This window comes from Tamandua tetradactyla, chromosome 9, assembly GCF_023851605.1.
Source record: "Tamandua tetradactyla isolate mTamTet1 chromosome 9, mTamTet1.pri, whole genome shotgun sequence".
Classification (NCBI taxonomy): Eukaryota; Metazoa; Chordata; class Mammalia; order Pilosa; family Myrmecophagidae; genus Tamandua; species Tamandua tetradactyla.
This window is the reverse complement of record NC_135335.1, coordinates 68,038,593-69,192,025: the sequence shown is the minus strand read 5'-3', so window position 1 is coordinate 69,192,025 and position 1,153,433 is coordinate 68,038,593. Positions and strand designations below refer to the sequence as shown.

The 1,153,433-nt window shown below is 34.7% G+C and overlaps 1 protein-coding gene, 2 long non-coding RNA genes and 5 pseudogenes across 8 annotated transcripts; 4 read left to right on the top strand and 4 right to left on the bottom strand.

Annotated features, from left to right (window-relative positions):
- Positions 1-132,861: 132,861 nt before the first annotated feature.
- LOC143645720 (trafficking protein particle complex subunit 13 pseudogene) lies at positions 132,862-137,618 on the bottom strand (annotated as a pseudogene).
- Positions 137,619-154,534: 16,916 nt separating this feature from the next.
- Positions 154,535-159,292, bottom strand: LOC143645719 (trafficking protein particle complex subunit 13 pseudogene; annotated as a pseudogene).
- A 3,082-nt stretch (positions 159,293-162,374) lies between these two features.
- Positions 162,375-179,938, bottom strand: LOC143646148 (uncharacterized). Its single transcript, XR_013157340.1, has 3 exons — positions 179,827-179,938; positions 163,824-163,911; positions 162,375-162,479 (listed from the first exon to the last, which is right to left on the bottom strand). It is a non-coding gene; the product is annotated as an uncharacterized LOC143646148 (long non-coding RNA).
- Positions 179,939-229,846: 49,908 nt separating this feature from the next.
- Positions 229,847-748,719, top strand: CDH18 (cadherin 18). Its single transcript, XM_077115122.1, has 12 exons — positions 229,847-229,990; positions 400,284-400,768; positions 504,119-504,413; positions 530,088-530,207; positions 607,104-607,271; positions 646,602-646,789; positions 673,449-673,702; positions 690,694-690,830; positions 710,454-710,575; positions 721,143-721,260; positions 739,959-740,210; positions 747,953-748,719. The coding sequence occupies exons 2-12, from the start codon at positions 400,541-400,543 to the stop codon at positions 748,441-748,443; spliced, it is 2,373 nt and encodes a 790-aa protein (XP_076971237.1). The 5' UTR covers positions 229,847-229,990; positions 400,284-400,540; the 3' UTR covers positions 748,444-748,719.
- Positions 294,595-294,791, top strand: LOC143645718 (H/ACA ribonucleoprotein complex subunit 3 pseudogene; annotated as a pseudogene).
- Positions 378,080-378,736, top strand: LOC143645717 (peroxiredoxin-1 pseudogene; annotated as a pseudogene).
- A 282,686-nt stretch (positions 748,720-1,031,405) lies between the features above and the next one.
- On the bottom strand, positions 1,031,406-1,044,048 carry LOC143646146 (uncharacterized). Of its 6 annotated transcripts, none has more exons than XR_013157334.1 (5): positions 1,043,884-1,044,048; positions 1,041,266-1,041,352; positions 1,034,596-1,034,693; positions 1,034,252-1,034,367; positions 1,031,406-1,032,538 (listed from the first exon to the last, which is right to left on the bottom strand). It is a non-coding gene; the product is annotated as an uncharacterized LOC143646146 (long non-coding RNA). The 6 variants fall into 6 exon arrangements; XR_013157336.1 differs by lacking the exon at positions 1,041,266-1,041,352 and having other exon boundaries at positions 1,031,406-1,031,822; positions 1,032,262-1,032,538; positions 1,034,236-1,034,392; XR_013157338.1 differs by lacking the exon at positions 1,034,596-1,034,693 and having other exon boundaries at positions 1,034,236-1,034,392.
- A 25,787-nt stretch (positions 1,044,049-1,069,835) lies between these two features.
- On the top strand, positions 1,069,836-1,070,663 carry LOC143646145 (pre-mRNA-splicing factor ISY1 homolog pseudogene; annotated as a pseudogene).
- Positions 1,070,664-1,153,433: the final 82,770 nt, after the last annotated feature.

The window sequence follows — 1,153,433 nt, the reverse complement described above, 5'->3', positions numbered from 1 at the left end:
AGCATTTTGTGTGGTGAACCTCTGAATTTCCACAGCTCAGCAAATTTTATTTTGTCCATGGTGCTGGTACTACCAGCTTATAGTTGATATATTATATAAATGCTATCCCTTTTATCTATAATTGTCCTGAGATAGAGAGCTGATTGTTCCCTCATTTGTCCATTCACTCAGCGAATATTTATTAAGATCTTAATGTATTCAAGGCATTTTTGTAGGCATGGGAATAGAGCAGTGAACCAAACAAAATCAATATTTTTCTCCTGCAGTTGAAGTTATCTTCTAGTTGGGGGCAGGGGGAGTGCCAGTTTGAAAGGATTATGTACCCTAGAAAATCCATGTTTTAATCCTGATCCATCTTGGGGAGGCAAAATCCAATATTGTAGGTTGAAGTTTGATTAGATTATCTTCACAGAGATGTAATGTGCACAATTGTGGGTATCAACATTTGATTAGAGGGAGATGTCATTCCACCAACTCCATGTGGGTCTTGAGTATCTTACTGGAATCCTTTAAAAGGGGAAGCATTTTGGAGAAAGGTTAAGAATCATGAGAACCACAAGAGCCCATGAAGCTAGAGACCTTTGGAGATAAAGAAGGAAAATGCCTCTGGGAGAGCTTCATGAAACAATAAGTCTGGAGAGAAAGTTAGAAGTTGTTGCCATGTTCACTATGTGCCTTTCCAGCTGAGAGAGAAATCCTGAACTCCATCGGTCTTTCTTGAGTGAAGGTAACCTCTTGTTGTCACCTCAATTTAGACATTTTTATAGACTTGCTTTAATTTGGACATTTTCACGGCTTTGGAACTATAAACTTTCTACTTGATAAATTCCCCTTTTAAAAAGCCGTTCTGTTTCTGGTACATCACATTCTGGCAGCTAGCCAACTAGAATAGTGGGGAAGACAAAAAAAAATATGCAGGATGACATGGCCAGTGTTATGAAGGAGAAATAATATAGGATAGAAAGCAGACAGTGATCTTGGGAGGCATATTATAATAGGATTCTCAGGGAAGAATTCACTGATGAGGTAACCTTTGAAGAACAATCTGAAGGAAGTGAGGGAAGGAATCATGCGGAGGATTAAAGCGCATTTCTTCTGAATACAGGGACATATTTCAGTAACAGCTAGAAGGAAATTGTAGGAGCTGAGGGTGGGGAGATGGAGGAGAGTGAATGTATGTTTATACACTAGAGTGATTATTTGTGATTGCTTGACACAAGAGAATACTCAAGATCATTGTCATTTTCCTAGAGAATGCTATATAATCATGTCAAAGCAAACTCTTGCAAATTAGGGGGGAAAAAAAACAACTTACATTGGAAAATGTTTGGTGAGCTTTTGTATCATAATTTGAAGCATTTATCAAATCAGTAAAAAGAAAAACACTATTTGTTTTTTAATTAAAAATAATGTACTGGGTGCGGGCCATGGTGGCTCAGCAGGCAAGAATGCTTACCTGTCATGCCGGAGGACCCAGGTTCGATTCCCAGTGCCTGCCCATGTAAAAAAAATGTATTTTATTATGCCAGCAAACTTTTAACCGAAATGCATATGAATAGAATAGATGTAGCATAAAATAGAAAATCAACATAAGTGATAGCCAATCTAGTAAAAATTGTTTTTTTCAATAAATAAGAGCTTGAAATAAAAATAGAAAATGAAATCCAGAATTCTACCTGTCTAATTCCATGCTGTCTTAGTGGTGCACACTCATATGACCATTGACAACATACACATATTCTGAAGTTGTATTTAAAATAAAAAATATGTAAAAATAGAATGGATTTTCATATAGAGACTTCCCTTTTCCAAAATAATTAAATTATTCTGAATACAACAGCCTTTCACAATTACTTGAACAAGGAGTATTACCTGCTCTATTGCAAAATAGCCATAGGGTTTTCTATCAGGGAATATATGAGCCCAGTAAATACCTATGATTGCTTGATTATTAAATACTTGGCCTATATTTCTGAGAAACAAGAATAAGGTAACTATCTGCCAAAGTAATTTTATATGTTCAAAATAGGAACTATATTTCAGAGAATCTGTTAAGTCGTAAGAACCTGATTAGAAGATGACTCAATTTATCTACTGTGACAATGAAGCTTCTGTCATTTGAAAACAGAAGCAGATACTGAAAATGTGCATTGTTTCATAACGACTTAATAGAAAAGGAGAAGCAATCCTTTCTCAGAAATTGTGATATCTATCATTCAAATAAAAAGTTTGTTAACTCCATAACTTTCTCCTCCAGAAGTCACAAGAGAGAAGGGTTTGTAGTAAAATGCAATGTATTATCCTTTATTACATATCCACTAAACAAATTTTATTAAAAGTTAATTTTATATTAGATGAATTACTATGTTAACCAGAATAAATGTAGGGAAAAAGTTTTACCATTATTATTATTTTATTTTGATAAAAGTAGAAGGCTTTTATGTGATATTCCATTCATTTTCTCATATTTTTTAATATGTGAGGTACAAAAGACAGTTCTTTTAAAAAAAAAACGTCAAACTTGATAGTAAATGACTGCAAGAAGGTCAGATGGAAAGAGGCATTAGAAAAATGCACACTTCTAGTTACCTCCGAATCACTTCATTAAAGGAATAGAAATAAAATTATATATATTATTATTTATTATATATATAATTTTATTTCTATTCCTTTAATGAAGTGATTATTAAATACTTGACCTATATTATTAATTATTAATTATTAAATACTTGACCTATATTATTAAATACTTGACCTATATATTTCAAAACAAAACTGGCAGTTACATAGTTGAGAAGCAAAGTGTTGAAGGAACTATGGCAATAGTCCTTGGAAACTGAAATAGGTAATTAAATCACAATTCTAGCATAGGTAGCATTTTGCAACCCCTCTCCCTTCATCCCCTGCATCACCATCACTAGGCTAAAAAATAACTAAAATCAGAGTGTAGCTAATCTTTGAAGTCTTTGTTCGAGAAACCACATTGTTTAGGAGTCCTTGCCAGGGAGCCCCACCACTTGGATGAAAATCTGAGCTTTACCATGTTACCATGCACAGCATGCATCGCCTGGACAAGTGGACAATTACAGTTTTCATAGCAGAGAGTATTGAGAGGATTAAGGATTAAATGAGTTTATGCAGACATCGCAATAGCATGTAATCTACTCGACTCCCTTTGTGAAGTTTAATTAGATATTTTGTATAAACCAAGGGTTGCAGTGAAACTTCTATTTACAAATTCACTAGCCTTCTCTGCATCTCCATCCTTTCGATCTTCGCATCAGCATTTCTTGGTCTGGATGGTGTGGCACAGAACCCTGGTGATTTATATTTCCTGTGTTCTATGGACTCCCCTGTGATAAGGGCCAGTACCAATTCCTCCAAAGGCACCAGTTCACTAAAGTCAGGGTCACTTTCTCCCAGGTATATAGAAGTTACTGGTGAAGGGGGCTCTTCCTGGGCATGGAGGGTTAAAAAAAGGGGGGGATTTCAGAATTAGGGATTGCTGTGATAAAGAAGTAGAACTGAAGTTGGCTGGCACAGAGAAGGAGGACTACTTCAACTGTAAACTGTAGCTTAAGTTCCTTAAATGACAGAAATGAGATGAAAATGCTAGAAGGTATTTTGGGGTAAGTTTGTAAAAGAAAACTGCCATTTGTTGTTTTTGTTGTCACTATTATAGTTTGCCCTATGTTTTTTTTTTTTTAACCTTATTTAATAAAGAGTTAAAGATTTAAAAAAGACATTTTAACTAAATAACTCACATACAACCACATCAGCAAGATTTTCAAGAATATACTTATAGTTCATGAATATTCTTATTCATGTGCTATTCAGATATTTGTCCAATGATTTCAGACTGTCAAGACAAGCAGAGGGAAAATTTGTTAGGAGAGGAAGGTAACTCTAAGAGAAAAGTATCAAAAATTTTCTCAATATCATAATAAATGCCTACATTTGGATAGTCCTTTAATCATGAAAAAGAGAAAAATAACGTAGAAGTTTTTCTATATTTAATGAAGGTGAAACAATTCCTTAAATGCTACCCTGAGTTCTGTGAGGGTAGCTGTTTATCCTCAGGCCTCTCTCTTTATTGTGGGAGACTGATTTAGGCTGTCTCCCTAATTGCTCTTGGAATCATCAAGAATAGATATTTTGTTTATTTTCTTTTAGATTTTACATATATTTTAATGCATAAAATATGATATTAAAATGCAAGAAAAGAATGTGAATAAACTTGTAATTATTAAATCTACCTATTACTAATGTAGGTTTGTGTTTTGAAGTTGACCCAGGGTTATGGGTTGAACTGTGTCTACCATAATGATATCTCCATGTACTAATACCCAATCCCATGAAAGATACCCTATTTTGAAGTATGATTTTTATAGATGTTACTAGTTAAGATAAAGACAAATTGGATTGGGGTGGATCCTTATCAAATATGACTGATGTCCTTCTAAGAAGAGGAATTTTGGACACAGATGTACAGAGCAAGAAAGGATATGGCCCTGTTGCAGAGGCAGAGGTTGACTTATCCTGCAAGCCAAAGAATACCAAGGATTTTGAGGAAGCCACACAAGAACCTTAAGGACCTAAGGGGAAGCATGACCCTGCTAACACCTGCTAGATTTTGAACATCTAGCTTCCAGAACTCAGAAAATGAAGTTCTGTTGCTTTATGCCGCCAAATTCATAATACTTTTTTATAGAAGCCTCAGCAAACTAAGATACACAGGAATCAATTGGATCAAATAAAAATTCATATTAAACTAGAAAATGCCATTTCCATAGTGTTTCTTCAAAAATAGAGAAAAAATTTAAAGGAGAGGTTAGCTACTTTGATGCCATTGTAGCATACATATATTTGGAGTTTTGAGAATAATCTGACAGAAGAAAATAAGCAAGATATTGAGGAGAGTACAAACACAGAAAGTTTCTACTTCCTTGATTCAGATCATTAACTGAAAATAAGAAAATGAGCAGTAAATATTTGGATGACTTATTTAGTAAGCTGCTATATGTTCTGCACGTATGAGAGGACAAACACGTACAGAGCTCCATGCTTTAATTTAATTAATATGTCAGGGATACCCAAACTGTTTGGTTCATGGCAGAATTAGTATTTTATTATTTTTTTCCACAGCATTTCTAGGCCAAATACAAATTAGTTCTGTTCATTAAAAATGAGATGTAAACAACTAGTAGACTATAGGGATTCTAACAAATGTTCAAAATTTAAAACATCCTGGGGTACCCCCAATCCCATGAGTTCACTGTGATGCACCAGGGTATATGGAGCTGGAGAACTGCAAGTACAATTTACTTCTAGAAGCATATCCAGATAGATGAATGCAATGGCCTCTTTGTTCCACTTTGCGGATCTGAATATTTACCTCCTCATGCATTTTTATACCCAATGATCAGACAAATATGTTCGCATCATGCTTTTCCTTTGTAGCAGACACAATAATGGCTCCCCAGTGCTTCTGTTATCCCTTCCACTGGATTGCCCCTAACCTGCCTGAATGTGTTCCCAAAGCTGGCTTTTACGTACCTTACCTCCAGTCAGGCTGCCGTCCTACTTGTCCCTCAAGCACTCTTTCATTATTATCTGCAACTTTCCTCCCTAGAGCGTGATTCTCTATCTGTCCTTCTTAGTCACATAATAGCAAGTCTAACATCAAGGTCAAGTTCTCACTTAATCTGGAGATCTTATTTGCCTAAGCTCTTCTACTATCTACTGTCTGTATGAGGAAAAAATTAGCTTTAGTGTCTTTTGTTACTATATGCTAAATGTTCCTAATTATTAATAGTTTCAAGAAGTTATTTTGCATTTATCATATTAAAGGATAAATATGGCCCTATGCATGTACAAAATTCTAAATAAATTTTGAATTGATAATTTTTTTTTTTAATCTTTGCATTCAGTATACCTACGTATAAGCAAACCGGTTTTGGAGTTCATTATGATAAGGAAACAATGGAAATAAATTCCATTTGAAATGAAAAGACTTATTTATAGTTTGAGACCCTGATAACCAGATCTGATTTCCTTTCTGATTTTGAATACCACAAAAAGGAATAATAATCACCTGCATCTGTTTAACACTTAAAATTTACAAAGCACTTTCAATGACATTTCATGGGGTTCTGAGTATTACATAACAAGCCATCTAAAGCAAGAATTATAATTTCCTTTTGGCATCTGAGCAAAGATTCTTGGTACCATTTTAATATCCAGATACATGAATTCAAGATGCTAGTTCTTTGTAAACTCACACAGATTGTAAGTACAAGAGCCAGGAGTGAAATGCTGATTGCTGAGTCATAGGTGTGTGGTCTCGCCATGATGCCACAAAGTCTGACGTTTCCAAAAGATAGATTCTACTTCCCTGATTCACATCATTAAGTGAAAATAAGCAGTAAATATTTGGATGACTTGTTTACTAAACTGCATTCTATATGTTCTGAATGTCTGGGGAAATTTTCTGATTTAGTGAAATGTTTGTCATCATATTTATAAGGTAGTCACTGTTTCTTTAGAACCAATAAATAAGTTATCTGATGCTACAACTCTAGAGCTGTTTTTATTTCTCTAATCTTGGATTTCAATAGCCAGCTAGGTTGTTCTCTATTACACAATTATCTTACATGTAATATATATTGCTCTCTAAACAGTCATACAGATTTTTGGCTTTAATAGTTGCCAGAAATAAATGTTATGGCAAAATTTCAGGACTTGGCAACTGAAGCAGCAAGATTAGTTAGATGCCTAGGACAAAATCAGGGTCACTGACACTGTGAGTGGTATTTGTGCAAGGAAACTTCCCGATTCTTCCAGCCATAATTGCTGGAGGCTGAATTATTATATCTAGTGTATTTGTTTAAGAAGGCTCAGCTCCATGCAAGTATTTTTTATAACACAGTATTTAAGCCAATAAAAAAATGTACTTTTTCCTAGAAAGATAATCATTTTCCTTGATATATTTTCCTCTATTGTCTAGAATGTTTTATTCATAGATTGCATCTTCTAGAAATAAGAAGGCTATGCAATTCAAAGGAACTTGAATTAAGGAAGGGGAGTTGAATCATCTGCATTATCATTTTTACTTCATGCTCTCTCCTCCTCAAATATCACACACTTAAAACATGCAAAAAGTGGTGCTTCTTAGCACTACTGTGGCTTCATCAAATACATATTGCAAAACTTCAGATTCCTCCACAATTTCTGTAACTCAGAAGAGTTTGTGACTAAGGCAGCTATGAATAGAGTAAGCAAGTAATGATGCTTCAGGTCCATGAAATAATGTAAGAATTAAGCTACCCATGTACACATTCTTAGCAAGGGCTCAGTACATATTTTAACTGGAAACTGTCTTGTAGAAATATTGTTACTGTTCAAATTCTCTTTCATGTGAATTGAAACATGTAAAAAATTGAACACCAAATCCTCATTAAGTGGTATATTGCTATTATCAAGTACACAAAAAATCTGATTTAAATTAAGTATCTTCCCCAGAGATTAAAAGATTGACCCAATTTTCCAGGACTACAAATTTAATGTTCATCGAGAGACTGAACAATGTAATATATCTAAGGACATAGTATACTAGGTTAGTCTGCTTTCATTTAAATTCTCCACCTGCCAAGCATTGGCTGTGTGATCTTGAACAATAATATGACATCTCTGTGCCTTTGTTGCTTGTTTGTAAAATAGGGATAGGGACAGACGCAGTCTGATAGTTCTTTGTGATGATTAAAGGAGTCAATATATGTTAGTCATTCTTTGTTAATAAATGTTATTGCCTAGAATAGAAAGCAATATAACTCTTACCTATTGTGAATATATATTCTGAGGCCTATCAAAATAATGCTGTTTTACGGCATGCCACAAAAGAAAATAAAAACAAAAACAACCAAATCGAACACTAGGAACAACACCTTTCTTGTCAGTCTCTCACTTCATATGCAAACAGATGTACAGCCTTGTCTAACTCATTGACTTAGAAAATGAACAGATGTATACGTCTTCGAGGAAGGATGCTAAATTTCATGCTATTCCATAATAGTTAAAGTGTATATTATATAATGTTTTAACACATCTCTGTTCAAGTTTCAACCGCCTCTTGATTTTGTTAAATTATTGAAAATTTGGAATCATCTGTGTTTTACAGGTTCAAAAATCTACAAGCATTCCTTTAAGTGGTTCTGTGAGAGTGATTTGATATTTATGAAGGTCCAATGATAAATTATAAATTAAATATCAAAGGATGCTACCTATATATAGATCCCTTACGAATATGTCCTATTTAACTTGACAAATTAGCTAGAATGTACATATTTGCAATTTTACTCCATCAGAATTACAGTTTTACTTCTTCATTCTTAATTTTCTGGAGGAAACAAATCTCTTAATGATATATAGTTATTTACGGATTAACATATGTCAACTATTTTAATAAACTCAAACATATTCAAGGAGTTCATCTATGCAGTCATTTGGCCAAGAAATGGGCCATCATTTGTAATTTTATATAATTATTTTGCTTTCACTGATTTTATATAATAAACTCTGCTCTCAGGTGATATAGATAATTTTCTAAGATTTTTTTAGGCAATAGAATGCTAAAAAAAGCTGTAGTAAATTCTTCTGCAATGAAGCTGAGAAGAAGAAAAGTTCATTATCAATATTAGCCAGGTACAGACATCAAAGAAACCTAATATAAATAAATATTGACAACAGAATTTAATTTAGACATTACATACATTTGTCTGTTCAAATTACTAAAATACCATTTTATAATATCAGTAAACAATGAATAATTCCAAGTAACTGCATCTTCTGGATCACTGAATGCTAGTCCTTTCATGAAATACAATTCTCAGTATAGAATGATAATCATATACACATAAAATCCACTGCTTCTGAATAAAATATAGATGTCTGTACACTTTGGTTATTACTTATTTTAGACTTTCCTTTCAACTTTGCAGTTTTATCTCTGTATTTTCCCTCATACAATATAGTAGTTTAAAACCCACAACTATTTAATTTACTAACCAGGCCAAGCACAGACTTTGTAAACAGCCTGATAAAAATAGAAAGTTGAAACTGAATGTGACAATTTTAACTAGGGATGACAAACCTTGAGGGAAAAAATTAAATCAGGTTTAAAGTTATGGTGATGAAATGCAAATCTGGAATTGCCTTTTGGTCTCTTAAGAGAACGAATCCATGTAGAGGTGACTAAGGAGGAAGGAAAATTACCTCCTAGCAACCCAGAACAGCTGAATCAAGTCTGGTATTCAGAAAGGTGTTAATTTAAGTGTTGCAGAAAATTTGCCTTTGCACCTAGATGGTCAAGGGGCAAAACCACTCTCTGTTTTGTTTTGTTTTGTTTTGTTTTGCAACTTTGCTTCAAAAGTTGCAGAATGTTATAAATACTGTACAAGTGGAAAATCTTCTAAAATGTAAATGGTAATAAGTTATGTCCAGAGCATTTGCTCACTTATTCACCCCAGTCTTCATCCCACTAGCTTCATGATTCCTTCATCTTACACCTTTATGCCAGCCAGAGAACTTGTCGCTTTGGCCAAGTGATCCATCACCAACTTTAGATCCCCACATATAATCCCAATAAATACCACACAATGGATTGGCCTAGTAACAGGGTTTCATTGTCTCATGCTTTCAGAGGCTAGAAATCCAAAATCAAGGTATTGGCCAGGCTTACCTTCTCCCCAGAGTCTATAGCCTTCTGGTGTTGGCTTGCTGCTCTTTGAAGCTAGTTGGCTTGTATTCTTACCTCGTGTGACATGGCAATCCCTCTCTCCTTCTGTTTGCTCCTTATGTCTGCTGACTTCTGGCTTCCGGCTCCTTTCTGACTTGCTGCACCTGAATTTCTTCTGCTTAAAAAGGACACTAGTAGGGAATCGGGTCCACCCTGCTTTAGTTGGGCCAAATCTTAACTGAAAATAATATCTTCAAAAGGTCCAATTTATATATGGATTCAGGCGCACAAGAATGCGGATTGAAATTAAGAGCATGTCCTCAGAGGGTTACAGAATTTGATCTACCACAACTATGTGGCCCCTAGGACTTTCCAGGGTATTCAGTGTTTACTGAGTAGCAGGCTCATTATTTTAACCATTTGTTACTCAAACATGACCTACAGCACAATTCAAGACAGATATAGCAGTCTCTGATGCAAAAAATATGTATATTGTACGGCTAAAAATATAGCTGAAGGAGAAGCAGGGTTACTTGATGAATGGTCTTGGACATAATGCCAAAATGGTTTGACACTACCCAAGTGCCAGTGGTTACTCATTTTTGAACATGAGTAGATGAACTTCAGAATGTATTAACCAAGCCTGTGTATTATAATATCCCCCAGTCTATCTTTATTTTTATCTGTGATTAATTAGTAACTTTATAAATCAATAAAAATATTAACTTATTCAATGAAAACATTTTAGTACTTATGATTTCCTTTAAATTTGCAAAATTAGAAGGATACAATAAAATGTGAACTATCTCTGCCATAGATGTAAGAGAAATATGGGTTAAAAATGCAAAAGTAATAAGCATAACGATAGACATATGGTATTATGGAAGTAGAACGAATCCTGAAACTTACTCTTTTGCTGGTACATTTCTGTTAGCTCTCAAAGGATTAGTATAGAGGCAGGCCAAAAATAGGGGAAGGGAATTTTAGAAAGCGTGCCAGTATGCTTAGAGCATGCAGCCGCAGGGTGACAGTGGCAGATGTGACTAGTGGTCAAAGACAGGTCATTCCGTATTAAGGTTTAAATGTATGCTGTGAGTTAAGAGTCAAAAGCAATTATGGCTTTATTGAATTTTTTTCATTTTTATTTAGAAATATAAATATGAAAGCACATGTGATATATTGTTCTCAAGTGAAGGGAATGCCGTGGGTGGGAAATCTCCAGTTAGAGAACTGATGCAATCTAGTGATTGATCAGAAATTATGTGGTTAAGGGAGTGACCAGGAGAATTAAGGAACGGGGAATACTTAATAGTTGCCATACAGGTATAGTTGATGGGACCTAGCTGATGTAGTTTGAGGGAGGCAGAATGGAGGATGATTTTGAGGCTGTGGCACTGTTGGGGTATCAGCTGGGATTTAGTCAGGAAAGCAGAAAACATACTATGTATATCAAATTAATGGAAATTAAGGCTGTCCATTTGTTACCCAGAGGTTAGTAGGCTGCAAATGTCAAAAGAATACACTGAAATAACTCAAAATTAATAACTGTAGGAAACAGCTTTCATTTCATGGGTTGAGGGTACAGAAGAATTTGTACCCTAGAATTTTGCAGACAAACATTACAAGATTTGTGTTCATTTTTGGGAAGGCAAAGATCAGTATCACTTGTACCTGACCCTCTGAGGAGAACCTGTTCTGAGGGTTATTGTTCCCTCTTTAGGGAGCTCAACGAAGTGACCCAGAAAGAAGAAAGCTGGTGATTAGTGTCAACTATCTGCTGCTGCTGGGGTGATGCTAGGAGGGACTTGCAAAGAGGAATCTCCTTCTCCCCATCTGCCAGGTTGTGCTTGGTTCAGACCTGTTAACAAGGAAATGAGGGGATGGAAGGTTCTGAGGAGGGCTTTTAATAAATCATATGCCAGATTCCAGCCATCCTCCACTGCTTCCATTTGGCCAAACCTAGTAGGAAGTCAGAAGATAAGGGAGTCTGAGAAATTCAGTGAGCAGAGCCCCAGGCCCAACAACAAAAAACAGTGATTCTCTAATCTTGAAGTTGAGAAAAAAATAAATAAATAACTTGTCACAGGTAGTAATTAAACTTGGAAATTAAAGGGAAAAAAAAGCATTGAAGATCAGAAGTTCAATCTTGGACATGGCTGATATGAAGTTAAAGGATATGCTTTATGTTGGACTTAGAGGCAGACTTTATTTATTTTATGTTATTTATAACCCAAATTAATTCCATCTATTACTAGTTTTTTTTTTTTTTTTTATTTTAGTTCAATAAATTAGCCTCTCTATGCCTTTGTTTTCTCATGTGTAATATGGGTATAATAATGGTATCTTCCTCATAATATTGTTGTTGAATATCTTCCACCTTAAAAGACTATAGATGTCACAAGAGTGGAGATAGATCCATAAAGAGCATGCAGATGATTAACAGGACACATTGTCCACGAGCATTTAAATTGCTAGAAAAGAGGAAGTTATTATTAAATATCAAGAGGTCTAGAAGGAGATTATATTAAGGTCACCAAAGAAGAATTATACTTTAAGAGGATGAGGGAGATCATTAAGTGCCAATGGAAAAAAAAAAAAAAGTGAGATGACAATTGAAAACAGATCAACAGACTTGAAATTAAGTAATTATTCGATATATTCTTCTAAAGCTGCTTAGGTGATATAGAGATGAAGTCTTCTGCAATGGGGTTTATAAATGCCAACAGTGAGAGATTAATTAAAAGACTGTCATCCTTCAGGACTAAAGATAAAAACACCAGTGAAAGTAAGCCACTGAAGATGCAGGAAGGAAGTCAAGTGGAGCACTCACTGAAAGGAGGTTGCAGGAAACGTGACCAAGAACTCAAAAAAGATTAACTCTCCAAAATTGGAAGTATATATTTTTCACAGATATCAAGACATGTTTATCCTAGAAAGGAGAGTTATTGAGACTATTTTTGCCAACGTGAGAAGAACAGAGAAAGAAAATGGCTGCAGTAGTCTGGTTTATAAATTGATTTTGTCTTGCTTCAGACCTGTTTGCAAGGAAATGAGGTGATGGAAGGTTCTGAGGAGGGCTTTGTAATGAATCAGTGAAAACTGGATTTAAATGTGAGCCTCGCTATTTACTGCTTGCCTAATTTTGAATAGGCTATTTAGCTTTCTATGCCAGATAAAAGGGAGCAATGATCACTTCTTCATATGAGGATACAATACATGATACTGCTCTTAACAGATAGAAGGGGCTTCATTTTGAAAATGATGAAGAAAATGGTGATGATGATAAAATTAATGATGATTAAGAAATGGAAATGTTCAACTTTGGTGCCATTGTGTAGGAAATACAGACACAGAATGAAACTGATTCGAATAAGCAATTGGGAGTATCAGTGGAATGAAGAAATTTCTATGCTGAGAATCATTCTCTATCATTTATTTGACTGGTAATGTTTGGATCAGATGCTGCAGTCCTTTTTTTAAACTTTTTTTGTACACTGTGTGGTGGGGGTCACATTTCATTCTTTTTCCATATGCTATCCCCTTATTGCAGTACCATTTGTTGAATTTTTTTTTGGGGGGGGGAGGTGGTAAGTGCATGGGCCAGGAATCAAACCCGTTCTCCTGCATGACAGGAGAGAATTCTGCCATTGACCTACCCTTGCACCCCCGATGCTACAATAATGAACAATAATGGATCTCGACAGCTTCAAATACGGGTTTCTTGATTTATTACAACACTAGAATTTCAGAATTCTGTTTGGCCAAAGATAACTATTACATAATTAAAATGAGGCTTTTATAACATATTGTGTAGGTTGAAAAACCTTTAAGTATTAAAATACATGCCTAATAGATATGATAAATTATTATACTCAATGCTAAATATTATGAATATGTGTCAGTTACTTTAACTTGTTATGATTTTTAGCAATGCATTCTTACTTTAATGCAATGTGTCTATATGGCTCACGAAACATTAATCCTTGGCTTATCTATTTTCTCTAGCTAGTTGGCAGGTTTTAGGACATACATCCCATGTTCAACACAATTAAGTTTCTATCTTGTAATTCTAGTCTGTACTGATACATTTCAACAAGCTTTGGAAAAATAAGCTTGTTTTCATTCAGCACATTTACCAAATTTTCATTTTGGGGAACAATCCCTAATATCTGAAGCCATATATATTTTATACAAGCTGTTCATAAAACAATGCTTATGGTTACTATTTTAAGGTTAACATGAAAAAGTACAATACTCTCAAGCTTCAACTGTTCACACCTTTGATTGCACACATTTAAAAATTTATTGTAACAAATTATACTACTTTGGCAAAATAGTTTGAACTTGAGGAAGATGATAATACTTTTTCCTATATTGCTTGAGTATCACATAGGAGCCTGACATGCATTTGGTAACTACATGAAAGAAATGTGTTTTCCCTTTTCCTTCCTTCCTCATTTTGCACAAGGAATAGAGTAATGATCATGGAATTTGTAACCAGGGTACAGTAACCTTTCATAACTTACATAAGTAGTCTTGGGAAAATTGTACCTAAGCCCCATTTGTCTTATCTGAAAATGGAAAAATGTATAGTCCATTCAGATATTGTCTAAGCACTAAGTAAGCTAAATGTACACAGGGCGGTGTGATGGTGGCTCAATGGTAGAATTCTTGCCTGCCATGCCAGAGACCTGGGTTCACTTCCTGGTGCCTAACCATGCAAAAAAGAAAAAGAAAAAAAAAAAGTATACATACTGCTAAGCACTTTGCCTGGTCCAATGATATTACAGTTTCAATGTATATGACTTAATTTATTTTCCACTCTTATTTTCTGTTTTTCCTCCTACTATCCTTTTTCTCCTTTAATTACTTCATTCATTCTTTCCTTCAGCAAATATCCATTGCATGCCAGCTTTATATGAGAAAAACAGATGAAATTGCTTCTTCCATGGAACTTGGGAGCTAGTGTGAGTCAGATAGGAACAGAACACACACACAGACACAATCAAGATGGTTCAGCCAATGAAGAAATAAAGGTGTGTTAGCTATAGAAGGATGGTAGTCATAGCTCTACATAACATGAAGTACAAGAGAAATCCCTTCAGATTTAGTAAGAGTTAGCAGAGATTTTAAGGGAGCAAAGGAGTGAGCTCTGAAGATGTCCTCACATAGGACAGCAAATGCAAAGGTCATCAGACAAGAATGTGGCTGTTTAAGGACACGCAGTGTCCCAGTGGGCTGACATGAAATGATCAAGTGGGGAGGTGCTATGAGATAAAGGTCAAACAGCCAGCAAATAGAAAAGTCATGTAGGACTTTGTAGTCATAGCACAAATTTAGGATTTTAATCTGAGCAAATGAGGAAGGATTGGGATGCTTTGAGGAAAGAGCATCATAATATGACTTGTTTTTCAAAAGGACCTTTGTGACTTTTATGCTGCAAATAAACATGAATTGGGGCAAGGGTGGAAGCAGACTGATATTTTAAGAAGCCGCTGCCAAAGTGCAGGTCAAGTATCATGATTTGTGGAAAAGGGTGTGGGCAATGATATGGTAAAAGGTGATCTGATTCGGTAGCTGTTCTGAAGATAGAGCTGACAAAGTTTTCTATTGAATTGGATGTGGCATATGAGATGAAGAGAGGAATCAAGAACAACTCCGAGGTTTTTGACCTAATTCATGACTAGAGTTGCTTGTTTCCAAGAGTTTTTGAGTACCCATTGGGAAATCCACCTGAGTGAGAAATATAAAAAACATCCCAACCGTGGAGAAAAGTATGAGTAGTTGTCATTTTAACTAGCTAAATCAGTGGACTTCAAGTTTAAAAAAAATTAGATGGTACTGCAGGTGATCTTGAAGTTTAAAAGTCTAATTCTTTGCTTCAGGCAAACAAAACATATCTTAATAAAGCAACTGAGGATGAGAAAGACTAAGTGAATTATACAAGGCCTTACACCTAGTTGAGAAAGTGGAAGAACCCCTGATCTAGTAGTGCTTTTCTGTCCCTTTATCTAATTTATCACACTGCTTTTCTGATACTGTGATTTTCAAAGAGAATTTACTTCCCTGATTACCTTCAACAATAGGAAAGGGAAAATTGAAAATATCTTCATTAGATCAAGTGATTATTAAGTCATAAAAGTGCTCAAGATGTTCTGTATATTTAACTTCTATCGACTCTAGCATAATCACACTGACATGTGAGTTGCTCAGAGAATTACAGAGAGCTGCACATATAACCTTAAACTCATTTTCATTATTTATTATCACAGAGGCAATGATATGCAGAGGCAGAATGTCAGTTTTAGATGACTTAAGCTTGTGTTAGATGAAAGATATTTATTTGGATTGTTGAAACAGATACAAAAAAGTAAAACAAAACAGAAGAGAAGACTTACAGACCTGCATTATATGATGAAGATACAATTTCATTTGATTTAACCATTCACATCAGGGGACTCTCTTAAAGAATAGCATTGATGTTAATCTGGATATAGATTGAGAATCAAATACTGACAAGCACTCTCCTTCCTTGTTTTACATTGGTTGTCAGTGCCTATCTATTGAGATGCCTTCATCAAATCATTCCATAATACTGGAAAAAAATTCCCATTTAGTTTTGATCACTCATGTTCCTAGATGAATCTTTGGTCAAGTAATAACTGCTTAAGGGGTGGGCCACATTGGCTCAGTGGGCAGGGTTCTCGCCTGTTATGCCAGAGACCCAACTACTTTAAAAAGTCAACAACTCAAAACCATTTTTCATCATTGCATATCAGTGTCCTGGGTTTCTATTACCATTTATTCCCAAGGGTTTAAGAGGAACTGACATTTTCAAATGACATATTTAGAATTTAGTGCATATCATTTCATGCGCCTTTTTCATGGGTTGATTCATTTAACAAGCATTGATATTGTAAATTTTGAAGAAGGTTTATTAAAATCAATATTAACTAAAGTTAACATTTATCCAGTCAGGTATGAATCATCCAGTTTAAAAATCATTTGCTCATTTGTTGGCAAGAAGATTCAGACAGTGAGTAATTGAGGTAAAAAGAAAATTATAGCGTGAATGAATCTCTGTAAAACATGCTAAGTGACATATCTGAGGTAGGTAAAGGCTTTCAAAAACAAAGGTAAGGAAACAGCTACTCATGTCGGAGGATGTTGCAATGTCAGCAAAAGCTGAAGTCTCTTCTTTGGTTCCATTATTGTTGTGTCCTTTGTTCATTTTTTTTTTCCATTTTCCATTTCATTCCTTCTCTATTTCAAGCAAATCTTTCCCTAGGACTAGCATGAGATGAGATGGTAAAGCAAAGCTAAAAAGTTATCGATTTATTAAAATTATAGTTAGAACAGCTAAATTTTCCATTCCAGCTATCCTTTAAAATCTAAGTAGCCTTGTATTCTGCCAAATCTTTGATATTCATTGCATAAAATAATTGTGAAACTTCTGAGAGAATTCAAACCATGATTTTGTATATGTATCTATCAGGCTATTTGGACTTTTGAAAGGAAAGTAATAATAAAAAATATGTAATAACAACCAACAGTGCTTGGTGTATGACAGACACTATTCTATGCATTTTATTTGTAGTACTTGCTTTAATCCTCACAACAAATAAGATAGCACTATTATTCTCATTTTACAAATGATGAAACTAATCTCCAGAGAGTTGGGGTAACTTGCCCAGTGTCACAAAGCTTGAAAGAAAAAAGTCAGGATTAATTTTAGGAAGTCTGGTTCTATAGATTCCACTGTTCACTCTACACTGTGTCCATAATTAGCATTTCTGCATTCTTAAGAGTGAAGTTGAAGTGATAAAAACATGCAAATTATTCAGACTTTACAAAAAAAATAGTGTTTTCTTGGTTTCTGTATTAACCCTTTGGATGAAGTCATTTTTATCAGAAGGAGTTGAGGGTCCCTTTTAAAAGTCCATTCTTTTCCCTTCTAGATTAAAAGGATTTTCAAAGGCAGATTTATAAAAGGAAATAACCCATGCACATTTCTGTGTTCTCACAAATTGACAGGTCTGGCAGCAATTTATACTGGCTTGTTTAAGGACCCTTATGTGAAAGTGCAATTTGAGACAGAGTCAGAAAAGAATAGACTTTGAAAGCTGGCAAACAAAGATGCAGATTATGGCTCTGAAAATTACTGTGTGGCTTTACACAGGACCCTTAAACTCTCTGAGTCTCAATTTCTTCAACTCTTCAGGCCTTAATGCCTACCTTGTAGTATTGGTTATTTGGAGGACTATTCTGGAGAAACACATGTTGCATTGACCAAAGTTTGCCCTGGATAACTGATAGTATTGTCAATAGAAAATCAATATCCTTTTTTTATTATTTCTAATATTGTTAGTTTAAGTCATACAAAACTACCACTTACATATGTCAAAAACTATCAGTTGTAGATTACTGTGCAACAAACCCCACTAAAATGTTGTGGCTCAAAACATGAATGATTTGATATTTCTTATGACTCTATACTCTGGATGATTCTTCTCCCCACAGTGTTAACAACTTCACTTTTGTGTGGCTGCATTCATTGCCAATTTAACAGATTGCTTGCTTCTCCTGCACATAGCGTCTTACTCTATGTATATAGAGTCTCATCCTAAAGGCCCTTCCATGTGATTCCCTCTATTCCCAGCAGAATATCCTGAAACTTCCTACAACCTGGCAGCTGGATGCCAAGAAAGGCTCTTTCAAGAAGACAAGGTCCAATAGCAAATGATTATAAAGTTTCTGTTGGCTTCCTGCTTATTGATGTCTCTCATTAGCTAAAGTAAGTCACAGAGAAAAGTCCAAGACAATGTAGGAGAGGATGACCCAAGACATGATATTAGGAAGTACTGTCCATCAGGGGCCATCAATGTAACAACAGTCTAGCACACAGCTGAATACTATTGATTTCATAGGATTTGATCCATGTAGTCTGGAGAAACTCCCTGAAATGACCACCTAGGCAAAGAGGGCCTATACACCCTTGGGAAATTTCAGATGTACCAGTAGAAGTGCTCTCCTCTCCACTCACTCTGATATCTGTTATTCAAGGACCAATGATCCATGAATAGAAGAGCAGAGGTTCCACCTAACTGAAGTAGGCCAAGAAAGAACTGTGGGAATGCTGCTCGCTTCATCTAAACACACTGTTGTCTAATCATTTTCCCAGTGTAATGGGATGAATCCCTGGTCTGCTCTTATCCACTTCATGCCATTTTCCATCTCCATGCACAATAGCAACTGGCTTCAGATGACACTTTTCTCCAATAGCCAGCACCTGTGTTTATTCTTATGGAGGCTGCTCGCACACTACCAGAACCAACCCAGATGGCCCTTATTCAAGGAAAACTGGAACACTTTGTCATTCCTACCTTTAACCAATGAGGAAGGAGCATAAGGACAAACATATTTTCTGATTAGTAGAACTCTGAGATATGGTTTACTTCGTCTGCAAAGCTCCTCTACCAGATTGAACCAGATTTGCACTTGGTGGAAATTTGCAAATTCCTTGATCTCCTTTCATTGGTCAAGGTCATTTCATTCATTTCCTCCACCACTTTTACCATTCTGGGCATTCTTTCTAATAAATAATTTTGAATAGGAGTCCTTGTCTTGGGTCTATCTCTGGAGATCCAAACATAAGACAAGAGGGGATGGCAGCACAAAATCTAGATAGCTCTTGCTTTTCAATTTGCACATTTATATACAGCATTTAAAACAAATGTAAAAACAAAACCAAATCCTTTCTAATTTACTTGATTTTAAAATTAGCACAAATACGTACTGGTTTATTTTTCTTTCATCTGAGGGACTCTCTCTGGCACTTGGCATAATATATCTGGATGTCACCTAACTTTAGAGAGGTTATTCAATATTTCCCAGTTGCAGTTTCCTCAACTGTTAAAATGAATTAGTAACACCTGTCAAATCCTTGTTAGAACTAGCACAAATTCCTGGAAGGTTCTTGACACCATGTGTTTAGTAAATTTAGACTGATGCCATTGCTGTTGTTAGTATTATTATTACTTCATTAATATACTTGTTGAAGCTCAACTTACATGTGAGTACATGTATTAAGTAACTCTTTGCAATGGCCTACAACTTACCCTGCCATACATTTTTCGCATAGCTATTAGTTTCTCTAAGTTTAAGTCATTCTCTCTGCCTTTCGGAGCAGAAATCTACTGGGTCTTATTTGTTCTTTCTCTTTTGAGTAACTGTCAGCTCCCCTCCCCACCTTGAAAGACAAAATTAGTGTGGCTCTGTTCACAAGCAGAGTCATTCCATTGCAAGAATATCTGAATTATTGTCAGAAGACTCAGGTTTAAATTGTGCTTTTACCACTTACTTTATTCTGCAGTGCCTCTATTTTCTCATCTTTTAAGGATGAAAATATCTAGTCTGCCCACTCCCTAGTTATTTTGTGTGACTCAAGTCTATGTGGAAATGCTCCTGGAGCTGCAAATTATGATGCAGGGGAAGCTATTATTATTGTCAGCACACCCAGGCTGTTCTTACACATTTTCCACCACTATTTCACCACCTGGTGTGTGAGAAAAGTAGAACACTTGCTTCTGTAGAAATTAAAAAAAAAAAAAAACCAGAGAGAGAGAGAGAAACTCTGTTTACACTAATTACTGAAGAAAGGTTGCTCTCCCACCTGCTCTAGATATTTTATAAAGTTTTGTTCTTCATAATTAGAACTTATAAAAGGAACTATTTAGAATATCTTTAATAAGCTAACGAAGGAGGAGAAAATGTTGGAAATGCAGAAGATTGGTGAGACTAGCCACTGAGTTTGAGAATTGACCACATGGAATGCACCAAGATTTTCAATTTAACAATCGGTTCTAAAATGGTTTCAGATCGGAAAGAACTGAGTAAGAACCGCCTGAAAGGAGGCAAACAATTTTCTAGCAATCACACCTTTTCCCTGGGACAGGAGGTTCCATCATACCAGTTCCCTTTCTGTTTCTCCTTTGACCTATTAATATATCTACTGTATTATTTTCTCTCTAGGAAAATCAAGAGTTGATATTAACAGAATTCTGAAACTGTTACAACTATATTTTTTATTCCTTATTAAAGAAATAAAATCATAGAGCAGAACAGCCTCAGATCAATTAAATTATTTGGTGCTTCTCATGAGTTCGATATGATAAATCATACAAGTCTTTTCATTTTGTTTTGTGCTTTCAAAAGATTTATTTATTAAAATAAGAAAGACACAGAAATCCAAAATTCGTAAAAGTGAAATAGCCAAATGAGCCTTTTCTCCTAAAAGGAATTACTTGGAAAGGCTTTTATTATGATAACAGAGGAAATACAGTATTTGTTTGCTTTTAACATAAATTGCTATTTTTCTAGGGCATGGCAAACATCTTTCAAATTAACTACCAGCAACTCTTAGCCTGAAAAAATAATTTGTTTCTAAAAAGTTAGAGAAAACCTAAGTTTTAGCTAGCAGAGATATGGTCCTTCAAAACTAAAGAACTTTCCAAGTCACCATCTTAAACACTAATGAAGAACAATTGGAAGTCACATCTATATTGCAAAAATATATAAAGCATAAATTGTATTTAGATACAGATAAATCCCTCAACTGCAGTGGCTTAGCACAGTTGTTCCATCCTGGAAGAATTCAGTGAGGTTGTCAGGAAGACTTTGCTTTATGGAATCATTCAGGAATCCATGTTGAGCTTCTCCAGTATTCTTGCTCTACTATTTTGTATCAGAAACCTTTGAGGTCAGCCTTACATTGTTTCGGTGGCAAGGCAGAGAAGGAGAAAATGAGAAAGGGAGCGGATAAAGCACACTATCTCTTAAACTGCCCAGAATGAAAGCGAAACATATCTGCTTATGTCCCAGTGGTCAGAAATAGCCACAAAGTCTACATGGATGCTAGAAAGTAGAGTTTAGTTCTAAGCCCAAGAATAAAGCTGTGGAGTAAATAGCCAATCTTTACAACATGGATAAACCAGTTGGGGAAGTTTGCAGGCTCAAGTTTAGCCATAGGAGTTAACAGCTCATTGATGATAATTGGCCTATGACAAAAATCTCAAATAGAAGGCAAAGTGCAATGATATTGTTCACATTACAAAGCTATGTTTGGCACTTACCTTTAGAATAAGAGGCAGCAGAAGGTTGATGGTTAGGGACTTAAGGTAATAACTTGTAGTTTCAGACCAATGAGATTGTGACTGAAGCACTTGAGCTTGAACTGGTTACTTATGTCTCTTTCCTCCTTCTCCTTCTGTTCCTCCTCTGTCTTCCTCTTCCTCCTCATCCTCCTCTTCTAACTCAGCACCATCCCAAATCTTTCTCTTCTCCCTAGACTTCTTATTAATATCATTATTATACATAATAGAATTGAAATATATACATAGACAACCAATCCATCCTTATATATCTTGAAGAGATGGCATTTAGGCTATTTGGTCACAAATTTATCTTTCTGTCTGATAGTTATACAGGCAGATTTTTCACTATTTTTCTAAGGTTTCATAGTCATAGTTGGTTTGTTTTTTTTTTTTTTTTTTTTTTTATTAACGGAAAGAAAAAAAAGAAATTAACACAACATTTAGAAATCATACCATTCTACATATGTACTCAGTAATTCTTAACATCATCACATAGATGCATGATCATTGTTTCTTAGTACATTTGCATCAGTTCAGAGGAACTAGCAACACAACAGAAAAAGATATAAAATGTTAATATAAAGAAAAGAAATAAAAGTAGTAGTAATAGTAAAAAACAACAACAACAAACAAACCAACAAGCAAACAAAAACAAAAAAAAACCCTATAGCTCAGATGCAGCTTCATTCAGTATTTTAACATGATTACTTTACAATTAGGTATTATTGTGCTGTCCATTTTTGAGTTTTTGTATCTAGTCCTGTTGCACAATCTGTATCCCTTCAGCTTCAATTACCCATTGTCTTACCCTGTTTCTAACTCCTGCTGAACTCTGTTACCAATGACATATTTCAAGTTTATTCTCGAATGTCCGTTCACAACAGTGGGACCATACAGTATTTGTCCTTTAGTTTTTGGCTGGATTCACTCAGCATAATATTCTCTAGGTCCATCCATGTTATTACATGGTTCACAAGTTTATCTTGTCTTAAAGCTGCATAATATTCCATCGTATGTATATACCACAGTTTGTTTAGCCACTCTTCTGTTGATGGAGATTTTGGCTGTTTCCATCTCTTTGCAATTGTAAATAACGCTGCTATAAACATTGGTGTGCAAATGTCCGTTTGTGTCTTTGCCCTTAAGTCCTTTGAGTAGATACCTAGCAATGGTATTGCTGGGTCGTATGGCAATTCTATATTCAGCTTTTTGAGGAACCGCCAAACTGCCTTCCACAGTGGTTGCACCCTTTGACATTCCCACCAACAGTGAATAAGTGTGCCTCTTTCTCCGCATCCTCTCCAGCACTTGTCGTTTTCTGTTTTGTTGATAATGGCCATTCTGGTGGGTGTGAGATGATATCTCATTGTGGTTTTGATTTGCATTTCTCTAATGGCCAGGGACATTGAGCATCTCTTCATGTGCCTCTTGGCCATCCGTATTTCTTCTTCTGGTAGGTGTCTGTTTAAGTCTTTTTCCCATTTTGTAATTGGGTTGGCTGTCTTTTTGTTGTTGAGTTGAATAATCTCTTTATAAATTCTGGATACTAGACCCTTATCTGATATGTCATTTCCAAATATTGTCTCCCATTGTGTAGGCTGTCTTTCTACTTTCTTGATGAAGTTCTCTGATGCACAAAAGTGTTTAATTTTGAGAAGCTCCCATTTATTTATTTCCTTCTTCAGTGTTCTTGCTTTAGGTTTAAGGTCCATAAAACCACCTCCAGTTGTAAGATCCATAAGATATCTCCCAACATTTTCCTCTAACTGTTTTATGGTCTTAGACCTAATGTTTAGATCTTTGATCCATTTTGAGTTAACTTTTGTATAGGGTGTGAGAGATGGGTCTTCTTTCATTCTTTTGCATATGGATATCCAGTTCTCTAGGCACCATTTATTGAAGAGACTGTTCTGTCCCAGGTGAGTTGGCTTGACTGCCTTATCAAAGATCAAATGTCCATAGATGAGAGGGTCTATATCTGAGCACTCTATTCGATTCCATTGGTCGATATATCTATCTTTATGCCAATACCATGCTGTTTTGACCACTGTGGCTTCATAATATGCCTTAAAGTCAGGCAGCGCGAGACCTCCAGCTTCGTTTTTTTTCCTCAAGATGTTTTTAGCAATTCGGGGTACCCTGCCCTTCCAGATAAATTTGCTTATTGGTTTTTCTATTTCTGAAAAATATGTTGTTGGGATTTTGATTGGTATTGCATTGAATCTGTAAATCAATTTAGGTAGGATTGACATCTTAACTATATTTAGTCTTCCAATCCATGAACACGGTACGCCCTTCCATCTATTTAGGTCTTCTGTGATTTCTTTTAACAGTTTTTTGTAGTTTTCTTTATATAGGTTTTTTGTCTCTTTGGTTAAATTTATTCCTAGGTATTTTATTCTTTTAGTTGCGATTGTAAATGGGATTCGTTTCTTGATTTCTACCTCAGCTTGTTCATTACTAGTGTATAGAAAAGCTACAGATTTTTGAATGTTGATCTTGTAGCCTGCTACTTTGCTGTACTCATTTATTAGCTCTAGTAATTTTGTTGTGGATTTTTCTGGGTTTTCTACATATAGTATCATATCGTCTGCAAACAGTGATAGTTTTACTTCTTCCTTTCCAATTTTGATGCCTTGTATTTCTTTTTCTTGCCTAATTGCTCTGGCTAGAACTTCCAACACAATGTTGAATAATAGTGGTGATAGTGGACATCCTTGTCTTGTTCCTGATCTTAGGGGGAAAGTTTTCAATTTTTCCCCATTGAGGATGATATTAGCTGTGGGTTTTTCATATATTCCCTCTATCATTTTAAGGAAGTTCCCTTGTATTCCTATCTTTTGAAGTGTTTTCAGCAGGAAAGGATGTTGAATCTTGTCAAATGCCTTCTCTGCATCAATTGAGATGATCATGTGATTTTTCTGCTTTGATTTGTTGATATGGTGTATTACATTAATTGATTTTCTTATGTTGAACCATCCTTGCATACCTGGGATGAATCCTACTTGGTCATGATGTATAATTCTTTTAATGTGTTGTTGGATACGATTTGCTAGAATTTTATTGAGGATTTTTGCATCTGTATTCATTAGAGAAATTGGTCTGTAGTTTTCTTTTTTTGTAATATCTTTGCCTGGTTTTGGTATGAGGGTGATGTTGGCTTCATAGAATGAATTAGTTAGTTTCCCTCCACTTCGATTATGTTGAAGAGTTTGAGGAGCGTAGGTACTAATTCTTTCTGGAATGTTTGATAGAATTCACATGTGAAGCCGTCTGGTCCTGGACTTTTCTTTTTAGGGAGGTTTTGAATAACTAATTCAATCTCTTTACTTGTGATTGGTTTGTTGAGGTCGTCTATTTCTTCTTGAGTCAAAGTTGGTTGTTCCTGTCTTTCCAGGAACCTGTCCATTTCTTCTAAATTGTTGTATTTATTAGCGTAAAGTTGTTCATAGTATCCTGTTATTACCTCCTTTATTTCTGTGAGGTCAGTAGTTATGTCTCCTCTTTCATTTCTAATCTTATTTATTTGCATCCTCTCTCTTCTTCTTTTTGTCAATCTTGCTAAGGGCCCATCAATCTTGTTGATTTTCTCATAGAACCAACTTCTGGTCTTATTGATTTTCTCTATTGTTTTCATGTTTTCAATTTCATTTATTTCTGCTCTAATCTTTGTTATTTCTTTCCTTTTGCTTGCTTTGGGATTAGTTTGCTGTTCTTTCTCCAGTTCTTCCAAGTGGACAGTTAATTCCTGCATTTTTGCCTTTTCTTCTTTTCTGATAAAGGCATTTAGGGCAATAAATTTCCCTCTTAGCACTGCCTTTGCTGCGTCCCATAAGTTTTGATATGTTGTGTCTTCATTTTCATTTGCCTCTAGGTATTTACTAATTTCTCTTGCAATTTCTTCTTTGACCCACTTGTTGTTTAAGAGTGTGTTGTTGAGCCTCCATGTATTTATGAATTTTCTGGCACTCCGCCTATTATTGATTTCCAACTTCATTCCTTTATGATCCGAGAAAGTGTTGTGTATGATTTCAATCTTTTTAAATTTGTTAAGACTTGCTTTGTGACCCAGCATATGGTCTATCTTTGAGAATGAGCCATGAGCACTTGAAAAAAAGGTGTATCCTGCTGTTGTGGGATGTAATGTCCTATAAATGTCTGTTAAGTCAAGTTCATTTATAGTAGTATTCAGGTTCTCTATTTCTTTATTGATCCTCTGTGTAGATGTTCTGTCCATTGATGAGAGTGGTGAATTGAAGTCTCCAACTATTATGGTATATGTGTCTATTTCCCTTTTCAGTGTTTGCAGTGTATTCCTCACGTATTTTGGGGCATTCTGGTTCGGTGCGTAAATATTTATGATTGTTATGTCTTCTTGTTTAATTGTTCCTTTTATTAGTATATAGTGTCCTTCTTTGTCTCTTTTAACTGCTTTACATTTGAAGTCTAATTTGTTGGATATCAGTATAGCCACTCCTGCTCTTTTCTGGTTGTTGTTTGCATGAAATATCGTTTCCCAACCTTTCACTTTCAACCTATATTTATCTTTGGGTCTAAGATGTGTTTCCTGTAGACAGCATATAGAAGGATCCTGTTTTTTAATCCATTCTGCCAGTCTATGTCTTTTAATTGGGGAATTCAGTCCATTGACATTTAGAGTTATTACTGTTTGGATAATATTTTCCTCTACCATTTTGCCTTTTGTATTATATATATCATATCTGTCTTTCCTTCTTTCTACACTTTTCTCCATGTCTCTCTCTTCTGTCTTTTTGTATCTGACTCTAGTGCTTCCTTTAGTATTACTTGCAAAGCTGGTCTCTTGGTCACAAATTCTCTTAGTGACTTTTTGTCTGAGAATGTTTTAATTTCTCCCTCATTTTTGAAGGACAATTTTGCTGGATATAGGAGTCTTGGCTGGCAGTTTTTCTCTTTTAGTAACTTAAATATATCATCCCACTGTCTTCTAGCTTCCATGGTTTCTGCTGAGAAATCTACACATAGTCTTATTGGGTTTCCCTTGTATGTGACGGACTGTTTTTCTCTCACTGCCTTCAAGAGCCTCTCTTTCTCTTTGACCTCTGACATTCTAACTAGTAAGTGTCTTGGGGAACGCCTATTTGTGTCTAATCTCTTTGGGGTGCGCTGCACTTCTTGGATCTGTAATTTTAGGTCTTTCATAAGAGTTGGGAAATTTTCAGTGATAATTTCTTCCATTAGTTTTTCTCCTCCTTTTCCCTTCTCTTCTCCTTCTGGGATACCCCCTACACGTATATTTGTACGTTTCACATTGTCCTTGAGTTCCCTGATACCTTGTTCAAATTTTTCCATTCTTTTCCGGATAGTTTCTGTTTCTTTTTGGAGTTCAGATGTTTCATCCTCCAAATCACTAATTCTATCTTCTGTTTCTTTAAATCTGTCATTGTAGGTATCCATTGTTTTTTCCATCTTTTCTACTTTATCTTTCACTTCCATAAGTTCTGTGATTTGTTTTTTCAGTTTTTCTATTTCTTCTTTATGTTCAGCCCATGTCTTCTTCATGTCCTCCCTCAATTTATCGATTTCGTTTTTGAAGAGGTTTTCCATTTCTGTTCGTATATTCAGCATTAGTTGTTTCAGCTCCTGTATCTCATTTGAACTATTGGTTTCTTCGTTTGACTGGGCCATATGTTCAATTTTCTGAGCGTGATCCGTTATCTTCTGCTGGCGTCTGGGCATTTAGTCAGATTTCCCCGGGTGTTCGACCCCACAGGTTGAAAGATTTTTCTGCGCAGTCTCTCGGTTCTGTTCTTTCTATCCTGCCCAGTAGGTGGTGCACGTGGCACACGCCTGTCTGTGGGTTCCACCAGCGAAAGTTGCTGTGGGTCCCTCAACTCTGGAAAACTCTCGCCGTAGGGGAGGTTCGGCAACCGAAGCATCTTGGAAGAATGCCAGCCGGCCCGGGGTTCCAAACGCGGGGAGGGTCGCCGGCTGTCGCAGCACAGGAGAGCGTCCGGCCAAATTAGCTAGTCGGCCCGGGGCACCAAGCGTGGCGGGAGGGCGCCAGCTGTCGCAGCCCGGGAGAGTGCACTGTTCCCAGCCGACGGGGGAGTCACGTGTTTGGAAGGGATCCCCTGGTCACTGTTCTCCGCAGTCTGGGGATTTCCGACCCAACTATCTCAGTTGTTCCGGGGGGCCTCGTGTGGTGGGGGCACCAGCCGCCGCGGCCTAAGGGGACCGCCTGTCCAATTCTACCAGCTGGCCTGGGAAGGTGGAAGGGAGGGACTCCGGTCGCTTGCTGTCCCACCCAGGAAAGCCCGTGCCCCTTGGTGATCTCACCGGAGCTGGTTCTCCCAGATAGTCAGCCGTTCCAGGATGGGGTACGCTGTCCCTTTAATCTCCCTCGTGGCTCCGGGAGCTGCTCTGTATTATCTCCACTCCCCCAGTAGTTGTTCTGGAGGAGGAAAGGTGAGGGCGGCAAGGCTGTCAAGGCTGGTGGCGGAGGAGCACGGTGAAGGCGGGGGAAGAGGGCACCGTGTTGGTTGGAGAGCAGCCGGAGCAGGAGGGGGAGGAGGGGGGGTAGGGAGGTCGGGCGGCTCGGCTGCTGCGGGGCGCGTGCGCCGCGCGGCGGGCCGGCGGAGAAAGAGAGGGGGTAGGGAGGTCGGGCGGCTCGGCTGCTGCGGGGCGCGTGCGCCGCGCGGCGGGCCGGCGGAGAAAGAGAGGGGGTAGGGAGGTCGGGCGGCTCGGCTGCTGCGGGGCGCGTGCGCCGCGCGGCGGGCCGGCGGAGAAAGAGAGGGGGTAGGGAGGTCGGGCGGCTCGGCTGCTGCGGGGCGCGTGCGCCGCGCGGCGGGCCGGCGGAGAAAGAGAGGGGGTAGGGAGGTCGGGCGGCTCGGCTGCTGCGGGGCGCGTGCGCCGCGCGGCGGGCCGGCGGAGAAAGAGAGGGGGTAGGGAGGTCGGGCGGCTCGGCTGCTGCGGGGCGCGTGCGCCGCGCGGCGGGCCGGCGGAGAAAGAGAGGGGGTAGGGAGGTCGGGCGGCTCGGCTGCTGCGGGGCGCGTGCGCCGCGCGGCGGGCCGGCGGAGAAAGAGAGGGGGTAGGGAGGTCGGGCGGCTCGGCTGCTGCGGGGCGCGTGCGCCTCGCGGCGGGCCGGCGGAGAAAGAGGTCATAGTTGGTTTGTTTTTTAATAGAAAGAGCCCAGTCTTTGTTTTAAATGTGAAGCTTGTTCACTGCAAAAAATAAACCAAGAAAAAACAATTAAAATATTATAAAAGCATAATAAAAGTGTGAATATCATGTCTCCAATCTAATCATTCAGAGATTATTATTTTGGCAAACAAACATTTATATTTTTATCATATGTTTGTTGTTAAAATGGGACATTTTGTGTATTTTATAATCAGATTCTGTTTTTTCATAGAAATATATATGGTTGACATATTTCTAGGTCAATGAATATCTATCCATGTATTTATACCTGCTGTATAGTATTCCACTGTAATCAAGTCTTTAAAGAAACATGTTTTACTATATTAACATTCATTTGACTTAATGGAGTGAATCATCTAACTGGTTCTAGTATTAAATGCCTAATTTGTGTTAGCGGTATATGGGTTTATTTTCTCCACTGAGTTTAAAGCACCTATGGTAGCACATAAAATAGTGCCCAGTATATAGTATTTACTGAAGAATTTGTATTTCACTGTATTCAGGGCCTCTCTTTGGTTTACAAACATCTGGTCTCAGGCTAAAAATAGAGAAGGAACTTGTATAGGATTTCTTACTATAATAATCTCATCTGCAGAGCCTTAAATGAGCAATTGTGTTATACTTTATTAAAATTAAAATACTATTTTAATAAATTATTCTGTGATGGTAGCATTGACCATGGCATATTTTGTTCGTTGAATTCCACTCATAAGAAGAAAAAGTGCAAGTTGGTCTACAAAATCAAGTAGTAGAACAAGTAGGAAAAAACCTACAACAAAACAAGGCCATAAGAGATCTTCATAAGAACTGACATTCAGATGGGTTTGTTTAAACACCACAGCTACAAGATACATTGGCTATTCACATTTATATGAGAAAAAGCAATGTAACAGCCCTGAGAAGTAAATAACCAAAAACCATCTTTGTTTGCACACCAGGAAAGCTCCATAGGAAATCCTGAAGCAGCGGTGGAAAATGGGGGTTTTGGGGTTGGTGGGATTTGAAGTCTTCAATACTTAGGTGAGTTCAGGGGAATATAAGAAGGTCAGTAAGTCCAAGTACTCTAGGTGTCTGGGCATAGATACCTTCTAGACTAATAAACCAGAGCACCGTTCCCAGTCCAAGCCTGGGAAGAGAATCCGAATGGCCTGCACAGGATGATGGCCAAAGAACAGAGAAGATTCAGATAAAAGGACTAAGATCTCAGGAAACAGAATCCTATTGTTTTGATCTTGGTGAAAACAGATACAGATCTTTAGAATAGTGAAATTAGAAAAGACATACAGGTCCATTTCCTTTACTTTGAAGTACATGAAAATTTGTTTCACTTAAAGATGAGCCACTGAAAGAGACTCCATGTATTTTGATATATCTGATAATAAAATAGATTTTTTAAAATGGATTGTTTCTCTTTCCTACTTTAAACAATTATAAAAAGAACAAGAGAATAAGGAACAGATCAATCTCCTGCAATAAAGAAAGTATCAGAAAAATATCCTATGCAACAAATGAAAAATATACCCTGTTTCAAAATGAGACAAAAAAATAAAGAAAATGATACTATAAACCTTCGTAAAGATGAAAATCAGAAAAATGCAATCAAACAAATTCCAAAAGTTAACATTCAAGGACACTTTTTTGAAATAAACAACAACAAAAGTTGTTGAAACCGTATAATAAAAGAGCATGTCGAATTCCTTGAACAAACAAGAATTGACAGCATTAAGTCATATTTTAATAACATATTTGGACTTTTTTTTAATTAATTAACAGAAAAAAAGAAATTAACCCAACATATTTGGACTTTGAAGTAAAAAGAAAAAAAGTCTTTAGGGATATCCAGGAAAGAATATGTGAATTTTTCTGGATTACCATTCAAACTAAGAAAATGTTGAACTAACAAACAAACAAAAATATGTTTGTTGCAATCAAAAATATTATGTCAACATGACTGGATATGTGATAATATGAAATAAAGGATTTATTATATTGGGAGGATAGGGCTATAATATGAATCGTTTTTGAAAAGGAGACCCAGCCATTTAGAAATGCCTGATGAAATATTCACACACATATTACTATGATATCTGTGACATGCACCTCACACTCATCTGGTCTGAGGGTAAGGAGTGAGCAGGTGAATAGAAAAACAAGATTGTTCACAAGTTTAAAATTATGGAAGCTGGTTAGTGGGTACATGGGAGTTCAGTATGCTCTTTTCTCTTCTTCCACCTATTTTGATACATCTGTTAAACGTATTTTGAAAAACAGAATGTTTCTCTTTCCTACTTTAAACCATAGCTTTCCATTATGCTCCACTTTGATCTATCATTCTTAGTATAATAAATTTTATTTTCCCAAATCTTAGTTTTGTTCAATTTCAGTTTTGTTTTCAAAACTCAATTCAGTTTTGTTCTCAAAAGATTTTAGCCACTGTACCCAAATTACTTCCCATAAAACAAATGAGCATTTCCTCTAAATTCAAGCTATTTAAATGGATAAAAATATTCTCAAACTGAAACAGTAAATGTGACTTCATAACCCCCTAGTGAAAAATGTGTATCAGTTTTAAGTGATTATATACTCTAGGCATAGACACCCAGAAATAAAATTTCTACCCGGGGGCCCAGTTCTGTGATTACAGTTATTCATAATAATGAATCATCTTTCTTCAGGCTAAAAGTGTTTCTTGTCCTCACCAATCTGACCTACACACTCTCTTCAGTTATATTTTAAAATGCAAATCTGACATGTCACCTCCCCTGGTGGAAACCCTGCTGTGGTTTCCTATTTTTCTTGTTATAAAGATAGTGATATTTTGGGTGGGCCACGTGGCTCAGCAGGCAGAGTTCTCATCTGCCATGATGGAGACCCGGGTTGGTTTCCTGATGCCTAACTATGCAAAAAAAAAAAAAAGATAGTGCTATTTCAACTACATTTTCTTTCCCTTTCAGACTTTTTCAGCCTCATCTCACCCACCCTCCTTTCCCCTTCAATTAATTTCAACCGAAGTCTGGGTGGCTCTGCCTTCTTTGCATTTCAGTCTTCAAAATCTGTGATTTCTGTCTGGAGTGGTGCCTAAACTGCCCCGCCCCCACCCCGTGTTTTAACCTAATTAATTCCTACACTGGAATAATGATCCAATTTCACTTCCTAGGACAATGGCTCCTGATATGTGTTTTGCAACTTTTTGAGGTATTCATTCATAAAACCCTGACACTTTGGTTTAGAGCAATTATTAAAGTTTATTTTATATATTTATATGCTTACTTATTAGTTTTCAAGAGCTGTTATGACAGATACCACACAATGTGTTGGCTTAAACAGGAACTGGTTGTCTCACAGTTTTGGATTCTGGAAGTCCAATGTCATTATCTCAACAGACCTGCTTTCTCCCAGACTCTGTTGTGTTCTTGTGCTGGCTTGCCACAATTCTCAGGGTTCCTTGGCTTACATCTATGCCTTTGTCACATGCTTCTCCTGGTTTAAGTTCTCCTGCACAGTCATCTTTTTCTGTCTAGATTTCCTCTCCTTGTGAAGACTTCAGCCATACAAACCGAGACTCACCCTGATTCAGTTTGACCTCATATAATTAGGATCTTTAAAGATCCTGCTCACAAATGAGTCCACACTTAGTTATAAATAATAACATTTTCAAACATCTTATTTACCAATTGGCTCATATCCATAGGAACAAGTATTAAAACTCAACCATGGCTATTTTGGGGGACATAACTCAATCCCCCAGAATCTTCCCTCTGAATTTCCCTCCCAAAACATGTTCTTCTCATATGCAAAATACATCCACCTCCCCCCACCCCAAAATTCCTAAAGACTTTCAGTAACAACTTTAAGTTCAAAGTCTTATCAAAATCACTTATGAGTGTAATTCATCCTGAGGCAAAAGACTGCTCTACCTGGGGACCTGTAAAACTTAGAAGGCAGTGTAAATGCTGCCACAATACAATGGTGCAATAAGTATGTGCTATACATTCCCATTCCACAAGGAGAAACTGAAAGGAAAAAGGGACCACAGGTTCCAATCATGTCTGACACACAGCAGGGCAAATGCCATTAAATACCAAAGTCTGAGGGCCATCTATGGATTAATGTTTGTCCTGTGGATCTTTCGGAGTAGCAGCACCACCATTTAAAAGTGCTGGGGAAGCATCCACACTCTTCCAAATACTGGGACATAAACTCTACCCTCTCTAAACACAAAGGGGGTAGCCAAGCTCTCCCAAAACTCTAGGCCCCACACCCTCTGGGCACCAAGGCAGGGGCCATGTGCTCTCCAAAGGTTAGGGTGGGCCTCCTCTTTCCAAATGTCGACGCTCACGGAAATCTCTTATACCTAGACCTCTACTGACATGGATCTGCCCTTGAAGTCATTTCCCCTTCACTTCATCCCATTTCTCTCTCTTTTTCAGCCCAGGCCCACAGGGTATCTGCTCATACTAAATTCTCAAAAACACCTGTTGATTTTTGATGCAATTCAAGCGGCTCCAATCCACCACACAGAAGGGTCTTCCACATATCCTTCTTGGATAATTGCCTTTCCACCCTTAACTTCCTCTGAAATGACTGGCTGAATCCATGTGTCATATACATCAACTCATTAGCAAAGAACTATTCAGTCACAAGCTCTGAGAACGCTGGGAACTCACTTTCTAGAAACTCAGGGAGGATCCTAATGGGGCTGCTGTTTTTTGTTTTGTTTTTTTTTTGCCTTTTAAAAAAAAAAAGTTGAGATGTCTCATTAAGTGAGATGATAAATAAAACTCATTTCAAAGTTTATTTTCCTAAGCTCCAGGACACTGTAACTCAGTTCATTTAGTTAGCAGAAGCACAGGTACACTGTTCAGTCAATGTTTATGCAAAGTGAACCAAGTTATACAGTTTTGGAAGATAACCATTTATCAGCTTTGGTTCAGTTCCTAACAAAGCCACCATATACCCTTTCATCCCCAAACTTGTGCCTCCTCCCATTTAAGATGCACCATCACAGTTTAATGTGAAGTTGACCAGAAAGGTGATATACTGTTGATTTTCTACTTCACAAAGCACGTACGATTTCTAGGAGAGAGAGAGAGTGTTTCATCGATTACAGGGGAAGTATATGACTGTATTCTGTCCCTGCCAGGATTATTAATTCTTTTTTTTATTATGGTTTCTAAGACAGAGTGCCAATATATATATATTTTTTTACATCATTCACATTTTGATTTAATGCGGTTCTTGTAAGAGGAGAAAGAAGGTCACAGATTGTAGCAACAGGAAACCAGCAGCTAAGTTGGTGTAAGAAGCAGAAAAGATGCAGGATTTAGAGTGCTTGGATCTGTCTCATGCTAGTTACCTAACTTCACTTGGAACAATTACTCTCGTAGACTTCTGGTTTCTCATTTGGACAATGAAAACAATTAGAATCGAACTTTTAATTCATGGGAGTTCTTGTAAGCATAGAAGGATCCAATCTCTGTGGACAGATATTGTATCTTTACCTGCTTATTTCCATTTTTCAGACTATCATTTGTCAGAAGTACAAAAAGGAAATATACTTCTACCGTAGGGCTGCTTCTGACCCTAGTCTAAGAGCATGCTATCTGTAGAAACTGTAATTTTTCTAAATCATAAAATACTATTTTCTTTTTGAGAACAGTTCAGTCCTTGGTTTATCCCTTTCCTCTCTCATTTTACTATAAGCAGCAAGGAGAAAGCAAACTGTACCTTCTATACTTTGCTTAGAATTTTCCTCAGCTAAAACACAAAGTTCATCACCTACAGACTTTGCTTTTCATCCAACCTCACAATATATTTCACCATTTTCTCTGCCACTTTTCAAAAAGGGATAGCTCCCCTCCAGTTTCCAAAAACACATTTATCTTTTCCTTCTCAGGCCTTATAAGAAGTACCTTTAGCATCCATATTTATAACAGCATTCTATTCATGCATATATATATTCCCTAACACAGTAGACATTTTCTCTCTAGCTGTCTTCAAAGTAATCTAAGCTTTTCTATCAAGTACCACAAAATTCTTCCATTGCCTAGTCAATTTGAAAGTCATTTCCATATTTTGAAATATTTGCAATAGCAATATCCTCCTTTCCATAATACAAAACTGTCTTTAAAAGGGTATTTTTAGAAAGCAGAATTGGCAGGATATATTGAAAGGGAATGAATCATGCCACTATAGAGGGTGACGAGTCCAGATTTCCCAGGGGACGCTGGTGGACTGCTGGAAACCTTCTATGACTTCCTGTTTTTCTTGCTATAAAATTCACCTGTATTTTCAATTCAGACCTCTTCAGCCTTATCTCACCTTTTGCCCCCTCAATAAGTGTCGACTATGACATTGGATCACTGTTCCTCCTTTACCATACAAGGCCTTCAGAGTCTGATACCTCTATGGGGGATGGTCCCCAGCCACTCCTGATGCTTACACACAGTTAATTTCATATACCAGGATCAGAATATAGGTCTTTTGGGGTTTGTTAAAGCTGCCAGAATGCAATATATGAGAAATGGTATGACTTCTTTAAAGGGAATGTATTGAGTTGCAAGTTTATAGTTCTAAAGCCAGAAAAATATCCAAACTAAGGTATCTAGGAAAAGATGCCTTGACACAAGGAAGGCCAATGTCTGTCACATGGGAAGGCACATGGCTACTATTTGCTGGTCCTTGTTCCTGGTTCCATTGCTTCCAGGTTCTGATAGCAGCGGCTTCCTCTCTAAGTATTTATGAGACTTCATTTTAACTCCTCCAGGACACATCTCTAGGTTCTGACTTACTTCGCATCTCATGGGAATGCACATGGTGATGTCTTCTGGGCTCTTCCCATGTCTAGGTATCTCCCCTGTCAGCACTCCAAGCACCTCCAAACATTTGAAGCAACTGTTCTCCAAGCGTCTGCATCTGAGGTTTCTCCAAAATATTTCCCCTTTTAAAGGATTCTAGTAAACTCCACCTTGAATGGGTGTAGTCACATCTCCATCTAATCAAAAGGTCACACCCACAATTGGGTGTGTTATATCTCCATATAAGTAACCAAAAAAGATCACACACACACCTGGGTGTTTCACATCTCTTTGGAAACAATCCAGTCAAAGTTTCCCACTCTAAACAGTAGGTCTAGCCACATAAGATTGGATCATGATCAAAACATGACTTTTCTGGGATACATAATAGTTTCAAACCAGTACAATGTTCAAGACCGCTTCTTGGGACAATGGCTTCTGTTTTAGTAGGTAAGCTGCCAGAATGCAATATAACAGAAATGGAATGATTTTTTAAAAGGAGAATTTATCAAGTTGCAAGTTTCCAGTTCTAAGGCCATGGAAATGTCCAAATTAAGGCAAGACTATGAAAATATCCAAATTAAGGCATCTGGGAAACATACCTTGGTTCAAGAAGGCCAATGATGTTCAGGGTTTCTCTCTCAGCTGGAAAGGCACATGGTGTCATCTGCTAGCTTCTCTCCTTATTTCATAAGGCTTCTTCAACTGCTTCCTCAGGTCTCTGTCCATTTTGTTGGCTCTGTTGTTTCTACTGACTCTCTTGGTTCTATAGGTCCAAGGCTTTTTTTTTTTTCATTATGATTCCCTCTTAAAAGGCTCGAGTAACCAACCCCATCTTAAATGGGTAGAGACACACCTCCATGGAACCATCTAATCAAAAGTCACCAACCATAATTGGGTGGGTCACATCTCCATGGAAACAATCAAAAAGCTCCCACCCAGCAATATTGATTGAGGATTAAAGAACATGACTATTAGGGGTACGCAACAACTTCTGGGGATTCTTTTGTAATTTCTTTGATGTAAACATTCATAATACCCTGTAATTTTCAAAGTTTGCTATTGCATATTTATATAACTGCTTATAATTTATGAATATATATTTAAAGCACTAGAAAATAAGCTCCATGAGGGCAGGAGCAATGGGTGCTTTGCAATTCAATAGTTTCTCACTTCTTTAATTTTTTTTTTTTTTTTTTTAACATGGACAGGCACCGGGAATCGAACCCGGGTCTTCTGGCATGGCAGGCAAGATTCTTGCCTGCTGAGCCTCCGTGGCCCGCCTTCTCACTTCTTTAGACAGTGGTTTACATGTTCTTGTTGCATTTAGTGTCTTGTCAGGTAATGAATATACCTTTAAGAAAAAAGCCAGTGATCATCCTCCTTTGTATTTTTTTAACTTACTGCTTTCAAATACTAATTTTTCTCTTAAACATTTCTCCTAGGATGTAGTGGCAAGTTAAGCTGAATTTATTGACTGAGTTCAAGAGAAAACCACTGTGGCCTCATACGTAACTCCTAAAATTTTGTCATTTAAACTAAATGTATCCCAAGACTCTCTAGAAACACAGTTTCAAAAAAAGCATTTTAAAATTGCCGGCTGCCAAAAACCACAGCAGATTTCTAAACGGAAAAATGTAAAAACAATTGTGGAAGCAATCGAGAATAATGAAACAATGATAGAGGAATTGGAAAAAAGCAAGCATTAAGGAATGTGTATTGTTAATGCAGCCTTACATGCTGGTAGTAAAAATCTTAAACTTCTGTGTGTATATGCTCAGAGAAGGGAGAGATAAACACTGCTGTTAACGTGACATCTTAATTTACTTTAGATTAAACGATGTGATTAATCTTAATAGTCATGGTATGATAATAATCAATTGTTATTAAACATTTCAATTCTCCTAGGTAAAGAAAAATCTAACTGAAGTGTAAATATTTGGATAACTATCAGTATTTCTATTTTTTTATCAAGTCAAACAATTTGAACTGCTGGCTTGATAATAAATATTTTCCACCAAACTCATTGCTGTGCTAGAATATCTAAAATAATACCTATTTTATTAAATGAAAATAATACCTTCCCAGAAAGGGGGGAAATTATGCAATAGTGTTGTGACCTCTGGTTTCAGAGGCTTTCTCTCTCAGCCCCTGTGGGTTCTTTCTTTGTATCTCAAGGGCATTTCTGTCTCTCTCTCTCTAAATCCTTAAATTGCTTTCATCTCTCTGCTCTCTGTACCTGTGTCTCTGGGTTTTCTGCCTTTATTCTTTTCATAAAGGACTTCAGTAAAATGGTCAAGACCTACCTTGAATTGAGTAGGGCACATGTCCATGGACTTAATCTACTCAGAAACCCCCCCGCAATGGGTCTTCACCCATGAGAATGGATTGAAAGAAGAGAGTCTTTTCTGGGGTATAGAACAAATTCAAACCTGCCCAATGGATTAATGCTCTCAAAAAATTTTAGTTAATTTACTATTTTATATCAAGTAGAGAGAGGAACCATCAAGCAAATGTACCATCTTTAAGGGTTGAATAAAACAATTCATTCACCTAGGGAGGAAAAAGGGTAATGGTGAAAAATATGACCAAAGAAATAAACCATATAGGGTATGAGGTAGCCATTTCATTTTTTACCTTGGTATCTTTATTAACCAAGAAGGATTTTCTGCATCATGATCAAAAGCATAAAAGACATATATTTTCCATTTAGTTTGATAATGATAAGAATTTATGTAAAATTTTTTTAAAAGAATACAACCTCTATTTTTCTGGCTCAATTAAAGCAAGCAAAAGAAACAAAAACAAAGCTAATCTAAATAAAATAAACACATGCCCAAAACAAAATAATAACAACCCCAAAGAAACATTCTGATATGTTTTTGTCTCGAGAAATATCTAGGTTGATAAGGCATTTTAATTAATTTGCTTATATATTTTAATTTAACTTGCTTCCTTTGTTGGAATTGACTTATGACACTTTCATTATACATAACTTAATCTATAGTTAAACCAGTTTTTTCTTTTCATTCTTTCATGGATAATTATTAGGTAATTCTAAATAAACAATAGAACTATTTAAAAATTTAACTTTTTGTTATAGATTTGGCATCTCTATATCTATATAGATCATAACTATTAAAATATAATTTTATACATGTAAATTTATTTAACACACAGAAGGTTAATTTAAGAGTTTAATTTGACCAAAACATAGCTGATTATAAAATGAAATGTGTCAATATATAATCAAAAGTTTGCTAAACTATAGTACCCAAAACATTAATATCTAAAAGACTCACTGTTTAATACATGGATTAAAATAAATGAAAGTTAATTTTATTGCATATGACTTTGGTCTTATAAACTACACATTAACAAATTACTGGACACAGCAGCAGAGTTTTAAAAATTCTGTTCTGTAATTCTTTTGGATATGGAAAGTAGTGTCCCTTTCAGATTTCATTATTTATATATTTTTTTCATCTCCAACTTAAAAAGTAAATAAATCTGGAATTCTGTGTTTTCCCAACATATTATTGAGTTTGTGATTTTAAATACTTGTGTAATATTTAATATCAGAGATGATTACTTTTGGAATGTGTGAAGTGATAAGGCCAAACAAGCTTTGAGAAGTACCAAGAGCTAAATTAACTCCAAATATTCAAAGTGGGTAACTTAGAATGGCTCCAATGAAACCTCTTTGCTTTAATGGTTGAAAGTACAAATTATCCCCAAGTTTGGATCTCAAAAACAACCATTATTATTATTGCTACCCAAGGAAATACTTCTTTGAAACAAAACTGAATATATTTTAACGAAAAATTTTGTGGCACTCCACAGAATACAATAGGAATTAATGTTTTCTTTTTTGGTTTTAAAATCTTTTGTCTTTACTTAAGGATTTTCAAAGATCTGTGCACCTTTCAATTTTATTTAATTGTTGACTCATTTTAAATTATATGGAATGTTCTTCCACTGTACCAGTGGAGCACCACTATATTTTGCAGGATAATTCTGTTTTTTGCATGGTCTATTGCTTTAAATTAGATCCCAAGGCTTGGGGTATTATTTCTGCAGATGTTTGATCAAGCACATTGAATTCATTCAATGACATAAGCCTCTCACAAATGGATGCAACATTTTATGTGAAGACATAATTATAGATTTGAGAATTTTGTAACTTCTCAATGATGATTAATTTTTCCATTTCATATTAATTTACAAATAGACATTAATTCCCTTGTTTGGTTCATTTTAAGCCTGGCTTGAGTCATGTTTATAATTAGCTGTACATTAATGTATGCTACACTTTGGCAAGTTGAACCAATACTGACTAGCGCAGCCAAGACAAATTGCTGTAATCACTATAAGTGAGCAAGATGCATTTTTGGTCGCTAATTTTGGAAGTCACATTATTCATTGATTAGCATCTTTAAAAAATGATATCTTTAATGTTTATCTGTTATGATAAACATGCTTGCTTGTTGAAGCAATTGTGGTATCATTATCTTAAAACAGCGTACAGGGAATCTCATCAGTTAGTCAAAATTAATAGAAAAGTTTTATGAAATATCTATAGACTTTATTTAGGAAAACTACATATGATTTATACATATATACATATATATAACATTTATAACCTAAGAAAGAAGTTTTCATTTTTAGTGGTTTTAAAATTTCTCTATAAGAAATATTAAAATCATTTATGATACAGAAATAAAATACCTAATGCATTTTTTCCTCAAGCAATTCATGACTAAAAATTTTGAAACATTAAGCATTTCAACAAATGATAAGTCATTTATTATTCACTCACTCATTCATATGTTCAAAATGTACTTATGGGGCAGTGCGATGGTGGCTTAGTATCAGAATTCTTGCCTGTCATGACCGAGACCCGGGTTGGGTTCCAGGTGTCTGCCCATGCAAAAAAAAAAAGAAAGAAAAAAGAAAGTATATATACTTATGTATTCTTTGCTAGGTGACTGCTGTTCATCACTCTATAATCTCATCCCACATTTTTTTTTTTTTTTTTTTTTTTTTTTTTTAAGAGAGAGGGAGGAAGGGAAGGAAAGAAGAAAGGGAAACATCTTGTTTTATTATATTTTGTTTGTTTGTTCGTTTTTTACATGGGCTGGGGCCGGGAATCGAACCGGGGTCCTCCAGCATAGCAGGCAAGCACTCTTGCCCGCTGAGCCACCGCGGCCCGCCACATTTTTTAACCCAGCTCTGTGGCCCATGAACTGATCTGTAAGGACTACTGCTTTGCTCTGGCTTTTCCATGGATTGAGCCAATTGTCACCCTGGCAGGACATGACAGGGAGAGAGAAGAGCGAGGTCAGAATGTTTCTACCTGCCCTTTAGCTTTACATGGGTGCTACAGCATTACAGTCAATATCAAAAATACTCTTCAGGAATAATAAAATGCATATATAATAGATACGCATTTCTATATGCATACATTTTGCAAATATATTTTTCCCTCAAAAAACCAGCAAACTTTTTTGAATGAAAGAATGAGGTGGTGTGGTTCATTAACATTCTAGTGCTTTCCTGCCCAGCTGGGCTAAATGAAGAGGGACTCTGAGGGCAGAGTACACGTGGCCCAGGGAAAACTGAAGGTAAAACGTCTCAGTTATCATTTTTACATTGGTTGCATAATTGAATAAATAACAAATATTGTTGATATATTAATAATATAAAATACATAAACAGAATATGATATTCTTGTTGAAAAAGGAATATTTAAAGAAGCCCTATTACCTTTCCATTGTTATTTTCACATTATTATTTGAGGCTTTTAAATAAATTATTATTATCTAATTCATAAAAAGTTGATTAGAACATACATTTTGGATTAAAAACATGTTAAACCATTTAAACCTGGGCACAATTAGACTCCTTTAAACATTGTTTTCATATAAAAATTCACAGTTTCTCTTTTCTGACATATTCCTTAATTATTCAGTTTCTTTAACATGAGCTTTAGGTACAAATATTAATTCAAATTCCTTGAAAACAAGTCTAACTATACACATTATCATTTTTATCATGATTCTATGAGATAAACTAAATTCTATGGAATTAAAATTACAGTATTACAAAGACAGCAACATGACATAAAATATTATATGCATGGTATATTGTGATAATGAAATGTTAAGTACATTATGTTTTGGTGCAATTTTTGTTTTCCTCCTTGCACTAATTTGAATTAGGTTCATATCTCTCAAGCTTTCTCTTTCTCTGTCTGTCTCTCTCACTCTTGCACACACACACACAGAAATACTTCCAAATATATGTGTGAAGGATATTCTAGAAATTTCAAGAAAGTGAACATAATAACATAATCATAGCTAGAGAGAGTGATGAACCATTAAACTCAAAATTTTTAGGATAGATTTCTGTAATAAGAGCTGTTGGAGCAACTGAAGTCAAAAAAGGTTATTTTTAAGGACTATATCTTCTCTCCTGAAAATTCATTATAATAATGAATCTTCACATTATAGACTATAATATTCAAATGAATATTTTTCACTACCCTTTAAACATCCAAGAATACTAAATTTTCAAGATGATATTTGCTGTTTTCATTGTTAATAAAGCAAGATGATATTTGCTAAGTTTTCACTGTTGTTCAAGGTAAATGTATATAATAATTGAAGATAATACCTTTTAGTCATTTACTTATCCTCAGGGTAGAACACATTATCAGGTAGTAGTATGTGTTTAATTAAATTCCTGTGTTAACTATTGATACATACATTACATACTAAAAATAAATACAATTGTCATTAAGGAGAAAACAGGTACTCCCGAGTTAGGAAATGCATTTACCGTAGTCACATTTCCCCAGAACAAATAATAGAAGATGCTTCTTTTCAAAAATTTCTACTATGCTTTCCATTTTCATTGACCTTTAATTTTGCTAAGACAATTTCTCCTTGGTCAACACGCTTCTCTAGCTTGGATTTAATTTGCATGTCAAAAACTCTGTTCCTTAAATTCCTGTGGTTGAAATGATATAAAAGCAGTTATGTTATGAACAAACTTGTTATATTTCCTCTTCCTTTATCTTCTCAGTGTGTACGAAATAAGGAGGGAAAATGGCTGCTACAATCGAAAGAATGGAACTAATGAAATTTGAGTTCATAAATTTAACAAATGAGAAAGCTTATGAAGAATGATATTCTTATCTTTTAGTTCAATTTAAAAGAAACCTTTTTCTATAGAAATAGTTGAATGATTTGGACTATCTTTTTGTGATAATTGCATTCAATATTATCAAGAAGTCACATCTATTAATGATATCTAGGCATTTTCTCTGTACTCTATAATACGCCACAATAATTATACTATTTCCAAGCTAATTCAGTCAAATCTAAATACTATATATTTTATCTGACATAATATAGGACTAATGCCAGAAGATGAAAAATCCTTCACTTAAGTAATTATTTAAGAAACACTGGCTGGTTTAGATGTAGATTTTGGAAATTAGGCCCTTTACAATTAGGAAAACATCCATCCTATATTGGGAAGGATTACTGGTGTTGTCTTCCCATTAGAATGTCTTTGTAAGGTAAAAACCGTGGTCCTCTATAAGTAGCAGAGGGATTTCAACTGTTAAAATCCAACCAGTGTTTAAATCTTGTCTCCACCACTAAATAACTCTGTTGCTCTTTATAAATTCCTTATCTGGACTCAGTGTGGAAAAACATACAGATTACTTTGTTAGGTCTCTGATTATTATGTGTGAATCTCTTAGTTCAACAAATAGTAACTTTCATCGCAGCAGCATTAAGTGCACTGTGCACACTAGCTTGTGATAAATACTAGAAATGAATTAGTCATTGTCAACACCTCACATTTATGTAACTCCCATGTACTTTATATATTAAATCACAAAACTCCATATTAAAAATGCAATATCACAAAATTTCAGAGTTCTCTCTGTAAAAATAATGTATTTTGAATTTATCACAAGGGCTTTTTATATTTGCACAGAAATAAAACAGCAGAGTAAAACTTTAATTACTGTTTTCAAGATTTTTTTTCTACTTTACAAGTTTTGGCCTTCATATATTCATGTCATGCTTTTTGCTCAATATGAGCTTCCTCTACCTGAATGATTGCCAACCAACTGGCAGCTTAATGCCACATTTACTGTTAAAAGGCCCAACAAGATGGTAATCTAGAGACATCCACTGGATTGGATATATATATATATATATATATATATATACACACACACATAGTGATCTTTACAAGAATCAGTACAGTGAAGGAGAAAAGCAGAATTGAAATTTCTTTAACAGTTCATGAACAAAAATATTGGACCCTCTAGGAGAATTGACCTGTTTCCCTCAGCAAGTCAGAAGACTAAGAACATGGGATGATGGTGTTTCCAGATTAATTTAGGAATGCCTAGAGTGCACAATGACGGTGATTAAATGTACAAATATAACAATGTCTTTATATGAGGAAGAGCAAATGAATGTCAACATTGCAAGGGGTTGAAAATGGATGGTATACAAGAAAAGGTACACTCAATGCAAACTAGGGTGTATAGTAGACAGTAATATTATAATATTATAATATACTTCCACTGAATGTAACAAAGGCATTATGCCAAAACTAGACGTCGACAAGGGGGAGGGGTATGGGAAATATCTCCATATAAGGCCTGTCTATTTACTTAGGTTGGATTGTATGATGTGCAAATAAAATTGTTTAAAAATGAACAAAGAGAAACAAGTGCTAGAGAAAATGTAGAGAAAGAGATGTAGCTATTCACTGTTGGTAGGGAAGTGGTGAGGTGCAGCCCCCCCCGGAGGACAGTATGGTGGTTCCGCAGGATGCTAGGGGTGGGGTTGCCATATGATCCTGCAACCCCATTGCTAGGTATATACCTGGAGAAAATGAGAGAGGTGACAGGAATGGGCATTTGCACACAGGCATTTATGGTGTTAGTGTTCACAATTTACAATGGATGGTGGGGTAAGGGTATAAGGACTTAAGGAATGGGAGGGGGGACTGTGTTGTTTACATACAAGGGACTACCAGTGGTGGCAAGAAGGAATGAAGTTGTGAGGCATACAACTAGGTGAATGAAACTTAAGGACAGTATGTTGAAAAAATGTCAGAAACAAAAAGACAAATATTATCATGCCTTACTCGTATGGATTAACTATAATATACAAAATCAGAAACCGAAGTCGAGAGTATGAGTTATCAGGTTGTGCACTATTGTAAAGGAGCCTGGATTGTAAACTCTTAACAGCTGTCACATAGATTTAGGAGTTGTAACTGATATTTCTAAATTCTGAGATCCTGAGCTATTTGTGTAAAATGCTGTCAATTGCTGAAACTTTGGATATTTATGTGACACTGAGACTCAGGGTTAGAGCACTGGAGCTATGAAAGTCAGCATTACCCAATTCAGCAACTGTTAAAAATGCTAAAAAAGCATCAGACTTCATCTAGAGATATGAATGAAGTGGATCTGGATAGGACTAAAGTAAATCGGAACACTGGGTAAAGGATGATATGGCCCATATTTTCAAACTTCAACGTCTATGCGAGACCAAAAGGAGAGATGTTTATTTGATGCAAAGTTTAAATTTTGGATAGTACATTACCTTATTTAGCTTGGATGGTCAGTTTACTTGAACATCATAATTACATGGAATTTTGCTGGTTTGTAAAGGTTGGTGTGACACCCTGATATATTTCAGAGTAATTTGGGCAGAGAAAAAAAATGCATTTGCAAAGTTCTCTTGAGACTGGGGAGAAGAGAGGAAATATTCAACTTCCCATCTCAGGAATTTCTGATATTCTCACAAGCAGTGGGGATAACAAATTCAATAAGCTGAGCCTTCAAACGTAGGGCTTGTGCCTATGAAGCTTATTCCTGCAAAGGAGAACTACAGATCATGATGCCTACAAGTCACCTATAGACAACCTATTTTGTTGCTCAGATGTGGCCTCTCTCTCTCTCTCTCTAAGGCAATTTGGCAGGTGACCTCACTGCCCAACCCCCTACATGGGACATGATTCCCAGGGGTGTAAATTTCCCTGGTAATGTGGGACCTGACTCCTGGGGATAAGCCAGGCAGGACTTGGCATCATGGGAATGAGAAAGGCTTTTTGACCAATAGAAGGAAGAGAGAAAAAGACAAAATAAAGTTTCAGCGGCTGAGAGATTTCAAATGGGGTCAAAAGGTTATCCTGGAGGTTATTCTTATGCCTTATATAGATACTCATTTATAGTTTATGGTGTATTGGAGTGGCTGGAGAGAAGTACTTGAAACTGTTGAATTGTGTTCCAGTAGCCTTGATTCTTGGAGAAGACCCTATATCTCTATAGCTATTGCAATGTGACTGTGATTGTGAAAACCCTGTGTCTGATGTACCTTTTATCCAGGGTATGGACAGATGAATTAAAAAAAAAAAAAAGATTGAAAAATAAATAAATAATAGAGGGAAATAAAAAGCAAAGTTTAGGTGGATTGAAAAAACATGGGTCAATGAAAGGGGGGGTAAGGGGTGTGGGATGTATGAGTTCTTTTTTTCCTTTTTATTTCTTTTTCTGGAGTGGTACAAATGTTATAAAAATGATCATGGTGAAGAATACACGCCTATGTGATGATATAGTGATTCACTGTATAATTTGATTGGACTGTGTGTGGATATTTCTCAAATAAATATATTTTCAAAAAAGGTAATTAAGGAACATAAGATATGCAAATGTTAACACTGATTTCATACAGATTCAAATAAATTATACTAATTTTTGTGGCAGTGGAAGAAATTTGAACATAAATATGATGTTAGGTGATACCAAGGAATTAATTTTACATTGTTTGACATGGCAAGAGCATTGCAGTTGCACTGCAAAAAAGATTTTATATTTTTTAAAGATTGTTTTTGAAATGCATAGGGATAAAGTGATATGATATTATGGATGTTCTTCAAAATGTGCGGATAGATGAACAAATATGATTTCATAATTATTGAATTTAATAAAGGTTTAGAGAGAAATCATGCTCTTTGTTTTTATATTTGTTTAAAATTGCAATGAATTTAATATTGAAACTTTTTTAAAAGAATTAAAGTTGTCTTCTATTTCTATCACAATGCTGGACAATATATTTCATGACTATCTTCCTACAGAAAAGACTGAAAACACAGAAAATATTAAAAAGAGAAAAACAACTTTATGATTGCATCAATAAGCCAGAGAGAAAATGGGAATCATGAGGCCAAAACTACTTTAAAGCAAGAAAAAAAGTAGTAAAAGGAATTTTACTGGAACCAGTTTCTTATCCTGGGGGCATTATAAAACCTGAGAAAATTGAGTATTGGTTTTTATGTAGTTATGGGACTGGCTCAAAGGGTGAAGACTTAGAGTGGAACTACTAAATACAGTTGGGATTCCAAATGGCCCTACCCTTTTGTTTAAGAATATACTACATTATAAGGATATTTTCTAATGTTATGCTCCATAAAGAAAAATTATTGGCTGCCAAATGAGGAGCTAGGTGGAAAGAAATAAATCTGCATTGATATTAATAATGCCTAGCCATCTCTCAATTCTGAATTCAGTCCCTGTGAGTCATCAAAAAAATGTTTTAAAGTTATGATTATAGTCCCATAATAGTGCTTCCCAGACTTTAGTGAAAGTAAATGTTAATCTCACTGTATGAACCCTGCCTCAAAGAATTTCCAAGGAGAACAGTCCATGAAAATGAATTCACAGTCAAAAATCACAAAACACACAAAGAAAGAAGAAAACATGAATGGCATACAATAAGCAACAGATCATCAAATCAGACAAAATTGTCTTAAACTGAATTAAAAACAATAAATTTGAACTTAGTATTTGTATCATTTATATAGAGTCAAATAGTGATTAATAAAGTAAAATAAAGGACTTTGAGAGGCTGTTTAAAATGGTTGCCCCCAATAAGTCATGCTTCTCAGTATTGAGCCTTTGTTTACTCTTCTCCCAACTTGACTCCAGTTTTGGCTATTTTTCCTACCATTGTCAATGGGAAATTTGCAGGTATAGTGAAAACAGATATTTAATAAGCACTTGAACATCGGAAATTGTTTAGGTTTGCTAAAACTACCAGATTACAATATACCAGAAATGGTTTGGCTTTTATTATGGGGATTTACTTGCTTACAGATTTGCAGTTCAAAGGCATAAAAATGTCCAAATTTAGACGTCTATAGGACAATACCTTCTCAGAAGAAAGGCCTCCAGCATCTCTCACATGGGAAGACACAAAGCCATCATCTGCTCGTTCTCCTTTCCCAGGTTTTGTTGCTTTCAGCTTCTGACTTCAGAATGGCATCCTCTCTAAGCTTCTGTGGAGGTGTCCTTGTCTCTCAGCTTCTCTGGGCTTTTTTCTTTTTTTTATTCACTCAGAACGGACTCCAGTAAAAGGACTAAAGCCCATTGTGACAGTTTGAATCTCTTGTGCACCCCATAAAAGCCATGTTCTTTAAATCCTCAATCAATATTGTTGGGTGGTATCTTTTTTATTGTTTCCATGGAGATATAACCCACCCAATTGTGGGTATTAACTTTTGATTAGATGATTACCATGGAGATGTGTCTCTACCCATTCAAGTTGGTATTGCTTACTATAACCCATTAATGGGAACCGTTTTGGAAAAAGAGCCACCAGAACCAACAGAGCCGACGCAGCCAGAGACCTTTGGAGATGAAGAAGGAAAATGTCCCTGGGGGAGCTTCATGAAACAAGAAGCTTGGAGAGAAAGGTAGCAGACGTCACCATGTGCCCTCCCAGCTGAGAGAGAAAGCCTGAACTCCATTGGCCTTTCTTAAGTGAAGGTAACCTCTTATTGGTGCTTTAATTTGGGCATTTTCACAACCTCAGAGCTGTAAACTTGCAACTTAATAAATTCCCCTTTTTAAAAGCCATTCTATTTCTGATATCTCGTATTCCGGCAGCTTGCAAACTAGAACACCCACTCTGAGTGGAGTGGGTCACATCTTGAGTAGAATCACATAACCAAAATGTCCAATCCACAATAGGTCTGTACCCACAAGAATGGATTAAAATAGCATGGTCCTTTTGGAGTACATAACTGCACCAAACTGCCACAGAAATTATTTGTTTGGAATGTCCCCTTTTGAATAGACTTCTGAATCATGAGAGGTAACATAGAATAAAAGCTATGTAGTATGAGACATCATCTTGGATATTCTGGCACCAGCCAAGCATCCCTTCTATGTAGACTTTCCTTCCATTCCCATTATGTAATTCATGGATCTACCTTCTTTCTTAAGATGTGATACATTTTTGTTTTGTTGTTTGTCTAGTGAAGGGGACAAAAGGAACAAGTTATTTTTCACATGGTATTTGAAAAATATATATCTGTGTTCATATGGAAGATTTTATGTTGGAAAAAGCCTCATAAATTTGTAAAAACAAGACATTGTCTTGGTGTACTAATAGAAAAGTCAATAATTGAAAGTTTTGCAGCTATCTCCACCTAGCTCCATCATTTCCCTTGTTTCCTAAGAAAGCCACAGTGGTCCAATCAATATTCATGCTGATTTCATTTGGGTAGAATGCCTCTTCTTGTAGTCTTTGAAGTTAGGACTCAGTTTCAGAAAGATACTGTGCTGGTTTGAAAGGAAGTATGCACCCTAAGAAAAGCCATGTTTTAATATAAATCCCATTTCATAAAGGTAGAATAATCTCTATTCAATACTGTATGTTTGAAACTGTAATGAGATTATCTCCCTGGATGATATGATTTAGTCAAGAGTGGTTGTTAAACTGGATTAGGGGATGACATGTCTCCACTCATTTGAGTGGGTCTTGATTAGTTTCTGAAGTCCTATAAAAGGAGAATGAGAGATTCAGAGAGATTCAGAGGGAGCAGAACAATGTAGCCATGAGATGCAGAGAGTCCACGAGCCAGCAGCCTTTGGAGATGAAGAAGGAAAACACCTCCCGAGGAGCTTCATGAAACAGGAAGCCAGGAGAGAAAGCTAGCAGATGACGCTGTGTTTGCCATGTGCCCTTCCAGCTGAGAGAGAAGCCCTGACTGTGTTTGCCTTGTGCCTTCTCACTTGAGAGAGAAACCCTGAACTTCATCGGCTTTCTTGAATCAAGGTATCTTTCCCTGGATACCTTTGATTGGACAGTTCTATAGATTTGTTTTAATTGGGACATTTTCTCGTTCTTAGAACTTTAAACTAGCAACTTATTAAATTCCCCCTTTTAAAAGCCATTCTGTTTCTGGTATATTGCATTCTGGCAGCTAGCAAACTAGAACAGATACTCTGCCACATCTTTTATAATCACCATCTAAATGCCGCCTCAATAGTCTGACCTCAATAGTTGAACAGGTCAGAGTGTATTACTCATATTTACGGTCAACTGACTCCACACGGGCAGAAAAAATATGCAAAAAGTGTGCCAAATTTTTTTTTAATGTACAGAGGAATTCTTTCCATTGATTAGAATTATATTTTCTAATCAATAGATCTTTCAGGTGGATGGGACTATTGACATGCCCCACTTACTTTTTCCGATGTTTCTCCTGACTCCTAAATGAGTAGTGATTTTTAACCCAGGTTTTCATTCTCACCAGGCAATTTCTCATCTTATTTGTAGAAAATCTATTGTCTTTGGACTTTTATCAATTCCTTAAGGGTTTCAAGCTTTTCAATCCTCAAGCATCTCTTATATTCCTGATTTAGTCTTTTTAGTCTTTAGTGTGTATTAACGTTCACTTTGTTCCATCCAGTTACATGATTCAATAGCAAATAATAAACCAGTGGTAGATGCAGGAAGGAGATAGAGGAAAGAGAAAACATCCGCTAATAACTTTAAGGAAATAAAAAGTTTTACATCATCAAAATTTATTTCCTATGAGCAAATTTTCCATAAAAGATCTTCCTGACACTTAATCTGCTTGGCATTATGATGTCACAAGCTACTCTGTCTCCTGCTATCTGACCTTTGTTCAGTCCTGAGCCATAGAAAAAGGAAAGGCATGCAATGTTGTTGTAAGAATTGATGAAATAAAAAAACAATAGCCATAAGATTAAGTTAGCATTTTTTGCTATAGAATTCAAAGTATGGATTAACTAATCTGCATTGCAAAATTCATAAAGGGGAATTAGCATAGAGGGTTTCTAAAACTCATTGATTTGCTAAACATTTTTTCAATGAAAATTTTATGGTATTGTTTCCAAAAAAAACATTATTGGGGAAAACTCACTGTTTTTATTCACTCTGATTTTATTGTTATAATTTTACACTATTATAAAAAGATTAGGATCATTTTATTCTTCTGCCCTGACCTCATTCTTAAAATGTAGACTGTTAGATGTAATGCTAGAATTCCTTATTATCATTCCTATTTCATCCATGCTAGGCTTCTCTTTTATATACTGTATAATTTTAAAATTTTACAATGTCAAAGTTAAATATAGACATACACAATCCTACATGAATTCAAGACATATAAATGATAAGTCAGCACAATCCTCCTTTTAGAAATCAATTCTTCCATGTACAAGTTCTATTAAAATTATATAAGACTTTGTATTTTATATAACTGGTTTTAACCACATCATATATTCAGCATTACCAAAGCAAATGATCCGAGTTATGAAATAACCTCACTCAGTAGAAACAGACATTTAAATCATGTTCATCATCACTGGATTCTACATAGTCCATTCATATTCCATTGGACATTATGAAACTGTAAAACTTAATTACTTAAATTCTTTAATGCAAAGATTCCATTCTCCACATTCTTTTTTCCAGTGAATAGCAGTGTGTAAAAGTTGGATTTATTGGCATTTTAAATTTCTACAGTCATGTTTTTCCCCATGCTCTATCCCAAACTTAAGTTTTATTCTTTGTTGATTTAAGGGGCTATATTTGATTCAATGTGTTTTATAATATCTGTGATGAGAAATGAAAAGAAAATGGAAAGTTAGCTTACTGGCATTTTAATGAGAAAAGGTCAGGCTTTCACTAATAGACAAAATCAAAAGCTTATTAATGTATGGATGTATGCATACACATACTCAAATATAGATCAACTTAACCTAACCTTACATTTAGAAGATAAAATGGAAAGTAAACCCTCTTTTGCATAAATTGTATTTTAGAAACCTGACATATTTTACAAACACAGGAGAGAAAACTAGTTATCATTAAAGTTATCATTTTAGACATTTAGACTTTTCCATTAAGAACAAGGGTAGACCTTAAAGGCATGGTAGCACTTGATTAAAAATTCAAAAGAAGTGAACTTGCCAGCCAAGTGGGATCTGTGTAAGAAATATCCTATGCAGTAGAAACAAAAATGCAAAGTCTCAAAAAATTGGGAGCATGCTATTTGTTTATGGACTTGCAAGGAGACCAGGAAGAGTGGTTAAGAATGAGCAATGGATAATGGGGTAACACAGCATGAAATCAAAGAGATGATGAGGCCACTCCATGGGAGGCAAAAGAGATCATAGTCAAGAGGATGGCTTTAATTTGACTGAAAAAGGAAGCAGTTAGGGGTGGGTGTTCAGCAAGGGTGTAACTTGGTTGGATTCACATTTGAATGAGATCATTCTGAAAGATATATTAAGAAGACATTAGAGGAGGACCAGAGCAGGGTGGTAAGAAATATAAGTGACTAGAAGAATCAATTACAGATGACATCTTCAAGGCAGAGTCAAAAAAAACTGCAAATAGATTAAATGTACTATAGTTTTTGGTTTATTTAGTTTCTAAAAGCAATTTAAAGGAGAATAGGGAAATAAGTGAGATGCAGCTTGAGGGGAGCCTATCACATTCTTGAATAAGAAGAAAGAGGGAAAATGAATTCTTCATATCCCTCTCAGGTGACTGTGATAAATGTCAAATATGAATAGAATGGTCTTGCATGTTGATAAAATTTGATCTTTTACTTTTTTTTTTTTTTTTTTTTTTTTTTAGAAATGCCAGTGCTAAAATTCTGGCAGAGTATTAAAATAGAAAAGGTAGGCAAGCTCTTCAAGGATGTAGAAGGAAAAGAAATTACATCTGAAGATAAGGTTTTGGCAATTGTCCATATTCATAAGTGAGGCAAAATTTTTGAGCAGTTGTTAATTACCATTTTCTAGGCACCAGGGTTATAGCTGTGGCATAATTTTATTCTTGGCCTGGTGGCTTAGTCTCTTTCTCTCCCTCCCTCGCCATTTTGGCACGTCTGGTTCTTCTAAGCCTCTGAATTACAAGCCTCACCAGCGACTAGTGATGATGCAGCCTTGTCTCTCTAACCCTATTGGCCTTCTCCTTAGTCCTCCACCTACCCAACATCCTCTGCTACGGGTACACTCAGGAACAGCATCTCTATGGTCACAGTCACTCATCCGTCCTCCCTGTGTGATTGGCTACCCTCCCCTGGAGGCCACGCCCTAACTCCGCCTCTCCTCAAACTGTATATAATCCAGGGCTCGTCAAGCCTGGTGGTTTTTAGCTTCTGGCGGCCCTGACATAAGCGTCTATCAACAATAAAGCTACCTCGCTTCATGCCTTAATTGACTCGGCCTCCAGTCCTTTAGACCCGCATTGAGGTCTCCTGCGCACGCCCCTTGGACCCAGACCCCCGGCTCGAGCCCCTTTTCTGCGTGCGGCAGCGTCATCTAGCAAGCAGTGAGAAGCTGAGGAGTAGAGGGTCCCCGATAGTTTAGTGGTTGGGCCAAAACCGCATATAGCCATTAACAGTAGAGAGAAACTTAACACTTTCCAAGGTTAAGAGAGATCTAAGAACAATGTTGTCATCATTGGTAACTGCACTGGGTCTGTTTTTGGAACACAGAGGAAGAGATAGAAAGGTAATGACAGCCTCTATTTTTGTGTATTTCAGGATTCTTAGCAGACAGCTGTGTGCGTGCATGTGTTTAAAGCAGCACAGGGTAATAGAAAAAAATCTCAACTTTTATTATGTTATCATTATTTGATTTTCTTTTGCTTCTATGGTATGCATATCAGTGAGGGTTTCATGCACATAATAGAAAATAAACTGTTAAATTTAGTGGCCGATGAAGAGAACTAGGTGCTTACACGATTATTGCAAACACTGGAGAAGACAGAATCAAGGCTGACCTGTAGGGACACACTCTAAACTGCACTGCAGAATTTTTCTGCAAGGGATCTGCTACTTCTGAACCATGCAGACAGTAGAGAATCTGGAAATGCTGATTCACAACTGTCAAGACCGCTGGCTCAAAGATCACTCTTTTCTGTCTATAGTCTAGAATCAGGAATCTCAGATAGAGTTCTTAGCTCTAGAACTATGATAAACTTCCTAAGGTTATTATTTATACATTAGTACACCTAGAGTCCTGCCTTTCTTTCTCCTTAACTCAGTTTTGAATTTAGAATTCAGGTTAATTATTCCGATAGGCAAAAATACCCAGAATCCAAGTTGCAAGAGTGTTGTCCAAAACCCTAGGTGCAAAATGTTCTGAAAATATGGCTTTGCAGTATGAGGACATGTTTGGTGGATGAAATACACTTTCACATGCCGACCTGTTATACCTACCTGCTAATTAGGAAAATCATACAATCAGCTATGAAAGAAAATGCACTCCTGATTAGTAGTTGATTGATAGGAATTTCTGGTAGATGACCCCAGGTAAATTGATATCTGGAGGATAGTGAACAAATTACAGGCAGGTTTATTAGCGAATATGTTCCTAATATTTCTATTGAATATTCTCTTGAGAAGAAGCAATAGGTTAGGATACTCTTCTCTGTGAGAAGAATATCTGGGGAATTCATATCACTATGTTGATTTCTTCCTACTGTTCATCTTCAAGAGAATGCCTTCTTATTAAAATATGTTCTCGTGTTAAATCATAAGACAAAGTGTTGCATTAAACAAATCCAGATGAATAAATCACCACTGTATTTTCGATTGATCTCCAAGAACATGTTATATCTCCTCAGTAATGTTTATGGTATTTTAAAAATAAATAATATGAATGAATATGCCTTTCATTATAAATGAAATTAAAACTACTGCTCCAAAATTAATAGAGCATATATTCCAATTTTGCTTTTATATTTCCCTCCATCATTGTCCTCCCTCCTGGAGGAGATATTTTCAGGCTTTGAAATTTAAATAGCAGGCAGCTTATGAATGGTCTCCAGAGTTTCTGTGGATTATGTGATATAGCATGAAATATTTACTTCAACTTTATTTTCTAGGGAGAGCTCAACAACTTTGGTCAGATCATAATTTGACATCCACAATCCCCAAATACTTAAGAACCACTGAGATGTATATAAATCATCCAAAAAATGTTTCACCTCTTCTTTGCGATAATAGCTCGTCTTCATGCAACTGTTGGCTCTATTAAAGTCAGTTAAAAGGAAACAACTTTTCTCTATGCAAAATTAATTAGCCCTTGGAGAACCACAACTGTGTATGATATTGGCCTCACAAACAGCATTCTCCAACTGAGTTAACAGGGGCAGCATGATGATTTCAATCCAGTGCTAATTTATTCAGAGCCATCTTGTATTTATTAAGTACATTTTTACATTTAATTTAATTTTCTTAAGAATTTCACTAGAGTAAGATTTTTTTCAGAAACTCAGAATTAGCCCTTAGTGGGGAGATAACTGCTTTTCTTCTTTTAACAAGGTTTTTATTTTTAGTGGGAATTGAGATTGAGGTAATGGATTATAAGGATTAACCAGCTACCAATGCAATACTCACTCTGAAGTTATAAGAGAGAAATTTAATCTTTAAATCTACAAGGAAAGTGCTCAGAACTCTAAGCAATTTACTTTCTTTCTGATATTAGACTGTGTAAACAAATGTGCAATATAATAAAGACAATAAATGGGGTTCAACGAATGCCAACATAAGAATGGAATGCCTTAAAGGAATTTCCCTGTTTATAGTGTCTTAATTTGCCCATGAACCTAATACATGTCTGTCACTTTGAAGAGTCCTTAACTTTAACATTTTTTCAATTCTAATCTCTTATTTAACTCCTTGTCCCAGATGCTCAGTAAGGGTAAATGCAATTTAATTACCAAAGTATATGTTGTGAATTCAAGGCTATTAATGAAGCTGCTAATTGCCGATATGTATAGAAAACTTCCAACAATTGATATTAGTTGCCTCGAGAGGCCTTATATTTCCACCAATAGTGAAACTGAGATCATTACCATTATTGGTTTATAGATATTAATAAGTTAAATTAAAGAATTATATTTTCCTCTGTACATCTGTGAATTATTAAAAGTATGTGGAAATGCCAATCGTAATTGAGGTTTTTGAAGAATACCTGTTGCCTTTGTAGGCAAAGTGGAGTCATCAAATAAATCAAATCAACATGTAAGGAAAAAATGTATAAAATCACACCCCCACCAGAATTAAAAGCACAACCTGTTTATAATCTGATGGCAATACCCTTTCTTCACTCAATACAACTATTTCAAATTGGTTATAACTCAGGTTAAGCAACCAAACTGCAAAGCTTAAAGCATGAATTTAGATTGTCAAGATTGCAGTCTTATAAGAATGGCTGCTATTAAACAAACAGGAAAAAAATAATTAAAAAAAAGATTATAATCTTAGAGTTGGATGTTTGCTAGTTATATACCAGGAAGTTTTCTACCATATTATTAATTTCATTGTTGGTGAGGAATGAAATGGTGTAGGAGGAATATGACATGCATATATTTGTTTTTGACAAACTGAACTTGAGGAACTGAATTGTCTATTGATGCAATGTCCAATAAACGTATAAACCACAGGGGTGCAAGGATAGTTCAGTGGTAGAATTATTGCCTGCCAGATGGGAGACCCAGGCTGGATTCCTGGTTCATGCATTCCCTAAAAAACAAGCAAGCAAAACAAACAAGGAAAAACCAAACAGACAAAAATTCAACAAATGGTGCTGCAATAACGGGATATTCACATGAAAAAATAGTGAACTGTGACCCTGCCATACAGCATACAAAAAAAAATTATAAGTCATAAAACAAACCACATATGTGTTATTATTATTTTTGTAAACTGTGTGGTGGGATCGCATTTCATTGTTTTTCTATGTGAGTACCCCGTTATTGCAGCACTATCTGTTGAATTTTTGTTTGCTTGCTCGTTTCAGTTTGTTCGCTTTTTGGGTAGTGTATGGGCCAGAAATCAAACCTGGGTTTCCCACATGGCAGGCGACAATTCTACCACTGAACTACTCTTGCATACCCCACATACGTCTTTTTTGTTTGTTTGTTTCTGGCATAGGCAAGCACCAGGAATCGAACCTAGGTCTCTAGCATGGCAGGCGAGTTCTGCCTGCCACTGAGCCACCGTTGTACCACCCACCACATATGTATTTTTAAATCTTCTAGGAACCATGTTAAAAGAGCCATGAAGAGGGCAGGCCATGGTGGCTCAGCAGGTAAGAATGCTTGCCTGGCATGCCAGAGGACCCGGGTTTGATTCCCAGTGCCTGCCCATGTCAAAAAAAAAAAAAAAAAAAAAAAAAATCCGTGAAAAAAATTGTGGAATTAATTTTAAGGTTTTATTTAACAAAATAAATGTAAAATTTGCTCATGTCAATATGTTGTCAATTTAAAATTATTAATGAAGTATTTTATATTCTTTTATACATTCTAAGCCATTAAAAGTCTGTATTCTACCCTTATAAAACATCTCAATTGAGACTAATCATATTTTGAATACTCAATAGTCATATATCATTTTGGATAGTGTCCAGTTGTATATATGTAGATCTGGAGCTTACAGGAAAAATCTGGGATGGCTATAACACTGACAAATATCAACATAAAGACAAAAATTTCATCCATGTATATATAGGATATTGTCTTAGATTCCTAGGGCTGCCTTTTACAACAAAAGGAATTTATTGTCTCATGGTTCTGGAGGCTAGAATTCTGAATCAAGGTTTTGGCAGGGCCATGAAGTCTGTAGGAGTATGGTGGAGGCTTCCTTGCAATCCATGGCTTTCTTTGGATTCTGGCAAACTCAGTCTCTGCATCAACCACGACTTTCTCCTTGGTCTGTCTGTGTTCAAATTTTTGTCCACTTTTAAGGACACCAGCGATATTGGATCAGGGGTCGCCTGACCACTTCGGCTTATCTTAACTAGTGATATCTTCGGAGATCTTATTTTCAAAATGGGTCAAATTCAGAAGAGCAGAGTTAATACTTGAACCTATCTTTTGGGGGATGAAGTTCAGTCTATAATATGTATCAACTAGGAAAATGGGATAGAACCAGTTAAGAAGGTTCTCAAAGAAATATTTTTAAGAAAGATCATCATTTCATGGTAGAATGGCAGAGAAGGTGTGTAGTGGTTTGGAGCTAATATGTACCACAGAGAAACATCCATTCCTGTGGGTATGAACTCATTGTAAGTAAGACCTTTTGATGAGGTTATTTCAGGTAAGATGTGTCTTAGTCCAATTACTGGAGTCCTTATAAGCAGAATGAAACTCAGATACACAGAGAGAAAGTAATGAGAGCAAGATGCTGAAGGTCAGCAGAACCCAGAAGAGAAGAGAGAGGCCAGGAGAGGCTGCTATGGACATTTCCATGTGACAGAGGAACTCAGGACTAAGGATCACTGGCAAATAGCTCCAGACACCAGTCTTCAAAAGGAAGACATCACCTTTATTACACATTGATCTGACTTTCTCTTAGCCTCAAAAATGTAAGCTAATAAATTCCCATTGTTTTCACCAATCCGGTGTATGTAATTTGCTTGAGAAATTGAGGAAACTAAAACAGGGTGGTAACAAACTGAGAATAAACTGATAAAAAAAGAAGTAAAACCAGGAGAATAGAGTCAAGCTAAGTATTATGTGTTTGAACAAGTTCAACTGTAGTTTCAATGCTGCTGAAAATCAAATAACATAAAGTGAAATATAAGGCCATTGAATTTAGTAATATGGACAATACAGGTTCCTTCATCAAGAACTGTATTTATATAGTAATAAGTATAGAAATTTATATAGTAAAAATATATAAAAAATTATATAGTAATTATAAAGTAATGTCATCAAAAAGATGCATCAGTAAAGGAGAGCTAGTGGTATTTTTTTTTTTGAAATTTCAATGTAACAAATATCTTGAAGTGTTTATGAAGTAAAGGTACAGAATAGATAACTGTTATGAGTTATGAGGAAATGAATATGAGGAAAAATGTTTTATTGTTCTGTGATTTTCCTGGTTGCATTTGTACTGAGATGTATATGAGTGTGTTCAGATACAATGGGTAGTATCTATTAGCAAAGAAGTTTGAAGGTATGGGATGACAATTAATTTCATAAGTTTGTTTTGTTGAGGAAGGGGATGAGCAAATTTTGCTTTCTTTATTGAAATTGGTGAAAACTAAGAGAATGAATGAAAATATGAGTGTATTTAGGTTTGGAAACAGCAAAATGAGAACTTTCCCAGTTGATGGCTTCTATTTTCTCTGTGGAGTAGGAGATGTTTGTTTATTTAAGATGAGAAGATAATTATAGGAATGGTATGGGTATTAAAGAGGTCAGAGAAAGTTTGAAATTATTATTGCAAAGGATGGGCTCTTCAGATTTTATTTGGAGAGAAGTAGAAAATAATAAATTCATAGTGTCACCAATCTGAATCATTGCATGATTAGTTTTTGGCTATTTTGGTTGGGCCAAATAAACCACAAAATGAAGCAAAGGAACAAAATATTATACAAAAAAATTGTAATGTCAAAATGATTTTTTGTTGCATCAATGAACCATAAGAACTTAGATGAAAAGTGAGGAGCAAAAAGAGAGAAAAGAAAGTTCAGTATTTTAAGTGAGTAAATGAATAAAGGCAAGGTAGAAGAGTAAGAATCCCAATGAGCTAAACAGATGACTGAATAGATTATTTAAACTCCCAGGCTCATAGATTATGTGCAGAAAATTAAATTAATGACTTAGTGATTTTGGACAAAAAATGACTTCTACTCCCAGACATAGGTAATGAAGTGAGTGTCAAGGATACACAAAGTGAAATATTCAAAGAAATCTGGGTTCAAGATGTTGGTTAAGTTATCAATCATGATAAAAACAATTATGCTGAGGAGTAAAATTGTAATGAAATATAAACTCTTTAGGAAATAAACTAGAAATCAAAGAAGTAGGAGAGAATGAAGGTGATGGTTAGGTGGTATGACTCTCAAAAGAAGCATGGCTGTTTCTTTACCTATTGCATCATCATTCATTTGCTTATTGATTTACTTATAAGAACTGTAGAATGGTAATGGCCTGAAAGTAACAGTGACCAATGGGGATTTTGTATCCTCTTGGTTTTGAGGTACAAGAGGTAAGATATTTTAGAATCCATCGCTAGAGAAGATTAGAGAGAAATGCTGACTTTAGATGTGAGTCAGGACTCATTTGAAGCCAGACAATGGAAGGAACCCTGTGAGAAGAAAATGAGGTTCTAGGGAATGTGATTACTTGCCAATATTTCTTAGTGTAGATTTACTACTGCTGGGAATTTGCTACCCAAGCAGGGGCCAGATTACTAAGCACCTTTTCAAGTAAGGATTGCCCCGAGATAAAATTCTTATATATAGAATGTGATTGAAAGTAAGATGTCCCTTTCCAGGTCTACCTTTGAACAACACATCCCCTATGCTTTCTCCTCTGTCCTGTTTTCATTTCTGGCTGTCTGGCTGGAATGAAAATGCCATCCAAGAATGAATCCATGTATTTGAGGTGAGATAGTTTTGTCATAATGTGTTCTTGAATCACTGGAAGAGGGCTCCCCCACTAATCTAATCACTTACCCAGTGCTATTACATAAGCAACAAATGAACATCAATTGTATTGAAGCCATTATAAGACTGAGAGTTAATTTTTCTACAACTAGCCTATGATACATAATACAATGGTGTTTGTTGTTTGTCTGGTTGGTTCGTTGGCTGATTGAAATAAAGACTCAATTCTAGAGGGTTTTAGGGAGGAAAGGAAGACCAGGTCAGAAACAAGAGGTTATAGAATATTAAAGTAATTAGTTCCAAGAAGGCTACTTTGCCTGGGGACCGATCTTCTACTTTGTGCACTGACTGATGAAGATGATGATGAGAGGCATAGTTAAATATAGAAGCTTTGTTACTTTTAGTTTAGCTGATAGGGGACAGTGTGCTTCTAAAATTAGTGTGGTCTGAGCATGAACAACCAGTCAGAACCAAGCCTCTGAACTCAGCTTGTTACTTCAAGGATGTTGTTGGTCTCAGCTGCTACAATTCATTAAATATTTATAATTTAATAGTTTACAATTTAAAATCAGAATATACTTACTTCTCCACTTGTTATAAGGAAACTTTTTTTTTTCTGGCTTTTAAAAGGGGGAATTTATTAAGTTGCAAATTTATAGTTCTAGGCTGTGAAAATGTCCCGATTAAAGCAAGTCTATTGAAATGTCCCAATTAAGGCACCAACAAGTGGTTACCTTCACTCAGCAAGGCCGATGGAGTTCAGGGTTTTGCTTTCAACTGGAAAGGCACATGGTAGACATGGCATATTTGCTAGCTTTCTCTCCAGACTTCTTGTTTAATGAAGCTCCCTCAGGGGTGTTTTCCTTCTTCATCTTCAAAAGTCTCTGGCTCTGCTGGCTCTCCTGGATCTGTGGATCTCTCCAAGATGGTTCCCTCTTTATTTTATTTTATTTTATTTATTAATAAAGTAAATTATTAATACCAATTAATACAATACCAATTAATACATACCAATATGCAAACACAAACATTTGTACCATATGATCATTCCATTCTACATATATAATCAGTAACTCACAATACCATCATATAGATGTATATTTATCATGATTATTTCTTAGAACACTTGTAATAAAGATAATATTTTTAATTAATATGAGGCATACTCATTTTCTTAAACAAGAGAAAGTAGAAAGGAAAAAACAAATAAACAAAAAACCTGTCTTTTTAAAATAATAGTTAAGCACATGCACACACATACACACATGCAACTCCTCAAATACACTCTTTTTTGGCTTCTTTAATCTGAACTAATTTATCTCCTAAAATAGTTGGGAGATGACTATTTATCCCAATAATGTTAACTGTAAAACCCATAATACCTCCTTTGCACATATTATATAGGTGGTTAAGCAATTCACACTGAAAAGAAATGTGATTGCCTTCTAATTGTTTCTTGTTAGCCTATTGTGACAACAACAAAAACAAATGGATATTCTCATTATAACTTCTTTATGTCACATTTATTTAGTGTAAAATCCTACTTTTGCCATTGATCCAAACTAGGAAGGAAATTCAAAAATAACAGACAAAAATATTTTCTATTCTAGAGCTAAATACATAGCTGCAATGATCATGAAGTTCTGTCATCAGATCATGAAGGAAAGAAAAAGAACACAAACAAAAGAATTTTTCTCAAAATATGTTTTTCATCTATTTTAAAATTTACATACTTTTATCATTGTGTCTGGAATGTTTTCAACTCTGGGCCATTGCAATATAGATTGGGTTAAAAATCAAGCAAATAACAGATTAATGGGTTTGCTATTTTTTATTCACTCTTTTTCCACATTTTATTGCCTTTTTATAAATGTTTTTCTTATTTTTTAACATTTTATTGTGAAATATAGCATATATACAGAAAAATAATAAATTTCAAAGTACAATTTAAAAACATAGAGCAAATTTCAAAGCGTGATAAAGATTACAGTTCCACAATTTCAGGTATTTCTTTCTAGGTGTTCTAATATGCTAGAGACTAACAAAAAATATCAATATAGTGATTCAGTAGTTACAATCATTTGTTAAATTCTGTCTTCTGTGTTACAATTCCTCCTGATTTAATCCTTCTCCCAATCTTTAGAGACATTTGAGCGATACCCATTCTAACATTTTTCATGTTGAAAAGGGGTGTTGGCAATATGGGTAGAGTGATGCAACTAGCTGATGTTCTTGGAGAGACTGGTATCTTTGAGTTTCAGGACTTATCTGGTGTAGGAACTATGTGGAAGTTTTAAGTTTCTGAAAAACAAACATTGTGAGTGAAACTTTTATAGAGCCTCAGATAGAGCCCTGGGTTTTCTTTAGGGTCTCCAGGAATACTGTTGGTTGGGGCTTGGCATACCATGGCAATTAGCAATATCTAGCTGAAGCTTGCATAAGAGTAAGCTCCAGAATAGCCTCTTAACTCGATATGAAACCTCTTAGCCACTGAAACCCTATTTTGTTATATTTCTTTTCCCCACTTTTGGTCAGTAGGCATTGTCGAGCTCATGATTTCAGGGTCAGGCTGATTCCTAGATGTCATGTCCCATGTAGATGGAAAGGTAATGAATTTACTTGCAGAGTTGGGCTTAGAGAGAGAGGCCACATCTGAGCAACAAAGGAGGTTCTCTGGAAGTGACTTTTAAGCATAATTTGTGGTAGGCTTACCTTCCCTGTTGCAGAAATAAGTTTAATAAGAGCAAGCCTCAAGATCAAGGGCATGGCTTATTAATGTGGTAGTCCCAAATGTTAGAGAGAGTATCAGGGGTTTCCCAGGTAGGAAAATTTCATAGTTCCATAATTTTTTTCTCCAGCTTGCCAATACTTTTAAATTATCTGCCCAACATACCCTGCAATATATCAAAGTATCATCAGCTATACAGAATTACAATATCTCATTCCCAGTTCTAGGCTCTATATTTTCAGGTTGTTTAAATACACTGGCCAGACAGGTTAAGTTAGATTTTGTGCTACAGAAAATTTAAGTTTTGGACAAAATAAACCACTCCTCCTTAGGTCTCATACAGTAGGTCAAGTTCTAAAATAGAGACAATGTCATCCCCTACCCTGTACTCTGATTTTCTTCATCCCAGCAAGATCAGTATCATTCTTATCTCTAATTGGAAACAAATCTCTTTTTTTGACTTCTTTAACAGTTACTGTAAGGAGCAATACTGACTTTCAGAGCTGCAGAATTCCAACTCTGTATCTCAGGTATCACATTGGATACCCAAAGTTCCAGGATAATACCAGGTTATACCCATAGTTTCTCTTCTTTTTAATAGTACAGTCTAATGATACTTATGGCTGAGCTGAAGCACATAAAATGCAGTCAGTTTATTTCTGCTTAATAATCTTTGCAATGCCTTGTTGTAAACATTGCTTATATTTGCTTGTAAAAATTCCAAGCAGAAAATAAGCAATCTTTGCAATGCCAAATCCCTAAGTACTCTTCCTCTGGATCAACCTTATTAAATATACATGTACAAATTAAACCAAACAATAAGAATTTGTAAACATAATGCAATAATTTATGTCTTTTAAAATTGAAAATGAGTGAAGGAATAATCCATGTAGCAATTTTTCCAAAGTCATGCTTTTCATTAATTTGAGATATTTTAAACTTTATTACAAGTGTCATGTTGAGTGTTGTGCCTCTTAAAAGCAAGTCCCATAAAAACAGGTGAGAACTTTTACAAATAAATAAAATTAAATGATTGATTGATTAAGTAAAGCAGTAGCTTTTAATTTCATTCACTGCTCCAAAAGCTCAAAAACAGTTGTAGTAAATCTGTAAGTAAAATGAAGGAATACCTGAGATATAGAAATGAGTTTCCAGCTACATCAAAATTCTGAAAAGTCATTGCCTTGAATTATACCATTTTCAAAAATAACATTATCACTTGCTCAAAAAATTATGTAAAAGCAAAATTCTTTATAATTATAGTATTTTAGTTAATATATACTTATTAACTGAAAGTTTAGTAGCTTACCTTTTCATTTCTACCATGTACTGAAACTTGCTAATATGGCACTTTCTACTTTTAGCGTGAATAAGTAAGTTATGATAAGTTGAAGTAAAATATACATTTTTGCTGTAGGCATTCATTCATTTATCTTTCAACAAAATTTTTATTAAATAGTTTTGATAGGCCAAGTCCTGGAGATAATGTAATTGTTGGAAGAAGCCTTTATCTTTCTGGAGCTTTACAGTAGCTAAACAATAAACAAATGGGCAAATAAGCAATGTGATATAAATCAGTATAAATTCCCCATGGGATAAGTGTTACAGTGATAATAAAACAGGGTAAGTAAATAGAGGGTGACACGGTATGTGCCTGGTGGTGAGAAGGACTAGGTGAGGGCTGCTATTTTAAGTAGGGAATTCAGGAAAAAGGCTTTATTTGGCAACATTTAATCATGGTGAGAAGGAGCCAGTTATATGAAGATCTCCAGTATTCCACATGGAGCAATTTACTAAATGCTCTGAAAGGCAAAAATAAAGCCTACTTGAGGGATAGAAAAAGGTAAGTATGTTTGGGAGAAAATGGTCAGAAAGAAGGATTCAGAGGATACGATGTATCCTGTATGCTTCATCAGGTCATTGCAAGGATTTGAGATTTTGTTCATAGGAGAAAAGGAAGCCAGGGTTTTAAGTATTGGGTGGTATAAATTAATTAGTTTTAAATATTAACATATCTCCCTAGGAGCCATATGGAGAATGGGTCTGTAGGGAGGGTAGGGCAAGAGTGAAAATGTAGAGAGTCCAATTAAAAAGTAGAAATAAGCAGTGTTTGTTAGTAAAAAAAAAGAAGAAGAAGAATTTAAAAGGAGATGTTACAGTGAATGGTGCAAATGAAAGACATTGAAGTTTTGTACTAGGGTGTTATCTGTGGAGTTTTAGTAAAATTTAGACTATTACATTTTATGCATATGGTTGTGGATTATATACAGCCTGTGAATGAAAGGGGGAAATCAAGGATTAATCCTATGTTGAGGTCTGAGCAACAGAGTGAATACTAATTCTGTTAACTGAGATTCAGAAGACTCAGAGTGGGCTGCTTTATATTTGGAAGAGGAGATCAAAATTTCTTTTTCACACTTAGTGAATTTCAAAAGTGTATTAGAAATCCAAATGCAGATGTTAAAAGTAACATAAGATACACCTTTATGGAATGTAGAAAAGGAGCCAGAAATGGAGATAGAGGTTTAGAATTATCCTCTCGTACTTGGTATTTAAAGCCAGACATAACTACTAGACCAAGAGTTAATGGAGGACCTATGAGACAGCCCTGGGTAAGAAAGAGGGGAGACAGCAAAGAGCACTGCGGTTGGACCGTGGGCAACACTCCAAGAAGGAGGAAGTGGCCAAAAAGAGGATTAAGAAAGATCCATTGGGTATCACAAGACAGAAAACATTGGTGCTTTTGAGAGGAGAGTTTTCTAAGAAGTCAAGAACAATGCCTAAATGGAGATGGCCGGAATATAAAAAGTTGGCTTGGAAACAAACAGGGTGATAATAGTCAAGTGTTTGATCGTATCAGTTTAATCCATGTACAGACTGAAAAGCAAATGAAGTGTACCCAATTCTATTAGATCCCTTACATTAGGTTGTATCTGGGAAGTTGTGCATGATTTTTTATTTTTTTTTATTAATTAACAGAAAAAAAAAAAGAAATTAACCCAACATTTAGAAATCATACCATTCTACATATGCAATCAGTAATTCTTAACATCATCACATAGATGCATGATCATCGTTTCTTAGTACATTTGCATCGGTTTAGAAGAACTAGCGACACACCAGACAAAGATATAGAATGTTAATATAGAGAAAAGAAATAAAAGTAATAATAATAGTAAAAAAAAGACAAAAAAACAAAAACAAACAAACAAACAAACAAAACCTATAGCTCAGATGCACTTCATTCAGTATTTTAACATGATTACTTTACATTTAGGTATTATTGTGCTGTCCATTTTTGAGTTTTTGTATCTAGTCCTGTTGCACAGTCTGTATCCCTTCAGCTTCAATTACCCATTGTCTTACCCTGTTTCTAACTCCTGCTGAACTCTGTTACCAATGACATATTTCAAGTTTATTCTCGAATGTCCGTTCACATCAGTGGGACCATACAGTATTTGTCCTTTAGTTTTTGGCTGGACTCACTCAGCATAATATTCTCTAGGTCCATCCATGTTATTACATGTGCATGATTTTTAAAAGAAGCATACCTAACATGAATTTACTTTCTTGTAGCTTCTCACTTTCTCCACAAAAATAGGTAGAGAAAATACACTGGAGATTTATAAAGTCAGTTGCTTTACCATATGATTTATTAACATAACTTTTTTATTTTTTAGAAATAGATTTAAATGCCAGAACTTATTTTTCTTATGGTCTCTATGGATAACAAGTTAGTGTGTTCATGTTCAAATTAACCGAGTTAAAATGGGCAGTAGAAACTGATCCATCAAAATGTGGAAAATTGAAGTGTAAGGCTCATCGGTGTGACTGTGACATAGAAAAGAAATAGACAAAATAAAATGCAAGAAATATTCAGATAACTATATCAAATTCTGGGTAATTTACAGTTCCTCTGTAAATTGATATTCCTATTACAATAAAACTAGGCAGTTGTTTGAGGGATTGAAGTAATGTACTATTGAACAAAATTAATATTGAAAATACCATAGAGTAAGAAATAAATTCTAAATGATGTTGTCTACTGATATTAAATGAAATCAAATCAAACACATAAACAGTATTCCCATCACCCCCACAAATTATCTTATCAATTGCACAATGTTAGTTAAATTTAGGCCTAGTAATGAAATAGAGGGGAAAGGGGAGGTCTTGGAGAACCCAAAGCTATCTTTAATACTGAAAGCAAATCAAACAAAATAAAGAAGAAAATACAGCTTAAAAATCAGTGCTCTTCAGATATAATACCCTTTTTCATGAAGGAAAAAATAAACCAATAGATTACAACATTGCTAGAAGAATTTACCATATAGAGTAATTTCAGCAATTGCATCTACTATAGACAAAGAAGCTCCTGACTCTGATGAGTATACACACAAAAAAAATTCAAGCAAAATAATGTGAATAATCTGTTTTTACCTACAGTTCTGAGGAATTCATATTTTCACATGTAAAAGATACATCTTTATTGAAAAGGAATAGTCTAATTAAATTTCATTAGAATACTTCATGAATTTATAACCATATCAGATGCATGAAAATAACCTAAAATTAAGAATTAAATTTAATTATTAAATGAGGATGTATAGATTTCAGGGTGTTTTTTCTAAATTATTGAAGAAAAGCAATTTTTTAAAATGTGCTTCTCTGTATGGCATTTAATGTTTCAGAATATTCAATAAAAGGATATGTCAAGAATTTAGGCCTTCATATTAATAATATTTTGAACTGTTTTACAGAATTTTTATATTGCAACTGACTACAATATAGGTACCTTTCAAAAAGTATTCGAATTTGTCCTAAGATAGTTGGGTTTTAATGAACATGAGCTTCAGGAAAAGTTTGTTCTCATTTTTTTCTGAACTCTTTCTTGAACATAAAATATGACATTCAAAAGGAGCAGCAAGTTGGCAACACCCACGAGATTAAGGATAAAATTTTTATATTAGTATATTTTAAGTTAGTTTTCTAGGATTAGATCTTATAATAGATAAATGATCCTCAAATTCTAGCTGAATTATCTTACCTACTTATGTTAAGACTCCAAATTATATGCTTTCTAAACTGAGAGATACCTCGAAAGAGAAGGCTTGTGTCTACTTATTTATTTACAGGTTTTCTGCTTATTTATTACTATCTGTTTCTTCCATATGAAATGTGTAATTACCCATATAAAATTATTCAGAATTTAATTTTCACATTTTGCTGTCATTAGTATTAATAATTGGCTGTCTAATAATTCTCCCCTTCATTGACTTTGATGACATTTGATGATTTTGATTAAACTATCTTTACATTCTTTCTAAATTTCCTCATATCCTCTTTATACATCTCAGAAATTGTCTCTTTTATATTTCCTATCTCATTCTCAGCTGTGTCATGTTACCATATAATTTGTACCCAAATTTGCTACAGTTGTACAATAAATCTCAACTCACAGTCTGATCTTCAAACTTCCATAAACTAATGGCTGGTTGGATCCTTGCCATGGGATAGCTTCAAACCAATCCGTCACACTAAATCCATCGGTCAAACTAAAGATCCATGCAAAAAATTTTCCCCCTAACCTCACGTTTACTCTTGGTGCCACCAGAGCCAAATTTTAGAGTCAGCCTCCATCTATCTGCTCCAAAATTTATGTTTTCAAAGCTGGTTGATTCTTCTTCATATTTTATCACAAAACAAAACCTCACTTACACAACCATGAATATGTTGCCATTATAGGTGCCAAATACTTAGGCCATTATAATATTCTCCTTACTTATTTCTCTTTTTGTGGCATAGTCCCACCTCAATTCTTCCTAGTATCAATACCAAGTCAATGTATTCAAATTTTAGTTTCTGATATGTCAAGTTATCTGTTGGTTAAATGGATCCAAGTTCCTGTTTTCATGAAACACAAATTCTAGTTGGATGACAGGGGCATAAAAATAAATGTAATAAATGGTAAAACAGAAACATGCATACTTAGGTAATGAACATAGGCAATTCAAAAGTCCTTCCTGGGGATTCAGGGTAAATTGCATGGTGGAGCTGGAAATGGAAGGTGAGTGGGAGTTCAGCTGGTGGATAAGTACATTCAAAGTACAAAAAAGTCAAATGAAAATTCACTGTGACCTCAAAGTACATAGATATTTAGTGAACAGCAAGTGGTCCTCAATGCTTGAGTAAAACAGGGATTGAATTCAGAAAGACTCAAATGTATCTGAGACATTGATCGACACGTAAGCATACAATGAGGCCTAAAATCAAGAAAGTGAATTTAATATTTCCCAAGGTATGACTTCCTATTTCAGCTTTGACATGTGAAATGTATGGAAGCCTCCCTCCTCATTTCCAAGAAAAAGCTGAACAAACTGAAAATTAATGAATTTTCTCAGAACCATCGGAAAACTGAGGTCACAAAACACTACCATCCTGAAATCTAGAGAGAAAGGCAAATCCAGAGGGCACAGATAAGATATGTTTACTTGGTATAGAAATCACTGGAGCCATAAACTGCTGGAAAAATTAAATGGCAAATGTGTCAAACTGCTAGAGGCTTAGTATAGAATAGCATGAGAGTGAGAGATATGCGGGGCCACAAATGCAGGGATTGTCCCCATACTTGACCTCCAGGAATTTCATCATGTTCTTGTGTGGAAGCTCAGGAAAAACAAATCAACAACAAGGACCCAAACACCCTTGTGCTTCTGGCAAGAGAGGGGAAGAGCATTCATTGTGAAATATACTCCGAACATTATACAGAACAAAAGCCTAATATTTTGTCTAAAAGACTTTACTGGAGCCTTATTCAATCAGAGGGAAGGGTATAACTGCCACTAAATCCCTACAAAACCTTCTTGACTGACCTAAGAAGAAGGAAAATAAATATAGTCAATAGGAGTCAAGGCTATAAGGAAACAGATGGCAAAAGCTGTGGCCATTGAAGGGAGAGGAGAAAAATGAGAAAAAGCAATCATGCCACTGGAGAATCCCTTGTGAAGGACACAGGTCTGCTAAAGGATTTACAGTTAATTAGAAGATTATAGAACACACCCTCTTCCCAACACTTAACTTCCACAGCAATATGGCTCAAAATGCGATTACAGGTGAAAGACCTGCAACACACAGATTCTCTGAGGAGGATTCTTTAGGCAAGCAAAATGCCAAGAAGAGACAAAAAACAAGGGACATAAGAGAGATTTTAAAGTTCTGGCAGCTGTAATTACAACAAACATTAATGTAACCCAGCTGTTAGCCAGAGTAACATAAAATAAAAACTGAGTGCCTATTTGCCTCAGGTCCTGGTCCGAATACAATATGTCCAATTTTCAACAAAATATAATAAGCCCTGCCAAAAGACAGGATAAAGACAAATCAACCATAAGAACCACCTACAAATAGAACACATATTGGAATTATCAGATAGGGAATTTAAAATAACAATGATAAGTATGTTAAGGTTTCTAGTGAAAAAAGTGGACAGTGGTTGAACACAGATGAGTAATATAAATAGAGAGATGGATACTCTAAGAGTAAATCAAAACAAAATGTGACAATGCAACTCAGGTTCATGATACTTTCTTTACCTGGTGGAGTAAAACTCAACCCTTTATTCCTGAATGTTTTGAGCCCCTAGTAGTCCTCCCTGGCTTGGGTTGTTAAAATTTTCCATTGACTTTAGTCAGAGGGCAGGGTAGTAGTAAGCATTCCAGGCATACTCTTCTTTACTTCCATCAGGTAGTAACAATCCAATTTCCCCTTCATAATCAGGATCAGTCACCCCAGCAAATATCGTAATTCTGTTCATTGTCTGTCAACTCAGAGTCATGAAAAGCCAAAAGTAGCCAAATGGAAGTCTTAATTTCCAGTACAGGAGAGCAACTGTTGAATATCCTAGTGGAAACACTTCTCTTTTTGGAACTAAGACATCTAGACCAGCAGAGTTTAAAGATTGTGGGAGCAGGAAAAACATTTATTCTAGAGGGTCACTAGGCACAATATTGAGTGGTGCCTTTCTCATTTCCACCTTTTGATTATTGGACCCATGAATTTTGGCTATAGGAGAAACAGCACCATAGATAAGACATTGATTTAGAGAATATACAGCCGCCTTCAGAACATTCCTCCAACCATGTAAGTCACTGTCACCCAGTTAGCACTGTAATTGGATAAATGCCAAAATGCAAATAGGCTTATCACATCCAAACTGCAAAAGAACTCAAGACAAAGAATAAATATTTATAGAAGCTTAGGGGTTAGGGGAGGCATCAAACACATTTGAGAAGTCAATCAATATAATCCACAACCAGAAACAGATTAAAGAAGAAAACTCATATGAATCATATCACTTGACATGGAAAAGAATATGACAAAATCCAACACCCATTCATGATAAAATAAAATCTCTGCAAACTAAGAATAAAGGGGAACTTCATCTACTTAATTAAAAAAATCTACCAAAAAACCCTACATATAACATCATATTTAATAGTGAGAGATTAGATATTTCCTTCCTAAAACATAAAAAGACAAGGATAAACTCTTTCACCATTTCTTCTCAACATTGAATGGTATATACTAGCTATAAAATAAAAAACAAATCAATAAAAATAAAACTCTCTTTCTTTGCAGATTACATGCCTTTCTATGTAGAACACTCAGCAAAAATTATCTCATGAAGCTAGTAAGTGAATATAGTAAAATAGGATACCAGGTCTAAACACAAAAGCCAATTACTTTTCTGTATATTACTTTTCTATATACCAGTAATGGAAAATTTGACTTTGAATTACAAAAACAATTCTAATTACAATAGTGCCATAAGTTAAATACTTAGTTAAAAAGCAAACAAAGTTGGAGGACTCTATCTAAATTCAAGATTTACTGTAAGCTACAGAGATCAAAACAATACATTGGTAAAAGAATGTATACATATATCGATGCAACATAACAGGCAGAAAGAATAGTACCACGCAAATGTAGTCAACTGCCTTTTGCCAAGAGACATAAATACAATCTAAAAGATACTTTTTCAAAAATTTGGGCTTGAATAATGGACATCTTTATGGGAAAACAATAAAAAAAGAATCTAGAAACAGAATTTACACCTTACATGGAATGAATTACCGACTTAAATGTAAAATATAAAACAGTAAGACCTAGAGAAGAAAACACAGGAGAAAATAAATGTGAACTTGAATTTGGTGCTGAGTTTTACATACAGCACCAAGAATACAACCCATTGAAGAAAATTTGATAAGCTGACTTCATTCAAATGATAAACTTCTGCTTTGTGAAAGCAAACCAAAGATTGAGGGAAAATATGTGAAAAACAAGTAATAAAGGCCTTTATCTAAAATATACACAGAAATCTTAAAATTCAACAAAATCCTATTTGCTCATTTTGTGCTCAGGACAAATAGCACAGTTTTTAAAAAGTGAAAAAGATCCAAACAGACACCTCAACCAAAAATATTTACAATATTAAAAGCAAATGTAGGGCCACAGTGGCTCAGCAGGCAGAGTTTTCGCCTGCCTGTCAGAGACCTGGGTTCTTTTCCTGGTACCCGTCCATGCAAAATAAAAAGCAAATGTAGAGTTGCTAAACATCATCTCTCATTAAGGAAATGGAAATTTGCAAATTATAACAACAGGATAGCAGTGCACACTTATTTATATGACTACAATTTTTTTTAAAATTAAAAAAATCTGACCATACCAATTGCTGGTAAGGATTCAGAGCAGTAGGAATTCTTTCTCATTGCTGGTATAAAAAAAAAAAAAAGCCATCATTTTTGAAGTCAGTTTGGTAGTTCTTTACAAGGCTAAACATAATCTTCCCAGAAAATCCACCAATGATTCTTCTAGATGGTATCGCAATTGATTAGACAAGTTATGTCCACATAAAACCTGCATGGGAACATTTAGAGCAGCTTTATTCATAACTGACAAAAATTGTAAGCAAACAAAAATATTTTACAGTAGGTCAATGTATAAACAGACTTTAGTACAACTGTACAGTAGAATAGTATTCACTGGTAAAAAAGAATGAGCTATCAAGTAAAGCAAAGCTGAATCTTAAACACAAATTGCTAAGTGAGTGAAGCCAATCTGAAAAGCCTACATGCTAGGTGATTCGATTTATATGACGTTCTAGAAAACATATAAACTATAAACTATAGAGGTGAGAAACAGTGGTTGCCCAGGGTTAAAAGTTGGGTGGTATTCAATAGATGCAGCACAAGGGATTATATATGGTGTTGAAACCCATTTGTATGACATTGTAACAATGAATACATGGTACTTTCCATTTGTTAGATGCCATTAAAATGTATAGCACAAGTAATGTTTAGTATCTGAGACTTTAAATATATATATTTATTTATGTGGTTGAAGAATCTCAAGATAGACAGAATTCAGAGTATTCTAAAAGAATCTACCTTTATTACCAATATATGAAAAAAGCTTCTCTGAAGGGAGGGAAAGGTTCTGAACTAAATGATGTTGGAAATGAGTGAATTATATAATACTAATGTAAAAAAAAAATACTGCACATAAGAAGTGGAAAACAATTGATGAAGTTTCCCCTCCCCCCATGGACTTTAGGTTAACAATTCTGATCCTGCTAGATGTGGAATTCAGGAATTGAAAAGTTAAGTAAATAAATGCCAGATGGTGGGATCTAGGTTTATCTCTATTGGAATGACAAATTGCTCACAGGCACGCAAAAAGGAAAGGTTAGCATGATTCATGTGGTAATGGAATAGATCTGGAGATATCAGTAATAATTCATACTTAACTTGATATAGTTATAGATGGTTGAATTTAAACATCAATAGATATGTTTATAGATATGTTCAGTATATGTATATGGCTAGTTATATGTGTTTATTATATGTGTATATATATTACATAATTAACTTGTATATGCACATGCATTTTATTGCTGTCAGTTGAGTAAGCCTAGAAGCAATGACAACCCATTAACAATTAGTACACTTAGCACCCAGATCTGCTTCCTAATACCATTCTCCAAAAAATGGAGTATGGGATCCTTGGAGAAATGACTGCTTCTAGAACAGGGCCAGGAAATCTACAAGATGGCATTTCAGCATCTTGTAGTACCAAAGGTAAGGAAGTGCTCATAAAAACAGATATACTTCAGAAAATGGTGGAGGTACATTAGAAACTCAGGAGCCAACTGAGCAAGAATCCAATAGTGAAATCTGAAACAATTTGAGGAATAAAATTAATAAAGTAGTTTTGGATTATAACTTAATTTTGAAATGAATATTCATGAGTCCATAGTGACATGAATGAATGAGTAAATAAATAAATACAGTAGAGTTAGATAAATCTCCTGTGCTCAAATAAGTCCAAATAATGCATGTAGTTATTCTGCTCTCAATGAGGCCAAGCATAATTCCCCACTATTTAAGTGTGGATTGCACATAGTAATTTCCTTACAAAGAGTTCATCCAAATTTCTTAAAGTTCAACGTTAGATTATTCTTCCTAAAAGTCTGATTGTGGGATTGCCCACTCAAAAATGTTCAGTGGTTTGGAATTATCAAGTTAAATAGTAGTCCTCCACATCCTACCTTTTATGGCTTGCATCCAAGTATTTTCATATAGATGTCCCTAATTCCCCCAAAGCTATTACTTGTATTTTCCAAATACACCCAATAAATGGTATGCACTTTCCACTAAATCAATTTCTCAGTAACTTTTCTACCAAGACTAGCTCTTCATTTACCACCATTTCTCAAGACTTATCTAAGATATAGTTTCTCCTTTGAGCCTTTCCTGATCTATCCAAAACAATTACATTCTTTATCTAGTATATGTTGTAATGGCCCTTTAGAATCCTTCAAAGTTTTATCATGTTCTACCATGACCAAATTTTTAGTAGTTTCTATCATTAAAAGTCAAAATCTTATGCTGCAGTAATAAATAAATCCCAACATCACAGTGATTTTTATCACCAGAAGTCTCTTTTTTTCCCACTATTATTATATCCCCTTCATGGTGAAAGGTTTAGGAGGAGAAAGGGTGAGAAAGAAGGAAGGTAGACTGGGAAATTTAAAGTAGGCGGGTTTATTTCTACGCTCCCAGGCAGAGCTCAACGGATCCAAGTTGGAGAGAGGTGAGTCTGCGCCTGGGTGATGGCGTGGGCGATTTTAAGCAAGCGGGTCAGGTGACGTCCGGAAAGGGCGGTTCTCCAGAACTCAGGTGTCCGGAAGGGGCAGTTCCAGAAGTCATGCCATCTGGAAGGGGCGGTTTCAGAAGTCACGTTGGCAGGGGCGACACAGCCTCTGCAGCTATAGTTGCAGTGCCCTTCCCGGTTCCCCGGACGGGACCTAACATGGGTCATCTATCACTCAACTCATCTGGAACTGAGTTTGAAGGTGCAGTGCGTAATGGGATCATCCAGGTCTTATGAAGATGGAGAGGAAAGCGTGGGGCAGCATGATGAGTCTTCAAGCTTTTGCTCTTCAGAATCCTGTTGTCATGCCCACTCACATTTCTTTGCTCCAAGCAACTTATATGGTCAAGCCTTTATAAAACCTTGCATAATATCTCTGGGCATACAATGTATCATTTCCTTATTAATTTTACTTAACTTGGATAGTATAGACTTATTAATGCATATGTTCCAGCTATAAATAATAGAATGTAACTTGAGTTTAAAAGCGGTATGTGGTATTTTCTTTTCTTCTTTTTTTTTTTCCGATCATGTAACCCAAGTACAGAAATTAACCAGACCTCAGAAAGAAATTAGAAAGAGAAAACACAAATTACCATGGATTTTGGTGACTAAATAACAGAAATTTATTCTCAGAGTTCTGGATGCCGGGAGTCCAAAGCCAGTATCATTAGGTCAAAATCAAGGTGTCAGCATGGCTGTTTTCCTTCCAAAGGCTCTAGGAAAAGACTCTTCCAGTTTCTGGTTTCTCCAGAATTCTTTTGCTTGTGGCTACATCACGCCAATCTATGAACTCTGTGTTTTCCAATCTCTCACCACTCCATCCACATTTTTCTTTCTCCTGCATGAGCCTCAACTCTCCTTCTGCCTTCCTCTTAGAAGAATACACATGGATTGTATTTAGAGTCCAACTGGATAATTCAGGATAATTTCCTCATCTCAAAATTCTTGACTTAATTGTATCACAAGTGCAATTTTGTTTTGCCATATGTGCTGGTTTGAAGCTGTTATGTACCCCAGAAAAGGCCATATACTTTTAGTCTATTCCTGTGAGTACAGACCTGTTATGGGTGGGACTTTTAGTTGGGTTATTTCAATTTTAGGTGTGGCCCATTCCATTCAAGGTGAGACTTAATTCTTAATAAGGAGAGAAAAGCTGAGAGAGCTCAGAGAGAGAAAAAAAAGAAATACCTAGAGAAGCTAAAGAAAGGACCCACAGAAGCCCAGAGAGGAGGCCTCTGGAACCAGAAGCTGAAGGCAAGGAGACCCAGGAGTGAAGGACAAGCACATGCTGGCCATGTGTCCTACTATCTGACAATGATACCCTGGATGTCTGCAGCCTTTCTTCAGAGAAGATATCATCCTGTTATGCTTTAATTAGGACATTTTCAAAATTGCTTTAGAACTGTACATTTGTAGACTAATAAATTCCTATTGTAAAAGCCAATCCATTTCTGGTATGTTGCTTTCTGGCAGCTTTAGCAAACCTAAACGCAATAGAAGCTAACACTCACAAGTTTCATGGATCCAGATATGGATAACCTTTGGGGAGCCATTTTCAATCTACCACATTTGGTCACTCTTTTTTTATTTATGATTGACCTACCTTTCTTTCCCTCTTGCTCCCTGTCCATCTATCTCTCTCTGTATCTTTCCCCTTCATTCTCATAATGGAGTAAGCCAGAACAATAGGCATTTTCATGTTACAAGTTTCAAACCACATGCAAGGACTTCCTGAATCCCTCTGAATCCCAAATGTATAGAAGGTTAGAATTGAGGCTCTTTTGTCTTAGTATTTCTCAAGTGCCCCTTCTAGGTCAAATCAACCAGAATCAGATGTTTGGTTTCAAACCTAACTACTGGATCCCTTCCTTTACCAACTATCAATTATGAAAGAAAACTAATGGCTGAAACTGGGCAAGAACACTGAGTTTCTTGTACATTTGCAGTGAATGTAAAAGCCTGAGGAAACTGTATTTCCATGTCCAATGACTTTAAAATAGGCCAAACATTTATTTTCTAGGACTTCATATTTTCTTTAGATTTTTTAGCACAGTGAATTGATGTAAAAGTAGTCACTTAGAAAGCTTAATAATACTATTTCTGATGAATCACACCCTACAAGCCCACATTTTGCTAATTAAGAGTTTGCAAGTTGATAAGCTGACAAATTCAGCTGTTCCTGAAAGGTAGGGCATTTTGATTTGTATCAGAGGTAGAGAAATGCATGGGTAATGAATTGCTCCATCATGAGTTGCAGATTCCCTGATTCATCAGTATATGATGGTGTATAAATTGATTTATACAAGGAGACATGTCAGAACACCATGACACTATAAAAATAAGCTCAGTGGTAGCCCAAATGAGGTTGGTTTAATACCATAGAATTTTAACTATCACAGAAAGATCATATTTTAAACATCCACCATATTTATCTCTTTTCTAAGAGAAGAATCCCTTTGTAGTTCAGATGTTTTAGCCAGATTTCCTTAAAACAACAGCACCATATCTTTGTGTGCTGTTTTCAAAGAACTTTCCCTCCTATTATCTTTTTTAATACATTTTTTCAAAGCTTTGTAAGATGAATAGGGCATTTTACCATTACAGATGAGGGAAATTGAGGATCAGAAAGATGCAAAAGCTATTTAGTGATAGATGGTGCTAAAATAAGACTTTTCTGGTATCACCTTGTTATAATTGAAGAGGTGCAGATATGTACTTCTAAGAAAGCATAGTGAGGAGACTAGAGTAAAACCTATCCTGGCCTAGAAGCAGACTGGTGTGGATTATGTAAATCAAGGGGGAAGCGAGGCCCCTCCCTCCTCCCCCCAGGACAGGGCCATGGCCATAAATCATTTTTAAGAGAGATTAGCAAAGTAGATCTGATCTGGGCCACAGGCAGTGGGCAAGTACAGGAAAAGAGCCCCTTACTAAGAAGTTGCGGCATCAAGAGAGTAGTAAGAGTCTCCAGAGTTGAGGGAAAGTGAAGGTGTTCAATTGAAATGACCTTGTAAGGTGAACAAAGTCACTGTGCCATGAGAAGGCCTTGCCTCAACAATAAAGAAATGCCTGATCTTGTAGATTTAAAAAATTCTACACATAGCATATATGTTCAAGCAACACTATTCCTCACTTAAACTATGATATGGACATTTTAAATGAAAACGTTATGTAATGAATTGCAGTATAAGAAGCATAATATGAAACATTTGTTTGCAGAGAGTTAAAAGAAAAGACTGATTACTTTTTTCCCCTGGTCTGAAACACTAATTTTGTGTGTGTGTGTATGTTGGGAGAGGGGGATTATTGTTTATTTTGTATATTATCTTTATTTCCATATTCACAAGACATTGATTTCCCTGAAACCTCCCCAAATACAATACAATTAATAGATAATAGGCTACAAATCATCTTCTCCTTTGGTAATCCAGCCTCTACTCGTTTTTTTTTTATGTTGAAAACTCCAGAAACCCATTTAAATATGAATGCTAGGCATCTGATATTTATCCAGGGACCACTGCAAATATAATTCCCTCTCGAGTATTTATTTTAAACTAATCTAAAACAACTTTTTCCTCTCTGGAAACCACCACATGTCAGAGTGAGATACCAGATGTTGCTGTGTAAATATAGTTATCAACCAAGCTCTTCTGTTTCAAAGAAATCCTTGTTTTTCTATAAATTCAACACGTATTTATTGAGCAGTTTCTATCTGGAAGGTAATTTTTTTTTTTTTTTTTGGCATACTCAGCACACGAAAGCTACATGAATCCCTTCCTTCAAAGAGCTTGTATTCTAGCATACTGTCACCAAAACACAACTTGAGTTAGCACTTATTTATTAACAGAAGAACCTTTCAATGCACAGCTTTGTAGATTTGGCAGTGGTGGTAGGGGTCGGTGTGTGTGTGCACGCCTGTGTGGCTGGGGGTGGGTAATGTTAATCATTTGGGGAGAGTAAAATGTTCATCTGGATGCCAAGAGGTCAGGGATTTAGGAATTTTCCTGATTTGTATCTCTTTTAATCCTCACAGCATTTGTAATTTCTCAGTGAAGAAACTGTAGTTCAGATGATCACACAACTTGTATTGGATATAGCTGAGTTAGAATTCCTTGCTTTCTTACTTTAAGTCTGGTTCCCTTAGATATAAACACATCCTATGTCTGCCCATAGCAGATTTTCTTAAAACACAAAAAATGCATCTCATACTTGAAGTTGGGATTTTACTTATCTATATCAATTTTTAAAATTCTGTTCTTTATGGGGCAAGTAACAAAAAAAATAAATATTCCAATGCTCCCACCCTGAAATAGAAATTCTTCTTATTATTAATGACTGAACTCTCCATGCTTCCTTTCCCTCTGGTATCTATCACATCAGTAGAACCTGGAGGTTTCTTCCCAGCAACACTTTGAATAGCCTCTCGGAAAGATATATCCCTTTTGTTTTCTATCATTACATATGTTTAATTTTTAAATATATATCTTTGTCTTGCTGTCATTCATTATATTAAAGTCATTTTCTCTTAAGAGTAATCACAAATAGAACATTAAAGATACTGAAGGAAATAAGTATCTCCTATTTGTGCAAGATTAGAGAATTGCCTTGATATTTTCACAAGGCTTAAGTGCTTGTAAAAGGTTCTAACATTTGCATTTGAGACTCAAAGTATGAGATATTATCTGATAAACTTCACTGGAATCATCTAAAACAGTGGTAACATAGTAAAGATGAATCCCTCATAGGAATTGATTTGGTGAAAGCCATTGTAAATTCAGATATTTAAATGATAATTTATTATTAAACAAATAGTATTTCAACATTAGTGTTCACATAGACAAACTATGCGGATCAAATGAAAGAAAAGTGGTTTCTTAAACTTTCAAAGGCATACATCTAATCACGCAGTTTTAATGAGCAGAGTGTAGGTGTCATACTCTGCTGTTGGCAAAGCTGCATGTTTATGCATAATGTTCCCCGAAACTATAAAGCCAGGAACATGTAGAGCAGGCTTGCTTTGAGATTCTTATACAATATGGAGAATACAATAACGTATTTTACTCTTTCTACTCTTGATTTTTTCTAATAAAATACCTTTCTCTACATGCTTCATTGTGAGAAAGGCAAGGATAAATGAAATCACTTATAAATTTTCGGCAGATGATGAAGTTATTATCATAACCACGGATTCCACATTCAGCTTAGATTTAAAGATTATAAAATGTGCAGTTTGCAACATGTTAGTATTGATCTAAGCAAAATATATTTTGAACCATCATTTTAATTTTTTTTGTTCAATTCTTGAGCCAATTTCACTTTCTAGAACATTCTGCAGGAGCCTGCTAACAGAAGCAGCCTCTCTATTCAGTGTGAACTTTTCAATGATTCTGTTTTCTGTATGATCATCGGAATTTTCCTCCCTTAGCCAGGGACCTGCTGAGATGTGTATTTAAATGCAGCCCTGCGGTATGAGTTTCATGTAGCAGGAAGAGTAAACTGCAGCTTTTTTGTGCTGTCTTTTCATCTAGGATGCTGATTGCAAGCTAACTGTTAATAATTTCCATCTGGTTGTGTCTTGCACCTGCTTAGCTCCTCCATTCTCATCTTTCCATTTGAACAGGAAAGTTTTGTTGCTTCTTACAAGAGCAATTTGTATCTACTGTAAAAATACATACAGTAACAAACATCATGGACTCCTAGTTTTCAACAAAAGCAAACTTTAGCTAAAAAGGAGCCTGTATTTTTAACTAGAAAACAAATAAGAAGAGCATCTCCAAGTTAAATCTATTGATTTAATTTTTTCTAAATCATCAGTGACTTAGAAACTCTTGAAAGGGTGCTAAAATAACTTACAAATTATGACAAGTTTTATTTAACTTTCTTGCAAATAAGTGACTTTGGATTAAAGAAATAACTGAGAGCATAACAAAACATCCAGCAAATAAATGATGTTTCCTTCTTACATACACAGTGTGTTTGGTATAGATAAAACAGAAGATCCCTACTCAGCTTATGTTTTACCCTCAATTGGGTGGTGTGATTGTGGAAAAGTATTTCCTAATTTTCCTTCATGCAGACTGCTGCCATTCAGACAAAACTTGTGATGATAAGTTAACTGCATGGTTGTTTGATAGGCAGTGACACCCAACAATAGTCTACATTTGTCACATATTATATGGAAGCACAAATTTGGCATATGAATGGCTCGTCAGCAGGACAATTGATATAGAAGCTAAATTCTGACCATTTGATCATTGAAAGTTGGAATCTAAGGGAAATACATTTAATTTCTATTGACAGGTTTACTTGATTTACTTGGTTTTAATTGGCTAGATCTAATGTGTCCATTTTTTAAGAACAACTAAGGATTCATTAAAGTCATCCAACAATTATCTCTGATATGAAATAATCAGAATAAACATAGCTTCTATTTGAGTAGAACTTAGTGTGCTGCAGCATTCATTTAAACACTTCGAAAGAAATAGCTTAGATACTATCTCATTTAGATAATCTTGAAATGCAGATTCCTTCTCTTTCTTTTATTTTTTCCTTGCGGGGGAAGGGCACTAAAACAGGCGATGTAAATTTGGATTGAATATGTCATGGCTTCACTAGCTTCTAGTCATGTGACCTCTTAGATTACTTACATTACCCTTTGCCACATTTTATAAATCTGTAAAATGGAAATAATAATAGGTCTTGTTGGGGATTAAATCATAGACTCCATAAAAGACACGTTCAAGTCTGAATCTGCATTCCTATGGATGTGGACCATTTGTAAAAAGGACTTTTGAAGATGTTACTATCAGTTGAGATATGAGCTTATTTGTGAATAGGTTCTTTGAAGATCCTATGTAAATGAGGCCAAATTGAATTGGGCTGGGCTTGAATCCGTTTGGCTGAAGGCCTTTCAAAGAGAGGAAAGTGGATGCAATCAATCAGAAGAAGCCAGAAACAGCCAGTGAGGAGAGAAGGCCACCACGTGGTAGAGGACCACAACAGCTAGAATAATACGTGCTCCAGGAGAAAGCGTAACCTTGCCAACATCTTCATTTTGGACGTATAGCCTCCAAACTGTGAGTTTAAACCAACCCATTGTGTGATATTTGTCATAGCAGCTCTGGCAAACTAAGACACTTATTTTACAATATCCCTGTCATTAAGTGATTTAGTCCTTATAGTTGGCTAAGAACAAAGCTTGGCAAGTACTAAGAGCATTAGTCATTGCAGCTCTCATCATAATCATTGCTTTGGTATGTGTTGATGTTGTAATTATCCTTTATCTCTAACTTAGTACAACTAAGTTTCTTTTCTTCTGTCACCTTGTTATACTTCATGTTATACCTATAGCCTAGTATGTAGCAGAAGCACTGTTGATAATTTTTTGTCTTTCTCCATTTCATGAGTTTTTACAATGGAGAAAACAGATATATCCATTCACTTTTAAAATATTGAGAGCTCCTGCTGTATGTCCATCAGTTTAAGTGAACTGAATGTGTTTAGTATATCAATTTAAAATGCCATCTATTTTATGTGTAATGTGAGTTAGCCACCTGTTTAAGTTGCATTGTAATAGTGAGTGTGGTGACAAAATACAGGAGATTTGTTTATATTTTTAAATGCTTTCCATATGAAATATATTGTTTAATATACATTTTAAATATAGTACTACAATTAGATGCTGTCATTATACTATGGTAGCAAAAAAAATTAATCAAAAATACCAGATATTTGCTACATGTGTAATTCCATGGTAAATACTCCATTTTCTCATATTATGTGAGCTTCTACTTCTCCCCTCCTCCTGTTTTATCTCCTAGCTTATTATGTGGTAGAATAGCAGTTGTTAAGTAAATGTTTACCAAATAAATTAATGTGCACAAAGGTAAATTCTTTAGTTTATTGTAAATTAAACTAAGTCAATAGGCGATTTATATTAAAATATTTTGCTCTAGAAAGTTCAGTATATATTACTCTATGCTTTGTCATTATTGAATATTTTCTCTCTTATTTCATACCCATTCATTTATCCATTCATTCACTCAAGTTAGATTTATGGAACATTTCTCTGAAAAGTTTAAGTTTCCTTCACTCAAGTAAGAGAGGCAGGAAACAAATACCTAGACTATGATCAGTTCAAAAACATTTGGAGTTAATAAGTACTGGAGCCCTATATTCTGTGGCTGAGTGAAAGGACAATACATGGGAAAATTTTAACAGATTTGGAGATGTTGAAACACGACCCAGCTTTATATAAAGGAGTTATCTTGGTGTTTGAAGCAGGAGGAAGTAGAACAAGGAACAAAGATCTGCCCCAGATTTTGTTCTGGAGAGAAGAACTAGAAGCAAAAAAGAAGAAATTTCAGCAAAGGAAATACGTTCCTAAATTAAATCAGTCCAACAATAGACCCATTGCTGTAGGTTTCCATGGACCCTGCCAGAAAATCTTCAGGAACACAGATAGGAATCCAAGTGTCAGAGTGCTCCAGAAAGGAAGAGGATAAATTAGAACACCTTCCAAATTCTAAGGCATTATGATTCCGTAATATAGAGCACAGCTGTGTGAAAGTCACTTATGGAATATCTTAACGCCCTTTACAGATGATGTTTTGATTAAATTATTCAATATATATATATATATATATTCCATATTTAGTATCCAAAAGATACTAATAATTTCCAGATGGGACACATATGATTTGGGTATGTGTACTAAATTCAAAGGTGGTACAATGAAGGGAATAGTAAATTTTGCCTGAGATATTAAAGATGTATTTTCTGTTGCTATTGAAGGTTGTGTAGCATTGGTCACATGAGAAATGTTCTCTCAAGGTGAACACCTATTTAAAGATAGAGAAGTTAGGCGCAGCACTCTGTTTTGCACTTGATATTTTTAAACTGTGCCGTAGGCGATGTGATTTACCAATTGTGTTAATCGTGGTTCTCTATAGAAACAGAATCAACCGGAGAGATCTGTAAATATGAGATTTAGAAAGGTAACTCACACAATGGTGGGAATGGAAGAGTCTAAAATCCATAGGGCAGGCTGTGAAACTGGCACTTCTGATGAAGACACTGGACCAACTCCACACAGAGGCTTGCTGGCTGAAGAAGCAAAGAAAAAGTCTCTCTTCCTCCTGAGCAGCCTTCAACTGATTATATTGTCTCGTTGTGGGAGACAAGCCTTAGTTGATCACAGACATAATCAGCCACAGATAGAATCAACTGACTAATGATTTAATACACCAGCCTTCCGGTTCATCAACCAGCCGCAACATATCCTTGCAGCAATGGTCAGACCAGTGTTTGTCTGAACAAACAGCTTGGCGTAATCATTTGGCCAAGTTGACACCAGAACCTAAAGATCACACCACTTGAAATTGTAAGAGATAAGTCTAGAGAGATCAACAGGGCCTTGAATGACATGCCAAATTGTATCATATCCTAAAGCTGAAGAGAGTCGGTAAAGGTTTCTAAGTAGAGTTAAAAGTATATCCTTTTAACAGGTATATTGACTCACAGCAAATACTTTAAAACAGTGAGATCCAGTGTTTAAAAAATAATCTGCCAATAATAATTGCTTCTCTTTATACTTCATCATACATACTAGTAAAGTCCGTTGAAAAATAGTAGCTATGACTTGACACTTTTATAGTATTCAATGTGCATCCTTCTGTTCATAATTTTTAAATGTTAGCTCTTAAAATCAATCTGAATACCATTAAATAATTCCTTTAGTCTCAACAATTTTTTTCTACAATGTTACAATTGAAAAAAAAGTTTGCGAAAGATTCCTAAAATGACATTTTTAAATGTAATATAATTTTCCAAATTACTGACATATCAACTTATGCTAATGACATTCATTTTTTCCCATAATTCTTCTAAATAAGTCAATTCTTTCTGGGATTTATTTATATAAAAGTATTAAGTAGGGTTATAGAGGAATTAGCAGCAATGCTATTAATATACTCCCCACCCTCTATGTCCTTACATTTTGACATGAGAGTGGGTGAATTTATTTTCCTTCACTTATTATAATAGCAATTTAAAAAGCTAAAGCAGAAAAAAAAAGCAGTGATTGCTTCAGTTTTTCATCGAATAAATAGCTATACCTGTGTCTTAAATATCATCAGCTTTAATCCAAAAATACTTCAATATTTTATGAAATGCCCTAAAATTGCTATTAATGTATATTACAGAGCATAACCAGTAGTTAATCAAAATAAATTAGAAATATATCAAAATTCTTAATATTCCATCTTATAATTGCATTCATTGCATTTCTAAAATATCTCCTATTTTAATTTGCATTCACTTCTTCTAAATCAACATGTTTTGATCTTTTGGTAAATGTTGTTTATAACCTGAAGGTGATTATAAAACTAAACCGTACTTATTACTTAATAGGTCTTCAATTTAGAATCAGTGTACTCGATTTATCTCCACTAGAACTAAACAAATACAGTATTATAAAGGTCAGATTTGACTGGCACAAGTAAACAAGTAATCTTAATAAAATCTCATTAGGAGGAAGCATATGTTCCGCCTTCAGCTTTTGAATGAGGCTTCTTTTCAGAAATAATTGAAGAAAAATTCATTATATTTCATTTTTCTTGGCATGCCTTGATAATCAATGCAAAATAATTTGTTTAGAATGAGGTCAACTCAGATTACTTTTTTCTCCCTTGATACATAGTATGTGCATATATTTCCATACTTTTAATTTGCAATAATGTTTGGAAAGATTATAAACTGACGATGCTGGAGGTAGATAAAAGTATAAGAGAGTTGTAAGTTATGCTTAAGAGCTATGGTTATAAATTTAAATGTGGGACATATTTAATTAAATGATAAAGTTGAAGAGGAATCAAACATCCCTCAACAGTAACATACTAAATAACCAGCATCAAAAAACAAGCAAACAAAAACACATTTTACTTTAACAAAAGATAAAATATAATTCCAATAAACTTCAGGCATGTTTAAAAGGATTTATTTTCAGATACAAGTTTAAAAGGTTAAGGCATATTTTTCCTTTTCTTATGTTTATAAATAGATTCACAGCGTAGTGGTTTAAAACTGTATGTACCCGAGGAAATCATGTTCTTAAAGCTAATCCTTTCCTGTGGGTGTGAAACTATTGTAAGTAATATTTTTTGATGAAGTTACCACAGTTAAGGCATGGCACAGGATGGGTCTTTATCCTCTTACTGGAGTCCTTTTTAAGAGAATGAAATTGAAAGAGAAGGTCACAGAAGCCAGAAGCTGAAATCAGTGAAAGGAAGAGAAGGGAGAGAACAACAGACACTGCCTCGAGCCTTTCCATGTGGCACAGGAGCTGAGGGTTGCCAGTGGCTGGTCTTCTGGAGAAAGCATTGCCTTGATGCCTTGATTTCCACATTCTTACAGCCTCAAATTGTATGCTAATAAATTCTCATTGTTAAAAGCCAACCTATTTCATGGTATCTGCTTTTTCATGGTACCAGGAAACTAAACACACCGGCATAACTTTCCTTTCTGGAAATGATGCTGATTTCCCTGCCAAACATGTGTTTCATATCTACTACTTAAAGAGAACTTATTTCCTCAAATTCCCGCTACCAACTGCAGCCTACATTGGACTGTAGACTTAATCACCTTACCCTTTTCTTTCACTCATTATATCAGGAGGTATGTGCATCTTCCATTCTGCCACTCCCATTTGCTAATTGTCAGGCAAACATTAATTTCATGTGATATTAGGAAATTTAGAAAGATAACATTGAAATTGGTTCATTTTGCTCTTAGCAAAATCAAAATGTTTCCCCATCCTTTTTGTTTTATCATGATTCCATTTAAAATTAGCAGTTTAATTGTGGTATAATCAGTACAAACTTGAAATTTCTGAAGGAATGGAATAGGCAAGTTGAAAGCACTGGATATTCTCACTGCAGCACATAATCCCCACAGGTTACTGAAAGTAAGTCTACAGTAATCACTGAGGCAGGACCCATCATTTTCTCTTGTAGGGAAGATGCGAAACTCTTCAATGGAGTCAAGGTTGGGAAAGGGTGGATAGAATGGGGATGGGGTCTCTCCCATTGGTCTTCCAGGCTTGTGAAACCCAGCTCTAGTCCTTCCTGAAGGAATCTAAAAGGAAATAAGCTGTACTTGGTGAAGATATTTACAAGATGGCCCTACTTTATTCAGCAGCATGACTTTTCTCTTTCCTGGACCAAACACAGGAGTCAATAGAGGTTCATCTGAATTCAGATAAGGATTTAATATGTACTCATGAATACATTGTATTATATATGGATGATCCTTTGTCTTCCAGACTCAGTATCTCCAATACACCTCATGTCCCTTCACTTCTCAGACTCTTTTACCTGTTTATACTAGGAACTCTACCCCTTTGACAATATGTGAGATAGTCAAGCCCCTTTCCTATGCTATAAATCCATCCCGCAACAAAATGCCAACGGTTATTTCATGTTCTTAGTTTCCAAGTTCTAATGAGTTGGGAGGGGATCCTGGTTCTCTATATGTAAAGAAGGATGGAGAGCAAAGTGTCATGGTAACTTCTTTGATACCATTTCTCTTTCCCACTGATGACTATGGTCACCTCCTGAATTTCCTAAGGGAAAGAAGGTGCAGCCTGCCATCTGAAATATGAATTTGTTGAACTATTTACAGTCCACCCTCACATGAGAAATCATGTTTAACCAATTAACCTATGTAGCCAATTAACATGATTTTTTACCATTACTCTAAAATAATTATTCAACTTTCTTAAGACAAAGCCATGGTATCACTTAAATTTTTATCTTCCTCAAATAATAATGGTTTCCTGCTGTTTTTGGAACTTCATTAGGCTTCCAGAACATAATTCATTCTTGCATTTAATTCCCCTGTTAATACATGTGAAAACTATGGCAGTCCACCACTGAAAACAGATGCTAGTTATTCATCTCGTAAATGCACCAATATTGTGAGTTATAATTCAGTTTTTCCTGAAATACATTTAAAAAATTATATTACAATTTACTAAAATGAAGACTTTTTAAAAATATAATTAGCATTTAGAAACACTTGTGCTCACAAAATTTTAATAAAAAAATTCATTAGAAAGATTCCCAACTACACTTGAGCTTAGTGTTTGAACAAAATTTCAAATTGTGCAAAAATAATATTTGCAGTGCCTGCTCCAAAATTCAGTGTGAAATTCTCCCCCAAGCAAAATTTTATTTTATCAATTTCAGCCGAAAACAAACTGTTCTTGTATGCATATGTGTGTAGGGAGAGAGAATATGAATAACGGGTATTATGAAATAGGACTATAGTATTTTTTAATATTAACTACTAACAATATAATTAACATATACTTATTTACAAATTTACTATACTTGTACTTGTGAGTAAAGCAATATTTATGTTTCACATATTTGATTAATTGACATGACAATATACAGCCATTTCAATGAATAGTATCATGCCTTAAGAGAAAATATAGTTAGATCAAAATTATAGCAAATAAATTTAAGGGAGCAATGTTCACACATTTATTAAAAGTCAAGTATACATTTAATATAATAGATTTCCTTAAGAAAGAACATCTGTGTATGGGGACAATGCATATCTGAAACTTGTTTGTCACAAAAACCCAGTATTTGTTATCAACTATGTGTGCCACTCCATTTAATCATCTCATGCTTTAAAGTAACAACTTAATCACAGAAGACAGAGAAACAGAATCCTGTCTTATGAATCTGTTAATTATTCATAATGGCTCCATGTTTTTTAAAACCAAAGAAAACTCTATAATTCAGGCTCAGATATTCGATGGCTACTTCTACACTCCTGGTAATTGTCTTACAGTTTTTACAATGTGAAATGTAAAGCTTCTAGAAAAGTGGCTGTCACTCTTAGCAGGTGTATTATTAGTTAGATAACTGTTCGTCAACTATTGAAATCAAATCCCTAATTGCCTGTGGCTTATTCTATTTTAAAATGTACTCTGTGCTCACCTTGGAGGCTGGTGTACATCCCCTTGCTCTCTAAGATAGCTCTTAGAGAGACTCAGGAATCCAGGTTTCTTCCATTTGTAACTTCCTACATGTTGGACCCCTTCACTTGCAGCTCACTTTCAGCATTTTAGATGGAGGACAGCATATGCAAAATGATTCTAAGGATGAGGCTTAGAAGAATTTTACATATGGTCTGTCTACATTTCTTTGGTCATAATTGTATTATGGCCCCATCTAACTGCAAAGTGAACTTGGAAATGCAATGTCTCTGTTCTTGAGGGGAAAAGTAATCTAGATTAGCAAACACCTACCTAGTTTCATCCAGATAAAAGGAAAAAAAAAAGTGTTGGATGAATTTCCCAAGTCTGTTTTCAAACGAATAACCTATGCATTGAGTAGAGGGTCCTCCAAACCTTTGACTTACGGCAGAAAGAACACTTATAAGGAAAAAGGAAAACATTAAGTATAATATAAAGGTAAGTAATTGGTTCTTTTGCTAGTGCCATGCCTTAAGAGAAAACATAGTAGGTCAAAATTATAGCAAATACATTTTTTAATTTACTAAAGAAAAAAATAAATATACAGGCTAATATAATGAAAGAGAAAATTCAGTTATATAAAATATAATTGTATGGAAATTTCCTTTACTTCTTGATAATTAACTATTTTCCTTGAATTTGAGTATTTGGAAGCCATGACCAAAAAGAAAAAGGTTAAAAAAAGAAGACTGACTTTGTCAGATATTTAGTTGATAAATTAATGAAAATAAGACTTTTTTATCCTTAATTATGAGACATCAAAGTGCTGGTGGGGGGGACCTAGGAAACAAATTTGCATACAAATTAGGTCCTTCTTCCAAAGAACATTTTTTAAAAATATATTTTGCTATGCTGTGTAAATACATAGATTTAATTAGGGAAGACTACAAATTTATTATCAATATTACAGATCCTCTATTATTTTTCTTTAGTCTACCAGTGCCTGGAGAGTAAAGCTGATATACCAATTAGCTAAAATAATTTGTCTTAGATTTTGCATTCCAAAAATAAATCCCTAAGGGTCATTGAAGTATCTCTTGGAAAAAAATAATCAGTATTTTCAAAAATGCACCTAAAAATGATATAATCACAGAAGTAAAAGCTGAACAGCTAAAAGCATCTTTTAAAGTTGAAGGTCTCATTTGCAACTAGTATAGCTATAGATGATCCAAGGTTAATAAAATAAGATAGGCAAAACTGATTTTCATGCATCATGTATTTCGCTAGATAAGTAGGGATCCATGGAAGAAAAAGCTTAGGAGTTCTCAGTGTTTTGATCACATTCTGTACTAGGAAATATATCATTTCCTTTGTGTTTTTGAAACATTTAAAATTTGTCAATGACCTCTAGCCCTTTCTTCCAAAATCATCTAGATGGTTGTTCCAGATGGAGAAAGACTCAAGGTTTAGAGATAACATACATGCTTTTTCTAATGCTCTCTCTTCTTCTCTCCCTCTTTCTCTCCTTCCCACGTCTGTGTTTCTTCAGAATGATTCCTTCTTAACTGTCTACATTATATGACAATATCAAGGAACAATACTCAAATGTTATTTCCCATTCAAACACAAGTGTGTAGTCCGTAGTTTCAAACAACTTTACCTACTTTGAATTTCTAAATGGTTAGAAAACCATTTAACCAAAAGTCTTTTCTCTTTTTACTCTAAAGAAATGTTTTTATCATTCAAATACATCTTTGAAGTTAACAAAGAGAAAAGCAGCAGGAAATTATCAAGTTTTTTAAGAAAACAATCTTTTGTTGTTATGAAAACCGAATAAAGCAAAACAGAAATTGAGCTGCCTCCTAAAGTATTGCACCTTAATAGGAAAGAGACTCCAAAGAACTGCAGATCTGAGACTTCAAAAACAGGTACATGAGCTTAGTTAGGTAGGACCTGTCCTAAGAGGGTCTGCAGGAAATCTGCCTGTTAACCTGATATTGAACGCTCTGCCTGCTGCTTTGGGCCATAGAGTATTGGCATTTAACCTTTACTCTGTCGTTTTAGATGTGAAGTCTTTTCAATTTAGTTCTTTTTTGTACTTTAGTCCTTGTTTGCTATTGTGCCACAGCTGAAACTTGTCTTTTCCCTCTTCAAGTTGCAAATAAAGAAATGCTCTTTGCAGCTCATGGTGACTATAGTTTTCCCCAGGGAAAGTGTTTTCTCATCTGAAACATTTAGTCAAAAGATGTCTACCTCTAAGTACACTCCTGAATTCTTATGTTTTGCTTTTAGGTTCAGTCTCCCAATTTCTGTTCTTATTCTAATTATAAGAACTAGATCTTTCTCTACTTGGGCCCTTATAGATTCCAACGATGTATTTTGAGCACATTTATAGGTGTAAAATTCTGTAAAAATCAACTAGGGATAGAGTAATAAGCAAGTAAAAGCAGTTTCTTGACCTAACAAAGCTAATGGTCTATGGAAACAGATGGGAGATTAAATAAGCCTTTATCACTATCAACTACAACTTAATACATGCCAGCCACTATTGTAAGCAATTTATATTTTATATATCATTTATTGTTCATTACCTACATCTGAGAAAATTGTTAATTCCTTTTATAGATGAGGAGACTGAGGTATAGAGAGTAGTATATGTTTCAGTGTGTTTCCTGAGATTGCTCTAGTGTCATGGAACCCTGGCAGTCTGAATCCACTGACCATAGAAACCTATAAAAATGTCTAAAAACTTCAATCACTTCTTAGGGCTTCTGACTTTAGCTGCGAATATTGCAGCCACTGAATTCAATTTAATTCTGACTCTATTTACTACCTTGATTTAGGCTAGGCTCGGAGGGCAAGGGAAATTCCCTACAAAGATTGCCTTCCAGGCACCAACCACAGGTCTGGGGACCCACGGCACCTGCGCTTCTGGCCAGCTGGTTACAAATTTGGGGCTTCCCAATACGCCTTTGGGTGTGCAAATTTGCTAGAACCATTCCTGGAACTCATTATATTATAGAAAACAAGTAGGAATATGCCAGATCCTTAGATTTCTCTGTGGACCAGCCACAGATGGGAAGCTTCAGCACCCATAGGATTGAAAAGACAAGAGAAGGGCAGAGTATCGTGAAAGTCCCAGGCCACAGAGGTGGGACTGGTGACAAGACTTTCAGTGAGAGAAGAACTTGCGGAACCACAGCAAGGCAAGAGAATGACAGCTACTAGCCCAACCTCTCCTCCTCCTCCTGCTTCCATATTTCCTGATAGAACCCCCCATAAGCCTGCTCAACTGGAGCCAGAGAGGCACAATGAAGCCCATAGGTGTCCGCCTTCTGGGGCACTGAACAGAACAGAAAAGGCAGAAGAACAGAACAAAATACAACTAGCTATCTCCTACACAATAGACATTATTCAACACACGCAAGGCGCAGTAGGAATACAAGCCAGATCAAAATCTGCTATCGAAGAACTTATGTCAGGTGAGGAGACATATAGAGCATGGAACATGTGAGGCAGAGATAAATAATGAGGAAATTCAATAAGGCCCTGAAAGGTCTAGGAAGTCTGTATGTGTGTGCATGTGTGTGTGTGAGTGTGTTTAAAGGGGAACTGGGGTTTTAGATGGAGTAGGCAGGCAAGGTTCACTGAGAAGCTGCCATTAAATTAAAGGGCTGCAAGTAGTGAGGGTGTTAGCCATTTAGAAACAGGGGAGGGGGCACCCCAGGCTTCGGGGCAGAACTCCTAATAGCTCTGGGTGGAGGGGCACTGGGCGCTGCTGTGATGAAGGAGACGTGGGGCAGGAAGCAGTCAGAAAAGCAACAGTGACCCAGATCACGTGAGGACCTTTAGGACTTCCTAAAAATGTTGTTCATTTACTCTTAGGGAGATGAGAATTCATTATAGTGTTTTGAGCAGCTTTATACTTTAACAGAACACAGTTGGAAACGCACTGAGACCCTGTTGTTCCTTTATTTTACAATGTTTGCAAACATCTTACAAATGTGCACAAATGTGTACAAATATCCAAGCCCAGAGATGCCAAGAGGCATCCCGACAAAGCTAGTGACAGGGCAGGGTTAACACCCATGTTTCCTGACTTGCATATCCTTTCTGTGCCATATCTTCATTACATCATTCAGAGGACTTTGCTTATAGCAGTTGCTCAATAGAGGTGATTTCTAATAATTGCTGTTTCAAGCAGTTGATGTGATTTTTCATACTTTGTGAAGTTCACTGGAAGAATAATTTAAAATATATCTATATATCTATATCATCTCTATCTCTGTCTTTATCTATTTTTCTATCTATACAAATACATACACCTATATTTGTGTGCATACATGTCTATAAAACACACACATATATGTGTGTATATATTACATATATGCAATGTGTACATCTATATACAGGACACAATATATGCACATATTTATTAATTAAAACTATACTGTATATGTGTATACACATATATACATATATATGCATGCATTTATATATACAATATAGTGTTAATGATATATATTAAATATGCATTATTTATTATATATAAATATGTTTAAATATAAATATATACTTTAAAAATAACCATGCCCAGGTTCCATCTAAAACCGAGTGAGTCTTAGGGTCTGAGAGTGGGCTCTGAGCATTAATATTATCTTAAAGTGACCCAAATGATTCTAATTTGTCTCCAGTAATGAGAACCACTCGTCTGAGACAGGCAATAAGATAAGAAGTAAGGGAAAGCATCTGAGGCTTGAGAAACCAATATAGACATAACTCCATAAAACTTTGTTTTCAGTCTAAAGCAATGTTAAATCTTAAACATTTTCTAATTTTTTTCTTTCTTTTGGCTCACAGTACATAATTCCCACAATATATTCTATCTTAAAGTACGTTCCTTTTACATAAATATCTCAGCTGAAGGTGCAACCAGTCATCTGCCTGCTATTTATTTATTTTTTTTGTGACACTTTTCAAAATGCAATCACAAATGTTGATTTTATAAATCCTTTTGGACAGTCTGATTTACTTTTTGAGAGGATATTTATAAGTGCTTCAAACAAGTTGTCAGTCTTCAGAGAGCACTGCAATCAACTATTGCAAAAATAGAAAAGACGGGGAAAGATAGGCATGTTTCAGTACATTGCTTAAAAACCAACAATTTGATAAGGAACATTACAAAGCACTCTTGTCTATATTGAATGGTCACATGACAGAGAAACAGCATCAGATTTGTTTTAAAAGCATTTTCTAATGCAATGAGTTCCTGGTTTTGTTTTGGAGAACTATGAATCCAAAACTCGTAACTAAGAACCAATGAACTAATACCGTTGTAAGGAGAACTTAATTTACCTCTTCTTGTTTATCTAATCACAGTTGGTTTAGAATTTAACCTTTCTTTTCTGTTAAATTAAACAATGTTGACCTCTTTGACTGTTCACAAAATTCCCCCCCATCTTCCTCTCCATCTCTTTTGCCCATTTCTGCACATCGAGAACCTGGTGTCTGCAGAGATCAAAGATGAATGTACATGAGTGGCTAATCAAGAGAAATGTCCTCAGGTCCCAGCACTGAGCAGTTACTAATGACACAAAACTACCTATGTGAGTCTGACACAATACTAAATTGTGTCTTCTCTGGACCTTATACCTTCAGCTCAGGTCATCTTCATCCAACCCCTGCCAGACACTACATTTCCCATTGCACATCACCAGCAATGAAAGAGCCCACTGATTTTTGCACAGTCTCTTGACGTAGGGGCAAGAAGGCAAGGTCACGGGAACCACAGCATGGAAGGAGACAGAACACATGATTCATGTTTAAGTAATTGCCACAAGTATGGTCCTCACAACCCAAATCTTCCAAATCGATTGTGGACATACACACATACATGCACATGTGCACAATAACAAATGACATCAATATAATCTCATTGCAGTTCTTAGGTTTATCCAATTCTTTCACTCTTAAAGTGATGCAAAACTTTTGGCAACCAGCTGAAGGGGAATGCAGCTGTTTTGTTTTCTAATCTAGCCCTTCTTTTATAAAACAGATTCATTGGCTATCATTGATCTTCATTTGTGTTTCAAACTGGCAATAGCTATATGATTTGGTCTGATTTGGGCACTAGCACACAAAATGAAGAGATTTCTCAGTCTTCTTTCAATGATTAAAATTCTCCACTTATCATAGTTATTATCACCTGTATTTCCATAGCTTCAGTTAATGATGTTCCTGTTTTAATGCTTTATGGATTCTGGCGTAGTGAAATTTAGTAGTTTTTCGCATGCACTCATTTATCAGGACTGCCTGTGGCATATACTGGGATATACTAGCATTCTTCTTCTTTTTCCTTAGTTAATCTATTGTTTTAGTGGAAAGTTTATAAATTGCCATGAGGTTTACTGAAAAAAAGAATATCTTATATCTTTTCCCTTACCCAGAATCATTGTCTGTGAGTTCTTCCTGAGCCACCCTGTCAACCACTCTTATTGGTTACAGTAGTCTGGAATTTTTTCTTCAATAATATTAATCCAATTTCATATTATAGGAGAAAAAGTCTCAGATTTATAGCAATAATCATAAACATAGGATTAAAATATGCATTCATGCTCTAAATGAGAGATTACAACTAAACAGTGATTAGTTCTAAAATTATTAAAATGTAAAGTAAAATTCATACTAACAAGTATATAAACAATTAACAACAGACAGATACATGTCATCTGTTCTCCCCTTAGTGCAAACATTACTGGCAGTGTGAGGAATCATGAAGCACAAAGTACCTTTGGAAGCTGGAGAGTGAATTCCAAGGTGGGGTAGAAACAGGATCTGAAATTTGAGGCTGGACATATGGAGAACACACTCAGCTTCGAGCTAATTAGATACCATGAAATTATGTTCTGGTATAAACACTCAAATCAAACTCATCATGCAACACAGGAATGATTTTCACCTGAATTGATACACCTAATGATAAAAAATATAAACTGCTAAAGGGAAAATATTTTTAAACTTAAGTATTAATAGTTGTACATAGTACTATTAGATTCAGTTGTCAACTTGGCCACGTGAGCATACCTAGTTTTGTTGCTGCAGACATAAGCCAATGGTACCTGAACCTCATCAGTTGCTAATTCCATTTGCAGTCGGCTAGGAGGCGTGTCTGCTGCAATGAGTGACGTTTGACTTAATTGGCTGGTGCTTAAATGAGAGAGAGCAATGTAGCCCAGCCTAAGCAGGTCGGTATTCCTCATCTCAGCACTTGCAGCTCAGTTCAGGCCTTTGGAGATGCAGAAAGGAGTCACCCCGGGGAAAGTTGTCGGAACCAAGGAGCCTGGAGAGAAGACCAGCAGAGACCATCCTGTACCCTCCACGTAAGAAAGAGCCTCAGTGGAAAGTTAGCTGCCTTTCCTCTGAAGAACTAACAAAATAAATCCCCTTTTATTAAAAGCCAATCTGTCTCTGGTGTGTTGCATTCTGGCAACTAGCAAACTAGAATATACATGTTTATAAAAAGGAAATTAAAATTTAAATGCCATATCTAGGTAACTCTAAATTGAATATAGGTTTTTATGACAGAGATTTATTGTGATTGGAGCTCAATATATGTTTCTATTTGGGAAAAATTCTTAAAAACCTGTCCCAGGCAAGGTAATAATTCCTAAAATAGCAATTAGGTATATTAAACAAAGGTTACAAGAACAAGCACATTTTCAAAATCTTACGCCATTCATTGCATTAATGAAGTAGGAGTTTTTTTTCCCCATTCTCCATACTTTTAGTATATAATTAGTAAGATTTCGTTTTCTTGCAACATATTGGAAAATAGTACTCAAGAGTCCCCGTTTTCTTCCAGGAATGAAAATAATTTTCAAAAATTAGAGGAAAATAAAATTCTTTATTTCATCAGAAAGTCTTGTCTAACAGATATATTCAATCAGAATTAACTTTTCTCTTTTAATTTTTATGAGGACTTCCCCATTATTGAACTTATAGTAATTATTATTTTAATAGGAATTAATGAACAAAATTAAATGGTACTCTATGGGTCATGATTTTCCCTAATATTGGAAAATGTTTTGAAGCAAGATTAATAATTCCAAAGGGATATATCTAGGATTCATGTGGCTAGAAAGACATAGTTGATGATAATTTCTTTCTGAAAATAAAATTAATTTTGAAGAGAAATACCTCCTTCCCAGTAGTTATTAAGCCCTCATAAAATTTCATGAGTGAGAAGTAGATCATTGTCTTTATTTTAAGTGATATCAAATGACTATAGCAACAAGCACAGAACTGCCAAAACGTTCAGTCACCTAATTCAGTCTTTGTTAAACTGACACAGGCATTGAAATGACTAAATGTAGTAATCCGTGCTTTAGAGAACCATGACTGCTAATATCCACAAACGCTCAACCCATGATTATGTCCTCTCTTAGGAAGAAAACTGGAAATCAGTGGAAAAATTGCATTTTGTGTAGTTGAGATCATGTTTATTCACAGAGAGTTTTGTTTTCCTTGTAGGCTGCCAGACATCTGGATTGAGATGGAAAATCTTAATAAAATATCAACATCTTTCCAAGTGTCTAAATGTTTGATTGCATTTTATGTTTCACTCTAAATATTTGATGAAATTTAGTTTTAGCTACAAAATATATATTCTGTTGCTCTATTATCTTTGAAGTTATTTCTCGAGCATTGCAGTTAGGAATGTTTTGTTTGGAAAGAGAGAAGAGAATATATGATAGAATTTTAGAACTGGAAGAGATTAAAATATTGTTGACCAACTTCAACGCTCGTGATGAAAGTTTTAAGACTGAAAATGATCATTTTCATATATATCTGTGGCCAAGTAAAATAAGATTTCTGTACTATACAATAAAGGTCCTTTATTCTCCGCTCAATAAAACAACCCTAAACATAAAAAACATAAAATTAAAATCATGATCCTCATTACTGTGTAACATATGCTTTGAGGTTCTATTGATTTTCGTGAGAAAATAAATTAGTGTGCAATAAACACATTTGAAAATAGATAAAGTAATTTATTTTTGGCGATGATACAATTTATCATAGATATCCAACTAAAACCCTTTTGGAAATTTATTAAAATTTGATATGTTAGATAAACTTTAAATATGTAAAAATCAATCTTTATTCTAATTATAGTTACTTATAAATGGAAATGGGAAAGAAATTCTGTTCACTAAAGAAAAAAAAAAGAAATACAAAAGTTGCCAAAGAACCTACATAAGGAAATCATACATTCTAATGGAGGGCGGGCCATGGTGGCTCAGCAGGCAGAGTTCTCACCTGCTATGCTGGAGATCTAGGTTCGATTCCCAGTGCCTGCCCATGCCAAAAAAAAAAACTAAAAATCTAATGGAAAGACATAAATCTAGGTCTGAATAAATGAGAAATGACTTTACAAAATCATGTACTACAAAGCAAACCATCATGAAAGTCTATTTTCTCAAATTCCATATGCAAATTAAATATATTTTCCATAAAATTGAAGCAATTTCTGTGTTCAGATAACATAATTTTAAATATATGTTGAAGAATAAATACCTGAAAAAGAAGAGTGAATATCAGTGGTATTGTCTTATTAAATATCAGAAAATACTATGGATCCTTCTGATTCAAATTGGAAGAAGAGCAAATGAATAAATCAGTAAAACAAAATAGAAGATCCAAAAATGGATTACAGTATATCAAACTGAATATAAGACATAAGTAAGGTTTTGATTCAGTGAGAAAAGAATGAATTGTTTAATGGAATTGTGAAATGGGCTCTAAGCCCAGAAGAAGTTTAATGACTTACATATAAAAATTAAAACAAAAATGTAAGAAAATTTAGGAGAAGCAGATCATGGCAGGTAAATTTTGAAAAATTAAGAGTGTTACCTGAATATCTTTAAGAAAAAATTAACACATTTGTAAATATTTAAAATATTTTATAGTCAAATATAATATTGAAAAATTAATATTGTGATTCAGATGGGAAAATATTTGGCATAACTGATAAATGTCTGTTATTTATGCTACACAGAGTTCTACCATTTCTTAATTTAAAGTGCATTTTCAGCAACATATTGTTAATTTTATTTTTAGCTATTCTGGAAAATTTTGTCTTTAATTAATGAATTTACCTAAAATCTCTGAAATTTTGGTTTGTATCATTTATTGTATGAATTGTCCCATTAAAAAAAAATTATTATGTAACTCTTCCCTCTTCTATTTTGACTTTTTCAAACAAATCATATTTCCTCTTCTATTATTATTATTGTCATTTTAGCTATAGATATTTTTTCAGTAAAAGGTAGGGGTTTTTTAGTAGTTAAACTGAAGATTACATTATGCATAATTGACTACTGTTAATGTAAATACCATTCTCAAGACAATGTTAATATCTTACAATTCATATCTAGTTAATGAATGTTATCTATTTTAATTTTCTAAATATTTTAAACCCCATAAGACATTATTATGTTGATAATTTTGTACACTTAAATTTTTTCTATATTTTGCACAAGATTAAATTCCTTTTCATTTCTTTCTGCACATCTATATTTAATTCTGGCATACTTTTTCTTTGGCCCAAGAGTTCTCTTTATGGTTTCTTCAGAATATGACTTCTGTTTTTCTATAAAACATCTATATTTCACCACCACACTTAAATTATATGTGTGCTGGGTATGAAAGTATGGATTGGCAGTTGCCTTCTTTCAATAATTTAAAGATATTTTTGGTCTTCTATCATTTTAGTTAAGGAAATAACTTAGCCTGTTACTGTACCTTTGCAGTTATATTAATTTTCTGGTTATTTTAATATGTAAGCATTGTTGGTCATGACTGGCCTAAGAGTGATATTTTTTTAGTATTGTGCTTAGAGTTTCAACTGCATATTAAAGGTATAGCTTGATATTTTAATGTCTTTCAACAGTTTCATGGATTCTTATCTATTTTTCTCTTCAAATACTGCTTCCTTTCAATATTTCCTTATCTTTTGGGATCTAATGTAAAATATGTTAGACATCTTTTACAAATCTCAGATGTCTCTATCCCTCTCAAATGTTCTCTTTTTACAATTTCTGCTCTTATTTTTCAGCCTGCATGTTTTCTATTTTCCAATTCGTTATTCCTCCCTTCTGTTATATACAGTCTTTCATTAAATAGTCAGTTTAGTCCTTAATTTATATTATTTCATATTTTCAGCTCTTAACTTCCCCTGTGGTTCTTTTTTGCAGACTATAGTTCTATGGTAAAATTCTACATCTTGACAATAATTGCATCACATGTAATTTTCATGTGTTATTTTAAACTCTATGGCCAATAGACTTCAATATCTGAGTTATCTGTGGATATGATGAACTTATTGTCTCATTATTTTCTTGATCCTACTTTTATATACGCCTGGAATTTTTTTTATCCCGGAAGCTAGCCATTGTTTGTGAAAAAAAATTTAATGACCATGAGTGATTCTACCTGTGGTGTTTGGAACTGTATGTACCCCAGAATAATATATTCTTAAAGTTGATCCATTCCTGTGGGTATGAACCTATTGTAAGTAGGACCTTCTGATGAAGTTAGATCAGTGAAGGCATGACCCACCTCCATCAGGATGGATCTTAATCCTATTACAGGAGAAGGAAATTCAGACAAAGAGAGAGCAAGCCACATGAAGTATAAAGCTGTAACAGAACCCACAAAGAGGGAAGAAACCACGTGCTTTCCTATGTGATAGAGGGACCAAGGATCACCAACCGCCAGCCCCAGGGTGCCACAGATTTGGGGGAGATAACATTGCCTTGATGATGTCTTGATTTGGATACTTCACTAACCTCAGAACTGTAAGCAAGTAAGTCTTTGTCGTTTAAGCCAAGCCATTTCATGGTATTTGCTTGAGCAATGAAGGCAATTAAACATTACCTTCTTCTAATGAAGGGTTATGCTTTCCTGTCCTGGACAGCTAAACTAAAGGTAGATCACTTTAATCTAATCAAGGACTGAGGTGATTCCAGGCTGAATTATAGTTCAACAATACTTAGCTTATATGCAATTCATCTTGCATCTAGGCTATCACTTTCTTAATTAGGGGCATTGGATATTTAATAAGGTCCCTCTTCCTTAGACAGTACTGAATTTTGTTTCCTTGGCACTGTGAATCTGTTGAAAACACCACTTTGCTTTTCACTGGTTTCTTCTTAGCTTCTTAAGACCTTTGTGTGCATACCTGAAGAATTTGGTAAATGCCTCCAGGGAACGAAGCACCTTTCTTGCCCAAACCTTGACTTCATAAATCCTAGATGTTTCGGCTACCCTGAATTCCAACTTTCATTTCTCTTGCCCTGCAAAATTATAACGGCTCCATTGGGTTTTCTGCCTCTTGGCTCCTGCCCTCGGCTGGGATCCCTAGACTCATGATCCACACCAGAATTGGTAAATTTCCTGAGGATTAAAGCAACCCAGATGGTGTGCTGATCTGCCCCTTGATTCTTGACTCCCTAGGTGGTTCTCTGATGCTTTCCATCAGATTTTTTTCTTTTTTTTTCTGAATTTTTACTTGTTTTTCACTTATTATTTTTATAATTTAGGTAAGAAATTATCAAGGTACCAAACAACCAATTCATGAGTGTTTAATTTTCAGTATTTTCTATAGAAAATCTAGGAGTTTAATTAGCATCACCAACATATATAGTTTAACATAATGTCAATTATGTTTTAGTGACATCTAAACCAAGGAATTTCAGACTACAATCGTTTACATGTAATGAAATTTTAAGAATTCAATATGGCTATATTATTTACATGATCAAGTAACTAGAGACGACAAAAAAGAGTATAATTTCAAATCAGTAGTGAAGAAATAAAATTTGAAATCAGTTTTAAAAATAATTAGTAGTTTTACAAATAAAGATGGCTATTATAATGTAAAAAAATAATTAGTAGTGAATTTCATTTAAGGATTTTCTCTCAATGAATATAATTTTAACTGAACTCATTTATAATTTATTATTTGTGAGCATGTTACACTAATCATTTTTCTGTTTCATTTCAATAAATTTCATTTATTTTCTTCATGTGCTTGGGTTCTTAGATACACAAAATGCAATGCTGTGCATTGTGAAGGTTCATAAAATAAATCAGATTTAAACCTTATTTGCTGTAATATGTTAACCTAAATTGGAAGCATATATATACCAAATGCAATACTGTGCCTTGTGACGGTTCATAAAATAAATCAGATTTAAACTTCATTTGTTGTAATATGGTAACAAAAAATTGGAAGCATACATTGTAAGTGATTTGAGGTAAGATATTTCATTAGAGAGGAATGGTCCATGGAAGAGACCATAGTTGTAGTGGGCCTTAAAAGATATACACCAAATTTTCCATGATAATTCAAGTTTTAATAACAATCATCAGAGGGAAAAATTTACTATCAATAATGGTGTTCAAATACGTGAATCATTTTATTAATTGTTCAAATGTTTAAAAATACATTTAGAAATATAATAGCAGACTATTACAAAATTCAGATGTTTTTCTCTTTAATCCATTTATATAATTTCACAACTTCAGCTAAGATGTTGTAATTCTTTCTTCTTCATTTATTCTTCAAGACTAATGCTTTATATTCAATTTTTCCAGTTCAATGAAATAAATTCCAAAGTTCTGTTAATGTGGAAAACAAAATTGCATGTTCAGGGGAATTATTAGCTTTTCCCCTATAGTTGATAGACTATATTACATTGGGTAGCATCATCTCAAGTCAAAAGCTACAATTCACAGGCAGGTGGTCCAAGTTTTTCACCTACCTGAACATTGCCTGATACTTTGTCATGTCTTCTGTAGAAATCATTCCATGGTATTTTACACTTATGCAGCACCTTGCACTGGAAGAAAAATGTGATCACCTTAATGATGAAATCCCTTGACAGTATTCCTATCAAGGAGGTTAGCAGAAAGATTCAAATTCCTCCTTTGCATATGGATTCAAAATTACGTGGTGAGACAGTTAAACAGAGCCTCCCGAAGTGGCCATACACTTTTCCCAAATGGAGGGCACTTCACCTACAGCGATGCTTAACCTGGAGGTCCTTTGCTTAATGGCACCATTGTAATGTGGTGGTTGATGGTTATTATTAATGAAACACTGTAATTTTTAATTGTAAGTGTCATCATCACTCCATTTACAAAAATGTAAAATACTATACCAGTATTGGATGTATACAAATTTGTAAAATAATTTATATATGGTAATTTATTAGCATAGAGACCTACCTGACTGCACTAAATGGGTAAAGAGATTACTGATGCTCTAAGAGTTCAAGTGAATTAATAATTATAAACTACTTCTGCATTCACCTTATCATTGCTGAATTGTTGAAGTTCATGAATGTCTGTCAGTTTTGTATTTTAGAATTTTTTCCATGCCACAGCTATTTGCACTATACAAGCTTCTTTTTGGAATAATTTCCCCTAAACAATTCCAATTACACAAGTGTTTCAACTGACAGTTACTTATGGGATAACAATTTTACTATTTTCTATAATTCACCAAAATTCTTTGCATCTACTCTCCAAAGGCAATTCATTTAACAATGCAAATGCAGTTTTATCCTGGTATCTAAATGAGGTCCACTTTCCTGTGTCTTTATTATTAACTTATTATTTCCTGTTTTCACTTATAAACTTTTTCAAATTATCACATAAGGATTGTATTTAATTTAAATAACAGTATATGTTAAACCATTATCAAGCATCAAATAAAAACCATTATTCAGCATCAAATAAAAAGCAGTGAGGCTATCAAGTTCACTTGTAGAATATAGTAATAAAACATTGAAAAAAAATCTTTAATGGTTCTCAGGAAACTGTTCCAATATCATGATGAAACTAGCAGCAGGTAATGCAGCAAACATAAGCTAATTTTTACAATGAAATGTAGATAACATACAGTATTTCAAAGGCAAGAACATTTTATTAGCCCAAGTTCTAAATATCCATCCAAGAATATTTAGCTGGTCTGTCCTAAAAAAAAGTGTTATAAAAGAAATAAAAATCCATAAAAGTGTTATAAAAGAAATAAATGTCCATAAAATAAGATGATGTCAGAAATAAAGCATAATTTCTTTATATAACTTTTTCTAAAATTTTGATAACTTTATATAAGAACGAAATTGAAATGAGAAACCCTGGAATTTTTATTTTAACTGTTTTTCTATGCTAACAGCCCTCATCCCAATTGTTAGCATTGAAGTATTCCACCTCTAATACAGAAGGCAATTAGTACAACTTAGTAAATTAATATTCTGGGTGCTTGTTTTGTGTATCTTCAAATCACTAAGAAAAATATTTAAGTGCATTCATTTTAACTATAAACATAGGGATTGCATTGGGTCAAAAGTGCACCTGTCTGAATTTTCCAATTTCTCCCAGAATAACTAAAGAATTTTATCACTTGTCATTTTGACTACTGATTTGATTTAAAACAATGGAAATGAGGATGGCTGCAGCAGCAAAAGAGGAGCACCAGAATTGGAGAATCCCAGTTCAAGTTCAAAATGCACAGGCATCCTTGCTTTCATAACCTCACTGAAGCAGTCATGTCTAGTATCATTGGACCTGTTTTACAGATTGAGGGAACTAAAGTTTAAAGGAAATGGAAGATCCTTGATTCAAAACCATGCTTTCAGAATTGAAAACCAAGGATAGTCCATAAACTCATGTACACAATCTCAAAAGGAGATAAACTTGAAATGAAAAAAAAAGTCTCAACTGAGAATCCCAACTCTATGCATTCAGATCAGCCACAAGAGACTGAAATTCTCTTGGGAATAAGTCTTAATACCACAACCCTCAAACCGCAGTGTGTAGGAAATGCAAAAATATCTCAGGTGTTACCATCCTGCAGCAGGTGTAGAAAGGAATATTCTAAACTGAGTATGCCTTTAAAGATGTAACTGCTACTGCAATTTTTTTTTTTCCTAAGTAGACACACACTTCGGTAGTGTCTGGAAGGGAAAAAGAGCAGAAGTTGGAAAAATTCACCAGGAAGTTTATCTTTGGGTTTTGTGCAGAATTTCACCTACAGAAAGTCAGAAGTGGAAAGAGCGTAGCAAGCTGCAGATGCAGTGAGTTAGGAACATCACAGACATTCAAAACCTAAAGCAATGGCTCAAATATTGCCAATGCCCAATAAAAGTTTTTAGTAAAATAATTTGCCTTAATAAGCAGCTAACATTTTGGGGAAGGGAGAGACAAGGTCTAGAGTCAAAGTTTGCTTTAGTAAGAATATTCCTGAAACGGGCGCAGAAATAGTCATCTGTAGTTTAAATGTCGCACTTGCTGCTAATTAGACCAATACTACCTTAATTGTATAAAATTGTGCATCCATTTTGCCTCTCACTCTTAGCTTGTGGGACAACATTATCTTGCTTTTGCTCAAGTTACTTCTTCACCTTGGAGTTGCCAGTTATGGTCTCTACCCGGTATAATCACAAAAATATATCTAGAGTCAAATTAAAAGCCACTTACTTTAATCTAACCAGTTGAGATATTTCCTTAAGTTAAATCAAACAGTATTTTGTTTCCATCTCCATTTGGATACTATAAACTTTTATGATCAAAAATCAACTTAAAAGGTAACTGCAATATCTTAAAGATTCTGAAGGCAACTTACTCACCATGATAACAGACTTCACAGTATCTGCACATTGTTTGCAACATATCAGAGACTTACTTTTCTTTCGGACCATGATGACACTTTTTAACACTGAATATAGTTAAAACCTTTTCTCCTCTAACGTCTTGTAAAGGAGATGGGATTTTATTTAAATAAACTGCTTATTTTTGTTGGAAGAAGAAAGATTCAGGAAAGTCTACAAAGTCAATGCAAATATTCTATTTAGGATCATATTTTAATTTCCAGTAAAATAAAAAAAAACTGCTGGTAAGTTTGTTTTTAGCACACATTCAGTATTATTTAATCACTCAATAATAGTGTTCTCTAACCACATCTCCAAAATTTGATGTTTCAAAAATAAATATTGTAGCTCAATCACATTTTTCCCAAAGATCTTTATAATGTATCCAAAAATCTTGCATGCCCAGTCTCTGCCATATATATATATTTGGCATGGACAGGTTCCGGGAATCGAACCCTGGTCGCCGGCATGGCAGGTGAGAATTCTGCCACTGAACCACTGTTGCCCACCCTCCCCTACATTTTATCTTATAAGACCACCAGAAAATCCAGCAATATGAGTTGGGTTTTTTTCAAGCTTTCTTTATTCAAAAGCTAAGTGTGATACTGAGTCATAATAAATCTAAACTCAGTATTGGATTTCGAGACTCCTTTTAGACTTCCCCTTCAAAAGGGAAGGAAGAGTAGTGAGTCATTTGGGACTGGGGTTTAAAACAATGCACCAGCTACCAGCAATGTGATCATGAGCAATTTAACTCACTATTTGAATTTCCTTTGTTCATGCATAAATTTGGTATAAGTCTATTCGTCAGAGTGATTTCAGCTACTAACTATAGAAAGGTCAACTGAAAAAGGCATTAATGATAAGGGACTTTATTAAGTCATGTAAGAGAGAGTCCAGGGATGCCTCCCATTCTCCTGTCTGCTTGCTCTTCCATATGCTGACACTGCCCACAGGCTGCCTTCCCTTATGGACGCAGTTGCCTGCCAGAAGTCTCCAAGACAGCATGCTCCCCTAATCTTGTCAAGCAGGAAAGGAAGAACTGGCATTCTAATGTAAATACTATGGGGTTTGTGATAGGAATTGGCTCATGTGACTGCAGTGAATGGCAAATCCAAAGTCGACAGGCCAGGCCACAAGCTGGGAACTCTAATGAAGCTTCAGTGAATTCCCCTATGAGAAGCTGACAGGCTGAAGCACATAGAGAATTTTTCTTTCTGACTGCTGAAAGTTTTTTGGTGTTGGATTGGATGAGAACTCTCTCATAGCTGAAGGCAAGCTCCTTTGTTGATTATAGATATAATCATGCATCTACATGTAGATTACATAGATGTAATCAACTGGCTGATTTAATCCATGAATGCTAGCAACAATCAGGCCAGAGCTTGCTTGACCGAATAATTAGATACCATTACCGAGTTCAACCATCCCACTTTGTTTAGGTAATTTATGCCATGGCTTTTACTTTATTAGCTGTTTTATAATTATAATCTACTTATTGCTGATGTGTGATTTATGCTTTTACAAAGCAAAGCAAGGACTAACCAAATCCTAAGTAAAGAGAAAAAACAGTCAAAATAAAGGACCAAAAAAATTTGAAAAATGACTTAAGGAGTCCCGTAGTATAATGTCCCACAATAAATGCTTATGCAACTTGCAAATATTAAAAGTGACATATAGAGAGCTAGCCTTGAATAAAAATAGTATCCTAGAAGCAATACGTGTTTCACTTGTTAAAAATTAAACACTATATTTGAAGTATCACATCCAAAAATTCACGATAATACCTGTTTCATAAATAAGTCATAAAAATTATGAAGTATTATTTGGTGATTTGAAAACAGATAAAACATAACTTTATATTGGGTGTATATATATATATGTGTGTGTGTGTATGTGTGTGTGTGTGTGTGTGTGTGTGTGTGTGTGTGTGTGTGTGTATATATATATATATACCACAAATTTATTGCCTTTTGTTGAACTTAAGTCTATCAGAAGGCTAATTTTCAAAATTACTGCATGTTTGTGTGGGTTCAGTATAAAAAGAGTTACTGATATTCCTTGGTCTTAGCAAAACATATTGCCATGTGGATGGGCCACCAGTTGATGGATTCAAATATCATGTTCTCTACAATGATCTTTGAATCATTTTACTATAACTACAACTAATTCTTCCAGGACAAACTTTGATATTGATGGTATTCAACTGCTTGAGAACTACCGCCCAAACCTCAATTTCCGGATCAAAGTAAAACTATATGATACCAACTAGGTTGGTAGTTGGTTAAGAAACAAATCATTGTAGGTTGTAGGTTAAGAAACAAATCATATATCTATGTTAAGAAAAAATATGTAAATATATTTAATATTTCAATTATGAAATCATTTAATCAGTAAATGTTTACTATTTCATAGCAAGCACAGTGTTTGGTACTGGTGATTCAAATAAAAACTTTTACTTAAGAAATTCATAGTCCAGTAGGAGATAATGGCATATAAAGAAATATTTTAAATGCAGTGTGAGCAATACAATATTAGGGTAATGAATGTGATGGAGTCCTAATAAAGGTGAGGAGTCATCAAATTTCCTTGAATTGATTCAGGGGGTTCACAATTGTGGGTACTGGCAATGAATGATATTGTTTCTGATGAGTTTGCATATAATTCATTTATACAAAAATAGCAATTTTTTACTGTCTTTATTTTTTTGAGTATTCCTTCACTTCTACCCACCTCCCTCTCCCCTTCCTATCCCTCCTTCTCTTTCTTATGGTTTTTCTTTTCCTTTTTATACAACCTACAATACAATGTATAGCCTAGTTCAAAAAAAATAGTTCTGATACATTGATAATTTTAGGCCAAAATGTGTAGGTAATGATTATAAGAAAACTTGCTATTTATTTCTTTTAACATTTTAACTTTCTTGATAACCTATTATGTATTCTCTGCACTCTTGTTGCTTCTGAGCAGTGCCTTCACAGCATTTGAGAATATGTTGGTATTCCAGCCGTGTAACTGAATTGACTCTATTTGTATAACACCACAGCAATGTTAGTGCTCTGTTCCTAATGAGTTATCTCATTGAAAATTCTGTGCAGTACCACTAAATTATGGCTTTGCATTTAATCACAAAATGATTTGATTATTTAATGAAGAAAGATTTTAAATGCACTTTCAACTTTGCTACTTTGAGGAAGTTCAAAGGAATAAAGAGAATATAATAAATGATCTAAAGGTCAAATAAAGATAAGAAATGAAAGCCATGATGTAAGGGATAATTTGAATATATATATATATTATATATATATATATATAATATATATTATATATACATATATATAATATATATATAATATATATTATATATACATATATATACATCCACACATATTCATATAACATTTATAAACACAAATATATATAAATATATACACACATATAAATATATACTTATGATATCTTGGATATACATATAACTACTTGTTGGACACGATCATTACATGAGGTCAGACTTAAACATTTTTCTAATCTACTGGTTTGCTTTTCAACTGATAAGCCTCTTTCACAGCATATGCTCTTCAGATGTTGATATCTCAACTCCACAGTAGGCAGCATTTTGACACTAGAAACTGCTAAATATTCAGGTCAATATGGCCACTCTGTTCTCCTTGATTTTTATTTTAATCATTGGCTCACTTACCTCTTTAAAGAAGCAAATGAAACTGAATGAGCAAATTTGGTAAATGACGAGGTCAATCCTTCCAGTCCTTCAAAATTTGACAAAGTAGAAGGAAGTAGAAATTTTTAAATTCCTTACAACTAAGAAAATGTAAACAATTATATAAAATGTTATATTTTAGTAACAGAGAATAAAACTTCAACCTAAGCAGAATGCCCCTTTAGATTGTAGAAACACTCAACATCCCATTTAAAAAAATAATTGAATTCAAAATCTCTGTTACTAGGTAACTGTAAGAGAGAACAGCATAGTGGATTTTTTTTAAAATAAAATCTTCAAGTATTTAAAATCCATTTATTCAAATATCTAAAAATCATGAATGTGGTGATAAAATATGAAATTTTTGAATGAATGAAAAGAGTATAGTACTTTTGCATTTTCCCAGAACTTGTGTAAACAAGATTTCACTTTTTCCACAGTGAAAAGGCTACTTTTATCTTTTTTTGTCTTGATTTTTTTAAAGACAATTTCTTCCCACCAACAAATAGCCACATAAACTACATTCAGAAGAAAAGGTTTATTGTTGCACTGTTTTCAATGTACTTTCTCATGTTTGGAGTTGTATTTTTGGTATTTCACAGCTAATAAATCAAAACCTTGAGGGACTGCTGCCATCCCAGCCCAGGCAAATGACTTGGTGTGCCCTGAAGTTCATGAAAGGGGTATATTCTCCTAAGCACTATATTGGCAGTTTGCTGTGTCATCAATCTTGTTCAGCAGAACAGCATGACAATTTGTCTGGACAACACTATATAAAGGATAACAAAAGGTTTTGTTAGGTTATGAAGTTTTTCTGACAAGTGCAATATGCCAAGGTTTATGTAAGTGTGAAATAAACCTCGTACTCAAAAATTGCTTAGTAAAGTTGTCTTCTACTGATGTTCTATAGAGCAATTTCAAAGCCTAAAGTTCGTATGCTCTAAATTTCAGAGATACAACCTAAGATATAACAGTTGTCTACACAACCTTCTATATAAGAAACTCTAACATTTTTTTTTAATGGAGTAGAGGCTGCAAATGTGAGTTACTATCAACCTCAGTGTCAAGGGCACAGGACAGTGATTCCGTTATATACCTAGCACATTCTGAACCAGTTAGAATTTGATGTAATTGTCACTCTTAACCATTAAACGCTCTTAACTCTCAAAAATTTTTACAACAATGTAGAGCTCTTTTTTATTATTATTGATTAGGAGAATCACATTGAAAAGCTGTCAATCCATATATTCTATTATTTTATTTAATCATGGGCAGGCACTGGGAATTAAACCCGGGTCTCCGACATTGCAGGTGAGGAATGATTTTTTTTTTACATATATTCTATTCTTTTTAACAACATATTTGCTATGCTCATAAAGGAAAAACATGCCAATTATCATAACATAAATTTAAATGATTTTTAAAAAGGCCTGAGATACCATCACCCTATATTTTTAAACATATACAAATATATATATAAGTATATATATATATATATATATAAGTATATATACATACATACATACTTAACATTCTATATTTAAAAAGCCTCTTTCAGAAAGTATATGGAAGACAGAAATATTAAAGTGGCAGATTTGGAAAGATACATTGGGAAATCACTCACTCATTCATGAATAGCTGAAGAAGCCTAAAGTTATATACATGTTTTATCAATACTTGCTTTCTTTAAATTAATGAGAATACTTAGTCTTTGATCTCAGAATTTGGTCCTTTTCATTTCTTTTGAAATCTAGTTAATCATACTGGTTTATTTCAAGGTCTAATAATATATTTTATTATAAAAGAGGCAATTACAGAAATAACAAAGTTGTTATTTCACTATGAGGCTTATATTAGTTTTGTTTTACATTTTGCCATTTCAATTATTTGGTGAAGATGAAAACAAACACACAACAATTTAAAAATCCTTGATGTAGCTTTTTTTTCTTGTATTCTTTGATTGGAACATCTCAAAATCAGCAGGTCTATTACCTGGTACATCTAATAAATTCCCATTGAAAAATATTGAACATCCTTTAAGAAGACATCTATACAATTAGAAATGTATATATTATATAATACTCGGAAATGTATGGCAAAATCATCAAGTACATACATATTTTGAATTTTCTGTAACAGATTGACTTCTGATTACTCGTAGGGAAAATGGTGAGGGAAAGACTTGGGTTTGAGATTTTTTTTTGAAATATTCAATTATTTCTGTTTCTGAAAATGTCATAAGATAAAAAAATTAACAGAAAATAAAAAAGTAGGTTTTCCTATAGTGATCTCAACTTAATCACCAGTACATGAAAATGTTACACTAGAAAGATCCCAGATCTTGAATACAGGAACAGGACAGGGTTCTACATTGAGAGTCCCACACTGGATCTTGACCAAATCACTTAGCTTCTCCTTCATCTGAAAAGTAAAAGATTGAAGGAGGTAGATTTTATTGTTCTTTAGTTTTCAATTTTCTTTCCTGACCTAAAAACTTAAGTCCACTCTTTTGGGCATACTCTATCATTATGTAGCAGCTCTGCTCTTTAAGGTTTAACATCATTTCCATCCAAGGTGATCCAAAGACTGGAGGAATTAATGTGAAATTTTTGTTTTGGCCTACAGAAAATTTATGATCAAAACAAGCTAATTGAGGTAAAAACTCAGTTGTTGTGCTCTGTCGACAGATTATCAAAAATGATTTTCTTCTTCAATCTGTTCCCCACCATTCAATTTCCCACTCCAGGGGAAACAACTCTATACAGGTTTGTGATCCTCTGTATAAGCAAGTGAAAATCAAAGTCACAATATTGGCTCACCAATAATGAAAATAATTACAGATGCCAGTTGTATTAGTTAGGGTTCTCTAGAGAACCTGAATCAACAGGGAACACCAGCAAATATAAAATTTATAAAAGTGTCTCACATGACCATGTGAATGCAGAATCCAAAATCTGCATGGCAGGCTGTGAAGCCGACAATTCTGATGGAGGGTTTGGACGAACTCCACAGGAGAGGCTCACCAGCGAGACAGGAAGAGAGCCTGTCACTTCTGAATTCTTATTAAAAGACTTTCCATGATCAAATTAAGCATCGCTCATTGCAGAAGACACTCCCCTTTGACTGATTATAAATGAAATCAGCTGTGGATGCATCTGATATAATCATGATTTAATTCTATGAAATGTCCTCATCGCAACAGACAGGCCAGCACTTGCTCAACCAGACAAATAGGTACCACCACTTGGTCAAGTTGACACATGAACCTGACCATGACACCAGTATAGTTACATTTCCTTCTTTCTTTCCTCAAGAGTAGCAGATTAATACAATCAATATATACTAAAATAGACATTTTCTGAGGAATAACAGACATGCATAATAAGTATACCCTGATGTTTTAACGATGAAGTAGCTGTAAATTTCACAATACTTTACTGTAGAATTCAACATAAAGATGATAAATTAGCGAACTTGTGGATGCAAAAACATTGCATTAAAAGCTCTTTAAGCATCCTCCTGTGGTGGTGTGTATTGCCTACTCTAATTATAGGGTCATTCATTCATATTTCTACTGAATTTTGAAAGCGCAAATATAGCCAACATGAATTAGCCAAAGAGAAATAAAAGAGCCTGCATTTTTATTGGTAATTATTTCTCACATGTCTCTCTTGCCATTAAAAATCTATTCTAAATGCAAATGTGTTATTTTGTAACTTAATTTGGAATGTTACTTCCTTATTTGACTTACTTATTTCCAGGAGTATTTAGACATTATATTCAGCTATTTTGTCTCAGAAGCCCAACACAATTACTTGCAAATCTATTCACAAGACATTATTTTCAAAGAGTAATCATTAGTGGGTCAACAATCAGTTTAAAATCTATATTGGAATTATAGTACTACTTTAACAAATTTCATGAATTGTAACAAATTTTCAACATCCATGTAAGTATTGGTGGTGGGGTGGTGAATGTAAATCCTGTATTCTATACATGATTATTCTATAAACCCATAACTTCTCTAATAAAAATAAATAAATAAAACTATATTCTGTATAAATGCCCTGGTCTCTTAACAAAAAAAAAGAAACAAGTAAAAACACTCAAAGTTAAATACAAGAGATACAATATATGATAATTGTGTATACATAATAACTGAGATATTATAGACAACAGAGACATTCAAAATGGGGACTTCATATCCTCAGCTGTGCATACATGAGTAATCACCATTACTACTATCACTGTTGTTAAATTATATTTCATTCATGCCTTGAAATTAAGGCCTAATTAAAAGACTATAGTATTTGAGACAGGGTTTATTTGTGGTGCCATTTTTGATTTTTTAAAGGCAAACAGCCCAGTTGTCAACAGCCATTCCAGAAAATAGATCTTTGAAAATGATGGTCCCAACTAAGATGAGGAAATGGGTTTTCCATGAGATGCTAGCTCTACAATATGTAGGGTAAAGATTGCCTAGGCATCCAATGACTTTCAGAATAAATATCCTTTCAGTATGCATCATAGATGAGCCTGAAAGCTTTGAGATGAGTGGGTTCCTGAATATTATTTCTTTCTCATCATCTTTTACTTTTTTCTCATCCTTTTCTTGTTGTGCTCTAGTTTTTCCTTCCTTCTTATTTTTCTGTTTGCCTCAGACACTGTATAACATATAGCTGGTTTCTCCAGTGAAATTCTAGTAATGTTTTCTCTACTAATAATTAGCTTTCACTGGCCTTTTCTGGCTTCTCCCTGATTACAGCATTCTCTCCCCTATTCTGAACATTTTTCATTCTTATCTTTGAAGAAGGAAAACAAATAAATATTAAATTACTAATCACAATTCCACTGGACTAACACTACCTTAAGCAAATTTCCTTTATTCAGTAAATAAAATTGTTGGCTCAAAATGCAATGAAACTTTTCATAAAATTGTTGGCTCAAAATGCAATGAAACTTTTCACTGCGAATACCTTGAATTATCCTGATGGTGAATTGTTTTCACAATAGAGTTGAGCATATTGTTGATATGCATAACAGAGCAGGTTATTACATCCTCTACTCTCAGTAGAAAGAATGAAAAGAAGGCAAAAGCAAAAGAAAGAGAGAGTAGAAATTATTTCAAGTGAAACAAGTAAGAAACATCAGATCGGATCACAAAATAGTTTGCAACTAGCCAAATTTAAAAATTCAGTTCTTCGCCTAAAATTATATCCCCCAAATTTCAGATGGCTGTGATTGTGAAGTCTTGGATTCTGGGATAGATTTTTTTAAAAGACTCAACCGACTTGTGAAGTCTTTGATTCTGGGATAGATTTTTTAAAAGACTCAACCGACACTTCAAAAAGTGAAAAGAGGCAAGTTGTACACCAAAAATGCACATGCGCTGAAACAGGACTGTATGCATTTGATAGTGTTGGAATCAACAGAAATAACTCTATAGCTTCTGAGTATGTGATATCTGCTCTTGTTACCTCCGAGAAGTACCTCGGTGTGGTGGTGGTGAAAAGAAATTCATCAGTTTTGCAGGTGGCTTTCAGAAATCAACTTTAATAAGCAAGGACAAGCATCAACAAGTCAGCACCCTTTCAGGTGGGCTCATCCAGAGCTGGCTGGTCCCTTCCTCTCAGTTACACCCTCTCTACTGTTGCGGTTGTGCATGGTGAGCCTGCTTAAGCTGAGCTGGCCTTATGTCTCATTCATTCCCTAGTCTTTGTTTTTCATTATGTATTATACCTATTGCATTTTTCCTACATGTATACTGCACATGCTCTCCTCTGCTCCTCCTTGCTTCCCATTGTGGTAACTTATTCATCTTGATACTTGACCGAACTATGCCGCCCGGTGGTTTGGCTTATTTCCTGTACCCTCTTTGCTTGTTCTTTCAGAACGTTCTACCTCCAGTCACAACCCAAACCCCACTGTTTTCACTTTGACATCCACCTCCACCCCTCCCTACCTATTTTCTACCTAACACTCTCATCTAAAAAGTGCTTAATTAAAAGAATAATTTTTCTAGCTCTTCTCAACTTTCTAAAGCATTCCGAAGTTGGTAATTAATGATTCTAATGTTTTTCAGTATACTTCAAAAATGAGAAAAGTTTTTAAAATATATGGTTAAGAAGTAATAATTCAATTCTGTCACCCCATATTAATAAAAATATAAACATTATCTCCTGATCCATCATCTGTAAAAAGAGCAGCTAGCTGATTTCTAATGTTCTTTTAGCCACAACAGTCTACAGCTACATGAAAATATATTATAGGCTTTCTGTCATTTCATGGCAAATTTTATTTCAGTCAAAATATTAAATGAAATTAAAATTATAATATTCTAGATTAGTTTGCCAAAGTTAGCCATTTAAAAGAAAAAATGATACCATTTAAATTTTTTAAATTATTTTGAATGCTATGTAGTTGCAGATCTTTCAAAGACCATTGAGGACTGTTAAGCCTGAAAGCTTTGAGATTAGCATAAAGGTAATAAAAAATTAATAGCCTTATGGATGCAAAAACATTGCATTAAAAACTCTTTAAATGTCTTCATGCGGTGGTGTACTGCCTATTCTACCTTCAGAGTAGAACTTCTGGGGATTTATTTTGGCTAAAGATCATTGATTTGTACTGAAACGTGGGTGTTTTCTTTGTGCTTTTCACTTCAGTAGTATATAATCTCTCCCTATTTTAGTTACTCAGCTGCTAAACAAATACCATATAATGGAGTTGTCTTAAATATTGGAAATTTATTGGCTCATGTTTTTATGGCTGGTAGAAGTCCAAAATTGAGGTGGCCACAAGGTGATGCTTTCTGCATAAGAACTGCCATGTCCTGGGGCTGGCTGCACACCATCTTTGGTCTTTGGTTTCTCTGACACATGGCAGGGCACATGGCAGCCTCTTTTCCTTCCTCTTCAGGGTTCTATCAATTCCCAACTTCTGGCTGCAACCTTAGCTTTTTTCTGTTTCCAATTTCCTTTGCTTACAAGAACTCCGGCTATGCTGGATTAAGCCCATCCGCATTCAGTTTGGGCAGGTCTTAACTATCAGCATCTTCAAAGGTCCTTTCTACAAATGGTTTCACACTCACAGAACAGGGGTTGGGACCTGAACCTGCCTTTTGTGTAGGACAAGATTCAACCCCTAACAATTCCCTTTTCTGGACACTTCTCAGACACTTGCGTTCTAGTGAAGTCCATTTCAGTTGTCACTGCAACTAAAGTAGAGACTCGAGGAGAGTTTCAAAGGTGTTATTAACCTTACACTATGTTAAAATTTCCCTGCAAGTTACCTCTCACTGTTCCCTCAATGTAATTGAATTTATTCAGGTAGCTTTAATTCCAAGTACATAGTAGAGTGGAATAATCCTCTTTTAATTGGGCAAAAGACACACAGGAGGAAAAATCCATAGAGTATTCATTTAATGTGACCAAGAAGGTTTCCTTTCAAAAGTAATTCTGTAAGGTCCATGCCTCCACCAAGCCTTCAGATCCTGTGTAGTTTTCCCTGAGGACCACACTATTGCTTCAGGGTCCTCCCAACCCCTACTTCATATTAAGATCAGATAAGGTAATCATTGTGGTTTAAAAAAAAAATACAAACAAATTTGTGGAAATCTAATGTTGCTTATCAAAATATCTCAATTAGTTTTGTTAAAAATAAGAAGTTAAATAAGAAGATATATTAACCAGCAGTTTATCTAAGGAATCTCTCACCAAAGATGTGGGCCTCCCATTTCGGAAATGACTTCTCTTTAGCTTAAAATAGGGAGGAATATACCTAAATTCCAAGAGAGGGTAGAACGCATACCTTGGATAGTTAGAAGTATGTTTTGCAAGACAGCGTGTGGTATCTAAAACACTGCTGTTTAGGAGAGAAAAAGATTTCAAGAAAATGTATGGCAGGTGTATGCAATTTTAAAAAGCCCTCTTACAACACTCAGATTTTCAAAATTAATTAATTATAGGGATGTATATCAGATTCTATTCTCTTATAGGGTTAATATTGGTTAATAGCTTTTGGCTCTCAGATTTCTAATTTAATATTGTAGTTGTAGTTTATGTTGTAGTTTTTTGCAGTGTATGTGATTGTTAAGAGTTAAAGGAAAATAGCAATTCAATTATACAGCTATTGATTCAGATTTAAAGAATCTGGGTTCTAAATTAATAACTTTGGGATTTGTTTAAATTTCTTGTGACTGCAACAGCATGCACTAAACAACATGATGACTAAAAAATAAAAAAAAAGGAGGTAGATCACTCTGATGAGTTATAGCAAGATAGCTCATACTATTTTAGCATATTTTCCTTTTTAATTTTAGGGGTTTTGTAGCACTTGCAGCCAATCTAAGGATCTGTGATATTATTTTAGTGTCAATAGAGAAATATAACTCAAGTGCATGAACCTTAATCTTCCAGATCTGAAATTATGATTGGTCCGTAAATTTCTTTATTCTTTCTTAATGAGCAAATATTATCTGATATCTTCAGATTGATAAGGTAACTTGCACCTTAATTTCAAATCACAATTTCATTTGGAAAGTATTTATATAACCTCAAGAAATTACGGCACCTTCATTTCCTTGAAGAATCAGGCTGAATGTATCCATTAAACTTGTTCATAAGAGAGTTTAGAAAATGGGAGAAATGATGTCGTTCATAATATTCCATGAGCTGGCAAGCGATGTATTTACTAGTAATACTGATGTTTTAACTGCTAGGACAAGAATCGATTAAATAATTTACTGTTTACTGGATCAGAATTGTTATTATTATATGCCTTTGCTATATCTTTTCTAAAATATTAAAATTAGATTAGTAAAGAGTTAATTATGAAATTAAAGTATAATGATAAATTAGTAAACAGTTTATTGCTTACTGTTTACATATTCTCTGCAAACTGTTCAAGCTCCTGATCAAGAATATTGATGGAACAGGACTCAGATACCCATCACCAGAAAGTTAGAACAGTCTTTTACTTTTTCCTCTCCTTTACATCAATTTGAACAATGATAACACCTTGCTAAAACTCTATCCATGTGTTTAGCACTCATTCTAACAATTTTATTTTCACTGATATCAGTCTGGTTAAAATTCAGATGCAGTCTTCGTATGTAGTCAACAATAGCTTCTTTAATGCCAAATGCAATAGTCTTGCTAATTTTCCTCTAACTGACCATTGCGATGTTCTTAAAATATCCCTTTACCTGAACTACCAGAGTGCCATTTGATTTTCTTATATTAACACTCCTCAGTTTATTTTCTGAACCGATACATTTCAAAGTTCTGTCTTTAACCATTTTCTTTTCCTAGACACATTCTCTGAGTGATCTCATTCACTCCCATGGCTTGCACTACCATATATATTTGAGGACCGCCAATATTTTATCTCTATTTTACCTCGCCTACAAGAATGCAAATCAATAATTCTGAACATCTGCTTTTCAGATCTTTATATTCTCCTTGCATCAAACATAGCTCAAAATGTCACTCATATACTTCTCCATAGCTGTTCTGGCTCTTATATTGGTTTTCTTGGTGAAGGGTTTAATACTTTGGCCGTCATCAAGCTGAAAAAGAATCTTTCTCCAACTTACTTCCCCAGGCTTATCTTCTGCTACTTCTTTTATTATGGGCCTTTCACTGTAGAAACAGAATTTGGTTTGAGGTTAGCATTTACATCATTGGGCAAATATTTTATTTAGCAGATACTGTATGTGCTACATAATTCCAGACTTCTGAAATACATTAGGTAACAAGACATACTAATTCTCTTCTCTAATAGATCTTAATTTCTAGAGTGGGTGGTGGCAAAAGAGTTAACAAGCAAACATTGAAATATACATGTAATTTCAGATGCCAAAAGCTAGGAAGATAATGAACAGGATAATGGGATAGACATAAAAGGTAAAAGGATAGTCATATAGACTGACCAAGACTCTTTCTGAGGAAGTAGCACTTGAAATGAAATCTCAGGTATAAGAAGAATACCCATTTGAAGAGCTTCATAGAAACACATCACAGATTAAAGACAGACCATGTATAGGGGCCGTCAGGTGGAATCAAGTAAGCATACTTTGGCATGTTTAGATAATGGAAGCAAAGTTTCCTATTACCAATGAGGAGATGATTATTTTATATCACCTACATCAGTAAAATTTTTAAATAAATACTCTGCACCAGTATGACTGGAAGAAAAACTCCCTTTCTTTCCTGCTTCACTAGTTCAGAAGCCTCCATTTACTAAGTTATAGGTAAGGAACATATGAGGAATAAATGATTTATCTAATGTGTTGATTCAAACTTAGTTGGAGAGATACAACTATATCAGCAAACTTGATTTTTTTTTCTAATTATTATGTTTTACAGCCAAGATACCAATCAAGTCAATGAATTTCTAGTCAGTTACTAGGAAACAAAATTAATCATTTCACAGTCTAGGTAATTTAATTGTTTTAATGACATGCTCAATGAAAATTTTGTTGATTTAGGAGACAATTCAGTAATTAACAATCTGATCAGCAAGTCAAATAGATTTTTTCAATACTATTTTATATTTGAAAATGGCTATTTGGATATTTTTAGCATTCTTTATAGTAGTTTTAATTTTAATTGGAGATATTATACATATTTTATAAAAAATAGTACAGCTGACACCCAAGTACTACTTCTCAGAAAGATCTATTAGTTTTCTTCCATATTTCCTTTAAGCTTCTCTCTTGCAAAAAGAAATGTTATAGATGTAAAGCCAAAACCATCCCTTCATCTATTGTGCACCATTTTACTGTCCTTTTTCCTTGGAAGTTATCCTGAAGTTAGTATTTATAATTTCTGGGTATATTTTTAATCATTTACCACAAATATTGTAACCAAAGGCAACATGTAGTAGTATTTCATTGTTCATTTCCTTGGTCTTAGCCTTTTTCCCATATAGTCTTTTGTGTTTTTCTGCTGGAAAATCTGTACTCTGTTGTATATATCCCATAAAGCTTGCACTAAATCTTCGTAGAAAATTTGCTTTTAAGATCAATACCTCCCAAAACAACATTTTTTAAAGATAATTGCTTCAATGTCATAGCAATTTTTCTTTCTTACCTTAATTTAATCATTAATTTTTTTCAAATGAAGAGAGGTAAGAATTTAGCATGGAGTCCACTTTGAAAGGATTCGTGGGAGAAGGGACTTACAGAATAAAGTAATTGTAGCAGATAAACAGAGGAGAGGGACATAAAAGCTGTTTTATGGAGCCTCAAGTTAGCTTTATTTTCTTGGGTCCCAAATACTGACAGAATGAGCAAACCAACAGAAAAATTAAAACATCAATAAAAGAGGGAAAAATGCTAGTTATGCTTAAAGCCTATATTTCATTTCTTATTTCTTTGGAAACAAAATTCATAAAATGTATGAAGACCCACATAATGATGAAATATGTGAATATTCATCATTTATGAGCAACCTTTCTTTAATTTATAGTTGGGCTAAAATTAATTAGCCCTAATCACTGGAAGATTTTCATTTAATTAAAACCAATTAATGGTCTGAGTAGCTACCCAATAGTACATTGTGAGTCTGAATATGTAATTAGTTTGAGATTGAAAATAAGTGGATAGTATTAATACATTAACTACTTCATTTAGATTAGGATTCGCAGTGATTAGCTAAATTTTACAATAAAGGCCACAGGGCCACAGATTGGTATGTTTCTAATATATTATGCCATGTGGATGATTTTCGAGAACTGTTTTTGATGGTGAGATTTTTCACTTTTCTTTTTTGTTATTGTTATTAGTGATGCTTGAAAAAACACACACCACACAGGTGAATACTGCAAATATTAAATGACTATCTGGGGAAGTCCAAAGTACTTGAAAAGCATCTAGTATGAATTCAGTATGTTAGTTATCATGTTGCTTCATTTTTGTTTAAGGAAATAAAAGTTCAAAATCCTATTGATATGTCATTAAAACTAGGAAAACTTCCGAAAATATTATTAAAATTACATCCAAATTCATTTCATTTTTAGAATGGCCTATGTGGATGTTTTAATTTCCTAGTTGCAAAAGTAAATAACATGTGTTAGGTTGACTTAAACAGTGAGCATTTATTGGTTTACAGTTCTGAGCCTAGGAGAAGCTCAAAAGCCAGGCATCATCAAGATAATACTTTCTTACTGAAGACTTACATTCTGGAGTTGACTTGCAGCTCCTTGGTCTTTTGTTTTCCTCCCACATTGCAATGCACATGATTCCCTCTCCTGGCCTCTCCCTTTTCTTCTGGATTCCACACACCTCAGCTTCTCCTGAGAAGCTGCTCCTTTTTCTCTTTTTGTAACCTCCCCTAGAAGGCCTTCAATAATAGGATTAAGGCCCCTCCTGATTCTTCTGGACCACAATTGAACTGAAGTCACCTTATCAAAAGGTCCCATCAACAAGAGTTTATATCCACAGTAATGGATTAAATTTAAGATATGCTTTTTGGAGGGGGTACATACCTCTAAGTCACCACAGATGGTATAACCTTTTATTAAAAGACCAAATTTATTTTGAGGATGTGAGAGTGTATAATAGCTTTTCCTATTTGTCTGTTAATATTGTCATATTTCCTGACCATGTAAAAACAGACACAATTTTATTGAGCATCTCAAATATTCCCTTTACCCCATGTTCCAAGGCATCTATTTACTTATATTTTGCCATTGTTCCTCTTAAATAAAGAATGAAATGGAAATATATTATCATATTTTGGTCACAACATATTGCTGAAAAAATACAATTAGATATTTCATATGACACTTTCATTGCCTAGACAAATATATTCCTGTATTATATGTACACAGTGAATTTCACCAATCACCTTAACGGTAGTCCTTTGAAAATTTCCTTGATTGGGTGGATATGTTAACTTTAGGTGTGTCTCACCTCATACTGATAACAGCAGTTGGGATTCAGAGGCATGAGTGATGTCATGGATAGGGACAGGTGTCAACTTGGCCAAGTTGTGGTACCTGTTTATCTGATTGGGCAAGCGCTGGCCTGTCTGTTGCAATGAGGACATTTCATAGGATTAGGTCATGATCACGTCAGCTACATCCAGAGCTGATTCCATTTGGAATCAGCCAAAGGGGAGTGTCTTCTGCAATTAGTGATGCTAAATGTAATCATGAGAAGCCTTTTAAGGAGGACTCAGAGGAGACAGGTTCCATTCCTGCTTTGGCTGGTGAGCCTCTCCTGTGGAGTTCATCCAGGCCATCCATCGGAGTCATCGGCTTCACAGCCTGCCCTGTGGATTTTGGACTCTGCGTTCCTATGGTCATGTGAGACACTTTCATAAATTTTATATTTGCAAGTGTTCCCTGTTGATTCTGTTTCTCTAGAGAACCCTAACTAATACATCTTGGTACCAGGAGTGGTTCTTAAGGAACAGAATCTTAAAAATGGGTTTTTATGAATGATTTTCTACTCTGACTGGACTCAGAGACACTAAGGACTCTGACTCTCATAATCAGAATGACACTCCCAATCCATGGAGTGAGTTGGCAAAAGAGATATTCAAAATATCATCATTCGATTCTCCTAATGCTTCACTTATACGAAGCCAGACTCTGGGGGACAATGTTTTTGACACCTTTACAGAGTTTTGTACAAATAAGAATTATAGAGATGTTGGTTGGTTGTTGTTAGATACACTGTCTACATTAAAGGGTGAAAGGGATGGGCTTAAGGCTTCAAATGAGAAGCTTAAGTGCCGTCTGAAAGATGTAGACGTTTCTATGAGTATCCTGAAGGAAAATCTTATTTCCTGTAGCCGTAGACTTGAGATCTCTGAAAATCAGACTCAGAATCTTATTGTAAGAGTAGCAACTTTACAACATAAACTGAAATCTCAGTCTTGCATGGTGTCTGTCGTTAAAGTGGGGGCATTGATTGGAAAGGAGTGGGATCCTGAAAAATGGGATGGTGACATATGGATTGATAATGATGTTGGGGGTGAGGTTGAAACCCTAGACCATGCTGAGCCTTCTCCAGATAACCCTATAATAGTCTGCCCTGAGGACATAGCTGCCCCACCTCCAGCCTGCCTTGAGGAATTGGTCACCCAACCTCCTCCTGAAGGGATTAGCCCTAGAGTTATTAATCCTGTTTCACCAGATGAAACTGCAAATGAAAGCCCTGAAGCAAATGGCTTGGAAGATATTTCTAATTCTTTTCATGACCCACCCCCACCACCCCTCATTTCTTCTGGACCTATAACTAGACTAAAGTCCCAACAGGCCCCTAAAGGTGAGGTACAAAGTATCACCCATGAGGAGGTACATTATACTCCAAAAGAACTGTGTGAGTTTTCCCATTTATATAGACAGAAATCAGGGGAATATGTGTGGCAATGGATTTTAAGAGTGTGGGATAATGGTGGGAGGAATATAAGACTGGATCAGGCTGAATTTATTGATATGGGCCCACTAAGCAGAGATTCTGCATTCAATGTTCTAGTTTGAGTGGTTAGAAAAGGTGTTAACAGCTTGTTTGGGTGGGTGGTTGAAACATGGATCAAAAGGTAGCCAACATTACCTGAGGTTGAAATGCCAGAACTGCCCTGGTATAATGTAGATGAGGGGATCCAGAGGCTTAGAGAGATTGGAATGTTAGAGTGGATTTATCATGCAAAGCCTGCTATTACACTCCAGGAATGTCCAGAGGATGCACCTTTTACCAGAACAGTGAGAAATAAGTTTGTGGGACTAGCACCATCATCCCTCAAGAGCTCTGTGGTTGCACTTCTCTGTAGGTCAGATATTACTGTAGGAACTGCTGTCACTGAGCTGGAATCCTTAAACACAATGGGATGACAGGATCCTGAGTTGACAGAAGCCAGGTGGCAGCACTTAATCACCAAAGACAGGGTAGACGCGGCTATTATAATAGACAACAAACTCAAAGGAGGCATCAAAATTATATGACACACAGAGATTTGTGGCATTGGCTAGTAAATCATGGGGTGCCTAGAAATACAATAGAAGGGCAGTCTACTAAATTCTTGTTGGAGCTGTATAAACAAAAGAGTTCTAGGTCAAGGGAACAGAAGTCTAACTTGAATTACAAAAACACAGAGTCACGGCCCCTTAATCAATTTCCAGACTTGAAACAGTTTACAGACCCTGAGCCCCTTGAATGAAGGGGAGGCCAGGTCCCTATGGGGGAGAACCCTGTTACACTGCCACAAATTTATACTGTTAACCTTCCTCTAAGTCTTCCCCAAGGAGACCGACGGCCTTTTACCAGGGTAACTGTGCATTGGGGAAAAGGAAATGATCAGATATTTTGGGGATTATTAGACACTGGTTCAGAAGTGACATTAATTCCAGGGGACCCAAAATGTCACTCTGGACCACCAGTCAGAGTGGGGGCTTATGGAGGCCAGGTGATCAATGGAGTTTTAGCTCAGGTCCATCTCACAGTGGGTCCAGTGGGCCCCCAGACCGATCCTGTAGTTATTTCCCCAGATCCGGAATGTGTAATTGGCATAGACATACTGAGCAACTGGCAGAATCCCCACGCTGGTTCTCTAACTCATGCAGTAAGGGCTATTATGGTGGGAAAGGCCAAGTGGAAGCCACTAGAACTGCCCCTACCAAGAAAAATAGTAAATCAGAAGCAATACCATATTCCTGGAGGGATTGCAGAGATTACTGCCACTCTTAAGGACTTGAAAGATGCAGGGGTGGTGATTCCCACCACATCCCCGTTCAACTCTCCTATTTGGCCTGTGCAGAAAACAGATGGGTCTTGGAGAATGACAGTGGATTATCATAAACTCAGCCAGGTGGTAACTCCAATTGCAGCTGCTGTTCCAGATGTAGCATCATTGCTTGAGCAAATCAATATATCCCCTGGTACCTGGTATGCAGCTATTGATCTGGCAAATGCTTTTTTCTCAATAGCTATTAGTAAGGATTTGTTTTCAGCTGGCAAGGTCAGCAATATACTTTCACTGTCCTACCTCAGGGGTATATCAACTCTCCAGCCCTATGTCATAATCTTGTTCGCAGAGACCTTGATCGTTTCTGCCTCCCACAAGACATCACACTGGTCCATTATATTGATGATGTCATGTTGATTGGACCTAGTGAGCAAGAAGTAGCAACTACTCTAGATTTACTGGTAAGGCATTTGCGTGTCAGAGGATGGGAGATAAATCCAACAAAAATACAGGGGCCTTCCACCTCAGTAAAATTTCTAGGTGTCTAATGGTGTGGGGCATGTTGAGATATCCCTTCTAAGGTGAAAGATAAATTGCTGCATCTGGCCACTCCCACAACCAAAAAAGAGGCACAACGCCTAGTTGGTCTTTTTGGATTTTGGTGACAACATATTCCTCATTTGGGTGTGCTACTCCGGCCCATTTATTGAGTGACCAGAAAAGCTGCTAATTTTGAGTGGGGACCTGAACAAGAGGAGGCTCTGTGACAGGTCCAGGCTGCTGTGCAAGCTGCTCTGCCGCTTGGGCCATATGATCTAGCAGATCCAATGGTGCTGGAAGTGTCAGTGGCAAATAGAGATGCTGTCTGGAGCCTTTGGCAAGCCCCTATAGGAGAATCACAATGCAGACCCTTAGGATTTTGGAGCAAAGCCTTACCATCTGCTGCAGATAACTACTCTCCTTTAGATAAACAGCTTTTGGCCTGCTACTGGGCCTTAGTAGAGACTGAACACTTAACCATGGGCCACCAAGTTACCAGGAGACCTGAGTTGCCTATCATGAGTTGGGTGTTGTCTGACCCACCAAGCCATAAAGTTGGGCGTGCACAGCAGCACTCTATTGTAAAGTGGAAATGGTATATACGAGATAGAGCCAGAGCAGGTCCTGAAGGTACAAGTATGTTACATGAAGATGTGGCACAAATGCCCATGATTTCCACTCCTGCTGCCACATTACCTTCTCTTTCCCAGACCAGAGCTACGGCCTCTTGGGCAGTTCCTTACAGTGAATTGACTGAGGAAGAGAAAACTCGGGCCTGGTTTAAAGATGGTTCAGCACGATATGTAGGTACCACCCGAAAGTGGACAGCTGCAGCATTACAACCCCTTTTTGGGGTGTCTTGAACAACAGTGGTGAGGGGAAATCCTCCCAGTGGGCAGAACTTCGAGCAGTGTACCTGATTGTTCATTTTGCTTGGAAGAAAAACTGGCCAGAGGTGCGTTTGTATACTGACTCATGGGCTGTTGCTAATGGTTTGGCTGGATGGTCAGGGACTTGGAAAGACCATAATTGGAAAATTGGTGACAAAGAGGTCTGGGGAAGAAGTATGTGGATAGACCTTTCTGAGTGGGCTAAAAACATGAAGATATTTGTGTCCCATGTGAATGCACACCAGAGGGTGACATCAGCAGAGGAAGATTTTAATAATCAAGCGGATAAGATGACCCGTTCTGTGGATACCAGTCAGCCTCTTTCCCCATCAACTCCTGTCATTGCCCAATGGGCTCATGAAGAAAGTGGTCATGGTGGTAGGGATGGAGGTTATGCATGGGCTCAGCAACATGGACTTCCACTCACCAAGACTGACCTGGCTACAGCCACTGCTGAGTGCCCAATCTGCCAGCAGTAGAGACCCACACTCAGCCCCTGATATGGCACCATTCCCCTAGGTGACCAGCCAGCTACATGGTGGCAGGTTGATTACATTGGACCACTCCCTTCATGGAAGGGGCAGCAATTTGTTCTAACTGGAATAGACACATACTCTGGATATGGGTTTCCTTTCCCTGCACGCAATTCTTCTGCCAAAACTACCATCCATGGGCTTACAGAATGCCTTATCCATCGTCATGGTATTCCACATAACATTGCTTCAGATGAAGGAACACACTTCACAGCAAATGAAGTGCGGGAATGGGCACATGCTGTCATGGAATTCTCTGGCCTTACCATGTTCCCCATCATCCAGAAGCAGCTGGATTGATAGAATGGTGGAATGGCTTTTTGAAAACTCAATTACGGTGCCAACGAGGTGGCAAAAACTTGAAAGGCTGGGGTAATGTTCTCCAGGAAGCTGTGTATGCTCTGAATCAGCGTCTGCTGTATGGTGCTGTTTCTCCCATAGCCAGGATCCATGGGTCCAGGAACCAAGGGGTGGAAATGGGTGTGGTGCCACTCACTATTACCCCTTGTGATCCACTAGGAAAATTTTTGCTTCCTGTCCCTGCTACCCTGAGTTCTGCTGGTCTACAGGTTTCAGTTCCAAAATGGGGTGTGCTTCCTCCAGAAGAAACAACAGTGATACCACTGAACTGGAAGTTAAGATTGCCACCTGGTCACTTTGGGCTACTTATGCCTCTGGATCAACACACCTAGAAGGGGATTACATTATTGTCTGGGGTAATTGACCCTGACTATCAGAAGGAAGTAGGACTGCAACTACATAATGGAGGTAAAGAAGAGTTTTCTTGGAGTATAGGAGATCCCCTGGGGTGTCTATTAGTATATACCATGCCCTGCGATTAAAATCAATGGAAAACTGCAACAACACAATCCAGGCAGAACTACTAATGGCTCTGAAACTTCAAGAATGAAGGTTTGGGTCACCTCACCAAGCAAAGAACCACGGCCAGCTGAAGTGCTTGCTGAGGGGAAAGGGAACATGGAAAGGGTAGTGGAAGAAGGTAATGATAAATATGAACTTCGACCACGTGATCAGTTACAGAAACGAGGACTGTAATGCTGTTTTGTTCATGTTATACTATTTAAGTTATAAGATATCAAGTTTAAGAATGAATGTTGTCCAAGGATTTGCACCCTATTCTGGAGAGATTTAATATGTTTCCAGTTATATGCAGGACAGTTGAGTATTGTCAGGTAAAAGAAAAAAATGTGTGCTTATTTGTTTTCATTTGGAAATTAAGTATGGTCTAAGGTGATATATATATATATAGGTGCCAAGTTGACAAGGGGTGGACTGTCATGGTTAGCGACATGTGTCAACTTGGCCAAGTTGTGGTACCTGTTTATCTGATTGGGCAAGCGCTGGCCTGTCTGTTGCAATGAGGACATTTCATAGGATTAGGTCATGATCACGTCAGCTACATCCACAGCTGATTTCATGTATAATCAGCCAAAGTCTTCTACAATTAGTGATGCTAAATGTAATCATCGGAAGCCTTTTAAGGAGGACTTAGAGGAGACAGGTTCCATTCCTGCTTTGGCTGGTCAGCCTCTCCTGTGGAGTTCATCCAGACCCTCCATCGGAGTCATCGGGCTTCACAGCCTGCCCTGTGGATTTTGGACTCTGCGTTCCTAAGGTCACGTGAGACACTTTCATAAATTTTATATTTGCAAGTGTTCCCTGTTGATTCTGTTTCTCTAGAGAACCCTAACTAATACAAGTGATAACTCAAAATTGTGCAAAGTAGCAAATAAATTGAAAATCACATATCAAGAACATTTTATTGATGCAATTAGACAATTAAGGTTTAATATTTTCAGGTATCTAGGTCAAAAGTTAACAAATGTTACTGAAAATCATAATCACTGGGGAGAATGGTAATAAATAGTTATAGATATGGATACACAAATGCAGGTATAGGTATAGATAAATACAAAGCTAGAGATATATGGATATAGATATATTCCTCCAGTCATGTCCCAAACCCCCTGTGTTAGAAACTGAAGAAGCAGGAATCTTGCAGCTTTGCATTTTCAAAACTCTGTCCATGTGCTTCAGATTTAAGATATTCAGAGAAATGTATAATAACTCCTGATTCAAGTAAAATTATGATGTATGCTCTGACTTGGCCTTGCAGACTTTATTTTGTGATGATCCAAATTTTGTTTCTTGATCTATCCTGGAATAATTTGAATAACTGCTTTTTTGGTAGTAATCATCATAATGTTTACATTTTTATAAAACAACTATGAACCTACTTTGAAAATAGAATCAGTAAAACAGATTCATTTTTAAAAGTCTCCTGTAGTCAATTCTATGCAGTTATTTGAACGATTTTTGACAATAATTAAATTCATGTTATGCACTATGAGAATTACTTTTGTAATATTAAATATCCTGATTTATAGTCACAAGAAAATATTATAAAATTAGGAAAAATTCATAATATCTTTTCTCTTTTTCATATGATAAAACTAGAGCTGTCTAAACTAATATACAAGGTATTCTGTTAATTGAAAATTAATCATTTATTCTTGGGGAATTATCAGAAAATTGTTTTTAAGTTATATAATTGAATTATTTGTAAAATTATCTTTGATTTTGCTCTTAAAATTCTAGGCCAAATAAATGTTATCCAAAATAATACCCTTAGAACGGGAAACTTTCATAAATGTGATCCCCTAATAAAATCTCAATTAAAATGTAATTATATATGTTCTGTCTACTAAAATTCTCAAGAAAAATATTTCCTAGCTTGATTTAAAATTAATAGTTAAACAAATGCAAAATCACCTTAAAATTTAAGGAGCATCAAAACAAAGAATGTCCTCCAGTATTCTGATTTGAAGTCATATACTTGTAGAAAGACAGCCTGTTAAGCTAACTTGGCACTTCAGTGTAACTAGGACAATAAATTATATCATTTTCTTGATTATACTCAGATGGTTGAAGTAAAGCACTGTGATTTGATCAAGATCACAGTGCTTTACTTCAACCATCTTGATTTGATCAAGATCACAGTGCAGCAACATGGATTCAATGTGGTGGCACCAACTAGCTCACATAATTAATCTGGAAGCCCAGATTCAAAAACTTTCAGGGACAAATTTACTTATAAGAACTGACAAAAGCAAAAATGTTACATGAGATCATAATTACTACAAGTGATAGAATCAATTAATGCATACCAAATCTAGTTATACAAATACACAATATAGAAAGCAATAGTTTTAGATATTGTGAGGGAATAGTTATATGCTATTACACCTTGTATTTGTGGAGGTCTTCATGATTTATAAAAAATTTCAATAGGAATTACCTCCATTCATCATTACAACTACCCAAAGAAGTAAGCTGAGCAGATACAGTGTCTTCATTTATCAAAGGCTCTGACAAAATCTGAACATCAGAGTTTTAATTGCATTGTTCAGAACTACATACATGGTGGTGAGCAATCTGGTCAACCAAAAGTCAAGTTCTCTAGTTAAGTGCTATTTGGATTCTAAGTATCTAAAAAGTTAAACAATGGAATAGAAAATTCAAAAATAAAAGTAAAGTAAATTATTGTAAACCCAAAGATAAAATAATAAAGGATTTGAAAAGCAAATAAAATTTATTTTTTAATCCTAATAAGTGAAATTGAGGTGTTGACACACATTGTTCCATGGAGAAACAAAAGCTTGGCATCCAAAACAACAGCCCATGATTAAGAACGAGAAATACAAGAATCAAGATAGATAGCAGTGACGAGCCATTTTATTTGTCAATTTTTCTTGATAAAGTCAATTTGTCTTTTGCTCTTCAGTTCTTCTTGTATATGAAATGGGAAAAAATGTCATCAGGCTTTTATATTACGTTCTAAATCAAGTAGCTAACTTTCAACCACGGTGTTTTCAATTTATGGAGTTCAGAAATTATTTGTCACTGCCAGTTTACTGATAGTGTGGTTTCTGAGACATTAGAGAAAGTTTTCATGTTGGAATATAGTAGTTGTTTTTACAATAATGCATTAAAGATAGGTAAGTTGTAAGTATATTATACTAGATTATTATTTTGCCATATAAAACACAATAAATTACATTGTAAGATAAGAAGTAACCTTCAAAATCTCATGCATATCTAAAATATGCTTTTTAAATATACTACTCGAGCTTTATTTTGCACAGATTTTCATTAGTTAGTAATCCAATTCTGAACAGAGTTTTCATTTTGGAACAAATAATTTGGCATGACAATAAGTAATTAGGCATTTCAGAAAAGCCATTTTTTGTATTTGACTTAATGTACTCTTACATTTAAGATACTATGTATAAATTCTTGAATTTCAGTTTACCAAAGTAGGATAGCTTCTATTCAACAGCATAAATTTGGTTTTCTTGACAAAATTTTCAAACCTTTTATAACTTTCATGTTCAAAGTTGTTGATAGCCTTAACTTCCTCACCGTTTTGTTCATGACCTAAATAAACAAGTTTGATTACACGTGGTGACAGAGCTTTACTTTAATGTTAATACATGATCTAGCATTCAAGATCAAATACCCTTTAAATGTGCCTTATGAAAATGCGGTTTATTTTTCAATAGAAAAACAAAAACAAAAACAAAAAACCCAAACAACAGGACCTTTTGGCTTAGAGTTAGAAAATTATTAGTTTATTTATTTAGAAACAGCACTATCTTTTAAATTGGCAGCAGCATACCAGAAAGCCAGCTGGCCTGTTTTTGTAAACACAGCCATGTTCTTTCATTTACAATTCTCTATGCCTGTTTACATACTTCAATGGCAGAGTTGAGAGTAGTTGCTACAGACATGATATGGCTGTCAAAGACTAAATTATTTGCTATTTAGCCTTTTATGGAAAAAAGTTTGCTAACCCTTTTTCTAGAGCTTGCTCGATAAAACTGGTCTTAAGTGTAGAGCTCTTGGAGAGCAAAGTTCAGTGGCCATCTAAAATGGAACAAAATGAGATAATGTGTACAAGAAATACACAAATGTTCATTTAGAATATAATCCACAAAATCAAATCAGCAGAGGATCCTTTTTTAAAAGAAATATTTAATATTTTAAAGAGCTCAGTTTTACAAGAAAAACATTTAAATAGTACATACTTATTTTTGCCCTTATACTGACCATTTTACAAACTGACAAAAATACAGGAAATGGTTAAGAAACTAAATGGAAAACATAATATTGGAAATTTTCTTCAGCTTTCCACTTTAATGGTTGAAGATACCGCACAGACTTGTGCAATGTCATCATATTCATACACTGTCTTTAAGAATGTGTCTGTCAGTCTTAAGGTGGAAACACATTGCAGCCCCTGTACTGAAGACAGTAGAGTAAGAGTAAGGCAGAGAAAGGAACTCGGATGTAGCTTTTTCAGCTGTCTTCCTGAAATTCCACACTAGTGGAAGGAATTGGTATTGCACATTTCCAAAACAAGATCCATGGTCTTTTCACAGCAGTTTGTTATTTTACAGGTAATATAAAAAGGTTCTTCTAGGTTTATGGTATCTGGAATTGCCTCTCTCAAAGACAACTTAACATGCCCATAACCTGGAGCCGTTCTTTGAAGTTGGCTAGTCTGTAAGCTTCCCCTTTCACCTAGATTTGTTTTTCGCACTACATCAAATTTTCTAGCTATGAATACTCCCTTAAAGATGCCTCATTTTTCTGCAAACTCCTTCTTGGGCTCTAGGCAGTATAAATACAGGTAAATATCCATCGGCAGCAAATATGCTCTTCACCCAAAATGTAGACACACATTCTCCAGCTTGGTTAACAGAATTTGGTTCTGCTATGTTGCACAGTATAGATGGAGAAATCTCCAATGAAACCTTCTCCATAAACATGGGTGAGATTGTGATATTCTGAATCCAGGTTTTAAGAAATACTTCTTCAGTCTGCATTGTAAAATTTAGTTTCCACATCCAGTAGTCTGAGACTCTGAAATTTGAAGAATTTTCTAAAACATTTTTGTCCTCCACTTGGAGTTGTATAGCTCACCACAAACACCAAACTTCTCTGAAGACTAGTAACCAAGAACTTGGGATTCTCTGTTAGATGACAAGGCACAGGGCAATATCTGTTGGTCCTTCTTTTCCAGGTTTCATTGCTTCAGCTTCTAGTTTCTCTGTCTATGGTTTTTATTCTAAACTTCTCTGGGTGTTTCTCCCTTTTACTTCTCTTAATATCATCTCTTAGCTTCTGTATGTGTTTTATTCTCTTACAAAGGACTTTAGAATGAGGATTAAAACCCACCTTGAATCAACTTATGCTTTTAATTCATTGAAAATACATCTGTGTGCTGACACTAAGCTTAATGCCATAAGTAGTCGTACCTATGGGAGTGTGAATTTGGTTATGGAAATAGGCACATGTACAGTTAATATTTATTCAGTTCTTACACTGGATTAGCAAGTTTGTGGGATATACAGGGGAAATATATGTGGCATATTGATGAATAAAGATATTTAAGAGGTAGTCTGGATCTTGGTGATGAGAAAGGGAAATTTAGTCTCCTGTTTAGTGTGTATCCCCAGCAGAGTGCCTGGAATTCAGAATTAATCAATATAATTGAATTATTTGAAAGATGTACAGATTGAATTGTGTCCCCCCCCAAAAAAATAATTTATTCACATCCAAACCCCCAGTTGCGTTGGATGCAAACTTATTTGAAAGAACTTTGGAAACAGGAAAAGAGAGATAGAGATGGCCATGTGACAGGGGCAGAGATTGAGTTATGCCACCACAAAACAAGGTCTACTAGGGATTGCCAACCAGCCATCAGGAGCAGAAGAGAGGCATGGAATAAATTATCCCCTTTAAGAGGAAGCCTGGCCCTGCTGACACCTTGATTTCAGACTTCTACCTTTCAGAACTGTGAGACAAGAAATTAAGTCATGTAAGCCAATAAGTCTGTGGTATTTTGTTACAGCAGATCTGGAAAACTAATACAAAATATGTTTATATATGAAAGCAACAGGCAGAGTGACTTTTCAACTACCTGTAAGATATTAGACAAGACATTAAAATGACTGAATCTTAGGTTTTTCACTAGCAAAATGTTTTATTGGTCAAAACTCACTGTGGTTCGATCAAGAGTTTGTCCTTCTTGGAAGATAAAATTAGCATTCTGGTCCCTTTTGTGTTTCTAGAACTATATGCTTTATAAGTACATGGAAATCCAGAGAGCGAATGCTTATTTCTTGTGAGCCTGTTTATAATCTTTCAGCACTGCAGGAAATTCTTGCCATGCAGGCTTTATAGGATTATTTTATCAATTAAATAAAAAAATATTTGTAGAATCATTATAAAAAGGTGAAAACTATTAATAAAAAGTGAAATACTGCTGCTTCTGATTTTATTTTTATTTGTATACTGAGATATAATATTTTTCAGGTTTTATTTTTGCAATGATACTGAGAATAATATTTCTTTCTGTTATAATTTTGTGAATGTTTTATGAAAAATTCATCCCTGAAATTTATAAGCTGATTCAACCATACCTTATTCATGAAAAGTTCTCATAAAAAAAAAAAAAAAAAAAAAAAAATAGTACTTCCCGGACCCTGCACTTCCCCCCACCAAAAAAAAAAAATCCTTTAGAAAACTAGTACTTCTAATAGCTCCTGATAATAACGCCAAAACATTTTCTGTTTGAAAAGTGTTGATCAAAGATAAAATATTTTTATTTCTATGAGAAGTAGATTGGATTAACATCAATGTGCTTTATACTATAAGATTTAAATTTAGAATAACTTTTAAATGAAGAATAATTTAATAACTTGGGAACATTTAAAAGTCATGCATTGTGATAGCCTGAGGTGGTTGATCTGAACATTTTATCCCAATATCAATATATTTTAAAATATATTGAATATTTAGAATATAAGACATTTCTTTATGCATTAAAACTTTTTAAGGAAACAGAGGATCAGTGTCAACCTTCTTTTTGACTTAATTTTGATAATTATTTCCAAATCAGTAAAAGCTCATTTGGTTATTGGAAAACAATCAATACTTTCTCCATTAGTTTACAATCTAGAAACACAGAGAAATTGTCTAATCTGTTGATTATTATACATAGTAAAATACCTTCATTAACCAAACAGCATCTGTGCCATCTCTTTGGATTTTTGGCGAGGCACCACTCTGGACACTCCTGTATTTGTATTGGGTAGCAATTGACAGGATGTTTCCAGGTCGAATTTCCTGTTCAAGCGTTAGCTCCACCCTTTAGGAGCTGCAGGATGTTGGGCAATTTACCTAAGCCCTGTGGACCTTGGTTTCCTTATTTGTAAAACAGGGAAAAACAAAACAGGCCTTCAGCAACTGGGTGCTGCGAAGATCAATGAACATAAATAATACACTTAGAAAAATAAGGTGCATGCAATGACATTAGTACTATGGGTGTGTTGGTGATTATTTTGTTTGTTGACCACTTCAAGGCCTAAATCCAGAAATGAGCACTCAGTTGCTTTTCTGATACACACATGAAACTAAAGTCGAAGCAGAGACAGCATGCTAATTTTTAACAAGACTTTATTGGACAACCAAATAAGTATTTACTAAAGCAATGCTGAGACTAATTTCCCTTCTTTACAAGATGGTGGTAGATTAGTCATGTTTCCATGGTACTGCATACTGATCACTTATCACTGATCACTTTTACTATCACTTATCATTTGATTTTAAATAAATGTTATTATATATTCTTTTTAATAATTTAAAATAATATAAAAGAAATAACTGTCATTTCTTCTCCCCAATTGTGAAGACTGCTAATGTTTGGTAATATACTTCCAATGTTTTGCTGTATGTAAATTCAAATACATAAATGAGTTTGTTTTAGAAATGCTATCTTTAAATCTAATTAATCATGAATCTAAAATTGAACAAATAAGCAGCCAAGGCTATTACCTGTATATGGCATATAGAGCAGTTGCTTGCATGTATAATTTTGTCAACTATTGAATGAACACTTCAAAAGTTTGAATTCAAGGTGGTACCAAATTAAATTATTTACCTCAAGAAAATTTTAATGATATGTATATATATCTGAAATTTTCTGATTTTTATTTTAACAACTCATTATGGGACTCTTTCCATGTAACTTAAGGCACGGAATTAAGAAAGAAATATAGGTACATTTCCTTAAAATTCCAGTGTAAATTTCTTCCCTATAACACTTAACATTTCATGACAAACAAAAGATTATTCAAATTAAACTGATCATATATCAGGATATTTCCCAAAATTTTGTGCATGCATGCGAAAGCCAAATACATTTTTTCATAAGTTTTGAATCTCTGATAAACATGAATTGATTTTCTATGTTTTTCTCCTGCACTGTGTTAAAAATAACTTTTAGGGAAAAAAATAACTGCACTGTGAGCAAAAATAACTTTAGGGAAAAAAATCATTTCTGCTGCTCATGTTCAAAAGGATGTTTCTTTAAAGCATGGTTATATCTTCTTTCAGAGTCATATATATATTTTAATTGAGTGATGAATAATACTTGGGTTGACTTTACTTACATAGAACTGAGCAAAGATAGTAGAATGCATTTCTTTACTAAGTGAGATTAAGTAGAATACCGCAATGTCTTTTTCTCTGTACTAAAGAGGATAATTTCATTTCAGAAATAACCTTATTGCATGTTTTAAAACTTTTGCTTCTCTACAGCTGCAGAGTGTGCTTCTCTATATTAAGTTCATAGTTCTACCATGCAGATTTCATAAATTTTCAAAATTTCAGAATTAAATGAAGAATTTAAGAGCACAAGCTGATAAGATTGTGTAACTAAAAATTTATGGGTTTTAATACCAACTATTATCTTTATTCATGCTATGCTAACTGTGATTTTCAGGCTGTTGATATGAGCCATAATAACTTACCAATTTCCAGTTGGGCATAGTTCATTATAGTTACAACTGTGGCAGTCCTTTTATGGTACATTGGTGAAAATAAAGTTGAGTTGATGATCTTGTAGACTGGAGTTCACAATGTCATATTTTAAAATTAATATAATGTTGGCATACTTATCAAAACTTGGAAGACAAACATTAAAATTAATAGTGTTTATTTTTCTGTGATCTGCTTTCCATTCCCTTGTAATCAATTTTTTTTAGGGGGGGTGCATTTTCTGGAAATCAAACCTGGGTCTCCTGCATGGAAGATGAGCATTCTAACCACTGAACTTACTGTGCCCCCCTTTGTAATCAATTCTTCATGACCATATTTTCATCTATTTCTTTAGAGAACATTTCAGTTCAAACTACAAACATTTGACTAGCCTAGGGAACTTAAACACAATAATATAGAATGCAGTAGCATTGAGGGGAAAATATTATGTCTACCTTCAATAGTTATAGACCTAAATCAAAAGTTGCATTATGTAAAATTCAATAATAGTTCTTCCCAGATTTATCTTCTTCATTATGAAGCTGTTAGATAATATTTAAAATTAAAGAGAGGGTTTGTCAGAGTGGTGCTTATGAAATAACCATGCTACTCAATCATCTTGAAGTTTGTAATTCCATTAGTAGAAGAGTTAGGCACAGCCAGTGTGCACATTTTCCTATTTCCTTTCAGTTATGCTTTTAAAATAGTAACTGGGTGAACACAACCATGATGACTTGTGTGTATTTATGTATTCATTTGCTTATTTGTGAGAGTGAAAAAAAATTTCCAGTAGAATTCTAGAATGCCATTCAGTATTCAGATTCATTAGGGACATAAAGTTCTAAACCTCTGACATTTGAATGATAGCTAAGGCAGGTGCATCACAAAAAAAAGCTAGGAGAAACCAGCACTATGGCCAATTAAAAAAAATCTAATTTGGTAAGGCTTTGTTAAACAATAAAACTTTCCTTTCCTTTTACTTTTTTCTTTATCTTTACATATACATATGTACAGAATATTAAGGAAAAGTAATTGCATGTGACAAATGCCATTTTTAAAAATAAAATTAATTAGGAAGCTGTCTTGGTCTGAAGCTGTATGTTCTTAAATCTAATCCATACCTGTGGGTGTAAACTCATATTAGGTAGGACGTTTTGATGAAACTACTTCAGTTAAGATGTGACTCACCTCATTCCGGATGGGACTTAATCCTTGTACTAGAATGCTGCATAAATAGAATAAAAACAAGGAGGGAAGCCACAGAAGAAACTGAAAGCAGATGTGAACATATGCCATGTGTCAGAGGAGCCAAGAGTCACTTGTCTTCAGGAAGAAAGCATTGCTTTGACTTTCCCTTGATTTGGACATCTTCTTGGCCTCAGATTGTAAGCTAATAAATTCCCATTATTTAAGTCAATCATTCCATGGTGTCTGCTTCAAGCAACCTATGAAACTAAAAGAGAAGCTAAATTTCATAAGGGCAATCTTTGTTCACTACTCTCACCCCCATACCTAGAACAATGCCTGGTACATATTGGAATGTCAAAAGATATCTGTTACGTGAGTGAGTAATAAATGAAGAAATATATGTTAATAAATAGGGTATATATTGGCTCTCACATGAATTAATAATTTTGGTGGGGGGATAAAAAGGATGTCTGTCTAAATTATAGACTAGAATGTTAATGTGGATTATTCTTAATAGAAAATTGAAAACCTATAAAAAGAAAAGAGATTGAGACTGTTATGTTTCCAAAGGTTGATATAAATTAAAAGTGAATACTCTCTTCTCCGCTTTATTTCTTGAGATTTTTGTGGATCAAGTATTCATGATAGGGACTGATAAAAGATGTTGCTTGCATTTCCTAGACTGCTCAGAGATACCAGAAGGCACATGGAAGCCTCTGCTGGCCTCTCTTTTCTCTTCTGGGTTTAGTTGCTTTCAGCTTCTTAATCCCGTGGCTCACTGTTTCTTTTTCTCTTTCCCTCTGTTTTCATTACTTTTATATAACACTCCAGTAATAGGATTATGTCTCATCCTTAATGAGGTGGGTCACACCTTAACTGAGGTAGTCTCATCTAAAAGTCCTACTTACAATGGGTTTACACCTACAGGAATGGGTTAGTTTTAAGACATGCTTTTCAGGTTTTCACACAGCTTCAAAGAGATATATTCATAAGTTATATTTTAATTCACATGATGCACAAATATTTTCATTGCTTTTATTACATGACAGATACTATGTGAACACTGGGGATACAGCAATTATTGCCACAAATTGTCCTTATCCTTATAAAGTTAACATTCTAGTACAGAGGATGTTATTTATTTATGGATGATATCTTTGATCTACACAAAGAAACAAGGAGTCAGCTGTAGTACTAGCTTATTTTTTTGAGAATATGGGACTCAGCTCCCTTTTTAATTCCTGATTTGTTTCAGCAATTCTGGGCAGAGGATATTCTTTTAACTCTCTTCAAAGGATAAAGGATGAATGAAGAATACTTGATATTTGTATTTAGAATCTGATGCAATATTTACTTAGACAAAATGAGCTGGAACCAGAAGAAAAGATAAAATGAAAATAAAAGCAATAAAATGAAAACTTAGATTAGATGTACAGAGGGTTCATTTGTTAAGAAACAATTAGTCTATTCCTGCACGTAGAAAAGCATTTTCATAAATTCAGAACATACAAGAACCTTTTAAACTCTAAATTTAGAAATAAACTGAAGTCTTCAAGGAACAAGCCCTATTTAATACAGGCAAAGAGCCAGTTCCTTTCTTCTACAGATAGCAGTGGCTATTGCTCATAATGAACTTGGAAGCAGGTGCTTTTACATGCCTGTCATTAGTATAAAGGCCCTTCCATTTCAGGTGAGGTGATAAAAATGAAAGTTTAAACATTCATTCCAATACCTTCAGATTCCATCAAAGAGGGAAACCATATGTTAACACAGTAGGGGATGGTTGCGCTGAGTTCTCTAAGTTCATGTCATCTATTTCTGCCAGTCATGGCAACTACACACCTGAAATAGCCACAGTGGAAATAAAGCAGGCTTTCCTGATCACCATTTGTTGGGTTGGTTTATTTAGTTATTTGATAAATGCATTTTTAGCCTCACTCTCTGAGCATGGGTACACAATAGAAATACTTATAGCAACTAAGACTGGCCACGTGTTTCCCCGTTGTGGGCAGTTTCCAAGCATGCTTGCAGAAACTCTCTCTCTTTCACTAGCCTGTTGACAAAGAACACACTTTCTAGATGTCTTTTCTACTTGGTTCGTCCTTATAAACAGAATCCATGATAAGATTAATATAATCCAATTGAAAACGAATAGGGTTAATTTTTCTTATTTTAGAAATGAATATATGAAAATATAGAATTAAGTTTGTAGAGCAGCCAAGCTTGAGCATGAGGCTATTTCACAAGAGAAGAATGTTTTATGCACACAAAACCATGAACAGACCCCGAGAGGGATTTTATATTTCCTATTGATAATAAGTCACCAATAGGTCTTACATAGTCTAAAATTATTCTCACCCACCTTTTATATTAATTGGCTATGTTAAATAAATCATAACTTTGGAAGGTTACAGAGAAAAATAGAGGAAATTTTTATCTGTGTTGGCTATATTTCATATAATTTCAGATGAGGGTGCTGCATTTGGGGATCTTTTGAGACAGAGGTGTTATTAGATCAGCCCATTGCCAGGGCTGCTTTACTTGCATCTCAGAGACACAGTCCTGTTCAGTGGTCCCACAAAGACATAGCCTTTGATAGTCAGGTTTGCACCACCTGGCTGCTCCACCCAGCTACAGTTGATTTGACTGAGCTCAGTATGCAACACAAAGCAGTGAATATGTAGAATTATTGACAATATATGATAAAACCAGGAATTATCAACCTTTTTTTTCCCAAATGAGCCCTTTAAATTGAGAAATTGAGAGATACTCAGCTATTAGTAAATGTTATATATAAGAGGGTGAATGGTCAGAGATAGTTCATGAAGACATATGAGCAATCCCGAGCTGTAAGTGTGTTCAGGTTAAGAAACACAGAAACTGTGAGCAGAAGCTATTAGGTACAAGAGAAATAAACAGTAGAAGGCAAGGAAGTTCAATTGATATTGTGAGGAGAACCTAAGCATGAAAATATATGAACTCCTAATGATGAAGTTCTTGACAAAGAATCCAGTTTCCTTGGACCGAAAGGATCTTCAAGTTTTGACTCTGTGAGACATGCATGGCCTTACTATTGATCTTAATATTTTGAGTAGGAAAAAAAAAAAAAGAAAAATGATAAGATAGACAAAAGAAAAACATTATCATATGGTAAATGCCACATGCATGTTATTTTGTGTTGAGATGTGAATTCTTTATCTAATTTAATTATTGAGACAATTCTTTTATTCTTCCATTTAGCTCATAATTTAAGCTCTATTTCATGACCCATTTGTTGAGCCTCTTTTATATGCCAGGTACTTGGGCATGTGACATCCAACCCTTAGAGAGTAGATACATTTAAGGAGGGTGATAGACAGTAAAAATAAGCATATTAAACAAATTATATAATACGCACCTCAGTTCCAATTCCCCAGGAAATGGCCCATAATGAATAAATTCATCTTCAGGAGATTTATTGAAGTGTTCCCTCAGAATCAACACCCCTGTGGGGAGAAAGGAAGTAGAATTGGGCAGGGTGAGAAGTTGAATTTTACTACAGTCATAATAAAGCATCCCACAGTAACTCTGGGGCTGGAGCATTCCATCAGTATAGACACAATGGGCCTAGCTTTTATTTCCAACCTCTAGCAATAACCACCTAAAGAATGTGGGCTACCTCCAAGGGGAAAAACTGGAGAATGAACTTGGACAAGGAAATTCTGTATGGCTGAAAACATTTTCCTCAAAGTCACTCAGCAGAGAGCCATTGCCAATCCAAATCCAAACATCTGGGGGAATGTGTCCCCCGGGGAGGTCTTGGGTACTGAGCCACACCAAGTAGGTTGTATCATGATAAATGTTAGGAAACTAACACACTAAAATATGTTTTAATATAATAAGAGTTATGAAAAAAATAGAATTGAGTAAGGGAGATCCAGACAATTGGGAAGCAACTTCGAATTTAAGTAAATAATAGGGTAGGCCTCATTGGAAACTGATGTCAAAGAAAAGCTTGAATGAGAAGAGAGAGATGATGGAAAGTTAGGTGGAAAAAGTTTCAGAAAGAAGAAGCAGTAGAGCAAAGATAAACCTGGCATGACCAAGGAAGAGAAGGAAGCCAATTTTATTGGACCAGAGTACATCAATGATTGAGCATTAGGAGATGAGGTAAGACAGGAAATTGGAGACCCATTCATTTGGGACTTTGTAAGCTATCATATGTGATGAGAAAACTTTTTTCTTGGAGTAGGGGTACATGCTATACCTAAGTAATACACTGAAATAATAGGCACTATCAGTTTATTTTGGAAGTTACAAAGCAAAAGATATTCCTAGCTTCATGTATTGATCAGATTTATAGCTGTTGTATAGGATTTTGATATCAATAACTGCTTCCCTTATCACCTGAAGGATTAATTTTGTCAAGGCTCTGGAATTAGAAGAATAAGTATGAGACTCAGTTCATGAGGGCAGAGACCCATGTTGCCATTTTTATTTAGTATATCTTTTTTCCGGCCTCAATGAATTTCATTTCATTTGGACTGGTAAACAAAAACTATTGGCTTCATCCAAGCTGTGTTCTACTGATAGCATCCTTTTTTCTTTTCTTTTTTTTTTTTTTTATGGGCAGTCACTGGGAATCAAGCCTGGGTCTCTGGCATGGCAGGAGAGAACTCTGCCTGCTGAGCCACCATGGACTGCCCTGATAGCATCCTTTTTGCAATATGATTTGGAACCTGAATCTTCCCCACCTTGGCACCTACAGGGTGTAAATTATTTGCAAAGTGGGTCTTAAAGAAATAACATTGTTTCAGCCCCTGAGACACCTCATGTGTCATCTTTTGTTGCTATCCTGAGATACCATTTTGTCAGATTTCCAGACAACTTTGAAGTTAAGCAAACCCATTTTCACTTTTTATCCCTGTAGACTTCATTCATTGATCCAAATGAAAGTCCAAGCATAACACTCTGCCTTTCTCTCAGAGATTTGAGAATCATCCTTTGGATGAAGTTTCTTCATAATTTAATCTATCTTGACCCTTAGAACCAGTATTTTTACATATATTAAGCAGAAGCCTTTCCATTGTTAAAACTTACTTATCTACCTTAAACTCCAGGAGGAAGAGTTAATTGGGGCCATGACAAATCAGAATATGCAAACAATGGTATTTGGTAACTCTCTTCAGTCCTTTTACTTGTTTTCACTTGGTGTTATACTGGTGTTTCTTACTGTACACAAGCTCTATTATAAGCATCAATCATGTCCATATTTTCTACTCCCCTTGTCATGGTTAGGTTCATGTGTCAACTTGGCCAGGTGGTGGTACCCATTTGTCTGCTTGGGCAAGTGCTGACCTGTCTTTTGCTATGAGGACATTTCATAGAATTAAATCATGATCACGTTGGCTACATCCATAGCTGATTTCATTTGTAATCAGCCAAGGAGAATGTTCTAGTTTGCTAGCTGCCGGAATGCAATATACCAGGAACCAAAGGGCTTTTAAAAGGGAGAATTTAATAAGTTGTAAGTTTACAGTTCTAAGACTGGGAAAATGTCCCAATTAAAACAAGTCTATAGAAACGTCCAATCAAATGTATGCAGGGAAAGATACCTTGGTTCAAGAAGGCCAATGAAGTTCAGGGTCTCTCTCATCTGAGAAGGCACAGGGTGAACACAGTCATCGATTCTCCCTTAGCTGGAAGGGCATATGGCAAGCACAGTGTCATCTGCTAGCTTTCTCTTCTGGCTTTCATGAAGCTCCCTGGGAGGCATCTTCCTTTTTCATCTCCAAAGCGCTGGCTGATGGACTCTCTGCTTCATGGTGCTGCAACATTCTCTCCTCTCTCTGAATCTCTTCCATTCTCCCAAATGTTTCCTGTTTGATAGGACTCCAGAAACTTATCATGTGGAGACATGTCATCACCTAGGTCAACAACCACTCTTGATTAAATCACATCTCCAAGGAGATGATCTTCAGACATACAGTATTGAATAGAAGTTATTCTGCCTTTACAAAATGGGATTTAGATTAAAACATGGCTTTTCTAGGGGCTATACATCCTTTCAAACCAGCACAGGGAGGGTCTTCTTTAAGGAGTGATGCTAAATCTAATCACTGGAAGCCTTATAAGGTGGATTCAGAAGAGACAGGCTCTCTTCCTGCTTCAGCCGGTGAGCCTCTCTTGTGGAGTTCATCCAGACCCTCCATCAGAATTGTCAACTTCACAGCCTGCCCTGTGGATTTTGGACTCTGCATTCCCACAGTTACATGTGGCATTTTTTAAATTTTATATTTGAGAGAGTTTCCTGTTGATTCTGTTTCTCTAGAGAATCCTAATACAACTTGGTACAGAGAGTGGTTCTTAAGAAAAAGAATCTTAAAATTGGATTTTTTATGAATGGTTTTCTAAACTGACTGGACTCAAAGGCACTAAGGACTCTGATTCCCATAATCAGAATGACATTGCCAATCCAAGGAGTAAGTTGGCAAAAGGGATAGTCAAAACATTACCATTTGATTCTTCTAGTGCTTCACTTGAATGAAGCCAGGCTCTGGGCGATAATGTTTTTGACACTTTTACGGAGTTTTGAAGAAATAGTAAGTAAAGAGGTGTTGGTTGGTTGTTGTTAGATATACTGTATACATTAATGCATGAAAGGGAGAACAAGAAGCTTAAGCGCCATCTGACAGATATAGATATTTCTGTGAATATCTTGAAGGAAAATCTTATTTCCTGTAGCCATAGACTTGAGATCTCTGAAAATCAGACTCAGAATCTTATTGTTAGAGTAGCAACTTTATAACATAAACTGAAATCTCAATCTTGCATGGTGTCTGCCATTAAATTGAGGGCATTGATTGGAAAGGAGTGAGACCCTGAAAAATGGGGTGGCAACATATGGATTGATAATGATGTTGGTGGAGAGGTTGAAACCCAATGTCATGCTGAGTCTTCTTTAGATAATCCTGTAATTTTCTGCCCTGAGGGCATAGCTGCCCCACCTCTGTTTTGCTTTGAGGAGTTGACCACCCGACCTCCACCTGAAGGGATTAGCCCTAGAGTGATTAATTCTATTTCACCAGATGAAACTGCAAATGAAGGCCCTGAAACAAATGACTAGGAAGACACTTCAATTCTTTTAATGACCCACCCCCACTACCCCTCATTTCTTCCAGACCTATAACTAGACTAAAATCCCAACAAGTCCCTAAAGGTGAGGTGCAAAGTATCATACATGAGGAGGTGCATTATACTGCAAAAAAACTATGTGAGTTTTCCAATTTATAAAGACCAAAATCAGGGGAACATGTGTGGCAATGTATTTTAAGGGTGTGGGATAATTGTGGGAGGAATATAAGGCTGGATCAGGCTGAATTTAGTGAAATGGACCCACTAAGCAGAGATTCTGCATTTAATGTTATAGCTCGAGGGGTTGGAAAAGTCATTAAACTTCGATGTTAATCCAAATGTTCGTGTTTGGATGGTTGGCTGAAACATGAATCAAAAGGTGGCTGACATTACCTGAGGTTGAAATGCCAGAACTGCCCTGGTATAATGTAAATGAGGAGATCCAGAGGCTTGGAGAGATTGGAATGTTATAGCGGATTTATCATGCAAAGTCTGTTCTTATACCCCAGGAATGTCTAGAGGATGTATCTTTTACCAGAACAGTGAGAAATAAATTTGTTAGAACAGCGCCATCATTCCTGAAGAACTCTGTAATTGCACTTCTCTGTAGGTCAGATATTACTGTGGAAACTGCTGTCACTGAGCTGGAACCCTTAAATACAATGGGGATGACCTGATTCCAAGTTGGCAGAAGCCAGGTGTCAGCACTTAATCACCAGAGACAGGGTAGACGTGGTTATTGAAATAGACAGAAAACTCAAAGCAAGAATCGCAATAATCTGACTCACAGAGATTTGTGGCATTGGCTAGTAAATCATGGGGTACCTAGAAATACAATAAATTGACAGTTTATTAAATTCTTGTTTGAGGTATATAATCAAAAGAGTTCTAGGTCAAGTGAACAGAAGTCTAACTTGAATTACAAAAAGACAGAGTCATGGCCCCTTAATCAATTTCCAGACTTGACACAGTTTATAGACCCAGAGCCCCTTGAATGAAAGGGAGGCCAGGTCCCTTTGTGGGAGAACCCTGTTACACTTCCACAAATTTATACTGTTAACCTTCCTCTAAGTCTTCCCCAAGGAGACCAATGGCCTTTTACCAGGGTAACTGTGCATTGGGGAAAAGGAGATGATCAGATATTTCAGGGACTATTAGACACTGGTTCAGAAGTGACATTAATTCCAGGGAACTGAAAACATCACTCTGGTCCACCAGTCAGAGGGGGGCTTATAGAGGTCAGGTGATCAATGGAGTTTTAGCTCAGGTCTATCTCACAGTGGGTCCAGTGGTGCCCTGGACTCATTCTGTAGTTATTTCCCAGTTCTAGAATGCATAATTGGAATAGACATACTGAGCAACAGGCAGAATCCCCATATTGCCTCTAACTTGTGGTGGGAAAAGCCAAGTGGAAGCCACTAGAACTGCTCCTACCTAACAAAATAGTAAATCAGAAGCAATACACGATTTCTGGAGAGATTGCAGAGGTTACTGCCACTCTTAAGGACTTGAAGGATGCAGGGGTGATAATTCCCACCATATCCCCATTCAACTCTCCTATCTGCCCTGTACAGAAAACAGATGGGTCTTAGAGGATGACAGTGGATTATTGATTAAGCTCAACCAGGTGGTAACTCCAATTGCAGCTGTTGTTCCAGATATGATATCATTGCTTGAGCAAATCAATACATCCCCTGGTACCTGGTATGCAGCTATTGATCTGACAAATTCTTTTTCCTCAACAGCTGCTAAAAAAGAACCAATAGAAACAGTTTGCTTTCAGCTGGCAAGGTCAGCAATATATTTTCACTGTCTTATCTCAGGGGAATATCAACTTTCCAGCCCTATGTCATAATCTTGTCCACAGGAACCTTGAACATTTCTCCATCCCACAAGACATCACACTGGTCCATTATATTGATGATGTCATGTTGACTAGAACTAGTAAGCAAGAAGTAGCAACTACTCTCGACTTACTGGTAAGGCATTTGTGTGTCAGAGGAGGGGAGATAAATCTAACAAAAATACAGGGACCTTCCACTGCAGTGAAATTTCCAGGTATCCAGTGGTGTGGGGCATGTCAAGATATCCCTTCTAAGAGGAAAGAGAAGTTGCTTCATCTGACCCCTCCTATGACCAAAAAAGAGGCACAGCACCTAGTTGGTCTCTTTGGATTTTGGCGACAACATATTCCTCATTTGGGTGTGCTACTCTGGCCCATTCATCGAATAACCAGAAAAGCTTCTAATTTTGATGGGGACCTGGAGGCTCTCTGACAGGTCCAGGCTGCTGTACAAGCTGCTCTGCCACTTGGACCATATCATATGATCCAGTAGATCCAATGGTGCTGGAAGTGTCAGTGGCACATAGAGATGCTGTCTGGAGCCTTTGGCAGGCCCCTATCGGAGAATCACAATGCAGACATTTAGGATTTTTGATCAAGGCCTTGCCATCTGCTGCAGATAACTACTCTCCTTTTGAGAAACAGCTTTTGGCCTACTACTGGGCCTTAGTAGAGGCCGAATGCTTAACCTTGGGTCACCAAGTTTCCATGAGACCTGAGTTGCCTATCATGAGCTGGGTGTTCTCTAGCCCACCAAGCCATACAGTTGGGTGTGTACAGCAGCATTCTATAGTAAATTGGAAATGGTACATACGAGATAGGGCCAGAGAAGGTCCTGAAGGCACAGGTAAGTTACATGAAGAAGTGGCCCAAATGCCCATGGCCTCTACTCCTGCCACATTACCTTCTCTTTCCCAGACCAGAACTATGGCCTCTTGGGGAGTTCCTTACAGTGCATTGACTGAGGAAGAGAAAATTCAGGCCTGGTTTACAGATGGTTCAGCAGGTACCACCCAAAAATTGACAGCTACAACACTACAACTCCTTTCTGGGGTGTCCTTGAACAACAGTAGTGAGAGGAAATCCTCCGAGTGGGCAGAACTTTGAGCAGTGCACCTGGTTGTTCATTTTACTTGGAAGGAGAACTGGCCAGAGGTGCGTTTGTGTACTGACTCATAGGCTGTTGCTAATGGTTTGGCTGGATGGTCAGGGGCTTGGAAAGACCATAATTGGAAAATTGGTGACAAAGAGATCTGGGGAAGAAGTATGTGAGTAGACCTTTCTGAGTGGGCTAAGAACATGAACATATTTGTGTCCCATGTGAATATGCACCAGAGGGTGACTTCAGCAGAGGACGGTTTTAATAATCAAGAGGATTAGATGACCCGTTCTGTGGATACCAGTCAGCCTCTTTCCCCAGCAACTCCTGTCATTGCCCAATGGGCTCATGAACAAAGTGGTCATGGTGGTAGGGATGGAGGTTATGCATGGGCTCAGCAACATGGACTTCCACTCACCAAGACTGACCTGGCTACAGCCACTGCTGAGTGCCCAATCTGCCAGCAGTAGAGACCCACACTCAGCCCCTGATATGGCACCATTCCCCTAGGTGACCAGCCAGCTACATGGTGGCAGGTTGATTACATTGGACCACTCCCTTCATGGAAGGGGCAGCAATTTGTTCTAACTGGAATAGACACATACTCTGGATATGGGTTTCCTTTCCCTGCACGCAATTCTTCTGCCAAAACTACCATCCATGGGCTTACAGAATGCCTTATCCATCGTCATGGTATTCCACATAACATTGCTTCAGATGAAGGAACACACTTCACAGCAAATGAAGTGCGGGAATGGGCACATGCTGTCATGGAATTCTCTGGCCTTACCATGTTCCCCATCATCCAGAAGCAGCTGGATTGATAGAATGGTGGAATGGCTTTTTGAAAACTCAATTACGGTGCCAACGAGGTGGCAAAAACTTGAAAGGCTGGGGTAATGTTCTCCAGGAAGCTGTGTATGCTCTGAATCAGCGTCTGCTGTATGGTGCTGTTTCTCCCATAGCCAGGATCCATGGGTCCAGGAACCAAGGGGTGGAAATGGGTGTGGTGCCACTCACTATTACCCCTTGTGATCCACTAGGAAAATTTTTGCTTCCTGTCCCTGCTACCCTGAGTTCTGCTGGTCTACAGGTTTCAGTTCCAAAATGGGGTGTGCTTCCTCCAGAAGAAACAACAGTGATACCACTGAACTGGAAGTTAAGATTGCCACCTGGTCACTTTGGGCTACTTATGCCTCTGGATCAACACACCTAGAAGGGGATTACATTATTGTCTGGGGTAATTGACCCTGACTATCAGAAGGAAGTAGGACTGCAACTACATAATGGAGGTAAAGAAGAGTTTTCTTGGAGTATAGGAGATCCCCTGGGGTGTCTATTAGTATATACCATGCCCTGCGATTAAAATCAATGGAAAACTGCAACAACACAATCCAGGCAGAACTACTAATGGCTCTGAAACTTCAAGAATGAAGGTTTGGGTCACCTCACCAAGCAAAGAACCACGGCCAGCTGAAGTGCTTGCTGAGGGGAAAGGGAACATGGAAAGGGTAGTGGAAGAAGGTAATGATAAATATGAACTTCGACCACGTGATCAGTTACAGAAACGAGGACTGTAATGCTGTTTTGTTCATGTTATACTATTTAAGTTATAAGATATCAAGTTTAAGAATGAATGTTGTCCAAGGATTTGCACCCTATTCTGGAGAGATTTAATATGTTTCCAGTTATATGCAGGACAGTTGAGTATTGTCAGGTAAAAGAAAAAAATGTGTGCTTATTTGTTTTCATTTGGAAATTAAGTATGGTCTAAGGTGATATATATATATATAGGTGCCAAGTTGACAAGGGGTGGACTGTCATGGTTAGCGACATGTGTCAACTTGGCCAAGTTGTGGTACCTGTTTATCTGATTGGGCAAGCGCTGGCCTGTCTGTTGCAATGAGGACATTTCATAGGATTAGGTCATGATCACGTCAGCTACATCCACAGCTGATTTCATGTATAATCAGCCAAAGTCTTCTACAATTAGTGATGCTAAATGTAATCATCGGAAGCCTTTTAAGGAGGACTTAGAGGAGACAGGTTCCATTCCTGCTTTGGCTGGTCAGCCTCTCCTGTGGAGTTCATCCAGACCCTCCATCGGAGTCATCGGGCTTCACAGCCTGCCCTGTGGATTTTGGACTCTGCGTTCCTAAGGTCACGTGAGACACTTTCATAAATTTTATATTTGCAAGTGTTCCCTGTTGATTCTGTTTCTCTAGAGAACCCTAACTAATACAAGTGATAACTCAAAATTGTGCAAAGTAGCAAATAAATTGAAAATCACATATCAAGAACATTTTATTGATGCAATTAGACAATTAAGGTTTAATATTTTCAGGTATCTAGGTCAAAAGTTAACAAATGTTACTGAAAATCATAATCACTGGGGAGAATGGTAATAAATAGTTATAGATATGGATACACAAATGCAGGTATAGGTATAGATAAATACAAAGCTAGAGATATATGGATATAGATATATTCCTCCAGTCATGTCCCAAACCCCCTGTGTTAGAAACTGAAGAAGCAGGAATCTTGCAGCTTTGCATTTTCAAAACTCTGTCCATGTGCTTCAGATTTAAGATATTCAGAGAAATGTATAATAACTCCTGATTCAAGTAAAATTATGATGTATGCTCTGACTTGGCCTTGCAGACTTTATTTTGTGATGATCCAAATTTTGTTTCTTGATCTATCCTGGAATAATTTGAATAACTGCTTTTTTGGTAGTAATCATCATAATGTTTACATTTTTATAAAACAACTATGAACCTACTTTGAAAATAGAATCAGTAAAACAGATTCATTTTTAAAAGTCTCCTGTAGTCAATTCTATGCAGTTATTTGAACGATTTTTGACAATAATTAAATTCATGTTATGCACTATGAGAATTACTTTTGTAATATTAAATATCCTGATTTATAGTCACAAGAAAATATTATAAAATTAGGAAAAATTCATAATATCTTTTCTCTTTTTCATATGATAAAACTAGAGCTGTCTAAACTAATATACAAGGTATTCTGTTAATTGAAAATTAATCATTTATTCTTGGGGAATTATCAGAAAATTGTTTTTAAGTTATATAATTGAATTATTTGTAAAATTATCTTTGATTTTGCTCTTAAAATTCTAGGCCAAATAAATGTTATCCAAAATAATACCCTTAGAACGGGAAACTTTCATAAATGTGATCCCCTAATAAAATCTCAATTAAAATGTAATTATATATGTTCTGTCTACTAAAATTCTCAAGAAAAATATTTCCTAGCTTGATTTAAAATTAATAGTTAAACAAATGCAAAATCACCTTAAAATTTAAGGAGCATCAAAACAAAGAATGTCCTCCAGTATTCTGATTTGAAGTCATATACTTGTAGAAAGACAGCCTGTTAAGCTAACTTGGCACTTCAGTGTAACTAGGACAATAAATTATATCATTTTCTTGATTATACTCAGATGGTTGAAGTAAAGCACTGTGATTTGATCAAGATCACAGTGCTTTACTTCAACCATCTTGATTTGATCAAGATCACAGTGCAGCAACATGGATTCAATGTGGTGGCACCAACTAGCTCACATAATTAATCTGGAAGCCCAGATTCAAAAACTTTCAGGGACAAATTTACTTATAAGAACTGACAAAAGCAAAAATGTTACATGAGATCATAATTACTACAAGTGATAGAATCAATTAATGCATACCAAATCTAGTTATACAAATACACAATATAGAAAGCAATAGTTTTAGATATTGTGAGGGAATAGTTATATGCTATTACACCTTGTATTTGTGGAGGTCTTCATGATTTATAAAAAATTTCAATAGGAATTACCTCCATTCATCATTACAACTACCCAAAGAAGTAAGCTGAGCAGATACAGTGTCTTCATTTATCAAAGGCTCTGACAAAATCTGAACATCAGAGTTTTAATTGCATTGTTCAGAACTACATACATGGTGGTGAGCAATCTGGTCAACCAAAAGTCAAGTTCTCTAGTTAAGTGCTATTTGGATTCTAAGTATCTAAAAAGTTAAACAATGGAATAGAAAATTCAAAAATAAAAGTAAAGTAAATTATTGTAAACCCAAAGATAAAATAATAAAGGATTTGAAAAGCAAATAAAATTTATTTTTTAATCCTAATAAGTGAAATTGAGGTGTTGACACACATTGTTCCATGGAGAAACAAAAGCTTGGCATCCAAAACAACAGCCCATGATTAAGAACGAGAAATACAAGAATCAAGATAGATAGCAGTGACGAGCCATTTTATTTGTCAATTTTTCTTGATAAAGTCAATTTGTCTTTTGCTCTTCAGTTCTTCTTGTATATGAAATGGGAAAAAATGTCATCAGGCTTTTATATTACGTTCTAAATCAAGTAGCTAACTTTCAACCACGGTGTTTTCAATTTATGGAGTTCAGAAATTATTTGTCACTGCCAGTTTACTGATAGTGTGGTTTCTGAGACATTAGAGAAAGTTTTCATGTTGGAATATAGTAGTTGTTTTTACAATAATGCATTAAAGATAGGTAAGTTGTAAGTATATTATACTAGATTATTATTTTGCCATATAAAACACAATAAATTACATTGTAAGATAAGAAGTAACCTTCAAAATCTCATGCATATCTAAAATATGCTTTTTAAATATACTACTCGAGCTTTATTTTGCACAGATTTTCATTAGTTAGTAATCCAATTCTGAACAGAGTTTTCATTTTGGAACAAATAATTTGGCATGACAATAAGTAATTAGGCATTTCAGAAAAGCCATTTTTTGTATTTGACTTAATGTACTCTTACATTTAAGATACTATGTATAAATTCTTGAATTTCAGTTTACCAAAGTAGGATAGCTTCTATTCAACAGCATAAATTTGGTTTTCTTGACAAAATTTTCAAACCTTTTATAACTTTCATGTTCAAAGTTGTTGATAGCCTTAACTTCCTCACCGTTTTGTTCATGACCTAAATAAACAAGTTTGATTACACGTGGTGACAGAGCTTTACTTTAATGTTAATACATGATCTAGCATTCAAGATCAAATACCCTTTAAATGTGCCTTATGAAAATGCGGTTTATTTTTCAATAGAAAAACAAAAACAAAAACAAAAAACCCAAACAACAGGACCTTTTGGCTTAGAGTTAGAAAATTATTAGTTTATTTATTTAGAAACAGCACTATCTTTTAAATTGGCAGCAGCATACCAGAAAGCCAGCTGGCCTGTTTTTGTAAACACAGCCATGTTCTTTCATTTACAATTCTCTATGCCTGTTTACATACTTCAATGGCAGAGTTGAGAGTAGTTGCTACAGACATGATATGGCTGTCAAAGACTAAATTATTTGCTATTTAGCCTTTTATGGAAAAAAGTTTGCTAACCCTTTTTCTAGAGCTTGCTCGATAAAACTGGTCTTAAGTGTAGAGCTCTTGGAGAGCAAAGTTCAGTGGCCATCTAAAATGGAACAAAATGAGATAATGTGTACAAGAAATACACAAATGTTCATTTAGAATATAATCCACAAAATCAAATCAGCAGAGGATCCTTTTTTAAAAGAAATATTTAATATTTTAAAGAGCTCAGTTTTACAAGAAAAACATTTAAATAGTACATACTTATTTTTGCCCTTATACTGACCATTTTACAAACTGACAAAAATACAGGAAATGGTTAAGAAACTAAATGGAAAACATAATATTGGAAATTTTCTTCAGCTTTCCACTTTAATGGTTGAAGATACCGCACAGACTTGTGCAATGTCATCATATTCATACACTGTCTTTAAGAATGTGTCTGTCAGTCTTAAGGTGGAAACACATTGCAGCCCCTGTACTGAAGACAGTAGAGTAAGAGTAAGGCAGAGAAAGGAACTCGGATGTAGCTTTTTCAGCTGTCTTCCTGAAATTCCACACTAGTGGAAGGAATTGGTATTGCACATTTCCAAAACAAGATCCATGGTCTTTTCACAGCAGTTTGTTATTTTACAGGTAATATAAAAAGGTTCTTCTAGGTTTATGGTATCTGGAATTGCCTCTCTCAAAGACAACTTAACATGCCCATAACCTGGAGCCGTTCTTTGAAGTTGGCTAGTCTGTAAGCTTCCCCTTTCACCTAGATTTGTTTTTCGCACTACATCAAATTTTCTAGCTATGAATACTCCCTTAAAGATGCCTCATTTTTCTGCAAACTCCTTCTTGGGCTCTAGGCAGTATAAATACAGGTAAATATCCATCGGCAGCAAATATGCTCTTCACCCAAAATGTAGACACACATTCTCCAGCTTGGTTAACAGAATTTGGTTCTGCTATGTTGCACAGTATAGATGGAGAAATCTCCAATGAAACCTTCTCCATAAACATGGGTGAGATTGTGATATTCTGAATCCAGGTTTTAAGAAATACTTCTTCAGTCTGCATTGTAAAATTTAGTTTCCACATCCAGTAGTCTGAGACTCTGAAATTTGAAGAATTTTCTAAAACATTTTTGTCCTCCACTTGGAGTTGTATAGCTCACCACAAACACCAAACTTCTCTGAAGACTAGTAACCAAGAACTTGGGATTCTCTGTTAGATGACAAGGCACAGGGCAATATCTGTTGGTCCTTCTTTTCCAGGTTTCATTGCTTCAGCTTCTAGTTTCTCTGTCTATGGTTTTTATTCTAAACTTCTCTGGGTGTTTCTCCCTTTTACTTCTCTTAATATCATCTCTTAGCTTCTGTATGTGTTTTATTCTCTTACAAAGGACTTTAGAATGAGGATTAAAACCCACCTTGAATCAACTTATGCTTTTAATTCATTGAAAATACATCTGTGTGCTGACACTAAGCTTAATGCCATAAGTAGTCGTACCTATGGGAGTGTGAATTTGGTTATGGAAATAGGCACATGTACAGTTAATATTTATTCAGTTCTTACACTGGATTAGCAAGTTTGTGGGATATACAGGGGAAATATATGTGGCATATTGATGAATAAAGATATTTAAGAGGTAGTCTGGATCTTGGTGATGAGAAAGGGAAATTTAGTCTCCTGTTTAGTGTGTATCCCCAGCAGAGTGCCTGGAATTCAGAATTAATCAATATAATTGAATTATTTGAAAGATGTACAGATTGAATTGTGTCCCCCCCAAAAAAAATAATTTATTCACATCCAAACCCCCAGTTGCGTTGGATGCAAACTTATTTGAAAGGAACTTTGGAAACAGGAAAAGAGAGATAGAGATGGCCATGTGACAGGGGCAGAGATTGAGTTATGCCACCACAAAACAAGGTCTACTAGGGATTGCCAACCAGCCATCAGGAGCAGAAGAGAGGCATGGAATAAATTATCCCCTTTAAGAGGAAGCCTGGCCCTGCTGACACCTTGATTTCAGACTTCTACCTTTCAGAACTGTGAGACAAGAAATTAAGTCATGTAAGCCAATAAGTCTGTGGTATTTTGTTACAGCAGATCTGGAAAACTAATACAAAATATGTTTATATATGAAAGCAACAGGCAGAGTGACTTTTCAACTACCTGTAAGATATTAGACAAGACATTAAAATGACTGAATCTTAGGTTTTTCACTAGCAAAATGTTTTATTGGTCAAAACTCACTGTGGTTCGATCAAGAGTTTGTCCTTCTTGGAAGATAAAATTAGCATTCTGGTCCCTTTTGTGTTTCTAGAACTATATGCTTTATAAGTACATGGAAATCCAGAGAGCGAATGCTTATTTCTTGTGAGCCTGTTTATAATCTTTCAGCACTGCAGGAAATTCTTGCCATGCAGGCTTTATAGGATTATTTTATCAATTAAATAAAAAAATATTTGTAGAATCATTATAAAAAGGTGAAAACTATTAATAAAAAGTGAAATACTGCTGCTTCTGATTTTATTTTTATTTGTATACTGAGATATAATATTTTTCAGGTTTTATTTTTGCAATGATACTGAGAATAATATTTCTTTCTGTTATAATTTTGTGAATGTTTTATGAAAAATTCATCCCTGAAATTTATAAGCTGATTCAACCATACCTTATTCATGAAAAGTTCTCATAAAAAAAAAAAAAAAAAAAAAAAAATAGTACTTCCCGGACCCTGCACTTCCCCCCACCAAAAAAAAAAAATCCTTTAGAAAACTAGTACTTCTAATAGCTCCTGATAATAACGCCAAAACATTTTCTGTTTGAAAAGTGTTGATCAAAGATAAAATATTTTTATTTCTATGAGAAGTAGATTGGATTAACATCAATGTGCTTTATACTATAAGATTTAAATTTAGAATAACTTTTAAATGAAGAATAATTTAATAACTTGGGAACATTTAAAAGTCATGCATTGTGATAGCCTGAGGTGGTTGATCTGAACATTTTATCCCAATATCAATATATTTTAAAATATATTGAATATTTAGAATATAAGACATTTCTTTATGCATTAAAACTTTTTAAGGAAACAGAGGATCAGTGTCAACCTTCTTTTTGACTTAATTTTGATAATTATTTCCAAATCAGTAAAAGCTCATTTGGTTATTGGAAAACAATCAATACTTTCTCCATTAGTTTACAATCTAGAAACACAGAGAAATTGTCTAATCTGTTGATTATTATACATAGTAAAATACCTTCATTAACCAAACAGCATCTGTGCCATCTCTTTGGATTTTTGGCGAGGCACCACTCTGGACACTCCTGTATTTGTATTGGGTAGCAATTGACAGGATGTTTCCAGGTCGAATTTCCTGTTCAAGCGTTAGCTCCACCCTTTAGGAGCTGCAGGATGTTGGGCAATTTACCTAAGCCCTGTGGACCTTGGTTTCCTTATTTGTAAAACAGGGAAAAACAAAACAGGCCTTCAGCAACTGGGTGCTGCGAAGATCAATGAACATAAATAATACACTTAGAAAAATAAGGTGCATGCAATGACATTAGTACTATGGGTGTGTTGGTGATTATTTTGTTTGTTGACCACTTCAAGGCCTAAATCCAGAAATGAGCACTCAGTTGCTTTTCTGATACACACATGAAACTAAAGTCGAAGCAGAGACAGCATGCTAATTTTTAACAAGACTTTATTGGACAACCAAATAAGTATTTACTAAAGCAATGCTGAGACTAATTTCCCTTCTTTACAAGATGGTGGTAGATTAGTCATGTTTCCATGGTACTGCATACTGATCACTTATCACTGATCACTTTTACTATCACTTATCATTTGATTTTAAATAAATGTTATTATATATTCTTTTTAATAATTTAAAATAATATAAAAGAAATAACTGTCATTTCTTCTCCCCAATTGTGAAGACTGCTAATGTTTGGTAATATACTTCCAATGTTTTGCTGTATGTAAATTCAAATACATAAATGAGTTTGTTTTAGAAATGCTATCTTTAAATCTAATTAATCATGAATCTAAAATTGAACAAATAAGCAGCCAAGGCTATTACCTGTATATGGCATATAGAGCAGTTGCTTGCATGTATAATTTTGTCAACTATTGAATGAACACTTCAAAAGTTTGAATTCAAGGTGGTACCAAATTAAATTATTTACCTCAAGAAAATTTTAATGATATGTATATATATCTGAAATTTTCTGATTTTTATTTTAACAACTCATTATGGGACTCTTTCCATGTAACTTAAGGCACGGAATTAAGAAAGAAATATAGGTACATTTCCTTAAAATTCCAGTGTAAATTTCTTCCCTATAACACTTAACATTTCATGACAAACAAAAGATTATTCAAATTAAACTGATCATATATCAGGATATTTCCCAAAATTTTGTGCATGCATGCGAAAGCCAAATACATTTTTTCATAAGTTTTGAATCTCTGATAAACATGAATTGATTTTCTATGTTTTTCTCCTGCACTGTGTTAAAAATAACTTTTAGGGAAAAAAATAACTGCACTGTGAGCAAAAATAACTTTAGGGAAAAAAATCATTTCTGCTGCTCATGTTCAAAAGGATGTTTCTTTAAAGCATGGTTATATCTTCTTTCAGAGTCATATATATATTTTAATTGAGTGATGAATAATACTTGGGTTGACTTTACTTACATAGAACTGAGCAAAGATAGTAGAATGCATTTCTTTACTAAGTGAGATTAAGTAGAATACCGCAATGTCTTTTTCTCTGTACTAAAGAGGATAATTTCATTTCAGAAATAACCTTATTGCATGTTTTAAAACTTTTGCTTCTCTACAGCTGCAGAGTGTGCTTCTCTATATTAAGTTCATAGTTCTACCATGCAGATTTCATAAATTTTCAAAATTTCAGAATTAAATGAAGAATTTAAGAGCACAAGCTGATAAGATTGTGTAACTAAAAATTTATGGGTTTAAATACCAACTATTATCTTTATTCATGCTATGCTAACTGTGATTTTCAGGCTGTTGATATGAGCCATAATAACTTACCAATTTCCAGTTGGGCATAGTTCATTATAGTTACAACTGTGGCAGTCCTTTTATGGTACATTGGTGAAAATAAAGTTGAGTTGATGATCTTGTAGACTGGAGTTCACAATGTCATATTTTAAAATTAATATAATGTTGGCATACTTATCAAAACTTGGAAGACAAACATTAAAATTAATAGTGTTTATTTTTCTGTGATCTGCTTTCCATTCCCTTGTAATCAATTTTTTTTAGGGGGGGTGCATTTTCTGGAAATCAAACCTGGGTCTCCTGCATGGAAGATGAGCATTCTAACCACTGAACTTACTGTGCCCCCCTTTGTAATCAATTCTTCATGACCATATTTTCATCTATTTCTTTAGAGAACATTTCAGTTCAAACTACAAACATTTGACTAGCCTAGGGAACTTAAACACAATAATATAGAATGCAGTAGCATTGAGGGGAAAATATTATGTCTACCTTCAATAGTTATAGACCTAAATCAAAAGTTGCATTATGTAAAATTCAATAATAGTTCTTCCCAGATTTATCTTCTTCATTATGAAGCTGTTAGATAATATTTAAAATTAAAGAGAGGGTTTGTCAGAGTGGTGCTTATGAAATAACCATGCTACTCAATCATCTTGAAGTTTGTAATTCCATTAGTAGAAGAGTTAGGCACAGCCAGTGTGCACATTTTCCTATTTCCTTTCAGTTATGCTTTTAAAATAGTAACTGGGTGAACACAACCATGATGACTTGTGTGTATTTATGTATTCATTTGCTTATTTGTGAGAGTGAAAAAAAATTTCCAGTAGAATTCTAGAATGCCATTCAGTATTCAGATTCATTAGGGACATAAAGTTCTAAACCTCTGACATTTGAATGATAGCTAAGGCAGGTGCATCACAAAAAAAAGCTAGGAGAAACCAGCACTATGGCCAATTAAAAAAAATCTAATTTGGTAAGGCTTTGTTAAACAATAAAACTTTCCTTTCCTTTTACTTTTTTCTTTATCTTTACATATACATATGTACAGAATATTAAGGAAAAGTAATTGCATGTGACAAATGCCATTTTTAAAAATAAAATTAATTAGGAAGCTGTCTTGGTCTGAAGCTGTATGTTCTTAAATCTAATCCATACCTGTGGGTGTAAACTCATATTAGGTAGGACGTTTTGATGAAACTACTTCAGTTAAGATGTGACTCACCTCATTCCGGATGGGACTTAATCCTTGTACTAGAATGCTGCATAAATAGAATAAAAACAAGGAGGGAAGCCACAGAAGAAACTGAAAGCAGATGTGAACATATGCCATGTGTCAGAGGAGCCAAGAGTCACTTGTCTTCAGGAAGAAAGCATTGCTTTGACTTTCCCTTGATTTGGACATCTTCTTGGCCTCAGATTGTAAGCTAATAAATTCCCATTATTTAAGTCAATCATTCCATGGTGTCTGCTTCAAGCAACCTATGAAACTAAAAGAGAAGCTAAATTTCATAAGGGCAATCTTTGTTCACTACTCTCACCCCCATACCTAGAACAATGCCTGGTACATATTGGAATGTCAAAAGATATCTGTTACGTGAGTGAGTAATAAATGAAGAAATATATGTTAATAAATAGGGTATATATTGGCTCTCACATGAATTAATAATTTTGGTGGGGGGATAAAAAGGATGTCTGTCTAAATTATAGACTAGAATGTTAATGTGGATTATTCTTAATAGAAAATTGAAAACCTATAAAAAGAAAAGAGATTGAGACTGTTATGTTTCCAAAGGTTGATATAAATTAAAAGTGAATACTCTCTTCTCCGCTTTATTTCTTGAGATTTTTGTGGATCAAGTATTCATGATAGGGACTGATAAAAGATGTTGCTTGCATTTCCTAGACTGCTCAGAGATACCAGAAGGCACATGGAAGCCTCTGCTGGCCTCTCTTTTCTCTTCTGGGTTTAGTTGCTTTCAGCTTCTTAATCCCGTGGCTCACTGTTTCTTTTTCTCTTTCCCTCTGTTTTCATTACTTTTATATAACACTCCAGTAATAGGATTATGTCTCATCCTTAATGAGGTGGGTCACACCTTAACTGAGGTAGTCTCATCTAAAAGTCCTACTTACAATGGGTTTACACCTACAGGAATGGGTTAGTTTTAAGACATGCTTTTCAGGTTTTCACACAGCTTCAAAGAGATATATTCATAAGTTATATTTTAATTCACATGATGCACAAATATTTTCATTGCTTTTATTACATGACAGATACTATGTGAACACTGGGGATACAGCAATTATTGCCACAAATTGTCCTTATCCTTATAAAGTTAACATTCTAGTACAGAGGATGTTATTTATTTATGGATGATATCTTTGATCTACACAAAGAAACAAGGAGTCAGCTGTAGTACTAGCTTATTTTTTTGAGAATATGGGACTCAGCTCCCTTTTTAATTCCTGATTTGTTTCAGCAATTCTGGGCAGAGGATATTCTTTTAACTCTCTTCAAAGGATAAAGGATGAATGAAGAATACTTGATATTTGTATTTAGAATCTGATGCAATATTTACTTAGACAAAATGAGCTGGAACCAGAAGAAAAGATAAAATGAAAATAAAAGCAATAAAATGAAAACTTAGATTAGATGTACAGAGGGTTCATTTGTTAAGAAACAATTAGTCTATTCCTGCACGTAGAAAAGCATTTTCATAAATTCAGAACATACAAGAACCTTTTAAACTCTAAATTTAGAAATAAACTGAAGTCTTCAAGGAACAAGCCCTATTTAATACAGGCAAAGAGCCAGTTCCTTTCTTCTACAGATAGCAGTGGCTATTGCTCATAATGAACTTGGAAGCAGGTGCTTTTACATGCCTGTCATTAGTATAAAGGCCCTTCCATTTCAGGTGAGGTGATAAAAATGAAAGTTTAAACATTCATTCCAATACCTTCAGATTCCATCAAAGAGGGAAACCATATGTTAACACAGTAGGGGATGGTTGCGCTGAGTTCTCTAAGTTCATGTCATCTATTTCTGCCAGTCATGGCAACTACACACCTGAAATAGCCACAGTGGAAATAAAGCAGGCTTTCCTGATCACCATTTGTTGGGTTGGTTTATTTAGTTATTTGATAAATGCATTTTTAGCCTCACTCTCTGAGCATGGGTACACAATAGAAATACTTATAGCAACTAAGACTGGCCACGTGTTTCCCCGTTGTGGGCAGTTTCCAAGCATGCTTGCAGAAACTCTCTCTCTTTCACTAGCCTGTTGACAAAGAACACACTTTCTAGATGTCTTTTCTACTTGGTTCGTCCTTATAAACAGAATCCATGATAAGATTAATATAATCCAATTGAAAACGAATAGGGTTAATTTTTCTTATTTTAGAAATGAATATATGAAAATATAGAATTAAGTTTGTAGAGCAGCCAAGCTTGAGCATGAGGCTATTTCACAAGAGAAGAATGTTTTATGCACACAAAACCATGAACAGACCCCGAGAGGGATTTTATATTTCCTATTGATAATAAGTCACCAATAGGTCTTACATAGTCTAAAATTATTCTCACCCACCTTTTATATTAATTGGCTATGTTAAATAAATCATAACTTTGGAAGGTTACAGAGAAAAATAGAGGAAATTTTTATCTGTGTTGGCTATATTTCATATAATTTCAGATGAGGGTGCTGCATTTGGGGATCTTTTGAGACAGAGGTGTTATTAGATCAGCCCATTGCCAGGGCTGCTTTACTTGCATCTCAGAGACACAGTCCTGTTCAGTGGTCCCACAAAGACATAGCCTTTGATAGTCAGGTTTGCACCACCTGGCTGCTCCACCCAGCTACAGTTGATTTGACTGAGCTCAGTATGCAACACAAAGCAGTGAATATGTAGAATTATTGACAATATATGATAAAACCAGGAATTATCAACCTTTTTTTTCCCAAATGAGCCCTTTAAATTGAGAAATTGAGAGATACTCAGCTATTAGTAAATGTTATATATAAGAGGGTGAATGGTCAGAGATAGTTCATGAAGACATATGAGCAATCCCGAGCTGTAAGTGTGTTCAGGTTAAGAAACACAGAAACTGTGAGCAGAAGCTATTAGGTACAAGAGAAATAAACAGTAGAAGGCAAGGAAGTTCAATTGATATTGTGAGGAGAACCTAAGCATGAAAATATATGAACTCCTAATGATGAAGTTCTTGACAAAGAATCCAGTTTCCTTGGACCGAAAGGATCTTCAAGTTTTGACTCTGTGAGACATGCATGGCCTTACTATTGATCTTAATATTTTGAGTAGGAAAAAAAAAAAAAGAAAAATGATAAGATAGACAAAAGAAAAACATTATCATATGGTAAATGCCACATGCATGTTATTTTGTGTTGAGATGTGAATTCTTTATCTAATTTAATTATTGAGACAATTCTTTTATTCTTCCATTTAGCTCATAATTTAAGCTCTATTTCATGACCCATTTGTTGAGCCTCTTTTATATGCCAGGTACTTGGGCATGTGACATCCAACCCTTAGAGAGTAGATACATTTAAGGAGGGTGATAGACAGTAAAAATAAGCATATTAAACAAATTATATAATACGCACCTCAGTTCCAATTCCCCAGGAAATGGCCCATAATGAATAAATTCATCTTCAGGAGATTTATTGAAGTGTTCCCTCAGAATCAACACCCCTGTGGGGAGAAAGGAAGTAGAATTGGGCAGGGTGAGAAGTTGAATTTTACTACAGTCATAATAAAGCATCCCACAGTAACTCTGGGGCTGGAGCATTCCATCAGTATAGACACAATGGGCCTAGCTTTTATTTCCAACCTCTAGCAATAACCACCTAAAGAATGTGGGCTACCTCCAAGGGGAAAAACTGGAGAATGAACTTGGACAAGGAAATTCTGTATGGCTGAAAACATTTTCCTCAAAGTCACTCAGCAGAGAGCCATTGCCAATCCAAATCCAAACATCTGGGGGAATGTGTCCCCCGGGGAGGTCTTGGGTACTGAGCCACACCAAGTAGGTTGTATCATGATAAATGTTAGGAAACTAACACACTAAAATATGTTTTAATATAATAAGAGTTATGAAAAAAATAGAATTGAGTAAGGGAGATCCAGACAATTGGGAAGCAACTTCGAATTTAAGTAAATAATAGGGTAGGCCTCATTGGAAACTGATGTCAAAGAAAAGCTTGAATGAGAAGAGAGAGATGATGGAAAGTTAGGTGGAAAAAGTTTCAGAAAGAAGAAGCAGTAGAGCAAAGATAAACCTGGCATGACCAAGGAAGAGAAGGAAGCCAATTTTATTGGACCAGAGTACATCAATGATTGAGCATTAGGAGATGAGGTAAGACAGGAAATTGGAGACCCATTCATTTGGGACTTTGTAAGCTATCATATGTGATGAGAAAACTTTTTTCTTGGAGTAGGGGTACATGCTATACCTAAGTAATACACTGAAATAATAGGCACTATCAGTTTATTTTGGAAGTTACAAAGCAAAAGATATTCCTAGCTTCATGTATTGATCAGATTTATAGCTGTTGTATAGGATTTTGATATCAATAACTGCTTCCCTTATCACCTGAAGGATTAATTTTGTCAAGGCTCTGGAATTAGAAGAATAAGTATGAGACTCAGTTCATGAGGGCAGAGACCCATGTTGCCATTTTTATTTAGTATATCTTTTTTCCGGCCTCAATGAATTTCATTTCATTTGGACTGGTAAACAAAAACTATTGGCTTCATCCAAGCTGTGTTCTACTGATAGCATCCTTTTTTCTTTTCTTTTTTTTTTTTTTTATGGGCAGTCACTGGGAATCAAGCCTGGGTCTCTGGCATGGCAGGAGAGAACTCTGCCTGCTGAGCCACCATGGACTGCCCTGATAGCATCCTTTTTGCAATATGATTTGGAACCTGAATCTTCCCCACCTTGGCACCTACAGGGTGTAAATTATTTGCAAAGTGGGTCTTAAAGAAATAACATTGTTTCAGCCCCTGAGACACCTCATGTGTCATCTTTTGTTGCTATCCTGAGATACCATTTTGTCAGATTTCCAGACAACTTTGAAGTTAAGCAAACCCATTTTCACTTTTTATCCCTGTAGACTTCATTCATTGATCCAAATGAAAGTCCAAGCATAACACTCTGCCTTTCTCTCAGAGATTTGAGAATCATCCTTTGGATGAAGTTTCTTCATAATTTAATCTATCTTGACCCTTAGAACCAGTATTTTTACATATATTAAGCAGAAGCCTTTCCATTGTTAAAACTTACTTATCTACCTTAAACTCCAGGAGGAAGAGTTAATTGGGGCCATGACAAATCAGAATATGCAAACAATGGTATTTGGTAACTCTCTTCAGTCCTTTTACTTGTTTTCACTTGGTGTTATACTGGTGTTTCTTACTGTACACAAGCTCTATTATAAGCATCAATCATGTCCATATTTTCTACTCCCCTTGTCATGGTTAGGTTCATGTGTCAACTTGGCCAGGTGGTGGTACCCATTTGTCTGCTTGGGCAAGTGCTGACCTGTCTTTTGCTATGAGGACATTTCATAGAATTAAATCATGATCACGTTGGCTACATCCATAGCTGATTTCATTTGTAATCAGCCAAGGAGAATGTTCTAGTTTGCTAGCTGCCGGAATGCAATATACCAGGAACCAAAGGGCTTTTAAAAGGGAGAATTTAATAAGTTGTAAGTTTACAGTTCTAAGACTGGGAAAATGTCCCAATTAAAACAAGTCTATAGAAACGTCCAATCAAATGTATGCAGGGAAAGATACCTTGGTTCAAGAAGGCCAATGAAGTTCAGGGTCTCTCTCATCTGAGAAGGCACAGGGTGAACACAGTCATCGATTCTCCCTTAGCTGGAAGGGCATATGGCAAGCACAGTGTCATCTGCTAGCTTTCTCTTCTGGCTTTCATGAAGCTCCCTGGGAGGCATCTTCCTTTTTCATCTCCAAAGCGCTGGCTGATGGACTCTCTGCTTCATGGTGCTGCAACATTCTCTCCTCTCTCTGAATCTCTTCCATTCTCCCAAATGTTTCCTGTTTGATAGGACTCCAGAAACTTATCATGTGGAGACATGTCATCACCTAGGTCAACAACCACTCTTGATTAAATCACATCTCCAAGGAGATGATCTTCAGACATACAGTATTGAATAGAAGTTATTCTGCCTTTACAAAATGGGATTTAGATTAAAACATGGCTTTTCTAGGGGCTATACATCCTTTCAAACCAGCACAGGGAGGGTCTTCTTTAAGGAGTGATGCTAAATCTAATCACTGGAAGCCTTATAAGGTGGATTCAGAAGAGACAGGCTCTCTTCCTGCTTCAGCCGGTGAGCCTCTCTTGTGGAGTTCATCCAGACCCTCCATCAGAATTGTCAACTTCACAGCCTGCCCTGTGGATTTTGGACTCTGCATTCCCACAGTTACATGTGGCATTTTTTAAATTTTATATTTGAGAGAGTTTCCTGTTGATTCTGTTTCTCTAGAGAATCCTAATACAACTTGGTACAGAGAGTGGTTCTTAAGAAAAAGAATCTTAAAATTGGATTTTTTATGAATGGTTTTCTAAACTGACTGGACTCAAAGGCACTAAGGACTCTGATTCCCATAATCAGAATGACATTGCCAATCCAAGGAGTAAGTTGGCAAAAGGGATAGTCAAAACATTACCATTTGATTCTTCTAGTGCTTCACTTGAATGAAGCCAGGCTCTGGGCGATAATGTTTTTGACACTTTTACGGAGTTTTGAAGAAATAGTAAGTAAAGAGGTGTTGGTTGGTTGTTGTTAGATATACTGTATACATTAATGCATGAAAGGGAGAACAAGAAGCTTAAGCGCCATCTGACAGATATAGATATTTCTGTGAATATCTTGAAGGAAAATCTTATTTCCTGTAGCCATAGACTTGAGATCTCTGAAAATCAGACTCAGAATCTTATTGTTAGAGTAGCAACTTTATAACATAAACTGAAATCTCAATCTTGCATGGTGTCTGCCATTAAATTGAGGGCATTGATTGGAAAGGAGTGAGACCCTGAAAAATGGGGTGGCAACATATGGATTGATAATGATGTTGGTGGAGAGGTTGAAACCCAATGTCATGCTGAGTCTTCTTTAGATAATCCTGTAATTTTCTGCCCTGAGGGCATAGCTGCCCCACCTCTGTTTTGCTTTGAGGAGTTGACCACCCGACCTCCACCTGAAGGGATTAGCCCTAGAGTGATTAATTCTATTTCACCAGATGAAACTGCAAATGAAGGCCCTGAAACAAATGACTAGGAAGACACTTCAATTCTTTTAATGACCCACCCCCACTACCCCTCATTTCTTCCAGACCTATAACTAGACTAAAATCCCAACAAGTCCCTAAAGGTGAGGTGCAAAGTATCATACATGAGGAGGTGCATTATACTGCAAAAAAACTATGTGAGTTTTCCAATTTATAAAGACCAAAATCAGGGGAACATGTGTGGCAATGTATTTTAAGGGTGTGGGATAATTGTGGGAGGAATATAAGGCTGGATCAGGCTGAATTTAGTGAAATGGACCCACTAAGCAGAGATTCTGCATTTAATGTTATAGCTCGAGGGGTTGGAAAAGTCATTAAACTTCGATGTTAATCCAAATGTTCGTGTTTGGATGGTTGGCTGAAACATGAATCAAAAGGTGGCTGACATTACCTGAGGTTGAAATGCCAGAACTGCCCTGGTATAATGTAAATGAGGAGATCCAGAGGCTTGGAGAGATTGGAATGTTATAGCGGATTTATCATGCAAAGTCTGTTCTTATACCCCAGGAATGTCTAGAGGATGTATCTTTTACCAGAACAGTGAGAAATAAATTTGTTAGAACAGCGCCATCATTCCTGAAGAACTCTGTAATTGCACTTCTCTGTAGGTCAGATATTACTGTGGAAACTGCTGTCACTGAGCTGGAACCCTTAAATACAATGGGGATGACCTGATTCCAAGTTGGCAGAAGCCAGGTGTCAGCACTTAATCACCAGAGACAGGGTAGACGTGGTTATTGAAATAGACAGAAAACTCAAAGCAAGAATCGCAATAATCTGACTCACAGAGATTTGTGGCATTGGCTAGTAAATCATGGGGTACCTAGAAATACAATAAATTGACAGTTTATTAAATTCTTGTTTGAGGTATATAATCAAAAGAGTTCTAGGTCAAGTGAACAGAAGTCTAACTTGAATTACAAAAAGACAGAGTCATGGCCCCTTAATCAATTTCCAGACTTGACACAGTTTATAGACCCAGAGCCCCTTGAATGAAAGGGAGGCCAGGTCCCTTTGTGGGAGAACCCTGTTACACTTCCACAAATTTATACTGTTAACCTTCCTCTAAGTCTTCCCCAAGGAGACCAATGGCCTTTTACCAGGGTAACTGTGCATTGGGGAAAAGGAGATGATCAGATATTTCAGGGACTATTAGACACTGGTTCAGAAGTGACATTAATTCCAGGGAACTGAAAACATCACTCTGGTCCACCAGTCAGAGGGGGGCTTATAGAGGTCAGGTGATCAATGGAGTTTTAGCTCAGGTCTATCTCACAGTGGGTCCAGTGGTGCCCTGGACTCATTCTGTAGTTATTTCCCAGTTCTAGAATGCATAATTGGAATAGACATACTGAGCAACAGGCAGAATCCCCATATTGCCTCTAACTTGTGGTGGGAAAAGCCAAGTGGAAGCCACTAGAACTGCTCCTACCTAACAAAATAGTAAATCAGAAGCAATACACGATTTCTGGAGAGATTGCAGAGGTTACTGCCACTCTTAAGGACTTGAAGGATGCAGGGGTGATAATTCCCACCATATCCCCATTCAACTCTCCTATCTGCCCTGTACAGAAAACAGATGGGTCTTAGAGGATGACAGTGGATTATTGATTAAGCTCAACCAGGTGGTAACTCCAATTGCAGCTGTTGTTCCAGATATGATATCATTGCTTGAGCAAATCAATACATCCCCTGGTACCTGGTATGCAGCTATTGATCTGACAAATTCTTTTTCCTCAACAGCTGCTAAAAAAGAACCAATAGAAACAGTTTGCTTTCAGCTGGCAAGGTCAGCAATATATTTTCACTGTCTTATCTCAGGGGAATATCAACTTTCCAGCCCTATGTCATAATCTTGTCCACAGGAACCTTGAACATTTCTCCATCCCACAAGACATCACACTGGTCCATTATATTGATGATGTCATGTTGACTAGAACTAGTAAGCAAGAAGTAGCAACTACTCTCGACTTACTGGTAAGGCATTTGTGTGTCAGAGGAGGGGAGATAAATCTAACAAAAATACAGGGACCTTCCACTGCAGTGAAATTTCCAGGTATCCAGTGGTGTGGGGCATGTCAAGATATCCCTTCTAAGAGGAAAGAGAAGTTGCTTCATCTGACCCCTCCTATGACCAAAAAAGAGGCACAGCACCTAGTTGGTCTCTTTGGATTTTGGCGACAACATATTCCTCATTTGGGTGTGCTACTCTGGCCCATTCATCGAATAACCAGAAAAGCTTCTAATTTTGATGGGGACCTGGAGGCTCTCTGACAGGTCCAGGCTGCTGTACAAGCTGCTCTGCCACTTGGACCATATCATATGATCCAGTAGATCCAATGGTGCTGGAAGTGTCAGTGGCACATAGAGATGCTGTCTGGAGCCTTTGGCAGGCCCCTATCGGAGAATCACAATGCAGACATTTAGGATTTTTGATCAAGGCCTTGCCATCTGCTGCAGATAACTACTCTCCTTTTGAGAAACAGCTTTTGGCCTACTACTGGGCCTTAGTAGAGGCCGAATGCTTAACCTTGGGTCACCAAGTTTCCATGAGACCTGAGTTGCCTATCATGAGCTGGGTGTTCTCTAGCCCACCAAGCCATACAGTTGGGTGTGTACAGCAGCATTCTATAGTAAATTGGAAATGGTACATACGAGATAGGGCCAGAGAAGGTCCTGAAGGCACAGGTAAGTTACATGAAGAAGTGGCCCAAATGCCCATGGCCTCTACTCCTGCCACATTACCTTCTCTTTCCCAGACCAGAACTATGGCCTCTTGGGGAGTTCCTTACAGTGCATTGACTGAGGAAGAGAAAATTCAGGCCTGGTTTACAGATGGTTCAGCAGGTACCACCCAAAAATTGACAGCTACAACACTACAACTCCTTTCTGGGGTGTCCTTGAACAACAGTAGTGAGAGGAAATCCTCCGAGTGGGCAGAACTTTGAGCAGTGCACCTGGTTGTTCATTTTACTTGGAAGGAGAACTGGCCAGAGGTGCGTTTGTGTACTGACTCATAGGCTGTTGCTAATGGTTTGGCTGGATGGTCAGGGGCTTGGAAAGACCATAATTGGAAAATTGGTGACAAAGAGATCTGGGGAAGAAGTATGTGAGTAGACCTTTCTGAGTGGGCTAAGAACATGAACATATTTGTGTCCCATGTGAATATGCACCAGAGGGTGACTTCAGCAGAGGACGGTTTTAATAATCAAGAGGATTAGATGACCCGTTCTGTGGATACCAGTCAGCCTCTTTCCCCAGCAACTCCTGTCATTGCCCAATGGGCTCATGAACAAAGTGGTCATGGTGGTAGGGATGGAGGTTATGCATGGGCTCAGCAACATGGACTTCCACTCACCAAGGCTGACTTGGCTAGAACCACTGCTGAGTGCTCAATCTGCCAGCAGCAAGACCCACACTGAGCTCCCTATATGGCACCATTCCCCGAGGTGACCAGCCAACTACATGGTGGCAGGTTGATTACATTGGACCACTCCCTTCATGGAAGGGGCAGCAATTTGTTCTAACTGGAATAGACACACACTCTGGATATGAGTTTGCTTTCCCTGTATGCAATGCTTCTGCCAAAACTACCATCTGTGGGCTTACAGAATGCCTTATCCATCATCATGGCATTCCACACAGCATTGTTTCTGATCAAGGGACATATTTCATAGCAAATGAAGTGCAGGAATGGGCACATGCTCATGGAATTCTCTGGCCTTACCACGTTCCCCATCATCCAGAAGTAGCTGGATTGATAGAATGGTGAAATGACCTTTTGAAAACTTGGTGCCAACTAGGTGGCAAAAACTTGAAAGGTTGGGGTAATGTTCTCCATGAAGCTGTGTATGCTCTGAATGAGCATCCATTGTATGGTGCTGTTTCTCCCATAGCCAAGACCTATGGGTCCTGGAACCAAGGGGTGGAAATGGGAGTGACACCACTCACTATTACCCCTAGTGATCCACTAGAAAAATGTTGCTTCCTTTCCCTGAGACCCTGAGCTCTGCTGGTCTACAGGTTTTAGTTCCAAAAGGGGGAGTGCTTCCACCAGGAGAAACAACAATGATCTCTTTGAACTGGAATCTAAGACTGCCATCTGGTCAATTTGGGCTACTCATGCCCCTGGATCAACAAACCAAGAAGGGGATGACATTACTGACTGGGGTGATTAACCCTGACTATCATGGGGAAATAAGACTGGAACTACCCAATGGAGGTAAAGAAGAGTTTTTTCTTGGAATATAGGAGATCCCCTAGGAGCCTTTTAATCACCATTCCTGTGATTAAAATCAATGGAAAACTGCAACTAGCCAATCCAGACAGGACTACCAATGGCTCTGAAACTTCAGGAATGAAAGTTTGGGTCAGCCCACCAGGGCAAAGAACCACAGCCAGTTGCAGTACTTGCTGAGAGCAAAGGGAGTATGGAATGGGTAGTGGAAGAAGCTCATGATAAATATGAGCTACGACCACGTGATCAGTTACAGAAACGAGTACTGTGATGCTGTTTTGTTCCTGTTGTACTATTTAAGTTGTAAGATATCAAGTTTAAGAATGAATATTACCCAAGGACTTGCACCCTATTCTGGAGAGAGTTACTGTGTTTCCAGGTATATGCAGGACAGTTGAGTATTGTTAGGTGAGAAAAAAATGTGTCTTTTATTGTTTTCTATTTTGAAATTAGGTATGGTTTAAGGTGATGAGTTCAGAGGCCAAGTTGACAAGGTGTGGACTGCCATGGTCATGTTCATGTGTCAACTTGGCCACCTGGTGGTAATTATTTGTCTGGTTGAGCAAGTGCTGGCCTGTCTTTTACTATGAGGACACTTCATAGAATCAAATCATGATCACATTGGCTACATCCACAGCTGATTCCATTTGGAATCAGACAAGGGGAGTGTGTTATTTACTGAGTGATGCTTAATCTAATCACTGGAAGCCTTTTAAGGAGGATTCAGAAGAGACAGACTCTCTTCCTGCTTCGGCTGGTGAGCCTCTCCTGTGGAGTTCATCTACAACCTCCATCAGAATCATCAGCTTCACAGCCTGCTCAACAGATTTTGGACTCTACGTTCCCACAGTTATGTGAGACACTTTTATAAATTTTACATTTATGGATATTTCTTGTTGATTGTATTTCTCTAGAGAACCCAAATATGCCCCTAATAAAGTAATTATTTCTAAATCTGTTTATTGCATCTCAATCTGTTCATCCAAACCTACTTATTTTGAAAATTCAAGCATATTTCCAGGTACTACTGAATAGATCTTCATCTAGATATCTCATAGGCATCTCAAGCTTTGCATCACCATTCCCCTCCCTCTAATCCTGGTCTGTCAATACCCTGTTTGTGTGACTTGCACAACTACACAGCCAAATATCTCAGTGACAAACTCCTGGTCCATTTCATTCACGAAGTCCTATCAAATACCTTCATTAATGAAGCATTAAACATCTTTTAGAAACTTTTAGTGAAGCCTTGAAATTCTGACCTTCCCTTAGTGATACTATCTTTATTTTAACATGATAGAATCATGCTGTGGATTGAACTGTGCTCAGACCAAAATTAAGCTATGTTGAAACCCTTTTTCTTCACCTCCTCAGAATGATATGTTATTTGGAAATAGGGTCCTTAGAGAGGTAAGTAGGCAAAGTCATACTGGTGTAGTCCAGGCTGTTAATCTGATATAATCAGTGTCCTTATAAGAAGAGAAAAGTTAGATATAGACAGAAAGTGAATGAGAGAGAGAGGGTGCGATGGACGGCTGACAAATGCCCAAAGCTAGACATGCCATGGAACAGACTCTTCCCTAACGTTTCAGAAAAAACATGATCATGCTGACTCCTTGAATTTGAACCTCTGGCCTCTGGATCTGAGACAATACATTTCTTTTGTCTTTTAAGCTACCCAGTTTGCGTGTTACAGCAGCTCCAGAAAACTAAGGCAAATCATAACTCAAGAAGGTTTCAAATTATCTAGAAAAATGTTTCAAAATGTTACAGTGATAGATATATGATGAAGGAAAATAGTACAGCAACTGATTCCACTATCATCACAATTAACACTGAGGGAATTAACATAGAATTAGATTTTTTAACCTTACTTTAGACAAGTTAGTAAAACCCCAACAAATGAATGAAAAGGTAGTTCTTATCTGGAATTCATGGCATGTCACAAAATCTTCTATTAAAAGCCTAATTTATGCCTTAAGCCACACAATTGGAAAGCAATTTTGTTTCCTAATGTAAGAGAAAATAATTTTCATCTTTCTGTAATGAATTGTTAACACACTTGCCACAATTAATATTAGAACACATTGAATATATTTTGATCGTATCTCTCTTTTCTGGAAAATAAGCAACATTTCATGAAGCCAAAGTGCATTTTTATTATAAAACTTCATTGCTCTCCTTGGACACAAGCTAAAATTACTAGGTCATTCTACAGTGCAAGAAAGTGATTTCTAGAGAGTAAAAAGCAAAACTTGGCCTTCTTGTGGTACTTCTACCAATAAATAAATAATAAATAAAAAGAAAGACAATTTCTGGAAGCTAAATGCCAGACTATGTCTTGACATTCATAGGTTAAAAATAAGACTGCTTGGTTAGAATCAGTGATTATTTTGCATTATTTTGGTTAATATGGGACTGTCATTATTCTGCTTCATTGATATTTGCTCATATTGTACTTAAATTGACTATGGCTAAGCATGAACTTCCTTAATGACCTTACAAGAAAAATATAATAATCTGATGCATCTTGCAGTTTTTTAAGTAATGTATGCACAAAATATTCTCTGCCTGTCAGAATTAAGCAACATTTTGGATTATAAGATATTCAGCTCATAAAAGTATATAAATGTGTGTTTAATGACTCATTTGAAGCACTAAATGTACACATTTACATTTTAAAACTATCATGGGAGCTACAACATTTGTGAACCAAGTTCTTATCCTCTTCTAATGATCATAGCTGTCCATACAGAATGCCAGGGCATGTGTCCATTTGTGAGATACTGCTACTAATACTATGTTTTTTTGCTTTGGTAGCCATGTTTGTCAAGTTAAAATTGCCATAGATACCATAGCTGTTTGGATTCAGCATGCTCACAAGAAAGAGAAATATGCAACAGAATAACAATTATGCATTTTCAGAAAATCTAAATATTTATGGTAAAGACAAAATGGAACAGAAACATTTATAAGGAAAAGATCTCCCCAACTCCACTTGGCCAGAAACAAAACCTCTAACAATATATGTTTTCTATCTTGGGATAGGGGAGATAGTTATAACATGAATATATACTGCTATTTCTTGATTAATTAACTTTAATCATTTTTTAGCTCCCCGCTTTGAAAACTGAGGATTTAGCCTGTGCCCCACTCATGCTTTTTCTCCATTTTAGTTTTAATAGTGGCCAGTACTTTATCTTTTGTCATTTAGGTTTCAACTTTAATTAATATTAAGTTCATTTTCTTATCCTTTCAGCTTCAAAAGTATCTTTTCACTTGCATCTTATCTAAGCATACTGGTCCTCAACTTTCTGTTTAATTTTCTTCATTGCTTGCTTTTCATAAGCTTGTAATCTATAGCTTTTCTTTTGACAATATCCAATTTGATATATTTCCATTATGTTCTGTCATCAGAATTAGATTTTGGATTGTAGAGTTATAGTTAAAATCCAATGAGTAGCACATGTATTGGTCTGGCTATGGGGATATCCCCATGGAGACAAAGAGTAGACCTGTGCATCTCAAAGGTGAGTGCTCTTAAGGTCAACATGAAATATGTTATCTTTTGTTGTTGTTTTACCAATCATCAGTTACTCTAAAATTTGCCATATTTTAGTGTCTCTTTTATATGGATCATTTATTCGTGGTTTTTCTTGGAGGATCTCAAGGCCTTTTTTTATACTGTGGAGACTCTAGAACAACTTCATGGTCATATGTTCTGCATACATAGATTCCAGGATATTCTTCAGAAACTCTCCTATCATGGTATGCTGGGACTGCCTTTTAGCTGAACATAACATTTTATTTTATTTTATTAATTATTAACCATCATCAGTTAGTGAACATGTGTTAGTGGATGATTATCAGCTTACAATACAGCTACATCAGAACAATAAGCAATACCATTTTCAGAAATGCTTTGAGTTTTTCACACTTTATCAGCAAATAAACCTTTTGAATCACATTTTGTTTAAACCAATAATAATGCTTTGCATTAAAACATACAGAAAATATTTTGTTGAAAACCAAGTTGCTTGCAAATCTTGTCTCATCAATATCTGTGTTATACTTGAAAGGATCAGGTAAAGAGAAAAAAGGAAACTAAATATATATATAGTTGTAATAAAGAACTGCCAGGAATATTAAAATGTCACCATTTATGTACAGATAGTTGCTAAGCATTTTCTGATAATAAATCAAAAGATTCATTTAACTTCTATAGAAGTTAAATGAAAATTTGTGATCCTAGATATCCCTTAAATTTAATAACCTATTGAAAATTTGGGGAATCTCTGTAGAAAGTGGATTCAATTAAGTTCAGATCCTGACTCTGAGGCTACATTACTTTCTGGAGGTACTTGGAAGAGTTACTTAAAAAATGTGCGTGAGATTCAGATTCCACTTCTGAAACAGGATATAAGGCTCCTGGCTTCTGGTTTATATTCAAGTGTAAATGTGTATAAATAGCCTAATAAAAGGCTGGATAAATAATAGGAGCTCAAAATTTATAACGAATCATATTATTAAATAAAGACGATGGTGTCTATCATTTTGCTATCATCACACCAAATCTCTTTCTTAAAAACTAAGAACATCATAAAGCAACATTCCTCAAACTGTTTTAATAATACACTGAATCATCTGTAAATACGTCAATTGTATCAGAAAACAAGGTGCTGATCGATTTGACCAAATCTTTTTTCAGGAAACACCGCACTGTTCAAAATGTTAAAGGCAATAAAAATTTACTTCTTTTTATTTTTATGATATGAAGATATTTCTGTCTATTTAAAAAAATATTAAGTAGGCATTGAATAAAACTTTGGATAAAAATTTCTCAAAATGATGAAACATTAAAGTTATTCATATTTCCTTTAAATAATAGTGAAAGTTACCTATTAAGTGTATATTCTAACTGCCACGGTGTTGAGAAATGCTTCATGGATGATGTATTTAAATCATTTAATTTTGAAGGGGACTCTGAAAATAATGCTTTGGGTTCGTTTTAGATAATTAGCATCCTAAACTGCATTTAATGATTTTTAAAGCTTAAAAAAATAATATGGTGCTGCAATTTGTTCAAAGACTATCAACGACTTAATAGAATAGTTAGGAGGCTGTTTATATCCAATTAAAACTATATGTGGAAATGGGACTTTTCACATCTGTAAGGTTGACAGTAAATATTTATTTTCTGAGTGATACTTGCTAATACTTTACTTCCTAATTGCTTTTCTGCATTGCATAGCAGACTCAGAACATTCTGAAGAGATTGTACTTTTCAAACTTTAACAATAGACTATCTAAAAGCAAGCATTTGTTCACTTGAGTGATACCGTTCTATGTTAAATTATTTTGAATTTGGGTTAATAAAACTGCAAACCTTTTTCCCACGTATTCCATTTAAATAAGAAATTTAAAAGCATAATATTCCTCTCATTTCGTTCATGGATTCCCTGTCTTTAACTTTAGTATTTTCTATTCTTGCTTTTAATAATGGAAATAATGTTAAGGTGCTGTAAAGTTCACAGAATAATTTCACATGCATTATTCATCGATTATCATTTTCTAGGTAAAAAAAAAACCAACAACAACAACATATTTCTAGTGAATTGTTTCCCTCATGAATTTTCATCAGAGAAATTCTACCTCAAAATCTATTAGCCTGCATGCATTCGTACAAAGGCCCTTTGCCATTTCTTTTGGTTCAGTTGTTGAGCTGTCCCAATCCTATCTAATCTCAATTTCATATTATTTTTGTCTCTTTTTGCTTTTTATTTTTGCCCTTATAGATTATTCCCATTATCATATAAACATGCTATCAAACTTATCATTTTTAAACTCTCCTTTGTTTATCTCATTCCAGCTACTGCTGCATCTTCGTGTTATCCCACCTTATTGCAAAATCTCTTGAGAGTCTCCCTTATATACATTTCAACTTCTCTGATTCCTTTTTGAATAAACACCAATCAAGTTTTCTTTCCCAGAAATCTTCCAGGTTTTTTTACAAAGCACTGCAAAATCCAACACTTAATTCTCCATCATAATTTTCTTTGACATATCAGCAGTATTTGACAAAGGTTTTGACATGCTCATCCTTGAAACTTTATTTATACTTTGCCCCGGGTTATTCTTTTCTCATTTCACAGGACGCTTTTGTCACTTTCCTTTTTGGATCTTTTTCAAAATCCAGCTTTTTAAATGGTTAACTTCCAAATACATCATAATATTTATCTATGACTTAAAGATCTCCACTGAACTACTGGTTCATGTGGGCCAATCTTCTTAGGAATCTCCATTTGTATGCAATTGTCTAAAATTTATATCCTTTTCACCACCTCCTTTGGGCTTGACTCTAATCAATAAATGCTGTAGATGACAACTCTAATCTTGCAATTATTCAAGGCAAAAAAGGTGATGTGATCCTGAATACCTCTTATTTCCTTCAACCCTCACATTAATCTATCAGCAATTTCCAGGGGATCTAACTTCATATTATTTCCAGAATCTGACTTTCTCTTACTACTTCCATAACTATCACCAAAGATCCAGGTACTGTACTCTACGTTGAACTTGTTTAATAACATCTTAATCTTTCTTCCTTTTCTTTCTGCTCCACTCAATGATCTGTTCTCCACACAATAACCATATTGATTCTTTTAAAATTTAAGTAAATGTACTTCTCTTCTGTACTGGATTGAAGCTGTTAAGTACCCCTGAAAAGCCATGTCCTTTTAATCCTAATCTAGTCTCGTGGGGGCAGGCTCATTGTGGGCGGGGTCTTTGTATTAGTTTATTTTCATGGAGTTGTGATCCACCTGTTCCAGATGGCTCTTAATTAGCTTCCTGGAGTCCTTTAAAAAGAGAACATGAAAACCAGATGACAGACGGTAGTGCTTGGAAACAGACAGAAGTTCTGAGAGGAGGCTACTAGAAGGAACCAGGACCTGAAAACAAAGAAACCCAGGAGCAAAGAGCTAGAAAATGTCACCATGCGTCTTCCCATGTGACAGAGAAATCCTCGACTCAATTGGCCTTTCTTGAGTAAAGTTATCCTCTTGTTGGTGCATTAATTTGACATTTTCATGGACTTAGAACCATAAATTTGTAACTTAATAAATCCCCTTTGTAAAAGCCAAACTATTTCTGGTATATTGCATTTCAGCAGTATTAGTAAACCAAAACACCTTCCGTGTTCAGAACCATCAAATGTCTTCCCATAGTACTCATAATCAAATAAAGTGTCCTTACAATGGACTAGAGACACAGCAATCTACATCCTGATATTCTGTACTCTCTCTCTCTCTGCCTAGTATTTCAACTCTAGCTATTCTGGCCTCCTCAAATTTGCTTGAATGCGGTCAAGGTGTCTCCCTCAGACTTTCACCTTTTCTAGTCCCTCTAGCTATATTGTTCTCTTTTTACAGTTTGCGGTTCAAATGTCCTCTCCTCAGCTAAGATGACCTTGACCACCCAATCTAAAATAGCATCATTCCCATGTAGCTCTGTCACTCTCAATTTCCTTACCCTTCTCTTCTACTCTTCATGTAATGGAGATATATATATATATATATATTCCTTTGATAAATACATATATATTACATAAATACTTATGCTTGTGCATATATAAATCTGAGTTTTGTACATCTCCCCTCACAAGGAAGTAAGCTCTCTGGGATGAGAGACTATCTCACTAAGTTTCTGTTGAATATTGAAAAAGTAGGAATGAATCGTAGTAGAGAAATGTGACTCACAGGTCACATGAGAAGTGTGGTTGGTAGTTGTAAATAGTGCAAAGCATTTTCAAATTTGAGGTTTTGAACATTCTTGAACTATCTATGGTACCGTGTTCAAAGGTATCTTTAGGTTGCCATAGGCAGAAAGTAATTTATTGTCCCTTCTAGAGAGATGTTATTTACTAAAAGGAGTCACTGTTATTATTAGAACAGATAAATTAAGATGCGCCTAATATGTATAAATCAATCTTCTAGATGAATATAAATACAGTGAAGTCTGGGTCATAAATAATCTGCAGTCATAAATACTTTGTGGTTCCTGTGTTTGCATGACCTTAACCATTCCGAAATAAAGAGCGACTACATTCCAGGTGAAGGAGCTGTGCCTTGGCCTCGCACACATCCTGGCCATCATTTCCCGTAGCTCCAATGGAATTTGGAATCTACAGAGTCATAAAGGGGAATCTGTGGCCCGTCCTGGGAATTATTTGCAGTTACATTTCTCATTTCTGTGCTCTTTCTCTCTGGTGAAGCCTACAAGTGGCAAATGGATAGACACTGATGTGGTATGACCTAAAGAGCTCTGAAAAGTCTATCAACCAAAAATTATTACTCCATGAACATCTAGGAACCATGCCTGAAAATGTCAGCATAAACATTATGACTCCTTTGAGTTTCAACAAAATGTTTCATGAAAGTACTCCCTAAAATATTTGTAAAGTCCTGTCACCTTACTCTGAATTAAGCAGCTGTTAAACACAATAGTTACAGCCCTGAACTCAGGAACAATATTGAAATGTGAGGATAAATGCAGGTATAGTAGGGTCTAGGGTAATTCAGATAGAAAAATCTGGGCAGTCTTCCCACTGTGATTTGGTCAACCACTGACTTTTTTGGTATGATGAATGACATGATTGGAAATATGCAATTAGAGAAGCAGTAATAAAATATAAAAATCATATTGGTTTAATATATGTTTTTCCTAAAATAGATTGTGTCTGCAGCATGTTTTTTAAAATAGAGGAGAAAATATCTAAAGAGTAGATGGGAGGCAGGGCAAGAAATAAAGGGAAGAAGGAAGAGGGGAGTAGATTATTCAGATGACTAATAGCAAATAGCATGGAGTGGGGAATCAGGTGACATGGTGAATTCCAGCTCTGCATTTTCTCTGCTTATGTGAATCTAGCTATATGATTGTATTAGTTACCTAGCTTTAAAATAGATACTATACAATACCTTGGCTTAATGATGGCAATTTATTGGCTTACGATTTCAGAAGCTAGAAGACTTGCCTCCCAGGGTCAGTACCTTCTGTATGGCCAGCAATCTTCAGGGTTCCTTGGCTTTTCCATCACAGACAATACACACGGTGGTGTCTTTTTTCTTACTCTTCTGGGGTCTACTGACTTCAAGTTTCTGGCTGCTCCTTGTGGCCTTTTTACTCAGTGTCCAGTTTCCTTTGCTTATAAGGAGTTCAGCAATACTGGATTAAGGACCACCATCATTCAGTTTGTGCATGCCTTAACTAATAACATCTCAAAAGACATATCTACAAAGGGTTTACTGCCAGAGGACCAGGGGTGGACACTGCACATGCCCTTTGTGGGAGAGATGCTTCAATTCCGCTCAACAATTTATCTTTTCTAAGACAGTTTCCTCTTCTCTTAGACAGAGATTATATTTCCTTCTCACAATTATTGCTATGTGGATAAATGATATAAAGCACTAATGATATAAAGAACATTGGTATTGGCAAGTGAAGGAGCTCACTGAACAGACGATGTCCTTATTCTCATCATTATTCATAAGTATTTTAGTTCCTTTAGCTATAAATGAGGATCATTTTACTTATGCTGAAGTATTAGTGGGTACTGATACTAGAACTGACTCAGATGACAAAACTGGACTCAGTTCAGTTTTGACTAGAACTGACTCAGATGACTAGAACTGACTCAGATGACTAGAACTGACTCAGATGACAAAAAAAAAATTGAATAATATTTACCATTATCAAATATTTAGTTTTGTGAATCTACTGCCCCCATAAATGTTAGACCACAATTTTCTGCTCAATACCTGAGATCAAGCAGCGAAGGATTACACTAAGCGTTGAGACTTTGCTCTATGACCTGTCTCCTTCCTCAACTCTAGAGAAGGATTTATAGGCTAAGTCAAAGGAGCTCTTAGACTTTGAAATGATTGATTGATTACCAGATTCCTGCTTTAAGTATTTAGCCAAACTCTCCATATTATTTATAATCTGACATCTCTTGAACTAACCAAGAACCAAGATAATTTTGAAACAAAATCCTTCTCTCATGTAGAGAGAGTGCACGATTTATCAGTTTAGAGCTGATATGTTGTGCCATGTTTCCCTTTATTAGCAACAGGTTTTACAAATTGGACAATGAAGATAGATGTTAGTGACCAAAAGTAGCTGTTTATATTCCAGCATCACTTCCATCCACCCAAAGGAGAAAGGTTTAAGAGGAGACATAATACCCTCTTTCTAAGGACATTTGTCAAGTACTGCACATACCATTGCCACCTAAAAAACATTGCATGAGTTTCTTCTTTTTTCTTTTTATTTCTTTTTCTGGAGTGCCACAAATGTTCTAAAAAATGATCATGGAGATGAATGTACAACTATGTGATGATACTGTGAGGCACTGATTGCACACTATGTACAGAATGTTTGTATGTTAAGAATGTAGGTGCTTGTATGTTGTTGTACCAATAAAAATTAAAACAACAATAACAAATTGTCCAGAAATTTTTCATGCGGCCGTACCCCAGTTGCAATGAAGGTCTGTCAATATAATCTTTATTTTTGGGTGTTATGTGTTCAGCTTAAAAGAGGAAAAAAGAGGCAGAAGGAAAATCGTTATAGGGAGGAGACAATTGGCAATTTGTGCTATATACTCTAACTTGGTTTTTAAGAAAATGAATCTGTTCAGGGAAATGGACTTTCCTTAATATAGCATGTGACAAGATTTGGTGAGTTCAACCACATTCTGAGCGTCTCAGAAAAAGGGAAATTTGATCCTATTTTACTTACTTTCTGTAAAAGTTATAAGAATGGACAAAATAGATTGCAAAGTATTACATTATAGTAATGGAGACATAGCTCTAACAGGAAATTTTCTCATAATTCATCCATGAGAACTTTCAATTGCACAAGCAATATAAATGTTTATAAACACCAAGGAGTTTTTTTTGTATTTTTAGAAAAGAAGATTTAATAAGTGAATGTAATACTTAAACGCTTCATTTCTCTTTGGCTAAATAATTTTCTCAATTCTGGTTATGTATCATTAGCATATGGAAATTAAATACATGGGTGAATAATGCATGATTAGGCCAGTAACACTTAAAATTTGTCTATAGGAAGTGAAAAAGATGTGTGTAGTTACTCATATATATTATAACTATTTAAAAATATGCATATATATAATACATTATGAGTGTATATATTGTATGTATACATAGTTTCCAAATATTTCTCTCATTGTACATGTTGTTCTTTCACCTTCATGATAAAGTTCTAGGAAGCCCAAAAGTTTTAAATTTTGATGAAATCCCATTTGTTTTTTCTTTTGTTGCTTGTGCTTTGGGCATGAAATCCTCAGAGCCACTGCCTGACATGAAGTCCTAAAGATAGTTCCATCTATTTTCTTCTAGGGATTTGGTAATTCTGGCTCTTATATTTTGGTTTTTCATCCCCTTTGAGTTGATTTCTGAATATGAAGTGAGGTATCCTTCATTCTTTTGTAAATAGAAATCCAATTCTCCCAGCTCCAATTGTTGAAGAAACTATTATTTCCCGATTAAGTCATCTTTGCACTCTTGTCAAAACTCAGTTGGCCAGAGTGGACAATGGCGGTTCAGTGGCAGAATTCTTGCCTGCCATGCCTGAGACTGAGGTTCAATACCTGGCACCTGCCCATGCCAAGACAAACAAACAAACAAGTTGACTGTAAATACGGACTAGGTTCATTTCTGAGCTCTCAATTTGATTCCATTCGTCTGTATGGCTGTCCTTGTGCTAGTATTATGCTGTTTTGAATACTGAGGCTTTGAAGATTGGAAAGAGTGAGTTGCTCCAGCTTTGTTTTTCTTCTTCAAGATGTCTTTGGCTATTTGTTGCCTCCAGCCTTTCCATATAAATTTGATAATTGACTTTTCCATTTCTGCTAGGAAGGTTGTTGGAATTTTGATTGCGATTGCGCTGAATCTGTAAATTGCTTTGGGTATATATTATATCTTAATATTTTGCTTTTGAATTGATTAATGCAGAATTCCCCTCCATTTATTTAGGTCTTCTTCAACTTCCTTTAGCAGTTTTTGTGGTTTTCTGTGTACAAGCCCTTTACATCCATAGTTAGATTTATTCCCAGATACTTGATTCTTTTAGTTGTTATTATAAATGGCATTTTTTTCTTAATATCTTCTTTTAATTGTTCATGATAGTGTACAAAAATACTATTGATTTGGGGGTATTGATCCTGTAACCTGCCACTTTTCTGAATTTGTTTATTAGCTTAACAAGTATTGTTGCGGATTTGTTATAATGTTTTTAAAAAAGTAAGTGAGACAGAAACTCGTGTAACAAAAATCACCTCATTAAAATAGAAATATTTGTAAAAATAATAAAATATTTATGTTAATTTATTTACTAACTCATGGTCATTATTATGCAGAGAGACTGATTCTATAATTCACTCCCTTCACTTGCTCCCTGACATTTGGCATCACTGATGGAACATATGTTTTCATTTGTGGAAGAGTAAGTATGGAATAACTTCAGGGAACAGACCAGGACCTGTCCCTCTTCTCTAAATGATGCTGCTGCTTTTTTTGGGATTTCTATAAGAATAAGTTTTAGGGAATTAATTAAAGGGCATTCATATCAGAACTAACCCTTTTTGATCTAACTTATTTTTTAAATAAGCTGGACCATAAAAAAGGAAAATCAGCTCTCTTTCTGTTTCATCTCCTCCTTTAAAACACTGCCACATGGCTGCCTGTTACTAGGTCTCAGAATTCGGGAGATTACCTTTTACAGAGTTCAACTGATTTATGAATAAAAGGACTTTTGAAGACTAGCCAAGGAACACAACTACCTATTTTATACTGTCCTTAACTTCTGAGTTCTGCATAAAGCATTTACAAATGGCCTCTTCAAATATTATAAGGAGAACACTGTGGACGTTCATGCACATTGTGTACTGTACAGAGACATGCCTTGCAGTAGAGGAGAACAATGGGAGAATTCAAGTTCCTGTTCTGCCTCCCAAGCTCTGTGTCCTGGAGTAGGACTGTGACAGCAGGAAGAGCAGCCATTGTGCAATTCCTCCAAATAATCACTTTTTTTTTGCAGTTTCCATAAAGGCACACAGGAAAAGAGAGTTAAATTATACTGGAGGCAGAAGGAATAGGAGCAAATGTCAAAGGGCATACAGACAATAGGAAACATCTCGGATATTAGGGAAAAAGGCAGTTACAGAGGACTTTTACATTTAGCAACGCCTGGAGACATTTTTGACTGTCCTGACGGAAAGACTGAGGAGACACTTCCTGCATCAGGTAAGTAGAGTCCAGGGATTCTGCTAAACGTCCTACTATGCACAGGATAGTCCTGCACACAAGGAAGTATCCAGTCCAAAATGCTAGTAGTGCTAACGTTGAAAAATTGTCCCTTAAATGAATACCTGCAGAGTTTAAAAAGAAGGTAGGGTGGGCCACAGTGGCTCAGCAGACAGAGTTCTCAGCTGCCATGCCAGAGACCCAGGTTTGATTCCCGGTGCCTGCCCAGGCAAAAAAATAATCAAATAATAATAATAAAATAAAAATAAGGTAAAATTTTTTTCAATTATAAATAATTAAAAATAAAAATAAGAAAACAATAGAAAAAAGTAAAATGTTAGAAAGAAATGAAGATTTGCTGAGTAGAGATTGACATCCAAATAAAATTCTGTTTGGTGGGTTATTTTTCATGATAATTAAGTATTTGTATTGATGCGATTCATGTTTTATCCTATTAAATAAAATGCCATATAATGATCTTTACAGCTGAAGAGAAAAAAAAAACTTTTTTTCTCAAAAATAATATATTTTATTATTTGGAAAAAGCATGCCATTTTCTACAATTGCTGTAGAAATAAGAAATCTAGATCCAAAGAAAATTTTCCCTTGATATTTTGATCTAATTATTATTTTTATAAAATTATTACAAAAAGTCTTTATTGAACTTCTAAAGATTAAAATATGGGTGTCAGATGATTCTACTCAGAGACTCTTCAGTCTCCATAATAGAGACAAAATAAATGTGAAAATAATTCGGTAGGAAATATATTTAGTTATTTTAGTTTGATTCCAAGTTCTGTTTTCCAATATTAAGAGGCTACCCCTTCTCCTGTATCATTTAACTTAAAAGCCAGTCTCTGCTGGAGGGAACATCATTTTGCTTTAGAGCAACCAAAATCCAGCTGACACTACTCAAAGCTTCATTTCTATATAAATGCAGATGTTATGTTCACATATGTGCCCTCCAGATATTTCTAAGTGCCTGTGCTTATAGCTCTCTAAAGTACAGCATTCCTTTTGCTGTTTTAAGAGCAAAGGTATATGGTATTACAGTTTTATAACCCACAGTTTTAAATGTTATCAAACATTTGCTACCAAAGATTATACTGATCATTTAGTTCTACATAACAGAATTATTATTCCATTTCTTTTAATCTGCATAATGCTATTTAATATAGTGTTAGAACTGCTGACTGATCAAAAATGATATGACAGTATTGTGCTAGCAGTTAAGAAACGTTTGCTGTTTAAATCAAAATAAGTTTCTCCAAATTTTTAAAAGTGCCTTTAGACAAGACAAGTTCATCACTGGAAATGTCTTAACATCATCTTCAGTGGAAAGTCTTAGACCTTTCCACGCAAGCACGGTCTATATTTTCATCACATCAACCAGACAGTTTAAGTATTTTTTTTTTTTCAGGAAAGGGAAGGAAAACCATATCCTAAAGTGTTTAGTCATTTTTCAAAAGCACATTTTATGTTGTTCAGTCATTAAATTAGAAAAGAGAAATGTGGTTTGAGGTAATTGGTGATTTGTAGGCTCAAGGCAAAGACATTTAAAATAAATTTTCCTAAACCTTGAGACTAATTCATAAATCTAGTTATCTTTCTTAGGTTTTAGAAAGTGATAAACGGAGGAAAAGAACTAACCTACACTGCACCAGAGTTTACTATTTTGTCATGAAGACGTATCACGTAGTGATGTTTCCATAATATAATATATTATCAATATATTAGGATGCTACAAAGCATGCTAGACATAAGGAAAAACATTTCAAGAGAATTGGGTCTCTTTGCATGGGAAAAGCATAGCCTGGAAAAGCTCAGCTTCTAGAATCATGTCTCTTGGTTTCAAATACCAACTTCCCCATTTAGTAGCTTATGATCATGCATATGCTCTTTAAGTTCCTGTATCTCACTTTTCTGATATTTTTTTAGAACAATATTACCTCTCTCGTAAGATAAATGAGATCATATAAATACAACACTAGTTCTTATGGCCTTTCTCATAGTAAATGTTGAATAATTCCTGAAAAATCTGTGAGTAATGTTAAACACAGATACGTACAAATGTAATTATATTATTTCATTGTTTGCAGGATCCTAAAAAATCAACTGGCACAGATTCTCAGAGAATACTGATTTCCCTTTATTAGTTCTCACAAATCATTGCCTAATTTTTTCATACCAGCTTTGCTAAGGAATTTATCACTCCATGAGGCAAAATATTTCATAACAATTTCATGAGATTCTATTTCGGTAACTTGAAAAGTCAAGAAATGTCCCTTTTAAATGAGCGATAAATGACGATCCCTGAATTTTTCGCTCATTGGCCAGAAGTAAAACCTGAAGATGACATTCATGTCTGGCCAGAAGTTTTTCTTTCTTATGAAAGTAAATATCTTAGTTATTTCTTTATAGCAATTTCAGAAGCACCATGCAATGTACTTACTCTCTGATTCATAGCTCTCTCACAGCACACTTTATAGAACAATGTATTTTAATTTTTCTCTTATAAATTCACGGTGTGAGCCTTTCATTTTCCTGCCTCTGGGGCTCCTCTATGTTTCCGGTTTATCATCTGTATAGCTCTTTTTCTCTTTTTTTTGGTTATATTTTGCTTTTGTTTTCTTGAGTCACATCTCATTTTCCATCTTGTTAAACTGACTACCTTTGGAAATGTTAAAAACATTGTACATATGCACATTTTTAGAGTTATTCAGAAACAAAATGGCATATGCCTTCCGGGCTCCACTCTAAGTCATTCAAAAGTATTGGTCAGGGATGCTATGGAGATAGAGACTTGATTCTTCCTCTTTTATTTCTTCCTCCTTTTTCCTTATCTTTTAATGGTATTATTATTTAATTTATTGAGGGTTTATTAGTGCCATTCCTTGCCAGGCTGAGAAATTCACCTACATTATCAAACTTAATTCTCAAAATCATTAGGCAACATAGTCAGAAATTTCTATTGTGAAAAGAAGAGTCTGTTGCATAAAGAAATTGCCTCTCTTCCCAACTTCAGATCGTCTGACACCAGAGGTTCACCCAGGGGGACAGCTATGGAGCAACATCCTTTAGAAATACACCTATTGCCAAAGGTTGGGTATCTAATTTATTGCACTTTCTTTCAGTATTTGTTTGCTATTATCATGATGATTTCATGAATGACTTTGTCAATTGCCTTAATGACTTTCTAATATACTGGCTTGAGGGTCAAATAACATTAACTATCTTTATCCCTGAAACTTCAACAAAAAATAACTACAAACACACATACACACACACACACATGCACATGCATAGATGCACTAACGGAGGAAACAATGGTCAACCTTCAAACATTTCCCTGCTATAAAATGAAAATAGCAACCATAAAAGCTGTCAATAATAGTTATTAAGGGTAATTAGAAAAGGCATTAGAATGATCTGCTTTTGGTACCCAGCTCTACCACCCTCAGAAAGCTACTTAATATCTCAGACCCACTTTTCTTTTATTTTCTTTCAAATCCAGTATAAACTCTACTTTGAAGTATTGTAATATCTGCAAGGCTCTTGACAGTTCAGACCTGGCTCATTGTCATTAAAATAAATAATACTAAAATTCAGCATATGATTGATTGCATGAACATACCAGGAGAGTATCTGTTAGCAAGACCACTCGATGCAGTGGTAACACACTCCTCAAATTTTAGTGGCTTAGACAACACAGCACCTGTTTGTGTTTGGCTACATTACATACTAATGGGGGTTGGTAGAGGATTCCACTCATTGTAGTCAGTGATGGACTCAAGATGACAGAAACATTCTTACCCAAAATTCTGAGACAGGGAAAAGAGAAGGAACTATGGCCGTTCATGCAATGGACTTTAAACTTCCATATGGAAGTGATTAGTGTCTTCACATTTCATTGGCAATGCAAAGCAACTGGCCCCACGTCTTACTAGAAAGTCCCTGAAAGGAAGAGTACAAGAACATTTCTTGAACAGTGATTCTTAAACACCGTAGGTTTAGAATACAAGTGCATTTTCAGAAAAAGAAGTCATCATGTGCAATTGTTTTAAATAAGCAAGGGGGGAAGGCATTAGAGTGGAATTTTTCAGTTTGCCTAAGAGAGAAGGATTCTCTCTTCATTTTGTAGACTGGAATGTAATTACTTGAAGGAAAATTAATTCCTGGCCCTCATGTTTTAATTTCATGGTGGAAAATCCAAAGCTCTGTCAATTTCTTATTTTCGTGTATAGTCACAATTCTTTCCCTCTACACGCTCCGTGTTCCCATCTACATATTTTTCTCATACACTTTGGAAATGATACCATACAGCTGCTTGTGTTGCCATGTCTTATTATAAATAATTCCTTTCGATTTCTGAGAATTATTTCATGCTTGTATGAGGTTGCTCTTCTTTTTTTATGGTGCCACTTCAGTATCAGAGGATTTAAAAAATAAATGTACATAGCAATTATGTGCATTTATATTGTACAGAACAGATTAGAATAACATCTAATCACCATAAAAAGTCTGGAAATACATAGGGAATAACTGAGGTTCCTTGATAAAAAGCAATGTCAATAAACAAAAGACAGCCTACATGGCTATATTTTTGTTGTGCAAGCATTATTAACTTTAATGGAATAGATTGGTCTGTGCATGAACTAAAAGTACCTATGTACATGTTTCTCTAATGGCATGACAATGTCTGACTGCCAATGAAAACAGACATATTGAAAAAGCTCTGTCTTGTTAACTTGGTATTTGGGTCCATCATTCCAATTTAAAGGATTTCATCTTTCAAATTTTACAGGTGAAAGGAGCACAATGGCCTCAGTAGGCATAAACAACAGTTGAATATAAGTGTGGGAGTCATAATCATTCAGAAGAGTGAAACGTTGAAACTATGGCTTCTGGACAGTCTGTTTCCTTCCTGGTGTGCCATCCATTCTATCTCATTGGACACTCTCAAATATCTTTTAGCAGTAGTCTGGATATTTTGAAACAGCTGAACCTACTGGCTTTGTCTCAGTCTGCTGGACATAGACAAGCTATCCTTTAGAACTTTCAATACTCTGATTTTTGTTTCAATACTCTGTCCCTGTCCACAGTATAAGGATATTTCAGATGGGAAAAAGGTTTTAGAGATTACCTAACTTAATCCCCATCACTTTGTAGGAGAGGAAACATTTTTGAAAAAGAGACAGGTACAGTTCCTTGTCACAATCAGAAAGCATTGTTAATTGCTTCCTCTTTTAAACCTCTTACTGAACATGAAGTGCATGAAAAATGAAGACGATTTTAGAGCTGCAGAAAAGTGCTAAGATCGTTCTTCAAGTTTCTTTGCAAGGAATATGCCAGGGATGAATGTCATCTGTGTTTCTCTCTCTCCTCCAAATTCTGAACCTTGGTGATGTCTACAAATTTAACTTTATTCAGTAGATCTGAGCATAGTGATATCACAAACTTAAAAGATAACCATAGGGAGATTTAGGGAACACTGGCTCTCTTACATGTTTACTATTTATGTGGTATGTCACCCTGGGCTAATTAATCTAACTCCCTTGTAATCATCCTAAAAGAAAGAGGTATTTTAACAGTTTAGTGGGCTTTAAATTTTGAAACTCATCACTACTTAAAAATTCTCTTGAAATGAGAGAAATCAACCTTTCAGAATAAGGAACAGCAACCAAGTTTTGTCTGCCCAACTAGTGTCAAGTTTAAAAGTGCATATTTTCTCCACAGGCACTCTTAACCTCTGACCCTAAATGAAACCTATGTTTCTGAAAATGTATAACTTCAAGCAATTCAGATCAATCCCACAAATGTCTAAGTCAGGGCCACAACTTGATTCCTTAATTCCTTGTCTACTGTTTCCACCTGCTGGGCTAACGTGGAGGTAAGCGATGACACACGTACGCAAACATGACATCACTTGCTTACTGAACTCACCTTAAGTTACCATGAGAATTTCCAGGTGCAAGGTGGTGATGGACACAATTAGCTTCTCCCTGAATTGCTCAGGAGATGTTTTATGGACATAAGTAGCATAAATTGCCTAATGATCATGGTTGCAATTACTGCTTTTTAATTGCAAAAGTAAGATACATTGTGACATTTTGCTCATTTTTGCAAAGTTTGGATTGATCTTTAAAATTTCTGTGAGGATCATCTTCTTCCGATTTGATATCATTTAATTTTCTCACCAAACCAGAACAATCTCTGTTACCAGGCCTTCACATTGGCCTTGAAGTGAGTATTTGTTCTTTCAGACACCAAAAGTTGCCTCCTGCAACTCCTCCTCTTTTTTTGCCTTCCACTTTATTTGTTTACTTAATTAGCATAAGTTATTAGTTTAGGCCATTTTATCTTGCTGGATTTCTTTCTAATTTTTATTTTCCTTTAATTAAATCCCCTATAGCTAAACCACACCTTGTTCACGTTTAGCTCCAATACCTTCAGACCTTTACTTACTGTGTCTGTTTGCTATTGTCCAGTAGTAAATTACCACAAACTTAGTTCCTTAAAACAATGCCAATTTATTCTACAGTTCTCAAGGTCAGAATCCAAAATGGGTTTCACTGTGGCTAAAATTAAGGTGCTGGACATTCTTGGACATTCAAGGAGAGACTCATTCTTTCACCTTTTTTCAGCTTCTAGAGGCCACCTGCAGTCCTTGGCTGCTGTACCCTTCGAAGCCAACAATCACATCATTCTGACTTCAGCTTCCATCATTATACCTTCTATGACTTTACTGCCTCCCCCTTCCCTCTTTTAAGGACGCTTTTGATTTATTGGGTGCACCCAGATAATCTAGTATAATGTCCATATCTTAAGATCCTTAACCACATCTGCAAAGCTCTTTTGTAATATATTCCCAGGTGTCATGAAATGGAACACAGGCATCTTTGGGAGGCCTTTATTATGCCTACCACACATGCCACTTCTTTGATCTCTGCTTTTTAGAAATTCCTCTTCTCTCTTTAAATGCCCAGTTGTATCCCTATATACTCTGTGTCTGAAATCTGTCTTGTTGCTGAAAATAGTCTCACTCTTCTGTGATTTCTGATACTACCTATTCTCTGGGTCATTCATTGGAATCTTATTGCCTTTGAAATTCACCTATGTATATCTAAACCCATTTCAATTCACTAATTTCATTAGGCAGTATATATACATTCTCTTTCCCTAAGGATCCAGGAGTGACTGTTTTCTAGAGATTAAGTTCCAAAATGAGAAAGGACTTCTATTCCAATTCAGTGTTGAGCAAAAACACTTCCACTTTGTAGACTGACAGGTTAGCCATGTCCTGTTTTTCATTCTGGCACTCAATATCTGTTACCAATACCTTCCCAAAGCCCTTCTTCTTCACCACAGATGCTGGGGAACTCTATTTGGTTTGCAAAAGATGAGCCTTGCTGTTTAAATTTCTGGTAGAAGGTGAAATTTTACTCTCGCTCTATTTTCTAGTCTCTTAAAAATGATGTATTTTTTTCTGTTTCCTTTATATTTCTTTGTCTAAATCGATGCAAATATTCTAAGAAATGATGAATATGCAACTATGTGATGATATTAAGAATACTTATTATATATGTAGAATGGAATGATATATTATTTTTTGTTTGTTTAAAAAAATGATGAATTGATGATTCATCTTGAAGTGCCCATTACTTCTGTGCAAAAGTAGTTGTGAATTGTAGAATTTAAAACATTTATTAACTGCCTCACATAATTAGACTAACATTATTTCTTTACAAATATGACATAGAAATTAGAGTCTCAAGAGTTGTTCTAGGTTTTTGTTGTTCTTAAAATACAAAAAACTTTGTACTGAACCTTGACTCCCTCCACTACCAGTGTCACTACCTGACTTTCCAGGTAAGGAAAATAGAAACAGGAGCAGAAGGATTAACAGGGGTGAAACTAAGGTCTCATTTTATGAGATGTAAGTAGGTAGTTAAGCAATTCCCTCATGCTCTCAGAAAATGCACGAGTTCATTGGGGAATTTACCTACCGCTTTAGATTTGTCAATCAGGTGTACTCACTCCCAAGAATGTGTGATGGCACCAGCCCCTTCTTAAGCTTGTTGATACTCAGACATTTTAAACCATTTATTTTCAGTCTTTCTTTTCTTCCCAGTAGAGTTTAAGGGATCCTGGGTCTTTCTGTTCATTATGTCATATTAATTCAACTGTAAATTTTCCTCTTAGAGGTTAAATTAAGTCCATCATAAACCAGAATATGTAAATATCAGAGTGGCTCATAGAGTTCCAGAGCTAGTTAGTCTCTCAGCATCCTTTGAACTAACTCAGGCAGTTCAGGTAGAGGTAGTAATAATATTATGGCTGAAGTCTCTTAATGACTTTCTTGGTTTCTGGTTGTTTAGAGAAAATAAAAGGAAATGTATATAAATACCCATGTCCTCTTCATCAAAGAAATGGATGAGGCCAGTGTCAGCTTTGAAATTTTCAATTCAAATAGCCAGTTCTTCCCACTGCAAACCAAAGTCCTACTGAAAGAATAAACATTCGTATGTTAGGTTAGCCCCATCATTTCACAATAACTTTGTAACCCTCTGATGGCTCCACTTTTCCATGTGTCTACATAAGTGAAAGTGGGACATAAAAGCCACTTCATTTTGGGTTGTCAAAAACATTCTGTGGCCCATCTCCTAATATTACATAAGTTTTACTGAATGTGAATAATTATCTCCATCTCTCCCACTAAACAGTCACATCTCTGTATGTCCTTATGTCCCTACACAATATCTGTTACTTAAATATTAGCACAACTTAATCTTCTTTTTTTCTGATCCAGGATCACTTATCTTATAATATAACATGGCTAATCATTGCATCTCATCTTTCATATAAAATAGAAATGATTTTCTGTTGACCTTGATACAATATTTACTGGTGCCTACTAGAAAAAAAAAAAAAAAAAAACACAAAACTATAAAAAATATACACCTTTGTATTAGTTAGGGTTCTCTAGAGAAACAGAATCAACAGGGAACACTCGCAAATATAAAATTTATAAAAGTGTCTCAGTGACCGCGGGAACGCAGAGTCCAAAATCCGCAGGGCAGACTGTGAAACTGACGACTCTGATGGAGGGTCTGTACGAACTCCACAGGAGAGGCTCACCAGCCAAAGCAGGAATGGAACCTGTCTCCTCTGAATCCTCCTTAAAAGGCTTCCCGTGATTAGATTAAGCATCATTGTAGAAGACACTCCCCTTTGGCTGGTTACAAGTGGAATCAGCTGTGGATGCAGCTCACATGATCATGATCTAATTCTATGAAATGTCCTCATTGCAACAGACAGGCCAGCACTTGCCCAACCAGACAAACAGGTACCACCACTTGGCCAAGTTGACACATGTCCCTGACCATGACAACCTGCTACGATCATGTTGCTGTTTTCAGATGCCTCATAACATTTCTGTCCACATAATTCTATGAGTACAGCCTTAGGGTAACCACTAGACATGGAAAATAGATTCTTTCCTCTATAAGTACGGCAAATATTGAAATGTGCTGCTCAGACCCATTTCGTGGTGTGTGGTTAGCTGACAGACTCCAGCAGTTGATAACTAAAAGGTCTGTTTCATCTTTGAAATTGAAGTCACACCCTTCTCTGATGGCCCTAAGTCAATGACAGTGCAAGGTAAAGTACAAGGACCTAGGCATTTCCATCTAATATGGAACTCCTTCAATGGTCAGTGGCCTGGAGCACCCCATTGTGTTGCAAAAGATTTTGACCCAAATCTTCAATGTGGCCCTTATTCCAGTGAAGGTATAGGAGGTCAGGGAATAAATGGAGTTCATACAGCAGAAAACAACCTTTAAAGAAACTCATGTCTTTAGTTCTAGGATCATACCTATTATTATAAAAAATAAAAATCTACCAGTGTATAAATAATAGAAAATAATATTAGCTTTTTGTTTGTTTATATTAATTTCATTGAAATGCTAGTATGCCAGACAATGCAGATGTCTTCTATTTGTTGTTGCTGTTGTTATTTGCTCATTTTAATTGTCTGCTTCTTAGTCCCAGTGATTAAAAATCACATAAAAGTAAAAGAAGAATATATAAATATTATCTCCGCTTGGAATTTTCAAACAGTTACAACACTGATATACTTTATACAATTCTCACTAGTGTCTTGTCTTTAAAATGTCATCATGATGCAGCATCATATTTGAGAACCTCTAGAAGTTCTTATGGCAGGTAGGATTCTAAGATCCCCCACCCCGAGATTTCTATCCTGTTAGTGTTTAGGTCCCACATAATTCTTTGGACTGTGAAGATGATGGATTTTCCTCCCACATGAGGTTGAATGATATGGCATGGTTGATGTTAAAATAGAAAAACAACCAAGGTGGGCCTGACCTGATCATCAGATGAGAACTTTAAATGTACAGAGTTTTCTTTGCCAGAGCCACGGAATAGAAAGTCGTAGATTTGAAGCAAGTGAAAGATAAAAAGCATTCTTAAGTGTTGAAGATGGTGGGTCGCATTTCAAGAAATGCAAGCAATTTTTAAGGGCAAAGAGTAGCCCCAGCTGGCAGAAAAAAGGACCTCAGTCTTAGAACTACATGGAACTAAATTTTGCCAACAACCGAAATGAGTTTGTAAGTGAGTTGTTACTTACAAGAGATTCCAGATGAAAACTGAACACCAGACATCTATATTACATGCCTTCGGTTCTTACTAATAGAACTATGTTGTTTTATGGCCCAAAATTAGCGATAACTTGATGCATAACAATAGAAATTAAGACGGTTACGTTCCTTCATACTTTGTAAGTTATACAGTTAGAAAACATGTTCTCCCTGAACACTCCAAATAATAAAACTTTAAGATTCATTATTCTGTTTCATGTAACAATAATTTTTAAAAAGCCATTGATCATTTTCCAATAAATAATAGCACAGCTAATCTCATAACCACAAGGACTCTTGTTTTAAGTAAATATCAAAGCAAACCTTCAATAATTATGTTGTAAACCTTAAAAATTGAGCATAAGTTAAATGAAAGACAAGACTTGCAAGTATAGGAATTTTTCTGGGAGGGTGGCCAAGTGTGTTCTATGTTCTAATGAGAATGATACAGAAAAAGATATATCATTGGAATTATAAAAGTGCATAGCTACCCAATTCATAAAAAGACATAACTACAACATCTCTGGCCCTGCTTCTTTAAGGTTGTGTTTTCACTGTGAGCATATCCCCTGCTTCGAACTGTAAAGAATTTCTTTGGACCAAGCAGTACTCACTTCCCATAAACATTACAGAATAGATGAGAGAGTCGATCTACACTGTGGTGCTGTGGGGTCATTCCATCATGCAATGACATTACTCCTTTCTTCTTATTGACTAGACATATAGAATTTGTCTACACATCTCTGGCTTTGTGACAACCTTGGGTATGGCAACTTCCTTGCTCAGGTAGATAATACTTTTCCAAAAACACCATTTCCAATTTTTATTATTCTCCTTTGCTGGTTTTTCATGGAACCATCTTTACACTTTCCACCCACATGTGGTATGATGTCCTGTGTACAGAGCAGAGCACTTTTGTGTTTTTCTTCCTTAGAGGACTACCTTATTTTTCAGGGTTGCGATAATAAACATCACAGACTGGTTGGCTTAAAGAACATTAGTTTATTATCTCACAGTATTGTCTCACAGGAGGTTAGAAGTCCAATATTATGTTTTTGGCAGGATAATGCATTCTCTGAAGTCAGTGGTACCCTGGTGGTGGCTTGCCAAACATCCAAAGCTCAAAGTCTGCATCCCTCACCTGACCATCTGTCCCTTTCTCTGACTGTCCAAGTTTCCTCAGTTTCTAAAGATTCCAGTTATGTCGGACCAAGGCCCATCTTGATTCAGTTTAGCTTCATCTCAACTAGGAGGATATTCGAAGGTCTTTATTTACAGTTGAGTTCACTCTACTGTACTTATGTTAGGAATCAAACAGTATCTTTGTGGGGTACATGCTTCAATCCACAAAAACAATGTACTTTATTAGTGGCAATTTAGGATTTGAATGTTATTGATGAAAGATTTGGGATTAAAATATGAAATTTAAAAATTAGATAGTTTAGGGTACTGTGTGAATAAAAGAAGCTTCAAGCTGGAAAATAAAGACATTTACATTTTGCTACATGATGGAAAACCAGAACCGCTATGCTTATAGTGCACGTAGATACACATAATAAATATGATTGAGTAGGTTTTATGTTTAATAAATATTGGCTAACTAAATGAAATTTCTAAACTTGATAGATATAAAATTTTGAAATCTCTCAAAAATTGTGTGGGAGAGATATTATTTCTCTTTTTTTCCACATTTTTGAGAACACTAAAGCTTAAAGATGGTAAATAATTCATCAATGGCCAAATTGGCAAAGCCATGATTTGAACCCACATCAGGTGTGCCTGCCGCAAAACCCCACACATTTTCTCATGCAGCAAACTTCTTTGTTCATTTCTTCTGTGATGAGAAGACAGTGTTGTATTACAGTATTTTTCCTCAAAGCAACCCAAGACCAGGCTGGCAAAATGAACTAACAACTATTTAATGAAGATATTTAAGAAAGAGTGGTGCATAAATATGTTTAATTTGTGAAAAGCATAGAGTAGAGAAAACAGTAATGTTTTAGAATATTTTTAAGTACTATTTGACTTCCTCTTATGTAGAAAGTGTTTCAAAAATAAGATTTGGGTTGGACATAGTAAAGGATGGAAATTATATTGAACATATTTCCAGGTAGAGGTTATTTGATGAGAAAAAGGACTATTGTAGATTGAGTTACAGACTCAGACAATAAAGATAGATCTTAATCTTAATGCTAGTCCTGTGGGTATGAACTCATTATAAATAGGACCTAAAGATGTTATTTTTAGGTAAAATGGGGCCCAGCTAAACCAGAGTGGGCCTTAAACCACATTACTGGAGGCTTTATAAAGAGAAGGAACTGGAAGTCAGAAGTTGACAGAACCTAAAAAAGAAAGGAAAAGACATTGCTTTGTGGTGGGAGACAGAGATGCAAACCAAAGAAACTCAAGGACTCCCAGCAAGGCACCATCTGAATGTCACAGGCTTTGAGGAGAAAGCATCACCTTGATAAGGACTGATTATGGATTCTCCTAGACTAAAAATGCCCAATATTTAAGATAATCCATTGTTTTGTATTTGTCTTAACAGACTAGAAAACTAAGACAAGGATCGAGTGAAAAATTAACAGTGGTAAGAGTATATGAAAAAAGTTGTGAATGAAAGGATTTGTTTGGTGGTGGCTTGAAAACAAGCATAGACCTTGTAATTTTGAATTGTTGCTCACGAATGGGAATGCCCATACTGATTAAAGAGAAATAAGACTGGGCACAAGAGAGCTGATTAAGAAGAAATTGTAGTAGTTTAACATGACCTGGGCCCTCTTCAGGTATTATTCTACTGTATGGAAAAGAAAATCATACTTGGGAAACACAAAACTGTCAGGTTTGAAGAAGGAATAAAATGAAATGCTGGTTTGACTTCATTTAATTAACCAAATTGATTTTTCACCCACTAGCTTGAAAGATATGATTCTGTTGTGTGTGTTCTGATTTAATATTCCCTAAATGGAAATATGACCACATAGGGATAAAAAGACTATGGAAAAGTGGGAACTATTCTGACATATTTATGATCTTCCTGTTTTCCTTAGGCTTCCCTGTGTATCTTTACTAAGTCAAAAATTCCACAAGTTAAGACGTAGGCCCTGCCCCATAGAATCCCATAGTCAAGTGGTAATGATAGACAAGTGTCTACTTGCAGTGTAATGAGATCTATTTAGAAAAGAGGGTATAATTTGCTATAGAATGAAGAAATATGTTCATTACTTCCTTAGAGTTTAAAGGAAGAATTACAAAACAAAGCCTTTTTGAGCTGGATCTTGTTAAATAAAAATAAAAAACAAAACAAAATAAAATAAAAACTGAGCAGAAAAGAAGTGGAATTCTCTTCCAGGCAGAGGGAATGGAATGTACAAAGATATGAAACACAAGATGACCCAAGAAAGGTTATTAGTTCAGAATCACTGGAATGAGATGGGGGTTTTATGAGAAATTACTGAGAAGTCAGAGTAGTAAAGACCATGCAAATCAAGTCACAATGCTTCCACAACCCCATTAGTTTATAAAACATTTGTGACTTTCAATTCACAAATTCACAGACTCATTTTGGAACCCATCCTGGAATAACTGCTCATAAATATGCTCCCCGGATTTATTCTCAACAGTGTGTCTGTGTTACACACTACTCAAGACAAAACCAACATTCACCCCCTTTTTCAAACACCTTCTGTGGCTCTCAACCACTTAACAGGTACAATCTAAACCCTTTAGCAGAGAGGATGAGAATTTTCTTCATCTGATTGTCCCCTCAAAATGCTAACACAAGAAAACAAAATATCAGTCATTCTCTAAGACTTACCATCCCCTAACATTTTAATTCTGTTACATACACTGCATCTTCTTATCTTTGCACAAGCGTGTAAATTCTGCTCTTCTTCATTCTTCTATTCCATGTTAACAAGCCAACCAGACCAACATTATGTATGTTTCAAGAACTTACAAAAACAAGTTTTTGTTTGAATGTTTTTTAATATTTTCCTCCCTCTGCCTCCCTTAAGCTCCCATGACTTATTTCAGGTTTTATGTGACATTTTACACATTATCACATGATCCCACTTCCCTTTCATGATGATTTATTTTGCTAGCTGCCTCCTCCAATACAGTTTCTACAGTTTGACTACTGGGAGCCATATCTTATTTCTTTGAATAAGGGCCTAGAAAAATTCAAAGCAAAAAGTTGACTTTAAAGAAAGGTTTTGAGCAAATAAACGGTTGTCTAAACAGAGAATAACATGGAAGCTTGGATTTCATCCCTGAGACAATGGTTAATTAAGACATTTTCACAGGTGAATAGTCATTTCATGGTCTGATTAGTTTTTTTATAGATATAATTTTGTTTTCAGTATGCAATGGAATTGTGTGTTTGTTCAACACTCACTCCAACTAGCATTCTTTCCTGGCTGGGAAACTAAAAGCTGCATTTTTCAGACTCCATTACACCAAGATTTCTTTCACCATTCAGTGCATTAACAGAGAGGCTGTGCAGAATTGAGTTGGTGATGGAGGAAGGCAGGACATTTGTTGTCTTGGATTAGGTCAGAGGCAAATTTACTCTGCTGCCAGTTACTTTGGCAATCATGTCTGAAGTAGGTCAGTCAGTGGCTCGGTTCTGTAGTATAAGCTTGGAAATTCTTCATGGAAGCTCAGTCTATAGTCTATCATTTTAGTTTATTGTTTTAGTGCTTTTAGAAATTGTGTGATCTATCTGTATACTTTAATAAAATGTTTTCATATCTAACAAGCTAGGATGGATCTCATTTTATATAAGCGAGAGCTCTGGACAGTGAACAAAATATGCAATGCAATGAAGGTTGTAGAGAAAGGAGACAGCGGGGACAGTTTTATTTGATATAAATGCCTTAGCAAATGCAAAGCTGAGGCCACTGGATATTGAAAATTAAAAATGGATTTGAGAGGCTGCTCTGAAGTGGGGATGGTATGATTTGAAAATTAGTTGAAAAGTTAAAGGAAGAAGTAAAAGAGGTTGTCAGATCTGAATGATGTCATCTATATAGAAAGAAATTCCAGGAGGAAGCAGATTTGGGGGGATAAAGATAGTATCTTTGGTTTGGTTTTCACCGTTAAAAAAGCAGAAACAAATTGAGAGAAATGTGTAGCAGATTTTACAGATTGATTTTTTTTAAAGGAAATTAGGATATTTCTACAGAAGTTGAAATTGATCCTTCATCTATCTGATGTAAACTTATAAATTACAAATATTATTATATTCCAAACACTATGAAAGTTTCTAAGAGGTAGTGATTTTTACACCTGAATATAAATACAAAAATTAGACTCAATTATGTATGCAAAATATTTTTTCTTTTCTAATTTCAAAATAGCCTTCTTCATTAATAAATTATAGAAAAAATATGAAACTTTGTTATAAACATTTGGAGTCCTTTGATTTTTCTTCTTCATTTTCATATTTGAACCCTTTATTTTTCTTCAGGATTTGCTTAAATTAAAGCATTTGCTTAAATGCTTGCCCAAATGGATAATTATTTTTTTACTTTATATATAAATACTTGAAGAGGGCCAGGTAGCTAATTGGTTCTTTATAGTAAAGAGGTTTATCTGGTCAAAATATATGCCACAAAATATGTGTTTGTAGCTGTCAAATGATTATAGTCAAATTTTGTGCCTTTATTTAAGAACTTGATTATTAAAAAAAAAAAGTATTCATAAAGTCCGGTTAAGAGCAAGAGGTATTATCATTATTATATACATTGGCAGGGAAATGGAATAAATTTTATAGGATTTTATGCAAGCAATGCAACTCATATTCCTTTCATAGGCAAATTAGCTCTCAAACCTTACCATCTACTTCCTTATTATTATTTTCATTGATTCATTTAACTAAAACCAGTACATGAAGGGCATACAGAATAACAACTGAAAAACAATATTCTCTTACTGAATATGAACTCAAGGGAGCAGTTGAAATCCATCTGAACCTTGGCTAAAAATTGTTTTGTGGTGTGTAAGTTATATAATGAAGGCTTTTGATGACATACAAGCCTGCCAGTGATTAATGGAAGCACACCTAAATAATAAGAATATAACCACAGATGCCTTGGGATTATTCCTTTGTCCATTATTCAATGTGTTGAACTACAAAAATCATTTGCCTTGGGATATCTCTAGGGTGATTATTTTCAGGGGTTAATAACCCCTTAATCACTTTGTTATTTAGCAAATCTTTATCAATTCTCTGTTCCTAACATCTTTTTATTGAAATAAAATGTGTATTTGTTTCCAAATGCCCATGCATAGTAGTTTGCTATTGCCAGGACTTTCATTTGAAGAAAATGCTTTTAATGACAGCTTGCCACCTTGTAAGGACTCCATGTTACCATATGTCACCAATTGACCCATCCCTCATTTAAGTAGTCATTCCTCTATCAATTTGGAGTAAAAATTTCTTAACTTTAGCTACACTTCAAATGATGCTATCATTCTTATTTTATTGTCCAGAGATAACCAGTACTATACTCACTCCTTGTTTAGTGATATTTTATTGCTGCTTGATATCATGAAAATATCTAAGCACCATTCATTTCCTCAAGTTGGCAATGTGGCATTCCTCGCCCAAACTTTGTTTTTGCATGATCGGAATGTTTCATTTATTCATTTTCATTCCGTGGAAAGAAAAAAAAAAAAAAAAACACTTGTAGTATTTCATCAATTGTATCTATAACCCTCTAGTACTGCTTTAGGAAGCCTATTCTATAAAAAATTCAACACACTACCCTTTTATGTTCTTAAAATTCCTCATACCCAAAATGTTATTCTTTGGAATACAAAATGTTTTACTTTGTTACCTGTATATAAATTCTGCATCAGACCTAATCAGAAGTAAAGCTCAGTAAGAAATGATTCTGTAAGTGGTAGTCCTTTCCATTTTTCTTCTACTCTGGGCAGCAAAATCTTATTTCTAAATGATAAGAAGTGGCTGTGGACCCTAAAAGCTTTATGTCTATTTCTGTGCAGATATCTGGATCTAACTTCACTTATAATTTTCCTTGCATCTCTAGACCTACCTAAGTCTCCCTCTGCACATATCATTGTTGCATGGGCCCCACAGGGCATCGGGTAAGTGCACAGGCTCTGGACGGGATTGGCCACTTGGGTGCACAGCTAGCTGGGGGATACTAGCAACTTACTTAATCTTACAGTGTCTTAGTTCCATGCATAAAAATATGATAGGAACACCTGCATTATCATTTTGTAACGTGGATTTAAAGTTAGACTAAAGTGCTTAGTAAGGTTCATGGCACATACTAAACATTTATAAATGTCACCTATTAGTTAAGTTGCTCTTGCTCTCCCTCTTATATTTTCTCTTTTTCTCCCACTCTCTCCTTTTCTTTCCCTTCATCTCTCCCTTCCTCCTCCTCTCTTTCTCTGTTTCTCAATCTCCCCTCTCTCACTTTCTCTCTCTCTCTCTCTCTCTCTCTCTCTCTCTCTCTCTCTCTCTCTGTTCTTATAATGAATACAAATGTCAAGACCTATTTGAGAATGTTAAACTCACACGGAGTATAGCAATCTACACATTTGTTCACTACATATATATTTTATAACAAACCCTAAGGGATACAGTACGGAGCCTAGTTCTGGTGACTAACAAGAGAAATGTTCACCTAGTTACTTCCTTTTTTTCTTATTCACCTTATTAGGTCTACCCGCAGTTTCCTACTTCTTACTTTAGGACTCAGATAACTAAGCCTTGGTCTTTGTTTATTTGTTTCCTCCCAACTACATTTCTTACACATGGCATTCCCACCAGTTTGTTTCTATAGAAAGAACTATCCCTCCCGACATGTTTTGCCAATGGCTGGCTTCTGTTGTGTCATCACCATTATCTCTCTAAATGTGATTTTAGTGAGTGATTTTAACATGTCATCTACTTAAAATGTATGTGATAAAGGATGGTTAGTTATTCAAATCCATAAGATAATTTTTATATTAAGTTGGTTTTCCTAATTTCATTTTTAAAAACTCAGTCTCCCTCAAACAATGAAAAATCACATTTTAATGATCTTGCATGTGATTTGTTGTAATATTACTCCAAAATTATCCATGACAATAGCATCTCTTTCCTTAATAACCAACAATAGCAAATTTGAAATTACTTTTTTTCCTAGAAGTGAAAACCTTCTTATAAACAAAAACAACAAAAAAGTACTTTTATTTTCTTCCCATATGAGCAACATGCATGTCTAAATTTAATATGAAACAGATTCCTGATTTGCCAAAGCCAACAGTTGAGAAAAATATTTCCTTAAACATCTGAGGTCTTCATTATGTATTTAATCCTTTAGGAGGATTTTTATATCCTAAAAAATTTTAAAAACTTACATACCTTTTCTTTCCCCAAGGAATTTTTAAAATGCATTTTTAAAATTCTTGACTTAATGTGGACAGTCTTCTTTTGATAAAGCCATTTACTTGAAAAGCAACCTGAAAAAGAGGAAGTCAAGCAAAGGGCAATATCATTAAGAATGTACATTTATTATAATACTCATAAATTATAAATTGTTGCTTATTTTATCTGTCAACAATTCTAATATGAATTGGAAACTACAAACATCTGGCCTTTGTGCCATGTTCTATCGAGGTAATCCTGCACTCCTACCTCAGTAGAGTTTACATATAAAGTAGAAGACTCAGCTCATGTCTAGAGCTTTACAAAGAGTTAAAAATAAAAATGCTTCTGTACATTCCCCCTGAAAAAATTTGCTAGATTTTCTACTATTCACTTAAAATTGAACATTGAAATCTGTCTGTCAAGACCTCTCTTCATGTTTTTTTTTGCCCTAACTATTCTTTCAATGGCTACAGATACATAAGGTTGAGTTTCTGTGCTGTAAGAATTGCTATTTTCAAAGACTATTGGCTGACAAGAAAGACTTAAGCATCCTTTGATTGCCATCCCATCAATGTTTATATCTCTCCTCAATTATCTCAATCCATCTCTTCAAGAAACCCAATCCTCTTGATTTAATCTTACCCCTCTGATCTGTTCTCTTGTCCTATTGAGTGAGGACGCCATTTATCTATAATTTCTTCCAGTCTCTTACCAACGTTAACTTAGTTCTTTATTCTCTTGACTTTTCACCACACCAATCAGGCAAAACCCTGATAATTATTATAAGTCAAATTACATACCATTTCTATGGGTCAGAATATAAAGTTATCTCCAGTGCATACTAGGCACTTAATGTCTGGTAACATTTCATGATTTCCCTATTCAACTTTTCCATTATCTAACTTTCTATCCAGTTCTCCAAAACAGCTGTTTAAAATTCTTAAATCTTCTACACTGTCACTTCTCCCTTACCCCAACCTATAACTCTGTCTCCTATTCCACTGAAAAGATGACATCATCAAAAAGGAACTTCTACTTCCACATTTATACTGATTTTTAACCCTCTCCATCTACTTTTCCTGTCTTAAGGATATGCCTTCCTTTTTTTGGTCTGTTGACTATTATCTTCTATGTTTTCAGGTATCTTCCCTCTGCTAACATTCCTAAACACATATTTAAAACTTTCCAATGATACTACATTGTCTTTAGAATAAAACTTGATCTTTAGAGTGATAACTGATATGTGGAGGCTTCTGATATAATTAAATGTGCAAAAGTAAAACTTATTTTTGTCTTTAATTAATTCCAGACCCCCATTTAACTTCATCGTAAATTTCGACATAATGTTAAACTTGTCTTGAGTCCAGCACCCTGATAGTACAATTTTGACTACCACACATGATTGCCATCTTATAATATCTGATGAATGTATGGAACACATACCTGCTCTGTTTTGAACTTATTTATCAAGTTCAGGGCACAGAGGAAATTTTTTTTTTTTTGCATGGGCAGGCACTGGGAATCGAACTTTGGTCTCAGGCATGGCAGGCAAGAACTTTGCTACTGAGCCACCATGGCCCGCCCACAGAGGAAATACTTGATCACCTTTTTAACATTCTGAAATCTATGGGAAAATTGACCAAAGGAAACTGATCTCCAGCCTGCAGTCACGCTTAGAAATTCGGTATCTCCATTTCAGAAACATGGAATGCAAATCTAGCCAACCCAAAGATTCCTAGAAATACCATCATATATCCAGTTTATTCCACCACCGCCCTACTTTATAAGGTTCTGTGCTTTTTCTGTTGGCCTTTTTTTTTTTTTTTTAATGTAGGCCAGATCCTTTCCAGTCATCTATCTTATCTCCAGTTCTATAGAAGCCCTCCCTCCACTCTAGGAGAATGACTGTGTCTTGGAGAATGAATGGGTGAATTGTACATGATATGCAGTTCTCAGCTGAGCATCAGAGATCAGACAAACATCTCTCCTGACCACATGATTACCTGTAAAGAAGTTCATATCATCAAGCACTTCTCCAGTTGGGAAGAAACAACATAACTCGATGTTGCCATGTCTCCAACTGCTTCTCCGGAGCTGTCTCTGAATGTTTACTAAAGCAAAGTTTCCAAATTTCCAGATTCACACCACTGTTTCCACTGCCCTTCCTCAATCCATAGCATGTTTAATCTTGTCTAGTGATGAGGAAAAACGACTCTGCTGGAAGATGGCTAAACCATTATTGGACTTCAACTACATATGCAACAATTTGTATCATTTAATGTCTGATGATACAACTAAAAACTTAGATCTAGTTTTTTGCTTTGGAAGATTCCTGGCTCTACATGTCTTCATTACATAAATACCTCCTACCCATCCTTCAAGTATCAGCATAGTACATTGTCTCTGGGAAGATTTTTCCCTTCTTCTCAGACTGGGTTCGATGTTATTTACAATTGAATTCTCATCATGACTTTATCCCATCATAGCAATACTTCACACGCTTTGTGCATTAAACCTCCACCTTCTGTTTATCTCTCTTTCCGATAGACTGTAGATGGCTTGCAAGCAGAAACTATGTGTTTTTCTTCCTTGTATCCTAAAAATATAGACAGTGCAGAACATGGAGACTTCTTTTGTAAATATTTTGAAAGGTAGCTGGATAGTCACTATTGGACTTACTTCACCTCATTGAGTTTGCAAGTGCAGTAGCACTATGTCTGTCTGGCATGTTTAGAGAACCCCTAATCTTATTCTCTATAAGTATCAGAGAAATGTTGTGAATATTCTGTCCTCGGCATTTTTGTATCCACAGTGGTATGCATTCTCTCAAATGGCACATTAAACAGTAGGGTATCTATTGACTTAAATAAGCAATCTAAAAATATTTTGGATCTCACCATAAACAACTTTCCTTGCTGTTAACAGCATTTGGGGAAAGTACATCAAAATACCCTTGGCTGCATAAAGCAAAGTGACATTCTATGCTTAGTTCTTAAAATATGGTTGTAATAATATAGTTACAAAGGAATGTTTTGGTTCCCTTAAGGGTTGGTATTTAAAAATAGTTTGTTAGGTGTGAATCTAAATATCCATATTTTATCCTGAGGCATGTTTGAAAAGCATAAGTCTAAATTGAGGGAATGATGAAACAGAAGCTTTAACTATTTTTTATTAGAATTGTTTCTATAAATAAAATTCATGCTCTCATTAGCCAATCGATATAAATATATAAATAAACATAATCAGATACTAAGAGGCATTAAAAGAGTCTTTCTCTTCCTTAATGCCTAGACAATAAAAATGTTCCATGGCATTCTAAAATTGGTTAGTTGTCAGTCTAATAATCAAGTCCTATATTCAAGCTATGCTGCAGATTTATCAGGGTCATAATCATCAATCCATAATATAGGCTGTCCTTTAGAGAAACAGAGAAGGGCCCAGCGAGAGAGAGAGAGAAACCAGCAGAAAAGAGGCTCAGTAAGTGGGGTCTCAGTGAGAAGGCTCCTCATGATATTTCATTCAGAAAGATTTTTTTTTTTGGTGGGGGGTGGGGTGCATGATCTGAGAATCGAACCCAGGTCTCTCACCTGGAAGGAGAAGTTTCTACCACTCAACCACCGAGCACACCATTCGGAAATATTTTTGATGTTTATTGCATGATTCTAAGTATTAAACTTTCACTGTCCCAGGCACATTTCAGTCCTTAACAAATAATTGACAAGGAATCATATTTGGCAATGATGGCCAAAGCAAGGATTTCCTTCTTCATTCTAAATGCCACTGGATTAAAGGAGGTTAATAAAGAGATCAGCAAGCATCGGATTTATATTTAAAAACTACTCTGATATAGTGAGTAGAATGGTTTGGACAGATAGCAGTGTATAGAAGGAGACTATATAGGAGAGTATTTCTGTAATTTAGGGCAGAGATGAGGGTAAATTGGACAAGAACAATGTCGATTGAGATGGAAGGTAGTGAATGGAGCTGAAACCCTACTCTGAAGCAAAATGATAGTGTCTGATAATGCACTAGATTGTCGGTGGTGAGTATAAGGGATGTGGAATGGATTAATAATTGTACCAGTCAAAGGAATAGTATATTCCATATTTGGAATATGGGAGTTCATTATTTGACTTCTAAAAATGATAGATTCATGGTGCCACTGAGATATGAAAGTACATATTCAAGGAGGCAGTTGAATAAGTCGATTCAGATATCAGAGGATATGTGTTGGCTAGAGCCACACCAGTCAGGTGTGTCTTATTCCAACAGACTGGAATAAGGGAGTTGTTGAAAACTTGGACTCTGACAAGATTGCTGCGGGCTGAGGAGTGTATAATGAAACAAAGGAGATAGTCATGAAAAATTCCAAGATTTAAGTGCATAGAAGAGCAGATCTGTAAAGAAGACAGAGAAGGAGCAACATGAGAGATAGGTATGAAAATAAAATGGTGCTTTGCATTACAACTTCAGAAAAGAGCGTCTTTTGTTTAAGATGGAAAGCACAATCAATGTCATTGGAAATTCAAGTAAGCTAGGGATTGGAAAAAATGGCCATAAAATAGAATACCATAGGAGCCTTTGTGAATGATTCACTTGGTTGAGTGATGAGGACAGAAGCCAAATAAGAATGGGTTAAAGAGATGGTTGAAAGTGAAAAATATAAAAAAAATTTAAAGTGTTTGCAACTTCCCAATATATTTTTTTTCTAGGAGAGGGTTATAGGCTGCTCCTTCATTTATTCATGTAAACACTTGAGGGCTCTATTCAGGCACCCCAGGAAAAGGATATGTATTATATGAGACCACTTGGATATTTAAAATTCAATATCAGCATAATTAATACAAATCGAGGTATGAAAACCAAACACAAAGAGAATAGCTCTCAACTTGACAAAATATAATCGTGATCTTATTATATTTATTGAATTTTAAAAATAAAGAATGTGTTTTTTAGAATGGAGTTTTAAAAACCTTGAGAATAAATAAATAGAAGAAAATATTAGTATTCAATAATTGGATAAATCAATAAAAGATTTACTTTGGCCACATATTACCTTAAACTGAAAAAGTGAAATAGGCTGTCTTATCTTTTAATGGTGTTGTTCAGTTCCCTGTATTCTTACTGTTCTCACAGAATTATCTTTTGATAATGATTTGACTTCCTTTTTAGCTTGTCAACAGAGACAGAATACACTCACGTGAGAACTTGTCACTTCATTTCTCTAGCAGTTAGAGTTCTCGATATACATTAACCCATTAACATTATGACTTTATACACCAGTATGGACTTGGCTAATTAGGAAGTTTAGTCTTAAGAAATGACTTGTTTTTAATTGACAATAAAATCATATTTCCGAATGTGCAGATTTTAGGGACAGATTTTAGAATTCTTCAAGGTGAAGCCCTTTCAGACAGCCCATGGGAGAAAACCTGGATTCATTTGATAACATATAATCTTCTGCACTAGCATCGTTCACTGGATGAGGATTTCTTATTTTCATTAGCAAGACTGTATCTCATATATCATAATAAGTACTTCTTGGTTGGATAACATTTATTTTCCCTAGCACCCAGCAAATTATTGGCTACTGAAAATAAAATAAAAATTTTAAGTGTTGTGTAATTTTATTGATGTGAATTTGAGCATACACGGGCATATTTTTCTTTGCAACAAGGCCTTGTATTTGGTATGCATTATCCATTCATTTATGGAATTCTCTTGTGCTGGAGAGTGAAACAAGGGTATCGTAAATATGGAATGTCCTTTCAAGATCTTGAACTTTAACTCATAGATATTAGCTAAACATGAAAAATGCTGTAGTGTGGTTGAACATAGTAGCAGATTTAACATTCATGTGAAACATGGTTGTGATGTATCCTAAAAGAACAGATTGCTTATAACATGCTCTGCGTGTGATGGGATATTAAAGACCTGCTTTCATATTTTTTCACTTCACATTTATAGATTTGTTTCTGCTGACAGACTAGTGGAAATGTAATAAAATGTTTGGTTTAATTAAAATGGAAACTAAAGTCTTGTTCTCTGAAATTAAATACAACCCATAAAAAATAGCAAACATGAGTGATGATGTATCTCAAAAGCATGTACTACTGTTTTCCTACGTGTGTGTGTATATATATATATATATATTTAATACACAAATTTAATGCACAAATTTAATTGCATTGTCCCCAAAGCAAACTGCATTGTCATTACCAAAACAAGTTTTATATGCAGAGACCACCCAAAGTTTAGAATATTAATCTGAAAAAATATTCTAGGCAACTGGCCTAGTGAGTTGATGAGATGCGCTATGTATTGGGAAATTCACAAAATATATGCCCATGCCAGGGATCAGCCAAATTTTTCTGTAAATGTTTTAGACTATGCTGGACACTATGGTCCCTGTCACAATTACTCAACTCTATCATTGTGACATGAAAACAACCACAGACAGACAAAATCAAATGGGTATATTTATATTCCAATCAATCTTTATGACCCTGAAATTTGAAATTCATATAATTTTCTTGTTTTGTTAAATACCCTAATTATTCTGATTTTTAAAAGACCTTTAAAAATGTAAAAAGAGGGTGCACAGGTAGTTCAGTGGTTAGAATGTCCGCCTTCCATGCAGGAGACCCGGGTTCGATTCCCGGACTATGCACCCCCCAAAAAAGTAAAAAGAACATTCTTACAACTCATGTTAAGCAAAAGTAGGTGGCAGGTCCAATTTGTCCCCAAAGACCATAGTTTATAGGCCCACTCACATACACCATCTCACACTTACTTTCACGAAGGTTTTACACTTCAAACTATTCAATAAACCTCTCTAACCTCGGCCCTGCCCACTCTTTGCCTTTTTCATCTTGCTGTAATCACAATCCTATTTTTTGCCTTCCATGACCACTTTCACTTTATTGTTTCTATAATTAAAGATTTTATGGATACTTATCCATATTTTTTCTGTTGATTTTTTTGTGATCACTTTTTGTTTGCTTTAAGTGTTTTCTCCTCTGGAATGTATTTTTTTCTTTTCTTTTTTTTTTTTTAACATGGGCAGGCACCGGGAATCGAACCCGGGTCCTCAGGCATGGCAGGCAAGCATTCTTACCTGCTGAGCCACCGTGGCCCACCCTGGAATGTATTTTTGGTATGTGTTAGCTCAAGATCAGGTACTGCACTTCTAACTATTCAATAAAAATCTCTGACCTTGACTCTGGCCACGCTACCTTTCTCATCCTGCTCTAAAGACACTGGTATTTTTTTTCCAAGAACGCTTTCACTTTGTTTCTATATTCAAATATTGTATCGATATTTACCCATATACATTTTTTTCCTCCTCATTTCTATGTGTCCACCTTTTGTTTGCTTTTAGTGCTTTCTCTTCTGCAATGTATTTTTGGTATGTGTCAGCTCAGGCTCAGGCTTTTAGTTTTTGTTCACAATAGTGAGCTATTTCACCCTCTATAATTAATTGAATAATCCACCTTTTCCTTTTCTAACTTGAAATAGTGCTTTGCTATAGAGCAAACCTTTATATCTTTTGGTGTGCATTGAATAATCTCTCTACTTATGCATAAGGTATACTTTAAAAAAATCACTTTCAAAATATATTTGAAATTTGTAGGTCAAGTCAACGTGACTTTTTCAAATTTGTGTTGGTACCTCTAGTGAGTCAATCTTGGAATGAAATTGATAACACATATGCTAAATTTAAAAATCAGCTCAAGTATTGGTTGTAGTTGTGTAAAGATTTTAGAATATTTACTCAAGAATTGGCATATTTAATTCTATCTAAAATATAGGATGTGTTTCTTTTAGGTCCTTTTAAAAATTCTGTAATATTCCCTTATAGATGTATTACATTTTTTACTGTTAAATTTCAGGTACATAATATTTTTTTTTTGCAATTTTGAAAAGGAAATTTGATACAATAATTTTATTTTATTAAAGATTTATCACATTTCATGAAGTCAATTTATTTATTCAATAGCTATGTCAAGCATTTATCAGCTAGGTACTATGTTTTGAAAAATGTCTAAACTGATGCTATTTTTTCAGTCATGGTAATGGCTAAGTTTCAGCCAATTATAATAGCTTAGGTTTAAAATTATAGAATACTGTGTATTAATTGGGGAAATTTTCAGAAATGTAGAAAGAGAAGATTTAAACGTAAACTCATATTCTACTAATACGAGCATCATCTCTTATTTGTTTCCACTTTAAATATTAAAGGGTTTTCAGGTTGCTATTATTATAGAAATTCTCATGGAATTCAACAGTTCAACATGTTTAAATAAAAAGAAAAATTCTTCCTCAAAGCATACCTCAAGACAGGAATTTCTGATTTTAATTCTTCTGGTAGTTGATATTATTGTAAACAGATCTCTTATACTCCTATATTTTAAATTTTTTTAGTCTTTTAACTCCCACTTTAAAGAAAAGGAATTTAACATTCTTAAACCACTTATCTCCTCTTGGATCTTTCTACTTTCCTCTTTTTATTTTCTTGTTGCGTCTTTCGTGACTTAAAAAAAAATAACAGCATGAATCTCTGTAAATTTTCCAAATCTATTTGCCATCTTTTGATGCTTTGTCTTTTGCAAAGATGAAATCTATGTGTTAATCCAAACTATCTTGTCTGTCCAATTCTATTACTCATATTATTATTGTTTATACTATGTTTTTGTGTTATATTTGTTCATCATAAAAGTTTCAGTGCTCTGTAAGGAAAAATAAAACAGTTCCAATACACATTTGACATCCTATTTCTTTGAAACTGCCTCTTACAGAACAATTCTCCAAGCATCAAAGTTTAATGCTCATTTGCCAAACATGTTTATTGTTAAGAATCAACTCATGGAAGGCTGTTAAATATATAGATTCCGAGCCATCTACACTGAGGAATCTAATTTAGATAGTCTAGGGAAGCCCAAGATTAGTTTTATAATCAGGTAAACGTGCTTCCAAGATTAGTTTTATAATCAGGTAAGCATGACCAAATGGTTTCTTTTTCGGGATCTATTCTGTAACAAGTATTTCCGGTATCAGTGACTTACTCCCTATTTCTTTCTTTCTAAATTCCTTCTCATTTACTTAGTACCTTCCCAAAACACTCAATAACAACAACAACAAACAGGTGGGTATTAAATGTCTGCAGTTTTTCATGGTCAAATATATTTATCTTACCATTATCTTTGATTGATAAGTATGGCAAGCCATGGAATGGCAGATTCAAACATCTGCTCAGATTATGTGCTGCTGTTTTCTGACATTTACTGCTGTTGGTGAGAAATCAACTGTCAGTGAGATTTTCATTCCTTAATTGATAATCTGCCTTTTTTTTTGGTTTTCCATCCAAAGACTTTATCTCTTTAAATCAGTTTTCTAAAATGTCACAGAAATTTTTACATATGGTTCTTTTCTCTTTTTTTTTTTGTCATTATTTACCTTTAAAATTTAGTGGGCTGTTTCAATTTAAGGATTTGGATTTTCCCCTAGCCACAGACAAATTTTATTATTTTTTTCACCCTTCAAATTTATTTATATTTTTTGTTTCTGTAATACTTCTCAATAAATTTTTGAATTTGGTATATCCATCAACATTCTGATTTCATACATTAATATAGGCCTGGTTAATTATACAGTTTGGTCTTAAGAAACTGACTTGTTCTTATTTGATAACAGAATCAAAGTTTTACTTATTCAGACATAAGGGAGCTTTTGATATCTAGACCTTCCTTTAATTTATGCTTGCATTAAAAAAGAAGACAGATGAGGGACCTGCTCAGTTGTCAAAATAACAAAGGTCTTATTCTGATATCACCATTTAAAGTGGTCACTCTCCTGCTTTGTGGGAATCAAAAAGTAACCAGCACGCTTTTACAGGAGTCCCAGTGAAAGATGTTGGTGGCTGGGGTCAGTGAAGATAATGAAAAGCAGTCCAGAAAGAATCAGAACACGTGTGTTCTTGCTAATGGATTAGAAAGAGGAGGTGAAGAAAAGTGAGTAATCCAGGACAATCCCTAGCAGATTTAAAGGAGAGCACAAGTGAAGTGGTTGGCTTTAGATAAGAGAAAACCTATCATTGTAACAAGGGAAAGGCTAAGCATATGAGTGTGATATATTATAGGCAAGTAGCTTACTAGGTTTTCTGACAAGAAGAAAAATAGTTATTTTGTGACTATTTATGTTTTATAAATGAAATTGATATAAGGTTATCCACTGATAGCGAGAGGAGACAAAGGTGTAGGTTGGAGAATAAACAAGAAGTTGAGACATGGACACCTTGGGAAAAAAGAGTTGACAAATATGGTACAGTTACTAGGAAAAGTAATGTGCCCCTTGGAGGTCTGTGTTTCAAATGTGAAGACAGACAGTTGGCAGAGTAGTGTGATGTTTTTCCAGGAACTTCAAACTGTAATTAAAAAATACTACCTGAAGGTGCATAATTGGATGTAACCATGGGTTACATAGGGTTGGAGTTTCCTAGGAAAATAAATGAAGGGTTGGGGAGATAATACATTTAAGTTGTTGTTAAGGAGGCAATTACTTTGGACTCAATGGTGAAGAACATGGGTAATTGAGTAGTTTAAAATCTGATGGAGGCAGCCCACTGTTGCTCAGTGGCAGAGTTCTTGCCTGCCATGCCACAGACTTGGGTTCAACTCCCGGTACCTGGCTATGCAAAAACAAAAACAAAAAATGATGGGGAGAATGGGGAATAGAGGCCAAAGAGGAGAGTTGAAATTGAAATTTAGATCATGTGTGACAGTGAATGGGCTACCTGGGTTGAATGTAAGGAAAATGTATTAGAGATGAGAAAATCAAGGAATTGAGAGTGTGGGATACTGGAGAGATCATGTTCCTAGATGTTAATGTCAAATCTTGGCATCACAGTAGAACAGAAATGGAAAGCCTTGTGTCAAAGTCTTCACTTACTTAGCAGAAGAGGCAGGGGGATATATAGAGAACAACGAGAAGTAGCTGCGAGAGATATTGTCAACTCCCAGGTCCTTCAAAGGAGCTGGGATTTTGAAAAAGGATAGGTAAAATGGTTTGGGAAGAGAAAATGACCAAATCTCCCATATTGCAACATCAAAGAGTGCAAAATATAGGAGAAGAAACTGCCACCCCTGGAAGGAGTTTTAGGAAAAAGATATCTTCAAGGGACAGAGTTGTTTCAGTTAAAGTAAGAAAGAGAGAAGAGTTTAGAAAGGAGATTGAATGTATTGCAAGATTTTCAGTGAGAACTCTGGAGACTACACAGTTTGCAGACCACTAAAAGATGGCTATGAGATACCTTTGCAGATTAGAATTGATACAATGTAGTGTGAGGCTGAGAGCCCAGATGCTGATGACCTAGAGACTTGGTCCTATGATGGGGGACTGAGGCATGGTGGAATTCGTCTAGAAAGACTCTCAAAGTTGGGTTGGGCAATTACTTTCTATGATGCTCCACAGTATCTAACTGAAATGTTTAAGTCTACAGGTCAATGGTGATAGAAGCCTGGAGAAGAGATGAAGGAGGCTTTCAGGGAACATGCTGCATCATTAAGAAGAAAGAATATAAAGATGTCCTGGAACTTGACCATCAGTTTAGGTCTGAAGGCAGTTTACTGATGTTCATTTAGTTTTCCAGTACAGTGCGGGAAGGGGGAAGCAGAAGTGGTTCCAACCGAATAGCATATTTAGTGGAAATATCTACTTTTCCTTTGCCCATTGCTGAATTTCCATTTATCAGTTACTAGCATAAATCTTGAAATTTATCTGAGGTTGTTTTGTTTAGAAGAGATATTTTTCTGCTATCATTGATTTCTGAACACCAAAACAATATTGATGATCTTAAAAACCTATTAATTAGAATATTATTGCATAAATATCAGATACAAATTTGCATCTTCCCACCCACAGTTTTTTTTTTTTTTAGTGCCCAAAATGTAAACTTTTCTACATTTAGAATTTTCAGGATATTAATTAATTTACTGTTAACTTATTGGTAATGCTGTATGGAGGCTTTAATACCATTTTCACAAATTTTAGCCAGACATTTTTAGTTCTAAATGATGTTTGTGTGTGTGTCTCCGTGTGTGTGTATGTGTGTATATGCATCCAGAGAATACTTGTTCTTGGTATGTGTGTTAGTTAGATTCAGTTGTCAACTTGGCCAGGTGAGCATACCTAGTCTTGTTGCTGCAGACATAAGCCAATGGTACATGAACTTCATCTGTTGCTAATTACATCTGCAGTCGGCTAGGAGGCATGTCTGCTTCAATGAGTGACGTTTGACTTAATTGGCTGGTGCTTAAATGAGAGATCGCAATGTAGCAAAGCTAAGCAGCTTGGCATTCCTCATCTCAGCACTCACAGCTCAGCCCAGGCCTTTGGAGATGCAGAAAGAAGTCACCCCGGGGAAAGTTGTTGGAACCCAGGGGCCTGGAGAGAAGACCAGCAGAGACCATCTTCTGCCTTCCACATAAGAAAGAACCTCAGTGGAAAGTTAGCTGCCTTTCCTCTAAAGAACCAACAAAATAAATCCCCTTTCATTAAAAGCCAATCCGTCTCTGGTGTGTTGCATTCCGGCAGCTAGCAAACTAGAACAGTATGTATTCAGTATACAAACCCTTCCTCAAAACATACAAATGCTTTAAGGCCAAGGAAAATTTCTGTCTTTCATCCATGACATAAAACAAACACACATGCACACATATTGTCACAGTCTGACGTTTATAAATGTTATAATTTTAATAGTGTTTTTATGGTCCTTGCAAAGTTTTATCACTTTATAAACATGGCAAAAACATTGCCCATATCCCCTAAAATGGTTTTCTTTTCGGTCTTAAGAACACTGCTCCTGGGCAGGCCATGGTGGCTCAGCAGGTAAGAATGCTTGCCTGCCATGCCCGAGGACCCGGGTTCGATTTCCGGTGCCTGCCCATATTAAAAAAAAAAAAAAAAAAAAAAAAAAAAGAACACTGCTTCTTACTGATTAAAAATAAAATCAGGTAAAATTTTGTGGGAACAGCACAATGATATTTCAAAATTCATTATCGAGCTGATAATGAATTGGCATATAAATGATGACCATTTAGAAGGAAACCGAACACTCAAGAGATGAAGTTTCTTCTTTTTGGTTGAGTTACTTTTCTGACACTTTTTCTGTTTCCCCTAATCAGTGTTGTCCTCCAGAGGCTCTGTGATTGGCAAACCAATCCTCTTTATCTCTGGCCTCTGCTTTTGTTCTCTGGAACTTTGAAAATCTGTATCTTTCCTGAACAGATTGTAGATGATGGCAGATACCTTTTTTTAGTTCTGCGTTTCACTTTTCAGACAAGCCGGTAACTGCAAAGCACAGGATGTCAACAAATGAACCATATTGCTATTGCCCCAAATCATAGAGGTTTTCTTTCTTTCTTCTCTTTTTTTTGTTAATGAATTCTCTTCTTTGTGCAGTCGTTTATAACTTAGGGACATTTAGAAAGATCCCATTTATACATATATACTTTGGGAAAACCATAATAGTAATTTGAGTTACTATGAGTTACATGTCTATGGTTATAACTGTTTTTATTGAGTGTTCACTGTGTGTTCTAGATCCTGCTCTAGGTGAATTAAATAAATTATTTCTGACAAGCCTATAATTACCCCAACTTTCCTTCTAAAAATATGCTGCTATACCATCAGAAGATGAGGAAATGGAGAGCCGGTTCTTATCAAATACAACCCAGAGAATATATGACAATGCCATGATTTGAACCCAGATTGGTTTCTCTCCAAAGATGAAGCATTTGTTTTCAGCTTCCCTTAAATAAAAAGAGTGGTAAGAGGACGACAAAGAACTTTATTGTTTACACAATATATTCGATTAAGTTCTAGGGGAAACTCAGAGTTGATCAAGTAAATGAGATCAATATTATTTCAGTTACAGAAGTTGGATCCCTGTCATGTGAAGCAAAATTTGAAACATACTAGTGACTGTGCTAGAAAGATTTTGGCGACCTTAGGAAGGAGAGATTCTTGCTTGAAGAATGTGGTGAGGAAACCATCTCCATCAGTAACAACTAGTTAGTAATGATGGGCAGAACATATGGTAACGGATGAGACATGTAAAACAGCCAGCTATAATATATGAAAATTGGCAGCTTGAGGAAACTTTAGATAGGCAAAAGAAGGGGGACTGAGCCCCTTTCTGACCTGCATATGCTTCCGTGTGAATGCAGTTTGCCGGTAAAAATGTAACACTACCTATACTTTAATGTTGCCACTCTGAAGGCCTACTGGTGAGCAGCACAATAAATTTAAAGCCTGAATTGTCATTGTTCTCATGAGCCTGTCATGTAATTCTTTGGCTACAGTGACAGAAAGAATCAGGCTTACACAACATAGGAGCCCTAAAGAAATATCATTTCTGCACAGCACACACAATTGGCTTGCAGTAAAAAGGGAAAAGAATAATAACATAAGGCATCCTGACACATAGGTAAATGAAATCTGTCTTGATTTAGCCCTTCCTCCCAGAGTCCCAAATTAACACTGACAATATGAAATCTATTTTGGAAACATTTTCTAGATAATGTTTCAGAGACCCTGTTCTTTTTTTAGCTTGTTCTGTTCTTTATGGGGTTGGTGGCCTCTATAAATTTTTCTTTGAGTTAAGATAATCAGGCTTTAGGTCATGATCCAAGTTTCCAGGCAGTAATATAACCTCCTTTGATATGTTGTATCTACCTTTTACTATTGTGCCCTCATGCACATTCATCTATATAGGCAGGGTAAGAGAAGGTGGTAGAGTTCATATTTCAATTTTTCGCTTTCAATAAAATCTTTAATTTCCTCTATGCATAATTATACCTGCTTACTACTTGGAAATCTTTCTACAAAGCAACCCTGAATAAGCAAGGAAATGGTAAAGCATAGTTAATCACATATTCTAAAATGAAGATCAAGCTTTTCATGCATTAAAATAAAGAGAAATTATGAGATTTCATTTGAGACTTTTGCATGCTGTGGAGTATGCAAATTTCTACTATACTGAGTCAATTTGATCTATTTTTAGTGAAAATTTTCCACAGTGACCAGATCTTATCATTGCATTTTTACATTTTTACTTTGCCAGACTTTGAGAAAAGTTCTGCTTACTTATCAGTAATATAAGGTTTCAAATTACTGTATCTTTTTATTGATCATATTAATTTAAGATTTAGTAGTGTTTTCTGGTCATCTTTTTTTTTTTTTTTCTTCTTAAGTCCTATCTCTACCCTCCCTATTTTTTCTGCCCCCTTCTCCCCTACCTTCCCTGATCCAAAATGTCACTTATTCTAACTCTATCATTTGATACTGTAGAAAATTTGTCTTGCTCATTAAGGGTTGACATAGTTTTTTTATTACTATTATCTGTAGATGATTCATAAAATTATTTCTCCCATCCAAATTGTTTCCAAAGCTGTAGTCTCATATCGCAACTGTGTCCTGGATACCTCTTCAAATGTCTAGGTAACACCTTGATATCAGAACATTCTAATCTGATCTATGTTCCTAAACTATACATAATTATTTTCCTTCTCTTTCTGTGGATGACAATGATATTTTTTCTGCCTTGAAAACTCTGATTCACTCTTAACTCCACTATGTTACAGTTCATTCTTACTCTAAATGTCTCCAATTTATGCACATTTCCCTTGTCTATTTTCATACCCAGTTAAAGGCATTCCGCGTATCTTTCTAGATAACAACCATAGGTTTCACTTTGTGTTTTCATCCTGCAACTCAACATGCAGAGTGATAACAAAACACTATGTATCGGGCTAATGTTTTACGATTCTGTATTAAAAGTCTTGGAAAATGTGGACCCCACAGGCCAACTTCATCACTCTATTGGGCCCCTGATTTGATTTCTTTGCTTCCATAACTAAATTGTAAAAAAGACTAAAATTCCCTTACTCCTCCTTACTCTCCATTGTGTGGTTTGGTAGCACTGGAATGACATATTTTAAGCACTGTTGATGCTTGCGAAGCATGCACCCTAATGCTGACTAATCAGCAGGAATCCATTAAAGAGGTGATGATAGAGATTATGGAGGATTAATTGAAGATAGAAGAATTTGGGGTAATACTCAATGGATGCTTTGAGGATTATCAGTATAAAGGGTTCAATTTGTTCGACTGGATTGGTGGCTGCAGTGAGTAAGGTTGGCTTCATATGCAAGTCATTTTTACTGTCTTACAGGGATCCACATAGAAAATCCCTGTCCTTGGTTTAGTGTTCTCCTGCTAACATCTTGAAATTCCTAATAATTTTTTTAACATGAGTTCCATGTTTTCATTTTACACTTTTTCCAATTTCTTTAATGAGCCCTCGTCGTGAGGGAATTAGAAACAATAAGGCTAATGCCCAGGATTTTGTTTGGCAATTGCTGAGAGGCTGTGTGAGTGTATGTTGTATGTGTGTGTGCGCGTGTATGCACACATGTGCTGTCCATGAGCTTCTGTTAGCCTGGGGAGAAGTAGGGGTGGGAGTGAATGATGATTTCCTCACCAGTGGGAAGACCTCTAAATAAGAAGCAGATTTAAGGTCTTAAGACTCTTTCTGTTTCTGTAGGGACTTTAATTATGCCTCACTTCTCTCTTGTTCCTGTAGCTTTAAAGCATTCATTTTTTTTTTTTTTTTTTCTAGCTATTCTTCAATGTTTTCTTTTTGGGGAAGGATAGGGTAGGGGAAGGCGTGGCTTAAACATATCACAGATTCTGAGGCTAGAAGCCCACAATTGAGGTGTCAGCAGGGCCATGCTTTCTATGAAGTGTGCAGCATTCTGGTGGTGACTGCTGATAATCCATAATTCAATCTCTGCCTCCATCATATGGCTTTCTATCTCCTTCTGTCTCCTACTCCTGCTGCTGTTTCAAACTTCCCTCTGCTTGTAAGAGCTCCTCTCATATTTCCCTTAATGCCGTTTTTTATTTTGTTGTTTATTTAATTAGAACAAATCTCTTCCATTCAAAAACATATCAATGGTCATTTAAAAGTTCTATCTGGAATTCCATTATGCCTTGATGTTATTTCTTAATTCTTTTCCCACTTTCCTGCAAAATCACTCTACATCGTTTGTTATTTTGTTTTGTTTTGATTTTCACCAGCAGTCTATCTTCTTTGACAACCAGTTCTTTTATTGATGCTGTCAATGCTACAAACGAAATGGAGATTAAAAATGGCCTCCAAATTGCCAAATTGCTGACTTAGAAATACACACACACAATCACACACACACACACACACACATCCCCAAATTTTATTCAAACTGACATTTTCTGAGCGTGAAACTAATACCCAGTCACTTGTTTATATCTAACAGGCCCCTAAAAGTCAATGTGGTTTCAAATTAATTTATCTGCCTTCTTCAAACTGATTTTCTACTGGCAGTGAATTCTATGACTATATAAACACTTTGGCCAGAATCAAGAAAACCTCTTTATTCTCCCTTAGTCATCTTATCCATTTTATTGTAAAATTGTAGTCATCCCTTTTTTATATGTTTTATAAAGGTTCCTTGATCCCATCCTTCCATTTCTTCTTTAACATAACTGACATAGTTCATGAACTCATAAAAAATATTTTAAATTACTTTGATAACCTCCAAACTGGTCCCCATGTATTTAGTTTGGCAACCCCTACTCGGTCACTTTGATTGCAATATGGAAATTTATTGATGAGATCAAATATCACCATGTCACTATCCTGCTTAATACCATTCATTCTTTCCCAAAGACTTAAATATAAAGTCCAAGCCCCTTAACAGGAATGTAATTTACCCATGGACATCTTGCCCCTAATTTACATTCTATATTTACATTTTACTTATCTGCATTATGCTTTTATACGAGATCTGATGAATTTCTTGTGACTTCCCCTCACATTCTCTGTTTCTCTTCCTGTCTTTTTTGGATAATTTTTCTTTATCATCTAATTCATCTCTTCCAGGATACTTGCCTTAAATATTCAAAATGAACCAAGGAATCCTCCTGTTCCTTGTAAGTCTATATTACAGTACCTTGTTATGATGAGATGTTTTTGTCTCGGTATCCATTAACACTATTAAGAACTTCTTGAGGTCTCAATCATACCTTATCCATCACTGCATTTTACACACCTTGTCCTTATAGAGAACTGCAATATATTGAAACAGATGCTAGTATAGAAAACTAAAAAATGTGCCTTCTATTGGTCCTCAATGAGTTTAGAGTGTATTCGTGCATAAGAATGTGTTAATTGACACATTACATTATACTGTACTGATTGTCTTAATGCAGCTATAAACAAATACAGAAGTGATTAACACTATCTGTGTTTGTCCAGAACTGATGTAGAACCAAAGTTACAGATGTAAATTTTCTATTTATTTCAATAATCTTCTCAAAAATACCTAAGTTTTATGCAATAAGTCTGCCATTGGGATATTAAGAGGATATCTAAATATTAAAAAATGTCTTGCAAATGCTGCACAATATATTCATAACAGTGTTTGTCCAGAATCTTTTGTGGAATGTTTTTAAAACTCAGTCTCTGAGGATTCTGATTCAGTAGGTCTCTGGCAAAATGAAATCATCTCCTATTTTAGACTTTTTTTGTTTGAAATATTTCTTCCATTCATCAATTTCTATTATGAACTTCCTCATTATTTAAACCCAGCCTCAAATTCTGCTTCCTCCAAGAGCCCTTTACCAACTTCACTCCCCTCACACCCATCTCAAAGAAGGGGCTATTGAAAGTTATTTACCAATTTTTAATATATGAAGGACAGAACTGAGAATTCATTGTATTGCATTGCAGTAAATGTTTACTTACCAGTTGGTTAACTTACAGCCCAAAAAATCTTCCTTACTTTTCTTTATATCCATTATGAATCCTAGAACAGTGCTTTCTACGTGTTCTGTAGGTGTTCTCTGATAAATCGATTATTTTCACGGGTATGCTTACATATATTAATATATGCATATGTGTATAAATGTGAATGCATAAAAGCTTTTAGACTAAGAATGAGAAGTATGAAAAATTATAAAAAATGCTGAGCTACATTTTCTAGCGTATCTACTAATTGAGCACTAAGTCAACTAAGTCCATTATATTACTAAATTAGCATCAGACGCTGGGAGAATGAATATGGATGGAAAATTATGAGAGGAAAATCAGAAAACAGTTAATAAAGATTCAGTAATTTCATAAGTAAAAACAGAGAGATACTAATTTCCGCTATTGGATAAGCAATTTGAGAAAAAAAAAAACTTTTCTTATTCAGATGCAATGAGGGACTGATTAATCTTTGACTCTTCTATATAGTTTTGGGGAACCAGGCAACACAGTATGAGTTTTAAAAAATATTCATATATATTGCTTGGTATTTCTAGTCTATCCAAGTACAAAAGTCAGAAATCTAGTCAAAGGTTTATAAAAAGAGATGTTCATAAAAGTATTATTTATAATATAGGAAAACTCAGAAACAACATGAATGTTCAGTGATGGGACAAGGGTTACATCAAATGTAGTACACAAATACTGTTGAATACAATGCCTATAATTTATTGAAAATGTTGTATAAGAATTTTTAATAACATAGCAGAATAGGATATTAAATTTTAAAGGGCAAGATAAAAGTACCATTTCTCAAATTGTCTTAAAAGAGGTTCTTAGGGAAAATAGCAATAAGTTTCAGCATTACTATGTACAACTGTCTTTGCTGGGATGGTCACAAATGCATATTAGCAAATTGAATAAAGTTCTGAAAAGATTGATCATTCAATTAACTAGAAGATTTGATTAATTGAATCATACCAAAATAACCTCATTTTTTGAAAACCCAGATGATCAGAAATTATTTTAAATGTTTGCCTCTTTTCTGGTATCACAAATATTGTATCCTGGGTGTAATATAATATTTACTTGATGGTCAAGAATTGTACTCAGCCTCAGGGTAATCTAAATGTCAATTTTCATTATATTTCACCAAAAAGGTAAATACAGATATGGGAAGTTGAACTCAGTGATTGCTGTCCCCAGGACATTCCATGGAAGCTATTTTTCTCTTTTAATGAAAAGCTTCCAGGTAAGAGTTTGTTTATTTCTGATTTGCCTCTTTCTGCTACAATTGGAGCACAGAAAGCAAATATGATTTATTTAATAAACAGTTACTGAGCACTTACAACTGGGATTCAACTAACCTTTATCCAAAGCTTTTTATATGCCATGGACCATGTTAGGCCCTTAACAGAGCATAAAATTTTTTAAGGCTTGCAACGGTTCTATCAACTGAGGGTTATTTCTCTGTTTACAAGTAAGGTAGCATGTTCAGAGTAAAAAACCTGGTTAAACAACTCTATGTTTAATATATTTAACATTAGTTCTCCTAACCCTAATCTATAGTTGTCTACATTTTTTCCAGCTGCATTTAGATCTATCCTGTACCAAGTGCAAATCCAGTAGCTTGCATTCAATTTGGAGAAAGATATGCACATCATATACTTTTATATAAGCAAGCTTATATAAACTTCATTATTTACGTAGTAGTTTTCTAAGCACTTCATATATTTTAACCTGTCTTATTTTCTAGCAACTCTCAAAAATAGGTAGTATAGACAAAGAGGAAAGGGAGCTCTGGTAGTGACATAACGTACCTAAGTTTGTTTGACTTCAGATTCCATTCTCTTAACAATTACACCACTCTGTCTCTAGCTAAAACACAAATTGTTTCACTCAAAAATATGTTGTTTTTTGCCTCAATAAAAGGAGGAGAAACTAGAAACACCTGTTGGAGCAAGATGCTTTCTCTGAGATGACCTTTGTTCTGATACTTGAAGGATGGATAAGGCAGGGAGGCGACATGGGAGAGAACAGAGTGAAGGAATATCAGGAGTGAGGGAGAGATGCTAGAAGTTAACATTGAGACCAAATGAATGCTAACAAAAATATAAGATAATGAAAAAGGACCACGACTACCTACAGTCTTTATCAAATGCAACATTCCAGGTGAAGTCTCAATATTTTAGAATTGAGAAAGAAGATATCACTGCCCTCATTATGATGCTTTGATTTTAATAGGGATGCCTAGATTTGCATTTATATTTGGTGATTGATCATATCATACAATTGATTTATTCTGAAGTAATTGCCAGCAAAAATCTCTTGTCTTATTCACAAAGTTTGATTCTAAGATATGTTTCCATTCCCCTATCAACTATTTTATTCTCATCCTTTTAGACCCAGCTATGAAATCTCTTCTGAGATAGATTTATCAATCGAGTTTTTAAAGATTCTTTAAAAAATTCAATTCTTCATTCAAATATATTGGTCTTTTATCATAGATCCATGTTTTATGGATCATTTTGGTTTTGGCATTAATAAAAACCATGATTGGGTTGGGTTTGAAGTCAGAGCTCTACCTTCCTCCTTCAGATGAGTGCATATTATTTCTAGACACTTGCATATGGTTACCTAACCATATTCTATACTAAATAATTGAACTGACCCTTCTCCATATGGGCCATAATGAAATCAAGAGAGTTATGTTGATGCCATATAGAAAAATTATCAATGTCAAATACATTTCCCTGATTTCCAGTCTAGCATGCTTGTCACACAGAAGAATGAGGTTATTCTGAAAAGACTAACTTGTGATGCAGATTCAGATGATCCCACCATTTCCTTTTCTTAGTGCTCTACTTGTTTCTTTAACAAATCACTTTATTACTTTGCTACATCTCACATTTACTATAGTGATTTCTAATTTATTGAATTCATATTCATTCAATTTTTAGAAGTTGGGGAAAGTTTGCTTGCCTGTATCTGACTGTAGGACTTGATTCTCATTGAATCCTTAAAGATTACTAAAAGCATTTCAGAGTTCATACATATTTTTAATTAGGGCATGTACTTCATGTGAGCTGTACTCAAATACTTAAAATCATTTAAAACTAGATTCCATCTTTTAGTATAGTTTCACTTATCTTCGAGCTCACTGCCTTCATTCTATGATTTATAATGCAACATTTAACTCTTTACAGAAATAAAATAAATATTCAATTAGAAATGGAGGTGTTTTACTACAATTATCAATACTATTACATTTGAATCACACAATCTTATTGGTTATTCAGTGTTTACAGGAACTAAACAAAACTAAAAATGAGAAAGTGTATTGATTCATCTAATTATTATTATGAGTAAGAAAGATACTGCTTTTTAAAAATATACATGTAGTTATCTTGGAATATTTTACTAGCTCTCCTTTCATTTTCCCTCATCAATATTTTCCCTGTGTTCTGTAATTATTAATCTGGATTGTGACAACAGAACAATTAAAGGTTGACTTTATGAGGTCATTGATAATACTATTAGAAATCACGTTTTTATCAGTTTTCTCTTTTATCTTCAACGAAATTATATAAACTTAGCATTTCCTACCCATACATAAAATTAAGAGCTACAAAGGAAATTGTGTATTGTTTCATAATTCCACCAACTGTGCTTTACATGAAAATCAGATCACTTATTTTATTGTTACTACTGTACTTGAATAATCTCAGTGAAAACATTGACCAATACACCATTTCTTTACAGTTTACTGCTGATTTGTAACAAGAATTATCCCCACAAGTTCTTTACATTTCTTCTTTATTTAGATTTGAAAACATTGTATAACATCCCGAAATTCCAGAGTAAAACTGAGCATGAGGTGATGTCTACAGAGACAATTTCCTGAGTCTGGCTCTCACAGGACGATCACAGTTTAGCATTACCATTTTATCTTTCCAGTTTCTGTAGTCTAGCCAGCATCAATTGTGTGTTGGATGCTTTTCTGTCACCAGCTAAAATGATTCTTATAACTCTCCCAAGGTAACTTAAGTGAGGACTCCGTATCGGAAATGCCCATGCTTTCAGTTTTAGAGATTAGCTCTGTAATAAATTCTGCTGACTGATGCATTGTCCAGTCTTTTGAAGTAATCTTTGACAAAAGTAGAAAATGGGCACCTTGCCCCATCACCTGGCTTTCCACAGGCCACTTGTTTTGTATTGGTTCACTTGCTTTCTTCTTTTTAAGCTGAAAATACAAGAGACGCACTAAGTGGTTGACAGGTTCACTTTTCTATGGCTAGGGAGAAGTTGGCCAGGTTTCAGAATGTGAAACTTCAGAAACCATTTAAATCCACTGTGCATTGCATCATTGGGTTTGTGGAGAATCTAGAGCCCTTAATTTAAGTGTGGTCTCATAGATACAAATCCTCCTTTGCTGAATGAATTCCTTTTCTAGAAATGGACCACATTTTTTGGTGATGCTGACAATTCCCCCTGCATGTCATCCCACTCAGGAGCAAGTGCCTGTTGACTTCGATTATGACTTCTTCACTGGATGTGCTTATTATGGTTTTAACCAGGGAAAACCACCAACGAAGGTTAGCAAAACACATTTTATTTTCCAGTGTGCCCCTTGGATGCTCATTGCTGGTGTCTCAGCAAACGCTTCAGTAGCAAGCTGGCAAACAAATATTTTATTTCATTCAACTGGAGGCAGCAAAATAAACAGAAGCATTAGGTTTCTCTAGAGGATGTCATAATGTGAAATTTTAAAAGTAAACTATATAACCTCTTACAGACTGAAAGTTCCTCTTTAATTCCCCTTTATTTTGCATGACTATTCATTTCCTTTTATATTCTCAGGGCTTCAACAACCCAGGAAGATTTAAGATAGAGTCTTTACATTCTCTCCTTCAATAACCAAAGATGAATAAGTATTTATATCTAGACACCAGGCCAGGAAAATCCTTCGTTTAAATAAAAAGCTGTATGAGTGAAGGGATACAAAAGCAGAGCATACCATTGACTCATTATTCTGATGATGTTTCTGTCCCATTTTTTCTCTGAGAGATGAGATTTTGGAGATTTTTAAATTCTAAGTTACTTTTAACATCTTCTTTATTTGCAAGTAAGCACTTAAAAGTTGAAAGTCATACACAATTAAAAATAATCCAATTTAAATGCTTCCTACATTGTTTCTGTTGGCTTGTTTAATCATAATCAACACCCCAAACCAAATTAAATCCCCCTACATTTCACATTACTCAACTAAATAAAGATAGTCAAATATGACTCAAAATGACTCAAAATGCTCCCCCTGTGATCCTTAAAAGTTCCCTCTGTATATTCTTTGAACTATCACTTACCTTATTTTATTGGCCTCTTGGACCTTTCTCAGGTCAAGAGAAGAGAAAAGAGAAGGATGGATAGAAATTAATCTTTATTAAAATTTTACCAAGGATTAGGCACAATTATACAGATTACCATTTAATCGTCACAGAGACCTCTGAAGTGAGGATTGCTATTTAGAATTTAAACAGAAGCTTCTGAGGTTCAGAGAAGTGAAAGAGTTTACTCTGTTTCTGGCACGGAGGAAAAGTTCAAGCTAGGATTTCAATCCTTGTCTTCTGGCCTGCTAGAAAACCTGGGCCGGCTAAAACGTTGCCTCTCTTAGGCTCTTAAGGTTAAGTCTTCTTTTTTTTTTTTTGCTTCATTTGAACCACCTGACCTGGCCACACAAAGTTTTGTCAACTAAGCAGAGCAAATAATCCCCAGCTACTGTGGTTTCAATGACTGAGGATCTCCTGTAGTTCTCAGTCTACCTGCCAGGGACTGTTGGAATAACCTTTCAATTTACAAAGACTCCTACACTTTTTTACTATTGGACTTTAAATGGAGATGCTTGATGTTCTCAATCTGTGAATGTGGGTGACTTCCTGTTGGGAGTAAGTGCTGACGTTAATTCAAGTGTTCACATCAATTTTGAGTTCAGCCAATCAGACCCCCTTAATTCCTGCCATCAAAAGCTGTGTGCGTTTTAAACTATTCTGGAGTAATATGGAGGTGAGAAGTTTGTGTGTGTGTAAGAGTTTTCCTGGCACAAGCAAAGGGGGTTGGAAAGGCACTGCAGTTCCTATTCATCTTTACAAATATAACGCTGACCTCCACAGGGAGATCTATCTAATATAAACCCTTCATGCCTTGAGTACTCTAGGGTAAGGCATTAAAGGGCATCACTCATGCTGCATCTCACGGCTACGACCGGACTATGGATCATTGATGAATGAGCCAGCGGTTGAATGTTTAGCAGGCTGTGACGACTTTGCACGGAAATATGAAAATTTATTACCAGCTTGCCACATCAGTGCCTGCCCTGCCTGCTTTCTCTCGTTCCCTCCCGTCGTGGACTCCCACTCCATCTGACAATCAAGCCCTTCTCGCTCCCCAGTTTCCTCTCCCCTGCAGTGAACTGATTGCTTTAAACTGTCACCGAGTCCTGGCCGTCCTTTCTCCAGAGCTGTGGGACTAAACATGAGGCCGTTGGACCAGGGTTTTACTTTTATTTATTTATTTGTATTCATTTGATTGCTTTGCTCATGACCTTGCTGAGGGGGCTAAAGGTTGTCGGTTCTCTGCGCTATAAAATCTGTGCGGCGACCAAAGTAGGGACGATGTGGGGTGGGGAGGGGGGAGGAGGTGAGGAGAAAGGAAGGAGGCAGAAGGGAAAAGGAGCGGACTGGAGAGCCAGAGAGAAGAGGAAGGAGGAGAGACAGAGAGAGGAGAAGATCAGGCAGACAGGCTCCGCCAGCCAATCAGAGGCGCGCTCCCGAGCTGCAGAAGCCCCAGCCTGGCTGCCCGAGGCTCGGAGGTGCGCGGAGCTGGAGTCTGGGGCTCTCCGAGGACCCCGGAGCAGCTGTGCCGTGAGCCCAGCGAAAGTCCCCTCTTTGCTTCTCGTAAATTAAGTTCCTTTCCACCAGTTAGGGCAAGCCAGCCAAGGTAAGGCTTAAATAAATGTCACTTCACTATGGAGTGACATTAATATATCTTTTTTTGTTTGTTTTTATGTTTTTTGTTTTTTTGTTTTTTTTCGTACAATGGGGCTGCTTACCTAGTGGTGAGTCAAAACAATATTTGGTGAAATCTTCCTCTAGGATTGGTTTCACAGGATCTGGTGCTAATGGGAAAGTTGTAGCCGATGCCTTAAGCCTGATTGCTAGTGTAATATTGTCTTTTCTTCTCCGGAGAGGTTGCATTAGAGCCTATGGAATGCGAGTCTGATAAGCCAGCTGGCTCTCTGTTTATGTTTCTCTGTGAATGTGTTGTTATCTGCCCTGCCCCTGAAGAAGTTGGAAGAATACTCTGCAAGGCGCATTTGAATAACGATGGCATCAAAATGAGCTCTCAGGTGTATCTATTTGTAAAAGTGAGGCAAAGCATTATCAGAATAAAAACAGGGACATTGAAATTGAAATCTCGACAGTGCATTTTAATTATTGCCTTTCCAGTATCCTCTAAAATTGCCCTGAAACTGCAGTAGAGCAAAGCTCATTTTCTATTTTCTTCCTTACGTTCTTTCTTTTTTTTTTCCACGAATCGCTTCCATAAATGCTTATTAAGGTTTAAGATGAAACTTTTATTTCTTTTAAAGGGCACTATAAATGATGCATGAAAAGAAATTAGATAGCCTCCTGCGACTAGCAACCCCCTTTCTTCAGTATCTGCTCTTGGGTTTGTTAACTCTGGTTCATTTCCTTTTCTTAACTTCCTGAATCTGATTTAAGTGTGGAGAGAGCCCTATTATTTCATCTTATTCCCATGCTTTTAAAACAAGGTAAAAATTATGCTTTATGCACATTTGCATGTCGTGCGTGTGTGTGCGTGTGTGTGTGTGCTGTATGTACAGATGTGGAACTGGGGAAACCTCTCATATGTAACAGGTGAAACAGAGAATTTTATTAGCAAGAGTTATTAAAATATTTTCGTCTTTGAGTGGCTGTTGTATTTAATGAACTTTCAGTTTAATAAAGAGTTAATCCTCTGCGTTTCCCCTGATGGAAAACAAGAGAAAATAAAATGAAAATGTTAGCTAAAATGATTATGGTCTTTGGATTGCTCAGGTGATGGCATCACTGCTTTGAGCAGAGAGACAGATCAAAGAAAGATTTTGTTATGCAGCTAAAAAACTAACTACGGGTTCTGACTGTGTTTTCAAACCTTTATTTCCCACTCTGGGATCACCCACAGATTTTACAAGGCAGGGGGCTTTACTTCTGCAGTAATTGTTCTCCCCTGTTTTATTGTACTTGTCTTATCAAAAAAAAATATTGAATTTTAAATCAAGAATTTGAGCTTCACACTAGATCTCATATGTACCTTGCTGGATGTGGAAGAAGGAGGGCAGGTTGATGTGATCCTAGGGGAAAATTAGCCCATAGACTAACCCTGGTCTGGTTTCCTTCAAGTCCCCTGTTAGTGCATTTTATTTCAGATTTCCTAACATATATTCACCTAATGTGTGTCACACTTAATAAGGTGTGGGTTTGGCAGATAAGCATTTTATAAACTATATATCTGATGCTTTTTGTTTGCTTTTTTGCAGAGGTAGCTAATTTAAGAGATAGAAAATAAAAATACAAAAAGAAACCAATAATCAAGTTTTACTTCTTCCTTTACTATTCTGTAGACACTGTAAGTAGAAAATGGGGATTTGCTATTTTAGGTGCAGGAGCAATGTCCAACTGAAGATAATTCCAATAGCAAAGAAGACAATAATAGTAGAAACAGAGTAAGTGACAAGTAACTGTAGCTGTAACTGTATCCTCTGTCTGTTCAATATAATTAGCTACAGCATTTGCAAGCATGGGCAATAACAACCAATGCCTGAATAAAATCTATACATTGTGCATTATGTCTCCTAATGAGTTACTTCAGACAGAAATAGTGGAATCAAGAGAATGAATGATTCATTATAACTTTATGAATTCTTAAGATGAAGGGAGCTGTATAGTGTAAACATAAAGTATTTATTCCATGGCTGATATAAATATCATTGTGGTTTGTATTGAGCTTTTGTGGTCTGCTGAACACATACCTGTGTTCCACCTGTTCTGCAATTGGCTTGGTAATGATATACCTTGTATATTTACATTTACAACCTGACTTAATAGTCATCTAGAATTGAAACATACATGTACACTGGAATGTATCTAAGCTAAAACATATTGTACTTATTGATGCGAAAAAAATGTATTTATCTGGAATCTATAATAATTGACACAAAGGTAGAGAAGCAGATTGAGTGATTAATGACATTGGATGGCCTTCCTTTGCATTTTCTAAGTAGAGGACTTTAAAGTCATTAGTTTTCTTAATTATATGTCTTCGTAGTTGCTTTATAAATGTCTACAGAATGATGTTCTAGGTAGGGAGTCTTAGCCTCAATGCTGTTGATAGTTTGAACTTGATAATACTTCATCATGGGGGGCTGTCCTATGTATTAGGGTTTAGCAGCATCCCTGGTCTCTATCTAATAGATGCCAGTAGCAGCATCACCAAGTTGTGGCAATGAAAAATATCTCTAGATATTTTTAAATGTACGTTGAGGTGAAAAAAACCATCCCCCTTCTCCCACCCAGAGCTACTGTTAAAGGCAAAAGCAAAGGATGTGTACAGAGAAGGGTAGTGAAGGTACTATTTGAATAGGCCACTGCTCATGTGTTTGGGTGCCCCAGTTATGGTCTCCCTTCTCTTGCTTTGATACTGTATTTCTACTTATAGGTATCACTAGGTCCCTGTCACAATACTGTGGGAGAGTTTATCAATCCTATTTTTCTCTATAAACTCAGAAGTTAGAGCTGTATCATCATATGATAACATTTTGAGGGCAAGACAGAATATAAATTGAAGAAGGACCAAGTAGATGTTAAGGCAGAAGACAATGTTGACTTCAATATTTTTTCAGATGATCCTTTAATATAAATACTAAGCCAATGACAGATCCTGCTTTTCTCTATTCTACAAATGCTTTCACCAAATTTTCTGGAGTGTGTACATGCGTGGGTGTTGGGGAAGGGATGCACTCTGGTAATTCTGTGCTGAAGATTGTTCTAAGTGTTCAAGACTCCATTCAGAGGCTGCAGAAGTAAGGGGAAAGCATTTTGATTTTAAAATCACAGTTGTCAGCCAGTGGTGATGTGTAGCACAATGGAAAAAAGCACTGAGCTTAATGATTTGAAGGCATAGTAGAATGTGGATCCTGCCAGGAATTACTCGAATTACTTGCTACTTTTATGGAGGCTTTTTTCCTCATCTGTAAAGGTGCTAAAAATTGGTTTGAGGACCAAATAATACCAGGTGTGAAATGGGTTGGAAGTTATAAATGTCTATACAAATGTTTGTAAAATTATTATGGATATGATGTCTTGGGGGTTTGTTCGAGAATTGCTTCAGCACCCTAAACTTTCCAGCTATTTTAGTATGGTTTAAAGTCATCTATAGCATAGTTCTATCTTTGAAAAATGTCTTAATGGATGAAAGAGACCATTACCAATTTGAAACGTGATTGAAAATTATGGATAGTTATAATCTCTTCATCTTATTTCCATTCTTCCCCATGTTATCGACTTACCTATTTTGTAAAAATACAGAAAAATAGAACATTGCTTGAAATTCACTGTTCAATAGTAAACTTTATTACTAACTTGGTGTATACTTTTACTGATTTTTTTTTTTTTTTGCATTGGCAAGCACCTGGTGTATATTTTTAAATGAATTTTTCTGTAAGTTAACCAATATTGATATCGATATATAATTATACAATTAAATATAGATTTAAAGTAAACGCGTAGTTGTATAGATGAGGTGCATACATTAAAATACATATACGTACACAAGCATATTTTTACATAATATTAATGCAATGTGATGATATACTCAATCAATATTACAGCTTGGACAGTCTTCCATGTGTATATATATCCATGTTTTTACAATTGCCTGATGCTTGAGTTTCCTTGGCTGCTCAAGCAAATATCATGCAATGGAATTCATTAGCTCAAAATTTTGACTCTAAGACAAATTCAAATCTAATCATGATCAAGGTCTTGCTTTCCTCCCAAAGACTGGCATTCTAGGGCTGGCAGCCAGTGATGCTTGGTCTTTATTCCTTGTCACATAGCAATACATATGGTGGTCTCTCCTGGCCTCTCCCTTCTCTTCCGTGTTTCACTGAACTTCAGCTTCTTGTTTCTGGGGTTTTTCCCTTTATTTATCTGAATTTCATTCTCTTTATAAAGCACTCCAATAATAGAATTAAAACCCATCCTGACTGAGTTGGGCTATACCTGAACTGAAGTAACCTAATCCAACATTCCTATTTACAATGTTTTCATGCCCTCAAGAATGGATTGAGTTCAAGAACACGATTTTTGAGGGGTCCATAGCTCCCAAACCATCACACTCAATAAACAAATATGTGCAGGCTTGATATTTAGGTCAGGTTTAGTGTCGTGAGTGCTTTCTACTCTCTTTAAGTCAGGGTATTTTTTAATTACTGGCTGTCTCTGCCATCTTGACTGTTAAAAATTTTTATTATCACATAGGATTGTACAGATATACTATTATCTTTTAACTAATCCCCTATTAAAATGCCCTTTTACAAGAGGGAAAAGAAGGCTCATACAAATTAAATAATTTAATATCTTCATCCCTGCTGATAGTGTTTTGATTTTTAAGCACTGTACTTGTTCCAAGAAGATATATCCAAGAAAATAAATGGACAGAGGGAAGGTTGTTAGAATATTCTTCACCAGGGACATGTAGGAATATGTAGAACAGATATGTTTTCTCTCATGTACTTTAATATGACTGAATGTTGCTTCTATGGCTACCAGAATGTTCTGATATGAAGACTTGTATATTGCTGGGCTGTATCAATTATAACCTGACAAGAAAACATAATTCCATCCTTAGAAGAATTTGAGTGAAATATTTGAATAAAACAAAGATAGCATTTATCTGAGCTCCTTGAGTTCCAGAACTAAATATTATTCAAGATTGCACTCACAGTGCATGGAGTAGGGTAGGTAAAAGTTGGCAAAATGAATCCAAACTTATTCAAATGTCTCTTCTGAACAGGAACTTAATTATTATTTCCTTTTCATTTTCTGTTTAAATGACCATAAGGACCCTCTAATAGGTATTTATTGTCACTATATTGAGGCCTTTAGGGTACTTGCATATGACTATGGGAAATCAAATTTGAGTGACAAGTTGCACTTGATCCAGTTACATTCAATCAGTCTATTTATACTTTAGTCAAAAGTATAAGCGAAAATACCTAAGTTATACAGTTTTGAATGGGCTATGAATAAAGGCAGGCTGCGATTTTAACCATCATATTATAAAGAATTTATTAAAACCAATAGTTACACAGGTGTAGTAAAACTAGTACTTCCATTTATTCCTGGTGAAAATGAAAATTAATATACTAGTTTTGCAATTTGCATTCCATTGTAAGAGACAGGAAAGAACAAATTCCTTTTTTTAAATGTGGCTCCCTACATATGTGCATTTCTATATCTATGATATAGGACATGTATATTGTAGGGAATTTTGTTCACAACATTTTTTTTTTTTTTTTTTGGACTGGGCAGTGGGGTGCATGAGATGGGAATTGAGCCTGGAGACCTGCATGGCAGGTGAGATTTCTGCCATTGAACTGCCCATGTACCCCAGGATAAATGTCTTTATATACAATTCTGGGAAGAAATCATTAGAACATAAACCCTAATATCCCAAATGAAAAAATTCCTTAAGAAGTTAAAATTCATTTTAGAAATTTAAATCAATCTGAATAACAGAATCATGGAATTTTATATAGTATATTAAAACTGGATGCGGAATCTTATGCACACTGTGATTTTTAAAAATGATTTATGATAATTCATTTAGTTGGGCAATACATTAAGATGAAAATGTATACTTTCTCCTAATTTTTCTATGTTTATATTATTTTTTAAATGTGAAATTAGTCATTCTTAACTGTAGTATGTGCTATACTTTTAATGAACAGTGACAGTTCAAATGAGAAATATATTTTGGCTGTATACTATTTTGCTGCTTTTATGGAGAACCCACTGATTGATTAGCCAATGGTTTGATTTAACTTAGCAATAGGTAAATACTATTAATAATAAGAATATAATGATTATAAAAATAATATTGTCGAGGTCAAAAGGTAAACCAATTCGAAAAGACTCCTCTTTTTATTCTTATTTTTGAAATTTTACTTTTAGAGAATTTGTTTTGTTTTTTAAAACAGAAAAAAAGACAAGTTAAATATTAAAGTTTACCTTAACACATTAAATTAAATTATGATTTTACAGGTATTCATTAAATGACAGAAATTGCATTCTTCGTGGGTAGAGAGATGGTAAGCAAAGCAAATAACTAATATTATATGGTACTTGTAGAAAATGATAATTATAAGGAGAAAAACCATTATAGCCATAAAAACTGCCACAGAGAAGGTAAACTTGAATGAAGGCTTGGAGGAGGGAGAGATATGAGCAATGCTGATGTCTGGGGAACCATACTCCAGGCACAGCAAAAAGCAAGAACAAAAGCCCTGGAGGATGAGCATGCTGGCTATTAGGGGAATACCAAGAAGACCAGTGTGAAGTGAAGTGACAAAAAAGGAGCGTCAGAGGAGACACTATTAAGGAGTACCAGAAACCAGATCATGGAGATAGCCTAGAGCTTAGTGTGAGGGCTTCAGATTTTCCTTAAGACAATTGAAACAGCATTAGATATTTCTGAATAAGGAAGTGGCATGATCTGATTTATGTAGTAACCAGACCTCGGGCTACTGTGTTGCAGCTAGACTGTGAAAAGGAGGAAGGACAGAAATGAGGAGTCCACTTAGAAATCCAATCCAGTAATTCTGGGGCTAGATGGTGAAATGGACCAGAGTAGCAGCAGTGGAGGTGGTGAAAGATGATGGGATTTTATGTCTATCTTGAAGATAAAGCTGAAGGGACTTGATAAATGATATAGACACGGTGGGGGAAAGAGAGTTTCCAACTGAATAAACTCAACCCCAAGACCAAAGAATAAGCCAGGCAGAAGATTGCGTATGAATTTTAGTTAGGGGCTAGCTAACAGAAGATAGTTCTTCCCCACGGCCGCCGGTTGAGAATTGAAAGTCAACAGTCAGCTCCAAAAGACAAGAGAGAGCAAAAGTGCCAAGAGGATGGCTTATAACACTGGCAGGGTATCGTGAGACTCAATTACAGGAAAGTTGATCGGGAAGGGGAGTTTTAAGTTCTTTGATCTTTGACACCTGCCCAGTCATGTAGGTTGCTGTGTAAGTGGGAATGTCACAGATACAGCAAAATACACAAGTCTGAAGTTCAGAAGTGAGGTCTGTGCCAGAGATATGTAACTAGGAGTCATTGCTCTTAGAATGTATTTATAGCCAGGATACTGAATGAGTGTCAAGAAGAAAGAGGAAAGACCCAAGGACCAGCTTTCCTGCAACACAACCTCTTTGGGTTGAGAAGATAAGGAAGAAAAAAGGACACTGAAAGGAGGAGATGGAGAGGGAGGAAGAAATACTGGTGAGCAAAGTCTTGGGGAAGCCAGGGGAAGATGGATTCCAAGGAGAAGAGTGTCTTAACTAGCATTTTTAAAATATTAAAATGGAAACTCCCAAATATATAAAACACAGTCACTATATACATTAAGAGTATTTTCATTTTAGGATATAAATGAGCCATTTCCTTATTTTTTTAAGGTTTGTCTTTGAAGGACCTTATTCAATATGGTCACTTACTATTCTCATTTATAATAATCATTTTAGATTCAGCATATTTCCACCATCTGTTTTCTGGTATTTCTTAACGGTGTTTCCTCTGATGCTCACTTTTTATCACTTCACTTCGTTTCACACTGGCCTTCAGAAGGATTCTTGATGTCATGGAAAAAATATTGCCACAGATTTATTGGCTTCATTATCTGTGGTTTTCATTCATTAAAGTCATTGTTGTCTTCTGATTTATGTGTTGCCTTTACCTGAAGTTTGATGTCACAATTATCATTTTACAGATATGGTTAATTTGCAACGTCAAATATGTCTCATTTACTGATAACTCTTTGAGAATTGTTCTCTGTCAACCCAAAACTACTCTAGAAATAATTATAAGAAAAGAAGAATAGATCAGATATGGAAAGTTTCCTCCAGCCAATATCCGATTAAGGCCCTCAGTGTTTTCACTTTGCCATGTTACTAGTGATTTATGCTCATCCCTGCGAGAGCTGGAGACATTATTAAGAACTGAGAAATAAATCTGCAGTTTAAGCTGCAAGTATGAGGTGACTATAAAGCTGGGAAACTGATATTTAAACAAATACACAAGATGACTGTATTAGGAAGATTATATCAATGGTGCTGACACCACTTAAAGCATTCTTTCAGATAACTATTCCAAAAGCCACACATGCACAGAACCTTTTAAAATAACACTCTGTTTCTTAGCCAAAAACGATAATATTCAGCTTGATTAGCTATCTCTTTATCATCCATTCTTCACTTGGAAAGTTTTATAATATCAGATCAATTAAGTGATGCAACTTTTGAAACTTGGTTTTGGGAGAGTCCTTATAACAGTATTTTGAACAAATTTAATAATGTGTAAGTGCTATGTGAAAACATGGAAGGCTAGTGCAGCAGGCAGGGAAATGCCCTCCAAAGATGTGCAATTCCTAATACCAGGCACTTGTGAATAGGTTAAATAACACGGCAAAGGGGAATTAAGGTTGCAGATAAAATTAATGTTGTTAATTAGCTGACCTTAAATAGGAGGATTAACCTGGATTATCCAGGTAGGCCCAATGTAATCACAGGAATCTTTAAAAGTAGAAGAGGGTGGCAAAGAGGGGGTCAGATGAGGTCATCTAAGGAAGACTCTGCCTGGTATTGCTTGGTTTGACAATGAGGAAGATGTTACACTGAGAAAAGCGTGCAGCCTCTAGAAGCTGTAAAAGGCAAGGAAATGGATTTTTCTCCTAGTGTTTCTGACTAGGAGCATAGCCCTGCAGGCATTTTGAGACCCGGGGCAGACCTCTGAACTAAAAACTGTTAAATAACAACTCTGTGTTTTTTCAAGCCACAAAGTTTTTGGTAATTCATTATAGCAGTAACAGGAAATGAGTACAACCAGTATACTAGAGAGTATTAAGTTCTGCCTTTTTATAAACAACACATCTTATGAATTTTCTTAGAAGGATGTACTAATTATACCACTAACCTGACATAATTATATCATTTAACATTAAATTGGTGCAAGCATCATGATATCAATCCTGAAGGCTGGCATCCTAAAAGAAAATATAGGCTGTAATCATTACTAATGAAAGAAAATAATTTATCCTACCCAATGCATATTTTCATTAATAATTATAATAAATTATAGATTATACTTAACATATTATTATAATATAATGTGATAAACATATTATACTGTTATTTTTTGGGGGTTTATTGAACATCTGGTTCCTGTGTACAAATACACTTCCATTACATAGATTATTCATTTATATAAATATACAAATAAATAACAAGGTCCAATGTACAACAAATAGTGAAATGAATCCATAGTCTTCTCACCTTTCACCCCCTTTGACTTTTGCAGCAAGTGAAATGTTCATTCAACTTTTGAAGTATACCACTAAAAGAAACACGAAGTTTGATAATGGTAGAGGGTGGTGCAACCTTGGCTCAGTGGCAAAATTCTCACCTGTCATGCCAGAGACCCGAGTTCAATTCCTGGTGCCTGCCTATGCAAAAAGAAAAAAAAAAAAGACTATAAGAAAATAACCAAATAAAACATCTTTTTTCTGGCTTAAAAAAAGTTTCATAATGGTAGAACATGCTTTAGTTTATAGACTTTAAAGATTATAACCAGATATAATAGACAAAGACAAACTAGAATGATAGTATCTGCATGCTTTTCTTTTTCATTTTTTAAGCAAGTGACCTTGAACTGTCACTTAACCTTCCCAAAACTTAAATGGGGGAAAAGTTAACCTTTTAACTTAACCTTTCCCAAGTTGAATGGCTTTTACTAATGTTTAATCATAACATTTATGAGAAAGTTTACAGAGAAAAAATAAGATAATAGAGTAAGGCAAATCATCTAATAACATTTGATTCATTACAGTTTTATTTCAATCTGAAATGTCATGCAAATATGGTTTACCTCTTCTGTTTAAAAACCCTTTTCAATATGTGGTTCTAACAGTGGTAATTTGAACTCCCCACCTGTAGGTGGTTCAATCCTGTCAAGACAAATAACCCAAATATGTAAAATGCACCATTCTTCCCTGATGTAGCTTGTTTCTGGTTTCAGTGGTACAAGAACAAATTCCAACTGAACTTTCATATTCTTTGTAATAACAAATGTCCAAGTGAGTCAGGGCTTTCAAGGGTGACTTCAGCTAAGTGCAGAGTCCAGGGAAGCTTAAACTTGCTGAGAATGCATTGGCACCTCATCTGCTTCTAAGGATTTGTCTAGGAATCCAGAGTCAGACATTGATTCCAAGTCACATGTCCATCCCTGACACTGGAACAAATACCATTTTATATTCTCTTTTTTGCTCTCTCATTTATTGTTTTTATGTGAATCCTTTAAATGATCAAGTGATAGAAATTTTAATTTGACTTATTCATTTTAATAAGTCAAATGATAAAAAAGTTTAATGACCTCCATTTTCTTTTATCAATCCCCGCTCAGCTGAAAGATGGAAAAAATGATCATTTGTTAACCTAGCTACACCTTTCTCATACACCTGTAGAATATACACATATACATATGTATATGTGTATATTCTTGTATATGTTCATTTATACATGCATGTACATTATATACATATAATTACGTACATTGCCCACATCTGTGAGATGGTAATATATATTCACATAGTTTCTTTCAATTTTCTTTTCCTTTTGTTTTAAATTAGGGCTGTGCTTTTATTCATATTGTGATAGTGCATATTTTTCTTAATATTTTATCACAGAAATCTCTATATGTCAGCATCTTAATGTAGGTCTTATATTCATCTCCTCTCATTTTCAACTCTGTTTCATTCTGTATGTTCTACCATATTTCATCTCTTTTGTGACGTTTGTCTTCTTCTTCCCACACTGTACGTGTTCCTCCTTCAGTTTTTCTGTTTTCAATTCTACATAAAATATTGACAATTCTTACTCTTATATTTCTAAGTATTTCTGTTTTCTCCCTTTGCCATTCTTGAATCCACCAGTCTTTCTTCTTTCCCTAATCTGCCCCAAATCCCCAATCATCTTCTTTCCCTAATGCCAATTCACCTTATATGACTCCTAAAGTAAAGGCTTGAGTATGGTAGCCATCTAATTCTTCCTTGGTAATGAAGACTAAATCCAAACTCCTTCTCTGAAATATTACGGATGACAATCATCATGCAGGTCATTCGTCAGGACAGCTTAAAGGTCATGAGTATTACTCAAATAATGTGCCAACTTTGTACTGGCAAGTACTCAATGACCACATCTTAGAATCAATGCATATGGCTTTTTTTTTGCAGACAATGTATTGTTTTCCCTCAACAATTATTTCCTTTAATTATGTAGATTGCCTATATCTGTGAGATGATGTTATTTAAAATGTCACCTGCAAAGTTATTGCATTGTCTTTGATAGCTGAACTCCATTATTTTTCTGGATTTTTTGAACATATCATTTAAAATACATTTAAAATACAATTTAAAATAGCTTGTTTTTAACAGAATTTGTGGTATTTTTATTAAGGAAAGTTTGCTTTGAACAATTTAGAACTCAACTGAGTAATTAAAAGCACGGAAAAAGGCCAATTATAATCGTAGGAGAATCAGTAGTACATGAATATCAAGGGCTTGGAAATTGCAGTGGCATGCATGGCCATTTCTGATGAGGTGCTCTCACCAACTTCAAACGCAACTCCATATATGATCCTGGAGATATGTAACAGTTATGAATAGTTTGCTGTTTCTCAGAGAAAATATTTCACTCCATTTCCAGTCTTGTGCTAAGGAGAATTTTATGTGTATGCAAAAAGGTATTTTTAACACTTAAATTTAGTATTAGCATCTTGGAAGTGCTGACTCTTCTGAGTGTAAAATTGAGGCTTTCAGAAAGAAGTAAACTAGGACACTCTGTCAGCATCCTGGGAATGATACCCACTATTTTACTAAGGGAAGTGCCAAACATGTAAAATGATGAACACATTAGCTCAATGAATAGGCTATATTGTTCTAACCAATAAACTCTACAAAAATAGTTTATTCTTAGCTAATACAAGTTTATGCCCTAGATTTATTAAGCAAAAAAAAAATACTGATTTTCTGAGAGAGATAAAATATTTAAAATAACAGTTTCTTCAAATCAATTGTTTTTAATTGTTATTGATCTCTCCACTGTCAATGCTTAACTCAAAGCCTGCTTTTCGTTGAAAATGCATTCACTCAGATGTTTATCGAAGTACACATTTTTCCTGCATACTCCACAATTTACTTTTCTGAACATTAATTTACATCCAATATCACTGTTTTCTCTGATATACTGCAAATCATTAAACAAAAACTTCACAGAAAATAGCATTCTTATGAAATGCAAAAGTAGCAAATTTTGGCCAAGAATGTTTCAATGGGCAAAAATGATATCACTGAATTTAATACAAAGTGTCTTTTTTCTATATGGTATGACATGGAGAGAGTACACCAAAAAATATTCACAGCAAGTATTTAATAAAAGTACATGCTTTAATCTCAAATTTTAGTTTAATTAACTTTACTGATTTATTTAATTTAAGAATTCATTTCCTTTCTTATAGGTTCAATAATAGCACCTCGAAAAAACTCAGAATTAATCAGTAAAAATACATTGTCTACATTTGGAATAATGAGACTTTGGGAGATATGCATAATGCTTAAATAAGTTATTTACTAAATAATAGATCACTAAAATTAGTAGTGTTACAGGTCTTGACCTAGTTTAGACAAATGCAAGGAAACTATGGGCATAAAGAGATGGAAGAATGTGTAAATAAAAATATAGTTAAGAAATTTTGGGATTATTCACATGGAGAACATTGGGGAAAACTCTTGAATTTTAGGATTAAACTCTTACCTATTGGGTTTGATAGGGGATCACTATTACCTTAATAAATGAATACATAAAATAATATGGGATCCATGCTGAAATTAGCAGTAGGCTTGTGTTCTAGATTGCTAGCTGCTGGAATGCGATATACCAGAAACGGAATAGCTTTTAAAGAGGGGAACTTAATAAGTTGCCAGTTTACAGTTCTAAGGTTGTGAAATTGTTCAGATTAACACAAGTCTATAGAAATGTCCAATATAAGGCATGCAAGGAAAGAGACCTTGGTTCAAGAAGGCCAATGCTGTTCAGGGTTTCTCTCTCAGCTGGAAGGGCACATGGTGAACATGGCCACAGTCTGTTAGCTTTCTCTCCTGGTTTCATGAAGTACCCCAGGGGTGTTCTTCTTCATTTCGAAAGGTCACTGGCTGGTGACCCTGTGATTCTATTAGTCTTGTGGCTCTGCTCGGCTCTCTATGGCTTTCTCGTGGCTCTAAAAAAAGGACTCTCTGCAAAATGTTTCCTCTTTTAAAGGATTAATGGGTGGAGTCCCAACTCCATGGAAGTTATCTGTTCAAAAGTTACCACCCACAACTTGGTGGGTCACATTTCCATAGGAACAAGCAAAATGCTCCAAGCCAGCAATATTGAATGAGAATTAAAGGACCTGACTTTTCTGGGGTCCACTACAGGTTCAAACTGACACAGCTTGTGAGTTGTGGTATGGTATGTTGAGACGAGTGGATAGAAGTGGAGAGTTAGGTGCCTTATGTCAACACGGAGAGCTTTCTCCTTGACAAGAAACTTTCCTTCTCTATTTCCTCCATTTTTATTTTTCTCTATTTACATCAATTAAAAATTTGCCAAAAGACCTCTGCTCTTCTGCTCCCCTAAAGGTCTACTAATTTACTCAGTAATGTCAGTTGAATCTCAAAGCCAAATACTAGGTTGACAGAGCAAATTTGTCTGTGCAGAGTCAACCAGGTTAAGCTGCAAGTCTTTTCTGGTACTTTAGAATATACTAATTCCTTTTCTATGTGAAATCTCCTTCGTGGCTTACTGCACTTGAGGTTGGACAGGTGTCACTAACTTCGTTTTGTACATGTGAACCAACGGCTTAGACATGCTTAGACTTGCCCGAAGTAGCACACTGAATAGTAGTCCAGCATCCAACCCCCTACACACACCTCTCTGGATCTCAGCTAGTGGTTTTGCCTCACAGTTCTATCATAAAACTTCTTTAAACAATGGCATAATTATCAACTATCTCTTATCACTTCCACCAATCTGAACATGAGCTAACATCTATCTTCTAATCTCTTGTCTCTGCTCAAACAATAATGAATGAAGATCATTGCCACTATCTACACCCATCCTGACTCTACCCCCTTCCCCAGTCCGCTGCATCATCAAATAACCTTCCCTAATAGAACATCCCCATAAGTGTGCTCTGGTGACCCCCATATTTATAAGACATTGCAGGAACCCATACCCATTTACTCTGCTGAAATTTAACATGGATTAGCTATCTCAGTAAATAATTCCCAAGCTAGAAAGTGCAGAGATTTCACAAACTAGAAAGCTCAGAGATTTCCTTTATGCCTTCCTCATCTTTATCCCTATAGTCCTATGCATTCTACTCCTAACACGTACCTAAAGAATTTTCACCACACTCCTTTACTGCCAACAACCACCCATTCACCTTGGTCCAAATCACTAAGATTTTTTTCTCTAGTCTGCTTGTGCCAACAAATGCACTCCTCAGAAAATTTACCACGTATCAGCCAAAATAAACTTCTTAACATGTAAATCAGTTTGAGTTCTTTCTCTCCCTAGAAAACCTTCAATGGATCCTGATTTTATACATAATAAAAAGCTAACTTCTTGTGATAAGATATAAAATCCTGCATGATCTCAGCTAGCCTCCCTCTTCAACTTGATCCCCACCTTCACTCAACAAGCTGATTATCCTTTCCCCTCCTTAAATGTGCTAAGCCTTCTACAGGACATTTAAATTTGCTAGGTCCTTCTCCCATATCTTTCTATGGCTACCACCAAGTCATCCTTAATATCTTAATCTCTTCCAGTTAAAACTAATACCTGCTTCCCTAAAGTAACTGTCATGTCAGCCTATGTTATTTTAATGTTCTTCAATGATACTGTTTCCTTATTAATATACTCATTTCTTTTTTCTCACCTCCCACTAGCATCTAAACACTCGTTCAGCTGGAGTCTCAGCTGTTTATTCATCTTTGGATCTCCAGTACATACACATTGTACCAATAGCAGATATTGGATGAAATATCCCATAATACATATTCAAGTTAAATACAAGGCAAACATTATATAATACATGTTCTGGTTTGCTAGCTGCCGGAATGCAACACACCAGAGATGGATTGGCTTTTAATAAAAGGGGATTTATTTTGTTGGTTCTTCAGAGGAAAGGCAGCTAACTTTCCACTGAGGTTCTTTCTTACGTGGAAGGCACAGGATGGTCTCTGCTGGTCTTCTCTCCAGGCCCCTGAAAGAATTCCCCGGGGTGATTTCTTTCTCCATCTCCAAGGGCCCGGGCTGAGCTGCAAGTGCTGAGATGAGGAATGCCAAGCTGCTAGACTGTGCTACATTGCGTTCTCTCATTTAAGCACAAGCCAATTAAGTTAAACGTCACTCATTGCAGCAGACACGCCTCCTAGCCAACTGCGGATGTAATTAGCAACAGATGAGATTCACCTACCATTGGCTCATGTCCACAGCAACAGAACTAGGTGCTTTCACCTGGCCAAGTTGACAACTGAATCTAACTACCACAATACATAAACAAAAATTGTAAAAATTCAGGCTTTTTTCTCAACATTTCGTCAAATTTAATTGTTCTTTCTCTTGCTTTGCCTGAGAGTATTGCATACATCATGCCCCTTTACCCCTAACAGTTCAGTGAATTTTCTAAGAGCAAGGATTTTTCTCTTGCACCACCACAGTATCAAATTTAGTAAATTTAACAGTGATCCGATATTTTCACCTAATTTATAGCCCGTATTCCTAATTTGTCAAAATTATCTTAATAGTGTCACTGAAGTTCCCCTCTACCAAAACTAGTAATGGATCCACACAGAATTAGGTATTGGATTTAAGTGTCATGTCTTTTTAAACTCCTTAGTTTGGAACAGTTCTTCAACTTTTTTTTTTTTTTTTTATCTTGCATGACATTGAAATTGTTGAAGGATACAGGCAAATTATTTTATTGAAAGTTTCTCAATTTTGATTTGTCTGATGTGCCTCATGATTAAATTCAGCTAATGTAGTCTTTGAAGTTAGGGAGTAGTCCACAAGACCACCCTCACTTCTGACACCCCTTCCAAGTTTCAGGGTCCCCAAGACCAACCATCTATTCAATAATTTGCTAGAAGGACTCACAGAACTCACTAAAAGCTGTTATGTTCATCGCTATGATTTTTAACAGCAAAAGGATATAGATTAAAATCATCCAAAGAAAGGGCATGGGGCAGGATCCAGAAGAGCTTCCAATTATCCTCTCTATATAAAGTCAATGACAGCATTAATTTTTCTTTGAGACAGAAAGAGTGACAATATGCATGGAGTATTGCAACCAGGAAACTCACCAAAGCCTTGGTATCCAGACAGAGCCTTTATTGGGACTGGTTATGTAAACATGGTCAACTGCTCACATGGCTCACCTCAGTCTCCCGGCACTCTAGAGATTGAAGGTAACCATGTGACCCCAAGACCCCACTCTCAATCACAGGTTTAGACTATCTGGTGTGGCCCAATGCCCCAGGTATTCGAAGACACTGTTATTGGGCAAGACAATCCTAGAGTTTATAGATGACCTCCTAGGAGTTGAGGGCAAAGGCTAGAACTCTTCTTGGAGGAGGTTTAATTCTTTACTGCAAATGTCCCCAACCAGAGTACTCTATAAATGATATTTTATCCTTTTGAGGATCGCACATATGGAAGTACATGTTGTATGCCGAACCCATTTTGTGATGTTAATTCTGAACACCCAGGCAATGTTGCGTCTGGTGTTCCACTATTTAGTTACCTTCTTTGCATTAAGCAAGCTGTGGAGAGACACTTCGAGAACGTGCAAATATCCTGCTCCTCATTCAATTTTCCTTCATAGATTTAGCATTTATTGATGATACTTGCCAAATCAATCTTTACTTCGATTATTGTGAAATGATCATTTTCCAACACCATTGTGGGTTGACGTTCTAATATAGGGAAGAGTACTCCTTTCTCCCTTTTTTCCTTATTACTTTCTATGTATTGTCCATTGATTGGACTCATAGATTCCTATTTTAATCTATAGATAAAATATTGAGGATTTTTAAAATTGAACTTTTAAAATTTTAATTAAAATATAGCATCCTTGGGTAATAGTGCACAATTCATACATGTAGAGCTAAATAACTATCATAAATGGAACATACTCAGGTCATCCCCACCTAGATTACCAGTTAGTTCCAGAAGCAACCTCTGTGCACCTTCATAGTCCCTCCCTCTCCCAAGATATATTCTCTTTATCCTGGTTTCTCATACTGTATATTATTTTGTCTCTTGTATTTTATATAAATAAAATCAAAAGTCTTATTCCATTGTGCTTAGTTTCTCAATATTACTTTTGTGGAAATCATCCATTTTGTTGAATGAATTCATTTTTATTAGGATGAGGGTTACAGTTAGGGTTAGGGTTCAGGTTATATTGTCTATTATAAATAATATAATTATGAACATTCTTGTACTTGACATTTGGAGACCTAAGTATGCATTTATATTGGGTATATACTGGAAATGGAATTGCTAGGTTATAGAGTACACGTATGTTCAGTTTTAATACATAGACAAACAGTTTTCCAAAGTGCTTGTTTTGTCTTATCATTATCATATGAGAAAAGTCCCTGGTATTGCCAACTTTTAATTTTTAGTGATTATTACAAGGATGTAGTAGTATCACATTATGTTTGTACCTAGGTTTATTTTTAACCTTTAAAACTATGGAAAAATTGAGGAATGAGGCAATGAGCACTCATGCACTGCAACTGGATTCATCAATTGCTTGCATTTGTTACTTTTACCGTTATTGATAGCTAGTCATCTAGATGTTTCTGAATAATAAAAGCAATTTTTACACATTAGTTTCACCCTTTTATAATTTGAAATTGAAAGGCTTTCTGAGTTTATAGACTTAGCCTTTTTTAACAGTCACTGAGCATTTTCTTGATTTACTTTAGCAGTTTGCAAGAAGGATGGTAGGATGCAACATAAATATAATGCCCTATGTGTATTTATTTCAGGTGCTAGAGAAGCAAATATGATTTGTAACTGGTGAGGATAACATATAAGTGAGAAAAACAGAGGCCGTGCTAAAATTAAACAAGTTCACTCATTCTGTTCATTATATTTAACTTGAATCAAGCTTGAGATGTCATTTGTAGATAATGTCATAATAGGGACAAAAGAATAGTATCACCTTCTCTTTGTGTCATTCTTCATTAATTAATACATGATCATTATTTACTCCAAAAAGCAAATGGTTTGCATATATATATATATATATATATATATATATATATACTCTTTCTGTTTTTGGTAATACTTATTCACTAATAGCACTTTGATAAGAGAATCTAAATAGTTTCACTATGCTTTCCTATAAAACTCTGGTAATATATGTTAAACTCTGCATAACTATGTACAAATGGAACCTTTGCTGTGGACGTTGGCATTTTTTCTTCCCTGGCTTGGGTTATATGTGATGTGTGTAATCCATCCCCACACCTTGGCTCTGGAATAAATGAGAAACTGCAAACAACTATTGTCAAATAGACATTTAGTAGCTACCTTATATGGGTAAATGTTGTTTAAGATATATGCTTGTAATTAAACCATTTTAGATATTTGTTGTATTTTATATTCTGATTATCGTAAATTTTATTTTATTTTTTTCCTGTAGACTTGCATTCAAACTGTAAATATGATTTGCTTTAACTTGATGTGTTATTTTTAAATCATCATGCCAACAAATTTGTCTTAGCATAAAATATAAAAATAATAAGAAGAAATAATCATGCTTCAGTATAGGGAAGGAATAAGGACTTATTGCATGCAGTTTAATAAGCTATTTTATTTCCTTGTTCATTAGTATCAACCCGTTTCCAATGCTACTGTCCTTAACTATTTGTTATGAAAAGTTGTCAGCACTGCCTGTATATGAGACAAGTTATTCTTCACCAAAACTGTAATTTGGACTGTTTTTAATGTTAATTAAAAATAGCCAAATTTGTTTTGAATGGCAGAACAAATGATTTTTAAAACTTGTTAATATGCATCTTACCTATTTCAACATGTTTTTTTTTTCACACCCTATTCAAGATTCCTTGTAATTATGTTGTTTGAATAAACTGACCATACAAGTTAAAGTAGATAATGCACTACTCAAAATATGAATTTTACACCAAATGAACATCTCTCCCTTCGATGTCACACAGAGTTGAAGTTTTAAAATATGGACCATATCATCCTTTACCCTGCATTCTGATTTACCTTAGTCCTCTGCAGATCAGCTTCATTCATATCTCTCCTCAAAGTCTGATCATTTTTCAACTTTTTTAACAGTTGCTGTATGGGATAATGCTGAGTTTCATACCTTCAGAGCTCTAACTCTAAGTCTCAGGTGTCACATAAACACCCGCAGTTTCAGGAAATGACCAGGTTATACACAAATAGCTCAGTATCTCAGGATTTACAACTAACAGGTACAACTCCTGAATACATGTGACTGCTGTAAGCGCTTACAGTCTAGGACTCTTTACCTGATAACCCATGCTCTCGACTTCAATTCTCCAAGTTAGTCCATATGAGTGAGGCATGACAATATTTGTCTTTTTGTTTCTGACATTTCATTCAACATGCTGCTGAATTATTATTAAAATAGCCAAATTTGTCTTGAATGGAAGAGCAAATGCTTTTTGAAACTCGTTAAGATGCATCTTTCCAATTTCAATATGATTTTTAAAATGTAGATAAATTTATTAAAAGTTAATTTTCAAAAAAAAATCCTTGTTAAGAATTCTAAAAATAAAAATAATAATACAGTTATGGACCATATTCCTAGGAGTCCAGGGAACTTAGCATTTTATTGTTTATTCAGTTCGGTCTTTTATGGTTGACATCATTCTATCTGGAATAACCTTTTCAGAAGGGAAAGTAGGACAGCATTACCTAAAAAACTTAACATGATGAGTTTGAGGGTTTTTCCTAATCAATTTACCTGTGTGTTTCATTTTAAAATTGTTTTTCATTTCATTTTGTTATTCAATGAAAAAAAAGTTATGTAAAAATTAAAAAAATCACTTAACACATATCTTGGAGCATGTTCCAGCCAGGCACAACCCCAAGACCAAATAACGCACCAGGCAGAATACTGCCAATGAGCTTTACTTAGGGTCTTATGAACAGGAGAAAATTCTACCCAGGGGGATGTGAAAGTCAGCACTGGCACAAAAACCAAAAGGGGCAAGTACCAAGGGCAGGGTGTGTGTGGAGGGGCTGCTTATAAGGTGCAGCAGAGTCTCCCAAGATATGGTTCCAATGAACTCTTGTGAAATGTGGTTACTAGTCAGCAGAATCCCATGAGAGTTGACTAGGGGAGGGGAGTTTTACATTTTTTGAACTTTCACATCCTTCCTGGTCATGTAGACTGTGTGCAGTGGGTTGCTCTCAAAATTGAGGAGGAGTGAGACCCAGTACCTGTGTCCTTACAGAACAAACAAGGGCATCTTGTATTATTTTTAAATCTAAACTCAAATATCCGAATACATCATATATTTCATTACCGCACTGCAAATATGTAGACTACTTGTCCACGAAAGTACCAGTAATTGTCTTTATGGAAAATTACCATTGTTTTATTTGTGTCTATTTTTTGTGTTTGTTTATGATGTATGCATATTACAATTTATTGTTATTCATTCATTAAATAATTGATTTGCTTCTTCTTGTCTTTATCATTTTTTGGTCGTATTCATTTTTGCCACCTTAGATCTGTAAGTGCTGTCTAATGCTCTTTTACAGATTCATCTGCTTATCTCTTTATATGTTCTCACTCCCTTGTTCAGCTCATCAGCTTTCATGGTTATCACATATAATTTTATGTCTCCATGTATCTAGAGCTGTCCTTTAACCTCTGAACTGGCCTTTTACTTCCAATAGTCAATAGCAACCCTTCGCCGGGTTATCCTGCCTTTTGCCTAGTGATACATTATACTCCCTGAATTTTTATATGATCATATTAGCTTAATAATGCAGTGGTTTAAACACCTTTTAGGGCATCCTCTTTTGTGATCTAAGACTATCAATGTTCTTTATACTAAATAAAAATAATACATTATACCTAGTTTCATTTTTCTGAATCCATATTGTATAAAGAGCATGAGCTTTAGAATTAGACAAATTATTTTGAAACTTAATGTTTATTTGTAACACCACAGGCAGGTTGTTTCATTTCTGTCATATGCTATGTACAATGACAACTTAAAAGATTAAAATGCTGTATTCTAGGTTGGTAGCACAGAGCACAGTGATAAGCATGAAGACGGCACGCAGTAAAACATAGGCCTTCATCCTTTCTATTCCAGCCATTTCAAATGCTGTTCCTGACATTTCTATTTATAACATTGGCAGTACCAAGATTTTTTCCTTAAGGTCATAATTCTAAATAATGTTCGATATTCTTTATGACATTTCCAATTGTATCAATTTTTTCCAATAGTGTATCTTTTAGGTAAACAATTCTTCTATATTACAGTGATAATCAGTGCATTCTGGGCTGTCAATATCCCTACTTGGCTTACAACATCTCTCAGTGCAGTTTCTGTTTCCTTTATTATTATTATTTTATCTTGTCTCTTTTTTTTTTACAACTTAAGTCTACTATAAACTTCTTGGGGAATAATATTTGATTACTAATTTCTCTTGTATGTTGGCCAGAACCTGTTCTACTAGAGAGTCTATTATGTTGATGGTATATATTTTAATTGATAGTTTGGCATAGAGCTTTTTTTTTTTCAGTAATGTTCACATTTAGATCTGATGAACATTCAATTATACATTTTTGATATCTGTTACTTAAAGTCACCTTTCTTAAAATGTGAGAAGATCCTGAAATGAATTTAAAGATGCCTTACCAAAATTAGCTAAATGAAGTGCTCTCCTTCATTCTTTGTTGTTGAGTATATGTGAGTAGGTCTGCATATAACTTTTAAGAATAATCACTTTCCATTTGTTAATGGAAAGGAAATCGTATCACAAAAGCCATACTTTTTTAGCTCATTTCAATCAGTACTATGTTCTACTAGAATCTCTTCATTATGAAAAGGAGAGGTTGTTTTATCTATTTCATAATATGGCAAATTTGCTATCATTTTTGAACTTTTGATAGATTTGCTAAATATATTTTCTGTGCTTTGAGTATAATATACAGGAAGAAATAGAAATTAACTTTTTAATATTCAACTGGAATATAAGATAATTTAGCTATCTCATGTAATATTAAAATGTTTTAAACTTTTCCTTTCTTATCCAGATGTATAAGCTCCTAGTCTTCTATTTTTTTTAACTATTAAAAAAATGAGAAGGCTAATTAACATATATGAAGCTATGACATGTATGTTAATTCCCTATGAAGAAAAACATTATTGGATATTTTATATTTGATCCCATCGTACTTGAGTTAACTCTGCTGAATTGTTGTCCACAAATAAGCATATGCTATGATTTAATGACCAATGACCTCCGGTGATGTACCCATTTCAGAAGTGATATTTCTGTTGTGTTTATTCCTTGCTTTTAAACAGATTCTCTTTTTATACGTAAATCAAGTTAGCGTGTGCAGATGTCACTTCAAATTCACAAAATTAAACTAACTCATTTACTTTCCTGAAAGTATATTCTTTTTTTGATGATAACCACATACCATCTGTTCAATATTTACTACAGGTTTTTGTCATTGTAGAAAAAGAAAACAAACTTGTGTGTTTCATTGTATCGTACGCACACCTTCTGTAACGCTTAAGTGTGGCTGAGACAGAGTCGTGTGTTCACTGACAAGGTGAAAAAACACAGCCCAAGATTTTATTCTCTTTCCAGGAGCGCTCTCGTCACAACAGAGTGAACACCTCCACCTCCCATGTGGGGAAAAGTATTCTCGAGGACAGTAAAACTGGTGCTAACCTGCCTAGACTTTGCACTCTCTCTCTCTCTAATTAGAGTGAAATAAACTAAGTCACTCCCTAATTCTAGCTCACGGATTTGCTTCAATAGTTTTTTGAGGTTTTTTTTTTTTTTTTTGCTAATTTGCAATGCTATTCATTTAATCTTCTCACTTAATTTTTTTTTTTGTATTTTCATAAGTATAATTCCTTGCCAGGTATTTCAAATGTAATAAAATTAGACATTATTTAATGGATCAAGGTTTTCTAAATAAATTGTGTTCACACACGATTTGGACATAGAGTTTCTCTTGCTTGTAGGAATTGTAGGGAAAAGTCCTGGAAAATCCGGCAGATCCATTATACTGATTTTCTTCCTTTAAATTCCCACATACATAGAGATGGTTATATGTGTTCACTTATGTGTACGTAGGACCTATTATGTATTGTAAATTCCCAGAGGACTAGAACTCTTCTATGGAATAGGAAAAGCACTGAGTTACATCATTAATTTTAATCTTACTCTACATAAAGTATTACATATCTCTTATTGAAAATAAGGGAGTAGAAAATTCATAAAGTACAAAACAAAGTCCCCATATATCCTTTGCACTCAAAAACAATCTCTGAATATTGTTGAATATTCTTCCAAGCATGTGAAAGTAGAATTCATTTTACCATTTTATGTGTTGTTTAAATATGGGTTTTGATTCTACTTTTGCACCACATAATAATGTATTCTGTATATATAGCACTAACTATTTCAGTGTGATATAATTTTAATGTCTTTAGACCTTGAACGTACATATCAAAATGCATTCAGCCAAACATTATAGTGGAGTCGTTAGTTTGTCTCTATTTCTGCTGCCACTATGGCAGTGATCATTTTACTGTTTTAGTGTATCTATGTAACTTGGATTATTTTCTTGACTCAATTCCTAAACTCCTGTATGTGGAATTCTCAGTACTTATGACTATTTTCTAGATTCTTACTACACAGTTCCATATTATACTTCAAAGATTCTAGTCAAGTCCTCTTCAACCTGTCTGCCTGACTAACCAACTTTGTTTACAGTCATGGAGTTCCCAGCTGACCGAATATATTTTATAAAGCAAAATAGGACATTTTCTTTTTAACCCTCTGATATGACAGTGTTTCAGTTCTCAACAGTTTCAGACCAATGTTATACCTCTCAAGTGAGAAGTCTCAGATTCATGTTTCATCTTCATCAACTACTCTACTACCATCACCTTCTAACAGTGTATTAGTTTTATGCCTTTGTTTTATTTCCCTGGCTGCTAAAAAAAATACCATACTATGAGTTGACTTAACAACAGCAGTTTTTGACCCAAGTTATCAGAGGTTATATGGCTTGACCTGGATCTTCTGGGTGATCAGCAATCTTTGAGTTTCTTTGGCTTTTCTGTCACCTGGAAATGCACATGGCAGTGTCTTCCCCTTTCTCTTCCATGTTCGTAGGACTTCCAGCATCTGGCTGCTTCTTTTCCTGTGTCCAATTTTGTTTGCTTAAAAGGATTTCAAACACATGTTATTTAGGCCCACCCACATTTGGTTTGCGCACACGTTAACCAGCAACGTCTTCGAGAGTCCTATTTACAAATGGGGTCACACCCATAGGACCAGAGGTTGAGACTTAAACGTAACTTTTATTGGTAACATGGTTCAATCCTCAACGACCTTTCAGTGAAAAGTTGGATTGGATGAAAACTGCCCCCAAATTTTCATCCTCTAAAGATTTTTAAGGAATACATAAAAGAAAATATTGAGAAAAATATTATTGATGTTCAAAAAACTCATTTTTAAAAACCTTCGTAAGTGGGAAGAATGCAGTCTCATGATTTTCTGAAAAGAAATGTGTGATCTCAGTGAAATTAATGGGAAATTAAATGTTGGTCTGCCTGTGTGGTCATGATGACGAAAACTTGTCACTTCTGTTTTTATTTTGCTTCTTAAACCTCTTAATAGCAGTACATTTTGGTCTTTGTTAAACTTGAAATCAGAAATAAATTTTTAAAATCTAATATCCAAGGAAATATGGTGTGCTCCTTTGCCATTGCATAGTATAGTATAGTCAGAAAAGATAAAGGACAATAAATGCAACACTGCTTTTCTTGTCTTGATACATTAGATGGGAAGTCATATAATTTTAAATGAATCATGTATAATGAATACTTTAAATAGTGTTTAATGTGACTTAAGTATTACAGAGGCTCAAGATTTTCCTGGACATATAGGCTAATGCTGTCTGACCTAAAATTTAATGCCAGACCGATATATGTCAAATAATCTGAAAAGAAATGAAACTTCTGATCTTTAATTGCATTTTCTAATTTATCTATAATTATAATATATATATATTGCCTGTCTATGTTACATTATATCTTCAAATTATCTTCTTCAATGTTCATTGGTAATAAATATGATTTGCAAAAATATGTTTTCATATTTCAAAATTAAAGTCTAGTACTAATATAAGATAGGAGAGACAAATGAAGGTAATAGCATGTTCCAGAAATAATTTTATAGGTAAACATTTATCATACTGTCGAGGAAACATCACAAATCAAGGTTAAGAAACAATTCCACAATAAATTATGGCAATATTGGTGAAATCAATTAAAGTTGTAACTTTCCAAATTAAAAAATAAAAGAAAATATATTGAAAATCGGTCACAAAAATTAAAATCATAGAAAACTGGAAGAAATTATAATAGAGCATTTATCGTACCTGTGGAAGGGAAGATCGATAAAGTTGATTGTTTAGAAACAACATGTACTGCAGAGGAATAATGGTTAGGCTCAAAAATTTTACACTATAAAAACTAAAACATGGGGTATAAAAACTAAGGAATAAAAAAATATTAAAAAGGCTAATAAAAATATACTATAAATAATAATTTTATTAGTATATAATTAGATTATAATATTTGTTATATTAATGAAAATTTGGTAAATCTCATGAGCTGTAATCATGACTGTACAATGATATTATTATATCAGGAATATATAGAATCATCAAAATAGTAAAAAAAAATTGGCCAAAGACAAAGCCAAGAATGAAGTTGCAGTGAATCCCAGCCTTACCCATTATTAAATGAATCTAAATTATGCCAAAGATAAGATATTTATCTCAGCTTAAATTTGAAACAAGAAGTTAGAAAAGTACAGTGAGTTGACATGGACACTCTCCTACATTCCCAGTGCCCTCACCACTTAAACCTTTTGGACAGAAATTTCAAAACTGGTTTTGAAACCTATAAGATGTATAAAACTCTTTTCATTTCTGGAAATCCATCTCTCAAACATTTATGTTTAAAGCACATGATTTATAATTACTAAGCATTAGAAATAATCTAAATGTTAAACAATATTTAACATTGTTTAAGAATGGTTATGAGATAAGGTGTTATAATCACATCACAAAATGGGTTTTCTTTTACAAAAAACATGGAAAAACATTAACAAGTAGGGAAATAATCATACCAATTTTAAATTCAGTATAATTGCATCTATATTTATAACATACATAAGAAAAATCTTATTTTGAATATTACCCCCATTTCTTTGTATTTTTAAATTTCCATTACTAAATATAAATTAATATATCTCCTAAGAGTTTATCTTTAATAAAATTTTAATGAAGATTTTAGTACTTGACAAACATGCACACATTCCACAATGTGCTAAAGGTGTGTGAGTATAAATTTATTTTCTCATTAGCAAAGTTCCCAACCCGTTACTATTCTTTAATTCTTGCAAGCATTCTCTGCTCAGATTCCTAATGAATTTTTCACCCTGTTGCATGGTGACAGAGACAAAATATTTATGCATTTGCATTGTGTGTATTCTGAAATATAGGTGTGAGGTTTCTTAAAGGAAATGCAATTTGTAAACTTGGAAAATGCATTTCAACATTGATTCCAGGAAAGTAGGAATAATCACTTTCTTTTATTTCTTCCTCTCTCCATATTTTTGTTCTGTTCTTCCCTCCTTCATCATGCTTCTGTTCCTTTTTGGTCTTCTCTTTTTTATTTTATTATTTTTTTATTTATTCAATTTTACTCATACCTTTCTCTTTTTCTCCTTCATGACCACTATATTAAACAAATGCTAGTGGTGGCACTTAACATATAGACCCTTTACAAATAATGTTGAGTGCATCAAACTAGGGCAGATTACTCAGTGGATTCAGGAAGAGGCCATAGGAGTCAGGATACCTAATGAAATGGTCAGCAGCATTACTGAGGGGCATGGGTCCAAATGAGAATACTGAGAAAGTGCTGCCGCACAAGACCATCCTGGACGCTTAAACACTTTCCATAAAGGATAACAACAGAATATGTTGCAGTTCAGAATATCACATGTGAGTTTAGGCCTCATATGTTATCTTCAAGGTCCTCAAACTTACACAAACTGGTTCCTCTTTACCCACAATTTAGACTTGAAAGGATGGGGTTCGTTTGCTTGGGCCTTCCTGGGGTCAGGCTAACAGGGTCTTAGCATGATATGGGGCCTGTTTTGCACATCCCTTTCCTCTTTCATAATTTTGGCTTTTGTATTTGTTAATTCAGTCAATATTATTTGGTGCCTGTTGAGTTCCTGACCTGTGCTAGCCTGTAGGGGCATTAGGGAAAGCATAAAGTCTTGACCCCTGGTCTCAGGTATCTTATACTGAAGCTTTGAAACTTGCTGATGCACATTTTGTTCTCTTGTGCTTCATTTCCAATGTGATAGAAGCCAGCCATTGACAAGGTACCAGGGAATTTTTATTCATATACATGATATATTTTAAAGTGATGCACATTTGTCATTAAATATCATGGTGCTATGCACATTTGTCATTAAATAACATGGCACTTCATAACCTTAATAAATATGATAAATATTGATGTAGGCTAGACAATCACATGCAGCCTTATCCTTAGACTGTTCGTGGGTGTTAATCCTTCTCAGAGATTTTCACACTTCAACTCTTCTTGTTTTCAGTCGTCATACATAATTCATAAAAGAATCCTGAGAGCAGAAAACTGTGAACTAAGAACACCTTAGCAAAATCCTAAGTAGCAAAGGTGGATTTAAATCTATCTGTTATATTTATAAAATAAAATTGATACATAACTATAATTAGATGTGCTACCCCTTTTAACTAGGTTCTATTTCTGTCCTATTAAGTGGGAGATTCTAGGGAAAAGCAATGTTTCTTCTTCAGTTTGGTGAAGTATTGTGAAATTCCTCTTTATTAAATTTCATGTGCTATAGAAATTGAGTCTCTCTGCCCCTTTTTGTTATCATTTTGTTGATGTCAGCATTCTGGGGAATCTTCATTTAATTTGACCAAGAGTCATTTCTTTACTTTCAGGGTGAGTTCAAACCTCTGGAAATTTATAGACAGATAAATAGATATTTTTTCTTTATGTTGTTAAGAAGAAAATTGTTTTAATAAAAGGAAAATGATTTATCTATAATTGTATATTTCAATATCTATATGATTTTTGCATAGCCTTTTGTAATTTAAAATTTAAAGTTTCCATTGCAGTGGGTTATGACTTAAGTGTTTCTCTGTAGATATTTGGGGAGAGTTATTTTAGTTATTGTTTATCACATGATTATAATAAGGATGACCATAAATAGAAATCACCAACTAGAATTCCAATAATCTTATATTTTATTTTTGATTAAAAGCATTTGTGAAATTTATTTGAGGACACATTGGCATTACATTTTGTATATTTGACAGGACTGCAAAGAAAGATTTTCTTTCTTTCCTTCCATCATTTTTTATAATTTTAAACTTATGCACGTTAGAGGACCATTTATTTACAGGTTTTAAGGACTTGTCTGAGAAAATAAAATCTGTAATTTTATTAAAGGGAAATTTTGTATTTCAATATGACCTTTGGATAACAGAAAAAGGACAAACACCTTTAATAATAATAATGACGCTTAAATTACCAATTGATGAAATTGATTGTTGTAAATCAGAGAAGAATAGAATAGGTGGCTCTTTCCCAACCAAGATTTATCCCTTCTCCCTTCTTTCTGTGCTTTTAGGGGTGCATTTAAGGATGGCAATGTGACTGACTGTCCTGGCCATAAGAAATTTTCCATATTTTATCTTTAAGTTTCTTCCCCTTCAGCCTAATGGATACTGACCGGAGCCAGGGAGAATGAAGGCACACATGGAAGAGAATAGCGATTCAGCCCCTAAATCCCAGCTGCCTGGAGCAGTGCAAATACCTTCAACCATTGACCTGAAACCAAGTTGGACTGTTCAGTTATTAAAGAGAGAAACAACAAATAAACAAACTTTTATTATATCCAGCTCAATAAGTTGGGGGCATCTTAAATATGGACACACACACACACATACACATACACATATGCATATAGATGTATGATTTTATTATTACAGGTATTACACTTTAAGGAAGTAGGTTATAATGTATACTAACCTCTAAATATTAAGCAGTGATTAAGTTCTGTTAAAAAAGGACTATGTATACCATTAACTATTTGATAAAAAGTTTAAGGGGAGAGTAATTTAACATCAAATGGTCTGTTAGTATCTGTAATTTGAAAGTCAATCAGAACTGAAGATACACAATCCCTAAACATTGTGGGATGCAGTTTCCTGTGCAGAAATTTATTGTAAGGGCCATTTTGAATTTAAATTAAAAAGTTAGTAAGCTAGGAGTATATTTAAACTAACTACTAATGACTTAATTATTATGATCTGCTTTTTGGCATAGCACATGTAATCAAAATGATATTGTTAGGCATCCCACAGATAAATTATTTAGAGAGTGGACAGAAAAAAAAAGGAAGTTGATCAAGTTCGTTTCATTGTATATATCAGGTTTTATTAATAGAAAAGTATGAGAGGAATTAGCTGAGTTTCATTCAATTTGATATCCAAATTAAAGGATTGGCTTTCAACTGAAGAAAAAAGGCTGCATTTCTAATTATATCTTTAATGTGTTCTCTTGAATACTATTAACTCTTTAGAAATAAATATCAACATAAAAGTTAATTTTTCCTTGCGAGTATGACCCAAGTCATTTATATAAAGGGATTACACATCTAGTTGTCAACTAATTGTAATGGAATTAGCATGTTGCTCTGAGATAGACACTTTTTAAATTTCAGAAATACCCATTCTTTAAAGCAGTGTATCCAGTTTTAAACCTGAAAGTTTATTTGTAAATTGAGTTTCTTATGATGGAACATTTCATAAAATCTTATTTTCCTGGATAGTATAAATCACTGTAAGCAAGTTTATTTGCTAGATAAAGGGTCCATTAACCTTTACACCTTACAGCTTGTCAGGTAGTTGTGGAGTCCTTAGTAGCTTTTTTGGTTTATTATTTTTCCCTTTCCTGCTTAAATTTTCTCTCCATGTATCTAATAGTTTAATTTTGATTTAGCTCTCAATATGTTCTATCAAATTCTTTTGCAACTTGGAATATCCATTGTGTGTTGCTATAAATGTTAGTGTTATTTCTCCTGTCTTTAGGCTAACCCTGCTATAAAATCATATTTAAAATTAGGAGTATTTCTTATCTGTTTCACCATTCCTTTAGCATATTGAAAATACTGTAAGGTCAATACAAGAAAATGTTACAATATATCCACACAATACAGCAAGGGAATTTTTTTTTTTTAATTTTTTTTTTTTTTTAAGCACAGTCACTGGGAATTGAACCCGGGTCTCCAGCATGGCAGGCAAGAACTCTGCCACTAGCCACCATGGCCTGCCCTGGACTGGAGAAAATTGTTTAAGCAATTATCTCACCACCTTCACTAAAATCCAAGTTGTTAAAAATATTCACTCTTTTGCATTTGTTTCTTTTGTTATGGAAATAATATAATGCTACAACGGATTCCTATATCTTGATTTTTTTACTATCATCTTTTGAAAGTGTGACGAAATGAGGAGCACCTTAACTTAATATCACCTAAAGCTTCTCTCCTCATTTTTTTGTTTGTTTGTTTGTTTGTTTGTTGGCATGGGGAGGCACCAGGAATCGAACTGTCACTGTGGCCTGCCCTTCTCTCCTCATTTTGCACTCACATTTTAAATGGAAAGAACTCACTTTTCTGAGCTTATTATTTTTTCTAATAGATGTTTCTTGTTTTGTGTTTTGTTTCGTATTTATCTGAATCTGGTCTTTATACAAAATAATGTGTCCCAAATGATTTTGAGTTGGATTGCAAAGTCTGAGAGTCATTTATGCTCAGGGCTTTAGAAAGCGGCCCTTTCCAAGGGCCTATGCAGTGCCCTTGCTCTCTCCAAACACTGGTGTGGAGTTTGCAACATTTAGGGACCTTGAAGAGACCACTTTTTCTCAACTCAAGTCCAAGGGTTGGGACTCACCTGAGTTCTCTGTCAACTACAGGACACACTCTCAACCCTTCCAAAACAATGGGTTGGCAACCAGGCTCTTCTCCACCCCCAGTTTATACACTCCACCCTCCCCAAGGCCTCAGGTGGCACAACCTTTGCTGAACAACGTAATGGAAGGCTCACCCTCTGCTCCTGAGGCAAACTCACCTTCTCCACGTCGATGTATTGGTCCATTCTCCTGGCCTGAGTTTTCTGGTTGCAGACCATAAATCCTTTCTAGAGAACTCAATCTATAATCCTGGCTTTTTCTGAAGTGGCTGGCTGCTTCCATGTTTGGTTAAATCCTCATGTGGGGCCCTATTCATTGGGGTCTCACATTTTGGAAGCCCAGAATTTTCCTGACCATCAGGAAAATTTGTACCCAAGAGTCCGATTTGCAACTTATCTCTTTTCTCTCTCATTTAACTAAAAGCTGCAGGGAGAAGCCAGACTGCCTTTTCCACATTTAGTTTGGAAATTTCCTCAGCTAAGTATTTTGGGTCATCGCCTTTAAATTCTAACGTCCATCTTAAGAGCAGTACACAAGTTGGACAGATTATTTGCCATTTTAAAAGAGGGTCACTTTTCTTCAAGTTTGCAATGACACATTCCTCATTTCTGTCTGAAGACTTGGCAGAAGTACCTCCAGTGTCCACATTCTACCAAAATTCTCTTTGAAGCATTCTAGGTCTTCTCTATCAAAATCCTCACAACTCTTCCAAAATCTTCCCCTTATCCATCCAGAAAGCTGTTCTAATATGTCTGGTATTTGCAAACTGAAGCAACACCCCACTTCTCTAGTAACAAATCTGTTGTAGTTTAGAAGCTGCCAGAATGCAATACACCAGAAACAGAATGGCTTTTTAAAAGGTTTGAATTTATTAAGTTGCAAGTTTACAGTTCTAAGGCTGTGAAAATGTACAAATTAAGGTACCAAAAAGAGGTTACCTTCACTCAAGAAAGGTCGATGAAGTTCAGGGTTTTTGTCTAAGTTGGGAGGGCATATGGTAACATCTGCTAGCTTTTTCTCCATGCTTCTTGTTTCATGAAGATCCCCCAGGGTCATTTTCCTTCTTCATCTCCAAAAGTCTCTGGCTGTGTGGGCTCTAAAGCTTTTCCCAACATGGTTTCCTCTTAAAGGACTCCAATAAGCAACTTCACCTTGAATGGGTGGAGACATGTCTCCATGGAAACCATCTTATCAATAGTTACCACCCACAATTGGGTGGGTCACATCTCCATGGAAACAGTTAAAAGGTCCCACCCAGCAGTATTGAATGAGAATTAAAGGACAAGGCTTTTCTGTGGTACATAATAGCTTCAAACCAGCACTAAATGTTTAATATAAATCTTTAACATTATATCTGCAGTTTCTGCACTTGTATAGGGCTGTCTCCCATATGTGAGACCAATTTTGCATACATTTAAATTTTACCTAATAAGACTTTTTCATTGTCTAAGTACAGATCAATATGTCAAGCTTTTCTCTCAATTTTCATATCACATATACCTTTTAATATTTTATGTCAAATATACTTTTTGGCACTTAAACCTGAATTTTTAATTCTTTTTAATCCACAGCATTAATGGAAACATCTATAAAACTAAAGAAAAAAATCAGTTACATATTACTACCAGCCTTTTCAGCTTTTGTTACTATTAAAGATATTTTGCTAATCAAAATCAGTATTGTCATACTAAGTGATCAGAAACAGTTCTTTGAAGAGTAATATATATTGCTCACATATATTAGTTTAGAATCAGAAATGACTCAAGTTCTAGACAGAAGAGGTATTTTTAGGGTATTTACTAAGTCCATCATAATATAATAGGGTCCAAAATGAACACAAAGCTGTGGTAGAATCAAGTTCTATGAAATCATTGTTTATAGTCTCCTAAAAACAGATATTTCAAATTGTATGTCCATGATTTTAACAGTTTTCATTTTAATATCCTCTTCAACTCTAAGATGTCTAGTTTCTAAGAAATAATTAAAACACCATTAACTTGCTTGATTAAATTATTTTTATAACCACCCCCATCCTAAACACCAAAATACCATTACCTACAGACCTAAATTCAAAGCAGTGAAACATCTCCATATTTTGACCAGAACTAAAGCTCCCATTCTGCTTTAGTGATAAGACAAAAAGCTATGCCAATTTGCCATCAAGCAATGTATTGATTTTCTGTGCCACTTTCTAGCCTGCAAAAATAGCCTAAACTGTTGAATCTCCCTCAGGAAATAAGTTGGCTATTGCCAAATTTAAAGATGAAGAGCCAAGAGGTTTCATTTTTCTGACATAAAATAATACATCTGATATTCATTAGTTATGACATATATTTATGTGTATAATTATTCATAAAACTCTAATATTTTTTATTTGAATAGAAGTTTTGCCTACTTATTTATGAACTATAATACAAATTTTCAAGTGTAATTAATGAACTAAAACAGTTCTATGAATTACTCATTGTTGCTATCCACTTCATCTAGACAATGTAATAGACCAGGGGAGAAATTATAAACAATACTAAAATTCGTTAATTCACTAATGAGCCTTTCTTTTTGTGGGTATTAAGCTCATTTATTCTTTGCTTTTAACATACTCAATATTGATTATTTGCTCAGACTTCATGAATTTTTGTTATATTTAACTACCCCATCATTCTAAATAATTTATTGGAAATTCCTAAAGAGTTTTTTTTTTTTTTTAATAATAGATATAGTGGGAGTTTAGTATCCAGCTGAGATTTCTATGTTCTATGAAAGTAAAGTTAATTGTGTATGTAATTCTGCCTTAGAACCCAACAATAAATATCTTTTTTAGCCCCCCAATTTTTTTTTATTAACGGAAAGAAAAATAAAATTAACACAGCATTTAGAGATCATACCACTCTACATATGCACTCAGTAATTCTTAACATCAATAGATGCAATTCAATTCAGATTGTAAAATTTCTATACTTTATTTTGTTTTAGAGCCTCTGGTTCCAAATAATTGGGCAACCTTATAATTACATTTCACTGTTTGAACTTATCTTCATTTGTCCATGTCAGAAAAATCTCCCCCAATTCTTCCCATTACAAGTAAATATATCATATGGTATCTGAATGTACATTGAACATTTTGAGTCAAGAAATTATGCTAACTTTGCTATGCAGCAGCCAGTTCTATGATTGCAAAAATGCTGACAACTTAAAAAGGCAGTGAAGTAAAATTTCACAAGCTATATTAGTAAAATGCCTTTATTTGGAAGTATATGAATATGTTTACCTATTATATACTAGAAAACGGAATAAATTATATGTTCTGCACTCAAAAGAAAAGTGTTATGAAGATAGCTGCATGAAGCAACTGTACCTTGTGTGCTTCTGCTTCTTATGCATCTTAAATGTCTGTTTGGCTGCAGATTGGTGGCAAAACAGTGGAGAAACAGAAAGGCATCTGTTAACCACAGGAAGTGTTGGGATAGGCACAGACCTGAAAGGTTGGATTATTAGGTTGCATTTCTGGTTCTTTTACAGTTTGAAACTGGAAAAGTATAATTTCAATGCTCATACAGGAGAGTAAGAATCCTTTCTGCAAGACTTGTTTATTTAATTTTTCAGTTCTAGATTTTCAGATTAGTCATGTGAGAGTTACTGAGTTGCTTTTTTTTTTTAATTTAAAATGTAACAGATTTGATGACTTTGAAAAGCTTCAGATTCCTAAATATTCATAACCATCTGGATACCTCTGAATGGTGAGAAGACAAAAAGCAAAGTAGGATGATAACAAACAACTCAAAACTTGCCTACCCCTGACCTATTATAGTTGGAGAACTGAGTATCCTAAAATACAAATGTGTATCCTTATGAAAAGGGTACAGATTTTCTTAATATGCTATAATTTTAATACTTTTAGAAGAAATATTTGTATTTAGCCCCAGAGCTGGTATAAACTATAAATTATGATACTGCAATTAACTTAGTTTTATGATTTCAACTTTCAATTTAACTCTATTTAGTCCTCTCTGCCACCACGTAAGCAAGCTCCAAATTGGATAGATTGTGTCCCAATATTTTGTAAGTCTTTGAGGATGATGTTAAAAGTAAAATAACCTCATTTCAAATAAGTACTGTCAATTACTAATATATTTTATAAAAAGGAAACAGAATAAATATTAGAGAAAATACAAAAACTGAAGTTTGTGGGATAAGAATCCTTCAAAGCATGCTGTAATTGTTCTAGGTATACAATGTCTACATTTAATATACTTGTAGAATGAAGTTTCCTAGACTGCAGATATACAAGGTTTCTTCTTCATTTATCTTTGTAGCCTTACGTGTCTCATCCAAAGAGAATAATACTTAGCTGATAAGTCATGACCCTCTGAGTATCACACTTGAAAGATGTCTTTAATCTTTCTATGTGAACTTTGAAATTCTTCTCAAAACGACTTAAGTCTACCACAGCCAATTGAATTGGAGGAGACACTGATATTGAAACCTAGTCACTCCAGATCAAATGAAATTCATTTGATGCTCAAGATCCTGAGTTAAGACCATTCATTCTTTTTTTTTTCTTTCTTTCTTTTTTTTTCTTTCACATGGGCAGGCATCGGGAATCAAACCCGGGTCCTCTGGCATGGCAGGCAAGCATTCTTGCCTGCTGAGCCACCATGGCCCGCCCAAGACCATTCATTCTTAAAATACTCAATCACTATAACTGAACCCAAATAATGGATAATCTAATCAAAGGGAGGGGATTTAGTTAGTTTATGGTGATTTTGTATAGGATGGGTTTAAAATAATTTTTCAATGGATTGAAAAACATTTGTTAAACAATTTTAAGCCTTATAGTAAAATTATTTTTCATTTTATATTTTTAATAGTCATGTTCAATATAAAAGAATATATTACACATCAACTATTTTTTATTTCAGTTATTATTTGGAGTATGGTTATTTTTTTTATGTTAAATGCATGGAATCATTTTTATATCAACTCTATTTTGTGTAACTGATAACTTAAATTCCAGATGGTGATCAGCAAAGATAACTGATAATCAGAAAAATATTGCCACAAAAATATTTTCACAATTACAGTTAATGTTTCATATTTCATGAAATAGAATATCTTGACATTTACTGATTTTAATATTATTAACCTGGATTTTTATTTCCACTTGTGACTGGAGCCAACAGAAAGACTAAACCTGACCACAGACTATGTAACCACATTTTATATATTAAGAAAAGTCTATATATTCTATTTTAGCAAATAATAACAATACTTTTATCTTAGTTTGTAGCAAAATTAGGGCAATGAATTAAACCGTGAAAAGAATAAGTTACCTATTTTTTAAATATTTCCCATACTTACTTCAGAAATGAAAGATGTTTCCTTTCTTATATTCTCTTTGGAAATTTGGGAGAATATTATTAAAGTTCAAAACCTACACATGATTTTCAAATGTACGTGACTGAATGGGGAGAGTGCAAATATAGCTTATATATTGTTAAGCATTTTAGAAGGAGAGTGAGATTTCACACATATATGTCTCTTTTTGAAAATTCATCTCAGGAGGTAAGTGGCAATGACCCCACATATGTCAAATATTTAGATGCATTTTTTGTCATGAAACCCTGAAAGATAAAAATGCACATACTTCAATATATGTTTTCTTATAAATACAAGACCTGATATAAAGTGAAATTGGTTTGAACCGGTGTCTTTTGGGAGCTATTAAACGCAGTCTTAGTGTTATTTCTTTTGTGTCAAAGGACTTTGATGATAATGGCTAATATAATCTTTGATTCCTTGCATGTAGCTTGTACTTAATTGTATGTCACCTATAACTTTTTTCGATTAAGAAGGAGGTCTGCCATTCAGTTATATGTAAACACAGAAAGCTTCAATGAATCCATTGTTTAAATATAGACATCAGAGTGAAAGAAGTCATAACCACTTCAATACAGATTAAATTTTCCAAAATCTGTTACTTTTCTTTAACTTGCTTCAGTTCTTGAGCAAACTTTGATCTTACTGGTTCATTTCCTTTATTTTTTGTGTGTTGAAATAATTATAGATTCACAGGCAGCTGAGAAAATATACAGAAAGGCATCATGCATTCTTTGCCCCTTCTCCCCTAGTGCTTTCATCTTGCGTAAATATACTACAAAATTAAAATATGGAAATCATCTAGCAATTCTAGCTATAGTTTAAAATAAAGTGCCAAACTTTTTTGAGTAGTTGGGCAATCTTAGTTTCCCTCCAGAAATGCATAAGTGATCTAGTTTCTCATTATCCTTGCAAGAATATTTTCCATGCTAGCCATTCTGATAGTGTAGTGATACTGCATTGCAGTTTTCATTTACATTCCCCAGTGTTCCTTAATGTTGAATATCTTTTTCAAATGCTTATTTGCTAACTACATATCTTCTTCGGTAAATGATCTCTTCAGGTATTTGTCCATTTTGTAATCATATTGCAAGTTTGCTTACTGATGAGTTTTGAAGGCTCTTCTTATATTCTAGGAAGCAAAATTCTGTTGGCTATATGGTTTGCAAATAATTTCTCACAGTCTGTAATTTGCCTTTTCAGCTTAACAGGGTCTTTTATGCAGAAATATATATATATATATCTATTGTGTTAAGGTCAAATAATTCAATTTTTCCTTTTATGGATGATGCTTTTGATACCAAATCTAAGAACCCTCCTTTATTAGCCTGGAGAATTTTCCTGTGTTGTTTTCTATAAATGCTGTTTTATGTTTTCTTTTATGTCTTTCATCTATTTTGAGACAATTTTCATATAAAGTGTGAGGTTTAGGCTTTTTATTTTCTTACCTTATTTTTCTGCATGGAACTTCCAATAGTATGTGAATAAGTGTGAAGGCTGTGAGTAGTGTGACAGTGGTTCAGGGGCAGAGTTCTCGCCTGCCATGCCGAAGTCCTGGGTTTGATTCCTAGGCCAGCCTATGCAAAAAAAGAAAAAAAAAAAAAAAAAAAGCACGAGAGTGAAGACTGTGAGCATTCTTGCCTTGCTCCTGATCTTAGGAGGAAAGCAGTCTGTCTTAGACCCTTAAGTATAATTTTAGCTGTAGTTCTTTTTAGATGCCGTTTATCAAGGAGAAGAACCCTCTAATTTTAGATTCCTGAACATTTTATAATGAAGGATTATTAGCTGTTGTCGAATGCTTTTTCTTCATCCATTGATATGATTATGTATTTTTCCTATAGTCTATGATATTCTGGATTAAATTGATTGATTTTTGAATACTTAACCAACCTTACATACCTTGAATTAAATCCAATTGGTTGTCATATATTCTTTTTATACGTTGCTAGATTCATTTTGTTAATACTGTGTTGAGGATTTTTGCATCTAAGTTCATGAGAGATATTGGTCTATAGTTTTGTTGTTTTGCTCTTTCATTGTACAGTTTCAGTATTGGGATAGAACAGACCTATAAAATATCTTCAAAAGTGTTCTATCTGGTTTTAAACACATCATGCACTTCTAAAAATGTATAAAAAATAGATATTTCAAATAAGAACTTACCTTCCCACTACATACATAATATTGTCAAAAAAAAAAAAGCTACAGACACATAACAATGGCTATTATCTGAGGTATCTCCTGAACATGATCATTTTGATCTCAAACCATTCTCTCTTCACTTTTCTCCACCACCAGTTCAGTTGTCAAGTACATGCAAATGGAATGCTTAGAGGTGCTTGAACAAATTCATATCCAAAGGTCATCTACAGAAGGCAAGCTTCCTAAAGAATTTCAACACAAAGTGTACAAAAATGCTAATTTTACTAACTCTGTCACACACAGGCAACCTCTTTAACATCTACAGACCAGATGTTGCAAAATTAAGCCTCCTCTGTCCACTATATACCTTATATATACAGCCAGAACATACAAAAAAGTTTGAACACATTAGCATATTACCTTTTGTGATTGCTTCCCTCCTACCTCTCTGAACCACTGACTGAGTATATAGATTACAGTAGGCTGCTGCTCACAGAGATGGTAGAATAATCCCATTTCCAAAAAACACTATGTCCTATGAATTTGAGCAAAATAATATTTACAAAGTAATATTGTACTACTTCTATTTTTAACATATATCAGGCACTTCTAGACATCTAGATAAACTAGATATTTCAAATAAGGACTTAGTTTATCTCCTATATACAGAGCAGTCTTGAATAAACTGCACACGTGTAACAGTAGTCAATCTGAAAATGACTTCCAAACATTAACATTCTGGTCTAGAACCCTTCTTTTTAATTCCTCCATGAATGCTGAGGGCTACAATGCTCAAAATTTCAGAAGACAATCTTTCCTAGCAATTTAAAAAAATGTGCAAAATGTATCCGTTTACTAACAATATTTTTGTCATACACTGGCAACCTCTTTCACCTGTGGAACACTAGATGTAAATTAGGACATGTTCATCCCTTGTATGCACTATATACACAGCGAAGTAAAACCTATGCACAAGCAGAGGGACAGTGGTTAATCTTGCCCCATTATAAACACAATGGCATAGAGCCTGTTGTACTTCTTTCTCCCTCCTTCCCCTAACAAGTACACAAAATGTGTACTACTTAGAGAGGTGGTTTGGTCCATTACCAAAAACCCCACAGTATTTCTTATGAATTTAAAAAAAAAATTGCAAAATGCGTTCTTTTACCATGTCTAAATGGTATAGACATGGTATTTTTTTTTTTTTTTTGTATACTGCAGGGCGGGGTCATATTTCATTATATTTCCATGTGAGTATCCCATTATTGCAGCACCATTGGATGAATTTTTGTTTGCTTGTTTGGTTTTCTTATTTGTTTTTCTTGTTTGTTTGTTTATGGGAAGTGCTTGGATCGGGAATAGAACTTAGGTCTCCCGCATGCAGGCGAGAATTCTACCACTTGCACCCCCTACTATGTCTACTTTTAACATATGTCAGGACGTCAGAACACCTAGGAAGAAGATATATTTCAAAAAGAACTTCACATTTTCCAACTATATATAAGGTAGTGAGGAATAAAATGCACACATAGAACAGTGGTTTTAATAGGGAAATATCGTCTAAATGACCAGTCTGGCATACAACCTTCTCTTCCTTTTCTTAGCCTTCTGCTCTTTTTTTTCCCCTAACCCACAAAACAAGGGTGGACATACGTTGCTCCTGGTGTCACTTCTAGAAGCAGTCTAAATTCCATTTCAAAGTCTGTTTCCTGATAACACTAAGCGTAGCTTTTAAACATTGATGGGAAATATTGTCTTTGGGAATGGAATTGTTAAGCCACCTCTGAACGTTGTTCTCCTGTACCTGGTCATTGGTTTGAGGGAGGTGGGAGGGAAGAAATGGCAAAAGGTGTTTTGCTAGTATGTACTAGAAAATTCCTGATCATCCATTGCCTTGTATGCTATGTGAATTCATTTAACTTTGCTGTATTGTATATGTTGTGGATGCACTTGCTATTATTTTGATGCAGATCTGACCGCGAGTTCTCTTAGATCCATTACATCTTTTGTACTCTGGTTTTATGTCTCGTTTTAAATTGGGCATTAAGGAAACTGCCAATATCTATGGAGGCCTGTTGCCATTTTAGTCCTTTATGAAATTTTTGTTCCCAAGAAAGGCAAGAATACATTTTTCCACCTGATTGAGTTGATATTATGTATTCTTGGTTACCACAATACTTACGGCTTTGGGAGTTAATTGGTAAATATCCATGAAAAAAGCATGATAGCTTCCAAGTGATCTCAACCACAAACGCAAAAAAATGTATGCTTAGTTGTGTGTATGTACATTAAAGACTTGGAAGGATATGTCAGACTGTAAATTGCTTGTAATTGTGGATGATTTTGTGCTATTTGCTTCTTGTGCTTTTCAGTTTTCTAGATTGAACAATTAAGTTAAAAATGTTGTTTTAAAAACCTTAAAAAAACTGTTCTCTGTTTTAACAGTTTTTGAAAAATATAATGCAAAAATACAGTTTGTTCATTTTTAAAGATTTGGTAACTTCTCTAGTGAAACAAACCATCTGGGCTTGGAGGTTTCTTTTTCAGAAGCATTTTAACTACAAGTTCAATTTATTTAATGGTTTTAGAACTACAGTTGTCTAGTTCATCTTAATTAAGTTTGGTAGTTTGTGGTTCTCGAGGTATTGGTCCATTTGTTCTAAATTGTCACATTCATGAGTATAAATATTTTATAATATTTCTTATTAAGTTTTTATGGCTGCAGCATCAATATTTCTGCTTTTTTTTTTTTTACTGATGTGAGCATGTGTGCCTTTTCTGTTTTATTTTTGTCAGTTTTGCAAATGAGTTTATTGATCTTTTTCACACCAGGGTTTTTGTTGTTCCTATTCTATTGCTTCCTGTTTTTGATTTCATTAATTTCTGCTCTTTATTACTTCCTTCCTTCTGCTTCTTTTGGTCTCATTTTGCTCTACATTTTTTTTCTAATTTTTTTTCAGATAGGACTGTAGATTATTGATTTGAGACCTTTTCTCTGTTCTAATATAGGCACTATAGTGACACAAATTTCCCCTCTCTCCATTGCTTTAGTTGTAATATATATATATATTTGATATATTGTTTTTTTCTTATTCACACATTTCTGTCCCTTTTATTTCTATTAAGAAATCCTTTTTTGGATTTTTTAGGAATATGTTGTAAGCGTGTGTGTGTTTTATTTTCTAGTATTTAAAGATTGTCCTGTTTTTTTTTTGTTGTTGTTGTTTTATTGGTTTCTAGTTTGATTCCATTATGGTCGGATAAGTTATATATTTTTTTATTTCAATTATTTTGAATTGTTCGGTTTTGTTTTATGACTCAGGGTACAGTCTTTCTTAGGGCATGCTCTGTGCACATTTGAAAAGAATATGCATCCTGCTGTTTTGGAGTAGAGAGTTGTATATATGACAATTAGATCATGTTGGTTAGCAGTGTTTTTTGTTTTATCCATATTTTTGCTACTTTCTCTAATCTATTAGTTGTATCAATTATTTGAGATTGAAGTGTTGAAGTCCCACATTGTAATATGGTTGTGTCTATTTCTTCTTTTAGTCCTATAAATTTTTGCTCATATGTTAGGAAGATTTGTGGCTTGGTGAATATTCATTTAGGATCCCTATGTCTTCTTGGGTGTGTGTGTGCATGTGTGTGTGTGTGTGTGTGTGTGTGTGCCATATTTTTACCATTATGTGACTTTGCCCTAAATAATTTTATTTGCTGTGAAGTCTGCTTTGTCCAATATTAACATAGCCACTCCAACTAGTTATAGTTAAATATTTCAGGATAATTTGACATCCTTTTACTTTCAACCTACGGATGTTTTTAAGTTTAAAGTAAGTTTCTGGTAGGAAGCCTATAGTTGGTTTTTGTGTGTCTCTGTGTATGTTTTAATCCATACATCCAAAATCTACTTTTAATTCACATATTTAGACTATTTAAATTGAAGATAATTATTGATATGTTAAGATTTAAGTCTGTCATTTTATTATTTGTTTTGCTTTATTCCTTCTCTGCCCCATCACTGTGATTCTCTTCTTTTGGCTTTCTGTGGTTTACTAGTACATTTTATAAAATTTCATTGTGATTTATTTACATTAGCTTAAGTTTATGTTTTTTGTAGTTTTCTGTGTGATCGCTCTTTGTATTACAATATGTATGTGTAACTTGTCACCATATATTAGTATCCAGTTTCTGTTTCGATCCCTTTACTCTTTTCAATTAAAAATATAATTATTTAAAAATATATATATATAATTATTTAAAATATTTCCCTTACCTTTGGCACCATATCACAGATAATGCTATTATTTTAATACAACAAACGTGTGCTTTTAAAAGCTCTTAAAGAGAAGAGTCTTTTCTGTTTACCCTTTTTTCAGCTGTTGCATTGTTCTTTCCTTTCTGAAGATCTAAGCCTTGTTTGGCTATTATTTCCTTTCTTTTTAGAGAGCTTCACTCTTCAATGGTAGGTCTCTGAATTGGATTAAATTGTGTACCCCAGTTTGGACATGATACTCTTCTTAGTCCACGTTATGGTGGGTGTGGCTCTATCATCTCCTCAGGATGTTACTTCAGTTAAAGTGTGGGCTTTTATTTGGATTACTAGAGTCCCTAACAGTGAAAGTCAGATGGTGAGAGGAACCATGGGACACAAATAGAAGCTGGAAGTCAATGAAACCTGGAGTGACAAAGAGAAGACATGATTATGTGCCTTACCATGTGACAGACAATGAAGGATTACCACAGCCAACCCCAGAACACCACACTTGAGGGAGAAAGTATTCATTTTGCTGAAACCTCAGTTTTGGAATTTCCTAACCTCAAAATCATGAGTCAGTAAATTCCCATTGTTTAAGCCAACCCACTGTATGATATTTATTTTAACATCTGTTTTAGTTTGCTAAAGCTCTAAAAATGCAACAAACCAGGAATGAGTTAGCTTTTAAAATGCAGATTTATTAACTTACAACTTTGGAGTTCTGAGGCCATGAAAATGTCCAAATCAAGACAACCAAAGGTGATGCTTTCTCCCCAAAGACCAACTACTGATGATTCTTAGCTCCTCTGCCACATGGCTTCTGCTGATACTTCTCTCTCATATTTCATCTTCTGGTTTTTCTCTCTCAGCTTTTATGGGGCTTTCTTTCTGAGCTTCTGTGTGTTTCTCTCTTTCAGCTTCTGTCTGTCTTAGCTTCTCTCTGTCTTTCATTCTCTTATAAATGACTAGAGCGAGAGGATTAAGACTCACTCTGAACGAGGTGGGCCACATCTCAACTTAAGATCCTACTTACCAAAAGTTCCTGCTTACAATGGGCCCACCCCCACAGGAATGGATTAAAGAGCATGATCTTTTGTGGGGTAAATACAACTTTAAACCGCCATAGTATCTAGAAATCTGAAACAGTAACTGATGACAAATTCTCTTGACTCTGAGAATGATTTTGTTTCCCTTTCATTTCTGAAAGCTAGTTTCATTGAACATTGAACCTACAGCTGACAGTACTTTAAGTAGTTGAAAAATGATGTCCCACTGCCTTCTGGTTTCCATGGTTTCAGATGAGGTATCCATTGACATTTCAATTGGCAGTCCCCTATATAAAATTGCTTTTAAGGTTTTCTTTGCCTTTATGTATTAGTGTTTTGTTTTTTTTTTTTTAATTTGGATATTTTGGCTTTATTCTATATAACCTTTGCTTAGCTCCCTGTATCTGTAGGTTTATATCTTTCACCATATTTGAATGTTTTCAGCCCTCTACTCTGCCATTGATCCCATCCAGCATTTCTTTGTTTCTTTTTCTCCCCATACTTTGTATTTTTTCAGTTATGTAATTTTTTGTATGCTGTTTGGTGTGGGTCACATTTCATTCTTTTTTCCATGTGACTATCCCATTATTGTAGCACCATTTGTTGATCTTTTGTGGGGGGAGGTTAGGGGAAGTGCATGGGCTGGGACTTGAACCTGGGTCTCCCACATGGCAGGTGAGAATTCTACCACTGAACTACCCTTTCACCCCCCTTGATTCCTTTTTATAACTTTTATTCCTTCATTGAGATTTTCAATTTTTTTCCTTTGTTTCAGGAGAAGTCTTAATGATTGCTGAAACAGTTTTATGATGCCCACTTTTAAATCCTTATCAAATAATTGCAGAATATTGCTGGTAGTTGTCTTTTCTCATCAAATCATGATGGTCTTTGTTCTTGGTAGGATGAATGACATTTTAGATGTATATATCATGCTAGTAGATTTTGGTCCTATTTATATCTTCTATTTTATAAACATTATTCCATATTAAGCATGTTCTGGCTTGCTATTGTGGAGTGGAGTGCCAGTGACAAATTAATTTTCAGAGCTTTTGCAGTACTTTTTTTTTTTTTTTTTTTTCTTTTTGCATGGACAGGTACCAGGAATCAAAACCAAGTCTCCGGCATGGCAGACAAGAATTCTGCCACTGAGCCACTGTCGCACCTCCCGCAGTGCTATTCTTGCCCACTTCATTTCATGGTACAGCTGGAGCTCCTGCTTGATTCCTCCTTGTGCTGCCTACAGCACCAAACAGCCTTTTCTGGGCCACCCTCTGCAGTGCAGAGGGGAGGTTAATGTGGAGGAAGCCCACTGGCTTGGTTCACATTCTCCTAGTGATAGCAGGGGGCTGGAAGTGGTAGGGCCTGTGTCCCCTTATGCCCTTGGGAGAGGGACTGGAGACATCAGGCTCTGCTGTTGCTGCGGGAGGATCAGCCTTTGGGTGCTCTGTGCATGCAGCAAGTTTTGGTGCTCCTCACTTACTATCTGTTGGGCTTCTACTTTCCAGGTCATTTTGCCAGAGAGAGAAATAGTTTTCTTATTTTTCTGTTGATAGTTGCAGGCTGCAGGCCTCTCGAATGCCCAATCCAGTATATTTGAGAAATAAAAAGAAAACCCAGGGAACTCACTGAGGTATTGTTCCCTGAGTCCCAAGACCCCTAGCCAGGTACTTTTCTCATTTCCATTTTTCAGAGTCCTTGTATGGTTGTCTGCTGAATTATTTCCAGGATATTTGATTGAGTTAGAGGGGAGGAGCAGGGAGGATGAATCTATGCTAGCTTGTTTGGACATGTGTAATACATTTTGAGCAAGTAGCCAAAACATATATGAATCCAGACTAATAAACATGCCAGCTTAATATACTGCTGTTAGTAGGGCAGATAGTTCATTTTCAACAAAGAAATTGAGTGGAATAGCTAAGGAAAAGAAAGATGAATCCAGAAATGGCAACTTTCTTCAAAAGGTGCAATGTATTCTCTAGGTGTGTAAAACTGGAGGGTATTTAGGCATCTTTGTTTTTATCTAAACTAATCACACTAAGCAATCACCATTAGAGGCATACTCTTAGAATTAGAACCCATGAATGTAGCACCTTAATTAATTTACATGCACACTTTAGGGACTCAGATTTTCCTGAGTTTTGTATGTCATCTATTAAGTACATAGTTCTTTTTTTAATCTACTACTAATTTAAAGTTCAGTAGACAGGTTTCCCCTTTTTTTCTATTTCTGGTCAAATAAGATATTAAAGGAAAAAAGACAATTGAACTTTGAGGTCAAAGCAGAGAAAACAAAGCTTGACAACAAATATTAATACCAATTGCATTGCTATTTAGGAGGTGCAATATAACCAGAACAATCATCTGGAGATTATAAGAAAATATTATCATAGAAAAAGATAAAGGAAAAGATGTCATACAGGTGCTTTCATACCCACCTCTCCAATTGTCTTTTCCTTTTTATATTATCTGTGGATGTCATTTCATTTCATTTTATTGGTTGAATTAGTTAACCTAGTTTTAATGATGTAATAGAATGTTTGAAGTCAGAATGAATAAATGTAACTGCTGCTTGTTAGTAATGGAAAATAAATATTGAAAAAAATGCCTGTATCTCATATCTTTAGGTTTTTTTTTTCTATAAGTTACCAAGTAAGAAAATATCCACAAAAAAATCATAGCATTGGTTGTTTTTATTTAAGAAAGAGGTTTAAATATTTGTTTTGCTAGATTTTTTGTATACAGATACAATTGCAGTTAGAACATCATAAGCTCTACAAGGTCAGGTGTCAAGGTATTAAAATGCTTTAAAAATTATTCACAGGAACAATTAGGTTTTGATTCTTTCAAAGATTCTTGGCCTATTATAAAATGTTTGTATGTTGGTGAAAGTGTGGGGTTACCTTGTTTATTTTCATTTTATCATTAGATCCTAAAATTTATGACTGATCAGAGCGCTGTTATTCACACATGACATTTAAATCACATCTCAGTTTAGAACTTGGAATAGCTTTTCATATCTTGACAAGACTGGTTATTTACAATCTGAGCAATATCTTGGGATTCATGTGTTTGGATTCATTCTATATCTCCTTGATATATTACATTTAGCTTCATGTTTCCTCTCAATTCACTTTGAGGACTGAATTACTTAGATTGATATGGTATAGTGGAATGAAAATGCCATTTGGATTCAAGAGACTGAATTTGAATTCTAACGTCACCACGTAGCAACTGAAAATACTTGGTAAATCTTTTGACTTCTCTTCTTCACATGTTTCTTACATGAAGAAAAAAAGGTATTATAGACATTTCTACCCTGTGTACCCCACAGTCGTGTGAGGATTCAGGTGCTATGACATGAAGTAAAAGCATTTTGTATGTTTTACAGAACCTTGCAATATTGTAGTATCATCATTGTTGCTAACTCTGTTTATAGTGAGCTCTCACTTAGCTTAATGAGGCATCATGGAACTATGATGTGCGAGGTCCCCCTAGACGCAAGTATGCCAGAGGACAACCTTATCATCCGTGACATGGGTTGCCAGTCTTCTGTCCAAGTCCTAGATTTGGGGTATGCTGGGAATCAAACCCTGTCAGTGGTGAGATGTCCAGTCCTCTCTGCTGTCCTTACTGCTTCATGCTGAGGGTCCAGGTACTTCACGCCATCTGCACACCTGTTAGTTCCATGCTTCTGCCTTGACCTCTGCTTTCTGCTCAGTCTCTGCTTGGACTTTTAGCCTGATGTCAAACCAAAGTCTCATCCCTTCATCTGTCTCCAGCAAGCCTCAAAGTAAGAATGATGACAGGTCAGAAGTAGGCAAGGATGGTGACGTGTGTCAGCTTTGTGAGATCCATTTGGGATGGGCTTAGCCTGCATGTTGACTGGTTTCAGGAAAATATCAATAAAATGGCAGATTGAAAGCCAGAAGTTAAGGATCAGAGTTACTCTTTAGAGGATTTGAGAATGAAGGGCAAGTTTGCCTTGGAAAATCTGAAAACTTTATGGAAATATAATCCCCCTGATAAAATGCAGAAAGATACTGTGCTTGTACATGAAACTAGGGCCAGAGATTCACTTCACTCTTCATTCTGCTACCAATGATGCAATGGCTGAAGTGATTCTGCTTAGTTTCAAGGCCAAAACTTTAAGCAGGTTAAGGCTGATTTAGAATACTCTGGGAAAGGATGAAAATTTGTTGAAGGGACAGTATATCTGCCTCAGATCTGTGTTGAAAGGAAAAGGCCTCACTGAGGTTGGCAAATTCTTCTTCCAAAATGGTTCTATCTCCTCCTAAAATTTTGGTACTGTTTGGATTTTGGAGTGCTACCCTTGGTGCAGAACTACTTAATTTTGATCCATGGTTTACTATGCTTTTGATGTTGAACCATTATTTAACTGCCTTCTATGTCTTATTTCCCATTTAAAGTCTACTTTCTTAATCACATCTTCATTCCTTGGATGTAAACAAAACTGCCAACTCTAGGCTGAAATGAAATTCTGGGATGGATTTGATTGAAGGGGCATGGAATAGTGCAACGAAATAAGCGTGCTCTGAAGATTGAGCATTGGTTCTAGTTTCAGTTTCTCAACTACTTTGATGTATGATTTATAGCAAATAAGTCAATGACTCAGCCTCTTTCCTGAACTGTGAAAGAAGTGTTAGGCAAGAGGGTTAAGAAAGTTCTTAAATATAATTTGGGACAGTTCAAAGTATATATTCTAATTACTAGCAATTACCGTCAGACTGCTAGTGTTCAAATGCTCTCTCAACCAACTGTTTGCTGTATGACTGTGGCCAAGTTATTTACACTCTTTAAACCTTCTATCACCTCACCTTCCTTCTTTAATATGCAGATATTCTATCAGACTGCATGTTAGGCATTGAAATAAACAAGAAATATGTAGTCCTTGAATTTTGAGGTTCTAATTTTACTGGGAAAAAATGTGCAAACTTCAAAATAATTACGGAATTTTGATTTAAATGTTATGAAGGAAATAAACAGATATATGTATCAAAGTACAGGTGAGGGGTTCCGTTTTAAGCAGAGTAGTTTAAGAAACAGGTTTTGAGAAGACAATATTGAAGTGTACCATATGCCAATAAGTGCAAGGTTCAGTAAGGTTATTGGTAGGTTGTAGGTACAGGAAAAAAAATCCATGTGAGTAAATCATAAATGATAAGGGACACATTTGGAGGTTTACACAGGAATCAGATTATGCAGAACTGTGTACACCAGATTAAAATTTTCTATTCATTCTTTTCCTAAGTGCTGGTAGTTTCAAAAGCTTGTGATAACATCTAATGCACATTTTTAAATTAGTGGTCTGGTCACTGTGTGTATATTTGTGGGGTGGGGAGTATCTGAGATTTGAAGCTCGGTTAGGAGAAAGTACAGTGATAAAGGACAAAGATGATGCTGTTTTAGCCTAGGAAGATGGCAGAAAAGCTGGAGACTTATTTAAGCTATATTTTATACTATTTAGCACCCATACTATTTGATGAAAAAATTTGTGCTATACTATTATCCTACCAAAATTTAACTGATATTTAATGTTGATTGGTAATCAAGTGAACAGGAGATTTTGTCTTCAAAAATAGCATTAAATAATATCCCTCGGTTACTTAGGGTTCCTTTTTTATTAGCAGAGAGGTTCAAACAAAGTTAAAGAAAAAGTACTAATTTCTATAGAAATAAACAGGAAAAGAAGTTAAGATTGTTAAATAAAGATGTGAATGATAGAAATTGTCAGCATTACTAGGAACTGATCTCGGGTCTCCTGCATGGCAGGTGAGAACTCTGCCACTGTGCCACCCTCGCACCACCCAGCATTTTTTACACACTCAATCACCCAAGACATATCAAAAATATAGGAACTAACGTATGTTTTTGCCTGTATAACTGGAAAAATTAATTAAAATAAAAGAAAGAATTACTAAATTTAATAAGCCTTATAGCATAAGAAGTTTAAATTAAATTAAGTCCCCTCTTATCTGTGTTGGGTTCTTTTCAGTCCAAAAAAAAATGGAAATTTTATGACGTTTCTTCAGAGTTTCAAATCTAACAAATCATAACGATCACTATTAATCCATTTAGTAACTTGAATTAAAGATTTGCATTACAATATAAAATTTTGTATCATGTCCCAAGGATAGAAAGAAAATATCGTAGGTCTATTCATTCCTTATGACACAAATCTAGCCTTCTGTTTTAATTTATAATTATCATACACACAGCTAAAAATATGTCTAGTAGAAAAAAATATCAAAAATTAAGCATCTACTTTTAGTATACTTAATGACAATTAAAAAAATAGTTTTTTCATCAATGATGCAGTAGTAAAATCAGCTTTGGAGTTAAAGTAAAAGGGTTACAACCTTGGAACATACAAAAATGTATTCAAATTAAACTACTAAAATGTAATAAAGTATTAGACTGACTTCACTAGTTGCTTGCACTTTTAAGAAAATAATAATTTTTAATTGAATTTCATAAGTGATAGAGAAGTTTACTTCATGAGACCATTTTATGTCATGCCACCAAATTGACAAAAGTGAAACAAACAAAACCACCAGAAAAACTTTGCTATCTGTTACTGGTGGATCTAAAATAGAGAAGAGGAAGTGTTAGTTTTTGGATTGCTACTGTAGAGCTCACTTTAAATAAATTTCACTGGTAAATGTTTTGCTCCTCATTCAAAAAAAATTTTTTTTTCAGCCATGAAAGTCTATTTAAATGAGCTTGCTTTTGTCTCAATGACCCTTTCTGTCTTTTAAAAATATATTCCTCTGATTGGTGCATAAGAGGAAGCCAATGCATTTTAATATCGAAACTTTAAAAAACTACAAATTGTGTTCAAATATGTTTAAGAATATTAAAAATCTGACCCATTATTTAAGCTCAGTAGTAGATTTTAAAAATGAAAGCATACCCTTATAAAGAGTATCTGGGTAACTTTAGAAGGCATATGTTAGGCAAGAATAGCTATTTATTTATTTTTCCTAAAGGTTTTTTAAAAGTACTTAGATAATGACTTCATGCCTTGACAGTGGTTTCAGAAACAACCAAAGTGTGACTTGAAGAGTCAGACATGAGGTACTGAATTTAATAGCTGGAAAATGCATACTAATAGAATGATATAAGGGAATGATCTTGAGATTCCCTACTTATCAATTTGATTGATTTTGATAATATTAATTTAATTTTTCTAAGTACAATGTGGTTTATAAAACTATGTATTTTATTGTGATATGAAGAGTAGTATGTAAGAATGTATATAACTACTGAGAGCTGCCATTTTCTGGTAAATGTTCATTCTAGGATATCTGATATCATATTAGTGATAACAACAACCATGTCAACACACAACCGTGCTTTCTCAGTCAGGATGGCTACAATCAATAGAATAAGAACAAAAGTGAACCATGATAATGGACTAGCTTTTCTATAAGCTAGTAGGATCACCAGCCCCTCAAATTTCTCTCCTTCTTTTGCTGTGGTTCTGGGATGTGTCTTGGAAAGACGATCATTGCATTTCCATGACTTCACTCGTTCTTAGCATTTGCTTCCCACATTGAGTTATTTTTAAGTAGTGGTTCATAAAAGTAGGGTCTTTTTATCCATTGTTTAAATATAAAAGCTGCTGGGATACTTTTGCTACTCAAGGACATAGTATTTCAAATACATATGTGTGTGTATATATATATAGACAGAGAGCGGAATAGAATAAAGTGGAATAGAATAGAAAACGTGCACAGCCCTAAGTGTGGAAAGGTATTGCTCGCTAATACTTTTCCTGAAGGTGTAAGTTGTGTGTGTCTGAATGTGCGTATGTCAAGTCTATGTGCATGTGTGTATGGTTGTATGTGTGTGTGTGTGTGTGTGTGTGTGTGTGTGTGTGTGTTGGCTTGCCATAAAAGATATATTTGCTGTCCCCAAATTGAACAATCCTCATGTGTATTTCTTTCCTCTGTTTTACTCTGAGTCTCTCTTTCCAAAGTTGGCATTCAACCTAGCCCTGTTCAGTCATTGTGCCTCACGCACGCCATGTCCTTGAGTAAATCTCATCTTCAGTGCTCATTCTAGCAGCACATCATGCTAATGTCCAGTTGGTAATGCCAGCTCTTATTACACACAGCAACACTGGTTGCTTAACCAAAGGAACAAATGAGCAACTGGAACAAGCCCTTTTCTGGAGCCATAATTACATTGTTATAATAGAACCTTCCAATGTCAATTATTCAAATTTCTACTCTTCAACACTGTAACCATGGAAATTTAGAATTTTGATGTATGAAATGATAATTTATTTCAACTTTGATATTTTAAACTAGTCAAGTAGGTAACCTTAAAATGTTTTAAAACATTCAGTTGCTTAAAAGACTTGCTCTAATAATATATTTGCAGTAATTAAATTTCATATTGGTATATATAATTGATTGGAAATAGCATAAATAACCCTACTCATTCTTACATTGTTATTATTTCCATATGAAAGTATATTTGAGGCTGAAAAATTACAATAATCATAGTATCTATATACAACTATATAAAACACTATTAAATATATATTCATTAATGACCTATGACATTTTATCTGACATAAATTTGTCAGTTTCTATATTTTGTTTTAATATATTTTAACATAAAAATAATTTTGTATTCATTTGCTGAGTAAATGAATTGAACATATAATTCTGAAGATTTCCACCTGAGAGTATAAAAGATAACTTTATTGCTATTTTATTTGTCTTCAAACAGTATTTAAAAATCTTGCAAATTTACCAAAAGGCAAACATTTCGTTATTCAGTAGCCTCTAAGTTTTGCTTTTTCTTGGGAAAAAAAATAAGATATCAGAGAAGCCAAATTGTAACCTAGTTGTTGTTTTCATTAAATTAATTATACTGAAAGCATTGTAGTTGCTATTTGACAGTTCTTTTTACAAAAGTCTAAGGTTCATGTATTGTTGATTGCTTTCAAACTTTTAAATACAAGTTATACATGTATAAAAACATAAAATTCAGGGTAGTTCAAGTTAAATACATTTCAGTATGAACATTCCCAGCATTTTTTTCAACATTTTGGCCAAATATTTAGCTAGAAAAACAAACCTCATTTATAATTTATTCTTTTAACAGTAAAAGAAATGCCCTTTAACTCTCACTTGGGAAGTGTTTGATGTTGAAAAACAAAGTTACAACAAAACAGTCTGTTACTCTATTTATACCTAAGGGGAAATTTTTAAAACTAACAAGGCAGCAAATGACTCAAAAACACATTTAAAACTGCATTTGAATCAACTGCTTGACACGGAGAGCAAAAGCAACTGTTTGATTTACTTAGAATAACAGAATTAGAATTTAAAGTGTCATAGGAACTTTAACACAATATGCCGTGTACCACTAAATACATATGGATTGTCTAACTATGAGTTTCAGTTATGTGATTGTGTAAAATTTCTCATAAGTGATTTACAGAAACTGGAAAATGACAGTCATTCTGATCATACTATTTAGAATAACACTGCTAACAGTTTTGGATTAACTGATGAAATGAACTCAATGAGAAGAAAATAGATTATTGCTACTCCTATAGCAACCACTGTTAAGAGAACATACAGGTAGAAATTTCTTGGCTGTCCTTAAAGTCTAGCTCAGTGTTTACAGGTGACAACTACATTGAGATTCTTCTTTTTCCTTAGTAAAAAATGCTCTCAAATAATTCCTATAGCCTAGTTTAATTAAGAATGTCCATGGAAAATATAGGGAAGCAGGCAAAAAGCAGGCAAGTCAGGGCATTTTAATCTGCATATTTCCAGGTAGGGAAAGTAAATAGGACGCCATCCTTGGGATGTCATAGACTGGTCACTGAGAGGTATGTCACCAATGAACTATGCAAGCCCTTTAAGAATTTTGGAGGGAGTTCCTTTCTGGAGGGTCTGGAAAAAGAGGAAGCAGGTAGCCAAAAGACACCTCTGGAATAAGAATTTATTTTCTTTTTATTCTACTTTTGATCTGAAAGTGATGTTTGAAGATAAGGACATAATTATTGACCAAGATAAAACATCATACTGAGTCTTTGAAAGCTCCTTAAGTATGCCAGTTAGAAAGGATTTATGTACCCTAGAAAACTCATGTTTTAATCCAAATCCCATTTAGTAAAGGCAGCTGTTTCTTCTAATCCCTGTTCAGTATTGTATGTTTGAAACTTTAATTAGATCATCTCCATGAAGATGTGACTCAATCAAGAGTGGTTGCTCAGCTTAATTAGGTGGAGACATGTCTCCACCCATTCTGGGTGTGTCTTGATTAGCTTACTGAAGTCCTATAAAAGAGGAAACATTTTGGAGAAAGCAGAATGATGCAGCCACAAGAAGCAGAGTCCACCAGCCAGCGACCTTTCGAGATGAAGGGAAACACCATCCAGGGAGCTTCATGAAACAGGAAGCCAGGCGAGAAAGTCGACAGATGATGCCATGTTCGCCATGTGCCATTCCAGATAAGAGAGAAACCCTGACCGTGTTCATCCTGTGCCTTCTCACTTGAGAGACAAACCCTGAACTTCATCAGCCTTCTTGAACCAAGGTATCTTTCCCTAGATGCCTTAGATTGGACATATCTATAGACTTGTTTTGATTGGAACATTTTTTAGCCTTAGAGCTGTAAACCAGCTACTTAGTAAATTCCCCTTCTTAAAAGCCATCCCGTTTCTTGTATATTGCATTCCAGCAGCTAGCAAACTGGACCATTAAGCATGAAAAAACTGTGCTAAATAAATTGAAGATGTTATTGATCCTGTTGCCCCCCCCCCCCACCTTTTTAATCTGGGAACTAGTCCTAGGCCTTAGACAAAAATACAAGAGGATACTCAAAGCCAGGCAATGTGCTGAAAAACCTAAATTGACCCACTGTGAGTAATCTATAGGTTTTAGACCCAATCTTTATCATTCTATGTGGGATTAAGAAGTATTAATAAGGGTGCATGGATGGTTCAGAAATGTTATGAGTGGCCACATAACATTTCTGAGTGAATCACCCAAGGTTATCCAGTCTCTTTACAACAATGCCTCATTTTCTTTTACAAAAATCCCTCCAGTGAATATGCTCTATGCATGTAAAGTTTCTTAGTCATTGTGAATTGAAAGTGAAAACAGATACAAAAAAATGTTTAAATGTTTCCTTTGGCATGCTGCAGACTTCACTGTTAACAGGAACTCTTTAGGGAAGCAGCCATCTAGGACTGACCTTCCCATGTCTGTTAGAAAGTGAAGACTTGTACATATATACCGAGCCCAATATTCTTTGTTGTTTGAAAGTCATCTTGCCATGTTTCCACCTCCATATCCTTATTTCTTAGCACATTACGAATACTTAATACATGCATACTAAATTGGAAGATATACCGTACACTAAATGCCCACCACCCAGAGTAGAATAAATAATTTCCATTCCTATTGAAAAAGCAGATGCCATGTTGATATGACAAAGGCATAAAAACACAGTTTAATTCTTAACCAGCACTGTGTAGTATTAGAATTACATTTTTTACCTCCCTTAGATTTTGCCTCCTATCCATAAACATAATTGCAACTTCTTAAATATTTAGAACCTTTTTATATCAGCTCTGCTATTTCAGAGTTACACATACTGTTTATTTTAAACCAAAATAATTGAGGTAAATATTATTTAAAATAGCACAGAGTGAAATAATTTTTAACTGTAGACTTGAAGAGATGAAAATAGCAATGTGATTTAGCTCATTTTTGGCTCAATATGCTAATAGACCACATTTTTCTATTAAAAATATGAGACTTTCAAAGTAAACAAACATAACAAAAATAAAATGCATGTAGACAACCAGAAAGGCACTTAAAACAAAATGAATGAAAAGATTAATAAAAACAAAGGAATATGTAAGATAGATTCAGATTTAAAATAATTAATGAATGGAAATATGATGTCAGTCAAAATGTGTTTTAGAAGTAGTAAACACTATCATTTTGGAGAGATAAAAGTTAAAGATTACAAAATAGACATAAAATTGTGATAGTGCTGTTATATCTTAAATGGATATAAACTTCTTGCAAACAAAGTAAATAAAATAAATACTTTTGTATTTGCAAGTATAAAACATAAATATAATGGAAATGTTCATATTCTTCTTTCAAAATCAGCCAAATCTATTAAGTAAAAAATTTAAATGAAGATATAGAGAAACTGAATAATAAGTTAAGGAGAAAACTTTTCATCCTAAGATTAAACTATATTCATGGAGCATTTATGGAAATAGATAACACACTAAGAAAATATTTTTAACATTTTCAAGGTGTAGTTTTTTTCCAGGATACTTTCTCTGTTCATCATTCAAAATGATTTGAAATAAATTTAAAATAATAACCAAAATGTCCATGTGTTACCAATTCTTACACAGATTCCGCTTACCCAATCCAGGGCATTTTAATTTATAGAATACTTGCATTCAAATTAATATTTATCCCCTAATAATATGCTTAGCTATTTTGAGTATATATTTAATTTACATATATAGCCTAATGCTAAACATCTCTGCTTATTCTGTATTTTGCAACTGCATATTATATTCTTCAGTTCTGTTTCTATACATGAACACCAATAGGGAAAATCCCCATTATTGAAATGCTAAGCTGAAACAAAAAGATTAAGTAACTAAATAAGCAAATGTATAAACACATTAGTTCATAAACATATATATTAGGGTAATTACTATGGCATGTTTTAAAGTTGAAAAAATTAAATAAACTGGGAATCATGTGGTTGTCCAATAATATACTAGAATAAATATGCATGCATCCATTCCCAGGAATATAATGCTTCTAATGAGGAGAATTTTAGATGTATACCTGTCTATTTGAAATGGACTTCTGTTCTATACAATCACATAGCAAAAATAAAATGTAGGGATTTTTATACAACAATGATGATGAAAATGACAATAGCAGCTAACCTTTATTCAAGCTCTATGCCATTCAGTGGTCCAAATGTTTTCCATGTATTGGCTATTTGAATTCTTAAAAATCTCTGAAGTCAGTAGAATTATCATTCCTTTTTTAGACAAACAAAAGTGAGAGTGAAGCAATTTGCTTATTAAAGGTAACAGCTTGTAAATGGAAGACCTCAATGGAAATCTGATTAACTCCAAATCCCAACCGTTTAACCTCTATGTTATAATGTCTCAAGCGTTTCACAAGTAAGAGAAGAAGTTGCTCAGTTCCACATTTACCCAACCTGCATTGCTGCCCCTCAGCTGGACGGCTTGACTGTAGGGAGAGAAAGATACACGCCTCAGCATCCCGTCCAGAAGGCCACCTCATTAAGTTTCTTCATCCTTCCTGTAACTATAATTTATTTAGGTCCTTTGTGTGAAAGTTATTATACTACATGCAGGAGGAATTATGAAGAAGGAGAAGATCAGCTCCTTCCCTCACGATACATATCACTTAGAATTAAATTGACACATTCTTCATGCTCTCCTAATGCAAAAGGAAACATTTCAATTGAGATATCAGTTAAGAACACATACTTCTTATTAAAAATTTAAACCATTTTAAAAAAAAATCTGCTGGAAAGCTACCCCTATCTCCTGTCTTTATGAATGGCATTATCCTCTGTTCAATCCTAAAAACGCTCTTACACAATGTGTTGTGTAGAGTCATAGGTGTATGCTCAAGGCAGTAGTGCCAGAGGGTAGCTGTAGCAGAAGAGGCCGTGTGCAGTGTGCACTACAATTGCGATGGCTATACGTGAAGGTTCTAGAGTCAAAGTGCCTGGCTTCAAAATTTACTCAACAACTTTCAAGCTTTGTAAACTTTTAGCTAGTTTCTTAGACACTCAAACTTTCTGTTTCTTCATGCATAAAATAATAGACATATTAACTTTATCATAGGGTTTTTACAAGGCTCAAATGAGATAAAATGTGCAAGTGAGTAGCAGAGTGCATGATGATGCTGATATTATTTGAGTATTTACTACCTGTCTTTTTTCTTAATGAATGTTCTGAAAAAATTTTTAAAACTAAAAGAAAATTATATTATTATTTTTTCTGTGTGTAGCGTGTTCGTGCAGGGTGATAATATTATTTTGAGAAACATATACATATAAAGTTTATGTTTTTCAATGCCATTCAAATTATTTAAAATATTCTTAGTATCACTACAGTATATCTCATTAATTCATGGTAATATATGTAGAGAGAAGGGAGAAATCTTATTGGCTATATATGTGTTTGTGTATACAACAATGTGCTGTTTCAAATACACTTGTCATCTCATTTGCATAATATAAAAGGAGCTATAAATGGTCAGGAACCATATATAAGCTATTTAAAATTTTTCAAATTCAAATGGCCTAAAACATACAGAAATTTTCTTAGTCAACTGCCAGGTAAGGTAAATGCAGTTCATATGACAACTGTGTGTGTGTGTGTGTGCATGCATGTATACATAGAAACATTTAGGAAAGGTGGAATAGGAGCTCATTGGATCCTCTTCTTTCCTAAAAGAGTGATGTTTGGCTCTAGAAATCTGAAGTGCATCAGAGAATAATGTATTAATGAGGACTAACCTCATTCTACCACTGTGAAGGATGCAAAAAATAGGCCAACACATTAAACTCTTCCCCAAACTAATGTTCCTGAAGTCACTCATTCATTCACTCATTGAGCACGTATTTATTTAGCACCTATTTGTGCCAGCCATTGTCCTAGGTACTGAGATTTAGCAGTGGGGAAAATAGTCTCTGCCTCATGGAATTCATATCTATGAAAATTAGATTTGGCTTAGGTTTACTGAGATGAAGAAGATGGCAACAAAATCAAGAGCAGTAAGTGGGATGAGGAGTATTAAGAATTCAGATCTGAAGGTGTAAATTTTAAGATGCCATTAGATATCCAAGAGATATGACATGTTCTAAGGCAAACATTTTAATTTTAGTTCAACTGATAGATCTAGACTGGGCATAAAAATTTGAGAGTCAACAAAAATATGTTTTTAATTTAAACTCATGAGGCTAGATGCTATCCCTTTCCCAGATGAGGAAAGGGAGTATAGAAAAATAGAGATGTCCAAAAACTGGCCCTTTTCAAAATTTTAAAGATCGGGGGTGGTACCAACAAAGGAGGCTGAGAGGAAGTGCCAGTAAGGTAGGAAAATAAAAAGCAAAACAAACAAAAAAAACATGAGTCTCTGTCTTGAAATCAAAAAAAGGAAAAAAGTTACAGGAAGAACAAGGGATCAACCATTTAAATGCTGTTTAAGAAGAATGAGACCAAGAACTTACCATTGGTTTAGCAATTTGAGTTTTGCCATCAGCAATTTGAGCGGAGTCATGATGAATAAATGCTGACTGAAATTGGTACAACACCCACTTAGAGGTGCTAATCATGAGTTTTTAAGAGAAACCAGTAAGCATGACTATGTAAATTGCTTTGTAGTCATTTTTACTTGTATAATTACAAGAACTGAATAGACAAATAGTTTATTTTAACCAATGTTACAGTTTAGTGAAATGCATTTAATTTCAGAGAAAAGAAAATTAAGCAAATGATTTCAGTATATATGTAAGGAAATACTTGTAATGACATGGGGTATAGAGGAAATTGAGAACCTAATGGATGTAAAGTGCAATGAAGAGATGGTTGGATCATTGGATTATATGTTCAAGAAAGAATAAAGGAGGATTGTTAAAATTGGTATAATAAAGCAAGTGAGCTACAAAGACAGGAGATGATGGAGGAGGAACAAGACTTGCCATGGAAAGTGGACTAGGATTGCAGTTATTAGTGGAATAATGTCTAGTGAATGCTTTTTGTAGACAGGTAATAAGGTTGGTTAGAGGCCAATGCCATTGAAGAAGGGAAAGCCAAACACTGAAAAGTCCAGCATATTGGAAAGGCCATCTTGGATTTATGATGGGATTGTTGTAGAGAAAAAGTGGCAAAAATTTGCAAAGAAAAAAAAATAATCAGGATCCATATTAATACACACTCTTTAATAAATACAGATTACCTTCAAATTATCTCTGTACATATGGATATGCAATATTTTTCTGAGCTGTGGAATTTACATGTTTTCAGCATTCAGAGCTTATGGGCTTAATGCTTTCTCAACTTTGATGTGCCCATCTCATGGATTCTCTGAGTCAGGAGGATCAAATATGAGATGTACCAGGTATCTTTATTGGCTCATAAACTAATATGCTCTAGCCCTTTTTTTAGTCCACATGATCAATTCCCAGTTAAAAAAAAAAATGGACTAGAAGACAGGAGAAAAAAGCTATGAAGTTGGAGTAGTCTTCTTTAAAGGGTAAGAGGGATGGCATAGGGCATCGGGAAGAATGAAACAGAAGGGAAAAACTCAAACTTCAGAAGGAGACAGGGAAATAGAGGTATGTATCTAGAGAGGTGAACACTCTGAAAGCCATTTAGAGAGGTACACTGGCGAAGAAATATGGATGCAAAGATTATATAAAAGTAGAATCATATAGAAAAGACTTAAAGATTTTTGAATGATAGCCTTGTATTTTACTCTGGTGTTAAATATGCATATTAGCCACATAACAATTTTCCCATTTGAAGGCATAAAAATCTTTCTCAATTTTAAGGCACTAGCTGCATGAACAAACTTTAATAAGTCAGCTCTTGTATCTGATCTGTAGCTGGATACTTCCAATGAATTTTAGGCTTCTACATTAATATACTACATCTCTGAGAGTTTAAAGAGTCAGTACCTACATTTAGAGCAGAAAACTTGGCATTCAGTAGTAACAGCAATAGTTCTAAGACCTAGCTCTTACTTTTAGTCATATTTATGTGAAAATATACATTCCAATATTAAAAATGGATTTAATAAAAAAAAAAAGAATGCTAATTTCAGCAAAAAATAAAAGTCAATTTTTGGGGTAAAAAAGAACATTTTTTCCATTTAAGAGCTGAAATACTGATAGAGTAAAAATTAGCTGTAAATATGTGTTAGCATTTTACTGAGTTGAAGTTATTTTGACAGATGAAATCACAACTGATATTAGATTGGAAAGACAAAATTACCATTGAAGAATCCTGTATATGAGCTAATAGTCAAAATTTTACCAATCAAATACGTGAAAGATTATGACATTCCTAAATAATTCTTATATATGACAAAATTAGTGATGCAATTTATTTAAATATTGTACCTCAAGTGAGTTGATTGGCATTGTACATTTAATACTGTCTGTGTACTTGAATATTTCAATGTTGAATATATAGTAAACCAAAATATGAATGTAGTTTATATTTAAATTATATCTGACAGTATGTAGTAAGTAGTAAATCTTTTGCACAGCTCCATTCTAATATTTATGAGGGTGTTATTTTAAATTAGGTTTCTGTTATTAAACTGCAGAAACATCTTAAGGGTATGGATTTTTTTTTGGTTTGATTACTTGCTTTATTTTTTATTTGTTTTACTTTGGAACCAATGACTGCCATGATCTCCTTTAAATATGATGTGCATCTTATGCAGTGCAGGCAAGACCCGGTTTATAAACCTTGATGGAGAGTTTATGATTGGCTTTCAAGCTGCCTGTATCTCTTGGCAGCATAGCAGGCCTCTTGTAATTGAGCTGCTCTGAACTCTTCTCACTTACTACTTTGTCCTTTTATTTCTCGTCTCACGCACAAGAATCCCTTAGACTTTATGGAGTTTTGCAGATATCAGCCACCTGATTAATATTTCTTTCTTGATTGATATGATTAGAACAGGGCATGCTACCATAGGAAATATAAGAAGGACTTCTTTATCATTGTTCATATTATCTACAGGATGACATGATTCTTATTTTTAATATTGGATACTTCCATCCCCAAATTATTGTCTTTCATTTTCACCTTATCCTTACTCCAGTTTTTAGTTCTGCTTCTGCAGTGTGTATGTGTCTGTGTGTTTCCCCTTTTCTAGTCCTACATTTAGCTTCTTAACTGAAACCAGAGAGAGTAATTTCATAACAGTTAAGAAAGTGCACTTCGTCACCAGATTCCCTGAGTTGGTATCTCAGCATTACTAATTATCAGTTGTGCGTGTATATGATTCTTGGCAAGTGGCTTAACCTGTCTGTGTTCTATTTTCCGCATACATATGTTGGTGATGATAGATACAGAATGTAATTCTTAAGGCTCTTTTGGGAACCACATAACTAATTTTTGCAAAGAGCTTGGAATAGTGCCCAGCATGTACTAAAACTTTTCTAGGTAGGTTAGCCTCCATTCTCATACTTTACTCTGCTACTCTCATTTGCATCTGAATCTTTTTTTCCTATTTGAGTTTCTACTTCAACCATCATTTCTTCATGTGAAAGGAACAGCCTAACCAGCACAGTGTCTGCCCACTAAATCATCATGCTTTCATTTTCAAAGAATCATTATAAATATATGAATCCTGAAAAGTGTAGGATATAATATGAAAATTCAACATATATTAATAAGTTTGACCAGTTCTACATAAACTAGAAAGTGTGCAAATGAAATGGAACAAAACTTAGACTGTGAAAAAGTGTGTATTTAGAGAACAAAACTTGGGCTGTGACAATTATTAAAGCTCTGACATACTAGGGTCATTCTTGATAGGTCCTTGTAAATCATAGCTTAAATATCAGGCCGATGATTCTCAAGTGCTGGATTTCGGAACCAAGAACAGTGAGGAGAACAATTCAAGATAGTCACTAGTCCACTAATTCCTTCATCTATTTATTCATTCAGTAAGTTGTAGTACATGCCTGTTTTAGGCCAGTGAGAAAATCAGATTTTGGAATACTTATGGAGACATAATATATATATGCACCCACATTAAAAATTGATTGGCAAAGCAATTTATAAATACACTCATATGCACGGTGGCCATAAAACCTCCTGTCTATTGTAGGCTGGGTCCGCAAAGACCAACCTCATTGCTACTGGTTGCCCTGGAATCTTTTTAGTCTAATGCTTCCTCCTTCTTGTTGCATGTTCCCATTTTTTTCCAGAAAAACTTTGGTGCCCACCTGGAGGTGTCAGTCTCTTTCCTAATCACTTTTATGCCTATATTGATAGTTCATATGAATCATGGAGCATTTATATGGCATTAATAGCTATGCCTGATGCCACATTAAGCCTAAATGATTAAATAACTTGATTAAAAGGCCTGTATTTTGAGTTGTCTAGTACCAACAAGAGGAAGAGATAGTGACTCTTAAGTATATTTGTCACAAATATACTGTCACAATATACTGTCACAAATGGACAGTTTTCTATTGGTCATAGGAAACACGAACAGAGTGTATTTCTGGTCCTCAAGGTTCACCTTGATTATGAAAAGTTAGAAAATGATTTTTTAATGGTATTGAAGGAACTCTTAAGTAATATCATGTGAGATCACTTCCACGATATAATTAAGAATGGAAAGCTATTGCATTAATGGCTGAAGCCTGAAAACAACAATAAAAGAAAAATGCTATGTCTCTTCTAACATGGTTTCTGGGATTGTTCCAGATTCTTTAGCTATAAAATGGTGTAGTAATAGTAGTAATAATAATAATAATAATAATAATAATAATAATAATAATAATAATAATAGTTCCTACTTAGAAAACTGTTGTAAGGATTAAACAAGGTAATGCATGTAAATCAGCTGTGCCTGACACTCAGTGAGCAATCAACACCTTTATTAACAGATCCTGAGGTTCAAGGCTAGCATTCAGCTGGCAGATGATTCATTGCAATACCAGCTTAGGTTCTTATCTTTGAAGACTGTTGTTGTGTCTCCCACCAGTGATCTGGTACTTTTTTTTTTTTTTTTTTTTTTTTTTTACTGTTCTCAGTCATTGTTGGTTTCTTTGTTTAAAAATGTCCTGTAGGGTGACAAACACATGAGGCTGCAGACAGAATTGTAGATGGAATTGGAATCTCAGGCATAAGCATGGTCATATTTCCCCAGTGTTATCTTAACGAGCAGGGAGCTAAGGTCTATGCCCTGAATAAGTTTGACCCCTTGGGGCAGAATGCTCAGCCTGTCCTGCTTGATTCTCCCCAGGGGACAAGGGTCATGAAAACCAAAACACCATAAAAAAATACTCCAGGTTGCTCATGAGCCAGCAACTGTGTCCTGTCCTCTGAAGGTCCCTCATATTTCATATCTGTTTGGATATACTACCCCATGGATATTTCGGTAACCAGCAATCCAGTCCAGGAGCCTTGAATCTCTGCTTACCACCCTTGCTCTTTGGAATCCAGTCTCATCATTTTGCCTTTGAATGTGCCTGTTTAAGGCATGTTCCGTAGTACTCCCTTAAATGGAACAAGTTTGAAACTTCTTTTTTTTTTCATATTGTGAATCACTACCAGATTATAAAAGACAAAATTATTATTTTTTAAATCCTATGGTTCACTATGTTGGGTATCACGATACTTCTGTAACTTCCACAACAACTTACAGCTTCAGACACCAACCACCAATACTACAGTAACTCAATCAATCCAATTCCAACTCTTACTACCTGCAGTTAAACCAGACTCCATAGGTTAAGGACAATCTTCTACAAGTTTGCCCTTTGACATCAGCTGCAGGAAAGTTTGGGGGCCACAGCATTTCTGACCAACTGGCTACAAATTTGGGGATTCTCACCAACCCCTTGGGTCCAACAATTCACCAGAATTACTCATAGAACACGTTGAAAACACTATACTTACAGTTATAATTTTATAATATTGAAAGTATACAAATAAGAAACCAAAAGAAGTGATGAATAGGATGAGTCTGGGCGGGTCTCAAATACAAGCCTCTGTGTCATCTCGACGTGGAGGCATAAGGTATCACCCTCCCAGTACAAAGATACATTTTCTCAAATGCAGAAGCCCTCTGGAGCTTTGAGCGTCCTGAGTTTATATGGGGTTTCATTGTGTGGACATGACTGACAGAATCCATGTCCATGTGACTGAGCTCCATCTGCACCCCTCTCCTCTCCCAGAGCTCCAGGAAGTGGTCCGACGTGGCCTGGGGTGACCTGTTTCAATGCTCCAACCTCCTAATCACATCCTGTTTTTTTTCTGGTGTGGCTATTTCCCACCCTAAGACTAGCGATGTGGCTAGATCTGCTCTGCAATTGTTAGGTGTGGTCTCCCTGGCCCACTTTGAAGAAATAAAAGACACTCCTAACACAAAAAATGTCAGAGACTCAGAGATTGCTTCTCCAAGAATGGGAGAGAAACAACAGCCAAATTTTTCATTAGACAGCACTCATGGAATTGTACATCTGAGTATAGTATATTCTACATTCTGATGGAACATTTAGGAAAATAGTTCATCTTCCCAATTGTAATGTATATGTGTTTGATGATTTCTAATGACATAGAAAAACTAAACCACCTTGACCATGTCTAACAGTCCCATTGTTTATTTTAAAAAAAAACCTCTATATTTCTTTTATATCATTCTTTCTGTGTGTCAGTCACTGTTCCAAGTGCTTATACACATTAATTCATGTACGTCAATAGATTCTAGTACTTCAACAAATAATGTATTGGTGAGCAGCCCAGTTAGTAGATTCCTATTCAATAATATTTGTTTAAAGCATTTAGGTACGATTGGATTCAGTTTTAGTACTTTTGGATATCAGCCATTGAAAGTCATGAGGGTCTTTGCAGATAATATGTAGATTCTTTTGTCCTTCTCACAAAGTTTGGGTACTGCTTGAGCCTCTCCAGGGCATTGAATCATGAAGCACAGGAGCTGCCATACTGTGTTTATAGGTGCTCTGCATGACCAAAGAGCAAGATTAGTAAATAAACAGATTTATCTTAAGTAAACACCAGTAAAATAGAATGGATTGAATAGACATCTCATTTAGGTTTAGTGACCACATTCTGTTTAGAAGCCCAGAATCATAATGAAGCAAAACTTAGAAAAGAAATACCATTACCTGGATCAATGTCAGAACAGAAACTCACAAGTTATTTTACAAGCTCAACAAACAAATGTGTACATAATATAAGATATTCAATAATCTAAAGATAAATTATGATCCATCTTCTCATTTTAGTCACCATATTAAATGCAGAATTTTTGCCTTAACAGGTAAAATTTTTGTAATAATTATCTTCCAACCCAACTTAGCCCTAAGACCAAAGAACACACCTGGTACGGAGTTACCATGAGTTAAATTAGGGACTTACAAACAGGAGTAGATTCTTCCCAAAGGTGGCTGGTTGGGAAATGGAAGTAAGTGTTCTATGCTAGAGAGAGAGAGAGAGAGAGAGAGAGGAAGAGGAAGGCTATAGCAGTGGCTTATAAAGGTTTAGGTCCACAGGGTATGACAATGGATTTCCAGCAGTGTCTTATGAGATTTGTGGCAGGGTCTCATGGGATTTGATTATGGGAGAGGAGTTTTAATGATGTTCTTTCCCCCCTGAAAGGTGCTGTGGACTTTTAATGTCCATGTAGACAGCTGTATGTAGTGACTTGTTCTCATAATGGATGGAGGGGGCCCAGACCCTGGATCCTTACAATCCACCCCCACCCAGAAGACTATATTATCCATAGGACATACAGTGCATCCACTGTCTGCATACACACTTCTGAGTATAAGAGGCACCGGACCACTAGGAGTCCCCCCCACAGAGATAATGACCTACAAAGTATAGTTGTAAATGAGATTCTTTTCCTGATTTTCTGATGTGCTGAATTTTGCCATGACAGCAGGGTTTTCCAGTCCAAGGCAGGCCCATGCCACCTGACAATGACAGTTCAGTGCATGCTCAGCATTGAGATTTATTTTGCATGTAGGTTACTACAGAAGTCTATTGCAGAAAGGAGTTTGCTATGACATTAAGAGTGAAAAGAATGACGTCTATGGGAAACTATGAGAGGCAAATCTTGTTGATCTAAAAGAATACAAGGTAAATTTCCATTAATAGACTGAAGTGTGATTGGGCAAGGGGTGCTATGAGGGAGTTTTGATACCTCACCTTTCCATCTTTCAATTGCAAGGAGCATTCTGGTCAAATCCTCAGTTAACCTTGGCATAATAAGTGTCTACAGAGTCATAAATATTGTGCCTTGAGGTATGAGTGGTTCCAGGTTGGTTACAAATACAACTTTTGACATTTTGCATATAAATGGTGCTCTAATATGTAAATTTTGGAAGGCTCCTATATCCCATGTGCTTAGGATTCCCAATCAGCATGACTGCATCAGCCAGTACCACAGCCAATTGACCTATTTTTCCCAACTTCTGATGCTTGAGGCACAGGCAAGAGTAAATTATTTCTACTACATCATGGCTGTAGCATTGCTCATCCTTTTACCTGAATTCACAGTGCCTGCATGGGACCTGCCATTACCAGTTCAACAGGACTGGGAGCAGCTGCTCAGGGCCATGAATTGAGAATCTGGTAGGACCAGATACAACAAGAATGTCCATTGCTGTAGAGATTGCTTGCCATCTTTTAATTGTTCTTTGAAAAGCCCATTCATCCTTTCAATTAATCCTGCTGTCTGTAAAACATCATTTCAGTAACCCAAGCTTGGATTTAAGATGAAGAGGTTCCCCATCACTGCCTACATGTGTGGAGACCCCAAAGAATACACTTAGATTTTCTAAGCTACATATTGTAGCTCTTTGGTTAATTGTCCCTACTGGGAAGATCAGCAACAGTCCAGTGGCCATAGCTACTGCTGTAAAGGCATATTTTGGACCTCCGGATAAAGGAAGGGACTCAGTGTAGTCTACTTGCCACCTGGTAACCAGAATATGCTTGCAGCTAATGTGACCAAGTTAATAAAGAACCTTCCCTGGGTGTCCCAGTGAAGGAGGGGCAGGCACCCACAAAATCCTTTAGCTGTTTTGTGGTGATGGGCGTCTGAAATTGCTGTGCCAGTCTCAACACAATTTTCACCCTCGGTATCCTATTTTCCTATGCAACTTTTCCACAGCCTTATGTGATGTTGCTCTATGCTATGAATTCTTTCTATCTGGTTCAATAGTACCAGATAAGGAATTAGTTTTATGGGCAGAGACATAAAACATGGGTACCTTCACTTGTGACAGGCAGTCCAGATGTCTTCCCACATTTCTTTTCCCCATAAGGACCACAGTCCTCTTGCTACCACAGGGACATCCACACTGTCAGGCCCAAGTACACTGCCCACTTGTCAGTACCAATAGTTAATTCATTTGCTGGTTAAGGGCTGGACAATGTACAGCCCTTAATTCAGCCCTTGGCTGCTTTGCATAATCCTCATTTCCCACCATATAGTTAGTGCCCATACCTGGTTGCATAGCTACTACTGTTCAGGTGGTTGGGTGAAAACGTGCTGATCCATCAGTATACCAGGCAGACTCAGACATACTGCTACAACCATCAATTGATCAATTGATGATGGCATAGAAACAGCCATCTTGGGAAGATCAGCAGGGAGGGACGAGCCTTGTCTTCCACTTAGGAAACTGGTCCTAAGATATCATGCATTTCTATGCTTACAGGCCTGTTATTAAAAATACTACATTGTAGCAGATAAGCTTCCCACTTGTTTAATGTGCTCAGTTGTGCACTGCATGAATGAGGCTTAGGAGCAGTATCCCCAATCTATCCCTGTATAAGGATGGCTGTTCTTAATTTCACAAGGCATTTCTGAGTTAGTCCTTCAACTGCAGTAAGGCATTATGCACAGAACACAGTTGTTTTCTTCAGGGGCTATATGATAGTTTGAAACATTTTTAGAGCTGAGACCAAAAGCCTATGGAAGCTCATTTTGCCTGTTCCCTTTATCACAATCCCCACTCAAAGCCAGTATCAGTACTGGCCATGTCTAATTTGAAAGGCACATCTGTTTCCACCCTCTGTAAAGCCTGAGCCGGTGTGATAGCCAGTTTGTCTTTTTCAAACACAGCAAAGGCAGTCTGCTGTGGAGCATTCCATTCCTTTTTTTTCCTTTTCTAATGAAGGCATACAGGGGTTTTAGAATCTGAGCTAAATGGCATATAAATGGTCTCCAATAACCCAGCAAAACAAGAAATGACATAAGTTGTTAGGAGTAAGTGGGGTGGGGCAATTTTGTACTTTATCAATAACAGCAGAAGGAATAATCTTAGTCTTACCCAATCAAACAATTCCCAAGAATTTGACACAGTATCCGGGCCCTTATAATTTGTCCCAATTTACGGCCCATCCTTGGCTCTTGAGGTGGGCCACTACAGTCTTAGAGGCAATTTCCAACTCTGCAAGGGAGTTGCTGGTTAACATAACATTAATATAATGAAAAAGAGTGACTTCTGCTGGAGATTCTATATTTGTAAGTGTTGGGCTACCAAACCATGGCAGATAGTGGGGCTATAAAGATATCCTTAGGGTAACACAGTGCATGCCCATTGTTATTCTTCCCACATGAAGGCAAATGTAGACTGGCTTGAAAGATCTAAAGTAATACTGAAAAAGGCATTAGCAAGATTCAACACAAAATGAAATTTGCCTAACTGGGCACTTAGGCCCTATAACCAAGTAGCTACGTTTGGTACAGCTACAAACAAAAGAGGAGTTACTCTGTTAAGTTCTTGCAATCAATAGTCATCTGCCAGGCACCCTAGGCATCACCAGGCTTCTTCACTGGCCAGACTAATTGAGTAAATGGGCAGTGAGTGGGTATTATAATGCCCATGCTTTCCAATTCTTTAAGGGTGGCTGTAATTTGTTGATGTCCCCTGGTAACTTATACTGCTGCCCCAGCACCATGCATCTGGAAGAGGGTAACTTTATCAGTGACCACTTGGCATGTCCTCTTTGTATGGTTTTGGCCACCCAGTACCAGAGACAGAATTCACCTACATTAGTTTGCAAAGTGATATTTTACAAAATATAAGTCTCCAGTATATATAATAGAATAGGCTATATGTACACTGTATACTTTTGAGGTAGTAACTAGCCAATCTGCATTAGTTGTTGTTGTGTGGCCTTAATACTTTGGCTCCTGTACCTGGTAATGGCTAAAGTCGATCTACCAGTTCAGGGCCATTTTCCATATATGAAGATGCAGTCCTCTCCAGTGTCCATGTGTGCCAAAACCCTATGCTTATCCGTAGAGGACCAAAAGACTGTTAACTCACTTTCCTCCCTGAGGGGGTCTGTGGACCTTCAATGGATGTCCCAGTCATGTAGGCAGCTGCATGCAGTGACTTGTTCATAATGGAGGAGGGGGCAGGACCTGACCTCTCACAACATAGTTTCGAAAAAATTGCATTTCTGCTTTAACGAAAGAGCTGGCCTGTGGTGGAATTCACAAAAAGTGATTTATTACTAAAATAATTTATATCAGAACAGTGTTTCTTTTTTATTGCTGCATTTTTAAATTTTATAAACACGTAATATTTCTTATATATGTATATTTCATGCTTTGTTTCATGATCATGTACCTTTAATGCTAAGTGAAATATTTTGCAATAATAATAACATTATTAATGTTTTTAATTGGTAAAAATTGGCTACAATTATATATTTAAATAGTCCCTGTATTGTATTGATTAGGAGGTCAATATCTGGAGTTGAAAACTTCCTGGGTTAAACTCAAGGCCCCACCATTTTGTGGTCTTTTGACTTTGACAAGCAATTAACTTAATCTCTACAGTGACTATGTCAAGAAAAATTATCCCACTGAGTATTGTGAGGAAGAAAAGAGATATTACATATAAACTCTTTAGTATACTACCTCATGGTTATATTTTGGAAATAAGTCTCTCATGTTTCTGCAAGTCTTCTGAGTAAAGGGCATTGACATCTTTTTCTGGACCATCTTTTCAAGGACATTTGTATAGCAAACCATCTTGGAAGGTAGAGATCATAGCCCCTCCAGGAAAGGGGATGCATTTGCTTCCTGACCAGTATAATATAGATCATACCCTAAGGAAGTGTTGCTGGATGCCACTTTTAAAAGACTGGAATTTTCTGAGCTTGAGCATTCTCAGAAGTAAGTTAACTGGACAAGCAGAGTGAATTAGTAGTTGCCTATATTTTAAAACTTGGTATAAAACACATTTAAGTGGACATTTTATTTTTATTTAAAATATTTAAAAATCATTTAAAATGTATTACAAATGAAATTAAAAGCAAAGATTTATTGATCTTATAAAGTTCCTCCAAGTTTCCATAGAATATATTTAAAAAGCCAAGTAGAGCACACGAGAAGCCTTGAAGTTGTATTCCTCCTGAGAGTTTTATTCTGAAAGCATTTAGATGGACCTTCTAGATCTTTTCAGTCGCTTCTACTCTTCTTTTATTCTCACCCAGCTTCCTTGATTTACGTTATTTCTCTACCTCCTGAAGCTATCCAACTTTTTAACATTGTATTAGATGATTCCTAATGTGCTGTTAAAGTTTAAAAAAAAATAAGAAGAAAGAAAAGGGAAAGGACAAATAGAAAATAGTACAGAGATTTTTTTATTTTTAAGAGAGTGAATATGAGGTTAAGAGGAGAGGGTAGATAAGGTCCTGGATTACTGATTTTGTGGAAATAATATATTATCACAGGAACATGCTTCTGAAAGCTTACCTTTCATATAATTGTTTATCTCATCATAAATACTAATAGTTTTTCACTGCTAGCAAGTCTTTACTATAAATTCATGGTTGAAAAACATTATATCTATAACTTTACACATGGGTTGAAGGATATATTCCATTGGATAAAATGTGAATGAGCAACAGCCATGCCCCCCCAAAAGTATTTGAGTTATTGTTGCTCTATAATGCACACCTCATTTGCCTGTTCAGCACATAGCATGACTCCTATAACTACAGTGTCTCACTGAGGGAGGGTAGAGCAACAGATCTGCAGCTACTACCTCATAAAAAGTGAAAAATAGCTTTAGGTAGTTGTCAGAATTTCTGCAGTCTCAATATAAATCTCTCACAACTAGCATTTTGAGAAGAATTGACATTTAATATTAATAAGAAATCAATTAAATAAAGTTTCTGATTTTTCAAAAGGTTTGTGTATTCTGGTTAAGGCTTCATGTGTAGTAGCATTTCATTTTGCATATTATCTGGCTTAGTTCCTTTACCTGTAATGAAATACATGGTAGTAAGAAACACGGGGAGGAGAGAGTATCTAGCTTGTCCATAACCACTCTATAAGGATGCATTCTTATATTTTCTTTAGACTGCAGAGTCTAAAATCACAGACCCTGCATTTTTTCTGCTATGTGTGTGACTCCAGTGATGCATTAAATAAAGGGAAAGCAATTCAACCCATACTTAAGTGGCAAAGATATTCAAGGGAAATTATTTATTCCAGATATTTATTGATGTGTAACAAACCACTCGATACTTATTGATATAAAGCAACAAACTTTATTTTGCGGCTCAGTTTCTGTGGATCATTAATTCAGGATGGGCGCAGAGGGTATGACCTATTCTGATCCATGATCTTTGAAGCTTCATGAGGGAATACTTGAAGCCTTGGGGCTCTTAACCAGCTGGCTGATCATGTGAAAGGTTTTCTTCACTCATAACTCTGGTGCATGGGTTGGGATGGCTTGAAAGCTGGGCCCAGCTGGGTCTGTCCTTCGGAGGACCTCTCCATGTTATGTGGGCTTCTTTCCAGCATGGCAGCCCCCGGATTCATAAGGTGGCTCAGGGCTTTGAGACTCTACTCAAAGAGCAGAGTAGTGCCATATTGTTTTACGACCTTGTTTGCATGTCATAGAGTCTCATTTTTGCTGTACCATATTCCTTAATGTAATCACAAGTTAGCCCAGATCCAACTAGAAGATACAGAAACATCACTTGGCTATTGAAGGCATGTCAAATGATTTGTATTAAAACTGCTACAGAAACTATATGAAATATTTTAAGAGGTAACTTACCAATGAGTGCCAAAATATAGCAATCTGGGGTTAAATCAGTTTTCTCCCCTTCCTTTCTCTCCAAAATTAGCTCACAATATGGGAGCATCTTGGGCATTTTAGATGATGTGATGACAAATATGCATAATCTTTCTTTTGCTCAATTCTTTTTGATGCTTTGATGATTATTCTTGCTTTCCTCAGGAGAATAATGGTAAAATAAATGTCTCAAAGGCTAGAAAAATTAAATACATAGAGTATAAACAAATTTCCAAGAATGAGATAGCAATTCCCTGTTAGAGAAGTAAGATCAAAAGTAAATTCACTAAAGCACATGGCATCTGGGTGATTTTACATTTTTCTGTCATAAACCAACAAGGATCTTGTTGTGAACAGACGGCGGGAGGAGATTTTGGTTGATTTTCATGTCAAAACACAGATCTGACAGGACCAAAGACCTGGTAGTAAGCTACATGAGAGCTTTTGATGTATTATATGACAGGCTTGAGCTCCTATAATAGCCACAAAATTCTTTAACTGATAAAAGCTTGATGCTTCTATATTTAGCAGTCGTGAACATTTCAATCATTTTTTCAATCATTTTTAAAAGCACCATTTTTAATAATTGCAACCATGTCACTATCCAACGTAAAGAAGTGTTAATACTGCTCCAGCTGACCGAGTGAAAAGGGAATATATATAAGCATGTATAGAATAAGGCATGGTTTAGTTTATATTCTTCCAATAAATTATTTCCATTGGCAGTTTATTTTGTTTTAGAGTGAGAAAATTCATTCCTCTGAATGATAAAATGCACTCTGCTTGAAAACTTGGATTAGTTCTGACAATTCACTGAGAGAAAAGTAGCTCATCTGTGAAAATGTGTTAGTTCAGCACTACACTCCATCTTCAAATTCTATCTACCTTTACACTTCTGGGACTGGCTGATATTGGTATTATCTTTCTCCATCATGAGAGCAACAGGGAAATGTGATAGACCTTCCCTCCAGCCCAGGAGTTTTCAGATATTTTGGTGAGAATCAAGTGTTATTAAGGGTCATAAATAACCTTTGTTTACGTAAATTATCTGTATTGAGTCTTTTTTTTGTATCAGAAATTAAAACTGAAGAATTTTGCATGACAATTTGCCCTTTTCATACTGTATGTATATACTTTATGTATATCAACATAGCTTTCAAAATTTTTTCTTTGCCAGTTTAATATATAAACCATATCACAGTTTTAATTTTGTTTTTCTAATTATGACTGTTTGCATGTCTCTTGATATTCTTTTGCAGTGAAATCTTTATTTATATTCTTTGCACATTTTTATATTGAGTTTAGAATGTTTTCCTTATTTTTCCAGGAGAACTGTATGTTACAAAGGTAATTAACTTGTCCATGATATGGATTGCAACAATTTTTCCAGTTTGTCTTTGAGCTTGACTTTATGTTTGTTGTTTTTGTCTTAATGTGGGTTTATGTTTTTAATTATATAGCTGTGTTTCTCAATCTTTCCCTTGGTGGCTTCCAGTTCATAATTATAATGGTCGTTTTTGACTTTGATTCGTAAAAATAATTTCCTACTGGTTCTTCAGGTACTTTTCTTTTCATGTCTGAATGTTTGGTCTCTTCAGAACTTATTTTTGTTTCATATTTGAGGTGATGATCTATTTGTACTTTTTCTGAAGTTAATCATTTGTCACAGCACCATTCTTTAAATGACTTATCTTTTTTCCATTCATTTGAAATGATAATTTTATCTTGTACTAAGCCCTCCTGTGGTGATCTACCTGCATGTGTGATGTGTGTATTTTATTTATTCTCTGACCTCTTAATTTTAGGTGAGAAAAGTAAGGCTGACATCTTATTTAATATGCATCACTTAATAAAGAAAAAATTGCATGAAAACAAACTGAACACATTGTGATTTGGTAGAGGTGCTAGTATGACAGCAACTGACACTGGCATCTAAGACCTGATCAATTTTCACTTGTTCACTACATTGTATCCAAAGAAGTGTCATCTCTTTCTAACATTGCTTATTCAAAATGGCTTAAATCAAAGGTTTAGTTTGTTTGCCAAATCTTGATACCTAAATTATTTAATGTAAAAATCAAAGGTAATATAGGGTTTTCCAAAGGATATTCTGAAATATAACTAAAGTTTCAGAGGTAGTAAATTTTAATTGTAGAGCTTTATTATGTTACTGAAAATGTTATTATACAGAAAAATAATATTTCCCAATGTTGTATCTTCAATTACTTTAAATGGGTTTTTGATAGATAAAACTAGTTAGGATCAGAAAGTAATCTAATGCAAAATTTGTGGTTTATTGGGCCTTATTATTCCTTTTTAATTAAAAAAAAATAACTATTCTAATGCAGAAGAAAAGGAAAGGGAATTAGCATATGTAGAATCACTTCACTATGCTTGGTGTTTCATGGGCCTATTTCTTCAAACTTTTTTCTTTGCTTTGCTTCCATTTGTATCTAGAAAAACATAACTGGAAAAACTCCATGCAAGTTGGTACCATGTAACCGTCTCCTTTTTTCTATCCATGCCTCCACTTGTTTGCTCAAAGTGGGATCAGATGTTCAATCACATGTTGAGAGCAGAAAGTAATATCTTTTCTTCCGTCAAACCACTTGACATCTGTAAAAATTTAAATATGATAACAGCTCCTCCACCAGAAAGAAAAAAACTTTGACTCTAACTTGATTTATACAGTGCTTTTGCGATCCCTTTATACTTTTTAAAGTCAGGGTCTAATTTTAATGGAATAGTCTCTGAAAAAAATAAACTTCTCATCCCATTTATTTAATTATAAGGATTTGTTCCTTCATCCACTTGAAATTTATTGCAACATATTTTTATGGAAGACATAGTGCAGCTATTAATGTATGATTTAACAAGAAAATATAAACTCTGCATTAATCTGGAGTTATGGGTCTTGAAAGATTAGGTAAAACAGTTGTCCACATCGTGATGGATTATGTTTACTGATTTACAGAGAAATTATTGTGGGATGTCATTGTCTGAAGTTTCCCAAAAATCTTATATAAGATAACAGGTTCTTATATGTGAAATAAATAATTACCTTGGTAACAGAGTGCAATAAATCTACTCAGTAAATGCTTCATCATTTTTTTTTTTTGAGATAAATATGGACTTGCGTTACACTGGAGAACCTCAACTTGCAACAGGAGCACTGTTATATTGGAGCTTAGTTTTTCTCTGAAGTTGTCCAATTGAAGGTCAGAGATTAGAATTGATACTGACATAGTTTGACAGAGTTATATCTGTGTCCTTATAAGCATATGCTTTCATGACTACATAAACATCTCTTTACCTAAAAGATGATTCCAGTACAATAAGACCCATATCATTTTACAGAGTTATATTTTGTACTTTCCTACAAAAAATACCAGTCCCTGAACACAAGCTTTGCCTTTCTTATCTTATCTTTTTCTTCCACATCTCACTTCTTTCCTTCAGTTACTCATGGATTAAAATACATTAGTATTTTCTCATCATAAACTTAATTCAAATTTATTGCATTGCATTGATGAGCTAAAATGAATAATAAAAATAGAAATTTGGACATGTTATGTAATGGATTAGTTTAGCATATGTTTTTAAAGTACTTATTTGCACACCAATCTTCTAGATATTGTGGAATCGCAACAATAAATAATGTAGTGCTCACATGCCAAAGAGCTTGCAATAATAATCCTTGCCTTAATATGATGTGTATTAATGTGCATTTTCATCCATTATCTCATGTTGACCCTTGAGAGGTAAGCTGAACAGATATTACTTACTATCTTTATATAGATGATGAAACTTTACCTCAGAGACATGAAATGCCATTTTTTCAGTCTTGGGACCATTAAGTGGGGAAGCAAGAATGCAAAACCAGACAATTTTATTACTAACCTAAAAGCCTTTTCTACTTTTCTACACTGCCCCAATCGGGAAACCGACCCCCATTCCCCACCCCCACCTGGTCACTTAAAGTAGTTTAAATCTTCAGGACCACGATTCTGAAGAACATGCAGAAATGATTTTAAAATTCTGACTGTCAGTAAAAATTTCAGAAATATAGAAGTATGAGAAGAAGCCCAGAATAATGTTGGAGGTGAAAGATACCCCAGTTTTAAAACACATTAAAAAATGAATCCAATCAGGAGAGGTCTTAATCCTGTTACTGGAAGCCTTATAGAAACAGCTCCAAAGAGAGAGAAGCCATGAAGAGCACCCAGAAGCTGGAAGTCAGAGGGACAGGAAGATAAAGAAGGCATGGTCATGTGTATTGCCATATGATGGAACAACCGGGACTGAGTATTGCCAGTATCGAGTGGTCCCCAGTACATCACAGGCTTTGGGGAGAAAGCAAGACCTTGCTGACACCTCAGTTTGGGACTTCTAGCCTCAAAAACATGAGCCAATAAATATTCAGCATTAAAACTAACTCATTTTTCAGTATTTATTTTAGCAGCTTGGAAACTAAAGTTAGTAAGCTGCTGCAGAGATGCAAGGTTTCTGAAGTATTAGATGTATGGTGTGGGAGAGAGAAATTAGAGCTGAGGATGCATCCAATGACGTTGGCCTGCTGAACTTGAAGGATTTAACAAGAAATAATCATAATATCATTACAGAAGTTTAAAGCAAGGTGAGGAGTAATCTGTGAAGTAAAAACAAGTACTTTAGTTACTTGTAAGCTTAAGGAAAGTAAAAAACAAAAATTCTGTAATAGATTAATTAGAGAATAGATGTTTAGTGAGTCCTTACTATAGGCTATATATATATGATAAAATTAAAAATATATTAAATAAAAAGATGAAAAAATATGTATTATTCTAAAGTTGAAAAAAACAATGCTCAAAGAACCTAGGAATTTTGAACAAGTTCACCTAGCTGGTCACTATTACCAACCCGTGTATAAATAATGAATAAGTTTTAGTAGTTATTTGTGATATGGTTCCTGAAGAAGACATCATTTATGTAGTTATGCTAACTGTCTTAAAAGAATTGAAATATTTTTCTAAGAAGAACAACAAAGAAAGGTAATCTTATTTTCCCTCTAAATTATGAGTGTTATAAAAATCAAGTCTAGGATACATATGAATAACGCTGTCCCAAACTGAAAGAGCCCAGGCTCCAGTGTGCCATAGTGAAAATTTTAAGTGCCCTATCAAGCGCTAAATGTCACTGTCAGGCTTTTGATCACAGAATATATGCATGAGAGTGCATTTGTATTATATATCTGAGACTCCTCCATCACTGATATTCAATGATTTGTATGTTCTCTAACTATAAGAATCGGGCATTTCGAAATTAACCTTTCCAAATTAAATAGAATTCAACTGAGTGCAGCCCTTATGAACAACCTTGAATCCCCTTCTGTCCTAACCGCTACTTGCCCAGCCTTCTAAGTGAATGGTCTAAGACTGAAACCGTCCATTCTCCCCTCCCACCACGCATTTCCTTTTGCCACTAGCAACCACTATCTGCTGGGTGAAGGGTTCTTATAGATAATTTTCCAGGAAACAACTGGTGGATAATAAAAACCAAAACTTCCAACTCAAATACAATAAATGTTTTTATATTTTTAAAAGATTGTAGGATTTATACTTTGACAGTTCTGGGATCAAAAAGGGCAAAAAATAAGAACAATGTTTTGGTACTTTAGGTTTAAAATGCTCAAACTTCATCAATAAAAGGAAAGAAAGCATCCGAAATGGATTATGTGTACAGACAAATAAAAGTAGGACAGCTCTGAGCCCTCAAACTTTGCAAGCAGAAGAAAGAATTGAAAGTGCTAACATAAGAGGAAAGCAGGGAAAAGAAAGACAGTTGAACTGGGAAAGACCATGGAAGATACAGTATTTTCTAAAGGAAATTAGTAAAAGAGTCTCTAAAAGGAACTAAGAAATCAAAGGAAGATTCTGGCAAAAATAACACTTTTTATATTTTCCTTAAATGGAAGAAGCATGTTTTATTGTAACATCAAAGTTCCTTCACTCCACCTATTTTTCTCCACTGACTATATGGTTCTAAGTGTTTTTCAATCTGATTTGAGCCGTATTTGTCATCTCTATGGTTCCCCATTAATGACTTTAAAATTTAGGCAGAAGCTCGCTATATGCAATATTATAGTGGTGGTTGACATACTAAGAAGTATATTTTGACAGGAGTGAAAAAGAATTAAATTGTCCAATATCATTTCCCATTACATTTCATTCGTATACAGGCAGGCATCTTTTTTCTTTCCATCTCTACAACCCCCCAGCCACTTGTTCATCCTCCAAATCTGCAAACTCCTGATCTATTTAAGGAGGAAGGGAAATATCTGTCAATGGTAGCATCAGTTCATTGTTCTAGAAAGGAACATATTTAATATATTATTTTAGATGCTTCTCTACCATTTCAGATTTCTGGTTTATGCCTGTCTCCTTTTCATCATAGCTCCAACTGCTATTTTTATAAAATGACCATCATATATGTATATAGAAAAATCTCTGAAGATCCTTTTCTTGGATGACAACACATGGACCTAATCTCCTAACATATTTTTGCACGACCTGAGATATCTCTGCTCTCAGGTCTTTCTTTGCTACCTTCATAGAAAAAGTTTTGTTTGTCCGTTGGTTGTTTTTTCTATAACAAAAGAGTCCTGTAAGATCCAAGGATATGGAAAATCAAGAATACTATAGACATCATAATTTTTCAGTATAAGTGTCCTTCTAACTCCACTTGTGAGTTTCTCTCTCTCTCTTATAATGAGGACCTCCTTTTCTAGTATAAAATATAAAAGTAGCTAATGCACACATGCAAAACATTAGTTTCTGCTTTAAAAAAATCAGTGCCTCTTTTCTATCATTTTTCTTGATTCCCTCTTTCTCTCCACTGTGATGGGTGAGACAGATTGATTTTCTTAAAATACCCATATTCTTCCTGCCACTTTCCTGACCAAATGATTCAAAGGCTCCTTGATATCTCTAGAAATGTCTAAAATCTGCTGAGAATCATCTCAGCCTCAGTGTCCAATCTTCCCTCTGAAGCACTCTCAGAGTCCAAGGTCTTCTCACTGTTATAATCTCTGCACTCCTCTGTTATTAGGAAGGAAGACGTTAACAATTTCAGCTTCCATCTTGCCTACTGTATCTTATTCCATACCACTACTTCTTCAGACTAAGCTAAAATCTTTCTGCCTTTATTCAGCTTTTCATCCTTCCTCTTATGCACACTTTACCTTTCCCATATTATGTTAGTTTGAATCATTTGCGCCAGAAATAAACATTCTTAATATGTATTCCTATGGTTGTGACACTTTTTGTAAATAGGATGTTTTAAAGGTGTTATATCTGAGTAAGTGTGGCCCAACTAAATGAGAGTGGGTCTTAAGCCAGATTAATAGAGGTTTTTCAAAGAGGACCCAGAAGTCACAGAAGTGAAAAGGGAGAAGACATGACCATGTGGCATAAAGCTGAGGACCCCCAAAGATTATCAGCAGCCAGCACCACACTCCATGACATTCTTTGGTGGGAAAGTAAACCTTACCAATATCTAGATGATGGACTTCTAGCATCAAAACCATGAGCTAACAGATTCCCATTTTTTAAGCCAAACCAATCTGTGATATCTGTGATAGCATTCCTGGCAACCTAAGCACATATCATCTACTGCCAATGACATCATAACAGAAAAACTTAGTAGCAAAATAATTCAACCATGCCTTCCTCATTTGCAAGTAGAATAAGTTTTGTGGGGTAAAAAAAAGGTGAGGCTTAAAACAGAGGAACTTAATAATCACTAAGCTTAGTGTCAATTGGAAAATTGTTTGATTTTGATCTATAACTTTTGCTATATTTTACTCTATTCTATGTTCATTCTACTCCATTCTGATATTTGGCCTCGTTGCCCCAATATATGTATTCTAAGTAAGGTGACCATGTCCACTGGGTCACTAAATCCATGGGCATTTTTTGCTTTCTATCTCTCTCAGCCTCTCAGAGCCTCAGACACTGATGCATTTGTCTTCCTTTTTCAAGAAAACTTCATGTGACTGATCTGCTGCTCCATCCTCAGTGGCTGCTGTGCTTCAATGACTTTGCTTTCACAAAGCTTTCAAATGTTATTAATCGTTCCTTAATATTTAGACAATTCTTGGCGCTCTTGTTTTCTCCTCACTGGGTGCTCTCTTCCTGAACACTCACACCTGGCTTTAATTATTATCTAGAATATTTGACTCCCAAATATTATCTCCAACTCAGCAGCCTCTGCTGATTTCCAGAGCTGTAAATCTAGCTGTTTAACTGACATCACCACTTCGAATCTCAAAGACAGCTCAAGTTCACTTGGTCGCACCCATGTGTATGATTACCACTCCCCATCCACCAGTGCGAATATAATATCACCCACTGTTTCCATTCTGTATGGTATCTGTTGCTAATGCAAATTATCCAAAAGTAACCCTTGGCAGCTCACTGCCTTACCTATATTCAGTCCACTTCTTCTATGGCTATTTCTCCTAACGATCTCTGGAGTCTGCTCTTTCTAGCTCCATCATCCAGACCCTATTTACACCAGCATCATATCTTATTTGGATTCATAACCTCCTCCTCAACTCTTGCTACAGAGAAAACAGAAGTGTTTCTAATAAAAATTCTAATCAAATAGTGGCACTCAGCTACCAAATACCTTTCCATGACTTTACACTGTTTTAGGATAAGAACATAATACAAAATTTGGCCTTTGAGACACTAGAGCTAGGATGCACTTAAAGTCTCCAACTTCTGTCATCAGAAGCTTGCTCCCTCTTCACCTCTTGCCTTGTCAGTGGCATCCACACTAGTCTTCTTTCAGCATTTTGGTTCTTGCAGGGATTTGGAGATGCTCTACCCTCTGCTTGGAATTTTCCTTATACCTCCCATATGTTCAATTAGTCAGAAACCACTTACCTTTCACACATTGGCTTAGATGTCATTTGTATATGGATGCCTTCTCCAGGCCAGAATAAATCCTTAATATGCTTTCACTGTACTTTTTCTTTGAAGGATTTGGAATATTTTATGATGGTAATTGTTTATGTGGTTATTTGGTTATTATATCTCTTCCTCCCACTCTCAGACTGTAAGATCCACAGCAGATCATTTTTGTCTATTTGGCTAGTATTCTACCTACAGTACCTAACACATTTATGGGCACTATGGCATATTTTTGAATGAATGATTATATGATGAAGACATGAACCTGAAGACATGATTGTATTCTTATTTGGATATTGTACAGTCATATATTCTCAATGTGATTATTTTTTCTCCTGGTCTTTTTCCCAAAGTGCCTATAATTTTTAACAAATATTTATATAAGTTAATAAATATTGATTAATTGGCTAGAAATATCTCTGACCATATCCATTTATGAATCCATAATAGGCAAATTTACACATAAGGGTGAGCAAATATATCCCCATAACATCAGTCATGATACAGAGCTTAATGGGGCACAGATTTCTGCTGCTTGTGTCCTAAAGGAACGTGTGCTTGTTTGCACTCTGGGGTAATCTAAACCAGCACAGAGTTGTTTTTATTTAGGTAGCTGAGACACTTTAGAAGAGTGATTGTGACATGGCTGACTAATTTGGGTTCCAGTTCACTAGGATATATTTCATAGCATGTTGTATTTCTTCCATAAATGTAAATAATACCAATTTGCAGGCAGCTCTTTTTACATTTCCCCATTATTACATCCCATATTGGCCACAGTTATTGAACAACATTGGAACTGATTTATTTCCTGAGATGCTAATAAACTCTGCAGGTTTTGAAGGTTAACTGATACATTAGCAGGAGAGAAAATCTATGCAGTCAAACCCTAAAGGATGTTTGCCACAGCAAGAATGAACTAGCTGTCACATCATAAGTCAGCCTATGCTCGTACATGAAAAAGGAATGGCATACTATCCAGCAAAATACATCCTGTGCTTTTAAGTATAGTAATTACCTTCCAAGGAAAAACAGATGAGTACATCAGGCATCCTCACACAATACTTATTTCATTTGGCCTACAGAGTCCATTATATTTTTCCTGGCCCATGAGATTCAGGGCTGGCAGTTGTATAGACTGATGTTAGTGGGAGAGGATACTCTTCTTTCTTCTGTAACAAAGACAAATTGAGCAAAGGCAAAATCAAGACATGTACCAAACACATTTATACTTTACTATTATTTCTTCAAACTTAAACTAAATGTTAGCACAAAATAACTACTGCAGAAAGATATGAATGTATTTTTTATCATTGCACCTACAGGAAAAATTTGACACTAGATTTGTAACTTAGTAATAGTTTTAAAAATAATATTCAGCAAAGGGTTCCTATATGGCAGAAATTTGAGAGAGCACTTTACATGCATTGTTCCATTTAAACCCCAGGACTTCATAGAGTTGTTTTTATTTAGGGGCTGAGATTCTTTAAAAACCGATTGTGGAATTGTTGACTAATTTGGTTTCCAGTTCACATGGATCTATGTCATGATATGTTGTATTTCCTCAATCAGTGTGGAAAACTCCAATTACTGTTCTCTACGACATTAGGATTCTATTTTAGAGTTAATAAAAATGATGCTTCTGAGGTTAGAAGGCATGATCCCAATAATTGAGCCACATGGCGCTACCGTGCAACTGAGGCGGGCAATGAATGCATATCCAACTGACCCCAAGGTCTCTGCTTTCACCACTGCACTGGCCTTGCTCTTAGCATAAATGGGCAACCTAATAACCAGATATTACTGTTTTTATTCCATTTGGGGTCTAGGAGACCTTCCCCAGCAGACTTCAATATAACTTTTTCTGTCAGCATTTAAGGCCGACAAAATATAAATTAATTTGCCAATGCAAATGATTGCCCTTCTGTCTTGGAAGAAATGGAAATCTCAGCTCAAATAGAAATAAAACACATAACTGCTGACAGTATGTTCTATCAAGAAGAGCTGTCTACAACCTGGAAAAGCATGAATAAATTCTGGAGCTTTTGTCTAACATTTCAATATCCTCTGACTCCAAGAAAGCAAAGTTCATGAAATTATACAAGTAGTTTTAGAAGAATAAAGTTTTGCTGTGGGCATTTTCAATGCCTTCATTTTCATTTGGAGTTTTCAATGCCTTATTTTTTTGTGACTCCTTATAGTAGAAAAATAATTTTAGGTTAACATTATGGAAGATGTTCAGGCCATAGGATGTTGTTTTTAAATTAAATAATGTTGCTAATTTCATAAAAAAGAAACATCATAACTGCGAATATTAGAACTCATTAAAATAAATCTCTGGAATATCTGAGCACCTGAGTTTCACTTTCCATTGAATAATTAATCATACTAGTTCCAATGACATTTTTTCCTTTTATATAAGTTATAAAAGTGGTCAGATATTTCAATAATTTTTTTAATGATAGAGAATGAGATTTCTGAAACTTTTTTTAAAATTCCTTACCAATAAAATTAGAAAACTTGTCTTTTGATGTTTTTAGGTTAATCTCAGAGAAGTAAGAGAAACAATAAAAGCAAATAACTTTTATTAGTTAGACATTTCTGATTAATTCTTCCTTATCCTCATTCAAAGATGCTAAAATATACATGTTAGTTGCCGAGAATACGATGTTGTTTCATTGTGAGTCAAAACTTGAAAGTATTGCCCTCAAATATTAAATGAATGGACAGTTGAAAATTATATTTGTATTAAGTCCAGAAAGTAATTACATCTTCAACCATAGTAAAAATGAACAAAGTCAGATATGATGATATCCTAATTCTATAAATCAATTCATTTTGTGAATATCCATTTCCTAATTTTTGTAGCGTGATGGGTTGTGTTTAAGAATCAAATAAAATTGTTGTAAATGGTAGATGAGAAAAAGTCAGTAAAACCTAGTTAACATCATGCTTTTCTTTAGCTTTATAAATCTATTAAATTTTTTGATACTGTGCTTTCAAAACATAAGTCAAAGTATATTGTGAATCTACAGAAGTAGGTTTAGTGAAAAGCATTTCCTAAACATGTATAATCGTGATTTTTTTAATGGGGAAAGTTTTCTGGAATTATAATTTTTAGGAACCTATTGCAGGAAACCTTGCCACAAAGACTAGCATGAAACAAGAATCTTTCTTTTGAATTCGCTGACAATTTTCAGTTCTTATCATGTTCTCTTTAGATTTCCAGTATGGTATGGTCGACAAAATATTATTTTATCATTATTTACCAAATGTTCACAATTTTGTTTTTAAATTGATCATTATTTACCTAGAAAGTGATATCTCATCATGTTTTAGTTACCAACCTCTGATATTTGGTAAATATGAATACCTGAGAGAGAGAGAGAGAGAGAGAGAGAGAGGAAGAAGAAAGAGGCAGATTTGGGTAGACAATAGTTGTATTATGACTAGATGTTGGCTGAACTTACTTATTATTACATTGGTCAAACCATGATATATTAATATTCCAAATTATTCCATCTTGAAAAACTGATTTTAGAATGACGTAATGTTGACTATCTTTTCGGTTTGATATTATTTCCATGCTTTTTTTACTTGGGGAATGAATTGGAATAGTTTTCTGAGAATATTTCTCAGAATTACATTAATTTGAATACTTCTTCAGAGCTAAACTGCACAAAGGCACAAAATCTCAGGTACCGTGGGTGAGTCACTTGGATAATAAAATTAGCAATAAAGAGAAGTCTAGGAAGAAATGTTGCAAAGGTATGGAACTTCTCACTGGTAATACTGTCCTAGTGTAGGTTAATGAGGTTGGGTTAATGAAAAGTATCTTTAATTGGTAAACTATTATATTACATATTTGAATATACATATATATATACACACACACGTATGTATATCCCTATAGTAGCAATTCAATATATTGCAATTTGTTATTAAATGTTTTTGTTTGAAACTTTAAACTTTTAAAATATAATTTTTGCAAAATATTGTATTTATAATATATTTTGCCTTATGGTTTGAAAGAATCCATGAATCAGGAAGTGCTTTTTAAAAATTATGAAAATTACATAATTAATGCATATATTATATTTATATTTATATATGAGAGAGAAAGAGACAGATTATCTGTAATATCAAAATGAGAGTCTGTAAGCAAAATGTATAAAAAACAAGTGTCTCGCTAAAGTTGGAAATGGAATCAGAGATGATACCAGCTAAAAAAATTTATCACATTTCATTAAGGAAGGACCAAGTTTATTGTAGCATTATGTTAATCTAGATCAGTGCTTATTATGCTCTAACTTGAGGTGGATCCCCAGCTTAATAAGGCCCTGGGGTGAATGCACCCACATTTGAAATTCCTGGGTAAATACTTAGATTACCTTTTGGTAATGCTACCACTATTCCCTCTGTCACTCTGAATAGATGGTAAATAGCCTTAGTTTTTTTATTGCTGCCTCAACAAAGAATGATGCAGAAAATGTCTGAGAACAATACTTCTTACAGTTCTATATAGGTCAGAAGTCCAACACGGATGTCATTGGGCTGAAATCCAAGTGTCGACAGGACTGGGTTCCTTTCTTCTGGGGGCTCCAGGGGAAGATCCGTTTCCTCACCTTTTTTCAGACCTTAGGGGCCTCCTGCATTCCTTGGCTAGAGACACCATTCCTCGTCTCTCTGACTCTTCACACCTCTCTCTTTAGTCATAGATTCGTCTATAGAGAAGTCCTTCAGTTTTAAGATTCATGTGACGAGATTGGGCCTATCTGGGTAATGCAGGACAATTCCCTCCATCACAGAGTCCTTGCCTTAAACATTGGGAAAGTCCCTTATGCAATGTAAGGTAATATAGTCACAGGTCCCTGAGAGTAGGACATGATCATCTTTAGGGGAAGGGGAGTTGTGATGATTCTGCCCAACATACTTTCCAAGATCTTAAACTAAAATGACCAACTATGACTCGAAGAGTTCCAAGAAGGTAATTCTACTATCACCAACACCAAATTTCATGAATATTTCTGTTCTGGGTTCTTCATTCTCTACCTATATAGTATACTTAACAGAACCACAAATGAAATCAAGCAACACATTTTGCTTTCAGAATTTCATTTGCTGTTGAAAACTCTTGGAAATTTCTTGTCCATGACATGTAGATTAGATTTACTAGTCCTATGAAATCCCCATTGTCATAAGATTTGTGCTGTTTCATGATTTGTAAAAATGATAAATACCGACATCTATCTTCATGCTTCAGATAATTCACTGATCATTCATAATGAATTATTTCTTCCACTATCTCTTGGAACAGTTAAATTGAGGTTTGATCTCTGAAATCACACATTATTGAGGAGCTTGTTCATGAGCAAATGAGAAAATATAATTTAGTTCCTATAGGAAAAATATTCTAGCTTCAGAAGGTAATTATCTAAAATAATACAAGTGGTATCTTTGAGTATGAATCATTTTATTACCTATACCAGGATATTTTCTCCATATGGGATTTACTTTTAATAATAACAATGGCAGAAAATGCTATATAATCTTACTTGGCAGTTTTCTCCTAGATTCTCTGTCAGTCTTCATTTTAGATAATTCACAAGTCCCAGTGATTTTAATCCAGTTATTTTATGGCATGAGACCTCAGTGACCATACTAAATTACCCTCACCTGACATTCTTCATGCTACAAAAAGTTTTTAAAGGTTAAAACCAAGTATATGTAGGTAAATAAATAAATTGTCATATTTTGTAGTTTGCCTATAGTTATTTTTTAATAATTCTTCTTTTTATGAAAGTAGTTAAGGAAAACATTTTTGCAATGGCTATTATAATAAATTACAAATGCATACATAATGTGTATTTATTATAAATTTAATGTAACTCTAAATGCACTACAATGCATTCATTACTCCATTTCCTGTCCAATATTTTAAAGGAAATATTTGAAAAAATAAAAAATTACAAGCTATTTCAAAGTTACAAACAGGTTGCGTTCTGCAAGTTTATTTTTAAGACATTTTTAGAATTTGGAACATATTTCACCATAAAGCCTGTGTGATGAATGTGGTTAGGATACAAAGCCAACCTCCAAGATTCTCCTTTAATCAAAATGTAATTAAAGTATAGCACTGGTATTATTAGAGAATCTGGTCATTATTTATCCACCTGCTTCTGTGGGAAACAGTTTCCAATTTCTAACTTGGAAATTGGAATACTTGGACTTCATCTTTCTCCTTCACATCTCCAATCATTAGCAGAGTTTTCTTGCCCTTCTCTAGCCCCCGGTTTAGAAACTGCCATTTCAATAATAAAATCAAGGACCTTTTTTAGTACAGAGAAACATCTCTCAGTGCGAAGCCGTTTGCACTTACACGACCTTCATAAATCATGTGGCTATCTCTCAGACTTGCTGTGAAGGTTGCATTCTCTTTGTTGTCATTTTTGTACATCTGCATTTTTCAAGAAAGCAAATCTACAACTGTCATCGTATTTTCAAAGAAATTAAAGATATGCCCCTCCACAGGCAATGTTAATATATGTTTTATAAATTTTGGGAAAAATATGTAAATTAGATTATAATCAGATTACCTCTATGAATATAAACATACCATAGAAATAATTATAAAGTACTTAAAAATCACAAATCTAACATTCATGCTTCAAATGAGAGAAGCAGACAGCAAACATGGTACTGATTTAGCTGAGCATATATAGCTGGCTAATAATACAGCTGGGTTAAATGCAAAGTAGTGATGTGATGTATATCTTACACCTTCAAGCACCTTTCCAGATTCCTCAAACTAGCAAATCCTGACAACTTGTGGGAATACATAGATTCCTTTATTTTCCTATTTAATATTGGATTATGTGCCATTATGTGAAATATTCTTATAGGATAGAAAGAATCATTGCATCATCCAGTTAAAAAAGAACCCAAGTATTATATTCCCAATTGTCTTATTCAGCAAAGTACAAAGGATACTTAGGAAGACTGCAATTCATTCCAAGGAACAGTCCATTTTGTTAGCATACACTTTGAAAGGAATCCCCTCCTGCCCTCTAAATTAATGGAAGAATGGACACATTCTTTTATTCCCTCTCAGGGAGCAGCAAAATCGCCTTCAGATACTTTAGTTGAGTTCTGTCCACACCTGCAAAATACTGCTCAGATAATTTAAATGTATAGTCCTTCAGAAAGGAACAAAACAACTCTTTTGCATTATTCAAGAAACTGACATGAGGGCCGAAGCTTCTGGTGACGTCTTTAAAGATTTTACTAAAGTGTCATTATTTTAGTGATTACTACCAAAACAGTTTTATATATTGGTCTATTTGTAATAGAAATACAACCTTTTCTTTACCCTCTGTTGTGGATTGAATCACGCCCCCAGTAAAAGGCCAACTCCTGGTCCTGTGGGTGTGAACCCATTTCGAAATAGAACCTATAAATATGGTGTAACTTACGGTGTGCCCCGACTGAGTGAGGGCACGCCTCAACCCAACATGGCTGAACTCCTTATAAGCAAAAGAAGTTGGACACAGACAGAAGAGGAATTTGTGGAGAGAGTCCAGAATCCAGAGGCCAGAAGTCAATGGAACCCAGAGGAGAAAGGAGAAGACGTTGCTATATGCTTTGGAGCATGATGGCAAAGCCAAGGAATTGCTGGCAGCCAACCCCAGAATGCCAGAGTCCTTAGGGAAAAAGCATTGCCTTGCTGACATCTCACTCTGGGGCTGCTCCTGGCCTCAAAACTGTGAGCCAGCAAATTGCTGTTGTTAAGTGAACTCATCACAGGGTATTTGTTTTAACAAATACGAAACTAAAGTACTCTCCCTTTCAAAACCACTTAGAAGCTATGAAGGAGCAAAACACTCTCTTCTAAGCATTGTTAAAGACAGAAAGAGAGAGAGAGTGCCATTCCTAGTTAAAGTTAATCACCTACTAATGAAAACTCTAACTTTCTGTATAAGAAATTATGGAGCTAAAACTGTCAGGAATTAGCACACTGCATTTTAATTTTCAAATAAAAAATGTGCCATGTTTTTTATAATGGGATTGTTTTATATTATGTCATCAGATTTACAGCTGTTTCTCAGCTTGTCTATTTTTTTTTTATAGATTTGAAAGGTATATTAAAATGCTCCAAGCCAAACCCCAGTTGAGAAAAGCTGCTGCATGGAGATACCAAGAAACAATTTCAATTAAATTCTCACTTTATTTCTTATATTGTGAATAATTTTACATAAAAATATTGAAAATAATACTTAATAAAATAATAATAATGGGAAAAGCAATGACATATACCATATATTGAATACTTTCTAAATGTCCACTTGCTTAGATACTTGATATGAGTTAAACATCAGAAGTACCCTGTGAAATACTGATATGTAAAGACCCAGTTTAGGGAATGGGAAATTATAGCTTTGAGAGATTAAATAACATGTGCAGGAGCAGCTGGGGAAGTTCTGTATTTTTTCCTACCTGTAATCATTTATCCAAACTTAGCCATTTCATAAAATAAACCTTTATTCCCATACAGTTTCCAAGGATCAGGAATGTGGGAGCAGCTTAGCTGGTGGTTCTTGCTAAGTGTCTCCTACAAAACTGCAGATAGCTTGGCCTGCAATCTTTTCAAAGCTCAATTGGGGCTGGAGACTTCCTGCTCATTCACTTAGCTGTTTGCATAATTTCGTTCCTCACTGGTTGTTGGATGAAAGTCCCCAATTCCTCACCACTTGGACTCTTCTATAGGAGAGTGAACAACATGGCAGCCGGTTTCACCCTGAAGGAGTGAAGCAAAAGGGAGGGAGGGAAGGAGACAGAGAGACCTTGTAACCTAATCTCAGAAGTGGCTTGCCATCAATGCTATCATATTCTGTTGATTAAAAGGAGCCACTAAATTCAGCCCACACTCAAAGGTTGGGGAACGAATGCCCACCATCTTGAAGGTTATAGGATCAGGAAAACTGATGCTACATTTTTAGAACACACTACTCTTACAGACTATTTCCATATATGTCAAGTTCAAAATACCACAGCTTTTCATTGAGAATTATGAACATGTTAAAATCGAACTCAAGAGGACCTTAATATTTTTATAAGGACAAAGTGAATTAACTCTGTGATGGTTTGATGTACATGTTTTGTTTGAAACAAGAAAAATAAGTAGGGCTATTTAAAACAATGATAAATGTGGTAAAGATTATTTAGAGCATCATAATGTTGTTATGAGGAAGAGGAATTAATTATTATTTAAGTAAAAATAATTTGCATGTTATTTATTTGGAAATTGATTAAGAGTCTGTAATATATACCTATAGTCTTTTATACTTTAAACATCGTATAACTTAAAAATAAAAACTAAACATTTATTCAGTGATTGGGTGATAGTGGACTGTTCTCATTTATTTCACAAAATACCATTATTGGTTTTTATTATGAGTCTAATATTTTATTTATAAAGTGCATTTAGTATTCCAAATTCTATCAAGGAATTTATTTTGAGTTTGTGTTTCATAAGTGTTTTTATGTCAATATTTATTTTTTAAATATTAAATATATTTCTAAGTCATATAACATAAAAGTTGATTTCTTATTTGTTCCAAACTCAGTGAGCAGCCCAGATCATGTGAAACTTGGAACTGTCCATATTGTACATTTAAGACTTTTTCTCAGAAGTTCATTTTGTTTTCAATGCAATTAATGGACAGATTTCAAATGTAAATGAGATAAATTGAAGGATAATTAGTTTGTTTTACATTAAGATGATGAAAGGTGTTTTAGAGTGAATAGGAATAATAATAAAGTAACCAAGTAAGAATGCATAATTATATATTTTCTTTATTGTAACTATTAAAATTTTTAGAATTTTAAAACAGTTTTTTCTTTGTCAAAGTGATCAAAAACATTTTAAAAGTATAGAGCTGGAAGTAAAATATCTACTTTTAAAAGTAGAATTTACTGTTTTATACTTAGAAACGTGAACACTGATGTATCAAACATGATTCCCCAAATTTTTCTAGCATATTGACAATAATGAAAATAGTAATAATATGAACTACAATATTTTGTAGTTTATAATAGTAAATAATATATTGTAGTTTTTACAAATTCAAGGTCAGATAATAATATATTCCCACATTAATATGTGAGAGTTTTATTTTCCCAATTTTATAAAGGAAAAAATTAGTTCTCACAGAGGTTAAATGCATTTCCTAAGGCACAAGATCTTAAGACCAGAGCCAGGAAATAAAACTGCTCTGCTTGATTCCAAAACTTGTTTTTGATTACTCCACTTGCTTGCATTATATTTTGGAAGGCACATTTTATACAAAGCCTTTATTGATATTTTTAAAAATTAATGTATTGCAGCAAGAGCAGGGAAAGGCAGATTTCTACCAAAAAAACATTATAGCTTGAAAATTTTGTTAGTAAATTAAAGTTTATTTTTACAACTTGGACTGCAGATATCAAAAAGAATAAAGCAAAAGTAATCATAATCACAACACTAATATATTACTACCATAAAAAATGTGTATATATCCATTCAGACTTGTTTTCATTCATCTAAACATTCTTATACTATACATAATATTTGAAACAAGCTATTTCACTTAGCAATGATTTGTCATCACTTTTTATCCTTTTAATAATTCATATACCACATAATTTTTATTGACTCCATGTTATGCCTTTGTAGAGATGCACCCATTTTTAATAAGTAGCCCTGGGGTGAATCTGCTTAAAGCTATGCTATGCTATGTATATGGACACAGCCTTGATGTTTCTCATAAAATGCATTCCCAAAATTGGAGTAGAGTCACCAGACATGGTTATTAACCAGCTAGAAAATATGATTTATTTAAACGATTTCTTCCACATGTAAATATAGGAAAATTACCTTGCATGACCTATATATTAAAAGAAAAGTAATACTGGAAAAAATTTCTGTAGGGAATAAATATGAAACAAATAAAAAGTTAAAACAAGTTGTTTAATGTGAAAATAAGAAAAAAGAATCAGCATTGATGAAAATAATTCCCAAGTCTACAAATTCAGGGCAATCTCTAATGGATATATTCTGTAACTAAAGCCTTTCTAAAAGGCTAAATAAATAAATAAAAATTACCATATATATGTATTTAATAGATGTGACATATGTAAAGAAAAGAGCACCAATCAAATTATAGCATAGGGAACTTCCAAGTGACGAAGCCACCCATTTTCTCACCCATGTTTCTTTATCTGCATTCAGATAAAGAAACAGTTCATCAAAATGCAAAATTATGCTTTGGTTCTTCCATTCGCTACCCACCTCCATCAAGGATAGCCACTTCCTGATTTCTAGTTCTGTAAATTTGTCTTAACACGCTTTAGACTTCATATAAATAGAATTAGATTCTATGTACTCTTTTTTTACATCTTCTTTCATTTCAACATTATTTTTGATTGTTTCATCCATGGTGGTGCATATAGATGTAATTACTCATTTTGATTGCTATTTAACATCGTGTTGTATGAATACAAGGCAATTTTATATAACCATTCAGTGAACATTTAGGTTGCTTCCAGTATGGGATTAGTCAAGAATGTTGCTGCTAGAAGCATAAATGTACATGTCTTTGGCTAAATGTATATACTCCTTTCTGTTGAATATATATGTGAGTGGAATTGTTATATTGTAGGGTATATGTATCTTTGACTTTATTAGATATTGCAAAACCTTTCTAAATTACTATCCAAATTCAAACTTATGGGCAGTGTATGGAAATTCTGAGTTGCCCACATCTTAGCTAACACTTGGTATTGTCTGTCTTTTTAAATGTTAACCTTTTTGTTAAGAATAAAGTGGTATAATACTGTGGTTCTTATTCATGTGGCCTTGATGGTTCATTAATTAATCACCTTTTCATATGTTTACTGGTCGTTTGCATGTGCCCTCTTATGAAGATATTCTGCTTAAGCCTTTTGCCTACTTCTTTTTGGGTTGTGCCTCTTAAAATTATTTTCATGAATTATTTATGTATGAACAATTTGCAGCATATCTGCATAGAAAATAGAGTCTTTTTGTGGTTGCCTTTTCATTCTTTTACTGATTTTTTTTAAAGAATTAAATTTCTTAATTTTATAAATTTTAATTTAGTATTCTTCATGATTAACGTGTCTTCTGTTGTTTTTTTAAATATTTTCACATAATCTATGGTCATGAAGATAGTTTCCTATTTTCTCTAATACTTCTTAGTAAAGTAATTATCACTTTTTTTTAATTTTAATTTTAATCTTAACATAATTATAAATTCACATTTAATTCTAAGATGCTACAGAGAGATGCCATGAACCCTTTAAATAGTTTTCCCAAATGGTAACATCTTACAAAACCATAACAGTATAATATCACAACCAGAAAATTGATATTGACATAATCCACTGATTTTATTCAGATTTTCCCAGTTAAAACATTTACTTATTTGTATGTTTTTATTTAGTTCTATGCAATTTTATCATGCATGCACTGTATTCGTTTCCTTTGTCTGGTACAGCAAATCACAACAAAATGAATGGCTTAATACAACAAATATTTATTCTGTCATCAAACTGAAGGGCAGAAGTCCAAATTTAATATCACAGGGCCAAAGTTAAAGTATCTACAGTGTCACATTCCCTCAAAGGGTGTAAGTGAGACTCTTGTCTTCGTCTTTACCGTCTCTACAGCCTGCCAACGTTCCTTGGCTTGTGGTTTCATTGCTTCAAACTCTGTCTCTTTTGCTACATTATTTCCTCCTCTTCTGTGTGTAAAATCTCCCTCTGCCTCTCTCTTATAAGGACACTTGTGAGGCCATCAATGCCCAAATCCCTGTCACCCCTTAGCTTGTACCTGAACTCTGGTAACTATTAATCTATTCTTTACCTCTCTAATTTTGTCATTTTAAGAATGGCATCTAAATGGAACCATAGAGTTTGTCATCTCTTGGTATTGGCCTTTTTCACTCTGAATAATCCCCTGGAAATTCATCCAAGTGTTCCGTATATTGGTAACTCATCCTCTCATCCTTCTTATTGCAGAGTATTATTCCATGATATGAATGTTAGTGCAGTTTAACCATTCACTCATTTAAGGGCATCTGAGCTGTTTTCAGCTTCGGGCTATAAAAAATAGCATGAATGAACAATAATTTGCAGTTGTGTGTGAACATATGTTTTTATATCTCTGGGATAAATGCCTAGGAGTGCAATTGCTAGGTCATTTGGGACTCTTTCACTTTTTAACTCTCAGGCTTCTCACTCTTGTGGTTTCAGCATGGTCAGGGTTTTAGAGTAGAGACAAATTTCAGTATGTCCAATGCTTTCTTCAGATAAAACTATACACCATTGTAAAAATTTATGATCTCATGCCAGTCAGATCAAGCTCACCATCTGTAGCTTCTTCTTCAGCAAGTCTAGGAGAAAACAGACTTTATTAGAGAGACAAATCAGTTTGCAAGACATTCCATAATACATCTAACCATTGCAGCTCAAATTCTTCTCAAGTAGAATCTCAGTTCTTTTCCCATATCCCCACTGCAGGAACAAACCCCTGCTGGATTTTTCCCACAAGTTCAGCAGACTTGCCTCCACTCCAAGGGTCAGCATAACATAGGCTCAAGCAGATATATGCACCACTTAGAATTATGTCTAAGTGAACATTTTGAGCAGAGGAAAATAGGTTATATTAATATGTGGACATTCACAAACTTCTGTCTTAGTTTGCCAGGCTCAGACTAAGACCACACAATGCATTGATTCAACACTGGGAATTTGTTAGCTCACAATTTTGAGGGTGGGAGAAGTCCTAAATCTAAATATGGGGAAGGCTTGTTTTTTTTCCCCCAAGACAATAGCATTTTGGTGTTGGCTGCAGGTAATCCTTGGGTTTTCTTGGCTTTCCTATCACATGGTGATTTCTTCTCCTTTATCACTTCTGGGACTTTTATGCCCTCTTTATAAAGACTCCAAGCCAGTTTAAAACCCACCCGGATTCCTTAAACTACACTTTAACTAAAAATAAGATCTTCAGGGGGTCCTATTTACAATGAGTTCACATGCACAGAATGCAGATTAAGGTTAAAAATAGGTCTAAAATGAGGTACATAATTTAGTATAATGCTGTTACCTTATGCCTCAAGGTTACAATAAGAAAAAAAGATACACAAGGAAATCATCAGGAAAGACAGAATTATCTATGAGATAATAAATCACCTATATGACTTTTCACTGCTTAAAGACCAATATCATTCTCTTGAGCGCTGATGAAACTCTTTAGGTGAGGGTGATAAATTACTCTTTGGTGTTCGCTAATATTGGATGAGGCAGAGAGAAGATAAAAAATGTTTGGGAATGAAATGTTAATAGCTTCCTGTTTGTCAAATGCCTCTACAAGCAGTTGTGGAGACAGGAATTCATTTAGAAAAAAATGCATGGCAAATCAACAAATTCAAATTCTTCAAGAGCTAACAATAAATATATAATTTTTAAATTTCTTCTAATAAGACAAAATATTTCCACAGAAAATGTAGAGAATTAATGAGTTAATGCCTAAGAACATGAAACTATTGTGCATTTAAATAATAATAAACTGGTGTTACAAATTTTGAAATACTTTCCTCCCACCTCCTTTTTTGGAAGGAGTCAGACCTTTATTTAATTCTGCTGATCTAATCCTTTCTTAATATATCTACTTATTATATTAGATAGACATATAAAGTATGCCTATTTAACTTACTAAATTGTCCTAAATTTCACAGGAAAACCTTTATTCATATGAAAATACCACTTTTATTAACATATTACATCTATAGGTTAAGTAGTTGCTATTTACTTTTGCGTATTTGCATACATTGAGATCTATCATCCTTTCCTTTCAAAAAAAGAGGTTTGATAAAAATAAAATTCATTAATTTGGAAATATCGATGAGTTTACTTCTAATGATTCCTAATTATTATGCTAATGTACTTTAGGACAATTAGACATTTGTAGACCTTGGCATTATTTTTTATAAAGATAAAATTTACAATCAGAATGAACTATTATAAGTTAAATATATATATTTTTTAAATGCAAGAACAAAGGACAAAAGGATCACAGTAATGCAAAACAAAGCTAAGGTTCATGGCACTTTACTTTTAAATTGCTTTAAAATCAGAAAGGCTTTTTTTTTCTGACCCTGATATTTAGAAGTACTTTCTAATACCTGATAATAAATTAAAGCAAGAAAACAAAGAAAGAAAAAGAGATTGTTTATGTGTTTTCATGGAAATCATTCCTCACCATGTGTCTATGATTGTGTCTGTATTTTTTACAATTTCTTGCACATCTTCTGCTTATGGCCTAGGTATAATTTTTAATGTCATCATTAGAATATATTAGTCTGTGTGACCCTAAATGTACTTTTGATTCTTTCTTTATAAACTCCTTCTGTGGAGCTCAGGAGTTCAGGAGTTTCTCTAGGATTAGTGTGTCTAGGAATAGCGTGTAGACATGCAAAGGTAGAGAAACATATTAGGGGAGGGATGTCCTCAATAGCATACTGAATCTGACATACTAGTTAATATAATTTGCATAAATATTTACATATTTACACAAAGATATTTTTGCTATTTTATTAGTTAGCCACTTCTACATAGCAAATTACTCTAAAACTCATGGTAAGAAAACAATAAACATTTAATACCTTCCATTGTTTTGCATGGCAAGAAATCAGGGGCAGCTTAACTGCATAGTTCTTGAACATTGTCTCTTATAATGTTGCTGTTAAGTATTTGCTGGAGCTATCATCATTTGAATTATTGGCTGGGCCTAGAAGATGTGCTTCCAGGATAGTTCACCCAAATGCTGCCAATGGTTGATGGGAAACCTCAGTTCCTTCCCATCTATGCTTCTGCTTGCATGTCCATCTGATATAGTATCCAGTTTTCCCAAGGGTGAGTAATTCAGGGAAAGAAAAGGCAGATGCCACCTTGAAAGTGGCACTCAGCATTTCCAGATTATCCTTGTGGGTGATGCAGATTAGATCCCCTCAATGTGGGAACGACTATATAGGTACATAATTACCAGGAGACAAGACTCTTGAGGGTCAGAGATCCCTGGAGACAATATCTTGGATGAAATACCTAATTCTAAAGTTGCAAACTTTGGACAATATAATTGATAATTATGGGTAATAACATCACTGTTTTTGTTTCCTGGCTGCTAAAGCAAATACCATGCAATGAATTGGTTCAAACAATAGAAATTTATTGGCTCATGGTTTTGAGGCTAGGAGAAGTAACAAAATTAAGGTATTGTCATGACGATGCTCTCTACTAGAAGGCTGTGGCATTCTGATGCTGGCTGCTGGAAGTGCTTGTTCATGGTTCCTATGTCTCACTGATTTCTCAATTCCTTTGACTTCTAGCTTCTGGCTGTTCCCTGTTTTTTTTTTTTTTTTTCTCTATATATCTGAATTTCATTCTGCTTATAAGGGACTCCATTAATAGGATTAAGACTCATATTGGTTGGTGTAGGCTATACCTTTCCTGAAGTAACCCCATCAAAAGATCCTATTTCTAAGTGATTCACACCCACAGGAATGGGTGAAGTTTAAGATCATGCTTATCTGGGGTACAAAGCTCCAAGCCACCACAATCACTAAGATTGTGCCCTGTGCAGATGCCTGTTTTCCACCCCTTCTCAACCTGAAAGGCTAAAATTAAATTTCACTAGTGTATCTTATTTTTTAATACACATAAAGTAATGCATACTAGATGACAGCAGCAATTTTCTTTACCCAAGATAAAGTAACATTAACTAATGAACTTTAAAATTGCTCTAGTTTTTCATGAACCCAAGCAAGTAGTATTCTAGCTCTGTGGTTACTGTAGCTAAGTCAGTTAATGTTGTCTAACTTTGTTTTGAGTATAATTAAATCCTAGCTATTCCTAATATTGACTTTTGTATCCAATTGGAAAATTAAATTCTGGTTTTCATTTTGCTTCCTCTTCCTCTCTGATAGCCACCCAATCGTTCATTTACCTTGCTACTCATGCTCATTTCCCACAAAATGCTAAGAATGGGAAGAGAATGAATGGAAAATTTAGCTAAAAGGTCAAGCAAATAAAATGTCAGCAGGACAGCACTCTTTACGAAATCTCATCTGTGGCAACTCTTCATTTTATCTTAGTTTTCTTTTACTAAGAATCTTTCTCTTAGACTTTGCTCCCAGGAAATGCTCTTAAAAATGAAATATGTCATTACTTTGTATTCTCTTGGTGAATATGTGAGTCAGTTAGAAAGCACATTTAAATATAACAAGGAGATCAGATCATCCCGGGCTGGAGCTTTTCATATGTTCAGAGCTGATGTTTCTATTATGAAAGCAAGGAATCTCAGCTTTGGGAGAAATTCAAAGATCACATAGATCTCGAACCAATATGACACTAGAAGCCTCTCTATTATCCTTCTGCCAAATATAATCCAGTTAAGGTTTGAGGGCATTTAATAACAGGAAACTCAATATTTCCTGAGGAAGCTTGAGCAGTTTGAGGGCTATCATGAGTTGTTTTTTAAGTTCTTCCATATACATGGGTCAAAAATTTATGATTTTACTTTCATTAATGTATATAACATATCATCTCTAATCTAGGCATTAAACAAGGTTTAAAATCTCTAGTGCCTGTAGTTTTTCATAAAGAGTCAGGATTCAGTATCCTGATGTTCATGGTTAAGTGACTTTAACTTCTACTTCAGCCCACCTCCATTTCTCTGCCACACTCACCAAGAATTGTCAAAGACATGAACTATTACTAATATTAGAAAGTGAAACTGTGAAATCAGTATGTATTTAACAGTGGAGATGCGCCACCATTTTAAAGAGCTACAACAGTTCCGCAGCTAGCTGATACAAGCACACTGAAGACTTTTCTAGAAAAACCCCAAAGTCTAACACACTCAATGCCATTTTAGAACTTCACAAGGAAGAAATAAGGTAAAGCAATGGGTCCTGCGTATTGTAGTCTCAGGAATGCTATCCACTGTTGTGGAAGTGCATGGGTAACTGGTTTTCCCTTAGTAGTAAAGTTTTTTTAACACATAGCTAATCTATATTTTCTGATTTCATATTCACTCAGAAATTAACTCAGATTTTTAAATTTGTTTTCTATATAGTTCCAACTATATGAAATGACTGTAATGGTTATTCTAGAAAAAAAGTGTTTCGGTCTATATGATATTATAAATATACATATTGCTGTTATGGAGTTATGCTCTCCTAAGTATATTAATGTTAGATGGTCTAATTTTCTGTGTCATCTTAAAATTATATTGTCTATCAGTAAGTAGTCGCTCTCTGAACTGGAAATTTATAAATTTGACAAGGTCATTGTGTGGTAGGCAGAAAATACCCCTACCCCCAAATGTCCATGTCCTCACCACTGGAACCTGTGAATATTTACTCTATAGGGCAATGATGATATTACAGATGTGATTAAGGTAAACTCTGAGGTGGGAAGACTATCCTGGATGATCTGGGTGTGCACAGTATGATCTCAAGGGACCTCACAAATGAGTGAGGCAGGAAGGTCCATCAGAGAGACGATCTGTGAGAACAGAAGCAGAGTTATATGGAGTAATATGTTTTAAAAATGGAGGAAGGCTCCAGGAGCCAGGAGCAATGGATGCCAGCAGCTTCTAGAAGCTGGAAAAGTCAAGGAAACAGATGCTCCCAGAGCCTCTTATGGAGGAAAGCAGCTCTGCCAGCACATTGATGTTAGTCTGTAAGACTTATTTTGGACTTCTGACCTCCCAAACTATGAGATGATAAATTTCTGTTAAGTCAGTAAATTGGTAGTAATTTATTAAGGCAGCAATAAAAGGAACTTATTGTAGTAATTCATCTTCTGAAGACCCTGAGAAGGCAGACAATTGACCTTTTCTTGTTATAAGTCCCATCTTGTATTGCAAGACTTTTTTTTTTTTTTTCCTTATTAAATGGCTATATGCATGTCTGATATCACATATCCTCTTCTGGCACAATGCAAAAGTTTAGATCCAGACTGTCGTATCACATTCTTTTTATGAGATTATGTTTTATGCATGCATCTTAAATAAAAATAGTCTTCTTGGTGGTAGCCACACTACCTATTAAAGCTTTCCAAATAAATACATATTGCTAGATTTTCTATTTCTACTTAGACAAAAGAATCTGATTTTAAAATCGGATGTCATTAAAACCTCCTAGAGAAATTCTAGGCATGGCAGTATCTTTATATTTGTTTTTAATTTGTTTTTGTTTAATATTTTTTATTAAGGAAGTTGTCGGTTTGCAGAAAATACCGAGTTCTCACATCCCCATCCCCATGATTAACACTTTGCATTGTTGTGATACGTTTCTTACAACTGATACATGAATATTATTGCAATTGTTCCATTAACTATAGTCACCAATGTAAACCATGGACTATGGTTGATAATAAGTGTGAATTCTTACACATATTTACATTCAAAATGGCATCAGTATTAGTTCAACTTTTTTGGAGAAAAAAAATAGAGAACATTTCCTGTGTTTTTTGAGGCCCAGTAATGATATCACAAGTAGAAATGAATACCTATGTGTGCCCCAAAACAACTACATGGACGTTTATGACCCTATTTGCAGCAACCCAGTGTGCATGAGCAGTAGGATTCATAAGTTAATTTTGATACACACGTCCAGTGCATTGCTATCAGCAATGAAAAGATCAAACTACCACTACACATTATGGCACAGATTAACTATGGATAATGTTGAATAGAAGAGGCCACACATAAAAGAAAATCAGCATTTTATTTAATTATGTCAAGTTAAAAAAGAAGCCAAGGTAATCTATAGAGTTAGAGGTTAAAGTTGACTTTTGCAGGGCACAAGGACAGTGGTGGCCACCTGAGAGGTATCATAGTACTGGTAATGTTCTAATTTCTGACTTGAGTGGTGACTAAATAAGTGCTTTCACTTGAGAAACATCAATGAAATATGCACTTCAAATTTGTACATCTTGTTATATATGTGGTCCATGTCAATGCAAAGTTGTTACAAAAAGAAATACCTTTTCAAAGTAGACACATGCCTACCCCAAGCTGAAATACTGAGAGGGAAGAAGCACAGCCATTTGAGGGAGCATACTAAGCTGGGAAGTAAAATTCAACTTGGTCCTGTGGAGGCTAGAACTGGATCAAAGGATCAAGGCTGGTCATTTCTATTGGAGGAAGAGTCCTTTCATAGAAGTATGTCAACCAAGCTGTTTGTTTTGGTGACTGTTCCTTTAAGAAGAGCTATGTGACTTGGGAAGAATTAATTGGGCTATCTTTTGCACTTGGTACCTCTGCGGGTGATGGAACTAAAATATTATAATACAATGATTCTCAAACATTTTACTATCATACAATCTTCTGCTCTAATCTTTGTTATTTCTTTCCTTTTGCTTGCTTTGGGGTTAGTTTGTTGTTCTTTCTCCAGTTCTTCCAAGTGGACAGTTAATTCCCGAATTTTTGCCCTTTCTTCTTTTTTGATATAGGCATTTAGGGCAATAAATTTCCCTCTTAGCACGGCCTTTGCTGCGTCCCATATGTTTTGATATGTTGTGTTTTCATTTTCATTTGCCTTGAGATATTTACTGATTTCTCTTGTAATTTCTTCCTTGACCCACTGGTTGTTTAAGAGTGTGTTGTTGAGCCTCCATGTATTTGTGAATTTCCTGGCACTCTGCCTGTTATTGATTTCCAACTTCATTCCTTTATGATCTGAGAAAGTGTTGTGTATGATTTCAATCTTTTTAAATTTGTTGAGAATTGCTTTGTGACCCAGCATATGGTCTATATTTGAGAATAAGCCATGAGCACTTGAGAAAAAGGTGTATCCTGCTGTTGTGGGGTGTAATGACCTATAAATGTCTGTTAAGTCTAGCTCATTTATTGTAATATTCAAATTCTCTGTTTCTTTATTGATCCTCTGTCTAGATGTTCTGTCCATTGATGAGAGTGGGGAATTGAAGTCTCTAACTATTATGGTAGATGTGTCTATTTCCCTTTTCAGTATTTGCAGTGTTTGCCTCACATATTTTGGGGCATTCTGGTTCGATGCATAAATATTTATGATTGTTATGTCTTCTTGCTGAATTGTTCCTTTTATTAGTACATAGTGTCCTTCTTTGTCTCTTTTAACTGTTTTACATTTGAAGTCTAACTTGTTGGATATTAGTATAGCTACCCCTGCTCTTTTCTGGTTGTTATTTGCATGAAATATCTTTTCCTAACCTTTCATTTCAACTTATGTTTATCTTTGGGTCTAAGATGTGTTTCCTCTAGACAGCATATAGAAGGATCCTGTTTTTTTAATCCATTCTGCCAGTCTATGTCTTTTGATTGAGGAGTGGACTTCAATTCATTAACATTTAGTGTTATTACTGTTTGGGTAGTACTTTACTCTACCATTTTGCCTTTTGTATTTTATATGTCATACCTAAATTTCCCTTCTTTCTACACTCTTCTCCGCACCTCTCTCTTCTGTCTTTTCATATCTGTCTCTAGTGCTCCCTTTAGTATTTCTTGCAGAGCTGGTCTCTTGGTCAAAAATTCTCTCAGTGGCTTTTTGTCTGAAAATGTTTTAATTTGTCCCTCATTTTTGAAGGATAATTTTGCTGGGTATAGAATTCTTGGTCGGCAGTTTTTCTCTTTTAGTAATTTAAATATATCATCCCACTGTCTTCTTGCCTCCATGGTTTCTGCTGAGAAATCTACACATAGTCTTATTGGGTTTCCCTTGTATGTGATGGATTGCTTTTCTCTTGCTGCTTTCAAGATCCTCTCTTTCTCTTTGACCTCTGACATTCTGACTAGTAAGTGTCTTGGAGAATGTCTATTTGGATCTATTTTCTTTGGGGTATGCTGCACTTCTTGGATCTGTAATTTTAGGTCTTTCATAAGAGTTGGGACATTTTCAGTGATAATTTCTTCCATTAGTTTTTCTCCTCCTTTTCCCTTCTCTTCTCCTTCCAGGACACCCACAACACGTATATTTGTGTGCTTCATATTATCATTCAATTCCCTGAGTCCCTGCTCATATTTTTCCATTCTTTTCCCTATAGTTTTTGTTTCTTTTTGGATTTCAGATGTTCCATCCTCCAGTTCACTAATCCTAACCTCTGTCTCTTGAAATCTACCATTGTAGGTTTCCATTGTTTTTTTCATCTCTTCTACTGTATCTTTCATTCCCATAAGTTCTGTGATTTGTTTTTTCAGACTTTCCATTTCTTCTTTTTGTTCATTCCTTGCCTTCTTCATGTCTTCCCTCAATTCATTAATTTCGTTTTTGATGAGATTTTCCATTTCTGTTCATATATTCTGAATTAATTGTTTCAGCTCCTGTATCTCATTTGAACTATTGGTTTGTTCCTGTGACAGGGCCATATCTTCAATTTTCCTGGTGTGATTTGTTATTTTTTGCTGGTGTCTAGACATTTATTTACCTTAATTAGTTTATTCTGGAGATTGCTTTCACTTATCTTACCTAGGGTTTTCTTGCTAGATGAGTTTGTTGTCTCTCTGTTCTTTGACCTTCAGTTCAGCTTTTTCTGGGCCTCTAGCTTAAGTTTTGTTTAACCAAGGATAATTTTTCAGTTCTCATTTTCTAGTTTCTCATCCTACTTGTAAGGTGCCTTTTCCCTCCCCACCTTAGGATTTTCCCGGACTAAACTGGCCTCCTATCAGGGGGAAGGAGTTACCTGTGTCAGTTTTCCTTAAGGGTGAGACCCAGCAGGTTGAAAGACTTTCCTATGAATTCTCTGGGCTCTGTTTTTCTTATCTTGCCCAGTATGTTGTGCTTGTCTGCCTGTGGGTCCCACCAGCAAAAGATGTTGTGGCTCCTTTAACTTTGGAAGGCTCTCCCTGCTGGAGGCGTGGTGGAGACAGAGGAGAGGTTGTAGGCTGGTTTTAATGGCTTCAAATTTCCAAGTCCTGGGGTCTGAATTCCTTGATGGAGGGATTCCACCTGAGTTGAGCTTCACCTCTGTTTAGTCCCCTTTCCTCTTTTTCGGTTAGCCCAATAAGCACCCTCTGCCTTGACCCATTTTGCCTGAGCTGGGGGCCTATTTTTAGTAGTCAGAATTTGTTTATTAATGCCACAATTGGTGTTTGGTTGGACTTAGTCCCTGCTACTGTTAGAGTGTCTTTCCTTTCCCTCCAGGAAGCCACCTGTGGGGGAGGGGCGCCGGGCGCCGGGCGCCGCGGCTTGCGAAACTCACTGTTCCAGAGACTCACAGCCGGTCCAGCTGGTCCAGACTGGGGTACACTGTGTGTCTGGTCACTGTCGTGGCTCTGGAAGCTGTTCTGTACTATTTCTGGTTATTTAGTAGTTGTTCCGGAGGGTGAACTAAAACGCACACAATTGCTAAGCCACCATCTTGGCCCCAGTGCATGGAATCTTCTCCCTATCATACAATCTTAACTGTACTGAAGATGCCAAAAAGCTTTTTGGAGTTTATGTAAATTATATCCATCAATATTTGCCCTATAAGGAATTGAGACTTTAAGGAAATATAAAAAATATTTATTTTAATTACAGTACATAAAACAAAATGAGATAATTGCATGATAATATAAGTAACTTTTTTAAATGAAGAATAACTATATTTTAAAAACAAAATATTAAGTAAGAAGATAAGCTTGTTTTAAAGTTTTTCCAAGTCTCTTTAAAGTCTGGCCTAATAGAAGGCAGCCTAATTCTCATATCTGTTTGTACTTTCAATTGTTTGCTATATCGCATGGCTTATGATTTCTAAAAAATGTGTACACTCAAGGCGGGGAATGAGAATGAAAAAGACAGATAATGGCCTAGGAACATTACAAAGAGAGTTTTGATTTCCCAGATCACTTGAAAAGGTCCCAAGGGATTCCCTCCAGCACCTTGAGATCTGCTGATCTAATGAAGGAAAGATAGCTCTGGAGCTAAATACACTTGAACTCAAATCTCAGTTCAATCAATTATGATGTTGCTATCTCTCATTTTCTTCATCTGTTCTGTGGGTCTATTAATGTCTCACAAAATTATTAGGAGATGATTTTTGAGATGACGTGAGATAACATACATGACACTAATAGAGCTTCTTTTTAACTGAAATCTTTCCTACACTTTAGCATTTCATACCACTTGACTTTACATGAATTAATTCACAAGAATATTAAGGTTAATTCCATATTGAGTTCCATTTTATTGTTGTGGAAACTGAGGCAAAATTATGGTTATTTTGATTAAGATATTAGATCTACTAATTGGGAAAATAGGATATAAACCCAGACATTCTAAAACAATAGCCCTTATTCTTAGCTACGATGTGCCATTTTTAGCAAATAAACAGTACACAAAAAATGCATTTTTAACTCCTTAATATAAGACCTACAGTATCATTCTTATTTAATCTTGATTTTGATTTTATACCTTTTTGCACCCTTATGAAATCACATCAGATTTACTGTCACTTCTTAGGAGTCATGCCATATACAAATCTGATTTGCTTGATAATAAATAATACTCTTACAGAATTTCAAATGAGTTGGGGGGCCATTCTAATTTAATGCTCACAACAATCCTCAAAAGTTCATGCTGTTTCATTATACATTTTATAGGTGAAGAAATGAAAGAAATGAAGACTAAGTCAATTATCCCCATCCAGAGAGGGAGTAAAAGACAGAGCTAAAGCATGAACTCAGGCTGGGTTCTAGTGCCAAAATCCACTGGCTTGACCACTAACTATACCTTCTAAATCTCCTTTGTCTATCTGTAATATGGTAAAGAGTGGAAAAAGGAGGCAGAAAGGTGGTATAAATTTATAGCTCCATTAGTGATACTCTATACTTTTATTTGAGCTACTATCATGTCCCAAAATGTCAGAGAGGCCCAGCAAAAAAAGGCATAATGTAATGTATAGATAATCTGTGATACCCATTGTAAATTATTCCCGTCCTCCAGTTTGCATTCGATGGTCACTTGAGTATTATTAAGGTTGAATCATGTTCAAGTCTTAATCTCTGGCCCTGTGGATATGAACTGATCTGTTTATAGGATCTTTGGAGATACTATTAAGATGAGGCCAAGCTGAATCCAAGATGATCAAAGTAAGTGTAGGCTCAGGAAATTTGGACACATAGTCTGCGGGAGTAGGAGACAGAAGGAGCCAAATCGCCATATGACAGGGGCAGAGATTGAGTTATGGATGGTGGTAAGCCAACACCAGACCCTACAGATTTCAGAGAAAGTATAGCCTGCCAAGACCTTAACTTTATACCTATAGCCTCCAAATCTCTGGGACAATATATTCCGGTTGCTTAAGCCAAGCATCCTTTAGTATTTGTTACTGAAGCCCTGACAAGTTAAGACAACTATAAATGATGTTATTCAATACTGTTGTTCTATATCTGGCTATATTGAGCAGGTTTGATTTTTTTCTGGTAAAAATTCATTATTACAAGAAAAGCAAACAATATGAGGGGTGAGAGAAAGAGAGCAGGGAGAGAGAGAGAGGTAGGGAGGGAAAGAGGAAGACCTGTTTATGGAAGAAGAAAAAAGAGGGAAATTCCTTACTGAAAGTTGCTAGGAGTAATCCTCTTTCTTCAATCACCAATAAAATGATACAAAAAACAAAGCAATGCTAAACACAGATGCTATCTTAAAAAAAAAAAAAAAGAACCACCACAAAGTGCCATAGTGTCTACAACAACCTGTTTAGAATATTTGTATTATTCTCGTCCCATATTTTATATTTATTCTTGTTATTTATATAATAAAAGTAATGATGTGCTATATAGCTACAACACTTTGAATACTTCATCCATGTTTTTTTGCTTTTATTATTTTGCATAACAAATCCTACTAGTAACAAACAAGATGATAGATTTTAAGTTAAAATAGTAAACTACCCTCAATGGGAAAATAATTACTATGTTATTTTTAATTTAACATTATTTAGTAATGTTTCCACATTTATAACTTCTCTAAGGACTGTTTAGTTCCTTGTTGCCATTTTGTTCCATTAATAGGTCTGAAATTTGCCTCTGAGGCTCAACTGCCAAAATCATCAAAGCCTCAGTGAAAACAATTTTGTTAACAGTCTTTTATAGCAGGAGATGATCTGAAGCAGACAACATTGCTGCAAAATTTATTTTCAGAATTTTTAGTAGAGGATAAGCTCCAACTGTAGCTATAATTTTAACTTTCCATTGACTGTCAGTTGGAAATATATAGAAAAAGACGTGCTATTCACAGAATTCTCCATAAAAGGTTTAAAGATTATTACATTTCAACATATTCAGCTGACAACCCATGCTTTATTGTGCATAAAAATAATCACACATTGAAAAGAAATAAACACTTTATGACCTATAAAACCCATAGAGCAAATTGTATTTCTCAAGGCATGTTTTAGAAAGTCAAAATGTAATTTAAATAAAGATGACATGAATACTAGCTTAATATTATATATTATGATGACACAGTATAAAACTAAGCAATAGAATTATTTTAATATTCTAAAGAGTAAACACATTTCTTTAGTAAACTCTCTAATCTGTGTTTGCATATTTATAAGTAGAGCTTTATTTTTACATTTAGACATAACATCTCAACTAAAATATAAAAATGGCCTTAAAAATAGAACATTTATATTCTACATATATAGAATATGTTTTTCAAATTCTAGCTCATATCACAATTCAAACCTTAATGTTCAAACTATAATATTTACATGTAAGATGTTACATTTAAAATATAAATTATGCAAATATGTATAAAATGCAAAATATAAAAAACTAATAAATTGTTAAAGACTGTTTTGTTTACTCATTTAATTAAATTCTGTAACACCAAAAAATGACTGATTCCAAAATAATGTATTTTTAAATGGTTGCTAGACATTTTTTCTCCATGTACACAAAGTAGGTATGTCTCACATTAGAAATATTAAAATAAATTCCTATTATATGTGTAAGAAGAAACACATATCTTTGAAAATATAAATATTGGACAAAGCAATTGTGATTACTTTTCTAAATCATTAAAATACAAGTGCAAAACATATTTTAGAAGTCTTATAAACTACAAATGCTGTAGAAAAATGAGGAAGTTGTAGTATAATAAATGATCAGTGGATATTCATTATCTGAGATGCTAAGTGCCCATGAGTTGATTTTGTTTTTCTTTTTTTTTTTTCTTGAGTTGATATTTAGAGTGCAAATTACTCATTAAAAATAAGAAAAAAGTTTCTTGGACACTTTACTCTGGTTGTGCAGAAATGCCTTCACAATTTGATTTCAATCATAGTTTCAAATAATTGTTTTAACCCCTTCCTCAAGTCCAATATTTCTAAACTAATATTTATAAGAATCATTTGAACACCTCATTTAAAATATATTCTCTAAAATTAATGCCTCCAAATTCCCATTTTGTAAGTCTGACTGAGAGCTCTGGAATCTGTATTTTGGTCCCTCTAACACTTGCTAAGCAAGGTGTATTTGACAGGTCATTTCTTGCAAAATTAAGGGTTTGACTACACTCAAAAACCCAAACACACATATTATTTTATAGATTAAATGCATTCATTAGAATGCCACTGGTATTATCAATTTGAAAGCCTTCTGGGCATGTAATATGATTATAGTTCTAAAAAGATAAAATGCATCCAATGATATCTTCATAACTGAAGATATAGTTAAATTTCACATTTCTCCCTTCTTTGCTGAGGAGGGTTTATATATGGTGAAACATATTTCATGATCATGCATATGTAACTTCTATTCTGATTTTTTCTAGGGCATTATTTCTAAGATGACAGAGATTACATATCAATGAAAAATTTCTTATGGCTTCTTTCCAAGTTTCACTATCTTCATTCATATCACAGTGAATATCATGATGCCATGCTGTCAATTCAATAATACTTCAGAGAATTTAGATACAAAACCATTTTTGAAGCTTAAGGGAAATGCATTTTAGTCTTTGTCTTTTCAGTATTTTAATTTCTATCTACACCATTTATATAAATAATTCAACCTGTTATTCTGGTTCACAAAATAGTTGGTATTTGCAAACCAAACAAAACATGTATGAATTTCTTTAGCTTATCCAATGCCTTGATTTAATTATCCTAAGAAAATTCAATTTCTTATGTAGCTTTTGAAATAAAAAAGGAACAAGAAAATTGGGTTTATATTTATGCTTGCATTTCATGATAAACCTATATTTAATACTGAATGCACATATACTATAATGCTGTTTACAATAGAGTGTGGGAAAGGATGGAATATTCCTATATGTAGAGTACTTTCTGGGTTAAGCAATGCATCATATATTCAAAGAACAACAAAGCATATGGAGTGTCTGTTCTAGTTTGCTAGCTGCCAGAATGCAATATACCAGAAACGGAATGACTTTTAAAAAGAGGAATTTAATAAGTTGCTAGTTTACAATTCTAAGGCCAAGAAAATGTCCCAATTAAAACAAGCTCATAAAAATGTCCAATTTAAGGCATCTGGGGAAAGATACCTTGGTTCAAGACGGCCAATGACGTTCAACGTTTCTCTCTCAGCTGGAAGGCTACAGGGCGAACATGGCAGGTTTTGCTGGATTTCTCATGGCTCTACCAAAAGTGGGACTCTCTCCAAAATGTTTCCTCTTTTAAAAGATTCCAGTAAGCAACTCCACCTTCAGTGGGTGGAGACACAGCTCCATGGAAATCATCTAATCAATAGTTACCACCCACAATTGGGTGGGTTATATCCTCATGGAAACAATCAAAATGCTCACACCCAGCAATACTGAATGAGGATCAAAGGGCATGGCTTTTTCAGGGTCCACCACAGATTCAGATGGGGACATTCCACCCTTTGGACCCCAAAAAGACATGCTCTTTCCAAATGCAAAATACGTTCATTCCATAACAATATCAGAAAACTTAAACCTTTCAGTAGCAATACAAGTGAAGTACCAAATTAGAGACAGTATAAAATCTCATCAAGTCAATTACAGGCATGGTCTGTCCTAAGGCAAAATTTGCTCCATTTGCTCTGGACCTTTGAAAACTCATAACAAATTATTTGCTGCCAATATACAAGGGAGGAACATTCATACAATGCATATACACATTTCTATAGGGAAGAAAAAAGACAGGGGTCACCTGACCCATACAGTTTCAAAAACCTTCAGGGCAAAATCCATTAGATTTCAAAGTCTGAGAGTCATTCATCCTCAGGGCTTTAGAAAGCGGCAGTCCCACCCTTTCCAAGGGCCTACACAGAGACCTGCCTCTCTCCGAGTTCAACCTTGGAGGACATTGGGGAGATCACCTTTTTCTTGGCTCCATCCTCTCCAAGCATTGGGGCTGCACCCAGGCTCTCTGCCATCTCCAGGGCACACACTCAACCCCTCCATGTGGTGGCAGCCAGGCTCTCCCCAAACCCCAAGGAATGTGCTTCACCCTCTCCAAGGCCTGAGGCGGCATGACTCTTCCACTGTAATGAGGTGGAAGGCCCATCCTTTGCCTTTGGGGCAAACTCACCCTCTTCATGGGCTTGGGTGGGTTCGCTCTCCTGGCCCGAGGCTTCTTGACTTCAGACCTCAGCCTCCATGGTTTTGCCTCTGAAGTTATTTTTCCTCCAATGTGTCCCTTCTCTGAACCCCTCAGTCCAGACTGGCAGCAGCTCTGTTTATACAGGACCCACAGCACTCTCATTGGCTTTCTATGCAGTAGCCTTGGATCATGCCCATCAGACATAAGGAGTTTCCACAAATCTTTCCTGGATAACTCCATGTCCAATCCTGACTTTCTCTGAAATGGCTGACTGGTTTCACATTTGGTTAAATCCTCACACAGGGCTCTATTCTCTGGGGTCTCCATTTCTGGAGGCCCAGAATTTTCCAGAACCTCAATTTCTGTTTTTTTTTTTACTCAAGAGTTCAGTTTTCAGCTTATCTCTCTCCTGTCACATTTCAATATAAGCTGTGAGGAGAAACCAGGCTGCCCTTTTGACATGTAATTTGGAGACCTCTTCTGCTAAATATCCAAGTTCATGGCTTTTAAAATCTGCCTTCCAGCCAAAGCCATTAGTCAACTTTGCCAGATTTTCTCCTATTTTAAAGCAAGGATCACCTTCCTTCCAGTCTGTAATGACACATATCTCATTTCTGTCTAAGACTTTATCATAAGTGTCTTTAGAGTCCACATTTCTACCAACAGTCTCTTCAAAGCATTCTAGGCCTTCTCAATCAGGCTTCTCACAACTCCTCCAGATTCTTCCCTTTATCCTTTTAAAAAGCCATTCCAACATGTTTGGTATTTGCATACTGCAGCAGCAGTACCCCGTACCCGGTACCAAAATCTGTTCTAGTTTGCTAGCTACCAGAATGCAATATACCAGAAATGGAATGACTTTTGAAAAGGGGAATTTAATAAGTTGCTAGTTTACAGTTCTAAGGCCGAGAAAATGTCCCAATTAAAACAATAGAAATGTCCAATTTAAGGCATCCGGGGAAAGATATCTAGGTTCAAGAAGGCCAACGATGTTCAACATTTCTCTCTCAGCTGGAAGGGCACATGGTGAACATGGCAGCATTTGCTGGCTTTCTCATGGCTCTACCAAAAAAGGGACTCTCTCCAAAATGTTTCCTCTTTTAAAGGACTCCAGTAAGCAATTCCACTTCAGTGGATGGAGACACAGCTCCATGGAAATCATCTAATCAAAAGTTACCACCCACAACTGGATGGGTCATATCCTCATGGAAATAATCAAAATGCTCCCACCTACCAATATTGAATGAGGATCAAAGGGCATGGCTTTTCTGGGGTCCACCACAGATTCAGACCGGGACAGTGTCAGTGTTACTTTTGAGTGTTCAGTTATTCTTGGAAAGATGAATAAAGTAATCCTGCAAGACCTATGTAAGCATCAGTGTACATATGACTTTCGAGTATACACACAAATGAAAGGAGATCAAACTTGGAAATAATCTACAATGATGATGTGTTGTTAAGTGTTTTAATATTTATATTAGAACATACCATCACCAAAAGTGAAATATCCAAAATGTATTATAAAATATGAAATATATGTCATGAATGAAAGTCAGGCCCAAATATCCCCCCAAATTAGTTATCTTCATCTACTCGCCACAGTATAATCCATAAAGGTAGTTACTTTCATTTACTTACCAGGATATAGTTCAACACAACTATCAAATCATATAGAATAAACATATATAAATCTTGATGAATCTCAGCGGTGAGGGAACCAGCTGAAAGTGATTCAAAGAGCACCTAAAGAATTGAGTATTTATCAGCATTTAAGAAAATGAATGTTCAGCTAGAATAATACTACTTGGTTAGACAGAAACCTGACTGATGTCCTTCAGGACAATAAAACCATAACCTTTCATGTTATCATTTCTGTCAGATAGAACCGTTTGCATTTGACCTGATCAAAAACAAAACAAAACTAATATATTGTGTTAACGTGTAACATTATAGAGTACTGGCCTTTAATCAATAGTAGATATCACATAAAACAAAGAGATGTTCTTCTTGATATTTAAATAATCTTTGGGCTTTCTTTTAAATTAGACATTGATAGGGCATGCTGTCCTCCTTTTGCTTTTTTTCCAAATTTTACATATTTTTTCTCAACTATATTTTGACTACTCTTTCCTTTCATACACATTCCTTATTTAATATTGCTGTCTAGTTTATGGCACTATTTAATAAGCTCTTTTGCCTCTTCTTTTGCCAGAATAAAACTTCCCTGGAGAGATGGAAGTAATTATGTGTGTGAAATCAAAGGGGTACCCTGCAGGGCCCCAGGCTTCACGCTAAGTAAGAGTAAATAGAAATTATTTGATATGTCAACAATTAGACAGAGTCAATAAGAATTTGGAGGTAAGATTAGCAATAGATAAGCCACTAAATAGGAAATATACCTTATGGAGTTAATGAAATATCTTTCTTTGGAAGGTTCTGAGATGTTTAGTGCTTCTCTGTGAACATACAAATGTTTCTAACCGATTCCTCATTCTAATTTTGGATATTTTGTATGTTGCATTAAAAATGCCTTCATGTTTTGAACAGATATAATTAAATGCTATTTATGTGCCCTTCAAAATGAGACACTTCAATAATTTACTGTACTCTCTTCTGCAGTGCTTCTGTCCAGAGCAATGATTACATCAAATTGATCTCTTGACATTTTTCAGAGCACTTCATTTTCAAAGTGGTTGGTCTTGTACACATGCATATTAACCAAAATATTCCAATTCAGAGGGGCTCTTCAAAACCCTGTCAAATACAACTATCTTTTTTCGATGCTTAATTCACCTGAAAGCTAAATCCTATAGATTTGATGGTTCTTTAGATGAGTGTAATTACTCTTCATTTAGGGCTTCTAAAAATGCTGCTTCTTGTTTAAAATTACTCAATTTGCATTCATCTCAGTATGTGTGGATGATATTTTTTTGTTTCAAAGTCGAATTCCAATGAAATCTAATTTAATATACCTAAATGCCTAATATAAGTAAGTTTCTGCTCTCGATGTGATCAACTTTATAACTTCTGAATTAAAGTATCTCTACCTTTCCTCTAAAAGAGTTCAGGCATCTGGTTTGTGGAACAGTTATAGAGTGGGAAAGAAAACAGACAGAAATAGGAATAGAGATTAAACCTGAACATGAAGATTTGTTTCATCATTTTCCTTATATAGGAGCCTTCCTCATTCTATGCTTTGGGAAAACAATATTTATACCAAATAAAAAGTATGAATTTATGGCCCCATCCATTTAATGCTCACCCCAAAAGTAATGTTTTAAGAATTGGCTTTCTGTAAAATGCATTTCTTTATTTACTTACTTATTTACATAATTATTTATTCATCTATTTAACTGGTAGGTTGTAATGAGGTTCCCAGGAAATGATTCAGTAAGCATCTTGGTTTACCAGGGTTCTTATGAAAAATGTCACAATCTGCTTGGTTTAAACAACAGGGATATTTGCCTTACAGCTTTGGAGATGAGAAGTAAAAAAATGGAGGTGTGGGTGGGCCATGCGCTCTGGTAGTGGTTTGCCTGCAATCAGCCTCTCTCTTCTTTGCAAGTCAATCTGCTTAATTTGGTTTCCTCTCTCCTCCTGTGGCTTCTACCCTTCCTGCTCAGTGGTCTGGATCGCAGCTTTAGGTTACCTCTCCTTAGAATGACTCCAGTCATATGGGTTTAAGGCCCACTCGATTTCAATTTGGCCTCATCGCAGTAGGATAGGTTGAGGATCTACTTACAAATGAGCGGGCACCCACAGGATGTGTTAGGACTGGAACATGTTTTGTGGGAGACATGATACAATCCCCAACATTAAGTCATGTTTAAAATATGTTTATTTGCCAGGAAGAGGCCGTAATGGAATTATTTCAAACAAGTTAAGCCTAAATGAAGACAATTCAACTATGTTTTAAAAGAAACAGCAATTCAAGCAAATAAAATATATTAGCTAATTATATGTGGTCTCCTTCTGATGGACACATATTCCATTTTCCTATAAAATTTCCAATGTTTTTGTCTTTCTAAATGCCTCCGCTAACGTTTACCTAACATTTGCTACAGCCATATCATTGCTCCAGCAATTATAGTGAGTGCTTTATCTCCGCCATGCTACTTATGTTCGTAAGTAGAGATGCAGATATTACACAAAATTTATTCAGCATTACGTGAGTAATAAATAGCAGGACTGAAATTTAAATAGTAATCTGGAACTTTTAGGCTCATGTTTTTTTCCACGTTTTCATTCCCTTTACAAAAAAGGAGTCTTGGTCAGTGTTTGCTGTATCAATTCCTACTCCTTAAACACTTGGGTTAAGAAAAGGAAGCACACGGTTGGAAGAAAAGTGTTTTTTAAGGAGTCACAAGTCTTCTTATTCACCTTAAAAATTAACACAACTCTTCACTTTACTTAGGGCATTCTTATCACCCTCTAACAATCTCTTGTTACAACATCACACTTTTTTCAAAATTATTTTCAGTTATGTCTGTTTAGATTAAAGTTTTAACTTTATTGAACCATTTAAGCTAATTTTAGTTAAAGAAAACCTGGACCTCAGCATTATTCACTGGACCCTGAGAGGAGCTTTAATACCATGTTCGAATATTTATTTCTATAAGTTTAATAAAAATGGGACTATATAAAATGGTAGACATTTGAATAATGAATTAATATAGAATTCATAGTAATAAGCAGAAGACACAGAATTATTTCTGTATCAAATTCCCTAGGACAATTATTATTATTTAAAAGTTAAGAAGTTTTGAAAATACTTCTAAGAATTAGTTTTATTGAATTACAATTTAAATTCTTTCTTTGTGCCATAAGAAAGATGATTTTCATAAAATTTCTTTCAGATATGAGACTACTTTTTATTGCTGATAGACAAAATAAACTCATTTTATTATATGAACTGTGCCTCCTACAGGTAACAGAATTGTAGTTTTTATTTTTTAGTGTGTCTGAGCCTTGTTTTTATTTGTTTTGTTTTGTTTTTAGTTTTACATGGATTAAAAGCATATCTGTTAGCCCTAAGGTAATTAACAGGGCCTGTCCTCAAACCTCTGTCCCTTAAGGCCAAAGCACTTATTCCTAATCCCATACATTCGGTCCCTTCATCTGACACTGGTGTGATAATCAGCATAATCCTATTTATTTGTTTTAGGTCTTATTTCTGAGCACTTGGTTTTCACAAGGAAAAGGCCCATATCAATTTTTAAAATTCCTATCACCACAAACATATGTACCTCACAAAATTCCAACTTTGCATATGTTAATAAATAAATGAAATTGTCTTAATAACTACATTTGTTTCTTTTGTGTGTGCAAGCTATGACGTATTAACTAGCTCACTGTTGATTTACATTATTGGGTGTAACAGTCTCCATTACTAGGGACAACTTGTGTTTAACTATTGCACAATTGTTCAAATAAAATTCCCAGAATTACAGTTGCTCAATCAAAGCATGTACCCATGTAACATTCTGAGGCATATGGCAGTACTGTCACCTAGCTTCCTCCACGCTTAGACACTGATTCTGACAAATGAGGGATCCTCTTTGGTCCATTATTCTATAAGGCTCCTAGCTCCACCCTATGAGGTATTTGTGTTTTTTCTTACATGGCTACATATGAAGTGACTCAGTTGCCCTCTGGAATTCCCCAGTGCTCACAACCTCCTTCATGTATGTGCAAGTCTCAGTATCCAAGTTTCAATTTCAAAATATCAAAAACTTTGAAATCTGGAATCATTGATTCTTTGCTAATAAGATTTCCTTAAATGAACAGTATGTTTCTGGTCTGTTCCATATGACAGCAAATTCACCGTTTATTACCTAGACAAAACCTAAACTGTCCTTAATTTTCTTATTAGTTGGCTTTGCACCCCTTTGTCTTTCTCAAATTAATAATGGCTACCTCATGGTGCTCTAGAACAAAATAATTGGGCGTGGAGGTACCATTGCTTTTTTCGTTTATGCACAAAGCATCATTTTGTTCAAAAGACAAGTCTTAGTGAGCTTTTGTATTTTCTTTACTCTTTTGGCAGCCATATTGCAATCAGCTTTTGGAAACTTCTAAACCCCTGAAAAGCTCTCTCTATTCATTTTGAATTCTACTTACTGCTGGAAAATACTCTTTGAGTTCATCTCACTCATTATAGCTTTTTGAAGGTGGGCATTAGTAGTCATCACACTACAACTGACTCTAACAAATTCTGCTAGAGCTAGAGTTTCAGTTGGTAAACTGCCTGTTTTCTGAATTCTGAAGATGATAATTTTACAAGAGTTTTGCTTCTTTATAACATGATGACAGAACCATTCTTCAAGGTACTAATACATTTTTAAGATAATAAATAGACTTTATTTTTAATATAGCTTTAGATATTCAGAATAACTGAGTACATAGATTCCCAAATACAGACTCATTTCCACTCCCCACCCCAGCACAGTTTCCACTATTACTATCTTACAGTGGTACAGAATATTTGTTAAAATTAATGAACTGATGTGGATATGTCATTATTAACTGGAACCCATAGTTTACACAAGGGTTCAGTCTTCATGCTCTACTGTTCTGCTGGTTTTGACAAATGTGTAATGGTATGAAGCCATCCCCCAAACTTCACAACCCCAGAATTCTCCTGTACTTTACCTAGTCATCCTTTGCTTCCCTCCCCCTGAATTTCTGGCAGTCACTGACCTTTTAATTTTCTACATGGTTTTGAATTTTCCAAAATGTCATATAGTTGGAATAATACAGTATGTAGGCTCTCAGATGTGCTTTGCTTCACATAACAATATGCACTTACATTTCTTCCATGAATTTCTGCAACTTGATAGATCATTTCTTTTAATTGCTGAGCAGCATTCCATTGTATGGTGACCACAGATTGTTTATCTACTCACCTGTTGGGGAACATTTAGGTTGCTTCCAGTTTTGGGTGATTCTGAAAAAGGCACTATAAATTTTCATGTGTAGACTTTTATGTGGAAATATGTTTTCAACTCAATTATATAATACAAAGGTCTTTTATCCAAAATATAAAGTGAACTTTTAAAATTCAGCAATGAGAAAAATAATCCAATTCAAAACTGGGCAAAGGATCCAAAAAGACTCCCACCAAAGTAAAAATAGTGATGGCAAACACACATATGAAAAGAGGCTCAAAGCCGTATATCATCTGAAAATCACAAATTTAATAACCTTAAAATATAAATCCACAAATATTATAATGGCTAAAACGCCCCCCAAAACTGACAATACCATATGCTGGTGAATATATAGAACACCATCAATGCTATTCATTGCTAGCAAGAATGAAAAATGGCAAAACTACTTTGGATGACAGATTGGCAGTGTGCCAGTTTGAAGCTATTATGTACCACAGAAAGACCTTGTTTTAATCCTGATCCAACCTTGTGGGGGCAGTGTTGCTTTTAATCCTGATTCAATATTCTATGGTGGAAGCTTTTGATTAGATGATCTCCACAGAGATGTGGCATGCTCAATTTTGAGTGTAACCTTTTGATTAGATCAAAATGTGACTCCATCCATTCTACCTGGGACTTGATTAGTTTACTGGGGCCCTTTAAGAGGGACTATTTTGGAAAAAGCTTGAGAGCCCCACACAGCCAAAGATCTTTGGAGATGAAAGAAAATGCCCCTGGGGAAGATGTTTGAAACTAGACGCCAGAAACCCCAGCAGATGCTAGCCACATGCCTTCCCTGCTGGCAGTGATGCTCTGGACCCATCTGCCTTTCTTGAAGCAAGGTATCTTATCTGGATACCTTAGTTTGGACATTTTTATAGCCTTAGATCTGTACCCTTGCAACTTAATAAATTCCATTTTTAAAAGCTGTTCTATTTCCAGTATATTGCATTCCAGCAGCTTTAACACACGAAATAGACAATTTCTCACAGAGGTAGACATAATCTTACCAGAGGATCCAGCAATCAGGCTTTTAGGTATTTAACAACTGACATAAAAACTTATTCCACTAATTTTGAAATTAGTTGAAGGAATACTCACAGCTCTAACAGACAAACTCCATGATCTTAGTAATTTAACATAACAGGTGTTTATTTCCTGCTCAAATAAAGTTTAGTTGGTAGGAGAAAGGATAATTGTTTTCCATAAAATAATTCAGAGATCCAAGATCCTTCGTCTTAGGTACTTTTTCTGTTCTGAAGTCTTCTTCATTTAGCCAGAGACAGGAGAAGAAGGAATGTAGGATCTCTGAGAGGTATTTTTTGGCCAGGACTGGAAATGGTTTTGATGACACTGTACCACATTCTTGTGGCCAGAACTCGGTGAAAATAGCCACACCTGCAATAAGGGAAGATGATGCAAATCATATATATATCCAAGAAAAGGAAGAGAAACATTTTCTAAAGAATGAACAGTTATTGGCCTAACTATGGAAAAGAGTAATGAATAATGTTTGGTTAATTTTAGCTGCCTTGTTGAGTTAAGATATATTCTCTATATGAAGAAAGATAAAAGTTCTTATATTTCCTTTTTTTCATTTTCCAAGAAATAAAATGAAGAATGGAAGTGAAATATCTTGAACTTAAATAGGGAAAATGTATCTTCATGAATTAATTTTTTCCCAATAGATGCAACTAAATGATCATTTAACTGTAAATTAAAAAAAAAACAAAAGCTTGATGTACAATTACCTATAGAACACCAATAGAAATTAAAGAAATGTTAAATATTTCCTTCTGCCCAGATTTAACAATTTCATGGATCCAATTATATTTTGATTACTTGTATTTCAAATATTTAAATTAGGTATGCAGGCTTCATGGAAAGAAAAAGCAGAATGTATTTCAAGTACAAAATTTGACTTTCCTAATTATGTAAGGAAAAGATGTAATGGATAGATGAAATAAGGTACTTCTCACTTAGGACCTGCTCCTCTTACTTGGGGAACCTCAAACCCTATTAGGTAAGTATCATTGATTCATTGAAGTATCGCCCATGGGGATTCAGAAAAGAATAAGCATACACCATCCATTCAGAGGATTATAATTGGATGCAATGGTTACCAAAAGGGAGTCCAGAGATGGGCAGAATCAGCATCACCTGTGAACTCATTAGACAAGCAAAGTCTCATGTTCTACCATGAATGCATTTTTAACAAACTGTTTATAACAAGCTCTCTAGGTGATTCTCATCCAAGCTAAAGTTTGAGTATCACTGGCCTGGTGAGATCCTTTAGGGGCAGTTGTGATATATAAGAAAATATATATCCCTATCATCCAAGCCCTTTTTCCAAACTACAGCAGTCTACTTAAAATGTATTAAAATTCAACTTCCATGCTTACTTTTCCTTGTACCTTCATTATGTCCTATTCATATTATAAAAATAAATATTCAGATAAATATGTTGCAGCAGAGAAAGTCTTATGGATATTTAAAAATCATACATATATTAAAATAATATAATAAAATTCAAATGAAACAAGCATTTTTCTAAAAGTTCTTAATTAGATTAAATCTGCCTATTTTTCCTGAAATGTACTAAATACAGTTTCTACCAAATTCTATAAAATATAGTTAATAAGGAATAAATCAAAAGTAAATATTGAGAAAATGGAAAGAAGAAAACAAGTCTGTTAACAATAATGATAAATATAGATTACATGATTGAGAATTAGATTTCACTCATCTTTCTTTGAGCTGAAATTGAAAAGAAAGCATAACTAGTTACATTGGGATTAGTAATATAAAAACATATGAGCTGTTTGTTGTATTTTCATAAAGACGTTGTGGGTTATATTATTAAGTACATGTAGATACCAAACTCAATAGCCTAAAGGGGCAGAAAGATACCTTAAATGAGCAATTAGGACTGGATGTGATAAAATAGATTTCTAGGCTCAGGGAGATTATTGCTATAAAAACAACATGCACCAAGAGACACTAGCTTGTCAGTTTTTCAAACATTACTGCTAACTAAGAGCCTAAACAAAATACTTCAATGTTTTTAAATAATTCATAGTTTTAAGATTTTGTTGGAGAAATGACATATTTCTGAGTGAAAGAGCATACATTTGGACCACTCACCAGTACAAATTCTGTACTACGTTGTATACTTTATGTGGATTTGTTGGTTAGCTGATGGCTGGGGGTAAGCAGCCCTACTGAGTCAGTCACACAGACACACAGCACAGGACTCAGAAGACAACCCTCAGGGGTGAGTGGAAGGCTTCTGCTTTATTGAGGAAGTGCACAGAATTATACAGGCTGGGAGCATGCAGGGACACATGTCTGGCTGGGATTGGTCACGGTTGTTGCTAGGGTGGAAGGCAGATTAGTGCTTTTGGCAGCCATTTTGTGCTGCCCTGCATCAACCACGGCAGCCATGTTGGCAAGAAATTATGACATCTCCATCATGGATTCAAGAGAAATCTGTTTCTAGCTTTTGCCTTGGAAAAAAAAAAAAATGTTTTCCCTATGTAGTGACACTATAAAACATGAAAATCATAATGCATTTGCTCTAGCTTAAGTGCCCAAATGCTTTAAGCCTCTGTCTTCAATTTTTAGTCATCTACCAGGATGGCCTATCTGTATTTCCAAAGTATAGGCCATTAATGGTTGCATTTTTATGTAAGTGTTCATATGCAAACTCCCATCTGCTCTATGCCTCCTTACTTTGATCTCTGCATTTTAATGGTATTATGTCATGTTTTATGGAATCTTTAACCCAAACCTTCCTCTTTCTTCTCAAATCTATAAATATATGTACAAATGCATTTTTATGTAGGCATCAAATAGAGAAGCTCCATTCATATTTTTATAGTTAGTTCAGATTTCTTAGCATCCCCATCAGTAGGTCTGCATTATCAGGCCAGACTCTACATTGACAAATGTCAAAGAGCTGCTTCTGTAGCTGTTACCTGTAAAACCAACATCTTACTGCTGAAGATGAAAACAAGTTGCAGCATCCAACAGGTATGCCAAGCTATCTTTGTCCATGAGATCTGTGTGGACATTCTTAGTATTCCCAAAGGAATCTGTCCCTCTACTGACGATATTTTCCCACCAATGCCAGTGCCTTAATTCCTTTTGTGGCTGGCATTAGTGATGTGTTGTCACCTATATAGGCCCTGGTATAGAATTTCAATGAGATATGTACGACAGGACAAAGATGGTAGTTTAAGGTAAGAAGAAAGTTTTCTTCTCTCTGAGCCATCTAAGTCAAGCTTCTTTGCAAATATAACTGCCTGGATTCCCAAGTCAAAGTCCTCTGGTAATTTTGCTCCTTGCATTCACACATGTGTGCCTTACCCCACAGTTTTGACAGGACACCATGATAATCAGATAATTAGAAGGAGCCATGTCCTGTAGCTAGAATGATCACTTCTTTCCAACAATTTCAGAATTTGTACTCACTTTAAGCCCCTGGACAGTACCCCTTCCCATGCACACATCATTTTAATTGTTTCTTCCTGAAACATTTATACTTTTGTGAAATAATGTCTTCATTCACATCTATGTCAGCCCCTCAGAGATGTCTTTATATCTTTGTTTCCCAGCATATCTATGGTAGATGACAGCCTAAGTATAGGAGCTGGGATTCTTGTCTCCAGGAAGTTGTTCTGGGCCTGAGTACTCAGGAGATAAGGGCATGTATTTGTTTTCTATTGCTATGTAATGGACTACAACAGTCTTAGCCAAACAACACCCATTTATTATCTCTTAATTTCTGTGGAAAAGGAGTCACTCACAGCTTTAACTGGGCCTCTGCTCAGGGTCTCACAAGGCTACAATTAAGTTGTCAACCTGGTTGCCTTCTCATCTGCATGCCTGACTGGGGAAGAATCTGCTTCCATGGTTTTTCAGGTTGTGTGCAGAATTCATTTTCTTCTGGCTATAGAAGTCACATGACTTGCTTCTTGAAGGCCTGTAGGAGAGCTGCTTTGACCTCATGAAGGTTCCCTGTCCTTCAATGGCTTTCGCCTGATAAAGTGAGACCCATCCAGGATAGTCTCCCTTTTGATTACCTCAAAGATATCTGATTAAGTCATCTTAATTAGAACTGAAAAATCACTTCACTTTTCTTAAAACCTGCTATAATCAAGGAACTGGCTCTTCTACTATGTTATTCATAAATTATTGGTGAGCTGTCACAGAATCTGCCTGCACTCAAGGGAAAGTGTTTGTATGTGGACATGACTCACTGGGTGGTCCTCTTAAGATCTGTCTATCACAAGGTCTTCCCAGATCTAGCTGGATGTATTTAAGGCAGATGATAACTTCACCTGCCATTAGGCTCTTAGTAGCAGGCTCATCATCAACTATAAAATATTTGTTATTTGAATTTGAATAGGACATTTAAACACATTCTTGTATAGGGATAGAATTGAATAAGTAAAGAATCAGATATAAAATCTAGGAAAATATTTATAAAACAAAGAGTTTCTATTATCTAAATGGATTTAGCTGATCAATTTCCAGTAAGAGGTAAGCTTTCTTAAACACCAGGTTCTAAAAGAAATATCTCAAATATTACTTTGTTGATAGGCATAATGAAAAGTGTTCTTAACCTTAACAATGCCCAAAGGCATTGCCTCTTGCTCAGCCTCTTAGTAAAGACAACGCATGCCTTATCATATTTCATTTCAACATAAACCCAATAAAGTCATTTTTATTATTACACAATTGAAGCTTGATGAGGTTACAACACACACACATGCACATTTAAAAATGTAGTATGTTCTAGGACCAAGTTTACAATCCAAGTTTCTCTCCTCTAGAGTCAACAAACACTCTACTTCATTTCGTTATGGTACACTGTCCTTAGAATGATGAAAAAGTAGATGTCATGAATAGATGTGTATAGACTCAAAAACAATATGACACTATTATTAATAATATGTTAATTATAAAATTATGATAAAAAGAAATTATAAAAGAGAGTAGTGCATGAATTGAACTACAGAACTGTTAAACTAAAAGATCTTTAGAACTAGCTTTTCATTCATTTTTTTCAATATTTATTGCATGTTGTTTCTATGCCAAATAGTGTTCTAAGTCCTGAGAATGCAAAGAAGAAAGATGCTATGCTTCTTACTAATGCCAAATTAAAAATGATAATTTAAGAGCTTGGAATTTGGAAGCACATGATCATAGGTTAGAATGATAACTCTTCCACCCACAAATTCTAGAGCATTTGGTTGGTTATTTGTCTTCTCTACATCTGTTTCTTTTTATTTAATATGAATGAAATATTAGTCACCATCTCATATAATATTATAATGATTAGAAGAGATAATACAGGGGAAGTGCTTATTGATATTCCAATGGCCTATTCATCAACATATGTCATCTCAAGAAAATAATAAAAATAGTAATAATAAGAATGATAATGATGATGAATTCAAGATGGACTGTCTGGCACTGTGTTATGGAAGCACAGAAAGGGAAGATGACTAAAAATCATAATGAAGGTCCACAGAGTTAAACTGACCACAGACATAGTTTGTGAGACTAAAAAAATTGCTATAGCTATGCGGAATGATAATGGACTGAATGCTTGTACTATATGATGTCCAGATTTCCACAGTCTAATTTCATATTGCTTAATTATTTTACTATATCTGCTTGTTCCTGTAAGTATTTTGAGTAATGGCCCTTAAAATAGAAGGGTTTAATGGTTTTTATTAGTGCCTAGAACTCTAGCATGAGGAAAACAGTAGCTTGCCCAAGGAAAGTTATGCTTCCAATTGAAGAAATGTTATTTTTTGCGAGTATCTGAGGAACTCTCAGAAACTTATAACACTGGCATACTCCAAAGCTGAGTTAATAGAATGTCATGTAGGTAATATCAAAATTGGTCACGGCCATCCAGGAGTGAAAATCTTCCTAGAGGTTTGAGAGATGACTCCCAAGGATGAGCCTGGCCCTGGCACCATGGGATCGACAATGCCATTCTGACCTAAAAGAGAAAAGAAGCATAACAAATAAGGTGACAGGGGCTGAGAGAGTTCAAATAGAATTGACATTGCTACCTATCATAACTTGCCAAACTCCAACCAAAACCATTCCTGCCAATCCTAAAGATCATCTAGGGCATTATATAAGATTCTACAAAGGTTCCATCACTAGGATAACTTTCCAAAATGCTACAATCTCCACATGTGTCCCCAGACCAGATAAATCCTGAAATGAAGAGGGGCCAGCCTCTCCAGAACATCAGCTAGTTCTGTCTCCTTACTTTATATTATCCACAGACCCTTCCAACTTGAAAAAGTTAGAACAGACACAGTCCAAATACCCCTAAAGAATGGGAGAAGGATCAAAGGTGATGGTGGAGTTATACAGAGAAGGTAGGGTTTAACAAATGAGTATGATTGCTGAATCATTATTTTGATATATTTTTTTAATCTCTAGTATCCTTTTTGGGGGGGGGGGGATGGAGGGTGGGGTACATGGTCCAGGAATTGAACCCGGGTCTCCTGCGTGGAAGGCAGGTATCATTCTAACCACTCAACTACCCGTGCACCCAGTCTCTAGTATCTTATAGCAGCTAGAAGTAAAAACCTAAAATTGAGGAACTGTAACCCATACCAAAATCGGAACTCTCTTCTATAGCTACTTGTTGTAATGTGCTTTGAAATTTATTGTTTTTTGTATATATGTTATTTTTCACAAAAAAAGAAAAAAAATGTGATTTGTGATGATAAATGCGCAGCTATATGATGATGGTGTGAACCATTGACTATGCACATTGGATGATCACATGGTATGTGAATATATAATAAATATCAATAAAAATAAATATATATTTTTAAAAAATGATCAAAGGAGAAGGAATTAATAGAGAAGAAAGGATTTAACAAATGAGTATGACTCCTGAATCATTATAAAGGTATTTCTTTTAGTCTCCAGTGTCTTGGAGCAACCAGAAGGAAAAACCTAAAATTATGGACCTGTAATCCATACCAAGCTCTGAAATCTGTTCTATAACTAATTGTTGTGCTGTGCTTTGAAATTTATTGTTTTTTTTGTATTTGTGTTATTTTTCACAAGAAATAATATATATATATATATTAACAATCAAATAACGGGCTGTATGGGAACTCTGCATTTTCTGAATGATTTTCCTGTAAACCTACAATTTCTCTAATAAAAATAAATAGATATTTGTTATGTTTAGAAGATAAAAAAATTTTTCATGGCTAAAATTCTTATTGTATCAGAAGGAGATATTAAGGTCAATCATAAAAATATAGTATGGTGAAAAAATTCAACTACTGATTTTACAATATCTAAATAAAGCTGTTTTTCACTCCAAAAATTTTATAGGCATAGTGCAAAAGATTGAATTTAGAGTAACAAAACTTATACTCCCATCGACAATTAATAATGTGTATTTGGGCAGTGAAAATCACCACTGTCTTTTTTGACAAGAACTGTATGAATATCAGCACTAATATCATAATGATTTTCCTTATGATAATGATATTATGAGAAATGAATCAAATTCATATTTTGGGCATGGTATATATTGGTTATCAAACAGGGCTATGAGTCAAGTTATCCCTCTTTCCTATTTAAGATTTCACATACTTTTATGGTTAAGTCTTTCTCTCTCTCTCTCTCTCTCTCTCTCTCTCTCTCTCTCTATATATATATATATATATATATATATATATATATATGTATATATTTGTGTTATTTGTAGTAATGTACTCATTTGGTTTATAAAATAACCCATACTAACCTAAAAACCTTTCTTTAGAACATAAAAAATTAAAGTTAGAACAATTTTATATGCCAATTGAACTATCAGAGTGACTTTACACGTGAAAAATTTGAAGTAAATGACTAACAATTAATATAATGCTATAATCGTAATACTGTTGCCTTACTTATTCTAGCAAGTCTTACAAGAACCAAGACAACTGTTTTGAAAAGTGATCAGAGATATGCCTCCTTAAAATATGAGGAGCTGGTATAATATAATTATTTAGACATGTGAATTTAAATGCGACTGCCCCTTAACAACATCAAAACCAGAAGCCCAGAAAATGATAAGATGGCATTATTATAATTAACAGCTTGAGCAATAATACTAAGGCCATACATTTAAATATAAATTACCTTTGTAGTTTACAAATCGATTATCTCATTTAATCCTTACAGCTTCCTTGAAGGACAGCAGGTTGTAAAGTCATTGAAAGTTTTATCATGACAATTTTGGATAATGTTATTATCATTAAAGTCATTGAAAATATACGTGATGCAAAGGGAAGTCAGTAGCTTGTTGGTATGGGGGAAAAATAACTCATTATATATTGTGCTTATAATCAAAAGATACCAATCATATTGATAGGATCATCCCCAAATATGTAATTATAAGGTACTCATAATTAGCCATTTGCTCTCCTGGATGTGTAGAATTAATTAAGTTGACTATTGTATTACGTATCGATTGGACTGATGAGCATACATGTGTTGGGTAGAGTACAAAGGAAAGGGAAAAATACCACAAACACATTTTGTGTTTTAATCATTTAGCTGAAGGTCAGCTCAAAATAATTTTTTGAAAACTTGTATAATGATTGCATTTAGTCCTTAAAATTAGGGTGACACTGCAGAATTTTAAAGTTTGTGCTCAACTGAGAAGTTAATTAATTCCCTGCTTATTTTCAAAATTAAGAAGGCATATCAGCATGCATATGGTGTATATCAATTTAAAAAATAAAATGGTACTCTAATGCTTTATTTTCTCCATAATGCTCTGTCATACCTTTCTTGGCCCTGATATTGTGGGCATATTTTATAATATCGTGACTACTTTCAATTACAAAATATTTTTTATTTTCTGTCCATCAAAATAGCATCAAACTTGAAATCAAATGAAATCCATTTCTGTCCTTCATCCCATCCTTGCCCCTCTCATTTCTCCTTCCCGCTCCCCTTCCACACTCTCCACCTTTGCAGCAGACACCAGCTGGAACCCTACTTCCTTGGAGTGGAGAATAGTGTGGCCTCTCTATGCCCTTTTCTGGTAACTATGACTTCAGTGACCGGGTCTTGAGGAGGAGCAGCCATGCAGTTAGGGGTCATTTTATGGCAATGAGTACATATTTATTTTGTGGGGTATCCCAAACTTTGTCATGGTCTAATGAGTGTCCATTGGAGGTCTCTGAGAATTTGGTGGTCACTATTCAGATGAAGCGTGTTGACTTCGTGGGATACAAAGGTACAGATTCAGCTTGAAATGACACCCTAATTTTTCTGTTTTTGTTTTAAACGGACGTATCATATGTAGCCAATATAACTGTAAAAAAATCGTTGTTTTTGCAATTTTTAAGTATATGTGTGTTATCCAGTTTCTATCTCTCAGAAGACCTGATTTATTACAGATTATTTAGTATTTCTCTGGGTGGTGAGTCTCTGCTTTGTGAAATACTAATCATGCTGTCTCCTTTAGTTCTCTCCAATTTGATCCGTACTCAGTTGAGCATAAATAAAGCCCATGAGCTGATCTACACAGAGATAGGATATGGTGATAGATTTATGGAAAGGTTAGAGGAAAATTTATGGATTATCATGTTTAGTGTTTTTTGTTCCTGGAACCATACTAATATTATTTATTAGTAATATGTATTATTAGTAATCAACGATATTATTTATTTTCCAGGAAATGTAATAATCCTCATATTTGTAATGTAATCAAAATAATATGGCATAGCTCAAAATGGTATTTAGATAAACTGAAAATTTACAATTGATAAATATGTTTGATATATGTAATTATATGTATATCACATTTAGTGTTTAGTATTCTAAGATAATTAGAGATCCATTCTAATTATATCACATAGATAGTTATGCCACTAATAAAATCAACAAGCATGCATCATTGAATAGCTGGCATCCCAAGGCTTTGCTTCACATAATTCTTTAAGGCACATATCAAACACCATTAGTTCCACAGAGTTTCCAGAAAGATGTAAAAAATTGGATGGCTAGATAGATGTTGATATAGATAGTGAGTCTTCTTCTTTGCGTGCTCCTTCACTTTTTTTTCGCATTATAAGCAAATGTTTACTTATACCTATACATGTAATTTTTTTCCTTTTTCTTTTCTTTTTCTTTTGTTTTTTCAGTTAGAGTTAGATTATAACTTAGAGTTAGCTCTAACAGAGTTAGATTATGCACTTCAGAAAATTCAGTTCCAGACCAAATAAACCTTTCTTCCATTGGTCTCAAAGACTATGTGTGATTCTAAAATATAGACACTGTCTTCCCTACCCCTATGTTCTGAAATTCTATTGTTTATCTGATCCAAGTCAATTCAATATAAACCTTGCATCAGATAAATTTCTGGTGGGGTAAGATTATGTAAAATCATTTAGTTCTTTCGACTGTTGTCACCTGTTACTACAAAATGAAAAGAACCATCAAACGGGACAAAAAGTGAAATAAAAAAACAATTTTCCCATAATATTCACTTCAATACTCTTCTAGGATTATTAAATATCAAATTACATTTTGGAAAAGGTTTTTTGGAGGGGGTGAATGATCTGAGAGTACACTTTTCATGTCCCAAGTCCATGCTTAGATGGCCTATTATATAGAATGACTATGTAATTTATTGTACAAACTAGACACCTTGAAGAATGGAAGGGGGAGCTAGTAATCATCATGTCAGGAAAACAGCGGTAAATCATGACTTCCCAGGGAAACCAGGATCAGGGCACCCTACTGAGAAATCCCACACCCAGAGCAGGTGGTTTTTTCCTTCACCTTTCCATGCTTAACTAATGCCAAGTAGATTCTCTAAACACCCGTGCTTTATTCTCTTCTTTGCACCTGGAATGCTCTGCTCTTTCTTTCTAATCTGACAAAATTTAATTGGGTGGCCTCCTTCTTCAGAATTCCTCTCCTAACCCCTCCCCCTCTTGTGTCCTTTGAAATTGGGTTAGGCTCCTTGCCTCTTTTCTGCTTTGAGACTGAATTGAGCAGTCACTAAATGCCTGCTGTGTTTTCCTTGGTGCTGGGTTTTGTAAGGATATGTTTCCTTCTTGACAGGATAATAATTTGATTATACTGATTATATATCCTTCATTCACAATCCCCATTCCAGGCTGATTGCTCTCAGAGTTTTATTATAGAAATGCCTCCAGGCATAGTTAGTTTTGCAGAGAGAAAATGTTTTATGTGCTTTAAGAGCACTGGGTTTTGTTTTTCCAAAGCAGTGGCATAGAACTCTGATACAAATTTTTTTGTCTTAAACAGTGAGAAATGATTTCCCACCAAGATGCCACTGGGTATAAAGAGAGATGAGTTCGATTAGTGGGATCTCAGAAAAACAACCCTCATGCCTTTTTTCACTTGAATGTGGTCCTTGAGACACAGTTGAATGATGTAGATACCTTTGGTGATCCAAACAAAAGCATATATAACTTAATCCATTTCTCAGATGGGGCCTGGGCAAATTATGAATTCTCACCATCATTAAATCCAACATGCCATGGTGGCAGTTATATATGTAGGATGGCATTGCATAACACAGCAGGAGGGTCGTAGTCAAACCCCCAAGTCTCCTGCAGCCCCGAAAACTGACAGATATCAACCAAATTTCCCATAGCCCTCAAAAGTTCAAAGAGGTAGCCAAGGAATGCCAGTGAACATTGGATGACCTTGAGGGAACTGAGGATCCTGTAAGGAGATAGGTTAGGGACAGACTGGGGATGTGGATTTCTCAGTGGGACCAAGGAGAAGTAGTTACCTTTGTCTAGGAAAGTGATACATGATTATCTGAGTACCTGACACTCAATACTCCCATGCCCCCCCAACTGTCATCTTGTGGTGGATGAAATACAGAAATTACTCTTTTAATTTGCATGGCATTATTTGCTGAGAGTGGACAACACTCAAGATTGAAGTTTCTTTCAATCTTGAAAGAATTTTTTTCTTTGTTGTTATAAAAAATGTAACGGAAGCTCCATTTTTTTTTTCCTTTTTGGTATATCTGGCTGTAAAATGTGACTATTAAGCAGCTTCTGAAATTGAGAGAAAAAAGGAGAAGCAGGCACTAACAGACACTATGTAGATGTAATTTGCCAGGATTTGTGTTTGGCATTTCACACGATACCTCGTTTGTCCTTCAAAACAACTCCTCTATTTAGAGTCTTATCCTGAGTTCCCATAAAAAGCTTGTCTTCATCCAAAGTCTTGCATGCACATCGTTTATTTTGTGAAGGGATCCAAAGAAATGCATGTAGGGAGCTGGGAAATATGAGTCAGGGGAGGAGAAAAAACCAAAGTTGTCTCTGGTCCTTGTGAGCAACTGGAGCTTGTTCAAGCTGGGCATTAGAGAGGTTGTGGAGAAAGTACTCCAGATTTGTGCCCCCGTGGGCCTGAAAAAGGGAACATTTGTCCACCAGTGCATATCCCTGATGAGTCATCAGTTCTGCACTCCTTTGTGCTTCTAAGTTTGCATCCATGTCCTATTGGCTAAATTGATTCCCACTATATTGCTTGCAAGAATGGCAGAAAATCCCAGAACAGAGGGTATATTTTAACACAGCTGGTTACCCCAGCAAAGACCTCGATGAAGTAGGGTAGAGGATGCGAGGTGGGGCACAGAAGTTGTCCCTTAAGTCTAGGATCAACTTTGTGGTTATGTGACTATAGCAGGTACAGAGGATCTCCTACTTGTTAGGACCTCATGTTGGGGGTTTCATGCTCTGTGGGCATGGTATTGAAATTCTTTTGCATTTAATTTTTCAATTTGTGTTTTGTAAGTGCAGTTGGATGCAACAGTGGAGCATGCACTGGGGCTTGAAGTATCAGCTGACGCATCTCCTTTTGCCTCCCTGCTTCTGCAGCATGCTTTGATGGTTCCCTAGGATATTGGTTGCCTTTCCCAGCCCTCGGAGCTATGAGCCCACCAACCAGGCCTTTCCCTCCCCTTCACAGTCCTGAAACCATGACTTTCTTCTGCTTGGGGCAGTGCTAGGTTGTATTGGTGGTGGAGGTGGAGACTACATTCTGCCACTGTCTTCTACCCCACTGGCCTGGACACAGGGAGGGTCAGGATTAGGCACACCTTGTATTGTCTTAGAAGAGAATAAAGAAGTGGCCACTCTCCCAAAAGTGGCTGCACCATGGAAAACTCTGCAGTAGACTCAGCGGGGGCCTCTGTGTACTCCACCCAGGTACAAGCTCATCTCAGAATGGAGGTTGCTATTACTTGGGATTCATCCATCTGCAATAGGTTGGGGCAGTGGTATCATGGGAAGTGATACTTCCCCACGGCTGGGGTCTGCATTTTCATTTTGTTCTGGACTCTGCAATTAAAAAGTAAATTTTGTATTCAGGGAACAGTGGTACTACTGGGTTGAAATGTGCTTCAAGTCACAAGTAGTATGTTGCAAGGATTCTAGCGCTGCTCTGTCTTGCTCTAAGGTTGTGTTCTACTCACACCACTCTGCCTGGGGTGCTAAAGCATATTCACCTATAGTCACCCTCTTAGTGCAGCCAGCAATGCATTAGTCTCATAAGGTTCATTGCCTGGAAGACAGTTAAACAGTGAGTCCAGGAACCAAATTGGAATATGGCCTCAAGACACATAACACAGGGCATAAAACAAGTTCTAATATGTTTTCATGGGTGAAGTCTCATTTTTTAATGCAATTTTATTGAGATATATTCACATACCATATACTCATCCAACGCATACAATCAGTGATTCACAGTATCATCATATAGTTGTGCATTCAGCATCACAATCGATTTTTGAACATTTTCATTACTCCATACACAACTACAATAAGAATAAAAATAAAAGTAAAAATAAAAAAGAATACCCAAAACATCCCATGCACCTTATCCCTCCATATTATTTATTTGTTTATTGTCTTTATTATCTTACTCATGTCTCTATAGGCTGGATAAAAGGAGTGTCAGTCACAAGGTTTCCACAATCACATGGTCAAACTGTAGAAGCTATGTTGCTATACAAGCATTTTCAAGGATCAAGGCCACAGAATTATACTTTGACAGTTTCAGGCATTTCCTGCTAGTTACTTCAAGACATCAAAAATTCAATGGGATATCTGTACAATGTATAAGAATAACCTCCAAAATGACCTTATTTGAAACTTCTCAGCTACTGAAACTTTATTTTGTTTCATTTCTTTTCCCCTTTTCGGTGAAGGAGGTTTTCTCAATCCTATGATGGCAGGGCCAGACTCATCCCCAGGAGTCATGTCCCAAGTTGCCAGGGAGATTTACAGACCTGGGAATCATGTCCATATAGGGGAGAGGGCAATGAGTTTACATGTGGAGTTGGCTTAGAGAGAGAGGCTACGTCTCACAACAAAAGAGGTTCTCTAGTGGTGATGCTTAGACCTAATTATAGATAGTTTTAGCTTATCCTTTGCAGGAATAAGTTTCATAAGGGTGAACACCAATTTAAATCAGTGGTCCTCAATGCTTGTGAGAATATCAGTTTTTCCCCAGGAGGGAGAGTTTAATATATCCAACTTTTCCTGCAGTTCTTCAAGGGGACTTTGCAAATATTTCTTTATCTTCTGCCCAGATTACTCTGGGGTATGTCAGAGTTTCACTCTAACTTGTAAAAACCAATAAGTTCTCACTCCCTATTCAAGGTTCTGTGTAATTATGCTGTTTGAATAAATTAACCATACAAGTTAAATTAGTGTGCTGCAGAAAATATAAATTTTACACCAAATAAGCATCTCTTCCTTTTGTCTCATACAGAAATGGAAGTTTTATACAGTCAATATCATCCTTTATCCTTTAGTCTAATTTACCTTAGTCCTAACCAGATCAGCTTCATTTATATCTCTAATTGAAGTCTGATCTCTTTGTCAGCTTTTTAACAATTTCTTTATTGGATAATGCTGACTCTCATAAATGCAGAACTTTAGCTCTAAGTCTCAGGTGCCACACAGATACCCAAAGTTCCAGAGAACAACCATGCTATGCACAAAGAGCTCAGCATCTCAGACTTTAGAAATAACAAAGTAACAACTCAGGAATAGATGTGACTGCAGTAAGAGCTTATAGTCTAGGGACCCTTACAATAGGCCTTTCCCTGATAACCTATGCTTTTGGATTCAATTCTCAAAATTTGCACATTGTGGTTAGTCCATATTAGTGAGGTATTTTAATGTCTATCTTTTCATTTCTGGATTATTTCACTCAACATACTGACCTCAAGGATCATTTAGCTATTTGCATGCCTTGCAAGTTCCATCCTTCTTGCAATCACTCCATAGTCTGTTGTATGTTACACCACAGTTTGCCTTTCTATTCATTAGTCTATGTACCTTTATGTCACCTCCATCCATTGCAGATCGTGAATGCCACTATCATAGACACCAATGTGCACAAGTGCATTCATGTCCCTGCTTTCAGTTCTTCCAAGTATATACCTAACAGTGGGGTTGCAGGATCATATGACAACCCTATACTTAGCCTCCTCTGGATCCACCCCACTGACCTCCAGAGGGACTGTACCATTCCTCTTCCTTACCAACAGGGAATAGGTACATCTCACTCCAGCACTTGCATCTTTCTGTTTAATTTTTACCAGTTTCATTCACACACCATGCAAGCCATCCTAAGTAAACAATCAACATTTCCTGGTATAGTCACATATGCATTCACCATCACAATCTATATGAGGACATTTCCATTTCTTCCACAAAGAAAGAAGATGAAAACGATGAGGAATAAAAAATAAAATGAAATAAAAAAGTGAAGCATCACCACCACCAAGAAACCCATACCCTTCCCTTATATCCCCCTTTTATTGACATTTAGCTTTGGTTGTACTTAATGGAAGCATATTACAGTATTACGGTTAACTATAGATTCTTGTTTGCTTTTATTGCATTTTTTCTGTATACCATCACATTTTCAACACTTTGCATTGTTGACATTCATTTGTTCTTCCTCATGTAAAAACTTTCTTACATTTGTATGCTCAATCCCCATCATTGTCCACTCTAGGTTTCACTAAGTTGTACAGTCCCATTATTTATCTTCTATTTTTCCTTCTGGTGTCATGCATGCCCCTAGCCTTACTTTTTCAACTGTACTCATACTTAGCTGTATTCAGTGCACTTTATAGTGGTGTGCTACCATCACATAGTATTGTGCTATCCATTTCTTTAATTACTTGTTTCAATTGCCTTGCCAAACATTGAATAGGTACATCTCATTTAAAGTGATAGTTTGGTCTATTGACTGGGCTACGTCTTCATTTTTCCTAGTGTAACTCCTAATTTTTGCCAGTGTTTAGGTGTCTGATTTCCTGGATTAGATTGTTCTGGAGGTCATTTCACTCTTCTACCTAATGTTTCCTTATTGTTTGGCTTTGTTATCTATCTGTTCTTTGCCATTCAGCTCAACTTATTCTAGACCTCTAGCATAGCATCTGTTCAACTGATCAACATTTTCCAACTCTTCTTTTTCTGGTTCTTGCCCTACCTATATGGCACCTTTTGTTGTGGACTATCTCCCCAGGTATGATCAACCCCAATCAGCTTTTCCCAGACAAGGCAAGTCAAGTCTCAGGAGACGGTCTAATCAGTATCAAGTTTCCTTAATGATGATACCCAGCAGATTGTCTGCTTTCCTATAGAGCTTCTAAAATACATGTTTTCTTAACCTGGCATAAGCAGTTGGTGCTTGTCAGCCTACAGCTCCCCACTGACATAAAATGATGCAGAGCCTCTAATTCTCAGCAGGCCCTCCCTGCCAGTGGTGTGGCTAAAACAGTGGCTGAGGGGGAATGTAAGCCTAAGCTGTTTCTGATTCCAGCCTTTGGGAATCTGAATTCTCGGAAGAAGGCGCAACATTTGAACTTGGCCGCACATCCCCTTCTCTTGGGGACAATATGGCCTTTAGGGAATTTTCTCCTTCACTTGTCTTGTTATTTGTTTCTCAGACTTATTCTATATATGCCCTTGCTTGCATAAGTGCAGATAATTCAAAATGCCTGATGCTTTTTCTAATAAGCTTCTGAGAATACTTTTAAAAAGAAAAAAGAGAGAAAAAAATATAACATACTTTTGAGTCAGTTCCCAGTCCCCATGTTTTGCCAGTCAAGAGCTGGATTTGGTACACAGCTCTATGTACCTCTATTTTTGGGACTCAGCCATTTTTCCAATATTCTGAGCTTGGCCAACTTCAGAAGCCTTGTTTTTTTTCTTGTTTGTTTGTTTTTTTTGTTTTCGTTTGTCAGCCCCTACTCCTTTATTGTGGGAGAGACCTCAGGGTTAATTTCTTGCTTGCTTTGGATTTATCTGTGCTCAGAACTTGTATTCAGCAGTCCAAATTTCTTAATTAAAACTGCAATTGGAACTTGGCTAATGTACCATCTCTTGCTCCTAGTAGAGAATGCTTCTTTTTTCCATGGGAAGTGTTTCCAATAGAGCCTAGCATGACAATGGGAGAGGGGTGCTAGCCTCTGCAATTTGGAAGTTTTACTTACAGTTTTCTGCTGAGATCTCAGCCTTTCCACCTGTTCCAGATTGGTGTACAATGTGTGTCCATTTGCAAATGACCCCAAACATTTGTTCTGGAGAGTTCCTGCCTATTGGTTAACTAATTTATAGGACTAACTAAATTCTACACCTCCCTATGCTGCTATCTTGTCCCATCTCCTCTCCATCTTGCCTGGCCTCCTCTTCAAATCCCTTTAAAAAAAAATTCTTCTAGACCATGTAGGTTTCACAGACAGATTAAAAACAAGCAAGGCTGTCTACCTTTAGGCCAGTGTCATTCTGCTTCGAAATCACCTCTGGCAAAAAGTACCATCATCCTCTGCCTCTGTTGAGATGGTGCACTGTTCTGTTTGGGTAATTTGGGGACCATATTCATGTATTTTTCACTATATTTTAATGTCATTTATTTACCTGCTTTGAGTTGGTATACACCACAGCTTTGGGGGAAATAAATAGTTAGGAATAATTAACACAGTTTCTCTGTTTTATGGGCATACAATGATAAATATGAGGCTTTTTTTTTTTCAGTTGGTAACAATAATGGTTTGATTTCATTGGGTCATTAAAAACAAGACCCAATTAAGTTTGAAAAGTTCATCCAAAATTACTCTACTTCCTCACAACATGGACTTTAACTTTTGTTTAATTTTCCTACACCTGAAAACTTGACATTTCTAATATAATACGTATTAGATAAAAACAACAACAACAACAACAACAAAACAACAAAGAACATTCTTTGTGTTTGTTATATGCCCTTATTTGTAGTGGTATTGGTACTACGTAGTCATCACTTGATGTATTAGTTTATTGATTTATTATTTGACATCACACAATCTGTAAAGGGGATCATGACTGGTCTAAATGTCTTACTTATTCCAGGGAATGCTTTTCATTTGGTATTATTTATGAATTGAATATGTGAAACCATGGAGAGTAATGAAAATAATTGCTGACTTGCTGCAAATTTTGTACTCTCAGCAACAAGGAAATCATGTGCCACTACTGTAGTGGGCTAAATACTATATCACTTAATATTTTACATAATTTGAAGTGTTTATATATTCCTGTTTTTTATATAAATCATTCATAGGAAAAATGATTTTATTCTTGAAATTGGGTCCCTTAAACTGAGCAAATAAAAATCTTTCTTATAGAGAATTTTATGTCCTTAATTCATTTATAAAATGTAGCATTGAGTCTAAACTCCTTAGGCTTACTTAAGGAACATTTATAGGTACTTGGTGAGATTGCCATATTAACAACTATTCTATTTTTGTTAAGATGCTTTAATTAAGCCATTCAGATGCCTCAATTTATGTACCAATTCTTATAATGAAGTAAATCATGATTTGGCATGCAGTATTATTCAAAAATCCTGATTTCCCAGTAGCTTGATTTGTCTGTCTTAATGAATGTCAACTATATATCAACATTTTACACTGAAGCAACTAAGACTCAGAGAAGTTAATTTGCAGGCCTAAGGCCCCATTGTTCAAAAGTGGGAGAATGATCCCATAAACTATAATCTTAAGCATTTTACTTCTATCATGCTTTCTAGGTGATATGATCAGTGGCATAATTAATTGTCTAAATGTTCTAATATGGGACTATTTATTTTACTAGTTTATGGAGAAATATTTTGTTTTGGTATTTCTGTACTGAACTTCGTATTCATCACTCCAACTTTGAACCAAAATAATTTAAAAATATCTATTCTTGGGAAAATGTACAATCTATCATCACTAGATTTTATAGTGCAAACTTAAACATATGCCCAAGTCTTGTTATATTTTGTTGTTGGAAGATTGCTTATGATTCTTCAGTATCATAGGTTAGGTACTCTTATCATCTCAGGTGTGTAAAGTTTTAGGAAAGTGCTTCTTAAAAATTTGTCAGTATCAGAATCACCTGTACAACTTGTTAAAACACATTTTCCTCACCCCGTTTCCACAGTTTCACTTGGTCTGGGAATTTGCATTTATCATCAGCTCCCAGTTGGAGCTGTTGCTGCTGGGTCTCTAGCAAAATTTCAGCCATGTTATTCTAAAACATGCACACTGACTCAAGTTATCTTTTATTACTTCTGAGGAATATCATGATTTCATTTAGAATGTTTATTGAAACAGAGTGAAACTTCAGGTAATTACTAAGAAAAGTCTTTTGCTGTGAGCATTTCTTTTGCTTTAAGCAAACACATTTCCCTTAAATAAAGGAAGAAATAACTGTGCTTTCCAACATTATCCCCCAAATCCTTCCTTTTGTCTAACAATCACCTTGAAAATATCTTAAATGAGTTATCAGTTTGCAAGAGATAAGGTTGTTTTTCTTTGTCCTTAGTCTGGTTTTCCGAATATAGCAACTTCCTAATCTACATAATTATTGATAAGCTCTTACTTGTTTTAGTGACATAAAATCAACATGCGATCCTATCTGCTGTAGCCAGAAAGGATGGTAATGATTAAACGATTACTGCTAGAGAACATATTGCTTTTTTGAGGACCAAGCACATCTGGGGCAGCACACTACCTCAAGTACCAGACGCTCCACTTGCTGTCATTTGTTCTGGTATTATTTACATAAATAATGTGTGGGTGAGCTGCAGGGTGGGGAGGTGTCAGACAATCCTGCTATTTCAAAATTTGTATATTTTGATAAATAAAGCATTTAAATGGTCTAAAATAGTGAAAAAAGGTAAAAGTAAAAATGTTTGCAAGAAAAAGTCTTCACTCCATCTGGTCCCAACCCACCCCCGCCAAAAGGGAATAGTGTACATTTCTCATATATTCTTTTGGAGATGCTTATGTATAAAGAAGTAAATGTAAATGCATAGTCTACTCCATTTGTAAGTCCTTACTAGCATCAATATATACACTATTTTTAAACTTGTTATTTGCTTTTAACATATATTGCAGAATATTTCCTCTCTATATAAAGAGGTTTCTAATACACAAACCTCTCATAATTCCTTTAGCCAGGCACCTGTTGATGAGCTGAAATGTCTGTTGAAACAGAACATTTATATTTTGCATGGTGTATAATATTTAAGTTTTTACATAAGTCATTTACTATGTATGTGATTAAATCTTATAAAAGAACAATTCTCATATGACATTTAAGGAATACACTGCCCACATATTATCCTTATTTTAAATTGTTCAGTGATGTAACTTAATCTGTTGGGCAAATTTCTAAAAGTAGAATTTATTAGTCAACAAACATAAGCTTCATAATTTTGGTGCAAATCAACAATATGTCCTCAAGGGAATTGACATAGTTTCCAGAAACATAAGCAATGTGTGAGAATGAACCCTTCTTGATTCAAAATTAGTCATCAAACGTTTGGAATTTGTAACAATCTGCTGGGTAAGAAATTGTATCTCAACATAGTTTTAATTTCCATGTCCCTTATTATGAGTGAAAGGATGGTTTCCTTCATATGTTTAAAAGCCATTTGTTTTTTACGTCTGTACTGCCTACTTACATACATTGCCCAATTTGAGGGAGGTGGTGTTTTTGATATGTAGGAACTTGTTTTTAACATTAAGAAGATTAGTAATTTATCTCCTTCATCAACATGTTCATAATATGTAGATATTTTCAGTTTATTAATTAGATTTAACAATCTTTTCTTTTATGATTTCATGGGTTAACAGGAAAGTAACATTTTGTACATTCATGGGGCCAGCACTACATTTGCCCAGATTAACCTGTTTAAACAATTCAAAATTCTCCCCTGCCAAGACAAATAGCTTTCAGTAATTCAGCCATGTATTTGTGATTCTGGGTACAGTCTTGAATGATCTGTTCTGCTGAACCATAAGGGGTCCAAGAAGTTTTTGCTGCAAAACTTCGCAGTTTTGCTGCAAAACCTTGTCCCATCGCAGACAAGGTTTTAAACCTGAGGTTGTCCTCTCATCTTCAGTAGTTTATTTTTGCTCAGATCTGTTTCTAATGACTCCACTTGCTTCTGAGATCTATTTCAGTGGTTGCTTGTCTCTGCTCCCTTTGGCACAGCATAAGAAAGACTACTTTTGTTCATTGTTATTGTTTTTGGAAGCCCTTATGTATATTTTGGAAGCCCAATATATTATATAGATTCTAAAGCTTATATATCTCTTATGTTTTGTGGAAGGAAGGGTATTGACGATCTTTTCCCTTGTTTTATTGTTGTACTCACTACTTTTCAATGAAATTCAGTAGGACATGAAGGGAATGCTGATATTCACATCCAATTTCAAACTAGAAATATCTGTGATAATTCTAAATTGTATTTTTGATGGTTTTTAAATCCACTATTTGGCATTATTGGAAAAGAGCACACATACTCTCTTTAGCCCAAATGGACTTACAGAGAACTATTGTTCAATTTCTCACTTAAAAAAAACAAATTATTGGATAAAGAATAGGGCATGGATTTTCACAAACATGAACATGGACACTTAGTGGGTTTTTCAGTGGGAAGATACAGAAAGGTGCCATTTGTGACCCTTCTAATCACCACCAAATCAAGAATAGCATAGCATTTCATGGCTTACACTATCTATGATGAACATACAAAGACTGAAATCTAAAACAGGTAATAGGAAATAGAGGATATAGAGGGAGAGCTTCAATATAGTGTTAATGTGAGCATGAGAGAGACGGATTTCACGAAATCACGATCTTCCTTATTTGAATGCTTACAGGTATATGCACATATGTACAACCACATGGTCACACTTGCAGCCAGATGCCTCACAGCTGTTAGATTGCTGCTCTCCCCAGAGAAAACAATGAGGATGATCATTGTTCAGTGATAATAATAATACTATCATTACTAATTGCATTTGAGAGATTGATTCAGACTAGACACTCTGAGAGATATGTAGTGTGATAAGTTCACTAATCATACTAAATAGTTGTTATTCTTCTCCATTATAGGATGAGAATTTGGAGTCTATAGAAATTTAAGTTACTTGCTTAGATAGCCCAGTTTTTTACTAATGAGAAGCAGTAGAGCCAAGAATCAAACTTGGATCTGTGTGACTTCAAGGCCTCTGTCCCTGGTTACTTCACATAGTCTCTCCAGGAAGGAGAAAGTGCGGATGAAAAATGATTATTACCCCTCTCTATTTTGATAATTCATGAAGTTAACATCATGTTGGTTGATATAGCATGTGCAATCCTTCTCCCCCATTTAACCACATCATATATGAACAAATGAATGATCTTAGTTATCTACCTATGCAAAACCATGGTGATAAAAAACATACTCCTGAAACAGACACCTTTTTAAAAAAATGTAGCAGCACAATTCTCTCTTATCAGCTAATAAACTAAGACTCTGGCTTTCTCTTGGGTTTGAACTTGCAAATTTTAAATTAATCTTTTGGACCAAGAAAGGACTGTCGTTCCCTGATTTGAAAGACTGTGTGTGTTTTTTAAGGATAAAGCATCTATATGCTCAGCAGTAAGATATTGATCGTGTTTTCTTACAATTGTGGGAGATAAGATAGTTAAAAATAACTATAGTGAGGTCTATAGAATATGTAAAATGCATTCATTGTTAAGGCAAAAAATGATATAGAATGCAAGTATAACATGACCCCATTTGTGAAAATGTTCAATTTAGCTGAATCAATTTAGCTTTCTTCATTTATCCTCTGTTTTTTGGTATCTCAGATATTCGGTTTATTTTAGGAATACATATGCATACTAATTTTTCTATATGCAAAGTAGAATTTGGAGTCATGGGAAGAAAAGGGATTTTTTACTTATCCTGTTGTATCACCTATTTTTATTTACTTTCAGTAGGCAATGTTATAATATAAGCAAATAATAAGATCATAATCATAATAAATGTTTAAAACAAAAATCTATACCTGGAGAATATGCTTTTATGCCTTTAGAAAAATGGATATAAAAGTTTTCTGAATAGTCCCAATAGAGATATATCAGCTGAAAAGCCTTCATTTTTATAGACAACAGTGCAGTGATTATGATAACAATGTAGCAAATATCCCTTGTAAAAAATATCAACAAGTTATCTAATATTTTTTTCATCCATTAAGATTCAACCAAATTATAATTTACAAGTTTAGTGAGAGTTAATTAGAATGTCCACAGGGACTTCATTACAACCAGGAGACTCTTTCTTATATTCAATCTTTCGAAAAATAATATAATGAAAATTTATTACCTACCTTATTTCTTAATTGCTAAAAGCTATGTAATTGCATAAACAGGATAATGCAATAATTGTGAATATGTACACAAAATTGCCAATAAAAGCTCAATGAGTTTTTTAGATAATCAAAGCAAAAGTTTTACTTTCTAAGTCCCCTACTTCAAAAAATTATATATTTAATATACACATAATTCTATTAAAATCTCAAAAGTTAGTAATTCCTTTGAAATATTAGGGTTGATTTTTTATTTTATGTGTATGAAAGATGATAGCAAATTTGGTGATGGATATCCTCTTCAATCTCTCAATTTCCTTTCTTTGAAATCTCCTTTCCATGTACACCAAATTAACATATTGAAAGAAAATCTCCCTGCCATTTAAAAAACCTACCTAGGTAGAAAGTTTTTTCTAGAGTTTATCCTAGTTTTCAAGGACAGAAGAATCAGGCTCATTAATTAAAAAGGTAAGCTCCTTATCTTATTGAAACTATAGGAAGACATTTGAATATGCATGACTTCGATTTTTCTTAGCTTGTAGAGTTCGAGATCATGGTAAATATGATTTAAAAATCACATTTATTCTAAACATTACATGCAATTGATTATCATAGTACATACATTTAATTTGTAATTTTAGGTTAACATACTAGATATAATAGTAATTTAAAAAAATTTCCTTATCTTTATCTTCAAATTTTGTGTATAGAAAACAAAGCAAAACAGGTTACATGCAATAAGAAAATTAGCATGATCCAAATACTGGAATAAGATATTCATATAACAAAAACCGATAGTGCCACTAACACGTCTCAAGTGCTTACTGTCAATCAGGAAGTATACTGAGTGCTTTATCTTCTTTTAGCTTGTATGATTCTAACTGCAATTTATGGGATAGTACTGCTATCATATACATTCAACATCCTAAGAACTGATGCTATGAGATATTAAATAACTTACATCTCAGGAGTCCACAGCGGAAGCAGAAGCATAATCATTTTGTTTAAATCAGAAGATGTGAATTGAAACAGAACCGGCTTCAGATCTCTCTCTCCTAATTTTAGTTCAATGCTGTGAATCTACTCCAGGATATAGGATACAGTATATATTTCTAAAATGCTTATTCCTGTACCTCACTATACAAATACATATTAACATAATTCAGTGCAGAGGGCAGGTTGATGGTGTTTGGATATGGTATAAATAAAGACATTGGTTTAATTGGTTGTCCACACCTATCCTACCTGAAATGCTTTGTTCTCCATGTTAACACATCGTACCTAACCCTCACTGCAACCACGCTGGACATTTCTTCGTTTTGTTTTGTTTTTCCTTTTTTTACTGGTTTCTGATCCTTAGAATCAGGGTGACTGAAGATAGAATGCCTCCCTACATGATCTTATAGTCCCATATCTTTAGCTTCTCTCTATATCCTGCCTACTCATCTTTATACCTTTTGCCCTGACCTCCCAACTGAGAACCAGAATAGTTATCTGCCTGCTCAGCATCTCCTTTCAGCTGCATCACACGTAGCACACTTACACTGTTTGAAGACAGAGCTCTATATTCTTGCACTGTTATCCGTCATCCTTTCTGACTCTTTATTCTTCTCTTTTTATTCCCTCTGCTATCACCTAATTCTTAGCTCCTATCATTTCTCATCTGCAGTTCTGCAAGCGCTTTCTAACCAGTGCCCCTAACCAAAACCCCTAAAACCCTCTTTGTCTCCCAAATTTCATTCTTCCCATAGAAGCTAGAGAATTCTTTCAAATCAGATTATGTTTTACCCTCCCTAAAACTCTACACTGTCTTCCAATTTCAGTTAGTGTAATATACAATGTCTTCACTGGCCTTTGTTGATCTGGCTCCTTCCTGTTTTTGATGTAATTTCTAACCCCTCATCAACCCCACTTGGCCCCCACTAATATCCTTGCTTATAATAAGCTAGCCCAGAACTCAGGGCATTTATGTTTGCTGTTTTCTACCTTGGAATGCTTTGGCTTCACTTCTTTACCTCTGGCTTCTCTCTTTGACTCAGGCCTCCCGTACCCAAATATCAGGCCCTTAAGGAAAGGCTTCCTTCTGGTCACTCATTTTGAAGTTCCCTAAAATTCACTAATCTTTAAAATACCCTGAAGATTTTCTGTTTTTGTTTTGTTTTGTTTTTCTGTCATAGTGCTTGCCATCTGAAAAATATTTGTATAATTGGTTTACATTTTTAATTAACTAGAATGTAACATAGAAGAAAAAATATTTTCTATTTAGTTAATCAGTAATCCCTCATGTAGTGGATTGAGTTATGCCCCCCAAAAGAGATATTTCAATGCTAACCCACAGACAGGTAGATGTAACTGCATTTGGAAATAGGGTGATTACAGCGATAATCAAGTTCATATGAGGTCATGCTGGGTTCGGGTGTGCCTCAAACCTACTGACTGATATGTTAATAATAGAAAGGACAGGGAGATTTGGGCAGATACATAGAGACATATAGGGAAGGAGGCCATGTGAGGGCATAAATTGGAGTGATGTAGATAAAAGCCAAGGGATAGCAAAGTTGCAGGGAGCTTTCAAGGTTACCCAGAACCTTCAGAGGGAGCATGACTCTGCTGAAGTCTTGATTTCAGACTTCTAATTTTCAGAACTGTGAGAGAATACCTTTCTGTTGTTTTAAGCCACCAAATATGTGGCAATTTGTTACAGCAGCCCTAGGAAACAAATACACAATTTTTAGAGCATGACTAGACCACAATAGATGCTCAATAAATCTTAGGAAAGTTGTGTATAAATGAGTTTAGTAAAATTAAATATCACAATACTAAGTGAAACCTTTGAAACCTACATGAAATGGTGTTCTCTTCATAAAACTGTCTTTTTTTTTCAGTTATGAAGGATGCTTTGTCTTATGTTAACACTATTCACACTTTTCACATATCCCTTGTGATGTTATTTTCCAATCCTCACAAGATTTCTGTGAAAATAAAATAATATAGAAAATGCGAAAAAAATTTCATATTGTAATGTGGAATACAGATTTTAGAAAAAATATGGAATTTTAGTTACATGTGCATGTTCTCTTTTCCTTATTGCAATCATTTTATGAGCTAAATTCTTTTTTATTTTCTCTTGCAATTCTTCATGAATACCAGTAGAGTAATTTGCATGTTGTAAAATTGAATAGATAACTGTTATTAAATATATAACAGAGAAGTAGCAAATAGGTATACAACACTGGATCAGCATTAGTTTAGTTTATATTGGCATTATTGAATTCTTGAGAAATGATGGAGGCTTATAAAAGTCAATTAGAAAGCCTCAGTTCCGGTTTGGACCACTGAAACTATTAATTGTAACTACTTATTTATTAGGTTAAGTACATGTTCATTAATAGATGATCCAGAAATTCATTCAAAGAATGTTTTATATGCCTCTAATTCAAGTATTTGAGCAACAAGTTGCATATCTCATTTTTAAGATACTCCCAGTCTAGTTTGAGAAAACAAAAACTGTGATAAAATTATATAGAACAAAATAAAACAATGTTTATGATAAGTTGTAGGTGCAAAGAGGAAGAACCTAACCCACATGGAGTGATGTGAATTGGAATTGGGCAAGACATAGAGGGGATAATATTGGTACTTGAACAAAACATATAAAATGCTCAGGGACTGAAGATGTGAGAGCAATTTCAGGAAAAAAAAGCATATCAAGGCATGTGAGCAAACATGATGTGTTCAAACTAGTACAATTGCTCAACACAGAGTATAGGGTTTCTTAGAGGTTGGTTTATGATGAAGGGTTTCGTTGGTCATGTTAAGAAGCTTAAATACAGGTAATAAAACTGATGAAGGATTGTCATTAGAAAATGAATATGATAAAATGTTTTACAAAATGTTGTAGGATAAAGAAGCAGTGAGAACCATTTAAGGGTGGAAACTGTCAAGCTGTGGAAGCACCAGGGAGCAGAACTATTTGATTTTCTCCACCATGGAGAAGGTATATTCTTAGGATTACAGTGGGAAAGTAGGCTTATACTGTGGTGTAAGAGTTGATTATATTGGCAAGAATATGATTGAAGTGGTGAAAGGTAAAACTTAGCATAATAGAAATGCAAAGTACGTTTGATCATCAGACCATTTGAATGTTATATTTGTATAATTGTTTTATCTGTTTTAGCTGTAAGTACATATATGTATATACTTATTTATACATACATATATATATAAACAACACAATGCAGTCCTCTTCCTGGCATTACTCTGTAGCTTTTCTTGGATAGTTATTGATAGCAAGATGTCTTTGGAAACTGCCAGAATTGGACACCCTGCCCCCAACTTTGAAGCCATAGCTGTTATGCCAGATGGTCAGTTCAAAGATATGAGTCTCTCTGACTGCAAAGGGAAATATGCTGTTTTGTTTTGTTTTTTGTTTTTTGTTTTACCCTCTTGACTAGCTTTGTGTGCCCCATAGAGATCATTACTTTCAATGGTAGGACAGAAAAATTTAAGAAACTCAACTGTCAAGTGATTGATGCTTCCATGGATTCTCACTTCTGCCATCTGGCGTGGCTAAACACACCCAAGAAACAAGGAGGGCTGGGACCTATGAAGATTCTCCTGGCATCTAACCCCAAGTGCACCACTGTTCAGGATTATGGGGTTTTAAAGGTGGATGAAGGCATCTCATTCAGGAATCTCTTCATTATTGATGATAAGGGGATCCTTCAGCAAATCAGTGTAATCACTTCCATGTGGTCATTCCGTGGATGAGACTCTGAGACTAGTCCATCCCTTCCAGTTCACTGACAAACATGGGGAAATGTGCCCAGCTGACTGGAAGCCTAGCTGTGATACCATCAAGCTTGTCATCCAGAAGAGCAAAGACTATTTCTCCAAGCAAAATGAGTGCTGGGCCATTTTAGTGCCAGGCTGCAGTAGGCAGCCACCATAACAAAACCTCTTTTGTACTTTCTTCATGCTTGAAACACAAAATCTTAGACTCAGCTGAGATGTGGTGTGAGACATGGATAGACCTATCCTGCAGGGGCTGTGGGGAGGCCAGCCTTTTTTTCCTTAGTGTGAATGATCTGAGCTGTGCTGTGGTTGAAGGCCAGGTGATGGGTATCATGTACCAGTAGTGGGGCATCAGCCCATGGATCTTCTGTAGTTTTTATTAAACTTGAAATGAGAAAAACAACAACAACAACCCAATGCCTTTTTCTCTTTGAAAACTTACTCAAAATTCAGAAGTGCAATCTTTCAAAGTTTAGTTTACTGTTATGGCTCCTATGGAGTTACATTGTCTAAGAATATTTTAGATATATACTATATAAATGGAATTGGACCATATTTGTCATTTTGTTTCTGCCTTCTTTCCCTCCACATAATGCTTTGAAAGTTCATCCTTGTTGTGGCATAGATCAGAACTTCATTGCTTTCTATAGAATAATATCCCATTTTTCATATATACCATATTTTGTTTATCCATCCACCTGTCAATGGTCACTGGGGTTGTTTCCACTTTTGGCTGTTGTGAATCATGCTGCTATGAACATGGTTTACACCAATCTGCATGGTGAGTCCCTGTTTTTACTTTCTTGTGGTATATACCTAGAAGTAGAATTGTTGAGTCATAGGTTATTTTATATTTAGGCTTCTGTAAAACCATCAAATCATTTTCCACAGTGGCTGTACCATTTTACAATCCCACCAACAGTGTACTAGGGTTCCAATTTCTCCACAATCTTGACAACACTTGTTATTTTCCATTTTGTTAATAATAGCCATCCTAGTGATTTTAAAGTAGTATCTTATTTTAGATTTGATTTCCAATGCCCTTTTGACCAATTGTGTTGAACATTTTTTCATGTGCTCATTGGCCATTTATATAACTTCTTTGGAGATATATCTATTCAAGTTTTTTGTACATTTTTAATTGATTTCTTTGTCTTGTTCAGCTGTAGCATTTCTATACATTCTGGATATTAAATTCTTATCAGATGTATTATTTGTAACTGTCTTCTGCCATTCCATAGTTTGTTTTTTTTTTCCACTTTCTTGACAACGTACTTTGATGCACATAAGTTTTAACTTTGAAGATGCCCATTTTATCTGTTGTTTCTTATATTGTTGTTCTTTTGGTGTAATAGCTAAGAAATTATTGCCAAATCAGAGGTCATGAAGATCTTCCTCTTATTCCAAGAACTGTTATTCTAAGAGTTGATGGTGTTAGCTCTTATGTTTAGGTCCTTGATCCATTCTGAGTTCATTTTTTATATAGTATGAGGCAGGAGTCCAACTTTGTTCTTTTGCATGTGAATATTCAATTTTACCAGCACATTTTTTTAAGATAGTTGTCTTTCCCCATTTAATGTCCTTACCACCTGTTCTAGTTTGCTAGCTGCCAGAATGCAATATATCAGAAGCAGAATGGCTTTTAAAAAGAAGAATTTAATGAGTTGCTAGTTTACAGTTCTAAGGCTGAGGAAATGACCCAATTAGAGCAAATCTATAGAAATGTCCAAATGAAGATTTCCAAAAAGTCTGGTTCAAGAAGGCCAATGAAGTTCAGGGTTTCTCTCTCAAGTGAGAAAGCACATGGTGAATACAGTCAGAGTTTTTCTCTCATCTGGAAAGGCAAATGCTGAACATGGCGTCATCTGCTAGCTTCTTCTCCTGGCTTCCTGTTTCATGAAGCTCCTTGGGAGGTGTTTTCCTTCTTCATCTCCAAAGGTCACTGGCTCGTGGACTCTCTGCTTTGTGGTGCTGCTCTCTCTGAATCTCCCATTCTCCAAAACGTTTCCTCTTTTATAGGACTCCAATAAACCAATCAAGACCCACCCAAATGGGTGGAGACGTATCGTCACCTAATCCAGTTTAACAACCACTCTTGACTAAATCACATCATCCAGGGAGATGATCTGATTACAGTTTCAAACATACAGTATTGAATAGGGATTATTCTACCTTTATGAAAAGGGATTTTGATTAAAACATGGCTTTTCTAGGGGGCATACATGCTTTTAAACCAGCACACCACTCTTGTCAAAAATTAGTTGGCTATAGATATGTGTGTTCATTTCAGGACTCTCAATTCTACTTCACTAGTCCAGCTGTCTATTTTATGCTGGTGCCACACTATTTTGATTATTGTGGCTTTGCAGTAAATTTTGATATCAGGTAGTATAAGGCCTTCAAATTTGCTCTTCTTTTTCGAGATTGATTTGGATATCTGGGGAGCCCTTCTAATTTCATATGAACTTGAGCTTCAGCTTTTCTATTTCTGAAAATAGACTTTTGGAATTTTGATAAGAAGTGCATTGTATCTGTGGATAGCTTTGGGCAGTATAGATATCTTTACAATATTAAGTCTGCCAATACATGAACATGATCTATTTTGCCATCTCTTTAGGTCTTATTTAATTTCTTTCACTTGTGTTGTACAGTTTTTGTTGTACAAAACTTTCACCCATGTGGTTAGTTTTATTCATATTTATTTTATCCTTTTAGATGCTATTGTAAGTGGAATTGTTTTCTTAGTTTCCATTTCAGATTCATCAATGCTGGTGTATAGAAATACAACTAATTTTTGCATATTAATCTTTTACCTTATAACTTCACTAAATTATTTTATTAACTTGTGATTACTTGCAATTTTCTGTTAAAAAGATTGTTCTTCTTTGAATGGAAATAGTTTTAATTCTTCTATCAACTTTGGATACCTTCTATTTTTTTTCTTGCCCAACTAATCTAGTTAGAATAATATTGACTAGTAGTGATGATAGCAGGCTTCCATGTTGCCCCCTGTCTTAGGGCAAGAGCTTTCAGTCTTTCAGCATTGAGTGTAATATTGTCTGTGTTTTTTATAAATACTCTTTGTTATGTTGAAGTTCTCACCTGATCCTATTTTTCAGGAGTATTTTATTGTGAAAGGGTTTTGGATTTTGTCAAAATCAATCCATTGATTGATAGATTTTCTTATGTTGAATCATGCTTCCCACAAAATTTTTTACTTACTCTTATTGAATATCCTTTATAGGTGATAAGTTGCTTCTGTTTTGCTGCATTTAGGATTCTTTCTTTGTCTTTGGACTCCAACTATAATGTGCCTCAATGTGGACCTCTTTGAGTTTATCATATTTGGAGTTAATTTGTATATTCATGTCTTACAAGTTGTTCTAGTTTGCTAGCTGCCGGAATGCAACACACCCGAGACGGACTGGCTTTTAATAAAAGGATTTATTTTGTTAGTTCTTCAGAGGAAAGGCAGCTAACTTTCCACTGAGGTTCTTTCTTATGTGGAAGGCACAGGATGGTCTCTGCTGGTCTTCTCCCCAGGCCCCTGGATTCCAACAACGTTCCCCGGGGTGACTTCTTTCTGCATCTCCAAAGGCCTGGGCTGAGCTGTGAGTGCTGAGATGAGGAATGCCAAGCTGCTTAGCTTTGCTACATTGCGATCTCTCATTTAAGCACCAGTCAATTAAGTCAAACGTCACTCATTGCAGCAGACACGCCTCCTAGCCAACTGCAGATGTAATTAGCAACAGATGAGGTTCACGTACCATTAGCTTATGTCCGCAGCAACAAGACTAAGTATGCTCACCTGGCCAAGTTGACAACTGAATCTAACTATCACACAAGTGATTCTTGTTTTTTGTTAAATATGAAAATTTTCAGACTCTATCATCAAATCTTCTTTCTTGGTCTTTCTCTTTCTCTTCTCCTCTGGAACTCTCATCATGCATATGTTGTCTTGTTTCATATTGTCTTGCATGCTAGGTGTGCTTTCACATTCTTTTTCACTCTGCCCCTCATACTGAAAAATTTCAATTATCCTATGTTCAAGTTTGCTGTTTCTTTCTTCTGTCTGTTCTAACCTACTCTTGAACCTGTCTAAAGAATTTTTATTTCAGTTATTTCACTTTTTATTTACAGAATTTCTGTCTGGGTCCTTTTTATAACTGTAATTATTCCTTTTGTTTATATATTATGTTCTTGATTCCCTTTAGCTCTTTTTTCCATGTTTTCCTTTGGATTATTGAACTGTTTTTAGGAGGATTGACTTAACATCTTGGTTTAGTAATTCCAATGTGTGGCATCTTGATGTAGTTTCCATCACTTTATTTTGTTCCCTGGTTTGACCATATAATCCTATCTCTTTGAATGCCTTGTGTTCTTTTGCCAGCCTGCACATGTGAATATTTTGTAGTGTTAACTCTGTAAATCAGATTTTATCACCACCCTTTCTACAGGGTTTGCAGGTTACTCTTTGGTTGTTATGCAGATTAATTCTATGTTGAAGTTATTCTTCAGCATTTAAACCAGTTTATCACTAGCCTATAGAAAAGCCCCATGTTAATAGTTGGGTTCTTTTCTACTCTTTCTTGCCCTGTGTATGTATGATAGCTTTCAAAAATTCTCCAATATCCCCAAATATACATGGATGCCCTGTTTCCCTTCCAAGGAAAACCCAGCTTCTCTTCCAAGGAAAACTCAGCTTCTTCTCCAAGGACCACAGTCTTTTGCACCATTTGGCAATGGTTGGCTCAGTTTCATGCCACTTCCCTGCATTACTTCTCTGACCTGAGTGAATTAGGTTTAAGTGAAATAAATGAGTTCCATGAGTCAGTCTTTCTCAGAGTGTGTTAGATTAGACATATACACAGGTTAATTTTGTACATTATATTGTGCTAATAACCAGATTGTAGGGATCTGCAGTAGGAATGCAGACCACCACACTGGGAATGTGGACTGCCATGCCAAGCTGGGGAAGTAGGTGGTGTCAGGGAAACTATAAAGACCATGCAGCTTTCCTACTGTTTTTAGATTTTTTTTTTCCCAATTCAGTGTCCTATTGACTACTGTTTCCCTTTGACAATTTTCCACAGTTCTGGAAAAGTTGATTCTGATTTTTTCTTCTTCTTTTTTTTTTAATCCTTCTATAGGGAGATGTTTGCTTGGAAGTTCTTAATTCACCATCTTTCTCATGTCACTCTTTCTAAATGTTATGCTTTAATTAAGCCGACAAATTTCCATATATATTGAGGGAACCAAAATTCACAAAATAGGGACAATCATATTCTTACTTTTTAAAGGGAAATGTCAGCCATTTTGCTGGCAAACGGTTGGAGAATATACTTTATAGGGGAATTATAACCTCTCAATTCTTTGTAGGTTTATTGTACCCACCACAGATTATATGCATCTTTTGAGAAAATTTCTTTGGCACTGGTAGAGCAAGAAGATAGATTTTAAAGGGCAGAAAGTTGAAGGAGTAGTTCCCCTTTCTTTTGCATAGCATAGTGCAATGTGTTATATTTGACACTAATACAGCTTAAGATATGATGTCTGACTTCAAAAGAGGAAGAGAGGAGAACACGACTTTGACATTTTACAGTTTTTGTCCCACAAGTTACAGAAAAGGCTGTTATAGTAATCATTTTTCTGGAATTTAGAATAGTGCATCATCCATTATCTTCACATGTTTTCTTCACCTGATTTTCTTTTCCTTTCTTGCCTTACTTGGTACAATATTCCCCAAATCCTCCCCCAAATCTAAAGCTATGGAAAATACACTGCTTCAGTCTAGTTAGTCAGTAATGAGTATGTTCAATTCTGAGGAACAAAAACAAAGACTGGCTTTAAAACACAGGAGTACTTTCTCGCTGAAATACTGTCACATGAGTCTAGATGAATTCAGCCTAGGCCACAGAGCAGGTCCATTCTACCCAGTTCTCAGGGACTCCAGGAACGTTTGAAAGAGTATCTTCCACTTCAAACCTTCCAGGCTGTGATATACATTGCATAGTCCAAAAGGGAAAACCTTCAGGACCAAAGTGGCAGAATGAAGGCAGGAGGGAAAATAGGTAAGGCAGATGTCATTAGCTCTTTAGGAAACTTCCCTGGGAAATTGCTAGCCAACATTCTCTTGTACATATTGGCTATAACTTGGTAATAGAACCATACCTAGCTTATAGTGAGGCTAAGAAATGTAATTTTTATTCCAGGGATGTTGGTGGACAGGGACATGTTGTAGGCAAATATATATAAGGTACCCAATGGTCAAAATCAATAAGTTGGGCCACTAGAAATCTCTCCTCCAGCAGTAGGATTCATTTAGAATGTTGTGATATTTTAAATTAAAGAGACTATCCATTTAAAAATGCATTTCATGAAATTCTATCATAATAAACGTATTTTTCTAAAAATAACACAAGCAAGGCAGAAAATAGAGTAGTAGGTCATACTGTTTTGAAGCTGTTATGTATCCCATGAAAGGTTATGTTCTCTTCCCTGTGAGGGCAGACTTACTGTTGGATGGGACCTTTTTTTTTTTTAACATGGGCAGGCAACGGGAATCGAACCCGGGTCCTCTGGTATGGCAGGCGAGCATTCTTGCCTGCTGAGCCACCGTGGCCCAACCTGGATGGGACCTTTTGATTAGGTTGTTTCCATGGAGTTTTGACACAGTCCACTAAAGCTGGGTCTTGATCTTTTAAGGAGACTTTTGAGAGAGCTCGTGGAGAGAGAGAATTAAGAAAGAAAATGTCCCAGCAGAAGCTAACAGTGAAAAATAATACCCTGGAAGCAGCTTATAATGTAAGAAACACTCAGAGATATTTTGGAGACAGCCATTGAAACCAGACCATGAGAAAATTTCCAGCAAACATCACCATGTGATTTCTCATGTGAAAATGGAACCCAGATGCCAGCGGCTTTTCCTCAGAGAAGATATCTTACACTTGATGCCTTCATTTGGACATTTTCATGGACTGAGAACTGTAAATTTGTAATTAGTAAATCCACATTGAAAAAGCCAACCCATTTTTGGTATATTGCATTCCAGCAACTTTACCAAGCTGAAACACATTTTCACACCAGAAGAGTGGGTTGCTGCAATGTACAACTATCAAAAGTGCTGGAACGAATTTATAAATGGATAAGGGGAATATTCTGGAAGAATTGTGACATACTTCAAATGAAAGGCCTAGATTGCTTTAAGGAGATTGCTGGTAGAAATATGGACTCTAAAGATATTTCCATTGAGGCCTAAATGAAAATGATGAATGTGTTGTTGCGAACTGGAAGAAAGGTGACACCTGTTTTAAACTGGCAGAGAGTTTGGCAAAATTGAATCCTGGAAAGATGGAAAGTAGAATTTGAGCATAATGAGCTTGGACACCCAGCTGAGGAAATTTCCAAACTAAATGAGGGCCACACAGCGTAGCTTCTCCTTGCAACTTATGGCAAATTGTGATAAAAAAGGAAAAGCTAAGAACTGAAATTTGGGGTACAGAGAAACCAGAAATTGATGTTCAGAAAAGTTATTAGATCCCAGAAAGTGAGAACCCAGAAGCCAATGTCCAAATATGACAGAATCAGTCAGCCACTTCAGGACAAGCCAGGATTGAACATGGAATTATCTACAAAGATTTGTGGAAAATCCTGTTGTCTGATGGCTGGGACCCCTGCTTGCTGCAAAAGAAACTGACAAGTTTTGGAGGAGTATGTATAAAAGGAATGATTACCCATCTGGACTAAAAAGGACAAAACAATTGAATGAAAGATAACTTCAAAGGCGGAAGCACAGACAACGAGATCTGTAGCAAAGAAACCTCAGAACAGGAAAGCAGAGTCATCTGTGCAAGTGGAAAAGGTGAATTTGCCCTGGACTTGGCAGAGTTTGGAGCTTCAGCCCCTTTATTCAGGAATAATGCTGCTTCAGGACTGTCAGATACCTGAGGAATTGATGGGAGCTTGTTGGCCCTGTTTTTCAAGAAGGATGTTGTTGCCTCAGTCCTCAGACAGGATGAAGGACATTGCCCACGGATTGGGGAAAATTGGGCACCACCTCACTATTATGAAGGGGTTGTAGCAGAAAGTCCAGATGCTACCCAGAGGTTTCAGGAGAGTAGAGACAAGAACAAGGTGGTCTCCCCAAAGCTTGGGGATGTTAGAACCCTCACCCCTTTGTTTAAAGAGAGCAGGGTCACCACATTAGCCTTTGGAAAGGGTGGGACTGATGCTTTCCCAAGCTCCAAAGATAAAATATCTTTAGGTAGATGACTCTCAGACTTTGAAACATAATGGGATTTGCTCTTCAGGTTTTTGGAACTGTTTGGGACCTTTCACTCCTTTTTCCTACCAATTTATCTCAATGGAAATGGCAACATTCATCCCATGACTGCCCGTTCTTTTTATATTGGAAGCATAGAGCTTGTTCTAAATTTCACAGGTCCATAGCTGGAAGGGAATTTTGCCTTAGGACAAACCACACCTGTAACTGATTTTGATTAGACTTTGTATTATTTATTGTCACTGAAATAATTTAAGCTTTTGTGATATGTTGGAATGAATGTATTTTACACATGGGAAGAATATATATTTGGGGTGGTCAGAAAGTGGAGTGTGCTAGTTTGAAGCTGTTATGTATTCTATAAAAGGTGATGTTCTCTTATTCCATCCCTGTTGGGGCAGACCTATTGTTGGTTGGACCTTTTGATTAAGTTGTTTCCATGGAGATGTGACCCAACCCATTCAAGATTGGGTTTTGATATTTTACTGGAGTCCTTTAAGAAAACTTTCAGGCAGAAAGCGGAGAAAGAAAACTCACTTAGAGAAGCTAGGAGGGAAAGGAAATGCCCCAGGGGAAGCTAAGAGAGAAAGAAATACCAAGACACATCTTGGAGACAGCCATTTAAACCAGAACCAGCAGACATTGCCCTGTGCTTTCTCATATGACAGAGGAATGCTAGATGCCTGCGGCCTCTCCTCAGAGAAGCAATCTTGTTCTTAATGCCTTAATTTGGACATATTCAGGGCCTTAGAACTATAAATTTGTAACCTAATAAATCCCCACTGAAAAAGCCAACCTATTTCTGGTATATTGCATTTCAGCAGCTTTAACAAACTGAAACATAGATAGACACACTTTTAGAAGACACTGAGATAAACAAAATATCTTTATGTCATTCTGTCAACTTCCATACTTATCTGTATGTATGTGAATACAGATAAACAAAGACGTATTCTGTTTGGTGAGATCATTTTCTTTTTCTGTTTTTGACTTTTTCATTTTATTGAATAATGTCTCTTAGGCATTATGAAAATTGTAATCAGCCATGAGGAAATATGAAATAATTCTATACCTTTACCTACTATGGCCAAATAGATCATTATTGTGTATGTCATTTACATTTGCAATCTTCAAGACACTGTCCTTATCTTTATATATATATATATATATATATATACATATTCACCAGAACATGCAAATTATTTAATAAATATTAAATTTAAGTAAGCATTTAATAAATAAATCTTTAATACATATTTCAATTGAACAAATATTTAATATTTATTTAATAAATACATTTAATATTTATTTCCTAAATATTTAATATATATTTAATAAATAAAAGTTAATATTTATTTACTAAATATTAAATATTTATTTAATTATAAATATTGAAATTAAACTTAACTCTACCAATTATGTTCTTCCTTTGAGAAATAAGAACAGTGGCAACATGAATACTTTCTGTTTTATTTCCATTTATGTTTATTTTTGATCAATGTAGCAGAAGTGTCCATATATGCATTTTGTACCATATAAACCAGTAAGATTTACTCATAATGGTATACAGTAAGTGCCATTGCAAATTTGACTACTAATGCACAGTTGGCTCAATATTTGAATGCCTCCCTTAAATTCCTCTGTATACAAAGTAATTTAGTGAAAGCAAGATTTTATCAATGAACGGAGACTTTGATATCCAGCATTTATGCTTCTTTGATGCTTACAGCCTTTTAAGGGGAAGGCAGAGTAGAATGTTAACCACATCAAAGCATGTTTTTACAAATTTCTCTAGCACACACTCTTACACCTCACAACCTGAAGTTGAAACCAAGCATTTTAAAAGCACTCTTGTGGCACAAACCCTGAATCAATTTGTCTATTTTTGCTTTAATTTTTTCCTTCCCTCAACAAATGCTTGTTTATGGCTACAATATGAAAAGCACTTTACTAGCCAATGCAGGAGATAGAAAATACATCAGGTATGGTATGAGCACTCAAAAAACAATATGATATGAAGGAAAAATTAAATAACATTTATTTGCTACTACATGTCTGCAAGAATAGGAAAGAATTAGATGAATGAATGCTAAAGCCATTTAAAGTGGCAAACACTTACAGTGAACTATAATATCCAAGAGAAGAGTCTAACAAGGTAGCAGGGGATCCTAAAACAGTTTATAAATGTTGGCAGAAGACATAACACTCCTGTGTCAGAGATAAATGATTTTATTACTCATGGCACAGCAGGCAGCATGAGCTTAGTGTTAGCATCTGTTCCCCTTGCTTCTGAAATCCTATAGTATATGTATGTGTCACACATGCAGTAGAAATTGGCAACACCTTCAGAACTCTGTGCTTCTGTACCCCAAATCTTATAGGGGGCTGCTAGCACATTTCTTAAACTTTGACCCAGAGGAGACATTACTTTCATTATGAAAACAGAAAACACATCATAACTCTGCCGACAAGGGAATTTCTATTTCTAACTTCCAAGGCTGTTTGCTAACTAAATATTCTTAAAAAGATAGTATGAGACAAGACTGCCAATGCCTCTTTCTCAGAAGGTATGAAGAAATATAGGAGGTCCAGGTAGAATTGTCTCCCTCTACAGAGAAGTCTGTGTGGAAATACAGTCTTTAGCTAGCGCTTGAAAACCAGGTGTCATTAACTGGAGTTTGGTAAGTAAAGAGTTCAAGGCAAATGGTTTTGAATGAGCCATGTCAGACAGCAACGACTGTATAGACAAAAGTAGTATTTTCATCAGAGTTTTTGTGAAAATTGGATGAACATTTCCAACAGAAAACCAATCTGAATGATTACTGCTTTCTGATTTCTTCTGTATAGATATTTGATTATAATTCAGAGAAAATCAAACCTTACTATGTGCTTAGCTGTTTTCATGTCATTTTATTTTCTTGGGCTACTCAAGCAAATGCAATAAAATGGGTTGATGAAACAATGGAAATTTATGTTCTCATGGTTTTGAAGGTGAAGAAAAGTCCAAATTAAGGCATCAGCAAGATAATGCTTTCTTCCTCAGTGCTGTGGTGCTGGGCAGCTGGCCACTGGAGATCTCTGGTCCTTACCTCGTTACATGGCAAAGCACATCACAGCATCTCCGGCTCACGCCACACCTTCAAGTTCCACTGAATTACACCTACCTGTTTCCATGGTTTTCTCTATCTGAATTTCGCTATCTTAGAAAGGATAACTGTAATAGGATTAATATCCATCTTAATTGAGGTGCACCATACTTTAACTGAAGTGGCCTCATCCAGGAGGCCTACCTACAATGGGTTCACATCCAAAGAAATTCATTAAATTTTAGAACATGTTTTTGTGGGGTACATACAGCTCCAAACAACCACACTCCAGCCTCCGGATCCCAAAAGACTTGTTCTTTATACATGCAAAATACATTCATTTCATCATAATATCCCAAAACCTTGAGTAATAAAAATGCTTACTACAGAGTCTCATCAAAATCAGTTATAAGGTGGGCCACAGTGGCTCAGCAGGCAGAGGTCTTGCCTTCCATGCCAGAGACCCAGGTTCAATTTCTGGTCAGTTATTATAGGTTGGGCTTGTGTAACAGCAAAACCTAGAGTGGACAGTGATGATGATTAAGTGTACAAATATAGCAAGTTTTACATGAGGGAGAGCAAATTAATGTCATCATTGCAAGATGTTTATAGAAAAAATAGTTAATCCAAACTCAGGTCCATTGTTAACCGTAACACTCTAATGTTTCTTTCATTAGGCAAGATACCAAATTTAATACCAAGATACCTTCATTAAGGCAAGATACCAAAGCTAAATACCAATTAGAAGCACAGTGGTAATAGGACTTTTTTGTTGCTTTTTTCTTTCTTTTCTTACTTTTTGCAAGAAATGAAAATGTTCACATATAGATTGTGGTGGTCAATGCACAACTATATGATTACACTGGGAGCTGTTGATTATATGCTTTGTATGTATTGTTTGGTGTGTGAATAAAACTTTAAAAAAAAATCCCAGAAAGATACAACTGCTAGAGAAGATATGGAGAGAGAGATATTCCTAATAACTGTGAGTAAGGAAGCAGAATGGTGCAGCTCCTCTGTAGAGCAATGTGGTAGTTCCACAAGAGGCTAAATATAAGATTGTTATATGATCCTGCAACCCCATTATTAGATGTTTACTTGGAAGTGCTGAAAACAGGGACATGAATATAAATTTGTACACTGGTGTTTATGGTGGCATTATTCATGATTGCCAATGGATGGAAGTGGCTTAAGAGTGCATCAATGATGAATGGAAGGGCAAACTGTGGTCCATGGATATTATGGATTATTGTGTGGCTGCAAAAAGGAATGAAGTTATGAGACATGCAACTAGGTGAATGAACCTTGAGACATAATGAGTGAAGTAAGCCAGAAGCAAAAGAACAAATATTGTGTAACCTCTCTAATATAAACTAACTATAATGAGCAGCAAATTCTAAGAATTTTTCCATTTCATTTGTATTATCTAATTGGTGAACAGTTGATCATAGCATCCTCTTTTGGCCTTTTTTATTTCAACAGGGTCTGTAGTAATGTCCCACATTTCCTTCTGAGCTTCATTATTTGTATTCTCTCTCTTCTTTTCTTTGTCAGTCTAGCTAATGGTTTGTAAACTTTTTTGATCTTGAAAAAAGCTATTTGTTTTTGTTGATTCTTTCTATTTTTTTTTTCTATTTCACTTATCTTTGCTCTAATCTTTATTTCCTTTCTTTTGCCTGTTTTGGATTTAGTTTTCTCTTCACTTTTTAGTTCTTCTAGTTTTGAGGTTAGGTCACTGAGTTGAAGCCTTTCTTCTTTTTTAATGTAAGCACTTAGAGCTCTAAATTTCCCTCTCAGAACTACCTTTGCTGCATCCCATAAGTTTTGGTATGTTGCATTTTTAGTTTTATTCACCTCAAGATATCTTAGTTTCACTTGGGATTTCCTCTTTAACCCAGTGGATATTTGAAGGTATGTTGAATTTTTACATTTTTCTTGTGAGTTTTCGATTTCTCCGTCTGATATTGAATTCTAGGTTAATTCCATGTGATCAGAGATTATACATTGTATGATTTCAATAATTTTTTGTTTAGTGAGACTTATTTTGTGACCAAACATATGGTCTATTCTTATAGGAATGAGCCATTTATAAAGTGGACTTGAGAACTGTGTTATGTGTCATTCAAGTCTTGTATTTCATTATTGATCTTCTGAATGGATGTTTTATCCATTATTGGAAGTAATGTACTGAATTCTTCTACCATTAATGTAGAAGTATTGATTTCTCCTATCAAATCTGTTAATATTTGCTTTATATATTTTATGGCTCTGCTGTTAGGTGCATATGTATTTATAATTGTTGCACATTCTTGTTGAATTGTCCCCTTTACCAGTATATAATAACCATCTTTGTCCTCTAAATTTATTTTTGCTAAAAGTGCATTTTACTGATATTAGTATAACTATCCCTGTTCGCTTCTGGTTACTACATGAATGATAATTTTTTTCCATCATTTCACTTCTTGGTTGGCAGTTATTTTATTTCAGCACTTCCACCCACTGCCTTTGGCCTCCATGGTTTCTGATGAGAAATCAACACTCACTGTATTTTGGGGTCCCTTGTATGTAACACGTTGCTTTTCTCTTGAAGCTTTCATATATCTCCTTGTGATTAATATATGACAAGGTATATTTTACTTCTGTTTGGTGTTTTCTGGGCTTCTTGGAGGAGCATAGTCATGTATTTTGCTCAGTTTGGGAAGTTCTCTGTCATTATTTCTTTGAATATTCCTTCTGCCACTTTCTCTCTTTCTTCTCCTTCTTGGACTCCCATAATTCATATTGGTACACTGCATGTGGTCCCATAGGTGTCTTAAACTATATTTTCTTTTTAAAATTCTTTTATTCTTTCTTTTCTTCAGCTTGAATCATTTCAAGTGTCTTGTCTTTGAGTCCACTGATTCTTTCTTCTTCTTGCTTCAATCTGTTCTTGAAAACTTCATGGGCATTTTTCATTTCAGTTACTGTGCTCTTCATCTCCAGTAGTTCTGTGTCGTTCCTTTTGAAAAATCTCTGTCTCTTTACTAAGATGCTCATCTTGCTCATTCACTATTTTCTTGATCTTTTTATTTTATTTTTAAGACTTTGTTTGGTATGTCCAATTCTGGTCTTCTTCATTGATGTTTTCTGGATTTTTAGCCTCTTTCTGTGGAAGGGCCATCATTTCCTGTCTCCTTATTTGCCTTGTGCTTTCTTGTTGCATACTGTCCATTTTAATATTTAAAAATGTTAAATCTGGGATTTATTCCCTGAGATGTCTGTTTTCTGATTTTGTAACCAGCTGGTAAAAAGATAGAGATTGTCTTCAGCTTCAGCCCTCCTATCAGGCATGTCTACCTAAAATGAATGCAGCATGCAAGCTTTCCCTGTCTTTCTGGGCCTCTGTCTTGTCCTGTATATTTGCTTTTTAATCATGGAAATATATCACAAAATGAACTTTGAGAATTTCATTTAAGTATTTTTAAAGCGAGAGAGGGCCTTAGTCAAAGTATTTCAGATATTTCCATCCCCTCCTCTGGTGAAGATATCCCTAATTGTAGACATGTTTTCAAGGATTTGCATTCAAAAGACTTCAAGTTATTTTGTCCATTGTTAAGAATATCTCACTGTGAGAGATAAGACTGAATTATGCTATCATAGTCTGATGATTTTAAACATTTCATTAATGTAAATGAATTGATTTTTTTCTCATTTGATGCTCACCAAGAATCTATTTATGCAGCTCAAACAGTAGCTTGTTTAAAATCACTGAACACATTGTGAAGTTGTTAATAATAAACCCATTTTTCCAAGATGGAAAACAATGCTACACTTTCTAAGATATGAAACATTTGCCTCTAATGCCATATAGCTACCATGTCCTATTTAAGAATATTTTAAATTCAGTTCTACCTAGCATAAAATTCACAACTTTTAAACTCCATCATGGTTTCTCCTGGGAGATGGATTACTGGATTTCACCAGGCAAAGCACAGATAGCATGAAACAGTTTTGATACTATGAAAATATTCACTTAATATGAACACGATTTTTAAGAGTTCAGATTTAAAATCTAATAAAGCATTGAACTGACTTCCTATTAAAAAGGACAAATTAAATGCATATATTTATTTTCTTTCTAAAATTGTACTAAATTGGCTATGAAGCATTCACATAGAGTAAGTCCTCGAGGACAAAATGAATTAAAAAGGTAGCCTTAGTAGCGCAATTTTAGAGGTAGAAAAACATAAGGAATGGTGGATAGTGATTCAGCAAACCTGAGAAATGCAATGCTTGAGCTATAGTAGGAGAAAGCCAGAAGCCACAGCATTTCCAAGATAGCATCTATAAAACACCTCAGCAATTAGTAGCTCAAAACATGGTCAAAGCTGGTTTGGAAACAAATAAATTTTTTGCTGAAATATTTTTAAAACATTGGTAGATCTTCAAAGTCCTAAGTTACACTAGAAGAAATCTGTTTGATCTTTGAGAGGGTGATCCAGAACAATCTGTACTAGGGCACACCAGTCACATTTAAATGTAGGAAGAGAGTACTAAAAATAAGGGGATTAGTTGAAATTCCGCATAGCAACTGACACATCCCCAGGCCTTTCCAACGCTCATCACTTATTATTGACAGCTACACTTAAATCATCTGGGCAAGGAATATGAAGATTTTATCTGAGTAGTGTGATCTACCTTGGAATAAATCCCTAAAGATGCTGCCAGATTATTTATATGAAGCCTTCACAACCTACAGACATGGAGTTCTTGCTCAACTTTTCAATGCTGTCATCCTAAAATGAGTGCACAGTCGTGGATCATCAAATATTTGAGGAAAATCCCCGTCTTTCAGAGCATTGTCTTCCAAATGGTATAACAAATATGATGACATCAGTTGACCACTTCACCTTCTATCAGGCCAGCTGCTTCTGGGTGATGGCTGCTATGATAAAATCAGGGCCACTTTGCACAACTCTGGATGAGTCACTTAATCTGGTACTGTACTGGTTAAAATTCCTAGCCTTGGTGTCCAGAGATTTTATTGGGGCTGTTTTGACTGACATGTGGCTGACCTCCAAGCTGGCAAGCTTTTGCCCCAGACATTAGTTTCTTACACTTCTTTCACTGTTTTAAGCCACTTTTGCCTAAAGGGTAAATTCTGGGAAGAGGGACACACTGGAGAGGATTTTCCCAAGTAAATCTTTGCCAGCTCACAAGGGGGCCCAGATGGTCTCCAGGTGTCCTGGAGAGAGTATCAGGAAGGGCACCAAGAGTTCTTTTATTACTCCCCAAAACTGAGCTTTCTTGGCCAGCTCAGTAAATGCAGCTCTTCAACCAACTGTTCCATGAGGAGTGTAGCATCCTTAAGTCTCCACTGTCAGTGCCCTTGTCCAGGGTAGGTTGAAGCGATGACTGCCCTCAGAGCTGGGCCGTGTGCAAAAGCCATGATTAGGGATCAGCCATTTCCATACACCTGATCTTAGGGAAGAGGGTTTTTACGTCCCTTTCTCTTACGAACAAGCTAGCCAGGGGCTGGACCTTACAGTGGCCTGTCATGAGAGAGGGGGATGGGCACCAGTAACTGTAGCTCAGTTTGGAGGGAGCAATTTACAATTCTTTACTGTAATGTTTCAGCCTCTCCCTCCCCCTTTCCCCTGGATGCTGTACAGTGATTTTCTAGCTTCCATGGTTTCAAAATAGTTGGTTCAGAAGTTCCTTCCTTTTTAGCAGATGTTCTGTTAGAAAAACTGAGTCCTGGAGCTTCCTACTCAGCCGTCTACGAATAATCTTTCTCCCTCAATACCAGGAATGGAATAAATTTAAGGGAATGTTTTTTCTGGGGTACATATTTCAAACCACCACATATGTATGTATATAAATAAATATTGCAAAAATGTTATATATTATAACTAATTTTTTTTCAAAATTCTGATGAATATACTGGAATGATCAGGTTGAGATTAAAAATAAACATTTTGGAATCAACCAAGAAACCATACTTTAATCAAATTTAGGTGAAGCCTGCCACAATACTATGTGTTTTATATGTATTCCCATTTTGACCGTAGTCAATACTTACTTAATTGCCTTCCAGGATTGCAGAAGAGTAAAATTATTCTGATAAATTGCCACTTATGAGAGAGAGAGAAAAAATGAAGATATAGAGAGAATATAGTGAAGGTAGAATATAGAGAATATAGTGAGGGTAAAGCACAGGCAGGTAAAAGAATGCCAGAACCCACAACATTGGAAATTGAATAATAACTAGATTCAGAAGAGGAGAATAATACTGAAATTGTGCATCATTGGATCCAAAATGACAGAAACTCTAGATCTAGTGATCAACCCATTCTTTAGCATGCATGTTGCCAGAAATATAAGTTATAGCTGCAATCAGCAAACTGAAAGTGTGACCTTAAGGTTTTAGAAGGCAGAGATTAGACTAGCAACTTGAAAGGGGAAAAAAAAGAAAAATAAGTAGCTCATTAGTTTTTCTTTTTTAAAAACTATTATTATGCTTACGTGAGAAAAATGACTTTTGTTCAGTATGTGAAACTTTCCCCTTATATAAGTATCCCAGAATTAAAAAATAATACAAATTTCATGCATTTAATTCTGCCTGACAGTCTGATACTTAAACAGTTCAACATGGAGATAGATAAGCTCCATGATTTTCAGTATGAATCATCTTCATATGAAGAACAGCCTTATCATCAGATGGATTTGAAGGTCTGAGCTTTGAGAAGTTCCCTTTCCATATGATGAGCATATGTTACCACTGGCAGGCAATTTTTTACCTAAGACATCCCTGTATCTCTCACAATGAAAGTATTGCCAAAAAAAGTAGATTTTTTTCATCACACTTTAGGTTCTTTTACATTTTTCATTTAAGCTAGACTTCCTCCACACAAAGTCAGATAAATTTCTCCCAGTATATTGCTACATTTTAGATGTTGACAATTATAATTCCATGTTTTTTAACATGTGAAATGATATCTCATGACAAACCACAAATATGGAGAATGAAATATTACATTTATGTGATAAAGCTGACAGTGTATTTATTATTTTTTAATACTTTTCAAAACAGGCAAAGGAAACATTTTATTTAAAAATAAGTAGAAAGCATTCTTTAGACTTCTTTGGAGTCCAAGGTTTGTAAGTTTAGAACCAAGTTGGAAAAAAATATTCAGTCATGGTTTTTACTGACAAGAAATAACATCTGTGGTAAATGTGAGAATCTTCTTCTTTGAGAATGAAGTTTCTGTTTTATTCCTATCTTCTATGAAGTCAAAAGTCAAAGGCAGACTGAGAGAGAGAACAGAAGATTTGAAAAGATTTATTATACTAACAGCTACCCAGAAAGTGTGCAGCATGCCATGCAGGGTACAAGAGGGAAACATCAGGGTTCATCACCAGGCAGAGATAAAAATGAGCTGAGAAATTGTCTTTAATGTGGTTTTTGTGGGAAGCAGGCAGTGATGGGCTGGGGAATGCCAGTATGGGATTGGCTGCCTATATAAGAGCATCAGAATTATCTAGAAGCAACAGATGTATGGGAGTGGGGAGCATTGGAGATGCCTATAGATGTTAAAGCATAAATTAGCAGAAACCAGGAAATGTGCTTAATACAACTTCTTTAGTGATCTTTGAAGGAATGCTCTCTGAAGACTTTTAAATGGCTTATGATTTAATCTTGGGTAATGTGAATAACTTCCATTATCTAGGAGAAGACATTTGGAAATATCAAGTTCTTGACATTGAAACAGTTTAGCTAGAAAGCCTCTCTACTAATCCACTGCCATTGAACTCTATTTCTCGTAGCTGCTGACCTTGCTACCATTACTTCTGGGCTGTTGGTGCCTTCACCATCCCTATAATGAATTTCTCAACTGTCTCCACGTCTATTCATTATTTGGTTCAGTGTGTTACAGCATATGACTGTCAGGCATAATTCATTGGCATGCAATTTAATTAAAAGAATGAAGAAAGAATGTATCCAGTTTCTAACTGTTAATTGTTGAACGCTTGGGTTCTTTCATCAGAATTAACACATTGAAGGGTTCCATGAAAGCAGGAATGGTATTTTGTTGCTACTTAATAAAAAAAGAGAGAAAGAGAAAGCAAATGTAAAATGTGTTTTCTTTTGTGTGATTATCAAGCTATGGTTTCTTTATTATTATTTACATTTTAATTATTTCCATTTTTCAGGGATCAATTCCATGATATACAGAAAGAAATGTTCATATTTGGGGTTCTGTCTTCTCTTATATATTAAATTATCTTCAAGCACAGTAGTGATGTTTTCATTTGCTTTTACTTTCCACAGAGTCACTTTTCATAATTGTCAAAAGCAAAGTCATAAACATATAGTGCATCTATTAAATTTAAATGTATTTTCATATTTTTGGGAGATCACACAAGATCATTGTTGTAAAGAAAATACTTGCTTTACATATCTGTAATGCATTACAAAAGTCATTTCCTTCACTTTCTACTCATAAATTATGCTTTGTTAAACAACTTAGCATAAGGGGCAAAGATGTTAACTTCATTTGAAAATCACACCACATGGTGTGAAAGTATTAAGATAACACTTTCTATATATTCATCAACTTGGCTTCTAAGAAGAAAGTTTCTTTTTCTGAATTCATGACTTGAAAATTAAGAATTTTTTGACAATTAAAAAATAACATACAAATAATTTATTAAACAAGCTCAAAATGATATTTAAAATAATAATGTGAGCCCTATGTTTTAGGTAATAAGAAAATTGAAACTTGAAAAAATTAAATGTTTCTCCTAACTTCATATTGTAATTAAATTGTTGAAAAAAGAGAATTGACCTGTTTTTTTTCTGACTCTCTTTCTGGTGTTCTTGGAATGTTGTAGCTAATATGGCATTTCTCTTTTGTACATGCTAAGAGAGTTTTTCAGTCATCTAAACTTAAATTCGTTGAGAAGATTTTTTTTGTACAAAATGTTTAAAAAATGCTGCTGATGATATAAGCATTTTTATTATCTGTAAATATGGGAACAGTATTGATAGAGAAAAGCATCCTTCTGTAGGGTCTCGTAATTTTTTTCATTTCTAACTCTATTTAAATATGATTTCTTAAATGTATGAAAGGCTAATGCTATAACATAGTTTATAATCAATTTTTAACATCAATTTCATTCTTATGTCAACTGTTTCATAATACTATGGAAATACTCATTCAGTCCTACATTTCAGTTTGTTCCAATTTAGTGGGGTGAATTTTATGGGATGAGAAAGAGATTCATCTAATAATTTTTATTAGGTAGTGTAGCCAATCCTTGAATCAATGTACATTTTCTAAACACATGTTCATATGCACATATACACAAAAAATACAGAAAAAATGCTACAAACTTTTATGTAATTTCAATAAGCTAATAATTTCTGAATCATCCTTGATTTTCACAGACCTTTTCATTTTTCTTCCAATAATGTTTCTCAAGTTTTATTTTGCTGCCCAGTTGCACTTAAACCTAACTCCAAATCCTCAGCATCTCTTATTTGAAAAATCAAAGCATTTTCCCATCTCTTCTTTTTTTGCCACCTTTCTTTTCTTCTTCAAATCCTTTCTTCACCCATGCTGCTACTATTATGTGACCTAAAAATCAAAACTAGTAATGCCATTTCCAATTTTGAAAATCTGTCCTGCCTGTGTATAAAGTCCCACTCTAGCATAACATTAGTAGGCTCTATCAAAATCTATACAAGCTATAACTCAACCAATTAAGTTGCATACACGCTATGCAGCCAGTCTCTTCTTTTCCCTTCTTTTCTTCTTATTTTTTGTTTTACATACTAAGCATTTTAATGCCCACTTGTTTTCTGTGTTGGCCTGTAACAGTATTTCTGCCTTAAAGGTATTTTTTTAAACTTCGTGATTGACATACAGTAAGAATCCACTGTGTACTTCGTACAGTGAATTTATGTTATGCATAACAAAACTAAAATAAACGCAAAAATTGCATTTAGGATGGAGTCCTTTAATAGATTACGTACCCTAAGGATAATACTACAATCAGCCAGGTGCACATGGTCAAGCATTATTTCCCCTCCCTCCCTTCAGGTGATATTCTGATTGTTTCAAAGAATATATACTTAATTGGGAATTGAAAGTACAGATAGGAATGTCCATGTAATACTGCTCACAGACTTGTGCATGAGTGTGTATTTATGTTTGTGTGTGCATATTTTCAAAAGAGCCTGCATAGATTCTTTGTCTATCAGCATCACACTGCAAAATAGTATAAATTGCATTCAGAGCAAATAGTTAAAATTACCCTATTTCATAACATGTAATTTTCTCTTTTTCCATTAGGTAGAAAAATGGTTGACTGTACTTACCTACTGTGAAGACCTGGACTCTGACAACTACAGCTTTAATTCTCAAAGTGTTTCAGGATGTAAATGTAGTCTGACCTTTCCCTGATGGGCAGTTAAATCATGGACATGCCAAACGGTTTACTTCAGACTGTCCTTCCAAAATCTTCTTTGGCATCTCTTTTGAATGCTCACTAAGCATTTGTAGCTGGCAAAGAATAGAAAGAACTTTGTGAACTGGCAAGTGATCTTACAATGAAAATTACGAGCACATCTTGCATCTGTCCAGTCCTAGTGTGTCTCTGTTTTGTGCAGAGGTGTTATGGAACTGCTCACCACAGCTCCATCAAGGTGACCAGAAACCAAACCAAACATAGTGAAGGGGAAACCGAAGTCCACCATCGTCCCAAAAGGGGATGGGTATGGAATCAGTTCTTTGTTTTAGAAGAACATATGGGACCAGATCCGCAGTATGTTGGAAAAGTAAGTCTTTATTTGTTGGTTTGTTTTTTCCCCTTCTGGGGAATTGTGGGATGAGATGAGGGTGGGATTTGAGCAGGATTTGAAGAGATGTGGAACATGGAACTGAAGTGTGAAATATAAAAACAATTACCTCTGGTCATTTGAAAATAATGACTATAAAAATGGAAATTTTCAGTCGTATCTCATCTCTCTAAGCATTGTTCCTGTACTAGCCAGAATTTTCTCAATCACTATTTTATACTTGCTCTTGTGTTAGGAGAAAAGGCTTCATTGAACACACAACTTAATAGTTTTGTTTTTTATTGCCATGAAGGTATATTGGAATTTGCGGTGTCCCTTTTCATAATTCTGATATTTATTATTGTTTATTTTATAATAATATAAATTATTATATGATAATAAATATTTGTATTTATTACTAATGCATCTGAAACTAAAAGAAGAAACTATATCGTGATATTTGATACATTTCTTCTAACTGCAAAAGAGGTTGAGTTCTAGAACATGTCAGATTTAAAAATCACCTGTATGATTTTTTTCCGATCCCCAAAATTACTTTTGGCAAAACTGCAGATATATTTTAAATATCAACTGTCTTAGTTTCCTATCTGCTAAAACAAATTCCATGCAATAGGTTGGCTCAAACAGTGGGAATTTATTGACTCTCAGTTTGGGGTCTAGGAGAAGTCCAAAATCAGCTGTCAGCAACTTGATCATTTTTCCCTGAAGATCCTGATATTATGGGACTGGCTGCTTGTGATCCTTGGACCATTGGCTTTTCTGTCACATGGCTAGGCACATGACAACATCTTCTCCTTTATTTTCCTGGTTTCATCAATTTCCAGCTTCCATTCTCCTTACAAAAGACGCTAAGAATCCAGATTACATCCCAACCTAATTTAATTGTGCAACACCTTAGCTAAAATGAACATATTTTAAAGATTTAATTACAATGGATTCAGACACACAGGAATTGATCAAGTTTAAGAAATCATTGTTTTTGTTTTTTGTATGTTGTATGGTGGGGTCACATTTCATTCTATTTCCATGTGAGTATCCCGTTATTGCAGCATCATTTGTTGAATTTTTTGTTTGTTTATTTGTTTTTGTTGGTTTTTTGTTTGTTTGTTTGGGAAGAGCATGGGCCAAGAATTGAACCCAGGTCTCCCACATGGCAGGCAAGAATTCTACCACTGGACTACCCTCACAACCCCAGAAGTTGTTTTTGATGCTTTTTGTTTGTGTGTTTGTTTTTTTCTGGAGTATATAATTCAACTTTACCACATTGACTAACTAAGCACTGGATGTACAAGATTTTTTTAATCCCCAAAGAAGGAAGTTAACAACATGATCAGTAATTTCAGATCAATTTCCCTTTCTCTCAAAAGTACAGAAATACAATGGTTTACCAAAACCTTTAGATTTGTGTCCTTAGCATTTTTTTTTTTCAAATAATATAGGAGGGCTTGAGCACAAATCATTTAGGATCTAGTTTAGAGAGCAGAGGAGAAGCTAAACCTTCATATGATTATTTACTCATCTTTAAAAGCAGCCACATTTAAACCATGCTCATCATCACCTATCAGTAAAGAGATTGGAAATTAGGCTCAATAAGTTCACTCAATACCTTTGGGAGAAAGAGAAGTGTAGCAGTAGGAATCTCCATGTTTGCAGGCTCCGGGGCTTCCAGTTCACTGCTTGACAATCTCTTCTCATTTTAGTCATGTTATACTACAAGATAGTATTCCATCCAAGCCAGAGAGCTTCCCTAATGTGTAGGCAGTGCAGTATCACAGACCATCTGTTCTAACCGTCATCCAGCAAGGACTGGGCTGCAGCTGCACCCACCATACAAGGCAGACGCTGTGGTGTTACAAAAAAAAATCTGAATATGGAAAAAAGAAATTCTGAGACAATTCTGGTATGTTTTTCTTCTCTGGATATTAAAATGAGAGAAAAAGGCTGGGCCATTGTGGGTCAGTAGGCAGAGTTCTCGCCTGCCACGCTGGAGACCTGGGTTCGATTCCTGGTGCCTGACCATGCAAAAAATTAATAATAATAAAATAAAATGAGAGAAAAAATTCAGCTTCATTGTATGATTTCATCCCTTCATAGGACCCTATGAAATCAATGAAAAAAAATTTAAATCAGGACATAGAATATTGAATCACAAGAAAAGTGTTTTTGTTATGAATTTCAAAATTCCGTTTCTTTATGTTTTTCAGTGTTTGGAAAGGGGAGAAAAAAAGAACAAACAAATGTTGCCCTTTTGTGTGCAAGCCAAGAGAAAAAGTTTTATCATTGAAAAATGGCTTTTATGCATTATTTTTCTGATTCCTTTCTCCCATCACTACCACCATCCTCAGAAATAAATACATATGTATGTACAAACATAAACATTTTATAAACTTGCAAATCTCAACAATCTACATGTGCTTCTTCTGCCATTATTTTAATTTGTTTAGAAAGGAAATTTCTATTTTATACATGCAAATATATTTATATTGAATGAGCCACATATTTTTGCAATGCTCTAGAATAAATTATAGAATCAATACAATTACTATGGACATGAGAAAAGGCATCTCCAAAAAAGAAAATTATTATCCCCTTTATTTGTTTCTGCTAAAGAAATGCCAGCAGAAGTTCAGTCAATGGAAACAATATAACAAGCATTTGATACAGTTCTGATGTTAAGAAACTATTTTTTATATATTAATATTTAAGTTTGTTTCAAAATATCCTTCAGGTCTTGATTGCGGTTTCCTACATCATCATTATATTTTGCAGTATAAAACATTTATTAGATTTTGGTTAGTGCTAATAAAATAAAAAATATATAATAATAAAAAAATTATTAGATTTTGGTTAGTGCTCAAGCTTAAATGTTTTGATACATGTGATTTCTTTCTTTTTAGATTTTTCTTAGTTTTTTCTTAGTCAATGATTGGATTTATTTTGTGTTTATTTTGTTGACATTGGTCAATATTTACTGTTTACTACTAACATGTGTATATGAGTAAGACTATGACTATAGCGTCATTTTTAGTGAGAAGAAACAAGTATACATATATGTACATACACATGCACATATAATATCAGTAATACAAAGACTGCCAGAATGTAGGGACCAAACAGATCAAATATCCAACTAGCATAGGAAAAAGACACATCATGGATTTGATCATTTGTTAAATGTCTTTTGAATAATTGAAGGGATATGAAAGAAAGAATAATAGCATATTTGCTGAATAAATTATATGGCAATCAGTCATTGCAATTTCAAGACAAATTGTTCACTTTCTCAAGAATAATGTTAATACTAACATAGAATACTAACTGTCTATTCATTTCTCAAAAGTTAAGCAATGATGAATGAATCCCTTCACAAATAAGAATATAATGTCATACAAATTCTTACCTTCTATGCAATTCTAACAGTCGTCCAATACACCACATGTGTCATTGGATTAAGCTTATTATCTTCATGAGGTAGTCATAATACGTTGTGTAAAGATTGTTGAGTTTGAGTTAGAGCTTCCCTGATTATTCTCTGCATTACAATTGATATGACTCTCATTTCCTGCTTATGTTTCCTTACTTGTAAAACTGAAAATCACTGGCACTTCTATCACTTATTGAAATATATTGTAATTATTACATGGTTTGGTATATTGTTTTGATTAGGGGTCAGTAAACTACGCCTGATGGGCCAAATCCAGTCTGCCACCAGATTTTGTATAGCCTACAAACTCCTTTTTTTTTTTTTTCTTTTTTACTTTTACATTGTTGGGAAAGAAAAACGAAAGAATAATATTTTTTGGAAATTATGTGGAATTGAATTTTCAGTACCTATATATAATGTTTATTGGGACACAACCACACTCATTCATTTATGGCTCCAGTGGCAGAACTGAGTAATTGCAATGGAGATGACAAAGCTTGCAAAGTTTAAAGTACTTACTATTTGTACATTTACAGAAGATTTTCTCAAGTCCCTGGTTAGGATGCCTACCTCTTCTATCGTACCATGAATGCCTTGGAAGGAGGTTCTAGGCCTATTTAATCATTATGCCCTTAGCATCTATCATAGTGCCTACTGAAATGTTCAAATATGATTATTCACAGAAATGTGTACCTAAACTCCAAACACTTGTAGCTGTGAAAATGATTGTGATAATTATTTGAAATGATTGAAACAAAAATTTCTTTCCATAAATGACCTCACATTTTTACTTTATAGATCCAAATTAAATGGGCATAGTTAAATTCTTTGCTCCACCTGGAAGGGCTTTTCCAGCCAAGAGAGCAAAGAAAACACCAGGCAAAGGCTGAGACATGAACCTTTATCATAGGTACTTACTTAGAGGAGTGAAGAAATAAATTAATCTAGAAGTCATTGTTCTAGTGGCAACTGATACAGAGGTGTGTGACAGCACTCTGCATTGATCAGGGGGGAGGCAGGGTTTAATAGTGGGGATAGACAAAGAAGGCACAGAAGCAAGAGAGGGCATACGCATGTTGCTAACAAAGTTCAATATTTCTTAATGTTTGTCTCTTTGGGACCAACTTTGCATGGAGTTAACCATGGGGAAAGATAATGAAGGTAGACAGCTGAGAGAGTACATGCAGGAATATGCATACTTGCTGACAAAGTTGGAAGAGTTGGCAAAAATATTGTTATGTTATACTCTTACACTTTCACAAAGCTCATTTCCTCCTCTCACACACAAGTATGCACACATTTACATATGTATATAAGATACATACACATACATTTATCTGCATCTACATACATCTGCATCCATGCTTTTTTTATCTTTATTAGAAAAGTTGTAGATTTACAGAATAATCATGCATAAAATATATTTTTATCTCTCCTCTCTGACAGAATTTGGAATTTTCTCTTTAGTCTAAGGCAATCTGTCCAAACCTTGACTCCCCACCCCATCCCATTAAAGAGTTTAATTTCTTTGCTGATTACATCTCTTCACCTAATTCAAGTTCGTCCATTCTTTCATAAAGGGAATTCTGTTTTGGCATTAAGTTTCCTTACAATTTCTCTCTCGTTTATTGCATTATTTAGATTTCATGCACACTTCTGAAAATTACAATAAGCTTGGTCTCCACTTTGCATCTCCCATAAAATAATGTCAAATTAACCTGGGTTCCTCTTTACTTCCTTTGATAAAGTCACAAATAACCAACCCAAAGACAAATCCTTTTGACTTCATCTAATAGATTCTTCTCTTATTTCAGGATGTTAAATGATTGTCTATGTGCTCCTTGTATCTGCCTCCACTTTTGTCTTCCATGGCATTCTTTGCTGGTTCTCCTCCTATCATAATAGCGATTTCATCTCATCAGGTTCCTTCTGGCAGCTTCACCTTAAATTTAATATTCTGTGGTTTGGTCCTTAACTTTGTTTTCATCACACACCTACCTTGAGTAACTTAATCCTAACTTCTACATACCTTAGTGCATAACCCCACAAAAATATTTTCAGTTCAATTTTTTTCTATTTGCTCCATTTATACTTTTCCATATATATATATATTTGGTATATGTTCAGTTGAATGGAATAACTACATATGCAAAACTGGACTCCATATTTTCACTTATCTTACCACTTCTATATAGCCTATCCTAACTCATAGCATCATTATTCAACTGGACAATTAAGCTAAAGGTATATGTTCCATTTATTTTTATTTCCCCCTTCTTTCATTTTTATATACTATCAGTGTCCTAAATTTTTTAACTCGTAATTTTTTCTAAGTGAGTGTTATTTACTATTTATGTATTATATTCTTCTTACAACCTTGCTTTTTTTCCTTGTCTGTCTAATTTTCCAGTGCTTCTTTATTCAATATGATCAAATACAAATGTTTATTCTTAACTGTCCCACTGTCTGCACACATATTCGCTTGGTATATACACTAAACTCTCATTTTTCTTTATCAGAACATAGTGAATTCGCTTATTCATGTTTAAAATACATATAACATGGCATAATATGGATGTAATATAATATATTTATCCAATGTTTATTATTGGTGCTCTTGTCTATACCAATTCCAGTAACATCCTCATTACCATCTACACACCTTTATTCCTCCCTCAAAATCCCACATTTGTCTGGCATACTTGTATTAGAATTTACCACCTAAAACTTTCTTTGTAGAAATTATCTATGGAAATCCTCAACACACACCATCCAATGAAACTTTCACCTCCGGGGCTTTGATCTTCTATCACTTCTCACATTATTGTTAATGACTTAAACACCAGTGTAAATAAAATATCCAAAACCCTTGTATCCCTGCATTTGTCCTCCTTCCTTCAGATAATCTTTCCCTGAACTGCATCTTACCTACTCTCTCTCATGGTCTCATCATAATTACTTGTTTCCATTATGTGCACAACCTCAGCTACAGTGTACTTTTACCATCTCTGTTGCCCAATCCAGGCAAAATCTAGTTGTTGTTTTCTTCATTTCAATTAAAATTTCTGAAGTTGTCACTCCTACATTTAGAAAAGAAAGCACAGGTATGTGAAATAATTTCATTTTAAATCATGATTATAAAAATCATTAGTCCCTCTTACCTTCCAGAAAAGCCTATTTAATTTTCTTTTCCTTCTATTTTATGGGTCCTTCAATCCCCCATGCCATGTATTTTAGTTTCCTAGCCTGCACCAGCAAATACCATTGGCTTAAACAATAGAAGTTATTTAACTTATGGTTTGGAGGGTAAAGGAGAGCCCAAGTCCAGGTATCATCAATGCAATGCTTTCTCCTCCAAGACTGGCTTTCTGGGGCTGGTTCCTAGCAATACTTTGTCCTTAGTTTGTCACATGACAAAGCACCATGGTGGCATCTCATGGTCTCTTCTTTCCATGTCCCATTCATTTCAGGTTCTTAGTGCTTCCTCTAAGGCTTTTTCTTTCTTGGTATAAATTTCACTCCACTTATAAAGGACTCTAGTAATAGGATTAAGACTCATCCTGATTAAGGTGGGGCACACCTTCTTAACTGAAGTAACCTCATAAAAGGTCTACCTAAAAATGGCTTCACACCCACTTAGATGGATTAAATTTAAGAACAGGTTTTTCTCAGGATATACAGCTTCAAACCACCACACCATGGCATGACTATTTAGAACCTTTTCAACTTACCTTAAATCTCCCATATCCTCCTACTTATATTTCTTATTCCACAGTTTACTTTCCTATAAGAAGAGAAATACAAGAAGAGAACTAACTGATCATTACATTGACAAAAATCTCAACCTAGAACTGTGTCAAAAACTTACCTTCACACCTGTTAAAATGGTTGAATATCTGAGGCTGTTTTAATATCTCAGGTAGCTCAAAGCAGATACCATGGAATGGGTTGGCTTTAAATATGGTAATTTATTAGCTTACAATTTGAGGTAGGAAAATGGAATCAAGACATCATCAGGTAATGTTTTCTCACCAAAGATTAGCTCTCCACAGTCCTTGGCTCCTCTGCCACGTGATAAGGCAGATGGTGGCATCTGCTGGGCTCTCTCTTCTCTTCCAGGTTTCATTGTTTTCAACTTCTTGCTTCTTTGGTTTTCTATCTCTGTCTGCTTTTCATTCTCTTACAAAGGATTCCAGCAATAAGATTAAGATCCTTCCTGGTTAGGGTAGGCCACAAGAAGAAACGTCATCAAAGGTCCTACTTACAATGAATTTTCACCCACAGGAATGTATTAGATTTAAGAACATGTTTTCCTATGGTACATACAACCCCAAAACACCACAGTGGCCAATCACTCTACTATAAGTATTAGATCATGTCCCCTGTTGTCTTATTGAGGAAATAATTTTGCAATTGTCCCCAGTCTCTTCCATTAAAAAAAAAAGGCCTCACACATGAGTATATTAACTCCCACCTTTGAAAATAAAACCTGTACATTTTCTGTTCTACATTTTCCTGCCTCCCAAAGTGCTTTCAGTTTTTTTTTTGCTTTGTTTAAAATACTTCATTTGAATGTTATAAAAATCAAAGTAACATGGCAATTTATAATAATTTTAATTGAGGAATCTCATTACCACCCTGCCCTTTTCTCTCCTTTTGTCCATTATTACTTCTGGGAAACCACTTTATTAAATTTGTGTGTGGTTTTCCAATTTTTCTTTATTAAACTATGAACAATTACAAATATATAATATAATACACATTTTCATGCAAAAATGTTAGACTAATATATACACGAGTATATGCTACTTTGACATTTTTCTGTATCAGTGTGTAGGGAGCTTCCTGATCTTTTTCGCAAGATTAGCAAAATAGTTAATCCATATAATAGCATATTATATGGATTTGCCATTCTTAATTCTATGTGGTTAACTTTGCTTGTATTCTTTACTTTCTCAAGTTGATTTGAATTGCTGTCCCATGTACTTTCATTTTAGCTTGAAGAATTCTTTTAGTATTTACTGCAGGCCAGATATGCTGGCAACAAATTATCTCTCTCTCTCTCTCTCTATTGAGAAATGTCTATTTCACTTATTCTTTTGAAGTATAACATTGCAGATACAGAATTTTTAATTGACCTTTTTTTCTTTTTCTTTCTGAACTTTGAATATGTTATCCCATTATTTTTCTGTCCTCCATGGTTTCTAATTGAAAATCATTTTTTTTTATCTTATTAAGGTTTCCTTGTACATTGTGCTAGTTTGGATCTTTTATCTACCTCACATAAGCCTATTTTCTTTTAATCCATCCCTGTGTGTGCACAACTATTGTGGATGGGACATTTTGCTCAAGTACTTTCCAAGGGGATGATACCCAGCCCGTTTAAGACGGGCCTCAATCCTTTAGTGGAGTCCTTTAAGAGAACTCATGAAAAGAGAGATAGCTTAGGAAAAAACCACTAGGAGAAGCTAAGAGAGAAAGAAATCCAAGAAACATTTTGGAGACAGCCATTGAAACCAGAAGTCAGGACCAGCAAACATTGCCATGTGCCTTTCCATGTGACAAAGGAATGCTAATGCCAGCCCCTGGTCCTCAGAGAACATGCCTTAATGTGGACAGTTTCATGGTCTTAGAAATGTAAATTTGTAACTTAATAAATCCCCTTTGTAAAAGCCAACCCATTTCTGGTATATTGCATTCTTGCAGTTTTAATAAATATAAACACACATGATATGTCATTTCTTTCTTGCTGCTTTCAAGATTCTCCATTGGTCTCTGGTTTGATTATGATGTGTCAGGATGTTTCTTAACCCTGCTTGGCATTCACTGAGTTTCTTGAAAGTGTAGATTAGTGTTTTTCCATCAAATTTGGAAAGCTTTTAACCATTAATTCTCAAAATATTCTTTCTGTCATTTTTCTCTGTTCAGTCCCCTTGGGACTCCCATTATATGTACATTGATATGGTCAGTGTTGTCCCACATTTCCCCGAGACTCTGTTCATTTCTTATTTTGTTATTTTTATTTTATGTTCTTTAGCCTAGATAATCTCAATTGACATCTTCAAATTCACTGATTCTTTTTGTTACCTGCTCAAATCTGCTTTTGATCCCATCGGTATTTTGTTGTTGTTATTGTTTGTTTTTGTTTTTGTTTTTTTATTTCAGCTATAGTATTTTCAATGCCATACTTTTGATTTTATTCTTTTTTACATTTTTTTCTTTACTAATATTCGATATTTGGTAAGACATTGTTCTCATCTTTTCCTTTATTTGTTTAGACATAGCTTCCTTTAGATTTTAGAGCACACATGATGTAGTTATTTTTAAATCTTTGTCTAGTAAGTCCAATAACTGGACTTCCTCAGGGATAGTTTCTACTTATTGTAATCATATGAGCAATCTTTTCCTGTTTCTTGCGTGTTTCATAGTTTGGGTTGTTGGGAACTGGACATTTTAAATGATATTATATGGCATCTTTGGAAGTAAGATCCTCCTCTCTTGTCAGGGTTCATTAGTATTTTTTGCTTTTTATAGTACAGTACTGGTTGCTTATTGCTTGCTTAGTACTGTTCTGAATTAATATTTTAATGTCTGTATTCTTTATCAGCCATGGCTGCTGAAGTTTATGTTTAGTTGGCTTAGTGAACATCTAATTGGACAGAGTTTCTTAACAACATTGAATCAAGAAATCCTCCAATAATAGCTAAGAGGTTCTTTGCAGATGCTGGAGAATGCTTTTGACACTTGGCCAACGGTTGACAATCCTGCTGTAGCTTTCACTTTCTGTTTGTACAGAATCCAAAGTTTACCCAGAGATTTGAGCTTGGGGCTTCCACAGCTGTTTATGAGGATGAGTACATCTGTGGGTGTGTGCACAGCCCTTCACATGCAAATGGCATCTAGATTGCCAGTAATATTTTGTCATTTTCAAAACACCTATGGTCCTCTTATCAACCAGATTTTCCTTTTAAGGTTTTGGTTATATTATTGCTTTTTTCTAATTGTTACCCACTGCCTCTGGCAGCTAGGAAGTTAAGCAATTGCTTGCCTATGATTGTTTCTAACAGATGTACCTGTAGAAGAGACTGTTAGCTTGAGTAAATTCCAAGTCAGGTAATTTAAAATGCCTGCAAGCTCACTGCTCTTACCAGATTTAGTGTTTTCTTAAATAAACACTCACTGAATTGCTGCAAGCTTTTGTTTAATTTCCAGAATTATGAAATGTTGATTCTAACAGTTTATGGAGATATGTACCTCATCACAATACTTAATTTTTTTTTTTGTATGCTCTATGGTGGATGTCACATTTCTTTTTCCATGTGAGTATCCCATTATTGCAGCACCACTTGTTGAATTTTTGTTTGTTTGCATATTTGTTTTGTTTTTAGGAAGTGCATGGGCTGAAAATTGAATCTGGGTCTCCCTCATGGCAGGCGAGAATTCCAGTTACCCTTGCACCCCCACAATAGTTAATTTAACACTTTATTATTGGGTGCTTGAATTTGTTGTTGTTCTTGCTTTGTTGTAGTTGTTCTCACATGCATTAACACAATGAAAAACCATGGACACGTGTCATTTCACACACATATATGAACATCTGTGAGAAAGATTTCCAGAATAAGATTCTGATTCAAGACACATAATTTTTTTTTTTTTTTTTTTTTTTTACATGGGCAGGCACCAGGAATCGAACCCTGGTCCTCTGGCATGGCAGGCAAGCATTCTTGCCTGCTGAGCCACCGTGGCCCGCCCAAGACACATAGATCTTAACTTTGGGGAGATAACACTAGATTCCCCTACATAGATTCACCTCTATCAATGACATGTAACAGTGACTTATGTTCCACAGCCATGCTAACTGATAGGGTCATAAAATTCAAAATTTTGTCAATTTTACAGGTGGAAAATGGTATCTCAGTATCTTTTTTTGAATTTATTTTAATCTGAGAGAGACTAATCATATTTCCGTATGTTTTGGAGACATGAGCATATCTATTTATTAATTGATTCTTCATGTTGCTTCTTAATCTTCCTATTCTATTGTTAGTTTCTTTAACTTATCAATGTCAGTTTTTTTATATATGAGAGTAGGCCTTTGTCAGTGATATAAGTTGCAAATAATTGCTCTACGGTCTTTTGACTTTGCTTATTTTGTGTTTTCTTATAGAAAGTTATGATTTTAATGCAGTAAATTTTAGCAGTCTCTTAACTGAAATTATATTTTTATTCATTCTGAAATTTGAGGTCATTGGTCTGAATTTGGGGTAGTTGTTAAAAGTGCATTGTTCAGTCCTAAATATCTAAAGTTTATAACATACATTAGAAAATGATACATATTGAATATGAAAAATGAGGTAAGAATAAGATTTTTATCTTAGAGGCCAAAAGCTATATTATGGCATGCATTTGTATTTCTATGTGTAGCCATGAACTATCAGCAGTATTGTATATGCATCTGATATTTACTGATAGAACATATCCTCAGTGTACAGGTTTTAATTCAATGTGTGTTACTCCTTACTGGCAATGTGTTAAGAATATTCAAACATATGTAATTGGCATAACTTAAAGAAGAAGATACATTTGAAATAATGTCTAATAAAATCAAAGCAACAGGCAAAAATGTTTCATATTTTGGAATTTCTGCTCTCATAATCACTATCACTCTCATTCTTCTACATTATTCTTTATTTAGAAGAGTACCTTCAGGTCTCTTTTAATATGAAGTACAGTACTTTCAGATTAAATGATTTTCAGGTTAAACAGAACATAAATCATTCACAAAGGAAGGGGAAAGGTGAGGCATTTAAGAAAAAAAAATATCTGATAGCTTTAATGTCATCATAAACTCTGAATTTAAAATTAAGTGCACAACAAGGAAAGGTCCCAACTGTCACCTCCTATTGTCAAGATGATAATTTTATGAACATTTTTATCATAACTTCCTTGAAATGAAAGACTTTGTATATCAAACATGACATTTAAATTTTATGGAAATGACAATGTGATGACATGATGTCATATGCAATTAATTATGGCACACAGTTCTATATGATACAGAATTATTTCAATAGTTATCATGGAAATTTAACTACTGAGATCCAGTCCTAAAAAGAGTTGGATATATACAAGACGAATTTGATCTGATGTACATTTCTTTTAATTTTAAATGGCTGGGAATTTTTCAAGAAGTCAATCTTCATTAAGTTATTTTACATTCATAATGATTAAATAATAAATAAGTCATATTTAATAACTTAATCAATGCTTCTTTTAAAGACCATCAGTGAAAAGCAATGTATTGTTATGGGCACATTTCCTATATCTACATTGTGAACTTAATATTGTTACACAAATGTGTACATATACATACATATATATGTGTTTATGTATAGTCTATGTGTGTGCACATTGTGCTGCTCTACCAGAAATATATTTGAGCACAGGGGACATTTGGAATGTCTGGAGATATTTTTTGCCAGGTACCACTTAACCACTAGGCACAGTAGATATGGACACTATGATCTTTGATCCTTAAGAGGATCATAAAAACGTTTTAATATATTTTTAAAACAAAAGAAAAGATCAATATAATTCAGTATGTACTGTATTAGTCATTACACTAATCAAAATATAAACATATTATTATTATTTTATTATTATCATGAATAGAGTCCATTATTCTTTGCCACTTTGCTTTTAAAGGCAAAAGGCATTAGGGCCCATGAAAGTCCAAATGCAACTTTGATTTTGTTATTAATAGCTAGTGGTGGGGTGCTACTGGCATCTGGGTAGTAGTAGCCAGGGATGCTGCAAAACATTCTATAGTACATAAGACACTACACCACAACAAAGACTCATCCAGCCCCAAACAGCAAGAGTGCAAAGGTTGAAATACTATATGTATATATATGTATATATATATTTAAATATAAATGCATGTATGCATGCATGGTGTATATGTAAATATGTGTGTATGTACATGCATATTTAATTGTTTTTTGAAGTGCATATTTCATGTCTGAAAAGGAGAACCAAAATTTATCATAGTAATTTCCTGTGGGATGGAATGAGAATGACTGAGCAACAAGGAGATGATTAAACAAACACTTATTTTTGTATTTTTTTAAAAATAAGAATTCATAAAAAGATAAAAAAATAAGAATTCATTAATTGCACTGTTTTCATAATAACAAATAAACTTTGGGAACATAAATATATAAAGCTTATCAAGTGGTAGACTTTAAAGTAATGTTAGCCAGAGCCTCTTTCTTCATTCAAATTGAAGTCATTAAAAGATCTGTGCTACTTGCTGCCAGTATCCCTTAACACAGAGTTTGCCCCTAAATCATAAGGCTAACACATATGATAATATGGCCACTCATAGTTTGTTTTGTTTTGTTTTGAACTTGTTATCTTTGTTTTTATTAGATTTATTTGATTATATATATAAATGAAAACTTCCAAATGAGTCACAGATTTTTGCACTCTAGATCATTTAAGAAGGCTTTTCTGTCTCAATAATAATAATCACAAAACAATGCAGTTTGCAATAAAAATAAATATTCAAAATATGTACGTTCAGTATATACTTATGGCTAATGGTGTTCTTAATTCAAATATTACACTGAAATATGCCTGTTTCACCGGTGTTGCATAGAGTTTAAAAATTCTTTACTATGACTGTGGACGAAAATTTCTGCAATTTTCTAACTAATTTTTTAAGTTATTTTTTATTTTTTAAGTCTGAAATAATTTATTATTCTAAATATCAATTTAGAATTATGTGTTATAAAAATATTCAGTTTATTATTAAATAACTTACTTGTAATATTGTTTCACTTTAAAGTCTCCTTGATATGCTATTAACATCCATGTACTAAATTTGTCATGGTCAAAATGTTCTTGAATATTCACTACAATAATATCACTATAATATTTATGGTCTTTTATGATCTATATAGAGATAGGTTTTAACTTTTAGTTTCATTGTTTATGCAATCTGATATCTTTTCCTAAGCCATGATTTTTTCCATGCTTATTGTGATTTCTAATATATTTGAACTTATTCCTACTAATTTATTTTGTGTTTTTGTTTAGTTATGGTTTTTGTTCATTAATTTTTTTGTCTTCTTTTGTTCTCCTGCAGTGACTTCTACTGAATTTTCTCTATATTGGTTTATGTTTATAATCTTACTGATTACTTATAATTTTTTTGCATACATTCTTAGCTTTACATGTTAATGTATTTGCCTATCTCTGAAACAACAAGGACATAGAGCATTCAAATTTAGACTAATTATTATGCCTTCCACATGTCTATTATGTTTTTTTAGGCCCTCAAATCATTTATTCTCCTTACCATTACTATTGTATTACTAGTGCAGAAGTATATATTTATTTACATTGCTAATAATCTCTTTATTCTTTTTTCCTTCTATTTCAAATTATTCCTTCCTGGTTTCAATTTACTTCTTATTGATATGTAACAGTTACCTTAATTCTTTATAACTGGTTTACTTTATAACACTAAAAATTATTATCTTTATAGTTATCCAAAACTGGGTAAATGCTTTTGTATGTTTAAATACAAATTACATTCCTCTTTATTCCATCATATAGTTGTCCAGTATTTTGTTTTATTGCTGTTTTTAAATACTTTCAAGATCACACATTACTATTTAAATCATTTAAACCTTACATACTTGCTTAGATTTCTGCACATGTTTACCAGCATCTATTTTTCATTGCTCTATCCCTCTACTTCCTCCTGAGTTTTATTTATTGACTATGTCTATTCTTAACTAATTTTGTGCTATTCAACTTGCGAATGGTAAATACTTTGTTTCTTATTTCTGTGTATAAGCTTTAAGGTGAGTTATTTTCCGTATTATTTTGTGGGAGATATAAATATTTTAGACTTAATTTTTGCCAGTGTGAAATCTGCTGTAATTCTACTGTAAGTTTTCCCTCTTTTTATTAGGCTGATTTCAGAATTACTTCTTTGTGATCTGTTGATTAACGAACATGTGCCTAGGCTCAAATTTATTGTTTTATGGACTTCCTGTCTTTCTTTGCCTTGAATTACTATTTTTTTGTTAAATTTTTAGGATTTTTATGCACACATATAGAAAATTTATTTCTTCGAATTTGCTATTCCACATTTATTCTTTCATTCTAGAACTTCTAATTAAGTTTTGTCTACTTCTAGCAATTTTCGTCTTACTTCTTTTATGGTTTGTCCAATCTATTTTCCAGCTTCTACCTCTCTCTTCAAGTTATTTGAATGTTATTCATTATTTCCTTTGACCGTGAGCATGAATATTAACTTGAATGTATTTTATATCTTTTTTTATTCATTCTACTTTTTTGTACTCTGTCCTTTGACTTTATCTTTTCTCTTCATATGGTTTTAATTATTTCAAACTACATATTTAACAATGTTGCTCAGATTTCTTAATCGGTGTATATGTGTGTGTGTGTATGTGGGTGGTGCAAATTTGCATAGTTCTTTCATCTATTCACTCTCTCTTGGAGATTTGGTCTGGTTATCATTTATATGTTTTTATATATGTTTGTCTTCAAGGTGTGTAAGGATAGGGATGGAGATTTGGGTGGGATTCATGCAAAATGTAACTTGAAATATTTCCATAGAGAAAGCCATGTATCTTTTAGTCTTCTGGCAATGAAATGGTTTTGTAAATCTTAATATTTATTTTTAATTATTTACTACTAATCGTTGTCCACGTATTTAACATAAACCTAAATAGGAGCAACAGCAACAACCCCCCCCCAAAAAAAAAAAAGAAAAAAAGAAAGGCAGAACCTAGCACCCTTCATATGGGCTGAAGATTTGAAGTCTCAATTTCTCACAGGAATTTTTTTCTTATCAAGAACTTGAAATGAACACCTAGCCTCTTAGCTGCATTTTTAAACTGGTAGGAAGATAAGATAATTTTTATTTACTGGATTTGTTTTCAACTGTTCTGGCTTTCTTCAGAGATCTCCAACACGGTTCTTCACTTTGAGGAGACTAAAGGCCATATTTTCTCATCTACTTGATATATTAAAACCAAATTCACAGTGGCTAAGGTTTATATCCTGTTGAACATCTTTCTTGGGTGATTGAGCCTGCTGCTACTTGGAAAGTACCTCCCTGGCAAAAAACCCTCTCTTCCTTCCTGGAACTCAGTGAATTATCTTTCACTATTTCTAGTTCTGTTTTATATGATTTTTACTTTAAGTTTTCCTACACCTCTTTTAATTGTAGTATGAAAAAAAGGCTTTATCAGCTTTGTTTCCCATTAATATGGTTGTCTCTTTCTTCAAGCTTTTCTTTACACAGAAAAAAAAAAATGAATTAGATAGTGTTTTAATGTCTCTTCTGCTTTTAGCATGCTTCAGTACTTTCCTGTAAGAGTAGAAAATCAAAGTAGTTCCAAAATATGAAGGACTAGGAATATGTTTCCCAAACCCTGTTGCTTTGAAACTAATTATAAATGGACTTATTTCAACATGTATTTGCCCTAAGGAAATGAATAGTTTATAGCATTGGCATTAGATTTTTTCTCAGGAAATCTGTTCCATTATTTTATTGATTTTTATCCAATGAATATTTGAACATCTAATTGCACTGTACCTCATATAACAAAGTCATTTAATTTGAAAGTTGAGCCTAGAGGGCTTCAAATATATCCAGATTTTTTTTTTTTTTTTTGCTTTCATAAAGGAACTACCAGGCATTCATTAAAATTATAGAGAAAAATATAATCAACTCCTCTCTTTCAATATTTATGTTAGCTACATATGATTGAAATTTCACCATATTCACAGAAATTGGAGCAATATATAATGTGAAATGCTTTCCTATGTTAAAAAATAAGATAAAATATATAATAACCCAATCATGACTTTTTCTTTGACTTTCATTATTGGAAATTACAGTTAAGTTCATTTTGAAAAAGGTGGGAAACCCTTCAGGACATTTTCATGTCTTCAGAATTTACTCAGAACTTATTCTGCTAGGATTTCAATGCTATGCATTGTTCAGCGTTGAACAAAATAGGCCTATTGCCTGGAGTTTACTGTGGGCACTGACATTACATCAACATTCACACAAACAAATACAAAACTACAAACTGATGTGGATTATGAAATAAACTGGTCCTTTCTACATAGTATATAACCTAGATTGGAGATGATGGAAGAACACCTGAAGAAGGGACAGTCAGGCTCAGATCTAAAATAAATGAACAGGGACTAGTTATACCAAAATGTTGGTGCACTTGTGTCTGAATATTGGGAATGGTGAGTTGACGTCCGTGGAAAGGGAGCAGCAAATGTGAAGATCCCGAGATAAAAAAGAATTTGTGCATTGGAGACTTAAAAGAAAGAGCTAGATAACTGTACTTTAGGAAAATGTATAGTACAGATGAAAGAGATGAGGCTGGACTCAGTAGGGTCTAGATGATACAAGGCTTTTTAATTTATAACCGTGGACTTGATATAAAGATGTTTTTGACTTTTAAGATGAAACATTGGTGACATAAATGCATTTGTTGACGTATTTATAATTTAGTTATCAGCGCTTCAACATATACAATTGGATTTGAGTGCCAAAAGAGTTTCAAGAAAACCACATATGGATGAGTGTCTATAATGAAATTAATATTTCATAGTGATGAATGTAGTTGTGCATAGTTTGTTCATTTACTTTTCATAAGGTTGTGAAAATCATTTAGAAGATAGTGTATTTATTTACTTAGCACAACATCTGAGACATACTAATAATACATCTTAAAGTAACGAGAAATTGAGGAAGTAACATTGGACAGGAAGTCTTGATTTTCCTACTGTACAGCTCCTTGACTTGGTAAATCCAACCTTTGAGAACAGCATTTCCCTAAGCACGTGTCTTAGTCTCCTGTCTTCTAAAACAAATACCATAAAATGTGTTGGCTTAAATAATAGGTATTTGTGCACTCATGGTTTTGAGATTAGGAGAAATCAGAATGGAAACATCAGAAAGGTAATGCTTTCTCCCCTTAGATTCTGGTTTTGTGGGGCTGAAAGGTGGCAATTATTGGTGTTTCAGTTTGCTAGACCTGCCAGAAAATGGAGTATACCAGAGAAGGGTTGGCTTTTAACATGTGGATTTGTTAAATTACAAGTTACAATTCTATGGTCATGAACATATTCAAAGGAAGGCATCAATAATAGTATACCTTCTCTGAGGAAAGGCTACTGGCATCTGGGTTTCCTCTGACACTTGGGAAGGCACATGGAGGTGACTGCTGACCATTTACTTCTGGTTCTCGTTTTGTGGCAGTTTACCTCTTAGCTTCTCTCCTTTGTTCTCTGAGTTTCACCTGTCTTTTATCATTTCATAAAGGACCCCAGCAAGGGGATTAAGACCCACCTTGGATGGGCTGGGTCACATCCCCACGGAAGCAGCCTAACCAAAAAAATAGTTCTGCCCCCACAAGAATGGATTAAACAACATGGCTTTTCTGGGGGTATATGCCAAATTCAAACCAGCATACTCCACCCTCTGGAACCCCCCAAAACATGGTCTTTCTCTATGCAAATCACATTCATCCATCAGAATATTACAGAAATTTAAAATCATTTCAGAAACAATATTAAGTACAAAGTCTTTTCAAAGTCATTAGAGGATTGGTTTGTGCTAAGGTAAAATTCTCTTCTGACTGTGGACCTATGGCACTTAGAACAAATGATCTGCTTCCAATATACAAAGAAGAGACAGTTATAGGATAAATGTACCCACTGTCAGAGGGAGGAATTGGAAAGAAAGTAGGGGTCAAAATTCCCAAACAGTTCTGAACATCTCCAGGGCAACTTCTATTATAATTAAAGGTCTGGGACTCATCTATAGAAAGACATTTCATTCTCTGAGTTTGAGAAAGCAGCAGTCCTACCCTCTCAAAGGGCCTTCTCTCTCCAAGCACCAGGGTGAGGGTTTGTTTTGGGGAGGCCACCATGTTCTTGGCTCCACTCTCCTCAAGCATATGGGTGGCCCCTGGATACTTCACTATCTCCAGGGCACATGCTTAATCCCTTCAGAACAATGGGATGATCTCCAGGCTCTTCCCAATAACCAGGAAACATGGTACACCATCTCTGAGGCCAGAAGCTACAGCATTCTTCCTGAGCAATGGGGTGGAAAGCCCACCCTCTGTAAACTCCAGGAGTTCACATTCTCAACACGCATGGGTGGGTCTACTTTCCTGGACTGAGGTTTCTTTGCTCTAGACTGCAGCTTCCATGGTTCTGCCTTTGAAGGGTTTTTTTCTTTCAATCTGTCCTTTCCTGTCCATTTTACTCCAGACTAGCAATGGTTCCATTTGTGCAGATCTCGCAGCAAGCTTGTTGGTTTAGCATGCAGCATATAGGCATGCTGGCCATTGACAATAAGGTTTTCGAAGAATCTTTTCTGGACAATTCCTTTTTAAATCCTTACTTGTCCTGACATGGCTGACTGGTTAAAGCTTCACATAGGCCTCTATTCTCTTGGGACTCACTTTCTGGAAACAGAATTTTCCAAGCCAAAAATTTCTGGTTTCTTTGTACCCAAGAGTTCAATTCTCAGCTTATCCCTTTCCTCTTATGTATTACTATAAGCTGCAAGGAGAAGCCAGCATTTATTTTGGAAATCTCTTCAGCCAAGTATTCCAGTTCATCACTTTGAAATGCTTCTTCCATCCGACACCAGGACTCAATTGTGCCAAATTCCCTTCCACTTGAAAATAGGTTCACCTTCCTTTCAATTTGCAATTATACATGCATCATTTCTGTCTAAGCCTTCATCAAAAATATCTTTAGAGTTCATATTTATACCAACAGTCTCTTCAAAGCAATCTAGGTCTTTTCTGTCAAGTTCTTCACAGTTCTTCCAGAATCTTCCCCTTATCCATTTAAAAAGCCATACCAATATGTTTGGTATTTGCAAACTCTGCAGTAGCCCACTTTTATGATACCAAAATCTGTTTCAGGTTTCTTAAGTTGCCAGAATGCAATATACCAGAAATGGGATGACTTTTAACAATGGGGAATTCATTAATTACAAGTGACAATTCTAAGCCCATGAAAATAAACAAAACTAAGGCATCAAGAAGAGAATGCCTTCTTTGAAGAAAGGCTGCTGGCATCAGGGGTTCCTTTGTCACATGGGAAACCACATCGTGACATTTGCTGATCATTCTCCCCTGGGTTTAGCTTCTGGTTTCAGTGGCTCCCTCTAAAATGTCTCTGAGTATTCCGTTCTCTGTTAGCTTCTCCCAGGGTGCTTTCTTTCTAAGCTCTCTTACTCTCTGGGGGTACTCTTGAAGGTCTCCAGTAAAGAATAAGACCACCTTGAATGGGCTGAGTCACATCTCAATTGAAATAGCCTAACTAAAAGATCTCACCTAGGATAGGTCTGCCCCCACAAAAATGGATTAAAAGAACATAACCTTTTTTGGTGTACAAACAAATTCAAACCAGCACAATTGGTCTTTGGTTTTTCTGTCCCATGGCAATGCATATGCCAGTATCTTCTTTCTACTCCAGGTTCTGGCTTCTTGATGTAGTTTCCTCTATCTATCTCTGAATTTCATTTTGCTTATAAAAGAATGGAGCAATCCAGATTAAAGACCAACCTGATTCAGTTGGCCCACACTTAATTGAAGTAACATTTGCAAGGGATGTTATTTATAATGGCTCCACACCTGATAGAAATCTGGCATGACCAACATGTCCTAATTAGCATAAAGAATTCAATCACAGAATATTAGTAAAGTAAAATAATGAGATAGACTTTGAAAGTTACTACTTAACCAGACTTTGAAAGTTACTACTTAACCATGAATTCAAAAGTTATTAAAAACCAAGAGCATGTCATAGACTTGCCAGACATAGAAATTGCATCTATGAGATATAAAGCCCCCAAAATTATGGGGCTGAAGACAAGAAGGGAAGGAAGTTTCGTGGATGTGCTAGTTTGAAATTGCTATGTATTCCAGAAAAGTCATGCTCTTTTAATCCTAATCCAATCTTGCATGAGCAGACCTATTGTTTGGGTGGGATATTTTGAGTAAGTCATTTCCATGGAGATGTGGCTCACTTAGTTGCGGGTGGGGCTTTTTGAGAGATGGAGATGGGACCCTACTCAGTCAAGGTGGATCTTAATTTAAGACCTTAAATGAGCTGACACAGAGAGCTCAGAGCCAGAGATGCTCAGAATGACATAGGGAGTAGAGAAATGAAACCAGGACACAGATGTTTGGAGATGCTAAGAGATGAAATCCAGAATTTGCCCCAGAGAAACAAAGTGAAGACACACAGATGCCTAGAGAGACCCACTTGAAAGCAGAAGCCTGGAGAGAAGGTCAGCAGACGGCACAACGTGCCTTCCCATGTAAGAGAGGAACCAGATGACAGCTGCTGTTCCTCTGAGAAGGTATCCTTTTGTTGATGCCTTGTTTTGGACATTTTCATGGCCTTAGAATTTTAACTTGCAATGTAATAAATTTCTTTTATAAAAATCAATCCATCTTTGGCAGCATTAGCAAACCAAAACAATGAACAAATGATTACATTGCTTCTCCAGTAGTGAAACAATAGTATTGAGTAATGGAAACAATGAGACAGAAAGAAGTGACGTACCTGGCTTAGATTCACTTAAGGAAGGCTTCCTAGAAGAATAGCCTGAGCTAGTATTTTGCTATTAGTTCAAAATCAGAGGAGTTCAGAGAAAGCTGTAATGGAATTTTAAGTACTACATATAAAAGTTACGTAAGTAGCATTCAAAGACGTCCAAGTACAATGGTTGAAGCATAGTGGGGATAAAGCTAGTCTGGGCTGAAGCATGACATTCCTGGCAGGAGATTCAAAGAAGAATATCACTTATACACAAGTGCTTTGGAATGAATTGAATGATATTCAGGCAGAAGATGACAAGAAATTGAACAGATTTGAAGGCAGAGAGGATAGTTTGATTACTTATAAATCTGTACCCGAATTTGTGATTGCAGAAGACATTGAAAGGGGGAGACAAATTAAAAGATTTGTTAGGTCATAGAATTGACAAAATTTTGTCTTCTGAGTGTGAGAAATAGACATGCAGGAATATTTGAAAATGGTTTGGGGGAGAAAAGGATGAAGGAGCAGGAGCATGCCTGGGAATGAGGGTGATGAAGTTAGATTAAAAAAGATGTATTGACATGCAGGACACTGTGGCTCAGTGGGCAAAGTTCTTGCCTCCCTTGTCGGAGACCCGTGTTCGATTCCCAGTGCCTGCCCATGCAAATAAATAAATAAATAATACAAATTAGAAAAGATGTACTGGCATGCTTTATGGACCCACACATAGGTAGGTAAGAGAAATGTGGAACATGAAAAGAGAGGTATGCGCTAATTAAGTAGAAATGGGAGCCACTGGGGATTAAATAATAATTATGCCTGAACATAAAGATTTAGGCAAGTACACATGGATGGAAACCAGGAGAGAGTGGCCTCCTGGCTCAGATGCGATTACTGGGACCAAAAGTTACTAAAAGTAATGTAGAAAATTAGTACTGCAGAAAGAGTTTGGGAATAAAATTTTAGAGAAGAATGATAAACTGCCAAGATAAAATAGAATTGCAGTAGACAAAGACTGAAAAAATTTCAGGAAGATAGTGGACAACAAAATCTGATGCTTGAATGAGAATAAGAATTATTTTCTTTTTTTCTTTCTTTTTAAAACATTTTACAAAGAAACATACCCCCTCCCTACCTCACATCCTTCTCTTGGGTAATCTCTAGGCTGCTTTTCCTGTCTGTGAATTCACTATTTCTAGTCATCTTTTATAAGTGATATCATATAATTTTTGTCCTTATGTATCTTGCTTACTTCACTTAGCATAATGTTTTCAAGATTCATCCATATTGGGACATATCTCATGACATCATTATTTCTCATGGCCAAATGATACTCCACTGTTTGCATGTGGCATATTCTGTATAGGCGTTCATTTATTGATAGATTATTCCAGCTTTGGGCTATTGTGAATATTTCCACCATAAGCATTGGTGTATGACTATTAGTTTCCAACCCTGTTTTCATTTTCTTTGTATATATAACTACAAGTAGGATTGCCTGATCAAGAATGCTGTTTTTCATGGTTATTTGCACTATGAGATTATTTTCTCCTGAGCAGCTTTAAAAGTGTACAAGATGCAGTAGGATCGAGGGGTGATAGAAGAACAAGGAGATAAACTACGATGAATCCATGGATCATTTACTTCTTTGTAGGAGACCTACTGAACATTTTTGACCCTTTTAATAATTGTCCTCCAGCCATTAGTAATCCAGAGCTTGTGGAATCTCCTCAACATGCTTCTTATCCTCAATTCTTCTCATTACCTTTAATGGCTGAGAAAATATTTATACTGCTTAGTAATCTCCTGATGGCTAGTGAAGGAAACCATCTGAAACTAGCCTAATAATAGCAAGTAATTTATTAGTTCCATACGTGAAGAATAGAACAGACTTCAGGCATAAACAGAGACAGGGATACAAATATGTGACTAGGATTTTAACTAATTCCCTAAAACAATAACCTCAGAAATAGAGTGTAGCACAAATCCCAAGATTTGTAGGCAGTAGTCAAATCAGTATCTTTTCTCTGTTATAAGAGTGATTTCCTTGCCTGAAGTTAAGTATGGAGGGGTTTCAAGTATCCGCAGGTCCAAACAATTGTTAATTGCATATTTTAGGATCCATCTTTTAAAACTTTCAATTTTGAGCTGCTTGTTTTTTTTTTTTTTATTTTTTTATTTTTTTTATTTTTTTGCATGTTCAGGCACTGGAAATCAAACCTGGGTCTCCAGCATGGCAGGCGAGAACTCTGATTGCTGCGCAACTGTGGTCCAAGTTGCTAGATTTTTTTATTAAACAAAGTCCTTTGGTTGAAAGCAATTTATCAATGAACAAAAGATAAAATGCATTTGTTCTAAAGAAAAAGCATAAATCTTTCCTCTGAGTTTCATTGGACTACTTACTGTTCAAGTATCTAGGCATTCAATTTACGCCAGGTGTCTTGAGTCTGGATATCTGAATTAATCATGGCACAGAAGGTTGACTTAACATAATGGTTTCAGACATCTGCTGTCCAACAGAAAGTTCTACAATGGTATACATGTTCTATATCTATTCTGCCTACTGTGGTAACCCCTAGCTACATGCGGCCACTGAACATTTGAAATGTGGTTTGTGTGACTCAGGGATTGAATGTTTAAACTTTGCTTTTATAATTAAATTAAATTTAAATAACTACTCATAGCTACTGGCTACCATATGGACAGTACAGAATTAGCCTAAGCAGGAAGGAAACCTAGTCAAATATGCAAAATATGTACAAAAGTACAAGTATGTGAAGGCCACACAACCTATAAGAGTGCAGAACGATTTAATACTATCAATCAAAAAGCCTATTGCAGTATATAAGAAAGTTATGGAGAATGGAAGGGCCAAGGTGACTCTCTTTTTCACTTGTTTCCAGTAGCATACATTGTTATTGTTCATTTTATGTATATATATGTGTGTGTGTGTGTTTATGTGTGGATATGTGTGGATATGTGTGCACAAAGTCAAGTTTTAGTAGATTACCTTTTGATGGCAACACAGTCTGACTCTGGAAGGATATTGGATGGCTCACAGAATTGACAAAAAGTCAGACGAGTCAGGACTAGACATAAAGCAGGAACCAAAGGAGGTAGGGCAGCCAAACTGATACCCGAATGGCATTATGGTCAGGAATTACACTGCTATTGCCCCTACGTTCTTTATACAAGAGCCATGAATAAAATATGATCTGTAGTTTCACCTTTGCATCACTTGTTTAAGTTTTGAAGCTCCAGCAAAGGCATATATTGGACATGCCATAGTTGTGCCAGGTGTACGGTTGCCCAGTAGGGAACGGGTAGAATCTGAAATTCGAAGATTTCATGATGGAGGCGGCACTCTAATTACACCAAAAGCCTCTTGATGGGGTAGCAATTCTTCAAAAATAAGATAGGAGTTTATAAAAGACACTATACATGCACACCTGAACATTCCCAGCATACCTATTAATATAATTGTCTAAATTGTTTCAGACACCTTAATATACTTTGTTTTCACGTCATAATTTTGTTCTGTTCATTTTATGTCCAAGACATATTGAATATTCTTCATCCCATTTTAACATAAATAAAAACATAGAACAATTAGAGGATGCTGTCTTTCTGTTTTGAACTTTACCATCCACCGACTTTTCTGAAATAGGAATTATTGTCATTTTGTGTAAAACTCAAAGTAATGATTCATAAACATGTTCAGGAACATCTTGTCTTCTGGGTAATTGCTTGTTCTATTCATTAGATACTTTGCATGCATGGGTTCTTCCTATTGTTATAGCAAAATTATGAGAAGTATTAAACTGTCTATAGTATTCAAAGCAATATAAAGTATTTTTAATTAAAATAAGAGAACACTAAGCTGAAAGGAAATGCCGGAAGAGAGACATATTTTGCTTGGAATTACATTACCTTTTTTTTCTATGAGTTATGCTATGGGTTTAAACCAAGGCTTTTACTTTTTTCCCTGTTGCCATTGTCATTCTTGTTCTTTGAACCTTATTATTGTTCCACTGAATTAAATTGATGATGAGGAGTTTTCAATTTTATTACTAATTTTATAATCATTTAAAAGGGAATGATAAGGTAATATATAATTGTACATCAATAATCAGCAAAAACATTAAGCAAATATTTATATGCTTTTGGGGGAGGATAAATACGCAGTGCAGCTGTGGTAGACTTAATCTTTCTGGAAAGCTATCAATTTGTATATTTGTTTACTGTCTTTTGCTTGGCAGCTGCACTTTTCTTAGTGTTTGTAAGAAACATTGAACATAATGATATAATTGTATGCTAAATTTTGTATGGTAAATGCATTAAAATCAAAGCTCTCATCTGAGCCATTTTTCTATGGGACAAAAAGATGATACGGTCCAGAGTTGTGGTTTTCAACCTTGTTTGAATGTTAGAATCAAGTGAGGAGCTTTTAGAAATCCTGAAGCCCAAACCTGTACTCCAGACCAATTAATCCAGAACTCTTGAATATAGGACCTAGTTATCAGTATTTTTTAAAGCAATCAAGCTTGTCTTAAATAAGCATCTCACCTCAAGAACCACAGGATTTCAGGGTCGCTTCACTATGTATATGGATTCCTTAGGTGACACAGACGTTTAGCAATTTTGGAAATTTCTACTTTTTAAAAATGACTGATATCCCCAAAACAATGGTATTCTCTGAATGCAATTTATATGTGTTAATCTTATTTTGTTACCTTGAATTACGTTGACGGTTCTCAATCTTCTAAAAGAAAGTGAAATCAAATAGTACAAAAACAGTTACAGTCAAAAGGACATTTCTCTTCCCCACACTTCTCCACTCACAGCCCTTCTTTACATATACAAATCAACCTGAAATATTTAATTATCGTTTATTTTACCACAGCCGGACATTATCTTGATTTCTTGCTATTATATATGAGGATTTACTGATGCACTCTAATTGTAACTCTTTCCCCTTCTCCCAGTTTAGTTTTTTTCACTAATTTTATAGGTCCTTTCGTCGTTGTCTTTTTAACATGTGTAAAATACTGAAACATTTATTATTGAATCGTTGACTGTCCTCCTTCTCAACTGTCCATGGGCTACCCTAACTTCTCACTTTATAAGAAGAGGAAAGAGGCAACCTACCCCTGGCTTTAGAGGGCCTTGAAGCAGGCAGCAAGTAGTTGTGCTCCAAAATAGAATGTGGAATAGAGAATGTTATGCGAGGAAACTTCCATCCTCACTATTCACCTCAATTCTCCCCAGAAATGTTAATTAATATTCTTCTTTAAAAAAAAAAAGTATTACATCAGATTATTTCTGGGATATGGACTAATACTGACAGAAAGAGGTTTATTGACTTGGCAATACCAAGAACTTTTTCTATTTTTCCATTAACCTTTATTTTTTAGAAAAACAAAACCTAACTTTCTCTCCTTCTATCATTGCTGGTAGTTCTAACTCCTAAGCTTCTTGGCAAAAATATAGGACAGGCTTAAGTCCTGCTCAGCAGTAACCCGTTGACACATTTTTTAAAGATCTGTTTTTCCTTTCTGTTCTTCTATCAATCATCATTCCTTCATTTGCAATTTGTCTTTGAGTACTTATTGGAATGTATTTTGCTGAGAGCAAACCTCCCAAACATTATGTGGTAAAGTGCTTAAATCTTTTAAGTTATTTTTATCATTTTATTTAGGCCTCAGGGGCAAGAAGAAATAAAAAACAAACAAACAAACAAACAAACAAATGTGTGCTCAATCCCCCACCTTTAGCAGAAAGACAGCAGTGAACCTCACATAAAGGAAAATGTGTATTGTGTTATGGTGTTTCTTGAAAAAGACAACCAAAAAAAGTTTACACTTCCTGAGCATTTGGGCTGCAAAAGCATGTAGAATAAGCTTTATATCAGCATTATCATCAGAGACAACAAAGTGGTCACACAATTTTAACTTATGTGTTGGATTTCATTGTGTTAGATATTAGACAATTTGAAAAAAAAAATTCCCTGGGGAAGTAATGCAGCAATGATTGTATCTTAATACATTTTCACATCAGTAGATACTTGTGTTTACATATGATCTATAATAATTCTATATTCCACCTTTCCCCCATTTCATCATTCCTTAAGTTATTTTACAGTATCGTGTGTGTTTTTGGTATATTATATGAACAACCAATCTGTAGATTAACAGAAAAAATATATAGATTTAAGAGTCTAAGGTTGATCTTTTAGTTTAGAAACGAGTGGAAATTGATTTTCCATACTTAAAACATTGTCAATTTATTTGTGTTAAAAGCATAAAGACTTTTGGGGATTTCTTGTAAAGTTTTAATGACTGACCAGACTTTATTTATTCATAGTAATAGTAAGCATAGGCTCATTTTACTCAGCACCCCTGCCCCCAAATTCAACGACAAAGTTGATTATCAGTTACAAGTATTTCAAAAAGTCTGGAAATGCATTAGAGATTATTTGCCTATTTTCAACTAAATATAATATTTTTAATTGAATGTTTTATTGCAGTAACTGTAGATTCACATGTAGTTGTAATAAATAATATAGAGAGGTTCCATGCAAACTTTGCCTAATTCCACCTCGTGGTAACATTTCTCAAACTTGAGTATAATACAATAGGATATTGATGTTAGTAAAATCTACTCATCTTATGCAGATTTTTCAAAGTGTACCTGTTCTAGTTTTAAATGTGTTTGCATAGTTTTATTAAAAATATTATCAACACTGTAAGCTCACGTATCTACAATAATAGTCACTATTCTAAATTTTGGTTCTGCTTATTAATTGTCACTATTTAGAAATATGATTGATTTTGTGCATTGTTTTATCTTGTAAACCTGATGAATTCACTTATTAGCTCTAAAAATTATTTTTTAATTTTATTTTTGGTAGATTCCTTGAGATTTCCACCTTTCAGACATGTATGCATTTTATTTCCTTTCTTGGATTATTGCACTCTGTACCTGCTTGAAACTGTTGTGTATCCCAGAAAAGCCATGTTCTTTAATCCTGATTCAATATTGCTGGATGGGATCTTTTTGAATAAGTTGTTTTCACGGACATGCGAACCACCCAATTATGTGTGGGACCTTTTGATTAGAGGGTTTCTATGGAGATGTGTCTCTACTCATTCATGGTGAGGCACTTACCAGAGTCCTTTAAGAGGAAACCATTTTGGAAAAGCTTCAGAGCTGACACAGAGACATTTGGAGATGCATAAAGAAAATGCCCCCAGGGAAGCCCTTTGAAAGGAGACACCAGTAGAGAAAACTAGCAGACATTGTCACCTGCCTTCCCAGCTCAAAGAGAAACCCAAACATTATCAGTCCTTTCTTGAATCAAGTTATCTTTATCTGGATGGCTTTGGACATTTTTATGGCCCTAGAACTCTAAACTTGTAGCTTAATAAATTCCCATTAAAGAAACAACCCATTTCTGTTATATTGCATTCCAACAGCATTTAGCAAACAAAACACACTGGTTAGCACATCCAGTACAGTGTTAAGTAAGTGGTGAAAATAGACATTCTTATCATGAGAAAATATTCAATTTTTTACCGTTAAGTATGATATTAGTTGTTGACTTTGTATCAATTTTATTTAATTCCTATTGCTAACTTACTGTGGGTTTATAACTTCAATAGACACTGGAGCTTGTAAAATGCTTTGCATTGATTGATGTGATCATATTTATTTTTCCTTATCTCATTGATATAGTGGATTACATGATTGGTTTTTGAAGACTCTACCAACTTTTGGCCCTAAATTAAATCTCACTTGATTTTTCAGTTTTATAATATTTTGCTAGGGATATTTCAATCAATTCCATGAACAATATTTCTCTGTAGCTTTCTTTTTTATACTATTATTTTATGGCTTTAGTATCAAGGTAGTATTGAAAAATAAAATGATTCATGAAACGACATGCCCTCTTACATTTTCTGAAAGAGATGGTATAAAATTGACAGGAATTCTTGTTTTGAATATATGGTATCAGTTTTCAATGACACTGTTAGTTGTGGGCTACTCCAGCAAATACCATGAAATAGCTTGGCTTAAACAATAGGGATTTATTAGCTTACAGTTTTGAGGTTTAAAGAAAGTCCAATTAGGATATCATCAAGGTGATACTTTCTTCTCAAGGACCAACTGCCTCCTCCGTCCCATGGAAAGGCACATGACAGCATCTTTTGGTCACTTCCTTCCCTTTTGGGTTCCATTTATTTCGACTTCTGACTTCCTTGACTTTCTCTCTCTATTTCTCCCTGCATTCATTCCATTTATATAGGACCCCAGTCATATGATTAAAACCCATCCTGAATGAGGTAAGTCATACCATAACTATAATACCCTCACCAAAAGATTCTACTTACAAAAAAAAAACTTCTACTTACAGTGGATCCACACCCACAGAAATAGATTAAATTTAAGGACATATTTTTTTCTTGAGTACATATAGCTTCAAACCCCCACACCATAGCTGTCTTTCTTGTTTAGCTGCTTTTTAATTATAGATTCAAGTTATTTGGTGGCTATAGGCAATTAACACTGTATATTTTAGCATGGTAGTTTTGTTTTTGAAGAACTGATGTATTTAAATTGTCAAATTTATGAATATAAAGTTACTCAGAGTATTCCCTTGTTTTAATCTTATACGTGGATGTAAGATTCGAATTTCATGACGTTTGTTTTCTCTCTCTCTGTTTTATTAGAGAAGTTTTGGATTTATAGAAAACTAATTCAGAAAGTACAGACTTCCTGTATACCCAACCTCACACACGATTTTCCTTATTATTAACACTTTGTGTTAGTGTGTTACATTCGTTACAGTTGGTGAAACACTATTTTTACAGTTATACTACTAACTATAGTTCATAGTTTACATGAAGTTCACTGCTCGTGTTGAACAGTTCTGTTTTTTTTTTTTGTCAGTTTTTATTCTAGGAACATATATTTCACCTAAAATTTCCCCTTCTAAACACCCCTTTTTAAACACATTCAGACATACAATTCAGTAGTTAGTTATATTCACAATATTATACTACCTTCACTACTATCCATTACCACAATTTTTCCCATCTCTCCAAATAGAAAGTCTGCGTCAATTAAATATGTCCATTCCTTATCTCCACCCTGCCCTGGTAACCCAAACTCTAGTTTCTGACTCTATGAATTTGCATCTTCTAAGCATTTCATATAACTGAGATCCTACAAAAGTTGCCCACTTTGTGTTTCTCTTTTTATTTTTTATTTTGTCTTTGTTTTAGTTTGCTCATTGCTAAAGCAAAAACCATGCCATAGGTTGGCTTAAAGAATGGGAATTTATTTCTCAAGGTTTTAGCCCCAAAAGAAGCCCAAATCAGAACATCATCAAGGCTATGTTTTCTTACCAAACTTTGGCATTCGGGGTCTGGCTGGCAGTGGTCCTTGGTCCTTGGCTCCTCTGTCATATGACAATAGCCATGGTGCCTCCCCTGGCCTCTCTCATCTCTTTGTCTCTTTGAGTTCCTTTGACTTTCAGCTTCTGGCTGCTTGCTCTGTGACTTTTTCCTTCTCTTAGACCTCCGCTAATAAGATTAAGACTTATGCTGAACCATACCTTATTTAAAGTAACTTCATTAAAAGGTCCTATTTATAAGAGTCCATGCCCATGGGAATGGATTAAGTTTAAGAAGCATGTTTTCCTGGGGTAAATAGCTCTAAACCATCAGTCTTGTTACAGGTTTATCAGGTTAATTGATATCTGAAAGGGCCAGATTTTTGTTTCATTGACTTTTCTCTATTGTTTACTGTTTTATAATTTTGAATTTTATTAGTTTATTGTCTTTATTATATCTTTTATTTTGTTTACCTTGGATTTATTTTCCTCTTAGTTTTCTTAGTTTTTCTAGTTTCTGGAGATAAGCACTTAAGTTATTGATTTGAGGCTTTTTTGCATTTCTAATAAAGTATTTAGATATACCCTTTCCTCTCAGCACTGATTTAGATGTATCCCACATATTTTGGTATGTTATGCCTTTGTTTTCATTTAGTTCTATGCATTTTTAATTCTCTTTGAGACTTTCTCTTTGACTCATGAGTTCTTTATACATATCTAGTTTAATTCCTCTGTTAGGGATTTTTTCTATTGTCTTTCTTTTGCAGATTTATAATTTGATTACATTGCATTCAGAAAACATTTATTGTATGATTTCAATATTATTAAATATAAAGATCTCTTGTATGGCCCACGATGTAGCATACTTTGGTTAATGTTCTATGTGCACTTAACAAAATGAGTTGTACTGAGTGGAGTATAACCACTATATATTGGATGGAGTGTGTTAATTAGATCTTGCTTTTGTTTTTTATTTTTGCTTTCATCATGTTGTTCAGCTCATCTCTATCCCTGAGAATTTTATGTCTGTAGGACTCTCTGTCACTAGGGAGAAGTTGTGAAAATCTCCAACTCTATTTGGGGATTGATCTATCTCTCTATTAACTTTTATCAGCTTTTTTTCTTTTAGTATTTTGATACTCTCCTGTTTGGTGCATGCATATATAGAATTGTTAGGTCTTCCTGGTAGAATGATCCTTTTATCATTATATAATATTCTTTGTCTCTAGTACTTTTATTCTATAATTATATTTATTAGATATTAATATAAACACTCTCCTTATATTAAAATTAATATTTGAATGGTATATATTTACCAATCTTTTAATTTTAAATATCTAAATGTGTCACTAATTTAGAGTTTTTGTAAGCAGCATATAGTTGGTTTCAATCTGACAATCTCTATCTTTACATTGTTATATTGAAACCATTTATATATAAGGAAATTATATGTTATTGTATCAGAGTGTCATTTTTAATGCATTTTAGCTTTATTTTTTAATTCCTATCCCTCTTTTTCTCCTTGGTTTACAGAGGAAGACAATTGGCTCCTCTGGCTACTTTCAACAATTTTTCTTTATCTTTAGTTAGTGAAGGATGAATTATGACATATCTTGGCATGGTTATCTTTGGATTCATCCTGTTTGGGATTCTCTCAACTTCTTAGATCTGTAGGTTTGTGTCTTTAACAAAAATCTGGACTGTTTTAGCCACTATTTCTTTAAAACTCTTTCAATCCCACTTTCTTTATCCTTTCCTCCTAAAACTCTAATAATATTATGATTTGCTTTTGTTATTACTCTTCAATATTTTCTCTTCATGTCATTTTCTCTCTACTGATAAGTCAGTCCAGTGAGATTTATATTGCATATATTAGGATTTATTTTAGGAATTAACTTATGCACAATCATGGGGATTAACAAGTCTAAATTCTGTATGGCAGTCTGCAAAGCTGGAAACTCAGATAAAGGTGAAATTGTATTCCCAGGAGAAGCTGGCTGGCTGATGAAGAGACATTTTTTTTTCTGACTTCTGAAATCCTCAGTTCGATCTTTAAGGTTTCTGTATTAGGGTTCGCTAGGGAAACAGAAAGAATAGATGTCTGTAAAGGTGAGAATTTATAAAAGTGTCTCATGCAACTGTAGGAATGCACGAGGCCAAATTCTACAGGGCAGGCTGTGGGAAGGCAATAATGATGAAGGTGTTCAATGAACTCTGCTGGAGAGGCTGGCTGACTGAATTAGAGACAAGTCCTCTCTTCTGACTGCTGAATTCATTACCTCTCCCTTAAAAGTCTTTGACTGATTTGATTAAATCCAACTGACTGATTCTCTCATAGTGGAAGACACTTCCCTTATTTCATCTTAGATGCAATCTTAACCTGTTGGATGAGTATACCTCCTCATGGCTGAAGGAAATTGCCTTTGTTGATAGTAGATGCAATCAGCCATAGATGCAATCAACTGACTAATGATGCAAATCCATCTACAGAATGTCCTCACAGTAACAACCAGGTCATTACTTGCTTGATCAAACAATGGGATATCATAAACTAGTCAAATTGACAGAAGAAATTAACCACCACAAGTATTCACACTGGTAAATGTGATAATTCAATACATAAAATGTATATTGGACTACAAGTCTGGGTCAGATAACATATATACATTTTTTTTTATGATACCCACTCCCCCACCTCCCCAGTTACAACTCTAACTCTGGAAATGGCATAAGTAACAAAATAAAACTCTGTATGTTGGAAGGAAGGAGACAAACTGGAGTACAGCCCTAGGACTGGATAACCCATATGTCAACAGTGTGTCTTTCATTCCTGCACTAAATAGAAGAAGGCCACCCATTCTCAGAATTTCCTGGCCCCAAACCTGACAAGAAAAGGCAGCCCAGAGGTCTCCTCCACCTGGCCTGCCCAGGTCAAATGGAGTCTCTCTGACAACATTAAGGGAAATTTATTTAGAGTTCCACCAAAATTAAATGGCCAGAGGTAATATTCTGCTTCGTATGGAGTGCTGGACATCCCTTTCCCTCTAAGAGATACTAAGGTAGAAGGTCTGAATTGTTGAGAGAGATCCAGCTACATCAGTTGGCTTGGTGTAGGAAGTCTCTTTGATGCCCCATGCCTAGTACTTCCTTCCCTGGCCAAATCCACCTCAGCAACCAGGGATCACCATTGGAGAATTCTACTATACCACTCCCCTACAGAGTGGCTTCCAGTAACCTGACCTGGGGACAGCCCATTTCTCCTCTCAAGCAGCGTGAGCAGGAACCAGTGACAACTTCAGAGACCCCAGATAAATAAGTAGACCAAAATGACACCACAAAGATGATGAGCATTTTCTTCCATTTTAACCCGAGTGGACAAAAGTAGGCCATGATTCTCATGCTAAATCTATACACCAGAACTGCCTGTTAAAAAAGAAGAGTTAGTAGAACTAAGAGTCTTCTATTATAATAGAACAGATGCCTACGATATAAATGAAAATCACCTACAACAGGAACCAAGAAAACTACAACATGAATGAGAAAAAAAAAAATCAATCAACTGATGTGAACACCAAAATGAATCAGTGGTCGGAATTACCTGACAATGATTTTAAGGTATCCTGTTGGTTCAGTTCTTTCTGTTTCACTGGAGATGACTTATTTATTATTTTATCCTGCTTGTAATGGGAGCTTGTTTCAGTATGTTTCATTCATGTATTCTTTAAAATAAATGCCATTAATAGGTGCTATCAGATCTGGTTTAATTACAGTTAGTCCTATTGCATGAAATAATGCTGTTTGCATTTCACGTAAGATAGAATTCATTAGTTTGTAATTGAATCTTGATTATTCCTTTTTTATTTTAAGAGAGAAGGTTTTTTTTCTTTTCATTTATACCTAGCTAATCAAATATTTTTCAAGGGGATAGATGTTTGATTCTGAGCCACTTTTTCAGTTGTAGCATCCTAGAACTTATTTCAGATAGTGAAAATGTTATTACCAAACTTATCATTTCCTAACTAGATAGTTGTTTTGCATTTATTAAGAGGTTTCTCTAATCCTTCTCTCCAAAATGTAGACATTTGAACTTTAAATTCATCAGAATTAACCCAAGCTTGAATGGGGTATCAATTCTTCTTCAATATTGTTTCCCTTCTCTCTTTCCTATGGCTAATTGCAGTTAAAGTAGGTTTATCTTCTTTTCCTCCTCAACTAGATTTCACTAATAAAATTCTTCTTTTTCCTTTTCCTAATTTCTACAGTCCACAAAGAATGGAACTGGGTTAAGGGCATCTAGAAATATTTTTTTCTTCTAAGTTTGTAATGTGTGAGTGATCATGTTTCTTTATGTCACCACTGAAAATTCTGGTTTATACATTTGTCCCATAATAAGATTTAATATGCAGATTGGATGAATAAGTTAAAAAACTTCTTTAATAATTTGATTTTATTATTGCCATGGATTTTTGACATTAGTAAAATGTTAATGATCAGTGATTAATGCAGATTAGAACTAAGTCTTAAATTAGGGAACAAGTGGAATCATTTTCTCACAAATCATAGTCTAAAATCACTTTCTGAACTTCCACTTACTACTTTCTCCAGGTTGTCTTCTGTGTCTTTGGAAGAAAGCAGAAAACTTTAAGTAGGAGAGGAGAAGAAGAACTATAGGATCATAAATTTTCTTTCATGGAAATTAGAGTAGTAGTACTAGTAATTCTTAAAATATGGTAATCAAAATTCATTGATTTCTAAGAGTCAAACTCAAGGATGAGAAAATGGTTAGTCTATTCTGAATTCAAGCTATAAGATATTAAAACAGCAGTATAATAAATTGAAATATCATCCTTGTTTTATGATACAATACTAGTGCCTGTACAAAGAGTTAGGTAAATGTGTTTTGTCTTTCTTTTGAAGTTGAAGTAAAGTTTCCACCATGAATGGTTCATCTCTGTGGAGGATAATAAAATCAATTGCTCATAAATATATATATTTTCATATGAAATGTGTAAGACCATACTTCAATGTTTGATGCCATATTTTGTAAATATATAACAAATAATGCTGTATGTTATCATGCACTTATGGTCCAGTTTGACTTTGCACGGTAAAAATACATCTAAAAACTTGTGACTAGAAATTATTGACTAAAATTTGGAAATCATATATATTATTATTTATACATAATATGCAGTTTCAAAGAAACCTGTATAGTTTAAATTCCTTAAAATATTCCTCCAAAGAATTGTTGTGGAACTCAACAAAATAAATTGAGGACAGAACAAGAGCTGTGGAAATGTGGGAGATAACTGCTGAATTTTTCAGAGTATTGATACTCCTCAGCTAGTGTGAACTAATAAGAAAATCTATTTCTTTTCCCCCTGTTTCTGTCACATTTCTTGTGAGAATCTGATTCACGTTATGATTCTGTAATGGAAAATAAAAATAGAATACTTTTTGGCTTTTGCTGTCTCAGATAATTACTTTGAAAACTCTGTAACTGAAAGCCAGTTGGGATTGGAACTGTGTTTTGTTCCTTTGAAAAAGAAATTCTGTCTTGTGCAACCACGAGATTTGACTGATACTTCTTAAAGTTTCCTCTCTACTCAGTGAGCATGACTCACTAGCCTACCCAGTGACCAGTGATGGAAAAGCTGTTTAATGAAGATTAATTACAGAAAGTTAATGTGTTTTCACCTGATATATATATCATATACACAATAAGTTTCTCATTTAGAATACATAGAGAGAAGGATAGATCTTTTATTAATAGAGATGTTTTTTTCCTTTCTTCCCCTACTAAATGCGTGTTTCCTCTGTTTATATTTATATAGAGAGATATAAGTATAGATACATAATATTATTTTGATGTGTGCAAAATCATTAGGCTCCTCTCTAATGATTTTTAGGAGCCTACATATCTTTCCCCTTTAAACCCCCTCAGTGATCTATGACTGGTATATTGTCCACATTAACACTTACTATCAATCCCCAGAATGTCACCTTCATTTTAAAAGAAAGAAACTGATATTTTAGACATACTCAAATGGTGGTAATTTAGAGATCGCGATATCTAACCCAAAGCTGTTTTCTGAGATTCACACTCTTAAAGGTAATATGATTTTAAGATTTATGATTGGAAGTTTTGTTGCCATCTCAATATAAACACGTACAGACCTGAACCCTAAGTCTCCCTCCTAATAGAGGCTCATACCTTCTCCTCCTGCAGACTTCTCTTTTCAGCAATTACATTTCCACCTACCCAGGTACAAAGCAATACAACAGAGAATCAGAGAATCATTATTTTTTATTAATTATTTTTATTATTAGAGATGTAGTTTTACAGAAAAATCATACAAAAATCCGGAGTACCACTATAAACCCTATAGTACACACAATTTTCCCTATTGTTCACACTTTGCATTAGTGTATTAACTTCCTTACAATTGGTGAAACAATATAAATATAATTATATACTAACCATAATCCATAACTAAACATTAGGATTCACTGTTTGTGTTTTACAGTTTGTTTTCTATTATCTTCAAATATTTATTCTAGGAAATTGCATTCTAGGAAAATGTATCCAACTAAAATTTCCTCTTTAAACCACATTCAGATATGTAGTATAGTGGTATTAATTTCATTTATAATGTTGTGCTATCACAGCCAGCATTCGGTAACTAACTTTGCCATTACTCCATACAGAAACACTACCTATTAAGCCTTAAATGCCATATACTACACCCACCATGGCCTATAGTAAATATATTCTAGTTTCTGACTCCATTAATTAGTTTATTCTAAGTCTTTCATATAAATAAGATCATGCAATATTTGTCCTTTTGTTCTTGGCTTATACCACTCAATACGATTTCAGCAAGGCTCACCCATGTTATCCAGTGAATCAGGAATACATTCCTTTTTATAGCTCAGTAATGTCCCATTGTATGTATATACCACATTTAGTTTATCTATTCATCAATTGATGGACAGTTGGGTTGCTTAATTTTGTATACAGTGTGAGGTAGGGGTCCAACTTCATTCTTTTGCATATGTATATCCTGTTTTTCCAGCAGCATTTTTGAAGAGACTGTTCTTTCCTCATTGAGAGGACTTACTGTCCTTGTCAAAAATCATCCTGTCCATACAATTGAGGTCTTATTTATGAACTCTAAATTCTATTTCTTTGATCCATATGTCTGTAAATGCCACAACCATTTTGTTTTGATTATTGTAGGTTAGTAATCAGTTTTAAAATCAAAAAGTGTGAGTCCTCTGACTCTTTTTTTTCCAAAATGGTTTTGACTATTTGGAACTCCTTTCCATTAGATCTTTTCATTGTGGATTGGATTTTTTTGCTTCTGCAAAGGAGGTTGTTGGCTATTTGGTTGGGATTGCTTGAATATGTAAACCATTTACAGTAGAAATTATATCTTAAATAGATTTAGGTGTGGGTGGGCCACAGTGGCTCGGCAGGCAGAGTTCTTGCCTGCCATGCCAGAGACCTGGATTTGATTCCTGGTGCCTGCCCAAGGGAAAAAATGTGGTGTGTTGCCTTAATATATATATATATTTTAGGTGAAATTATGTTTACACAACTGGGTGAAATCCCATTTGATAGTATTGTATAACCATTTTAATGTGTTTTTGGAATCTATTTGTATTGTATTTGTATTGAATCTATTTCTATTTGTATTGAGTCTATTGTTGAGTATTTTTGCATCTATATTTTAAGGGATGTTGGCCTTTACTTTTCTTTTCTTGCATTATCTTCATGTAGCTTTGATATTAAGGGTGATGTCACCCTCAAAAAATGAGTTAAGAATTATTCATTCCTCCTCAATTTTTTAGAAGAGTTTGAAGAATAGTGGTGTTAATATTTCTTGGAATGTTTAGTTAAATTCACCAGTGAAGCCATGTCATCCTGTAATTTTTATTTTTGGGAAGTTCTTAGATTTTAATCTTTTTGCTAGTTATTGGTTTTTTGAGATTTTCTATTTCTTCCATAGTTTGTGGGTTTCTAGGGATTTTTCCATTTCATCTGTATTATAAAAGTTGTTGGCATATTGCTGTTCATAATATTTCTTTCATAATCCTTTGTTATTTCTCTGAAATCATTTCTGAAATAAGAATGTCCCTTATTTCATTTCTGATTTTAGTCATTTCCACCCTTTCTCCTTTTTTTTTCTTGTCAGTCTAGCTAAAGCTTTGCTAATTTTGTCAGTCACTGCAAGACCCAACTTTTGATTTTGTTTATTTTATTGTTTTACTTTTAATTCTAACTTTAATAATGTCTCCTCCAATCTATGTTATTTCCTTCTTTGCTTCTGCTTTGAGTGTAGTTTGCTCTTCATTTCTAGATCCTTCAGTGATGAGGTTAGGTCTCTGATTGGAGGTCTCCTTTCTTTATGCATTTGGAGCTATAAATTTCCTTCTCAGTACTGCCTTTGCAGCATCCCATAAGTTTTGCTATATTGTGTTTTCATTTTCATTTACCTCAAAGTATTTCTTAATTCCCCTCTGGATTTCTTCTTTGATCTATTTGTTGTTTAAGAATATGTTGTTTAATTTCTATATAGTTGGAAATTTTCTTGTTTTCCCTATGTTATTGATTTTTAGCTTCATTGCATTTAGATCAGAGAAGATACGTTGGATGATTTTAATATTTTTTAATTTATTGAGACTTGCTTTGTGATCTTACGTATGATCTATCCCGGAGCATGATCCATGTGCTCTTAAGATGAATGTGTACTTTCCTACACTTGGGTGAAGTATACTAAATATGTCTTTTAGGTCTAGTTAGTTTTGAATATCATTCAAGCATTGTTTCCTTATTTATCTCATCCAGATTTTCTATCCATTATTGAAAGTGTGTATTGAAGTCTCCTATTATTAATGTAGAACCACCTTTTTTACTTCCAAATCTGTCAATATTTACTTCATGTATTTTGAGGTTCTGCAATTAGGTGCACATATACTGACCCCTTTATCAATATAAACTATCTCCTTTGACTCTCTAAAAGTTTCAAATGGACATCTAATTTATCTGATACTAGTAAAGCTAAAACAGCTCTCTTTTGATTGCTGTTTGTATGACATATTTTCCATCCTTTAACTTGCAAAGATTTTTCAAATTTCACTTATCTTTGAATTCAAAGTGAGTCTCTTAAAAACAGCATTTAATTAGGTCATATCTTTTGTCTTTTCTGTCAGTCTCTGCCCTTTTTACTGGAGAGTTTATTCCATTTACATTTAAAGTAAGAATTGATAATGTAGACTTTCTTCTGTCAATTTCCTATTTAGATTTTGAGAGTCTTACACCTTTTTTGTTCCTCAAGTTTTCCATACAGGCCTAATTTCATATTTTTGGTTTTTTTTTTTTTTTTTTTTTTTTGTAGTGTGCCATTTTGGGTGCCTTCTAATCTACTTCTGTACACATATTTTCAGATATGTTCTTTGTTGTTTCTATGGAGCTTATATTTAACATCCTGAATCTACAGCAATCACATTTATTTGATACCAACTTAAGTTCAGCAGCATTGATAAACACTATTCCTATACTCCTCCACCTTTATGTTGCATGTGTTACAAATTATTTCCTTCTACATTGTATATCAAAACCATAGATTTATCATTGCTCTTCATTCATTTACATTTTATAATCTGGAAAATGTCACAGTGGATTTATATACTGAAAAATATAATACAATAGTATTGACTTCTATAACTACGCATATATAACCTTTACCAGAGGTCTTTAATTCTTCATTCCACTTTGATCCACTATTAGTGTCTTTCCTAATCTGAGGAGCACCTTGAAGTATCACTTGTTGGTCAGGTTTGGTGGTATTGAATTTCTCCAGGTTTTGTTTATCTGGGAATGACTTAGTATCTCTCTCATTTTTAAAAGACAGTTTCACAGGAAATAATATTCTTAGTTGAATTTTTTTTTCAGCTCTTAAAATATTTTATAACCCTGCCTTCTTGCCTCTGTCATTATTAAAGAGATATCAGAACATAATCTTATTATGACAAATTTATACACAACCTGGTTTTTCTCTTGCAGCTTTCAGAACTGTCTCCTTATTCTTGGCATTTAACTGTTTGACTACTGTGTACTTGGGCATGGTTCTCCTTGAGTTTATCTCTTTGAGGTTTGTTGGGGTTCTTGAATGTGTATACTCATATATTTCATTTGATTTGCAAAGTTTTCTGCCATTATTTCTTTGAATACTCCTTTTCCCTTTTCTCTCTTTCATCTTTTCTTGAAACTCCCATAGTGTGTGTATTGGTAGATGTGGTGGTGTTCCACAAATCTCTTAGGCTCTGTTCTTTTTTTTTGCCATTATTTTATTCTTTATTCTCTTCACTCTGGAATCATTTCAATTGTCTTGTCTTCAGGTTCATTTATTCTTTCTGTTCCTAGCTCCAATCTGCTGTTGAAACCATCTTGGGAATTTTTCATTGCAGTTCTTGTGGTCATCAACTCCTGTATTTATGTTTAGTTCTCTTTACAAATTTCTATCTCTTTTTGAGATTCTCATATTATCCATTCTTTTTCTCTGATATTTTTTAGTTCTTTCTTCATGTTTTCTTTTATCTCCTTGAGCATTATAAGATTAAATTTTTAAAAATTTTGTTCAGTATATTCAAAGTTTTATCTTTTTTTAATGATGGCTTATGAATTTCTAAATGTCTTCTGAGTCTAAAGGGCTCAGAGTTTTAGGGGACTTAAATAAAGGGAGGTGAAGATAGTGACTTTGGTCATTATTGATTGCTTTTTATTGGAAGTGTGTAAAAGCAGACCCAGGAAACTGCTCTTGAAGATTGATAAAAGCCAGTTGGTATAAGTAATCATTGAGTTACAGGTTATAACAAGGTTGTAAATTGCTTAATTAGCATATGATAACAAGTGGAGGAATTGAACTGAATTAAACAAAGAAGCCATTAAGAACTGCCAGTCAGGCTGGGACAATACATGTGGTTACCGTTTACAGTTGAGTTTGTAAATAGTTCAGTCAACATAAGATAACAAGTAATGAAATCAAGTTAAGCAAATAAGGCTATAAGATCTGACAGAAGTCAACTGGATTAAACAGTTACTGGTTACAGCAATGCTGTAAAATATAAGATGACAAGTAAATGAATGGAAGCAAACTAAATTAACATTTATAATTATGAACTTCTAGTCAGCAATTATGACAGTAAAACAGAGACTTTTCCTCAGGGGAATGGGCTTTCAGGTGACAACAGATGTTACACGGTTACAATAGGTGCTGTATCTAATCAAAATAAATATTACTTATCTGGCAAAACTTCTCAGGTATTAATTGTTTTATAATGGGTTTAAAAAAACAATTTTACTTGGAAAGTTAGTGGTATCTTTGATATTTGCTGGGGGGGAGGGGTCTTTAGATCTGTTTCTTTCTTTTTATGTACCTTGGTCTTTTATCTGATTTTTTATTCTCTCACTTGCTCTCTCTCTTTCTCCAATGTATTTTTTTTTTCTTTTAATTTTTCTGCCAGACTTTTATCTTTCCTAGTTTGATATATGTGCAGTCGTTGATCCAAATCCAAGCCTGGTTCATAGTAATTTGGTCTTTTTTTTTTACTTTTGGCATGTGCAGGCACCAGGAAGTGAACCCGGGTCTCTGGCATGGCAGGTGAGAACTCTGCCTGCTGAGTCACCATGGCCCACCCTGTTTTTATTTTAAACTGTAATAGCATACTGGTTACTGTTATCCCTTTAAAAAACATGTGTGCGTATTTCTTAAATATATATAGTCTTTTATTTCTACTTATACTCTTGAAGGTTTTAAAACTGCTTGATTTATTGCATCAATTTACTTGAAATCATAATTCATAAAATGTAATTTTAATTTCTCTGTTAATGTATTGAAATTTCAAGTCCCTATTTGACAATAATTGAAGAAAGCATTTTGTATTTTTACTTCTTGCCTTAAGCAGAACACACCCTATCTTACTGTGGTAGTTAGATTCAGTTGTCAACTTGGCCAGGTGAAGGCACCTAGTTCTTTTGCTGTGGACATGAGCCAATGGTAGGTGAATCTCATCTGTTGCTAATTACATCTGCAGTCGGCTAGGAGGCGTGTCTGCTGCAATGAGTGACGTTTGACTTAATTGGCTGGTGCTTAAATGGGAGAACGCAATGTAGCACAGTTTAAGCAGCTTGGCATTCCTCATCTCAGCACTCGCAGCTCAGCCCAAGCCTTTGGAGATGCAGAAAGAAGTCACCCCGGGGAAAGTTGTTGGAACCCAGGGGCCTGGAGAGAAGACCAGCAGAGACCATCCTGTGCGTTCCACATAAGAAAGAACCTCAGTGGAAAGTTAGCTGCCTTTCCTCTGAAGAACCAACAAAATAAATCCCGTTTTATTAAAAGCCAATCCGTCTCGGGTGTGTTGCATTCCGGCAGCTAGCAAACTAGAACACTTACCAAAATACTACAATAACATTATTGGCACAGAAAAGTTTATCCTGATTTTTTTTTAATTAAAAAGTAGCAAGACTCAATACATTGAGGCTGGGAACTATGTATTCTTAAAGTGACTGTACCTTTCTTTTCTGTCAAAGATTCCCTTCCACAACCTTAAGTTTTTGAACATTTCTTTTAATTGTGATTTATAGTATCCTATGCATTCTAGTTTGCTAGCTGCCAGAATGCAATATACCAGAAATGGAATGGCTTTTAAAAAGGGAAATTTTATCAGACACTAGTTTACAGTTCTAAGGCTGAGAAAATGTCCCAGTTAAAGCAAGTATATAAAAATGTCCATTCTAAGGCATCCAGGAAAAGATACCTTGATTCAAGAAGGCCAATGAAGTTCAGGGTTTCTCTCTCAAGTGGAAGGGCACATGGCAAACACAGTCAGAGTTTCTCTGTCATCTGGAAGGGCACATGGCAAACATAACATCATCTGCTAGTTTCTTCTCCTGGCTTCCTGTTTCATGAAGCTCCCTAGGAGGTGTACTCCTTCTTCATCTCCAAAATGCTGGCTAATGGACTCTGTGCTTCATGGTGTTGCAGCATTCTCTGCTCTCTCTGAATCTCTCATTCTCCAAAATGTTTCCTCTTTTATGGGACTTCAGAAACTAATCAAGACCCACCAGAATGAGTGAAAACATATCATCACCTAATCCAGTTTAACAACCACTCTCGATTACATCAAATCTGTAGGGAGATAATCTAATTACAGTTTCAGACATACAATGCTGAATAGGGATTAGAAGGAACAGCTGCTTTTACAAAATGGGATTAGGATTAAAACATGGCTTTTCTACGGTACATGCATCATTTCAAACCAGCACACAATGGTTACTATTACTTGGATTATTCTGACTGATCATTAGATTTTTTTTGCAAGTTATAATTGAATATTATGTACTTTAAAAATCATGCTTGCCACAATTTTCCTGTATAGTAATGTGCATTCTTTACATCAATATGTAATTAAGCAAGATGTTTTGCAGTTTTGAATGATAAATTGGTGCTTCCATTATTTTTATTATTGTTTACCATATAAATTATTGTATAAAACATTTTAAACATCTGGAAACATTTGATTCAGGTGATTGTTTATATTTTAAATCATTCTATTTATTCATCTATCTATCTAACATCTCTCTATTATCTGTCTAGTTATCTACTTTTAATTAGCTACCATTGAGCTTCTGGCACAGATTTTTTTGTGAGTATTGTTTTCCTTCGTATTTCATGGATTTTTACTTTCTGGTTTTAGTCTTTCAAGTTGTTCCAAATTATTCTGAGAGATTATGTTTTCAGAGATACAACTGAAAAGGTAACTGAGAGAAAGATTTAGCCTTTTAGTTCTGTCTATACAATTTGCCTCAGTACCGAAAGGTTTTGTCCCAGTATTTATTCTTCAAATGAAAAAAGAGATGTGTTTATTATATGTATTATTTATTTATTTAGTGACAATTCTTTCTACATGCTAATATATAGCATGTTTATTTTAAAAAAGAAACACTGTGAATATATGTCCCTGTGTGAGATAATGATTTGCAAATAAAAATAAGTAAAATTCTGCTACTGAAAAAAATGGGAAGTTTTTGAGAGCTTATAACAGGAAGTTGCCTTCAGAGCATTCTGTTATATTCCAGTGTAAAATCACTGGAATCTTAGTTGTCGTTTATCCAAATTACAATAAGTAAAATGAGTCTGAAACAAACCAAATTTCTAACTTCCAATTCAAGCAAAGTTAAAATTGCAATAATGTATCAGTTCATTAAAAATGTCTACAACAAATAGGTACAATGCAGTTTATATTCAATATTTGTGAATTAATTGAACAATCAATTTTTGCACATTCTGACATGCACTGTCCCAGTTTAGTATATTCATAAATAAAATAAATATCTTCTCTCCAGGAATCAGCCAAGGTGGCAAAATCTCAGATTCATGAAATTGTGAGTGCCAGTGACAGCTGGTTTCTGCCAGGAATTCCTGCTCCCATACTGTAGAGGAGCCCACTCAGGGCCTGAATTTCTCAGTCCTCTTACTATTTGTATCTATTTCTCCCATACGGAAAAAGAATGATAGGGAATTTTTACCCATTCCATGGGGGAGCTTATCTTCTGTTTTATACAGTTTCTCCAATGGAAACACAGAGGGTCCAGCAGAGAGCATCCAGGCCTCAGGGAATGGACTAGTCACTAGGTACAAAGAACCTGGAACAGAATCCACCCACACACATGTCCGCGTGTGCACACACACACACACACACACAAACACACGTACGTGTTGGACGTTATGTGCACTGGAAGAGGTAGCGCTCTCTCATGGTAACCCAGGTACATTCTAGAGTTAACAATCAGATGTCCCTTAACTAATGTGATGTTAAGTGACATATTAAGAGCCTATGTGAGGGTGCACAGGTGGTTCAGTGGTAGAATGCTCATCTTTCATGTGGGGGACCTGAGTTCGATTCCGGGAGCATGCTGCCCCCCCCCCCGCCCCCCAAAAAGAGTCTGTGTGGTGGTAGGACAGTGGCTCAGTGGCAGAATTCTCACCTGCCATGCTGGAGATCTGGGTTCGATTCCCAGTGCCCACCCATGTGAAAAAAAAAAAAAAGAGTTTATGCGTAGTGTGTGAAGACATGAAACAGATCAAGTGTATGATATTACGGACATTGATGGATGTTGTTTTAAAACTGTTGAGAGTCTATGCAATGCTCTCCTTTGCCCTTCCCTTCAGTTTTGTTTATTGTATTTTGTTTTATTTTATTGTTTTTCTTTTTATCATGGTGGCCTCCATTTTCAAGGAGACTGATTGGAAATATAGGTGTAATAAATTGTACAACTATTTTAGCCTCATTTGATCAGCAATCCCATACCTCATTAACAAGCTGGAAAATAATACTTCCACTTCAATAGATTTGGCTTAAAGAATGTATTGGAAGTAATTACTCCATTTCTCTAAAATCGAATATGAAGTATGCTAACATATTAAATACAAATGTGAAGGGCTGAAAAACTACTTAGAGCATACTAAGAAGTCTGTCATGTCAACAGTTTTCACCTGAGTGTTGACAGCAGGGTCATCTTAATTTAGAAATAATTGGAGCTTTTCTCTATTTTTCGCATTCTTCATTGACTAAAAAAAAAAAACCTTTTGCTTTCTTTAATTGTTTTTTCTACTCTGTAATGTTCTTTAAAGTTATTCTGTGGGGAGAAAGTTGTGTTTTAAGATTTTTTTTTCATTTTGTTGTAGAGATTTTTTTCCTAAAATTCAGCAATAAATAAATACTGTATTTTTTTTTATTTTCTGAGTTTACTTTACTTCCTGATATTTTAGAGACAAGAGCTCCACTCATAAATGTGCCAAGTGTCCCTACCCATCAAATGTTTCATCGCATTTCACACTGCCTTGTGAAATACAAAAAACAAATCATATGTCAATCATTGCTGAATTCCTGGACTATTCCTATGGGGAGTTCACAGGGTACATGTGAAACATATGTTTGTTAGAATGTATTATATCATAATAATTCATAGTTACATGTTATTTATTTTTAATTAACAAGTAATATATGCATTCATTGTTGGAATATTGAAACATAGAAAAACTCTCAAGAAAACAATTTTAAGTGATCATTTATATCATTACCCAAAGATAATTCCTCTTAACATTTTTCTCTACCATTCTAGACCTTTTTCCTGTGCATATATACATTTATAAATAAGACATTCCTGCCTAAAATAGTTCTAATTAGCTTTTTACATTTTGAAACTATATAATCTTTCTGTCAATAAATATATTGTTAAAATAGCATTCTTAATTGCTTGATTCTATCTGATTTTGAAATATGCTATAATTTATCTAACTAGTTACTTGGTACTTGACATTTGTTTGTTTTCAAGATTTAATATCATATAGAATATGACAATAGCCTCATTTTATACCCAACTTTGTAACACCACTTTGATTGATCAACTAACTTTTTTTTTGACATTTCCTATCCGGCAAAGATTCTATTATGACCTGAAGAGAGTGGCAATGATTTTGAGTACAGATTCAGTAAGGTGCCTTGCATCTAGAGAATTCACTAGTTATAGGAATTTGGGAAAAGTACCTTACTTTCTGACTGTATTAATTATCAATATAATCTATAGTTATTTCTATTTTGGGGGGGCTGATGAAAGGGCTAAATGGGTCAATAGAGATAAGGTACTTTAAAAAGTATTTGGTATTTAGAAAGTGTTCAGCTATTGCTAAATTTTGTTGTATGTATATATATTTTTTACTAATGACGCATAAGAAACAGAGATAAGAACTATTATACTGCAACAAAGGAAAATGTCTCCGGACAGGAGAGATCTGGAAGATGCAAATCACACAAGAAACTGGGGAAACCTCTGTGAGGTCAGAGACGAATTTAATGTCACGTGGAAAGTATTATTATTTTCAAAATGTCAAAAAAAAGAAAAAAAAAAGGAAAAAGATGAGGAATAGGCTCGGGGTAGATTCCTAGATGGAGACAAGCATTTCATTGTTCAATAATTCTATAATGATTTTTAAATATAAAATTGATTGCTTGTGGTTTTGCATATTTTGATGGCTTTTCAAATGGGTTACTCCCTGTCTTTCAGAAGGGCTCAAGCATGCACACTCTAACAGAATCTGGAATTGTACTTTTTTTTGTTTTGTTTTTTTATATCCTGTCTGTATTTCTTCTTCCTGAATTATCTGAACACTTTTCTATGGGATTGCATGCTTATTTACACTTGACTTCAGAATTATTAAAATATATAAAATAAATGAACCCTTGGTGATGAAATTTATTATAATTCTTATCTCAGTTTATTATTTTTACTCTGTCATTGGGATTTTCATGTTATTGCTACAAAGAAATATTAATAGTCCTAGGTCAATATTCTTTTTCTCTGTTTTCATTAAAGTGTACCCTAAAAAATATGGTTAGAACATCAACTACAAGTCATCAATACTTCTTCTAAATCTCCAATATTTTGTCTATATTTAACATTTTAATCCATTGGGAATCATTGTAGGTATAGTATGAAGAATTTCTATTTTATTTTTTTCCAAGGAATGACCAGATGTTTTGGCATCAGTTATATCATTCATTTTTCTATCACTGATTGAAATTTTATTGTTGTCATAGTTTACATTTTCTGTTTGTGTTACATATACATTGTATATGCATATATATTTATATATACACAAACACAAACTCATATATATGAATGTAAATATATAAATATATAAATACAAATTCTATTACATTGTATAGTTTACTTCTAATCTTTCAACAGTATAGGTTTATTTTATCAACTATTAATTATATATACAGTCAACATTCACACATTTAAGACACAGATCATTGAATTTTCAACAGAGTTTGTACCCTAGTATCAACTTCCCAATCAAGATAGGAATTGCATTGTCTAATACAGTAACCTCAAATTCTATTGAGCACTTGAAATATGTCCATTTCAAATCGAGATTTGCATTAAGTATAAAATATGTACTAGATTTTAAAGCCATAATATGAAGTCAGAGTAATATATCTCATTTTTTATCTTGATTGCAGAATGAAATTATAATACTTTCAGTATATAGGGTTAAATAATATCATTATTACCTCTTTTTTCAATGTGACTGGAAGACATTTTAAATTATATACCTGGCTCACATTATACCTCAATTGGACAGGGCTAATAACGATCAAATCTCTTCTCAAATAATTCCTTTCTATCCTACTCCTGGGAGCCAGTGGCCTGATTTCTGTGACTATAAAATTTTTTTCCCTATTAGAATTCCATATAAAGGAAATCATACTCAATGTACACTTTAGTGTCCAGACTTTTTTGCTCAGTTTACCTGTGATTTTCATTCCTATTGTTTTTTTTTATCCATTCATAAACATGCCACAGGTTGTTTAGCCCTTCATCGGTTAACAAACATTTAAGTTGATTCCTGTTTGGAGCTAATATGAATTCAGTTGCTTTGGTCATTTATATATGTCTTTTATGGGTGTAGGTTCTCATTTCTTCTTGGTAAAGTAGAATTTCTGGGTCTTATGGTGGGTATATTAGTCAGGGTTCTCCAGAGAAACAGAACCAACAGGACATATTTGCAAATATGGGATTTATAAAGGTATCTTACACAACCATGGGAATGAGAGTCCAAAACCCATAGGGCAGGCTGTGAAATTGGCAGTTCCATGGAAGAGTCTGAATGAACACCACAGGAGAGACTTGCTGGCTGAAGAAGCAGTGAAAAAGTCTCTTTATACTTAAAATTACTTGACTGATTGGAAAAATCTTCTTTACTTCCATTGATCTGGGGAGATCAGTCATCCCAGACTGAACGGTAACCCACTTTTGAGCCTGTTGATTCAGTGGCATGCGAAACCCAAAGTGGCCAAGTGGCAATCTTAACTTCCAGTTCAGTGGAATCACTGTTGTGTCTCCTGGTAGGCACACCCTTCCTTTTGGAACTAATGTAGAATCAGCAGAGTGTAAAGTGTCAGAGACAAGAGGCAAACATTTTCCTAGTGGATCCTGGATTTAGTGTCACTTCTGAGTGAGTGTCTAATAATCCCTGAAATATCTGATCATTTTTTCCCTCAGTGCACAGTCACCCTGGGAAAAGGCTGCAGATCTCCTTGGAGAAGGCTGGGAGGAAGGTTAACAGTGTAAATTTTGGGCAGTGTAAAAAGGTCCTTCCCCAAGGGCAACCAGCCCTCCTCTCATTTGAGTGGCTCTTGATCTGTAGATTTTCTCAAGTCTGGGAATTGATCAAGGGGCCATGACTCTCTGTTTTTATAGTTCAAATTATGCTTCTATTCACTTGGCTTAGAATTCTTCCGCTTATATAGCTCAAACAAATATTTACTAGACAGGCTCATCTATCTTACTTCTATGTACCCTGTGATCTACTAGCCAATGCCACAAGTCTCTGTGAGTCACATTACTTTGACTGTTGCTTTGAGTCTGCTGTCCATTATGGTGGCCATGCCCACCTTGTCTATGGTAATTAACTGTCGCCATATGACTTTTCTCAACTTGGGACCCAATTATCCCCATTCTGTTTACTGATTCCAGCTCAATGGCACCAGTTCTCACAGTAATATCTGACCTAAAGAGAAGAGCAACAGCAGAGATCTTCAGGGGTGACAGAGTTAGTCCTCATGAATTTCTTTATCAAGGTTCTGGTGAAAGATGTGTCCACTGTCTTTCCTAGAGTGTGTGAACAGGTCTCCCCTGATAAATCCACTCTAACATTCTAATCTCCCTAAACCTCTGGATCCCCTCATCTACATTATATCAGAGCAATTCTAGCATTTTGATCTCAGTAATATCAGCCACCTTTTGATCCATATTTCATCCAACCATTCAAACAAACTGCTAATGCCCTTTCTATCTCCTTAAGCTATACCACTTAAGGCAGAATCTCTGCTTATTTAGCCTGTATCAATAAATGTAGCTCAATATATCGTCATATTCCTTCCACCATTATCCCACACCCTTGATATACATCCCCACACATAGTATCTTGATTTCTAGTTATATAGATTGGAAAACTCATGCAATTATTTTGGAGTATAGCATACCACTTCACCTTTCAGGGCCTTTTGAGACCTCAGTTAAAGTCTTGTAGAAAAGAAGGGAGTATGGGTGGGTCATGAAAAGAAACAGAAGTGTCTTTCAAGCCAATTATCTCAGGGCATTCCATTGCAGTTTCATCTGGTGAAACAGGACTAGTTGCTCCTGAGGAATGAACGCTATTTTCTCAATGGAGGTGGTTACAAGGTAAGCAGGCACTAAAGGGTTAATCTAATTATGTGGAGGTTTGATGGCAGAATCCTCTGGGTAGACAGGAGGTTAGGAAACTGTTTCCTCAAGGAAGGCTGAAGGTCAGGGAGCTCTTTCTTCAGGACAGTTCACTACAGGTTTATCTAGCAAAGACTCAGCAGATTCCAGGGATTCCATCTCTCATCGCCATCATTACTAAGCCAAATAACCCTGTCCCACATTTCAGGGTCCCACTATTTCCCAATTAAAGCCCTTACTTTAACAGTGGGCACCTTGCAAGGTTGAGATTTTGGTTGACATTGTAGATCTGCTGCTTGCACAATGGGTTTGTGTCTGATTTTCAGAAATCTCAAGTCTGTGACCAGAAGAATTAAAATTTTCTTTCAGGGTAAATATGGGGAATTTTAAATCATTCATATGACACTTAAGCTTCAAATTTTGAAGACTTCAACTCATCCCTTTCTCTCATTACTGTATCCAACATATCTAAAACAAACTAGCCAACAGAATTATATCTCTTAATTCCACAAAACTCCACAAAGGTGTCGAAAACACTCACCCACTTGCCTCATATAAGCACACAATTAGCAGAATCTAATTGTGATATTTTCAATATCTCTTTTGCCACCTCACCCCATGAATTGTCAGTGTCATCTTGATTTTTGGAACAGAATAACTAGTGCCTCTGAGTCTAATTAGAGTAGAAAACCAATTATACAACCCATTTTTAGGATTCTGTTTCTCAAGAACCACTCCCATTACCAAGCTGTTTTAATCAGGGTTCTCTAGAGAAACAGAACCAACAGAAGATATTTGTAAATATGAGATTTATAAAGGTGTCTGATGAAACTGTGGGAATGGAAAAACCCAAAATAGAAAGGGCAGGCTGTGAAGCTGGCAGCTCTGATGCAGGGTTTGGATGAACTCCAAAGGAGAGTTTCCCTGATTTAAAGAAGTAGTGAAAAAAGTCTCTGTCCCCTCCTATAAGTCTTCAACTGATTGAATGATCTCATTGGTGAAAGATGCACCTTAGTTGGTCACAGATGTGATCAGCAACAGATGCAATCAACTAACTAGTAATTTGATACACCAGCCTTCCAATATATCCACCAGCCATGAAATATCCACAAAATATCTTTGCAGCAACAATCAGGCCAGTGCTTGCCTGACCATACAACTGGGCATCATCATTTGACCAAATTAACACCAGAACCTAACCATCAGATTAGGTATGTTTAACATTATAACAGTAAAAATATACTCTGAAAAATTTTCTTCATACCATCATTTGAATTTATTTTATTGATTTTCATTAGTGAATAAAATTTTATTGTGAATTTTTCATACAAATACAATATAGCTCTAAGTAGTGGTTGCACAATGTTTGTCATTTGTTTGTTTACTATGTTAAATACTGCAACCTCCAAATTACCAAAGTTTACACCAGAATTTCCTTTGTGATAATGGGTGGCTCCTCTTTCTGAATTCATAAAGTGATCCTTTCAATCCATGTTTTTCATGTACCTTTGCTATTCTATCTACTGCTTTAAAATATTTAGATTAAAAAATGTGCTTTACTCACAGTGAGTGCATACATACAACATTGAGGAGATGTGAAAATATCCCAACACGAAATCTCCAGTCTTTTCTTTTTACCTATTTTAAGTAGTCTGTGGAGGTATCCTATTGTGATTTTAATTTCTCTGCTGACTAATGGTAGTGATCACCTTTCCATGTGTACAGTAGCTATTTATATATTTTCATCTGAACTGTCTTTACACATTTTGTATCATTTTAATTGGAATGACTGTTCTTCAAATTATTATATTATGAGAATCTTCATATATTCTGAACACAAGACCTTTGGAAGATTTAGACAAACAAGGCTCTGACTTGCGTTTCCATTTTCTTAATAGCTTTTTTTGTACTGTGCAAGTTTTTAGGCTTAATTAATTCCAATTTATATTAATTTTTGTGCATGGTTAGTGCCTTCTATTTGTCCAATATAAGAATTATTTGACTATTTAAGATCCCTAAAATTTGTTCTATGTTCTATTTTAGATTTGTATGCTAGTTTTTTGCATCATTTTTTGTTCAGTTTTTTCTATGCAGATATCTAGGTGTTGCATCATCATTTATTAAGATAATGCACTTTCTTTTCTTATTGCCTTTCTTCCAAAATTATATGATCATATATGCACATTTCTCCTTTTGAAACCTCTTATTCTATTTCACTGATATATGTATTTATCCTTAAACCAATGCAATACTGCCTTAATTACTATAGTTTGTTATCAGATAGTTTTCTGATTTCAAAGTACTTCAAACTTGTTCTTCTGTTTCTCCCTGTTTTGGCTAATTTAGTTATTTGCCTTTTCATGGCAATTGCTAGATTATATCAATGATTACATAGGGCTTCAGTGACTCTATGAATCCATTTGGAGAAAATGTACATTTTGGAGAGAATGGACATTGTACTAATGTTGAGTCCTCATTCCATTAATACAGTACATTGTTTAATTTATTTGGATCTCCTATAAGTAATTTTTCTCAGTTCAATTTTATAATTTTCAGTGTACAGATATTGCACATATTTTTTACAAATTTATAAGTATTTTAATATATTAATACTATTGTAAATAGTTTTTATTAGTATTTTCTATTTTGCTGATATGCAGAAGTGCAATAAGGGAATCTTGTATACTGTTACAGTTCTAAGTGCACCTGTTTTCCTAAATTTTGTCAATCGTTACAGCTTTCAACATAGACTGTCATGTTTTTTCTGAAGGCGGTCATTTCAATTTTGATGGAAATCATGAGAATGAGCATAATTACCTAGTTTCATTTCCCAAAGAAAACAAAATGTGATCTTTCACCATTTAGTATATTAACTGTATGTTTTTAGTAGAAACTATTTTTCAGGATAAGAAATTTCTGTTTATTCTTTGTTTGTGGCAGTTTTTATTATGAATGGCTGTTGAATTTTATCAGATGATTTTCTGAATATATTGTTCACATATGCTTCTTATCCTTTATTAAGTTAATTGGAAGATTTATATTTATTGAAGTTCAAACATTGAATTATATTTCCATCCCTGGGATAAACCTCCCTTGTTCAGAACATTCTGTCTTTCTCATATATTGTTGGATGGTTGCTGAGGATATATGTATCTATATTGATGGGGGATATTGGCCTATATTTACGTTCATTTATATTTTTGTTAGGTTTTGGTAAAGATACAAATAATTATCTTTTGAATTTGTATATGATCATTATTATTTCTTCTTTGAATGTGTGAAAAATCACCAGTGAAAACATCTGGGTTTGGTGTTTATGCTGTACTGTGCTGTGTTAATATGATTTAATTGTTTTATTAGATATATTTCTATTTCTTCTTGAACCAATTTGATAAATTGTATGGTTATTTCATTGGATTTGATCAACTTATTAGCATAAACTTCTTCAATTTTTCCCTTATCTTTGTACTATTTGTGATATCTGTAGTGATCTTTACTTTGAATTCTGCATTTTCTTCTTTTCTCTTGTTTACTCATAAGACTATAAAGAAATATCACTAATCTTTCAAAAAAAACAAGCTTCAGGCTTTCTTAGTTTTCTGTATTGTGCATCTCACTTTTCTCTTTGTATTCTGTTTTTAACTATAATATTACACCATTTACTTCTTTGGATTTATTTTCCTTTTCCTAGATTTGTAGGGTAGCAACTTAGATGATAGACTTTCATCCTTTTACTCTACTGGAAACATCAGAAACTATAAGTTAACCTCTGAGAACTATTATGAATGCATTTGATATTATTATAATTCAATTAAATATATTTCTTCAAACATTCAGTTTTCAAGTAAATACAAGCTGAGTAACCTTCCAACTTTTGTATCATTTCTTTATTCTTTCTGAGATAAATGAAAGATTGACTCAATTTCCTAGCTATATTAAGTATAAATGGGGTTTATTCTATTATAGAATTTTTGAAAAATATTTTTATTGAGAAATCTTCACACAGTCTATCCATGGCATACAATCCTTATACTATACAATCAGATCACAATGTCATCACATAGTTGTATATTTGTCTTGGTGATCATTTTTAGAACATTTGCATCACTCTGGAAGAAGAAATAAAAAGAAAAAAGAAAAATCTCATACATCTCACATGCCTTATCCCTCTCTCCCTTCCTCTCATTGACCACACATATTTTACTCTACCAAATTTTTACTCTTACCCCCTTATTATTTATTTATTTTTATGCTTATTTTTTTACTCATCTGTCTATACCCTACATAAAAGGAGTATGAGACACAAGGTTTTCACAATCACACGATCACATTGCAAAAGCTGTGTAGTTACACAATCGACTTCAAGAATCAAGGCTACTGGAGCACAGCTCAACATTTTCAATTACTTTCCTCTAGCCACTCTAATACACCATGAGCTAAAAAGAGATATCTGTATAATGCTTAAGTATAGCCTCCAGAATAACCTCAACTCTGTTTGTAATCTCTTAGCCACTGAGATTTTATTTTGTCTCATTTCACTCTTCCCTTTTGGTCAAGAAAGCTTTCTCAATCCCATGATGCTGGGTCCCAGCTCATCCTGGGACCCCTGTCTCACAATTCCAGGAAGATTTTCACCCCTGGGAGCCATGTCCATGTAGTGGGGGAGAGCCGGCAAAGTTGGTTTAGAGAGAGAACCCACATCTGAGCACCAAAGAGGTTCTCTGGGGGTGACTTTTAGATATGATTATCAGTAGGCTTGGCTTTCCCTTTTCAGGAATAAGTTTCATAGGGGTAAATGCCAAGATTGAAGTTAAGCCTATTGAATTGGTTGTCCCCACTGCTTGCGAGAATATCAGGAAGTCCCCAGTGAGGAAGTTGAATATTTCCTCCTTCCTCCCCAGTCTTCCAAGGGGACTTTGCAAATGCTTTTTTTATTCTCTGCTCACATTACTCTGGGATATAGTGGGGCATCACACTACCTATACAAAACCAACAAAATCCCACACCCTATTCAAGATTCCATGCAATTATGGTATTTGAGTAAACTGACCATATACGTTACATTAGATACCCTACTACCCAATATATAAATTTTGCACCAAATAAATCTCTCTCCTTTGGGTATTATGCAGAAGTTGAAGTTTTAAAATATGGACTATATCATCCTTTATCCTGTGCTCTGAGTAACTAGTACTATCCAGATCAGCATCATTCATATCTCTAGTTGAAATCTGATTACTTTTACAGTTTTTTAAACAGTTGCTGTATTGGGTAATGCTAGTTTTTATAGCTTCAGTGTCCTAACTCAGAGTCTCTGAAGTTTCAGGGAAAGACCAGGTTATACACAAATAGCTCAATATCTCAGAGTTTAAAAATAACAGTTGCAATTGTTTTAGAATTTTTTATGTATACGTGCACATTTATGTTTGTAATTGCTTAAGCACTAACTATGAAGTACTAGTAACTAAACCTCAGGATATATTTAACATTTTGATTGGTATTTTAAAATTGGTTAGTGAACATGATTGAAATATTTTGAGCTAATCTTTTCTAATCCATTCAATTCTCATTGCAAATTCCACTGTTTCTGTACGAATTAGCTTCAATAAAGAATCATTTTATACGTTTTCACTGCAATACCATTTTAGCTCTAATGTTTTCTTAATGGTGGTTGCAACAATAATTATCATAATGTATTTATACACTTCATATTTGTTGATATATTGCCATGAATCAGGATATGTCTTGTATCATTTAAAATATACTTTTATAGGAGCCAGAACTTTGTAAATATAGTTGCCATGTAAGTGTATATGAGCTTAGATAAAAATGATGCATTGTTGATTAATTAAGTCCAAATTATTTGGGAACACAAAGAATGCTGACTTCTTTTCAAAATAGGCTTTAATTTTGCTCTGGGACCGAAGAGTTCCAGAAATGTTTTCTACCACACATCGTGTAGGCAAGAGCACTTTGGTAGAGAATACTGTGGTTATTAAATTCCAGTTTCCACCACATGTATCAAAAGAAGTCTGGAGAGCTGCAGTGATGTAAGATGAAAATAAAAAAAAAAAGTGTCTTAGATCTAAAGAAGGCATCTGGTATAGACAGAGGAATAATTATATTCTTTATTTTCAACATTTGAGCTTCTTTTCCATCATTGCAATAGTTTTAATATAATTATTATTGGGAAAGTCTAGGAAATAATATTTTTTCCACTATCCCCTCCATGAATTCTCAATTTTAGACATGCTGGCTGCTTGTCTTTCCCAGGAAGCATTCCTACTGTTTCTCGGGAAAGACAAATTCAATGTTTTTTTTACTACCAATTTTCTTATCTGTCTTTACTAACTCATTTAATCAACAAATTAAATTTAGTTAATGCAAACATGATTTAACATGCATGATATCTAAATAATCTGACATTTCAAGATATTAGCAAAAACTACCCTTTAGTAAATGCCTTACCATACATTTCATTATATACATCAGCTTATTTAATCTTCATAAAAGTATTATGGTCTTCCTATTTTAATCTGCATTTTTCAGATGAAGAAACTCAAGTTCAAATATTTTTTTTTTATTTTACTTATATACCAAATGCCTATGGAATGGCTACTGGATTTTTATGTTATGATAGAATCTGGGGGTATAAGAGTGAGCAAGATAAGCACTCTTTCTGACTTAAAGGAGTAGTCAGATGGCAAGTAAATAGGCAAAATTAATATATGTATATATACATGTATATATGTGATGTATATATATATATGCGTACAAATACAAGTACAAATTATGACTCTGATAGCTTTTAAATATGTCTGAAAATTCTTTGATATTCTTCTCCTGGAGAGGTGAGATTCATGTCCCCACCCCATGAATCTAGGCTGGTTTCAGTGACTCACTTCTAACTAATGGATTGTGTTAAGGTGAAGTTGTGTGATAGCTGAGGCTAGATCAGAAAAGGCCATGAAGTTGCCTCTGTTTCTCTTGGGATATTCACTCCGGTGGAAGCTGAAGAAGTAACAAGCCTGAATACCCTTAGGCCACCATGCTGGAGAGGCCAGGTTAGGTCCTCCAGTTGGGTACCTCCCTTGGGTATCCAAGGGAGTTTCTATCAGACAGTCCTCTCAACTTTCAGACATATGAATGAGCCAAATGGGACATCCAGCCCAAATAGACCTTCAGATGACCAAGGACCTGTTGATATCTGACTGCAACTGTAGGAAAGGCCCTAAGTGAGAATTGTCCAGCAAAGTCCTTTCCATTAATGATACATAGAATCATGAGCAAAATAAATGTTTATCATTAGTATTAGGTTTAGGGTTTGGGTTACTGTATTATTCAGCAATAATAACTGATAGAGTAATAAATATGATGGAGAAGGCTTGGGTGAAGGAAACAGGAATTCCTACTTTAATTAGGATGGAAAGAGAACTCTAAAAGTTAAATGAACATGTCAACTATGAGAAGAAGATATGGGAAAGAGTATTGTATTGTATTCAAGTATTGTATTGTAAGTCACTCTTGAAGAAGTCCTGAGATGGTAATGAACTTGGTGTGCTGCAAGAAATAAGAGGAAGCCCAGGAGTCTTGATACACAGTGAGCAATGAATGGGGAAAGCACAAAGACTAAGATACAAATTTTACTTCCAATAAGAATTTATTCAAGGGTTGTATAAATCCTTGAGTAAGTTGATGACAATAGTCTTGTGTGTGTGTGCATGTGTGTGTGTACATGTATGTGCTATCTTTTTCAGCATACTTTTGTAAATGAAATTGATGGTGGCAAGAATAGAGGTGTTAGAGCATTTAGGAAGCTATTTCCATTGTCCAAGCAAGGAATGATTATGGCTTGGACTGCAATGCTGGCAATGAAAGAGCCAAATGGGGAGGATCAAGATAATTAGCACTTATTAGCATAGTTAATGAGAATTAGTAAGTACATCACTTCCAACTCAGTCCAAATTTGTAGAAAAATAGACAACAATAGAAATACATGTAAAAAAGCATGCAATACATATAAACACTGGAAAACAAGAACGGGCGAACTTGGGAGGGGGGTCTGCATCGATGGTCAGAATGCGAAGTTGGGACCATGTGATAGGAGTATGAGGTGCAATAGCAAAACCAAAGCTATAGTGCTAGATAAGATACCCACATGGAGGCTGAAGTTACCAAGAAGTCTCCAATGATTCACCAGGAAGGTCACTAAGAGCTCTGTAATTGGGCGGGCCGCGGTGGCTCAGCGGGCAAGAGTGCTTGCCTGCCATGCCGGAGGACCCCGGTTCGATTCCCGGCCCCAGCCCATGTAAAAAAACAAACAAACAAACAAAATATAATAAAACAAGAAAATGTTTAAAAATGTTTCCCTTTCTTCCTCCCTTCCTTCCTTCTCTGTCTTTCCTTCAAAAAAAAAAAAAAGAGCTCTGTAATTGAAGGCAAAGAAGCAGAGAATGGAGCTATGTGTCCTGTTGAACCTGTTTTATGACATATAGGGCATGTTCTAGGTCAAGATTAGGCATTTATCCACTAGTTACATTAGCATATTAAGATAGATGTGAAGAAAAAGTATAGGATGTGATAATGATAAGACAGTGGAATACTGATAAGGTAAATTGCATGATCAGGAAGTTGATTCTGAAGAATTAACATTTCTATTAAGATCTGATTGTGAGTAGGAGTTAAATAGACAAATAGAATAGGAAGTAGGGAAACCTTTAAAAATATTTTTTTTAGCAGAATCAGCAGCCAAGGAAGGTGTGAAAGAACCCTGGGGTTTGTGAAGATCAGAGAAAGTGAGTGGGCATAGAGCAAGCGCAGGTAGTCTTCAGGTTGCCACCAAAATACATTCAATTTGGCTCTTGGGATGGTGTACAGTAAACTGAGATCCATCTCTGGAGCTGAAAATAAATGATGACCCTAAAGTTGACTGAGTGTGTAGTACTGCACAATTGCCTTTTGATATGGAAATCACAGGATGGTGCTGTGTTTGAGCAGCCTAATTAGAAGGGACCTGCTTTCTCTAATCCATCACACTCTGACCAGTACTTCTTTTATGTTACCTGTCTGTCCCATGTATATATGGGACCCCTGACCTAGACTGTGAAGAGTGAAGGACGCAATGAAGGGAGTTAAGGGTGAAGAGTGTACACTGTGTCAATTACTTTGTTTTTCATAAGACAAACAAACACTAACAAAATATTTAAGTGAATAATATGATGAAATTTTGTATGTGAGGGCATGAAAGGATGAGACCAGCTAAAGTACAGAGAATAGATTAATGCATGGCTTTATATGCCCCTGTTCCCCCCAAAAATATTTTTGCATACTAATTAAGTATGTGATAAACCATTAAAACATATTATCCTATACCATCTTGAAGTAAAATTTACCTTGATTTTTTAAACTGTTTTTTATTGTATAGTAAAACATATATACAGAGCAAAAAAATAAAAAAAAGAAACAATAGTTTTCAAAGTACTCTTTAAGAAGTAGTTATAAGACAGAACCCAAAGTATGTCATGGGCTGCCATAAGATCCACTCATTTTTTTCTTTTAGCTGCTCCAAAATATGAGAGGCTAGAAGGTTCAAACATTTTTTTATCATCACAATCGATTTTTTCCCTCTTTTTTTTGTGAAAAATAACATATATACAAAAAGCTATACATTTTAAAGCACAACAGTACAATTAATTGTAGAAAATATTTCTGAGTTTGACATGGGTGACAATTCCACAATTTTAGGTTTTTACTTCTAGCTGCTCTAAAATATTGGAAGCTAAAAGAGATTTAATGATTCAGCATTCATATTCATTTGTTAAGTCCTGTCTTCTCATATCTCCACCGTCACCTTTGATGTTTTCATCCTCTCTTTAGGGGTGTTTGGGCTATCACCATCCTACATTTTTCATATTGAAAATGTCTGTCAAATAAGGGGTAGGGAGATGGAACTATTTGATGTTCTGGAGAGACTGGGCTAGGTTTCAGGACTTATCTGAACCAGAGACCCATCTGGAAGTTGTAGGAGGTTGTAGGTTTCTAGAAAGTTACTCTAGTGCATGGAACCCTTATGGAATCTTATATAATGCCATAGGTGTTCTTTAGGATTGGCTGTAATGGTCTTGGTTGGGGATTGGCAAATTATGATAAGTAGCAAGGTCTAACTGAAACTTGCATAAGAGCAATTTCCAGAGTAACCTCTCAACTCTATTTGAACTCTCTCTGCCATTAATACTTTATTAGTTATATTTATTTTCCCTCTATTGATCAGGATGGAATTGTTGATCCCACAGTGCCAGAGATGAATTCATCACTGGGAGTCATCTCCCATGTCACCAGGGAAACTTTCACCCCTGGATGTCATGTCCCACATGGGGGGAGGATGTGATTTCACTTGCAGAGTTGGGCTTAGAGAGAGTAAGGTCAGATCTGAGCAACAAAAGAGGTCCTCCAGAAGTAACTCTTAGGTATACTTATAGGTAGTCTAAACTTCTATGCTAACTACAAAAGCTTCACAAGAGTAAGCCTCATGATCGAGGGCTTGGCCTATTGATCTGGGTGTCCACAAAGTTTGACACAGTATCAGGGGATTCCCTGATAGTAAGGTTTAATAGTTACATATTTTATTCCCATCCCTCAGGGGACTTTGCCAATACTTTTTGATTATCTACTTACTATACCGTAGAATGTACCCAGGCATTACAATATTTCCATACAGGATTAAAAGACTTCTTTTTTATTTTGGGTTCCCTGTGTTTTAATTGTTCAAATGAGCTATACAGATAGGTTGAATTAGATTATGCCCTACAGAAAATTTCAATTCCAGACCAAATATACCTTCCATTGGTCCCAAAGAGTATGTGTGGTTCTAAAATATAGACACTGTCTTCCTTACCCCTATGTTCTGAATTACTTTAACTCAAACCTGTTCAGCTTCATTCTTATCTCTAAATATCAGGTTATATATATATGAAACAGCCTCTCAAAATCCAGAAATAATAATCACCACTCTTGACTTAATGTGTCTGCTCAAAAAATTACAATCTGAGCCCCTGTTTTCTTATAAGCATTTTCTAAAGCTTATAAAAACAACACGCCATTCTTGTTCTTTTGTTCCTGGCATATTTTGTTTCACCAAATGTCCCACAGTTTCATTCACATCGTTTCATGCCCCATGACTTTCTTACTTTTTGTGACAGCACAACCTTAATTCATAAGTACACAACATTGTTCGCCAATCTACTTCTCATCAGTGCATCCTTGAGCCACCTGCATTCATCGTGCATTATGTATAGGACCCAAGGTCCACAGTTCATCAACATTCTCAATTTTAGATAATTTGTTTCCAAGAGGAAGAAAACCAATAAAGACACCTTTGTCAAATAGAAAATCTAAACCTCTTCTTAACTCTTGTCCCTCACCCCACTATTTATCCCTGCTGTTGCTGTGGTAGTGCTGATGGTTTCCTTTTGATCATAGCTCATAGCATGCAATAGCAGTTTTTCTCCTGTACCCTGGACTTAAACACTCTTTGTACATGAATCATACCTTTGAAGCAATTCTTGCAAGAACCAATTCATATTTCAAGTGTTAATCAGTGGGACATGAAGATCTATACAACCTCTTTCAATCCTATTCATCTTCAATATGGTAATATTACTTATAGACCCATTACAGAAGCACCTTCACTCCTATCTATTTCCCTACATTGGAATTCAACCTCATTAGCTAATGGTTGACCCATCTCTTACTTCTATGTATCTCTAAGTTTCCTGTATTCTGTATTATAAAGCTCTGATTATAACTTTATGTTGGTCATAAAAGTGGAATCACACGGTATTTATCCTTTTGTGTCTGGCTAATTTTGCTCAGCATTGTGTCCTCAAGGCTCATGCATCTTGTCATGAGCTTCAGGACATTATTTTGTCTTATTGTTGCATAATATTCCATCATATATATATATTCCATCATATATATATATGGGTGTATATATATATATATATATACACCCACATTTTGTTGGTGCACTCATTTGTTGATGGGCATTTTGTTTGTTTCCATCTTTTGGCAATTGTGAATAATGCTTCTATGAACATTGGTGTGCTAATGTCTGTTTGTGTCATTGCTTTCAGCTCTTCTGGGTATATATCAAGTAGCGCTATTCCTGGGTCATAGGGCAGCTTGATATTTGGTTTCCTAAGGAATCACCAAATAGTCTTCCATAATGGCTGCACCATTATACATTCCTACCAGCAGTGCTTATGTGTCCAAGTTTCTCCACATCGTCTCCAACGTTTATAGTTTCCTGTTTGTTTAATAGCGGCCATTCTTATAGGTGTGAGGTGGTATCTCATTGTAGTCTTGATCTGCATTTCCCTTATAGATAATGAATATGAGCATCTCTTCATGTGCTTTTGAGCCATCTGTATTTACTCTTCAGAAAAATACCTGTTCATATCTTTAGCCCATTTTATAATTGGGTTGTTTGATCTTTTGTTGCTGAGTTATATGATTCCTTTGTATATACAGGAAATCAAACATTTGTCTGAAATGTGATTTCCAAATATAATCTTCCATTGAGTTGGCTGTCTCTTCATCTTTTTGACAAAGTCTTTTGAGGTACAGAAGCATTTGATTTTGAGGGGTTTTGTGTAGGGTGCAAGATAGGGGTCCTCTTTCATTCTTTTGGCTATTGATATCCAGTTCTTCCATGACCAATTATTGAAAAGACTATTTTGTCAGTGTAGAGGATTTGGGGACCTTGTCAAAAGTCAGTTGACAATACATTTGGTGGTCTATTTCTGCACTCTCGATTCAATTCCATTGTCAGTATTTCTATGTTTGTGCCAGTACCATGCTGTTTTGTACATTGTGTCTTTAAAAGAGGTTTTCAATTTGGAAACTGTTAATCCTCCCACTTCATTCTTCTTTTTTAAGGATGCTTTTAGTTATTCGGGATTTCTTTCCCTTCCAGATGATTTTGGTAGTCAGCTTTTCCAAATATTCAAAGTAGGTTGTTGGAATTTTGACTGGTACTGTGTTGAATCTGTAGATAAATTTGGGAAGAATTGACAACTTAGCTATATTCCTATCCATGAGCAGGGGATATCTTTTCACCTGTTTAGATCTCCTTGTTTTCTTTCAGCAATGTTATGTAGTTTTCTGTGTACAAATCCTTTACGTCCCTAGTTAAGTTCATTCCTAAGTACTTGATTCATTTAGTGCTATTTTGATTGGAACTTTTCCCTTAACTGATTCCTCAGCTAGGTCTTTATTTGTGTACAGAAATTCTATTGATTTTTGCATATTAATTTTATATCCTGCCATGTTGCTGAATTTACTAGCTCAAGTAAATTTGCCATAGATTTCTCAGGTCTTCCAAGTATAGTATCATATCATATGCAAATAATGAGAGTTTTACTTCTTCCTTTCCAATGTGGATGCCTTTTATTTCTTTGTATTGTCTGAATGCTCCAACTAGAACTTCCAGCATAATGTTGACTAATAGTGGTGACAGTAGACATCCTTGTCTTGTTCGTGATCTTAGGGGGAAAGCTTTCAGTCTCTCTCCATGAGTTCGATGCTGGCTATTGTTTTTTCATATATTCCCTTTATCATATTGAGGTAGTTATCTTTGATTCCTGTCATTTTGGAGTGTTTTTATCAGAAAATGATGCTGAATTTTGTCAAATGCTGTTTCAGCATTAGTTGAGATGATAATGTGATTTTTCCCTTTCGATTTGTTAAGGTGCTGTATTACATTAATTGGCTTTCTTGTGTTAAACCATCCTTGAATTCCTGGTATAAACCCCACTTGGTCGTGGTGTATAATTCTTTTAATATGTTCTTGGATTCAGTTTGCTAATATTTTATTGAGAATTTCTGCATCTATATTCATTAGGGAGATCGGCCTGTAGTTTCCCTTTCTTATAGCACCCTTATCTGGTTTTGGTATTAAAATGATATTAGCTTCATAAAATGAAGTAGGTAGAGTTACTTTTTCTTCAACTTTTTGGAAAAATTTGAGCAGGACTGGTGATAGTTCTTTTTGGAATGTTTGATAAAATTTCCCTGTGAAGCCATCTAGCACTGGGCTTTTCTTTGCAGGAAGATTTTTGATGACTGATTGAATCTCTTTACTTGTGATTGGTTAGTTGAGATCTTCTGTTTCTTTCTGAGTCACTGTAGCTTGTTTGTGTGTTTCCAGGAATTTGCCCATTTCATCTAAGTTGTTAGTTTGTTGGTGTATAGTTGTTTATAATATCCTCTTATGATTTCTTTTCTTTCTTTAGTGTCCATAGTAATGTATCCCTTCTCATTTCTGATTTGATTTATTTGCATTCTCTCTCTTTTTTCTTTGTCAGTCTTACTAGTGGCCCATCAATTTTATTGATTTTCTCAAAGAACCAAATTTTGGTTTTATTGATTCTTTCTATTGTCCTTTTGTTCTCCTATTCATTTATCTCTGCTTTAATATTTTTTATTTCTCTTCTCCTATTTGCTTTGGGGTTAGTTTGCTGTTCTTTCTCACATTCCTCCAGGTGTGCTGTTAAGTTCTCGATTTTTTTGCTCTTTCTTGTTTTTTTTAATATAGACATTTAGGGCAATAAATTTCCAACTCAGCACAGCCTTTGCCACATCCCATAAGTTCTGATAAGTGTATTCTCATTTTTATTCATCTCCAGATAGCTGCTGATTTCTCTAGCACTTTCTTCTTTGACTCACTGGTTGTTTAAGAGTGTGTTATTTAATCTCCATTTGAGAATGGAGAAGCATATTTGAGAATGTTCTCATTCTTCAATGGTTATTGATATTCAGCTTCATCCCATTGTGATCAGAGAATGTGCTTTGAATAATTTCAATGCTTTTAAATTTATAAAGACTTGTTTTGTGCCCCAGCATATCATCTATCCTGGAGACTGTTCCATGAGCACCAGAGAAGAATGTATATCCTTGTATTTTGGGGTACAATTACCTAAATATGTGTGTTAGATCTAATTCATGTATCAAGTTATTTAACTTTTCTATTTCCGTGTTGATCTTCTTTCTGGTTGTTCTATCTATAGAGAAGAGAGGTGTATTGAAGTCCCCTAGTATTATTGTTGAAATATCTATCTCTCCCTTCAGTTTTGTCAATGTCTGTCTCATGTACTTTGGAACTCTTTTATTGGGAGCATAAACATTTATGATTGTTATATCTACTTAAGTGGACTGACCCTTTAATTGGCATTTAATGTCCTTCTTTGTCTCTTATGATGTCTTTATATTTAAAGTCTATTTTGTCTGATATTAGTATAGCTATGCCTGCTTTCTTTTGATTACAACTTGCATGGGATATCTTTCCTGTCTTTTCACTTTCAATCCATTTGTATCCTTACATCTAAGATGAGTCTCTTGTAAAGCAGCATATAGCTGGATTATATTCCTTAATCCTTTCTGCCAAACTGTATCTTTTAATTGGTAAGTTTAGTCCATTAACAAAGTTATTACTGAAAAGGCATTTCTTGAATTCACCATCTAATCTTTTTATTTTATTTGTCAGATCTATATATTCTTTTCCCTCTTTCTCTTTGTATTCTTTAAATTACCCTTAGTGGTACTCTTCAATTCTGTGCCCTCCTGTCTTTTTTTTTTCTTCTTCTTTTCAGTCAACAGAACTCTTATTAGTATTTCTTGTAGGACTGGTCTCTTGTTGACAAATTCTTTCAGGGCTTCTTTGTCTGTAAAAACTTTAATATGCCCTCAGTTTTGAAGGACAGTTAGGCTGGGTACAGAATTCTTGGCTGGAAGTCTTTATCTTTCAGGATCTTGAATATATCATACCACTGCCTTCTCACCTCCAGGGTACTAGTTGAAAATGCCGAACTCAGTCTTATTTGGTTTCCCTTGTATGTAGTAGGTTGTTCTTCTTTTGCTGCTTTCAGGATTTCCTGCTTTTTTTCAACATTTGACAGACTGATTAATATGTCCCTAGGGGAAGGCTTATTTGGATTTATTTTCTTTGGAGTTCATTGGGCTTCTTTGACTTATATATTTATGTCCTTTGTAAGGGTGGGAAGTTTTCCCCCATTATATCCTCACCTACTCTTCCTAACCCTTTACTCCTCTCACCTCCTTCTGGGACACTGATGATTCTTATATTTGTGTGCTTTGTTTTGTTTATCATTTCCCTGAGATCCAATTCAAATTTTTCCATCTTTTCTTGCCATTTGCTGTTTTGAGTCTCCAATTGTCAGTTATCCTGTCCTCTATATCACTTATTCTTTCTTCTGTCTTTTCAAATCTGCTGTTGTGTGCCTCTAGTATGGTTTTTGTTTCATCAACAGAATCTTTAACCTCTGTGATATTTGCTACTTTTGTATGTATTCTTTCAAACTCCTCATTATTCTCTCCTACTGTCTTCTTGATCTCCTTTATATCATTTGCCATCCCACTTATTTTATTAAGTAGAGTTGTATGAACATCTTTGATTACCTATTCTAGTGTCTGTGTCTTCGCTGCTGTTTTAATTTGGTCATTTGGTAGGACTATATCTGTCTGCATTGTGATATGTTTAGTGATATTCTGCTGTCTTCATGGCATGTAAATATCTTGATTGATTTACTTTGGGAGTTGTCTTCTTTTAGTAGTCTAAGACCTTCTGTTTGCAGGATGGTTGTATAACAGGAAGCAGAGTAAAGAATGGGACAATCAGTGAGGTGATACATTTCAGGGCAGGTGTAGGAGAAGTTTGGAGATGTTAAACTGATGCTTGTGAAAGTGGGTGCCCAGCAGCCAGGGAGGATGTAGCTGTGCAGGTATACCAGCCTGGGTGGCATATCTCTTTTGTGTGCTGGTCTAAAACATGGAGCCCTTTGTGTGCATGCATAGAGCTGTGGCAGCAGTTTGGTCTTGTATACCTTCATGGATTGGGGACAGATGTGACCTGGCTGTGCAAATCAGCACTTTCTCAGAGCTGGAAAGTGTGTCTGAGGGCCGTGCATATGTGTAGTTCTAGGACTGCTGCAAATTGATGTTCCTAGAGCTAAATGACATGATTGGGGAGCCGTGCACATGTTTGGGTCTATGACTGCCGTAAACTGATGCACTGGGCTGGGGATGGGGGCCAGGTAAGGCTGTGTGATGCTATGGGCAGGGCAGCAGGGGTAGCCAGGGTAAGGAGGTTGGTGCCCGCAGCCTTTATGTACTGGCAAGAGCCTGTAGGGAACAGGGAAAGGGCGGTAATGCTTGGGAGGGGTGCAAGAGTGGTAGGTTGGGCTGCAGTTAAGGTGGGGATGTTGGCAGGTAAATGCACTGGGGGGTGGTGGTATAGGGGTGCCTGGGGTGCAGAGAATGGGAGCTGGTGTTGGGGTATGTGTGCATGGGTTGTGGGGGGGTCCCTGGCCATGGGGCTGCAGTAGTGAGAATAGTGCACCCAGGGAATATGGCCTGGCTTACTTCCTAGTCCTGGCTCCCATCTGTGCACTCCTGTGGGCTCTGTACCTCTTTGCCAGGCTCCAGCTTTCTGCCTCTCAATTCCTTGGCCTCTGAAACTAAGGCAACCACATGTGGTGCAGAAGGCTCTCCCAGGTCAGCTGCGCTCCCAAATCGCCACCTCAGTTGCCCTCCTGTCCCTTTTCTAACTTTTCTGTGGAGCAGGGCTGATCTTGAACTACTCTATTAGGTCATCTTCCTGGAGTTTCTCTACCTTGACTTTTGTATTTGTTAAGCTATTTGCTGCAACAGAGTCCCCAAAACTACAATGGCTCAAACATAAAATAAATGTATTGCTCACATTTAACTATCCTGAGGGAGACAGAGATGCCTATGTTGGTTGCCAGATTTGCACAATGGTTCAAGATCCATCTTTCTCATTGCACATGATTTGAAAGTGTTACTCTCCTTCTAATGATCAGAGTAAGTATGCCGGTAGCATTCATATTCTAGAAAGGCTGCCGGAAAAAAGGTGAGTGGATGCTTGTCTACCAGCAGATGCAATGTAATGCAATCAGGGTACCACATCTAGCTGATGGAAGCCTTGTTAACATAGTATTTTTCTGGATAATATGCACCCAGTTAAAGCTCAAAAATATATCGATAAAGAAGAAGTAAAAAAGTATGCTAGAAGGAAAATTAGCAGTCTTTCTCACAATAAACGTGCTTGTAACACTGGGGCCTTTCTTAATCACAGTGTAAGAAAGTTTTAAGAACCCTTTATCTACAAATATCACTCCCCTAGATATATTCAGTTTCTTTTGTAAAACACTTCAGGCTCAACGGGTTCAGCATGTTCTGAAGTAAACTTAGTAATATTACCTCAAAATGGTATACTTTTCATATATATTTAGATCAACAGTAAAGTGCCATGCACGGGCTAAACATGCAATGTTTTGTGTTTCCATATGATATGTGATCACCCAGTCATGAAAGCTGAGCCAGTCATTCATTGAACAAATGTTTAGACATCATATACTCTCTGACAGGTACTATTTTTGCTACCAGGTTTACAGCACTAAACAAAATACAAGATACCTTTATGAAATCTATATTCCAGTAGGAGACAGGCAAGAAATAAAAACAAAACAAATGTATGCATTGTGGCAGAGAATGATAATTTATATGAAGAAAAAATGGAAAGAGAGAAGGTGTTCTGGGGACGGGGGCTATTTTTAATAGGATGGTCATAGAAAATTTCAGTAATAAGTGACATTTGCACAGAGACCTAAAGGAAGAGAGGAAGAGAGCCATGTAGAGACACCAGATGACATATAGAACAGCAAGTGCAAAAGCCCTGAGGCGGGATTCTAGATGGAGAATTGGGAGCAGTTAGAAAGACAAGGAGTATCAGTTCTTATTCATCTTTGTTGGAGGACGTTGAAAGAAGCGACTCCCACAGCTCTCTGTAACTTAGCTGAGATCTTTCATTTTTTCAAACTGTTAATTTCGAAGCTTTAGGTTCACTTTCATATCGTGTACAGCAGTTTACACAACCGTAATATTTGGTGGAAAAAGAGGGTTTTCTGACAAAGAAAAAGGTACTGCGGACGAATAATAAAGACAGGGATTTAATTGCCATGTGACGCGCAGAGGCAGCTTTTATCACACGGGGGGGCCTTTGGGGACAGGAATGAGTGAGAAGCCAGAACTGCTCTAGGAATTCTGAACATTCTTTTTCATATCTACCATTAAATTGTACCACACATAGAAAAGTTCTGAAAAAAAAGAATTATCATACATTTTTTTTATACTCAATATGCTTGAGAAATAATTTCGGACAGCAACTGCCAATAGCTTAGGAAAGTTAAAGATTCTCATTCTCTACAACCCATTTACAAGGAAAACTTATACATGTACATTGATGTATGTACAAAAATGGTTGAACATTGTTTTAATAGCCAAAATAATTGAAATAACCAAAACAAAAGAGCAAAGTTAAATTATATATGGCATATTTTATCATGGAATGCTACATAGCAGGTAATATAAAAAACCCTGATTTAATATCCACACAACCAAATGTCAGAAGGACAATGTTAACAAAAACTTCTAAGTTGCAGAATGATGCACAGAGAATTAGGCTTTTAAAAAAATTCATAAAGTAAAAGTGCTGTATTTTATTCCAGGAAAATGCTTATAAATTATAAGCCATTTATGGGTATGATAGACATTTTGAGAGAAGAATAAATTATGGAGATGAAATTATATCTTAATTTTTTTTCTTAAGAAAAGATCACAAGTACACATGGGAAAAAGTTTAATTTGTTAAAATTAGGTAGTAAATCCAGAAGGCATAATTGTGATCATTATGTTCTGTGTATTCTATATATCCTGCATATTTGAGTATATAAACACACATATATATATGCACATAGGGTAGGTTTTCAATGAATTACAGATAGAAAAAAATGTAAGTTAAGGAGATTTGATTTGATTATTAAGTACACTAAGTATTAAAGGATATTTCCTAGATGCTTACAGTAGCTCAGAGTATCATAAATTACCTTTTGAAAAATACCAATTTGGTGATAGTGCATGCACATATACATACAGAAAGACACAATAAGGGATATGCCTGCAAATAAGCGAAGGGAATTCTACACTGTATTTTATTTTCTTGATACCCGGAGAAGAAAACATGAACACAATCATTTTATATCCTCTCTCCTGACAAGTAACACAATATATTCACCCAAGATTAAAACACTCATTCATTGGTAAATATTTCTTTACCCTATGCTGTATGAGATGTTTAGTTCTTCAAAAAGTATTGAATTAATGTATCGTCAAACTTATTTGATCAAAGGATACTTTTTCTTTGACTCTTATTTAACACTGGTTTAACCCTAATTTATCTTTTTTTAATCCAAGTATATAAAATGACCTCTAGAAAATACTAAAATATAGTATCTTTTAAATTGGCATTATATATGTCTTGTGCAATTTCATCTGGGTAATTGTTAAATCCACAATTTGTATTGAATACAGTGCATATTGTTCTCATGAAGATTTAAAGTTGCATTGGCACAGTTTTGTCCATCCCCATTAACACACGAGATCCTTGTTAGGGCACTGTAAGAGGAATTTTGTGAAGCATGAGAGTCCCTAAATATTTAGATATTGCTCAATTATTGTTTATACTACAAATTTTGACCCATATTGCCACACTGTTCAGAATTTTGCGCTCTTTAAAAGTTATTATTAGTATATGTTTTGCTTTTCATTTAACTATATTGTAATTCCCAGAAAACAGTGACTATGCAATTTAAAAACATATTTTGCTTGAAAAATTGTGCAGTGCAATCTACATGGCACATATTTACAGTGCATTAAGTTAGTTCTTGAATGAGTTAATGACTGTACTTGTTTTGAGTACAGAACTTTGAAATATGTTTTTGATTATCTGTAAAATAAATTATATCTCCTTGTAGGAATTTTATATATATAACAGCATGGGGAGGTATTTGGCAATGAGTAGGCACTGGATAAATGGTGAAGATAAGTTGTAATATTATTTGTAATAGAATTAAAATATTCTAGATGGAGTATTGGGAGCAGTTAGAAAGATACGGAGTATCTTTCCTACTGGAATATAGATTTCATAAAGGAATCTTGTATTTTGTTTAGTGCTGTAAACCTGGTAGCAAAAATAGTACCTGTCAGAGAGTATATGATGACTAAACATTTGTTCAATGAATGACTGGCTCAGCTTTCATGACTGAGTGATCACATATCATATGGAAACATAAAACATTGCATGTTTAGCTCGTGCATGGCACTTTACTGTTGATCTAAATATATATGAAAAGTATACCATTTTGAAGTAATATTGTTAAGTTTACTTCAGAACATGCTGAACCCGTTGAGCCTGAAGTGTTTTACAAAAGAAACTGAATATATCTAGGGGAGTGATATTTGTAAATAAAGGGTTCTTAATTTAAAAATACTTACTAGATATATTATTCAAAAGGAGCTCATCAACAATATCAAATTCTTCTAGTAAATATTTTCTTGTCATATAATTTGTCAGTGCTTAATGCCAGACATTATAATAATGTGCCAAGGAAATCATGATAAATGAAGAGGAGACTGTACAACTGATAACAGGTCTTTGCAAATATGAGAGAGAACTATTCCTAAAGCAATGTGGAGGGTGGAGAGTATCTGGTGAATGAGTTTTCCTTGATAGATGAATGTTTGACTTTATCATCCATTGATTCCTAGTGGAAATGATATTAAGTTTGGAATATAACAACAACTGCAAATGCCAGTGGTTTTTATGAGAACAGTTATTTAAAATCCAGTCATGGTGTTTCGTTTTGTTTTGTTTTGATTTGGGGTTTTTATTTTGCTTTTAACTTTGAATGTGGAAAATATCTAACATGTTATTAGGTAGATATATGAGCTTTATAATTGTTCATTTCTGTCCTTCTTGATTTTATTCTATTGAATTCACTCTTTCCATCCTTGTAGCTCTCTATAGAAACCATTTCAGAGAGGTTAAGAAAGCCCCTTATCTAAGCGTGTCTCAGTAAGGAATGGTGGAATTAGGGTGTGAACTGAAATTTCATATTCTTTCCGCTGTTGCATCATGACTTCATGGTACATGGAGTAGTGCAGAAAAATAAATAATAATTCTTTGATACTCAGGCCAGCAAAAAGTTTTTATCAGAAATTGTCCCTATCAATTAGATGAAAACAAAATTCTTACAGCTCCGACCAGCCGAGAACTTTCCTTCAAATACAGTTTACATTTGTGAACCGCGTTCCATATGTAGAAGGCTGAGTGTACAAAATACTGAACTACTCCCAAGAATAGAAAGGCAGATGAATTTATTTTATATCTAAAAATATTGATGTACTATGGAAATATGTAGACCACACAAAGTAATAATCTAGGCCTCATAAGTTTTCCTTATATATAGAGTAAGTCAAAAGTACATAAGAATATTTAGGATAACTTCTCCAGGCAGGGCTTTTTTTTAGAACTATGTGAGTGAATATTTTTGACATTAGGAATGGGGTTGGGCACGATATGCCCAAGTATTATTGTCATCCTCATTGTAAAGCAGAGGACACTTCAAAAAGAGAAAGGTTAAGTAACCTTTTCCAGATCACAGAGCAAGAGAGTCTAAGTTCCCTCATGCAAATTCAGAAATTGATTTGACCATCATTCTGCTGTGATGCCTCCATTCTAGAGTAATATATCTTCAAGAACAGAGGTTTTTGTTAAATTTAAATTTGCTTTTTTCCACATCACAGCCCAACAATGAGCATTACACCATATGAAAGCCCATTTTGTCCTCATTCACTTCCATGGGAAAGCGTGCTCTGTTTTTTTTGTTGTTGTTGTTTTTTGTTTGTTTGCTTGTTTGATTTTTTGTTCTGGCACAGGTCCCATCCAAATCTAATACTTGAGTTAAAAATAGATTTTTAGACCAGGATATATATTTCTTTTGATAAAAACAAATAACTGGCTATAAAGTTGAAGGGAGAATATATTATGAACTAGTAGAGATGATATTTATGTGTCTTAATAAAGATGTCTTAGAAACAGCCAAGAAAGGTAGAAGGTATAAAAGAAGTTAAAAGATGTGAAGAGCTAAATGCTGTATTTTGCTTTGCCTTTAAGACAGGGGATTGTCACTCTTTCCTTTTCTGTCCGATTGTCTTTTCCATTTTCACCTACATTCTCCTGGACTGAATCCATTTTGAGTGTTTTATTTGTATGCTAGAAACTCTAATGCTGAGGAAGGAAAAGAAGATGAATATACTAAACCGTTTAATAATCATTTTTCATTCTTTAATGCAGGTTAAAGGGTTTTCATAAAACCTAGCTTTATTTGATTAAAAGATAAAAATCCAACCAATAACTTTAAGTTTTTCACGATTCCATATAGTGCCTTTTCTTTTTAGAGAAATGTTGCCATTGCTTAACACACTGGACAAATGATGACTGAGTAAATGGATGAATTAAGGATTATTAAGGTGAAGCTTATATAAAGAGTTTCTTTACATCAAGGGGCTTTTGGATTCATAGACATTCTGTTCATTTGTGTTTCATCAATATGTCATTTACATGTATTAAACTTCACTGCACATATTTAGAACATGAAAGTTGATGTTTTAGCACATGTGTACATAATCGCATCAATATAGGCATCACCCACAAAAGCTTCCTATGACTTTGTTAATCCTTCCCATCTTCCCTCTTTACCCCAATCCCTAGGCAACCATTTATCTGCTTGCTGTTACTCTAAGTATGTTTTCATTTTCTAGTGTTTGGCTTAAATGGCATCATGGAGTAAATACTCTATTTTGTCTGGCTTCATTCAGTTAGAATAATTATGTTTTAGATTCATCCATGTTGTAGTGTATATCAATAGTTCATTCATTTTTCTTGCTGAGTATTATTCTATAATGTAGATATATCACTATGTTTACCTATCCACCTGTGATGAAAAAAGAACTGTCTTGGTACAAATGCTTAGCAGTAACAAATAGAGTTGGTATGAACATTTGTGTGTAAACCATTATATGGACACATACTTTATTTTCTCTTGGAAAAAATACATAAATGTGTCATGGCCAGATTATATAGTAGCTATATGTTTATCTTACTAATAAATGGGGACATTTTTTTATAAGGAGTTCGTACAATTTATATTCCCATAAGCAGTATTTGTATGTCCTGATATCTCTCTACATCACTGGTAAAATACTTTATATGTTCAGTCTTTTTAATCCAAAGTAATTTCAATTAAAATGAAAATAGATTTGTAGTGGTTTCTCATAGTGGTTTTCATTCAAATTTTCCTAAAATTCCTAAATAATGTTGCCCATTTTTACATGTACTTATATGCCATCCATATTTCTTCTCTGAGGAACTGTTTGGCCAAAAATGTATCCATTTATTTGATCACGTTGTTTGTTTTCTTATTATTGATTTTTTTCAATTATCTATATATTCTGGAATCAAGCCCTTTAAGACATATATGATTTGTACATAATTTCTCCCTGGCTATGATTTGTCTTCTCATTCTTATAAAGGCATCTCACCAAAAGCAGATTTAAAAAATGTTGACTAAGGGCAGACCATGATGGCTCAGCAAGCAAGAATGCTTGCCTGCCATGCCAGAGGACCAGCGTTCGATTCCTGGTGCCTGCCCATGTTTAAAAAAAAAAAAATGTTGGCTCAGTCCAAGTTATCAATATGCTCCTGTATGGATCTTTATTTTATTTATGAAATAAAATTTTGCCCAACCCAAGATTTTCCCACACTTTTTCTCCTACAAGTTTAGAGCTTGTGTTCTATATTTACAACTATGATCAATTTTAAGTTTTTTTAAAAATTTAATTGAGGTATGGATCAAAGTTTATTTAATTTCTTGTATATTTACAAGAGATAAAGATATACAAGATTTATATTCCCTGCTCAATTCCCCTTGCCTTATTTCTACAACATGGTTGAAAATCTGTTGTCTGTATAGCCATGGGTTTATTTATCAGCACTATTTTTCCATTGATATCATTGTTTTTATGAAATATTACAATGACTTGAGTATTGCATCTTTATAATAAGTCTTGAATCAGGTGGTGTTAATTCTCCAAAATGTTTTCTTTTTTCAATATTCTGGCTATTCCAGGCTCTTTACATTACAATTTGAAATTTAGAATCAGATTGTCAATTTGTGGGGGAAAATTCTGCTGGATTTTATGAGATTAAGTTAAGCCTATGGATCAATTTTGGGGACTAGACATGTTAACATTATTGAATCTCTGACTTAAAACCTAAATTTATATTTCCCTGTATTTAGGATTTGATGCACTTTCTCTTAGCAATGTTAAAATTCTCTCAGAAGTACATAGGTCTTTCATATATTTAAGAGATTCGTTTCTAATTTTTACATATTTGTATGCTTTGATACATAATGCATTTTAATTTCAATTTTAGATTGTTTTGAATATAGAGATAAAATTGCTTTTTTATCTTGAGCTTGTAGCCTAACTGGCTAAACTCAGTTAATAGTTCTAGTAACCATTTTGTAGGTTCAATGGATTTTTTACAAAGTAAATTACATCATCTGTGATTTGAATTATTTTGCTTTTTCCTTTCCAATTTAAAGGTCTCTTATTTATCTTGCTTGCTTTATTTCCCCAGATAGAACTTCCAGTAAAATGTTGAATAGAGTGATGAGAAAGAAATTTTTGTCTTCTTCCTAATCTTAAGGGAAAAACCTTTAATCTTTCACAGTTAATGAATTTAGATGCATGTTTTTCATGGAGGCCCTTTATCAAATTGAGGATGTTTCCCTTTATGTTTAGTTTGTTGAGTATTTTTAACGGAAATGGAAGTTGGATTTTACAAATGCTTTTACTGTTTCTGTGAGATGACTGTACATTTCTTTTTTAGTTTGTTAATATGGTGAAGGACATTGGGTGAATTTCAAATGTTTTATCAATTTTGTATCCTTGAAATTTCTTTGGCTTGGCCACTATGTATTTTCTTTTTTAAAAATAAATATTTGGATTTGATTTTCTAATTTTTTTTACCATTTTTGCATCTATTCTCATGAAGTATAGAACACTTATCTATAATTTTCCAGTAATAGCTTTATTTTATATTCTTGTCAGATGAATGGTGGGCTTCTAGAATGATTTGCAAAGTACTCTATTTCATCCTCTTCAATTTTCTAAAGAATTGGTTTTATTTCTTCCTTAAATATTTGATTGTCATTACTGGTTAAGCTGTTTGGACCTAGAGATGTTTTTATTTGAATGAGTTATTATTATTATTTTGGAAATTGTTAAACTACAAATTAAACATAGTTAAAAGATATAGAGCCATTTATTTTATCAGTTTCTTCTTGAATTAGTTTTTGCAGTTTGGGTCTTGAAAAGAACTTTTTTTCCTTTGTCTAGGTTGTTGAAAATTATGACATAGAATTGTTTACTTTATTTTCTTAATGCCTTTTTATCATTTGTAGAATTACAATGATGCCCCCACTTTCATATCTGACATTGATATTTTTGTCCCCTTTGTCTCTCATCAGTCTGACTACATTTTTATTCATTTTAGCAATTTTAACCATTTCTCAAAGAAACTTCATGAAGGAGCCCAGCTGTTTTCAGTCACTTTGACTAGGGGAGCCATAGGATTCTTTTTTTTTTGTTAATTTTCTGTGTGTTTCCTATTTGACTAAGGAGGAATGGGATTTTCTTCTCAACAATTTTTCACTCTAATTCACCGTGCAGGAATGACAATAATTTAGACCTTAATATATCTTTTAAATACAACTACTCCTTCTTCATACTAAAAGTTTTGGATTCACAAGACAGTACACTCTGGTCCAAACTAATCCATATGACTCTCCCTTTTACTTCTCGTGGCATTTTGTCTACACACAGGCTGTCCTAGCATAGCTGTCCATTTGATCTGTATGAATAGCAGGGAATCTACTTTCCAAAAATTGCTTTCCACAGTGTGACCTCTGCATCCATGTCACCCTGAAAATGCATTGTGTGGAGACGAAAATAAAAATACCTCAGATACCATATAAACATAGTTTTGCATCATGTTTGCATTTTTCTTTTCAAAATTTGTACCGAAATGGTGGACATTTAAGTATCATGTGATATAACATTTTATTGACATCCACTACTTTCTAAGCACCTGTTTTTATTACCTTGCATTGTGATAATTGATTCACTGGAATTTAATTTAATTTCTGTATGACCTAGACAATTTAGTTAGTAGTATTTCTATTTGTAAAAATGAGAAAATTGGGATTCATATGATATTTACTTTCTTTGATGTCATAAAATTATCCTACTCTAGGGTGGGATAATTCTGTGTTTTATTCTAATAGGGTACCACCTCAATCAAGAAAAGAATAGCATGAAATTATTGCTTAAGAGAAAAGTATGTGTGTTTACGTTTTGTAAATATAACTCAGCTGCTCTATATCTACTCATTCTCTAAAATAACCCCTGACAACTTATGGTACTGCTTACTACTCCATTCTTCTCCCTTTTGATCACACTCATTATAACCCTTACTTTCCAATTATCTTTTATTCCCTCTATTGTGTTATATCCCTGTTTAATTCATCTACTAAGATTGTGATTACTATAACATTTTTCATTTCCATATGGTAATATTTTTGAATGTTTGCTCCTTCTTGATGGTTTCTTATTGTTTGAGCATCTTTGTACTTATATTCTTTATTTCTCTTATCATTTTGTATGCAGTGCAATTATTCTGTAGTCTGATCGTATGTACATCTGCAGTTCTTGGTGATCAAAATCCATTGTTTCCAACTCTTGATTCTCACTTGGATGGCCTACCTTTTCATACTTCATAATTTTGTGTTGTGAAGCTGTACTTATTTTTCATGGGCAATATTCCTATATGCCTTACTTGGTGAAACTTTCTTCAAAAGCCCGTATACATAGGCCTCAGCTTGTAATAGGGGCATACCCATGTCCCTGGATTGCTTCAACTCAACAGTTCCTTTCTAATTTTAGCAGAAAGCTAGTTTTATAGCAATTCCAAGTACCTTTATCTCTCATAGCCTGGCTGTCATGGGAATCCATCTGTTGTTCAAGACTGGCTCGCTGCTCCTCTGGCTATTGATCTCTCCCACTCTCTGCAGCTCCTGCCCTGGCTCCCAGCATCTGCAGCTCTGTGTTGCCCACGGGTGTCCTGAATATTTCTTTCCAGTATGCCCAATATTGAAGGTCTAGCTGTTGGGTGATGAAATCCAGGCATTTTCTGCTTTTTCTGTCTCATCACTCCCCATTTCCCCAAACTCATGTTTCTTTGGTGAGATCTTTGAAGACCAGCTGTACTTTCAAGAGTGTTTAGTATCTTGGGCCTACTTGTATAGATAAATAGTTTCACAAAGATCCCAAGAAACTATTCTCTTTATTTTTTATCCTTTTTAAAAATATTATTTACTTTGTGAATATTTCTCTATTCTTCCCCTAATGTTTAGTGATACCAAGATTTTATAAAGATTTTTGGTGTTACCAGTATTTTAGTTTTAACTGCCAAAATGAAATCTTTTAGAATAATAGATTCGTATTTTTTATTTCTGATGTCCCCATTAATCTCTCAACTGGTCATATCTACTTATGTGTTTACCGATAACTCATATTCAATTTTCCTCAAATGGTCTTATATTTGTATTATCATCTATTTATGCCCATTCTGCACATTTTACTTCTTCCTATCTTTCCTTTAACTTATTAATGGCACCGTTATATCCCCAAGTGTCTTAGTTTGTCAGGGCTGCTGTAACAAAGTAACACAGCTTGACTTAAACAAAGGGAATTTATTGTCTCAGTTTTAGAGACTAGAAGTCCAAAATCAGGGTGTTGGCAGGGTTATACTGTATCCAAAGTCTGTAACATTTTGATGAGGGCTTGTTATCAATCCATAACTCAATCCTTACCTTCATCACATGACTATTTCTTTCCATGTTCAAATTTCACCTACTTATAAGGATTACATTGGATTAAACCATCCTGATTCAGTTTGACCTCATTTTAAATCCTAGGATCTTCAAGGATCATATTTACAAGTGAGTTCACATCTACAGAACTAGCAGTTGGACCTGAACATACCTTTGGCAAAGGGCAAGAGTTAATCTATAATCGAGGTGGGAACAAGTTGCCATCCTTAATTTTACTATCCCCTTATATCCTCTTATATCGTACAAAAATAAGTTTCAAAGTTAAGAAAATGGTGCCTATTTACTGCCCCTCAGATATGTTCTTATCTCACAACTCACCTAATATTTTCAATGCATCCTCATAACTTGTCAGCTTCTTTACAATCTTGTCCCTTCTCAATCAAATTACACATGGCTTGATCATCCTAGAATCTATTTCTGCATCTACTATTTGTTCTTTCTTCATATACTTTCCTTTCTAGAGTCAAATAATTATGCAGAATTCTTTTATCCCTATTTATCACTTCAGATTTCTCCTGATTTTATTCTGTGGGTTTTAGTAATTAAGCATGAATGCCAATTTATTCATCTTTGAATTTTCATATATTTATCTACGATTTGGTCTATAACAGTCACCCAGATTAGTTGCTACTTAGTAAGTACTTGATATCTAGCAGAAGGAAGGATCTGTGGCAGTTAGGTTCAGGTGTCAACTTGGCCAGGTGAACGTGCCTAGTTGTGTTGTTGTGGACATGAGCCAATGGTATGTGAACCTCATCTGTTCCTGATTACATCTGCAGTCAGCTAGGAGGTGTGCCTGCTGCAATGAATGATGCTTGATTTAATTGGCTGGTGCTTAAATGAGAGAGCTCAATGGCGCACAGCCCAAGCAGCTCAGCATACCTCATCTCAGCACTCAGAGCTCAGCCCAGGCCTTTGGAGATGCAGAAAGAAATCATCCAGGGGGAAGTTGTTAGAACCCAGAGGCCTGGAGAGAAGGCGAGCAGAGATCACCCTGTGCCTTCCTGTGTAAGAAAGAACCTCAGCTGAAAGTTAGCTGCCTTTCCTCTGAAGAACTAATGAAATAAATCCCCTTTTATTAAAAGCCAATCCTTCTCTGGTGTGTTGCATTCTGGCAGCTAGCAAACTAGAACGGGATCCCTTATACTTATCCTATGGCTATGTCCATAAAAAATATTTATATAAAATTCTACAGGGGGCATTATGAATATGAGAAGATCAATATCACAAAAATATTTGTGATCAATTTATCATCCTTCAATTGTTTCTATTTACTTAAGAAATGACATAGAATTAATATATAAGCTTTAACATGTTTGGTCATTTAATGCATGGCTACTGCAGAAGAGGTGAAAAAAATTATACAACTTTGTACATATAGATGTTTTAATAATTATGCATGTGCATACATAATACTGTCATTTGACTCAACTGTAAGACCTGTCTCTGAAGTTAGATTTAGAGAAGATCAAATTCAAATACTTTTACAAATCACCTAAAAACAATAAGGTTTAGTTTGTTCATTAACAGAAAAAAATGGAATTTAAAAATAGTAGCTGCCTCCTAGAGTTACTGTAAATAAAGATGTGTTGTTTTTTAGTAAGATATTTGTCACATGCATAGTGTATTACTTTCCTTCTGCTTCTCTAATAAATTTCTACAAATTTAATGACACAAGTCAAGTCAGTTTATTATCTTACAGCTCTGGAGTCGAATAAAAAAAAATCCAGGTGTTATCAGGGTGGCATTCTTTCTGGATGCTTGTAGGGAGAAAAAATTCCTTTGCCTTTTCCAGATTTATAGATGCTATTTGCCTTCCTTGACTCATAGCCCCTTCCTCCATCTTCAAGGCAAGCAGCATAGTATCTTAAATGACCTCTGCTTCTGTTGTCAAATCTTTTCTCTGATTTTCTTACCTTCCGTTTTCCCTAAGTACTTGTGTAGACTGAATTATGTACCCCAATGAACACATGTTCTTAATCCTAATCCATGTCCTTGTGAATGTGAAATTCTTATAAATAGGAATTTGTGAAGAGGTTATTTTTGGTTGAGGTTTGGTGAACTGAACCAAGGCAGGCCTTAATCTGGAATACTGGAGACTTTAAAAAGAGACAGCCTCTGAGGGGAGTAAGAAACTAGGAGAAGAAACTGTAAGAGCAGGGAGGGAGAAGACATTACCACGTGACAGGAAAGCCAAAAAACACTTAGAATTGTCAGAAGCCAGCACCAGGCCCAGATATTAATTAATTAATTGTGAGGCTTTTGTTTTCATAGGTATTTGGAGGCAAAGGTACCTAAGCATCTGAAGAGAAGATTCTTGGAGAAGGTACCATGAAAAAAGTTCATAGTGGGAAATAATCTGAACATTTCCTTATCTAGTAAGCTACAAAAAAATCATAAAACTTCACTTTTGATAATAGACTTTATTCCTCAAATCTATAGAGGTATAATATATACATATTAAACATATATATGTATAATTTTAAGACATATAGCTAGGATACTTCATAAATTGTCTTAAGATATAGAAAATATTCATCACCTGAGGATCTTTCCTTCTGGGTCTCTGTGATCAATTTTCTACACCTTTACTCCTGACAGCCACTGCTTTGATTTCTCTCACTATACGATGTTTTTTACTGTTTTATATATTTATATAAATGGAGCTAAAATATATATTCTATGTAGTATTTGGCTTATTTCATTCAGCATAAAGTTGTAAGACATTTCCTTATGTATGGATTAATTATTTATTACCCACCAGTGGATTAATTATTTATTACTCCCAAACTCAGAAGTTTAAAATGACAAGCATTTATTTTCTGACAGTTTCTGAGAGTCATGAAACCAGGTATGTCTCAACAGGTGTTGTGGAGTGAGTTTGTCATGTTCAGGTTCATGTGTCAACTTGGCCAAGTGGTGGTACCTGTTTGTCTGGTTGGGCAAGTGCTGGCCTGTCTTGAGATGAGGACATTTCATAGAATTAAATCATGATCACATCAGCTGCATCCACAGCTGATTCCATTTGTAATTGGCCAAGGGGAGTGTTCCAGTTTGCTAGCTGCTGGAATGCAATATACCAGAAATGGAATGGCTTTTAAAAAGAGGAATTTAATAAGTTGCTAGTTTAAAGTTCCAAGGCCGAGAAAATGTCCCATTAAAACAAGTCTATAGAAATGTCCAATCAAAGACATCCATCCAGGGAAAGATGCTTTGGTTCAAGAAGGCCAATGAAGTTCAGGTTTTCTCTCTCAAGTGAGAAGGCCATGGCGAACACAGTCAGGGTTTCTCTCTCAGCTGGAAGGGCACATGGCGAACATAGCATCATCTGCTATAGCTTTCTCTCCTGGCTTCTGGTTTCATGAAGCGCCCTGGGAAGTGTTTTCCTTCTTCATTACTAAAGGTCATTGGCTCATGGACTCTCTGCTTTGTGGTGCTGCAGCATTCTCTGCTCTCTCTGAATCTTCTTCATTTTCCAAAATATTTCCTCTTTTATAGGACTCCAGAAACTTATCAAGACCGATCCAAATAGGTGGAGACATGTTGTCACTTAATCCATCTTAACAACCACTCTTGACTAAATCACATCATCCAGGAAGATAATCTGATTACAGTTTCAAACATACAGTATTGAATAGGGAATGGGATTTGAATTAAAACGTGGCTTTTCTAGGGACCATACATCCTTTCAAACCAGCACAGGGAGTGTCTTATTCAATGAGTGATGCTTAATCTAATCAGAGGAAAGGAGGATTCAGAAGAGACAGGCTCTCTTCCTGCTTCAGCCAGCGAGCCTCTCCTGTGGGTTTTATCCAGACTCTCCATTGGAATCGACGACTTCACAGCCTGCCCTGTGGAGTCTGGACTCTGCATTCCCACGGTTATGTGAGACATTTTTATTAATTTTATAGTTGCGAGTGTTCCTTGTTGATTCTGTTTCTCTAGAGAACCCTAACTGATACAGAGTTGCTAAATGATATGTCATGGGCACGTTCAGCAAATGACCACTTTATTACTTACATAGCACGAAGGGACCAAAAGAGCAAGGGAAGAGCTCTCATCATGGTCAGTCTCCCAGGGAGGCCAAACCACTCAGGTGAGGTTGGTGGAGGGCAGCTCCACATGTCATGCCAAAGAGGAAAAATATATGCTATTTTAGAGCTATTTATACAACTCAGTGGTGGGGTTTCTCCAGCTGCAGCTGCTTTTTCCTGGTTTCCAGGTGGAGGGTATGGTCAGGATTTGTCATTAAACTCAATATCTTCTGTGGGCTACAGACCTGGAGCAGACTGAAATGTGTGCGTGCAGTGGGGAAGGAGTGGGGGTGGGTAGGAGAGGACTGGGAGGTGGCTGAACACATGTCCGTGGCTTCCTCAACAGCAGGTGCGTCTGACTTAGGGTTTTTACAAGGCTATGATCTAGGTTCCTTCAGAAGGTATAGTCATCTCAAGGTTCAGCTGGTGGAAAACCTGCTTCCAAGCTCAGTTACCTGGTTGTAGACAGACTCAGGTTCACTCTAACTGTTGGATGGAGACATCCATGCTTTACCATGTGAGCCTTTTCTCAGGGCTCCTCACACAACAATGCTCTTCCCTCAGAATGATGGCTCCAAGAGGGAGAATGAGATAGGACAAGAAGGAGTGAACAAGACAAAAACCATAATCTTTTTATAACCTGAATATATAAGTGGCATCCCATCATTTTTACCTCATTAGAGTGAATCACTTGGTTCTCCCCACACAAGCAAGGAGAAGGAACTACACAAGACACATGAGTGTGAACAGCAGGAGACAATAATCTTTAGGGGTATTTCTAATAGCCAGCCACCACATCCTACCTCACCCCCACATGCTTCCCACAAAATATTTTCACCCTGATCCAAGGTCCCCAAATATTATCCTAGTATAGTGTCAGCTTAAAGTCCAGGATTTCATCTAATTAGGTCCAGGTGTGGATGGGGAATTGTGGTTATAAGTCCATAAGTGTAACTCCTTAAATGTAGTTCCCCTTGATCTGTTTTGTGAAACTAAGAAGACATATTATCTACCCACCATAACCCAATATACAATGATAGGGCAGGCATAATAAAACCAATATAAATATTTCTGTTCAATGAGGGAGCAATGGTGTATTAGTTAGGGTTCTCTAGAGAAACAGAATCAACAAGGAACACTCGCAAACATAAAATTTATAAAAGTGTCTCATGTCACCGTGGGAATGCAGAGTTCGAAATCCACAGGGCAGGCTGTGAAGCCAATGATTCCGATGGCCCAAGCAGGAAGAGAGCGTATCTCTTCTGAATCTTCTTTAAAAGGCTTCCAGTGATTAGATTGAGCATCACTCATTGCAGAAGATACTCCCCTTGGCTGATTACAAATGGAATCATCTGTGGATGCAGCTGATGTGATCATGGTCTAAGACTATGAAATGTCCTCATTGCAACACATAGGCCAGCACTTGCCCAAACAGACAAACAGGTCCCACCACTTGGCCAAGTTGACACATGAAGCTGACCATGACAAATGGGAAGCCGAGTTCATAGTAATTCTAAAATGCAGCCAAGGAAACTTAGGAGTTCCTTGATAAGGTCTCAAGACCTAGAAATACCTTTTTATGGCTCTACTTTCTGGGCCTCTTTTTCTGTACCCTGAGTCATCCTTTCTTTTCCATGGAATTTAGTATGTTTTTATACCTGAGCAGCCTTCTCAGTTTTTTTGTTTGTTTGTTTGTTTGTTTTTTACCATTAGAATTTTGGAGATCCAATGGCCTTTTTGTCCTTTTGTACTATCTTTGTCCCATTCAAGTTGGTGAGGTTTTGGCAAATGTGCCTTTTTAGAATATTGGGGACATCCTATGAAACTTATTATGATTTTTACCCCAGTACTAGACAAAAGCCACAAATACAAATCATTTTCAGATAAGTTCTACACTATCTTCCCCTCCTGCTATGGAGGATGAGGAACAAGACCCTGAATTTCCTGGAAGTCCTATTTTTGATCATTTTGATGGTTTAATTTTTATAGAAACACCCTTGCTTCATCTCTCTTTTCCAAAATGGTACTGGACTTGAATTTTGCTTGGAAACAATTTCTTAGTTTTAGCTTAATTTGCCTACTAAAACTAGTTTATACATTTTTATTACTGTGAAGCATTCAATTGCTTAGACATGCCACAATTTGCTGTTGATGAACAGTTGAGCTGCATACCGCTATGACCAAAGAAATTTTTTGAGAAGTGCACCAAGTCCATTCAATAGGGAAAAAAGAGTTTTTTCAACAAATGATGCTTGGTAACCAGAAATTTATGTGCAAAAGAATGAATTTGGATCCCTACATCTACCCAAGTAAAAAAATTCAAAATGGACCAATAGTCTAAATATAAAAGCAAATGCTATAAAACTTTTAGAACAAAACATAAGGAAATACCTTTAGAACTTTGTACTAGGCAATGAATTTTTAGATTTTACATCAAAAGTACAAGAATAATGTTTGAATGTTAAATGAACTTTCATTACTGGTATAGACCCCACTTGGCCATGGTGTGCTGTTGAATATTGTATTGTAGTGGATTTATTAATGTGTTATAAGGAGGTTTTCGTCTATTTTATATGAGGTGTTTATACGTGGTATTTTTCTTTGTTTAATAGCTGATATTTCCCTTGGTTCAATACTGTTCTAATAACAATTTGCAAAGCATTCTCTTCTCTATTTTCTAAAAGAGTCTGACAATTTTCTATTGCTTATTTGTTTGAAAGTTTCACTGGTGAAACTCTCAATTCCTAGAGCAGTTGTTCTCAGTTGGTGGTAATTCTGCTCCGCAGATGCTTTTCAGGAAATAACTGGAGGTTGTGGGTTGTGGGGAGCCACTGATTATCAAGAGAATAGAGTTCAGAGATGTTGCTGTGTAGGATATAATAACAAGAAAAACCCCCTTTGACAAAGAATTAACTGGTTTGGCATTTAATGCTACTAAACTTAAAAAATCATCTTGGTATAGAGGTTTGTGTAGGTGGGTATAGGGGAGTGGGAAGGAAGGATGTAGATTAAAATATAATTGCTTTAAAACACATTTATCCTTTTCAATTTCAGGGAAGTTTTCCATTTCATATGAGTAATACAAATCATTATTATAAAGTTATTTTTTACATTTTTCTTGTTATACATTTAATGTCCGTATTATCTGTACTTACATCCACTATATATTCCAAGATTGGCATTTTTCTCTTTATTTTTATTTATTATTGCATTTTTAGTTTGCTAGGGCTTTATACTTTTTTTTTCAAAAAAGCGAATTTCAATTTTTGAATTTTTTTCACTTGTTTTCTATTTCTAAAAAAAATATGTATCTTAATTCTTTTTATATTCTACTCTTTTGGAGTTTATTTTCTCTTCTGTCTCTTCTTTCCTTAGGTAGAAAATTAAATATAATCTTGAGGTGAAAGATAAAATATAATTATAAAAATGCATGCAATTAATATATACAATTAAACCATACTTTTTTCTACTTATAGCATTTTCAGTGTCCTACAGATTTTGCTATATTTTCTTTTCTTTATTTTTCAATAAAATATATTTTAAAATCTTCTTTAATTCTTTATGACAAGGTTTATTCAGATGTCTGCTATTTAATTGCAACTATTTGTCATTTTTCTAAATATCTTGTTAATCATTTTCATTATTTCCATTTTCATCATAAAACATTGTCTGTAAGTTTTCATTCTTCTGAAATTTTTTGAGAAACATGATCTAATATAAAGTCCTTCTTAGTGAGCTACCATGTGTACTCATTAACAAATTCATTAAGAATTTGTTTTGTGTAGTTGTTGGGTACAATATTTTCTAAAGATAATTTTGTCAATTTGATAGATAGCGTGGTCCAACTTTGATCTTTCCTTGCTGCTGTTGGGTATACATTCTACCAATAAAAAAAAGTGAGGCATTTAATCCTGCAATTTCTATTATGGATTTCTATTTTTTTCCTTTTAATTATGGCAGTTGCTGCTCTCTGTATTTGGTGTTTTGTAATTAAGTCAACACACATGTGGAACTTTTATGTATTTTTTTAATCAATTTCCCCTTTAATACTTTTCTTTTCTATTTTCAATAATATAGTACGTTTTAAACTCCATTCTGTCGAATATTCATGAAACATGTCTGCTTCTTATGCTTGAAGTTCATATTACATACCATTTGCACCTTGTACGTTCAACATTTTTGTGTTTTTTAAATTAAATTAAATTAAGACAGCACTTAAAAACAGCAAATAATTGGCTCATTTTAAAATCTAGTCCAACAATTTCTGCCTCTAATTGCAGTATTCCATACGTTTGTATATTTTGATTTTTTAGTGAGATATAATTCAAAAAGAATAATGTTCACACTTTTAAAACATATGATTCAGTGATATTTTAAGTGTGCATTTAAGTGAAACTTTAGTATATTCACAAAAGTGTGCAAACATCACTACTATGTGAACCACAGCATTTTCATCTCCACAAAAAGGAACGCCATATTTTTAACAATCACTCCCAATTTTCCTCTCCCCACTTTAAGTTCTCAGCAATCAATAAGCTATTTTCTGTTTCTCTATGTGTGCCTATTCAAGACATTTCATAAATGCAATTTCATAAATAGAGTCATAAAATACATGGTCTTTCAGCAATTTTAGTTGATGTGAAGTGGTAATGCATATTTTTGATTTGCATTTTTCTAATAACTAATGATGTTGAACATCTTTTTATATGCTTATCAGTCATTTATGTACTTTATTTTAGAAATATTTATTGAAATATTTTATCCATGTTTGTATTGGGTCATTTGTTTCTCTCTCTCTTTTTTTTTTTTTTTAATTCAAGCAGAGCTATAAAAATGTCCAATCTAACTAAGGCATTTGTCTCTTTGTGTTGAGTTATAAGGCTTCTTCATAAATTTGGATAGTAAACCCCTATCAGATATGATTTGCAAATATTTTCTCCTATTCTGTGAGTTGTCTCTCTACATTCTTGAGCTTGTTCTTTGAAGCAAAAAATGTTTTAATTTTGATGAAGTCCCACTGCTCTATTCTTTCCTTTTGTTGTTTATATGTCAGGTATCATGTCTAAGAAAGTGTTGCTTAATTCAAGGTCACAAAGATTTCCACCCATCTATTCTTCTAGGAGTGTTATAGTTTTACCTCTTCCATTTAGTATTTTGATAGTTATTGAGTTGATGTTTGAGATCATGTGTATTAGTGGTCCAACTTCCTTCCTTTGCACGTGGATATCCATTTGTGCCAGCAGTATTTGTTGAAAAAGGTGTTCTTTCTCAATGGAATTTTTTTTGCATCCTTGTCAAATTTCAATCAACCATAAATATATGGGTTTATTTCTGAATTTTCAGCTCTATTCATTGATCTATATTTCTACTTATTCCCAGGAACACACAGTTTTGTTTAGTATATATTTATAGTTAGTTTGAAATTAGGGATTGTGAACATTCCAACTTTGTAATTTTTCAATTTTGTTTTTAGATATCTGGGGTCCCTTGGATTTCCACAGATATTGTAGAGTCATTTCCTATGGAGACTTAAGCATCCTCATTGTAAATAAAAAGATGACTAATTTTACCTGGCATTTCTTTTCTATATTTAAAATTTCAACCTACTTTTATCTTTGAATTTAAAATGTGTCTCTTGTAGAGAGCATGTAATTGTATCATGACTTTTTAATCTTCTGTTCTCTCTATTTTTAATTGGAGGGTTTAGTCCATTTACATGTAATGTGATAACTAATTACTGATACAATAGTATTTATATCTGCTGTTTGACTATGTATTTTCTAGATGTCTCATGTTTTGTTACTCTTCTTCCATTACTGCCTTCTTTTGGATTTAGTAGATATTTTTAATATTCCATTTTAATTCTCTCATTGTTTTTTGCTCTGTAATGCTCCTTTTGCCTTCTCTCAGTTTATTAAAATGTTTTTATTTTCTGTTTCAATTCTTCTCTTAATTTTCTTCTCTTTAATAATTATTAGCATCTGCTATAGTGTTAATATGCATTCATAATTTATCAAAGTCCATTCAGAAACATATTATATTGTTTCCCATCTGACATTTCACATTTTCTATAACACTTTCCCTTCTGCTTATTTGACATACAGCATTTCCGTCTTCTCAATTTTTTTCACTCTTCAAATGCTCCTTGAGAAATACAGTAACCTCAGGAAGATATATTTACTGTTACCTGTTCCCTCTTTTTTCTAATTTTGTCATATATGTTATTCAAATTACATTAAAATCCTATTTTAAAATGCTATTTTTTTCTTTCAACCAATAGCTGTCTGAGATTACAAAAGTAAAAATAAAAATACCAAAAAACACCAACAAAGTTATTTTGTATATTTACCACTTCAGTGAACACGTTTGGACAACTTCTATTCCTTCCTTTTGAGCCAAGTGTAATTCTGGTGACATTTTTATATATTGATGTTTTTTGTTAACATTTTTATCTCTATGTTTATTTCTTCATTGATATTCCTTAATATACCATAAAATTACTTATAAAAATTTCAATCATCATATTTGGTTATTTAGCTATTGCTGTTTAAATTCATGATATGTGTTAGTTGCTGGAAGCACACACACATACACATGCACAAATGAATGAAATTTGGCTACTGTTTTCAATGAGAGTCAAGTAAAGGGGGAAAGAAGGGGCATTACTTAGAAAATTATAGCCTGATATTGTAAGTGCTAAGTAATAGGTAAGCATGGAGATCTTCAGCATCATAAAAGATGTATCTGCTTGTTTGGATGAATATGCATGGAGGAGAGGTGACCACTTGATTCTGTGTAGAGTAATTTAAAAAATCTAAATTGAAGCAGATTCAGTTCGAACACATGGACATTTTAGGAGCCATTTCATCCAGTTCAGTTGGCTGAAATTTAGAGTGAATGGAAAAATGCAGGAAGATTAACCTAAAAATATAGACAGGAACCAGATCATGATTTGGTAGGCAACCACTCCAGTGTTTCATGCAGGAAAGAATCAGATTCAAATTTTAGAAATAAAACCCTGAACTAGAATGTGAATGAAAAGGGACAGAAACAGGAACCAAGGAAATGAAACCACTTAGGGGGTCACTGAAATTATCTAAGTAAGAAAGTATGAGAGCATGAATGAATTCAGTGGCTGCTCTGATGGAATGAAGGGGGTGGATTTGGGATATTTTAAGCTCATAAAGTCACAGGAAATTAGAAACCTATTAGGGAGGGAAATCGAGAATGGAACATCAACTTTAAGCCATACCATTTCAATCTTGGCTAATTGAGAGGAGAGTAAGAAAGCCCGTTATTCACTCAAAACAATTGAAGATAAGGCACAGAATGAATTCAGGGCTGTAACTGAGTAACGTGGGCATTATGATTCAAGAAAGTTCAGAATAAATTTGCCATTCTTAGTGGGCTTAACTGAAAGGAAAAGTTTGTGTAAAATAGCAATAGCTGAATTTTCATTTCAACATACAGAATTATGTAGCTCCCACTCTGAGCTGAGTAACCCTATTCTCCAGCAAAGCAAAACTTAGCAAGACACTACCCTGTCTGACTCATTCTTCCTTAATGTGAGAATTTCCCCATCTTCACTCTTTTCCATTTTCCTCATTTCCAGAAGGAAGATGCAATGTGTGAGAATTATATATATATATATATATATATATATATATATATGTATATATGTATATATATATGTATATGTATATGTATGTATGTATTTTTCTGTATATCATCTATCTATCATCTATTTTTGAAAATTAAATTATTCAACAACTAGGAAAGGTTTCATGATCTTAGGAAAATTCCAGTGTAGAGTGATAGGATTTAAATCCAGGACACAGATAATTAAGAGAAAAGGTATGATGAAATTAAAAAAAAAAATTCTTGAATAATTTCAACTCTTTTTCTTGAAAGGAGTAATAGGACTGTAGATTGAAACAGTGTCCTTTCGCCTGGGAAAACTTCTCAGGAAAAGAAAGTGAGTTTCACCTAACACTTCTATTAAAAAAACAACTATTCTGTGGATCTGTTGCTCTTTCTCTTCCACTACACTAAAAATTACCTGTGAACAAAAGACTCTGTATGAGTCCTCATAGTGCATTTTTTGACACATATCAAGGGTGCAATTAATTTCATTTCTTCCATTCAATTGCCTTGTGTTGGATTCTAACCTAGAATAAATAGGAAACTTGTTTTATACATTCCTGAGGTGTACCTGAATAGAAATGTAGAAATGACAGAGCTTAGGAGAAAGAATATGAGATGGACAATGGTACATATCCCAAAAAAATCAATGAGGACTTGAAAAGGATGTGTAATCAATTGCACAAACATTATGATTGACAGTAACTTGGACACAGTGCAACAGCCTGGTAGATTTAGTTGAATTGAGGACAGAACTCAGTAAATGAGGTATGACCGTAGAACGTATTAAATTCTTAAACAACTCCAATGAGAATCAGTAAAATTTGGATGCAATACATAAGAAGGACATTGTACCTGAGTTATTCCTAATGATTCATACTATGTGCACAAATGGCTGCAACAGATGGATTTTGCAAGTAAATGATTCAGATAAAATCTTGCATTCTTTTTTAGTAATAATCATATATATCAATTAATTTCATATCAAATAATTCATTCAATCAAATAAAAATATGAATGATGTATAAAACTCACCATGTAGCCTTCGTTTCTTCCTTCTCTCATGTCCCACTTGAATGGGTTATAGTTTTCCCCAATTTTTTGTATGTTCACTATATATGAACATATATACGTATATACTTATATGTACATAAAATATGCATTGTTTTGTTATTATTTATTATTTTTAGCTAAATAAAATTGTACTTTCCATATTATTCCATGGTATCATTTTCTTAAGTAACAACAAATTATGGATAGTTATTCAAAACTAAATATTACTATTCATATTTTAGTGATAATTCCCAATTTAAAAAATCTCCTTTTTCTGTACCTTTTAATTTCTTTGTTTGCCTCTCAAAATATCTAAACTTATCATTCTCATATAGTTATCTTTGTACACAGTTGCTTCATTTTCCCCTAGGTCATTACATGTGTTTGGAGTTTCTTGTAACTTACAGATTGCTGCTTTTCCATCTCTTTCTGGTGTCCCTGACTTTTTAACTTTGAAGCACTACAGACTTCAGTGCTCAGTGTGTCTCTTTTTTTCTGCACTCATCCTGTTGGTGATATTACCCTGTGTCATGAGTCTAAATATCACCTTTGTTTCTTGTCTCCCAAGTTTACAAAGACAACCAAACCACTTTTCTAAACTCTTGACTGAATATAGAAATGGCTTATCTACATCTTCACTGAGAAGTCCAATAGAAATTCATATTGGACATGTCCAGAATTGAATTCCTGATTTTCCCCTCCAATTTTCTTATACCACATTTCTTCCATATCTCCATTGACACCAACTTCATCATTTTACTAACTCAGGCCAGAAGCCTCCATTCATATTTGACCTCATTTCACTTTTACCCCATTGCCAGCTCTTAAGGAAGGCTCTGTGTGCTCGACTTCCTAAATATATCCATAAGAAGACATCTTCTTACCATTTTCACTACTACCTCTGTAGTACATTCCACTATTATCTGTTACATAGTTACTACAGTACCATTCTATCAAGTGTCCTACACTTTACTTTTTTACACCTATATCCTGTCCTCAATATTTAAGCCAGAGTGATACTCTTGAGATGAAAACTGGGTTTGGAAACTACAGTACTAAAAGCTCTACAATGTCTCCCCACCTCATAGGATGGTCCTCTATGATCTCCCTCCGTGTTACTTCTCTGATTTACCCTACCCTTTCTCTCTTTGTCCCTGCTGTTCAGGTCACATTGTCTTTGTCACTGCTTCTTTAGCCTGCTAGTCATGTTCCTTTCTTGATCCTTTGGCTCTCCCTGTTCCCTCTGCCTGCACTGCTCTTCCCAGAGAAATGCACTTGGCTAACCTTCTCGCTTCCTTCAAGAATTTGTGAAAATCTCATTTTCTTCATGAACTTTATCTGACTTCCTGTATTATTTTCCTGTTCCTGCCCTAACAAATTAGCATAAACTTAGTGGCTTAAAATAGGATAAATTTATTGTTCAGTAGCTCTATAAGTCAAAAACCCAACATAGGTTTCATGGAGCATAAAGTAAGATGTCAGCAGAATATCTTTGCCTTTTCCAGCTTCTAATGACTTATCTCTGGTGCTTGCACATGGTCCGCTACGTTTAAGAACCAGCAACTGGGCACTGATACTTCTCATGCTGCCATCTTTCTCTCTCATCTATTTGGGTGTAGATTCCCCTCTTTTAAAGGATCTACATGATTAGATTGAGCCGAACCATATATCCAGCATAATAATTCCCTATGAAGGTTTCTTAATCATAACCACATCTTCAAAGTCCTTTTTGCTGTGTAAGGAAATATGCTCACAGTTCCAGGAAGTAATATATAGGCATCTTTGAGTAGCCATTATTTAATATTGCAAAGTCTCTGTATCACCCCAACCACCTGTGATATTCATTCCCTTTCCCTTTCTCTAATTTCTATGTCTCCTTTTTACTTGTAACTCTTTTCACTTTTTGGCATATATCTTTGCTGAACGTCTGCTTATCCTCACTGGAATGAGTGTAGTCTCTGCCAGAGAAGGGATCGCTACTTTCTAGTGCAGTGATGTATCCCACCACCTAGTAGAGTGACTGGCACATGTGAGGGTTCTAAAAATTATTTTCTGAATGAAACAGACCCCTTAAAGTGATTGCTGAATCAAACAATAATCTATATTTTAATAAATATCATCAGATGAATTTCCTAAAGATCAAAGCAATTCACATGTCCATCATCTTCCTTCATTTTCCTTTCCAAATACAATTACTCTTTTGTTATTTACATAGAGGGCTAAAATCAATAGCAATGGCAAATTTTTTAATGGTACAAACCATTTGAATATGTAGGTAATGAATTGGTACAGTCTTTTCCTGACTTTGTGGTAGGGTTTAGTAGACTTTAAGATTTTTTGTGTGTCTTTAAAGCCAGCTCCCAGAGTGCGGTGGTTTGAAAATGTATGGCCCCCCATCCATCCCAAATCTTAAGTTTAACCCATTCCTGAGGATGGGAACCCATTGTAAGGAGACCTTTTGATGAGATTACTTCAGTTAAGATTGTGGTCGACAACTTAAAGGATGGGTCTTAATCTTATTACTGGAGCTCTTTATAAGCAGAATGAAATTCAGGTATATATAGATAAATCCTCAGGAATCTTCTGTGGAAAGAAAGCATCACCTTGATGAGCCCTTAATTTAGATTTTTCTTAGCCTCAAACTGTGAGTGAATAAATTCATGTTGTTTAACATGAATCATGTCATAGTATTTGCTTGAGCAGCTTAGGAAAGTAAAATAGATTTGGTACCAGGAGTGCGGGGGTGCTATTATAGCAACTATCAAAAACATGGAAAAGGCTTTGGAACTGGGTGATGGATAAAGACTAGAAGAATTGTCAAGTGCTTGATAAAAAACGCTTATATTCTTTTGAAGAGACTGTTGGTAGAAATCTGGATACTAAAGGTACTTCTGTTAAGGCCTTATGAGAAATGATGAATGTGTTATTAGAAACTGAAGGAAAGGTGATCTTTGTTTTAATGTGGCAGAGAACTTGGATAAATTGAGATCTGATGGTGATGGAAAGCAGAATTTGAAAGTAATGAAGTTGGTTATTTAACTAAGGAGATTGCCAAGCTAAGTGTAAAAAGTATAGCCTGGTTTCTCCTCGCAGCTTGTAGTAAAATGCAAGAGAAAAGGGAAAGCTGAGAACTGAACTCTTAGGCACTAATAAAACAGAACTTGATGGCTTGGAAAATACTGAATTTAGGGACATGAGTCACCAGGGAATATTGCTCTGGGTGAGGGTTTAACTGAACATGGAACCAGTCAAGCATTTCAGGGTAAGTCAAGATTTGAAATGCAGTTTTGCAGGGAAGATCTATGGACTTTTCTACTGTCTGATGGTTTGGACCCTTATGAACTACTTTCAAAACTAGCATGTTTTTTGCAAGATTTGTATGAATGAAACAGCCTGGACTAAAAGGGACAGAGAAGGGACAAACAGAAGGAAGAATTGCTTCAATGGCAGAACCATAGTAGCTGATGTCTGGACCAAGGCTGTGTACTTAGACCACAGGAGTGGCCCACAAATGTGTGTGGAAAAGGTTATTCCACCCCTGTGCTTGAACAACATCCCATTGTTCAAAGAGAATGTTGTCATTCCAGTGGTCAAAGATGGTAGGACCTATTCCCTAGCATTCATGGAGAGTCTAGCTACTCTGAGAGGTTGGAGCCTTTACCCCAGTGTTCAGGAGGATGATGGCCTAAGCATCCCCCTATTCAGTTACTTCAAAGGGGTGGGGTGGGCACTTCATCAGGCCTGGAGGATAAAACATTGTTCCATAGACTACTCTCAAAACTGAAATCTAATGGAGTTTGCCCTCCTGGGTTTTAGATTGGTTTGGAACTCATGACTCCTGATCCCCTTCCAATTTGTCCTTATAGAAATGGCAATGTTTGTCCTATGACTGTCTCTTCATTGCATATTGGAAGCATATAAGTTGTTTTCTAGATTTCGCAGGTCCACAGAAAGATGGAAATTTTGCCCCAGGACAGCCCATACCAGTAACCGATTTTTCTGAGACTTTGTACTAATCATTGTTTCTGAAAGGACTTCAGGATTTTGACATATTGTAATGGAATGAATATAGTTCGCATGTAGAAATAATACTTCTTTTGGGGGTCTAGAGAGTGAGGTAGGTGTTTTGAAGTTGTATATGCCCCAGAAAAACATGTCCTTAAATTTCACCCATTCCTGTGGTCCTACATTTTGAGTTGGACCTTTTGAAGAGTTACTTCAGTTAAGTGTGGTCCGGCGATGTCATAATGAGACTCTAGTCTAGTGATGGAGTTCCTTATAAGCAGAATAATATTCAGACAGAGAAAAAGCCACATGAATCGAAAAGCTAAACAACAATGGAATGTGTAATAGAAAGGATAGACCAGATGCTGTCATGTGCCTTGCCATGTGACTACCTGAGGACCAAGGATCACCAGCAGCCAGCCCCAGATTACTAGTCTTCATCTTGATGATGCTTTGATTTGGACTTTTTCCCAAGCTCAGACCATGATTAAACAAATTTCCATTGTTTAACCCAATACTGTTCATGGTATTTGCTTGAGCAGCCAGGAAATTTAAGCACAGTGTCACCTCTTTCTCAGCTAGATCCTGAATGGGAAATATAAGACAAAGAACTTCTGATAGAGAATAAGCATGCTTAAATGTCCTATATAGCTCTCTCCAATTCCAATCAATTAGCCACTTTTAATGCTTTCCAACAATTAACAGTGAAATTCTAAACCACTGACTGACTCTTATGTTACCCAAATATCTGGCACAAATGAATGAAACATACTAAAGTAGAACCAATAGATACAATTTATGATAAATTTGAACCTTTGAGAGTTTTGCAGTTTTTTCATCTTGAATATTATAAACTTTGAATTCTTTAATCTGGAATTCAGAGAATATAACACTGAAATGCATTTTGTCTTTTGCTCCGTTTCCCCTCCTCCTCCTCTACATTTGTTTTCTTTTTCAAAAAGATAACTCAATTAAAAGCTAATGACTAAAATTCAAATGCAAGAGACTTTTGCATTCTGATATTTCCAGTTAAAAGCAAGTATGCCTTAGGTATTATTTAAGGTATCCCAGAAAAACAAACCTAATTTTTAGAGATAGAGAGAAAGGAAGAAAAAAAGAGAGAGGGAGCCTTTTTATTATCTGGAATCAGCTCATGCATCTTTGGGAGCTGGCAAGTCCAATTTCTTTAAGGTAGATTGTAAGCTGGAAAATCAATAAAGATGATTCTCAAGTCTGGAAACTCTATATTCCCCAGGGGATGCTGCCTGGCTGAAGGGGAGAAGGAAAGAAAAAATTGAAATCTTCAGTTCTGGCTTTTTAGGCCTCCAGACAATTGTATATGGTGGGCAATCTCCATTGCTGAAGGCAATCTCCACATTGATATAGGGCACTCTCAATTGTTGATTGTAGATGCAAACAGTTATAGATACATTCCACTGATTATGAGAGTAAATTCATCTATGAAATACCGTCACAGTAACAATCAGGCTATATTTGCTTGACCAAGCAACTGGACAGTATAACCTTATAGCTGAATATAAAATTAATCATCACATCTATTTCCTTACTCAAATCCAATTTTGTAATATTTGCACTTATATTGTTACTTGAGTAATATTTTTTTTTGTGGTTGAATCAAATGCTTTGACTGCTTTTTAATGTAACTTTTTGCATGTTTACTGACATACAATTAGAAATTATGGTCAATGAATTTATTTCATCACAGAGACTGAGGAATGGTTATTATTTTTTTACCTCTATGACTTATTCAAACAGTTCAACTGAGTTTTGTTCTTTTGCTTATGGTTTAATTATTAAAATATAACAATTTGAAATGATAGATGCAAAATATGTTTAAATGACATTCATTTCTTGTGTTTTTCACAGTTGTCTGATATTGTAATTTTTGACAAAAGATATTAGAGATGATGATAGTAGTGCAATATAACAAAATACTGCTGCCTTTTCACTGGAATGTTAGTTTCTTCTTTATTAAAAGGTTTTAAATTATGTAATCCAAAAATATCACAATTTTAAATCAGTGACCTATCTTTTTAACATAGCTTGAAGTTCCAACTAAATACAACTTTCTAAATTAATTGCTCTGTCATAATCTTCTTAACCTTTTAAAGTTATTCCTCCCCAAGAGACAGAAAATTATGTTATTGAGGAACTCTGCGTTACAATGAAAGCTATAATTTGTAGGTCCTGATCTTAATGTGGTCCAGAGTAAATAAGTAGTTTTCTAGGGTGAAATCACAGGAGTCACATTAGCTTTCTAAATGTCGTAGGTTACCACTTAGCAATAAATAAGAGACTATTAAAACCAAGCCAGGGAGGTGTTCATGTTGCTTTATTTGGCTGGCTAGGTTTTCTTTTCTTTCTTTCTCTCTCTCCTCTTTGCTGTTCTCTAAAGAATAGTTAATTAAACCTACATTTTTATATGATAAGACACACAAGGATTATCTCTTCATGCTTTTTGACAAAAAAACTTCTGTCCATCAGGAAAAAAAAAAGACCTGCTTTTCAAAATCTTTAAAAGTATATTCCCACAACTGTACCTCGTATTAAATCCCTGCTACTGATCTCTTCATGGTATTTCTAAACTATAAATGGCTGTTTGTATATGACTAAAGTCAACTTCCTCTTCTGAACACTTCCACAGATTTCAATGTACAAAAATGATGGATACCTTTCTTAAATAACATAGTAGCTAGCTAAAATTATAAACTAATATTTTACCCTTTTTGAAATTAGTATCATGTCTATATCCAGAGTCTTTGAAATTTCATTGCTCTATACCCTCTTTCATTGTATACCTTAGTGCTGCCTGCACTCAAAGATAGCGCATTTATATTCTGATTGTCTGTATTACCTGATTATCTGTATCCAAAACTTTTCTGAGATATTTCTTAAGATTTCTACCACTACTGCCACAATTACTGTTTTTTGCATTTATTCAGTCAGTCAGTCAGCATTGGATGGCTCACAAAACCCAATAAAAAATATGTGCCCACCCACAGTCTTAAACACACTATATATTAAAGAAAACCAAATAATATAACTGATATTTCTCTCGGGTTCCCCCTTTATTGCAGAACAAAATAGAATATCTGAGAATAGGTGTGGTGGAGAAGAGGGATTCTTTTGAGAAGATGACTTTGTTGCTTTCCAAATGGTTATTTTCTTACCCATATAAAGTATTTTTACCTATTGAATCATGTCTTCCCCCAAAATATGTTCAAATCCTAATCCCCAGTTGGTAGATATGAACACAACAGTAAATAGAATCTTTAAAGATCCCATTAAGATGAGGCCAAACTGAATCAAGACAGGCCCAGCACGTTGATTTTGGACTTCTAGCCTCCAAAACTGTGAGACAGTCATTCTTGTCATTTAACCCAACTAATATGTGTTGTTACTGCAGCCCTGGGAGACTAAGAAAACGTCAATTGACTAAATGCTACAATGATGGTTTCCTAGTATGACTAATGTGAAATTAGTTTTAAGATTCAACTAAGCCAGCTATGAAACTAAAATTTCATTAATAATATGATCGCCTGCATTATTAAAAACCCAAAATAAATATCAACAACTGACATTATCTCAAATTGTTTAGGATGTTTTGAAGTAATTCTTACCAGTGTTCTCCACCAATGTAAATATTGCAAAATTGCAATTCACTAATATTAAAAATCCATTTTAAATTATGAGTATCTTTTGAAATATGTTAATTGGTCTATTAATTACGCAAAATGTAAGAATATGGAGCCATATTCAAGTCCTAAAACCTTAAACCTTGAAATTATGGGCATTTGTCTCATCTGAATTAGTTTATTTCAGAGTCTATATATTGTTTCAGGTATATTTTATGTAATAGATGCTTTAGTATGATAACTTTATTTCTTCTTTTACATATTTCTAGTGCTGGACCACATACATAAGTCCTTTGTTTTTAAAATCCATGACCTTTAATACATTACTGTATGATAATTAAAATAAATATAATTACTATATTACATTAAATTAATTTTCTCTATAACTCAAAATTTTAGAGAAGATTTCCAAATATATCTTGTAAAAGAAGAGACAATTGTCACTATCATTCTTTCCAAAATTAGTTAGAAAACTTGTCAATTTTCTCCCTAAGTATTATTTGTATTAGTTATACTTACATAGATTTGTAAGTATACATAATATAACAGTATAATAGCTTACAAACTATCTTAGTTCTTGTCAACTGACTAACTAGTGTGGTCCAGAAAATGTTTTAAAAGCATGTCTTCAATGAATTTGTTGCTTACTTTGTTATGTTTTGGTGACAGACTGATGCAAAGTTGGAAAAGATGACAGAGGGTACTGGATGTATATGTGATATATGTCTACTTCATAGATAAAGCGTCTCTTTTTCTAGGAAATAAATTATATGTCAAGTGCTTAAAGAAACAATTTTATTTTTACCCATCCGTACAATTTTCCCCACTGCATTCCTTCTGCATTCTTCTTCTAGCACACAATTCACCAATGAAGTGTGAATCCTTGAAAGACGTATGTTCCATACTGCGCTGGTGTATTTTAGACCTTTTTATGCAAGCCCCAAATAAGCATGCATTTTCCAATGATCTAATTTGATGAAACTTAAGTGATTCTCATCAAAATTTTGTTCCTATCTTATGGAGCGTGTTTTTCAAGATATAAATAAAATTATTCTTGCTGTACTGTCTTTTAGGTTTGTTTCAATGTTTAAATGTTTCTAAATCTCAGAAATGAGTATAAGCTGAGTATTTGAGGTTATGTGACTAACAAGCCTTCTTCGGAAGGTTAATTCTTCAGATATCTTGAGAAAAACAATTCTCTAAATATGTGAAGTGATTTCAGAAAAAAAAAAAACACTGTATTCTTAACTAAATATATAGCAGTGGCACGCATGGAAGTATTTAACTGGATGTTGATGTTATAAAGTTATAGCAGAGTCTTAAATACAAATTATGCATGGTTTCAAAGTATGTACTGGTTTTTAAATCACGGTAAGTGTAGTTTGCAATTATCTTAATATAGTTCTGATCTTTTTTGAAGATTTCTCTGCTGGGCTATTTTTCTCTAAAATCTTTTAAAAGTATATTTGATCATTTTAACTTTAACAAGTGAGAATTTATGAGTGATTTTTGTTAATAAAAATTAGAGCTCACTTGTTGATTGAATTTAAAACTCGAGTTAAATATTAATAATTCTTAAGGAAATAAAATATTCTACCATTAATGTTTAAAATTCTAAATCTAAAAACTTATGCTAGAAAACATTCTATTATTTTTTAAAATTAAAATAGATGCATCTCTACAAATATCTACTTTGTTTGTAGAAATCGTAAAATTATTTTGACTCTTAATTTTTCCTACCATATAACTTTTTTCCAAATTTTGAGTGTGAATTAGGAGGTGGAATAATTAATGAAAAAAGAAAGATTAAAAAAGTTAATTCCCACAAGTATAGAAGGCAATAGTAATATGCTAGAAATTTCTTTTCCCAACTATGTTGTCGTTAGTAAATATTCATTTAGTAGGATAACAGCCATAGCTATCATTTGTCTTTTGATGACTGTGTTTATTAATTTCTCTTAAATCATTAACTGGATCTCCTATAAAAATACAATAAAAAGAATTCATATTACTAGTAAGTGCAGAAAGACCTCAGAAAAATAAATGATTGCAGTAATGCAGAGGGCTCAGTGGAAAGAAGAAAAGTCACAAGTGTCAAGCTAAGTCTTAAATTATAGATATGAAGTTTTCAGAGACCATTATGCGACGTTGGCATATAATTGCCTATTAAATTGTGCTATGTCTATTTTACAGCTGCATTCCAATTCTGACAAAGGTGATGGATCTGTCAAGTACATCCTTACTGGAGAAGGAGCCGGAACCATATTCATCATTGACGATACCACAGGGGACATCCATTCCACCAAAAGCCTAGACAGAGAGCAGAAGACCCATTATGTACTTCATGCTCAGGCCATCGACAGACGGACAAACAAGCCTCTTGAGCCTGAATCTGAGTTTATCATCAAAGTACAAGATATCAATGACAACGCTCCCAAATTCACAGATGGACCATACATTGTTACTGTGCCTGAAATGTCAGATATGGGTAAGAAAAATTATTTTTATACCTGGGTAGTTAATGTAATTTTGGCAATCCAAAAACTTTCTTCGAACACTTCTTAAAATTATTTATTTATGGAAAGATCTGGAGAAGTTCAAAAACGTTTTTAGTATTTTCTGTGACATAAAAGTTAAAGACTGTGGGGTATAGCTGTTACTCTATTTATTAGAATAAATGTCAGAGCATCTAAATATACATAATCGTTTGGTCTCAAAAACAGAGTCATAAATCACAAAATACCTACAATTCTTATTTTATCATCATGGTTATTTTAAAATGTAAATTCTTGATATATATTGTTAAAAACATAAAAGTACATTCCAGCTGACAAATGGTATTGAAGAGGAAAGGACATTTAATGCTAGAAGTGTTTGGAGACATGTCTTTTAAGCTTGGAGATTATGATTGAATATTAATAGCATTAATGGGAGAAGCAGTTAACTACTATATTCATCAGTAAATTTTCACGTGCTAAGTGCTGTACATATTCTATTTATTTAAAATTCTACAACAATTCTGTGAACTATTAATACTGTTTTAAAGATAGCAAATCTGGCACCATATTAAGTAGCATTCCCAAATTCGCACAAGCAGCCTATGATCAAGGAGGGACTGACCCCAGATCCATCGAAATGCAAAGCCTGTGCTATACTCAATGTCGTCATAAAGTTCTCCAGTTGCTCTGATAATTTGGGGTTTCCCCACAGTTGTAGCTTTCTGTGGCTTGTTATTATAGCTATTTTAAAATCTCATATGATGAATTTCCTAACCATAATTAAAAGGAAGTGGACAGTGTTGTTTCCATCATGCTCTTTGGGGCCCTCATCAAGCTCCTGTTTGTAGCTCAATGGTGGCATTCTCATAAGCCTCGCATTCTAGAGCTCTTTGCCCTTTTAAAAAGGGGCTCGTTGGTCAATGGCTACCAGTCTCCTGTCAATGAAGAATGAGGAAGTCTTTTATTCTCAAATTGTGGGAAAAAGATAAGAGACTTAGAGAATATATTCAGTAGACCTGTCCTTTGAATAATAGGTATTCCCAGGGAAGGAAAACAAAAAGATGGAACAGAGGAACAATAGTATTTTTTCACTTGAAGTGAAGAAAAGTCAGAATTAACAGGTTTAATGGACATGCTGAGTTCCTGGGAGGTTCAATGGAAATGAAAAAAATAGGTAAATTCTGGCAAAGTTCCTAAAGCTTAAGGATAAAAAGAAAGTTTTATAATCTTTCAGCTTGCTTTTATTTACCCACAAAGGAAATATATATATATATTTATCTCTTGAAATGCTGGAACCTGGTAGACAGTTGAGTACTACTTAAAGATTTCACATAAAAGTATTGAAATCCCCAAGTCTTTTGTTCAACCGTAATACGGTTCATATGTATGCCATGATGAGAGGGATATTTGGAGAAGAATCCAGAGAGTATATCATGTCCTACCTTATGTAGAAAAAACATTTCAGAAAATTCTTGAACTAGCGAGAATCTAAAATTAATCAGGAACAAGATCTAAATATCAGTAAAAATGACAAGTCAAGGAAAAAAATATCAGAAACGAACACAGAAATGTGATTGTGTGCACATGTGTGTGAGTTGCAAACACAAAGGTAAACCCAAATGAGTACGTAAAGGATGCTAGTGGACACTGTAGATCCTACGTAAGAATGAACAAGCAGAAGTGGATTATCACACCAAGGACTGAGGGCTGAGAACAAGCCGAAGCTTCACAAAGCCCCCTCTGGTGCTTGGGAACGAGGGGAGGACTAGGCAACAACTCAAATCCCAACTTCTCTTACTGATATGAGTAGCATTGATGGGCAAAATGTAGCATGTGGAATGTTAGAGAAAAAAGACACTATAGGGAAGGGTTCACATCTCTGTATGTCTGGAGTTCTAGGCCAAGTTTCTTTGAATTCTATGCTTGAGACTAAGCTAAATATTGGAAATTGTGTATTGTGTGTTATGTATGAATTCATTATTGCCGAAAACAAATATGGAAAACTCATCATAAAAACATAGAATACAAACAAAAAGATAAAAACAAGAAACAAAAAACGTATAATACATATTGTATTATGAATATGTGCAAAATGATATATAGGTTAGTGGAGAGATAAATTTACTTTGTACTGTGTGCCTACAGAATGGATGATATTTTGTTTGATTTTATGATTGTCCTTGTTTTACAGAGGAAGAAACTGAGACATTGAATTCAATTATTTTTTTTTATAATTAGAAATAATAAATTATAATTTATTATTATAATTAATAATAATTAATTATGACTTTTATTAATGATTTTTTTTATGGAAACACTATCACACCTATTCATTTAGACATTGTCTAGGGGAGTGTTTCACTGTGGTTTCAGAGTTGAGTATTTGTGATCTAGACCAAATGGTCCACAAAGCCTAAAATATTTATTATGTGGCCCTTTACAAAAAGAAGTATGCCAACCCAGTTGGAGAATACTGTAAGGTATGCGACCAAGACAGGGAGAACAATTAAAAGAAAAGTGCTATCTATAGTCCTGGTAGAGGACTGCATGTCTGCTGAAAGCACATATATCCTCAAAAGCATGCAATTATTAAAGTTACCTGGTTTTGGTAATGGATGATGGTGATAGCAGCACAAAGTTGGAATGCAGTTAGCAGCACTGAAATATATACCTGAATATGATTAAAAGGAGGAAATGCTGAATAGTATGTATGGTGAAAGACTAAAAATTTGTAAAATGATTCATGGAACTACTATACAGAAACAATGAACCTTAAGTTAAACTAAGGACTTTAATTAATAGTGCAATTATAAAAATATGCTATCAGGTATTTTTATTACGGAGGGAGGGTACATAGTTCAGGAATCCAACCTCTGTCTTCTGCATGGAAGGCGAACATTCTACAACTGCACCCACGATCATGTTTTTTAATAAATTTTCCACACCAATGCAAGGTGGTGGTAGTGTGGTATATAGGAATCCTGTATTTTATGCATGCTTGTTCTGGAAACTCACAACTTCTCTAATACAGGAAAGAAAGAAAGAGAGAGAGAAAGGAAGAAAGAAATACCCCAGGTCAGGCCTCTCCCTTTAGGTAGACACCGTTGCCATCTACCCAGCGTCCAGCCTCCCATGCTGGCTTAATAAGAAAACTCTGTTCTGTCTGGGTGAAACTTGGCAGATTTGAAATATTTGCCCCACCTCCACCATCCCTTTTCGTACAGTGGTGACCATAGTCTGAGTTTGCTGCGACTGCCAAAACCAAGGGCCAACATCACAAATGTATTGTCTCATGCTTCTGGAGGCTGGAAGTCCAAAATCAAGTTGTCAGCAGGACCATGCTCCCTCGAATCCTATAGGAAAGAATACTTTCTTGTCTCTTCTTCATTTCTAGTGGTTTAGTGACATCCATGGCATTCCTTGGCTTGCAGCTTCAGCACCACAATGTTTGCTTCTGTCATTACATCGTCTTCTCCCTTCTATCTTGTCCATCTTTTCTCTTCTTCATTTAAGAATATCAGTCATATTGAATTAAGGAACCACTTTACTCCAGTATAATCTCAACTTCACTCATTCTCTGTGTAGTTACTCTTGCCAGATAAGGTCAAATTTTGAGTTGATATGGATTAGGGCTTTGATATATCTTCATAGGGGTAACAATTCAACCCACAATCCCACAAAACCACATGACCTAGTTCTAGTTACATGGGATATAAGAGGAGGCCATTGGGGTGGAACTTCCAGGGAAGATATTGTTTCTTGACCAAAAAAATGAAAAAAAAGAAAAATGCAGCTGGCACACATTTCACTGATGACCATTTCTCCTGTTTGCTGCCTTGCAAGGCTGATGCAATCCATGCAAATACATCAGCCACCTGCAGTCCTAAGGGGGAAATCTGTTTGCCAAGTGAGATGCAGCAGAACGAGAAGAGGGTCTGGAAAAGTGATGCCACCACAGAGTTTTTGCTCATGCTCAGGCCCTGGTATATCGTTTCCTACACTTTACTGTAGTGCAGATAATAAATCACTTTCTAGTGAAGCCTCTTTAGTTGGGTTCCAGATACATATACTATATTGAATCCTAATTGGTACTTGGACAAATTCTAGGATTTAAACTGAGTCCTGATAGCAAAAAATTGAACCTAGTATTGAGTAAAAAGGGACCACGAACGTCCTTCAGCAGCAGATAGGAACAGTGATGTCAAGTTCCATTAAGTGCCTTGTTTTGGGAGGTGATATAAGAAAACATCATTCTTTTTTTCTTCTGCAACATACTTGTGATGCCAGGCAATTTTGCCAGAGCAGCAATTTTGCTTTCTGCCTGAGTCTTAACTAACAGCTGATATCATATCTCTAAATCATGCTTGCAATCAACTGGACAATTAATTTTATCCATGCATGATCTGATAGATATAAAGGGGTATTTGATATTTATTTTGAATGTACACTTTGAGTTCTGCAGAAGAACTGAAATTGATTACCAGAGACAAGCAGGTAGTTTTGTGAGGGTCTGGGACCCCAGGCAGCCACAGCCATTGTGACTAGGATCAAAGATATAAAAGCACTATTTATTAAGTCCTTATTCTGCACCAGTAAGTATTTCATGAATATAAATAGCATCACATGGACAGTGTGAGTTTGTGATTGCCACTGTTTTATAGAGGAAGAAACTGAGACGTTGAAATAATTTGCCAAAGCTCGTATGGTTAGCAAAGAGTACACCTGGAAAAGATTTCTAAACTAAGCAGGAGCTTCTGCTTTGGGATTCCCAGTTTTTAATATTCTTGAAAAACTAAAAGCTGGATGCAGGGTATTTGTAGGATAATTAAAAACAGATGTTCCCGAAGACCATACAGCTTACTGAGCCAGAGCTAAGAGTCACCTTTCTATTTATTAGAATATTTATATGATAATAAAGCTCCTCTTGTTTAAGCTATATGGGTATGAGATTGCTATATGCTGTATAGAGAAAAATTCAACTCAAACTGTTTGGAATTAAAGAAATAGCCATTTATTTAGGCTAGAATCTAATCACTGGATAGCCGTGCAGGATTTAGGGGATAAGGGATGTGATTTTGCATAAAAGACCCTCTAACAATCCCAAAATGTATACAGCAGGCAGTGGGGATGAAGACAACGGATAGATTCCAGATAGATGTGGATATTGAGAACTGAAAGAATTTGGTGACCCAGAAGGTACATAGCATAGACACACTCAGGAGTGGAAAGTAGGTTCATTAACCAAAACAAGGAATGGAGTTCAGATGGAAGAAGAGGTGTGGTGATGATGCTGGGACAATATGAGATAGGATAATTTTCCCAACCGTAACAATAAAGTAAATGGTAAATTATCCAAGATGTAGCTGTAAAATTGAAACTGTCAATGTTCTAGCAAAAATATCACTAGTGAAGAACAAAAGAAAGCAAATAAAAGTGGTAAAAGACTTTTTATTATAAGATATGTGTTCTAGTTTGCTAGCTGTCAGAATGCAATATACCAGAAACAGAATGGCTTTTAAAAAGGGAAATTTAATAAGTTGCAAGTTTACAGTTCTAAGGCCAAGAAAATGTCCCAATTAAAACAAGTTTATAGAAATGTCCAATCTATGGCACCCAGGAAAAGATACCTTAGTTCAAGAAAGCCGATGAAGTTCAGGGTTTCTCTCTCACGTAAGAAGACACATGGTGAACACAGAGTTTCTCTAACACAGGAAGCACATGATGAACTTCCTCTCTCAGCTGGAAGGGCACATGGCTGACACAGTATCATCTGCTAGCTTCTTCTCCTGGCTTCCTGTTTCATGAAACTCCACAGGAGGTATTTACTTCTTCATCTCCAAAGGTCACTGACTGGTGAACTCTCCTTCTTGTGGCTGCATTGTTCTCTGCTCTCTCAGAATCTCTTTCACTCTCCAAAATGTTTCCTCTTTTATGGGACTCCAGAAATTTATCAAGACCCACCCAAATGGGTGGAGACATGTCACGTAATCTAGCTTAACAACCACTCTTGATTAAATTTCATCTCCAGGGAGTTGATCTGATTATAGCTTCAAACATACAGTATTGAATAAGGATTATTCTGCCTTTATGAAATGAGATTTAGATTAAAACATGGTTTTTCTAGGGGATACATCCTTCCAAACCAGCACAATATGTTTCCAATAGCCAAGAGGAAATAAGACGTGAATTTGAACAAATATTTGAAAATACAGATATCAAATAATTGTACTAAACCTAATAAGATAAAAGATAAGCTGAAATACTTGAAAACATATATGGCAGAATACTTTATAAACACTTCTAAATTAATAAGAAAAATTACCCTACAATAAATAAAAATTAAGGAAATTATGTTAGCAGGAAATTTGTAGGAAAAAGTGTGCATTTTAATTGTACAAAGAACACTTCACACTCCGCTAATTTAAGAAAACATAAAACATATATCTTGCACTTACATGCTATGCAACTTGATAATTCACAATTGTTAGTGTACAAATGTATTAACACAAAAATTAATTCTCAAAGTTTTGGAGGGAAATTTGGCAATATCTATAAAAACAAAAAAATACCTTTCTGTTGAGTAATCTCCATTGTAGAAAGCTATTCTATAGGTATACTCAAAGCCATATGCAAAGATGTACATAAAAGGTAGCTAATAATACAATTCTAATATTCTTTCATCAAATGCAACAAAAGTACCAGACTAATGCAAAGTGTCAATAATGTGGGAGGGTTATATGGGTCAAATGCCTTTTTTTTAAATTATGATTTTTCTGTAAGCCTATAACTTCTCTAAAAATAAAAAAAAAATGTATGCTTAAAGTACACTGATAGGGAGTTGACAAATAAATGACTTCAGACACATTCATCTACTATGTAACTGTAACATGAATGAACTCATTGTGTGTGTGTATATAGAATGATGGCTATTGCGCGAGTGAGTAAAAAAGCTTTCATAAATTCATGTGAAATAATCTTCAATTTATTTAAAAGAAAGAATTGCCTGTAGAATAAGCATGCACATTCAAGGAAATTTTGGAAGAAAGCACACACAAACTGTTGAAGGTAGTTCTGAAATGTGGGTTGAGACCATCTGGTCTGAGAGAAATACATTCTTTTTAATTGGAAACTATAAATGTGTATTATTTATAAAATTTAATTAAGTGTCAATGTAAATTTGTGATATCTTCAAACAGATTTTCTAACATTGAAGCTTAATCAAAAGATATACCTGTTTCTATCACTAAATAAAGGTCTACAGTAGTATTGGTAGTTGACAATGAATAATTTTCTCAACATATGTTGCCTGAAAAGATATTCTTTTTACAATATCCTAATTAATTGACTTATTCAATCATCCATTTTTTTAATTGTCTTCCTATATCTATGGTAACACTTTCTGGATGAGTGAGGAAGTGAAAACATCTTGTGTGTGGAGAACTCCAATAATGACAGTAATAAAAAGGTAAATAAAACAAGGTCTCTATCTTTCAGCAGCTTGCAGACATATAACAGCAAATTTTAATATAATGTGTGATAAGCAAAGCATAGAGAATTCAGAGGGTAGGACAAGGACATCAGCTTGTGGATGAGAGAAGATGCCCTTGATAAATCTTACATAAGGTATAGGGGTATGTCATTTAGAAAAGGAATAAAAGGCATTCTTCACAGAAGATATAATGATGAAAAATACTCCTCTCTCCCATTATAGGTTTATAGTACAATCATGTGTGTGTGTATGTGTGTGTCTTGGGGAGAATAAATATAATACACATAAAAATGATGTATTATCTATATAGATTTTTAAAAAATGTGAAAACATTGAGAAGGCATCACTGGAGACTTCTTGGGTGTGCAAGTTTTTGTTAGAGTACTGTTTTTGCATATCTATACTGCTAAATGTGCCATGCTGCCACTCCAAGTAATTGCTTTGTGCTATATTGCCAGTGGAAAAAAATACACAATATGATGGTATATTTCTTGTCAGACTGTCCTAATCGGCAGATAAAGTCTGTGGCATTCTGGATAGTTTAATAAAAAAGATGCAAAAATAATTAATGAAATGGTTGCTAAAGCATCTTTTAAGACAAGGCTTTCTCTATCTCTGGTTCATACAATGTCATTTCATCCATTTCTCTAGAGAAACTGTCCCGCAAGTTTAGGGTTTTCAACCTTGCCAGTATTTCACATTGGACCAGATAACCCTTTGTTGTGCAGGGTTTGTCCTGTGCATTGTAGGTTGAATAGCAGTGTCGCTGCTTTCTCTCCTGTATGTCAGTATTACCATGAGCCCCATCAAGATGTGATTCTTCCAGACATGCCAAATAGCCTCTGGGATCAAAATTGCTCTCAGCTGAGACCTACTACCTTAGAGGACATGGAAGATAAAATAATGAAACACTTTTAAAATATAAATATGAATTGGAGAATATAATATTATTAAACAGTCATTTTGAAAGAACATGCAGTATTGCAATATTTCCGCCATGTACTTTACAATCCAAACTGTCCTATCTTCCCATGTAGGTAATTTTGGTGTTTCAGTATTGATTGTCATATTCAATTGCATGATATTTTGAAAATGATGGAAAAATTCATTGAGTGGAGCTAGGTTATTTGTGCCTCGAGAAAGAAGAGCATTGTATGGCCAATTGAGAATCGTTACGGACTTTGTTTAAAAATATGCTAACTTTATACCATTGATTTAGAATTATGATGGGATGCTTAGTAAGCTCCTGGATGTCATATTGATATATATTTTACTTATATAAAATTAGATCAAATTCAACAGAGCAAACATATATGAGCAACCATAATGAACTTGTATGAAATTGTAGTGTTATTAAGTCAAAGATATACTGTCTAAACACTTGAAGAGACCTATAGACCTTTTCTCGTGGTCATTTAGCATTTTTTATTTTCTTTTCTTCTGCAAAATACAGTACATAATCATGACAGCCAGGTGATCTTTTCCATCTCCTACCAATTCCCCTCTGAAAATACTTTTTAATTTGGATAGCTATAATTTTATTAAATATTCATGTTTTTTAGAACTGAAATTTAAAATAGTGATTTGAAAATTTCATAATGCTGATTATCACAGCACAAAGTGGAAAATAATAATTACATGAAATTTAGCCACCTACATTTAGGCTCAGCAGTCAAATTAATGTGTGGCATTTCAGAAATGGGGAGAGAGTACATTACATTGATTTGTAAACTACGTTGACATTCTCAGGAAGAAAGGGCATTATAATTGTATTAAGATGTCTATAAATATTACAAAGAAAAATGTTTTTGTCTGAATTGTGCTATTGGTAAATCTCTTTTCTTGGAAACAAACTATAACTTTGTCATTTCTATTTTTGTTGAAACAGACCAATGTTTCTTCAATTATAACCTTGCTTTCATCTCGAATCCTAAGTTCTTAGCAATAACTTAAATTTAGTTATTCTTCAGTAACTAAAGTAACCAAAACTGCTTTATAGATAGAAATTTCTTCAAATAAAACTATGCCACATTAGAATGCAATTTCACTGAAAATAAACTTCACGCTTTCTTTTTCAAAGAAACATTTCTAAATGGAAATGTATAAATCTCTTCCTTTTCTGAACTTAATAAATATTAACTTTTAACATAACTTAAAAGCATTTAGCATGTTACTACAGGTACAGATGAAATGATTTTTATTTTATGAGAAGAAGAAACTTTATTACATTTTTTCAGAGTTGTGAATATATAATTTATAAACTTTAGGTGCAAAGGAGTGCTTAAACTTAATCTGGTATATGAAAAGATGAAGTTGTATTGCATGAGTCTTAAAATCCATAAGGTTCCTTGTCCTTGGAGATATACCTACGCATCTCTAATAATTTTTAGAAATCTTTTGTTGTCTTCCAATCCCTAAACCCCAGGGCCCATTTCTATTTGCAGATGTTTACTTTGTTGCAAAGCAACAAGAAGTGACCCAGCTGTGCTGACTTATTTGGGGCCTGATTTAGCTCTGCCCCAAACATCTTGAGAGCTTCACCCTGGGCATCTGCCAGGGTTCTTGTAGCCATTTTGACAATCAAATACCATGGGGCATAGTCTTGAGAATGAGATCATTTCAATAAAGTGAGGCCAACACTACAGTTTTAAATGGTATTTTAGAGTGCACATGGGCAGTCACACAGGAAAATTGGTGAATCTTAAATTGGACCAAAGTTCTAAGTTTTGTAAATATTTTCTTCTTTCTTCTCATACCTTTTTTTCTACGTTGGTTCACTTTTGTTTGTAACAAACCCACCCACAACTTAGTGACCCTAAACAACATCCATTCTTCATTTCATTTGCTCACTGTCCTGTGGGTTGGTTAGTCTTCTGTTGGGGTCTCTCATTAGTCAACTGGCAGTCAACATAGCAGGATGGTCTCAGGTGGCCTCGTTCATAAATCTGGTGGTAGGTGCTGGCTCTTTAGCTGGTTGGTCTGGGATTCAGCTGGATGGTTTGTTTCTGATCTATTGTCTCTCATCTTCAAGTAGGCCAAATTGGTCTGCATCATATGCATTCTTAGGGAAACAATTGTAAAAGGTAACAGCAGAACTTCAAAGCTTCTAAAGAAGCACAGACATTCTAATATTTTGTTTCTACTGTATCTGTTATTGCAACTCCCTCACTTAGAACAAGATGTTATTCAAATATTTATCAGATAAGTATAGGCTATCCTTTGCATCTATATTTATATCTGGAAGAAAGACTTTTATAGAAATAAAGTCTCTTCAAAATTTAACCATCTCTTGTCTAATACCTGAGCAATTTTATTATTGCCTCATGGGGTATTTTGTTTACTTTCTTTCCTATCTATGATTAATTTTATTGTTATAATTGTAAGAGGGACTAAATAAGCCTATGTAGTTTCTCACTTTTATTCAATGATGTGAGACACCAGCTTGCATTTCAGGCTACTATTGATACCATAGTTTTTTCCATTTGCCTTTTATGAAAATAAACTAGAGTTGGAGTTTGCCAATAAAATCAATCAATTCATAAAAGAATTCTTAATAGAAAATACTTGACCAATACAGATAATTTTTTCCTCTTTAAATAAAAACCAATTTGTGCAAATGAAATCTGCACATCACGTTTTAAAAACTGTGTTATGCAGAGAGTGATTCTTCACATGTACATATAACATCCAAATGGCCACATTAAAGCTCCCACTGCTGAGACACATTTGATGCCATGGTGTGTTGTGGATGCGCTCTTTGGAGGAGGGGCTCTGCTCTGGAAATTAGGTACAAAATAGCATATAAGTAGCAAGAAACACACACACACACACACACATAAGCAAATGTGATTATTTTTGTTTTAACATACTGGTTGCAACAACAGAAAACTAATACAATAAACTAGAAAAACCTAAATATGTATCAATAAGCAATGTGAAATATCATAAAGCTATTAAAATTGTATTTACATAGTTGGCATGCAGAGGAATATGGCACATTATTAGATAGAGAAAAAACTGCATAGTATGTTGTTTAGCATATACATAACTACCTATAGATAACTATATTATATTCTTTTGAATGAATAGAAATAAAATGAGAGGTTGCTTTCCATAAGGGGAATGTTACTGGGTTGACTTTATTTTTCTTACCAATAACATGCTTTACTTCTATAATTTAAAATATCCAGTAAGGTAAATTCAGTTACAAAAAGAAAAATTGTAGAGAGTGGTACTCTATTATGCTTTTAGCAAAGAGATGCAAGGACACGAGTTTTGGAATTGCTTTGTAACTAAATTTACACTCTGATTCAGAGTCTCTGTGATTCAAGCCCCTACTGAGAGTGCAGCTGACAATGATATGGAAAACATAATGATTTCAAGCAAGATGCCATGAACCCTAATCTGTCCCACCAGGTATAACAATTTCCACCAGTCTTTTTCAAAATTAATACCATAGCCAGGCTAATGAGCCACAAAGACTCTTAGCTCTATATTTGATTTATCTGATTAGATGCCTTGCAAACACTCACCAGTTGGCACAGAACTGGAGAAGCATGTATATATTATTTTCATGTTACGGTATTTTAAGTGATCTAAATCACATGCTTATTTTTACCTAAGGTTGGAATTAGTTTTGGTGTCTATCAAGAGCAAAAACTGGAAGAAGCAGCACATGCATTTAATCCAGAGAATAAGAACTACAAACAATAATTGTTTTCATATAACTTTATGGCGTGTCATTAAACCAAAATATTTCACATTATTTTCAATTCAAACAGAGCTATTACTGTCAATAAAGTGCTACAGCAACATTCTAGAAGACAGAAGTTTATAAGCCTGCATTCTTGAAGGCAGGCAGCTTGCAGCACAGCCGTAACAACCCAACTGATATGGGCAGTGGGAATGAGAAATCAACTTTTGTTGTTTCAAGTCTCTGAAATTTCAGGATTGCTTGTTATTGCAACATAACCTAGGCTGGCTATGAGATATCCTCCTGTATTAGTCTGGGTTCTCTAGAGTATATAGAAAAAGAGATTTACCATAACAGTTATAAAAATTGTTGTAGAAAAAGAGATTATAACTCTTTATAATAACTACTATGATTATAACTGTTAGAGAAAAGGAGATTTATCATAACAAATGTGCTCACATGACCATGAGGGCTGGCAAGTTTGAACTCCAAAGGTCAGGCTGCAGGCTGAAAACCTCAATAAATGTGATATTAAAGTCCTTACTCTGAATTCCCCAAGAGAAACTGCTGGCTGGAACTTGGAAATTGCTCCAAGAGCCAATGTTTAAATTGGGGAAGAAATTTTCTTTCTGACCTCTGAAATTCTCAGTTCTTGCTTTTAAGACTTCTAACTGAATGGATGAAGAGATAACCTGCATTGCTGAGGGCAATTTCCTGTGTTGATTATAGATGCAACCAACTTATTGTAGATGCAAATCCCATCTAAGAAATACCGCCATAGTAATGATTAAACCAGTGTTTGACCAAAAACTGGACGCCATAACCTAGGCAAGCTGACACATGAAATTGGCCATCATACCTCCTTTGATATGTCAGAGAAGATACTTCTAAAAGAAACCATAATTGTAATGAAAACAGTATAGTACACTGTCAGTGGATAAGAGACTCTGAACATTTCTGGAGGACTGAAAACAGGTTTGATTATTGGGGGAAAAGGGACAAGTTAAATGTTTAGCCCCAAACATTAGATATAAGAATTGTTCTAGCCAAGGTAGCCTTGTAAATACAAAGACCCAGAGAAGACCCTGGGGAAATCACCTGAGAAATGTATTGAATTATAGCTTTCATAACAAGAAAGCATTTGTCCAACTTCTCCCGGGCATAAAAAAGAATCATGTGTTTTACTTCTATAATAAAAGCTTTGACAATTTTTCCTCAAAATCGTTCCCAGTAGGATACCATCCCAAGATGGTATCCCAGTGGGATATTGGAACACAAAAATGAAACAGATACCATCAACAAAGAACCACTGCTCTTAATAGTAGGTAATATCACAAAATTCCTTTTTCCCATGTAAATCACTCCTCTCATGGGATTCCTAAACCTGCCTGACAGGTACATCAACCCAACCTAGACACAAATATTTAGATGAGGTGTTCCCATTAAAAAAGGAAACCTCACTCAATTTCTAAAATAATATGTCATTTATCTTTCCATTTTCCTACTGCTTTCTTTCTTTCAATAAGAAAAAGCAAATATACACAAGACAAGAATTAAGATGAACAAATAGAATAATGATTCACTCAAGAGAAACAGAGAATTCAGTTAAAATAAAACAATTTAAATTTTAAAATCTACTTTGCTTACCCTTTGACAGTGAGATTTTACTGCAGTCATGAAACAGGAATAGTACACAATGAAGAGTAAAGCTTTCATGGATCGAACAATAGTTTGAAAGATAAAGATAATATGCTTGCATTAAAATAATAAAAATAATAGATGACTGAATAAGAGATAAGCACAGTTGGAGACTAAATTGGTAATCTGGTAAATAAAGCCAGGAAAATTCCCCATTACGTACAGCAAAAAAGCAGATGTAGAAACACATAAAAGAGACATTAATAGATAAGGATGATCAAATGACAAAGTGTTACATTTCTTGTGTGTGTGACGGGGTAAACGATGAACAAAAGAAAAACTGAACATTCAGCTTGAAAGAAGCTAGATATGCAAGCATCAAGCAGGAAAATTAACTATTTTTAAAAACTTGCATCCATTATTACCTTGGATAATGAGGAAATTTGAAAACATGAAAGTGAGGAGACACATTTTTGAGAACAAATATATTTTTTATCTATTACACTTTTAATGAGCAAAGCTGAAAATGAGATGACAACGGCAAACTTTATAAAATTTTACTTTGAATCTAGAAGCAAAATTATGATTCAGTTATGAGAGAAAATAAAGATGACTTCTGATATGAAGTGACTCAGAAAAATTTCACCATTTCAGATTTGGAAAGACTCAGAAAAACTAACAACCATGATCTGCTACATTATTATGAACTCCAGAAAATAGTGAAACTAGATCATATTTCCAGAAAGTAGAAGATAGCAGATATGGAAAATAATCAGTGGGGAATATGTCATAAGCATTAAAGGATTCTAAGAAGTCATTTGCTCATGGCAATTGGAAAATTCTCATTCTGGTGGCAAATGGGGAGAATATAAGCTGACATCTGCTTAAATTATTTGTCACATTAATTGGCTTTGCAGTGAATACTTTTTGTAAATCAAATGGTGTTTATTACTTTTCTGCTTTTATAATCAAACCATAGAATAAGAACAGAAGTGATTTTTACTGAAGAGGAATATAATATAATATTGTCTACCACAATGATTTAAAATATAAAGCTGACAAACACCAAAGGTGAAAGGATGACAGAGTACATGCATTTTCACAAATATCATATCAGGGACAAGTACATTCTGCCTAAAATTAATGAGACAAAAAAATAGGGTTTTTTTTGCACAGACAGGCACTGGGAATCGAATCTTGCATGACAGGCAAGAACTCTGCCTGCTGAACCACCATGGCCATCCCAAAAAATAGGTATTCAACCATTTTATCCATAGTGATAAAAGTATTACATAACAAAATTTAATAATGTAGTTAAATTCACAATGGTAAGAGCTATTGGGATACAATTTGGGAAGAGTGCTTTCTTTGTCTTTCATTATAGTGTATCAAAATATCTTTTATAATAATGAAAAATCAGATATTATTTTAAAATGCATATGAACTATGGAATTATAATATTTTAGACATGAATTTATTCCAGCTAACTACTAAAAAAAAGGAAAAGAACTGGTGTTCTTCCTCAATGACTGAATTTGGTGATTAGGTTCCAAATGTATATTTGTGTGCATGTGTAAATGCATATATCTATTTATATATATACACATATACACACAATGTGTTTGTATATTTACATATATAATGTAGTTCATATATAGTATATATGATGCAAAATATAATCTTGTATTAAAATATGATGAAATATTATTGACAACTTTCATGAGCAAACCAAGATAAGTGATTTCAATTTCTGGTGGATTTTTTGTTTGTTTGTTTATTTATTTGTTTTTTTTGGTTTTGGTTCTGCTTTCGTTGAATGATGATTCAGTCATAATAATATCAGTTCATCCAGAGCAATGCTAAACTTGACCATAGTTTTTATTGTTTTTTTTTAAATGTGACACTTTCCAAAAGTAAAAATTAATGTAGTTTATAGATACCAGTTCTGATATAACATGTATGATGTAACATCTGAAACAAGGCAATGGACTTGATTGATGTAAAAGTCAAACTAAGAATGCATAATTATAATAATATACTTCTGTCATAAATTAAATAGTAAAAAACAATTCAATATTTTTGACAGTGTGAACATTATATTCCAACTTCACTAGCAAAAAAGAAAATTTCTATGTAGAATGTGTTTCTAAAATGTCTCCCACAAAAAAAAGAGAAGTTGTTTTGAGATACACACACACACATACATATATTTTTACATTCTCTCCACATGAAAATTCATTTTTAATTAAAGGCTCATTTTATTTTTCATGCAATCAATAGCTCTCAAGAAGAGATAATTATCAGATTCAAATACACTGAATAAGTCAAAGTTTTTGAATAACAGTACAAGATTCTTATTTAAAAGCACTACCTATTTAGAGTGAAGTTCAAGTATACTGCTTAACTTTCTATTTGGTAGAGTGTCATTATTAACCTTAAAAAGAGTTGAGGCAAACTGGAGAGAAACTAGTTACTAGCTTCTGTATCTCTTTGTTCAATGAGGAAACCCAGTCTACCACAGGTTAGATCAATAGAAGGGACTGAATATAAGGAATAAGTTACAATAATAGTAGGTGAACTGAAAAATCAAATAGTGGACTTTGGGGCAACCAGTAAAGGAGTTCCAGCACCCCTAAGGCTGGGAGGGGCAGTGTGACCTGAGCCCAGGAGCTGAGCCTTTTTGCATGGACTTTGGAAAAAGGGGCTGCTAAGAGAAAGCAGGAATCTTGAAGCAATGCAGTTACAGATATAAGATTATTCCAGTCACTTCTTACGGCAACCATTTACTGCATAGAATATTCAAAGAATAATAAGCATTCTACAGTACTGCAGTCTAGAACCACAGTGCTCTCAGTAACTGGAGGTTGTTTTTCCATAAGTACCATAGACTCTAGTTTAACAAAATATATATGTCAGCTTGGCCTTTGACTAACGGGGTGATACTTCTGGACTGTATTTACACACCATCAAGCAAATGCAGGAGAAAAACACAGATGTTGTAACTATTAAACAAGATTCAACAAAGCATGGCTGGGTTGAACAAGAGAGCATAGTAGGATGAACAGAGCTCTGATAGCCAAAGAGAGAAGGCTGGGCTTGAATACTGCCTTCTTCAGTTGTCAACTATATAACCTTCTTGGATCTCAAGAATGCTTTTACATATTTACGATATTTACATATTTACAAATGTCATTAAGTGCAATTTTCTCAATAGACTGATCTGTAATTAAATTGTATGGCTGTATCAGAGTACTCCCTATATCATAGGCATTCACACATATTGTTTCTTTAATTATTAATTTTCTTTTATTCAAAGGAAATAATAGAAATTTTTTGAGTAACATGAAATTTCACTATAGGTAGTACCATAAAAGGAATAAATCTGAATTACACAGAAATTAACAATAACCATGATTTGAATAATTACAGCAAAGTAGAGTTGGAATAATGATTTTTGTTTTGGTACACAGATGTTTCATAACTCTTCTTGCAGAAGGATTTTTTTAAAATCTGATGACAGTTGAGCTAAAACTCAAATCTTTATAAAATTACACAATGACTAGAATCCAGTGTTCTGTTGGTGAAATTACAGTCTTGTGTAGAATGAAATTAAGTTTTATCTTGATGGCTAGCTTTTTCACAGTCCCTAGGAAAATCTTTTGAGAATTAAGCCCTAAGAGATTCCTTCAAAGACACTCCCAGCCCTCCTAAATCTTCAGCTTAATTTTATGCTAAGTACTTTTCAACTAAAAATTCACTTGAGGTTTCAACAGAGTTGTGAATCATGAGAACTCATGCATAACGATTTTCAATCTCAGAGAGTATTTGTTTCTATTAAAATGCCTTATTAAATATTTCAAATTGGTCTTTAGGGATTTTTGAGGGAGTCCACTCATCCCTGCTTTTCACTGACATGCAATTTTATAAAATGTGTGTGCTATTTATTAAATAACAGTATAAGAAGAAACAGAATGAAAAGAATGACACAGGGCAATCCCCAAATGAAATAAGACTTAGGTTTTATTATGGAAGAGAGATATTGAAAGCTTTTTTATGAACTTAAATCTTTTTTCAGATATGTTTAAACCATCGGCTAAGAGGTAATAATGCCATGCTGGCAAACATCTACATTTCACAGGAAATATTTCAATCAGAAATACTATGTACCAAATAGTCAATGAAATTTTTAAATAAAATGAATCCATGGTTATTATTTTTAACAGAAACATTTGTAAAGATTAAGAAAGATTCTATAGCAATTTTCAAAATTTTCTTGAATGGGAAGTTAGTTATGTGGGGTAGGCTGTTGGTTACCATAAATATTTATTGATCAAATCTTCATGTTAAAAAGCTCAAGAAAAATTAGATTATTCTTTTACTAGTCTAGCTGAATAGTGGACTTTGTGGCATAAATTTATATATTGCCATTAGGAAATTTGGCAATGCAGAGGATAGCATTTTTCTCTTTTCTACCATGTTCTAACTCCTTTCCACTGGATCTGTTAGACATCTTAAAGTAGTCTGTTCTTTTATTTATTTTTTATTTATTTTCAATTATCAAACCAAAACAATATACAAACATGAACATTCTCAACATACAAATGTTCTGAGTATGATGTACAATCAATGGCTCACAATATCATCACATAGTATATCATCACCATGATAAATTTATAGAGCATTTGCCTCACTCCAGAAAAAGAGATAAAAAGAAAAAAGAAAAAACTCATACATACCATATCCCTTACCCCTCTGTCTCATTGAGTATTTCCAGCTACTCAATATATTTTAATCTTTGTTCCCCCTATTTTTTTCTACTTACTACTCCCTTTCATTATTCACTAGTTTTTCAATCTACTCAATTTATTTTAACATTTGTTCCCCCATTATTTATTTATTTTTAATCCATATTTTTTTACTCATCTGTCAATATCGTAGATAAAAGGAACATTAGACACAAGATTTTCATACTCAAATAGTCACATTGTGAAAGCTGTATCACTATACATCCATCTTCGAGAAATATGGCTACTGGAACACAGCTCTACAGTTTCAGGTACTTCCATCTAGCCTCTCTAATACACCTTATACTAAAACAGGGATATCTATAAAATGCATAAGAATAACGTTCAGAATAACCTTTTGACTCTGTTTGAAATCTCTCAGCTACTGACACTACTTTGTCTCATTTCTCTCATCCCCTTTCAGTCAAGAAGGTTTTCTCAATCCCTTGATGCTGAGTCCCAACTCATTCTAGGATTTCTGTACCACATTGCCAGGAAAATTTAAACCCCTGGGAGTCATGTCCCATGCAGCAAGGGTGAGGATGGTGAGTTTGCTTGCTGTGTTGGCTGAGAAGACATAGGCCACATCTGAGCAACAAAAGAGGTTCTTTGGGGGTGATTCTTAAGCCTGATTTTAAGTAGGCATAGTTTATCCTTTGTGGGGATAAGTTTCATATGAACAAACCCCAAGATTTGTTCAATCAGAGGGCTTGGCCTACTGATTTGGTTGTCCTCACTGCTTGTGAGAATATCAGGAATTGTCCAAATAGGAAAGTTGAGTTTTCCCCCTTTCTTGCCTTTCCCCCAAGGGGACTTTGCAAGTACTTTTTTATTCAAAGTTCAAATCAATCATCTAATTTTCCTCTGGTTTCACTTGTACCCCCAACCCTCCTCCCTCTATCACTCTCACATTCAGCTACATTGAGTGTACTAACATTATTGTGCTGCAATTAGGTAATATTGTGCTATCCATTTCTGAATTTTTACAATCAGTCCTGTTGCACAATCTGTATCCCTTCAACTCCAATTACCCAATATCTACCCTATTCTATCTCCTGATGGCCTCTATTCTTAACGGAAATTCTCCAAGTTCATTCATTGATGTTAGTTCATATCAGTGAGACCATATGGTATTTGTCCTTTGTTTCTGTCTAATGTCACTCAGCATAATGTCTTCAAGGTCCATCCTGTTGTTACATGCTTCATGACTTTATTGTCTTACAGTTGTATAATATTCCATTGTACATATATACCACAGCTTGTTTAGCCACTCGTCTGTTGATGAACATATGGGCTGCTTCCATCTTCTGGCAATTGTAAATAATGCTTCTATAAACACTGGTGTGCAAATGTCTGTTTGTGTCCTTGCCTGCATGTCCTCTGAATAGATACCTAGCAATAGTATTGCTGGATCATATGGCAATTCCATACTTAGTTTCCTGAGGAACCCCAAACTGCCTTTCACAGCGGTTGTAACATTTTTTATCCCCGCCAACAGTGGATAAGTGTACCTCTTTCTCCACATCTTCTCCAGTACTTGTCGTTTTCTGTTTTATTGATGATGGCCATTCTAGTGGGTGTAAGATGATATCTCATTATGGTTTTGATCTGCATTTGCCTAATAGCCAGGGAAATGGAGCATCTTTTCATGTGCATTTTGGCCATTTGCATTTCCTCTTCTGAGAAGTGTCTGTTCATGTCTTTTGCCCGATTTTGTAATTGGGTTGTTTGTCTTTTTGTTGTTGAGTTGAACAACCTCTTTATATATTCTGGTTGCTAGACCCTTATCTGATATATTGTTTTCAATAATTGTCTCCCATTGTGTAGGCTGTCTTTTTACTTTCTTGACAAAATTCTTTGATGCACAAAACTTAATTTTGAGAAGTTCCCATTTATCTATTTCTTTCTTCAATGTTTGTGCATTGGATATAAGATCCAGGAAATGGCCTCCTATTATAGGATTTATAAGATATTTCCCTACATTTTCTTCTAAAAGTTTTATGGCCTTAGATCTAATGTTTAGGTCTTTGATCCATTTTGAGTTAATTTGTATAGGGTGTGAGAAATGGATCCTCTTTCATTCTTTTGCATGTGGATATCCAGTTCTCCAAGCACCATTTATTGAAGAGATTTCTGTCCCAAATGAGTTGGCTTGACTGCCTTATCAAAGATCAATTGAAGTAGTCTGTTCATTTAAAAAATAGATTTATTTTAATATAAAAATATTTTCCTAATGTAAAAGAGTTTCTGAATGCATTCATGGGCTTCAGAATTTTCTCATCTAGATTTCAAATAAGAAAGTAATATCAGAATACATTTTCCTCCGGGCCTGTAACTCCCACACCATCTCCTTGGTAAGGAACCATTGAACAATAAGATAAAGAAATTCTTTTCCATTCCTGCTATTTATCACCAGCCCTGTTGTATTCTAAGGATGTTTGGCTGGTAGTTGAACTGCATTGCATATGTACATGCCTCTCGCTTCAACCATCCATCTCTGCATTCAAAGTGGAACAGAAAAAGTGATGTCTTCAGTCACAACCAAAGCACAGCAGGAAAAGTGATTTGTTTGTTCCTTGCTTCACACTCAAACAGAATTGCCGAATTCCTGCTAGACTTAACATACCTAAGCACATAGTTGTTAATGACCATTGCTTTTGACCTTCAGTGCAGAGTTTTATATTTTCTTTTTTTTTTTTCACTTGAACTCTTTTTTGCTCTGCTCACTGATTTCTGCTGCTTCGAACAACACTCAGAATCCTGTTACCATTCACAATCCTCCGTCCTGGTCTTTCTCTGTTACTTGTGCCTTGTTTCACTGTCACTCTTCCCAGGCATCTCAGCTTTCCCTTAGCAGGGATGGATTTTTCTAGACACCTCAAGACAACCCAACACTCTTTCTCTTTATGTGGTGAAAAGTGAGTAAATGAGGTGTGATCTTGCACTGTTTGTCTTTCTCAGCTTTTTTTCCGTGAAATGGTTGGTGAGGGATTACTTTTTAGAAGTTAAAAGCCATTTAGACTTCAATCATTATTGCAAAGCCAAAGCAAGTTTCAAAACCTGAGGATTCTATCAGCCTGGTTTCTCAATGCCCAGTAATTTCTTGTCTCTTCTGTATTCTCTTTCCTGAATATCAGTTATCCCTGCATGCCCAGAACTATTTCCATTTTCCTTATCAGATGAAAGATTTGAATTAGTAAGTTTATAATATCTTAGCCACATGATAGTCTTGATAGAGTTTTAGAGGCACACTTGGGAACCTAACTACAGATTTTATTATTGTTTTTTAATGAGGTTCCAAAGAAAATAACTTCCAAACAATCTTTTATATGCCAATGCCTGTCTGGTGGTGTTCGCTTAATAAGTTTGAGTGGTGAATATAAAGTAGACTGAAAGTTCCTGCGACATCACATAAGAAATGTTTAAGATGCTATCACTATTCAAAATGTAGTTTGGGCTCTGACTAACTCTCACCAGAGCACCATATTAGGACTGTATGTACGTAAAAGCATTGAGAGAGGCTATCTAATTAAAATTTGCCTCTAAAAGAAAGAAATTTGGTTAAAGCTTTAACTTAGCATAAATTTTTAGAAATCTATTATTTTACAGTCATCTTTTACTTCTTAATATTCATGCCTGGTTGAAATTTTTTGAGATACTGAAAATTAATCAAGGGGAATATTTAAGAAGAGTATTCCTATTGTGGCTTTTTCTAACTCATAGTTTAATACCTTTATGCCTGGTATCCCATTACTCAAGAAGTTAAAAATAAATGCCAGTTATGATAATTATAAACTGAAAAATTAGAAAAGCTAAATTAAAGTGGGATTTCAATTAGAAAACAGATTAAGTGAACTGAAAACACCAAGCCTATTTATCAATAAAGATTTAAAAGTTTATACTTAAGCCAATAAATTTTGAAATAAATGTTCAACTTACTGTCACTAAGTTTCAATCTTGGCTAGTTTACTGCTCACCATTTAGCTAATATGTTGTGTAATATTCCATAATACATATATACCACAGCTTGTTTAGCCACTTGTCTGTTGATGAACATTTGTGCTTGTTCCATCTTTTGGCAATTGTAAATAATGCTTCTATAAACACTGGTGTGCAAATGTCTGTTTGTATCCTTGCTCTCATGTCCTCTGAATAGATATCTAGCAATGGTATTGCCGGTATGCAATATGAATTGCCATATTAGTAACAAACACTATATGATTAGATAGCAAAATGTTCTGTCAAGATAACTAAAATTATGACAAGCTTTAAGCTTCGTTCATATTTTTAGTTATCTAGAATTATTCCTATCACAATTCTTTTTAATTATCACAGGCAGAAAATTCACTGGTATCCTCTTCCTACTCAAAATAAATCAACACTATTTTAGGTGATATAAGTATATGCATATATCTTGGTGGCTTATAATAACTCAGGAAAATGTTCTCATTTAATAGAAGTAACAGAATATGGCATCACATTTTCAATAAATTTCATTTTCAGTTAAAAACATATTTTATTTCAAAGATGGAATGGTCCTTAAAATGGTTCATTATGCATCAGAAAAAAATTGGATCAAAGAAGTAATGCTAAAGTAATTCAGCACAAAATAATGCCATGTATCTTATAGTTTATTAAATTATACCTTTTATCACACTTAATAGTGGAAGAGATAGAATACATGTGACCAGCTCTGGAAAGTTTATGGAGGAAATTGTATTTTAATCAAATGAGAAAGTTTAGTGTTATAATGTGAGAACTCAAGGTAGATACACTAGGCCAAATAAGGCTTTCTTAGAATGGACTAGCATTGAGGAAAGAAGGCATTGTATCTTGCTGTTTATAACTGTAATTCTGAAACCATTGTCGTTTTACATGTAGTTGTCAAAAATAATACGGAGAGCTCCCTTGCAACATTTACCCAGTTTCCCACAATATCATCTTGCAAAACTGTCGTGCCAAATATTAAGCAGGTTGTTGAATTGATATGCAGGTTATTGAATTGATACAATTTACCAATCTTAGCTAAGTTCCACCATTTTTATTTGTACAAATTTGTGAGTACGTGTTTGCTACTTTATGATTTTATAACCTGTGTACGTTCGTGTATATGCCACCACAGTCAAGATACCAAAGAGTTCCAACATCAGAAAAATCACTCATGTCCTTCTATAACCAGATCCATTCTTTTCCACCCCTCTCCTCCAACCTCTGGCAACTACAATCTGTGATTCATTTCTAATGTCTCATTTCCAGAATGCTATACGAATGGAATCACACAGTATGTCACCTTTTGGAATTGGATTTTCCCATTATAATTCCATGAAGATTAATCAAAGACATTATATATATTAATAGTTTCTTCATTCTTATTGCTGAGTAATACTCCATGTAACGCATGTATCATAGTTCACCTCCACTGGAAGACACTACATCTGGGTTATTTCCAACTTGGGGCTATTACAAATAAATTTTCCATGAATATTCATCAAAGCTTTTCTGTATGTGAGCATAAGTTTTCATTTCTTTTGGATAAATGCCCAAGAGTGATATTGCAGGGCTATATAGTAAACGTTTGTTTAGTTTTATAAGAAATTGCCAAACTTTACATTTCTAACACCAGTGCATTGGTGATCAGATTCTGAGCAACCTCACCAACATGTGGTCTGGAGAATGTACTTTATTAGACCATAATTTGAGGTCTCTTTTACACATAACACTGTCATCCTCTTCTGGTTAATAAGTAATCATATTTGTGTTTAGATTCTTAATGTACAAATATTACTTAAAGATTGGCATAATAGCATATTATCAAAACCCATCTGTATTTATATTCTATGAATAAGGATTGTCAGCTAAACTTGACATACTAATTCTTAATTTAAGTTTCCTAAGATCGCTTGAAGAAAAGAACAGGCTTTGCCCAAATTTGTATCTGAACTTCAGCGTGGAAGTACAAATTCAAACCTTAAAAAGTGCTTCATAGCAAAAGTATTGTAATAATTAATAAACTGAGAAATTGAACATCTCCAGTGCTTCCATATTGAATGCAATTGCATGCAACCTTGCGTCATTGAAAATATGGAAATATTTTTGTTTGAAACATAACTCGCAATAGCAGGTGGAATTTTTCTCGTTAGGCAGAATAAAATACTGAATATTCACTATTAAATGATTCATTAAGTACATTTAATGAATAAATGAGAGCTCTTACCCACTAATTCTACAATGAAGTTGTATAGCCCATAATAGATTGATTTTAATTTAAGAATGCTTGAAATATGATACAGATGTGTCTGATTATGCAAATTGTGTTTAAAAATGTTAGCATAAAGAAACCAGCATAATGGCTCCACTAATTTTAGTACCTCAAATATATTATTTTAAAATTTGTAAATTACTCTGAAATGCATGTTAATTTTAAAAACTTCAGCATGATAGGCATATTATGATACCTATCTTAGAAAGATAATTACGTGGGTACTAGGTAGTAAAGAATAAAGGAGTGATTTTAGAAGCTGGGGACCAATTAGGCTTCCTAATTAAAAGACCAGGTAAGAAATAAAAATATCATAAATAACAGAAAAGGACTTGAACGGGCTGTTTTGATCACACGAATAAATTGTTATCAACTCACCCTGCTTCCCACCTACTCACAAACTATTCCACTTCCAATTTGCTGAATAGTTGTAGCATGTGATACATACCCTCACCAAAGTTTTCACTTCACCTTACAGTTAACACCAATTTGATTCATGCACTTCAGTCTAAACCAATGCAGTTATGTGAGCGTCAAAAGAAACACTTCACAATGTTATCAGCGCATACAGAGCCACAGTAACATAACTGAGAATATTTTATTCAGGAACTGCAGTCAGTATAGTTGATGGCAGGGAAAGGTGGCAAGAAATATGCTTGATAGATAAATTTCAGGTTTAAATTTAGTAGGACTCATCAATTATAGCTCTCCATAGATATGTCAGCATACCCTCTCTATGTATTCAACGAAACATTTGTTAAATGCCATCGTAAACTAAAACTTATTTTCCTGAATGCACAGGTACCTCTGTTCTACAGGTGACAGCCACAGATGCAGATGACCCTACCTATGGAAACAGCGCTCGGGTAGTTTACAGCATCCTCCAGGGACAACCCTACTTCTCCGTAGATCCTAAGACAGGTTAGTGCATTTATGTATCATTTGTGCATAGGTGCCTTTTACAGTAAAAGGAAGCAATGGTTTTTATTTCTGTGTCCACTTCTGTGAAAGGCACTACTATTTTAGCACAAATATTCTCACTTTTCCTAACCTAGTGTAAATGAATAATTGAAGGTGAATGAACTGGTTTTCATTATTTTGAAAAGCCATTATTTATTCCAATATTAGTACAAAAAAAAAACACCCAACAAAAACTACGTTTTTGAATATTCCTGCAATGCCAATTCTATGTTTAAAACAAATTTAGGGTATTACATAAAATGATATTTCTAAGTATATTATTTATTTTGCTTACATATCAGTTTTAATTTTTGGCCAAAGAGGGTGAATGATTTACTAAGATTTCCCATACCTTATTCTTCTTTGAATTTAATTGTTACATAAGTGTCTCATATTACTTATATCATGTATTAGATACGCATTGGGGGGATTTTTATAATTGAACTGAATTTATTTTTGCTAAAGAACAAATTCTTAGCCCTCAAATATTGTATTATGTAAATGAAATTAGCCAAGAACCTAGTCAACCATCTATAAACATTTTTTTCCCTAGAAAAATGTGAATTCTGCTCTTTCTCTGTTTGATTTCTGGCCAGAACAATCATATCATCTCATGTGATCAAACAGGGAATGAGGCATATTCAAGAACGCTTTACAGGGCTAAATTAAAGTGATGTAATCCAGAAACAATACTCAGCTCATTGGAAGACAATTTGTTACCTAAAGCTTGGCTAAGAATTAACCGTTATTTAATTTAGCCAGATTTTTGCTGAGAAACCAGTATCAAGATGTACTAATAGTTTCATGAGTTCAAGTAATCATCAGACACAGATTAAGCAGGGAAATCAGGATATTCCAGCATGTAGTAGGTTCTTTCTGGTCACATTTGATACACTGTGAATCAGATTAGCATGTGGATTCTCCATGAAATAGGCACAGCTTCACAACTTCCATAAAAGGAGCCATTTTTAGACATAAATATCTCTTTTGTATTCTCAGATCATTATATAGCATATGGCACATTTTTTTGACGAATGCTACTTTTAGGTCTTTAGATCTCATCTTAGCTTACTGTTGTTTCAGAAAATGAGGTGCATCCAACTAAAAAACTCTGTATACAAGTGCATTCCTGATAGCTAATGCCACTTTAATGTTTGTGAGGTGACCTGCCATTTCATTTTTACCAGAAGATTTAATCAGGTCATTTGTCCTATCTCTTTCCCCAGGGTCCTCCACCCCTTAGTACTTGGAGCAAGGATATATTGCTGCTTCCTGCCTAAGACTTTCTTTTTCATAACTTAAGATAACAAAGAAGAACATATATAGATATATAAGCAAAGAACACACACATATATACATATAGATCTGTATACTATCTAGATATATACTCATTACATGTGTATAGTATAGAATAAATTATATAGTCAATGAGCACAAAAGTAGTAACTCAGAGATCAAAATAAATAACTATGGCATAAAATGAGTATATAATACGAGTTCTTTTAGTCCATAATATCATTAATATTTAGAAATAAAAATGTCCCATCAAAGTGGTGGGACAGTGCTGTACATGTATGCATGTATGCATTATTGCTTCTATAGGAGGGTTTAGAATTAGTTGAAAATTTAACTGGTTATTTGATATTACTGATACTCACTTAGTTCCATTTCCAAAATACCTAAGGTTGTTTCACTCTAAATATGCATCTCCCTAGAGGGAGAAACAAAGAAACGGATTATTTATGTGTTTCCATTCCCCTGTTTAGGATTATATACACACACTGGTACACATGCAGACACACAGGCGGGTTTAGTCCATTAACAGCCCTTAAACATAGTCAAATGTATGTGTAAATTATTATATTATATTATGTATATTATATTATAATATTGCTAATGTATAGACATCAGTACAGAGTGCTTTTTTTAATTTTCATATCCTTCCTGTGAATTACAAAAACAAATAGTGACATTGTGTTTTGTGTGTGTCAGTGTGAAGATGTTTGAATGTTTTTGCGTGAGTTCATATACTTGTCTGTGTGTGCACGTGCACCTTGGTGAAGAAACCAGGTCACTGCGGACAATGTTTGATTAGAGTTGAACTTGGCTGTGGTTTGTGCTTCAGTTGAAGCAAAATATGAATAACGTAGTATTTGAATAAAAATTGCATTCATTTAGGCATATAAGCATATGATAATTAAGTACTTCCATACATTAAAAAACTGTTTAGCTCAAACATGAATAGGCTGCTTTTCAATTACTGCTACAGTTTCTTCACAACTTTAAGGGATATGTTTTTTTTATGAAATGTATGCCTACATTGTTGAGAAGTTTTAATTTGAATATTATGGTGAAAGCATTATGAGAATCTGTGGCTATATGTCCTGGTCATTAAAGGTAGGAAGTTTTTTTTTTTTTTAAAGCTGTTTTATTGCGATATATTCACACACCAAACAATCCATCTAAAGTGGACAATGTATCACAGTATCAGCACATAGTTGTGCATTCATCACCACTATCCATTTTAGAATATTTTCATTACTCAAAAAAAAAATCCACACACAAAAACAAAACATCTCATACCCATGCCCCCTTCCATTCTTCACCCTTAGCATCAGCATGGTAATTAATTATTGTTGAAGAAATAATATTACGGTTAATATAGTAACATTAGTCCATGGCTTACAGTAACTGCATATACCCGTATACCCCTCTCTCATTGACTTCTTGTAATAATGAACTACATTTGTTCTAGCTCCAAAAGAATGTTAGTGTATTTGTATTGTTAATCACAGTCATTATCTACCACAGGGTTCATTGTGTTATATAGTCCCATGTTTTATCCTCTGGCAATCCTTCTAATGACATACACAACTCTAAACTGTCCCCTTTCAACCACAATCACACCCCTAATTCAGTGCTGTTAATTACACCCACTGTAATGTGTTACCATCACCTCTATCTATTACCAAGTATTTAAACTCAACCTGGTTAAAAATAGAAAGTGTTTTAGTAGTCATTTAAATATGTAAATATCATAAACAATTATCTTATGATAAATTTAGAAAATCCTAAATGAGGTCATAAAATAAAATGAGCATTATTCTATTCAAAGATAAGAATCTATTTTTTTTTGGTAAATTTGTGCTTAAAAGCCTTATTTTATGTAATTAAGCATCTTTAAAACTAACGAATGTAGTTGAAATTCTACCTAAAATGGGTAAATTATAAACAAACATACTCAAAACTAAAGAATCAATGATTTTGAGTAAGAGATTTATAAAGAATCAATGATTTTGAGTAAGGGATTTATAAAGAAGTACCTTATAAAGGTACATGTAAATAGTTAACACTTATATGGCTTCCTTCCCAAATGGCATGATTCTACCTCAACATGTTTTTATTACTCTCAACAAAGACTACATGTTATGTAATGAAACAGAATTCTTGGGCCCAAATAACATAGAGTTGTGAGTCTTTATGGGTAGAATCTGATCTGTGGATTGCATTATTTTCATTGTTAAAATATATTTTATTACCCAACATTATTTTCTAATGACCAGCTAACCATGGAACCTTGGTTTCCTATTATAAACCATTAACAGATGGTTGTATTCAGAGAAATGAATTATGTGGCTATTGAGTTACCTTACTTTCCATAATTACTTTAATAAGTTTTATATTGTTTTTTACTGGAATCCCATTAATCAGTGTGGTAAAGCATGAATCTTGTGAATAATTTAAGGTTCAAAACAATTTTTGTTGAGGGATTATTTCATGAAGTTTGTTCAATATATAACAACAAATGCTGTAGTGCCCATTAGATTTAAAGTTCTTTAAAACTACCATTTGAAGGGTGCAGAAATCTATGAAAGGATAAACTAAAGGAGATGGAAATGAAAGATGAAAGCAATATAATACTTCATGTCACAAAACGTGTCAATGTAGATTTAATGAGGATAATTCTCATTTGAATATATTGATTTTCTTTAGAGAGAATGCACTTTGATAGAATTATTAATTAAGGGAAATATTTTATTGTTAACAGCTAACCCTAAGTAAGATGTTCTGGGGACGGCTGCTGAGTGTGAGAGTCAAATGGTCAAAGAACTAAAGTCAAGAGAAATCTGGGCTGGTGCATGTTTTTTTAACACAACTCAAATATCAATTCTAGTGCTGTTAACATATTTGGCTACACTAAAAAGTAGTTGATATGTTCTAGGTTTCTATGTTTCTTTAGAAATTATGTGATTTCTATTAGGCAGTGACAGAAGAAGCTGGTGAGTTGCTGCAAGTTACTAGTTTCCTTGGCTTAGATCAAAGACAGAGCCAGGAATCCAACAGGTTCCTTGGGTAAACCTTAGAGGCAAGATGGGAAGATTTCCCAGAAGGCAAGTGTGGAGTTATGGATTGGAAATAAGAGTATGGTAATGGTTATTGTTTTTATAGCCATTTGATGATTCTCTCTGCTAACTGTTTCATTGAATAGCATATGAATGACTTCATGTTATTTTCATCAGTAAATATAATTCAAGTTATACCTGTGCTTATTTCACATAAATGGTGAATCCTCCTGAGGTCAATTCACAAAACCTTAAAACTTGTATTAAAACCTGTTGTCCCAGAAAGCAGAGGAATAATGCTGACTTACAAAATCCTGGTTAAAGTTTAAGATTTTTATGACAACAACTGTGAATGTCCATTCTTACGGCCATAATTAATGAAATATATAAAGCCTCATATACGATAAGGACTATTGAGGCACTTATACAGATTAATATTGGTGTACATGTATGTGATGATTAATCTCACATGCTAACTTGTCTAGGTTATAGTGGATAATTTATGTGATCCAGCACTAACCTGTTTATTAATGCAACGATGTTTCAAAATGAGATATGCATCTCTAATCAATTGTTGCATCTACAATTAACAATGGAGATTGCCCTCAGTAATGTGGAGAGTCTCCTCATCCTATTGACTGGAGGAATTAAAAGCCTGACCTGAGCATTTCAGAAGTCGAAAGATGAATTTGGACTTCAGCATTGATTCTTGTCAAAATTTCCAGCCAACAACTTTCCCCTGGGGAATGTGTGCTAAGAACTTTGGCTTCACCTTTATCTGAGTGTCTAGTTTGCTAGCTGCTGGAATGCAACATACCAGAGATGGATTGGCTTTTAAAATAAAAGGGGACGTATTTTGTTAGTTCTTCAGAGGAAAGGCAGCTAACTTTCTACTGAGGTTCTTTCTTACATGGGCACAGGATGGTCTCTGCTGGCCTTCTCTCCAGGCCTCTGAGTTCCAACAACTTTCCCTGGGGTGATTCCTTTCTGCATCTCCAGAGGCCTGGGCTGAGCTTCAAGTGTTGAGATGAGGTATGCCGAGCTACTTAGGGTGTGCTACACTGGGCTGTCTCATTTGAGCACCAGTCAATTAAGTCAAATATCATTCATTGCAGCAGGCACACCTCCTAATCAATTGCAGATGTAATTAACAACAGATGAGGTTCATGTACCATTGGCTCATGTCCATGGCTACAGAACTAGTTGCCTTCACCTGGCCAAGTTGACAATTGAATCTAACTACCACACTGAGTTTTCTACTTGTGGCCTGGCCTAGAGAGTTTGATATGGACCTACTATTGATATGGGCCCACTTAGCATAGATTTTGGATTCAATATTATAGTTCGAGGGCTTAGAAAGTGCTCTAACAAGTGGTTTGGTGGAGCATGGACTAAAAGATGGCTTACATTTTCTGAAGCTGATATGCCAGAATTTCCCTGGTGTAATATAGATGAGGAAGATACAAAGGCTTAGAGGGATGGTAATGTTAGAGTGAATTTATCACGCAAAAACTGCTTACTCAACCCAGGAATGTCCAGAAAACAAACTTTTCACTAAGACTCTGAATAATAAATTTGTGAGAGTAGCTCCATAATATCTGAAGAGCTCTGTGGTCACGCTTCTCCCTAGATCAGGTATTACTGTGAATATTACTAGCTGTCAGTGCAGTTAAATCTTTGAACAAAATGGGAATTATTTCCCTCTCAGATTGGCAGCAACCAAGTGGCATCACTTAATTTCCAAAGACAAGGTGGGGATGGCTACCAAAATGGACTCTGCATTGCAGAGTCAACACAGTAATCAGAACATTATGGCTCACACAGACCTTTGGTATTGGCTAGTTGATTGTAGAATAACTAGCAGTGTAATAGATAACAGTCTACTAAAATCTTACTTAATCTGTTATGACCAGAAAAATAGTGGGTCAAGTGAACAAAAGTCTAACTTAAGTCACAAAATAGAGAGTCACAGCATCTCAAATAATTGACAGATTTGAGACAATTTATAACTTATTTGCCCTTGAATAAAGGCAAAGTTGGGTCTGTATGTTTGGAGCAGTACCCTACCACACTGGCAAAAATGTATACTGCTAATATTCCACCCAGCCTTCCCCAAATGGACCAATGGTCATTTACCAGCGTGGCTGTACTTTAGAGAAAAGAAAATGATCAGATATTTGACAGCTTAATGGTCACTTATCTGAATTGACACTGGTTCCAGAAGATACAAAATGTCATCATGGTACACCAGTCAGAGTAGAGGCATATAGATGTATTATAATCAAGTGAGTTTTAGCTCAGATCCATCTTACAGTATCTTTAGTAGGTCTCTGAATACATTCTGTAACTATATCCTCAGTTCTAGATTGTGTAATGGGCTAGACATACTGAAGAACTGGCAGAATTCCCACATTAGTTTCCAATCTTGTGGAATGAAGGCTATCATAGTGGAAAAGGTGAAGCGAAAGCCACTAAAACTGTCAGTAGTTCCTAGAACTACTTAATAAAGTAATAACCAAGAGCAATACTACATTCCTGGAGGAATTGCAGGGTTTATTGCCACCCTCAAGCACTTGAAGAATATAGGGAGGGTGATTCTCATCACATCTCCATTCAGTACTTCTTTTTATTTGGCCTCTGCAGAAAACAGATAGTCTTGGAGTATGAGAATGGATTATTATTTGTTCAATCAAATGGTTAATTGCAGCTTCTATTCCAGATCTGGTTTCATTGCTGGAGCAAATCAACACATCCCCTGATATTTGGTATGTAACTTTTGACTTGGCAAGTGCTTTATTTCTTGATAATTGTTATTAAAGAACCACCAAAATCAACTTTCATTTAGCTGGTAAGGTCAATGATACACTTTCATTATCAAGGCTCTGGGATTTCTAAATTTTCCAGCCCTTTGTTATCATCTAGTCAGCAGGGATCTTGATCGTATTTCCCTCCCACAAGACCTCTCACTGAACCATTGTATTGATGACACCATGCTGATTGGATTAAATGGGCAAGAAGTTGCAATTACTCTAGACTTAATGGTAAGGCATTTGCATTTCAGAAGTTGGGAAATAAACCCAACCAAAATTTAAAGATTTTCCAGCTCAATGAAATTTTTAGGGTTTCAATAATATCAGGCTTGTTGAGATATCCCTTCTAAGGTGAAATACAACTTGTTTGCATCTGACACCTCTTACAACCAAAAAAGAACCACAACACCTCATTGGCTTTTTTGTTTTTTGGAGGCAACATATTCCTCATTTTGGGGGTATTACTCTGGCCTGAAAAATTGCTAGTTTTGAGTGGGGACCAGAATGAGATAAGGTTCTGTAACAGGTTTAGGCTGCTCTATCACTTGGGACATAGGATTCAGAAGATCCAATGGTATCTGACTTGCCAGTGGCAGATAGAGATGCTGTTTGCTGCCTTTGGCAGCCCACTATAGGAGAACCACAGCACAGATAATTAGAATTTTGGAGCAGAGCCCTGCCATATTCTGCAGATAACTACTTTTTTTTAGAAAAAAGCTTTTCATATGTTATGGGGCCACTTAGAGACCTAAGCTTAACTGTGGCCACCAATTTACCGTGCAAAATGAGCTGCCTATCATAAACTTGTTGTCTACTGACCTTCCAAGTCATTAGGTTGGGCATGCACTGCAGCACCCCATCATAAAAAAATGGAAGTGGTATGTAAGGAGATATGTGTTGAGCAGGCCATGATGACACAAAGAAGTTACATGAGGATGTGGCCTAATTACTATGGCCTCCACAACTGTCATATTACCTTATCTCCCTCATCCCTCAGTTAGGGTTTCTTGAGGAGTTCCCTAAAAACAGCTGAGGAAGTGAAAACTGGTTTACAGATGTTTCTGTGAGAAATGTAGGCACCACCCAAAGATGGATGGCTGTAGCTCCTTTGTGGGAAATATCTGAAGAACAGTGATGAAATGAAATGTTCCCAGTGGGAAGAACTTTGAGTAGTAAACCTGGTTGTTTATTTTGTGTGGAAGTAGAAATAATCAGAGGTGGTTTTGTGCATATATTTGCAGGCTGCGATGATGGTTTAGTTGCATAACCAAGGATCGGAAAGAACATGATTACAAAAATGGTGAGAAAGAGGTCTCTCTGTATGTGAACAGACTTTTCTGAATGGGCAAAAATTATGAAGATATTTGTTTCCCATGTGAATGTTCATCAGAGGATATCCTCAGTGGGAGAGCTTTGATAATCAAAGGGACAGGATGACCCATTCTGTGGATACCAGCCAACATTTTTTTCCTTAGCAGGTCCTGTCATTGCCCAATGGACATATGAAAAAAGAGAACATGGTGGTAGAGATGGTGGGTATGTGTGGGCTCAGCAACATGGACTTCTACTCTCCAAAGACAAACTTTGTTACACCCACTGCTGTGTACACAGTCTGTCAGCAGGAGACCCCTCAATCCTTGTGACTTTATGCTATGCTCTTCCAAAGAAAGGAGTCCTTCCACCAGGCAATACAACAATGATTCCAGTGAAGTGAGAGTTAACATTGCCACCTGACTACTTTGGGCTCCTCAGGCCTCTTAATTAGCAGGCAGATAAAGAAGTTACTGTAATGGCTGATGTGATGAATCCTGAGTATCAAGGGGAAATAGGACTGCTACTGCACAGTGGAGATAAAGAAGAGTTTGCCTGGAATACAGGAGACCTATTAGAGTTTCTCTTCATATTACCATACCCTGTGATTGTCATTCATGCAAAACTGCAATAACCCAGTCCAGACCATTGGTCCAAACCCTGCTGGAATGCAGGTTTGACTCACCCCACCAGGCAAAGAACCTTGACCAGTTGAGGTGCTTGCTGAAGGTAAAGGGAATATTCAATGGGTTGTAGAAGAGAATAGTTTTACAAAGTAGTTTTAAATACCAGCTGCTACCACATGATCAGATGCTGTAAAGAGATCTGTAATGATTACGAACATCTGTTTTGTTTTGAATATATTTGTATGTATATATATATCTTTGCTTACTTCCCTCTCTTATCCCCTTTTGATATAACCTAGGTTGCATTAATTTTAGATCATCACATTTATTTACAGTATAAGAGTGAATAACATTCAAGGACTTGAATCCTTTTCCTGGAAAAAGGTTAGCACATTTTCAACTGTAGGTAGGACCTTTGTATCGTGTTAGACAAATGTATGACAACTGTATTGTCTTTGTTTGGAGATTAAGTATGGCTCAAGGTTATGTGTACCAAGTTCACAACAGGTACCCTGCGATAGTTAATTTCATGAGTCAACTTGGGTAGGTTATTGTGAATATTTTTGGTAAAACACTGGTGAGTGATTAGTTAATTCATCTGTGTTCAACAAAGGAGATTGCCCTGAGCAATATTCAAGAACGTCTCAATTTTACAGGTCTTATAAACCAAAATGAGCATTTCAGAGATCAGTAGAGAAATTTAAAACTCAACTCCCCCATTGGTTCTTGCCAGAATTTCTAGGCAGCCAGCCTCCCTTGGGAAATTTGAACTGCAAACTTTGACCTTACTTTTATGGGTGTTTTATGAGCTTGGGTCCTGCTCTGTGGAATTTAGACTTCCAGCCTCCCCAGTGGTATGAGCCAATTCCTTATTATCTATCTTTATCTATCTATCTATCTATCTATCTATCTATCTATCTATCTATCTATCTATCTATCTTTCTATCTATCCATCTATCTATTCATCCATCATTTTGTTTCTGTTTCTGTGAATCCTAATACAAACCACTTTTTATATTCATTTATATAAAGTTAATTTATTTAGAAGATAAAAGTACCTGGAAACATTTATGTTATTAAATTTTAAATTTTATTTTTAGGTACATAAAAATAATAAGACCAGAATGGCTATCTTTTAATGATATACAGAGAGACCAGCACATATCCTTTTTTTTTTTTAGCACCCCTAATACATTTGAGCACTTGTATGGTGTCAAAAAAAGGTAGTTCACCAAGCTTCAAATTTCTTGTTAGGCTTGACTAAACATTAATCGCATCCATTCTATATAAAACAGGACACTTAACATCAAATAAAATGCACTGCAACTGGTGGTGACTGTCACTTCTAAAGGCACAAGTAACCTTTTCGTTTATTTTGACAAGACATTATTGTAACTCCAATGAAGAAATTGTTTCCTTGGCCTTCTTAGCAAAAGATTAGTAAAATATTTTGAGTTATGTTATTATTAATTAATATAGTGTGATTTATATACTTTTTCCAAAATATTAAGGTTTCTTCTAAAACAACTTGGGGTTATTTCATGTTCAAAAGCTAGGTTTCTTAATGTATACTAGTAGACTGATCAACTTACATTTTTATGTTTCTGTCTATTGATAGATAAATTTACAATGATTATGCTTAAATCACATGAGAAAGCTAATGTAATTATCTTAAACCAATCCTTGGAAAAATGTAGGTATTCAATAAAGTTTCCTTTCTCGCCTTCTTCAAAATTGAGATGAATTTCCAAAATTATCACATGGTACATCAAAATGAGATTTTGAAGGAGTCTTATAAGCAATAGACAAAATAAATTGCTTGGAAGAATTCTTGAATTCAAATAACTACAGTTTTTTGTTTGTTTTAAAGAGGGTGTCTTCTTCATGGACTTTTGTGTAGTTAAATTTCTCTCAGCTAATTTTAAGAAAGTTTTGTACTGCATTACAAGAGAAAAATGCTATCACGATATTTGGAATGCTAACTTAAAAGGAAATAAATGTTAGAGAACCAGTCTTTTATCTTCTGAACTGAAGACAATCAGATGCTCTACTGGAGGGCAATAGTGTCTCTAACAAGGGTAAATGGGCATATTCTTTATGAAACAATGTCATTAATGTACTGGTCTGGATAACACTAGATTTGATTCTCTAAAGTGATTTTTTCTTAATACGTTATCACAAAACTTGATCAACCATCCAGAGAAATATCTCAATGAGTTTCTCATGAGGTCTTGAAAACAAGGTTTCAACATTCTCTGCATCTGCAAAATCTAAATTAATATTACCCACATTTTGGGTTCTTTTTAACCACGCCAAATTGTTTTCATTTCAACAGTGAGAAAAAATATTAAGTTTGGAGAAATTTTTTTTTATTTGAAAAGGAGATGTAAAGCATCCTTAAAAGTTTTGTTTCTTTCAATAGTAATTTTACATAATTACATATGACAAATTCTGTTAGGTCTATTATTAGCTAAGATTAAATATTTTAATTAGAACCCACCATATTTGCAGAAAATAAAGATGATTCTGCAGTAGAATATGCTTTGTCAAGTCTTTCAAACCCCATCCTAAATAATAATAATAATGATAATAATAATTATACATATTATTATAGATACATTAAATAATTTTGCTTCAGTGGACTATATAATAAACAAAAATGATTAATTGGTAATCACCAATACTAAATAATTTATTTTTTATGGAAAAATCTAATGCTTTAGTTCAAAATTGTATTATTTTGTCAATTAACTGAAAGAAAGATCTCTCATTTGTCTCCCTTAAAGAAGAATTCTAATACTTTCTAAACTGCTGCAGAGTGTATGGGATAGTAGGAGCACAAGAGAAGAAGCCAATTTTATATGATATTTAAGAAATAAAGAGTTAATGCTCTGTAGACACTGGTAGTTGTCTACTTACTATATCTCATTTTTTGGTCGTATCAGAACAGTGATTGTGCTCAAAATAGCTACATGGTCAACTGAAAAGCTAGCTTTTCCAGACTTCGTGCAGCTAGCATGACGCAATTCTGGCCAGTGAGATCTAAAGGAAAGACCACTGGGGGGTTATGGGCAAGTTGTCATTTCTCTATATAACTGCCAATGCTCCCATATTGTCTTCTTATTTTCAGCATCCATTCACATACCTGATCATTGGAAATATAGCGCTGTATTGTAATCATACACCAACAAGCATAAGAGGACACAACTCATATGCAAAAGATGACTGAGCAAGACGATGCCTGTGAAGTAGCTCTAATTAGGTTATTTGTTATATGAAGACAAATAAAATGCGGAGTGCAACCTGGGGCATTTGTGAAACGTGCTTTCAGAAAGGATCTATAAATCGCCTCATAAACAGCACTGTTCATCCCTATGAACCCCAAATCCATGATCTAGAGAGAGTACCCTGCTCTCCCTACAAGGAAGAATTTTACATTTCAGTACCAATACTCAATTGCAAAAGGAGCATTACTAGACTGATTTAAGTAAATAGCAAATGTTAAATTATTTGCTGATATTTGGGGTGAATCAGTGAATGGGACCAAGGGGGTGTTTTCTCTGAAATACCATTAAAAAAACGTATTTTAAAAATAGTTTTACTCTCATCACAAGGTAGTAAAATATTTTAAAGACATGGGATAACTTTCCTACTTAGTAGCAATTAGATTATCATGTCTTATTGATTTAGCAGAATTAATAAAATCTACTGAAGTGATATGAGTAGAATTCTGATGAAGTCAAGGTTATAAATTAAGGTTTTATGTTTGTTATTCTATTTTTTATACTCTTAGATGGAAGCATTAAAGTCAAATAAGCTTGGATTATACACTTAAGTGAATTTTATGGCAGGTAAATTATACTCAAAGCTGTTAAACAAACAAATGAAACTAATTGAATATTTTTTGTACAAACATCAGCTTTTTGTTACAAAATTGACCAGCTATGATGAGGAAGGGAAAAATCATCTTATTGATAATAAAAGAGTAGTGATGTATTTATACATCAAAATGATAAGCATCAAGGGTGGTGCAATGGTGAGTCAGTAGCAGAGTTCTAACCTGCTATGCTGGAGCACTGGGTTCGGCTCCCAGAGCCTGCCCATGCCAAAAAAAAAAAAAAAAAGTGTATATCAATGTTGATTAATGGCAATGTATTTTATTATTATTTATTCCTGATAAAATTAACCGTATTTTTATCTGATCCTTGTTTTATGACTTCACTCCATGTATCCAGCACATCAGTAGTAACTAGTGAGGGAAATGCTGGACAAAATTGTATTAATACTTTGGCCAAGAGCCCACCTGGCACATAGTAGCTGCCTGATAATTTAGTGTTCAATTCTAAACAGATGAATGAAAGGAAGCATCACAATGGTCTTACTTAGTCTTTAAACTTGATGAAGCATAATTCACGGAATGCAATAAAAATATAATTCTATTTTGTTCCTCCCTATCTCTTTAAATTTAATCTAAGAAGCTATTTCTTCCCTTGCCCTAGGTTGAAATGCATTGTGATTCCATTGGCTTCCTGAGATTATTCCCTAACCAAATATCTTAAAAATGTAAAATAAAACTCAACAACCCTAGGATAACGCTTGTTTATCTCCATCATCTTTCCCTTATATTTTTTAACGTTCCACTACCATTTATACCATATTTCGACCAAGTATGATTTGTGCATTTTTTTTTCCACTTAATTTATTACTCATCCTGGCTTGCTTTTCCCAGGAAAAATGTTGCTTTTTCTTTGGTTGATACCCTGAACTCCTTAACAAGGACTAATCTCTCAGATCACTGGCCCTCTTGTTTGTGTCTCATATAAAGCATAGCCGATGCTCATTTTGCTCACGTGTAATTTCTTCTCCCCTCTGAGGGAACCACAGGTCTTGGGTCCAGCCACATTCCCATTGCCCTCCGTTCAGTGTCCCACAGAGAGTCTTAGATGTGGAGGCATGCTCCTAATTTCCTTTATTGAATCAATATGCAATCTAACTTTGACTTAAGTTTGTTAAATTTCTGGAGAAAAAAATGGCAAATTTTGATACTTTTTAAATTAGTGCTCTCTGTAATATATTGTATATAATATGTCTCACCCCTGATCTTCCATAAACACCTATTTTTATATTTATTTTCCTATCTAATTTCGGATTTTCAGATTGTTGGCATCATATCCGTACTTAGCAGCTGTTTGAAAACCAAGTATTTGGGGCATGGAAATAACTAAAATGATTCGTAAGTTGCAAGGGAATAAAAAAAACTATTCCTGAAGAACAAAAACAAAATGCTTGATGTGTATTTAATTGAAAATTGAATTTCTAGAAAGCAAACTCCTTCAGACATTGTGTTACTATATCATAGTGTATCCTATAATGTTTAGCACATTCTATGACATATAGAAAGTAATCAGTATTTACTTTTATAGAATTAAAATAGGAGTTATGAAGCAGTATTCCAAAGAAATAAAAAATATCTAACAGTAAAACACATTTGTATTATTATCATAATTATTTCTCCATTTAAAATTTTTTCTTATCTTCCACATATTGAATTTAGACAAGCAGAATGTCTGGATAAGAAAAGACTAATGAAATTGTTGCCTTTGAGTTTTCCTCTTCTCTATTTTTCCATCCTAATTCTTTCTAATTTTCCTTTCTCTTTGGTCTTGTGTGCCTATTATTCCAAACTTTCCCATAAATTCCAATAACCTGGTTCAAGGACTTGTCCCGTGCAGTATGGGAAGATAAGTTGCTCTCCCCAGGTGTCATGAAGACTCCTAATGCAAGGAAGGATGACTCAAAACACTTGAGAAGGTGCTTCTCCTCTGCCAAACGTTTAGCTCTACTGGCTACTACCCTCTATCTTGCTGTAGAACAGACTTCCCTTGCCTTCATTGCACAGAACAGAGCCAAACTCAGGGCTTCTGGGGGAACCGGAATTTGGCAGAAGCTTCGGGGAATGTTGGAAGGAATTAGGATCCTTGCCAAACAGGAATCAACTTGAAACAGAAAATTAAATACTTCCAAATCTTTCATTAATCATAGTCATTGGAGATTTATACTGGTTTTCTTATTTCACAGAGGTACCTTATCCCTCATTCTTTGGAACTTTTTTATTTTTTTCATGATTCTGTCTTTTTTCAACATCTTTCAGAATGCACCAAGAAACTAAACTGCTTATGTTCAATTATTTTATAATGCAGAGAAATAGGTTATTATTTTGCTTCAAGTTTTGTTCTGACACATCCAAGAGGCATCAGGCTTTACCAAGGAACACATAAAGTGGCGATTTTTCTTCCCTCTGAGAATTGTCCTTCCTTCAAAGAGCTATTCGGTCAAACACACCCATCTTTTAATTCATATTCTTCCTGTATTCTAACTAGAGAAATCTCAAAAACTCAAAGCAATATATTTTGAAAAAGTGAATGGTATTCTAGCCATATATGTTTTACCACTTTATGTAGCTCTACCACTCGTTATCATTTCCTGTTATTTATGATAATTTTCCCAACCACAATCACTATCTGATTCCTTTGTATTTCGTGTCCATTGTTTATTTCTTTTATGTATTTGTTACCTTTTTCTCATTGTATTTCCCCAGTTCATTATAATTTCTCTTGCTTCTAAAAAGAGAACTAACTTTTCCTCTGAAACCAATGGCAACTGAGCAAGTTCAACAGAGTGTGAACTGTAAAGAAACTGTTCTGATAGTAACAAGACCCATGGGGTATTCGTGTGAAGAAAAATAAAAGCCCTTCCTATTGGGAATGTTCACGAACATAAATGCATGTACAGGACCAGGGAGTCCACTGAAATTTACTGACAGGTAGTCTTTGCCTCCAGCACACCAGTACCTGCAAAAGCCGCGCAGGAGAATGTCATTCTTAGTTTGTTGAATGCTGAAGCACTCATCCGAAGGAGTAGCTTCTGTATTAAGAGTTGAGGGACTTCTGGTCCCACTGCTTCCCTGTACACAAGTCGTACGTGTAAACCTCAGAAAATTAAAACAAAAGCAAAATTGCCATGTAAAAACTTCATTTTGTTAAAAAAAAAAATACCTTTAGTTGAGTTGCTGTACTATTATATAAATTGTCATATGAAAAGCTTCATTTTGTTAAAAAATACCTTTAGTTGAGTATATTTATGTGTGTGTATATATATGCATACATATATATATATATACACACATAAATATATGCATATATATGTGCATATATATTTATGTCATATATATCAGAGTTGTAATCCAGTTGTCCAACTGATATTTATTCCACAACCCTTAAGCATTTATTCATGTGTTCACACATTCCTTTATTATTTGTGGTGCCTTGTAAGTAGCATTTCCACTTCCCCTGCTAACTGAGCTTTTATGTTACTGTTGTACTGACCATCTCCACATATTCAAAGGGCTCATTTTCCTCTCCTATATTCACTAACTGAAATCTAAATGAGCAACAGTGTTATGACTGTCAAAATGTTCTGTTGTTTTTTACATCCCCCTCTGCCCTGCCAAATATTTCTGAGCTAATCTCTCCAGGTGACTGCTTGATTGACTACTAGACCTAGTTGATTGATAGAGGTGCAAACACAAAGGTGCAGCTCTTTTGTTTAACGCACTTGATGGCTTTATATAAACACAGTCAGGAATCAACACTTAAGACCTTGGGTTTTTCAAAGTTTACTTAAGAGCCAGACAAGTGGAAATACTAATGGAAATAGATTGGCATTGAACAATGAATCTTTCTCTATCCAATATCTTTTAAGTATATAATACTTTGCATTAGGTTCCTCAATCTATATGTTGCCTCAACATTGTTCTATATTCACATCTGCAACACATTCCCTTCAGAATTATTGAAAGTGGTGATTTTTCAATGGACAAAAGAGGGAAAGTATTGGAAAATGGGCAGTAGGAGAATACAGTGCCCGATGAGGAAAGAATTTATTGAAATGTGGAAGCTAAAACTTTTAAAATAGTTAAATATTTTGTTACTTTTTTCATCCCTTTCTTAATAAACCATTCTCATATATTATTTATGGACCACTTAAATCAAATCATGGCCTGCGCTGAGCACATTTCTGTTATAAAAGGAGGTTTGCCTGGTGGAAAGAGGTAATGGTGTGACTTCAGAAAAGTAATTTATACTGTCTATATTTCATTATCTTTAAAATACAAAAACCAATAAGCACTTTACCTAATTATTGTGGAGATTAAAGTTAATGAATTCAATATACCCAAGACAGCACCCAATGTTTGGTTGATAGTTATTATTTATATATCCATATTGGCTAATATTATAATTTTCTGTATTTCTATATTATCCATATCAATATACTGACATTTTCTCAAGGAAGAGTATTTTGATTTGCTAAGGATGCTGGAGTGCAATATACCAAAAATGAATTGGCTTTTACAAAGGAGACTTATTAGGTTACAAATTTAGAGTTGTAAGAACATGAAAATGTCCAAATTAAGGCATCAACAAGATGATCCTCTTAATGTGAAAAAAGGCTACCAGCATCTGGAATACCTCTGTCAGCTGGGAAGGCACGTGGTTGGAATCTGCTAGTCCTTGCTCCTGGTTTCCTGCCTTCAGCTTCTGATTCTAGTGACTTTCTCTTTATGTCCTGCAAGTCTGCTCTCATCATCTCCAGGACATTCCTTTCTAACTCTAGATTTCATCTCTTAGCCTAGCATATTCCATGGTTATTTTTTCCTCCAAGAGTCTGTGTCTGATTTCCAGAATATCTCCCTATTAAAGGACTCTAATAAACAGTTAAAGACCTACCTTGAATGGGCAGGATCACAATTCATGGAAACAAGCTAATCACAAGGTCCTATCCAACAATAGTCTGCTGCCACAAAAATGGATTAAAAGAACATGGCTTTTCTGGAATACATAACAGTTTCAGATGAGAATATTCTACCCTCTGGATCCCCAAAAGACATGTTCTTTCCTTATTTAAAATACATCTATTCCATCACAATATCACAAAATCCTTAAACAAGTTTAGTAACAATACAAATGGAATACAATGTCAAAAACAGTACAAAGCCTCATCACAATCAGTTATACACCTGATTTGTCCTAAAACAAAATTTTCCTATGGCTGCAGACCTGTGAAACTTAGAACAAGTCACCTGCTTCCAATATGTGAAGGAGGGACAGTCGTAGGGTAAACATTCCTATTTCCATAGGAAGAAATTGGAAGGAAAATAGGGGTCAGAGTCCCCAAATAGTTCTGAAAACCTGCAGGGCATATTCATTAGATTTCAAGGTCTGAGAATCATTTGCCAAATAGCATTTTATCCTCAGGGCTTGAGAGAGCAGCAGCCCCACCCTTTCCCAGGGCTTAAGCAGTGACTTTGCCCTCTCCAAACACTGGGGTGATGGTTGCAATCTTGGGAAGCAGTAAGGAGGCACTTGGACTTTCTGCCATCTCTGGGGCACATGCACAAACCCTTCAGAACAGTGGGGTGGTGGTCAGGATCTCTCCAATCACTGGGCATTGTGTACCACTGCCTCTGAGGCCTAGGGCACCAGAACTGTCTCTAAACATTGAGGAAGAAGGACCATACTCTGCCTCCATGGCAACCTCACCCTCTTCACTTTTATGCATGGGTCTGCTCTGAGGCCCTAGGTTACTTGGCTCCAGATCTTTGCTTCCATGGTTCTGTCTTTGAAGTCACTTTTTACTTCAATCTGTTCCTTTTCTGTCCCTTTTAGGTCAAACTGGCAGTGGTTCTGTCCATACAGATCTCACAAAAAAATGTTGACTTGTTGTACTGTATGTAGGGGTCAAAACCATCAGACCGTCGGACTTCCCACAAGTCCTTTCTGGGGTACTCCATCTCTAATCTTGGTTTCTGTTGAAATAACTAACTGGTTCCATGTTTGGTTAAATCCACATGTGGGGCAGTATTCTCTGGAGACTCATTGTTCAAAAGCTCAGAATTTTCCAAGCTATACCATTTCTAGTTTTTTTCTTTGTACTCAAGAGTTCAGTTCTCAGCTTATCTGTTTCCTCTCACATTTCAAATAGGCTGCAAGGAGGAACCAGGCTGCATTTTCCATATTTAGTTTGGAAATTTCCTCAGCTAGAGATCCCAGATTATCACTTTCAAATTTTCTCTTCCATCCAACTCCAGTACTCAATTTTGAAAAATTCTCTGCTAGTTAAAGCAAGGATCACCTTCCTTCCAGGTTTAAATTGCTCATTCATCATATCTATCTAAGGCCTCTTCAGATGATCTTGAAGAGTCCGTATTTCTACTGACAATCTCCTCAATGTAAAGGCCTTTTCAATCTAATGCCACACAGTTCTTCCAGAATATTCCCTTTATCCATTTATAAAGCCATTCCAGCATTTTTGGTATTTGCAAATCACACTACCCACCTCTATGGTATCAATATCTGTTTCCATTTTCTAAAGCTGCTGGAATGCAGTTTACCAGAAATGAATTGGCTTTTACAAAAGATTTATTAAGTTACAAATTTACAGCTCTAAGGCTATGGAAATGTCTGAATTAAGGCATCAATAAGATGATACCTGGGCTCTGAAGAAAGGCTGCTGACATCTGAAACATTTCTGTCAGCTGGGAAGGCACATGGCTGGCATCTGCTGATCCTTACTCTTGCTTCATTGCTCTCAGCTTCTGACTATAGTGGCCTTCTACTGTGTCCTGCAGGTTTTCTCTTAGTGTCTCCAGGGCATTTCTCTCTCCAAACATCTCTGGGTTCTCAGCTTCTCCAGGGCAAACTCTGGATTTCATCTCTTAGCTTAGCATCATCCCAGGTGTTTTCAATCTCCTGTGTTCTGTGTTCTGATTTCCAAAATGTCTCCCTCTTAAACAACTCCTGTAATTGGATTAATACCCACCTTGAATGGGCAGGATAATATCTTCATGGCAGCTACCTAATCAAAAGGTCCTATCAAATAATAGGCCTGCTCCTACAAGATTGGATTTAAAGAACACGGCTCTTTTGGAATACATAACAGTTGCAAACCAGCACAAGGAATATGCTTATTTGCTTTTGCTTCTCCACAGCTTTTAACAAACCACATTGCATTAGAGTAAATTTTTTAAAAATATCTTTCATGTTAAGTTTGATTTTCTCGTCTCATTAAGGTTTTTCTTGTATTTGATATATTTTCCAATTGTTTGTATATGTACCGCGAAAAATTGCTGCTGTTGGTACCATGCAAATGCAGCCCAGGTGCTCTTAGTAAACAAATAGAGTTTGGCTTGTAACTCTCATTTAGAGGATGAGTTGTCCAGAATGTTACACACTCAGAGAAAAAGTAATTTTGGCAGACCATAGGGTGGTGACTACTTTATGCACATAATTGGTAACCATTTCCTTCAGAAAGTATAACAGAACAATAGTAATTTCAAAGATAAAAGGTTATAAGAATTCATTAAATGACATCTTGAACAAAATGACTATCCCCTTTGGGATGAAGATGGATCTCCAGACTATGGTCTGTGCTTCATAGAAAAAGGAGCCCTATAGTTGGAATCTGCACACTGTCGTCTGAGTTCCGTCTTCACTTCTTTTTGGTAGAATAATAAGGAAACATTTAACCTTTCACACATCTAGCACAGCCTACTAGGGAGCATCAAATGAAACAGCATGGAAGAGAATACAGAACCCAGTGCAAAATCTGAGGGTGCTAAGAGAGCAATTGTGCGCACATAATCAGTGAGTATGCTTACATGCACATCCATATTGAATCAATGCTGAGTTAGCCTATTGTATTAAAACCCAAATCACTTGAATGTTTCTATGTTAGAAAAAAATGGGTATCACCTTAGAATATAATTCACGTATCATTTCAGGATAGAGGAAAAGCTGATTAGGGTCCAGCTAGTGGCATAATCTGCTATTTTTGGTAAGTAGGGGACCTCACTTATATTCAGTTCAATCTAGAGAAGACTCAATTTTGTTAGGGATCCTGCAGAGTGAAAGAAATAGAATGACAGCACCTTCTTAAGGAATATTTATGAGGGCAATTACCATTATATCTTTGCTGAGAGTCTACAGTTGCATGTCATACCCTGCATTTTCCCCTTCAAATCAAATATGAGAACTGATGAACATAGCTTTAACTGAAATACAAAGAGTATAATCTCCTATCACTCTCTTTAAGGCACATAAACTTTGAAACATACACATTTTAAACTCCTGTTTCCCAGGGTATGCTTTTATTTTTCTTTCATGTATACATATTTAAACCATTTAAATTTTGTTGTTGGAAATTATGTTTATTTTCCAGTTTTACTGTACTGTTTTCTATTTTGCAACATTTTACTTACTTTTCATGTCATGTATTTCATGTCTTTATAAAAATACATTGTACATTCTTTTATCGGGTAAAATGACCTCTTGGTATATTCAAGATCCATATGCAATACTTAAAAATCACTTATTTCCTGACCCTTGCTTTCAAAGTATTACTATCATAGATTCTATTTTCTATATCTCTCCTAAGTTCTAATACAATGGGATTATATATAAAATAGTGCAAGCCTTCAATGTCACTGTGAAAAAATCATAAAATGACAATAATGCTCTTAAAAAGCTAGATGAAAATATTATATCTTTTCAGATGACTTCCATGTTTTAAAAATTGTGTGCCCATATCAATCATTTCACCAAGATTATTTCATCTAAATATATAACCTTTTCTGTAACTAAATATGCGATTTTTGGTTCTGGAATGAATTTACCCCTTTGTAGACTGACAAAACAGACCCTGACTTTGATTAGGCAGGCATGGATAAACAGACATTGGTAAAATTTATCTGAGAATGAGAAGCAGCAGCATTTACAGTATTTAAAAATGTTCTGACTTGCCAGGGTCAGAAGAAAGATTCTATGTGGATTTTCATAAGGCAGCAGTGACTAAGAGACCCAGAGCAGGCAAGACTAGAAACTGCTTCCTTAGACGGGGCCCATGTTCATCTGAGGAAGATGGACGGATCACTATACAGGCACCATGGGAGCTTAGATGGACTGACGCAACTTTCTCTCACTGGGAACTCATGGAATGCATCCAAGGCTGTACACATGACTTGTTTTCTAATCTCAATAAAATCTCTTTATTACCATGCCTATCACTGGGGTCATTGGGCTTAAAGACATTCAAATTTGCTTCTTGTGATCTGAAAAAAAAAAAAAAAAAGACAAAACTGCATTCTCTTACTCGAGCATATCAAACTTTCCTCCCTGTGTTTTCTTGCTTTGTTCAGAATCTAGGGCTTTTATTCAAGAGTATTCAGTCATCGTCAGTTTTTTAAATGGTGTTCATCTATTATATTGTGAGGAGATATCTTCAGAATTTTGAAAAATGCTTGCATAAAATGATCCACTATTTAGTCTTGCTAATTAGTGCTCTTACTAGTAAAATGGGTTCTTAGAATCATACATCAAGGATTCAAATATAAACCATATTTTATATTTATGTATTAAATATGTTTAATATATAATTTGCATTTAAATAATACATCAGCTTAATATAGCACTGTTAGCATAGATTGTGTGAAATATGCAATGGAGATTTATCTATAGCTCATTGTTCTCACTCCAAATAAACCACATTTTCATTTCCTTTTGTATTTAAAAAGTCAGAGAATCACTTGCAGCAACTGCTAAATATTTGGATATATATGTGGGAGGGGTCCATATGTTTCTAATTTTAGAGAGGTGACATTTTCAAATTCTCTGGACATTTTTTTTACCAGTATAACATTATGTGATTTGACTAGAGCTTCCAGTTACTTCTAAAACTAACATAAAATTAAAATGCTCATTTAAAGTGATTCATTCAACCAATATTTATTGTTTGCTCAATATGTGAAAGAATCTCTGAAGTGTTCTCTTTTTTCATTAATGGAATAAAATCAGTGCCTAAATTGCTAACAACACCTTCTTTCTGAGACTTTGAAAAATTTCCCGGGAAACTAATACAAAACTTTCAAACTGGCTGTTGAAGTTATTCAAGTGAAAAACTTCCATCACAATGCCCAGTGAAATAGGACAAGTGTGTTGATCTTATGTGAAGCAAATTCTATAAACTGAAAATGTATTCAGTCTTATTGAAAGCAACTGTATGACTCCTGTAATTTTTTATAGACAACAAAACATGTTTAAAGGATTCAAGTGAACACGTTTTCAGCCCTGATTGCATTTAGACAAATTCAGTTTTCTCTGTCTATAGATTTTGTTGATTACACAATATCTCCCTCTCCTCTGTAGCCATCTTTGCCAGTAAGCCTTAAGGACTCTTACAATTACTTTTAGGTTTATGGAGAATATATTTCTTACCTCCAAATCAGTATGCACTTTGTAAAAAGATTTTTGTCGAATTTATACTCCAGAGATGATAAAAAAGATTTTTGGTGAATTTATGCTCCAGAGGTGAAAAAGAGAATTTTTATTTTAGCTAATGCTCTTTATTAAAAATTAAATTCCATGAAAGTGTGACTCTCACAGCCTTTTAAAGTACTTTTAGATCATAACTACAAAATAAAATTGGGCATACTTTTTCCAAAATATTTTTATATGGTAGGAATAGATTACCCCAAGAATGAGTAACCCATTATGGTTTAGTGAAACACTCATAAATGACCTATAGTTACCAAAGTTTTGAAATACAGGAAATAAACCGATCGGTTTGCTTTTAGTCATTAAGTATTCTTTTCCACAGGGGCATATTTAAAACCATATTAACTAGTAAAAATCACCACAATGGAAATTGTAGTATCAAATTTGCTTTCAGGTTTCCAGTTTAAAGGGACAATTAAGTTGAATGAGATGTAGCACTTATATTCCCTTTCAAGTCCACCCGTGATGTTGGAAAAAATAAACGTCATTATTAGTGAGCTAAAGGAGGCAGACACTTTTGGAAGAGAGTGCGCTGGAGCCAGGTTCAGACAGTGCTGAATTCTTGTTCCACCGCATCTTCCAACTGAATCAATTCAGGATGGTGAGCTTTGCTTCTTTTTTTTTTTTGCATGGGCAGGCACTGGGAATCGAACCCGGGTTCCCAGCATGGCAGGTGAGAACTCTGCCTGCTGAGCCACCATGGTCCACCCTACTTTTCACCTCTATAAAATGGGAATACAAATTCCTGGCCTTAATTCCTCTCATGATAGTTGTGAGTGTTTAATATGCACACACAGATACAAAGCTCTCTATATAGCAAAATTTAACAGTATCACATAATTTAAGTAAAATAGATGCTATAATGTAGATTATAAGTAAATAAGTGTGGAGTTATATAATCGTATTTGATAATAAACAAGATCAGTGCAAGTAATCAAATTTTGACGTTTATATTTGAGGCAATTTTTTATCTTGATGACTGCTGCTTTTGAAGATGAACTCACTCCTGAGAGTTATTTATTCTCCTCACATGCATTAGAAAACCTAACTTTTGGTTGTAGTAGCAGTCAAAGATTGATATCCACAGTGCTTGTGATAAATTCTGACTTGGGCTCTTCAAGCTGAAGTTATCTAAGTGTCAGCTCAGAGAGCACCAACCTATTCTTGATTGCAGTAACACCAGGATACTGATTGCAATGTGAAAATGTGTGTGTAAGGGAGAAGTCTGTGTGTAATTGCGGGTGAAGTTTGGAACACTTATTGCGATTTCATGATTATTTTAATAACAAATTATTTGTCAAGCAAAAAAAAAAAAAAGAGTCCAATACAATTTTTAGCCTTTTAATGCATTCAAAATTGCCCATTATATGGACTAGGTATTTCCGTTGAATAAGCAGATCCCTGATTATACATCATGTACATTATGATGCATAATCATAAAACATTATACACCATAGATCATACTATTGTTTTCTTTCTGGGCAGCAAGTTGATATTTAATATTCAAGATCCACTGCATAAATAGATTTAGTGCTGGAATGAGAGTTTTACTATTAGGCTTTGTATCCAAGAAAAAGCACAATCTCAATTATGACCCCAATGTATACTTGTTCAACAAATAAATTGTTTGTTTGGGAATAGAAGGTCAATGCAGAAGAAACCAATTATGACTGTATCTCTCCAGCAAATTACTGCATTGTTTGCTATACACATAATGAGACTTGGTGCAATTTCTACTTCCTGTCTTTCACACACATGCACACGCACATGCCACTTTGCACTAGGTAAGAGTGCAATCAAGTGGAATAAAAAGGCAAAACTCTGAGCTCATTCATTCAATGTGATTTCTTGAGCTCCACTGTTTCAGAGACTTGTTTTATTTACTGTCAGGCACTATTCTGGGACTATAGCAAGATCTTTCTTCTTTATATTAATCTCTTCTAGATACTCTTTCTGAAGCAGGTCATGAACCTTCTTACCTTATCACACTGTGTAACCTGTCATACATATGTTCCTTTACTGCTCATTTATTCAACAAGCTTTCATGAACATAAAGAGCATAGTCAACAAGGTTCACACCATGAGATAAATTGGGTAAAATTTTGAATGTGACATGACCCAGCATGCTCAGCTTCCAGTCTGTTCATAATATATCCTAGGGGTACCATGTAATTAGATTTTTGAATCAGTCAGAAAACTTTATTTTGGAGGCAAGTTGTGAGAACAACGTGGGAAAAATTAGAACCAAGCCAGAGCAAGACACAAAACTTGTGTTGAAAAGGGATAGTGGAGAATAAAATTTTGTTTTTTTATAGAAATAATGAGAGGTAAGAAGTTCTAAGAAAGCTGAACTTGCATTATTTTACACATTTTTTACAGTTTAACTTATTTCTAACTTTCCAGAACATGGGGTTGATTTAAATTTTTTCTTACAAATACTAGCAATATTTATTTTTTGAAATTTAAAGCTAAGTTTATCCTTTACTATTTGCAAAAGTAGAGAGTTTAAGAGATAAGAAGAAATTAAGAACAAAAAGAAAATTAATTAAGCAATTATATATTTCACTTCCTCATTTTGAAGAGTTTTCTTATGCATTTACCAAAAATGATTTATAACCTCTAAAGACTATTCAGATGCTATTTTACAGTGTTCCTTTTTACATGTTCTTTGGATTTTCTAAGAACTTTATATAGGTGCTAAATCAGAGTCTCTCGAGCACAGATATCTAGATATAAATTGTGTTTGCAGTACTTAAGGTTATCTAATCAACTCCTCTTCTCCTATCCCAGGTATAATCTCTTCCCTTAAGCAAATTTTAAGTATATTATATATAGTGTGTGTGTATATATATATATATATATATGTGTTTGTGTGCATATTTTTCCTAAAAGTGAATCACCTTCCACTCTTTTCTGTTTGCCTTTCATGAATTGGAATGGAAATATTTGTCCATTTTTTCAAATAAATTAAAACCACAGCAGTCATTGCTACTTTATTGGATATATATGAACAATAACATCTTCAGCCTCATTTCCTAAAAAAGTCAAAACTATAAAATTATTTTCCTCCATCCATTTTTATTTTAAAAGAAATTTTTTTCATGCAACTGAAGATCTCACAGCTTTATTGCGCAGTTCATGAATTGGGCAGTACTCCGTTCAGAAAGTGAAAGGGAGCTACACAGAGGGTATGGAGGGTCATGTACGGCAAATGCAGGAGCGAATGAGGACGTGTTATGATTGGCTGATATTACATTTCCATTTTACATACGGGGTCTTACTAAATGGGAGGTAGGTGGTTGCTTGGGAATGAGGAACTTAGCTGGCATAAGCATACGAAAGTTATCTGGCAATAACTGATTCCTGTGTTTAAATTTGTTTTTCTGTGCAAGCCTGGCAATAGGTTTAGAAATTATTTTAGGTTTTTGGCTTTTGCTGACGTGAGACTTTGCCTGGGCACCTCCGTTGTCGGCTACTAGATTTTATTTATCACTGATAAGGTTTTTAATTTCCCACACATTTGCCTTGGCAAATTCTCATCAGGTAGCCTGAGGCAATCCTTTTGATATGATATTTGTGAAGAGGAAGATAATTTTTTTGGTACCTAGTTGCCATGATAAGTCTACCATTTCACTGTGACAAAGTGGAAAGAAATGATTCAATGAGTGTGGTGTACAGTAAGTTCTACAATGCTTGCTTTGAGAAAATAAACTTATTCCAATGTGATTGATATATTACGGGGACGATTTGTGCATAATGCAAATGTTGTGTTTGCTTATGCGCTATTTTGTTTAGGAGAAACAAGAGGTGTATCCAGAGAATGGTACCCAACTGAAAACACGAAATGTAAGTCCCATTCTCCACCATACAGTTCAAACATCTCCCTGGGACATCACTGCATTTGTTGTAAGGTACAGGCATTATCATTTACACCTGCCCGTTTTAATTTTAATGATATGAACTATATCAGTTGCTCATCAATTATCATCCTAGATTTCATATATATGACATAAAGGGTAAAAAAGGAGTAAAGGTGTGTCAAATATTAATATGAATTAAATATAGCTAGGTGCAATGTTATCAGATGTGATGCGTTTCTTTCTGACTTCAGAGAGCCCTCCTTCTATCCCTGACAAAGATTCACATGCTGCAACTCTTCCAACACCCACTTTTGTGCATGAGCAGTTAATCTTTAAGTTATTTTTGATATATTGCCATAATCTAAGAAAATAGTTCTAATAATATTATCTAAGAAAATAGTTAAACTGAGGGGATTGCATTGGTTGCAAAACAATTTAATTCGAATTTTTGCATAGTTACAGTGGGATTTGCTTTCAGAAAAAGAGGTGGGTCTAAAGAATAATAGATCCCTATAAGTTTTTGCTATCTCACATTATTTTGGAGGGTTCTTCCATATCTGTTTAATTATTTTAGATGCTTTCTAAGCTTTTTGTATAACAATGATATTATATTTACGCATTTACAAATATTGCACCTAGCTGTATTTAATTCATACTAATATTTGACACACCTTTGCTCCTTTTTACCCTTATGTCATACATATGAAATCTATGCTGATAGTTGATGAGTAACTGATGTGGTTCATGCCGTTAAAATTAAAACAGGCAGGTGTAAATTATAAAATCTCCATTTGAAGCAAAATTTTGGGAAAAATAATTGTAAATATCATTAAAAATCAAGAAAGAAAAATTAAAAAGAAAAATAAACCACCTTGCTATAGGAACCAAGCTTTAAGACAAATTATGGGTGAACACTGACTGTCTGACTTTTTCTTTTCTTTAAATTAATATCAGTTTTAATATAGTTCATTTATTTTGCAAAGTCAAGTTTAAAAATTACGGAACTCTTATGTTCGGAATATTCATATCATGAACATTTCACATTTTCTGTCCTCAACAAATTCATTGTGACATAAACTTTTTAGGGTCTGATACTGTCTCTTCTATTGCTACGTCAGGAAAAGATACAGAAGGGATCCAAAAAATTCTTCTTTTTCCTTCATCGTTTCCTATGCAGTTTGTGAGAGTTGTGTGAAATTTGACTTGCTTAAGTGAGTTTCTTCTTTAAAGTTGTGATTTGTATAATGGGCTTGAGGTGCTGCCCAGGCACTATTACAATTTCACACTCTCTGGCTGTGCAAATTTGGGCATGTTATTTAACCTGTTAAAGAGTCAGTTTTTTCCACAAAATAAGGAGCATAATAGCAACTCTCTCACAGTTTTATTATGAGGATTTGATGTGTTTATAACTGTATAGAACTTAACACGGTAAATTAATACATTTTAACCATTGTTGTTCTGATTACAGGAGTAAGATAAAGCTTGCAAAATATAAATGATAATAATGTAGAACATAGGAAGCTGATGGAAGTTATTCAACTTGTATACTTTAAATTATATTCAGCAAAACAAGTTATAGAGATATTCTGGTTTAGTATTCACAGAAATGATATTCTGATTTAGTATTCAAAGAAACAACCAAACTTTGTTGGCCAAATGATAATCTGCTTGCTCGTTTGTAATTCTTCCCAAAATTTCTACTTTACCTTAGTTTAGGTACCCTAGTTCAGGCATGGTTAAGAAAATCTTAAGAGCACCAAAATTCTGTATTTAGACAAGAGCTACAATGTCTTTAAATTAAAATCATCTGGTCTTATTACTGGAATCTAGCTTTAATTGTTAAAATAAATAGCTTACAAATACATAAATAAACTGTTTTAAAGGACTGTTGTTCCTTTTTAATATTTCATGAAGCCAAGAGTCATTGCCCTTTTCTTAAATAATTTACTTTACAATGATATTTAACCTGACCCAATCAAAAGCTTTCAGTTCATAGTAATTCCTGGAGGTCTAATGAGAGACACAACAAAGAGAAAAGAGCATAGCATAATGAAAGCAGAACTCTGTGTGGTTCAGTTCTTGTTTATTCAATATCTCAAATCATTAAAATGACAAAACATTGCTTGCTTTTAAATGAAACAAATGATTACTAACAGGTTCTTTGTTGAATGCAGATCAGCATCACTTAAGGAAATTTCTCAGTTGATTACATCACAAAGGATGGGTGCCTTAAGTAAAGTCGTTTCTGAAAACAACTGTGCTGAGACCTCTTAGTTCTATTATGGCCTGCAACAAAAGTCTGGGCATTTCAAAGCTGCCCAGCTGAAGAAAAATCATACTACCATAAAATATTATCACTCCCATTAAAAACATCTTTCTATTGTTCAATACATTTATTGACAAAATATTTCTTACAGCTACTTATCCCTCTCTCAGATAATACCTGTATTATTATTATATTACTTTTTTGGCCTATATCACTGATCCTTTATAATCAGTTCTTAGCTTCCAGAATTTTAAGCCACGTTTATTAAGGGGATTGATACCACCAAGCAATGAGGAAAAAGTATGCCAAATTACTTAGTCAACATTAACACTTTGAGAATTAGAATGCTTACAGGAATCGTAGGGGAAATTGTAAGCATAAATTAGTTATTTCAGAGAAAATGAAGTTATGATTTATTTTTAAAGTATGTTCAAATCCTTCCTAATACCCCAAAGCATCAACAGACCAACTTAGAGGAGTAACACAATACCATTAATAAAAGGAATTATTTGTTTACAAAGTACACTTCTAAGTGAATTAATTTATTTTTCATAGCAGCTCTACAAATGCTGTGCAATTATCTGGATTTTATTGATGAGTAAACTGGAGCGCAGAGAAGTGAAATAAGTTTCCCAAGGAATCACAAGTGGTGGGTGGCAGATCTGGAGTTCCCACTCTGCAGATTGGTCTTGAACTATTCAGCCAGGTTGCTGCTCTTCAAAGAAAGCAGCCTAAGTATTTTTTTCACTGCATCCAGAGGACACAGGTGTGGACTCAGTTTCACAGTGGCTTTGTGAACTCAGCTCTAACCACTTAGGTCTTAAAGAGAGTTTTCTGCTTCTCAATCCTACCTAAGCCAGCAGAATGTGCAGCATTTGTGGAAGGAAGACTAAGGCTGTACCATGAAATAATAATAAATTAGCTGCATGTGCTTCATTGCAAAATATCCTTTAATTGCCACTACATTCTGACATTCTTTTCTCCATCACAGGTGGTGGCTGTCTTGTCAAATAAAGAAATCCTCACATATAGTGATGGTGTCTTCTCAAGTAATATTCTTGGTCTGAATTCTAAACTGAGCTATGTCCAGTTCTATTTACAAACACTTCGGTTCCACAATTAAATTTCTTCATTGTACACAGGGCCCTTCCTACCTTGTTCTCCTTCACAATTTATGTTCCTTCTAGTTTTTGTAGTCTATTCTACTCTGTACATAATTTTCTTATTATAAAATTCAAACAAAACTGGAACTTGAGTAAATTAAATTTAGATTGGCTTACTTTTATTATTCCACTTAACGAGTTCCCATATTAAAAGTATATAAGCCAATAGTCAGAAAATAAGAATCGGCATTTTTTCATCAGACAAACCGTTCAATTTTTAAACTCTGAATCGGGCCCTGAAGGGTCAGATGTGGAGTCGACCTAATACCAACCTCAAAATATTAAGGCAATTAACAAAAATTGTCAGCTAAATAACTAAACAGGGTAGGTGTTAACATGTATTTATTTGGAATGTTCAGAAAGTAGTCATTTTATTCATTACAATTTATTTTATTTATTTTGTAAACTACTTTCTACTCTAACTAAAATTGCTCATTCTATTCAACTCCCTCCTCTCAGATTGGATGAAACACAAATACAGAAAAGAGATTCCGACCTGGGAGCAGAAAACTTCTCATCAGTCTTCCTTTTAACTGGCTGCTCAGTTCTTGACCTTTGTCCTCATCTCACTTTGATAAATTACTTGAATAACACAATTTACATTATTTTCCAAATCCTTACCTGCTGTTCACAACTTGTACTTAATTCCAGATAGATGCATCTAACTGTTTACCTTGTATCTCTCCCTAAATATACAAAAGTACTGCAAACTGACATGCAGTAAACTGAACTAATGAACAAGATGTATTCCACTTCCTGTAGTTCCTTTTCTTGTGACTCATTCATTTGGCTCATCCAAAGTTAACATTCTCCAAAACTTTCTCTTTTATTTTATCTACTTATATTTTTAGCCAATCACATGGAATACTTACATATCTGCTGTAATACCTTTGTATTCTGTCAACACCTCTTTATGTGCATTAAGACTACATTAATTTAGTCTTTTGCCATTTTTACCCCAATGGGTTACAAATCCCCTTAACTGATCTGTTCCCAGGTGGGGCTCCTGCATTTCACCATACCCGTGGAGGAGAAATCCTGGAATGGGCTTCAAAAGTTTATGAATCTTTTAGAGCACTTCATAAATATCTCTATTCCCACCCCTAGATGCTTTCATTTTCACACAGGGACTAGTAGACAGAAACAGAGTGTTATCTTTTAAATGTAAATCTGATCATGCCTCACTCCTGCTTACAATGTTCTACAAATCCCTCAAGATAAAAATTTGATTTGGCTTGCCTGGCACCAAAGCCCCCTCCTGATATCATCTGTGTCCCATCTGGACAAGCACTTCCTGCCATCCTCCCGTTTAGTAACTCAAACTTCCGGTTTCCATTCTTGGCCCTCTCTTATAACAAATGATTATATTGCCTAAAATCTATGCAGATACATTGGTTATCAAACTTTCCTGTTCTCATTAACGTACACGGCTGTTGCTTTGAATTGCAGTTTGGAGAGTTTAACCATTATTTTCATTGTTTTAAGTCACTGAATCATTTCCATGTTTTATTTTAAAAATACTTAGCAATTTTTAACGAAAAGCATTATCTTCTTGGAGTTCACCAACATGAGCTTCTTTTTCTGTCCTTCCTTGCTAGTCTTTTTTGTTCAGAACTTCCCCCATGCATATGGTTCCCTTGGTGTAAAAGACAATATCCCTCTCCCTTCCTTCCTCTAGTTTCTCTCTGCTCATCCGTCAGACTTCACTTCAAAGGGGACTTCCACAGGTGCTCAGTTTCCTGTTCCAGCGCTTCCCAAAGCCTGGCTGGCCCTTGACCAGCCGCATCAGAAACTCCAGAAATTTGTTAAAATGTAATCTATGGGCCCCCACTCAGATTCCAACTAGACATTACAATTTCAAAAAATAAGAAGTGATTACTTGGTTGTGGATTCTGTTGCTTTTATCATTGTTAACTGTTACATTCGCTGTCCTTGCATAATTCCTGGTTCAGGGCATGCACTCTGCTAATATTCACTGAATTAATGAATACACTGATGAAAATATTTCTGTTATTTTATTAGCCCTTCTTGTCCTTTAACCTCAGTGCTCAAGTCCTTTCATTGCTCTTAGATATATTCCTCCATTGAGGAACTGCATTTTCTAGTATAATTCCCCACCCCCCTCTCTCTGAGGCACAATGAGCATTATATAACTAAGTTTAGCTACTGTCAGTTGTTTTAATGATTGTGCTCTGCATGTCTTTAGAAACAAAAATTTCACGTTACCTTCAAGTCATTGTGGAAATAGGGCTGAGTGAGAAAGAAATTGTATTTAAGATTGAAGGTTTTGGTATATTATTCATTCCTTATTTAAATATGACCTCACAAGCAACCATGATTTAGCACAGTGAAATGGATTGGTTTGAAAAATTGGTCTTACGTTTGTTTACATAGATGCAGTGCTATCTATCTAGTGAAACAGGTACTTGGAATCCTTTGATTGCTTCGTGGCTGAGGTGCCATCTTCTATGGAATGCAGGGACGGTGCACCTGCTGTCCCCTACATTTCTTATTTTCAACAATTAAGAAACATCTTTCATTACAATTCTATTTTCAATTATTAAAAATCTTTTCATTCATGCAACTTTTACTCTATGCTGAGTTCTTTTGACTGTCATTTCTTTTTTTCTTTTTTTTTTTTTTTTTTTTTGAGGGAGGAAGGGAAGGAAAGAAAGACAGAGAAGGAAGGAAGGGAGGAAGAAAGGGAAACATCTTTAAACATTTTCTTATTTTATTATATTTTGTTTGTTTGTTTGTTTTTTTTACATGGGCTGGGGCCGGGAATCGAACCGGGGTCCTCCGGCATGGCAGGCAAGCACTCTTGCCCGCTGAGCCACCGCGGCCCGCCCTGACTGTCATTTCTTTTATTCAAAACTGAGCTAAGCTGATAAGTTTTTTATTATTTCATGTAATTCTAAGTCAATAATTATCTGTGGCCATTTCTGATAGACTGCTATCTCATTAATTAAATGGGTAGAATTTACATTTTTAATTATTATAACAAGTCTTTGATGATAGTGCTTTACCTCCTTAAAAGAATAGAAAAACACTTAAAGTAAGGGCCATTATCATCTTTATTTTTTTCAATGCTAATGAGTCATGTAAGACAATAGAATATTATTGAGGACTTTATGTCAATTAGAAAATCAGCATGAAATGAATATAACAATATAAATGCAAAATGCTTTTACAAGTGCATTCACATACTATAAATTCAAAAATTATAAAACTTCATTTCCTTAAACAAAATACATAGTAAAAACAAAATGTAATTATATAGAAAAGTTTTTAATTTGTAATGACCCAAGCAGTCATTTCAGGTAATATGTCCCATCTTGAGTTGACGAATAGATATTTTTACCTTGAAAAAGGTCTTTTAATTATTGCAAAGAAATCAATATGCCACCCATAATTTTGATAGAAAAAAATAATGTTTTATAAATTTGAATAACTTATTGAAAACATAATTTCTAAAAATGTATTCTAATTTCTTTTTAATATTGTTCATATCTGCAAGGTTAATTACAGAGTATGAAATACAGCTATATTGGTGCTCTAGAACAGTAAATAAATTCTTATAGTGAATTGCATTAGTAAGGATGCCTCTTTGATATATCAACCACAAGCAGAGGAGAAAAATGATCAAAGTGGACCTTGATGTAAGATTAATAAAATCATTGATAAGTCCTAGAAGATTAAATTGACTTAACTTTGTAACATAAGATATTTGATTAAAAATATATCCCAACCTTTTGATAGGGTAATATAAACACTTGTATCGTTTTGTGTACTTATTTAAACAAGAAACATGCAGTAAATAGCCTGTTTAACTATTTGAATGTTACTTCTGTGTTTCTGTCACTCAGGATTAGCAAAGCTATCTATCTATCTGTCTGTCTATCTATCTATCATCTACCTAATTTATTAGTATCTACCTATCTGTATTAGCTAGGGTCCTCTAGAGAAACAGAATCAGTAGGAGGTATCTGTAGATAAAAAATTTATGAAAGTGTCTCATGTAACCATGGGAATGTTATGTCTATAGGGCAGGCTGCAAGGTGGTAACTCCACTGAAGTTCCTCAACCAACTCTCAGGAGAGGCTGGCTAGACAACTGTGGGAATGAGAGAGTCCAAATCCATAGGGCAGGCTGTGACGCTGGCAACTCTAATGAAAGGTTTGGATGAATTCCACAGGAGAGGCTCACTGGCTGAAGCAGAAAGAGGGACTCTTTCTTCTGAGTCCCCCTTAAAAACCTTCAGTGATTAGATTAAGTATCACTCATTGCAGAAGGCACTCCCCTTAGCTGATTACAAACACAATCAACTGTGGATACAGCCAACATAATCATGATTTAAGTCCATAAAATGTCATAGTCACAGACAGACCAACACTTGCCCTACCAGATGGCCAGGCACCGCCACCTGGCCAAGTTGACACAGGAACCTGGCCATGACACTTTCTTTCTTTCTCTAATCTATCTGTTATTTAGGTGTGTGTACATACATGCACAGACAATTTCTTGAGAGTAGCCTTGACATTTTTTTTGTCTCCATTACCCTTCCCTTCCCTCTTACATTTTAGGGGTAAAAAATGTCTATTAGAAATGACACCCAAAAATGAAAAGAAATATCTTTTAGTGAATGCCTACTATACTAGCAATTTATGTAGGTTATATTTAATGATATAAAGGCATTTTGAATAAAATTTCCATTTTGATTTTACAGGTGAAAAAGTGAGGTTAGATAGATTTAATAAACTATCCAAAGTCATTCAGTTATCAAATTTTGATCTGGGATCAAATATGGGACTGTATAACCCCAAAGCTTGCGCTTGTTCCTCTGTACTCCACTTCATTTACTAACCATGTGATTATTTAATAGTTTATAAAGAGTTTATTTTCATACATAATGATTATGAATTTCATGAAAGGTATTAGATTTTGAAATTTTGAAAAATGTTCTTGTGGATTTAGAGATATAAAATACAGTCTATTTTAATAATTACATATTAAATATATTTACTACAACATAAATTAATATTAGCATGATAAAATATAGAGTCTTTAATTCATGCAATGCCAATTTTTTACAGGAAGATAAATTTTAAGCCTTTGTGTACAAGTGAAATATATTAAATATATGTATCATGATAAAATATAATTTATTAATACTGCATTTATAACTTAGCCTTTATATTATAATATTTATTTGTTTTTGTCACATATACATTTAATTTTGGGGGATAAAATATTTTCTTAGTCAGTCTTAATTGTCAATTTAGAAATGACAGCATATTTTGCCCATATATAAGAGATTAAAGAATAGTTGTTTAATTTCAAAATTTACTGAAGCTGATTTCAACATTAAAGGAAACATGTTTGAATATTGATTTTTACCATAGTTTAAACTTAGTGATTTAGCTAAGGCTGAATTAATTTCACCTAAGCTGTGGCTCAGTTCTTTGACACATTTTTCCCTTTCTATGCGTATTTTTCCCTGTCCTCCAACAGAAACTTAGACAAGTTATATAAAAAATAATCCTTTCATTAAATTTAATGTTCAGTATTTGCTGTTATCCTCTTCCTTGTTTCCTTTTTTATTCATTCACTTCTTGTATTTCTTACTCTATCTTTACTCCTGCTTCTGTGACATTGAAATATTACTGTTCTCTTTGGATGCAGAACATTTTGCAAAAATCCATTTTCTTTTTGAAGATTGGTTTGAGCCATATTGATTTTCAGAGAATTGACCTAGAGCTATTTCTATCTGCTTACAAAACAACTTTCTTAAATCTTTCCTTTACCACAATTTCAGCATGTTCGAATAGAATAGCCACAACTTCCCCCTGAAATTATGTTCTAGTCACATGTTCTTTATTGGCTGAAGTCATATATTTCTCCTACTCTTCCAGGGAAGATACTGGTAGATATATTTGATTGTTTCCTTCCATCCATTTTCTAGGACTGGTCATCAAAGCTCATTTTTCCTGTAAAATTTCTACATGGATACTTTATGTTGTTGGGGCAAAGGTCACACATGTCATTTAGATTTTCTCATTAATCTGAATAAGATAAACATGAATTCAGACCCCTATTCTTTAGTACATCCTGCATAAAAATGTTCCTCATACTAATTTCATTGCTCATGTTCAGTGTAACAAAATCTTATTGCTAGATATTTAAAATCTAAAGTCTTGCGTATCAAGTCATCTCCAACCCTTCACCACCATATTATGTTTTCTGTTGTATAACCACACTTCTTTTTTTTTTGCTTTTGATCAACCTCTTCATTGTCCCCTTATCTATTTCTCCATTTCCACTTGCAAATAATTTCCATTTTCCAGATGGATATCCCGGTTTAATGTTAATGGACTAACCCATTCTCTCTATCCATCCATAAAACACCAGTTTTGCAAGCTTCTCCAATTTCAAAGCAATTTGTTATTTTCATGAAAACTTAAAATGATTTCATCAGTGGTACCAAATTTATTTTCAGATATATTCAGATATAGTAATCTTTCCAAACTGACTTGCATGAAAGTTACTGATGAAAAGAAGCATTTCTTAAACTGAAGGTGTCCTTCAGGCATTAATCCTATGAAGAATAATATTGAACACATATCCACCTTGTAAATGTTAGTAATTTTAATACTTAATCCTTGTAGGCAATAATCCATAGATCTGTTTGGGTTATTTGAAATTGTATTCTCCTGTTTGTTACTTACATGGAAAATTCTCTTTACATCAGAAAATAAAAATGACGCTAACAAAGGAGTCTAGGAAATTCTTCTTATATGTTTGAGATCATTTATGTGATTTGCTAATATATCACTTCGTACCTCATAGCATGAAATATATAGTACCTACCAAAAGAAAAATATTATAGAAATTCTTTCTACAGCAGTCCTGACAGGTGGTAATATAGTGCTAAGATTTTCTCCTTTTTAGAAATGTTTCCCCTTATGAAAGTGTTGAACTTTAGTTTAGTGGGAAAGATCTAAACATTTCTAATTATCACAATTACATTCCATCTTATGAAAGTCTTGTGTGCTCGTGTCTAGATTTCCTTAATTCATTCATACATTAAAAAATATTTATGAAATTCTCAATTCTTTCTGGTAGTCATCCTTCAACAGGTAGCTATACAGAAGTAAGGGAAAAAAATAAAAAGATGAACATGGTCTTTACCCTCAAGAAATAAATAATGAAATTCTCAAGGCTTTAGTTTCAAGATCTCTAAAATGGTGATAATGGTAATGTTCTAGTTTGCTAGCTGCCAGAATGCAATATACCAGAAACAGAATGACTTTTAAAAAGGGGAATTTAGTAAGTTGCTAGTTTACAGTTCTAAGGCCAAGACAATGTCCCAATTAAAGTAAGTCTATAGAAATGTCCAATCTAAGGCATCCAGGGAAGGATACTTTGGTTCAAGAAGGCCAATGAGGTCATGGTTTCTCTTTCAAGTGAGAAGGCACATGGTGAACGCAGTCAGAGTTTCTGTCTCAGCTGCAAGGACACATGGCAAACACAGAGTCATCTGCTAGCTTTCTCTCCTGGCTTCTGGTTTCATGAAGCTCCCCGGGAGGCATTTTCCTTCTTCATCTCCAAAGGTCGCTGGCTGGTGGACTCTCTGCTTCATGGTGCTGCAGCATTCTCTGCTCTCTCCAAATCTCCTGTTCAAATATTTCCTCTTTTATAGGACTCCCATAAACAAATCAAGACCCACTCAAATGGATGGAGACATGTCATCACCTAATCCAGTTTAACAATTGCTCTTGACTAAATCACATCATCCAGGGAGATGATCTGATTACAGTTTCAAACATGCAGTATTGAATAGGGATTGTTCTACCTTTATGAAATGGGATTTTGATTAAAACATGGCTTTTCTAGGGGGCATACTTCCTTTCAAACCAGCACAGGTAACAACTTTATAAGTTTGTTTAGCAAATCAACTGATTTAATGCAGCAAAGGGCATGATACTGAGCCTCATTCACAGGATGCTACCAATAAATGTTAACTTCATTCAATGAAACCTGAGATGACATCAATATTTTGATGGCCACATCATAGAAAGGACTCACTTTGAATGTATACATAACTAAATTTCCTAAAAGTCTTTGCACATATAATGCAACTATATTAAATCAACAGAAAGTACAGTTTTGAATTTCAACTTCATTTTTATCTCTTCAGATGCGGTCAGGTTTTCAAAACCCGTTACTGGTTTTAATGAAATGAACTTGGAATTCTCAGTTTTGCATAATATGTACATTTGGTCAGCTTCCCATCTACTCAACATATTAATCACAAACACACTAATAAATTTGAAGGGCTGATGAGTCCTCTAAAGCCCTTTTAAGTGATGATAGAAATCATTATTGAGTGTCACACTAATTTTTCCTACAAGAAATTCGATCACGGAAGATCCTTTAGGAGTATGTTCAGTGTCCCTAATTATTATTTTATTTGGAACAAAGGTCCCTATTTCATTCAAAGATTAGTATGAATGATCATATAGCTATTTTATAAATATTATCACTGCTTTTTTTGAAATCTCCATGATATATTGTAATTAACTGAACTTGCCATGCTTGGTTATTGCAGAATCCATATTTCCTTATAGGGGTCACTGCATTTCTTCAACATTCTTGCACTCTTTCAATTCAGTAATCTACTGCCCTATGTTGTGTAGACCTGTTCCATAATCATCTATCATTTTGTGGAATTAGTCTCAGGAAAAAACTTGACCACACACTGATTGTATTTTTATTCTTCATTTTAAATTGTTTTTATTCCATCTAAATTCCATGCATAAGTTAAGATACTAGAATATCTATTTTTTGCCTCATTTTTCAGTTTTTAAGTTCCTTTTATGTAGAGATATAAGAAATCTTTCCTAGAAAGGGAAAATTATATACAGTGACACAGGACTGCATTTCTATAGCATTTCCCATGAAATTTTATTAAATTCAATAAAATGAATGTGTTCAGTGCCCAAATAAATAGGGAACTGGGTTCAGACAAGTGTTTTAGTTTACTCATTGTTAAAGCAAGTATCGTATGATGAGTTGGCTTAAACAATGAGAATTTATTGACTCACATTTCTGCTAGGAGAAGTCCAAATCAAAGCCTCATCAAACCAATGATTTTCATAATGGCACTGGAATTCTGGGTCTGGCTCCCAGTGACCCTTGGCTTCTTTTTCACAAGGCAATGCACACGGTGGCCTCTCTTGGCCTCTCCCTTCTTTTCTGGGATCTGTTGCCCTTCAATTTCTTGCTTCGTGTTGCTTTTTCTCCATTTGTCTCAATTCCATTCTGCTTATAAAGGATTCCTGTGACAGGATTAAGATTCATCTTGGTTGAGTTGAGCTACACTTTAATTGAAGTAACTTTATCCAAATGTCCCATTTACAAGGGTTCACACCCACAAGAAGGATTAAGTTTAAGAACACGTTTTACTGGAGTACAATAGCTCTAAACCACCAAAAAAAGTTAAACAAAGTTTCTTTAGTTCAAGACTTCTCAATGCTTTTGTCAGGTAATGCAAAGCGAAAATGGCCCAGAGGGAGATGAAGTGATTTCCATTTTCCTACTCAATTGAACCCAAGATAATTTGACTCATTGAATTCATTGAATATTGGTCTCCATCGTAGTCTTCCAGAGCTTCCATACACATACACACAATCAGTTGGATTAAACAACAAGAATTTATTGACTCATGGTTTGAGAGGCCAGATTCTAGATCAAGTCATCAGCATGGCCAAGCTTTCTCCCAGGTTGGAGCAATTTAGCAATAGCAATCCTCCATCACCTGCTTACATCCCTTCTTTCACCTTCATTGTGAAAAGAAATTGGATGACTCTCTGCATCCAATTTTCAATACTTGTAAAGGATTCCAGGAATAGGGATTAAGGCCCACCTTGATTCAGTTGGACCACACCTAATTAGGATTTTAGAAGATCCTATTCACAAATGAGTCTTCACTTTAATTGATGATACATCTTCAATGGGTTCTATTTCCAAATGGATTCACACCCATAGGAATGCAGAGTAAGATAAGAACTTATCTTTTGGTTGGGATACAGAATTCAATCTACCACAGTCACTTTCTCTTTTCTTGAGAGACTAGCTCTCACACCTTGTTTTCTCAACAATTCACTTAGGTTATTCTAATTTAAGACAGTCTTAACTTAAAATTGCCTTCAAGTCATCTCTAGGTGGCTAAGAATTTAGGATGTAGGTAGAGAGACATTCAAAATCAAATGACCCATGCATCCAATATCCATGCATTTAGAAGGATTTGGTCATTCTTAAGAACTTTGAAGGCATACGGCAAATTCATGTCCATGTTTATTTGTAAACCACAGCTAGTACTGGTATAGAGTTTACATATTCAAAATGTACTAGCAAATAAGTGTTTAAATTATAATTTTGCATAGGGGTAGAGACATTTTTTCCTCACCAAGGAATTTTTCCTCCAGGAAAACTTTCTCATTATTTAAAGTTTCCACGAATGACTATTAGCAATATTAAAGGAAGCATTTTTTGAAAGTATTAATTTTGATGACTTTAATGCACAATTGTACTGCTATCATACTTATCTGCAGAAACCTGCTAGCTGAGTACTTTAGTATAATTCCAGCTTCTGAGGGCTTTAGAGGATTTTTTTTTCTCATATATGACAACAAAATAGGAAATTCAGTTAAAACCATTAATTTCCTTAACAACTTTTAACAATTTTCCCAATCTTTGTTCATTTTGCCCTGGTTCTAAATTTCTACTAATAAGCTAAGCTTACTTATTTATTATTTTCACATACATATATTGTATTTATTCTGAAAATGAGGGCATAGGTGCAATGTTCTATAATTGACTACACATTGTTTTCTTCTCCATATTTTTGCATCATTGTTGCACACTAGATAGGCCATGAGAAAGACACAATCTCATAATCAGTGCATAAGTAGATAAAAATAGGGCAGATATATTGGTGTGTTTACTGCTGGTCACATTATTTTGAAGTCCTTAGGAAAGATGGAATAGATAATAAATAGAGCATAATAGGATAGGGGACCCCATGCTACTAGAACTAAATTGTGGAGCTAATGCAAACTATGCAATTATGTACTTTGCCTGTGATAAAGTACACAACTAAGGCACTGAAGCATAAAATCAAAGGAAGAATTCTTGTACAATGATATTCACCTCTATTTTTCACAGTAGGAAAGAACTCTCTGGGATACTACATGTTCCATTTGTTCTTTTTCTTTTTTCCTCAAAATATCTATATGTCATTTCATCAGGACCGTTGTGCATATGAGTTAAGCGTATGCTAGTTTTAAGTAAATTTCACCATATCAAGATAAATTCTAAAGGGGTACTGATTGTCATCTTGAATGCCCAATATAAATGTGTATGTTTCCATGTGTAAAAGACAACTAATCTTTGAAAGAACATGAATCATGGCATGGGATTTGAAACATCAGTAAAAATGTGGTATGTTAAAAAATACTCAAGATGTCAAGACCTGCCAAAAAAAAAAAAAAAAATCAGTCAAAAGCAAAGTGGTGACAACATTTTTTTAGATTGCATGGATTGTGAGTTATTCAATGGGCGTAAGAGTCCCAAAATATCTGTATTTGAACTGAAAGGTGCTTGTCACAAATTATTTTATTTTCCTTGGGTGAAGTTAATGAAAACTCTGACTTTGTATCTTCCTTTCTGGAATTTTGCTTCTTTCAAACTGCAACTCTACCTCTAGACTCTGAAAGGGAAGACAAACATTATGGGCACCCAACAACTCAAGAACAGAGAGCAGATGGGAAATTCACTGCTCACCATTTGTAGTAGGTTGAATTATGTACCCCCAAAATACATCTATGCTGCTATAGGTGTGAACCCATTGTAAATAGGACCTTTTGAAATGCTATTTTTAGCTAAGGTGTGTTTCAGGTGATTGAGGGAAGTTCTTAATTATATTACTGAAGTCCTTTATAGACAGAAGAAACTTAGATACAGTCAGAGAAAGTACAGGGAGGAGCCAGAAGTCATTGGTAAAGGGGAGAGAAAGAAGAGTGCACCACCGTGTGACAGGAAAGCCAAGGAACCCAAGGATTTCCAGCCAGTCAGAACACTATGCTACTGACCTAGGAAGAAAAAAATCTTCTAGCTTCAAAGTTATAACCCAGTATATTCTTGGTGTTAAGCCAACCCATTGTATGGTATTGTGATAACAGCCTGGCAAAACAAAAACACCATATGTTTGAACATCAATACTTACTAGTCAGGTTCCTAAAATGATCTCATTGCTCCCTTTTAGTGACAAGGCTTTTGTCCTCTGAACATTGCTCCACTTTTTATAGAAAAAGAGCAAGATATTTTTAGTGTTTTATTGTAGTTTTCATTCTATTTTATAAAGTGGCATTTCCAAAAATAACTACTGGCTTGTTACAATTCCTACTGTTGTGAGTTGTTGTTTTTTTCTCCACCCCCCCGTAGAAACAAGTGTTTATATCCCCAAACCCCTGTTTCTCTTCATCATCACTTTATTAGTTTTCTATTGTTGCTTAATGAATTACCAAACTTAATATATTAAAACAACATCCATGCTAGAGAGAACTCATAGATTTATAGGTCAGAACTCTGCATGGGCTTGACCGGGTTCTCTGTTTAGGGTCTTAACAAAGTTGACACCAGTTATCTGCCAGGCTGGGCTCTTGTATGGATGTTCTGTGAAAGAATCCACTTTGAGGTCTATTCAGATTGTTGGAAGAATCTAGTCCATGCAATTGTAAAACTGAGGGTCCCATTTTCTTGTTACTGTCCCAGGGTTGCTCACAGATCTGAGAGCCTGCTCTGAAATTTACTGTAATATTGAGCATTTAAGGTTTTCGAAACTGTTTTTTTTTTGTTGTTATGAAAAAGAATTGGTACACTGTACTTTATTTTTAATTATTTACTAAGAAGATTCTTCCAACAATATTTATCCAGCTTTATTTAGTTTCCATATTTTACCCAAATTAGATATATTCTGAAGTTGGATCTAGTGAACAACGTTGTATACTTTCCATATCTTGAACAGTTTCTGCAGCTCTGTGATGATAACTGGTCTAATATGTGATTCAATGTGAGGTAACAGAAATGCATTTCAATTTAATTTAATTTTTAGTGAGATATAATTATATACAATAGAATTCATCCCTTTTGGTGAAATATTCTAAAAATTTTTTAAATTACATGTAGTCATGTTGTCACTAACACTATCAACAATGGAAGAAAATGTACCATCTCCTCCAAAATTCCCACATGCCCCTGGAGAATTAATCACTCCTCTCGTCACCAGACCACAGGGGCCAGTTACCTGTTATCTATCCGTATCTTTTGTCCTGTTAATGAGATCATTATGTGAAATCATACAATATCAGTCTCATTATTTTGGCGACTTCCTATTAGCATGACACATCTGAAAATCATCCATATTGTTTGGTGTATCAGTAATTTTTCCCCATTTGTTGTTTGGTGGCTTTCTCAGCAATGACGTGTGGATGCATGATAGATTGTTTATCCATTTTTACCAGATCAAGAATATTCATCCTTTCATACAATTATAAACAAAGGTGCTTTAAACATTGGGTTTTTGCATGAGCATCCACTTTAATAAGTTTTGCATTTTCTATATAAACTTAATTTTTTACTTACCTTGTATAAATACCTAAGAATAGGGTTGCTAAATTCTTTGGAAGCTGCATGTTTAACTTTATAAGCAACTACTAACTTTTCTTGTAAAGTAGTTGTACTATTTTGTCTTCCAACCACTAATTTATCAAAGTTCAATTGCTTTGCATCTTTGGCAGCATTTGGTATTGTCCGGTTTTTACAATAATTTAATTTTAGGCATTTAATGGACATACGTGTTCCATTGTAGTCTTAATTTCTGTTTCCGAAATATGAATGATGTTCATCAACATTTTAAGAGTTTTTTGACCACTGTGTATCTTTGGGGAAGTGTTTGTTCCAATTTTGTGTATATGCTTATTTTTTAAGTCAAGTTGTTTGTTTCCTTGACTTAAAGTTGAAATTTTTAAGTTGAGAGAGATTTCTAAGTTCTTTCTCATATGAATAATTTGAAAATACTTTCTCTGAGTTTGCAGTTTATCTTTTCATTATCTTAACTGTGCCTTCCAAGGAGCAAGCATTCTCAAATTTAATGAAGTCAAATTTATTAATTTTTCTTGCCTAACAAAAGGTGACAAAAATTTTCTTCCAGACTTGCTTCATAAAGCTTTATAGCTTTAAATTCTACATAAAAAATTATAAACAAATAATTCCCTTATATTCCTAATTTGCTAAGAGTTTTAATTCTGAATGGATGTTGAATTCTGCTAAATGTTATCTGTGCATCTATTGAAAGGACAACACGGAATTTAACTTTGGTCTATTCATATATTGCTTCACATTGATTGCTTTTCAAATGCTGAGTCAGCCTTGCATTCCCAGGCAAAACTTTATTTGATCATGATGTATAACCTGTTTTTTTTTTATTTTTTTATTTTCTTTGTGGTTGGCTAATGCATTGTTGAGGAGCTTTGTGTTCATGTTAATGTGATATGTTGAAGTCCAGTTTTCTTTTCTTGCAACATTTTGGTTTGCTTTGGTGACAGGGTAATTCTTGCTTGATAAAATTGAGAAATATTCCTTATTTCTCTATTATTTGGATCAGTTTGCGTTAAGTTGGCATTATATATTTTTTTTAAATATATGATAAAAAGTGCCAGGAAAGCCACTTGGGCTTGTTTTCTCTGCTTAGAGATTTTTACTATGGATTCCATCATTTAATAGATCTAGCACTATTTTTTCCTTGTGTGAGCTTTGGTAGTTTGTGTCATTCAAGAAAATTATCCATTTCATTTCAATTTAAATATCTGGCATAGAGTTGTTCCCAATATTCTCTTCCTATCCTTTTAATTTTTGTTGGAGCTCAGATGATGTCTGTATTTTAGTTCTTAAATGGTAATTTGTTTCTTCTCCTTTTGTGGAGAAATGGATGGCATAGCCAGAGGTTTATCAGTTTTATCCATTATTTTATAAATTACCTTTCTTTTTCTTTCTCTTTTTTTTTTTTTTTTAATTTCATTGAATTTTACCCTTGTCCTTATTATCTTTCCTCTGATTTATTTTAGGTTTAATTTTATGTTAGAGTTCTAGTCATAAGTTAGAATCTTATATTGTTGATTTGGAGGTGTTCTTTCTTTCTCTCTCACATAATCATATAATGATATAATTTTCTCTCCATGCACTGCTGTAGCTGCATCTCCACAAACTTTAAATTTTAACTAAATGTGAACTGCTTTTTTTAATTTCCCTTGTGACCACTTTTTTTGTACCATGGGTTATTTGGAAATGTATTTTTCAATTTCCAAGTAGTTGTGGGTTTCTCAGATATTTGTTACTGATTTCTATGTTAATGCTGTTATGATCTGAGGACATGCTTATTATGATTTCAATTCTTGTAAATTTGTTAGGATTTGCTTTATGGCCTAGCTTTATGGACTACCTTGTTGAATTTTCCATGTGCACTTTATAGGAAAGCATATTTTGCCATACTTTGGTGGGCTGGTCTATAGAGTAGGTCAGATTGGGTGATTAAGTTGTTCAGGTCTTCTATATTCTCACTGACTTCCAGTGCTGGCTTTCCTGTGACTACCTGGGGAAGATCCATAGAGAGAACATTTAAATGGATATGAAATCCCCTTGTGTAGGTGACTTTCAGCTATTGTAGGCTCTCACACACCCCAAACTTGGCATTTATGTTTGTCTTACTTGATGGTATGTATAGCTGTCTTCCTTTTTCACTCTAATCCTACAGAGGCAGTTCTTATATCCCTCCTCTCCTTAGATGCTTCTAGTTTTTTCTTCAATTTCAAGCTAGTAGGTTCACATGCAATAACAGGTCTCTGGAAGAGGTGCAGAAAACTTATGATTTTGTAGATAATCCAGGCTCTTTTGTGGTGATGATTGTTATTTGAATGATGGCAAGTCTGTGCCTAACTTTCTATATACTAAATGGAAGCTAGAAAAGTCCATTACATTTTCAATGGCATAAAACCACACAATCATTTGTGAAACTAGTGTTTGCAAAATCAAAGTTGTCAGGGTAAGGGTTAAAAAATGATAACCTTGTAGGTTTTAATTCTGCTGGAATGATACTAAAATGACATTAATATCATCAACAGAATTTAAAAACTTGATAAGGATGATTGTGAGTATAGTAATAGATTGTCACATTTTCCAACAATATTTAAAATATTAAGAATTGGTCCTTTCCTTTAAATAAGGCTTTATTTTAAAGACGTTTATCAAAGCACTGAGGTAGGCACTGCTCTGTTTTTTTTCCACCAAGTAATGCTCTTGATTGTTTCTACAGTCAGTTTTGTTGCTAAATTATAAAATTCAGAACAAAAATTGTATTTAACCTGAAAATATAAACTTTATTATCAAATAGATGAAAAAGCAATTTACTCATGCTTGGCATTGCTTCTATCAGCAATTGTATAATTAAAACATTAATCACTACCACCACGGATGCCTCCTATATTCCAGACTATTTCTCAGACATTTTGCATACTTTATCTTAAAAAATGTTAATGAAATCTTGCAAAGAAAATACTGTGGGTCCTGTCTAAGAGTTGCAGCCAAGTCTTATTAAGAAACTTGCCCAGGGACCTATAGATCATAAATACAACGCAGTATTTTGAACCGATTACCAAAAGGCCAATTGTAGTGAGTCTGACACACCACAAAGTGTAATAAAATATTTTCCTATGAGCTGACATGACTTATTCATGCTTCCATTGTTCAGTGCAAAGAACACAGTCCTTTAAGCTCCTGGGCCACTCATAGGAAGGGTCGTATCTATATAAAATTAAAAGGCAAATACTAAATTTCAGAAGAAAGTGGAATAACGGAACAGCAAAGAAAGAACTTTAATGTAGAAAAATAATTATATATGAACTCAGAAATATTGGCAATAGTGAAATTCAATATTGATTTGAACATGTTTTAGAGATCAAACAGGCCAAATTCTAGACAGAAAGCAACCACAGCCACTAGCAGCCCTGTGATATTTCATGTTGTATATTCCTTGTAGGATTCTTACAGCAGTGATAAGAGTTATCCATGGAAGGAGGCGCTTCTGCTCAAAATCTCAGCTGGCTGGTGCACAGCTCCTTAGGGCAAACTGCAAACATTCTGTTAAGAATTAGAGTAGGCACACTCTCACAGGAGAAATTGCTATTCCTCTCCTAGTTCAAGGAACACCAGCTTCCCAGAGTGAGGAGAATAGTTAATGAGTTTCAGCTTGTTTCGAAGCTCAATGCTCTTGAAGGAAAGATGTTTATATTGAAATTAATGACACTTTGTATTTCGTTTGGAAAATACATTTAAAGCAAACCCACCAATGCTAAAAATAAAATATCATTTATGATTTTCAACTTCAGAACTTATTGAAAAAAATAGGAATCTTTAAATCTCCTTAGACATTACGTATTACCAGTAAGAGCAAATATGAAAATGTCTATATTAAATAACTATTTGATCCAATTCAACACTTCAGTATAAATTTCAAACTGTATTATGAAGTTTCTAAAAACAATATTTTTAGGAGTATAGGAATATCTTATGAGGCTTTTATTTCAAGACATTCATGCTCCCAAATTTTGCTTGTTGAATTTATGTTACCATGTTTTATTTGGAGAGATAATGTTATTGGAATTGGAGATAACATTTTTCCTTCCTTGCCACATAATACTGAGTAATTTATTTAAATTTTTTGGATATTAAATGATTATCTCTAACTACAATTTTAAAATTGTCTTTATTCAATTAAATTTCCTCACAGAGGCAGCAGGATTTAAAAAATATTCTTATTTTATTTTATTTTTCCACCCAGACTTCTGACCCATAAACTAAATTTCTAGATCATTTTATTTTCTTTCCTCCCCCCTCCTTTTTTTTATTAATATGAAGCAGTTGCTTACTTTTACATTTATTTTCTTAAATATACAGAAAATAATAGTGACAAAAAATACCAACTCTTGATTCTGGATTTAATTTAAAAAGTTAATTTTATTGTTTTATTGTAAAAAATAAATAACAACCAAATTATCTTAGAGAACCCTTACTGATATCACAATGAGAGTCAAATATTCAGCCTTTCCACAAAATGTCCAAATTATTACTTAATTACTTCATCAAAATAATACTAGATTAAGAAAATAAATTGATAGATAGGATTGTATGTTGTTACTATTTAGGTAAAGTCATAGAATAATTTTTATATGACCAATTTCTAATTTCTGAAATGGATTATAGCATCCACCTTGCACCAGTGAAAAGTTTGCAGATATATAAACAGGTTTTGTTCAGATAAAATGCAAAGGAAATATTGATAGCATGAAAGATCACAGGTTTTATTAACTAAATTCACAGGTTTTATTAACTAAATTATTAAAAAAAAATTATTATTGATGTCGTATCTTTTTGCTTTTGATATGTTACTCATCCTTCAAGAGCTAAAGCCACTATTATTTCCTCCAAACCTCAAAATACATTTAATTGTCTCCTGCCCTGCACCCCATATCATGATGCTTGTATTTCCATTATCATAATTATCTTATTCCAGCTTACTTTTTGTTGTATAAGTAAACGGTTGCCTCCTCCACTAGCACAAACACACACACACACACACACACACACACACACACACACACTCACACATGCATATGGTACGTTAGCATCTATATTTAATTCAGACATTTTATTCTTTTCTTGGAACCTAACCTTGCATTTGGCTGTCTATACTGCATTATAGGAGTAAATTCCAATTCTTCTTTTCTGTGCAAATGTCCAAATAATGACCATCAAACATGTATATATATATATCTATATATATAGAAGTCAATGGAAACTTCTCTAAAATTTCATCAGTATCTTTTTTTCTTTGTTTGCTTGTCTCTTTGCTTCTTTGGTGGCCTTTGGCTACTTCCAATTGACATTTTATAAAGCTACATACTGTTAGCAAGTTCTAATTCAATTAAAATGATTTAAAAAACTTCATCTACATTTCTGTGGTACCCAAAAGGAAGAGAAAACTGCATCCCTACACCCTCACTTTCCTTATAGTCAACTTCAAAAGCAATTGTGTAAATGCCAGTATATCTGCCTATGGATGTTTGAGATGGGCGTAGTTTTAAATTAAAGAAAATATTTACTACATAAATCAAGAAATTATAGTTTTGAGGGAAAATTTTATTAGTATATTTATAATGCACTGATTTTTTTTTCAATTTGATTAAAGAAAAAACAAAAAAAGATTATCACTAAATTTTGGAACACACAGTACATCAAAATGAGCATGAAATGCTGGCAATAATTTCAGTTAAAATATTGGAAAGAGCTGCTTTTTTATTTCTTCAGAAATAAGTTACTTGGGAATCAATCACCTGCCTCCTTGCATAGAAGGTAACTATAAAGGGAAATTGCATTCATGTTACAGAAGCTTGAGTATGTTTCACTAGCTAGAATTTCAATTACTAAGGACTTTACATTAGAGAGCCAGGAGAAATCTGTCAGAATAATAAAAAAAAGTCAGTAGAGTAAAAGTATCATTTCTCTCATACTTCCTCTCTGTATGGGAAGAATCAATTTGCTTTCATTTTAATCCCAATTGACTTTGGGGAAATCCTATATAATTTATTATTGAAAGCATGTTAGAGAGTACTTTCTAAGGATGACAGAACACATGAATTGGTTTTGCTTTCCGTGACATTAGGATAACTGATTCTCTCAATCACATAGCTTAGCTCTGGGGTTTGTTGTCTCTTTCCCCTGTTGCTTGAAAGATTTATATCAGATGTACAGGAGGAAAATTTGAGAAGGAATACACAATGTGATTCTTAATTAAGATGATACATCCAGCTGCCATTGCTTGTATATAGATAATGTACAGATAATTAATTTATTAGGAATATAAGGAAGAAAAATAGACATAATTTAAAAACAATGCAAAAACTAGCAAATGGATTAAGGACTGGTGTTAAGTATTTGCTCAATGAATATTGATTACAGTGATTTTAAGAAGATATGATTTTTAAAGCAGTTTTATTGAGATATATTCACACACCATACAACCCATACAAAAAGTACAATCAGTGGCTCAGAAGTAGAATCACAGAGTTTGTATTCATCATCACAATCGATTTTAGAACATTTTAATTACACCAAAAAGAAAAATGGCATACCTCTTTTCCCACCCCACCCCCATTATTGGCCCTTAGCATTGGTGTGGTACTGTTGTTACAAATGATGAAATAATATTAATATTACTGTTAACTATAGTCCATAGTTTGCATCAGTCATATTTTTCTCATATACCATTATATTAATAAGACCTTGTAAGAGTGGCATACATTTGCTCTAGAACATGAAGGTACATTCTTATATTTGTCCAGTCATCATCCACCATAGGGTTCATGTTTTTTTCCCCAGCTTCCTTCTAGTGACACTCATGACCTCAAACTTCCTATTTCAACCACAATCACATTCATAATGCAGCTCTGTTAATTGTTCTCACAAAGGTTTGCTATCATAACCTCTATCCATTTCCAAACATTTACAAGCAACCTAATCAAAAATTTTGCACAAAGTTAGCATCAATCCCAAGCATGATAAAAGGAATATATGAAATACCCACAGCTAATATTGCAATCAATGGTGAAAGACTGAAAGCTTTTACTCTAAGATCTGGAATGAAACAAGGATGTCCACTGTCACTGCTGTTATTCAACAATGTGTATAAGTTCTAGCTAGAGCAGTTAGGCAAGAAAAAGAAATACAAGGCATCCAAATACGAATGGAAGTAGAACTTTTACTATTTGCGGATGACATGATCCTATACATAGAACATCCCCAAAAAGCTTCAACAAAGCTACTAGAACTAATAAATGAGTTCAGAAAAGTGTCAGGGTTCAGAATCAACATACAAAATCAGTAATGTTTCTATATACTGGTAATGAGCAAACTGAGAAGGAAACCAATAAAAAATTCCATTTACAATAGTAACTAAAAGAATCAAATTTTAGGATTAAATTTAACCAAGGATGTATAGGACATGTACAAAAAAAGCTATAAAGCAGTGCTAAAGATAATTAAAGAAGACTTAAATAAATGGAAGCACATTCTGTATTCATGGATTGGAGCAGTAAGTATTGTTTTAAGATGTCAATTATGCTCAAATTGATTTATAAATTCAATGCAACTCAATAAAATTTTCAACAGCCTATTTTGCAGAAATGGAAAAGTTAATTCACAAACTTATTTGGAAGCGTAAGGGGCCCCACATAGCCAAAAACCTCTTGAAAAGAAGAACAAAGTTGGAGAACCCATACTTTTAAACTTCAAAACATATTACAAAGCAACAGTAATCAAAACAACATGGTATGACATAAAGATAGATATATTGGCCAATGGAATAAAATTTAGGGTTCAGAAATAGAGCATTAAGTCTATGGTGAATTGATTTCCTTTTTACAAGGCTGTCAAGTCTACTTAACCTAGGATAGAACAGGCACTTCAGCAAATGGTGCTGAAAGAACTTGATATTCACATCTAAAAGAATGAGGGCTGTGCAAAGGTGGCTCAGTGGCAGAATTGTCAAAATTATGTTCCTTGACAAGAAAACAGTTAAATAATTTCTGTTCATCTTAGTTTGAAGCCTATTCTGTTTTAAGATGGCAAACATATTGGAAAGCAAAGACTTTACTATATTGACCTTCCAAAAACTTCTGGAAAGTTTAGTATTAAAATTTAGCATTTCTATTTTAATGTATAAGTCAGAGCAAGTGATTTGTAGATTTCCATGCCATGTACAGTTTCTTTCTGCCTAAACTGGATATTCTTGAGGAAAATTGTGGATTAAGGGCATTATCTGGGAGATAAGAAGTAATTCACTCTAAATGCTTTATTTAGCTTCTCCCATAAGACTAATGTCAGTGTAATTAAAATAGTAAACCACCCAAGAATACATAACCAGATTAAAAAAAAAAAAAAAAAAACTAAAACAAGTCTTTTAATTACATTTAAATAAGTGTATACAAGTTATCTTATTTTTCTAAATTAACTTAAATGAAACCTCCCTTCATGTACAAAATTTAATGTATTTATGAAAAATAAGACTAAGAAGGAGGAAATTCAGAGTCAGAAAATAATAAGTGTTGTAATGTTTGTTCAAAATTAAAATAGCTGAAAGAAAATTAACATCTGATAGTTAAAAACCTCCCATCAAAGACAAAGTAATTTCATGTACAAAAAGATAAGAACACCAATAGAATAATCAAGTGATAAAAAAATGAAAGAGGGAAGAGTTACTTTCCCTAATCCTGGTATTTGATTTAGAGATTGAATTTGAAAACAGACAATGTGAAATAGATTGAGTATACAAACTCTCCGGTTCACATAACCAAAATTCTTCTCTTCATAATTAAGGCATTAACTAAATGCCCAAAGCATTTGGCTAGGATATGTTTAGATCTCATTCTAAAATTGGAGACTCTTCAAAACACAACATGTCCATATTTTTTTTCTATTTAATGTGGTTTAATATTTGCGTATTTTAAGGTCTCAGATATTTTCAATTAGAAATGCAGAACTTAGGCCTTCTAAGAGGAATGGTTTTCTATTATTTTTGTTATTTTCTCAATTTCTCCTACTGATAAGTAAAACTAGAATTCTACAATAGAGTTTTTTAAAGTGATGGATGGACCCTACAGTCTTCTCTATAGGGTTTCACCATCAATACAAAAGAGGTCATATAGACTGCCACAGCAGAGAATGTGGCAAATGATCAATCTGCTGTTTGGCAGAGCTGGCCCAGGTTTGGGTCCATATTGTCCCTCCAGTTCTACTGGTCTTGTTCCTGTGTAAGTATTGAGGAGGTTGTTGCTTCTGATGGTTTCTGCAGGCTTGGGGTTGGCCTCCAGGACCCACTTTAAAGGTCTTCCTTAAATTGCATTAGTCACTAATAGCATACGAAATGCAAAATACTGCAATTCCTGCCCATTAGTTAGGGATGTCAGTGAGGGCCATAATTTGTCTGTCTTTACTTTGTGAGATAACAGTATTTTTTCGGTGGTGAGTTGTAGGTTGTAAATATGACCCTATTTTGCATAACCTTGAAATTAAAAACAACAACCACCTTTCATCAATACATTTAAATATTATTCCCTTTTATTGTGTTTCTCATTTACAATTAAGACCACCCTTTTTGATCTGAGAATTTGCTGTTTTCAGGTCCATCTTCTCTTTTCTTGTTCTCTTCCTCTTCCATGTCCTCCTCTTTGGTCATTGAACAATGCATTTGTTATATGTTTTCATTTTTATAGAATTTGTCAGCATTTATCAGATACTAAAATCTATCCTCTGTGTCAGCTTTTCTCTTTAGTCTCTGCTTAGACTGTTTTTTTGGTTCTTCATTATGTCAAAGCTTCAATAGTGTATCTGCATCACTGATTTGATTTGAATTGTTCTGTATCGATACTATGTTTTATGCTTCTAATTTTCATTTAATTAATAAACTCTGTGATGTATTTTGTTTTTTAAATATACTTTATAATATGAGCTATTTTTTTAATTTTTATTTTATTTATTTATTTTTTGAGCTATTTTTTAAATTTATTTGTTGGTCTTCACTAAACAGGAAATGGCAAGACCATTCTTCTAATTACTCAGATCATAAACAACTACAGCAACAGAAACCATCAAGCCATTCTTTCCTTTTTTATTTTCTCCTTATAATTTACAACAGATCAAAAGGCTAATCTCATCAACTCCACCTTCACCATATATCCTCAATCACATCACTTCCTTCCATTTGTATTGCTACTACTTTAGGTAAAGGCAATATCATCTCAACTAGAAAATCTCAAAATCTTCTTATCTCCTTGCCTCCATTCCTTTCTCCCTGTATTGTATGTGCCACTGAACAACTGAGGGGTCCTTTAAAACTCACAATGATCATGTTAATTTCAATAGATGTTACTAATGTTTTAATTCATTTGCTCCTTCCCTTTCCTAAGGGTAATATTACCTTTTCTACCAGCTACTTTGAGAGCAAGAGTATACTTCCTCACTGCATGGTCAGGCTTGGTCATATGTCTTGTGGGTCAATGACATGTGAATGGTAGTGACATGGGTCAGTTTCTAGCAAAGGTTTCTCCCTCTCTCTTGCTTTTCCTTTCTGCCACGACGCATGCACCATCAGCCTAAATGCCAGAATTAAATGATGCATGCAGTTGCAGCTGACCTAATCCATCAATGTGCAAACAACAAATTCCTACTACTTAAACCAGAGCTTAGCCTAAACAGGTAGTTCAGATGTCTTCCAAATAAAACATCCAATTCTCCCTGCAAAATAGAAGCCAGTGCCCTTTCTAGGGCTTGCAGTGCCTTGTGATTTAGTTCTCTATACTTGCCTGTTCTCCTTTTATTTTCTTCCCACTCATTCATCTCCAGTCACACTGGCTCCTAGTATTCTTGGACTTACCCAGCTCCCTCCAACTTTTGATACTTTGCATTTACTTTCCATACTGCCTGGGAAGCTTTTATTTATATCATCACATGGCTCATTCCCTCCCTTCATTCTCTGTTCAAATAGAAAGGTCATTTCTAACTCCTCTATATAGAATTCAAATAGATCCATACTTTCCTTCTATACACTGCTTTGTCTTCATATGAATTATCACTTAAGCTTAAAAACAACATGGACATTTATCGAGTATTTACAATATGCAGGCACACTTCGAAATATTTTCCATTGTCTTGTCTCATTTTATACTCTGTAATAGATAAACAGGTCATTTAAAATTTTGTAAGTTTATGTGAGCAATGAATGATTTGCAAATTGGGCAGGCAAATCCAAAAGTGGTAAGAAGCTCAGATGAGGGAATGAAAAGGATAAGCTTATATAGGACAACCTCAGAAACAAGGTGGGAAAACTTCTGATTTGATATCTAAACTGCCTTATTTGGGCAATTCCAGTGGCAATCCTTTTTCCTATGATGTCTTTTTCTAAATGGCCGATGTTAAGGCTCTACCTCCTAGTATAACAGAGGTTTCAGGAAAGGCAGCCTCTTCCAAGTTTTGATCTTGTTACTTGTGTTTGCCGGTCAGGGATTGCCCAGGGATAGCCTCCTCAGTCTAATCTAGTTAACACCTATGAATAATTACTGTAAAGGATGTACTGCTATTATCTTATTTTACAGACCAGAAAACTGAAGGACAAGTGTGTTAAGTGATTTAACCAGATTCACAAAGGATTAAGTGAAAGAATCTGATACAAACCTGACCAATCTCATGCCAGAGAATGGGCTCCTAGCCAGTATTCCAAGTCAGCCTGAGATTGCCTCCAGTATAAGAATTATGGGGGCCAACACACTTTTTATCTGAAACCTCTCAGAATTCCTTGCCCAGACCAGGAGTTGAGAGCTGTTTTGATGTAACCTGGCATTACAGTTTCAGAGGTTCAGCAGAGAATACTGGGGCAATAGGAAACCCCAGCAAAGGAAGTACCCACCCTTTTCTTTTTCTTTTTACTTTCTTCCATGTGTTTTTGGTAGGATCCTTATGCAAAGGGTCAGCATGTAATATCTAGTTTATTACAACTTTTATTTGATAATTTTATATAAACTTTCTAGCTCAGACAAAACATGAAAAAAACCCACAAGATATGGGAGAAAGAACAATAGTCATGGTCAGTTATAAACTTCCTGTTTATTTCTGCTTTGCTAGCTGCTGGATTTCAAACATACTTACTTCAGAAAAATTTAGATCCACAGCACAGGAAACAGGTTTGAACACTTTGTTTTTATCCATCTTATATCCCCTACTCAGGGTTTGGTGCTTAAGAAAAGCTAAGATGGTTGTGCTGCCCCTGATACATGCTATAATATTAGGACAGACTTTGTGCTTCATCTATAGGAATTTCCTATCATCTCCTTTTCAATTGGCAATAAACAAAAAGTACTGAAAACTAATGGTGCTTGAATGGCACTTTTACAATGCTGAATATATTTCCCCCCTTTAGTGTATTTTTTTTTTTGTCATTTCTAAGTGAGTCATTGCTTCCCCATAGCCAGTAATCTCTTGCTAAAAAAGAAAAACAAAGTTAGACTTAAATATAGAAGCTATGTATACCTTGATTAGTTGGCTCTTCTTAGTCACACGAGCAGGAAAGAAACTACTTGAGCATTTGTAGTCTGTGTAACATATTCAGTGAAGACATAAACATCTTTAAAAAATGTTTGTAGTATTGGTGGCAGAGGGAATGGAGGGGAATTTCTCCCCACAGACCCAGGGATAGAAGAGCAAGCTAACAAACTGCCCTTAGGTAGTTCATAATCAGAAGTGTTGCAGTCTCAATCTTAGATGGCATTCAGGGAAATTGGGGATCTTATAAAAAATTCAGGTTCTGAAACAATCTGAGGTGAGGCCTAAAATCTACATTTCTAACAAGTTCCCATGGGGCCCTGGTTCTGATTCCAAGCATCACACTTTAGATATCAAGGATCTGGAGAATTTTGACAGAAACTGTGCTTCTGGTTATGATACTATGCATATCATTATTGAACATCTTGTTATTTATTCAAATATTCTTTCATTTAATAAGGGTGACTTGTTGTGTGGGGTTCATTCTTCTAGACACGTGGGTAAATCAGCAAACGAAACAGACACACTTCCATGACCATTAGTGGCTTACATTCTAGCTGTGGGAGATGGTAGAGGGAAGACAAGTAGGAGATAAGAAAAAAAAACATTATCAATAATAATGTTAGATAGTAAGTCAGAATTAAAAGAAGAATTAGAACAATGCATTAGATCTGATATGAGGGGACCAGTGGAGGACAAGTTGTAGTATTAAACAAATTCACAATTTGGTGAATTGACAATGATATTAGCATGTCCAGTTATAAACAGAAATAAGAATGTCCTAACTGCTATTTTTAAATTTCCAAAAGCTCTGCTTTAATTTTCCCCAGAGGAGCAAAACTCCACTAGAGATGAGGTACAGATAGTTTTTAATTCATTTTTTCTCTCAGTTTTGCTTGAGAGAAGATAGTATTTAAGCATTTTTCAGCTTGAAAAAGAAGAATCATATTGAGTATGAAAGGTTAATCTATCATTATGTAAATAAGAGGCAAAAGAAAGCTTATGCTTGCAAAATGCCAAAGGATTACAGATATGACTAGGAATGTACATTGTCATGAATTCAGCTTTTTTTTTTCTTGTTCTTACTATCTGAATCATGGTTTTGTGCTAACTTGTTAATAAGTATAAACATAACATGAGAAAAGTTTGACAGGCAATAAAAGAATAAATAAATAAAGTCTAGAGTTGCTTATTTCTTGGTGACTGTGGTGGTCCCATAATCTTTAAAAAATATTTTTGCCTTTATTTATAAAATAAAATACTTGGCGTTTAGTCTATGTTGGCAACAAATTTTGATAATTGTGGATAGCAGTGTATAAGAAAATTGTGGTCAATTTTGAAGAAATAAGTAAATACTATAACAAATTTCCTACACTCAATCAAGATAAGGCATATAAACTGGACATCTACAGAACATTAGAAAGTAAAGTAAACCACTTTAGCTATAAGATTATTTGCATAGAAATAAAATATATATGCATCTTTTCTTGTGCTTGGTTTTTGAAACATTAAAGGGGTTATTAATATTTAGTAATTGAATTCCAGAAGAAGTTGTACTTGTAAATAAATCCAGTTTATAATCCCTTTCTATAGTGTTTATTGCCCTTGGTGAATCAGACTGTATAAAAATCAAGGGAGGTCTTTTTAACTTAGTAATTGAAAATCATCGATTGTGCTAAGTCTATTTCAGCAAATAGTGATTTTGCAGGAAATATTTCACAATTCATTGGCACTTTACTAAGAGAAAAATGCTTCTTTCAAAAAAATTTCCCTTGCTGCCGTCACCTATAATAAATATATGGTTTGACGAAAAATTAATAGGAATGTCTATTTTCCTTGCCAAAGCATATAAAAATGATTGTTATGCTTCAAGGCAGTTACTTTGGAGAATTATATTCAGTATAACCGTATTAGGCTTGTTAAACATACCTTTGAACTCTCAATACGCATGAAGAGGCAGGTTGCACAGCAAAAATAAATAAATAAATAAATAACCCAAAAAGTTTGTCTTCATATTTTGCTTTGTTTTATTATGGATACAAATACAACTTACTCACTTACTTTAGCTCCTTATTTGTAATATTTAGTTTCAAAATGCTATATATGTTTCCAACAATTCAATGTTGCTTCCAGAGGTGAAGGCCTTTATTATGTAAACTTTGTAAAGCAATCTTTTGGTCTTCCAGGAGGGATTGTGAAAAAATATCAGAACAATCAAATGAACAGTGTCACTGAATGAAAATTAAACAATGCAAACATTGATGTAAAGACTGTTTTGAGAGTATTCACATGCATTTGTGCATTCAAATTTTATATGTAATTTAAAGAGCATTACCAAATGATCAGGCATACATAAGCATGCATTATATGCTTATATTAAAAAAGATGCCTGTAGTAAAATACATAATGGTCCCATAGGGCAACTACGGTTAGGTAGGTGGTCTACTCAAATAAGGCACATGTTGTATTGATTCATTTGCTCTGGAAAAACAAACACAATACTGTCATCACTTTGCAGTGGAAATCACTGAACACGTATTTTCTGATCTAGATAAGTTATTTGGTCTTTTGTGTCTTTACTCCCATCAGTAAATTAGAATAATGTGCAAACATCCTGTTCCGTCGGCTCACAGAGATATTTTGAATTGAGAATTGGATAGTTTATGCTAAACATATTGTCAGCTTTAACATGATATAATTGCGAGAGCAATGTAAGTCCAAGCACCTTCTTTGAAGAAATAGTTCCCACCAAGCTGCACATATTTTTTTTTCTGACAAAACAATAAATACAATAAAAGTGATGCTAATTTATGCTTATACTTCTCAAGGCAATTTCTAAGTGCTTTAACAAGCATTTTTGCGTTTTCTAAAGGTAGAAACTGAGACATAAGGAAATAACTTCCTTGTGACCACACTATTAATCAGTGAAAGTGGGATCTGGACACCAGCAATCTCTGCAGAACCCATTTTTTCAAGTCGTTGCACTATCTCTGTCCTGTTTCTGTTTCTAGTATGGAAATGGAAAGCAAAGAAAGCACCATTTTGCTTAATTAAATACCAACACTTTTCAGAATTAAATCACAATTTTTGTAGGACTTTTCCTTCACACATTTTAAGTAGTTCCGCAGTTTAGTATAATATTACAGTTTAGTAACTGCAGTTTAGTATAATATTACCTGAGAGAAGAATAGGAAATTTTCCCAAGTTAGATAGCTACATGCTATCACAAGCCTATCTTCAGGGAAAAGTGATTTGTCTTAACTTTGATCACCGCAATTCCTATTGGTTAGATATTTGATTGTCAGTGTTTCCAAAATACAGGTACAAAAGTTAATGTAGCAGGAGAATTACAAGCAGGGTCTTTTCACTCATTTCTACTGGGACCTACAAGTTTTGTTAATCAGAATAGTAATTTTAAATATTCATTAAGAGAGATTTTTCTCCTATTCATGCTATATTCTCTAAATACAGACACATACATATATGTAATATATATATATATATATATTATATATATATATGTGAGTGTGTGTGTATGTGTATGCATACTAGTATATGTATAATAATCCTGACTAAACTAACTTGGATACATAATGTATAAAACAAAAATAATGCTTTTTAATCTGTGAGCATATGTGCCCTGGTATTGTTTTCTCTGTCCATTTGTATTCTGATCACTTTACAGATGTAATAATGCAATCAGCATTCACTGAATTAATGACTTCATTAAAGGAAGCTGCTGAATTATTTTGGTGATTTCTAATTTGTTAGAATTTGTCCTTTTAACATGCAAAATGCAGTTAGAGGAAACAGGCTGTGTTTAATATCTGTTGACATATAGAGATTAGGCCAATATCTTTACTACATTCATGCTTCTTTTTGATGGCAAAACTGAAGTGTAAAATCTGAAAACAACATATCATAGCTGTACTGTAGGGAAAAGGCACGTCATTGGGACTAGGAAATATAAGGATTTTATTCTTTTCTTTCTGTGCAGCAAGGAACTAAGTAAGCACCCTGTAGCACCCTTAATGCAATCTGAAGGAATGGTCAGCATTAGCCATTTCTCACAACTCCACATTGTGTTCTTTACTTATCCCAGCCTGAGGGCAATTTTTGCAGCCAACTATGATGCAGAGGAGCCAGTGGGTGCAGGCTTGAGTACCCTGCTTCAATAAAAGGGCCTGCACCTCCTGAACACAGGGGGTTCGACACAGCCTATACTGCTCAACTTCTTCATCTAAACTATGGGGTCCCACATTAAAGAGGAAATAGAGGGATAACTGTAGACTTTTAAGGGCTCTGCGAGCCCAAATTTCTGAAAATAAGAACATGGGTCAGAAGATGATTAAATGAAATCATTGTAAAAACAAAAACAACACATGCATCTAACATAATGCATTTAGAAGGCATTGAACAACACATACCTAGACATAAATGAATGACACACTGATAATACTTAACAAAGACTTGATAATATAGTTGGAGTGTAGGAAAATATTCAAGGGTGAAGAGAGACCATTTCAGTTGTTGGAAATAGCATGAAGGCTTTAGACACTGCAGAAAGAAAACCAGAGAGAACGAAGGGGGGTGATTGTACATATGGTTGTCAAAAGTTCAGTGTAGTCAACCTGTGGGAAACATGATCAGAAATGCATTTCTAGTAGGAATTGCTAACATAAAAATGAGAGCCTCTAGAACTACAGCTGAAGGGTATCCCTGACACTGAGGCAGACAAAACAAATAGCTCATCATTCGAAATTCATTGGGGGAGGCATGCGGGATGGAAATCAGAACAGTTCAAGAACTGTGAAGTTTCTGACTTGTCTATTTACTTTGGGAAAAATGATATAAAGATGCCCATTTCTGACCAAAATTGGTAGACGGAAATCCATTTCTTTTTTCAAAAGAGATGCAACCTTTATTGAATTTTTCTGGTGTGAGATATACAGTCTTCTAAATGCTTTCGTGAATTAATGAACATAATTTCCCATTAGCAAAATAAAATAGGTATTATTAGTGTTTACAGTTCAGTGTTGAGGAAAATGATTCAAGGAAGTGGGGGGAAATGAAGTTTCAATGCAGGCAGCTGGCTGTAAACCAGAAAAACTTTAACTGAAAATTATGACCAAGGTATTTCATTTATGCAAATTTACCTACAAATGTAGCCATGAGAAAATCCCAATGGCTAAAGTGTGTAATTAATGACAAAAAAAATGTAATTACAATAGTAAAAGAGACAGTAAATCCTTCAGGATATTAAAGGGGGATAATATATAATTTTAAATTACTTCACTGCAAGTATAAATTCTAATGATATTAATATTATGATACTACCTCTGAATGAATTTTAAACGTAGTTATTGGATAATATTCGACTGTATCTCTTCAGTAGTTCAAAAAATTCAGTATTAACTTGTCTATTCTTTATGAATAAAATATGAGCACCTTATGAAAAATCTTCATAAAACTGCAACAAAGTGATTATTTTTGTGGTATATTATAAAATTTCTTGACTCAGCCTAGAACTTGAAAATAATGTCAGTTTCAGAAATTGATGTTACAGTGCTTTTGCCAAAGTTATCAAAAAAGCAGGAGTAAGAAGTTAAATTAAATGCTCAAATTCAGGGCTTGAGACAACAAAATACTGTTGCAGATGCAAAAGAAAACATGATGAGTTAAGAATCATTTTAGAACTCAACTGACATGAGAGAATTAGAAAATATTTATGTTTCATGTATAATCTGCTGCTGCTTCTTATAAATTAATTGGGTGATACAGAAGAGTTCCCATTTGATACATCTTCTCAATATTGACAATTATCCAAACACATGGAATATTTCAGGCATAGTGTCTCTACAGCATGTGAGAGCATGACGGGTACTGTGTTAGTTTACTAGGTGCTAGAAATCGATTCTCTTTAGTTACAAGGTCAAGGACTCTATTTCTTATTACTTTTGCTTCCTCTCCTTGGTCTCAGCTTCAACCTATTCTCATATTTGGGATTCTCTTTTTGCTAATTCCTTTTAAAACAGTCTCTGAAAGGGAAATGTCATGGAACAAGATGCCTAAACTTTTACCCTGTGAGCTTATGCAGTAATTTTGATAAATGGTGCTCCAATCTGTGGAAAGACATTTACAGGTTCTCTGGAACTGCAAGAGTGAACTACATTAAACTAAGCAATAAAAGCACTAAATTCACTAAAATGATATGATTTCTGGGCTTATTTTAATAGAGAACATCTATAAATGGCTAAATCAATGCCTCATTTTGTCCTTCTTACTCAGCCATTATTTACCATGTTCAATCCTTTCCTGGTATGTTTCTTATTCCATAATCCTGTCGGTTTATTCTTTTGTTCCCTAATATAAGTTATTCCTCCAATTTTAAATGACACTATGAAAATAATTTTACAATATGTCTGGGGAACCACATGTTTATATCAGGTCTGCACTACATTGCATTCATTAATGTGGTATTTGTTTCTATTTCCTTCATAAACTTTTCTAGTTGCCTAGCTTTGCTTTTTTCTGGTCCTCTTACTCAAAAACTAAATAGGAAAGTATAGATTGCCTAATGAATGGTGGAGCAGAGCTTGGCATGAGAATTAGAAAGCAGTAACTCCCAAATTAGAAGATCCTAGATCAACTCACAAAACACTACCCTTCTTAACTATAAAACAAACAAACAAACAAATAGTAAAACAATTAAGAAAAAAAAAGCTGATAACAACAACAAAGTAAACAAAATCACGGATCCCTACTAATCCATATGCTACATCAGGGAATGTAAAGGAGAACGTTAAAAATATAAAAGCCCTTTTGGGCAGAATGTATGTAAAAGAATACTCCTAGGAGGAAGATATATTTTAGTAAATAGCTCAACTAAAGAAGGGCCATACTGATAATTAGAAAACTGTGCCAGAAGAGGAGGGATGAATGGGCACTTTAAATCAATAGCTCAATTCATCAAAAATATCTATACCCTTCTTTTTCAACTCGGTTTCTTCTTCAAATGTTTTCTTTTGTTTTCCTCCTTTCTACTTTTGGGACATGTTGTGTACTTTTCTAAGTATCTATAAGTGACTCCTGTGTAGTACTGAAGGTTCTGTGAATGTTATATGATCATCATTTTGGTTGAAATCTGAATTTTAACTTGCCAGTATAAAGGAGTAGTTTAATCAGATTTGTCCAACCAATGGTCATATATGCAAAGAAAGAAAGTGCTATTGAATTCACTCAAAATAAAGTCTTTTAAAATATATTTTCATTTAGATTAGATGATATTATATCTCACTTACTTTTTCTTAAAGATACCTTTCCTGTTCTGAATAGTAACTTTTAAGTTTACAGTTCAAGGGATGTGGATACAATAGACAGCAACTTAGACCGTTACTTGTAATAAGTGTCTGTCTTCACTATGTTGATTGGGAGCAAGTTCATCTCCATCCATGTCATTATAATTGTTATTATTCTCTTGTCCCATCACTCTGGATCTTTCTATTGAGTGTTACGTGTTCAACTACCCAATACTCTTTTTCACTCAGATATTTCAAGGCACTTAAAAGTTAATACAGCCATGACAACTCCCTCTATTCACTGTTTTCTATTCCTCACTCCCCCCACTTCCTCCTCCTTCTTCTCTTCTCCTTTTTATTTTTTTTCCTTCTTCTTCCTCTTCCTCTTCTGCTTCTTCTCCTTCTCTTTCTCCTCCTTCTCTACCCCTTTCCTCCTCCCCTTCCTTCTCCTCCCCTTTGCTTCTTCTTCTATTTCCCATTTCTAAAAGAGACTTCTCAGTGAACATGTTCTTGAGTGCCATTTAAATCACAGTTCTTCCTCTCAGTCTTCTTATCTTAAAATGAATTTACTCCAAAATGCTTCATACACTTTTTATATCATTCCACATTTACTGTTACAGTTAAGTCAGGCCTCTGCATCTCCCTTACTGTGTCACTGACACCAATTCATTCTGTACACTGCTCAAGCCACATTGGACTGTACTTAGCAGCAGCACTAGTCACATCAGATCAGTTTCTCTTCCTTGAAATATTGCTCTTCAGTTGGCTTCCTAGAAACCGTGCTGTCTCTGTTTTTCTTCCTCTCTCAATGGCCACTGCAGATGTGGCTTCCATCTTTTTGCCCAGTACCCTAACATGGCTGTGTGCTAGTGTCCAATGTTTGCTATAGATTGCTCCTTTGCAAATCTGTTTTGGTGATCTCAATTACAACTCTAGTTGGACTGTTCCTCTAAACATAAATATACTGTATGCTAAATAAACTTCTCTGTCTTCTCTGCTATGTGTCTAAGACACATAGAAAACAGACCAGGTCCAAAATGAACTCCTGACCTCTACACTCCTTCTTCAAACAGTTCCTCTCACAGGAGTAGCTCAGTATGAAAACCATAGATCACATGCCACTGCTGTTTTACTCACACCACACATCTAATCCATGAATAAGTCCTATCTTCAAAATGCATTCAGGGTCTGACCATAACTCCTCATTAATTTTGCCATTAACTTTATTGTAATTATCTCTTAATTTGTCTCCTTGACTCCACCCTTGTTCTAGTCAGTCTTTTCCAAACCCAGCAGCTACAGCCATGTTAAAATATATCAGATCATGTCACCCTTTTGCTCAAGACCCTCTATTGATTTTCTACCTCACTTATGCCCAAAGCCAAAAATTATGGTAATTCATTCATCTCCCTATGGCCTGTCCCATCGTTACCATTCTGATCTCATCTCCCCTTCTTATTCTTTTTTGCTTTGGATGTGCTGGCCACTCAGATTTTCCTCAAATAAGCTAAAAAGAACCAACCACAGGGAATGTGAACATGTGACTCTTTTTCCTGGAATTCTTTTCTCCTACTTCTTTCAAGTCTTTTTATCCCCAACAATTGTTTGGTGTGCTGTGCCTGTTTAACAACCAGGAAAATGTATGCATGTATATAAGTTCCTATGTTTACCATATATTTTATTGAAATAAAGAGTATGTACCACCCAATTTGCAATTATAAAATATACAATACAATTTATTGTAAACTTCATATAACCAGTTGATTCTCACAAAATGCCTGCATTGATTTTTTGCCAAACTCTTGCATTTGGAGCCAACCTATTATTGCAATTCAAATTATTTAGCAAAATTTGACTGCAAATAAATAGTTGTTGTGCCAGTTTGAAACTATTATGTAACCGAAAAAAAGCCATGACTTTATCCTGATCTAATCTTGTGTGGCTTGGCCTATTGTTTTGGTTGGGAAACATCTATTGGATTAGTTCCATGGAGATATGACTCACCCAGTTGCAGGTGTGATGTTTCAGTTAGATTACTTCGATGGAGATGTAATATACCCAAATGTGGTTGTGGCTTTTTTGATTCGATGGAGATGTGACTCCACCCATTCAACATAAGTCTTGACTAGTTTACTACAGTTCTTTCAAGTTCATTTTGGAGAAACCTCAGATGCAGATGCTGGGAGATGCTTGGAGTGCTGACAGAAAGAGAAGATGCCTAGACATGGGCAGAGTCCAGCAGACATCAACATGAGTTTTCCCATGAAATGCTAAGCAAGCCAGAATCTGGAAAGAGCCAAGGGTAGCCAAGGGATAAAAGCCAGCCCTGGAGAAGTCAAATGAGGACACTCCATAAGGAACAGAGAATGAAAGTAATGGAGAACAAGAGCAAGAAGCTAGCCACATGTCCTCCCAGCTGACAAAGGTGTTCCGGATGGCATTAACCTTTCTTGAGTGAAGGCAACCTCTTGTTGGTGCCTTAATTTAGACATTCTCACAGCTTTAGAACTGTAAACTTGTAATTTAATAAATTTACTTTATATGGTACATTGCATTCCGATAGCATTAACAATCTAACACACTTAATTACTATCCAGTTCAACAAAGAAGTCACTCACATCATTCACAAAGGAGTGTATTCTAGCAGAGATGTTAGTTGACGTTTTCATCTACTAAACAGCTAAAAGATGTATGTATGAACTTTGTTTCTCAATTATATTAATCACATTTTTATGAATTGAAAAATAGTTTTCAATTTTTAGAACAGAATTTCATCAACATTTTATGCTATTCACAATGTTACAGCTATGACTCGTACGTTAATCTGATTTATTAACGTTCTTTCCATTACTTTCTTATGTCTAGAAAATAAACAAAATGGTAAATCAAGCCTCAATTTAGAAGCATTTGCTGATTTCTGAGGTGAAAATACTCCTATCATGGCCAATTTCAAGCTATCTACATGACACAACTGAATATCTACTTGGAAAAAGTGTTTCTATCATACTGAGGCATAGATCATAGTAAAATAATTAAGAAATGATGAATGTTTACTACCTATTGCCTTTGTTTTTAATATATTATTGAGTTATAACTTTGTGTAATTACATTTTTAGCAATGTCTGTGTTTACCAACCCACTCACAAAATTTTTCAAAGTTTAACGATCGGTACCAGCCAATTCCAGCACATAACTGTTGGAATCCTATTTAAAACTGCAATCCCAAGCCAAATACTTCATTTTTCCCCTCAAACAATTTTCACCACCTAATTTGCTATATACAATACAGTTATTTATCTTGCTTTTTATTTTTGCTACCTTCCATTTAATGCAAGCCTCATGGGGATATTGATTTTGTCTGCTTCTAGTGGACGCTCTATACCTACTAGTAAATGGAATGAATGGCTCTTTTAAGTCTTCAGGAAAATGGAATTCAAGACCATGTTTCATGATCTTGCTTAACCTCTCAATCCCTAACCCCTCAGGCTACACAAAAGCTTTCCCCACACCTTCTGCAACATACTGTTTTTTTACATTTCTTTTCTTCCAAATTTGTGTTCTCTTCTTGAGCTGCCTTCACAAGATCTTTTCTGTCTCGTTAACTACCACGATTTAATTTAAAGAGCTTCTTTAATATAGACCTAAAGAATAGACTTGTACATGCAACATAATTTTTTATTCTTGGTGCTATTATCATTATTATTATTTTTTTTTACTTAATACCCATAGGGCACAGATTAAAATTAGTAATTTCATTTATTTTGTAAAAATTCTAGTTACATTCTAAATTCAGAACTGGTTTCTGGGTTGCATTTCTGTGGGTTCTGTAGCATTATCTTAATTCAAAAAATCTTCATTGAAGAAAACAATGAACCAGGGGTTCTTTTAGGCAATGAGGACACAGCAGTGAAATCACAATAAACAGAAGTCCTTGACATTGTGGGCTTATATTTTAGTAGGAAGAGACAAACAGTTGTCAAAATTTATAAGTGCATTAGTATAGTGGCAATAGTCAAAACAGTGTGATGGTAATACAAAATACTAGAGAGTAGAATTGAGTGGGGGCAAGAAATTAAAGTCTTTCAGAAGGGAAGGAATGACAGACTGCGGCCCCTGTTGCTGATGATGAGATGAGTACAAATTATGTGTTGCATAATGCTAGATCCTATGAGCATTTTCAGTGTAGTCTATGGTGAGAATCAAGACTGAAGGGACTAGAACCAGAAATTAAAAGGAGAAAAGCGGGATTATTGTATGGTTAACACAGAAATGCATCACCCAACCCCATTCAAGGAAGGTTTTGCTGCCCAGCATGAAAGTGTGTTCAGCATGCAGTCTCCAACTGTTAACTCCTTCAGGGTCCAACTCAACTCCAGAGAAACACCTTACCTGAGACTATACCCTTTCTGAAGTTGTTCTCACCCAGTGACTGAGTGAAGTGCGATATAAAGATCTGGATGTTTTGTTCAAGGCTGGATTTTCTGACAAGAAATCCATCTTCCAGAAATTACCTGCTATTTTAGTCTAAATTTGTTAAGCCTACATATCAGGCAATTTTAACCTCTTCCTCTGTCCATTCCTGCCCAGGGAAAACAAAAGTAAAAGCTACATTTGGCTGAAACTTCTGCTTTATCTCTGATTTTATTATCTAGTGGTTCATATCTCTGCCCAAAATATGCAACATAACATTTTTTTCCTATTACTGAATAAATTTCTAATAAATCTGTTTATTTAAATATAGATTCTTTTTCTGAGCAATATATTTCAGTTTTCAAAAGTCTCAGTAACCATCATAATTGCATTTTTTTTCAGTTCCTAAGCATTCCTCCTTTTCTTTGATACAATTTAACCCATGATCAACATATTATTCCATGAAGTGAAATATTAAGAAAGCATGATAAAATTACAAAGTCTACTAGAATCAAACTAGTATTTAACTTTTGCTCCTTAGCTTTGTTTTTCTTTCCTAGTACCCCTTTCCTTATAAAATATTGGGATCCTGTTTAAATCCTTATTCTACAAATAATGAAAAATTCATCCTTCCAGATTCATCTTTCAAGTGTTAATGGATTTCTGTTCAGTTTCATCATCAAAGGATAAAACACCTGCTTCACATATTGATGGACTCAACTTTCGTGTCCCAGGTTATCATTTTAAATCATTTGTCACATTTCTACTACACATTAAAAACAACAGCATTTTGCATTTACCTGACTCAACAGGCACTCAAATATTCTAAGGGCATCATTAATTGGAATAGTAGCGTTCGATACTGTGTATTCTGTCATAGCCATTTTGCTGGTAGTTAAATAAGGCATTAGATTATTATATAACTTCCTGAAGCTTTGCATCTAATAAATACTAAATTGAACTCCAAGTACTGTTGTTTCTTAGACATTTGAATCACTCAAGAGCATGAACAGTTAAAGCTTTAACACATGAATAAACTTCTTCTCTTTGAAAAGATGCTCTCTATAAAAACTTTCAGCCTTTCTTTTACTTATATAATTTTCCTGTTACCTTGAGTGTTCTGCATTTGTGCTTGTAGATGATGTCCATAATATCTCTCTTCACTTGATCTCACCATGTAGACGTATAGAGGTAATGACATAAGCACCCTTTACTTATTTATTAATAATGAATCTATCTATGCATTAATGGCAGACACCCAAAGTTAAATTAAATTAACAAACTTAAACAATCAGTATTACATCCAAGAAATACTCTGAAGCCTGTTCTTCTCTTATCATTTTAAAGTTTTCAAGAAAAGAGAGGTAGTGCAATGGTTAAATTATTAATTTTGTAATGTTTTCACTTTAGACTTACATTTAAAAGATCAAAGACAGTAAGAATGCATGAATTTTCTTGAAAACAGTAAGAATGCATGAATTTTCTTGAAAACTTAGGAATGACATATATATGACACACAAATATATATTTACTTTCTTATATATTTTTAAGTATATCTACACTTTTCTTATGTGATTCCTTGAACAGTCTGCAAGCACTGTGGCTACATTTTAACTTAGTCTCAAAAACTCAATTAGCCACTTGAATTTGTCACAAGTGACTTTAAAATATATGCCAAAGGAAATAAAACATTTACATGTTCATACCCTTGAAATCCTAACAGTAATTTTCGGGACCAAACATATGAGTTTGCTTCAGTCCTGCATATTCACTATATGTGGCATATATTATATGTATGTATCATATATATGTAGTCATACAAAATCATATATATGTGTACAAGCATATTCATGCATATAGCATATATAATATGACAACCAGATTGTTTAAAGTGATAATGTTTTTTCACATTATTAAATTATCACATTTCATAAATAAAATTAGAGTATAAAGGGATGATAAAAGTTTATTTTTAAAATAAAAAAGCACTGAAAAATAAGGAACTTGGTATTCCAAAAGAGACTGTCAACTTTGAGTTAATGATGGAACTCTATTGCCAATTATATCCTTACTAATAGGACTAGGTGATCATTGAGATATGTATATCTTTATAAAGCAAAGTTTAGCATCCTCCTTCATCATATGAATTTAAATATAGTTGTCTCAATATCAAATATCCCAAATGGTTTTGCAATATTCCTACTAAGTACTCTTTAAAGTAGGAAATTAAAACAACCACAATTTTGGAAGTGAGGCAATTGAGCAGGGCTTTTCTGCTTAGCATATTCGGCTGAAGCCTCAACTAGTGTGAAAGTTCAAAGATGGTTCCACTCATATGCCTGATGCCTTAGACAGGGAAGCTAGGGGACTGGACTTATCTGGATTTCTTCCTGTCCGTGTGAACTTGAGCATCTCCATGTGGTTTGTCGAGCAATGTAGAGGGACTCCATATGTGCGAGCTTAGTTCTCATAAAGAACAAGGTGGAAGATAACTGTCCTCTTAAGTCCAGGGCAGAGACTGGTATATTATGTGCATCAAAGCAGTCAAGCACAGCCCAGATGTAAGAGGAAGGCAAATGGACTCTGAGTCTTGATGGGTCTAGAGTAAAGAATTGGTTGGAGGACTTGTTAACCCATGGAGCCATGAGCACCTTATCTAGATGGCAACTATGGTTATATTGACATTTCATTCTCTGCAAAGATAATGCCATGAACAACTAATGGCCACCTGGAAGAAGATAAATCTTGTTTTTCTAAGTTCCTCAGTTTTTCTCCAGCTTTTGGACTCAGGGGCTTCAGTTACACTGAATTTATACCATCTTTCCAACATCTACTCTAGGAGCCCCACTATTTAAGGGGGGGCTTAATCATCCTTCCAAATCCATCTGAGGCTCTAATATGCAACACTAGGGATACATTTGGAGCATGATACCACAGTTGCTTCTTTTATTTTTATTTTTTATTTTTCCTCCAGAAACATAAGTAATCATAAGAAAATAAGCGTAAACTATTTTATAAATGCACACAGGCCAACCTAATTCTTTATGTTCTATCCATTCAGGGAGAGGTTAGGGAGGTGATTGCAAGCATAAGAAGACACATTAGAGGTATAAGTTTCTGACTGCAACCATAAGTTATAGATCACATTGAAACACTGCAAACAATAAAAATGAAGTTAAATGAAAATTAAAACTGTAAACTAAATGCAAAAAAGAGAAAAAGGAAAATACAACATTCTTTGAAACTGCCTGATTTATGGCCCCAAACCCATAGATGCAATATCTGCTTTCCCTGGATGTCTTAATTTGGACATTTTCAAGGCCTTAGAACTGTAGACTTGCAACTTAATTAATTCCTCTTTTTAAAAGCCATTCCATTTCTAGTATATTGCATTCTGGCAGCTTTTACAAACTGAAACAGTGGTAAAACAAGAAAAAAAATGCCAATGAGAGAATTTGAATCTTTCTACTAAAGCACAAAAATATTTATAAAAATATTATCTCTATGAATTTATGTTGGTTAATGCCTATGAGTCACAGCTTTATGCTATACACATATGTATATATGTGTACATGTGCACACATATGTATTGTATATATGTATGTATTGTATATGTATATGTACATATAAATGTATTATATATAATTTTGGGATGCAAGTATATTGCATAATATCCAAATTTGGTTTAAGTTTAAAAATATATGAAGCTTAATCCATTGCCTGCAGGGAATTTAATATTTACCTATGTTAAGTTTAGCTACAGAAATAAGCAGGAATCTTGTCAGCTCCAGTCAGTAACAACCCACAATTGCTGAAATTTAGTCAGTTGTGTCTCTCCATATGAGTGGCAAAAGAGCTATTTGACTATCAGTCATTTGAAGAACAAAGCAAAATTAGTCAAATAGCATTATAATCACTAAGTTTCTAATCTCAACCATTCTCCTATCTGCATTTTCCAAATTTGTCTACTCACTGACCTCTATGGCCATGTAAATATTCCAGAGCCGTAACTTTCTTTATGCCCACACCCCTTTCCATGGATTTCCATGGATGCTTTTATTCTCCACCTAGCCTGTTGTAGCTCTCCCTTGAAGTCAGGCTTGTCTACCTTTATTACCATTTCCTCCAAACTCTGTTGATTTTTTTTTGTTTGTTTGTTTGGCCAGTTAATAAAATATATTTTAATATTACTTAATTTTGCAGGTTTGAATATCTTTTTTCCCCAACAGGCAGCATTCTATTCATAACAGTCTAATGGCACAGGCTCTCACTTATACTTTTCTCTACCTCATACTTTATACAGAGCAGAAATCCGTTAAGCATACATTAAATTGGTGATGACAATGAAAAAAAAATAGGTTTCTAGAACTCTGTCACTGATGGATACCTAGAGATTCAATGTGTAATTCCTTTTTTCAATGCAGAAAAGAATTACAGAAGCCCTGCTATCCTTATAAATTCAGTAGAGAAATTCAGAATAAGAAGCTGAATATATGAAACATTTACTATACAAAATGCTGACACACTTAAATAGCACTTAAAAATTAACAAAGAATATTGTTGGTGCCTAAATCATCACAATCTAACAGGTGGATGGCTGAATTATTACTTCCAAGGTCTTTAGGGTTGTCATTTAGAAAATGATTAATGGAACTTCTAATCATGTTTAAAACATCTCAGTATTCATATTAATATTTTAATTAAACCATCTCTCCAGTGGTATATGAGTACAAGGAAGGCACCACATGTATTCTCAACTCTTAAATTTGACCATTTGTGAAAATCACTGGAGGAGCTTATCTCAATTACCAGTACCTGGGCTCTCTACTCCCCAGATTCTGATTTGGTAGGCTGAGATGGGGTCCTTGAATTTGCACAAAAATTGGTGTGGTAGTTAGGTTCAGGTGTCAACTTGGCCAGGTGAAGGTGCCTAGTTCTATTGCTGTGGACATGAGCCAATGGCATGTGAAGTTCATCTGTTGCTGATTACATCTGCAGTTGGCTAGGAGGCATGCCTGCTGCAATGAATGATGGTTGATTTAATTGGTTGGTGCTTAAATGAGCGAGCTCAACGTAGCACAGCCAAGCAGCTCAGCATACCTCATCTCAGCAGTCACAGCTCAGCCCAGCCCAGGCCTTTGGAGACGCAGAAAGAAATCACCCTGAGGAAAGATGTTGGAACCCAGAGGCCTGGAAAGAAGTCAGCAGAGATCACCCTGTGCCTTCCCATGTAAGAAAGAACCTCGGTTGAAAGTGAACTGCCTTTCCTCTGAAGAACTGTACATTAACTAAATAAATTCCCTTTTACTGTTACATTCCAGCAGCTAGCAAACTACAACAATTGGCATGCCGAATGATTCAGTTACTGCCTGTTCGTATACCCCATTCAAGAAACACTGGGAACCTAGCACATTTTCTATAACATTACAGATATTAAAGAATGAAAAAGCAAATGAGATAATTAAGAAGCAAAATGATCAATTGAGCCTAAGCATATAAGTGTGGTCTAGTCATGGAAGGAAACTGAGCAGTTCCCCATATAAATGCATATTTATATATATGTGTGTGTGTGTATAATATATATATTATATATAGAGAGAGTAAGCAGGTGTTGCAGGAATTCAAATATTGCAATAGTTAATTTTTTTCTAGCTTATTAGAAATATTTATTTGGCAGTCTTCTGTGATATTAGCTAATGATTCAGCTGTGTACAACATTTCCATCTAAGATTATTTTTAGTAGGTAAAAATGTAAGGAAACATTTTATAGGGTATACTGTTGTATGAATATCATTTGTCAGGGAGCATAAGCATATGGTAACACAGTGAGTTTGCCTCAACAAATAATGTTTATTACCACAGATGAGAGTTCAATGTAATGAACTTGTATTCAGTAGAGATTAATTCCCAGTTACAAGCCCTTACATATCATGGTGATTGGGAAACTGTAGTCAGAAGACAATTTGCAGCCAGTTGGGCACCTACAATCTTTTACCACAAAAGTAATAAACAAAACAAAACTATGCATGGGTAATCACATCCTGTTGGTTCATCTCAGCATCACAGGAGAATAGGAGGCAACAACTCCCATGAAAAGTTTGGAAGTAAACAGTGCTAGTAAAGCATGTCTGACAAACATTCACAGCATATCATAACCGGTCATCTACCATATATTGAAAAAAGGAGTGTTTTCTTTATTTTTAAACAAATGAAAAATGCAATAATCCCATGGTGATTTATTTGACTGGTCTGTATTTTCTCTTTAAAAATGTATGAAATAAAACATCAATACTGTATGTTTTTATTAAATTTATTTGGAAAACAACAAAAAATTACCATTACTGAGTACAATGGCAAAGAAAGAAGAAAGAAAACAAAGAAATCATCATTCCCTATTTGAATTTTTTATCTGAATTTGTACATGGGGTTAGACTTCAGTTGTTTAAAATTATTACAATTGCATATTATTTGTATAGATATGTACACTTTCATTTGAAAATTTATTTACTAGGCATGACAAGATGGAGATTAAAAAATATAAAAATGCATGAATGCATAATAGTAGAGGAGAAGATAGAAGAATCAGGGACCAGGAACATTATTTGCTTGTTCACTTCTGCTTCAGTTCAATTCTTACTTAAGTTAATTATATGGATAAAACATTGTTCTTTTTGATAAGACTGCTTGAGGCTTTTTCATATGCATGAATTGAATGAATACTTATATTCATATGATTTATCATTTCTTTTGATAAGCCTAATTCTGATTTCTCTATAGCTTCAGGAAAGTTTCCCAGCACTCCCTCAATTATATGTTCACAATGTTTGAAAATTTGTGACTCTCTCTCTTTCGTCCCTGGGACTCTCCTCTCAAAGTCATTTCATAGCCAAGATCCAGTCTGAAAAATTGTTTGGTTTTATATATTCAAAACAATTAGTTGACTCATACTCTCCATTTATGAAGGCTGTTATTTGTTAACTTGGAGACACAAACCCGTCTTCTCTGAGGTATCATAATACTGTCTCTAAAATATATTTGGTAAAATCTATAGCAATTACAAATGTTAACACGTAATAATTAGTTTTATCCTATGAATTTAACTGCTCTCTAATCTAGTGTGTACTTGATTTTGAGTCATTGGTGTCTTCTTCAAAGGTAGCATGAGCGAAATATTTTTAAGAAAATTAAAAAGGAGTTTGCTAATTTACCACAAGTGTTTGCAGGCGTGAATATACACTTTATAATATCTCTCATCTCCATGATGAAATGCTTTGATTTTGGTGTTGTTAAATACATCCGAGTAAATCTGAGTCCCTTAAAAATGTATTTCCATTTTGAAATTTAAGGTTCTATTGGCCAAAATATTTAATTTGCCCATGTATGTATGCATATGTGTGTACTTTTGGGTATATGTATTTATGCATAATAACACATAGGTATATAAACCAGTTGTTATTCTTTACTTAATCCAATTATCCGTTCATGAAAAAAATGCATTAAATGTTTACTTTGGCACTATAAAATAATGGACTTTATTTCACTTGTATGTGTAGATCTAGTTATTTTTTTTCTGACAAAAAATAGTGAGTTTTTAGTCTTGATACATTTAAAAATGTCTCCTGCTTATAGATTTTGTTTAAGTGTCTACAATCCTCTGTTTTCCATCATCAAACTTTTGACCTTCCTGTCAAGAAGCTATGCAAATTGTTCAAGAAAGACGCAAGTTAACATCTGCTCAAATCGATAGGAACTTCTCAACTGACACTTTTGAGGTGCCAAGGTTGTAAAATGTTTAGCACATCTGCAAAAGGAAGCAAGTCTGAACCCTAGGTCAGCCCTCTAGGGGCTTTTCATCCCAGCAAAAGTAGAGAAATAGGTATCTTATTTTGCCAGTAATGGAACGGTTTGGGACATGTGGTTGCAAAGAAATAGCAATTTTAGAGGAGTACTAGATATACTTTTAAAGTGCTGGTTCTCTCAGAAGAGTTGCTCTCTTTCAAAAGTGTGTTATTTGAAAAGACATTTCCTAACGCATAAAGATATCTCAGTAGCTTCTCATTTAATGTCTGCTCATCCTGTTTGTTCATGATGTTTATTTTTATTTGTTAATATGCATTACAGGAGTTATTAGAACTGCCTTACATAACATGGACAGAGAAGCTAGAGAACACTACTCAGTGGTCATTCAAGCCAAAGACATGGCCGGGCAAGTTGGAGGGCTTTCAGGATCTACGACGGTCAACATCACACTGACTGACGTCAACGATAACCCACCACGCTTTCCACAGAGTATGTACATGCTTTGTGCTTCTTATTATTCAATTAGTCACCATTTATGTGGAAAAAATATGCTTGAATATATAAGTCAAGCTACTGTGTTCTTAAATGGCATTGCATTGTATTTTACTAATATGATCACCCTTTTATACATAAGACTAGAGAAGTCATTCCACCTAATGCCGCTGAACCTGGTAGATAAATTGATACTTTGGTAAGAGCATAAGCTTCAGTTGGCACCACAGTTAAACAGTAAAAATGATGTAGTGTTACTAAGTAATAGTACCTTGCATTTGTTAAATAGGTGTTGCGTCATTAAGGTATCTGTGGTATTATTTAAAAGTGAAGGTTGACATAAGGAATCTGTTCATGGAAAAGTATTGCATATTTACTTGTTGTGAATGGATTATTTAAAAATCCTTCATATTATAAATGACTATTCTTCACACATACATCACACAAACACCCACACACACATCATCTAACAGAAGTTTAGAATAGGAGGTTTGAAAAGAGGGGAACCATATCTAGGAGGAGATTTCAGGAGGGATATGAAATAGCAATACTGTGAGCTTGGAAGAAGATAGTGCTTATAAGATCTTCAGGACAGTAAAAAAATAATTATAATATTTTTGAGTGTGTATAAGATGGCAGATACTGTGGCTAACATTTTATAGGGCAATCATTAATTCTCATAAAAATCCTCTAGGGTAGATTTCCTCTACCTCCATTTTATAGCTGATGTTTAAAACTGTCATAAAATAGATTCAGTGGTATGTCAATAAGGACTTGTAACAGATCAGTGCAGGATGTCTTTCCCAGCTTTATCTCCTAAACCCTTTCTCAATGTATCCAGACTTAGCCATGACGGGACGCTGCCTGTCCCTAAAGCATAATAATTCTTTGCATATTCTTTCTTCAATGTAGAATTTCCCCACAGGCATTTTTCTCTGTCTAGCAGTCCTATCATACCTTTTTCTGAACTCTCTGTGGCAGAATTATAAGAGTTAATTAATCCTTCTTGCTTCTTATTGCATGGTCCTTCCCCATGGGTGCTCATGTTATGTTTCTTTCTGTAGTTCACATCTCCTCCACTACTATAGGTTACTCTAATAGGAATAATATGGAACTGTCTTTGTAACCTCACGTGTTCAGTCCTGCGCCCAACTGATAAACTATTATTAAAAATCAAATGAATGAGTAAATATGTTCAATTTTAGTTCTGTCAAATTAACATGGTCAAAACCCTGCAAATCAAGTTCATAGTTAGATAGAAACTCTTGAAAATATTGGTGTGGAGATAAGATTAATATCTATGAGCAGATTCAATCTGGTGGCCTTTGCTTTATGAAGAAAATGTTTTTGAAAGTAAATCATAGATACGACCATATTAGATTGAACTATAAAATATAATTAAATTTTAAATCAATTTACAAATCAGAGAGTACTTCTATAGCTATTTTATCATTTAATACACACAATATGCGTATATACATGTACCACTATGAGACCAGTTCTATTACTTTTTAAGATGAGGAAGCTGAAGTTCAAAGCTACAAAACAACATGCGATGAGTGGCAATACCAGATACATAATAATAAATAAAGATTATTGTAACTTAAAACAGAATCTTGCCTTTCATATTTTTAAGAGGATCTATCATTGCTAAATTTAAAGCCTAAATTAATAAGATAGCTCTAAATAAAGCAAAATAACAAATTGTATAAAATAGGAGCTCAATAAATTTTGTTCATTATAAAAGTAGCATCTCTATCTGCCTCTGTCTCTTCCTGAAATAAATTCAAAAGCATAACATTTAAATGTGTAAGCCCATTAAAATTGATTTTGGTGATTAACAGAGAATTCGAATTATGAGACATACAGGTAAATGTATTCCTCAATTCATTATTTTTATCAATAACAATATTATTACTAAAGCATTGGCTAATGGTGGATACAATTGTTTTATTGGGCAGAAGCATATTAAAAAGGGTAAGTGTTTGCTCTCTGAGTGAGTCATGGAGTAACACCCATCTCTCTCGAAGTAGTAGAATGATGGGAAGAATAATTAATAGACGTTAATCTTTTCTTAAATATTTTTGTTGTAAAACATATGTATGAAGCAAAGAAAGAAAAAAGCAATAATTTTCAAAGCACACCTCAACAAGTAGTTAGAGAACAGATCCCAGAGTTTGTCATAGTCTACCATTCCACATCTCAGATTTTTCCTTCTAGCTACTCCAAAACAGTGGCAGCTAGAAGGGATATTAATATAGTGATTCACCAGCTAAACTCATTTGCTTAATCACATTTTCTCTATTATCCCTCCTCCTTCTCCTTTAATCCTTCTTCCAATCTATAGGGATCTTTGGGCAACACCCCTTCTGATTTTTTCATATTGAGAAGGGGTGTCCACTTTAAAGGATGGGGGGGTAAATTAATTGAAATAGGACACATGTTAATCTTAACAGAAACACTGTAGAGACGTCCTAAGAGTTTTGAAGTAGAGGTACAGCGCCTCCAGAATCTTACACTGGAGTGCTTAAGATATATTGTACTCTGATTGCACAAAACACACTGCTGCTTTCACCCTGATTTGGGACACCATGACAAAAGTAGCTTGCAGCAAAATATTCTTTAATTTATCCATATTCATCATAACTAATCAAATAGCTATATACATAATGGGTATCTTTGTAAGCTGCTTTGAGTAAAATGATAATTTCCTACGAGAACTTGCAATTACAAAGCTCCAGGACATGCATACATCTATATACAATTTAAATTATATATAGATCATATCCATTTATCAAACTGGTCTAGTAATCCATTTGGTTCTCTTGAGATTTGAGTTTCTTACTGTTCTCCTTCTGATTTCTTTCTCTCTTCAGTTGTCCGTGAGAGCCATTTTTCTTAAACCATTACAGGAATTGAACTTTAGTATCAAATTCTCATCCTACCTCCATACATACAACATTACAAAAATATTCCCCCAAATAACTTTTCTTTTGTTAATCTATTGTGACCTGAGAAAGCAAATCAACTTTTTATAAGCATTAGCATTTTATCTTAATTTAAAGTAAATATGCTCTCATAAGAGTTTTAGAGCTAGAGACTGAACTAGAACTAATTATTTGCTTTGCGAAGTTTTGCCTCTAGACAGTTGTAAATTCAGGGCCTAGGATAAGATAAAGATAAATTGACTGGCTGGAACAGTCTGCTGATCAGTGCCAGGGACATGGTATAAGAACATAGAGTCACGAGCCCACTAAGAGGGCAAAGTAATCCTGTGTAGGCATTGTGAGCAACCGTAGCCAAATCCTGAGATTATTTTTAAAAATTGGAATGCTGAATGTTCAAGTGAAATATCCTTATTTTTAAATGTAGCTTAGTAATATTAAGTATTAAAACAATGTGTAGGTCAATTAAATTATTTTCTGGAGATATTTATTCAATGGGAGAGTCCATTCATAGCAAAAAATTTGCAACATCTTCTCCAATTTGATTATAATTGTACCTTGTCATGTAAAATGCACATTTTTGAATGAGAGGGAGAACTGTCTGTTCCCTATTTTAAGGATATAAATAGCTAATCTTTGATAAGAAAGTAAATAAAAGAACATGACTGCCAATTATGTGAGTCATTTTCTGGGCACAAATTTCAGCGGATATTGTGCATCAAGGAATTTTGAGTAGAGAATGCACATCTAAAAGCAAGTAACTTTATTCAGAAAATATTTGTTTGGGTTATTATCAGTACCAACCTGGTAGTTTTGATGTTAAAGAAAGAATCCATCTCAGCTTCTCATGAGATAATTCCTGAGCGTCTTACTCAAGTCAATCCTAGAAATAAAACATGGTATAAATATGTAACTAGTGAATAAACACTGAGAAAATCAGTATAGAAATCCAGATATTTTATTGCTCTTTTATTATTACCCCCGTAAATAAATTCTTAAAGGGAACCCAAAAATGCTTAGCTCTTTTCTTAGCACAAAACCTAAGGATTATGGCATTCCCATTTCAAATTCTACAATTTGAATTGTGCACAATTCTACGTGCGCTTTGGTGGTTATCAATTTCAAGACCACTATCATCACCAATATCATAAATCATCATCATCATCATCATCATGATTTAGTTCTTTTGTACCTTTATGGAGACCTAAAATGGCCTCAGAGCAAGATAACATTATTTTAGAATAAATTAACATGTTGGTAAATCTTCTAAATGGGAATCCAGTAAGGAAGGCTTGTGTTTTCAAGTTGATTGTGCTTTGAATCATTGTCTTCACAAAGGGTTGGCATGTATGTACCAAAAATAGGAATTTAAAAGGGCCTAGGAAAAGCAATAAAATATAGAGAAGACATTTAGTTTCCCTTTTGGCATCAGTGGTATTCTCCTATTACATCTTCCTTCTCTTGTTCAAAAATAAAGTCTACCCAATGATTCATTTGAGGGAGGTAAAATGGCATTGTGTGTGATTAAAAATTTGACTCTGCAATGAGAAAAACCTAGGGTAGACCACTAACTCATCCATTAACTGCCGTGTAATGTAGAATATGTTTCTTAAACTGCTCTTGAATTTTATTTTTTCATATATAAAAATGGAAGTTGCCATAATACATGCTGCACACTTTCAAAGGCTCTTAAATAGATGCAAGACATAATTATCATCCAAAAGTTTAATTGTATCAAATAACTAATTATAGAAAGAAACAAAAATGTAAGAAGGATGAAAAGCTAGATGATTATTTTTCTTTAAACCTACAACTTCCCTAATAAGAGAATGAAAAAAAAATTAGAAAGGTAAATGATTATCTCAGAATTAAAAGGAAAATAGTATCATTTTAAAAAATGAAATATGATGCCATGGTATAATTCTGGTAATGATTTCATATCAAAATGAAGAAGCTGAAGACAACTACCACAATACGCGTGCAGACACACATATACACACATACACACTTGCACAAACCTGGGTGTTTTAGCTATGGTTCTCTGGAGAAACAGAACCCGCTGGAGATATCTGTTAATATGAGGTTTATAAAAGTGTTTCATGCAACCATAGGGATATAAGAGTGCAGGATCTGTAGGGAAGATTGCAAGTTGGCAGCTCCAATGAAGGTCCTCAAAGAATTCTCAGGAGAGGCTGGTTGGCTGAAAGAGAAAAAGGGATTGTCTTTTCTGAAACCTCTTTAAAAGCCTTCTGTTGATTAGATTACGCATAACTCATGGCAGAAGACATTTCTCTTGGATGATTGCAGATGTAATCAGCTATGGATGCAGGCAACATGCTCTAATTTAAGTTCCTGAAATGTCCCCACTGTGACAGATAGGCCTGTGCTTGCTGGACCAGACATATGGGCACTATCAACTGGCCAAATTGACACACGAACCTGACCATTATACCAGCGACAATGAGTTTGTTTGGAAAGCAAAAGCTCAAGAAAGCAACCATGCAGTTTTATAATTATCATAAGGTTGTAATGAGATCCTCAAAACCAAAATTTAAGGCTGGAAAATCTTAGGAAAGGATGCCATCCACTAGTAATACACTGAAAAGGAAAAAGTTAGTCCAGATTTGGCTTGGATTAATTCCTCCATCCAAAGGATACATCTGATGTCTAGTTCTCCTTCAGAGAAAAACATCCCAAATGTAAAATTCCTCAACAATGCCCTTCTGTAGAGCAGAATCTATACTGTTGCTTAAGATTATTTTATTCCCTTTTCTGGTTTTAATTGTGTCCTATGTTATGGTTGTTGCATGGTTTATTCTTATGTAGGTAAAAATTCATTGACATCTCTTTATTTATTTATTCATTCATTCATTCATTCATTTTTTACATGGGCAGGCACCAGGAATCAAATCCCAGTCTCCAGCATGGCAGGCAAGAACTCTGCCTGCTGACCCACCTTGGCCCACCCATTGACATCTCTTTTTACACATAAAGGATATACGTTTGAAATTCGTTCACCTACATGCAATTCATAAAGCACAATTTCTGTGCACCAAATGGAATGAAGTGAATTTTGAGAATTGTCCTCATGGAGCAAATAACCTAATTGGGTAAAGAATAAAATCACCTATCAAAAAATTATGCTACAGCAATAGAACTTTGATTATTTAACAAAATTTCCTCAAGAAATTGAAATGATTGCAACATTTTTAGCCAGCCAACTATTAAGCCACTTTGGACTGGAGTTAATATAGCACAACCCAACATTGAAAGCATCAAGTCCCAAAAGTTCAGCAGATGGCACTATTTCCCATAAAGTTAGTAAAACCAGAGACATATTAATTTGGTTAAGTTTTAAAGTTAGTGAAAAAGACAATTTCATTGATGAAGATATTGATATTGATGTGATTTTGTCAATACTAAAACATCCAAGAGAATGGCCATTGTTTTTAAATGATTACTTAACTTTTCATGAAAGACCATCTAAATTGTGTATGTTGGATATTATCCATTAATATCGTATTTGAAACAGAGAAATAACAAAGTAAATAGAAAGTTTATCTTCGGCCCATCAGAAGGTGAAGTGTATTTTAAATTATTAACAAGTTAAGATTTCTCTAGTTTTCTCCAGCGTGCAAACCCTGAATTATTTCAATATTTTGAAATTTGTTGAGGATTTCTGTCAATGTTAGCATGCACTTGGTTTTAGTAAGTGTCCTTATGAACTAGAAAATTAAATAAATTACACAGCTGCATGTTTAGCATATGCTGTGTCAATTTGTTCAAGTTTGTTTATTAGGCCATTTTAATTTTCCATATACTTACAGAATTTTTGTTTGTCAGCTGTTGAGAGAGACATGTTATTGTCTTCCAATATAATGCTAAATTTGTCTCTTTCCTCTTTTCTTTTAATGTTTAAAATGCAGTTTTAAAACATTCTTTTTGCATTAAAAATGTGTCATTGTGAAGCACACCTCTCTAACTTTGTTTCACATCTTAAATTCTAGTCTGTCTCATGTTAATATGGAAGCATCAGTTTTTTTCTCTTTGTTTTGTTTATTGTTTGCAAAGTATAATATTTTCCATCCTGTTACTTCCCACCTTTATTTTCCTTAATAAACTTAGGTAAGCTTGTTTGGGATTCTTTGGTTTTAATTTGGTTTCAAAAGATACTTGTTTATTTTAATTTATTATACTTATAATTAATGTAATTATTAATATATTGTTATTTAAGTGTTCCACCTTGCTATTTATGATTTTAATTATTTTGTTTATTTCTCTTTCTCCTTTCTTACCTTTAAATTATCAAGAATTTAACTTCATTTATTTCTCCTCCATTAATTTTTAACTTCAATTTCTCTTTTTTCTTTAATATTTGCCCTAGGTATTACAATTTACTTCATTCTACCTTGATTTAGTAATTTTACCACTGATGGAAAAGTACACTGATGTGTACTCTTTAAACTGTTTTCTGTTTTTTTGATCTCTATATACTTCCTTGTATGCTAAGCCCTATGGACCATTATGTTAATTGTTGCTATTTTTAACAGTAAATAGTCTTTTAAAAGTTAATGATTTACCTTTTCTGGTGCTATTTATTTCTTCCTGAATTTCTGTGTTTCTTTCTAAAATCATTTCTTTCTAAATAAAATTCAAAATATTCTTGCACATTTCCATTAGATTTGCTGTAGTTCAATAGCAATTTATTCTTTCAGCTTTTGTTTGTTTATACATTCACTGTTTGTTTCAGATTTTTAAGAATATTGTCATTAAGTTGACTTTTAGTTGAGAAGATTTTCCCCCTTTCAATAATGAATTGATGTAATTTGTCTTCTGACTTCTGTCTTGTCTATTGAAAACATCAACTGCCAGTCTTATTGTTTATAGTAGATACCTATTGAAATTCAGTGAATCTTTTTTTCTTTTCACTTTTTCTCTCTATGTATTTGGTTTTCAGAAGCTTATGACATACATATGCATCACTTTCTTTCTTTTTATGTCTCACTTTCTGTTGTGAAGATTTTTGAGACTATCTTTTCTTAGTTTTGGAAAACTTTTCATCAGCGTATTATTTTTCTCTTACCTACCCTAATATGACACCAATAGCATCCACATTAGTTATTTTAACAGTGTAACATTAAAGTATTTTAAAAAAATATTTCTCTCTTCTTTAACCTGCATAAGCTATATTGATCTATAGCCAATACACTGATACTATAGCCTGTACACTAATTCTCAACCTCCTGTTTATTCTCTAGTTACCTCATCTGTTAAGTCTGTTAAATGCATAATTTAGCATTGAGATTTTCAACTGATGTATTAAATACAGATTATTGGTATCTTCTCAAATCCTTTGCCTTTTTTTACTCTACCTTCCTAAGCATGTTGATTATCGTTATTTAAAATAGATATCTAATAATTCCAGTAACACGGTTTTATCTGGGCCATTTTATTTCATTGTTCCTTCTTGGACTTTGACATCTTTCTTTTTTAAGCATTCCTTAGAATTTTCTATTGAATTCTGGCATCATGTATAAACAACTTGAGAGGTTCCTAATGATGTCACCTTCCTTCAAAGAGGCTTGGGATGTTTTCTTGCAGGCATATAGAATATGCACTACCTTAATTAGTTAGACTTTGTTAAAAATGGCATATTTCATTTCTACTTTTATCTCCTGGGGAAGTACCCTTTACTCCTGTATCCAGTCTGTCTCCAGTCTTATATCATTCTGGTTTCTCAGAGAAAAAGAACAAAGAGATTATGTATATGCATATAAATATTATGAGATATATTATATGAGTTGACTCACACAACTGTTAGGATTGGCAAATCCAAATTCCAAAAGATAGGCTCAAGTAGGGAACTCCTATGAAGGTTTTGATGAATTCTTTCATTGCTGAAGGCAGTCTCCTTTGTTGATTGCATCGTAGATGTAACAAGACATAGATGTAATCATTTGACTAATTATTAAAATCCACAAAATACCCTCACAGTGACAACCAGGCCAGTACTTGCTCGAACAAACAACTGGACACTATAACCTAGCCAAGGTGATACATGAGCTTAACCATCACAATTCTCAACTGAAAGTTTCAAGTGTTAAATGATCTCCGAATTCACTCTTCTCCATGGCTGCTGAATCATTTGTTTGATTCCTTTGCCATCCAGCTTGATTTTCTCTTGGTTTTATGGTCTCCTCACATGTGTAAAGGCAGTATACATTCCTGTAATTACCATATGTAAAAATTAAATTAATATTTTTTGGCTCATTTCTCGGATATTCATTCTTTGGGCTTTTGCCCTTCAGATTCAGCTACTATGCCAGCTTTGAAGTCCAATCTCGAACTTTGCAATCTATATGATTTATACTTGGATTTTCCCCACCTAGTGCTGCATATGAACAAATGTCCTTAATGAAAAAGTCAAGGTGAATATTAACCTCACTTTATTATGCTTTGTTTCTCTCAAGGGTCTTACTGTATCCGGGTCTCTCTGCATTGATTGCTCTCCAATGGCTTGAAACAGTTCTTTTATGAATATTGTCCAGGTTTTATAGTTGTTTCCTTTGAGAGAGTTAGTCACATCAAACTACTCCATCATGTCCAGATGAGAAAGGCCATCTTGGTTAAGTTTTAGATCGAAAGGTCATGGAACATAATTATATGTATGATATATAAATGTAATAATATACATGGCTGAATAGAAAATATGAGTTTTGAAATAAAGCTGTAATTCTAAAAGAACTAAGCTATTTTCATGTCTGTAATGTTTTTTTCCATTCAGCCTTCATAAAGACAAATTCTGTTTATCATGTTATGAGAGTTAGTGTATAAAATAAAGACAAATGTGCATAAACTTGTACAGTATATTCAGTACAAGGCAGTAGCTAGCTTTACATAAATAAGGCTATGACATTCCTCTGACTTTGAAGGTGAATATTTGAAATAATTTTGAGGTTTCCTGTTTAGTAATTTACCGATCATAAACACCTCAATGATATTATGATTTTAAAAATCTGTTTGGCTGTATGTCATAGAAAAAGTGGGAGATTATGAAAAAAAATGGCACACTATACTAATATTTTGAAGACAAAATTTTTACATGATATTCAGCTTTACTGTAGTATATGTTGACACATAGTAATACATAATGGTTTTTTTTTTCCCATTTTAAAATATATTATTCCAGAGAACAGTAAAATATAAGATCCATGAAAATTGCCCTTTTTATGTGTGGCATTCAAATATTCCAGTAATTGTTTTTTTTACATTATTCATGTTTTCTAGTTTGTTAGCTGCCAGAATGCAATATACTCGAAACAGAACGGCTTTTAAAAAGAGGAATTTGATAAATTGCTAGTTTATAGTTCTAAGGCCGATAAAATATCCCAATTAAAACAAGTCTATAGAAATGTCCAATCTAAGGCATCCAGGGAAAGATACCTTCGTTCAAGAAGGCCAGTGAAGTTCAGAGTCTCTCTCTCTCTCAAGTGAGAAAGTACATGGTGACACAGTCACAGTTTCTCTCTCAGCTGGAAGGGCACATGGCGAGCACAGCATCATCTGCTAGCTTTCTCTCCTGGCTTCCTGTTTCATGAAGCTCCCCAAGAGGTGTTTTCCTCTTTCATCTCCAAAGTGCTAGCTAGTGGACTCTCTGCTTCATGGTGCTGCAGCATTCTCTGCTCTCTCTGAATCTCCTTTATTCTCCAAAATGTTTCCTCTTTTATAGGACTCCAGAAACTTATCAAGACCCACCCAAATGGGTGAAGACATGTTGTCACCTAATTCAGCTTCATAACTACTCTTGATTAAATCACATCTTCAAAGAAATGATCTGATTACAGTTTCAAACATACAGTATTGAATAGGATTATTCTACCTTTATGAAATGGGATTTAGATTAAAACATGGCATTTCTAGGGGGCATACATCCTTTCAAACCAGCACATCATGTATTAAAAACATCCCAAGCACAGCCTAATATAGTGATCAGTGATCAATATTCAATGTAAGCCTCTTTAAGACAGAAAAATCCAAGTTTACTTGTGATTTTATATTAATTTTTACTTGAAAGTATCATTTAAAATAGTAACTATATCTATATAAATTAATTTAAAGAAGAGTCAGTCATCAATAAAGAGAAAGTTAATTCAGACATTACAGTATCTAATCAGATACATGTCCATCAGATATATTTTCATCGAGAGTATCTAATTACCTACAGATTAAATAGCTACTCATTCCCCAAGCAAACACTATTTATGTAGAACATTAAATAGGTTGAATAAATGCAATTAAAAAGTTGATCACAATTTTATTTTAGGCTGGGACCTGGGGTTATTATTAAAGAATGACTTTTCTTCAGCCAAAGTTGCTGAAGCAGAGGCACAAAGTCTTCTAGAAGGCAATTTAGAATCAATGCTGTCCACTAAAAAATGAAGATTAAAAAGGACAAACTCCAATGAGCCAAATGCTCTTGTATTATTCCTACCAATAATAAAATGCACTTCTTAAATGTACTTAAGCTAATCCTTAGCATTTTATGATGAAGTCTAAAGGATGATATGAAAATAACCACATATGTCTTATGAAATTATGGTGCATTGGGAATAGAAAAAAATATGAAATAAGGATAAGGACTTTATCTATGCCTTATAAAAGTTTGTAGATTTAAAACAAAAATCGAAAATCCTAGCAATATTTGATGATACTTACAAAAGTTTAAAATTTGCTAGTGAGTTAGAATACAGCTTACAATTATTCATGTATATTCTAGGTAACTAAAAAAAAATTTACAAATGTACAAAAAATACTTTTTGGACCTAAATTTCAACTAATGTCTAAACAAGTCTAAGCATTGCATAACAAAAAATGAAGTAAAAATTATTTTTTTGCCAGATTCTTCCCATCATGATGAATTCACAGCTTTTGTATATTTCTCTTTCCTTTTACCCTTTCTGAAGTGAGGTTCAAGTAATAGATATTCACATTTTTATATTTAAGACATTTAACTCATAAATGTGCCAATATATTTACTTTTCCAAGTAGGTAAAAAATTTCACCTCTGAAATCATTAAGGTATCAAAATTCTATGAATTCTCTGTTTTATATATATATATATATATATATATATATATATATATATATATATATATATATATATGGTTTAGTAGACATTTCATCCAGTGGGAAATTTTCTCTTCACAAACTTTCTATTTTTTCCCCAGGAAAGATTCTAAAAATTGTCAAGAATGAATCAGTTTTCATGCTAATTACTTCTTTTCTCAAAAGAAGATATAAAAAGATATAAAAAGAAATTCAAGTTCATAAATTTACTGGTATTTTGCAGTGACATATGATTATGTGTCTACCATTAAAAAGTAAGTTAAACTTAAAAAAGGGAAAAAAAAACATCTGAATGGCCCTGGAGATTTATTTCAGTAGTTTATAAAACAGCTGACTCATCAGATTTGAGCATCTCAAGAGAATATAAACTGATACCAACTGCTGAGCTCCTTTTTAGCAAGGCCAGTGTATTAGTTGGCTGACAAGAGATGATATGGATGTAGGTATAGGTATAGGTATAGATAAGGATATAAAATGTGAATAGTTACTATAGTAATTAGCGTACATGACCATGGGGATTGACAGGTCCAGATTTCACAGGAGGTCCACATTTTGGTAACTCAAAGATGATGAATTCACTAGGAAAGGTTGGCTATCTTAGGGTAGAGACACAATTTCTTTCTGAATGCTAAAATCATCAGTTCTTCATTTATGGCTTTCACCTATTGGATGAGGAGACAGCTCTCATTGCTAAAGGCATTCTCCTTTTGTTGATTATAGATTAATCAGACATAGAAGCAATCAGCTGACCAATGACTTAAGTGCATTAAATGCCCTCACAAGTAAAAATCAGGCCAGTACTTGTTTAATTGAACAACTGGACAACATATTAGCCAAGTTACACATGAAATTAACCATCACATTCCACACCTTGTCAACTAGGTACCCATTTCCAACTCTTTAAACAGTACTTGATCTCTAAGTAAAACAAAAACATAGGCACACTTTCATTTAATATAATTCTGTGGTGTGTGCATCTGGAAATGCACTAACCCTTTCCCCAAAAGAGAATGGAAGTTCTTGAGTAATATTTACTCTTAAACTTGATTTCCTATAATTTAAATACTATGACATAAAGTTAATACAACTTATTTTACATAAGAGGATAGAAGAAGGAAGACAAAAATACTTGTTTTATGTATATAACCAAACATATCTATAATAAAACAAGGAAGAAATTCTCATACCATGAATGTCATTATTTCTAATTGATCACATTGTCATAGCTCATATTTATAGCTATCTCCTTCCATTACCCGTTCCATAGAGCCTTCACCCTAAGCAAGCACCTTAGTTGGTCATGCTTCATATCTCGTAGAGTGACCCAAATCTTCATTCCTAAAGGGTCTTGGTAATTAGTAGTACTGTCTGGTTTGAGTAACAGTAACTCAAACCACAGCAGTTTCCAATGAACTTTAATTCCAGGGCACGATAGTATTAAGTGATGCCTTAAGGGATCGCCTGTATTCTAGGCAAACTCTTCTTTACCTCTGTTGTATAATAGTCATCCTATTTCTCTTGGGTATTTAGCATTTATCCTGATTATTTTCCTGAATTTTCAGTACAAGAATTCCCTTATTTGCTTCTTTGTTCAGAGGCATGGAGATTCCCAAAGTGGCTGGGTAGCAGTCAGTCTAAATTTCAGGCTTATCAAAATTATTGATGTGTCTCCTGATGTAAGCAGTACTCCTTTAAGAACAAAGACCTCGTACCAGCAAAGCATAAGTTCCTAGGGACAGGAAGCAAAAACATTAATGTTGAACCACTAAGGGCAATAATGATTTGTACAACTCCATTTCTACCCCTTCATCCCTGGACCCTTGAATAATGGCTGTGGCAGAAATAGCACCACAAATCAGACACTTATTTAGTGCATAAAGAGATTTCTGGAAAACTTTACTAAAACTCTGTATGGTATTGCCACCCAGTTGGTGCCTTAAATGAGTTTTCAAAAGGACTTTCCACTGTCCTATCAATCCAGTTTCTTTAGGATGTTGGGAAACATGGTAGGAATAATTAATTTGATGAGCATGTGACAATTCCTATGCTTAATTTGCTGTGAAGTGTATTTCTTAATCAGAAGTAACACTGTGTCCAATACCATGATGGTGGGCAACACATTCTCTAACTCCATGATAGTAGATTTGGCAGAAGCATTGTCTACAGTAAAGGAAAATCCATACATGGAATGTATGTCTATTACCATAAGGACAAAACACTGCCCCTTTCATGATGGAAATTTTCCAATTGAATCAACTTATCACAAGGTACCTGGCTGATCAACTTGGAGAATGGTGCCATATCAGGAACTGAGAGTTGATCTCTACTGCTGACAGATTAAACACTCAGCAGTGATTATAGCCAGGTGAGTGGAAGTTCAGTTGCTGATCCCCTACCTAACCCTCCATCCCTAACACAAGGGCCACTATGTTCATGAACCCATTGGGCAATGACAGCAGTGGTTGGAGAAAGTGGCTGACTGGTATCCACAGAAGGCATCATCCTATCCGTCTGATTATTAAAAACTTCCTCTGCTGAAATTATTCTCTGGTGAGCATTCACATGGGGCACAAATATCTTCATGCTTTTTGCCCATTCAGAAAGGTCTATTCACATACCTCTCTACCTGACCTCTTTGTCACCAATTTTACAATCATGTTCTTTCCAAGTCCCTGGAGAATTAACCACAGCTTGGGTTTGGGGACCCACTAGATCTACTGTGACACAGATATGAGCTAAAGTACCATTGGCCACATGACCTCCAAAAGTCCCTACTCTGACTGGCAGATCACAGTGCCATTGTGGGTCTCCTGGAATTGATTTTATTTCAGAGCCAGTGTCTAATAATCATTTCCTTTTCCTCAATGCATGCTCACCCTTGCAAAAGGCTGTAAATTCCTTTGGAGAAAACTGGGGGAAGATTATCAGTATGAATTTTTGACACTGTAGCAGGGTCCTTCCACAAATGGACCCAGCCTATCCTTCATCCAAGGATTCTGGGTTTGTAAGATGTCTCAAATCTGGGAATTGATTTAGGTACCATAATAGTGTTTTTGTGATTCAGGTTAGATTTTTATTCTCTTGACATAGAACTTTTCTGCTTATAGAAGTCAAGTAAGAATTTAATAGTCTACCCAAATATTTCCCTTGTAAGTGCACTGTGACTAACTAGCGAGCACTATAGGTCTCTTTGAGTAAGACTATTCTGATTTCCAGTTTGATTTTGCTGTCTATTATGGTAGCCTTGCCTCCTTTGTTTTTGGTGATGAACTGTCACACCTTGGCTTCTGCTAACCTGGATTCTGATCATCTCTATTGCATTTAAGGATCCTAGTTCAATGAAAACAGTTTCCATAGTAGTAGCTGACCTACAGCAAAGAGTGACTGCAGACCTCTTCAGAGATCATGGTGCTACTCTCATACACTTATTCCTCTCAGTTTGTAAACATGTGCCCTTTGGATATTACAGGTATGGGTGAGCAGGTCTTACATGATAAATTCACTCTAACTTCACAGTCTCTTTAATCTTTTTCATCTCCTCATTTACATTTACCAAGACATGTCTGTCACTTCTACTTCATATAATGTAGGCCATCTTTTGTGCCATGCTTCAGCCAACAAACTGAAAGCAACAACAACAAATTGTTGGAACCCTTTTTAACTCCTTGTGCTGGTTTGAAACTATTATGTACCTCAGAAAAGCATGTTCTAATAAAATCTTGTGGGAGCAGACTTATTATTAGGTGGGAATTTTTTATTAGATTGTTTCCATGGAGATTTCACTCACCCAACTCAAGATGGGTCTTAATCCTTTTACTGGAGTCCTTTAGGAAGTGAATAAAAGACGAGAGAACTGAGAGCCAACGAAATGAGCAAAAAGATGAAGTCAAGACATAGATATGTGAGGATGCTAAGCCAAGAGATGAAATCCAGAGTTTGTCCTGGAAAAGCTAGGTGAGTCCCCACAGAAACTTAGAGAGAAAGCCACTGGAATCAGAAGCTGAAAGCAATGAACCAGGAAGAAGGACAAACAAATTCCAGCCATGTGCATTCCCAGCTGACAGAGGTGTTCCAGATGTAGTGGGTTTTCTTTAAAGTCAGGTTATCTTTTTCTTTATGGCTTCATTTGGACATTTTCAAGGCCTTTAGAACTGTAAATTTGTAAGCTAATAAACCCCCTTTGTAAAAGCCAATCCATTTCTGGTATATGGCATTTAAGCAACACAGCAAAACAAAACACCCTTTAAACTATAATATTGAATCCAGAATCTCATTGTAGTGAGCTCATATCAATAAATTTATGTTCATTCTACCATTATTCTACATCCTTATTATGTATTCCCAAATATATTTGCCTGGTTTCTGTTCATCTAAATTGGAAAAATTATGCAGTTCTTTTGGATTATTGTGCACCTCTTCATTGGTCACATTTTGTACCTCACCTTTTGGGACCTGTTGGGACTTCAGTCTAGTTATAGGTTTGGAAAAACAGAGAAATGAAAGCAATTGGTCATGAGAGGAATTAACTGTTTCTTGCAAGTCATGTACCTCATGTCATTTGGTTACAATTTTACCTCAAAACAGAACTGAAAGATATGTGTAGATATGCCCATATAAATATTAATATACTTCTTATAATAATTGGCTCACATCACCATGGGGAAATGGTAAATCCAAATCACATATGGTAGGCCTCAATCACTCAATGAAAGTTATGATGAATTCCACTGGAGAAGGTAGCTATGATGAGTAGAGACAAAGAAACATGTTCTTCTTGACTGATGAACTGCAATTATCAGTGTTCTTTCTAAGTTCTTCAACTGTTTAGATGAGATTTCTCTTATTGCTGAAGATAGTCTTTGTTGACTGTTAACAAAACCAGCCTTAGATGCAATCAATTGGCTAATGACTTAAATCCATGAAAAATTTTCACAGTAACAACCAAGCCAGTGCTTGCTTGATGAAACAACTGGATATCATAATCTAGCCAAGTTAACACATGAAATTAACCATCACAACTACCTTCTAAGCCTTCTCTCCAACACAGGGAGTTGCATGGTTTCATGGGTGCTTCCTATCACTCTGCCCCTCAAAAATACAGAATATTATGGGCTTCAGGTTTTGTTATTCTCAAGCTTTGGTTCAGATCTCTGCCCAGCTGAAACTCCATATTATGAAATAATAGAGTTCAGGGGCTGATGTGCACTCTGCTACTGAGCTGCTTGCAAGTTTCCCTCCAATAGACTCCAGTTTATATTCTCATGTGGTTGTACTGTTGTGACTACACCTGCACAACAAGCAGCAAATTGACATGTTAAGTTATGGAAATTCAAGGAGAGTTTAAGACAGGTTACAGGCACTAGGGTCCTGGGTAAATAGCCCAGATAAAGGGATGGGGTATGGTTTCAGGTCATTATTATGGAAGTAGATGGAGTTCTGTGCCTGACACAAAGCTAGCACTATGTTATGGAAAATGGAAAAACCGCATTCATCAATCAATAAAAGCAGTTATGCGGGTTGATATTAAGAACTCAAACAAACTGAAAATAAAAGCAATTAGACATAGTTGAATACAGAGTAAGTAAACTGGAGGTACATCTGAGGAATTTAGCTAGACTGTATCAGAGAGACAAAATTATTAAAACAAAAATAAATAAAAAAGGAAAGAAATGAGTGATTGGATTATGTGCCGAAGGGGAATTGTGTGATAATAGGATTTTCAGATGAATATGTAAAGAGAATGATGATGCAATATTCAAAAAACAAAATCATATATGTTGGTCAAGAGCTTTCAAGATGAGAACTAGCATAAATCCTCAGATAAATAACCAAGAGTCTCAAAGTGGGAAAACTTTATAACGTAGTTTTTTGTTGTTGTTGTTGTTGTTGTTTTTGGTGAAGTTTAAAAATGCAAAAGCAAGGAGAAAAACTAACACAAATAGGCTTCACATAAAAAATTAATAGATTAAGGATGACAATACGTTCTTGAAAATGATGAGAAGGAAAACTATTGCATAAGAAGCCTAAAACCTGCTAAATTAACATTCCAGGATGAGAACGAGGTAAGTACTATTTAAAACAAAATGAATAAGAATTTAATGTAAAAAACCTCATTGGAAAGCCTTACACACTTTTGTGTCAGAAAACTGTAATCATGGCACAATATCAATTCTCATTCACTTTACTTCCAAATGAAATTCTGTGTGGAACAACATTTTACTTACTTTTGAAAGCTGTTTTGTTGAAAGACAAGCATCCTATTGAGGTCTTCCCTGACTATCCACTCTTTAGATTTGAACACTCATCCGCAAGTATTTGATGTCTCTCATATCTGTTATGTTAAATTTTTTCATTTGCTCACTAATTATTATTCCCTCCCTGCCACTATATGCTTTGCTGAAAGTGAATGGTATGTCCCTCATACATTGGCATAGTTTTTGTCAATGGCATGAGAAAAGTCAAGGCTTGTACCACATCTGAGAAGGAACTGTAATGAGTTTACACTCGAACAGCAACATAACATAGAGAAAATCTACTCTACTTCCTGAGTTTTGGAATAAAAAGCCACTGGAACTGAAATTAGATGAGCAGACCAGAGTCCAGCAGAGCTGCAGATAACCCAGAGCTCTCATATAATGGCATAAAGAACTAATGTTAGTGGTTTTAAATTTAAAAAGATACAGGAATTATTTAACTTAACAAAAGTTGACTATTATACAAAGTGGTTATTCATTATATGCTCTCTCTTTGAAAGCAATTTTTTCTGTATGTTCCAAATATTTGGAATTTGAGGCAATAAGCTGTGAGGTAAATGCTATAGAATGCTAGAAAATGAACAGATTTACTTTTGGTAAAATATTTATCTCAGATAATTTGGTAAGCACAAAATGTGTGAAATGCACTCATGGCTATTGGGAAAGAAGTCTGAAGATAGAATGTTTGTAGTATGAATTGATTATTATTATTTACATTTGCTATGATACTATAAGAAAGATTAGTTCAGAAGAAAATAATAGCTGATTTTCTAGGAGAAATCAGAAGTTTCATCATTTACAAGGTTAAAAGGTGCAACTGACAAAGGTTTACCAATTGAGACTCCTCAGAGCCTTAGAAACAGAAGTTCTAGCACAGCATGATTTCTGAATTATTATAAAGCACTGTAATTCTTTCCTTTTCCAAATAGGGTCATTTATTTCTATTATTTTTGTCCTTGTTCAGCCCCAATTATATGTTGGATTTGTGGTGGGCAAATAACATGGCTGAATTCAGAAGTCTCCAGATCAAAAAGAGCCACATATTGCTATGAAATATATCACAAGATGTTGAAAATCATGACTGATGCCATAATTTAAAGGCAATGGCAGGTGTCAGAGAGGGTGGGGATAAATTTTTCTGCCACAGGAGCATAAGCATTTGTGAAGGGAGAGTGGGCTTTGGATATACTATTTGCTCACAATTGTTTATAACGTTTCCCTCTCTTGGCATGCATTCCAGGAAGTGGAGTAAATTACCCTGCTACTTCAACTTTGGGCTTTATCAGTGACTGTGGTTTGGCAAATGAAAAGTGAGCAGATATACTCCAAGTCTTGTTTGTGGAAAAGTGCTAAATGCACTTCAGTGGCTTGGTTCTGTGTTTATGCTCTATCCCCCCCAGTGGCTACTTTTTAGCCCGGATTATGGAAGAAAAATTTACATTGGTCAGAGCCAAAGCTATTAGACATGTAGCTTGCCCGTAGCTCTTATGGCATGAGAAACAATTAAATGTTTTGTTGTATGACAGTTAATGCATAAACGGTTAACTAGTAAATGTGTTGTATTATTTTCTCTTTAGTATTCATCACTATGTAATGCACTATGTTTTACTCATATATCTTGCCCATTGTTTCTTTCCCAGATGATAATGCAATCTTAATAGGGAGGGAGATTTCTTGTCTTGTTTATTACATCCCAAAATATTGGAAATTTTGCTGCCATGAAGTGATCATCATTAGTTGAATGAAGAACACATGGTGACCAAAATTCACAAGGAAGATTGCAAATTAATAAATAATTAAGGCCTTTTAAAGAAAAAAAGAATTAGGCATAGATAGATAAACCATATATCAACACCCATTCACATTGGATAAATAGACCTATTAAACTTTATAAAGTACTTGGGAAGCAGATCCATATACATGCTAGGTCATGCTATATATTTGAGTGCATTATAAGTAAACATATATTTGAAATGAAAGGCTCTGATACCATTAGCTATCAATATGAAAATAGATAAATTGGCATGAATATTTATCAGGTTGGTAAAGATGTATATGCACTTTAAATTTAAAAGAATCTATAAACTGTTAATTGAATACATTAAGAGAAGAAAAGACTAAGTCATAAATCATAAATAAAATGATTGATAAATCTTACTACATAAACATTAAGTGTTCTAATCAAATTGTATAAACCAAGGAAAGGCAAATTACAATCTGATTTAGATATTGTAACTGATATAATAATTTATATATCCAGATGTACACACTAGGTATGTATATATCCAGATGTATCACACTAGGTATGATATAATAATTTATATATCCAGATGTACACACTAGGTGTGTACCATGAATATAATAAACAAGCAAACACGTAAATAATTAACTGGCTCTAAATTTATGACATTGGTTGATTTCAGAAACATTTTGGATTTCAAAATAAGAAAATATAAAAGCCTATAAAATCACTTTATTAAACAGAGAGATAATTTTAAAATTTCCCAGAAATTTGAGGAAATATCCAACTATAGGCACAATTGCACACACAATTTCACAGCTTAGACAACTATTCATTGTTTTCAGTAAGATAGAAGCAGACATAGCTTCAATGTAATAGGAAAATAAAGTTTTAATTTTCTGAATTAAATATAATTTTATTAAAATAATTTTTATAAAGCATGGTCTCCTTGATGATGTGTAAAAAGAAATAGGAGTAATCAAACAAGACTTCAAGAAAATTTAAAAGGCTTAAGTAATGTCAGTCATGGAAGCAATAAAAAACAAGAGTTGATAAAAATATTAAAAAAAAAATATAGAACTCCAGCAGTAGAAAGAAAGTAAAATGTCTATATAAAATATCCAAGATGATAGTTTATATGGGGGAGAAAACAGAGAGCAAACTAAGGAATGTAAATAACACGAAAAATTAAAAATATCAAAAAGACATTTTGAAGGAAAACTTTCATGGCTTGGGGAAAAAAGATTCAAGACTCAGATTAATGTGTCGGCATGTTTAATTTTTTTTTTTCTTTTTGGTTTCTATGGTAGCTGCAAATGTATTATTTTTTTCTAAGCATATCATTAATACTAATGTAGCCATATACTGAATAAAAGGAGTGTCAGTCACAAGGTTTTACAATCACAGGGTTACAAGAAAAAAGCTGTACAGTTATGTGATTATTTTCAAAGATCCAGGCTGCTGGTCTACAGTTCAGTAATTTCAGGTATTTCCTTCTGGCCAATCTGATACAGTAGAAATTTAAAAGAAATGTCTATAAAATGATAAAGTAGTCATAATCATTTGTTAAATACTTCTCAGTTACAATTTCACGCTTCCATTTGATTATTCTCTCAATCTTCAGTGACATATGGGCAATGGCCATTCTAACTTATTCATGCTGAAAAAGGGTGTCAGCATTATGGGGTAGAGGAATGAAACTGGCTGATATTCTTGGAGAGACTGGTACCTTCAGATTTCAAAGCTTATCTGGCATAAGAACAATCTGGAGATTTTAAGTTTCAGAAACAATAAACATAATAATCAAAACTTTTATAGAGTCTTAGATTGATCTCAGGGTTTTCTTTAAGGTTTTCAGGAATACTATTAGATGGGGCTTGGCATAATGTGGCAATTTAAAATATCAGACTGAAGCTCGTGAATGAGTAACCTCCAAAATGACCTGTCATTTCTATTTGAATGATCAGAGCCACTGAAACTTTATTTTATTTCATTTCTTTTCCCTCTTTTGGTCAAGAAGGCATTTTCAATCCCACATTGCCAGGGTCAGGGACATCTTTGGGAGTCATGTCCCATGTAGATAGGAGAATAGTAGGTTTATGTGAAGAGTTTGGCTTAGAGAGACAGAGGCCACATCTGAGCAACAAAAGAGCTTCTCTGGGGATGACTGCAAGGTATAACTATAAGTAGGCTTAGCTTCATCATTACAGAAATGTTTCATAAGGGCAAGGTTTAAGATTGAGAGCTTGGTTTATTACAATGGGAGTCCCTAATGCTTGAGAGGGCGTCAGGAATTCCCCAGGTAAAAAAGTTTAATAGTTTCACATTTTTTTCTTCATTTCCTCTAAGGAACTTTGCACATAATTCTTTTTTTTTTCTTTTTATTCCCCCAATACTCTGTAATATATTATAGTATTGCATTAACTTGTATGGAATAACAAGATCTAATTTCTATTCTACTTTCCATGTAATTAGGTTCTTTAAAGAAACTGACCAGGCAATTAAGTTAGATAGTGTGGTACAGAAAATTTAAATTTTGGACAAAATAAACTTCTCTTCCTTTGGTCTCACATAGAAGTTAAAGTTCTAAAATACAGACAATATCATCCTATAACCTGTATTCTGATTTACCATGGTCCTAACCAGATCAGCTTCATTCATCTCTCTAATTGAAATCTGATATCTTTTTCAGCTTCTTTAACTATTGCTGTATGAATTAATGCTGATTTCTAGAGCTGCAAAACTCTAACGGTGATCATACAATCAAGTGTCACAGAGATGCCCAAACTTCCAGGAACTACCATGTTATACACAAAGAGTACAGAACCTCACAATTTATAGCACTAGGAATAAATGTGACTGCTATATGAGCTTACAATCTTGGCCCTAATTTCCTTATAAACATTTTCTAAATGAGACCATACAATATTTGTCCTTTTGTTTCTGGCTTATTTCACTCAACATAATGTCTTCAACATTCATTCACTTCCTTGAATGCCTCATGACATCATTCCTTTCTGCAACCACACAATATTCCATCAGATTGCCTTCTTCTCATCAGTTGATGGACCTTTAGGCCACCTCCATCCATTGGCAATTGTGCATAATACCACCACAAACATCATTGGGCAAATGGGTATTTTTGCACTTCAGTCAGTTCTTCTGAGTATGTATCTATTAATGGGATTGTATGATCATATCATGACCTTATATATAGCCTCCTGTGTAATCACCACACTGCCCACAAGACGGTCTGCACTATCCTACCTCCCTACCAACATTCAATAGTTATACCACTCTCTCCACACCTTCCCCAGCACTTGTATTTGTCTATTTTTTAACAGTTTTATTTGTACACCATACAATCCATTCTAAGTGTACAATCAATGACCCCTGGTATAATCACACAGCTATTCACTCATCACCACAAATTATATGAGAACAGTTTCATTTCTTTCTCACCAAAAGAAGAAAGGAGAAAAGAAAAAAATCTCATAATCTTTTCCTATATCCCCCTCTTATTGATATTTAGCTTTGGTATATTATCTTATTTAAAATTAATGGAAGAATATTACAATATTATGTTAACATTTATACTTACATGAATTAATTGTATTTTTTCCACATAGCATCCCTTTTTTAACACCTTGCAATGGTGGCATACATTTGTCATGGCTCACATAAAAACTTTCTTCTATTTGTACAATTAGTCACCATCAATGTAAACTCTAGATTTCACTAAGTTATTAACAGTCCTAGTTTTTATCTTCTCTACTTCCTCCTGGCGCCAAACATGCCTCTAGGCTTCCTCTTTCAACCACACTCACATTCATCTTTGTTCATTATATCTGTTCTAGTTTGCTAGCTGCTGGAATGCAATATACCAGAAACGGAATGGCTTTTAAAAAGGGAAATTTAATAAGATGCTAGTTTACAGTTCTAAGGCTGAGAAAATGTCCCAATTAAAACAAGTCTATAGAAATGTCCAATCAAAGGCATCCATCCAGGGGAAGATACCTTGGTTCAGGAAGGCGGATGAAGTTCAGGGTTTCCCTCTCAAGTGAGAAGGCACATGGCAAACACAGTCAGGGCTTCTCTCTCAGCTGGAAGGGCACATGGTGAATACGCCATCATCTGCTAACTTTCTCACCTGGCTTCCAGCTTCATGAAGCTCCCTGGGAGGCATCTTCCTTCTTCCTCTTCAAAGGTCGCTGGCTCATGGACTCTCTGCTTTGTGGTTTTGCAGCATTCTCTGCTCTCTCTGAATGTCCCATTCTCCAAAATGTTACCTCTTTTATAGGACTCCAATAAACCAATCAAGACCCACCCAAATGGGTGGTGACATGCCATCACCTATTCCAGTTTAACAACCACTCGACTAAATCACATCATCCAGAGAGATGATCTGATTAGTTTCAAACATACAGTATTGAATAGGGGTTATTCTACCTTTATGAAGTGAGATTTTGATTAAAACATGGCTTTTCTAGGGTCCATACATCCTATCAGACCAACACACCTACAATATCATGCTACCATCGCACAGCATTGTGCTATCCATTCCTGAACCTTCTCAATCAATCCTGCTTAACATTCTGTACTGCTTAAGCATCAAATACCCAATCTGTATGCTATATTTCCTGATAACCTGTGTTTTCAAATGTAACTCTCAGAGTTTGCTCCTTATAGTTTGTTTCTTTTAGTGAAATGATAAAGTGTTTGTCCCTCTTTTTCTGGCTTATTTCACTCAATGTGATGTTCTCATGTTTCATCTACACTGTTGCATGTATAATAACTTTATTCCATCTTACAGCTTTATAATGTTCAATCACAATTATATACCACAATTTGTTTATCCATTTGTCAGTGGATGGACATTTGGGCTATTTCCATCTATTTTAAATATGAACAATGCTGCAGTAAGCATCAGAAAATGCCTGTTAGTTGTCCCTGCTTTCAGTTCTTCTGAGTATATACCTAGTAATGGGATTGCTGGATCATACAGATATTCTATACTTAACTTCCAGAGGAACCTCCAAACTGCTTTCTAGAGCAGCTGCACCATTCTACATTCCCACCAACCATGAATAAGTATATGCATTTCTCCACATCCTCTCCAACACTTAGAATTTCCTGTTTAATAGTAGCCATTCTAGTCCATGTGAGATGGTATCATATTGTGGTTTTGCATCTTTCTAGTAGCTAGTGAAGTTGAACATCTTTTCATATGGTTTTGAGCTGTGTGTATTTCCTCTTTGGAAAATTGTCCATCCATGTCTTTTGTCCAATTTTTTTTCTTTTTAACTTTTTTTTCTTTTTTGTATAGTATAACATATATACAAAGCAAATAAAAAAGCAATAGTTTTCAAAGCACTCTTCAGCAAGTAGTTACAGGACAGATACCAGAGTTTCTCATGCACTACCATATGATCCTCTCATGTTTTTCCTTCTAGCTGCTCCAGAATATAGGAGGCTGGAGGGCTTGAGTGTTTTTATTCTTTCAATCACAATTGACTTTTTTTACTCCTTTTTTTTGTAAAAAAAAAAAAGACATATATTCAAGAAAGCTATAAATTTCAAAACACAGTACCACAACTAGTTGTAGAACATATTTCAGAGTTTAACATGGGTTACAATTTCACATATTTAGGTTTTCAATTCTAGCTGCTGTAAAATGCTGGAGACTAAAAGAGGTTATCAATTTAATGATTCAGCATTCATATCCATTTGATAAACCCTATCTTCTCTGTATAACTCCACCATCACTTTTAATCTTTCCATGCCTCACTTTAGGGGTGTTTGGGCTATGGCAGTTCTAAATTTTTCATATTGGAAGGTCTGTCACTAATATGGGTTAAGGAGATGGAGCTATCTGATGTTCTGGAGAGTCTGGGCCCTCTTGTTTTCAGGACTTATCTGGACCAGGGACATATCTGGAGGTTGCAGATTTCTGGAAAGTTCTTCTAGGGCATGGAAGCCTTGTGGAATCTTATATATTGCCCTAGGTGTTCTTTAGGATTGGCTGGAATGGTCCTGGTTGGGGGGTGGCAGGTTAAGATAGGTAGTAAGTTCTAATTGAAGCTTGCATAAGAGCAACCTCCAGAGTAGCCTCTCGACTCTATTTGAACTCTCTCTGCCACTGATACTTTACCAATTACACTTCTTTTCCCCCTTTTGGTCAGGATGTAATTGTTGATCCCATGGTGCCAGGTCTGGATTCATCCCTGGGAGTCATCTCCCATGTTGCCAGGTAGACTTTCACCCCTGGATGTCATGTCCCACATAGGGGGAAGGGCAATGATTTCACTTGCAGAGTTGCTTTTGCCCATTTTTTAATTGGGTTGTTTGTTTTTCTGATGTTGAATTGTAGGATCTTTTTTTTTTTTTTTTTTTTTTTTTTTTTTTAAAGGAAAGACAGAGAGAAGGAAGGAAGGATAGAAGGAAGGAAGAGAGGAAGAAAGGGAAACATCTTTTAAACATTTTCTTGTTTTATTGTATTTTGTTTCTCCGTTTTCGTTACATGGGCTGGGGCCGGGAATCGAACCGAGGTCCTCCGGCATAGCAGGCAAGCACTTTGCCCGCTGAGCCACCGCGGCCCGCCCTGTAGGATCTTTTTATATGTTCTTCACATTAAAACCTCATCTGATATGTGGTTTCCAAATATTGTCTCCCATTGAGCAAGCTGCCTTTTACTTTCCTGACAAGTTATTTTGATGTGAAAAAGTATTTAACTTTGAGAAGATCCCATTTATCTATTTTTTTTTTTTTCTTTCATTGCTTGAGCTTTGGGTGTAAAGTCTAGGAAATCACCTTCTACCATAAGATATTGAAGATATTTCCTTACATTTTCCTCTAAGAGTTTTACGTCTTAGCTCTAATATTTAGACCTTTGATCCATTTTGAGTTAATTTTTGTATAAGGGATGATATAGGGGTCCTGTTTCATTCTTTTAGGTGTGGATACCCAGTTCTCCAAGAATCACTTTTTAAAGAGGATATTCTGTCCCAATTGAATGGGCTTGGCCAACTTATCAAAAATCTATTGGCCATAGATGAGAGTGTATATTTCTGAACTTTCAATTCAAGTCCATTGGTCATATAGCTACATTTATGTCAATGCCATGCTCTTTCGACCACTGCAGTTTTGCAGTATGCTTTAAAATCAAGGAGGTCTCAATTCCTTTTCCTTCCCAAACTATTTAGAACAATTTGCCTTTCCAAATAAATGCTATTATTGATTTTTCTATTTGTGCACAGTAAGTTGTTGGGATTTTCTTTGCTATTCCATTGAATCTATAAATCAATTTGGGTAGAATAGACATCTTAGCTGTATTTAGTTGCCAACCCATGAACCCAATATGTCTTTCCATTTATTTAGATCTTCCTTGATTTCTTTCAGCAATTTTTTGTAGTTTTCTGTGTATGGGTCTTCTTTGTCCTTGGTTACATTTATTCTATGTATATTTGTTCCTTCTGATTACTACTGTAAATGGATTTTTAAAATTTCCTCCTCATACTGCTCAGTACTAGTGTATAGAAATGCAGTGGATTTTTGTATGTTCATCTTATATCCTCCTACATTGCATTACTTATTTATTAGCTCTAGTAGCTTTGCTGTAGTTTTTTTGGAATTATCTATGTTTAGAATCATCATCTGCAAAAAGTTGAAGTTTTATTTCTTCCTTTCCAATTTGGAAACCTTTTATTTATTTTACTTACCTAATTGCTCTAGCTTTAACTTCCAGCACAATGTTGAACAACAATGGTGACAGTGGATATTCTTGTCTTGTTCTTGATATTAGAGGGAAAACTTTCAGTTTTTCCCCATTGACTTTGATTTGTGGACTTTTCATATATTATCTTTATCACATTGAGGAAGTTTCCTTCTATTCCTATCCTTTGAAGTATTTTCATCATGAAAGCATTCTGAATTTTGTCAAATGCCTTTTCTGAATCAATCAATTTTATCATTTGGTTTTTCCCCGTATATTTATTGATATGGTAGATTACACTCACAGATTTTCTTGTGTTGAAGCACACTTGGATACCTGGAAATTCACTTTTTTTGCATCCATATTCATTGAAGAGATTGGTATGCAAGTTTCTTTTCTTGTAGTATATTTGTTTGGCTTTGGTATTGGGGTAATGTTGGCTTCATGGAATGGGTTAGGCACCTTTCCCTCCATTTCAATTTGTTTGGAGCATTTGAGCAGAATTGGGCCTAATTCTTTCTGGAATGCTTGGTAGAATTCACATCTAAAGTCATCTGGTCCTGAACTCTTCTTTTTTGGGAGGGTTTTGAGAACTGATTCAGTCTCTTTATTTATGATTGGATGGTTGAGGTCTTCTTCTCAAGTCAATATTAGTTCATGCTTCTTTAGGATGTCATATATTTCATCTAAACTGTCTCATTCGTTAGCATATAGTTGCTCTTAGTATCCTTTTATTATCTCCTTTATATCTGCAGTGTTAGTAGTTTTGTCCCCCTCCCATTTCTGATTTTATTTATTTGCATCCTCTGTCTTTTTGTCTTTTTCAGCCTAGCTAAGGTTCCATAAACTTAATGAATTTTCTCGAAGAACCACTTTCTGGTTTTGTTGATTCTCTCTGTTTTCATGTTCTTAATTTCATTTGTTTCTGCTCTAATCATTTTTATTTATTTTCTTCTCTATGCTTTGGAATTATTTTTCTGTTCTTTCTCTAGTTACTCCAAGTGATAAGTTAATTCCTCAATTTTTGCTTTCTTATTTTTCAATATAGCTGTTTAATATGTTTCCCTCTCAACACTGCCTTTGCTCCATCCCTCAAATTTTTATATGTTGTGTTCTCATTTTAATTTGCCCTGAGATATTTATTTGTTTCCCTTGTAATTTCTTCCTCGACTCACTGGTCACTTAAGAGTATATTGTTTAATTTCCATATATTTGTGAATTTTTCAGCCCTCCACCTAATACTGTTTCCCAGCTTCATTTCATTGTGATATGAGAATTTGTTTTTATAATTTCAATCTTTTTACATCTTATGCATGTGCTCTGTGACCCAACATGTAGCCTATCATGGAGAATGATCCATGAGTACTTGAGAAAAATGCATATCCTGTTGATGTGGGGTGCATTGTTCTATAAATGTGTGTTAAGTCTAGTTCATTGATCATGTTATTCAAGAGCTCTGTTTCTTTTTTTGATCTTTTGTCTAGATGTTCTATCCATTGACAAATGTAGTGTATTAAAATCTCCAACTATTGCAAAGATGTTTACTTCTCCTTTCAGTGTTGTTAGTGTTTGCCTCATGTATTTTTTGGTACTGTGGCTCAGTGCTTAAACATTTATGATTGTTATGTCTTCTTGATGAATTTTCCCTTTTATTAGTATGCAATGTCCTTCTTTGTCTCTTTTAATTGTTTTACATTGAATTCTAATTTGTCTGTATCTGTATAGTTACCCTTGATATTTTCTGGTTACTGTTTGCATGAATATCTTTTAACAACATCTTACTTTCAACCTACTTTTGTCCTAGGGTCTAAAATAAATCTCTTATAGATAGCATATAGATGGATTCCATTTTTATCCAAACTTCCAGTCTATGCCTTTTGATTGGGGAATTTAATCCATTAACATTTAAAGTTCATATTGTAAAAGCAGTACTTTCTTCATTCATTTTTATTGTGGATTATATATATCTTATTTTTTATCTTTTCATTCTTTTAGTTACCTTTACTGATAATTTTCATTACTACCTTCTCCCCCAAATCACTCCCTCTAGACATTTCCTGTCAGCTTGAAGCACTCTCTTTAGTATTTCTTGCAAAGCATGTCTCTTGTTCACAAACTCTCTCAGTGTCTGTTTGTAAATATTTTACACTCTCCCTCATTTTGAAGGACAGTCCTTCTGGGTAGAGAATTATCATTTGATGATTTTTCTCTTTTAGTACGTTCAATATATCATACCACTGCCTTTTCACCTCTATGATTTCTACTGTGAAATCCACATTTAGTCTTTTTGAGCATCCCCTGCATCTGAGTGATCACTTTTCTTTTGCTGTTTTCAGAATTCTCTCTTTGTCTTTGACATTTGACAGTCTTATTAGCAAGTGTCTGGAAGAAGATGTATTGGGATCTATTTGTTTGGGTTATGCTTCACTTCTTGGACCTGTAATTTGATGTCTTTCATAACAGTTGGGAAATTTTCAGTGATTATTTCTTCAATTACTCTTTCGCCCTTATTCTTCTCTTTCCACTATAACTGTAGCACACATATTTACATGCTTAATGTTGTCTCTCAATTCCCTGAGACCTTGCTCATATTTTTCCATTCTTTTCCCTATCTGTTCTTTTGTATGAAGGATTTCTGATATCCTGTCTTCTCTTCACTTATCCTTTCTTCTGCCTCTTCAGATCTGCTGTTGTGTGTCTTCATTTTGATTTTTATCTCTTTTATTATGTATTTCATTTTTTTCAAGTTTTTGAGTTTTTTTTTTATGGTAATCCAGTTACTTCTTTATATCTGTCATTTCTTTTTCCACATTTTTCTTCAATTCATTGAATTTATTAAGAAGATTTGTTTGAACATCTTTAAGTAGTTGTTTTAACTTCTATATCTCATCTGACATTTTAATTTGTTCCTTTGATTGACCATATTTTGCTTCCTAGTGTGGCTTGTAATTTTTTTACTGGTGTCTAGGCATCTGATTTTTTAATTATTTTATTCTAGAGGTCATATCTCTTTTTCCTAGGGTTTTCTTATTGGGTCCTTTGTTCTCTAACTATTCTTTGACATTCAATTCAATTTTGTTTTAGAGCTTTAGCATAGCTTCTGTTTAACTGATCACAATTTTTCAGCTCTTAGTTTTCTGATTCTTACCCTGCCTATTGGAAGTATTTTGAGATTGCCCCTTTTTGTACAGTTGTTGGAACCCCAAGAAAAGCTTTCTCTTTCCCTTTCTTCCTTGGGGAATGTTGAGCCGCTGTTTGTTTTGTTTTGTTTTTTCCTCTATGGGTTTTTATCATTCCCTTCATTACTTCTAGCAACTTTTATCTGGAGGGCTGACTCTGTGAGGAGGATTTTCCAGATAAAATCGACCCATCATGTTTTATCAGTCAAGATAGGCTCAGTTCTCAGGAGGTGGGTATAATTAATGTCAAGCTTTCTGGGGGTTAGACTAAGCAAGGTGTCAGTTTTTCCTTTGAAGTCTATTGATTCTGTAGTTTTCCTGTCCTGCCCAGTAGATGGTGCTTGTCAGTCTGCTGTTCCCCACAGGCATAAATTGATCTGTGTCTTTAATTCTCAGCAGATCCTGGCTCTGCCAGTAGTGTGGCTGACACAGAGTCTGAGGCTGAAGGTGGGCTTAAACTGTTTCTGTTTTCTAGTTCCTGGGTCTGAATTCTTTCAGTCACCCTCTGTACTTGGCCTTGTCCCCTCTCATTTTTCTTTTTATGTGGGGGAGGAGTCACTCTTCAGCCCTCTGTTCCCTACAAGCTGGAAAAGTTACAGGTCTTACAAACAGTCCCACTTGCACCCATCAGGAACCTATTTGAAACAGTCTGGGCTCTTCTTTTTGTCAGTGGAAACTGTTGCTTATATCTCAGACCCTGGGGTCTAAGTTCAGTGAATGAGAGCCACCACTTGCCCTGGGCACAGCCCCCCACCCAAGTTTACTTGGGAAAATTAAGACTTTTAGGGAACTATCTTCTCTACATGGTTGGTTAACTTTGTCTCTCAGTAAAGTCCTACTTCCACCCTTTCAGGACTGAAAATGGACAATGCCTGTTGCTTTCATTAATGGTCTTCTTAAAAAACAAACAAACAAAACAAGCTGCTTCCAGAGCTGGAACCCAGCATCCCCAGTTTGCCAATCAAGAGCTAGAGTTGGTATTTAGCTCTAGGTTCCACTTTTCTTATGGCACAGCCCTTTTCCAGTAATCTGAGCTCTACCAAATCCAAAGGACTTTGGATTTTTGTTTGTTTGCTTTATCAGCCTGCCTTCTTCCTGTTGGGGAGATACTTCCCTGTTTCTTTCTTGTTTGCATTGTAGATTTATTTATGCTCATAGCTGGTACTCAGCAGTCTGAAAATGGTAATCAAATCTACAGTTGGAGAATGGTTGAATTACCTTATCCTGCTCCTAATACAGAGAGCTTCTGTTCCACTGGCGAAATACCTGAGTCAGTGTGCCATGCCAGTGGGGAGAAGCACCAGCTTCCACCATGTGGAAATATTTACTTACAGTTTTCTGCCATGATTTATTAATCTTGACCTTTCTGTTGTTTCTGCCTGGTGTGAAATATAATCTGGTGTCCTAAAATCCACAGACAATTGTTTCAGACAGTTCTTGGCTATTTACTAACCACCTTGGAGGGTGAACTAAATCCCAAACTTCCTTATGCTGCCATCTTAGTCCCTCCCTATATGTTTAATATTAAAACACCATCTAGAACTTGCCAATTCATATTGAAATTTGGTTATCGTAGAGATCAAAATAAATCCTAAAATTATGGATACAAGAAAAGGCCTTACCTAAAAGCAGTAAGTCAGCCAGATGATGGTGATTTTTTTTTTCTTTCCCATGCCAGACTATATCCCCACTTCCCCACACACATACAGACACTTCAGTTTGTTGGCAAGGCTTTTTGGATCATGTAGTTTTTTTTTTACCTAGTAGGCACATAATTCAGCCTTCAACTAAACAAAACTTTGTTTTTCCAAGAAGTATGTTTTTTTTTGTTTGTTTTCTTTTTATTTTCAGTGACTCTTCACTATGGTGCAATTGAGATGGAATATTCTTCCATAGTAGATGACTATTAAAATGAAAACTGGGACCATTCTGTTCTAGCTTGTGTATATCATGGTTGTTACTTAGTTACTAGTGAACTGGGCCAGCAGAGTGACAAGGATAATTGTTATCCTTTTCATAAAAGCATAGATACATATAAATAGTAAATGACTATTTTATATCTCAAGAAGTTAAAAAATAAATGCCTGCATTTTGAAAGCACCTATTAAGTTCATTTCTGGATTTTATTAAAAAAAAAAAAAAACATAAACTGTTCCATCGCAGATTATTTATATCAATTCCTTCTTTATATGAACTAGGCCTATGATCCTCAGCTATTACAATTATTAAATGTTTTCATACATTGAAGCTATGCAAAACTTATATACAGGAAAATAATCATAGGTGATTATATCATAAAGTTTAAAGTTATTATCTCTTATGGTGGCAGTCCAGTTACCATATAAGTACAATCAGAAAACATTGCTTTCTTAAAAATTGTCATGTAAATTTTAAAAATCCCTGTGTTGGCAAGATTATAAAATGATTTTCCTTCTGTTTGTCTTTTCAAATATTTCAATACTAATTACATTATTGTACGGTCATGAATAATTTTAAATGGAAATTTTGTATTTTGTTTAGAAATTTTTGGAAATTCTATGGTGCTAAATAACCAAATCCCAAAGGCTGTCCCATTATTATTTCTCTAGATGGCGTAGCATGTTAGATTTCATTGCAAATATCATCTCTCCACATGTGCATGGTTTTAATTGGCTCCAGTGAACTTGAAGAATTTTTAATACTAAAAAATTTAAGTATTTACCTAAAGTGAGTTTCATGAATATTTCAAGCCTAGAAAAATTGAACAATTCTTTTACAAACTTATTTTTTGGGTCTGTATATGTACATAAAAAAATGACTACCAAGAAAACAAGGTGAAAGTAAATTTTTAAATTTATTTCTGGATAAAGTTAAAAATAGCCTAATGATAGGAATGCTAGAAAATTCTATTGCATTTAATCTAACTTATGGTTGTTCTGTAATTGTTACTGTAGACCAAATGTTGCATTTTTTTTGCATTTATTGTTGTATATATTACAGTCCAATCATTAGTGAAATGTCAAGAGAATTTCAAATGGCCTTGAAGAAACTTGATGATTTTTTAGGCACTTACTCCTTCTTTCTTTGATAAGCTCATTTTCTCCAGCAGCATGATTGGGATTTTGAAAAATGATAAATTACTCAGCACTAGTGCTGACTATGAACAGCAGGAATAATGGTGTATGGTTGCCAAAAATATACTAAGTTAGGTCCCTTGTGGCCATCCTGAGCAAAGACCCTGAGTGTCAGAAAAGACAAATGGTGAAAAGCAAATTGAGGGAGGGCTACAGCAAATGTCCAGGTTCCCAATCAAAAGCAGTCCATGAATACAAGATAGAGAGGCTTGTATATATATATTAACAGAGTCCTAGTTTATATGTTCATATAATAACCCTGATCTTTCAGCCAATAAAATATGAATATGTTGTAGAACCAACTATAAAAATTGGTTTCCGTAATTACATACAGCTCTCTCTCTCTCTTACTCTCTCTCTCTAATATGTATATGGTAGATAGGTGCACATATAATATGTATGGTACCTAAATAGGTGATTCCAGTATGGTCTCTTTTGACTTTCCTAATTCCATCTGTAAGTACATATTTCTAATTAAGCTCAAATTCTGAGATACCATGAATTAGAACTTCAGCATATTTTTTGAGGGGTACACAATTCAATCCCCAACAATATACATGTTATATTTTTGTTAATATATGTAGCATGTATGAGTATGCAAACATGTATGAGTATGCAAACATGTATGAGTATGCAAACATGAAAGTGTGAAAGTGCAATCTTTATTTTCCTCAACTCGTTTGGAAATGGGATAACATACTCACAGTATGTGACCTTGAGCAGGTTACTCTGAGGGAATTTTTGGTAACTGAAATAATGCTGATTGGTCTGCACTGTAAAATTATCCTAGATGCATTTTTTTCCCCAGAGAGAGTAATTATAAAATAATCATAATATGTAATGAAAAAGATCATTCACCAAGAATACCATGTATTCTATGAGTTGTGACATTCATAAATCTTTTCTTAGATAAGAGGGTATAACAGGACATAACAGTCTGTCTCTTTCTACATGATAGATTCCCATCATGGACAGTAATGCCAAAACTACAGACCATTAGTCAAAGATTTCTAAATAAAATTTTGAACTATATCCAATGAGGTTTCTCCCAAGGGTTCTTCAAATTGTGGAGAATGCCAATACTCATAAAATAACTTACCAAGAATTGATAATGTATGATCATTATAATTCAAAGTTTATACAGCCCAATTATTTATGGAATATTAGTTCTCAATTCTCAAAAATATTTTTAGGGTGATTCTATAGGTTTTATGTTTTGATGATTGACATTTGCATGTTTCTTTGTTAGAGTTTGCAATTCTTCAATATATATACTTTGTCTGATAGCATTTGCTACTTTAGGATAATTTTTAAATGTACTCCACCCATGCTTAAGCACATTGTAATAAAAATGTGACAAGATAAAAGGTATTGTTTTGAGGGTTAAAGTTACAAATGTCAATTTGTGTCTTCATTTTTTAAAGTGCTGTAACAAAGTACCTCAAACCCAGAAGCTTCAAACAATGGAAATTTCTTTAAGTTCTGGAGGCTAGGAGTAAGAAATTAAGGTGTGGACAGGGCCATGCTTTCTTTGAAGTCTATAGGGAAAAATCTGTTCTGTGTTTCTTCGGACATTCTTACATCTGTTTGTCTGTCAGTGTCCAAAATTACTCTTATAAAACACTAGTCATTTTGGATTAGGGGCCGGAACTATTCCAGTATGGTCTCTTTTGACTTGCCTAATTCCATCTGTAAGTACATATTTCCAATTAAGTTCAAATTCTGAGATAGCATGAATTAGAACTTTAGCATATTTTTTTGAGGGGTACACAATTCAATCCCCAACAATATACATGTTATATTTTTGTTAAGCACATGTAATCCAACATTTTAAAGCAATAAATGCATACATGGCTCTGTAAATTTACTATTGTGCTCTAGAATTCTTCTACTGTCATCTATTCTGGTTTCTTTGAGATTATCTAGTTATGATCACTCTTTTTGTTTTCTTTTTCTGTTGTTGCTATTTTGAGTAATCCCTTTATCAGGGGCATGTACATTTTATATAATTCATCTCTATTTATCATAATATTTCTAATGTTCTCATTTCTTCTCTTTTATGTATCTTTTATTTCTTTCACCTGAATATCACCCATGTTATATTTATTTTCAGAGTTTTTAATTTCAAAATGGCTTATATTTTTATCATAATTAATGAGATATAGCCATGATTATACTCCTGGAATTTCAATATTTTGTTGTTCTTTCAGACTATATATTCAGTTCTTATTAAGTCTCTAAATATTACCATTGTATTTTGGATGCATAAATAAATCTTATATTTCAATGATTTTCTAGTGCTTAGGAGACACTTTGTATATTTGGCATTAAAGATTTTATCAGGGTAGTTTTTTTTTTGAATTACTTATGAGTATTTGTTTATTTAAAGTCTTTATAATACACATCTTAGAATAGAAACCATTCATAAAATTATTCTTTTGAATTGGGTCAAAGTGTCCTCCACGACACATAGAAATCTCCACAGGGCTACAGCCCATCATGACACCTGGCTTCCATCAGGGTAAGTGATACAAGAGAGTATGAGAGAAAGCAACTCGTTATAGAAGCCAAGTCTTTTTGTAACCTAATCTTGGAAATGACATGCCATGACTTTTTCTATGCTCTGTTTTTAGAAGTGAGTCACTAAATCCAGCCAACATTCAAGGGTAGGATACAAATACTAGGAGGTAAGGATCATTGAGGACCTCCTTAGAAACTGCTTATTAAGGAATTTGCAATTGACTTGCAATTGACAAATAATTGTTGGCTATGTGAAGAGTGTACAGAACATTAAATTGCATGTACTGCATTTTTGTATAATAAGACATAGTGCAAAGGAAAAAGTTACTATACATGTAGTTCTTCTAAACATGATCTTCTTTGGGTGGCTTGAACCTTGTATGCAATTGCCTAAATATTTTCATAACCTACTTGTACAATTTTTAGCAGCTCTCTTTGTAATACCAGCACCATAACAATTATGAAACTTATGCATGTGTCTCTATTTATTAGGGCTGTTTTGTTTATTTGTTTGGAAGTTCCTTAATGCCAGTTTAACTACCTGAAAATATTTTGGGAGGCTTGTAGAACTTTGGGAAAGCCTCATCTATCTGAGCTTTATAGACCACAGCAACCAGGAACTTGACTGCTAGGCCCCCCTGTCCAAAAAAAAAAAAAAAAAAACAGAAATTTAAACATTTATATGAATTTATTTTATATTTCTATATGTTGTAGAACAACAGTGTGTTCTTTTTCTTACCCGGAGCACCATAATATTTTCCATACATGTATAAAACATCTTGATTCTTCTCTGGTGCTGATTCTAAGATCTTAAATTGATTTCTTCTGCATAAAGTTTGGAAAAACATGGCTGTTTTCAAGAGCCCCCTCCAACATTTCCTAGCTTTGCCACCAAGAAGAGACTAAAGTTCTTTCTTGGTTCCAGTTAAAAATTTCTGGAGAATAACTCAGTTTAGAACATTGAAAGTCAGCTACTAACTCCTTCACTAGTCAAGTGGAAGAAGAAAGGAGGAATCCTACAGTCTTTGGGTGCCCTTCCCAAGACACTTAACTGCAGCAAGGAGGATAGAATGTTTAGCAATATGAAAGATCTTGATGGAACCAAATGGGTGAGTTCCAGGGAGCACATGTTTCCCAGAAGGGATTGTTCCACCCAGGAAATATGTTAGTGGATATTACTGAACTAACAAGAATAGGTGTTTTCTTTACTTGACTGTGAGTTATTGATATCAGATAGCGTGTTTTATTTAGGGGTGTGTGTGCATGTTTGTGGTTTTATTTTTGGCTCCAATGACTATGGAAAAGAAATGGGAGAAATGCTAATTGAATAACTTATACACACACACACACACACACACACACACACACACACACACAGACAAGCAAATTCACCCTTGTGTTTACCTATCTGCTTTTTTAAGCATTCAATTTTACCTTTAGGAGCCAATAAAAACATTAAGGCAACTCACCAGAGTTATTAGCTTACTTTAAAAATAATACCACAACTTAAAAACGACTGGATGAGAGAAATCATTGTCATGGGTATTCTTATTTGCTTATCTATTCAGTCTACTCAAATCATTCCATAAAATATGAATCTATTAGTTTAGTCTTTGCTGAAAGTTTCTTTTATCAAATTACATTTTAATTCAAGATTCCTGTTTTTCTTGTTCTTTGAGATTTTCTATAACAAATTAATTTAATCAATACATATATAACTTATTGATAAATAATTGGTATGGACATGTTCAGTATGTTTGTTAATAGTTAATATTTATTCCATAAATTCTTATAAATTCCTGTACCATTTAGTATCAGTACATACTTTGAAAAATAGTTATTTTTGCCTATTAGACAATAATATTTATAGAATCAATAATGCTTTACTGTTGTTATAGAAGGTATAGTGTCAAAATTAATTATACCACATTATCCTATGTAATCATTATATTTAAATTCTCAACCTTCAACTTAGGTATTGATTTTTGTATGTTTAATGACATTTTTATTAATGACTTTTTACAAAGCTACCTCAAATATTTTTTAAAAGCAGACGAGAAATAAATGACAAATATATTAATATAGTTATCATCTCTCTGTGTCATGACTAATACATTTTAATGAATTTAATGAATTTAAGTCTATTGATCAAAGCAATGGTATATGTTCACATCATAAGCTCTGTCCTTTTCACCTTTGTTCTTCTTTTAGATTCCAAGTTCCCACTCTTTTATATTTTAATTTTCCATACTCTATAGAGTGAGAACCCCATAATTAATTCAGTTTTTGTTTCTCAATTTTAAGAATGCAAACTTGATCTCTGTTATTGTTTTCCTTTCTGCTTATGGGCTTATAGCTAATATAATGCTTTATATTCAGACATATACACATTCTTTTCACTGAAAATATTTGGAATATATTTTAAAGATGAAGTCACTAGTATTTTAAACTGCTGATTAATAAAACAATATTTTGGGGTACATGAGAATTCAGTAGTAAAATGTTCACCTTCCATGCAGGAGACCCAGGTTCAATCCCTGGACCATGCAACCCAAAAGAATAAATAAATAAAATAAAATAAATCAGTATTTTGAAGTCTGAAAGAGAAAAAAATTTATATGTTATGAAACATAACGTTAATTTGAATATGTACTCTAAACACTTTAACATCTATTTCTTAGGAGTATACTTTTATAATTATTAGCATAATTAATTGTTTAATATATAATATTTTCCAGAGCACTATCAGCTGTATGTTCCTGAGTCAGCTCAAGTTGGTTCAGCTGTTGGGAAAATCAAGGCAAATGATGCAGACACTGGTTCGAATGCTGACATGACATACTCCATCATAAATGGTGATGGTATTGGGATATTCTCCATCTCCACCGACAAAGAAACCAGAGAAGGGATACTTTCTTTAAAGAAGGTAAAAAGGCATAGTTTTCATGATTGAGGCAACTCACCCATCTCTCCATGAATAGAAATTTGGCAAAGGTATGGATAATCTAAAATGTCAGGTCATAAATGAGATAAGATATTTTCTCTTTGTCATATAATTTAATTTTCATTATTAATAATTAATTAATTAACTAATTTAATTATCTCATTTTAATATTAGTGTATTTTACCCTTCGAATCCTCTTTTAGATTCAATTGTGATATTTTCAAAATCACAATTGGTATAAAATATACAATGGGAGACAGATAAATTGAATATGCTAATTAAATATCACATAAATTGAGTCAATTTTACTCAAATTTAAGATGCAAACCTATTGAATTATATTAAAAGTTATGTTATAACTTATTTGAGACTTAGTTATGCTACTATTCATCTGAAATAAACTAGTAATTTCATAAATCTATTTGAAATCTTGAATTACCAGAAAAAACACACAAACAAAGAATTCTTAAGAGAGATTTGACTCTCCAGATGTGTTTGATCTGGTCCCTCCCAGAGTTTCGCCTTCCTTTCAGAGCTCTTTATTCCTCTTGTACACTCTATCTGACTCTTCTGCCATAGGGTCTATTTCTCTTTATTCCGACCCTCACCCCACCCCTTCCCTGCTGGGGCCGTAGTCAATTTCCAAACATCCTAATATCCTTGTGCATGACTCAGCTTTCTTTTTCTTCTTTGTCTTCTTCTTTTGACTAAGTTTTCCTCCACTTTCTCCAGTATAAAGGCACACATTAATAACAAAATGGCTAACTCATAGCCATAAACACTGTTCATAAGGTAAACGTGTTTTTAGAGTTTTCAGAAAACCAAAATTTATAAAAAAATGTCAGCTCTACTATCATTACTCTAAGTAATACTTATCTAAATAACAAAAGAGGCTTTTCTCAGCAAGGTAAAAATCTTCAGCATGTCAGCATACCCTCCTTAAGACAGGATTTTGTTTGACAATCATGGAGACATTAAACTAGAATCATGAACCATTAACTTCCTCCCCCATTCATTTAATCTCTCACAATCTGTCATGGGGACCAAATCCATAATTCTCTGCCTTTAAGAAAACATAATTCTCTTGTCCTAGTAAAGATGAAGTAGAAACAGACAATGAGCAAGAAGCATCTAGATGCAACTCCTGATGTAGTGCCTCAGTTTATAAGTGTTCAAAGATTTCAGATGGGGAATCTGGTAATACTCATATCCCTAGGTTTTATCTCCATCTATTTTACTTCAGTAAGAAGGTTGTGGGACTCAGGAATTTGCCTTTGAATCAAGTACTCCAGATGATTCTTCCAGGGAATATGTTCAGAACTCAGGCTAAGAAATTTTAATCTAATGTGCCACTGTAGATATTGAATCCCACCTATCTATATATATACTATCTGTATCTATCTATCTATTGATAATTATCAATAATTTATGTATAATCCATTCTTGCAAATACTTTTCTATTTGTACTATATAAAATGACATGAATTCTTCTCTCAATAATTAAAATTTTATATTGATGTTTAAATTGAGGATTGACTTATCTTCGAATGCTACATAAAGGGACTGCTAGGTAGAATATAAATTGCATAACCACTTGTCAAATAGATCAGAAGTCAAAACTGGTACCTATAAAAATTAATATGTTCACATAATGTGCTTTCTCAGAATAGTATTTCTTAGGTAATCTCAACCCTGGATCTAAAGCTGTGACGATAGTCAGTTGTCATGTCTTTGTGTAATTTAAATATAATATTTATTATATATGTATATAAATATAAATTTTACATGCAGAAGCTGTGTAGGCCAATTGCTTTTACATTAGCCACGCAAGTGTGAACAAATCTAGTTGCACTCCTTGCCTTTATAGAGTTTCCACCAGGTGGAAGTGGATGGTGACATTAATAAAATATCACACGCGCTCCTAGATCAAAATTATAAACTCTTCTATGAAGGAGTGTTATATTGAATATTGAAAAAATTCTGGGATATTTGATTTTTGTCTGGTAAGTCAGGGTTGGTTGAACAAAGAACTGAAAAAAAATGTAGAAGTTAATTAAGTGAAGAGTGTAAAGGATGAGCTATCTAGGAAGTGTAAAAGATGAACTCTCTAAGAAGAGGAAAGAATACCCACACAGAGTCTGAGGTGGGCAGGACATGGTATATTTAAAGAACTGAAAGAATATAGTTGAATCTAGAATAAAGAAATTGAGGGGTTCAGTGGGTGTGACCAAGATCATATAGGTCCTTGCTAAATTTTGCATCAATGGGGAGCCATTTAAGGTGTCTAATCAAGAAGTTACAAAGTCTATTTTGATGCCAATATTTCATCTTAGATGTTGACATAAATGCATGAGGAAAAGACTATGTTTTAACACAACATTGCATTCTTCACATTTAGCACTTTTAATGCATGCAGTAGTCATTCAGTAAGAATTGGAGTTAATTAATGAATGGATAAGAAGTTAAGAAGAGGGATGCTTGTTTTTCATTCCCTGATGGCTTTATCACCCTGATGAACTGTAATGAATGAGCTGATTCTTTTTGAAAGATGACTCCTGTAACCTAGGAAGTACCAATATTGAATAGGTAAACAGAAGACAGGAAATAGAATCATGGAGAAGATTTTTTTTTTTAAAGCAGCTAATTTTGGCATTAAGAAAAAAAGCGAGGGAGGCCTTACAGGAGGGAAGTAGTTACTGAAAAATAAAGTTTTCTATAAATTCAAAACAATTAAAGATTATAAATATGAATCATATTTGGCAAAAGTGAGGACAGGAATTACTGGCTGATTGTGACTTGGATTTTTCGGAACATCATGACCAACGTGAGTTTCACAAAATAGTAGCAGCAAATAATGTTTGTTGACTGTTTCCTCTGTGCCAGTCAAATTTTATTTATTTTTTGTAAATCTTGATAGAATTATTACATGTTTATCACTCATTTAAGTAATACTATGACATCATGAGGTAAGGAGTGTTAATATCTGCAGATTATAAGTAGAGAAGCTAAATCACAGAGAAATAAATAATCATGCTCAAGTAGAAAATCAGTAACAGAAGACTGAATTTAGGCAGTCTGTCTTCAGAGTATGCACACTTAAGCATTTTAAATAGTTGGATGGAAACGCATATATTTATTATTTTCTACAGTAGATAGAACAAATAGTGCAGAAGAGTGAAACTGGGAAGTAAGGAAGTATGGAGAAGAGGAGAAACACAACACTAGGAACAATTTTGTTGTAAAATATAACATAAAATATATGAAACAAAGAGATGAGGGCATAATGGAGTAAATATTTTAATTATAAGTTGATGACTGAGTGTGTTTTCTGGTAGACTGGTAGAAGTTCAATAGTGATAAAAGATATTGAGGATACTGGAGGGAGGATAATTGATCTTTAAAAATCCACTGAAGGTAGAGATGGCCTTCAATGGATCTTTATTTTATCCTTTTGTAAAAAGTATTTTTATTGAGAAATTTCACACATACAGTCCATAATGGTATATAATCAATGGCTTATAATATCATCACATAGTTATGTATTCATTACCATGATCATTTTTAGAATATTTGCATCACTCCAGAAAAAGAAATAAAAAGGAAAAAAAAAAAAACTTGTATATACCGTAACACTTCCCCCTCCCTCTCATTGATCATTAGTATTTCAATCTGCCCTATTTTCAGCCTTTATCTCCCCCAGGACGTATTTATCTTTTATGCTTATTTTTCTTACTCACTTGTCCAAACCTTGGATAAAAAGAGCATCAGACACAAGGTTTTCACAATCACATGTTCACATTGTAAAAGCTATATAGTTACAATCATCTTTAAGAATCAAGGCTACCTGAACACAGCTCAACAGTATCAAGTACTTCCCTCCAGACACTCCATAAAGTAAAAAGGAATCTCTATATAATACGTAAGATTAAACTCCAGGATAACCTCTTGACTGAAATCTCTCAGCCACTGAAACATTTAATCTCATTTCTTCCCCCTTTAGGTGAAGAAGACTTTCAGAGTTCAATGATACCAGGAACAGCTCATGCTGGAAGTCCTGTCCCACACTGTCAGGGAGAGTTACACCCCTGGGAGTCATGTGTCACACAGGAGGGAGGGCAGTGAGTTCATCTAATGAGTTAGCTTAAAGAGAGAGGCCACATATAAGCAAAAAACGAGGTTCTCTGTAGGTGACTCTTATGCGTAATTATAAGTAGTAGGCTTAGCTCTTTTTTTGTAGGGCAAGATTGAGGGCTCAGCTGATTGAACTGGTTGACCCACGCTTATGGGAATATCAAGAATTCCCCATATTGGGAAGGTGAATATTTCTTCCTTTCTCCCCAGTCCCCCAAGGGAACTTGTGTATACTTTTTTTATTCTCTGCCCAAATAACTGTACTCTGTCTTACAGCTGTATAACATTCCATCGTATGTATATACCACAGCTTGTTTAGCCTCTCATCCGTTGATGGACATTTGTCTTGTTTCCATCTCTTGGCAACTGTAAATAATGCTATTATAAACATTGGGGTCCAAATGTCTGTTTTTGTCCTTACCTTCAATTCCTCTAAATGTATACCTAGTAATAAGATTGCTGGATTACATGGCAATTCTATACCTTGCTTCCTGAGGAACTGTAAACTGTCCCCCAGAGTGATTGTACCATTTTACATTCCCAACAACAGTGGTTAAGTGTGCCTCTTTCGACGTATCCTCTCCAGTACTTTTACTTTCCTGTTTTTTTAATAATGGTCATTCTAAAGGGTGTCAGATGATATCTCATTGTGGTTTCGATTTGCACTTTTCTAATACCCAGTGAAGTTGATCATCTTGTCATATGCCTTATAGTCATTTGCATTTCCTTTTCTGAGATGTGTCTGTTCATATCTTTTGCCCATTCTTTAATTGGGTTGTTTTTCTTTTATTGTTGATTGAAGAATCTCTTTATCTTCTCGATGTTAAACACTTATATGATATGTGTTTGCAAATATTGTCTCCTATTACATAGGCTGCCTTTCTACTTTCTTGACAAAGTTCCTTAATGCACAAAGTGTTTAATTTTGAGGAGATCCCATTTATATATTTCTTTTTTCAAAGTTAGTATTTGGAGTGTAAGGTCTAGAAAACCATCTCCTGTTATAAGATTTATAATATATTTACCTACATTTTCTTCTAAAAGTTTTATGGTCTTAACTAGAATGTTTAGGTTTCATCCACTTTGAGTTAATTTTTGTTTATGGTATGAGAAATGGATTCTCTTTCATTCATTTACATATGCATATCCAGTTCTCCAAACCCCATTTATCAAAGAGGCTGCTCTGTCCCAGTTGGACTGATGGACCTAACTTATCAAAGATCAGTTGTTCATAGATGAGATAGTCTATTTCTGAACATTCAGTTTTATTCCATTTATCAGTTTATTTATCTTTATGTCAGTACCATGTCCACTGTAGGTTTGTAATATGCTTTAAATTTGGGTAGTGTGAGACATTCCACTTCATTTTTCTTCCTCAAGATATGTTTAACTACTCAAAGCACCCTGCCCTTGTATATAAATTTGGTTATTTCTTTTTTTTTTCTATCTTTGCAGAGTAAGTTGGGATTTTAATTGGTATTGCATAGAGTCTATAAATCAATTTGGGTATAATTGACATTTTAACTATATTTAGTCTTCCAACCCATGAACATGGTATGCCCTTCATTTATGTAGGAGACCATGATTTCTTTCAGCAAATTCTTATAATTTTCTGCATCTAGGTCCTTTGTATCCTTAGTTAAATGTATTCAGAAATACTTGAGGTTTCTCGTGTTTTTTTTTTTTTTTTTGCTATTGTAAATGAATTTTTTTTTCTTGATTTCCTCCTCAGATTGCTTATCACTAGTGTATTGAAACACTACTGATTTTTGGGTTTGGATCTTGTAATCTGCCTCTTTGCTGTACTCATTTAGGAACTCAGAAGCTGTACTGTAGATTTTTCAGGATTTTCAAAATGAAATATTATGTCACCTACAAAGAATGAGACTTTTGCTTCTTCTTTTCCACTGTGGATGCTTTTTATTTATTTTTTTCTTGTCTAATTGCTCTGGCTAGAACTACCAGCACAATATTGAATAATAATGGTGACAGTGGGCATACCTATCTTTATCCTGATTCTAGAGGGAAAGCTTTCAGTCCTTCCCCACTGAGGATGATGTTAACTGTAGATTTTTCATGTATTTGTTCCCTTTTATTCCTGTCCTTTGAAGTATTTTCTTCAAGAAAGGATGTTGGATTTTGTCAAATGTCCTTTCTGCGTCAATCAATATGATCATGTGACTTTTCTGTTTAGACTTATTGATATAGTGTATTACATTAATTGATTTTCTTGTTTTGAATCATCCCTGCAAGCCTGGAATAAATCCTACTTTGTCATGGTGTATGATTATTTTAATATGCTATTGGACTCAGTTTGCAAGTATTTTGTTGAGGATTTTTGCATCTATATTCATTAAAGAGATTGGTCTGTAATTTTCTTCTCTTGTAATATCTTTGTCTAGCTGGGTATTAGGTTGATGTTGGCTTCATAGAATGAGTTAAGTAGCTTTTCCTCCTCTTCCATTTTTTTGAAGATGTAAGCAGGATTCACAAATTATTTTTTGAATGCTTGGTATAATTCACATGTGAAGCCATCTGGTTCCAGACTTTCTTTTCTTGGAGTTACTTGATGACTAATTCAAACTCTAGTGAATGGTTTGCTGAGGTTGCCTACTTCTTCTCAAGTCAATGATGGTTGTCCCTGCCTTTCTGGAGAGTTGTCCATTTTATCTACATTGTCTGGATTATTAGCATATAGGTGCTCATAGAATCCTCTCATTACCTCGTTTATTTCTGCAGGTTCAGTGTTTATGTCTCCTCTTCCATTTCTGATTTAATTTCTTTGCATACTCTCGATTTTTTTTCTTTTCTTTCTTTCTTTCTTTCTTTTTTTTTTTCATCAACCTAGCTAAGGGTCTGTTCCAGTTTGCTAGCTGCTGAAATGCAATATACCAGAAATGGTATGGCTTTTAAAAAGAGGAATTTAATAAGTTGGTAGTTTACAGTTCTAAGGCTGAGAAAATGTCCCAATTACAACAAGTCTATAGAAATGTCCAATCTAAGGCATCCAGGGAAAGATACCTTGGTTCAAGAAGGCTGATGAAGTTCAGGGTTTCTTTCTCAAGTGTAAGGGCACATAGCGAACACAGTCAGGGTTCCTCTCTCATCTGGAAGGGCACATGGCAAGCAAAGCATCATTTGCTAGCTTCTTCTCCTGGCTTCCTGTTTCATTAAGCTCCCCAGGAGGCATGTTCCTTCTTCATCTCCAAAGGTCGCTGGCTGGTGGACTCTGCTTTTTTCTTGTAGCTATATTGTTCTGCTCTGCTCTCTCTGAATCACTCCTTCATTCTCCAAAATGTTTCCTCTTTTATAGGACTTCTGAAACTTATCAAGACCCACCCAAATGGATGGAGACATATTGTCACCTAATCTGGTTTAACAACCAGTCTCCAGGGAGATGATCTGATTGCAGTTTTAAACACACATCCTTTCAAACCAGCGCAGAGTCCATCAAGCTTACTGATTTTCTCAAAGAACCAATTTCTGGTTTTATTGATTTTCTCAATTGTTTTCATATTCTCAGTGTTATATTTTTCTGCTTTGATCTTTGTTATTTCTTTCCTTTTGTTTGCTTTGTTAACTTGTTCTTTCTCTAGTTCTTACAGTTAAACAGTTAATTCCTTGATGTTTGCTTTTTCTCCTTTTTAAATAAATTTAAGATAATGAATTTCCTTCTCAGTGCTGCCTTAGCTCCATCTCATATATTTTGAAATGTTGTGTTTTCATTTTCATTTGTCTTGAGTTATTCACTGATTTTTCTTGTAATTTCTTCATTGACCCACTGGTTGTTTAAGAGTATGTTATTGATCCTCCACATATTTGTGAATTTTCTGGACCTCAGACATTGATTTCCAAAATTCCATTATGATCAGAGAAAGTGTTTTGTAAAATATCATTCTTTTTAGATTCATTGAGACTTTCTTTGTGACCCAGCATATGGTCTATCCTTGAGAACAATCCATGAGCACTTAAAAGAAATGTGTATCCTGCTCTTTTGGGATGTAATGTTCTGCAAATATCTGTTAAATCTACTTCATTTACTGTATTATTCAAAATCTGTTTCCTTGTTGATCATCTCTCTATATGTTCTATTCATTGATGAGAGCAGGAAATTGAAGTCTCTAGCTATTATGGCGGATGTGTCTACTTCTTTCTTCAGTGTTGTCAGTATTTGCCTCATGTATTTTGGAGCACTCTGGCTTGGTGCATAAATATTTATGATGTGACGTTGTCTTGTTGAATTGTTCCTTCTATTAGTACTTAGTGTCCTTTTTGCCTCTTTTAATTGTTTTCCATTTGAGGTTCAATTTGTTGGATATTAGTGCAGCTATCCCTGCTCTTTATTTGTGATTGCTTGCATGAAATATGTTTTCCCAACCTTTCACTTTCAACCTATATTTGACCATGGATGTAAAATGAGTCTCCTGTAGACAGCATATAGATGGGTCCTGTTTTTAAATCCATTTTCCAGTCTATGTCTCTGATTAGGGAGTTTAATCCATTAACATTTAATGTTATTATTGTAAAGACAGTACTTTCTTACCATTTGGTCTGTTGGATTTTATGCCATATCTAATTATTTTTCTCTTTTTACCTTTACTGATTGTCTTCATTTCTATATGCTTTTCCAGAACTTTCTCTCCTGTCTTTTCCTATATGCCTGTACTGTTCCCTTTAGTATTTCTTGTAAAGCTAGTCTCATAGTTATATATTCTCTCCATGACTGTTTGTCTGAAAATATTTGAAATTCCCCCTCATTTTTGTAGAACTGTTTTTTCTGGGTGTAGAATTCCTGGTTGGCAGTTTTCCCTTTCAGAATCTTAAATAATCATACCACTGCCTTTTTGCCTCAACGGTTTCTGCTGAGAAATCCAAACATAGTTTTATTGAACTTCACCTGTATACGATGAATTGCTTTCTTTTGATGCTTTCAAAATTCTCTCTTTGTTACAATCTTATTAGTAAGTGTCTTGGAGTAGGTCTATTTGGATTTATTCTTTCTGGGGTACACTGTACTTATTGGATCTGTTATTTTATGTCTTTCATAAAAGATGGCATGTTCAGTGATTATTCCCTTCATTAGTCTATCTATGAAGATAGACTATCTTTTCTTCTACTTCTGGGATACCCATAACATGTATATTTCTATGCTTCTTGCTGTCATTCAATTCCTTGAGACCTCATTCTTTTTTTTTTTTTTTCATTCTTTTCCCTATGTTTTCTTTTGTGTGTCAGATTTCAGTTGTCCAGTCCTCTGATTTGCTCATTCTTTCGTCTTCTTCTTCAAAACAATTCAATTGTTGCAAACAAATCAATTGTTGCAGGTTTCTTCATCTCTTCTATTGTGCCTTTCCTTCCCCTAAGTTCTGCAATTTCTTTTGCAAACATTTGAGTTCTTCTTTATGTTCCCCAAATGTCTTCTTTATATCCTCCCTCAACTCGCTGATTTGATTTCTGATCAGAATCTGCATGTCTTTTTAAACATCCCGAATTAATTGTTTCAACTCTTGTATTTCATTTGACTTGTTGGTTTGTTACCTTGACTGGGATATATCTTTGATTTACCTAATGTGCTCATAATTTTCTGCTGGGGTCAAGGCATTTGATCTTTGGTTCCTTAATTTATTTATTCTGGAGGCTGTTTGCACTCTTTTACCAAGATTTTTCTTGCTGGACAGCTTTGTTTTACATGCTTTTTTGTTTGTTTGCTTGCTTTTAATTAATTAATTAATTTTTTAATTTATTTTGACTTTCAATTCAACTTATTCTAGACATCTAGCATAGGTTCTGTTTAACTGGTCAGAATTTTTCAGTACTTGGTTTTCTATTTCTTGTACGGACTATGTGGAACCTTTTTTGAGAACACACTCTTCAGATATTATCAACCCCAGTTAGATTTTCCCAGACAAGCAGGCCCATTTCTCAAGAGGAGAGAGTAGACAGAATCAGTTTTTCCTAAGAGTAAGAACCAACAGCTTGTCAGATTTTCTCATGACACGTCAAGACTCTGTGTTTTTCCAATCCTGCTGAGCTTGTGGTCCTACTCAGCTTGCAGCTCCCCACCAGCATAAGGTAATGGGGTGCCTTTTATTTTAGAAAACTCTCCCTGCCAGTGGTGTGGTTGACACAGAGGCTGGGGTGGTAGGCAGCTTCAATTACTTCTGCTTTATAGCCCCTAAGGCCTGAACTCCCTGAAGGATGGCCTCCACTTTAAGTAGACCCTATCCCTTTTTTGGGGGGCAGGGATAACCACCTTAGGGAATTAACACTTCTCACCTGACAAATTACTTTGTCTTTGTGACATGCTTTAGTTTTGTCCTTGCCTATGGCAGTGCTGGAGCCTGAGAGTGTTTGCAGTTATATCTAATGAGCGGTAAGAAGTGAAAAAAAAAAGCAAAAAAGACTTTTTAGAGCTGGAGCCTGGCTCCTTAAGTTTCCCATTCAAGATCTTGAGTTGGTATGTACCTTTATGTATACCCAGGCTCTAAAAATTCTCCATTTTCTAGCCCTTTTCAAGTATTTTATTTGGTGCAGCTCAAAGAACCTCTGCTTTTTTTTTTCCCCCATCTGCCCCATGCCCCATGCCCTCTTGCCAGGGCAAAAATTCCAGGTTCTTTTAGTGCTTCTTCCAATTTTACCTGTGCTCAGGGCCTATTTTCAGAGTCAGGATTTGTTCATTAATTCCACAATTGGAGCTTGATTGAGCTAAACCCTGGCTGCTGCTAAAGTCAGTTTCCTTTCCCCTTGGGGAACCAGCCTGCTGTGCCCATGGAGGTGGGGGGTGCCGGCCTCCGCTGCTTGGGACACATAGCATTTTGTGTGGGATCTCAGCTCCTCCACCTGTTCCAGAGTGGTGTAAGCTATGTGTACAGTCATGGATGCCCCTCCCCCCAGCAGTTGTGTCATACAGTTCCTGGCTATTAGTGGCTGTTCTGGAGAATGAATTAAATTCCAGACCTCACTGTGCCACCATCTTGCCCCACCTCCCTTTAGTGCATCTTGATCACAGGTGAAGGGAAACACCTTGCAATAATATGTTTAGTTCACCGAGACAATAAAGCAGGAAGGAGAAGCTTATGCTTGCCATTATTTAGCCAGAGGTTGAAAGGATTCTGTTTATTGAGTATTCATGTCTTTCTCCTATTTGCAAAAACTGGGGGAAGGGTAAATGGGTGAATAAACAAATGATCTAAAGAAACAAGTGTGTATTGTGGAACTGAGCACAATGAGACATCTTATCATCCAGCAATGCTGCAATTAATTTGATGTTGTTTATGCAAGTTTAAGGTAAAATGATATGTGTGTGTATAGGCACACACACATATATATACAAACACACTCCATTCTTTATTGCACAGACATGTACATACACAAAGATACAGATAAATAGGTATTTTCAAGATGAGATTTAATTGTGTAAGTTAGTGATGGTGTATAAAAATAATATTGGAAATAAGTTCAAATTTAGTATTTCACTTTGTTTTCCTGAACTTATTTTTCAAGGTAGTCTAGAGTTTCTCTAGTGTATTCATGTTTATATAACTAAATTTTTGGTCATTCAGACTATGATTTTGAACCTCAGAGTTAAGTAATTGCTGTATGCATTATTTTGGAAATAATTGCAATTCAAAGTAGTAAAGGATATAAATCTGTGGATTTCAACCTTCAAAAGTTACTGATTCAGATAGAAGTAAATGGTTAAAAGAGCTCTTATAAACCTTTTCCTTATTTAATCTTTAAGGCAGCTCACCTTAGCCAGCAAGGCAGAACAGCTAATCTTCTCAGAGATCAAAATCAGCATTGCTGTATAAATCAGCTAGAAGGAGTATCTGCAAATCCCTGTCAATATCATTTCTTCATCTGAAAATTACCAAATAAATTCACTGGTCTGTGGTGTGGTGCATTGTAAATATACTTTGATAACTTTCATTCATTGTGTAATGGAGCCTGACTGGGTGGAAAGGGGAAAAAAGATAAGAATGAATGCAAATTGATACACTCTTTCCTTTGACATAAACCCCTATTGCTAGAGATGTGATTCTTCTTAACAGTTGCTTTCATAGTCTCCTCTTGTGGTCCCTATATCCAATTATGTTCTTCACAGCAATTATTCAGCATCTTTTTACTTCAAAGCTCCACTCTTACTCTGTTCTCCTGACTAAGGGCAAATACCATTTGGAATGTCACATACTTTCTTCAAGCTTATTAAATTGTACATGCAATGCCTTCTAATTAACTTATAAAATTCTTAACTTGACCTTCAAATTATCGAAGGATGGTAGAAAAGTATAATCTTTAGTATCACATTAAATATAAATCTTCATCCTGACAAATAAAGGAATCTGTGATATTAGCTCACGTCTTTAAAGCTTCAGTTTTATTTAATCACTTTACAAGGTGATTATGTAAACTAAATTTTTAAAAAGGTGAGGGTAACTCTCTGAACTGTGCCTGACTCATAATTACAATAATAATTTAATCTCCATATTTTGGGCTCCTTTTCTCATCTTGTCTTCCTTTCTTCCTCCATTTGTACCAACATTTAATTACACTTTACAGACAAATCCAAATCCGTGTGGTTATTTTGTTGCTCTCATTATTTTATGTTATTCAAATAACCTGGAGCACATCAACCACAAAATATCTTGTGTGTATAACATGGCATTGGCATGCTGTCACAAATTTTTTTGATAATCTATATTCTCTTCCTACTTCACCAAAAGAATTTATCCTTCTTTCTTCAAATTTCAAGCTAACTATTGTCCTTGTAGTGCAGAATTTCAGAGCAGATTTCAGTAAAATTCTTCTTTGGATGTTATTTTCATGTTCCCATAACAAAATACACATTAATCCCACATTAGAAAGCATAGAATTCCACATCACTCATAAATCCGCTAGGCCTGATAAGGTAGAAAGATCTTATTCTAATTAACCCACCATGAATGTACTACTAATTCTCATAAACTTGTATCTGTGTATGTTACAAGTATATCTTTGTACTAGATATTAATTAATTTTAAGTATATGCATGCATGTTTTAAGTTTCCTTATGCCACACTGTAAACAGGATCATTACACATTAATTAATGATTTTTCAACTTCATATAACAAATGATTTGATATTACTCACAATTATAATAAGTTATGAAAATGTAAGAAATTAAGTTAATCCTATTCATTCAACTATATCATAATAGATCTGTTTCACACAATCAGTGCTTTGGTCTATTAATGAATTGTGCTTGGATTTTTCTTTGTCATTCCTTTAGCTTGCATTTAGTGAAATAATATAAAGCAGGATATTGCAATTGGCTTTTTATTTTGTTTTGCTTTGTTTTTTATTCTCTCTCTTTTTTTTTAACTTTTTTTTTTCCTTTTTTGCCATTGGCTTTTAAAGGTTTTGGCTTGTGAACCATAAAGAGCAGCAAATTTTGCACCCCAACCCACTGCAAATGTACAACAAATGACAAACACATGAGCACACTTTCTATATAAGAAGAAATAGACTACACAGCAATTTCTAATTCTAGTGAGCTCTTTACAGAGAAATGAACATTCATTAGAACTTTTTTTTTTTTCCTCAGGAACTGTTTTCAGTCTTATGAGGTTCTATTATCTGGAAAGAAATCACCCTGCTTAGACAGAGGCTAAAGAGAGAAGAGCCCAAGTTTCAATTCAATGAAACTTACCACTCTGTTTTAATAATTTTAGCAGAGGAGGCTATTGGGTGACATTTTATCTTACTGTTCATCTATAAGCATGGCATGAGGGATAAATCATTTTGAGGCTACCATGAAAGTTAATTGACTATTTTTAAAATATATATTTATATAATAATATTTAGCATGCCAGTAGGAAACTAATAATGGGTTGAAACATTCTGCTAAGTTAAGCCATCCAAATCTAGGATCTGTTGTTAAGTTTTTAAGTATCTTATGTATGCAATTATTTAAATTATATACATAGTGCACTGATAATTTTGATACATATTATAACATCTTATTATATTTATATATTAATATTTAAAATTAAAGATATTTGCATTTATTTTCCTAGTGTTTAAATGCAATAAACAAACATGTAATACTTATTTGTATTGATACATGTGGAAAAATACACACTGAATGAGTATCATTCTTGTCTGCATGAAGAAATGTTATGTGTCCTGCTCTCCACAGAAAGTCCACCATAAAGTTCAGGTCTCAGTCAAAGACCACAAATCATGTCATAATAGAAACCTTAACAAGAGAAATCTTATTTAAATGTATGTCATTTTCTTTGTATTTTGGCAGAATATCACCACACAAAATGCATATTTTTTAAAGAAAGAAAAGAAAGAAATAATAATGATACAGTAGTTATACCAAAAGTTTTGCCATTTTGTGTATTTTTTGACGTTTTTCACGTGTCAATTATATTGTTATTCAAAAATTTTGCCATTTTTTGTATTTTTTGACATTTTTCACTTGTCTATTATATTGTTATTCCCCAGTTCATTTACTTGAAGACATGGATGATGGTACAGCATAGAATTAGGAAAAGTTGAGGTCATCAGGAATTGCTTCTCTTTATTATATCAGAAAACTGAGATTCAGGACCTCTTTGAACTTTGAGAAGAATAGACTAAGAGGGCAACTTATCTAAATGCTATTTTTAGTATCCTTCTAATCACAAGTATTATACAGTTTCACAGAAAGAATGTAGGACTGTGATTTAGGGAATAGTGATATGATTGATGAAAAAACAATTAAACTGTCTTACAAATGTGGAGCTGGCTGGGAAATGATTGATAGGAAAAATGATAACTATTTACAGTAATATGAACTGTGTTAATATTAAAGAGATAAAGCATAATTTTATAGATTATAAAATATAAAGGAAAGTGCTGTAAAAGTAATTAGTAGGAGTGATAGGATGAAATTAAGAAAATACAACTTACGATGAAAATCAGAGTTAACTCATTGGCAGTAATCTTCACTAAGCTATTGAACAATAGCTAAAGAAAAGCAAGGGAAGTCTCGTTGTTTGAGAAATAAGCTCTCGTGGCTTGAATTCAATCCTCAAGTATTCTCCTTACTGGCTATTTCCCTTGTGCAAGTTTCTAATAGGATACTTTACTTAATTAATTATGAGCTCATAGATAATAAGGGATTGTTTTCAGAAATGTATCAACTTACCCAAAAATAGTTGCGGGTACTGAAAGGAAAAGGACAGTGAGGGTCACTGACTACAATTAGCATCAGAACAACTACAAAAAACTGGCAGAGTCATCTTCCTTAAAATTCTAGAAAACAGGAAAGTTAAAGTGTTGTTAAGAAAACATAGTTTTAAAAATGGTAGAGGGAGCTTGTGGCACTTTTGCTGGCTTACCTGTCCCCTCCCCCTCCCCCACCAGTGGGAAGCCAGCCTACACTCCAATTATGGATCCTTGGCCCTGTTCCAAAGGAAGGAGAGTAACACTTATGTGCATACGGTGGCACCTCTATACTGTTGCCAGTCCTTCACGGGGCAGGCTGAAGGATTGAAACAGGAAACACTCCTGGGCTGAAGACCAGACTTTAGATATGCCACACAATGACTTTCAAAACATGACTATCAATATGATCAAGGAGATAAAGGAAAACACAAAGACAAATCAAAGGATATCAGGAAAATAATGTCTGAACAATATGACAATATCAATAAAGAGATGAAAATTTCAAAAAGAACCAAACAAGAAGCACAAGAGTTGAAGACTATGAAACTGATGTGAAAAATTCCCTAGAGAGTTTCACCATCAGATTTTAGCTGGCAAAGAAAGAATCAGTGAACTTGGAGACCATAGAAATGATTCAAACTGAGGAATAGACAAAAAAAAAAAAAAAAAAAAAAAAAAAAAACAATAAAGCAAGCAGAGTCCAGGACTGAGACCCATGGGATACCATCCCCAATACAAATGTGTATATTTTACGTGAGATCCAGAAGGAGAAGAAAATAAACTTCCCAAATATAATGAAGGATACAAATATGCACATTCAAGAACCCCAACACAGTCCAAACAAATAAACTCTAAAAGAACCGTGACTAGATGCATAATAATCAAACTGTTAAATGTTAAAGACAAGGTGACAGTTCTGAAAACTATAAAAGAAACACCACGTACAAGGGATTTCCGATGATATTAAGTGTTGAATTCTCACTGGAAAACATGGAGGAAATTGAGTAGTGGGATAGAGTATTTAAAATGTGAAAGAAAATACTTTCCAACCAAGTACTATATACCTCGTGAGATTTAGTTCCCTTAACACTCAACCAAATGGCATGAAATGGATTGGATTAAACAATGGATTTAACAATGGGAATGTTTTCACTCGTGGTTTTGGTACTTAGAGAAAGTCCAAATCAAGGCGTCATCCAGGTCACGCTTTGTTCCTGAATACTGGCATTCATGGGTTGTCTGCTGGCAATCATTGGTCCTTATCTCGTCACGTGGAAAGGTGTATGGCAGCACCTCCTAGTCAATCTCTTCTTGTCCAGTTCTATGGATGTTCAGCTTCTGGCTGCTCCCTCTGCAGATTTCACTCTGTCTTCAGAATTTCATTCGACTTATAAGGATTCCAATAACAGGGTTAAGACCCATCCTGATTGAGGTGGGCCAAACCTTAACTGAAGTAACTTCATCAAAATGTCCTACTTGCAATGGGTTTGCACTTGTAGGAATGGATTAGATTTAAGAACATATTTTTCTGGGGTGCACCCCCAAATTACAAACCAGCTATAGGTGTTTTACAGGATACCCACTTTAAATTCAAAGAACAATTAGATTGAAAGTAAAGATGGCAAAAATATGCTATGCAAATAGAAATGAAAAGAGAGCTACAGTAGACATATTAATATCAAATAAAATATACTTTAAATAGCTATACGACCAACACAGAAGGCTACTTTGTACTTAAAGGCAGGTTAATTCAATTAGAAGACCATAATAAGAGGAGACTTCAATACACTACTTTCAATAAAATATAGGATATCTAGACTGAAGATGAAAAAGGAATAGCAGATTTGAATGATGCCATAAACCAACTAGACTTAGAAGATACACTTCACCCAATAATAGAATATTTTAGTCTCTAGTGCACATGGATATGCTATATGTTTGGTCACAAAACAAGTCTCAGTAAGTATGAAATAATAGAAGTCATCCATGTATCTTCTTTGAGCACATGAAGCAAGAAATCAATAATAGAGAACTGAAAAATCACAAAATTGTTGAAATTAAATGATATGCTCTTAATTAAACAATATGCTCTTAATCAACCAATGGGTAGAAGAATAAATCACAAGGAAAATTAGGAAATATCTTGAAGCAAATGAAAATTAAAGGAGCACACCAAAACTTTTGATATGCCGCAAACACAGTACAGAAAGGGAAATTTATAGATCTAAATGATTATATAAAAAGGGAGAATGATGTCAAATCAGAAACATACCCTCACAACTGAAGGCTCCAGAATAAAGAGTTAGTAAACCCAAAGCAAATAGAGGGAGAAATTAACATAAAGTGGAGATAAATGAAATAGAGAATAAAACAATAGTGTAATCAATAAAACCAAAAGGTGTTTCTTTGAAAAGAACAATAAAATCAACCAACTTTTGACAAAGCAAAAAAATAAATAAGACAAAATAAAATCAGAAATGAAAGCAGGGGCATTATTACTGACTCTACAGAAACTAAAAGGATAATAAGCATATGCTATATATAATTGAATGCCAACTGTTCTAGTTTGCCAGCTGCTGGAATGCAATATACCAGAAACTGAATGACTTTTGAAAGGGGTATCAAATAAGTCGCCAGTTCACAGTTCTAAGGACGAGAAAATGTCTCAATTACAACAAATCTATAGAAATGTCCAATCAAAGGCATTCAGGGAAAGATACCTTGGTTCAAGAAGGCTGATGAAGTTCACTCAAGTGGAAGGGCACATGGTAAACACAGTCAGAGTTTCTCTCTCATCTGGAAAGGCACATGGTGAACACAGCATCATCTGCTAGCTTCGTCTCCTGGCTTCTTGTTTCATGAAGCTCCTGGGATGCATTTTCCTTCTTCATTTCCAAAGGTTCCTGGCTGGTGGACTCTGCTTCCCATGGCTATGTCGTTCTGCTCTGCTCTCGCTGAATCGCTTATTCTCCAAATGTTTCCTCTTTTATAGGACTCCAATAAACCACTCAAGATCCATCCAAATGGGTGGAGACATGTCATCACCTAATCCAGTTTAACAACTACTCTTGACTAAATCACATCATCCAGGGAGATGATCTGATTACAGTTTCAAACATATAGTATTAAATAGGGATTATCCTACCTTTACGAAATGGGACTTTGTTTAAAACATGGCTTTTCTAGGGGGCATACTTCCTTTCAAACCAGCACACCAACAAATTAGTTATGCACCTAGATGAAATGGACAAATGCATAGAAAGACATAAACTATTTATACTGACTCAGGAAAAAATAAAAGAACTCAACAACCAATAGTAAAGACATTAAAGCAATAATCAAAAACCTTCCAGCAACGAAAAACCCAGAATCAGATTATTCCAATAGCAGTTTTTACTAAATATTTCAGGATTAAATTAACACCAAACCTGCTCAAACTCTTCAAAAAAATTGAAGAAGGAACAATCCCAATTCATTTATGAGGCCAACATCACCTTAATAACAAACTAGATAAGTGTCCTTCAAAAAAAGAAAATTACAGACTAATATCCTTTATGAGTATGGATGCAAAAGTTCTCACCAAAATACCAGCAAACTGAGTCGAACAGCACATGAAAAGAATCAAGTGGGATTTATATCAGGTATGCTAGGTGGATCAACATAAGAAAATCTAATATAATAAAACACATTAATTGAATAGAAAAGCACATAAGACCATCTTATCGCAGTAGATACAGGAAAGGTATTTGACAAAATCCAGAACACCTTCTTGATAAAAACACTTAAAAAACTAGGAATAGAATAAAACTATCTCAATATGATAAATAAGTTTATTATCTTATTTATTCAATAGTGAAAGACTGAAAACTTTCTCTCTATGATCAGAAACAAACCAAGGATTCTGTTATTTAATATTGTAATGTGAGTTTTAACCAGGGCAATAGGCAAGAAAAGGAAATAAAATATATCCAAATTGAAAAGGTAGAAGTAAAACTTAATCTCTTTGCAGATGACATGATCCTATTTATAGAAATTCCTGAAAAGTATCCAACAAAACTACTTGAGCAAATAGACACATTCAATAAAATGGAGGGGTAAAAGATCAACATGAAAAAATCTGTACTGTTTCTATAAACTAGTATATATCTGAAGAGGAAATCAAGAAAAATATTCCACTTAGAATAGTAGCTAAAATAATCAAATATGTAAGAATAAATTTAACAAAGAATGTAAAATACTTAACACAGGAATCTGTAAAACATTACTACTTAGTAATGTTTTATATATGACTAAAATCAATGGAGGAGCCCATGTTCATGGATTGGAAGATTGAACAATGTTAAGATGTCAATGCTTCACAAAGTGGTTTACTAATTCCACATATTCCCAAACAAAATCTCTACATTTTTCTTTGCAGAAATAGAAAAACCAATAATCAAATTTAAAGGGAAGAGTAAGGGGCCCTGAAAGCCAAAACCATCTGACAAAGGATTACAAAGTTGATGGACACACACTTCTCAATTTTAAAACTTATTAAAAGGCTACCATAATAAAAACAGTATGGAACTGGCACAAGGGTAGATATATAGATGAATGTAATAAAATTGAGAGTATAAAAATACCCCCCCCACATACATCTATGGCCAACCAATGTTGAGAAAGGTGTCAAATCCACTCAGTGGGGATGGAAATAGTCTCTTCAATAAATGTGCTGGGAAAACTGGCTACCCATATGCAAGTGAATGAAGGTGGGCATTACCTCATTCCATATAAAAAAATTAACTTAAATTGGATGCAATATCTAAATATAGGAAGCAAAACTATATAAAACTCTTAGAATAAACCATTGGGGAGCATCTTAAAGAAATTTTGCTAGGCAGGCAAAATTTCCAAGCATGACCAGAAAATATATATATATATATATATATATATATATATATATATATATATATATATATATATATATATATATATATGAGACTCATCAACATTAAAAATTTGGGGGCATCAAACTACTTCATCATGAAACACAACCTCAACAATAGAAAAAAAATATTTGGAAACCACATATCCCATAAAGATATAATAGCCTAAATATATAGCCACATATCCCATAAAGATATAATAGCCTAAATATATAAATAAACCCTACAACTCAACAACAGAAAAGATAAAAAATAAATAAATAAATGGACAGAAAACTTCATTTCTCCAAAGAAGAAACATAGAAGACCAAAATCACATAAAAATATGGTCAACACATTTACCCAATAGGGAAATACGAATCAAAACTACAATGAGATGTCATTTCACTTCCTCTAGACTTATTACTATTATCAAATTGTGAATTAACAAGTATTGGATAAGACGTGGAGAACTAGGAAAATTTTGTCTTTGTTCTTAGGAAAGTAAAATGGTAAGGCCCCTGTGCAAAACAGTTTAGAATTACCAAAAGTCATGGTAATCTTACTTCTAGGTTTACTCTTAAACGAAATGAAAGCAGGAACTTGGACAGATAATCTGCACTATGAGAGGGCAAATATATTAATAGATAAACAAAATGTGGCATGCATATGTGTATATAGTATATATAGATATATATTAGAATATTATTCAGCTGTAAAAAGAATGAAGTCCTGAAAAAATGTGATAACATGGATGGGCTTTGAAAACGTCACGTTGAGTGAAATAAGTCAAATATAACAGGATAAATACACTAAGATCTCATAGACATGAAATAATCAGAATAAGCAAATTCATACAGTCGGAAACCAGAATAAAGTTTAGCAGGGGTGAGGGTGGAGGATGGAATGGGGAGTTACAGCTAAATTGGCACAGAATTTCTGTTTGGAGTAATGAAAAATTATGGTAATGTATGATGGTGATGATAGCACACCTTGTGAATATATGTAACACCATGAATTATATATATGATTGTGGCCTCTCTATATAAAAAGGAGAAATTTTATGTGGTATATATGGTACTTAGAATAAAAAAAAGGAAAATAAAAATAAAACATAGGATTGTACAACTCAGTGTACCCTAATGTAAATTAAGGACTATAGTTTATATTATAATCATATTGTTTCATCAATTGTAATACTAATACAAAGTGTTCATTACAGGGAGTATTATGGGAACTCTGTATCTTCTATATGATTTTTCTGTAAGCCTTCAACATATCTAATTTAAAAACATCATTTAAAAAGGAGCAGATAATTCCAATTCTATTTAAAGCATTCCAGCACACTAAAAAGGAAGAAAACTTTCACTGTCCTTTTATATTTAAAAAAGTAGTATTAAAACAAAAATCTAATAAACTGGTATAAATGCTATTCAACCTTCCTTTTTTTTTTTGCACAGGCACTGGGAATTGAACCCTGGTCTCCAGCATGGCTGGCAAGAATTCTGCCACTGAGCCACTGTCGTACTTCCCTTATTCACCTTCTTAATAAGGATCCATGCAAACATTAAAAGCAGTTTTTTAGTTAAAGAAATCACATCACTAATGGAATTATTCCACAAATGCTTGGATAGTTCAACATTAAAAAAATGAATTATGCTAAGATCAATCATATGGAATTATCTTATGTTATGCATATTGTAAATGTTGTACAATGTTTACTATCAACAATTTCAAAAGGGTAGTTAATTTAACATTTTTTTAAACGATGGGATTTATATTTACTGTCAGTTTCTCTCTTCCCTCTTAAAAGGGTTTAACAACCATCATTTTCAAGATTGTATCATAATAGATTGTCAGATGAGATATAGGACACCCCGTTAAATCTCAATTTCACATAAATGGTGTACTTAGTATAAGTATGTTCCATAAAATAATTGACACATTTTTATACTAAGATAGCCTGATTTATCCTAAATTCTAATATAATTAAGCATCTTGTATTTTAATTTGATAAATCTGACATAAACAGTCAGTTAAAATGAGTATCAATGGCATGAGAATATTTTTTTTCTAACTTCAAAGATTAGGCCACAACTGAGTTTTGTCCATACAATTAAACCCAAGGCTAAGGCTTTATAAAAATAAATCCGATATTGTTCCTGGAATATTTCCCCCTAAACATTTATACTGTATAAGTAATCTTCAGAAAGACAACTTTGCCTTATGCTCACCTACTTCCCACACTAAAAAATGAACCGATAATCCAGACTTGTAGTTTTCCAAAAAGCAAAACTTAACATAGTTGAGAAATTTTGTAAAATGTAATAAACTGCACCGTAGTACTCAGCCCCTTCAAACATCTTGCTGTGGCAATATCTACAGTATAAATAATGAGGCAGTATCTATTGAGTAAATTAAGAACTGGAGCTCTTTTAAGAAGAGTCTTCAAGTAGCTCTGGAAAGAACTTTTTCCCTAAACTTTCGTCAGCTTGAGCGTTTTAGTCAGTTGTTCAAAGTGAGTGATTATTATCAAAATCGAGCCAGAAACAACTAAAAGTCAGGACAGTTGACATTATAATGTGTCTTACTCATGCTTCATGAAAAATCTCCAGCAGAGCTTCATTCATTAAATTCATACTATCTTTCACATTTATTAAGCTTCTCTTTGTGTTTTACTTAGTTTTGAGACAAGAAAATAGATACATTTTGTATTTTTCTAACTTTCAAGGGACCATTTCCTTTTTTTCCCCTGTGGTACCTAAATAGCCTGGTTAATTTTCATTTGTTTTTTCTTTATGTTTTTTTTTTTTCCCTCTACTATCTTCTCATTAAAAGTGGAGATTAGATTAATAGATTTCATGATTTCTGATATGTATTTTTGATCGACTGTTGATAGATAAAACAAGTTTGAGAACTGAAACCTTAAGAAAGAATTCTAAGCGGTTCTCATGAGTAAAATTTTACTCAGAAATTCTGGAAGACTTTTTTAAAACGTGAAAATGTGGAGTATTTGGAAAGCTTTTCCAGGGCTACAGTAGAAAGGAAAATGATCAGTATAAAGATAATTATAATCCTAACCCTATGTCTGTATATAATTGTAATTGAAATAACAAAATGAAGAATGAATATATTGTATACATGATATTGCAGTCTCTAAGAATAAAATATGTTGGTATAATTTCCTCACAATTTTGCTATACTTGCAATTCACCACCAGATTCTCTTCATAAATGAGTTTGCTAAAATATTTCCATTTGCATTAATTCATCTGTTTCTAAATTCATGTCCCAACCTGAAATGATCTATTCATTCTTTAGTGGCTCCAGATGGGTCCCCTTCATCCATCTGCCAGCCCTGGCAATCAAGTCCCTCAAAATGATTAGCCCTGCCTTGGGGTAGTTAAATATGCATAAGATGATAATAAACAGGAATCCACGCATCCACATAAACAGCCGGCACCTTAGCAGTAGGTAGGTTAGTGTTAAGACAAATAACATGTAGTGTGCCAAGGGATCTGCCAAAAATGAAAAAAAAAAGAGATGCCTGCCATGTTGCATACACAGCTTGATAATAATATCTGATTGAAGTAGAAGTGGCCAAAATTACCTCTGAAAATTTCTCTGAGAATCAGAAAGATGTAAAGCCTCCAACAACGAATAAATGAAGAAAGATGTTTTACAACACAGTGCTGTTGCAATAAAAGAATGCCACTCATTCCTAGGGAAGTAAACAAATTGTGACCCTTAGCTTTTAGGTCCCAAAGACCTTGCTCAAAGAGAAGAAATTTGCACCTTATAAAGCCTACCATGTGCAGCCATTGATCTCAAATGAACGGTAAATTGCCAGGCTGCTACTTTATAAGCAGCATGCCCTGATTCTGATTCTATTAAGCCATGATGGACAGTATCCTTCCACAAAATTTCTGATAGGCGGTGAGTGTGCACTATATTTGGAGAGGTCATTGCAAGTGGGGTTGAATTTATTGATAAAACAGACAAAGAAGAATTCTCACTAATATTGAGGACAAAGTAGTTTAGGCAAGAAAAAACACAATATTTGGATCTAATCAGGTAACCCCCAGAGAGGTTGCATGGCTGTAATTTTGATACTTATTCCAGGTTTAAATTCTTTCAGAAGGAAATGTCTTCCCATTAGCAGGTCACAAACTATAGTATCAACTAACACTTCTTTAAAAATATATAGAGCTAAAATACATAATATATGCAACATATATAAATACATATATATACTGCATATGGTCAATCTCTGAGAATTCTAGTATCTAAGATTTTTTTTGTTATAAAAACTGGTAAAATATTGTAGTAGCTCAGCCTTGCTTTGTCCTTATATCCTGAGAACTTTTCTAGGTTCTTAATATCTGGTTTGGAAATGAAATGATGCTTGTTTACTTCAGTGCAATCTCCAGCATCTGGGAATGCCAATTTTCCGGGGCAATTCAGATAAGATAAGAGAAAAACCATCAGTGGGATGGATCATTTTGTTTATAAAATCCAGTTAAGGCTCACTCTTCTAATTCGCTTCCTCTTGACCTTAAGGATAAAGGAAAAAAAAAAAAAAAATCTGAGCTTCTCCATAAGGAATGACCCTCGGGATCTGACCAAGGAAGAAGGTTGCAATATTGAAGCAGGATCATGGAAAAGCAGTGGTAGAAACAAGGGATGAAAAATCTCTTCTCACAGATACTTATCAGGACAACCGGCATCACTGATGATGTACCATGCTCACAATAAAAGGTTGCTCTCTGGATCACTGCATTAACCTCACCATGGAAACTTTGTCCACGGTTAGACTTAAGTCTGAATGATCAGCTCTGCAAAATAAGTTTTAATTGTGTGCTGGAGACAGCTCATTTTGGGTCACAAAGCCTATTATGGATATAACTTCTCCACCCTGCATTCATGTGAAATCATGTTGCTTGTAGCTTAAATTTCACCACGGTGAGAATATTTATACCATGTAAATTTGCAAATGCTAAAAATCAGAGGATTTTCGTTGTTGTTGTTTTCCTCCATGGGATCGTTTACTAGCACACCGGATCTGGAAATCTTCCCATTTATATTAAAAACATTATCATTATCAGCACTTCTCTGGCTTTGTTTTATAATGGATATATTAAAGGCATACAATAAGAGTAGAAAACATGTACATCTGTATGATTTCAGTTTTATCTAATTTTGCACCTTATTTTTTTCCCTCCCCACAAGTTCCAGAAAAAAAAAAAAGCTGTTTAATTTCTTCAAATCATTATATTCTCTGTTTCTCTGTCTTCCTGGTATGCTTTTCCTTAAAGATATTTTACTGTTCCACACACATGTACAAATGTTAACACTTTCTACACATTCAGGTCTTATATAACAAGTCACTTCCTTTGGAAACATTACCTAGCTGCTCACACTTATCCTTGATGCTGAGGTTTGCATTTCATTCACTGTCATGACACTCAGGATATCTTCTAGCATAAGCTGCACAGTGATGCAAGTATCTGTTTACTAGTTCATATCATTTATGAGACCATATGTTCCTTGGGGAAAAATTCCATGCTGACCTTATTCACTATTGTGTGCTCAATCAAATTCATTGTTATTGAAATATATCACAAAATAGAAGACAAATACTGACTGGATAATTTTTTTTTTAGAAAAAAACACTGAAAAGTTACAAGAAAATATCAACATAGACTCAAACAAAAATGCTATAAACAAACAAAAAGCAGACTATATACATATATATATGTTTTTTAACCTTTTCAAAGCATCCTAAATAAAGGAAATAATAAACAAAACAAAGTAGCAAAAATGGTAACCAGCAAACGCAAATAAATATATGCAAAACTAACAAAAATAAACCTCAAGATCTGTATAAAATATTTTCTAAAAGTGAAAGAAAATATTGTTGAATTCAAACTTAAAAATTCATCGGACTTAAACATAAGATACCAAGTTTAAAACCACCAAGGTGAAAATTAGATTACAATAACTAAAAGTATTAGTATGAGATAATTTTTTATATAATCAAATGGAGCTCTAATTTTTTTTTGAAATTTGGATTATTTAGTAGCTAATATGTTAAGTTTGAAAACAATTGGTAGATTGAAGATGAGATTAAAGAAGTTACTAGAAGGGACCAAAAGTAAGAGTTCCAAAAAAAATATCTTTGCCTGTGGGGAATATCTTTTTGAACCTAGTAAATCACAAATATTTCTGATTGGGTAAAACCACTGTGTTTTTTTCAGACTTGAATTTCCAAGATTTCTGCTTTAGAGAATAGTTTTTTTGAACATTGTTAAGTCATACTTCCTAGTTTGTTTATAACTAAGAAAGATTGAATTATGCTATCCATGTATTATTTTCCAATACTGGAAATCTTTTCTTTTTTTCCCCTACAGCCACTGAATTATGAGAAAAAGAAGTCATATACTCTCAACATCGAAGGAGCAAATACCCATCTTGATTTTCGGTTTTCTCACCTGGGTCCTTTTAAAGATTCAACCATGCTGAAGATTGTTGTCGGCGATGTAGATGAGCCCCCATTATTTTCCATGCCTTCCTATGTCATGGAAGTCTATGAAAATGCCAAGATTGGAACCGTTGTTGGTACAGTTTTAGCGCAAGATCCTGACAGTGCTAACAGTCTAGTAAGGTATAGTATGGCTCAAAAATTATATATATATATATATATATATATTAAGATTCTTAATGCCGCTCATCAATTTAAGATTAATGAGATATTCATTCAAAGATTTTATTTCCATCATTATTCTATCAATATGATCAAAGTATAGTTTCAGCTGAATTTAAATAAGTAATTTAGAAGCTATTTTTTTTGTCAAATCAAGAATATATACAGATATGTCCATGAAAAAAATTACTGCCCATACAGTTACATTTTTCTGTTTGATTTTATGAATGGAAATTTTTTGTGTATAAACATTTAAATACAAAGTAGAGAATCTTTGGAACATTAGTGATAGGAAGATAAATTGCAAAAAGCTAAGATGTTGAATAACACTCATCTTTAACTGGCGTTTGGTTCTGCCCCATTAGCTGCGTTGATTTAGGAAAACTGAGTTATCCGTAAAAGAGGGCAAATAATATTTATTTCTCAGAGATGGAGTCTGAATTTTCAGTCATTCAACTCTGCTGAACCTCAAATTCCTAATATATGAAAAAAGAATAATTGTGCATAAGCATATTTATAAAATGAAGTTTGATGGAAATAAAGCAGTTAGCACAATGCCAGGCACATGCTACATATTTTAGTATTACATGAAGTAAAGATAATTATGCTTATGTGGCATAATTGAGAGAGAGAATTTTGGGGGGTCGCCTCATTTATGGGCAAAGCACTGCGTAAATATGTGAGACCCATTTTCTACTTTGTATTTATACTCTTAGTAATCTTAAAGCCCTAGAAATTTTGAAATCCTTAAAAAGATATATTTGCTGTATGCCTTGAAGGTCCTCATTCTCATTCTCTTAGCTTTTCATCCATTTTAACAAAAGCTAATATGCTAAGCATTCTTGGCCATCTAAGTGCTATTTGTAAAGACTTGCAATTTCCTTTCCTAAAACATAATTGTTCCAGTTTTTAAAAAAATGCCATAGCAGCCATGTGAAAAGAGAACTATTTTATTTGCACAAATGTGTTGATTCAACAATCCTGCTACATCTGTGAATGCAGAAATGAGAACTTGCCAATTGGTAAGCCCTTTCTCACACTTAGAGCAAGAGCTAGATATTGCTTTAAGAAGCAGATAGGCAAAGTCTATAAAATAATGTAAATAAATTAAGTTTTAGAAGTTAATCTTTAATTATTTGATGGAAGAAGCCTCATGGAAGAAATTTCATCACAGTTTCCAACTAGAGGAAAGCCTGCTATGCTTCAGCATGTCAAAGTGCCATATTTTTAATGATACTTTTGAATCTTAACATTCACTATAGTTTGCCTAAGTTGAAAAAGTATTTACTGTGAGGTAATTCCTTACAAAATGTAGCCCATGCCTTTGGCAAATAAAGATATTCCAGGCTGTTAGTGTGATGTAAAGGTTTGACAATAACTTTCTTTTGAAAATCAAAGGATGCTATTCATAACATATTCTGTAATTTTAATTAAAACAAATGGGAGTAACATTTTATTTTTTTATAAAATGTTATTTTAAACAACTGCCATGTGTCCATATTGCAATAGCCCTCATAATAAAGGAATAAAAACACCACACCAATGCACACATGCATAGGCAGGCAAACACAATCCCTGAGCAACTAGAAATCCAATGGCAAGAAAGACTGAATAAAATACATATAAGAGGCAGAACACTATGTGATGAGGGTGATAATAGTCTGACAGTGGTACGTACGGAATAAGTTTTCCAATGTCTTCTGGAGGGCGTGAGATAAAGGAAGATTGAATTGAGGTTTATAACTGAGGGGATGTTTAGACAGGTGAAAAATGGGGGAGGGAACTTGGAATTTGTGAATATGAGACACTTACATTACCTAGGTGTGGAGCTGGTTGATACGTGCATCATGGGAGCACAAATTTAAGGCACAGGAGAAACTTTCAGCAAATGATCCCTTTATTACTTGCACAAAAAAAAGAAAGGACACATAATTTCTTTGTCACTTACACAGCACAAGGAGCTCAAAAGATCAGGGGAGAAGTCCCTTCATGGCTGGTCTCCTGGGTGACCAAAAATTGCTCTGGGTCAGGGACAATAGATAAGAGCTCCACACACCTCACTTTGCACCAAAGAAGAGACTCCAATCCATAGTTTTAGTGTGGTTTTTACCCATCTCAGGGGGAGGGAGCCCTGCCACTGAGAATTCCTGTTCTGATAAACATCTGGGGCTGCTTGTCTCCACTTTCTGGGTTCAAAGTCTGGGCAGATCTTTCTATCAGACTTAATATTTCTCCGAGGTTATGGAATGGCACACTACAGAACAGGAGATAGGGTTAGCAGGAGGCCAGTAATGGACTTTTAATGTGTGTTCCTGCCTTCCCCAGAGAAGGAGGTGGAGGTAGGTGAGATCTGGTTGATGGCCACTTAACAGGGGTCTGATTCCCTAACAGCCTAACCCTCTACCTTTCAACCAGACCCACCTACTTCTTTGTACTGTCTTATACAACTTAAGCCTACCTCTCAATTCTGATATAGGGACTGAAATGCATTGGTCCTGGCAGTCCGTCCCCTTGAACAATATTGACAGTAGAGGCTTGAGAACTCCAATGGCTATAACACATTATAAGGGCTTCATTTATGTGTACCATTACTCCATTCAAGGGTATGAAGAAATGGTTGTATCCATACTCCATTGCTCATGGGCAACAGCTGAAGCAGCCCCACAGAGAATCTGTTTTTATACTTTGCAGCCAGAGGGCTTGCCACTGGATTTCAGTTACTTCCTGTTCTACTTTCCTGGAGTTCTTAATCCATGTATGGCAGGAGGTATTGACAATGACACGTATGCCTGCTTATTTAGTGAAATGATGTCTAAGGCAATATAATAATCAGATACTACCTTGCTTAGAGACTCTAATGACTTTTGCTGAGCCTGAAGGGCTTGTGCTGTGATCTCAGCAATGGTCACCAAGAAAACTGAGCGATTTCACATTATATATTCACTGGCGAACAAACTGGGAAGATGGCTAAGGCTTTCATCAGCTTCAATGCATAGAGAGTGGTTGCATCTTGAGAGATTTCAGAAGAATAACACACAGCCAAAGACTGTGCCATGATCCTACTTGCAGGCACTTTCTGGTGTCAGTCCAAATGTAGGGCAGGGTTAGAGTCCCAAGTGGCATGCCATTGGCCCCTTTTCTGGGGCATATCCTCATCTTGATGGGTGTAAGGGCTGACATGCAGAAAAGTCTGGCTTCCTCCCCAATTCTTACTCCCTCCCCAGCCAGGAAGCAGGATAAAGTTGTATTTACCTTTCTGGGAACTGCTGAAATTATTTTCTAGAGGACCTGAGTAAAACAAACAGTCTGTACAGTAAGAGAGATGTAGTTGTCTGGGAGTAGATATTGAAGCTCATTTTTCTAGTGACCATTAAATTTCTCCACTGTGCCAACTGCCTGTGGGTGGGTGACTTGGCAGACACATCTAATTCCATGGGTCTGGGCCTATTGTTGCATGTAATATGCTGTGACGTGGGGTCCTTGGTTAGAAGAGATGTCATCTGGGTCAAGAGGGACAAAGCTTTTCCAAGGTATCACATGTATCACTGTGTCTGCAAACTTCCAGGTCTAGAAGCCCAGGGCATTACAAATTCTTGTGGCTTTCACCTTCCACCAAAAAGACATGGTTCAATTGGCATGGTTCCAGGTGGTGAACGTCTGTAGCTCCAATGGAGATGCATGGTCTAAAGGTCTTGCAGGCAATGCAGCTGATATGGCCACTTATGCCCCCTGCAGGGCTTGCTCTTCCTCTATTCCTTAGTTGAAAGAATGTGCTTTCCATGTCACTCACATAGGGGCACTAGGAGTATACAGGGATGAGGCCAATATGCAAATAGCACAATGTTTGGGGCAGTGGATGCCAAGGGGGCACTTGTACATCTAAGTCCTGATAGTTTATCATCAACTGTCACACTCCACTTGCCTTTTTCATTGGCCACTCTGGGCTATTTTTAGGCAAGGTATTGGAAGAGGAGACACCCACAGATAGAAGATCCTTTATGAGTTTAGTAATGCCCTTTTCCTCACCAGGGAGGTGATAATGCCAATGCTCAACAAAATGCTGAGGAAATGGGAGCACTGGTGGTGCAAGGCCAGTCATTTGCCCCAACATGATGGCCAGAATCTGGGATAGGAGAGCACATTTCCATAGTCGTGTCTGGGAGGTACAGCAATCAGGACGACAACTTCTATAATGCTTTCCTGCAGGGAGACATAACTACCAAAGAAAGTAAAAAGCTATGGGAACCAACCCAGAGGGTGTCAGTAACTTCCCCTCCCCACACTTATGTGGAGACCCCAAAGCCTTCCATGACTTTTTGTTCTCCACTCCTCTCTGCCTCATAAGTCCTTCAGTCCCTAGGGACTCCCTAGAGATTGGAAACAGCATGTTTTAGGTCCCCGGCTGTGGGCTGTACTTCTACTGGCAGGATAAGGCAATCCCTTAATTTAGCCCACAAAGCCCTGAGTCTTATGTTGCCTGTGTGACACTCCTATACAAAAGGAAAAAAGAGTGATAAGAGCTGCTGAAAAATCCAACCTACTCTATATTTGCTCATGCTCCCTTCTCACTGTTCCAAAATGTAAGGAGCAAGATGCTACCATGGTGTAAAGTTTCAGGACACAACAAAAACTTTTTAGCAAATGATCTCTTGTTACAGAATAAAGAGTTCAGAAAGGACAAATAATTTCCTCATCACTTACACAGCATGATAAGTCTAATAGAGTGGGGGATAAAGTCCCATCACAGCTGGTCTCCCGGGGTGGAGGAAACTGCTCCTGTACAAGGTCCGTAGATGGCAGCTCTGAATTCCCCACTTTTGTGCTGGAGAAGAGAGACCCATCTCTCTATTTGAGTGTGATTTGTATCCACCTCGAGGGAAGGGAGTTCTGCCACTAGAATTCCACAGGAATTCTTCTCTAAATAATTAAATAAAGTATTTAATTCCTTAATTAAATACTGAATTAAGTTCAGTATTTTCAATAGACTTAATATCTCCTTCCAGGTTGTGAAGAATAGAAAACACAATAGAAAAGGAGGTAGGTATGGCAGAAGGTTGAGGATGGCTGCTTAGCATGTGTTTATTACTTCTCCAGAGGAGGAGATGAGTAAGCAAGGTCTGGGTGATTGGCCTCTTAACAGGTGTTAATGATTTTCTGAACATGGTGGGGGAATGGCAGGTCATGAGGATAGAGAGAGAAACTGGAATGAAATCTCAAAGAGGCTCAAAGCCATGGAAAGATCTTTAAAGTTTAACCCGGCAGGAATGCCAATGGAGAAAGCAGAGAAAACAGAAAAATCTTGAGTAATTATAATCCAAAACAAAGGCAGAAAGATTTTTTTGTTTCAAAATAAATAATAAAATCAAAATAATGTGAAGGATGGATTATATGTGCCCAAATGGAGCCAAAGAAGGAGGAAGGAGGTCAGGTTCAAAGTTTTTTCCAGTGTCCCTTATGTGTTCTAACACGTATGCAAACACCCCTTCCCGTAGAACAGTGCTTTTCAACCAGGAGTGAAATTGCACTCGAGGAGACATGCAGAAATGTCTGGGACATTTTTGGTTGTCACACCCGGAGGAGGGGTGTACTGGCATCTACTGAGTGAGATAAGGAATGCTAGGGAACATCCTAGAATGCGTATTCAGCCCCTGCAACATAGAATTGTCTAGCCAAAAATGTCCATAATCCTGAGGTTGAGAAACCCTGACATAGAGTAAAGTGAACTGGGTGGTAGATTGTAAAACTATTATACGTAAGGAAAGAAGTCTTGAAAAGATAATTTGGGAATGCACACTGGTACATATGTCACAAATATTTGCAGGGTTATGTGAATATTTCAACATGATACCTTACCTTTCATGCAAAAACAAATTTTATACAGAAACTTGGTCCATTATATTATATGATTCTTTATCTCAGTATTTGCTCCATTTTATTGGAAGCACTTAATTTAACCCCCACCGTGTTGTATGCATGTCTGATATATTGTCTCAAACTGCTAATAATGAGAAGTGTTGGCCATTAGCATATGCATACTATTTCTGCTTTGCTTATATTAGACAACTAAAATGAACCCTGCAAAAGCTGCCTTAAGATAATTAGACTCCATAGCTGCTATTTAGGGGCATCATTTACATAATATTTATTCTTGATTTTAATAAAAATTTGTCATTCATATGGGCCTCTAGGTACAAACAGTGAATAAAAAACACAAAAACATTAACAAACTCAAAGGCAAGCCTTCTACTTCCAACTTTCTCAGGGACTGAATATTTGTACTAATTAAGGAAAAGCACATTGAGGAGATGTACTTTACAGTGTGCCCTGAAATACAATTAAATCCATGTTTGTAGAATTGCTAACAAAAGGGAGTTTGAGTATTAGAGGCATTTGTGAAAAGCTCCCTGACTTCAGTCTTTTGTATTCAGTTTTCTGAGCTATTTGTAAGACTCTTCAGATTTCCAAGACCAGACTACATCTAGTTATATTTTTTTCAATTCAAAATAAGAATGTGCAATTTGCAGCAGAACGATCATCACCCTTTTAGAAAATAAAAATCAAGATCAAGCTCTTTCCCTACAATAAATTATCCTTTGCTTTAAATAGGCTGTGCTTACTTATTGGCATAATGCAAATGGAATTCAGGAACTCTTCAGGGTAGCAATTGAGGGATGAGCCATCATGTTAGATTTGAGAAGGTAGGGCCTTTTGAACATATTACCTTATATCATCTGACTGTTATAAACAGCAACCAATCAGGCACTGGTACCTATGGCCAGGGCCTCTATATAGTTTGCCATGAATCCTTAAATTAACTTTGCAAAACATCTGTATTACTGGTTCCATTCTACTGAACAAGAAACTAAGTCTCATAGAGTTAAGTATTTTGGACACGTTTATGTATGAATAAATGATAGATTCAGAATTCAAACCCAGTTTTCTTTTACTCCAAAAAAGCATATCTTTAAACTCATGACATGCTAATTTTCACATATTTTAACTGGTAAAAAATAATAATTTAAAATGTGCATATACAGAATTCAAGTATCACAAATTAGAAAACAGATGGGGCCTTTAAATGCATAGAGAACCATTGTTAAAATGCCAGTCCTTGAGTCTACTATTTCTATGGATCGACTTCAGACAATGGGCAAAGGGTGTATTGAAGATAGTCCCATTCAAGTTTAGCATATCTGAAAAACACTGCTCAAAATTTAAAAATTTCTACATATTGTTACACCAAACATATACACCTTTCGATTTGGTGCAAGAAAAGGAGAATTATTGGAGTCCCATAATCAAAATTTTCATAGGATGAAAACATTTAGTTACTGAATATACCTGAGACAGTGCACGCCCTCATCTTTCCTTTCTGCTTTGATTTCCAATCTGAGTGCATCCAAATATTTGCTTATTGCTAAAAAAATTTCAATATTTTCCTTTTACCATAATGTTAATAACAATCACATGTAAATATCAAATAGCTTACCAGTTTCATTTAAAATAGTTTCATGACGATATTTATAAAACGATAACCCATTTGTGTGCTAACATTAAAAATAAAACACATTGTGATCAGATTTGGAAATATTTGCTAGAATAAAAAAATAACTAATAGAAGGTATCCTTAAAAAAATGGTTGCAGAGAATCATAAGTGTTTACATATCCCATGTTTTAGTTTTGTTATAACCCCAGTAAAAAAGTGCTTCCAGTTATGTTCACAGCATTCTTATCGTGTTTGATTTTCTTATGAGGTTCTGAAATTTTCAAAGCGTTCATAATGAGATGGAAGGTAAAGTTCCCATAATAATTTTGAATTTCATAAATTCAAAAAATGGATATATCAAATAATGACAAGGTCCTATAACCAAGTTGACGAGAGAGAGTAATTAAGAGGGTTTGAATGCAGTAAATGCACTTTCGAAACGAAAGATAAACAATTACAAGAAAACATGTTTCAAAATATGCTCATATTAAACATACCATCTCATACCCAATACTTTTTCCTTCTGTAGACCAAATTTATTTATAAAACTTTACCTGATTGAAAATCTAAGATAATTTAATTAGTCCATTCACAGAAAACCTTAATGTAACTTTGTCAAAACTATGTCAAAATCTTCAGCAGTGAAGGCGATGATCCATTAATGTTTCAGGCCTCAAAAAGAGAAGTTCATCACTGGCTTGTCCTTGTTTAGAAAATATAATTTAATGCAGATTCTATAGGGATGCAAAGAGTGTAGTCTCTTGTCTTTGTCAATAATCCCTGTTTGGTAATTGTATCTTGTACCTTTTTGTTTATGGCTATTATTAGCCCACCTAGAATAATATCTTTAATGTTAAATGTCATAAGTATGTGAAATTTGAATATTGAAGGGGACATGAAGATTTCTTAGACAATCCTATTATTTGACAGATGACATGTATGTCCCCTAGAAAGGCTGTATGTCTGGCCCCAAGTCACCTAGCTGGTCAATTGTAGAGTTTGGAAAAGAATGTGATCACAAGATAGAGAAAGCACACTTTTTTTTTCAATTTATGGCTCAAATTTATCTAATGTCCCAGCATGACCATATAGAAATGTTTTAGTTTCATCTTCTACTTAAGCAACTAAAATGAAATGGTTTTGCTTAATCAATGGGAATTTATTCTCTCATGGTGTTGAAGCTGGTAGTTTCCAAATCAAGGCCTCTTTAAGGCAATACTTTCTTCTGAAGATGCTGCCCACAATCCTTGGCTTCTTTGTCATGTGGTAGGGCACACAGTGATATCTGTGGTTTCTCTCTTCTTTTCTGGGTTTCATTAATTTCAGCTTCTTGCTCCTACGCCTTTCTCTCTCTGTGTGTCTGAATTTCATTTTCTTACAAAGGAGTCCAGTAGTAGGATAAGACCCATTCTGATTAAAATGGATAACATCTTAATTTAGGTAACCTTATCAAAAGGTACTACTTTTGTGATCACACTCACAAGAACGAATTAAAATTCAGAACATGTTTCCCCGGGGTACACACAGCTTCAAATCACCACAAAAAGTAACTATCTCAAAACACAGTTCTAATGCCAAGGAACACAAACTAGTTTCTGGGAGAAAATATGTAACTCTCTTATTGTTAGATTGATTACATAAACCATGGCTTAGTGGCACTTTCCAGGTCTCCTGACAGGAGATTAATAGGCAAATATTTTGTGTATTTTCTATGAATTTTGCAAAGAAATGAAAAACAAACCAACACTACACTGTCCCATTCCATTTCTAGAACTCAGAGTTATTGGAATTTCTGATATCTTTAGTTAAAGGTGTAAATAGCAGAGAGAAACATTACAGTTGTTTATGTAGAGATTTCATTTCTTTAGGAAGGCTTGTTCCATTGGATGAAAGTTTTGGTTCAGGAAGTAAAAAAAAAAAAAACTTTCCAAAGTATCTTTGTGCTATATGCTATCCATTTTATTAAACACAGTGCACCATTATTTCAGGTGTCAAATGACCCATAAAGTTTATATTTTTAGAGAAGATTATTTTCAGGATTTGTGATTTCTGGAATAAATTACCTTCCCAAAGTGAATTGAAGAAACCTTAAATTTTTTTAATGACTCTGTGCTGTACTGCAGATGTGTGATTCTTTGTTAGGCCAAGTAAGAGGCTAAGTGTCTGTAATATCCCACAGGGTGTGTATCGATTAAACTTTATCCCAGCTATTGATCATAGTCAGTAACACTTTCAAAAATAGCTATGTTGGAACAAAATTTCAAAGAAATCTGTTTTCCCACTTACGTGATGAGCCTACAAGTGTTTAAATTGTGAGAACTAAAAGGATACTCCTAGATTTTAAACCAACTGATATTCCTCCTGGTAAATCATTGCAAAATTACATTTCTGATACCTAAGTTTTAAATTAGTTTCTGTTGATGAAATAGTCAGAATATAGGGAAAATTGCAAGTGCTTCTGAGAACAAAAATTTTGATGTTAAAAGGAAAACAAAATAAAACTTTCCCAATGCACTTGAACATGGCTAATGATTCCCTTAATCTCTGCCTACCTAATCGAAGGGAAATTAAGTGCCAAGTGATGAACTGGGTAATTTGTTTGAAGTAGCTTCTGTTGAAGAAAATACTTGAATAAAGATAACAATTAGTGATTGAGTGTTCGCAATGGCCATAAATAGTGCCTCTGTGTTGGTCCATAGCTATTAGCATAACTGTTGCTAGTTTGAATAATGAATTTTCACCTTATTTCAATATAATGCATTTTCTTTTCCCTCATCTCATTATTTTGAAACATTTTTACCAGGTGTATGAAATGTAACATAGGTGGTATTACAGAACAGAGAGTGGTTGTAGACATATGAAGTTATAATCTAAATTGTAGTTACAAAGGCACTTTGAAATAAGAGATTGTATATTGAGAGAAGTGTGAACAGGCCCATTTGCTTGAAAGTGTGAACTTAGAGGCAGTTTCTATTGGAGGTTGCACCAATTAGAGGGCACTTAAAGACAACTGGATAAATTTGAGCTGCTGTAAATTTAATTGCTCTTCCTCTAATCCAAATCTAAGAGGTTACTGATATTGCATAATGAGAACATCTTATTGATTGTTGATCATAAGACTTCATAAGTAGCATTGAGTGAAGATGCTATCTTGATATTTATTTTGCACAAGATATGGTGAATAGATAGCATTGAAAGAGTTAAAATGATGTGATGTGATCTTTGTATTAGAATGAATTTTGTATCTACCTCCCATTTCCTTTCTCACCTTTTTGGACACGTCTTTGTAGAATGATCCAATGCACTTAACTAGTTGGACTGTGGAATTAACCTACAGACTAAAAGATGGGCTTTAAAACTGGTAATTACATTAAAGTTTTAAATTCTTTCCAGGACTATGACTTTTATGGAATACTATGAAAAAAATAAATTTATTCATACTTTTTTCAATGTTTTGGTATCTCTTGCTAAAAAAATGTCAGCCACATGTTCTAAAGTAAACAAGAATGGCTTTATTTCTGAATTAATCTTATCAATTTCAAATATAATGTTAGGAATCCTTATAAATGATAATATTAGAAATCTATAAAACATGATATACATATGAAAGCCTACTAGTCTACATAGGGAAATACATCAAAAATATATTCCAAGATATTTAGGTTAAAGATTAAAGCTGACAATAGAATGCCTTAATTAATCAGCTATTAAATTTTGACATGATTTCCATTATATTTGTTAATTGATAGATTTATTCTTTCATTCACTTACAAAATTAAGCCATATATATGTAGCTAAACCATACATATTTTTGATGTGCTCTGTGGCATGCCTGCAATAGAATTTTATATTCTCATCTCTTATTAAACCCTCTTAGCATCTACCATGTCATTTTGCAAATAACTTTTTTTTTTTTTTCTGGCAATCTGTTTCTACAACCAAACTTTCTATTGAAATAAGGCTGCGAGGTATGCTGTTTTTCTTTTTAATGTATCTTTCTTTCTTTCCTTGCTTGCCCTCCTTCAAATGAATATTTTTTGAATGAATGAAGTCCCACTTTTTTCCTTTTAAAATTATACCTTATAATTATTACTTAAAAGACTCAGGCTCTACCATATTATTTTGCAACAACTGAGTCCTTGATATGAACATAAATTTGTGCTTTATTTTCTTATCTGTAAAAGGGGTCTTTTAGTTGAGCCTACCTCATAGTATTGTTGTAAGTATTTAATAAACTGACACTTATGAAACACAGCACCCTACCTATTTTCTACTATTTAAGTGTAGCTTTTATTTTACTAAATCTGAATAAAAAGCATATTTACTCTGAAAGAACTCAATCACTAATGCTAGCACTAACATTAGAAAGTCCAATATCAACTATGCAAAAGAGAAGAGATTACTCAGATCAAGAGATTACAAATTTTCATAATTAATATATAAATAGAAGAATCCTCCATTTTACTTCAGGTTGACAGTTCTGAAGCAATCATATTTCTAAATGAGACACATTCTGCCATATTTCACCAAGATGAATTGATAGAAATGTAATCTGAGCTTTCGTGATAGTTGCTGTAGGAAACACTGAGGATGAAATATGTTTCAATTTTAGGTCCTCCGACGTTCAGAAATAGAAAGATTTTTTTCGAGTAACCAAAACTGTACAGCTTCTTAAAACTGTGATAAATTTATCTAATATAATAAACAGATTGCCGAATGATTACATTTTAATGAAGGTTATCCTTTCCTATGACAAGATTTCTCCTTTCTCCTTAAGTATTTCAACTCTTATCATCAGCTCCAGACCTATGAGGAAAGGACATTATTGAAAGATTGCTTCATGATATGGATTCTGATCATAGCAAGTAAAATGGTTTAAATGTAGTACGGCATGAAATGGATCAGGTTAAGCAATGGAAACGTATTTGGTCATGGTTTGACGCTAGGAAAAGGGCCAAATAAAGGTGTCATCAAGGTAATACTTTATTCCTGAAGACTGGTATTCTTGGGTTGGCTGTTGGTGATTTTTTGTCCTTAACTTGTGCATGGTGGCATCTCCTGGTCTCTCCCTTTTCTTCTGTATTCCCTTGATGCTTAGCTTCTTGCTTCCTGTGGCTTTCTCCCCCTATTCATTCACTTACAAAATTAAACCATATTTATAGCTAAACCACAAGTACATATAACCTATGTGATATGCTCTGTGGCATACCTTCAATAGAATTTGATATTCTCATTTCTTAGATATTCTCATTTCTTATTAAACTCTCTCAGCATCTACCGCATTTAGTTTGCAAATATTTTCTTTTTTTTATTTTGGCACTTTGTTTCGACAACCAAGCTGTATCTAAATAATGCTGTCGGTTTGCCATTTATCTTTTTTATATCTCTTTCCTTCCTTCCTTGCTGTCCTTCAAATGAATGTTATTTGAATGAAGGAAGCCCCCTTTTTGTTTTCCTTTTAAAGGCTATAACTTATAAATATTATTCAAATAGACCCAGATTCTACCATATTATTTTCAACCAACTAGTTTCTTATTATAGGAGCTTATAAAGGAGCCGATAATAAGATTAAGATGCATCCTGATAGGGTTGGTCCACACCTTAACCAAAATAACCTCATGAAAAGATCCTACTTAAGATGAGTTCACACCCACAGGAATGGAATAGATTTAAGAATATTTTTCTGGAGTACATGCAGAATCAAACCACCAAACTCCACCCTCCAGATCCCAAATGAGACAAGTCTTTTCCATATGCAAAATATATTCCTTCCAACAGCCAGAAGACATTTCAGAAACAATGTTAACTACAAAGTCTCATCTAAATTGATTATAGATGTGATCTGTCCTGGGGCACAATTCCTCTCAGTATGTGGACCTGTGAAACCTCGAGTAAAACTTTTCTGCTTCTGATATACAATGGAGAGACAGGTATTCTCTTAGAATTGTGAGTCTGCTTGCCCAATGTTCCTTACTTCTGTCTTTATGATAGCAAGTTCAGTGCACATTAGTTCGAAACTGAACTTCTAAAGGTGCCACATGCATCTTAATACCATTGTCCATTGAATACTCACACTATTTGGCTGAGGCAGGGAAAGAACATGTTTTTGTCCGGTACTTATAGCTGCAAATCAACACAACATCATACTTTGGAAAACCTCAATAATATATCTCTTTCTCACTAATGTGTAGAATCTGGATTTAATTTCTCTTCTTTTAATAAAGTTTTCATTAGACATGTGTGCTTTCCTGTTTCTTTGTGGTATTGAACTTTCTACAAAAAATACATGGATGTTGTTGAGAACAATGCAACAATCAATTCCGTGTTTTGATCACACAATTCTAAGGATAAGATCTGTCAGATTTTAGGTCTTATTTTAATTAAATAAACACCTGAAGTTCTTGGTATGTTCTCTGATCTCATTCTGTATGGGGCTGTTAATATTTTAGCCGTATTTGTGCAGTGGTACCACAGGAAGTTTTGAGATTTCACATCCTAATATTCTCTATATGCCTTATTAACACTTTATGCCTTGTGAGAGACTTGGGTTTATATTGCAATTATAATTTCATTTTCTGCTAGGAAATATGATGAGTTTTGTCGCATTCTATCATCACAATCATTAGCTCTGTATATGCTTTTATTCAGCTTCTGAGTTTTTCCTAATGCTACGGTAGATGAAGTTTCCCTGTTACTTTTAATGAAAAACCCTTACATTTGTGCTGTGGCACCCAGTCATTCTCATTTTCTCATACGTTTCACATTTTGGGGTATTCCCCTTTCAAGAGGGTCATTCCCTTCGGTAAGAGCAATGCTTAATATCTCCCATATTGAAAAAAAAATAAAAAACAAAAAATGTTCTCTTTGAAGCCATTTCTCTGATGAAATTAAGCATCATTTCTTTGATCTCCAACCTCAGGAGAAAATTTATCTTCTAAGTAGTCCTAACTTATGGCTCCTCAAATATGCACCTTCAATATATTCTTGAATTCACTCTAATAAATTCCACATCCTTTGGCATTTTATTGAAACTATTCTGTCAGGTAATGCATCTTGCCAAATCCAATCACTTCTTACTAACATCACTTACCCTCCTGTCAGAAAACATTACCATTGTCCACTTCTTACTTAAAACACTCTCTCGGGCGGGCCGCGGTGGCTCAGCGGGCAAAGTGCTTGCCTGCTATGCCGGAGGACCTCGGTTCGATTCCCGGCCCCAGCCCATGTAACAAAAACGGAGAAACAGAATACAATAAAACAAGAAAATGTTTAAAAATGTTTCCCTTTCTTCCTTCTATCCTTCCTTCCTTCTCTCTGTCTTTCCTTTAAAAAAAAAAAAAAAAAAAAAAACACTCTCTCTTCTTGGCTTCCGTGTTCCTTTGCTCTGCTTGTTTTCTCCCTCCTGTGTACTGTTCCTCTCCCTTAGCTGCACTTTTTCTTCTCCAGGTGTGGGGCTGCCTCAGAAGTCAAAATATTGCAGGCTTCAGAGCTCAGCTCTCACTTCCTTTTCTCTTATCATTCTCTCTTAAAAGAGGTTCAGCCTTTCCCATTACCTTAAGTTTATACTAGTATATCTAAAATGATTAGTTCCTACCAGGAAAACACACTTCATGTCCAATTCTATATTTTTCTACCATATATTTATATCGTTGTCAATGAAATTAATTACCAAAATCTCCCATATTGTTTTGTAACTTTTTTTACATCTCATTAAATGGTCTATAAATCATATAGTAAATAAAAAACATATACCCATACCACACACACTCACACACTCACACATGGTCTTTTGTGATTTCTCCCCTCTACTAATGCCAATCCAATGAGTTCTATAGCTTGTACAAATATATAATACTATCTCATGCAATTCTTGTATTCTGTTTTTTAACCATTGTCTAAGAGGACATCATTTACTTTCTGAGTAGTTTTTAATTTTCTGCAGTCCAAGATCCAGTGTAGATGGATTGCAGATTTTTCCAGAACATAAATATAACTTTTACTTTCTATTGAAAAAATCTTCCCATTGCTTTTACAAAAAAATAAAACTACTATACATTTCCTACAGGGCTTTCTTATCCTACCTCCTGGCCATCCACCTTATTTACTTTGTGTAACCATATTCACGTACACTTGATTTTTGACCATGTCTCACTTTTAGATTTTTTAAAAAGGGCACTTCATTTTGGTTCCCTCTATTTCAAATGTTTTTCTCCTAGCACTGTTCATATAATCAATTAATTTTCATTTTTCAGGATAAGAAGAAATGGTGTTTAATTTGAAATTAAAGAGAGGGAAGCATTATTGGAACTTAAGAGGATCTTTAAGGGAAAAGCCTTAAGAAAAGAATGAGGTAGCTCTATAAATAGTCTAGATCATGTCTAGAATATCAAGTGATTGTTCTATATTATTTATATATATTTTTATTACATAGATATTGCTGAATAATGCATAACCCCACACTAGTATGTGCATAAAGAAAGTCATTTATAACCGTAGTTCATGCATCTGTGGATTAGCTAAGGGTCTGCTGAACTAGGTGGGCCTTTGTTTGACATCTCTGCTTCTCCCATATATCTGTATAAGGAATAGGGAGCTCTGGGATGACCGCCCCATGTCTCTTTAGCCTCTTCCTGGACCAATGGACTAACCGTCTCATGTTTTTCTTCTGGCAATGGCATAGCACAAAAAAAATATATGCAAAATATTTTGAGACATAGACTCAGAGGAAGGCACCAACATTGTAACCTCATTGAGTTGCTAATGTAAGTCCCAGACCAAACCCAATGTGAAACAGCTCTGCAAAGTTACATGAATTAGGGAGGGATGAAGTTTGGGGCCAATAATATGAATTCCTTCTCATTTATTTATTTCCTCATTCTTTGATCAAACAATTGCAAAAGTGATGGAAATTCGAAGGTAATCAAATGAAGTCTTGCCTGTTACTTTTTTATATTTATTCCCAAACTTCAGATACAATACAATATTAGGGTTCAACTCATATCTCCTTTCATCCTAATTAGTATGCACATATGACAAAGCAATATATTGGAGACCAACCAGAGGCAATTGTTTTTTGTCTATACCTTAGTAACTACTGTTTTCTAGTATTTAGTTTTATACATGGAATATACATGGTTTTCTTTGTTTTGTTTTAATTATTTTAATTAGTAATTGAATTTCATCAAAAATTAAGGGCTGGGGCTGACCACGGTGGCTGCCATGGTGGAGACCCAGGTTCAATTCCTAGTGCCTGCCCATGAGAAAAAAAATAATAAGAAGAACTGATTTAGAGAAAAATAATTGTCATATGTTCTGTATAAAGTTCTCATAAAAATGCTAAGGAGGAAAATGTGTAAATTAAAATATGTATTTAAATCTTTGAATATATTTTAATACCACCATTGGTTCAGTTTTAGTTTATTCATTACATATTGAGTAAAAAGATTTGTCATTTATTTTCTGTAGATACTTCATTGACTACAATGCCGAAGATGACAGATTTTTCTATATTGATGCCAACACTGGAACTATTAAGACTACAAAGGCTCTTGACAGAGAGGTAACTCCGTGGTACAATATCACAGTTGCTGCTTCAGAAAAAGGTAAACTCCTTCACTCTGTGTATCATAGGAAAAGATGTCATTTGCCTGTGAAAACTTTTACTGAGATTTCCTTGGGGACAGGGATCTCACTATTTTAATTTTTGATGCCAGTATCTAGCTTAACATACAGAATGTATTGATACATTTTCTAATTTTAAAATACAGCAGTAAATACATCTTAAAACATTTTCCTTACTTTAAGCTCTAAATAGTGGTAGAAAATTGGTATCACAGAAGTCTTAGTCACTTTCTTTGAATCAAGAGCATTTGGTTCCTGTCCTAATTATTGGACTGTTTTTCTCATGTGCCTATGCCTTACCTAAGAGAAGGAAGGATACTTTCATGCAGCACTTTAAAAAGAAAAAAAATCTATAATTGTGCTTGGGTAATTTTTTCAATATAGCACGCATGATCAAGGTTCAATTGATACTTATCGAAATTAGAGAAAAGATTTTCTCTTGAAATTTCAAAAAGCAGCATTAAGAGTTCTTAAAGAGAAACAAATAATGTAAATCTGGAGAAGACTCTCTTTCTATCCCCATCCAGAATAGTATTTTGTAGTAGACATTTAAACTCAATTACCAAAAAAAAAAAAGTATCAATATTCATCTCTGAGTTCAAAAAAAGTGGATATGCCTATGTTAAAATGAAGTTAAAATAAAATAAGAAATAGACCTACTATCATGATAATAAAATCATTTCTTACATATCAGGAAATAGGACAAATGTATTGATTGCTCCAGATTAGAATTGTATAAGCAAATTAGATAGATAAATTAGAAAGAGAGAGAAATAAACAGCTAGCTAGCTAGCTACATTGATTAAATGATTTATGAGAGCTTTGAATATGTTTATGAGGGAACCATAAAAGTATTAGAAATCAGGTACACTAATTCTATGTAAAATGAATTATGCTACCATTCACTGAGTATTTAGGACATTTAAAAATATTTTTACTAGCTTCATTGAAATATGATTCATAAACCAATGTCCCCATTTAAAGTGGACAATTCCATGGCTTTGAATATATTCACAGATTCATGCATACATCACCACAATCGATTTTAGCATTTTTTAATTACCTCAAAAAGAAACCCTTTACCTCATAGTCACGTTCCCTAATCCTTCCTTACCACTTTCCCAACCCAGCCCTATACAGTCTCTACAGTTTTGACTACTCTGGACACTTCATGCAATATAAATAAATTGCAGACAAAATAAAATACAATATATAGTCCTTTCTGACTCACTTCCTTCCTTTGAGATGATGTTTGCAAGATTCATATATGTAGTAGCATGTATCAGCATTTCATTCCTTTTTTATAGCTGAAAAATACTGCATTGTATGGATATTCAACAGTTTATTTCTCCGTTCTTTGGTTGATATCCGTTTGGATTGTTTCTCCTTTGGGTTATTATGAAGAATGCTGCTCTGAGCATTTGTAAGTTTTTTGTGGCCATATGTTTTCATCTCTCTTGGAGTGGAATTGTTGGATGACATGATAACTCTTATGTTTATCTGTTTTAACAAAGTTCTAACCAGTTTTCCAAAATGGGTGCCACATTTTATATTCCCATCAGCATTACATGAGATTTTCAATTTCTTCACATCATCACCAATATGTCTTATTTTCTGACATTTTTAATACAGCCATCCTAGTGGATCTGAGGTAGCATTTCATTGTGGTGACTGCTCTCTTACTCTGCCTTTTGTTACCAGTTGATCATCAGGCTAATCCAGTCTCTTTAATCCTCCTTGGATTTTTCATATTTCCATCTAAAAATCAGCTCAAGTAGCTTTTAAGTAGACCGTTTTTTTCAATATACTATTTTCATTTAAATAAGCACTCACTAATTGTGTTTAAATGGAGGTTGTAAAGAACCCATAAATGGGTTCCTTTGTGATAATTCTGGCTAATTTTAGTTGTCAAAATAACCAGACAGTGTGTAATTGTGTGTTCATTGTCTCCCAAGGACAATTAATGGAAGTCAATTAGTAAGGACCCAGTCAAAATTAGCGAGAATAACAAAAGATTCATATATCCAAGAAAATGTAAGGGTTTTGGACAAATCCTTCAAGAAAGATTGCATAGTTCTTCCTGGAAACAGGTTTCTTGCACAGAAAGACAGAAGGGAAAAAATCCCCAGAGAGAATGATTATTTGTTAAAGACAATAGGAACTTTTTACAAAACAACTTTGACTTAAATTCCAGATATATTTAGGTCAGAAACCGTACTTTAAATTGCTTCTAATACACCTCCTAGCTCAATGACACTTGTATCAAGTAGAAATTCATCTATCAGTATGTATGACCTCATATACATCATAAAATCTATGTTGCATGAATCATTACCAAGGTAAATATTTGATTTTTACTAGGGAAAATATATATATATTTTTATTATTTGCTGGCACTTTATATGAGAATTGAGTTTATGCATACCTACTAAGTAAAACAGGATAATAAATAGTAAAATCTTGAATTTTATAGATGATAATAAAAAAGCTTTAGAAACCACCTCAATGAGCATTACTAAAATATAATTTAATCCTCATCATAAACAGGTATATATAAAGAATGAGCTTTAAGATTTTATAGCCATGTTGGGACACTGTATTTAGGAAAGTGCTCATTCATACACTGAAGCTTGCCCTAAGTGTCTGTTAAATATATTTAGAAGCCCTTCCATATACAATTATCTGTATGTCTTAACTTCAACATCAAATTACCTAGGTTTTTTTCGAGCATATTCTTTTTTAGAAACGCAGTGGACAGTTTGTCAAATTGGATTTTTAAAAACCTTCTTGTAACAGTTTCTGAAAATCCTGTTGTTCTACAGAATTGCATTCAGCAGTTGATGTTTCAGGCTGGATTTTAGCCTACTTGGTTCTTTGCACAAGTAAGAAAAAGTTGCCCTCTCTGAGTAGAAGCAGTGCATCAGAATGTAAGCGTGAATGAGGGAAAACCACCTCTGTGCAAAGAAAAAATGATGCGCTTTTCTCCAGGTAAACAGGCGTTATGCCAGTGACCAAATATAAGCATCTGGGATGTCACAGCTGAAGGTGGAGTCCTGTGAACCTGCAGGTAGAACCCGGATGCACTGGAGCTGTCATTTACATGGTGTCTGGCTCTACCTTGTTTCTTGCCATATGGTTCAAAGGTAGAGTGGTCATTCAGCTGCCCAATTATATGGTAAAGGCCAAAAACACATGTCCGGGCTATAATATTTTTATTGCTACTGCTGAACATAATGAATAGCCTTTATATATGGTATACACTTATAAAGTGTACTTTTACAGACATCATACCAATGAAAATCTCAATGAAATAGGGTAGATATTACTTCCATGGGATAGATAAGAAACTGAGGCTAATTAAAAAATCAGAATCTAAATACTATTTTTTCCTAGTTTTGTTTTAATTCCACTATGGCCCTTCTGAGTTTATCAAACTCAAGCATTGCTCATGTATTTTACTGATTTGTATTTTTTGTATGGTTTGTATTTGTATTTATACTGTGAGATAAATTTATTTTCAAATTTTAAAGAAGACACTAAGAATCAAATAAATTCAATAAGTTGCCTGTTTTCAGGGAACCAGTAAGTGGTGTATTTCCATCTTATAGCACAGTGTTTGAGACCAGACCTTTCTCAACAAGTATCTGTGAAGCATTTTCATTACAGGTAATGATATCTCTCTCCTGTGTAATCCATACTGCAGTTATTTGATGCCATGCATTAGTTTTCCATTGCTATACAAAAATGAACCACAAACTTAATGGATTAAAATAGTATCCATTTATCATAACATGGTTTCTGTAGGTCAGAGGTCCCAGGCAGTTTCAATTGGGTTCTCTATTGAGAACCTTATAAGGTGATGGCTGAGGCTGGACTCTTATCTGGAGGACCTGGAGAAGAGGCTTCCAAGCTCATTTTTGGTGACAGAATTTTGTTCGCTACAGAAGTCTGAGATCCCCATTAGCTTTTGGATTGATATCTCAGGACAGCTCTGCTACTGGAGATTGCCTAGAAAGTTCTGTTCTGAATTCCTTCTCACTTGACTCTTACCATCTTCAAACAAGCAATGGTGTGCCAAATCCTGCTCATGCTTTGAATCTCTTTGACTTCTACCACCAGCTGGATATAGTTGTCTCCTTATATGGGTTCATCTGATTGCATCAGGACCACTCAGAGTATTTCCATATTTTAAGCTTGACCTGGGACTTGAAAAACATTGCCAAAATTCTTTTACATTAATACCTAAATTAGAGCTTTATTGAATAACCAAGAGATCTAATCTTAAGAATTATACATATAATAGACCTGAAAACATCTTTGCAAACATTTGAGGATGGGGGCCACATTTCCTTTTTACTGACTCATAAACTTTCTTTCAAACTTAAAGGCTATAACCAATATTTCCTTTACTAACATTACCTACTAAAATAGCTAGCACAAGTGGATACTCAATAAATAGTCTTAATATTATTAAAATGAATATCATCCTTCTGTACTTCCTCATTAAATTATTAATTCAAGATAATATATTCCTCTGTCCCTATTGCTTTTCAGAAAGTGACTGTACTGTCACCAGTGACTCTCTGAAATCTCTAATAGCCAAATTCAATTATTACTTTCTGTTTCTTATCTTCTCCTGATTTCTTTCAGACACTTGACTATATTAATCATTTTTTTTTCCTTCTTGGAATTTCTTTTTTCCTTAGCTTCCACTTCAGCACTTTAATATGGTGGACTTTAATCTCTTCTAAAGAATTTGTTAATTGATTCACCCAAGTTGTATTAAGCAACTAAACTTGCTCAGCAGCGTGATATTCTAGACATTAAGGACACTGAGGATATTATTTTGCCTCTGAGGAATCAAGCCTGTAGTGCAGAGGACAAGATAAGCAGCTAATTGCATTGCAGATAAGTACAATGACAACAGGATTTTTAGGGACTAAGGGAACGCTACACTAGAATAGTTTATTCTCTCTATTAGGATCAATTCAGGTTTCATGGACATGATAAACTATGATACAGACTTGAGGTGAAGTTTGAGTAAAAGTTAGCATGTGTATTCTGTTTTCAATGCTATCACATACTGTATCACATACTGTATCACTCACATGGTTGTCAGAGTGATCTTTCTCAGCCTCTGGGTCTCAACCTTGGCTACATATTACAAATTCAAATCACCTTGAGTATTTCTAAAAGTGGCGTTAACAGTCTCCATCCCAATATACTGGGATTCAATTTTCTGTGAAAAGGGCCTTTGTAATTTGAGTTTCAAGTCAGTGGTTTTCAAAAGGTGGTCTTAAGGAATTTAATAATGCAGGCTCTCAGTCCCTACTCCATATCTATCGAAGCAACAACTGTGGGTGTGACCCAACAAACTGGGTTTTATCAAGTCTTCCAGGTAGTTTTTCTCACATGCTAAAAAGTGTGAGAACTACAGCGCTAGATGATTCTTATTAGATGTTAAGGTTAAAAAACATCATTTCCAAACCAAATTATATTTATATTATAGATCCAATTTGCTACTAATTCCATGAGTGTGTGTATGTATATAAACACTCACATACATACTCTTACACAAACACATCCAACACATTCACACAAACACACATGTTGTCATTGCCTAAGAAATAAAATAAATGCAGGAAATGTATGGATTTTCTAATGCCTCCACCCTCTTTGTTTTCAACTTAATCCTCTAAGAACATTAAACTTGGTTTTAGGTTTTAGTCATAGATCCTCCAAAAGGCCATGTTCTTTTCTTTATTTGGGGTGGGGAGTGCATGGTCTGGAAATTGAACCCTGGTCTCACGCATGGAAGATGGGCATTCTAACCACTGAACCACCCGTGCATCCCAAGGCCGTCTTCTTTTAATTATTTTGTAATCATTTCTCAATGTTCTTATCTCGTTCTGTTGTTCTTTTGAGCACACATTTACTTTTTTTCTTTGTATGCTGCAAGATAGGTGTACATTTCATTCTTTTTCCCTGTGACTATCCTGTTATTGCAGCTCCATTTGTTGAATTTTATTTTTTGGGGGGGTGGGGGAGAAGTGCATGGTCTGGGAATCAAACTCAGGTCTCCATCATGGCAAGCAACAATTCTACCACTGCTCTACACTTGCACCCCCAACACCCATTTACTTTGAAGATGTATTTCAAATGTTCCTGAATCTGTGAAGGCTTCTCACCTACTCAAACAAATTGTGCAAGTCTTTCCATCTGCATCCTAACTTTGTACATCTTATATATCGTACTTTTCACATTTAATTATAATATTTTTACACTGGCTGTAGGGAACTCAGGTCTAGTTTGTTCTTTTCATATATTTCCATATATTTTATAAATGTCCTTAGTTAATACTAATTTATTAATACTTTAGTAATCTTTCCCTTTTATTTCGCCACCTATTTTACCTCTCAAGCAACTTCACTATTGTTCTAGTTTGCTAGTTGCTGGAATGCAACACACCAGAGAAGGATTGGCTTTTAATAAAAGGGGATTTATTTTGTTAAGTTCTTCAGAGGAAAGGCAGCTAACTTTCATCTGAGGTTCTTTCTTACATGGAAAGGCTCAGGGTAATCTCTGCTGGCCTTCTCTCCAGGCCTCTGAGTTCCAGCAACTTTCCCTGGGGTGATTCCTTTCTGCATCGCCAAAGGCCTGGGCTGAGTTGCGAATGCTGAGATGAGGTGTGTGGGGCTGCTAGGGCTGTGCTACATTGAGCTCTCTCATTTAAGCACCAACCAATTAAACCAAACGTCATTCATTGCAGCAGGCACACCTCCTAGCTGACTGCAGATGTAATCAGCAACAGATGAGGTTCACGTACCATTGGTTCATGTTCACAGCAACAGAACTAGATGCCTTCACCTGGCCAAGTTGACAACTGAATCTAACTACCACAACCATACAACTCAATGATCTCTAAAATATATATTTATTTTATATAAAATATTATATTTCTTCTTGTTCTTTGCACTAAATGTCATAATGTATTTCATGTGACCTCTTTACCAAAACGTGACTTTATTACCCATTCTATGCTTGCTTGAAAAATATGGTTCCAAAGGAGATAAAGTTGAGAAATGGTCTTATATTCAAAGTCAGATGAATCCAAAAGGTTCTCCTGTTATCAGATTTCACAAATCAGACAACACAACAAAAAAATTGCATATATTGCATATTCTGTGCATTAGTATGAATATTTGCTTTTGCTTTCTCATTCCCTTTTCTCTGTACAGCTTACATACAAACCTCATTTTGGACACAAATGATTGTATCTTCTTTATTCATTGAAGCTTTCTAGTTTTAATTTGGCTCTCATGCAAACACATTCAAAGATTAGAAATCACAAATTTTTAATTTAATCCAGTTGTCTACTTGAGGGATGCAAATTAAATTTAGGACATTATAATATTCCTTTTTGCCTTTTAATCAGCAGCAGGTTCTAACAACACAAAGCCCATACTATGGAATAGGTGGTTTATGTCCCTTTAGCTTCCAGAAATTATTTTGCTACTGAGAACATGCTTGTTTTTGATATACTTCTTCCATGAATGTGTTCATATTAGCAATTTCCCGTAGTACACTAAGGGACACTAATTAGTATTCTTTCTTCACACATAAAGGTAAAAGCACACAAAGATGTTGGCATTGCTTTAGCCAATTATCAAAAGCAATTAAATAACATATTCTGCTTAAAATATTTGCACATGTATATATCAGTCCAGTAGTCATCCATTTCTGTGCAATGAATTTTTCCAAAATAAGGTGACTTAAAGCATTAATGGATATTACTATTTCACACATTTTTGTGGGTCAGGGATATGGATTCAGGGTTATTCATGAAGTTATCTTCAAGACATTGGCTGGAGCTGAAAGCATATAAAGATGTGGTGAGGCCTGCAGGATACCTTCCACCATGGCTCTCTCAGATAGCTAGGAAGTTGTGGCTGGCTGTTAATAGGAGGTCTCAGTTCTTCACCTCCTGGATTTTGTCATAGGATTGCTTGAATGCCTTTATGACGTGATGACTAGTCTCTATAGAGACAGTTGTCCAAGAAAGAGGTGACAATCTTCTTTATGATCTAGCCTCCAAAGCCAAATAACATTATTTCTGTAATATTCTATTTTTCAAAGTGATCAACCCTAATCAACTTTGGAGATGATTATACACAGTATGAATAACAGGAGGTGAGTATTGGGTGCCATCTTGGATTATAGCTACAACCAAATTAATTAGGATGTTTTCAGCCACAAACAATAATAATAATAACAACAATAATAAAAATAAAACTCAATCTGTCCTAAAATTTAAACTAGGTATCTAGACTGATGTGCTTTTAAATTTGAGAGGTAAGTTAGCCTTCAGGTTTTCTTTGATCCTCTTTTCTACAATACTTTATACCATCTTTTGTGTTAGTATCGTTGCATCATAGAAACAAGAAACAAGCAATATATTAAATTTAACATAGTGTGATGATTATGGTGATGTGTCCACATGCTAGGTTATGGTGTCCAGTTATTTAGTCAAACAAGCTTTTTCTGTGTAATTACTGTGAGAATATTTCAAAGATGGATTTGCATATATAGTCAGTTGGCTGTTTCTAAGGTTAATTGCATCTATATCTACAAAGGAGGTGCCTTCAGCAATCCACTCAGTTGGAGGTCTTAAAGGGAGAACTGAGGACTTCAGAAGTCAAGAAGAATTTCCATTTCTACTTCAGAAGGCCAGCTTCTCCTGGGCAATGCAATGCTTCTTTGGAGTTCCCAAATTGTGGCCTTCCCTACAGAATTCAGGCTTGCCAATTCCCATGGTTACATAAGCCAATCCCTATAAGAAATTTCTTGGTTTCTCTGAAGAACCTTGAATAATCTACATAGTAGCAGGGTATGTACCACCATAAATTGGGGCATACAAATCTTCACTCATATCCAGGGGGAGAAAGGTTATCACTTTGGAGAACTGTTGAAAAGTTGACTCCTATTTGTCCACTTTTGAACTCATCCTCATGAACAGTACACTTTATTTTTATTTTTATTTTTATTTTTATTTTTATTTTTATTTTATTTATTTATTATTTGCATGGCCAGGCACCAGATATCAAAACTGTGTCTCTGGCATGGCAGGCAAAACCTCTGCCACTGAACCATCACCACACCACCCAGTATACTGCCTTTTAAAAGTTGTATTTAATAGGAAGTTTAGGCCAATAGCTGAATTAATTACTGTGGCAAAAAAAGTATGGGATTATCCTGATTGGCTCAGTGCCAAAAAGCAGCACATTTTAGTGTTGTTTGTAATCAATACCATCCCAAACTCTTAACTTCTACACAACAGGGAGCGAGGGGGATGAATCTGGTGAGGCAACTACAATATCTATAAATTTTGTTTGTTTTTAATCTAATATGTGAATACTTTGAGGGCTTATTCATTATAATAGCCCAATCTTGATATCAAAATTCTAGACAAATTAGAATGGTTTAATTTAATGAAAATAAATTCGAATAGGTAAAACAATTTTATACAACCCTCCTACATATGAGTGTGTGTGTGTATGTGTGTGTACACTTTTCTTCTATCATCGAATACTAATATCTTGAATTTTATGCTTTAATTTCATTGTTTTTCTTTGTAATTTTACCAAATACAAATTTGGCTGCATATATACCTAGTTATGTTTATTTCCAAATCTGTGTGTATATCTTTCATATAGATAGATGCATAAATACCCATGAGATGGGGTAACATTATATACATTTTCTGAGGTTGTTTTTCAGTTCTATGTTTTTAAGAATCATCTAAGTTGAAAAGTGCAGTTGAGCTACATTCATTTTCACTGTAATGAGATAAATACATTGATTTTAATTCATACATGTGACTGTTAATAGCTATGATTGCTTTCAGGTTTTTGTGCTTCAGATATGAACATTGCTTATATAAATATATAAATATTTTGTACTTATTGCCTGTTGCAAATGTGAAAGGCTCCTCTAGGTATATACCTTTGGGACACATGCTAAGAGCATAAAATACAGTGTAGGAGGTATTTTGAATAATTTCCAAAGAGAGAATGCTGGCTTGCACTTGGAATAAATACCTAAATATAATCAGTGAATGAAAGATAAATTTGAGTGTGTTAAATCTTTGAGTTAAATCTCTCTTAGAAATACATTTCATCCTACTGCAGCAAAATTCCACTCTAAAATATGTATATGTACATCTGGCTCCATAATAGCATCAACTCTCTTAAAAGTTTCAGCTTCTGTGTAACCTGAAATTATAGCATTTTGAAGGTTACAGAAAATATGTTCCAAATTCTGTACATGAATCAGAGCATATTGTAGAGATTTTTAACATAAATGTAGGCTGTGGTGGATTTCTTGATTGTTTCATCATCTACATTTCTCTATTTTTACATTTATGTTCATCAAGGATGTTGACATACCTATTTATCATTAGCCAATAATGTCCTTACATTACATTAGCAGATTGAGCTAGACTTTATATAAATTCTTTGTGTTAATTACAAATTGTGGGAACTTGCGTAAGTGATTTAACCTTTCTAACTGATCATTTTCTCATTGGTAACAAGGGATTATGGTTAGGGTTAAATGAAGTATCTTCTCATAAACATCACTGAACTATATGCTAAATTATTTGTTAATCATCACTTTGCTCATCTTCAAGGCAAAATTATGTTTTGGACACCACTGAAAATTAGCAAACAGATGAAAAAATCAGAAATAGTTTTATAAATTATTATGTATATAATTAATAAAATATGCTAACAGATATATAGTTCTCTACAAAAGCATTTTACAATAAAAGAACTCAAAATAAATTCATTATCTCATTTTCTCAACTATGATTTATCTCAAGTGCAACTTGCTATGCTGATGCCCCAATGAAGTGAATGCTAACAAATTGGTAAAATACTCTCTAGAATGCATGACCATTCTGTTCATCCTTGTAATTTTATTTTTAATTGGATATTATTGACATGTACGGAAATGACAGCTCTTACATGTTACAGTGAAGATCCACAGCTCTTACTTATTACATGTTACTCGTTACAAGTAGTATGTGCGGCTCGTACTTGTCCATTGCATATTATCAACATATTGAAATGTACAACTCTTATTTGTTGCATTAATCATCCTTATCAAGGTACAGAACATTTCTATAGCCTTAGAAAAGAGTTTCTCTTAATAATCAATCCACTAACTTCTCACACTTTTGAAGTAACATTTATGATTTATACCACCTTAAGTTCTGTCCTCGCTAGAATTTCAATTAAATGGAATCACAAACGCTACGTAACTTTAGGTGCACAGTGTATATGTATATATATTGCTGCTTTTGAACCCAATAGTTTGGAAATTCATTCATGGTCTTTATAACAGAAGTTTATTCTTTATAAATTGGCAAATAGTATTTGATTTTATGAATATATAAAATTTTGTTTGTCCATTTTACTGTGTGTGGACATCAATTGTTTCCAGCTCTTGGCTATTATGGATAAAACTGCTGTGAGTATTTGTATAAAGTATTTGTGTGGTGTTTCCATTTTCTGGATAAATGTCTGAGTTGAATGTTTCAATACAGACATGTGCATGTTTTAACCTTATAAGAAACTCTTTTTCATAACTAGCTGTAATGTTTGACAAAATGTGAAAATCCTGGTTGATCTACATCCTAATAATCCTTTAGTTTTAGCCATTCAGTTGTAGGTGCATAGTGGAACATATTGTGGTTTTAATTTACATCTCCCTAATTGCAAATAATGCTGAGCAGTGTTGTCATGCATTTATTGGTCATATGAATACATTCTTTTGTGGTCTCATTGTTGACATCCTATTGAAATGATTTCTTTTAATTAATATTTATAAAAATATTTTTAATACTCTGTATACAAATCCCTCAGGCTGGAAACCACTTGTCGGATAATCTGTGCCTATAGTTTTGCCATTTGTAAATTCATAAAAATGAAAGGTATAGTAGGTCAACTCTTATGACTGATTCCTCTCATGTAGTAAAATTCTTCTGATATTTGTCGATATCATTGTGTCAATCGTATATTACTAATTAGCATCGCCTTGTATAGATGCACTGTAATTTGTCAGTTAATCAGTTGATGGAAATACGGCTTGACTCCAGTTTTTGGCTATTATAAAGCTGCCATAAATCTTTGCATCCAGGTTTTTAGAGGCTACATGCTTTCATTTCTCTTGGGTAACGAGCTAGGGGTGAGATTGCTAGGTCATGTAATATGTTTGGCTTTATGGAATTATGACAAATTTTTGCCAAAATGACTGTACCATTTTGCATTGCCCAAGCAGTTGCTTCACATCCTTGACATTATCAGAAGTTTTTCTCTTCCTCACTCTAGTAAATGTGCAATAACATCTCGTTGTTTTAATTTGCACATTTTCATGTTCTTGTTTGCCAGGACTGTTTTCCTGCACTGAATTTTCTGTTCAAATTTTGCATATTTTTAGAAAGTTCTTTGCCTTTTTCATTGTATGTTTTGAATTTTAATACATTATGGATGAACAATCTAATCAAATATATGTTTTGCAAATATTTTCTCACATTCTGTGAATTATCTTTACATTTTATAAATGAAAACATCTTTACAGAGCTTTCAAAGAAAAGGAGTTATTTTTATGAACAAAGTATAGTTTATCTATTTTCTTAAAAGGCTCTTGATTTTTGTGTCTTGTCTAAGAAATATTTGCTAAACACAAGACAACAAATATTTCCTTTATTTTTCTTATCTGTTTAAACTCTGAACATATGTATGTATATATATGTCTATGGTTTATTCTAGCTATATATCATATATGTTTAGAAGTAGGGATGAAGTTTAATTTTCTTTGTATGAATTTCTTATGGATCCAACACCATTTGCTATGAAAACTATCGTTTCCCCATTAACATATCTTGGCAACTTTGCCTAAAAACAACTTATGAGTGGAATGATATCTTGTCTCTCTCTTCTCTTTCCCTGATCATATATCTAAACTTACACAAATGTCATACTGTCATTATTTTGTGGGTTCATAAGAAGACTTGGAATCATGTAATTTTACAATGTTTTTGTCTTTCAAAACTGTTTGGACTACATTATGATGTTTATTTTTTATGTAAGTTTTATGATCATCAAGTCAAATTGTCCAACAATTTTTTATTGGGTTTGCATTGAATCTACAGTTCAATTTAGGGAGAATTGACATCAAAACAATATTGTTTTTTTTATATATAAACATGATACATATTTTTGAATATCTAGGTCTTTAAATTTTTCTTAGCATTATTTTAGGTTTCAGCATAAAAAGCTTGCACATATTTTTTATGTTTTTTCTTGTATGTAAACTTGATTTTAAAATTGTAATATTTTTTATTCTTGTAGAAATATAATTGAATTTTTCACATTGACATAACATCTAAAATATTGCAAAACTCTTTTATTAGTTCTAGGCGCTCTGGGTAAATAATTTGGGAATTTTTACATAGATGATCATGTCATCTGCTAAAAGGGAGATTTGCTTCTCATTTTAAAATTGATATGACTTTTATCTCTTTTCCTGCCTGAAAAATATAGTGTTCACAAGGGTTGAAAACATATATCACTGCCTTTCTTCTAGTCCTTGCATTAAAGCATTCAGCCTTTCACTGATGAGCATGATAAGAGTTGTGGGTTTTCAGTGCACATAATTTTTCTGGCTCTGAATCCCTTCTGTAGTTAGTTTCTAGAGATTTTTCTTTCATCAAAAGCAGTGGTTGTATTTTGGTGTGTGTGTATGTGGGTGTGTGTCTGAATATTACATGTAAGCATGTATATATATTCTGTACTTGTAATGTCCTTTCTTGAATTTGGTAAAGGTACTATGTTGCGATATTCTTCCTCTCTTCACTCTTCCTCTATTTTGTGCAAGAATTTGCATATACTTACTATTATATCCCTTATAAATGTTTAAACAATTTCATCACTGAATTGACCAATGAAACCATTTGTACATGGGAGGTTTAATTTTTTGTTTGTTTTTTATATTGTTTTGTTTTTGTTTGCCTGTTGTTTGTATTGATGGTAAATATTATTCACTTAGTGTAAATTAAATATATAAGGCTCTTTAGATTTTGTATGTCAGTTTGGGTAATTTATACCTTTGAATAAATGTTTTATTTTGATTTAGTTGGCAGTTTTCTGTGCTTAAAGTTGTGCATGAACTCTCATTTTATTATTTTCATTATTTGTAGGATTTGTACCAAGATCCCATTTTTAATAGCTGTCGTTGATAATTTTTGCGTTGCTCTCTTTTTCCCTCTTGATCACTTTATATAATAAGAGTTTGTATATCTTTTGTTTTGTTTTTGCAAAGTAGAAACTACTTGGGTTTTAGTAAACTGAAACTGCCAGAATGCAATATACCAGAAATGGGTTGGATTTTTCAATGGGGATTTATTAACTTACAAATTGCAGTTCTTTGGCTGTGAAAATGTCTAACTTAAAGCATCCGCAGGACAATAATACTTGGAGTATGAAGACAGGCTGCTGGGATCCAGGACACCTCTGTCACTGGGAAAGCAAAAGTGTGATCTTTTGCTCCTGGATTTCATTGCTTTCAGGTTCTGGTTGCAGTGGCTTCCTCTCTGAGCTCCTGTAGGTGCTCTCCTAGCTTCTCTGGAGCTTTTCTCTCTGTGCTTTCTTTTTGGGATTTTTCTGTCTTTTATCTTTTCAAAAAGGACTGTACCAAAGGGATTAAAAAAGTATCCCCTTGAATGGGCTGGGTCACATCTCAGTTGAAACAACCTAAAGAAAAGGTTCCACCCGAAACAAGAACTGCACTCAGGGAAATGGATCAAAAGAACATGGTCTTATCTGGGGTACATAGCAGCTCCAGACCACCACGAATAGTTTATTCATTTCCTCCAGTGTTTGTCTATTACTTTAAATTAGTTTTCAGTCTTGTATTACCTCATCCTCTCCGGTATTGCACCTCTTTTCTCCAGTATTAATAAATAAATATTTAAATCACTGGTATAGTGACTTATAATTTTACATTTCCTTCTAAATCTTGCTTTGGATACACCCTATATATTTTCATTTGTTGTGCTTTGAATGTTTTATAACTCATAACCTATTCTGAAATATTTTGCTCTGTTTTCAAATATTTTTTGATATTTCTGATGCCCTATTTTTGTGGATTTGCAATTTATTTCTCTTGTAATCAAAAACATGCTACCTTTGATTCTCATACTTTGGAACTTTTGAGAGATTTTTATGGTTGAATATATAGTCAATAGTGGTTAATATCCCATGGTCTTTAATAGAAATCTGTATTCTGCTGTTGTGCCATATTCAGTCAGAGAATATTTCATTTCAGATATTGTATTTTTATCTTATACAGTTCCTACTCATTTTAAAATGCCTTTTATCTCCTCTGAGACTTTCTATCAATTATTTTATTAGTTCATCTTTTCATTTAAAATTTTAAACTGAGTCACAATAGCTGACAACATTTTTATCTGCTTTTCACAATATTTTGTCATCTTGTTTTGTTTTGTTTTTTTTTTTTAGTCTGCCTTTTCATCTTCTTTCTTTCTCTGTTAGGTTTATACTTTCCTGGCATGGAATTTTTTAATTTTATTCTGAAACACTGTCAATGTTTCACTGTTGAACATATGAAGTTTGCTGTCTTCGTTAGAAGAGTGTTAAATTTTATTCTGCAAGGCATTTAATATACTGACCCATTATTTGATGTTTTTTGGCTTATTTTTTTGTTTTGTTAAGGCAGACCTGGAATATTCATTTCTATAGCACTAGTGAGAACTTAGTAATAATGTGTTACCTTGCTAGTATCACAATTAAATATCCATGGTATTTAACAAATTCACAGGAATTTACTGTCTGCTTGTACCTCCTTTGTCTCCCATGGAGCCAGCAAAACTCTAGGATTTAAATTTCATTTATATCTCCATAGTACCTTTCACTTTTTCTTTCTTTTTTTTTTTTTTTTTCTGCCATTGCTTTCAGACTCAGGCCTTCTGCATTCATAGCTTATTTTTCAGCTGACAACTCAAGAGGACCATACTGGAGATTTTTGCATCTTCTCCTTCGCTTAAATGCCAAAGTTGGAGTCAATCTTGGTGCTCACTTGTTTTTTTCTTTTTCTCTTAGATTTTCAAATACCTGAAAACAGTTACTTTCATATTTTCATTTTTTTTTAAAGTCATTTGTGGTAGGAATCTAATCTGGTATCAGTTGTTTTCCATAGAAAAAATAGAAGTTTCTTTTCTTGAATATTATTTTAAAGCCTGTTAAACTCATAATAGTAACTATGTAATTTATTCAAATACTATGTAAATGAATGAGATATATGTGCAAAATGGAATCAGGATTGTGTAGTATAAGCTGAATGTTTTCATGAGTCTTTACAAAGCTATTGCTAGAAAATAAATACTATTTTAGGGGAAAAGTGAGACAATTAAAAAACTTCAGAGAATTTCATAAAAATCAGGAATATTGCTGCACTTAGACTGCTTTGAAAGCATGTCTTCAAGTACTTCACTTGGAATAAAGCAAATTTGGGCTTCATAGATGATGCTGTGGGTGTGCAATTATATATATTTTTTTTATAAAAAGTTGTGACATTAATGCATAGCAACAGCAACTAGAAACATTCTTAGAAATATGGTTTTTCACCCTTCATCCTGCAATTGGCAAATGACCATGACTCAAGTACTTTAATACAATCATTTAAAATATTTATGTACCTTTGTTTCTATTAATTACCTTCCATATTAGTTGTTTTGCTTTAATTAACTTTCTGGTCCTGATTGTAACTGATAAGAAAAGTTTATTATGATGATGTTGCTTACCCAGAAAAATAAAACTAAAATAAAATAATATGTGACTCATTTTGTTAGTGAAGTTCTAGGTTGCATAAAAGTATGATCTCAATATAAGTTCAAATGACTGCACAGTAGCTGATCACAGAATGGATTTTGGATTCTCTGTGAGGATGAATGCTATAACAGCTCACATTTTGAATAGAGAGACCAAGAGGATAATAAAATAAACGCTAAAACTGCATCATTGTAAATAGATTAGAAAAATATATACTTGTTCGATTCTTTCATTTAATTGAATGGGCTAATTGTGAACATTTTTAGAGATAAATGAACTACTTTTAGTTTTATAATAACTGTCAAGTACTGAAATAATCCTAATATAATTAATTGCACATAGAGATGAGTTATTTTAACTTTACAGTTTTGATTTACAGAATAAAGTTCAGTGTCCATTCTTAAGATCAAATACAGGGGCAAAAGAAATGTAATTTGCGAAAAACCTCTCTTTTGCATATCAGCATTTATGAAACATTAGAAGTGTGTGTATATTACTAAATTCATATTCATTACAATTTATTACTGTAGTAATATACAAAACTTTTCTTTTGACTGCTTATAAAGGAAAAGAGTGAAAGGCCATATAATTTTCATTTGTTTATTTGTCATTTATATTGCTGCATGTTAAGTACAAGCTCATATTTTTGTTCATTTTTTAATACTTTTTTGTTTTTTATTTATTTTTGTTCATTTTTACATTGCGCTTGCTCTTTTTTCCTATAGATTCAGTAGATTATGATATGAAATAACATTTTTATATAGAAGCAAATAATTTGTCAGTTACATGTCAAATATATTGACCACATTTTGTAGTATATTTGGAGGATATGAAAATATCATGTTTTAATGATGTTAAATTCATCAATGCTTCCATTATGACTGTGTTTTAAAATCTTCTGTGTACCTTAGTTTCATATTTTATGTGCCTGAAAATTCTTTAAGGTTTTTATAGTATTGCTTTGTACAATTGAGCACTTTATTTTCATTTTTTATCTATAAAGTAAGATTCAAATTTTGTTTGTTTTATTAACAGATAACCAGTTGTATTAAAACCATTTCTTAATGAATCCATATTATTCCCATGCACCTGAGGGACTATTTTTACCATATATTGTGTTTCTATATATAGTGGGTCTGTGATCAGGCTTTGTTCATTCTTTGTGATTGTCTATCTCTGTATCATTGTCACAGTGTCATCAGTTCCAATGTCATTTAATGAGCCTTAACAAATAAACATTTCCTTTATTGTTCCTCGACATACAAGTCTGAATAATCTTAGAGTTCACAAATTTTAGAACCAAGCTTCAATTTTAATGAAATTCTCTCTTTGGAATTGTATTAGATTTCATTGAATATGTTCTTCAATTTGGGGAAGGCAGACTTTCTTGTGCTATTTTATTTCCCTAACCACAGACATGGCAAAGCTCTTAAATTATTTATGTCTTCTTTAATGAATATCAGCAAAGTGTCCTGAATAATAATTTTTTCATAAACTTTGTTAGATTTATTTCTACATTCCTTTTAACTTTGATTAATTGGATTTGCTAGTTTTTCAAAATTAAGGATATTTGTTGTAGTTTTTTTTGTGTTCTTTAATCAGCTTGTGATGGCATATTATATTACTGATTTGCTGAGAGGTTTAGTTTATACAGATATTGAATTTCTGTTCATCATTTTTTTATATTTGCTGAGAGGTTTATAAATATGCTTTGTTGTCCCTTCTTAAATCTATTAGCTTTGTGGATACATGTTATGCTTTGTTCTGTCTTACTCTCTTTCTTTTCCTCCTCCCTCCCTCCCTCCTTCCTTCCTTGCTGAGTGAAGCAAGAATTCATTAAAAGCAATGAATTGATCAGGACAGAACTTAGTGGTTTTACACACTGATGGGTTGGGTTTGCTACTTTGTGTAAAAATTATTGACACCTATTATCTCTCATGAATGACAATGTCCAGGTATTGGTAACAAAGTTTTACAGGTCACTGAAAAGGAATTGGGGAGTATTTCTTCCCTTTTGTTTTCTGAAAAATCCATACACCACCGAAATTACCTGCTTTTTAAATTTTATGTAAGACTCTCAGGGGATTTTTTATACATATATTAAAGTACGGGATATTATATTTTGGTGTCTACAAGGATTATATATGAGCACCATGCTATGTTCTGACTTAAATTATTCTTTACTTTTTCCAAGTGTGACTTAACGTCCCACGTTTCAGAAATCCCCTTATAAGATGAAAATTGTCCTTTCTGTAAAGAACTTTTCTTTCTATTTTCTCTGCGTTTATTTAGATTTGAAACCTTGAACTTTCTAAAGATTATGCAATGCATTTTTACCAACTGCTGTGCTCTTCTTAGATAAATGATGAAATCAATTGTTCATCCCTTAGACTCTGACAGCATACAATGAAGTCTGACACCTTTCTCCCACTCCAGTTCCTGAATAACATGTAATTTCCTTGATATGACAAAATATCATTTTAACATTCATGTCATGCCTTGCTGTTCATTTTTTCATTTTTCTGTAAGTAAATGAGTTTCAGAAAAGAGTGCCTTCATAAAGTTGTCTTTTACCAAGAGTGCTCCTGAAGCATATGGATCTAGTGACAAGCTACAGTATTAAGGAGATTTGCTTTAAACCAAGGATTTAAAGTGTGCATGGAAATACTAAATACATCTCTGTGTGTTTTGCAGACAATCCTGGTTTGCTGAGCCATGTCACAGTGGGTATTAGAGTTCTGGATGTCAATGACAATCCACCCGAACTTGCCAGGGAATATGATATTGTTGTCTGTGAAAATTCTAAGCCTGGACAGGTAAGTTAATTGCTTCCTTCCTATAATTTAAATGAAAAATATGAGCAACTCTGTTTCTATTATTCTTAGTTATCATCCACAAAATCCCCAAATGTCATATTTGTATTCAGTGAAAATGATTTTATAATGCTTTATTTTAAGTATCATAAATATGTTTTTCTAATGATAAAAAATAAATTATCTCTGGATCTCAAATATAACAAAAAAGAATCAACTCCCTCATGCATGCATTTGTAAGGCAGTAAAATTATACTGAGTGCTTTTTTGTATAGCCCTGTTCTAGGTGATGAGGAAAGAGCAAATTTTCCTGTCCTAATGAAAGTTGGAGATGTGATTTGGGGGTGGGAGTGGGGAGCTGCTCAGTCTATTTTGGGGATATGAGGAAATGACATATGTGCCATGATTAAGGTTTTAGCAAGATGAAGTGCGTATGTATTAGGGCTTGGAGAGGGTGAAGGAAGGAGAGAAGGGCATAAACACAATATAGGAGTCTGGGTACCCATGACAGCCAGTTAAATGTGCACATCAATTCTGAAGGGAAGCCAGAGTGGCTGAGGCACAGAGAGCAAGTAGAAGGGGATGTGCATTTGTCTTCAATGCTGCATAACAAAGTACAAAAATTGAACAGATTCAAGAAACACATATTTATTGAGTCATAGCTTCTGTACGTCAGAAGTCTGGTTCTGCCTTACCTGGGTCCCTGGCTCAGTCTCAGAAAGCTGAAATCTATGTGTCAACCAGGATTGAGTTCTCATCAAGCCCTTCTAAGCTTGGTGAGTTGTTGGGCAGAATTCAGTTCTTTGTAGCTATAGGCCTGAGAATTTCAAGATTTTCCACACTTTTTCAAGTCTGTCTTGTAGTCCCTAGAGGACACCTGCAGTTTCTTACCAATATGGCCACCTGTACTCTCTCAACTAGCTATTTACTTCATCAGTTCAGCAACAAGCGACTCTCTAGGGAATCCGATGGGCAGAAAGTCTTATATAACTTAATTTCATCAAATGATTGACATATAATCACGTTTGCCTTATTCTTTTTTGTTAGAAATGAGACCAGGTCCCCCCCACACTTAAGGGTACACAAAGTCATACATGCAAGGAAGAGCCAATTTATAGTCTGTCTGCCATAAATGAATCTAGAGAAGTAGACCAGCTGTATGTCCAGCTGAATCTCATAGACTCTTCTATCTTTGGTAATCCAGAATGAATATATCCTCCAATATCACAGTGTATAATTTTGAAGCTTGTTTCGGAATGATATAGTACCGTAAAGTATTGCAAGTGCATGAGAGGCACATTATTTATGTGCTTTAAATTCCCTATCAGAAGAAAAAATCTATATCTACATGGTCATCTGTTCCTTATTTTTTCAAGTTAATTACACATAAAATATTAGGAAATATAAATGAAGAAATGTTGAAGAAAATTATATTTAAAAATACTTACTATGCATGATCTATATTTTATTCACTTTTCATTATAACAAAATGGCCATTTCATGGCCTGAAATAGTTTTCTATATCATCATTCCAAACAGAATGGTATGATACAGATAGAAAGTGATTTGCTTACCAAACCAAGTTTCAATTATGTCAATGGATCGACCTCATTTTATTATCATACGTTGTGAGAGTAAAATTGGTGAGGAGAGTTTTAACTTTTTTAAAAGAAAGATTTTGAAAGTGATGGGTTTGTCAACTTTGGATAAATCTTTGGTGAGGACTCAAGAAATCAATGTGTGAATTTCATAATTCTATACTAAGTAGTTCGGGAAAGAGTTTTGAAATAGAAGTACACTTAAGAAAAAGAACGGATAATGAATTTAAATTTGACATGTAAATTTTCCATTTCTGAGTCATTCTTTCTATGGCGGGTAAGAAGCTAGTAATGCTATTCAAGAGAGAGTTATATAAGCTAAAGAAAGAAAATTAGGGAACCATCAGTATGAATTTGATACTGTAAACACTGAGAGTACATGAAAACTCTTTGGAGAATAAGGAAAAAAAAGCAGTAAAGGATCAAGTTGTTGAAAAATTGAAGAAATATTAATAAAAATTATAAGAAAGAACATTTAGAGGAAGTGAAACCAGATAAACAAACAAGCAAAATTGATTTGCTGTGTAGGAAGAACAGAGTTTTGACCAGAAGGAGTGGTCCCAGATGACATGGACTGAAAATTTTTCTTTGTATTTGGCATTTAAAAAGTCATTTATTCAGGAATGTAAATTGCTACTGCCACTTTGAAAACTATTTGATAATATCTACTAAAGAAAATCATAAGCATAATCTATGATCCAGGAATTCCATTTTAGTGTGCATTGTATCAGAAGTGTTTGAAGCCACCAAAAAGATATATATATACTAATGTTCATAGTGGTCTTTTTCGTAACTGTCACGAGTTAGAAATCACCTAGGTATTTATAAATCTATTTTGATATATTCATGTAGTGGGATAAAGCAATGAAACAGAAACAATTTCTTCTGCACAGGACAGATTTAATAAAACCAATAAATACGACATTGAAGATGAAACACCTTACGAATCCTTTTTTTGTAAAGTTCAACTGTATTCAAACTTACAGATGATAAATGATTTCAGATTGGAGGTTGGCTTTTCAGGTTATGGACTGGGAAGGGAACAAGTCAGCCTTCTGAGGACGAGAGTTTCCAGACCTTAATCATCATAGTGATTATACAGGCCAGACATGCAACGACCATATTGAAAGACATCTACATGCAATAAACACACAGAAAGCTATCTAACACCATTAGCCAATATGCAAATGCAAATTCATACTATAAATAGATATTATTACATACCTACTGGAAAGGCTAAAATAGAAAAGAAAATAGTGACGCCAAATACTGGTGAGGTGTGGAAAAATTGCTTCATTTGTGCATGACTGGGGATATAAAATGGAACAGCTACCTTGGGAAACATTTTGGAAGTTTCTTAAAAAAATTAGAAGGGCAAGTACCATGCAACCCATCAATTGCACACTTAGGCATTTATCTCTGAGGAATGAAGGCTTATGGTCTCAGGAAATGCCTTCCAAAATGTTTATAGCAGTTTTATTCATAATATCCCTGAACTGAAAACAACCCAGATGTCCTTTAATGTTTGAATGATTAAATGAATTGCAGTATGCTTATACCATGGAATACTAATCAGTAATTAAAGAACAAAAACAAAAGCAAACTATTGATATATGCAACAACTGGAAAAATCTCCAGAGAGTCAGGCCAAGTGAAAATTTTAAAACACGAATCTTTTCTAAAAAATGTACATAATGTATGAATCAATCAATATAACTCTTGACATGGCTATGTTATAGAAATTGAAAGCAGTTTGGCGTTTTCCATATGTTAAGGACGGAGTGAGAATAACAGGGAAGTCTGTACAAACATAAAAGGGAAAAATGAGGGATCCTTGTGGGGAAGGAAATATCTTTGTATTCTGCATTTTTACTGCAGGCGTATCAATTACCTGGTTGTGAAAGATACTATAGTTTTGAAAAATTTGACAACTGGGGATCACTGAATAAAGGGTGCACATATTATTGCCATAGTATTTGTTATAGCTGCATATAAATCTGCAAGTATTTAAAAATAGAAACTTTAATTAGAAATAGAAGCATACACATAAAAAAGACATAGTACCATAAAAAGAACAATACTAAAATTTTCATCAGAAAATATGAAAGCTGGAAAGCAATGGAAAGACAGCTCCTTATAGTTGTAAGATAATACCTGAAAGCCCTGAATTATTTTCCCATCAAAAATGTCCTTTGAAAAAAACCAAAAAGACATATTTAGACAAATAAAAATATAAAATTATTTTGCCATAAGATCGAGAGTAGCACTTTCTTTGAAAAGGAAAATAGCTCTATTGAGCAGCTTGTGGAGGCTAGAAACATTAAAGAACAACAACAAAAGAAAACCGGTAACTATATATGTAAAATTGAATGATATTGATTGTACAATCAAAGGAATATTTTCTGGTGCTTAATACATATATATGTATATATTCTCTTATAACATAAGTAAGGAAGGGGACAAATTAAGTTAAAATTTAACTTTTGGAGGGGCAGTACAATGGTGGCTCATTGGCAGAATTATCAGCTGGCATGCCGAAAAAGGAAAGAAAAAAAAATCTAACTTTTTTTTGAATTGGAGAAAATTGATGAACTACTAATTTATAACAGATTTTATAAATCAACTGTGCATCTTGTATTTTCTAAATTAGCCATTACATTCCAAATAACCATTTAACTAAGAAGCTAATAGAAATTGGAATTTAAAAAAAATTCTTAATTTCAAGGGAGGTAATTTATTGACCTTACCATCTAATTTATTAATGTATTTATTGATCTTGATTGTGGTTATAAAAATGTTCATTGACTTAAAATCATTTGCATAAAATTGTTTCACATGATTTTCATTTGCTATATTATATTTTAGCATACAGAGGGAAAGACTTTTTTATAGAGAGACTACAGTTAAGGATTCTAAATTGCAAATCCCAAGTCTATTTTGTAATCCTAATAAAATCTGACGTTTATAAACAATCTAATTGTTCTAAAATAATCCTAAATTTTGCACGTAATTCATAAAACTCAAAGATACAGTGTGACTCTTCATATTTGCTGACAAGGTACAAACCAAGAGAAATAGAAATAAAAGTTCTAGTACCCAGAATCTTAATACATAAGTAGACATCATAGTAAATTACAAAAATAAGAGCAACAAATCAGATGAAAATGCATGTAGAATAAGTGGGAAAAATAGAAAGCAAATTTAAAAGATGATTATTTAAACAAGCTTACATCAATATTTATGCTAAAATAAAATAAACTCTCATATAAAACATGAATATTGTCAAAATACCCAAGAACAATATGCCAATTTATGTTGCTAATACAAGATGCATTGTAAATATAAGAAAGAGAAATCTTTGAGATAAAAATGAAGGGGAAATATTACCAAACAAAAGCTATACATCCACTAAAATTCATCCACACACACATATACATATATGAACTTTATCAAAGCATTGTTAGATTTAAAGAGAGATGTTATATTACTTAATAAAGGGTTAGCATACCAAGTAGAAATGTCAATTTAAAAAATATATTTACTATCAGTATAGCCTCAAAATGAATAAAGTAAATTGATAGAGACAAAAATTGAAACAGACCAATCTACTGTTTTATTGGGTGTTTTACGCACTTTTTCAGTAACCGATAGAATAAACACAAATTTTAGTAAGTGTATTAAAAATTGAACTTCACAGTGAAAGAACTTTATTTATTAGCAAATATGGAACATACAGTATTTTACTTCAGATTATGTATTAATTAAAAATTTACACAAAATATTGAAAAATTACTATATGCTGAGCCACAGAGCAGCTTGCAATAATCTTCAAAGGATTGACCTCTTTATTTTTTTGATTACAATAAAATATATAGCAATTAAAAGAACAATGCTAGAAAAAATTCCACCTGAAATGAAGAAATGCTCTCCTAAATAAACTATGAATCAATGAGGTAATACAAATAAAATGAAAAAAAAATTAAGTGGATTGATAATGAAAAATTAATGTATCAAAACTTCTAGGAAGCAAAGACATATTTAGCAGGAAATTTATAAGGCTAAACTCCTATAAAGGAGAAGATAAAACAAGGCAAATTAAAAACATAATCAATTTTTTTTGAAATTTAAAAAAGTAACAGTGCATTCAATATAAATAAAATAGAAGGAAAGAATAATACATTTATGAGTTGAAATTAATGGAATGGAAATGAGACCAAAGTAGAAATGATTAAAAAAAGCATAGGGTGGTGTCATGGTGGCCCAGTTGAGGTGGACACAATATAAAGCCATATAGACCATTGCAAAGATGCTTGGAACTTAATAAGGAATCATTGGAAGATTCTCAGCTGCTATGTCCAAGAAATACACTTGCTGCTGTATTGAGAATTGTTTGAAGAGAGGCCAAGACAGAAACACAGTATTCCAGAAGTTACTGCAGTAATCTATGTGGAAAATCAAACCTGCCTGGTAGCAACAGATATGGTAAGTGATGAAATCCTAGACCTATATTGAAGATAGAATTATCAAGATTGGATCCTTAGAAGGAGAAGTGTGAAAAATAGCCTCAAAGATTTTTTTATCTTGAGCAAGTGGGAGGATGGAATTGTTATCTACTAAGATGGGAAAATGACAGTCAGTAAAGAGATAGGAGGAAAAATCAGAAAATCATTTCTGGTGTCATTAAATATGAAATTTCTGTGAGACATTCAAATGGAATTGGCCGTGGTGAATTGGATATTAGGGCCATTTGGAGTTGAGGCATATAAATGAATCACTATTATGCAGAAGGAATTTAAACCTATGATACTGAATTCAATCACCTAAGAGTATACACATGGGAAACATCAGTTATTAGCAATCAGTCCTGTGGTACTCCAAAATTTAGATCTTTAGAATAGAAGGAAAATAAGAAAAAGGATTTGAAAAGGAATGAAGAACAAGGAGGAGGGAAATTTTATGTTGTGGAGATCTGGAAGGCAAGTGAAGAAAGTGCTTCAAATATTTGGATGTTATCAATAATGTCATATTATGCTGATATATTAGGTAAAGTGGACTGAGAATTTACCTTTGGTGTTATCAACATGGAGGCCATTTACGATCTTGATAAGAGCAATTTAATTGTAGGAAAGGGAAAAAAAGCTTGATTAGAGTAGATCAAGATAAAATAGGAATAAAATACTTGGAAAATAAATCAATAAAACTATTTTGAGGATATTTGACATACAGAGTAGCAGAGAAATCGTATCAAAGTTGAAGGGAAATACAGGGTTAAGTTATAACTATGTGCCCTTGCAATTACCAAGTAGGGCTTAGAAATTTAAGGTAGAAAAAATGATAATGAAAGAAAGAATTAAGAATTGCCATTTTATTTCATGTGAGAATTTAGTAAATTTTCAAATGGAAGAGCCATGATAAAATGGACAAATTCAGAAATTCAAGCACATTTTATGAAAGAAGCAAATATAATAATTAAATCTATGAGATGGAGATTATAGATTCACAATAAATGAGGAGACATGGTCCCTGCCATCAGGGATTTTCTTTTCTTACTGTAGAAAAATATTAAGCAACTAATTTCAAAATAATTGATTTAATTGTAATTTCAGTTGCATTAAGAATGGTAAATATTGAGTGACACAAAAGCATATATAAGGAGATCTGATCTTGACATGTACATCAAGTAAGGCTTCCTTTTAGAAATACTGAGCTGTGAAGCATGTTTGAACTGACTAAGGTATGTTGGTGATTGTTGAGAACTAATAGAAGTAGGGAAATATTTTGAGTAAAATGGAGAAATTGAAAGACGACTGTGGGGTAGAACCCAGAGCCAAGGGACCAGATAGACCCTGGTGAGGTAAGTTATGGGCTTTTAGGATAATTTTAAGGTGCTTGGTCTTCTCCAAAAACTCAAGAGAGAAGCTATTGAGTAGGAAATGAAATTATATAACTCTGATAAAATAGATCAATCAGGTTTCATTGGGGTCAATATATGCAAGTGAGCTGGACTATCCAAAGAGGTAAGACATACTGCAAAACTATTGCAATATTCCAAATGAAAATTAATGTTTGGACCATTGTGAAGACAGAGGGGTTAGAAAGAAATGTAGGATCTATTTAGAAATCAAAAGACTAGATTTGATGATTGTTTGAATATGGGAGCGGAGATGCAGAAGGAAGGGATGTCAAGAATAGGATTCAGATTTCTAATTTCCATTTGAATACATGGAAGTACTTACTTTATTGGGAAAGATCCTGAACTCCTTTTGGGGCTATAGAAATTGAGATGTCAGAAAGACATTCAAAAAGTATTGTTGAGTAGGCACCTGCGTATTTGGAGGTTCACAAGACAGACTCTGTAATTAATATCTTACATGAGTATAGATATTGAAGACATAGACATAAATACGTTCTCCAGAACAAAGAGTATTGCTGTAAATTTTTTTGACAAATTAGATTACAACAGTGTCTTCAAATAATGAAAATAGCTCTCTTATAAATTTTCAGAAGACAATATGTCCACCTATTGGAAATTAGAAACCATAAATTTGTTTCTATATCATTGTTCAGAAAATACTGAGGAGGGGAGAAGGTATTTTCCAGAAATATTTACAAAAGACAGGCAGTCACTATTTTCACTTACCTTGGATAGGTGAAATACACATATACAACTAAAAACAACCCTCACCCAAACCCACAAACATACACCCATAGGTAGTCAACTCAATATACTTTGAGGTATAGTCACAATACTACCAGATCAGCCATAACAAGAGTTGAAGTGGAAATATTGGTTAAAGTAGTCTAAAAATAAAAAAAAAGATGTTCTTTCTTTAATCAGTGTTCTAGTTTGCTAGCTGCCGGAATGCAATACACCAGAAACGGAATGGTTTTTTAAAAGGGGAATTTAATAAGTTACTAGTTTACAGTTCTAAGGCCAAGATAATGTCCCAATTAAAGCTAGTCTATAGAAATGTCCAATCAAAGGCATCCAGAGAAAGATACCTTGGGTTCAAGAAGACCAATGATGTTTAGCATTCCTCTCTCAGCTGGAAGGGCACATGGCGAACATGGCAGTGTCTTCTGGCTTTCTCGTGGCTCTACAAAAAAGGAACTCTCTCCAAAATGTTTCCTCTTTTAAAGGATTCCAGTAAGCAACTCCACCTTCAGTGGGTGGAGACACACCTCCACAGAAATCATCTAATCAAAAGTTACCACCCACAATTGAGTGGGTCGCATCTCCATGGAAATAATCAAAATGCTCCCACCCAGCAATATTGAATGAGGATTAAATGACATGGCTTTTCTGGGGTCCACCGTGGATTTAAACCAGCACAGTCAGTATTAATTTCAGAGAACCAAAGATTACTTTGATTTCTTCATCTGAGAAATGGAAATATTTATATCTAGAGCTAGAATTGCAGTGAAGGGTGAGTGAATGATGTACAGCAAATATTTTAGCCAAGTATAAATTTTATAATAAGAAGTAAAAATTATTAGATATTATTAATAGTATTAGTATATGACTTTACTTTGATGGTTTAATTATGACGTGTGACATTATTGTTCTTCAGAGAAAAAATAAATGAGAAAATAATTTTTTTCAGAAAATTTCTGTTAATACTTCCAAAAATAAAAACTGAGGTTTCTCAAATGTTACCCATTTTCCCCTTCCATTTGGAACTAGCTTAATAATCATAATTATAAACCTGCTACTGTGTGCAACAACAGAACCTGCTTTTATTGTCTTGAATGATGTTCATGTTGCTAATTCAAAACATAAAATTTTCATGGTCATCCTCTCTATCCCATCCCAGCAGCTGGCATAACTGACCATTTCTATATCCTGAAACACTTTCTTTACTTAACTTCCATGAAAACACATGCCATCCTGATTTTAATTCTAATGACTACTCCTTCTCAGTACTTTTGTATTCTTCCCAAACTCTCTTATCAACCACCATTGGGTTCAGTCAGAAGAGAGGAATTTAGGTTGTAACTGTGGTGCATTTTGGCAGCTTGCTTTACTTGATATCATAATCATAATAGAGTGAAATTGAGTAAAAAGTTCATAGAAATAATATCAGTTTTTGAAATGGACACTGTATTTTTCACAAGTTAGAAATACTATGTTTTTATGTCTCTCTTTTCTCTTAATTTTTTCAAGAAAGGTCTGGACACCTAAGGATTAAGCTACTAATTTTAAAAGGAGAAAAATGCTGTGCTTATTTGCTTGGAGTTTAAGTTTCAAGAGTGAGATGATCAAGGCTAAAAGGAATTTGCATTTTGCTCTTGGGTCACCTGGAATATTCTATTTATATGTTCTAACTTATTCTGTGCCTGAATAGGCATATAATCTTAATTTTAGAATTGCTCTCTCTCAACCATTAGAGATGAGAAATTATACAATGAAGTAGCAATAAATCTGGTTTTGCCTCTGACAATGTTTTAGATGTTGGGACACATCACTATCCAGCTGGGACTCAAGTTCATTGTCTGTAAAATACAGGCACTACAGCATGATCTCAAAGGCTTCTTGGTAGTACAAATGTAATACTCCCTTGCATTTACTGATTAAGACCAACATTCACAGCAAGGCTGTTCTGTGTCAACACTGGGGTATTTATACTTGTGCAAATGATGTTTCATGTCTCCCCAAATAGGTATTCATACAAAATCTTACAGCTAATTGGCCCCAAGGTACTGCAGTTGATTTTTTTTAAAAAAAACTTATGCCACGCTATAAAATAAAGTGTGAATAATTATCAATCCTGCTGTACTATTTTTCCCAAAAAGTAATGCAAAAGAGAGCAAGTTAATCTGTACTTTTATGAGTTGAATCTGAAATATACAAACCGGATAAAGGGGTAGTTTAAATATCTTTTTATTTTAGCAATTGAAAATGATACAATATAATTAAAATCAAAGGTATATGTAACATCAAACTTACTATTCAGTATTTGTTTTTTTCTTAGGTTATTCACACAATCAGTGCCACTGATAAAGATGATTTTGCCAATGGACCAAGATTTAATTTCTTTCTTGATGACCACCTATCTGTAAACCCAAACTTCACCCTAAAGGACAATGAAGGTGAACATATGTGCATATGCTTTTATGTGTGCAGTTTATATGTTGATCTAATATTGAATAAGCTTGAACAGTTTTGTTTTATCCTCATATATCCATGAACAGCTTGCAAATCAGCATTCAAAGTCAGTTTGATGTTAATGTGTTATGATCTGTGGGTAGTTTGTATTTAAAATTGAGCCATATGTACTAATAACTTTCATTGATTTATTCAGAAGCATTGCTTTAAACAAGCAATGTACATGTAATATGCTCTCAGGCAAAATTTAAGAGAAATCTTAGCTGACAAATATGTTTGTGAAAGCTGCTGCAACTGCTAGGAGGTAGAAAAATTTAAATTATGAAAAATTAAATATATCCTAGGGACAATTAAGAAAGAAAATGGGATGTTTGAAATCATCCTGTAGTAGGGCTATCAATATGTGCTTACAAATTACATTTCATTTTGTCATTATGAGCATTTTCCAAGATATGGGTAGATAAATATGCTTAATTGCAGAATATTGTGGAAATCTTTGTTTTCATGATCGATGTTCTATGGTTACTAATTTATTGGGTTCTACTTTTCCCATATAATTTAGAGTCTCTATTTGGTAGATGCTTCAAGGTTGTGTAGAAGTCATTCTTCATACCTAGGGGAAGCATTTAGTCTTTCAATATGTACAATATTCTCATTAGTATCAACTTTCTCCTTCCTCCAACTATGTTTTACTGTTCTTGTCTGAGTAGGCTATCATTTAGGGTTTAACAGTTGCCATAGAATAATATGAAGAAAATAATGGTATCATTTAGTATCTTCTCTGTACCCTTCTAGAAGGAGCATTTTCAGATTCAATAACAAATAACATCACTCAATGAGAACATATTGGAAAACTTTTCTCTTGTTATCCCTAAGTTTCTTTAAATTGTTATAACCCTAATAGTGCTAGGGAAGCAATGCTTCCTGGGAATACTAAAGTGTAACTGTGGTCATGACAAGGTGTATATGACCCAACTAAACTTGAATTTCTCTCTCCTGCAAGTAGCCCTGTGGTCAGCTTTATTAATTAAAATATATTTTCATGTGTTTTTGTATGACAGTTTATATTTTAATTACACATTTAATGACAATTGAGCATCTTATCTTATGACTCCAAATATATTCAATATAGTTAGATGTGAAATTAAAAAAATTGTTTTATCTAAAACAATTATATAACTTGTGGGGGTATTTACCCTGCTGCATTGATAGACTGAAATCATATCTGGACACCCATAATTATATTTCTATTGGATATTTTTTCTAAGCCACCGAAAATTTTATTTCATTTAATATGGTGAAAACTTCATTTGGTAATAGTACAGTGATATTATATCCAGAATATTTGAATTAAGCTAATGAATTTATTGTAAATACATCTATTCAAATAAGATCATGCAAGACTATGTAAATGCACACATGCACACACACATATATGACTAGAACAGAAAATCAAATACATTTTAAATCATAAAACAATCATTATAAAAAATATCCAATAAATGATGTTCAAGCTCGTTATTGTAAAACACAATGCCGTTGAAACTATAAAAGTGCACCTGAAAAGAGTAACGTATTTGCTGTTAGTGAAACCAAACATTAAATTTTGCACATGAATTTATTTATTGAACACAATAGTAATAGTTTTTAATTTAATAATCTGTTAATAAAATTCAAATGGCAAAAGATTAATGACAACCAGAAATGTAATGAAAAAAAGATGGAGATGCAAGAGTTAGAGGAAGACAAAAAATGAGGGCATATGCTAACATATCATGACTTGTCAACATGGTGGTGAGCCTCAGGAATAAATAAATTTATGAGTACAGGAAATGGAAAAGGCTGAAATAAACCATTAGATATCTAGAACTAAATGTAAATATAAGAATTTGGCAGATGAAAAGTATATGTTTAATCATTGTGAAAAAGATCATTTAAAATTATAGAGCAAGTCAAATCGGATATGTATGGAGACAAACTATAATTAGAAACTTTCCACATGTAGATGCATATATAAATTATACATATGCTAAAGAATTGTATTCACAAATTTTAGGAATTCTACAATAAAATTTGGTGGATTAAATTTATATAATTGGAGTAGGATAGGATATCTTATATAAGGCAAAATACCACTTTTCATAAAATATTGGCAATAGTGATAACCTTAAAATAATTAAATTTCTGCATCAAATGATGTCTTAGTTTACCAGTGCCACTATAACAAGTACCACAGACTGGTTGGCTTAAACAATGGGCACTTTTTCCTCACAGTTTGGGAGGGGAGAAATGCAAATAAAGGTGCTGGCAGGGCCATGCTTTCTCTGAAGTCTGTGGTGGCCAGCTGATGACTTATCAGTATAACTCAAATATTTCCCTCACCTGGCCATCTGTCTCCTTTGGTCTCCTCTTCTTTCTGTGTCCAAATCTCCTCTGCTTGTAAAGATTCCAGTCAAATTAGATAATGGGCCATCCTGAGTCAATTTGGCCTCACGTTAATCGAATCTTCAAAGATCTTACTTACAAATGAGCTCACATCACAGGACATTAGAACAGAAACAAATGACTTGCAAACAAAATTTTAAAACATACCATTTTGTGTGAGATTATAGCCATACACATTTAACTGAGGAAGGTTTACTATAATAAATGCATTTTCTAATTCAACAAAACAAGAGAAAAAGTTCAAATAGGAAGCAAAACTGGTAAAGGAAATGGATAAATAGGTAACAGAAAAGAAAAACCCAGTGGTGAATAAACCTGCAAATATTTGTACAAGCCTATTAATGGTCTTTAATGTAAGAAGAAAAATGGCTATCACAGCCACATATGTCCAGTTAGCCAAAAGTCAAAACAATATTGGGTGATTCCAAATGATTGAGCCACCAAGTAGTTGTAGAACATGTGTAATAATAATATTCTCAACTTGATGTTGAAATTTTACCTTACTTGTATGTTACCAAGTTAGCCTGCCACAATATCGTGGAAGCTGGAAGAAGACATGAAACAACTAGGTCAAAGATAAAGGACTTAAGGACTCATGGACATCAAGCTGTGTGAACTTCATGTTTGCTCTGATTCTTCTTACTCCCAAAAACCCAAGAGAAAAATATGCAGTGGTTCTAGTGGATGCTGTCCATGCAGTACATTTCCTTAACAGCAAAGGAATCTTAAATTCAGGAACCCTAATATTTTATAATAGGCTGCAGCAAAATATCCTAATCTTTGCCCAAAGGATAGATATTATATTTTTATTATACTGGATGATAAATAAATATGACCTCTTTTATAGAACGAGATGCTCTATTGTCTAAGACTGTCCACTATAATACATCCTTGATAAAACTGTCTTGGACAAAACAGAAGGTTGTGGCTCTGCTCACAAGTCTTACAGAAATATGAAAGAAACATGGAAAATCTCCTCATCTACTATGTGTAGAAATGGAGAGGAATGGAATCAGGAAGAAATGAAAGAGGTATTTTCAACTGCATACATACTGTTTTATTTCTTAAAAGGAATTCTGGCATAATAATATTTTTAAAGTCATGATATTTCTTCTGAATCTACATTAATGAATATTTCACTTAAGCGAGTTTAGCATATTTCCTGGCACATAATTGGCACTCATAAATTCAGTCAAGAAGAAACACATTAAAACACTACCCAAGTTAGCTTATATGATAATTGGTGACCATTACACAAGTATGGTTAGGAACCTATTTGTGCTTTTGAAAACATCTCATATGGCTGGGCAATCAGACATTGAAATTGGAAAAAGAAGAAATGTGGGTTTTGATGAGGACATACAAGAATTTTGTCTGTTCTGGTGTGGGATTTTGGGGTAACTTTCTAGAGATAACTATATTTAAAGCAATAACTGAATACAGCGTAAGGCTTTACCAGAAAATAATAGCTGGCTAAGAAATTCAGAAACAGAAAGTTGAGCACGTCTGAAGGTGTTGAAGTAGAGTAGATCAGCATAGTAAGATCAAGGAGCTAGAAAAAGTTCAGTATGGTTTGAACATAGCTTTTGAGAATGTAAATCAGATTGAGACTTAGCTGGGGATGCAAGCTATAATCAGTACTCTCAGAGTTTCTTAGACCATGAAAAGAAAGTTTCTATTTTTTCTTTTATTGCTTTTTTTTAAATTAATTGTAAGCATAATGGAAGCCATGGAAATTATTTAAGCAGGGGAATGAAATAGATGTGTGAAAGCTCATTCCACTTGTATACTTAATGGGTTGTAATTGTGCAAGAGGGGTGGTACATAATCAATAATTGTAATTATTATGAAATTCTCTAATTAGACCAGTTTTCCGTCTTTGAATAGTAATACGAGTACCTCCTAGAATTTTTAAATTTATAAAAATAGAAATTTTTAAAATTTCTATTCCTATTACATCAGGATCATCATATTAGGAGACAATTCTTGATGAGCTCTTGCATTTTTTCATGTTTAGCAATCACTGGCAGTAACTTTCATTTTCTTCCAGTCTATCTCTTCTAGGATGCTTGTGTAGAGATCAGCCTTGGAAAGTAGAAATAGTGTCTCTCTCAGGAGTAAGTGGCATACTTGTTTGTCATAGAGTATAAAAAAATAGATAATGGTTCTCTCTGGGACAAAGTCTGGGCACAGAGCACCTTATTATAAAAGATCTGGAGTCCCTAAGCTAAGTGTATTGGTTGCAACATATATCCACTGGGAGCACAGCATGTACCTATTTACTTCGGGGGATACAAGGGGAACCCATATGAACAAAAAACTGATACTGCTGGCTGTGCCTTGAGTGATAAGGTAATAAAGTCCTTTGTCTCTGGCTCAAGAGTCTCATATCTTCTGCCAGCATGCAATAAATTGTGTCAAGCTAATTAGTAATATGTGAGTATGGTAAAATCTTAAACCCCTCACATTTCTTGATGCTGCGTTGGACCAATTCTTACTAAGAAAAACTGTAAAAACAGGTAGGTGTATTATTTTAATGTATTCATATATGTATACTCATGTTATCCTGAGTTAGATATTTTAAGAGTGGTGTGTGCCTAGAATTATATAAGATAAATAATTTCTTCTTACCTACCAAAAAATAACTTCTTTACTCATCTATACACTGATGGAATTCCCCTGTCATCCAGGTTTGCTTGCTAAATAGTTAAATTTGAGACCATTGTCTGTGTTTTTTCCTGATCTTTCCCACCTCATCATATCTTCCTTGCCACATATTCTATCTTTTCAGTAACTCTTCTAATTTACCTGATCATTATAGAAATAATATCTTCTTGAATGTCCATTCCTGTTTATATGACCATATATTTATTTGGAGCCTAGAATTTATTTGTCACTGTGATATATGCCGGGCAAATATAGGTAGGAAAGACATTACTTGCGTGGAGCTAGTGATCATATCAGGAAGGTGTATTAGTTTCCTGTGGTGCCCATAAGAGAATAACATAAACTAGTGGCTTAAAACAGGAGAAACTAATTACCTCACACTTCTATAACACAAAGGTCTGAATTCAAGTTGTGGGTAAGGGGTGTATTCCCTCTGGAGTTCTACAGGGGAATCTGCTCTTTGAAGCTTCTAACTTCTGGTGGCACCAGGCATTCTTTAGCTTGTTGCTGCTTAATCAATTTTTTTCCTCTATCTTCACATAGACTTCTCTTCTGTGTTTCCATATCTTCTCCTTGTCTTTCTCTTATAGCAAAATTTGTCATTGGATTTTGGGCTCACTCACACTATCCAGGATGGTCTCATCTCAAGACGTTTAACTTAACTGCATCTTCAAAGGCTGCTTTTCTTTATAAGGTAACATTTATAGGTTCCAGGGAGTTAGGACAGGGATACCAGGGTCCTATTACAAGAGACACATCCATACAAAGAAAAAGTGGTCCAAACGCAGACTGCTTTTGGTTGTTCATTTCATTGTTTTAGAAAGATATAAATCCCCTGCTGAAATTTTTAACGTTTGTTCTATGTTCTCCATCTTTTTTCTGTATTTTCGTGACTATATTGAATATTGATCTTATTGATTTTATACCCATTACCTGCTAACTCTACACTCTGGATCACGTATGGGTTTTCATTATTTTGATGACTTGTGGTAGGAGAGAGAAGATTTTATGTTTCTAAAAATTATCTTCAATTTCAGACATTGTGTGTAGAAGTAGAAGTGAGTCAAATGATAGTATACACCCACAGAGTGTGTTCATCATTTCCTCTGTTAAGCAATTAAAAATGGTTATCATCACTTAATATAATCAGAATCTGATCTGAGTCAAGAGTTTTCTTCAGTTTTGCTTAGGCTCTGTTCTAGTTTGCTAGCTGCCAGAATGCAATATACCAGAAGCAGAATGGCTTTTTAAAAGGGGAATTGAATAAGTTGCTACTTTACAGTTCTAAGGCCAAGATAATGTCCCAATTAAAGCAAATCTATAGAATGTCCAATCAAAGGTATCCAGGGAAAGATACCTTGGTTCAAGAAGGCTGATGAAGTTTAGGATATCTCTTTTATCTGAGAAGGCACATAGTGAACACAGTCATGCGTCATCTGCTAGCTTTTTCTCCTGGCTTCCTGTTTCATGAAGCTCTCTGGAGCTGTCTTCCTTCTTCATCTCCAAACACTGGCTGATGGACTCTCTGCTTCATGGTGCTGCAGCATTCTCTACTCTCTCTGAATCTCCTTCTTTCTCCAAAATGTTTCCTCTTTTTTAGGACTCCAGAAACTAATCAAGACCCACCTAAATGGGTGGAGACATGTCATCACCTAATCCAATCTAACAACCACTCTTGATTAAATCACATCTCTAGGGAGATGATCTGATTACAGTTTCAAACATACAGTATTGAATAGGAATTATTCTGCCTTTATGAAATGAGATTTAGATTAAAATATGGCTTTTCTAGGGGACATACATACTTTCAAACCAGCACAGGCTCTATCTCTAATTTTTCCCTGTCCCTAAGGAATGGCCCTCTAGGGCTTTCAACTGAGAACCTTTGTGTTCTCTTGAGTCCATCTACCTGTACCCTAACTGTATTTTTTGTATATTCAGCCCCAGGAGATTGCAAAAATCTCTGTTTTGTATTTCAGGTTTCTACTTAGGGTTTTAGCTTCCTAACTAGCACATCTTCCAATTTAAGAAATATCTTAAGGGATTTCTTGGTTTGAGGCCCCTGAATCTTGAATTTGTATGCAGACCAAAGAGTATTCAGAATTTCTCCTGGATTCTCAGTTCTCAGGCCAAAACTCCAAATATGTTTTAGCTTTCAGTATCATCAAATGCCTCCAGAGAAAAGAAGCCTTGCAAACAGGAGTTCACAACTCCACAGTTCTTTCCTCTCTGGAATCTTAACTCCGCTAGTCATCTTGCTTCTGTGGATCTCTGATGCCTTTAAACATAAGTTTAGGATTTTTCAAGCTTTTCTTTTGACTGTCAGTAGGAATATTGGTTAGTCACACACTTCTTATTTATTCAGATCTACTTTTGTTACGGATAAAACAAATGTCATTTGGTAACCATTTCATTAAATATTAAACAGTTGAGACATAAACTATGTTTGGAAAAAGGATGCAGTTTAATTTATCCAGTTTTTGTAAAGATGATAGATGCTTGCCTGTTACCTAATGTGCTATATAGGCATTTGTTATAAGTTTAATTTAATTTTTATATATTTAATTAAAATTGTTTAGGAGCTCCATTCCATGCCTTTTCCTTTCTTCTTCTAGAATCCTTCACACCACAAAGTATTACACACACAAAGAGCAAGCCATTATGGACGGTTGGGCCAAAAGTGTGAGGTGTAAGTATAGATTTGGTTAGTAGATTCCTGAAAGAACATCAGAGGGCAGGAATCATAGCCTAGGCACTGATTTTGAACCCACTCTTTCTCTCAAATATTAACTGAGGTAACATATTCAACTAAATCGACCTGGATTATGGATGGAGCCTGAGGGTCACTTCCAAAGCACAGTAGATATGAGGTTTGTAAGATATTCAGGTACTGACCCTAATTTCCCCACTGTGACTTACTATGTTGAAAGTTTTCCTGGTAATCAGACCTTAAATAGCATTCCCAAATGGAAGAACACAGAATATTTAAGGGCATCAGTAGGCTGAGAGACAGAGGCCAGTTGGCATGATTTGGGGCATATTTAATAAAGTTGATCATGAGTAAACAAACAAATATCCAAATGGATTTTTAGACTGACATGAAAACATTGTCTATTTAAAAATTCAAGGTGTCAGCATTCAAATGGACTGTGCTAAAAACAGAGCTAATGCCAGGAAGACCAAAAGGGGAGGCAGAGTAGAAGAGTAGGACTCTAGAAAAAGTTTGCCTCTATTTGAAGACCATGGCTGATGCCTTGTTCACTTATGTCTCAGTTTCCTTATCTATAAAATGGAGATATGCAGAAAATAATAATAGTGGCTATTATTTTTTAACAGATCTCAAAATAGAAAGAAGGTGAAATCACACATGAAATGCTATGAGTTGTAAAGGACATATTGAACAGAACTGAAAAATATATAAAGAGATGTAAAAATAATAATCAAACAACTGAAGGGAATTACACTGAGTGTAGGAAGATTAGGGTCTAAGATAGACAGCTCCTCTTTTCAAAGAACTTACCATCTAGTTGGTAAAATCAGGATAATATGAAAGCTAACTTTCCATAAAAGGCATTGGAATGTGTAAATTCAGAGAGACCGTTGTTGTTTTGTAGGCTATATGTAGGGTCACATTTCATTCTTTTTCCAGATTAATGTCCCCTATTACAGCACCATTTGCTAAATTTTTGTTTATTTGGTTTTTCATTGGTTTGTTTGCTTATTTGTTTGTTTGGTAAATGTATGGGCTGGAAATCGAACCTGGATCTCCCACATGGCTTGTGAGAATTCTACCACTGAATTACCTTTGCACCCCTAAGATCACTGATTTTTGAATAGTTAAAAGAGATGAAATTAATCAGAAAATACTGTCATAGTATGCCAGAGCTGCTATGACAAACAGTACACATTGCATTGGTTTAAAGAAGCATTTATTGTCTCATGGTTTTGAGGACTAGAAGTCTGAATTCAAGATGACAACAAGGTCATGCTTTCTCTTAGGGTCTGTAGCATTCTGGTGATGGCAGCCATCCATCGTATGCCAACGCCTCTTTCCCTTGTATCTGCTCTCCTGGTTTCTGATGACTTTCAACTTTTGTATCTTCTTGTGGCTTTCTCTGAATGATTGCCTCCAAATTTCCTGTCTTGGTAAGATCTCTAGTCATACGGATTAAGACCTACTCTGAATTCATTTTGGACACATACTAATAACATCTTCCAAAGATCTTATTTACAAACGGGTTCCACTCACAAGAACACAGATTAAGATTTGGACATGTCTTTTGTGGCTGACATGATTTAATCTCCAATAAACACTTTTCAAACATGTAAATTAAATTAACACAGCATAGATGTGAGAGAAAGCAATAACAGGGGTATAGTTTAGAAGAATCTAGCGGGAAATGTGGCAAGCAGAGGCAGAGTGACAATTTAGTTCACTATTTATTGAGAAAACATTATCAAGTACTGTATTTCCTGCCCCAAAACTAAATAATCTTCCATTAATCTCATAGCTCCTTTGTGTATGAAATTATCTATGGTGGAAAAAAATTATGTTAACAAAATCATCAATAATTATCTTGAAAGTTAAGATTTGCTACTTATTAAATGTTAAAGACTTTTATTTGGAGAATTCAATCAAAAGATATACTATATATATAGTTCATATATAAAACGTATATTTATATTACAAAATGTATATTGGTGTTTTCCTTCATCGGCATTAATAATCTCATACTAAAGACAGTGTGCATTTTCTTGTTTTCAAGTTACATATATGTGGACAAAAGTTCACGCTGAATAGGAACTTTATTTTTATCATTAAATAATATATTGGTAAAATGTAATTTTATTTAAAATTAAAAATGAGTTCAGAAGTTAATTTCTAACTTACTGCACTTTTAAGTTGTATTACTGTGAAACAATAACAAATTAAGTAACGTTTCTTCACCAACATGCAGTTTTGGTACTATCACTTCCACTTTAAATTGTGATAGGTGACATTAAAAAAAATTAGAATACAATAAATGGATTGCTTCATTTCAAATGCTTAACTGAATACCCATAGCAAATTAACTACAGCCCTCATGTCTGAATATTTATGAATATAGGCTGACATTAGCACTCTGTACATATTAGGCTACTTATTTTGTAATATAAAAGTGTAACCTAATCCCCCAAAATAAAATCCTTAGTCTATCGTGGTACATCTGTTCTGCTTCATGATCTTCATCCTATCTCTTGAGGTTCTAGGCTTTATTTGTTGAAAGGAGATTTGCCAGTCTAATTCCTAGGCTTAATTCTAATTGCAAGGTGCAGTTGTAAATCTTACATATTTTAGTAGGGGAAGACATCCCTAATAACTATGCAGGCACTTCTACTTCTGTTTGTAGATTTCTAGTTCACAATTAATGTGCCTCTTATTTGAAAGGCTTCAGAATTTTGATGAAGATTTGCAGTCAAGAGTATCTACTAATCATATTTGTCTCTACATTCTCTTCTTTAGAGATGAATTTCCACTTTTGTAGGCAATTTTATTCTTAAAAAAATGAATGAGAGCAAGTCACACATTCTTTTTAAAACAACAAAAGCATTTCATTTACGATGATCATTTTCAATCATATTAAACAAAAGAGTTTGTTAAGAGGTGTTTTCACCTTGTTGCAGTGTTTTGAAGATTTTGACTGTTCTTGGGTTCATTACTCTTTTATATATTTTTTGTAATACTCAATTTCAGTTATGAAATAATATGAAGGTCATATTATTTATAAATTGCTTTATGAGTTTTGCAAAGCACTTAAGAGGCAACATCGGAAAATGCTCTTTTTTCTTATTGCTATTTGCGTTTGTTAAATGGGTATATAATATTAAATTTATATTTTCCATTGCATTGAGGTCAAGATAACAGATGTTTTCAAAGTTGAATATTGTAGCTGATAAAATGTGTCCTTTAGTGCCCTTTCAAACTTTGCAGGCTCTGAGTGGTAAAATGTAGTTATGTAGTCAGATGCATGTTGGAAACCATGGGAAGGGTTTTTTTTTTTTTTAATGATTATTTTGCATTTTTTTGATATTCCCAAATTTGTAGAAGCCAACATTCCATGTTTTATTTTTGCCCTTCAAACAAAAACTCACATCTGGTGTTGTAATATGCTTAATTTCTCTACAGAATGTTGACATTTTAAATTCTGCTTTGATCCACAAGATGTTAAGATACCATTTAGTGATTTCTTTTATTTCTAGACAAGATAGCACATACATAATCCGTCCTGAAAATATAGTTGCAAATCAAGTCTCACACATTCTCTGGTGGATATGGGGATGGCTGTTCTCTGTTGACTCATTTATCTATGTTAGTAAATAAATAAGACAGTACATTTTCTTATTCCACTACAGCCCTCTTTTCTCTTGCCAGTCAAACCAAACCCCAGTTTCTTCACTTGCTAACACTTACATACATTCTGTTAGAAAACATTAGCCTTTACATGGCAGTGGAGACTCAAAGCTTGCCAAGTGATAAGTTAAACAGTCTGAGCCATTATGACTCTAAAATGGAAAAATATAAATTTAAAGAGTAATAATTTGTCTTTAGTGATTCTTTTGCTGTAGATAGAAAAAAAATGCTATGATTATCTCCTGATTATTTTAAATTCTGTTGATACTTTTTTAGTCGTTTATAATTTTTCTTTATGAGTTTGCAGGCCCATATCTCCTCTATCCCTCTTATATACCTACTCACATTGACAACCAAAAAAAAGTTGACTCATATTCCCTAAGCAAAAAAAAAAAAAAGGTAGTAGTGGAAAAACAATTAAAAATAGTGCTAATTTTATTGTCTCCTGTCATTTGGTTTACTTTCCTTTTGTGAAAATGTAGGAGCCAATATTTCCTTTCCTTTCTTTCCCTTCCTTCCTTCCTTCCTGCTTCTTCTTTGTGCATGTGTGTATAATTTAATTTTTTCCTTGATTAGGACTCCCTAATGCCAGTAGAGGTGTCATCTTCTCTATCTTTTTCTTAAGGCCAGGAAAACTTTGAACAATTAAAATACATAGGATTAAGTATTGACTTTTGAAATCTTTCTAAGTTTATATACAATTTCTGTCAATAACTTCTTCAGGGTTTATAAATTTAGTGACTCCAAGCAAAAGTTCTTCTGCTTCCATTTCTTTCATTTCTTATTAAAAAATAGTACTGTTTGCTAAAGGCATGTAATAAATAATGGATAAGGCTTTTCTCTTGGAGTTTATATTTCTATTTTTTTCTAAACTTATTTCTACTTCTATAATTATTAGGTTATATTGTCATATGATTATGTATTGATTTGTATTTTGCTTTGGATTTCTATTTCAAAATATTCTCCTTTTCTTCTTTATTACCCTTTCCACCTGTTTGGGTTTGCTAAAGCTGCAGGAATACAATATACCAGAAATAGATTGGCTTTTAACAATGAGGATTTAAGTTACAAGTTATAATTCTAAGGCCAAGGAAATGTCCAAATTCAGGCATCAACAAGATAACAACATCATTGAAGTAGGCCGATAGCATCCAGGGTTCCTCTGTCACTTGGGAGGGCACATGATGGCATCTGCTCGTCCATTATTCCCAGTTAGTGTTGCTTTTAGGTTCCGAGTGTCCTTGCTTGCTTCTCCAGGGACACCTCTCTTAGCTCTCTGTGTCCTGCAGGCTTCTTTTAGCATCTTCAAGGTGTTTCTCTTTATGCAGTCTTCCCTTGGTTTCTTCTCTCTGCTCGCTTTATCTGTCTCTGTGTTTACTGTCTTTATTCTCTTCATAGAGGACTCCAATGAAAGGATTAAGACCCATCTTGAATTGGGTGGGTCACGTCTTCATGGAAACATCCTAATAAGAAGGTCCCACCCACAATGGGGCTGCACCCTGAAGGATTGAAAGAACATGGCTTTTCTGGGATAAAAACCAGTGCACCTAAATTAACGCTCCTGTGCAAATCCATATAAAGTATTCTTCATATACATTCATATTACCTTTTAAAATCTCCAATATGCAGAGTCTTGTACATGGAAATATAGTTATTATCAAAGAAAAACTGAGCAGATTCAAATGTGGTTTCAAAATACTGAGAGTGGTTAGGCTTTTCTTGGCATGGAAACTTTTTTTGGTTTTTGTTTTTTTTTTACTGCAAGTGGGAGAACAGGGTTCAAAAGGAAATGGCAAAAGAAACTTAGAATAACAACTCTGTAATGATAAAGAATGAATATTAATAGATTGGTTACTAATTTCCTTTGAGGGCATAGTTTAAGTTTCTTTATGGCTTGGTAGAGTCAATTAAGATGGCTATAACAATTTTACGAATCTGAAGGCAGTAATCTTGCACAGTGTATGGCTGTATTTATCCAGTATTTCAAGATTATGTAGAATGAGTGTGAAAGATAGTCAAAGGGATGACACTCCAAGGAGCAAATCAGAACATACTGACTTATTGGATCACATGCTTTTGTCTTAGCAGAAAGATGGGTGAAGCCAGGAAAATGTTTACAAATTTAAATGAACTAAATGAATGAGCAGAATATGAAGTGTGGTGATTGAGATTAGAGCAACTATAGGATTAACATGAGAGAGAATAAATCTTCATGGGAGAGCATAAGGAAATCATGCTGCTGAAGTAGTACAAAATATATTAGTTTGTTTTAGTTTTAAATTTGGTTTTAAATTCATGTCAATAAGGAAAATAACAGAAGCCAAGTTCCTACTGAGTGTATTTCAAATCATTATTTAATGAGTACCTATTACTAGAAAGGAGCTTTGCAGGAAAACAAAACAACATTCTTTTGTGTGTGGGCTCTGATAGTAGCTATATTATGAATGGATCTTATTGCCACTGGAGGACTAAAAGATAAAACTGAAACCAATAGATTCTATGTCCTGGCTTCCTCCTAAGACATAATAATTCATAAAAGCAAGGTTAGTTCAATTAAAGATCCACATCTCAGCATCTCAAACACTCCTTCATTTGGCAATTTATGTGAATGGTCTGTTAGGCTATTCTTAAGACTTCAAAGCAAAGCATGTCTCTGTGTATGCATGATCCAAATAGAAATCTGCTGAAATGGCAGGGCATATGTGAGTATCTAATAGTCTAAAAGTTACAAAGAACATATGGTTTAATAGCTTCTAAGGCATAAGGTAACTTTGGATTCAATATAAGACTTTCTTTTGCCCCCGGGTATATTTTAAAAGCATGCCTTATTTTAACTTAAATTCAATTGCCATTTACTAAAGAATACTGAGATTAGAACCCACTCAGTAAGTTGCCTCAAAACATTCAACAAATAAATAATTGGACAAATGGAAATTATATCTGAACTCCAGGCCATCTACAATTTTTCCTCGAGGTGGTAAAATAAAGAGAACAAGATGAGATGTTATATTTTATTTAAATATAGAGGTTTGAAAGACTAGAATAATAGAAAAATAGAAATGTAGAAGTGTGAAAGAATAGAAGTTAGAAGCAGTATATAACAAGTATTTTACTGTCTTTTTCGGTCGCCTTCTGTCCCTGTAAAAATAAAGAATCTAGAAATGTACCTACTCAAAAATTATCTATCTATCTATCTATCTATCTATCTATCTATCTATCTATCTATCTATCCACTTTTTTTTGTATGCTGCATGGCATGGGTCACATTTCATTCTTTTTCCATATGAATACCCTGTTATTGAAGCACTGTTTGTTGACTATTTTTGTTTGTTTGGTTTCTATTAGTTTGTTTTGCTTGTTTATTTGTTTTTGGAAAGTGCATGGAATCGAACCCAGGTCTCCCACAATGGCAGGCAAGAATTCTGCCACTGAGCCACCATTGCACATCTCTATATATAGTTTTTATATGAAAGCTCTCTCCCCAAATTATCAAGTAATTGTAAAACCTCAATGATTCTTATAGGTACAAAAATGAAACAGTTATTAATAATATTTGCATTATGATTACTTTTGCTTTTTAAAGGACTCTAAATTTCAACTCTTTCACATTACCACACTGATATTTTAATGTATCTTCCTCAGTTAGATATTACATATCTGCACGGCAACCACCTTTCTTCTCTACATACTCCCATATCCTTTACTGAAGAAGAAATGGAATCTTGAAATAATAAAATACGTTCCAATCTTTTCATTAAACTGAGGACCAGGTGCTGGGAATTTCAGGAATATTTATATTAATTAGTAAGAGAGTTTTCCAATTTTTCCTGGACATTTTCAGAGACCCTTAGGCCACATAAATCCATATCTGATATGCACAATTCTCTGTTGTTTCAAGGATCCCTCATATGACATACTTTTCTAACCCTTTGTCCCTCCCAATTTAGGTCTTCTAAACACAATCCGTTGAGTTAACATGTCTCTTTTAAAATAGTACACTCAGGAATCTGCCTCGGACTGTAGGTGTGATCTCAACTGAGAGATGCTTAGAAATCTCACAACTTCGGTGAATGCTGTTATTCAAGAACTCTCCTTTCTGATCCATTTCAAAGTTTATCATCTAACATGTGCTTTTATTTCATGTCTTCTGATTAGTCCAAGATCTTTGTTCTAGCTATTGAAAATTCCCTTGAATTCTAATCCAATATGTTAGCTATATTAGCTTGACTTTCAACTGTTCTATAAACTCTGTCTTGATCCAGGTCATTGTAAATTAGAATTGCTAGCCAAACTTAGGGACACATTATTACATGGCCCTTTACTTTACATTGATAATTCATACTCACTATTCACAGATACTCCACCTGCAATGATTTCTCTTTGTCAGTTCACATTCATTTTATCAACCACTTGGATGTCATGTGAGGCTTTGTACATTGCCTTTCTTATCTTTAGAAATATTCTACTTAAAGAAAACATTGTTCTTCTTGTTGCCTAATTTTGCAAGTTCAGCAAGAATTATGCTCTGTTTTGTTATATACTTGCATGTGTGAGAATGAATGGGGGTGAGGGGCTTCTTACTCCTTAACATTTAATTCAAAGTTTTATTGTTCAAATTCACTGAATCTTCTTCCAAGTACATTTTTTGCAATTCTTGTGAGGTACATAATATCCCTCGTTAAGAGTTCATTATACTGCTGCTTTAAGCCTTTCTAGTTGGGCAGCTTTTTACTTCCTAAACCCTCTTTTCTTCTCAGAAGTCAAACCACTGAATGTTGAACGGAAGAAAAGGATATTTTTAAGTCTCCATGTCTGAGTGTTTTGTATTTAAGAACTTGAAATGCACTAGAAACATATTCTCGCTTCCTATTTTTTTATTATGTGTCTGATTCCATTTCCAGCAATTATTCTCAGAGAGAATATGCATCCAGTTTAGCAATGTAAATTATACATGAGGCCAGAACCAGAGAAGAGAGTCCTCATCTACCACTGCATCTTACTCTTTCATTCCACCCTTTATTATTTTTTTTTTACTGAGATTCAGTGCCTTACATCTTTTCGTCAGAGGGCCAGCAATGGGATTTTCAAAGCTGCATTGTTTCTATGAATAGTTTGTTCATACTTTTTTCCTTGGACTAAAATGTGGCAAATAGGCAAGTTTATGTTAAGCATGATCCAACCTCCAACAGCTGATAGATCTACTTCTCCAAAGATTGAGTTTCCAGGGAGGTTCCCCAAGATTTAGGCAGTACACCTAATCCCTGCCAGCACCACTGTCTGAACGGGGTCTAATCACACACTCTTCATGATGATTCTTGCATATTTTACCGGTGGAGTAGGGAAAGTTCCTAGATTTCTGATTTTCATGTAAAATTTTGCCTAACACAGTAAAGCAATCACTGTCCTTGAGTTAAAAATGTCACTTTTCCATTTTTTTCTTTCTCTATTCTGAAACTTGCTCCAGGATCCATAGTTGATACATTTTTGCATCTTTCTATTTAACTAGGCTAGAAAATCTTTTAAAATTGCTTATAGGATTGTTTATTTCTGTTCTACCTAGCAGACCTTTAGTAATCTCTCCATGTAGACAGATCATGACCATATTACATTAACTATGCCCATATGTATACTCCTGTGGTTTGTCATTTATTAATCGAATGTTTGAAAAAACAATCATTCTATTGCATTGTTAGCAAAATAGAGTCAAGAAAATATAGCTGTAGGGTATCAGATTACGGCTGTCATAAGTTTACCTATATATAGCAGAATCCCAGTTTTCAGAATAAGAGGAATTGAATTGATAAGTGTAAAAGAATCCCAAAATAAAATTGTCTTTGAGTGGAAAGTAATTAACTGATAGGTTAATTGAGTTCTCTAGGAAACAGACTCTGAAATGAAGTTTAGCATGCAGGATATTTAGTAGAACTTTCTCTTGGGGACAATGCTTATGGAAGGTAGCGAAGGAATGGCTGGGCAGAGAAGGAAATGGAACTCCTGCTATGTAGTTTTCTCTTTTTATTTATTTTTTCTTTTTTTTAACATGGGCACGTACTAGGAATCAAACCTGGGTCTCCGACATGGTAGGCGAGAACTCTGCCACTGTGCCACCATTGCTATGTAGTTTTAATGCCACCTCTGCTAAGCTCATGGGAAAGTCCAGATATAAATTACCCTTTCAGATTTACTAAGGTTGAGCAGAAATGACCAGACCTTGTTCCCCTGGCAGCAAGGAGCCATTAATTACATGCTGGGGTAACAAGTTGCTTCTTAAAGAGAATCTGAGCAGCACATCAAAGTGTATAACAAATGGATCTTTAAGCTAACAGACTTGCTGGGATGATAATAGCCATCCTGAAATAATCCTGTACTATGTACTCCTGTTGATGCCAGTACATGTTGGAGGTGAATTGTGATAGGGATGTGAACAGTGTGCAATTGTGGTTTTAAGGGTGTGATGGGAATAAATCCTGGTCATTCACTAGCTTTGTGACTTTACCTTCTGACCTTCAGGTTATTTATCTTTATATCATTATGCATAATATCAATAATTTCCCTTATCAAGTAAAGGAAATTAATGCCCTCTTTGTTTTGAGCAAAAATACATCATGTAAGTATTTGATATGGTAAATTTCATTTAAAAAGCACAGAGAAAAATAAGTATTTTATTTATCTTTGATTTTCCTTGGTGTGTTCACAATAACAAGGTTGCTTCACATCACAGCTTGGTCTAAAGAAGCTTATCAATTGATCTGTTGTCTCCATACTAGGTGATTCTTAAATTTTATAGCATTAACATCACCTGAATGGTGTGCTAATATGCAGATATCTTCTGTTATCTTTTGTGTTTGGAGACACCAGATGTGAGGTAGGACCTAGTGCCTCACCCTAAACTTTAGGATAATTACTTTAAAGCCATCCTTAGCCTTTGAAATCTGTTGGCTCCATGTCCATGGCTGAAATGTTTGTTGCTTCCTCCCTTTAGTTTGAGCTAAATTAACTTTTTTGCAAATTGGTTTCTCTTTCATACTTGTCCCTTCATGTTCCCTCTTCCATTTCATAAGCTGAAAAAAGATCAGCAGGAAAAATCCTCACACGTGTCCCTTTTATCCATTAAAGGAAATGTGACTCTTTACTGGTGGCTTTACTAAGTACGTTTTGTTTTGCTTATGTCTGTCATAGATAACACAGCCAGCATTCTGACAAGGCGGAGGAGATTTAGTCGAACTATTCAGGATGTGTATTATCTCCCCATTATGATCTCTGATGGTGGAATCCCCTCTCTCAGCAGCAGCTGCACCCTCACCATCAGGGTTTGTGCATGCGAGAGAGATGGGCGCGTGCGGACCTGCCATGCAGAAGCCTTCCTGTCCTCGGCTGGCTTGAGTACAGGAGCCTTAATCGCTATTCTTCTCTGTGTTGTCATTCTCCTTGGTAAGTCTTTTCAAATGCTAATATTTTACTGAAAGCAATTCTGAAGGGGACCCTACATGAGGGTGAGGGAGAGGGAAAAGCAGCGGACTCACGTGGACCTAAATTAAGAATTAGGAATGCACACTTGAATGACAAAAATTGGCTTTTGGAGTTCCTTTTAATTAACTTTTTTCACGATTTAGTTAATCTAGAAACAATTGGATTCAAATATGAAAAAATCTGGAATCATCAAAAAAAGACTGAAATCGGAGGAAATGCTTTTTCAAAAGTTTGTATTACAATATTCTAAATTCTATCTTAAAAGGACTTTTACGATTTTTTTCCCCAAGGACACAGATGATATCATTCTAAAAGGCATCTGAAAATCAGATTAAAAAGTTGATGTCTTGTGGAAATTTCTATTTTAAAATTAATCCAAAATGTTTAATTGTTACTGCTAGCTAAAATTTTACATCCTAACTAAACAATTTTCCCTGAAGATATTGTTCATTAAATTAGATTCTATTCATTAAAGTCAATAAGATTTTTTTATTTGAGATTTGAATTGCGTTTCATTTTATTAAAAATACTACAATAACACTTTCTCCAGTTTCTCATTATTTGTGGCAATAGTGTAAAACTGATCACTACCACATTTGAAGCTGGGGTTTTCATAAACTCATTGGCCTTGCTATTGATCAACAAGGTAGTAAATCCAGATTTTTATAACAATAAAAGTACTTTAAAAATTGTTCTGCTTTTAATGGTCATGGTTTAAAGTGTGTGAATGTTTATTGCTTCCTGTGTTCCTCTCCCTTCTACCTTCTTCTTTGCAGCCGCACTTTTTTCTCCTTTCTTGATACTGTACATAAATGAAAGGACAGTACATTCTCATAGATGGGGAATTTGTACAAGTGATATATCTTGCGTTGTTCTTTGGGTAGAGACATATCACCCATGTAGAAGCAGTAGAGCGCAAGGTAGTTTGAGGCTGAGAGGAAAGATGGATTGGTAGGTAGGATTGATAAAGCTTGTGGCCTTATTGGACATGTAAAGGTGGAGAGATTCAATATAGGGGTGTAAAGAAATATTTTAAGCAAGAAGAGCCCATCATAAAATTTGCATTTTGAAAAAACGTGACTGTGAACTTAATGGAGAACAGACTGCATAGTGGCAAGACAGCCCATAGGCAACCCAATTTGGAAGATAATGTTCTTGTCTTGCTCAGACATGGCCTAGCTAGGACTAGCCTACTTAGATTGCAGGTGAATAAATGTGGATAATATCAAGAGAAGCTAGATGAAGTCAAATGTCATCTATGAGATATTAAATAGATAGGTAGGTGAGTTGCATATCAAAGAAGACATTTTGTCTCTTGCTGAATGTGTGCTCCAATCTTCTGAGCCATTGGACACTGGGAGAGACCGTATAGAGACAGAAGAATGAGGGTTGAGCTGTGAGAAGCCCCAAGTTGGTAAATAAGTTAAAGCAAGATCAGACAGCAGAGTAAAGTGAAGGAGAAGTCAGGGAAGAAAGAAAATTGAGAAAGTATAATGTCATAAAAGTCAAGGGGAAATATATATATCAAAGAGGACAGTATTCATCAATGTCAAAAGCACTGAAAATTATCAGTTGCACTTAGTAACATGGAGATTTGGTTCACCTTAACAAGGACTGAATCAGCATAGTAGAGTTGTTTACAAATGAAACATAGTAGAGAATAAAGTGAGAAAAACAAGGCTCTTATATTGCTTATTATCTTTTGTTTGTTTATTGTTCAGAACTGCTATTTTCTTTTATATTGATATTCTCCATTTTTTCTTTCAAAATTAAAACAAAACATCCCTAAATCCTCTAGGGTCCCTAACTGAAGTCAGAGGAAAAAAAAAAAAAGAAAACTCAGTGTATTTAATATAGGTTTTTTTCCATAGCCGTTATTCTGAAAAATAGCTTAGTGCATGGAGGCTTGTTTTCTTTGGCTTTGTTTTTCATTTGTCATCATAAAATTATTTTTTTCATTAAGAGAAAAAGTCAAAAGGTAACTTAACACAAAAAAAGGTGCATTTTGATGTGGATTATGCCAAACAACATTTTATTTTTACATAAAAGCAATGCTTCTTTTTAATTAATTTTATGGAGGTGTTTCTCCTTTGGGGTAAATAACAGAAAATTCAAAATTTTTTTGCTATCCCTCAGGACAAATGAAAGAAAGGTGCTATTGTACATGCTTTGTTTTACTCTTTCTTTTTTTAATGTAACTCAAATGTGCCTTTACAGTTTTCACCAAAGGTTGTAGAATCATATCTTAAACTTGTATTTAAACAAGTATTAGTTATAATGTAATTTGCATTTTCCATGGCATTATAAAGGTTTTTCTTATTCAGAAATTGTTTAGCCACAAAACTTGAGATATATGCACTTTTAACTTCAAAATAATGTTGAAGCCAATGCATCATCTGATCATTTTCAGAGAAACTATCAGCAACATCAGAGGTGACACATTTTGTTTTTTAGATCACATAATGGTTCTGAAATGACATGCAACCATAATAACTAAACAAATTGTGAAATTACTATTTTAATATTGATTGTTTTAACTATCAGTTTTTGTGAAGATGGTTGTCGTCCCATAGCCCAGTCCTAGTTTTGCCACTCATTAACTAGGTGAACTCAAGTGATGCATTCGGTCTCTCATCATAATTTCGTAATTGTGAAAATGGAGAATGGAGTTTCAGCCACAAGAGTCTTAGAGTCACCTGTTATTTTTATCAATATTTTATTATAGTTGCATATGATACAATATTTTACAATAATGACAGCTTTATTCTAGGTATATGTATATAGATGATCTGAAAATGGCACTTGAAATTCAGACCCTAAACTGTAAATGAGAGATTTACATGTTGTGAGTGGGATCACTTTCAGTCTGGATCATTTTTTTTTCAGTTCCATTTTATTTGATGGACTGAGAAGAATTTAGAATGGATCTTCATAATGTAATCAGAGTTTGCTGCTAGTGTTGGGGGGCAGCTGGAATCTTCTCTTCCTCCTAGAGGACATTTCTTTCCCAACCTCATTTCATCTTTACCAGAGAGACAAGAGCAGTTAGCAGGGCAACCCTAATCACACAAGACACAAGAAGCCTTTCAGCCTGAAGCTGACTCAGACCTCTGCCAGCTAGTCTCTCAGTCTCCCCGTCATACATAGACATATAACCTAGGTGAGTCTACCACCTGGATTACTCCTTACTCTTGGATGCAAACTTCCTGGGGAGTAGGTCAGATTTGATGTGAACAAATTGATGGATGAAGACAGGAAGTTAGAGTGAATGAGGAGATAACAGCCAACCTGTTTGTCATCTGAACTATACAAATAACTTTATATGCTTTCCTCGGTTTGAAAAACTAAGGTTTCAATGAGAGGTGCCAAGGCCGGTGGTAGCCAAGAACATCAAAATAATCTCCCCAACTTTGGTCACCTTAACTCCATTAATATTAGTCCCATCATGCAAAGGCATGAAAAAGAACCAGGTGATATGTGGAAAAAATAATTCTTCTGTGAATGTTATTTTAGAGTAGTAAGTTGGAGTCAATATAAAATGTCTTCAAGTGTAAGCAGTATGACAAAACTAAAGAGTTTTATTCCAAGCACTGGGGTTATATGTAATATAAAGGAATAGCTAAATTAAATGATAAAAACAAATACAAGAATGAATTTTAATTTCCTTTTGATTAAAATAAATGAGTTAAACTAGACAAATTTATTTTCATTTTCTTAAATAAAAAGGTGGTATAACATCTGTTTAAAATTCTGACCAAACTAGAGGACGAGGAAAAAAAAAAGAAATATAGTAACCAGCAATAAAATATTCATTGGAATAAAGACATCAAAAACACAGGAGTTTCTTAAGTAAGTTTCAATCAAGATTACACAAACCCAAATCTGTTTCAAAATATACTAGATTATATCTTTGCGCAAATAAGTCTAAGAGCTGAATCTCATTTCTTTCTCAGCCCCTTAGTTCTATCATGTTACATTTTCTCTAGATGAGCCACCATAAGAGGTATCTTTGGAGTGTAGTATGGTATGTAAGAGAGGGAGGAGAAGTCATTTGACAGCCAGAATTTAAATGAAAATTTCATTCTCTAGTCTACATGTATAACTATTATATTCATGCATTCTTTTAAAAATATACTTTGGCCTTGGGGTAGCATAGAATATTTAGATTGGTTTTCAAATGTTCAAAAATATTCTTTAGCAAAATGAAAACAATTAGGTGTTGGTATTGTTAATAAACACAAATTGCTTTAAAAATATATATTAAAAAAAATATTTTCCTTGGGAGGCTATCACTGTTTGGGGGGATTCACTTGACACATTACCATATTAACATTTTCGCAGACACCATTCTTTTGTTACTCTACACAAGAATTGTTTATAGAGTGTCTTCTGGGTGTAATCTGCCCCAGAAACACGTATGGAATGAATATGAACGAAAAGCAGATCATCGGGGCGCCTTATCAGCCATGTTTCAATATTCTGCTCTGAATTGAAAGGAATTTGACTTTAATTAAAGAGACCATATGCTCAGGTTTGCCCTGATATTTTGATGAAATTATAAACCACACTCTTTCACCTTTAAAAGAGTAATTATTTTTTAACCCTTATATGAAACAAGTATATCACAATTCTACAAATCATTGGTTATATGAAATAACTGGCTATGCCTGGGAAAGAATTAAGTAGGTAGTCCCTTAAAATTCAAAACCTCACTAGTACCTACACCCCTGAATCAAAATATATAAGAATACATTCTTAAATTGGGGGGATAATAATAACACACACACTATTATTCTCTATATGTATTTGGCAAATATGCTGCATTTACAAGGATTGAAACATTGCACGTATATTGATGAGGATGCAAATTATCTCCAAACCTCTGAAATAGTATTGATCACGTTCTGCCTGTTTTGCCTGCACATAAATTCTCTTGACATTAACCACCAGCCACTTCAACATAATGCAAAGCAACTTGATTTATTGATGAAGGTAAGAAACTTTACTCTAATAAATTAAGCAGCCTGTAGAATTAGGTATTTTAATCTAGAACAACCTCCTCATTTAATCATAGGGTAAGCAGAATAATATAGTGGATGATAAATCTACACCTCTGAATAGAATAGAGTGAATTACTTGAGAATGCTGCTTGGGGCTCTTCATCTGTAAACTAGATTTAACCTAAATAAGCAGGGAGGTGTTAAATATATATTACAGCATTTAGCCAAAGACTTAGTTTTATTTTTTTTCAAAAATAAAGTGCTATGTTAAGAAAGTCTTTAAACTATAAGTAACACACACAGGAAAGTCTTTCATTCTGTACCGTGGTCCTTGTGGAGTAGGTCACATTTCGCCTCAGCAATTCCTTCTTATTCTATGTCCATTCCATTCCAAGCCCCTTAACTGGGTTTCCTGTGGTCTGCTCTATTCTCCCCATTGCATTTCCATTATCTTGTCAATATCCTTTTATCCTATACTTTTCTGAATGATTCTCTGGCTTCTTTTAAAAGTACATGCATGTGATTTTAATCCCCACAGGCTCTCAGTTGCTTTTCTTCTGGAAAATTAGATTCTTCAAACTGCACCATAACCACCACTTTCCATTATTCTCTCCGATTATCCTTTCCACTAACTCCAAAATGTACTGCTCTTCCTCTCCATATTTTTCAGTCTTAGACATACATGAACAGTATGACATCTTGCTCAAAAAACGAATCTATATTGTTAAAATATATGTGCAAATGAGTGGTCAAATTCTAAAGGCAAGGAAGGAAACAATAACCGCAAAAGTTAGGAGAGAGGTTACTTTTGTAGAGGCACCAAGTCCATGAGCTGCTTTGAGGGTACCAGGTATGTTCTGTTCCTTTCCAAGAGCAAAGTTAGCATGATATTTGTTTCTTATAAAACCATTTGTTAAACTTTACATGTAATAAGTGCTGCCAGATAAAATACAGAACACCCAGTTAAATGTGAATTTCCGATAATATCCAAATGTGGGAACCATCCACGTCAGTTGTATGAACTTTTCTGATGATTATATTGTGTTCTGGTTCGCTAGATGCCAGAATGCAACACACCAGAGACGGATTGGCTTTTAATAAAAGAGGATTTATTTTCTTGGTTCTTCAGAGGAAAGGCAGCTAACTTTCCACTGAGGTTCTTTCTTACGTGGAAGGCACAGGATGGTCTCTGCTGGTCTTCTCTCCAGACCCCTGGGTTCCAACAACTTTCCCCAGGATGACTTCTTTCTGCATCTCCAAAGGTCTGGGCTGAGCTGCTAGTGCTGAGATGAGAAATGCCGAGCTGCTTAGCAGTGCTATGTTGCAATCTCTCATTTAAGCACCAGCCAATTAAGTCAAATATCACTCATTGCAGCAGGCACGCCTCCTAGCTGACTGCAGATGTAATTGGCAACAGATGAGGTTCACATACTGTTGGCTTATGTCCATAGCAACAAGACTAGGTATGCTCACCTGGCCAAGTTGACAACTGAATCTAACTAACACATATTATAAAAAGTGTTTTCAGTTTTACTAAACTTCATTACTAACATCATAAAGTCTAGAATATTAGCTGAGCAAGACAACAGTCTGTAGGAGTGAAGCAAATTCGTTGGGCTTGAAAACAGTTTATAACACAGTAATTATTTCTATTTAGCAATGATTTAAAAATAATCAATGGAAAAGCTGAAGATATTGAAAAAAATGACCAAAGCAAAATATCCAAGATCTTTGGATACTTTGACCCCAAATCACAACATTAGTAGCAAATGCTACTCTAAGCCACATATGCTCTTGGTTCTTGGTTCCACCATTTTGCGTAATGAAGACGACGTAGCGGAAATGTCTTTGGCTTTAGTAAGAGAAGCCATGGATTAAGTTTCTAGCTCTTCTCCCTGTCCTCTCTATGTTCTTATTATTTGACATTAGTCATTTGGATCATTGTTCTTGAGTCTCGGTTTCATCCTTTGAAAAACACAGTTTAACAGAGATGTGTCATGAGGGTTAAAGAAAGAAATTAAATAATGTACATTTTTTAAACGGATAAATTACTCTGAAAATCAAAGTTGTATACAAATAAATTAACATTCTTTTGCAGCTGGAGAGCTAATTGCAATTATTAATGTATAATAATTTTAAAGAATAATGGAGAAAAGTAATCAGTCATGGAAAATATTGTATTGATTTTCTTTAACACATCAAAAAGTAAAGTGTTAAAGATATATAAGCACCTTCTTAGTTCACAGAAACTGAAAACATCCTGCTTCTGGTGAGTCTGCCTGGAAGGATTAAATAGCCATAGATAAATCCACACACTCCATTATTTCTCCAAAGTTATATATTGTTTTCCCATTGTCTGTTTCCCTCATTTTAAACACTAAATGGTTGTACAAAAATATGAGTCAGGAATACTGAACTCATAAGGGTGGCAAATGAGAATATCACGGTTTTCTAGAAAAGATCAAGGATTCCAAATGTTTGGTAGGAGATTTTTTTTTCTCATTGACACCCTTTGAGGTCTTCAAATATCTTGGGGCAGGAGGGAGAATTCAGAGAGTGCAACAATCAAGGGCGTGTGATGGCGCAAACCCAGCTCTGGAAAGTGGTCGATGACAGACAGGGATGGGGAAATTCCTGACGTCAACTTTGGGAGAATTTCCTTTGCTCTAATTCTTCATCCTCTCCAATTTCTTTTTCCCTCAGCAATCGTGGTACTTTTTATCACCCTGAGGCGCAGCAAAAAAGAGCCCCTGATCATTTCGGAGGAGGACGTGCGGGAGAACGTGGTCACCTATGACGACGAAGGGGGCGGAGAGGAAGACACCGAGGCTTTTGATATCACCGCCTTGCGGAACCCTTCCGCCGCCGAGGAGCTGAAGTACCGGAGAGACGTGAGACCCGATGTGCAGCTCACCCCCAGGCACCAGACGTTGGCCACGCTGGAAAGCATAGATGTTCAGGAATTTCTCAAGCAGAGACTGGCAGAAGCAGATCTGGACCCCAGCGTCCCCCCTTACGACTCTCTTCAGACCTACGCCTATGAGGGCCAGAGATCAGAGGCTGGGTCCATCAGCTCGTTGGACTCAGCGACCCCACAATCAGACCAGGGTTATCACTACCTTGGAGACTGGGGACCCGAGTTTAAGAAGTTAGCGGAACTCTATGGGGAAATAGAATCTGAAAGAACAACTTAGGGGGCTAATACCTGGAGCCATGGAGAGTTTGTTTCACGAGCAAATGGAGATGCAACCTCAGAAATGACAACGCGTGAAAGCAGTGCTAGGAAGACAGCGAAACATGCACAGCTACTGTAGAAACAAGTGCCCTTTTCGTGATTGAAACTGGGTGATTCCATTGGTAGAAAGTCAAATTAAAAAAAAAAATACAGAGAAAATAATGCTATTGTATCTTATGTATATTTTCAATTGCTCAATAAAGTCTGTGGTACTATTTAATTAAGAATATATGAATTAAGCCAAACAATGATATTTTGTTTCAATATTTTGTGATTATTTTGCAAAAACCAAACAAAGTGCAAAAGGCTCATCATCACTGACGTCTATAATTTATAAGAGTGGTACATGGCGAAATGGAACTTGTGGTGTTTATGACCTCTCTTTCCACTTTTCTGAGTGGACCCTTGAGACCTACTCTTTGTTATTGTGGCAGGTCTCATTAGCCTTGTCTCGTGTTTAAATTACTTGAGATGTTTCCAATATATTAGACCACTCTGTCATGGACTTGTATGTACCATTTCCCTTTGCCCTCCCCACTTATTTTCTCCATACAAAATTGATGGAGCATGGGGATTTGCTGCCTGCAGTATAATGTATGCAATTTCTGTGCACTCTCGGTGCACATTTTTGAGGTAACGAGACTACTTTCTCTATCCCACCCTCCCATCTTTATTTTAACTCGAGGATGCCCTTTAATTTTAAATGCACAGAATGAATGGTTCAAGATTATCTGATTTGTTAGGGAAAGACATAATTTTTTTTTAAAGTGCTAAGGTTTTACTTTGTACAAAACATTGGAAAACTCTTTTGTTCCCCTTTTAATTTGAGTATATTCGAATCAGCAATTTTGATCATTCCTCTACCTAGAACTAATTGTCATAACAATTGCTCATTGTTTTATACTTTAGTTGTATTTGCTTATTTATGTCATGGGCAATGAACAGAAATATGTACCTCAATGAATAGAAATGTAGCCCAACAGGACAATCCTCCAGTTTACATAAACTTCGTAGGCTCATGGTTGACTCACCTGTATTCCTTCAAGATGTCCCCATCTCACTGACTGATGGCCCCTTACATGTTTGGGATCTATAGGAAAATATGTAGAAACAGGAAAATAGGTGTTTCACCCTTGTTAGCCTTGGCTACATTCCCAAATCTCTATGAGTCTTGGGTCCAAAACTGCAAAATAGAGACAGAAATGGCTCCCCTGCCTACCTCACAGGGTTGTTGTGAGGGTGAAAGAAGCACCTGTAAAAATGCTTTGCAAACAGTAAAATACTCTAAGGTTTGCAGACACTCTAAATTTCTAATTCTATTGGCTGATAAGCATATATTTACAGACATTTTGCACAAAATATATTATCATTGGAGAATTTCACAAAACCAATAGTGAAACCACTGCGAAGCTAAACATGTAAACTGCAAGTCTGTTTTTAATATTTTTCTAAAAAAGCAAATTTTCTTATAATTTATTGTGTTTTTATTTTTAATTTGTTTTAGATAATATTTTTGCTATCTTTGCTTGTTGGGCTTGAAGTAAGAGTTCCTAGCACACTTGCCTTGTTTTCCAAGTATCCGTATATTTCAGATAAATTGGGATTTTTTAAATCCATGAAGAATAATTTTTCCTTTCCTCTTTAGTTTGTCACAATCGGATGTCCCCAAAAGTTATGACATTTACTTTCTGTTTATATTCATTTGCAAATTTCTGAATTTTGCATCTGTTTGCAACCCCCCTGTGCTATCTTATTACAGTTTTGAGATATGGGAAAGAGGTGAGTTTAATTTGAATAATTCTCAATTTATGTTCTAAGCCTGAGGAATAAAATGTAATTTAAGCTTTTTCAAAATTTTCACTTCCAGATGCTGCTTTATCATTTTTCATGTCATAATGATGAACATTCTGGAGTAAAGCTAATCAAAACAGACATTCAAATGCTTTTGGGAATAACCTCTGCATGGGCATAGTTTGATAATGCTAATGGTCTACATTAACCCTGAAAGAAAATGGACCCAGTATTTTGACTCTCCTACACAGATAAGACCAGAAAGACCAGGTCGTGAAAGTTGACTCAGCTTCTGGATTTACCCTATCAGTGGTTATTTATTATTGTTCTTAAGATTTACCTGCTAAATTTACAAATGAAGGTTTCCAAACTTAACATGTTTGTATGCTTCTCATCATTTACATCAAAATCATTGTCTGCTGCATAGTTCAAAACTATTTTATATTCAAAAAATATTTCCCTTATTTTATGGAACCAAGCACTGCAGATCCTTTATATATATATATATAAAATAAATTCCTTCTAATCCTCTGATACTAAACAAAAAGAGCTTCCAATAGTCTGCAAATATATTTCCCACAGTCATTTAATTTAATATTTTGTTAATGAGAACATTCTAAGTCTTATTTTTATATGAACTCTGGAATTGGGTAATATATGATTATTATAAGTATGGTTTTGTTATCATATTTTTATTCCTCCTACTTTGAACTGAGAACAATGATGACATAGAAATATTTTGCAAATGGATTTAAGGACTTCAGCAGTCAAAACTTGTCTTTAAAAAAAAATTCCAGCTTTTCAGTGTTACAGAATGTTCTCATAGAGTTTAGCAAACCAGGATTACCAAATTTTCTATGATCATTCACTGGACACAAATAACCAGCTATGGAATCAAATGTCACTAATGGGTCTCAGCACATTTTGTAAGCCTTAGTCGGCATTTACAGATCTAAATAAAAGTATAAATTTTAAATCAAATTACTTCTTTCTAATAAAATTTATATGTTCTACAGACAGGCCATGTTCAAACTGATGATTGCTAAATTAGAAAATATATGAATGGATTGATGTTTTTATCTGTGTTTTTATTACTGTAATTTATAAATTTAAATACTCAGTGTAAACACTGAGAATTTGGTAGGTCTTACAGAAATCACTAAAGAATACATGTCGGAAATTTTTCTTATGACAATTTGTACAAACAGATTTGAAGAGGATATTATCATTAAAATTAGGCCCTATATACACTAAATTTATTCTTATAATTTGGTAGAGGAAAAAAAGTATTATGAGAGAAATTGCATTCACTTAAGCATGTACACACATCACATATGTACACAATATTTATAATTTTACTTCCTGAAGAATATTTGGGGAGTGAAAAGAATACTCAAATCAGTAATGTGGATGTTTATAAGATGCAAATATTTGATTTATATTATATGCTGTTACCTAATAGATTCATCTAGAAGATAATGAAATGTTTTCAACTTTATTTTGGATCCAGCCTCCAACTTATATTTAGTTTTGGCAATGACTGACACCAATTAATAGTAACAAACTGAGTGCATAAGATTATTGAAGAATAATAATTAAGTTTGTTGACAATAGACATAGTGTGGTGGTTAAATACTTAATAAAATTTAGACTTAGATACAAATCATCCCACAGCTTAGTCAGAAATCTGAGCAGAAGCAGAAAAATATATTCACTCCACCATTTTCAGCAATGGAGAAGACTTTCAGTAAATATCTGCTCATTGTTCTGTGTGTACTTATAGATATGCACCCCAAAGTTATGATTTTTTACTATATTCAGTTTGGATGAATATATAGGATAAACAAGCAGTGATATTCAAGTAGATTTATTCTTTCAGCAGCCATCAAGAAGCATTAATGATGATGGTGATAGGTAGATTAAATCATGCTTAGATCCAGCAAGCTGAGTCTTCATGTGTTCATTAGTGTGTACACTGTTGATCATCTGTTCAACAAACTGGAAATCTAGAGCTGATTGTTTTCAAATAATGTAGAGCCCCATATTTCAAGCTAAAGTTGTGCTTAATCTTAGGTATGTTAGCATTCAGCTGAATTGTTTGGTTTTTCAATTTCAAAAATAAAATCTCACAACAGTTCTTTGGGGATATGTGACTCAAATTGAAATTTTATCTACTTTAAAAAACATTTGAGGTTAAAGGAAACAAATATTATTTGAAGAGAACAAAACCACGTTTATTTAATTTTTTTCATCTGCAGAAGGTAAATATTTTTTGAAATATAAAAGGATTAGAAATCATAAACAGCCAAAATTAACACACAACCATTTGAAGATATGACTAACCTAGAAACCCAATCACCTATTCAAAGTTTGCAAACACTTCATTTTATAATGAAAATATTGCAATATAACACTTTAGCATGTCAAAAGACATATTCCTACTTTGTGCCCACAAAAGATGCAGTAAGATTTCATTTAAATAAATAAAGAGACCAGACAAAAACAGAACATATTCTCTTTGAAGCACTGATAAAACAAACAAAAACCTTGTAGTCTAGTGAAGGATGGTTACGTCCAGCTACTTTTACTGAATGCCCTGAAATGAAGGAATTTTGTCCTTCAACACTACAGAGACATCAAAACCTATTTTAGTAATGATTTTTAAAACTATTAGGTGAAAATGGATGGGACAAATGGATGTCCAAGGAGTCTTGGAATTATATCCTGCAAGGAAGTATGTGCCATTTATAGATTACAGTGGACTCTTGTGATGATTTAGTCATCGTCCAACAATGCTTCTTTTGGGAATAAGAAAATGGATCACAATAATGTCACCCTAATAATTCCATCAAGGCAATTTTCTTCTGTCAAAAATCTTAGTCTATATCATCTACTTAGATTTTCAAAGTGCCATTTTTCAAATGCCTTAGCTTCAAATAGAAACTCATACATTCAAACATTCATCAATTCAGAAGATGCTGGAAACACCTACTATATGTAAGACACATTTCCAGGCATGAAAGGGATTTTAAAAAATGTCTCAGTGATGGGTGTTATGGTAAAACAAATTTAGAGTCGTATTTGAGAGTTATGATCTGCATTTAAAAAGCTTTGGAAATTCTAAAAAAAGGCAAAAAGCAGCAAGTCTTCTAAAAGGACCTCAGGTATGATATTACAGAAGCTCACAGGATATATTAAAACTGTGTTAACAAGGTGCAATATTTGAAGTGTTCTATACGATAGGGGGAACGGTACAAGTGGAAAGGTGAGGACTGAAGCTGGGAGAAGCAGAGGGAGCACTCTAAGATAATATCCAGAGGCAGATTTTTCTGTATAAACCAGAGAATTTGCTAAGGGAAATAATGATGAAATAAGGCTTTAAGTTAGATCTAGGCTTTAGAGGACATAATAAAATATATTCTTTAGCCAATGTCATTGAAGGATTTTCCTCCCAAACAGGAAAGTAACCTTGGCTACACATCTCTTTTAGGAAGCTGCATTATCCATTAATGTCCAGCATCAAAGATATGCTAAAGAGGATATTGGAATGATGTATTCCTACATGAGAGTATTGAGGTACCACAGGGCGGAATGAATTTTAGAGGATTTCAATTCTTTTCAAAAAATTAAAAAAAAATACCTACTTTAGATATTTTCTTAAAAAAAAAAGGTAAAAATGAACCCAAGCATCTACCTCAATTTTATAAATAAATATGGATTCTTTTATCAGAATTTGAAAAATTCTGACGTAAAATAAAACATCAAAATCAAAAGACATGTTTCAGGTTGCTAGTGGAAGTGATATAATTTTAGCATTGTATGCATCTTAATAAAAACAATTCAAAATTAGGACCAGATAGACACATTCAAGACAGTCTTTTATTAATTTATTCTTAACTGGATAAATGCTCTGCCTTCTGTAATTATTGCTTTAGTTTCAAAAATATTTCTGACCACCCCCCCAAAAAAAGAAATCCAAATACCAATGACCTAATTGATGCCTTAAAACTATATTGGTTATTTTAAATAATTTTTAATACTTTGCAGCAAGAAGATTGTCATTCTAGTGTTTCATGGTACAATATATTTGGATTTATTTTCAAAAAGTAACCTTCATATAATATTAGACTATAATGGTCATTAATGTAACAAAGAAACAATCAGAAAATCCTACTTTTATATCTTATATTTCCCCACTTTTTCATCTTTTATTTTTACTTGCTTTTTTTTCTTACAACCCTTGAAAATCACTTTGAGCAATTTTTATATTTCACGTATTTTTCAGAAAAAATTCAAGAAAACGTTTTTCAGTTACAAAAAGTAATCATGTTGTTTTCATGAGTTTTGATTTTTAACACATTTTCTTCCCCTCTGTCACTAATCATGCTCTTCCTCAGCAAAAAGTAATAAAAGAAAATTGCATTTGGAAAAAACCCTGTGACAGTCATTTTCCTCTGAGCTTGAGGAGTCACCCCATGGTGTGGTTTGGTTTTGGTTTTCAGGCTCTTGCAAGAGTGTTTATTTCCAGGCCCCTGGGAGTCATCCTGTTTCATTCTTCCAAAGATAACCAGAGGAAAATGTCATTTGTGTTCATGTTAAGTTGATTTCAAACATTTCAAATGGCTTTGATGATTCATCTCATGCAGCATTGAAATTATAACAAATTAGAATAATGATTTACACTTGACAAAGCATATTCAATATCATGTTTTTAAAGCTTGATTTATAATTACAATTTTCAAAGCGTCATAGTTTTAAGAATTTCCTTTTCTTCACTTAAAACAAAAATGTAAAAAAATATATATTTTTCCAGTAGTACTAACATTGAATAAATATACCAAGTGTCATAACATAAATGATTTTTTCTCTTATTAATTACACTTAATTTTTAAAATATTGATCACACAACACTAAGTAAATACACTTTATCAGTAAAATCACAGTTAAAAATAGCTCTTTTACTCATATATTGTAGCTTAGGTTAAGGTGCAATACATAAGTATTTTATAATTTGGATTTAGTTTAATTTTCCTCAGAATGTGATTTCCAAAGCATCTACTGGGTTGCCCACCTCCTATACTTATATTTTTCTTATTTACTTTTCCTTGCCCAGTCTTAAATTATTCAGCTATTTTACCTGTTCTTGTGTGTTTAGGTTTCAAATTAACAGAATGAGTTAATCTAGAAAAGTGAAAGGTTTTATTGGATTATATTGTCCTGATTAAACCAAGTCAGAACTCAGGGTGCTTGATTCTCATTCAGCGTCTTGAGTCAAACTGTGAAACTGGACAATTTAAACAGAAAATATCTATATGTCGATGAATGGAAAATTTAAAAGTATAGGTCTGGGAGCCTGGATTCAGAATGTATAATCTGGTGACTATTACTACCTGTATAAATTTAAATGTCATAATCTTTGTTTAATTTCCTTTTATTTAAAACAAATATTAATAGATTTTATATTTATTTCAGTGTTTCGTTTTGTTTTTTGGAATAGCAGGTATAATTTTAAGCAAAACATGGAAAACAGCAAAGTTCTAGACAAATTGAGTAGCTTTGTTATGGCTTCTTTATTGCTTCCTCAACCTTTCCCAACTTCTAGCCTCAGAATTGACTTTGGTTATATATCATAGGTAATTAAGTTGTTGCAAAAGTTTCAATACAGGCTAGGCACAGAACTCAAGCACCCTGAGTTCTGACTTGGTTTTATCAGGACAGTATCCAAGCAGGTATGGAAAATAGTCATATCGGTATCCTTAATTCTTCTTTTCATCCTGCTGAGTACAGAGAAAAAATATAATCTCTATTTCACTAACATGTGTATTGGATTTTCTTAAATAATTTTAGTACTGGAAACTCTCAGATTAGAATTATATAGAATAAAAATTATATTATGAATTAAACTTATTCTACTCTTTTTCTCTGCATTTCGGAAACTTTTTTATTGTGAAAGAAATTCACTGGACAATGTGAAACAGGCAAGGGTGACTTTATTCAAAGCTATGTGCAATAGAGAATAGAGAGAACAGAATGCTACTGTGATTGTGATAAAGAGAGAGAGAGAGACCAGACCATAGCAGAATGGGGGAGAAAGAGAGAAGGACAAAACTCCACTGACGCAGAGAGCAGGACATAGTTTATCGACTGGGATGAACTAATGGAAGAGTACCTAAGGGGCAGGCCAAGCAATAGGGAGTGTCCAATACAGAATATTCGCTCCTGAGCTTACTGTTGAACCAGGTTGAATACCTTCTGATCAAAGCATTTCATCAAGATGAGGAGAATCTAAGACCATATAGGATAGTAACAGTGGGTTGGGTTATTCCTTAACCTATACTGTTTCCCAGGATCACAGGATTCAGGTAAAATTAAACATTGTTCTTATAAAAATCAATTTCAATTGTTGTTTTAATTATAAAAAAGGTGAAGATTCATTCCTGTGATTTTTGTAGAAAAATTAATTAAAATATTTATTCAAGAATATTTGAAGATATATAAAATCTCTTAAAATTCAAGAGAAACAAAACTCATTAGAATTGTCATGAAGTATAGTTTGCACAACCAAGCAAGCACACTTCTATGATGTCAGTTGATTCTATTCTCCAATTTGAATTAAAGAATTATGCTGGTATTTAAGAAGGCTTTGAAGAAAATAAAAATAATTCACTGCAATCTACTTCGTCATCTGCCAGGCTTCAACATTTCCTATTCCACAGATAGGAAGAGGAGCAATTTGTTTTAATATAATATAGCTTCCTTTTGAGGAAGTTAATCATCAGTGCATTTTATTAACACATTAATAAGAATGTTGTGGCTGGTCTTGTGGGGAATAGAGTACCTTTAAATCTCTGCTTTTTTCTATATTCCAAACCTGCACCAGCCCCTCTCTATCAAGTGACAGTTTTATATCTTCTTGCTCTCCAAAAAGACAAATCACTAACATAAGGAAATCACGGAATTCGACTCCTTTTTTCTTTATCCCTCTCAAATCTTATTTTGTCTCAACAGACATCAATAACTCTTTACAAAAATCTTTCCTAAATCTCCTTCATCAGATTCTTTTCCTCTGTCAGTTTGTCAAAGGATTGTTCTCTCAATTTTCTATCCATTCTCTACCCTAGAAAAGCCAAAACAAGTGGTATAGAAAATATCAGATTGTTGGTAAAAATAGTTCGATTTTCTGACATTGTTTCTCTCTATCATGTTTATTGATTTTCATTAATGATTTTCTTGAAGAGGACACACAGCCTAGCCAGTGTACATTTAAATTTTTGAATGAACAAATTTAAAAATAGGGGAGATTTATTCTGCCAAATAAAGATTGTGAGGATAAGATTTACCACCTGTTGAAGCTGACTAGATAGGTTGAGGTTGAGAGGATAAACAGAATTGTTTTAAGAAACACTGGTGACCATGCTAAGAATGTAAGAACTGTGGCAGATAAAAGGAAGTTAGAGTATTTGGAGTTGAAGATATTTCAAATGGTATTAAGAGATGAAGAATTCTCAGGAAGCATTATAGAGCAAAAGCTCAAGGATTAACTCTGCTCAGTTACACACTGCAATAAGAACAGAGCCCTAACTGTGTGCACAAGGAATGGAGAAGGTTGGTTTGGTCAATCAAATGAAGAAAAATATAGGGTAAAATGATCAACTTCTTGAGGAATGAACATGCTCCATATCATCCAAATATTACAAACAGGCCAAAATGACTTAGTGCAATCTTCCTTTATATCCCTTAGAAAGCAAACTTCTAGTAGTAGGAAAACTATTCTCAGTGTGGTTCTCTCCTTAGGAAAGCCTGTAGTACTTGAATGTTCAGGTAAGAAACTGAGGCAAAAATAAAATTAACCAAATGTAATATGGAGGGAGAGAATGCAGGAATCAAAACCAAATAATTAAAGCACGAATAAACCAGTTTATAGCTGGTTTCAGGTTTAAATTACAGCTTTCAATAGAAAAGACATTTCAGAAAGCATGGGAGTCAGTCCTACAGGGATATTGGATACAACCCATGTGAACTTGCTATGCAGCATATTTTTCCCTACGTCACATAGAACATTAAGCTGACTTCTAGGAACAGATGATTAAGATATATCGACTTTGAGTCACGCATACCCTGAGACATTTCATGATATTTTGAACCAGTAAAACAACAGACCAAAATCCTGAAACAGCTAATAATTTATGAATAAAAATTAAACCCCAGATATTCCTGGGTTGTGGAAAGAATATAGGGGAAAATAGAAATTGGGGGGGATCCCAGGAATTCTCCCAGATTCTCGAAATATCTCTCCTATGCAAGAATTTCCAAGCACTCAACGATGTTTGAGTATCATATTTGAGGGTTTTTTTAAGTTGATTATTGCAAGATAACATGGTGTTACTCTGTCTGAGCTCTGGTAATTAACCAAATAAATCTCAAATTTAAATTGGTCTTCCTAAGTTTGCCAGATGCATGAATTTTCACCTCATGAGACAACTCAATGCATCATAGAAAGATTGATATTGGATATATCATCAGTGCAGTTATTAGTTTCCTAATATTTATTGAGAAAGGAAGAGACTACCTTCCAGGGATACAATGTTATCACTGATGGCTGTCAGATATAATAGTTTACCTTAATTTTTAGTCATGAAATATGCATATAGTTATAAATATGTCCATGAAACATACATATATATATGAAGAAGAAGAATAAAGAGATAAAAATATATTTGAAGCTCCCTGTATTTTCCCAATCATATTACCGTCTATCTTACAAGAGGTAGATGTTATCCTGGATTTTGTTTTTCATTACTATTTCACCAAAATTTGGATGGTTCTTTGCCTCCCTGTCACTGAGGGGCTCAGGTTTAATGATTCTCTATAATACTAAGTCATTATTGCCTTAAATTTGTGTCCATGATCATGTGCTTCTCCCCTTTCATATTTTATTGATGAAAATAAGGCACGTGCAATGGTGAATTTAATACAATTAAGGACGTGCTACAGGAAAATGAGAACCAAAAATGGTGAGCAGCGTGGTGTAATCTTTGAAATATTTGACTTTAGGTTTACTATTTCAAATTTTATTTTAATGATGATGACATATTTTCAGTCCTTTCTTCCTTTCCTTTGACTGTATTTGTCATTCTTTAATTTTTATTTGATATATTTTGAAATGATAGACATCTTTTTTTCATTTAATGGTTAGCTTAGATAATTTGTCATATGGACTTCACTTAATGAAGTTGAAACTTAATTATTGTCGTTATCTTCCATCATTAGCTACAAAAATCTTAGAATATTTTAATGAAAATCACTCTCCTCCAAATTATACACTGTTGTAATTAATATTTAAGTCTTCTTATTTGTTCTAAGCGACAGCGACATTAATGCATTAAGCATTAATCTTACTGTTATCTCAATCCTAATGTTAGTTTAGATTTAGCCTCAAGCTGGCCATTTTCTTTCCAATAATTCCTTGCATCTTAAATATATTTCTGAAATCAATTTTCTGTAATGATATTTTGTTGATGATGTTGGTATGTTCTCATATAAATGTTTTTTATTCTGTTCTCATTTCTTAAAAGACAGCTTTAATACTGTATTTTTCCAATTTTGACAGACACGTTGATCTCAAAATTTTAGCATAGATTTTCCTTGCCTTTGGCTCATTGTTTCTGGTAAGGACTGAATAAGCTCTCCTTTGAATTTTCTTTTTTAATGTTAACGTTACTCTTTTATGACTGCTTTAAGCTTTGGATTTTTGTTTTCTAAATTTTAAATATGATGTATCTACATGTGAATACATTTGTATTTATATTGCTGAGTATTTGTCATGAGTCTAGAATCAGAGGATTTATTTCTTTCAACATTTATGTCAAAGTATCCACAATTATAATTTCAATTATTGGCTTTCATTGCAATTTAGAATTTCTCATTTTATCTTCCAAATATCTTAAATATTCTTTAATATTATCTGCATATTTGTCTCTCCGTTGTGCATTCTGAATAATTTTTTCTGATTGTTCTGCAGTTCACTAATATTTTTTGCTATCTGTGTCTTATTTTTGATGAAAGTTATCATTTGAATCACAATTTATAATGCTCTATTTCTCATTTCTAAAAGGTCTGAGCATTTTCTTATAGTTTATTCTTTACTTTTTTAAACAAAAAGTGTTAAGAGAAAAATTGTGAGGATGTTAAGGAGATTTCCCATATAACCATATCCAGTTTCCATTATTATTAAAGTCATCACTCATAAGTCCATTTATCATAATTAAACAACCAATATTGACAGACCTATTATTTATTTATTTATTTGCATGGGCAGGCACTGGGAATTGAACCCACTCTCCGGCATGGCAGGTGAGAACTCTGCCATTGAACCACTGTCACACAGCCCAACAGACTATTTTTAAATCAAGAAGTTTTTTAGTCAAATTTCCTTAGTTTTGCCTAATGTACTTTTTCTCTTCCACCGTCTCCATTAGGCTACCATATTCCATTTATTTGCCATGTTTCCTTAGCTCTGCTTGGTTATAACAGTTTCTCATAGTTTCTGTTTTTTTGTGGACTTGACAATTCTGAGGAATACTAGTTAGATATCTTACAGAATTTTCATGCATTGGAATTTGTTTAATGTTTTTCTCATGGTTAAACTGGGTTTATGGGTTTGGGAGAGGAAGTCCACAGAGGTAAAGTGACATTTTCATCACATCATATTAAGTGTACATACTATTAGTATGACCTATCAATATTGAAGTTGACCTTGATCTCCTGGCTGAGGGGCTGTTGGTCAGTTTTCTCTACCATAAATTACTATTTTTGCCCCGTTCTATATTGCACTTTTTGGAAGGTAGTTACTCTGTGTATCACACACTTAAATAGTGGGGAGTTATATGCTACATCCTTGAAGGTGAAATTTTTTACATAAATTATTTGGAATGCTTCTCCATGGGAAATTTGACTCTTCTCCCCCATGTATTCAAACATTTATTTATATTTGTTGACCTATGGATATTTATTTTATCCTTTGGGTTAAAATTCCACCATATTTGTTTACTTTATCTTGTTCTTCAAATCATTCCAGCTTTGACCATTGGGAGCTCTTTCACCCATTATCAACGTGGGTTTACTTCTTGTTTTATAAAGAGTTATAAAGAGTTTTAAAAAATATCTGCTTACTTTCTAGCCATGGAAATGTTCCAGGCTCAACTCGTATACACCCTATACCATTACTAGAATCTGCAATTTCTCCAAGGAACCTTGATTCCTTTTATTGTAGAAAGGTATTGGAAACCAAAATTTGACTGTTTAGGTGTGCTCACTGCTACTGGGGTTACATTTCTTTTAGTCTCTTATGTTACCAAAGTACAGAAATAAATGTATGCATATCAATCAATGTAAAGGCATTTCCATGTGTAACCATCTATATGATTTCCATCTGTAACTATCTATTTTAAGGTAATAATGAGTTCACATTAATATTTCAGCTCCAATCCATTACCAAATGCATCGTTCTAGCCTCCTTCTTTATGGATATGCTCTGACTCCAAAGGTGAGAATCCTAGCTCCTAACATTATCATCCATTTGCTTAATTGTTTAATTTCAATGTATAATTAAAGTTGTATAGAACTGTTAAACTGCACCCCTGAGGAAAACAACTTTATCAATAGAGTACAGTACTTATATACTTTATGTTTAGTTTAGTCTTATAGATCCCATTCATTTCCGTAGTTCTTTAGCCCAGCCAGTTTTCTCCCCATCCATCAGTTATGCCATTTAATAAATGTATAGCACAATTATATATTATTTTCAGTTAACATTCCATCCAGGGATTCCCCCAATTCCCTAAATGAGTTTTAAAGTAAGGTTTATTAAGGTTCACTCTCTGTGCTGCTAGTTTTATGGGCATGACAAATGTACAGTGTCATGTAGTCATGATTATATACAGTACAGTTTCAACAACACTGAAAAAGCTTTCTCCTCTCCCCTTGAAACCTTGGCAACCACTGTTTAAGACTTTTTCCTGTCTCTCTGCTTTTGCCTTTTCTAGAATGTCATATAACTGAAATGATAATGTACGTAGCTTTTCAGACTTTCACTTTTTAACATGTATATCGTGTTTTTCAATTGCTTTTTATGTCTTCATAAATTATTTATTTTTATTGCTGAAAAAATATGCCATTATATAGATGGAATACAATTTGTTTATCTTTTCAACTTTTGTAAGACATCTTGTTTGCTTCCAGTTTGGGGGATTATGAAGAAAGCTGCTATGATGCTTTGAGAGCCATAAATTTTCAGAATAATCCAATACCTGGGTGTATAGTTGCTGGATTATATGGAAAAATATATATTTGACGTTGTAAGAAACTGTTAAAACATCTTCTGAAAGTAGCTGTGCCATTTTGCATTTCAACTAACAATGAATGAGAGTTGTATTTATTTCGGATCCTTGCCAATAATGTGATTTTTTTTGGGGGGGAAGGGGAATCTTAGTCTTTTTAATGATTTTGTAGTTTCTATTTCCCTAATAAGAAATTATTTTTGGATTTTTTTATATGCTTCCTGTAAAATTTTGTCTTTTCATTTCCTTAAATCTGTTTTACAGGAGCTTTTAATTTTAACAAAGTACAATTTACAAATATTACTTTCATGGATCATCGGTAGGTGTTTCATATACACATACTTTACCAAACCCAATATAACCTAGGTAATCTCCTATGTTTCCTTCTAGGCATTTAATAGTTTTGTGTTTTCTGTTTAGGTCTATGATCCATTTTTTTTTTTTTTTTTTTTTTTTTTTTTTTTAAAGGAAAGACAGAGAGAAGGAAGGAAGGATAGAAGGAAGGAAGAGAGGAAGAAAGGGAAACATCTTTTTAAACATTTTCTTGTTTTATTGTATTTTGTTTGTTTCTCCGTTTTCGTTACATGGGCTGGGGCCGGGAATCGAACCGAGGTCCTCCGGCATAGCAGGCAAGCACTTTGCCCGCTGAGCCACCGCGGCCCGCCCTGATCCATTTTTTTTAGTTAATTTTTTATGAAGGGTGCAAGGTATGTGACTAGTTTTTTTTTTTTGAAGGCAGTCAATATTCCAGCATCATTCTTCGGGGGAAAAAAAAAAAACTATCGTTTTTTTTAGTGGATTGCCTTTGGTCCTTTGTCAAAGATCAGTTGACTCTGTCTGTTTATGTCTATTTAAGGGCTCAGTACTGTGTTATTCATCTGTTGTTCTCCCAATACCATTCTGCCTTGATTACTATAGCTTTTTAGAAAGTTTTGAGATCAGATAACATGAGTACTAAAATTATGTTTTTCTTCAGGATTTTGCTGATTGTTTGAGGTCTTTTGCTTTTCCACATAAATGTTAGAATCAGCTTTTGTGATATTTACAAAACAGATCTGTGGGGTTTTGATTGGGATAGTGTTGAATATATAGAACAATGGGGATAATTGATATCTAAGAAATTGAGTCTTCTAATCTACCAGCACAGAATATGTCCCCATTTATTTAGATGTTCGTTGATTTCATTAATAAGTTACCTGTATAGTTACCTGCAGACATTTTTGTTAGGTATATTTCTAACCATTTCCTTTTTCAATCCTATAGTAAGTGGTATTTTTATTTCAATTTCTAATTGTTTATTGTTGGCATATAGGAAAACCATTGACTTTTTATATTGATCTTGTATCCTGTGACGTTGTTATACTCACTTATTAGTTCAGAGAAACTTTTACTTATTTTTTATTGAGATTTCTGCATAAATAGTCATTTCCTCTATGTAAAAACACAGTTTTTTTTTTTTCCCTCTGCAATGTGTATACTTTTATTTCCTTTCCTGTCCAAATTCGTGAGACAGGAATTCCAGCATCATGTTGAAAAAGAGTAGTGAGAGAAGGTATCCTTGCTATATCAGGGGTTCTTAAGACCACCTTTGCTTTGATTATTTGCTAAGAGTAGTCACAAATCTCAGTATATAGTCATATTCAAGGCTATTATTTATTGTATCAAAAGATTACAAACCAAAATCAGCAAAGAAAATAGGTCCAGGGTGAACTTCAGAGGAAAGCAGATACAGTACATGCTCTCAAGACTCTCCTCAGTGGAGTCACAAAGGATGTGATAATTTCTCCAACAAGGAGTTGTGATAATATGTGTTTAAATGTTCCTCTAGGAAAGCTCGTAAGAAGCTCAGTACCAAGGCTTATCCTGGGGATTGGCAATGTATGTGGCCTCTTCCTAACACATAAAAATTTCCAGGCTCCCAGAAATAAAGGAGGTGTTCAGCATGAAATACATTGTTTACACAAACAAATTAGTCACAGTATACCACACTTATCAGCTACAGAATAATAGGAAAATCTACAAAAAATAAATTCATGGATCCCAGACAAGGGTGAATTTGCAAGTAGATCATCTATGGATTTCAGTCTTAGACTTGCTATGTTAACTCTTTTCTTCATACTTGATATTATGAGAAAAACATTCAGAGTGCCACCATTAAGTAAGAGTTGTACTGTATGTGTTTCATAGGTGTTCTTTATGAAATTCGGGAAGTTTCCCTCTAGTCCACGTTTATAATCACAGATGTATGTTAGATTTTGCCAAATGTTTTTCCCACATCAGTTGATACATGAGTTTTCTTCTTTACCAGGTTGATATGGAGGATTCCAATATTGATTTTTCAATGTTATTGCCTGGAATAAATCCTTTTCATGGTTATGGTGTATACATTTTGTTGTTGTTGTTGTTTGATTATATTTACTAACTTTTGCTAAGGTTTTTGCATCTATGTCAATAAGAGATATTGTTATGAAGTATTTCTTTCTTGTAAGGCCTTTATCTGACTATGGTATTAGGATAACGATGGTATTAGGATACCATCATTGATATTTAATTACCTTAAAAATTCAGTTCCTCAACTGTATTAATCACATTTCAAGTACTCAGTAGTCACATAGGGCTAATGTCTAATAGATTGGACATATTCAATAGTACAAATATAGTAAATTTCCATTTTCTCAGAAATTTCCTTTAGAAAGTCTAACATAAAGAAACAGAAAGAAAGAAACCAGAGGAGAGGTATTTAGTGTCTTAAATTGATTCACAACAGAGAGAATAGTAATTTACTGACTGTTAGAGGTAGAGATGGGAGAGAGAAAAAATTAATATAAAAATGCATCAAAAAGTTCATTTTATATAATAAAAGAAGAAAAAGTTAAAGCAGGTTGCATATAGGAATAATAGGAGGCCTAAACTATATAGAGCCAACAATCGTCTGAGTAATTTGTCATTAAAAAACAAAACAAAGCATGATGATAAACACAGCATACATGATTTATACAATATAAGAAACTGATGGCCCTAAAGACAGTCAAAGAAATTATAAGCTGAGTATTACAATTAATTTCCACTACTTTCCTTTGGTGATTTGTAACCACATATAACTTTAAAATTTCACATTTGTTCACACTTTATCGCCTATTTGTATATGAAATAGAATGACTGCCCTACTGGGGTATGAAGTAAGAGGCTGTTCAGAAAAGAGAATACAAAGAAATCATAACTAAAGAAAAAAGTATATGTTTGAACTTTTTAGAATAACTTGACATTTTAATACTCTTCAATTTGTTTTCTTTATGCTGAATAGGCAAGTAATGAACGTTATGCAGACTACAGGTTATTATTCTTGAATAAGAAATTTTTCAAAAATTTAGAGATTTAATGTAGAAATTAAAAACAATTATTTGGGGTTATTTGGGGAAAAAACTAATTTGAAGAAGAGAAATTCAGTTAAATTCATAAGTAGGGAATTTATCATTTAGGAGATTTTGAGTAAGTAATGTAACTAATATATTCAACAGAATTTTTTTAATGTTTACGATAACATCTAGGTTATTAATTAAATTTATATGTATTCATTTCCAATTTGTATATTGAGTCACATATTATAGATTTCTATGTTTAACAACATTAAACAAGAGCCACCAATATTATAAACAGGCATTTAATTTGTATATAATAAATATTTAATTTTTGTCAATCTCAATGGAATAATTTGCCTGTCATGTTCTCCAAGGATTATGTCAGGAGCTGATTTGTCTTACCTAATGGAAAAATCTCTGGAAGACAAAATCCATGAGGAAAACCCCACATTCTATTATGTGTTTAGTCTCTTGTAAACTGGGTGGATCTTCACAACTGAATCAGCCAATAAACAAAAACTTGAGTTAGGTCATACGATTGTCAAGGCTATGTCATCACAATGCCACATTTCCATCTTGTTTTACTGCAACACTTGCTTTAGGAGTTCAGCTGCCAAGCTTGAGAGAAGCCAAGAAGATGCATGGAGAGGCCAAGTATAGGTGCTCTATTTGATTGTCCTAACTGAGCTCCCAGCTAAAGGCTAGTTTCAATGGCAACACATATGAGTGAGTGAACCTTCAGCTGAGCTCACCCAGCTATGGAGTCATTCCAGATTTTGAGCTGCCTCAGCTGATACCCAGGCATTGAAAATCCCTGCTTTGTAAGCAAAATAATTATTGTTCTTATAATAAGCTACTAAATTGAAGGTGATTTGTTCCAAATAGATAAAGAAGCAGAACATATGGATTAAGGGAAACATGTTTTTTTTTTTGTTTGTTTTCTTATTGAATACTTGAATTACTATCAACAAGGAACTATTTTTAAACTAAATAATCTTTCATTACACTTGGAATTTCCTAGTTTTCACTTTAAGTAAAAATAAACTTCTCTTGTCTTGCTTATGGTTGGCATGTGTCTATAAATTGTTAGAGGAAGATTGTTGTGTTTTCAACCTTTTGTAATCCCAGATCTATGAGGAGGTATGCGATCTGTATTCCCAAACAGCAGGATCCTTTCAGCTTTTCCTTCCGTCTGCTCATGACCTATTAATGTATAATTTCTAGCTCATCAGGGAGCAATAGAGGTCTATTGGACCACTGTCGGCTGGAGGGCTTGTTTATCTTTTTTGGTATTGTTCGGAACCTGCAGAGATTCCATTTATATAATTATCTGTTCAGCAGTGCATTTTAAAACTGTGTTCATATTTTATCAAATATTTCCGGTGTTTGGTACCAAGAGGCCTTTTTAAAAGATATCATATTGTCTTGTTGCCAGAAACAAAATTAGTTTGCATTTAACAGTTTTATTTTCAAGCTCTCATTTCAGAACAAACCTCTAAAGACAGTGGCCAATAACTCCAGCTCTATATCTCCAAAAAAAAAAAAAAAAAAAAGCAAAAAGCCAGTTGTTATAATTGTATCAAACCTCAAAGTAAAAAGAAGTAAATGAAAAGAAAATGGAGAATCATGTCCAATAAACTGTCACTTATAAATATATCCATTGTCATCATTTGCCTCTGCTTTTCTTTTCTTCTTTTAATATTCAGGAGGAGGTGGCAAATAGCTAACCTTAGGAAAGACACCTTGTGGATCATAATGTGGTAGTTAGATTCAGTTGTCAACTTGGCCAGGTGAAGGTGCCTAGATCTAATGCTGTGGACATGAACCAATGGCATGCGAACCTCATCTGTTGCTGATTACATCTGCAGTCAGTTGGGAGGTGTGCCTACTGAAATAAATGATGTCTGATATAATTGGCTGGTGCTTAAATGAGAGAGCTCAACATAGCACAGCCCGAGCAGCTCAGCATACCTCATCTCAGCACTTGCAGCTCAGCCCAGGCCTTTGGAGATGCAGAAAGAAATCACCCCAGGGAAAGTTGTTGGAACCCAGAGGCCTGGAGAGAAGGCCAATAGAGATCACCCTGTGTCTTCCCATGTAAGAAAGAACCTCAGGTGAAAGTTAGTTGCCTTTCCGCTGAAAAACTAATTAAATGAATCCCCTTTTATTAAAAGCCAATCCATCTCTGGTGTGTTGCATTCCAGTAGCTAGCAAAGGAGAACACATAAGATAATTAGTATTTACAGGAACTGATCACTATCAGTTCATAGGAAAAATTGCCATCAAGCTTCACACTTCTCCCACTTGCTATTGTAGATCACTAATTTATCATTTGGTAGTAACTATTCACCAATCAATTTCTCTACTTTTTTGTGGAGATCTTTCTTAATTTGTAGTTCTAGAATTTCTTTATGTAATTCTGTTTGAATCTAAAATAATGCCAACACCAGTTTCATGCAAATATAGCTGTTCACCTCTAGTAACTATCTTGGTTTAAGCATCAAATTTACTTCTATCTCTCTGTAGGTCATTGTTATCTAATAGATACATAATGGCAAGTAATATAAGAGGTTTCAGCGAGTTACAACTCTTCCGTTCTTGGTCCCTAAATGTTTTTGCCATGAGAGATTGTTGAATTTCGGCAAATTCTCTTTTTCCACATTAAAAGCAAATAAAAACAAGCATTTGAGATTTAATTTGATAATATTTTCTTTTATTTCACATATCAAAAATGTATCATTGCAATATATAATCAGTATAAAAATGAGTAGTTAGATATCCTGCATTATAGCCTAAGTTTTTGAAATGTACTGTATATATTATATTTAAAGAGCATCAAATTTCAGATACTACATTCTCATCATTTAAAATGAAATGTCTTCAGTTGTGGTAGCCACAGTTCATGTTCTCATTAACCACATGTAGCAAGTGGTTTTTGTATTGGATGATACCATTCTTAATATTTGCTCTCCTTAATATGTTGCCATTTTCTTTGTAGATTTTTTTTGTATTTAGTTCTGGTTCTTAGAATACACAAAAATGTAAGACTCACTTTTTTCCTTGTATTCTACCAGTGTTAGAGCCAGAGAGGCCTGAGACTACCTATTTAGTTTCTGTTCAGATTATATGATTCCAGAGACAAGAACCCTTACTCCAGGACAATATCTTGAATTCCTCAGAACCAACCTATATAAAGATTAGATTAAATGAAAGGAAAACCACAACCACCGCGCCATCACATAACTTCCCCCTCAATACAGCCACCCACCCATTCAGTCACACAAAGACACACAAACACAAACACACAAGCATTATCACCTTGAAAGGGGTATAAAGAGAATTTGATGAAATTCTATAGTCTTTCATGACCAAAAAACTTAGGAACCAAGAACAGAAGAGTTGTAAATTGATGAAAATCCTTCACAGAAAACTAAAGTAATATTTTTATTTAATTGTAAAATCTATTAAGAACAAGACTAGGGCACTCATAATTGAGACTGCTATTCAGTATACAGAGGGTCTGATCATAAGACAAAAAAGAAAAAAAATATATTACAATGCCAAGAATTAGAGGGAAAAAAAATCACCTCCCATTATTTGAGATCATTTAATTTTCTAACTGGAATATCTGAGAAAATTTGAAAATGGTGTATTAATGTTAAAAACAAAGTAATAATTTTGGAAGACACAAGAATTTGGGGGATACATTAATATTCTTATTTCATAACAAATAGTTTTCAAGTACAGGTCAAAAGGAAGTAATTATTCAAACTATAAGTTAGAGCTCTCAGTCCTTCTGTTATTACTTGAAATACGGAGTCCCCTTGCAATTTATATTTGGATTCTAAATTAATTTGACATTAAACAGCTAAGGTATGTGCACAATAAACTAATTATAGATGTGAAATTTTGGGCTTGTTTTCTAAACACTTTTTTACAGAATGCTTTGTCCTTCAATAACTTCCTGCTTCCTAATACGCTATTGCTATCAATTTGTGGAAATTGCCTTGATGGAAAGAGAGGCTTTATGCCTGTTACTTATTTGGATTGGGAGAACAATTAACGTTTTTCTTTTTAATCAGCATTTTAAGAACTTCTCTTGACAATGCATTGCATTAACAAAAACAGCCATGACAATTTATCTCTGTGTTCTATAGATCAGTGGTGTCCAATGTAATATTTAGTAATGGAGATTTCTATAATCTGTGCTTTTCAATATGGTAGTCATGAACCACATGTGATTATTGTGTGACTGAGAAAGTAAAATTTAATTTTATTCTTATTTCATTAATTTCAATTTACATAGACATGTTTGTGGTTTATGAATTCCATATTGGAAGGCACATGTATAGATCAGCATAGTCATTAGAAAAACACACCACTTCTTAGTGTATTCAGTGCTTAGACATTGATATACTTTTTAAAATTGTTTCCTATTATTGTCAACTTTATAGAGATAATTCCACCTTTATAGAGCAAAATGAGGAAGAGTTTTTTTTTTTCAACTCAAAATATCCTGAGCTTGACTTCTGCATCCTCAAAACTCTCTTATAAAGTCTTACTAAATAAATTAATCAATGACCTATTTAAGGAAATGTTTTAGTTTCCTGACTGCTAAAACAAACATTATGAAATGAATTGGATTAAAAAGGGGGGATTTATTGGCACACGATTTGAGACTGGGAGAAGTCCAAAATTGAGGCATCAACAAGATGACGATTTCTCCCAGAAGACTCTAATGTTCGGGGACTGGCTGCCAGTGATCCTTGGCAATTGGTTTTTCTGCACTTGCTAATGTACATGGTGGCCTCTCCTGGCTTTTTCCTTCTCTCCCAGGTTCTATTGACTTATCGCTTCTGGCTGCTCCCTTTGTCTTTCTCTTGAGAGACCTTGCCTATAAAGACCCATCCTGATTTAGTTGGGGCCCACATCTTAACAGCAGTAACCTCATCAAAAAGCCCTATTTTGCAAGGGTTCAATCCTACAGAAATAGATTAGGTTTAAGAACATGTTTCTCTGGGCACATAGGGCCAAGTCACCACAGGAAGCAAAATCACTTTATTTGGGAGAGCAAACTGATTTTGCCTTATTTAGATTATATACAGCATGTCTTGCCACTGTGGTGTTCCCTACTTAAAATTAACCCATGAAATAGATCTGGATAATCTTCCAAACCTAAAAATTAAAGGGGGGGGGGGTTGTGATCCCATGTCTATTCTTTCCCTTTTTCTTTCATAGTTGGTAAAAAGAATGTGATACCACAGTGAAGTAATTTTATGCCAGTAGGTAATTTAGGTTCAATGGTTATATGTTCAAAGATCCTCTAATTCAGAAGAATTCATTTAAATTGAACTAAAGTAAATTCAATTATGGTGTTATTTTTTCCGGTAATGTTCTCCCCCCATGCAATCACTACCATGAGAACCTTAAATTCACATGCTTCCAAATAGATAATTAAATTTAAGAAAATAAAATTTTACAAATATATTAAGGCATAATTGATATAAAATAGCATGTGCATATTTCAGTTGGACATTTCCATGAATTTTACATTTACATATTCCTATAAACCATTATCACATTCAAGGTGCCAACATTTTCTACTAAAATTGAATCCCATATCACTTATTGCAGAAATTTTTAATATTTGTGATAATATATTACCCTATTCTATCTTTGACAGAAACATTGACTAAAGCTAAGTAATAATATATTTCACATTTTTATTCTCTATGTGGAATAGGGTAAATGAACATCTCTACTACTAGCATCTTTAAATCCAACCCTTGGATTAATTTCAAATTCATCATAGTCTTTGGAGGAGACCAAAAGTAACCCCTCATCAACCAATGTTAATTCCATTTGGAAACAAGCACTCAAAATGATTAACTTATACATAAACAAAGGGCATGTAAAATATTACAGAATAAAAAAATTGGTCCAAAGAAGTCACATACATATATGCATGTGTCTCTGAGAAGATTGTGACAATATTGATCCCTGAATGCTTGCAAAATAACAATTCTCAAGGAAAATCAGATATAACTCAATTTATTACAGTTTCTGTCAAATTGTACATATATGTGTGTGTGTGTCTGTGTATTTGCATGTATGCTAGAGATTTGCTCTGAATATTTCTCAATTAATTTGCCTTTCCAAGTTTAAAGTTATTTCAGTCCTTCAATTTACATTAGGCTATATCCAGTACCATGAAATGCTTTATAATTATGATGGCTAAAATCTTTATTGTTAAACTATAAGATTTTTTCTATCCTCTTAAATCTGCAAAACTATCTTTGATTGACTGCTTCTGAAGTAAGTAGACTTTTTTTTAGCTATTTTGTTTTAAAATAAAAGAAATTTAAAGTGAGGAATAAAACAAAACAAAAAGCCCCTAAAATATTTAATAATAGTGCTTGGACCAGAGAAAAACTCTTTCATCCTGAACTGTTCTTTTCCTATTACAAATTTTAAATTTAACCTAGCTTGTAAATAATAATAGTAGTACAGTATATATGGTCAGATGCCTAATGACTGATAGCATCTTGCCAAATAATGAATGATTTCAAAATGGCATGATCGCATGTATAGAGTATCAAAATGAACATAGGAAAAATGATTAAGTCCTGTTTCTAAGGATAAGCAGCACAGACTAAAACAAGCATCTTAATTCTTCCTGATTTAAGTCAACTCATCTGTAAAGAGGATGGTTAGAGTATGTGCTCTCTAAGTTAATTCACATTTCGAGAATTCTATTCCTTAGTTTTTTCTACTCCACCTGACAACTCAATTTAAGGTGTTTATATTTTTAACTTTTATTTCATCAGTGTTATGAAAGAGATTAGAAATTACTAAGGACGCACATGTTGAAGCTTAGTTCTTTTATTAGCATACCCATTTCCAGGTTTCAAGAATATCCCTGACTTCAGGTTCAACCTTTCCTTTTATTAAATTTCCTCATCAAGTCTTGAAAATTCAGTGTGTGTGGTTCCCTAATCAAGGGGAGATATATTAAATATCATCCATACATGCTAAAACCTGTGAACATTTCCTGCATTTTAAAATTTACTTTGTTCAAATTATTTTTGATTCTTCCACTTTCATTATAATTTGGGGGGGTGTCAAATCTGAAAATGATTGGTTTCTAATTGCCACATGTGTAATCCAATGTCAAGTATGAGTGTGACCTGAATTCTTGAAGTAATAAGTAATGTTCCCTAATGTTTCAAATTCAACAGCTTCAATGGATTATGGGAGCACTAAGAAACCCGACCTTATGGGCCAGTTGGCTTATTACATAAGGCTCAGAAGTCTTTAATTTCAGGATTTTAGGTTAATTGTAAGACATTCTTGAGAAAAATTTAAAGAACTTTCCATGATATCGTCATATGATCACAATAGGAAAATGAAAATTCACAAAGAAAGCAGGAGCATGTGGACAAAGATGAAAGTTAACGATATTGTTAAACACTTTCATAACATCAATGATTTGTTAAAATGCAGTGTATCAGCATTGTAAATAGAGCATATGTTGAGCAAATTCTGTGCAACTGGCTACAATATTGAGTTGCAGATGGTTTTGGACTGTAAGGGGCATATAAAATTCAGTATATTTAATTATAACAACTAAATTATGACATCTGCTTGCAAAATTATTTTGAGAAATCAATTGCATATTTGTACACTTATTGAATTGCAATATGCATACATCAAATTTCATATATCATAATATATATTTGAATTACATTTTAAAAATTGAGCTTATCCATATGATGATATGGATCAAGTAAATAAACCTACATTACCAGCACTCTAGAATGCCTCCTTGATGTCCTGTCCAACCAATGACATTTATCAAGAACTGCCATCGCTTTGAGATTGCTTTGCCTGTTGTGTACTTTATATAAGTTGAATTAAGTAACATATACTAGTCTATGAATTTATGTTCTAGCTTAATATTATGTTTGAGAGGCTCACCATTTTTATTCATATGTAGTTGAAGATCTACTATGCTCATTATTGCATAATACTCTCTTTGTTGGTGTACATTAATTTACATTTCCATTCTGCTTTTGGTGGCATGTGGGTATTTTCAAGTTAAGCACTATTACATTTCTACTGGTATGAACAAATTAATACATGTCATTTGGTGTATGAATTATCTTAATTCTGTTGGATATATGTTGGGAGAAGAATTGATGTGCCATAGATCATATATGCATTGAGCTTAGTAGACAATGCTAAATCGACCTCTAAAGAGTGCTCAGTGTATCTGGTTTAGTGCATACTAATGCCACAGTCTTAAGTACCGCATGATAATAGGTCCGGATATTTAGAAGTTTCTTATCTCCTACTTTCTTCTATTTGTCTTGGTTGGTCATGGCTTTTACATTCAAATATGTTTAGAAATAGATTGTAAATTTTAGCAAAAGACTGCTGTTATTTTGATGGACTATGTGTCTAATATATATATTTATTTAGGAAGAACGTACATTTTTACAATATTGAGTCTTGTGACCCACAAGTTGGTTTATTCCTTCTTCTATTGAGATATTTTATTTCTCCCAGTAAAATTTTATAATTTTTCCTGGTGGGTCTTGAACCTGACTTGTTAGATACTTTCTCTTCAGTATTAGATGCTTTTGATGTTATTGCAAGTAATGCAATATTTTACTTTGTTTGTGTCTATCCGTTGGTATCTATAGAAATATGATTAATTTTGCATATCAACCATACATCCAGTAACATTGTTAAATTCCCTTACTAAAGATCAAAATTTAGGTAGATTCTTTTCATTTCACAGGGAACCAAACACACTGGTTTTGATCAGTGGCAGTTTTCTTAGTCTTTCAGTTCTTAAATCTTTAATCCCTTTAATTGATTTTTCCACTGACTATTCTTCCCTCACCTTCCTTTGAGAAAAAATGACTGCAGATCAGTATTTCACCTTGGAACTGCTACTCTCCATTTAAAATTAAAATTCATCTTGTGATTCTCTTGATTCTGTTTATACATTCAGTATAAATTAATATTTTTTTCTATGTATTGCAATAGAGACATTGGCCTGCCATGACTTACTATATGCTAAACAAATGTTAAAGTCCCTCTGATCAAGGCTTAAATTCTAAAACATTACGATATTCGATCTTCAATTATGGTATATTGAGAAATAGATGCACATACCGAATTTATATTTATATAATAACATGTTTGGCATTTACTGATATGATAAGTAAACATCTTTAAGAGATTATAATCCCAAACCCAATTTCATTTTCATCTATAGACAGTTATCCTCCACTGACTGTGTAATTTTTTTTCAGATAATAAATGTGTGCCACTGTGGTGATCCAAGATGAAAATAAAACATAATTAACTTATTTTTTATTATATGGGATAATCCTGGTTGCTGTTAAGGCCCACAAATATATAATAAATCAAGCATAACAGTAGTTTCACTTGTAAGGGTCCAAAGTTAGTTTTTATTAAGCTGACAGGGTGACTGCTTTTCACTACCCAGTTATTCAAGGAGCCAGATCAACAGAGACTCTGCCATGTTGAGTTTATAGCTGCCAAATTTACATTGATTGTTTCTATTCCATTTAGGCAGAAGGAGGGAAGATCACAGAGAAGGAACAATAATTTCTTATGGGCCAGGCATGCATGCATGCATCACTTCTGATTAAATTTAATTCAATAGAATTGCCATATGGCTATGAATAATCACCAATATTTGAGAAATTTAATCTGCTTGCATTCCTGTTTAAAATTAGATTGGATTTTGAATTGTTGAGATCAGGTACAACACAATGGACATAACAGAGATCATGCATGAGAATAGACAGTGTGTTACTCAAAGGTCCCAGAGAAAGAGGAGTCTGGGGGAAGCATGATTGGTTCCAAGGCTCAACCAGCTGAAAGAGAGCACACAGGCAGAGTCTGAGATTAGCAGATTTCCCACAGGGATCAGCACTGGTTGGTTTAAAACGAAAGTGTATGGAAAAGGCAAAGGATTTAAGGTCCAAGAGTTGTGGGGATGGTGAGCTATTTGGGTGAGGTATATCAGTGGTGTGAGTGGGGGCCACAGATGGGGTTTGGACTCCATGGGGTATGTACACCGCAGAGCAGGAAACCTGCTTATTAGACCAAAGGCCAATGTTCAGGTAAGTGACTTAGTCAAAAAAGATGGATGCTTAGGGACCACACACACAAAAATTTGATAGTTATAATAGTTCCCAGGAAGAATAAAAAGATGTATGTTTTGTTGAAATGTACAAAAAGAGAGATATGTATAAAACTTCAAAAAAACACAAATTAATCCTTCCCAAAGATTCTAGAAGATAGGGAATAGCTATACATCTATGGGAGATTATAAGATAAACTATAATTCCATTGAGTGAATAATGGAAGAATAACAAGATTTCAGTTGATAAAAGAGCCAGGGCTCAGTCTAAAAACATGATACGAAATGGATTGGTATATAATGGAACTATAAATATAGTACATTCCTTTTGATGAAGGATTTGACATTTGTTGTTGTGGCTATCTGAGCAAAGAGCACTGGTAATAAGGCTGAGGAATGCTTTTGAGTAATTTGTCCTGTAAATCTTAGGTTTGAAAATCAAATATCTAATGTTTTTATAGTGAGTATAGAAGCTCAAATTATACATTTATCGACTTGGTCAGAGTCTATATACTTTGATTTATTGATGCATCACTAAGCAATATATAAACATTTAGGTTTCTGTTAGTTTCTAGAATGCTATCTCCTTATATCTAATTGTGTACGCTTAGGGTACAAAATTGTCCAGATTATCTATGTCTGTAAAATGTAATGAACATTTATTGATGCCATATTTTAGCATATTTCATGCACACTGCCATAAGACAAAATTGTTTGTCAAGATAAGCTAAATTAACTCCAGGTGTGGGCAAAATGATAAGGAAAACATAGCTCCCTAATTATAAAATCATATTTTTCCTTATTCAAGAGAAAAGTCAGGACAGGCTACAGTGGCTCAGCAGGCAGAATTTTCACCTGCCATGCCAGAGACCCAGGTTCAATTCTGGTGCCAGCCCGTGCAAAAATCAAAAACAACAACAACTAAAAAGAGATGAGTCAATCACAGAAGTAGCCATTCCAAATAAGTTTATGAATAAATATCTTTTATAGCAAAACTTCTATAAAATACATAATTTATGGACATGTGTTGTGCTAAAATAGGAAAGTTATGTCAATTTGCAAATATACCTTAGATATATTTTTCTCTAGGTATTTCTGGAACTAGTTCATAACAACAATAAATTAAGCACAGCATTTATAAGTAATTATAATTATAGCCCACTTTTACCGTAATACCATGCTTTGAGAGTCACAATAGAGTATACCAATATTTAGGAAAGTTTGAAAGTGTTTGTTATTACGATTTATTCTTTTCCATTTTGGGCATTCTGGCAACCACCAATTGGGTCAAAAATCTCAGTTGTCTGATTTCTAGTCCAATTAAATTTATATTGCACCAGCTCATTTTTTTTCCTGCTTGTATATTGAGGATTTGATTTTTTGTAAGGATCATAGCCAACACACGTGAATAATTATTGTAAATGCATATATAGTGGTCATAATAATCAATGGACAATTTATATCCTCAGTGATATTAAACCATTAGAAAAGTGTAGGTAATCACAGAACTTAAATTGCAAACGCATCTCAATTTAAAATATGAATAATAGCTTACGATATGTTGTGTAATGCATATTTATGTTTTATAAAAATACTCCTATAAAATCACTGCATTCAATGCCATAATTGCTATTTTTGCAATAAAATATTTGTAAAAGACTATAACTTTTATGGGATGGCTAGTGTGAAACGACAGATTTTTTTCATTAAGATGAATTTTAATTCAAAGAATCCTAGTAAAAAGAGATATCAGGGTAAATATAAATGTATTCTCTATACAGTTGTGCTGGTTTGAAGCTGTTATATACCCTAGAAAAGCCATGTTCTTTCTCCTAATCCAATCTTGTAGAAGCAGACCTATTTTATAGGGTGGGACCTTTTGATTAGGTTGTTTCAATGGATTCCATGATCTCTGCCCATTCAAGGTGGGTCTTAATTACCTTACTGAAGTCCTTTAAGAGAGAACCATTTGGGAAAAAGCTGAGAGTCAACACAGATAGAGACATCTGGAGAGGCAGAAAGGAAATATCTCTGGAGAAGCTGTTTGAAACCCAAAGCCAAAGCACAAGCTGATACCGCCATGTGCCTTCCCAGATGATGTAGGTGCTCCAAAGACCATCGACCTTTCTTGAGTCAAAGTATCTCTCTCTGAATGTCTTAGTTTGGGCATTTTTATGGCCTTAGAACTGTAAATTTGCAATTTAATTAATCCCTTTTATAAATGCCAACCCATTTCTGTTATATCGCATTCCGGCAGCATTAACATACTAAAACACAGTACTGTATATTTCTTAATTAAAATTTGACAAGAAGAAGATGGTGGTAAATCTGTACTGAATAAAAAAATCATGCATAGGTGAACAAAATTTCAACATGCAGCTTATTTGAGAGGTTATATCATATTTATAAAATAGAATGATAATAAAATCAAGACAAAAATGAGATAATGCAGTAGGTATGAGGTATATGAACCCTCTTCACACACATATGCACATACCAAAATTCTGTGCAATGTAATGGAAAGATGTGGATTATTGGATTAACATTTGATTCTGATACAGTTCTACTGCCTACAAAATCTGAGATATATAGGCAATTAAAATAAATCTCTAAACTTCCTATCTCCTTATCAATAATAAAGACTATTAATAACCTATGTTTTTTGCATAAATATTCTTCATGTAAAGAGTACAGTGTGTTTCAGGTACCAAGTCCATATTTTTGATGGTTATTCTTGTGAATCAACTTGGCTAGCCCAGTTATTTAATAAAACACTAATATAGGGGTTGCTGTGGAGGTATTTTGTATATGTGGCTAACATTTACAACATGTTGACTTTAAGAAAATTGCCTTCTAAAATATAGGTGGGCCTTCACCTAATAAATTTTACATTGTAAGAGCAAAAACTAGGGTTTCTCAGAAAATAAACTCTACCTCAAGAATGCAGCATAAAATTCTACCTCGGTTTCCATCCTGCCATCGTGTCTCACAGATTTTGGAGTTACAAACCCCACAATCACAGGAGCTAAGTTTTGAAACAAATCATACATATATGTGTGTGTGTGTGTTATGTGGTGTTTATGTTATGACAATGCATGCACAGTTCATGCCGTGAAGTGAAATGCTTCCATTCCAAATAAAACTTGAATTATTTTCAATATCAGTCTTGTTTGGAGCCATATCTACCCAGTGCTTTGTACTCTGACCTTCCAAGTGCAACACATCTAGATCAATTTAAAATGATGGAGTCATTTCACTGAATCATTCCTTCCACTTTAATTAAAGAAAAGTAACATCTCACCATTATTCCTCAGTTGATATTTTCAATGATTTTTCTGTAGCTCATTTCCTGTAAAAATATTTGTTCTAAATATAAATTAACCTGTCACAGTAGATGTGCTGCCTTTCCCTTGTGTTGCCCCACTACTCCTCTCTGATACAGTTATTAAACTCTATCAGAATTTTCAAGGGGTTGTGAGAGTTGAAAAGACTGCAAAATCTTTTGACTAAGAGAAACTAAATTTAAACTGAATGAAACTTCAATAATTCTTCCTTGTGTATTAGTCAAAAACATTCTCCTGGGCCCAACAACTGGGGAGGTCTATTGATTAACCATTTTGTACCCACTACATACAGGCAACAGCAGGTCTTTAATAATGAAGACCCCTGTAGTTGTTAGGTTCAGATGTCAGCTTGGCCAGGTAATGATGTCCAGTTGCTCTGTTGCTGTGGACTTAAATCATCAGCCTGTGAAATTGATCTATGGCTAATGACATCTGCTGTTGGCTAAGCAGGGTGCTTTCCACAATTAGAGACGCTTAAAAGGAGGTGTCAGAAGAGAAGCGCTCAGAGCCGCTCAGACCTAGATATTTGGAGATGCAGAAAGGAATTGACTTGGGAAAAGCTGTGTGAACTCAGATGCCAGGAAGGAAGGCCAGCAGATGTTGCCAAGTGCCTTCCCATGTGACAAAGAAAGCCAGAGGAAAGCCAGCTGCCTCTTCTCTGAAGAAGAATAACTTTGTAAATAAATAAATCCCCCTTACAAAAGCCGCTTCCTTTCTGGTTATACTGCATTCTGGCAGCCTTAGCAAACCAAAATAGATTTTGGTACCAGAGGAGTGGAGTGCCATTGCATGTGCAAAAAAAAAAAAAATGCATTTTGGATAAAGTTTTCAAATGAATAAGGGGAGAATCTTGGAAGAATTGTGAGGTGTTTGATAGAGATCCTGGTTTGCTTTGAAGAGACTTTTGGTGGAAATATTGACTCTAAAGATACTTCCATTACAGATTTAAAAGAGGGCAACACTTGCTTTAACAGGCAGAAAGTATGGGAAAATTGAATCTTGGTTCTGGATAGAAGTGAGAATTTGAATTCAATGATCTGGGATGCTTGGCTAAGGAGATTTCTAAACTGAGTGTGGAGTATGGAGACTGATTTCTTCTTGCAGCTTATAGTAAAATGTGATGAGAGGGATAAATTAAGAACTGAACTTCTGAGTGCAAAGAAACCAGAAATTTATGGTCTGGAAAATTCTGGGCTTCCAGAAACTAAGACTACAGAGAATAGTGCCCTACATGAAGATTTAATCAAACATGGAACCAGTCAACCCATTGCATGGCAAGCAAGGATTAGAGATGGCGTGTTCCAGAAAGGATTTGTGGAAGGTCCTATTGTTTGGTGGCTTTGATCCCTAGTATGCTGCATGCCAAGTCAAAAAAAAAAAATTTGTGAGACCTGTATAAGCAGAACTACTGCCAGTCTGAAGAACAGACTGAAGGAAGAACAGTCTTAGAGGCAGAACCATGGAAGCTAAAATCTGAAGCCAGGAACTTAAGCCCATTAGAGTGGATCCACCTATGCATGTGGAGGGGATGAGTTTGCCTCAGAGGCAGAGGGCAGGCCTTCCACTTTGATGTTTAGGAAGAGTTCTAGTGCCCGGGCCTCATAGAAGATGGAACACATTCTCTGGGGATTTAGGAGAGCATGTCTGCCATCCCATTTTTCTGAAGGGATTGAGCATGTACCCAGGTAGGCAGAGAATCTGGGTGCCATCCAGATTCTTGAGGAGGGTCAGGCTGAGAAAAAAGTGGTTTCTCCAATGTTCTCCAATATTGAAGCACTCACCCCATGTTGAGAGAGAATAGGACCGCTACATAGGCCCTTGGAATGGGTGGGATTGCCTCTTTCTAAAGCCCTGAAGATGAATGACTTTCAGACTTTAAAATCTAATGGAATTTGTCCTCAGTTTTTCAAAATTGTTTAGGTCAGGTGATCTCTGTTTTCCTTCCAATTTCCCCCTATGTAATGCGATCATTTATCCTATGACTATTTCTTCTCTGTATATTGGAAGCAGATAACGTGCTCTAAGTTCACAGATCCACAGCCAGAGAAGAATTTTTCTTTAGGACAGATCATGCCTGTACCTGACTTTGATGAGATTGTGTACTATTTTTGAATTGGTATTGTATTGTATTGTTACTGAAACGTTTTAAGGATATTGTGATATTATGATGAAATGAATGTATTTGTACACGGAAAAATTTAGTATGTTGTATGCAGGAAAATTGCTAGGCAAAAAAAAAAATGTTATTGTTTTCTATTTAGAGATTAAGTAGGATTTCAAGCAATGTACATAGTTGCCGATTTGAAAAAGAGTGCACACTATAGTAGTTAGGTTCAGATGTCAAGTGGCCAGAGGATGGTGCCCTGTTGCTTTGGAATTAAATCACCAGCATGTGAAATTCCTCTATGGCTGATTCATCTGTGGTCAGTTAAAGAGAGTACCATCTGCAATTTGTGAGATTTAAAAGTAGGAGTCAGAAGAGAGGAGCTCAGAGCAACTCAGACCCAGACATTTTGGGATGCAGAAAAGAACTGCCTTGGGGAAAGCTCTTTGAACCCAGAAGCTGGGAGAGAAGGCCAGCAGACAGCATCGTGTGCCTTCCTATGTGACAGAGAAAGTCAGAAGAAGACCAGCTTCCTTTCCTCAGATGATCTGTAAATTTGTAACTAAATAAATCCCCTTTATAAAAGCCAGTCCCTTTCTGGTTGTATTGCATCCCAGTACCTTAGCAAACTAAACCAATTCTCAAATTATGTTTTTACTATCTATAATCACCTCTATTGCAATAAAACCTATGGACAACTAGAGATAGATAATCACAACTCATTTGCATTTCAAAATGGATTTTACAGTACTTGAAAATCAGTATTTAAAGGAAAAGATTTTGAAATAAACTGCCACAGTGGATATATGCTAAATTATCCACAAAACTGCCAGATGTTTAAAGATGTTTCAGTTTTATTTTATAGAACATCAAGTATGCACCTCCAAATGGCACAAATTTGAAAGGAAATAAAATATACATTGAGGACTTTTCAAAGTAATGCTTAGTCAGTTTTACAGTACTTTGAAATTGATTTTATTCAACTGGATGAACTTCATACAAAATTTTAATCAAAGTCATAAAGAGCTCACATCCTTAATGGTAAATTCCAAGTCCATTATTCTGTCAACCACCTACTGAATTTAACTAAATTTTCCACTGACTTACTTGGATTTTCATAGATTCATTCTGTAGGGTATATCTATTTCAGAATTGACTTCCATTCTATTCATACAGTAAGAAAATTAACAAGTCAGACATGAATTGTAGGAAACTAATCTAAAAGCAAGAGGTACAGCATGTTTTTTTTTTCAAATAACAAATCAATTAGGAACTGTAGGTCCTAGATGACAGAAATATTTTTGAGAAAATCAAATGGTAACATTCAAGCATATCCATTACCTTGATCTCCTTCACTTAGTTGTACATTAAATTTCTGTGTATTAGGCATAAATTATTATGGCTGGCATGGTGAATTTCTTTTACTCAGTGTTTTAATTGGAGGTTTTTTTGTTGTTGTTTCTTTTGGGATAATACATTTTCTCTTTTAGCAGACTCACTTTTTAAATATCTAGTAATGATCAGCCATTTTCATCACTTGGCCTGATGCAAGTGAAAGAAAACCACAAAGAAAAAGTTTATGCCAGCAAAAGTACAGTTCCATCTCACATCTCAGTCTCTTCGCTCTTCATTAGTGTTGCCATCTATGCTGGTTTGGAGCTATATGGACCCCAGAAAAGCATGTTCTTATACTTAATCTATTCCTGTGAGTATGAACCCAAGGTAAGTAGAAGCATTTGATGAGATTACTTCAGTTAAGGTATGGCCCACATCAATGAAGATGGGTCTTAAACCTCTAACTGGAATCCTATGTAAACAAAATGAAACTCAGCAGAATAGAGGGAAAGTCACAGGAAAGAAGAAGCTTAAATTCAGTGGAACCTGGAAGGGAACTGAGATGCCAGCACAGGCCACCATGTGCATTGCCAGGTGACAGAGGAGCCAAAGACCAAAAACCCTTGTCAGCCAACCCCAGAATGCCATAGTCTTTGGTGAGAAAGCATCACCTTGAATGATCCGTTGATATGGACTTTTTCCTGGTTTTAGAATCCTGACCCATTAAATTCTATTGTTTTAGCCATTCCTCTTCATAGTATTTCTTGAGCAGCCAAGGGAATTAAAACACCATATCTTCTCTACTCTCAGATTGCCCTATTAACCGCATGTTGAGTCCAGTAAACTCCCCTTTGCTTGTGTTTTATTCATTTACCTGAGATCTTTTTTAATCACTGTGAACCCTCAGTTTTCTCTGAGTTTAGTGTCCTTGGGCCACTCACAGCTTACTATATGTACACTGCTTGAATTTAGTTGTTATTGAGTATCTAAACTGAGAGAAAAAATTCTTCCACTACCTTTTAAATCATAACTTTTCTCTTAATATAAATATAGGCACCACTATGACAGGAATAAGATTTTTTAAGGCAACATCTACTAAACAGTAGAAGTCGCTTCCTTTTCCTACTCTAGACACTAAATTATTAATGCAAATGATGAATTACCATTTACTTGGTACAGAATGTAGCATGGTTCTTGCTTCTGAATATATTCCTAATAGATGCTCACTAAATATTTGGGGAATAGATGAATGAATAAACTTTAACATGCAAGAAATAAATACTGAACCAAATTACAAAGTGAGAACAATACAATTATTTATTCAAAAAAGAAGAGTAATTGCACATCAGTTATATATAATATGTGTTTGATTATATCTTCCAAGCTTTCCTTATAGAGATTTGACAAAATCTTTATGCAAATGTGAAATACTGAAGTTGTTTCCATGTGCTTTTCTTCTGTTTAATCATTTTGCACACCACTGACAATTTCTATTGCATCCCATAATTTTCTTGTCCAGCATTAATTTCTAACAGAAGACAACTTTAAGTTAATGTCAGGGTTTTAAGCTTCAGTCACAGGAAATTTTAATCCCCATTTTTCATGCAAAGAATCTTATTAACACTTGCTAGCACTGGTCCTGCTGGTATTTTAAAAGTATGTTCTGTAACATTCATTTTGTCTTTTTTATATGCTAATAACATTACTTTTGCTGTGTCTTTTTCTTGGTCTCTTTTTCTCTCACTCTCTCTTTTGTTCAGAATTCTCTGAATACTCCAGAACTGTAGAATAATTTAATTTCTTCTTTTGCAGACAAAGATTTCCTGGATGAGTGTGACTTTATACACAGCACCTTCTGCTTAGACATGAGGACCCCTTCCAAAAAAATCCTGTCCCATGCCTACACAACAGTTCAAACTTTTAGTGATTAACCATGTAAAAGTATCATTTTTCTACTAAAGAGCCACTTGAAGAGGAAATGTATATATGTGTGTGTGTCTGTGTATGTAATGAGTTATTTAAATAGTTAAATATCAATCTGGATGCACTTTTACATAGTTACTAATAAATAACAGCATATCTACATAAACAAAGGATTATTTTGTTCATTCCTGCTCATATATTTTATTACAGTATACTATGATTGCATCTGTAGCTGGTAAAACTTGAAGTTTTAATACCAAGTGTATTGACATTTGAATCCCTTTCATTTGGTGTTATCCAGACTATTCATTTTTCTTGGAATCTGTATTCCCCCATAAAAGACTTTCACTGAAAATAAAAGGATGGTGGAAATGGGGGAAATAGGGGACTGCGTCTAAGAGCCTGTGGCATAGTCCCTGTTTGAAACCTCTGCTAAGAATGACTTTGCTTCAGTTTTGAACTTGTTGGATCTTCCTTTAGGAAAGAACTAAGGCAGTAAAGAACACAGTTTTTCATTACTACACTTTTCCTCAAGCAATTCTCCAAGCCAGAGGCATAGTTTCAGTGATGTCTCATATTTTGAAAGGAGTTGTTTCAAGCAGTCTTTTACATTTTATTTGATGTTATATCACATATCACTGCTATCCTTTCATTGCAGTGTTTCCCCAAACTTCCAACTCTTCAGAAAGCTACAGATCTCACTGAGCTACATGAGAGCTCTCCCATCAAATTTTGTCTTTGTTCTGTAGAAAAGATGGAAAGTTAATAATCAAAATTTTGTTATCTCAACTTATAGAAGTCAATGTTTATGTTTACTTTCAATGCCTTTCCAAAAAGAGGGAGGCTGAGCCCTCGATCTTAGGGTCTACCCTTGTGAAACATTCCTGCAAAGGAGAAGGTAAGTCTACTTATAGTTAGTTATGCCTAAGAGTCACCCCCAGAGAACTTATTACTCAGATGTGGCCCCTCTCTCTAAACCAACTCAGCAGGTGAACTCACTGCCTCCCCTATTACATGGGACATGACTCCTAGGGGTGTAAATCTCCATGGCAACATCGGTCGGGACTCCTGGAATGTGTAAGAACCCAGCATCATGGGATTGAGAAAACCTTCTTGACCAAGAGGGAGAGGAGAGAAATGACACAAAATGAAGTTTCAGTGGCTGAGAGATTTCAGAGTAGAGGATTTATCCTGGAGGTTGTTTTATGCATTATATAATATCCATTTTTAATTTGTGATATGTTGGAGTACCTAGAGGGAAGTACCTGAAACTGTTAAATCATATTCCAGTGGTCTTGATTCATAGATGATTGTATAACTATATAACTTCTACAATGTGACTGTATGATTAGGAAAACCTTGTGTCTAATGCTTCTTTTATACAGGATATGGACAGATGAGAAAAAATAAGGATAAAAATAAATAAGTGTTTGGTGGGATACAGGATTAAAATTGTGGGGAAATTGAATTACTAGGTGTCAATGAGGTGAGGGTAAGGGCGATGGTATATATGAGTTTTTTTTTCTTTTTATTTCTTTTTCTGAAGTGATGCAAGTGTTTTAAAAATGATCAAGCTGATGAATATACAACTACGTGATGATATTGTGAACTACTGATTATACACTATGTATGTGAATAGTTTTCAATAAAAATATTAGAAAAAAGAGTAAAGGGGAAAAAGTAACAGTAAGAAAATGTGTTAAATAGTAACATACCTAAGCTGTGAGCATGAAATGGACTGGGAAAGTAGTTCAATGATAGCCATAAATAAGTAGTTTAAATTTTGCTTTTTGGTTAGGTAACAATAAAAAATATAAGAAAACAAAACTGAAGTGTATGTTGTTTAAAACAAACCCACTTAAATAAATTTTGATTGTGAAATGTGCAACAAATAAAAAGATGGGACAGTTTTATCTAAATATATTGATATAGAAAAATTTGCAAAGAAGCCATATTTTTACTTGCAAAAGGAAGTTAGAAGTTCTGCAATATTAGCATTATGAAAAACTATATGCATATGTATATAGATATTCTGACATACGGGCATTCACATATCAGTGACTTTCAATAAATAAATGAAAAAAATAAAAATTTTAATATAGATTTATCTATATTGTTTACAGGGATTCATGAAGGAAGAGAACAGAGAATAGCCTTTTTGATCTAGACATACCTGTATTTCTTCATATTTTTACAATGAGCATGTTACGTTCACATTTTAAAAAAGTTGAAATAAAATGCATTCAAATTGTTCAAATTTTATGATTTAGGCCATAGTCTTATCCAATGATTGCAGACCTCCATGACTATAATTATATCATTTGAGTTTTATCACATGTAATTAAAATTAGGGTGCAGACCATGAGTGGCACTCACTTTTATGCATAACATGACCTTGTCATGACCTATTAGTTTGAGGTGTATCCTGAAATGCTGCATTTTAAGCACTTCTTAGTCATCCATGTAGCTATGTATGAAGACTATGAGTGGTAGAGGAATTCATCTCATTGGTCCTAAATGACAAAGAAGAGGGTAAAACTATTCGACAAATGACCCCTTGAATGAGCAGGAGGTACTTTTCTAACACTTTCTGATATTTTTTACAGAAATACATTATTTTAGCACAATCCTAAAAATGACTTATCTGCCTTATAAGAAAACATTAACAAAATGAGAAAAATTTTGAAATGTAAGTGAAATATTTCAGCCATGAGGGAAAGCATGTTTAAAAGAGAAAAAAATATTGTAGAGTAACATGTATTATCAAAATTTGTAAAGGAAACATAACTTATACCTAGAAAACAAGTTCATATTCATCTGTTTGCTGAATTAAAAGCATGATGTATTGTTCTTATATACTGTAGAACCAATTATGACTTTATTTAGAATAATTGTTGCATTTATTTTTTATCTTTCTTATATCTGTTAGGTGAAATAAATTGGCTGCCTACAATGGCTTTTGGGAGTGACTCTTTTTCCAAGCAGCAACAGGGACTTTTAGAAGAGTTAAAAATGAAAGTAGGGCTTTCTAAATCCTGTGATGTGGGTCGTTATGGGAACTCAAGCTCAGGCACAACTGAAACTTTCAGTAAATGAGGGTTTTTTTTTTTTTCTATACAGCACAAAGCATCCCAAAGAGCAGAGATAGAGATCTCATTGTGGCTGGTCTTCTAGGAAGGCCAACTGCTCAGATCAGGGTCTGTGGATGGCAGTTATCTGCCATATATATACCCCAAGGGGTGGGAGCCCTGCTCCAGCACAGTTCCTGCCCTGATAAGCAGCTAGAACTGCTTGTTCCCAGTTGTGGGTTTAAAGTAAGGTCAGGCTGGCCCATTAACCCTAAAGTCTCCCCTGGGCTTTGGAATGGAAACATATTGAAGCATCTGCACACAATAGAAAATGAGTGGGGGATAGCCAAGGGCTGGGAGATAGTTAGCGGGTTTGTCCCTTACTTTCCTAGTATACCCTCCAAAAGTTGTATCTTGAGAAAAATTGAAGATGAGCCAGTTTTGGGTTTTGGTCCAATAGAGATACACTATCAGAAATGAACAAATATACAGAAATAAGTAATTTGTGATGATCATTCTCCACTTTGTAAGACTCCCCTTAATGATAAAAAACCTTAAACATCAACCAATTATGGTACTTTCCCTATTGGAAATCCCCTAATTGACTTTATAAGCTTAATGTAACTGCTAATTATTTTGAGACTCTTACCTTGGTTTGCGCTCTCCTTGATTCAGCAGTTTCTCTTTCAATAAATCCATTGTATTATTATCGCTGCCTCCAATATTGGTGTCTTTTGACATTTCTTAAAGAGCAAAAACAATATCGAAAGTGCATTCACTATATTGTGATAAAAATAGGTGGGATAGGGAACAATTAAGGGAAGCATAAATAAAACAAAGCAGGAAATATTAGGGCCCAGCCAGTAGGTACCTATAAAATAGTTCAGAGTCAAATTGATTACATACTTGTAGTTCCCAGAATCCAAATAAATACATAAATAGCATTTTGCTTATGTGATTCATGCTCTTCCATATGATAAATGCTAATAAAATATTTACTTTAAGATGACAATGGTCCCTAACACTGAGACCTACTAAGAGTTGCCTGGATCCGCAAAGCTGCATAATTAAACTCCAGTGTATACTTAGTAAGTGTCTTAGATTCCCACTGCCGTCATAACAAATTACCACAACTTGGGGACTTAAACCACCATTACTTTACTCTTTAGCATTTCAGAGGCTAGAATTCTAAAATAAAGGGGACAGCAGGACCTCAGTCCTGAGGGAAGAATCCGGGGAAGGAATCTACCTTAACTCCTAATTTCTGATGGTGGCTGGCAATACTTGATGTTCCATGGCTTGAGGTAGCATAACTCTAGTCTCTGCCTCCAACTTCATTTGGTTTTCATTCCCTCTGAGTTTGTGTCTGCATCTGCTCCTCTTCTTATAAGTACACCAATTACATTGAATTAGAGCCCCTACCCTAATTCAGTAGAGTTTCATCTTAACTTCATTACATCACAGACTGGGGGTTAAGACTTCAGCAGATATTTGCAGGAGCAGGTAAGGCATAATTCAACACATCAGAGGAGCTAACCCAATAATTTCCTAGTAAATATGACAAGGACTTGTAGTTTTTTCTAAAACAATTTCATAAAGTCACAATGTATTTTAGAGAATGTTGTTTTTCTGATTGGAGTGAACGTGGTGGAAGGTTTAAAATGATATGTTTTGATACAACACCTATTAAGACATTCTTACATAAACCTGATTTACACTGCTTTTGATAAATGTTGCATTTCAGTGCTTTATAGAATATAGTGTTTGAGAAATATCTAGAGATGAATGTTTTGTGTTGCAAGCTAATTTCAGACCCTATATTTTGTTTAAACTTTCAGTAACCTTATGGATAAGTTTCACAAGGGCAAATAATTTTGTCCTTTTATTCATTGAAGGAATCCAAGGTATCAGAACAGTGTGTTTGGCATATGGTGGACCCTCAATAAATATTTGTTGCATGAATGATTGAATCCTCTTATGAGAGTTCAAGGGTCCACACATTACTTCTCCTTGAGTGGATTGCTATTCAACCATATCACAGAAGTGGGCCAAGGGAGTACTTATCAGCGGATCTGAAACTTTCCCTCAGCAAATAATTATAGGTCAGCTCCATATGGAAAAATAGTAAACTGAGCCTGTAAGTTTCTAGATTAAAGAGGACACAGAATGATATTTTAAAGGCTTGTTTTTCTAAGTCTCTATTACTGGGGCCTGATATAAGAAGGAATACTGAAAAATAATGACCACTGTGAAGGCAAATCTGGGAAACTCGTGCAAATACCTTTTTCTAATCCTTAGAAGGTGCTGGAAGATGAACTTGTACAGATCTGTCTCTCCAGAAGGTATAAATTGGCTGGACTTAAACAGCCTAAGAAAGCATCAGGAGCGACATGTAAAATCAGTTGTCATTTCTTCATTGCAAAAGAAAAGCACGAATGTACCTCATACTGGCAGAAAAGCAATCTAAAATTCATTTTTCTGCAGTTGCACTGTTGCAATAGAAAGGGGATGATATAAGTGCTTAATTTGGTCTTTCTCGGTGAGTCAAGCAAGAAACTTGATGTCAGGATGAGTGCTACTGGCTCAAAGTTTGACTAAGACTCCACCCAATTTTAGAGCATGTCTAATGGGAAGAAAATTCATCCACTCTTTCACTTCTTATCTTCTAATTTTCCAAATTGTTAAGAAGTTATTTCTTATAGTCTTCATTATGGTCTGCTGCAAAGAAACTTTTATTCAAAGAGTCTGTTCAGAATTTGTACAACTCAATGCCTATCCATGGAGACAAAGATCAAAGAAAGATCAATAAATGATGAAAATAATATTATTGTTGAGGGGTTCTCCAGGTTATAATAAAAATTAAAATAATTGTAGGTGCTTTAGAAATTTTTACATCTCATATGTCCTCAGTTAAAATAGTATATCAATAAGATTATTAGGAATGTGTTTTACTTGATTCTGAACAAAATCTCAGACTCTTTCACAAAAGTATATTCTACAACTGAATTAAGTACGTTGGCTAAATTGGGTTTCTCAATAACTAAAGGGTCTCAGGGCTCTCTGCTAGTCAACATTGGCCAAGGTCCAAGACAAGATGAAATGTTAGGAAAGCTTTTGAGATTTTCCTATGAAATACCAAGGAAGTCCCTTGGTGCTTCAGGCATATGTAGATGTGGCCAGCATTTTCTTTCAAAAAAGAAATTCAACAATAGAATTGGTGACCACAACATGGCAAGCACAATCATAGCCCAGAGGAGCTCCTACTAACGTCACTTGGAACAATTAAAATTTTCCATGTTTGTATTTCCTCACCAATGCAAAAGGAATAATGAGCTTAAAGCAAGTAAGGTGTGAAATGGTTTACGTCAGTCCTGCTGTGTAATAAATATTTGTTAAACATATTAGAAAGCAATTAGTATGCATTTAGCAATTTCTACTTATTTTTAAAATGTTAACTCTTATGATGAAATATTTATTTTCTTTCTTTAGATTAGTCTATTCTGCTCAGACTATGCCAAGGTCCATAGGATTTTTTATTATTATTTAATACAGAATTTAACGGTATTTTACCTGTAACATATTTGTTCACATCTCTATAAATGAGGTATAATTTTTCACAGTTTTTTAAACTGATGTCTGCAGCTTCAACTGTTATGGATTTGCAGACAGCAGACCCAGAGAGAAGTTACAAATGACTTAACATATGAATTCATAGTGAGAAAACCTTCCAAAAAGACCGAGATTACACATCATCTTTCACTAAAAACTTCAAGGCGAACGCACAAACGAACAATCTTTTTATTCTTGCTTGAAATCCATTAAAATGGAGAACCAGTGTGGCAAATGTCAAAGGATAAGTAATGAAGCCTTTCACTTTAACAAAAATGGTCCCAGTTGAATGTCTGGCTGTGTTTCCCTCATCTTATATTTGCTTTTTTTAATAACAGACAGTTCTATGGCCTTATTTGTACAGCAAGGTCAGGCCTAGTTAAGCGGGATGTTCTATCAGGCCAATAATTTTGTACTTCTTCAAATAGATACAACAATTTCTTTGTTTATATGTTGCATATAGCATGTATAAAATAGTGTCTATCTCAAGGTTATTGCTATTGTAAGAAATTTGAATGTTCTCAATAAATATATACTTAATGAATAAATGAATGAATAGTGGCATTCTAGATGCTTTTGAAAAATGTGATTAAATTTCCATGTGTGGGTACTATTCACTTGCATAGGATGGAAATTCATTTCTATTTCATTAGTTATGTGAACAGCTTTGGTGAAAGCATGATTCAACTACACCATATTTCCAGTGTTTAATTTATTTGGCTTCTAATTAGGTGATTGTGGCAGAGGCTAGATAGCTTGATTCTACAATGTTTGCATTTCCTTTCTTGCCAAAAGATACTCAAATGCATTTAGAACTGCAATTTATCAACAGTGATTTTTCCGTTCGAGTATTTCTCAACCTTATTTGGAGCTAGAGATAGCCATTTATTTTGATACCTTTCTGGCCAATGGATCCTAGGGTTAAATGTGCTGTGTGGAAAGTAAGAAAATTTAGAATTCCTGATAAAAGCACATAGCTATGATTGGCTACATTTTTTCAACTCTTCCCTTGTCTTCCCTTTACCTTAGTGTGATTCCTACTCATTAGCAGTCATCTAAAGAATATGGGGCAATAATTATACCAGAAGTGAGCTCATAACCTTTTCCTCTTATGGAATTAGAGTTATCTTTACCTTGAAAATGTAATAAAATTGATGAGCTGTATGGATTTTTCAGTGAGAACTATTTAAGAGGTTTAATTTTGTTAATAATGATAATGAAATTGAGGCTTTTTAATTTATTGAAAAAGTTTTACATATTTGTACATTTCTAGCAAATTATCCATTTTATGCATGTACAATTTACTCTCAAAGAGCCATTTCTCCTAATATCTATTCTATTTTCAGTCCTGTCTATTATAGTCCCAATAATACTTATTTTACTTATTCCTGCTTTTTTTTTAATTTGTCTCCAGGTTTTAAAAATATTAATCCTTTCAGTGAACCAACTTTGACTTCCTTACTACCTACTCCTTCTTCTCTCCTCCTGCTTTTTCTCCATGTATTGTTTTTCTTTTAGAAACATTACTAATTGAATATGTTATTTATTTCTCTATTTTCCAGTGCTTGATTTGTTTTTCTTTTTCTAAACTCTGGGGTTTAGAAACCTTCAATATTTTCTCATTTTCTAAGTTTTATTCTTAAGGTTGAAAAAAGTCTTTTAAGTTACTGTTTTAGTTTCATTGCACAAGTTTTAAGGTGCAGTGTTTTCGTTATCATTCATTTAAAAATACATTAAATGGGATTCTAATTTATAAATTTATGTATTAACTGAAGAGATTCTTTTCTTTCTTCATAACAATGCCTTAAACTGTCACAAATACCAGATATTTCTGGAAAGACCATGCTTCTGATACTAGCGCTAAATAATTTTGAAATGCTCTTTGGGTTGTTTAAGGTCTCACGAATTATTTTATGGTAGGGGACAATAAATAATTTCCTCATGTATGTTGCAAAACAGTGAAACATTTTAAAAACCCAACAGGGCAATACACAGGAAAAGCAAGAGTTTGGGTGTCAAAAGATACTTGATATAAGCTTTATGTTCCGCTATAATATTTCTACATTTTTGAGCTTTGTTCTTTTCTCATGAGACACTTGAATGTGATAATATATTTCAGGATTTTGGAAAAGATTAAATTAGATAATTTATATAAAATTGTATTTTCACCTGTAAAGCAGTATGCAACAGTTAATTTCTAAAACTCAAGGAATTCTATAAATAAAAACATGGTAGAAGTAAATGGAGAATGAATTTAATAGATGCATAAGTAAACAGGATGCAACTGAGAAAAGAATCCATGAACTTGGAAATGTCAATAGAGACTTTCCACATGCAAATCAAAGATCAAAGTACTGAAAAATAATATCCATAGATTAGGAAGTTATCACAAAAAATATATAAAATATGTTGCTGGGGATTGAAAAACATCTCCATGAAGGCACATGCCTCTCCCAACCCTTGTGGGTATGAACCCCTTTGTACATAAAATCTCTGAAGATGTTATTAATTAAGGTGTACCTGAAGTGAATGTGGACAAGCCCTAATGCAACATGGTGGAAGTACATATAAGCAAAAGAAATCTGACACAAGAAGCTACAGGGAGCAGCCCAAAGCTGGATGTCAATGGAATGAGAAGAGAAAGAAGATGCTGCCATGTGCATTGCAATGTGTCAGAAAAGCCAAGGAGCAAGGATCACTGGCACTCAGTTACAGAAACTTCTGGGAGCATAAAGGGTCTGAAAGAGCAGGGGGGGTAGATGTCATTGTGTCGGTCCCACAGGGAGATCAACTGTCCAGGACAGGGTAGGTGGATGACACCTCTGCTGCCCCTTCACACCAAAAAAGAGGGGCACCTGCATTTTCCTAGAACTGAGTATTTATACAACTCCAGGGGAAGGGGGCCTGCCACTGATAAGCAGCCAAAACTGCTTGTTCCCATTTTCCAGTTTATAGTGTGGTCAGGCCATTCCCTTAGAGCTAACATCTCCCCAACCTGTGTAATGGAAAGATTTTGAAGCAGCTGCACAACTGGAAAATGAGTGGGGGTGGGCCAGGGCTAGGAGATGACCGCTGGGTGTGTCCCTAATTTCCCCAGCAGGAGCCATTATTTTTTTTTTAACTTCCTTAGGAAACAAAAGGACGCAAGTCTGTCTCTGAGTTCCAAGAACATTTGTTAAAGGTTCCTGGAACCAAAGTTGTCATTACCTCTTCACAAGACATTCAGATGCAAGAGACCCATGAAGAAATTGTCTTTTAACAGAGAATTCAGTATGCATTTATTTTAAATGCAAATCTTGTGTGTACTTTTCCTGGTAAGAAAAATTAATTACATGCTCTATAAGGAATGTTTTGGGAACTAAAAGTTTTACATTTATTTCTGTTTACCAGAAAGTATGAGAATCATGTAGAATAATTAAATGACCAGAGATTCAAGAAATAATCGCATTTTTTCAGAAATAAAAAAGATAACATTTATTTATAATTTCTAAATTAAATAACATTCACCATTTCTCCTACTTTACATTTTCATCTTGAAATGAGATCCCATTATCTATGACATTTCAAATTTCAGGGATGGTAGAAAAACAGCCTAAATAAACATCTTCTACTTATAAAATCTGATAGTGAGTACAAGATAATATAGGCCCTAAATTTCAAAAAATCATTGATGAAGACTACTTTGGACATCCTTAGTACATAAAAGACTAACCCATATTAAAATATAAATCAGACACAAAATTGTGTCATTGAGCACAGTTTTGTTAATTGCCTGTTTCAAGGAATGATCCAAGTGTAGAAATTTCCCTGATATATTCCTCAGGTAAGGGAATTCAGAGAAATGTATTTAGTCTCTACTATTTCTTTTTAATGTAAAATAACTTCTTTTATACCCTCTGTATACAGTGACCCCACTGATTCTCAAGCTGGCTTCCTTCCTTTAATGTGCTCTTAGAACCTCATAATTTTGTTTCAAGAATACTGACTGGTTATTCTCTATAGTTTATCATTTTTTTAATGCTGTCTATTTCTAGTTCTTATCTCCAAATGAAGGAAGAGATGTAATGAAAATGACCTGAAAACCATCTCTGAAATACTTCCAGACTGCCATATAGTCCTGGTGAAAATTCTCTTGGACTTCGTATGTACTCTGGGTCTCAAACTGAAAAGTAGACTAGTGTATAACAAAATCCAAATCTGAGTGGATTTTAAACCTTAATGACTGGCCCACCCCCAAAAAGTCTCATTTTGAATGTACTGTCCTGGAAATGTCCCATGACATAAACATCATTCAAGATTTTAATCTCTAAATTGAATAATAGTATTGAAGGCTGAAGGTTGGGAGAGACATATCACAGGCAGAATTACCGAATTAAGATTTAAATAATCTCAGATAATTTAAATTTTCATGTGAATGTAACAGGGTATTATTTATTAGGGAGATGTGTTCAATCTGGAGCATAGAGTCTTAAAACAAATTGCCCATGTACAAGCACACAAGTTATTTCAATAGTGATTCATGTAAAACAAGCCTTTTGCATTTAACTGACGAGACTATCAATATGCCAACAGTGTGTTGAGAAACACATCACAGCCAATTAAAATGTACACAGCATTATTGAATGCCTAATGTGTTGACAGAAGGAAATGATAGTATTTGACAAGTATCCAGTGTTCCCCAACCCTGAAGAACAATATTGCTCTCAGTTGCTAACGTTTCATTTTGTATTGAAGAAAAAACATGTAAAACAAGTGTTTCCTTAAAACGTTTGAAACCAGGGATAAGTGAAAGAGACTAGATTCAGTGTGAATTACCCTGTTGAGAAAAATCAGGAAATTATGTAGAAGAAGTCTCCAATTGAAAATTAAGAAGACTTTTATAATAGTGAGAAGTGTGAACATTATGAATTTGGAATGGATTGCTTATTTGGGCATTGCCATCAACATAGGTTTTCAAGAAAGACCAAATTACCCCTCCCTGACACTTCATAACTATTTCTTACGATAAATAATCTAGGAAAGAACTTTTCCGACTCCAACATTTGGTAATTCTCTAATAGTTAATATGTAGAGTTTTGCTTTCCTTTTTGCTACTATTGTTTTTTTCTCATTTTGAATGGAAGGATAAAGAGCAGCATTTTTCAAATTGATGTGAAAATAATGACAATTGGTTAAAAGAAGATGCTAATATAAATGTATTTTTTTTAGGAGAGATTATCAAGTTAATTCAAATTTTGCACAGGAAAAACTGTTCTTGAATGGCACCTACATTGCATTTAAATAATTGCATTTCAGCCAATTCCTTAAAAATCCACTGAAGGGAAATTAAATTTGAGGAGGATACTATTTTTTAACAATGAGTTTTACATTTTAGTGGGTAGTGATCTTTAGTACTGATGATCTTATAAGGTGCCTGAATTTAAAGATAAGCAGAGAATTATTTAATGCTTTTGACATTTTACAGTCTATTTTAAGAGAATATTGGCTTCCATATCTCCTCTGGTGGTATAATTACTTCCACCTCTGCTACAGGTGTGAATTTTTTATATTCCCTCATGCACAACTGCTGGTCATATAAAACATTAAACTGGTACTCCATTGTCCATATTCTCCATAGTCAGCACTTGCTGTATAACAGTGAGCTGGGGAGTGAAAACTGATAAAAATATCAGAAAGTAAAATCAGTGAAGTTTCTCCTTTAGAACACTGAATTAATACAATATTTTTAAACGATGGCTATCTTAGTTATTCTATTTCTGCATAAACAGTTACTTCACAATTTAGCAGCTTAAAAGAGCAAGCATTTACTACATCTGTTTCTGAGGCTCAGAGATCCAGGCATTGCTAATCTGGTTGCCTTTGACTCTAGGTCTCTTATGAGTTTACAACCAAGTTGTTGGCATAAGCTTTGAAGTAATCCAAAATCTCAACCAGAGAGCAAGGATTTGTTTCCAAGCTTTCACTTTCACGGTTGAGCATCTCTAGAGGACTGTTTCAATGACATGGCTTCTACTTCCCAAAAACATGGCAAGAAGCTTCCCCCAGAACAAGCAAACAATCTAACAAAGTAAGAAAGAACAACCTAGATAAAAATTTCACAGTCTTTTAGACATGGCATTAGAGCACATCTGTTGTGCTCTATTACTTAGAAGCAAGTCAGTAAGTACAGGCCACATACAAGTGGTGAAGAGTCCACAGATCAATGAATATCAGAAGATACAGATTAATGTTAGTTCTGCTGGTTTGAGGTTGTTAGGTACCCTAGAAAAGGTCCTGTTCTTTTCATCCATTCCTGTGGGTACAGACCTGTTGTGGGTGGGAATTTTGATTAGGTTATTTCAATTGATATGTGACCCATCCCATTCAAAATGAGTCTTAATCCTTTTACTGGAGCCCTTTATGGGAGATTAAAGGACTAAGCAAAAGCAGAGAATGCTGAGAGAAAAAACTGCCAGAGGAGCTGAGAGAGAAAAACCTTGAACATGCTAAGAGAGGACACACAAATGCTCAGAGAAGAGGACACTGGAACCAGGAGCTGAAAGCAACAAAACTCAGGAGTGAAGGACAAGCAGCAGGTGCTGCTCATATGACTTCCCAAGTGACAGAGAAACCCAGAGTGCAAACAGGCTTTCTTGAGAGAAATTATCTTCCTCTTGATGCCTTAACTTGGATATTTTCATGACTTTAGAACTGTAAAGCTGTAAGCTAATAAATCCTTGTTATTAAAAGCCAACCCATTTATATTGCATTTTGGCAGCATTAGTGAACTGAATCAGTAGACATCCTTGAGTCCGCTTCCCACAGTGGTCTTCAATTTTTTAACCTCTGGAGTCCTACTCAAAGTACTCAGTGTCTGCATACAGAAATGCAAAGCTTTCTATAGAATCTGCATTTTATCAGCAATGAAGGAACCAACAGGAGTGAATTATTTCTCCAGGAGACCATGATCTCACCATATTTCTGTTGTTCATCCAAACTAATGGGTTCAAACATCTCCTATGACCTATGTCGTCATTCTCTGATTATTCTATAAAAAATCAAAGTGTGCATTTAATAAGCAGATATTTACTTTCTAAGAAAATACTCTACTGACTTGATTTCTTTTTAAGTGTTTTCTCTACATATGTGCTCATCCCACACAACTGAATACCATTTTGTCCCACTTTCATTATCAGGTCCTTCCTCAATTTTCAGCGAAATATGGAAATTTAAAACGTATGTGAGGAAGGCAGTTCTCTTCACTGCCAGTTTTGCTGCTGGTGTCACTTTCACTTGGATCTTAGGTTCTAGCAGTGAAATGAATCTAAACTCTGCCTTGTGCCCTAATTCCAGTATATGCAACCATGACTTGATACACAATTTATATCCCAAATCTTCTGCTATTGTCCATGTTTTCCACATATCAACTACTTGTTCCTAATCATTTATTTATGGTGTTCATTAACCTGGGAGGCTGAATTTCTGTAATTTGCTTTAAATACAGACATGTTTTGTGTATTCTAAATGCACCATAGTAAGTAGAATACTGTTTTATTTCCAATAATATTGTTATTAACAGTATGTATAAAGCTCTTCCTAGTTTACAAAGTTTCATTTTACATTTTTCTCATTCAATAATGAAAATAACATCAAGTGTCAGATATCACTACTTTATTGTTCAGTCAATAGAAGCTTGAGAATGTTTAGTGATGATCTATGCCACACAGATAATGGCAGAACCAACATTTAAAACCAGGCTTTCTCCACTGCATATCTTGAAGCCTATAAAGTATATTGTTACATTCATTTAAGAATAAAATAACTAAAATTATAAAACTTTTCTCATAATCAAAGGAAATTTTTTAAGTATTTTTTTTTTACTTTAATAAATGAGGAAGATAAGAACTTTGTTTAAAGAAAATTTGGTGAAATAAAATATCAAATATGATATACTTTCATATTAGTTTTGGTAAGCATAGGTTTTATATTCTGTACTACCAAATGCAAAGCACATGAGCTTTTGAATAATCTGCTGATATTTGGAACACTGGATCCCTCTAAGTCTTTGTAGCCCTGCCTCTTGTCATACGTTTTGCCAGAAATCTTAGTGTGGCATCCAGTAATGACAGTGCTAAAAGAGCAAAAGCTGACACAGGAGTTCCAGGTTAAATTTTAAGGAAATGTAGTGACCTCATGGACCGCAGACAATCTAAATTTCTTTGATCAATTCAGGTGAGTACAGCTTGGAATATGATATTAAACAGGATTTTTTTAAAAAATAATATACAATTCCTAACTTTGAATGCAGAAAGATGTTTTAGACTTATTCTATTTAGAAAAGAAAAATAAGAGAAACTGCACCATTATGTTCAGTTAATGCTTTCTATCCCTGGAGCTTCTCAAATACTGCATAATATTGCTGAAATTTCAAATCACTAATTTTATTTCCTTGGTTACAGCATATTAAAGAAATTATACTTGTAGAACATCACAGAGGGAAATGGAACGGATCCATTTATTATATAATGTCTTCCCTCTTCATTTCTCTGTTATTATTTTCAATAATAAAAACCAAGAATCAATCAGTGTTTCATAAAAAATACTCTAACCCTATTTATTTTTGTAAAGGAAAGAGAAGAAACTAACATTTTTAGGGCTCCACTCTTAGTCAGGGTCCCTACGTGCATTATCTCATTTCATCTTGACAGTAGCTTTGCCAAGTAGATATTAATTTACAGGATAAAAAATAAAATAAGGGTGTTTAAGTAATTTATTTATAACCCAGGTAATAATTACTAGGGCTGAGAGTTCAATATCTGACCCTAATGTACCTTGATGGATTATAAGAGTGTAGCACAAGGAGTCGCTTTGAGGAGTGCCCGTAGCACAAGGTTAGGGGGAGATAGACTGATCACTTTTTCGTTGGTGAAATATCAATTTGTAAATTATAGTTTCAGCTGCAAATTATGTCATGCCAAAATTATATGGTTATAGCAAGTACAGAAAATGTTGAGATGGGAAAATCATGTGGCTAAAATGTAAACTAACATTGTTAATTTTACTGTCTTTGAAATCTATTTTGCTGCTGCTTGTGATTCCGAATGCCATGGCTATCGAGATAGTGAAATGGAGCAGTGAATAATATAGTCACATATTATTTGGATTTAAATAACATTTTCAATTCATATATTTATTCATTTTAGAGATCATTCTATTCTCTCTGGCTTGACCTCAAATGGCACTTTCTTTTCACCAATACACTCACTTTCCCTATTTCTTCCTTGATACCTCTTAGTAACATATCAAGTCCCAGCACTACCAACTCTTAAATCTTTCCTTCCATTGGAAGTCAGTTCTGCTTTTTTGCACTTTCTTAGCATCCTATTCTCATGTGAACCCCAATCTGTCACTGCATTAGTAAAATGGACATCTCATCATATCCCCTCCCCAATTACATTAGCATCCTGCTATGCCTACTTTTCTATTTTTATGGAAGAAGTAGTCTTATCTTGGATTTAGGACCACCTAAATTTAACCATTTTCTTTAATTTCTCGAGTTGCTCCACTTCCTTGGATCCCACCATCAGTCTGCGTGATGGCTAGGTTCTGGTGTCAGCGTGGCCAGATGATGATGCCCAGTTGCCTGGTCAGGCGAGCGCTGGTCTGACCATTACTGTAAGGATATTTTGTGGCTGGTTGATAAACCAGAAAGCTGGTATATTAAAACATCAGGCAGTTTATTTTAGCTGTGGCTGATTACATCTACAATCAATTAAGGGTGTGTTTCCCACAATGAGATGATCCATTCAGTTGGATTTGTTTGAATTGGATGAAGACTTCTAAAGGAGAAGAGAGAATTTTTACTGCTTCTTCAGCCAGTGAGCTTCATCTGTGGAGTTTATCCAGAAAGTGTCCGTTCATCATGGTTGTCAGCCTCACAGCCTGCCCTACAGATTTGGGACTCTTCCATTCCTAGGATTGTGTGAAACACTTTTATAAATCCTTTATTCACAAATAACTTCTGTTGGTTCTGTTTCACTAAAGAACCCTGTCTAATACAGCATACTTCTCCTTTACCTTACCAAAATTGGAAAAGAATAAAAATTTCCTAGAACCCAAATGCACCTCACTGCACTCTACACTCTCTTGTATCTCCTTAATGCCAAGTTTCTTCAAAGTTTAGCATATACTCAGCAGACATTCATTCCTCAGAGACCTTATCTGACTGTAGTTTCCATCGCTGCACTGAAACATTTCTAACTTAGGTTACCGATAGCTTCCTCATTTCTAAATCTTAAAGCCAGTTCTTATTCCTCATATCAAGCAAAGTCTTATAAGCATTAAGACATCCGTTGTATGTCATTCTTGATTTGTTTCTTTTCCCTGGAATCTCCCAGTGTTTCTGTTTATGTGGCTTTTAGCCTCATTTATTTACCCTTAAATGCAGTACACTATTTCTCAGGATTATGATTACAACATTTTTTTTTCCCATCATCTTCCCACCATCTATTTATCCTAAAATAAAACTGTCATTCTTCTAATAATGACAAGCTATTCTCACCCACTTTGTAGCCATGGATGCTTTCTACTTATTGTACTGCTTATATTATTTGCATTCTGTGATATTAAATGTGGTGTAATTCTGTTCTTTTTTATTTGTTTATAGGGGTCAATAAGCATAAGGAATGGAAAAGCAATTCTGAGCTCAAACATTCCGAGAGATTAATAGCACCGTGTTTGGCAATAATTAGCAATGTTCTTTGGTTACGTGATAGGGTAATGTGTTAAGGATTAATATATAAGGAGTAGGGGCAAGTGTTCAATATAGATATTATGGTAGCAACATCTCTCTAATTACAGTATATTTGGATTGAGAGTTTAATGACAAAAAATTAACTCTATAATTATCTATGAAAATATTGTTCCAGATTGAAGACAATCTTATGCAAAGATCCTGAGTTGTTTTTGTAATGAGCATTATTATAATGTTCATTTTGCAGATGAGAACATTGCCCAAGATTATAAGTAAAGTAAAAGTCACACTGGGATTTGAGTTTCACCAAAACTAGAAACCTTATGTTCTTAGTGAATGGAAATTTTCTCTCTCTTCTGCTTAGTGCCATGATTAGCTTATTTGTTTTAATAAAATAATGCATGAGTATACTCCTATTTAAAAATGAAAACCATGTTTTACAACATTTTCATTTTTATTGCTTTACCCTATGTATTATCACTTAACAATATTTGAATCTCATCTTTAATTATATCTATTGATGTTACATAGTTTATAATTTTCCATACTTATATTTTGAACCTATACATCTTTATATTTATAGTTTTCTTGTAGAATATTTATAGTTGAGTTTTGCTTTTTTAAATCTAAACTGATACTCTCTGCCTTTAATTGGAGTATTTAGCCTATTTATATTTAATAGAATGATCAATATAGTTAGGTTTAAATCTACTGCCTTGTTCTTTGCGTGTTATTTCCCCCAACAATTCTTTCATCTTTTTAAATCTTTTTTCTTGTTTGGATTATTTTGTGTAAATCATTCCATTTAATCTTTAATATTTATTATTATAACACCTGTTTTAATTTTTAGTGGTGATTCTGACTTTTGCAATACACGATTTTAGCTCATCACAGTCTATCCTTAAATAATATTGCACCACCTTGATTAATTAGGGTTCTCTAGGGAAACAGAACTGGCAGGAGTTACAGGTAATTTGGTGAGATTTTTATAAGAATTTTTTCACATAACTTTGGGAAGAGGTAGTCAAATTCCATGGAGGAGGCTTCAAGCTCTCCAATAAAGATTTTCTATGAATGATCCAGAAGAAGCTATATGAAGTGGAGTTGGAAATTCTGACTTCTGAATGATGAAATCATAATTTCTCCTTTAAAAGCCCTAAACTGATTGGATAAAACTTTTTATTGTTGAAGACAATCTCCTCAGTTGACTGTAGATATAACCAGCCATAGACACAATCTACATACTGATTATTTAAGTCTACAGGATTTACTCATAGTTACAATAAGGCCAATGCTTATTTGACCAAGCAACTGAACATCATAATCTGGCCAGTTTGACACATGAACTTAACCATTACAGCACCTCACATTCATTCTAAGAAACTTGTAATAGTAGACTTCCATTTTCTCTTCTCCAAACAAGCTTTGCTTTATTTTATTAGTACATTTAGATTTACATGTGGCAAAAGTGAACATTACATTATCAAATATTTTTGCTTAGAAAATCATTGATACTATAGAGACTAAAACTATTTTATATTTATTCACTGTATTAGTTAGGGTTCTCTAGAGAAACAGAACCAACAGGAAATATCCATAAATATAAAATTTATAAAAGTGTATTACATAGCCATGAGAATGTAGAGTCCAAAATCCATACGGCAGGCTGTGGAGCTGATGACTCTGATGGAAGGTCTGGATGAATTCTACAGGAGAGGCTTGACAGACAAAGCAGGAAGAGAGACTGTCTCTTCTGAATCCTCCTTAAAAGGCTCCCAGGGATTAGATTAAACATCACTCATTGCAGAAGACACTTTCGTTGGCTGCTTACAAATGCAATCAGCTGTGGATGCAGCTGACGTGATCATGATTTAATTCTATGAAATGTCCTCATTGCAACAGACAGGCCAACACTTGCCCAACCACACAGACAGGTACCACCATCTGGCCAAGTTGACACATGAACCTGACCATGACATCATGTTTTTCCATTCTCAATTAAAATTAAAATACTCTTAATTTTTTAGATACTTGCAGTTTTTGATCTAGAATCATGTTCTCTTTGCTTGAGGAATTTCTGTCATATTTTATTGATATAATGAAGTTCTTATACTAGTGAATGCCCTTTACAAAATTTTATCTAACAAGGTGTTTGTTTCACCTTCATTTTTTTTCTTTTTGGATGCTGCTTGGTGGGGTCACATTTCATAGCTTTTCCATGTGAGTATCCCTTTATCGCAGCACCATTTGTTGAATTTGCTGAATTTTTGTTTGTTTGCTTTGCTTATTTGTTTTGGGAAGTGCATGGACTGGGAATCAAATCACCTTCATTTTTTCAAACAGTTTTATTGAGGCATTATTTATATACCATGAGCAACATATATTTAAAGTATAAAATGTTTTAAGTTTTAGCATAAAGATCTTCTGTGAAAGCATCATTATATTCATAAAAGAAAGTAAATCTATCACCCTTACGTTCTCCCTAATACCTCCACAAGATCTTTATGTTTGGGCAACCACTGATCTGCTTTTAGTCATTACTCAAGTTTGCTAGCTACTGGAATGTAATATACCAGAAATGGAATGGCTTTTTAAAAGGTGGATTTAGTAATTAGCAAGTTTATAGTTCTAAGGCCTTGAAAGTGTCCCAATTAAACCAAACCCATAGAAATGTCCAATCTAAGGCATGCAGGGAAAGATACTTTGGTTCAAGAAGGCCAATGAATTCAGTGTTACTCTCTCAGCTGTTATGGTACATGGCGAATATGGCAGCATCTGCTTTCTCACCAGGCCTCTTGTTTCATGAAGCTCCCCGGAGGCATCTTCCTTCTTTATCTCCAGAAGTCACTGGCTGATGGACTCTGCTTCATGGTTCTGCAGCATTCCAAAGCTTTTCTGAAATATTCTTCTTTTTAGGATTGCAGTAACTAATCAAGACCCACCTGGAATGGATGGAGATACGTCTCCACCTAATCAAGTTTAATACCCACACTTGTTTGAGTTGCATCACCATGGAGATAACCTAATCAAGTTTCTAACCTATAGCAGTGAATAGGAATTAGAAGAAACCATTGCTCTCATAAGATTAATTAGGATTAAAACATGTCTTCTCTAGAGTACATAAATCCTTTCAAACCAGCACAGTCACTATAGTTTAAATTCTGATGAAGTCTAGCTTATAAATTTATTCTTTATAGATAGTGTTTTCTGATGTTTTTTTTTATCTAAAACCACATCTACCTAACCTTGAAATGATTTTATTATACATTTTTAATATAAGTTTATGTTTTATGTTTATGTCTATGGTATTTAAGTTAAGTTATATGTTCTGGCCACTATATCAAAGTTTATTATTTTGCATATGAGTATTCAATTTTTCCATCACCAGTTTTGAAAAGACTATTCTTTCTCCACTTAACTGTCTTGACACATTTGTCAAAAACCAGTTGTTTAGTGGGTCTACCTCTGGGCTCTCCACTCAGCTTCTTTGATCTATTCATCCATCATTAGGGCACACTGTATTTTTTAAAAATCATCAGATCAGGAAATATTGTCCTCAAACTTTGTTCTTCTCTTTATGATTGGTTGGCATTCTATGCCCTCTGCATTTTCATGTGCATTTTAGAACCATATTGTTAATTTTTACCTAATAAACAAAAAGGAAAAGACAAGGAAAGCTCCTGGGATTTTTGTACATGACTGCATTTAATCTATATGTTAGCTAATGAATAATTGACATCATAACAATATTTAGTATCTATTTCAGATCTCTCCTTTTATTTAGTTCAGTTTTTTTTTCTTTATTAAAAAAATTGTGGGTTTACAGACCAATCATGCATAAAAAGCAGGTTCCCATAAACCGTCCTATTATCAACGCCTTGTGTTGGTGTGGGACATCAGTCAAAATTAATGATAGTGCATTTTTATAATTGTACTATCAACTACAGTCCATGTGCAAAAGTGTTTCTCATATTTTCCCAGATCTATCCTTAAGTATTACAAATTTTTGCTACTATTGTAATTGTACTTTTATTTCAAATTTTGATTGATTGTTTTGCTAGCATTTATTAGTATAATTGGTATTTGTACTTTAATACAGTATCATGCAGGCTTGCTATAGCCACTCACTATTTATAATAGCTTTTTGCACATAGCATTGGGTTTTCTGCAACAATGGTTATGTTTATCTTCTACAGATTAAAAAAAAAGAAAAATGTTTATTACTTTCTTTCCTATTTGGCTGCTCTTTTTTTCTTTCGATTTTATGGTTTGTTGCACTGGCTAGAATATCCCCTATGATGTTGAATAGAAGCAGTGAGAGAATCAATCCGAGTTTCATCTCTTATCATAGGTTAAAAGCCTGCATTCTTTTACCATTAACTATGATAAAAACTGTAGTTTTTTTTTTTTTTTTTTCTGAAATGCCTTTGTATCAGACTGAGGAAGTTCTCTTCTGTTCGTAATTTCCTGAATGCTTTTATCCAGAATGGATGCTAGATATCGTCAAATGTATTTTCTATATCTATCATAAGTGATATAAGTGATCATATATTCTTCTTTAACTTTGTTTGTTAATATGGTGAATTTCAATGATTGATTTTCAAGTATTATACCAATCTTTACCAATCTTGTATTCCAGTGATGAACTGTCCTCAGCTATGATATTTTATTATTTTTATATGCTGTTGGATTTGATTAGCTAAAATTCTGCTTAGAATTTTACCTTTGTTTTCCTGAGGGATTTTAGTAGAAGTACTGAATATATGTATCTTTACATAAGACAGAATATTCATTGTATGCAATGACTCTACAGAAATCATGCAATTAATAAAAATAAAGGAGGTAGTACAAAACAAACATATTTGTTAATTGGTGCATCTGTAAGAGCTATAAATCAAAGGATATTCTTTCATGTAGAAAAATTCAAGTTATATCATTATCAGAATATAAAAAATTATAAAGTTAAATGCTAAGTTATATATTGTAGTTGGAGGAAACATTTACTGTTGCCCATAGAAGGTCCCTAATATTGATGGCTTAGTCCCAATGGATAAAGATATTATACAGAGGCATAATTATAAAGTTAATTTATATGACTTACTTATTTATGACTTACTTACACTAGAAAGTAAGTCATAAAATAAATACAAAAAGAAAAACTTTTCTGTAAAAAACATACAAGTTTAAAAAGAAATGACTACTCATATTGTGACATCAAAATATGTGTTCAATTCACCTATTAAACTTTATTTCAAATTGAATAATAAAGCAATCCGCTATCTTTGTTCTTTACATGTAGTTTACTTAAAACAGACAAATTCAGAATATTTTAAAATAAATCAATGACTGACAATAAATTAAGATTCAGCAAAAATATGCTGTAAAACTATAAAAAACAATTAAAAAGGAGGTAGCAATTTTCATAACAGCAAAGTGCATGCAAAATATAAAGCATTAACTGAGCCAAAGATCAATAACTGACATATTACAGCATCTCTCAATAAGCACTGATATGTATAGTTATAAAAAATAATGAGTTCTCTGTACAGTTTTGGAAATAGCTCCAAGAGAAAGCAGTGGATTTCGATTTTCTTTTGTAAAGTGTAGTGAAAAATTACTATAGTTTTATTCTCATATGAAAATAAAATCTGTTTGATGGTTAGAATTTAAAATTTTCTTTTTGAAGAATAGTATTTTTAAAAATGATTATTAATTAGATTGGATTGGAGTGTTACCTAAAATCACTAAGAAACAAATAATGCATGACATATATTAATATGCCATGGTTTAAAATGAACTTTAATTTGTGAGAATCAGAAATTCCCTCTTCTGGGTAATAAGAATTTTGTAACTTCATATCACAGGAAGACTAGCTTTCATTTCACTTTGAAGTGCCAGTTATCTTGTTATTAAAATCAATATTATTTTGCAATTTGCTATCTGTATGATCATGGCAATGTTTTCCCTTCAGTCAATGATTCCAGTCTCAGAGTTTAATACATAAAGAGAAATCTTTGTTCCACATTGTTAACCTTTATCTCAAGACTACAGTACCTATGCTTAAGACTCGTCTTCTTGAAAAAGAGAATATTTGCTTCTTCATGCCTTTAAAATAATACTGAAAGAAAGAAGCTGTTGGTATTTTTTGAATTATCTGATTAAAATTAAAGAAAAATAAAAGATGGAATTAATCAGTACAGATTCGATAATCCTACTATGATAAACAAACCCGAAATCTCAATATTGTTTTCTGGTTCACACATGTCTACTGCATGGTTACCTAGGGTACTCTGCTCGATGTCTTCCTGAAAGAGTCTCAGGGGCCTAATATTCCATGTGTCCATGATTTCCTAGGCAAGAAAATGGGATCATGGCAACTCAGCAGCAGTCCTTCAATCCTGAGAATATGCTAGTCACTTCTGCTGACATTTCATTGGACTGAAAAAACCCCATAGTCAAATGAAACTTTGAAAGCAAAGGGAAGTCATCTTGACCATGCACATTAAAGATGAAGCACCAGACACATTTTTGAAGAACACAGATGACTATCAGAGTCATTGTGCAAATTCAATCCCTTCACTATCAAAATTCAGTGTTTAAATGAAGTGCATATTGGCAATAATGGATGTGAAAAATGAAAGCAAAGCTACTCAACAGTGTGACATCTAGACTGAAAGAAACCCATGTTCCTTAGCTGTATGATTAGATTGTCTTAATAAGTCATAGTCTCAGAGTTTCAGCATTTTATGCACTCTCTCTGAACATCATGAGCTGTGGGACCAGGACCTTTCAGTTTAGATGCTCAAAGCCTTAGGGATTGTGAGTCACTTGGAAGGAATATGCAACCTTGAACTCACAAGTCAGTGCCACCAATCTTTGTCCTGGGTTTAGACTGACATCTTAAAACTTGTTTGTGATCTTAATACTAAATTTGTCTTCATGAAGGTGCCTCCACTGTGATTTTCTGTTTCCCCTCCAGTTACCAGCTTGGGAAACAAAATCATTCCTGAATCCAAGTCTGAATTTATGGGCTCTTGACATTTCACAAATTCTTGCTACATTGCCATACTCAGGGCATTATTTCTTAGGAGACAACTCACATGGATATTTGAATTACACTCAAATTTGAAAATGGCCCTATCTTCACCAACATTTGAACTTCAACTCTGTGGATAAAAATCTCTTACCACAATATGGGATCCATCATACTTTTATATAGATAATCTGCAGTAGGTTGTACTTGAATTTTATATTATTAATACTGTAAAGCTGTAATCCTTTTTTAGCCATTTATCATGAGAACCAATTCTTTCAGGTTGGTTAAAGCTCTCTTAGTCCAGAACCTAACTATTTTCAGTTTATTCACTGTATCCATTTCCTGTGGGGGCTGTAACAAATTACTTCTGGAGGCCAGAAGTCTGAAACCCGTTTCGCTGAACTGATATCAAAGTGTTGGAGGGGTTTTGCTACTTTCAGAAGTTCTGGAGGAAAAATCTATATCCTTGTCTGTCATAATATCTGGAACTGCATTCCTTGTCAACCTTGGCTCATGGACCCTTCTTATCTCTTCAAAACCAATGGGTAACATCTACTCTCTCTGAATGTGCATCAGTTCTTCTCTTCTATAGCAAATCCCCTTCAGCCCATTTGTAATATGGTGCATATGATTGCACTTAAGGATAACCCAGATAACACAAAATAATCTCCACATCTCAAAATCCTTAATTAAAACACATCTGCAAAGTTGTTTTTTGCCTTATGGGAAACATACAAAGTTTCTTGGGGTTAAGACATAGGTGTTTTTTTTTTTTTATTTATTTATTTATTTTTTTTATTTTTCAGTGGGAGCATTAGCCTGCCATGTTCTCCCTCCCCATTTTCCCAATCCTGATGCTGTTTTGAGTAATGTACGTGGATTAAGATTCTAAATTTACAAATTCAAATACCATGATTTAAGAAAACTACGTAATACAGAAATGTGAGGTGAGAGTAAGTATTGTACTTTTAAATATGGTTTATGAGAAGCAGTCATTTTAACTGCCTGTTCCTCTTACAGAAAAGTGAAGACATGAGGTATACTGGAATGCAATTAGATTTTAGATAAGAGAGCAGATAAAGCTTGGAATATTTTTAAAGTTTTGAATTAGGATACATGGACATAAGTTAAAAGTAGACTGTTTCAATATTATAAAGAGTTTTAATTGCTCCTTAACATTGAAAAAGTATGCTTTTTGAACTCATGCACCTCATAATTGTATTATTTCAAAGGAAAGCGTGATACTGAAATGTCAGGGATGTTGTGAAAGATGTTATTTATGTGGAAAGTAGTTGAACCTAACAATGGCTAAAATTCATTGTAATTCTAAGATTCTATAAATATCTTCACCCCAGATTATTTTAGTCAGGTATATATTTTTGAGATAAAGAAGTAGCATTTGTTGCATTGAAAGTATTCTAATCATTTTTTAAAAATTTACTTATTGTGTAAACTAACATAGCAAGAAACAGAAGATACAGCCTTTCTCATGTCCATTCTTAGTTGTATAATACATGTTTGTTAACACATTCTTTGTTTCACCTATAGAATGAATACAAGATGTACTTTAAGTAATGTAATAAGGCTATGACTCTATGGGTAAAGCAAGTTCAAACAATAAAGTATAATTCCACTACAAAAGATGACATTGTATCCCCAATGTAGATATTCAAAGAAGACTGGGATAATGTCTAGTTAAAATGTAAATATGAACTCTTTAATTTACCCCCTCTCTCCTCCAAGTCAGTTCCTATAGGAATGATCATAAATATATGGAAAACATATATTATAAGCATAAGGTATCAGGCAAAAGTTGGAATGCTCTTCCAAAAACTGAAATGTGTCCCAGAAGGCTGAGAGGAGGGAGACAACATATTTAACTTCTGATGAGGATCAGGGTCTTTGTGGGCATATTAGAATTAAAAGAAAGCCTCACATAGCAGAAATACATAGCTTCATCAATTTCTGAGTGAGAATATCTGGATACAATAGCTTGATGGGAAAGATGGGGAAGAAGGTGGCAAAGTAAGAAAAATACATTCACAGGGCCTTGAGGGCTGAGAGATGCTTGTTGCTATGCTCGTTCCAAGTTTACAAATGATATGGAGGATAGACACACTTAGTCACATTGGAGGAACTGCCAAAGGTAGTTTCCAGCAATGGCAGCCATGCCACTTAGAAAAAGAAGACTTTCACGACCTGCTTTAATTTCATCAAATCTGTAAGATAAGTCTTTATTCTGGGTAAATCTACCCCCTGCCTATCAGAGCCTGCAGTTATAGCTTCCTCTCTATTCCCCAAGAGTAGGTGTCGAGCTCTCAAGCTCTGTCATGTCATTTCCCACTCTTGAGGTAATATAATGCTTCCTTATGAAAATTTTATCCATGTGTTTCTGTATTCTATTTAAATATTGGTTCTTTCAGCAAGGTATTAATTACTTAACTCTTAAAGCCTGAAATATTTGACATGTGTGATATACTTCCTTATTTGTGCAATGGCATTGATGAAATGCTAAGCAGAAGTTGGGTACTAAAATAGAACACTTCCTTCTTTCCTGGAGACATAAAACACATCATGCAATGCTTTTTAAATGTTTATTTATCTTTCATACTATGTTACATACCTGCCTTGAAATAGCAGTAATGTATTCAGTAAATTACCTAGAGCTTCATTCTTGGTAGCTGAACTTTTTATTTGTCAATGTCAATTTTTAGCCTTTGACAATGTACACATTTGACTTTTATGTATTTGTAATATTATCATAAAATTACTGTATATTTGTCTTTTATTTAAAAATCATTGTTCTAGTTTGCTAGCTGCCAGAATGCAATATACCAGAAACAAAATGGCTTTTTATAAAAGGGGATTTATTGAATTGCAAGTTTATAAGTTCTAAGGCTATGAAAATGTCCAAATTAAGACACCAACATCTTAACTCAAGAAATGCCCATGAAGTTCAGGGTTTCTCTTTCAGCTGGAAGGGCACATGGCAAAGTTTGCTAGCTTTCTCTCCGGGCTTCTTTTTTCATGAAGCTCTCCCAGGGGTGTTTTTCTTCTTCATCTCCAAAGGCCTCTGGCTGTGTGGGCTGTCAGGACTCTCAAGCTTTTTCCAAAATGGTTCCCTCTTAAAGGGCTCCAGTAAACAAACCCACTTTGAATGGGTGGAGACACATCTCCATGGAAACCATCTAATCCAAAGTTACCACCCATAATTGGTTGGGTCACATCTCCATGGGAACAATCAAAAATCTTCCACCCAGCAAGATTGAATGAGAATTAAAGAACATAACTTTTCTGGACTCCACAACAGATTCAAGCCAGCACATTTCACACTTTGGATTCCAAAAAGACATGCTCTTTACAAATGCAAAATATATTCATTCCGTATCAGTATCAGAAAGTCTTAAAACATTTCAGTAGCAATAAAAATACAATACAAAGTCAGAAACAGTACAAAATTTCATCAAAGTTAGTTACCGGCATGGTCTATTCTAAGGCAAATCTCTTCTGGCTCTGGACTTGTAAAACTCAGAAAAAGTTATTTGCTGACAATATACAAAATACAAAGGAGGGACAGTGATAGAATATATATTTCTATTTCCATGTAGAGAAATTGGAAGGAACACAGGGGTCACCGGACCCAAACAGTTCTTTCCCTGCAGGGTGAACACCATCAGATTTCAAATCTGAAAGTCATTTATCATCAGGGCTTTAGAAAGTGGCAACCCCACCCTTTCCAAGGGCCTACACAGTGACCATCCCTTTTCAAATGCAAGCTTGGGGGATATTGGGGAGATCACGTTTTTCTCAGCTCCACCCTCTCCAAGCATCGGGGCACCTGGGCTCTCAGCCATCTTTGGGGCACAGGTTCAACTTTCCATGTGGTAGTAGCCAAGCCCTGACCAGCCTTCAAGGAATGTGCTCCATCTTTTCCAGGGCCTGAGGTGGCACAACTCTTTCACTGCAAGGAGGTGGAGGGCCCACCCTCTACCTTCATGGTAAACTCACCCTCTCCAACTTCTTATATAGGTCCACTCTCCTGGCCTGAAGTTTCTTGACTTCAGACTTTAGCCTCCATGGTTCTGTCTCTGAATACATTTTACCTTCACACTTTGACCATTTTCTGAGGCTTTTTGTGCAGACTGGCAGCAGTTTTGTTTATACAGATCCTACCTCACTATTCTTGGCTTTCTATGTGATATTCTCAGTCATGGCCATCAGTCAAAAGGAATTTCCCCATGTCCTTCCTGGACAACTCCATCTCCAATCCTGGCTTTCTCTGAAGTGGCTGACTGGTTCCACATTTGCTTAAATCCTCACATGGGGCGCTATTCTCTGGGGTGTCTCTTCCTGGAAGCCCCAAGTTTTCCAGAAAATCAATTTCTGGTTTCTTTGTACCCAAGAGTTCAGTGCTCAGCTTATCTCTTTCCTGTCACATTTCACTGTAAGCTGCAAGAAGAAACCAGGCTGCACTTTCCACATTTAATTTGGAAATCTTTTCTGCTGAATATTTAAGTTCATGGCTTTTAAAATCTGCCTTCTAGCCAAAATGATTAGCCAATTTTGCCAGATTATCTGCCATTTTAAAACAAGGGTCACCTTCCTCCCAGTTTGCAATAGCACATTTCTCATTTCTGTCTAGAGCCTCATCAGAGATATCTTTAGAGCCCACACTTCTACCAAGAGACCCTTCAAAGCATTCTAAGGCCTTCTCTATCAGGCATCTCAGAACACCTCCAAAATCTTCTCCTTATCCAATTACAAAGCTGTTCCAACATGTTTGGTATTTGCAAACAGCAGCATCCCACTTCTCTTGCACTAAAACTAAAACGTACTCTCGCTTGCAAGCTGCCAGAATGCAATATACCAGAAACAGAATGACTTTTAAAAAGGGAGATTTATTAAATTGCAAGTTTACATTCCAAGTTTATTAAAATGTCCAAATTAAGGCACAGCTGTGAAAATACCCAAATGAAGGTACCAGTAAGTAGTTGCCTTAACTCAAGAAATGCCGATGAAGTTCAGGGTTTCTCTTTCAGTTGGGACAGCATATGGCAAAATCTGCTAACTTTCTCTCCTGGGCTTCTTGTTTCATGAAGTTCTACCAGGGGCATTTTCCTTCTTCATCTCCAAAGGTCTCTGTCTGGGTGGGCTCTCATGGTTCTGAAGCTTTTCCCAAAATAGCGCCCCACTTAAAGGGCTTAAGTAAGCAATCTCACCTTGAATGGATGAAGACACATATCCATGGAAACCATCTAATCCAAATTACCACCCACAATTTGTTGGGCTACATCTCCATGGGAACAATCAAAAAGCTCCCACCCAGCAATATTGAACGAAGATTAAAAGACATAGCTTTTCTGGGGTCTACAACAAATTCAAACTGCATTGACAGATTCAAATGTCAATCATTGTGACAGGTTAATCCATTATTCCATAGTCTCTTTTATTCTTCCTTTATCTCTTCAACACTTTCCACCTGCTTTCCACTCAAGCTACTTCCTTTTGGTAGTGTTTACTCCTTGGTATCAAGACTTCAACAAACCCATCTTTTATAATATGTACTATATATGGGGATTTGGGATTAAACATAACGTTCTAGTGTACTAGCTGCTGGAATACAATTATACCAGAATCAGAACACCTTTTAAAAAGGAGAATTTATTAAATTGCAAGCTTACAGTTCTAAGTCCATGAAAATGTCTCAATTAAAGTAAGTCTATAAAAATGCCCAATTAAAGCACCAATAAGAATATATCTTCATTCAAGAAAGGCAGAAGATGTTCAGGTTTCTCTTTCACCTGGAAAGTCACATGGCAAACATCATAATGTCTGCTAGCTTTCTCTCCAGGCTTCTTGTTTCATGAAGTTCCCCCACAGGCATTTTCCTTTGTCTACAAAGGCCTCTGGCTGTGTGGGCTCTCATGGTTCTCCTGGATCTCTCAATTTTTTCCAAAATGTTTCCTTTTTTAAAGGATTCCAGTAAACTGATCAAGACCCTCATGGAATGTCTGGAGTCACCTCTCCCTCTAATTTACTACCCAAAATTGGGTATGTCACATCTCAGTGGAGACAATCTACTAAGATTTCTGACCTTTGATATTGAATAGGGATTAAAAGGGCTGCCTCCACAGGATGGATCAGGACTAAAACATGGGTTTTCTAGGGTGCATAATCCTTTCAAACCAGCACACATGGGCTCATTCTGTATTATATTCTCTTTTTTCCCCTCAGTTTACAATATATCATGGAGATGCCTCCAAGTCAGCAAGTATATAGCTAACTTATTTTAATGCAATTTTATTGAAATATATTCACATACCATGTAATCATCCAATGTGTACAATCAGTGGCTCACAGTATCATCATATTGTTTTACATTCATCACCACAATAAATTTTTGAACAATTTCATTACTCAAAAAAAATACATGTAAGAATAAAAATAAAAATAAAAAAGAACATCAAAATAATCCCCTATTATTTATCCACTTTTTGTCCTTATTTTTCTACTCATATATCCATACACTGGATGAAGTTAGCACTAGCCATAGAGTTTTTACAGTCACATGGCCACACTTATAACTATATAATTATACAATCATTGTCAAGAATCAAGGCCATTGGAACACAGTTCAACAGTGCCAGGTCTTCCCCACCTACTCAAACACACTAAAAAAAACTAAAAAGAATATCTATGCAATGCATAAATACAGACCCTAGAATGATCTCTTGAATGTATTTGAAATCTCTCAACCACTGAAACTTTATTTTGTTTCATAAGTGTTCCCTCTTTTGGTAAAGAAGTCTCTCTCAATCACATGATGCCAGATCCAGGTTCATTCCTAGGAGTGCTGACCCTCATGGACAGGGAGATTTACACCCCTTGGGGTCATGTACCATGTTGGGGGAGAGGCCAGTGAATTTACCTGACAATTAGCTTTGATAGAGCAGTCACATCTTAGCCATAGAGGAGGCTCTCTGTGGGTGCTGCCAGCATCATCGCAAATAGACTCAGCCTCTACCCTGCAGGAACAAGCTCCCTAAGGGCAAGCCCCAAGGTCAAGAGCTCAGCCCATTAAATTGGTAGTTCTCAATGACCGTGTGAACACCAGAAATTCCCCAGATGGGGGAGTTTAATATTTCCACATTTTCCCCAGTCTTTCAAGGGGGCTTTGCAAATACTTTTCTACTTTCTGCCCAAATTGCTCTAGCATGTACTGGAGCATCACACTAAACTATAAAAACCGATAAAATTTCACTGCTTATTCAAGGTTTTATGAATTATGGTGTTTGAATGAATTTACCACACAAGTTAGATTAGATAGTATGTGCTACAAAAAATATAAATTTTACAAAAAATAAATGTCTCCCCCTTTGGTCTCACACAGAAGTTGACATTTTAAAATATAGCCAATACCATCATTTTATTCTGATTTACCTTAATCTTAAACATCTCAGCTTTTCAAAATCTCTAACTAAAGTTTGATCTCTTTTTCAGCTTTTTAATAGGTGTTGTATGGTGTAATGCTGACTTCCATAGCTTCAGAACTCTAGCTCTGAGTCTCAAGTGTCACACAGATACCTAAAGTACCAGCAACTGACCAAAGAGCGCCACAGTTACCACTCAGAAATAGACGTGATTGCTGTAGGAGTTTATAATCTAGGAGGTTCACAACAAACCTAAGTCTGATAACCTATGCTCTCAAATTCAATTCTCAGAGTTTGCACATTGTAATTAGTCCATATTAATGGGGCATTATAATGTCTTTTTGATCCTGGTTTATCACACTGAACATACTGTCCTCAGGGCCCATTCACTTAGTTGCATGCCTCACAATTTCAGTTCTTCGAGATGCTCAATATTCCATTGTATGTTTATACCATAGTTTACCTTTACTTTTATCAGTCAATGAAGTTTAGGCTGCCTTGCCCATTGCAAATCATGAATACTGCCACCATAAACACCAGTGAGCAAATGTCTATTTGTGTTCCTGTGTTCAATTCTTCCAGGTATACACTTAATAATGGGGTTGCAGGATCATATGGCAACCTTATACTTAGCCATCTGTAGAAGAAACACACTGTTCTCCAGAGGGGTTGCACCCTTCTGCATAATATTTTTAATGGCTGCACAATGTTCTCTATTAAAAGTACTATGATTTGAAAAACAAACAAACAAACAAAAAAAAAGTACTATGATTTTACCATTTCAAGTGATGGATATTTCAAAAGTTCTATTTTCTACTACTACAAAATTCCAAAGTAGCCCCTACATAATTTTATATGGTGAATCCATTTTCTCTAGATTATTTTATAAAATGGGACGTCTTTTACAAAGATGTACATTTTAATTGCTGTTATTGGGTTGTTTTGAGAAAACTATATAAATGCACATTTCTAACAACAATGAGAAGACCGTATTCCTTATGTTTCCAAATGTTATTATTTATTCAATTTCTCCCAATTAGTCTATTTATTTTCAATTTTTGTTCAAGTTCCTTGACAATCATTAAGACTGAGCATCTTCTCATAGATCTATTGCCAGTTTGCAAAATCCTCTTTGGATATCATGTTTCATGAATTTATGTCCTTTGCCAATTTTTATCACGTTATGTCTTTTGCATATTAATTATTAACAAGTACTTGGACAATTGAGATATCAAAATTTTATCTGTTAAACATTTTCTAGCATTTTTGTTTTGAAGACACATATATGGTATAATTTTGAATCAAATATTATTAAACATTGTGTAGTTATATATTATAAATTTTATTGCTTCTTGGTTTCTTCACTTGTTCCTAAAGTCTCACTAAGTGGGAACATTCATTCCCTTAAAATTTCTTTTTGCTGTCAATTGTTTGAAAAATATTTGTAATTCTCATAGAACTTAACTTTATCTCCCTATGACACAAGGTAAAATTCCAACTATATTTCTCCAGATCCATAACTTACTTTGTCTACAATGCTTCAAGAGTACTATTCCCTGGAAATGAAAACCACATTTTCAATATTTCTTTTCCTTAAATTTAATTGTTAATTTTGAACTTTTCATTCTGTTTTCTAAAGCTATTTTCAGTTGGTATAAAAATACTGTACTGTTTCTATTAAAATGGCCATGTTGACATTTTTAAACATTGGTTTCAATTCACATGAAGAATTCAAGTTGAACAAAATTAATTTTTAAAATTATCTAATAATTTGTGAGGACTCAGAAACCATCTATTGAACTCATAAAAGAAAATGTAGGGAAGCATCTTCAGGATATTTTGCTAGGCAATGATTTCTTAGACTGTAGACCAAAAATTCAAGCAACAAAAGAAAAAATAGATAATTGGGATCTCATAAAAATGAAAAATTTTGTGCGTGAAAATGTTTTGCCTTGAAAAGAAAAAGACAATTTACAAAATGGGAGAAAACATTGGAAACCCCATATACAACAAATATTTATTATCCAGAATATATAAAGAAATCCAACAATTCAACAATAAAAAGACAAACAAGCATATTAGAAACATACATAATTCTTGAAAAATATCTCCAAAGAGAATATAACACAAATGAACCCCCCCCCCCCTCAAAAAAAGCATATGAAAAGATGCTCAACATCATTAGCTACTAGGGAAATACAAATCGAAACCACAATAAGATACCATTTCAAATCTACTAGAATGGCTACTATAGAAAAAATAGGGAATAGGAGCACTCATTTATTGCTGCTGGGAATGTAAAATGGTGCGTCTGCTGTGGATGACATTTTGGCAGTTCTTAGAGAAGCTGAGTATAGAATTACTATATGACCCAAGAATCTGCCTATTAAGAAAATACCAAAAATAATTGATAACAGGAACTAGAACAGGTATCTGCATACTGATGTTCATAAAAGAATTATTCACAATTGTCAAAAGATGGAAGCAAACCAAATGCCCATCAATCAATGAATGTATAAAAAAATGTAATATATGCATACAATGCAGTATTATTTAGGCATAAAATCAATGAAGTTCTCATACCTAGAACAACATAGATTACTTTTGAAAACATCATGTTGCATGAAATAAAACATATACAAAAGGACAAATATGATATGATCAAATAGTTATGAAATAATTAGAATACATTTAAAGAGTCAGTATCTGTAATATAGGTTACCAGGGGCTGGATTGGGTAGAGAATAAGAACTTAATGCTTAAGTTGTACCAATTTACTATTTGGGTTGATTGTAAGGTTTTGGTAATGTTTGTTATTGATGATAGCACAGCACTGTGAATGTAATTAGCACATTGAATTACACGTGTGAGTATGGTTAACAGGAGAAATTCTAGGTTGCATATATGTTACTAGAATAAAAATTTAAAGAGCAACAACAGTATAGAACTATACAACACTAAGAGTGAACTATATTTTACATAATGGACTATGGTTTAAAGTGTAGTTATAAAATATTCTTTCATCAATTATAACAAATATAGAATACAAAACAAAGTGTTAACAAAAGGGGTGCATATGGGAATTTTCTGTCCTTTATTTTTTTGCTATCTTTCCATTCCTGGTGTTATATTGTAAGTCATCAATTTTTCCCTCTTGCCTACCAAGCCTTTTATAAACTCTCTCAGACTTGGGAATGCCATTCTTCTTTTCTGTAACAGGACACATGCAGACATCATGGCTATATTAAGATTGAAACAAAGACATCAAGAGACAGAGTCCAATCACATCTGTGACTCACTTTCAACAGCAGTTATTAGCAATACCATATGTTTTCTGCATCACCTCAACTTTTATTTAAAGTTGGAATGCTTGTTTTACTTTTGTAGGTTCTTTAGACTCAGAGTTTCCATTTAACTGTGATGAAGATAATGGTGGTGAATTAATAACAGACTGGTGACTTTCAAGCCTATAACTGAGCCCCTTTAGAGAACACTGATGGCAGTTCTCAAAATAAGCAGGGAATTTCAGACTGTGCTATTGCTTTTGTTGTGAATTTCATTAATATGGGCATTGTCAGACTCTTTAGGGATGCAAAGCCACATTCATTCCCAAATCTAAAATATTGAAAAGAACAAGCAGAGAGGATTCCTCTACAAAGGAGCATAAACATAAAGGATGACAGATGGTACTCATCATTCAACAGAGATATGGAAAGGAACAGCGTTCATAGCATACCTTGTTCAAAATCAATCATCACTGAGGCAAATTGAAACTTGAAATAGAATACTTTTAAAAATGTGCTTGACTTTATAGATTTCATTAGTGTATTAGATGTAAGTAGACTTTATGATCTTAAGGAAATGATGTGTGTTCAAACCACAGGGATAATCAGCAACATTTAAGTCAGCTCAATGGTAGCAGCCTTTGGCAGCTGTTAAACAAAATCATTAAGCGTATTTCATAGCTTAAACCACAAAAGTAAAATGAGATTTCCTCTCATTTTGAAGAAAATTTACTAGCAATACCTATATTCCAAAAAGGGTTATTTAGGAAATCAAACTACTTTTGATATTATAATAGTATGAAAATATTATAAATTGGCAATAATTACTAAGATGGCCTCTTGAATTAAGAATGGGCCAGTAGCCCACATGGAACCCTGAAAGATAGTTCTTAGTGGTAAAATTAAGTAAATAACAGTAAAACCATTATGTTAGTAATTGGCACAAATTTCTACTTTTACCATTACATCTGTTACTGATGCCAAGAATAATGAAAGCCAAGCTTCAACAGATGATTATTAACAGTCATGATATAATAGTCTCATTTGTTCTGATAAGAAGGCAAAATCATTACATAAGGCCACTATGGATCTCAGGAACCCAATGGATTTTCCATATCCATTGCCTTGAGATTAGAGAGATGTTTTATTGATGAGAAATTAGGACACGTGGGAACAAATTCAACAAATGAATTTCCACCAAATGTATTCATTAAAAAGTTTATTCACAGGTGATCTCCTATTTATCAACCCTCCTGCTTTATAAATTTCCACACCCACTCATTGACACTCAAAACCACACCATCCATTTTAGGAGCATCACACCACACACACACACAGATTTTCATATACAAATTCATAGGAGCTGTGTATTCCTATTGTGATTCCATTATAAACCATGATTCCATCATCTGTGTTTCTATTATTCCTTTAAATGTAGAATATCACTTATATTCATTATTCATTTTTAAAAATGGAAGTAAAAATTAAGAGTTGAATAGCTTTACTTTCTGTTGACTATTATTTACATATATTTTATTATTTTCATTACCTCCATTTCAGCAACTTAATTAGGTACAATATTATTTTCATTGTTTTACTCATTGACTAAATATACAGAAAATAATGTTTCTTAAAGAGAATTACTTACATTTCTCTCCATTACCTTTAATAATGGATAATATTTTAATATTTACCAAGTGAGCTTGGTAAAACCACTGGTTCTTGTACCAAAATCATTGTTGATTTTCTTTTTCACTAGAGAAATTAAGTGATATTTGCCTTGAGCAAAGTGCAGTAGGAAGAAAAATGCCCCAGTCTCCTATTTCAGTTCTGCACTTTTCCCCTGTGTGGCTCTTCATTAAGTTACTTTTACACTCAGTACTCTTCTGACTTTTTCTCTCCCTTTTCCCTATAACAATTGCTCTAGGGAACTGAAATGAAAAAGTGGAGAGAAATCATTTTCAGTCCAGGCATTGCAGAAGAGCAGCATTGCAAAAATTTTGGAGTCCAAAGATGCAAGTTAAAAAAACAGATCTAAGTTTGGACATGACCTGAGGGATTAAATTGCAAGAAGTTCTTGCCTCTCTCCTGCTAAATTGAATAAAGTAGGAATTTCTGAATTTCCAGAAATTATCAGAGTGGAGCATTATAACTTTCATTTTCTTTCCCTTAAGTCTTACATTTTAAAAAGCAACAATCTCACCATGGTATATGCTGGTCCTCTTTTCAGTCTTCTTTCAATTAGTAGTTTCTTTAATTTAACAATTATACACACCTTAATCATCACCATAATGACTACATAATATTTTGCATTAACTTATATCAAAGCCACTACATAATGTGTGCTGACTTTATATCATGATCTCCAAGCAGTTATTTTACTGAGTCACATACCTTACCTGTGATTTCTACTTGCACATTTCCATCTGCAAATCCTGATGGGTACTTGAAATGTAACATTTATAAAATGGATTCTGTAGAATATCTACCCTGCACCTCTTTTTGCAGCTTTCTTTTACCTTGGAAGTTCATTCAGATATCAGAATCTTCTGGCTAATTTCATTTTCTTGCCGTTATAGATCTTTCATAAAGTATCAGTTTCCTAGGAAGACAGAAAATTAGATCTGCTCTTAAGGATTAACACAGCTACTTTAAATAGTGTGCAGGAAAAGCTAAATAAACCCCATAAAATGACCCAAGAAAAGTGAGGTGATAGAAGGAGACAAGCCCACCTATCCTAATCAGTGTTTGTTCCTTTAGATGAGCTGACTTGAAAGGATTTAAATACCCTAGAAAAGCCATATTTTAATTCTGATACAATATTGTGGAAGCTACCATTTCCTTTAATCCCCATTCAGTAGTATAGGTTGGAAACTTGAGTATGTTATCTCCATGGAGATTTGTGGGTTGTAATTTGTTATTAGATTATTTCCATGGAGTTGTGACTCCATCCATTCCATGTGGGTCTTGATTAGTTTACCAGAATCTTTTAAAAGAAGAAGTGTTTTGGAAAGAGTTCCTTTCAGAGCCATGAGAGAGCCATAGCACAGCTTCAAGAATCAGAATCTACCTGCCAGAGACCTTTGGAGATGTGAAGGAAAATGTCCCTAGGAGAGCTTCATGAAACAAGAATCTGGGAGAGAAAGCTAGCAGATGCTACCATGTTCACCATGTGCCTTTTCAGTTGAGAGAGAAACCCTGAACTTTATCTGCCTTTCTTGAGTGAAGGTACCCACTTCTTGGTGCCTTGATTTGGGCATTTTTATAGCCTTGCTTTAATTGGGACATTTTCACGGTCTTAGAACTGTAAACTTGCAACTTATTAAATTTCTGTTTTTAAAAACCATTCTGTTTGTGGTGTATCACTTTACAGCAGTTAGCAAACTAAAACAGATGTTATTGAAAGTCAAGCATTTTGAATGTTTTGAGATGTAATAGTTAATAATTACTCTTATTTCAAATTCCGTTTTTAATAGTGTTATCCAATGATGATGTTAGATTTCTAACCTTTTTTTTTGTTTAGAGTTATTTCATTAGGTTTTCAAGTAATTCTACTAATATGTGAGCTATCTAATGAGAATTACAAGGAAGAGATGATGCCTTCTCCTTCTTAGCATTTATGGACCTATAAATACTCATTTAGACTTCTTGAAAGTTGATCCAGCGGGAGTGGTTATACCTTCTTTACAAAAATTTTGCATGCATCTTAATAAACTGAACAATTAGGTGTATCAGTGGGGAATCACCCCCCCCCGAAAGGATTAAACTACAGCACAGAATCATTAGCATGCATCTAATCTCCATTTGAAGAGTGTCATTTCCTTAAAACATAGCCACAAACCAAATTAATTTGAACTAATGTTCCAAATGAGAAGCTGCATATATGTGTTTATGCCTAGTAATGTCTTCAGCTCTGGGTGAGAACGCCCATCTGAACAAATGCATTTCCACCTCTGCTTCATGACGTAAGTTAACTGTGTAACTAGGGTAAAAGCTTGCAAACCGGTATGAGAATGATTGCTTAAGTAAACATATCTTCAAAATTTCTATGATCTTCCACTTTCCTGTCATCTATGTGCAATTGTAAATCCTGCTATTCACGGCTTTCCATGAATCCTATTTTTTTTTAACATAACTACTCTCAGATACATTAAACAAAATTTGTGACTCACTTTGTTTTTTGTGTTAAAACTTATTTTTTTCATTGTGTAGAATTGCAAAATTGGTGAATAATTATAGAAATTGCAAAACTCAGAATCTTATTGAGAAGAAAATACGAAGCTCATTTAATCCTATCAATGAAGATAGCTCCTTTTGTCGTGTTTTATTTACAATCTTGAATTTTTACTATGATTTTCTTCCTCCATCTCTCCCCATGCCTCTTTTGCTATTGCTCTCTCTCTCTGATTCTACATACTCACAAACACACACACTCGCTCATCTGTAATCCTGAAGTTCTACAATTGCCTTCATAAGGATCTCTAACATTTCTCATTTGCGTCATACCTAGATATTTCAATTTTTTTTCAATTGCTGTGGTTAAGAAGGCATTTTCCTTCATTTATCTATTCTAATTGGGATTTGCATACATATGGAAACAAATGCTTCTTATACAATACAACTATTATTTAATGTTTCTTACATTGGGCAGATGACTCAAATGGAAACTAAGTGTGACGAAAGTAAGCAAATATTCCAGCTCAGCTCTTGGAGGCCTTTGGTCACGGCAGCCTTAAGACCAAAGAACTTGTCAGCATAGAGTTAGGCATGAAGGTTTATTAGGATTTACAAACAGGAGAAGATGCTTCCCAGTGGTAGCCAATCAAGAAATGGAAGTGTGCATCCTGCAAAGGTGGATATGTAAGGGAGTAACTTATATGGGTTTATGACAAGGACATTCCATAGGGTGTGAGAATAGAGCTTTAGAACGTTCTCCTGTCACAGGGGTCTGGAGGTTTATTATCAACAGTAATCAAGGGAAGGGAGTTGTAATGCTTTGTTTACAGTAACATCTGTATATTCTCCCCCTGTCTCCCGAGGGGGTCTGATGACCTTTAACTTTGATCCCAGTCATTGAATGTGACTATGTGCAGTAATTATTCTTAACTTGGAGGAGTGGGCCTGGGCCCTGGCTCTCCAAAATCCTCCCCAACACAGAAGACTATGTTGACCATAAGACAGACACTGCATCCATATTCCACAACAACAGTCTAAGAGACGACAGGACACTAGCAGTGCCCCCCACAAGACATAACAACTTCACAAATAGATGCTGCCATTATGAAGAAAGGGAATTATATGTTGTAGTCAAGGGGTCTACTGATAATTGATCAATATTATGTATGTGCTCTTACATGTGATTTAAAATTTGTGAAATGTTATGAGAATGAACAAAAATATATGCACAGCACTAGACATTAATTAGGACACAGGTGCCATCTTGTACTGCAGTGAGGACATCTCAGGCCATTCTATCTTGTACTTGTAAAACTATCTTTATAAGCTGTGTGATTTCTTCATTTAGTAAAGATATAACTATTTTGGAGTCATTAATTGCTTGGGTAGTGTGATGGACTAAAGCTGCCACATGTTCTTTAGTACCTATTGCAGCACTACCTGGCTAAAGGACAATAGCACCTGGGAATCCATCTTATTCTATATGTACCTTTACATTTCCTAATTACTAAGAATATAGGGTATAGAGTCATATAAGGTAAGGCAGTGCAACAGTGGCTCAGTGGCAGAATTCTTACCTGCCATGCCAGAGACCTGGATTCAATTCCCAGAGCCTGCCTATACAAAAAAAGGAAAAAGAAAAAATCGTATAAGGTAGTGGTAACATAAGGCTGTCCCCAAATACAATGTCCTGACCAGTTAGTTATAGGGTAAATAGGGCCTACCATATTGTCCACAGGGCCATAGCCATCCCTTAAGGAAAAGTTATGCCCCATGTTTGTTGGAAATATTTTGCCAGTGGAAAGACCATCGTTTTGTAGTTTAACAGTAAAACTACACAATTTTGGTGTATCCACCTCAACTTATGAATTCCATCATATTGTTCCATATAGACAGGGACGATATGATCTATTGTTACAGCTTCCGCCATCAGCCACCCTAAACCATCATATACAGTATACCCCAATATAGATTAGGGCTTGTTCACCTGTTCCCATACCAGGGAGTAGTTGTAAGCTCTAGTCTCATTGTAGGATGGTAGTTGGATTTTGGTCTTAAATGAGAAGATTCTTTTCCGGATTTTCTGATGCATTTAATTCTGCCAGGACAGCAGGGTATTCCATGCAGTCCTATTCTCAGGGGTCACAGTCCAAGGAAGTCCAGTAGTGCCTGAAGATGTCAAGTCTGCAAACCCAACATTGGTTTTGATTCTGGGCATGAATTACTGCTAAAGGCAACTGTAGGAAGGTCCTTTTTAGGGTGCTAAGGATGAAAAGAAAGATGTTTACAGGGAACAATAAGGGGGTAATTACTGTGGTTCTAACAAAATACAAACTAGAGTTCCATTTGTTGACAACAACGTACCATGCAGATGAATATTATAAATAACAGATATTCTCCTCCTGTAAATCTTGTGAGTCCTCCACCATTATATCAATTGTTAATCTGGGCATAGGGTTCCACATACTCATGCATAAGGTTCCTGTGGAAATAGGGACCCTTGGTTGGTAATAAACATTTTAACAGGCATTTTTGCATAAATGATGGCCAGATTATAATATTTTAGGTGAGTCTTACTTCCAATAGGTTTAAGATTCTCAACTAGCACAGCTGCATAGGCCAGCGACAAGGCCAAAGGACCTCATTTTCCCTTATTCCAATTCACAGGGCAGGTCTGGACCTACGCTCCCCAGTGCTTCTGATTGTGCTATACCCTTTTTCCTTTCTTCCTTTTTTAAAATTTTTTCATTGTTTTTAATTTTTTTTTTTTTAAGTACATAGTCTGGGAATTGAACCTGGGTCTCCTGCATGGAAGGCAAGCATTCTGCCACTAAACCACCTGCCTTTTGCTTTTTGCTTTTCCATTTGCAAGTATGACCTTTTCTAATTAGCATACACAAAGGTTTTAAGATTTGGGATACTAAGGAGCAAAAGGTTTCCAATACACCAACAACCCCAAGAAAAGCGTTAGATGTTTTGGCATATACAGCATGAGAAAACATTACACCTTATCAATTACCAAAGAAGAAAAAAATTTTTCTCATACCCAACCTCATAACAAAAGAATTTGACAGAGCAGATAAGGCAGTTTGACATGATTAATTGCTGACTCCTGGCTCTCAAGGTGAGATAACAAAGAGTTACTGGTTAACATGACATCATCTATATAGTGAACTATAGTTACACTTGTGGGACATTTCCACTTAACCAAATCCTTTGCCACAAGACTGTGGCAGATGTTTGACCTATATAAATAGTCTTGTGGGAGCATGGTGAAAGTCCTTTGTTCTCCTCCCCAGTGAAGGCAAGAACAGGTTGACTGGCCTTATTTAAGGGAATACTAAAGAAAGCATAGTTTAATCTGAAACAAAGTGACAGTGACACAATTAAAATGCTAATTTATTGTAAGAAAGAGTTTACCTTTGGAACCCAAGCCTCTTTTGTTCCCTTCTCTTCATCATCAAATAATCTATGGGATCCAAAACTTTTGGGCCCCACTGCGGATTAGTTATTTTCTGGACTTGAGCCCAAGGCAACTTATGGCCTCTGACTTGTGCATATCTGCCTCCCTGAGGCACTAACTTGACCATCCACTCAGTGCAAGCAATCAGTCAGAGAGGCCTTCATTTCTGCCCTGGTAAGGCACATATTTCTTTTTAATTTTAATTCCTCTTCCAAACAGTATGCAGTAGCTTTTGCTACCTATTCTGCCTCTGTAGCCATCTGCAAGGATCCTAACAGGGGCCAGGCTATGGTTGTTCCTATTTTGGGGTCTCTTAATCATTCTTCTTGCTCAAATTTAGTTGTTCTGTATTTTGTTGCAAAACAGTTAACAATATTGCTGGAGTTTTCAGGGCTTCCCTATATGTTGCTGTGGTCCCCATTCATCTAGGAGAGCAGCCATCCCTCCCCACATGAATGATAAAGGCCAATTTGGGATTTCCTGCATGAATTCTCCCTTCCCAAGACTCATGTTTGCTATTGTTGATGTCTCTTTGGTCTCCTGACTGGCTTGCCAGTTGTTCTAACTCAGCCCTTGGAGGTTAGGGTCAGGTCAATCCTTTTTTTACATGGGCAGGCACCGGGAAATGAACCCGGGTCCTTGGGCATGGCAGGCAAGCACTCTTACCTGCTGAGCCACCGTGGCCTGCCTCGGGGCAATCCTAAGACCAAAGAACATATCAGACATGGAGTTAGACATAGATGTTTATTAGGACTTACAAACAGGAGAAGATTCTTCCCAGAAGCAGCCAGTCAGGAGACTGGTCCCATAAAACTGGGAGTTTAAGGAAGCAGCTTAATAAGGGTTTAGGACATTCCATAGGGTGTGAGAACAGAGCTTCAGAGTGGTGGCATGAAACAGGGGTCAGGAGGTTTGTTATCAACAATAATCAAAGAGGGGAGTTGTAATGCTTTGTTTATGATACTATCTGTACATTCATATTCCCTCACCCCCTGAAGTGGTCTGATGATTTTAACTTCTGTTCCAGTTATTATAGGCAGCTGCATGCAGTAACTTCTTCTTGATATGGCGGGAGGGGCAGGTCCTGGGTCTCTACAGCAGGTTTATTTGTTCTTGATTCAAAGCCAATGCTTCTGGCTTTTTCCCATGATAAGAACTTGTTGTTGGTTTGGGGCTGTTACATCTTCTGAAGTTAAGGAAGTAATTTCTATCCTGTTGATTGGTCCATTTGTTTCTTTTTTTATTTATGTTTTCAGCTGTGGATTTCACATTTTATTCAATGTGTTTCAGCATTAATTGAGAATAAACTTTGGGAATTTTTATTAGTTGTATGATAAAAACTATTCCCTTAATACTGGTAAAAATATCATTTTGATCTCTGCTATAATTGTTTCAAAATACATTGTAAAATCTGATTGTCATTCTTTATAGGATTTTGCATACATACTCCAAGGTTTTATTTTTATTTTTCAAACATTTAATACTATGTCTCTACAGTTTTAAAATTAGAATTATACAATATATAAAATGGTTTTATTTATTATTTCTTTTTTATATTCTAATGCATTATTTAAAGTACAAAATAATCAGCAAAATATTATTTTGTGTTGCTACTTTTAAAAAAATACACATATGCCTAAAATAGACAAATTAAATAACAAATAACATGCAGACACATGCGTGATATATAATATGCTTAAAGTATCTAATATTATATTCGCTGTATTATTTTATTTGAAATCAATTTTTATAACTTTATAACTTAATTTTGTACTCACCAATAATTTTTTGTTTTTTTAATTTTCTAGACTTCTATTAGAGGGACCCAGTTTGTTTTTTTTTACCTTTTTCTTTTATATTTTGAAAAGTGAGCATTCTATCTCTCATACCAGTGGTCTATAATTTTCTCCAGAATATTAAAAAAAAATTTTAAAACAAGCATTTTAAAACAGAATCACTCTGAATATCTAATATATTTCATGGTATTTATTTGCTTATGTTGCTCCATGTAAGTTTCAACCATGTATACTTAGACATTATTTTATTAATAATTTACAATATATTTATATATCATATAAATACATTACACATTATATAATATAAATATAATATATTAGTATAATATAAATTTACTGTATATTTATATATAATATATAATTTATATATAATGTAAAATATAAATATATGAATTATATATACAATATAATTAAATATTATATTTACAATATAATAAATACTGTATTCACAATATAAAATTTAATTAAATATAATATTTAATTACATGTTGTTTTATGATCTGATTTCCCCAAGAATTTAAATTCATAACAAAAACATTCTCTACTCTTTTTCCAACTATCTAACCCCCACAACTAAAATATTTTCTTGCACATATGAACATTTCAATAAATTAATGAATAAATGATAGAATTTATGATTTTCTCTTATTTTATGATGATTTACAATTTCATTAAATGTGCCTAGTTGGGAATATAGTTTCTTTCTCAATATTTATCTATACATAAAAATCCAAGAAAATACCCATATTTATATCTTTGACTATTTCTTGTTGCCCATTCTCTGTTGTCCCTTTTCATATAAATGAAAGAGCACCCAAGATGAAAGCCACAGTCTTTTATTTTTTTGTAACCTAAAGTTAGTGGTGTCATCTCTTCATTACAGCACACTCTAATACTTTAGAATTGAGCCAATTAATAAGTTCAGCCCACACTCAAATGATGAGAATTACATAGGGGCATGAATTCCAAGAAGCATGAGTCACCTGGGAGGGCTCAGAGAGGTGGGCTGCCACAATAATTAAAATATTTCATGATATGAATTTATCTTTGAAACTCATGACCTATCCACATTGTTTATGCATAATGGAATTTATAATTTGTGGCTTGCATTTGATCCAATTGCACCTGACCCAATTTTATGACAATGTTATTGTAGCTGAAAGGTAAATTTAAGTATATTTTTTAGTTCACAACTTTTTAAAGGTAGTACATAAATATTATAACATGCATCATTCATATCCATGTCATTCATATATATATATTACAGATTTGATCTCTCAGGGGCTGAGAGAATTTTATTAGTCTTGGTAAATATCATATATTTACCAAGGTACAATTGTATTTATGAGTATTTGATTTCCTTAATATGAAACCATGCTTTTCAGTTCAGGTAGAAAAGTTTATTCAGATTTTAATTTGTGTTTGTTCTCCAACACCACCATCCCCCATTTCCAGAAAGAAGCCAAAGTGAAAAACTGAAATTGCTTGACAATAATGCTTAGTTTTCAATGAAAGGCCACAGACAACATCATTGGTAAGAAAGGGATATAGTTGAATTTAACCAGTACTCTATTCCCAACATAAAGAACACATTGGAAACACAATGAGATGGTGTGGAGTTACATGTACTCCAGAAAAATATATGTTTTTAAACTTAATCAATTCCTTTGAGTGTAAACCCATGGTAAGTAGGACTTTTTCTTGATGAGGTTGCTTCAATTAAGGTGTTATATCAATCAGGATGGGTTATAACCCTATCACTGGGGTCCTTGATATGCAGAATGAAATTCAGACAGTTGGAAAAAAAGCTACAGGAAGCAAGAAGTGGAAATTCAGTGGAACCCAGAAGAGAAACTAGAAGCCAGAAGAGGCAATATGTATTGCTATGTGATAGAAAAGCCAAGGTTAAAAGACCTCCCACAGCCAGCCCCAAAATGCCACTCTTGGGAAGAAAGCATTGCCTTGTTGATGGTTTGATTGGACTTTCTCTTATCCTCAAGCTATGAGCTAGTAATTCTCATTTTATAAGCCAACCCACTGTGTGGTACTTGCTTGAAAGACAAGGAAATTTAAATACATGATAATATTTGTTTGGTTAATAAGTCACGAAGCAAAATTTTTTCTAGTTGATCATTATGGGTCATTATGGGTGGCGCCATTCATATTTCCACCTCTTGATTCCTTGATCAGTGACTCCTAGCTATGAGAAAAACAGTGCCATATGTTGGATGCTGATTTAGAGCCCCAGGACTGCAAGGTATTTGCACCAACTTAAAATGTAATTTGGTCTTGAAAATGACCATTCCACAATTCTATCAAGCAAGTTATTAGAGGATGATTTGGGCAAGATGAGACCTGAAAATTCTAGGAACAAGGGAGGGCCTATTACCACACTCATTTTCCATTAAGTGAGCTCCTTGATCAGAAACAATCCTGATTAGAATGCCATGATAGTGGGTAAGGCATTCTTTAAGTCCACCTATAGCAATTTTAGTAGAAGAATTATATGCAGAGAAGGCAAATATGTACTGGAATAATAATTTGCATTGTGATTCTTTCAAGACACATGCAGAAATTTTCATGTTATTTATGTGATGATTGAACTGTAAATTTAAATCCCTGAATTCATCTTGTTCTTTTTTCTTTCTTCATTTTCTCCAGCACCATAATGAACAACCATCCAATCTTATTAAACTTCTCATCTTAAACAGAAATGTTTTAAGAGATTAATACAGATCACCCAGAATCTTGCCTCCTAAACTATATTATTAGGTTTAATTTATGGTGATATTTCACATATTCCCATTGCCTCATCATGCCATGGCTTATCAGTACTCTCTTTATCACTGAAAACAGAGTCATTAGTGCCTTTGAGTCTAATCGCATAAAATAATCAATTCCAAATCCCCAGAACCAATTCAGAAAACTCTTACGATTCTATTCTTTGAGAACTACTCTCAGTGCCAAAATCTGTATGCCAGTGATCTCCAGAGAAACAGAATAAACAGCACTAATTATCTGTGCATATACAAATATGATCATATATATATATATATACATAAATCTCTTTATATATAAATTTCTTTATAAATATCTATAAAGAAATTTATTATAAGGAATAAGCTTATGCAATTGTGGGCGCTAGCAAGTCTGAATTCCATAAAGCAGGCTTGAGCCTGGAAATTCCATTAAGAATTATGTTGAAGAGTTATCTTGAGTCTAAATTCCTTAGGGTGGAAATTAAGGAAGGAGTGGAGATACAGACGAGTTAGAAGTCCTTCTTCTTCCTGTAATTTCAGTTCTTTGCATGTAAGATCTCCAATTGACTGAATAAGGCCCAACCACATTATTTTGGTTAATATACTTTACTTAACGTCAATTGATTGAAGATGTCAATTCCTTCCCCACAGCTACATCTAGAGTACAGTTTGACAAGCAACAGGACATCATGACCTAGTAACTGAAATGTAAATATGAGATCACAATCATTCTACAATCTTACTTCTGTTTTTTGTTCTTAGTCAAGCTACAGTAAATTGTAAAAATGGCCACAAATTCTTCATGGTTTTGCATTCACTCTCTTCAATGAGACATTGAAGGTTGAATTCTATATTTGTCCACACATTGAATCTAGATGTGGCTTGCTTCAACCAATGGACATTAGCAAATATGCAACAAGCAAAGGCTAGGAAAGCACTGAACAAGAGGGATTTCTCTTTCATTGCTCTAGAAATCTATTGTCATTACATAAACAACTACAGGATAGCTGACTGGATGATGAAAGACTCCCAAACAATAATCTGCCAATATCCAGAAGTGGAGTTAATAAATTAATCATTAGTTGAATGCAAATGGATAAGTAAATCCAGATAAACCAACCATTGACTTTGTCTCTAATTGCCAATCCAGAATTCTCTAAATGAATAGTCACTGTTCAATGTTACAACATTTTGGAGTGGTTTGTTAATGCTGCAAAATCTGTTACACACCTTAAATACCTTAATACCTTAAAATCTTTTTTATTACAATTTCCTATACATGGAAAAGAATTTTCTCACTTTATCTTGCATTCAAATTCCAGTGCAAAAATTTGCCTCCTCTGAGACGTATGCCTTGACTACATAGTACAAATTTTTCACACTCTATGATCCACTTCTGTTTCTCCATTACGTTCATCTCTATTTTATCTAATTATTTAAAAAATCTCCTTTATTAAAAAAGAAAGCTTCTTGGAATTCATCCCCATTTTGGTCTTATTATGGTATCTCCAAGATTTAGCATAAAGTAGATATTTAATAAAGCTCAATTATATAAAGCAATACAAAAATAATCCAGAAAATATTTAAATAAGTGATCTCATAATTAAATGATACATATATATGTTAAACCTATATAAAATATTTTCTTTCAAATAAATTGCTTGAATAACTTAATCATTTACATGGGATATGATTGTTAACCTAGAAATCATGAAGAGTTTCTGTTTAACTTAATAATATAGCTAGAAATGTGTATCTTTGGGATTTCCTTTTCTCACTTAGAGAAGATAATCCTCTCCTAGTTGTTGTTGACTGTCATAATTACTGCCTCCAGAACAATAAAAATGTTCATAGTTGAAGTACAAAGAGAATGAGTCGATGATTGACAAAATAGGGACCAGAGAAAGTCAAAGGAAGGCTTGAGGGATGATGAGCAAAGATATAATATCTTAACAATAGAGTTAGAAAGAGTAAAGGGGAAAAGTAAGAATAATCCTCACTAAGCCTTAAGAAAGAACACTTCCTGACAATAAGCAAATGGAAGAGAGAAGGTGGAGAAGGAGGTGGTAGAAGTAATATAGAAGGAACCAGAAGAAAGGAAGGAAGTCACCATTGGCAGATTGTGAAACACCACATGGGTACTCAAATCCATTAGCAAGAAATAGAAACAATGCTGCTGTAGAAGTTAGATTCATATGTCAACTTGGCCAGGTGATGGTGTCCCATTGTTCTGTTGCTGTGGACTTAATTAATCAATGTGTGAATTTCATCTATGGCTGATCACATCTGTGGTTGGTTATGGTGCTCTCTGCAATGAGTGAGGCTTAAAAGAAGTCAGAAGAGAGAGAAACAGCTCAACAGAAATCAACTCTGTTGCTCTTTTAGTTTGCCAAAACACAGTTCAGAGCTCAGAGTCAGCTCAGATCCAGAAGTTTGGACATGCAGAAAGGACACACCCTGGGGACAGCTGTTTGAACCCAGAATCCCAGAGAGAAGCCCAACAGACAGGGCATTGTGGCTTCCCAAATTTGTAAATCTGTAGCTAAACAAATCCCCTTTATAAAAGCCAATCCATCTCAGGTGTATTGCATTCTGGAAGCCTTAACAAAGTAAAACAGTTGTTAATTCATCTTTTATCATTTCTGTGAACATCATGTACAGCCCACACAGATGAGCTACTTTAGAGATGCTTAATGCTGACATTTGATTGCTGCCTGCAAGACTCCCATCAACCTTTGAAGAAAATGTTACCTTCCCGGTATCAATCTATTTGGCCCTCTGTGCAAAACCTCCCATTTACAATGGCCCAGGATGTTTCAAAATCTCCCCTTCCAAAGCAAGGGTGGGCTTCTGGACACAGAATTTGTGGTAGAGTAGAAGGTTTACCTTCAGAACCTGTTCTTTGAAATCACAGATTAAAAACAGTGGATTAAGATGAAAGATAAAAAAATGAGCATACAAGCATTGCTAGTTTTCCTGTATGAGAGTATTCACAATTTAGTTGCCACTGTAAAGAGGGTGCTACTTAAAATAGATAACATTCCTCTCAGTATAAAAGAAAATCAGAATTGCATGTATAGGCTGGACAATGATCATTGGTTCTACTTTTTCAAAATATGTAATTTTCTCTTGAAGCAGCTGTATACAGAAACTTTAACAAACATAGTTCACTATAAATATAGTGATATGAACCCATTCTGAGAGATGAGACATGATTCAGAATCATAGTCTCTTCCTCTCTATGTCTCATAACATTCACTGAAAATTAAATAAATTTTCACTAAAAATGATCTTATCTATTAAGTTATAATTATACTTCATCAAATAAATTTTTAAATTACCACCCAAAACTAGTTCAGTACTCTGAAACCAATATATATCCATTTGTAAAGAAAGTCTGAAATTGCAATACATGAGTGTTTTTATTGCTTGCCACTCACAAAGGGTATTATCAGGTAATAAGGCTAGAGGACTATTCCTCTTTATCTGGAATCAATTTATATTAAAAGCAAATTAAAATATGTGTGTGTGCAGCGGATGCTTACATCAAAGAACAAAATTCAAAATACATATATAAACAATATATATGTATAAGTGTGCATATATATAATTTCCATATTCCAACTTTCATATATTTAAAGATTTATGGCCTAATTATTGGGAGAAAACATTATAAACTAATTTGATTTGGTCCAATTTTACCGTGGTATGATGTAAATTAATCCAAGTATGAGTTAACAAGCATTCAACTACACATAAATTGTTACTGACCAGTGGTCTCCACTTTGTTGGATAGTGCAGCCCTAACTGTAGAAAATTTTTATAGTTATCACTTTTATTTGATTGTTGCTTATATTTTATTTATGGCTTACTGTATATCCCAAGTAAAAATTAAACAAAAAAAACTGTAGAAATTATAATACTTACTTTAGTCATGCAGATTTAAATAATATACCTCCATGACTCTTGCCATATTAGAGAATTTTTGTCGTGACAATTCCTAATTTTTCAGAGTTCATTAAGCAACCATGCAACTGTTAGATGATATTTTTAGGTAAGATAAGTATTATGTTAAATCACAGTTACTCATATTTTTTGAATGTCAACTGCTCAATTCATAAGAATCTAGACCTAGTTTACTTAAAATCTAAACATATAAGCAGTCTTTGTGTATTTGTGAGTGTATGTTTTGTCAAAAGTCAGAATTGTGAACATCACTCTTGTGGTTTCAGAAAACAACAGTATATTTTCTATTTTCTAATGGTTTTGTATGGAAAATCTCATCTCTACTTCCAATCCTTCATTTCTAATAACCTATTCATTTGTCTGTTTGTCTTCCTTATCAACGGTCTTGACAATTTAAGTGACCTATATATGTATGTATTAATATATTTATATATTATTAAAAAATACAAAAGATAGTATGTGCATACAATAAAATATTATATTAATATGTAATGTATTATATAAATATATTTTCATAATATATACATGTATGAGAGTTAATGAGGATTGTAATGTTTTGATGGACAACGCTATTAGTATCAAATATCACAGAAGTTAGAGGTTTAGTCCTTTTTATTAATGGTAAATATTAGAGATGATTCCCAAACTGGTATTGTTATATCTTCAGTACATAGTTTTAAGAAACAAAAAGAATGAATTGCATCCCTAACTCACATCATATACAATAATTAAATCTAAATAAACCAAAGACTCAAACATAAGACCTAAAATCATAAAACCCTTGGAATAAAACATAACTGTGGATTCGTTAATGATTTCCTAGATATGACATCCAAGGCATGAGGGAAAAAAAAGAAAACTAGATAAATGGATTTTATCAAAATTAAAAACTTTGTGTGTCAAAAGACATTATTAAGAAAGTGAAAAGACAACCTACAGAATGGAGGAAATAATTGTTAACCATATATCAGATAATGGCTTAATATCTAGAATATGTAAAGAGCTACTACAACCCAATAACAACAAAAATAACAAAAAAAGAAAAGAATAGAAGCCAAATAACTCAAAATAGCTGAAATAAAAATTTGGCAAAGGACTTGAAAAGACATTTTTCCAAAGAAGATATATAATGGCCGATTAGCACATAAAAAGTTGTTCAGCATCATTGTTGAAAAATGCAAATCAAAACCAGCAGATACCTCTTCACATCCACTAAGATAGCCATCATTAAAAAATAAAAGAACAAGAAAACAGAAAATAATAAGTGTATGTGAGAATAAGGAGAAATTGGAACCCTTATACATGGTTGGTTGAACTATAGAATCATTCATCCACTGTGAAAAAGAGTTGGCAGTTCTTTAGAAAGTTGAACATAGAATTACACTATCACCTGGCAATCCTACTTTATTGAATAGATCCTAAATAATTAAAAGCAGGAACTCAAATGGATGTTTGTACTCTAATGTTCATAACATCTTTATTTGCAACATCCGAAAGGTAGATGCAGACCCATTAATAGATGAATGGATAAACAAAATGTAGTATATGTATGTAATGGAATATTGTTAAGCTGTAAAAAAGGAATGAAATTCTGATACATGCTACTACATGGATGAAACTGAAAGACAACATTTTGAGTGAGAAAAGAAAAGACACAAAAAGACATATGATTTCACTTTTAGGAAAATGAAAGAATTCATAGAGACTGATATTGGATTATAGGTTATCAAGAACCAGGCAGGTGGTTGTGGTGATGTGGGAAATAGGGGTTTATTGCTTCATAGGTACAGTGTTTCTGTTTGAGAAGATGAAAATGTCTGGGTAATGTACATTGGTGATTGTAGCACAATATTTTGAATGCAAATAATGCCCACTGAATTGTATACTTGAAAATGGTTAATATAGAAATTTCCAAGTTTTATGTATGTTGCTGCTGCAGCCAACATTATCTTGCTCAAAATATCTCAGTGGGTTCTCGTCTACTTACTTTGAAATACCTACATGTGATTTATATCTACCTTACCTTGGCAAGTAACACCTTCACTATGACAAAAGAGATAAATGAGGCATAAATTATATAGTAGTGATAAAGAATTAAGAAATAGTTTGGTATAAAACAAGTTACAGAATTATGGTCTTCTGTGCTTGACCACTACTGTGATACTTTGCAGAAGGAAATGGAGGAGTTATGGGCAAAGTTGTAAGCTCTGTAACTTGGTTCATGATAATACTGGTCCGAAATAGAAGAATTTCAATTGTAGGTGTATAGTTTAGGAGAAAATACATTGCTCTTACATCTGTGAAAATGTGAATTTGACATTTCTGGGAGCTATCTGGCTGAATAAAGAGATCATATTAAATAATATTAATTAAGCAATGTCTTTGTTAATTTCATTGTACTCTGTGTCCTACCACCACCACCCATATCCATTATAAAGACAAAAAAGGGATAGGCAAAACATAGTTAAAATTAAGCATCCTGGCATAGAGAAAATAGAATGAAATTATCTTGTACCAGCAGTGGTTACTGGCATAATAGTCATGTAGTCTCTGAATCCAGAAACTCTCAGGATGCCAGGAATTTAAATGCTTTAGAGGATGTGGACTGCTCTTGGTAACAGTTGACATGTTCAGACAGGCTCTGCTTGATACTCCATTCATTGAGAAGAGGCTGAACAAGACTGAGATGTTAACTGCCATGGCAGCAGCTCATAACTACTAACAATATCATGGCCCATGGTGGCCAAGAGGGCTCTCATTGGGAACCTGACTAAGCTGTCCAGTGCTCCAGGGACCTGGGTTTTGACATCACTTTGGGAAGATAGGCTAGCACTCCCACAAAAAGCAGAGTCATTTGGAGGCAGCCATAAGCTGGGAAGGAAAGAAAAACAAAAGAACATCACACTAAAAAAAAAGGCTTTTAATTAACATCTTTAGAAAAAACTTGAGAAATTACCCCCCAAAAATCAGCAATAAATCATTTAGTTGCAAAAAGTATCTAAGTCATGTTGATAAAGATTGAAATAAGTTTGTTGAGGGATGCATAAACAGATAATAGAAAAATAACACCCAAACAATCAGCAGTAGATTAAGTAATAACATTACCTATGAATCCAATATGAAAAAAAAGTCAAAAATACAGTAAGAAATATTTTTACTGAAGCAACAAACTCAACATAGGGGTTATAGTATCTTTTTTTGGGGGGTGGGGGGTTCATTGTCTGGGAATCAAACCTGGCTCTCCCTCACGGAAGGCGAGCACTCTACCACTGAATCACCCATGCACCTAATGTAGTATCTTGTTTAGTTTTTCCCCAATCTGCTGTGTGGTAGAAGTTTCCTTACTCCTCAGAAGCCTGTGTTTTGGCACTCAAAAGTTAAATAAAAGTATTCAATATCATACAACTTGCAGGTTCAAGCACTATTCTAACTTAGGGATCACAGATAGCAGAACTCTTAATATTTCCAAAACTCTGCTACCTTCCTGTGGTATAAGATTAAGTGTGATTTATAGGACTATAGCTCAAAATGCAGTCACCGTGTAGCTTTTTGAGGTAGACTGGTTAACAGAGTCTAGAAAATATATGATAGCAATGAAGATGGTAATTCATCCCTTTTCTCATTAAACCTCTTCAAAACCTGAATAAACACGCAAAAGGAAATATTAATCATTTTTCAATATTTAAATGTTTTAAGCTTTTCTCTATTCCAACCACTGGGCTAAAAACTGGTGGGGTTCAAGGATAAGCAAAATAGACGCAATCATTTTATGGACCCACAGTCTTGGGACAAGGTAAGATACTGAAAAAATATTTCTAAAATAGTTATAGAGGGAGGGCCATGGTGGCTCAGCAGGTAAGAGTGCTTGCCTGCCATGCCCGAGGACCCGGGTTCGATTCCCGGTGCCTGCCCATGTTAAAAAAAAAAAAAATAGTTATAGATGTGTTATTTTATAAACTTCAAGAGGAAGCACAAAAAAATCAGAGCTAATTTGCCTGAATTTCAGAAAGGTTTATAATGTTTGATCTTAATATCTTGGAGTATTATCCTAATACATAGGATTAATGGTGCTTCTGGGACTTTATTAATTACATAGGAATTATAGGACATGACTAACTTCTATTTTTTGCTATGAAAAGTAAAGGGTGCACACTAAAGAAAAGACATGATTAAACCTGTCTTGTCAGGGGAAGTTTGGAGAAGCATCATCACCCATTATAGTGCAAAAGAAACTGAAAAATAAAACTACCTCTGCTGAAACTGTGGAAAGAAATCATGAAAGGGAAAAAGACAAGGCATTATGAGCAAAACGTATGCATGGAGTGTCTTCCAAGTGGGGTCAAGATCATGAATTTTTAAAATGAGGTTTAAAACCATTAATTATCCATAAGAAAGAATGCCACTATTTAGTAAGAAGGGATATTGTTTGATTGTTATTAAATCAAGACATGTTAGAAAGTGTTAGAAGTGCCGAGACAGTTATATGAAGAAGAAAATGAAATAACAACAGATGTAAGTCAATTTAATGTAGAAGGAATACAGTAAACTTATTTAAACTGGAAAGTGAGAGTAAAAAACAGTTCCAGTTGATTTTTCTTTTGAAAGAAAACACTTTCAGAAAAGCAAATTATTGGTTTTAGCATGATGATTCGTTGGTGCCACCAATAGGAAAGAGAAAATGCAAAGAGAAAGGGGTCATATAATTTCAGCAGCATCATTATCTTTAATAAGATATTTGCAAAGATGCCTTTTAAGTAAATGGAAATTGGCTATTAAAGAGCAATGCAAATGATTTGCAAACAAATCTTTCTCAAAGAGAAAACTCAGGGAGATTTCAAAGAAACAAACATTATGTTTAATGGAAACTAACTTCATGAAGAAATGTTTTTTTCCAGGTATCACATGCTCTTTCCCCTTCACTCTTGTTTTCCTTATTCCTTCCATACATACCACATACAAGTTCAAAATTCAAATGCATTGTTTTTCTTTCATTTTCCTTTTAACTACTCTAATTATGAACTTATGTCTTTGTAACATATTCTTACTGCCATCTTTACTTCAAGAGCACTCCTTAGAAAACGTGTTCCTGCTTCTTATATAAAAAATAATATTACTGTTATAAGGAATGTAGTTTTCAAATAGCATAAATACACTGCTCAGAAATCAGTAGCTATAAAATTGTTGTATTTGACTAAGGCTTCTTAACTTATTAAAACTATCTGAAAACGACTATAGTAGGTAAAATAATGTCCCCTCAAAGATGTTCATGACTGAAGCCTTAGAACCTGTGAATATGGTAGCTTACACAGCAAAGATGAATTAAGGTTGCAGATGGAATTAAAGTTGTTAATCAGCCAACCATAAAATAAAGAAAGCATTCTCAGTTTCCTGGGTGGGCTCAAGGTAATCACAAGGGTTCTTGAAAGCAGAACGAAGTAAAAGAGTCAAAGTCAGTGAAAATGTGCCAAAGGAAACAGAGGTCAGAGTGAAGCATAGAAAGAAGGATTCCACCCTCCCTTAATGAAGGACGAAGGTCACAAACCAAGCAGTGTTGTCGTCTGGAGAATGTGGAAAAGACAAAGAAACAGATCCCCCTCTATAATCCTTCAGGAAGGAGCAAATTCCTGCCGATGCCTTAAGTTTAGCCTTTGAGAGTTGGAACCTCCAGAATTGTAAAATAACACAATTGCATTGTTTCAAGCCTTAACTGTGGATAATTTGTTGCTGCAGCAATAAAAAAACAATACAAACACCTATTCTTTCTTACTCAGAATCTGTTAGTCAGGCAAATTTTCAGAATCTTATTCTGATATTGTTCTTAATTTTACATTTATTCTATCAATAATCAAGACTAATTCAAAGGCAAATTAAAACAATTGCAGGGATGTCTGTGTATACATATATATATATATATTATATATATATTATATATATACACACACATATATATATATATATATATATATATATTTTTTTTTTTTTTGCATGGGCAGGCACCGGGAATCAAACCCGGGTCTTTGGCATGACAGGTATCTAATATTTTGAATTCATAATCACAATGGTACTTCTAGAAGTCATATTTTTGTAATTGTGAAACCCAAAATAATTATTTGATTTTATAATTTCAATAACATTCTTTTAACTATTTACTTCTTGAAAAGGTATAAACGCTCATTTTTAGGTTTAGAAGAGGGGTAATCTGTTTTTAGTCCATAGATGCTGAAGATAGAAATGTCATCATTTATTCCCTGTGAAATAACAAGGTAAAATATAATTTAATGAGAATATTTCATGTGGAGATTCCCTAATCTTTTAAAAATCTGCTTCCAACAATGCTTTTAGGTAAAAATTAAAATTTGAAGGAAATAAAGGTAACCACACAGTGTATTAAAATCATAATTATGTTCCCAACTAAAATGTTTACTGTGATGAAGCCAAGAACACAGCACTACTGCCTTTTATAGGTTTCAATTAAAAATTTTTGATGGTTTATTTTAAGTGGCAATATAACTAGGTTATGATGTCCAGTTGTTTGATCAAACATTGGCAGAGGGGTTGTTATACAGATATTTGGTCTAAGTTTCCTGTTTGGCCTCCCCTTTGGACTTCAGACTAGAGACTTTAATATCAACTCTTACTTGCCTGTCTCATGGAATTCAGAATGGCAAGCCCCAACAATGCATGCAGCAATTCTTTAAACTACATAACCACATATCTATGTATATGCTCTTGTTTGTACTGCTACTCTGGAGAACCCAGACTAGTGCAGAACTAGTACCAGAACTAGTTCAAGAAGAAATAATATTAAGGATCAGTTTTTTAGAAATGGCTCCAGGTTTTTCTGAACTGTTTTTTTTAATCTGATTATATTTAAAGTCATTAATGATTTTATTTTCAATGGTAAAGAGGATACTGTTAGTATTCTAACAAAATGTGGCAATAGAGCTAAGCAAAATATCAGATACTTCTGACCAGATACTTTTAAGAGACAGAATCCTGGGTGAATTTGATATCTCATGTGTAGTTGACAATTTAGAACATTGTTGACAAATTAACAAATAATGTGAATTGGTTAGTCGCTCCAAAATGTACTGGAGAAAGTGGAATAAGAAAAGGATGAGCTCGGGGCTTTAAATTCCCAGCAAGAACACCACATAAATGACTTCAAAGTTTCTATGTGTACATTGAAAGAAACCCATTCCTTCTAAAGCTATGGTTGAGATTTCTGAAGGCCAATCCCGGGATCTAATCCTGAAAGTACATGAATTACAACGCCAGTTGAATTCCTAAATTCACTTTGTGTCTGCTGTTAAAATGAAGGCATTGATTAGAAAGGAACGGGACTTTGAAAATTGGGATAGGGACAAATGGAAAGATACTAATGAAACTGGAAATACTGAATACTTACATTTCACTGAGTCTTTTTGGCCAGTAGAAGTGGCCCTTGTTAGCCCTTCTTTGCTGGACAAACATTTAATAGCCTCCCTTGAAGAAGTTGCTCTTCCACCCCTGTAGAAGAAGGTTAATCCTGCTTTGTTGCAGGACTTGTAATGATCTCCCCTAATAGAAGTTTATTTGAAAACACTGTTGAGTCTTTTCTAAATCCAGCCCCCCTTCTCATTTTCTCCCAAATGTATAATTAGACTGAAGTATCAACAGGCACTAAAAGGTATCCAAGATAAGGTGTACTTTGTTCCAAAAGAACTGCATAATTTTTCTAATGTATACAGATAAATCTTGGAAAAATGTATGGGAATGGATATGAAAAGGGTGGAGCTAGTTGTCACTCAGGCATTTGGGAACACAGACTCAGGCACAATAGCCTTTTCAGAAAATGACAGTATTATTACTTATTCAGTCCAAAAGAGCAAGTTGAGAGACACCATCGTGGCTTGTCTCCTGGGGAGGCCAATTGTTTGGGTTGGATTCAGTGGATAACAGTTTCATAGATATCATTTTGCCTCAAATAAGAGAGACTCCTATACTGAAGATGATGGGGTATTTATACACCCCAGGGGAAGGAGACTTGCTACTAATCAAAAAGCATGCATCAAGCAAACTTTGTGCAGAATTCCTGCCCTGATCTGCAGCTGGGACTGTTTGTTCCTGGTTTGCGGTTCAATATATGGTCAGGCTATTCCAATAGATTTAATGAATCTCACAGGCTGTGAAAGGAAAACAAATTTAAACATGTGTACCTGAAGAAAAGGAAATAGGTAAACAAGGGCTGGGAGAATGCTGCTGAGCTTTGTCTCTGACTTCCCCAAGAAAGGGTTTGAAAAAATGGCAAGAGTATAAAGTTGGATCAGGCTGAATTTGTTGATTTGGGCCCACTAAACAGAGGTTCTGAATTCAGTGTCATAAACGCAGGGGATTAGAAAGGATTCAACCAGTGCATTTGGTTGATTGGCTGAAACAGATCATAAGTTGTCACACCCTGAATGAAGTTGAAATGCCAGAACTGCCTTGGTATAATATAGAAGAAAATATTCAAAAACTTAGGGAGATTGAAATGTTAACATGGAATTTTCCTCTAATACTTGCAAAGAGACCTCATAAATATCCAAAAGGCACACCTTTCAACATGATTGTGAAAAATAAGTCTGTAAGTGGAGCCTCACATCCTTGGAAAGCTCTATGATCATTCTTCTTTATAAGTCAAGAATTTCTGTGGGAATTGATGCCAACGAACTTGGATCATTAAATGCAATGAGGATAATTGGGGCCCAAGATGGAAGAAGCCAAGTGGCTCCACTTAATCACCAAAGACAAAGTGGACCTGGTTGCTGTAATGGACATCAAAGTCAAAGCAGTAATCAATACAGTCCAGCTCACAGATACTTATGACATTGGTTAGTAGATCATGGGATACCTGGGTATGAAATAGATAGGTAGTCTACTAAAGTCCTCCTTGACCTTTTAACAATAGGAATTCTAGGTCAAAGTAACAGAAATCTAACTGGAGGCATAAAATAATGTCACAATCCTCCAACAGATTCTCAGACTTGAAACAATTTCAGACCCAGAACCCCTTGAATGAAGGGCAGGCTGGGTCTCCTTGGAGAAATATCCTGCTACACTGCCAAAAATGTGTATCTTCATATTTCTCCTAGCCTTCCTCAAAGAGATATCCGGCCTTTTGCTGGGAGTGACTGTGCTTTGGTGGAAAGGAAATAAAACTTTCAAGTACTACTGGACATTGTCTCTGAACTGACACTTAATTCCAGACATCCTAAAACATCACTGTGGTTTACTGGTCACATTTATAAAATAGGGGCTTTTATAAATGAAATTTATTGAGATAAATTTACACACCATATAATCATCCAAAACTTAGAATCAGTGGTTCCCAGTATCATCATGTAGTTGTGCTTTCATCATCCCAATCAATTTTAGAAAATTTTCGTTACTCAAAAAAATAAAAAAACAAAAATAAAAAAAGAATACAAACCATACCATACCCCCTTTCACCACCTATTATTTATTTTGTCTTTATTTTCTTACTCATTTGCCCATACACTGGATAAAGGGAGCATCTGTCACAAGATTTTCACAATCACACAATCACAATGTAAAAGCTATACAGTTATGCTAACAAGTACAACGATCCAGGCTGCTGGATTTCTATTCAATAGTTTCTTGCATATCCTTGTAGCTATTCTAATACACTAGAAACTAAAAAGGAAGATCTAGATAAAGCATAAGAATAACCTCCAGAATGACCTCTTGACTCTGAATTCTCTTAGCCACTGGAGATTTATTGCTTCTTTCTTTTCTCCCTTACTTAACCCCATTATGTCAAGGCCTGGCTTGTCCCTGGGAGTCATGCCCCACATTACCAGGTAGATTTACAACTGAGGGAGTCGTGTTTCACATGGGGTTTTGGGGGTGGTGAATTTATTTGTAGAGTTGGCTTTGAGACAGATGCCACATTGAGCATCAAAAGAGGTTCTCTGGGGATGAATCTTATGCATAATGATAAGTAGACTTAGCTTGTACTTTGCAGGAATATGTTTCATAATGGCAAAATACAAGATTCAGGGCTTTACTTATTAAATTGTTAGTTGCTAATGCTTGTGAAGTTATCAGGAATTCCCCAAGTTGGAAAGTTATTATTTCCACATTTTCCCTAATCCTTCAAGGAGACTTTGCTAATACTTTTTTATTTTCTGCCCATATCATTCTGAGATGTATTGGGGTGTTGCATTAACTTGTACAAAATAGCAAGATTTCATTCCCTAGTCAAGGGTCCATGTAATTATGGTGCTTGAATAAACCGACCATACAGGTTAGATTAGATGTTTGCTAAAGAAAATATGAATCTTGTACCAAATAAACAACTCTTCCTTCAGCTTCTCACAGATGTTTTATAACATAGTCCATATCAAACTTTAACTTTTATTCTAATTTAATTTAGTCCTAACAAAATCAGATTTATTCATATCTCTAATTGAAATATAACTTTTTTTTTAACCTTCTTTAACAGTTACTGTATTGTGTAATGTTGACTTTTGGAGCTGCAGAAATCCAACACTGAGTCTCAGATGTCACACAGACAAAGTTTCAGGGACCAACCAGTTGATTTACAAAGAGCTCCACATCTCAGAATTTAGAAATAATAGTTAAACTAAGAAATAAATGTGACTGCTATAAGTTCTTACAGTTGAGGAACATTTACAATAAGCCTTATTGAACATGCTGTCCTCCTTAATTGTTCTATCACCCATGTTCTATCATCTGATAATCTATGCTCTCTAATTCAATTCTCAGAGTCTGCATTTTATACTTAGTCCATGTTAGTGAAGGCTTACAATACTTTGTTTTACTTTTTTGACTTATTTCATTCAATATAATATCCTTAAGGTTCATTCACTTAGCTGTATGCCTCAGAACTTCATTCCTTCTTGCAGCTGCTCAACTTCATTGTATGTATCCATCACAGTTTGCCCTTCTGTACCTCGATCCATTGCAAATTGTTCATACTGCTGCCATAGACACCAGTGTGCAAATGCCAATTGTTGCCCCTACTTTCCATTCTTCTGAGTATATACCTAATAATGTGGCTGCAAGATCATATGGCAACCCTATACTTAACCTCTGTGGAGCCCACACATTGCCCTCCAGAATAGCTGCACCCCTCTACTTCCCTAGGTACATCTCTCATCACTTTTTCTCCAGCACTTTTATCTTTGCTTATTTTTTAAATAGTTTTATTCATACACCATGAAATCCATCCTAAGTAAACAATCAATGGCTTCTGGTAGAATCACATAGTTGTGCATTCACCAGCACCATCTATATGAAGACATTTTTTTTTCTTCCAAAAAGAAAGAAGAGGAAGAAAAAATAAGAATGAAAAGGAAAACCTTAACAACAGCATGAAGAATCCCATACCACTCCTTTACATCCCCCTCTTATTGACATGAATCTTTGGTATATTGCTTTTGTTACAATCAATGGGAAAATATTACAATGTAACTGTTAACTATAGACTCTAGTTTGCATGGATTGTATTTTTTCCATATACCAGCCCATTTTCAATGCCATGTATATGTGCTCCCTCGTGTAAAAACTCTTGTATTTTTACATTTAATCACCATCACTTCTTTCCCTCTCTGTCTGTAGTTTTATAGATCAGGTCTCTTGTTCACAAACTTTCTCAATTTCTGCTTGTCTGAAAATATTTTAAATTCTCCTTTATTTTTTTCAGGACAGTTTATCTGGCTATAGAATTCTCGATTGGCAATTTTTCTCTTTCAGTATCTTAAATATATCATGTCACTGCCTTCTTACCACCATGGTTTCTATTAAGAAATCTGCACTTAGTCTTTTCAAGTTTCCCTTCTATGATGGATTGCTTTTCTCTTGCTACTTTCAGAATTCTTTCTTTGTCTTTGACATTGGTCAATCTGATTAGTAAGGTCTTGGAATAGGTCAATGGGGGGGGGGCATGATGTGCTTCTTATACCTGTACTCATATCTTTCAAAAGAGTAAGGAAATATTCAGTGATTATTTCCTCAATTTTCCTTTCTGCCCCTTTTTTCCCTACTCTTCTCCTTCTGGGATACCCATAGTACTTATAACCATGCATTTGATGTAGTCATTCAATCCCTGAGAACGTGCTCTTATTTTTTCGTTCTTTTCCCTATTGGTTCTTTATGGAGGATTTTAGATATCCTGTCCTTTAGTTCCTGTATTAGTTAGGGTTCTATAGAGAAGCAGAATCAACAGGGAACACTAACAAATATAAAATTTATAAAAGTGTCTCACGTGACTGTGGGAATGCAGAGTCCAAAATCTGCAGGACAGGCTGTCAGCTGACAATTCTGATGAAGGGTCTGGACGAACTCCACAGGAGAGGCTCACCAACCGAAGCAGGAAGGAAACCTGTCTTTCTGAATCCTCCTTAAAAGGCTTTTGGTAATTAGATTAAGCATGACTCATTGCAGAAGATACTCCCCTTTGGCGGATTACAAATGGAATCAGCTGTGGATGAAGCTGACATGATTATGATTTAATTCTATGAAATGTCCTCATTGCAACAGACAAGTCAGCACTTGCCCAACCAGCCAAACAGGTACCACCACTTGGCAAAGTTGACACATGAACCTGACCATGACACTTCCTTATCCTTTCTTCTGCCTTTTCAAATCTGCTATTGTATGGCTTCATTGTGTTTTCCATTGCTTCTATTGTACCTTTCATTCCAATAAGTTCTGTCTTTTGTTTTGCAAGTGTTTCAGTTATTCTTTATGGTCTCTTAATGTCTACTTTATATCTTTTATCTCTTTTGCCATATCTTCTTTTAACTGATTCTTTTGACTTTTGAGTTGATTTAAAGATTTGTTTGAACATGCTTAATTAGTTGCTTCAATTCCTATATCTTATTTGAAGTGTTACTTTTTTCTTTTGACTGGGCCATATCATCTTTCTTTCTGGTATGAAATGATTTTTTGATGATGTCTAGACATCTTACTTCCTTGATTAGTTTATTCTGGAGGTCATTTTCTCTCTTTGACCTAGGGTTTTCTTTTTGGTTGGCTTTGTTTACTATCTGCTTTATGACATTCAGTTCACTGAATGCTGAACCTCCAGCATAGCTTCCTTTTGACTGATCAGAATTTTCCAGCTCTTGTTTTTCTGGTTCTAGTTCTGCCTATGTGTAACCTTTTTATTCTTTTCAGGACAGTTTCCCCAGATGTGATCAACCACAGTCAGATTTTTCTACACAAGAGTAGTTCAGGTCTCAGGAAGAGGGTGTAATTAGTATCAAATATTCCTTAGGAGGAGACTCAACAAGTTGTCAGACTTCCCTGAAAAGCCCTTTGACTCTTACTTTTCACATCCTGTCCAGCAGGTAGTACTTGTCAGCCCATAGCTCACCACCAGTATAAAGTTGCATTGTGTCTTAATTCTCAGGAGACCCTGTCCCAGCCAGGCCAGAGTGGTGGTGGTTTGGGGGGAGGGTTATGACCAAGGCTGAAGTAGAAGGCAGTCTTAAGCCCTTGGGGTCTTAATTCTTTGAATAAGAGCCACCACTTGTGCTGGGTCTTGTCTCCCCCTTTTCTTGGGAAAGATATCCCTTTACAAAATTATCTCCTTCATTTGACTAGTCCATTGTCTCTCAGGCATACATTGTCCTTGCTCTTGCCTGGGTCAGAGCTGACAATTGAAAATGCCTGAGACATTTTTTAAAACGGGCTGCTAAAGAAGTTAAAATTATCTTGGGAGCCCAGCTCCCAAGAGCTAGGTTTGGTATTCGTCTCTATGTGCCCCTTTTCTTGGAGAACAGTCCTTTTCCAGTATCATCAGCTCTGAAGACTCCAAAAGTCTCTTTTTTGTCAGCCCTGCTCTTCTCAGCCAGGAGAGACTGCTGAGTTCCTTTCGTGCTTGTGCTTGGTTTATATGTGCTCAAAACCTGTATTCAGCAGTCTGAGTTTATTAATTAAATCTGTAGTTGGAGCTTACTTGAGCTCCCCTTGCCTTGTTTCTAGTAGAGACTGTTTATTTTTCCCATGGGATATTGTCTCCAAAACAGCCTGGCACAATAGTAGGGGAAGGAGGCCAGTCTCTATGATTTTGGAGACTTTGCTTACAGTTCTGTGCTGTGTTCTTGGCCCTTCCACCTGTTCCAAACTTGTGTATGGTGTGTATCCAGTCATGGAAGTCCTCCAGATATTTGTTCCAGGCAGTTCCTGACTATTTAGTAGCTTCCCTGTACCACCCTGTACCACCATATTGGCCCTCCTCTCCATGTAGGGGCTTCTGAAGGTCAGTTTTCAATGGAGTTTTAGCTCAGGTCCAATCTCACAGTGGGTCCTATGTGCCCTCAAACTATTTCTTCAGTTCCAGAATGCATAATTAGAATAGACATACTCAGCAAAAGGCAGATTACCTACATTGGCTTTCTGATCCATGGAGTGATGGATAATTTGGTAGGAAAGGCCAAATAGAAGACAGTAAAACCAACTATACCTGTCAAAACTGTACACTAAAAAGCAATACTGCATTTCTGGAAAGATTGTAGAATTAAGTGCTACCATCAAGGACTTGGATGATGCAGAAGTGGTGATTCCCACCGCATCCCTAATCAAGTCTTCTGTTTGGCTTGTGCAAAAACATATAGATCTTGGAGGATAATGGTAGATTATTGTAAATTTAATAATGTGGTGGCTCTAGCTGTTTCTGCTATTCCAGATGTGTTATCACTACTAGTTCATTTGAACTAGTTCATTTGAACTAATAGTGATATCTTCTGGTATGTGATATCCCCTGGTGTGTGATAACCTAATATTCAACTATTGATCTGGCAAGTGCTTTTTTTTCTCAATATTATTTAGTAAAGATCACCAGAAGAAGTTTGTTTTTAGCTGGCAATGCACAACTGTCTTACTTCATAGGTAAATCAATTCCCCAGCCCTTTTATAATTCTGTCCATAAGGTCTTCTACAAATATCAAACGGGTGTATTACACTTTTGACATTATGTGTTTTAGACTTAGATAGCAAAATATAGCCATCACTCCAGACTTATTGGTAAGATGTTTGCATGTCAGAGGGTGGGAAATAAGTTCAAATACTTTAGAAGCTTCCCATCTAAATGAAATTTCTAGGTATCCAGTGGTGTGGAGCATATCAAGATATCCATATGGAGAGGAAGGGTAAACTGCTGCATCTGGCCTTTCCTACAATCACAAAAAGAAGTACAATGCCTAGTTAGGCTCTGATTTTTAGAGGCATTTCTCATTTGGTATGCTACTCTGGTCCACACCGTGAGGGTCTGAATGACCCTAAAATCTGATAGTTTTGAGCTGAGTCAGAACAAGAGAACATTCTGGTGGCCAAAAGGACCTGGCTGCCATGCAAGCTTCTCTGCCACTTGGACCATAATCCAGCAGATCCAGTGGTGTATGAAGTGTCAGTGGCAAATGTGGCAGCTGTTTGAGATCTTGTCAGGTCCCTAGAGAAAAATCAAGGCCAGTGCTTGAGGAGATTGGAGCAAAGTCCAGATACTCTCCATATATAAGAATTCTTCTTTTCAGAAAGATTTGTCTTGCTATTGGGCCTTAGTCTAGGTTGAATGTTTAACTACGGGGTATCAGGTGATGGTGAGACAAACTTCTTCAGTGGTCTTCATGAACGAATGTTCTCTGATAACTGTAGTTAGTGGTTTGAACCTGTGTTTACCATAGAAAAACATGTTCTTAAATTTAATCCATTCCTGTAAAACATCAGGTCTTAAATCCCCTAGTGATTATAAGAGAATACTGTATGGATGTGTTTCTTCTAAAGTCATATACATATTGCACCTTGCAATCTTACTCTCCTGTGGTGTGCTATCCTTCTGGACAGCTGACTGAGTCATGAACTTGGCCATCCACTCAGTGGATGTAAATCCTATTATGTCTATTTCTGTTTCTGTGCCTAGTGTGTTTTTTGTTCTCATGGTATAACTCGCTCATGCTTTTCAGAAAATCTATCTGGGCCTGATCATATTGGTTGTGGCCAATGATTTGGCTGAATGGTCAAGAACTTGGGAGAAAGATGGTTGGGAATTTGATGACAAAATCTAGAGGAGAAGTATTTGCTTTGGCGTTTCTGAATGAAGAAAAATGGGAAGACATTTGTGTTCCATATGAACGCTCTTCAAAAAACAAAAATAGCAAATGAAGTGTGGGAATGGGCACATGCTCATGAACTTCACTGTTATGTTTTTACCATGTTCCCTGTAGCAAATAAAGTTTTGCATCTAGAAAAAAGCATTTGTAAATTTTAACCCATGCCTGTAGGTGTGAACCCATTGTAAATAAGGCCTTTGGAAAATGCTATTTTAAAGGTGCATTCAACTGAATAAGGATGAATTTTAATCCTATTACTGGAAGGTTTATAAAGAATGTACAAGGAAAAAGCCATAAGCAGGAGCAGGAAGCCAGTAGTCAATGCAACCTGGAAGAAAAAGGAAAGGATGCTGCCATTTGGCAGGAAATACAAGGAGCCAAGAACATGAAGAGGAAGCAAGCTCTTGAGCCTCTGAAACTATGAGCCAAATAAATAACAATTTATGAAGTAATGAATTGAATTTGGAGGGTTTGTGTCTGGCCTTGTCATAGTTAAGAAAATGATCATATGTGAGCCTTATGTAATTCATATGGAAAAGGATGGTTCTTTGTAATGAGAAATTTTGTATAATACAATGGATAGGGAATTTTTTTTTGCTGTTTTCCATGATTATAGGGCCAGGTAAAACTGAGCATTGCCAGTACAAACATATTTTATTGTTTCTACTTCTCTGGAGAACTCTGACTGGTAAAATGATCCACCTATCTCAATTGAAGCATGTTTTGAAATTTGATAATTTAAGAAGAAATTCAAATTTATGATGGAGGCTCTTTCATGGGATTGTTTGGTAATTTTTCCTGCATAGCCTTCAGAGTTGCCTGATACGCTTTGCTATGTCCATCCTCTTGTTCATTCATTGTTTCTGTAAAGTAATTGAAATCTTCTAGTCAATTATTTTTCTACTTAAATTATTCAGAGTAAATTTCCATTGTTTACATCGAAAAGAATTTATATATACTTTCTAAATTAAAGGGCTAGATTTCACCTGAAGAAACATTTTAATAAATATGAAATTCTGCTTCTGCAGTCATGTTGAATAATGCATAAGTATGTTTAAATCATGATTGATTTTAAGTAAAAATATACACATTATATAAAATATGGACATTTTCTGGCCTTGTTTTCCTACCCAATCAGATGAAAAACCTTTAGTTTTTCCTTAAATTTCAACTATCATAGATACTTCAATATGGATGTAAAAATATAAGTTAAAATTCATCATTCTTATTGATTGGGTTGTCACACTGTCTCTATTATTAATCTTTCTAATGGATATAGAAAAATTTGAGCAGCTAATGGAAGAGAGTGATTTGAGACAATGTGGCCTAAAGGCAGAGTGAACTGATGCAAAAAAAATAGTTATAATAAATTAGAAGCAAAAAATAACTAGGATAAGAAATGAAAACAAAAAGTGTTTATCCATCAAAGAGATAACTCTGATTTTTAAAAACTCTGTAAGAAAAAGAAGCCTGAAGATGGTGGCGGAGGGGTGTGTGGGATTAGTCTATCTTCTAGTAAATAGCTAGAAACTGTCTGGAACAACTGTTGGAGGTACTTCTGTGACCAGATGCATGGTATACACCAGCCTGAATCTATGGAAGGGCCAAGATTACAGCACAGAACTATAAGTAAATTCTTGCACACTGGGAGGCTGATGCCTCTACCCCATTGGCATGATACAGTGACTCAGAGAATCAGTCTGGTGAGAAACAGAGGCCCTCTCTACTAGGAGCAAAGGAAGGATAGTTCAGTTAATCTCTACTTGTGCATTTCATTAATAAATTCAGACTGCTGAATACCAGCTCTGATTATAGATAAATCTACAATGCAAACAAGAAAGAAACCAGAATATGGAAGTTCTATAGCAGTCCTGTCCCAGTAGGGAGAAGGCTAGGCTGATGAAAAAAACAAAAATAATCACAGAGGTCTCTTTCTGAAGTTGCCTGAGTTCAGAATACTGGAAAAAGGCTATGCCCCCCAAAAAGGGGCATATAAATCTGGGTACCAACTCTAGCTCTTGATTATTGAACCCAGGGATCTGGGTATGGACTCTGAGAGGGATTTTTTTTTTTCCTTTTCTTTTTATAGCAGACCATTAAAGAAAGTCCCAGGCAATCTCAGTTTTCAAGCCTGCCCCAGGCAACTGAGGAATTAAGGAATGGCTGAGAGAAAAAGCAGCTAGTCAGGTGGAGGAGATAGCTCCTTAAAGGGTATATTTTCTCCCCAAAAAGAGGGGAAGGGCCCAACTCAAGTCATGGCTCTCGGTCAGTGAATTTAGACCCCAGAGACTGGGATAATAGCAACAATTTCAACCTACAGAAAGACTAGCCAAACTTGTGTCAAACATGCAATAGCTTCACCTGACAAAAAGTGATACCCAGCCTGTCTCAAACACAACAAAGCCCTGAAAAGATTGTGACAGGTATTTAGAGAATTCAAGCCCCAGAAGCTGGAATACAGAAATAGTTTAAGCCTACAATCCGCCTTGGCTTCTGCCTCAACCACACCCCTGGCAGGAACAAAGTATGATGAGAATGAATGACACAGTACCACTTTAAACCATGGGGAGCAGCAGGCTGACAGTTCTCATCTGCTGGGCAGGACAGGAAAAACACAGAATTGAGAAGTTTTATGTTGAAGTTTGGCACCCTGCTGGATCTCATCCCCAGAGAACCTTGATACTGATTACACCTTCAACCTGAGAGTGGGGCCTATCTTGTCAGGGCAAATATGACTGATGTTGATCCTATCTGGAGAGACTCTCCTCTCAGAGACAGATCTCTATGTATAAGTTGTTAGAGATAATGAAAGGGGTGTTAAAAACATACAAAGGCAAGCAAAACAAAACAAACAAATCAATTTTTGCTGAGCAGAAAGAGGAAAGAGAGAACTTTTTTCTGGAGGTGAACAACTGCACACACAAGAAAAGACAACCTCAAAAACTTCCATAAATGCAGGGCAAGATTGCCAAAAAAATAGAACAGAAAAATTAGGATCAGTTAAACAGAAGCTATGCTAGAGGTCTAGAATAAGATGAACCAATGTCAAAGAACAGTTAGAAAAAAAGGCTGATCAATAAAAATACCTCAAAATAAATGAATCAGAAAACTAGATGTCTAGACACCAACAAAAAGTTATGAGCCATACTAGTAAGCAAAAGTTATGGCCCAGTCCAAGGAACAAACTAACACTTCAAATAAGGTACAGGAGTTGAGATAACTAATTAAAGATGTTCAACAAATCCCATAATTAAATTCAATGAGTTGAAGAAAAATGTAGCATAAGAGATGAAAGACTTAAAGAAAACACCATGTGACTATAAAGAAGAGCTCAAAAGCTTTCAAAAACAAATGGAAGAACTTATTGAAATGAATGGTATAATAGAAGCAATGGATAACAAAATGGAGATAAACAACAGCAGATTTGAAGAAGCACAAGAAAGGATACATGAACTAGAAGACACAACAACTGAAATTTGTACACACAAAAAAACAGATGGAAAAATATGTGCAGGGTGTCAGGGCATTAAATGACAACATGAAGTACATGATCATGCATGGTATGTGTGTTTCAGAAGGAGAAGAGAAGGGAAAAAGGAGTAGAAAGAATAATTGAGGAAATAATCACTGAATATTTCCTTACTTCTTTTAAAGACATAAAGGTACAGGTCCAAGAAGCACATGAGAATAGATCTAAATAGAACTACTCCAAAATACTTACTAATCACATTGTCAAATACCAAAGACAGAGAATTCTGAAAGCAGCAAGTGAAAAACAATTCATCACATATAAGGGAAGATAGATCAGACTGAATGTGGATTTCTCAGCAGAAACCATGAAGGTGAGAAGGCAGTGGTATGAAATGTTTAAGGTACTAATATTGAATGACTGCCAAACAAGAATTCTATGTTCAGCAAAACTCTCCATTAAAAAATGAGGAAGAGGTTAAAATATTTACAGATGAACAGACACTGAAGAAGTTTGCGAATAAGAGACCAGCTCTAAAAGAAATACTAAAGGTAGCAGTAAAGGTTAACCAAAGGTTAAAAACAGAGGAAAAATAGATATGACATATAAAATCTAAAAGAAAAATTGATTGAAGAAAGGATCCATCTATACACTGTCTAAAAGAGACTCTCTTTAGATGCAAGGACAAAAATAGGATGAAAGTGAAAGGTAGAAAAAGATTTTTCACACAAACAACAACCAAATAAGAGTGGAAGTAGGTATACTTATATCATAAAAATTAGACTTCAAATGTAAAGCAATTAAAAGAGACAAAGAAGGACTATGTATTAATAAAAGGGACAATTCATCAAAGAGACATAACAATCAAGATTAGTACATTCTGACTAATATAAACTAAGTATAATGAACAAACTCTGAGACTTAAAGTTATCAGGAAATGAAAAGAGATTAGAGATTGGGCATTTGATGCTGAAGGAGTACAGAATGTTTAACAAGATTGATTATAAAGATTCAAAAATGGATAGCACAGTACTGTGTTATGGTAGCATGATTTTGTAAGTATAATGAACAAAGTTGAGTGAGAGTAAGTTTAAAAGAGGAAGGCTAGGGGCATGTATGACTCCAGAAGGAAAGCAAGGATAAAAATTGGGCCTAGATAACTTCACAAAACCTAAAGTGGACAATGATGGTGATTAAATGTACAAATATAAGAAGTTTTTACATGAATGTCACCATTGCAAGGTGTTTAAAATGAGATGGTGTATTAAAAAAATTCAACTGATTCGATCTAAGGTCTATAGTTAACACTAACATTGTAATATTCTTACAGTAATTATAATAAAGGCAATATACCAAAGCTAAATTTCAATAATAGTGGCACAGAAGGACAAGGTAAGATATTTTGTTGTTGCTGTTCCTTCTTTTTTCTTTTTTCTTCCTCTTCCTTGTTTTTGGAAGAAATTGAAATGTTCTCATATACATTGTAGTGGTGAATGCATGACTATGTGATGATACCAGGAACCATTTGATTGTACATTTAGGATGGGTTGTGTGGTGTATGAATAAATCATTAAAAAAGAAATTAAAAAAATATTTGCAACATAGAACATTGATGGGAGAATGAATACAGGTGACCTAAGGGAACAACAACTGAGGAATGGAAAAGAGAACTGTAGTTTATACATGCAAACAGCTGCTGAGAAACTGCAACAAGGAATGAAGCTGTGAGATATGCAACTAGGTGTATGAACCTTAAGAACTGTATGTTGAATAAAATGTCAGAAACAAAAACACAAGTATTATCCTGTCTCAAAAAATAAATAAATGGAAAGATACAAGTGCTGGAGAGGATGTGGAGAGGGAAAGATATGACTATTAACTGTTGGTAGTGATGTAGAATGGTGTAGCCCCTTTGAAGAAAATGTGTTGGTTCCATAGGAAGGTAAATGCAAGATTGCTATATGATCTTGCAACCCCATTATTAGGTATTTTTTTGGAAGAACTAAAAGCAAGTGGAAATATACACCTTTATTTGTGTACTTGGCACTTGGGACTCAGAGTAAGAGTTCTTTAGTCCTGAACATCAGCGTTACTCCATACAGCAGCTGTTAAAGAAACTGAAAAAAGACATCAGACTTCAATAAGATATATGAATGAAGCTGATTTGGTTAAGACTAAGTCAAATCAGAATACTGGGTAAAGGATGACATGACTGTGTTTTAAAACTTCAAGTTCTGTGCCAGGCCAAAGGAAGAGATGTTTATTTTGTTCAAAATTAAAATTTCCAAAGCACACTATCGAATTTAACCCCTCTGGTTGGTTTATTTAAATAACCTAATTACATAGAACTTAATTACATAGGATAGAGAGTGAGATCTTGTTATTCTGTACAGGTTAACACAGTACCCTGAAACATGCTAGAGTATTTGAGGCAGAAAATTTTAAAAAGTATTTGTAAAGCCCCTTTGAGAGATGGAGAAAATGCAGAACTATTAAACATCACCACCTTTGGAATTCCTGATATTTATTTAAGCATTAGGGACCTCCAATTTAATAAACGAGCACCTCAATCTTGAGACTTGAATTTATGAAACTTATTTCTGCAACAGTGAAGCCATGATTACTTATAATTATGCTTAAGAGTCACCACCCAGACCACCTCTTTTGTTGTTCATATGTTGCCTCTCTCCCTAAGACAACTTTGCAAATAAATTCAGTAACCTCCCCTGTATGTGGCATATGACTCTGGGGAGTTGTAAGTCTCCCTGCAATGTGGGTCATGCCTCCCAGATATGAGCCTGGTACTGTCATATGGAATTGGAAATGCCTTCTTGCTGAAAAGAGGGAAAAGAAATGAAAGAAAATAATGTTTTAGTGGACAAGAGAATTCGAATAGGGTTCAGAGGTCATTCTGGAGGTTAGTCTTATGCAGGTTTCAGCCAGATACTGAAAATTGCCACAGTATGCCAAGCCACAACTGACAGCATTCCAGAAAACCCCAGAGAATACCCTGGGCTTTAACAGAAACTCTATAAATGTTTTACTTAGTAAGTTTATTTTTGCAAAAACTTAATGGCTCCATATTGTCCTTAAGCAAAATAATCCCTGAAACCCAGAGGTACAGTCTCTCCAAGAATATCAACCAGTTTCATCCATCTACCCCATAGATTCAACAGCACTTTCCAGCATGAAAAAGTTAAAATGGTCATTGCCCAGACATCCCTGAAGATTGAGGTAATAATCAAATGAGAGGGAGAAATTAGGATTTAAGAAGTAATGATGACTGACTCATTATATAAATATTTCTTTTTAGTTTCTTATGTATAAAAGCAGCCAGGGGGTGCAAATGTAGTTCAGTGGTAGAATTCTTGCTTACCATGCAAGAGATGTGGGTTTGATGCCTAGTCCATGCACTTCCCAAAAACACAAAAAAGCACACAAACAAACAAAATTCAAAAATGGTGCCACAGTAATGGATTAGTCACATGGAAAAATAATGAAATGCAACCCTGCCTTACAGCATACAAAAAAAAGGAGCAGCCAGAAGGAAATATATGAAATTGTTTGACTGTAATCATTAGGCTTAGTCCTTAATAATGATTGTAAAACTATAGATTTCACCACATGACCATGTGATTGTAAAAATTGCATGACTGGCATTTTCTTTTATCCACTGTATGGGTAAATGAGTAATAAAATAAAGAAGTATAAAAAATAATATGTGGGGAATATGGGGAAAAATATTCTTGTATGAACTATGGGACAGCAGTTATAGTGCTACTTTAATGATGTTTTATCAACTGTAACAAATGCAACTAATTTAGTAGAATATAGTAGAATTATAAAAAAAAGTGTTATCATCAATTGTAACAAATTTTCAACACAAATGCAAGTGGTGGGGGGTGGTATATGGAAACATTGTATTTTATTCGTGCTTGTTTGTAAATCCTTAGTTTCTCTAAAAAATGTTTTTAATAAAAATACTAACGAGACTTTGTCATATAGCATAAAAGTATCCTGCAGATTTCGAGTCTAAATTGTTGTGATTCAACTAACAGTTCTGAGAAATCAACTCTATATGATAATAGATAAACCTACCAATATGTCTTAAACAGTGGTTCTAAAAATAAATTTAAATTCTCTAAAATAATTTTACTAAAAGTCTTCAGAGAATGTTTTTCCTCAAATCGTAATTTGAAAAATTGGCCTAGGATTGTCACTACAAATATACATGAAGGAGAAATGCTAAGGAATGAACAATCAAACTCTATTTTTCCCTAAATTTCTCCATGAATAAAATTAGGTGTCAAATCAAGGGATTGTTTTTAATAAAGACTGTGTAAGATGAAGGAAACTTCCTGGTTTTAATAAATTTGGTCTTATGGCATATTTAAAAATATATGTGTTTCATTATATTCCTACTAGAAAATAATTATATTTTTCTAAACATTAAAGAGATTCAAATACTTTGCCAACAATTTTAAATATTTGATGACTCAGGCAGCTTTTCACAGGCTAGATGTGGCACAATAAATTACAATCCTTGTTTCTTCTCCACTCACACACGTCCACTGCTATAAAACATAGAAGGTGTTAATGTTGCAGAATGATTTTGGAGTCATATGTTTATAGCTGGCAATTAAAGCATGGAAATTGATGAGGTTGTCTAGGAAGTAATTTACAGAGAAAAGACAAATGATCTGAAGGCACTCTAAGACAAGTGACCAGATGGAAAAGCATGAGAGTGTAATGGGGACAAACATGGTGAGTAGAACAGTATCAGTATAGGGTAAGATTACTGATTCTCATGAAAATCAAGGAGTTAACAAATATCATAATTAATACATTAATCATATAATCATAATACATACATTTCATTTCATTTTCCTTTGGTCATGGGAATGGAATTCTTTTAAATAGCAGAATTTGAGTGAAGAATAAGATTAACTTTTATGAATAATCTGAGATATGTTTTATAATTGAAAATAAAATGTATTTGCAAACTTAACCCACATAATGTAAAATTTATTTTCAATGGAATTTTATTCCCTATGAGAATTTTATTTCCTTAAAAATGTAGAATCTTAAGTATTTTAGGGTCATTATACATCTAAAATAACCAATGGCTCAAAGTTTCCCAATGTTCACGGATCCATGTCAGAGGACAAAGTATCAAATATAGCATATACATGCTTAGCCAAATATTTTATGTGTTACAAAAAATAGCATTCATTTTTTTCTTAAAAGAGAAAAGTGTTTATGCATCAATGGATTATCAAATTATTTTTCATGTCATGTGAAACTAAAGTATCATCTGTGAAACAACACAATTGAAGAAGGGGAAATTGGACCAAGTGAATTTTTAATTGCTTTAAAGTAAATTCTGCATCTTTACTCCAATGTTTTATTTCCAACTCCTTTGTTTATCAATAGAAGGAAATATTACATTTTTTATATTTCACACACCACAGCTTAAATGATTATTATATTTTGATTCAGTGTGTTGAGTTTTCCAAGAACATGTACACAGTCTTAGGCATGTACGTATGCCTACATGTTAACTCAAGTATTTATTGAATGGGAATTAGAAATCAGGCACTATTTATGGGGTGTAGGCATCAGATTGGGGTATAAAGTATAAGTAAAGGAGTTGCTATTAAGATCCAAGAACATGAAATAAGCAGAAACACTCAAATGAGAAAGAGCTCTCAGAGTTTGCTTTTGCAAGGGAGTCAGCCACCAAAACGTGCCTTTGGCTGAAACTCAAAGGCAGGCAAAGGAAAGGGAATTTTGACAATGGAAAAAAAGGGAATACTTTAGGGCATGCCTTGATTGGAGGTGGTTGGCATGGGGAAGTTGGAGGCACACTAATTAAGAGGGTACCCTATATGATTGGTTAAGGGAGTGTGCCAGTTTGAATCTATTATATGCCCCAGAAAAGCCATGTTTTAAACCGGATTCAATCTTGTGGAGGTGGCCATTCTTTTAATCCTGATTCAATAATGTAAGTTGGAATCTTTTGATGAGATTATCTACTTGGAGATGTGTCTCACACAATTGCGAGTGTTTACTTTTGACTAGATGGAGATAGAACTCCATCCATTCCAGGTGGGTCTTGACTAGTTTACTGGAACCCTTTAAAAGAGGAAACATTTTGGAGAGAGTAAGGAACAAAAGAAACAGCAGAAGCAAGAGAAACAACAGAAGCCTTAGAGCCAAGAGAAACTTCACAGCAGAGCTGACACATGGAGAACAGAGACATGGATGTTTGGAGATGCTTGGAGCCCAGTGATGTTGTAATAAAATGTTGAACAAGCCAGGATCTGGAGAGAGCTAAGGGAAGCCAAGAGATGAAAGTCAGCTCTGGAGAAGTAAAGTGAGGAAAGTAGTGGAATCTAGGAACCAAGTACCAGCAAATGCCAGCCACATGACTACACAGCTGACAGAGTGTTTCTGATCCATTAGCCTTTTATGACTGAAGGTAACCTCTTGTGGACACCTTAATTTGGACACTTCATACTTCAAACTATAAACTTGAAACTTATTAAATTCCCCTTTATAAAGGCTGTTTCATTTCTGATATACTGTATTCTGGTAGCTAGCAAGCTAACACAGGGAGCATATTTGGCTTTATCCAATTGGTCCTAAGTTGGAAGTGGGGACAAAACTCAGGAAAGCTGTCAGTTATTGATCAAATTCTGGCTGTTTTGGATTGAATGTTAAAGGGATTGTGGTTTGAATTATTGGGTATTTGTTGGAGATAGTGGCCAGCCTTAGTCTGGTCGCTTCAGGTAGTGGTGCCTAGGTTTCTGATCATTGTCCACTCATATATTCAGTCTTTCAGAGTAGAGTCATCTGGTGAGAGCTACTTTGACCTGGGGTCTAAGCACAGCTAGATAGAGTCCACTATGGATGCAGGGGGAAGTAGAGTAATAAACACTTTGACCTCCTCTCCTGCTTTGGCTCCCCATTGACTGAACCCAATAAAAAGAAGAGGGAAACAATATCTGAAGATTTGCTCCATAGAGGTCAGCTTCCCAGGGTAGAGAGCAGGATGGAGAAAGTGGAGGAGGGGGTTGTTGGGTGGGAGTGCAAAGCAGGTTGAACCTAGTGGGGCAAATAGAATATATGGAAGATATCTTGGGCAATAGTTTCTAAATTCCTGGTGAGTTCAAGACAAAAGAAGTAAAGAAATTTGTGTTTCTTTTTAATTTACTGAATTATGATTATTTCTGATAACTTTTCAAACTTAGATAATATGTACTTTCTTTTATTTTTCTCTTTATTTTTCCTCCTTTCCCCAATTCTAATTCCCTTACTGTTGGCTAGTTTGCTAACTGCCAGAATGCAATATGCCAGAAATGAAATGGCTTTTAAAAAGGGGAATTTAATAAGTTGGTAGTTTACAGTTCTGAGGCTGAGAAAACATCCCAATTTTGAAAAGTCTACAGAAATGTCCAATCTAAAGCCAGGGAAAGATACCTTGGTTCAAGAAGGCCAGTGAAGTTCAGGGTTTCTCTCTCAAGTGAAAAGGCACAGGGTGAACACAGTCAGAGTTTCTCTCTCATCTGGAAAGGCACCTGGTGAACACAGTCAGGGTTTCTTTCTTGGCTGGAAGAGCAGATGGTAAACATGGCATCATCTGCTAGCTTCCTCTCCAGTTCCCTGGGAGGCATTTCCATTCTTCGTCTCCAAAAGTCTCTGGCTGGTGGACTCTCTGCTTCATGGTGCTGTGGCATACTTTGCTCTCTCAGATTCTCTTGCTTACTCCAAATTTTCTCCTTTATAGGATTCCAGTAATGGGTGGAGACATGTCTCCACCTAATTCAGTTCAATGACCACTCTTGATTGAGTCACATTTCCAATTGAGAAACAATAAACAATAAAATTTGTCTTTCTTCAAGCAAAAAGTCATAGTCTTCCTAAAATTTAAGATTCTCTTTATAAAAGCACAGTACAAACTCAATAATTTTAGATGAATGGGCCAGTTGTCCATTTTGTTTAATGCACAAATGACTGTGCATCTTTTCAATTTGTCCAAAGATGCAATACATATCTTCCCAGAAGGATAAGTCCAATAAGAATGACAGCTGTGTTTTTCAATATGCAAGAGGCATATAGAACATAGGTTAGCTGAGGTCTTGCTAGGATACGACCAGGAATGAGTAGAAATTCCTTGAGAAAATATAAATAGGCTACATGGTTTCTACCTAGTAAAATGACAAGTTTCACAGTGTCTAAAGCCTGCAAGGCAGGAGAACTGTGTTCTTAATTATGATTGAAGTAATCACATTAACTAATGTCTGTAGCAGGCAAATATAAGACACTTTTGTTTTAAACATTATGTCAGTTTCTGAAATTAAAGATAAAGGAAATAAAATCTTAGAAAATGAAATAATTTCCTACCCACATCTAAGCTCCTCAATGTAGGTCAAGCAAAAGGAAATGAGTGCAATGAAATGAGACACTGGTGGAAAGTCAGGTTATTACTTCTTCCAAAGCTTAAAATTCTTTATAACCAAAAAAAAAAAAATAATAATTTAGAGTTTAAAAAAATCAGTCAAACACATATTCAGTAAGATACAGAATGAGTGTTCTATTAAGACATACTTAATGATGTGGGAAACTATTATTTGAAACTTTCTTGATTTTTATTATTATTTTACTCGAATATATTCTTTTTCAGTAATATGTGGATAAGAGATTACTTTATAATAATATACCCTATATGTATTATGTTCATGTATTTAAGAACTTTATTTGACTTTCAACTAAATAAATAAAGAGAATGTAAAATATAGTACATTTCAAAACATCATCAAATCTATAATTCTGCTTTCTAAACCTCACTTTCAGGGCATTAATTTGAGTGCAAAGTGTCCTAATATTTAAAGGACAGTGTTTGTTAAAACACTGAGTGATAATTCATTAAAAATCAATTCACAAATGTTGAAATTATATTAACCCATTTTGCTTGATTTAAAGACAAGTTTGCCTATGTCTGAAAACTACTTAGAAAAAGAACAATTTTATAACTGCATGGTAATTTTACTTTAAAACTTGACAATGAAGAAAATATTTGGAAATTGTATTTTCACCTGAAAAATGTTTTAGTTATCCTTAATATTTAGTTGTAATTTATCCTTCATAATATCTTTCCTTAATTGATATGAATAATTCCAAAATTGAAATTTAGTATTAAATACCTTTTTATTTTGGTAATTGATCTGAGCTCAGAGTTAGAAAGAAATTAGCAAACAATTTAATAAAATAAAGGTGAAAAGGATATGGAAGGTACTTAAAGCAATTTTTTCCCAAACATTTATTTTCAGTAAGTAGATACTGATCTAAATTAGATAACATTTTGCACTAGACTATGCCTGCAGACTGAGGGTATATTAAATCACCAGCAATAAAATAAAAAAAAAACAAAACACAAAAATGACATATAATGAGGATTTTTTATATATTATATTAGTTGTAAAAGGAATTTTTAATAAAAGGGAAAATAAGACATTGGTAGTAGAGAAACTAATAGCAATAAATGGTCATATGTTATAAAAGTTGAGAGACCATGGACTGTGAATGTGCTTTACAGGGAGAGATTTATGTTGTTGGCATAATAAGGAAAGGCTGTGTGAAAAAATTGGGATTTGACTTATATTTCAAAGAATGGATAGGAGGAAATCTTTTAAATACCAAGAAAGAGGACCTGCAAGTTTTGATTACTGGGACTGTTGTAGTTGAAAAGTGTTGTGATTGAATTACTCTCAAGAATGATTGGGGCCTATCACACACACCTAAGAGCTATTTTACTTCCTTTCCTAAGAGACGAAGGAGAAATTTATCCACAATCAGATCCAATCACCACTGGGAGGTAAAGTTATTACAATGGGAGGCATTTCCAATTAATAATAATTAAAGAATTCAGTAAAACCAATGCTATTTTTTTTAAAAGAACTATTTCAAATCCAATCTAGAGGAAATCTGACACTGAAGAAAAGATAGTTAATATAGGAAATGGAAAAAACAAATTAAAATGAGTTTTTTTGTATATCTTGAAAATGGTAAAAATAAACCAATAAGGATATGTGGAATTAGACTTTTGGGAAGCTATTTAATTACTAAAATGAAAAGAAAAAATGAAAGAAGGTCTCACTGGCTAAACAAACACACACAAAGCAAAACAAAGGTAAACAGTAAATTAATGAGCTGAACAATGGCATGGACAGAAGGGGAAAAACAATTTTGGAAAATAAATTTGGTTTCATCAAGGAAGATTGAAAATGCATATTGCACACAGGAAGTTCTACGTGAAAATAATCATAGCAGCATTATTTATAAAAGCAAATTATCTGAACCAAGAACATGGCCGAATATCAGCGGAGTGAACAAATAGTGGATATTCATAAAATGCAGAGTTAAACCTTGCCAAAAATGACGAAGTGGAAAATGCCAGTTTTCCATTATACCTTATTCCACATGAAATTTTAAAATATTTGAAATTGAATAATATAAGGCTTAGGAATCATTGATATTTGGTAAAAATAATGAGAAAAATAGATGTATGATATAGAGAATTCAAGAGAGTAGTTATTATCCAGGGTGAGTTAATGCAACCAGGTAGTGGCAAACAGGAAATTTCAAAGTTATTCATAATATTTCTTTACTTATCCTGAGTTCTGGGCAAGATGCATTTAATTACAAAGGCAAATTCAAAGTTTCAAAACATAAGAGAAACATTGCCTTGCATATTTAATAAATACTGAGAGGTGTCTAAACCAAATTAAAATAAAATTATGAATTGAAAATATATTTGTGAAGTGTATTACAGACACATTGTAATGAGATATGAAAACCAAATGAAAAATGATTTAATAATTGGGTAGGAAATTCAGAATAAAATTCATATTTTATTTATCATATCTAATGAGCAGGTAAAAATGGGCCATGTCCCTAAGCTTAGGAAATGCAAATATACAATGCAAAATAATTGCAAATATAAAATGTGATTCACTTTCTGAGTTATGGAATTTGCTATTAATGTAAAAGTTACATGATTGACCTCTTGTAGGGATAAGGGGAAAGGGGGAATAGGAAGTATTAAAACCATTTTGGAAAGCCATCTAGCATATATAATTAAATTGTTAATACACCAAACACTAGCCTCGGTACTCCCACTTCTAGGAATGCAATCTAAAGAAACAAAACCGCTGGCTTTTAATGAAATCAGGATACAGCATCTAGTGGGTTTTTGGGGGGAGTGCATGTTTTGGAATCCAACACTTACATGTTTGCCCTTGGACAATTTACTCAACCTTTCTATATCTCAGTTTCCTATTCTGTTAAATAATTATAGTGCTCAGTGAAATAATTGTAGCACTCCTTTTCAGTGCTGTTCAGAAGAATAGATGCAAAGACATCACAGATGTAAGGTTCCTAATGTTGATCACTGACATGGAGAATTAATCTGTACAAAATGTAGATATGAATGTTTTATAAAAACAGAATGCATGTTATTAGAGTGCACAGCATATGGTAATATTATATATTCAAATACTATTTGTGCTTGTACATAAACATAAAGTGATACATGAAAGCAAGGTCAGCAAGAAGGAAAAAGAAATAAAACCAGTAGAAACCTCTAAAACATAGAAAACAAAAGATAAAACATGGAGAAGATCCAAACAATAAAAGACGGAGGGTTGCATTTTATTGAATATATATTTAGTATGTCTTTTTAAATATTTCCTTTAGATTACTCTAGAGTTTACCAAGTTATGCAATATTTCTTTTTTTCCTGTGTTTTCTCTCTCCATATCATATAAACGTGTGATTTAACTTCTACTTAATATCACCTCCTTCAGGAAGGCTTCTCTTACTCTTTCACTGATGTCTTCTCTTTTTCTGACATTATTTTTGGGAGAAAATTTGTAATGGTAAAGACATTCCTAAAAAAAATAAAAATTTCTATTAGCAAACCAGTAATAATGGTCTAGAATGTGCTAGAAATGACTCAATGGCTTACAAGAGTCTATTAACAAGGTTCAGAAATTTTGTGATCAAATTGACCTCATATTGGTAGCTTGATGTGAGCCACGGCAAGAGTGTTTATCCTATGGAAATTGGGAAATGCTAAATTTCAGGGCTTCCCCCTTTCCAGAGCTAGTTGTGCTTGAAGGCTTAATGGCACATGACTGATGTGTGTTTAATACCCAATAAGGCAGTGTTTACTAAGCATTGACTTAATAAATTGACTTAATAAATAAATGGGAAGAGAAAGTGTTAGGAATATAAGGGTGATAGCCTCATCTACACATTATTTAGTAGCATATCTTGTGAGAGGAATTAGAGAATCAAATCTCCATAGCCTAAAATAATTCTCACACAGCTCTTATTTACTTAATGACCTTCTATTCTAGTTTAAAAAAAATGTTTTTCTCATTTTTAAATAACACAAATTCATTTTGAATTTCAACTACTTCTTTACCTGTTTTTTGTTCTAACCTTGTTTGCCTTTGAGACATAGTACTCGTCAAATGTATTAAGCTAGGAAATAATAATGATGAATTAGTGTAATAATGATATTAATATAATAACGTAATGTAATGTTATATGCTTTTCTATAATATAATTGTTGATGAGTAAGAATCAACACAATCACCCTGAAAAGTATTGTTTCCAATTCATCACTTGAAAAGATGTTTTTCTTTTGTTTTCTCCATCTTTTGCAACAGTGAAAAGGTTGACAGCATACCACCTTCAAGCTAACCTAACATTGTTGATGACACACAGGAAGTTTGCATTTTCTAGATTTCTTCATGGACTAGTTAAGGTGGAGAAATGTTTTATTTATGAAACTGTGGTTCACATGCTGTTTCAGAAGACACCCAACTAATAAGTGATTGACAGTTACCCCATTGTTTGTTAAAGTACTTCAAGGAATAAAAAAATATTTATATAAATATTCTCTTTTTGGGGGATGAAATGTAAGTACAAGCACTAGAGTCATAGCGGGTAGAAAACAAAAATAATCCCCTGCTCTTCATACCCATATATCCATGGACAGAAGTCTGTTTTTACCTTTTATGTGAAAAAAGCAATTGAAATGACATTCCAGAAATAAAAGAGTATATAAAATGTATTTTTGACTTTATAAATAAGATGAGTCACTCATTCATTCAATCAATATAGATTCATTTGCATATTCTATTTGCCAGGCCCTTTGCCAGTTCTGCAGATAACGAAATAAGTAAGGTCATCTTCCCATGAGAAACGTAGTGTAAATATAGAAAGATGAACAAACAACCAACAAATAACAATGCAATATATAAAAACTAAGTACAATCAACATTACATGTTATACCTATAAATGAAATCAGTGTTTCAAGAGGAAGCAGAGAAGTTTACATACAGATAATATATCTCTTAGCTTTCTTAACTCAAAAATAAAGATTATGGTTTTTACTATCGTGTTGATCATAGCGACATTTGTTCTTCTGAAAAGCATTTTAATAAGTGATGCCTTATTAAAATATGTCCCTTAGCTCTGACTTCAGTTTACTGAGCTTTTCTCTGTAGCACAGCCACCACAATATACAAAATTCTTATAAAACAGTTCTTTATCTTCTAATAAGACCTTTTGTCAAATTGCATAAAAAACGTGATTGATACAAGCAGTATTAAGTCGAGGGTTCTATATGTTTGGAAGGAAACTGGCAATCTATAGAGAGAGTAAGGCACCTCTAGGTAAAAACTGAACACTCTTTCTGGCTCCCTCTCCTACCTTCCCTTTTTTCTCTTTCACAGTATAATGAGGAGACACTTGGCATTTCTACTAAAATTACTTTTTCTCCCTGCACTTCTCCTCAGTTCTCTCTTCACCATGGCTCCCTCTAATATTGATCATCTACATTTTCTCTTAACTATAGCTTTAGAGTACCTGGAATTACCACTCTTGCCCCATGGCCCCATAGCTATTAAGACCTTCCATATCCTATTGTAGCTCAGACGTCTAGAAAAAATAACCTGATTTATGCAGCCATCAATCAATCCTGCCACCTTCCATTATTGTAGCATGCCTATGGACTGCAAAGTTTTCATTGGGATGAGTTGTAGTGCTGTCAACTAGTAGTTGCATCCTAAATGAGGATGGGGTGCAGATCAATTTTACTAGTCTGAGAAATATAAGAAAGTACCTATTATGTTATTAGCATGGACTTATAACATTTTTAAAAGAAGTTACAAAATATGTCTAGGTAACTTCAAAAGAGGCATAATTGGGAAAGAGTATATTCTTGTGTTTACAAGTTGCTATTGGATCTTAAATCACTATCAGTAGAATTCCAAACTGTATGTTTGGAAGGGCAATATCTTTAGAAGAACAATATCTTCCAAACATATAGTTAGTTTAAGAACATATAAATCAGGCAAGAAATCCCAGAGACAAATAGTTGCATCAAGAGGTCCCACAATGTGTTAAGCACAACTTCCCAGATGATTTAGAAGCAGGTGCCCAGCTGCTTTTGCTAGGGAGGGGCACAACTCTGTTCCCTGACATCTTTATATTCAACGTTCTTCACGCAGCCCCGCTGAGCTCATGTGCCAAGGCCATCCTGCCCAGGGTGGCTGTAAATCTTCCATCATGAGTGTCCCCCTGAACAATTTGGAAAAACAAGTAAACACTATCTGGCAATATTCATATTTCATTCAACTCACTATATTATGCACATCACTTTGAAGAGGATGAAAGCTCATACTCTTCTTCAAGTATCCCTAGCCTGAGGGTAGAACTTCAGAACGACTATTAACCCTTTTACCCACTCAGTTCTAAAAACTAATTGAAAGCACTAAAATCAGAGAGTTCTTTTAGGATACACTGATTTACTTCATGCGTTTTTGTGAAAACCCTGAAGCTCCCTGAACAAAGTTGTGTGCATATGTCCATTTATCTGGGAAAAAGATAAATTTTTCATCAGTTTTTAAGAGGGGTTTGTGATAGGGGTGGGGGGAGGAAAAAGAAGAAAGAAGAACCCAGCATGTAATGCAGCAGGAATTCAAAAAAGGACTTGTATTAGGCAGTTCCAAAACAGGAAACTGGAAAGTTCAAACTATTTATCAGAAATATTACTTTCTGGAAGAAACCTTGTACAAATAGAGATTAAACAAATACTTCTAATTGCACAAATAGTTAATACTTCTGTTTAAATACCCTCTAAAGTAAACACTAGAGTGTTTAATATTGATGAAATTTAATTGCACCTCAAAAGCATCTGTTTATGGTGGTGATTTATTTTTTTCCTATAATTTTTCCTTTTTGCTCGAAGAGGATGTCTATTTGATAGTAAATTAATTTCTTACCAATAAAAGCTTCCTTAATATTAATATCTGCTATGCTCATATTCAAGCATGATTTAAAAATGTTTTTTCTCCAGTATTCTCTAGCTTCCCGTCAAAAGATCATGCCTATCATGTTGATTTGTTTCTCACATTCACGGGTGAGTGACTGGAGACACAGTAGGATATACAACTTTTAACCTCACTGAATCTTTGCAGTGGGCTCCACTAAACAACAATGATTTTTTTGATTTTAGGTGTCTGTAAATATATAACTTGTTATTCTTTAACTGACTAAACTCATTTGGGAGGATTTATGAAGATAAAGCCTGGGAAAATGATTGATTGCCTTTTTACAAAGAGAAGACATGTTGATGCATTTAAGGAACAGAAGTTATATATACTTTATAGAACATGTTTATGATTTAGGAAAATCTTTTGATTTTTTTTTGAGTGGCACTAATTTATTTTAATTAAAAACTTAAATTATTAATGGTCACTGAAGGCTTGACAACTAATTTATGCCTTCAAAGCTTTAACATTCATCTAAACAGATTTGTTAAATATCTGAAGAAAGACATTTTACATTTTTTATAAGTTTTATTTTAAGTTGTTTTATATATGTGAGGCTTCTTTACAAAATAGAATTCATTGAATATGTTTTTCCTAAGATAGTTCTATTTAATTTGCCCAAAAGTGGATAAATAGAGACTTTTCTAAATTTATGGATGACAATTTAGAAAATGCATTCATGAAAATGCACTCAGCGTGTATGAAGGATGATCTTTAATTTGACATTTGGTTATGTTATGATTACTGCATTTTTATCTAGATTTAGATAAAACTATTATCTAGTTTTACTATCCTTAAGGTTTATATCCATCTGCTAAAATATGACCATTATGTATTCAATGCAAGGCATTATACAACAGCACAGTTAGTCATATTCAATCTAAATAGGAAAAAGAAATTGCTTCTCAACATTTTATGTGCCAGACACTGTGCCATATCTTAAGAAAGAATGGTGAGAAATGAACTCTGTCCAAATTTAACTTTATATTGATGTATTCATTTGGGTTTTAGGGAATTTCTTAAGGTGATCACAAAATGTATATATTTTTATGTCAACATTTTCCTATTAAACATGATCGGCTGAGTTATGCTAGGATAATGAAATCACCAAATTTCAGTAGCTTAAAAACAAGCAAAGAAACAACTTTATGTAGAACACATTTTACATGACCATCATAAGTCAATAGGGTCTCAACTTATTAAGTCACTCAAGAAGGGCTGATGGGGCTCTGTGTAGACTGAAGCTTCCATGACCCCAAGGGTGGGTGAAACAAAAGACGGTACTCCACATGCTGGCTAGTAAAGTGTCTGCCTCAAAGTAAAACTATACAGAAGTAAACAACTTGCAGAGATAATGGTATATTTTACTATGGAGATATTATATATAGACAACTAGAGTATTTGAGTAATTCCTATGAAAAGCTTATATTCCCACTTTTAAGTGAAATATATTAAAGAAAAGAAGTTGATTTGATCCAGTGTGGAAATGCTGTGGTACATAAATGATTGCTTGGTGTCTTACCAGAACATAACCAACCATTACTCTCTGGCTTGTTTCTCTCCAGGGGATAAAATCCTAGAGAAAAAAGTATTCAGAATCTCATAATGGAATGATTGGAAGTCCACAAATCTCTGAATGGCACTGAATGACAAAGAACAGAAACAACTGAAGCAATAAGGAAAGCACTTCAGAGAATAGATGTAATATGTCTTTATGTCAGTTGATAATCATTTCCATGAGATGCTTCGCTTCCATACCAGTGGAGAGTCTGGGAAGGACAAACAGAAAAAAAAATGTACCTTGTAAAAATGTAATATAATATCAGAGGGATGGTTCAGCTTTATTTTCAGAGAAAAAAAAACTCAAATGTTTTATTTTTAGCAAAACAGTCCACATATTCTCTACATGTGGGTATGCAAATGATGTTTGGTGAGGAAGACATGGCCACTGCCTCACAGAGTACAATCTCCAAATGTGGAAATAAGAGAGAAATTCATTTAAACTCAAATAATTTGCAATACTGATCTGGAAGAGTTGCTCTACCTGAGTTTTGCATGTCAATAATAGGAGTTCACATATGAGAGCTATTACTGTGAGAGAGAACTTTTTTTTAATCAAACTTTAGTTCACAAACATTTTTATGTTTCTACTTCATACCAGGCTTTAGCATCACCATGGGAAGAATAAGCCAGGCTCTCCTAGAACATTCCCATTCGTGGGTGATACCGATTAAATAAGAAAAATACAAATGAATGAAATAATTACAAATCTCTGTGCAAGCTACAATTCAAACAAAAAAGTGATAAAATATAATATGAGAGCAAACAATTTACACGATAGGGTTAGAAATGAGCATGCCTCCTCTGGAGTCACATTCTCTGGTTACGATCACTCACTCATGGGTCTATAAATTGGCAATGACTCTATTTGACTCTGCTCTTTATTATACCTTTATATTTATGATGTTAAGCTAAAGGAGCAGATCTTCTCCAGTCATCATATTCTGATATGAAAAGTCAGGAGAAAAAGACTGAAAGTAACCACAGATGTGTAGTAAACTTTTAAGTATCGCATACCCATAATCCACTGGGAAAAGAAAGACATATAGCCAAGCCTGACAATGGAGCAAGGAAATTAAATCCACTTCAGTGGGGTATGGCAAAGCGATGCAAAGTGCTATTAGAGGAGGGATAAGACAAGTGGGGAGAATGTTATAATGTACCATTGTCTTCTCTCTTAGTCATAAATATTCACTTTTCTCCAATATGCAAAAATAGACTTCCTCCCTCTTCAGGAAATTATCCTCAAAGGGTCTTATCCAATCAGGATCACAAGCCTGAAGTCCAGTGAATTTTAATATACTTCAGTTCTGGATGCGGATCCTCCTGGTATAGATGGTTAAAAACCTTAAAAAATATGAATAATCTCACTCTCCTCAAACACAACATACAGTAATACAGAAATACTGAAATGAACATATTGAGAAAAGGAAAGAGTGGTAGTCACACATCAGTTATGGGTCTCTAGACCTTCTGAAACCCCTTTGGGTCATGACGGTGAAGTGCTCCTATCTTGTGCACAGGAAATGCTCTCTGATCAGACTCATTATGTTCCCTAGGAGCAGCTACTCTGTTCCTTGCTACCGTGGCTCTTGGCTCTGCCCCCTGGGAGATCCTCCCTTTTGCATGCACATACTTAGCCACAACATACTTAGGTTGGAGAATATGACATCTCTGGAAGCTGAGCAAATATTTTGTTTTGTTTTTAACTGAACTTCTGGCAGATAAAAATAATGGACCAAAAATGTCACTGCTTCTCAGCAGTTGCTTAAGAGTCAGTATAATGTACTACTTCAAAAGTTGCAAGGTGTCTTAATCCAGCCAAAGTCATAGTGGAAAATAGAACCCTGTGAAAAGTGTTTTTTTTTTTAATCTCTGATTTTATTTAGTTCCATGTGAAGTAGTCATATTTATGATTCTGTTAGAGACTCTCCTTCAAACATTTTTCTCTCAACTAAATTAAAAGTTCATTGAGCTTATCTGGATTCTACGGGCCCATGAAGTTGCTCTTATTTCCAAAACTGCATTTTGTGCAGTTGAAATACTGACTGGGGATCACATTAAGTTAATCAAATATCTTGACAGAGTGCATGGTAGATATTCTTTTGAGTTGGTTCTTGTTCTGAATCTCAGACTTATTTTGAGTATTAATAGACTTTTGTAGATAACAGTCATTCTCAATTTTATGCACATAATTTATGAGAATCAATTCACTGTTTTTAACCCTGCATCTCCAAGAATTCCTGGACTTTCACTTTGCTTTTTGAAACCTCTTGCAAATAGGTCAATTATTTTTTAAGCTTTTTTTTTTAAATGTTTGTAGCAATTTATTACATGAAACTAACAGACATTTAGTAGTTTATTACTTCCCTTCCTAATTATGGCAGGTACAATTTTATCAAATATATTGCCATAACTAAAAAGTTATCACCATTTTTCAGCCTCCTACATCTCATCATCCAGCCCTGAAGTCAATGGAATATGTATTTGGTTTTGATGTTACAGCCAACTCCTACTCCTGGTAGAATCTCTGTTTTAAGCAGCTTTCACTAAAGAAACCTGGAACACAAAATTTGTTGGCTTACAAAGATGAAAATCAGATTCTCACTAAATATAAGTTGTGATGCTGCTGGGTGAGCTTGGCTCTGCTGAACTCTGAAGAACCTACTCACGACTTCTCATTAGGGTCCCAGGGTTATGGATCAGTTTTTATCTCATGGTCAACAGAGGAACAAGAGGCCAAATGAAATCAAACTCACCTAAATCTTCCTCTCAGAAAAATTGTACAAATTTATTCATATTTCCTTGCCTAGGAGAAATCATATGACCAATCCTAATAATTGCCTTGAACATATACTTGCTATAGGGAGGTATGGCAAAGACAGAAATGTATGATATTTTCACAGGGGAAAAGAAAATAATTGGGAACAATAATACAATTTACCCCAGAAGTATTCAGAATAAGATGTTATATCGAGTATGAGACAAAAAGAATTTGAGTCAGAAGGAACAGTATTTTCACAGATTGGAGTTGGGAAAGCACTTGAAATTGTCTTAAAAGGTCCCAAAATACCAAAACTGCTGTAACATATAGAGATAGGGAAATGGGCCAAAGTTGAATTAGAGTATGTGAGCTGCAACTAGAACATCTGGCTACCACAGGCTGGTGTAATGAATAGAATATTTATTCTGCATGCAATGGGAAACCATAATAGTTGTTAAGTAAATGGAAATGAAATAATTTAATATATACCCATAATCTCAAAATACATTTTTATCACCTGTAAATCATTTTCCCAGAAGCACTGAGATGACACTTTGTGTGTGATTTATTAAGGAGGTATTTCCAAAGGAACCTTAGAAAGGATAGAAGAAGCAGGAAAAGGGACAAAGCCAAGCTAGGACCCCTTTAACCTGATTCATAAGTATAAATTAAATCTCAGAGCTGTCTGTCTTCAAGGCAGAGGAGCTGTGCTGCATAATTTTCACCCTGTCAGTTATAAATTAAAGACCACCTATCGGTGTTGTATTTACCTGGCACTTTCTGCTCTCCTGAGTTGCCTAAATACAATTTTCTTAAAAAGAATTAGGGATTGGGAAAAAAGTAAACTGAAGCCAGGGAACACCTGAGGTTACACTAAGTGGCAATATTAGACTTAGCCATGGAACCCAAGTGATACCCTTTGTAGGACCTATCACACTGTTGGCATTTCCCTGTATACAGGTTTTACTCTTCTATTAGTAAAAAGCTCCTGGAAGGCAGGGACTTTCTATCTGTTCGTCACTGTATCTCAGTAGCCTAGATCTTATGTAGGATATTATAAATAGTTAATGTTTCAGATATGAGAGAGAGCAAGAAGGATGGAAATATAAAAAATAAAGCAGAAAAAGAAAAGAATAGAGAAAGAAAACCAAACACATGTTTGTTCAATTAATAGTTGTAAACGAGGTAGAATATTCCAAAATGTACAGGGAAAAATAAACTGAAGAAATATTTTCACACTTACAAATAAGATTTTAAGAAGTAAACATAGACTGGACTTTCCATATTTTAGGGCATATTACCAAAATATAATAGATACATGTTGAACAAAGAGACTAAAAGCACCTCAGATAACATTACACAATAATGCAAAATACAAGAAATCAACAGGGATTCAAAGGCAGTTCAGGGGGTACAAGGGTAATTCAGTAGGAGAATTCTCACCTGACATATGGGAAATCTGAGTTCAATTCCCAGTCCATGCACTCCATCTCCCCTGCCAAATAACAAACAAGGAAAACAAACAAACAAACAAACAAAATCAACAAATGGTGCTGCAATAATGGGATACTCACATGGAAAAACATTGAAATGTGACAAAAGAATAAAAATTAAGTATAGGTAAATAAGTGGCAAATTATTTTACTCAGAAAGTCTATTGGAATAATATGTATATCATATTATTATATATATTTATATATTATTATATTACATATTATTATATAATATATATTATATATTATTATATATATCATATATTATATATATTATGATATATGTATATCATATATGTATATAAATATGTATATACATACAAGGGGCTGGCTTTAACTATGGGAATTTATTGGCTTATGATTTTGTGGCTAGGAGAAATCCCAAATTCAGATGTCCACAAGGTAATTCTTTTCCCCCAAATACTGCAGGAGTCTGGAGCAGACTACTGGTGATACTTGGTCCTTGGCTTTTCTGTCACAGGCAATGCACATAGTGATGTCTTCTTTTTTTTCTGGATTATGTTGTCTTCCAGTTTCTTCCAATGGCTTTTTCTGTCTGAATTTCATTCTGTCTACAAAGGTCTCCAGTAAAATCTAGATTAAGACCCAAACTCTTTCAGTTGGCCCACACCTTAATTTTGAACATCTTCAGGAAATCCTATTTGTAATGAATCTACATCCCCCAGAATTGACAAAGACCAAGAACATATCTTGAAGACAATTCAATCCACCACAAAATTATTTGGAATTATCTTTAACCATAAAAATCATTAGACATCTGGAGCACGGTTCTAGTTTACTAGCTGCCTGAATACAATGTACCAGAAGTGGAATGGATTTTTGAAAGGGGAATTTAATAAGTTGCTAGTTTACAGTTCTAAGGCTGAGAAAATGTTCCAATTAAAACAAGTCTATAGAACTGTCCAATTTAAGGCATCCAGGGAAAGATACCTGGGTTCAAGAAGGCTGATGACGTTCAAGGTTTCTCTCTCAAGTGGAAGGGCACATGGTGAACATGGCAGAGTCTGCTGGCTTTCTCGTGGCTCTACAAAAAGAGGGTCTCTCCAAAATATTTTCTTTTTTAAAGGGTTCCCATAAGCAACTCCACCTTCAATGGGTGGAGACACATCTCCATAGAAATCATCTAATCAAAAGTTACCACCCATAATTGGGTGGGTCACATCTCCATGGGACAATCAAAATACTCCTACTCAGCAATATTGAATGAGGATTAAAGAACTTGGCTTTTCTGGGGTTCACCACAGATTCAAACCAGCACAAGCACAAACAACAATTTCAAATTCTAACAATGAATGGGGAGATGTACAATCTCAAAACCAGGAATGATAGATAAAATTTAAACTACAGGAGCAATAGAATGAATTGCACAATAGAGATTTTATTATTAAAATATGACATTTCCTATAGCAACAAACTAATTTTTACAATGAATGCAATTGATAAACTTCACGTTTAAATATATGTATAGTTTGATAAAGTCCCAAGAATGTCCAATATAAAATCTGAAATTATTTATGTTCACACAAAATCTGGCCAAGAGAAATGATGATAAACCAATTTCACCTATGCTTATTAGAAGTTAGTGAAGGGGGTTTTATTTTTAAAAAACAAAATATTAGCATTTTAAAATAGTAAGTTAGTAAAAGTAAATTAAAAGGATAAGATAGCAAAGAATATAAAATTGATTTTTGAAGCAAAGAAAATTCTATCACTTCAATTTATGACTTTCAAATTTATTCACCATAACAAACACAAAAGATTTTATGTATACTGTGACCGAAATGATATATACATATATATGTAAATGAAGCCAAAAATTGAAATGCTATTTACCTATGCTGCATTTTTATGCTTTTGAGATTTTAGTTTAGTTCTATTATATTATTCTATTTAAATTCTTTATGAATTTTGTTGTACTACTTATAACTGAAAGACCCATTGAGAGAAGAAAATCAGCATACCAAAACCTTTGCTTTTGGTTGCAGTTTCATAACTCACATCAATGGCCTTCACCAAGCACTCTCATTTATAAGACAGAATATTTTCCTATTCATAATTACTTTTTTTTAGTAAGAATTGACTGGAAGAGTGTATTTTCCCATGTATTCTGGATGATTCTCCACTTATTAATATTGTTCTAGTAAATAGTATCTAATTAACACAGTACTCATTTGTCTGGTTCCTTAAATTTTATCAAGGTTTAAATATGCTTTGTTTTGTTAGTCCATTTAAATCAGAGAAATCAATAGATTTATAGTCCATTGATATAGATTAATTTTCCTATAATTCAGAAATTAGTAGTGATTGAAAGTAAAGTTTAATTTCCTTTTTAATATCAGGCTGTCAAGATTATGAACATTGACTTAACAGTTAAATTGGCACTTGCCTAGTTAATTTTTTAAGTCTGTACTCAAATTTTGAAAGTCTTTTCCAGATTTCATGTTGTGTTTTTAATGTCCTTGCAGTTTAGGTAATATTTAAAGCATTCAAGGAAAAAAGCATTGAAATGTTTTATAATCAAATAGCTAATGAATATAACCTAAGAAGAAGATAAGAAAGCTACATTAAAATTAAAGGTAAAAGTTAAAGAATGTAGGATAATTGATAAAACTAACTTTTCTTTTTAGTTTTGACTTGACAATTCCTAGCATTTCCTTACCAATCAACATTACCAAAAACAGATCCTACTTAAATTAAGAAACATCATAATATGTCTAATGCTTCTTCAAAATAAGAAGCTTAGATGGTTAATGAAGTATTTTATTTACCAAAATAAGCAGCCAATTATGACTAATGAAAATTCAATAAGCATTTATTTTAAAGTCTTTCTGTGGCTAAAAGTCCAAGGAGGTTAACACAAATAGCTTCTGTTCTTGGAGGTAGAAGGAGTCCTTTGCTGTCTAGCAGGAGCAGTCTTCCCCAAGAAAAAAAATGTATAAGAACCTGTTTCAATCTCTCAAAATTTTATCAATCAGCAATTCAATAGATGCCCTACTCCTCTAATGCATCCAGACCTGATGCCTTTATTGTGCAAAACTTCTGGTAATTTTATAGGTTTTAGCAATCCATTTGCTCAGAGATCTTGATATATATTGTTCCATTAATTTTATTAATATTAAAATGGTATTTTGATTTTACTCAGTCTACCTCCTTCTCCTTATTTCTCAGTTGGTTTTAAATTTAGAAAGAAGAAAATAAGATTTATTTTGTTCCCAAACTCTGAAACATTATCTTACCTTGATGAAATTTGGAATAATTTTTTTTTCTGGAGTACTGAGCACCAGAATCAGAGAATTCTTAGAAAAATAGTTGTGTTTATATTTAATTTTTCCCTGAAAAACAGTAAAAGAAAATAAAGTTGCTTTAGTCAAATCATGCTGCTTTCCTAACCAAGAAAGGAGCTCTTCAATAGAATAGCAGATGAACTTGGAATATCATGTAGGATCATTTTCATAGTAGGTGGATTAAATCAAACTCAATGAGGAAATATACATGGTAGAAGCTTCCACTGAATTAACAGTAATTGATAGTTGAATCTGATTTATCACTCCTATTTTCCAATATAAAATCACAACTGAAGAACTGAAGATAAATGCACAAATAACTCAAGAAATAGTTTTCTATTATTTGTAGCAATATTACACCAAATGTAATTTGTGTAGTTTAAATGTAGTTTAAAACAAAAAGTTTATTATCTCAGTTTCTATCGTTCAGGAGTCTTGGCATGGCTTTGCTGGATCCTTGGTTTGTAATCTCACAAGGCTACAGTAAAAGTGTTCTATGGATAGGTTTCTCATTTGAAGTCTCAATTGGGGAAATTTTCTATCAAATGGTGTTACAAATCTTATGTCACGTAATTATGCTCATGTAAACACATATATACTATCACCTTTGCCAGATTCCATTAAGTAGCAGCAGATTAATGAGGTGTGGACACCAGGCTGCACCAGCTACAAAACTTATTTTTCTTAGTAATACATGTGTTATTTGTTTCCTTTGCAGTTCAAAGTTTGTAGTATTTAAAATGCTCAATGAAAAAAGCATTATAGTCTAAACATTCTAAACCAATGCAGTAGATAAAGTCATTTTATATTTAAATCCCTACTCAATAAAACTATGCTTATTTCTCCATCTGCCTGTCTTTAACTATTTTACTACCCTCCTGATTTATATTGTCAATCTATACCCCAAACAAACTTCCATGTATGGAATGAAACTACCATGTAGCATTGTCATCATGGGTTGTTTATTGGCTGAGTGTTCAGTTGAATCATGTCCTTCCACCCACTCTTTTCTTCATCATCCCAGTGCTTCCCCTTAACGCCCTTTTAAGAACTAAACTTGTAAATCCAGCCTGGGTTCAGGATTCTGTCTAGGAGGAGATGCATGAGGCATCCACAGTACTGTGAACTGAAAAGAGTGAGAAACACACTGGGGAAAAACATAGTATACAGAACTGAAACTGCATTTTGTTAAGGGGTGTATAGCATCCACTTACTTTTATTTTCTTCATTGTTGAAAGAAAATAATATTGATAAGAAGTGTATGAATCACAATTATTAATTTTATAAAATTTGTTCTTAGCTTTCTTAAATATGTCTCTAGGTAATATTTGATAATTATTTGATAATATTTGATAATTATAATATTTGATATGAGATCATATAAGTAAATATATGTTAATATGAAATATAATAAAATGAATATTTGGGAATCAAAGAAGCTGGAGTTATTATAGAAAGAATCCTCCATCTCCTTTACCCTCAAAATGAGTCATTACCATTACCATTACCTTGTGAAAATTGCTATTTTTTTCTCATTTATATTATTGCAACAAGGTAAACTCCTCTTCTTTCCACCAGTTTCCTTCCTCTGTTGATTTGTAATATTATGCACCCAGGAAAGTCATGTTTACCAATTCAATATCATGGGGCAGATATAAATTCTGATTGAATACCATAGGTTGGAAACTTTGATTACATTATCTCTATGGAGACAAATTCCAACTGTTGGTATGACCTTTCAATTTTGGAGAGAGTATAGAACCAAAAGAGAGAGAACTGACACCAATTTCAGAGCACAGTTGACACAGATGCCAAAACTTGAAGAACAGAGACACAGATATTTGGAGATGCTTGGGGCTAGCAGATGTTGCCATGAGATGTGAAGCAAGCCAGAGCCTGCAGAGAGTCGAGGGAAGACAGATGAAAGCCAGTCCCAAAGAAGCAAAATGAGGAACTGCCACAGGAACAGAGGCTGAAAGCAATGGAGCGCGTGACCAAGGGACCAACAGATGCCAGCCACATGACTTCTCAGCTGACAGATGTTGCAGGCTCATCAGCCTTCCTTGAGTTAAGGTATCCTTCTCTGCCTGCCTTAGTTTGAACAATTTTATAAGCTTAGGAGTGTAAACTTGCAACTTATGAAATTCCCTTTGGAAAAGCCAGTATATCACATTCCAGCAGCTTTTACAAGCTAAAACACCTCCATCTATTTCCTACCTGCACATACAAGACAGCCAAGATGAAACTCAAACTCTTTTGCACCATATACAATTATTTCTACATCTATTGTACCTCTCCAGACTTCCCTCTTGGCTTATCTCCATTGCTCCCCTTCACTTTCATAACCGTACTAAATGACATCTTTTTTTAATTCTGGAGTTTGCATAAGACTCTGAAGGTTTCTTGATCTGACAAGATCCTAGCCATGAATTTATATAAAATTTCCATGTAGAAGTTTTTTTTCGTACTCCTTAAGTTGATGTATTCTTTCCCTATCTGCCAGTAGCAAACTTTATAAAGCTACACTAATATTTTTCCTTTCTTTTTTATGCATAACACACAGGATACTCATATACCACCTGTAGTGGTTTGGAACTATATATACCTCAGAAAAGCATATTCTTAAAATTAATACATTCCGGCAGCAGCGTACCTATTTTAAGTGGTAGACTGCTTCAATTAAGTTGTAACCGATTTCCTTCAAGATAGTTCTTAATCCTACTACTAGAGTCCTTTATGAACAGAATGAATTAAAAGAGGGAGTAAACCACAAAAACAAGAGCTAAAAGCAAAAAAAAAAAAAAAAAAAAAAAAAAAAACACAGATACGAAGGTAGAGACCAGTAGATGCTACCGTGCAGCTTGCCATGTGGCAAAGGGGCCAAGGATAGTTAGCAGCTCTGGGAAGAAAGCGTCACCTTGATAATGCCTTGATTAACACAGCCTCAAACTGAAAGCTAATAAATTTGTATTGTATAAGACCAACCCATTTCATGGTATCTGCTTTAAGTAGTCTAGGAAACAGTTACACTACTTTATTATTAACAGCTTACATTGATATGGCATATTTGTTACAATTGCTGAAAGCATAGCTTTAAATTATGCTCTTAACTATATTCCATAGTTGAATGTAGAGTTCACTGTTCATGTTGTCAAATTCCATAGATTTTTAAAACTTTTCTATTCTAGTAATATATATAACATGAAATTCCCCTTATTAACCACATTAAAACATAGTTCAATGCTTTTGATTACATTCCTGTAGCTGCGTACCCATTTTAAGTGGTAGATTGCTTCAATTAAGGTATAATTTACCTCCTTCAGGATAGTTCTTAATCCTAACACTAGGACTCAGATGTAATAGGTTTTAAACGTAAGATTCAAAATGTTGTGCTACCATCACTACCATTCATTTACAAAACATTTACATTGTCCTAAATAAACATTCTCTGCATTTAGCCTTTAAATTTCTGTTCCCTACTGCCTCCTTACCTCTTGCTAACCTATACACTAGATTCTGACTCTTTGTGTATTCTATTTCATATTACTGAGATCATACGATGTTTATTCTTTTCTTTTGGATAATTTCACTCAATGTCTTCAATTTTCACCTATGTTGTTGCATATATCTGAACTTCCTTTCTTTTTACAGTTGAATAATAATCCATTGTGTATCTATACCACATTTTATTTATCCATTCATTGCTTGGTGGGCACTTGTCATGAAACTTCAGTGTTCAAATATCTGTTTATTTCCCTGCTTTTATTTATTTGGAGTATACATCTAGAAGAGGAATGTCCAGGTTTTATGGTTGATCTATACTTAATTTTCTGAGGAACTGCCAAAATATATTCCACAGCACTTGCACCTTATACATTACTACCAGAAATTAATGAGTTTCCCAAGTTTTATACATCCTCTCCAACACTTGAAATTTTCATTTTTTAAAAAATAATAATCATCCTAGTGAATATGAAATGATATGTCATTTTGATTTTGATTTGTATTTCCCAAATGGCTAATAAGACTGAGCATCTTTTAATGTGCTATTTGGTCTTTTGCATATCTTCTTTAAAGAAATGTCATAAAGTCTTTTACCCAAATTTTAATTGGGTTGTTTGGATTTCTTTTGTTTTGTTGAGGAATTTCTTTATGTATTTTTCGATATTTATCCTTTATTGGATACTTGGTTTCTGAATACTTTTTACCATTTTGTAGGTTGTCATTTTACTTTCATGATAAAGTGCTATCCTACGCAAATGTTTTTCACTTTGGTGAGGTTCCAATTAATCCATTTTTCTCTGTTGTTGCTTGTATTTTGAGTGTGAAATCAATGAAATCACTACCTTATACAAAATTCTGAAGATGCGTTCTTAAATTTTGTTCTAGGAATTTATTGGCTCTGATTCCTATATTTTGGTCTTTGATCCATCTTGAGTTTAATTTTGTATATGGTGTGAGGTAAAAGTCTACCTTCATTCCTTTGCAAAAGAAGATCCAATTTTACTAGCACCTTCATTGAGGAGACTATTGTTTCCCAGTTTAGTGGTCTTTGTCTCCTTTTCAAAAATCAGTTGGTTTCTGAGCTCTTAGTTTAATTTCATAGATCTGTTTGTCTTTTTAACAATATAATGCTGTTTTGGTTACCATAAACTTATTACAAATTTTAAATTTGCATAAAGTTATTACTCATGTAATAACTTATTACTCATGTAATAAGCAAAATACTTATTATAAAGTTTTAAGATCGGCAGTGTAAGTCCTAGTACTTGGTTTTACTTTTACAAGCTGGCTTTGGCTACTCAGGATCCCTTTTTCTTCCATATAAATTTGATGATTAGCTTTTCCATTTCTGCAAAGAAAGTTATTGGAATTTTTATTGGGATTTCATTGAATCTGCAATCACTACGGGTAGAATTTATATGTTAACAATATTCAGTCTTCCAATCCATGTATGTGGAATTACTTCATTTGTTTAGGTCTCCTTTGATTTCATTAAGCAATGATTTGTGGTTTTCAGGGTACAAGACTTTTGCGTTCTTGGTTAGATTTATTCATAGGTATTTGATTACTTTAATAGCTATTATAATTGAAAATATTTTCTTGATTTCTTCTTCCAATTTTTTTGTTGATAGTGTTTAGAAACACAAAAAATTGGCAGTATGCCCTGGTACCCTGCCATTTTGCTTAATTTGTTTATTATTTCTAGTAGCATTACTGCAGATTTTTCAGGATTTTTTGGATATGGGAGCATGTCATTGGCAAGTAAGACAATTTTTTTCTTCTTCCTTTCAAATTTGGATGCCTTTTATTTCTTTTTACTGACTAATTTTTCTGGCTAAAATTCCCAAGACAGTGTTAAATAACAGTGGTGACAGTGGACATCCTTCTCTTGTTTCTGATCAGAAAGGTAAAGCATTCAGACTTTCATCAAGTGGGATGTTACCTGTAGCTTGTTCAAAAATACCCTTTAGCATATTGAGGAAATTCCCTTCTCTTCCTAGTTTTCTAAATGTTTTTTATAAAGAAGGGGTGTTGGATTTTTTCAAGTGTCTTTTCTTGTGTCAATTGAGATGATCATGTAATTTTATTCCTTGATTCTTTTAGTGTGTTATATTATGTTAATTGATTTTCTTAAGCTGAACCACCCTTGCATATCTGGGATAAATCCTACTTGATCATAGTGTATAATTCTTTGGATGTGCTGTTGGGTTCAATTTGCTAGTATTTTTGTTGAAGATTTTTGCATCTGTATTCATGAGATATCAATCTGAAATTTCATTTTATTGCAGTATCTTTAGCTGACTTTTGTATGAGGGTGATGTTGGCCTCTTAGAATAAATACTATCATGTTTCCTCCTCTTCAACATTTTAGGAGAGTTAGAGCAGGATTGGTGTTCATTTTTGTGGGGATTTTTGATAAAATTCCCCTGGGGAGCCATCTGCTCCTGGGATTTTCATTGACAAAGGTTTATCAAATTAATTCATCTTTACAAAGATGCAACTTTAAATTTTGTGATTCTCATTTTTAATTCCCTCTTTCATTTATCTTTGAACTACTCTTTGTTATTTCTTTCCTTCTGCTTCTCTTAGTTTAGTTTGCTCTTCTTTTTCTAGTTCTTCCAGTTTTGAAGTTAAACCTCTGATTTGAAAATTTTTTTCTTTTTCTAATGTAAGCATTTAGAGCTATAATTTTCCCTCTCAGCATTACCTTTGTTGCATCCTATAAATTTTGGTATTTTCGTTTTCATTGACCTCAAGTTATTTCCTCATTTCCCATATGATTCCCTCTTTAACTCACTGTTTTTTAAGAGTACATTGTTTAAATTCCACATATTTGTGAATTTTCAATTTCTTTCTCTGCCATTGATTATGGATTCATTTCATTATGATCCCAGAAAATCCTTTGTATGATTTCAATATTTTTTTTTAACTCAGTAAGTTTTGATTTGTGGGCTAACATATGGTCTGTCCTGTAGAATGATCCATGTATACCAAAGCAGAATGTGTTTTCTGTTGCTGTTGGGTTAAGTATTCTAAGTATGTCTTTGAGGCCCATTTGGTTGAGTATATTTCAAGTCTTCTATTTCCTTGTTGATCTTTCATCTAGATGTTTCCTCCATTATTACAATCAGTTTATTAAAGTCTTCTAGTATTAGGTAGAACCCCCAATTTATCCCTTCAAATTTGTCAGGATTTGCTTCAATATATTTTGGACTCTTGTCCTTAGATGCATATTATTTATAATTTTTGCATCCTTTTTACTGAATTGACCTCTTTATCATTATATGGTGACTAGCTTTGTTCTTTGTAACTGTTTCTGACTAAAAGTTCTATCTGATATTCTAATAGCTACTCAGTCTCTCTCTTGGCTAATTTATTTTTTCCTACTCTTTCAATTTCAACCTAGCTTTTTATCTTTGAATTTAAGGTGGGTCTCTTGCAGAGAGCACATAATTGGGCCATGTTTTTTTTTTTTTTTTTATCAATTCTGCCAATCTTTACTTTTTTTTTCTTTTTTTTATTAATTAAAAAAAGAATTAACAAAACAATTAGAAATCATTCCAATCTACATGTACAATCAGTAATTCTTAATAACATCACATAGTTGCATATTCATCATTTCTTAGTACATTTGCATCGATTTAGAAAAAGAAATAAAAAGACAACAGAATAAGAATTAAAACAATAATAGAAAGAAAAAGAAAAAAAAAACAAAAAACAAAAACAAAAAACCTATACCTCACATGCAGCTTCATTCAGTGTTTTAACATAATTGCATTAAAATTGGGTAGTATTGTGCTGTCCATTTCTGAGTTTTTATATCCAGTCCCGTTGTACAGTCTGTATCCCTTCAGCTCCAATTATCCCTTCTCTTTTTTTTTTAATTAACAGAAAAAAAGAAATTAACCCACCATTTAGAGATCATACCATTCTACATATGCAATCATTAATTCTTAACATCATCACATAGATGCATGATCATCATTTCTTAGTACATATGCACTGGTTTAGAAGAACTAGCAACATAACCAAAAAAGATATAGAATGTTAATATAGAGAAAAAAATAAAAGTAACAATAGTAAAATCAAAAAAAACAAAACAAAACAAAACAAAAACCTATAGCTCAGATGCAGCTTCATTCAGTGTTTTAACATGATTTCTTTACAATTAGGTATTATTGTGCTGTCCATTTTTGAGTTTTTGTATCTAGTCCTGTTACACCGTCTGTATCCCTTCAACTCCAATTGGCCATTATCTTACCCTGTTTCTACCTCCTGCTGGACTCTGTTATCAAGGACATATTCCAAATTTATTCTCGAATATCTGTTCACATCAGTGGGACCATACAGTATTTGTCCTTTAGTTTTTGGCTAGACTCACTCAGCATAATGTTCTCTAGGTCCATCCATGTTATTACATGCTTCATAAGTTTATCCTGTCTTAAAGCTGCATAGTATTCCATCGTATGTATATACCACAGTTTGTTTAGCCACTCTTCTGTTGATGGAGATTTTGGCTGTTTCCATCTCTTTGCAATTGTAAATAACGCTGCTATAAACATTGGTGTGCAAATGTCCGTTTGTGTCTTTGCCCTTAAGTCCTTTGAGTATATTCCCAGCAATGGTATTGCTGGGTCGTATGGTAATTCTATATTCAGCTTTTTGAGGAACCGCCAAACTGCCTTCCACAGTGGTTGCACCCTTTGACATTCCCACCAACAGTGGATAAGTGTGCCTCTTTCTCCGCATCCTCTCCAGCACTTGTCATTTTCTGTTTTGTTGACAATGGCCATTCTGGTGGGTGTGAGATGATATCTCATTGTGGTTTTGATTTGCATTTCTCTAATGGCCAGGGACATTGAGCATCTCTTCATGTGCCTTTTGGCCATTTGTATTTCCTCTTCTGATAGGTGTCTGTTCAAGTCTTTTTCCCATTTTGTAATTGGGTTGGCTGTCTTTTTGTTGTTGAGATGAACAATCTCTTTATAAATTCTGGATACTAGACCTTTATCTGATATATCATTTCCAAATATTGTCTCCCATTGTGAAGGCTGTCTTTCTACTTTCTTGATGAAGTTCTTTGATGCACAAAAGTGTTTAATTCTGAGGAATTCCCATTTATTTATTTCCTTCTTCAATGCTCTTGCTTTAGGTTTAAGGTCCATAAAACCACCTCCAGTTGTAAGATCCATAAAATATCTCCCAACATTTTCCTCTAACTGTTTTATGGTCTTAGACCTAATGTTTAGATCTTTGATCCATTTTGAGTTAACTTTTGTATAGGGTGTGAGAGATGGGTCTTCTTTCATTCTTTTGCACATGGATATCCAGTTCTCTAGACACCATTTATTGAAGAGACTGTTCTGTCCCAGGTGAGTTGGCTTGACTGCCTTATCAAAGATCAAATGTCCATAGATGAGAGGGTCTATGTCTGAGCACTCTATTCGATTCCATTGGTCGATATATCTATCTTTATGCCAATACCATGCTGTTTTGACCACTGTGGCTTCATAATATGCCTTAAAGTCAGGCAGCGCGAGACCTCCAGCTTCGTTTTTTTTCCCTCAAGATGTTTTTAGCAATTCGGGGCACCCTGCCCTTCCAGATAAATTTGCTTATTGGTTTTTCTATTTCTGAAAAATAAGTTGTTGGGATTTTGATTGGTATTGCATTGAATCTGTAAATCAATTTAGGTAGGATTGACATCTTAACTATATTTAGTCTTCCAATCCATGAACACGGTATGCCCTTCCATCTATTTAGGTCTTCTGTGATTTCTTTTAGCAGTTTTTTGTAGTTTTCTTTATATAGGTTTTTTGTCTCTTTAGTTAAATTTATTCCTAGGTATTTTATTCTTTTAGTTGCAATTGTAAATGGGATTCGTTTCTTGATTTCCCCCTCAGCTTGTTCATTACTAGTGTATAGAAATGCTACAGATTTTTGAATGTTGATCTTGTAACCTGCTACTTTGCTGTACTCATTTATTAGCTCTAGTAGTTTTGTTGTGGATTTTTCCGGGTTTTCGACGTATAGTATCATATCGTCTGCAAACAGTGATAGTTTTACTTCTTCCTTTCCAATTTTGATGCCTTGTATTTCTTTTTCTTGTCTAATTGCTCTGGCTAGAACCTCCAACACAATGTTGAATAATAGTGGTGATAGTGGACATCCTTGTCTTGTTCCTGATCTTAGGGGGAAAGTTTTCAATTTTTCCCCATTGAGGATGATATTAGCTGTGGGTTTTTCATATATTCCCTCTATCATTTTAAGGAAGTTCCCTTGTATTCCTATCTTTTGAAGTGTTTTCAACAGGAAAGGATGTTGAATCTTGTCGAATGCCTTCTCTGCATCAATTGAGATGATCATGTGATTCTTCTGCTTTGATTTGTTGATATGGTGTATTACATTAATTGATTTTCTTATGTTGAACCATCCTTGCATACCTGGGATGAATCCTACTTGGTCATGATGTATAATTCTTTTAATGTGTTGTTGGATACGATTTGCTAGAATTTTATTGAGGATTTTTGCATCTGTATTCATTAGAGAGATTGGTCTGTAGTTTTCTTTTTTTGTAATATCTTTGCCTGGTTTTGGTATGAGGGTGATGTTGGCTTCATAGAATGAATTAGGCAGTTTTCCCTCCACTTCGATTTTTTTGAAGAGTTTGAGGAGAATTGGTAGTAATTCTTTCTGGAACGTTTGGTAGAATTCACATGTGAAGCCATCTGGTCCTGGACTTTTTTTTTTAGGAAGCTTTTGAATGACTAATTCAATTTCTTTACTTGTGATTGGTTTGTTGAGGTCATCTATGTCTTCTTGAGTCAAAGTTGGTTGTTCATGTCTTTCCAGGAACCCGTCCATTTCATCTAAATTGTTGTATTTATTAGTGTAAAGTTGTTCATAGTATCCTGTTATTACCTCCTTTATTTCTGTGAGGTCAGTAGTTATGTCTCCTCTTCCATTTCTAATTTTATTTATTTGCATCCTCTCTCTTCTTCTTTTTGTCATTCTTGATAGGGGCCCATCAATCTTATTGATTTTCTCATAGAACCAACTTCTGGTCTTATTGATTTTCTCTACTGTTTTCATATTTTCAATTTCATTTATTTCTGCTCTGATCTTTGTTATTTCTTTCCTTTTGCTTGCTTTGGGATTAGTTTGCTGTTCTTTCTCCAGTTCTTCCAATTGAACAGTTAATTCCTGCATTTTTGCCTTTTCTTCTTTTCTGATATAGGCATTTAGGGCAATAAATTTCCCTCTTAGCACTGCCTTTGCTGCATCCCATAAGTTTTGATATGTTGTGTTTTCATTTTCATTTGCCTTGATATTTACTAATTTCTCTTGCAATTTCTTCTTTGACCCACTCGTTGTTTAAGAGTGTGTTGTTGAGCCTCCAGGTATTTGTGAATTTTCTGGCATTCCGCCTATTATTGATTTCCAACTTCATTCGTTTATGATCCGAGAAAGTGTTGTGTATGATTTCAATCTTTTTAAATTTGTTAAGACTTGCTTTGTGACCCAGCATATGGTCTATCTTTGAGAATGATCCATGAGCACTTGAGAAAAAGGTGTATCCTGCTGTTGTGGGATGTAATGTCCTATAAATGTCTGTTAAGTCTAGCTCCTTTATAGTAATATTCAGATTCTCTATTTCTTTATTGATCCTCTGTCTAGATGTTCTGTCCATTGATGAGAGTGGGGAATTGAAGTCTCCAACTATTATGGTATTTGTGTCTATTTCCCTTTTCAGTGTTTGCAGTGTATTCCTCACGTATTTTGGGGCATTCTGGTTCGGTGCATACATATTTATGATTGTTATGTCTTCTTGTTTAATTGTTCCTTTTATTAGTATATAGTGTCCTTCTTTGTCTCTTTTAACTGTTTTACATTTGAAGTCTAACTTGTTGGATATTAGTATAACCACTCCTGCTATTTTCTGGTTGTTATTTGCATGAAATATCTTTTCCCAACCTTTCACTTTCAACCTATGTTTATCTTTGGGTCTAAGATGTGTTTCCTGTAGACAGCATATAGAAGGATCCTGTTTTTTAATCCATTCTGCCAATCTATGTCTTTTGATTGGGGAATTCAGTCCATTAACATTTAGTGTTATTACTGTTTGGATAATATTTTCCTCTGCCATTTTGCCTTTTGTATTATATATATCATATCTGACTTTCCTTCTTTCTACACTCTTCTCCATACCTCTCTCTTCTGTCTTTTCGGTTCTGACTCTAGTGCTCCCTTTAGTATTTCTTGCAGAGCTGGTCTCTTGGTCACAAATTCTCTCAGTGACTTTTTGTCTGAGAATGTTTTAATTTCTCCCTCATTTTTGAAGGACAATTTTGCTGGATATAGGAGTCTTGGTTGGCAGTTTTTCTCTTTTAGTAATTTAAATATATCATCCCACTGTCTTCTAGCCTCCATGCTGAGAAATCTACACATAGTCTTATTGGGTTTCCCTTGTATGTGATGGATTGTTTTTCTCTTGCTGCTTTCAAGATCCTCTCTTTCTCATTGACCTCTGACATTCTAACTAGTAAGTGTCTTGGAGAACGCCTATTTGGGTCTAATCTCTTTGGGGTGTGCTGCACTTCTTGGATCTGTAATTTTAGGTCTTTCATAAGAGTTGGGAAATTTTCAGTGAAAGTTTCTTCCATTAGTTTTTCTCCTCCTTTTCCCTTCTCTTCTCCTTCTGGGACACCCACAACACGCATATTTGTGCGGTTCATATTGTCCTTGAGTTCCCTGATACCCTGTTCAAATTTTTCCATTCTTTTCCCAATAGTTTCTGTTTCTTTTTGGAATTCAGATGTTCCATCCTCCAAATCACTAATTCTATCTTCTGTCTCTTTGAATCTATCATTGTAGGTATCCATTGTTTTTTCCAGCTTTTCTACTTTGTCCTTCACTTCCATAAGTTCTGTGATTTGTTTTTTCAGTTTTTCTATTTCTTCTTTATGTTCAGCCCATGTCTTCTTCATGTCCTCCCTCAATTTATCGATTTCGTTTTTGAAGAGGTTTTCCATTTCTGTTCGTATATTTAGCATTAGTTGTCTCAGCTCCTGTATCTCATTTGAACTATTGGTTTGTTCCTTTGACTGGGCCATATTTTCAATTATTTGAGCGTGATCCGTTATCTTCTGTTGGCGTCTGCGCATTTAGACAGATTTCCCTTGGTATTGGATCCAAAAGTTTGGAAGATTTTTCTGTGAAATCTCTGGGTTCTGTTTTTCTTATTCTGCCCAGTAGGTGGCGCTCGTGGCACACATTTGTCTGCGGGTCCCACCAGTAAAAGGTGCTGTGGGACCTTAAACTTTGGAAAACTCTCGCCATCCGGGGGGTTCGCTAGCCGAAGCGGCTTGAGCCGGCCCGGGGTCCGAACGCAGGGAGGGTTTCTGGTCATCGCAGCCCGGGAAAGAGCCCGTCCGAATTTCCTGTCGGCCCTGGGCGACAAGCGTGGCGGGAGGGCGCCAGCGGCAGCGGCCCGCCCGAGAGAGTGCATGTTCCCCTGGAGTCACGGGTTTGGAAGGGGCCTCCCCCACCCGTCACCGTTCTCCGCGGCCTGGCGGTTTCCGATCCAATTCTCTCAGTTGGTCCGGGGGGCTGCGCGTGGTGTGGGCACCAGCCGCCTTGTTTTCAGGGGACTGCCTCTCCAATTCTCCCAGCTGGCCCGGGAAGGGGGAAGGGAGTAACTCTGGCCGCTTGCCACCCCGCCCGGTGAGGCCCGCGCGCCTCGGCAATCTCACCCGAGCTGCTTCTCTCAGCCAGCCAGCCGTTCCAGGATGGGGTACGCTGTCTTTTTTATCTCTGTTGTGGCTTTGGGCACTTTCTGTATCGTTTCTACTCCCCTAGTAGCTGTCCTGGAGAAGAAACTAAGATCCGCGCGTCTTACTAAGCCGCCATCTTCCAGGAAGTCCCAATCTTTACCTTTTGACTACAGAGTTCATTCTATATACATTTAAATGTGTTACTTATTGATAATGCTGTACTTTCATCTGTTATTTTGCTATTAATGTTTGTTTTATATCTTTTTTGTGTCTCAATTCTTCCATTAATGCTTACTTTCATATTTATTTGATTTTTATTAGTTTACTACATTGGAGTCCTTTCTCATTTATATCTGGATATCTCTTTTATGTATTTTCCTTACAGGTATTGTATTAGTTTTTTTTTAACACTACTGGAAATGCAATATATCAGAAATTGGCTGGCTTTTATAAAGGAAATTATTAACTTACATGTTTACAATTCTAAAGCCATAAAAATGTCCAAACTAAGGCATTCTGAGAAAGATATCTTGCCTCAAGAAAGGCTGATCTTGGAAGGCACGTGGCTAGTTTTTTGGCATCTAGTTCCAAACAGCTTCCACAGGGGCATTTTCTTTCTGTAACTCCTAAGTTCTCTGCCTCTACCAGCTTTCTTTGTGGGCATTCCAGGCATCTCCAAATGTCTGCATTTCCATGGGTTCTGGAGCAAATGTGTTTTCTCCAAAATGTCTCCCCTTTTAAAGGACTCCAGTAAACTAATCAAGACCCATCTTGAATGGCTGAGGTCACATCTCCATCTAATCAAAAGACTGAACCCACAACTGAGTAATTCAGTATCCATGGAGACAACCTAATCAAAGGTTTCCACCTTACAATATGTATTCAGGATTAATGGACATGTTTTTTCTGGAATACATGAAACTTTCAAACTAGCACATGCATCATGGTGTTAAAATTTAGCATCTTAAATATATAACATTATTTTTGGTGTCATATCAACTTGATTTCAATAGCATATAGCCCTCTGCTTTCCCCCACTTTTTTGTACTTGTTACAAATTATACTTTTGTACATTGCATGTTCCAAACAATAGATTTATCATTGTTTTTTTCTTTATTTCCATTTTAGTACCAGTAGGTAATCAGAAGTGAAGTTCATACCACAAAATATAATAGCACTGGTATTTATAACTCTCCAAACAATTGCCTTTATTGGATGTCTTTAATTCATTATAACACTTTCAACTGTTGCCTAGTGTCCTTTCTTTTTCATCTATAGAGTTTCCTTTCTCAATTTTTTGTGGGGCAGATCTACTGGTGATGAAATTCATCAGCTTCTGTTTATCCTGGGAATGTCTTAATGTCACCCTCATTTTTGAAAGAAAGTCTCACCAGACATATAATTATTGTTTGGCAATATTTTCCCCCCAGCATTTTAAATATTTCAACTCACTGCCTTCTTTCCTTCATGGTTTCTCATGAGGAATCAGCACTTAATCCAATTTGGACTCCCTTGTAAATAACACTATGCTTTTCTCTAACAGCTTTTGAAACTTTTTCCTTATTGTTTGCATTTAACAGTTCGTTGATTATGTGATGGGTATATATATATATATATATATACATATATATATACACACACGCATTTTTTTCAAGTTTATCTTGTTTCATGTTCTTTGGGTTTCTTGGATGTGCATATGCCTGTCTTTTGCTAAATTTGTAAAATTTTCTGTCATCATTTTTTTTTTTTTATTCCTTCTGTCTCTTTCTCTCTTTTTTTTCTTCTTTTGGGACTCTCATAATGTATATATTGGTGTACTTGATGGTGTCTCAGAGGTCTCTTAAGCTATTTTCACTTTTTTATAATTGTCTTCCTTCTGCTCTACAGCCTGACCTACTTCACTTCTCTTGTTTTGAGTTCACTGATCCTTTCTTCTGCTAGGTCCAATCTGCTGATGAAACCCTCTTGGGAATTATTTATTTCAGTTACTGTGGTCTACAACTCTAGCAGTTATGCTTGGTTACTTTTTAAAATTCATCTCTTTATTGAGATTCTCACATTGTTCATTTAGTGTTTTCCTTATATGCATTACTTCTTTCTCTGTGTTTTCCTTTATCTCCTTGAGCATATTGAAGACCATTTATTTTTAGAATCTTTCCCAGTATGTCCACAGTCTAGTCTTCTTCGTTCATGTTTTTTAAACTTTGCCCTCTTCCTTTTAGATGTACTATCGTTTTCTGTTTCTTAATTTGACACAAAATCTTTATTGCACTTTATGCATATTAATATTTTAAAATGTTAAATCTGGGATTTATTCTGTTTCTTGAGTTTGTAAATAGCTGGTGAAAAGATGGAGATTTTCCTCAGTGTCAGGAACTAACAAAACCAAGCAAAGCTAAGCAAATAATTCCAATCACTATCTTTGCAAATTGGCTTTGCATTGGATTGTCCTCTCTGTTACTGTTCAACCCTCCTATCAAGAAGATCAACCCAAGGTGAATGCCAAGTTGAAGTTTGTTCCTGACTTTCCTGGCCTGTATCTTGTCATGGATTTATACTTGCTAGTGGCCTTAAGAATTCCTTGTTTCCAGGAATTTGATTACTCCTCCTATATCCCAGGAAACAGAAATTTTTCTTCCAAGTCTTCCACTGCAGGACCCAAAGCAGACATGCCTTTTTGTCAGGCCATTTGCCTCAATTTTTCCTCTCTATACTTTCCTTATCTCTAGCTGCTTTTGCCTAGAAGACAAATTCTGAGAGGTGGGGCACACTGGATGAAATTTCCCGAATCAGTCTTCTCTTCTGCAACAAGGCCAGTGACCCACAAAGGGAGTAATATCCAGCCCCAAACTGTCTTTGGAAAGGGGTGGGGGTGACCCAGAGTGGGATCCAGGAGCTTCTTCCATGTCTCTCCAAAGCTGCACTTTCTTGACTCAGCCCCTGCCAGCCAATGCATCTCTTCAACTATACTCTGAAGATCTGAGGAATCACACAATTTATAAGTATCCTCTGCTGCCTTTGTCTATTGAGGGTTGGAACAATGGCCACCCTTAGAGCTAGGGCGCCAGTGATCCAAACCAATTAATCAAAAGCAATTTAAGCATTTGGCCTTCTGCTCATCCCTCTGGATCTTGGGGAAGTGGGTTTTTATATCCTTCTCTGGCACCAGCAAGCTATACCATTGGCCAGACTTCACCATGCAGAAAGAACAATTTACTGATATTTACCAAAATTTATTGGCCTCTTCCTTCTGCTCTTCCCTGGAGACTGTACACAGTTTTTCTAGTCTCTGTAGTTTCAAAACAGTTGAGTCATTCAGTTCCTACCTATTTAATATTTCTTCTTGTAGCAGGACTGATTCCTGGAGCATCTACTATACCATCCTTTCCCAATTCTTATACACTCTGATCTTTCTTGATTAGTTACCTGTCTTCAGCACAAGAACATGTGCCTCTTTAGGGGAGAAGTTGTTTAATCAATTTCTTGGCATGACTGGTAATTTTCAATTACACTGCTTAATAAACATGTATGATAAAATGTGGATGCTCTGAATTTTGTCACTTCTCTCAGAAAGGTTTCATTCTCCCTTATGTTAGCAGAGAGAATTGTAGTAATTTAAGGATTGAGCCAGTTGATGAACAGTCTGTAGCTATTATAAAGATTCATCTACCTTTGTGTTGAACTGCTTTTTGGGTTCATGGAACCTAATTGAGATTTTGGGTTGTTTACTAGATTCTAATAATTTTTGTGATCATATTTTAGAACTATAAAACACAGGAAACTCCATTCTGGTGATATTTTTATTAAAGAGGCTGTGGGTTACAGAACAACCTTGCATAAAACACAGAATTCCCATATACCACCCTATTATTAAAACCTTGAGTGTGTATAATTTTTTACAGTGGATGAAAGCATATTTCTTCTGATCTTTAGAAGCTCTTTGCCTAACATCTTCTCCTCATTTATAGCTAGTTCATTAATTTAACAAATGTGCAAAGGAAAAAAATTGCAAAGGTCAGGCTCATTTTCTTTTGCCTCCCTTCTCACTGGGATACTGGCCATCCCAAGTTCTCCCAAGTAAAACTCTACATGTTCCCTCTCCAGCCCTGTGTGACTGTAAAAGGCAGTCTCTGTTGCCTGCTCGGCCTATTAAAAGAAAACCTTGTCTTGGGTTCTTGATACTGCACTCTGTGCCTAATTTGGCAAACACCATGAGAGAAACATGTCTTTGTAGTATGTCACTTTTTTCAGTTTCTTATTTTTCAAGACATTGGTCTTTCAAATGCCATCTGCCTTGGTAATTAGCCAGTGTGTTCCAACAGATAATTCTTTATAATTTATTCATGTTTTCCACTTGTTTTTGTGAAAGCATAGTCTTCATGTAGTACTCAAAAGCAAAATATGCATGCATATGTGTATCGATGTGTGTGTCTCATGTGTACTTTAGCAAAATGCATAGGGAGGAATATAAATTTCAAAATCAGAGATTCACAATGAACACTGATTTATTAAACAGCTTAGGAAATCCTTATAATGGAAAAAAAGTACTAAATCTAAAATATGTGACATATATTTTATTTAAATTATTTCCAACTTTTCCTTTTCCACATGCATCCATGAACATTTTAATTAATTAATTTTTAAATCAGAAGTTGTAGTCATACAGAAAGAACATGCAGAAAATACAGATTTCTCATTTAGCCACCCACATTTTTAACATTTTGCCTTAATGTGGCACCTTTGTTACAATAAATGAGAGAATATTGTTATAATTTTCTATTAAGTATGGTCTATAGTTTACATTAGGGTTTACTGTATGTGTTGTACAAACTTATGGTTGTTTGTTTTGTTTTAATTTTTATTCTAATAACATACCTACCACCTAAACTTTTCCCTTTAGCCACATTCAGATATAATTAAGTAGCATTAAATACATTCATGATGTGCTCTGTGAGCACTACTGTGATAGTTAGATTCAGGTGTCAACTTGGCAAGGTGAAGGTGCCTAGTTCTATTGCTGTGGACATGAGCCAATGGCTTGTGAACCTCATCTGTTGTTGATTACATCTGCAGTCGGCTAGGAGGCATGCCTGCTGCAATGAATGATGTTGATTTAACTGGCTGGTGCTTAAATGAGAGAGCACAACATAGCACAGCCCAAGCAGCTCAGCATACCTCATCTCAGTGCAAGCAGTTCAGCCCAGGCCGTTGGAGATGCAGAAAGAAATCACCCCGGGGAAAGTTGTTGCAACCCAGGAGCCTGGAGAAAAGGCCAGCAGAGATCACCCTGAGCCTTCCCGCATAGGAAAGAATCTCAGTTGAAAGTTAGCTGCCTTTCCTCTGAGGAACTAATGAAATAAATCCCCTTTGATTAAAAGCCAATCCGTCTCTGGTGTGTTGCATTCCAGCAGCTAGCAAACTACAACTCCTGTCACTAGTGTTCACAGAGCACATTTGGAAAAGTTTCAACAAAGATAACATTTTCCAAAATGTTTCCAGAAACCTAAATGCTATCTTTTTTTATATACTGAATTATATACCCTCTATCTCTGTATCCTTTACTTTTCCAACACAACTGTCCCATTGCAAACTTTTTCATTTATTTATATGTAACCAAGAATTTTCTAACAATATCTGTTTCTAAAATATTTTTTCCACTGAAAATATATTTGGCCTTATTTCTTTTATAAAATAAAGAATTAATTACCAAAGAAGACGCTAATATTAGGGCAAGATGGCGATAGGGAGTAATGAATGCACTTCACAACAAATCAATTCTGGAAGAGATGCAGAAGACAAAGAAAAATTGTTAAATATAGCATGCAAATTTAAGCAGAACACAAATAGTCTGAAAGCAAACAATGGCAGGGTTCTATGTCTGGAGGTAGGATTTCAGAGTGTCCCTGTGACCAGACAGAAATGTTCAATATCTAATCCTTCTTTCTTCCATATTGGATAGCATCCCTATTACGCCCCCCATCTATTCAAAAACAAGTGTAGAATATCTGTTCTTCCCTAAACAAACAAACAAGAAAAATGTGTATAAAGGAGAAAAAGAAATGATGGGGACCAAGAAGCAGGAATATCGTAGCAAATAAATTATACAGAGGCTATTTCTGAAACTCTAAGCTTATAAAGCTTTCTGTGCACTTCATCTGTTGGATAATTACACATCAACTAAATGAACTGTTACTACACAAAATTTTTATTTCTAGTTATTGTAAGAGTATCAGTTACAAGTTAATGCAATCTAAACAGTGTTAGTGGATCGAAATACTATTTGGTTTTAAATGTCCTATTTAAAACAAAATATATTTGGAGAGTATTATTTAAATAAAGTTAAAACAGAGAAGAAACTCTTAAGTGGAGACTCTAATATAGACCTTGTGTATAAAGTCTAAATCGACATTCAAGGTTTAATTTTGTTTTAATAGTTGTGTCTTCAAGTAAAAGTCAATCTAATTTTCTCTTGGTTGAGAAGGCAGCCAAAAGAAAACGGAGCCACAAAGTTGCTCATTCAAGTGCCTTAACATTGTTTTCAATTTAAATTAAACCAAATCTGGGATGTTTTTTGAAATGGGTACCCTATTGTGAATCCTCAAAAGAGAAAGAATGGCACATAATTTCTCCTAATATAGCACCCAAATAAGGCTTTACACTTCCTTTTGGATGTACCACTGCATAGAAAGTACTCAAATTTTGACTTAAAACTTGCTCATTACATACAATTAATTAAGAACTAATGTGTAAATTGATTAAGGAAATGCAACCTCTGGATTATTTTGCCATTTATTTTGATGTAGTAGGTTTAAACTTATTCTCCTATGTTTTTAGCTTAAATCGTAAAATGTGCTACTCTAGTTTGAATAAAGAATTATCAAAAATTCAAACAACTTTTCTAATTGTCATGACTGGCTATACAAATCTGTTATAATCTAAAATATTCATAAAGATAGGTTCGTATTTTACATCACATAAATTAAAAATAAAATGGAACAAAACTATCACCCAAGAATAATGAACTTCATTCCCTGGTTTCATCTTAATAATAGACATTTATTGTTCACTTTCTGTTTTAAATTACAGTGTGCTAAGTAGAATATGACAATAGTTTTCATTTAATTTGGTTCTGTGTTACCCAAGCAACCATAGGCACATTCTTTAATACCTACTCACACAGTTTCATATCATAAGCTCTTATTCCTAGAGAAGTACATTTTGAGCCAGGTGTTGATGCAGAGGTTTTTTTAAAAAGCATATAAACAGTAAGAGAGAAAAGAAAGAACTCATTGAAATTCAGGCAAACCCATCCTGCACAACTCTAATGGCATATAACCAGGCGAGCTTATAAACACAATATAACTGCATCAGAGTGGGATAATTATATCAAGAAAGACAGTTCTTCTGTTGTATTGATTCCTATCAAATTTGTCTCTAAATGTTAAACTTTAATTAAAGGGTGATCATTGTCAGTCACTTTGTTTCTAAGTTTAAAATAATTGTCGGCATTATCATTTTCAATTTGCTTGCCCTTATTTATTGTCAGGAACACCTTGGAAAAATAATAAATCTGCCTCTCTTACATATATTCCCTTTCTGAGAATCAGGAAGTGGAGACAGTTCAAAAGAGATTTTTCTATCAATGTCAGTGAGTAGGGCAGAACGTGGGAGATTACTGAGTTTTGAAAGCAATTTCAGGGACTTCCAGAGGTTGGAAACATTTGGTTCTTTGGTCATGTCAGTAGTTTTAGTTTAAAATAGGGGGAAAAAGGCAAAATAATAATGAAAGACTTTTAAAAGTAAGCACAGTGTCCTAAACTGCCAGAGCAACATGCAGAGAAAGTTTATAGAATGTATTAGTATGAATATGAAAAATATACTGTATGCAGCAGAAAACTGATTATTTAAAATATAGTTTAATGGAAACAAATAGCATTTAAAGGGCAGTAATGGAAATTTCAAGTGTGCAAAGAATCTCTAACCAAACCATTTTTTGGATGATGAAACTAAAGCTCAGAATTCAAGACATACATCAGTGTTCTTCCTACCATGTTATATGATGAGAATATATTAGAAAGGACACTAGTCTACAGTATATTAATGTAAAATTTCTCATGGGCCAAATATCATTATGCTAATAAATCATGTTTACCAACAGTGATTTCTCTGATGGACACTGAGTTTGAGTAAACAATTTTGGGCAAATTAAGTAATGTGCATATATATATATATATATATATATATGAATATATGCATATATATGTGTTTATATATGTGTATATATATGTGTATATGTACATATATATACACTTCTATATACACATACTTTTATATACATATATATACACACACACACATACTTATGTATATTGATGTATGGCATAGGAAATTAGAAAATTAATTTCCTATTTAAAAATTAATTTCCTGTATTGAAAAACTCCCTTGCAGGCTCCTGAGCTAGGAATCGGGACAGCTGTTTTCAACTGGATGGAGATAGAAGCTTTATATAGATTGAGCAGAACAAAAATTGGATTGATTTTTAAAATAACATATGGCCAGGCACATTGTTTAGAGGTATTCCTGTATATAGTGAAGTGTTAGGGAAAGAGCAAGCCACATCTCATGTTGGAAGGCAATGACTGGAGAAAAGTATACCTCTTTACTATATGAGCTTGCAATTAGCCCATTATATACACTCTTAGAGGACCGTAAATAGGATTCTTTCAACAGGACGTCCATAATGGTTATTGTTCAATAAGACAACACCCCTCACAGAAGAGGCAGGCATTATCCTTCTGCTTTAATTTAATGGAAAGTATTTTCCTCTATAGAATTGATAATTTAGTGACTTATAAGAGCATAAATTCTTAGAAATTAAAGTTTAATAAGCAACCTCTCAGAGAGGAAAAATGTCTAAATTGCCAAGAATCCAAACATTTCTTTAACTGTGTTCAACTAGATTGTGAGAGTTAATTTAGCCTAGTTCAAATTCAAACACTTCATGGGTTTTAGATAAAGATTTTAAAATATACATATGATACTAGAGGATATATCCTGATTGATGAGACTGAACACTTCAAATATCTCTGATGAATAGGCCATATATATCTAATGATGAACATTTCCTGAGAGTCATTTGGGAAATAAGTATCATATTCAGATGCTTTCTGAATTTTGCTCTCCCACCATGAAGTTGTGTTATTTTTCCCACCAACCTGAACTTTGTGTGGCCCATGAAAACCTGAGAACCAATGGGATTTGTTCTATGGCTGTTGCCTCAGAGCATTGATTTTAGAATTGACATTTTGTGGAAAATGAAGTAAAATTCACTATGAAACAAATTATGCAATTAAATTAAAAAGTAGCAGCTGGGCATTGCATGAATCTTACATGAAAATCATGGCAAACGTTGCTTAACTTTATGGGACCAGATTTGTAATAGATTTGTTTTCTGCTGTAGAGGATTCACAGCTGCAACTCAATTATTACTACTGATAGGGAACTTGCATTTGTGCAACACTTTCCTCCTCTGTGTTAAAAAAAGTCGCCATAATGATGATGAAGCCGTAGAACAAATTCATTCATTCAGAAAAAAATTTGTACCTCATGTCATGACATGAATACTACTTTGATTCAGAAACAGTTTTTTTCACTTTTTAATATTTATGAAATTTGAAGCTGCTCACGATCAATTGCTTATTACAGCTGTGATGATCAGTTTTTCCCCTTCTCAATCTAAAAATGGCTCAACACAATTTAAATCATAATTTTTATTATAAAATGCTAGTAAAATTATAACAACACAATTTGGAAAATGCTTTCATGTACAAAATATTAATACCTTTAATATTTCATTTAATAGGTATTCATTGAATATCTAATGTATACTATGCACTGATAACAAAATTAAGCAGAGGCCCGGCCTTTATTGAATTCTGATTCTAGTTCAAAAGATATTCAAGATAATTTCTCATTATAATACAATGTTATAAGTTTATCTTTATCATGCATGGGTGATCAGAAAATGATTTCAGGAGGAAGAAACAACTAGTTTAGTCTACAGAGGTGACTGTGACTTAGCAATCATGATTGGAAAAGGTGATCTTCAAAGATAAGTATTCCCAGTCTAAAGGCTTGCAGGTAAATATGATCACTTTACACCAAGCAGTTTGGAATGCCTGAAGTTAGACAAAGGGAGGGAAAGAGGGAAATGTGCCAGTACTTTATGAAGAAATTCTTGGACTTTACTTTTGTGACAACTGGGGACTGCAAATCTGAGTCACTTTATGCAATTGAGAAGTTTTGCTATATCTCTGTTCCTAGGAGAATTTTTTAATTCTATCTCATACTGTTTAATGGGCAAAGGCAGGCAATAATTCCAATCTCATAAGGCCTTCCGTCCCTGTAATCTATTTTCTTCACTTTTTTGCTCAAAACTAGTCAAGTTTGGTGTGTGCTCATTTCTATCTGTGATAATCAATACCAATCACGACACAAACTACTATTTTCATTTTTAAAAAATACTTCACTGATACCTGGAGTCTCCAGTTTTATCCACATTTTCAATCTCCCTATGTGAATGTCCAACTTTTAAAACTCCAATTTTGCTATTTTGTCTCCAATGCCCCATTTCCCAAATGTTATGCCATATATTTTAAGTTTTTTGTTATGAATGAACATATTAAACAGCCAGTTAAAAATACCCCTGCTACTTAAAACAAAATGTGGTTCTTACATTAAGAACCGTTATAGACATGTCGGCAAGGTTGGGGAAGGGACAAATAAGGAAAGCAGATAGTCGTTTGAGATTCTCAGGGCTGCTATGACCACCACATACTGGTTGGCTTAAACAGGAATTTTTTTGGCTCTCAGTATTTGAGGCTAGAGTTCAAAATCAAAGAGTTGACAAGGCCAGGCTTTCTCCAAAAGTTATAGTGTTTCCATGATGGCAGGCCCATGTCACAGGGCAATTTCATTTTTTATGTCTTCTTCTGTATCTGGTTTCTACTTCAGTGTCCAATTTTCCTTGATCCTGAGAACTTTAGCCACATAGATTAAGTCCCATCCTTACTCTGTCTGGCCACACCTTAACGATAATGACATTTTCATTGTCCTATTTATAAATGTGTACATATACACAGGGCAGAGTAAGGTGGGGTTAGAATTTGAACATATCTTTTCTGGTGGGTCATAATTCAATCCCAACAATAGTGAATATAAGAAGTTACAATATGGTGGGTATAACCAATAAGGAGATGGCCCCAACAAGTTTAGACAATACTCTCTTCTCAGACTTAAAACAGTCACAGGTGTATATAGCAGTGCATGATCTGTTTGACTATTAATAAAAGCATTTTAGACCTCCTGTTCCCTTCAGAGTATTATTTCTTTTGAGTAAGAATCTTTAATACATATAAGAGTGAATGGCCATCACATACCCATCATCTGTAGTTCTGACCAAAGGAAATGAAAATTAGACAGATATTAAGGTAGTTGATTCAAGGATTTGAATCAATTTACTTTATTTTAATATTTTAGGTGCAAGCTAATTATTAATATTTGTCTGTTCCCATTTTATGGTTAGCATAAAAACATTTTTAGACTCATATGTTTATATTATACCTACATCTTTGTGACTATGTACGGTTTCTTTAATTATCTTGATTTATTAATACTTTTCACAAACAAACAAATGCTTGAAAAGCTAATGTCATTTCATAAATTGTAACTCAATAGGATTTCCTTTTAGTAAGTTGCATGTCAAATTCATGTATGTTGAAATATGTAACATTTTCCTTCTTTTATTTTATGCTCATATAAGCAATTTAGGATTATGTGAATTACTATTGAGAGTTTTATGTGTGTGTATGTATATTTAAGTAAAAAGGATAGATTGAACCTTGGTCTAACACCAAATTCCATGGTGCTCGCCATTAACTGTTGTACAATTGTGGTATTCTATTGTTATAAATCATGACTGGGTTAATATTCTCTATTGATATTAATTGAATTTATATGAAAACATTGCAACTCACTATGATTATAGTTGTGGTTCCTTTAAATAACATTTATTGGGCATCTGCTATACTTAAAGGCAATGCGCTGCGGATGAAGTGTGAGTGAAAATATTGGGTTGCTGTGTTTGCAAAACTTAATGTTGGATGTAAATGAAAGACCTCTCATTCTATAAAAAGTTGATTTAAAACTTAGGATACTAAAGTTGTAGGGGGAAAAATGTGCTTGATGTGGAGCTATGCATTATTCATAGCACATCCTTCAGAGTTACCTCATCTGATTCTGTGTGTACTCAGTGACTTTTATTACCTTTGACCTACATTAAAATTCTGGTAAGTTTTAGATAATTGATTTCAATACATATAATTCTTGTTCCTATACATACAAATACATTCCGGACAACAGAGAGAATACCTACTGCCCTTTCATCTCCCTAACCCTAATGGAAAAGGACAGATTTTACCAGTCATTTGTAAATTTATTTCAGCAACCTGGTTTTTGAAAGTCTTTATTTTGTACAGAAGTTCATTTCTTAACTGAATAAGATGCATGATTTCAAAAATTTTTGAAATTATCCTTTCATGGAGGAGATTAAGAAACAATTTAAGTTATGCCGTGGAGGATGGGACAATTAAGGAAGATTCCCTGACAATATGGTGCTTGAATTGACATACACAGGATTAGGAAATATTAATTAAAAAAAAATATGTTGTGTACTGTTTTGATGGATTGGCTTTACAATGGGAATTTATTAACTCACAATTTCCAGTTCTTAGGCTGTGAGAAAGACCAACTGAAGGCATCAACAGAATGGTATCTTGACTCTGAAGACAGGCTGCCACCATCTGGGGGTCCTCTGTCACGTGGTTCTTCTATTTCAGTTTCGTTGCTTTCAACTTCCAGCTTCACCGTCCATGGCTTTCTTCCTCAGTTTCTGTATCTTTCTTCTGTGAGCTTCACTTAATTTCATCTCTTAGCTTCTGTATGTGTTTTATCCTCTTGGAAAGCACTCCATTAAGTAGCTCAAGATGACCTTGGATGACGTGGGTCACACTTCTACTGAAACAACCTAAGCAAATGTTCCCACCTACAATAGGTTTGCACCCACAGGAATGGATTAACAAAAACCTTTAAAATATACTTTTCTTGGGTAGATAACAGCTTCCAAACTCACATTTCACTCACTGCTCCTCCCTCAATATGTCCTTTCCATATGCAAAATATATTCATTCTATTACAAGATCACAAAAGCATCAGGAAAGATACAAACTGGAGAAAAAGTCTGAACAGAAAATAAATGTATTAATTCAAAAAGCTCTTGAAATTGTTGAAAATGATGCATTCTGCCTTTGCTTTGCTAGGCTGTTATCAAAAATATCACACAAAGGATTAACAGTCTAACAATGCAAAGGAATTTATTGGATCATGGTTTGAGAGGGCAGAAGTCTAAATCCAGGTGTTGCCCAGAAGGTTTACTTTCTCATGGATTTGTATCCTATGATGCAAGTTTAAGGTTGTGATGGTATCTTTAAATAATAGTGCTAAAAGAAAATAAAGTAGTTAGACAATTCATGTGTGAAATCTTGGACCAAGCAATAGAATTTGTACACATCTCAGTCATATAATCAAAATAAGTTAAGCGAAAAAGTTTGAGTAATAGTGCTACAAGTGATGTCCATACACTAGACAATTTAAAAATATTAAACACTTGTTTGGCTGATAATCATGGGTCTTGTGGTAAAGAAATGAACACTTATATGTGATTTACAAAATAAACTCTAAAATAATTCAAGACAGCTTTGTTTGGTGTGTTCTACCATCCTTGGCTGTGCTCAGATCTCTTTGGAATGCATAAAGCTCTAATGAAAGCTATGATTAACTAGTTACATTTTCATAACGGAGGTCTAATTATAAGTTTAGACATTTCCCTGCCTAACAAAGAAAAAGGCATTGCTGCTGACAGCTGCACAAGCTATAAAAGCTGGGAACTGACTAAGTGAGGGAATTTGAAACAGCTGTGACACATGAGGGTGCAACCCTGCCGATTCTCTTATGTGAGGTGAGAGAAGATATATCATTAAACACAAAACAATACACGTCTTTATGTGTGGCTTCACTGGTCCTCATAGGCTTTAAATTATAACTGTCAATTTTTTTTAAAGCAGAGCCTACAGACTATAGGTGTTTTAAATAGAGAACAAAGTATTGCAATCACAAAACATTCACAACATATTTCTGGAAAAAAATGTCTTCATACTATCCTTGATTCCTCTTTATAATATGACTAAATACTGCAAAGATTGCAAAGAGAGGTATTTTAAAGGAGCAAATTTTACAGATTTTCCTGTGGCAGTTTGTAACCAAGAAATTAGGATTTAAGGGATGATTTCAATTACTAAATCATTATATAGATATTCCTTTTTGCTTTCTAGTATATCAGAGTAGACAGAGAAAAAATACCTGAAATCTTTAAATTACAATCCAGCTGCCTTTATCTCTAATGATAACTTTATCTTCATCCTTGTGATGGCAAAACCCTTGTGACTAATCTTCATTTGTACCCATTTATCCAGTTTATAACTTTATAGTCTTGTAATCACTAGAGACAGCCCCTAATGTTTATTAATAAAGGACCTTGGGTCAGTCCAGAACTAACCCATCCCAACTTCAAAGTTATCTTGATAATCGAGACTGGATCTAACCAAAATACACCCATCTGCCATGTGCAGCAGCTTAGACTTTAACCTACAAGTAGCCTATACCTCATTAGAATACTAAATAATATCCCCATCATCATATCAAGAGAGCAGTTTTCTTACATACATTCTGTGACTAAGCATACAATCAATCTGTGCATGCTCAAAAATTAGATCAACTCTAATTACATCATCTGCGGTCATTGTGCTAAATTATCCTAAACACTGCCCATCTTTTTCTCTAATAAAACTATCAGAATTATTGCACTCGGGGAGGCAGATTTTGGGCCAATAGGCCATCTGATCTCCTTCTTCATGCCTAGTGTGCTGGTTTGAAAGGATGCATGTCCCCTAGAAAAGCCATGTTTTATTCTAAATCCCATTTCATAAAGGCAGAATAATCCCTATTTAATAATGTATGTTTGAAACTGTAATCAGATCATCCCCCTAGATACATATGTGATTTAATCAGGAGTGGCTGTTAAACTGGATTAGTTAATGACATGTCTTCACCCATTTGGGTGGGTCTTGATTAGTTTCTGAAGTCCTATAAAAGAGGAAACATTTTGAAGAATGAGAGAGATTCAGAGAGAGCAGAGCAGAACAACATAGCCACGAGAAGTAGAGTCCACAAGCCAGTGACCTTTGGAGATGAAGAAGGAAAATGCCTCCCGGGGAGCTTTATGAAATCAGAAGCCAGGAGAGAAAGCTAGCAGATGATGCCATGTTCGCCATTGTGCCCTTCCAGCTGAGAGAGGAATCCCGACCATGTTCACCAAGTGTCTTTCCAGATGAGAGAGAAACTCTGACTGTGTTTGCCATGTGCCTTCTTACTGGAGAGAGAGACTCAACTTCATCGGCCTTCTTGAACCAAGGTATCTTCCCCTAGATGCCTTAGACTAGACATTTCTATAGACTTATTTTAATTGGGACCTTTTCCTGGCCTTGGAACTGTAAACTAGCAACTTATTAAATTCTTCTTTTTAAAAGCTGTTCCATTTCTGGTATATTGCATTCTGGCAGCTAGCACACTAGAATACCTAGTAATAGATTTTTTCTCTCTTTGAAACCACAGTGTCTCAGGAATTGGCATTTGAGTGCATTGGGCAAAAGAATTCACCACTTTTGTCCAGTAACAGTTTAATAAGTAAAAAATAGTTCATAATATTGAATATTTGCCTTAAAATTTCTGAACTTTTGAAAGAAATATGTTGGAACCCATTGAAAATATATATATTATTGTATACATCTATACAATACATATACATGTATATGCATGCATACACAAACACACTCAACTATTGGATTTTCAGAGTAAACCTTTATCATTGCGAAATTCAGTTTTATCAAACAAAAACAGAAGTCCTAAGATCAAAATTGTTTCAATTCAATTAGTGCTTTTGCAAAAGTCATTATATAAAAGAAACCAACTCAAATTTTATATAGAGGTTTTCTATTATATGACCTAATTTTTACATTTATTCAACAAATGTGTATGAAGTTGATATGTATCAGGTATTATTAGGCCTTTTGTTCAAGTAGTGAACAAATTACATACCGCCTCATGCAGTTTTCAGCCTCATGCAGGTTTCAGTTCAGAGGAGGAGTCAGCCAATAAAAACGTAAGTAAAACGTGTCCTTTGTTTTACGAATATTAAAATGCCCATTTTAAGATCACTGAATTTTGTATTCATTGTCTTTCTGATGCTGTCATCGAGGCAATGTCAAGGAGTAGTTACTATTGTCCGCCTAAATGCTCATTGAGTTTGAACTGTTCCCATATCATTATGTTAGTGGGATTAAGTGCTTTGCAGGAAAGGTTTCAGCCTCAGGCATAGGAGAGCTTCTCAAAGGAACATAAAGGAAGGGGATTTCCATTAATCCTGTGAAATAAGAAGAAAAGATATTTGTAGGATTCAGGGGAAAAGAGGAAGAAGTGGGATGGGCTAAAATTTATAGGAAGAAGGAGTGATGAGGCAGCTCAACTTGATCTACTCACATAACAGTGTGCCTTATTGGTATTGTTGACAAGATATCTGGAAAGCTACCCTTTTTCCCATGTCAGTTCACACACTATTTCAGGCTTATTTGAGGTTGTAATAGGAGAACTTGTTATTAACACCTCTGATGTTAAGAAGGTACCAACATCAAAACTTACAAAATGAGGACCAGTGGCCTGGTTTAAAATCCAGGAAACAATAGTAAAGCAATCTTGAAAAGAATGATTTCTTTATTTCTCTGCACTTGCCCATTCTCTTAACAGCATGCAGGACATGATTGCATGGAACACATGGAGAGTAACAACTCTGATTAAAACTACCACTTGGAAAAGTTGAACTTTGAATGAAAAGAACGTTTAGGGACACTTTGACCAATGCAGTTTGCTCATAATTTAATTTTTATATGTACACGAGGGATAAATATTGACCCAAATTGAAAGCACTCTTTCAAAAAGCTGGAGATGAAAGTTATAACTAAGACGGAAGTAATATTTCATAGTGTCTTAGTTTATCAGGACTTCTGTGACAAATATCATGCACTGGTTTGGCTTAAACAACAGGAGCTGATTGCTGGTCAGTTTTGGAGGCTAGAAGTCCAACTTGGCATGTACTTGGCAGGCCTTGTTTACTCCCAAGTCTGTAGCAGCCTGATGGTAGTTCAATTTCTGCCTTTGTCTCATAACTCTCTCCACCTCTCTCTCCTGTCTTCTATTTCTGACTTCTACCCTAACAGTGTACAAATGTCCACTGCTTATAAAGATATTTCAGCCCTATTGGATGAAGGCCCATCCTGACTCAATTTGGCCTTACCCAAATAGAATCTTGGAAGGTCCTATTAATAAGAGTTTGTACCTAAAGGATGAGGGATTAGAGCCCCAACATATCTTTGTGTGGGCCATAATTCAATCTGCAGCATACAGTTTGGCAAAACTTTTGCTTTCCTAATAATACAGAAAATAAGAGAAGGTTTTCCAGTCATATTTAAAGTCAATGAAATACATGTTATTTAAAAATCTGCCTGAAGAGAACACGGTAAGGGACACTACTCTTTGAATTTGGGAATGCTTCATAAAGGATCATCAGGCAATGTTGCTGATAAAGTGACATTTATTTTAAGCTCAAAAGAATGAGGATGCTTTTGCTTTGCTTTGCAGAAATATGTTGTTATAGAATTTGTCCATACTTGTACATTTCTGAGGGGAAATGAGGACACAGTAATTTGTGTTGGAAATGAACATGATCACGCTAATCAAAGAATAGGGAAAATTATATGAGATGGACTACAATGTGAAATATGTAAAGGCTGCATGTAAAACTAACATAAGACTTCTGTCTCTACTGTAACAGAATGTGGGGTAGTGCTACTGAGATAAGGTTTGAGTTTGGAGCAAGAACAGATGGTAAACTTTTGTAGGCTAAAGTAGAGAGTCCGTGTTTTATTCTCAGTGCAATGCAAAAATGTTTTAACTGACAGTAAAATCATTTGGATTTCATGCAAAGTTATTATTCTGATTAGTATCAGCAGAATGGATTGGAAGGGTCAAGAAAGGAAGCGGGGGATGGGTTAAGAGGACCATATGGTGGTGACAGTAGACATTTAGTAATGTGAACAGATTTAATGATTAAAATTAAAGGACTGAGGCTTATATATGCCTCTTCTAAGGGAGAGAAAAGAGTGCAAAATGATTCCATTATTTTTCTTTCTACAGTAATTGTATTAATTCTGGCATCATTGCCTGATATGTGTTATATGTGAAAAAGAGAAGTTGTGGGGAGAGAAATTTAGATTTCTGTTTATTTTGTGTTAATTTGATAACACATGAGAGACATCCACACACGGACATATTGTGTAGGGATTTAGATAAATTGAGTAGAGACCAGAATAAAAATCTGGGTTAGGCAGATAAATTTAGAAATCAGCATAATGTATTTATTAAAGCAATACATTTATTTGGCCTAAGAAGATAGTGTGTAAAGAAAAGACAGCAAATATCAGATGCATGCAAATAAGTTTGGGCATGAGGTGAAGTGTCTGACAAAGTAAAATCAACCAAACATAAAAGGGAAAACAGAAAGCCATGATCCCAGCGAACCCTAGAGAGATTACTGCATCAAGAATGAAGTGGTTAAATATATCAAATGCTGTTGAAACATTTAATAAGATGAGAAGAGAAGAGTTGTCAATGGACTTGTCCATAAGACAAAAATATGTTTGAGCACACAGTAGAGTTGGGTCCAGTCAGCCGTGGCAGATAGTGGATGGAAGAATCAGAAGTTGAGGTAGTATGGGTGCTGATCTTGTCAAGCAGTATGCCAATGAAGGGAAGCAAAGGAATGAGGTGGAATATAGAGAGCAATTCAGGGTCAAGAGGGAGCATTTTATATATTAGTAATAGTAATAATAGTATTACTATTTTCATTAGAAGATATTAGGATTAATCTATGTTCTTAGATAAGGGGAAGGGAGGGAAAGATAAAATAAAAAAGGAAGAATTTGATTTAAGATAGCAAGAAGCAAAATTCTTGAGAAAGAGAGAAAACTTTGAGTGCAAGAGCAGAAATTGTTTTTGGACTGCAGAGGCACCGTGATGGCCATGAGAGTGCTCTTGAGGGTGCCCAACTTCAGAGAGCATAACTGAATAAGAATCCCAGCTGCTGGGCCCTGAAACCCATTCACTGCATTTACAAAAGCTATGCTTTGCATGTGCCGTATCTAGCCGATGACTGAGTGCAGCAGGAATGCTAAGGCAGGCCCAGTCCTGGGAGACACGGAATTCCTCAGAGGGTAAACTTTGACCTGAAGATCCCCAAGCATCTTACCAAATCTTCTTTATACTGCAAAGTAATCCTGAAACTCCCACCCACCTTTCCTTTTTCTTTTCTTCACTCAGGGTTATTCTTGCATTTTAAAACAGCTCTCCAAGCCTTAGCAAGCTCTGTCCACATTTCCCCTCACACAGATGGTTCCTGGATACCTTCGTAACATTCTAAAATGTTTGCCTTGTGCTTCTTAGAGCATGAGAAGTATAAAAGTAGTGTTGAGAGTGGTCTATAATAATAGGCAGTAGAATAGGGACTTGATCCCTGGAACCATATGCCCTTTCTATTAGGGACACACACTAAATGAAGGTGTCTGCTTTAATAACTGTATTGGTCTTCAAAGAAGGCACTTCATTATTTCAGAATGTTTCCTCTGAATAGGCATTTCAGTTGTGCCTTTGGGAAGCTCTCATAGCATTTTATAAGCTCTGCTGCCTCTGGATAATAAGGGCAGAGCAAGGGAAAATAAAGTTAGAAATGACCTGTATGTAAAATTAGAACAATTTTTCTTTTAATTTTCAGCCTGAATTATGTATGGAAACTAGGTACTAGAGATTACTAAGGACTGAATGTAAAAATAGCATAAAAGTTTTTGAGAAGTTAATCAATGAGATAGGTTAATATTATCAATGAAAACTAAGATTTTGGGAGTTCCCAAATATTGTAAGGGTGGTTTTCAAAAGATGTGTGCTTGTGCATGCTTGTGTGTGTGTTGTATATGTGTGTAGTGATGGTGTGCTAGTAAGGACAGGACATTTTGGTTCAGAAAGGGAATATTTAGAAAATAAACACCGATGAAAGAGATTGTGATTTTGTCCCTATATTAGGGAAAATTAGTCACTTTAATGAGCAAATTATGACTTGAGCTATACTAATCCAATTCTATATAGCTACAAGTTTTCTATAATAGTGAAGGTAGCGCATCCCTAATAGAAACAGATCTGTTTCCCTTTAGTTATTGTAATAACCAATTGTCACAAATTGATTGAGTCAATAAAGTTTGGATCTGAGTCATTGGTTAAAAGTGACATAACCAGAAAATTGCAAAGTCTGTTCAGTTATTTTACCAATTCTAATGGCTAAATAGGATTATTTAGTTAGGGAATGATCTATTTCAAAGAAACTTGCTGTTACTTTTGTTGGAGATGGAAATTAACCATTTGTAGAAGCTCATCATATAAACAGCCTTTTTGAGCTAGTTGGAATTTCATGCCCAAAATTAATTTTTTTGAGTTTTTCTCTTACTTTGAATGTTGAATAGTTGTGGGGTACAATATAGATTTGCGGAAGTGTTATTTTATTTTTTTGTGGGTGACAGAAAAGCATTCAGAGAATTAGGTTATATAAAAAGGTCCTCAGAGTCTCTATTGTCTGGAAATAAGATAGCGAGGCAAGAAGATATCTTTCCCCACTCTTTTCAATCAGTTACTTTCAGTATCATGATAAAAATCAGTCAGTAATGAGTGCTATGTATATAAATAAAACCCTTCAGATTGTGATCATGGAAATGAATACTGATTGCCACACTATACCCATGCTACCATATGTGACAGTGGAAAACGGTAGTATTTACAATGTAGTATGACTAAGTGAAACCTGATTTAATTGAAAATATAAGTTCTATTATATTTTATGAATATTTTGAACTGATAATGAAGAAGCCTTTTGACCTAACTGAATTAAATTGTAACAGCTGTTATGTCTCAATTCCAATCCATGTTGAATCAGTCCAACATTTAGAACATCTGTTCTGCAATAAAAGAAGGCTAATTGCTGCAATCTCAATGACATTCGAGTAGAATTGCTGGATTCCAACAGAGAGAAAAGAAAGAAAATCATGTTAGAAGAATTTAGTTTTAACTAAAATAAAACCCCTATTTTTTCTGAAAGTCAAAATATTAAGGCATTTCTTCAGTTAAATACGTTATAATTTTAAGATGATTAAGCATGACTTGAATATTTGTTCTTTAAATAAACAAGTAAATAAATGAATGAATAAATAAACAAACAGATCTCCAAGCAGTGTTAAAAGTGGAATCAGAGAGCTCAATAGAAAATCCCTTTGGAAATCCCATGAAGGCTATGGACTCTTTGAAAAGTAAAGACAGCATCTATTCAGAAAATAATTTCACTGCATCTATTTATACTCTCATCCTCATACTCATGGATCTGAGTTTAAAACACATCTGCTTTAGGGTTTGGATTTAATTTGCTTATTGTATGTTCATGTTAAGAAAAAAACAAACAGAGAAACAGAAAACATCATGAGTAAGAAGTAGCACAATTTCTGTAATTGTAAATAATGCCTTCAGCATTAAAATTCTCTAACAGGAATTGAGTCAAAAATAAAGAAAATCGATTAACCAGAAACTTTGAGACAAATGGAAATGGTTCATGTATGCCTCTCAGGGAAAGGGAAAAGATATCATGAACCATCTCTCTGGCATATGATGTGTGATGTATGATTCATGATATTACTATTTCTGTAATTATTTTTTCTTTTTCACGTCATTGAATTTTGTTTTCCCGCTTTGGGATTCACAGGTAAATGAATGGTGGTGGTAAACATGATAGAAGATGGGAATGGATGTTGAAATAAAGAGGTTTGTAGTAAATATATATCCAGACAAGAAAAAAGAGCTCATTATCTACAGTATAAGATGTGAATAAATCATGAAGTGTGAAAGGAAGAAAACAGCAAACATTTAGGAAAGTTTTGGTTACTTGTTCAGCAGTGCTTTCCTGATAAAATTAGATTTGATAATTTAATGATGAGATAGATTCTCCAATTCCTTTTTTCATTATCTCTAAAAATGTCTCTAGTTGTGACCTGATCCTGCATTGTAGGTCTGTCTGCACCGTGACCTTGGCCGACGACTCCATCACCTTTGACACGGCCTTCCCTGGTTGCTTCCTAAATGGGTTCTCAGTTGTCAGCCTTGTTCCTTAAATCAGAAGTCTCCATCTTGATAGTTTATTCCTCCTGTTTGAAAAGTATAACTGTCTTGTTTTAATTATTTTTGAAATTCAAAATAAATCACATTTCACCTGAATAAAAATACAGCATCTAAAATAAATGAAGGAGATTCCTTTGGCCATAAGAGGGGTCTCATCGCATCTGTTGAAAGCCTTACAGGAAGAACTGATGTGTTCAGCAGTCAAAAATTTCCATTTCTGCTTCAGCCAGTCAGCTTCTGCTAGGGGATTCATCAAAAGCTTTGGAGCTCCCAGTTTGCAGTTTACCCTACAGAATTTGGAATTGCTAATCCCTGTGATCATATCAGCTGATCCCTTTAATTAATCTCTTAATATTTATATAAACACATGTATATATTTAAATATTGAGACTATTTCCTCTTTGTTTTCAAACTCATGCAAGAAATTCCATCTCTGAGATATGACGACCTTTCACCAGATTTTTCTTCACCTTCCACCAGGGAACCAGCCTTCAGGAGAAAGTGGAAAGACTTCAGCCCTTTATATAAGACCCTCTGTGAGGTAGCCCAGGCCTCCCATTCCAGATTGCTTGCAGCATGCTACTTCACATTTTGCCACCCTTTAGTTCTATGCTTCCTACCGTTTTTCTGCATATAGCATACTGTTTCTTTGCCCAGGCTTTCCCTCTTAAGTCCCTATCTTCTACTCACAATTTTCATATCACACATCACTTTCTGCAAAAACAATATTCTTACAAACTTCATCCTCTAATCCCTATTGATATTTATTCACGTCTTTTACCCATGTTTATATAATTAAAAATTATCACTTACCACCTCTATTGTAATTCCATGTAATAATAATTCTGCCTCTCCCAGAAAACTCCTCTTAGCAGAAACTCCATTGTACTGTCCTTTGCATCCAGGGACCTAGCATAAAGCCGTGTACTTGAAGGACACAAAATTTGTTATGTGAATTAATTCAATTGAGAGTTACCATGTGCTGTAGTAGAAAGCATGTATGTGCTTTGATGTCAGGTCATTCTGGATCCAAGTTTAAGTTTTATTAGTTAGCAGCACTGAGGTAATAGGTAGGGATGAAATCTTTCTGTCACAAGAATTTATGTACAGCTGGGTTAATAATGAATGCAACCTTGCCAAGTCATTACTATAAACCAGGATAATGTATTTAATGGAGCAAATGATACCTAGATTAAGGAGAAAATAAGTAAATATTAATGCTTCCTTCATTCCCTTTAGATGTGAAGCTGGTTTCCTGAAATGAAAATCAACTTTAAAGAGATTTTATCCCTTAAATGATTAATATAATTAATTAACTGAAATCTATGTCTAATGGCCTTGTTTTGTGATTATTCAACCATTGAATTAGACTATGGTAAGAAGAGAACTTTATTTCTTTATTGATTAAAACTACAAAGTATTATAAAGTAAAAAGACTGTTAGGTTTCCATCCTTAATATATTTACTTTAGAATCCCTTTAAGTATTGGGATATTGAAAACAATCTTAAGACCATTTTGTTTTATATTACTTCAACATCCTTTAAGGCCTTTAAATTAAAAAATAATGCACAAAAGCAATAGTGCAAAATATAATAAGATTCATTTTATTAGAAAAAGAACTAAATTTTAAATTGAGTTTGGTAAGAATTGATCAAGAAAGTTGCATCTTGGCCATACTAATGTATTTGTGTTACTTTTGAAGTTTGAAGCAATACAGAACTTTGGTCTAGCATATGATGTGGCTGTTTATAAATAATTTTCCTCACAGTTGGGTGTCAATAGCCTCAGGACCACTCAGCCAAAAAATTACAAAATTACTACCTTACTTGATCATTTTGTCATTTAGGTTTTCAGAGACCCTGCCACAAGAACAGGCACTATTTTGACAAAAATGTGTTTTTGTCAGAAGCCACCATCATAGAATTCAAACTCAGAGTTTCCAAATTGACTTTTCTTTTCTGTTCAAAAGTACAGCAAGATCACTATGATGTTTGAAATTTTTCATTCTCTTAAATTTCTTGGAAAAATAATTCCACAGAATTTATTGTTTGTGGGGGTTGGGGTGGGTTGCTTCTCTGTAACTTTATAGTAAGATTATTCATACATATAAATATATTTTTATAGGCAATATAGTGTTACATTATGCACTCATAATTCCACTTCTTTGTATTTACCAAAAAGAAATAAAATTGTATGTCCATATTAAGATTTGCACACACATACTTACAGTAGCCTTATTCATAAAAATGGGAACAGCCTAAAGATTCATCAAATGTTGAATTTATAGCAAAATGTGACACACACACACACACACACACACACATACAAGAGAATATTATTTGTCAATGAAAAGGCCCAGAATGGGGATATATGCTATGAAATATATGAACCTCAACAATCTTATACTAAGTGAATGAAACCAGTAACGCAATATCAGATATTGTACACTTTTCTTCATAAGAATGTCCAAAACTGACAAATCTGTAGAAACAAATGTGAATTAGTGGTTACTAGTAGAATAATTTCTGACAGGCATGAGGCTTCTTTAGATTTGGGGATGATAGGATTATGCTAAAATTGGATTTGGTAATGATTGTCAACTCTGCAAATATACTAAAAAAGCATTAAATTTTTCTTTAAAACTACTAAATTTTATTGTGTGAATTATATATCAATAAAGTTTTTTAAATAATGCATTAAACATATATATATATTTTAAAGACTAAAGGAGTTTATTATACTTAATAAATTTATTTCGTATATTAATGTAAAATATGACGAAAAAGAAATTGGCTTCCAACAATTAGTAGTTGGAAGATAGATATCTTTATTTCTAAACATTTGTGGTCTAATATTTTTCATGGCCTTAATCTTATGATTAATAAAACATAGCCTTGATAGATAAAAACTGACGAGTATCAAATATATATGCTTAACTTATTAAAATAAACAAGGAGATATAATTGGCCACCAAAGGGATTTTATACCTTTTTTTAGTTTAAGCCATGGTAACCTCTATTGAGCCTCATTTCCTTATAGATTGATAGATAATCCTTCACCTTCCTATTATTCTCTATTTTTTGGCAAGCTGACTATTCTCATCACATCACTGAAGATAATAGCTATGGAATCACAGGTAATTTACTCTTTGTAGTATCGTTTCAGCTGAAGACATCTTAGTAGGTCCCTGTATCATCTTTCGCAGGGTCTGGAGCTTTATTTTTTATTTCTTAGCAGGTAACCCTTTGTGGATACTGCTATTTGTAGTTATCCACTATCTGAGGAAAGCTCGATTTCAAGGGCATCATCTTGAATGTCAGCCACATTCAGTTTGAACACAATACATTGCATTCTTCTGGCCCTGTAGGTTTCTGACCTCATCTGACAGCTCTTCCTCCTGTAACCCATGACATCAAGCCAATTATGTCTAATTTTCCCAATGTTAACCCCTTCACCTCAGTTTTACTTACTTTCATTCCTATACAATGTAATCATTGTTCTCATGCACATGCCTTCCACTGCTGGTCTCCTACCCAGCCACCTCACTCTGTCCTTAACTCCTTTTACACTGCTAACTTTTTTGATGTAAAGTATATTTCATAGTCAAGTCATTCTCGGATTGATAAAGGCTGAAATGTGTTGAGACATGGTAAGTTAGATCTTCCAGTTTATCATAAATAAAGAAATTTGCAAGAAAGTTTTCACCCAACAGAGCCTATCAGTAAGGCTTGATCCAATACAAATTTCCTGAGATTTCAAGAGAAGGTACTCTTGTGGTGAACAGTTGGCTTTTATCATGATTAACCTTTGGCTGAGTGCTCCATAGATTGTCATTTAACATGGGTGGTTCAATACTAAACAAAGGAAAAAATTAAAACTATTTTCCCAAATACTTCAGTGAAACTGGAAGTGCAGAGCTTTGAAAATAGTGGAACACCATGACAGCAGAAATGTCTTCTTTCCCTTTCTTTTCAGAGGCGTATCAAAGTTTATACTTTAATGCTGCTAGTTCATCACCCAGGAAAAAAAGAAAATTATGATAGTTGTGAGGTTACAAGGTATATAAGTGAAAGGTTGACAGATTAGATACAATATTTAAACCAGAGCCAGGCTGAGAATAGCCAGAAAATATAGAAAGTCATGTATGTATTGAGGAAAAATTACACTTTCTATAGCCACATAAAATAGTTGTAGGATAGATATTGAAGAAGACCAAGAGAACCTCAAATTATAGATGCTCTTTAAAATGTAATTTCATTTCTATTTTTAAACATAAAAGTTGATCTAAATAGGGATTCATCAAGAACCTACAGAAACTGCTTTCATCCAAGAATCTTGAAAAATCTTTAGTAATCTCAATTTGGGAGGCTATTGTTTTGGGCTAAATTGTGTTTCCATAAAAGATATGTTCATGTCCTACATCCCAGCCCTGTGAATGAGACCCCATCTGTAGGCAGGATCTTTGAAGAGGTGTTTAGTTAAGAAAATGGCAAACTGGAATCAGGTGGGCTCTACTCCTCTATGACATGTCCTTATAAAAGGGGGAGAATTGAGCATATTTAGACAGAGGAGAAAGGACCTTGAGATAACTGGGCTAGAGCTAGAAGCCCAGGGATTACTGATATACCACCAGAAGCTAAGAAGAGGTAAAGGATTCTCCCCTACATATTTCAGATTTCTAGTCTCCAGAAGTGTAACATTAAATTTCTATTGTTTAAGCCATTCAGTTTGTGGTACTTCATTACAGTAACTCTAGAAACCAAGACAGCTGCTCCATTCCCTGGCACTCGAAAGTCACAAAATGAGAGCAGCATTCTTCTAGCAAAACACAAAGGTCTCTATTTTTCTCACTTTTATTCCTGGTTATAAAACAAAATCCAAGGACTTTTATTTTGACAAGATTGTATGATCTCTTGTTCACTCTTACTTCTTCCCTTCAGTTTTGAAAACTGACATTTTCTCCACTTAAATGAGAAAACACTATCTTGGTATCTGTGCTTGAGTAGTTATCGGGATGATTGTTTTAATCATTTTTGTTGAAGTTACAAAAAACACCAAAATCTCAGTTACTTAAAAAAGAACTGCTTCTTGGGGAATGTAAATGAGCTATGGTTCTTGTGGATTATGCTTTTCTTTAATAAGTTTTTTTATTAGGCTCAGGCTAAAAATCTGTCTCCATCTGAGATGTGTTGTTCTTATGGCTGAGAATAGGAACCACAGTGAAGCAGAGTCAAATCACACAGGCGCCCTGAATGTCTGCACAGATTTGGAGAGGAATATATCTGTTCACATACCATGGCCAAACCAAATTGCATGGTCTAGCCCCAAATCAGGGAAGTGTACCTGAGCTACAGAGGAGCATGACAAGCATGGTGGAGAACAGAGGACTGCGATCAGATAATACCATCTACCATTCTCCATCCTCTTGGTTAAAAACATTTGAGAGGGTAGCTCAGTGGTAGGATGGTAGGATTCTCCTCTGACATGAGGAGACCCGGGTTCGATTCCTTGAGGCTGCTTATGCCAAAAGTAAAGAAAAAAAAAAAAAAACTTCCTTTATTGATAAACTGATAAAAACATTTGCTTCTTTCTCATGAAATTGCACTCATCCCCAACCAAAGGAGCTCCAAAAGCCTCTTCTAATCAGGTTTGTAAACTGCGTCAGTTTTGAAGACAGCTCCACTTGACCCAAGTTCTGTGAACTGAAAGGATAAGATACCTGCTTCCTGTAGTCTCATGCGTGCACACACATACATACCACGCATACACACAAAGCACACACACTGCATAGAATGGTGACATGGTAACAAGACAATGCCAGTAAATTCTCACATTTTGAAAAAAGGAAAGGTTAGAGACACACACAGTCACCAGATTACTGTGATTTTTAAAACCAGGCAAATGTTAGGACGCTCCCTATTCTTGGAAAAGAAAATATCCATTGATTAGGGCGTTCTTCTCAAGATTAGCTCCGTGAGGTATTGTTTTCTGTGACTCTTGGTTGTGTCCTGGAGAAAGCAATTCCTTTTTAATCACCCTTCCCAGATGCATGACAAGAAATAAAGAATATTCACTTGATTAAGTGGCTTCCAAAGTATATTCTTTTACATAAAATTTGTGGTCCAAAGTGCTGTTTTTCGTCTTGCAAAGTCATAGTATTCCTTCATCCAGCCAGGTGAGACATTAGACAATATGGTACCTGCCAAAAAAACAAAAAGTAATTGTATTTTTTTACATATTTGTCAATTCCAAGAACCGATTCATCATGTACCTCTCTCTACAGGGTCACATACCACTCTCTCTTCAGCTGTTCAGGCTTCTACGGGATTACATTCTTGCTTTACTTTCCTAGAGATGTGCGTTAAATTTAATGGAATTTCTAAGTGCAACATTAATCCAATGAGATATTGTAACAAATGGTATCATGGCCACACCTTCATTTTTTTTTTCTTCCAGACAGTACCTTAATTTGAGTTTCTGTTAGTGGCCAGAATTGAGACAGAGCTGCTTCTTTGAATTCTGTTTGCAGAAACTGTGAATTCTCTCATGTTCTTTTTCAACTCTAATTAGAAACAGATCTTTCTCTCTGAGCCAGTCAAATTTTGGTGATATTTAGCAAATGCAGCTGATAATAATCAATGTATGTTACCAACATACTATCTTGATACCACGTTGTCCAAATGTGTCCAAATTTATTGAACATATTTTTCCTTCTAAGTTATTACAGTTGGTAATCTTATCCAATGTTTTGCTGCTGTATAACATGATTGATATTTTCTCTAGTGGGTAGAGCCTTTTTCTCACCACATGATACCCAGAATCAAACCCTATTTCACATATTTTAGATGTTTGTTTGGTGAGCTTCCTAAATTTGTATGTATTTTCATTTTAGTCAGCTTCTGCTGCAGAAACAACACTAAAAATTTAGAACTTACAAAGCAAGCATTTCTATTATTCACCTTAAATGATGGCAGAAGATTAGATATTCCTTAACTGGGGTCCATTGGTACTGTTTGGTTGCAGGTTCCTTCTCATTGGAGAACATAGGTTGAATGAGCCACTCTTTTTACAATGCAATTTTATGAGATATATTATATATTCACATATCATATAGTCATCCAAATTATACAATAAGTGGTACACAGTATCATCATATACCTGTACATTCATCATTACAATATATTTTTTAACATTTTGGTTGAGCCCCAAAAACTAAAAACAATAATAAAAGTAAAAAAAAAAGTGAAAAAGAACACCCAGAATATCCCATATCATGCTTCCCCCTATTATTTATTTAATTTTTTTTTGTTTATTTTTCTTGCTTACTTGTCCATACACTGGATAAAGGGAGTGTCAATCACAAGGTTTTCACAAAAGGCTCTATAGTTATTCCATCAACTTCAAAAATCAAGGTTATCGATTATAGCTTAACAGTTTCAGGTATTTCTTTCTAGCTATTCCAATACACCAAAAATCGAAAGGGGATATCTATACACTGCATGAGAATAACCTCCAGAATGACCTCTTAGTTCTATTTGAAATCTCTTAGCCACTGGAACGCTGCTCTGTTTCATTTCTCTTCAACCTTTGATCAAGAAGGCTGTGATGTCAGGGCTGACTCATCTCCTGGAGTCATGTTCCACGTTGCCAGGGAGACTTGCACCCCTGGAAGTTATGTCCCGCATGGGAGGGAGGGCAGTAAGCTCACCTTCAGGGTTGGCTTAGAGAGAGAGGCCACATCTGAGCCACAGAAGAGGTTCTCTGGAAGAGACTCTTGAACGTAATCATGAGTAGGCTCAGCTTCTTCTTTGCAGGAATAAGTTTCATAAGGGCAAGTCCCAAGATCAGGGGTCTGGACCATCAAATTGGCAGTCCCCAGTACTTGCAAGAATATCAGATCTTCTCCCCAAGTAGGAAAGTTCAATATTTCCACCTTTTCCCCCAGTCCTTCAAGAGACTTTGCAAATACTTTTTAAACTTATGCTCAGAATATTCTGGGATGTATAAGACATCCCACCAACCTGATTCCACAAACCAAAAAGATCTCATTTCCTATCCAAGCTTTCTTGTAATTATGCTGTTTGTATAAATTGACCATGCACGTTATATAAAATAGTGTGCCACCAAAAATACAGCTTTTGCACCAAATAAACAATTAAAATTAAATACAGTCAAAATAGTCAACATCACCTTTTATCCTTTAGTATACTTCAATTAGTATAATTGAATTTTGATCAGTTTTTCAGTGTTTTTTATTGTTTCCGCATGGGTAACAGGTAACAGTGACTTTCAGGGCTGGAGAACTCTATCTCCAAGTATCAGGTGTCACACAAATACCCAAAGGTCCATGGAACGACCAGGTTATACACAAATGACTCAGTATCTGAGAATTTGAAAATAACATTTACAACTCCCGAATAGATGTGACTACTGTAAGAGCTTACAATCTAGGAAACTTTGCAATAGGCCTTACCTGATAACCCATGCTCTCTATTTCACTTCTCAGAGTTTGCACATTATAGTTATTACATACCCCAGAAAAGCCATGTTTTAATCCTGATCCAATCTTGTGGGCACAGCCATTTCTTTTAATCGTGACTCAATATTGTAGGATGGAAACTTTTGATTAGATTATGTCTGCACAGATGTGGCATGCCCAATGTGGAAGTGACCTTTTGATTAGATGGAGATGTGACCTGATCCATTCAGGATGAATCTTGATTAGCTTATGAGAGTCCTTTAAGAGAAGAAACATTTTGGAGAAAGCTCAGAGCAGATGCCAACACTTGGAGAACAATTGCTTTAGAGCTGACAGAGCCAACACGAGACCCAGATGTTTGGAGAGGCAAGGAACAACATGTGCCTTCCCATAAGATGCTAAGGAATCCAGAACCCATAGTTGTGTCTCAGAGGAGCTAAGTAAAGGCCCACAAATGCCAAATGAGGAACCCCCACAGGAAACAGAGGTTGAAAGCAATGGAACCCAGGAACTAGGGACCATCAGATACCAGCCAGCTGCCTTTCCATTTCCATTCTGGGTGGCATCTGTATTTCTTGTATGAAAGTAATCTCTTGTTGGTGCCTTAATTTGGTCGTTGTCTGGGTCTTAAAACTGTAAAACAACAACTTGATAAATTCTGCTTTTTAAAAGTCATTCCATTTCTGCTATATTGCTTTCCAGCAGCATTAGCAAACTAATACATCCATATTATTGATACATAATAGTATTTGTCTTTTCATTTCTTCAACATACTGTCCTCATTTTCACCTAGTTGCATGCTTCATGACTTCATTCCTTCTTGCAGCTGCTCAGCAGTCTGTTGTATGTACACACCACAATTCCCCAACATACTCTTCAATCTATATACCCTTAGGTCACCTTCAGCCACTGCAGGTAGAGAATAATGCTGCCATAAACACCAGTGTGCAAAGTCAGATACTATGAGAACACCCACTTCATTTTTCTTTCTCAATATATTTTTAGCTATTCAGGGCATATTTCTTTTCTGAATAAATTTGATTATTAGTTTTCCTATTTCTGTACAGTAAGTTGTTGGAATTTGAATTAGTATTACATTGAATCTGTATATCAGTTTGGTGAGAATTGACATCTTAACTACATTTAGTCTTCTAATCTATGAATGTGTATGCCCTTCCATTTATTTAGGTCTTCTTTCATTTCTTTTAGCCAAATTTTATACTTTTCTGTGTATAGGACTTTTATGATCTTGGTTAAATTTATTCCTAAATATTTTATGCTTTTGGTTACTATAATAAATGGAAGTTTTTCTTGATTTCCTGCTCAGATTTCTCATTGTTGATATATAGAAACACTAACGATTTTTCTGCATTGATCTTGTATCCTACACAGGCTCTACCTCACCAGCTCAGGTTTATTGCAGGATTGCTGTTCCTTCTCTTTGCTGGCCAAATTCTGGCTCAACATGGGTCTGCGTCTCCCACTTTATTTATGGTAGAGTAAACCCCCAACTTTTCCAGTCCTTAGCCTTCCCCTAGGCAAGGATCAGATCTTTCACTGCTGTTTCTTACAGGGGTGGAAGGAGGACATTTGAATTTAGAGCTGGAAACATAGCTTCTGTCCACATCTTCTCAAACTCTGCTTCTCACTGACCTGGACCTTGAAATGCTCTCCCTTGTTCTCCAGGTCTGTAAAAGGTTAGGGTCTGTCCCACTGCAGTGAAAGAATACATAATCTGTGTCCCCATTGTGTGGGGCCCCTGATGCTGTTTCTCTGCCCATCCCACACTCTGAGACCAAGTGAGAGGGTGAAAAGAGCACCAGTTGGTCTGATATCCTACTTCAATTCAGCATTTGTAGGGTCTCTATCCAGTCCATATCCTCCTCCAGATTTCTGAACAATTCAGAATTGTTGTTTTTCAATGCTGAAACTCCAAGGTGTGATTTTCAGGAGGTGTTAAAGTTGCCATGTTGATGAAATCACTGAATGAGCCACTTGCTATTTATATTCATGGCAGAGGCAGAATGTGTGAGTGCATTGAAAAGTTATAGTCTGATGTGTATGTTTCAACTGTGCACATTCCATTGGCTGAAGAAGTCTCCTGTTCAAGGTCAAAGTTAATTGACAGTAAACTCTACATGTACTGAAGCATGGCACGATATTGAGGGAAGAACTGTGAATCATAATAAAATATTCTTAATCATCCAAATGCATCCCACCCTCACCTGATTCTGCCACAGTTCTTCAATGATTATTCCTTTCTACATACCTAGGATATCATCATCACATGAAACAATTTGAAATACTGCATCCCAATAAACAGCCTCTGAAAATAAGTTTGGTCTTCCTGCTGTGTTTATGCATTATTTCTATCTCACTGTACCTGCTTTGCAAGTTTTGGAGGTCTCCAGTATTTTGACTCTTTGTTACTATATGTAAAAAATTGAACGCTTTTGCACTAACTTTCTTTCCTAATCAAGATAATTACTCTAGGGTAATATCCACATCAATGAGAGGAAGCATTTAGCTTCTTCCACCCTTGCCCTTCTATTCTGAATATGTCAAAATTTATTTAATTCTATCTTAGTGATCAACTATTTGTGAGACTAGGATTGGAGTTAAGCTTAAATAATAGGAGTAATTAAAAGGAATCTCATAGAATGTATCTTTTTTTTTTTTTTTTTTAACATGGGCAAGCACTGGGAACTGAACCTGGATCTCCAGTATGGCAGATGAGAACTCTGCCTGCTGAACCACCATGCCCCTAGAATGTATCTTAATGAAACTGAAATTGAAACTTAGCCAATAGAATTGATGTATACTCCTTCCTAACCCCTTTCTCTTTCCTCTGCATAATTTGTTTCTTAGTCTGTTAGTATCTTACATTAGAATATTAGACCCTCTGGGCAGGACTGTGGTAGTTGATTTCATGTGTGAACTTGGCTAGGTTATGGTGTCCGGTTGTTTGGTACAACAAGCACTAGCCTTATTGTGACTTGAGGATATTTTGTGACCTTAAATAATAAGTTAATTGATTGCATATAGGGCTGATTACATCTATAATCAACAGAGGAGATTTCCTTCAGCAATGAGAAGAATCTCCTCATCCAATCAGTTGGAGAATTTAAAGAAAGTAAAAATGGAGGATGTCAGTAATAACAAAGAAGAATTTCTATCTCTAGTTCTGACAGACATTTTCTCCTGGGGAATTCACTGTCATACTATGTGAAAGTTCCCAATTTATGGCTTCTTCTAGAAAAATCAATGTTAAATGATCGAGATTCTAACTTGTAGCCTCCTCTAGAGCATTCTGTCTGGCCAATTCCCATGGTGGCTTGAGTCAATGCCTATAATAATCCTCTTTATATATATATAATAACATATTAAATATATTATATATTTAATTAATACATTAACATACATTAATAAAATTTATTAATATAAGCATATAATGTTATATTATATATAATATATGACATGTATATCTCCTATCAGGTCTGTTTCTCTGAGGAATCCTGACTAATAAAAGGGCTTTCATTTGTTTCATTCACTGTTAGATGCCCTAAACTTAGAACCCTATGGCAGCAGGAATGGCTGGTCAGAGACATTACCCATGAAAATTACAACTGGATGTCTCCAGTTAAGAGAAAAAGAGCACTAATTATGAAAAGACAAGAAAGCCTGAAGCCACCTTCCTAGTGGACTCTCCAGGTAGTAGCATTCCACTTACCTTAAGGCTCCTTTGCTCTTGCCTTGCAGTTAACCAGCTAAATGAGGAATGAAAGTGCTAGAAATAAGAGAGGCTCACAGTGCAAGGAGCTACCATATAGCATGTCCCAGCCATGTAAAGAGTTGAGAAGTTATCTGAAATAAATTTTAGAAGGTCATAGTTTTGAGATGATGACCTGGGACTGGTCCCTTTTATCTAGTGATTATGACCTAAAACAGCTGTGTGACTTTTATTGCCAAAGAATAATTTAAGAAATGATGTGCTTGCTGATATTTTCATGTGGGAGCAAGAAAAATAATAAAGCCACAGAGAAGAACTGAAGGGTAAGTTTTTTTTGTTTGTTTTAATGAGGTTTTTAAGTATTAAACCTTCTTATCAAATAACATACATGTCTGTGTATGCATACACACTGTTTCAAACATGTTATCAAGAGTTGATGAAGAGTATTTACCATCCAGGAGGAACTGGATTTTATTGTATTTAATTGCTTCCTATTTTATCAAAATAGTTATCTTTTTTTAATTGGAAAACAGATTGCAAATATAAAAGTGTTAAGGCAAAGAAGGAAAAACATGCATCTTCTGTAAACCACCTCTAGAATATCTGTCCTCTAATGCCAGGAAGAATTTTCTTCTAGAAGGGAGAAGCTAATTTTGCTCCTTGCTTTTCATTGTTCCTGCTGATCCCATACCTCAGAACAAGATGTTCATTCCAACTTTAGAGACAATGTAGAGGCTATAAATGCAAAAACTACTCTTCATATATTCATATTCTGGACTCCCATCTACATCTACATATTTACACATGGAAACACACACACATACACAGATATGTATGCATGCATGCATTGTCAAATAAAACACAAATCCAGACTTGGTAAGGAAAGACTTTATCCAAAAGGGTTATTAAAGGTGGGAAAAGGGACTGTTACAAAAGGGAGAATTTTCTGACCATAACATCATCAGAAAATGTCTAAAAGCTTGGCTAAAGGACATTTTCTTTCATAGAGAAAAGCAATGAACCAGATATGGGGAAGTCTGAAATGGAATGAAAGAGTGATAGGATCAGATAGAAGATCAAAGAATATTTTATGCTGAGGCCTGCTTATTCTCTGGGATGTATCCTTAAGTAAAGTCTATATGCTGGCTCAGCCTAAGGGTGGGCCAAAGTTCAAGGGCCTGGGGGAAGGAAAGAAAGCTTAACCAAAGTTTGGTGTATAAGCACTTTTTCGGCAATGTATCAGTGGGGAAAGCAGATCAGTGAGTAATTTATGAAGTGAAGAATGGGAATCTCAAGGGTCTGTGCCTGACCTTGTCACATTTAAACCAAGTGTTATATGAGTTTTATCTGGGTCATATGGAGCAGTGTGGTTCTTTGCAGTAAGCCGTTTTGCAGAACACAAAGGCTTGGAGGGATTCTTAACCTCAGTTGTTTTCTAGGATAGCAGGGTTTAAGTAAAGTTCAACATCATCTGCCCCACTCCCATCCCTGTTGTTCAAGATTAATGATAATCATTCATCACTGAACAACTCAGAGAGATCATTGATATGAGTGAGGTAAAGTAGAGTCAAAGTTATCATGAAGAGTCTTGTTGGCATTTTTCCTGCAAATTAGTTGAACCGGTTGTTGAGAGGTGGTGGTAAAAGTCAGCTGTTGTAGGGTCAGGTGTTTAAAAAGAGGGTTGTATAAAATGTAAAGGAGAAATATTAAATAAAAGACCATGTTAAATTCTAAGACATCAGTGGATAAAAATCTTGTGATTATGCACAGCACTGCTCATGGAGTTACTTTTTATTAAGCGGGAAGAAAATTTATTGAGCATATATGAGAGGATATGTGGGGACTCTCATAAAGACAGAGGTGAGAAAGGCAAGAGGCCTCATGGAGTTTCTTGAAGCTAAGACATACATACCCTTAGAGATAACGTCTGCAGTCATGGTTACCACTCATGTAACCTAAGCTTTATTGAAAACCTCTTATATGACCCAGTGTATTGCTCAAGGGTCTCCAAATAAATATATATAAGAGAGACAGAGAGATTTATAGTATATAGGAATTGTCTCTCATGACCGTGGGTATTGAAAAGCCCAAATTCTTTAAAGCAGGTCACGAGATGAGGACTCTGTTTTTTTTTTAGTTTTTTTTTTTTTACAACTGGATTTCTCCAGTTAAGAGAAAGGCCACAAAATGAGGACTTTTTACAACCGGATGTCTCCAGTTAAGGCAGGCCACAAGATGAGGACTCTTTATAGGTTTTGATGAATTCCCCAGAAGAAGCTGACTGTCTGAATCAGAGGTAGAAATTCTTCTTTTTGACTGCTGAAATCATGTCTTCTTGCAAAGCCTTCAACTGATTGGATGAGACTCTCATGGCTGAAGGCAGTCCCCCCTTGTTGATTACACATATTATCATCCACAGAGTCAATCAATTGACTAACGATTTAAGTTCACAAAATACCTTCACAGTCACAATCAGGCCAGTGCTTGCTGGACCAAACAACAGGACACTAAAACTTAACCAAATTTACACATGAATTTAACAATTACAATCCACCCATTGTCATCTTGACTCCTATATACATCTCCTGAAACAACACTTAATCTCTAATAAAACAATAGCAGTTGTATTTTCACCTTACATAACCCAGCTGACCTGAGTACAACAGGAAAGGTATTAATTCTTTCCCTAGTAGAGGATGCAGGGACTTGGATAATACTGGCTTTTCAACTTGGTGTCCTGTAATTTAAATAGTATGACACAAAGTTATAAAGCAAGTTAAATAATGAGGGAATAAGAGAGGAAGAAAAATGATTTTTGTTTTCTGTATATATACAAGCATATTGATAAGGAAGAAATACTCAAACTATAAATGTTCTCATTTCTACAATTGGTCATGTGTTCATAGCTCATATTTGTAAACACCTTTTTCTACTACATATTCCATATTCCTGTTACATTTTACCCTCAGCGAGCACCTTCGGTGGTCTTGGTATTTTGTCTGGTGGGTCTCCCAAACCAGAATTCCTAAAGCTTATGGGCCAATTATGCCTGGATTGGGCTCTTACAGTTTCTATTGACTTCAATCACAGGGCATGTGGATTCTAACAGATGCTAAGGGATCTCCTTTATTCAAGGAAAGCTTTTCTTTGCTTCTATTGTGTAGTAGCAGTCTTATTTCCCCTTGATAGGAGTAGTTACTAATCCAGTACAAAAATTCACTTTGCCTTTGATTCAGAGGTACAGGGAGCTCAAGGTGGCTATGTGTCAGTCTACTAGTTCAGTGGAATCATTATTACATCTCCTTGTGGAAGTATTCTTCTTTTAGAACTAAGAATTGTAGACCAGCAGAGTTTAAGTTCATGGTGAAAGAAGTAAAAATGTTCTACTGAATCAATAGGAATAACAGTGAACAGTGGCACTTGAATTTCTACTCCTTGATTTCTGAACCTGGGAATCCTGGCTTTGAGAGAAACATTGTCATGGAGTGAATGTTGATTTAGAGCATATTCAAATTCTTGGGATAATATTGTTACAGGGTTGCAAGGTATTGCCACCCAGTGGGTGGTGCAACTGAATCTTCAAAAGGCAATTCTACCATTCTGTCAATCCAACTGCTTCAGGGTGATGGGGAACATGGTAAGACCAGTAAATTCCACAAGCATGTGCCCATTCCCAATGCCATTTGCTGTGGGATGGTTTCCATGTCCAGAAGCAATGTTGTGGAATATCATAAGGGTGGATTTGGGATTCTGCAAATCCATGAATGATAGATTTGGGAGAGCCATTATATACAGGAAGGCAAATCCATTTTAGAAGTTTATGTCTGTGGTGTTTTTGAACTGTATTTGCCCTAGATATTCACGTTCTTAAAGTTATTCCATTCCTGTGGGTTTAGACCCATTGTAAATAGGATCTTTTGGTGAGACTACTTAAGTTGAGGTGAGACACACCTCATTTAGGGTGGATCCTAATCCTCTTACTGGAGCCCTATATAAGAGAATGAAATTCAAATAAGAGAGAGAAAGCCCATGGAAATGAGAAGCTGAAAGCAAGAAAGCCTGGAAGAGAAAGGACAGAACAGCAAATGCTATCATGTACCATGTGACTTCTCACTTGACAGATAAATCCAAGATTACCATCACCCTGTCTTCTAGAGGAAAGCATCACCTTTATGATACCTTAATTTTCACATTTTCATAGACTCAAAACTATAAGCTTGTAAAATAATAAATTCCATTTGTTAAAGGCCAATCCAATTTGTGGTATCTATCTTGAACATCTTAGCAAAATAAAGCAGTATCTAATCCAATAAGAACAAAACACTACCCCTTCCATGATGGAAGTTGTTAAATGTAATCAATCTGCCACCAGGTACCAGGTTGACCATGTTTGGTTCTGAGTGTTGGTCCTCTCTACCAGCAGATTGGGCGCTCGGCAGTTGCTGTACCTGGTTTGCCCTTGGTGAATGGAAGCCCAGGTTGGTGATAATATGAATAACATTCAGTCTAACATAATGGCCATTTTCTTGCCCATTGGGCAATGATAGTAGGAGCTGTGGATAGAGGCCAAGTGGTAGCCATACAATGGGTTACATTTTCCACTAGATTTTAAAAATTCTCCTCTGCTGAGCACACTCTCTGTTTAGCATTCACATGGGGCACAAATATCTTCACCTTTTGTTTTCCATTCTGAATGGCCTTCCTAGACCTCTTTATGACCAGCTCCAATCATTTTTGTTACAAGTCTCTGACTATCCAGCTAAATCATTGGCCATAGCCCATGAATCCATCTCTGGCAAAAGAACCATTAAATGTACTGCTCAAAGTTCTGCTCAGTGGAAGGACTTCCCTTCATCATTTTCTTTAGGGATTTCCTAGATAGGGGCTCTCCAATTTGGGGAGTGCTGGAGATGTCCACTTCGGGGTGCTACCAGTACATAATACAGAACTATCTAGAAACCAGGCCCTAGTTTTCTCTTCCTCAGTCAAGTGATCACACAAATCTTCCCAAGATGCCATAGGTGTGGTCTGGTTAAAAAAGGTGATGTTTCAGGTGTGAAGGTCATGGGCATATGGGCCACTTCCTGCAACTTACTTGTGCCTTCAGGACCTGACCTCATTTATTACACTTCCATTTGATGATGGAGTGCTGCTATACACACTCAAATTCATGGTTTTGTGCATCAGACAACACCCAGTTCATGATGGGCAACTCAGGTCTAAAGGAAACTTGCTGGCTTCAAAATTGAGTGTTAAATTTCTACTAATACCCAGTAGCAAGTGAAAAAACTTCACAAAAAAAAACTGCAGTCACCTGTAGAGGACAGCAGTGTTTTGCTCTATAACATGAAGGGTCTGAATTGTGATTCCTATAGGGGCCTGTCAACTGCTCCAATCAGCTTCTTTTTTTTTTTTTTTTGACACTGCCAATTCCAGAAAAATTGGCTCTGCTGGGTCATTGGTTCAAATGGTAGAATACCTTTTGTTGTTCTAGAAGCTTTTCCAGGTCACCCTGTAAATTGCTTTGGGTAGCACACTCATATTAGTAACATATTACCTCTAAAAATCAAAAGAGGAGAACTGGGTGTTGTGACTCCTTTTTGGTTGCAGCAGGGACCAGATGCAATAGTTATCCTTTACCCAGGAAAAATATCTCAACATGCCCTACACCACTGAAAGCCTAGAGATTTCACTGAGGTGGAAAGCCTAATTGTTAATGAATTTATCTCCCACACTCTGGCATGCATATACCTTACTAATAAATATAGAGTGGTTGCTACGTTTTTTCCTTAGGTCCAATCACCATAATGCATCAATGTAATTAAACATTTTGATATCTTGTGGACAGTAAAGGTGGTCATTGTTCCTGTTGGCTAGATTTTGATATAGGGCTAGGAAGCAGATAAATCCTTGTGATAGGATAAAGAAGGCCTGTTGTTGACCTTGCCAACTGAAAACAAGCAGGTTGTGGTCAGGCATGGATAATCTTTTCTAAAAGGTATTGAGATAAAAGCATTTGCCAGAGCTGTTGCTGTATGCTATGTTCCAGGAGATGTGCTGACTCACTCAAGTTATGAGACCATATCTGGAATGGATGCTGCAACTGCTGTCATCCTCTTGTTAAGTTGACAATAATCAATGTCAACCTCTAGGATCCATCTTTGGCACAAGCCAAACAGGAGAGTAGAATGGGGGTATGCTGGAAATCATCACCCCTGCATCTTTCAAGTCCTTGGATGGAGGCACTAATCCCTGCCATCATTCTAGGAATGCAGTATTGTGTTTGGTTTACTGTGTTGCTAGGTAGTCTTCATTCTAGTGGCTTCCACTGTGCCTTTCCTGCCATTAGAGCCCTCACTTCACAATCATGGAAGTGATGTAGGGATTTTGCCTGTTGCTGAATCAGCCTATTCCAATTATCCACTCTGGAACTTGGGACATAAGCAAAAAATGGATTCAGTGATACACTGGACTCACTGCGAAACAGACCTGAGCTAAATCTCCATTCATACCTGGCCTCCAAAAGCCCCTACTCTAACTGATGGACCACAGTGACATTGTACATCTCTCGGAATTAATGTCCCTTCAAAGTCAATGTCTAATAATTCTTCAAACATCTGATTATTTCATTTACCTCAATGAACAGTCCCTCTGGGAAAAGGCTATAGGTCCTTTTGGGGGAGACAGGGAAGAAGATTCACTCTATAAATTTTTGTCAGTGGAGCAGGGTCATTCCCCAAGGGGAACTGGCCTTTATGTCATTCAAGGTATTCTGGATTTGAAACTGTCTCATGTCTGGGAATTGATTGAATGGCCATTAATCTGTTTCTGTGATTCATGTTAGGCTTTTGATCACTTGACCTAGAACTCTTCTGTTTATTCCTATCAAGTAAGAATTTGGTAAATTGTCCATTTAGTTTATTTCTAGGTTTCTGTGCATCTGACTGCTGATTACTGCTTTGACCCTACTGTTCATTACAGTAGCCATACCCACTTTATTTTTTGCAATTAAGTGCTGCCACTTGCCTCCTACTGACCCAGGCAAGGATAATCTCCATTGGGCTTAGTGATCCAAGTTCAGTGGCAGCACTTACCACAGTATTATATGACTTGCAGAGATGAGCAACCAAAGAGCTCTTCATGGATGATGGAATTGTTGTCACAGATTTATTACTGCAGTCCTGGTGAAAGGTCTGTCCTCTGGATATCCCTTGGTTGGTGAACAGATCTTATATGGGAAATCTACTCTAACATTCCAGTTTCTCTAAACCTTTGGATCCCCTCATCTAAATTATACCAGGGAAATTCTGGCATTTCAACTTGGGCAATGTAACTTATCTCTGGGTCAATGCTTCATCCAACCACCCAAACAAATCTTTAAAGCCCTTTCAAATGCCTCAAGCTATAATATGGAATCCAAAATTTCTTCTTAGTGTGTCCAAATCAATAAGTTTTGCCTGATCCAACGTTCTGTTCCTCCCATCATTATTTTACCTCCTTAATCCATTTGAACAAATATCCCCTGGTTTCTGTTTATATAAGTTGGAAAAAATGCACACAGTCTTTTGGATGTAGCACACCTTCCTCATGTAATGTGCCTCACGTTTTGGGGTCTGTTGTGACAATGTATTTATAGAACTGGAAGAAAGGAGGGGTGCTGGGTTTGATCATGAGAGGAAATAGCAGTGTCTTGAAAGCCAAATAACTCAGGACATTCCATGCAGTTTCATCTGATAAAACACCGTTAAATTCTTCAGAGGGTGGTATGAGGGCTGTTTTCTCAGTGGAAATAACTACAGGTCAGTACAGCAGGGTTAATTTCTTCAGAGGGAAGCTGCATGGCTGATCTCTCAGGGTTGATCATTCCATGTTTATCTGGCAAAGAAGACTCTATGAAAGAGTTTCAACGAGTTTCTCAGGAAAAGTTGGCTAGCTGAAATAGAAATATACATTGTTCTTTCTAACTGCTAAAATCATCAGTTTTCCCTGTAAGGCCTTTAACTGAATGGTGAAGACATCTCTCATTGCTGAAGGCAATCTCCTCAGTTGAATGTAGATGTAAACAGTCATGGATGCAATCAACTGACTGCATGATTTAAATCTATGAATTACTATAATAATAACAACCTGACCAAGTTGCCACATTAAATTGACTATCACACCCATGAAGACATATTTAAACCCTAAGCAAGCCCTGGTCATTTGAGTGTAAGCTCATTTGTAAATAGGATCTTTGAACATCCTGTTAAGATAAGTCAAATGGAAAAAGGTGGATTTTAATCCTATATAACTGATGTCCTTATAATAACTGATGTCCTTATAAGCAACCTAGAGTCCTGCCACAGTCAGGATTTGGTTTTCAGTGACATCAATTCAGGAGAGTGGGAGAAAAATTGGAAATGCTTGGTTGGAGAGTTGTAGTGAAAGGTTAACGGAAATTGGAAATATTAATGATTTGGTAACAGTTGGCAAAGTGTGCAAGATGACAGGATCCAGCCAATTTACAAGTAAGTAATAAAACCATTTCATTTACAAAGAGGTACAAAATAAATAAAAAATAATGAATAGGCACAAAACTTGATAACCCACAGTAATATGCTATAGATTTCTATTGAGACACAATGTATTTTTTCTACAGCCACACTCCTTTTGATCAAAGATATTACTGAGAAAATTATTCTTGATCATAAAGTGATACTAGTCTCATTATGTTTACCTTGATTATTTACATAGGTACAGCAAGAATGGTAAGTTACCATATAGGCTTTTTAAAATTTGTGATGCTGGAAGTTTCATAAGGAATCTTAGATTGGCTTTTTTACTTTTAAATACCTTTAATTGTTATTTTGTCATTTAATGATCAAATGTATATACATTCACATAAAGCAAAGGCAAATGTAATCAGAGCCAAGTCTATAATGTTATATGCAAAATCCAATAGTGTGAATAACTGTGGATCTCTCTAGTGAATATTATTTATTTATTCATCTACTGTTATTTATGAGGCTGTTTTACTTTGTTAAAATTAACAAAATGTAACATACCAGAAATGGTTTGGCTTTTATGATGGGGATTTATGGTCTTACAGGCTTACAGATCTGAGACCATGAAAATGTCCAAATCAAGGCATCAACAGGCAATGCTTTCTCCCCAAACACCAGCTACCAGTGATCCCCAACTCCACTGTCTCATGGCAAAACACATGATGGAGCCCACTGGTCTCTCCCTTCTCTACCAGGTTTTGTTGCTTCCAGCTTCTGCCTTAAGTGGCTTCCTCTCTGCTTCTGTGGTTTCATTATGTTTTCTGTGTGTCATTCTTTCTCAGCTTCTCTAGCTTTACTCTCCAAGCTTCACACTCCAGTAAGGAGATTAATACCCACCTGGAATGTGTCTCAACTGAAATAACCTAATCAGAAGGTCCCAGCCACAGTAGGTATACACCCACAGGAATGTATTAGCTTTAAGAAGATTATCTTTTTGGAGGTCCATAAGACCTCCAAACTATCAGAGAGGCAAGTGGTCTCTACTAGTGCAGAATTTACTTGAATGGTAGCTGTGTACCCTAGAAAAGCCATGTTGTTGAATCCTGGTTCAATATTGTTGGGTGGGATATTTTTGGTTATTTCTCTGGGGATGTTTCTGGTTTATGGCATTTCTGGCAGCATTAACAAACTGAAACAATAGCATGTACACCATTCAGGAGAAAACTAAAAGCTGTTAGTAGAGTATTGTATTTGCTAGGCTTTTTCTTCACTGTTTTTTTCTTTATTAGAGAAGTTATGAATTTACAGAACAAGCATGTAAAATAAAGGATCCAATACATCATACCATCACCAACAGCACTGGTACTGAACAATGGATGAAAGCATATTTTTATTATACTATTGACTATAGTCCATGGTTGAACTTAGGGTTCACTGTTTGCATAGTCTATTCCGTGGATTTTCTTCCATTATCATAAATACAATTGAACATTTTTCCTTTTAATCACACTCAGATATATATTTTAGAGCTAAGATATATGTTATTCACTAACTAAATTCACAATGTTGTGCTACCATCAGCACCATCCATTATCAAAATGTTGTCATCATTCTAAATAGGAAACCTGCATATTTTAAGTCTTAACTCCGCATTCCTTATCCCCCTGCCCCATTCCCTGGTAACCTATATGTTAGATTATGACTTTATGAGTTTGCTTATTCTAGTTATTTCAAATAAGTATTACCATACAATATTTGTCCTTTTGCATACGGCTTATGTCACTCAATATGTTGTCTTCAGGGCTCCTCCATGTTGTCATATGTATAAGGATTTCATTTTGTTTTACAATCCATAATATTCCAGTGTATGCATATACAAAAGCTATCTAGAAAATAAAAAGAGCTTAACATCAGATTTCAACTGTGGTACCTACGTTTTGGATGAATTCCTCTCTTCCCCAAATATTCTAAGTTTCCTGGGACTGACCGGAAGTGACCTTCCTTCCTTATTTGTAAGTTTCTGAGACCTGTAAGTCTGCTACCAGCCCCATTATCCAAAAAAGGCTTTGTAAATATTAGTTCCATAAAGTAAACCTTACTTCCTTAAAATTTATGATCATATCTGATTAAATGATCATCTCAAATATAACATTCAAGTCTAACCCTTGGTCCTAAATCTAATGATCCTAATTATGTCTCATAAATAAGGAGGACAGATTCCTATTGAACCTATGTAAGTAATCATAGTGCCATGGGAGTAATACTCAATAAGAGGCTCTGAATTCTGGAGGGATCATTCAGGGAGAAAAAGATAAATGTCTCATTATTGTCCTAAAGAGTATAGAATATTAAATTGTTATGAGTTATGCACAAATTAAGAAAAAAGGGAAAGGGTTTCTCCATTTTCAGAAAATAGAATACTAATTCACCATAATATTCCATACCAAACCCATAATCACACTTCATTAATTTATTCAAACCTATGTAATTAAAATTTGTTCTTCTTGATCTTGAGTTAGCAGTTTGGTGAACCCATCAGCTCCTTCACCAGAATTCTGGAAATTCTGACTCAGTCCAATAATATGATTTCAAAATTATTTAATCAACACCATAAGAAGCCTGCTCCTCAGAGTGTCTGGCATAGTTCTTTCCATGGATCTGTGAAACAAACTCTTTTTTTATAGCAAGAAACACTCTGACATGGAGTTGATTCAAAATGTTTTCCAGGAAGCATCAGAGTTAAACAAACAAAAAATGAAACATAAAATACTAACGAAACCTATCTGTAGATGACAAAAAGATTTAAGATTGCCATAATTAAATATTGGATGAGAGTTCATTTTAAAAAGAGTACATTTGGTGGCAGGGTGGTGTATAATAGTAGTTCAGTGGCAGAACTTTCCTCTGCCATGTGGGAAACCTGGATTCAATTCCTGGCCTATGTACTTCCCAAAACAAACTAACAAGCAAGCAAGCTAACAAACAAACAAAAACAAACAAAAACTCAACAAATGGTACTGCAATAATGGGATACTCACATGGAAAAAGAATGAAACATAATCCCCACCATACAAAAAAATGGTGCATTTAACAAAAAAAAAAAATTGATGTTTCTGTAGCATGCAACACATTTTAAAGAAAGATGAAGTTATGGGCAACAACACTACTATGTTATTATTTAATATCAGGAGAAACAGTATCAAGACATAAAATGGACAATGAGGACATTGGCATATATCTAGAGAACTGTGCAGTTTCCAAAATATTTGTAATTAAAACATTTTATCCACACAAATTTAGACAAGCAAGGTTATGTTATACATCTTTTCTAATTTGACAGTGCTTCCCTTGCAGAGCGTGATGTATCAAATAAAACAAATTATTTTTTAGCACCTCTCTTTTACAAAGGGAAAGAGCCTTTAATGAATTTTCAGTGATCCTCTAGGAAATCTCAAAGTTTGAAATAAAGAAGATAACATTTAAGGTTTCATTTTGGGAAGGCAAAATAAAAAGTTGCCAAGAGGTATGAACACTTGGTTAAATAGCTCATGTGTCTGTGAGAAGCAAGACTTGCCTCCCTTTTTAACCAAAGGGATAATAAAAGCTTTTAAAAGTACATATAAAAAATAACACGACTGTAAAAAGCACCAGTTCCTTTAAAACTGAAAAGACTTGGTTCTCTTAATCAACAATGATAACGATAAAGCTAACACACACACACAAAAAAACAGGAAATTATTCTGTTAAGGCTCAGAATCTTTGCCTTTTAGGAAGATTATTTAGGTGAAAGAAAACCATTTCACAACATCTTATTAAAAGTAGATCAAGGGTGGGACAACCTGGTTCAGTGGCAGAGTTTTCACCTGCCATACTGGAGACCCGGGTTCGATTCCCAATGCCCATACACGTGAAAAAAAAAATTGATAATTCAAGAAAGATTCTCATTTTTACAAAGAGAAATCCAAATTCTAGTTTTCATTTGTATGCTATATGATAAAAGTACTCTTTAAAAAATCTTATAAACAGACTTTTCATATCTTACCCAATTTTGACCATGTGAAATAAAATTTCTTTCTGTGATCCTTCTACAATTTTCCCTATTGATTCAGGTTTTATCCTACACATTCTACTTTTTTCATTCTGCAACAAACATACATTTTAATTTAGGACTCTTCTTTAACAAATACATCCAGCACACTTTGCAACAGATTTCGGAAACTATCTTCAAGCTGATACTATTAATCAGAGTTCTCTAAAGAAAAATAACAAACAGGAGATACCTGCAAATATGAAATTTATAAAGGTGTCTCACAGAACTGTTGGAATGCAAGAGTCCAAAATCCATAGTTGCGAAGTTGGCAACTCTGATGAAGGGTCTTAACACCACAGGAGAAGCTAACTGGATGAAAAAGCAGTGAAAATTCTCCCCTTTTCCTTAAAAGTCTTCAGCTTATTGGATCAAACACAACTGATCGGATTATCTCATGTGGGGTGGGGGGGGAGGGTGGTTCTTTGCAGTAAGTTGTTTCAGAACACAAATGGTGGGAGGATTTCTTAACCTACTGTTTTACAGGATCACAGGGCTCCTGTAAACCACATCCATATGTATATATATCCATGTCTCCTGATATTGTGACACAATTCTGCGTGATATGAGTAAAGTGAATTCACACACATATGGAAAGAGAGAGAGAGAGAGAGAGAGAGAGAGAGAGAGAGAGAGAGAGAGAGAGAGAGAGAGAGAGAGAGAGAGAGAGAGAGGTATAGTGGTTTTACTGTGCATATTTTCAGTGTTAAAGTAGCTATTCAATTATATTATCTCTAAGAGACAAAGTCACACCCAAAAGTTAAATATACTAAATTGTGAGGCTTTATTGAACTAATTCATGAAAGTAGATAACTAAAAATGGACCTTTATGATCTTACTAAAACTCTCCAAACCCATGGTACAAACTGGTGATTGTGATTGTAAAACAGGTGGGTTCACTTTTCTTTGAAGTAGAACAATTTGGTGATTAAACGATCATTAATGGTTAATGAATAGATGAGGATAAAATGGAGAGTCACCCACTTGAGTGGAACATGGGTCCTTGATACCATTTTTATCACAATCTGCACCCCAAGTTCACTCTGCAAAGTAAAATCCTTATATTATACTCCTACTTGTGGTTTTCTGATCATGTTAATCCTCAAAACCTTAGCCATTTTGCACTCCAAGTGCATCTGTAACAATAATAGTTCTATACTAAACAGGTGCTTCATGATGGAAGCAGCACTTTTGAACATAATCTGCTTTAATTATAGGTTATTATCATTTCTACCAGAGACAATTTTGTTTGCATGATTATTCTTTGGAACAGTAAAGGATGATAAAAGTCACCTAGTTCCAATCTCCAAAGTAATGCAATATTTTTCTAGCTTCAAGTGACCCTCCCAAAGCAGGAACAATTGCCATGCCCTCCAGGACCCTTCACATAGAGATACTGTTAAGTTTCAGCTTAAAGATCACTCACTCTGGAAAACTTTCCCTGACCCTGCAAAACTGATCAATAAGCCCTCAAAAGTGCTACCTCTTACGCATCTCCAGTACAACTCTGCTTTAAAACCATCTCTTTAACTTTCAGTACTACTTGCTACACTGATTTTAGGTTCTACAACTAAAGGCTTTATCAACCTTATTCCTATTGTAATGGGTACCCAATATAGTGAGTAGCCTATGGTGGATGATTAATAAATATTTTGACTTGCAATATGAACAGTTCTGTAAAATCAATGATGTTAAATTTGCAGATAGTTTTGAAGAGAATATAAGCTCCCAGAAGCAATTTCTTTCTGAAGTTTGTAGCAAAAATGATAACTTTACAAAGTTGACTTGATTAATTAAATAATTATTGAGGTTTCCTATATTTGGTTGGATTCTTAGATTAGATTAGAATATTTCATCTATGCATGAAATATTAATCTACCTACATTTTGATAGTTCCACCATTTTAAACACTTTCTTTATAGAATTTTTCAAATGATTCTATGTTGAACTATCTTACTGAAAATAAATATTTCAAATAAAGCACTTGGAATTCATTTTGGCATGAAAGAGTGTGTGTGTGTGTATATACACATATTCAGGATACATATTGACTTCTGTTACATTTATACTTATAACAAGTAATAGTTGTCAGTCCAAACCTTGATAAGTGTTATCTATTCAATATTGTTTGGATACATTTCCAAACAGACTTCAGTATGGGTACAACAATTAGAACCTTGATAGATATTAATTATTTATTCACTTAGATGCTTAGTCAAAGGCATTGTCTCATTGTTCTTTTTTTACAGGTTTCCCTTTCCAGTTCCTTGTATTTAAGCAAATTTTAAAACACTTAGATTACATATTTTGCAAATTGCTATGTCTTTTTCAGGAATATTACATCTGTGATTACTGAAATCCTTAAACATATTTAGTACCTTAACAAAGGCTCTAGCTAAAACATTCAGAAATGTTACAATGTAAGAAAATCTATGGATTTCTCCTACAAAGCTACTTTCCTGTTATAACTTGGGATCATTTATGAGGGCCATTATATTATTATTAGACCTTCAGAATATATTACAATTTCTAGATTTTGCTTCCTTATATATGTTCAAGAATACCTGACATTGGATTATATAATCCTTTGGATATGCTGAGAAAATTACCTGAAATTAAAACTGAATAAAAGTTAATGTTACCCTTTCTGAAAGGCACTGGATAATTACAGACAGCCTTTTGCTGATGAGAGGAGAAACAATAATTCTCAATTTTTTTCAAACAAATTTTCCAGATGTAAATCAGAAATCCTCTAAACTCTTGGACTTCTGGATAGTATACAGTATAAATATTTATGTATTTTTACATATAAATATACCTAAATTGCAAATCAATTAGGTTTGAAAAATAAATAAATAAACCAGCACACAAAACAAAACTTCCAAATTGCAGCTAATGAACTAGGCAACTGAACACTCATGGACAAAACTAATACACCAGCTTACGTTATCAACTAGGTTTAATATTACATTAATTTACAAAAAACATGAGGTCATGAAAACAGCATTTTTAGTGACTTTATTAAAACCTTCTCAATAGGAGGACTAAAGCTCAATTCTGAGCCCAGTATTAATCACATGACTCACTCGTGTAACATATGTTCTGGTAGGAGATGGCCTATCTTCTACAAGATATTCCAGAGTAAATGCCACTTCTTGTCTCCAGAACTGTATGAGAATAAATTGCTGTTGTTTTAAGGCACCTTGGAGTAGAATCCATTTTATGGAACGCTTTGAATAAATGAAAATATACAGTTTTATAGGGGTAAAAAGCAACAAAACCTTCAGAAAACAATGAATGAGGCTAGAAAAAAAAATCATGATACTCCAAGATGAAATAAAATAAAATGAATAAATGAATTCAATAAATTGAAAAGGTGTATCAGACATTACAACTTTAAATTCGCCCCCAATTTTATGTGAAAGTTTTACAATAGCTTCATATTTTTAGTTTACCTGGAATTTACTAAAAGATATTTTTAAATATTCTAATTTCCATAATTTGAAAATACTACAGTGTCACTAAATTTTTAATAAAAATGCCCCATTGACATTACTTTTTGGGGGGGTGGGTGGGGTGCATGGTCTGGGAATTGAACCTGAATCTCCAACATGGAAGGCAAGCATCCTACCACTGAACCACCCGTGCACCCTCCATTGACATTACTTTTTTTTTTAACTTTAGCTACTATATTTACTGCAATAATACAAATGACAACATGCCTGGATTGGGCCCTGATCCACTATGAAAGGTGTCCTTCTATAAAGGAGGGAGAACACAGCCAGAGACCAAGAGAGAGAAGATGGCCAAGTGATGATGGAGGCAGATCTGGCTAAGCCACAGCCTAAAGAAGGCTGAGGATTTCCTCCCAATCCCAGAAGCTGGGAGAGTGTCTTCCTTTCAGACTTCAGAGGGAGTATGTTTCTTCTGATACCTTGATTTCAGACTGCTAGTCTCCAGATCCACAAGATAATAAATTTCTGTTGTTTTAAGCCACCTGGTTCTTGGTACTTGTTATGGCAACCGAAAGAAACTAAATCAGAAGGCTTATAGGGAAGCTGGCCAGACAGACCCGCTCAGTTTATGATCCCGGCAGAAGAAAACAGTCCTCTGGACCGACTGTAGCTCAGGGTCAGAGCCAAGCCCTGGAAGCTCTGCCCGAGAGGGAAACAACATGGACAACAGAAAGTGCAACCAGAAGCCTTGAGACTTTCCATGCGATTATCCTGAAATCCCTTCTTGTATCTTGGCAATTCTTGCTTCTCCCAGAAATGTCAAAACATGCTAAATTTTGGGGAAATAACAACCACAGCATCAACATTGAAAATAAAGCTTTGCCTTTTCTAGAATTCTGATGCAGGAAGGAGCTGAAAGTATGGGAAGTTATGCCTAGGATGGCCTGTTTGCTTTTCCGTTTTCTCTTCTTTTCTGCTCACTGAAATGATGACACTAACAGAAAAACATAACTTAAATTTTAGTCCAGGGATTTCATAGCTATAAAATAATGCAACACTAGGCTTTAATCCTGATAAGGAGGGGAGGCTACAGGTAGTAGAGGTTGAAGATTATGTGAAGGAGGCAAGAATTCAAAGGAAGAGCAGTTATATTCAAGACCAGTTGTTCAAAAAAGAAAAAAAAATGATAAAATTTTGAGGAGAAAAAAAATATAAGACACAGCTCCATTAACTTCAGGGCAAAGACTGGGATAGTTGGAAATTATAAAACAGATTAAGGTTATTTGTGCAAATATTATTTAAAACCAAGAAGTTTTTCAAGGTTAAGATAGAAAAGGAGAAACAGGTTGGATATTTCTTCAAGACTTTATTGGTTCTCATTAAAATGTCAGTAAGAAAGAAGAAGTGGAAATATGACAGAAAAAGAAGAGAATTGCAATGGTGAAGATGCTACATTGAAAATGTTAGGGTGTGGTTCATTCCATGGATAGAAACTTCTAGGACTTATTCAGGTTTGAATGTCTCCATTGTGGGCAACATCTGAATTAAATAACACATTAACTGACATTCTTGAAAACAAAACTGCAAGTATATAAGTCTCCCAGGTAGTTTTTAAAATAGTTAATTTTTTTATGCATATCTCTATTTTCTTGACATTGTCTTTTTGATTTAACGCACATTTTATTTATTGTTGAGCAAATCTTATCTTACCAACTAACTGTGCACTCCTTCAGAGCAACAACTGAGCTTTATATTTTCCAGTTTCTGGAACATAATAGGACCTTGTTAAACTTTTCTGAAAAGCAATTTATTTTTATCTCTATAATGCTTTCTATAAATAACAAGCAGATTACTGGTATTTATTGCAATGTTGACATCAATTATAGTAAGAAGTTTACTTTTTCTTATTGAAAATAGTTACAATGTTCTTAAAAATGAAGTAGCAGATTGCAGTGCTCTTCAAGGGACTTGAGCATTGGCATGAAGGTTTAACAAGATTTTTGGAATTAGTGCTTTCCCGAATCATTTATCTTCACCCTGCTCCATGCAAATTATGCATCAAGATGATTATAGGTACTAGAGGCAATTACATGTGTCTAACCTATTAAGAGCACTCTAAATTCCACATAAATTAAGCCTGTTTCTAAGTGTTAATTAACTAAATGTATGAAAACTTGATTATAATTTGGACTCTGGCATTTGGAAAATTATAAATCCCCTTAAATTATCTTCCTTTATTGCTTCTCTTTTATTGAAAGTTTCTAAATGTGGTAAAATTATAAATCATAACACCAAAAAAAAAAAGATTGAGCTTGTCTCTCCTCTGTTTGAAAATTACACTGTTGATTTCAACTAATAGTACTTATTCAAGAAAGTCAGTTAATGTCCAAAAGTTGAATTTTGAGTAGACTTTATGTGCAATTTAAAAACTTATTGCTGTAAAAGTAAAGAATTGTCTGTTGCCAATTTTATAATTGTGAATTTTGGTCACACTCTACGCTTTGAAAAATACTCAAGGAATGTAGAGAAACCACAAATAGCCCCTTACAAGGATATTTTCTGTACTTTATAAAGAGAGAGTTGGAAAATAACCCCTAAATTTTTTCTTAAACAGTTGCTCAATTTATGAGCAAGATGACATAAATATCCCCCTTTTAACAGAGGATATATAAATTGCAGAGGGCCTGTTCTTTCTTTTGTTTGTTTGCTCTTGGACTTAGGTGATCTGTACCTAACTTGTGATTGCAGATTTATTAAATGTTTCCCACATTTCTATCGCTTTATGTTCATATTGAAAACATTTGTGTAACTTTTACAATTTAGTAATGGATACCTAAAGAATCTTACACAAAATCTATTAGTGACTACTATAAATGTGTTTATAAATAGCTATTATAGAGTCTTGAATTAATTTATTTGCATTTTAGAAATTTTACAAATTATGATTAGGTCCAAATAAAAAATGTAAATACCCATAAATCCATCCACAAAATAACATTTGGGACAAATTAGCTCATGCCCTTCTGACAATTTATGGACACTTACTCCCTATTCCATTTCATAACATGCCTAGTTTATCCATTCATACATAAAATAGTTTATAGGATCATCAAATATTCTTCATGGGCATAGTTATTAATTAAGGCTTGAATAATATGAATAAATTGTTCTGCAATTTATTTCATTATTAATTTCTTTTTATGTCATTTTATTGAGTATGTGGTTTGATAGCTAAGGATGAATATTAGATTTGGGGAAATAGTTGGCTTTTGAATAAACCAAATTAAAATTGTTGATTATTTGATCATTGAAAAAATAATTTGGCTTTAGAATCAAAGTCATAATAGCATGTCTGATTTTTATTGTAGTTGATTAACAATTAATTTTATTTTTCAATTGTTTTTCAGTCTTTAGGAATTATTGATTACCCCCTGTGTGCAATTCAGAAAGAAGTTCATTAAAGCATTTGACTCCAAATTTAATTTATTAACATTCCCTTGCATTTCTATTATTACTTTTATATATTTGCTTCTGTATATTTTATGTATATATGATTACTATGTATATCTTTTATATGAAGTGTATCTTAAAACTATCTAATATCTGTCTTTGATATACCTTTTATTTTTACCTTTGTTTTTCATTCCATTAAATTTCTTGATTTCTTGTAAGCATGCTTTTTTTTTCATATGGGCAGGCACCGGGAAACGAACCCCGGGTCCTCTGGCATCGCGGGCAAGTATTCCTGCCTGCTGAGCCACCGTGCCCCGCCCCAAACTTACCTTTCTGCAGAGGGAAGTGGATTTGGTAATTGTACTCAAAGTAAATCTTAGGTAACCTCTTTTTTTTTTTTTTTTTTTTAATTTCGTTTTGTGCTTATTATTGTATCCTGTTGTTTTCTCTTGTAATTTTTTTTTCTTTCTGTGGCTAATTTGATCAATGCATTGTTTATCTGATTTTTATCCACATTTATTGGTGATTTCTATTGTGTATTTATTTCTATTACTGTAAACTTTTTGTTCACAGTAATTAAATAGTAGAACGCATATTTCTTTATTAGAGGCAAAAAGGACATCTCCCATTATTCCCTTTCTCTACCACACTGACATAAACACCACACCACCACATAAAATTAGTTATTTAAAATGTTTTCCCATCCTAAATACCCATTTTCTAATGAAATTAATTTTTCTTTCTCCCTTTTCACTCCCTTATCCCATAACCCAAAGATTTTACTAAAATAAGGTATAAGAAAATTTTAACTCTAAGGTATGACAGTTTTACTTTCCCACATATTTTTTTACAATATTTTCTTCTTTTATAAATACTTTTATTAGCATTAATTACACGTTCCTGTCTTTCTAGAATTGATTACCTATTTGCTCATATTTTGGCTATGGCTGTTTGCTTTAGTGTTGAATAGTCATGACAGAGATTTTATGGCCTGCCGAGTCTATGCTATTTCTTTACTGAAAATGTTTGCTGACCCTTGGTCCTAGGTCACTATTCCAAGTCTTTATTATTACTATCTTCCCCTTCACTATCAACAGACTATATTTTAAGGAATGGGTTTCCAAATCTCCCTGAGTATCTTTACTATTTTAATCGAATGCCATTATTGTTTTTCACCTCACTTTATTTTACCAAGAAATTTATTTTCTGGGAGAACTGCTTATAATTTATCCCTCTGCCAGCTAGCACTCTTAAATGCTTTGCTTCTCCTTTGCCTACCCATCACCCTAGTCAACCTTGAGACTCAGGTGAATCTGCCGAGTAGTTTAACTGGCAATAGGTATTCAAGGAGAAAGAGTCATTGTAAGCAGCTGCTGGTGAAGTGTTAGATGGTCAAACAAAAGGCGTAATTTCTAGAGGTCATGAAGGGCTTAATTATCTCTTTCACAAACTGCAGTCCTCTTCCTCTTTTTATTTTTGACCTTCATTTGAAGATCTGCAATATAATGGTAACTAAAGATAGAGTTACATGTATGGCTTTGGAGATTCGTGCTTAGTTACAACCGATTAAATCAAGCCTAAATATGTAGCTGGGTTATATGATATTGGCATAATTACACATCAAACAATAGCATGTTTTCAGTCAAGATTAATTTTGCCAGGTTAATAACTCCATAGAATGAATGAGGGTAGATTATGTAAACAGAAATATGAAGTCAAATTTAAAAAATTACAAAGAGCTAACAAATTGGAGAGGCGATTCTAGGAAAATGGCCACTCCATTCAAATGCCTCTCTTCCTAACTTCCATCCAAAAGCCAGTTATTGAATACCTTCCCAGCTACTAGAGACTGGTGGAATTGAAGGATGTGTGAAAGTTCTTGGGGAAAGTCTCTTGGATGGTAAGTGTAGGGCTTTATTTTCTTTGGGATGAAGGTGGAACTGGGCCACAGTTCTTTGGTGCAATCTTGAAAACGCCACAAATCCTAAAGAACATTTGAACTAAAGTGATCCCTGAATTGTCTACAATTAAAGTGATCTGAGATAGTGTATAAATTAGAGGATGACATGCTTTAATCTCCGGGCACGCAAAGAATCTGTAGATCCTTGTTGAACCTATGGACCAAATTTAACCCTAAACCCTGGTCTGGGATAACCTGAGGATTTACAGAAATATATTTTGAGAAAATAATATTAAAGTGGCTTTATGTAAAAATACCAGGTACCATAAGATAAAAAAAAAATACAAATGTGACCAAGAATAGTCACATGGGAGGGACAGGTCACCTTTCAATGTTCTGTGATAAATGCTGTAGTAAAGGGTGAATAAGATATTATCAGATTATTGAGTTAAGGTCCTCAAGTTAATAGCTTTGCTGAGAAAAAAGCCAGTGGCTTTATTCATCTACTTTTAAAATCTTCTTTTTAAATGCAGGGGTATGAAAACCTTGTCAAACTCTCACTACACAATAGGGCATTGTTAGGTTCATAGTTCTTTTTGTTATAAGAACATAGAATTTGAAATCTATGATCATATATCATCCAAGATTCCAAATGGAATTCATATTTTTCACTTTTCTTTGATTTTGATGATAATTCCTTTGAGGGAAAGTTCATACCCTACAAACTTTATTATAACATAACATGACAGATCATTGTATCAATTATAATTTATTAAATTATGTGTGGGCCACTTTGAATAAAGGACTCAGTAAAGTTATGTTTGATGATATTAGGGGAATTATGAGAAGAAATAACACTAGAATTTCTTTGTCTCTTAAATCTGACCTTTACTTAATTTCATGATAGTCATGTCAGATTATATTCCTTCTTAATAAGTTTTTGTTTTACCCCCAGGGTGCCTGGGCCAATTCACCCAAGTGTAGATTGAAATGAACTTCAGGTCCTCAGATTCTTAGACCGATGATACCAAAGTAATTTCCTATATATAATATAGTGGCCTTTTCCCTTTTCTCAGTTTTGTTATTTATATTATTTATATCATACTTGTTCAAAAAAGAGAATATTGGTTGCTTTTTGTTAGAGAAAGATGTCATTGCCGAGAAGGTGGTGTAGGGAATATTTAGTCCATTTTTAACTGTTTGTCTGCAATTATACTGTTAAATTGAACTGTCTGAAGACAGATTAGCTGAAATTGATCTTCATCATAACATTAATAAGACAAGAAATAGCACCAAATGTTAGTATTTAAAGCTCAGTGTAAATATGTAAATGACTAGGGTCTTAAGTTGCTTTGTACAAACTGAAAGAAAAAAAATTGAGTTTGTGGTGATAGTTATTTTTTCTACCTACAAAGAATGAATAATTGAAAGTATGAGTGAAAAGAGAAAAATGTTAAATAGGGCTTATAAAGATTATTATTTCCATAAACTGGAGAATAAGTTAATCTTCTTCTTAAATGTTGTGAAGTTCTTAGTGGTTTTAAAAATGGATTGAAACGAAATCATGTTGACTTCATAGCCTGCAGTGGAAACACACTGAGCTTTAAATACTAACATTTGGTGCTATTTCTTGTCTTATTAATGTTATGATGAAGATCAACTTCAGCTAATCTGTCTTCAGACAGTTCAATTTAACAGTATAATTGCAGACACACAGTCAAAAATGGACTAAAAATTCCATACACCACCTTCTCGGCAATGATATCTTTCTCTAACGAAAATCAACCAATATTCTCTTTTTTGAACAAGTATGATATAAATAATATAAATAACAAAACTGAGAAAAGGAAAAAGGCCAATATATTATATATAGGAAATTACTTTGGTATCATCGGTCTAAGAATCTGAGGACCTGAAGTTCATTTCAATCTACACTTGGGTGAATTGGCTCAGGAACCCTGGGGGTAAAACAAAAACTTATTATTGCTAGAAAATGGAATTGGCTGCACTATTTCATTTTAGTGAGTTTGTTAGACATGATAAACTATACTCCATAAACAAGTGCACTCTCCTGATTATCAAAACTGCAGTTTTGCTTGTTCTTTAAAACTTTAGAAGAAAGAGAATTATGAACTCCTTCAATTCAATAATATAACTTCTATAAAATTGGTATTAAATATGGATAATTATCAGAAAGTTTTGCATTATCAGACATCTTTGCATTGTCACACATAGCATAAACAAAATAGGAGTAAGATGTTTTCTAATTTGTTTTAGTTGGCATCATATTTTAATATTTTTCCCATCTTTACTATCTAGGACATCACAACTTAAAATGCTGTCCATAAAAAAATAACGTAAATACAGTGTATTAGTTTTCTACTGCTGCCGTAAAATATCAACACAGACTTAGAGACCTGCAACAACATAAATTTATCTCATAGTTGCATGGGTTAAGAGTCTGACATGGCATCACCAGGCTTACATTAAATTACTTAGCAGTGCTTATTGCTTTTGATAGGCTTTTGAGGAGAATCTCCTTCAGATTGTGGGGAGAATACACAGTTTCTGAAGTTGTTGGACTCGGATTTTCAATTCCTTACTGACAGTCAGCTGAGAGCCATCTCAGTTTCTCTAAATCATCTCTCTGACTGACACTTCTGCCTTTCTCTTTCCCATTAAGGGCCGTGTGGTTACATTGAACACACCCAAATAATTCAGGATAGTCACCCAATTTAAGGTACCCTGTATTCTATATGCAAAATTTCTTTCATCATGTAAAGCAATATATTCATAGGTTCCAGGGATTAGGATATGGTCATATGTGTGGGGAGTAGAGGGCTTCACCCTGTCTACCATTTGTTTCTTGTAATTGGTGAGACATCACCATAATCTAAGCATTAGAGAAAGAATAATTTTTCTTCAAATCTAGACTCCATCTTTTATCAATCAATTCGAGATCACTGCTTGCTTTCATAGAGGCTTAATTTATAAACTGAGATAGATAGATACCTATCCAATAATCCAAGTCCTAGCACAGGACAGCTGGTGTGGTAAAAAGATGGCTTTTCATTTCTACCTTCTTCTAGCCTTTCCTTTGCCCACTCATTCATATTTGCTGTCCCCAGAAAAGTAGCTGTTTTTTTCTTTTTGTAATATAGCAAATGCTTCAAAATATGTTTCTTTTTTAATATAGCAATGCTTCAAAGAGTACTTTTTTAATGTAGCAAGTATTTGAAAAAATGTACATAATTTTTAATATAGCAAATGTCTCAAAAAAGTTTTTCTTTCTTTTTTTTTTTTTTTTGATACAGCAATGTTTTAAAGAGTATGTATTTATATTGCTGATTTTGTGCCCCAAGACCTGCTGGTTGGCCCTTACTAAATCTCCCCCAAGCAGGTAAAGTCTGGTATGTTCCAAACCAAACATAATTTAGCTTCCATCTTTTTTTATCTACCTAACTCCTGAAGTTTCTGCTTAGTTTCCTTGCTGTGAGCAGAAACACCACAAAATGGGTTGGGTTAAACAATGGGACTAGATTTGCTCATGGTTTAAGGTTAAGAAAAGTCCAAAACAAGGTTTCAGCAAGGTGATGCTTTCTCTCTGGAGACAATGAATAGTTGCTGGAGTTCCTTGGGTACCTGGCTTTTCTATCACATGATAATGCATATATATCACATGATAATGCAACTTCTCCTCTCTCTTCTGGGTTCTCTTTTTTGACTTCCAGCTTCTACTCCTCTCTGGTGTTTTCTCTCTCTGGCTTTTTCTATAAAGCCTCCAGCAATAGAGTTAAGACCCAACCTGGTTCAACTGGCCCTACATAAACTAAAAATAACATATTTACTATTTACAAAGGGTTTACATCCACAGGAATGGATTATGATGAAGAACATGTTCTGGAGTATATAACTCAACATGCCACAGTGAATGACATTCAAGCCGATGATGAGATGCTAACCCCAGACACTATCTTTGCCATTTTCACTCCATAACCAGCATTCAATATTCATTCCTGTTACATAGATACTACCAGCTAAGTTTTACTCACCCATGTCCATATGTCATGCCTTTTATCTTGGTTTTCTAAGCTATTTTTGTTATAGTCTCCCTAATGAGAGTAATTCAAAGGATGCTTTTAAATACTGTAACTGCTTGGCCTCTCAGGAGCATTCGGCACTTCTGACCATTCTCTCCTCCAAACACTTATTCTTCGCCACTGTGAGACCAGGCTTTCTTCTCCTATCATGGTGAGCCCTTTTGTCAATGTTTCTTCCTTAGTCTTACATGTTTGGCATCTTTTGGTCTACCATTTTTTTTTGTCTGAGGCCCTCTTTTCTTGTCATTTCACATACTTTTGCTTATTGATCTAAACATTTGACATTTTAAAAAATGTACATTTGTGTACCAAAGAATTTGAAACCGCTATAAATGATGATGAATTTCTCTACTTAAGGTTTTCTTTTGTCCTCTACTTTAATTTATATCTCACCATACACCTATATATTTTCAGAGAGGTCTTTGGATTCTTCTGTCATACTCTCATTATACTCTTTATTTCCATTCGTTTTACCATTCATTAAATATTTTCTCAGTAGTTCAGTATTTTTCTATCCTTCTAGACTATAAACATAACAATGAAAGAAATTGAGTTTGCCTTTTCCCCAACTGTATCCCCTGTGGTTAGCATAAAATATTGCAATATTCTCAGGGCTCAATACATGCTTGCTCAAGAATGAGTTATTAAATGAATGAATGAATGAATGAGCTTCTCTTCTTTTCTTTTATCTTGATTCTCTCAATTTATACTTTATTGTTAGATTTACTGTTCTGAAAAATAAAATTGATTATGCTAAGCATCTTAAAATCATTTTGTTGCTCACCTTCAATTTAAGAACAAAATTCACAGACCTTGCTATGGTATATTTGACTCATCATTGCTTAAATTAGAACAAGCACGTATTTAATTGGTGAAGAGCCCTGGAATTCCATTTCTCTTCTGTAATCCCAATAAATATAAGTAGACAAAATGCAATTAAAATCAAAGAAGTGACATGCATTCTCAATAGATTCCTTTAAGCTCAAAAGACTTCCCAGGCATTAAGTACCAGAAAAGTACTTGGATCTGAGAAGTCAGAGAGCAAACGTAGTTTGTTTGTTTGTTTTAATCTTATTTCTGTTATCTTGAACTTCCACCTTTGCTCTACATAGCCAAGTTTACCTATTCAAAGAGAGTCAACTATTAAAAAATCACAGCCTTGAATACTTAACATGTCTTTCTATGTAACATAATATCCTGACTTCTAGTAACTTATTGCAACCTAAGCACTACAGTGACAACTTTAGTCCAGGCACCTCTCCTCCACCAATACCAATCAAGTTCCTCAAATTCACCATATTCTTTCATTCAACACATATTAACTGAATGCCAACCATGCATAGATAGTTTTCTATGCTTAAGATAAATCAGTATATAAAAGAGAACTACCATATTATAAAGTTTACATTGTAGTATCATCTACTTGTATTTTATATATTTTAGAACCTTTTAATAAAAAGTAGTTTTTCCAGCTATATAAATAATCAAATATCACCTTAAATTTCAGCTTGTACATTATATTTCATGGGGGAGATTCTTCATCTGTTCCCTTCAGTCTAAAGCAGAACATTATTATAACACTTAGCACTCAAAACTGTAATTATTGGACTTTTTTTTCTTTCCAAGACTACAGTCACCTTCAGATTAGAGACTGTTTCATTTACAAACTCTATTCCAGATTCAGATATGGTTTTTACTGAAATAAAAGGCAATGCTAAATGTCACTTGTAAATGCTATATTTATACCTGGTAAAAGTAATGGGATAAAAAGAATGGTAGAAATGTTTCTGGATTATGGATCACTATGATAAAAATTAAAGACAAGTTTCTTGGACCAAGGATAATGGTGATAGAAATGTCTTTGATAGACTGAATGTGAGCTGTACAACCCCCAAGAAAATTTTCTGCTTCCTGCTTTTTATAGCCATCTACTGGCTACAGATATATTTGTTCTAATAGGCATGTCTCTAAGGAAGTGAGATCAATTCCATTTGATCTATTTGCTTTTGATTGGACTTAGTGAGTTCAACTCTCTCTCCTACACTGGAATCATCATACTTAAATTTATATTTCCATCTATATTCCTATCTAGATGTCCAAAACTGTAGCTGACAGAGGTATCTACCTGAGGCAGAAGGAGAGGCAGCCCATGTTGCTTCCTTTATAACCCTTTGAGCCCAATCAAATTGAACATTCTTAATGCTCAAATTATGTAATTAGATCCCAATTTGAGGTCCATAATAAGATGCCATGCCTTCTTAATGGAGCCAAATTCAAACAGACCTTAATTTGAAACCATAATGAAGAAGAAATTTCCTTTTTAGCCACTCTTCTCACTGGTAGGATGCCTGTGTGATTAGAGTTTTTTGTTTTGTTTTGTTTTGTTTTTTCCAAATGTTTGCCAGTGCTGGTACTCTTTTCCTAGACTACCTGTACTGGTCTGTGTTTCAATTTCTTCTCAAGTGTTTGAAGGCTGTCTGAGAGGTTAGCATTTTAGAAATTTTCCTAAGGAGCAGGGAAATATATGCACAAAATTCTCCCTTAACTGATTGGTTTTGCAGGTTCATATCTTTTTATGGTCTCTTCTCTTAAAACTTGAGGCATAAATCAGCACAATATAAGGGGAAAGAAGTGGATGGGTAATTTCAAGAAGATTTTGCTTTTCTTTCCCAAGAGTAGAATTTATTCATTCGTCATCAGCCTAATTTTCTACATTTACTATCAAAATATGGCTCAGTTGGAAAACCTCAGTCATAATATATTTCAGAAAATATGGAAAATAATCAAGCAGTTTTGTCATTCCAGCTCACAGTGATTCATAAAAATCCATGGTTGATGTCATTTTTGATGCCTCTTGTTTTATGCAAAAAGAACAAATTTAAATGGTTACTACTTTCTCTTTCTTCTACTGAAAGCATACTAATATTGCCAGTGCTTTGCCCTGGTGATTATCAATCTCAAACTAAATACATGACAGAGTAACAAGGTTGCCAGTGTCTGCTGATTCTAACATCATATATACAACAAAAATAACGTAGCTGCTAAAAACACAGATTGTGAAGTCAGAATGACAGGGTTAAAATCCAGGCCACAGACTGCATAGGCTGTCGGATTTTGCAAATATTACTTAGTGTGCTTAGGCTTAATTTCTTCACTTATAAAATTGTGAGAATAATGTACCCCTAACACAGTGAAGGATGAGGATTAAATGAGATAATTGCTGCAGAGTTCATAGCACAGTTCTTGATAAAGACAAGATGTGCAGTCAATATCTGCCTTTATCATTCATGCTGTAAATATTAAGGCAGAAACAGAGTGAACTCATATGAGACTAAAAAAACATAAAAAAACAAAAACAGAACTATGTAAGACTCTAATATCTGCTGAAAAGGAGATATCTCCTTTAAAGTATCTGTCTCATTTCCAGGCATCTCTATTAAGAACCCAGCATTGAAATAAATGTCTCTCTTGAGATCTTTTATAACAAAAATTAATTGTACTGATGGTGATATATCATTTTTATTATAAAAACAGTAGTTACACATACCAGCCTGTGCAATAGAATCTTGATTTATACCTATTATCATGTGTAATGAGTAATAACATCTTATTACATTCACAAAAGTAATCTGGTTTGGTAAATAAATTATTTGATCAAATTACTTTGATGGGTATAGAATCAATCTTCCCCAGTCCCTCAAATTTCTTTCTTTCTTTTTTATTTATTTATTTTTTTGGTTCAAACACTTATTCCACAGATAGATTAAATAAATTATAAGGAAATATACATTTATTCACTAATCAACAATTCAGTTGATTTCAATGGCCAAATTACTATCACTTCTCACACATAATATAATGAAGGTTCACATGCATGTCTTGGATTTGTTTTTCCTCTGCTTGGAATTCTCTCTCTCGCCTCTCCCTATATCTTTATCCCCTTATCCTACTGGTCTCCTTGCAAGTGATTAAGTTTCCAGTTTATAATCTATAATCGTACAGGCTAAGTGAGGACCTCTCTGCTCTGAAATTCATTTCACTTTTATTGTCCTTACATTTTTAAAACAATTTTATTGAAATAGAGTTCACATAGCATATGTCACAAGTTTAAAAAATACAATTCAGTGTTTTTTAATATATTCATAGATGAAAGCAACCATACACACAATTTAGAACATTTTCCTCAATCAAAAAAGATTTGCTGCATGCTTTTGGTATCAACCATCCTCCCCCCATCTCACTCACCCCCCCAATCTTAGGCAACCACTATTCTACTTTCTATCTTGATAGATTTCCTGCTCTAGATATCATATAAATAGGATCATAAAGTATGTGGTCTTTTCTGACTGGATTCTTTCACTTGTCATGAGATTTTCAAGATTTATCCATTTTGTAGTATGTATCAGTCTTTCATTTCCTTTGTATGGATATACTGCATATTACTTATTCATTCATCAGTTGATGGATATTTGGCTGCTTTCCCCTTTTTGGTTATTATGAATGATGCTGCTGTGAATACTCAGGTCCAAGTATGCTCATGGGCAGTGTGAAGTTTCTATGTGGACTTATGTTTTCATTTCTCTTGGGCATATGCATATGAGTGTAATTGCTGGGTGTTATGATAACTCTGTTTATTTAATATTTTGAAGGACAACCAGGATGGTTTCCAAAGAAGCTGCACCTTTTACATTTCTACCAGCAGTTATGATGGTTCCTATTTCTCCACAACCTCATCAACACTTATTATTTTTGAATATTTTCATTCTAAACTTTCTAATAGGTGTGAAAGTTTATGCCATTGTGGTTCGATTTGCATGTTCTTCATAATTAATGATTTTGAGCACCTTTTCCTATAGCCCATTCTTATCATCTCTATCCCATAAACTGAACCACATGGTTATATAATCTTTTTCTACTTCCAGCACTGTATTGAAAACATTTCTCAAGGTCCTTGGAATTGTCAAATCTAATGGCTTACTATGAAACTCTTGGTAAATGTTGATGCCTTTGACCACTCCTTAAAAAAAAAAAAGTTTTCTTTCTATCAGTGTAGTGGTTATCTGCTTCTTTCCTATTTTGTGATTGTCCTGATTAATTTTCCCTCACATAATATATTCTGACCCCTAGACTGTAAAATGTTGCTATTTTTTCTTTGAACTTCTATTTTCTGTCTGCATCAGTTTTTGAGGAAATATCTATTCATATACTTTATTATATAGTATAACATATATACAAAGCAAAGAAATAAAAAAAGCCATAGTTTTCAAAGCACTCTCTGAAACGTGGTTACCGTATAGATCAGCATCAATCGAGATTATCATGTGATTTTTCCCTTTCTGTTTGTTAATGTGCTGTATTACATCAATTTACTTTCTTGTGTTGAACCATCCTTGCATTCCTGGTATAAATCCCACTTGGTCATGGTGTATAATTCTTTTAGTGATTTGCTGATATTTTGTTAAGAATTTTTAGATCTATGTTCATTAGGAAGATTGGCCTGTAATTTTCCTTTCTTATAACATCTTTACCTAGTTTTGGTACCAAAATGATATTAACTTCATAAACTGAATTAGGTAGAGTTCTTTTTTCCTCAATTTTTTGGAAAAGTTTGTGTAGGATTGGTGCTAGTTTTTTTCTTGAATGTTCGATAGAATTCCTTTGTGAAGCTATCTGTCCCTGGGCTTTAATTTGTAGGAAGATTTTTGATAAATAATTGAATCTCTTTACTTGTGATTCGTTTGTTGAGATCTTCTATTTCTTCATAAGTCAGTGTAGATTATTTGTGTGTCTCCAGGAATTTGTCCATTTCATCTAAGTTGTCTAGTCTGTTGGTGTATAGTTGTTCATAGTATCCTTTTATGATTTCTTTTATTTCTTCAAAATCTGTGGTAACACACCCCTTCTCATCTCTGATTTTGTTTATTTGCATCTCTTCTCCTTTTTTCTTTGTCAGTCTTGCCAGTGACCCATCAATTTTATTGCTTTTCCAAAGAGCCAATTTTTGGTTTTATTGGTTCTTTCTATTGTTCTTTTGTTCTCCCATTCATTTATCTCCACTTTGGTCTTTGTTATTTCTCTTCTCCTATTTGCTTCAGGGTTAGTTTGGTGTTCTTTCTCAAGTTCCTCCAGGAACTTCTCAGCACAGCCTTTGCTGCATCCCATAAGTTTTGATACAGTGGTTTCTCATTTTCATTCATCTCCAGACAGCTACTGATTTCTCTAGCAATTTCTTCTTTGACCCACTGGTTATTTAAGAATGTGTCATTTAATCTCCATATATTTGTGAATGTTCTTGTTCTTTGCTGGTTATTGAGATCCAGCCTCATCACATTGTGATCAAAGAAAGTGTTTTGAATAATTTCAATATTTTAAAATTTATAAAGACCTGTTTGTGCCCCAGCATATGATCTATCCTGGAGAATGTTCTATGAGCACTAGAAAAGAATGCATAACTTTGTTCTTTAGGATGCAATGATATCTATATATGTCTGTTAGATCTAATTCATTTATCAAGTTATTTAACTTTGCTATTTCCTTGTTGACCTTCTACCTGATTGTTATATCTATAGAGGAGCATGGTGTATTGAAGTCTCCTACTATTATTGTTGAAACAGGTATTGCTCCCTTCAGTTTTGCCAATGTCTGTTTCATATATTTCGGAGCTCCTTGATTGGGAGCATAAACATTTATGATTGTTATATCTTCTTGGTGAATTGCCCCTTTAATTAGTATACAGAGTCCTTCTTTGTCTCTTATGATGTCTTTAAATCTAAAGTGCATTTTGTCTGATATTAGTATAGCTACTCCTGCTCCCTTTTGGTTACAACTTACGTGAATTTTTTTTTTTTCATCCTTTCACTTTAAACCTATTTGTATCCTTGTGTCTAAGATGAGTCTCTTGTAAACAGCATATAGTTGGATTATGTTTCTTAATCCATTCTTCCAATCTGTATCTTTTAATTGGTAAATTTAGTCCATTAACCCGCAAAGTTTTTACTGAAAAAGCATTTCTTGATTCCATCACCTTATTTTTTTTCTTTTATTTGTCAGATCTATGTATTCTTTTCCTTCTTTCTATTTGTATTATTTAAATTACTGTTAGTGGTACTCTTCAGTTCTGTGCCATCCTCCAGACCTCCCTCTCCTGTCTTTTTTTTTTTTTTTTTTCAGCTGGCAGAACTCCTTTTTGTATTTCTTATAGGGCCAGTCTCTTGTTGACAAATTCTTTCAGGACTTCTTTGTTTGTGAAAACTTCAATATCTCCCTCTGTTTTGAAGGACAATTCAAAATTGGATACAGAATTCTTGGCTGGAAGTCTTTCTCTTTCAGGATCTTGAATATATCATGCAACTGTCTTCTTTCCTCCAGGGTGCTAGTTGAGTAGTCTGAACTCAGTCTTATTTGATTTCCCTATGTAGTAGATTGTTTTTCTCTTGCTACTTTCAGGATTTTCTGCTTTTCTTCAACATTTGACAGACTGATTAAAATGTGCCTTGGGGAAGGCCTATTTGGATTTATTCTGTTTGAAGTTCTTTGGGCTTCTTTGATTTGTATATGTATGTCCTTTGTGAGGGTTGGGAAATTTTCCCCCATTATATCTTCAACTACTCTTCCTAGCCCTTACTCCTCTCTTCTCCTTCTGGGACACCGATGATTTTTATATTTGTGCACCTTGTTTGGCCTATCATTCCCATAAGTTCCCATTAAATTTTAGCCATCTTTTTTTGCCATTTGCTGTTTTGAATTCTTTAAAGTCAATTATACTTTCATCTATATCACTTATTCTTTCTTTTGTCTCTTCAAATCAGTTTTTGTGTACCCCTAATATGTTGTTTATTTGGTCAACAGAGTCTGTAATCTCTGTGATCTCTGCTATTTTTCTACTTATTCTTCAAATTCCTCTTTGTGCTCTTCAACTGTCTTCTTGATCTCCTTTATGTCATTGTCTATACCACTTATTTTATTAAGTAGAGTTATATGAACATCTTTGATTAGTTGTTCCAATGTCTATTTCTTCTCTGGTGTTGTAATTTGTTCATTAGGCACATCTATATCTGTCTGCACTTGATATGCTTAATGATCTTCTGCTGTCTGAGTCACATGATTTACTTTGGGAGTTGATTTCTTTCAGTAGTCTAAGGCCTTGTGTTTGCAGGATGGTTGTACAACAGGGAGCAGGGCACAGGGCAGAGCACTCAGTATAGTGATTTTTTTTCAGGGCAGGTATGGGCACAAGTTGGGGATGTTACACTGATGCTTGTGAATATGGGCACCCAGTAGCCAGGTAGGATGTATGGGTGAGGGTGCACAGGTCTTGGGGTTGTAACCCTGGTGCGCTGGTCTAAGGCACTGGGTCCTTTGTGCACATGCATAGAGCTGTGGCAGCAGGCCAGTCTTACACCTTCATGGATTGGGTGCAGATGAGACCCAGCTGTGCAGGTTGCACTTTCTCAGAGCTGGGAAGTGAGGCTGAGGGCTGAGCACGTGAGCGGTTTTAGGACTGTTGTAAAGTGCTATTTGAAGAGCTTAATGATGTGATTGGGGGCCATGTACATGCATGAGCGTGTGAGTGCCATAAACAGATGCACTGAGCTCAAGGAGGGCAGATTGAGGCTGTGCTACACTATGGGCAGGAGGTGGCATAGCCCAGGTATGGAGTTTGCAACCCACAACTTTTATGCTCTGGCAACAGTCTGCAGGAAACAGGGAGGGGGAAGTAGTGCTCAGAAGGGGTGCAGGAGAAATAGGTTGGGCTGCACTTGGGATGGGGGAGGGGGGCAGGTATGTGCACTGGGTGCTGGTGGGGTGGGGGTGCCTGAAGCATGGGGAATGGGAGCAGGTGACAGGGTTCAGGTGTGTGGGGTGTGGGATGAGTCTCTGGTCATGGGGCTGCATTGGTGAGGGCAGCATGCCCAGGGAACACGGCCTGGCTTACTTCCTAGTCCCATGTTCCCATCCATGCACTCCCATGGGCTCTGCCACTCCACACCTCCATGCCAGTCTCCAGCTTTCTACCTCTCAGTTCCTCGGCGTCTGCAAGCAGGGCTGCCACATGTGGTGCGGAAGGCTCTCCCAGGTCAGCTGCATTCCCATATCGCTGCTTCAGTTGCCCTCCTGTCCCTTCTCTAACTTTTCCATGGAGCAGAGCTAATCACAAGCTATACTAGTCGGCCATCTTCCTGGAATTCTCTATTAATATACTTTTAATTCTCAAATAAGTTGTTACAAATTTGTCTGAAATTCTTCTATAGAAGATAAATAAAATGTTATAGTTCCAAATATTTTGGCTTAACCTTTACATTAAACTTAATGATAAAAAAAATAAATGGAGGATTTGTTGAAATACGTCTTTTGGCAAATGCTAAATACTGTGTTAATTCTTATTCTTTGTTTAGAACAAAAAAAAAGGAGGATTGAGGATCTATATAATATTCAAATACGATAGTAAAATTCAAATTAACCTTTACATGTGCTGAATCTTTTCATCAAAACAGTTACATTATATTTACTAAATCTGTTAGAGTCCCCCTTTATTATTGAAAGTTTTTGCAATAATATCTGTATTTCAAGGAGTATCAGGTAATTTTTAAAAAGAAATCCTTTCCATTCCTTTCATTGATAGGTATGTTTCTCCTCCCCCTGAATTAAGAATTGTATTCTATTTCCACTCCCCTTTGAAGCTGGCTATCAATGAGATGGCTTTTGACTAATGGATAAAGTGCTCTACTGGTTAAACCAATGCTACGCAACATCCAAATTTAGGTATTAAGAGATCTACAACCTCTACTATCACCTCTTTTTCACTTTTTATTTTGCATGGGCAGGTACCAGGAACTGAACCTGGGCCTCAGGCATGGCAAGCAAGAATTCTGCCACTGAGCCACCATTGCATTGCCCCTCTTTTTGGTATTTTTTTTAAAAACTCAAACTTTATACTTTGAGGAAGCACAGTCTAGCAACCTAGAGAGGTCCTGAGAGCACATGGTAAGTGTGGGGTCCAGATGTACAAGCCCTTCAAATGGATTGTCCATTTTAATTCACCATCACCAGCCCTACAGCTGGCAGCTGCAGCTGAGTTCTCAAGCCACAGCAAGAAACAACTTCCAGTCAATCCAATGAGGTCATTTTGGTCATCCAGCCTCTTATGTACTACTCTAGCAAAAGCAATGTAAAGCAGTAAAGGGCCCTGACAAGCCCCACACAAATTGCAAGCAAACAAAACTTGTGAATGTTCTAGGCCAGGGGTCAGCAACGATTTCTGTAACGGGCCATATGTGGGCCACGTATGATCTCTGTCACATACTCCTTCTATTTTATAATACTTTTAAAATGTAAAGCTGATCTTCACTCATGGACCACACATGTACAGACTGCAAGCAGGCTTCAGTCCATGAACCATATTTTAACATCTCCTATTTAAGCCATTAAATTTTAGGGTAATTTCTTATATAGCAATAAATAATCAAAACCACTTATAGTATATAAGCTGCAGATTATATTCTGAAGTATTTATTAAAATACGTGTAGAGTATTTATTCACTTAAAGATTAAGCTGAGTTTTCATACTGTGTTCAATATTCTTATCTACTTCAATGTAATTGCTAGTACTTATTTTTTTCTCAATTAAGCAAAGAAGAATATTTTTGTATATAAGAATCCTAGAGAATAGTTAAGAGTTATTCTGATGACATTTAATCTCTACTCAAAGTATTATTTAAAAATATTCATATCACATTAGTTTCATTCTCATGCTTATGAAATGTCTTTCTTCATCATATGTCTTATTGTGCTTTATCTTTTGACTCCTGAAGTAGATACACTGTGAAGTTGCATGATCATAGCAATGGGTTCACATAAGCATGTTTTCATAATATAGACAAAACTAAATTCTTTACCACAATTTCTCAAGAATGCTGCCTCTTTGAACTTTGACTTTTAATCTGCAGTTTCTCTCTCATAGGGTGATTTTGGAGTAGGTATGTTTACTTTGGGGATCCAGCTCTAGAAAGATGATCGGGGCACAGTTAGTTTGGGTTTAGCAGTATATATTTATGCTCAATGTATTGATACCAATATTAAAGTAACTTTTCCAAGCTCTCCCTTCTGCTGTATGTTTCCACAACTTTATGCAGGAGAAGATGTTTCTGAAACTAATAATGTCAAGAGGATTTGTAATATGTTGGAGACAGCTTTTGAGTGGTATTAATGAGGTTTGAGTTGCACCATCACTCTCTGAGCCTCTTCCAAAGCCTTGGATGGAGTCCTAGGAATGTTTTCACATTATCATGATTTTTATTTAAAAAATATATTTTTAAAAAATATTTTTGTAAAGATTCAAACATTGCAAAAGCTTCAACCCCTACACTCCACCCCAAAACATGGATCAATCGTATGCATTCTTCATTATTCCATAATTTAAAATAACATTGGCCTGGGATCAAATTTGCCACAGTGCATTAAAGATTTCAAGTTGCTGATATTTAAACTGTGAATAAAGCTTGGGGGTTCCAATCAGAGGAAACCCATTATCTTTGGGACTCAAAGAAAAGTGGTAGGATAATAAGTGTGTTTTTTTACTGATTAATTATTCCTAAGAGAGGGCAGGGTAGAATCAAATGCAATTGTTGGAGTTTATGACAATTCTATTTTAATAGCATCACTCCTTATGATTAATACTAATCCCTGAGAGAATACAGTCACTTCAAGTTTAGTATATATTGATACATTTCTAATGATGTCTCTTGAGTACATTGTTCCTTACATTATTCATGTGCACTCAAAAACGTATGAGAAATTACTTCTAGGCTTAGTTTAAAAAGCATAATGCTATAGAGCAGACAATTTTATTTTTTATTATATACATGGTGAGTTATATGGATCATTAGATTTCTGATAGATTGTTAGAAAGCCTAGAGATAAAATAAATGTCCTCTATTGAAGGTGGCTAATTTTTGCATAAAGTTTTCTTAGCCCCAATTATCCTAACTCTTGCTTGTCTACCCTCTGTTGCTCCTAGATTTAGGATTTGTCATTTTACTTTATATTATATGATTTTCCAAGTACCTTAAAGTCCCTTCAATACTAAGGCATGATCTAAATAAAGTATTACTAATAAAAAATAATGACTACAAGTAAGGTTGAGCCACCGAATAAGCCTAACTTTGTGACAATCTCTCACTGGTTCCCTAGCATACTTTTGATGCTGAGAGTATTTATCTAAATTCCATCTTGCTATTAAAAAAAAAAGATTCCCTAGAAGCTTTTAGATAGAAGTTTCATACTAGTACAGGTTCAAAGATTTGTTTTACCTGAACAGTACCTTCATTTCACAGAATAGATTCTGTCCTGGAGTTTTACAAGTGACTGTTTATCTTCACTACACACCCAAGACGGACCTGCTGAGCACAAATCTTGAATCAATTCTGAAAAGTGCTTTAAATATTTTATATACAATTGTGGGAGTGTCTGGATTAATTTTATGGCTTCAAAGATCAAAATAGCCAATGTTGCTATATTAGCAATATGTTTATCGATTTTATAAAGTATGCTTGATTTCCAAACCTGGTCAATTTCCACAGACACTGAAACTCTTCCTTCCTTCTTGGGGTACCCTGTTCCACTCTTGCCAGGCCAGTCTAAACTAATTTATATTTCCCATACTCCTAGCCATATGTTAGGTGTTTGATCCAAAAAAGAACTGCATCTTATTGCATGAATAATTCCAAGAGGTTCACTATCAGAAGATCATATTGGTCCTGTCCATAAATGATTGCTTGTCTTGTGTTGATTAGGCTCGTAAAAGAATTAGTGCTACTGGCCCATACCTGACCTCTTTTCTTTGTCTTCCTATCTCCAGTGACCCATGATGCTGAGGCTACACTGAGTCATAAAAAGACAGTACTGTCACTTTGGTGTTTTCTGCCTCAGTGGAGAATGAAAAAAGTTTGGTGTTTATTCTGATGATAAACATTTCTGTTTAGAAGCAAGTGCCAGTATTTCCATGAAGGATGGACAAGGAACATTAGTTAGCCTAGGTGAACCTATGTTTCATCTCAAAACTCTCATCAAGGAACCATGTAACTCACAATTTACAGGGCTCAGCCTTAACTCTTTTGTTGTTATTTGTTTTTTCCCCAAAGTTACTGACAAAAGGATGTTGAGAATATTTTTTCCTTGAAAATCTCTCTCTGAGAAGCATATTTCCTTTTTGGTGTTTTGGTGGTGGTGGAAAAACTATCATGCAAAACTTTCTACACAAGCAATAGAAATAAATACAAACTAACTCCTTTAAAATATAATTATATAACAACTGACTCTTAGAAACTCAGAATATAAAAGTAATATTCTAGTCCAACATCTTCCTAGCTTTCCTTTGAAAGAGGCACATTTGCGGAATGTTGCCTCTGCCTCTATAGAATCTCCATAAGTATTCCACAAGAAATTTGGAAATGTTATCACAACCAAACATTTCCACAATTTAATCACCTTTTAAATTTTATATCCAATGTATTGATTTTCCAGAGAGAAAATAACCTTGCTAGAGGCATAGTTGTTACTGTCAAGTCAAATTTGTGTGTTTTTATACTAATGACCAATAATCAGGGATTCCATGTTTTAGAGACTGATTAATGAGTACAGAAAACTTGGACTAGGAATACCGCTGTCTATGAGGGCAGATGTGCTAAGAGTAGTGGGTGATAATATTTCAAGAGCTGAGCAAAAAACATGGAAGGAAGATAGGGAGCTACAAAACTTGTTACAGGCAGACTCAAGCTAGTTTATTGAATATCCCCTGGCATTTTCATACCATGGAACACTGAAATCATCAGATTAGTCTCCTGCCATCATAAATGTCTTTCATGACTAATGATCTTAAACCATTGTAATAAATAAACTAACAGGGAAGGATATTCTATTCAAGGTTGTGGTATCTATTATGATTCTGTAAGTAGACAATGGCAACAGACCTGAAAGCAACTTTGTGCACCATAATTTTTTTTGGAAGTTCTATAACAGACTTGCCCATTATATAAGAGGGGCTTTGTGATGCTATGCTTTGCACAATGAGCTTTCAGGAACAAAATGAACACCTGTTGAAATATGTTAAATCTCAACAATATGAGGCCTAAAATAAATGTTCAAGTTCGGACTCATTTTAATAGAAAGATAGGTCAGGTTATATTTCACAATACCAATGATAAGTGGCTTAATTCAGCAGAGGTCTATTTCTTGCTTGCACTAAGACTAAACTGAGTCTGGAAACTTCTGGACGCTGTCTTCAATGTGATGCTTCAGAAATTCATCTGCTTCCATATTGATGCTTCTCCCTCTCAATACATGGATTCATGGACACCACCACAGAGGCAGAAAGAATGTAGAGAACATAGATTTTCTCTCAAGTACCTCAGACTGAAAATGACACATGCACTTCTCACAGCTTATTGGTAAGAATTGAACATAGGTCTACAAGGGGGTTGAAAAATGTGGTCCATGAATTGGGTTCTAGAAATCTCTGTCAAGAGGCTTTTTTTTTCTCTTTTATTTATTTATTTATTTATTATTAATTAAAAAAAATAAACTAACACAACATTTAAAAAATCATTCCATTCTACATATGCAATCAGTAATTCTTAATATCATCACATAGATGTATGATCATCATTTCTTAGTACATATGCATTGATTTAGATAAAGAAATAGCAAGACAACAGAAAAAGAAATAAAATGATAATATAGAGAAAAATAAAAATAAAAATAAAAAATACAAAAATATATAAGAAAAAAATAAAAAAAAAACTATAGCTCAGATGCAGCTTCATTCAGTGTTTTAACATAATTACATTAGAATTAGGTAGTATTGTGCTGTCCATTTTTTTTTTTTAGAAATCATACCATTCTACATATGCAATCAGTAATTCTTAACATCATCACATAGATGCATGATCATCGTTTCTTAGTACATTTGCATCGGTTTAGAAGAACTAGCAATATAACCGAAAAAGATATAGAATGTTAATATAGAGAAAAAAAATAAAAGTAATAATAGTAAGAACAAACCAAACCAAACCAAAACAAAAACCTATAGCTCGGATGCAGCTTCATTTAGTGTTTTAACATAACAGGCTTTTTAAATGAGGTCTTTTTGGTAATATGAAATCAGTTCTGTCTAAATTATTGCTATTTTGTTGTTATGTTTCTTCATTTGACTACATGTGAAAACATTTTTTTTAAATAAATCCTGCTAGGAACCAGGCTATATCTTGATTGGAATTTAAGTAATTATATATAATGACCTCTTAGTTACTAAGTTTAGAGAAACTGATTTTCATATGAGAAGATCAGGAGATTTTGTGTGATTTTTACTAAGCAGCAACTAAATGTCAATGTATCTTGTGTTTAATTCCCGTAGATCCCTATTTGTACTGTGTATTTTCCCTGTACACTGTGCAAAGACAGGACAAAATTGTGCATATAATAAAGTCATAAGATTGACCAAGGTTTAGAAGCTGTGCCGGTTTGAAACTGTTGTGTACCCCAGAAAAGCCATGTTTTCTACTCCTAATTCAATATTGCTGGAGGGGATCTTTTGGTTTAAGTTGTTTCCATGGAGGTGTGACTCACCCAATTATGATAATTTTGATTAGGTGGCTTCCATGCAAATGTGACTCCACTCATTCAAGTTGGGTCTCTTACTGGAGCCCTTTAAAATGTAACCAATTTGGAAAAACTTCAGAGCTGACATAGAGACGTTTGGAGATGCAGAAAGAAAACCTCCCTGGGAAAGCTGTTGAAAACCAGGATCCAAAGTTACCAGCAGGCACCAACTACTTCCCTTTCCAGATAGGCCTTTCTTCTTGAGTCAAGACATCCCTCTCTGGATGCCCTAGTTTAGACGTTTTTATGGACTTAGAACTGGAAATTCAGCATCTAATAAATTCCCTTTATAAAAACCAACCCATTTCTGATATTTTGCATTTCTGGCAGCATTAATAAACTCAAACAGAAGTAGTTTGAGGCAACTGTTATTTCACTCTGCAATATATATTACTCTTTTATATCTGCCACTATAACAAAGCACAGGCTGCTCACAATTAACTCCCTTGCATTCCTGAGTTTCAGGCAATAACTTAACCATGGATGCCATGATGTGGTGTTTATATATGAATTTACAGTCCATATTCCTGCTTTACTGGTTAATATCATGTTGAATCATTCTGTCTGCCAATAAGGTAGAATCAGATGTTGTATTTTTATTGCATTAATGGACATATAATAAGAAATGTTCACACTTTCTTATAAATCTTCATAGTCTCCATATCGAGAATCTATGAAGTCATATAAATTCAAGAAAATCCATCAGAAAAAAATAATATCTGTTATGTACTGCTTTTCAGTTATCTCGTTCCTTTTTCATGACTATACTATTAGGTTTAAACATGTAATTAATTCAAATTAATATATATTTTTCTTGACACCATGTATTTACATTTTTCTTGAAGAGATCGTTTTTTTTTTTCTTTGTTTTAGAGAAAATTCAGTCCACAATTTCAGTCTTTTGCATTCTGTATGCTGTTGGTAATAAGATTAATACAGAAATGCTCATTTATCTCATAGCTGAAATATTACATCACATGTTTTCATTGATAAAAAATAAAATAGAAAGACAAAAGATTATGGAAGAGGTCTAGGACTCAATTCATTGTAAACCTTCAAAAATAAAAGGACGTTATACTGATAGTAATAAAAATATAATTACCTTTGACTTAACAGATATTTGCTTAACTATTTTCACCCAGAAATATGACTTAGAAGAATCTGACCTATTTTGAAATTAATGGATGATTTTTCTCAATGACAAAGTTAAAGACAGAATAACTATGAATTTTCCTAGATGTTTCAGTTTGGTAAAGCTCCCAGAATGCAATATACCAGAAATGGGTTGGCTTTTATAATGGGGATTTATTAAATTACAAATGCACAGTTATTAGGCCATGAAAAATGTCCAACTCAAGGCATCAGAGGTGCAATACCTGGATTCTGAAAACAGGCCATGGGCATCTGGGACACTTTTGCCAGATAGAAAGGCACATGATGACATCTTCTGGTCGTTTGGGCTCCTAGGTTTTGTTGATTTCAGCTTCTAGCTTCAGTGGCTTCTCTCTGTTTTCTGTAAGTCCTCTTTTAGATTCTCTGTGATTTTTATCTAAACTTATGTTCTAGTTTGCCAGAATGCAATATACCAGATACAGAATGGCTTTTAAAAAGGGGAATTTAATGAGTTGCTAGTTTACAATTCTAAGGCCAAGAAAATGTCCCAATTAAAACAAGTTTATAGAAATGTCCAATCAAAGACATCCAGGGAAAGATACCTTGGTTCAAGAAGGCCGATGAAGTTCAGGGTCTCTCTCTAAAGTGAGAAGGCACACGGCAAAGAATCAGGGTTTCTCTCTCATCTGGAAGGGCAGATAACGAACAGGAGGACATCATCTGCTAGCTTTCTCTCCTGTCTTTCTGTTTCATGAAGCTCCCTGGGAGGTGTTTTCCTTCTTCATCTCCAAAGGTCACTGGCTGGTGGACTCTGCTTCTCATGGCTACGTCGTTCTGCTTTGCTTTCTCTAAATTGCTCCTGTTCTCCAAAATGTTTCTTCTTTTATAGACTTCAGAAACTAATCAAGACCCACCCAAATGGATCGCTTCCAGCTAATCTAGTTTAATAGCCACTCTTGATTAAATCACATCTCCAGGGAGATAATCTAATTACAGTTGGAAACATACAATTCTGAATAGGGCTTAGAAGAAACGGCTGCCTTTACAAAATGGGATTAGGATTAAGACATGGCTTTTCTAGGGTACATACATCTTTTCAAACCAGCACACTTCTCTTTATTTCTCTTTGCTTCTGTTTGTTTGTCTTTTATTCTCATAAAGGATTCTAAGAAGAGGATTAAGACCCACATTGAATGAGGTGGGTCATATTTCAATTGAAATAACCTAATCAGAATGTTCTACCTACAATAGGTCTGTACCCATAGGAATGGATTAAAAGAACATGGATATATCTGGGGTACATAACAACTTCAAACTACCACACCGAAACTGTATGAAGTTCATATTTTTGAAAAAGAATTATCAAAATACAACTGTAACTCAGTCTTCTCCTTTATTCTCATTTTGTCTTAAAATTTTACGTGAGTGCATGTGTTCATTGAGTCCATTTGCTGATTCATCAAGAAAAAAGATTCAGAAAGTGAATATAGTTTGTCATAATTACAGCGTGAGACATTTTAGATTTAACAACATTTTAGGATTTAAAATTGCTTAGGGTATTTACTTTTCAAAAACTATTAAATACTAACTTAGGCAAAATTCTATAGCTAAGGAAAGTTTATTTTTTAACTTGATGTGCACTCAAATTTTGATATGAAAAGAGTATCAATGTACATTGAATCATGCCCAACATTTCCAATTTGGAAAATCATCTTGTAAAAAAAAAATTAAGGAATAAATAACAAAATAACGGCTGTTTTAATTTAATAAAAAATAAATGACAATCTTTCCATTAAAACTGCATTTTTTCTTAGTAAGTGTTGGATTTTAATATTTTATAGTAGCCAATCTGGCATATTCTTTTATTCTTTTATTGATTATTCTTTATTCCTTTTGATTGTCTAGTACTATCTCTAAGTTTAAAAAATTCAAATTAAGTTGAAGTCTTATATTAATGTGCTCACATTTGTTCCTGTTACCGGTGCTTTTCCTATTCCTTTATCCTACAGCTTATCTTTGTTTATAGATTCTCAAAGGACTTGAACTAAAAAATGTACCTAGGTTTTTAAAAAATAATAATGACTAAAATAATGGTGATGTTAATTGTTGACACAATGAGGTGTTGATATAATTTATCTATCACTGATGAGATGGATACAATTTATCTATCACTTTGATGAGAAAACAAATCTGAAATAATTAGTTTGTGGTAAAACACTACCGGGGGGTATATTTTGTTCCCCAAGCTGTGTGTCCTTGAAGATATAATTTTTCTTTACACTTACTCCTCACATAAAGTTCCAAATGAGGAAGAGTACATTTTGATTGATGGATATATGGAATTGAAATAGGAATGCACATCTCAAATTAATAGTAAAGGTAACTACTTCTTTATCCTGTCTCTCTACCCACCTATGGAACAAATAATATAGGGAAGGTTTCTTTAGGAGAAGTCAGTAATTTTTAAGTCTGGCTATGACTAAAAGATAAGAGAAGTATTGGCACTCCCAATTACCTCCCTTGAACACAATCGAATAGATCCTGTGCTTATCTTTCTATTAGTTTCAAATATTAATAAGGACTGGGCAACATTTTCTTTCTTGAGGAACAAATATTTATTCTGAATTTCAAAAGCTTATTTAACTTTTTATGATTTGCTAATATTAATGATTATTTTTACTACTATATGTTTAGGGAACTATATGTGAATGACATTTTGAGTTATAATAATCATAGTGTGATTTTTAAATGAAAGATGTTAGAATATAAGGAAAACAAATTCTTTGAACATATTTTTTTTTAAATTACAACTCGGGATTTTTTCTTTTGCATATACTACATCTAATGAAATGTATATTAAGCTCATAAAGATTATCAAATATTATGATATTCTATAAAATTATTGAGATTTAAAGCATAAATGTAAATATATATAATAAAAATTTGTTATAACTATAAATATATATTCCATTATGCTGGATAAGTTAAACGTGAATGTTTTAAGGATCAGAATAACAACCATAGGTAAAAAAGAAGAAAAATTTAAATAAGTTTTCAAAAAGTAAAAACTAAAATAATTGACATCTTTATCCAGAAGTTATATCAGTTATGTCAGTTCATCTCTGTTGCTATTGCTATTATTAAACAAACCATTTCTGACATAAATCAAACAATCATAGTGAATATATTGATGGATTTAGTTTCCTAAGATTTTTCTTGGTTTGTTTTCGTATTTGTTCATGACTGTTACATTGTAATTTTCTCTTTATTTTAAGCTTCTGTCAGTTTACTGACAAATCATGCAGAAAGTAGAGTTTCCTTATACCCACCTCACAATGCAATTTTCCCTATTATTAACATTTTGCATTAGTATGACACCTTGTTATAATTGTTGAAACATATTACTATAATTATACTATTGGTTATGATCCATAGTCTATATTAGGGCTCACACTTTGTGCTGCACAGTTCTATGCTGACTGATGAAATTGGAATTACATGTCCCCCAAATGACTGAGAGAACTAAGTGATGGAATCAACTAGGCCGTGTGTGTGTGTGCATTTGATTATTGTGATTATTGATGCAATTTGTTTAATTCTAATAGGACTACTGTATTAAGATTTTCTATTTCTTCTTTTACCTGTTTTTATAGCTTAAGATTTTATAGATGCATACCCATTTTGTCTAGATTTGCGAATTTACTGTCATTATTTGTTTATCTTTCGATCTTCAAAATACCACAGCTTCTGTAATAGTGTTGACAATTGCATTCCTGTTTAGATTTTTGCACCTTTGTCCATGCCCCCTTCTTGTAATATTTGATATTTTATTAGTTTTCCAGTGAACAAGATTTTTACTTTCTTAATACGTTCCATTGTACATGTGCTTTTTACATCTCGCTTTCTATTAATTTATGATATTTTCTTGAATACAACTGTCCATGTTTTGGGAGTTGTTTTTATCAAATCTTTTAAGAAGTATGCTTATCTAACTTTTCATATTTCACCTTGGATTCTCCTATAGCAAGATGTATAAGCATAGTATTAACTAATATTATTATTATTTTTTGATGGGCTGGCACCGGGAGTTGAACCCAGGTCTCCGGTATGGCAGGTGAAAACCATCTGCTGAGCCACCGTGGCCTGCTCCTAACATATTTTTACTCTGTAGAAAGTTGTGAGACTAAGAGAGAGTAATGGTCAAGCAAACTTTGAGAATAAAAGGAAGATGCTAACTCATGCAAATTTTAAACAGGCTAGATAGAAAGAAAGATAGATGATAGATATAGAGAGAAATATAATCGATACATAAAATATTTTATAATGTACTCACTTTGAAGGTAGAGTAATGTGCAGTTGCAGGTTTATTTTCTGTCATAATTACTAATGAACATTTGCTGACTAAGACAATTCTGTATATTTTACATAGACTCACTCCTGCTTCTTAAAAATGTGCTCATATTTCCTAAAACCGCAGCAAAGGTAAATTGATGTTTCTTTAAATTCTATTATTAATTTATGGAACATGATTCTTTCATAAACTAAATTAGAGATATGTGCATTCAGGTATCTAGATGTTTCTGTCAACTTCTCAGAAGGATTAGAACTATGTCTAGAAAAACTGAGGTATGCCATAGAGGCAGAAACTTTGTGCTGGAAGGAAATTGGGTCATAAAGATCACCTAACTCTTAATGGATCAACTTTGGTTATTTTAAATGCTTGCTTTTATAGTTTAGCATTAATCAGTAGAAGTGAAGATGGGTAAAAAACAGCTTTCTGACTAACATCTGTTAATTGTTCCAAATCAGTTTGCTCAGAACCTTACCCAATGATATGTCTGAAACTAATTTGGAGCTGTCACACTCTAATTTAACTTTATTAATAAATAGTTGCAACTTTTAAAAGTATAGTAATTAACAGCAGCAAGGCACCCAAAAGGAAATCTGTCATCAACATATATCACCAGGCCATCCTAAATTTGAAATGATGGTGCAGCATAGGGTAAATAAAATAGAGCAAACAGGACTCAATCTCCTGTTTTAGTGGGGGAGAAAACATACATTTTCAGATTTCTTTGAGCTACAACACAAAATTAAAAATTAAAAAAAAAGTTATCCAGAGAAACTTTAGAGGGTGCACTGGTGGTTCAGTGTAGAATACTCACCTTCCACGTGGGAGACCCAGGTTTGATTCCCAGACCATGCACCAAAAGAAAAAAAAATTAAGATGGCTTTCAAATAGTTATGGGATGATTATGGTCAAAACATCACATTTTAATTCAGAATTATGTTAAATATTTCAACATAAGTAATAAATTTCTTCTTGTCTATCGACTTTATTTTTCCCTATCCTACTGATTTCTCTTTGTCCTCACCTTCATTGTTCTTTGGGAGTTGTTAAAACTATTTTTTCATCTGAAGGCATCATTTTACTTATAATAATACCATCATGAATTTTTTAAAGTATAGAGACAAAACTATTTTGTTTCTGTGCAGAGAATGTAATTATTAAGATTTCAGTACCAAGCTTACTGTTCTTTCAATAGAAAAAAAGTCTTCTTTTTTCTTTAGGCAAACATACCACCAAACAGAATGCTTGCATTTTTGAAATTCAACCTAAATTGATCTTTTGTGTTACCAACAGGCTAAAAGATGAATGGCATCATATTGAAATTTATTGTGAAAATTAATTGAATACCTCCAAATGTGTGATTGTTTTAGTGTTTCCATGCCTGTAAAGGTCAGATTTTGAGTTTGATTGAAGCTCTCTTGATATTAAAGCTTTAACACAGATGAATAAAATTGCTTAGCCTCTAATTGAGCTTATTCCGTAATGCACAATGGAATTACATGTGGCAGAATATGTGATCTAGAGAACATGGCATTGATATCTCTTTAGTAAGCTGCAATAAATTTAAATTTTACTGTAAGTGGACTATTTTAATTTCTTTCTCTTTCAGTATCTTGCTGTAGTTGTGGAAGAGTTTCTTAGCAAGGAAAGAAAAAGGATTAACTTGACTGAAATCCAGTTAAAATGCAAATGAAATGAATTTCTGGGCAATAAAACATGCATTAAGCTGGAACCCTAATGAACATAATAGTAAAAAAAAAAAGGCCACTGGAATATTTATGCACCTCTGTCTATTTCATCTTTATGCTCATTTAGATGTAAGACTTCTGATAATTTTAGAGGCTTTGCATTTCTGTTTGCCACACACATGATTAACAGCTTCATTGCACCATTTTCTCTAGAGATGACTTTGTACGTACTTCATTTCATTTCTTGAAACCAAACCATGAAACCAGAAAGAATCATATCTCACTTCTAATATTTATGTTCATTTCTTAGGATTACTAAAATTCAGTATTAGTGGCAGGATATAAATTAGCAAAGCATTTCCTAGTAGTTAAGCTTTTTAAAATTATCAAATGTATTTTATTTAAAACGGAAGAAACTTTAATATCTCTGTTATATTAATGTGTTAATTATTAGAATACTGAAAAGGAGGAATGGTTTATGTGTGTAAACAGATGCATCATTCTCTGTTATCACCCTGTAGATAGAGCATACCCATCTGTGGGCTGGGAAGCAGGAGTTTTGTTATACTGGTGATGGATTTTGCTGAGTCAAGTAGCCCTTTTGAGGAGACAAGCCAGAATTTCTGCAAAAGTAACTATACCATGTCTTTTACTTGTTAGTCTCATTCTCACTGAGCTTAGAGGCTTTTAAATATTCATGGTATTTTAATATATTATCCTATAAAATAATTGTATAATCTATTATTACAATAGATCATAAAAGAATATGGTCATTATGGAGAAGGCACTATTTCAGAATCATGAAATGTTAATAAGTGTTCAAGGTCAAGAAAATATAGGGTAAGTTGAGAATTAAATCTGCAATAGCTGGTACATTGTGAGTTGGAATAGCTGCAAAAGATTCATGAAGTCCATTCTCTGCCAAGAAATGTATCCCTGAAACTAATTTAAATGATTAGCCTTTTTTTTTCATGTTCATCCATTAGAAAGCATATGGTACAACCTCAATGATTATAGCAATAAAAAAGGACCATTTGCTAGCCATGACAACATTGTGACTACAGGATGTAAGGTCAGCTAGAACAAAAGAAAAGTAGTCTTAAAACTAGAAACCATAGAAATGTATCATTTCATGTGCGGTATCCACTTTATATACAGTATGCTTTTTATATTAAAAAGAAAATATTTTGGCCTCAATTGCTTGTTCGTATCTACCTGCTAGAGAGAAAAACAAGAGCATTGAATTAGCTTGGGCAAATGAATTTCCAAATGGATGGTCCCATCTACTCATTCAATTTGAAGGACTATCTGCAGACTCTGTCTTTCTGAAGCCAGAATATTAATGTTTTCGATTCTTCCATAAATCAAAGATTTTTTTATCAAGTATGTGCTCTGCCCTTCAGGAAATACAAAATACAGTGATGTCTGGTGACTCAGAAGGCACTTCACATAGCTCAAGAAATGGAAATCTTTTATTCTATCTATGTTGTTCTATCATAAAATATGTATCTATAGATTAATTTGTGTTCATGGTTATATTACTTAACTTCAGCTTTTTAGTACAATTAATTCTATCTTACTTATACTTTGAGTACTCCTCTTTCTTGCCATCTCTGTTTGACTTCTCTTTTGCATTTTTTTCTGAGTTAATCCTCATTAGTAACAGAAAAGCTACAAAATTAATATGATTAATCATATTTATTATTTATACTTTTATTTATTTTTCATGGGCAGGCACCAGGAATTGAACCCAGGTCTCTGTCATGGCAGGCAAGAATTCTGCCACTGAGCCACCGTGACGCGCCCAATATGTGTTTTAAAAATGTTTTGCATTTTTGCTTCATTCAGCTCTTCTAATTTTTAATGTAATTTTTATGCTTTATGGTAATCTGCTATTTCAGACATTAATGGTGGCATTTGGTACCTTAAATTCCTACTGAAATATGTGTGGGTTATTGGCAGGAGACCAGGAGATTAAATCTCTTGACTAAACATTATCACCATCATTTGACCACCCAGAACTTTTCCCTCTCACTGCCTTAACAACTATATTGTTGTCTTCCATTTCAAAAATTTCTTCCCCTCAATCAATATGACAGTCTTCTGGTAGAACATTCAAGCAAAGTGTGAATAAGCCCATCCAATTCAGAGATGAGCAGAGGATCAGGCTGTTCAAAAGGACACTTTCCAGTGTGGGTTCTGGTATAAGGGAAGGAACAATTCTCTCTTTGTCTGGCTGAATGTTGTTTGTATAAGCTAATATGAAGGTAAAATGATTTAGCTTTTCCTATCTAGACAAACAGCACAAAAAATCACTTATTTTCCATATACTCTATTTAACAGTGGGATTTTTACACTTTGTCATATTAATATGTTGCAATGAGAAGTTTAGGTTATGATATAATTATCATGATACAATTGATGCACACAATTTAAATCAAAATATATCACAGGAAGAATGTAGAAATGTATGCTATTAAATACTAGAGACTTGTCTCATAAAAAGATGAAACTGCTTAAAATTAAATATGGACAGTTCTATCAATAATGAGAATTGGCTAATACTTTTAACAGTCTGTTCCCTTAAATACTTTTTCTTAGCAATACTAATTTTTTCAGATATTTACAGTTCTTACTTTTAAGTCAATTGTTTAGCATTTAATCAACTGGCTAAGACGTATTAATGGGAATAGGATAAATATAAAATGACTGCAAGAACAGATAACTTATAAAATCATTCAGACGAATTTAAAAAAATTCCAGTTCAATATAATTCCTCTATAACCAATTAAAGCAAGCTAAATTGAACTCAAACACCCTTTTTCAAACAGCTGATGCATTTTATGGTGCAATGTTAATATATGAGGCATAAACTGAAGCCTAAGTATTTATCTCAAGATCCTTTATGTCTCAATAGCATGTGATTGCAATGGAGTCACATTACCATTAACAAAAGAAAGCTTGCAGTTTCACGTCCCAATGTGAGCCTAATTTGAGAAAGTTTTTTTTCCCTGAAAATCCCCAGCAGCCTATACTGTTCTCACGATCCTTCATGCAGTTCCCTAATTCATGAACTTTCCTTCTAATGCCACCTGTTGATGACAGCTCACTCTGATCCTACTGCATATCCCATCCAAACTACACTGAGTCCTGTGACAAGGGGCCCTTCCCTTAATACTCACAAAGTCAATGTCTCAAAGTGTCAAACATCATGGGCTTCCAGGCATCTTTACTTCTCTTTTGCACGGTTGTCTTTTCTTCCTGTAAGTATCAAGCAACTCCATAGAAAAAGACTGTGGCCAGCTTTAAGCTGGAAGATACTCAGATCTGGACCAGAAGAGGCATATGGGATCCTTTGTCCTCAAAAACCACACTCAGAATAAGAAAAAACAGAACAAGAACTGTAGCTGTGACTAGATGGGAAATACTGTCTTTGAGAAGCTTAATGTCATTGGAAGGGAGAGGTTCATGAGGGGAGCTTCTGCCACAGAACTGGATTCATAGAATTAATGGAAATAATGGGACTCTGTGCAAAGGCCAGGTGGCAGCAGCTTCCGAACCTCTCACATATGTTTTCTGCCTGAAGAATAAGGGTCATTATGCAAACAAGGACAAAGAAAAACACCCCACACTGATAGTCAATAGTTTGAATCCAAAGCAATACCACATTAGGTTAGTGCTCCCAGCAAAGATTTAATAATAAGGAATTGTGTGCCTCAATTATATTCCTTTCAATTCATCACTTTGGTCCTTGGATTAGAGCAAATGACAGTGAATTACCATAAACTTAAAAAGTAAGCCCCAGTTGTAACTGCTGTGATGGATGTAATGCCTTTACTATATTAGATCTCAGTGCCTGGATTTTCTATGGATATTGAACTGGACTAACTCATGGAGCAATAAATAACAGGACTGGTTCATTAATGAGTCAGGTTGATATGTTGGTGTTAAAAAATGTTTCTACTTTGCAGTTACTCTTAGGTTTGAAACTACAGAAAAATGACGAAAAATTCTCTTGGGTGGGAGATAGGAACATTGACACCACAACATCTGGTTTATATAAGTGTGCAAATATTTTCAGATATGAAGTGTGCAAATATTTTCAGATATGAATATACATGGAATTCTGAGCTAAGAAGTGAGGTTCAGGTGTTGATTTGGCCAGTTGATAGTGCCCAGTTGTTCTGTTGCTTTTGAGTTAAATCAATAGCATGTGAATTTCATCTGTGGCTGATTACATCTGCAGTTGGCTAAGGAGAGTGTTTTCCACAATTAGTGACATTTAAAAGTAAGAGTCAGTAGAGAGGAGTTAGGAGCCGGCTCAGACTCAGACCTTTGGAGATGCAGAAACGAAGAGCCCCAGGGAAAGCCATCGGAAACCAGAAGCCAAGAGGGAAAGCCAGCAGACGTGGCTGTATGTCTTCCCACCTTACAGAGAAAGCCAGAGCAAAGCCTCCCCTTTATAAAAGCCAGTCCATTTCTGGTGTGTTGCATTTTGGCAACATTAGCAGACTAAAGCAGTTGCTCTAAGGTAAAGAATAAGAAGATTGAATACAAAGAGCTCTAAAGGAGAGGTGTTTAAATGGACATGAAGAAAATTGTGTGCCTTTATGTTTCTCACTAATGCTTCTAAGATAAAGGAGATTCTCAACAACTGTGTGGAAGGATGATTTATTCCTTGATGCTGGCCAGCTTTTCTCCATGTTCATCCCAATGCTGACAATGTAGCCACAGACAGGATGGCTAAATTGGCAGCAAAGGAGACTATGGGTGAGCCCAATAGCAAAGGTTTCCTCTCATCAAGGTTGACCTTCCATACTGCTGAGTGTCTATCCTTGTCAGAAGTCAATATTAAACTTGAGTCTCGATAGCCTTATTCCTCAAGAATACCAGCCACCGACTAGGTTGGCAATAGGAGTCTATCAGAGCTTCTCCATCCTAGAGAGATCAGTGATTCATCTTACTGGAATTGGTTGCTACTCTAGATTACATCTGACCATGGCCATTTGTGACAAAGAGGTACAAAGTAGATAACTGAGTGTGAAAGTTACTTTTCTTGATAGGAATTCTGACACCTAGAAATAGTCAGCTTAGTGCCATGGTGGAAGAGCCTATTAAAACTTCAAAGCAGAAACTGAGTGATATCACAATGCAGGATTGGGATGCTGTCCTCCAATATGTGGTCTGTGCACAGAATCAATGCTGATGTGTGGCTCTGAGTCTCCAGTAGCTTGAATACAATTTGGGGAAACCAGGAGTGTAAGAATGATCAGCTTCATTCAGAATTGCTTCCAGGGATCCAGTTGCAGAATGTCTGCTTCCTGTGTCTTTATTTGTAGACTCTTCTGGGTTACAAACCCTAGTTCAGGGAAAGGTTGTTCTCACCAAGGAGTAATTGTTTTACTCTATTTGATTGACTGTCAGGGCAATTGACTTTGATTAACATGAAAGATTGGGATTGGTGGAAGGACCGTGTCTGTATGCAAGGGATTCATTTTGGTGTCCCTTGGTGTTTTTATGCCTAAGGACAATAGCAAGTGAACAGTTGCAACAACTGTAAGTGTGAAGTGATGAAGAATTTTGATCCCCTGGGGGATGAAGATCTGGATATTTCTAACCCAGACAAAATTGATGACAAAGACTGAGAGCAATCTAGAACATGTGATGGAAGAGAAGGGAGATGATGGTTGTAACAACCTGTCACCAGTTGCAACATTCAGGAATGTGGCTTACCTAAAGTCTTTTATTGAAGTCATCTGTTATCAACTTGAATGGAATGCTGTGGATAATTGAATTTTTACTTTCATCTGGTAAAATAAATGAGAGCATGTTATTCTCAAAAATGTAAGTCCTCTTACCTTTTTATAAATCTTGTATTTATGGATATCTCCTATTGATTCTGTTTCTCTAGAGAACCCTAGCTAATACAATAAATATTTCCAAGTTGCACAAAGAGGGAAGTGACTATATCCAGTACAGTATATAAGAAAATTTGAGTAATAGTTGAATATTTTACAAAAAATTTAATTGAAAAAAAAATTAAGAAAAAGGGGCCTGGGGCAGACCGTGGGGGCTCAGCAGGCAAAGTTCTCTCCTGCCATGCTGGAGACCCAGGTTCAATTCCTGATACCTGCCCATGCAAAAAAAACAAAACAAAATGGGGGGTGGTCCTGATATAAAAGGGGAGATGAGTATGTCTTTGGCACAGGTAGTGGACAGCATAAAACACTGAAGTACAGTATTATTATCTGTCTCTTATTCAACCTCTCCCAACTAGCTCTTTTTGGACTGTAGCAAATTTCACGCACATGTAACCTGGCTGCACCTGACCTCACATTTCCACTTGATGCTGCTGTAGAAACCTGGGGTTCCCCATAATTTGAAACCTATGAGATTGGGATAGTTAATGGTAAGGGTATGTGTCTTTTATTCATAAGAGAGAGGAGACAGTGGATAAATTCTCCCTTTCTTCCCCATGATTGGTGTTTGGAGATGTACTTTCAATGGCTAATAAGGGTTTGTTCCTGTGGCTTGGGTAATCAGCTAGTCTTTGTGGAAGACACCACAATGAAGTTCCTTATACTGAACCTCCATCCTTTAGTCTCTGGGCACTTATCTATGCTTCTTGGATTATATGATTAATGAGTTAATAGCACCTAAGATCTCTGTCTCAGATTTTGCTTTCTGGGGAACTCAGGTAAAGATATCATTCAACATATACAGTTAAATACATTACATTAAGTTTAAAAAAACATGTGTATTGTATTTCTCTAGTAGACCCAGACCAAATTTGATATTTTTCTTTTCTTTATCTTTTTTCAGTTTTTTTTTGTAAAATACTCTGCTATTACTCAGATCTTCTTATAGTCACTTCCTTCTTTGTGCAACTTAGAAAAATTTATTGTATTAGCTAAGGTCCTCTAGAGAAACAGAATCAATAGGAAATATCTGTAAGTATAAGATTTATAAAAGTGTCTCACACAACTGTTGGGATGCAAGAGTCCAAGACCTATATGGCAGGCCATGAACTGACAGCTCCAATGAAGGTCCTCAAAGAACTCTCAGGAGAGGCTGGCTGGGCTGAAGCAGAAAAAGGAACAGTCTCTTCTGAATCCTCCTTAACTGGCTTCCAGTGATTCAATTAAACATCACTCATTGCAGAAAACACTCCTCTTAGCTGACTTCAGATGTAATCAGCTGTGGATGCAGCCAATGTGCTCATGATTTAAGTCCACAAAATGTCCTTACAGCAACAGAGAGGCCAGTGCTTGCTTGACTCATCAACTGGGCACTATCACCTGGCCAAGTTGACACATGAACGTGACCATAATATTTATCAAATAATTTTTCCTTAGTAATTATTTTTTTCAAAAATTTATTCACAGAATTGAATCTGAGGAGCAGGTAAAACTTTTTATATGGTGATTATCACATCATCATATAGAAGAGATTGAAAACAGATGTATAGGGCCAAGGGAAGAAATTATTTAAATAATTTATGATACAACTAAAGGATGGACTATTATTCAAGGACTACTATCACAGGAAGCACCTGTAAATTTACATTCCATGATTTTAGGGAACATGCTAAAGCCTGGGTATAATATGTGATCTTCATTTTAAAAATACATAAAAATATTAATAATAGTTATCTATGATTTTGTAGATTTTATCATTTTACATCAATTGTTTTTAAAAAGAAGGTTTGCTTAATGATATTATTACTGGTTTGATTTACTATAGCTGTCAGAAGGCAATATACAAGAAATGGGTTGGCTTTTACAAAGGGGGGGGTTTAGTATACAAATTTAAAGTTCTGAGGCCATGAAAATTTCCAAATTAAGTCATCATCAAGACAATACCTTCTCTGAAGGAAAGCTGCCAGCATCTGGGACACTTCTGGCACATGGGAAAGATACATGGCTGGCATCCACTTGTCCTTTTCTCCCAGGTTTGTTGCTTTCAGCTTCTGGATTCACTGACTTCCTCTCTCAGGTTCTGCGGGTGTGTCCTTGTCTCTCAGCTTCTCTAAGGCTTGTCTGAGCTCTCTGGGTTTCACCTCTTGCTTCTGCATGTGTTTCAATCCTCTTATAAAGGGCTCCAGTCAGCAGATTAATACCCAGTTTAAATGAGATGGGTCACAGCTCAATGGAAATTATCTAATCAAAAGGTCCATCCATGATAGAATGGACTTAAAAACATGACCTTTTTCTGGGGTACATAATATCTTCAAACTAGCACAATGACTTTTAAGTCAGAGGAAGAAATTTATTGACATAAAATATCTGATTATTATATCTACATAGTTTACCTTTGAACATCTTAGGTCTTTTCTACAGTAAGTAATCACTTCTTTTTACCACTTTTGTTAAATAAATACTCATGTTCTTACTAGGTGACATCCAAATACTCAATTCTCTTATCAGTAATGTACAAATCAAAATGCATCATAAAGTTCCAAAAACACTGATATCCAGTATCCAGACTCACCAGCATTCCAGGATATATAATGGATGGCAATGGGTTTATTTCAAGAAGACAACTCCTACTTGTCACATTTTAGAAAAGATATTAAGATAAATATTATGAAAATGAGGAACAATATCAAGGCATTGATATTGAATTTACTTTTCACATTTATATTTTCAGGAAAACAAAAACAAAAACAAACAAAAGAGTATCTCCCTTATTCCTTCTTAGCTAATAGAATAACAAAAATTAATACTGACATAGATCTTTTGGGAGTTATCTCTTTCATTTCTGGAAATTTCATGGTCCATAGCAAGTACACCCAGGTAGCACATTTGTTCAGGCTTTCTCAACCTCAGTAATAGGATAGTCAACTACTGATTTGTGATTTGAGAAATAGTGGTATCTTGTGCTCTACATCACCAAGAAGAATGGAAAGCTGTTTTCAAAATTAAAATGTCTTAAAAACAAACAAAAATCCAGCTGAAGAAGTTGCCAGACTAGGGATAGACTCATATTTTCATCCTGCTCACTTGATTTGCAAAACCCTGACCACTACTGACCTTTTTTCACAGACTTTTGAGTTCAGACACCTGACCAAGGAAGACTGTCAATACTAAGAGCCACCCCCCCAAAAAAAAGAAAATCCTGGAGCTGAGAAGACCATAGAAGAGAATGCTTGACCCTATTAGGTTTCTAGACATGGCTTGTATCTTACACCAAAGATGTTCTAATAAATCTGATCAGTGTTTTCCTCATTTAATTGTAAAAACCTGAGATTTCATCAACCCCCAAAAGAAAAAAAACATGCCTAAATATATTTCTAAAAGGAGCTGTGGAGAGATGAAGTATTGCATTTGGAAGGTCTAATGATTGATGAGAATAATAAGCCAAATTTTTCCAGCCATTGCGACTAATATTGATAATAATTCATAACAACATCCAGTACAGTTAGCAAAATATGTATCTCTCCTCTCTAAATCTCATTTAAGGGTGCATGGGTGGTTCAGTGGTAGAATGCTCACCTTTCATGCGGGAGACCAGGGTTCACTTCCCGGGCCATGCATGCCCCCCCCGAAAAATCTCATTTAAATAAAATAAGCATAAATATAAATAAATATGTATATACATATGCATGCATAAATATTGCTCATGCATGCATAGGAATATATGTATGCATGTATATATGCATGTGTGGTTATATAGATTGTATATACAATCCATGAAATAAAATAAAATAGTATTTTATCAATTTACTTGAATGATTTTGGAATTTCCCAAATATAAAACTAATTGGTGATTAAGTCTAAAATTTTTTCACTTCATCAAGAATTCTAGTTCACTACTTTATCAATTTATCATTGTCCACACCTCCTCTTGCATTCTTATTTTACCTCTGACCAACTTAAATTCTATGGTTGACTCTTTAAGTCCCGGTGATGACCCCAGATCTTCCTTTTTGTCCCCAATAGTGTTGAGTTGATGAAGTCACAGCTCTGCTTTCACTTATCTGTCCAGGATGCCTGCTCAGTTTTCGTGAACACAGTTTCCCTACACTGAACCCTGCTGAAGAACGTACACAAATCTTCTGACAAACCGCACTTCAAAATAACAGCCCAGTCACATTCAAATGGACTTGACAAAAATTTCAATGTCATGGAGAAAAAAGAAAAAGAAAAAGACTGAGGAAATGATCCAAACTGAAGGAAAGAGAGGAGACAGGAAAAAACAAACAAACAAACAAAAAAACAATGTGTAATCCTTGTTTGGACCCTGAATCAAACAAGACATGGATATAAGGTTTCTTATTGGGACACTTGGAAAAATCTAAATATGAACAGTATATTAGGTCATAGTATTGTATCACTATTATATACCTGAACATGATACTTGAGTTGAGGTTAGGCAGGAAGATGTCCCTTTATAAACTGACTGCAGAACCATATGGGGAATGTTTGACACAGAACACCCCAGGATGGGGCTAATGTGGTGGTGAGCAAAAGGACCCCCACCCCAACCCCAGGTGAACGTGAGAGTCGCTAAGAGAAGCCCGGCTCACAGAGCACCAGGGTGAGGGCATGCTGGCCTCTCCTGTCTGTACAGAGCAGCAGCTCCAGCTATTGCCCTGCCAATTTGCTGGACGAAAGTGAAGGATCTGCCTAGAAAGGTGGCGTGTGGGTTGAAGACAAAAATGGTAACTGGAACAGTTTGATGTGTGTGTCCTTAAAGATCTTCTTAAAGACCTTGGATCCAACTCTTTTCCACAATGGAGAGGTCCTACTGAAGTTAAATTCCTGGAAGGTACCTAAGTTGTTCCCAATACTTAGGATTCCTTAACAAACTTGTTGTAAATGTTGATTCAGTAAATCTAGGATGAAGCTGAAGAATTTGCAGTTTAACCAAGAAAACAGGTGTGTTTGATGCAGGTAGTTTAAAGACATCATTAAAAAAATAAATAAACAGGCTTAGGTTATTTTCTTTCTATCTGGTGTTTGAGAGTTCTCAAATTTTAATGATATAATTTTCCCAACAAAATTAAATCTTCATCTCTATTATGCTTTTCCAGATAACTTCTAGCACAATGCTCAGTGAAGGCATGTGACTCTCACTATAAGACTAGTTACGATTAGGAATCATCTTCCATGTATTTTATTTAATGATAAAAACAGAACATATAATTTTGTCTGTGCAGTTGATAACACCTCTGCCAGGTTGGTAGGCAGGGGTCAACTACATTTTACATATGAAAAAAACAAGTTACAGAAACTTTATATATATATATATGTATATCACTTTCACTTTTGTTACAGTAACAGTCTTATATTTACTGGGTTTTTATGCCACAGATTATTGAATTATCATCTCTTAAATCTTGGTTATTGTTCAACAGAATAAAAACACAAGGATTAAGTGCTGCTATATTCTCAGCACTTAGAAGTTTATGAAGGCTGAAAAAAAAAGAAGAAAGAAGAAAACTAAAGATAAGGTGATAAATTAGAAAAAGAAGTTAAAGGTAAGAAAGATATGGAAAGGGAAAGAAAAGAGAAAAGAAAACAAAAGGAAAAATAAAAACAGGAAAGAAGAGTACAGTAGAGAGGGGAAAAGAAAGAAAAATGATTATAGGTACAAATAAATGTGTAATTGATGAAACTAATATATTCCTAGTATTTTTTTTTTTTTGCCAAGGATTAAAAGAAATGTACTGTGCCTGATGTGTTTAAATTTAGCTTTATTCTCTTAACCCTAAGTCTTTTCCTATACTTAAAGTTCCCTAGAAACCTATTTATGTTCCATTATCCTCCATTGTGAGGCACTTTCTTTACCCACAGTGAATTTGATTTAAAGTGTCATATGCTATTTTGAAGAGCATGTTCTCCTAAAGTGTAGTTCACTACAATTACAGACACACTTTTCAATTTTTGTTGCTGCTGTCTGATAGAATATGAGCCAAACCAAATAGATGTGCATACATGTGCATTTTCCTGACCTATTTTAGAATATTTCCAAATGATTATTAATTTTTCAATAGCAAAGTTGTATTGCTAAATGCACCACTTTATTTTATTCTAATGATTATTTGACATGAAATGCAATAGAAATATAATAAGTTTTGTTTAAATCACATTTATAACTTCAAAACTTTAATTTCACATCCCCATGTGTATAAAAGAACACTGCGGAAATATGTTTCAAAGCATGTAAAATCTTTGTCTATCATCTTTTGCGATAAAAATTGGATTTCATAATTATTTTTAAAACATCCTTTGGGTTGTTTTTGTGCATATCAATCAGCTTTTGCTTTTGCTCTCAAATAGGCAATGTTGTTTTGTGTTTCACTCACCATTGTCTAATCCCAAATCACCCTGAGTCCTTCCTTATCTTCTCTCCTGGAAAAAATTAGCAGGCACTCCTCCATAGGAAAAGGAGCTATGTTTACCTTAATATCTGGTTGCTTTTTATATTTACCCCAGAAAAACAAATATTAAACATGGTCTATTCCTGTGGGTTTGAACACTTGTAAATGGGACCTTGTGATGAGAGCTTACGTGAGTTAAGGTTTGGCCCAGCTGAGTCGGAACAGATTTTAATCCTCTTACTAAAGGACTCATACGGAAGGTCACAGAAAGAGAGAAGACCAGAGTCAGCACCCAGGAACTGAACACCAATAGAAGCCAGAAGGGAAGGGTGAAGCCAGGAAGGACTGCCATGTCTATTGCTATATAACAGCAAGCCCAGTGATTAATGGCAGCCAGCTTCAGAACGCCTGTCTTTTGGGATAAAGCATCACTTGGATGGCACCTTGGCTTTGGACTTCCCTCACCTCAAAACAGTAAATATTAAATTACTAATTTTTTAAGCCAACCCATTACATAGTATTTGTCTAAAGAATGAGGAAATGAACAAATATTCTGTTTAAAAACATATTTATGAATCTTAGAAAATATTTATTTGGAACATGGTGAACAGCTTTTGGTATTTTATTTCATTGTATTTATAATTTTTTTTTCAGACTCTAATTTGTTTTTTGTTAGAGAAGTTGTGGGTTTATAGAACAATCATGCATAAAATACAAGATTCCCATAAACAACTCCACCACCAACACTAATATTGATTTGGAAAATTTGTTGCAATTGATAACACTATTTTGTAATGCCATTTTTTAAACAATAGCTATATTTGTTACAGTTGATGAAAGATTATTAAAATAGTACTTTATAGTACTAGCAGTCTGCTTGTTGGAGTTTGGCATACCATGGCAATTTGCAATATCTGCTGAAGCTTGCATAAGCGTAACCTCCAGAATTACCTTTCAACTCTATTTGAAATCCTTTAGCCACTGAAGATTTATTTGGGTTCATTTCTCTCTCCTCTTTTTGGTCAAAAATGGTCAGTCTCATCACTGGGAGCCATGTCCCATGATGCCAGGGAGATTGACACCCATGGGAGTCATGCTCCAGATATTGGGGGGGGGGGGTGTTGAGTTTATTTATAGAATTGGCTTAGAATTGGCTTATTTATAGAATCTGTGCAACAAAAGAGGTTCTCCGGGGGTGACTCTTAGACATAATTATAAGTATCCTTAGATTCTTCATTACAGAAATAGTTTTCGTGAGGGGACACCTCAAGATCGAGGGCTGGCCTTATTAAATTGGGAATCTCTATTGCTCGAAAGAATATCAGAAATTTTCCAGGTGGGGAAGTTTAATAATTCCACATTTTTTCTCCACTCTCTCAAGGGGGATTTTGTTAACGCTTTTTTAAAATTTTTATTTATGTTTTTTAGCCCTAATAATCCAAATATTTTTAAACTTCTTAATCTAGAGCTTTCGAAATAACTCCTATGACTGTTTCTTTCAGATAGAGTACGAATACTTTGGTATAGCAAATATTAATGTGCAGTGCTGCTGAATAAATATTTTATCTGTCGACTATCTAGACCTGTAAATATACTTCTAGCCATATATCGAACTGAGGTTGTGGGCTGGAATAAGTCTGGATAAAGAAAACACTCATGTAGAGTAGAAAGGAGGGCCATTGTATATATCTCCTGCCTTCAAAAGTGCAGGCTGCTCCTACCAATGATTACTCAGAAAATGATTTATTAGGCATTGTTATATTTATCTCAATGCTTAACTTCTTCCCTCCCCTCCACATAACGCCATTGGCTTTTTTTCCTTAGGAGAAATCAACATTGCAAATCCCAAAGACCTGTCACTTAAACAAGAAGAAGCTTATTATTTTTAAATGAAATGATATTTCTTATCTACAGTAATAAAAGTTCCCAAATCCACAACTCCAATAGTATCTGTGGGTAATTTTCATTGCTATGATTATATGCAATTTGCCAGTGCAAAGAATTTGTGTTCATATTTTCATTAAATAGACGTTTCTTCAATGGATGACAGGAAGCTGGTAGTAAAATTAGCTTTGTAAAAGCACTAAACAGAAGGTAAATTCTTGTGTTGGCTACGATCTTTAGTACATGAGAGTGTTTAACCAGGTTAACATTGGTTTAAAAGATGGAGAAGTGGAAAGACTTGTTTTACTCACTGTCTGGTCTCTCTGCATCACTCCTAAACTTATTGAAGTAAATAGAAAATAAAAAAATAATAATAATATTAATAATAATTAATATTAGAAGTTAAAATAACCTAAATTTTAGAAGAAAATGATGTGAAATTAGGAACTAATTTGCATGAAAAATATGCTCTGTACCACCAAGAAGACATCCAGCACATTTACTGTGAGGTTCCCCAAGGTAAACTGTTTCAAGTCCACAATGTTGACAAACTTCTCCTGGGTCAGATCCTACATAAAAATCAAAAGCCTGATGGCAATTTTCCTGGAGAACAATTAGCTCTCAGGAGAACTGGGACTGGGAACATATCCCTGAAGGACTGGCAGGTACATGGAGGTTTAGTGGCCCCAACTGTGATTCCAGCATTGGTTTATTGGAGCAGTAGTTAGGGGTCACTGTTTCTCCGCTCTCTTTTTGTGCATGCAAAGTAGGATGAAGTGTTTTAGTTATCCAGTGCTCCCGAAGGTGTAGACAAATACTCTATCACATATATAATTTAATATCCTATGTGATGTTCAGGGCATCCTCATTTTTTCTAACATGCAAGAACTCAGAACATATTATTTCCTGGAGACATACCAAAAGTAACTACAGAGAATGAACTCGATCCAACCAAATGACTAGAGAGACATAAATATAAGACCTGGCAATGAACAATAAATAAAATATGCTCATAGAACTGAGACCAAATTATGATCTTGTACATTGATTAATTTTTCAAGTAAAAGATGTGTTCAGGTCCCAGCCCCTGGTCCTGTGGGTGTGAATTAATTTGGATGCCCAAACTGAATAAGTGTGGGCCTTAATCCATTGGAGCTAAAATCCTTATAGGCAAAGGAAATTGTAAACAGAGAAGCCACAGGGAACAACCAGAAGCTGAAAATCAATGAAACCCATAAGAGAAAGAAGATGCTGTCATGTGTATTACCATGTGACAGAAAAGTTAAGGACCAAGGAAATGCCAGGAGCCTGCCTAGAACACCACAATTTTCTGGGAGAAAACATTGCCTTGATGATGTCCCAAATTTCAACTACTAATCTCAAAATCAGATCCAAAATATTCCCATTGCTAAGCAAATCATTGTATAATATTTGTTTTAACAACTAAGAAGCTAAAACACATTGTGACAAAGAGTAAAATGCAGCATATGATGTATGTATACCCAGGGAACAGAAAACTCATCCTCCCAGCCTTCCCAAAAAGGACTTAAGACTTTTACCTCTGTGACCCTGCATTAGGGTAAAGGTAATGATCAGACATTTCAGCAATTGCTGGGCACTGGTTCTTAAACTGATATTAATTCCAGTAGACATGAAACACAACTGTAGTCAATTAGTGAGAGTAGGGTTTATGGAGGTCATGTGACCAATGGCGTTTTAGCTCAGGTCTGTCTCATAGTGAGTTCAGTGGGTCCCTGAACCATTCTATGGTTATTTCTTCAGTTCTAGAATGCAAAATTGGAATAGAAATAGTTAGCAATTAGCAGATTACAAACATAGGTACTCTGACCTGTGGAGTGAGGGCTACTATGGTAGGAAAAGCAAAGAGGGAACCATTAGAACCACATCCACTTAGCAAAATAGTAATTGAAAAGCAATAATTTATTCCTGGAGAGATTGCAAAGGACTTGAAGGGGTCATCACATCCCTAGTCAAGTCTTCTATTTGGCCTATGCAGAAAGCAAATGATCTTGGAGGATGAAGTGGATTATCATAAACTTAACCAAGTGGTTAATTCCAATGGCAGCTGCTGTATCAAATGTGATAACATTGCATGAGAAAATCTGTATCTCCATGTACATGACTCGCAGCTACCAACTTCAAAAAGTATGTATTTCTCTAGATACATGTTTGATAAAGCTGCCAGAATGCAACACCAGAGATGAATAGGCTTTTATGTTGAACCATCCTTGCATATCTGGGATGACTCCTACTTGGTCATGATGTATAATTCTTTTAATGTGTTCCTGGAATCGATTTGCTAGAATTTTGTTGAGGATTTTTGCATCTATATTCATTAGAGAGATTGGTCTATAGTTTTCTTTTTTTGTAATATCTTTGCCTGATTTTGGTATGAGGGTGATGTTGGCTTCATAGAATGAATTAGGTAGTTTTCCCTCCACTTCAATTTTTTTGAAGAGTTTGAGCAGGGTTGGTACTAATTCTTTCTGGAATGTTTGGTAGAATTCACATGTGAAGCCGTCTGGTCCTGGACTTTTCTTTTTGGGAAGCTTTTGAATGACTGATTCAATTTCTTTACTTGTGATTGGTTTGTTGAGGTCATCTGTTTCTTCTTGAGTCAAAGTTGGTTGTTCATGCCTTTCTAGGAACTTGTCCATTTCATCTACATTGTTGTATTTATTAGCATAAAGTTGTTGATAGTATCCTGTTATTACCTCCATTGTTTCTGTGAGATCAGTGATTATGTCTCCTCTTCCATTTCTGATCGTATTTATTTGCATCCTCTCTCTTCTTCTTTTTGTCAATCTTGCTAAGGGCCCATCAGTCTTATTGATTTTCTCATAGAACCAACTTCTGGTCTTATTGATTTTCTCTATTGTTTTCATGCTCTCAATTTCATTTATTTCTTCTCTAATCTTTGTTATTTCTTTCCTTTTGCTTGCTTTGGGGTTAGTTTGCTGTTCTTTCTCCAATTCTTCCAAGTGGACAGTTAATTCCCGAATTTTTGTCCTTTCTTCTTTTTTGATATAGGCATTTAGGGCAATAAATTTCCCTCTTAGCACTGCCTTTGCTGCGTCCCATAGGTTTTGATATGTTGTGTCTTCATTTTCATTCGTGTTGAGATATTTAATAATTTCTCTTGCAATTTCTTCCTTGACCCAATGGTTGTTTAAGAGTGTGTTGTTGAGCCTCCACGTATTTGTGAATTTTTTGGCACTCTGCCTATTATTGATTTCCAACTTCATTCCTTTATGATCCGAGAAAGTGTTGTGTATGATTTCAATCTTCTTAAATTTGTTGAGACTTGTTTTGTGACCCAGCATATGGTCTATCTTTGAGAATGATCCATGAGCACTTGAGAAAAAGGTGTATCCTGCTTTTGTGGGGTGTAATGTCCTATAAATGTCTGTTAAGTCTAGCTCATTTATTGTAATACTCAAATTCTCAGTTTCTTTATTGATCCTCTGTCTAGATGTTCTGTCCATTGATGAGAGTGGCGAATTGAAGTCTCCAACTATTATGGTAGATGTGTCTATTTCCCTTTTCAGTATTTGCAGTGTATGCCTCATGTATTTTGGGGCATTCTGGTTCGGTGCATAAATATTTATGATTGTTATGTCTACTTGTTGAATTGTTCCTTTTATTAGTAGATAGTATCCTTCTTTGTTTCTTTTAACTGTTTTACATTTGAAGCCTAATTTCTTGAATATTAGTATAGCTACTTCTGCTCTTTTCTGGTTGTTATTTGCATGAAATATCTTTTCCCAACCTTTCACTTTCAACCTATGTTTACCTTTGTGTCTAAGATGTGTTTCCTGTAGACAGTATATAGAAGGATCCTGTTTTTAAATCCATTCTGCCAGTCTATGTCTTTTGATTGGAGAGTTCAGTCCATTTAGTGTTATTACTGTTTGGGTAGTACTTTCCTCTACCATTTTGCCTTTTGTATTTTATATGTCATATCTAATTTTCCTTCTTTCTACACTCTTCTCCACACCTCTGTCTTCTGTCTTTTCATATCTGTCTCTAGTGCTCCCTTTAGTATTTCTTGCAGAGCTGGTCTCTTGGTCACAAATTTTCTCAGTGATTTTTTTGTCTGAAAATGTTTTAATTTCTTCCTCATTTTTGAAGGACAATTTTGCTGGATATAGAAGTCTTGGCTGGCAGTTTTTTTCTTTTAGTAATTTAAATATATCATCCCACTGTCTTCTTGCCTCCATGGATTCTGCTGAGAAATCTACACATAGTCTTATTGGGTTTCCCTTGTATGTGATGGATTGCTTTCTCTTGCTGCTTTCAAGATCCTCTCTTTCTCTTTGACCTCTGACATTCTAACTAGTAAGTGTCTTGGAGAACGTCTGTTTGGATCTATTCTCTTTGGGGTATGCTGCATTTCTTGGATCTGTAATTTTAGGTCTTTCATAAGAGTTGGGAAATTTTCAGTGATAATTTCTTCCATTAGTTTTTCTCCTCTTTTTCCCTTCTCTTCTCCCTCTGGGACACCCACAACATGTATATTTGTGTGCTTCATATTATCATTCAATTCCCCGAGTCCCTGCTCATATTTTTCCATTCTTTTCCCTATAGTTTCTGTTGCTTTTTGGATTTAAGATGTTCCATCCTCCAGTTCACTAATTCTAACCTCTGTCTCTTGAAATCCACCATTGTAGGTTTCCATTGTTTTTTTTCATCTCTTCTACTGTATCTTTCATTCCCATAAGTTCTGTGATTTGTATTTTCAGACTTTCCATTTCTTCTTTTTGTTCATTCCTTGCCTTCTTCATGTCCTCCCTCAATTCATTGATTTAGGTTTTGAAGAGGTTTTCCATTTCTGTTCATATATTCAGAATTAGTTGTCTCAGCTCCTGTATCTCATTTGAACTATTGGTTTGTTCCTTTGACTGGGCCATATCTTCAATTTTTCTGGTGTGATTTGTTATTTTTTGCTGGTGTCTGGACATTTAATTACCTTAATTAGTTTATTCTGGAGATTTCTTTCACTTATCTTACCTAGGGTTTTCTTGCTAGATGAGTTTGTTGTCTATCTGTTCATTGACCTTCAGTTCAGCTTTTTCTGGACCTCTAGCTTAAGTTTTGTTTAACAGAGGGTAATTTTTCAGTTCTTGTTTTCTTGTTTCTTGTCCTGCTTGTAAGGTGCCTTTTCCCTCCCCACCCTTAGGAGGGTCTACATAGATATTACAGACTCCAGCCAGGTTTTCCCGGCCTAAGCTGGCCTCCTTTCGGGGGGAAGGAATCACCTGCGTCAGTTTTCCCTGAGTGTGAGACCAGCAGGTTGAAAGACTTTCCTGTGAAGTCTCTCAGCTCTGTTTTTCTTATCCTGCCCATTAGGTGGCACTTGTCTGTCTGCGGGTCCCACCAGCAAAAGATGTTGTGACTCCTTTAACTTTGGAAGGCTCTCCCTGCTGGGGGCATGGTGGAGACAGAGGAAAGGTTGTAGGCTGGTTTTAATGGCTTCAAATTGTGAAGCCCTGGAGTCTGAATTCCTTGAGAGAGGGATTCCACCTGAGTTGCGTTTCACCCCTCCCATGGGGAAGGTTCAGGCAGGAGACAGCCCTGTAAGCAGCCTGTTTCTGCATATGCTTGGGGCTGTTGCAGCCTGTGTAATCCCACTGCTGAATCCAGAGGCAGCCAGGCCTCCATAGAAACAGCCACAGAAGGCTCCATTTCATCCCCTTTCCTCTTTTTCAGTTAGCCCAATAGGCGACCTCTGCCTTGACCAGTTTCGCCTGAGCTGGGGGCCTATTTTTAGTAGTCAGAATTTGTTTATTAATGCCACTATTGGTGTTTGGTTGGACTCAGTCCCTGCTACTGTTAGAGACTCTTTCCTTTCCCTCCGGGAAGCTGCCTGTGGGGGAGGGGCACCAGCCACCGGCTGCTGTGGCTTGGGGAACTCACTGTTCCGGAGACTCGCAGCTGGTCCAACTGGTCCCGACTGGGGTATGCTGTTTGTCCAGTCACTGTCATGGCTCCGGGAGTTGTTCTGTACTGTTTCTGGTTATTTAGTATTTGCTCTGGAAGACGAACTAAAACGCGCGCACATTACTAAGCCGCCATCTTGGCCTCCTGATGATGAATTGGCTTTTAATCATCTCTTAAATCTTGGTTATTGTTCAACAGAATAAAAACACCAGGATTAAGTGCTGCTATATTCTCAGCACTTAGAAGTTTATGAAGGCTGAAAAAAAAAAGAAGAAAGAAGAAAACTAAAGATAAGGTGATAAATTAGAAAAAGAAATGAAGTTAAAGGTAAGAAAGAAGTTACAAATCTGTAGTTCTTCAGAGAAAAGCAAGCTGGCTTTCCTCTGTCACATGGGAAGGCACCTGTTGGATGTATGCTGGGTTTCTCTCCTAGCTTCAGGGTTCAAACAACTTTCCACAGAGTGATTCCTTTCTGTGCCTCCAAATGTCTGGGTCTGAGCTCTGAGTGCTGAGATGAGGTATGCTGAGCTAGTGAGCTCTCTTCTGACCTCTCTCCTTTAAGCCTCCAGCTAACTATATCAAATGTCACTCCTTATGGAAGGCACTCCCTTAACCTACTGAAGTTTAATCAGCGCTAGATGAATTTCATATGCTGATTATTTAAGTCCACAGTAACAGAACAATGGGCATCATCACCTGGCCAAGTTAACACCTGAACCTAACTATCACAATACCTATTAGTAAAGCCTAGTAGAAACATGATTTTCAGACAGAATTGTTTTAGATCAAGGAAAACAATTACATCAATGAAGTGCAAGAATGGGAACAAGCTAGTAGAAATTACTGGTCTTACCTTGTTCATCATCCTGAAGCAGCTGTATTGATAGAATAGTAAAATGGCAAATTAAAGATATGATTATGACATCACCTGGGTTGCAATATGGTTCACTACTTGGTTAGTGTTTTTGTTTGTAAGCTGCTGGAATGAAACATACTAGAAATTGAATAACTGTTTTTTTTTTATTTCATTATTTTTTTAAACTTGACAACATGCAATCACAAGCATTCTTATCTTATGATCATTCCATTCTTGATATATAATCAATAACTCACAATATCATTACATAGTTGCATATTCATCATCATGATCATTTCTTAGAACATTTGCATCAATTCAGAAAAAGAAATAAAAAGAAAAACTCATACCCTTACCCCTCCTTCTCATTGACTGCTAGTACATCCATCTACCCAATATATGAACAGCTTTTAAAAAGATAAATTTATTAAGTTGCAAGTTTGCAGTTCTAAAGCTGTGAAAATGCCCAAATTGAGTCAAGGCTATTAAAATGTCCAAACTAAGGTATCCAGGGGAAAAATTGTATTAGTTAGGGTTCTCTAGAGAAACAGAATCAACAGGAATACTCACAAATATAAAATTTATAAAAGTGTCTCACGTGACCGTGGGAACGCAGAGTACAAAATCCTCAGGGTAGGCTGTGAAGCTGACAATTCTGACGGAGGATCTGGACAAACTCCACAGGAAAGGCTTGCCAACTGAAGCAGGAAAGGGGGATTCTCTTCTGAATCCTCCTTAAAAAGCTTCCAGTGATTAAATTAAGCATCACTCATTGCAGAAGACACTCCACTTTGACAGATTACAAATGGAATCAGCTGTGGATGCAGTTGACATGATCATGATTTAGCTCTATGAAAATGTCCTCTTTGCAATAGAGAGGCCAGCACTTGCCCAACCAGATAAACAGATACCACCACTTGATCAAGTTGATACATGAACCTGACTATGACAAACATTTTGGCTCAAGAAAGCTGATGCCATTCAGCTCTTTCAGCTGGAAGAGCACATTGCAATGTTAACTAGCTTTCTCTCCAGGCTTCTTCAATGGCTTTCCCAAAGGTGTTTTCTTTATGCATCTCCAAAGGTTTCTGGATGTGTGAACTCTGTTGTTTCTAATGCTTTTTCCAAACCCACACCACCTTGAATGGGTGGGTCACATCTCCATGGAAACAATAAAAAAGATCTCACCCAGTCAAACTGAATGGAGAGTAAAGACATGGCTTTTATGGGGTACAAAATAGGTTCAAACCTGCACAGCCAGTGTTCTCCAAGAAGCTGTATATTCTCTAAATCAGTGTCCAATCTATGGTGTTGTTATCTCATAACCAGGATTCACAGATCAAGGAGTCAAGGTTTGGAAATGGAGCAGCACCACTCACTGTTCTCCCTAGTGATCCACTAAAAATTTTGTTTATTGTCTCTGTAACTTTATGCTTTGCTTACTAGATGTTTTAGTACCAAAAGGAGGCATATTTCAGCAGAAATCACAATTAATTTATTGAACTGGAAGTTAAAGCTGCTGATGCAGTATTCTGGAGTCTCATGTTTCTGAATCAACAGACAAGGAAGGGAGTTGCTGTACTGACTGTGGTGACTGCTAGTATACCATGGAGAATAAAAAGAGTCTGCCTGGAATACTGGTGATTTCTCAGTGTGTCTCTTAGTACCACTATACCTTAAAGTCAATTGAAATTTGCAACAACACAATTCAGGACAGATTACTTATGGCCCTGATCATTCAGAAATAAAGGTTTGGTTCACCCACCAAGTAAAGAACCATGATCAGCTGAGGTACTTTCACAGGACAAATGGAATATGGAGTGAGTCTTGGAAGAGGTCATTATAAACATCAGCTTTCAGTTTATTTTTCATCCTACTGCTACATTGATATTACCATGCCGACATTATACACAATATATGTACAATCTGTTTGGTCCCTCTTTATTGGTTTACTACTTTAGACAATATTGAAATTGGCCCATATTTTTCCCTAAGCTATTTCCCTTTCCCCCACCATTTAACTTCAAAAATCTTCACACATATTAATGACAACAAAATAGTCAGCAGATTTTTAGTATTGTTCCATTATAATGAGGATTGGTCCAGAGAAATAGAATGGACAGGATATATTGGTAACTATATGTGTTAAGAGATTCATTATAGTAATTGGTTTACATGACCATGGGTACTAGAACTTGTTGGTAAAACTGAATTCCACAAAGAGAAGTCATTAGTTGGGACTTCTGATGTAGGTAGTAATGAATTCCCCAGCAGAAAGTGACTTGCAGAAATAGAAATAGAAACTTTTCCTTTCTAATTACTGAAATTATCAGTACTCCTTTTAAGGCCTCCAAATGATTGAATGAGGTAATTTCTCTCATTGCTGAAGGCAATCTCCTTTTTTTTTATTGTAGATGTGATCAACAACAAATAATACCTAGGCTTTACAAATAGGTATTGTGATAGTTAGGTGCAGGTATCAGCTTGGCAGGGTGATGATGTCCCATTGCTCATTATATCTAATGATACAAATACACAGTATACTCTCACCATAGCAATCAGGAGAGTGCTTACTTGAAGAAACAACTGGACAACACAACCTAGTTAAGTTGATATGTGAACATAATCATTACAGTCCACCCCTTGTCAACTTGGCACACATAAATATCACCTTAAACCATACTTAATCTCTAAATAAAGGCATTAGCTTAGTCACATTTTCACCTAACATAATTCAACTCTCCTGTATATATCTGGGAAGACACTAACCTTTTTCCCAATGGAGGATGCATATCCTTGGGTAATATTCACTCCTAAACTTGATATCTGATTACTTAAACATTATGTTATAAAGTTAATGCAACTTATATGATAAGACAAAGAGATGAAAAATAAACTTTTATAAAAAATATATTAGAGATCAATGGGATGGACCTTGGAAACATTATGCTAAGGGATAAAAGCCAATAAAAAGAACATTCCCATGATCCCATTGATACTGGAAAGGACAACAGGAATCATTCAATAAAAATAGGACTATGATTTCTTTTTAAAGTTACCTGGGTATGTTTGTAAAAAAGAAAAAAAAAAAGTAAGAAAGAGGAGAAAATAAGACCTTCGGGAATATAGCCAAATAGAGTACCTTGAGATAAGCCCTGCTCCATGGAAAAGTTAGAGAAGGGACAGGAGGGTGGCTGAGGTGGTGATTCAGGTATGAGGCTGACCTGGGAGAGCCTTCTGTATCACATAGGGTGGTGCAGTAAGAGGTAGAGAGGCAGAAAACTGGAGCCTGGCATGGAGGCATGGAGCCCACGGGAGTGCACTGACAGGAGTCAGGGACTAGGGAGTAAGTCAGGCTGCATTCCTTAGGCATACTACCCTCACCAGCAGAGCCCCATGATTGGTAAGTCATCCTACATCTCCCACACCTGAACCCCTTTATCCACTCCCATTCCCTGCACTCCAGGCACCCCTGAACCACCAGCCCCCAATGTGTGTACCTGCCCCACACCCCTACCCAAACTGCACACCGGTCCACCTCACCTGCACCTCTTCCAAGCACTAGCTCCCCCTCCCTGTTCCCTGTAGGCTGTTGCCAGCACATAAAGACTGTGGGCACTGACCTCCATATCCAGGCTTCTCCGCCCCCCCTGCCCATAGTGTTGCACAACCTTACCCTGCTCTCCCTGAGCTCTGCACATGCACATGGTCCCCCAATCATGTCCTTCAGCTCTGGGAACTTCAGTTTATGGCAGTCTTAAAACTGTGCATGTACATGGCCCTCATCCACACTTCCCAGTTCTGAGAAAGTGCTGACCTGTGCTGCCAGATTACATCTGCCTCCAACCCATGAAGGCATAACACCGACCTGCTGCCACAGCTCTATGCATGCACACAAAGGGCCCTGTACTCTAGACCAGCACACAACAGGATGACAACCCCCCCCCTCCACCACAGCTCTACGCATGCACACAAAGGGCCCTTTACCCTAGAACGGCACACAACAGGATTACACCCCCACCCCCACCCCCACCCCAGACTAGTGCACCCACATAGCTACATCCTTCCTGGCCACTGATCACCCACATTCACAAGCATCAGCATAACATTCCCAACATGCACCTACACCTGCCCTGAAACAAATCACCACACTGTTGTGCTCCACCCTGTACCCTGTTCACTGTTGTACATGCATCCTGCAAACACAAGACCTTAGACTACTGAAAGAAATCAACTCCCAAAATAAATCAATCAAGATATTAAATGTGACAAAAACAACAGAAGATCACTAAACATATCACAATGCAGACAGATGTGACCCTGCCTAATGACCAAATTAAATTATCAGAGGAAACAGAGACATTGGAACAACTAATACAAGATGTTCATAAAATTCTACTTACTAAAATAAGTGGGATGGCAAATGATATAAAGGAGATCAAGAAGAAAGCAGAAGTGCATAAAGAGGAATTTGAAAGAACAAATAGAAAAATAGTGGTTATCACAGAAATTAAAGACTCTGTTGAGAAAATAATAAATGCACTAGAGGCACACAACACCAGATTTAAAGAGACAGAAGAAAGAATAAGCAATATAGAGGATGGGATAACTGACTTCAAAGCCTCAAAACAGCAAGGAACAAAAAAGATGGAAAATTTAGAATTGGATCTCAGGGAAATGATAGACAAAACAAAGCATTCAAATATAAGAATCACTGATGTCCCAGAAGAAGAAGAGAGGACTAAAGGGCTAGGAAGAACAATTGAGGTTATAATGGGGGGAAATTCCCCAACCCTTATAAAGGACATAAATACGCAAATTAAAGAAGTCCAACAAACTCCAAAAAGAATAAATCTAAATAAGCCTTCTCCAAAACACATACTAATCAGTCTGTCAAATGTTAAAGAGAAGCAGAAGATCCTGAGAGCTATAAGAGAAAAACAATCTACTACATTAAAAGGGAAACCAAATAAGACTGAGTTCAGACTACTCAACTAACACCATGGAGGTGAGAAGGCCATGGTATGATATATTCAATGTCTTAAAAGAGAAAGACTTCCAGCCAAGAATTCTGTGCTCAGACAAATTGTCCTTCAAAACTAAGGGAGAGATTAAAGTTTTGACAGACAAACAAGTCCTGAAGGAATTTATCAACAAGAGACTGGCCCTATAAGAAACACTAAAAGGAGTTCTGCTGGCTGAAAAAAGAAAGAAAAAAAAAAAAAGACAGGAGACAGAGGTCTAGAGGAGAGCATATAATTGAAGAGTATGAGTAAGGGTAATTTAAAGGATGAAAAGAAAAAAGAGAAAAAGAATATATAGATCTGAAAAGTAAAATAAAAAAGATAAGATGATGGACTCAAGAAATGACTTTTCAGTAATAACTATGAATGTTAATGGACTAAACAACCAATTAAAAGATATAGATTGGCAGAATGCTTACAAGAGACTCATCTTAGACACAAGGATACAAATAGATTGAAAGTGAAAGGGTGGAAAAAGATTTTCCATACAAGTTGTAACCTAAAGAAAGCAGGAATAACTACACTAATATCAGACAAAATAGGCTTTAAATGTAAAGACATAATAGACAAAGAGGAACACTATATACTAATTAAAGGGTCAATTACACCAAGAAGATATAAAAATCATAAATGTTTATGCTCCCAATTAAGGAGCTCCAAAGTTCATAAGACAGACATCGGCAAAACTAAAGGAAGTGATAGACGTTTCAACAACAATAGTAGTAGACTTCAGTGTATCATACTCCTCTATAGATAGAACAACCAGAAAGAAGACCAAAAAGAAAATAGAGAAGTTAAATAGCTTGATAAATGAATTAGACCTAACAGATATATATATAGGTCATTGCACCCCAAAACACCAGGATATACATTCTTCTCTAGTGCTCATGGAACATTCCCCAGGATAGATGATATGCTGGGGCACAAAACAGGTCTTTATAAATTTAAGAACATTGAAATTATTCAAAGTACTCTCTTTGACAACAATGGGATGGAGTTAGATCTCAATAACCACCAAAGAATGAGAAAATTCACAAATATATGAGGATTCAATAACACACTCTTAAACAACCAGTGGGTCAAAGAAGAAATTGCTAGAGAAATCTGTAGCTATCCAGAGATGAATGAAAATGAGAAAAATACTTATCAGAACTTATGGGATGCAGCAAAGGCTGTGCTGAGAGGTAAATTTATTGCCTTAAATGTCTATATTAAAAAACAAGAAAGAATAAAAATTAAGGAGTTAACAGCAAACCTGGAGGAACTTGAGAAAGAACAGCAAACTAACACCAAGCAAATAGAAAAGAAATGGCAAAGATTAAATTGGAGATAAATGAATGGGAGAACAAAAGAATAATAGAAAGAATCAATAAAACCAAAAGTTAGTTCTTTGAGAAAATCAATAAAATTGATGGACCACTAGCAAGACTGACAAAGGAAAAAAGAGAGAAGATGCCAATAAACAAAATCAGAAATGATAAGGGGCATGTGAACACAGACCCTGAAGAAACAAAAGAAATCATAAGAGGATACTATGAACAGCTATATGTCAAGAAACTAGACCACATCGGTGAATTGGAATAAATCCTTTGAAGGACACAAGCAAGCTACATTGACTCAGGAAGAAATAGTACATCTCAACAACCAATTACAAGTAAAGAGATTCAGTCAGTCATCAAAAATCTTCCTACAAATTAAAGCCCAGGGCCAGACGGCTTCACAGGGGAATTTTATCATACATTCCAGAAGGAACTAACACCAATCCTGCTCAAATTTTTCCAAAAAAATGAGGTAAAAGGAATTCTCCCTGACTCATTTTATGAAACTGAGGTAGTTAGATTCAGTTGTCAACTTGGCCAGATGAAGGCACCTAGTTCTGTTGCTGTGGACATGAGCCAATGGTAGGTGAACCTCATCTGTTGCTAATTACATCTGCAGTTGGCTAAGAGGCATGCCTGCTGCAATGAGTGACGTTTCACTTAATTAGCTGGTGCTTAAATGAGAGAACGCAAAGTAGCACAGCCTAAGCAGCTCGGCATTCCTCATCTCAGCACTCGCAGCTCAGCCCAGGCCTTTGGAGATGCAGAAAGAAGTCACCCCGGGGAAAGTTGTTGGAACCCAGGGGCCTGGAGAGAAGACCAGCAGAGACCATTCTGTGCCTTCCACGTAAGAAAGAACCTCAGTAGAAAGTTAGTTGCCTTTCCTCTGAAGAACTGACAAAATAAATCCCCTTTTATTAAAAGCCAATCCGTTTCTGGTGTGATGCATTCCAGTAGCTAGCAAACTAGAGCAGAAGCTAATATTCTTTTAATACCAAAACTGGGTAAAGATGCTATAAGAAAGGAATACCACAGGCCAATCTCCCTAATTTATATTACACTATACTAGGAATGTAAGGATAGTTCAACACAAGAAAGTCAATTAATATAATACAGTACATCAACAAATTGAAAGAGAAAAATCACATGATCATCTCAATTGATGTTAAAAAAGCATTCGACAAAATTCAACATCCTTTTCTAACAAAAACACTTCAAAAGATAGGAATCAAAGATAACTATCTCAATATGATAAAGTGAACATAGGAAAAACTGATGACCAGCATTGTACACAATGGTGAGAGACTGAATGTTTTCCCCCTCAGACAGGAATGAGACAAGGATGCCCATTGCCACTACTATTCAACATTGTGCTAGAAGTTCTAGCTAGAGCAATCAGGCAGGACAAAGAAATAAAAGGTATCCAAATTGGAAAGGAAGAAGTAAAACCCTCATTATTTGCAGATGATATGATACTATACTTGGAAGATCCTGAGAAATATACAGCAAAGTTACTTGAGCTAATAAACAAATTCAGCAAGGTGGTGGGATATAAAATTAGTGTTAGTGCAAAAATCAGTAACATTTCTATACACAAGCAATGACCTAACTGTGGAGTCAGTTAAGGAAAATATTCCATTTGAAATAGTGACTAAAAGAATCAGGTACTTAGGAATGAACTTAACTAGGGATGTAAAGGACTTGTACACAGAAAACTACATGACATTGCTAAAAGATATCAAAGGAAATCTAAATAGATGGAAAGATATTCCTTGCTCATGGATACAAAGGTTAAATATAGTTAAGATGCCAATTCTCCTCAAATTGATTTGCAGATTCAACACAGTACCAATGAAAATTCCAACAACCTACTTTGAAGATTTGGAAAAGCCATTACCAAATTCATCTGGAAGGGAAAGAGATTCTGAATAGCTAAAAGCATCCTAAAAAAGAAGAACGAAGTGGGAAGATTAACACTCCCTAACTTTAAAACCTATGATAAAGCCACAGTGGTCAAAACAGCATGGTTCTGGCACAAAGATATCAGCATTGACTAATGGAATTGAATCAAGACTGTAGAAATATACCACCAAATCTACGGTCAACTGATTTTGGACAAGACCCCCAAATCCTCTGAACTGGGACAAAATAGTCTTACCAATAATTGGGCATGGAAGAACTGTATATCAATAGTCAAAAGAATGAAAGAGGGCTCCTATCTTACACTCTACAGAAAAAGTAGCTCAAAGTAGATCTATCACCTCAATATAAGAACTAGCACCATAAAGCTTCGAGAAGAAAATGTAGGGAAACATCTTCAAGACCTAGTAGTAGGAGGTAGCTTCCTAAACTTTACACCTAAAGTACAAGCAACAAAAGAAAAAAATAGATAAATAGGAACTCCTCAAAATCAAATGCTTCTGTACCTCAAAAGACTTTGTCAAGAGGTGAACAGGCAGCCAACTCAATGGGAGAAAATATTTGGAAATCACATATCGGACAAAAGTTGATTTCCTATATATGCAAATAAATCATCCAAAAGAACAAGCAACCCAATTATAAAGTGGGCTAAAGATATGAATAGGCATTTTTCTGAAGAGCAAATACAGATGGCTCAAAAGCACATGAAGAGATGCTCATTTTCATTGGCTATAAGGCAAAAATGTAGATCAAGACTACAATGAGATACTACCTCCCACCTATAAGAATGGCTGATATTAAACAAACAGGAAACTATAAATATTGGAGAGGATGTGGAGAAACTGGGACATTTATGTACTCCTGGTGGGATTGTATAATGGTGCAGCCACTATGGAAGACTGTTTGTTGATTCCTTAGGAAACTAAATATCGAGTGGTCCTATGTCTCTCAATAGCACTACTTGGTATATACCCAAAAGAGTTGAAAGCAATGAAACAAACAGACATTTGCACACCAATGTTCATAGCAGCATTATTCACAGTTGCCAAAGGATGGAAACAAACCAAATGCCCATCAACAGATGAGTGGATCAACAAAATGTGATTTATAGATTTGATGGAATATTATACAGGAGTAAGATGAGATGGTGTCCTGAAGCACATGATGAGATGGATGCACCTTGAGGATCTAATGCTGAGTAAAATAAGATGGACACAAAATGTTAGATACCATATGATTCCAGTTTTATGCTTCTAAGAAGACAATGGCCTAGATTGTAAGCTTTTAGAGCAGACATATTAAGTCCTGAGAAGTGATTAATATTTCTGGATTTATATATATAACTTGACATTTAGAAATAGGAACAAAGCCTATCAGGCTGGGGTTAAAGTAATTCAGAACACAAGGGTAAGGAAGACAGTGTCTATATTTTAAAACCACACATATTCTTTGAGACCAAAGGAAGACAGGTTTATTTGGCCTGGAATTGAGATTTTAGGTGCATAAACTAACTCAACCTATCTGTATAGCTCAGTTGAACAACTGAAACACAGGGACCCCAGAATAAGAAAGAGGTCCTTTAATCCTGTATAGATTATTGTAATTCCTGGATACAACCTAAAGTATATTAAGCAGATAATCAAGAAGTATTAGCAAAGTCCCTGAGGGATGGAGAAACCATATGGAATTATTAAACCTTATCATCAGGGAATCCCCTGATACTTTGCCAGACTTTAGGGGCACCAAAATCAGTAGATCATACCCTCAAATCTGAGGTTTAATCTTGTAAAGTTTATGTAGGTAGTGGAGAAGCTTAGACTGCCTATAGATATACCTAAGAGTTACTTCTGAGGGCCTCTTTTGTTGCCCCAATGCAGTGTTACTCTCTCTAGGCCCAACACTGCAAGTGAAATAATTGCCCTCCCCGCCACATGGGGCACGAGAGCCAGGGGTGAAAGTCTCCCTGGCAACATGTGAGATAACTCCCAGGTATGAACCCAGCCCTGGCACCATGGGATCAACTATTTCATCCTGACCAAAAAGGGAAAAGAAGTGCAACTAATAAAGTACCAGTGGTAGAGAGAGGTCAAATAGAGTCCAGAGGCTACTCTGGAGGTTTCTCTTATACAACCTTCAGTTAAACCTTACTACCGATCATAACCTGCCAATCCACAACCAGAATCATTCTAGCCAATCCTAAAGAACATCTACAGCAATCTATGAGTTCCCACTAGTGTTCCATGCACTAGAGTAACTTTTAAGAAACCTGCAACCTCCAGATGGGTCCCTGGTCCAGATAAGTCCTGAAACATAGAGGGTCCAGCCTCTCCAGAACATCAGATAGTTCTGTCTCCTTAACCTATATTAGTGACAGACCCATCCTATATGAAAAATTTAGAATGGACATAGCACAAACACCTCTAAAGAGAATGATAGGAAGATCAAAAATGATGGTGGAGTTACATAGAAAAGATAGGATTTAACAAAAGAATATGAATGCTGAATCATTAAATTGATATGTCTTTTAGTCTCCGGTATCTTAGAGCAGCTAGAAGTAAAGACCTAAAGTTGTAGAATTGTAACCCATGTCACACTCTGAAATATGTTCTACAACTAATTGTGATGTTGTACTTTGAAATTTATTGCTTTTCTGTATATGTTATTTTTTACCAGAAAAAAGAAGGAAAAAAAAATCGATTGTGATGATTAAAACAAAAACAAAAACAATAATATTTAAGCCTTCTAGCCTCCTGTATTCTGGAGCAGTCCATGACAAACTTTAGGATCTGCCCTGTAACTACTTGTTGAAGAATGTTTTGAAAGCTATTTATTTTTTAATTTATGTGCTCTGTATATATGTTATACCACACAATAAAAAGTCAAAAACAAAAAAGGAAGAAATATGTCTTGGTATAGGCATTGTCTGAATGTTTGGATTATTACTCTAAACTTGGGTGAATTCAAAGAATTATACAACTAATTTAAGCATTGTTGTACTATACTGTGCTACCTAAAAATTTTCCCAAGATTCTTATCAATGTAATTATCCAGTATGGAATCACAGTGGCAGTTACAGTCATTGGTTCAAAACCAAGGAGCTACATAAAAACATGGACTGTTAATATAATGTATTAATTAATTAATTTACACTTGGATACCTCCAAAAAGATCCAGGATAATATCAGAAAGGGGATCAAGGCTAAGTGTGGATATTCTCTATTTGGATTGCAATCTTCATGTGATGCTTCAGTGTAGGAGCAGGAGAGGTGTCCTAGAAGCAAATCCTGCCAATTGATTGATTCTTGCCAAGTCAGTCCCTTTCTGCCATTTTCCCAACTATGCTTCAAAAGCACATCATCTGCATTACATATTATTTCCTTTTCTTCATTATGTCATAATGAATTTGAAATGCACTACCATTGTTTTAATTTGCTAAAGCTACCAGAATGCAATATATGGGTTGGGCATAGGTTGCCTTTTACAATGGAGATTTATTAACTTATTATTTGCAGTTCTTAGAATTTGAAAATGTTGAACTCAAGGCATCAACAATACCTGGTCTCTGAAGACAAGCTGCTGGCATCCAGGACAGCTCTGTCACGTGGGAAGACACATGCCAGTGTCTGCTGGTACTTTGCTCCTGGGTTTCCTTGCTTTAATCTTCTGGTTCTGTGGTTTCCTCTCTGAGTTTCTGTGTGTCCTTTCAACTTCTCTAGGGCTTTTCTGGATTTCATCACTTTGTTTGTGTGTCTGTTTTATTGTCTTATAAAGGACTCCAACAAAGGGATTAGGACACATTTGAATGGGATGGGTCACATCTCAATGGAAATAACCTAATCAAAAGTCCCACCTAAGATAACTCTATACCCACAGGAAGTGATTACAGGAACATGGCATTTTCTGGGTACATGATAGCTTCAGACTACCACAATCACCAAAACATTTTAAAGTCTAAGATTCTAAGAAGTTTTTGATCAAACATTTGATGTTGTCAAATGTAGAAATCAAGTCAATCAGCGCCACCTGGAGCTTCCCTGCTCTCCTTTGAGTGATAAACAGCATCTAAACAATGTTCTCACATAGTTATGTGGGTAAATATAACTTGTACATATTGATATATAAATATTTACAGAAATGTGTACACTTGTAGAAGAAGATGACATTATTGTAAATGAGATAACGGAACAACAAGTAGCAAATTTTTCATGTTGGAAACATGTAATTACCATCGAAATTTACACTGGCCATACTATTCACAGATATAACTCATTTACTTTGGAAATTTAGCAGTGGTGGTGGAAATAATATTTCACAAACACACAAGATTCAGTAAAGAGATGATGTTTAACAGCAAAGCACTCAGTATCCTGACTGTATTAGGGTATTAAATTCCAAATATCATTATTGTGCTGGTTTGAAAGGAAGTATGTCCCCTAGAAAAGCCATGTTTTAATCAAAATCCCATTTCATAAAGGCAGAATAATCCCTATTCAAAACTGTATGTTTGAAACTGTAATCAGATCATCTCCCTGGAGATGTGATTTAATTAAAAGGGGTTGTTAAACTGGATTAGGTGACGACATGTCTCCACCCATTTGGGTGGGTCTTGATAAGTTTCTGGACTCCTATAAAAGAGGAAACATTCTGGAGAATGAAAGAGATTCAGAGAAAGCAGAGCAGAACGGCATAGTCACAAGAAGCAGAGTCCATGAGCCAGAGACTTTTGGATATTAAGAAGGAAAAAGCCTCTCTGGGAGCTTCATGAAACATGAAGCCAGGAGAGAAAGCTAGCAGATGATACCGTGTTCGCCATGTGTACTTCCAGATGAGAAAGGAACCCTGACTGTGTTCACCATGTGCCTTTTCACTTGATAGAGAAACCCTGAACTTCACTGGCCTTCGTGAAACAAGGTATCTTTCCCTGGATGCCTTAGATTGGCCATTTCTATAGACTTATTTTAATTGGACATTTTCTTGGCCTTGGAACTGCAAACTAGCAGCTCATTAAATTTCCCTTTTTAAAAGCCATTCCATTTCTGGTATATTGCATTCTGGCAGCTAGCAAACTAGAACAATTACTGAAAGGAAATTTATCTCTGGTTACCTGTTGGCTTGAACCTATATCATTTATCTCTCTTTCTTCTCCCAATATCTCCTCTCTCACTATCATCTATCTATATGTATCTATTTCTGTTATCTACTTATGTATATATATGTACATATATATATATATATATATATATATATATATATAAAGATCACAGAATAATATTCTAAGTGGTGGTATCTTTCTATTTAGGCAATATTTAATAACTTTTTTCATATTTAATTTGAGAATATACTAAAAAACTACATATAAAAGGATTATCATATTTAATCCTATCCTCTAGTTGCAGTCATTGTTAATCATTTCTTGCTTTCCTTTTTTCACATGTGGTACAGTTGAATTGTATGAGACCTTGTGACAATTGCAGTAATATATGATATAACAATCACATCTCCTGTTAAGTACCGCATTTGAAATAATGTGAAATATCTGAGTTATTTTTTTTAAAAATTAATAAACAATAAAAAAATTAGCTGATTAATTTACCAGGATGAACAAGCTGTAGTTATTTTTATGCTATTGCCACATGATAGCAGTGCTTCAGCAGAAATAGGGAACTATCCATCAAATCTTACTAAGATTATCCCTTGGATTATGCAGGTGTTGACATGAGACAATATTCAGGATTGCCTCTCACACAAATGTAATTGCATTTCTTTGTTTGTTTACATATATAGATTGCAAATCTTAGTCAAATCTTTCTTAAGATCCCCTGAGACTTACCGCGCACTTACATGTTTGTTCAGAAGAAAATGGTACTTAAAACTGAGACTATTATTCAAGTTAAATAAATATTATAAACATTTTAACAGTAGTAAGTATTATGAAGTGTTTATAAAAGGCCTGTGAAAACTTGCTTTTCTCTATAAATTCTCCTTTCTTTTTATTTACTACATATACTGGGAAATATAAAATGACCTATCTATTGAACCTGCTTCAAGTGATATAATAAAATTGTGATTTTGGATGGCCCTAATGACTCACTGTTTCTGCCCCACTAGAGGTAATAAATGGTCTCAAAGCATCATCTATAAAAAGCATTTCATGGTGAGGGAAGCACTTCTCTATGGGTTCCCAGGAAACCCTCAAGAAAAAAAATAATTGCACCCCGCTTTGTAATACTGAAATACTTTCACATGCAAACAGATGCTGTCATTAACTTGTTGCTGAGAAAAGTGTAATGTCTCCATGTTGCTTGGCATTTGATTAGCAAAGGAAAAAAAATTAAGAGATAATGCACACACACCCCATGCCCCCAATCCTTCAACTGGGTTTATTTCTGGTTCTTAAAATGATATGCCTCCCATTATGTTTTAAAGAATGAAAATGTGGTCTGGCTTAAAGAAGTAACTTTTGCTTAATTTTGCAAAGCCTTGATCTTCTGTATCATCCCATAGTTTTCATGTAATATGATGTGCAAAGCATTTCAAATCCATTCAGTAGACTCTGACAACCTAATATTTTTATGATTAACACAACTACTACAATCTTCACCACCATCTGCTGACAGTGAGTACTTATTGTGGTTTAACGGCACATGTCATTAAATCCTATAATAACAGGGTGAAGGGGATATTCTTTATTCTTTCTCATATAAAGATGAGAAGACTGAGGCATAGAGGAGGTACAGAATTTATTGAGGCTTTATATATTTATATATAAACTTCATATATATATGAAGTTGCATACCTCAGATGACAGTTTGCATTATCTCACTACACAAGTCATTCAGAATCACTATAAGTATTTCACAAATAATTTCATCATATTTTACCATTAAAATACTCCAAAATTTATCTGAGTGGACATTCTGATGTGTTCCCATATTAGATTTTGTGAATAACAATGTAATAAATATTTTATATTATGGTCTCTGTTTTTATGCTATTTTTTTAGGAAATGAAACAAAGCCAATCGAGACCTATTCCAGCATGATGAACTTTCACTCAGTTATAAGTCTTTATATTTTACTTCATATATGGTTGATTTTCAAGCAGGAAAGTTTTCCTCATGCTAAAAGTCATTTTCAAACAAATTCATTTAAGTATATTACTTTACGTAATTGTATGAGATAATATTATTTAAGATTAAACTAATTTAGATATTCAGCTTAGTGCTTAAATTGGCAAAGTGGAGATGAAATAATTGATAAATAAAATCCTAGAAAGGACCTGGGCATGGAATAGGTAAAATATTAATATCCTTTCAACAAATGCTAGATTTTCATTTGATCTTGAGCATTTAATTCATTCACATTAACAAATACCTCTTGACACTGTTCTTTTAGAAGATTGCTATTGTTAAAACTTCACCCACATATATCCCATTTCACAATATCACCATATAGCTGTGTATTCATCACCATGAACATTTTTTAGAACATTTGCATCATTTCAGTAAATGAAATAAAAAAGAAAAAAGAACTCAGACATACCTTATCCATTACCCCTACCTCTAATTGACCACTAATATTTCCATCTACCCAATCTTTTCTTTTACCCTTTGTCCCCTTTATTATTTATTTATTCTTTAGCCATATTTTTTTTACTCATCCGTCCAAACCATAGATAAAAGGAGCATCAGACACAAGGTTTTCACAATCCCACAGTCATACCGTAAAAGTTATATCTTTATACAATCATCTTCAAGAAAGAAGGCTACTGGAACATAGCTCAACAGCTTCAGGTACTTCCCTCCAACCACTCCAATATGCTATAAACTAAATAGGGATATCTATATAACACATAAAAAAACCCGTCAGGATAACCTTTCAACTCTGTTTGAAATTTCTCAGCCACTGAAACTTTATTTTGTCTCATTTTTCTCTTTCCCCTTTTATTCAAGAAGACTTTCTCAATCCCTTGATTCTGGATACTGGCTCATCCTGGGATTTCTGTCCCACATTGCCAGGGAGATTGACATACCTGGGAACTATGTCCCATGTAGAGGGGAGGGCAGTGAGTTCACCTGCTGAGTTGGCTTAGAGAGAGAGACCAATTTGAGCAACAAAAGAGGTTCTTTGGGGGTGACTCTTAGGCCTAATTTTCAGTAGGATTAGCCTATCCTTTGCAGGAGTAAGTTTTATTGGGGTGAATCTCAAGATCAAGGGCTCGGCCGATTGATTTGGTTGTCTTGACTGCTTGTTAGAATATCAGAAATTTTCCAAATGGGGAAGTTGAATATTTCCTCCTTTCTCCCCTGTACATACAGGGGAGCTTGCAAATACTTCTTTATTCAGTGCTCAAATTATTCTGGGAAATATTAGGCATCACAGCTAACCTGGACAAACTAACAAGCTCTCACACCCTAGTCAACCAAACTGACTATACAAGTTAAATTAGGAAATGCATTATCCAAAATAGAAATCTTGCATTAAATAAACATCTCTCTCTTTAGTCTCACACAGTAGTTGAAGTTTTAAAATATGGACCATATCAGTCTTTACCCTGAATTCTGATTCACTTTAATCCTATCCAGATTAGCTTCATTCAACTCTCTAGTCAAAGTCTGATCCCCTTTTCACTTTTTTAAACAGTTCCTGTATGGGTTACTGCTGACTTTCATAGCTTCAGAGCTCTAACTCTGAGCCTCAGGTGTCACATAAATACTTGAGGTTTCTAGGAATGACCAGGTGACAAACAAACAGCTCAGTATTTCAGAATTTAGAAATAACAGTTACAACTCCTGAATAAGCTCTCACTGTAAGAGCTTACAATCTAGAACTTTTTATAATAGGCCACAACTTGATAACCCATATTCTCAACTTCAGTTCACCAAGTTTTTATATTATATTTAGTGCATGTGTTTGAGTCATGACAATGTGCTAAAGGGGAATTGTTTATTAGGAACAAATTTTAAACAGTGGATTGAAAAGTTCCCTTTATAAAGGCCAATCCATTTCTAGTCTATTGCATTCTGGCAGATTTAGCAAACTAACACAACATACATACACAAAGCCAGCAATAATTCACCTCTGTTTATGTACTCTTGTAAATATTTCCCATTGTTAATGTATTCATTCTATTAGTGAATGATTCTCTTTCTTGGTTCCATCTTCTTTTTATTTTCCTTCTGCTGTAACTTTATATCTCTCAAATTTCTGAACTTATTTTTTGCTCAATTTTTTATCACAATACATTATGTGAATATTTCAAAGCTTCATTATATTCTTTCAGAACAGGTGGAGTATAAATCAAAAATTAACCCTAATGTGGTGTCATCAACCACTTTCTCAGTTTGCAATATCTGAAGAGTCTTCAATTCTGCTACATCAACTATTGGAAAAAATGGAATTCTGAGTTATACACGACCATTTGATATCGAATCATGCCTCCCTGATGACATGTTCAATTCCTAATCCCAGTTTTGCAGAAGTGAACTCACTTACAAATATTGTCTTTGGAGATATTTTTAAGGTGAAACCAAAATGAATCAAGGTGATACTTAATCTCAATTCGACTGGAATCCTTATAAGTAGAGGAAATGCAGACACAGCCAAGAGCAGAAAGTAGGGTAGAGAGAAGGTTGTGTAACAGAGGCAGAGTTTGGGTTATGAATTAACTGCAATTCACTATGAGTATTGTCAGACTTTAGAGGAAGCATGGCACTGCTGGCACCACGATTTTTAATTTCTAACTTCCAAAATTGTGAGACAATAAATGTCTGTTGTTACACAAACCATTCTGCAGTACTTTCACACAGCAGCCCTGGCAAACCAAGACCCCTTTCTATTAGCTGTTCAGGTACCAACACTCTTTTCCTTGATAATAAAAGTATACTCGGGCCATTGTGGAAAGAAATATACATTCCAGTGGGTAGTAATAAAACTCTGCATTTGACAGATAATTAATTCATGCTGCTTACTCAAAGAGTGAGGTATTCATGTTTAGGAAGGAGGTAGGAATGGAAGGGACAGATGGCCTGGTCCTTGCATTATGGCATGGGGTAATTTTTGTTGAAGTAAGCATTAAGAGATTTATAGATAAGGACTTCACCACCATTTTGCCCTCAATTATCCAATATCAAATCCTAATTGTTGATTGAACATATTTTTCCTTGGGAAAACTTCCTTGGGATTGTTTCCATGTTCATATACTACTCATTACCTTGATGGTAGCATCTTTATTTAGTCTCCATTCTGTTTTCTTACTCCATTTAAAAAAGTTGTCTTGTCCTTCCACTTGTTTCTCCCAAAGGCATTTTGGTCATTCTAACGCTTTCCATGATCTTTTTGTTATTGGCCTAACATCAATTCTTCCATTCCTGTCTACAAGAGAACCTTGGGTTTGCTTAGTATTTATCCTTTAGGAAACATGATGCAATATCAAGCTAAGGAGAGGTCCAATCGATTAAAATTTCAGATTGACCTTATGAGATTTTTAAAAATATGAAGTGAAGAAATATGAATTTAATCCAAACATTTTGTGTCCCTTTGTCCTGCCATTTACTCTCCTATTCTTCTTGCTGTTGATTGATTTAGGCAGGGCTATGAGAACATGTTTCATAATTCTGGCAAAATGCGACGTTAAATTTTACAGGGGGCTTCTGGGAAATGATTACTCACTCTTAAAAAGTTAACAAGGAAGATTCATATGTAATTTTATTTCAGTGTTCAAGTCAAGATTTGAAACCCATAATTTTGGTAGTCATCTGTGATCAAGAAGTATGGTAGTGTAAGGATGAAGCTAAGATATTGAGAAGTGCTAACAACATGATGGAAAAACAAGCACTATATCGTTAAAAATATTCAACCTAATGAATTTATTAATTCTTGAGTTACTAAAACTCAGGGCCTTTACTTCTACAGTTAATTGATTTTTCTCATTCTTTAAGATATTTTATATTTGAAGTTTGGTTACTACCAACTCAGATATTTATTCCTCTTATCCTTTCAAAACTGGCATTTCTGGTCAAACCAACCCAGCGGCTCTGTAATTAACTCAGTGCATTTTTAACACTCAATCTGAAAGCCCTAGAACTTCATGAGAAAAAATATATGTAACAATTTTTCTACACAGGCAAACAATGGGTTAAAAGACTATATAAGTCTCTATATCAATATATTCTAAATGCATACATTATTTCATTTAAGTTTCATCTGTCACTATAAACCAGCAATAGTTTTCTAACTCTCTCATCTCTCATCTCACATTAATTCCCATTTATTCTTGAATGTTGAGAATTTCCTGAAGTATAAAGGTGAGTTAGCTTCAAAACTAGAAGGATAAACCCTTTTCTGAATACACTAGTGATTCCATTTCTTGTTCATGTAATCTGAGCTCTAAAAGCCTTAGAAAGTTATTATTCCCTGTTTCTTTCCCAAGCGTAATCTTCATTTACTTTGCAATAAACTATAACAAACTACAACATTTGGTAGTCCTTTAATCATAATTTTCTCTGGAACCTAAATAAAGAGTGATGGTTGGATTCTTATGCTTTAGTCATGGAAATAGCACTTCAAATTCTCAGTGGAACTGACTTGAGTGATGACAGCAAACCAGGTAGCTGAAACTTATAAAAGATACCTTTACAAATTGTATTAAGCTAACTTGTTCTCATGATAGCTTAATTGGTCAAATAGTAACAATTATTGATCCGTCAAATGATAAGCTAAAGTCACCAACTACAGAGTCCACCAATGCAAAGTTTCCTCTGCATGAAAATTTTCCAGGACTTGCTATGTGCGAGGAATGTTCGAGGTGTAATCATTACAGAACTGTCTTCTGAATGCCACTCTCCACCTGCCCACACTTTTCAGCAACAATGATTTTAGTGTCAAAATCATCACTTATATTAATGTTTATGGAAAAATAACAGATGTACAGGTACTGGATTTCTTTCTTGCTTTCTCCATAACACATTTGAGACAGTGAGATCTATCAGTAAAGTGAAATCTTGCAAAACAGAGCAAATGAAATGAAAGAAAGAACTGGCATATAGTTTTGTATAGGACAATATAAATACATGATTAGTTACTGTTATTGTTTTTAGGAGATTTTCACTTAAATTAGAAAAAACACAAGAGCATTTAAGTTCTCTGTATAAAGAATATTAGATTCTCTCTCTGTCCTAGCTCATGCTTGGGGTATGAAAGTTAAAAGATTTCACCACATAGTTACATAATGGCATGACCCTAGCTCCATACAATATTAATAATTTCAGAGAAATCAGTTGTAGCATTATGACCATTGCTTATTTTCAAGAAATAATCCTTGATTATTATCTCTATACAAATTCTGACGGTATTTTTTAAGACACAATCAATTTTGTTGTTTCACATCTTTATAGGAAAATTTCACTCAGAATTTATCTCTCGATGAAAAATTGCCTTTCCCTGTTCATTTATTAGCATTCTTTTATACTATAATTAGACCCATAAAATTCACATGTTTATGTACTTACTGCAGCAGTCAACAAGCCTAGCACAAGGATCTGAGCTCATTTCCTATAACTTCCCTCAGGCTAGATTTTCTGGAATAAACATTTCCTCTTTACTTCATTCTTTTTTGTTATGATTTGATTTTTACATTAATTGCTCTAGGTTTCTATGGTAATTGAAGCTTTTATGGTAAACCTCGTCAAATGATTTTGGAGATGTATAAATAAATGCACAAACTTTGCTGTTCACAACCAATCTGGCATTTACTGAGCATTTGTTATATGCTGGACTCTGAAAGTTTCATTTCATTTAATCCAAGAAATATTGCTATGCTACAGTTGTTGTTACTTATATATTTGCATTATTTATATTTCAGTGAGCTTCTCTTCTAAATTATGCTATGATCAATATAAACTAAAGAATAGGAAAGCATAACCTTCCAAAGGGACTCTCAATTACATTCTGTAAAAGATAAGGAAAGTATTCAGAAATTCCTTATGCCCAGATATTTTACCTCTCTATCAAGATACGGCCCTTAAAAAAAAGCCTTGACACTTGTGTTATGCTCATATCTCAACTTCCAATAGAGGAGAAGAAGATACTTCCTTACTAAAAGACATGAGAAAATGTACCACTAAGTTGCTTAATTATAACAAGCTAAGGGAAATCACTCAGAAGAAAGAGGAAAATATGACTCTGTTCCAAGAAGGCTAGTGGAAGCCTTAAAAAGTTACTAATGTAAGCCTGGATTCCCAGAAATTTCAGATTTTGCTAGGCAACCCTTTCATCAGCCAGTTTACCCCTGACATTTGGAGAAAGTTGAAAAAGTTCTCCATAGGCCAACAAAATCCCACTAATAACATATTATAAACTGCTTTTTCTGTATTTAATAATCAAAACAAGGCCAAGGAGGAAGAACAGGCAATGAGAGGTAGGCAAAAGAAACAGAACAGTTTCAACTTATTGCAGTCTCTGTTAACATAATCTTGTCCTCTTGAGGTCACCTGAATCATGTCTTCAAGCCTCAAAAGCCTTGCTCTCACTGTGAGTCAGAGGACCACTGGCAAAAATGGTTCCAGAAATCTCAAGACAACCCTCAACTTGTGCCCCAAGTGCCACGAACATGGGCTTTGGGCCCAGGAACTGTACTGTTTCCCAAAGATGGGGAATGTCAGCCTCTTTTAGCAAGTGTAGAAGATTGATGATTCCTGAGGCTGCTTATGACTCTACTGACTTTACATCTGACAAACTTAGAGTAAGCCCGGGTGACAGTCAACATGACAGCTAATTTCTTAATTAACACTGGAGACACTCTGTCCAAAACTGCCACTTTGACCCTACCTCCTCTCAGACTTGCCCAATCATGTGAGTTGACAGTAGAGCCAAAACTAAAATTACCGCTTCCTCCCTCCTTTGTAAGCTCAAAGACATCCTTGTGTCCCACCACTTTCTTATTGCCATTGAATGCCCCCATCACTTCTAGGAAGATATCTTTTTTATAACTTGGAGGGTCACCTTAAGACTAGTAAACCCAGCTAGTGTTTACCACTTATTTGCTCTGAAGCCCCTACCTACTAAATCAAGGCTTCTAAACATCCCAAAAGACAAATAGACCCATCTATATGAAATAAAAGCATCCAGGGGCAGGCCCTAACCAGCATTCAAGTCCTCTAAAGTGACCTTTCAAATAGAAAGCAACATCCCTTTAAATGGAGAAATAAAAAGCCTGTAGCCAAATGCAAAGCATCCTTAAAAACCAACGCCTACTCCTGTGTCCTAGTTCTCAGTTTTAAATTTTTTAAACACATGTTTTATATCCATGTTCACCCTCTCATTACTTACTTAATTTTATATAGCAGAAACTCAAAGATAAAATTCCCACCCTACTCACTTAGATGGTACTACCCCAAAGGTAGCAAAATAACCCCCATATCTTTAAAAATGCCTTATCACCATACCTCACTCTCCTTCGACTGACACAGAGCATAGTCTTGCAAAGAGTTAACTTATCATCTTTTATTTCAGATGATAAGTCTTTTCACTCTTAGAGGAAAACTTATACAAAGATTGTTTCTTTCACCTCCTTGTGGTACTTTGAAAATGTTATGTACCCCAGAAACCAGTGGTCTTTTCCCAATGCAGTCTTGTGTGATCAGATCTACTGTTTAGGGTGTAACCTTTGATTAGTTGTTTACATGGAGACTGACCCACTTAATTGTGGGTATGACCTTTTAACTAGTTGGAAATCTGACTGCCCATTTAAGGTGTGTCTTGATTAGCTCACTGGAGTCCTATAAAAGGGGAAGTATTTGGGGGAAAGATCAGAGCTGACATAGACACAGCAATTGGACATGTTTGGAGAGCTGACAGAGAGAGCAGACATTTGGAGGGACAAAGCCAGTAAATGTCACCGTGTGCCTTCTCATGAGATTCTAAGCAAGCCAGAGCCCAGAGTTTTGCCCTGGAGAAACTAAGTGAAGTTTCACAGACATCTAGAAAGGAAGTCATTGGAATAAGAAAGTGGAAGCCATGGAATCAGGAACAAGGACAAGTATATGTCTTCCCACATGACAGACATTGGCCTTCTGTCAGAATCAAGATATCCTTCTCTGGATACCTTAGTTTGGATACATTTAAGGAAACCTCTACATCCCATCAGGCAGTGCCTACACCTTCTGACAAGCAGAAAGGAGCTATAGAAAATAGACCTTCATCCCTCAGCAAACCTTAATATTAAGGGTTCAGATTTCTCTGAGGGGGAAGCTGAGGCAGGCTAGAACAGAGAGAGAAGGGGAAGGAAAAATGAAGGAGACCTTGAGCAAGAAAGGTTAATCAAGTTCAATAGGGCCTGTTTCCCGGACTGACAACCTCCCTGGGGCTACCCACTTATGGGAAACACCTGGCAGGAGCCAACTCACCTTAGGCCAAATGACCCCCACCTGAACGAGTCATTTACTGAGAAGAGTGGAGCCAACCAACCCCCCCAAATGACCCATCTACCACCAGGCACTGCCGGAGAGAAGGCAGAGAACAAGGAAAGCGTGAACAAGGAAGAAGGAGAAAGAATAAGTAAAGCTAATCTATAAAAGCAAATGGCCCCACATTGTCTACTGCCTCTCATCTTTCACCTTTCCTTTCTTGTAAGAGTGGCCACATGAAACTCACATGTTTATTCAATCGACATTCTATCTGCTTACTGAAAAAGAAAAGTCAATGAGATACATGGTAGTTAGAATTTTCTGTTTTTCCCATGAATTTTCTGACATTTTTTTTCCCCATTCCAAGTCCAGACTAAAAACATGTCCAGAAATCATGAGGACTTGTTATGTAACAGCACAACTCTGTTTCATGTTCAATTTTTGGTCTACTACTAATGGATAATCCTAAAGAATGTGGATAAAGCACATTATCCCACATTAATGTATCTTATTTTGGAGATTCCCTATCATTTTGTGGTTGTATATAAGCTTTTGGCTGTTGCCTTTTTTCCATCCCATTATTTAAATATTTACTTTATAAGAAAACATTATTTTAACAATTCTCCCTTTGTGATGTTATTCAGCTTTTGGCAGTTCATCTCTAATTTTTAGGATCCATCTGAATGGTGATGAGATATTAGAAATATTCAATTTAGTGCCATTTTACAATTTAAAAATAGTGCACTGCTGCACACTCCTAATGTTTCCATCCAGAATACTTTTTTTGGTTTTCTCTAGCTTTTGGTGCTCTTTTCTGTATCATTAATACTGAAATTTTAGTCCATTGAACATGTGAAAAATTGACAAAAATCTTCAAATATACAATAAAAGGTAAATATTGAAATGTATATATTCTAATATATACATATATATTCAAATATATATGCATATATATCTCTATAATAGCTTTATCTTGCAGTGATTATTTTGTTGAACACTGAGAAAAGGTCATATCTGCAGTTAATAACATTGATTTATTATTATTTTATATGCATTAATTTGAACATAATTTATGTTTCAACTTATGATTATCAATTCTCACATCAGACTTATGATGTTGTTATTATTGCTGCACACATTTTACTGATGAGGAAATTGGGGCCAAAAGAGATGAAGTTTAGGGAAAGGCCGCAGTTTGCAAGCGGAAGTGACGACAAACTGGTTCCAGCATCCTTCACCTTCATTATGAAGTTATACTTGATTTTCATGTGCTGAGAGCTTGTTATATGTTTTGCATGTATATGTTTTGCATGTATATGTTTGCATGTATATGTTTTGCATGTATATGCAAGCAATGTTATATGCTTTGCATGTATCATTTCATTAAATAAAAAGTAAAAAGAAAAACATCTTAGTGTAAGGCGCTGGCTTGAAACTGTAATGTACCCTCACAAGAGCCATGTTCTTCTAATTCAATTTTGTGGGGAGAGATCAGTTTTGGGTGGGATGTTTTGATTAGGTTGCTTCCATGGAGATGTAACACCATCCATCAAGATGCACCTTAATCCTTTTATTGGAGTCCTTTACGAGACAGACACTCATCTGTGGAGAGAACACAGATGTTTAGAAATGCGGAAGGAAATGCCTGAGGTGATGCCAGAAGCTGAAAGAGTCATTTAAAACCAGAGGTCTGAAGAGGACTGCAGATATCACCATGTGCCTTCCCATGTGACAGAGAAGCCCCAGGCATAATTAGACTTCTTGAGTGTTGGTATTCTCTTGCTGATATCTGAATTGGGACATTTTCCAGCCTTAGAAATGTAAATTTTTAACCTAATAAATCCTCTTTGTGAAAGCAAATCCATTTCTGGTATATTACATTCTGGAAGCACTAGCAGATTGAAACAGGTAGGAATTGTCTTTACCCCATTCTCACAGATGATAGGCTTACTGGAATTAATATCCTTTCCAAGTAGTAAATAGAATTGGAATTTGAACAGAAGTAATCGGACTCTAAGATTTCTAGACTGTTCAAAAAATACCATGAAATGGGCAAGGTTGAAAATGGGAATTTATTCACTCACAATTTGGAGATTAGGAAAAAACCCAAATCAAGGCATCATTTTTTTTTTCCCCAAACACTGTTGCATTCTGGGACTGGCAGCTGGAGATCCTTAGTCTATAACTTGTCACATGGCAAGGGACATGACAGCATCTCATGGTCTCTCCTTTCTTTTCTGGGTTCTGTCAATGTTCAGCCCTGGATGCTTCCTCTGGCTTTGTCTCTTTTTGTCTGAATTTCATTCCATTTATAAAAGACTCCAGTAGTATCATTAAGTCCCATCCTGATTGAGGTGGGCCACACCTTAACTGAAATAAGCTCATCAACATATCCAACTGACAGTGGGCTCACACCCACAGGAATGGATTAAATTTAAGAGCATCTGGGGTATATACAGCTTCCAGTCACCACAGATAAATAATTATATACTCAGGCTTTTCAATGTGTTACCACCCAGAGTGACAATCAGCCATAGATTACACTAAATTGTTGAATATTCTTCTTCCTAAATGATTTAGAAAACATAACTATGTTCATTTAACTCAGAAATGTTGACTACTCTAGTTTGCTTTCTAACTGCTGATTAGAATAATATGTAAACATGACTATAAATAGAATACCTGTTTAATTAGATATCCCATTGTCACTCTGTAAAAATTCTCATCGGATTCTTTTTTTACATTTTTACTGTTGATCATTTTACCTCAGGATGGGCTTGACAAGATTAAAATAGATATACAGCTCAATGGAGGAAGTTTCTATAGTAACAAATTTCATATGAGAGAGAACAAAATAATAATGTTCAATTCAACTGAAAGAGCATTTATTCTATTTATATATCTAATATACCATGTTGAATGCAAAGTTAATTCTTATTTTTAATGTTTTGTAATTTGTCTTAAAAGCCTTTATATTATTTGTTCTTGAAAGACAGTTGAAGATATTTGCATTTTCTACCATGATTGGGAAATAGGGAAACAGGAAGAAACTTTGTTTAGATGTGCATCTTTTCTTCATATGTTTCACTCAAAGCTTTGCCTATCCAAGGCCCCCGACCACCCCCCAGTTCTTAAGGAAACACCCCAAAATGCCCCTCAGGATTGGGCCCAGGAGGCCACTTACACTAATTTACCATAGTCACAAATAGATATCTAAGAATTTCAACCTTGTATAGCTTTACCTACAAGTTTGATTGGATCTCACATCCCCCACAGCCCACTCTCATAATCCCTTCTTTTTCTGAAAAAATAATGCTCACCTAGATTCTGGAATATAAAGTCTTTCTTAATTAAAATCTTTTAGTGACCTCTATCTCTTTTCTAAATTTTATCCTTAATATTTGCTTTAGTTATTCCATAAGAAAATGCATCTCTTTTTTAGTCCCTTCAGCTGGGTGTATGCATGTGCAAATGAGTGTGTGTGTGTGTTTGAGTGTGTGTGTGTGTTTGCTCTCCATATTCCAAGAGACAGGATATGTAAATACAATGCAACCCATTGCTATTTCTGGACCATTTTTAATCTTCAAAATTCCTGCTCTCTTTAAGACTATGTGTCAGATTGTATGCGTGTTCCTTTTTCATTGCTGCATTCATTTTTTCCCCTTCCCAGGAAATTTTTCTCTTTTACAACATCTTTGATCACTTAGTTTACTGTCTCCTCACCGATACATCTGACCACTTGTATGATGATTAGGAATGTCTACCTAATACAGGTCCAAGATATACTCATATGTACCGAATCCCTCCTCTGAGTTGTTTCACTTAGTCTTCCATGTCTCAATCAATAGCATTGTCATTCACCCAGCCAGCTAAACTCTAGCTATTCTTGATTCCTCCTTTTTTATGACACCCAGATAACCTATCCATTGTCAAGATCTCTAATAGGTAGATATATAAAGGTTTTTAGAACACTGCAAGAAGTTTGTCTTTTATCCTGAATGATGACAATCCACTTGAAGCTTCTAAAGAGTGAAATAGATTTGACTGTTCAATGCGTCTTGATTATGAGACCATGAAAAATTGTCTGAAGAGGCACACTAGTGGAAGCAGGAAGACCGATGGCAAGGTTATTTCAATATCAAAGTGAAAGATAATATTAATATCACTAGGGATACATGAGAAATAGTACTCTCCTAGATGTTCATTTCAGTCTGACTATACAGGACATCTTCCTGATCTTAAGATATAAGTGCTCACTCTTATTCTAGTGCTTTTCCATTTGAGGAAATTCCCCAGATCTTTTTGCTGTTGTTATAAATTTTAAGCTTTTTATTTTGACAGACTTTAAGGCTTACAGAGCAGTCACAAAAATAATACAAACCCCACACAGGAAGCTTCAACATACCCCTATTCCCCCAAATTCCCAGTCAAACCAATTTTAACAGTTTGCCACATTTGCTGTATCATTCTATCATTCAATCTATCAATCCATCCATATTTTTATCACTCCATCTGTCTATTTAGTAATCTATTTCCAGAACACTTCAGTGTAGGTTGCATATATCATGCTACTTGAACACTTAATACCGCCATGTATATTTTCCCAAAACAAGGATAGCAAATTTATCTACTTTAAGGTATAATTAAGAAGTTCAAAAAATTTAACATTGTTAAAATTCATAGATTATATTCCATTTTCTCATATGTACCCAATAATATCCTTTAGAGTCTTCTCTCATTCCTTGCTGTGTCCTGCTTAGTACCATGTATTGCTTTTAATTGCCATCGTCTCTAATTTCTCCTTCTTTCTGTTTATGTTGTAGGAAAATATATGAAACATAAACTTCCTCATTTTAACCATACCCAAGGATAATATTCTGTAGGATTAACCACATTCACTGTCATGTGGTACCTTCACCACCTTCCATTACTAAAATTGTCTCATTTCCCAAAACAGAAGCCCTACACTTATTTTGCATTAATTCACCATTTTCTTTACACCTATCACTGGTAATCTGTACTCTAATTTCTGTGTCCATGGTCTTGAATATTCTCAGAATTTTATTTGTACTTACCATGAAACCTCAACTTAAAACCCAAATCTGTAAACAGTCTTGTTTTGATATCAAATTAACTTCAATTGTGTACACAAACTGTGTTCTCACACCCCTCTATCCCTCTACCTATCAGTAGTTCTTGTCACAAATTACATATTTATACACACTGAGTCCAAAACTACTGATTTCTCATTACATTCAATGCTTTTCCTTTTTTGATTCTGTAGGAATAAAAAATATAATAGTACTGTCATTTATTTTTACCCTGCTGTTACCTTACTGGAAATTTTTCCTTCTTCATGCAGCATCAATCTATTTTCCACTCTCCTTTCCTTCAAACCTGAAGAACTCTCTTCAGCATCTCTTAGGGGGCCAAATTATGATGAACTTCCTCAGATTTTGTGCATTTTGGAAGTCCTAATCTCTTTCTGATTTTGAAGGACAGTTTTCTGGATATAGGAATCTTGATTGACATGTTTTCTTTTGCTTTCAGAACTTTAAATATGGCATCTTGTGCTGGCTGGAAATTGTTATGTAATCCAGAAAAGTCATGATCTTTTAATCCAGTCTTGTAGATGCAGACTTATTGTGGGTGGGACCTTTTGATTAGATTGCTTCCATTGAGATATTACCCACCTGTTGTAGTTTGCTAGCTGCCGAAATGCAACACACCAGAGATGGATTGGCTTTTAATCAAAGGGATTTATTTTGTTAGTTCTTCAGAGGAAAGGCAGCTAACTTTCCACTGAGGTTCTTTCTTACATGGGAAGGCACAGGATGGTCTCTGCTTGACTTTACTCCATGCCTCTAGGTTCCAACAACTTTCCCCAGGGTGATTTTTTTCAGCATCTCCAAAGGCCTGGGCTGAGCTGTGAGTGCCGAGATATGCTTTGCTGAGCTGCTTGGACTGTGCTACATTGAGTCTCTCATTTAAGTACTAGCCAATTAACTCAAACATCATTCATTGCAGCAGGCACGCCTCTTAGCCGACTGCAGATGTAATGAACAACAGATGAGGTTCATGTCCCATTGGCTCATGTCCACAGCAACAGAACTAGTCACGTTCACCTGGCCAAGTTGACAACTGAACCTAACTACCACCCCACCCAATTAAGGTAGCCTTAATCTTTTCCTGTAGCCTTTTATTAAAGAAAGTGGAGAGAAGCTACAAAAGAAAATTCCCAAGGAAGAAGTAAAAAGGATCTTCAGGAGCTGAGAGAGCCATTTGGAACCAAAAGCCAGGAGAGAAGGACAGCAGATACTGCCATGTGCCTTCCCATTCAACAGAGGAACCTCGGATGCCTGCTGCCTTTCCTCTGAGAAGGTATTCTCTTCTTGGTGCCTTAATTTGTTTATTTAATGGCCTTAGAGTTGTAACTTGAAATGTAATACATTCCTTTTGTAAAAACCCATCTTTCTGATATATTGCATTCTTTACTTTAGCAAACCAAAACACACTTCTCTGCCTTATTGCCTGATGGTTTCTGATGAGAAATTGACAATTTTATTGAGGGTCCCTTGTACATAACATTTTGCTTCTCTCTCTTGTGGGATTCCAAATTCTCTCTTTGGCATTAGACAATTTATTTATAATATGCTCTGACATGGGTCTATTATGGTTTACCCTGATTGGGGTTTATTGAACATCATTGAAGTGTATATTCATGTGTTTTGTTAAATCTAGGAAGTTTTCAACCATTATTTCTTTTACATTTTCTCTCTCCATTTCTCTCTTCTCCTGTTCGGTCTCCCATTATGCTTACATTGTTATCCTTAATGGTATCCCACAATTTCCTTATTCTCTGTTCACTATTATTCATTCCTTCTCTCTACACCTCCTCAAAATGGATAATTTCAATAGTCTTGTCTTCAAGTTCACTGGTTCTTTCTCCTTCCAGCTCCAATCTACTGTTGAATCCTTCTAGGGAATTTTTCATTTCTATATCTTTAATCTTCACTTCTTTTTGGTTTCTTTTCATAATTTCTATTTATTTATTTATTTATATTTTTTGTGTTTACCATTATTTTAAACTCCTTATCTTATATGTCCCAGCTCTTCTCTCCTCATTAGTAGTTTCTAATGCTTTAATTTTCTTCTTTCTCTAGACCATCAATTCCTGTTTCTTTGTATGTTTTCAAATCTTTTCTTGAAACTTAGACATTTTCATATATTAATGTGTTATTGTGGGAACTTAAACTCTGAGGCATTTGTTCTTTTAGTTTTGTAAAGCTAGTGTTATCAAAGAGCTTTCCTATATGTCAGGAGTGCACAAAAAAAGGAGCAAGTGAAAAGACCTTTGCTCATTTTTGCAAGTTGAGCTGAGGGAGGAGTGCTCTCCATTAGGGCTTATCCAAACAGTGGAGTTTTGAAAATAACTCTAGGTCAAAATATAGGGTCCTCCCTGATCATTTCTGCTCCTGTCTCTTATTTTGGGCATTCACATGTTGCCTAGGAATCCCCGTATTTACAGTGTTCTGAATCTCTCCTCTTCCCTCAGAAAGTTTCTTCATAGTACTGGACACCGCACTATATGCTGAAAACCAGCAATCCTTTGCCCCAGACAGCATGAGTTTATTAATATTCCACAGCCTGCTGTAGGAGTGGTCTGTAAACGCCTACATGCAGGTACATTCTGCAGTACTGAGTCCTTCAGGCCACCATCAGACAATTGGGTGTGACAAACATTCTCCTGGAACATACTCTAGGGTTAATCTGGACTTTTGATTGACTTGTTCAATCCCGAAGTGTTAACATATTTAATGATGACAAAGTACTTGTTAATTTTTCAAACAATGAGTTATGAAAGGACAGAAAATTTACCAAACTTGAAACTTCTAATATATTATTATTTTATATTATTATGTTATATTACATCATATTATATATAGTAACATAATATATGCTATATAATGTTCTATTGTATGTACATGCCAAATTTTCTTTATCCTCTCATCTGTTGCTGGGCATTTGGATTGTTTCCATCTTTGGGCAATCATGAATAATGTCACTATGAATATTGGTGTGCAAATGTCTGTTCACATAACTACCGTCAGCTCTTCTGGATATATACCAAGTATTGGTATCATGATGTCATAGGGAAATTCAGTATTCAGTTTTCTGAGGTATTGCCAAACTGTCTTCCACAGTGGCTGCAACATTACACATTCTCACCAATAATGAATAAGCACGTCTTAACACAAAATATTAAATAACTAGAAAATATGCATACTTTTAATGGAAAGACAATATGTTATGGACTGAGAAGTATTTGGCCTCAAATATCATGGCCATCTTTTTTTTAATCTTGGTGGCTTTGGGAAGATATTTTAAACAATTTTGGTTTAAGTTCCACAATCAGTTAAATGACAGTCATATTTCCCTTGTAAAACTATGGCAGGGATCATCGATCCTTCTTGGGAAGAGTAGACACATGTCAGTACAAACTAAATAAGTGACAACTTTGTGGTGGTGTTGACAAGGCCAATCCTATTCTTGTTGGTTATCACTGGCGTTTTGAGTCATAGAAACTATAACTTAAAATGGCAAAATATTTCTATAATACTTGATCTCAAATAATGAAAATTTTTTGCTAATATGGCTGTCCTGTAAATTTGTACCAGAGTGATTTACATGTGAAACAACAATTTGTACTTTATTATCAATAAAATGTGTTTCTGTATACCAGAATACATTTTATGTTTTCTCCTAAATCAAATAATCTTCCTGTCAAGCAATTGATCAATTCATATCCATCTCTTTACATTTGAATTTTATACTATGAAATTATTTAATTGCAATAATTCCCACTATATTTCTGTTATGTAATCCTGATTGAGATTTTTTCCTTCACTAAAAAATAAATCATTTAAGAGTTTTCTATTGTTGAAATTTTCACATCAATTTTAAATTGGGAGCCTGTTTACATTAATACAATATATTTTTTCTAACTAAAATTGCACTCAGTACCATATTTTCAGGGCATTTATTTTAGTCTCTACTGTGCAAAGATCTTCCTACACAGCTCCAACTGTCAAAAAGCAGGCATTTCATTGTGCGTGGGAGTGTTTTCTGACAGCTTAATGGATAAATGACATATTTAAACAATTTTACTATATTAAAGATTTTTTATCTAAAATGTTTTGGGGTTACTTTGTTCCCTGTAGTAAATGACATATTTTAGAAACTTAAAGCTGATGTTCCTTGCTTAACCTGCCAATTTTACTTTCATAAAATACAGTATTCAGAAGTCAGGTCTATAAGCATAGATTTTTTAATTTTATTTTGCAGATTAGTTCTGTTTTCTCGAAGTATTAACTTCTAGAATTCGATCAAATTTTTGTATATAAATTTAAAAATGCATAAAATGATTACTGATTTCAAATTCTCATTAAAACGATCATAAAGAACAGTCAAATTATAGTCAGGTTAAAGACAGCTTATTTTTGACATTCCTCACTAGAAATTCTTGACTTTTCTTGGTTTCTCTACTACAGTTTTGCTTTTCTTCCCCTATCAAACTTTAAGTAGCTCTTCTGGTTGGCTTTCTCGTTGCCTACTTTATATTATTAATGATTTAGTGTCCTCTGTTTCTTATTTTCTATACCCCACACAAGACTAAATTACATTCATGCTGAGATGTTTAACAATCACCTCTGTCTAGATGAAACCTATCCAACAGTAAAAAAGACTATCCAGTCTATTTCAGGATATTGGCCAATGCTCCATATGTGAACAACTCTTCTTGAAAATTCAGAAAGTGCAAGTCACATGAGAGAGAATATTTCCCAAGGAAAAACAATATTGCCACAACACTAAAAAGCCACATCCAGGGTTTTCTAATCCTCTTGCAAACTAGTTTTAGGCATAAATTCAAGTAGAAGATGCTATTTTCACCTGTCGTTAATGTGTACAATTTCAAATTTTGAGTGAAAAGTGTGTCATGGAGCCAGTGAAATATATATATAATATATGTAATATATAAATCTCTAAGTGAATAAAAGAGATTTCTTTCAATCGCTTTGAAGTTAAAGAAGAAACTTTCTAGGCATAGACTTTCCCGTTAATATACGAAGTAATACTTTCCTGTTAATATACGAAGTAAAAAGAAAATAGCACGATTTGAGTATTTTTGATACCATGGAGCTGTAATAGGTACTTGAAGAAAGTAAATGGAGTATTTTGGTTTTGTAAAGCCCCAAAATGGGAAGCATTGCTCAGTGTTTTGTTTGCAGTATGGGAGGCACATCATTCACTTAATTCCTTAGACAGTTTGGTACTCTGAAAGCATAGAATGATTTTCTGGTGGATGTGTTTTGAGGAAGAAAATGGGCAGATGGTAGGGGGAGTCAGATAATAGATTGCAGAGCTGCATAGCAGGTTAAGCAGAAAACTGAGATTCTTTGCAGTACATGGGATGTGAAGGGAGAAGTTGATGTGTTTCAGTAAGATCCAGTAGCGTCTTCAAAGATCACCAAAAGTGTCTCAAAATACGAACAGCAGCTGGATAACACCATCATCTGAAACAAGATTGGTGATGCAATTTGAGATGGCAGAAAAAATAGCACAATGAGCTGCTGAGCATAATCTTCCATTCCTGCCGATCTGGCCTTGCCCAATAATTACATCACTTCTTCCGGCATGCCTTAGAATTGTGGCAATTATGGAGCATAACACCCTCAGAATCAGATAAAATAGGGGGGAATGAGGAATTAAATTCACAGAATTGAGAGTGAAGACCCTTAATTCCTTAAAGAATTGCTGAGATAATGATAAAACTTAACTTGGGGTAGCTATTATTAATTTTCCATTGCACCTGTAAAAATTCCCATGTTGCTTTCAGAAACTTAAAGCAATACAAATATGTTATCTAGAAGTTGCATAGGTCCTAAGTCTAGATGAGCATTACTGGTTTCTCTGTTCAGTTCTCTCAAGATTGAAATCAAAGTGTCAGCTGGCCTTGGCTTTTTTCTGGTGACTCTGGGGAAGAATCTGCTTCCATAAATATCCATGCAGTTGGCAGAGTTCCATTCCATTCAGTTATAGGTCTGAGATCTCTGAATCTTTGCTGGCTATCCAGCAGGGTTCATTCTCAGTTTCTAGAGGCTGCCTGTAGTCCCTGACTCATCTTCAAAGCTAGCCACTGTGAGTCAAGTCTTTCTCCTCTCTGATCACTCCACCCTCCAGCTGGAGAAACGTCTCTGCTTCGGAAGACTTATGATTACACTGGACACACCTGGTAGTGGAGAAAAATTCACAATAATCCTAAATAATCCAGGATAATTAACTTCCATAACCTTAAGTGCATCTGCAAAGTTCCTTTCACCATATAAGGTAACATTCATACCTTCCAGTGATTAAAACATGGACTTTTTATGGGCTATTTTACCACCAGTGTATACAATCTATGCTCAACTTTTAAACACAAAAGGGATTGAAAAATACAATCCTAGTCTAAGGTTACAGAAATGAGTTGAGTGCTTTGTTTTTTCTCATAACTCAGAAGCTAGGATCTTCTCCTCATTTCCTAATGCTGACATAAGTAAAAATCTTAGTTTCTGCCTTCTGTTCCTCGTTGTCACTAGAAGATTGGATTTAACATAAGAAAAGTTTGATTCATGCTTGTGTATGTCTGAAGAGCAGCCATTCACTCATGTACACTCTCTATATTACATGATAAGAATCATGCACTTTGGGTATTCTTGTCATTAAATAGCACTGGTTCATATATAGAATAAATCAGCAAATTTGTTGTCATTTTTGTTTGATTATTTCTTTTGCATTTAAGGGTCTAAATGAAAATATATAATTAAACATTTTTGGTATATGCGTATTCATTTATTAAGCTATTGTTTATTGATCACCTATTATGTATCTCAATCTACTCTAACCATTGGAGATTGCAGGAGTGGACAAGTTAACACATCTATGGATTTATAATTTCAATACAAATTTCTAGTAGATTTAGGATGTTTTGGAAGAACAAAATTAAATATTTCTTTTAATATTCAAAAATGAAATTTCTGATGTATCAGGTATCAAAGAAAATTATTTTTAGTATACTTTTATAAGTTGTAATTAAAGAAAAAATGCATCATTTGACTCAACTAGTGCTTCAGAGGTTATTGACATATTGCTGGAGGCTGTAAGTATGAATTTAATAGTGCTTAGGTCCTATATTCTTACAATTAAATTATATTAGTCTAATAAATATCCATTTAATATCTGCTTCCAGGGTTTCACAATCTTGTAGAGAGGGCATGGCCATAAGGCACAGCGTAAATCTCAGGTAAGGCTTTAAAGAAAAAGAACAAAATTGGAGAATATACATTGCCACATATCAAGAGTTCTAAATTGAGAGTAATTAAGAGAGTGGGCATTGCTCAAAGACAGACAGAGAGAGAAAAGCGTAGAATAAATAGCAGATAATTAAATTCATATTTAGGCTCATCAATAAATATTTCTAGGGCAATCGTATACTCACATGATGGAAAAGAGTCTTTACATACCATGGTGCGAAGAAAAAAAATAACCACAAAAACGAATCTTGTAGATCATGGATCAAATTTTGAAAAAAACTTTGAAAAATGAAAACTAGAAATGGTATAGAAGATAACACAATAAACTATTTTCATGGAACATGGGATTTAGAGATTTCTTAAACAGAATACCAAAAGGAAAGGGTTGATTGGATTATATTACAGTTAAGAGCTTCTGTTCATGAAGTATTATTATTAGCAAATTATAAATGAAACATGAAGAGTGGGAGAAGATATTTGGAAATAAGCATACATCAGAGATATTGTGGATTTTGCCACATGAATTTTTTGGTTTCCCAGTGCATATAAAAGCTATGTTTATACTACACTGTAGTCCATTAAGTGTGTGATATTATATAATATTTTTATTTCTAAAATATATATATATACTGACCTCAATTTAAAAATACCTTATAGCCAAAATTGCCAACCACCATCTTTACTTCAATGAGTTGAGAACTTTTTTCTGGTGAAGGGTCTTTCTTGATGTTGATGACTGCTGATGGATTGTCAACACAAGTGGTTGCTGAAGGTTGTAAAAAACAAAATATCTGAAATGCAATAAAGCAAAGTGCAATAAAATGGTGTGTGCTTATACATATTGACAAAGGATTCATAACCATATTGTATCAAGAATATATGCAGAAGGTATTCAAATGAATTAGAAAAATAACCAAGAGATTTGAAATGGCATTTCTTGAAACAAGGATAGCTAAAATGTCAATGAAAATATGAAAAAGAAAATAAAACTTACCATGACATGTCACTCCACAATGACCAGAATGGGAGGTTTCTTGGAGAGAGGAACTGATGATATGAAATGTTGGTGAGGAGTAATTGAAAGTACGACACCTTATTTGATAGAAAAGTAGTTGAACAACGTGACTGAAATATACACGTGCATATCCTACAACTCAGCAATCCTATTCTTAGATATACCTAGTTATAGGAATATATGCAAACACATGCAGAAATTACCAATATATATTCTACAGAAATACTCATAAAAGCAGTATTTGTAGTATCCAAACATGGAGAAATAAATGCCTATGAAAAGTAGAATGGATAAAACCTTCCTGGAATATGCAAACAATTTAATACTAAATAGGATTATATGAACAAACTAATCCTACATGCAACATTTGTTCTTGACAAATATTTCTGATGCAAAACAATAAACATTGGATTATTTAATTTATATGAATTCCACATCAGGCAAATCTAAGCCATGGTGGTAACCTTATGAAAGGTTTGTGAACAGATCCTACATTGAGAGCTAGTTTTGGGGTGCCTGAAATATTATTTTTCTTTTCACAGGTGGAGGTTATGGGGTGTGTTCACTCTGCACTTAGGAACTGTTTTCTCTATACTTATTTGTGTAAGCAACTATCCATATGATTTGTTACTTTATATGTGTTTACATTTGGTATTTACAAGGGCATTTGTGTTTACAAGGGCAGACCTGTGATTCTTCTCCCAGACTTTTTATTTTACAGAGAATGAGAAAGGAAGTGGCACTCATCAGGTAGTAAATACACTAAATAGAGCTTGTCCCTGATAACATTTTTATGGATAATTTATGGCTTCTTTTCTCTCTTCATCATCAAAGTATGCTTCAAACTGTGTACAGTAGGGCTAAATAAGGAAAGGAAGTCAAATGGAACATATTGTTGCTTTTTATACAGTGCTTCTAATATGTCTGTCTTTGAAGATGAATCTCATATTCAAAATCCAAAGACAATTAATCTTTCACTTGTTCATTGTCAGAGATTAGGCATGACTTTTTAGATAATCTACAGCTGACTATAATACCCTAGAGTCCTAAGGAAATTAATGACTTCCTAAATTAAGTCAGAACAATGGAAGATATGTTGGAACACTTGTTCTCCTTCTGGCCTGCGTGTATTGGTAGCTCTTAGAAATACCCACATGCCAGCCTTCATAACAGACTAATTAAAACATAACCTCAGAGGACAGGTCCTATAATAGTAATTTTTTAAATGCTCCCTGTCAATTCTAAATTTCTCAGAATGTTACCTAAATATTAAGAGAACTAGGGTATCTTCTTTAAAAATACTGTGTTAGTACAAAGAAGGATTTAGCTTAATAATGGCAACTTTTTCTTATTTACTTTAACATACTTTGGCAATATATCAGTTTTATATTATTTGGATTTTAGAACAGAATGTAAGGCAGAAAGTGTTTTGATCTTCTCCCACTCCTGTTTATGAAATTAATGAATATGGTCACAGAAAATGCATCAAACCTCTGATTTTTATTTTCATTAGGTTCAGCTGAGGAGAGAAAAAATGTACATCAGTTAAGGAAAAGAAAAAAAAAAAAAAAGAAACCAAAACATCTTAACATGCTGAACTAGCTTTTGCTATAAGTAGAAGCAATTGTTTTCCTAAAATTCTATGCACATAAAAGGTATCTGATACTCAAGTAAGTTTGTAATTACATGCATGACCTAGCATTATTTATAAGTCAATCATGTGGGAAGTGTTCTTTCTAGGTTATAAATATGCTTTGTCAGACATTTTTTTCTGAAGACCCTTGAGACTGTCATTTACAATATGCCTCTATATTTGTTCATCAAATATATTGGTAATAATGGAAAAATTGATAAAATCATACCTATGCATTCCCAAATGATTCTGATTTTTAACACCTTTTCATTAAAAAGACTGCTTCAAATTTCTTTTTTTTTGTTTGTTATTTGTATGGAATTAGAACCATATATATGCATGGGGCATATATTAGGTGCACACATGTATAAAGATTAGCTCCAGATGGAATAAAACCTTAAAGGTAATTTTTTTTTAAATGACAGTAACAAATCAAACGAGCAAAAAATAAAAGAAACTGTAAAATCCTGGTTAGAAAATAAAATTGGATTTAGTTGAATACCTTGGTATCTTAAAAGATTTCTTAAACCACAAAGATTGATCTTAACAGATTAATATATTTGGCTATACTTAATTGAGTAACATAATGGAAGATTCAAGAAAAGAGAAACATATTGCCTATTCTTAGGCTTTAGTTCTTAATATTTTAAAGAGGCCATTTGTCCCTATTTAACATTAAAATCATTCATTGCTTCTTAGATTGTGTTTCCTTCTAATTTCTACTTGTTTAACTTCCCCTTTAGAATGCTAGCTTCATGACAAGAAGGAGCTTATTTTTCTTGTTCACATCACCTCCAGCACCTAGTATCGCATCCAATGCAGACTTAGTGCTTAGCATTTATTGCTATTGAATAACACTTTAGAGAATGTGATATTATTGTTTGAAAACCAACTTTTCCCTTCTGTACTAATAGCAAGCATAAAATTATCTGCTTATTAATTATGAGACTAAAACATCCCCTAAAAACAATATTCTACATTAAATAAATAATTATATGAAACAATATAAAGGAAAAAAATGATATTTTTAGGAAATAAAAAATAGTTAAACACTATAGATATATTTAGTAAATGCACAGGAAATGTATAATGTTTTAATTGAAAATTCAATTAAATCTATTAAATGATATTAAATTAGAAAGACAAATGGAAGGTGCACCTTACTTTTGATCGAGAAATCTCAACATTTTAAAGGTGTTTTAGAATGATGTTTTAATTTCAAATCTAGCTATTAAAAACACCAGTGAAATTTATTTATGCATAGAGGATTTGACAAAATGATTTTAAATCTTGGTTAGAGAATAAGCATGTTAGAATAGCCAGGTAAAGTTGGAAATAAAGAATACAAGAGGAAGAAGTATGAAAAACAATACTATCCCTATATGCCAGATAGTAAAACATTTTATAAAACTATAATAATTAAAACACCTGAAATATCATTAGAAATAGATTGAACAAAAGCACATCAGAGTATAGAAAATAGATGTTCATACAAATACGAATATATTAAAAATTATAATCATCCATTCAAATTAATGGACAAATCCAAAATTGTTCAATAAATGATATCATTAATACTAAGTAGCCATCAATTTGAAGAGTTTATCCTAAACATGTTGGTTATAGCAAAGTAAATGCCATATGAATCAAATATTTAAGTATTAGTACTAGAAAAATCTTAAATATGTTGTTAAAAAATGTGATATCTTTTTCTTAACCTGGAATAGGAAGGTGGGATAAAACTTCTGTAACATTGAAAGAAAACCCATAAATTATAAAGGGCAAGATTGATACATATCTTTACATAAAAATAAATCTTTAAATTTGACACACACATAGACTTTTGAATGGCAATGTCTTCCACAGATCAATAATTATGATGGGAAAAAAAAATGATAAATTGCCAAAATATCTGCAATAAATCTGATACACAAAGAGCTAATCACCTTAATAGAGAAATTATTCAAAAAAATGCATAAGAGAAACTCCCAATACATTAAACATGGTTGATAGGTGTATGTAATTGGTGTCTTTGACTAGGCAGAAAAATCTCTGCAAATTTTCTTACTAATATATAGCTTTGAAAACAATGAAAAAAAGTAAACGAAAGATTAATAATGGGAGGTAAAAATTTAATGCCATGTATATTATATAGCATTTTTTTAAAGTAATTCGGTAATATTCATACATTTGGCAAAATATATAAGATAATTTTAGTATAAAAATAAGGCACAAAAATGATATAAAATATTATTTAATTTCAGAAAAAAGGTAACTTCACTTTTTTTTACTCACAAATAAATAGGGTTTATATATGCTTTGTGATTTCTAAGAGTTTATATAGTTGTTTGGTCTCAGATGTTGTGTTGTGAGGGAATAAATATGAGGTTTACATGCTGTTATTTGGCTGGCCAACAAATTTAATTTTCCTTATGAATGCATTTTTAATAATAATGCATTTTAATAATAATTTACTTCTTAAAATAGAAAATAAAATATAGTAACTACATAAAGAAAATATATAATGTATATAGTAGAGTATCATTTTTTTAAACACAGTGATTGTATAAATGGATGTGATTTTTTCATTAACTTTAATGCCTCTTCATCATAATTTAATTATGAGAAACTGGGAAACATCTCTAATTAACCAGACAAATATAAATTGATTTAGAAATAAAAATAGATGATATTAATACACACATGATCTATCCCTCTTGAATTCAGATGAAGCCTAACACATGAAGCAGCTTTCTGGGTCACAGTTAGGACCGATTGTGCTTTTAACTTGCCTTAAATTATCTCATGCAGATGGCCATGTTGTTAAGCAGATGGCTGTTCCTTGACCTTTAAAACCTACGTTTTACTTTTCATACATACCTGTGGTTTAAAATGGATCAAGTTTTCCATTTTATGTATTTAAGTTTTACATAGATGATAAAGACATAGCCATAGCTATAGATATGGATGATACAGACATAGATATAGATACAGTTGAAATAGACATGGACAGATACAGATGTAGATTATATAGATACAGATAAAAAAAGCTATAGAGAAAGACGTAAATATAGATAGATATAGACTTAAAAATAGACTTATTGATATAGATACATTGTGTCATCTATAAATATTTCATAGGTAAGGATAAAAATGTGCACATTTTCATAAATAGAAGATTTCAATCAATAATATTTCCTATTAGGGAAGGAATTTTGGAGTGGGGTAACTTTTCTTAATTAAAAGACCTGCATTCCCTAGCACAGTATGTGGGTGGAACAAACAATATTTTGCTTGTTTTCTTAAACTGAAACTTATATTTCACATAGATATGGTGAAGGACATATGGCTATTGAGTATTGTTCCAGCCATTTATCTAGGAAAGATATCAATAACCCAGAGGTAGTTACTTGATGGACCATCCTGATACTAGTACAAATTGTATTGTTGCAGAGACTCTGGGACATTATGTTTACTTATCATGCATATAGAAGTTCAAGAAATGTATATTAGAACACCATGTCATGTTAAATATTGTCAATATACTGAGAAAAGTGCTTGAAATTTCTCTCCAGTAGGTCAACTTTTTCAGCTTCCCAGGTGATGTCTAAGCTAAAAGAAAATTGACAGTGAACGTGACGTTCAAACAACTGGGGGATGTTTTCTATCGTTATAAATGAAAATTAATAAAAACCTTAATAAATGTATTCCTGCTTGAAGTTTCACCATCCCATATGGATAGACGAAGGCCAAGCAATACTTCTTTCATAGCAATTTTTTTGGCAGTTTGAGACTAAGGAAACTATATGATCTACAAGGTAGCTATACCCTCTGTGGCTTGAAAGTGAGTTGGTGCTAACTGCCACACTCAAGATTGTGCAGCATGTGAGGGAACAGTGCAAGAGAAACCTGCTAGAACAGCATAAATGAATCTAGGACACTGCATCTAGGTCTAGCTTTTTCACTCTTTGTATCTTACTTGTACAAATCAGTACTTAGTCTTCTAAAGCTGGCATGACAGATGCCACACATTGGTTGACTTAAAAATAAGGATTTATGGTCTTGTGGCTCTGGAGGCTAGAATTCCCAAATCAGGGAGTTGGCAAAACCTTGCCTTCTTCCTGAAATCTATAGCATTCTGGTGCTGACTGGCCACAATCCTTAGTGTTCCTTGACTTGCATCTCTACCTCACAGTACATAGCGATCTGTCTCTCTCCTTGTCTATGCTTCTCTGGTTTACACTGACTTTCAGTGTAGATTGAAAGGTTCAACCTTTCATTGAAAGGTTTTATGCTGGACTTAATGGGGGAAATTGCTGCTGGTACATTTCAGCATTGACAAGAATTCAATTATTTTCTCAGTCCTACAGCATTGTTAGGTGTCTTTGTTAATGAAAATCATCAGCAAGTTTGTAACTATGGGCAGAAATAAAAGTTTGGGCCAACAATTTTAGCACTGTTTAAAAACCACTTTTCGGTGGCAAATGACTTGATTAGAATGCAAGCCATCTATGGATCTTCATTATCCTTTGATGCATAGAAAATTTTATCTAGCTTATATTCAGAATGTATTCTATCTTATGTATTCATTAGCTTTATTTACAAAGACATAATACACCCCAAGCAAAAACTTCCCTTTTTTGCTTTCACCTGTCCCATGATAAATTCATGGACGATAATGTTGACAGAATCAATGTGACTGTCACTGTGCAACACCTGACATAAAGACATAACAAAACACTGGAGAGAATAATGATCTAAAGTCTCTCAATTCTCAGCCAAAGTCGTGAACTGAAACTTAGCAACAGTCTTGTCTTAGGGGATTTCCATTTGTTATCTCTTTACTGAGGCAAATTTATAGCTTCTGGCCCTTGATATGTAACTATTGATTTGGAACTTCTCTTTCCTATATTTCAATATGCAAAGAACACAAGAAGTTATTATTAGCGCAGGTTAAGTTTCTCATTTAAGTTTATATCACTATCAATGCCTTTGTAATGAGGGATGTTGTCTTACCAGGACATCACTGAAATCCACTTTATAAATGACATCTTGCATATGAGAGCTGATAAACATAGGAGGTCATCTAATCACCATGACTGCCTGCCATGATGGAAGAGGCATAATTTGTGTTTCTCCCTGACTTTGATGGGAATGTTTACAATATTTGGTCACATGATTCTGACCTATGTAAAACTTTGAAAGGGATCCAAAATAAGAGAAGATTATTGAAATGGAACAGGCTGCAATTCAAACAAATTTGTCACCTGGCCTTTATGATCAGTTGGATTCCATTCTACTCTCATTGCAAAATACTAGGCTGTATGAGGTGCGGAGTCTGTGCAAGCCCTGGTGGACTATTTACAACTCAGGTGCCCAGGGCTTCGGTGCACTATGTAACTCCTTGATAAAAAGATAACAAAACATGTTTTATCTGAGAAACGTCTCTGGCTTGTTCTGGAACTCAGATAAATAATAAGGGATATCAGATAAAAAAATCATTAGACTTTTCTTACCCATTATGAACTTTGTTTTAATTAACCCACAAAGCCCTTAAAACATGCCCAGCAGGATACTATAATTTTGTAGTTGCTGATCAGCCTTTGTCTCACATCATTTCAATGCTCACCCAAGGGACTTAACAACAAAGTGGCCATGATTTAAGGGATGGGTATCAGAGATGGCCCTTAATTGCCCTAGGCTGATTATTGCAGAACACATTTTGAATATTACAGAATGGTAAAGGAAAACTGTAGAAAAACAAGGACAAAATCAGGGGAAATGTAACTCGTTTCAACAATAATATTAGGATTTTAATTGAGAAGCATTTATGGTTCAACACACAAAAGGATAAAAATCCGTATCTTAATTGAGTCCATTTTATTGAGAGATAGTATCATATAATGGTTAAAACATCGGTTCTGGAATTAAATGGCTGGTTCTAAAAATTCTGGCCTTATCTTTAGCTCTGTGAACTTGAGCATGACACTTTCTTACCTATGGCAGTTTCCTCATCTGTAATATTAAAATGGGAGCAATACTTACCTAGAAGATCAGTTGTAGCAAATATGCAAAATGTGCAAAATGTGCAAAAAGTCCTAAGGGTGTTCTGATATAAATTAAATTCTCAATATGCATTAGATATTAATTTTTAAATTGCAGTCATTGGCCATAAATATTTTCCTGTATATTCCTGTTTTTGAGTATAGTGACTGATTTTTGGTAGTTCTTCAATAAATCCAAGTTGAATGAGGCTATATATAATTTAAATGATTATTTTACCATGTATGCACTTATGACTCAGAGAAATAATTGGAAGAAGCTTACATTTATAATTACTAAAAGCTAAATCACTGACAGTGGATGTTCAGTATATAATTATGAACTTAAAATAAAGGGGGAACTTTATCTCAAGTCATCATCATTAAATCTAGATTTGATTTCCATGTCAAATATTCACAACCTTCTGTCAATTCCCAGGAACCTGACTGACCCCAAGTAGAACATTTTTAATCCTACTATATGTCATATTGCACCTTGAGCCATACTGTACTTTGTGGGTTTTTCAATCTAGCAAACAGAATCTATCTATATCTCTTACATCTTACATTGTCAATTTGTACTGTTCCTTAAAGTTGTGAAGATCTTGGGGAATCTTAATTTTTCAGCATTTTTTTTAATCTAAAATATCCTCTTCTAAGAATTAACTTTTTAATTGGTTTATTTTTTTAAAAAGCAGTACTGATTGAGATGCATTCACATACCAGGCAGTGCATCCGAAGTATACAATCAATGGCTTTTAGTATATTCAGAAATATTCATCATGGCAATCAATTTTAGAACACTTTCATTATTCCAAAAAAGAAAAGCCCATACCCCTTAGCAGTCATCTCTCAATCCCTTATCCTTCCCCAACTACATAACCACAAATCTATTTCTGTTTTAAACATTTATTTACATTGACTATATAAGAAGAATCATACAACATGTAGTATTTTATGTCTGGGTTCTTTCACTTAGCATAATGCTACAGGTTTTTAAAATTATTTTTTTCTTTATTAGAAATGTTATATGTTTACAGAAAAGTCATGTAAAAATACAATGTTCTCGTATAATCACCTATTATTGACACTTAGCATTAGTGTGATACCTTTGTTACAATTGACAAAAGAATGTTAAAATAATGCTATTAATTACAGTCCATAGTTCACATTAGGTGTATTTTTCCCATATACCACCCAACTGTTAACACCTGTATTAGCATCATACTTTTGCTATAATTCGTGAAAGAGCATTCTTAACTTGTACTATTAACCCCAATCCAATGACCGCAACAGGGTTTACTATGTTATAAAGTCCAATGTTTTATATTCTAACTTTCATTCTGTAGCAATCATGATGCCAAGTTTCTCCTTTCAACCACATTTACATATATAATTGAATGCTGTTAATTATAGTCATAATAATATGCTACCATCACCACGATCCATTTTCCAAACCTTTACAATCAACTTAAATAGAAATTCTATACAAAGTGGAGCATCAGTTTTTCATTCTCTCCTCCAATCTACTCCCTGGTAAACTGTATCCTAAATGTCAATGCTGTGAGTTTGCTTATCATAATTAAATAATACCAGTGAAATCGTATAATATTTGTACTGTTGTGCCTGGTTTATTTTACTCAACATAATATCCTCAAGGTTTATCCATGTTGTCCCTTGCTTCAGGATTTCATTCCCTTTACAGCTAAATAACATCACATCACATTTCTTGAGGGCAGACCTATTGTTTGTTCAGATCTTTTCATTATGTTGTTTCCAAGGAGATGTGGCCCACCCAATTGTGGGTGGGGGCTTTTTATTAAGTTGTTTCCATGGAGATGTGACCCTGGCCATTCAAGGTGGGTCTTAAATAGCTTGGTGGAGCCCTTTCAGAGTTGAGCATTTTGGAGAAAGCTCAGAAAAAGATGGTTGGATATGCCAAGATAACAGTTTGAAACCAGAAGCTTGGAGAGAAGGACTGCAGGTGTTGCTATATGTTTTCCCCTGAGACAGAGAAACCCTGGACTCAATTGGTCTTACTTGACTGAAGGTATTCTTTTATTGGTGCCTTAATTTAAACATTTTCAGGCCTTAGAACTGTAACGTCTAACTTAATAAATCCCCTTTATAAAAGCCAATCCAAAGAAAAAAGAGAAAAATACAAGTAAATAAAATCAGAAATGGAATGGGTGACATAATCACTAAATGAATAGAAATAAAGGAGATAATGAGAGGATACTATGAGTGACTGTATGCCAGAAAACTAGACAATTTAGACAAAATGGACAACTTCCTAAAAAAGCATGAACTACCAACAATGGCTTTAAAAGAAATAGAATACCTCAACAAACAAATTGCATGTGAAGAGGTTGAATTAGTCAGCAAAATCTCCTCCCAAAGGAAAGTCCAAGATCAGATGGCTTCATATCTGAATTCTAACAAGCATTAAAGAAAGAGTTATTATCAGTCCTGCTCAAATTCTTCAAAAAATCGGAGAAAACATAAAGAAGGGAAAGTATCTAACTCATCATATGAAGCCAACATCACCCTAATACAAAAGACAAAGATACTATAAGAAAAGAAAATTCCAGACCAATCTCTTTTGTGAATATAGATGCAAAAATTCTCAACAAAATACACACAATTTGAATCCAGTAGCAAATTAAAAGAATTACACACCATGGCAAAATGAGTTTCATTCCAGGTATGAATGGCTGTTTAACACAAGAAAAGCAACTGAGTTATATGCCACATCAATAAATCAAAGGGGAAACACCCCATGATCATCTCGATTGATGCATAAAAGGCATTTGACAAAATTCAACATCCTTTCTTGATGAAAACACTTCACACACATAAACAGAAACAAACTTTCTCAACATGATAAAGGGCATATATGAAAAGCTCATAGCTATCATCATAGTCAATGGTGAAAGAACAAAAATTTCCCATAAAGATCAGAAACAAGGAAAGTGTGCTCACAGTAACCCTTGTTGTTCAACACTGTGTTGGAAGTTCTAGCTAGAGCTCCTAGGCAAGAAAAAGAAATAGAAGGCAACCAATTGGAAAGGAGGAAGTAAAACTTTCACTGTTTGCAGATGGCATGATCCTATATGTAGAAATTTTGAAAAAATCTTCAGCAAAGCTACTGGAGCTAATAAACAAGTACAGCAAAATTGCAGGATACAAGATCAACATGGGAAAATCGTTAGTGTTTCTATACAGAATTAATGAGCACTGTTGGCGGAAATCGAGAAAAAAACTTCCATTTACAATAGCAACACAAAAGAATCAAATATTTAGGAATAAATTTAAGCCAGGACATAAAAGTCCTATAAATAGAAAACTACAAAACATCGTAAAAATAAATGAAAGACCTAAACAAATGCAAGAACATGCAATGTTCATGTATTGGAAAACTACATATAGTTAAGATATCAATTCTATACAAATTGATTTATAGCTAAATTGAAATACCAATTAAAATCCTAGCAACTTACTTTGCAGAAACAGAAAAAAATAAAATAAAATTGATTTGTAAGGGCATAGTGTCCCAAATCACTAAAAACATCTTGAGAAAGAAAAACTGAAGTGGAAGGTCTCATACTACCTAACTTTAAGACATAAAAATCTCCAGTGATCAAAACAGCATGGTACTGGCATAAAGATATACTGTCCAATGCAGTTAAATTGAGCATTTAGAAATAGATCCTTTCATCTTTGAATAATTTATTTTTGATAAGGTGGCCATGTGGAAGAGGTGATTGGAGAACTGCATAGCCATATCCAAAAGAATATCTCACACCTTTTACAAAAGTTAACTCAAACTGAACCAAAGATCTAAACTTTTGAGATAAGATCATGACGTTTTTAGAAGAATATGTAGGGAAATATCTTAAAAATCTTATGGTAGTAGATGGTTTCCTAGACTTTATACTCAAAGTGTGAGCAATGAAAAAATAAATAAATGGGATCCCCTAAAATTGAATACTTCTGCACATTGTTCTGAGTGATACTTTTATGTATCCCCAGATAATCCATGCTTTTAAAATCTAATATTGCAGGTACAGAGTTATTATGGGTTGGATCTTTTGATTAGTTCTTTCCATGAAGATGAGACCCACCCAATTGTGAATGGGTCATTTTGATTAGATTATTTCCATGAAAATATGACCCTGCCAATTTAAGTTGGGTTTCAATTAGTCGACTGGAGTTGTTAAAAGAGCCAAAACAGAAAGCAGATTTCTAGATACAGACATTAGGAGATATTTGGAGAGCCAACATAGAAAACCACTGGTATCAGAAGCTGAAAGCAACATAAACCAGGAGGAGTAAAGGGTGGGGAGATGTCAGCCGCATGTCTTCACAGTTGATAAGAGAAAACCCGGACATGATCAACCTTTCATGAGTGAAGGTGTTCTCATGTTGATTCCCCTTTGGACATTTTAATGGACTTAAAACTGTAAATTTTTAATGGAATATACCCCCTTTTATAAGTCAATCCATATAATAAAATAAGGCATCAGTGGCTAAGAGATATCAAATGGAGTCCAGAGGCTATTATTACACAAGTTTTAGTTAGATAGTGCTAATTGCCATGGTTTGCTAAACGCCAACCGACATCACTCCTGTTAACTCTTGAGAAAGCCTATGGCTCTAACTGAGACTATATAAAAGTTTCATGCACTGTTTGCTTTCCTGGAACCTATAATTTCCATAGGGTTCCTAGGCCAGTTAAATACTTACACCCAGAGGGATCAGCTTTTCCAAAATTATCAACTAATATCTACCCCTATCCTTTAGTGCCAACTCCTCTTCTCAGCATGCAAAAGTCAGAATGAGCCTTGTCTAAAGATCTCTATAGATTGGGAGAAAGATTAAAAGAGAAAGAGGACTTATAACACAGAAAATAGGATTTAACAATTGAGTTTGACTGCTAAATCACTATGCTGATATTTCTTCTAGCCTCCAGTGTTTTGGAGCAGCTAGAAGGAAAACTCTGAAGTAGTGGAATGGTAACCCATAACAAACTGAAATCTCTTCTGCAACTACGTATTGTAGTGTACTTTGAAAATTATTGCTTTTTTCCATATATATATATTATATTTCACAATAAAATATTTTAAAAAGCCAATCCATGTCTGGAATACAGCATTCTGGCCAGCTTCAGTAAATCAAATCACACATCAAAGGACTTTGTCAGAAAAAAAAAAAGGCAGCCTACTCAATGGGAGACAATATTTGGAAATCACATCCCAGAAAAGTGTTTATTATTTAGAATATACAAAGATATCCTACAACTCAACAACAAAATGGGCAAAAGACATGGATAGAAACTTTTCGAAAAAGGAGAAGCAAATAGCTACAAAGAATATGAAAAGATGCTCACATTCACTAGCTATTAGAGAAGTGCAAGTTAAACCACAATGATACATCATTTCACACTTACAAGAATGACCATTAGCAAAAACAAACAAACAAAAAACAGAAAACTACAAGTACTATAGAAGATTTGCAGAAACAGTTACATCAATTCACTATTGGAGGGAATGTAGAATGGTGAAGCAGCTCTGGAAAGCAGTTGGGCAGTTCCTCAGGAAACTGAGCATAGAATTGACATAAGATCCAGTAATTCCTTGGAATTATATGTATGCATATACTTGGAAGAACAGAAAGCAGGGACATGAACAGACTTTTGCACACCAAATGTTTATAGTGGCCTTATTCACAATTGCCAATAGATGGAAACAATCCAAATATCCATCAACTGATGAGTGGGTAAGCAAACTTTGTGATGTACGTGTGATGAAATATTCTGTAGCTGTAACATGGAATAAATTTATGATGCATGCCACAATTTGAATGAACCTTGAGGACATTATTGTGGTGAAATAAGCCTGAAACAAAAGAACAAATGCTATATGGTCTCACTAATATGAACTAACTATAATAAGCAACCTCTGAGAGATAAAGTTGAGAATACAAGCTATCAGGAGATAGAGGGTACAGATCGGGCATTCGATGAGAAAGGAGTACAAAATGTTCAACAAGATTGTAAAGATTCAGAAATGGATAGCACGATACTATGTGATAGTAACACAGTATTGTAAGTACAATGAAAAAAGTTGAGTGTGAGTTTTGTTGAAAGAGGAAAGAATGGCACAGGTATGAAACCAGAAGGAAAGATAGAGGATAAAAACTGGGTTGTATAACATAGTGAAAACTCGGGTGGGCAATGATGGTCATAAATGTACAAATATAATAAGGTTTTAACATGAAGGAAAATGAATGCCACCCTTGAAAGGATGTGCGAAACATGTTGTGTATATATGACAGAATATTGTGCATCTGCGGAAAGGACTGAGGTTGTATGGCATGTAACTAGGCTAATGAACCTTGAGAATATAATGTAAAATGAAACAAGCCAGAGACAAAAGGACAAATGTTGTATGGTATCGCTAATATAAGCTAATTCTAATGAGCAAACTCTGAGATTGAATTTGAAAGAATAAATTCTAGGAGACAGATAGTGGGCAGGGATTGGGCAATCAATAATTAAGGAGCACAGAATGTTCAAAAAGTCTCATTGTACAAGTTCCTAGATTGTAAGTTCTTACAGCAGTCACATTTATTCCTGAATTTTAATTGTTATTTATAAATTCTGAGATGGTGGATTCTTTGTTTATAACCTGGTTGTTTGCTGGTACTTTAATTATTTGTGTGACACCTGAGATTCAGAATTAGTAATCTGCAGCCCTAAATGTCAGGATTACTCCTCCAGCAAATGTTAAAGAAGATGAAAAGGAATCAGACTTCAATCAGAGATATAAGTGAAGCAGATCTAATTAGTTAAAAGGTAGATCAGAATACAGTTTAAAGGACTATTTGTCAGTATTTTAAAAATCCAACTTCTGTGTGAGACCAAAGGAAGAAATGTTTAATTTGTCCAAAATTTAAATTTTCTGTGTCACAATATCCAATTTAACCTCTCTGGTCAATGTATTTATGCAACTTACTTAATGGAACCTAGAATAGTGAATGAGATCTTTTACCCTGTACAGTTTAATATAATACCCTCATACATTCCTGAGTATTTGGGGCAGAAAATATTGAAAAAAATGCAAAGTCTGCTGGAAGAACTGGAGAAAATATGTGGAACAATTAGATTTCCCAACCAGAGGAATGTTTGATATTCTCACAAGCATTGGTAACTGTCAGTTTGATGGGACAGACCTTCAATCTTGGGGCTTGCCCTCATGATACTTATTCCTTCAAAGAAGAAGCTAAGCCTACTTATAATTATGCCTGACATTCACTTCACCCCCAGAGAGCCTCTTTTGTTACTCAGAGGCTCTCTCTCTTTGTCAACTCTGTAGCTGAACACACTGCCTTCCCCCCTACGTGGGACATAACTCCCAGGGTTGTAAGTCTCCCTGGCAATGTGGGATGAGCCTGGTCCTGACATTGTGGGCTTGGGAATGCCATTATGACCAAAAGGGGGAAAAGAGATGAAGGAAAATAAAGTTTCAGTGGTTGAGAGATTTCAAGTAGAATCAGGAGGTCATTCTACCAACTGAGTTCCTTTTCTTAGTCAACGAATATGTTTTGAGCAGCTGCTCTGAAGCAGAACTTTTCAAAAGAGTTCTTGAGAGAATACTTTCTCCTTGGGAGACTTGCCTTAAAAGTGTTGCCACAATTTCCTAGCTGTGTGACCTTAGGAGACTGACCTATCCTCTCTGAGCCTACCCTGTGGTTTGTAAATTAAATGAAGTAGTTTGTAAAGTTTCTAAAAGAAAAAAGAAAAGGTCATTCTAGATGTTTCTCTCATGCAAGTTTCAGCCAGATATTGCAAATTGCACAATATGCCAAGCTTCAACCAAGAAGATTTCTGAAAATCTTAAAGAATAGTCTAAGCTCTACCTAAGACCTAGAAAGGTTTTAGTTAGTAAATTTGTTTTTTGCAGAAATTTAGGGCCTTCTGATTGTTCTTATGTCAGATAAACCCCGAAACACAGAAGTACCAGTCTCTCCAAGAACATCAACCAGTTTCACTCCTCTACACCATAAGATTGACACCACTTTCCAGCAAGAAGAAGCTAAAACAGCAATATCCCTGAAAATTGAGAGAATGTTCAAATGGGAAGGAGGAGGAGTAACTGAGAAACTAGGATTTCACAAATGATTATGACTATTGACTCATTACATAAATATTTATTTTTATTTATTACTGTGTCAGAATAGTCAGAATGAAGCACCTGAAATTGTTGAACTGTAATCCAGCAGCCTTGATCTTTGATAATGAGAGCATAACTATATAGTTTTTATTATATGACCATGTGATTGCAAAAACCGTGTGACTGACAGTTCCTGTATGCAGTGAATATGTAGATGAATAATAAAATAAAGACATACATGGAAAAAATAGGTCAGCAATATGGGGAAAAATAACCTTATATAAGTATGGACAGTAGTTATAATACTACTTGAATAATCTTTCATCAATTGTAACAAATGTAACTACAGTTAAAAATAGTAGAATTACAAAATGTGTTATTTTTAATTGCAACAAATTTTTAACACCAATGCAAGTGTTAGTGGTGGGATGGGGCATGGGGATACTTTATTTTATGCATGACTGTCTTAAGCCTACAACTTCTGTAATAAAAATAAATAAAACAATTGGTCATTGTTGTAATGGTCTATTTCTGAGCTCTCTATTCAATTCCATTGGTCAGTATATGTAGCCCAGTGTCAGTATCATGCTGTTTTGAACACTATCACTTTGTAACATGCTTTAAAGTCAGAAAGTGTGTCTCCTCCTACTTCATTCTTCTTTTCCAAGATATTTTTAGGTACTCTAGACCCCTTACTTTTCCAAATAAATTTAACAATTGGGTTTTCATTTCTGCTAAGTAGGCTGGTGGAATTTTGATTGCCATTTTATTTAATTTGTAAATCATTTAGGGTAGAATTGACATCTTAACAAAATTTAGTCTTCTAATATCCATGTATACAGAATGTCCTTCCATTTATTTAAGTCTTTGATTCCTTTTGGCAATGTTCTTGAGTTTTTTGTATACAAGTCCTTTACATCATTGGTTATATTTATTTGATTCTTTTAGATGCTATTGTAAGTAGATTTTTTTCTTGATTTCCTTCTCAGAATGCTCATTACTAGTGTATAGAAACATTATTGATTTTTTGCATATTAATCTTTTACCTACCCGTTTATTGAATTTGTTTATTAGCTCTGGTATCTTTGTTGTTGGCTTTTCAGGACTATCTCAATATGGGTTTATATCATCTACAATAGTAACCCATTAACTTCTTTCCTTCCAATTCAGATGCCTTTTATTAATTGTCAGTACAACATTAAATAACAGTGGTGACAGTGGGCAAACTTGTCTTGTTTCAGAACTTGGAGAAAAAGTTTTCAGTCTTTTACTATTGTGCATGAATCTGACTGTTTTGAACACCAATTTACACGTTCATGCATTTATGAATTTTTTTAAGAGTTTTCTTTGACAAGTTAATTTTAAGCAATACGCCATTTTTCTGGTGAAAAATGTTTTACGCAACATTATATTGATGATAAGGAAAGAAGAATTGCTACCTAAACATAGATGAATACTCATTAATTATGATTTACATATCATTTTAAAGTACAGTTTAATAGAAAAAAGTTTCTTGTTTGTATTATATGTAAGGTCATATATGGCATTGCTACATCTGTTTTTATTACTAAATGCTTTTTGTGACCTCAAACCTGTAGATTTTCATGTTTATGATAAAGATATTTCATGTGAAAATACAGTCTACCTGGACACAATAAGTGAACAAAAGAGAACTAACATCTTCACAAAACCCATATAAATAAGAAAAATAGAAATGAATGAAGATAATAAAATTAAAATATATCAAAGAAAAGATAGTTGAGTTACTTTAGGATCATGTCACATGCATTTTCCAGTAGCTTTGGAATATGTAATGTCAATAACTACTCTTTATTCATTCAATTTTATATACTTTTTAAAGCCAAACTCCTGCCTTTAATTGGCATGGGATCAAGTTCTCTGCAACAATTGCTAATTTATTTTTATTCTAAGATATACTCTGTGGGTTTTGTGCTCTTTTAATTTGCTAGAAATAAGGAAAATGAAATTCATAGAATGTGTTTTATTAACCAAACATAGAACATTCCACTTGTTGGAAATTGAAATTCTCTTCTTAATAGTTGTTTCATGCAAAGAGCTGTTTCTTCTAAATTCTCCACAGATTAATTGTACGCTTCTTGAGAAAATGAAACAATAATTAGAAATATTAGATTGTAAGAGAAAAACAATATACTTTTATTAATCCAAATTTAGTGTCTTTCTTTCAACATGTCACTTTCATCTTTAATACACGAGTGTGCTCAAGAGAGATTATATTGAGACTATTTTATTGAATCAAAGTAACCCTATAAATTAGGTTTAAATTGATTACAGTCATAGCTAAAGTGTGTACAATGATATTGTATCACATGTGAACTGTGGACTCTTAGTATTCCACAAATGCTTTTCAAATAGGATTTTCTCAAAAATTTAAGAGTGAGTGATACGTGAATTTCATCTCATTCATTTTCTTTATGTATCTTTAGCTACAATGAAATAAAACTATACATACAACATAGAGTCGGGAAGCTAATTGAAAAAAAGTAACTTAAAATATATGAAAACTTATACCTTTTAATTAGATATTGAGGCAACTCTATCAGAAAAAATGTATCATCTTTTCAACGTGAAATGTATACTTGTGACTATTTGACAATAGTGCAGCTAGCAGTAGTGTGGGATTCTAAATGAATTTTAAATAAATGCTCTTGAAATCAGGACTAAAAGTAAAGAGAAAGGTTTAGAATAGCATAGTTAACTCTCTAGAGGTGTTTGATCTACTTCATTTGCACTATAATCACTCAATTATTAACTGAATATTTTTGAGAACATTTGCTGTGAAGATGGTGAAAAGAAATTTAAATTTTACAAGATGGCAAATGTCAATATGAAGGAAAATTATTATTTTCTAGTGGATATGCCTAATTAAATAGCTATTAAAATCATTCAGTAGTTAAATGCTTAAAGTCAACAAAACAAAAAGTGATCAAATAACAAATAGACCCCCCCCAAATTCTCTCAAACCAAATTCTTAGTAACATTTATTTTATTTGCATCAGACTCTATCCATATATTCTCTAGTTATGAAATCATGTTTTTACATTAAAAAAAGATCGTGATAATATATTTTTTCTTTTCTTTTTTTTGCCTGGGTAGGCACCAATAATATGTTTTTATATTTGAAGAAACATAGCATGTAATGGCAGTTATTGAAGCCACTATTTATTACAATTGACCGATAATAAAGATTTTGGAATGAGAAAATCTACTTTGTAGAGAATTATCTGTTATAATGATATAAAGGTCCCACCTCCCAACAAGCCCACACCATGTGGGATTAGGACTTGAATATATCTTTTTGGAGAAGAGAATTCAATCCATAGCAGGAGGCTCAGGAGGGAATGAGAAATGACTGCTTATGGCCGCAGGGTTATTTTGGGGGTTGAGAAAATGCCCCATAGTTTGTTGTGGTGATGGTTGCCAAATCTGTGAATGGACTTCTATACTTTAACTGGTGAATTTATTCTATATGGATTATATTTCAATAAAGCTTTTATTTAAATATATTTATGAAGGGTTCATGGGTAGTTCAGTGGTTAAAATGCCTACCTTCCATGTGGGAGACCTGGGTTCGATTCCGGAACCATGCACCAAAAGAAAAAAAAAATAAATATATATATATATATACACATATATATATTCATATATATATGAAATTCGTATATATATGAAAAGCAATAACAACAATAAAAATTTAAGTTGCCATAAAGAGGAATTCCAGTTATGATCATAGCGTACTAGTTCAGAACAACACTGTAAACCAAGACCAATGCAACAATCAGGATAAAATATTATGAAAATATATTGGGTCTTTTGACTATTCACAAGTCATAACAAATTTTCAACCCTCCAACCCATATACTTATTGCATTGTGAGCCTTTACAGAGTTCTGAAATGTTTAGATTTTCTCCTTTGCATAGTTTATGTTGTGACTACCTTTTCCTTGCTGATTAACTCTTTAATCATCATTAGGCTTAATAAATATTTGTATTCATATTTATATATTCCATTTATAACAACCTTGCCAAAGAGACACCATAAAATAAATAGGTTGAATTATGGTTAAATAAAACAATTCAAATGATTAAGTATTCTGTATATGATAGTTTAGTATGTGCTATTCAAAAATCATATGTCTTCAACTTTGCAGAAGATTTCAGTCTGAGTAGATTTGAGTATATATGTGAACTGGACAATAACATATTTATATAACGCATCTATTTTACAATTCTTCCTCATTGCTACACCTGACTTAATCATGAATTTAAGACTTGTGTCAGTAAGAAGACCCTGAAACAAAATTATTTATACTTTTCAAAAATGAAAACATAGTTTTATTTCAAAAGAACAACCTAACAATAAGGATGTTCCCTGTTATTCAATATTTTGCCATCTGGATAGCACTAGAATAAAAGATTTCATATGTCTTTCATCATGGACTCGATTCTAATAAAGAGAGTGACATCTTAAATTAAACTATAATCTGAACATAATTTTTAAAACACTTGATAGAAACACAAAACCCAACATATATCTCAAGCAACTTCAAAAATGAAAAAAAGAAAAGAAAGACATAGCTTTCTCCAGTATGCCTTTTCTAGAAATCAGTTTCTACTGTTATGAAATGAAAACAAATTGAATTGTTCTCATATATTAGGTACAGATATTGAACTATAATAATCATAATTTAAAAGTCATCTATTACCTATTTTTTTTTTACTTTTTTTAGGCAAGCATAACTGTGAAAATAAAAGTTATTACTAAATTGCATGGAGAGAGAAAGAGAGAAGCTGATATTTATAGCTCCAGTGATTTATCCTTTGAATAAGATCTTTGCCCTACTCCACCCTAGTTGGCTTCCTTTCTATATTCCTCTAATCAAGTCATCCTATTACTAAATTCACCTATGCTTTTATGTCCTTGACTGTGAATCTTAATTGAATTAACAAAAGTTTTTTGTCTCCATGGGAGCAATTTGTAAGAATATTATATTCTTTTGGTAAGAATAGAAATTGATCAATAAAATTTCCCAACTGCCTAAGATTTTAATCCCCAGAACACTTTGGCTAAGACTATAGACTTATATTAGTAAGCTTGTACTTTATAATAATCAATAAAGAAATCAACTGATCAGTTAACTAGTGAAGTGAGGTTATATAATTCACACAAACCACACACATTCAGATATGAAAAGAATATGGGTTTTATTCTTTACAATTACTCTACTCTCCTTTGCAGCCTCACATCCACAGATTATGAAGATGAGAAGAACACTAAATTTAAAACAAACCACTAATATTAAACAAATTTTGTTTGGTTATCTTTGTCATTTACGGTAAATGCATGGTTAGTGAAGCATCCTTTCCATTCCTATTGCCTTATCCAAGATGGTGTGCGCATATATGACAGATGAAGGTGGCCCATTTGCTCTCAAGACATCAGGGGTATGTTCTTGACCACTTTGGTCTCTGATGATGAATTGATGACTATTCAACATTCAAAACTGTGGCCACTATCAGAGACTTTCTCCTTGTAGATGTTTGTGCTTAATGGCTTTTTTTTTCACTGATGGTCAGTGACTTTAGCCCTTCACCTAAGGTCTTAAAACCCTTATCCAGGGCAATCTCTTTTTTTCTAACCCAAATTCCTTCAACAGGCACAGGTCTCCTCCATTCCTGCACATTTAATTGCAGTTGTCTGTTGGAACAATTGCTTCTTCTGTACATTTTCCAAGGAAGGGCAACACCAAATCCACTCTCCAACTGGAAGCCCATCACGCGGGCACATGCTTACTGAAAGGCGATGGATATGTGCACTTGGAATTTTTCCTCAAATCTCTCAGCCGCCACCCACAGAGCTTCTGGAAAGGTAACCCTAACCGCGATGTTCTCATCCGCTGCTTTTCCTATGTGATGGTTCCATCGGGTCTCCTGCCTCTGCAACTACCTGCCACCTGACTGGGAGTAACAAAAACAACAGACATATTTTATTTTTAGCTCCATTTTCTGTTTATAATCCACCAGGAACATATGAGATAGGTTTTTCTCTATTTTTTCATGCCTAGTAAGGAACTCCCAATCATCACAATCTTCAGTTTCTTATAGTACTAAAAAGTATGGCAGAATTAAGAATAAAAACAAAGAAGCAAAGGTCTCCTATTCTTTCTCAACATCTCAATATTAGGTCTATTTTCTTACAAAAGAGGTCAAGAATGTGAGTTTCATTCTGGATGGTGGTGAGGGGACAGGACAGAAAATCAAACCTGGGAAAAAATATGATTTAAGTGGGAAATTAAAATGTAAACAAGTGGTATTTGAAAAACAAAAAACAGAAAACCAAAGTCTCATTGAATTTGCTCTCTTAACAGCATTAGCAGTTCCTGTATTTTCTAAGTGTTATTTTATCAAGTGTCTATTCTTACCAGAACATTGTACTGGACTTTGTGAAGACGTATTAGTGAATAAGGAAGGCATAGTTCTCCCTCTCAATGAGTTCATTATTTAAAAGTTCACATATAATCTATAAAATGTGTGTGTTTTTTCTCAAAAGCAAAACTAAAGCCAAAACTGTTTTTCATGAATTATGTCATATGTTTATACTTATTTATATTTAAATTTTTGTGATGACCCTGAGCTGTAAATTTTCACTTCCAGAACTCCTTAATGACAAAAGAGATGTGCAAATAAATGTCACTGTGCACGTATTTTTCTACAGAAACAAATTTAATTTTAAATCAGTTAATTAATTGGAACAGTGCTTTGTTTTATATATTTACATATCTTTCTTTTATCCAGTCTACATTTTGAATAAAACAAAGATTCCACGTGTAGCAATGAACTTCAAACACCCCCTTAGGAGCCAATTAGTATGTAGCAATACTATCTATGGATTTTTCTAATGCTACTTGACTGAGTTGTACTTAGTTACATTTCAACGAGGGCCTATAAAGAGCCCAATGGGCCAGTGGTCTTTGAAATATTTGAAGAGACAGTTTCTCTTTGCCATCCACAGTGAAAACTTGGATAAATTAGCAGTGAAAAGTACTAATGAATTAGACTTGGTTGAATTCTTCCTGTAAATCCATCTACATTCAATTAATTCAAACACCTGAAGCAATAACAGAGTATGGCATTTTAAATATTTTGGTACCCCAGTTAAAAGGAATTAGCCAAGTCCATTTAAATACATGTGTAGTTCTAAGTACTTTCAAAAGAGCATGCCATTTGACATTTTTTTTCAGAATGGGTTAGGAGCTTCAAGAAAGTATCTATTTTGACTACAAATGATGAAGGTATATACAATATCCTCTACAGCATCTCTAAGACCATTGGATTAAGAATTTTATTTCCTTCAAAAAAGTTAGTGTAATAATTAGTTAAAACATAAGATATAGAAAAGGATACCTTTGCTTGGCTAGGTCTGCAGAAATAAATCTATCATAAAACATCAAACTGTAAATTATGACAAGAGTAAAAGTTCAAATATCAGCCACAAAAACCGAACGAAATTTTTTGCCACAACTGAATAAAAAATAAAGCCACCAAAATAAAAGAACAAAATGAAAGTTTTTTTAATCACAAAATTTCCTTGAGATTGAATTAGGTAATATTTAGAAATAGTAAATCCTCCACATACAATGAGTTAATGGATTGTTTTGATCAGTAAAAAATATATTTAACATAGAAATGAAATTTATTCATTTGGATTAAATTGTTTATTTTTTGTATGATAAAAATTTAAATATCCCTTTAATTACAAGAATTCTATTTACTTTCTCTATAAATCTTATTTCACTCTATATTGAAGGCATGTATATACATAGCTCCTTGGTAATTTTCTTGCATTGAATTATACCCATAAATGTTAGAATTAGGCAAGACTCTGAGATGCTCTTAAATTCTTCTTATTGATTATGTGCTGCTGTGTCCTTATTACATAAACACATTCTTCAAAAGAACAATGATATATATAGAAGTTAGTACTGTTTAGACAATGGAACTTGTTTATACTAAATAATTATTACAATTACACATGCAGAAGAATCCACCAGGTTCAACTTTAGCTGAATGTATTGGGAATGGAATAAAGGTTTGTTTTATATATGAGAGGAAACAGTTAAACTAAGAACCTTATCACCATTCCCTAATACAGTTATGGATATGAAATTTCTACCTCTTCCCCCATTTAGGGAAGGGCTGTATTATAGCAGATATGAATCGGAATTGGAAGCTTCTTGAAGAAGAGTGAGTTGGCATCTATGATTTTAAAAAGAAAATCCCTCTTTTTACAATAGCCTGGTGTGTGGTTTAAAGATAAAGGGAAGAACTATTTGGATTAGCTGTGGGCAAGTGAAAGTAAGAAAATCCTTCAAAGGAAATCTGACTATGTATATTCTAACAGAATGTTAATCACTTACCAATTTCTATTTGCTGAATGTAATCTAAATCTTCCAAACTTGTGGTAAATGTTGGAGAGGGGAAATGTGTCCAACCAAGAGGTGGCAATATTAGCTTTCATTTTGATCTCTCAGTGTATCACATATATTATCACATTCAATAAATTTTGAAACACACACACACACACACATACATATATATATACTGCATTTTTGTTAAAAAGTAAATCGTTTCTTCAAAATTAGTTAAGGAATGAAGATAAAAAGTGAATCACATGTGACAAAATAATCACTGTTCTCAAAAATTTTATGTCTTATAAAAGTTAGTATAGGATGTCTGGGGAATATGGCAGAGTAGGGAACTCTAGGACTCAGTCCTTCTACCAAAACAACTGTTACACAAATAGGAGCGGTCTGAAAAAAAATAATTTGAAACTCCACATACAGAACCCTGTAAAGCATCTAGGAAAGAGCAGGAGGATTAAGCAGGTATATTACAGTAAAAAAAATACTGTAAATTGCTGTCTCTGCATGGTAGCTACCAATACCTATCCACCATTCTTTGGGCAGTCACTGCAAGGTCATCCCCTGGCTAACTGTCACAACAGAAAAGGACAAAGAAATCCTCTTCCCCCAAAACAAATCTTGTCTTTTGATTAGTGAATTCAGATTGCTGGTTCCTCACTAAGAGGGCAGCCATTATTTCAACACTCCTTAGACAATTGCGCAGACAGTGGAGATTTAAAGTTGCAACACTTCCTCAGTGCTACAGGAGACAGTTACCTGTAGGGATGTATTTGCTTGGCAGGCCAGGTAAACTCAGCTTTGTGAAGCATCAGAGAAGATTGGAGCTTTTCCTGATTCCCTTTCCAGGGCACTTTGGAGATGTTCAGTACCCCAATTAGGGCCCTTGGCCCAGTTTTGGCTGGGAAAGACTAATTTGGAAAAGTTCCTTCGGAGCTCACCCTCCTTTAAGAATTTTCACTCAGGCAAAAGCAGCATGAATCAAAGAGAGGAGAGATGAAATTCTCAGTAAAATAAAACTGAGGGAGTACATCATGATTAGATCAGCCCTATAAGCAAGGTTAAAAAAACTTCTTCAGACTGAAAGGAAAGACCATTAGACAGTGGCTCAAAGCAGCATAAAAAAATAAAGACTTTGAGTAAAGGTAACCATTTCAATAATTATGAATGCTGTTATAAGTGTATTATATTTTTTTGGTATGTAACTCCACTTCCGACTTCTTAAAGGTACTAAAATGCAAATTCACAAAAGTAATGATAAATCTAAGTATTTGGACATACAATGTACAAAGATATAAGTGTTAACAAGTACAGAAAAATGGTGAGAGGACAAAGGGGTATAGGAAAAGTGTGTGCCCATGCTATTGAAGCTTAGTTGGTATCAAACCAGATATGATTGTTAGATATTTCGGATGTTAAAATTTAACCCCATGGTAACCACAAGGAAAATAAATGAAAAATATATCCAGATAGAAATGAAAAGATACTCAATACGGTACAAGAAAAAAGTAAATAAACATAAAAGTAGGTGTGCTGGATTTAACTGTTATGTACCCCAAGGAAAAAATTGTTTTTTTAATTCATTCTCCTGGGGCAGATCTATTGTTGGGTGGGAACTTTTGATTAGGTTGTTTTCATGTAGATGTGGCCCCTCCCCCAGTCAAGATGGGTCTTAACCCCCTTGCTGGAGTCCTTTAAAGGAGGTGCACTTGATAGGGGCCTCAGAGGCATAAATGTCCTGGAATAAATAAGCAAAGACACACAGCGAAGAGATATTTTGAAGAGAAGGGCCAGCAGATGTTGCCATGTGCTTTCCCATGTGACAGATGAACCCCAGATGATGCCAGCCTTTCTTCAGTGAAGGTATCCTCTTGCTGATGCCTCAACTTGAACATTTTTAATGGCTTTAGAAGGGTAACTTATAACTTAATAAATCCCCTTTATAAAGCCAATCCATTTATGGCTCATTGCATTCTGGGAGTTTTAGCAAACTGAAACAGATTTTGGTACCAGAAAAGTGGATTTCTGCTGAGTTTGCAAATGCCAAACATGTTGGAATGGCTTTTAAAATGGATAAGGGGAAGAGTCTGGAAAAATGTGTGAGGAGCCTTATAAAAAGGGCCTAGGTTATTTTAATGAGACTGGGGTAGAAATATGAACTCTAAAGTACTTCTGATGTGGTCTGAGACAGAAATGATGATGGTGCCATTCATTGCAAACTGTAAGGAAAATGACCCTTGTTTAAAGTGGCAGAGAATTTGGCAAAATTGAATACTGGTGTTGATGGAAAGCAGAGTTTGAAAGTGACAAGCTCAGATCACTAGTTGAAGAAATTTCCAAACTAAATGTGGAAAATGCAGCCTGGCTTCTTCTTGCAGTGTATTATAAAATGAAAGAAGGAGCTGAGAACTGAACTCTTGAATATGAAAAAAGCAGAAACTAATAGTTCTGGAAATTCTGAAATTTTGGAAAATAAGTTCCCAAATAGTGTCCCATGTGAGGATTTAACCAAACAAGGAACCAGTCAGTCATTGTAGGAAAATACAAGATTAGAAATGGAGTTACCTAGAAGGGATTTGTAAAAGTAATATTGTTTGCTGGTTTGAAACACTGTTTGCTCCATGCCAAGGTAACAAATTTTTGTGACATCTGTATGAACAGAACCACTGCCAATTTGGATTAAAAAAGGACATTAAAGGGACAAATTGAAAGAAAAATTATGTCAAAGGCAGAAAAATGGAAGCTAAATCTGGAACCAAGAGATATCAGCCAAGAGTGTGAACCCACCTGTGCACATGGAGAGGGTGAGCTTGCCCCAGAAGCAGAGGATAGACCTCCCACCTTGATGTTCAGGAAGAGTTTTGGTGTCTCAGGCCTCAGCAGGGGTGGAACACATTTCCTGTGGGATTGAGGAGAACCTGACCACTGCACCACTGATCTGAAGGGGTTGAGTGTGCTCTCTGGAGGTGGCAGAGAGTCTGGGTACAACCCAGATGCTTGAGAAAGGTGGGGTCAGGAATAAGGTGGTCTCCCCAATGTTGCAACCTTCACCTCAGTGTTTGGAGAGTGTAGGGGTACCGCTTAACTCCTTGGAGAGGGTGGGACTGACACTCTCACAAGCTCTGAGTATGAAACATTTTTCTATAAATGACTCTCAGACTTGAAATCTAATGGAGCTTGTCCTGTGGTTTTTTGGAACTGTTTGGGACTTTTGACCCCTGTTTTCCTTCCAATTTCTCCCTATGTAAATGGGAAAATTGATCATATGACTGGCATTCTTTGCAGGCTGGAAGCAGATAACTTGGTTAGAGTTTCACATGTCCACAGTCAGAGGGGAATTTTATCTTAGGACAAACCACGCCTGTAACTGATTTTGACAAGACTGTATTGCATTTGTATTTTTATTGAAATGGTTTAAGAATTTCATGATATTGTGATGAAATGAATGTATTTTGTATGTGGAAATAATAAGCTTTTTTGAGTTTTAGAGGGTGGAATGTGCTGGTTTGAAACTCTTATGCATCCTGGAAAAGACTATGTTCTTTTTTTTTTCCAATCTACTAAATTTATTTTGACATTTGTTCCCCCTATTATTTATTTATCTTTAATCCATGTGTTTTAATCATCTGTCCATAAGGTAGATAAAAGAAGCATCAGACACAAGGTTTTCACAATCACACAGTCACATTGTGAAAGCTTTATCATTACACAACCATCTTGTGACCTGAGATATAGTATATCCTGGATAGTGATTCTTGAGAAGAATGTTTATTATACTTTCGTTGGGTATCATGTTCTATATATGTCTGTTGGATTCAAGTAGTTTATCATTCAGGTCCTATACATCCTTATTGGTCTGCTGAATAAATACTGGAACACAGCTCTACATTTTTCAGGCAGTTCCTCCAGCCAGTCTATGTTCTTTTAATCCACATTGTTGGGTGAGATCACATGGAGATGTGATGCCACCCATTTAAATTAGGTCATATCTGCTTGCCGGAGTCCTTTAAAGGAGAGACATTTCAAAGAAAGCTCTGAGACAAAAATGCCTCATGAGGAATAAGCAAGGACACATATAGAAGCCCAGAGACATTTTGTCAGAGAGGGTTCAGCAGACATGGATCTGTAGCTTCCCATGTGACAGAGGAGCCCCAGATGCCATCAGCCTTTCCTCAGTGTGTATATACCCTTGTTGATGCTTTAATTTGGACATTCTCATGGCTTTTGAATTGCAACTTAATAAATCTCTTTATAAAAACTGCTCCATTTCTGGTATATTGTATTTTAGCAGCTTTAGCAAACTGAAATATTAGGCTTTAATGTAAGTGAAGAAGAAAAAAGGAATAAGGTGGTCAAAAGCTAACTAGCAAAATGGAAAAAAAAACAAAAGCAAAACTAACAACAAAACCTTTCTGTGTGATTGTTCTGGTTTGCTAGCTGCCAGAATGCAGCATACCAGAAACAGAATGGCTTTTAAAAGGGGAATTTAATAAGCTGCCAGTTTACAGTTCTAAGGCTGAGAAAATGTCCCAATTAAACCAGTCTATAGAAACATCTGAGCTAAGGCATCCAGGTAAAGATACCTTGGTTCAAGAAGGCAGATGAAGTTCAGGGTCTTCTCTTGCAACTGAGAAGGAGAAAGCACATGGTGAACACAATCACGATTTCTCTCTCAGATGGAAGGGAACATGGCGAACATGGCAGCATCTGCTGGCTTTGTCGTGGCTCTACAAAAGGAGCTCTCTCCAAAATGTTTCCTCTTTTAAAGGATTCCAGTGAGCAACTCCATCTTCAGTGGGTGGAGACACACCTCCATGGAAATCATCTTACCACCCACAATTGGGTGGGTCACATCTCCATGGGAACAATCAAAATGTGCCCACCTAGCAATATTTAATGAAGATTAAAGGACATGGCACTTTTGGGGTCCACTACAGACTCAGACCAGCACAATTATCAATAATGACTTTAAATATAAATGGATTAATCTCTCCAAGCAAAATGCAGAGCCTTAAAGAATGGATAAAAAAGCATGACCTAACTATATATGTTGCATGCAAGAGACTCTATATTCAAAGATATAAGTAGGTAGCAGGTGAAAGGATGGCAACTAGTAGTTCTACACTGTTATGAGGAACAAATATATATGTTTTATACTGATAAATGAGACAATACAACAGAAAAATATAGCAATTTTAAATATATATGCACCTAACAGCAGAGTCCCAAAATATATGAAGCAAATACTGACAGATTTGAAGGGATAAAATGATGGTTCTACATTAAAAGTAGGAGATATTAATACATGACTCTCAATAACAGATAGACATTTATTCAGCAGACCAATAAGGATGTATAGGACCTGAATGATAAACTACTAGAATCCAACAGACATATATAGAACATGGTACCCAACGAAACCATAATAAACATTCTTCTCAAGAATCACTATCCAGGATATACTATATCTCAGGTCACAAAACATATCTCAATAAATTAAAAGATATTGTAATCATACAATATATTCTCTGACCACAAAAAATAATGAAGCTAGAAATCAATAACAGAGGGAGAAATGGAAAATTCACATTTATGTGGAAATTCACAAATATGTGGAAATTATACAACATACTCTTAAGGAACTAATGGGTTAAAGAGGAAAACATATTCAAAATTAGGAAATATCTTTAGGTAAATGAAAATGAAAAATGGACCAAAACCTACAGGATGCAGCAAAGGTAGTGCTGAGAGTGAAATTTATAGGTCTAAATTCTTACATTGAAAAAGAAAACTTCCAATCAGAAGTGTAAACTCAAAATTGGAAGAACTAGAAAAAGAAAAGCAAATTAAACACAAAGTAAGCAGAATGAAGGAAATAACAAAGATTGGGGAGGGGGGGTAAAAATGAATTAGAAAACAAATGGAGAGAACCAGCTAAACCAAAAATTGGTCATTTGAGAAAATTAATAAAATCAACTAAACTTTAGCCAGACTGACAAAGAAAAAAAAAAAGTGAGGATAGAAATAATGAAAATAAGAAATGAAAGGAGTAACATTATTGTCAACTTTGCTAAAATTAAAAGAACCATAGTTGGATACTATGAACAACTATATGCCAATAAGTTAGGTAACCTAGATGAAATGGACAAATTCTTAGAAACATGCAAACAACCTGCATTGACTCAAGAAGAAATAGAAGCTCTCAACAAACCAATTACTAGTAAAGAGACTGAACCAGTAATCAAACATTTCCCAACAAAAAGAGGTCTGGGACCAAATCGATTGGCAGGGGAATTTGTGAACCATTCCAAGAAGAAATAACTCCAATTAAGGGATATTTTCTAATTCAGTGTATGAAGCCAACATCCAACATCCGACCTCATATGAAAGCCAGATAAAGATATCACAAGAAAAAAAAAACAACAAAAAAATCACTGCAGACTAATATTTCTTAAAAATACAGATGTAAGTATTCTCAACAAATTACTAGCATAACAAATCTAACAGCAATTTAAAAAGAATTACACACCATGATCAAGCGGGATTTATTCCAGTATTCAAGGTAGTTTTAATACAAGAAAATCAATTAACATAATTAGCAGAATGAAGGGAAGAAAACATGTTAATATCAATTGATGCAGAAAAGGCATTTGACAAAATATGGCACTGTTTCTTGATAAAAATCACTTAGAACAGTAGTAAATGAAGGAAATTTCTTCAACATGATAAAGGACATATAGGAAAAAAACATAATTAACATGCTATCTAATGTTGCAAGACTGAAATTTCTCCCTCTGAGTTTATGAACAACAAAAGGATGCCCACTGTAACCACTGCTATTCAGTATTGAAGTGGAAGTTCTTGCCAGAGCAATTGGGCAGAAAAAGAAATAAAAGGCACCCATATTTGAAAGGCAGAAGTACAATTTTCTTATTTGTAGATGATATAATCCTATATGCAGAAAATCCTTAGAAATTCCACAACGAAGTTCCCAGATTTAATAAATGAATTCAGCAATGCAGTGGGATACAAAATCAATAGCCAAAAATGAGGAGTGTCTCTATACACAAGCAATGAAAATCTGGAAGAAAAATTTTAAAAATCCATTCAAAATAGTAACTGAAAGAATCAAATATCTAGGAATAAATTTAACTAAGAATGCAAAGGACTTGGACACAGAAAACTGCAAAACATTGCTAACAGAAATCAAAGAAGACCTAAACAAAAAGAAAGATGTTCTGCATTCAGGAATTGCAGAACTAAATATCTTTAAGATGTCAATACTACCCAAAGCAATTAATAGATTCAATGCAATTCCTATCAAAATTCCAATAATCTTTTCAGAAATGGAAAGGCTAATCATCAAATTTTTATGAATTACTAAAGCCATCTTAAAAAACAAGAATAAAGTTAGAGGACTCACACTTCCTGCTCTTAAAACTTATTAAAACCCCACAGCAATCAAAACAACATGGTACTATCACAAGGAAAGATAGTTCAGTGTACTTGAATTGAGTGCCCAGAAATCAACCCTCACATTTATAGCCGACCGATTTCTGACTGGGGGTAATAATCACTCACTTTGGAAAGAATAGTCTCTTCTACAAGTGATGCTGGGAAAAAAATGGATCTCCATTTGAAAAAAAGGAAAAAAACAGAAGTAAGACCCCCCCCACACACACACCTTTTACAAAAATAAACTCAAAATGGATCAAAGATAATATAAAGGTTAAAACTATCAAAATCCTAAAAAAAATATATACGGAAGCATCTGCAGGATCATTTGTTAGGCAATGGTTTCTTAGACTTTATATTCAAAGCACAAGCAGCAAAAGAAAAAATAGATAAATTGAGCCTCATCAAAAATTAAAAGCTTTTGTGACTCATAGGGACTTATCATGAAAGTAGAATTACAGCCTAATCAATGGGAGAAACCCCATATACAGAAAGGGTTTAATACCTAGAATATATAAAGAAATCCTCCAACTTAATTACCAAAAGACAAATAAATCACTTAAAAAGTGGACAAAATGAACAAGCTGAGGCGGAAATCAAGAAACGAATCCCATTTACAATCGCAACTAAAAGAATAAAATACCTAGGAATAAATTTAACCAAAGAGACAAAAAACCTATATAAAGAAAACTACAAAAAACTGCTAAAAGAGATCACAGAAGACCTAAATAGATGGAAGGGCATACTGTGTTCATGGATTGGAAGACTAAATATAGTTAAGATGTCAATCCTACCTAAATTGATTTACAGATTCAATGCAATACCAATCAAAATCCCAACAACTTATTTTTCAGAAATAGAAAAACCAATAAGCAAATTTATCTGGAAGGGCAGGGTGCCCCGAATTGCTAAAAACATCTTGAGGAAAAAAAACGAAGCTGGAGGTCTCACGCTGCCTGACTTTAAGGCATATTATGAAGCCACAGTGGTCAAAACAGCATGGTATTGGCATAAAGATAGATATATCGACCAATGGAATCGAATAGAGTGCTCAGATATAGACCCTCTCATCTATGGACATTTGATCTTTGATAAGGCAGTCAAGCCAACTCACCTGGAACAGAGCAGTCTCTTCAATAAATGGTGCCTAGAGAACTGGATATCCATATGCAAAAGAATGAAAAAAGACCCATCTCTCACACCCTATACAAAAGTTAACTCAAAATGGATCAAAGATCTAAACATTAGGTCTAAGACCATAAAACAGATAGAGGAAAATGTTGGGAGATATCTTATGGATCTTACAACTGGAGGTGGTTTTATGGACCTTAAACCTAAAGCAAGAACACTGAAGAAGGAAATAAATAAATGGGAGCTCCTCAAAATTAAACACTTTTGTGCATCAGAGAACTTCATCAAGAAAGTAGAAAGACAGCCTACACAATGGGAGACAATATTTGGAAACGACATATCAGATAAAGGTCTAGTATCCAGAATTTATAAAGAGATTATTCAACTCAACAACAAAAAGACAGCCAACCCAATTACAAAATGGGAAAAAGACTTAAACAGACACCTACCAGAAGAAGAAATACGGATGGCCAAGAGGCACATGAAGAGATGCTCAATGTCCCTGGCCATTAGAGAAATGCAAATCAAAACCACAATGAGATATCATCTCACACCCACCAGAATGGCCATTATCAACAAAACAGAAAATGACAAGTGCTGGAGAGGATGCGGAGAAAGAGGCACACTTATCCACTGTTGGTGGGAATGTCAAAGGGTGCAACCACTGTGGAAGGCAGTTTGGCGGTTCCTCAAAAAGCTGAATATAGAATTGCCATACGACCCAGCAATACCATTGCTAGGTATCTACTCAAAGGACTTAAGGGCAAAGACACAAACGGACATTTGCACACCAATGTTTATAGCAGCGTTATTTACAATTGCAAAGAGATGGAAACAGCCAAAATCTCCATCAACAGAAGAGTGGCTAAACAAATTGTGGTATATACATACGATGGAATATTATGCAGCTTTAAGACAAGATAAACTTATGAACCATGTAATAACATGGATGGACCTAGAGAATATTATGCTGAGTGAATCCAGCCAAAAACTAAAGAACAAATACTGTATGGTCCCACTGATGTGAACGGACATTCGAGAATAAACTTGAAATATGTCATTGGTAACAGAGTTCAGCAGGAGTTAGAAACAGGGTAAGACAATGGGTAATTGAAGCTGAAGGGATACAGACTGTGCAACAGGACTAGATATAAAAACTCAAAAATGGACAGCACAATAATACCTAATTGTAAAGTAATCATGTTAAAATACTGAATGAAGCTGCATCTGAGCTATAGGGTTTTTTTTGTTTTTGTTTGCTTGTTGGTTTGTTTGTTGTTGTTGTTTTTTACTATTACTACTACTTTTATTTCTTTTCTTTATATTAACATTTTATATCTTTTTCTGTTGTGTTGCTAGTTCCTCTAAACCGATGCAAATGTACTAAGAAACAATGATCATGCATCTATGTGATGATGTTAAGAATTACTGAGTGCATATGTAGAATGGTATGATTTCTAAATGTTGTGTTAATTTCTTTTTTTTTTTCTTTCCGTTAATAAAAAAAAAAAATAAAAAAAAAAAAGTGGACAAAATGCTTGAACAGATATTTCTCCAAAGAAAATATACAAATGGCTATAAAGTACATGAAATGCATTCAACATCATTACCCATCAAGGAAATGCAAATCAAAACCAGAATAAGATACCAGTTCATACCCATTACAGTGGCTGCTATTTAAAAATAAATAATAAGTTTTGGACAGTATGTGAAAAAACAGCCACACTTATTGCTTGTAACAATGCAAAATGTCTTCATTCCACAACTGTGGAAGACAGTTTGGTGGTTCCTTAGAAAGTTACATACAAATCTATCATGTGACCCAGAAATCCCACTACCAGATATATACCCAAAAGATCTGAGAGCAGGGACTCCAACAGATATTTGCACACTGATGTTCACAGCAGCATTATCAATAAAAATTGCCAAAATTGTCAAAAGATGGAAGCAACCCAAGTGCCTATCAACCAATGAATGGATAAACAAAATGTGTTATATGCATTCAATCAAATATTATTTATCCATGAAAATGAACCAAGTCCTGATACATGTGACAACATGGATGGATGGACTTTGAAGAAAAGCAAATAAACCAACATAAAAGGACAAATATTATACCTGTTTTGAATCCATTAGAACAAGCAAACTCATAGAAGTAGTATCTAGAAATAGGTTACTGGGGGAGGGGTGAGAATAGGGAATGAGAAGTTAAGGAATAAAAAGTTTAGGGTTTCTCATCAGGGTGCCTGGATGATAGAATCTATCAAGGTGTCTTTGCCTGAGGCTGTTAAACTCCTCGGGCCTGGGCCATACCCTCATGGACATCATGGCTCGAAATGCAGAAAAGGTCATGAAGGCCTTAGCAAGATTTTGCCAAACTCAGCTGTAAGAGGGAAAAGTGAAGGAATAAGGCCCTTTCTTGCCTCAGAATATACTGAGCTGCCCATAGCTGAGAAGCAGAGATGACAGGTTATTGGAGAAATCTCTAAAAAGGTGGCTCAAATTCAGAATGCTGGTTGAGGCCAGTTCTGAATCTGTGACCTGAATGATGAAATCAACAAACTGCTAAGAGGAAAAGGCCACTGGGAGGTCCAGAAAAAGGAACTGGTTGGCCCTGATTATGGGAAAGTTGGCCGTAACATGCTGGGTCATGAAGAGAAAGAAGTCCTGGGGAACCGAGGTTACAGATACTTTGGAGCAGCCAAAGATTTCCGTGGTGTTAGAAAGCTATGTGAAAAAGAACCTCTTGCCCAAGAAAGGCACAAGCTGAGCTCATGAAAGCAATCGATTTTGAGCTCTATGGTTCCCTCCATGAAGATGGTGGTGTTGCTGTTCTTTGCGGCAGGAGTATGAAAAGAAACTCAGAGCCGAACTAGTGGAGAAGTGGAAAGTTGAGAGAAAGGCCCCGCTGGCAAGAGAAAAGGAAGAAGAGATCAACAGTTATGCTGTCAATGAGGAGGCGTGGTATGAGGAAGGCAGCCAGGAGAAGGGAGGGGAAGATGGGCAGCATAATTTCATCGCTCATGTCCCAGCAGCATCCTAGCAAGAAACTGAGGAAATTGTTTGAAGGAAGAAGATGGAACGCCTCCAGAAGTATGCAAGTGAGAGTCTGCAGGCCCAGAGTGAAGATGCCAAAAGACTCCAGGGATATTAGTGCCCAGCCAGGCTGATGGCAGTGCCTGGAGGATGTTGTGGGAACACTTCTGTCCCCCATGGCCACGTGTGTGCCCACAAGACCATTGCCCGCTAGGCCACTCTGGGACTGCAGAGAGGCAGGCTAGCTCTGCAAGCCTTCCCGCTCCTTTCCCAATGTTCATTTCTTTTCTGACCTTTCTCTTACTTTATGTACTAATCCCTGGGTAAGGGTCTGTCCCTGTCTTCCCTGGTAGGCTGTCTAGTGCTGATATTTTATACAAATATTTTGCTACTGTAGGCAGCCATTTATTATTTTGGAGTATGTAAAACAGGTTGCAAACTGGCTTCCTGAAAGTGCTTTTATTTATCCTTGGACTGGGGGTGGGGGTGGGAGTGGGAGAAGAACAATTAGTGGCCAACATTAAAAAAATGTAATTTTATATAAAAACCTATGTGGCTTCTCTTGAGAAATGAGAAGCTGGGTTGTCCTGGAGCCCATATTCCCATGTGTCAACCACTCATCAGTCACAGCAGTTCCATTTGGACCAGGCTGTACTCTAAGTTCTTTGGGGTCCCACTCAGCCTGCTTCACTCATTCCTGTCTTGGTGGGAGGAGCTAGAGATTGCTACTTATTTTATAACCTGCTCTGCAGAGAACTATTTTATTAAAGATGTTTATATTTTAAAAAAATGTGTAAGGTTTCTATTTGGAATGCTGGGAGTATTTTGGTATTGAATAGTGGTGACGGTGTGAATACAATTAACAGCATTCAAATATATATTTGAATATGATTAAAAAGGGAAATGTTAGATTGTATATATGGTAACAGAATATTTTAAAAAAAGTCCATGGAACTGTCCACAGCAAAAGTGAACCCTGACTTAATCCTGGAATTTAATTCATAGTACAATTATAAAAATGTGCTCTCACCAATTGTAACAATAATCCACATCAGTGTTTGTGGTGGCATCTTATATCAGAATCCTGTATTTTGTGCATGATTTTTCTGTAAACCCCGACTTCTGTAATAAAAATTGTCAGTATATTTGATTGATGTGGAATGAGGTATGATCATCCCTTTTTTTTTAAAGGTATTACAAAAAAGTTATAAGGAAAATAGAAACAACAAAAAAGACAAAGCAGCATTTGGAGCAAACCTAGATTCAAAATATGAATTATGACTTCTGCAAATAGCAGATTCTCAGAAGCTATAGAGGACTATAAATGCTCTTTAGGAAGATTTTCATATGTTTACGTGTATATGAAATGGTCCCATTAGCAAATTCATATAGCCACTTGTTTGGCATTTACACATTTTGTACATATTTATATAGGGTATTTAATCCTCATATGTTGCCTGGTAGACAGGTAATATCTTACAAATAAGGAAACTGAGCTATACAAAGATGAACTAACTCAATAAAACCATACATTTCGAAGAAACTCAGGCACTTCACCTTTAGCATCTATACTTACAACCTTTGAGACACCATGTTTCCCAAGCCTGAGATCCCAGGCTGTCCCTTGTGGTGTAGTAGAAAAAATATTAGGAAAAGTATACATAATACTCATAAGCAATTTATTAAATATGTATTAACACATCTATTCAGTGGAAAACTATGTAGCTGTTAAATAGAATGATGTTGCTTTATGTGTACTGATGAAGACCAACTGTTGAGATACATATTAAAATAAAAGAGCAAGAGTCCTAACATAGCTGATAGTATTTTGCATGGAAAATACACATGTGCATATTATTTTTTCAAGTTCAAAAAAGATGTCCAGTCTTCAGGATGATTTGCAAGTGATAGGTACACATCATGGCCTTTGAAGAGGTCTCAAAAGGTATCGGAGATTTAATTTTAACTGTAAAAATTTTGTAATTTTTGAATTTTGTATATGATCAAGTAATACCTATTTTTAAAAAGTAAAATTAAGGGGGGGAATGGGTGTGAGGGTAGCTCAATGGTAGAATTCTCGCCTGCCATTGGGGAGAACTGGGTTCGGTTCCCAGCCCATGCACTTCCCAAATACACAAACAAACAAAAATTCAACAAATGGTGCTGCAATAAGGAGATACTCTCATGGAAAAAGAATTAAATGTAACCCTCATACAGCATATGAAAAAACAAAATAAGATAAAAAGTAAAATCAAGACCATAACCCCTCCCAATTATTTACATTGCCTTTTTTTGGTTTTCTGGTCATAATCCTTACATAAATATATATGTAAATAATATATGTATTTTTTTTTTCTTTTGCTATATGTATTTTTTTTTACATTGTGTATTAGCTTGGTTTCTTTTAGGAGGGAGTGCTCTGGTTTTATATGTATCTATTTTTTCTGGCAAATATCTTTTTTCTCTGATACATGATAAGTTCAAAATAAATATTTATTCAAATAATAGTAATTGAATATCTATTATATGTCAAGCCTTAGTCTAAGTTTTGAAGATATAGAAGTGAATAAAACTGACAAGAATCCCTGGCCTCAAGGAGTTTATATTCTACCAGGTAAACATATAATAAAAGTATAAGTAAGTAAATAAGTATATAAATAAATGAAATGATCAATAAATAATGACTGCATAGCAGGAGAAAAATGCATGGGAAAAATGAAACAGGTTAAGAGGAATGAGTCAAGGACGAGAGGCAAATTTTAGTGATGATAAGAGGCTTCATTGCTAAGGTAACACTTGAGCAAAGACTTGCAAGAATTGAAAAAATTAACTACACAAATTTGTGGCAGCCTGCAGGTTTCAGGTAGAAGAGATACCAAACGCAAAGCCCCTGGGGCAGGAACATACTTCACTGTGAGAAAGCACTAAGAGGCTACTAAAGAATGATCTCTGACAGTGAAAGTAGAAGAGGTAAAGGAAAAATTTCATATAGAATATATTCATTTTTCCATGAAATATGTGCTGCATGTGATTCTTGGAGGAATTAGAATAGACAACTTTTGCAGTGGTATTTTGAGGAGCTCCCCAGAACTAGTCACTAGTCTATAAGATATATGTATGTAGACTCTCTTCTTTATCTGTATACAAATAAGTACACACACAGTCATTTAAAGTCTCTGGAAATTGCCCAAATGGCAAACAGCAAATGAAAAAACTGTTTTTCAAGAAAATCTGCTCTATCTCAGAAGCAACAGTTAGAGAGCCATGACCCACTCCTCTGCTCCTCTCCAGCTCAGCATGAGGAAGCATTCCATTCTCGCTAGTTACATTTGAGAACACAGGATTCTTTTACCCACTAGCTCCCAGTTGAGGGAAAATGGCATCTCCTGGTAGAGGTAGGCTTGTCTCACAGCTCCATGTCACAGAAGCTTAAGAGGTTAATAGACATTGGCCCTCCTTCTCCACTCAATCTCCATTTTTAGGTTAATGGTCTACCCCAGGCACAGCAAGCTAAAAATACTGATATCCTGTTAACACTAGCAGTAGCTCATTTGTGGAGTGTAAGTTCCCATGCAAGGAGAAGCAAGCTTAGATGTGAAGAGGCTGCCTTGTGCCTGCTCTCAAAGCAGCAGTTTAACAACAAAAATTGATCCACTTTCCTTGTTGCCCTAATTTTATATTGGTTTATGAAACTTACTGTGTAAACACAGGTTTTACAATCATTATATGGATACTTTATTTAAATATGCCTATGGTCAAACTAACTAAGATATCCATTTTTTTGGTGGTTCTAAATGTATTGTTTGTTTTCTTAAATCAAAATACATTTTTGAAAAGTGGCCATTTGTCCCTGCCCCCAGATCCAGTGAAATGAAGCAGCAAATTTGTTCAGGGGCATAAATTGGTGAGGAAAGGAAAGACCAAGATGTCTCCATGTAAAGTGAGCTTACGATAGAATGGAGCCCTCTGAAAAATGGGCTAATTTGGTAAGCAATTCAGAGTTGGCGAGTAACGTCTTGGGAACAATAAGCTAAACTATAGACCAGCTTAAAGTTTACCAGAGAAAACCAGGTAAAATTTGGCTAAAAAGAGCCTATATGGGGTAGGACAAGCCTCAGACAATGGCCTCAGAGACCAGGGCAAAAGTGCCCACATTTATTTTTGTTAGAACATGGAGCAATTTATGCTCCAGAACATTATCAAAAATAGATTTCAGCAGAGAAAAGGAACAATCAGTGATCTTAAAAATATATAAATAGAAATTATGCCATCTGAAAGAAAGAAAAAGTGGAGAATGAACAAAGCTTCAGAGAAATATGGAACACCACATTTCCAGTGAATGTTATGAAGTGATTATATGCATCATTATAAATACATATTTCTTTTCCTTTTTCACTAAGTAATAAAATCATATAAAACGACATGTTCATAATATTATTGTAGGACCTACAATGTATAAAAATATTGTTTATTTGATAATAATGACACAAAGGGCAGGGGAAGCAAAGCTGAGCTGAAGTAAGGAAATGACACTAAATGACAAAAGCACAGAAACAAATGATGAGATCAGAAATGGTAAATAAAAAGATAATATAAAAATCTTATACAATTATAACTTTTTCATCTGTTTTTTGAAGGCATAACAATGCATTCTGAGGTTTAAACATACATTGTTTAATATTTATACCATTAATGGTACAAAACTAGGAATAAATATAGAATTTTATATATATATATCTCACAGGAATTAAGATTGTGTACATCTGAAGTAGATCTGTTAGTGTATATGATAAGATGTAGTGCAATCACTAAGAAAATAACACACATATATATATATATATGGGGAAAAATGCTATTAAAATGATTAAATATTATAAAGAAAATATTCAGTTTGTGGAAAAAAGCAGTATTCAGTCTGGAAAAAAGCAGTAATGGAAGAAGAGACAAAAAATGCATGAACTATATAGAAAATAATTATAATGAAATTGCAGAAATAAGTCTAACTAAATTAATGGTAAATATAATACCATTATATTTTATATATTTTCCATATTTTTGCAATATTATTGTTACAATGACATTAAGGAATATCACAGTGATGTTAAATGTGAATGGATTAAGCAAACCAATCAAAAGGCAGAGATTGTTGATTAGGAAAATCTAAGTCACTGTTCTCTAAAAGACAAACATTTTAGGTTCAAAGATACTAATAATCTTAAAATATAAGGAATTATCATTGAACAACTGTGTGACCAAAAAATAAGATAATCTAGATGAAACAAAAAACTTTTCAGAAAGCCACAAACTACCTGAAATCATTCAAGAAGAAATAAAAAATCTAACTTGGCCTATGTGTTGGTTTGACATTGTTATATATCCCAGAAAAGCTGTTCTTTCAATCCTGATCCAATTTTGTGGGGCCAGACCTATAGTTTACTGTGGAACCTCTTGATTAGGTCGTTTCTATGGAGATGCAACAAACTCAATTGCGGGTGTGAATTTTTAATTAGAAGGAGATTTTACTCTCCCCACTCAAGGTTGATCTTTATTCATTTGCTGGCATCCATTAAAAAGGGAGAGATTTTGGAAAAGCACAGAGGAAGCTCAGATACAGACATTTGGAGATGCTTGAAAGAATCAAGATGCAGATGTTCGGAAATGCAGAAAACTCCAGGAGATTCCAGGAGCTTAGAGAGCTGACAGAAGCTAGATAGGGACCAGAGACCAGTAGATTTCATCATGTGCTTTTCTATGAGATGCTAAGCAAGCCAGAACCTGGAGAGAGCCAAGGAAATCTAAGGGAAGAGATCCAGTGTTTGCTCCAGAGACGCTAAAAAATGACCAGCAGACTCTAGCCACATGCCTTCCCACATGTAAGAGGAAACCTGGATGCCATCAGACCCTTTCTTCAGAATCAAGTTATCTTTCTCTGAATGCCTTAGTTTGTACATTTTTAAAGCCTTATAACTTTAAACTTGTAACTTACTAAATCCCTGTTATAAAAGCCATTTTATTTCTGGTATATTGTATTCTGGCAGTGGTGCTAGGATTACCTTGATACTGAAACCAGACAAATAAATCATAAATTAAAGAATATGACAGCCGAATAGCATTCATGACTGTAGAAACAAACAAGCAAAACAGCTTGACCAAAACTAGCAAGCTTCATCAAGTAGCTTAGAAAAAGTGTATATTATGATCAAGTGAGAATGATCTGGATTTGCAAGGTTGATTCAACATCCAAAAATCATAACAAAAGCACTCAGAATGTAGGGTAGAAGGGAAAATTCTGAACATGATAAAGGACATCTACAAAGATCCCATTGTAAGGATCTTATTTAATGGAAAACACTGAATATTTCCCCCTGAGATCAGAAAAAGGTAATGATGCTCATTCTTGCCACTTCTATTCAACATTGTACTGGAGGCTTCAGATAAAGCAATAGGGAAGAAATTAAAACATTCAGAATGGAATCTAAGAAGCAAAACTCTCTAATCATGAATGGCATGATCTTGCAATTTGTACGTAGAATATGTTAAGAAGCACACACAAAGAAACACATGCACATACACACACACACAACTTATTAGAGAGAATAAATGAATTTAGCAAGTGTGCAGGATATATGATCAATGCCCGGTTTATCAGTTACATGTCTACACAATAATAATGACCAATCTGAAAATACAGCTAAGAAAATCATCCTATGTTCTATACCATCAAAAAGAATAAAGTCGTAGTAATATATTTAGGGAAGCAAATTTAAGACTTTTAAATTGAAAACTACAAAAGAATAATGAAAGATTTTTTGAAAGCTCTAAATAAATGGAAAAATATTTCAAGTTAATAAATTAATATTCTTAATTTTTAAACAGTGGTCTTCCTAAATATAGTTAACATGTCAATTCTACCCAAACTGATTTATAGATTCAATGCAATACACATTAAAATACACATGCAAAAGCATGTCTATGTACTTAATAGAGAAAACCAGGAGTGATAGAGAAAATGGGGAGAAAGACATGTACCTATTCACGTCATTAGGGAAGCTGAGAGGTACAGCACCTTGGAGAGCAGTGTTGTGGTTCCACAGGAGGCTGGGGTGGGGTTGCCATATGATCCTGAAACCCTTTTTCTCAATATACACCTGGAGGAACTGAGTGTGGGGGCAGGAATGGATATTTGCATGCTGGTGTCTATGGCAGCAGTGTTTGACATACACAATGGATGAAGGTGACCTAAGGGTACGACGACTGAATAATGGAAAGGAGAACTATGGTGTATGCATACAATGGACTACTGAGGAGCTGCAAGAAGGAATGAAGTCCTGAGGCATGCAACTAGATGTATCATCTTAAGGACTGTATTTTGAATGAAATATCAAGAACAACATGACAAGTATTATCATGCCTCAATCATATGGACAACTATAATGTAAAAACTCAGTGAACTGAAGTTGAGAGCATGGTTTATCAGGTTGAGGCCTATTGTAAAGGGTCCTAGATTGCAAGCCATCACATGTATTCAGGAAGTATAACTGTTATTTCTAGATTCTGAGACACTGAGCTATTTCTTTAAAACCTGGTCATACCCAGGACATTTGGGTATTTATGTGATACCTGAGACTTAGAGTTAGAGTTCTGAAACTATGAAAGTCATCAGTCCCATATAGGAACAATTTAAAAAGTTGAAACAGTGATCAGAATTTGACTGGAGATATGAATGAAGCTGTTCTGAATAGGACTAAGGTATATCAGAATACAGGGTAAAGGATAATATCATCCATATGTTAAAACATTAACTTCTACATGAGGTGAAAATAAGAGATGTTTATTTGGTGCAAAATTTACATTTGGGATAGTGCATTTCCTAATTTACCTTGTATAGTCAGTTTAGTTGAACACCATAAATACATGGAATCTTGAATATGGTGTGCGATCCTATTGGTTTGTCCAGGTTAGTGTGATGCCCCAGATATATCCCTGAGTAATTTGGGCAATGAATAAATAAGTATTTGCAAAGTCACCTTGGGGGACTGGAGAGAGAGGAGGAAATATTCAACTTATTCTTTTAGAGGATTTTTAAAAATTTTTTCACAAGCAGTAGGGACAACCATGTCAATAGGCTAAGCCCTCAATCTTGGGTTTCCCTCTATGAAATTTATGCCTGCAAGGATAAGCTAAGCCTACTGAAAATTAGACCTAAGAGTCACTGTGAGGGAACTTCTTTTGTTGCTCAGATGTGGCCTCTCTTTCTCTCTAACCCAACTCAGCAGGTGAATTCACTGCCCTCCTTCCTACATGGGACATAACTCCCAGGGGTGTAAATCTCCCTGGAAATGTAGGACAAAAATCCAAGGATGAGTTGGGATCTAGCATCAAAGAATTGAAAAAGCCTTCTTGACAAAAAGTGGAAGAAAGAAATGAGACAAAATAAAGTACCAGTGGCTGAGAGATTCCAAACAGTTAAGAGGTTATCCTGGAGGTTATTTTAATGCATTATATAGATATCCCATTTTAGTTTATGGTGTATTGGAATAGCTGGAGGGAAATGCCTGAAACTTTTGAACTGTATTCCAGTAGTCTTGATTCTTGAAGAAGATTGTATAAAGACATAACTTTTACATTGTGACTGTGTGATCATGTAAACCTTGTATCTGATGGTCCTTTTATCCAGGGTATGGTCAGATGAGTAAAAAAAAAAAAGATAAATAAATAAATAATAGGGAGACAAAGGGTAGTAGATGGAAATATGAGTGGTCAATGAGAAGAAGGGTTAATGGGTATGGCATATATGAGTTTTTTCTTTTTTCTTTTTATTTCTTTTCTGAAGGGATGCAAATGTTCTAAAAATGATCACGGTGACAAATACACAACTATGTGATGATACTGGGAGCCATTAGATTGTACATTATGTATGGAATACACATGTGTGAGGATTTCTCAATAAAAATATATATATTTTTAAGTGGTTATCTTCTCCAAATTGATCTACAGAATCTGCAATATCTCTAGGAAAAGTTATATACTTTTGATAATCGAAAACATTTGCCCACACAAATGTTCATGGAAGCATTATTCTTAATAGTCAAAAAATGGAAGCAACCCATATGTTCAACTAGTGAATGGATAAACAAAATTTGGAATATCCATACAACAGAAAATTATTTATGGATAAAAACAACTGAAATATCATTCTGTGCTACAACATGAATGAACTTTATAAAGACATGTTATGTGAAAAAAAAAAAGAGGTAACATATTGTATAATTGCATTTAAATAAAACACCAGAAATGGAAAAATCAATGAAGATAAGAGGGTAGATTAGTATATGTCAAGGACTCTGGAGAGGGAGTTGGAATAAGGAGTGATTGCTAATTGGATTCTTTCTAAGGTAATAAAAATATTGCAAAATTGCACCACCTTAAAAATTAAAAAATGACTGAATTGGACACTTGAAAAGTAAATTTTATCATACGTGGTTATATTTCAATAATAAAAAAGTAGGGGTTGTTGGAGGCAATCATAAATTGGAAATAAAGAAATGAAAAAAAAAATTCTACAAAAGAAAGACTCCAAGTAATATTTTTTTTCTTTTTTTTTTGATTTTTTTTATTAATAAAAAAAAGAATTAACAAAACAATTAGAAATCATTCCAATCTACATGTACAATCAGTAATTCTTAATAACATCACATAGTTGCATATTCATCATTTCTTAGTACATTTGCATCGATTTAGAAAAAGAAATAAAAAGACAACAGAATAAGAATTAAAACAATAATAGAAAGAAAAAAAAAACAAAAACAAAAAACCTATACCTCACATGCAGCTTCATTCAGTGTTTTAACATAATTGCATTACAATTGGGTAGTATTGTGCTGTCCATTTCTGAGTTTTTATATCCAGTCCCGTTGTACAGTCTGTATCCCTTCAGCTCCAATTATCCCTTCTCTTTTTTTTTTTTAAGTAACGGAAAAAAAGAAATTAACCCAACATTTAGAGATCATACCATTCTACATATGCAATCATTAATTCTTAACATCATCACATAGATGCATGATCATCATTTCTTAGTACATTTGCATTGGTTTAGAAGAACTAGCAACATAATCGAAAAAGATATAGAATGTTAATATAGAGAAAAAAATAAAAGTAATAATAGTAAAATCAAAACAAAACAAAACAAAACAAAAACCTATAGCTCAGATGCAGCTTCATTCAGTGTTTTAACATGATTACTTTACAATTAGGTATTATTGTGCTGTCCATTTTTGAGTTTTTGTATCTAGTCCTGTTGCACAGTCTGTATCCCTTCAGCTTCAATTACCCATTGTCTTACCCTGTTTCTAACTCCTGCTGAACTCTGTTACCAATGACATATTTCAAGTTTATTCTCGAATGTCCGTTCACATCAGTGGGACCATACAGTATTTGTCCTTTAGTTTTTGGCTGGATTCACTCAGCATAATATTCTCTAGGTCCATCCATGTTATTACATGGTTCATAAGTTTATCTTGTCTTAAAGCTGCATAATATTCCATCGTATGTATATACCACAGTTTGTTTAGCCACTCGTCTGTTGATGGACATTTTGGCTGTTTCCATCTCTTTGCAATTGTAAATAATGCTGCTATAAACATTGGTGTGCAAATGTCTGTTTGTGTCTTTGCCCTTAAGTCCTTTGAGTAGATACCTAGCAATGGTATTGCTGGGTCGTATGGCAATTCTATATTCAGCTTTTTGAGGAACCGCCAAACTGCCTTCCACAGTGGTTGCACCCTTTGACATTCCCACCAACAGTGGATAAGTGTGCCTCTTTCTCCGCATCCTCTCCAGCACTTGTCATTATCTGTTTTGTTGATAATGGCCATTCTGGTGGGTGTGAGATGATATCTCATTGTGGTTTTGATTTGCATTTCTCTAATGGCCAGGGACATTGAGCATCTCTTCATGTGCCTCTTGGCCATCCGTATTTCCTCTTCTGAGAGGTGTCTGTTCAAGTCTTTTTCCCATTTTGTGATTGGGTTGGCTGTCTTTTTGTTGTTGAGATGAACAATCTCTTTATAAATTCTGGATACTAGACCTTTATCTGATATATCATTTCCAAATATTGTCTCCCATTGTGAAGGCTGTCTTTCTACTTTCTTGATGAAGTTCTTTGATGCACAAAAGTGTTTAATTTTGAGGAGTTCCCATTTATTTATTGCCTTCTTCAGTGCTCTTGCTTTAGGTTTAAGGTCCATAAAACCGCCTCCAGTTGTAAGATCCATAAGATATCTCCCAACATTTTCCTCTAACTGTTTTATGGTCTTAGACCTAATGTTTAGATCTTTGATCCATTTTGAGTTAACTTTTGTATAGGGTGTGAGAGATGGGTCTTCTTTCATTCTTTTGCATATGGATATCCAGTTCTCTAGGCACCATTTATTGAAGAGACTGCTCTGTCCCAGGTGAGTTGACTTGACTGCCTTATCAAAGATCAAATGTCCATAGATGAGAGGGTCTATATCTTAGCACTCTATTCGATTCCATTGGTCGATATATCTATCTTTATGCCAATACCATGCTGTTTTGACCACTGTGGCTTCATAATATGCCTTAAAGTCAGGCAGCACGAGACCTCCAGCTTCGTTTTTTTTCCTCAAGATGTTTTTAGCAATTCGGGGCACCCTGCCCTTCCAGATAAATTTGCTTATTGGTTTTTCTATTTCTGAAAAATAAGTTGTTGGGATTTTGATTGGTATTGCATTGAATCTGTAAATCAATTTAGGTAGGATTGACATCTTAACTATATTTAGTCTTCCAATCCATGAACACAGTTTGCCCTTCCATCTATTTAGGTCTTCTGTGATTTCTTTTGGCAGTTTTTTGTAGTTTTCTTTATATAGGTTTTTTGTCTCTTTAGTTAAATTTATTCCCAATTATTTTATTCTTTTAGTTGCAATTGTAAATGGGATTCGTTTCTTGATTTCCCCCTCAGCTTGTTCATTACTAGTGTATAGAAATGCTACAGATTTTTGAATGTTGATCTTGTAACCTGCTACTTTGCTGTACTCATTTATTAGCTCTAGTAGTTTTGTTGTGGATTTTTCCGGGTTTTCGACGTATAGTATCATATCGTCTGCAAACAGTGATAGTTTTACTTCTTCCTTTCCAATTTTGATGCCTTGTATTTCTTTTTCTTGTCTAATTGCTCTGGCTAGAACCTCCACCACAATGTTGAATAATAGTGGTGATAGTGGACATCCTTGTCTTGTTCCTGATCTTAGGGGGAAAGTTTTCAATTTTTCCCCATTGAGGATGATATTAGCTGTGGGTTTTTCATATATTCCCTCTATCATTTTAAGGAAGTTCCCTTGTATTCCTATCTTTTGAAGTGTTTTCAACAGGAAAGGATGTTGAATCTTGTCGAATGCCTTCTCTGCATCAATTGAGATGATCATGTGATTCTTCTGCTTTGATTTGTTGATATGGTGTATTACATTAATTGATTTTCTTATGTTGAACCATCCTTGCATACCTGGGATGAATCCTACTTGGTCATGATGTATAATTCTTTTAATGTGTTGTTGGATACGATTTGCTAGAATTTTATTGAGGATTTTTGCATCTGTATTCATTAGAGAGATTGGTCTGTAGTTTTCTTTTTTTGTAATATCTTTGCCTGGTTTTGGTATGAGGGTGATGTTGGCTTCATAGAATGAATTAGGTAGTTTTCCCTCCACTTCAATTTTTTTGAAGAGTTTGAAGAGAATTGGTACTAATTCTTTCTGGAACGTTTGGTAGAATTCACATGTGAAGCCATCTGGTCCTGGACTTTTCTTTTTAGGAAGCTTTTGAATGACTAATTCAATTTCTTTACTTGTGATTGGTTTGTTGAGGTCATCTATGTCTTCTTGAGTCAAAGTTGGTTGTTCATGTCTTTCCAGGAACCCGTCCATTTCATCTAAATTGTTGTATTTATTAGCGTAAAGTTGTTCATAGTATCCTGTTATTACCTCCTTTATTTCTGTGAGGTCAGTAGTTATGTCTCCTCTTCCATTTCTAATTTTATTTATTTGCATCCTCTCTCTTCTTCTTTTTGTCATTCTTGATAGGGGCCCATCAATCTTATTAATTTTCTCATAGAACCAACTTCTGGTCTTATTGATTTTCTCTACTGTTTTCATAGTTTCAATTTCATTTATTTCTGCTCTGATCTTTGTTATTTCTTTCCTTTTGCTTGCTTTCGGATTAGTTTGCTGTTCTTTCTCCAGTTCTTCCAATTGAACAGTTAATTCCTGCATTTTTGCCTTTTCTTCTTTTCTGATATAGGCATTTAGGGCAATAAATTTCCCTCTTAGCACTGCCTTTGCTGCATCCCATAAGTTTTGATATGTTGTGTTTTCATTTTCATTTGCCTTGAGGTATTTACTAATTTCTCTTGCAATTTCTTCCTTGACCCACTCGTTGTTTAAGAGTGTGTTGTTGAGCCTCCAGGTATTTGTGAATTTTCTGGCATTCTGCCTATTATTGATTTCCAACTTCATTCCTTTATGATCCGAGAAAGTGTTGTGTATGATTTCAATCTTTTTAAATTTTTTAAGACTTGCTTTGTGACCCAGCATATGGTCTATCTTTGAGAATGATCCATGAGCACTTGAGAAAAAGGTGTATCCTGCTGTTGTGGGATGTAATGTCCTATAAATGTCTGTTAAGTCTAGCTCCCTTATAGTAATATTCAGATTCTCTATTTCTTTATTGATCCTCTGTCTAGATGTTCTGTCCATTGATGAGAGTGGGGAATTGAAGTCTCCAACTATTATGGTATTTGTGTCTATTTCCCTTTTCAGTGTTTGCAGTGTATTCCTCACGTATTTTGGGGCATTCTGGTTCGGTGCATAAATATTTATGATTGTTATGTCTTCTTGTTGAATTGTTCCTTTTATTAGTAGATAGTATCCTTCTTTGTCTCTTTTAACTGTTTTACATTTGAAGTCTAACTTGTTGGATATTAGTATAGCCACTCCTGCTATTTTCTGGTTGTTATTTGCATGAAATATCTTTTCCCAACCTTTCACTTTCAACCTATGTTTATCTTTGGGTCTAAGATGTGTTTCCTGTAGACAGCATATAGAAGGATCCTGTTTTTAAATCCATTCTGGTAATCTATGTCTTTTGATTGGGGAATTCAGTCCATTAACATTTAGTGTTATTACTGTTTGGATAATATTTTCCTCTGCCATTTTGCCTTTTGTATTATATATATATCATATCTGACTTTCCTTCTTTCTACACTCTTCTCCATACCTCTCTCTTCTGTCTTTTCGGTTCTGACTCTAGTGCTCCCTTTAGTATTTCTTGCAGAGCTGGTCTCTTGGTCACAAATTCTCTCAGTGACTTTTTGTCTGAGAATGTTTTAATTTCTCCCTCATTTTTGAAGGACAATTTTGCTGGATATAGGAGTCTTGGTTGGCAGTTTTTCTCTTTTAGTAATTTCAATATATCATCCCACTGTCTTCTAGCCTCCATGGTTTCTGCTGAGAAATCTACACATAGTCTTATTGGGTTTCCCTTGTATGTGATGGATTGTTTTTCTCTTGCTGCTTTCAAGATCCTCTCTTTCTCTTTGACCTCTGACATTCTAACTAGTAAGTGTCTTGGAGAACGCCTATTTGGGTCTAATCTCTTTGGGGTGCGCTGCACTTCTTGGATCTGTAATTTTAGGTCTTTCATAAGAGTTGGGAAATTTTCAGTGAAAATTTCTTCCATTAGTTTTTCTCCTCCTTTTCCCTTCTCTTCTCCTTCTGGGACACCCACAACACGTATATTTGTGCGGTTCATATTGTCCTTGAGTTCCCTGATACCCTGTTCAAATTTTTCCATTCTTTTCCCGATAGTTTCTGTTTCTTTTTGGAATTCTGATGTTCCATCCTCCAAATCACTAATTCTTTCTTCTGTCTCTTTGAATCTATCATTATAGGTATCCATTATTTTTTCTATCTTTTCTACTTTGTCCTTCACTTTCATAAGTTCTGTGATTTGCTTTTTCAGTTTTTCTATTTCTTCTTTATGTTCAGCCCATGTCTTCTTCATGTCCTCCCTCAATTTATCGATTTCGTTTTTGAAGAGGTTTTCCATTTCTGTTCGTATATTTAGCATTAGTTGTCTCAGCTCCTGTATCTCATTTGAACTATTGGTTTGTTCCTTTGACTGAGCCATATTTTCAATTATTTGAGCGTGATCCGTTATCTTCTGTTGGCGTCTGCGCATTTAGACAGATTTCCCTGGGTATTGGATCCAAAAGTTTGGAAGATTTTTCTGTGAAATCTCTGGGTTCTGTTTTTTCTTATCCTGCCCAGTAGGTGGCGCTCGTGGCACACGTTTGTCTGCGGGTCCCACCAGTAAAAGGTGCTGTGGGACCTTAAACTTTGGAAAACTCTCGCCGTCCTGGGGGTTCACTAGCCGAAGCGTCTTGAGCCGGCCTGCGGTCCGAACGCAGGGAGGGTTGCTGGTCGCCGCAGCCAGGGAAAGAGCCCGTCCGAATTTCCTAGTCAGCCCTGGGCAACAAGCGTGGCGGGAGGGCGCCAGCGGCAGCGGCCTGCCCGAGAGAGTGCACGTTCCCCGGGAGTCACGGGTTTGGAAGGGGCCTCCCCCACCCGTCACCGTTCTCCGCGGCCTGGGGGTTTCCGATCCAATTCTCTCAGTTGGTCCGGGGGCTGCGCGTGGTGTGGGCGCCAGCCACCTTGGTTTCAGGGGACCGCCTCTCCAATTCTCCCAGCCGGCCCAGGAAGGGGGAAGGGAGTAACTCCGGCCGCTTGCCACCCCGCCCAGTAAGGCCCGCGCGCCTCGGCGATCTCACCCGAGCTGCTTCTCTCAGCCAGCCAGCCGTTCCAGGATGGGGTACGCTGTCTTTTTTATCTCTGTTGTGGCTTTGGGCGCTTTCTGTATCATTTCTACTCCCCTAGTAGGTGTCCTGGAGAAGAAACTAAGATCCGCGCATCTTACTAAGCCGCCATCTTCCAGGAAGTCCCTCCAAGTAATATTTTGTCAAAGCAAAGGAAGAAAATAAATTGGTAAATAGCCTAAATATCAAAAAATTAGATAAACCTGTTAATAATGTAAAATATTATGGCAGCTGTTTATTAAATATATTCATTGTGAGACACATAGAGATAATATAAAAATAATTTCCATAACAATGAGCAGTTGGTTTGACAACAAAGCACACAGTTCTGAATCAATAAATCAAAAAATATTTGAAAAAGTACATAATCCAAAATTTCCCACAGATAATGTTTTTGTAAGGATTGTGGTGATAGCAGTTCAACATTGTGAATGCAATTAATAACACCTAATTATATATTTAAATGTTGCTAAAAGGGGAAATTTTAGGTTATATATATATTACTAGAATAAAAAATTTAAAAGAAAACATAGGATTGTACTACACACACACACACACACACACACACACACACATACACAAACCCTAATGTAAAACATGGACTATAGTTAATGTTGCAATTATAAAAATGCTCTTCAATCAATTGTAATAAATGTAACATACTAATGTAGACTGTTAATAAAGTAGAATATGGGAATTTAGCATTCTGTCTACTATTTTTGTTTAAACCTACAACTTCTTTAGTAAAAGAAAAATACGATTTTTTTTTATTAAAAAAAAAATGAATGTAGGAGGCAGTCTGGCAGATTCCAGTTTAGACAATGGCTTTCTGTTGGATAAAATATTGAAGTAACTGAACTAAAGAGAATTGAAAATGTTAAAAATTCTTATTGCAAATATTAGAATGGATACAGACAAAATAAGTCTGCTTGGTTCCTAGGTAAGAGTTGATTCTACAGCAAAGATTGCAGAACTAAAAAATGAGGAAAAGGGAAAAAAATGAAAGGGAAATTTGAGTGTGTGATTAAGCATGTAATAAATTGTTTCATTTATAGGCAATTAATTTTTAATTATTCAGAACTGTTCTTTGGTGATGCTCACATCATGCTGTTGAGCATGCAGAGTTTGCAGGTGTCACAAAACACCTAACTCTGGTGGTGAAATTGCCTCTATTTTTGATTACACAGAATTGGTGAAACTCAGACACATATTTCTATACTGGTGAGTTCTACCACACATTTAAAGAAAAATTGATGCAAAATCTTCAAAAGCTCTTTCAAAATGCAGAAGAGGAGGGTACTTCTTAACTCATTCTATGAGGCCAATATTATCACCCTGATACCAAAATCAGACAAAGAAAATATCAGAATAGAAAATTACATATCAATGTTCTTTATGGGTACTGAAGAACTCAGAAACATGTAAAACATGTTACAGACCATGCTACTATGGAATATACTCCTCAGATGTACGGCTGATTCAATGTTTGAAAATCAATAAAAGAAATCCACGATATCAAAAAGCTAGAGGACAATTATATGATCGTTTTATTTGTCACAGAAAAAACTGGCAAAATCCAACACCCACTGACGGTAAAAAAATTTTCAGCAACTTAGGAATAGAGGAGAATTGCCTCCACTTGATATAGAGTATCTATAAACACCTACAGGTAGCAACACGATGTTGAAAGACTATGCTTTCCCCTTAAGATCAAAAGCTAGACAAGTGTGTGCACTCTCAACACTCCTATACAACATGGTACTGGAAACTCAAATCGCTACAATTAAGTAAGAAGAAGAAATAAAAGTTGGAAAGGAAGAAATTAAACTGTTTCTGTTGGCATATATGATTGTCTATGCCTAAAATCTGAAAAAATCTATAAGAAGAGGCCTTCCAGTAAAAAGTGAGTTCAGTGAGATCATAGAATATAAGAACACTATTTAGTAGCTAATATATATATATGTATATATGTATCTCATGTGTATACACACAACATGCGCGCACGCACGTGTTTGAGAAAATGCTGGCAAGGATGCAGAGAAACTGGAACACACACAATGTTGATAGGAATGTGGAAAAGGTAAACCCTCTCTAGAAAACATTTTGCAATTTATTTAAAAACTAAACATGCACCAACATATGACCCAACAATTGTTCTTTTGGGATTTATCCCAGAGAAATGAAAACTTACGTGCTCACAGCAGCTTTATTTGTAATAATCCAAAACCGGAATCAGTCCAAATGTCTTCCAATAGGTGAGTTATTAAACCAACTCTCGTATACACAAGCAATAGAATATTACTCAGTAATAAGAAGGAACAAACTGTTGATACACACAGAAATTTGAGTGAATGCCCTAGCAATTGATCTGAGTAAAAAAAAAAAGCCACTCTCCAAAAAAGTGGATGAATGTACTATACTTGAGTGAAATTGAATGTACTTGATTCAATGAAAATACTGTGTGAATGCATTGATATGATACTTTTGAATTGACAACATTTTAGAAAGGGAGGACAGATTTATATCTTGGTCACGACTTTAGTCAAGGCGCTAAACCTATGCACATGAGATGAAATTGTTTACAACAAAAGATGCACATGTACACATGCACACAAATCAATATTCCAAACCAGGAAATTGGTGAATTGTATCAGTGTCAATATTCTGTGCTATTGTGATATAGTTTTTTCAAAATGCCAGTGCTGGGGGAAACTAGATAAAGTATACCTGGGGTTTCTCTGCATAATTTCTTATAATTGCATGTGAGTGCGTCATTATTTTAAAAATTCAATGGAAAAACCAATATGGTATATCACTTTATAAAAATTTAACTGCCAACATTTTAAAGCTGATAATACTAATGTTGATGAGAATGTGAATATAAGGGAACCTTTATGTACGTGGAGGAGTGAGAGTCATCTGCAATAGTGACAAACATCTATCAAGAGTTAAATTAAAAAAATCTATGTCGTAGTCATCTTGCTACTTGGTTTGTACACCATAGAAATTTTCACGAAGTCCATAAGAAGACATGAATGAGGACAATTATCATAGCATTATTTATGCTGCTGGAGAGTTGAAAGTAATTTAGGTGTCATTCACAGCAGAATTTGATCAATAAAAGCAATTAATGAACACAAACTTTCCACTTAGAATTAACAGGGTGGGTATAGACAGAGCAACATGAATAAGACTTTAGAACATACTGCTATTCTAAAAAAGACAAATTTGTACTACAATTTGACATCGTTTTATATTAACATTAATTTAAAATGCATTACATGGATAAAATTCATATAACTCTTTAAACAAGTGCATATGTAAAAGAAAGAAGGCACATCAGATACAGAAGAATAATTGTATATAATAAAAGGAGGAGAATGGAATGGGATAAAAGGTTGGAATGAAAATAATAAATAAATCTATTGATTTAGCAAGAGTCTGTCCCTGGATGGCCCAATGATAGCTGCATGAAGTGAAGAGTATGAAAACTTAATTCCCTTCACCTGATGGTTAATTAATCTTTCAGTTAATTAATTAAAGACTAGTTGATCTTTAGCTTGTTAAATATCCACAATGCTAATATGCCAACATGCATTTCTTGGAGATTTTATCCAGTCTCCTGCAATTAAATTCCAGCTATATACTGGATGCTGCATCTTTTAGTGTTTGTTCCCTAAGAAAGGTAACCTGAGACAATATTACAGTGTAAATAGCTTATCTGGGATAAGATCCTAGAAACTCTGTTAGACAAATAAGTTAAGGAAGTAAAGGAGGTCAACATGCATATTATTAATAAGTTAGTGAAAATTTGAGCTTAATATTCCTCTGGGGAAAAAGGAGAATTAACAGAAGTCACATTCTTAGCTTGAATGATTAGAGGAATGAGAAACGCAGAGCATTGACCCATTCTCTTCTGTCTGTCGTTGGTTGAGACATTAACTCCCCAACATTTCTGACTGGCCTGGCCTTTAGCCACCAGACCAAGAAAATAAATAAATACAACAAAAAATCAAGGCTGCTGGCAGTGTCAATTCCAGAGAGGGTGCAAAAGAATGGTAAATGTGCGGGGATGTGAGTGGGGCACCAAAAGCATCTACTATTTCCCCATTCTGTTCCCACCAAAGTAGGTATCTTCTTTAAATTCTTGACCCAAGTATGCAATCTCCCACTTTTGTGAGGGGAAAAAAAACATCTATATGGATAGTTTACAAATAAATAAATAGAGGGATGGTTTGTTGGAGACCAAAAATTCACAAAATCTCAGTCTCTCTCCAGCCCACTTCTAGCTCTTGGTATCTGCCTTCTTGCTGGACACCTTGGATGACAAAGAGTTGGTGAGCAGTCAAGCCCTGCTCTGGACCTTGGGAGCCTCCTTCTTTCTGTCTCAGCACACGGGTGGCTTTTTTGCCCCATTGCCACCCTTGCCCTTGGGAAGAGCTGCTGCTTTCATTTTTGACCCTCCCAGTCCACAGGTAAGCCACACTTTAGGGACTTTGCCTGTGGCTACCATCTTCTTTTTGCTGGACAAGTAGCACCATTCTTGCCCTTGGTGGTCAAAGCTTTGAAGCTCCCAGCATTTGTTTTCCCGTGTGTGTCACTGTGTGCATCAGGAACTGCTTCATTGCTGCATTTGGACTTTGCTTTCCTGCTGATCCCAGCAGCACCAGGAAGGGCCTTTGTGGCCTTGTCTGGTGTTGGGGTAAACTTCTTGGTCTTGCCCAGTTTTGCCACTGTGGCCTTGGCCTCACTGTTTTTCTTAAGGACCTTCCCCTTGATTGCACCCCTCTTTGGGGAAAAACTTCTTTACCTATCTGGCTTCTTTGGCCTTTATTATTTCATCTTGGTTGAGAGGCTACTCCTTTGCCTCACTTGGTTTCTTAGGCATGTGTTAGTTTGCTAAGTTGCTGAAAGCAGATACCATGAAAAGGGTTGGCTTTTAACTATGGGAATTTATTTGCTTACAAACTTACTGTTTTGAGACCATGAAAATGTTAAAATCAAAACATCATAAAGGTATGCTTTCTTCCTGAAAACTGGCTGCCAGTGATCCTAGACTTTTAAATCACATTTCAAGGCATATGGTGAAGACTGCTGGTCTCTCCTTTCTCTTCCAGGGTTTGTAGCTTTTAGCTTCTTACTTCCTTGGCTTTCTTTCATTTTGAATTTCATCCTTTGTAAAGACACTCCCATAAGATGATTAAGAGCCACCCTATGCCAAGCCTTAACTGAAATAACCTTATGAAAAGGACCTATTTATAATTGGTTTACATGCACAGGAATGGATTAGCTTTAAGAACATGATTCTCCCGAGTACATACAGTTGCAAACCACCTGGGGGCCATCACAGCTAATATCTTCTTGTGCTGGGTTTTCCTTTTGTTCTTCCAAACTAACCTGAAGCTGCTATTTATTGGGCATCACAAATTTAATATGTATAAAATAATCTCTTGTCTATATAAACATTAAAAATTATTTGTCCCACATCTTCCCCATTTCACTGAATTATAATTATTGCCTTCAAATTGCTTATGCTAAAAAGCAGAGAACCATTCTTATATCCCCTATTTAATTTATCAGCACATCCTGTGTCCTATTCCTTATATGTGTGTATGTGTTCATGCACTCACTGCCCATCCTCTCCTTTGCTACTACAATCTCTGAGATAGAATATGACTGCAATATTTGAGTTGTCTTTTTCAATTAGAAAATATAATTTTATAGCATCCAGCATGATTCTGGTTAAAAAGTAAGATCATGTTTCTCTTCTGCTCAAACCTTCTAATGCTTTCCATCATACTCAACTGAAGAAAAAAAAAAAAACAAAACAAAACAATATCTGTGAAATATCTACAAAAATTTTAAAAGAATTACCCACCTAAATAACTTTGTTAAACTCTTCCCCTATTGCTTTTCCACTTGCTAACTTCCTTCCAGTCACATTGGCCTCCATGTTGTGCCTTGGGTCTGAAAGCATGCTCCCTTTTGTTGCATTTGTACTTGCTGGTCCCAATTCATAAGATATTCTCACCCCATAGTGATAAGTTGCTTCACTCATTACCTTTTCTTCTTTGCTTGTGATGGTTTCCTTGAAAGTCCGATTCCCTTTCCTGTACTTTGTTTGTCTTGCACCTAACATTGGCAGGAATAGAATATTAGATTTAAATGAAATCTTTTTTGTATATCTTTCATACTAGAAATAAACATTACAGGAAAGTCATTTTCTGTTTTTATATAACCTAGAACAAGTTGGATTTAGTGGGTGCTTAATGAATATTCATTGAAGGAATGACTTCATTGAATTATATATTTACTTGTGGATTAACTCAGACGTTTATGGAAAACAATTTTGTTTCACCTGCTGATAGAAAATGCTTTATACTCAAAGGTGTTTATAAGAACACATGAACTTACACTGAAAAAGAGCATAAAAACAAAAGCATCTGCAACTGCATAATTCAAATTCACAACATTTTTGCATTTTACAACTCTTTTATTATATAGTCTAGTTTCATTACACTTTCAATTACTTTTATTGTTGTGTCTCCCCAACCTGAGAGCATACCTAAATAACAACAAAAATATGGTACATGATAAAGAAGACCAAGTGAGGGAAATTTCCTTCAACATCATAATCCTCTTGTCCTGACTAGAAAATAACTGTAACATATACTTAAGGGATAGTGGACCATACATATGCTCCACAGGAAAAAAAATGTGTTCATTAGCATGTCTCTAAGTTTTCTATCTGAAATGAATTTTTTTCTAATAGCTTCTGGATTGTGTCAGAAAGTTGTACCAAGTTAAAATGTAGGGATTTGGGAGATTTTACATTAATCACATTTATTGAGAGACACCCTTTGAAAATAACATGCCTATAGAAGAATTTAAAATATATTCATGACATTAGCACTTTTATTGTAGCATAAAAAGCAGTTCATTTGCTACTGATGATTTCCTTGCATAGGATCTTGGCTTCCCCATTATAAATTTATCAAAATAGCAATTAATCATGTGCATTTGTTCAATTGTTTGTTTAATATATTTCTCAACCTTTAGAATGTATCATTTGTTAGGTTCATGTTCTTTTTGTTGTTTGTTTTGTTTTGTTTCTAACCTTGTCACTAAGAGTAGCATCTAATACCTTGAGGCAGATAATCAATGAAGACTTTTAGAATTAAAATATTAATAAGGCATGTGAATTTGTAAAAATGACAGTTTTGATAAAAAGGAAAGAAGTAGCATGAGTAAAAATGGGAGATTTGTTTTCTTTTTTTTTTTGGTATGGTACTAGATAGGAGATGCTGGTCTCTCCTTTCTCTTCCAGGCTTTGTAGCTTTTAGCTTCTTACTTCCTTGGCTTTCTTTCACTTTGAATTTCATCCTTTGTAAAGACACTCCCATAAGATGATTAAGACCCACCCTACGCCAAGCCTTAACTGAAATAACCTTATGAAAAGGACCTATTTATAATTGGTTTACATACACAGGAATGGATTAGCTTTAAGAACATGATTCTCCCGAGTACATGCAGTTGCAAACCACCTGGGGGCCATCACAGCTAATATCTTCTTGTGCTGGGTTTTCCTTTTGTTCTTCCAAACTAGCCAGAAGCTGCTATTTATTGGGCATCACAAATTTAATATGTATAAAAGGATACATATTACATAGAGTTGCCTGGGAAAAAAGTCATCAAAGAATCAGGAAAAAGAAATATTGGAAATATTTTTTTAATTAATTAAAAAAATAATTAACACAACATTTAGAAATCATTCCATTCTACATATGCAATCAGTGATTCTTAATATCATCGCATAGATGTATGATCATCATTTCTTAGTACATTTGCATTGATTTAGAAAAAGAAATAGCAAGACAAAAGAAAAAGAAATAAAATGATAATATAAGAAAAAAATAAAAACAAAAAATAAAAAATATATAAAAACAAACAAACAAACAAAAAACTATAGCTCAGATGCAGCTTCATTCAGTGTTTTAACATAATTACATTACAATTAGGTAGTATTGTGCTGTCCATTTTTGAGTTTTTGTATCCAGTCCTGTTGCACAGTCTGTATCCCTTCAGCTCCAATTACCCATTATCTTACCCTATTTCTAACTCCTGATGGTCTCTGTTACCAATGACATATTCCAAGTTTATTCACTAATGTTGGTTCACATCAGTGGGACCATACAGTATTTGTCCTTTAGTTTTTGACTAGTCTCACTCAGCATAATGTTCTCTAGGTCCATCCATGTTATTACATGCTTCATAAGTTTATTCTGTCTTAAAGCTGCATAATATTCCATCGTATGTATATACCACAGTTATTTAGACACTCGTCTGTTGATGGACATTTTGGCTGTTTCCATCTCTTTGCAATTGTAAATAATGCTGCTATAAACATTGATGTGCAAATGTCCATTTGTGTCTTTGCCCTTAAGTCCTTTGAGTAGATACCTAGCAATGGTATTGCTGGGTCGTATGGCAATTCTATATTCAGCTTTTTGAGGAACCACCAAACTGCCTTCCACAGTGGTTGCACCATTTGACATTCCCACCAACAGTGGATAATTGTGCCTCTTTCTCCACATCCTCTCCAGCACTTGTCATTTTCTGTTTTGTTGATAATGGCCATTCTGGTGGGTGTGAGATGATATCCCATTGTGGTTTTGATTTGCATTTCTCTAATGGCCAGGGACATTGAGCATCTCTTCATGTGCCTCTTGGCCATCCGTATTTCCTCTTCTGGTAGGTGTCTGTTCAAGTCTTTTTCCCATTTTGTAATTGGGTTGGCTGTCTTTTTGTTGTTGAGTTGAACAATCTCTTTATATATTCTGGATACTAGACCTTTATCTGATATGCCATTTCCAAATATTATCTCCCATTGTGTAGGCTGTCTTTCTACTTTCTTGATGAAGTTCTTTGATGCACAAAAGTGTTTAATTTTGAGGAGCTCCCATTTATTGATTTCTTTCTTCAGTGCTCTTCCTTTAGGTTTAAGGTCCATAAAACCACCTCCAGTTGTAAGATTCATAAGATATCTCCCTACATTTTCCTCTAACTGTTTTATGGTCTTAGACCTAATGTTTAGATCTTTGATCCATTTTGAGTTAACTTTTGTATAGGGTGTGAGATACGGGTCCTCTTTCATTCTGTTGAATATGGATATCCAGTTCTCTAGGCACCATTTATTGAAGAGACTGTTCTGTCCCAGGTGAGTTGGCTTGACTGCCTTATCAAAGATCAAATGTCCATAGATGAGAGGGTCTATATCTGAGCACTCTATTTGATTCCATTGGTCGATATATCTATCTTTATGCCAATACCATGCTGTTTTGACCACTGTGGCTTCATAATATGCCTTAAAGTCTGGCAACGTGAGACCTCCAGCTTCGTTTATTTTCCTCAAGATATTGTTAGCAATTCAGGGCACCCTGTCCTTCCAGATCAATTTGCTTATTGGTTTTTCTATTTCCAAAAAATAAGTTGTTGGGATTTTGATTGGTATTGCATTGAATCTGTAAATCAATTTAGGTAGAATTGACATCTTAACTATATTTAGTCTTCCAATCCATGAACATGGTATGACCTTCCATCTATTTAAGTCTTCTGTGATTTCTTTTACCAGTTTTTTGTAGTTTTCTTTGTATAGGTCTTTTGTCTCTTTAGTTAAATTTATTCCTAGGTATTTTATTCTTTTAGTTGCAATTGTAAATGGAATTCATTTCTTGATTTCCCCCTCAGCTTGTTCATTGCTAGTGTATAGAAACACTACAGATTTTTGAATGTTGATCTTGTAACCTGCTACTTTGCTGTACTCATTTATTAGCTCTAGTAGTTTTGTTGTGGATTTTTCCGGGTTTTCGATGTATAGTATCATATCGTCTGCAAACAGTGATAGTTTTACTTCTTCCTTTCCAATTTTGATGCCTTGTATTTCTTTTTCTTGTCTAATTGCTCTGGCTAGAACCTCCAACACGATGTTGAATAATAGTGGTGATAATGGACATCCTTGTCTTGTTTCTGATCTTAGGGGGAAAGTTTTCAATTTTTCCCCATTGAGGATGATATTAGCTGTGGGTTTTTCATATATTCCCTCTATCATTTTAAGGAAGTTCCCTTGTATTCCTATCCTTTAAAGTGTTTTCAACAGGAAAGGATGTTGAATCTTATCAAATGCCTTCTCTGCGTAAATTGAGATGATCATGTGATTTTTCTGCTTTGATTTGCTGATTTGGTGTATTACGTTAATAGATTTTCTTATGCTGAACCATCCCTTCATACCTGGGATGAATCCTACTTGGTCATGATTTATAATTCTTTTAATGTGTTGCTGAATTTGATTTGCTAGAATTTTGTTGAGGATTTTTGCATCTATATTCATTAGAGAGATTGGTCTGCAGTTTACTTTTTTGTAATATCTTTGCCTGGTTTTGGTATGAGGGTGATGTTAGCTTCATAGAATGAATTAGGTAGCTTTCCCTCCACTTCAATTTTTTTGAAGAGTTTGAGCAGGGTTGGTACTAATTCTTTCTGGAATGTTTGGTAGAATTCACATGTGAAGCCGTCTGGTCCTGGACTTTTCTTTTTAGGAAGCTTTTGAATGACTGATTCAATTTCTTTACTTGTGATTGATTTGTTGAGGTCATCTATTTCTTCTTGAGTCAAAGTTGGTTGTTCATGCCTTTCTAGGAACTTGTCCATTTCATCTACATTGTTGTATTTATTAGCATAAAGTTGTTCATAGTATCCTGTTATTACCTCTTTTATTTCTGTGAGTTCAGTGGTTATATCTCCTTTTCCATTTCTGATCTTATTTATTTGCATCCTCTCTCTTCTTCTTTTTGTCAATCTTGCTAAGGGCCCATCAATCTTGTTGATTTTCTCATAGAAGCAACTTCTGGTCTTATTGATTTTCTCTATTGTTTTCATGTTCTCAATTTCATTTATTTCTGCTCTAATCTTTGTTATTTCTTTCCTTTTGCTTGCTTTGGGATTAGTTTGCTGTTCTTTCTCCAGTTCTTCCAAGTGGACAGTTAATTCCCGAATTTTTGCCCTTTCTTCTTTTTTGATATAGGCATTTAGGGCAATACATTTCCCTCTTAGCACTGCCTTTGCTGCGTCCCATTGGTTTTGATATGTTGTGTTTTCATTTTCATTCACCTCGAGATATTTACTAATTTCTCTTGCAATTTCTTCCTTGACCCACTCGTTGTTTAAGTGTGTGTTGTTGAGCCTCCATGTATTTGTGAATTTTTTGGCACTCTGCCTATTATTGATTTCCAACTTCATTCCTTTATGATCCGAGAAAGTGTTGTGTATGATTTCAATCTTTTTAAATTTGTTGAGACTTGCTTTGTGACCCAGCATATGGTCTATCTTTGAGAATGATCCATGAGCACTTGAGAAAAAGGTGCATCCTGCTGTTGTGGGGTGTAATGTCCTATAAATGTCTGTTAAGTCTAGCTCATTTATTGTAATATTCAAATTCTCTGTTTCTTTATTGATCTTCTGTCTAGATGTTCTGTCCATTGATGAGAGTGGCGAATTGAAGTCTCCAACTTTTATGTAGATGTGTCTATTTCCCTTTTCAGTATTTGCAGTGTATGCCTCATGTATTTTGGGGCATTCTGGTTTGGTGCATAAATATTTATGATTGTTATGTCTTCTTGTTGAATTGTTCCTTTTATTAGTAGATAGTATCCTTCTTTGTGTCTTTTAACTGTTTTACACTTGAAGTCTAATTTGTTGGATATTACTATAGCCACTCCTGCTCTTTTCTGGTTGTTATTTGCATGAAATATCTTTTCCCAACCTTTCACTTTCAACCTATGTTTACCTTTGTGTCTAAGATGTGTTTCCTGTAGACAGCATATAGAAGGATCCTGTTTTTAAATCCATTCTGCCAGTCTATGTCTTTTGATTGGGGAATTCAGTCCACTAACATTTAGTGTTATTACTGTTTGGGTAATACTTTCCTCTACCATTTTGCCTTTTGTATTATATATATCATATCTTATTTTCCTTCTTTCTACACTCTTCTCCATACCTCTCTCTTCTGTCTTTTCCTATCTGACTCTAGTGCTCCCTTTAGTATTTCTTGCAAAGCTGGTCTCTTGGTCACAAATTCTCTCAGTGACTTTTTGTCTGAAAATGTTTTAATTTCTCCCTCATTTTTGAAGGACAATTTTGCTGGATATAGAAGTCTTGGTTGGCAGTTTTTCTCTTTTAGTAATTTAAATATATCATCCCACTGTCTTCTAGCTTCCATGGTTTCTGCTGAGAAATCTACACATAGTCTTATTGGGTTTCCCTAGTATGTGATGGATTGTTTTTCTCTTGCTGCTTTCAAGATCCTCTCTTTCTCTTTGACCTCTGACATTATAACTAGTAAGTGTCTTGGAGAATGCCTATTTGGATCTATTCTCTTTGGGGTGTGCTGCACTTCTTGGATCTGTAATTTTATGTCTTTCATAAGAGTTGGGAAATTTTCAGTGATAATTTCTTCCATTAGCTTTTCTCCTCCTTTTCCCTTCTCTTCTCCTTCTGGGACATCCCCAACATGTATATTTTTGTGCTTCATATTATCATTCAATTCCCTGAGCCCCTGCTCAAATTTTTCCATTCTTTTCCCTATAGTTTCTGTTTCTTTTTGGATTTCATATGTTCCATCCTCCAGTTCATTAATTCTAACCTCTGTCTCTTGAAATCTACCATTGTAGGTTTCCATTGTTTTTTTCATCTCTTCTACTGTATCTTTCATTCCCATAAGTTCTGTGATTTGTTTTTTCAGACTTTCCATTTCTTCTTTTTGTTCATTCCTTGCCTTCTTCATGTCCTCCCTCAATGTATTGATTTGGTTTTTGAAGAGGTTTTCCATTTCTGTTCATATATTCAGAATTAGTTGTCTTAGCTCCTGTATCTCATTTGAGCTATTGGTTTGTTCCTTTGACTGGACCATATCTTCAATTTGCCTGGTGTGATTTATTATTTTTTGCTTGCGTCTGGGCATTTAATCAGATTTCCCTGAATGTGGGACCCAGCAGGTTGAAAGACTTTCCTGTGAAGTCTCTGGGCTCTGTTTTTCTTATCCTGCCCTGTATGTGGCGCTTGTGTGTCTGCGGGTCCCACCAGCAAAAGATGTTGTGGCTCCTTTAACTTTGGAAGACTTTGGCTGGTGGGTGTGTGGTGGAGACAGAGGAAAGGTTGTAGGTTGGCTTTAATGGCTTCAAATTGTGAAGTCCTGGGATCTGAATTCCTTGAGAGGGATTCCACCTGAGTTTCGTTTCACCCCTCCTGCGGGGAAGGTTCAGGTGGTAGAGAGCCCTGAAAGCAGCCTGTTTCTGCATTCCGGGCAGTTGCAACCTGTGTAATCCCAGCGCTGAGCCAAGAGGCAACCAAGCCTCCATAGAAACAGCCGCAGAAGGCTCTATTTTGCCCCCTTTCCTCTTTTTCAGTTAGCCCAATCGGCGACTTCCACCTTGATCAGTTTCGCCTGAGCTGAGGGCCTATTTTTAGTAGTCAGAAGTTGTTCATTAATGCCACTATTGGTGTTAGGTTGGGCTCAGTCTCTACTACTGTTGGAGACTCTTTCCTTTCTCTCCGGGAAGTCACCTGTGTGGGAGGGGCGCCGGCCGCCGCAGCTTGGAGAACTGCTGATCCGAGGCTCCCAGCCAGCCTGGGAAGCCGCATGTGTGGGAGGGGCTCCGGTCGCCAGTCAACATGGTTTGGGGAACCACTGATCGAAGCTCCCAACTGACCTGGGAAGGAGGGAGGGAGGGGCTCTGGTTGCCAGCCACCGTGGCCCTGGGAAGCACGCTCTGCTTGGTGACCTCACCGCACCGGAGTCTCTTAGCCAGTCCAGCCATTCCAGACTGGGGTACACTGTGTGTCTGGTCTCTGTCGTGGCTTCGGGAGCTGTTCTGTACTGTTTCTAGTTATTTAGTAGTTGTTCTGGAGGAGGAACTAAGATGCGCGTAACTTGCTAAGCCGCCATCTTCTCCGGAAGTTTCGAAACTTTTTTAAAACTCGAAGCTCAGATCGTAAGGAGTCGGGGAACAAAAGGTAGAGGAAAGAGCGTTGCAGATTTGCCTATGCAACAATTTTTGTTGTTGCCTATCACCGGGAATTCCTGTGACAGCAGTGTACACTGTGGGTCCAAGACTGCTTGAAGATAGCCCTGAGTGTCTGACTCAGGGTCATGAGGCAGACCACATGGCAATGGGTGGCGTAGCTCTTCAGAAATTGTATGAGACTATTTTCCTACTATGATAATAAATATTTCTGGAGATTTTTAAATCCATTGAATATTATCGATTTACTTGAAATCACATCACGTTATTGAACTAACTGGAAGGGTTAATAAAAAAAATGTGTTTTGTATTTAGCTGCCAGTAATAAGTTGAAAGGAATTTTACTGAAAATAACTCCTACATGGAACATTTCTGAACATCTCTTGAACAAAGATTGCATTCAGTGTTCTCTCAATTAATGTTAGATCGCATTATGAAATCAATCACTATGTTCTTGAAAAACCTGTCAATTCCTTCCAAGAACATGTTTATTATTTCTTAAATTGGTCTCATTAGCACTAAAAAAAATATGTGGGGGGATGTGTGTTGGTGTTGAGTTTGTACACAATGTCATCCCACCACGGAGCAGCTAGTTATTTAATAGAAACATTGCTAAAAGTTAAGCCAGTGTAAGATTTTCCCCATAGGCTATAAATAATGCATTATTTCCTCATTTAATTCAATGTTGACAAGAAGAGTAATAACTTTGCATTCATATGCAAATATTAACAATATTTCTAGCTGTTTTTGCAGTTAAATATTTAAGGACTTATTTATAGTTTGCAACAAAACATGTTGAGTTAATATATTGAATCTGAAATTGTAAACAAAAAAAATAATGTAAAATAAAAACTTTATAAAATAATTCTTCTCTGTGACATTTGTCCTGTCTGTCTAATAGATAACCTCTGAAACCATAACTTAGTTATCAAGAGGATAAATTAATCTCTTTGTAAGTAATTGGGATCTTGATACAAGAATTTTTTAGTTGAAATTGCATGGCATGGTATTAAATATCTTAGAGTCAAAAACTGTGTTGGCATTTTGAGCTCTGCCACTATCTGCATAATCACAAGTAGAATATATTCTGTAAGACCCTTAGTTTTGTTGTAAGAAAAAATGGGAAAAACAATAACCATCCTGCATTGATCATAGCATTATAACAGTCAAAGGAGCTTTTTTTCTAAACGAATAAATATATAGGTTGCAAAACATTTTAATTTTAAATATATTTGTTTGCTTCATTCTATAGACTGCATTTCCACAGAGAGCAAGATCTAAATCCTTTCCAACTTCATATACATACACAGTTTCTAACAAATGAGAAATTATCATTCAATATTTATTGAGTAAATACAAGAATGAATAAACAAGTAAATTTGTATGTTGATCCAAGTGTCACGTTTACCAGCTTTCCACAGCAGAAAACTTTACTATTGCCTGAAAATCCCATTGGAAGTATTTTTCTCCATCATTAAAATCACATAATTAATTCTGATTTCCAATAGTTTTTTTCTGCACATTGTAACATGCTTTTGTCTCTTTATTTTGATCCTCTTTCTGCTTAATTTGTACATTTGCTTTTTGAGAACATCCTGGCATTATGGAATTTTTGCAGTTCTATATGGTTTCTCATAAATATTCAACCTCAATTTCCTGCACATGTAAATTTAGAGAGTGCAGTCCACTAGAAAGTATACTTAGCTTAGATTCAGATAATTTGGTTTTAAACCTGAGCTTACCACAAAATGCCTGTGAGGTCTATGCAAATTATCCTTCATTCATTAAGTTTGAACTATAATAGCTCTTACCTTACTCAAATGGAAGGGTATCAACTAAGTTATGTATAAATTGACTTTGCAAAATTCAAGCCTATCTAGAGATAAAAGTAATTATTAACATTGCAGATATTGCATGATCTCTGGTTTAGGATTTTTATCAGCATTTTTTTTTTTAGCAAATTAAATATTTCCCTTTGTATTGTTCTTAGCCCGTTTCAGCTACCCTTTATGTTATGCTCATAGAAAGAGAAAACAATCTTCAATATTATTATTTTTTAATCGAGAATAAAATAAGAATACAAATATAGGTGTTAAAGTTATATTATGCCATACCACAAACACTGTCAGCATAGTCACTGCTTTGATTGTGACATGGCCTGTGGCTCTAGAGATAGAGCTTATAATGATAGTTATTATTTAAAGTGAACTTTATTATATTTCTTGTGTTCTGTCAAAAATTTACCAAAATAAGTTTCTCAATTAATATTCTATAAAAACTAATTGAATTTTCTATTAAAACAAGGAAGTTGAGAGTGAATCTCCAATTTTGCAGCTAAAAGTCAATGTCTATATGTTTTATATTTGCATACAATCATTATTATAAATAATATTGCATGGCTTTTTAATGTTTGATTTTAATTTCTTTCCCGCTATGCCTAAAGGGATTCATTTCTATTAGTCATTACTATTAAAGTAAACACTTTGAAATGTGAAAGACATGTGTCCCTAATTTTCGGTTGCCCCATGTAGCATTATATTACCAAATGAAACTGGTTGACTCCTGGCAGGTAACACAGAGAATGATGGCCTATGATAAACAGTATTCAGGATTCAAGAATAATCTTTATGCAGAATCATCTCTCATTCAATGATGGTCTATGAAGTTGTGGAATAGGCCATGTATTTATATCACAACTAGACATAGTTTCTATTCATGAAATGATGGCATTAGGATGTGATTTCTTTGTTATTAATGATCTGATGCAGGTATACAATTATCTGATTATCTGATACAGGAAAAGAGACAGTGGTTAGTACTCCAAATGGATAAGTTTCCTGGGTTTGCAAAGATAATTCTGAGTAATTTCTCATTTGGTCCGATAATATATTTTCCTCCTAGATAAGTACTACCTGGCCATTCATTAGGTGAATTTTCCAGAGGATGATTTCAGTCAAATGTTCCCATCTTTACATGGTCTATATGAGCTTGTAGTTGGAAAAAGAAAACACACCATATTATTGTAGATTCCCCTTATGTATGATTTTGGCAGCTTTTATTAGTCATTCTGCAAAGATAGGATTGATTTCCTTCAAAAATTTTCTTTGTATTCAAGACCGATGATGTCATACATACCTCAAGAGGAGATAAAATATAATTACTCACATAATGAGTCATTTTGGGACCCCCAAGCAATCCAAAAACAACTTAAGAGAACAGGGAGGAGTGACTGCCTTAGAGTTTTATGAGTTTTAGGGGCTGACATTGGAATGATACATCCATGGTTTGAACTTGTAGCTGTCATCAAGTACAAAGTACCAACATTCTATTATCAGCTTGGCAAGATAATAAAAAAGGGAAAGAAAAATGAAAAAATGGAAAGAAGTGACTGGTGGGGCTTGAAAGTTGACAGCTGTCAAACATCCAAAAAGAATTCTGACTTCTAATTACAATTCATCCCTGATATCTGAGTGATGACTGAAATGCCCCATGTTTCATTTAATTGGGTTTTATCTTGTTTAAATAAGTCATTATGGTACTCTGAGAAGTCTGTGGCTTGAGGCTGGTGAGGGAGGTAACAGTTGCATTGAATGCCTTGTTCAAGAATTCAGCAGTGTATATTATGGATAGTGAAATGTGTGACTTGTTAACCATTAATAATGTCTGGAACTTGAAAGGTAATAAGAAACAGCGTGATGAAATATTGTGTTTTTAATACATGTTAAGCTTGATGTGCATTTTGACCTTGGTTTGTACTTTATCCTTGGTCCATATTTTGGATATCTGTGACAAGAGATTCCAAGAGTTATTTACTCTAAAGGGGACAACCATGGGCAAGTAAATAATATTGCTGCCACTTACCCGACCACATAGCCAAAGTATTGACAATGGTCAAAGAGATTGTAAAACTTTACAGATCAGCCTGATTGTTAGCCAGGCCATCCAATCTAAGATGACTGCATAAAATTCAGCAAATTGAACTGCCTTTTGGTTCTCATCTTATTAGGGACATCCCAGTTAGCAGCTCTTCAGAGGGCTCTATAACATACGATTGGGTTGTCAACAAAATATTCAAATTCCTGTTGAATTTTATTCATTTGCTCCCAAGCGACTCCCCATGTAGCTAAAGCATCTGGGTGAGGATTGACTTCCTCATACCATGGCATCTGGTAAGTAACTAAGGATAAGAGAGGCCATGCCCTCCTGAAGGTGGTATGCCAGAAGGACAGCATTTGGCTTTATGCTATAGGTATAGTGTCTATTTTAGCAAGGAGGCCTCGGTGACTGCGCTGAACTTGCAAGGTGCTGCTTCCATGACCCAAGGCATAATTAACATCTGTGTGTTGAGTATCATGAGCTCAGTGCCTGAGACAATTTCTGTTCCCGGAGAATACAAATACAGCTAGTAATTGCAGCACCAATGACCTATAGTGTGGAACTGATGAGGACTTTTTTTCTTTTTTTGCATTTGAAATCCATAAGCAACTTATGGCCATCATGGGGGTCAAGAAATTTCAGAAGGCATAACAGGAAATTGATCAATTTCTACAGAGAAGGAGCCTTTGTTGGAATTGAGGGAAATGCCTATAGTATGTCAATTTGAACATATAGTAGAGCAGTTGTTTAAGGGGGCTTCACTTAAGAAAGGCTGATTTTCAAGAAACATCATAAAAATATAGTATCCTACAACTGTGGAAAGCCTAAAAGATGTTACATTACTTTTAGGGTCATGGGTGCTTATAAGCTCAATGGATGTTTCTTGACAGTGTCAGATGGAATGGTCCTCAAATAACAAAATAAGGTTCCAAGCCTTGTGCTATAGATGGGACAATGGCTCACCCCTTTCTGTGAGCTCCTTTTTCAGTATTTGTAAGTTCTGAGTGAGTGTGCCAAATGAATCTCTCCAAATGAACTTCAATGTCATCGTACCTCTGTACTTGGAGAAAGAGGAAATTGGATGTGGTTACGACCTGGACTACAAAGATTGTATGCCATGTCAAGGCTGTTAATTTACCTTGTGCATAGCCAAGTCAAGATATATCTTGCCTGTTCAGTTGAGAAGCATTTGAAAGAGGTACCAGAGAGCACATACTACTAAATACGTAATAGCAAAATATTTATCAGTTCTTGACTGGTTAGAGTCAGTAGTTTAAATAATATTGGGTGCGTGGGATTCTCAGTAGGAGGAATCACAGAATTAAGATTGTGGTAGTCCAACATAAAATACCATTCATTCTTTCCAAGTTTAAGAGCAGGACAAATTGGCCTGTTCTATGGATTGTTAAATTGGACCATTGTTCCCTGTAATGTTCCTACTTGAAGGCCTTTGCACTAGCTATTCCCACTAACTGCAACCAATTCCAAGATGTCCAATTGGTCCTTTCCTTTATCTTTTTCAAATCCTTACATCTTGAAATGTAGTATCTTCTCTCCAAGGATTAACATGATGCGCCTGTTTAAAATTGCAAATTGCCCCATCATGTACCCAATTAGCATTAAAAAAATCCAACACACTTCTAACACACCATATACTTTATTTATTCATATGTCTGTCCATTATGTATTATACGTAGTTCCTATCTCTCCAAATTGCAATTTGAACCACAAAAGAATAGATATACTTTTTTCTGTTTTTTTCACAAATATATTTCAGGCAAGTGATAGATTTTCAATAAATGATCAAACAGCCACTTCGCTAGCAGAACACAATTTATGAGGTCATAAAGTGACTTTCAAACTTTTTATATTATAGATTCTATTCTCTGATAATAGTATAGTAAAACTGAAAACTAACAACAGAAATCCAAGAAAGAGTTTCACAAATTGCAAATTTATTAAATACTAGAAATCTTTACAGTAGCAGATTGAATTATATAGCCCAGAATTAAAAAAAAAAAAGAAACAAAACATGTTTTTAAACAGAATAGCCTTGTGGGTGTGAATCCATTGCAAATACAACCTTTTGAAGAGTTTATTTTTATTTAAGATGTGACCAATTTAATCAAGATGGGAATTAATCTTATTCTAGAGGCCTTATAGGGAAGGAGCAAGAAGGTAGAAAGCAACAGAATCCAGAAGGTAAAGGAGAGGGCATCGCCATGTCACAGGAAAGACAAATATGATACCAGTCCCAGACCACATTCTTAGGGAGAAAACATCATCTCGCTGATACCTGTTTTGGACTTTGCCTAGTCTCAAAACTGTGAGCCAATAAATTCCCCATGGTTAAGCCAACATATTGTGTGCTATTTGTCATATAGGCCTGAATAGTAAGACGCTTACTTAAATGAGGAAATAAATTAATGACAGAAACTTAATATTAATGTCAATCTTGTTCACATAAAGACACCGTATTTCTTTTCTTGATATTTAGTTTTGAAATCATTTGTGCTTATCATTTCCCATAAATTTGGGCTATATCCAATTTCATTGTTGATTTTTTCCAGATACTCTGTTATTTTGAATTTGCTTTGATCTTTGACTTGATTTACTAAATAATTAGTAAAACTGTTTATGTCTGAATTGTTAAAATATTTCAGTTATTAATTTCTGGCAGTGGGATATTGTGGTCAAATAATATAATCTCTAATATTTATGTTTTTTTAGTAAATATTCAGTTTTTGTGGCTTATATATGCCCATTTTAAAAAGATGAATATTATGTGGCCATTTGAGAAGTAATAGTAACTTTTGTATATTAGAATTGGGGAGTGAGGTTGTAAGGATGATGATATATGCTTAGGTTATTCAGTAAGTTATATTTAATATACTTGAAAATTAAAGTAAAAGCCATGCTACTTTTAAAATAAAAGGATGATTTTTAAAAACTAAGCTATATTAAGGGTTACACTTGCCAATATTAATTAAAGTATATTGAGTTAAAATCGTCAGTATTAATAATAAAATTCTAAATTATTAATAGGAATAACAGGTCAAGTTTAATAAGTATTTTAAATACTAAATGCCTCAGGTTTATCAAAATATGAATGAAATTTATTAAACTTACTTTGAAACGAGTTAGCTTTATGCACGTTAAATAAGGGATATTGTAATCTTTACACACTTCATTTTTATTTGTACAAATATATTTAATAAGCTGAGTTTAAGGCTGCTGAAATTGTAGATGAATATTAGAAATCTTTTCTTTAATTACCTCATATCTTTGCTTTGTTCCTAAGCTGTATTGAATTAATTTCACAGCCTGCAAATAATATATGGTTACGAGAGAGTTTGAGCAATAGCTGCCATTTAAGGCGGTACACACACACACACACACACACACACACACACACAGCGGCTCCAGAAATAAAACTCAAGGCCTAATTCTTCAATATTAATTCTCACTATAAATAAAGACTTACATTAAGATAATATTAAAATATATGTTGCCTTATTTTACATTGCATATGTTATTTACAAAGTGAACAATCAATACATTTTTTATTTGTTTCATCTCTTCTTAAAATTAATTAAATCATCATCCTATACCATATAGTGACTTGCAATGGCACTACTGAAAAGCATTTTGTTTTAGTATAATTTTGTTTTCCTCCAAATCAGTCTGCAGCTTGTTTAGGTCCATGTTATTTATATTTTTATAGGGCTAGTAATACATTCTTCCTTTTTCCCAGTGGTGCAATCAAATATATCTTTATTTTGTTATTGCTGTTTCTTTCATTGACTAAGTCAAAGGAAATAATATTATCCAGCAGTAGGTGAAAAATAACATACTTGCTAGAAAAGTCTTTATTTACTTAACTGAATGATAAATAACATGTGAAATCTATAGTTGAGAACAAAGGGGTCGAGATGGGGAAGGTTGCTGAAACACTGTGTAAAATTTAAAAGCACGGTCATCATCATCACAATCATCCCTGACTATTACTATTATCATAGAGAGTTAGCACCTAATGAACACTTACTATGGACAAGCATTGCCAAACACTTTTTATGCATTATTCATAATTAATGAGTGAATTTTGAATCCCATTTTGTCTGAAACTTAGTCTATGCATCTTTAATGTCAGATAATTGCCGTCCATTTCTACAGTTTAACAAATTACCAAGTAGTTCATTTGTCAAGTAAGGAGAGTCCAGTACTTCAATTTCCTTTTATAGTTTGATTGGGCATTAAGTAGCTTCAGATTGAATTTATGCATGAATAAATACAAAGGGGATCGCATCCTACATGAAGTTTTATTTTTGAATTTGACTTGAAGTAAAAAACACATACAGTACAAATTGTCATGGAGAATATAAGAACATGCCATATTAAAGATAAATGAAGGTTTAATCCATCTAGTTTTCTCTAGTGTTCAAATAACTTGCTTTGTGTGTGTACTTGCTTGAGATTTATATGAAGTGCTTCTGTGTGTTCAGAAGCCGTCTTGAATGAGAGGAAAAAATAACTGAAAAACAATAGAATCGCTCTATCACACCCAAGACATTTTATCAAGCAATAAATTTCCTCAGGGCTGAGATCAGTTGAAGCAAGGATAGACTCCGGGGCTAAATCTCATGTGTACTCTCAAGGAAACCCTTGTTGAAGGGAGTGGGGAGTAGAAGTATTTGCTACTTAATTTTTATTTCATAAAATATTTTGTCATTTTCTCCTCTGTCCCTTCTCCCTCATCTTTACATGATGGCATTTTCAACAATTAAAAATATTGTTGAAAAATAGGTCAGCATTTAAAAAAGCAATGTGATCTTTAACTTTCAGCCTTCAAGCTATGTGTCACAACCGCTGCTGAATTACTCACCCTGTTAAATGTATAGAGACTTAATTCATTTAGTATAAATAAACCTGTGATTTGGGAAAGTGGGAAATAAAAGGAGAGGGCTAATTCATCATCAATTATTTCATCAGACCAGAATCTGAAGGAAAATTACACTGAGGGACAAAGTAATTAATGCTATTATTTTGTCAGGGTCCCAAGACTCTAATTCCACAGATGGAAAAGAATCCTGAAATTAGTGAGATCTCAGGAGAGGATTTTAGAAGTGACTGATAGATGGGAATATTTAGTTATTAACAATTTTATTAGAATTAGGTGATAGGTGGAGAAAATTAGAATAAAATCCTTGCTGATGGGTGGTACAACAGTGGCTCAATGGCAAGAGTTCTCACCTACCGAGCTGGAGACCTGGGTTCGATTCCCGGAGCCTGCCAATGCCAAAAAATAAAAAAATTAACTCTTGTTGATTAGTTTTGTGATTTCTAAAATCTACCCAGATAATAACCATCTATTTAGTTGTGTAACAGCTGTACAAAAAAGATTCCTTGGTATACTACTCAAGGGTAGTGTCATGTCTATTGGTTAAACAAATCACTAAATTCAGCCAATATTCAAAGGAATCAAATTAGTCTGCATCTGTCAATAAGGAGGATCATCAAAGATTTTGTCCAGTACCTTAAAAGTGTTGTGCTATTTTTGCCGCATGTAGGTTCTTCAGTCCATAGACTGATGAATCAACATGTCAGACGTGGAGTAGAACCATCTTGCCCCCCCACCCCGTTATTTTTTTTTCTGGGTGCATGGTCCGGGAATCTAACCTGAATCTCCCGGTCTCTCACATGCAAGGCGAGCATTCTACTACCGAACCTCCCGTGCATTCCATTTTGGCCAGTTTTTTTTTTTTTTTTTTTTTTTTATTAATTAAAAAAAGAATTAACAAAACAATTAGAAATCATTCCAATCTACATGTACAATCAGTAATTCTTAATAACATCACATAGTTGCATATTCATCATTTCTTAGTACATTTGCATCGATTTAGAAAAAGAAATAAAAAGACAACAGAATAAGAATTAAAACAATAATAGAAAGAAAAAAAAACAAAAAAAAACAAAAACAAAAAACCTATACCTCACATGCAGCTTCATTCAGTGTTTTAACATAATTGCATTACAATTGGTTAGTATTGTGCTGTCCATTTCTGAGTTTTTATATCCAGTCCCGTTGTACAGTCTGTATCCCTTCATCTCCAATTATCCCTTCTCTTTTTTTTTTTTTTTTTAATTAACGGAAAAAAAGAAATTAACCCAACATTTAGAGATCATACCATTCTACACATGCAATCATTAATTCTTAACATCATCACATAGATGCATGATCATCATTTCTTAGTACATTTGCATTGGTTTAGAAGAACTAGCAACATAACCGAAAAAGATATAGAATGTTAATATAGAGAAAAAAATAAAAGTAATAATAGTAAAATCAAAACAAAACAAAACAAAACAAAACAAAAACCTATAGCTCAGATGCAGCTTCATTCAGTGTTTTAACATGATTACTTTACAATTAGGTATTATTGTGCTGTCCATTTTTGAGTTTTTGTATCTAGTCCTGTTGCACAGTCTGTATCCCTTCAGCTTCAATTACCCATTGTCTTACCCTGTTTCTAACTCCTGCTGAACTCTGTTACCAATGACATATTTCAAGTTTATTCTCGAATGTCCGTTCACATCAGTGGGACCATACAGTATTTGTCCTTTAGTTTTTGGCTGGATTCACTCAGCATAATATTCTCTAGGTCCATCCATGTTATTACATGGTTCATAAGTTTATCTTGTCTTAAAGCTGCATAATATTCCATCGTATGTATATACCACAGTTTGTTTAGCCACTCTTCTCTTGATGGAGATTTTGGCTGTTTCCATCTCTTTGCAATTGTAAATAATGCTGCTATAAACATTGGTGTGCAAATGTCCGTTTGTGTCTTTGCCCTTAAGTCCTTTGAGTAGATACCTAGCAATGGTATTGCTGGGTCGTATGGCAATTCTATATTCAGCTTTTTGAGGAACCGCCAAACTGCCTTCCACAGTGGTTGCACCCTTTGACATTCCCACCAACAGTGGATAAGTGTGCCTCTTTCTCCGCATCCTCTCCAGCACTTGTCATTTTCTGTTTTGTTGATAATGGCCATTCTGGTGGGTGTGAGATGATATCTCATTGTGGTTTTGATTTGCATTTCTCTAATGGCCAGGGACATTGAGCATCTCTTCATGTGCCTCTTGGCCATTTGTATTTCCTCTTCTGAGAGGTGTCTGTTCAAGTCTTTTTCCCATTTTGTAATTGGGTTGGCTGTCTTTTTGTTGTTGAGATGAACAATCTCTTTATAAATTCTGGATACTAGACCTTTATCTGATATATCATTTCCAAATATTGTCTCCCATTGTGAAGGCTGTCTTTCAACTTTCTTGATGAAGTTCTTTGATGCACAAAAGTGTTTAATTTTGAGGAGTTCCCATTTATTTATTTCCTTCTTCAGTGCTCTTGCTTTAGGTTTAAGGTCCATAAAACCGCCTCCAGTTGTAAGATCCATAAGATATCTCCCAACATTTTCCTCTAACTGTTTTATGGTCTTAGACCTAATGTTTAGATCTTTGATCCATTTTGAGTTAACTTTTGTATAGGGTGTGAGAGATGGGTCTTCTTTCATTCTTTTGCATATGGATATCCAGTTCTCTAGGCACCATTTATTGAAGAGACTGCTCTGTCCCAGGTGAGTTGGCTTGACTGCCTTATCAAAGATCAAATGTCCATAGATGAGAGGGTCTATATCTGAGCACTCTATTCGATTCCATTGGTCGATATATCTATCTTTATGCCAATAAAGCTGTTTTGACCACTGTGGCTTCATAATATGCCTTAAAGTCAGGCAGCGCGAGACCTCCAGCTTCGTTTTTTTTCCTCAAGATGTTTTTAGCAATTCGGGGCACCCTGCCCTTCCAGATAAATTTGCTTATTGGTTTTTCTAATTCTGAAAAATAAGTTGTTGGGATTTTGATTGGTATTGCATTGAATCTGTAAATCAATTTAGGTAGGATTGACATCTTAACTATATTTAGTCTTCCAATCCATGAACACGGTATGCCCTTCCATCTATTTAGGTCTTCTGTGATTTCTTTTAGCAGTTTTTTGTAGTTTTCTTTATATAGGGTTTTTGTCTCTTTAGTTAAATTTATTCCTAGGTATTTTATTCTTTTAGTTGCAATTGTAAATGGGATTCGTTTCTTGATTTCCCCCTCCGCTTGTTCATTACTAGTGTATAGAAATGCTACAGATTTTTGAATGTTGATCTTGTAACCTGCTACTTTGCTGTACTCATTTATTAGCTCTAGTAGTTTTGTTGTGGATTTTTCTGGGTTTTCGACGTATAGTATCATATCGTCTGCAAACAGTGATAGTTTTACTTCTTCCTTTCCAATTTTGATGCCTTGTATTTCTTTTTCTTGTCTAATTGCTCTGGCTAGAACCTCCAACACAATGTTGAATAATAGTGGTGATATGGACATCCTTGTCTTGTTCCTGATCTTAGGGGGAAAGTTTTCAATTTTTCCCCATTGAGGATGATATTAGCTGTGGGTTTTTCATATATTCCCTCTATCATTTTAAGGAAGTTCCCTTGTATTCCTATCTTTTGAAGTGTTTTCAACAGGAAAGGATGTTGAATCTTGTCGAATGCCTTCTCTGCATCAATTGAGATGATCCTGTGATTTTTCTGCTTTGATTTGTTGATATGGTGTATTACATTAATTGATTTTCTTATGTTGAACCATCCTTGCATACCTGGGATGAATCCTACTTGGTCATGATGTATAATTCTTTTAATGTGTTGTTGGAAACGATTTGCTAGAATTTTATTGAGGATTTTTGCATCTGTATTCATTAGAGAGATTGGTCTGTAGTTTTCTTTTTTTGTAATATCTTTGCCTGGTTTTGGTATGAGGGTGATGTTGGCTTCATAGAATGAATTAGGTAGTTTTCCCTCCACTTCGATTTTTTTGAAGAGTTTGAAGAGAATTGGTACTAATTCTTTCTGGAACGTTTGGTAGAATTCACATGTGAAGCCATCTGGTCCTGGACTTTTCTTTTTAGGAAGCTTTTGAATGACTAATTCAATTTCTTTACTTGTGATTGGTTTGTTGAGGTCATCTATGTCTTCTTGAGTCAAAGTTGGTTGTTCATGTCTTTCCAGGAACCCGTCCATTTCCTCTAAATTGTTGTATTTATTAGCGTAAAGTTGTTCATAGTATCCTGTTATTACCTCCTTTATTTCTGTGAGGTCAGTAGTTATGTCTCCTCTTCCATTTCTGATCTTATTTATTTGCATCCTCTCTCTTCTTCTTTTTGTCAATCTTGCTAAGGGCCCATCAATCTTATTGATTTTCTCATAGAACCAACTTCTGGCCTTATTGATATTCTCTATTGTTTTCATGTTTTCAATTTCATTTATTTGTGCTCTAATCTTTGTTATTTCTTTCCTTTTGCTTGCTTTGGGGTTAGCTTTCTGTTCTTTCTCCAGTTCTTCCAAATGGATAGTTAATTCCTGCATTTTTGCCTTTTCTTCTTTTCTGATATAGGCATTTAGGGCAATAAATTTCCCTCTTAGCACTGCCTTTGCTGCGTCCCATAAGTTTTGATATGTTGTGTTTTCATTTTCATTCGCCTCGAGGTATTTGCTAATTTCTCTTGCAATTTCTTCTTTGACCCAGTCGTTGTTTAGGAGTGTGTTGTTGAGCCTCCACGTATTTGTGAATTTTCTGGCACTCTGCCTATTATTGGTTTCCAACATCATTCCTTTATGGTCCGAGAAAGTGTTGTGTAAGATTTCAATCTTTTTAAATTTGTTGAGACTTGCTTTGTGACCCAGCATATGGTCTATCTTTGAGAATGATCCATGAGCACTTGAGAAAAAGGTGTATCCTGCTGTTGTGGGATGTAATGTCCTATAAATGTCTATTAAGTCTAGTTCATTTATAGTAATATTCAGATTCTCTATTTCTTTGTTGATCCTCTGTCTAGATGTTCTGTCCCTTGATGAGAGTGGTGAGTTGAAGTCTCCAACTATTATGGTATATGAGTCTATTTCCCTTTTCAGTGTTTGCAGTATATTCCTCACGTATTTTGGGGCATTCTGATTCGGTGCGTAAATATTTATGATTGTTATGTCTTCTTGTTTAATTGTTCCTTTTATTAGTATATAGTGTCCTTCTTTGTCTCTTTTAACTGTTTTACATTTGTAGTCTAATTTGTTGGATATTAGTATAGCCACTCCTGCTCTTTTCTGGTTGTTATTTGCATGAAATATCTTTTCCCAACCTTTCACTTTCAACCTATGTTTATCTTTGGGTCTAAGATGTGTTTCCTGTAGACAGCATATCGAAGGATCCTGTTTTTTAATCCATTCTGCCAATCTATGTCTTTTGATTGGGGAATTCAGTCCATTGACATTTAGTGTTATTACTGTTTGGATAATATTTTCCTCTAACGTTTTGCCTTTTGTATTATATATATCATATCTGATTTTCCTTCTTTCTACACTCTTTTCCATATCTCTCTCTTCTGTCTTTTTGTATCTGACTCTAGTGCTCCCTTTAGTATTTCTTGCAGAGCTGGTCTCTTGGTCACAAATTCTTTCAGTGACTTTTTGTCTGAGAATGTTTTAATTTCTCCCTCATTTTTGAAGGATAATTTTGCTGGATATAGGAGTCTTGGTTGGCAGTTTTTCTCTTTTAGTATTTTAAATATATCATCCCACTGTCTTCTAGCTTCCATGGTTTCTGCTGAGAAATCTACACAAAGTCTTATTGGGTTTCCCTTGTATGTAATGGATTGTTTTTCTCTTGCTGCTTTCAAGATCTTCTCTTTCTCTTTGACCTCTGACATTCTAACTAGTAAGTGTCTTGGAGAACGCCTATTTGGGTCTAATCTCTTTGGGGTGCGCTGCACTTCTTGGATCTGTAATTTTAGGTCTTTCATAAGAGTTGGGAAATTTTCAGTGATAATTTCTTCCATTAGTTTTTCTCCTCCTTTTCCCTTCTCTTCTCCTTCTGGGACACCCACAACACGTATATTTGTGCGGTTCATATTGTCCTTGAGTTCCCTGATACCCTGTTCAAATTTTTCCATTCTTTTCCCTATAGTTTCTGTTTCTTTTTGGAATTCAGATGTTCCATCCTCCAAATCACTAATTCTATCTTCTGTCTCTTTAAATCTATCATTGTAGCTATCCATTATTTTTTCTATGTTTGCTACTTTATCCTTCACTTCCATAAGTTCTGCGATTTGTTTTTTCAGTTTTTCTATTTCTTCTTTATGTTCAGCCCATGTCCTCTTCATGTCCTCCCTCAATTTATCGATTTCATTTTTGAAGAGGTTTTCCATTTCTGTTCGTATATTCAGCATTAGTTGTCTCAGCTCTTGTGTCTCATTTGAGCTATTGGTTTGTTCCTTTGACTGAGCCATATTCTCAATCTTTTGAGCGTGGACAGTTATCTTCTGCTGCTGGCGTCTGGGCATCTATTCAGATTTCTCTTGGTGTTGGACCCAGCAAGGTTGTAATATTTTTCTGTGAAATCTCTGGGTTCTGTTTTTCTTATCCTGCCCAGTAGGTGGCGCTCGTGGCACACGTTTGTCTGCGGGTCCCACCAGTAAAAGGTGCTGTGGGACCTTAAACTTTGGAAAACTCTCGCCGTCCTGGGGGTTCGCTAGCCGAAATGGCTTGAGCCGGCCGGGGTCCGAACACAGGGAGGGTTGCTGGTCGCCGCAGCCAGGGAAAGAGCCCGTCCGAATTTCCTAGTCGGCCCTGGGCAACAAGCGTGGCGGGAGGGCGCCAGCGGCAGTGGCCCGCCCGAGAGAGTGCACGTTCCCCGGGAGTCACGGGGTCACCGTTCTCCGCGGCCTGGGGGTTTCCGATCCAATTCTCTCAGTTGGTCCGGGGGCTGCGCGTGGTGTGGGCGCCAGTCGCCTTGGTTTCATGGGACCACCTCTCCAATTCTCCCAGCCGGCCCGGGAAGGGGGAAGGGAGTAACTCCGGCCGCTTGCCACCCCGCCTGGTAAGGCCCGCGCGCCTCGGCGATCTCACCCGAGCTGCTTCTCTCAGCCAGCCAGCCGTTCCAGGATGGGGTACGCTGTCTTTTTTCTCTGTTGTGGCTTTGGGCGCTTTCTGTATCGTTTCTACTCCCCTAGTAGGTGTCCTGGAGAAGAAACTAAGATCCGCACGTCTTACTAAGCCACCATCTTCCAGGAAGTCCCATTTTGGCCAGTTTTGACCCACACAACTACCAAGAGAATAATTTAGTGCTAATGCAATTAAAATGGCATTATTCTCCTTTACCGAGCACTTCGGGGAAATGGACTATTTGGACAAGTTTTTTGTTCTGGATGAGGTTGGCACTGATCTCTCTTCCCGCTCTAGCAAGAGGCACTGTCGTCTGCATAAGTCACATTTTGGATGTCCTTTATTTATAAAAATATATATTACAAAAGTTAAAAAAATAAGCTAAAATCATCAATAATCACTATACTTAAAATTACGTTTAAAGAAAAAAGATATCAACTCCTCCCCTTCCAAGGCAATCTGAAAAGTAAACTTTTGCATACTTTTAATCTTTCTGACTCCTTCTAATGCTTATCTATCTAGCTAGCTCTTCAAATATTCCTTTGCAAAGAAATATTTTCTACGGAAAATATGAATCATATTTTGCAAAAGTAATTGCATTCATTTCTTACCAAAATGTGATGAAACTGTCCATATTGGTTTGCACCTTCCCTTATTTCCTCTAAAACGTATAATTTATTTTAGGCCAGTAAACATAATTTGTCTCTTTTTTTTTCTTTCTGTGAACACCTAACATTCAATTGAGTGGATTTGGCATGATTTATGTAATCAGTCCTCTTTTGAGTTACATGTAAGATATCTTCAGAGATTTACTATTGTAAAATAATGTGGTCTTGACTAATCGTGTATGTACATATAATGTATCATATTATATGTAATTAAAATATTTCTGAGATTTTTACACACCTAAGAAATACACATCTGATATGATGTACTAGTGAATTACCTTCAAAAGGGTTGACTAAGTTAGCCTTTCCACAGCAATGTATGCTACTTTTAATCCTGCCATTAAAATCTTCCTAACAGTGCTTTGTAACTACCTTTCAGAATTTTTGCCAGAATTTCCACTTACATACCATTTCTCTATGTGTTAATTGGCATTTTTAATGTTTAGAATGGGTGAGGCTAATTTGAAATATTTGCTATCTGTATATATTTTGTGATGAATTGCCTCGTGGTTTGTTTTAGCTTTTTCTAATAGTTCAGGTACAGTGCACAAGGAATTGTCATTCAATATTAGCTTGCTCTGAATAAAGGACAAATAGTCATAATAAGGGGTCAGATTTGAACTGAAATTCCAGGTCAATATTTACCTCAATAATGAGGTCTCTCATGCTCTTTTGGTATAGCAGGCCTTCAACCATGTCAAAACTGTGCAGAGAGAACAAGATGAGTCATGCTGGAGAATTAAGCAGGGCTCAGACCAAGCACTACATTATAAAACAAATGAAATCATATAAAGAATTAGATTATTTTGTGTGGATATGAAAATTCATCAAAGTATATAAAGAAAAGATATGTCAGGAATGGATGATACTTAACTCAAGTGCTAAATTATAGAGAATGGATTGGATGTAATTGAGAAGGGAAAAATGCTAACAGGACATTTTTACCTCCTTGTACAAATGAGCAAAGTGGTTTTCAGTAAGTTAAAACAATGAGGCTTACAGAATTGGACTGCATTTGGACAGACATTGAGAAAAATAAATTAGCCAATATTTTATTAGATGTGGGGCTCAGAGGAAAGAAGGAATTAAGTATGATACCAATTTTATGGTTACATAAAGTCATGATTTATTGAGCAGGGAAAACATTTAGAAGAGTATATGGCACAACAATATATAGGAAATATTTGGACATATTGAATTGAATTACTGTCTGAGTAAAATATTTATTAGTTTATAGAAAAAAGTTTGAATAAAGTATATCAATATAAATATATATATAAATATGAATATCAATTATTGGTGAATTTTTAACCACATGATGTACAGTAATACCATAGTTTATTATACATTAAATTACATGACACAAGTTGGATCTAAAACTCGTGGTGTTTTTTTATGAAGTCACTAACCAATTTTTCTCTTAGATGCTTGAATATGGAAGACACAAAAGTGAAAGCACAGAATTTCAAGCAAATTATTATCTTTAGACAATCAAGCAAGAGTTTTTACTTATTTTCCTGAACACTTTTCTTTCCTTGTATATTTATCAATTCAAATGACTATGTTTCACTTTGCTAATTTGATTATCTTTTAACAAGATTATGAACATTAAGTGATTTTTTTGTAATTTTTTGAGTATTAAACCCCACGTTCTTAATCTCTTTACCAACTAAATGTTATAACAGAGAAAGGGACATATATCTAAATATCTGGAAAATTTATTGAAATATTTCAAAGGGAAAGAAGAAAGGATAAGAGGAAGAAAGGAAGGAAAGGAAAAGAAACGGAAAGAAAAGTTTGAGTGAGAGAGAGCAAGCATAATTGTCCTTTGATATTTCTTTAACAGAACTGTGCTTCATTCTGACGCCTCTTGAATATCAGTTTTATATCCCAGGGTACAGTTAAATATTTCACAAAGAGGGATGTGAAAAAAGATCAAAAAGGTTCTTTCTAAAATTAAAAAGGAATAGATCAGTTGGAATTTCTTCTGGCAAATCCCTTGCTTTATAGTTCATCATTCCATTTTGCTGTAAAATTACAGTAGCTCTTGAGAATTTCATTGCCGTGTATGTTCAGGCTCTCAGTTATCCTTGAATTATAAAAATTATTAATTCTGTTCCCCATTTCATTCTACTCTGTACATTTTTTTTTCCATTTTAGGTGAATTCTGTCTTTGTAATTTTTGCTTATGTTACTCCATTGTCAAATCATTCAGTTTTCTTTTCCCTCATTGGTATTGATAAGCTTTAGTACATATGTATTTAAATAATTTAAATACTTTATAATTTAAATAGTTTATTAATTTAAATAATGAGAACTTTTTGTGTTTAAATCACTTATAGGCATTATGCATCAATTTGCCTTTAGTTATTTATATTTTTTTTACTTCAAGCTCTTTGGAAAAAAAAAGTTGGCTTGAAGCTATTAAATCATGTCATAGTGGGTAATTTTTACTTAATTTATCATCATTTAATGGTGTCAATCTTCTTATTTCATATCTCTTTAATATGTCAGTCTCATGTCACTATTTAATGTGACACGAGAAGCAGTGCTGTCAAGAAATGACCATAGCAATAATCTGGGTTACTTGGACTTTGCTCCAGTTGGCACAGAAAGAAATTCAGTTGTCCCAAATTCATTTTCCCACATGATTAGTGACTTCTTTGCTCCGTTAAGAGGTGCTGCACCTAAATCTAACTACCCACAGGCTCCTGGGCCCACAGAAAAGCAGAGCAGCTGCCATTTAAATCATGCCTGCAAGGCACTTCATTCATATATACATCCTCCCTGAACACGTTTTGAACCCTGAGAAGAGAAAGTTATAGGAGGCTGGGTGCCTTCCTTATAAAACAAACCTGTGCCGCTTGTCAAATTGAAACCCGTGGCTCCAGCCTACATCTTTTGATTATAGTGAAAGTCTAAGACCCGATTTAGACTCTGATTTGCTGACCCCTGACTTGCAAGCTTTTTCAATGAAGTCTTTGTTCTTAATCTGTATTTCTAAAAATTATGGACTTGGTCTGGAAACCCTATTGCCTATCAGGTGGCAACTGCAAAGAGACCTATCTTGTAGGATCATTGCATAGTCTCATTTCAATGGTCAAGTTTTATATAAACATTCCTTTGTCCAAAAATCAAGTTAACTTGTTTCTTGTTCATTTCTTAGAAAACCCCTGGTAAAATTATTATCCCCCAGGAGTTTTCTTCAGTATAACTGAATATGTCTGGTGAAAAATATACAACCATTGAAACTGGTATCACTTTAAGTTAATGGCAATTATTTCAATGAGTCCTTAATCGAACTATTAGAGTGTTTCCTTCCCCTCTAAATTTCAGCATTTTCCTTTCAATACTCCAGCTCATCTCATTGCCTTGTGTTTTAATTTACTGAATAAACTGAAGAGAATGTTCACAACCTCCTACCATCCTATTTTTTCTCACCTGAGTTGCATGTATGCCCATAAACACTGCTTTCCCTCTTACTACGATGGATGAACAGTGCTTACTGCTTTCTAGGGTCAGCTCATCTTACATATTCCTTACTCCACCTTTTCTTGATTTCATCCATTCTTTGGTTATAAATTCCTTCTTAAGGCTGAAAGCTCTATTTTGTACATTTTTATCTTAGAATTTTTTACTATGCTGTTTCTTTGGCATCCTTATAAGCATATAAAGCTGATGTTTTAAATGTAATATCCCAAACTAAACTTTATCTTGCCGGCCCCCAAAATCTACTTCTTGAGCATTATTAGAAAAATGGCATCTCCATCCATTCAGTAGTCTAACCCAACTACTTGTAGTCATTATTCAAATCCTTTCTTTTTCTTATATGCTACATTCTTTAAGTAAAACTCTGTGACACTTTCTTAAAATAATCAGAATTCAACAAAATTCACTACAAATAGCTTGGTCCAATGAACCATCATATCTTTCCTGGATAGTTGTGGTAGTTTTCAAGTCACTACTAGAGCCTCCACAGAGCAGACATAGTGCTTTAAAAAGCTAATCGTGTCAATTCATTTCTTAAGTGAAAAGTATTCAGTGACATCTGACTACCATACATTCATGGTTAACACATATATTATATAACACACAGCTTAACTGCTGTGCAGATGCTTAAGCTAATAGGAGCCAAGATTCTATCAAAATGTTGTGAAATATGGCAACTGAATAATATATGTGTATGTATGTGTGTACGTATACATGTACCTATATTTGCATATGCACAGATATGCATATACACTTGCTAACATCAATCTTGTGGGACTTTTTCTGATTGAGGCAGAGTTAAAATCCAATTATTAAAAAATTTATACAGGGTGCACGGGTGGTTCAATGGTAGAATGCTTGCTTTCCATATGGGACACCCAGATTTGATTTCTGGATCATGCACCCAAAAGAAATTTTTTTATACAAATTGATCAGTTTAATCATTAATTAATCAGATTTTTAAAATGCAACCATAGTCTACTCTGCTAAGGACATTGGTGGTATGAAACTGAATCACACCGATACTTTCCTCAGTAATTTTAAAATCTCTGGAAAGCATAATTTTCAAGGAGTGATACATCCAGTATGAGTGACTTGTAAGAAGCCTTATGAGATGGCATTGAACTTGGTGAATTTGACACAGTCTAGGAGCCAATCTTCTGCCTTGAAAATTGGGTGAATATGTTTTCAATGGCCTTGAGTTGATTGACTATGAGACTCTGACTCACACTGAGCATCTCATAAGAGATAGTACATGTAGGCCAGATTTCACTTAATTGAAATGTATCTGTCTGATGTTTGGAAAATTGTAGCAGCTTGAACAATTTGATGTCTTCCTGAAAGCAAGTTATTTGATGAGGCAGGAACACCCTTACTTTGTTAGCTGGATACTTTTATTACCAAAAAGGGATGATTATGCATATGTTAAAATCACTATGGACAGGCCATGGTGGCTCAGCAGGCAGAGTTATGCTACGCTGGAGACCCAAGTTTGATTTTGGTGCCTGTCCATGCACACACACACACAAAACTAATAATAATAAAATAAATAAAAATCACTATATCTTCCAAAGAAATATTATGCTAATGGAAACAAAAACAATTCCCTTGAATGTAGAAAAACAAGATTCTAACTTGAAAATAAAAATTAAGATTTTGCATTGAATCCTAGCACAATTGGTTAAAATATTACATTGAAAATGGTGAAATAAAATAAACATGGGAAATTTATATTAGTTTCCTATTGCTGCATAAACATTCTCACAAACTTAGTGGCTTAAACCAATTCTCATTTATTATTTCAATTTTGGGGTCAGAAGTCTGGTCATGGCTCTGGTCTCACAAGAATGCAATTGAGGTGTCAGTTGACCTGAAGTCTCAGATGAGGCTTGGGGTCCTCTTTTGGTCAGAATTTGGTTCCTTGCTTCTATAAGATGGAGGGCCTCTTTTTCTTGATATCTGTTAGTTGAGCATGCTCTCAGCTCCTAGAAACTCCCACAGTTCTTTGCCATTTGGTCCCATAAGCAGTTCAGAATACGGAAGTCTGCTTCTTTGTGCCAGCCAGGGAGCATCTACCAGCTTTCCTCCTCTCAAAGACATATGGCATAATCAAGGGAGTGATGATCCCCTTACTATTTGGCATGTAATGTAACCCTATCAAGGGATATATTATCCCATCACTTCCTATGTTTTGCCGCACTCAAAAGGGGAAACTGTGGGAAGAAATCTTGGAGGCCGTTTTAGAATTCTAAGATGGTAGTTTCCTGACTTTTTTTTTCTCCAAAATCACTTATTGTAGATTCACTTAAACTTCTTGTTGAAACATTGCATTCCTTTGTCTTTCCTCAAAAGCTTTAATCTAATTTGTATGTTCTGGTGCCCAGGGCCTCGAAATTTTAGCAAGCTAATAATTATGGTCATTAAAATTTGAAGTATAATTCCTTATTAACTTGAAAAATAGTCTCAATCATGTCTACCAAAGTATATGCAATTTGGCAGATTGTAGATGACATGTAGCATAGTGGGGAAAAATCTTTTGAGTCTGAGAAAACTTGATTGGATGGCAAGAAGTATGCTTTCTTCTTTATTTGTGGCATTAAATTATACTTAGTGCTTCTGTGAAATGGAAATTAAGATACTTCCTTGGAAGCTTTATTTTTGTTATGAAGTAGGATCACTCTTTTTATCAAAATAAAATAAAAGTCATAGAGAAGGGGACCTGAAATATATCTACTTATGGTCTTGATTCCAGAAAGCTTATTTGAACTCCATTCCAGTGTTTTGTTGATAATAGCTATTTATTTTTGTATGCAGTTGCCTTACTGTCACTAAAATATATATATATATTAGTTAGCCACATGGAGATTCTATCAATTGCAAGGATTTTATTTTTGCTTATTTAAGAAAGCAAAATTGATCAGGTAGAGTTTGTTTTTCAGCATATGGTCTTAGGATAAATATTTTTGTAGCAGGATTTAGTGGTACTACGGTACATGAGACATAAATTTTTATCATGTGATAAAAATGTCTCATAATCAAATCCAATGACACTAAATTATGATTAGTTCATAAAAGGGAATGCATGGGAACTATAATAGAAGTGACAGGTCTGGTGTAGGGAGAATGTGGGATACAGAGAAGAAAAATGGTTACGTGAGACTTGACAGATAAGAAAATTGACAGATATTGGAAAATTCTCAAAAAAAGCATCCCAGAGGCAAGAAAGGGTTTGAGGCACTAAGGAGAAAAAGAAAGACATCACTGTAGCTATAATCAAGTGAGTGTGAGCGAATGAAAAAAAAAATGAGAATGATATTATCATTTCAGTGAGAAAGAAAGGATGAGAGATGAGGTTTGGAAGTAGGCAGTGACTATTTATTTAGAGATGTGCAGCTGTTTGATTTGTTTGGTAAAAAATATTTCATGTCAGAGCCCTTTCATGGATATATATAAGAGCAGCAGACATTCTTCTTTTCTAAAAAAAAATATTGACTTCTTAGTAAAATGCATTGCACAGTTTAAACATATTCTTTGATATTGTTGTAGCCACATGACTGAATTTAGCCTAACACCTTTCTTGCCTGTTAAGCATTAGCCAAGTATCTGCTAAGCGGTGCTTTTTTTAATCAGATAACGAGGTTCTAATAGCAACTACATCAAAACCTTAGTTTTCTAATACTCTGAATAAAGTGTATATTTATTTTTATAATATTGCATGGGCCAAACTTAATGGCAAAGAAGTTTTAATACCACTGTCTAGTTAATAAAACCAATGCCTTGTCTATAGATATGTTTCTATAGCATATTTTTAGATCACTTCAGTGGCCTCAAATATAATAATTTCTAATTAATTTTTTTCTATTCCTCTCTTAATTATGGAGAACATAAATCTCATATTTATATTCAGAAGACACATTAAATACTTTTATGAGATAAATGTTTGGTGATTACTCTTCCAGGATGTATTTACCAGATAATTGAAGGTGCATGCAGTATTTTTGTTTTCTATTTATTTCTCTGTCACTTATTTTTCACAAAAAGTGAAAATAATATTTTAACATAATGGAAAGCAAAAAGCACTGAGTGTGATGTTGAAAGCCTTAGGATATGCTATCATGAAAAAAGGGACTTCACTTAATTTTTCCACTTATTTCCTTCCAAATACTGAATAATTACATGGACAAGGAGAAGGAATATGATTTTCCTTTTATTTAATGTTTCTTATAAGCTGGTCATCATCCTTATTAATAATAAGCAGTAATTAATTTGATACCTTCCATGTTTAGAAATTTCAGTTCAGGTGGGTTTAAGTTCTGTGTTCAGCTGCTTTGTATCCAATCGTTTTGCTAACTAAATAGTTAAAATGTTAAAAGTTAGTATAACAATGTGAGAATTATTTTGTATCAAAGAAAGTAGAGATGTTGATTATAATATTTTGCATTTTTTGTTGGGTTTAATGTGCTAATTTACTGTGAAGAAATATGTAGGAGTAGGCCATACAGACACAAGAATATCTGAAGAGAGAACACATAGTGATAAATACTGGCTGAAGAGAATTTGGATATTCATTATACAACAGTTATTGCAGGCATCTGTTATTTATGAAAATTGGTTTCTGTTACCTAAAAAATCCTCTTATGAGTACAGTTTAAACTAGGATGGAAAATTATCTGTTTCCAAAATTCCACACACATTAGAGTTTGAGAGAGATTTTTGTTCCTTCTGTCCCATTTTTTAAATTTAAAATGTCAATTATCACTCAAAACAGGAATTCTACTAAAAAGTGCCAGTTTCATGGGTGTGCATCTGTATAGTCACACAGAAGATCTTTGTTCTAGTTTGCTAGCTGCCAGAATGCAATATCCCAGAAATGGAATGGCTTTTTAAAAGGGGGAATTTAATAAGCTGTTAGTTTACAGTTCTAAGGCCATGGTATGTCCAAATTACAGCATCTATAGATATATCCAAATTAAAACACCAACAAGAGGTTACCTTCGCTCAAGAAAGGCCAATAAAGTTCAGCGTTTCTCTCTCAACTGGAAAGACACATGACAAACATGGTGACATCTGCTAGCTTTCCCTCCAGGCTTTTTGTTTCATCAAACTCCCCCAGGGGTGTTTTCCTTCTTCATCTCCAAATGTCTCTGTCTGTGTGGGCTTTCTTGGTTCTTGTCACCCTGTCATGGCTCTGCTCTCTTGGAATCCAAGCCTTTCCCAAAATGCTTCCTCTTTTAAAGGATTGCAGTAAACTAATCAAGATCCATCTGGAATGGGTGGAGCCACATTTCCATGGAGATGATCTAATCAAATTTCCAATTTATAGTGCTGATAAGGATTAAAAGAAAAAGTTGCCTCCATATGATAGGATCAGGATCAAATCATGGTTTTTCAGGGCAGATAATCCTTTCACGCCCATACAATCTTCATGCTGCATTTAATGCTTCACTATTACTACATTGAAATTCTTAATTTTGAATAAGGTATTCTACCCTTTGGTTTGACGCCAGGCCTACCAAAGTATTTAGCTATTCTTGTTCATAGGTGATATAACATACTCCATATTGCATTTTATTACTCTTAGTAATATCGTATTTAATCATTTGAGTATAGAGGTGATTTCCAGATCTCTCTATTACCTAAGGTGAGTATTCCCCTTTGATAGTAAGTAGACAATTGGGATCTTTTTGGTATAATGCATGTACCAGGGTTCAATCAAGGGAGTAGTTGTGTGGAATAAGGAATTTATTATAGGAACTAGACACTGAGCACTTTTGGGATGTATTTGGGAAGCAGGGGTCCAGAAATGGAAATTGAAGGATCAGAGGAAATTCACAGTCCAACTGCCAGAAGCCCTGGTGTATATGGGACATAAAGCAAGATAAGACCCCTCTCCATAACTGACAATCAGAGCACAGGCCACATAGAAGACTTACACAAATTTAATTAAAAATGTATTCATGTGACTTTCCAAATAATGTCGTTCACCTAATTAAATCATAGGATTCATATGTGCAAAGAATATAACCATTTCCCAACCCTTAGGTCTTAATGGAGTAACCAAACTTATATTGCTCATTGAACAACTGAATTATTAAAATAAAAAAAAAACTCAGAATTTTCCACATATGAATACTTAGGAAATAATTATATCTAACTCTTATGTGCTGATGCAAAGATTAAACAAAATAAGAGAGTTAAGTTACAAAAGTACCCATATAAGAATAAGTATGGTGAATTCTTAAATTACAGAGGATCTCATAATGATTATTTTTTATGATAGATACTTAATAAATACTGTCTCAACATTGTGCTGAACAATATAAAATTAAATATTTAAAAAAATCCAACACATACTGCTAAAATCACATGAGGTCTCAAAAGCAGCACTGGGTTGGCTTTAGAGAGACAGGATTTAAAATTCTGCTTCTTTGACATACCAGGTTAGCAAATTACTTATTCTCTTGAATCTGAGTTCTTCTTTAAAAATGTTAAATGGTGGCAATTACACTTACAGGATTCGTTGTTAAGAGTAAATGTAGTATTTATAAGGCCTTTGTCTGTAGAAGAAACTCAAAAACATTAGTTTGACACAATATTAAAAAAATATAAATCTCTAATTGTGTTAGTTAGATTCAGTTGTCAACTTGGCCAGATGAGCATACCTAGTCTTGTTGCTGCGGACATAAGCCAACGATACATGAACCTCATCTGTTGCTAATTACATCTGCAGTCGGCTAGGAGGCGTGTCTGCTGCAATGAGGGACGTTTGACTTAATTGGCTGGTGCTTAAATGGAGATCGCAATGTAGTACAGCTAAGCAGCTTGGCATTCCTCATCTCAGCACTCCCAGCTCAGCCCAGGTCTTTGGAGATGCAGAAGGGGCCTGGAGAGAAGACCAGCAGAGACCATCCTGTGCCTTCCACATAAGAAAGAACCTCAGTGGAAAGTTAGCTGCCTTTCCTCTGAAGAACCAACAAAATAAATCCCCTTTTATTAAAAGCCAATCCGTCTCTGGTGTGTTACATTCCGGCAGCTAGCAAACTAGAACACTAATTAAAATAGATTTTACAGTATTCAAATAATTTCACATTTTATATTTTCTGGAAAAGTAGTTGATTATCAGAGGACTCAAATTTGATGTCTATACTAGTCATAGACTCTTTATGACATTAAAAAAATAATGCCTATTTCTCAATAGCCATGCCCATAATCTGAAAATGGTTTAAGAGTCTAAAACTAAAGTAAAAACAAATCAAAGAATAGTTTATTGTATATTGTTGAATAAGGATGAAGGCCAATACTTCACAACTAAGAAATAAGCAAACCATAATTCATCAAATCTTACAGCAGAGAAAGTAGAGTCTTAATATTCTCATTAGTTTTAATGAAATACATGGATATTTGAAAGGAAATATTTTACAAAACCTTGTGCACAAATGATGACATTTCACAACTCATTCATAAATATCTCTTGAAAAAAAATCCGTATATCATTTGCAAGTATATGTCAGTGCAGTTTCATGTAAACAAAATGGCATTTTCAAAAACTTTTATATCTTTATTTAATGGTTTCTTCCAGCACTATAAGTATTAAGAGATTTTCAAGTTGAAAGATATTTGTTCTGACCTTCATATAGGTCCACTCTTGGTGTCTTAATATCTCTTATAAAGTACCAGAAGTACATTAAGTAATTTCTCCTTTTTTTTTATTCCATGATGGCTTCCACACAAGACATATGATTAAACAGTCAATGGGTAAAAATGCAAATAAAAGCATACAATAAAACATTTTCCACTTTCTCCTTACATCTTATTCATAATGCTTAAGTGAAAGCATCTAGATGTCTCAAATCTACACATTCCTTCTCTGGGCATTTTTTTCTATCATTAATTGTTAGATATTTGGTGGAAAAGAATAAATTGTACATGTCATTTATATCCACTTGTAAGAAATAAAAGAAAGAAATGAAAAAAGGCAGAGGAACAGCTAGAGGTTTGGAAAATATGAAAAAAATACATAAGGCATCTTGGGAATATCCTCAATAAAGTCATGTTTATAAAGCAAACAAATGTATCATAACCCTAGATGCATTTTGCATTAGGGAGATGATGTAGGACGTGCTTCCATAAAACAAGAAATGTGCAAAGGAAAGGCTGAACATGTTAACAGGAAAAAGATGTTCAGTCAGCAGAGTAGAATTTTATCAGTGACTTTCTAGTATATCTGTTGAGCTATTTTTCCATCCTGCATTTTCTGACTTTCTCTACCTTTACATTTAAGGTATACCTCTGTTAAGCAACATATTTTATCTCTGATTTTTAAATAAAAACAGTCATTTCCATTTAATATAATTACTGATATATTTGGACATTAAATTTCCCATACTTACCACAGTTTACGTTAGTTTAAATTTATTTTATTTTCTTTCTTCCATTATTTTTATTTCATTTTCCTCTATTAAATATTTTACTATAAACTCTTATTTTAATAGTAGTCTTCAACATTACAATATTAAAACTACATGTACATTACTATTTTTTCTCTTTCCCTTGAAAGTATCGTTACTGGAATACATTATTTCTATTTAGTCACTATTGAGACATACATGCTAAGGGCTTCCTATATGCTAAATGCATACACATGCACATGAAAGTTTAATTTGAAGTTGGGCCATGGTGGCTCAGCAGGTTGAGTTTTCACCTGCCATGCCGGAGACTCAGGTTCGATTCCTGGTGTCTGCCCAAGCAAAAAAAAAAAACCAACTTGAACAAATTCAAAGTTGCAGAAGAATTTCAAATATTATACAAAGAACTTCAAATATGCTTCAGAGTCATCCATTGTTAACATTTTGCCACATTTGCATTATTACTTTTTCTGCTAATATTTGAGAGTTTATTTCACTAAGATGTTGAGCATTTATTTATTATAAGCAAAAATATATGACTATTAATCATGTATTTTTTAGAGTTGAATTATAAATTTTGATGAAGTACAAACTTACCAATTTATTATTTCAAGGGCCATGCTTTCAGTATTATATCTGAGAAGTTACTGGCATACCCAAGGATTTTCTTCTGAGATGTCCTAAAATTTGTGTACTTTTGTGTTTTACACTTAAGCCTATGATTCTTTTGAATAAACGATCTAGTCTAAGGACCATGTACATGTCCAATTGTTCCAGCCCCATTTGTTGATGTGGGCATCCTTTCTCCTTGAATTACCTTTCCTAACTTTCCTATGACTGTTTCTCTCGGCATATTTCTGTGAGTCCATTTATGGACTTTTTATTCGGTTCCCTTGATCTATTTTTTCTATTATTTCACCAAAGTCATACTGGTTTGTTCAATATAGAGTTATAATCAGACTTGAAGTCATGCAGTATCAATACTTCTACTTTGTTCTCTGTCAGTATTGTGTTAACTATTCTGGGTCTTTTGCCTCTCAATATAAACTTTAGCATAGATTTGTTGATATTGATAAAATAACTTGCTGGGGTTTTGATTGGGATTGCTTTGAATTTAAAGATCAAGTTGTGAAGAATGTTAATTACTCTGAGATTTTCTGTATATGAACATAGCATGTATCTCAAGATTTTCAATTTTCATCATAAATCTTGTATACATTTTATTAGTTTTGTACCTAAGGATTTCAGATTTTTGGATGCTAATACAAGGGGTGGTATGCTTGGAATTTCAGATTCCAGGTGCTCATTGCTGCTGCACAGAAGAGCAATCCACTTTTGTGTATTAACCTTGTATGCCTAACTTTCTTATAATCATGTATTAGTTCAAGGAGATTTTGTAAATTCTTTGGGATCATATCACTGGACAACAAGAAATGTTACTTTTCTTCCTCCTTAACTTGCATATATTTTATTTCCTTTACTTATCCAATTGCATTAGCTAGGGTTTCTGATATGATGTTGAATAAGAGTGGTAAAAGTAGGCATTCTTGTCTTGTTTCAATTCTTAGGGTGAAAGCATTTAGTTTGTCACAATCAAGTAAGATGATTTTTATAGATGTATTTTATCAATTTGAGAAAGTTCCCCTTTATTCCTAATTTGCTGAGAGCTTTCATCATTACTGCTGAATTTTGTCAAATGGTTTCTCTGCATCTATTGATAAGATCACAGGATTTTTCTTCTTCACCTGTTGATGTGATAGTTGACATTAATTGATTTCCAAATATTGAACCAGACTTGCGTATGTGGATCAAATCCCACTTGATGATCGTAAGTAATTATTTTTATGCACTGTTGGATTGGATTTGCTAATATTTTGTGGAGGGTTTATGTATCTGTGTTCATGAGAGATATTGGTCTGTAATTTAATTTTCTTGTAATATATTTGTCTGATTTTGGTATTAAGGTAATACTGGTCTCATCATATGAATGTTTTCTCTCTTTATTTTTCTTGGAAAGATTGTAGAGAATTGGTTTCATTTTTTTTCTTTAAAAATTTGGTTGAATTCACCAGTGAGATCAGTCAGGCCTAGTGGTTATTATTGAGTGATTATTGATTGCTTATACAACTTTTAATATATATATATATGGGCCGATTCCAATTATACTTTTCTTCTTGCACAAATAATTACAGATTAAGTTTAATAAGGAATTTCTCCATTTCATCTAAGTCACAAAAATTTTGGCAATAGAGTTGTTCAAAATATTCCTTTGTCCTATTAATGTTCATTGGATCAATAATGATAGTCACACTTTCATTTCTGATATTAGCAATTTTTGTCTGCTCTCTTTTTTCTTTTTTCATCAAGCCTATTGATTTTACTGATCTTTTTCAATGAACCAACTTCTGGCTCTGTTATTTTCCTCTACTGTTTTTCCTATTTTCAATTTCATTCATTTCTGCTGCATTTTAAATTTCTTTAATTCTTTTTAATTTGGATTTAATTTGTTCTTCATTTTCTAGTTTTCTAAGGTAGATAATTAATTTTGATTATTGATGCTTTTACCTTTCTTATTTTCTAATATGTATGTTCAATGGTATACATTTCCAAAGAAGCACCACTTTTACTGTATCCCCCAAATTTTAATGTTTTATTTTCATTTTCATTTAATTCAAACCAGATTTTTAATCACCAGTGTGCCTTATTTTTTGACCCATGCTTTATTTAGAGGTGTGCCATTTATCTCCAAATATTTGATTTTCCAGCTCTCTTTCTGTGGTTTATTTCCAGTGTAATTGAATTGTGGTCTGGTATCATACTTTATATGATTTCTACACTTTAAAGTTTGTTTAAGGGGTATTTTATGACTTAGGATTTGGTCTATCTTGGTCAATGTTTCTTGCATGCTTGAGAAGAATGTGCATTCTGCTGTTTTTGGATGAAATATTCCATAATTATCAATTAGAGCCACTTAATTGATGGTGTTTTGTAGGTAAACTACATCTTTACTGATTTTCTGCCTGCTGGATTGACAGTTACTGACAGAGAGATGTTGAAGTGCCTCACTATAATAGCACATTCGTTTATTTCTCTGTTGACTTCTCTCAGTTTCTGCCTCATGTTTTTTGACACTTGGTTGTTAGACACATATTCATTAAGGATTGTTAGGTTTTCTTGGAGAATTGACCCTTTTATCATTATACAATGATCCACTTTATCTCTGATAATTTCCTTTGCTTGGAGATGTTTTGTCTGAAAATATTTTAGATAGTAGCGCTTTCCTTCAGTTTTTGTTGTCATGGTATACAGTCTCTATCTCTTTAATTTAATCTGTTTGTGTATTTATTGTTCTGTCTTAGCCTTTGATAACAATCATTCCATCATATCTTGGCTAATGTCTTTATTTTTAATTTAGATATTGCTTTAATTATTGGTTACTTGGTGATATCTACCCATTTCATGTGACTTATTTGAAGATTTTCTCTTTCTTTATGATATATGATTGTTTTCATGCATTGAATGTAGACAAAAGATTCTTTTTAAGATACATGCTTTGAAATTACAATCTTTCTCAAATACATGGCTAAATGCCCTTCATTTATTTTGGAAATTATTATCCATTATATCATATAACTTTATTTTACCCTTTCTTATTACCATCTTTCTGATTCTTCAATTATATTTATACTACAATTTCCCATTATATTTCCTGTTCTTTATGCTATTTTTATGGTATTTTCGATAATTTATCTCTTTTTATTTCATTCTGGATATTCTCATTGACCTGCACTTCAGTTCATTGAATCACTTGTCAAAAGAAGTATGTCAGTTATTTAGCAAATCTGTTGTGTAATGAATTAGTCATTTTGTTCTCAGATTTTTGAATTCATTTTTGTTCTTCTCTTATCTGCAGGTCTTATTAATCCTTTCTTTTATTTTAGAATTTATAACCATAGTATTTCAAAGTTTCTTTCACATGACCTCACTGTAAAAGTTGATTTTGAAACTGATTCTTAATTTTTTCTTCTTTTCATTTTGTTTTTTTCTTTTGGTATCTTGATTTCTCATATTCCTGGTTATTATTTTTTTTTTTTAAGTATTTTTTTATTTTTTTTTTTGTTTGTTTGTTTTGTTTTTGTTTTGTTACATGGGCTGGGGCCGGGAATCGAACCGGGGTCCTCCGGCATGGCAGGCAAGCACTCTTGCCCGCTGAGCCACCGCGGCCCGCCCCCTGGTTATTTTTTATTGGAATACTGGACATTGTATATAGAAAAAAAAAATGGAAGCAAGCCTAAGGCTAGAATTATGCTTGTCTTTCTCCAGTGAAGGTGCATGGTTGTTTCAGGTAAATGACCAGTGACGTTAGAAGTTTCCAATCACTTTAATGTATTTTTAGGACTTGTGATGTTTTGAAAGCTCCTGTGAGGACTTTACTATTCCTAGTTACCATTTTTAATATTAGGTTGTCCTTTGAAGTTCCAACTTAAAATATGTGGTGCTTATCATGGATCTAAGTTCCTTAGAGGTATATGATCTCATTTTTATGTCCACATATAATATATATATGAGGCATTCAGAAATTCTACAATTCCCTTCAGTCTCTCAAATGCATTTTCCCCAATTAGTGGAAAATGCCTCCCAAAATGCTGGGCTCATTTCTGTAGATATCTTTCTTGAAAGAGATTCTGTAGATATCTTTCTTGAAAGAGCTTCTGTAATTCATCCCAAATTTCCTAGGTGATTTCATCAGATTAATTGTTCTATATTAATTTATCCACCATTACCAGAAGCAATAATTTGCAGAAGAGTTTTAGTGAAGGAACATGTGCAAAGACAATTAGAAGAAAGAATTTTTTTTTATAATATATTAAAACATATTAATTGGAAACTATCTCCAAATATGTAAATATTTCAGGAGTGTTGTTTTAGGATATAGCATTAAGATATGAAAATTAGTCATGCATTAATAAAAGATTTTCACTATGCTAACTAAATATATAGAGTTCTTTTTGAAAAACTGAAAACCAGAAAAAAGTGTAGATCTTTATTCCTTAGTTTGGATAGCAAATGGTATTTCTCAATAAATCATATGACTGTTTATAACTTCTTTGACATTTGTCCTTATACTTAATTCTTTATCTGCAGCTCCTTTTCTAGCATTTTTTTTACTTTAAACATTCAAAAGGAAAAGCATCGCTTTATCAGTGCATCCTGAAAATTGACTAATCTGTTAAACTTCTGAAGAAGAATATCTTAAGAAAAGACAGCATCCCACTGGTTCACTCCAGGATTTCTGTTTACCAGTATTTGACACATGTTATAAATAAGGGCTTAATAAGTTATGATTATGCTCTAGCATATCTATGGGTAGAACTGTGGCTTAACACAAATTCACCCAACTGGTAATTCTCAAACATATGCAAAATATACTATAAAACAAAATTTAAAATAAAAGCTGTGTACCATAAATGCACTAAAGTATAATAGTAATCCGAAAGAAATTATTGAAACACCAATTTATTTTAGAGAAAGTCTCTTGAGTTTATATCACCAAACTGAATAAATTTATTTAAGATGAACATATATTGCTCAGAAGAAAAACTTCCCTGTAGAATTTGTTCAGTTTCCTTCCTTTAATTATCCAATTACCAAAGCTGTATCTATTTTTTTATTTCTCTTCTTTAAAACTTGGCACTGTGTATATCAAGAAGCAATTTCTCTAATTAAAAAAAAAAAGGTGGTGCAACAACAACAAAAAGAATTATCTGAGCTGTTTAAACCATTTCAAAGCCGGTAGTTTGTTTTCAGGTTTTAATCAGAGCCTTCCATTCTTGGACATTTCTTCCTTTTCCTCATTCTAGTTAATGTCTCTTGAAGTTCTTATCCACTTCTCAGACTCACAATCACACTTTCTAATTCAGATCCATTTCCTGGGTTCTATACTCACTTTAAACCTAATGTTCCATTGGTTTCTCAGATCCTTAGGTGACACAGGTAAACCTTTTATCATCCTCTTTCTCTGATCTCTCTCTTCTTCCATAACATATTACTCATTTTTATGATAAATTACATCCTCTTCTACCCTAAGGATAGAAGTATGATTCAGCTTAGGCTCCTTCCCTTCTCTCAGCCAGTGGCTCTAAAAGAATTGTCAACTACACGAGGGGACCTCTTTGCAGAGGTCCAGACCTCTCTCTCAAATGCTGCGCAGTTTCCATGTTTCCACTACTCGGCCCCACACATTCTAACTTCCTTGGCTTCTCTGATCTCCAACACTGTCTCCTTCACTCAGCAATACTGTTAGGTTTTGAATGAGTTCTGTCTTCTGTGCTGGATACTGGAAACTCTCCAGAGAGCAAACTGTACTCCTTGAGATGATCTCAAGTGTTTGCCTCCTCACAGGAATCACTACCACATACATGAAAACAGTATATATCCATGCATGCATATGCACACACATGTACACATATGTGGAGGACTGGTTGCTTAATGTAGGATGGTAAATCTAGTCCCTTTTATTCCTTCCTGGCCAGAAATGTATGAAAATGAGAATTTCTACTTTAGTTATATATCTCTGTATAAACTCAGTAAATTAAACAAATCTCTACGTTCCACTATACCAACAACTTTCACATTTATTTCTTTTAACAAGCTAAGTGGTAACTGTGAAGGAGTGAGAGGGGAAAGTTGGAAAAGTCACGTGTTACCTATCGGGTATGGAGACAGGGATTGATGAGGCTTGCTACCACCCAGCACATCCTGTGGTCTGTGCTTGCAGATACCTTTGGGTCACTCTTCAACAAAGGGTGGGTAATCGTATGGTAAGTACACTGTGCTCCTCAATCAGGTGAGCAGACTTGGAAGGAGTCAACACTCAACTGGGTCCAGTGGATTAGTCTCATCTGCTAATTAGATATTAATTGGATGCTATGCTCTTTTAATGCCTTGCTTTCTATTTGTTTGCTGTTTTTACCAGTCATATTTTGGTTGGTTCAACCAAATGGTACACAAGTCATTATGTCATTGGTTATATAAATTACACAGCACCTTATCAATACATTCTAGAACGTTTAAATACCTTCTAGAAATTGATAACAACTTTGGGGGAGGGTGCAGAAGACATGATGTTCATTGAGACAGCCAAATGCTTATTTTAATGGGGTAAATACAATTTCAATGTTAGGCGTATTTGATCAAAACATATCTTCAAGCAAAAGATCTTTATTGGTGGAGAAGTTCGTTTATCAAGTTAAGAAGTTTGTTTATCACTCCTATGCAAATGTAGGATGAAGTATTTTAACAAAATCTCATTTCACATATCACATTCCAAATAAAGTGACAGAACTGAAAGTAGAAATGAACAAATGCACAATTATAGTTGGAAATTTCAATATCTCATTCTGAATAATTGACAGTACAAATAGAAAATCAGCAAGTGCATAAAATCCGTAAACACTATCAACAGTGTCTTCTAATTGACTTTTATTAAGCATTTGGCCCAACAGCAGCAGGATATCTTTTTGCTATAAATGCACATAAAATATTTACCAAAATAGAGTAGACTCTGGGCCACAAAACAAGTATCAATAAATTTAAAATGATTGTAATTATTAAAAAGTTTATTCTATATGAATACAGATTTAAATTAGAAAAGTGTATAGGAATGACTTTCACAAAATAAATTTTACACTTTAAACCACAAACCCTGCTGGAAGAATTACAGATCTAAATAAATGGAAAACAAATACCGTGTTTACAAATTGTATGACAAATTATTACAATAAATTGACAATTCCATCTAACTTGATCTGTAGATTCAATGCTATCAAATTCAAAATCCCAAACACGCTTTCGGGGAAGTAGGAGGAAGAGAAAATTACATGGTGATTCTAAATTTTAAGTGAAATGCAAAGGAAAAATGTTGTGAAAGTAAAACTAACATGGAAAGCTAACGCTGTCTAATTTCAACATTTACTATAGAGCCACAGTAATAAAGACAATATGGTATTGTCATAAAGATAGAGAACCTGGTCAATGGAAAAGAAAAATCCCTACGGATGTGGAGTTCTCATTTTTTTCAAGGAAAGATTGGGGTTACTTGTTGAAATTGAGAAATTATTGCTGAATATGCTCTTTTTTCTTTTTTGGTAAATTTCTAATCCCAAGGTTTGTTATAAAGGTCATTTGAGAAAAACCTCAAAAATTAGAAAGATCACAAGTTTTTATAGGTTTTTGAGGGAGATTACAAATATAATCAATGTGTGGTTGTTGGCACTAGCTGAAATAACATGGTTAATTGAGAAGACAATGTCTATTTTAAAGAGTTGATATAAAAAAAAGTAAAGTAAGACTACAAGAAATTTATAATTCTGCTGCATGAGAAGTAACAGAAAGGCTTCAAGTTAATGACAAGAAGTCAACGTATAAAAGACCATTAGGGCTGTATTTGAATATTGAAGAGAGTAAATAATGTACTCTTGATAGAATTGGTGATCCATTTCTTTAGAACAAATGCAACTCAAAATAAGGTAAACTTTCAGATATTGTGAGTTGCCTGAAGATAAAATAAAATAATAATGAAGTAGGTTTATTTTACTGGTTGTACTCTAAGACAGCCTGCATGCCCATTTAGAAAAGCAATTTAAAACACCTCAATAATCAGATGAGTCATTAAAAGCAATTTTAAATTTGAAGTTACTTTATTTTCAGCATTATAAACTATCTTCAGGCTTGCGGCACCTAGTGACTTTGCCCCATCCCTGACTTAGCCTGCACTACTTGTAAATCAGATTTTAGAGTCTTCCTTTTGAGATAATAAAACAGTTAACTTTTTGAGCCCCTATTTAATTGTTTTATATCAAAATTTTAAAACACGTAGAACAAATGAGCATTACCAAATAACATTTAATAAATTTTCTGTGGAAAAATGCTCATTAAGTATGTAGTCTAAAACAAGCTAAATAATAATAGTTAATATTTCAAGAGTTTGTAAATATTTGATCCCATAATAGAACTGTAAAAGAAGCTGAGCTCAAGAGCTATCATCCTTGTTCCGTGAACAGACACTGTATCAAAGATCAAGTGAAAAGAAATAGTTATCCTATCTGGGAGCTAATCACTAGTAAATTCAATTATTTTGAACAACTTCATGAATATGATTCTTGAGAGAGAAAAGCTGTGTAAACTTCAAGTTATACCAGTGGCAGTATCATAATATTTGATCTTCCTTAAGTGCTAAAATCCTGAAGGAACTTATCAAACATGAGAAGATTGTCTTCTTATGCAGCAAACTAATAGCTGGGAAAATGAACTTCCTCTTCTCAAATACTTTTGCCAAGTAATATTTTAGCATGAATACTTATGTTTGGACAACGTCTCTCGGATTTAAATGATTACATATATTTGCAGTGAAATTCAGTACTTCCTTTTCACATCTGAAACTCCTACGTAGATAAATTGTGATCTGCCCAATGGCTTTAATTATTTAACATTGCTGTTTAAGCGCAGTTTGGATGAATATAAGACAATCCGCTCTCAGATATTGACCAATCACGTAAAACTCTGTGGGCTTGAGAAAATTTCCCTATTTCAATGAGTCTGAGTATCCTTATTTGTAAAATGGAAATAAAAGTAGAAGATAATATCTACATTGTGAAATGTTGCTGAGAACTAAATAAGAGAAAGGGACAAAAAACTAAAAATGCATTTGAAGAGTTTTAGCCAATTTTAATAAATTTCACTAATTCTAGTTCTTTTTCTATCAGTCCCTTTTCTTCTTTGACCAACGTTCAGCAAACTGCTCCTAGGAACCAAAGCTAGCCTGCTGTCTGCTTTTGTAAATAAAGTCCATTAGAACATGTAGCACTGTGATGCTCACTTCTGTATTTTCTATGATTGGTTGCAACCTTGAAAAGCCGAGACAGAGACCATATGGCCGGCGGAGCAAAAAATATTTACTATCTATATCTTTAAAATAAATGTTTTCTGGGGGCGGGCCGCGGTGGCTCAGCGGGCAAAGTGCTTGCCTGCCATGCCGGAGGACCTCGGTTCGATTCCCGGCCCCAGCCCATGTAAAAAACAAACAAACAAACAAAATACAATAAAACAAGAAAATGTTTAAAGATGTTTCCTTTCCTTCCTTCCTTCTCTCTGTCTTTCCTTCCCTTCCTCCCTAAAAAAAAAAAATAAATGTTTTCTGACCCCGTGTTATAGTCGGCTACAGAAATTTGTGAATATGCTGAATTATAGCACAGCTGTTTCTTAAAAAATTCATAATTTTTATTACTGCACAATCATTCTCAAATACATTAAATCATTTAATGTAACATTCTCAATAATGTAATCCTTATATATATATTTGAGGTTATTGATATTGTTTCTATAAACATTAATTTGTTCCACCACTAAATATCTTTATACACAGTGAATATGCCTTTGATGTATTGAGTATTTTCTATAATATTTCCCACAGAAATAGAGAATGTGACTTTTCTTATACCATTCTTATCAATGCTGCAGGCTTTTCTAAATACATTAAAATAAAAACTGGTTTATAATGTGGTCGTTATTCTTGAAGGCATACCTGTATTAGAACATTAATAAATTTTAACGTATGTATTTTCTGTCATTCACTGGCAGAAAAAAAAATTTATTTATTTACTATATGCTGCTGTTTTTTTTTTCTTTATTTGAGGCATATCTTTCACCCATTTACTGCGCCCATAAATTTTTTCACTAAAAGTTGCTTATGAAAACATTTTTCTCCAAATTCATTTGACAGAGATTTTCTTCGATAAAAAATTACTTGATATTCAGTGTGATTAGACTTCTTGCTAAAAGCATTCCCAAATCATAGCTTTCATTCATGCACATATTTTCACATCTATGCAATGTCTTTTGTTGGTAAAGTCTTCTACACGTTTTCAGTTATCTAATGTTGCATGAGAAAACCAGTATAAAATTTAGTAGCTTAAAACAATAGTCTTTGCTTATCATGGGTTCTGTTAGTAAGCAACTGGGAAATGGTTCAGCTGGGGTCTGTCCTTATGACCAAGTTGTAGTCATGTCAGTGGGGATGTCTTAGACTTATCAAATATGAATTGAATATCTCATCAGATTTGATTTTGGGAGAAAAGCATACACACATTTACTGCACAACTAAGAGTTCTCCCCTGAATGAGTTTTGAGACTTTTTTTGAGGAATGCCTTGTTCTGAAAGACTTTGCCAGTCCTGCATCCAGAGGGCTTCTCTGAATCCATTTTCTGATGTCTTTCCAAAGATTTATCCCTTAAAATCTCCTGAAGTGTTTCCCTTCTGTGTGAGTTCTCAGATGTCTAAGACATGAATGATTTCTACAACCTTTCCCATGTTCCCTGCATATATAGGATTTCTCCCCTGCATGTGTTATATATTACTTACCAAGATCTGCTTTGTTCTACAGTCATTCCACAAACATTGCATTCACAGGGTTTCTTGTCTGTGTGAGTTTTCTGATGAACGTTCACAGCAATGTTTCATAGCAAATGTTTCTCCACAGTCACGACATCCATTGTGCTTTTCTCCAGGGTGAATTCTCAGATGTCTGTCAAGTTCTGACTTATGGCTAATGGTTTTTCCATATTTGTGACCCAGGTGACATTTTGCTTTACTGTATATTTTGTTGCACTCAGTAGGGAGAATTGATTTCCCATGTTTACTGATTTCTTCAGTATCCCTTTTGCATAGATATTTATTCTGAATAAGTAAATCTGAATTATGTTTTAAGCCTGTTCCATGTGAGTAACATGTGTGGATTTTTTTTTTCTTAAAGACCTAAGTTTTATACCTAGATAAAGTTTCTCCCTTAATGTATCACACTCTTGAACTCTCTCCATATTTTTAAGGGAATCTTGATTCTCCTGGTGCCAAGATATATGAAGGTCACTTTACAGATTTCAGGACAGTAGTGTTGTCTTGTTTTTTTTTTTTTTTTCTACTTTCCATTACTTTTTCCCTCTTTCTGACTTTAGGGATGCATCTTGTTTGGATCCTGGATAGCCAAGGAACACCAGGTCACTGTAGTTTTCCAACATCACATCTCTGTACATGTCCTTCAGAGCAGGACCAGCAGCTGCCACTCCTCCCAGGACTACACAGCCATGTCAGGAAAACTTCTCTTAACATCTTCAGCCAGCTGCAATGGTGTCCCTGCAGCTGTCTATAGCACAGTTGCTTTTAATATGTTTATTAACTCTATTCTAATACACCAATGGATTTTGAAAATCATGTTTATACTTTTCAATTTATTATTTTATCACTTATTAGACTTCAATATCTGCAGTCAAATATTGATTGTAGATACATAAATTTTTGATTTTCTTATCACAAATATTGACTATAACTATACTGATTTGTGATTTTCTAATATTTAAATTGTAAAGATCTAGTAAAATTTTCACAGTTTTATAAGTTTGTAAATTTCCTATGAGTTCTGCTATTAGTCAGCTGTCAACTGTTCTCTTACCCAGTCTTCTTTCGACATTATTTTACACTTAATTTCTGGCAACTGATATGTTTCAATTTTGAATCTCCTCTAGATTTATAAAGAATGAGGGTAGCTCGTGTTCCACTAGTGTGCAAATATAGAAAATAACCCTCTTTCCTGCGTGGGAACCACCCCAAAGCAGAAGTGAAGGGACTTGGATTAATGTCCTATTCAAGATATGGCTTGCCTGTCTTTAGTCAGTAAGCCCTGAATATGAGGGATTTTTGTTGTTGTTAAAAATGTGTTTTCTTTTCTTTTCACTCAAATTTAAATATTTTTGCTCTAACAGTTTGAGTTCAATGCATACTTTCTCTCATTTTTAAAATGTGTTCTTCTCTCTTGTGTTTCTGTATTGAGAAGTTGATTTTATGAATTTATTCCTGAGCATGATTTAAAGTACATCCTATTGGCATTAAAGCATAGAATTCACTATGTATTATATACTTAAAAGTATTTGATTTGCCTCTTGATTTATTCAAGCATTAGTTTTGAGAAAAAAAACATTAATGGATGTTGTGTTAAGTTTATAGGTGGGAGGATTTGCTTTCTGTTTGCTACTAATTTCAAGACTTTTTTTTAAGGGTGTCAGTGTGTAAAAACACATTTATATATATATACTACATATATATTTCATGGAATGTTTCTGAGAGTTAATTATAGGTGGTATACTTTTTCAAATATTTTTGTCAGAATTTATGGATACCTGAACATAAATAGCTATTTCTGATACAGTTTGAAATGCATGTCTGTGTATTTATTCAGCCAATTTATGTGAAAATATATGTACTGTTTGATTTATTGTTTCAGATGCTATGTTTTGGGGTGTGTAAAGACTGTAGCTATATATATTGTCTGATTTTACCCTTCACAATTTATCCTGTTTTAGTCCTTTAAAATATTATTTGCAATTTTCTGATTTGAATATGACTAATTTCCTTATTGTTTTCTGGCCAATCACATGCTTCTATTAGTTTTCTTGCCTTTATTTTTCAACCAATTCTTACATTTAGTTATGACTTTGTATATTCAGTAGGAATTTTTCCTGGGTAATTTTGAGCTCTTTTATTGATTTATGTCCTCCCTTATTTTAGCAAATTTTCATCTGTTATATTTTGGCCTGTTTTTCTTACATTTCTTTTGTTTTGTCTTAGAAGAATATAAATTATTATTATATTAAATATGGTTTGTCTGCCACTTTATTTTTCAATTTTCTACTTTGCTTTCAGTTATTAGCTTTATTTTTCTTGACTTTTTCTCAAATATAACATTAAATATATCTGAATGTTTTCATTTGTCTTCTTTCTTTCCTTTTTCTTTTTCTTTCTTTCTTCCTTCCTTCCTCCCTCCCTCCCCCCTCCCTCCCTCTGTTGCTTCCTCCTTCCTTCCTTCCTTTCTTCACTTTCTCTCTCTTTCTTTTGCGTCTTCTAGCATAATGGAATTATTAGGTTATTTCTATTGAATACTGCCTTTGTAATGACTTATCTAACCTTTTATATTTTTGTGTCTCTGACTTATTTCTAGATAACTTATACACTGTTGAATTTATTTGCTTCTTTCTTTGCTGAACATATGTATGGTTTACTCCTATGCATTTTTTCTTTATGATTTTGCTTGGTTGATTTCTGTTTTTTCTCCCCAGTGGTATTTGTCATGGATTCCATGTAGGTTCTGATAATTTATTATAACATGTAAAGCATGCCAACCTGCTTAGTTGCAGCAACAACTTGTTAAAAGTATAGTGAAGGGGGATAAGAAAAAGCAAGAACTAAATACAATCCCCTAATTTCAGTCTCTGGATTTAACTACCCAGTCTGTACCCAAATGTCATGTTTCAGTGTACACACACACACACACACACACACACACACAGTCACACACACTCTCTCACACACAAATGCACACTCATACACAACTCACAAACATTCTCTTACGTGCAAATATGCACACACACATACACTGATTTTGTAAACCATTCATTTTCTTCATAGTTTCTTCATAGATCTCCTGAGTTCCTTAGATTAGCACTTCTCCTTTGCCAAGTGGTATCTTACGGTTGGAATTACTCCTTTGTACTACTTGCCACCTTGATGGCAGCCTGTGTCCATTATTTCATTTGTTCCTCCTTTGATCTTACCCAGCTTTCAGCAGCCATATTCAGCTTGAAAACATGCATTCTTCAATTCTGGGAAATGCTTTTCCTTATTCTTTTCATGATTTCTTTTCCAGCTGTTGCTCTATCCTTTCTGGAACTTGTTTTATTTCAGAATTAAAATTCTAGACTCTATATTTCATGTTTCTTACTTTAATGAATCATAATTAAATTTCAGAATGCTTAAAATACTTTGTTTCGGGATCTAAGGTAATTCCAAGAGTTTTTATTCTAGTTTACTAGTAAGTTTTCAGTAACACCTATCCTATTTTAAAACACTTGTCTCTTTATTTATTTTTGTGTCATTTTTTGTTAAAATTCGTGAACCTTTTCTTATTCACAGTTTTCTTATTTTTAGCAGTTTCAACAACATTAAATTTTTATAGTGTTTTCTTGTTAAATATACTGTGTCTTTTGTTTCTTCATTAGATTTTTCTAAGAGGTAGCCACGTTTTTTTTTTTCCTCTTTATCCTTCAAGTTATTCAATCATATTAAGTCTTCAGCAATATTTTAACAACTGCATGCTCAACTTTGAATAAACCCAATTTATTGCCCCGAAAGGAAAATGCTTTCCATAAGCAGATGTTTGGGGGACAATTCCCGATTGTTCTGGAAGCTGGCGGGCTGCAGCGATGAGGGAGATCTCAGAGGGGAGCATTGGACCTGCTCAGTAATTGTACAGTTGCACTGTCTTCTCCTTCCTCCAGAAAACTGCCATATGATTCTGTTTCTGAAAAACCTTCTCTGTATCATTTCCATGAGCTATTTTAGTTTCCAGTAGGTTGGGGGGCCATGGATATAGATAAAGTTTTATCACAAATTGGCTCTTTGTGGAAGAAAAGAATCATCCTAGCAGAATCGGGGATTCTTTGTGTGAATCTAAGCTATTATCTACCACAGAAATACTATTAATAGCTTTTTGATCAATAGGTTCTTCTACCATAAGAATGTCAATATAGAACTGTATGAGGAAAAATAGTGCGTTAATTAATCTCTCTCTCTCTCTCTCTCTCTCTCTCTCTCTCTCTCTATATATATATATATATATATATATATATATATATTTATATATGTAATCATACTAGAAACCTAGAAATGTATTAACACCCTTACCTGAATATCACTTAATAATTTTCTGGAATTCTTTTCAATTCAGTATAAAAATCCGAACTTCTCAATTTTAAATCTCTTGTTTTATAATAACAATTCCACTGTAAGATACACAAAAAAGGTATGCATAAAAAAAAGGAGACAGTATATCCCTAAACAGAGAGATTAATTATTATTAAAGTATAACCTCCCATACCACATCAAATATTTATTTAAGAAAACTACAAATGAAATCCAGAATGCATTTTTCACTTTGAAATTAATAATATTATTCTAAAATGCATCTGGACTAATGACCAGGTGAAAATATCCTATTGACAGGATGATTTTTACTCATTATAATAAAGCATTTAAAATTTCTCTCTCTCCCTCTCCCTTTTTCACTTCCTCTCTCCCTCTCTCTCTCTGAAGAAAGGGCATGTTTATGCCACTGGTACAGTTTTACTAGTCAGTTTTCTGTTAGTCCAGCTGAAATATTTTCTAAAGAAAAATAACAGTGTATCTTTAGCTCTGCGCCTAATCAAAAATAAATACACCTTGGTCAAATGTATAAATTCAAATGCCTTACACCACAGAAATTTTAATAAGAGGTATTTACATTTTAGAATACTGAGAAAGTTGGGACTTTCTAAACATGAATCATAAAGACATTATCAAAGACTTAATAAATATGTAATGTCATAAACAGTTCAAACCAACCACAATGTTAATGACAACATTCAATATGGCAAGGAAACTTAAAAACTAAATGAATTTTACAGCACTGTTGAAGGTAACAATGTAGTGGACAGCTGCATTTTCTGCCTTAATAGCCCCATTTCCCAGTCGGATAGAAATCCTTTCCTCTGGGGATCCATTCTTTCCCCTATTGGGTGCCAATCCTCCTGCTTTTGAAGTATTTTGGGAATGTAAATAGAAGGCAAATTATGCAATAATTACTCAAAATATATATTTGAAGTAAATTCTTTTTATAAATGAAGAACTATTTAAAATCTATATGAAAATAAAGGAAATATCTGAATTTGGAGGCATTTAAGATGGTGTCCCTTAAATTTTAGCTCAGAATATGGAAAACTAGCTGGAGTCTATATTTTCTTCATCTTTTACTTCTGAGTCTGGCAATATCACTAATATCTGGCCAATTGAATGCAGGGAAAAGTGATGTTTTCAGTATCTAGATCTTGAGTTTTAAAGCTACTTGTATGCGCTGCATTTCCTCTTTCCTTTTTCCTGCTAGTGGGGGAAATGAGAAGAAATTTAACAGCTGCCTTGGGCTTTGAGGGGAGAACACAATTTGGGGAACAAGAAGCAAACCCCATCAACGTTGAATTCTTTGTTCTTCTCTTATGTAAGAGAAAAATGAACTCCTACCTTGTTTGCACCATGGTATTTTGATATATACCTTTTTATATCATCTTAGACTGAGCCGTAACAATTATAAATAGCAGCATCAGTATTATCAGTTTGGTAATGTGACAAGAAATTGTTTCATCATTTTGGATGGAAATTTGGTAATATATATTAACAACCTTAAAAATGTGACTTCTCTTTGACTCAGCAATTCAACTTCAGAAATTAATTCAAAACAAAACAAAACAAAAAAACCCCAGCAACATAAGTATCAAAGATGATAGCGTAAAGTCGAAAATTTTAAAAAAGTGTTTGCTCATTTATAAAGAATTGGCTAAATGCATTTTTCAGCACTGTTTAAGGTAACAGTGTAGTGGACAGCTGCATTTTCTGCCTTAATAGCCCCATTCCCCAGTCGGATAGAAATCCTTTCCTCTGGGGATCCATTCTTTCCCCTATTGAGTATCAATCCTCCTGCTTCTGAAGTATTTTGGGAATGTAAATAGCTTACTAATTCCTCACTGGTAAAATTCGACAATTGCTGCTTAACTGGGCTGTAGAAACACATGTACTCTATACTCAAATTTGTCTTATCTCTTACCTTGTTTTAAAAAGACAACAAAAATACTCTTACTCCTAATGTTTTCCAACATTATTGGTTCAGATTTCCTCCTTTAAGTTATTACATATTTCAGCATAAACTGCAGAGCTGGAGTTACTTTTGATATGTAGTCTTTTGATTGTTATCTGAAAATTCCGGAAGAATCATTTTAGTTCTTTCGCAGAGTTGCCTTTTATTTCTTATTCCAAAAAGTGATGTTAAGAAAGAAAGCAGGAGTTCAGTGTGGCTTAGTATGAACTACAAATGGGATATTTTCTCTTTGAGGTCTTTTGTCTAAACTAATTTTTTAACTAAAGAAATATTTAAAGAAATAATAATAACCTCCTTATCAGTGTCAATATTAGAGGAATGTTTTCTTTCTTCTTTAAAAGTAGGCTCTAGGGCAGGCAATGGTGGCTCAGTGGCAGAGTTCTCGCCTGCCATGCTGGAGACCCGGGTTCGATTCCAGGTGCCTGCCCCGCCCCAGAAAAAGAAAAAAATATATATATGTAGGCTCTAAGCTTCTTAAAGTTAAGTGTTCACGAAAGTTGTAATCTATAAAATGCAGGTTTTATTAAGTTACAGACTAAATGAGATAAATTAAATTATGGGAGTACTTGAAATTATGGTACTAAAATTTTGGAAAGTATTTTTATGGGAAATATAAATGACAATTTCCTGTAATCATTACATTGGATCAATGCAGTATATTTAATCAAAGCATAAGTTTTTGTTTTATTTTTGTTTCTTGCATTTTAATGTCTCTGAAATAGGCATGTGTCTTAGAATATATTTCATCTTATCAATGCTATCAGCCATGACACAATCATTACAGAGATGTCACTGCTTGAGTATATATAGATTTGGTCAGAGCTGTTCAAGTGTTTACCTTTACAATTAAGCTGTTTGCATTGTTGACAAGCCAAGAGTGGAGTTAGTTTACTCTAAAAGGCATCAAAGACATTACAATATTAATTGGAAATAAAACTAAAGGTACTCTTTATATATTTCTAGCAGAAACTAGAGGAGAGTGGCATGAATTAAAAAGCAAAGAAAGTGGCAGAAATTTCACACTAATGGAGCAAATATTCATGGTTGGAAAAATAATCACTATTTCTAACTCTTTGCAAAGCACAAAGAAGTGCTTTATTGGAAACTAAGAAAGGATAAAACATTCATGTAAAAGAAGCTAGGTTAAGAAAGTTTTACTTGTATACATGCCATGCAATGCAAATGAAGGCACTGCTAGATCTTTCATATAAATGCATTTCACACCAATGGTTGGCTGGAAAAAATTGATGAGAAACTTTGTATTATAATTTAATTGGCAGCATTTTTATTTATTAACAGAATAAAAAAGATACAACATATAATCAATGATGTTTTAGCTTTTATAAGAATAACATTGAATCCACAAAACATAAAAAAGAAGAACATATAGGAAAAAATTCAAAATAGTCTCAATATTCTCACTAATGCCTCTTTAGTTTCAAGACTCTCTTTCTAGGAGCTTTGTTAACACTTAAAAAATAGATTTTTGATCTAACATACACCTATACACAGATAAACTCCATATATAGAGATGTTTTGAGAGTGTGTATATATATATATATATATATATACTGTGTATATACCATATTTATATATTAATACATATCTGGGTTTATGTGTAGAGATAGACGATAGGTAGACATATACTAGATATTCAATTGTTTTTACCAAGGCAACCAAATGCTTGTTTTCATAAAAAATAATTTTGTATCATCCTTGCTAACTGACAGTTTTTGAAGTGCAAAATGAAACTACCATCTGATACTTCAAAGGAAGAATGTTATGGTAAACTGTTACACTTATGCAAATTCCTCAAAGGATAACACCTTTGTACAATAAATATAACCTTTGTATTTCCACAGTTATGTGAGGAGAAATGACTTAAATGTAATAGTTTGCTAAGTACATAAAGAAAAATAGAGTTGTTACTAGTTTGCATCCCATACAACATGCTGTGATAAATATATGCACCCAAATGCTCTTAAGTTGAATATGGATTTAGCTCAACATTCTTAACATATTCAAAGTGACAGGTCCATGGCAGGGTACCGCTCTTATAAGCAGGTGAACAGTGTACCCCTGTGGATAAGCAGGTGAAGATGTGCTGCTGTGGAATCAACAGGAGCTCGGCATTGAACCTGTCTATTGAACATATGTTCACTTTAAAAAATCAATGTTACGTTCATTTTCTATTTTCTTTCTAAATTCCTTGAGATTTTAGATATTAAACATGCTCTATCATCTTAATTTGGCAATTTTCCAAAAACACTGAAGAAGTTACTTAAATATTATCCATATGTTATATCATTATTTTTATCATATTACTTTATAAAGGGTTTTATGTAATTAGAAGTCTTCATAAAAATCATTAGAACAGAGAAATAAAAAGATACAATGCTTCTGACTCATTGTTTTGCAAACAACTTCAGGGTTATTAGTATAGCCCATAAGTCATTTCCTTATGTTCTTTGTTCTATTTTATCAGAAGTTTTTCATTTGTAGTTTACAAACCACTTGGATATTTATGGCTAGAGCTCAAAATTTCTTCAAACTTGAATGAGAAAAATGTATTTCCTATGTTCACTGACATCTAACTGAAATGTTGCATCATCATTAAATTTAAGAACATAGGATAAATTAACAGTAGTGTGAGAGATATCTTTGAATTTGTTCCCAAAAGATATAAAAATATTTTCATAATATTATATTACCTATTGTGCTGGTCTGAAGGGTGTATGTACCCTAGAAAAGCTATGTTTTAATCTAAATCCTATTTCATAAAGGCAGAATAATCCTTATTCAGTACTGTGTGTTTGAAGCTGTAATCAGATCATTTCCCTGGAGATGTGATTTAATCAAGAGTGGTTGTTAAACTGGATTAGGTGATGACATGTCTCCACCCATTTGGGTAGGTCTTGATAAGTTTCTGGAGTCCTATAAAAGAGGGAACATTTTGGAGAATGAAAGAGATTCAGAGAGAGCAGAGCAGAACGACATAGCCACAAGAAGCAGACTCCGCTAACCATTGACCTATGGAGATGAAGAAGGAAAATACTTCCTGGGGAGCTTCATGAAACCAGAAGCCAGGAGAGAAAGCTAGCAGACGATGCCATGTTCGCCATGTGGCCTTCTCACTGAGAGAGAAACCCTGAACTTCATCATCCTTCTTGAATGAAGGTATCTTTCCCTGGATGCCTTAGATTGGACATTTCTATAGACTTGCTTTAATTGGGACATTTTCTCAGCCTTAGAACTGTAAACTAGCCACTTATTAAATTCCACTTTTTAAAAACCATTCCATGTCTGGTATATTGCATTCTGGCAGCTAGCAAACTAGAACACCTATAGACATCATTACATGAAAAATATAATAGTTATTACATAATGTAGACTAGATATGGAAATATATCTGGACTAGAGTGGGGATAGATAATATTAGAGTACAGTGAAATAGTCATTGTAATTAACGAGTGTTTCCGTAAGATTAGGCTAGCCATGATGTGGTAACAAACAATAGCCCAAATCTTAGAGACTTGAAATATTTATTTCTCATGCAACATTTTCATTGTGGATATGTCCCGTCTTGCTTCCTAGGTCCAAGCTGATGAAATAGCTCCAATATGGAACACAATAAGTATGGGAACAAAAAAGAGACAGCATAGCAAATGGCACCTTTCTTTTAAAGCTGTTCATTCTGCAGAAAATGAAGACGTCACTCAAGATCAACTTCACTGCTAATTTTCATGACTAAGTTGCCTTCCCTAGGAAGAATCACTGAATATTTATGGATTCTCAGTCAAAAGAAAAGTTGAGAGTAGTAAAGAATAGTGAAGCTGTTTTCATTTATTTTCAACAAATACTTATTCCCTGTTGCATTTGAGACAGTGTGCTAAATTCTGGTAAAAGAGTGGTGATGGGTATAACCAATTCCCCTACACAAATATACCTTACAGAGTCACAAACAAGATAGATATTTCAACAAAAATTTCAATAATGCATGACAAATAAAAGGATAAACTACATTACACAGGTGGGGATAGAGTTAAGAGGATGTGTTCAAAGAACGCTCAAGAAGGGGAATATCAATGCCTAATGATGAGTTGGATTTTTTTTATATTTAAGAGACGAAATATTCAAGATGATTCCTGGGTTTCTAATTTGGAAACATAAAAATAATTTTATTCATATTTTGTCATTTAGATCAATTGTTCCCTCTGGAATTGAGGTTATGCTGAATTCTTGTGAAAACTTTTATATAACTTATTACTTACCTAGGTAATAATTCATGTGATGGCAATTTATCCAGCAATGATGTCTCTGTATTTATTAGAAGATTGTAGAGTAAAGAGGGGTAAAACTACTTAAGAATATTTTGCTGACTAATGGTCCTTAACATTCTTTCTTAGGGTGAAAAAATGCCTGTTACCATCTCATTAGGCAGTGGGGTGCAGTAGATAAAGCATGGAGACAAGGGTCCTAGGTTCTAGAACAAGTATGTCTATGGCTGTGTGGTCTTAAACAAATACATCACCCAATACCTCTACATCTTGGTTTCCTTATGTGTAAAATAAGTAGGTCTCAGAGAGACTTCTAATTGCAATGGTTTAATAAAAATTAATGGGTTGATTTCCATTGTTGATCAGTTGTGGGCTATCATGCCCAACTTGACAGCAAGGTTGACATGAATTCCATTAGGAAACAGAATATGCATATTGCGTATGGCAGGGCAGGGAACTAAACTAAATAATGCACTCATAGATGTTTGTCTTATAAAATGTTCATGAGAATAAAGGTCATTTTAAGCATAAAGCAGAATGTGTAAGGAATGGGCAACAACTTCTCAAGCTTATGCAAAATATATAGCTAACTTTTTTCCCCAAGAATATGTAACTACTGACACGTAAGGTAAGAGAAACTTAGCCTCACTTAACAAACGCATAGTTGTATCTGTATATTATACAGAAAATAATATGTTACTTTTAAAAAACCTGGTTATATGATTAAATAAAGAGCAATAGAAACAAAAATAATATATACTATAAATTACTTTGTGACCCAGGAATAATTTAAATTTCAAGAATATGATTTCATATCCAACATACTGCTTGAATATTTTAGAGTATCGTTTTTTTTTCGGAAAAGCTTATTTATTCAACATAACTTCCTCTTACATTAGAAAATCAGTGCTAGTGAAGAGAATATAGGTTTATTTTGTAAATTGTTAGCATTTACCTGATTTTGATCAAAAAAAATTTTCCAAGTAAAGTTTAATACATGAAATTAAAACACTTATATAAAATCACATCCCTGAAAATAACTATTATTGAAAAATGTAAAAACCCACTGAACTGCTTCACATAATAAGGTAAGTAAATTCAAGTAATGAATATCTATTCAAAGTATTTACTCTTTTAGCCTACCCAGCCTTATAGGACACCTGCAAAATGTTCAATTTTTCATGTAGTGCTTCAAGAGAGAATAGGAACATAGCATATAATTGGGCATTTTGTCTGACTTGTCTGGCTAACAGGCCACTATAAGGCCTTTCTAAAAAAGAACAAAAAGGAACAAATTCTAAAATCCCCAGAACTTGGTTTAACCCTTCCCTGTAGTAAAACCTATTTGAAAGCAGTGGTTTTCAAGTGCATTTCCTGCAACAGCAGCAGCAGCATTACATGGGAATTTGTTTAAATGCAGATGTTCAGGCTCAATGCCAGAAATACTAAATCAGAGGCTCTTGGGTATCTAACAAAGTCTCCAACTGTTTCATAGTCACACTAAATTTGAGAGCTACTATTCTAGAGAGAAGATGGAGAATCCTCAAATAACGAATAACTAGGGAGTTCAGTAGGGTTTACTCTAATAAAAAGGAGGCAATACATCAATTTTCCTCATTCACATTTTCAGCAATATGTGGTTAAATTACCATAAGTAAGGAAACTTATGGTCTCTTTGTTATTACTTGAGTTCCCTAAGTCTGATATCTGAGGAAACTGATGTCTAAACACAACTTACATACAATTCATTTACTTTGAAAACTATGACTGAGGAGTAGAATGTTGTCCTGGGAAATTTGAGAAAAGAGATCTCATTAACATCTGTGGAAGGTGTTTAAGACTTTAAGATGACATTTCTTCTAGGGGGCAGAGAGTCTATAGCTATTTTTGTGTTACATTGGGGAGGTCAGTTAAAATTCAGTTTTAACTGCTCAAATTCACAAGTTATAGTGAACTTTGGGTTTTCCTGTTTGTGCAGGGACTGTAAAAGTTTAGCTGTGTTTTAAGCGGCTGTTAGTTGGCCAACTTTGGTTTAGCGTGATGGATGAGCAGGTACAACTAAGGGGCAAGAATCTTACTAGGGTCAGTGAAAAAATTTCAATCCTTTTGCACTTTTAAGACATGAATATAGCATAATGTAAAACACAGAGTCATAATAATATGCCCTCTCTTCAACACAGGAGTTAATTTTCAGTATTCCCATGCTATAATTATCCAGTTTTAAAATATAGGCTATTAGACAGTAAACTATATATATATATATATATATATATATATATATAAAATCTCATTTAATCTTCAAAATATTTGCAGCCTAAAACTTAAGCTAAAAGTCTTCCTCTTAGCAGTTCACCTAAGCTACTTCAAACAAAGAAGATTTTAAGTATGCTT

Excerpts from the sequence above, each read along its gene's own strand:
- CDH18 (XM_077115122.1), top strand. The coding sequence starts at position 400,541 with ATGAAAATTACGAGCACATCTTGCATCTGTCCAGTCCTAGTGTGTCTC. Across the intron at positions 504,414-530,087 it reads GCCTGAAATGTCAGATATGG|GTACCTCTGTTCTACAGGTG; the intron begins GTAAGAAAAATT and ends CTGAATGCACAG. Across the intron at positions 710,576-721,142 it reads AAAATTCTAAGCCTGGACAG|GTTATTCACACAATCAGTGC; the intron begins GTAAGTTAATTG and ends TTTTTTTCTTAG.